The sequence below is a fragment of the Ambystoma mexicanum genome, chromosome 1p, assembly GCF_040938575.1.
Source record: "Ambystoma mexicanum isolate Mex_15411 chromosome 1p, UKY_AmexF1_1, whole genome shotgun sequence".
In the NCBI taxonomy this organism is placed as follows: domain Eukaryota; kingdom Metazoa; phylum Chordata; class Amphibia; order Caudata; family Ambystomatidae; genus Ambystoma; species Ambystoma mexicanum.
The window spans coordinates 1105832065-1106941030 of NC_090921.1; the positions used below are offsets into that span (position 1 = coordinate 1105832065).

Genomic DNA, 1108966 nt, shown 5'->3' on the forward strand with positions numbered 1-1108966 from the left:
AATCATCATTGCCAAAGCCAAAAGAGAAGTAAACCTAGGCAATTATGACAGAACCAGAATTGGCCAAGCCAAAGGAACGTGGTTAAGATATTGAACAATGATAAAGACTGTTGTCCCTGTACTAAAGTGGTCGGAAATGTGAATGGTTTAAGCCCACCTTGCCAAAGTCAATGAAGTCTGAAAGTGGAGCAGAATTCTTATCAGCAGTTGGTTGACAGAAAGGGGGAGAAACAAGAGTGGCAGGCCGGCTGCCCTTCTGAAAGAGAATATTCAGAGAGGAACATAACCTGCAGAGAGTGTGGCAGATACACAGGTGTAATAAACAGCACCCATGTGGTTCTTGTTTCCCTTCAAAGAAGTGTGAAAGTGGAACAGAACTCTTATCAGCAGTTGATTGCTGAAAAAGGGGAGAAACAAGAGGAGCAGGCCAGCTGCCCTTCTGGAAGAAAATAGTCAGAGGGAGAAGAGCATAACCTGCAGGGAATGTGGCAGATGCACATGTGTAACAAACAGCACCAGTGAGGTTCTTGTTTCCCTTAAAACATTTCATATACTTGATATTGTGAAGCAAAAGACATTGCTAACCTGTTTAACCTTTACAAGTAGTAGTTTATTCTGGCCTGTGTGAGAAGCCTGATGGTATTCTCTCTCCTAAACCCCTTGGATCCTCTGCCCAGATTGCCAGAGAAAGGCCATTGCTATTGGATCCCGAACCTGGGGCGGAAAAGCGAGGGAGGATCACCTGGGTGGAGGGTCCTTGGGGACTAAGAGTGGGGTGCCCTTGGGCGAGACATAGTATCCCCCTTTCCCTAGTGACAACCAACCCAACCCTTCCCCAACCTTCATGGGATATTATAAGCCAGTTTCCCTCACTTGTCCGTACTGGGACGAAGAAGAGGCAACTAAGAGCAATGAAGACTCTGCTCTTTTACCACTCTGGTACTGGGTCAAGGAAAATGCCTACTAAGAGCTGTGGGGTGAGGCATGTCCCTTTGATTGAGGTCAGGCAGGGCTAATTGAACCTTCACACCTGCAGCCTGTCAAGGGGCTGCAGGTGCATAAAAGGAGACCAGATGTATTGCTCTCCCCAAAAGTGCACGGAACAACCATAAATCATCAATGCAATTATAGAGCAAATACTTTGAACGTAGACAGACACAGTAACTCACAGCCACGCACTCTTAGAAGATAATCAGCTCTTATACGGCTATTTATTCAAATCTTAGAAGTACTTAGAAATAACTCACAAACATAATATGGACATAGATCACAGAAGAAGTAAAGAAGTCAAAAGGAAATACATCACCGTGAGCGTAACAGGATTACTCATCTCGTCCAGAAGCGGCTGGAAGACCCGGGAACAGCCAGGCCGTGAGCACCACAGCTCACAGGAGGGCCGACGTAAGCGTCCTTCTCTGGCTGAAGTCTCACCTGACCACGTCCGGGCTTCCGCGTATATACACACTCCACAAAGGGGAGTCAATTCTCGAACCTTCTGGAAATTGCACTTGCGCAGTTGAGGAACAGCCGTCGGTTGCCAGCTGGGTCAATCGAGATCTCCCCCCAAGAAGCGCAGTGCCTCCCTTCTCTAAAAACACGCTCCACGGAGAACAATAGCAAGCCATAACAAGATCTAATTTCATTCCTCCGCCACATACTTGTACACCCGAAATCATAGCTTTCGAGAACATTGTTACTCGAGAAATACTTGCAGCTATTAAGTCTAAGAACCATAAACCCGATAATTTGACAAGAGCAGAGAGACAAAGCCTCATCAGATTATGCAGTGAAGATTCGATCACGATAAAACCCGCGGACAAGGGGGGCGGGATTGTGGTATTAGACACAGTTAAGTATGAAGCGGAATGTTTGCGACTATTGGGTGATACATTATCCTATAAGAAACTAGAGAGGGATCCCACAGGTCATCTACAAGACGAAATAAAAAGTCTAATGGACCATGCAGTAAACGAACAGTGGATTAGTGAAGAAGAAGGTTGCTTCCTTAATAAAACTGAATCGAAGAAGGCGGCCTTCTACATTTTGCCCAAGATCCACAAGAATATCACTGAGCTGCCCGGTAGACCTATAGTATCAGCCATTGACTCACTGCTTGAACCACTGTCGGTCTATTCAGAGGTGTTCCTTAAACCTTTTGTACTGATGATGCCATCGTATGTAAAAGACTCTACCCATATGATTAACATCATTAGAGACATTGAAATCGGAGAGGATGATATTCTGGTCACTATGGATGTAGAGTCGTTATATACGGCGATTCCCCAACTGAAATGCCTACACGTGCTTGGCCGATATCTGAATAAAAGAACGAGACCACATCTGCCCCCTACTGGGTTTGTGCAAGAATGTATCAGGCTCGCCATGACAGAAAATATCTTCTTGTTTAAGAAACAACTTTACAAACAAGAAAAAGGCGTTAGTATAGGGGCTACCTTTGCCCCCGATGTGGCAAATTTATATATGGCCAATTTTGAGGATCAGTTTGTCCTTGGTGAAGACAATCTGCTTATGAGCCACCCCACTTTAAACATGCATCTGAAGCTTTGGAAGCAGTATATCAATGATGTTTTTCTAATTTGGAGTGGTTCAGTGACATCCCTCAATGAGTTTCATGCTTGGCTAAATCAATGTGACACGAATATCAAATTCACAATTGAACATAATTTTCGCCAGGTGAGTTTTCTTAACCTTGTGGTTAAAAAATCTGCGAGTCAACTAATAACGACACTTTTCAGAAAACCCACCGATAAAAATTCCTTACTACATTTTGACAGCTTCCATCCTGCCAGCCTTCGACAAAACCTACCTTATGGGCAGTTTTTGCGGATTAAAAGAAATTGTTCCGAAAAAGATGAATTTAAATCCCATGCGGAACAGTTAAAGGATAGGTTGAAAAGCAGGGGTTATCCAAGCAGATTAGTGAAAGATCAACTAAAGAGAGCGGATAATACCAACTGGGAAATATGTTTGACCACTAGGGAAAGAAAGAAGAATGAACGCCTAGTATGTGTCACCACTTTCAATCCAGTAAGCACGGATGTAAAAAGAATTATCAATAAGCACTGGAACCTAGTCAAGCAGCCGGCACGCTACTGAAAAAGCCGATGTTTGCGTTCAAACGTAATCAAAACTTAAGACAAAAACTGGTGCATACCTATTGAGAGCCCAAAAAAGAACCCACTATTAATGACCAATGGGGGTTGCCACCCATTGTAGGGCATTATAAATGCGGTAGATGTGTTGCGTGCCCGCTTACAGAAACCAAGAAGGAATTCCATTATGGCAATAGAGTATGGAAGATGAATTGTCATACTAATTGTTTAACGAAAAACGTAATTTACATCATTAGCTGTCCATGCAAACTCCTCTATGTGGGTAAGACCACACGCGATGTCAGACAACGGATATCAGAGCATAGGAGCTGCATACATAATAGGGTGGCAGATAAGCCGCTGGTGGAACATTTTACTAAAATGCAACACAAGGAAACAGATATGAAGTGGTTTATATTTCAACATATCAGGAATACCATGAGAGGGGGCGATATTGATACTAGATTGCATTATACTGAACAAAAATGGATACATACCCTCAACACAGTCCAGAAGGGACTAAATGTTTCAGTAGAATGGAACAATTTGGTGACAAAAATTGAGAATGAATATTACTGCCTTCTTAGTGTGGGTAGAATATTTATGAACTGATTCTAGCATAACGATAATATACATTGGAACACATTTATCTTGTTCATTTTTTCCCTCCGTTTTTAACAAGTTGTGATTTGCTCCCGCATGTGCACAAACTATGTAAGCAGCACAACTGGTTATACATGTTGATATATACTGTGTCTCAATTGACTTGATTCTATCCATTTGGTCCGCTGTATCTTGGGGAATCAATGGTATCATCTGTTCATATGTTCACATAAATGCAATATGTACTTGCAGGATTATCAGTCTGTATATGTCTCAGTTCCTTCTATCAGGGTGTGCAGTATATGTAATATTAACATTGACCATGTTTGGTTTAGTCCACGCTGTATGTGATAAACGTGGCAGTGAATCTGGGTGCACTTTCGCATTTTCTTATTTTTTTATTATATTTTTTTATTATTTTTTTATTTTTCTTTTCTCCTGTGTCTAGTTCTTGTTGTACACATGGAGTGTTTGGTGTTTGTCAAAATAATAAAATGTTTTTTGTTAATATATTTTTCGTTAAAATATTTGTTAAAACAATATTTTTGTTTTTATATGTGTTGAACCTACTAGATCTCGTAACAAAGGTGCTTGTTCATCTTTTCTGAGCTGGCTGGACTGCCTGCTCGCTTTTCTAGTAAGTTAGTCCGTTTTTAGTGGTGTTGTAGCTGGCTGACGTGGGGTGCCGGGCTCTAGTGAGTGAGTCCTTTGTTAGTTTCCATTGTTAGTGTTTTCGTTTGCAATGAGGTTTGGATGCTACAAATATTGGTCCCCGGCAGCGGTCAGCGCACACCCTTGTTGTTACTGTGCTGATGCCGCGTGTAAACAGGAGGACCAGACGTGAAGATTTGTTTCTCACTACGCACGGAACTGTGCAGTACGCTCAGGTAGACATACACGAGTGAACGCTAACTTGTGTAAATACACTTATCTATGGTGAATAGACAAGAGGTGTCTGCGACGCGGTGTTGGGCTCTTCAGGAACCTTACTACATAGATTGAATATGGTCATAGCTGTAACTGAGTCCTCGCATGAAAGTGTATGTATGACGTGCACATGAGGTGTTTGTTACTATATCATATAGGTGATGCCGCATTGACACGCTACATTGTATGGTGCTTTTTGATGGGTTTTAATATGCATTGGGCATTAAGTCCATAACACGGTATTGGTATTGGTGTGTAGACATGAGCACACAGTGAGGTCACCCCTTTTGTATGGGCTAGTCTCCTCTAATCATGATATACTTGGTGACGAGTACATAAGGCACTATGCCCATCATGACATAATTAGTAGCGAGGCCCCGCATTGCTGTATGGTAATTGTGTTTCCCTTTGTTACAGTGTTACGGAGAATTTTTTGACCGATATACCACCTGGCGTAACTGTACGTGGACTTGAGGTGTTCCTGGGTCTTTATGCACTATAGGAGTCTCCACCAGCTACGTTGTGTTTGTAAGTCCTTTTTCTTAGTTATGTCTAGTAGTGGATGTGTTATAATGTTGCAGACAGGTGCATGAGTGGGTTGTTCTGCGACAGACACTTAGAGTTGTTCTTGTTGGTTCCATAGGCTCCATATAGATATTGATGCCAATGGAGGATTGATTTCCGTTGTCCTGACTTACCGTCTCACAAGCCGGAACGTGGGGGTGAGTAGGGCTTTATGTGCTCATTTTTTAAGCATATTGTGACATTGCCTGTCACCTGTGTAAAGAAATAGGGATGACATTCTGGCTTTTTACATTTTAGATTTATTACTGGCTCATATACGTGGAGAACTGGGCGGAGCAATTGCTCCCTGCCCGACGTCCTGAAGAAGGTCTCTGACCGAAACACATGTTGACGTGATCTCTATGAGGGATATCTGGTGATATTCAAAACCAGCTATATAATGACACCTGATATTATGGACTGGGTCACTATAGGAAATGTTAATTGAAAATATTTTTGGAATAATACAAATTGGTGTTACTATTACAGTAGGGTGTTATATTTATGGATGTTTGAATGTATTTTTGAATGTGGATATGTATGAAGGCATAAATTGATTTAAGATTTTTTATGAATTTTATTCTAGCAAAATGATTGACTATATGATGAGTTTTTTCAATTTAATTTAATGTAACCAGTGTCAGCCCATTCTACTGATCCACCTTTTTTTGATTGCTGAAGTCTCACCTGACCACCTCCGGGCTTTCGCATATATACACACTCCACAAAGGGGAGTCAATTCTCGAACCTTCTGGAAATTGCACTTGGCAGTTGAGGAACAGCCGTCGGTTGCCAGCTGGGTCAATCGAGAGCTCCCCCCAAGAAGCGCAGTGCCTCCCTTCTCCAAAAACACGCTCCACGGAGAACAGTAGCAAGCCATACAAAGTTAGCTTTCCCAGCAGAAATGTCCTTGACCGCATACCAGGTTTGGAAAGCATGTTTTTCTCAGTACTGTGAATCTAACAGTCAGCAAAATGTGTGCAGCTTTTCACTGCGGCATGAAGTAAATATCCATCATGGCTCCGAGCACTCCCAGAATGCATTGCGCACCAGCGCCATTTTAGATCAAGCATAACAATTCCACCCTTGGATATTTACCTTCCATATCCTGGTGGCACAGGAACCGGTCTCTGTAACCTACGAAATGTTAAGACTATATTATGAATACATTGAATGCAACAACAACAAGCAATTATAATAGACAATATAATAAAAATGCAAGCAAAATCGCAACGTAGTGTACCCCCAATATCAGGTATCCATGAAAATAACCAATCCCACCAATTTCTATTACGATCTTGAGACACTTGAGAAATGAGATCCCTCAAACCTCGAATATGACTTTCAATAGATCGTGAATGGTCACTTGAATTGAAACAACACATACCTTCGAATGCGTTACACCCTAAATTATGTTTTAGCAATAGATAATCAACAGCAGCTCTGTTCTGCAAAGTTGCTTTTCTAATAACTTGACTATCAAGGAGTAATTCTTCTAAAGCCTGCGAAGTATGATTAAGGCTTTTAACTACTAAATATGCTAATTTCATCAAAGATTTGTAACCTCCAGCAGCTAAACCCCAAACTCCCACTAATGAAAGTGTTAATGCTAGAACCTCAGCTTCTGATAACAAATGTACATGTGAATCACAGTCAGGAGATAGACCTACAGATTCAAAAGTTGACCTTTTACCTCGAGTTATCGCTGGGTGTAAAGGAAACATCATTAGTCCTAATCGAGTTAAAGCACATGGACCTCCAGAAATGTTAGCTGGAATATAAGTATATGTAATGTTACCACATGAAAAGAGCCATCCAGTTGGAAGTTTCACATGATTCAAATGACTAGCAGTTATCACTGTATGATTGCAAGACATAGTGTTATTTACACTGGTGCATTTGCGTGATACTCGCGAACACAGTCACCTCTCGAACATCGTATGATTGCGCTGATTGGTCAACTCTATTTGTCGCCATTTGCCAATTTCTTGTGCATTGCAGGTCATAACGTAACATACATCACCTTGGGTTATATTGTAGGTAATAACACGTGTTACATTTCTCCATTTACTGTCAGTCTCTTGGCAGAACCGACAGTATTCATAAACTGAAAAAGATTGTCTAATGTCTGAGTCTTGAACTAAAGAATCATTGTGTGTGACGCCGAAGATATGCTTTAAAACCGGAACAGGCGTTGGCACCGCTACTGAACACGTAGTCAATAAAGCCTCAGCATTGGGCACATCAGTAAGACAAAAGTGTGATATGTTCAGTACTTGCTCTGCCAGATATATCCACATATTTTCCTCTTGCATAATCATAGGAGAGTGTTTCCGCCTTCCTACGAACGTATCTTGCACAACTGGCATCAAGGTTGTTTTCACTGGCTCTTGATGGGTTTGTCGCATTTCACGAATCCATGTCTTCGTCTGGTTGGCTTTTCAGCACTGGCATAAGGCTGCTTGGGGACAACATTATTCATCACTATCAGTATCCCCTTGATCACTGGCACAGATGTGACATTTTTCGTTGGTAGTAGCAGACTTTTTTAACTTTCCCAAATGGAGTCCATTTAGTGCCACAGTTACACCAACCAGACACAAGATCTACAAGGCAAACCCAGAAAAGAGATATCAGTGTTGCACATCACTCTCTCAGGTAACATTTGTCTGCGGGTACATATTGCCATTTCTTTCTACCAGGCTCCATAACTAAAACTACTTGATCTTTGCCTGATGCAATGACATCTGCGGGCACTGGTGGGCCACTTGGCTTTTCCACCCATACCTTTGCATCCGGTACCATACTGTCTGAAGAGCCAAAACCGCGATCCCCACGGGTAGTTAACACTGTAGGAGGCTCTCCCTTCTTAATCATGGACAACTTAATGGGAATGACTATCAATTGGGCTACTCGATCACCCTTGTGGATTGATAACATTTGATCCCTACTATTCATTAGGATGACTTTAATCTCGCCTTGGTAATCAGCATCAATTACCCCTCCCAACACTTGAACTCCCTTCAATGCTAGGCCAGATCTAGGGGCAATCCATCCCATATGCTCTGGGGGAATCTGTACTCCAATGCCTGTTTCAATTACCACTATTCCTCTTGGATCTAATCTGATTTCTTCATGAGAATGCAAGTCTACCCCTGCTGACTCTGGAGTTGCTCGATAGGGAGCTAAAGAACCTGGAGTAATTTCCCAGTACAATAGTGTTTCTCTGACTGAATTGGGTTGAACCTGTAAAGTAGTAGTCATTAATCGCATCAAAGGAGTTTCATGTTCATACACAGGCCTATTGTTTAATACTTGCACCGCATCAAACACACAATCACGCCAGCCTGCCAAACTGCCGTCTCCAGATTTGCGCAACTGTTCTTTCAATAACCCATTCATTCGTTCAATTAACCCTGCAGCAGCTGAATGGTAGGGCATGTGATACAGCCACTCAATGCTCTTTTCCTGACAAAACTCTTGGATCAGTTTGCCTTTGAAATGTGACCCATTGTCACTTTGAATCTGCAGAGGCACTCCATAATGTAATATGATCTGATCTAACAACCTGATGGTGTTCAATTGGGTTGCACGTTTGCACGGCAAAACCATCAAATATCCCGAGTATGTATCCACAATAATGCCTGCATACTGACAACCTCTGCTGATTGGCATGGGACCGATATGATCAATCTGCCAAATTTGACCTGGTCATTTTCCTCTTCTCAATGTGCCTCGAACAATTTGAGGTATGGGTCTATGTAATTGGTGTTGGCACACGGGACATTGCAAAATGATTGTTTTCACTACTTCTAAAGGAAGACTGATTCCTTGAGCTTGTGCCCACCTGATAGTAGCCTTTTCTCCAAGGTGCCCACATTTCTGATGGGCCCATTTGGCCAAACCCTCCAAATCGTCTTCCTGAGCCTCTGCATCCACTGATGAAATCTTGGTGTGTTCGTCTGCAACAGAATTAAACCAACGTTCTAATGAGTCTGTGGCACAATGCGCGTCCACATGATATACAGTGACTTCACTTTGTAACAACATTTCTGCAATATCTTGCCACAGTTCCTTTCCCCACAACTCTTTTGAATGAAACTTCCATCCATTATTTTGCCAAGTTGGCAACCACACTGCCAATCCATTCGCCACTGACCATGAATCTGTGTACACATAACACTGACCAGGGGTCTCTTGTTTCAATGCTTGGTAAACTGCGTAAAGTTCTGCGAACTGACTGCTCTTCCCTTTCCCTGTCGTTGTCAACATCTTTTTTGATTTGGGATTGTATGACACTGCTTTCCAGTATCGCTCGGTTCCCACATATCGAGCTGAGCCATCCGTGAACCAAGCATGCTCTGTTTGCTCCACGGTCAAATCACTGTAAGGGACTCCCCATTTCACGGGAGACTCACGTTTTTCAGGCATTTCCGGTGGTATGTAATCTGAGGGCGGTATGTTGGCTACTTGCTCATGTAATTTTGCCACTCCACCCTTTCCTGATTTGGCTCTGTCTTGAATATACCATTTCCACTTAATTATGCTGGCTTCTTGAGCATGTCCTATTCGATGCGTTTTAGGAGAGCTCAATACCCACTGCATGATTGGTATTTCGGGTCTCATGAATACATCATGGCCCACCTTCATCTGCTCGGTATCAACAAGAGCCCAATTACATGCCAGCAATTGCTTCTCAAACGGAGTGTATGAGTTACCAGCGTCGGGCAACTTAGGACTCCAAAACCCTAATGGCACACGTTTCCTGTCTTGTTTCTGCCACACAGTCCAGTTAGCATAATTGTCTTGTACAGACACATTTAATTCCACTTCGCCTTCCTTCAAGGGCCATAAATCAAGCACCTGCTGCACGGTGTCTTTTGCCATCTCAAAGGCTTTCTGCTGCTCTTCCCCCCACTGAAACTCATATTTCTTTCGTGTCACCTTGTAAAGGGGGGCGAATATCTGCCCTAAATCAGGAATGTGCTGTCTCCAAAACCCAAACAGTCCTATAAACTGCTGAGCTTGTTTTTTGTTAATTGGAGTGGTGAATTCAAGTATTTTCTGTCAAGCTTTTGGCACCATTTCTCGATGCCCATGATGCCACTGAATCCCTAGGAATATCACTGTTTCAGCTGGACCTTGAATTTTACTCAGATTAATCTCCCACCCTTCCTTTTTCAATCCTTCCATAAGGACATCTAACTGACTTTGCACACTGTGCTCGTCCTTGCCCTGGATCAAAATATCATCAATGTAATGAGAGATTTATATGTCAGGTTTACACGGTATCTTGTCTAAGTGCTCTGCCACCAGCTGGTGACAGATAGTCGGGCTGTGCATGTACCCCATAGGTAGCCTCGTGAAAGTGTACTGCCGTCCACTCCACGAAAATGCAAACTGTTCTTGACACTCGTCAGCAATTGGCACGGAGAAAAAGGCATTAGCTAAATCGATCACTGCATACCAAGTCCCCTCAAACTTTTGGACATTTTCAATCAAGGTAATAGCGTCTGGGACTGCGGGCAATAAGGGAGGAGTATGTTTATTCAACTCCTTGTAATCCACCGTCATCCTCCACGACCCATCTCCCTTTTTAATAGGCCGGAGAGGATTGTTACATGAGGTGGTAATAGGACGTAATACACCCGCCTCCACATACTCTTTAATGGTGTCTGAAATTTCCTTGTGCCCCCCAGGAATGCAGTATTGTTTTTTTGCTACCCGCTTGGTTACCACTGGCACTTGCACTGGGGGCATCTTCAATTTGTCTACGGTAATGGGTGTACAGATTAATGCACTCACCCAAAACTGGTAGGTTTTACCGCCAAGTCCCAGGGTTAACCCTTCCAAAATGTCAAAGCCAATTATATATTCAGGTATGGGGACAATCAACACTTGATATTTCTGCCTCTTCAAATTGCCTATTTTCATCTCCACTTTCGTTTGTACTGCAGGGGTCTCCTTTCCCCATAAACCTGTAATAGTAAACTGTTTGCCTTTAAATCGTGTTAGATTACCATGACTCAAAGAGGCCTCCGCCCTGGTGTCTATCAATGCTCGCACCCCTTGTGTATTTCCTGGCCCCCAAAAAATCTTGACATCAACATGAGGCCGCCGATCCACTTTTATGCGGGCAGACGCTGCCAGAGCTTGGCCGAAGCTCTAGTCAAACTTCGAATGAGTGTGACTCGACTCCGCCTCTAGCATCGCACTCACCACCTTTCTCAAATCAGCGTATGTTGGCTGGTACTGGGAAGGTGTCCCCATAGACCCTTCGTCTTGTTCTTCCGCAGGGGGAGCAGAAGGTGAGGTGCCCCCCTGTGGTGTGGTGACTACTTGTTTCTTAACCTGTTTACAGCGCTCTTTGCCTGCAAATCCTTGTTTTTTGTATAATTCATACATTACTCTGGTTTCAATGCCATCAATTTCCTCATGTGGCACGCCATTTTTTAACAAAGCCAAAAACATGTCTTTTCGGGACACTCAGAAGTCTCTGCTATCTTGCCGCCTGCCTTCAGTTCTTCTCTCACTACGCCCCTCTCTCTCCCGTGGCTTGTTATCACTCTTATCCCACTCTCCCAGGTCTGCAAGTTGCCGAATGGCATCTGCTACCTCATCAGTAGCCTTGCCCGTCATACCTACGAGCAAAGTCATAATTACACTTTTGTATGCGGGCGGCGCAGTTCTAATCACCATGTTTCGAGTTGAAACTGAGAGCGGCACGGCTCCCATGTGATCAGGAGCATCTATGTGAATCGCCTCTTTCATTGCATGCTCTCTGACTTTTTGAATTGCTTCTCTCAACGTATACCATTTTGTTTCTTCACTAGGCCAATCTGTGGTAATAGTGTATTTACGGTTACATGCTTGGGCTACCAGGTACAACAAAGACACCTGCGTATCTTGACCATTTGCAGCAGGGGGCGGTCCTGCTCTTAAGACCTCCTGTACATTGGTATCAATTGACAGGGGTAAAAAAATGCGGTGAATCAGTAGAATCTACCAACAACCCTGCAGCACCCCATCTAGTAATCTCACCATCCATGTCAATAAAGCTTCCCCTGATTTTTGCCTCAAACGGGTAATAATTTCCCTGACCTCCTCTTGTGTGTAATCCTCCAGCGTGGTTAAATCCACCATTCCGCCAGCAGGATTCTGCGGGAGGGATCCGGCTCGCTGTCTTCTAACGGGCTTAGCTGCCACTGTTTTCTGTTTTGCCTCTGTTTTGGGGTCAGACTCATCTGCGGAACTACTTTCTAGACTGGTCGAATCAAAAATATCACCATCCCACTTATCCGGATTCCAGTCTACGCCAGCGGTAGCGATTACAGTTGCCACCTTTCTTTTGTTGACCCCTCCCAGTCTATTCCTATACTTATACCGGGCTACTCTGACTGCTGCCCTTTCGGCCACCGCCTGATATGTGTCGGCCTTATCTTTAAACAGTGTCATTTCAATCTGCTGCATTAACGCAGTCTGCCGTTCTGCGGCTAGCTCTCTTTCTAATCGCAAGACCTCATTTTTCATTTCCACCTTCATTTGATGTATTTTCCTTTAAGCATGCAAAAGAACCCAACCTCACCTACCTAATGCTGCACATTCTTTGCCACGTTCTACTGAAACTTGCTGCAAGCATGCCATTACATCAGCCGGATCAGCATCTCCCAATCCTTGATCCCATGTTTCACTTAAACCGGCACCACATGCCCACGCCTGAGCCAACTTATCACATGGACTCTTAGTCCAGCCTGGAATAACAACTGCAGTGACATGATGCCTACCCCCAGAGCACCAGGCCAGGCCCAGCACCCCCGGGAGCAGGCATCATGAACAATACCTACGATGTATGTTGCACCAATCGGAGGGTAATTGGAAGGATATTTTATTGGTGGCCGAATATGCATACAATAACTCGGTACACTCTGGAACTGGACAAAGCCCCTTTTATACCCTATATGGACATCACCCTTGTACTTCAGACCTGGACTCACCTCTGAGCCTTGAAATGCCCGCAGTGGACCATTTGCATTCCACGATAACTCAAGCCTTCAAGGATGCAACTGCACATTTGCAAAAAGCGAAAGGGAAATACAAAAAGAATGCGGATCTGCATCGGAGTGAGGCGCCTCCATACCAAATAGGGGATCAAGTATGGTTGGCTACCAAACACTTATTGCTCAAGGGACCTCGAACTTTTAATCCAAGGTATTTGGGCCCTTATAATTAACTCAGTGGCAGTCAAGCTCGATCTACCAGCCAACATGCGGATTCACCCCGTTTTTCATGTGTCACTTTTGAAACCAGTGCAACCAGGAACCAGATTAATAAAGCCACCAGAACCAATCCAGATAGATGGGGAGCCTGAATTCGAGGTGAAGAACATTTTGGATTCTAAGATCTCAAAATCAAAACTTTTCTATCTAATTGATTGGAAAGGGTACGGGCCTCAGGAAAGGTCTTGGGAACCCAGCGACCATGTACATGCACCTCGGCTGGTAAAAAGGTTCCATCGGAATTTCCCAAACAAACCGAAACCTCCAGAGGGAACGACCTTGGGAGGGGCCTTGGGGGGGAGTGCTGACATGATGCCTACCCCCAGAGCACCAGGCCAGGCCCAGCACCCCCGGGAGCAGGCATCATGCCCCCGGGTAAAAGCCCAGCGTCCCTTTATAGGGGCTCTTTGGACTCTGTCCTGGAGCCTTTGGCGCCAGGCTCATGTTGGACATCAGTCCTGGCGCCATAGGCGCCAGGCTCATAAAGGAAGGTGTTTTGTGCACTTATCTGATGAAGACCATGCTGCAAGATTCAGGCCTCCCTGAGACCTGAAAGGGACTATTTATTCATTGGGACTATTTTGCCACTCGGGCGTGGCCAGGGAAGGATACTTACCTGGAACTACTTTGGGAGCTATTTAAGCCACGCCCAGACAGTAGCTCGCTCACGCTTCCCGTTGTTCTGCATCCAAGCAGCTGAACGCTCACCGTGTCTGCTCCTGCATCTGGTCTCCAGCCACGCCTGCCTCGATCCTGGAAAACCTGTAAGGAAAGAAGAGAAGAGAAAGGTGAAAACCAAGAATTTTATCAAACTTCTTACCTGCACCCGGAACCTTCACGCCAGCGTTCCTGAGAAAAGACTTTCATTTAAAAGCACCGCGTTGCTCGCTGCAGCGCCGCGCTTCACTCACCTGTCCTCGGGAGTTCTTCTGGCTCCACCACGTCTGTCTGCACCGGTCGCCAAATCTCTGCGCCTAGGGGAGAGAAGAAGAGACAAAAGGTGAGCAGAAGGAACATATGAGGAAAGCCTAATTTTCCGCCATAACACTTACCGGTCTTCTGTTGGAGGATCATTCCTCATTTCGGGTCGGTGCCGCTTCGTTGGCAGGTACCGCACCCCGGCCCCTATGAGGAAAGGACAAAAGACATTACTGGAGGAATATAAAGACATTAAGAGGGATCGCCCCCATCGCTAACTCACCTGAGTTTACCATCGGCAATTCAATCCCTCAATGCATCGCCTTCATTCTGCACCTGAAATAAAGGACAGATCACAGGTTAGGAAGGCAACAGAAAAGGAGGCTCAACACTTGAACTTTTGTAATCTTCATACTTACGGTGTTCCGCTCGGAAAAGTCAAGTGGATTTTGCCAGCGCCATTCTGAAAACCAGTGAAGTAACTGGACAAACACACGCCCCTGCCCCAGAAGCAGGATGGAGAGTTCATCCTTTCAAACCATAAGGTGAGCTTCAACCGGGGATTTCGGAGGAAGTTAGAGAAGAACGAAGGGGCGAAGGGGGGAGCAAGCACACTATTCTGCAGACTGTTAATCCCCTTTCTCATCTGCAGAAGGATATTCCTACGGGCCAGACAAGCAAGATTTGAGGGTCCTGTTCAGTCGGTGTTCCGAGTTCTGCGCATCACACTCGAAGATGCCACAGCAACCCAGACTAGACCAGCGCCTCCGTGGGAGTCAGGTGAGCGTTACAAGCAGAACAGTCACCGCCAGCAGTTACTTTCTTCTTCCTGAACAAACTACTCATTATCGTAAATAAAACAAAACCTTGTTAAATCTATATATTTTCTTCTCCACACTGCAATCACTCCCACAGGCACTCACACACTTACAAAAGAGAGAAAAAAAACTTCACTATTCAAAAACTTCACTTACAAGACAACCAAATCCTATCTACGTTTCAACAGATTCTTGAACAACTCATCACAAGTATCCTGTTCGTGACGCCAAAAATGTATTGCTCTCCCCAAAAGTGCACGGAACAACCATAAATCATCAATGCAATTATAGAGCAAATACTTTGAACGTAGACAGACACAATAACTCACAGCCACGCACTCTTAGAATATAAACAGCTCTTATACGGCTATTTATTCAAATCTTAGAAGTACATAGAAATAACTCACAAAAATAATATGGACATAGATCACAGAAGAAGTAAAGAAGTGAAAAGGAAATACATCACTGTGAGCGTAACAGGATTCCTCATCTCATCCAGAAGCGGCTGGAAGACCCCGGGAACAGCCAGGCCGAGAGCACCACAGCTCACAGGAGGGCCGGACGTAAGCGTCCTTCTCTGGCTGAAGTCTCACCTGACCACGTCCGGGCTTCCGCATATTTACACACTCCACAAAGGGGAGTCAATTCTCGAACCATCTGGAAATTGCACTTGCGCAGTTGAGGAACAGCCGTCGGTTGCCAGCTGGGTCAATCGAGATCTCCCCCCAAGAAGCGCAGTGCCTCCCTTCTCTAAAAACACGCTCCACGGAGAACAGTAGCAAGCCATAACAAAGTTAGCTTTTCCAGCAGAAATGTCCTTCACCGCATACCAGGTTTGGAAAGCATGTTTTTCTCAGCACTGTGAATCTAACACTCAGCAAAATGTGTGCAGCTTTTCACTGCGGCATGAAGTAAATATCCATCATGGCTCCGAGCGCTCCCAGAATACATTGCGCACCAGCGCCATTTTAGATCAAGCATAACACCAGCCCAGTGGAAAAGGGAGTGGCAGGAGAAGCAGCAAGGAGGCCGGTGCATGCAGCAGAGAACCTCATTGGTTCCATGTAATAATGTCATACATTATGTATGGGGACATTATTACCTGATAGCATCTTATTGGAGCAGGACGCCGAGACCCTGGGGACTACGGAGAGATGCGGTCCATCGAAGCGGGCCGTGAGAGCTGGGACTCCCTGGAGCAGACGGAACCAGGTAAAGGGAGCTGTGTGGGAAGGCTGTCCCTTTCCCTTTTGCTCAAAGGGTTTGTTCCCCTGTGTTTAAGGGTCAACATAGGAGTGCCTAAGGGACAGGAGCTGGAGCCCTTACACAAACAGCAGAAGGCGGGGGGCGCTGTTGACACCGACAAAAATGGTGGCCTGAACGTGAAGCTTCGGCCCATACGATATCCAGACGATATCCGGATCTGAAAATATCCTGCTGAGTGCTGAGTCTGGGTGTGTGAATTACATGTGGGGGCAGCAGACATTGTGAGGCGCCTGTGTGTACATTTTCGGACCTGGCAGCCATCCTGGAAGTAAACTTGACGATTAACCAAAGAACATGGTGGGACCCACGTGCGTCAGGCTTCCCGCACTAGATGTAACAATCTCTTCCCCCGGCGCCAGCGCTGCCATAAAGACCAGCGGGTAGCTGTGACATATGGTGAGGGTGGGGGCTTGGGGACTGGGAGAAATGCAGGTGGGTGAGGAACAGTTCGGGGCTGCAAACTGGAAAAGTTAAGTTTTAAAAATAACCAGACATGTTGCACAATGGTTATTAAAGAAAATACGGATGCAAATACTGAGGGTATGATATGTATGTTTATAGCACAGATGTAAAATATGGGTGAGAAAATGTATTCATTAACATGGAATATCTGGGGTCTCAATAACCCTATTAAGGAACAGAAGGTTCTTGCATACTTGAATTGGCATGGTCCCAAAATAGTGATGTTGCAGGAAACCCATGCCCAGAAGTCACTCAGTCAGGGGTTTGCTCCAGAATGGGGAGATCTAAGGGGATATACTTATTATTCATCCCAGGCCAGAGGGGCGATTACCATTTTACATCGCAAATTGAGCTTTCAGGAGCAGAAACACTGCATAGACCCTCAGGGCCAGTATGTAATATTATGGGGGCAAATAGTGGGAGTGAATGTGGTACTGGTCAATACATACGGCCCCAATATTGATGTTCCTGAATTGTATGGATGCATATTGGAAATCCTGATGGGAGGGGCCGCCACTCCGATTATCTGGGGAGGTGACTTTATCATAATATTGGATTGTGCGCTGGACCACTCGAGAAATTCACTGCTGGGCCGGTCATGCGCAGGGCGCATGGTATGCCATATAACGGTACAAATGGAATTGGTTGATATTTGGAGGTAACGTAATCAAGGGGTGCACAAGTTTACTTTCTATTCATTAGTCTACGATGCTCAGTCGAGGATTGACTATTGGTTGCTGTCTGCACGGTGGATGTCTCAGGTGAAGGGCTGTGTGATTCACCCGAGAGCTCTATCGGATCATTCGGCAATACTAATGACAATAAAATGGGGTAGACCTGGCGTCCCTTGACTGTTGTGGAGGATGTCAGCGTCATGTCTCCTTGATACGGAACTGGTCTCTCGACTGCGGGATGAGATTGTGTGCTTTTTTGAGAGGAATGAAGGGTTGGTGTCCCGTTACTCCACTGTTCGGGAGACCTTTAAGGTATGGGTAAGGGGGGAATTAATCTCCACATCCTCTGGGTCACTGAGAGAGGTCAGGAAGAAACTACGGGAGGTCGAGACTGACCTGCGACAACTAGAAAATGATTATGGAGTCACACACAATAGGGCGCTCTTGGAGCTCATGAAAGGGAACCTATTGAAATGTAGGTAACTGGCAGGCAGGGAAATTCGCTTTGTAGCCCAGCCCATTCAGGCCCGACGATACAGCGAGGCAGATAGACCGTGAAGGTTCTTGGCTGGAGTGGTTTGGGAAGAAAGTGGCACACAATGTATTGCTGGGATAATAATGCAGTCAGGCATTATGGTAACTACACATGAGGAGATTAACCGAGAATTTGAGCAATATAATCAGACTTTGTACGCTAACATAGATAAGTTTATGGATGAAGAATTAAATCAGTACTTGAGGCCATCCCTCTCCCAGGCCTTCCGAGTGAGGACTGGGAGGCTCTTAATCATCCAGTCACACTAGAAGAAATCACAGAAGCTATCATGGATTTGGCATCCGGGAAAGCCCCGGGCCCGGACGCTATTGGCATAGAACTGTATAAAGAAATGTGACAAGTGCTGGCTCTTAAGCTAGTACGGGTTTCGGAAGAGCCTCTGCAGGTTGGCTGGCTGCCGCCTACTCCATCTGAGGCAGTCATTACGATTCTATTAAAACCAAATAGACCAACCTTTGAAATGGCCTCATATAGGCCATTGTCCCTCATTAACACCGATGCCAAGGTCTTTGCCAAAGTCCTGTCTATCAGTTTACTCCCATACATGTCAACATTTGTCATCCTGATCAATCAGGTTTTATCAAGGAGCGATCTACTTCATTTAATCTGTGCAGACTTTTCTGTGTTATATCCCATACAGACCCGGTGACCAGAGCAGTGGTGGCCTCTCTGGATGCGCAGAAGGGCTTCGATTCTGTCTCCTGGAGATTCCTGTTTGCAGTCCTGCAGCAGGTGCGATTTGGTGCCCCCTTTATCGATTTTGTTCGATTGCTATATGCCGAGCCGACCGCTAAGGTGTGCACCAACGCTGTCACCCGCCTTCAACTTAAAGCGGGGGCGAGGCAGGGATGCCAGTTCTCCCTTCTTCTCTTTGCCCTGACAATCGAACCCCTGGCACAAATAATGAGGTATAGACACGGTCACCAGGGAGTCCACATAGTAGGCCCTCTTCAGATTATTTCCCTATATGCGGATGATACCCTGCTATACATCCGAGACGCGAAACAGAATATAACCCCACTAATGGAGGAAATCCGACGGTTCACCTTTTTCTAAGGTTACCGCATAAATTAGGCAAAGTCAGAACTGTTCCCGTTGAGTGACGCCACTCCTAGGCCAGCATATTTATTGGGATTCAAATGGGTCCCAGTTCGGTCCAGATATTTGGGCATAACAGTCTTGCACACATCATTCTCTGTTCCCCAACAACCATGAGGTCTATCTCGAGGCATTGGTGGTTAAGCTACAACTACGGACAAAGATACCACTGTTCCTGTATGGAAGGCTCTCACTACTTAAAATGGTGGTTTCCCCCAAAGCTGCTAGATTATTTTAGCAATGTCCCAATTTGGCCCGGGCGACAGTTCTTCAATAGGTTGCGATCAATGGTGACAGATTATGTCTGGGTGACGGTTATGCCACGGATCTAAGCTATTTTTCCGTCACGGAAAAGTCAGTGATGGAAAGGTTTGCATGGGAAATGTACGCACCACAAAAGGTTTGGACATTTCCCATGCGAACATACATTTCAAAACCCAACATACCTACACCCCCACCCTCAACACACCCCCACCCACACCCTCAACACACCCACACCCACAACATAACTAAACCCTAGTTACCTTCTAAGATGCCTTGTGTCCCTGCGGCGCTAGTTCCCTTTCACTTCCGTGATCGGGAACTGGCGCGGCAGGGTCCTTTTCTTTTTTCTTTTTTTTCGGGCAGTTGCAGGGGTTTCCCCCGCAACCCCTGCTCACTATAGTGTATAGTATGATGAGTGGGTGTTGCGTTGCGGGGGACACCCCCGCAGTCTTTTTTTTGTTTTGTTTTTACCTACCTTAAATGCATACCACCAAAGGGTCGAACTTTTGGTGTTCAGACCTTTGGGGGTGTGCATTTTCGGACATTTTGATAGGTCGGACCTTTAGATTCAGACATTTCTTCCAATTCCGTATGCCACGGATGCAGTGGGAGGGATTGGCAGAGTCATATGATCGGGGAGGCCAGGCAGCACCCGACTTTGATCTTTATTATATAGTCGAAGAGGCACAGTTTGCCGGCCATTGGTACTCCACAGCCCCAAACCCAGTGCATCAAGCCCTTGAATCTTACAGCGCTGCCCCGTCAAATTTGAAATCCATAATTCTAGGGGGTTGCCATAGTGACTGTTGCTCATTTGACCCAGTGCTCAGGCCAGTGCGTGCGTGGTCCAGATTATTCAAAAGACTGGATATCTCAACCCCATATAGCAGGGCTGTTCCATTATGGAACTACCCGAGACTCCCCTCTGCCCGCAACAACGTCATCAAGAACATGCGGGACCCGGGTGAACAGATGACTTTAGGCAACCTGTTTCGGAACAGATCATTCGTATCGCATGAGGACTTTATAGTCAAGCTAGTGGATGATCAGATCAGATCATTACAATATTTTAGGATGCAGGCAGCAGCCTGCCAAACATGGCCCTCGTTCCTTCGGGAGCCAGAGTTGTGCGATCCAGTTGAAATGATAGTGCAGAGTGGGGATAGTAGAAGACTTGTATCTAAATTATACAGGCCATGTCAATCCAAACAGAAGACAGTTAACAGGGCAAGAGAGAAATGGGAGAAGGACCTGAAAATAGTGCTACGGGATGATCAATGGACACAATGGTGTCGCCTGACAAAAGAGGTTTCCCTAAATGTAAAATTCCGGTTAACACAATTTAAGGTAGTGAGTTGCCTACATTACACTCCTACCCATGTTCCGAAGTTCGCACCAAATGTGAGTGGTGAGTGCATGAAGTGTGGTGGGCCCAATGCTGACTCTTTTCATATGTACGGGGACTGCCCCGTGATTGGCAAGTTCTGGAAAGAGATTGCAAAAAAACTGCACAAAATCACCCAGTTATCCCCGGTGCTGTCTCCACCTAAGTACCTTTTGGGTGATATTGGGAAAGTGAATGTAAAAATAAATAGGCTCTTTAACTTGGGTTGCATAATAGTCCAAACATTTATTTTGAAATATTGGAAATCAGACGTAGCACCTACGGCACGAGAATGGCTTCAGCAACTGGCCTACGTTAATGAGAGGGAGGTGGGCTACATTGCAACAGTTACACCCACTGGTCGACTGAAAGACATTTGGGGACCTTTCCGAACCTAATTGGTCAGGGCTAACTTCCTCAATTAACTCTGGAAAATTGGGGCAGTCTGAGCCAATGATTGTTTCCTCTAGAAGGACTGGTATTATCGCAGATGGGAAGTTGGTGGTGGTCACTTGGAAGTGGATGGGGACAGTTACCTTAGGATATATTTCTTGGTCCCCATGGACACAGAAGATCTTTACTAAGGAAGCTCCACATAATTTCTCAGAGGATATAAGATCTGCTCTTATGGCCGTTTGTTGGCTCCCAGAATGTATTAGGGCCGGTTCTGGTATCCCATTTACCAGGATAGGCTTGTAAGTGGATTTGGATGATGTTCCACTTTCGGTCTTCATCGGTTCATATGAATCTGGATCTTCCCACTCTTCTCCTCACATACATCCGATTTCCATAGGCTGCTCCTTTTTATCTTGGGGACAATTTCGGGCTAGGTGTCCGGGTTCTTTGCATGAAAAACAAATCTGGGTAATAGGTTTTGATGGTTTGCTATCTTCCATTCTTATCTCTTCTCGGGCTTGGTGTCTAGTCTCCTTTCTATCTTCCTCCTTTCCCCACCAAGGAGATCTCTAGGCCGATTAGAAAATGTGGATCTTTCCTTTGGGAAGAAATTTGGTCGAAGCAGCTCTTTATTATCTTTTGCCAGGGAGAGGGACTGGGTCAGGGCAGCGGGCAAGGGACTGTAGAGTTTACAGTTACAGCCCATAAGTGTGTGGAAAGCCTGGAGGTAGTGCAGGGGTGATCAAGAGAGAGTCTGGTACCGAGTGAGACTCTGAGAGTAGCTAAGCAACCAACCAGTCGGTGTGGCATACAGGTAGGTCAGGCAGGTCAGCAGGGGAGGGAGAGAGAGGAAGCAGAGGAGAAGAAGAATATTTTAAGCTGCTTCCGGAACTTTATGTGTTCCGGCTCAAGTTTGAGCGGGACAGGGAGGCCATTCCAGAGGGAGGCACCTGCAGAGAAGTGAGATCTACGCCCGACTCTCTGCCTGGAGAAGCATCTGACCGTTAGAGAGATGGAGGTAGCTGAGCGAAGGGCTCAAGAAGGAAGATATTTAGAAAGAGAGCATTGGATGTAGTGTGGGCCCGGCCCCAGAAAACCTTCTGGACAATGCAAAGGTTCTTGAACTTGATCCTTGCAGCCACCGGGAGCCAGTGGAGAGATTTCAGGGCTAGAGAAATACGGTCAGGGGGCAGAAAGTAGCAGAAGGCAGATTGAGAAAGAGGGTGTTGCAGTAGCCCAGCCAGGAGAGAACCAGGACTCTGGAGACAGTGAGCTTCTGGCAGAGTACCTTTGAGCCGATACAGCTGGTAGTGGGTCTTCTTGGCCATGTCCAAGATGTGAGGAGAAAAAGAGAGAGTGGAGTTGAAGATGACTCCAAGATTTTTTGCCTACCAGGAAGAGGGCCCAACGAGGGCAGTCAGAGTGAGGCAGGGAAAGCGGGATCAGGCGTCCCAATGTGAAGGATCTCCGTCTTACTCGCATTAAGGCAGAGATTGTTGGAGGTGCACCAATCCTGAATTGCAGATAGACAGTCAAGAATGAGCATGAGAGGAGAGGAGGCATAGGGGAGCTCGAAGGAGTGCAGAGTGTCATCCACATAACACTGTAAGTTAGAGGAGAATGTAGAGGTCAGATGGTCCAAAGCTGCCAAGGAGAGGTTGAAAAACCAAGGAGATAGAATAGAGCCCTGGGGAACGCCACAGGTGGAGAAAGACGTGGCAGACAGAGAAAGGAACCAAGTTGATCCATGGAGGGCAAGTCCAAGAGGAAGGAGGTCAACCACCCACGGGCCTGATCCGTGATGCCCAGGTTCTTACAGAGTCGATTGATCAGGGTGGCATGATTAACCATATCAAAGGCAGAGGAAAGGTTAAGGAGGATGAGGACAGAAGGAATGCTGGAATCAATGTTAGAGAGCAGATCTTCACGGGTGTTCAGGAGAGCGGTTTCTGTGCCTCTGGCCGTTCTGAAGCCAGACTGAAGGTCATGCAGACAACCAACAGATTCAGTGTGGGGAGTAAGCCGGGAGGTGGGCAGCTTTTCCAGGAGTTTGCCCAGGAAAGGGGTGATAGAGAGCAGGTGACAGTTTGCTGGACAGGAAGGATTGGCTTCTTGAGGAGAATGTGCACAATGGAGTGCTTGAGGAGAGAGGGGAAAGTTCCAGTGGCGAAAGAGTGATTACAGAAATCGGCCAAGGCTGGAGCACGGATGTGTGAGAAACCTGAGGGTATTCTCCCAGATAAACCTGGAGAGTTGCTTATTCAGGTGGACAGGGAAGGGCTGGTGCTCTCAGATCCCAGCCCTGGGGGTAGACAAGTGAGGGAGGTTCACCTAGCTAGGGGAGTGCGGGATTATGTTTGGGGGAATGCCCCAGGTGAGGCACGGCACTATACTGGAGAAAGGGACGAGGATGACGAGGTCCTTGAAGCTTTTATAGGCTGTACCAACTCGACCTCCCTTCCACCTAGTGAACCTCCTTTACCAGAATACAATATCCCCTCCACATTTGGTAAATCCATTAGAAACCCTGTTGTACTCGAAAACCATAACTCCCAGAATCCATGTTTTCCTGTTTCCTACTCGAATACTCACAATCATTCTTCTCACGTCACTTTGATTATTCTTTTCCGAAGACCCGTCTACCTTGACTAAACACTATCGTTCCCACAATCACTCCTCCGCTGATAACCAAGCCGGGGAGAGACGCTTGCCACTGTGGTATTGGATTTGACTCCAGAGACAAGAAAAGCCAAGTGGTTCATCACAGCCGGTGAGTCGAGGGGAGAGCCGATAGGAAACTGAACTGTGTTTAGCAAACGGCTAATTGAAGAAAGTACAAAGAACTGTTAATACGAGTGGGGAAAACCAGCTACAGAAGAGTCAGGCACCACGTGGGTGTTCACTTGAGAAAATCTGGGCGATTACCCTATTGTTGAAACTACCATTACTAGAAGGCCTTGGGAGAGGAACGAGAAAGGGGTCAAAGTGGTCATATAGTGGTCTAGTAAAATCCTGTGTACAGTCAAAACACTTTGACCGGCAGATGATTGTGAAGCTATGGGAAGTGAATCCTGCATCGTAAGAACTGTTCAAGGAATTGTGTGATTGGCAAAGTTGGCAAGAGTGAACCCGACGGAGGGATGCCGATAAAAAAAGGAGGGGAAGCCTAAAGTCACAATAAATAGTGTGTTGATAAAAGTAAACCCGGCAGAGAGGTGTCCACAATGAACTGTTTAAAAAGACATTAAGACTTGTGAATGTCACCGGTGAAATTGTTCTTAAAAACCGTAGTGAACTCGATGGAGGGAGGCTGAGATTGAGAAGGGTCTGTGCCAGGAAGAGGGGGAAGCCAAAGGGGAAAATGTGTCACCCAAAGATTTGTGAAAACAAAAGGAGAAAGCAAGTGAATGATAGCGTTCAAGGGTTGAAAAGTCATCAACCAACATACATTTGGGAAGGAACTTTTTTATTATTTTGACTGCATCAGGTCCTTGGAGGCCAGAGACTTTTTGTCGCAAAGAGACTTAACCACCGGAGGTCCTGATACCTGAGAGTGGAACTGTTGTCTCGTGCTGGGAAAGCTCAAGTATGTGCTGTGCTCGGGAGTCCCACCTTGTCCCACGCTCAAAACATGGGGAAGGGAGACCCCCGACAACTCCATCCTGACTTATCATTTGTGAACACTTCTTTCTTTCATATGAACCTTATCCCACACTCTTCTTGTATTTAACCAATGTGGGGAGAGACGCTTGCCACTGTGGTATCGGCTTTGACTCCAGAGACAAGAAAAGCCAAGCAGTTCATCACAGCCGGTGAATCAAGGTGAGAGCCAGTAAGAAACCAAACTGTGTTGAAAAAAAGTAGCAAACGGCTAATTGAAGAAAGTACAAAGAACTGTTAATGTGAGAGGGGAAAACCAGCTACCGAAGAGTCAGGCACCACTTGGGTTGTCACTCGAGAAACTCTGGGCGATTACCCTATTGTTGAAACTACTATTACCAGAAGGCCTTGGGAGAGGCGCGAGAAAGGGGTCAAAGTGGTTATATAGCAGTCTAGTAAAATCCTCCGTACAGTCGAAAGTCTTTAACCGGCAGATGATTGTGAAGCTAAGGGAAGTGAATCCCGCATCATAAGAACTGTTCAAGTAATTGTGTGATTGGCAAAGTTGGCAAGAATGAACCTGGCGGAGGGATGCCGATGAAAAGCGGGCAAAGCCTAAAGTCCCAATAAATAGTGTGTTGACAAAAGTGAACCCGGCAGAGAGGTGTCCACAGTGAACTGCTTAAAAAGACATTAAGACTTGTGAATGTCACAGCTGAAATTTTTCTGAAAAGCCGTACTGAACCTGACAGTGGGAGGCTGAGATTGAGAAGGGTCTGAGCCCGGAAAAGGGGGATCCAGGGGTGGAAAGCCATCACCCCACCGACACATGTAAGCAACAGAGAAAATTGTTGGAAAGTACAAGCCATAGTGAACCCGATGGAAGGAGGCAAAACATTTAGAAGGGTCGGAGCCTGGAAGAGGGGGACCCAGGGGTGAAGAATCAACGCCCCAATTGCAAGCAGAACGAAAATCTTGTTTATTATTTTGAATCTATCAGGCCCTCGGAAGCAAGAAACTTAACAACAGAAGGTCCTGATATTGCTAGGAACTTTTGTGGATCTGAACCGGAAGAGGGGGACCCGAGGGGTGAAAGGTCATCATCCAACATTCATTTTGGAAGGAACTTCTTGTTTCTTATTTTGGCTGCATCAGATCTGCGGAGACCAGATACTTTTTGTACAAAAGAGACTGAACCACCGGAGGACCTGATACCTGAGAGTGGAACTGTTGTCTCGTGCTGGGAAAGTTCGAGCATGTGCTGTGCTCAGGAGTCCCACCTTATCCAATGTTCAAAATGTGGGCAAGGGAGACCCCCGGCTACCCCACCCTAACTTATCATTTATGAATGCTCCTTTCTTTCATGTGAACCTTATACCACACTCTTTTTGTATTTAGCATAAGGACTTGCAATAGGTTTTTCTTAGAATAGGAATTTTTATTTGACAAGACGCCACTAGGATTGCCTTATTATTATTTGATGGTAAGAGGTTGTGGAAAAGCCCAGAGGAGGGGTTAGAAGCATCCAGGTGGATGTTGAGATCTCAGAGGAAGAGATGTTTAGAGGTAGAGGCAAGGAGAGAAGAGGAGAGGTCAGCCCACCCTAAGAGGAAGAGAGAAACCTGGCCAGGTGGCCTGTAGATGGTGGCCACAGACAGAGAGAGGCCAGGATAGAGAGCCTGCAGACCAGGCATTCAATGGACGGGTAGGCCTGCATAGGAATGACAGCTGCAGGGAGCCACTCAGGAAAGATCAGAGCTACTCCACCTCCAAGTCAGTTGGTTCTGGGTTCAGAGAGCATCTTATAGCCATCAGGGAGGAGAGTGTCAAAACATGTAACAGAGCAGGCCTTGAACCAGTTCTCGGTAAGAGCGAGGACATCCAGAGCAAGTTCTTTGAGGAGGTGACAGATGTCCGAGGAGTGTTTGACAGCAGAATGAGAGTTGTGAGTAGCGACATGGAGCAGTTTGCCACATTCGAAGGATTTCCGGGGAGGGGTACAGGCATGAGGTGCACCCAGCGGAAGTAGGAAAGGGGCCCAAAAGTGGGTAGAGGTGGAAGCGAGAGGTGGTGGAGGCGCCAGACGGGTGCTAGCATGAGTAGTGAGAGAAGGAAGGAAGTTGATAAGACACGGGAGACGCCTATCAAACAGGAGGAGATCGGCTGAGGGCCCTGGACCAAGACAATGCCATTCAGGTAGACATTAATGATGACCTTGGAGGAGTGGAAGGAGGCCAAGAGGGCCTCCCACCGGGTGCCACCATTAATGGGAGAGGAAGATATAGGAGAGAGTGTCACGACCATATGAAGGGTCTATAGGTCTGGTGAAGGAACGACAAAGAGGATGTCAGTGAGAGTCTGTCTGGAGGAAGCACTGATGTAGGTATCAGCAATAGGAAGGGCTGGGTTGAAGACCATGATGTCCCTCTTGAACGTCTTCCTTCCAGACTTAGTGAGAGGGATAGGATAGGAGATGGAGTAGCAGTTAGAGATGATGGGAAAAACAAAGATCAACATAGGGGGTGCGAAGGCGGAAGGTGGGAGGAGAACAGCGTGAGAGAAGAGAAACAGATGCACGGCTGAGCGCCACGCAATGCAGGATGCACAGAATGGGGAGGGAGGGTGGCGGGGGTCACAAACCAAGTGGGAAGACACAGGCGGAGAAAACAAGTGACTCACAACAGTACAACGGCACCCCTTGCAGGGTGTGGGACCTAGAGAGTGGGAGAGATCCTAACGGACATAGTTAACAGTACCACAGTTACCACAATTTAAACACCCAGATTCAACTTTCCTAGAAGGGGAGAAAAGGGCCAGATTCTAAACACAACAGCAATGTAAAACACTGAGATTCAACTTTCCTAGTAGGGGAAAAAAGGGTGGGATTTTAAACACAACAGCAATGTAAAACACCCAGATTCAACTTTCCTAGGAGGGGAGAAAAGGGCCAGATTTCATACACTACAGCAATCTAAAACATCCAGATTCAACTTTCCTAGAAGGGGAGAAAAGGGCCAGATTCTAAACACAACAGCAATGTAAAACTGTAACGCTCACCTGACTCCCACGGAGGCGCTGGCCTGGTTCGCGCTGCTGTGACCTCTTCTAAGGTGATGCGCAGGGTTCGGAAGACAGACTGGACCGGGCCCCCAAATCTGGCTTGTCTGGCTTGCAGAAGTATCCTTCTGTAGGCGAAAATAGGGGATTAACTGTCTGCGGGGTAATGCAATCGGCCTCCCACTTTCCCCTCTCACCCTCCTCGAAACCCTTCTGTGATTCCCCGTAGCGTCTCACCTTAGGGTCTGGAAGGACGAGCTCTCCATCCTGCTTCTGATGCAGGGGCGCGTTGGTATCCAGTTACTTCACTGGATTTTCGGATTGGTGAGAACCAAACTTGCTTGGCTTCCAGGTAAGTTTTTTGATAAGAGGTTCCCCTTGTGTCCATGCATTAATGTACTAATGCTAGTGTCTTTTTCCCCATAGGGGCCGGGGTACGGAATGCCGGGGAACAGGCACCGACCCGAGATGAGAGGTGAAATCCTTGTAGAAGTCAGGTAAGTCTTTAATGAGCGTTTTTGGTAATGTCTTTTCATTCGCTCATTAACGCTGATTTTCCCCTTAGGGGCCGGGGTCCGGAAATGCCAGGATGCGGCGCGGACCCGAAATGAAGAGGGAATGAATCAACAGGTAAGTCTTAACATAGAGATTTAGCTTTCCTTATTCCCTTCTCTCTCTCACCTTTTGTTCTTGCCTTTTTCTCCCTAGGCGCTGGGGCGTGACTGCGAATCCGGATGATCGCTGTTGAACATGGAGGCGCTCTGTAAAGATGAGTGGAATGCGGCGCTGCAGCGATCGACGCGATGAGCTTTTAAATAAAAGTCTTCCTTTTCAGGATTGTCGGCGAGATGTCTCCGGGATGCGGATTTAGCAGGTAAGGACTTTCCCTTCTTCTGTTCTCTTCTTCTCTTCCTTTGCAGGTGATCCAGGATGCTGGCAGGCTTGGCAGAAGTCAGGATGCAGGAGCAGAAACGGTGAGCGTCCAGCTGCTAGATGCAGAACAACGCGAAGCACGTGTGGCTGTTCAGGAGGGGTTTAAATAGCCTTGGAAGAAGTTCCAGGCATGTATCCTTCCTCCAATCAAGTATGTATCCTTCCCCGACCACGCCCGGATGGTAAATTAGTCCCACAGGTTAAGTAGTTCCTTTCAGGCCTCAAGAAGGCCGGGATCCTGCAGCATGGTCTGCATCAGGTAAGTGCACCCAAGCACTCCCATAATGAGCCTGGCGCCTATGGCGCCAGGACTGATGTCTTTTATGAGCCTTGTGCCATAGGCGCCAGGACACTGTCCAAAGGGCCCCTATATGGGGTTGCTGGGTCTTTCCTTGGGGACTGGATGTCCGCTTTCGGGGACGCAGGGCTTGAACCGGCTCCCCGGGAGCGGGCATCATGACAGCACTCCCCCCCAAGGCCCCTCCCAAGGTTGTTCCCTCCGGGGGTTTTGGTTTGTCTGGGAAGAGTCGGTGAAATTTCCTGACTAATCGAGGTGCATGCACATGGTCGCTGGGTTCCCACGACCTCTGCTGAGGTCCGTACCCCTTCCAATCAATTAGGTAGAACAGTTTTGACCTAAACATTTTTGAGTCTAAAATGTTCTTCACTTCGAATTCGGGCTCCCCATCTATTAGAATAGGTTCTGGAGGTTTGAGTAGTCGGGTTCCGGGTACCACTGGTTTCAGAACTGACACATGAAAAAAAGGGTGAATTCGCATACTAGCTGGTAAATCAAGTTTAACAGCCACTGGGTTAATTATTGCCGTAATAGACTAAGGTCCCAGATATTTTGGGTTAAAAGTTCGAGGCCCTTTGAGTGGTAAATGTCTGGTAGCTAACTACACTTGATCCCCAATCTGATACTGAGGTGCTTCACTCCGATGTAGATCAGCATTCTCCTTGTATTTTCTCTTGGCTTGTTGTAAATGCTTGGTTGCCTCTTTAAAGGCTTGGGTAATTGTAGAATGCAGATGTTCTACTGCAGGCATTCCGAGGTTCTGAGGTGAGTCAAGGTTTGAGGTTCGAGGATGATGCCCAAACAAAGTATAAAAAGGACTGTGGCCAGTTCCAGAGTGTGCCGAATTATCATATGCGTATTCGGCTATCCAAAGAATGTCTTTCCAGTTGCTTTTAGATTGCTGTAACATACACCGTAAGTACTGTTCAAGGGTCTGATTTGTCCTCTCGGTCTGACCATCGGCCTGAGGGTGGTGACTGGTCGATAATCTTACGTCGATCTGCGCCATTTGACAACATTTGCACCAGAAGTGGGAAATGAATTGGCTTCCCCGGTCAGAGATTAGTATAGATTGGAATCCATGCAGCCGAACAATATTTTCGAGGAATTCTTTGGCTAGGACAGAAGCTGAAGGTAAACCTTTCAAAGGAATGAAGTGGGCCATTTTGGAAAACAAATCCACAATTACCAGAATAGTATTGTACCCCGAACAAGGAGGCAGGTCCGTAATAAAATCCATTGATAGGGTGTGCCAGGGTGCTGGCGGTATGTCTAGAGGTTGAAGGAAACCGGCTGGTCTTTTCTTTTGACTTTTATTTTGGGCGCAAACACCACAGGACATCACAAAAGATTTAACATCTTTTTGCCAAGAGGGCCACCAAAATTGTCGTTTCACCTTTTCCTCTGTCTTGGCAATACCGGGGTGTCCCTCTATTAATGTATCATGATAACCGGAAATAACTAGTTCGTGTAATTCCTTATGTGGCAGGAATAAGCGTCCTTGGAAATAAGGTAAACCATTATCTATGGTAAAGTCTGATCCCTTTTGTATCCAATCCTGTAAGGTTGTAGGGTCCAGGAGTTGTTTCACTCTGGCTTGAATGTCTTCAAGCGTCTGTAACCAAGTCATGCCTAGAATCCTCTGTTCAGGAATTATTGGTACTGGTTCTGAGTTTGTATCAGATTCTCCCATTCCAATTTGGGATAAGGCGTCTGCTTTGCCATTCTTGCAGCCAGGTCGATAGGTAATCACGAAATCAAATTCAGCGAAAAACAAAGCCCATCGGAGCTGCCGTGATGACTGAGCCTTGGCGGTTTTCAAATACTGTAAATTCCGGTGATCAGTGATCACTGTGATGGTATGTCGAGCGCCAAGCAGATAATGCCGCCAGTCTTTAAAAGCGGACTTAATGGCTAACAGTTCTTTGTCAGTGATTGCATAATTAACCTCGGGTGCCGAGAATTTTCTGGACCAAAATGCTACGGGATGCAGTTGGTTGGTTTCGGGATCTCTTTGGGACAGGACAGCTCCCATGGCTAGGCTGGATGCGTCAGTCTCGACGACATAAGGGAGATCGGGACGCGGGTGTTTCAATATAGGTGCGGAGGTAAACTTAGCTTTTAAATCCTGAAAGGCCTGCTCGGCTTCTTCAGACCATTCAAAACGTTTATTTTTCCTCAAGAGTGCAGTAATGGGTTGTACCACGCGTGAAAATTCCAGGATAAAGCTGCGATAGAAATTGGCAAAGCCGAGCATACTTTGAACCCCTTTTACAGAGCTAGGTGATGGCCATTTGAGGATGGCATCCACTTTTATTGAGTCCATTCGGACTCCTTTGGGTGTCAGGATGAAACCTAGAAACTCGACTTTTGTGGTATGGAAAACACATTTCTCCAATTTAGCAAATAGTTTGTGTTGGCGCAGTTTTTCAAGTACTGCCCTGACGTGTTTTCTGTGATCAGATTCCGAAGAGGAGTACACCAGAATGTCATCGATATATACGACAACACAAACATCGATGAGTTCCCGAAGGACATCATTCATGAAGTATTGGAAGGTAGCCGGCGCGTTACACAATCCGAAAGGGATCACCTGGTACTCGAATAATCCGTATTTAGTAGGGAAGGCAGTTTTCCATTCGTCGCCTTCTTTATCTCGTACCAGATGATAAGCCCCGCAGAGATCTAACTTGGTGTATATGCAAGCGTCCTTCACCTGGTCAAGGAGTTCAGGGATCAGAGGCAGAGGATAACGGTTTTTAACCGTTATCTGGTTCAATGCGCGGTAATCGATACAAGTTCTAAGGTCGCCTTCTTTTTTGGGCACGAAGAACAAAGCCGAGGATGCCGGGGACTTTGACGGGCAAATAAAACCATTAGCTAGGTATTGATACAAATATTTTCTCAAATGCAGGTTCTCAGGTTCGGTAAGGGCATAAATCCTGCTACAAGGGGGTTGTGCACCGGGCACCAGATTGATTTGGCAATCGTACGATCTGTGAGGAGGTAATGTGTTGGCCTGTTCCTTTTGGAAGACGTCCTGAAAGTCTTGGTATTCCGGAGGTAGTTGCATGGAGGCAGAGGTTACAGATGCTAGATTAATCTTCAGGTTTTCTGGGTAGCAGGTTTGTGTACAATCCGGGAAGGTTATTCTCTTAGCTCGCCAATCGATTCGAGGATTATGTGTCTCTAACCAAGGGATTCCAAGAATAACCTGAAACTGTGGAGCCTTGATTACATCAAACACAACACCCTCCTGATGGCCGTTGGGACCAATAAGAGTCACCTCAGTAGTGGAATGTGTTACCGGTCCAGAGGCAATTTCAGTTCCATCGACTGTGGTGATGACATCTTTGCTGGTTTTAGGACGGAGAGGGAGGTTAATCCTAGAGACCAATTCACGATCCACATAGTTTCCAATAGCCCCACTATCGATGTATGCCTTTATTGCATGCAACCGCTTAGGCTGTTCTGGATCTACGAGAACCATTGGCACAATGAAATGCGAGGTCTGAGAGTTAGTTTTCAAGCCCGGCAAGCAGAATCCCTACGCTTGTCGGGCGGAGTCGTTTTCCGAAACAGAGTCTTCATGGTTTTTATCAGCGGCTCCTACCGCCTTTCGGGGCGGTTTTGCCGGGCAATCTCGTAGAAAGTGTCCAGAATTCCCACAATAAAGACATAATTTTAACTGCCGCCTCCTTTCACGTTCATTTTGAGTTAAGGGTCCTTTAACCCCTCCAATTTGCATAGGCTCAGAGACATCAACTCCCTTAGGATTAGCATGGGTCTTGACCAACACCCGGATCTCAAACCTGGACCGATCTGCTTTTCTGTTTTGAAGTCTGTGATCCAATTGGACCACTAAGCATATATACTCTGTGCATTCTTGGGGCGGATTTACAACTTGGGCCAAGACATCTTTAAGTTCTCCGCGTAGGCCTCGATAAAACAACGTGACTCTTTTATCCTCTGGCCATCCTGTTTCCACAATTAGTCTATTAAAGGTTGTAATATAGGATGGGAGGTCCTGATTGCCCTGTCGCAGGGATAGAAGTTTGTCATCCAGAGCCTGCCCCTGAGAGTGTCGAGCAAATAACCTTTCCATGCTTGCTTGAAACCCTTGAAAATCACGGAGAATCGGGTCATCTTGAGTAACCAGTGTATCTGACCAATCGGCAGCGCAGCCGCTGAGATATCACAATACAAAGGCTACCTTGGTCTGATCATTAGGGAAGGCCCCAGGTCTGCATAGGAAGTGCAAACGACATTGATTCATGAGTACGGCAAATCGTTTGGGTTCCCCAGCAAAGCGTTCGGGTGGGGCCAGCGCATGTTTCCGGGTAGATTAATCTGCACAGGGTTACTGGAAACCACAGGAGCGGGGTTCCCTCCGGAACCGGGTAGAGGAGTTTGCCCAGCTTGACCTTGCAAAAGCTGTCTGGCCAGGTCATCAGTTCTTTCCTTTGATATTATTAATTCCCTCCTGAGGGCATTAGTCTCTTGACGAGCGGCATGTACTTCGGCCCGTAATTCCCCCAGTAATTGGGCCAATTGATCAGTCTCAGAACTTTCCATAGCGCCTGGGTGGGAATTTGTAGGAAGACTTCGCGTTCTGTAACTCTCACCTGACTCCCACAGAGGCGCTGGCCTGGTTCGCGCTGCTGTGACCTCTTCTAAGGTGATGCGCAGGGTTCGGAAGACGGACTGGACCGGGCCCCCAAATCTGGCTTGTCTGGCTCGCAGAAGTATCCTTCTGTAGGCGAAAATATGGGATTAACTGTCTGCGGGGTAATGCAATCGGCCTCCCACTTTCCCCTCTCACCCTCCTCGAAACCCTTCTGTGATTCCCCGTAGCGTCTCACCCTAGGGTCTGGAAGGACAAGCTCTCCATCCTGCTTCTGATGCAGGGGCGCGTTGGTATCCAGTTACTTCACTGGATTTTCGGATTGGTGAGAACCAAACTTGCTTGGCTTCCAGGTAAGTTTTTTGATAAGAGGTTCCCCTTGTGTCCATGCATTAATGTACTAATGCTAGTGTCTTTTTCCCCATAGGGGCCGGGGTACGGAATACCAGGGAACAGGCACCGACCCGAGATGAGAGGTGAAATCCTTGTAGAAGTCAGGTAAGTCTTTAATGAGCGTTTTTTGGTAATGTCTTTTCATTCGCTCATTAACGCTGATGTCTCTTTTTCCCCTTAGGTGCCGGGGTCCGGAAATGCCAGGATGCGGCGCGGACCCAAAATGAAGAGGGAATGAATCAACAGGTAAGTCTTAACATGGAGATTTAGCTTTCCTTAATCCCTTCTCTCTCTCACCTTTTGTTCTTGCCTTTTTCTCCCTAGGCGCTGGGGCGTGACTGCGAATCCGGATGATCGCTGTTGAACATGGAGGCGCCCTGTAAAGGTGAGTGGAATGCGGCGCTGCAGCGATCGACGCGATGAGCTTTTAAATAAAAGTCTTCCTTTTCAGGATTGTCGGCGAGATGTCTCCGGGATGCGGAGTTTAGCAGGTAGGGCCTTTTCCTTCTTCTGTTCTCTTCTTCTCTTCCTTTGCAGGTGATCCAGGATGCTGGCAGGCTTGGCAGAAGTCAGGATGCAGGAGCAGACACGGTGAGCGTCCAGCTGCTAGATGCAGAACAACGCGAAGCACGTGTGGCTGTTCGGGTGGGGTTTAAATAGCCTTGGAAGAAGTTCCAGGTATGTATCCTTCCTCCAATCAGGTATGTATCCTTCCCCGACCACGCCCGGATGGTAAATTAGTCCCACAGGTTAAGTAGTTCCTTTCAGGCCTCAAGGAGGCCGGGATCCTGCAGCATGGTGTGCATCAGGTAAGTGCACCCAAGCACTCCCATAATGAGCCTGGCGCCTATGGCGCCAGGACTGATGTCTTTTAGGAGCCTGTCGCATAGGCGCCAGGACACTGTCCAAAGGGCCCCTATATGGGGTTGCTGGGTCTTTCCTTGGGGACTGGATGTCCGCTTTCGGGGACGCAGGGCTTGAACCGGCTCCCCGGGAGCGGGCATCATGACAAAAACACTGAGATTCAACTTTCCTAGAAGGGGAGAAAAGGGACACATTTTAAGGACAACAGCAATGTACAACACCCAGATTCAACTTTCCTGATTTGTTGCAGCAGGTTGGCAGCTGCAGGATGTCCAACTGGACATGCTGCACTGGAGCTGTCCTTAGCCTCTAGTCCTTTGCCAAGGCAAAGGCTGTCTAGAAGGTCCATGGATAAGGGCCCTGTTCACCCAATGGGTATCCCTACATATTATCCCCACCAAAAATATTGCCGTACATATGGTTGTTTGTCTCGCCACAGGTGATATTTTGAGCGGGGATCATTTGTGGGAGCAGGGGTTGCGGGATGTCCCCCGCACATTTAGAAATAATGCAGGGGGTGTATCCTGCAGGGTCATGGCTCAGTATCGACGCAAAAATATGGCAATATTTTTGAATTGCGATATTTTTGTGGGGATATTAACACATGGAACCACCCAATGGAAGTGCATGGGCAAGAGGGAGGGAGGGGACCAGGAAGCAGGGAGATAGGCCGGGGAGGTGGAGCCGGAGCCAGGCACTGTAGCACTCAGGAGCAGGGACAGAAAATGAAGTTAACAAGGCTAGGGCCTTGCTGCTGTAATGCTAGCGTTGGAAGCACTAAGAAATAAAAATACATTTGGTCTGTAATCCTCCTTTGAGTAGGGGACCTGGGTAACACAATTTAAGTTCTTCCCCCCATCGGAACTGACTGGCCAATTTCTCGAAAATTTAAGAAAGATTTCCCCAGATCATCTCCCTCTTTATATGGCTACAGCACTCCTTGGGGAATATTTGTTTTTTTCTTAAGCGGCAATCGGCCTTTCTATCCCTGTTTGGAGGTGTTGTGCAGCTTGGATCTGGTGTGAGGCTAGTTAGGCTAACACTTACTCTAAAGATGTTTCTGTGCTGGAAGAGGACATGGTGACCCTTGAACTCCTTTTACTATTGTATTGTTCGCTGTGGTTTGTTGGATTACCAACACCATAGGATTCCCTCAGTTTGTATCAATTGAGTGCATCCCATTTGTGATGGCATCATGAAACAAGACACAGACAACTGATTCAAAGTTCAAACAGAAATATTTTATAACTCAAATGTCAGAATGGTCAAAGGCCTAACTTGCCCTAATTAAGGAAAGTCTGAGTTAGAAGGGTCAACCTAAACATCTGTCTGTGTCCAAAACCTATACTTGCCCTCACAATTTAAGCTAATAATGTGTAGGGATGTCAGCAATAAAAGAAATAGCGTACCAAATAATGTTCTGAGATTCTTCCAGCTCCGGGCTTACTTTTCAGCTCCCCTTACCCGAGTTCAAGACAGTTCCACAAATCCTCTGGGTTCCCTTCCCCAAGTTCAAGACAGTTACCTTGTACTTATTCTCAATCTTTCAATGTTCAAAAACAGCTCCAGATCAGCTGTATACTCCTTCTGGTCTCTTAACAGTTCAATCAGATTGCTTTCTCCTGTTTCACTTCATCAACCTCTTTGGCTTTCCCAATAGGGGTTCAACTGGTCTAGGCGCAATTCTCAGACCACATGGTCCACCCATTACAGGTCGCGCAACCAGGAACCCTAGGCACCATAGCCACACAGGTTCTTCTGTATCTGTACCTGTCTGATGTTTCACACTAACTTGGCTTCTCCTTGTCATCCTCTTGGTTTTGCCACAATGTGTTCTTTCATTTGCCAGTCTGTTGGCCTTGCCACAATGTATTTTCATATATAGTTCACTTCGTGGTGGTTTTGTTCCTTCACCACCTTGCTTTCATGCTCTCCAACAATCTTCCGTACTTGCTTTCTTCTGTGTTTCATACGGCCCGTGCTTTGCTTTCAATAGGCAGTATATACATTGCACACACACTAATCATCAAGTCATAGTGACTCTTGCCCGTCGCCAGGATTATAGGATCCTAAGAGCAGAGAGGTCATCTGGGAAGGGAGGAGGTGTGGCTCTTATTTTCTGTGAGTCTCTGAACATCTGCCTTATTAACACCCTGGGTATCACTGACTGTGAAACCTTGCATGCAAAGATGGTGATTGACCCCAATGCTATGATTAATATCCTCCTTACAGCATGCCAGATTTTCTAATCCAACTCAGTGATTGGATCTCATCATCTCTGAAACCTCAATATAAGGTGCGTGTACTTGAGGATCCACGTGAGCAAACTTGGAGGGTCTGAATCTTTTTGAAAACACATCAAGCAAACAACACATACTGGTGGTCAAACCCTAGACTGGGTCGCCTCCTGTTAGGCAGAATCCCCTGCAGTAACCTTAGGGAACACTACAGACAATTAAGTCCACAAGTGGTAGTACAATTTCACCTTTGGTACAAGCCTGTACTACACAGTTATAGTGGTAGCAGTAGCAGAGCTGGCAGACTTATCTCAAGAGCAAATGAGCAGTAATAGGGATTACACCAAGGACTACAATTACTGTGACTCAAACAAACACTGACTCAAGGTTTCTGGTTAAAAAAATATAAGTACATTTATTTTTTAAACCATCTGTTCACAAAACACTTCACTTCTATTAAACAAAACCACACTCTAAATATACCACACACAACCAATTCCTTTGGTTCAGGTCAATTCAAGGTAAGTACATTAGGATTTGACAGACCGGTGTTGTAAAACAAAAGACGTTACCGGGGGTTAAGCAGCACTCACTTTTTGGCAGTAATGACAGTTCCGGCTTATGAGAGAAAAGCGTACCCGCAGGAATAATTGTAACCGTAGTCAAAACACATTTAGCACATTGAATAAAAACCAAGGAAAAGGGGATAAAAATCATAGGTAATACTTTTGTCAAGGCACTTGAATCAGAGAACGTATTCTAAGAGACAGATGAAGTCAATAGGCCTGCGCCAGTGTCTGTTGTCGAGGATCACACGATTAGAACAGTTTGCGATTAACGTTGCCAGGAGTACTTGGATATTGTCAAAGAGAGGCAAAAGTTATAAGAGGGAAGGAAGAAAGGACAAGCCTTCGGTAAGGAAAAGGGTTCACCCTGATTCCACAAGGTCGGACAGAGAGAACAACCAAATGGACACAGAACCTTATTCGAATGAAGAAAGCTGGTGCCACGGCAGTTGTTCCTGGTAGTTCCTGCAGACTCACGGTTCCTGAAGCTTCAGTCGTGGGGACAAGAAGGAGGACGTCTGGAGTGATCTGCACTACCCAGGGATGAGGCCAGCAGCAGCAAAGCAACAGTGAATAAAAGGTGCGCTCCTTTAAAACAGGAGAGGGCTCTTCTGATGGCTATCCGGACCACTACAGCTCTCCTCCTCATCCTGAGCTGAAGCTAGGAGCAAAGCTCCTATTTCAGGTCTAGTGACATAAGCCTTTAAACAGTTGGTGTGAAAGACTCTGGGAGCCTCCTTAGGATTGCCTAAGTCCACCAGGTAGTTCACCTCTCCAAGTTTACCCACAACTTTGAAGGGTCCTATCCACTTGTCCTGCAAGGCCCTCTGCCTTGTAGGCACCATAACAAGAACAAGCTGGTCGTGAGTAAACTCAACCATGCTAGCCTTTTGGTCATGCCAATGCTCCACCAGAGCATGACCAGCTTTCAAGTTATCACTTGCCTCTGCCATCATGTGTGACGTTCTCCTCTGGAGACCTATCACATAGTCAGTCACTCTGACTGGCTTGGAGGAAGGGAGAAAGGAACTGTAACCTACTCCCTCCTAGCGTCTTTTCTATATGCAAAGAGAAGGCATGGCAATAGAAGGTCCCACTTTCTTTTAAGGGGTTCTTCTAAAGCACCTATCATGTTCTTCATAGTTCTGTTAAACCTCTCCACCAGTCCATTTGTTTGTGGATGGTAGGCAGTAGAGAACGTGTAAGTGACTCCACAGTTTTTCCACATGGCTTGCATGTAATGGGACATAAAATTGGATCCCCTGTCAGATATCACTTCCTTAGGAAAACCTACTCTGGTAAAAAATACCAAGTAGGGCCTTATCCACAGCCTGAGCCATAACAGTCCTCATAGGTATTGCTTCAGGATATCTAGTAGCATGGTCTACTACCACCAGGATAAACCTGTTACCTGAAGATGTGGGAGGATCAAGAGGACCAACAATTTCAATCCCAACCCTCTCAAAAGGAACTCCCACCACTGGGAGAGGCACTAAGGGTGCCACATTCTTGGCTCCACTCTTGCCAGAGGTTTGGCAAGTGTGACAGCTCCTACAGAATTTGTCTACTTCTGAACCCATCTTAGGCCAGGAGAAGTAAAGTGAGAGCCTTTCCTTGGTCTTCTTAAAACTTAAGTGACCAGCCAAAGGTATCTCGTGGGCTAACTGTAGGAACTGGAGTCGGTTCACTAGAGGTACTACAAGTCTTTTAAGGTCTCCAGGGGTTGACTCAGTCCGTTCACTGTAGAAGAAGCCATCTTCCCAGTGTAACCCATACTTCCCAGGCTCTTTCCCATCAAGCTCAGAAGCTGCCTGTAGGCGAAGACCTTCAAGGGTAGGACACTCTCTTTGTCCTCTGCTGAAGTTTGCCCTGTTGGGTCCACCTTCTGACAGTAAAGACTGCTGCTCAGGATGTTCAACAGGGTCAAGATATCCAACCAGAGTAAGATTTTCATCCAGATCTGAGTCCTCAGTTTCTGGTTGAACCACACAGGGTTGGACCTCACACGCAACCTCAGCTGGTGGAGGAGTCACAGGTGTGACTTTGGACAGTCTCAGTGATGTCCTTGTGGGCACAGGGGTGTTTGCTGTTTTCCTGCTGGCAGGCTTGGGTTTTTCCTTTGTCTCTGTGTCTTGCAATAGCAGTAAGTAGGTCCTGTGGACTTTGGGTGATAGTTTCTTCTATCAAGTCCCCAGGAGAGCCTCTGAAGGTTCTCTACCTTGCAGGCCTTGTGAGCTCCTGCTTCCTATTACTGGGAGGTCTGGGGGTACTAGACAAAACTCCAAGAGTTTTCAGGTCATTACCCAGCAGAACTCTCCCAGGTACTTCACTCTGCACACTAACAGGTATTCTGACAGTCATGTCATTGCACTGGATGCGAGCTGGTAACTGGGGAACCATTTGCACAGGGCCTCCAGCTAACTTGGTTAGGTATTTGTGTGCCTTAGCAACATCCTCTACCTTGAAAAAAACATTCATCAACCACAGTTATACTGGATCCAGTGTCTAAGATGGTAGGGGTCTCCTGGCCATTCACAAAAACACTATCTTTATAATACTCTTTAGTATTATCTGGGATTGAGTTATAGACATCTAGGTTCTGTTGTTCCCAAAGACCCAAGGTCACTAAAGAAACACTAGCTGAGACTCTCATGGGTTCATCAGCCAGTAACTGAAAGTTTCCACTTGAAATAGGTACTTCTTCCACCTGGGAGAAGGCTAAGGAGAAAGTGTGGACCCCTGGAGGTTCACCCTTACGTATGGGATCCCCTTTCACATGGTCAGTAGCTTCACAAACAAAACATTTACCAAATGTCCTATTGAATGGAGGCTTACTCTGACCTCCACCTGGTTTAGCACCAGATGGTACACTAGCCTGATTCGGTTTCCCTTGTGGCCTACCCTGGTTCTGTTTGGGGCCCTCTTTTGGATTGGAATTATTGGAATTCTCCTTGTTATCTTTCTCTGGCTGCTTTCCCTCATCCTTCTTCTGAGTTGCCCCAGATTCCTTGTGAGTAGCTCTGTTGGCAACCCACAAGTCAGCAGCCTTAACTAACTTCTTAGGATCTATCTCCTTTGAATCAGCCAAGTGCTGTCTAAACTCAGGAGAGCAGGCATCATAAATTGACTCCAACATAACAAGATTCCTCAAACCTTCATAAGTGTTCACTTTGTAACCCCTAACCCAACCATGTACGTTTTTCAAACAGTCACACCCCCAGGTAGCCCAAGGCGTACCATCATGCTTTTTGAGGGTCATAAACCTCTTAAGGTACTGGAAAGGGGTCTTCCCAAATCTAGCTATGAAAACTAGCTTCACACACTCATAATCCTGTTTATACACATCCCCCAACTCCATTACAGCATCACTTGCAACAGGGGGGAGCCTAGAGAAAAGCCAAGGAATCAACTGATTCCCTGAGATACCCTGAATCCCATGATTGTATTCAAACATTGCTAACCAATCCAAAACATAAAGTTTAGTCTCATACATACCAATCATTTCCTTTAGCATACGGGGTCTCTTAGGACTGGAAGACCTAGAAGATCCTGGGAAAGAAGCGTTTTCTAGAGACAATTTCTTCATCTCTAAAGCATGATCCATCTCCATTTCTCTGAGCCTTAATTCTTGATGTTTCATGGCAGTGTGTGCATCAATACGTTTCACTTCCAACACAAGTCTCATTTGCTCAAGTGCAATAAATTCAGGAGTGAGTGTAGAACCTGATGGGGTCCCTGTGGACAGAGGTTGTGGTTTCTGAGCAGGCAAGGGAGTTGTAGGGCCTCCTACAAAGACTCACCTACTTCTTCTAATCCAACACTCTCAGAATCAGAAACATCAGTATCCACATTTGCTGGAGGAGTAGGTCTTCTGGCCCACTCTCCAGACTTTGTTTTCACAATAATTTAGCAACCAGTTCAGATTTGTTTCCTTTACCAGAGAGGCTCTGTTCTCTACACATGGTTCTCAAAACCTCAGCAGTGTAGTTTAAGAGGTTCTCTTCACTTTAGTTTTCCATATTTTACATGATTTGTCAGTTAATAGATTTCTATGGTGTTTAGCCTTGTGTTTAGTTGACCCAAGGTAATAGCAGCACTCCAAGTGTAATCTCTATACTTAAAAATCCCACTGCTGTACACCAGTGTTAGGCAGAATCCCCTGCAGTACCCTTAGGGAACACTACAGACAATTAAGTCCACAAGTGGTAGTACAATTTCACCATCGGTACAAGCCTGTACTACATAGTTATAGTGGTAGCAGTAGCGGAGCAGCCAGACTTATCTCAAGAGCAAATGAGCAGTAATAGGGATTACACCAAGGACTACAATTATTGTGACTCAAACAAACACTGACTCAAGGTTTCTGGTTAAAAAAATATAAGTACATTTATTTTTTAAACCATCTGTTCACAAAACCCTTCACTTCTATTAAACCATACCACACTCTAAATATACCACACACAACCAATTCCTTTGGTTCAGGTCAATTCAAGGTAAGTACATTAGGATTTGACAGACCGGTGTTGTCAAACAAAAGACGTTACCAGAGGTTAAGCAGTGCTCACTTTTTGCCAGTAATGACAGTTTGGTTTTATGAAGGAAAAGCGTACCCACGGGGAGAATTGTAACCGTAGTCAAAACACATTTAGGACATTGAATAAAAACGAAGGAAAAGGGGATAAAAATCATAGGCAATACTTTTGTCAAGGCACTTGAATCAGAGGACGTATTCGAAGAGACAGATAAAGTCAAAAGGCCAGGGCCAGTGTCAAATGGAGCAGGGCTCTGTTGTCGGGGATCACACCATTAGAACAGTTTGCGATTAACGTTGCCAGGAGTACTTGGATATTGTCAAAGGGAGGCAAAGGTTATAAGAGGGAAGTGTTAGGGAGAATTCTCATTTATGGCTATGCCTCACCTAGTGAGTCCCCCAGCAGCTTTGCTGTACTTCTGGAGTTTATTTTTTTCCACTTGGTAAGAGTGTGAGCTTTTCCCCCACTCTTACCTGTGTTTTGCCATGTGTATTTCTCTGTTTTTGTGATTGTGGACTCTGGAGTACACCACTTCAGTAGCCCCCTTCTTTTGTGTGTCCCACAGCACCCTCAGTGCCGTGGCACAGGGTTGTCTTTGAGACTTCCTCGACTCCATTTCTGAGGCTGACTACAGTCCCCCAGAAAAGGTAAAGTTACCATTAACTTTACCTAGTCAATCTACCACAGATTCAGTACGCCCTATCTTCCATGGAGTACTGGAAAGGGTTCATTCATATCCCTTTTTATCTGTACCCCCTAGAGCATTGTTTAGCTCTTTTAACATTTAGACTTGGCTGGTGGCAGTGGTATCTACCCTAACTTTTCTACCGCGATTATATTAGATAAACGTGGTATTGTTCTTGGCTATTATATTAGCCTCGAACATAAACCCGCTTGACCAAATTGTCTTTCTCTTGGCTCCGGTTGGGTTTATTCACCATTTCTTTTTGTTAAAGTCCTTCTTGTGTTTTACTTTGCGCGGCAAACTAGGTTCTCCTTCTTTGTTCACTGTTTTTGGCAGGCTTCTACCTAGAAGCCTCCCTCAAGGCGCCTGGGTGTCTACGTGGGCTGAATGTGAGGGAGGAGTGTAGTCACCCCCTGCACAGGGTATCCTAGGAAACCCAAGTTGCACTTTGTCATGATTGGCCAGGGTAGTTGTTCGGGCTGGACAGCCCCCCTGCTGGGTGATTGACAGCCAGGCTGTGTGAATGGGGGTTTTCTGCATAAAAGGCAGGTCTCTTGGGCTAGAAGTCACAGAGTCACCACTGGAACTATAAGGAACTGAAGAGAAGCGGAGAGAACGATGGCTGCTGCAACTACCCCGTCCTGGTGAAGTCCTGCTGCAGTCCTGAGCTATCTGCCCTTCAACGACTAAGAGGAGATCCAGTCCGGAGTCTTCTTCCCTTGATCCTGGTGGGGATAACCAGCTCGTCTTCCACAGCCAGAGGATCTTCTTCCTTGGTTGAAATCGCTGCCACAGCTGTAGTGGTCCGGATAGCCATTAGGAGAGCCTCTCCTGTGTTTTTAAGGAGCGCACCTTGTATTCATTGTCCCTGCTGCCGGCTTCATCCCTGTGTGGTGCAGACCCCCTTCAGAGGTCCCCCTTCACAATGAAGCTCCAGGAATCGTGGGTCTGTGGGAAACCAAGAGGAAAAACTGCCAGGGCACCAGCTGCATCATTGGAATAAGGTACTGTGTTCTGCTTGAGGAAACTGGGTGAACCCCTTTTCTTCATTTCCAAGGCTTGCACTTGTCTTCCCTCCTTATTATAACTTTTGCTTCCGAACATTGACAATATCGAAGTACTCTTGGTTACGTTGAATTGTGAACTATCTCACTGTGTGATCTTCGGCAACAGGCCCCGGTGTCACTTGACCCTGGCTCCGGCCCTTTGGCTTTTGAACTCTTGTCTATGAGTGTTTCTCGATTCTGTCTTCCTAACCAAAATATTGCTTGTGATTTTTGCCTCCAACTCCCTCTGAGTATCTCAGGTGCTAAGTGTGTTTTTGCCCCGGTAGCATTTCATGTCACAGATACGCGTTTAGTTAGTAGACCGAACTGTCAAAAAGTGATCGCAATCGTATTTGCGGTAACGTGTTTTGTGTATAACACCGGTTCATTCAAACACAGGGTACTTACCTTGAGACATACTGTACAAAGTGAATTGGTTAATTGTAGTATATTTAACGTGTGGTTTTTGTTTAAGTTTAATAGAAGTGTTGTGTTTATAACGAATGGTTTAAAAATAAATGTACTTATATTTTTCTAACTGAGACCTTGAGTCCGTGTTTGCTTGAGTCACAGTAATTGTGGTCACTTTGTGTAATCTCTGCTACTGCTCATATACTCTTGAGATAAGCCTGGCTGCTCCGCCACTGCTACCACTCTGACATAATAGCACAGGTTTGTACCAAAGGTAAAACTTGTATTGCCACCTGTAGTCTTAATTGTGTGTAGTGGTCCCTAAGGGCACAGCACAGGATTCTGCCTAACAGGAAGGAAGAAAGGACAAGCCTTCGGTAAGGAAAAGGGTTCACCCCGATTCCTCAAGGTCAGACGGAGAGAACGACCAAATGGACATATTACCTTATTCAAATGAAGAAAGCTGGTGCCACGGCAGTTGTTCCTGGTAGTTCCTGCAGACTCACGGTTCCTGAAGCTTCAGTCGTGGGGACAAAAAGGAGGACGTCTGGAGCGATCCGCACTACCCAGGGATGAGGCCAGCAGCAGCAAAGCAACGGTGAATAAAAGGTGCGCTCCTTTAAAACAGGAGAGGGCTCTTCTGATAGCTATCCGGACCAGTACAGCTTTGTGCAGCGATTTCGACCCAGGAGAGGATTCTCTGGCTGTAGAAGGGTGAGCTAGTTGATTCCACCAAGCTCAAGGGAAGAAAACTCTGGACTGGATCTTCTCTGTCGTTGAAGGGTAGATAGCTCAGGACTGCAGCAGGGCTTCACCAGGACTCGGGAGTTGCAGCAACCGTCTTCTTGGCTTCTCTTCGGTTCTTGTAGTTCCAGTGGCGACTCTGACTTCTAGCCCAGGACTCCTACCTTTTATGCCAAAATCCCCCATTCACAGAGCCTGGCTGTCAATCAGGCAGCAGGGGGGTTGTCCAGCCCGGACAACCACCTCAGCCAATGGACACAAAGTGCAACTTGGGTCTCCAAGGAGACCCTGTGCAGGGGGTTACTAAACCCCTCCCTCACATTTAGCCCTCCTAGACACCCAGACGCCAAAGGAGGGCTTCTTCGCAGAAGCCCGCCAAAGGACGGCGAACAAAGAAGGCAAACGTGGTTTGTGTTACACCATCCACTGGTCACCTTACGCGCACGAATACCCGTGCAGCCACTAAACCCTCCATCTCAGGTCCTGATCTGCCTTCCCCTTCTAACCTCATGTCCTCACTCCCTCAAGCAGCACGGCAGCGTCGGACCATGCTATACAACAAGAACACACGAGGGCATCCAACGGGCTATGGTCATACTCACCTGTTCCTTTCATTGCAACGTTGGCAGCTGCCCTGGCGTCTTGGAGACAGTCGACGGAGACGCCAGCTTTTTTCTTTCCTTCATCACGCCCCCAGGAAGACCCGGCAGCGTTTTGACAACTTGGGTCATGTGACAAGGAAATGTGCTACATCATCGGCCACGTGATGGGGTCATGTGACACTCCTAAGCCCCTTCAAAACCGGAGAGGGAACACTCATTCAGTGCTTTACAGCTGACCCAATCAGGCACTGTTCGGTGTCTTCCTGTCTCCACATCTCGATTCCGGACTACGGACTGCTCTTCTTGGATTTCCCTGTCAAGCCCTCGGATACTGTTTTGCTCTGCTGTTTTAGGACCTTTTGGACTGTGTTTTGGATTCCTTTGGATTACCCCTGGTTTCAACGAACTTGGCTGGCTTTTGACCTTGGAACTCTTAACGGACTGTTTTCGGATTTCCTCTCCTGTTACCTTTCGAAATGCCCTCTCTATGCAGGTTTTGCAGTGCCAAATTTCACAGCAATCTTCCAGTACTGCGCCTACCCGCTGCCACTCGCTCCACACTGCAGCCACACGGAACACCTCCATTTCATCTGTGCCCTTTCTGTCTCCAGACTCCTTTGTACCTTGGTAATCCCCTTGATATTTGTTACCTTGCTATTCAGTGAATTGTTTGCCATTATACTGACCCATTGCTTGCTTTACAGCGGTCGAGGGGTCACCGGTGTTCCTGGCATTCTTCGGCACTCAAATACCTGTGGCCTCAAGGATCGCTCAGGAAGTTATTTGTACCTTTCTGAGTGGAACTTGTGGACAGATGCCCCATAATCTTCACGACCATCAAGTCATAATAGACTGTGAAGCCAAACGGTCGTCCAGATTATGGCGGTGTCAGCTGGGGACCCCGTGGCCGCTCTACTGCAAGCAGTTACTACCTTGAGGGCCGATATGGCCGCAGCCACCACGGTGATGCACCACTGCCTTGACTCCCTCCAGAGTGCTCGCCATCCCATACCTCCTGATTCCAAATTTGGGGACCCCACACCTCCAACCCGTGGTCCTTCTGCCACCCCTTCCATCATCACACCACTAATAGCTTCCACTCCTTTTCCATTAGCACCCCCTGAGAGATTCCAGGGAGACCCCAGGAAGTTTTGTATATTTTTGAATCAATGTAAATTACATTTCCTTTGTAGACCTTCAGCTTTCCATGATGCATCTGCCAAGGCTACGTTCTTGCTTTCCTATTTGTCTGGCGTCGCCGCTACATGGGCCAACCTATTACTTGAAAATGATCATCCAGCCCTTTATGACTTTGACCTTCTAGTGATTGAAATGTCTAAGGTTTTTGGCACCAGACACAAAGCTCAATCCAGAGATTTGGAATTACTTGATCTCTCTCAGGGGAAAAGCACCCTTATAGAATACATAACACAATTCAACCAGTTAGCGGCAGAAACATCCTGGCCCGAAAACAAAAAGGCTGTGGTATTTTACAGAGGTCTAAATGGCTCCATTAAGGACGCTTTGGCAGTGGTGCCGTCGCTTCCGACTCAGTACTCCGATCTGGTTGACCTAACACTCCAGTTAGACGCTCGGCGCACCGAGCGCAAGGCAAAAGCCAGATTCTCGAGTACACAGTTGTCGGTTCCACCTGATGTAGCCAGTGAACCCATGCAAGTGGGTGGAATACGTAGCCCTATAACTATGACGGAACGGGAAAGGCGCAAAACCGACAACACCTGCTTTTATTGTGGACTTAATGGACATTACGTCAAGAATTGTCCACGCCGCCCAAAGCAAAAGGATCTGAGTTTTCCGACTGCTCGTCCCTGATTATGGGGGCCAGGACGAGTTCTCCACAGTCCCCCTCTTTCTCTCCTCCGGCATTTCGGCCTATTAGACCAGTCACAGTCCACGCCTTACTAAAGCATACTCCTGACACAATGCACCCTGTTCAGATTATCATTGATTCCGGGGCCACTGGCTGCTTTATCGACATACAAATGGCTTATGCCTTGAACCTTCCACTAGTTACCAAGGAATATCCTGAGCCTGTACAGGCTGTGGATGGGACCTCCCTTGCTTCTGGACCTATTCGACAACAGACTGCTCCACTGGAAGTAGTCATCCAGGAAACACATAGGGAAACGCTTGCCTTTGACCTCATAACCACCCCTCAGCTTGGTGTCATTCTTGGCATCCCTTGGTTAAAGAAACATAACCCGCTAATCAATTGGGGTACTGGCCAGGTCTGTTTTGAATCAGAAGTATGCCAACATTTTTGTCTTATCGAGAGAGAGGATGTAATCGATACACTTGCTGCAACGTTGGGGGCAGTAGCACATCTGACCCTGTCTGTGACTGATGAACACCACTCTTCCACTTCGCACATGGTTGGTGCTGTCTTTGCCAACATACCCCCAGTTTATCACGAGTTTCTGTCAGTCTTCGACAAGGGCACTGCAGAGAGTTTACCTCCACACAGACCCTACGAATGCCCCATAGATCTGGTCCCTAACACTCAGATCCCCAGGGGCCGAATCTATTCTCTATCACCAGTAGAGGACAAAACCTTGAAAGAATATTTGCAGGAGGCGTTACGCTTGGGCCACATTCGGCCCTCCTCCTCGCCTGCTGCATGCCCCATCTTCTTCGTTCCAAAGAAAGAGGGGGATCTTCGCTCCTGTGTAGACTACCGGCGTTTAAACGCCATCACTATCAAGGATAGATACCCCATACCTCTCATCTCTCCACTCTTGGATAGATTAACACACGCCGCCATCTACACCGAATTAGATCTCCGGGGAGCATATAACTTGATACATGTCTGCAAAGGGGCTGAGTGGAAGACGGCGTTTTGCACCCGACAGGGTTTATTTGAATACCTGGTGATGCCCTTCGGGTTGTGCAACGCCCCTGCCACCTTTCAGCGATTTATGAATGAGGTTTTTGGGGACATACTGGACAATTATGTGGTGGTCTATTTGTACGACATTCTGATCTTTTCCTCCTCTTTAGACAAACACGTCCTTCAGGTCCGAGAAGTCCTATCCCGTCTGCACAAGAATGCGCTATTTGCCAAGCCTGAGAAGTGCCAGTTTCATACCAAAGAAGTAGAATTTCTGGGTTTCCACATTTCACCGGGTCGTTTGACTATGAATCACTCTAAGGTACGAACCGTTTTGGAATAGCCGGTCCCGGTAAACTTGAAGTCCTTACAGTCTTTCCTGGGCTTTGCCAATTTTTATTGGTGCTTTATCCCTGGCTTTTCTACTATAGTGGCGCCATTAACTACGTTGACCAGCTGTCATGATCTCTGCTTCCAAAAGGTCAGGGTTTTCCCAACTCCCTTGGAAGCAGATCCATAACCCAGGTTCCGAGTGCCAACCAGTCCCAATTGGGACCTTTTGGACCCAGTCCTGGCGCCAGTGGCACCCACCAGGCTCATAAATATGCCCAGTCCCAGCGCTGGAAGCGCCGGGCTCATAATGCTTGGGTGGACTTACCTGCAGCAGACCATGCTGCTTACTTGCCTGCCAGTTGAGCCTCTGATCCTCTTCTGTTTGGAACTACTTTTCCTGTTGGGTGGGGCAGGAGCCACTCCCTAGATTCAGAACACTGGAACTCTTCTGGAAAGCAGGAACTCTTTTCTTACCTAGGCGTGGCTGTGGAAGGAGACACCTAAGCACTATAGGAGGCTATTTAAACCACACCCGATGGATGAATCTTGCTTTGCGTTATTCTGCATCCTCTGCAGCAGAACGCTCATCGTGTCTTCTGCATCTGATCCTGGGCCTAAGGAAAAAGGCTTACCATCCTGAATCCAGTCTTCAGCAACACCTATAAAGACAAGAAAGAACAGGTTAGCATTACGGTCTTCAGTGACAGCTCTTCACTTACCTGGTCCATCGGCTGTCACCAACGCCTCACGCTGCATTCCGGCATCTGAAAGACAAAAGCTTACCAACTCTTCGCACGCTCCGGAGGCCTTCGCCGCTGCATCCCGCATCTGAAAGACAAAACAAGGTGCGTTTAAAGACATTGGGGAACTTTAATACTCACGTGCCATTACTCCTTTCCACATCTAACCCAGTGGGTATTCCGGCACCCTGCAGCCGCTCCGAACTTGTACCTGCAAAATAAAAAGACAGTTAGAGCGCATCGTGAAGCAGGCAACAAGCGCTTACTTACGTGCTTCCAGGTGCTTCTATTCATCACACGGGCTCCATCTTCAACTCACTTCAGCCCGTCATCCGCCATCGCCGGAACCCTGCAAAACAAGAAACATCATTACTAAAGACTTTAAAGACATTAGAATTACTCAAAACTTACCGTTCGTGCAATAAACGACGGACAGCAGTCCTCTGAAGTCAAGAGGCCTGCTCCCCTTATCCAGTGAAGAAACTGGTTACAGCACCCTGCCCCGAGGCAGATGGAGAGCACGGCGTTCACTTACCTAAGGTGAGAGCGTTAACCTTTGGGGTTCTACAGGAGAAGAGAAAGGGAAGAAGAGAGAGACATTCAATAACCCAGTTCCTTAATCCCATATTTTCTATCTGCAGACATCTTACCCTTCGAGTCAGACATACAGTGCACAGAGGTCCAGCCCAAAGAGCCAGCCGTGTGTTACACATCACCTTTGAAGATACGGTATACGCCCAGTCAAGACCGGCGCCTCTACGGGAATCAGGTGAGCGTTACACCAGCCCACATGCTCCATTTATCTGGACCCCAGAACATCAGGCTGCTTTTGAGTCCTTAAAATCTGCATTTACCTCAGCTCTGCTCCTACAACACCCGGACTCGGAGTTGCCATTCGTTGTCGAGAACGATTCATCGTCTTTTGCCTTGGGAGCGGTATTGTCGCAACCCTGCCCAACCTCTGGTCATTTACACCCTGTAGCATACCATTCACACAAGTTTACATCTACTGAGTCCCATTATAATGTTACCGAAAAGGAACTCCTGGCGATCAAAGACGCATTTCAGGTATGGAGGCACCATTTGATGGGGCCAAACATCAAGTCACGGTTTTCACTGATCACAGGAATTTGCAAGACCTCGCATCCCTTAAATACATCAACAGTCGTCAGGTGCGTTGGCACTTATTCTTTGCAGCCTATGACTTTGTTGTGAAACACCGCCCTGGTCTATCACATGGTAAAGCAGATGCTCTATCCCGCTCTCCTGGAGGGGTGTCGCTTCCGGTCTTCCCAGAAACGGTGCTTGACCACGGGCATGTAGTATGCTTATGCACTCCTTCGCCTCCCCTGTTGTCAGCCATACGCACATGGGTTTCCCAACATCCACAACAGTTAGCAGAATGGGATCCTGTTTATCACGATGGCCTGCCTTTTGTTCACAACAGATTGTTCTTACCCACAAGTGACACTCGAAATCTAGCTATGGAATGGTCTCATGATGCTGCCATCCATGGCCACCCAGGACAACAGCGTACTCTGGACCTACTTAAACGCTGCTGCTGGTGGTCTTCGATGCGGCGCGACATTGAGAACTATGTCAACACATGCTCAGTGTGCGCCCAGTGTAAGTCCCGTAGGGGCCACTCCTTGGGTCTTCTACAGCCCATGCTGATTCCCCTCAGACCCTGGCATACCCTTACAATGGATTTTGTGACTGATCTCTCTTGTTCACAGGGTTATGATACGGTGTGGGTTGTAGTGGACGCATACACGAAGATGGCTCGCTTTATTCCTTGTTCTGGTATACCCTCTGCACCTACATTGGCAAGCCTGTTTTTCAAGTCCATTTTTTGTTTATTCGGGCTCCCTACGGTCTTGGTTTCTGACAGAGGTTCACAATTCACGTCTCGTTTTTGGCGTGCGCTCACTAAATTACTGGGTATTGATGCACGATTCTCCTCTGCTTACCATCCGGAAACCGACGGCCAGACGGAAAGGGTAAATCAGGCCATGGAACAATACTTACGCTGTCTTTCGATACACATCAGAAATCATGGGTACATCTGCTACACCTCGCTGAATTCGCCCACATCAACTCCTTGCACTCCTCCACTGGCTTCTCCCCATTCTACTCCCTCTATGGCCAACACCCCCGTACATTACCCATTTCCGATTATGCATCCTCATGTGCTCCTGTTGCCTCGTCTTGTGTTCGCGACTTGGCCACGGTTCATGCCCAGACTCTTGCCCATTTGCGGGAAGCCCAATTGGCCATGAAAGCTTCAGCCGATAGGAAACGGGTTGCTGCTCCTGTTTACCGTGTGCGGGACCGAGTTTGGCTGTCATCCCGCTATCTACACTTGCCTGGCTGTCGCAAGTTACTTCCCAGGTTTGTTGGTCCTTTTCGGGTGTCTGGTGTCCTGATTCCGGTGGCTTACCGCCTATCTCTTCCTTCAGCCTGGAGGATCCACCCGGTCTTTCATACTTCCCTCCTGAAACCATGCCCTGGTCCTACGCGTCTGGTCTCTCGCCCTGCCCCTGTGTCACTGGATGACCCTGATGTTTATGAGGTTGGGGGTATTTTGGGCTCTTGTTTCTTCAGGGGTCGGCTCCAGTACCTTGTGGATTGGTTGGGTTACGGTCCTGAGGAGCGCTCTTGGGTTCCTGCCTGGGATGTGCATGCCCCTCGTTTAGTGGCCCAGTTTCATCGGGATTTTCCTGCTTGCCCACGGGGTCGTGGGCCTTGGGGGGGCTCTGTTACACCATCCACTGGTCACCTTATGTGCACGAATACCCGTGCAGCCACTAAACCCTCCATCTCAGGTCCTGATCTGCCTTCCCCTTCTAACCTCATGTCCTCACTCCCTCAAGCAGCACGGCAGCGGCGGACCATGCTATACAACAAGAACACACGAGAGCATCCAACGGGCTATGGTCATACTCACCCGTTCCTTTCATTGCAACGTTGGCAGCTGCCCTGGCGTCTTGGAGACAGTCAACGGAGACGCCAGCTTTTTTCTTTGCTTCATCACGCCCCCAGGAAGACCCGGCAGCGTTTTGACAACTTGGGTCATGTGACAAGGAATCGTGCTACATCATAGGTCACGTGATGGGGTCATGTGACACTCCTAGGCCCCTTCAACGCTCATTCAGTGCTTCACAGCTGACCCAATCAGGCACTGTTCAGCATCTTCCTGTCTCCAAATCTCGATTCTGGACTACGGACTGCTCTTCTTGGATTTACCTGTCAAGCTCTCGGATACTGTTTTGCTCTGCTGTTTCAGGACCTTTTGGGCTGTGTTTTGGATTCCTTTGGATTACCCCTGGTTTCAACGAACTTGGCTGGCTTTTGACCTTGGAACTCTTAACGGACTGTTTTCGGATTTCCTCTCCTGTTACCTTTCGAAGTGCCCTCTCTATACAGGTTTTGCAGTGCCAAATTTCACAGCAATCTTCCAGTACTGCGCCTACCTGCTGCCACTCGCTCCACACTGCAGCCACACGGAACACCCCCATTTCATCTGTTGCCTTTCTGTCTCCAGACTCCTTTGTACATTGGTAAGCCCCTTGATATTTGTTACCTTGCTATTCAGTGAATTGTTTGCCATTATACTGACCCATTGCTTGCTTTACAGCGGTCGAGGGGTCACCGGTGTTCCTGGTTCCTGGCGTTCTTCGGCACTCAAATACCTGTGGCCTCAAGGATCGCTCAGGAAGTTATTTGTACCTTTCTGAGTGGAACTTGTGGACAGAGGCCCCATAATCTTCACGACCATCAAGTCATAACAGTTTGCTGCGCAAAGTAAAACACAAGAAGGAGGTTAACGCAAAGAAATGGCGACTAAACCCGACCGGATCCAAAATAAAGTATATTTGGTCAAGCGGGTTTATGTTCGAGGCTAACACAAAAGCCTACAACAGTACCACGTTTATATACTATAATCGCGGTAGAAAAGTTAGGGTAGATACCACTGCCACCAGCCAAGTCTTAGGGCCTCATCACGAGTCTGGCGGTAACCCTTAAATGCAGCAGTAGCGTTATTACCGCCCCATTTAAGAGTCCGCCAGATCATGGTTTTGGTGGATTTCCCCCTAGCTGTGAGCTGGGGGGAAATCCGCTGCAAAATTGCCGATTTTCGGCGCGATTACCGCCGGCGGGAAATCCGGGCAATGGGCAATAAACCTTCCGCCAAACCCGTGATCTGGCGCTAATAGTGCTGGGGGGTTTGGCGGTAGGGCTATTAGCGCCGGCGCTAATAGCACCAGCGTTACCGACCAACTTGTGATGAGGCCCTTAGTGTTAAGGGAGCGAAACAAGGCTCCAGGAGGTACAGACAAAAAGGGATCAGAGTTAACCCTTTTCAATACTCCATTTAAGATGGGGTGTACTGGGTCTGTAGGTTAAATGACTACATAAAGTAAATGGCAACTTTACCTGTTTCTGGGGGACAGTAGTCAGCCCCAGAGAAATAGAGTAAGTGGGAAGTATTAGAGACAACCCTGTGTCACTGCACTGAAGGTGCTGTGTAACACACACAAAAAGTTGGGCTCATGGAGTGGTGTGGCTACAGAGCCTAAGATCATGCAAAAAGTAGAAATACACATGGCAAAACACATGTAAGAGTGGGAAAAAGGTTCACACTCTTACAAGGTGGAAAAAATAAACCCCAGAAATCCAGCAAAGCTGCTGAGGGACTCACTAGGTAAGGGAAATTAGCCATAAATGAGAATTCTCCCTAAGACCTCCCGTGGGTTAACCACTTCTTCATTCTTTTTCAGTTGCCCAGGATATCGCCTCTTGAATAAAAGAGAATTGCTCTGGTGAAAACCTTGTGTCGCAATCTGCGCAAACTGGCTCCCTCCTCCTTGCGTCCTTTCTTCACCCCCAAGCTCCCTTGCTTTGATTCCACATCTAAACTTGCTTCAGCTTACAGCATTATGACGTCTTTGGCAGTTAACAGCCTGGCATCAACACCATTATAACAAAGGCTAGTAAAGACACAGCCGTCTAAACTATGGTATTCCACTGTCATCCATAAATTAAAATCCCAGAAAAATAAGGTGTTTAAGAGATTGTGGAAATCCCTCTCTCTCTCTCTCTCTCTCTCTCCAAAATAAGGACTGTTACATGTCTGCCTTCAAGACCCATAAACTGGCTACTGTGAGGTGAAGAAATTGTTCTATGAGAAAAGGATTAAGGGGGCCTCTTCAAATTCAAGAGAGCTGTTCATGATCCTAAAAGTGCTACGGGACCCTGGTCCACCTTCCTCCTGGTTTACGAAAGATGCAAAGTTGTATCTGGGCGTTCAAAATTCTATGGGACTCAAGGTGGAGGATATCAAAATTGATGTTGCTGCTAATTTGAATTCCTTGTTGGATAATACTCCTGCATTGAGCACAGAAAACCAAACTGCGCATCTACCTCGCTTTGTTTTTTCTGAAGTGACTGATGTTGTAGGCTTATAAACATTGGAAAACTGAAGCCGACCAATTGTCAGGGAGACCTCTGCCCTGCAGCTTTTGTCAAATCTTGTGCTAGTTTTCTTGCCCTTATGATTACTAAATTTGTCAACCTATCCTTCACGGAAGGCTATGTTCACATTCATATTAAGCATACTTGGATTGCCCCTTTGCTAAAAAAAAAACTATCGCCCTATAACCAACACGCCATTCCTTTTGAAAATTCTGAACAAAACTGCTCACCAGCACATCCAAGATTTTTCAGGCCGTTATAATATCTGAGGCCCAAAACAGTCAGGTTTCAGAAGCCATCATAGTACAGAATCCACCTTTTTGGACCTGAAAACAAATATCTTACAACATCTTGATAAAGGACAGACCACTCTTCTGATGCTTCTGGACTTGATGAAGGTATTTGATCTGGCTGATCACGCCACATTAGTCACCAGGCCTCAAGAATCTGCTGCTTTTTCCTACGAAGCTTCGGGTTGGGTTCTGTCTTTCTTGTCCAATCGAATAACCAGTTTATTGTGAAGAGGCGACTGCAGAAGGCTTTGTACTTCCCTGTGGTGTTCCACAGGGATTATGTATGTCCCCTACGCTTTTTAATATCTTCACTCCGCCTCTGTTGAATCTAAAGGTATAATGTTGGAATCTAAAGGTATAATCTACGCAAACTATGCAGATGACACTCAGTGTCTTACTCCCCTTATGGGTAATTATGCGGATGACTCCATGACAATCAATACCATCTATAACCATATACACCAGTGGATGCTACTTAATGGTTTAGTGCTTAACAATTCAAAATCTGAAATCATGATTGTGGGGACCACATAGAGGTTTTGTAATTTGGACCCTTCATACCAATCCTTCATAGTGGCTGAATGCTCTCGCAAACCTCTAGCAAATGTCAAGTTTCTTGGTGTTTTCTTGGATCAAGAGCTCAGTATGAAAGCTCATCTAAGCCATCTTGTTTCATGCTCCTCCTACTATCTCAAGCTCTTAGCTCTAATTAGTCCTTTTCTTAACCCGGGCAGCTGTGCCACTCTGGCTCGTGCCATTATCGGGTCACGCTTAAATTACTGTTCAAGCCTGCTGCAAGGAGAACTTAACCACTTGCAGGTGGTTCAAAACAACGCAGTCTGGGTGATTTGTGGACTGCACAAATCAAATCATGTATCTGTGGCTAGGAGGACTCTGCATTGGCTTCAGATTGGGAAACTAATCATCTTTCGTACCCTTTGTATCATGCACTCCTGCCTCTTTGGGAAGAGTCCTGTTTACCTCTTCTCTCTACTGGGATGGCTCTCAGTTAGATGTACATACAATGTACATACAGTCTAACAATTCTGGCCTATTACCGACTACAAAGGCTAAACTCTCTATTGGGTTTATAGTGACATTTTCGAACGTCACATTTTCGAAATGCCATTTTGTCGACACAAAAATGGCGAAAAAAAATGTTTCAATGTTTTATTTTTTTTTTAAATGGGGGGGTTCCCCCAAAACCCCCCCTGTTTTTTTATTGACTCTTTTTTTTTACTAACGAAACAAAAATAAAACATATAAAATAAAAAATAATACATTCAGAACATTTTTTGCCATTTGAAATGTGTTTTCGAAAATTTAACTGGATACCTCTCTATTGTACTGGGAGGATGTTTTCCAATAACAGCTCCTCGCCTTTGGAATGCATTGCCGCCAAAACTGAGATCTGTTCCTCACTGGTGTCTTTCAAACGCAGACTTGAGACCTTACTGTTTGAATGAATTGTTTCTTCCAATTAACTCACTCCTGATAACAAGCACCTTTTGTGTTATTTGTTTTATGTTCCTGTCTTCGCTTCTATGCCCAAAAGCCTCATTCCAGTGCATTATAAATAAAATAAATAAATAGCTTTGCCAAAAGCTTTCATGTAGTTCGGTATTCAATAGCTGTGATCTTTCAATCTGCCGCCTGCATGTTATATTGGTAATAACCGAAAGTATCGTAGTTAAAAAACAGAATGGTTGAAATGTTTGGATTTCGGCTGTAACAAAATTACATACAGCTGAAAATTTCTAACATTTCAACCATTCGGTTTCATTATAGCGAACAAGGGAAGCAGGGGTTGCGGGGGTGTCCCCCGCATCCATGTTCGCTATAATGGAATAGGCGGTGGCGGGGGTGTCCCCCGCATCCAAAACAACAAAGATTGGGGGAAAAAAGAAATGGACCCTGCAGCGCCAGTTCTCATCCACGGAAGTGAAGGCAACTGGCGCTGCAGGGACTTGGCGGCACACAGCGAAGTGTGCCGCCAAAAGGTAAGTATGGGGGTGTGGGAGCTGGGTGTAGAAAGGCTATTTAGTAGTGGGGTGATCATTTTGAATACGAACATTTAGAAGGCGAGATTTTCATCTTCGAAATGTTCAGATTCGAAATAATTACATACATCCGTTATATTGTCCTTATTTTTCTCTCAACCCATTACTTTGGGTTAATTTCATCTTGTGCATGCTTTTTCTTTCATTCAGCATCTATTTCGGCTTCCCCACAGCCCCCAGTAGCACCTCAGTTCGAGTGCTTTTCCCTCTTCACTCATTGGTCCCTGGCATCTCCTCCGGGCAGCTGTTCTTTCAATTTCGGCTTTGCCGACACATTTCCCTTCCACTGCGAGCCCTGCTCGCACTTCACTTTCTCTCCCTATCAGGCCCGGCTCCAGCAGGTGGGCCAGGGGGGCCAGGCCCCCCGAAGGCCAGCCCCTGGCCCCCCTAGAAAGCAGGGCCAGACTGGGAACCAAAAGAGGCCCTGGAAGATGTTATCAAATTGGCTCCTTATTTCGCCGCACAAGCAAGCAATATTAGTGCACAGGAAAATATTACTACACCAAGGTTCACTATTGTAAAATAGGGCTGGTCGATTCCATCATATTGAAAACAAGAATTGGCAATGCCAACAGTTTGTGTAGGCATGGCAAGAGCACTTTCCAAGCACCGCCGTATTGGTATTAACTGGTCATTAATGATGGCAGGTGCAAAATGGTGTGGGTACCTGGGAACCTATTAGTAGTGTCTGGCAAATGCCTTATACTTATACACAAGCCAAAACTGTTGGCTTTACCAATGTTTATTTTTACAGGACTTAAGTGAATGGCATGCATAGTGCTTATAAATCAAGTGGCTAAAAGCAGACCTGGTGAAGACATTTTTATTACACCAGTAGTGGGTTTACAACTCCAATTAAGTCATTAACTCCCAGAAGGGTGCTTCGACAAAACACTGGCAGGCACTTTGAGTGAGAAGTTTGATGTTAAGGCTTGATTAAAGCAAAGTTAAAGAGTTCTCTGGCGGAGGTGTTCTTGCCGGTAAGGGACAGGAACTGGGTGGGAATAGCCATAGGGATTATCATGGGCAGTTAATGGGTGGGCAAATAACCAAACAACACCTACTTGCTGGGTGTCCCTCCTCATAGCCGATTTCTCCCCATCTATACTTTAATGCAATCGTTTTGGTTTATAGCTGGTGCAAGCGCCACCTAGAAGCCCAAACTAATAAAAAAACAGCACAGAGATGAGGATAAGAGAGTGTGTTCATTTATTTTGGTTTTGTACAGCACCGAGCGGCCCTATGGCATCGTAGTGGTTGTTACAGAGTGCTTGTTGATTACAGAAATTAGTTACATGCAGGATATGCAGTGTACTTGGTCTGCTTACATAGTGGTGCAAACGTAAGAGGCAAGTTACAGGTTAATTAGAAGGTTACAGTTGATCATGTTCTGAGTTCAGCTTAAGTACATATGCAGAGTAGTTAGTTAAACAGTTTTGTTTTGAGCATTTTTCTAAACACAGTATAGGATTTTTCATTTCTTAACGCTGTAGGGAGTGCGTTCCAATTTTCTGGGGCTAGATGTTGGAAGCTGGCACCACCCGCTTTGGATCTTTTGAATGGTGGGATGATGATCTGGTTGGAGAGGTGGGTTCTAATAGGTCTAGAGGATGTGCAGGGGGTGATTCTTTCGGATAGGTAGGGGGAGCGTTGAGTGAGAGGCATTTGTGGATGATAGCTAGTGTTTTGAAGAGAATGCGCTCTTTGATTGGGAGCCAGTGTGCTTCTTTTCTTGCTTGAGATATGTGCTCCCTTTTGGGGATACTGAGTGTAGCTCTTAGGGCGTTGTTTTGCGTTACTTGTAGTTTGTGCATGTTTTTGGCAGAGGTGCCCAGGAAGAGTGCATTGCAGTAATCCAGTTTGGTGCTGACAGTGGCTCTGGTAATGGATGGGCAGTTTTGTATTGTTAGGAAGGGTTTGTCTGCGTTAATGATTCTAGTGGTGAGTGCTGCAGACGAGGCTATGGCATTCACCTGTCGGGTCATAGATAGGGAGGAGTCGAGATATACCCCTCGTGTTTTAACTGCTGACGATACTGTAATAGTAGTGTTGTCGACAGTGAAGGAGTTGTAGTGCAGTGATAGTTTGTTTAGCGTTTCTTTGGTGCCTACTACAAGGATCTCAGTCTTGTCTACATTGAGACACAGTCCGTTTGCTGCCATCCAGGTTTGGATTGCAGTGTAGATGTTAGTTAGGGTAGCTGCATCTTGTTCATAGATGCCGCGGAGTGGGATTAAGACTTGTGTGTGATCAGCATAGTTGGTGTAGGCTATGTTGCGACTGTCGAGGTCATTGAATAGTGGGAGGGTAAAAAGGTTGTAGAGAGTGGGTGCCGTGCAAGAGCCTTGTGGAACTCCACAAAGAATGGTAGTGGGTTGGGCAGAGTCAGAGAACACTCTCATGCATCTACCACATCGAAAAGTGTCAATCCATGCTGTAGCTTCAGGAGAGAAATGGGGCGCATTTTTTTGTTGCTTGCCTAGAATATCATGGTTAACGAGGTTGAAAGCTGCAGACAGGTCTGATTAAAGGAGGAGTGCCGTTTTCCCATTATCCATGATGCCTCAGTTGAATTTTTAGATCTAGTAGGGTGGATTCTGTGCCATGACCAGGGCGGAATCCAGATTGTCTTTTGCCTAGGATGTGTAGTGTGTAGTGAATATTACAGCAGAGGAATCCCGCGGCATGGGGGTGTGATGGCAAATGTGATTGTTAAAGCAGAGGGTGAAATATTACAGCACAGGGCTGGACAATTTTGGCACAAATACATATTATGTAATGGATAGGTCATGCTACAGCACAGGGCTGGCCTTATGCAGGGCTGAGTGATTGCATAATATGGAAGGGGATGTTTCTTATGTGGAAGAAATATTACAGTGTGGGGCTGGAGTTTTACACACCAGGGGAAACATCAAGCAGTGGCGAGAAGACAACTGCATAGGCATTCAGGCACCCATGAATCAGCCGGGCACATATTAAATTACCATCGGAGTCCGAGGGATTGAGGAGGTGGAGGGGAGGACAGAGAGTGTGTGGAGCAAGGGGGTGGGCAGGGCATAATGTACTAGCCAACGATTGCTGAGCAAGGAGAGATTTAGGGCAGGTGTTTTGGGGAAATCACACCACACTGATATATCTGCACTGGTTACCTGGCCACCCGCTGATCCCGGACCCAGTCCCTCCCCGCCAGTCACACACACTTGTACTGCCTGCCATCCCCCGCACTTGGGGACTGTTTCTGTATCCCTTCAGTCCCACTACCAGCACTTGACACCTGGTGTATGCACGCACCTTTGCACTTGCCATCTGCTGGCCATTACTTACTTATTGTTTTTATTCTATTCCCATGTACTGCACTGTCCCTTTCCTCTCCCCCCCTTCCTCCATCCCATGCACTTGCGCGATCTGAATGACACCTGGCCTAGTATGATTGTTGTGTGTCCTCCCTTTGTTCCCCCTCCCTTGCCTCGTCGCACCTTGAAACACATGTGTATAGGTGCGTTATAAATGCCATATCATAGTACAGCACAAAGGGTAGGGTGTTAAAGTGCAGGAAGAGAGGTGCACACCACAGGGAGCTACTGTACCAGCAGAAGAGGCCAATGTTACAGGGGGAAGTGGATGGTGCAGCAGACAGTGAGAATATTAGAGCATGTGGCTGGAAGAGTACAGCACTGGGAGAGCACAATACCCCCACTGAGAATGTTACAGCACAAGATGGTAGGCTGCTTGCTTAGTGCCACCTGCGGGCCAGAGCCGCCATCTGCACGCCCTGCACGCCCCCCTCCGCAGCCTAAGAAAGTCTGGAATTGCTGGAATATGTTATTGTTCTCGCTGAGACAGAGGGGCACAGAAGCAGAGATGCCATGTTAAGGCATCCAAAATACAACTGGATAAGGGATTGGCAAGGGGGGTGCTGGAACACCCCCTCACACACAACTCCGCCCTGTCCAGAAACAGCATGACCTTAGACTTTGTTATCAGGGTCAACTCTGGGGGCATGCAGACCTCACCACCTACCACAAGCATGAAAGATCAGACAGCGGCTGGCCATGATTGAGGTCCATTGGCAGAGCTTTGTGGGAGTGAGTGTGATGCAAGAATGGGGGCTGCTTCTAGCCAGGGTTGAGTTGCACTGGTAGAGCTGCGTGTGAAGGAGCCACTGGCTGTAATGGAATAATGGGACGTGTTGCAGGCCAGGATTGAGGGTCCATTGGCAGATCTGTGTGTGAGCCACTGTAATGGAACAGCATGGGTTGCTGCTGGCTAGGATTGAGGTCCAATAGCACAGTTTTGTGAATAGCTGTAATAGAAGCAAAGGGGTTACTGCTGGAAAGGATGGAGTAGTAGTGACAGTCAGACGAGCTTTGCGTTAGTTGCTGTAATGGAATAGCAGGTGTCAATGGAGGTCATTGCTGAATCACACTGCCAGAGCGGTGTGTGGCTCTAACATACTGGAATTGCAGCGGTGTGGGAGGTCAGGATTGGGAAGAGCTGCATTAGCAGAGCAGTGTGTCAGTCTCTATAATGACATAGGTATGTGCTTCTTTAGGTCATGGTAAGGTACATTTGTAGAGGTGGGTGTGAGTACCAGTACTGGATTAGCAGTTTAGTTTGGTCTTGCATAGCAAAGCTGAAGTGTATTTTGATAGGTCTACGGATTGCCAGTATTCCCATTACACCCCGATAACCATCCCCATTCAGTTTGGGGCCGGGGAATCACTGCACAAGGAGTGCATCTTAGGTAAACGGGGTGCTGTTTTACAGTATAGCTCAGTCAGGGAACATTAAAGCACAGAAAGTTAGAGCTCATGGAGAACATATTACACAACCCCGACCGGTAAATGATTACAGCACAGGGGGAACACATTGCAGCAGAGGTGGAGAATATTACAGTATGTGGCATCACAGTGAGAGAAAAGTTCAGCACTTGCATGCAGGATAGCAATACAAGGAAAACATTGTAGCATGATGGCTAGGAAATATTACAGCACCTTGGAAAAGGTTTACCGCATAGGGTGAGAGTGAGGGTCAGAAGCACTCAGCAGAATGGGAGAGGGGCACGCACTTACAAATCCCCTTACCTTTCAGGTGTAGCTACTGCCCTCAGCTGCTCTCAGCCCCAGCCACAGCATCACGTGGGTTACCTGCTGCTGTCTGCTGACGGAGGCAGTGTGGCTTGCCTCACCTGGTTGGTTAGCTGTCTTTCCTGAATCTGTCAGATCACACCGTGAACACGGACACAGCACGCAGTATGGGCCCAGTACCAGCACAGCACTCGGACTGTCTGTCAGCAGTGTCTCTCAGGTCGTAGTGGCACTTTCAATCACAGGCCCAGCCGCACCTGCGCATGCGACTCGACAGCACAGAGCATACTAGGGCACGTGTGGTTTCAATGCGCATGCGCCCTAGTACGACGATAGTGCAAGCCCCAAAATCCATGGGCAGGGGCGGGCATGGCAGGCAAACGAATCATGAAGCAAATGGCCACACCCAGGCTGGCCTGCATGGATGCATATCACCGAATGGCAAGTGGCTGTTTAATTTTTGAGTCCCCATGTATCCTTCCCCCAAGAAAAGAGGCCCTATGGCCTGAGGCCTACCAGGGAAACTCTCAGTGTCCAGGTGGGTCAGCCGAACCCTGCTAGAAAGGAGGCCTCGTCAGTGCTATGAGGTTTTCTTCCTTTTTTTCATCAAAAGTTTGAATGTATTTTAACTATATGCAATTAAAAAAAACCTAAAAATGAACGTTAACTGCCACTGGGACCCAGCGGGTGGAGGGGTAGACTAAGGAGGTAGAAACAGGCCTGGGGGATTTTGCGATTAGCATTCTGAGGAGCTGCACTGACGGCAGCTCAGTCAGGATGTGTTTGCTTGCTCTGCACAATGATTTATGCCCCACAACCATGAAATGAGAAATGACTAGGGATATGGAGGGCCATTCACACTTCTTAAGTAAGGTAGCACATTTGCTTGAGAAGTCAGCCCGCAACTGTCTAGCAAGATCCTGCGTTGCTTTTTTAACTGCACTTTTAATCTTACTTACATTTCAAACCTCTCTTTTATAAGGTAGCTATTGTTTCAAACCTATCAAGTAGATTTATACACCAGGTGCATAAATGACTGAGGACCATGACTAGTTACATTCACTGGAACACAAGATACCGCAAGCATTTTTAGGCCTTGTGGTCCAGCGGTTTGGGCAGGGCTGCTTGCATTAGTGGCAGGGAGACCAAGGCTGATTCGTAAATAACGGTATGGAAGCCTGACTGAAGCAATGGCAGTGGTTAATCAGACTGAGAGCCCTTACACATTCCATTCAAAGTATATATTCTGCTGCATGAACTATTTATAAATGAAACAATAAGGTTGGTAGTAAGTGCAATGTAATTGTGGAGGGAAGTAGGCTATTAGATGTAAGCCAGGACAATTGCATTGGACCACAGATAGGATGGAGAAAGGATGTTTCGAGGGATACACATTCAAGGGACGTGTTTGGTCATTTACCCATCCATTGTCATGTTAATCTCTATGGTTTTCCCACAAACTACCTGCCCCCTCCCTGCTGAAACATACCCTCTTGGGTACTCTTTGAGCTAGTTCTGTCACAAAGTAACATCAAATTATGTGCTGTATTGGGCGTGCTTGTGTTATATCTAAGCATTCTTTTGAGTGTTCAAAGACTTAATTACTTATTCAAATGAACTCATGTTGTAATAAAAAAATCTCTTAACATGGTGTGTTTTCAGCCAGTAGATTTAAAAGCCACATGGCATCCTTACATCTGTTCCTTGCACTGGAATCCTAAAACAAGCAATCCCAAAGTCAACCGTTTTGACATGTGTATAAGTATTACACAGGCATTTTCCAGACATTGACATCGTAAGCATAGGTACTCGCACCATTTTCTAGATCTTCCCACCTTATTGCCAGGTGGTACCCTTATGGCATTGCCTAGCAAATCCCTTTGTCATGTGTATTCAAAAGCCCTAACGGTTGGCTTTGCCAATGTGTGTTAGTTTCAGTTTATCTCCCTAAGTGCATGTATATATGCCCTGATGTGGGAACCTTGTTTGCAACATCTAGGGACTCAAACTGCACCTCACTGAGTTGGTCCAACAAGAGCCTACCTGAACATATCAACGCTAGGACGCACCAACTTCAGATCATCTTCTCATGCATACTTACCAGTGGGGTTCTGACCTAAATAGAATGCATATGTGTCTGTGTGGAAGCCTAGGCTGCCTGGCCAGAACTTTTCATGAAATGGGCAGATGAGTACTCATCATACTATTGGAGTAACAATTAACAATGTCTGTATGCAAACTGAATACATCATGTGTATTGTGGGTCTAGTTTGAAAAGTATGATATAACTGCTAGGTGTTTAGGCAGTGCCAGAAATTGAAGGTATTTACTGTGGGATCCCACCTGTGACAGAGGGCGGGGGTAGAGGGGAGGTGCGGTACTGGAGGGTTGATCAGGAAACCTTGAAAATAACACAAGAAAAGAGCATTTCTTCATATGTTTCTGGCAACGGATAAACGGTGCACATCTGTTAAACGTAAAAAAAGGGTATTGAAATATTTCCTGCAGGGTGCAATCAGAGGTGGATTTAACAGTAGAACAATGGATAAATGTCCGTAGGGCACCCCTGCTCTGCCTTTCTCCCCTTAAAGTCAGTCAGGGCTGTACAGGTACTCCCTGTGACGCCTTATCTTTTTACATGTCACAGATGCAGATTATTTAAAATAGGAAGTGATTAGTGATAGGAAAAGGTACTTTTTTCTTTAAATGATATACGCTTTTAATAAGCTATTCAAGTGTGGCTGTTGGGTGATTAGAAATGATGGGGTACAGAACAAGCTGTGTGCAACAATGACTTTGTTATGCATTTCATTTCACTTTGTGTCTCTATGGGATCTTTTGTAAGTTCTGATTAATTAGCATTCTGGAGCTTGTAGGCTTCCAATCAGAACGGGGAAAATAAAGCTAATCAAAAATCCTTTTACTGTCACTTTTGCCACTCCACAGGACTTCGAAAATGATCACCTATGATTGTCACTTTATTGGTAAAAGCAAGCAGATTCCAAATCGTTAATTGTGGGAGAGATTTATACTTTTCCAGACACATAGTGCAAAAGTGAGGTGAAAAGGTGATTTTGCCATGTTTTGCTATTTACTTTTTCTGTACTTTGTGGAAACAATTCAAATTGCCTGTAGGGGCCCTTTTGCAAAGAAGGTGCAAACAGTAGCAGTCCCCTCTATGCAATTTAGGATTTTAAGAAAACTTGATTCTATAATGTGAAACACATTGTCGGGTTTGCTTATCATGTGACTTGGTCATTTTTAAAGTAATCTGTATAAAAGTGAGCATTATTAATGGTTATTGTTTATGGCTTATTATAAACCTTCACAAAAATGTTAGCAAAGTAAGAAAAATAAATTAAATACATGTAAAAAGAAAAGGAAAGAGAAAAATTGGATACAGAAACTTACCAAATAAACATTTTTATTTTCATGGCTTACAATCATTGGTATAAAAGTATGCAAATCATGACAGTAAAAAAAAATTCCTATAAATCATCCCTATCACTTAAAAAATGTATTTTATATACAGAGTAACGGCTATGGTAAGCAGGGTATAGGTACCATTTCAAAATCTGTACAAAAGGTGACTTGTGTGCAAAGACCCAGAATTGTAATATTTTAGGTATTTAAAACCAAACTTCAATACATGTTTGTACCAACTTTAGCTGGGAAGATGTGTGGTCAAGTACCTACATTTCAGACTATGCTGACATTCTGACTTTACCACTTTACCAAAGTGTGTAATCCTGGGAAAATCATTTAATCTCACTGTGTGTTTCCTGACAAAATGTGGAGCCCATAGAATTGATCCAGTTTGCAGTATGGTTTAATAGATGGGCAGCACAGGGGTCACGGCCAGCCAAGGAGACATAGACACATCTTTCTTTGGAAAATAAAAGGCCATATTTATTGATCAAAATTGCGACATTCAAAATAGCAAAGTAAACATGTCAAATAAGAAATCATCATGGACAATTGCATATTATAAATTGTGAATGTTTGGGTAGCTGGGGATGAGTCTGGCTACTGCATTTTATATGGCTTGCAGGGAGCACGGTGCAGTTGTGGAGTGCAGTGAGGATGGCATCCTGGAATTCAGCTTGGACAGAACTATTGCTTGGACTACGTTGCAGAAGTTGTCAGGTGGAAGAATGTGTCTGGTCTTGCCTAGGTGTAGTTGTAGATTGCATGTTTTGGTGACAGCATCTCTGTGGTGTCCAAAGGAAAGTTAAGGGTCAATGACGAAGCCAAGATGTGTATTTTAGAGTTGAAGTAGTCCATGAGGGAGTTGCTTACTGAAATGTATGTGAGGTATGTGTGGATGGTATTTTGGAGAGGTACTTGACATTATGAATAGTTTCTGTGATGATTGGAGTTCTTGGAGGTAGTGGGAGGCTTTGGCATTACATATGACTGTTTTGTATTTGTTTTGGCAGTGTTTGAGAGGTATCCTCATGGCAGGGAATTCCTTGTTTCCTGTGTGTACCCTTTCTCTGATTGTTCTGCAGCCGTGGCCCAAACTAGGGCCTGGCTAGATAGGGCTGTGTGCTCGTCCCCTAAGGGAAACCTAGAAATAAAGACACAGGCACCAAGGAGTGTAAATAAAATACTTGATTTCATGTAGTGTGTGTTTGGGTATTACTAAAGACTTACCTGGAATGATACATCCAGTTCACCATGGGGCTGGATGGAATATTGAGAAGAAAAAAAAAATAGCTCCCCTGCCTAAGAATGAGCTTGGCAGAGGAGAAGATTCCAGAAGGGAAAAAACTGTTAGGAGGGACGTTTGAAGAAGAGACGGATAGACAAGAGGTAGGAGAGAGCTCCCGATGGGAGTGGGGTTGGCCTTGACTGCCCCCAGGGCCTAAAGACAATTTAAAGCTATGTGTTGGGCGACCTGACAAACTTAACATGGGGCCTTGGCAGCTGTTGGCCCACCCGTGGGTCAGACCGGATGGGGTCATCATTAACGGCCCCGGGCAGTGTGTTTGGTGCTGCCCTGGTTGAAGAATAAAGAGAATAAAGAGCTGCCCAATCCGGGCCTCATGGCAGCGAGGTGGGCCCTGCAGAAAAGTCCTCCCGGGCAGCGTATACCAGGCAGGTGAAGGGCTGGTGCAGCCCGCTCCGCCCCGAAAGGTGGAGGAATGAAGGAAAGTCCTGGGCTGCCACGACGTAGCAGCCCAGGTTAAGATCAGTGGCCTAACCCCCACATCCCTCCAACGCAGAGGAGAGGGGTGCAGCGATCAATAAAGGCGTCATCCCCATGGAAACAGGGATGCTGCTTGAGCAAAGATGGCACCAGGGTGCGGCGCTCAACGGCAGCATTCCCAAAGCGATGGGGACGCCGCCTGAAGCAAAAATGGCACCTCTAGCACAGCTGTGTTCTTGTACGCAGCTGTGTTCTCGCTGGCCACTCCAGAGTATGGGACCACCCAGAAGAAAAAGAGTGGCCATGGGCTGCAGGGTGATATCAGACATCCCCCCCACCATTGGGGCTGCTGTAGAGCAGCTGGTGTGCTGCAGGTGCGCTGGTGATTGTGTCGGCCCACAGGGCATGCCGCCACATGTAGACACATTTGGGAGCCCGTGGCATGCACAGTGTGGTAGGGCGGCCCCATGTGGTGGACGCGACTACCCAGGAAGATCATAAGGTGGGAAACAGCTGGAAGACCAACAGTACCATCAAGATACTTAAAAGAGTATCGGACTGCAGCAGTCCCCAATGTGTAAAATAGTGTATTATATGATCTTTAGGTCATTATTTGTTGTCTGTGTGTATATAAATGTGTATATAAGTGTGTGTTAATAGTTAAGAAGGGGGAATGTTTATTGTGTTAAGTAGAAAAAACAGGTTTGCTGGGAGTGCATTTCACAGAGACAGGCACTTAATTGACAGGTCACTGTGAAATGTGGTGAAAAAGAAAATCCATGAGCGGTTCAGGAATTAACCTCTCATGCATTGGTTCTTTCCGAGGAAGGACTTCCACTTTTGCACATTTTAAAGCGCATCCTTTTTGTGGAATAGGGATGTACATTGAAATGCGCAAATGCTCCCTTATTTGTGCTTATTGCAATTGAGAGATATACTTCAACATGGTTGGGTAATAACATAAAAATAAGAAAATAACCTTTCAAAATGAATTCAGTTGATTGATGGGTCCCATTTTCTCAATTGCTTTATCCTTAAGCTTATGTAGTACGATTGACAATGATACTGGGATTTGTGGGTCTTTTCAGAATAAGTAGGTAAGTAGAAAGGTAGTTGGTTATGTCAACAGTTCGCCCAGGCAAGCACATAGTTAAGAAAACATATCAATTGTATTCAAAACATAACTAAACTAATCAAATTCATGTACATAACAATAATATATTTTCCTATTAGGGCTTAGCCATGTTAATAGATGGTAACAGCTATCTAGTACAATACATCGTAGAAGCTCGGTCTAGGAATGTTTGTACTAGATAGCTATTACCATCTATTAACATGGATAAGCCCTAATAGGAAAATATAGCAATGTACCCAGGGGCTTTGATGATTGTTTAATTCATTTACGGAGTTTCTGAATTCTTCCTAACAGGATCTGTTGTCATCTGACTATTATTTTTAGAGAGTTTTTTATGTTTATTAATTGTTATGTACATTAATTTGATTAGTTTAATCACGTTTAACTACTATATTTTGAATAAAATTGATATGTTTTCTTAACTATATACTTGCCTGGGCGAACTGTTGACATATCCAACTACCTTTCTACTTACCTACGTACCCCCCAAAAAAGGTAGGGATAACACTAGATATATAGTGTTGTTTGGGATTCCCTTCAATTTCTAGTTTTATCAGAACATGCCATTGTCGCAGCCATCCAAGACAATAAATGCCTGTGCAGTGATGGTCTCCACAAACAGATACTCAATGTAAGCATATTTTAATAATCTTCATGTTCAAAATGGTTTTCTAAGTTGCGTTAGAACATTTGTGTACTGTTACAAAATATAATATACCGCCCATTAATAAAGTGTTTTCCGCGGGACTAACAAGGGGAGATCCCTAGCTGAACACGATAGAGCATTCTTGCCCCCGCATGGATAACTCACATGTCTGCTTTTATACACGTTGCTAGCCTGTACTGTGTGTTGTATTTGTGGACATACTATGTTTTAAAAGCAGTTGTCCTCGTCTGATATAAATCTCAAAATTACATATGTTGCACTTTTTTAAAAAAAGGATACATCAGCTGAAAATCTCTCCCCCTTCGCCCAACATCTAACGGGCTGCAGGGGATCCCACACAACGTTGAGCGTACCTTGTTGGGTCCTCTAATGCGGGTATATATAAGACGGAGAAATCAAGAAGTCATTATGGAATTAAAGAGTACGAAGTGTCATTCTGAAGTCTGGGCCCCACTGAGCTGTATTCCCAAAATAAAAACATGCCTGGCTGGGTAACGTCGACATCAATCCGCGTTTGCCAATAACATATGCATATCTGCAGAATCAAATAATTTGGTATGCAATTGTTGACCTGTAATTGAAATGGGAGAGCAAACGTTCGTCTATTATATCCATTGGTATTTAATTTTCTTTTTTGATTGTCGAAGGAGTGCATTTCTCAGAAGTTCTTGTGCGCTGTCCGTGGTCCCGATGGATGGGTCATTCTTGCTCCGACTGCTTCCGGGTGAGGGTAGACGGTGATATTAACAAACAAAGACAGGATCGAGCCGATTATCTTAGTCTCCCGTCTACTTCCGGATATAGAGGCACGAGCGACGGACAGATATAGCTGCAACACTCGTCTCGTACCTGCCCTTACGGATTGGAGACGTGTGATGGTGAATAAGTTTAATAATCAGCCTAATTTGATCCTCTGACAACGACGAATTTCGGGAAAACAGCCAGCCCCCAGATACTGACCAGGAGGATGGACTCCGCTTGGTAAGCGACTCACTGAATCACAGCCGTACCGACATCCTTCTTGCGCGCCCGTAGGTCCAGCGCAGCCACATTGTACCCAGACAGCTAAACGTAAACACCGATAAGCTCGGCTGCAAGCCTGCAACCAGCAATTAGTCTGGGGAGACGGATCGAGTACTACGCTTTCTTCACGTGACTACGCGTCACGTCCTAGTTGTGTGCAGTAAAGAGGTGGCACAGAGAGATGTATGGGCGGGATTTGTCTGTTATGTTCCGAGTTCCGAGCAGGAAAATAGGAGCTCAATGAAACGATTATCCCTTCAAAACTAACGGAACGTGGAGCGCTTTCAAAGGGGAGGGCGCATCAGCTGAAAACTAGAGAAGTTCCCGGTTATACAGTGAGTGCAGGAGTCTTGGTTGCGATTCAACCGGATGCGAATTGAGTGCAGACTGACAGGTGGGCAGCGATGGCCGACCGAGTGTCTCTGTTGACAGAGTGAGGTTGAATCAGAATGAAGGTTTGAAGAAGGCTCGGATAATTGTCTGTGGTGCATGGGCGGCGCTGGGAATCGGGACTGAGTGGTTAAGAAGGTCTGGGGTAGGGGGCCTGAGCTCTAAGGGGTTGCAGGACCTGGACATGTTGTGGGGCTGGGAGGGTCACACATTACAGGACGGCCAGTGGCGCTAATTAGTGTAGGGCACTGAGGGCCAGTGCAGTGGCTGTGACGGTTTACAGGCGAGGTACATAAGATGGTATTTTGTGGTTTATTATTTTGAAGAGTTAGTATAGGGAACTGGACAACTCAGAAGACTAGTTGTGGGGGTTGTCGGGAACTCAAAAGGAAGTGGATGGATGGTCTGAACTCTTAGGCTGAGTAGTGTGGGTTCACTTTGCTTCTCTTACCAGATCCCTACCTAAGTAATAAATCACAGAAAACTTATGTGTATGGAAAAGTTGTAGGCCGTAGGCATTTTATTTTCTTACAGAAAATACAACACAACAAAATAATTACACTGGCATATGCTTGTGGGCACCTTGTGTCCAGTCCCGTAGTTGCCCAAGGCTCCTCCTGAGTCCTTGTTATCCCTGGGCCTTTGTTCCTGGGCACATGCCGCCTACGACATGTCTTGGACCGTGTACCGAAAGAGTACTCAGCGTTCTTACTTCTGCTCGCTGCTTCTTTTTTGGACCGTGTACCGGCTCCTGCCTGCACCCCTCTTCTTCCGTTATTATTGTAGGGTGGGTTGGGTGGCAAACGTTTTTCCTTCCCCTTATCCAGGCACTAAGAGCCTACCGGAGAGAGGTGAGCTCTTACCTGGTTTGTGCTGCCTCTCCTTTTCCAGGCTTACTTATACCCCCCCCGGCCTTTTGTTCCTTCCTGGGGGCGGCCGGGTTACCCCCCTGACCTCTTGCTGTTACATTTCGCACCTTCCCAGGTGCTGTTTCCGGCCCTTCCTGAGCTTTTGCTTCTTTTGGCGCCGTTCGGACGCCCCTCCCTACGCTTTCGCGCTGTTTTCTCCCACCCCGCGCCTAAACTCCCAGACCCTCTATCGTCCCGCATTTCATGCGACCCGGGGCCTGGGTCATAGGCTGAGTAGTGTGGGTTCACTTTGCTTCTCTTACCAGATCCCTACCTAAGTAATCACAGACAACTTATGTGTATGGAAAAGTTGCAGGCCGTAGGCATTTTATTTTCTTACAGAAAATACAACACAACAAAATAATTACACTGCCATATGCTTTTGGGCACCTTGTGTCCAGTCCCGAAGTTGCCCAGGGCTCCTCCTGAGTCCTTGTTATCCCTGGGCCTTCGTTCCTGGCCACATGCTGCCACACCTGAGCGGGTGTTCTCTACGCCCGCTCAGGTCCCCCCAAAAGCACCCTACCTACAACCTCGTTCTTGGAGTGCCCTAAAAATGTTGTTGGAAAAACCCCCCATCCCTTTCCTTGATAGGTGTACCCCATCCTGGTGAAACGTGTCCGGATTGCTTCGGTGTAAGCCATGTTTTATGAAGTGCAGACCTGTGTTCCTACAGTACCTTTCTACTGATTTATTTAGTTTCTTTCTGGCTATTTCGATTACGTGCCTCTTCTGTGCCCCATACCAGACCCTTCTTGGTATTATTTCTGACATAAAAATCTTGGTTTTCCACCAGCTGCGGGCTATGCTATGCAGCGACTCGCAAATGTTCCTTTGTAATTTACCCCTGTTTGTGCTCACCAGGTCGTTCCCTCCGAGGTGTATAACTAGGTACTCGGAGGGAGGGGGGGTCCCTGAAACCTATCAGGTCCAACAGCCTGTCGTGGATGTCCTCCCAGTGCATCCCCGGGAGGCCCCACCAGGACGTAATTGTGTTCCTGAAATGTAGTCCTTGCTTCTCCTCTTCCAGCCACCTGCCTGCCCGGGTCACGAAAGAGTGCCCCACTATCCATGCCGATTTGTAGGGTCCGGCCTTTATGGAAACAGGGGAGATAAGTGTCATATCAGTTCCTCCCTTATGTATTTTTTAAAACATTGCGACTTCCATCCCCCAATTCTTCTCACCCCCTTTGCGCCCAGGCCCCCCGCCCACGCAGAGGTCGCTGCTCCTATCCTGAAAGAGTATGTCCCAAATTCGGCTGGATCCCATCCTGCTTTTGCCACCGCCTGTTTCAATACTGCCTGACACAAGTACCTGCTGAGTGCGCTGCCGTTCCTATGTATTAATAACTGTCCGTCGACCTCTGGTCGCAGATCTAGGAAGTATTGGGTGATGCATCTGGGACAGTGGTCCTTCTCTCTGATGAAATTGAGATCTATTGCTCTCCCCTTCCCCGGTCTGTTTTAGATTTCTTTAGCATTATAGACATCCCCTTGTTTCCCATACTAATGTCTTTCCTTGCCAGGCCGTCTCCCACCACCGTATTCCTGGCCACCAGTTCCCCTACTCTGAAAGCCCCATAATATGCTAGCGCAAATGCTGCCCTGAACAGCGCGGTTTCGTACGTGCTGCTGCATGTGTCTCGCAGCACTTTTCACAGAATTATCAACTTCCCAAAATTTACTGGCCTTCTGTTATCTGGTTTCTTTCCCTCTAACTTCGCCCATCCTCTCATAGCATATTTTATTTTAGCGCTGTCGGTCGGGTACGGTAGGCCTGCCACTTTAGTGGTATATGCCACCGCCGCTAGGTGTGCTGCTGCCCAGCTTTTCTTTTTCCCTTTGGCAAATGCCCCTTTGAGAAATTCACACATTTTTTCCGTTGAAATTTTTTCCACCTCTTTTACACCTGTTTCCACCAACACATCTTTTACATGCTTTTCGTACTGCTTACCCGTTTTGTATGTTAGGGCCTTTCTGGTCAGCTTGTCGATGACCCTTTCTTTTCTCCGTTCTTCTCCCACTTCTTTTGAGTCGACCTTGTGGCCAACCGTGCTTTCCTTTCTAGTGCCTCCAACGGGACCCATGCCTTCTGCGGCGTGGGCGTTCTTTCCTTGTAGGCGTCCGGTCTCCGCTCCCTGAATTTCTCCCACTGAAAGCGAGAGATTGCATCAGCCACCACATTTTTTTACCCAGCGATATGCCTCGCCTTTATGCATGCATTCATTTTTAGGCTTTCCAGTGTGATTGCCCTCATTAATTCTAACAATATCATGCATGACGCACTTCCTTTGTTTAACACGTGCACCACCGCCATGTTATCTGACCATACTGCCAACTCCTTGTTATCTAGCTCCCCCCCCCATGCGCATAACACGACCCATATCGGGAAGAGCTCCAGCAGCGTTGTTTTTTTGTCCATTCCGCCACTTGCCATGTTTTTGGCCACTTGCCTGCACACCATTTTTTCCCCAGTATTGCGCCAAAACCGAGGCCACCTGCTGCATCGGTGAACAACACCCTTTTACCTTCCTCGTTCACAGGTGAGCGCCATAGTATTAAGATCCCTTGAAGTATTTCAGAAATTCTGCCCACACTTCCAGATCTCTCTTGATTCCTCCCCCTAGCCTGACTCTGTGGTGCCCCTTGGTGGCACCTCTTGTTTTCAGCTCGATACTTCTCTGGAACACCCTCCCCTGTGGTATGACTCTTCCTACGAAGTTCAGCTTTCCTGCCAATTCTCTCACTGTTGCTTTGTTTCTTCCCTGTAGTTCCTTTATTGTCTATAGCAAATCCATCACCTTGTCCTCCGGGATCCGACACCTTCCTTTGTTTGCGTCAATTTCTATACCTAGGAATTGGATAATATGCGTTGGGCCCATCGTTTTCTCCTCTGCCAGAGGAAAACCCCACTCGCTTGTTATTTGCACAAATTTGTCCAGGGTTGCCCTGCATAGCTCCGAACCTTTGGGCCCGACGAATAAAAAATTGTCCCGGTAATGTACCATCATGGACTCCCTCATCTCCTGTGTTACTGCCCATTGTAAAAATGAACTTACCCTCTCGAAATATGCGCATGAGATGGCGCACCCCATCGGGAGGCATTTGTCGAGTATTCCCCTTCCCAATGCATACATAACCATCTTTGTGATCCGCTGTTGACTGGCAACAGGCGGCATGCCGATTTAATGTCTGCTTTCGCCATCCATGCCCCTTCTCCCACTTTCCTGACTAGTTCTACTGCCTCCTCGAAGTCTGAATATGATACTGTAGCCTCGCTCTGGGCAATGCCGTCGTTCACCGAGGCCCCCGGTGGGTGGGATAGGTGGTTTATCAGCCTGTATTCCCCTTCGTCTTTTTTCGGCACCAGCCCTAATGGAGAGCATAGAAATTCTTCGAATGGTAAGGCCGTAAATGGGCCCTTCACCCTCCCGAGTTCTACTTCTTTCCTGATCTTACTGGTCAATATATCCCTGTTTTCGGGTGCCGATTTTAGATTCCTAGGAATGTCTTGCGCTCCCTGCCCGGTAAACGGGATGTTAAAACCTTCTCTAAAGCCTTGTCCGATTTGTTCTGCCGTTTCTTGGTCTGGGTATTTCTGGAGCCACCTTTCCATCCTCTCGATTTTTACTGGCGTGGCCCTTTTCCCGCCCCAGTTCTTATTTCCGCGTCTCATCGCTTCTGCTGCTTGGAGCTGCGGCACTGTGCACTTGGAGCTGCTGTGGTCACCCTTACATCTCCCGCACTTGTGGCTGAACTTGCACTTCCATCCCCAGCTACAGGGTCTCCCCTTTTCAAAACTCCTGCATTGTCCTGGTTCTGCTCATGTTGACCCCGTGCTCCCACTGCACCCCCCCGCCCCCTGCTGTGTTGTCGGGGGCAGGCTGCTCTGCCACCCTCTCTGTGACCCATTATTTCTGCTTCGAAAACTCTGGTCTCTATTTCTGTCATAGCTGGATTCGTACTTTCTGCTATTGTATCTATAGTCTGCTTTGTAATCATTCTGCCAATACTGCCTTCTCTTTTGTCCCCCTGTACTCCGCTCCTTGGAATCCCATTTCTCCTTTAGCACGTTAAATATGTAGAGATTAAAGTTTTCTTCATCCCAGCCCATATCAGGAAAGCAGTCCATCTCCTTTCTGAACTCGTGGTCATACTCCAGCCATGAGTCACCTCCAAATGCTGCGTGTACCTTCAGCACCCTCAGCTGATACGCCACTAATGCTACCCCGTCTTCCGGGAATTTTTGTAATATGATTGTAGACATTATGGTGAAGGCCGACATCAGTTGTCAAAACTCCTTACTACTGGCCCCTTTTTTAGTAAACTTTTCTCGTCCTCCTTCATGTCCTCTAGGGCCACATTCATCCCCCTCTTTTGACAATCTAACAATGTAAAGATATCGATCAATTCCTTCCTCCATATTTTTTCCTTTACTTTGTCATTAATGTAGCAAGCCATCGTTTTCATTGACCTGCCCTGTGCGTCTTTACCCATGGTTGGCCTGCCGTATTTCGTCATGAGTGGCCCCCCATTTTCTGCCGCTGGCGCCGTTGGTGCTGCTCCTGGTGGTGTGTCCCCTGCTACTACGTTTGGCCCTGCCAGTGCACCTTGCGGTGCCGGGATTATTGGTGCCCCTTGCGGTACCGGGACTACCGGTGCCCCTTGTGGTGCCGGGATCAGGGTTTCTCTGGGTTCTACTGGTGCCCCTTGTGGTGCCGGGACCGGGGTTTCCCTGGGTTCTGGCCCTGCCCCTCTCTGTTTTTCCCTGCTCACCACTCCTCTCCATTTTACCCAAGCCCTTAGGTGATCCCTTTCTTCGTCATCACTGCTTGCTTCGGTTGAGGAACTCCCCTGCTGCTCCTCCCTGGATCCCTTCCCCTGTCTGCTCTTCTTGTCATTGGTTCTGGGCGACTTACCCGAAACCGTGACGCAATTTTTAAACATTTGTACGATTTTATTCCCCACATTATTATTCACAGTACCTTTCTTTTTATCCTTTTTCTTTCTCTTGGTCGGTGCCTCTGTCTGTTCCTCTGATCTCTTCGACTCCGCTCTTCCCCTTTTCTGTCCTTGCGGTACCTCGTCTTCTCCTTCGCTGCTGCTGGGCTCTATGAACAGCAGAGGCGACGTTGTCTTCACCCTTTTTCTTTCTGCATTATCTACAGCACCCATTGTGCCCCGTATTCCTTCTCTGCCTTTCTCGCCCATTCTGAGAATTCTTGTGCCCTTTTTGCTCTTCCTTCCGTCATCCTTCTTGTCTGAATTCTGTCAGCCACGCTTCTCGTTTGACCATGGCGAAAGTCCTTTGTTCGTTCGCAGCTGGTACTTCTGGGTCGCTCCTGCTCCGGCACCATTGGGCGATTCGTAGCCACTGCATTTAGAATGAAATCGGAGAAGTAGAAATACGTGAGCCGGCAAGAGCTAACGTTTTTCCTTTCCTTTATCCAGGCACTAGGAGCCTACCCAAGAGAGGTGAGCTCCTACCTGGTTTGTGCCGCCTCTCCTTTTCCAGGCTTACTTATACCCCCCCTGGCCTTTTGTTCCTTTCTGGGGGCGGCCGGGTTATCCCCCCTGACCCTTTGCTGTTACATTTCGCACCTTCCCAGGTGCTGTTTCCTGCCCTTCCTGGGCTTTTGTTTCTTGTGGCGCCGTTCGGACGCCCCTCCCTACGCTTTCGTGCCGTTTTCCCCCACCCCGCGCCTAAACTCCCAGTCCCTCTATCGTCCCGCATTTCATGCGGCCCGGGGCCTGGGTCAGAAGGCTGGCTGTGGAGAGTTTGGTGACTGGTCGAGGAAGTCTTGTCCCTATCAGGTAGGATACCTGAGGTTTAGCCGAATGATTCTGTGGGTCGGCAGACCTTCTCTAAAAGGTATGTGTAGCTTTTTTCTTCTAGTTCCCCGAGGTAGAGTACAATTGTGTAGCAGTACCTACAGGTAACGGGATAGTGACACAACAAAAGTCATCTGAGTTACTCCTCCTCCTACTTACACTGCCGAGCCAGTGTCTGCCAGTAAATGCTAAATATACCTCTGCTTACCAAACGTAAGAGGTGATAGGCGCCCTAAAAAGCGAGCACTAAATAAAATTGACGTTTCCCCCAACACCATTTGTAAATTGCAAATAATCAAGAACTATACCACAGACAAGGCAGCACTGTAATGTGCGTGCCCGTTATTGTATTAAAGAATGCAGGATTTAAAATAAGTATGTGCACAAATCTTAACAATCATGGATTCATTAATCCTTTACGCTTTATCGTTTCATTACACAATAGAGCAGTTTTAACAGGAACGACCCAGCCGGCAGAATGCCTCCGAGTCCATTCCAGTAACGACATTGAGGATTACATTTTGGAACTCCGCAGTAAGCATTACCGCCATCGCCCAGAATGGAACAAAACAGTTTCCAGCAGCTGCTTGGCGTCTGTCCGGATTAGTGCCCCTCACCCCTGCAGTGCGTGAGTGTGCATGGCAGTGTTAAAAACGTGACGCCATAGCAGGGGCACAACGAAACCTACACTGGGAGTTGGGGCAACCTCAGAAACTGGGTGGGGCACACGTGGAGGATCCACACCCTCTGTTAAATCCTTCGGTTTGGCTGGGTAGTCGAGGGGGGGGCAGGTAAGCACAATATGCCATTGAGAATAACCAAGTGATTGGAGTTAAAGATTACATTTACATTTAGTTGTTTTTGATACATTTTTATATCTAAAGCCCAGGTATCCGATCAGACATCCCTTCCCCATCCCCCAACTCCTACCCACCAAAATCTACTCCTCTGCCCAACATTACACACACACAACATTCACTCATTTAAACATACTATTCTCTCGCACCCCATTCACCTACATTTGCTGATTCACCTGCTCACCTAGTCACCTAGTCCCCCATTCATTATGCACTCCTTCACACGCACATTACATAATACATATACACACTCCTTGCACACATGCCTGCATACTTAATGAGCTAACATGCAACAATTCTTCTCTCACCTCTGCTTAACAAAAAGCAAGTGCACATTGTTGTGACTTTCTTTCCTGTGCATTTATCCTGCTTGGATGAGGTGTATGATATGATATGGCATTTGTAACCCGCCTATACACAAGTGTTTCAAGGCGTGACGAGGCAGGGAGGGGGAACAAGGGGAAGACAGGCTAGGCCAGTTGTCCTACTAGGCCAGTAGTCATTCAGATCGCGCAAGTGCATGGTAGAGGGAAGGGAAAAGTGCAAGGGGAATGGGAGGGGGGGAAAGTGCAAGGGGAAAGTGCAGTACAGGGTAAGTAGAATAATAGATAAATAATAGGGCCAGCTGGTGGCAAGTGCAAGGTACGTGCAGACAAGTGCTGGGAAGGGGGCTGAAGGGATGCAGAGACAGTCCCGCAGTGCAGGGGTTGCCAGGGAGGCAGTGCAAGTGGAGAGTGGCTGGGCCAAGGACCGAGATCGGTGAGAGTGGCCCAGTTGCAGATTCAGTGCAGTTTCAGTCAAGAATTGGCAAGGGAGCGGGGGAGAAAGTATGTAAGGAACGATGTTGTGTGTGGAATGTTGCCTGAAGGATTGGAATGTTTGTGTTTGAATGGAGTTCCACCCAAGGCAGTTGAAAGATGCAAGCCTGGGTGGTGGAAGCCAGTGGGTTCCTATGTCTCGACTTCCTAATCTCCTATTTACCTTGTTGAGACCTGATGGACTGAAGTACTTGAATAAAGTAATTTGATAAACATAGCACCTTGACAGCGTATCCTTTAAGCGTAATACCTGAGATCCTGTCATAACATTTTGGCGACAAGGCCTGGTCTTGGAGAGGACAGGTACCTGTGTTTGTGGTCCAGGGAGAGTGGCGAGAGAAGACTGTTGTAGGGGGTGCAGAGTAGGATGAAGTTGAACAGACTGAGATAAAGGAGAAGGAACCCACTGCACACATGAAGAGTCTCACCACCCAGGGCAGATTAAAGGAGGCTGCCCTGGTACACACGCAGGTGGCAGCAATGAGATTGTCCTGCCAGGCACCCAGGAAGAAGTTTGTTCTGGTGGACACCCAGGGGTGTGGAAAGGTAACTTTCTGGCAGGCACCCAGGGGATGGACTTGTGGGACAGTAAATGTCTGGTTTGGCACCCAGGGAGAAGCTTGAGTATATCTTGGATAGCACCCTGACTGTAAAGTTGTCAGTGACATTAAACATGAAGCGCTGTAGTAAACTGCTGCACACAAGTATGCTTGAAGTATAGGCTTTAATCAAGGGCCCCCGGAGCACAACACAACCGGGAGAATACTGAATGCACATTCGATTCCCCTCATCATTGGAATCCCCCTACGCGTATGCATTCTGTAAGCATGCACTTCACTGACGTTCTTGTCAGTGACTACAGAACAAGCACTTGGACGTATGGTGAAAGGCAGTTGAAGCGCTTGTATGGGCCGAGGATATTGAAGCGCCTGAATTGTGGTTTTTCAACTGAGACAGCCTACGGGCTACTTGTAACTTTCCCTGGAGTATGTTCTGGCCGACAGTGAGGCACAAGAAAAACAAGCAAAAGCAACACAGTCATCTGCGTGACGGTTGGGGAGCGGAGCTCCGAGCGGCCCTGCGCTATAGCAAAACTGGTGACGTCAGCATGGCTCCGTGGGGAGTAGGCGATTGTCTGGAATGCTGAATGCGTCACTGCCAACAGTGGTGGTGACCATTGATGTTACAAACTTGTGATCACCAGTGATATGCCTTAGAGTAAGGCACCCAGGAATGTTCAGACGTTATCAGAAAGCAATCTTCTGACGTGATCAGGAAGCAGTTTACGTTGGGAGCGCTTATGAGATACTGATCCTGGGTGTGCAGTGGCAACGCGTGAATGAGCAGAGCCTGTTGCTACAGTGTGAGGAGGCAGTTGTGGGGACCGCGGGAGCTCGCGTGTGGGCTTTCTGGCAAGTGACTGCCTTAAGTTTTGCCAACGGCGCAGCGTGGGAATTTCCCCATCCGCAGGCAAGACTCTGGATGATATGTACCGCCAGGGACGTTCTGCCATGGTACAGTTAGTGCTTGCGTTTGCGTGCCACGAGTGCCCCCAGCTCTCTTGTTTGGGAGACTGGTTGGGGTGAGATGTAAACATTTTGGGAACATGTCAAAAAGTCGCCAGGAAAATGATGGAAATGTAAAATATTTAAATGGAAAGGTTTCTGCAAACATGATAGGTTTTGTTTATAAGTGTCAAGAGAGCAAGGTTAGTACTAAACATTTTTGAGGCTTTTCAGTGCTTTGCAGGTGGCTATTTTGCAGAGTGGCAGCATGGTCTCTTAATATGTGACAAGGAATTTCAGAGTACAAATTTGCATTTAAAGTAATTTTGATTGACTTATGTGCGTGCATGAGTGGCGATAATTGGATAACTGAGTATTAGGATGTGCGTTTTGAAGTCTTTTATTGATGCGGCCTAACGTTAGCTTTTAACAAACTTGAGGATTTAGGTTTCATCCTGGAAATGGCAAGATGGACTTTTAGGTTTTGAGATTTACAACTATGTGAGAGTTTCACCATATAGAAAAGTTAAACTTTCGTTGGTTTGCGATGTAAGCATGTACATGTTTAGTTTGAGGTGTGAGTAGGGCCCTGCCCACACCGCAAAGTTCTTGCTTTATGTTGTAATCATTTTAAGCGACTGCAGCGCTTGGTCGATTGGTGAGAGACTTTGGTGCACTGTCGGTGGTGATGCATGGTGTGTATGCAGCCAAGAAAGTTGTGGTGGGCTGGTCAGGAGACTCTGCAGAGCTCTAGTGTGTAGTGACCAGTTGCAGCTGGTCAAGGGACTCTGGTGTAGAGTTGGTGGTGATGCATGGGTGTATGCAGCCACGAAAGTTGTATTTGTTTAAGGGCCAGTGGTGGGCTGGTCAAGAGATTTTGGTGTAGAGGCTGTAGTGAGGCAAGGTGTGGATGCAGCCACGAGGTTTTTTGTTAGTGATCAGTGTTGGACTGAGCAAGAGACTCTGCAGAGTTGTGATGTGTAGTGACCAGTGATGACTTGGTCAAGAGGCTTTGTTGCCGTCTGTGGCGATGCATGGTGAATGCAGCTATGGCAGTTGTATTGGTGTAATGACCAGTGGTGGACTGGTCAGGAGACTCTGCAGCACTGTAGTGTGTAGTGAATGGTGCAGAGTTTGTTGGTGATGCAGGTGTGCCTGCATCCCACCTAGGATTTATTTTATTCTTCAACTTTAGAGTTACTTCTGGAATCATCCCGGATTCTTTTTTTTGGATGTTCTGGGAGTCTGGGCAACCCCAACATCTTTGTGGCATTGCCCAGCTGGTCTAGTTTAGTGCTTGGTTTTGAGGCCTCTGGGTGTCTGGCCAATACTTTAGGGCTGTGTACTTTGTGAGTTGGTTGACCGATGTGTAATTTGGTTGCTTGTGTGTGTGTATTGGGAATGGGTCAGGTGAGTGTGTGTGTTAGGTGTTGTGGAAAATATGCGCCTGATCCTTTTGAGCCTTGGTTTTATGATCTGTTTGAGATGTTTTCTTGCAGGTGTTTTAGCGGGCCACGTGCCAGCCCATATAGGAGGACATTTGTGCTCCGGTGTGGCAGTCCTGAGGTTCCCCAGTGACAGTGGTAGACGGGAGGTGTTTCGTTTTTTTAGGACGGTTTGGGCTTTGTAGTTAGTTAGCCCAGAGGGGCAGGTTAGTTCTCCAGTGTTGCAGGCTGGTGACCCGCCAGTGACGAGTGGAAGGTGTCTTAGGTTTGTTGAGAGGGTAGTGTTTGGTGGCAATGTTGGTGTGATGCCGTTACATGGAAGTTAGTTACGCCTGTTTGGTCAGCCATTCCCTTGGTTATCTAGTTTGTTCGTGGTGCCAGAGGTTTCACAGTTATGATGGTTGTGCAAATGCATAAATTATTTTTCAAAAATTGATTAGCAGAGTTTGCTAGTTGTTTTTTGATTAGCAAACAGACCTGTTTGGTTAGCAATTTTGTACTAATATTGTTAATGTTACAAGACGTTATTTGTGCCCAAGACATGAAATGAGCAACAATACAGCAGTTATGTGTACCGATGAAATAAGACATTAGTGAGAGGAGTGAGGCCTTGCCAATTCTTTACATTTCAGCTAGACCTGCAGGTCGTGTAACTTAGTTTACCTATTCGGCCTAAGAGAAATGCATGCACTCGACCCATAGGAACGGAGGACAACATATTTAAAATGTGATTTCTGTCAAATGGTGCATGGTACTACAAACCCACTATGTTTGGCACACTGGTGCCCGCCCCCAAAGGCGAACAATGCACAGTGAAACTTGTATTTGATATTAAATGCAAACAAAGTAAATGTTAAATAAAAGTTTCAAACTTCTCCTGTAAACGCTACTCGCCCTTCATAAAATCTATTCGATTGGCCGAAAAGACTTTGCGAGCCATAGATGAGTCTGTAAAATGTAAAAGGTTAGCTGCATGAATGGACACAAATAAATAGATATGATAAAAAGGCTCTGAAAACAGTTTGGCCAGTTATCTCCCACAGGTGGTAATATATAATACAATCATAAGTATAAAGCAAATCGAGCGCTGGAGGCTAACTACAGTGTTTGGTATTTCAGTAGATCTGTAGATGTACACACTGGATGGAACTACTGATCACTACTTTGCTTAATCATCTAGTTTGTGTTGGGTATTCATTAAGAGGCAAGAAAGAGACTAAGCAGAGTGGATTGCGTAGCAGGCAGAGAATTGGGCAAACTAGGTGTAATATTGTAGATTATGGTCATCTCTCTTTCAGGGTACCTCGTATAAAGCAACAGGGTGATTAATATAGAATGTCAAGTAGTATGGATTCGCTCATGGGTTGAGCACCAGTTACAAGATGTATGCAACCTGCAGGTTACAGAGCAAGGTTTGTCATCAAAAGCATTTGAGCATGTGATCATGTGCATTTTCAAAAATGTTCACTCGTCAATATGATGCATCTGTCCCAACAAAATGAAATATAGTTGACACTATGACATTTAGATACACTAACCTAAACATTACTATAAAGCATGGAGATGATGCAGTGTTATACATTATCAATACTGTAATTATGCATTATGTAAAAACTTGCATTTTAGGAATGGAATTACATGACTATCTTTAAAAAATATATATAAAGTTGACACATACATCTTTTTGCCCTGATTACTTCTGGATTGCAATTATTTGAAAAAGGAAATTCCTGCCTAGCACTCCCACACATGCCTTTGGCACTCAGAGTAGAGGAGACAATTACTGCTGCATTTTCTCTCCATTAGCACTTGAAGTGAACAGAGAAGAGGTTGAAGAGAGCACTGAGGGTAAGAGGAATGCAGGGCGAGCTGTGCTTTCATTGAAGAGGGAAACTTAAGCGGCTAACTTTGCTACACAAGTGTCCATTTGATTAGCAAACCTACAGAATTGCATAGCAAAGAACTATGCGACTGCTTATTTTATGCCTTGTTGTGTGTTGTGCTGTTTGATTGTGATGGCTGAATGTTTTTCTGTAACGGAAGGAGGTGTTGAGGTGGGTTTTGTTTGTGAGGTGTGTTGAGATTTTCTTTGTCTGTGTGGTGTGCTTGTTGTGGTAACAGAAGGAGGTGTTGGGTATTGACTTTCCTTCCTGTGCATTTATCCTGCTTGTATGAGCTGTATGTAAGGAGTGATGTCATGTGTGGAATGTTGGCTGAAGGATTGGAATGTTTGTGATTGAATGGAGTTCCCCCTCCCAAGGCAGTTGAAAGATGTGAGCCTGGGCGGTGGGAGCCAGTGAGTTCCTATGTCTGCACTTCCTAATCTCCTATGTACCTTGATGAGACCTCCAATAAAGTAAGCTGATCAACATGCCAGCTTCACAGCGTATCATTTAAGCGTAATGCATGAAATCCTGTCATAACACATCTGCCCCCTCCCCTAGATGTGAAAGAAAAAATAACGTTGTTATATGTTGGCTCGCATCTGTCGGCAGGGGGATGCTGATTTGAGATTTGTTAGGCAGAGAGGTGAGGGAAGACTTTTCTGTAACTAGTAGCTTTAAAGTTTTTCTGCATTTGTGCATACATTTTTCCGCATGAGCATAGTAAAAATGTTAACACTGCCGGTTTCAGGAAAGGCTTCCTTCCCCTCTCTGTCCAACAAAAAGCAAAAGAGGAAGCCTCTCGACTCTCAATCGGAGGGCCGGTGCCCAATTTATCTCAATGGCATTGCGCACATGCGTCACTGTAGCATTCCACCCCACACCCCTCTCCATAGCTAGCAGAGGCATGCGCAGAACACCTCGGCATAATTGAATCACTACTCCACTAGCACTTGTGCCTACACGCAAAACACCACAGTACTAAGGTCCGTTAACAGAGCATCTCCAAGGGAATGAGTTGATGGACACACACACTTGTTTTACTAAACGCCTCTTATCAGTCCTTCTCCACAACTAAGTTATTGCAGAGGCTGTGAGCCATACAATTCAATAAAAAGGTCTTATTGTTGGGGGACTCCCTCTCCTTTCCGGCACTTCCACGATGTGGCACACACCTAGTTCTGGGACATATTCTGTTCTTTACCTGAATCCCAAAGTGCCCTCTTAAGGCTCCAACGTTTTCCTATATGGAATCTCACTGTGATCCCAGCTGTCAGATACACTCATTGGTCCTGTCATCTGCCATTCACAGCCTCGTAGCAATGGGTCCCTCCTTGACACCACACTGCCCCCTAAGGTGGAAGGTGCCTCTGTACTCCAGACAGACTGTCCAACAAAATACCAGTGATGTTGCATTTAGGTCCTGGAGGTCAGAAATGTTAAGCCCCCCGCACCACCCTGTTGGCCAGTCCACAGCATCCTGGAGGAAATATGAACAGACACAATTAAAAAACAGGCTGTGGCTGACACCAAGATGAGATCATGCTGAGGGCTATTGGTGTTGAGGGTGGGGTTGAAGCCAAACTGGTCAGTCGACTGAAAATTAACCTATATGAATGACTGAGAGGCGGCACTGTAGCTCTGATAATAGCTGGCTCAGGGCTGATGAAAGGAAGTGACTGAAGGCTGGCCAGAGGAATAGGAAGGCTGACGTTGTCCAGAGATCAGACAAATAGTGCCCCTTTAGCTAATGGTTTTTTATTATTTGATAACTTGTGGACTGGGTTACAGCGTTTGCTGACCAAATCTCTGCGTTTGCCATAAACAATGGGCTTACTGTTAACCATGATAAGACCAAGATTTTAACCATTGCACTGGTGAAAAATAATGAAGGGCAGGGCATGGTCTTTGGAAAATAAAGTAATTGGAACGGTGGATACCATGGTCTACTTGGGGTTTCAAACCAGTGTGCAGGCTGAGCTAGGAAATGTGAGAGGCCCTTTTAAATAAGGAGAAATTCTTAACTAGGCAGGTAGTGAAAATAGATAGGAAGTATGGCCGTTTCTCCATTAAACCAGCACTGGCAAGACCAGATCATCCCAAAACTAATTTATGGTTTAGAATTCGTACAGTCTAGTGTCTTTAAGGTTCTGGATGGTATCGAAACAAAAATGTGCCATTAAATTCTGAGTATACCGAACGCAATACCACTTGCAGCTATCGAATTTGAGCTGGGGTTTGTCTCAATGAAGGCATGGGTGGACTGGAAAGGAATGTTCTTGTTTTATACGCCAAATTGGTTGATCCAATCCCTGCAACCCTCTACGATCTGCTGGGAAAAAAATTATCAGTTTTAAAGAATAAAATACATTTTCTTTCTCGAGGATAGGGTGCTTCTTTTCCTGAATAGTTTGGCAATGGATAGGGCGACCTTGTTGACCAATCCACTGAGAGTGAAGAAAGCTTTTTTTGATTACGATTGGGTCTGCACTACGGACTCGCTTCACTCATATCCATCGATGCATAACTTGGGTTTCACCCATAGAAAGCGGGGTGCCTCAACTATGATTCTGCAGCAGTTTCCAAACACATTTTATCGTAATATTGTGTTGCAACGAAGATGCAATCTTCTATTGACGAAGGAGATTCTGGTAAAAAGAGGAAGGCTGCAAACTACAGACATCATCAATTGCAGATTCTGTCAGTTGGGTCAGATGGAGACTGCCCCACACCTGGTATTGTTAATTTTAAAGGACATTTGTACCGCGCACTATCACCACCGGAGTGGTCCCCTGGCGCTCTGGCGGCTCTGAAAGAGGAGGAGAGGTTGAGTTAGTGGGAGGAGGCAGGAAAAGTGCAACAGAGCACTGATGTGCAGTTGGCAGCCTCAGCCCGGTGGGTCCTTTGGCTGGGCCTGGGGTGTTTGCGGCCGTTAGTCGTCGTGTACTGTTGTGCAAGTCTGTGTGTTTTTGTTTTGGTGTTGCAATGTAGTGAAGTTTGTGCGGTTTGTTGTGCTGTAGGTTTGTAGTTGTGTTTGTTTTGGAGTTTGAGAGATGTATGCGGAGGGCGGAAATTGTTAGTACAAATTGATTCGTTGGCATTTCTATCCTCGCTTGAGGCGGTGGGCTGTGGCCTCTGTCGTCTCCCCAGGTGGGTTTCGGAGGACCCCAGTGCCTCGGTCCTGATCTGGGTCCGTCGGGCCTTGAAGGTCCCTTTCAGAAAATTGGCCCCCTCCTTTTTGTCTCCCTCGCAGCCATACCTGCCTTCCCTTCCCACTCGCAAGTGCACCTGTCAATGACCATAGCTCAGTTATTGTGATGTTTGATAATATCCCGACAGTTTCACAACCCTATGGTACCTGCTGGGAACTAAGGGGCGAGTGCGGGTATTGGGTGGGGTTAGGTGGGGTTGTTGACTCCGTCTCCATGGGTGTCGCCTGAGTTCCACTCTATACTCTGGTGCTGTGGGAGCTACCCTGTCGTGTCTGGGAGTTGACCGTGTCTGCTCTTGTTTAGTCATCCCCATTCCTTTCTGTTTCGGTTTTAGTTTGAGTCAGTGGCGTTGAAGAGCCAGGTTTTTAGTAATTTCCTAAATTTTAGGTAATCTTTGGTGTTTATTTCTTTTGGGATGTTGTTCCAGGTTTTTGCGGCTAAGTGGTAAAATGAGGTGCCTCCAAGTTTTTTCTTGAGGTATGGTTTAGGTTCCGGGCGGATGTCATTGCTTGACCTGAGGGGTCTTGTTGGCTTGTAGATTATTTTCTTTTGTAGGAATTCTGCTTCTTGCCCTGTGCATTATGCACATTGTTTTGAAGGTGATGCGATGTTTTACTGGGAGCCAGTTTAATGTTTTTAGAGCAAGAGTGATGTGTTCTCTTCTTGATAGTTTAAAGAGTAGTCTGGCTGCTGCATTTCGGATCTGTTGTAGTTTCTTCAGGAGGTATTCTGGTATTCCGAGGTAGAGGCTGTTTGCATAGTCGATTCTTGACATGATGAGGGCAACAATAGTGAGTGTTTTGTACGTGAAGGAGAGGAACGGTAGGATTCTTCTTGCCGTGTGGAGGAGGAAAAAGCATTTCTTGACTGTTGCATTTATTTGTGGTTCTAGGGTTAGGGTGTTGTCCATCATGACTCCCAGATGTTTTACTACCTTAGATGGTGTTGGTGTGGGTCCCATTTCCGTTAGTATTGGAGTGTGCAGATTTAAAAACGGTGAGGATGAGGCATTTTCTTAGCTCTGAGTCAAGCTAATAATTGGTGTGCGATAAATAGCGATTATATATGGAATAGATGTGTCAGTTTTAATTGCATCGGAGAGGGTCTTGCAGTGCCAGAATTTATTAAAGCCCTCAACCTGACAGATTCTGTCTGATGGATTCCGGAAGTCTGGGTTGATAACCCCACAATGGCAGTCTCCATGCTTACCTTACTTCATATGTTGCACTGATGAATGTTATTCAAAGTTTTAATATATTGTACCGGAAGGTTGCTTTTTTGTGTTTCTTTTGTGTGAATTATGCTCAATGAATTACAGAATGGCCTTAAAAAAAAAAACGATTTATATGATATTCTGTGTTTTTATCCCTGTATAATATTCATATTCTATGAATGAGCGAATTACTCTGTGTGGCATTTTTTTTAAGGGGTTTAGTACCCAACTTGCATTTTGGATTATTTCTTCTTCTTTCATTTCCCCCTTGGGATTTTATGTGTTATCATAGTATGTATGTACTGAGTGGATTTCTGGTTCTTGTTTTTGTAAAGGTTTGTTGTTGTTGTAAACCAATTGTAAAAAGTAAAACAAAAAAAATGCTACTGCCCCTTAAACGAAAAGGGAACAGATGGCTCACTGAAGAGGAAGCTAATTGCTAGTCATTGCAGGAGAGTAGAACGAAGGAGTTGAGGGTTCAATGTGTAGGGAGGATATGACTTTAGGGATGTTTTCATGTTTCCCTTATTGCTGCCTTAACCCGTGTAACATTTTTGCAAAATAATTCTGAATGGAAAAGTAGGAACATGACTTTACTATAGAGATTTACACTTCGGATGGACTTCACCTTTACTGCCAAAGGTTTGAGTCGACGTATACGCATTTGTTTTCACTCTCTATCTCTGGTTTGACGTGCATTTCGGTTGGTGACTCTTAGAAGTCTTTTGGTAACGATCAACGTCTTTGCACCACTGTCGCTAAGGATTAGAGCTACAGTACCAGAATGCTATTCTCTTGGTGGTTCTTTGATAGTTATGTATCATTGCACTGCTGTGCCTAGGGTTTTACAACCACCATTTCCAATATTCATTTCTTTCGTGTTTTTGTTCATTCTGTGAGTTTCTGGCATTTGTAGAACCACGTTTTTCGAGTCTCTTTACTATTTTGTAATTGTTGTCATGTCCTGTCTGCTGATATGTACATGAAGGAAAGAGATGTTGTGCCCTGTGTATGGAGTGATTGTACGAGTGACATAGCCATGTCATTTAATATGAAAGGCTCTAGAGTGCTGCATCGATGAATGTTCGATGCGTGTTAGTTGGTGCCTGGGAGTTAGATTATGACAGTATACCGTGGATGATGATCTACCCTTTTTTAAAGTAAGCATAAAGACGAACCTAATATGTTAGCGTAATCACTGCAACACAATGAGTGAAATGAGTAAAACAGTGAGCTTTCTTTGTTCATTTTCACTTAATAACAGGTGCGCCGAGTACGGGGGGCTCCGCGGCCCGAGCCCCCCCCCCCCGGCAAAATCAAGTCTGGCTGAGCGCCCCCCCCCCAGCCGAAGAGAAGTGTTGCATCAATGGCCCTTTCCATCGATACTCCATCACTTCTCTCTGGCCGGCAGTGTTGCCAACTCCTCAGGAATAAAAGTAGCTATTGGCCGTCCAAAAAGTAGCTAGAAGTAGCTAAGTGACGTCATTACCCAATTTGCATAATTCACCAGGTGCATGATGGGTGATTGCCGAGGGCATGGTTGTTATAGCCTCTCATTGAGCCTACCCCTTTTTTGTAATTCAAGTCCGAATGCACAGATGCAAACTCATTACATCCATATGCAAATGCAGTAGTATTTTGGTTGTTATTAATATAATGGCTTGCACGTTCTGTTGTAGCTTCTTAAACCTGTATCCAGAGTAAGGTGCTGGGCAAGGACGTTCTCCTATTTGTCAGAGCGGGAAAGCCATTCCACACATGCACGGCCATATAACCAGTGTTGCCAGCAAGACGACTTTCTTTGTATTTAGCGAGAAAGCACAGCCCCACTTTTTTCTATTGGTTTGGAAACTTGAGTAAATGACACAAGTCTCCAAACCAATAGAAAAAAGTAGCTAGATTTCTCGCTAGCCGCTTTTTCGAAAGAAAAAAAAAGTTGCCAGGGGGCTGTGCTTTCTCGCTAAATATAGCGAGAAAGTTGCCAAGTTGGCAACACTCCTGGCCGGGTATAATCGCGAAAATGTGCGATTAAGCCCTCCCCTCTAGGACTCATTGGTGTATGGTCCTGGAGGGGAGGGCTTGGAGCATCGGTATTCAAACTGTGGAGCGCGTCCCTCTGGTGGGCAGCAGCCTCATGCCCAGGGGGGGGGCGCGCATCCACAGTTTGTGGGGGAAAAAAAAAAAGGTTAAATGACCAAAGGGTCGGGCTGTTGCTTCATTAACAAGCAGCAGATCGATCCACGGCCCCTGCAACACATGCTTAGTGCGACAGGGGCCGGGCCTTTGTGAGGTCTCAGGCTCCATTAGGAGCCTATTAATGAAGACAAAAGAAAAAGCACACACCTTCTTTTGCCTTGATGATGGTCATGGCGGCAAAAGAATGTGTGTGCTTTTTTTTGTCTTCATGAATAGGCTCCTAATGGAGCCTGAGGCCCCACAAAGGCCTGGCCTCTGTAGCACTATGGGTGGTAGCAGTACGGTCAAATTGGTCCCTGGCAAGGCTGAGTACGTCCCAGGGGAGTAAGGGCCGGTTTGAAAACATTTTTGGGGAAAAATTCATTTTTTAAAATTTTATTTTTTATTCTTCAAAAACCTTTCATCCTTCTTGGGTCGATATGAGTACCAACACAGGTTGGGTGATATTGTATGCATATTTGTTCTATAAAAAAGAGCTTAAGGGTAAGTGCTATATAATACCATATTATCATGTGGCCTTGGACGTCTGCTTGGAGTCGCAGTAATTTGACAATATGGATCTATACACACAGATATTAATGATACGTATGGTGATCCATTATTGTATGAAATGTATATCACTTTAGTGAAATCATAACCATATTTTTCGTAATGTAGTTTACTTAGGAACAATGCTATTTGATGCCACTTCCTATTTTGTCAAGGGGTGAAAGGTTGCGTTTCATCGCTTCCCGGGATGTCACTTTGGTGTGGGGTCAAATTACATCACTTTCGGTGATATCATCAGAGGTCAAGTGTCGTGAGGCGAGGGGTGGGCCACTTTTTTGAGGCGACGGGTGGGCCGCTTTCTTTTGGGTGACCGGGCCTATTTCTTGTCCCAGTCCAACCCTGGGTGGTAGCAGTGGTGTGGAACTGCCCACGTTTCACAGAAGTGCTAGAACATATTTGGGCACAGGCACCTACTGTTTTACAAATTAAGCACTTGGTATACACATGCAGTTGCAATTAAATGTTAATTAAAAAAGTATGCCCTCGAGAGTATGCTATCACAGAGAAACGGGGACCCCAAAGCCAGTTCAACTACCCACTCCCAGGTGTGCTACTGAACAGGTAGATGTAAGTCGAGAGCCAACTAACCTCTTTCTCCTATCTGTGCTACTGTACCATACAAATAAGGGTGAATCGCTCTCCTGCAGCCTCTCTCCCATTCATCGATTTTTGATGATTTACTGGTGCAGTCACAAAAAAAAGATTTTTTGGGGGTTCATTTTGTTTACAAAAGTAGCGCATTGCTAAAACCCCCTGGCTGCCAGTTCATTGTCCTTGGAGCGTCCCATGCTCCCTACCCCCTGAGAGCCACCAACCTTGGGTGCTGTTTTATAAGAAATGAAAGACGCAGACAGAACAATAACTGTGCGAGTCAACTGAGAGATGAATGCACTCATGCTCCATTCAGAGAGATGCTTTGAAAATGTAGCTCTGACAAATCGGAGAATCGGGGGGGCAAAGAAGCACTGCACATCTCCGCTCCCTCTTCATGGGTTTACGGTTGCCACCTGAAAGGTTGCCAGCAGCTAACCTGCCATCCTGTCCCAGCTCCATGCCTCGTGTGCTATTCCTTGGTCAACCAAATCCTGTGAACTCAGAAGTCTTTTTGCCGCCCGTTCTGAACGTCTGTTTCTTGCACTAGTGCTATTAACTCGTGCAGCTCCAAGGTATAATATTAACAACCATTGTTTGTGGGTAAAGGGCCGGCATAAAGTCTCTATTTCAGAGCCAGAGTCAAATGATAAGGTGCTTGTGGCAGTATGGAGTTCCAGGCCTCTGTTTGGACGCCGGGTTCTGCAACCTTTAGCTCTGCAGATGTGTTGTACTACAGTGCTCATCAGCCCCAGCCAGCATAGTCAATGGTGATGGATCATAGGAGTCGTAGTGCAAAACATCTGGAGAGCCACATGTTTAGGACCCCTGGCTTTAAGGAATAGGAAGTAAAGTAACAGGAGTATGACGTTCCTGGATCTACATGGGTAGAATAAAAGTAGACTAGAAGATCAACAGCCTGGGGGCATCAAGTTTATGTAGGATGGAATAGTGGGGGTCTGAGTCACCTGAGGAGACGTGGATATCTTACAGGTCTGACACCTGTTAATCCTCTTTACAATAAAAGACAACATGGAGAGAGGTGATGTCTCTGTGTGGCCTGTAAATCTGCCAAGATGCCACCAAACTGTACTACCATTACTGCCACTTGGTCTGGCGGTATTACTGCTGGATTACAAGTGGTGGTAGGCAGTGTTAGTCCCCATTAATTGGAGTCCATAGGACTCCATGGTGGATTTTAGCAGTGTTACTGCTGGTAGTAATTTTGCTGGTGGTAATATCCCAAATTGTTCTATTTTGGGCGGTATGGTGGAGGAAATACCTCCAGCTTCTTGCTGGAGGATTTTCCTCCACCTTTGCCCTCAAACTCATAGTTGGGCGGTGTGATAATGTGGCTCTATACGGTATTACCAGTGTTGCCAGTCATAACTCATTTACCTCAGCAATGTATTCATTTCTCTGTTTTTTGTCCTGACGCTTAATGTGTGATTTGCATTACAAGCTGTGTGCCGCAGACTGCTTCCACTCTAAGCAGGGGAGAAGTTAGGACTGTGGGGACTGAGACAGCAGGACTTTTCAACCTTTTGACACAAGGGGCCTTCACTGAGTCTTGGGCGGGGGGGGGCTTCACCTCCCACGGGATATGGTACAGTATAATTACCTCATTGCTTTCTAACACTGGTTCCTCTACATCAGCCTCTTGCTGACATAGAAGGGTTTATAGCTGTTCCGTGGGCATTCAGTGGTTAAGATCTATGCTGGCTTGCCATCTTGTGATAAACGGCAGCTATTAACCTTAAATTTGTCGCCATTGCAAGTCTCACTTCTCCCACAGCAACAGCAGAGCCCGCTTACCAGTGCCTGATAATCCCAAAATTCTCTGTAATTTTATGCGAAGCTGCATTTTATTTTTATAAGGTTATTTTACTCACTGAATGCTGATCAAGTGTTGTAAGTCTGGACTTTATTAACAGTGTGCTTGTAATTGCAGCATAAGCACTCTTTACTATCTAAACTAGAGGTGTGTTTACAATGTTGATTGTTCCAAAATACGTCTCCTAGTGTGCTGCTTTGGGTCAGGTGGCCCCCTTTAAGCTGTAAACAATAATACATTGTATAGTTGACATAGTATATGTGATTTGTGTATTTTAAAAATGAAATTAAGACTTCTAGAACTCACCACCCCAGAAACTCCCAATCCCACCTTTGGGGGCATTCCTTTGGACATGGGGAACACAGAGGAAAGAATGAATAAAAAAAGTATTTGCCTTCAAGAGGAAGCTAGACCTTTGCAAAAGAACAGTTGGAGCTGGGCAAGCCACCTAGCAACATTAAGGTCCAGCTTTGATGAATACTTCCCTGAAGTAAATGCTGGCATTAATGACTGGGTGATGCAGACTTTTCTGGCAGAGGAGGTGGTGCATTATCCATTTGATGCCCAGGAAGAGCTGATTGAGGTTCCTCTGCAATCTGAATTTAGGAACATTGCAGTGGGTGAATTTTGACTGAAGGTAATCCTGGAGTATCCTACGTTGGCATGGTCTGCTATACAGTCACTCTTACCCTTTGGGTCTGAATACTTGTGCGAAATAGGCTTTTGAGCATTGGCTTTTTTACTGACTCCTTCATTTTATGAATAAGGGGTGTTTCAAATGAATGTTGAAAACCCGGAAAGTGGGAGTTTTTAAAACATGGAGACAACCATGGCTACAACATTTAGACGCGAGTGCTTCCATCAGTCACTCGGGTGCAGGGTGAGCCTGGGTAACTGCTTTTTAACATTGTACACTACTTTACCAGAATTTCTGGTAAACTACAATGTTAAAAGCAGTTAACACTCTTCCCCCTCCCCCCCCCCCAAGTCTGAAACCACACTTGATTGCCTTATACTTCAGCCAGGATTGCATTGTACTTCAGCCAGGATTGCATTACACTTCAGCAGCACATCTGATGTGTCCACTGAAAGGTTTAAGATTAATCTACATCCCTAACTCTATCCGATTACCCAGAGGTAACATCTTAGCAAATGTCACTTGTGGCCGGCCAATCTACAGCAGCACTATTGTAAGTTTGAATTGTTGATGTTTTACTGAACTATGGCACCACACATGTCTTGCTTGGTACTTTTTAATCGGGAAACATCTTTACTTCTCGTTTCCCTTGAATTGGGAACTTTTCTTTTTGGTGGTGGTGGTGGTACTCCACCTTGCAGCTGTACCTTCTGTTTAGCAAGCATTTGATTCTCCCATCCTAGTTGTGTTGCTGGACGATTGTAGAGGGGTGGAGTAGGGGCAGTGATGTCTTACTGGAATGCAACTCGAGGGCTTAAATCTCCTTCTTTCTTGACTTTAGTATATGCAGTGCATGCTAGCCAATGTTTCCACTGTTCTGCGATGCGCGCGCCAACACCCGCCACCTGCGCACCGTTGCACCAAGTTGGCGACTACATGCAAATTTGCGGTCATATAACTGCCAGTGATATCACTTCCTGTATTTGCCCCCCCTCTCCACTCCCTGGAAATTCATAAATCGGCTCCCCTGCTTATTAACACTACTTCTGTATGGTTTCCGAAGCCAGGGTATAGCAAAGTATTTTTGACTGAAGTGCAAACTGCACCTACAAGAATACTTTTTGCTCATTCTGCTTTGAAAAGTAGAGGCTGTTTATTTTGTGAGGTGCGTTTTACGCGCAGTTTCTTTGCTTGCTGACCAGAACCTAGTAACAAATTACCGCGGACTCCCAATTGACACGTATGCCTCTCTGCTTTTAAGACTGCTGACAACATGCGGTACCCAGCTTTACAACTGTTTTAGAACGTTTCCATTACACAAATGACACAACGGGACAATAATCTTATTTGTTGCACTTCATATGCGAAACGTGATTATATGCGGGTGACCAATAAAACTTTGATATAGTTTGCATTGAGCGCAAGTCCCTTTAAATGGTATGGTTCATGGCATTTTTTGTCCAGGGGCATCGGGTTCATATTGACAAGTTTACTTCTTACACCCCTAGATGTGATCTTTGGACCCACTGTCTACCTATCATTTTAAGATTCGCAGATCTGAGAAAATAGAAGATGCGTATTGATTACTTCTGGCAAGGGTGTTGACTGACCCCTTGCTTATCCTCCTAACGTTATCTGACAATGGGACGTTCATCCAGCTTCTAAAACACATTTTGCAACATTGAATGCCGTTTGTGCACTTCACACTAAATTCTCTGCAGACACTTGATACACTGCAGTTTCTTCAGCACCTGCAGGAACTTTAATGTTGACGCTCGTGATCTATAGGAATCTCATAACGTCCCAAAACCCAACCCAGGCAGGAGCGTCACATTTCATGTCCTTGAGCAGCAAAGTCAGTTTGTCTCTTGCTTGAATGTAAACCTGTTTGTTTTTCATATGCTTGTTTACTGAGCCTTATTGATAAGGATGTGGTTGCTTACTCGCTGAGACGGCTGGAGGCAGAGATATTTCAAAAGTGTGGTAAATGTTTATTTTTGTTCACAGAAGACGGCTGTGGTGCAGAAGCAAATTCAACAAACGGTTGGGCAACCACGGCAATAAAAAACAAAATTTACAATTAACTCCCACTTGAAAACATCTCCTGCAGAACAAAAGAAGAAATGTCCGAGCAGGTATCGCATCGGGTGAGCATTTATGCGTACATTAGCTGTTAATGTTGCAAAGCTTACACTGTGTGTTCAAAGAGGTGTACTTGCACAATGCGGAGTGTAAATAAATCTGCAACACTGTTCAGAATGATTGAACGGACTGCATCACACTACATAAACATATTGTGGCACAGCAACCCTCTCTAATACAGTCAGCAATTTGTAAAGTTTTATATAACTCTGCACAGCGATCGAAATGGAGTTTATAGGCAGGAGCTAAAATGACAGCACATCACCCAGTGAACACGGAGCTAGTAACGCACAGGGAGCATCACATTGAACTTTTAAATTAGATTAAAACAATACCACTTTCCCAACAAATACAAGGATGCCTTCTATTGGCCCCTGTTAGGGCAATTTATCTTTTCTGTGCTAATTTCCTCCCATCTTGGAGAACCCCAGCTCTTTTGCTGGACTTAGGACTTTAATTTGTACTCCTGAGAGAGTGAGAAAAAGGCCCCACTCACATGTGTTTTTCCCTGATTAGGATTTTATGTTTTCACTGTTTTTGGAGTCTAACAAACTCCATAGACATCTGCTTTTTGTATAGTGACACACAGCACCTTCAGTGCAATGTCACTGATAAGTCCTTTGGATTTCTGTTAAGGTTTAAATACCTTTTCTTGGGTGAACTGCTGTTCCCAAGAATAGTAAGGTGACATTGATCTTACCTTTTTTCCTTTTTGTAGGTCGAGCACCCACCATCTTATGTGGAGTGCTGGGGGGTTACTTAGTATCCCCATATCCTACTTTCTCATGTAACATTTATTTTGTTACCCTCACTACTTTAAATGGCTGGTGGCAGTGGTTTACATTTTGATAACATTGTGCTTTTCTACCGCAGGCTGAACCGTCAGCTGCAGTACAGCACCTATCTGTGTCCTTTTTATCAAAATGGCCCGTTTTCTTTTTTCGCTATTTTCTTTGTGAGGTCTTCTTAGCTTTTAGTCTGTGAGTTGAGACATATTTGAGCCCTTTGTCTTTTTCCCTTGGCGTGCTTCAGCCCTGAAGCCCGCCCCTGGCTCCAGTGTGTCTGGAAGGGCAGAAGCGAGGAAGGTGCCCTAGGAGTGCCTGCACGAGACCAGTCTTGATTGGCCAGCTGGCTGTCCTAAAAGGACAACCACCCTGCTGTGTGATTGACAGCACAGGCTGTGAATGAATGGGAAACTTGCTTAAAAGGTGAAGCAGAAATCGTGAAGGGAAGCCCATTGCAACCTCCTGGACCTTGAAGTACCAGTGAAGCCCTGCTGCTGTGTTGACCTCCTTTTTCGACTTCTTCCCTTGGGTTAATGGGACCAAATAACCCGAGACAAACTCCACTTTGACGCCATCCCTGACTTCTGTGCCTCTCCGTTGCCGCAGAAGCCCAATGCCGGGGGTCGAGTGTTAATAACAGAGTGCAACATCTGCCGCCGAACAAATCTGGCCGAAAGCTCCAGGAGACTCCTAAGGACACTCCAGAAGCAGGAAATGCTGGTCCAGAGCCCCCTCACCAGAGTCTAGGACCAAGGGAGCAAGGAAAGTCCAACCAAAGTTTTGTTTTGCATCAGTGCTGTTTGCGAAGTGCTGAAACCGCAAAGTGCCGTTGAATCGAAGAGAGCCTGTAACTGTTGACGACCTTCCAGAGTACTGCCGCAGGAGCCCTCCAGATGTCCTCCCACTTGTCCCCACGACTGATTCTCAGTAACCAGGGTCTGCATGGCTGTAGCAAGGTGACATCCAGCTGGACCACTTTTCTTCTATCCAGAGGTACTGTTTGGGCTTGGGGGGGGGGTACTTACCTTCTTGCCTTTAGCCGTGCTGTCTCACTTGAGATTTGCACTTGCTTAACTTTCTGAGTTGACTTCAACTCCCTTTTTCACAGGCTTAACAGCTTGTGTTTCTGCAGTGATTTTCTGAACTATCTGCCTTTGTGAAAGACTTTTCATCCAAGAAGTCCATCAGAACTATTGAATTTGTCCAAATGACTTTGGCTGTCCTGGCTCCCTAAAGGCACCTTTTTGAATCCATTGACTTTGGCATTGCGTGTCCCTCATAGGTTGACATTTGTTGAACCCTTTTTCTGCTGGGAAAGGCTTACCTAGATTTGAGGATTCCAATTGTCCTCACATTTATAGTAAATGTTCTAAACTTTCAATTATAGTAAATGTTCTGAAACAGAGTCTTAAAAAGTATACTGGTGTTGTATATTAATGCAATACTTGTTATTGAAGTCACATCAGGGTGTAGGAGAAAAGTAGAGCCAACATCTTGCTGCACTCAGACTTGATGTGTAATCTTAACTTGTCTGCCATTCTGTAACTCCTACTTGCGCAGTATCTGGTAAACATTTCAGAGGGGCAGTAGAATCTAAATCAACTCGCCCAGCACTGGAAGGTTAATTGTATGATATATAGGGATGACCCTTGTAGTTGGATAGGTTGAAAAAGCAGCAAGATCACGGGAAGAGGAGAAGTTGCCCATGTAAAGACTGGAGGGGGGCTATCTGTACTTCTGCCCTCTATATGGCAGAGTAAAGGCACAGAACACCCACGGCAAGGTTCTCTATATGGTAGCTTGGATGAGCAGCCAAGGCTTATGCTCTCGGGAAGTGATGCAGGCTGGTTCTTAAGTACAGTGAGTCCCCAAACTCCCACCAAGGAATGTCCACACACTATGTTATGTGCTGACACAGTTCTTCATATACAAATACGGTTTAGAGGGAGATATACACAATTAATAACACACTTTGTAATCTGCTAATTCTAATATGGCAAATGCAGACAATGTCTATGTGGCACAACACTTGGCTTTAGATTCCTTTAAAATGCATCAATTGCTGACAGTTATAATGGCATAAAAATCATACAGCAAGGTGTAACTGCATAGATCATAAGGACGGCAGGAAGGTTAGGTTAAACAATGGCAGAATGCTTCTTTTGCTACCAAGACACAATTCTGAGTGAGGACCCCCCACCGCCCCCGCCTGGCCAATCTGTAATAAAAGTACTATCAAGCCCAGTCCATAAATGTTTAATCAGTCTTGTTTCCTTGTTAAAAACTACCCCAGTGTACCTGAGATAGAAGAGTTTCTTTGATGGTTCGTCGACTGATCCCTCGAGGGTGGACTCCCTTTAAAGCAGGAGCCACTGGGTGTCGAGATTCCTTGAAGAAAAGTGAACACTGGTGTTGAGACAGTAACCTCGACTCTCGCGGTGCTCTTCGATGATCGTTTGTAGAAGTCCTGGGAAGATGAGGTGCGCTGTCCATCTCGATGCGAAGTGTTAAGTGCTGCAAAGAAGACTCAGTGATGATGTGGACCCGTCAGTGGGAGTCTGTGTCGTGAGATGCTTTGGCGGTCCTCTGGCCTGTCGGTACTGCAGCCTCAGCACGTACATAAGGATAGGTTCGGCGATCGGGACTCTACCACGGGCAGGACCTCGGATCTTCACTCGGTCAGTGTCCTCAGGACGTCTTTGTTGGCTTCGGGTGGCGGGAAACCCACCAGCGGACTTTCCTCGGCAGCCAGCGACCTCGACTTTCTCTGGTGGGACAAAGTGGTCGACGGTGATGGCAAGGGAGCCCTCTGTCAAATGTTCTTAGGCAAAGGTGGAGCTTTCGCGGCTCTGGTCGTCGAAAAGCACAGCGTCAATGTGTCCGTGCTTCTGGTTGACGCACCTCGACTGGCTTCCAGCGGTCACGGAAATCTTCGAACCCTGGTTGACATCAATGGACTTCGATGGCCTCGATGTCCTGGCGCTTCTCTTTAGGATTCTCGGCGGACCCCTTCTCCGATTGACAGCCTTTCGTACCTGCCTTCTAGGGTGCCTCGATGAAGAACAGCAGGTTTTACACGTTGGTCCTTCCTAGCTCAGGGATAGGTCTCCTCGCCAGGTCCTCTCTCGGATCAGTGCTCGATAGCGTTTAGATTTCATCAAAGGAAATGCAGCTGCAATTCTACTTCCAGCTGGGCTTCAAGGATGAGCTTCAAGTTTCAACTTCAGCTTCTGAACAAATTGGTAAGAGAGAGGTCCCCAAATATACACATCTGTCTGTCATTCACTCTGGTTGAACCAGGCTCAGTCAGCCAATCACACAGAAGGGCATTCACGCAGACAGGTAGCCAATCAGGCTCACAGACATTCAAGCCACTCACTTCCACCCAGACACCCATAACAAGAAATGTGAGTTGGGGCACACACCCAGCCTTTCAGCATGCCACACTGCATGCATTTCAGTTTCAGGCAGGGCTGTCTCAGTTATTGTGTCGCACACACTGAAACCAGACCCCCATAACATAGAATTCATATTGGTCACACACTCTATTAACACAGGTCACACCCCAAGGGTGTACCCACAACATACAGTCACTGGGAAGGCTCCAGCCAGTCTGGCCTGGATTTCCCCACAATACCATATATGGTTCTACCACTCAACAGCCAGTCAGGGGAAGGGACAGAGTTTGGGCTTCCCAGATCTTTGGGAAAACAAGGTAACGGGTAATAGAAATCAAGAGGCCCCAGGGGCCATCTTTCCTTCTATCAGGAATCCACTGATACCTAAGGCAGTGCCTGGGTATCCCAAAATGGAGGGTACTTGGAGCTCCTGTCATGTCGGCATGGAGCTGCCACCAGCCCATACCATGCTCTTTGGGCAGCACACAGTTGCCCAAAAACCTACACTAGTAGTACAGGGTTGTACCCCTCCTGCATCCCCCCAACCGATGGGTGCCATAAGGGTATCCCAAGGGTCTCCGTTTCCCATGACCAAAAAGAGGAAGAGCTGCACTGCCAGGAGTCCTACTAAACTCCTGTGCAGAAAACAACACAGAGCACGCATGATAAGGGATTAGAGGACAAGGACATGGAGGCCCTGTCCCTCCAATGCAATTTCCAGCATCACAGCCCACACCTCGTGTATTGACTAAGAGTTCTATATCACACGCTGGATGTAGAATGGGAGAGAGTTCTTACCCTAATTAGGGAATTCAGTGTTGGCCAAATTGATTCTGACACGAATTGCCAGATACATTATACTTTAATTTAATATGGTGGAATGCATAGTTCTTGCCAACAATGACCTTAACAGCAGATACATCTTGTACTGTCTGATGACAGAAATTAACCGGAATTTACTTGCCGGAATAAATATATCTTAATTCACCACGTCCTTGCAGATAATTGGTCCCAAGCCCCCTTGGGCTCTTCAAATACATGACGTAGCAGTAACCCGACTGCCTAGCTACACCTTGCAACCTGTGCCAACACTGAATTCCCGAATTAGGGTAAAAACTCTCTCCCATGCTAAATCCTATATCCACGGGTGGCATACTTCAATATTTTCACCCAATATGTGACACAAGGTGTTCCCATTCTACAATTTCCATCTTATGAGGTATCAACTTTGCCCTAATCACAGAATAATGCTGCACTTGGTCTCAACACCAAAACGATCACACCCACAGGGCCACATCTGGTTACCAAGGTTATCCAAGGCATACATTTGTGTTTCAAAATTGATTACAGAGGATAACAAGGATGCAACGCGCTGGTCTTGGAAGCAAGAACACACAGGGCAACAGAGTTTTCGGATCCGAGCTTAGAAACCGGGTACAGGATTAGGCACGTTATAAAAAAACAATTCAATAAATTAGTCAAAATTGCTAAATAATTTTATTTTGATTAGCAATCCAACATATACAAGTAACAAATGTGTATGTCCCTATTTCCGTATGGGCCGGCACAGTACATGTGATCCCTGTGCGACAATACAGGGCCTGGGCCCCTTACCTCGACGCTAGAGCTAGAGGTATGGATGGAGGATGTCTTAGTTACACATGTTATCGAACCCAGGCAAATGGCCTTGCAAATACTTAACATCCTCTAAGCTATTAGCAGAGCATTTCAATTGGATGCTCCTTATTAGGAATAGCCCATTGGAGTAACCATTTTTCCTCATAAGTGTTCTTTCCACGTTTCCTACACATAATATGTAATAGCAAGCAGCATGATTGTTTCAAACATTGACTGCAAGAAGGTGACCTTATCATGCAGTACTTTTTGTTTTGTTCTAAGTCTTGAATCTACATATGCAAACTGGAACTTAGTTTTCCATTTAAAAAAAAAAAGAAATGTGAAGGGGGAAAAATATGACAACACTTTGTCTTTAACTTTTTCTCTATGGATTCACATTGTCAGGTTTCATTTATGATTTATTTTATTTTTTTTGGTGTCATTTTCAAGAAATCGCCACAAAACGGAGAATTCTTGAAAACCAAACTTTTCTTTCTATCAACTAGAGTTGGGTTGCTGATCGATCTCCAACCCCGGGTTCACAAATTAACTAAAGCTTGTGATGCTGGGCAAATTGTTTTATTTCACTGTGTGTTATCTGCCAGAATTAGACGTCCCCACAAGCCCTTCAGTTGACATTTGTACACTGTACAAAAAAGCCTCACTCATGGTACTACTTCATGTATAATAATGACAGTGAAACTTGATATATTCCACATCAGAGTTATTGGCCTCTTTGCTTAATTATAGCACACTCTTGCTATATAACTTACCATGATCCCCTTGAGGCTCAAGTACTACCTGATGCCAATAGCTATGCAATTTAGGGGAGCCTACTTTTGTCGCACAGTGCCATGCAAAACATAAACCTACCCTCAACTGAAGGTCAAAAGTCTACATGATATTGCCAATGGAGTTTCCCCATAAACCATTAACATGCATTAAAAGAAGACTATCATATGCTCTGCACATTTGTCCTAACTCCTAATATCTGGCAATAGCAAAGCTAACCATAATAATAGATTTTGGTGTATTCATTGACTTGGCATGTACAACCATTAGAGATTCACATGCACAAGCTCCACAGCCTTAAGTGTGCGCACTCAGATTTTTGCATGCAACGCGCACACACACACGCCTTTCACATATATACACACACACACATATATATACACACACGCCTTTCACATACACACACACACACACACACACACACACACCTGCCTTTCACATATACACACACACCTGCCTTTCACATATACACACACACACACCTGCCTTTCACATATACACACACACACACCTGCCTTTCACATATATACACACCTGCCTTTCACATATATACACACACTGCCTTTCACATATATACACACACTGCCTTTCACATATATACACACAGTAGCATTGTACGTACACACATGAGAGCCTTTCACTTCCAAATGACACGGCAGTCTGAACACCATGCAGAGCTCAGGAAAGGTAGGCACAGAAGAGCTCTAGAGGGGCAAAATAAGACCATTGATTTAGGAAACAAAGTGTGAAATATAAGCACGGGGAATTTAGGGGAACTGTGACAGGACCAGCTCTGTGGCCCTGTCAATGGTGGTGGGGAGGGGGGGGAAGGGGAGCCCACCCCAACCTCCTTACCAGCAGAGGAGACGGGACATCGCGGCAGCAGAGGCGACGGAGAGCATGCAAAGTTGGCAGCATCCATGCTGAGGGATGCCACCAAGCAGCACAACATTGGCAAAGGACGCCGGAGGAGGCGTGCAGCACCAAAGGGGTGCCGCGCTAATCCCCAACATCTGCCAGCTAAGGAGCGTGGCTCCAGTTGACAGCTGGAGCCGGTGTGAAGAAAGTCCACTAACCCACCCGGTATTCTTTATAGTCCACTACCACCAGGGATGTTATTATTTTATTACTGTTAAAAGGCCTACAGGTCTTAGAGGTGTCCAAAGTCTGGGCACCCAAACAGGGTTGAATCTGCCATTTGCCAACCCAAATCACTTTTCACAGTGGTGAGATCCTTGTCATCAGCAGCTAGAATGGCTCTTCTAGCTGTGTCCACTCAAAATTCTGTGACATTCTGGCTCAATCTTTTATCACCCAGATTGAAACTATATGCACTAACATAGCGCAGGCCACTACACCAACTGCTACTGACCAGTGTACTTTGCCTGTAACATGTGCTCGTATGAGCCAGACAGTACTTGTGGGTTGGTCTTCTTTTTCATTGTTTACAGAGTCAAATGTTTCTCTTCTATCCACCGTATTAAATCTGGCTTCCCTTCTGACCCTATTCCCCTGGTCATCATGAAAGACATCTCTTCTGATTTACTCGCAGAGATCACCTGCGCAGTTAATAATTCTTGTCAAACTGGCACTATTCCTGCTGAGCTTACGGCTGCCACGGTGATCCCTCTGCTTAAGAAAACCTTGCTCGACCCTCTGGTGCTTTCTGACTATCGCCCTATTTCACTACTCCCATTTCTTATGAAACTTCTTGTTTCTCCTATGTTGTGATCTTACATGGAATCCATGTGGCTTTTTGATTCTGCCCAATCTGGCTCCAGGCCAGGTTGGGGAACAAGTGTGTCCTGGTCTCGGTTCTAGACAATATGGCCAGGTTGGTGGTTGCAGAAGGGGTGAGGGCCCTGATCTTAATGGATTTGTCAGCGGCTTTTGACACTGTTGACCACCCCGTCTGGCTTGACCGCCTGACCCAAGTTGGAATCTCGGCCCAGGTTCACACCTGGTTCTCCTCTTTCCTGGCCGAGAGAACTCACTCTTTCACTTCCTCCTTTTCTTCTATTTTTGCACTTCTGTGTGGTGTTCCCCAAGGCTCTGCCTTGTCCCCAATTCTCTTCAATATTTACATCTGGCTTCTTGTGTGTCTTATCCGCTCCTTAGGTGTCAGGTGCTACTCGTATGCCGACGACACTCCAATCCTGATTCGTTTGGACCTAGATCAGGCTGAGATGTCGTCGCGCCTGCGGGGGTACCTGGCTTCAGTGGGTGAGTGTATGAATCACAACTGGCTGAAGCTGAACAGCGATAAGACAGAGGTGCTGGTGGTGGGTTCTCCCCCGATCCTTCACTTCACTAAGGGTGTCTTCTTTTTGGCCTTCTCTGGTTTCTCTTCTTGTGCTGGTTGACAAGGTGAGGAATTCAGGGGTAATCATTTCTGCCTCACTTTCGATGGAATCCCAAGTTGCCGCTGTTTGTAAAGCAGGGCATTTCCATTTTAGAATCTTGAGGAAGGTTCTACTTTTGTTAAGTCCTCATCTTCATTCTCCAGTAGTGGTTCTCCTTGTGCTTAGTTGGCTCGACTACTGTAATTCTCTATATCTAGCTCATCTTAAGGGTCTTATTCAGTGTCTGCAACGACTACAAAATATGGCTGCTCGGGTTGCCAGTGGCTCCCCCTATGGTGCCCATATATCCCCTGTGTTGCGTTCACTACCCTGGCTGCCGGTTGCCCAGCGCATTGTTTTAAAAACTTTATGCCTAGTCCATCGTGCCTTGCATGCTCAAGCTTCTGAATATCTTTGTGACAAGTCCTTCCACTATTTTCCCACACGATCTGTGCGTTCAGTCACAGCTGGTCTTATTGTTGTTCCTTTGTTTCAACGCTGCCGTATTGGTGGTTGTGCTTTCTCTGTTGCCGCAGCACAGCTATGGAATGACCTTCTCCTGTTTTAGAAAAAAATTGATAGATTACCTTAGCTTTAGAAAGGCCTTGAAAACCTACATATTTAAGTAGTTGACTGTAGTCTAGGTTGCCCTCTCTCCTCCACCAAAGCCATGATGCCCTTGGGTGAACAAGCACTTAATAAATCTCCTTAACATAACGTAACCCCATGGAGGCAGGTTAGTGATTGGAATGGGTAAGTAGCCAATCTCGGGGGTGTGGGTGTGGGGGTGTGTGTGTGTGTGTGTGTGTGTGTGTGTGTGTGTGTGTGTGTGTGTGTGTGTGTGTGTGTGTGTGTGTGTGTGTGTGTGGGGCCACCCAGCCGGGTTACTCGGTGGTATGCTTGTCAGCTTTGCCCTGATGTGGTCTGCGGGGAAGGTTCTGCATGGAAATACCGGAGGACTGTGTTCAAGACTGACCGACTGGGGTAAGTATCCTCCCTCCACCCCAGTATGATCTCTGGCGCCCTCTCCTCACCTTGTGGTAGAATTAGGCATGCTCTCCATCCTGCCTTCTTTGCAGGGGCACGTTGTCTTTCATGGGCGAGTGGGGTCCAGTTACCTCACTGACGCCGGCCCGTTTGATATTGTTCAGCTAGGTCTTATTGTTGTTCTTTAGTTTTGTTGCTAGCCTGCATGCCTTTCTTTGTTTCAAATGTCTCCTTTTTTTTTTCTCCCTTAGGTATGCGGAGCTTCAGCGCGGCGAACTGGCTTGGTTGAGCCCTGCTGGTAAATGATGGTGCATTAAGAGCGCTATGATGTGGCAAGTAAGCGCTATGTGCAGCGCTGCAAAGTCTTGCCTTTGCTAACCTGTGTTTTCCTTCCTTGTAGGTCGCAGTGTTCTTCAGGGCGAGTGGAATGTCTGGAGTGGTGCCAGCCGAGAGGCGTCCAGCCAGGTAAGCCTTTTGAGCAGTTTGTAATTTGTTAATGTCTCTACTGCTTTCTTTAATGTTGCCTCCATCTTCCTCTTTCAGGTCGTTCTGTCCGGGAGGCGTGCAGATTCGAGGAAGCTGTTCTCAGTAGCTGCGAGTGTTTAAAGATGACTGCAGGTAAGATGCTGCTGGTAATGATGTTCCTTTTGTCTCCTTGCAGGTTCTGCTTCTCCGAGGTTCGAGGGAATAGCTGTACACGGTGAGCGTCACGTTGCAAGCTGCAAAGTAACGCAAAGTGTGTTGTCGTGCTCGGGGTGTGGTTTAAATAGCCCCAACAAAATAGTCCAGGTAAAGTAGTCCCTAGGCTACCACACCCAAAACACTAGACCGCATAGCTTGCTTCTTAGGAGCCAAGCTATGTGGATGCCTCCATGTTGGCTGACAATACAATAAAGTAGTTCCCAAGCACATTGTTTTTCCTGGTGTATGAGCCTGGCCCCATAGGCACCAGGACTTGCCCCATGAGGTCTTTTGAAGAGGATGCCAGGCTCTAGAGGCCCGGGTCCTGACTCAACCTGGCCAATGGGTTTGCCAAAGGGGGTTTTGGGCGAGGGTCGTGACAGCTGTAGAGTGTTTGTGTGAGAGAGCGAGGAGTGTGAGCACTAGAGGTAGAGTAGTAGTAGTGGCAGAGGTAGTAGTGGTTGGGAGTAGAGGTGGTAGGTGGTGGGAGTAGCGAGCGAAGGAAATTAGTGGTGGAGTTGGAGCTAGTTTTCAGAATCCTGCTTAGTGGGAGAGAGGCCTAGATTTCGTAATGCAGAGGTCTCGCCACATAATAAACGGAGATGGAGGCTATGCACACATCCCAGAGTCCTACAAAGTGGAAGAGAGGTCCAGGTTACACAATGCAGCGGGCCCCACCACGTAATAGACATGGATGGATGCCACACCTAGATTAGGGAGTCCTGTATAGTGGGAGAGAGGCCTATGTCTCGCAGTAGGTTTCACCATGTAATAAACAACGATGGAGGCTACTCCTACATTTGAGAGTCCTTTATAGAGCTGGAGAGGCCCAGACCTCACAATGTAGTAGGTTTCGTCATGTATTAAAGATGGAGGCTGCACCTAGTTTACAGAGGCCTTTATTGTGGGTGTGAGGCCTAGGATTCAAATGCTGTGGGTTTCGCCATATAATAAACAAAGGTGGAGGCTACACCTAGATTTGAGAATCTTGTATGGTGGGAAAGAGGCCTAGGTTTCACAGTGCAGTAGGTTTCACCATATAAAACAGTAGGTTTCTGTGATATAGCAGGCATAGATAGTCTGCTACCCCCAGACTTCAGATTACCTTTGCGGCGGGAGACTGCTAATATTGAGAACTCCCTAAGTGAGCGATGCAGGTTAATATTCACAGTGATTCCTTAGAGATGGGCGTGCGCTCCCCTGGGCTACATATCTCATTGTTCATGGTCTTTCTTGTGGACGGTATTGGTGGGTGGGGGTGCACTGAGAATGTTGCGGGTGTGCCACAGCAAAGGCTGCTGGCTTACCTGGGGTGGTGCGTCAGGAGAAACCACTGCCGAACCCTGTGTTGATTGATGCAGGGGAGTTTATATTAGTGGTGTAGTCTCGGTGTGCAATGGATCAGGTGAGTATTGGGAAAAGCCAGGTTTGAAGGGCCTTCCTGGATTTCAGGTGGTTTTCAGTGTTGCAAATGTGTAGCGGTAGGGAATTTCAGATGATTGGTGCTTGGATGTAGAAGGAGGAACCGCCAAGCCAAGTGGAGCTTTGGGGTGGGATCACTAGGCAAAATGCTGTGCGGGATCTGATGTTCCTGGAAGGTTGGACAATTTTGTCTGGGAGGAATTCGGGACTGGTGTTGTGGACTGCAAAGTGGGGGATACACATGACTTTAAAGGTGGTGCGTCATGCAATCGGGAGCCAGTGGAGGACTGTTAGGGAGCATTCTCAGAAATGTGCTAATTCCCTGCTACCTTAGAGACCACCCTCCCCCCCACCTTTTTTTGCTGGACCTTAGGACTTTTAATTTCTAACCCGGAGAGAGTGAGACTTTTTTTTTTCCCACTCTCGTATTTTTATGTGATTTGGGCTCTGTTTCCTTTGACTTTGGAGTCTGACAAACTCCATAGGCATCATCTTTACATTGTGACACAACACTGGGTAGTCTCTTAGATTTCCAAAAGGTTTAAATACCTTCTCTTGGCGATATTACTGTTTCCAAGAGCAGTGAAGTGAAATTGACTTTATTTACATTTTGTAACTTTCTAGACCCAGCACACACTATCTTACAATAGGGTGCTGGAGGGGTTACTTAGTATCCTCTTTATCTAGTTTCTCATGTAATATTGATATGTTAGCCTTTCTACAATGAATGGCTGGTGGCAGTGGTTTACTTTTTCGTACCATTGTGTGTTTTTACCGCAGACTGCATACTAATAGTTTTTCTCTCTCTCCCCACCCAACCCGTTCTCTCTCTTTCTTGTTATCATGTGATATATACATGATTACACCAATTGTTAATGAAACCTTTTTTTTGCAGCTATGGAACATTTCGGTCACAATTATTTTGAATAAGCAGCGCGAGATATTTGGGTATAACTCGTAGTGTTTGTCATACTGACAACAAAGTGTCAGGGCTGGGGTTAGTGAAAATATGGGGGCAAACGGCCTATGCAAAGTTTGCACCTCACCCAGTTTTGCAGAGTTAATTGAGGGAACAATTTGAAGGACTACCTTGGAACAGATCAGGGAGAGGTTCAGATTCCTCGTCCTCCCTCCATGAAGCCACAAGCAGGGCTTCCATTTCAGCTCCTGAAATCCTTCAATCTATTCCCACGGAACACTGACTAGACCTTCCAAGAGCCACTTAATAGTTCACCTCCTAGCTCTCAACTATCGCAAAAGGACCTGTCGATTTTGTCCTGCAAAGCTCTAGGCCTTAAAGGATTTCTTTTTGCCTGGGGGTAAAATGAACAAGAGAAGCTTTCTGGTCATACCAATGTTTCACCAATGCGTGTCCACCTTCAACTTGTTATTGGCGTGAGCCATCAGAAGAGTCATCCTCTTTCTTAGTCCTAGCACATAATCCTCCACCTTTTTAAGCCAGTTGGAGGAGAGTGGGAGACTTCCACTAGGCTAAAACTAACCCCTTGTGGTACCTCACTGCAGGCAAACACGCAAACTTGGTAGAAGAAGGTACCACTTCCTTTTCTGGGGCTCATCAAGTGCACCAATCATGCTTTTGATAGTTCTGTTGACCGTTGGTTTATGGACAAACATGTATATGACCCCGTCACTCTTTCCACAAAGCCTGCATATGACTAAACATAAAGTTGTTCACTCTGTCGAATACAACTTCTTTAAGTAAGCCAACCCTGGTAAAAATGTCTAATAATGCTCTGACAACTTACCTGTCAGTTATTGTCTTCAGTGGGATGGCATCAGGATATCGTGTGGCATGATCATCAACCACCAAGATGAACCTGACCAACAATGTTAACCCTTACCCTCTCAAATGGAATACCAACTACAGGGAGTAGTACTAATGGAGCCTGTATCTTTGTTATACTTTGGCTGGACAACCGCCAGGTGTGCAGCTCCCGGAGTGACCTTCTATCTGGACCCCCATTTTAGGTTATTAGAAGTGCATGGATAGTCCTCTTGACACCAAGATAACCTGTTAGGGGGACTTCATGTGCCAACTGCAGAAAGAAGGGTCTCACCTACTGAGGAGCCACCAGCCCCCTGTGGTTGCCTCCTGTGGACTCTCTGGGTTCATTACTGTATCAGCGGTTCACTAGAACCTGCAATCAATATGTTACCAGTCGTACTCCAAGTAGGAACGTACACCAGGAAAGAAGTAACACTGTTTATTGCAGCTGGGCAAGCACAAATCAAACAGCACTGTGCAACAGAACTGGTTGATGACAGCTGAAAAACTGTCTCACAGCTGACACTTTATACTGTTGAACCATTGTGTGTACAGTAAGAAACAGTTGCATGTCAAACTTCATGTCTTTTCCGTTCTCATGAATCTGACTGGTTAGAATTTTGTCATGCCCCTATAGCTAGACCTACTTAGTGGAACTTGATTGGAGCAAAACAGACCAACCATCTTCAGACCCATCTCCTCCACGTGTGGCACCACATTGCTTCCTGCACCACCCTGCAAACAGTTTGCAATTAGTAATAACATCATTGTGCTGACCTCCGGATCTTTATTCGTCTGCCATTGGCCGGCACCAGGATGGAAGAACAAGAGACACACTGAGCAAGTGGGAAAGAAGACCTTCATATGGCACCTGCTTGATGAGGACCTTCTCAAACACTAATGTGGGCACTATGTGGGCTTGTTACTTTCCAGGGACACCAAAGCGTACATTCCGATTGGTTCTTCTTGGAGCGCCCCTCCATCCCTCATCCTGGTTCCCATACCCTAGGGCCAAGGGGCTATTTGAAACCGCCCTCGGTGTAATGCAAGTGCCACCCCCGGAACCCAGCTGCCACGAATAACTATGGGACTGACTCACTGTCTTTGATTTTATCGCTCAGTGCTGTTCCCAGCGACCACGGACTGCTGGACATGAGCATCTTGAGTTCAGCTCACCCTGCCCCCCATCTCCCCGCCCCCTCAGCCACTGCATGCCGACCCTGTGTTCAAAGTTAACCTACTGTGTGAGGCCCACCTGCAGCGTCCCCTTGGAGTGCACTTACCTGCGTTTTTTCTTTTTCACCTCCTTCGCTTTTACTCAGCAAGTTCCCTTGTGTCCACATCATTTTATATGCCCCCCCGCCTTGTTTCCCTTCATGCGGTGTCCATGGGGCTGGCTACAGCTTCCAGCAACCTCCTTGTTTCCCGTCCTTTGGGGTGTCCTGTGTGCCCCTCTGTCTGGTGCTGAACCAGCACCTTTATTGCATCCCCCACCCTTTGATCAATCTTTTGATCGACACCTTCTTCCCTATCATCTCCTTAATCTGTTCCTTGGACATCCATAGCGGAGTTACCCTATCCGTGTCCCCTCCTTCTTCCCCGTACCTAGCCAGTGAGGACCCCATTATTCTGAAATCTAGGGAACATGATAGTCTTCTGCATTTGGTGGAGATGTTGCAAAAACCACATGCACTTAGTCCCCCCCCCCCATTCACCCTGGGAGGCGGCCTTTCAGATCTACTACTTTCATCACCAACTTTATTAGCATACATCATATACTCTACTTTTCCCTGGCAGCAAGTAGACTGCTTGATGATCCACTGTTCGACACAGAAGGCAACGAGTATCACAACGAGCACAGGAACATTTATTTTGTACATAGTCGCTAGCCAATCTGGTACCCAGGCAAATAGTAAGTCCAACCAACTGCCCGAGGCGGAATCCTGTGCTTCTTTTACAATTATTTTCATGTAGTATACCTATCTCCTTCACAGCTTCCGTGAGTGTTCCGTTAGCGGTATCTTTGGCGGGCATTGCTTTACAACAGCTGCTCCCAATTTCATGGCAGACCCCCGCCATCCATTGCATTCATTAGGTCAAGAACTAATCTATTTTGGAGGGCCACCAGGCGCAAGGCACAAAGCTCTTCCCGCACTGCATTCAGTCCTTTCCCGGGTTGCGTTGGCCAACGGTAGCACCTCGTAGCTGGTAATATGGAGCCGTTTTGCATTTGTGGCTGCTTGTACCCCGAGAAGTAGTAGGAATGTGAAGAAAACTGTTGACTTATTGAAAAGTCTTAAGTGCTGTGGGATCGCGCCCAGACTCTGGTGATTCGGCTGATGTATAATTGCTGCTCCTTTTCTTTCTTGCCACTTGCCTTTGTTGATCCCTCACCACCTTGTGCTTTTTTCTTTTTTCTTCTTCCTCATCTGTGATGTTTGAGGTTCATTGAAAGGTAGCAGGTCTGCCCAGGGCACGACCACTGCACGGTTGTGGATGGTTACAAGTGTGCATACTCTTCCCCAGTCTGGAGGCAGCTGCATAAGCTTTAGACCTGCATGCACACCAGTAATCCATCACCTCCGCCGTCCCTTTCTGCAATGACGGGATGCTCATCACCCTCTTGCAGCCAGTGTTCATCCCCAGTGCGATCGTCCCTTCGTCCCTCTTGCTCTGAAACACAACAAATGCTGTGTAACTGACTTTATCTACACTGGATGGTGTTTCTCCTTTATCCATGTGAAGACATGTATATTGACATTCCATATTCCCCTGCATTCATTGTTTACTTTCTTTAGAACCCCTTTTTCATATCCCACCAGCCCCTCTGTGCGGCACTCCATTATCCCCCTTTGCCTCTTCCCGTCGTAAAACACTGAACCCCCTATTCGCATCAGGGGTCTGGTGTGGCACCAAAGAATATCATGCCCTGTTGAGTTCTTGCATTATGTTCTCCTGATGGTAGTGGTTAATTGTCCCTGACCCCCTTTGAACCCCTTCTATACTATATTCTAATATTACATGCTTTGTTGCATCCTCCCTGGCCATGCTTTCGAGCTTTATATAATTGTCTGCATATACATTTTCCCCCTTTGTCTATCCATTGCACTTCTACTGTATGTCCCTCGAACAGGCCCAGAGTCCTACATAAGGACCAGCGCATCAAGCATCCTCCCTTCTCTGCTGCTACTTCTTGTGGTGTCCCTGTAACGTGCAGGTCTAGCGGGCACACATAGCAACTGCCATTAGTGCTCTTTGGCCCCACCCTCTTCTTCTTGTCGTACCATAAGTTTTCAGATGCCATGTCTCCCTCCTCCCCAATTGAGTCATAAAAACTCTGTGCTAAATATACTTCTCTTAGTACGTGCCTCCATTCCATTGTTAGTGGGCACACCCCTACTTTCTTTATATGATCTAAAACAGAAGAAGGAGAGAAATAAGCAATAAACGAAACAATCCTATTGCTATAGTTTTCACATAGAGGTTATACTTTCTTCCATTCTCCCCACGTGTGTCCTGCCCTCCATCTTCTGTACTTGTTGACTTTTTGTAAATTCAGCCGATTTTTTGTAAGTTGTATAGCTGTAAAAAAAAGTCATTGATAAATGGGAGTCGGTCCCCTCTCGTCTTCTTCCGAGGGTATGCTGTTGTCTTTGCGGATTTTGGAAACGTGGATCCATGCCCTTTTTTTCTTTGATTTTTCCCTACTGTGGGCGTTGCATACAGTACTTCGTTGGGATTGAGAAGTCTTAGTTCTTGCCACTTCCGCACAAATATCTTGACCCCTGGGTAGAGAGGTGGGGTTTGTTGAAATTCTTCCCCGACTTGTGCACCTGTCTTTTCTTCCACGTTAGTCGGCTGACTTGTTGAACCTGGCGAGAGACGTATTGTAGGGCATTTGTCATTTCAGTTAAATAAGTTTGCAGTTCTTCTCCCAAAACCTGTGCCTTGTTAGTTGAATCTTAAATTTTACGTTCAGGAGAAACAGGCGCATGCATCCTCCTGCTAGTTATAATTTTGTGTGCAGTCCTATGATGATCCGCACCGGGTGAGTTGTGAAGGGCTAAGAGCAGTAATGGGAGGCAATATAGCCAGCTTATGCACAATGTGGTGGTTAGCTTTGCTAAGCATTCTTTAACAAGCTGTGGTGGGGCCTGTGCTAAAAAAGCGGCAAAGTCAGCCGCAAAGTTCCTAGTACGGGAGGTGTTTGAGGTGGGGGTATGCAATTAAAATAAGGTCTGATACTGGGCAACATTTCCCCAATTATCTTTTCAAGGAAATAACACCTCCATTATTTTCTTGAGAAGGTAATTGGCGAAATGTTGCCCAGTATCAGACCTTATTTTATCGCATACCCCCTACCTTGAAAATACCTCCCGCACTAGGAACTTTGCGGCTGATCTGTCTTTTTTTGGCACTAGCCCCCACCTCAATCCAACGTGAAAATGGACAGACGACCACAAGCATGTACCTATAAGAGATGCATCTGTCCTGCATATCAACATAGTCTATCTGCAAGTGCCGGAAGGGCCTTTCCGGTCACAGCAATGTCCCCCTCAGTCTTTAAAGTATGGCTGGCCAAAAAATGCTGATAGACCACACAGCTCCCCGTAAACTCTGCTACTCACTTGTGTAAACTTGGAACGTACCACCCTTCGTTTATTTCTGGCGCTATATGTTCTTTGTATTCATGGGCGTGAAAGTGCAACTCCTCTAGTGCTACACTTATTTTTTGGGCATTACCAGCTTCCCTGTGTTGCCTCACATACACTCGACATAACTGATCCTTAAATAGGCACTGGACCGTACCCATATGGACACAAAAAGCCAGTGCGCACACCCATAACCCTAAATATCGGCCAATTTTAAAACATAAATCACACCCCAACATAAAAGACATTCCCACACAACCAACAACCCAGGCATTGGACAACACCCTTAAGGATACACAAGCCAGCGTGCTTACCACAATCTTAAATGCCAGCAAATTTACATATTAAAAAACACACCCAACATAACAGACATTCACTTAAATCATCAAACATCCCAGGTATTTGGCCGCACCCTTATGGATACAGCAAGCCAGTGCACACAATCAACCCATCTGCAACCCAAAAAGCACCTGCCAGTTTCTCCTGGTTCTGGACCTATCCTATCCCTCTACCCTCACGAACGAACCATGTCCTCCTTCTTGCAGAACCACATGAGCGCCTGGAGACTGCCCCTGGGTGGTAGCGGTGCACAGTATAAATCAACATAACATAACCCAAGATGACCTGTATGAGCGGCACATTTTATTCTCGCCACCTCCACTGGCAGCTTAATTCAGTCGCCCGAGTAACTCTGTATGGTGTACTGGGGATCTGTCATTCCTCCTAAACCCCCTCTCCCATCGTGCTAATCCTGAATGTATTGTGGACGTCTCGTAAGCTGAATCTGAAAATATATTAGCTGCATACCCTTCCACAATGTTTAATGCACTTATCATGGCCACTAGCTCTGCTGCTTGTGCTAAATAATGCAATGGTAACCACTGCTGCGATGCTATTAAATACCCCCTGTTCTTGAAGCACGCTATCGCAGCCCCAGTATGTCTCCCTCCTGTATTGTGTATAGGCGAGTTATAAATGCCATGCCTTATCATATCATATCATTGGGGTTTATACTTGAAGACCCGTCAATGAAAACCATGTCTTCCCCTTCTATTTATTCTTCTTTCGCCCTTCTGTTCCCTTCCATTCTGTCCATATTTGTTGTGCATGTAATCTCTTTCCTCCGTGGGTTCTGCTATGAATGTTGCTGAGTTTACCACACAACACTGCACTTGATGGCTGAGTTTGTCAGTATAATTTCATACCCTGGCACCCTCTGTGCTGGTCAGTGTACTCTTCGAATATTCCAAAATGGCAAACGATGACTGCTCGATGTACAGTACCACTGTGCAACCCATTGTAATCGCTTCTGCCTTTTCTATGTAAACTCTGCAGCTGTGAGCGCTTGTTCGCAGGTGAAATGTTCCTGCATAACTGGGTCTATAACACCACTACAGTAAGCCAATGGTTTGTGTCCTTGTAGCTTCTTTTGCATGAGGACCACCGTCATCACTGAGCTGTCTGAGTTGGAGAACAAGTAAAACCTCTCTTTATAGTTGGGGGGGGTGGGGGGGGATCGGTGGCCAACACTGGCGCATGAGCTAATGCTTCTTTTAGTTCTTTATTTCTGATGTCCACTTTATTTCCCTTTTCTCCTTTTGCACCTCCTTATGGGCCTGCAGTAAGGGTTTTGGAAATGTAGAGTAATCGAAAACGCACGCCCTGCAGTAATTGCATAGTCCCAAAAATGTCTGCATGTCCTTCACTGTGCGTGGCTGTGCTGTCCTGCGCATTGCCTCTACCGTCTCCTTTGTTATCTTGCGTCCTTCAATGGATATTCTTTGCCCCAAGTACACAACCGCCTCCTTGCAGTTATTCCTTATTCACCTTATATCCCTTGTTGACTAGTAGTGTCAAGAGATGCACAGAGTCAGCCTATACTTTTCCTCAGTCTCGCTGCACATCAACATATTGTTTCACTGTGCTCGACATTTGTAAGTTAAGTCCATTTGTAGCACTCTGTTAAAAATGCTGGGTGATTCGCAGTACCCCCGGGGCAGCCTAGTGTGTTCAAATCGGATTCCCCGATATGTAAAGTCTGTCTAGAGTCTGGGTGTAGTGGGATGGAAAAGAAAGCATTCTTCGATGACCGTAAAGTACTTTGCCTTTGCTGGAATGTTGCAAACTATTGCAAGCTTGTCATCTGTCCTACCTCCTCCCTGACTATTGCCACTATCTATAGGCCACCTTGCTCTATCACCCTGTTCTTCTCTGAATGAGCTGATTTCTCCTACCCTCACCTGACATCTTCCTCTAAACTCCTTCTACTGGGTGACTTAAACATTCACCTTGACGACTCCAAGCATGGCGTCCACACTCTTCCATGACCTCTGCACCTCGCTCTACCTCTCCATTCTCCCCTCTGGTCCTACCCACTTGGCTGGACACACTCCCTTGATGCTTTTATCCACACAGATTTCTTTGCTTTCCGCCCCCCATGCCACCCTGCTCCCCTGGTCGGACCACTCCCTCCTCTCCACGCACCTGGGCCCTCTCACTCCTCTGACTGCACTTTCCCCATCTCTGTCAACCTCGTTCACAGCCATCCGCCCGATGAAACAAGTGTCAGTTGCTGCTTTGGCATTCACCTTCATTCCAGCCTCTCCTCCCACTGCAGACTCTACCTCCGAGTCTGCTCTCAGCAACCTCCATCTCTAACACTTGACATTCTTGCCCAAGTCATGAGGATACACCTGAAACACTCCACCAAGCGTAACAACTGGTGCGACTCTGATCTAGCAGACCTGAAGCGCAAATGCACAGCTGCAGAATGGAAGTGCAGACCACAGGCTCATCCTCTGACCATTCAATCTAAGAAGAGGGCCCACATCCAGGCCCCTGAACTCTTTAAAATCTGCAAGGAACTAGCCAATCCTTCTCTAGTCTCCACCTCGCCTCTACCCTCTCAGGCCCTCTGCACTGGCCACCCGCTTCACTGCAAAAACTCAGGACTTCCTGAGCACTCTTTCTTCCTCCCCTTCTGCCATCCCTGGCCTCCAAACCTCCCCCAGCCTTTCTCTCCTTCTCTTCTATCACATTGGACAAGGTCACGAGGGTTGTCTGCTCTATGAATGTCTCCTCCTCCAGAACTATTGAGGACAACATCGACTCCTTTGTCCATGCACTTGCTGATTTCTGCAATCACTCACTTGCTACTGGGTCTTTCCCATGTTCCCTTAAGCACTCTTGGGCGCTCCCTCCTGAAAAAGCCTTCCGCTGTCTCCTAGTGTCCGGCTAACTACCGCCCCATCCCTACCACTCCCTACCTTGGTGAATCTCCTGGAGAAGCTGGTCTTCCTCCTAACTGGCCCAGCATACAGAGCTTGTTGGTTGCTTACACGACCATCAATCTGGGTTCCGAGCATCCCGAGGCACGGAAACTGGTCTCTGAACACCTGTGAAGAACTGCTTGCATCTTTTGACACTAACTGTCCAGCTGTTCTCGTTCTACTTGATCTTTCCTCTGCATTTGATACGGTCAGTCACTCCATCTCCATAAAATGGCTCCATGATACCCTTGGTATCTCGAGCTGGCACTGGACTGGCTGACGTTCCTCACTGACAGTCCCTCCCAGGTCATCCTGGGCTCTTTCTAGTCTCCACCTGTGGCGTTCCCTAGGGCCCTAGCCTCTCACCCTGGCTCTTTACTGTCTATCTTGTTCCGCTTGCTCACCTTATCTCCACTTTCACCCCTCACTTAGTGTGCTGCAGATGACACCCAACTCTTCTACTAAACTTCCCTCTGATGCTCTCCCTACTTTTTCTACCATTCTCGACTGCCTAGCTGCTGTGGTCCTGGTGTGCTTCCAATGATCTCTGCTTCAATGCCAGCAAGACGGAGATCCTTCCTATTGGGACTCGCACTCCCTCTTTGCTCCCTTTTCTATGGCCACCCTCCTTCTTCTGCATATGAAGCAAGAAACCTTGGAGTCATCTTCAACTCCTCCTTCTCTTTCCTCTCTCACATCTTGGACCTTGTCAAGAAGGGCCCTTTCAACTCCACCTCCTCGGAGGTATCCTTCCTTTCCTCACTTTTCCCCAGAAGCTCAATGTCTCTAGAGCTCTGGTACTCTCTGGACTACTGCAGCAGCCTCTTCCTTAATCGACCCTCTTCCTCTCTCTCTGCCCCCTCCAGCTTTTCCAGAATAGGGCTGCAAGACTTCTCCTTGGCCTCAAGCCCGGGGACCGTATCTCTCCAGCCCTAAAATCCCTCCACTGGCTCCCGGTTGCTGCAAGGATCAAATTCAAATCCCTCTGCATCATCCATAAGGCTGTCTGGGGGTGAGGACCAATCTATCTACAACTTGCTATCACCAAATACGTTCCTTCCAGATCTTTACGCTCCTCCAGGGAGTAATATTTTCTGACGCCCGAGAATGGGCAATTACTGGGTGTGCCGGGGCTATAATGCCCCGGTAATTGCCCATTCCTGGGCGCCGGGGAAAAAAAATCTTTTCCGTTCTCATGGAGCGGACTGGTTCGACTTCGCCCTGCCCCCTTATAGCTAGACATGTTAGTTGTACATGATTGGAGCAAAATGGGCCTACCCTCACCCAGCTCATCTCCTCCAATTGTGTTGCCACATTGCTTCTTGCTCCACCCCGCAAAAGGTTTGCAATTAATAATAACATAATTGTGCTGACCTCCAGAGCTTTATTCATCAGCCATTGGCCAGCAACAGGAAGGAAAGAACCAGACACCCTGAGCTAGTGGGAAAGGAGACATTCACACAGCACCTGCTTGATGAGGACTTTCGCAAACACTATTGTGTACACTCTGTGGGCCTGTTACTTTCCAGAGATAACAAAACTTACCGTCTGATTGGTTCTTCATGAGGGCTCCTCCATCCCACATCCTAGTCCCCATACCGTTGGGCCAATGGGTGATTTGAAACCGCCCTGTGCAAGTGCCTCCATGGATGCCAGCTGCTGCGAATAACTGTCAGACTGGCTCGCCATCCTTGATTGTATCATTGTTAGGGGAGTTTTCCTAAAGTCCTAATGATAGTAAGACCAGTAAGCTATCCCAGTGGTTTGTAGGCCACACCCACCTCTTAGTATCAGTCTCTACTAGCTTGGGACCTTGGTAACTCTACCTTAAGATAACTTAAGATGAATCCTAGCTGGACCGGCACAGCAAAGAAGCCCTTGGACCTATAGTTATAGAAAATGTATATATTTACTATATTTACACCAGAATCACTTTAAATACTTCAGAGGTTTGTAGAGTAAACTCACTTAGCGAGAGGAAAATGGTTAGTTAATGTAACATAAGCTTAGTTCAAGGTTGTAGACCTGCTTGAAGTCTTGACAAGCAGCGAATTATGGAGAGTTCCTGTGGATTCTTCCAGTCTCTAGTGTTATTGAAGCAGCAAGGTAACCACTAACAAGGGAGACCTTAAAACGGACTTGTGAAGGGGACACAAGCAGCGGCTTGGGTCTGAGGTAAGAGGGGGTTGCCCTGGACACCTCTACTTGCACTCCCAACGCTCTGGAGCGACTTCTTGTAATCACGAAAGCAATACCTTTTTCCCCACAGGACCTTAGGTTAGAAGAAAATGTTTGTGCTGGATGCTCCGCTAAGTTGCAGCTCTGGACCCGACCTACGGATTCCTTGGTCTGATGACTGTTGGCAGGACAATGGGCGGGATATCTCAGCAGCAGTCTTGAGGGAGGACCTGTAGCACGACTTTCAGCAACTTTTTGGTTGACTCTGCGGTTTTGGTGCCTTTTCTGCGGCACCAACAAAGCACATGGATCTCCCGGTCAATCTTCTTCACTTCGTGCAGTCCCACACTCTGAGTGGTTCTGGGCGAGTTCGATTGAATCGCTGGAGTGTCTTTACGGGTTCAGCAAAGATTTGGACGGATTTGTCCTTTCCTGGACATTGCATTAGAAATGGGCAGGAGGTCTCCTGGTATTTGGGTTCTGCAGCTCTGGATACTCCTAGAACCTCGGGGGAGGGGGAGGTGGCTTGTTTCAAAGTTCGTCTTGGGACTGGTTGTTCCCACCAGGCAAAGGGAAGGAGTCGTCCTCTTTGGAGCTCCTCTGTCGCACAGAAAATGGGGTCAGCACTGTAGCAGTCGCTTCAGTTTTGCAAAGGGTCTGCAGGCTTTTCTGCTTGTCTTCTTCGGTTACTTCAGCTTCCAGTGGGCGACTTGCTTTTCGCTCCAGAAGCCTCACCCTTTAACAGTTCCAGCACACACTCCTCTGCAATATTTCACAGCATTTTACAGAAAGGGGCGTTTGGGTGTCCAAACAGGACAGCCAGACCCCCTGTGGGAGCTGGACCTATTCAGGCACTCTGGCAGACAAGTGGGAAACTACTCCCCCCCCCCCCCACTTCCTGCCTGCCCAGACACTCTGGAGCCTAGGCAGGGATACCTGCCTAGGCTCCAGAGTTTATATATATTTGAAAGAAAAAGGTCCAGAAGTCAGCAAGAAGTGCTGGGGTCTCACAAGGAGAGGGGATGAAGCATAATAATGATACATCTCCCTAATAATCGCCCAGTGGTGTTCCCACCGACCATGGCCTGCTAGAGAAGAGCATCATGAGTTCACCCCCCCTTTAGCCGGTACATGCAGGCTCTGTGTTCAAAGTTAAGTGAGGCCCACCCGCGGCGCCCCCATGGAGTGTGCTTCCCTGCGTTTTAGCCTCCATTGCTTTTGCTCAGCAATTTCCCTTGTGTCCACTTTAATTTATATACAGTGTGTCCCCCCCCCCCCCCCACTTGTTTCTCCTCATTGCTGTGTACCTGGGGCTGGCTACAGCTTCCAATGACCCTCCTTGCTGCTCCCCTTTGGGGTGTCCCAGTCCATCCTCTTTTTCCCGCAATTGGTAAATGCGCTCTTCTGTCTGGCGCTGAACCAGAACCTTTTATTGCAATACAGTAACCCACATTCCTAGTATATTCTATGTTTCCCCAATGGATTCATCCTCCAACTGGGAAATGCATCTCCTGAGGCCTTCTAGAGAATGGCAATATCTCTTTGACTCTGACTAAATTATTTCTTAGAGGTTCCCCCTCCTGCAAGTAAAATCTTTATTTCTGGGTGATCATGGGGATTGAATACCACAGACAACCCTTCTTCCTCATCGGGTTCAAGGGTTACCTTCACTTCAGCCAGTTGTAGGTAGGAAAGGAACTGTATTCCCCTTTTTGAGGAACCCCTGACTCCTTAGCCCTGGGTTTCCCCATGGGCTTTGGCTTCCCTCTAGGCTTTGCTAATGTAGCATTCTTTGTTTCATACCTTTTACATTGTCGTGCTGCTGTATCATCCACCAGTCCTAAGACATTGCAGTAATTTCCCAGCAGAACGCGGGCCCTTGCCTCTGAATGCTTTAAGGAATCTTTTCCATGCCTCCATTTACTTCAGGATTGAGGGATACTACTGAGAAGCCAAGAGGGAAGCCGTCAGTCAACTTGGTGTGCCTCAGAGGAGTTCTGGCCAGAGCCTCTGAGTTTACCAATGTGGAATCCACCAAAGTTAGCAGGCCCCAATGTCCCTGACGGCAGTGGTATCTACATCATCTACCAGTTTGCTAGCCTTAAAATAAGACTTGGTATTGCCAGGGCGGTATGCATAAGCTTCAGCAACTCTAGGTTCCCTGGGACACTAACACTACTTCTGATGCAACGCCACTGGGCAAGGAGTCGGGAGAGAAGTGAGTTTCGAGGGGATTGGGTCCTCCGACGTATTCCATATCTATGACATGTAATCACCACAGCTGTGCTGCTTCGGAAACTTTTCTGCGTCCTGCGTCGATGACGTCGATGCGCCGTCGTCGAGGACCTCCTCCGACGTCATCCGATGTGATAAGTAGGACGCACGACGCCCATAGCTTCAGTTCCGTTTTTTCCACAAACGTGTTGCTTCGTGTTTCTCGGTTTAAACGCCTCGACTCTTTGGAGTTCTGTTCTTCTCGGTTCTTCGAACCTGTTCGTTCGTGAAAATCCTTCTGAAGATGTCTACTTCGTCTTCGACCCCGCGTCTGGGTTTCAAGAAGTGCGGGGAGTGTGGGTCCAAGATGTCGGTGACGGACTCGCACGACGCCTGCCTCTGGTGCCTCGTGGAGGCCCACGACACGGATGACTGTATCGACTGCCAGTCGCTCACGTCCAAAGCCTTACGCGAACGTAAGAAGAAGTTGTCGGTAGGTCGGGTGTCCAAGCCCCGGAAGTCGAAGTCTGGGGGGCTTTCGACGGATGATTCGAGGGGTGACTCTCCGTGTCATCGTCGGAAGTCTTGTGGGTCTCCTTCTAGGAGTCGGTCTCGCCACTCCTCAGCCTCTTCGAGGCATTCTCGGAAGCGCCGACACCGGTCGTCTTCCAGGTCCTCTTCGGAGGGCTCTGCCCGGCGCGTCGTTTACCCCTCCAGCCGTGCGATGCCGGAGGAATGGGCTTCCTTCGGGAAGAAGATGCTGGCGATTCTTGAGTCGCAGGGTACTCAGCCGTCCGCGCCCCCGAGTGGGGTCGGTCGTGTGGGGTCGAGAGACACCCCTCGCAAGAGTGGTCGGCACGAGTCACGGGAGAGGTCCCGTTCGGACAAGGGGACTCGTTCTCGACGTACCCGTTCCAGGTCCCGGTCCTCGACGCGTTCGAGACCGTGTGCGCCTGTGAGGTCTTCGAAGAAGGCATCGACGTCTGTGGCGTCGAGGGCGTCGACAGGCTTTCTCGAGGCTCTGGCTCCGAGGAAGTCGTCGATGCCGTCGACGCTCAGGTCGTCGAGGGACACGCTCGGGGCTCCGGCCTCGAGGGCTGTGTCGACGCCGCCGATTCTGGAGGCGCTGCATCTGACGTCGACGCCGTTTTCCTCGATGCCGATCCTCTCGGCGCCGATGCCGGTTCTCTCGACGCTGGCGCCGATTCGCTCGACGCCTTTCGTGTCGGAGGTACCCCGGGGCACGGGTGGACCCCCTAGGAAGGCTCTGGTTAAGAGCAAGCACTCTCGAGTGCCTTCTTTTCGCCACCTGGACTATATTTCAGAGGCGGATGAGGATTCTGATGGCCTGGTTCCTAGTCAGGTTCCGGATGAAATTGTCTCGGGCCATAGTCAGTTTGACGAGTTGAGACAGTCACTGCATGATGCCAGTGGACTGGACACCTCTCTGGAGGTGGAGTTTTGTAGGCCTGAGCCTGGCTCTCATGCTGATTCCTCGTACTGGCGCCTTATGGCTCGGGTTTCTGAGTACTTGGGATGGTCTGCTCCCCCAGGGGAATTTGTGCAGGATGATCTGACGGACATCCTTGATGTTGGTCCCCCAACTGACCCGGTTCTGCCGTTCCATATGGCTTTACAGAGAAGGGTGGCTGCGGCTTGGACTGCTCCGGAGAGTCTCCCGGTGGTGGGCAGATCCTTGTCGCGGAAATACCGTCCAGCCAGTGGCGACCCCTGCTACTTGACCAGGCACCCCACTCCGGAGAGTTTGGTGGTGCAGGCGGCCACGGCCCCGGCGAAGCAGGCGTCGTACCCTACCATCCCTCCTGATAGGGACGACAAACGTTTTGATGGCTGGGCGAAGAAAGTGTTTTCTTCTGGTGGTATGGCGCTTCAGGCGGCCAACTCCATTTGTGCCTTGTCGCGTTTCACGCACACTCTGTGGAACTGTGTTGCGTTAGCGGCTGAACATATTACCGAAGGGGACGAACGGGATGGTTTCCTTGCTATGGTCCAGGATGGTAAGGATGCCATGTGTGAGTCCGTTCAGTCGGGTTTGGACTTAGCTGAATGCGTCAGTAGGTCCATGGCGGCGAGCACCGTGATGCGCAGGTTTGCGTGGTTGCGGAAGTCGGGGTTTGCTCCTGATGTGCAGTCCCGGCTCCTCAACATGCCCTTTGACGGTGAACACCTTTTTGGCAGCAAGGCTGACGAGAGCCTTGAGAGGTTGCAGACCTCAAAAGCTGCAGCGAAGTCGTTGGGCGCTGCAGTTCGCCAACCTCCGCCTTTTCGTCCTAGGGGACAGCAGTGGAGGGGTGGTTCCTTTCGCTATTACTCATCCTTCAGTAAAGCGAGAGGAGCTGGCAGTCAAAGAGGCCAACGCAGGGGTACCAGAGGTGGACGACAGGGTACCCGTGGTGCCAAGGCCGCTCGGGCAGTTGCCTCTTTGCCCTCAGGTAACGCCGCAGCCGCTCCCAATCAGTCGTGAGGCCATGTCCCATGGTTCGCCGGTTGGGGGAAGGCTGGCGCAGCATCTTGTAGAGTGGCAAGCCATTACTTCAGATGTGTGGGTTCTGGAGATCATAACCCACGGCTACTGTCTTCCCTTTCGGCACAGGCCTCGCGACAATCCACCGGGGAACCTCTCTTTGCAGAGTCCGGATCCGCTCCTTGCGCAGGAAATTCAAGCCCTGCTGGAGAAAGGCGCCATAGAACTGGTGCCTGTAGCGGAGAGGAACAAGGGATGGTATTCCCCTTATTTTTTGGTTTCAAAGAAAGACGGGGGATTGAGACCCATCATGGACTTGCGCGGTTTGAACAAACTCCTCAGGAAGGACAAGTTCAAGATGGTTACTCTCTCTCAAGTCCTCCAGGCCCTTCAGCTTCAGGACTGGTTGGTGTCACTCGACCTCAAGGATGCTTACTTCCATGTGCCGATCCATCCCAAGCACAGGAAGTACCTGAGGTTCGCGGTTGGCGACTTGCACTTTCAGTTTCGGGTCCTGCCGTTCGGATTGACCTCTGCCCCGAGGGTTTTCACCAAGCTCATGGTGGTGGTGGCAGCGCATCTCAGGCAAGGGGGGATTCACGTCTACCCCTACCTGGACGATTGGTTGATCAGGGGGGGCTCTCCCGAGCAAGTCCTGGATCATCTGTCGGTCACCTGTCGCTCCCTTCACAGGCTGGGCTTCTCCCTCAATTTAAAGAAGTCCCATTTGACGCCAACACAGCGGCTCCAGTACATCGGAGCAGTGCTCGACACTTCCCTGGGGCTGTGTTTTCCTCCCCAGGTGAGGGCTCTTCACATTCAGCAGATGGTGCACAAGTTTCAGCATGCCCAGACGCTCCCAGCGTTCGAGTTCTTGAGGTTGCTCGGCCTCATGGCATCCTGCATTCTTCTGGTGCCAGAGGCTCGCCTGCAGATGAGATCTTTGCAGTGGGCACTCAAGACGCAATGGTCGCAGTCCTCCGGCAGGATGTCGGACTCGATTCAGGTGCCGTCCTCGGTCGCCCGGGACCTTCTGTGGTGGGCCGTCGAAGGCAACTTGATGAGGGGGGCTCCATTTTGGCTTCCCTGGCCGGAGGTGACGATCGTGTCGGATGCATCCCTCACGGGATGGGGAGCTCATGCCAACGGGCTGACAGTCAGCGGTCGTTGGTCTCCGTCGGAGTCCAGACTCCATATCAATCTGTTGGAGCTGAGGGCCGTCAGGCTAGCCCTGAAGGCTTTTCTGCCGTCTGTGCGAGGGAAGAATGTCCTGATCCTGACGGACAACACAGTGGCCATGCACTACCTCAACAAAAAGGGGGGGGCAGGGTCACTTCCTCTGTGTAGGGAGGCGATGCAGCTCGAGTTCTGGGCCATCCAGCAGGAAGTTTCAATCTCGGCAGTTCATCTGGCCGGAGCCGAAAACGTGACAGCGGACGCTCTGAGCAGGCAGAGTGCGATCTCTCACGAGTGGGAGTTGGCTCAGGAGATTCTCCTGGAGATCTTCGCCCTTTGGGGGACCCCTCAAGTGGATCTCTTCGCCTCCAGTGTCAACCGGAAGTGCGAAAGGTTTTGCTCGCGGGAATTTCCTCCAAAAGGAGCCTTAGGAGACGCGTTCGTGGTGGAGTGGTCCTTCCCGCTGCTGTACGCGTTTCCTCCAGTCCCCGTCATCCCACAAGTGCTGCGGAGGTTACGGAAGTTCGGTTCCCGGATGATCCTCATTGCTCCGGCGTGGGCTCGGAGGACATGGTACCCGGACCTTCTCGACTTGTCCATCTGCCCTCCACGTCATCTTCCCTACCGAGACGATCTGCTCTCACAGGAGGGGGGTCAGGTTCTCCATCCAGAGGTCAGATCCCTCAACCTTCACGCTTGGCTTCTGAAAGGTTGAGGTATAAGGATTGGGACCTCCCTGAGGACGTGATGGAGGTGTTGCTTTCGGCACGAAGGCCAGCAACAAAGTCTCTGTACCGGTGCCGTTGGCGTAAGTTCTGCGACTGGTGCAGAGTTCAGAATGTGGATCCTTTTGCATGTGACATCCCCATGGTTCTGTCCTTTTTACTTTCTTTGGCCCACAGGGGCTTGCAAGTGGGTACCGTTAAGGGTTACCTGGCGGCGCTGTCCATCTTTAAGCGCTCCTCTGAAGAGTGTTCTTACTTTAAAATCCCTTTGATTTCACAGTTCCTGAAAGGGCTCACTAATGTGTTCCCTCCGTCACCTTTCCTGGTGCCCGGTTGGGATTTAAACCTTGTTCTTAAGTTTCTTATGGGTGCTCCGTTTGAGCCTTTACATTCTTGCCCTTTGAGGCTGTTAACTCTGAAAACTGTTTTTAGTTGCGGTTACTTCCGCTCGCAGAGTGAGTGAGTTACAGGCACTTTCAGTTAAGCCTCCCTTCACTGTATTTCACAAGGACAGGGTTGTCCTTAGAGTTCATCCTTCTTTTCTTCCGAAGGTAGTGACGGAATTTCATTTGGCCCAGAAGGTTGTTCTTCCGGCATTCTATCCTCCTCCGCATCCTGGTAAGGAAGAGGAGAGGCTCCATAGGCTTGATCCTAGGAGAGCTTTAAGCTTTTATGTTTCACGCATGTCCCGGGTCAGAGTGGATGATCAACTCTTTATTGGTTACGCTGGAAAGCGTTTGGGGCAAGCTGTGACGAAACGGACTTTGTCTCGCTGGATTATTTTGGCCATCTCGGAGTGCTACCGCTTGGCGGGTAAGGATCCGCCGGCTGGCTTGCGGGCCCATTCTACCAGGGGTATGGCTGCGTCTACTGCCCTGCAGAGGGGTGTTCCTATTCGCAACATCTGTGATGCAGCCACCTGGGCTTCAGTACATACATTTGTACGTCACTATTCCCTCGATTCCATCCGAGCACAGGATCTGGCCTTTGGCAAGGCGGTCCTTTGCTCTGCTATTTGATTTGCTGTTCTAAATTTTGATTCTAAATTCTTTCCCTCCTCCTTGCTTTGGTACTGCTTTCGGAGTCTGTCATAGATATGGTATACGTCGGAGGACCCAATCCCCTCAAAGAACAAGTTACTTTCTTACCTGGTAACGTTCTTTCGATGGGATGGTCCGACGACGTATTCCATATCGCTCCCGCCCTGCCTTCCCCGCTGCAGAATTTCTTTTGCGATTGCAGCTTACGTTCCGCAAGGCTTTGTGTCTGACTGGCAGTTGATTTATGTCACACGTTCTGGGGGAAAAAACTACAACTGAGGCTATGGGCGTCGTGCGTCCTACTTATCACATCGGATGACGTCGGACGTCGGAGGAGGTCCTCGACGACGGCGCATCGACGTCATCGACGCAGGACGCAGACACCGAAAAGTTTCCGAAGCTGCACAGCTGTGGTGATTACATGTCATAGATATGGAATACGTCGTCGGACCATCCCATCGAAAGAACGTTACCAGGTAAGAAAGTAACTTGTTCATCTCCCCATCTTCATAGGGGACTGGACCCCAAAGGTCTTACCCTTACACCTGGCCCCCTGTCCCCTCACATGGCCTCTTGCTCCACAGGTTACACAAGATTCTGAGGACCTTAGTATGTAGGGAGGCTTTCTGTGGCCAATGTCTTGCTTGGCATGGTAGTCTTGCTACCCTTTACATCAGGGGTGTTCAACTCCAGGACTCGAGGACCGCAAACCTAACCAGTTTTCATGTCCCCCTTTTTAATATTCATGCGATAGATGTGTATATCTTTTAGAATCATTGTGTGAAAATGTATCTCATGAATACTAATGAAGAATATTCAGAAAATCTAGTCCTCAGTTGTTTTTCATAAACAAATAAAGGCAGATTTAGAAAGACCGATCAGAGCAATCTTTCTAAATCGTGCTGTCCTGCTCCCTGCCTTATACGAGTGCATGCAGGGATTGATCTGTGCCGCCGGGCAGGGGAACACTAAAGTTGCGGTGGTGAGCGCTAAGTGTTTGTGTGTGTATGTTAATGGGGAATATTTGTAATGGGCAGTGGCAGGGGAGAAGGTAATAAGTGTAAGGATGAGTGCTTTTTGCGTGGAAGGATGGGGGAGAGTGGGAGGGGGAGAGTGGGTGAGTAAGTGTGTGTTTCTGTTTGTGTATGAGAGATGGGTGAGTTTGTGTATGAATGTTTATGGCGGGGAGAGGGCTGTTGATCAAAGGGGAGTTCAAGGGTGGAACCCCTCCCAGCCCCCAGGTTAAAGGGTGAGGGGTTTCCTTCCTTGGGGTTGTGCGGGGGTGTGGTTTCAAAGTAATCTTTTGTGTGCAGCCTTCAATAATCCAAACTATTGCATAGAACCAAAAATCTGACGTGTTTCCAGCCCTCGAGGCCTGGAGCTGGACAACCCTGCTTTAATTTTACATCCTCTCAATGTGACTTATTCCCCATATGAAACATTTTGTGGGATTTATGGGATGCAAGTTTTTCATTGGACCCACCCTCTTTCTCTTTCTGCTTTTTCCCCATCACATGCTTACTAGAAGCACTCTTGTCCTCATGGGGCACCCATAGAGCCTCAGCAATGGCCAATTTGTTTGGATCAAACGTCTTGGCATCTGCCAAATGCTGTTTGAGCTCATTGGACAAGAAAGCGAAAATTAGTTAAAGCATAACAAGATTAATCATGCGGTCAAACATGGTTACCTTCAACCGAGCCACTCAAATTTTTCAAAGAATCATTCACATAAGTCACCCAACTAGTATTCTTTTTTTCTTGTGGAGCCTGCTTTATTTTTTTCAAAATCTTTTCTCTCAGGCATCAACAACTCCATTATAGCACTGTAGCCAGTCTAGGGAAGCTGGTTGAGAAGCCAAGCAATTCTGTCAGTCATTCACCTCTTGAACATCATAAGCATATTCCAATGCAATTAATGAATCAATGTCACTTTTCTCATCACAAACCTTCAACAGGTATGTACGAAATCTTGGATGAGATGAGGACCCAGATCCATTCCCGTTGGATGAACCTGTAGGACCATTCAACCTGGCCAATTACAGCTTGAATGATCTGTACTTCTATTTCTCAATCTTACCAGATTCCATCTTGGCTATGTTGTAGATGATATCTATTTGTTTGAGCCACAGCTTCTCTTTTCTCAAATCAAAAACACTTCAGCTTCAGATGTGGCAATATAGGATCGAGAAGCCCTCTCTTCAGATTTGTTAGTGCTTTCTGTGGTTTCAAGAATTAGAGGAACATTACTACTGCTAGGCATGCATCTTGTGCACCACTAGCAACAGGAAAATCATTTTTTCCTAGCTTCCTTATGATCTATTCGTTTCTGAACTCCGAAATCAGTTTTGATTCAGGGGTAGGTAAACCCTTCTCTGCACCCAGTTATGTTACATATTCAACTTTATAGCAAGAGTAGTACTAGTTTGTTTCCATACTGTAATATGTTCTGTAACTTAGCTTAGAGTTCCGTATACCAAGAAGTATGGGATGTGATGAATCCAATGGTGTCATCACTTCTTTCCCGGCAGTGACCTCTCCCCATGTGGCTAGGGGATGGCAGCCTCTACCTGATCATGACCCCGGGGGATGCTATATGAGGGAGGATTACATGGGGGGGGCAGTGGGGGGGAACCACCTCCGGGGGAGGAGCAGAGCACTATCAGACAATGCATGGTATTCCCCATTCTCTCTTCAGGATACCCCACCCATACCCAATGCCTTAATGGCATATTGTAACACCTCCCCTCATCCACCTAGGAAGGGTGCTGAAAGCTGTGTATGTGATCCATCAAGATCTGATTTACCCTCTAAGACTGATGAATATGTTGTTAGGCAGAAACCTGTGCCGTTCCCTCTTGGACCACTGCAAAAGATTTAAGACTACAGGTGTTTGGCAGTAAACCCACTTGGTAGCAGTCTGTACCACAAAGATTCACTTGGTAGCTGTGGCTGAGCAGTCAGACTTCCCTCAAGAAGAGTTAGGCAGTATACAGAGTATTCACAATAGGTCAAAAGAACACAGTAGAACAAGAAAACCCTGACAAGAGCTTGGTGTAAAAAAGATATAATTATTTATTTAAAACCACATCTAGTAAAACACACAGGCACTAATATGAAGCAGTTCAAAAACACGGTCACTAAAAGATATACACTCCCTTAAAAGAATATTCGACAAGTCTAAAGTAAAAGCCCCACTTATTTTCAGACAGCGGTGAGCGCTTAACGCAGATGGCACTCTAATAATTCGTTTTAAAAGGGAGAGAAAAGCAGAGTATAATTTGAAACCGATCCCAACACTTTCACAAGAACACAACAAGAGGAAGGCAAAGTAAAACCGTGAAGTTAGAGTTCAGAAGGCCAGATCCACTTTAAGAGGATCAGAACAAAATGTGTCCAAGGTCACACGGTTGCAAAGTGCACAAAAGTCTCAAAGGTTCAGAAAGAGTTGGACCAAAAAAAAGGGACCAGTTAGATGGTCAAGGCGGCCAGTCCAGAAGGTCAATGGATTATTATTACCTTGTAGCAATCTTTAGAAAGGGAGTCCTGGCGGACAAAGTACCTTAAAGTGGTGAGAATGCTCCAGCGGGGGCAGTTCCTGGCAGCGGATGCAAGTCGGTGCTTCGTCCGGGGGAAGAGCGGATCTCATTGGGGAGGAAGACAGGAGTCCGTTGCACTGCCAGGGAAGAAACCAGCCGCGGAGTTCTCAGTTAAAAGGAGCGGTCCGTTGGTTCGCGGTCCAGTGGTAAGTGGCTATCCGGTTGCCGGGGTGCTTGGCACGGGCAATTCGACCACAAGACGTCCTGGGATGCGAGAAGAAGAAGAAGGTAAAATGGTTGTGCCCACCAGTCAGGGGAAAAAGACTCTCCAGCCGGGAGATCTTCTCTGTCGTCGGGAAGTGGTGAGTCGGTTCCGCAGGGCTCCACCGGTGGTGTCGTCGTAGCAGGTCAGCTCAGCTTCTCCCTCGTCGGATTCTCAGGTCCTGTGGCGACTTCTGAAGTTCCAGTCCCCAAAGCCCTGCTTTTATGCAGCACACCCCCATTCACTCAGCCTAGCTGTCTGTCAAGCAGGCTAAGTGGTGAGTCGGCCGGCTCACCACTTGGGCCAATCACACAAGAGTGCCACTTGAGTTACCAAGGTAACTCAGTCCAGGGTGCCTAAACCCCCTCCCATACCCCCTGTTGTACCCAGACAGAGTGGCACCACTTTTGGAGGCTTCAGTGGAGAAGCCTGCCAAAAGTGGAACAAAGGGCTAAATTTGGGTTGGAGTCACAGAAGAGAACACAAATTCTATTTTAGAATAGAGTCCTGGCAAAAAATACCAACCGGCGAATTAATATTAAATAAATAAACCGGCGGTATGTTCGAGGCTATGAGAATTAATTAATTAAAGTTGGTAGCCTCGAACAATGAAATCGCATGGGGATATATCCGCGGTCGAATATAAAAAGTAGTATCCACTGCCACCAGCCAAAACTCGATCCGGGGGGGCAGAGACGTGCCCCCTCGACTAACAGACCCCGGGGCAATCGAATTGCCCCGACCAGTACGTCCACAATATGATGGTTTGTACTGGTTTCTGTTCATGATTTGGGGCTAGTAAAGCCAATGGTGACTTTACATGCCCTGGGAGACGGTAGTCAGTCCCAGGGTATGGAGTCAATGGTGGGGTGTCACTATGACACCCCTGTGTCACTGCACGGATGGTGCTGTGTAACAAACATAGTAAAAAAAAACACATGAGACCCTATGGAGTAAAGGACTCCATAGCCCATACAACACATTAACAGTCAAAGGAACACCATGAATCATGTCCAAGAGTGGGAAAAAGAGTCTCACTCTTGGCAGGAGAGAAAGAAAACAACTCCAGAAATCCAGCAAAGCTGCAGGGGGACTCACTAGGTTAGGAAATTCAGCCTAAACAGAGAATACTCCCTAACATATGTCTTTTCAGACTCCAACTTCAAGTAATTCAGAGCTAATTTGTCTTCTTCTGAGAGCACTTAACCCAAACTTTACATGTAAGAATCAAGAATGGACTTCCGTTCCCCTAAAAATACTTGGACGAGGAAGATGAGCCGAGTAATACAGAGCGGAAAAGACCATGAACACAAGCTGAGGCGTGCTGCTGGTGGGGGGGAAAAGCTGCTTCTCTCAGTAAGGATCGAGCCTTCGTGGAGCTACAAGGAATAACGTGGTGCCCTACAAACCTAACTGTGATATATATATATATATATATTATTTTTTTTCTTCCTTTTTTAACTATGTATGTTTGGGAATGTATATAAAGGATGATAAAGAGCACACTTAAAGGAATGGTTCGCCCAAAAATCTTTATTTCAAAAATAGATAGGCAACATAAAAAAAAAGATTGGCGTTTTTTTTTCTTCGAAGTCCCTATGTACAATTTTGAGCAATTCAAGCTCAAAGATAGCACATAGGGGCATCCATTTTGTGAAATGGGTGCCCGCCGCTGTGCTCGCTTTGGCTTTGCGGCACTAATGAAGGAAAAAGCCAGCCAGCTGTAGTAAACAAAAGCTACCACTGGGTGGCTTTTCCTTCATTGGTGCTGTATGCGGAGGACGGGGACCGGAGACTACAGGCAGAAAAGCTGCAGCTGCATCTCGGTAAGTGCTATTTTTTAAATAAAAATAAACACTAGCTGCGTTTTTTTTTTTCTCCAAGTTTTCCCGGGCTGGAGGAGCCCAGAAAACTTAGAAATAAAACCGCAGCTTTAAAAACGTTGTATTTATGTTTGCGGTTGCTTTTGAAGCGACCGCAAACATAAATACAACGTTATTGTGTTTGAAAATGCTGCGGTTTTTCTTTCTAAGTTTCTCAGGCTCCTCCGGGTCGGAGACATGTAAACCCACATGTCAGAGCAAAATACATAGTCAATCAGCAGGACATGGTACAGGCAAGAAGCAAGTAGTATATTGCAAAATCAATACACCGCCCCTTATGAAGAAAATAACGTACCAGAACCCACTCATGTGGTCACGGAAGAGTCCGGTCCGGACCCACTTTCAGCCTGATTAGCGAGGTAGCTGTTAAAGGCGGACCATATGTTTTTGGGACGAGAATGTGCAGGGAGCAAGGTAATGTATTCTTCTTCACAAGTCTTAGACCAAGTAAGCCCGCTGAGCTAACTCTGAAAAGTAGGGGGAGAAGGACTCTTCCAATTCTGAAGCACACATTTCATGCCAACCATACAGATTATGTTTAAAAATGTAGCCATCAGTTTGGTGTCAGAACTCCACACACCAAACAGAATTCCAAGTGGGCTAGGATCGACCACCGCCCCAATGATGTCAGAAAGAGCCTTCAGGATCCCATCCCAGAAATCTCTCAACCCACGACAGGTCCAAAACATGTGTAAGTGGTCTGCCCACTCTTAACTTACAGCGAGCGCAGGTGTGTGTGCCATTGCGAGAGAACCAAGATCTTTTGGGGGGTATAGTATAGCCTGTTCAATAGCTTGAACTGCATAAATCGATACTGGAAATTGAGGGATACTCTGTTTGTGTGTGAGCACATCTTTTTCCATAAATGATCGGAGATTTCAAGTTCCAGTTCAGCTGCCCAATCAGTACGGCCACTTGAAGGCGGGGATGGGGTCCCGGTCAATTGCAATCTATATAGGGAGGAGACAACGCTACGGGCGCCACTCGAGTTAGCTATATATACACAATCTCTGGGGTGTCAGTGAGTTTGTCGTGAAAGGAGGGCTACCTGGCGCGGAAAGCGGTGCAAAGCCTATCATATTGTAACAACTTGAGAGCTGATCCTGAGTGGCCCTGCCTCCATGTCTGTGGAACAATAGATTTCCCATCAGGAAACCGATCAGTCAAAGCCTGGTATCCCAGTGCGCTCCAGCGCCCGGCCAGGGCTTTATTGTGTGTAGGTTCCAACCCAGGCAACCCCCAGATAGGGAGCCATTTGTAGTAGGGCTAATATTCACGAGTGGGGTTTAGAAGCCAGCCCCAGGCCAGTAGAGTCGTTGCCACAGGGTCAAGCGGGGAGTCCGGCACAAACTCGCGACAGAATATCGGGGTCATAGAATTGACATTGGTCGCAGCCATAGTTTCCAGCTTGACAAGCGGGTGAGTTGTAGGACCCGGGTACCAGTACGTGGCAAACTGGGCCTGTGCGGCTATCCAATACAGTTTTAGGTCTGGAGCAGTAAGCCCCCCTCTGTCGTATGGAAGCGCCATGTCTAGCCATTTCTTGCGAACCGCACCCGCATGCCACAGAAATTGCGCACACAATCTATGTAACTTAATGAAATATTGATTCCCGGGCCAGATAGGCACGTTGCTGAAAATATAAAGCAGTTTCGGGACCAGAATCATCTTGACGAGGGAGAGTTTCCCTGCTAGTGACAGGGGAAGGGAGCGCCACCTCACCATTTTGGATTCAGCTAATCGTGCAGCGGCAGTGTAGTTATCAGCCAGCAGTGTGGAGACCGACAGAGACACACAAACTCCCAGGTTTCTGATCCCGCCAGGGGACCAGCGCATTAAGTACTCAAAGACAGGCTGTTGTGTGGTGTTAGTGAGTGGGTACATTTCCGATTTAGAATAGTTAATTGTGAAGCCAGAGAAGGTACCCACACGTGTGATATTGCCTAAGATGGGATCCAAGTGGGTATCAGGGTTTCTGACGAATAGTAACATGTCACCAGCATATAGGGATATTATTTCGGGGGAATCTTTCAAGCTTAATCCTCTGTGGGCATGACGTGCTCTAATGTAGTCCGCCATCGATTCGATGACCAGTGCGAAAAGGATTGGTGCGGGGGAGGGCAACGCTGACTTGTCCCTCTAAAGAGTCTAAATAATGTGGATATTGGGGAATTAACATGGACCCTCGCCACCGGAGATGTCTATAGCAATTTAATGTATTCTAATCATATTATGACCCCATCGTCTCCAGGACCAACCGCATATACTGCCATGAGACGACGCTTTTTGGGCGTCTAGCGCAACAGAGATAGCACTCGAGTCTTGGTCGATCCTAGCCATCACATTGAAGAGCCGCATAATATTGTGGGATGTAGATCTCCCCGGCACAAATCCACCCTAGTCTTTGTGTACTAAATCTGGCATGATTGGCAGGAAACGATTAGCTATTACCTTTGCAAAAATCTTAGCGTCAATATTCATGAGCGAGAGGGGCCTGTATGAGCCACATTCATCCTCGGGTTTGAGTAGCACTATTATAGCGGTCTCGCTCAAGGAGGAGGGTGCTAGAATGGACTCCTGGTGTGATCCGGTCCACACCTCCAACAGTCTAGGCGCAAGGATAGCTACATGTTCCTGGTAAAACTCAGGGGTCAGTCCATCAGGGAGATAGCCTTCACAATTTTCTCAAGCGAAATTGGGGAATCTAGTTGGTCCCTAGAGGCGTGGGAAATGAGAGTTGTGGGCATCTGGTCGAGGAGGTCCCTGATGTGGTGTTTACTGTTTTCCAGAGGTGAGGCATAGAGATTAGTCTAAAATTCAGTAAAAATCTCCAAGATCTGTTGGTCAGACCAGTGAGGAGTGTCCTGTGTATCCCTGATTGACACAATCTGGGTTTTGACCCGTTCCCCCACGCACCAATCTGGCAAGTGTCCTACCTGGCCTCTCCCCCTCACCGTATTTGCGCGCAGCCAATGGACGGCTAAGATAGCGAACCTCCCTCAAGGCAAGTGCCTCAAACCTCAAGTTCCTCTCTTATTTGTGAGAGTTTAATGGGATCGGCTGCAGACGTGCAGTCCAGCTCTAAATCACAAAGTTTAGCCTCAGACCGACTGAGGTCGTTCCTTATCACCTTGAGCACCCCCTATTCCCTGGAAATGGACATACCCCTTATGTACACTTTGAAACCTTCCCAGCGGACGCCGGCAGTGGTAACCTCTAGGGTATTACACTCAAAAAAGGTCACATGTCTTGCAGTATGTCTGTTTTGAAACTATGTCTAGGAGTGCGGCGGATTTAAAACGCCAAGTACTGTACGTAGGCACAGGCAGTCCCAACTCGATCGACAGGGAGACCGGAGCAGGGTCAGATAATGTACATGTAAGTATCTGGACTTTATCTACCCGATCAGATCACCAGACACCAGGAAGAGGTCAGTCCAAGAGGAACTTTCATGTACGGATGAATAATATGTATAATTGCGCGTTTGGGGATGGAAAGTTCTGGGCTCCGTTCCGGTTCTATCAAGTATAGTGTCGAGTATCCGGTTCATGTCACCACCCCAAATGATCTGGACTCCCACATAGCCCAACAAGATGGAGGCAACAGCATCAAAGAAATCTGGGGTGTCCACGTTGGGGCCGTAGATGTGAACTGAGATATTCCCTATTCGCCAACGTGCAGTGTAGAATGACATACCTGCCCTCGGGATCAATTAAGCTTTTATGGAGTACGAACTTGATTGATTGATTTATGAATCAGTGTAAAAAACCCTCTGGCCTGAGTAGAATAAGTGGTGTAAAATCTATTAGGCCCCCAGGTCGGTGCGATGCTCGCTGCCAGTCTGCCACGTGCATGCGTTTCTTGCTACATGAATATTTTGATACCATGTCTTTGGGCATAAGCCGTAATTTTCCAGGCCTTGGTCTAATTGCTCAATCCCCGGACATTCCATGACAATATGTTTATAATCATTGCATTAGTTTAATGTACATCCCAGCTAGTGCGACCAAGCGTGTGCCCGTCAGTAAGATCAATACAGTAATGCCACCCTTCCATAGTGTGAAACACTGTTCCACCTCTGCCATTTTCAAAATAACTTCCAGTAACTGTTCCTTCCACCCCGTCCCCCCTGCCTCACTGCCCAGTCCCAACCGGCAGTGTACCCCTCCCCCCGCATTCCACAGCAGACCCCCCAAACCAGGGGTCAGTGGACCAGACCCAACAAAAAACAACCACCCTAGTGGCCCAACGGGAGCACACCCTCAACAGTCACTCCAAAATAACCATTGCAACCGCAGTGGGGTACGCTGCTGCCGTGCAATCAACTTAGTAGGGGCAGATGAAATAACAAAATTGGCACGTGGCCGGCGGTGCATAATATCGGTGCACATACCCGCCTCATGGGCATATACAACAATGGGCAACTGTACCTATGTAATATAAAAACAGCATAGCAATGACGAGTTATCAAAAGCACAGTTGAGTGAATCAATAGGCAATAGGGTACCAACACGTGATTCATTGTATAAGGCATTAATACTTTTGGAGGGGGTTCCCTCCGTGGTCCACGCGGGTACGTAAGCCACATCTTTACAGCATGTCTGAATTGTGTGTCTAGAAGTAATTAGTTAGATACTACCATCAACACGGGCATGGGAGGATATTTGTTACCAAAGCCCCGGGCCAAGCAGAAGCAATAATCCACTGGTCAGTCATTATCCATGTGGTCGTCGGCTGGGTTGTTGAGCGGTATATATGCCTCTATAAACTTAACCGCTTCGTCAGGGACAGTGAAGAAATACAACTTCTCTCTGAAGGTGAAATTGAGGCATGCTGGGGATAGAATTGCATAGGCGACGTTGCGTTCCCTCATCATCATCTTCTTCACACCAAGAAACTGGCGTCTCTCCTGCTGCATGCCCACGGAGAAGTCGGGGAAGATCCGGATTATTTGAGAACAAGGCTTAGTTCCCCTTTGTTGCGCGACAGACGGAGTACAAGGTCTCTGTCCCTGTAACTCAAAATTTTAGCAATGATGGGTCTGGGGAAGTCACCAGGCTCGGGGCGTGGGGATAGAGCACGGTGGGCTTGCTCAACAGTGAAGAAAGGAAGGAGACAGCTCAGGGTTGCCCAGCAAGTCTTTAAGCAGATTTTCAACCGCCAGTCCCATACGCCCTTTAAGAGCATTCTCCGGGACCCCTACAATGCGAATGTTTGTTCCTGCGCAATCTGGATTCCAAATCATTGCATTTGGCTTTTACGAACTTCATGTCGTGGGCAAGGGAGGTAACTGTATCCTGAAACACATTTATACTATCCTCGTTAGTCCCAATTCTAGATTCAGCTTCGGTAAACCTGGTTCCGGCCTGGTCAAGCTGAGATTTAAGTGATGCAACGTTTGCATTGATATCGTTCAATTGTTCATGGAAGGAGGCAAAGTTCTTGGCCATGGATTCCATCATCGCAGTAAGGTCAGAGGTTGGCATATCCGGGGGCGCTGCAATTTCCTTCTGGCTGGCCGATGAGGGACCTGTCTCCGGGCTAGACGCCGCCTTTGTGAACTTATCCATGGCACCCACCTTGTTGGTACCTCTTGGTCTGTTCGACATCTCTGAAGGGCTGACGCAGCAGGTAAGGTCAAGTGTAGAGGGCTCAACAATGGTAGCAGCACTTGGCACCTGAGGGAGGCAAAGCAGAGCGTAGTGTCGCCACAGCTGGCGTTGGGAGCAGGGGCACGTGGAGCAGCAGTGCAGGGGACCCGACGAGAGCCAATCTGTTAGACATTGGGCAGCCAGACCTAATTAAGTAGCTTCAAGTCCATGGGGTCTAAATACTGATTTGACACATCTGGAAGGTCCTAATGCAGAAGGATGGGAGTACAATAGGTGTGCGATAGCAGTGCAGTACTCCACCCCAGCTGCACCCCACCAGCGTGAATGTATCACCTCCACTCCAGGGCTCACACAGTCAAAACATGGCAGGCACCCATGCACTCAGGTACAACTATGCAGGGCAAAACGTAGTGTATAGTAGATCTGTGGTGGCCCAGTGAAGCAGGATCAACCAGATGTACCACTAGGACACAGTGAGTGTGGTTACAGCTTGCAGCTGCAGCAGAGACGGGGTCCAGGTCAGCAGGGGGTCAGGCCCACGACCAGAGAGGCACACTCAGCAGCAGGCAGGGACACAAAAACGCATGATGGCAGCAGTGCCAGCAGGAGCAACAGGGCTTTGCGGGACAGGAAGGCCAGCACAGTAGCGGGGCCCTCCAGGCATCAGGGGAGTGTAGCACCAGAGCCCCTCACACACCCCGGCAGGGTCACGGGACCTGAGAGGGTTCCACCGGAGTTGATCGCAGCGCACCGAAGGGCCTCTCACCTGATCAGAGGGGCGAACGGGCTTCCGCGAAGTCCAGGGTAGTCCCCCGCCGAAGTCCGGGGCAAAAACAAAGCGGCACGCAGTGTCGCGGGTGTCCGCTCCTCTCCTCGGGCTCCGGCCCGGCTGCATGGGCTGGCAGTGCGGGGCCAAGGGGCACCATAAAGAGGGGGACAAACTGAGGCAGCCAGCCCTCACAACACTGGCACCAGTGCACGCAGGGTGCGGGTCCTCTGCACCTTCCCCGGTAGAGCGGGCACCGGCCACGTAGTGTGCAGTCCGGAAGGGAGCAGTGGGTGATCCCCAGAGTGGCGGACCAGCGGTAGGAGGATGGCAATCCCGGGTGGCAGCAGACACGGCTGCACTGTCAGTTGCCAGCAGCAGACCAGGTCGAGCGACGGCTCCAGGGGTCGCACCACGGGCCCACGGAGCACAGGCAGTCACGGCCGACAGCGCAGCCTCCCGCAGTCCCAAAGTTCAGCCAGTCACAGTTTGGTCATAGAGGACCGATTTTCCTCGGATACGGACCAAAGATGCCTCAGGTTCGGCCCTTGGTATGGTGAAAGTTATAGCTAGTGCAGAGCAAAATGCACGCCGATGTAGTTGGATTGGTGTTAATTAGGCACAGAGCTCGCAAGCTAGGCAGTCATTTTTTAGGCAGCGCAACAACGCCCCCGCCACTGCTTTGTATTTATTATATTTGCTACATGCCGGATTTATACTGCTTCTAAGCACTGTACATTTAACTCTTGAGTTATCCAATGAGGCAATATAGTGTTGGGGCATCTGCATATCATGCCAGCCAGTATGGCACTACTTGCCATGTTCTACCATTTCCACGCTCAAAATCCTTTTAATGAATTAACCCGTTTAAACAATGCAGAGCACACATGCTTAAAATAATCCAGAATTATTGGCGAAGCCAATGCTTGTAATAGCTGGCTGGACTTCTAGGAATCTGGGAAGGTTACATCTTCAGTGTACTCTGTGTAGATAGGGAGAAGGTGCACCATCCCCTCCCCGCCCCCTGTTTCTTGGATAACCTGCATGCATCCCATCGGCAAGTAAGTTAAGCACCTGAAGGAAATATGGCTGTGATTTTAATGTCATGCTTTTTTAAAGCGCAAAAGGCTTATCGTTTTAAAATAATAACAGAACTATATAATATCTTCCACTTCCTTGGCTTTCATGCTTACTCTTTGACAACCTACTCTCAAGCCTTTCTCAATGAATGCATGTCCCTTGAGGAAATCAAATATGCTCTGTTGGTGGTATCTGTATTGATCCTCGTCCTCTCATTCTTTCTCTTCAACTTCTCCTTTTTCCTCCTCTTCTCCCTTATCTAGTAAGCTAAGCTCTGAGTTTGTGGTTACCCCAGTATTCTGAGACTTCTTTGGAATTGTTGAATTCCCTACATCTGTTTTCAGGCTGCCTTTTACCCCGCTAGGGGGATGGAGTTTGTACAGTGGGCTGCCCTTGATTACCACTGGCATCAGCTGAAGACATTGTCACTGCCCTTATTTTACTCTCCCTATCTGTGGCCTTTAACACCATCAACTATGACTTCTGATCTTGTGTGGTTTATGATTGGACTGCTGATGTGGTGATTCGATCAGAGGAGGCTTGGAAGGTGCCTGATTTGGTGATCGCATATGGGATGTTGTTGGGGAGATTTATCATTGTTATGCTTCATCCCCTCTCCTAGGGAGACCCCCCATCACTTTATGCTGGACTTCTAGACCTTTATCTTTCAATCCTGAATGAGTGGAGCGTTTTTCCACTCATTCATTCTTGTGGGCTCTGTCTTTTGGAACTCAGTTCTTTGTATTCTACCTGTACTATGGAGTCTGTCTGCTCCATTGATCTTAAAGGCATCTGTGTTTTACTACTGCAACACACAGCCCCTTATGGGCAGTGTTGCTGGGGACCCTTAGCCCCCCCCCTTGAAGATTATTTTTCTATAAACTCTAGTAACTACAGTTCTTCAAAAACTCGTATCCCCCCCAAAACTCTATAGTCCAGTCTGAGAGATTGGCACACACCGCCTTCAGTGGAGTGCCAAAGGGATACCTAGCATCCTCCTCCTCCTCTTTACTCCTGTGACTTTTTAGTCCCATTAAAAATCTCCTAGTTATGGCTGGTGGCAGTGGACGTGTTCTACCAACTATTGTGTAATTTATATACCGCAGGCTATGTCCATATCCTTGGTAGTGCACAATATGTGCACCCAAGTACCAACTTGGCGCCTCCCTTCTTTTTTTGCCATTACTAGCATGGTTGTTCTTTGTTAGCGCTTCTTCTACCAGTCTAAGAGGGGGAGGTCACTGTGTCTGTTTTGCCATTGGCGCAAACCCTTGGGTATTACCGCATAGGCTCCAGAGTGTCTGGGCTGGCAGGAAGTGGAGAGGAGTTTTCCAGCCCCCCGTGTCCTTTGTCTTCCAGAGTACCTGAATAGGACCAGCTCCCAGAGGGTGTCTGGCTGTTCTGATTGGGCAGCCAAATGCTCCTTTCTGTAAAATGCTGAGAGAGATTGCAGAGGAGTGTGTGCTGGAACTGTATAAAAGGTGAGGCTTCTGGACTGAAAAGCAAGTCGACCACTGAAAACTGAAGGAACCGAAGAAGACGAACAGAGACGCCTACAAACCCTTTGCAACACCGTGAAGCGACCACTGCAGTCCTGACCCTGTTTTGTATGCGACAGAGCAGCTCCGAACAGGACAACTCCTTCCCTTTGGCTGGTGGAAGCAACCAGTACCAAGACAAACTTTGAATTAACTGTCTCCCGAGGTCCTTGGAGTTTCCGGAGCTCCGGAACCCCAATACCAGGATACCTGCTGCCCATTTCGAGCGCATCTTCGTGGAAAGGTTGAATCAGTCCAAATCTTTGCTGAACCTGTAAGGACACTCCAGGGATCCGATCCAACTCGCCCAGACCCTCTCACCCGAGTGCAGGACTGCAGGAAGCGAAGATTGTTTGGGCGATCCGTGTGCTCTATTGTTGCTGCAGAAAAGGTCCCAAAACCGCAGAGTGAACCAAGAAGTTGCTGAAAGTCGTGCTGCAGTTCCTCCTTCGAGACTGCTGCTGAGAGATCCCGTCCATTGTCCTGCCTTCAGTCATCAGATCAAGGAATCCAGAGGTCGAGTCCAGAGCTGCAATATTGCAGAGGATACAGCACAAACATTTTCTTCTAACCTAAGGTACTGTGGGGGCAAGGGGGGGGGGGGGAGTATTGCTTACCTGATTCCAAGACGTTGCTCTAGAGCGTTGGAGTGCACCTAGAGGTGTCCAGGGTCACCCCCTCTTACCTCCGACTCAAGCCGCTGCTTGTGCCCCTTCCTAGAGTCCTTTTACAGGTCTCTTTTGTTAGTTGTTAACTTGCTGCTTCTATAATACTAGAAACTGGAAGAAATCCTCAGGAACTCTTCATGCTCTGCTGCTTTTCAAGAATGTCATCCCTCTCTGAACTGCCCTTAGCTAGGGTTGCGTTTTTGGACTTAAAAGACCTGCTGTGCATAGAAACCCTCTACAACCTTGAACCAGGCTAATGTTATACTAACCATTTTCTTCCCTTAAAGTGACTTTACTATATGTGTTTGCAGAGTAAATGTAATACTGTAAGAACTGTTAGAAATCGCATCTGCGTGTAATAACCGATAATATGATAACATTGTCTTTTCCCTTTCTAATGTTGCTACAAATGTAACCGCGAACAAACACAAAAGTGAAAGTGTCCTTTTGAAGTGTATTCTGAAGTGTTTTAGTGTAAATGTTTAAAATACTTAGTGATTCTGGTGTGTGTCTATATATAGTAAATATATAATTGTATATGAATTATAAGTGTAAGAGATTCTTTGGTGTGCATGTCTAACTAAGGTTCAGTACTTACCTACAGCTCACATCTTCCTCTTAAGATAAGCCTGACTGCTCTGCCACTCTACCAAGTTCCTGAGTTAGTACAGACCGATAATAACAGTTGGAGAGTTACAAACCTCTGGGCTAGCTTACTAAAGTCTTACTACCAGGAGATTGTAGTGTTAAAATGTAAATGTGCCTACAATGCTTGTTGGGAAGGAAGCACTGACCGCCAGACTTGTGAACCAGTAAGTGGGATGTGGTGTGCAAGCAGAAATGCCCTAACCTAGTATGCTTGTTTTATTGCTTTTGGATAATTCGGAATCTTCAAGGCCTAAGAAAGACGAAGATATCCCGTTGTTCCCTTCCCACTTTGAAACACTTCACTTGTAAACGTTTTACAAATAAACTATTACAATGTAGTGGTGAATTGTCCGTTCGAATCCAACATATTTTAGAAAATATTGGTTTTCAAATCTCATGCGGTCAGTATTTTGTGCTATTTAGTTTTTCTTTTCTTAATTACTCTTTTGTGCTTGCACTGATCGTGTTGCACACCAGTTTGTTTCGTATGCGTAGCTTTTTTCTGGATTATATTTAGACGCTGTAACACTCTGTTACTTTACTATTCTCACTTAACAACTGACATTTCTCCCATTTGGTCTTCAAAGCCCAAGCACATTTTGTCTCTTTCCTATACATTTGAATGTGTGTAGATCCCACCACCCTCATTGCACCCCTTTCTTGGCTGCCATCGGCTTTATCATTCATACACATTTATTTTCCAAGTTGAATGGTTCAAAGTTTACATTTTTCCCCATCTTCGGATATCACATACATGGGTTTATGCTATGGTGAAATTGTTCTGTTGAGAAAGACCTTAGAAAATGTAGTTTCTTTTTTATACTTTTTGACCATATCCCCAAATATATGTGTGGGTATTGAGGGTGGAAAACATAATTGCTCTGTTTTACTGTTTCAGTTATCGATTGCATTCAGTGATGTTGCGGCTTACTTCTATGAAGAAGAATGGGATCTTTTGGAAGTCTGGCAGAAGCAACTTTACAAAAATGTAATGAAGGAAATTCACAAAGCTCTGATTTCGATGGGTAAGGAGCTGCCATCCTCTCTTTCCGCTCATATTTTGGTGCAATTGTAAATTTGCCTTGAAATACGATCCCTTTGCTTTTTTAATAATTGCATCTGCTTGAGCTGCTCTGGATTAGAAGCCGTCATCTACTCTTCGTACGCTGATGCTTTAGTGCCATTTTAAAAGAAATGAATTTGCCTTGAACTGTGATCCATGTTCTTTATTCATAATTTGCATCTGCTTGATACATTCTGGTTTCAAATAATGTGCAGAATGCTAATACTGTTGAAAGATTAAAGAGTCTGAGTGGATATTCTGGTAGGCATAGCTATAGAGACTAGACAGTCATCTTCAGATCTCACAACACACCAGTAGTGGTTCTGGGCTGCCTATGGCGTATTGTCAGTGGGATAATACGATGGCGTATTGGAGTAACAGAATGCTTATATTAAAGAAAGATTTAAAAAAGTGCAAGTTAGAACTTATTTCTACCCAAATCCTCAAATGCATATTGCTTGCAGCCAGAATCGTTGCTATGTGCACCCAGTTAACACCCAGACTGCAAGCAACATCATTCTCCCTTTACGCTGCTAATCCATTCTACCAGACACTAGACCCAGCAGCAGGAGCATCCTTGCTGCCTCCACACGTCATACTAGTTCTGCCCCAACCCCACAATCCAAACTCAGCTTTACCCACAGATATAACCAACAGTAGGTGCAGTTCTACAGCCATCCCACCAGCATCAGCACCTTGCTAGGTCGCAAACACTTGCCATTGCACTTTCTGACTCAAAGCCGAATGCACATGTTGAGGGCTTTTTATACTGCACTAGTCATCCCCTATTGTGTCTAATAGTAGAGGCTGGCAGAGAGAATGGTATATTGTGACTCTGTCAGGGGTATCTGGACTATGGCCTGTGAGAGAAAAGAAAAGGGCAGTAGAGTAGAGAGATAGTGTTGGGCAAGAATGTATGTAGTAACCCTGTGGGAGACTATACCAGCCTTGTCCTTTTGGCAATAGGTAACCCAGTCTTTGGTATAGGCCTGTACTACACAAGTTGGTAGTGTGACTGAGCATCCAGGCTTATCTCAAGAAGGGTCAGTGTGAGCTGTATGGTTGCAACATAGTTTCACAATGACAAGTATTCAAATAACACTTTAACTCAAGGTTTCTTGATTATCTCAAGACCTTCCTCTTCGCTTCTGCTTTTGCCCCTCTTCTCCACTGCTGAACTGTTTTCTCTCTGGCACCGTGCACCTGGCCACCCTCTGACATTTTGGGACCAGGTACCTGCTCACCGTCCCACCCTCCTGCACTGCCTCTGGCCCACCCCTTTCACTCAGGTCTGTATCTGTACCCATACAGTCCCCCTCCCACTTTTCTTCTGCACTTATCAGATATACCCTATCTGACTAATCTAGCACTTGCCACTCGCTGACTGCACTACCACTGTTTATCGCATTTATTTATTTTTACTTTTTATTTATTCTGTGCTCTCCTCTGCACCACACTTTCCACTTCTCCCCCTTCCATGCACTTCCCCCCTTTGCCCTTTTCCATGCACTTGCGCTCTCTTTATGTAACTGGGTCTATTAAGATTGTTGTTTTTGCTCTCCCTTGTTCCCCCTCCCTTTGCCTGGTCGCGCTCCCAAACACTTGTCTATGAGCGCGATATAAATAAAATAACCTTTCATATCATTTATTAAACAGTCAGTTTTAAAATAAGCCTTCTTTAGAAGGGAGCAATTGGCAACAGTAAAATACACTTCAAAATGCACTCCTTCAGTTCAATAAAGTAAGTAGATAACCTTTTGGGATGGCACACAGATTTCCTACACCTTGAGGTGACTTCAATAGCTAGGACACTGTGGACATTATTATATTGCTTTTCACACTTACCCGGTAATACTGAAGTTGTGGCAAAAAAGAGTTAGGGAAGAAAACAACGGTTCAAAAGTTTTTCAAATGGGTAAGCACTTTTGAACCCCCCACCCCACAACCAACCCCCAATGTAGGTTAACCCATTCCCAGTTATAAAAGCAAAGTATGTATGACTTTTTTGAGGGACAGTTAAACACAAAGTCAGGGGGTAGAAGAGTCTTCAGGGAGCCAGGAAAGCCAAAGTCAATTGAGCAAAGTCTAGGGGACCTGAGGCACTTCTTGAAGGTAGGTTAAAAGTCTTGTGAAGGGCAAAGCTGCAAACACTCTGAAAGGCAGCAACTTCAAGTCTCAACTAAGAGCAAGCAAACTACACAAGCAAGAGGTTAAGTATCCCTTCATTCACAGTACCTTAGGTCTGAAGAAATGATTCCAGTGGGCTTCTGTTCTTGCAGATCCTGTTATTCCTAGGCCTCAGTCGTGGGGAAAAGAGGGATGATGTCTGGGGACTCCTGCACTATGATTCGAAGGTTGGCGGCAGCAGTGGGTGCATTTCAATTCAGCGGCACTTCACGGTTTCACCCACTGCTGTTCTTGGACACCTTGTGGACTTTCCTTGCTTCTGGTGTCCAGCATTCTGTTGCGGTGGCTCAGGCTTGATCAGCCCTTCTTCGAGGGAGTCTGCACGATCTTCCTGGAGCTTGGGTCCAGATTAAAAACAATGCACTCGATTCTGATGTTCCTGTCCCCTGGCACCTGGTTCCTGCACAGCAGCAATGGAAGTACAGCCTGCAGAGAGAGGGGTTTCAGTCGAGTTCGTCTTGGGGTCGATTGGTCCCACCAACCCAAGGGGAGAAGTCCTTCCCGGGCTTCTCTAGTTGATGTCGAAATAGGAGCTTTAGCACTGCAGCAGGGAAAGCAACAGTCCTGGAGGTGCAGCAAGCGTCTCTTCCAGTTTCTTTCTTCGGTTCCTTCGTCCCATGGGCGACTCTGCCCTCCTTGCAAAAGACCTCACCTTTTTTGCAAGCTGTCACCATTCATTCGCAGCTTAGCTGTCACTCACACAGCTTGGTGGCTGTTGACAGCCGGCCAGTCACCTTTTGGGTGCATTCCTGTAATCAAGGAAACTAAGCACAGGGAGTTTCGGGAACCTCCTTCGCTTCCTGCCCTATCAGACATGCTGGAGCCAGAGGCGGGCTTCACCAGTGAACCCCCACCAAAGACCAAACTAACAAAGGGACCAAACCTGGTTTGGCGCACAGAGTAAATATCAAGAAGGACCTTCCTACAAGAAATAGCAAAAAAAGAAGACATGGGGCATTTTGACAAAATGGGCACCGTTGGGTGCTATACTGCAGCTGCAAACGCAGCCCTCGGTAAAAACCCACAATGGTAGGGAAAAGTAAACCACTGCCACCAGCCATTATTGTAGAAAGGGTAACATAAAAATGTTACACAAGAAGTTGGACAAAGGGGATACTAAGTAACCCCTCCAGCACCTTATGGTAAGATAGTGTGTGCTGGGTCTATCAAGAGGAAAATATAAGTAAAGTCAATTTCACTTCACTACTCTTGGAAACAGTAGTTATTCAAGAGAAGGTATTTAAACCTTAGCAGAAATCCAAAGGATTTCTCTGCAACACTGCACGGAGGGTGCTGTGTGTCACAATGTGAAACGATGATGCCTATGGATTTTGTCAGACTCAAAAACCTAAAGAAACAGAGTTCAAATAAAAATGCATGAGAGAGTGGGAAAAAGGTCTCACTCTGTCCAGAATAAAAATGAAAAGTCCTAAAGTCCAGCAAAAGCACTGGGGGTCTCCAAGATAGAAGGGAATTAGCACATTTCAGAGAATTTCCCCCTAACAGATAGTATGGGGGGCAAGTTTAAATGTGCATGAAAGATTTATACAAACAAGAGAGGAAATCGGGGCTAGGGATAGAGTTTAAGATGCATAGAATGTGAGGAATTCTCAACCCAGACTTAAATGGCTTGGTTTGTGCGCTGTGGTTCACTTGGCTGAATCTCGGTCCCTTTTTTATAGACCAGTAGCTTTCACTAAGGAAATATGTCTATTTGCATATCAGTCTGGTGCCACTCACTATGGAAGTCCTGTACCAAAATGGTAGGCAGTCTCCTCGAACGAGAGAACACCAGCAACACTGTTAGGCAAAGTTTGCATGCAGTACCCTCTGGGACCACTAAAACACAACTGTAACACAACTATGACTACAGATGTAAGCAAAACCAACCTTTTGGTATAATTCTGTACCACACAGTTTTTGGTAGTGAGCTGAGCAGCCAAACTTATCTCAAGAACTTGTAAGGGTGTTACATAAAGGTCTACAATGACCATTATTCAGATAGACGCTTATTCTCAAGGTTTCTTGGTAAAAAATATACACTTGTACTCAAGGTTTCTTGGTAAAAACGCTTATTAATTTATTACATCATCATTTATAAAGCATTCACTAAATGAGGCAACCAATATCGCACACAAATTATACTACAGTACTTATTACTAAGCAGTTTAGCTCCCTTGAAGTAGGAGCAAAATAGCATTGAAGTAGGAACAAAAAGGCATAAGTTAATGAAATGAATATTAGTTACTCTAAAACAGCGCAAATATTTTGAGTTCACCAGAGGAGTTGATTCAATGCAATAGGTAGGCGAAAGTCAATGGGCTAGTGTCTTGTATAAGTAAGAACGGTTCTGGTATTTAAAACAGAAAAGTCTTTGCCATGGGTTTTAGAAGTAGTTTACGGAAGAAAGCTTCATATGTAGGGTCACAAGATGACTAGACCTGCAAGTTGCCAAAGTTGTATGCATTTTCACAGTGAGAGGTAAGTTCTCTCGGTCGGGTTTTCACAGTACCTTATATTGAAGAAAAAGATGCAGCTGAAGACTTATGTTCCGAGCAGTTCCTGCAGATGTCGCTGTTCCTGAGCCTCCGTCGTGGGGACAAGAGGGAGCACGTTGGGGGGAGGGGGAGGTGGGTAGGGTGGACTGCTGCACTGCACGGGGACTGGTCACAAAGCTGGCAAATCTTTGATTATGGTTGCTGCTCTTCAAGCACACAAGCTGGTGTCCTTCCCCCTGGTTAATCCTAACCAGCTCCGGGAATGGTATCCAGGAGGCTTACGAGTTTATTGGTCCTACCAACTCAAAGGAAGAAGTCGTCCTTGAAGGGGCTTCTCTGTTGAGATGAACTTGGCGATTCGGACCTGCAGCAGGGCTTCAACGGGTAAACCAACGGTCCAGGCGTTGCAGCAGCCGTCCTCTTCCAGCTCGTCTTCGATTCTTTCGTTCCAGTGGTCGACTCTGCCTTCCAAGCCAAGAGACTCGCCTTTTAAACAGTTTTCTTCAATTCATCCCAGTTTAGCTGCCACTCACCCAGAAAGATGGCTGTCTTTGCCGGACAGTCAGCCACCCAATCACGCCAGAGTGCATTTGGGTCTCCTAGGAGACTAAGCACAGGGAGTTTCGAGCTCCTCCCTCACTTCCTGCCCACCCCAGACACTCAGGTGCCAGAGGCGGTCTTCAGCCCTGAAGCCTGCCAAAGGAGTAGGAACAACGGGACCAAATCTGGTTTGGCGTGCACAGACAAACTCTAGAAAGACCTTTCCAAAAAGAAACAGTGAAAAAAGACGACCAGGACCTGTTAAAACAAAGGGGGCTTAGGCACCATCTTGAAAAACATGGCTCCCGTGATATTTAGCTACCGGTATCATGGTAGTTCATTGTAAAACCACTGCCACCAGCCATTTCGATAGGAAAGGGTAGAATTTGACTGCTACATGAGTTTCTAGACGCAAGGGTTACTAGGTAACCCCTCAAGCACTCTATAGCAAGATAGTGTGTGCTGGGTCTAGGAATTAAGACTAGTAAAGTCAATTTAACTTTACTTTCTCTGGGAAACAGTAGTGTATCCCAGAGAAGGTATTTAAACCTTGGGACAGCCTAAAGGCTTCCATGTGTCACTGCACTGAGAGTTCTGTGTGACACAAAATAAAAGATGATGCCTATGGAGCTATCTAAAACTCCATAATCTAAGAACACAAGAGTAAAACACACATCAAAATACATGAGTGAGGGGAAAAGGCTCACTCTTTCCAGGTAAAAAAAAGAAAATCAAGTCCTCAAAATCCAGCAAAGTTGCTGGGGGTCTCTAAGGTGAAGGGAACTGGCCCATTTATGAGAATTCTCCCTAACTAATATTATACACGGCTTACTGTCTTGGTGGGGGATCATCAGTGATGTTTAGTTGACTCTCTAGGCAGCATTGTAAGGGAGTTGGAGTAATTTTGGGGTCCACATCCTCACTACCCCAACACACTTAAAATGAAACCCTAGATGCTAAGCAAATACATAGAATGTGAGACACTCTCCACCAAGAACAAATATAAGCTATAATAGCCTGTACTATGGCCGGTGGCCCGCTTCAATCACATTTTAGCAGTCATTAACATTTTCTGAAGTTGGAGATAATTTGCATTCAAATTTCCCTGTAGAATGAGAAGAGCATAGAGCTGATTGTGATTGAAAAAGGGCAAATTCTGAATGCTTCTGCAAACAAGCCCATAGCCCTAAGGCCAGTTCCTTGGACCTGGATGTTCTGGATCCTAAAGACCATCTTGAGCTGCAGACTTTGCTTGCAGAAGGTGGCCCCTGTAGCGCAGACTTCAGCAGAGGTCAAAGAGTGTCCTACTCTTGAAGGTCTTCACCAACAGGCAGCTTCCCAGCTGGAAGGGCAAGAGCCAGTGAAGCACAGGTTGTACTGGGAGGATGGCCTCTTCTACAGTGAACCTATTGAGTCTACCCCAGGGGACTACAGAATACTTGTAGTTCCTCAGGAGGTGAGACCTCAGTTTGCACAGTTAGCCCATGAGATTCCTTTGGCTGGTCACTTAAGCTTTAAGAAGACCAAGGAACAGATTTCTTTTTATTTGTACTGGCCTAAGATGTAGTCTGATGTAGACAAATTCTGCAGAAGCTGTCACACTTTTCAGACACCTGGCTAGAGTGGAGCCAAGAATGTGGCACTTTGGTGCCTCTCCCAGTGGTGGGAGTCCCTTTTGAAAAGGTAGGAATCGACATTGTTGGTCCCTTAGACCCTCCAACATCTTCAGGCAACAGATTTATATTGGTTGTGGTGGTCCATGCTGCCAGGTATCCTGAGGGTATCCCTATGAGGACTGTTACTGCTCAGGTGGTGGCTAAGGCCCTACTTGGTATTTCTACCAGAGTAGGTTTTCCTAAGGTGGTTATCTCTGACAGGGGATCCAACTTTGTCCCACTACGTGTAAGCCATGTGGAAAAACTGTGGAGTGACCTACACGTTCTCAACAGCCTACCGTCCTCAAACCGATGGGTTTGTGGAGAGGTTTAACAGAACTATGAAGAGCATGAACAACCCCTTGAAGAAAGTTGGACCTTCTCTATAAGCAAAGAGAAGGCATTGCAGTAGAAGTCCCTCAAGAAGGGGTTGGCTTCAGCCCCTTTGTGCTTCTCTATTGACATCTGGTTAGAGGTTCATTGGCCCTAATCAAGGAGTGGTTGGAGAGTGCTCCTTCCCACAAGCCAGTGAGAGTCACTGACTGTGTTAGGTCTCCGGAGGAGAATGAAACACATGATGACAGAAGCTTCAGATAACTTGAAAGCAGGTCAAGCTCTGGTGAAGCATTTGTATGACCAGAAGGCCAACATGGTTGAGTTTAAGACCAGCTAGTTCTAGTTATGGTACCTACAAGGCAGAGGGCCTTGCACAACAAATAGATTGGACCCTTGAAGGCTGTGGAGCAGTTTCTCTGTATGTTGATTGGACTTAACCTCATCTCAACTCATCTGTGCTTCTGTCTCATATCCGTGACTGACGTTGTGGCCATGGAGATGAGACAGAGTTTGAATATGCGGGACCCTTGGAGAAGTTGGAGGTGAGTGATCGGCCTGCCCCTCCGTTCCCGGGTGAATGTTATCGGAGCTACAAAAGGTGCATTCATAGAGCCTGGAGGTGTGGGGGGTGTTGAGTTACGCCCCACCACCCCCACCCCGCGCCTGTCCAGCTTGCGGAGCCCCAGGCTAATATATTCAAGCCCGCGCTAAGTACGAACATTGGTAATAAACTAAATGCCACTGACCGCGTTGAGGAAGGGGGTAGGTTGTAGTGAGAGCCGCTTTCAAACTCCTCAAAGAGAAAGCATTAGCGGGTAACCCCACCAAGCTGGATCAAGCTCCAAAATCAACTTTAGAAATTGTGGTGCCATTGACCAAGGAAATGATACTGGACAATTCAAGCAATAACATGCCTAACGCTGAATTACTGAACCTGACAAGAACGTCCATTACTAGGGTAGAGTCTATGGGGCCGATTCATGGCACAAACGTGCGCCGAAAATCCATGCGCAAGCAGGCGCAAGGTAGCGCAAGCGCGAGAAACGCAGCGCACGCGCACGTGTGCAATTCAAGGAAGACGCTGCGCGTGTTTCCCGCTGTCCGTGCGCCCAATCCAGCCATGGCGCACGCAGGCATACATGGCATGCGCTACGCGCACAGCAAAAGCGCACATAGCGTGGCGCACACAACCAAAGTGGGCGTAACATGCGGAATGGGGAATAACGCGTGAAAAAGAAGGCATAACTGGGGAAGTACTGCAGGGAACTACACGGAACGCCCACACGCACGCAAACAACCCGTATTCATGGATCCGAATACTGGAAACCCGCGCACGGCAAAAGACGCAAACGGGTGTCAACGCGTCCGCCACACGAAGGCAGGCGGAAGCGTCCCCGCGCACAGTATAAAAGTGCGCGCAAACAACAAACACGTATATACAGCTACGATGAATGCCCCATTTGTCGCAGCACTGATCGTGGGACACCGCAGGAGGAGGAGAATAGCCAGGGCACGCATTTTCGCACCACGGACAAGCCTTTTTGGGATGCCTGACGACCAGGTCTATGGCAGGTATAGGTTTCCACCCCACATCATCCTAGACCTGGTCAGGGAGTGGGAAGATGACCTTACATCCCCCACCCTTTGCTCCCAAGCATTGAGCCCCTTGGAGAAGCTGCTCAATGTCCTGCATTTTTTGGCCACTGGGTCATTTCAGCGGACTACTGCCATAGTGGGGGGGGGGGTCCTCACAGGCCACGCAGTCACGCTGTCTACACCAGGTACTGGCAATCATGACAGCGCGCCCCTCAGTCCGCAGGCACATATACATGCCCAGAACACCCGCAGAAAGGCAGGCCGTTGTCCTGGATTTTTTCAGGGTGGCACACTTCCCCAAAGTGTTCAGTGCCATAGATTGCACCCATGTGGCCCTACGTCCACCTAGGGCCACTGAGCACATCTACCGAAACCGCAAGCACTGGCATTCCATCAATGTACAGGTGGTATGCGATGCAAAGGGAATCATCACCTCTGTCTATGCAAACTACCCTGGCTCCACCCATGACAGTTTCATATACAGAATGTCCGCCCTGAGCCGGGCCCTGGAAGCTGGGCAGCATGGCGACACATGGCTCCTAGGTGAGTACAAATGCCCTTGCACATGCATGCATGTCACACACACACACAAATAAACCCCAATAATCGCAACCATTTACACCTCCCCAGGGGACAGTGCCTACCCTCTGAGCAACCACATGATGACGCCAATCCGGAACCCCACCACACCACCCCAGGTAAGATACAACGCTGCCCATATTGCAACCAGGGCCATAGTGGAGCGCACATTCTGAATGCTCAAGTCACGTTTCCACTCCCTTGACCGCTCTGGCGGGCAGCTACTCTATGCACCACCAGTAGTGTGCAGGGTCATTGTGGCAGCATGTGTCCTGCACAATGTGGCAACACGGCAGGGCGTACCGGTGGACATGGTGGTCCCCGCACATCCCCAACCACAGGCACAGGCGCTGCCCATGGGAGGGGACAGGGCACGTGGCGAGGAAGCCCGGACCCAGCTTGTGGCCACATTTTTCACCTAAACTCCCACCCCTGCAGAGTGCACACAGGCCTGGCACATACCAGGTGACAATCGATGATGACAAAGAGACAGTCAACTGTCACAACCCTACCACCCTGAGATAGTTGCCATGGAAGTGCCACATTGTCTGCATCCCTAGCTACTTAAACACAAGCTATCCTGTGTGACCAAAAGGCACACATATGACATGACATGATATGGCCTATACACAAGTATTTCAAGGTGCGATGAGGCAGGGGGGGGGGGGGAACAAGGGAAGACAGACAACGGTACTACTAGGCCAGGTGTCATTTAGATTGCAAGTGCAGGGGTAGCGGGGAAGAGAAAAGTGCAAGGGGAAGGGGAGCGGGGGGAGTGCAGTACAGGGTAAGTAGACCCAAAAACAAATACATAGGCCAGTTGGTGGCAACTGCAAAGGTAAGTGCAGACAAGTGCTGGGAAGGGGGAGCTGTAGGGATAGAGGGACAGTACTGCAGTGCAGGGGTTGCCAGGGAGGCAGTGCAAGTGGAGAGTGGCTGGGCCAGGGACCGAGGTCGGTGAGAGTGGCCCAGTTGCAGATCCAGTGCAGTTCCAGTGAAGAATTTTGCAAGGGAGAGGCAGAGAGAAAGCAGAAGCAAAGAGGAAGGTCTTGAGGTGCTTCCCGAACCGGAGATGGTTCTCCTCAAGTTCCAGTGAGGCAGGAAGGCTGTTCCAGAGGGAGGGCCCTGCCGCGGAGAGAGATCTACCCCCAGCTAGTTGCTTTGAGAAGCGGATGACCCTGACATGCAAGGTGTGAATCACACACACCTGCAAAACAGGCCATGGCCATCACTGTTATGTCACTCAAACCCTCCCAAACCACAACATGACATAGCAAGCAATACCCATACACCAACACAGTAACAATAAGGTACACATTGCCATGTCCAAAATGTACAGTGGCATCAGACAATGATGCCTGACCTGGAATCAGATGAAATGACTGACCAACAACCTCCCACCCAAAATAAGTCATTTCCAAATGATTTACTAGAGTTGTAGACGTAACATAACAATGAATGCCTGTCTACATGCACATTGTGCATTGCAAAATCAACACTGCAGCTTCTGTGTGCTGTGTCCTACTCCTGCAACACACTGCTCAGCGCACAGCACAGTGAACAGCCATTGTGTGTGATGCACACCCTGAGCATCACATTTAAGCGCCAGACCACATCAAAAAGCAAATTAGGCATGTACAGGATCCATAATTGGTCACAGAACATGTGCTGCAGGGACACAGTGGGCACCAGAAGGCAAACGGTGTACACGTGGATATGCAAGGGTGGTAGTACATGTAGTGCATCAGAGTGCAAGTGTGTGGGTCAGCAAGGACATGCACTCAACATATGCATGTGCAATCAAGTGACCATCAGTGTTCTCTACACATCACATGTGAACATTCACCATGTGTACACCTCGGCATGTCAAACCACAACTATCCCCTCGCACCTGAAAGGTAAATACAACACATGAACAGGCATTGATCAGCAGAACACAACATGCACATAGGATACCACCATTACAATGTCAAGGTTCCCATCACACTGTAGGGCAAGGCAACTATCAACTATCAACAACAATCCCCCCCCCTCACAAATGACCATGACCCACTGAGTAACTGCACCTGGAGCCTTCAACCCTCAATTCCACCTGGCCACAGGATCACCTTTACCCTTCGTCACCATCTCCCAACTTGTGTGTAAAAAGGTGCCTGCACCCTCAGAATCCACACTCATTTCCAAAATCACAAAATCCAAGGCATAAAAACGAACCAGAACACCCTCCAGTAGATGACTTGACGTAGCAGTACCTCACAAAGGCCAAGTACTACCACAATGATGCAACAACCAAGGTAGCACAGTAAAACAATGTCACAACAGGATGTGAACCATGTGTGGTACATAACATAGAATGATGCACCATGAACGGATGTGTACCATCACAGGTCCCTTGTACAGGCGCGGGAGTGTCACGAAACAACCACCCCACCGTGTCCCGGGTGCCTGCAAGGTCAAACTCACACAGGCCCCTGAGACCCTGGTGGGGAAGGAGGTTCAGGGATATGCAGTCGGGGACAGGTTTTGGCACACTGGATAACTGGAATGAGTGGCAGGAGAGTGGAGGAGGAATGACACATGAAAGTAGGGAATGCACGAAAATGTACTACCTGCATGAACACATACACAATCCAAACAAACTTGGACATCATTGTCATGGCCTTCTGTAGTCCAGGCTTAGGAGTGGCACGAACCAACCACCCCCTCTAGGGTTTTGGCGCCTGCAAGTTTGGGGCTTTCACAGGCATCCTCAACCCCAGCGGAGAAAGAGGGTTGGGGAACGTTGCTTGGATAGGTACGGGAAGCAGGAACACCGGGTAGAGGGTACAGGGTTCAAAATTGCATAGGATTCCGGGTGATTAGGGGGAAGAAAACATACAAAATTGAATTACACATACATCCATGCATTAGTGCACCCCCCAGCAAGCCTATGCAGAGAGCAGTTTGAAAGAAAAACAACAAGACACTTAGCTCTGGTTTTGAGTGCTGGCCTCCTGCCTGCGCCCTCTCAGGTCCGGTTACAGGAGCACTGCAATGCTGCAAAGAGAGCCACAGTCAACAACCTGTACGTGCCAATCACACAAAAACACACCACCAAACATGCCCCATAGCAACAAACTACTCTACAAACAGACAATCTGGTGTAGCTGCTACATACCCATATATAACATTACCCCTGTGATGGGTCAGACACAGTCAATGCAGTAAGTCAGCCGCCGGTGGGTGCGTGGCAAATGGAACACCAATGTGTCACAATTCACACAACATGCAATGTTCCCTGGGTAAGCAGACATACCCATATAGCAAGCCATGACTTCAGAGCAAGTTGTGTACCACCGTGACCGAAACAAAGTTGGCAGTGCATTTATCATAATGTACATGGAAATGAAATGCACTGCACCTGAGTATGTCCCTTGCTGTATGTCCCTGTGAGCTGACCTTGGTGTACCGGAGGGTATGTGCCACTGCCCCTGCAGGTGTCCCAGACAACCTTACAATCAACAGCCATCAGTCGACCAACACATCTGAGCTGCTCTGTGTGCTTCAACACCAATATTCGTCCAAGCTCACCCTCAGTGCTGTGACTAAGCCTGCATGTGCAACTCGCCTGGTGCAAGCTTTGCTGCGTTGTGGCCCCCCTGTGCTGCTCACCTTGCCTGGAGTTACTTGGAACATGTCAGCAGTTCTAGGATGTAGGTCTGCAATCCCTGTGCCTCTGCTTGTGCACACATGTGCATGTGGGCACCAACAAACGTGTCCAGAATTCCGTCGTCCAATGGGCCATGTCTGCTGGCAAAGGTGCTCTGGAGGCTCATCCCCCTGCAGAAAGGGCATGAAACGCATGATTAATGCTTCAAAGTCATCTGTGTGTGTCTCTTCAGGCATCTCATTACTTGACCATGTCAGAGAGTCACATCATAAATCACACCATCAGTCCGTCTTTCACATCCAAAGTGTGGAACATTATCTACATCATGAATTGCAACAAGCACGTGTACAGTAAAGATAAGAAACATACTACACAATGCATAGCAATGAATGTACACATTAATCATGAATCGCCCCATCTAGCAAAAGCTGAACAGTGGACAATAACACCAAAATCATCCCCACTAGGGGTGTAAACACAAGTCACACAGCACCAGACATGCCACAGATATGACAGTCCAAAGTCCTTGTGTAAAAGTTTGTGACACTGAACCATCCTTGCGAGCCCATGGATAAGGGAGGCAGGAGTGGCATATGTGAGTTAAGGACCCCAAGCAGCAAACACATACACAAGACAAGCCTGACGGGCCCAGCTGGAACAGACAGTGGATGCCTTCAAAAGCCACAAAGCACCGCACCGTCACATGAAAGCACAATAGACAAGCAATTTTAAACTATATTAACTAATTACACTAACTATGGAAAACCTACATTACCTAATTAAAACTAACTATCAAACAGAAACTTAACTAACTAAACTAAAAGAAAAATCCAAAATGGCCACATACGACCCGGGGGGAGGGGAGGCACCCAGGAGGGTGGAGGTACAGGGTGCTGCTCAACATCCACATGCGATGATGCTGAGCCAAACAAAAAAAACTCCATGGGCTCAACGCCTGCACAGCCCGACCTATGTGGGAGATAGATGGTCGTCCGAGTCTGGCTCATCCTGTAAAGGAGGACGTGGCACAGTAGCCTGGCCACGCCTAGCCGCAGCTTGCCCCTCGTCGGCAGCAAGTCTGCCGGACGGGTGAGCCTGGTTCTGTGTGGCGATGTGACGTATGTCTGCATGCAGAACCTCACGTGATACACATGCTTCCTCTTGCAAGGTAGCATGTGTAACACGGAGTTCCTCCTGCAAGGCCTGGCTGGACAACCGCTGCACCTCCTGGCAAGCCTGTAGCTCAGCCGAGATGGTACGCTCAAGCTGTGCAAACCTCTCCTCTGCCTGCTGCCTCTGGGACATCATAAGGACACCCAGAGTGGATCTGAGGGAAGCATACTCCTCCCTCAGGGCATCCATGTGCGCCTCTGCGTGAGCAGCAATTGCTTGACGCAGAGACGACATTTCAGCCTGGCGTGCCCTGTCTGAGGCCGCCATGCCCAGCCTGAGCGAGCGGGCCGTGGACCGTGCCGCCTGCTGCTGGAGAAGCACCTGCCTAGCAGGGGGGAGCACAGATCGGGCCACACGCTCCATGCTCTCAGCGATGTTCTCCATTGCTGCCCTCTGCCGTTCTGAATTGGCAGTCATGTCTTGCTCCCACTCAGTATACTGTGGTTGCGCGCGGCGACCGCGTTGCCGGGCTTGACCCCTGCCGGACCCAAGGACCAGGGGGTCCTCGCTGTGTTGGCACCGCCCGCGGCTGCACGACTACATGCCCCCGTCAACGTGATGTCCCAGGCACATCAGTGACTGGTGTGGAGGGTGACCCTGCGTCCCGATCCACCACGGGCAGAGGAACCAAGACTGTCTGATCCCTCTGTGCAGGTGTCGCAGACAGAGGAGTGTCCACATCAGAATCACTCACCCCTGACACATGGACTTGATGCTCATCCAACTCAACATGGACGTCAGAGTCGTCATCAAGGCTGGACTCATAGGCAGCTAGAGACAAGATGGACTGTAGCACTTGGGGGTTTTCATGGCCTACCACCCCACGACCCCCACTAGTGCCGGGTTGATGTAGTGGTAACAACCCTGTGTCTGGCATGACAACACCATCCTCCGCCTCCATTGCGTCATCACCTGAAAAATAGAGAGAAAAAAGGTCACTTGACATGTCAGAAGCACACAACACACACACACACACACACACACACACACACACACACACACACACACACACACACACACCCCGACAGCAAACGCATCAGGCAGACATGTGACACACAACATATAACCTGGCATGCATGCTGGGTCAACTTTGAATTGCTTCTGTGATCAGACCTGTTGAAAGGTGGCAGTTTACATGGGAGTGGGTCTATGCAGTGCAGAAAATGTGTACGCCACTCACTACCTACATGTACAAGGACTCCATGTTTGTGCCAGGAAATGGCAAATTCAGACATCACGTGCATTGTGCATTCAATGTGTACCATATCCAGAAGCCAAGCACCCCTCCACCCCAGTACCAAAGCAGGGTTGCCTAGCATGGTATCAAAAGGCTGACCATACACCTGTGTATTGACAGGCAGTGTTGACTGGCATCAACAGCTTAATGTGATTCAAGTGACAACACTGCAAATGATGCTGGGACAGTAAGCAGGACACATGATAAACTCTGGATTCCGCCCATGTGTGAAGAAGACACAACAACAGTTGGATAGAGTCATTGGCCATTGAACAGGCTGAGGCCTGTGAGCCACACTGATTGTCAGACCCTAAACATGTTTGCAACGCAGGACTGAGCCACAGTTGACATGGGAAGGCTGATGAGATGGCAGGCAATGTATGTAACCAAGGACTTGTATTACAGTGATCATCCAGTCAAGGACACATACGGGCATGCGTACAATGCACATGGAGCATGAATGGGCACTCGTGTCCCTGCGGGACATCTGACCTATGCACAGTACAAGTGAGATACCCTGCATCAAATACTAAGGCTGTACCACACGGCATATGTCTGGCAGATTCCACGCTGGAAGTTAGCATCTACACAGGAAGCATGAACAAGAAAGTACACATTGGCAAGATTGAAGAACACCAGTGCAAAGGTGGAACTGGGGTGCAGAGTGGCGGAGGAGGGGCAAGGGAGCATGCCTACATGGAGTCCCCCCATGCAGGCAGAGGAGACATGCATGACGGAAGCATTGCATTACTTACACATCAGAACCATATACACGTCACATGTAGTGGCAATCATGCACAACACATCCCACAAGTGAAACTCACACGTCCTCAACAAACACGCATCAACACTCACTGGATTGGGCATCAAAGTCCAGCATCTCTCCCACTCCTTCGACCATTTCAGGTGGTATGAACTCCGCAACAAGTGCCTCATGCGGAGTGAGCTATTCTTCCTCTGGTGCAGGCCCACCGCCAGTCACCAGAGTCAAGCTGTAATTAGAGGCACGCTTAGCCTTAGTGCTGCGTTTGATGTCATTCCAACGCTTTTTGCACTCTTGCGCCGTGCGCACCTCATGGCCGAATGAACTGACATGTTCCGCAACTTGCTTCCAGTGGGTGTCACGTTGGGCAGCCGTAGTCAGACTATTGGCACCCACTAGCATGTCACGGCTGTGGCCCCGCACGTAGTCCACGAGGAAGTCCAGTTCCTGCTTGCAGAAAGGCTTATCCTCGACGTGCAGGAGGTCGTGGCTGTGTGTGGGGTCCCAGCCTGTGCTGCAGGTGCAACCTTCCTCCTCTTGGACTGTGGCGCAGACCCTGGCTGGCTAATGCCGCCCTGACCAGTATGGCCAGTGGGTTCGGTGGATTGAGCCAAGGGAGTGGCAGGTGGAGGGATGACCAAAGGCCTGACCTGTGTCAGTGGCAGCTGGGTGCCCACTAATGGACCCTGCGCAGCAACATCAGCTGTGGCAGGGTCATTGACCGCAACGGTCCTGGTTGGCCGACTCACAAACGGGTTGCTGTTGGGTGCATCTGCCCCTGCACTTGCCAACACCCGGCTGTTCGGGGCAGCAGATGACATGACTGCCCCAGGGACACGTGTCTTGGTCTGAGCAGCCCGGCCTGCCCCTATGGTTTCCCTCCTGGCCTGTTGATCTACCAAGGGCTCCTCAAGTGCCAACGCAGTCTGCGCTGGCAGACCCTGAGCCTGGGTGGCGGTGTCCACAGTTGCACCTGCAGCTACCACTACCCTTGGGCCCGTGGCAGTCAGTGGAACGGACTGCCGGGTCACACGGGCGCCAGTGCCAGATGCAGAAGCTGCATCCCCCGGAACCACAGGGGGTGGTGGCATGACTGCACCGACACATGGCACAACATTGTGCTCAAGTGGCGCACCCCTGCCTCTTCCCCCTCTGTGGCCGCCTTGGACACCCTGGAGTCCCCCTACTCCCTGGTCACCACGGCCACGTCCCCGACCACGCCCGCCACGAGGAGGACGCCCAGCTGAGGCGCACCTCACCTTTGGTGGCCTCCCAACCATGGCACAGATGTAGTAGTGCCGGCACACAATGGAGTGGTGCCAATGGGAGGTGTACACCCCAATTGACCTGGGCAATTGGGGCGAAGGGGGTGGGAAGCAAGATGTTAACAGCCCCCCTGCACCTGCAAGGCTGTATGTGACCCCGGTGATGTAGTGACGGGTCATGCAACGCTCAGGCACCCCAAAACTGCAGTAAAACCGTGCACGCAACCCTGCAGCCTACGTGCGTGGATTCAACCTCCCGCAGTACGCGGTGGCACCCAGTAACACGAATAACGCGTACGCGTGGGACACGCAGGCTACTATGACATCGAAAATGGGTGCGATACACAGGGGCACCCGCAGTGGGAAAAAGAGTGTGTGCGACTCACCGTCTGACTAGCGCGATGCAGAAAAACACGCGTAGCCAATACCCCCGCCAAAAGAAGAGATACGTCCTTGATAGCTGTGAAGTTGTGATGGCGCGCGAAACAGGAAGCATCAACACATATCGCTCTCCACGAAAGGCACGTACAGCGAACTGCTGGGCCCGCTCACCTTTAACCCGTGCTGAGGGAAACTCCTGAGCGCGTCACGTCACTTACGCGCATGGGCCCTTTCCTTGGATTACACGCGGACGTGCAGTTTTTCACGCGCGCTGAAATGCCCATGCACGCTTGTGTGCGTCACGTCACAGGGGCGCTTGAGGGGCCTTCTGTCCAATGAAATTGCGTATGCGTGCAGATGCGCTTACGCGCTAAGGGCCTTTTCTCGAATTACACGCTGACGTGCAGAATTTTCACGTGCCAAATCACTCCGTATCAAGCTGGCCACGCGTAAGCACACGGAAGACCACGCTCCTGCCCAGAAGGCCGAATTACTGCCCCCCCAGAGCCCCGAGCACGCTGCCACCTGCCATCTGCTGCTGCCTGCCTGACTGCCTGCTGCCCACGTGCCCTGCCATTTGCTGCATGCACATCAGCCAGGGGTGCTGTTGCTGTGACCACCCCTGCTGGAACCGAAGACTCCCGACTGTGATTCCATCGCTCCACAGCCCAGCCCCAGGACCCAGTTGCCCACCCACTCCTGCCTCTGGGGTTGTCATGTCGGGCACTGCAACATCTGGCACCACTGACAACCCCCGGCCAGAGAGGCAGAGGGGCACCAGCTTCAGTGCCAGGGAAGTTGGTGTCCTGGTGGAGCAAGTCCTGGGGCAATATGATGCCCTCTTCGGAAGTTCCCGCGCCGACAAGGAAGGACGGACTCGGATCTGGACTGACATTGTGACTGCCATCAACGCGGAGGGGGTGGCAGTCCGCGACTTACAACATGTCAAGAAGCGCTGGGAGGACTTCAGGTCCAGGACCCTGAACAAGGCCCGGCGCCTCTTGAAGGCAGCGGATGCTAAGGGGCGCCGGGGCCACTTGTCGGAAGATCAGATGAGGGTCCTGGAACGCATATCCCCAGCGCTCCATGTCCAGGTCCTTGAGAGGCAGACCCGTCTGGAGTCGAGCGGTAAGTGTACATGCATCATGATTGTGAGCTGTGCGTGTGGTGATGTTTCAGTAGTGTGCAGGTTGCACATCTGTTTGTATGGGGTAGAGTATGGGTGGGGGTGTACAGGGCCTTATGGCTAACACATGCGAGGGCTGTAATGTGTGAGACATGGATGGTGCTTGTGTGTGTAGGCTTGCATGCCAAATGCAGTTGTGTGGGCACACATGTTTGGATGAATGTGTATGTAAGTAGACATGTTTGTGATGTCACGCATGTATGTTGTTTTCAGCTGCATGTATCAGCACTGTGTACATGTGCATTTGTGTGTATTTGACAAGGGTGCAGCAGTGATGCAACATGGATGCATGTGACAGCGGGATGTGGAAGCCTGATTGGCAGATGTGACATGGATGCCCATCTGAACACTGTGACACTTGGCAGAGGTGTACACATGCATGCAAGTGTGGTGGTGTGTGTACATGTGTAGTGCACTTCCTGTGTTGCATGTGATGTCTGGCTCAGCTTTGCCTGCTCATGCTGTTGTATGTGTATGGATGGTCTGGCAGTTGCGATATGGCTGTGGTATGGCTCATGTGTGCGAGTTGAAATGACATGTGTGTTGGGGATTGTGATGGCATGTCTGAGGTTTGCCAATGCCACTCATGTACAACTGTCATGTGTGTATGTGTCCATTGTACAGTGCCCTGATGCCTGTGTTTTATTTCTCCCTGTCTGCAGCGTCAACTGATGAAGAGGGCGGAGAAGGTGCTGTGGAGCACAGCGGCGGGGATCCCACCGCCAGCCAGAGACGCAAGGCCCGGCTCCCCTCCCATGTTCTGATCTCGTCGGGGAGTGAGGAGTCCGGTGCCGCGTCCCAGGCCGCAGCTGCCGGGGGGAGGTCCAAGAGGCGGAGGTTGGAGTTGGACTCCTCGGCAGCAGAAGGGGCAGCTGGGACCCCACAGGGGAAGATGGCACGTAGTCATCCAGGTTGTTGGGGGGGTTTGGTGGAGGAGGAGGCAGTGCAAGCAACAGAGACAGGGTCTGGAGGTGGGGATCCCACTGGTGCTAGTGGTGCAGTGCAGGACCACGGACAGGAGGCAGCACAGGCCGCCGCGGAGGTGCCTGTGTGCAATCCTGTCCCTGATCCTGTCCCTGCATCATCTTGCACCAGCAGGGAGGCCTACGTCCAGACCCGTTTTCAGGCAGGGGATGAGCTAACGACAACTGGCCTTCCTCTGCCTGCGGACGTGGCTATCCAGGTCCGGGTTGAGCCTGTCCTGACTGGTGTGGCGTTGCGTCAACGGGCCATGCGAGGTGACCTGCAGTCTTTTCATGAGGAGACTGCACGTCATCTCGAATGGCTCGTTGACTGCGTCGGCCTACTAAGACAGGTCACCCAGGCCGGATTCCTCCTTTTGATGGGGCTTGCTACGACCCCCTCCTCAACTGAACCCCCTATGCGCCAGTCGTCCTCTGTGCCATCTTCCCACCCATCAGTCACCTGGGTGCCCTGTGGAGCTGCCTCTGACAGGGCGGCCAGGCTGGTGGAGGAGGCATCCCTGCCACAGTCGGGAGTCGGACGTCCAGCAGGGGTGGCCACATCAACGACTGCACCCCAGCCGGCGGAGGATGTGCAGGCAGCACGAGGCAGTGCACGGGCAGAGGCACAGCAGCAACAGCAACGTGGTGGGAGCCATGAAGGCTCGGGGCCTTCAACATCGGAGGGGCAGGCATCGGCCGGAGGGCAGGAGGACCCAAGACAGAGAGTGTCTTCCGTGTGGCAGCGGTTGGGCCACGCCATAGATTCGGAGCGGCAGCGGGCGGAAGAGGCACGGCTCACAATGGTCAGGGCGGAGAACTCCATGCGGAGGGCCCTGAGGCGGGCCGAGTGCCTCGAGGCAATCCGCAGGGGGTTGGAGGTGGACACGTCGACGGCCCTGCGGACCCTCGAGGCCATGGAGGAGGACCGCCTCCGGGACATTGAGCAGGAGTTTGATGATGCCCTGGCCCGGGACATCCAAAAGTGAGCCGTCAGACTAGCCCGCTGCCCTTGTACATAGTTATGTAGTTAGTGTTATGTTTCCTTTGTGTTTGAATTTTTTTTGGACAATGGGCCACATTTTTGTATATAGTTTTTTTTTTATTAGTTAGTGTTGTTTGATAGGTTTCATTTCTTTTGTTGGGATAATGGACCCTGGCTTGTTCGTCTGTACATAGTTCACTGTTGGATTTTCTTTTTCTTTCACAATTTACCCATGGAGCAATGGCTTTCAATTATAATTTTCCATTGGATTTTCTTTTGTGGACTGTGACTTTGGACACCATTCCTTTGGATTATGATTTTTGGTTTTGCTTTTTTTTCACAGACATGCTTCTTTTCATTTTTGTACATTCCCATTTCTGTTTATTTTTGATTCAGTTTATGTTTCCTTTAATACATATTTTTTTGATCAAACTTCAATGTGTAGTATCATCTCATTGGTTTCATGCATATCATGATATGGGTTTTGAGATTCATTGATACCCATTGGGTGTATGTGAGGGACATGTGTTTGTTTCCAAACTTGCAATTGGTGTTCTGTCATGTTATTGCCATTTCTGAGTGGGTGGATGCAATACTCGGGTGGGTGTTTTGCATTTGGAGGCTGACCATAGGGACCAGGGATCTAGATTGTGATGACATGTTGGCTGGGGAACATGAGTGGGGGCCTGCTGGCAGGTGCAGGGGAACATGAGTTGGACATGAGTGGGGGCCTGCTGGCAGGTGCCCCACAGTGCTGGGGGGTGGGGGTGCAGGGGAACATGAGTTGGACATGAGTGGGGGCCTGCTGGCAGGTGCCCCACAGTGCTGGGGGGTGGGGGTGCAGGGGAACATGAGTTGGACATGAGTGGGGGCCTGGTGCAGGCTGCCCCTGCACTGCTGGGGGGGTGGGGGTGGTGGGAGACATGGGTGGGGGCCTGGTGGAGGCTGCCCCTGCACTGCTGGGGGGTGGGGGTGATAGGGGACATGGGTGGGGGCCTGGTGGAGGCTGCCCCTGGTGGCTGGGGGGTGGGGGTGATAGGGGACATGGGTGGGGGCCTGGTGGAGGCTGCCCCTGCACTGCTGGGTGGTGGGAGACATGGGTGGGGGCCTGGTGGAGGCTGCCCCTGCACTGCTGGGGGGTGGGGGTGGTGGGAGGCATGGGTGGGGGCCTGGTGGAGGCTGCCCCTGCACTGCTGGGGGGTGGGGGTGGTGGAGGCTGCCCCTGCACTGCTGGTGGGGGTGGGGGTGGTGGTTCGACATGGGTGGGGGCCTGGTGGAGGCTGCCCCTGCACTGCTGGGGGGGGTGGGGGTGGTGGGAGACATGGGTGGGGGCCTGGTGGAGGCTGCCCCTGCACTGCTGGGGGGTGGGGGTGGTGGGAGACATGGGTGGGGGCCTGGTGGAGGCTGCCCCTGGTGGCTGGGGGTGCAGGGGGGACGTGCGTTGGTGGGCAGTAGTGCAGGTTGACATGTGGGTTGGCTGGGGGACATGGCCATGGTGGATGGGGTGCCTGCAGGACATGTTCAGGGTAGGCCCCTGTGGTGTGGGCCACCTGCAGGGGCCGTGGAGGGTGTAGAGGGAACACCTGGGAGGACCCACACGTGCAATTCACGTGTGGTGCTCCCCGCACACTCCTGTAATACACGTACCCTGATGGAATCGCGTGTGATACTTTCCGCGCACCCCTGAAATACACGTACCCTGCTGATGATGCGTGTGAAACTTCCCACGCACCCCGAAATACATGGAGCCAGGACATTCGCGTGTGGCATTTCCCGCGCACCCCTGTAATACACGTTCCCTGCTGATGTCGCGTGTGAAACTTCCCGCGCACCTTGAAATACATGTAGCCAGGACATTCGCGTGTTGAACTTCCCGCGCACCCCTGATATACATGTACCCTGCTGATATCGCGTGTGAAACTTCCCGCGCGCCACAAGATACACGTAGCCAGGACATTCGCGTGTGGAACTTCCAGTGCACCCCTGGAATACACGTACCCTGCTGATATCGCGTGTTAAACTTCCCGCGCACCACAAGATACACGTAGCCAGGACATTCGCGTGTGGAACTTCCCGCACACCCCTGATATACATGTACCCTGCTGAATTCACGTGTGAAACTTCCCGCGCACCCCTGATGTACACGTACCCTGATGGAATCGCGTGTGGAACTTCAAGCGCACCCCTGAAATACACGTACCCAGCTGAAATGACGTGAGGTACTTCCCGCGCACCCCAGTGATACACGTAGCCCGCTTGCCGTGCTGGTACAGGGTTAGCGCAGCCCTTTGCGCTGGTTTGGGGATTTTGATGGCTTTTCCCTGCGCGAGAGGCGTTCTTGGGGGCGTAACTGGCGCTTCTGCAGGGTCGCTGCGCCACTGTGCGCCACGGCTGGTTTTGGTAGCTGGAATCCATGAATACGCTGTGCGTGGAAATGGGTTTTGGCGCACGCGGCTGGCGCAGGGATTCGCACGCGCACACTGTGCGCGAGCCTCGTGCGCCACTTGTGGGCTAAATTCTATGAATTACCCCCTTTATCTGAGGTACCACTGTTAACAGCTATCCCTGCTCAACCAACGGGCCCACAAAACAAGTTTGCGAGTGGTTGAGCAGGACAGATAATGTACAGAAATTAACGGAAGAGGCTAAAAACAGTACCCATAATGCAGCGGTCCATAATGAACACGGAGAGAAAGCTCTATTTATAGTACCGACACAAGAAAGGAGAAGCGTATGGAGACCGTCAGGGCTGTCTAGATTGGACCTATCGGACTTTTCGTACCAACAAGAGGCTACTCAAACCAGGGGTAATGTGCCCCTACGTGGCAATGTTGGGAAAGAAATATCGGATCAACTACTTTTGGAGAGTGCCTCTCCGGTTGAGTTGGGAGGCTTCCAATTCAGGAAGAATGCTGCTCCCCTCCAAACGTTAAAAACTTCACACAGCTACATGGAATGGGTGTTAGCCAATCCGCAAACTATAACAAAAGAGCCACAATATACAGATTTTCGGCATCTAGAAATAAGCCAAATGGTGGGACTATCAGTATACTCAATGAACACATTAATGAAGAAACGGGGCGTCGGAATCATCTTTCTGTGGTACTTCTGGATAAAGGAACTAACACGACTGAACAAGATAAACAAATATGGATGCACAAACTAACTTTACAACTATAACGACTCTTACATCTTTTCTGGCCCCATTTATGAAGCTCTATGAGCAGATAGGGGACCAGCTCAAAGACCAGACAACCATGATGGCCATGCTCCAGTCACAAATGGAGTTTATGGAGGGTTTCGTAAATGCTATTCAAAAATACTTAAACAGTTCTGCGAATGTAGCAACCTTGATGCATACTTTACTTGATCACTTGATCACTGAATAGGTAAATCGCCGGATATCAGGATACTTTGACATACAGGAGTTCAGAAGTCAGTTAACGTCACTGGAGGAAACAAATAACTCCCAAATTGGTAACCCAGATGTTACTAGCCCAGTTATTACGGGAGTGAGAAGTGTGAACTCAGACTCCCTAGCAACTGTTAAAGCCGGGGCAGAATTACCTAGTATTGACTCTTTGGCTAAAATATCTTATGAGGATCCTTGATTTACAATCCAACAAATCCCCTAAAAATGATTGAACCTGACACAAACAGTATTCTAGAGGAACCACTAAAGGAGAACTTGCCCAAAGAACACATTACATCACAGTCAGAGGACACACAATATGAGGACAAAGCAAAAACACAGAAATGTCCAACACAAATATGTCCCATATTTAATAATCTGAAAACCTCTCAAGGGCTGGTCAAGGGTAAAGAAGTCACAATATTTAAAACAGAGTAAACACAAAAAAGGTTGACAGTAACAACAGTTGGGGCCAAGCCGCTTCCGGCAAAGAAGACTAAAAACGAGAAACGAGCGATTCGACAAAGTGTTAATGGCACACGACAATTCATTAAAAACCTTACTTTACAGACTAAAGCAATTCAAACCAGCTCAGAAGGACTTAAATATCTTACATCTGAAAATCCAACCATTATCAAAACTGGAATAATTTCAACCACCAAGAAACAGGAGGACCCAGTGGAAGAAAACGAGTTAAATGAGAAATCCTGCATCGATCTAATGGATATCTCGACATACTCCATTTCAGATCAGAGTGGAAATAGTGATCACTCCCACGAGATTGACGATCAGGACTACGAAGAAGCAATGAAATGATAAATGAAATGGCATTTTATTTATATTGCGCTCGTACACAAGTGTTTCAGAGCACGACCAGGCAAAAAGGGAGGGGAACAATGGGGAGAAAAAACCCCCATAAAAAAAACAGCGATCTTACTAGGCCCAGTGACATTTAAGAAAGCGCAAGTGCATGGGAAAGGAAATTGGGGGTGAGTGCAAGGAATGGGGGGGGAGTGGAAAGTGCAAAGCAGAGGAGAGAAAACATAAATAAATATTAAATAGAATAAATAATAAATAAGGGCTTTAAACCATGGTAGTGCACCCAGCAAGTGGCAGGTGAAAGTTAGTCAGAAAGGTATATCTGATGAGTGCAGAAGAAACGTGTGAGGGGGGACTGTATGGGTACAGATACAAAACCCTAGTGCAGATGGTGGCCTGGAGGCAGTGCAGGAGGGTGGCAGGGTGAGCAAGTACCTGGGCCTGAAAGAACGGAGGGTGGCCAGATGCAAAATGCCATGAGAAGAAACAGATCAACAGGGGAGAAGGGGGGCAAAGGCAGAGGCAAAGAGGAAGGTCTTGAGAAGGTTCCGGAACCAAAGATGTTTTTCCTCAAGTTTCAAGGTGGCCGGGAGGCTGTTCCCAAGGGAGGCACCAGCCGAAGATGGGGATCTACCCCAGCTCGTTTTTTGCAAAACAACTAACGCTGAGGGAGTCAGAAGTAGAGGAGCGAAGGGCTCGAGAGGGGAGGTATTTACCGAGGGATAGTTGAAGGTATTTTGGACCCAGGCCCCAGAAAGCCTTGAATGATCAGGAAGTAGAATTTCCACTCAGAAAGCAAACCTCAGAACGGATTAATAAATTGTCGGGACCAATAACACTTAATGAAACAAACCTCTCATCTCGTTTTAAAACACAATGAAATAGCAGTGGGTGCACATCAAAAGAACTCCTGTGTAACATTGTATGTAGAAGGACTATCACATTCTGAAGAAGAGGAAGTCGAGAAAATTAGTGTATTACCTGGAAAAAACAGTAATTTGCCAAAACAAGTAGTGGAAAAATCTCAAGATCACTTAACCAATTTGAAAACGAGGAGGTCATCCCCAAGATTTTGTATGAAGTCGAAAAGACCCCTGTGGGGGCCTGTGGGAAACTATATGTAATTTCACCACTCAAATTAACAAGACCACCAACGAGAACTACCCGGGAAATTGATTGAAAATTGCCTACCCGGCTTAGAGATCAAAAAGCAAGACCAGAAAGATCAGAGCCTAGCATGGTGTGACATTTATCACCCAGATGGTCTTTTGTTAGAAAGATTGATCAAATCATCTGATGGGCTGATTCTAGATAGAGCAAATATTCTAAGACTATTTCATCATGTTCCATCATTAAGCCTCTTGGTTTCAGACAACTTGGCTATAATTGAATTCTGTGATGACACACGTATAGATAAGGTGACTATTTACCCCACCACACCACTGATTGCGCAACTCCTGAATGAAGAAGCTGGTCAGTTGAGACAGCTGGGGTTCGATCTGACCGTGCAAACGGACAAAATTAGATCACTGAGAAGAGCTTCCCCAAAACTTCAAGGACATTCTAGTCAACGGAACAGCAGGAACTCTGACAATTATACTGAAAGAATGAACTCTAGGGAACATGGAGGAACGGAAGCATTCAAGAGACCGTGGACAAGAACGGAACCATTGAAGAGATGAAAAAAGTACCTAACTTGAGAAAAGAAGCCCCAAAACCTGAGATAAAGGGAACCGAAGATAATTGGAAGTGAGATGGATCTAGTGGCGGATAAAATCAAAATGTCATAGACTGCTCAGCAGACAGACTTTAGTCATCTCACTGTAGCAAGTTGAATGCCAGAGGCCACGCTCACCTGTTCACCAAAGGAGGATCCAGAATTGAAGAGCGCTACCTAATATGTCTCCAAGAGACATGGTTAAGGTCGGCTCCAGTGATTGATGGTTTCTCTGTTTATCTTAACCATGCAGTAAAAGGACCTATGGGTGGACCGATGTCGGGTCTTCTGATACTGATAAAGGATCAGTTACTATTTGCAGTGGAGGAGGAAATGACGCCATATCCCCTAATTCAAATATTGGTGGGGAAATTGATCGCCAGAGACAACAAAACGAAGAAAAAAAAACCTTGATCTTAACGAATCTATACTGGAATCCAGCTAGCATGGGCAGTCTCAACTTCCCGATTCAAGTGGCGGAATATATAGCCAAATGCCAAACCCACTGGAGGGACCCTTGGTTTATATGATGTGGGGATTTAAACTGCACATGTCTAGATAAAAATGGTGAATGCACAGACATTGGTGCCATAAAAGCGACGCCGCTGGAGAAATGAGGATCCCAATGGAGGCAGACCATATACCTGAAAGACCTGGTTATCCTCAACGGTAACATCCCCAGAGATACCCGTGGCATACCACCATGAAAGGTAAGCACGGTGGGAAGATTCTGGACTACATCTGTATTTCGAAAACTATGCTGTCACTTGCAGATACAGTAAGACACAATGCTGAGGTCTATCCTTTAAAATTGGAAGTTATGCAAGGTCGTAAGAGTCTAAAAATTGTAACCCATCATCTAAACGACTTAACCAAAAATCGCAAATACATAATTACCCAAACTGAACAGTCCAGTGAGGTGAACGGACTCAATTACCTGAACCTCTTCTCCGAGTTTGACACAAAGAAGGGATGGTCAAACTTCCCGAGAAATACACACAGTCATGCTTATGACCCTGTGGTGGCTATGAAAACAAGACGCTGAAAAGTAACATTGCAGATATTACCCAGAAAAATTAACCTCAACTAGGCTTGTTAAAAGCCAAGGTACAGCAACATTATCGAAATTGGCAGAGACTGTACAAAAAAAATCAGCTGAGAAAAGATGCAGAAGAAATGCTGAACAAATTGAAAGTAAGAAATATGGCAGATATGTGGGCCTTAAACAATTGGACACTCCAAAGGAGACCCTCACATTAATTTCTATACTGGTAACAACTTGGGCTACATACTTTGGGAAATTTAATGACCAGAAGAATGAGAATCATTCTGTAATCTCTCCTAAGCCAAAAGACAGGAAGTGGGACGCCTTTGACCCCCACCCAGACGCCATTTTTGAGATAATAAACAAGTCATCTAATTCTCGGGCCGGATGGCCTGAGTAATTGCATCCTGAAACAAGACAAAGCACAATGGGCTAACTTTTTTTCCATCATGTTTGAACATATTGTTAAGTCCCGAAGGGTCCGGAACTCCTGGAAGTCCTCAATCATTGTTCCAATTTACAAAAAAGGTGTAAGAACAGATCCGTCCAACTATCGTCCCATCGCTTTGTTGGACATTCCGGGAAAGATTGTTGCTTCTTTGATCCTGAAATCCTTGGTCAAGTGGACATTTACGTCAGGTCACCAAGATATTTGGCAAGTAGGTTTTGTGAAAGGAGTAGGGCCGCCTTTAAATACCTGTATCTTAAATCTATTGACGGCTCGAACAGAGAGAGACAAAAACAGGATCTACCTTGCATTTGTCGACCTAACGCAGGCGTTTGACACGATAACACACCCAAAACTATGGGACAAGTTATATCAATGGGGGATGCCCCAATAACCTGCTATAACCAATACAGGATTTATGTACAGATACTAACTTGAAGATCAGGCTGAATATGTGGGGTCTTTTGACTCGGGCCCTACAGACTAAAAAGGGCATGAAGCAAGGTTGCCCCGTGGCTCCCAAGCTCTTTAATCTGTTTATCTCGGATATTGACCAAGCATTCTCGGATATTAGATGCTTCCCTCCCGAATTTGTAAACCTCACCATCGGAAGACTTTTGTACGCCGATGATGTGGTCTTGGCGGACCAAACCCCTATTGGGTTACAAAGACAATTGGAAGTGCTTCAATCTTACATCGTCTTATGATCAACCCCAAAAAATTCAATGATCCTTCTGTTGGGGGAACATAGGATATGTGGAGGAAAAAAAAGGCTTGACTGTCAACTTTAGGGTGTAAAAATTCTGGTGGTAAAATCCCTCACCTATTTGGGAGTTTGTATGAACCTAGTGCCATGGATGCCCCAAGACTAGAATCGCTTAGGAGAAAAACTCAGAAGTTAGCGGCTCAAGGGAGGATGCTTTTAAAAAGATTTGGTGGATTTTCGATACTCCTGGTGATTGCCTTTTACTACTTGAAAGTTGCCCCAATTCTATCTTATGGCGCAGAGTCTTCTTTCAACTTCAGAATGGAAATTTGGCTGAAGATCGAAGGTCTCTTCTGGTGAAAATAAGTCCTGGGTTTACCTAAATCGACCCCCATACAGGTTGTTCGCATGGAACTGGGGCTGATGTCACTTAAGGCCCTAGTTACTTGGAAAACCCTGTCATTCATTAGAAAGTGTATGGAAGAAAACCCAAAGGGGGGCTTTGCGGTCTTGAAAAATGCCCTGTTAGAATGAAAGGAACCAACTCTGATGGAATGGGAGTTTAACTGCAAGGCAACACTGATGGGTTTAGGAGAATCCACACAAGCTCTGTTTTGGAATCCGGACAGAACTAAAAAAAAATTGCTCACTCGGGATTGGATAATCCCCTTGGAAGAAATATCTAAGTCTAAAGGTTATGGTAAATTGATTGAGCAATCGCGGAAACTGAATACTATTCCCCGATACTATTCCCCAACTGGTTTTTTAGGAAACAATTTTTGCTTTTTCGACTAAACCTGCTTCCGACTAGAGAAGTGCAATGGCGGGAAAAAGGTAAAGAAAAACTTGTAACATGTAGATTATGTCAAGAATCTGATTTGGTGGAAACACTAAAGCATCTTGTTATGAGCTGCCCGGGGCTTAGACATTCAGCGAACAACATTAATGGATGAAGTAATTGTTAAATATGGTCGGAGATCACCTGAGCAATGGTGGAAGATCCTTCTGGCCGGTGTAAAGGTAGCCATAACATTGGCTTTGGTCAAACTAATGATCACAATCTTTGACATTATTAAGGAGAACTTTGTAGAGGTGGAGTCATAGATAACTAACATGGTGCTGACCAGACTCGAGTATGGTTTTTATTATTCTTTCTTTTAATTTGTATTTGGATTTCAATGTGGCTAAAGGTTGTCTTTTGTATAACCATTTATAAGTCATCTAATAAAAAAATCTGACCATAAAGGCAAGTAAATGTCAAATTGGTCAGAGTAAAATGGTCTACCTTGGACATGAGGTAGGAGGAGGTGAAATCAGGCCATTGCCTAGCAGAGTACAAGCTGTACAAGACTGGGCCACTTCTACTACTCGAACCCATGTGAGAGCCTTTCTAGGTCACACAGGATACCATAGGAACTTCCTTGAGAACTATGGGACCATAGCTTCTCCCTTGAATGCGATCTCCTCACCCAAATTCCCCAAGAAGGTCAGGTGGAATGTGGAGTGCACTAAGTCATAAGAAAGCCCTTTGACAAGCTCCAGTCTTAAGAGCTCCTGACTCCAACCAATCCTTTATTGTACAGACATATGCTTCGAATACAGGTATAGGTGCAGTTCTTAGTCAGCTGGATGAGAAAGGCAGGGCACACCCCATGGCTCCAGATAAGACGAGTACCAGCCTTTTTAAGCATGAAAATCTTGTGAATACGCCAGCTTTATTATTTTCCTGGGTACATTTACACACAGGTTTAGAGCAGAGGGCAGTGCAAAGGTCAGGTTACTTGACAGAAACCAGAAGGCTTGTGATGTTTATCTACATGGATGTAATTGCAAGCCACCTCTGAAACAGAATGCATTTCTCTGAAGCCTTTCAAAAAAAATAAACTGCTCACTGATAAAAGGAATGGCTTCTTTCCATTCAGCTTAGAAGCACTGTGCATGTTTTCCTAGAATTTTAGGATTGTATAATTAATAAAATGGAAAACTAAGTTCCAATTGAGAATTTTTTTCTTTTTTTTTTTTAACAAGTTATGCTTTTTGTTCCAGTGAAAGCAAACCAGTATTGCACAATTGTATTTTTCAGAGTTCCGGTGCTGTGTGCATAATCATGCAGAGGCAGATCATTTGTACACTTCTGATTTAATTTACAGTCCAATTATAAAAACAGTGTGTAAAATGATGACTCTGCAAAGTCTGGTTTACATCCATTGAGCCTTGCAGTCAATGGGGTACATTACTATAAATGATCAGTGGCAGCAGAGTCTTTGCTCAAGTGTGAGTAATTGTCATCACTGTGATCAGTTTTTCTAGCCTCTCAAATCTTCAAGACTACAAATAAAACATCCAAAACCTGACTCTCAAGAAAGTGCAAGCCCTGTTCAAAAACAAACAAATGAAAGTTACATTGGTGATTGAAATAGAAACTCAGTAAAACCTTTATGTAGCGCTTCATAAATGGTTCATCATACATCTAGGTACTGTGATCATTTTACCTCAGTCAATATACTCAGTTAACCAACCTCTGAAGGATGATAGCCAATAAGATGGCTCAGCCAGTTGAGCACTCGTTGCTGCAATCATGTAGGATTGACTGGCCCGAGGGCCTTCTTGGCTTGGAATTATTTGGTGCAGGCAGGTTTTTAGGTCCCCACCCCATCTCCAAATCTAAAACGGGGGCAACCTTTACCTCTGTCATCTTGGCTGATTCTTGTTTTCCACCGGTTTCTGCACCTCATAGATGCGGGTGGCTTGCTCAATGACCCAGTCTAAAGATCTTTTCTCATGAAAATCTCTCACGAGCTGGGTCATTATGTATTTGGGGAGTGCATGGAAAAATGTGTTGATGAATTCTCTGCTGTCCGTGCGCACCTTTCTGGTGGTCTGCGCAAAGGCACGCTTCAATTCTTGCACAAATTCTTGTGGGGCCTGATCCTCCCCACATTGCAAATTGTAGGCTGCCTTGCGAGCCTCTTGGGGATTTCTATGCACAGAAAAGTTTCAAGATGGCCGCCCTATAGGTGGACCATCTTGAATGATTTTGGTCCTCCAGCCCCGCAAAGAAACTGGAGTATTCAGGGGGGAATGTCCATTTGACGTACTGGATGCAGCTACTGCTGTCCTTCAACTTGAAGGTCTCCATCATTTGCTCAAAGAGCTCCAAGTGTTCCCACACAGAATACTTGGAGTTCTTGTGATAAGGCGTGATGACACTCCTGATTGCCTTAATCTGTTTTAAGGGGTCCTTAAGCATGGCCCTTTTTGCCTTATTGGCCTTTTTGGTTCGGGTAACCCTGGTCCATTCATCCTCCGACTCAGAAGCACTGCTCCCCGAGGTGCCCGTCTGATCTTCCAGGTTTTCCCGGATTCTGCGAGCCTGGGAATGGCTGGCAGAATGTGGGGACCTGGTCTCCTGTGATGCTCAGAGGAGTGTTCAGATCCCTCCTTGCTACCATGATTTGCTGGGTCCCGTTTCCCCCCCCCCCACTGACCTAACTGGGCAGAGGCTTTCAGGATGCCCTTAGTGGGCCTACTCACCTGGGGTTCCCCACTAAATTGCACTGCGCTTAGGTGCCCATACCCGGATGCCCGCCCATACATTCCTGGGTGGTACTGGCCTATGAGCCCCATCCTTTTGGCTGGATAGTAATCTGCCATCCCTGTGGCCCTGTGCTCATGTGCGCCAGCGGACATGAGGGTGGCAGAGTCCAGGGACTGGGAGTGATGAAGGCCTCTGGTACTAGGGCTCCTGAGGTTACCCTCAGGTGTTTCCCTTTCCCAGCGAACTCGATCAGCCCCTGCTCCTTGTTGCAATGCAAGAGCCTGGGCTTTCAGTTCCTCAACCAAGGCCTTACTAGACTCTATCAGTCTCTCCCGCATGGCTACCTGTTGCTGGAGCCTATCATTGTGCTGACAGAGAGCCTCATTCTCTCTCTGTGCCTCCTGATTGGTCCTGGAGTACTGGGCCAGTCTTTGCTGCAGGAGGGTTACCTCCTGAGTCCCATCCCTAATGGCCTGCTCCTTTCTTGCCAGAGCATCTTCCACCCTCCTGGTGTGCTCTAACAAGTTCTGATGCTCTTTTTGGAGGTCACCCAGCCCCTGGAGGGTTCAGGTGATTTCCTTGAATTTCTTCTTTTAATTGGCAGACTTCCTGGCCTAAGGCGTCCCTTTCCTGACTAAGAGCCTGCACCTGTGCCACCAGGTCGTCCCTCTGCCTTTGAAAGGCACCAGCTTTCTGGCGTTCTTGATCAAACTCTGCCTGGGTGTCCAGGTCTTTCAAAATCAATTTATTGCTTTCCTCTTTCCTGCTCTGCGCATGCCCTATTGAAGTCCAGTTGTTACTCCAGCTTTTTCTGGCTCTGCAGTAGGGCGTCCAAACCTTCTTGGTACTCCTTCTGCAAGGCCAGAAATCTGTTATCCTGGTCAGACTTTTCCTGTTGCAGGATATCCATTTCCTCCTTTATTTTAATAATATACTGCCTACTATCATTTTCTGACTCCTGGCTCCTCTGCAGCCTCTGCTCAGAAGAGACCAGGTCAGATTGGGCCTTCTCTAATGCCATCAGTTGCCTATTTGCCAGATCTTGGCCTTCAGCACATTTGTCATGTATGGCTCCCATATGTAAATATAAATATGCCACTACCCTGGCAATCTTGTTGTGCTCATCCTTGGCCTTAGGGGCCATATATAGTTCACTCAGGGCCACATGTAAGGGACCCTGATCTCTCCATATATCTGACCCGGTTTCAGTGATCTGGGGTGCGATTGCCTGCAACCAGACCGCCTGGTCCTGATGAGCCCATTCACCTCTCACAAATAGCTTATGTAAGAGGTGTTCTCTGGCTATTTTGATATCTACCAAGGTCGTCATTCTGGAACTTGATTTCCTTCCTGACTTACAGACGTTTGTATTTTATTTTGCAAAACAGACCGTTTCCTTAGAGCGTTCCTTTGAGGAGTGCTTTACAGCGTAACACAGCGTGGTGATCTAACCGGATATGTATCCTGTCAGCTGGCACACTGTATTAATCTGCACAAGTGATAGATCTAATGCAGAATCCCCGGCTACGAGCCCCCACTTTGTTAAATGACTCCAATCAAGCAGTCCCACTAAGTCAGTGCCTTGTCTGGGATTGCTCAAGGGAGGCCCTTATTTATATATTTTTATGTCCAGTTCGTGTACTCTGGATGACAACCCTTATATAACACTCCTCTCTTCGAATCCCCCTGACCCCACTGAGCCAAAAAGTAAGTTTCTTTGCAAATTTAAAAGATTTATTTGAGAATTAAACAATATATATAAATCTCACACTTTTATAATGAGGGTGCCCCTCAGCCCGCCCTAGTGTATTGTACCATTTTTCATTTTTTCTTTGTTTACGACACTTGTCCTGGCGTAGAGGGGCACATTGGTGTGCCAATCTGGCGCTGGAGTGCCCATACCTTACTGCCCCACCCACTGGGGGTCCTGTCCCACCATTTTCGGGAACCCTCTCCCCCCCCCCCAACCCAAATGGAGGGGGGTGTACCTCACGCAGCTGTTTGTAGGAGGCCCAGGGAGGCCTGCATGAAGTGCCCCCGCCACCCATTTGGGGTGAGGGGGGAGAGGGCCCCCAAAAATGGTGGGACAGGCCCCCCAGTGGGTGGGACTGTAAGGTTTGGGCACCCCGGGGCCAGATTGGCACACCAATGTGCCCCTCTGCACCAAGGCAAGTTTTGTAGACAAAGAAAAACATTGAAAATGGTGGAACGCATTTTAGGGGGGGCTGTGGGGCACCCCAAAGGGACAGGGAATTTTGTAATGGGATGGGGTGGTGACCCTGTCTCCCCCACCCGCAATGGAGTGGGTGCCATGTCATGCAGCCCTCCCTGGGACCAGATATCTGCTCCTAGGAAGGGACGCCTGAGCCCAGGGAGGAGTGCAGGACAGCCCCCCCACTTATCTGCCCCCAGGGAGGGCTATATGAGATGCGCCACCCTTGGGGTGGGGTGTGGAGAGGTGCACCCCCCTTCACATTAGAAAATTCCACAGCAGTGTAGGGGGCTCCTCTGCCCCCGCTAAAGGGCAGCCTGCCATTTTGAATTGTTCTTTGTTTACTATACCTTGTTAAATGACTCCAATCAAACAGTCCCACTAAGTCCCACTAAGTCAGTGCCTTGTCTGGGATTGCTCAAGGGAAGCCCTTATTTATATATTTTTATGTCCAGTTCGTGTACTCTGGATGACAACCCTTATATAACACCCCTCTCTTAGAATCCCCCTGACCCCACTGAGCCAAGAAGTAAGTTTGTTTTGCAAATTTAAAAGGTTTATTTGAGAATTAAACTATATATATATATATATATATATATTTCTGAGGCTTGTGGAATCTGCTTAGATCACATGCTGTGCATAGGCCGACATCTAGTGGAAGCTGCGGAGTATTACAGTTTGTTTTTCGAAAGTCGAAAATGGGCGTCGACACAGGCGTGCCAGTAATACTATCCCTAGTGTGACGTCCACTGTACCCAAGATCCCTCACGCGTGTAGGATCCTCAGATTGTTTTTTTCCGCCATACTGGTCGGAAGCATCTTGCGGAGTTCCCTGGCCTTAGCCATACTTTTGCTGTTATTATAATTTTAATTCTTATTCATTCCCTTCCCCACCCCAACGTCGACCCTCAACCTCGACGACGGCTGGAGAAGTCATCGACCGTCGACTGCTGCACGACGGATCTGGGCCTCGGTAGGCCGCTGGCCTCGGCCCGGGCCTAGTAGGCCGCTGGCCTCGGCCCTTACAAGTAGGGAGAGTGGGGGGTGGTACATACTCTTCACTCTTGATATATAGTTACATTTATATATATTCCTACACTTAGCAGCCCGCTGCCTTAAGGTGCGTATGGAGGGTACCCCTTTTCAATTCTGCCCCAAGTGCAATCGCAAATACCCTTGGGTCGACAGGCACGCCACGTGCAATCTCTGCTTGCCGAGGGATCACCCCGAAGCGAACTGCAGAGCGTGTAGTAGGTTTAAACCTAAGACACTTAAGGACCGTTCGACAAAGCGTTGGGCCCACCACGCCAGGCAGGAGGCCATGGCAGCGGAGGGCGCCTTCAGCGATGGCAGCGACGCCGTACTTTCGGACGGCGAGGGCATTACGGCGTCGAAAGACAGCCGACGAGCGCAGGTCCCCGACCTCGGAAGGTCGTCCGGCAAGGCGGCTATGGGGAAGACCCCCGGCGACGCAAGCGCTACACACCTAACACACACTAAACACACTAAGACCAACCGGACCTCGACGACGTCGACTTCCCGGAAAGAGGCACAAAAAGAACGGTCCGACTCGGTGTCCTCTGGGCGCTCTCGATCGAGATCGCCTCACGACGCAAGGCAATCATCCACTCTTGCCAAGAGTGCCTCGCTACACACACTAACGGAAGTTCGATCGTCGGGAGACGAAGACGACTTCCACCCCCAGGCCGCGCTCCAAGATACCGAGACCGCGGTTAACATCAGTGAGACCCCACGCCCGAAGCACACAGATACCTCTCCAGACCCTCGACGCCAGGCGTCGAAAGTCTCTGGGGCCCCCAAGGGACAGGGAAAACATTTTTCCACGCACGGAGAAGGGGGGAAACAGCGGAAAGCACAGCCTTCCACCCCTGTAAAGCCTAAGCAGACAAGCAAACACAAGTCTACCCTTGAAAATAAATCACCTGCTAAAGTAATACCCTGTTCCAGGGAATGGTCCAGTGAAGACATAGACAGGGTTATGTCTAGGATGTCTTCCTTGGCTGATTTTTATGATAAGAACCCAGAACACTTTCTTTCATATAACCCTCAAGGGGCCACACCCTCAGGCTCCTCCGATCCTATCCCGCTAAGTAAAGAGCCCCGGGTCGAAAGACCTGAACCCTTCAAGGTTCAGCCTTACTCCACTCCATATTCTACTCCACTCCCCAGTTATCAGGGACAAGTTTTCCCTGAAGAGGACCAGGAGTTTGCATTTATGGAAGAACAAACCGGGACAGATTACTATGCAGAGGATGAGGACCTGGAGGAGGGAGAAGATGAGCAGGAAATTTACAGAGTAGATTCCCCAGTACAAAGCGAAGCCCCAGTTACTGACTCTCCAGTTGATAACCAGCCCCTCCTTAACGAGGTTCTCGCTCGAGCAGCGGAACACTTCCACATCGACACCCACGGTGTACAGGAGGAAAGGGACTTCGCGGAGGAGTTTGTAGGAGAGAGAAGACCGGTCGCTCAGACCATCCCTATCCTCAAATCCATCCAACGAAGAATAGATCCTTCCCTGGTGAATCCTAACCTCACCAGAGCTGTCAACCCCAGAATTGAAAAGATTTTCCGGGCAGCCCAGTCTGACCCTCTGTATATAAAGGGACATCTTAAACCAGATTCCCTAGTGGTGACCAACACTAGAAAGAGGGCTGGCACGCCCTTATCTTCATCAGAAGCTCCTCCCGACAAGGAGAGCAAAAAACTTTACGGGTTTGGCAGAAAGGTAGCCTCAACGTCCGCCTACCAAGCAAGGATTGCGAATTCCACCACCCTGTTGGCTAGTTACAATTGCCATCAATGGGAAGAAGTCGCGGCGCTCATTGCCTCTGCTCCAGAACCGTTAAAGGGCCAGCTGGCTCGGATCTCGGCAGAGGGGAGAGCCGTGTCTGGTTGCATTTTAAAAGCAACTTTCGACGCCGCTGACAACGCAGGGAGATTGATAGCAGAAGGTACTGTTATCAAGAGACATGCGTGGTTACGGCAGTCGGGATTCAAGACAGAAACCCAGGCTTCTTTAATAGACAAGCCAGTGGAACCCGACCTATTGTTTGGGAAAGCGGTCGAAGACGCACTTAAAAATGCCAAAGATGAATATGAGACTCTCAAATCCCTTGGCCAGCTTACCAACAAACCCCCTAACCAGAGGGGGAACAATAATTTTCGTCGCCCACGCGGCCAAAATTCACAAAGAGGCAACTATGCCCAGGGACAAGGTACACAATGGAATAACAACCAGCAGTCTACCCAGAGTTACGGCAGGGGTAACAAGAGAGGTCGTGGAAGAGGCAGAGGCAGCCCCAACAAGGGCGGGGGCACGCCTCCACCAAAACAGTGACGCTCAGTTCAGGGTCCCTTGCCACGCAACCCCAGTAGGGGGACGCATTTCCACCTTCACCCAGGCTTGGGAAGGGATCACCTCAGACAGATGGGTGCTGTCAACAGTATCCGCAGGATATTGTATAGAACTACTGCAGCGTCCCCGGAATCATCCTCCACGACAAAGAGTGCACTCCCTAGAGCATCAAAGGATCCTTCTCGAGGAGATCGCCATTCTGCTAGAAAAGGACGCGATAGAACTCGTCCCAGGACACCAGGTAAACAAGGGTATCTATTCAACTTACTTCCTTGTGCCAAAGAAAGATTTGACAATGCGCCCAGTATTGGACTTACGGCCTGCCAACAAATATGTCAAGCCCCAAAAATTCCGTATGACCACGCTACAAGAGGTAATCCCCCTCCTAAAAAAGGGGGATTACATGGCAACCTTGGATATGAAAGATGCTTATTTTCATATTTCCATGCTCCCAGCGCACAAAAAGTACTTGCGCTTCAAGGTGGACAGTCGCCACTACCAATTCAAGGTACTGCCCTTCGGGATAGCTTCAGCACCAAGGGTATTCACCAAGGTACTGGCGGTGGCGGCTGCACACCTACGCAGGGAAGCAATCCCGGTGTACCCTTATCTGGACGACTGGCTCATAACGGGGGAAACCCCAGGAATTTGCAGGTCAAACATTCAGAGGACTATCGACCTCCTCCACGAATTAGGCTTCTCCATCAACGAGAAAAAGTCAAGTCTGGTGCCAAGCACCTCAAAACAGTTTCTAGGAGCTATCCTAGATACTCAGAAAGGATTGACCTTCCCTTCGGAAGAGAGAATTCGGAATATACTTCTGCAAATTCCGCATTATCAGTCAGGTCAACAGATAACAGTACGCAAAGCTATGCGGTTACTGGGCATGATGGCGTCATGCATTTACCTGGTCCCCCACGCGCGTCTGCGCATGCGTCCCATGCAGGAATGGTTGGCGAAACAGTGGTCTCAGGCAAGTGGTCATTGGGACGATCTAGTGGTCGTTTCGCCAACACTCGTACAGAGCCTACACTGGTGGACAAGAGAGAATCTCGCAAAGGGGAAACCCTTTTACGATCCCGAAGTACAAGCCGTGGTGACTACAGATGCATGCCTGACTGGGTGGGGAGCTCACCATCTCCACCACACAGCTCAGGGTCTCTGGTCTCACTCAGTAGCCAAGAACCACATCAATCTGCTAGAGCTTCTGGCAGTATTCCGAGCGCTAAGGGCGTTCGAGCCCCATCTACTGAACTTGTCGGTGCAGATCAGGACGGACAGCACGACAGCCATGTTCTATCTGAACAAGCAAGGGGGGACTCGTTCGCCAAATCTGTCCAAGCTTGCCCAGAAAATATGGATATGGGCACTCAGACGGAACATCTTCCTGTCATCGCAACATGTTCCAGGGGAGCTCAATTCCCTAGCGGATGCTCTAAGCAGAAACTCCCTCCCAGAAGAACACGAATGGGTCCTTCACAGAGACGTAGTAGAAGATCTCTTCTCTCAGTGGGGTTTCCCCACTATAGACCTATTCGCCACAAGCGAAAACAAACAATGCCCAGGATTTGCATCCAGGTTCCCCCAGCCGGACTCCCAAGGGAATGCCCTGTGGATGAACTGGTCAGGGATGTTTGCGTACGCTTTTCCACCAACTCCTCTCATCAGGAAGGTGGTGTACAAGATGAACAAGGAATCTATGACGCTCATCCTAGTTGCTCCCATGTGGGCGAGACAACCATGGTTTCCACACCTACGCAGGATGGCGGTGTGCGAACCCATCAGACTCCCAGCCTGGTACAACCTACTGTCCCAGCAACAGGGTCAAACAGTGCATCAGGAACCCAACTCTATGAACCTAGCAGCATGGCTCCTGAAGTCATAGAGTTTGGACATCTCAAATTACCACAGAGGTGTATGGACATTCTAAAGGAGTCCAGGAAACCAAATACAAGGCACTGTTACTTTGATAAGTGGAAAAGATTCGTTATCTGGTGCCAGAATAAACAAATCAACCCGGTTGATTGCACTCCTTCCAACGTTGTGACATACATGCTCCACCTGCTGGATGCAGGGTTGGTTTTTAACTCGCTGAAAGTACACCTGGCAGCCCTCTCGGCTTACACCACATCCCATAACAAGGTCTCGTGGTGGAAAGTACCAGTGGTTAAAGCCTTCATGGAAGGAGTAAAGAGACTTCACCCTCCTATTTCGAACCCACCGCCAGGATGGGACCTCAACGTGGTGCTAGCTAAGCTCATGGGACCCCCATTCGAACCCATGCATAAAAGTAGTCTCAAACACCTGACTTATAAAACGGCCTTCTTAGTAGCCATTACCTCCATAAGAAGGGTCAGTGAAATTCAGGCTCTGTCAGTGCAGGATCCTTTCTTTACTATCCACAAGGACAAACTGGTTTTACGCACACACCCTAGGTTCTCACCTAAATTCATATCCAAGTTCCATGTAAACCAGTCCATCGAGCTTCCGGCTTTCTTCCAGAACCCGCAAAGCTCGGCTGAGGTGAAACTACACACCCTAGATGTGCGTAGGGCGGTCCTATACTATGTAAATAAAACCAGACCGCTAAGGAAAACAGATCAACTGTTTGTCTCCGTAGCTACAGGCAGAGAGGGGGATCGCGTCTCTAAGGGCGCTATCTCGAAGTGGATTATCAACTGTATACAGCTGTGTTACTCTCTTTCTGACAAGACTCTGCCTTTTACGCCAAGGGCCCACTCTACTAGAGGCATTGGTGCCACTCTGGCTTTCATTGCAAATGTTCCCCTCGACACCATTTGCAAAGCGGCTACTTGGAGCTCTATTCACACTTTTACTCAGCATTACTGCATTGACACTCATTCCAAGACAGATACACAAGTGGGACAAGCGGTTCTAAGACACCTGTTTGCTCATGACCCTTCTCACATCCCACCTCCTTCTTCTGGTACTGCTCGCTAATCTATGCACAGCATGTGATCTAAGCAGATTCCACAAGCCTCAGAAGGGATACATTACTCACCGTAATCGTATTTCTGATGCTTGTATCTGCTTAGATTCACATGCGACCCACCCTTCCTCCCCTCCGAGAGAAGGCGCATGATTGCTTGTAGTCTTACCTTTTCTGTCTATCTGCTTGGATTATCTGTACTCACGCTACTCCTCATGCTTCCTCATGTCAGAAAAAATACAATCTGAGGATCCTACACGCGTGAGGGATCTTGGGTACAGTGGACGTCACACTAGGGATAGTATTACTGGCACGCCTGTGTCGACGCCCATTTTCGACTTTCGAAAAACAAACTGTAATACTCCGCAGCTTCCACTAGATGTCGGCCTATGCACAGCATGTGAATCTAAGCAGATACAAGCATCAGAAATACGATTACGGTGAGTAATGTATCCCATATATATATATATATATATATATATATATATATATATTTATTATATTGCGCTTTTATAATAAATTAATAATTGATGTCACACTTAGACATATGACTGTGAGTGATCAACAATGGATGATGTGATACTAGCACACTGGGTAATTACTTAGGAGTAGTATAGAGGATAAGGTAGCTGAGAATGCTTTATATGGTACAAGGAAATGCAAGGTGGAAAAGAAGCAACACAGGAATAAACTTGATATGATTTCAGCAAAACATAATATAATCACTTTTCCCCTTTTGGCAATTCACCCCCCCCCCCCTCTATGCAATGTAAGGAGGTGGAAGGGACACACAGTCTTCAGGAATACAATCACAGTACAATCCCAATTCAGTTGCCCCCTAGCAAGCTTAGATCAACAGGGATGATTTTAAACACAGGCAAAGTACTTTAAAGGTGGTATGCAAAGAAGGGAAAATATGCTAAAAATGATTTTAATTCCCTCTAGAGGTTCAGGGTGTGTGATAGTTACTTTAAATTAGTTCAGGATCACTTCAGCAATGCTCTATGAATGATTGTCAGGTTGCAAACGAATTTCAGCAAAGGAATGCAAGGACAAATATTTTTACACGTGGCTGAAATGAAGCAAAATGTCAAATCGCTGCAATTTAGTTGCGTGCGTCGAGCGCAATTACGGAGGAAGTATAAGGAGTAGCAAGTCGGTTTAGAGCTTGTTGGAAAGCTTAGAATCTCAGCTTCAAAATAAGTAAAATCTCGCTTTTATCACAAACGGTTCAAGAGATGCGGACGATTTTGTGGAGGTAGATTTTCAGAAATTAAATTTTAAACTTTCAGAATGACAGATGACAGTCTTGCAGCTTTGAATCAAAAGACGGGACACGATTTCTATGATGCAGTTCTCAATAGGTTAAAATAGTTTGAATTAGATTATTTTAAACTAAGAGATTGGTTTTTTACAGTTCTGGCTGGGTACTCACCCTATATTTTGGAAGGAATGGGCCTCGTCACAGATCTGGTCAGGTTGACTGCGGTTCTCTCGCCACGCACGGTCTTTAGTACCGGTTCTCTGGTTACAGCGGTCTCGGTCAGCTCTGATCTGCTGGTCTGCTCTGGCACTTGGCGCTTCACAAAGGTCTGGTCTCTGGTTCCGGGTGCAGCTCTGCTTTCTGGGTGTTTCTGGCACAGGGTTCTAGGCCAGAATCAAACAGCTCAGCCCGGCTGTTTTACTCTGATGTGCCCCTTGGAAGTCTTGGGTAAATCAGTTTGCAAAAGATTTTGAGGCCTGCTGACAAATTCTGAAGTCTGAATTCAAAGTTCTGGTCTCTGTCTGGATTTGAAGTCTAAGCGCTGGATCTGGTGTCTTCTGGCAAAAATGCTCCGCAAGAAATCAGCTTGAAGTGGGAAGTGAATGTCCCTGTCTGGCTTCCAGTGGCTCTTATGTGTTTAGAAAGTGGGTGGGTCGGCTCATTCTGCATGCCGAACCCTCTCAACTTATCATTGGCCAGTTCCTCCTCTCTTTTGATTGGGGGAACTGGGTTGTGAGTCAGAGTGATCAGGTAGGTTCATGGTCAGAGGATACTCCCCTTGTCAAATTGCACACAAATCTATTTCTGATCCAAATACATATTTATCTATGTACCATTTTTCTAATATTATACGTCCAGTTAACATATTTTCTGTAGCACCAAACCATCCAATCCCTGTCTTTGTAAGATGTCGTGTCCACTTATGACAGAATTCTAACCTTTTCATCCAGATAACGACCTCTAAACCTTTCCAGATTTTACACAAATGTGCACCAGGGATACATTTGGAGTAACAACCTTTTTTCCGCTACTATCCCCAAGAACATACCACAGGGTCCTAACACCTCTTAAAATGTGCACAGAAAAATAACAAGAATGATGATGTTATTTATATAATTTTTACAAGTCCGCACTATGAATTATCCATCTTTTGAAAATTATGCTCTGGCCCCAAAGGGGTGTGGTTTTCCAAAGCACATGGTGGAATTTCTGGTTTATCCACTTCCCCCAAGCTCAGCTGGCTCACAGATGCAGTGCCCCTCCCCGATTCCTTCCAAGAGGAAGCCATTTACGACCCCCCTAATTTAACATTTGCCTGGGCCAAGGACAGTGCTTTTAGTTTCCTGTAGTCCCCAGGTGCTCCTCCCCTGATTCAATCAGGGAGGTGTCATCTCCTTTTGGTAGGGGCAGCAGAATGCAGCCAGGCCTGTGAAGAGTTGCTGAGCAAGTTTCACTCCTGTCGGGGGTAGTTGCCGGGCAGAATTCACTCTCTTCAAGCCAGGCTTCAGCTAAATGTCACTTTAGTTCCCAGTTTTCTACATTCAAATCAAACTTGCAATTTTTACACATGCAGCTAGAACGCTGATTCTAAGTTCAAAACTATGGCATTTAACAGTTGCAAACTATGTGCCACTCAACAGTAGGTCACTCATTTATTTTAAACATTTAGATTTTAGTGTCTTTCAGTCCAATTTCACTTCAGCTGCTGACATCCACAGCTCAGCCAGTTTTGTTATAAACATTGTTTTGGGCTCTTTCTCTTTCCAGATTTTGTATGCACACAAGTCTACCTTCTGCCAAATGTCTGCTGGTGTTCATTGAGATTTTTGAATATCTTGCAATGTTTAAAATAGGCTTTTTTAGCTTGCATTTCAGAGAAACAAAGGTGATTTCAAAGCGTTTTTTTTTTTAGCCACCGGTACTGCTGTTTTTCCTTTGGCACACATTTCACTCATGGCACTCCTGGCCCCTCACGCTCACACTGGTGGGTGGCAGGTCAGGCGACCATTTTGTTGTGCGCAAAGACTGCACGGTTCTCCAGGATTCTGGCGCAAATGTGGGCTTTTCCGCCCTCTTGGATTTCCTAAGTCCACAGCACCAAATGTTGCAGCATAATAGTCCAAATGTGGGTCAGGACACCCAACAACCTGCCTTGGCGCAGAGAGGCACATTGGTGTGCCAATCTGGCACCGCGGTGCCCAGACCTTACTGCCCCACCCACTGGGGGCCTGTCCCACCATTTTTGTGGTTCCCTTCCCCCCACCCACCCCAAATGGAGGGGGGTTGTACCTCACGCAGCCGTTTGTAGGAGGCGCAGGGAGGCCTGCATGAGGTGCCCCCTGCCACCCATTTGGGGTGAGAGGGCCCCCAAAAATGGAGGGACAAGCCCCCCAGTGGGTGGATGGGGATCTCTGTTTTCCTTGCTGGCTTCGACACCCTAGGCCCAAATCTGTAGGTTGCCCACATGAACAAATTGTGCTGTGGCGAAAGGCTTGGGCTTACCAGCGGGTTACCCCCAAAACGGGGATCCCCATGCATTTCCCAAAAGAGGACACCCGTGGGAATGCACAGAGATCTGACTTGCGCGAAGCGGCCCAGAATTTATTACCCAGAACCCCAGACAAAGTGAACATTGTGTTTTTCCCCCACCAAATATCACACTTTGTCGGGGATTGTGGCTTAAAAAAAAAACAGGGGCAATTTACGCAAGGCAAACCTCTGTGGATTCCCACGGGTGTTCTCTTTTGGGAAATGCATGGGATTCCCTGTTTTCCTTGCTGGCTTCGACACCCTAGCCCCTAATCTGTAGGTTGCCCACATGAACAAAATGGTCAGTGGCAAAAGGTTTGGGGTTACCAGTGGGTTACCCTTTTCCTTTTGCGCCCCCGGTAGGTGCACCCACACATGAGGTACCGTTTTCATCGGGACACATGTGGGGACGTGGGAAGGTAGGCCATGTGGTGTTGGCGGTGTGTTTTGATAGGTGAGCCGAGTGACATGTGCGGAAAATGTGTTTGTTTTCCCCACATTTCGGACTTTGCAGGGGTGTCTGGATAATAAATTCTCGGCCGATTTGCGCAAATCATACCTCTGCGGATTCCCACAGGTGTCCTTTTTTCGGAAATGCATGGGGTTCCCTGTTTTCCTTGGTGGCTTGGACACCCGAGGCCCATATCTGTATGTTATGCTTGTCTGGAGAAAGTGTCAAATTCAGACTTGGGGTTACTTGTGTTTTAGGCTTTCCCCTTGGCGCCCAGGTAGGTGCACCCACACATGTGAGGTACCGTTTTCATCGGGACACCTGTGGGAACGCAGGAAGGTATAACATTTGTTGTTTGTGTGGTTTTCATAACGTTTTGACCCATTTGCTGGTGCCCTTTGTCACACAACCCTTTCATTTCCCAAATGTGACCTACATTTAGTTGCTGCTTTAGGCACCATACACTTTTGTAACCTGCACAAATCACCTACCCTTGAAAAGGTCTGCCTGTGCTCTTTCAAAAAATGGATGCTTGCCGTTCCTCACCACATTGGTTTTCCCGATTTACACATGCTAAGTGCGTCTGTTCAGGCCGTGAGCATAAAACTCCTGTGTACCATGGCTCAGTGTTTGGCTTGTGGTACTGCTTGTTTTGTAAAACACTACAGAAAATGTTTGCTTTCCTAACTGCAAGAGTTGGGGGAATGTAGCAGAGCATTGCTTTTCTCAAAATTCATAGAAGCCATTGCCGTACCAAGCCAACCATGTCCAACGCATACCTTTTTTTTCTGTCATGTTCCCGCTTTTCCCCCAATCTATGGCAATTTCCCCTACCTAGTTGTTGCCTGCCCTACGCAAATCACCCCTTCCTAAACTTGGAATTTTGTCTACTTTTCAGAAATATATGCCTTTCTGTCCTCCAATTCGGCTTTCCTACCCTTTTCTTCCATTCCGTCCATGATTGTCCAATTGGCAAAAATGGCTGAAATGGCCTACCTCTCACAAAACGGTTGATAAACGCATCAAAATATTTTTTTTTTCGTTTCCACTCAACCTGTTCTTGAAAGCCAGGAAATTGGGGACTCAGCACAGCAAACCATTTGTTCCTAGCTCTTACAAGGAAAAAAACCACAGGCTTCTTTGTGCATCATTTTATTGGCATTTTTTGAAAAACCCCAAAATGTCTGCCCTTTTTGCTTATTTTCTCTCACTCCCCCTAAAGCAACCTAGGATTCCTGGGTGGCGTTACGACCACCTACATGTGGGGAAATAAAGGAGCCAAATTTGGCCGAGATATCTCGTGTAACAAAAAAGCTACAAGCCATTGAATGACCACATACCAAAATCGCCAAAAAAGGCCCTGGCACTGAGGGGGAAATACCCATGGCAGTTAAAGGGTTAAATAAACCATTTATTTTTACAATACGTAGGGCCTCATCACGAGTTGGGCGGTAACCCTTAAATCCGGTGATTAGTGTTACCGCTGCATCTACCGCTCCGCCCAATTTGCGAGTCTGGTGAGCTGGGGGTAAACATGCCAGAAAAATGCCAATTTTTGGCACGATTACCCCCAGCGTTATTACCGTACCGTAATTACATCGAAAATTCCCCATTATATCCAATCGACCCAATAGAGAATGGGGAGTAACGGTTAGCGCACAATCCGCGATCCGGCGGTAATACCGCTGGATGGGTGGGCGATGATGCAAATGCAGTTGCCCAGTATCCCATTCGGGATACCGTCCAGCTCGTGATGAGGCCCATAGTGTTTGTGTTTGATCGGACCATATGTATGCTACAATTTCTTTGTACCAAGCTACAGCCCTCTCTCCCTCCTGGCTGCTCTGTCTACCCTACCAAATGTTGTTAGGTGGTACAGCCTTGTACTAAGAGTGGAGTTTTGAACTGCTTCAGATATGGTTTTATGAAGCCCTAAATTGGACTTTAGAAAAACTGTCCCCAACAGTAACATCTTTCAGCTTTTAAAATGTCTTTCTCTAGCAGATCATGGTTTGTATGTTGATGTAAATATGACTTTAACATTTTGATATAACAAGAGCATCTCTAGTCCAAAACAACATTTTGGGTTGCATTTTTGAAAATCCCTCATTAAAACCGGGTTCTACTCTAGTATACCACTCGGGGTAGCAAGTGTTTCAAGTTGCATTTTTCTTCTTGGTCACTGTGACTTAGTTTGTGTTGCTTGGTTAATTATGACTTCGTCAAACAGCATTTTTCCAATTTGTAAAGAATAATTGTGAAGAATTAATAGCAAATCAAGTTAGTTGCTGTATGTTTACCCTCTGTCAACCTCTGTATGTTGTTGTAGCGCATTTCTTTTAATTGTGGCCTTCCTATTTTTTGCAGGTTATAAGATTGCCAATCCTGATATTGTATTCAGGATTAAAGATGAAGGAGAATCCTACATCACCAATAGTCAAGTCCCAGAAAAACGAAGGTGTCTTCAAAGTACCAAATCCAGTAAGCAGATACGAATATCAACAATATTGTGCATTGATAGAGTGCAGCATTGTTGTTTCATAGGAGAGCATCAGCATGATGTGGTTATTTCACAATGGTTCATTTTAGTAGTGCTTAAAACATCCCAGTTCTATTTAAAGCAATTTATTTGAGAGCAAGAGAGGTACTTTATGCAGAGCATAAGCCCCATGAAAGCAGCATAATAAAACGGACCATTGTTAATTTTTGCAATATATTCAGCACATTGTGTTTGAAAAAAACGCTCAAAAGAAAATACAACTATCAATAAACAAGTACCCATCTATACACTAAGCCGCTGACATTTTGACAATACTCTTCTTCCTATAGTGAAGGCTTGTCTATAGTGAGACTGGATTGGCCATGTGCCTGCTGTAGTATTTGCTGATAGAAGAAACAGCGGGCATAGAGTTACACTGCCTAAATCCATGCAGTTTAAAAATGTATTTTGTTTATTGCAGAAAAACATAAAAATGCGTGATTGTCACTTGTTCAATTTTACAGATTTTTTTTTTTTAAACTAGCCTCAGAATATTTGTGCATTTGGATGGAACTACATTTAACTCCAAACAGTCAAAACTAAAATGGGTTATCGTCCTCCAATATTGAGCAAAGCGTGTCAGGTTTCAGTACGATTATGGGCTGCCATGTTTTGTTACTTCCATTGCACAATTTGTTACCTTTCTTAGCTTCGAATCTACTGTTGTTCGGCCTTTATTGAAGTGATAGTCTTATCCTCGGACAAGTGAGTTGATTTTATTTGATATAACCTTATACTGTGAACAGAAACCCTGTACACTAGAAACAGCAAACTGCACATTTATGTTTTAGGGGGGTTTACAATTCTAGGCAATTGAAATGTGAATCTAACATTAACTAGCTGGTCAAGGGAACAAATGGGTGACATGAACATGACCGACTCTTAACTTCACTGATACAAAGTCATTTTCAATTATGTTCTAGTGGCAACAGGGTAGAGGATCATTGAGGGAAAAGAGGCTCTTGTACGGAACAGAGAGCCCATTTATAAGAAAGGAGATATATTTTCTTAAAGGCTAGATTGCTACCCAGTTGTACCCTTAATTTCAGGGGCTAGTGATTTTCAGGAGTAGTTGGGTGCACAGAGGGTAAAGGATTGGGGGGGCGGGAGGGGCACAGAGAACCTGGGTGGTATCTCTATTCCCCACCTGCCCCCTGCCCCTTTCACTCCTTTACCCTCTTAAAGATCTTAGCAGCACAGAAAGCTTTCAGACCAAAATTCAAAGCGTGTGTTCCCATAAGAACAGACAACACAAGGCAATGTTTTACATAAACAAACTTGGGCACACACGTCCCAATACTGTCTCAAGTAGCCCAATGTGTTTGGATCTGGTACACTCAAAGGAACATGGCTCAAAGCCAAGCAGGTTCCGAGAGTTGGCAACTGTTAGCAGACAGTTTCAGCAGACCCATCCAACAAAAACACAGGGGTGGGGTGAGTAAAGTGCCAATAAAGATGCAGTTTGATCCATGTATGCCAAGTGGGGTGTTAGGCAAGATTGTGTGCAGTATCCTTTGGAAGACTACAGCAACCTTGAGCTCCTGGCAATAGGAACCCAAACTTTGGTATAAGTCTGTACTGCACAGGTTGGTAGTGTGGCCGAGCAGCCAGGCTTATCTCAAGAGGGGTCAATGTGAGTAGTAGGGTTGTAACACAGAGTTTCACAGTGACCGTTATTCAAATAAACACTTACGCTCAAGGTTTCTTGATTAAACAGTTATTAATGTATTTAACAGTCAGTTATATAAGCCTTCTTCAGAAGGGAGCAAAACACGTAACAATTATAACATACATCAAAAAACACTCTTATTTTCTCAAAATCAGATGATACCCATTGGGGATGGCACACACACACACTTCCTACACCCTCAGGTGGCTTAAATAACTAGGACACTGTGGACATTGATTTATCACTGGCACATTTGGAGCAATACTGAGTTTGGTGCAAAGGTTGAATTGGGGAATAAAACAAAGGATAAAAAATAACTTTGGTTAGAAGAAATGGTTCCAGCTGGGCTCTGTTCCTGTGCAGCTTTGCAGATCCTTTTGTTCCTGGGCCTCAGCCGTGGGGACAAGAGGGACGACGTCTGGGGACTCCTGCACTGCAATCGGAAGGTCAGCCACAGCAATGGGCAAACTTCGATTCAGCTTCACTTGTCGGTTTCAGCTCCTCGCGTCTGACAGCAAATGGCAACACAGCGGTTCTCGGATACCACTTCAGACTTTCATCGCATCTGGGGTTCTGCACTCTGTTGAGTTCGCTCAGGCTTGGTCAGACCTGCTTCGAGGAAGCCTGGAGGATCTTCCTGGCACTCGGATCCGACTAAAAGCGATCCACTCGAATTGGTGTTCCTCTCCCTGGCGCTTCAGTTCCAGTAGCAGTATAAGTACAGCCAGCTCTGAGTTCACTTTGGGGTTGAATGGTCCCACCAACCCAAAGGGAGAAGTTGTCCTTGCAGGGCTTCTCTACTCAAAACGAATTCGGAGCTTCAGAACAGAAGCATGGCTTCACCAGGCAAACCAACGGTCCAGGAGTTGCAGCAGACGTCTCTTCCAAGTTCTTCTTCGGATTCCTTCGTCCAGTGGTCCATTCTGCCTTCCAAGCCAAAAAGCCTCGCCTTTTATGCAGGTTTCTCTCATTCATTCCAGTCTAGCTGTCAATCACACAGCAATGTGGCTGTACTCCAAGGACAGCCAGCTGGCCAATCACTTCTGGGTGCATTCCTATAACCAAGGGGATTAAGCACAGGGCGTTTCGGGCCCTCCCTCACTTCCTGACCCTGCCAGACATACTGGAGCCAGAGGCAGGCTTCACTCGTGAATCCCACCAAAGGCAAAATCAACAAAGGGACCAAACCTGGTTTGGCGCGCAGAGTAAATCTCAAGAAGGACCTTTCCAACAAGAAATGGTGAAAAAAGAAGACAGGCCATTTTGTCAAAATGGGCACCCATGGGTGCCTTACTGCAGCTGCGAACGCAGCCCACTGTAAAAACACACAATGGTAGTAAAAAGTATACCGCTGCCACCAGCCATTAATTTTAGAAAGGGTAATATAGAAATGTTACATGAGAAACTAGACCGAGGGGATACTAAGTAACCCCTGCAGCACCCTATGGTAAGATAGTGTGTGCTTGGTCTGGAAAGTTACATATTGTAAGTAAAGTTAATTTCACTTCACTGCTCTTCACCAGGAGAATGTGTTTAAACCTTTGGGGAATCTGAGACTTCCATGTGCCAATGCACTGAAGGTGCAGTGTGTCGCAATGTAAAAGATGATGCCTATGGAGTTTGTCAGACTTCAAAGTTAAAAAGAAACGGGGTCAAAATCATAATCGCAATAAAAATGTATGAGAGGGTGAGAAAAAGGGCTCACTCTCTCCAGGTTAGAAATAAAAAGTCCAGAAGTCCAGCAAAAGAGCTGGGGGTCTCTAAGGTAGAAGGGAATTAGCACATTTTTTAGAATACTCTGCGCGCCAAACCAGGTTTGGTCCCTTTGTTTGATTGTCTTTGGCGGGATTCACAAGTGAAGCCTGCCTCTCGCTCCATTATGTCTGGCAGGAAGTGAGGGAGGTGCCCCAAATTTCTTCCTGTGCTTAATCCCCTTGGTTACGGGAATGCACTCAAAGGTGATTGGCCGGCTGGCTGTGCCGCAAGGACAGTCACCCTACTGTGTGATTGGCAGCTAGGCTGGAATGAATGGGAGAATCCTGCATAAAAGGTGAGGCTTTTTGGCTTGGAAGGCAGAGTCGAAGGAAACTGGACGAAGGAATCGAAGAAGAACTTGGAAGAGACGCCTGCTGCAACTCCTGGACCATTGGTCCCTGTGAAGCCCTGCTGCTGTGCTGAAGCTCCGAATTCACCTCGAACTAGAGAAGCCCTGCAACGGACGACTTCTCCCCTTGGGTTGGTGGGACCAATCAACCCCAAAGTGAACTTGTCTGGACATCCTGTCGGAGCTGGCTGTTCTTCCATTGCTGCTGTAGTAACCAATTGCCAGGGAAACGAACACCATATTGAGTGCATCACTTTTAAGTCGGACCGGAGCTCCAGAAAGATCCTCTGGACTCCCATGAAGCAGGACTGACCACACCCGAGCCACATCAACAGAGTTCTGGACCCCAGATGCAAGGAAAGTCCATTAAGGTATTCGAGAACCGCGGTGGTGCTGTTTGCGAGAGTCGTGAGGAGCTGAAACGGTGAAGTGCTGCTGATCTGAAGTTTGCCTATTGCTGCCGCCAACCTTCCATTCGTAGTGCACGAGTCCCCAGACGTATTCCCTTTTGTCCCCGCGACTAAGGCCCAGGAACACAGGATCGGCAGACCTGCACAGGAACAGAAGCCAGCTGGATCAAGTTTTCTTCAAACCAAAGGTACTGTAAAACTAAGGGCACCTCTCGTGGTGTAGCCTTGCTAGCTCTCATTTGAGACTTGTCTTGGTTGCCCTCGCAAAGTTGCTTGCAGCTTTACCCCTCACAAGCCTCCCAGCTTGTGGCCCTACAGTGATTTCATTTTCTGCAAAGATTTCAAAATCATTGTGCAAGACTTTATTACCTACCTACCTACAAGAAGTGCTTCAGCTCACCTAGACTTTTGCTTAACTAACATTGGCTGTCCTGGCTCCCTAAAAGACTCTTCTTACCTCTGACTTTGTGCTTTGCCTTTCCCTCAGGAAAGGGTTAAATTACTTTGCATTGAAGGGTTCATAAAGTACTTACCTGCTTAAGAATATTTGTTAACCATTGTTTTCTCCCCCTAAAACTGTTCTTTTGATCTCCCACTCAGTATTGCTCTAAATGTGCCAGTGATAAATCAATGTCCACATTGTCCAAGTTATTTAAGTTACCTGAGGGTGTAAGAAGTGTCTGTTTGCCATCCGCAATGGGTACAAACTGATTTAGTGAAACTGAGCATGTGTATTTATTGAAGTATATTTGGTGTTATGATTGCTTCCTTCTAAAGAAGGCTTATTCAACTGACTGTTAAATAAATTAATAAATTGTTGTGTGTAAATGTTTATTTGAATAACTGTCATGGTGAAACTCTCTGTCACAACCTTACAGCTCATATTGACCCCTCCTGATATAAGCCTGACTGCTCAGTCACTCTACCTGTGTAGTACATGTTTATACCAAAGGTTGGTTTACTATTGCCAAGAGGACAAGGCTGGTGCAGTCTCCCACAGGGTACTGCATACAATCTTGCCTAACAAAGGCCATGGGTACTGGCTAGTTAGTGTTGTAAAATATTCTGTGGACACTCCTGACCCTGCTACCAGAGGGGTAGTCTCTCCCCATAAGTTCCTCACACTGTGTAGCACCCCCAGGGGAATTATCAGTGCTAGGGAGATTTCTCATTTCAAATGGATTGTGTCCTCCCACATATTCCTCATCTTTGATATTCGTATCATCAGCTTTGCTGCTTCGGAAAGAAAATTTCCACACCAGAGGGTGCTGTCCTCGATGGCATGGCATCGATGTCCCTTGAAGGTTGCCGTAGAGCTTCAACATCATCCATAGTATAAATAGCTTGAGCCGCGTCCATTGTCTTAAGTTCTGTTTTTCCGAAAGCTTTTGCTTCGTGTGTTTGAAAACGGCGCTTCAGTCTTTCTTCAAGATGTCTTGATCTTTGAATCCTTCTACCCCAAGAACTGGATTAAAAAAATGCCAGGATTGCGGGAAGAGATCACTGATCCCATCGAGTTTGCCTATGGTGCCTGAGTCCCTGTCAGGCCATGATGCCTAAAGCTCTCAAGGAGCAGCAAGGTGGTGGTGGGGAGGGAAACTTCGAAGAGAATTAGAGACTCCAGGGAGTCTAAGGACTTGTCGGGCGTAAATCGAAGAAGTCTCGATCGAGGAGTCTGTTGAGAAAATCTTCGCCTTCTTCATCAAAGAAGGCGAAGAAAAGACGTCCCCGATCTCCCTCTTCTTTGTCTTCGGACTCCACAGGGGTTATTACTTGTCCAACGAAACGTGATTCCCCTAAGAAATGGGAGTTCCCTCAGAGCCTCAATGATGCGAATCTTTGAGAATGCAGACCAACCCCCTTGCGCGAAGGCCATGCCCCAGCTCATCCTTCGGATGACAGAGGAAGATCAGAGACTAATAAACGCTTACAATCTGGCGAAACATTGTCAAGGGTACCGTCTGGAGAACCTTCTCCGGTACCAAAGAGCAAGTTGAGTCTATCGGTGCATAAATCGAAGGCAGTGCCAGACAAAATGACTTCAGATTCCAAACTTTCGTTGACACGTGTGTCGAAGTTTTCATCGACACCATTCTCAACGCCTTTGTCGAAGGCACCTTTGAGTTTATTGAAGCCAGCATCGACAATATTGATGCCATCGACAAATTTGTCGAGTACAAAATCGATTCCTCTAGCGTCATCGACGCCATTAGTGAAATCTATGCCAATGCCTTCATGGCCTCAACCCTCGCGTAAGGTTTATACCCATTTACCAAGAAAATACTTTTTCAAGTCTATGGCTTCCATTTATGAAGAGGAACAATCCTCTGAAGAGAATTCCTCCCCATTTGGATTGAAGTATGAAACAAAAGACGCTCCTGAGCAGCTAATTGATCCAGAAACAAAAATGTCTGATCTCTGACGGTCTCCAATCAGTTAGTGGCATAGACACTTTGCCTGAATTGGAGTTCGACAGACCTGACCCAACTGATCTTGCTGATTCAGCATACAGGAACATTATGAATAGGGTTCTAGCGTTCATGGGCTGGAACAGAAATTCACCCATATTCGAACAAGATATGACAGATATTCTGAGCCAGGGTCCTCAGAAAGATCCAATACTACCTTTTCACACAGCCCTTCAAAAGAAGCTCATAGCTAATTAGGAGACCCCAGAATCTGGACCTGCAGCAAACAAAACATTTTGCAAAAAAATATAGATCATTATCTGATCCAGACTATTTAACTAAGCATCCAACACCTGAAAGCTTAGTGGTCCAAGCAGCTACATCCACAAGGCAGTCTGCTTACCCATCAATTCCCCCTGATGGGGATGATAAAAGAATTGATGCATGGTCTTGCAAGATTTTTTTCTTCAAGCAGTATGGCTTTGAAGTCAACCAACGTTACTTGCACCCTTTCCAGATCCACCTACGCCATGTGGGACTGTATTAGTATGGCGGCTTTTCCTACTTACCTACCAGAAGTGCTGCAGCCCATATAAGACTTTTGCCCATTGACTTTGGCTTAGTCTGTTATAACTGAATGACTCTTCTTAGTGGATCAAAAAGTATTTGCCTGCTTAAGAATATTTGTAATCTCTTGTTTGTTCTATAACCAATTTGTAAAAGTATTCTAAATGCACCAGTAAGATATTAATGTCCCCAGCATCCTAGCTACTGAAGTCACCTGAGGGTGTAGGTTGTGACTGTGGTCAATCCCAAAAGGGTCTTCACTGATTTTAGAATATTAAGAGTGTGTCTTTTGAAGTGTATTTGAGTGCTACTTTTGTATTGCTCCCTTCTGAAGAAGGCTTACTCTAACTGACTGATAAATACATCAATAATTGTTTATTCAAATAAACCTTGTAAGTGTTTATTTGAATACTTGTCACTGTGAATCTCTGTGTATATCCCCTAGAGCTCACATTGACCCCTCTTGAGATAAGCCTGGCTGCTCAGCCACACTACCAACCTGTGTTGTACAGACTTATACCCAAAGTTGGGTTCCTATTGCCAGGAGGTCAGGGTTGTTGAAGTGCACCCAAAGGGTACTGCATACAATCTTGCCTGACAGTGGACGAGGAAAGAGTGCTAGCAGCGGCAACTGTCTCCTCAGCCGCTATTGCAGCCGCCTCTAAGCCACTCTGAGGTCTTGACCCACAAGACCCCGGTGGGAGGCAGAATCTCTCAGCATCTGCAAGAATGGTGAGGCATTACTTCAGATGCTTGGGCACTGGAAACAGTAGCCCAAGGTTACTGCCTTACTTATAAGAAAAGACCTTGGGACCATCCACCGGGATACAACTCTGTCAAAATTCCGGATCCGCTCCTGCTGCAGGAAATTTTAACCCTGCTAGAGAAAGATGCAATAGAACATGTACCTGTAGCGGAGAGGAACAAGGGTTGGTATTCCCCCTACTTTCCCAGGAAGGACGGAGGATTGAGACCCATCTTGGACTTAAGAAATGTGAACAAATGCCTCAGGAAGGACAAGTTCAAGATGCTTACCCTTTCTCAGATCCTTCAGGCTCTCCAACTCCAGGACTGGTTGGTATCATTGGACCTTCAGGATGCTTACTTTCATGTGCCAATCCATCTCAAGCACAGGAAAGTACCTGAGGTTTGCTGTTGGCAGTTCCCACTATCAGTTTCGAGTTCTGCTGACCTCCGCACTGAGGGTCTTCACCAAGGTGATGGTGGTAGTGGTAGCTAGTCTCAGGAGACGGGGGGGATTAAAGTCTAGCCCTACCTGGACGATTGGTTAATCAGTGCTTGTTCACCCGAACAAGCCCATGAACATCTCAGAATCACCTGCCCCTCCCTACATAGACTGGGCGTCTCCCTCAGTTACAAGAAGTCCCATATTATACCATTGCAAAGACTCCAATTCATCGGAGCGGTCTTGCATACTTCCTCGGGGAAAGCCTCGCCTCCAGAGGTGAGAGCTCAACACGTTCATCAGATGGTTACAAAATTTCAGAATGCCCAACATCTTCTGGCCTTCTATCTATATTTGAGAATGAGATCCTTTCAATGGGCTCTAAGGACTCACTGGTCCCAATTTGTAGGGAATATGTTTGATATCCTGCAAGTTCCAAGCAGAGTTGCTCAAGACCTAGTTTGGTGGGCTTGCAAAGACAATATTCTCAGGGGAGAGTCTTGTTAGCAAACATTGCCGGAGGTAACAGTAGTGACGGATGCCTCACTCACGGGGTGGGGAGGCCATACCAATAGTCTAACAATCAGCGGTCGTTGGTCTCCATCGGAGTCCAAACTACACATCAACCTTTTGGAGCTGAGGGCAATCAGACTAGCGCTGAAGGCCTTTCTTCCCTGTGTTTGGGGAAAGAATGTCCTGATAATGATGGACAACACAGTGACAATGTACTACCTCAACATGAGAGGAGGCGTAGGGTCATTACCACTGTGCAGAGAGGCAATGCAGCTCCGGTTCTGGGCATTACAAGAGGGAATCTCTCTGTCAGCAGTTCACCTAGCCAGAGAGCAGAATATGGCGGCGGACGCTCTGAGCAGGCAGAGCACAGTATCTCATGACTGGGAATTAGCTCAGGAAGTCTTTCAAGAGATCTTCACTCTTTGGGGAACCCCTCAAGTGGATCTGTTCGCACTACCGACTGACCTTGGTCGCGATCAGTACTGCTCAAGGGAATTTCCTCCAAGAGGTGCACTAGGGGACGCGTTCGATATGGACTGGGAGTTTCCACTCCTGTACGCGTTTACTCCAGTCCCCGTGATTCCTCACGTAATCAGGAGGTTCAGAAAGTTCAGGAAAACCATGATCCTAATTGCCCCAGATTGGGACAGGAGGACATGGTACCCGGACCTTCTGGACATGTCCATCTGCCCTCCAATACGTCTTCCACAAAGAGAGGATCTTTTCTCACAAGTGGAAGGTCGGGTTCTCCATGCAGAGGTCAAGACACTCAGACTTCACGCATGGTTTGAGAGGCTGAGATATAAGGATTGGGACCTCCTGGACAACGTAATGGAGATTTTGCTTTCCGTTAGGCCAGCAACAAAATCCTTGTACCGGTGTCGTTGGAATAAGTTTAGTAACTGGTGCAAGGATAAGAATGTAGATCCATTCCTATGTGGCACACCTATGGTGCTCTCTTTCCTGTTACATTTAGACAATCTGGGGCTCCAGATTGATACAATACAAGGATACTTTGCAGTGCTTTCTATCTTTAAGCGCTCGTCTGAAGAAGTGTCTTTTTCACTAACGTGCAACTCCCCCACACCCTCCCCACAGTCCCATTTCATGTCCCTGTTTGGGATTTAAATCTAGTATTACATTTCCTTACATGCATTCCTTTTGAGCCTTTGCATTCTTGTCCTTTAAGGCTCCTCTCATTGAATTCAGTCCTACAAGTGGCTATCACATCATCCTGCAGGGTGAGTGAGTTACAGGCTCTCTTGTAAGTCTCCTCATGCTCTTTTGCATAAAGATAAAGTGACACTCAAGGTCAAACCTTCATTTCTACCCAAAGTAGTCTCTGATTTTCACTTGTCTCAAAAGATATTTTGCCATCTTTCTATCCTTCCCCTCAGAGCAAGAAAGACTTCACAGGCTGGACCCAAAGAGGGCTCTCAGCTTTCATATTTCTAGATTGGCATAATTTAGGCAAAGTGACCAACTTTTTATTGGATATACCTGCCACAAATTGGGCCTAGCAGTTCCAAAACAAACCTTATCCAGGTGGATAATTTTGGCAAACGCAGAATGCTACAGACTGGCGGGTGAAGAACCTCCAGATGGGCTAATAGCTCATTCCACCAGAGGCATGGTAACTTCGACAGCTCTTCAATGGGGTGTCCCGGTGCAGGATATCTGTGCAGCGGCCACTTGGTCGTCCACACATACATTAGTGAAACCTTGTTTAGATCTGACTTCGTCCCAAGTAGGTCTCTTTGCCAAGGCCGTTCTTCATACGGTCCATGATTAGAGTTAATTGGTACTCCCTCCTCCAAATTATCATTGCTTTGGGAGTCTATCAAAGATGATGAATACGTGGTAGCACACAATCCATTCAAAGAACAAGTTACTTACCAACTGGTAACGTTCTTTTGACTGGATGTTCCTCCCACATATTCCTCATCGACCCTCCTAGCCTACCCCCAAAGTACAAATTACATGAATTACACTTTGTGTTCCTCGAGAGCTTACGGTCTAGTAGTATGCCTGGTCAACTCCTCAGTTGAGAATATCGGAAAAACAGAACTGGAGCCAACGGGCACGGCTCAAGCTATTTATACTACGGATGACGTTGACACTCTACGGCAACCATCGAGGGACATCGACGCCACACCATCGAGCACAGCGCCTTCTGATGTGGACATTTTTTGGCCGAAGCAGCAAAGCTGATGAATATCAAAGATGTGGAATATGTGAGAGGAATATCCAGTCGAAAGAACATTAGCAGTTAGTAAGTAACTTGTTCATCTGTGCTAATTCCCTTCAACATTAGAGACCCCTAGCACTTTTGCTGGACTTTAGGATTTTTTAATTTTACCCTGTAATGAGTGAGACCACCTTCTCACTCTCTCGGGTGTTTTGACCTTATTTGGATTATGTGTTTCCTCTGTTTTTGGAGTCTGACAAACTCCATAGGCATCTAATTTTTGTATGGTGATACGCAGCACCTTCAGTGCATTGTCAAAGATTAATCCTTTAGATTTCTCATAAGGTTTAAATACCCGTTTCTTGTGTGAACTACTGTTCCCAAGAATGGTAAAGTGAAATTGACTTTACTTATCTTTTCTCTTTGTAGGTCCAGCACACCATGTGGAATGATGGGAGGGGGGGGGGTTACCTAGTAGCCCCTTATACTACATTCTCATGTAACATTTTTATGTTATCCTCACTACTTTAAATGGCTGATGGCAGTGGTTTAGTTTTCCTACCATTGTGCTTTTCTACCCGAACCCTAAGCTGCAGTACAGCACCCCTGGGTGACCATTTAGTCAAAGTGGCCCTGGTCTTCTTTTTTCGGCATTTTCTGTTTGTGAGGTCTGTCTTGGGTTTTAGGTCTTTCTTACTCTGTGCGTTGAGCCAGGCTTGAGCCCTTTGTTTGTTTTTTCCACCTCTTGCTCCAGTGTGTCTGGAAAGGCAGGATGTGAGGGAGGTTCCTGAAACTCCCTTTCCTTTGTCTCTAGGAATGCCTAAAATGCAACCAGTCCCGATTGGTTGGCTGGATGTCTTTTCAGGACAGCTACTCTGTTGTGTGATTGACAGCCTTGGCTGTGCATGTATGGGAGAAACCTGCTTAAAAGGCGAGGGTTTTGGGACTAGAGGCAGACTTGACCACTGGGAGAAATACTCGACAAAGAAATTGTGAACCAAGCTTGCTGCATTCTCCCGGACCTTTGAATTGTCTGGTGAAGTCCTGCTGCTCTGATGAAACTCCTTTTTCAATTCAACGGAGAAGCTCTGGAAGGGACGACTTCTTCCCTTGGTAAGTGGGACCAACAAACTCCACTGGAACACCTTCCCAGACTGGCTGTACTTCTTTGCTGCTGCAAGAACCGAGTGCCAGGGGTCGAGAAATCCTAGTGCAACGTCTGAAATCCGGCTTGAAGCTCCAGGATTCCCCTAAGGACCCTCCAGAAGCAGGACAACCAGAGCTAGAGTCCCCTCACCAGAGTGCAGGACCCAAGGAGTGAAAGAAGCCCAAACGGTATCCGAGATACGCGACAGTGTTGTTTACTAAGCGCTGAAACCGCAAAGTTCCGTTGAACCGAAGAGCCCGTAGCTGCTGATGACCTCCCAGCTACCACCGCACAACTGAGGCTGAGGATCACGGGGTCTGCACCGCTGTAACAGGGCAGAATCCAGCTGGATCACTCTTCTTCAAACCAGAGGTACTGTTTAGACTTGGGGTAGTTACTTCATTGTCTTTTTTAGCTGTGCTCTTCTTAATTGGGAATTGCATTGGCTTACCAATCGATTCCAACTCTCCTTCCACAGGCTTGACAGCTTGTGACCCTACAAGTGATTTTTAACAAACTCTAACTTTGTGCAAGACTTTGATTCAAAGAAGTGCCTCAGCTCCATAGACTGTTTCAAATTGACTTTGGCAGTCCTGGCTCCCAGCAGACTCTTCTAGCCCATTGACTTTGATATTTCTGTCCCTCATAGGTGGTAACTTGTTTTAGACTTTTATTGCTGGGAAAGGCTTGTCTAGATTTCATTGGAGGATTTAGGTGTCCTCACATATACTGAGAACCTGTTTAACCTTTTCCTTCCTTAAACCTTTCCTTTCTGCAACCTCAGAAATCTGCAACATGTAACTAGTGTGATATGTAAATGCCATTACTGTCCTTGTGATTGAAGTCACCCCATAGGAACTGGGTAAAAAGCATATCCAAAGATTATCCACTAACTAGCCGATTCTGAAAAGTAATTTTAAAGTAGATTTACATTGATCACCTTTTTTTCCCAAAACTTTTATTAAGCGTTATATTCTTACATGGTGCACACCATTCTCCATTTCTCAGTCATACCATCATAGGATAGCAACGAGTTTTCAGCTCAGATAACATTAAACCGTGAACACCCCCTTCCCTGCCCTCCCCACAATAAGAGACAAGACTTCGGTATTGTTCTGTAGCGGGGCTTTATACGTTTCAGATGGGCACCTGATCCTTGCTTTGTCAGTTTTTTGTAGGCGTCGAGGAATGGTGCCCATTCCACTTCTCTGCTTGGAGAGATCTCGTGGACAACTCCAGTAATATTTTCCATTTCATATAGTTCTCTAGCTTTCCGGGCCGATGACGTTTCCCAAGGAAGGGTTTGGGATTTCCAATTTATTGTGATGCAGACCCTGGCCGCTAGCAGCAAGACGTGGGGCATATGGGGAAGTCGCGTTCATTGCTCTTCATGTTCTTCCAATCCAAATAGCACCAACCTTGGGTCGCATTCACGGACCACCCTGTCCACCTTCCTGACCCATGCCAGTAACTCTTTCCAAAACGTTTGGACTTTCTCACAGTCCCACCACATATGCCATTAGTCTGCCTGGGCCCCACCGCCCCCTCCAGCACTGAGGGCTAATTTAACTGAACATTTTCGAGTCTTTGGGATCGTATTGCCACCTGTGTAACAATTTTATTCCATGCAACTTGTACGGCGCAGAGATTGAAGTCTTATGTGCCGAATTGCACATTCGTAACCATAGGTGGTCGATCATCCTGCGGCCCAGGTCAGCCTCTCATCTTTTTGAGGGATCCAATCCCGTTTTGTTGCTCGTTTAGTAGGGAGTTGTATAACCTAGAGATAAGGCCCTTGGTCGATTCACTTAGGATTCTCTCCAGCGGCTTTAGGTCTCTTTGGAGGTTCTCCTTCCATTTTGGGGCCGTTGGGACTCCCCTCAGCTGTAGAAACAAGAACACCCCAATGGGTTAGATTTGCAGACCTGCTTCCAGAACTTGGATGGTTATGCGTCCGTCAGGCTTTATAATCTCTCCCACCCATTCCAGTCCTGCTTCTGGAAGCGCTGTGGGTCTTGAATTTCATTTCTGATGGGGGGGGGGGGCGCATATGTGGCTCATGGGGGGATGGCCAAGTCGTAAGGACCTTCATCTCACCTTTTTTCCACCACAGCCTTAGGAGGGATCCCACCGCAAAGTGTCTGATTGCCTTCTCCGGGAATGCTGATTTGGGGGCCCACAGCCATTCTCCCAACATTACTGGCCGCAGTGTGTGTGTAACGCTCACCTGATTCCCGCAGAGGTGCCGGTCTTGACTGGGTGAATGCCGTATCTTCAAAGGTGATGTGTAACACACGGTTGGCTCTTTGGGCTGGACCTCTGTGCACTGTATGTCTGACTCGAAGAGTAAGATGTCTGCAGATAGAAAATATGGGATTAATGAACTGGGGTTATTGGGTGCCTCTCTCCTCTTCCCTTTCTCTTCTCCTGTAGAACCCCAAAGGTTAACACCCTCACCTTAGGGAAGTGAACGCCGAGCTCTCCATCTGCCTCGGGGCAGGGTGCCGTAACCAGTTTCTTCACTGGATAAAGGTGCAGGCCTCTTGACCTCAGAGGACTGCTGTCCGTCGTTAACTGCACGAACGGTAAGTTCTGGGCACTTCAAATGTCTTAAAATTCTTTTGTAATGATATCTCTTGTTTTGCAGGGTTCCGGCGATGGCGGGCTGATGAGAGTTGAGGATCGAACCCGCATGAGGAATAGAAGCGCCTGGAAGCACGTAAGTAAGCGCTTGTAGCCTGCTTCACGATGCGCACTAATTGTCCCCTTTTATCTTGCAGGTACAAGTTCGGAGCTTTAGAGAAGCTGAAGGGTGCTGGAATACCCACTGGATTCGGCGTGAGAAGGTGTAATGGCACGTGAGTAATAAAGTTGCCCAATGTCTTTAAACGCACCTTCTTTTGTCTTTCAGATGCGGGATGCAGCACCGAAGGCCTCCGGAGCGTGCGAAGAGCTGGTAAGCTTTTGTCTTTCAGATGCCGGAATGCAGCGTGAGGCGTTGGTGACAGCCGATGAACCAGGTAAGAGATGCGCTGCCACTGAAGACCGTAGTGCTAACCTGTTCTTTCTTTGTCTTTACAGGTGCTGCTGAAGACTGGATTCCAGGATGGTAAGCCTTTGTTCCCTTAGGCCCAGGATCAGAAGCAGAAGACACGATGAGCGTTCTGCTGCAGAGAATGCAGAATAACGCAAAGCAAGATTCATCCATCGGGTGTGGTTTAAATAGCCTCCTGTAGTGCTTAGGTGTCTCCTTCCACAGCCACGCCTAAGAAAAGAGTTCCTGCTTTCCAGAAGAGTTCCAGTGTTCTGAACCTAGGGAGTGGCTCCTGCCCCACCCAACAGGAAAAGTAGTCCCAAACAGAAGAGGATCAGGGGTTCAACTGGCAGGAAAGTAAGCAGCATGCTCTGCTGCAGGTAAATCCACCCAAGCATTATGAGCCCGGCGCTTCCAGCGCTGGGACTGGGCATCTTTATGAGCATGGTGCCACTGGCGCCAGGACAGGGTCCAAAAGGTCCCAATTGGGACTGGCTGGCACTCGGAACCGGGGTTATGGGTCTGCTTCCAAGGGAGTCGGGCAAGTCCTGATCTTTTGGAAGCAGAGATCATGACAGTGTGGTTCTCTATTTCAACCCATTGTTTCTGCTTGTCTTCTTTTAGGTGTGCCACTAGGGCCCTTAACTGGGCTGCTTGATAGTATGTATAAAATTCAGGGAGACCTGTTCCACCTTTTTCCTTGGGCTGTGCTAAACTACTGTAGGCTATTTGCTGTTTTTTCCCTTGCCATAAAAATTTCAGGAGTCTTGCTTTCAAGTCTAGGAAGTGGCTTCCTGGGATGTTGATTGGAAGCATCTGGTATTGGTATAAAACTTTGGGAAGGATTACAATTTTTATCGCATTTAGGCTACCGAGCCATGACACTGTTAGGTTGGCCCATCTATCCAGGTCCTCTGAAAGTTCTGCCATTAGCGGAGGGAGGTTTGCCTCATATAGGTCTTTTGTTCTTCTTGTGACCTCTACACCTAAATTGTTTAGCTTCTGGTATGTTACTGGTATTCCCAATACGTGTGATGTTTATGCCTAGTGGGTCTGGCGCCTTGTAGCGAAAGAGCGTGGACTTCTCAGCGTTAACTTTCAGCCCTGCCCATTCACCAAACTCTCGAACAATCCTTGTCACTTTGGGTATAGAGATTTGTGGGTCTGCCAAATAGAGAAGCATGTCATCGGCGAACATGGCCAGTTTGTACTCTGCTTCCCCACCTTTATTCCTTCTATTGTAGTGTCTTTTCTAATTGCATTACCCAGTAGCTCGATGGATGGGGCATAGAGGAGTGGCAAGAGCGGTCCTCCCTGCATGGTTCCCCTGGATATTTCAATTTTTTTTCGAGAGCTTACATTTTATGACGAGCCTTCTATAATGCTTGGATTCCATTTATGAATCGCTCTTCAATGCCCATGTTTTTGACTATGGCCCAGAGAAAATCCCACCCCACCCGATCAAAGGCCTTTTCTAAGTCCAAACTTCTGTGTACTCCTGGATGTTAAGTCTTTTGCGCATTGCATCCTCCCCCTGTCTACCCTTTATAAAAACCCACCTGATCCGGATGGATCAGACATGGCATAATATCTTCCATTCGTGTGGCTAGGACCCTCGTATATATTTTCGTGTCCCTGTTCAACAGCGATATTGGACAATATGATTTGCAGGATGTGGGGTCTTTTCCCAGTTTTGGGGTTACCACTCTATTCGCCATTGAGAATGATGGAGAGGCTTGCCCTGATTCTTGGATATGATTTAAGTAATTTAGCTTGGTGGGAGGCTAGAGTATCTGCAAACTGTTTATAAAAACTCACATTATAGCCATCTTCCCCTGGGGCCCCTCCCTGTGGGAGCCTTTTTATTGCTGATTTTATTTCTTTGGGGGATATGGGCGATTCAAGGAGGGACTGCTCTGATTGTGAAAGGTGTGTTAACCCCGTCATCTGAATGTAGTTTTGCATCTCTTTTTCTGCTTTGCCACCCTTATAGTATTTAGTGAACTGGCTGGCTATATCTTCTGGGGCCGTTGCCCATTCTCCTACTCCCGTTTCAATGTTCTCTACCCATCTCTCAGCCCTTTGCGCACGTAGTCTGGACGCAAGCATCTTATCAGCATTCTTCCCTTTTTCATAGAATTTTTGTTTTAATAATTTCAATTTTCACGCTGTCGCCCGTCCCCAGTGCTTTTAATTCAAACCTTTTTTGTTTGAGCCTCTAAGTGCTCCTTCTGGTATGATCCCTAGTATATATAGAAGGATATACTAGGATATATCCCTAGAATATATTTCAGAGGCGGATGAGGATTCTGATGGCCTGGTTCCTAGTCAGGTTCCAGATGAAATTGTCTCGGGCCATAGTCTATTTGACGATTTGAGGCAGTCACTGCATGATGCCAGTGGACTGGACACCTCTCCGGAGGTGGAGTTTTGTAGGCCTGAGCCTGGCTCTCATGCCGATTCCTCGTACCGGCGCCTTATGGCTAGGGTTTCTGAGTACTTGGGATGGTCTGCTCCCCCAGGGGAGTTTGTGCAGGATGATAACGGACATCCATGATGTTGGTCCCCCAACTGACCCGGTACTGCCGTTCCATATGGCTTTACAGAGAAGGGTGGCGGCGGCTTGGACTGCCGGCGGTGGGCAGATCCTTGTCGCGAAAATACCGTCCAGCCAGTAGGGACCCCTGCTACTTGACCAGGCACCCCACTCCGGAGAGTTTGGTGGTGCAGGCGGCCACGGCCCCGGCAAAACAGGCGTCGTACCCTACCATCCCTCCCGATAGGGACGACAAACGTTTTGATGGCTGGTCGAAGAAAGTGTTTTCTTCTGGTGGTATGGCGCTTCAGGCGGCCAACTCCATTTGTGCCTTGTCTCGTTTCTCACACACTCTGTGGAACTGTGTTGCATTAGCGGCTGAACATATTCCCAAAGGGGACGAACGGGATAGTTTCCTTGCTATGGTCCAGGATGGTAAGGATGCCATGTGTGAGTCCGTGAAGTCGGGTTTGGACTTAGCTGAATGCGTCAGTAGGTCCATGGCGGCGAGCACCGTGAAACGCAGGTTTGCGTGGTTGCGGAAGTCGGGGTTTGCTCCTGATGTGCAGTCCCGGCTCCTCAACATGCCCTTTGACGGTGAACACCTTTTTGGCAGCAAGGCTGACTAGAGCCTTGAGAGGTTGCAGACCTCAAAAGCTGCAGCAAAGTCGTTGGGCGCTGCAGTTCGCCAACCTCTGCCTTTTCGTCCTAGGGGACAGCAGTGGAGGGGTGGTTCCTTTTGCTATTACTCGTCCTTCAGTAAAGCGAGAGGAGCTGGCAGTCAAAGAGGCCAACGCAGGGGTACCAGAGGTGGACGACAGGGTACCCGTGGTGCCAAGGCCGCTCGGGCAGTTGCCTCTTTGCCCTCAGGTAATGCCGCAGCCGCTCCCACTCAGTCATGAGGCCATGTCCCATGGTTCGCCGGTTGGGGGAAGGCTGGCGCAGCATCTTGTAGAGTGGCGAGCCATTACTTCAGATGTGTGGGTTCTGCTGGAGATCATAACCCACGGCTACTGTCTCCCCTTTCGGCACAGGCCTCGCGACAATCCACCAGGGAACCTCTCTTTGCAGAGTCCGGATCCGCTCCTTGCGCAGGAAATTCAAGCCCGGCTGGAGAAAGGCGCCATAGAACTGGTGCCTGTAGCGGAGAGGAACAAGGGATGGTATTCCCCTTATTTTTTGATTTCGAAGAAAGACGGGGGTTTGAGACCCATCATGGACTTGCACGGTTTGAACAAACTCCTCAGGAAGGACAAGTTCAAGATGGTAACTCTCTCTCAAGTCCTCCAGGCCCTTCAGCTTCAGGACTGGTTGGTGTCACTCGACCTCAAGGATGCTTACTTCCATGTGCCGATCCATCCCAAGCACAAGAAGTACCTGAGGTTCGCGGTTGGCGACTCGCACTTTCAGTTTTGGGTCCTGCCGTTCGGATTGACCTCCGCCCCGAGGGTTTTCACCAAGCTCATGGTGGTGGTGGCAGCGCATCTCAGGCAAGGGGGGATTCACGTCTACCTCTACGTGGACGATTGGTTGATCAGGGGGAGCTCTCCCGAGCAAGTCCTGGATCATCTGTCCGTCACCTGCCACTCCCTTCACAGGCTGGGCTTCTCCCTCAATTTAAAGAAGTCCCATTTGATGCCAACACAGCGGCTCCAGTACATTGGAGCAGTGCTCGACACTTCCCTGGGGCAGTGTTTTCCTCCCCAGGTGAGGGCTTTTCACATTCAGCAGATGGTGCATAAGTTTCAGCATGCCCAGACGCTCCCAGCGTTCGAGTTCTTGAGGTTGCTCGGCCTCATGGCATCCTGCATTCTTCTGGTGCCACAGGCTCGCCTGCGGATGAGATCTTTGCACTGGGCACTCAAGACGCAATGGTCGCAGTCCTCCGGCAGGATGTCGGACCCGGTTCAGGTGCCGCCCTCGGTCGCCCGGGACCTTCTGTGGTGGGCCGTCGAAGGCAACTTGATGAAGGGGGCTCCATTTTGGTTTCCCTGGCCGGAGGTGACGATCGTGACGGATGCATCCCTCACGGGATGGGGAGCTCATGCCAACGGGCTGACAGTCAGCGGTCGTTGGTCTCGGTCGGAGTCCAGACTCCATATCAATCTGTTTGAGCTGAAGGCCGTCGGGCTAGCCCTGAAGGCTTTTCTGCCGACTGTGCGAGGAAAGAGTGTCCTGATCCTGACGGACAACACAGTGACCATGCACTACCTCAACAAAAGGGGGGGGCAGGGTCACTTCCTCTGTGCAGGGAGGCGATGCAGCTCGAGTTCTGGGCCATCCAGCAGGAAGTTTCGATCTCGGCAGTTCATCTGGCCGGAGACGAAAACGTGACGGCGGACGCTCTGAGCAGGCAGAGCGCAATCTCTCACGAGTGGGAATTGGCTCAGGAGATTTTCCTGGAGATCTTCGCCCTTTGGGGGACCCCTCAAGTGGATCTCTTCGCCTCCAGTGTCAACCGGAAGTGCGAAAGGTTTTGCTCGCAGGAATTTCCTCCAAAAGGAGCCTTAGACGCGTTTGTGGTGGAGTGGTCATTCCCGCTGCTGTACGCGTTTCCTCCAGTCCCCGTCATCCCGCAAGTGCTGCGGAGGTTACGGAAGTTCGGTTCCCGGATGATCCTCATTGCTCCGGCGTGGGCTCGGAGGAGGTGGTACCCGGACATCTCGACTTGTCCATCTGCCCTCCACGTCGTCTTCCCTACCGAGACGATCTGCTCTCACGGGATGGGGGTCAGGTTCTCCATCCAGAGGTCAGATCCCTCAACCTTCACGCTTGGCTTCTGAAAGGTTGAGGTATAAGGATTGGGACCTCCCTGGAGACGTGATGGAGGTGTTGCTTTTGGCCCGAAGGCCAGCAACTAAGTCTCTGTACCGTTGGCGTAAATTCTGCGACTGGTGCAGAGTTCAGAGTGTGGATCCTTTTGCATGTGACACCCCCATGGTTCTGTCCTTTTTACTTTCTTTGGCCCAGAGGGGCTTGCAAGTGGGTACCATTAAAGGTTACCTGGCGGCGCTGTCCATCTTTAAGCGCTCGTCTGAAGAGTGTTCTTACTTTAAAATCCCTTTAATTTCACAGTTTCTGAAAGGGCTCACTAATGTGTTCCCTCCGTCACCTTTCCTGGTGCCCGGTTGGGATTTAAACCTTGTTCTTAAGTTTCTTATGGGTGCTCCGTTTGAGCCTTTACATTCTTGCACTTTGAGGCTGTTAACTCCGAAAACTGTGTTTTAGTTGCGGTTACTTCCGCTCGCAGAGTGAGTGAGTTAAAGGCACTTTCAGTTAAGCCACCCTTCACTGTATTTCACAAGGACAGGGTTGTCCTTAGAGTTCGTCCTTCTTTTCTTCCGAAGGTAGTGACGGAATTTCATTTGGCCCAGAAGGTTGTTCTTCCGGCATTCTATCCTCCTCCGCATCCTGGTAAGGAAGAGGAGAGGCTCCATAGGCTTGATCCTAGGAGGGCTTTAAGCTTTTATGTTTCACGCATGTCCCGGGTCAGAGTGGACGATCAACTCTTTATTGGTTACGCTGGAAAGCGTTTGGGGCAAGCTGTGACGAAACGGACTTTGTCTCGCTGGATTATTTTGGCCATCTCAGTGTGTTACCGCTTGGCGGGTAAGGATCCACCGGCTGGCTTGCGGGCCCATTCTACCAGGGGTATGGCTGCATCTACTGCCCTGCAGAGGGGTTTTCCTATTCGCAACATCTGTGATGCAGCCACCTGGGCTTCAGCACATACATTTGTACGTCACTGTTCCCTCGATTCCATCAGAGGACAGGATCTGGCCTTTGGCAAGGCGGTCCTTTGCTCTGCTATTTGATTGGCTATTCTAAATTTTGATTCTAAATTCTTTCCCTCCTCCTTGCTCTGGTACTGCTTTGGGAGTCTGTCATAGATATGGAATACGTCGGAGGACCCAATCCCCTCGAAGAACAAGTTACTTTCTTACCTGGTAATGTTCTTTCGATGGGATGGTCCGACGACGTATTCCATATCGCTCCCGCCCTGCCTTCCCCGCTGCAGAATTTCTTTTGCGATTGTAGCTTACGTTCTGCAAGGCTTTGTGTCTGACTGGCAGTTGACTAATGTCACACGTTCTGGGGGAAAAAACTACAACTGAGGCTACGGGCGTCGTGCGTCCTACTTATCACATCGGATGACGTCGGAGGAGGTCCTCGACGACGGCGCATCGATGTCATCGACGCAGGTCGCAGACGCCGAAAAAAGTTTCCGAAGCAGCACAGCTGTGGTGATTACATGTCATAGATATGGAATACGTCTTCGGACCATCCCATCGAAAGAACGTTACCAGGTAAGAAAGTAACTTGTTATTTTTAAACAAGTTTTTATTGCATTTCTTGATAACCTTCGGACCAAACATGTCCATGACAGACCCCCTCGACCCCCCAAGAAGGTCTCTGTATGCGTGGCTGACCACGTGTCCGAGCCCGGTTGCCTGCTATGCGAACATGTCCAATATCCTGATTTTGTGCGGGCACCATTGTTCCATGTAGTCGCCCTGTAGGTAGTCAAGGGCCGATCCCGAATCTGTTCTGAATTTCTGGCGATCTCCTTGAATGTTGTATGTGATGCATTCCATCGCAATATGTGTCTATATCCTCTGCAGCCATTTGTGCAATGTTGGTGGGGATCTCTGTTTCCACTTTTGGGCAATGGCTAGCCGAGGCGCTATTAGCAGGCCCATGAAGTTCCGTCTCGGCCTGTAGGTCCCCTGTTCCGGAAAACATTGACTTCATTTGTGTTTTGACATCTGCCCAGATGTGCCTCCAGTTCCCCTCAGCACCGCACTCTCTCCAGCACTTGTTAGGGGTGGATTTATACATTGTGTGTAGTTTTTCTGGAGTGTAATGCCATTGCATCAGGATCTTCGTCCACATCTCCCTTGTCTGTACGGCCTGCGTCAGTTTGGGGATTGTCCCCCATATGTATTCCCATTGGCTTTTTGTGATTTCACCCCCGAGGGTGGTTCCCACCTTTTCATGTATAGCCATTTGATCTCTTCTGGTTGGGCGTTAAGGAGTTTATAGGTATGTGAAACAATTTTCTTGGTCCCTGAATGAGTCATGCTATACGATTCAAACTGAGTCAGTTCCCTTGTTGCCGCATATTTGATCCGAGGGGAGCTCAACCAATGGTGCAGTTACTCATACATGTGTCTGTCGATGAGGCCGAAATGTGCTGTGTAGTCTTCAAAGGTTCTGATCTCCTGGGCCTGGTACATGTCGCCGAACTTTGTGCAACCTGCCTCCTCCCACTTTCGATATGCGCCTTTCTCCATGCCTGGTTGGAATTCTGGGTTTTTAAACAATGCATAAAGGGAGCCAGGTCTATTGTCAATGTCTATTTTTGGGTGGCACTGTCCCATATCTCCAACTCTGCTTTCATTACATCGTTTATTTGTACTATCGGGTGCCTATGTTCTTTTTTTATCCAGAGCAGATGGCGGAGTCAGGTCGAGGCCACCGCTCTGTCCTGGGCTGTGCAGTTTCTGGGAGGAAGCTGGGATCCACTTTTTCAAGACCCAAAGTTGGGCTGCCTTCTAATATTTACGGGGGAGGGCGCATCCACCATTCGTTCTTTGGGCCGTAAGGACTGCGCTGGACACCCTGGGGGGTCTTTTTTTGCCAGACATAGGGCCTGATCACGACTTCGGCGGTAACCCTTAAATCCGGCGGTAGCGCTAATACCGCCGGATTTAAGGGACTGCCGAATCAGGGCTTTGGCGGTTTTCGCCCCAGCTCTTCGCTGGTGGGAAATCCGCCGAAAACTCGCGCTATTACCACCGGTGGGAAATCCGCCAGCGGTAAGAGCGCCAAAATTCCCCATTGAGCCCAATGGGGAATGGGACATTCCCGAATGGGCTCAATGGGGAATGGGGAATTACTTTAGCACCGAACTCGTGATCTGGCGCTATTAGCGCTGGGGAGTTCGGCGGTAGGGCTATTACCGCCGGCGGTAACGCCCAAGTCGTGATCAGGCCCATATGACATTATCGTTTTGGTCAGTTTTTTTTAAAGTATGCGGCCAGGACTCTAGTCGGCAGCACCTGGAATAGACACATGATTCTGGGCAGTATTGTCATTTTTATTGCTGTGATCCGGCCCCATCACGATGTTGAAAGGGGGTTCCACTTTTCTATGTCCTTCTTGACTTTTTATAGTTGTTGGGGATAATTCTCTTCATATAATGTATCTATGTGACTGGTCAGGTTGATTCCCAAGTACTTGACCCCGTTTTCTGCCACCCTCATTTGGAGAGCCGTTGCTTGTCTTTGGATGGCCTCTCTGTCTGGCCAGTATAAGTATTTCTGACTTCTGTCTGTTTATTTTCAGCTCCAAGATGGTTCCATAGGTCTCTATCTCGTGAAGGAGGATCGGCAGTGACTTTGCAGGGTCTCCCAGTGCCACCAACATATTGTCCGCATATGCAGCTATTTTGTGGGAGGTTCCCCCTATGTGTATGCCTTTTATATCTGGTTTGTCCCTTATTCGCGTCAGGATGTGTTCAAGGACTATCGCATACAGGAGTGGCGAGAGGGGACATCACTGTCCCCCGATTTCCCCCCCCCCCCCCCTATCCTGACCTTTTCTGATAGCTCACTGTTTACTGCTATCCTTGCGCTGGGCATGCTGTAGTTTGCCCACGTATCAAGTTTATGTAGTCCTCCCCTATGCCCATCTTTCCCAAGATATGGAATAATAGTGACCACTCCACGCGGTCGAACGCTTTTTCCGTGTCGGGCGCTAGTACTACTGCTGGTGTTTGTGTAATTCCTACTTTTTCGATCAAGTGTGTTATTTTCCTGATATTGTCGTGGGTCTGTCTGTTGGAGACGAAGACCGATTGATCCTGGTGAATCTGTTTTGGGAGCACCTTCGAGAGTCGGTTGTCAGGTATTTTTGTGAATAATTTTGCATCTAAATTTATTAGCGCAATTGGGCGGTATGTACTGGGGAGTGCCGGGTCTTTCCCTTGTTTCTGGAATACCCCTATTTTAGCCTCATTCATGTATTGTGTAATGGTGCCATTTTCTTTAAAAGTATTAAAGAGTTCCCTGAGGATGAGGGCTAGATTGTCTTTATATAGTTTATAAAACTGTGCGTGCAGTATAGCCGTCTGAGCCCGGGGCTTTATTGTTGGGGAGATCCCGGATTGCCCTGATTACCTCCTTCTGTAATTGTGCTGTCTAGCTGTAGTTTCTCTTTGTCCGCGATCGTTGGGAGGGAGATCCTGTCTAGATATGTGTCCCGTTCCCCCTCCTTGGCATGATCTGAGGTGTATAAACGTTGGTTAAAATCCTTAAAGATGTTTCCGATTTCAGTCGTCTGGGATTTCATTTGCCACTGCTCATCCTTCAGTGCTTTGACTGTCTGTTTCTGTTGCTTCCCTTTTAGCTGCCTGGCCAGGAGTCTGTCGGCTTTATTCGCTTTTTGTAATACACGTGTTTCAAGTGTAGTAGGCTTCTTTCTGCTTGCTTGGTGTGGATGGTCTCCAGCTGTCCCTGAATGTGCCTTAAGGCTCTCTTTAGCTTAGATGACTGATTGTGGGCCATCTCTACCTCGATAGCTTCTAGTTTTCCTTCCAGCTCGGCTTCCCACTGGTGATTCTGTTTGTCTCTTCGTACTTTGAGTGTGATGAAATGTCCTCTGGTCACTGCTTTGAAGGCCTCCCATAAGGTTGCCCTTGACGTCTCCGGGGATTTGTTTCTTGCAAAATATTTTATTATGTGTTCTCTGATTGTGTTTCCTGTGACGGGGTCCTGCATTATTTCTGCAGGGATTGCCATCTCCATAACGCTGTCCGTCGGTGGGACTGGAGGAAGTCCGCCCAGAGTGGGGTGTGATCAGAGACAGATGTTACTCCTGTCTCTGCATGTTCGATCTTCCCGAGAAGACCCGTGGAGACCCAGAGGTAGTCGATTCTGGATCTGGAGTTGTGGACGTGTGAGAAGTGCATAAACCCCTGGGATTGTCCGCGGACCCCTCTCCATACATCTTCCAGTGACAGGTTTCTCATTTTTAGTCTTGGGGCCTTTGACGATGTTCCCTGGCCAGGTAGTCTGAAGCTTGAGCAATCGAATTGTGGGTCCCATGCGATGTTGAGGTCCCCCCCAGCACCACTTGCGCCTTGCCCAATGTTTATAATTTGTCCAGAATGTCTCTGATAAAGCCGTCCTGGCCCTTGTTCGGATCTTAGATGGTTGTTACTGTCAGGGGGTACCCATCGATATGTGTATTCAGGAATGGGAATCTCCTCTGTTTGTCTGCTTGTATGTCGTGAATTTGCAGGTGTAAGGATTTGTGAAATGCGATAAGGGCACCAACTCTTTTCTCCTGCTCGTTGGCCTGGTAGATTTTATTGTACCCTTTCAGTCAGAGCCTCCCGCTGTCTTACCTTTTTTATGTGAGTCTCCTGGAGCATTATGATGTCATATTTCCCTTTTTGTAGAAAGTGGTCCACCTTCTTTCTTTTTACTGGGGAATTCATTCCTCGGACGTCATGGGTTAGAATTTTTAGCCCCATTCTTTCATGGTGTGGGTGTTCACTGTTGGCTGCTGTTGGACGTTTGTAATCTGGATGTGATTCCTTCCGGATCTCCTCTCATGGTCTCCCCTCCCCGTTCGGTTACTTATTGGAGGCTTCTGTTTCCTTCCTTCCGTCTCCCCCCTGCTCCCTCCACCCCCAAGTGTCCCAACTTCCCCCCTTTCCCAAGTCTTACAACCCCCAACTTGCATAACTTCCCCTCTAGCCCCCCATAACCGCCCTGAGTAGGGCTCTGGGACCTATGACCGCTCAGGTGTGGAGCCCTACGCGCCATGCCCTCTATATACTCAGGGATACATTTTTGGGGAATTCTAAACCCCACTCGGATTCCAATTGCAGCGTCCTGAGTGGCTCCCCCTACCCCTTCCCGTCATCTGATTGTGGATTCAAGCGCCAGTGGTGGCTGTGTTGTTCGGGGTTGTGGGCGCTGGCTCCAGGTGAAATTTGGACCATTGTATGAGGTTGTCATACGGCCAATGCGGGCTATTTCTTTTTACTTGGTTGCCTGAATCGCCTGTTGATCGTCTTCCATTCCCATGGGGTTCTTCGCAGAGAGGACCCCTACCCCTGGTTCCCCTGATGGTCTCCTTCTGGTCCCTGTATGCCCAAAAGATGCCTGCCCTCCTCGCAGGTCGTTGTTATTCTTTGCTGTTTCCCTTGCCATGTAAAAGGCAGGCTGAAAGGAAAGGTCCACTTGGATCTGATGTGTTTGGCTGCCAATTCTCTCGTGACTGGGCCCATTTCTCGCTGTTTCTGCAAAGTTGACTGGGCCAGATCTTGGTAGAGTTGTATATTCACTCTGTTCATTCTGATATGGTCCATTGAAGTAGGACACAATTTAACGTATTTTCTCCGCACCGTGGTCTTTCTCCTCTGGGACGGCTCCTCTGTTTTCTGTGATCTTGGCGAGTGGGACCCAGGGGGGCCACCGTGGACCTCTGGTGTCTGGAGGCTCTGCAGATGATTCAGCACTTGTTTTGCCTCCTCGGGTGAGGTTAGTCTATAGTCCTCTCCTTTATACTCAAAAGTAATTTCAGAGGGGTAGCCCCATCGATAACGGATGTTTCGTTCCGTGAGCCATGTGGCAAGCGGTTTGCATCCTCTTCTGTGCTCCAGCGTGAAGTTTGAAAAATCCTGGAAAATCTTTATTTTGGAGCTCTTGAGCACCATGTCCTGGGTTTGTTTTGCTTTGAGGAGGACTTCTTTATATCTGAGGAATTTCACCACTATTGATCTGGGTCCACCTCTGTATGCCCTTCCTCCTTTATGGGCTCTCTCACTTTGGACTGCTTTTGCTCGCTCCGCCTCAAATAAGAAATTATTTCTTGCACTTTCCTCTGTTTTTCTCCCTAGTTTTCCTCCAAGCCAAATATTCTTATATTCAGTCTTCTTTCTCTGTTTTCCATATCATCCAGTTTGAGGGTTAGTTCTTCTTTAATTCAATATCCGTCATTCTTGCATTCAATTTAATTTCTATCAGGTCCACATTAATCTGATTGTGTTCCAGGTTGTCTACTTTGCCTTCAATTTTCTCCACTTTTCCTCTAATTGTCGAAATGGAGGTTTGAATGTCGGAACGTAGGGCCCTGAACTCTGCCATGATGTTTGCCATATCCTCTTTCATAGAAGCACTGCTCATTTTGGGAGACTCTTTGGAGGGGGCCTCTGCTTTGTGGGCCCCTTCCCTCCTGTATTGCTGTAGCTTCTTCAGGCTGTTTTCAGAACGGGACCCTGCTCAGCTTGCATTTGGTTCTACTGTCCTTTCGGAGGCACTAGGTCACGTTCTCCCTATGGACTCTGATCTGCTGTCCGGCCTCAGCCTCTATATGGATTTCACAGTGTGCTGTTGGGGCGGTTAATAACCCTTGGCTGTCTGCTGTGTGACCACTTTTGAGGGGTTGTCGGAGGCCTTATCTTCGATATACTGGGCCTCTTTTCCTGTTGGTGCGAGGCCGCACAGACCTTTTTAGTTTGTATTTCCCTCAGGGTGAGGTGCGGGGGGGTCAAAGAGGCTGTTTATTATCACTTGGCAGTCTTTTTGGAATCGCTTGTAGTCCGCTTTGATGTTTTGAGGGGTTCTATCCGCCCCACCCCCCTTTCATGGAACTTCTTTGGCATTGTTCAGTTCAGAGGGAGCCACTCCCCACTGCCCTATGTTTTCCTAAGATCTTGAGGGGTACACAGGAATCTGCCCCTTTTATAGCCGCTTCTCTCGCTCCCGTACTGCCGCTCACCCGCTACCTGTTTCAATTTCAAGTGGCTTCTCTCATATCATCCCTCGATGGTTCATCTCTCCGCGCTGCCTTTCCCTGGTCATGGCAATGCCGCAGCAGGCGCTCTCTGCAGTTAGGGCTGCTTCCCCCTTCCCTACTCTACTTTGTCTTTATCCCGTTGCACTAGGGAGTGAGTGGGGACGGGGGTGCCTCTCACCTCGCTCAGATAGCACCGAAGCCGCCGGTCTGCGACGCGACCCCTCTCCGCTGGGCTCCTCTTATGGGTCTTTGGCATTTCTGGTCTTCTCGATGTGCTGCTCTTCTCTCTTGCGATCCGGGGCCCATCCCTCTGTGTCCCTACTGCGGACCAGTTTGTTTGTCTCCTCCTCGAGTAGGGTGGGGGCGTTGTTACTCTGATGCGCCGCGGGGGTCTGGCTTCACCCCGGTCCCTTTGCACGGATCTTCAAGCGTGCTGTTTGCCTCACTCCCTACTTTCTTACTCCAGCGGTTACGTTAAGCTCGGAGGAGTTGGCTCATTTTTATTGGGCCCCCACCGCTCCTGGTGCCAAGTGGGGCTATGTTTCACCCTCTAGAGTGCATCAGCCGGACTCTTGGCTGGTATCGATTTCCCCGGCTGGTTGGCAATCTTTCTTTCACAGCCTCCATGACCTGGACAGAGTGGGGGGATGTGTTTCACCATTGCTGTCGCTTTCTCTGCTGTATCACGGGGTTTGAGGGGCTTCTCCACGTAGGACTGCTTCTCCAACGTTTGGGCAATCGTTCTATTCCTTATTTACGGATCGGGATCATCGCTATATCCTCTCTGTTAACCCCGCTGAAAGAGGCGCGGCGCTTCAGGCAGTCATTGCCTTATGCACCCCCTAGCAGTCTCATGAATTGCCTTTTTTAAGATTGATGTTCAATAAATAACTATTTATAACAGAAACCTTGAGTTTGTGTTACTTTTATTTACACATTTTATTGCTACAGCTCACATTTACCCCTCTTGAGATGGGATCAACCTGTGTAGTACAGACATACACCAAAAGGTGGGTTACTTAATGAACGGCAGATAAGTGTTGTGTAGTATCACACAGTGTCACTGCATCAATTCTTACCTAACAGTCGGGTAACGGCCTCACCTACCTGGCCTCAGGAGATCGGGCCCCCCCTCGGGGAGAAGTGACAACATCTACGGATTCGTTACACACCCTAGACTATTCACAAAGGGATTTTTGGTTACTTGCAGATGTGCCCAAGGACAAAATGGTGGCAGCAGTTACTGTTCCATGATTTTTACTATACCTTTTTATTAGCCTTCTCGCGTTTACCGAGTTTGGCTACGAGCAGTGGCTAGTGTCCTAACATGGCGAAGCCACAAGGTTTTTCGTTTGTTGCTTTGTCATCTTGTCTTTTTGCTTTCTTCCTGCCTTGCCAGGTCAGCAATTTCCTTTCATGCACTTGCCCGGGAAAGCCTTGCTTTTCACGAGCTAGTGCATATCACGTGTGTGGGGTCCCAGCAAGTGGGTTGGGACTGTCTGGTCCCAATCCGCACACTGGTGCCAGTATGTCTAGAGTGTATGCATGAGTCGGGCCCACAATAGTGCCTGCATGGACAATTGCTGGTGTACATGTGCAGCAGATATTTACATTCCAACGGACATTGGGATAAGGGGTGCTTTGCTGCTGTTTCAGCAGATGTGAAGATCACCTTCCTGTGTAGCCGTGCAGAAGATGGAAGATGCGTGGAAGCATCCTGAAAGAGGCCTGGCGACCAACCCCTGCTGCAGACCCAGTGAAGCACTTCCTGGCCACTGATCTCAGAAGGCCCTAGTTGGTCCTTCAACCCTGTGGACTGGATGTTCACACCAGTCCACATGTCTTCTCAGTGCCCTGCAAGTTGGAGTATTTGGAAGTGTTCCAGGGCCAGCCAGTCGGCTGACCAACTCCAGCATCGTTGTTTCGGCTAGGAAGTCCAGGGCTCTTCAACTTGTCCAGCAAGTAACCTTCCGGCGACATTTCAGCTCCCTACCATCAACGGGTCATGAGATTAGAAGTTTTTCTTCGACTCCTCCCCCGACATCTGTGACACCTGCTGGTACTGGGCATCAGTGACCGTCCTTGAAACCTGCTTTCCCGCATCTGGTCGTGAGTGCCTAGAGGAGGCTGGCATCAGGGTTTGCTGCATTGATCCACAGGAACAGGTTGCACCAGCTCCTGAACCCTGCCAGAACTTCTCTTGCACAGCTCCTGGGCATCTGCCACCAAAACCAAAGGTGGGAAAAACATACCTCCGGCAACTCTCCACCGACCTGCCAAGTCTGAGAATAAATCTGAGTACGAGTGGTGAATTACAGCGATAATTACTGGTACCCGTATCTCCACCCTTTTAAAAGCTTGCTGAACTTTTGAATTGTTTCACAACTTTTGGCTTTGGCAAAACCTGTTGCTGGAAGCCCGCCGAAAGCTAGGAAAGATTTGACTCGCCAGTGAACGTCTTCATCTGTCTTTTGGACCCATTTCGTATCCTCGGGATACTTCCCCAAACCTTTTCCCGACTCTTAGGAAACTTTGTGAATTTATGGGCACAAGGCCCCATTCAACTTTATAAGTTAGGGTTGTAATTCCTGGGGACTGTCCATGCTAAATCTAATTCCTGCACTAACATTCCCTTACCTTCCCTTCCTGGTATTGTGGAGGGGGGTGAATTGATTATTCTGCACTGACCAATTGTGATTGTATATATGTTTCATAGTGTTTAGTATTGTGCGTCATTTTCCATATTGTGATTTCTGTTCTTATAGAGTATTTTTGATACTTGCTGTTTAAGTGTAATGTGTGGTGTTTCATTGCGTGGACTCGTGGACCCCTGATCCCACTCACCTCTCCTGAGCTTTAGCCTTGGTCTTTCTCCATGCTACCTTGATTGGTTTGGCTAAACTCCCAGAAGTTGCTGCCTGTTTAATATAACTAGTGTGGCCTCCTAAAGATCTGTCTACCAGGTCAGAGTTTAGAAATCCATTCTGATAATGTCTATATTGTTCTGATGTTTCTGCATCCTATGCTTCCTTTCTGAATTAAGTGAGTTGCAGTCTTCAGTGATGCTTTGGAAAAAAAATACTACCTGTATCCAAATACACACAAATATCAACAAAAAGCTGACTATATCAGTCAGGGAAAAAGAATCCAAAAAGCAATTTTTGACCTAACTTGTGGTACCTATGTTATAAACTGAACTCCTCTGAGCCAAGTTGTGTTACTAGTTTGGACATGGTGAATGGACATCTTTGTTCCCATTTTCTATGTGCTCTTTGTGCTGTGAATTAAGGCACAATTGATGTCCAGGGTAAGGGTGGCACCTTTATGAAGTTTGTGTAGTGCCTGCGCAGCTCTGCTCAAAAGTCATGAGTCATGATAGTAGCATTTACCCACCAACTTGTTGATTAATGAAAACATTTTCCTAGTCTAGTGTGGACCGTCGCCATATTTCTACATTAGTAATTTTCTTGAAGATGGGGGTATATTCATCAAAACAAATGTTACCAAAGTGTTAATTAGCTTGTTCTCCCTCCTAATATGTTATTCCCTTCTTAACTAAACCAGCATTTCTTAATTCATTTGATTTAATCTTTTTTGTCCGTTCCTCCTCTTCGGTCTTTCCTTTCACTTTCTTTCTTCCATCTCGCCTTATTCCTTTCTTTCATGGTCTCATGTTTTTTGTATGTCTTCTTTCTTCTGTTACTTGAAGAGGTGACCTTAACATAGGCAAAATCTAGTTTACTTCAACGTAAATGTATATCCTGGATTGCTTCCTTGCATACTTTTTCATGGCAGAAATCTCCTTTCCGCAAAACAATAATATAACCTTTTTAAACATTAACATTTTTGGCAGGCTGTACTACCAGTTTACTGTCTTATAAACTAATTAGTCAAATAATTCTAATTAGAGGGGATTGGGCCCTCTGACGTATTCCATATCTATGACAGTAATCACCACAACTGTGGTGCTTCGGAAAATCTTTTAGCGTCCGTTTCCTGCGTCGATGACGTAGATACGCTGTCCTCGAGGGCCTCCGTCGGGCTCCGGTCCATCTGCGCCGTCTGAGGATGCCAGGCGTGGCCGTGCTAGAGACACCGCTCGTCCGCCTTTGGGCTCGAGCAGTCGTCGCGACCACCGGGCGCCTTTGAGGTCCCGGTCGGACAAGGATGGTCGCTCTAGACGTGCCCGTTCCAGGTCCCGGTCCTCGACGCCCTCGAGACCGCGAGAACCTGTGAGGTCTTCGAAGAAGACATCGACGCCTGCGGCGCCGAGGTCGTCGACGGACTCTCTTGAGGCTCCGCCTCCGAGGAAGTCATCGATGCCATCGGTGCCTAGGCTGCGTCAGTCGTTGCACGACGCCAGTAGTCTAGACAACTCTCCGGAGGTGGACTTTGGTAGGCCGGAGCCTGGCACGCATGCCGACTCCTCATACCGGCGCCTCATGTTGAGGGACACGGATTATCTGGGGTGGTCTGCCCCCCCTGGGGATTTTCAGAAGGATGACCTGACTGATATCCTGGACCAAGGTCCACCAACTGACCCGGTGCTGCCATTCCATATATCCTTGCAGAGAAGGGTGGCTGCGGCTTGGACTTCTCCGGAGAGTCTCCCGGCAGTGAACAAGTCCTTGCCGAAGAAATATCGCCCAGCCAGTGGCGACCCCTGCTACTTGACCATGCACCCCACTCCAGAGAGTTTGGTGGTGCAGGCGGCTACGGCCCCCGCAAAGCAGGTGTCGTACCCTACCATCCCTCCTGATAGGGACGACAAACGTTTTGACGGTTGGGCAAAGAAGGTGTTTTCTTCTGGTGGTATGGCGTTTCAGGCTGCCAACTCCGTTTATGCCTTGTCTCGTTTCACGCACACCCTGTGGAACTGTATTTTCTTAGCGGCTGATCATATTCCCGAAGGGGAGGAACGGGATGGTTTCCTTGCTATCGTGCAGGATGGCAAGGATGCCATGTGTGAATCCGTTCAGTCGGGTTTGGACATGGTTGATTGCGTCAGCGGGTCCATGGTGGCGAGCAACGTAATACGCAGGGTTGCGTGGTTGCGGAAGTCGGGGTTTGCTCCGGATGTGCAAGCTCGGCTCCTCAACATACCCTTTGATGATGAACATCCTTTTGGCAGCAAGGCTGATGAGTCTTGAGGGGTTGCAGACCTCCAAAGCTGCAGCGAAATCGTTGGGCGCTGCAGTTTGCCAAACTCCGGCTTTTCGTCCTAGGGGACAGCAATGGAGGGGAGGTTCCTTTTGATATTATTCGCCCTTTAGTAAATCGAGAGGAGCTGCAAGTCAAAGGGGCAACCGTAGGAGTGCCAGAGGTGGAAAACAAGGTACTCGAGGTGGCAAGGCCACTCGAGCAGTTGCCTCTTTGCCCTCAGGCACTGCCGCAGCCGCTTCAGCTCAGTCATGAGGCCCATGCTTCTCCGGTTGGGGGAAGGCTGGCGCAGCATCTTGTAGAATGGCATGCCATTACTTCAGATGTGTGGGTTCTGGAGATCATAGCCCAGGCCTACTGTCTTCCTTTCCGGCAGAGGCCTCACGAAAATCCACCAGGGAATCTCTCTTTGAAGAGTCTGGATCCGCTTCTAGCGCAGGAAATTCAATCCCTGCTGGAGAAAGGCGCCATAGAACTGGTGCCTGTAGCGGAGAGTAACAAGGGATGGTATTCCCCTTATTTTTTGATTTCGAAGAAAGACGGGGGATTGAGACCCATCATGGACTTGCACGGTTTGAAAAAGCTCGTCAGGAAGGACAAGTTCAAGATGGTTACTCTTTCTCAAGTCCTCCAGGTCCTTCATCTTCAGGACTGGTTGGTGTCTCTCGACCTCAAGGACGCTTATTTTCATGTACCGATCCATCCCAAGCACAAGAAGTACCTGAGGTTCGCAGTTGGCGACTCGCACTTTCAGTTTCGGGTCCTGCCGTTAGGATTGACCTCCGCCCGAGGGTCTTTACCAAGCTCATGGTGGTGGTGGCAACGTATCTCAGGAAAGGGAGGAAAGGGGGGATTCACGTCTACCCCTACCTGGACGATTGGTTGATCAGGGGGCGCTCTCCCGAGCAAGTCCTGGATCACCTGTCCGTCACCTGACACTCCCTTCACAAGCTGGGCTTCTCCCTCAACTTAAAGACGTCCCACTTGATGCCAACTCAGCGGCTCCAGTACATCGGAGCAGTGCTCGACACGTCCATGGGGCAGTGTTTTCCCCCCCCAGGTGAGGGCTCACCACATTCAGCAGATAGTGCACAAGTTTCAACATGCCCAGAGTCTCCCAGCGTTCGGGTTCTGGAGGCTGCTCGGCCTCATGGCATCCTGCATTCTTCTGGTGCCAGAGGCCAGATTGCGGATGAGATCTCTGCAATGGGCTCTCAAGCTACAGTGGTCTCAGTCCTCCGGCAGGATGTCGGACCCCGTTCAGGTGCCGCCCTCGTTTGCCCAGGACCTTCTGTGGTGGGCCGTGGAAGGCAATCTGATGAGGGGGGGGGCTCCATTTTGGCTTCCCTGGCCGGAGGTGACGATCGTGATGGACGCATTCCTCGCGGGATGGGGAGCTCATGCCAACGAGCTGACAGTCAGCGGTCGTTGGTCTCCATCGGAGTCCAGACTCCATATCAATCTGTTGGAGCTGAGGGCCGTCAGGCTTGCCCTGAAGGTTTTTCTGCCGACTTTGTGCGAGGAAAGAATGTCCTGATTCTGACAGATAACACAGTGGCCATGCACTACCTCAACAAAAAGGGGGGGGGGGCAGGGTCACTTCCTCTGTGCAGGGATGCGATGCAGCTCTGGTTCGGGGCCATCCAGCAGGAAATTTTGATCTCAGAAGTTCATCTGGCCGGAGACGAAAACCAGACGGTGGACACTCTGAGCAGGCAGAGTGCGATCTCTCACGAGTGGGGGTTGGCTCAGGAGATTCTCCTGGAGATCTTCGCCCTTTGGGGGACCCCTCAAGTGGATCTCTTCGCCTCCAGTGTCAACCGGAAGTGCGAAAGGTTCTGCTCGCGGGAATTTCCTCCAAGAGGAGCCTTAGGAGACGCGTTTGTGGTGGAGTGGTCCTTCCCACTGCTGTACGCGTTTCCTCCAGCCCCCGTCATTCCTCAAGTGCTGCGGAGGTTACGGAAGTTCGGTTTCCGGATGATCCTTATTGCTCCGGCATGGGCCCATAAGACGTGGTACCCGGACCTTCTCGACTTGTCCATCTGCCCTCCAAGTCGTCTTCCCTACCGAGACGATCTGCTCTCACGGGAGGGGGGGGTCAGGTTCTCCATCCAGAGGTCAGATCCCTCAACCTTCATGCTTGGCTTCTGAAAGGTTGAGGTATAAGTATTGGGACCTCCCTGAAGATGTGATGGAGGTGTTGCTTTCGGCCAGGCCGCTGGCAACAAAGTCCCTGTACCGTTGCCGTTGGAGAAAGTTCTGCAACTGGTGCAGGGTTCAGAATGTGGATCCTTTTTCATGTGACATTCCTGTCATTCTGTCTTTTTTGCTTTCTTTAGCCCACAGGGGTTTGCATTGCAAGTGAGTACCATTAAAGGTTACCTGGCGGCGCTTTCTATATTTAAGTGCTCGTCTGAGGAGTGTTCTTATTTTAAAATTCCTTTAATTTCTCAGTTTTTGAAAGGGCTCACTAATGTGTTCCCTCCGTCACCTTTCCAGGTGCCCAGTTGGGATTTGAACCTTGTTCTCAAGTTTCTAATGGGTGCCCCATTTGAGCCTTTACATTCTTGTCCTTTGAGACTGTTAACCCTTAAAACTGTATTTTTAGTTGCGATCACTTCCGCTCGCAGAGTGAGTGAGTTACAGGCACATTCAGTTAAGCCACCCTTCACTGTGTTTCATAATGACAGGGTTGTCCTTAGAGTTCATCCTTCCTTTCTTCCGAAGGTGGTGTCGGAATTTCATTTAAGCCAGAAGGTTATTCTTCCGGCATTTTATCCTCCTCCACATCCTGGTAGGGAAGAGGAGAGGCTCCATAGGCTGGATCCTAGGAGAGCTTTAAGCTTCTACGTTTCACGCATGTCCCGGTTCAGAGTGGACGATCAGCTCTTTATTGGTTACGCTGGAAGGCGTTTGGGACAGGCTGTTACTAAGCAGACTTTGTCTCAATGGATTATCTTGGCAATTTCTGAATGTTACCGCTTGGCGGATAAGGACCCTCTGGTAAGCTTGTAGGCCCATTCTACTAGGGGTATGGCTGCCTCTACTGCCCTGCAGAGGGTGTCCCCATTCGTAACATCTGTGATGCAGCCACCTTGGCTTCGGTCCATACTTTTGTACGTCGCTACTCCCTAGATTCTATCCGGGGGCAGGATCTGGCCTTTGGCAAGGCGGTCCTTTACTCTGCAATTTTATTGCACATTCTAAATTTGTATATTCTAAATTCTTTTCCCACCTCCTTATGTTGGTACTGCTTTGGGAGTCTGTCATAGATATGGAATACGTCGGAGGACCCAAACCCACAAAGAACAAGTTACTCTCTTACCTGGTAACGTTCTTTCGATGGGATGGTCCGACGACGTATTCCATATCTATTGCCTAACCCGCAAGAGAATTTCTTATGCGTTTGAAAGATTTCACCAAAAGATTTTCCGAAGCAGCACAGCTGTGGTGATTACTGTCATAGATATGGAATACGTTGTCGGACCATCCCATCGAAAGAACGTTACCATGTAAGAGAGTAACTTGTTCTTCTGGCCTGTTTCAGACCATGACCATCTAGTTTTTAAGTGCATGTTTTTTAATTTGTCTTTTTGCATACTTTCTGAACACTTTTGGTGAAGTACAAAACAACATTAATACCTACTTGCATCTTTCGGTCTCTGTACAGGCTTACATAAAGTGAAACCTGATATTTTGTTCAGAATCATGCAAGCTAAAGAGTTGTGTGTCAAAGACCCTCCGGATTCCCAGCGAGGAAAACAACGAAGTGTTCTTATAAAGAGTGAGTATAGAGCCCTTTCTCTTACATTGTGTGTGTGTGTGTGTGTGTGTGTGTGTGTGTGTGTGTGTGTGTGTGTTTGTGTTTGTGTGTGTGTGTTTGTGTTTGTGTGTGTGTGTGTGTGTGTGTGTGTGTGTGTGTGTGTGTGTGTGTGTGTGTGTGTGTGTGTGTGTGTGTGTGTGTGTGTGTGTGTGTGTGTGTGTGTGTGTGTGTGTGTGTGTGTGTGTGTGTGTGTGTGTGTGTGTGTGTGTGTGTGTGTGTGTGTGTGTGTGTGTGTGTGTGTGTGTGTGTGTGTGTGTGTGTGTGTGTGTGTGTGTGTGTGTACACTGTTAATCCTCAGTACAATCCCAGCCGAAGTTTGTAGTGCACCCAAGAATTAATTGCATTGCCAACAGTATTAAACCTACAAACAAATGTTCCTGTGATGTTGAGAGCACTTTCCAACAATTAAAGCACTGACATAATGTCGTCTATAAGCGTTACCTAGCGCATTAGGTGTTTCTGTCATCTTTGATGGTTATTTCCTATGCACTGAAGGGACAAGGTGTATTCCCTTGTTGAAACCTAGTAGATGTGCACCACCTGGGATTTGCAAATGGGAACACAATCTCCTGCACAGTTCTTAATTCCCAAGATCTTTGCAGAAGTCTGCCTCCTGATCTATCTGGATTTTTATTTGTGGTTTGCGGGTGGTGAAGCATTGCCACAGACACTAACATCTTCAAGCCATAAAGTAGGTGACCGAGAATTGGAGACCCATCCATTCATAGCAATGCACCATTTGGTTGATGAGTAAATAACAAACTAAGCAGTAGATTTTGGTTTCATTTGTAAAGTGTTCAGGCAGTTTTTGTACAACCACTGGCCTAAATGGGGGCTAACAGACTTGGCAAGAAAGGGAAGCCAAACCTCTCTTAAGGTTAAAAATTTGAACATCGCAAGGAGGCCTTGCTCTCACTGCTATCTAGAAAATGCACCACACCAGTATACTTAGTCACACACATAGAACTATCAGGTCAAATAAACACTTAATGCATAATATACAGATAAAAAAAAGTATTGCCTTTTTAGACGTTTGCTCTTTTTATATAATATCTCCTCTGCCCCATTGCCCATATGTGGGTCCACTACCACAGGTAGGCACCCAACATAAATTTAGAATGGGGAAGAACAAGGGAACAATCCATCCCCTCTGGACTCCTGCAGCAGCCCAAAGCTAAGCCGAAGATCCTAGTGGAAAAATGGTGTGATGCTGCAGTAAAACGGCCCAAAAAGAGTACCAAAGTGGAGGGTTCGACACAGCAGATGTGGAGAGTGACCTGGAGTCTTCAAGAAAGTTGGATTGAACCTCTTGCGAAAGAATACGCCCAAACCTCTGTGCCTAGCCAGGATGGCCATGTAAGGGTTAATTAACAGGTTGTTTCGGGTCCCTGGAGCCATTTACGCCAAAACTGCTGACATGAGTACCTACCTTGGGGTGCTAGGAAGGGTGACTCACGATACTCTGTCCTGGATGTCCCCCTGGTCCATGATAGTGTTCGTGGGAGGCAAGTCCCAACAGCGGTTTTCACCATCGAATTACAGTGGGTACAGGTGAGGGGGGAGTCCTCCTGTTCTGCAACTTCTTCTTGTGGGGTCCTTCTTCCGACCTCTGGAACTTTTCCTTGCGGTTCCCTATGGCCTTCCCTAAGGTTGATTGCCATAGCATCTGCTACTGTTGGGGGTAAATCAGACTTGTCTCTGGTAATGTGGCCTTTTACTTTTGCCATTACTTCCTATGGAACATTGATCGGACGCTTGAACTTTTCTAAGTGATTCTGGGATATTTACCTGCCCCTGGATCGCCTTAGGGTTCACTGAGCTCTGGGCCGTGACGCATCATTTCAATACTGACCTGTGAATTTCTAGAACGGTCATCCCTTTTTATTTCTGTGGTGGTAACAATGTGTGTATTTTTCCATAAAATGTATCTGAAAGGTAACTCGCTGAAATGGAAGTTTTGCTAAAGTTTGTTGTTCCATCCTCTCTGTGGCCTAAATGTATTATGCTAGGTGACTGTGCATTAATACTGTTCTAAGGATGGACCAAGCCCAAATTAATGGTGTGTTTTAAACCTAGGGATTGTAAATCGATCTTTAACTCCGTGAAACATTGTTTTCCTTGTTTTAATCACATAACCTGTCATATGTGCTCGGTGCTGACCAGGTCTAGGGCCTTTCACATTTAATTTTGTTTGGATGTCTCTTTAGGGCACTGCCTTTTTTTTTTTACTATTTAATTTCAATTATTCAAAAACAAAATACAAATATCAAATCAGTATAAATAATTCATCAATGAAAAGCAGGTATAAACTAACAACCAAACTATGTACCTTAAAATCAGGAAGAACAAAAACAGTACACATTCCCTTCCCCACCCCCCACACATCCATAGAATAAAAAACATAGTCTTGTACAAGTGCATACACTTCCTCCAAATCTTATCAAAAAGAGAGTATTTCCTTTCTCTCCTATAGATCATTCTTTCCATTTCAGCCAACCTCTGCATTTCATCATCCAAACCTCAATATTCGGTGGGCCATTAGATTTTCAACCTATAAGGATCATTTTTTTCCCCATCACAGCACCACGAAATAGCAATTTCTTCTGACAAGTAGTTAATTCTTCAAGCAGTTGATCTCCACCCAAGATCAATGTCTTAAAATCATAATCAATTTTTACCTCCAATACCTTCTCACATACTACACCGAGCTCCAGCCAAACCCCATGCACCGTCGCACAATCCCACATCATATGTTCCAGTGTTCCGACTTGATGCACAAACCCCAGTATTCGCTCGTGTTGAAAAGATCTTTCTTATACTATTGCTTCGGGGTCCAATATACCCTGTTTAAGATTTTAATTTGCTGAGACCTTTCACCCAAACCCGTAGAGAAAAGTTTGGCATTTTGGCACATTCTCAACCAAAGCACTGACGAAATGTCAAAACCGATTCTCAAACTCCACTCTTCCCTCAGTTGAACATTATCTTTGTATTCTGTAACCTCCCTCTACCTTTTTTGATCCAGTAGTGAAAAATTTCAGATTTAATCCATTGTCCCCCCTCCACCTTACAAATAGCTTTCCTGAGCTTCTGATAATCTGTGAACGTAAATTCTGTTATATTCCATTTTATTTTAACTTACCTAGCCGTCAACCATTTCCCATCTTTAAGCAGATCAGCAATCCACTTGACCTCACTCACATACCATTCAGACCAAAAAAGAGTCTTCCCATCCACCTTGATCTCCTGATTAAACCAGATCGAAGCCCCCTGATCCTTTAAAGCATCAACACTCAGAAGTTGACAGTTTTTTCCAGGAGCTTTGTAAAAATTCAGTGGTTGGGTTCGTCACACCTCCAGGTCTCGTTACAGTTGAAAGTATTGCCCTAGGTGCCAAAGGCCCATGGATCCCCACCTCAGGTATCGCACAGGCATTTGGGTTATCGAAAAGAAATGGGACAAAAAATGGTGCTCTGAATGCCAGATAAGTGTGGAAATTAGGGACCCCAAGTTCACCTTTTTCTAGTGGCAGCTGTAATTTCCAAAGCTTTAGTCTGGGTGGCTTATGATCCCAAATAAACTCTTGCACAGGCCTATCCAATTCCTTCCAGTATTTTGAATTGATATTCAATGGTATCATATCAAGCATGTTATTTATCTAAGGAGTCGAGGTCATTTTTAGGGCATTAACTTTCCCCCATAGTGACAGGTTTAGTATCCTCCATCGTTCCAGTTCTTGTTTGAAATCCTTCCTTAGTTGTTTTAGATTCTCAAGTACTATGTCCTCAATCTTGGGCGTTAGCCATATTCCTAAGTAACGCAGCCTATCTACACAACATTTGAAACCTCGCGAGGTAATTGAATGTGTATTGTATGTTACCGTCAAAGGCATCACTTCAGACTTCGTCCACTTTATTTTATAACCAGAAGATCGATAGAAATTCGACAGAATTTCCATAAGAATTGGCAGAGAGTTTTCCAGCTCTTTCAAAATCATTAAGCAGGTCATCTGCATAGAGCCAGAGTTTCTGTTCCAAACCCCAAAAGCCGATGTTCTTTTCTGAGCGCAATGGTCAATGGTTCAATGGCAATGATTAATAAAATAGGGGATAATGGCCAACCTTTTCTCGTGCCCCTGCTCATTTCAAAAGCGTCAGACCATAATCCATTAGTGTTTACATTGGAATATAGTAATTTGATCCATGATATAAATCTCACTCCGAACCCCATTTTATGCATCACAAAGTACAGATAATTCCAGTTAACACGGTCAAAAGCCTTTTCTGCATCTAGTGACAGTATTGCAATATCCTCATTTGAGTTCATGGTATGTGACATCGTTTGGACCAGTTTGCATATATTGCTCGAGGTTTATCTACCTTGAATGAAACCCGATTGGTTATCATGAATCAACCGCGATAGTAAGCTTTCCAACCTTGAGGCCAAAACCTTAGATAGTACTTTATCTGTGTTTATCAGACTAATCGGGCGGTAGCTTGATGGTAGATTTTCATCTTTCCCCTTCTTAAGAAAAACCGAAATCATAGCATGACTGGTTGTATGTGGAAGAAGGCCAGCCTTCAGTGATGCGTCAAACATATCTTTCATTAGAGCAAGGGCTGAATGCGGCATGGAACCGTCTGCGCTTGTATTTCTCGGGTATGATTCTCTTCAACAAATAATTCTGCCATTGCTACAATTTTTTCTACCATCTTCTCATCGTTCAAGATCGAAGTATTCATTTTCCAAGTGAACGACCTATGAAGTTCAAAATCCAATTTCAAAACGCATGGCCACAGGTGCATGGTCTGTTAAAAGTATACTCCCAATTTTGCTAGAACTGTAGTTTGCAGTCACTTTTCCAGCAGTCAGCAACATGTCTAATCTAGAGTAATTGTTGTGTGCCCCCGAATAGAAACTGTATTCCCTTGCGGAAGGGTCTCTAGTCTCCAATTGTCCTTTAGATTGTGTTCTTTTATCGGATCCTGTAGTGCCAGAAAATGATTATAGTCCTATACGGTTTACATTTGCTTTTGTCCTTTTCAGGATCCATAACAGTATGAAATCGGCCTCCCAGAAGTATGTCCGGTGAACCCAGACCTATAATCATCCGAGTCACTTGCCTAAAGAAATAGCCATCATCAACTGAGGGTGCATATATGCATATATGCTACAAAGAATTATATTAGCACTTTGAATGTTTACTAGCAAGACATTTACCCGCCCATCCTGATCAGAGACTACTTTCAGAACTTTTAAAGAAGAATTTTTGCATATGAGAATTGCAACACCCCTGGATCTGAACTTGTATGAAGAACCACAAGCTTTCCCAACCCATTCTTTTTCTAAACTGGTTATCTCTTTCTGCAGTAGATGAGTCTCTTGTACAAAAAAAAAAAAAAAAAAAATCACTTTTCATATCCACATAATTGACACTTTTTTTTCCTTTTGACCAGATTATTTACAACATTCACATTCCATGTCGTTCTACACATTTCACCACCAGTCGTTCCCATCCATATTGCATTCATATAACCACACTCCTAAAAAACACTAGACACAATGAAAAACAAAAATGTAAAAAACCCTATCCCCAACCCTCTAAAGCAAATAGTAGACACCAGCTCCAACTTCAACTTATAAAACAAACAATACATCCTAAAAGGTCCCATACTCTAGCCACCTCTCCTAAATACTCCTGAACTCTTAGCAAAACAAAGTAGATACAAAATCTTCAGCCCCCCTCCTCTTCAGCCCAGCTGGCAACCAAGTTTAAGTATACATCACTATCATATAGTATAAGAAATAAAGTAAAGTAGCAGTAATAAGGCCCAACACTGCATTACATTCTCAACAATAGCAACCACATTCACAAAAACGTTGTAAAATTAGCATCTAAAGCAAAGACCACATTCCGTGTATTCAGGAATTAACCCCGGACCCAATCCAACCGCCTAGTTCCTCTTTTTCATAAGAACAATCTTTCAAGCCACCCAAACTATAAATAAAAATAAAAATCCTGTCATTGGATAAACCACATGGGCAGATGAATGAGGCCAGTCGATTTTTTTTAAATATACAGGCCATTAGACAACTTGCACCATTAATTTCAACACATAGACATTGAAGTAGCTCAGGAACCAAAAAAGGATCAATTTCTGAACAGCTCGGGAACCCCAGACTTCTCAACCTGAACCATACAAATAAGAGAGAGTCAACTAATCCCTCACAGCTTTAGCCCGTCGCAGTATCCCACTCCATAGCAAGACAGATAGGATAATATAGGGCACTGCAATTATGTTGATCAAAGTACTAGGTGCCTACCTGCTTGCTAGGCTGTATGGTTTACTGATGACCCCACCCCCTTGTTATTTTATGTTGGGTGCTCACCTCACGTAGAGGGCCTACGTACTGACCTTGGGTTTGGTAGAGTTCTTGTATAAAAAAAATATAAGAAATACACTTGGTATTTGTTTAATACTGTGTAATATACACTAAAGTACATATTCAACCAGATAGTTTTATGTGTGACTTTGTTAAAGTGTATATATTGTTCAGTACATCTGTGTAGTGTATTTTCTAGTTTGATGTGTTTACTAATTGTACACATGTGTTGACCTACTATCCCTACCTCTGCGTTAAGCTATGTCGCTCTGACCATCCTACTCACGTTCAAAAGAGGTTTGTTCTCCATTTCTTGTCAGGTGTTTTAGCCCTCTCCCACGGTCTAGTTGTGTTGAGGCAGCCTCAAGAGAGGGTGATACAAAAACATTTCTGAGATCGTCTCCAACATTGGTACTGACACATCTGATTGACTGAATACCTCCTAGGGCACCAAACACTATCCCACAGTGTGTTCCCAATCCATGCCATCATTACATTCTCAGAAGTGCAGAAGAGAGGGACCTTGAAGATCAGAAATATTGATGATATGTGAGTCCCTTCAACCTAGAGCCTGCCAACACCTTTAAATGGTCTGCTACCAGAATTGCTGGAACCTACAGTAGAAACATGTTTGCACCCTTGCAGGTTTCACATAAACATAGATTGAATGAGCAAATCGGATACATTGCCTTTGACTCTCCTTTTTCTCAATAAGCAAAACTAAAAAACAAATTCAGACTCAAAATGAACTACAGAGGTTTCAAGAGATCTGAAAATATGGCTCCTGACCAAGCCTTCCCCTTTTGAAGCAAGGCCATTGCCCCTGCCTGCCACTAATACCTGCCCCCGTTTGAGATTATACTTCTTTCTCCCTCCCAACTTCTTGGCCCCCGATGGACCACTCTGTTAGAGGTCCCTACCGCAATACTATTATCACTTGGCTGTTTCTCATCCGTGTTCAGAAGATTTCTATTTTAGGCAACTTTCCCTCCATATTCTATTGATCCCCAAAAGTGTTGCTTTTGTTTTTTAAACTGTCATGACTTTTTACAGAGAATCCTTTGCTCATTTTTGTCAACCGTGCACACAGCATCTTCCAACACAGTGTAGTGTGGATACCTTTGTATCACTCTAGACTTTTTACACTTGAGATTTCATTACATTTTAATGTGCCTAAGGACTAGCTGGTGGCAGCAATTACACATTTTTACCATTTATGCATTTATTTTTGTGTGCACATTAGCATTTATTGCATTTGGCTACTAAATGTGGCTAGTGTCCTAAAATGGCCATGCCACGAGAATTTACGCTTGCCCTTTGGCCATTTTGTTTCTTGCTGTTTTTCCTGCCTTCTCATTTCAGGAAATCCCTAATATGGTCATGCATTTGCCCGGGAAAGCTACTGCTTTCGTGGGCTAGTGCATGCCATTTGTGTGTGGACACAGGAAGTGGGTGATACTATCTAGTCCCAGTGCACAACTGTGTTGCTTGGAAGTCTAGTGTGCATGCATGAGTAAAACCCACAGTGGTCCCTGATCGGACCACTGCTGGCTGAGTGAGTGGTGCTGATCCTTGCCTTTGGAGGGCTGCATTTGATCACTCTTCTGAATTTAGGATACAAATTCTGCAGCCATTCTACAGCATTAGCAACAGAACCAAGTATCCTGTGTAGCTGTGAACCGTGGACGACTCCTGAAGAGGTCTAGCGACCTTTCCTGCAACTGTCCCGGCACAGCCCCTCTGGGCTTACTGATCTGAAGCGGTTGCACTCAGCCCCTGGACCGGACCAGAATCTTCCTTGCATCTGCAGCTCCTGGGCATGTTCTTCTGTATCCAATCCCAGTCGACCTGCAAAGTCATTTATAGGAAAATCGGAGTAAGGGTGGTGTTAGGCAAGAATTGATGCAGTAACCCTGGGGGAGACTAAACAACCCTTGTCCTCTTGGTATTAGGTAACCCACCTTTTAGTATAGGCCTGTTCTACACAAGTTGGTAGTGTGACTGAACAGCCAGGCGTATCTCAAGAGGGGTAAATGTGAGCTGTGGCAATGAAATCTACAAATACAAGTAGCCAACACTCAATTATTTATTTAACAGTAGTTTTTAATGAGCATTCTTTAAAAAGGGCAATGTATGTAACAATCAAATATACTTTACCAGAATCAACACAAAGCTAGTAGATACTCTTTAGAGATGCTTTGTACACACATCCTACACCCCGGGGTGATTTCACTAACTAGTACAGTAATGGCATGTATATATCACTGGTACACTTTGTAGATGATTTTGAGGTTGATAGAAAGTAAAGGTTAAGGGAAGGAGAAAACAGGTTCTCAGAGTATGTGAGCACTTAAATCATCCGATGAAGTCTAGATACAAACTTTTCCCAGCAATACTAGTTATAAAATAAGTGTTAGGGAGAATCCTCAGAAATGTGCTAATTCCCGTTTACCTTAGAGACCCCCATCTTTTTTGCTGGATTTAAGGACTTTTAATTTTTATCTTGGAAATAGTGAGACCTTTTTCCCACTCTCTCATTCGTTTTTATTTGATGGGAACACTGTATTTCTTTGTTTGAGTCGGATAAACTCCATAGGCATCATCTTTTTACATTGTGACACACAGCACCCTTAGTGCAGTGTCAAAGAGAAATCTTTGGATTTCTGCTAAGGTTTAAATATCTTCTCTTGGATAACTACTGTTTCCAAGAGTAGTAAAGTGAAATTGACTTTACTTACATTTTCCTCCTTTATAGTCCCAGCTCACACTAGCTTACAATATGGTGCTGGAGGGGTTACTTAGTATCCCCTCTAACGTCTCGTGTATCATTTTTATGTTACCCTTTCTACAATTAATGGCTCGTGGCAGTGGTTTACTTTTTCCTACCATTGTGTGTGTTTACCGAAGGCTGAGTTCGCAGCCTCAGTATAGCACCCATGGGTGCCCATTTTGTCAAAATGGCCCGGTCTTTTTTTGCCATTTCTTGTGAAAAGGTCCTTCTTGAGATTTACTTTGCGTGCCAAACCAGGTTTGGTCCCTTTGTTTTTGTCTTTGCTGGAGGTTCACTGGTGAAGCCTGCCCCTCGCTCCAGTGTCTGTGGCAGGGCAGAAAGCAAGGGAGGTGCCCACAACTCCCTGTGCTTAGTCTCCTTGGTTACAGAAATGCACTCACAGGTGATTGGCCGGTTGGCTGTACTTGGAGGACAGCCACCCTGCTGTGAGTGACAGCTAAACTGCAAATGTATGGGAACGACTTGTATAAAAGGCAAGGTCTTTTGCAAGGAAGGCAGAGTCGACCACTGGATGAAGGAACCGAAGAAGGAAACTGGAAGAGAAGCTTGCTTCATCGTCTGGACCGTTGGTTTGCCCGGTGAAGCCCTGCTGCAGTGCTGACACTCCTATTTTGACATCGACTAGAGAAGCCTGAAAAGGACGACTTCTCCCCTTGGGTTGGTGGGACAAATCGACCCCAAGACAAACTCGACTGAAACACCTCCCTGTGCTGGCTGTACTGCCATTGTTGCTGCAGGAACAGAGTGCCAGGGGACAGGCACACCAGAATCGAGTGCATCTTTTTTAAGCCAGACCCGAGCTCCCGGAAGGTTCTCCGGACTCCCTCAAAGCAGGGCTGACCAAGCCTGAGCCACCTCAACCGAGTGCTGGACCCTAGATGCAAGGAAAGTCCACAAGGTGTCCAAGAACCACGATGGTGCTATTTGCGAGTAGCTGAAACCGCAAATTGCTGCTGATCTGAATTGCGCCCATTGTTCCTGCCGACCTTCAAATCGTAGTCCCCAGACGTCCTCCCTCTTGTCCCCATGACTGAGGCCCAGAACAACAGAATCTGCAAGAACTACAACAGGAACAGAAGCCAGCTGGAACCATTTCTTCAGACCTAAGGTACTGTGAACTAAGGACTGTTAGGAAGAATTCTCATAAAAGTGCTAACTCCTCCCCACCTTAGAGACCCCTAGCTCTTTTGCTGACCTTTGGGACTTTGTACTTTTAATTCTGTTTGTTTTCTGTCTGCATTTTATTTGGTTATGGAGTTTTAGATGACTCCATAGGCATCATCTTTTCATATGTGTCAGACAGCACCCTCAGTGCAGTGACACAGGGAAGCCTTTTAGGCTCTCCTAAGGTTTAAATACCCTCTCTGCGATAAACTACTGTTTCTTAGAGAAATTAAAGTTAAATTGACTTTACTAGTCTTTTTAAAATTCCTAGACCTAGCACACTCTATCTTCCAATAGAGTACTGGAGGGGTTACCTAGTATGCCCTGTGTCTAGAAACTCATGTAGCAGTCAAATGCTACCCTTTCCTATCGAAATGGCCGGTGGCAGTGCTTTTACAACAAACTACCATGATTTTTCCCTACCGCGAACACCGGTAGCTAAAAATCACAGGAGCCATGTTTTTCAAGATGGTGCCTGAACCCCCTCGGTAAAAAACAGGTCCCGGTCTTCTTTTTTCGCCGTTTCTTTTCGGAAAGGTACTTCTGGAGTTTGTCTCTGCGCACCAAACCAGGTTTGGTCCCTTTGTTCCTACGCCTTTGGCTGGGCTTCAGTACTGAAGACCGCCTCTGGTGCCTGAGTGTCTGGGGTGGGCAAGAAGTGAGGGAGGTACCGGAACTCCATGTGCTTAGTCTCCAAGGAGACCCGAAGGCACTCTGGCGTGATTGGCTGGCTGACTGTCCCGCAAGGACAGCCAACCTGCTGGGTGAGTGGCAGCTAGGCTGGACTGATTGGGGGAAAACTGTTTCTCCAGCATTGGATCTTTCATGGATTCACATGCTTAGAATATTCCCAGTCGTCAGGCCGGGACCGTCAGTATATTTATGAACAAACATTTTCCCTTGAAAAACCCAACACTTTTGTGTACTATCGACGTCCTCTTGGGCCGCTTACGCATGACCCAATAGGACCCAAGTTATAAATAGCCCGCTAAAACTGTGAGGTTTGCAAGGGGTTCTCTCAAAAGACCCTGAAAGACTGTGATCGGTGTCTAATTACGTGGCTGAACGAAGGAGGCTACCCTCAGTCTGAGGTAGGGTCGGTGCACAGCGTGACATCGAACAGGCCTAAATCCCCTGTAGTTCCTCGCCACTCTGTGTCAGCGGAGCCTCTGGCAAAGAAGCCATGCCCGGAAGAAAAGAGTCGTTCCTCGTTGGGGAACCATCCGACAAAAGACGCCCCTTATACATCATCGAAGCATGGTCGTGTGGACCAAGGCCGTCAACAGGTGAAATCTACCTCTTCGTCTAAAAAGGACAAGAAAGAACCTTTAAGGAGATCCTCCTTAGGGGACCGTCATAGGTCTTCCTCGGGTAGAGATTCGACGAAGCACCGGCCTAGAGAATCAAAAAAGGCAGGATCACCTAAAGAGTCTGCGTCACAACCAACGCTGCCGTCAACGGGATTCCCATCGTCGACGGCTTCGCTACTGCCTGCGTAGTCAATACCCACAGTGGCCTCGTCGACCCCGGCGGCCATAATTGTGGAAGTGACGCCTAAATTTCCATCGTCGACAGTGGAACCTCTGGAGGTTCGGCAACCGGTAGTGTATGATACAGTTCTGCCAGGTACCCTGTTACAGCAGGAATCGGCTTGCTTGATATCGTCGATGGAGTAGGAGAGAGAACAGGTTGTTTGTCCAACGGATCTTGGTTTACAGGGTGTAGGCCCGTCGACTGCTTAGGGGATGCAAAGTGCCCCCTCTTCATCGCCTCTACTGAGTCCGCAATGGGTGCTGTCTTTACAAGTGTTTTCTACTCTGCAATCCCTCTTAAGCCAGTTAGATGCAAGCCTAACTCCCACGTGTACTCCTCCAGGGATACCGGTGACACCTGTCGACGACGCGGCAGGTCCCGCTCCACGATCAGCGGCTGGGTTGCCGTCCTCCCGTCCGGTTAGCGAAGAACCCCCCCCCCCCCCCTCCGGTCACACCCAGAGGAAGGTGAATTGCAAGATTCTGACTCCGATCAAGGGCCTGGAGACTCCTTCTCTGACATTTCATAATCTTCTTCGAGAGACCCCACGTGGGAATCGGATGGAGAAGTGGAAGCTCCTAGAAGCCCGGCACAGCTGTCACCGCCAGATGACATTGGTTCCTTCCATGCCATGATGGTGAGAGCTTGTATCGAATTTGGTCTGACCCCAGAGGAAGAAAAGAAAGAATGCTTCTTGTTCGACCATATGGGGAAGAGGAGAAAGTCAGTCTTCTCGGTTCCTATTCTAGACCATGTTTGGTAGGAAGGCTTGCACTCCATGCGTCATCCATTTTCGGAACCTGCCATTAAGGGCAGGTTGGAAAAGAAGTTTAAAGCCCCGGACTCTACACTTAAATGTTTGATGGCACAACCCTCCCCGAATCAGTAGTGTCGGCGGCAGCTGGCAGAAAAGCTAGGTCACAAAGTGCACGACACCTCCGGACAGTGAAGCTAGAAGGCAGGATGCCTTTGGTAAGAAGGTCCTGTCAGTAGGAGCGACGACGGTCAAGGCGGCTAACTCGTTAGCCATCATGGCAAGATACGACCGTGAAATGTGGCATTGCTTGGCCCCAATCTTGGAACACCTGCCTGAAGAACAAAGGAAGACAGCCATGTTACTGGTGCGTGAGGGGGAAGAAGCTTCAAACCACTCTATCAACATTGCTGTGGATTTGGCAGAGTCCGGATTCAAACAAATAAATAACGGAGTGGTGCTAAGAAGGCAAGCCTGGGTGAAATGTCAAAATTTTAGGCCTGAAGTCCAGTACAAAGTGTTAGACATGCCATGTGAAGGTGAGCAGTTGTTCGGGGAGAAAGTCGACGATGCCCTTAAAGGCATGAAGGAAGATTCGGACACAGCAAGGTCGCTGGGGGCCTTACAAAGTGGACAAGGTTTTAGGCCTTTTCGCCCCTTCCGCAGAGCCTCTGGGAATTCCCGGTTCGCTGCATCCAGAGATCGGAGTTTCCACAGATCATTGTACTCCTCCGAAGGTTACAGGCGAGCTGTCCAGGCGACACGAAGAAACCAGGATTTCCAGGGGTCTAGGAGGAGAGGAGGGCAGTCCTCGTCCGCTAAAAGTAAACAATCAGTCTCAACAATGAAGATCTTCAGGACGTCCTGGGAGGAAGAGTATCCCATCGCGTCGACGAATGGAAGAGTATGACATCAGACTGTTGGGTGCTGGACACGGTAAAACTAGGCCACCCTTTGAGGTTCAAGAACATGCCATCTCGAATTCCACCTGTGTATTCAGCGCAACCCCATCTTCACATTTTACAGCAGGAGGTGCTGCTTATGCTGCAAAAAGGGGCTATTGAATTTGTTCCGGTGGCCGAGAGAGGCCTGGGAGTGTACTCCTGCTACTTAGTGGTCAACAAACCCAACGGCAAGTGGCGACCCTTTCTAGACCTTCGAGCTCTCAACAAGACTCTGCAACACCTGAAGTTCAAAATGCTTACGCTTAAAGAGGTCATCCGATCGATACAACCAGGGATTTTCTGGCGTCATTGTACTTACAAGACGCACATTTCCACATACCCATGCGCCGACAACACAAAGTTCCTAAGGTTCGTGGTGGGGCAGAGTCATTACCAGTTCAAGGTGCTTCCATTCAGCCTGAGATCGTCTCCCAGGACTTTCACGAAATGTTTAGCTCCGGTGGCAGCATGGCTACGAAGAAAAGGTCACCACGTCTACCCCTACCTGGACGACTGGTTAATAAGAGGCTCGTCGCCGGCAGTGATGCAAGCGAGCCTAGAGGCCACCATGCAACTACTAGAGCGGTTAGACTTTGCAATTAACTTTGAAAAATCCTTTCTGTAAGCAAGGAGCTTAGTGTTTTTGGGTGCAGAGTTCCGGACTCAATCAGGGCTGGTTAAGCCTTTCTTGGAGAGAGTGCAAAAACTCAGAGAGCGAAGGAGTGGAGAACTGGCACCAGGGTGTCAATCAGAAAATACATGTCGCTGCTAGGAGCCATGGCTTCATGTATTCCGCCAGTGAACAACTGTCATCTATTCATGAGACCTATACAGGAATTCCTGGCAGACCGATGGTCTCAAAGTCACGGATTGTGCTCCGACAAGTTGAAGATCAGCAGCGAGCTTCTAAAAGCGCTTCAGTGGTGGCGACTTTCAGACAACCTAACAAGAGGAATGCCCCTGTTGGAACCGGAATTTCAATCGACAGTGGTGACGGATGCATCCCAAACAGGATGGGGGGCCCATCTGGGGTCCCTGCAAGTTCAAGGCTGATGGTCCCCAGAGGAGTCAGCCCTTCACATCATTGTGCTGGAGCTAAGAGCGGTGCGTTGGGCTCTGAAGTTGTTTTTGCCATGCATGCAGGGATCAGTGGTGAGAATATTAATGGACAATACCACCGCAATGTTCTACCTCCGGAAACAAGGGGGTACTCGTTCTAGAACGCTCTCCATCGAAGCCCAGGAAATAAGGCATTTGGCCCTCGAGCAAGGAATAAGCATAGTGGCGTACCATTTACCAGGGGTCAACAATGTGCAGGCAAACTCTCTCAGCAGAGAGATGAACCAAATACACGAGTGGGAGCTGAACGATCAACAAGTATAGAGCATCTTCAGGAAATGGGGTCGTCCTTCATTGGATCTTTTCGCAATTCGGGAGAACAAGAAGTGCAAGCAATTCACCAGCAGATGGCCACAGCCCAACTCCCTGGGGGGATGCATTCTCTTTCCCGTGGACGGGCCGGTTCGCGTATGTGTTCCCTCTGTTCCCGCTCATTCGACGTACCCTTCAGTGGTTTCACAAATATCAGTGCCGTGTGATTCTAATTGCTCCTCACTGGGCGAGGCAGTTGTGGTTTTTGGACCTACACCAGTTATCTCTGGCAGAGCCAGTGAGGTTTCAAGACACGCCGGACCTTCTATTCCAAGACAAAGGGGCGATTTGGCATCACGTCCCGGGCTCCCTCAGCCTGACTGCTCCTGACTTCTCCGAGTTTGGGGCCCAAACATTTCTTCAGATTGTCGCTGTATTTTGGAGGCGGCGAGGGCTCCGTCCACGAATGTTTCATATGCATGTAAGTGGAAGAGATTCTGCGTGTGGTGTAGGGATCAGTCGGGGGTGGACCCGGTAAACATCTCTTCAGAGCAAGTTTTTGCCTCATTTGCTACACTTGGCGAAAGAAGGTTTGCCTTTCTACTCGATAAAGGTTCACTAGGCAGCCATTTCAAGGTTTACTCAAAAAAGGCACTCAAATCTGTTGTTCAGTGACCATGAGACGGTTATTTCGAACCTTTCCTCCGGCCAAAAAGTTCCCTCCTAGATGGAGTCTCAATCTGGTGCTGTCGGGACTAATGAAGGCTCCTTTTGAGCCTATGTCGTCATCACCCCTCAAATTTGTGTCTGGAAGATGGCCTTTTTGGTAGCTATTACCTCAGCAAGTAGACTGTCGGAGCTGCAAGCGTTGGTGATTGACCCCCCCATACTTGCGTTTCTTCAAAGACAAAGTGGTGTTGGCAACTAACCCTCATTTTATACCAAAGGTTCCAACTACATTCCACAAGCATTCTTCGATTGTGCTACCAGCATTCTTCGCTTCGGCTACTTCTTTTGCAGAAAAAGCTCACATACTTTGGACGTCAAAAGAGCATTGAAGTTTTGTCTGAGTCGTAATCAAAGTTTCAGGCGTACGAAACAGCTGTTTGTGGCTTACGGGCTCTCTGTAAAGGGAAAACCAATCTCCAAACAAGGACTGGCCCGCTGGGTTTCGTCAACTATTGCCTTCTGCCATGCTAAAGCGGGGGAGCCTCTGCAAAGGCGTCCTAAGGCTCACTCTACAAGATCCACCTCGTCAACGGCAGCATTGTGGTCCGGAATTCCGCTGATAGACAACTGTCAGGCGGCCTCCGGGTCGGTGCCGCATACATTTACTCAGCATTATTGCCTAGAGCAACAGTATGCAGCGGATGTGCAGATGGGAAGGGCGGTCCTGCGACATTTGTTTCAGTAAGGTAAGCCCCACAAAGGGGAGTACCATTTTTTTCAATGTGCCATGGTTGGGGTTTTATTGCTAACTGCATGTATGCTCTTGTGGTATTGGTTTGCATTACCCACCTCCAGATTAGGAATACTGCTATATAATCTACTTCTAAGCATGTGAATCCATGAAAGATCCAATGCTGGAGAAGGGAGTAGTTTCTTACCTGTAACTCCATTTCTCCAGTGTTGGTATCTTTCATGGATTCACATGCGCCCGCCTGTCTCCCCTGAATGCAAACTTGATATGCCCCTACTACTTTGGGGGTTGAAATCTGAAGGGAGCTGCGGGGGCGGAGCCATTTATAGCGTGCGTCCTATTGGGTCATGCGTAAACGGCCCAAGAGGACGTTGATGGGACACAAATGTGTCGGGTTTTCCGAGGGAAAACGTTTGTTCATAAATATACCGAGGTTCCCGGCCTGACTGGGAATATTCTAAGCATGTGAATCCATGAACGATACCAACGCTGGAGAAATGGAGTTACTTAAAAGGCGAGTCTCTTGGCTTGGAAGGCAGAGTCGACCACTGGAACTAAAGAACCGAAGACGAGCTGGAAGAGGACGGCTGCTGCAACTCCTGGACCGTTGGTTTCCCCGATGAAGCCCTGCTGCCGGTCCGAATCACCAAGTTCATCTCGACAGAGAAGCCCTTCAAGGACGACTTCTTCCTTTGAGTTGGTAGGACCAATCAACTCGTAAGCCACCTGGACACCATTCTTGGAGCTGGTTGTATTTTCCTCAGAGTGCTGCTGGAAACCGAAGAACCAGGGAAAAGGACACCAGTTTGTGTGCTTTAAGACATCTACCGGAATCGAAGATTTGCCAGCTTTGTGACCGGTCCCCGTGCAGTGCAGGAGTCCCCCCGACGTCCTCCCTCTTGTCCCCACGACTGAGGCTTAGGAACAGCGAGATTTGCAGGAACTGCCAGGAACAGAAGTCTTCAGCTGCATCATTTTCTTCAATATAAGGTACTGTGAAAACCTGGCCGAGAGAACTTACCTCTCATTACGAAGTACGTGAAACTTTGGCAACTTGCAAGCCTAGTCAGCTTGTGACCCAAAATATGAACCTTTCTTCCATGAACTACTTTACGGTTTAAATACCAGACCTGTTTTTACCTATACAAAACTCTAGTCCATTTACATTGGCCTACCTATTGCATTGAATCAACTCCTCTGGGGAACTCAAATTATTTGCACTGTTTCAGAGTAACTATAATATTCGTTTTTATTAACATGCCATTTTGCTCCTCCGTCAAAGTAGTTTAAATGTCACAAAAAACCGGTTGATGTGAAGTATTGTAGTATTCTTTTGTGTGATAATGGTTGCCTCGTTTTAGTGAATGTTTTCTAAATGATTGTGTAATAAATTAATAAGTGTTTTACCAAGAAACCTTGAGTAGAAGTGTTTATCTGAATATTTGTCATTGTAGACCTTCCCTTACAAGCTCATGTTCCCTCTTGAGATAAGCCTGGCTACTCGGCTCGCTACCAAAAGCTGTGTGGTATACACGTATACCAAAGGTTGGTTTTGCTTACATCTGTAGTCATAGTTGTGTGTAGTGGTCCCAAAGGGTACTGCATGCAAACTTTGCCTAACAAGGGCACTTATCTCTTGTGTGTGTAGCTTGCTTGCTCTCACCGGAGACTTGCATTTGCTGCCCTTTACAGCGTTGCTTGCAGCTTTTCCCTTCACAAGCCCCCCTGCTTGTGGCCCAACAGTGATTTCTTTTTACAACAAAATTCTCTTTAACATTGTGCAAGACATTTTACCTACCTTCAAGAAGTGCCTCAGCTCCCCTAGATTTTATTCATTGACATTGGCTTTCCTGGCTCCCTGAAGACTCTTCTTACCCTCTGACTTTGTGTTTAACTATCCTCCAAAAAGGCATATGTGCCTTACTTTTATAGCTGTGAAAGGGTTCATCTACACTGCGTTGGACGGGTTAAAAAGTGCTTACCTGTTTGAGAAACGTGTTAACCGTTGTTTCCTTCCCTAACCTTTTCTTTTTTGACAGAACTTTTACCATTTAAGTATGAAAAGTAATATATTAATGTCCAGTGTCCTGACTATTGAAGCCACCTCAGGGTGTAGTAATATCTGTGTGCCACCCCAAAAGGGTGTATTTACTTATTATTTGAAGTGTATTGATTTTTTTATTATTATTGGGCTTAATTTGGTTTATACATTACAAACCTTTTACCTGTAAATCAATGTTTAGTGTTCTGATTCATCACAATTTATGCAGATCATGGTACTGCACCATCTGATGTTTATGCATTAGTTTTTAGTGTCTAACAGTACTACGCATTATTTTATATTTCATTGTTCTTTGATTAACTTAAAAATAGTTTGCAGGAGATTTACTAATGCATCGAGGTGCATCTGCATTGTCCTCTAAGCAGCATTAACCATCAGTCTTCTTCCGTTTTGCTCAGGTAGCTGGAGGTTATCTCTGACAAAAATCACTTCCTGATGCTCTCAACTTTTGGACAATCCATGACCAGATGCTTCAGTGATTCTTTAGTTCCTGTGACATAATCTACAATTTTGTGTTCACTAAATCGCTAGTTGGAAATAAATTCACTGAAAACTTTAATAGTTGGTCTCGGAAGTGTGCGTTCGGTGACAGAGCTTGGTATCTTGGTATTGTTTAATTTTCTGCTCTCTGCGAAATGTCTTCCATACCGGGTGAGTTTCTGTCGCCCTTGCTGTGTAGTGATCCATTCTTTGATATAGAGTTTTTGTTTCACTTTGTCTGGATTTGAGCATAGTGATTTATTTGTTTCATTTTGATCTTTCAAGATTTCTTCACATATGTTTTGCCATTCCCTTAATGTCTCATATTGGTTATTATTCAAGGCCTCATTTATGATTTTGAATCCACTTTTTGCTGGTGGGTCTATGCACTTGCGATACAAGGTTAATGATTTCCATGTTAAAATCGCCTGAAGGGATGTCCACCCCAATTCCATTCATAGTGCTTGAATCGGTAGTCCGTCCGGTAGACGTAAAACACGTTTCCAAAAAGTTCCTTTCACGGTCGTCCAGTTCTGTTTTCTGAAAGTGAATACTGTTTCTGCTCCATATGTTGGGATTGGACTGACTTTTAGTCGGTAGAGGTTTATCAACGGCGTCGCAGAGAATTCACAGTAACGTTTCAAAGGGATACGGTCCTGGCTTGCCAGATTTATTGCCTTTGCTTTTAGGCTGTCGACTCTAGGTTTGTCGATTGGACTTGTATTGACACATACTCCTAGGAATGTAAATGCATTTACCTGCGGTACCTTTTCTCCATTGAACGTCCATGAATTATTGTGTTTTTTGAGTTTGATGTTCTTTCTCCAAATGTCATGACTCTTGATTTTGTTGAGTTGATTTTTAGCCCCTTTGTATGTATGCATGAGTGGAGTGCATTCAATTGGCGTTGCAGCCCTATTGGCGTTTTATCTACCAGCACAATGTCGTCTGCAAAAAGTAGATGACTTATTGTTGAGGCTCCGATTTTTGGTGGAAAGTATCTTGTATCGCCTGTTTTATGTCCGTAATAAACAATTTGAACAACTCGGCCGCAAGGGGACAACCTTGTTTCAATTCCTCATTTGTCCCTATTAGTTTGGTCAAGATCCCTTGTTGATTTACGCGGATCTGAATTGAAGTATTCAAGTACAATTGTTCAATTATTTGGCAAATCGGTGGTGGACAGTTCCAGGATTTCAGTTTATGCCAAAGTTTTTGCCGATCCATGAGATCAAAAGCTTCAGTTAAGTCAATGAAGGCAACATAGATTCTTTTTTCCTTTGCTGTGTTGTGTTTGTGCTTTCAGTATATTCAGTGAAAAAGGTTTTGATTTGTTTCTATGCCCTTTATGAACCCACTTTGCCAGATATCACAATGGTTCATTTCGATGCTCCATCGAGTCAAAGCTTTTCGCACAAAGGAAGCAAATATCTTCCCCACCACATCTAACAATGCAATGGGAGGATAGTTGGAATGTAGTGTCCTCAAACCTTTTTTAAAGATCAGAACAGTAATGGCTTTTTTCCAGGATTGTGTAATTTCTTGTTTTTTTAGTATTGCTGAATAGTATGATATTAGAATTGTTGACCATTGTTCCGCATTGCTTTTCAGCAATGCATTTGTTAGACCGCCCGGTCCTGCTGCACAAGATTTATTTAATTTATCTATTGTGTCTTCCACCATTGTGTGATCAATATGTAGCAGTTCCCAGCCATCACATAGTTCATTACTGTAATGCTTATTTTTGGTTTGGTCAATACATTTTGAGTAATATGTAGTCCAACTAGCTGGAGAAATTGGATTTATTTGCAAAGCGTTTTGTCTAGGTTGTTAATCAGTGACCATATCTGTGCTGTGTTTTCGTTGCTGACAAGATTTAACATTTGTTCGGTATCTTTGATTGATAGAGTTCTCATATATGCTTTTCTCCAATTCCAATATTTTTGTCTGATTTTCTTGACCAAAACTTTTCTATTAGCTCTGTCTAGCCCTTTTTGTACCTCTTATGTCTTCTTTACCTTTTCTTTTTTGTTTGACAATTGTCTCGTCGTAATGTTTGTGCTGGTATTTTTCTTTAATTGAGGTGCCTTTTTTTGTTTTCGAAGATTTGCAATAGTACTGTAGGGTCCACCTCTCCCAAGGGTAGTGTTGTTGAAATTGATTTCTCTAATTCCATTTGAAAGTTTGATAGTTTTGTTGAAGAGATTCACAATCTATTTCTGCCAGGTGTCACCTCCAACTGACTGTTATCACTCACCAATCTTTATATTTACCAAGACCAAGTAATCTGCAATAGGTTGTGGTCACTTTTCACTGTTTCAACTACTTCAAACGTTATTTGGTGTTTTGGGATTTGTTTTCTCTGCATATGTAGTCAAGTATTCTACTATTTTTCTCAGTCCTCCAAGTTGCATAACCTGATTTATTATTATTCTGATTGTCGGCGAAAATAATTATATTTCATTGAGTCATGGTTCTTCAATCTATTCCTCGCTGCTTTGATGTTGTCACATAAGGTGGATTGTCATCCGTTTAGTAACCTTCTTTATTCCAGCACATTGAATTTAAAACTCCGCAGATGATAATGTGAGGATTCAGCCATTTTTCTCTGGCTTTGTCCACCTGCGCTGATATTAATTCAGGAACCTTCTTGAGATGTAGTATTGCCGGATTCCCATATACATTTAGAATTATTAGTATTATTAGAATAATTGAATTGTGTGAATCACTCTCTACTAATGTTCCGCTACACATTGAATGTGAGAATTCACATTTGTTGAGTGTAATAGTTCAAAATGTTATGTGTTTTTGATTGCAATTAGCAAACCTGCTGATGGCCTTCTACGTGGTCCTTTAGTTGCCGGATTCAAGAATGCCGAGTATCCATTGATCATTGGCACACTTGATAGCCACATTTTGTGAATGCAAACTATATCTTAAATTAGGTTGCTAGGTATAGTAGTGTCAATCGGGTGCACAAACCCACGTGAGTTCCTGCTTGCTAACGTTAGGCTTGGCTTTTTTTGTTTAGTTGCTTTGGAATATATGCGTTGTTCATTTTTTCCGCAAACAGACTAGCGAGCCCTTTCCAGTATTCTGCAAATCCTAGTTCAGGTATTTCTACTCGACGAGACTCCTTTTTGTTCTCCATCGATTGACTCTTGTGTTTTTTTGTTGTGTGTGCTGTCTTGATTGTGATCGGGCAAATTGATTTTTTTGTTTTAATTCTTTTTTTGAATTAGTAACTATTAATTTTGTGCATGTTTTTCCTATTATGGATTTATCTCTGTCAGATCGAATCCCATGGGGTGCAGTTTCAGCGCTTCTTTTACTAGGATTTGTTTGATCATTATGCTGTCTAGATGGATAATGATTTTATCTTGTCGATCCTCGCTTACATATTCAATTGTCTTTAAATCTTTGGTTGTTAAAGCTCTTAGTGCTGGTAGATGATGAAATAGCCGGATAACGTTAGATCTATTTAGAATAAGGCCATCGTCCTCCGCATCAATACGTTCAACTAGTATTAGAGCAGTAGTGTTGCTTTTAATTTGTTGTTTATATCTTCTTGATGACTCTTTTTTTTTTTTAGTTTCTCTTTGTTTCGTATTCTCAATGGAGATATTGTGTAATTATCTTTATTTATTTCACTTGTTTTTGGTTGATCACTCACTTGATTGTTTTTTTCTAGTTATTTTGTCGAATCTCTCCACCGCCAATCCTTGTGATCAGTTGGTGAGTGTGGGTCAGCTTTTTCTTGCACTATTGTCACTATCTTTGAGTATGCTACTTGTATTCGCTGATCTTTTTCATGTGATTTATCTTGTTTTACATTTTCTACTTTACTAATCCCTGCATTTGCAGTACTGCGCAATGTTTGGCACTGAGTTTTAACCGGGCCTTGTGGTCGTTTGGTCCAGCGAGGTTTACGTGTTTCACCGTTTTCTTTTTCAGAATCAAATGATTGGGGAATACATGAGGAGTCTTTGTTGTTTTTTTGACATCTGAATCGTACTCATCCGATGTCGATATTGAGTATGTTGACATTTCCATCAAGTCAATTGATGATTCTCTCTGCAGTATTAGGGGCTGTTCAGGTTCTTTCACTGCTTGATTCGAAACCATATGGTGCGACTTGTTTTTTAACGTTTTCAATTGTGATTCTGGATTTGGTATTATGTTCTTGATAAATGACTTGCTTTGATTTGATTTGGCATGCGTAATTAGTGTTTTTTTTTCTTTGTTTTGCTTTTCCTCCTGTTTTTTGGTTGTTGTGCTTTCTGCATGCCACCTACTGAGTCTTTTGTTGCTGTTCTTAGATTGTCTTCACCATTGTTTTTTATTGGTTTATTGAAAATGGGGAATATCTTGATTTGTTCTGTCATTGTCTTTCAATGATTGTTCACTTTGCACAGGGACTTGCACTAGATTTCCCATGTTGCTGGTTTGTTTTGTTATCTGTTCATTATTCCTCATGGGCGCACAACTTGGATTGTCAATGTAATCCATTTGTGATGAACTTGTAACTTGCTTTTTAGTATCTGTTTGTGTCTCCATTACTAGAAATGTTTTTTTCTGTCCAGTTGTATTTTGTAGTTCTTGTGCTTCATAGGTGCGTGATTGTCTACAAGCTTGTTTTTCTTTAATGATCGGATCTAGGATTGTATGTAAGAGGCAACTTTCGTTTCATTTGCGTCAATGTTTTGTTGAACTCTGCTTATGAAACCTTCCACGTGAATCATTTTGGAGTGTAACATTGCCAACATTGTTGTTTGATCTTTTCTAGTTTTCCCCCCATTTGTTCATATAGTTTCATGAAAGGTGATAATATTGCTGTCGGTGTTGAAACTAAAATGAACTCACGGTTACTTGAGTTGTGAAGCTTCTTTTTCTGTTGTTGCGGATACCTCCGTTTTGAGTTATTACTGAAGTCGTATTTCGAAGGGATTGTGTCCTCCAACGTATTTCTTATCTTTGATAATACGTTTCCAGCTTGCTGGCCTCGGAAATCTTTTTCTGTAGAGGGCGCTGCGCGTCGACGTCCACAAGTCGATGTCCCTCGACGGCCACCACATCGGCGCCGACGTTACCATGCCCATAAATAGCCACGCGCTGCGTCTGTTGCTCAGTACCGTTTTTCCGCGCTTCGTGGGGCCTCGGAACGTCGTTGCTCAGTTCAGTCAGGTTTACTATCTATTTCGACTTGAATATTCCTTATCGTTCTCGATGGCTTCTTCATCAGAACCGACGCCGCCGCGATCCGGCTTCAACAAATGTCGAGACTGCAGTAAAAAAATGTCAATAACTGATCCACACAGGGTCTGTTTATGGTGCTTGGGGTCCGAGCACCATTGTTCGGAGTGTGAGGACTGCATGTACATGACGGCGAAAACCCTGAAGGAGCGAAAGGGGAAGCTCGAGAGAGGTAAGTCAGCCAAATCCTCCTCGAAGGTTTCGTCGGCTGAGTCGAGGCATTCGTCTCCTCGCGTCAAACATTCCCATTCTAGATCTCGAAGCAGCTCCCACCATTCGTCGAGATGTAGACACTCAAAAAAGACGTTGAAGGTCCCATTCCTCTTCTTCTGTGTCCCCAGAAAGAGTCTCCTGTCCCACCAAACACAGTTCTCAAGCTGAGTGGGAGGAATTCAGAAAGAAAATGTTAAGCGTCTTCGAGAACGCAGCCTCGACCCCCTCGAAGATAGCTGAGGGTGATACCCCGGGTGAAAAACCCAAGAAATCAAAATGCCGCGAGTCGCAGCACCCGGCAAAACCTTCCACCCAAGCGCGCCATGAGCCATCGGATAAGAAGGCACCGTCTTCGAAGCCGTCGTCGAGGGTTCCTTGAACGCCGTCGTCGAAGATTCCTTCGACGCACGGATCGACGCCATTGTCGAAGGGTTCCTCGACACATCGGTCGGTCGGTCGATCGACTCGACGTCGACGCCGATGAAAGAGAGGACCAAGGCTCCACAGCCAACGGTGATTTCAAGGGCCTCCGGCACGACGCCGAGACCGTCGTCGATGCCCTCGAGTAGGATCCCGATCCTCTCGAGTTCTTCGAGACCCCTTCCAGTTTTTTCGACGCCGTTTTCGGCGCCTTCAAAGCCTGTTACATCAGCGTCGACGACATTGACATTTTCTCGTCCAATAACGACGAGTTTGGCTCCTTCGGCCCTAGAGATGGGCTTTACTCCAGTGGGTCCTATGGTTGGTATTCATGCTGCTGCGAGGGACCTTATGAGAAGAGGGTGGTTTTCAATGCTTTGCGGAAGGCTAGGAGGGAGGGCTCACTGCGGATGGTGGGAGGTAGGGCATTCCAATGAGTGGGTGAGAGATAGGGGAAGCTGGATCCACCTGATCTGTTCGCCATAAGCACCAACAGGAAGTGTGATAAGTTCTGTTCAAGGGAATTTCCCCCGAGAGGAGCTCTAGGAGATGCGTTCGTAGTGGACTGGGAGTTTCCACTCCTTTACGCGTTCCCACCAGTCCCTGTTATTCCTCAAATGATCAGGAGGTTGAGAAGATTCCAGAAAACCATGATCCTAATTGCCCTGGATTGGGCCAGGAGAACGTGGTACCCGGACCTTCTAGATATGTCCATCTGCCCTCCAATCCGTCTTCCACTCAAAGAGAATCTTCTCTCGCAGAAGGGAGGTCAGGTTCTCCATCCAGACACCAGAACCCTCAACCTTCAGGCTTGGCTTCTGAAAGGTTGAGGTACAAGGATTGGGATCTCCCTGATGACGTCATGGAGGTGTTGCTTTCGGCCAGAAGACCAGCAACAAAGTCTTACCGCTGCCATTGGAACAAGTTTTGGAAGAGAATATCAACCCTTTTTCATGCGGTACACCAACAGTGTTATCGTTTCTACTCTACTTGGCTAACTCAGGCCTTCAAGTTGGCACTGTAAAAGGCTATCTCTCAGCGCTTTCCATCTTCAAGCGCACTGCGGAGGAACCATTGTATTTCAAAATTCCTCTAGTGGTACAATTTCTCAAGGGTCTAACTAATGTTTACCCTCAAACCATTCCAGGTTCCATTATGGGACTTAAATTTAGTTTTAAACTTCTTAATGGGCACTCCATTCGAACCTCTTCACTCTTGCGCATTGAGATTTCTCACGCTTAAAACTGTCCTATTGGTAGCACTAACATCTGCTAGGAGGGTGAGTGAGCTACAGGCTCTCTCCTGTTAACCCCCACATACAATCTTCCACAAGGACAAGGTTGTCCTACAGGTGAAGCCTAATTTCCTCCCAAAGGTGGTTTCTGAATGCCATATTACTCAGAAAATTACCTTGCCTTCATTCTACCATCCTCCCCATCCGGGGAAAGAGGAGGAAAGGCTACACAGGCTGGACCCTAGGCGAGCGCTCAGCTTTTACATCAGCAGAATGGCTAGGATCAGGCAAGCAGACCAACTGTTTGTAGGATACTCAGGTCACAAGTTGGGACTACCCATAACAAAACAAACCATCTCCAGGTGGCTTATTTTGGCCACCCTGGAATGTTATAGACTAGCAGGGAAAGAGCCACCCCAAAATCTCAGGGCTCATTCAACCAGGGGTATCGCAGCCTCTTCGGCTCTCCAGAGAGGGGTACCGGTCCGGGACATATGTGCGGCTGCCACATGGTTGTCCGCACATACATTCACAAAATTTTACAATCTGGATTCCTCCACTGCTCAAGAGACCAGATTTGGCAAGGCCGTATTACATTTGGTCCATCCCTAAAGGGATACATGACACTATCACTCCCTCCTCCAATTACATACCACTGCTATGGGAGTCTATCAAAGATAAGGAATACGTCGGAGAACACAATCCCTTCGAAGAACAAGTTACTTCTCACCTGGTAACGTTCTTTCGACGGGATGTTCCTCCGACGTATTCCTTATCGCCCCTCCCATCCATCGCCGCAGTGATAACTTCCCTTGTGGTTGCAGCTTTCGCTCCTTCAAGGTTACTAACCAATTCAGGCATGTCTTTTCTTATGCTACAAAACGGAACTGAGCAACGGAGACAGCGCGTGGCTATTTATGGGCATGGTGACGTCGGCGCCGATACGGTGGCCGTTGAGGGACATCGACTCGGCGGACGTCGACGCGCAGCGCCCTATACAGAAAATATGTCTGAGGCCAGCCAGCTGGAAACGTATTATCAAAGATAAGGAATACGTCGGAGGAACATCCCGTCGAAAGAACGTTACCAGGTAAGAATTAACTTGTTCTTATTTCTCGAAGTGTATTTTTATTGTTGCCAATTGCTCTCTTCTAAAGAAGGCTTATTTTAAAACCTGTTAAATTATTAAATAATTATTTAATCAAGAAACCTTGAGTATGTGTTATTTGAATACTTGTCACTGTGAAACTCTGTTGCAACCCTCCAGTCCTCATTGACCCCTCTTGAGATAAGCCTGGCTGCTCAGTCTCACTACCATCCCTATACCAAAGGTTGGGTTACCTAGTGCCAAGTGGACAAGGCTGGTGTAGTCTCCCACAGGGTTACTACATACAATCTTGCCTAAAACTGGTGGCAGAAGTGGGATCTATTTTAGAGTTGTTACATTGAGTATTTTGCTTTGCTTGTGTTCAACTAACCCCCACAAGGCGAAGCTCCATCAGAACAGCAATTGTAACATGCCAAATGTGGATAACTTCAGTCAGAAAGCCCTGCTCAGTTTAACAGTAGTTCAACTGAAAAAAATGTGTAAAGTCCAGAATCTTACTGTAAAAGGAAAGAGAAATTAGTTGATTACAAGGTTTTTGAATCACCAAAGTTAGGAGAGTAGGCCTACAACACCTACTAACCCAAGACATGTGGAAATTGATAATGAGGATGATGGTTCAGAGTCTAGTACTAGAGGAGGTAGACGAGTCCCAGGACCGCATCCAGAATATGTGTCTCTTGAAACAATGAGGCTTGAATTGGAATTCAAAAGGCTGAACGCTCAAATTGAAGCCAAACATCAGGGCATCAAGCTCAGGGAAATAGAAATGCAACATGCTTCATATGAAAAGATTATCTCTTGAAAATGCTTCCATTGCAGGGTCCTCTAGGTCTTCCAGTCCCAATAGGCCTCGCCTGCCTAAAGAAGCAGTGAGTATGCATGATGTGAAACTTGATCTTTTGGATTGGTTTGGTGACTTTGAATACAATCATGCGATTCAGGGTCTCACAGGGAATCGGCTGATTCCCTGGCTTTTGTATAGGCTCCCCCAGATTGTAACTGATTCTGTACTGGAGGTGGGTGAACTTGAAAAACGGGCAGAATGTGAAGCTAACCTTGATAGCCAGATTGGGAAAACTCCTTCCCAGTCCCTTAAGAGCTTTTGGACCCCCAAAAAGACTGATGATACCCCTTGGGCTACCTGGGTGTGTGAATGTTTGGAAAACGTAGATGGTTGGGGTAAGGGTTACAGAGTGAACACCTTTGAAGGAATGAGAAATCTGTTTTTGTTAGAATCTATTTTTGATGCCTGCTCTCCTGAGATGAGACCGCACTTGGCTGACTCAAATGAGATTGATCCCAAAAAGTTAGCAAAGGCTGCTGACTTGTGGGGTGCCAACAGGGCCACTTACAAGGAAGAAGGGCGAGGGGAAGCAGCACAAGAAAGATGGAAAAGCGAATTCTAATTCCAGCCACCCAAAAGAGGACCACAAACAGAAAAAGGATAAACACCATGGGAACCAGGTCGGGCTAGTGAAACCTCTGGTGCTAAACCAGAGGAAGGTCAGCAGAAGCCCCCATTCCATAGAACATTGGTAAATGGTATGCTTGTGGGTCAACTGACCATGTGAAAGGGGGAACCCAGAAGTAAGGGTAAACCTTCAGGGGTCCATGCTACCTCCTTAGCCTGAGGGATTAATTCATATGCCAAGTGGTAACTTTCAACTATTGGCTGAAGACCCATGTAAGGCAAGATTTGGTGCAATACCCTTAGGGTGCACTACAACAACCTTGACCTCCTGACAATAGGAACCCAACCTTTGCTATAAGTGTGTACTACACAGGTTGGTATTGTGGCTGAGCAGCCAGGCTTATCTCAAGAAGGGTCAATGTGAGCAGTATGGGTGTTACACCGAGATTCAGTGACCAGTATCCAAACAAATACTTACACTCAAGGTTTCTTGATTAAACGATTATTAATTTAACAATCAGTTTGAATAAGTCTCCTTCAGAAGGGGCAATATAATAGTAACACACAAATACACTCCAAAATACACACTCTTTGTTTCTCTAAATCAGCAAGTACCCATTTTGGATGGCACGCATACACTTCCTACACCTTCCGGTGACTTAAATAGCTAGGACACTGTGGGCATTAATATATCACTGGTACATTTAGAGCAATACTGAAATGAGTGTTAAAGAAAAAGGGTTATACAATAAAACAAGAGATCACACAATTATTCTGAAGAAGGTAAGTACTTTTGAACCCCCCAGTGCAAAGGAAATTAACCCCTTCCTGGAAGGAAAGGTAAAGCACGATGTCGAAGGTAAGAAGAGTCATTCAGGGAGCCAGGCCAGCCAACGTCAATGGGACAAAAGTCTAGATGAGCGGAAGCACTTCTTGGAGGTAAGTAAAAGTCTTGCACAATGTTTTAGAAGTCTTTGTAGAAATAAATCAATGTAGGGTCACAAGCTGGCAGACTTGTGAGAGGTAGAAGATGCAAGCAACTCTACAGAAGCAACCAAGACCAGTCTCAACTGAGATCAAGTAAGGCTACAACAAGAGGTAAGTCCTTTCAAACTTGACAGTACCTTTGGTTAGAAGAAATGGTTCTAGCTGGCTTCTCTTCCTGTGCAGCTCTGTAGATCCTTTTGTTCCTGGGCCTCGGTCGTGGGGACAAGGGGGAGGACTTCTGGGGACTCCTGCACTGCAATGGGATGATCAGCAGCCGAAAAGGACAAACTTCAATTCGGCTTCACTTTGCGGTTTCAGCTCTTCGCAACTCAGCAAATAGCACCACCACGGACTATCTGATACCACTCTGGACTTTCCTCGCATCTGGGGTCCAACACTTGGTTAGTCCTGCTTACTGGGAGTCAAGAGTTTCCTCTCCCTTGCACTTCGGTTGCAGCAGCAGCAGCAGTGGAAGTACAGCCAGCTCCAAGAGGATGTCTAAACAAGTTCATTTTGGAGTTGATTGGTCAACTCAAGGGGAGAAGTCGTCCTGGTCAACTCAAGGGGAGAAGTCGTCCTTAAGGGCTTCTCTAGTAAAGGCAAATTCGGAGCTTCAGCACAGCAGCAGGGCTTCACCGGGCAAATCAACGGTCCAGGAGTTGCAGCAGGCGTCTTCAAGTTCTTCTTTGGATTCCTTCCTCCAGTGGTCGACTCTGCCTTCCAAGCCAAAAAGCCTCGCCTTTTATGCAGGGGTCTCCCATTCATTCCAGCCTAGCTGTCAATCACACAGCTGGGTGGCTGTCCTTGCCGGACAGCCAGCCGGCCAATCACCTTTGGGTGTAATCCTGTAACCAAGGAGATTAAGCACTGTGAGTTTCGGGCACCTCGCTCACTTTCTCCCCTGCCAGATATACTGGAGCCAGAGGCGGGCTTCACTCGTAAATCCCGCCAAAGACAAAGCGAACAAAGGGACCAAACTTGGTTTGGCACGCAGAGTAAATCCCAAGAAGGACCTTTCCAGCAAGAAATGGTGAAAAAAGGCCAGGCCCATTTTGACAAAATAGGCACCCATGGGTGCCTTACTGCAGTTGCGAACTCAGCGCACGGTAAAAACACAATGGTAGTAAAAAAGTAAACCACTGCCACCAGTCATTAATTGTAGAAAGAGCCACATAAACATGTTACATGAGAAACTAGACAAAGGGTATACTAAGTAACCCCTCCAGCACCCTATGGTAAGATGGCGTGTGCTGGGTCTAAAAAGTTACTAATTCTAAGTAAAGTCAATTTCACTTCACTGCTCTTGGAAACAATATTTAAACCTTTGGGAAATCTAAAAGACTTCTCTGTGCCACTGCACTGAAGGTGCTGTGTGTCACAATGCAACAATGATGCCTAAGGAGTTTGTCAGACTCCTAACCCAAAATAAACAGTGTTTAAATCACAGAAAAATACATGAGAAAAATGTCTCGCTCTCTCCAGGTAAAAAATTAAAAAGTCCTAGAGTCCAGCAAAAGTGCTGGGGGTCTCTAAGGTAGAGAGGAATTGGCACATTTTCTGGAAAATCTCCCTAGCAACCTCATTGGAGTCTGTGTTTTAGGGTCCCTTGGTCTGTGGAAACAGTGATGTGTATAACTACTCCAGATAACACAAAAGAATACTACAAGGCCAGTGTACTTTTAAATGGCCAAGAGGCCCCTGCAATTAGACACACGGGGGCCAGTGGATTAATGTTTTTTTCAAGCCTGAGGATGTTGCGAAGGCACCCAAAGGTCCCCCTAAACTTGCTGGAGGCCCAATCCATATGGTTCCAATACTGCCAGCTCTCATCCAGTGCAATAATATGACTAAGAATACCTGTCAGTGTACAAAATGAGGGGTTTGGGACTGTCCTGTTGGGGAATGAGTTAAATACTCTTGAATTGTAGCAAGTACCCCCAGGCCGTCCTAGTAAAAGGAAGCAGGAGCAGACTAGATTGGCCAGAGAGGCAGCTTTAGATGACTGTCAGTGGGAAGTTAAAGAAGTACCTATAACTCCCAGTCCACAGGAAGGACACCCTTCTAATTCCAAGCCAAAGCAAGAGACAAAGGGGAAACCCTATGTCTCAGGAAAGACCCAAAACAATACATACATTACTGAATCGTATTTCGAGGCTGGAAGTAGTTGTGCCAAATAATGGACAAAATGATTTACCTCTGTTTTCAGCGCCTGTATGCTCTGGCATTGTCATACCCCATGAGGTTGTTATCAGGGCGCATGGGGAGGGAAAACCAACAGACCACGCAGACGAAACCTGTCATGCAGGGAAAACACTCAACCATAATGAAAAATATTTCCCTGGCTGTTCACAACGCACAACTCCTCCTGCTATTCTTTACCCCACAGTACCTGAAAATGCCACCTGTTCCCGCCCCATGAGGTTGCTTTCAAGGCCCATGGTGTAGGAGAGCTGGCAGTTCAGGGAAAAGCAGATCCCACAGATCAGGCCGAAGAGGCGCACAACATAAATGTCCCCAACATTAGCTACACACAGCCTTCACACAATTTCAAAAATGAAGTAAACGAGGAGCCCACCTTAACTAGATTGGCGTTAACCAACGATATTCATGCAACCCAAACAATTTGGGATATACAGACATGCTAAATACTCAATTGTTAGTAAAACATGCAATATTGGATGTTGTTGTAGAACAAGACCTTGATATATTATTTCTTATAGAATCCTGGATGACTAAAACAACATATCACGACCATGATTATGGCAACTCCAGTAGGCTACTCCGCTCTTCATGCTGATCGGGAGGAGGGTAGGGGGGGGGGAGTAGGGCTGGCCATTCTTTTTAAGCAAACCCTGAGACCCTAGACCTCCAGTATCCCCGATATTTATAACTGTGAAGCAATGCTAGTTAAACTAAATATTAACCCTACTTTCTCCCTTAGTATGTTATTATATCGCCCACCAAGGGTAACACCACTGTTTGAAGAACGGTTGCTAGCACTCCTAGGCAATGCCTCCAAAGATTCCACTACATTTATCATCCTGGGTGATTTTAATCTCTGGGAGAATAACCCATTGGATGAAGAAGCCAAGGACTTAAAACTATCGTTTGGGTCCATTGGTTTTAAGCAGTTGGTCTCATCCACAACTCATAGCTGTGGCAACATCCTAGATTGGCTGGTAATAAAAAAACTTGAAAACAACTGTAACCACAATCGGGAATGTGCCTGGTCAGACCTCTTGCATGTGAACTTTGATCTTGATATATTATTCTCTCAAGTTTCACCATTTACATGGAATGTACCATATATGCTCTCGCGGATTTGTAGGAACATGACTGGTGAGACTTTCAGAGCGCAAGTAACACCACTGCTACCATCCCTAGACTTTTATATCCCTCTAGAAAAGCTTACTTCTTCGATTAGAGAGGCTACTAATCAATCATTTGACTCTCCAGCCCCACTGAAAACTGTCAAAACAAATAAATTCATAGGCCAGAATAAATGGGTTTCCTCGGAAATCCTGCAAATCTGGAAAGCTAAGCGAAAAGCCGAACGTGGCTGGAGGAAACGTTCCTACAAACAGGCAGCAAAATCTTATACGCAGATCATTTTTAAAGCTAAAGCAAAAAAGAGAATACAGCAGGCAAAAATCAGTCGTTTAAAGGAACTATTTTCGATCCTGCAGGAACAAAAAAGTGTACCAGTGTCATGATGCCTACCTCCAAGGTGCCAGACAAGACCCAGCTACCCCAGAGGCAGACATCATGTCTTCAAGGGAAGTCGCAACAGCCTCAAGTAGGGGCTCTTTGGACTCAGTCCTGGCGCCTTTGGCGCCAGGCTCATATCGGGCCACAGTCCTGGCGCCATAGGCGCCAGGCTCATAAAAGGGGACTTTGTGTTAAAGGTGCTTAGTGTTAACTTACCTGATGCAGACCATGCTGCAACATCCAGGCCTTCTGAGGCCTGAATGGGACTACTTTATCTTTGGAACTACTTAACCACACGGGTGTGGTCAGGGGAGGAATACATACCTGAGAGGAAGGATACATACCTGGAACTACTTTGAAGGCTATTTAAGCCACGCCCAAGCAGCAACTCACGCTTCGCGTTGTTCTGCATCTAGCAGCTGGACGCTCACCGTGTTTGCTCCTGCATTCTGTCTTCTGCCACTCTTGCCAGCATCCTGGAACACCTGCAAAGAGAGAAGAGAAGAGAAAAGGGTAAAGAAGAGTCCTTACCTGCTAAATCCGCATTCCGGAGACATCTCGCTGACGGTCCTGAAAAGGAAGACATCCATTTAAAAGCACATCGCATCGATCGCTGCAGCACCGCATCTCACTCACCTGTACAAGGTACCACCACGTTCTACGGCGACATCTGGACTTGCAGCCACATCACCGCGCCTAGGGAGAAAAAGACAAGAATAAATTTGAGCGGGGAAAGAAAACAAGGAAATCTTAATTTCCATTACAAAGCTTACCTGTTGGGTTATTCCAACTTCATTTCGGGTCGGTGCCGCATCCTGGCATTTCCGGACCCCGGCCCCTAAGGGGAAAAAGACATCAGCGTTAGTGGGCGCATGAAAAGACATTACCCAACGCCCATTAAAGACTTACCTAATTTCTTCTGGATTGAGCTTCGTTTCGGGTCGGTGCCGCATCCAGGCATTTCCGAACCCCGGCCCCTATGGGGAAAAAATACATCAGCGTTAGTGAGCGCATTGATACAAGGACACTGAGAGAACTCTCATCACGCTCACCAGAGTCTCATTCTTCGGTTCCACAGCTCTTTTCGGAATAGTTTCCGCACCTGAAAAAGAGACAACGAACAATTATTATTGCGGAATCATACTCATTAACAGAATCCTTACGGTACTATACCGGGAAAACAAAACTTGAACCCTCTACAATCAAAATCCCAGTGAAGTAACTGGATACAACGCGCCCCTGCATGATAAGCAGGATGGAGAGCTCAACCTTTCAAACCCTAAGGTGAGACTTCACGTGGGGGTCGCAGGAGGGTTTCGTAGAGGGGTGAGAAGGGAGCGGGAGGCTTATACTTTCTCCCGCAGATTGTTAATACTCCCTTTTCACATACAGAAAGATATTCCTGCGAGCCAGACAAGCCAGATTCGAAGGTCCGGTCCAGTCCATCTTCCAGGACCTGCGCTTCACCATAGAAGAAGCAACAACACTCCAAACCAGACCTGCGCCTCCGTGGAAGTCAGGTGAGCGTAACAACCAGTTAACACTCCAAATCAAGACGATTATGCCTGGTGCCAGGCAATACATGAAGGTTTTACTCACAAAACCGAGAAACATTAACAGGCCATTAGAGAGCAGGTGAACATGTTCCTTGACATTGCAGATGTGCTGAAAACACCCCCCTTTCAGAGCAAAATCTATCTCTTTTGCCTTTGAAAAAGTGTCTGAGAAAGAAGTACCTGTAGTCATCCATAATCTAAACCTACCGCATGCAAAGGGGACATATTTCCTGCTAGATTATTTAAGGACTTTACGGACACTCTTGCTCCATGGGTCACCCAGTTTGTGAACTAATCTTTTGATGAAGCTTACGTTCTGGAAAATATAAAAGAAGCCGGGATAACTCCACTGATTAAAAAAGAAAACCTGGACCCTTCAAACCCTGGACATTTCAGACCAATTACAAATGTACCGTTCTTACTGAGGAGAATTTATAGGATTGCTTATCTACAGTACCAAAAATATGTTGAGAAAAACGACTTACTTGCTTCTGAACAATCCAGTTTTCGAGCCATGCATGGCAAGGAGACGGTGCTCCTGGACCTACAATCCAATATTTCCACGATTATTGAAGATGAAAACACGGCATTACTTTTATTATTGGACTTATCCTCAGCTTTTGATTAATAGATCATGCTCTCCTACCTGAGGGAGTAATAGCAGTCGGGGAAATGCACACCCCATGGTGTTAATCCTTTCTGGGATCCAGAATAGCTGCAGTAGCTAAAGGAAATTTCTTATCACGAAAAACCCTCCTAACGTGGAGTACCACATGGCTGCTCTTTATCCCCTCTACTTTTTAATATCTTCTCAAAGCTTTTGTGTGACATGCTCATAACACTTGGTGTCCGGTTCACTAACTACGCCGACGACACTCTGTTGGTTTTTCAGCTGTCTGAAACATACAAAGATGATGTTTAAAGAGTAAAGGATGTGTTTGTCGCCATTCAAAAATGGATTGCGGCAAACTACTTAGCCTCAAATCAGGAGAAAACAGAATTATTAACAATTGGAACCCCACAAAAAGTAAAAAAGCTGGATTACCGGTACATTAGTTTTAAGATAAATGATAACATTTAAGTATCAGAATATGTAAAAACCCTATTTGATTCCCAGTTATCATTTAAGAGGCACACCTCGTACCTGAAATCTACATGTGCTTTCTATTCGTATCTACTCTGGCAAATTCGCCCATGTTTGACAGAACAGAGTATAGCCATGATTGCTGGTGCAATCATAAACACAAAATTAGACTACTGCAACAGCCTTTTGATGGGTTCCTCCAAAACAAACATTAAGAAATTACAAACAATACAAAATGGAGCTGTTCTGGCTTTTTTTTGGCTTGAATCGGTATTCCAAGATTTCGTCTGCTAGGAGAAAGCTGCTTTTGCTCCCCGTCGAACAGAGAAACAAATCTAAAGGCGCAGCATTGGTGTTTAACTGCCTATTAGGAAATGCACATAGCTATCTTGGCAACAAGATAAAAAAGCCCTGATAATAAGAACCCTACGCTCTAATGGAAATCAAATAGTGCATCAGCGATGACTGACGCTAAAAAAAAATAGGTGGAACCAACTTCAATTTTCGGGCTCCTACTATTTGGAACTCTACTGCCTGACGATAAGAACTGTGCATCTACTATTATCTTTAAAAAACAACTTAATACATGGTTGTTCAATGGAGGTACAGCCTAGCCATCTAACCCTCACTCCACCTTAGAACACTAGACCCACACTGCTTTATGTTCGATGTGCCTTTCTCTGTCCATGTGAGCGCATTAAGGCCTACGGGCGAATGGCGCTATACAAGACTCAATATAGATAGAAAAAAGGGGTCACCCCTGTTCAAAGGACATGGACATCCCTAGAAGACAGTCTAAGGTCACACCGGTGACCCCTCCACCAGCTGAGGCGGAGTGGAAGGATCATCCAGAAAGTGCTGAATCAGCTACTGGTGAAACAGAACCGGAAGAAGCCCTTCCATATGTTGGAGATCTGGATCCTAAAGACCATCTTCAGCTGCAGACTTTGCTTGCAGAAGGAGGACCCTCTAGGGCAGACTTCAGCAAACGTCAAAGAGTGTCCTACTCTTGAAGGACTTCACCAACAGGCAGCTTACTAACTGGATGGGCAAGAACCAGGGAAGCACAGGCTGTACGTTGAGGATGTCCTTCTTTTACTGTGAGCCTATGGAGTCTACCGCAGGGGACTACAGAAGACTTGTAGTGCCTCAGGTGGTGAGATCCCAGTTTTGAAACTTAGCCCACGAGATCCCTCTGGCTGGTCACTTACGTTTTAAGACCAAAGAGAGGATATCTCTATATTTTTTCTGCCCCAAGATGGGGTCTGATGTAGATGCATTCTGTAGAAGCTCTCACACTTCTGACTAGAGTGGAGCTAAGAACATGGCACCCTTGGTGCCTCTCCCAGTGGTGAGAGTCCCTTTTGAGAGGGTAGGGATTGACATTGTTGGTCCACTTGACCTTCTCACATCTTCAGGCAACCGATTTGTATTGGTTGTGGTAGACCATGCTACCAGGTATCCTGAAGCCATACCTATGAGGACTGTTACTGCTCAGACAGGGTTGGTTTTCCTAAGGATGTCATCTCAGACAGGGGGACACATTTTTTATATCCCACTACATGCAAACCATGTGGAAAAACTGTGGAGTTACCTACACGTTCTTAACAGCCTACCATCCCCAAACCAATGGGTTGGCGGAGAGGTTTAATGGAACTATGAAGAACATGATTGGTGCTTTAGAGGAACTATTTAGAAGAAAGTGGGAGCTTCTACTGTCATGCCTTCTCTTTGCTTATAGAGAATTCCCTCAGGAAGGGATTGGTTTCAGCTCCTTTGAGCTACTCTATGGTAATCTGGTTAGAGGTCCATCGGCCCTAATCAAGGAAGGGTTGGTGAGTGCTCCTTCCCTCAAATCAGGGAGCGTCACTGACTATGTGCTAGGTCTCCGAAGGAGAATGGCATACATGATGACAAAAGCTGCAGATAACTTGAAAGTAGGTCAGGCTCTGATCAAACATTAGCATGACCAGAAGGCCAACATGGTGGAGTTTACTCCAACCAGCTTGTTCTAGTTATGGTACCTACAAGGCAGAGGGCCTTACAGGACAAATGGATTGGACTTGTTTGTTAGGCAAGATTGTATGTAGTAACCCTGTGGGAGACTACACCAGCCTTGTCCTCTTGGAATTAGGTAACCCAACCTTTGGTGATAGGCCTGTACTACACAAGTTGGTAGTTTGACTGAGCAACCAGGCTTATCTCAAGAGGGGTCAATGTGAGCTGTATGGTTGCAACATAGAGATTCACAGTGACAAATATTCAAATAACACCTATACTCAAGATTTTTTGATTAAATAAGTATTTATTAATTTAACAGTTTTAAAATGAGCCTTCTTTATACACTCCTTCAGTTCAATAAAGTAAGTTGATACCCTTTTGGGATGGCACACAGATATTCCTACACCCCAAGGTGACTTCAATAGTCAGGACACTGTGGACATTAAATCGCTTTCCACACTTACATGGTCATGCTGAAGTTGTGGCAAAAAGGAAAAGTTTAGGAAGAAAAGTATGGTTAACCAGTTTCTCAAACAGGTAAGCACTTTTGAACTCCTCCAATGCAGTGTAGATGAACCATTTCCCAACTATACAAGTAAGGTATGTATGACTTTTTGGAGTGATAGTTACAACACAAAGTTAGAGGTTGAGAAGAGTCTTCAGGGAGCCAGGACAGTCAATGTCACTTGAGCAAAGTCTCGGGGAGCTGAGGCATTTCTTGAAGGTAGATAAGTCTTGCACAATGTTGATGAGAGTTTTGTTGTAAGCCCACAAGCTGTGAGGCAAGACACGCACACGCACTCGCACTCGCACTCGCACACACACTCTCTTGTGAAAATGTTTTGCTAAATTTCTGATAGATATTTATGGAGTTTTTAGGTGCAGAGTAGATGACAATCAACCGTGGCATATGGGTTGTAAATTGAACAAAAAGAGTTCCCAGTTAAGCAACTTCTGTCCCCTGCACACTTTCAATGGCCGAATATATAAACCAAACAATCTAGAAAATATCATGGCTTTTTCACAATAACATTTTTCCAATAGTTCATAAACAATTCTTTTTATAATTAGTACACTTCACCAATAGGTTATAATTTCATATACAATTTATTAAAGCAAGTAATGTGGCTCAACACATTTCGAGACAATTCTCTTCTTCAGGGGTGAACAATTTAATTTATAGAAAACATTAAACATAAATTACAATTATTGTAGTGTCTAAGTATCATATAAACATTTCATTCTACATTTATAGTGATATATTTGAAATTTCAATATTTCTACAGTTTTCAAAGATCTACTAATAATTAGCATGATCCTCATTTTTTGACCATGTGTTCTGAACCATAATCATTTATTCAAGAGACTGAGTTGAAATAACAAACTTTTTAACACATTTCTAATCACTCCTATCTTAGTAAGAGTACACTAGGTGGTTTTGATTCCACTAGTACAAAGGTCACTAACCTTGTTTCATAAAGAATAGTGAGATGGTTGATCTTATTGGATGGTAGGTTTTTATTTTGTAAAGGAAAGGGTTATCTTGATCAATCCTAATGTGGATAGCTTATTTCTCTTAATGGTTGATAGAACTTTCTTGAACAATCTTATTGTGGATTCCTACCCTGTATTAATGGATACAAGGCAAGTGTGGGGTCTGTTAATTAAATGAAGTTTACAAAGTCAAAACAAGTAGCAAAATATGTGGTAATAAATCTTACCAATATGGGCTAGGATGCCGTATTTCTCCAGGGAAAGGTTTGATTCCTAGCGTATTAGTGGGTGTAAGTCACACAGAATTGTATTCTTATAGGTTGTCCAAGTTGGTACATCTAGTAAGTGTTATTACGGTATGTTGGGACCATCTGCTACCTTAAGGATAATTATACACTGTCAGATTGTTATAGCATATGAATATCCTACCGTAAATGTAGAAATAAGATCGGTGCCAGATTTCTAGGTTCGATGATGTTAGGGAGAATTCTCTTGAAAGGCTAATTTCCCAAACCTAGTGAGTCCCCCAGCAGCTTTGCTGGATTTTTGGGGTTTATTTTTTTCTCCTGCTAAGAGTGAGACTCTTTTTCTCCCACTCTTAGGCATGATTTGAGAATGTCCTTTGACTGTGAATGTGTTTTATGGGCTATGGGGTCTTTTACTCCATAGGGCTTCATGTGTTTTTGGTATGCGTGTTACACAGCACCCTCAGTGCAGTAACACAGGGGTGTCATAGTGACCCCCAAACATAGACTCCATACCCGGGACCGACTACTGTCTCCCAGGGCATGTAAAGTAACCATTGGCTTTACTAGTCTCAAATTGTGAACAGAACCAGTACAAACCATCATATTGTGGAAGTACTGGTAGGGGTAATTTGATTGCCCCTGGGTCTGTTTTCCAAGGGGCACTGTCCAGTCCCCCCTTGTCGAATTTCTGGCTGGTGGCAGTGGATACCATGCAAAATATTCCACCGGAATATTTCTTATGGGATTTCCCCATTGATTTTAAACGCACCACTTTTTGGTGCAATGTTAAAGATACCGCTGGGTTATTTATTTAATATGTATTCCCCGGTTGGGTCTTTTTGCCAGGACTCGGTTTTAAAATGGCGTTTGTGTTCGCCTCTGAAACTCTAACCCAAGTCGCCACTTAGCATGTGTGAGTGACAGCTAGGCTGTTGAATGGGGGGGTTTTCTGCATAAAAGCTGGGCTTTGGGGACTGGAACTTGAGAAGTCGCCACAGGACCTAAAGAATCCGAAGAGGGGAGAAGCTGAGCCATCTACAACGACACCACCGGTGGAGCCCTGCTGTACAAACTCACCACTTCCCCGATGACAGATCTTCTTCCAGGAGAGTCTTCTTCCCTTTGAGCTGGTGGGACCAGCCAGTTTGCCTTTTTTGCCTTCCTGGACATCTTGTGGTCGAATCGCCCATGCCAAGCTCCCCGGCGGCCGGATAGCCACGCTTCACCCCTAACCGCGAACAAAAAGGGTCATACGTTTTAATCGGGAACTCCGCGGCTGGTTTCTTCCCTGGAAGTGCAACGACCTCCAGCTTTCTTCCTCGTCAAGATCTCTTCCTCTGGTCGAAGCCACGACTTGCACCCGCTGCCAGGAACAACTGCCACCACTGAAGCTTTCTCACCATTTCAGGTACTGTGTCCCGCCTGGTCTCCCTTGCAACGGATTGTCCAAGGTGTCCCGTAAATCCTTGACCTTCCAACCGGGTTGACCTCAGACCTGCTAACTTTGCCTTTCTGAACTGATCCAACCTTTTTTTGACTTTTCTGCAACGACTTTGAGTGCATTTCCACTGTGTGATCTTAGGCACATTCCGCCTTGCTCTCTCCAAGAGTGGGCCTAGCCTATGAACTTTTGGCTCTACAGTAGACCCTGCCTTTCTTGACTTGCTGTGGTTTCTTAAGTGTTGGTACTGTGTTATTTCCATACTCTGTCTTTTCTCTCCCTTTTAAACAAATTATTGGAGTGCCATCTACGGTTACGCGCTCACCTCTGTTTTGCTAATAAGTGGTGTCTTAACCTAGACTTGTCGAATAATTAACTAGGGAGGTGTATATACTTATAGTGACTGTGTTTGAACTGGCTTGATATATTAGTGCCAGTGTATTTTCATAAGTGTGTTTTTTAAAAATAAATAATGATATACTTTTATACCAAAGCTCTGGTCAGTGTTTGCTTGTTCTTCTATATTTTTAGCACTATTGTGTATACTCTATATACTGCCTAACTCTTCTTGAGAGAAGTCTGACTGCTCAGCCATAGCTACCAGGTAAATCTGGGTGGTGCAGACTGCTACCAATTGGGTTTACTGCTTACTCCTGTAGTCTTAAACTTTTTGCAGTGGTCCCTAAGGGAACTGCCCAGGTTTCTGCCTAACAGATGTAGTTGGCAATCAAGTGCCTAACGACTTGACACAGTAAGCCTGTGAAGAAAGATATAAAAAAATAGTCTAAGACCCTCTGGTAAAGAAATTAGTTAGGTTGCAGCATCCTAACTCAGTAAAAAAAATAATAGCCTAATTGCTAGTAGTACTTACTTGGAGCTTTCTTGTAATTGGGAAGTATCTGCCTGCCAAGCCAATTTCGCTATGCAAGAATAAAATGGGCGCTTAAATAGCAGCGATTTATGGTGATGTCATCACGTCAACGTGAATGACGTCACAGTTTTAAACCAATAACTCGCCTTCGCGACAAGTGTAAATAATATAGAATAAAACTGGGATAAGGTAAACAATGTTTTAATGATCAAACCTCAGTAAAGGATATATTCCTCAAGCTAAGTTTGTTATGAGGAGCAATGTCATCACGTAAAAAACTTAGGTGACCTCACTGGCTAAGGTAGTCCCTCATCCTGATGGGGGAAGTTATATCTGATAAAGTAGACGAACATAATTCTCTTCTACAGGACCTGTAAATCACATAAGTGACAAGGAGCAAAACCTCCACAAAAATGTTTTGCCGTTATGGTCGATTATAGTGACGTCATTACACCGAAGCATCCCTGACTTCACTGATGTAAATAAAGAAATCTGTGCAATGGATTGATATGATCTAATTTAGAGAGGTTAAGAAACCATCCTAATCTACAACACCTTTAAATTATGTCAGTCTCAAGGAGAAAAGCCCAAAAGGATTTTTTCAAGCCGTTTGTAATTATGGTCAATCATACTGACTTCATTACGCAGATACGTGCATGACATCACTGATGTGAATAAACAAATATAAGGGAAGTTAAGCTTACACGTTGGGCTCAGATGTTCGAATACGAGGAAATTGTATAGTGCTCATGGGCAGTGATTTAATGTAGACATGTGGTTTGAACCGATATGTCATTATTCTTTTATAATAGAATGCGATATGTTACCGACATGTGGTTTCTAAGAGAATGTGGTTTCTAAGAGACATGTCTAAGGTAGTTGTAGCGGTAAGTATAGCCCTAGGCAAAACAACGAAAAATGGTGGGTATATTTGAATATTCAAAGAAATGTTTAATTCCTGAAAGAATAGTAATTAAGGAAAACGTGTGATCTTGTATACTGATTTTCTGTTTTAATAGAGTTAACGTTCCATCTAGAAAGAGTTAACCATATTAGTCGAGATGGGTGCAACATTCATGTTTATACTAGGTTCCTAGTCTATCTCCAGAGGTTTATCAATATGAATTTTTGTTATATCAGATATTTGTACATTGTCGTTGGACTGAACAATGAGCTTGTAAATCATTTCACAGTTTCTTGTAGAAAAAAGTATTTGATCTACAACATTCAGAAATTCTTTTGTGACATTCTTAATCCATGAACATACTGTGTAGTACAAGGATTCACCTATGTAAATCCTTCTGTCCAAGTCCTAGGTCATTTTACAGTGTACTCAACAATGTTTATTTCAAAGAAAGTCACCTAGACAGTTTTTCTCATAGGGATGAATGAGCTTGTGAATCATATAACCGTTTCATGTAAGCAAGAAATCTTTGATCTATTATATTCAGGAGTTGTTCTGATCATACTGTGTAGTATACGGATTCACCAATTTACATCTGTCTCCTAAAAGGAGTTCACTTTTTGTTCTACAACTTTGTATCCAAGTCCTAGGACATGTTTAAGTTTGTTCAATGATATTTATTTTAAAGAAAGGGGCCCAGATAGTATTCCTCATTGAGACCATGTGGTGTCATTGCATCTAATCTGTATATGCAGTATAATTATATCTGTGATAATCTTTTAGCCAGGTCCCACCTCTTGGTAGGGGGTGGATTACTTCCAATATCACCCATCGTAGTTGGGATATGTTGTGACCATTTTCTTTGAAATGTCTAAATACTGGTGATTTAGTATTATGTGTTCTGATGTTGGATTTGTGCACTGTCCAATGCTCTTTAGCTCTCCGAGTGGGCTTCCCCATGTAGTATTTGCCACATGGGCATCGAAGTGCATACACCACATTTTGCTTTCACAGGTGGAAAAGTACTTAAAGAATTGGCGGAAAACAACACAATCACCCTTAAACCAGCTAATAAAGGAGGAACGCTTATACTAATGGACACCACTTTTTACAATAAAGGTTGTCTTACTTTGCTTAATGACCAAAGAACATATCTTGTTCTAGATTCTGATCCAATCTCTGCCATAAAAAACAGTTAAGGAAACAGTTGATAAGGCCTTAGACATAGAATGGATATCTGAATACACCAGTGAATTTCTTCTTTAGAAATTCCTTGTTACCCCAGTATTTTATGCAGTACCTAAGACACATAAGAACAGCAATAACCCACTTTTCAGACCCATTGTTGCGGGCACAGAAAGTGTTTTTCATCCTTTAACCATTTACTTGGATAGAGCCTTAAAGCCGTTGGTTCAAAAAACATCGACGTATCTGAAGGATACATCACATTTCCTAAGATTACTCAAAGAAGTATGCATTGATGATCCAACAATGATTCTGTTCACACTGGATGTAAACAGTTTATACACATCAATCCCCCACAATGAAGGGATAGAAACTCTAGAATGGTTCCTCCTTAAACATGAGGCAACTTTAATACATAAGGTGTTCGCCATCGAAGTGATTAACCTAATTCTATAGAATAATTACTTCTGTTTCAAGGGGAAGTATTACCTACGAACAGCTGGAACATCGATGGGCTCTGCCGTAGAACCAGCATATGCTAAAATCTTTGTTCCATTTCGAACAAACTCATGCACTCGAGAAAGACCCTTGGAAAAATTAAATTAAATTCTGAAAACGTTTAATTGACAAAATTTTCGGAATCTGGCAGGGCACAGTTGAAGAACTCAAACAATTCTTTGAATACCTGAATGGCTGCCATGAAAGGATTACATATACTTTGGAAATCGGCAAACCCAACATCAATATTTTAAATGTTAATATTGAGAAAGTAGGAGTCCAACTTATTACTAACATCTAAAGAAAGCCTACAGATAGAAACACATTGCATTTCAGAAGCTTTCATCCGTCACATCTTAAGGATAACCTACCTTTCAGTCAACTTTTGCGACTCAAGAGAATCATATATTATGCAACACGTTTACAAGATGAATACGAGGATATGAAAAAGAGATTCACCAAAAGAGGTTTCAAGGATGAAATCGTAGACCAGGCCGTCAGGCGTACTGAGCCTTTAACACGAGACAGCCTTTTGGAAGAAAAACCTAAAAAGGCGAATACAAGACTAATTCATACCCTAAAATTCTCAAGCCAGAGTTTCCAAATAAAAAGGAGCATATGTAAGAATTGGGACCTCATTAAATCAGATCCTTATCTGAACACACTATTTCCAGAACCACCGATGTTGGTGTACAAAATAGGCAAACATTTCAAAGGCAGCCTGATCATAGCTGAAATAGCAACACTGCGGTACCTGGCTGTTGAGATGGGCTTTCAATGCATCTGGGGTCCAGCACTCTTTTGAGCTGGCTCAGACTCGGTCAGACCTGCTTCCTGGGAGTCTGGAGGATCTTCCTGGAGCTCTTGGGCAGCTTAAAAGTACCACATACGATCTGGTGTTCCTCTCCCTGGCTATTCTCTTCCAGCAGCAACTGAAGTGGAGTTTCAACCAGCTCCTAGAAGATGTCCAACTCAAAGGGCGAAGTCGTCCTTGCAGGGGCTTCTCTGTCGATACGAATTTGGAGTGTCAGCACAGTAGCAGGGCTTCCCCGGGCAAACCAACAGTCCAGGAGTTGCAGCAGGCATCCTCTTCAAATTCTTCTTCGGGTTCCTTCGTCCAGTGGTCGACTCTGCCTTCCAAGCCAAAAAAGCTGTGCCTTTTATGCAGGTTTCTCCCATTCATTCCAGCCCAGCTGTCAGTCACCCAGAGTGCATTCCTGTCTCGTAGGAGTCTAAGCACAGGGTGTTTCGGGCACCTCCCTTGCTTCCTGTCCCCGCCAGACACCCTGGAGCCAGAGGCGGGCTTCACTCATGAATCCCGACACAGGTAAAATGAACAAAGGGACCAAGCCTGGTTTGGCGCGCAGAGTAAATCTCAAGATGAAACTTCCACAAAGAAATGGCGAAAAAAGACCAGGTCCATCTTGACAAAAATGGCACCCTTGGGTGCTTTACTGCAGCTGTGAACGCAGCCCGCTGTAAATGCACACCACGGTAGTTAAAATTAAACCACTTGCACCAGCCATTCAGTGAGGAAAGGGTAACATAAAAATGTTACATGAGAAGCTAGACAAAGGGGATACTAGGTAACCCCTCCAGAACCCTATTGTAAGATAGTGTGCGCTGGGTCTAGAAAGAGGAAAATGGAAGTAAAGTCAATTTCACTTTACTACTCTTGGAAACAGTAGTTTATCCAAGAGAAGGTATTTAAACCTTGGAGAAATCTGAAGACGTCCCTGTGCAATTGCACTGAAGGTGCTTTGTGGCACAGTGTAAAAAGATGATGCCTATGGAGTTTCAGACTCCTAAACTAAAAGAAACTAAGAGTTCAAAATCACCTTAATATGCAAGAGAGAGAGGGGGCAAAGGGTCTCACTCTCTCCAAGTTAAAATTTCAAGTTCTCAAAATCCAGCAAACTTGCTAGGGGTCTCTAAAGTAGAGAGTAATTAGCACATTTCTGAGAATTCTCCCTAACATTTTCCCCCTGGATTAGTGGGACCATCTAACCCTGAGACGAACTCCACTTGACCACTATCCACGACTTGCTGTGCCTCCCCGTTGCTTCGAAGCCCAATGCCAGGGGTTGTGTCCGTAGTTGTGTGCAACATCTGCCGCGGTAACAAAGCTGGCTAGAAGCTCCACAAGTCTTGTAAGGACACTCTAGATACAGAGTGCGCTCACCACAGTGACCGAGGAAGTAAAGGAAGTCCAACCGGTATCCGTGATCTGCATCAGTGCTGTTTGCTAAGCACCGAAACAGCGAAGTCCTGCTGAACCTTAAAGAGCCCATAGCTGCCGACGACATCAAGAGTACTGCGTCAGGAGCCCTCCGGCCGTCCTCCCTCTTGACCCCACGAATGAGGCTCAGGAACCAGGGTCTGCACCTCTGTAGCAAGACAGAATCTAGCTGGACCACTCTTCTTCAAACCAGAGGTACTGTGTAGGGTTGGGGTACTTGTCTCACTGCCTGTAGCCGTGCTTTTTCACACTTGGGAATTGCATTGGCTTACCTTTTCGGTGTTGATTTCAACTCCCTTCTCACAGGCTTTACAGCTTGTGACCCTACAGTTATTTTTCACAAACTCTCTATCTTTGTGCAAGACCTTTATCCAAGAAGTACATCGGATCTATAGACCGTGTCCCAAATGCCTTTGGCTGTCCTGGCTCCCTGGAGGCACTCTTCCAATCCATTGACTGTAATACTGTTTGTCCCTCATAGGTAGTAGCTTATTGTATATTGGTACTGCTGGAAAAGGCTTATCTAGACTTCGTTGTAGGATTTAGTTGTCCTCACATTTGCTGAGAAACTGTTCTTACTTTTTTACTTCCCCTTTCCTTTCTGCAACTCAGAATCTACAAAGTATACTAGTGGGATATATAAATGCCATTAATGTCCTTTTATGATTGAAGTCACCTCATGGAGTAAGATTTGTGTATGAAGCATATCCAAAGATTATCCACTAACTTGTTTTAATTCTGAAACGTCATTTTAAAGTATATTTGCCTTGTTACAATGAATTGCCTTTTTAAAGAATGCTTATTTAAAACTGATGTTAAATAAAGAACTATTTATAACTGAAACGTTGAGTGTTACTTGGTTACTTGTATTTACAAATTTCAATTGTACTGCTCTATAGCTCACATTTACTCCTCTTGAGATGGTGAAACAAAATACAATGGACCAGTGGAAGGGAGGGGTGATCTCCTGTTCTATTATGGTTTCTTTTTTATATCAACCAACAATTCAAAATAATAGATCAGTGAATTCAATTGTATTGTGTCAAACACATTTTTATTTAAAAAATTATAAAACATACATAATACAATTTCCACAACAAAAAAATTTGAAATTTTTTTCAAAAATATTTTCAAAAACAGAAAAGCTCACATTTCAAAATACACTACCACTCATTCACTCTCATTCTCCAGTCCATTCATACTTTCTATCTTCTCTCTCTAGCCTTCCCTGGTTAGATACGACAGTTTCACTATCATGATTTCTCCCTGGGTTCAGATCTGTTGCTCAATCAACCCGTCTGTGTAAATGTTAATCTCACAGATTCAGAATGTCTACGCGTGTTTCAGTAGTTACTTGACCCATATTCGGGTCTTCTTCGTGTGGCAACCTTGTTCAGGGCGAACAAACCGCAACCCTTTATGTTGAAAAACTTTTTGAAAAACTTTTGAAAATGTTTTTGGGGGAAAATTGTATTATGTATTTTGTATTATTTAAAAAAAAAAATGTGTGCCACACAATAAAATTGAATTCACTGATCGAATATTTTGAATTATTGGTTGATATTAAAAAAAAAACATATAAAAGAACCACAGATCACCCCTCCCTTTCACTGGTCCATTGTATTTAGTTTCATTGTTTACGGCCTGAGGGGCCAGGTGTAGAATCGGGCATCCCCATTTATTTTGAATCCTCTTGAGATAAGCCTGCGTGCTTAGTCACACTACACTACCAACTTGTGTAGTACAGACCTATACCAAAAGCTGGGTCCCCTAATACGTTTTGTATAGTCTCGCACAGTGTGACTCATTAGGGTAGAGAACTGCACATTTTTTCAACTGCTTAAATAGACTACATCCATGTATCAAATTCATGTCAACTATTGGAGGTGACTCCGTGAATTTTATTGAAACCTAGTGTGCTTTAACCACCAAGAATTCATGTTTGAGGTATTTAATAAGCCTAGTGATCTAATGCTGGGTTACGGGGGACAATGATCCACACTAAAAGTCTGCTGAATGTATGTTATTCCTAATTCCTCAGATGTAAAAGAATAAGCTCCCAAGCAAATAGGGCTAAAAAGAACCTGAAACTGTAACAGTTAAGAAGCCTTCATTGCAGTGAGACAAATCACATATGTAAACATTTATCAAACTATTTTTTTAAGAAACAAACGCCAAAATCTTCACCACTGTTGGTAACAAAATATGGTCACATACGAGATATGAACATAAGGAATATCCTGGGCCTCGTGATTTGAGAGGGCTATTGAGAACAAAATCCACCAATTGATGGAGAACTGTCCCCATTTTAGGTTGTCTGTTTCGCAGGTGTGAGCTAGAACTTGTTGAAACGCAGTCTGGTGTGTCACCTGTTAGTGGCAAACAAATTGAAATCTGACCTCTTGGCATCTATATCAAATTGTGGTGTTGACTGCATAATGTCCCATGGTATGTTATGTAGGCGACACAACATGACCAGTGAAAGAAAACCTAGAAGAGCATACATCGGAAGGGGGCACACTCTGGAAGAAATATATTAACAGTTTAACTCATTACATTTTCAAATACTGGAAAACGTTTCAATTCTATGACTTGAAAGAGATTATTCTAGCATCAAAGGGCTTCTCATTTGGATCCCTGGTTTGCCTCCGATGAATGATCTATGTGGGTCTCACTTGTAACATTGAAGGGGTGGATGTTTAGAAGGTAGGAATTGGAGGTGGGGGGAAGTAGTAGATTGAATTTGAATGCCACGTTAAACTGTGTCTCAGAGCACGCAGTGATATTCCTTACTGCCATTCTGTATTTAATGGTTTGATTCGACTTCATTACGGTCTATCCCTGAAAAAAGACGTAGTCTCTGGTTCATTCATATCATTGTTTTTCAATCTGAACCCTGGTGACCAGTAATTACTATAATCTGATTGAGGGAGCTTTATAATGCCCATTGAGTGAGTGATCAGCCACTCTGTGCAAGCATGTAAAATATTACTGAGAGTAGGTATTATCGAGAGCTATTAAATGAATGTGCAATATCAAGAGCATTGTGGAAATCTCAGATGAGTTTTGATTTTTGAAAGAGTTTATAGGAGCATTATCAAGAACGATTAGTGAGCTCCAATTACGTAACTACTACTAGTGTGACGAGTGTGATTATCAGAAACCCCAAGTGAGTTGACATTAACTCAATGGGGGAGAATTGTCAGTATACCTTCCTGAGCATTACCAATAACCTTCTATACATGAACAAACATTATAAAGAACGCTGTACATATGTGTATTTTTATGTTTTTAAAGGTGACCCTGTTTTTAATCCAGACATGTCAATCTGGATTAAGCAAGTAGAAGAACCACATTACAGCAATCGTACCATTGTGGGAAGGCGCAGCACTAATGAAGCTGTGGTGGGTAAGTTAGCGTGGCCTTGAATATTTGGAACTAACAATAGATCATTGGTTTTCAAAACCAGCAATCGTTTTTCATTAATAGAAGAGTGGAAGCACAGATTTGTTTGTTTTTTATTTTTGATTTGAGGCCTTTGAGGGCATTTATTGCAGAACTGGGATGCCTCAAACTTATCCACCTTCAAACGCATGAGCACAAACAGTCATGGTTTCAGGAGCAACCTCTCTTCTTTACCCTCTTCACTACCCTGTTCATCCATCACTTGCCCAATGTAGCTCTCTCCCTCACCTTCTCAATTCTAAAGTAGCTTCCAATCCCATGTAGGAGACTTTGATCTTTTTGTCATTGGACCTATGTCCTCCACTGTTATAGGCAACACTGTACTTACTCCAGCTGCACTTGGACAAAAACAAAAGAAAGGCCTCCTTACTCTCCAACCCTCCTTCACGCATCCTTAACAGGCCCCATTACAGAGTCTCCCAGTGTCTCTGTGCTTTTTACGAATGTTAATTGATGCGCTGCACTGTCTGCATTACTGTTTTATATCAATTTATACCTGCATACTGCTGGATGACCAGGGTGCCAGTTGGTTTTCAAGCCCAGATCCAAATGAATTTGGTGATGCCACCTAGTCCCTGCCCTCTGTGCCCAGTTATTTAAAGCGCCCAGTGAGTCATGTGTTGAAAATGCATTGTCAGCTTGAAGTGGGTCTCTGAAATGTTCTTAGAACGTTTAACAGAAAGGTCTGTAAGGACATTGTCACACACAGTTTGTGTACATAATGGTCTACTAATATGTCCGTTATTGGACAAGTAATAAATATAAAGTTTTTCTATAATGGAAATGTAGGTTATTGTAAATCTGCATATATTTTATTTTGTGAGCAATGTAAGGATATTATTGCACTGAAAGTAGCTTTTACAATACAAAATATTGTTACATTCCAAATAAGTTCTAAAATTCCAAATAAACCAAAATTTCTCCAGCATGGCGTCTGGGATGGATTCACATGCTCATGAATATTCCCCGTCGTCAGGCTGGGAATCCTCGATAAAGAAAAAAATCAGTATCAGTTTCGTTTCTGAACTGTCTTTCTTAGTAGTAACCAATCACTGTTCTCTGGGTCATACTGCCCCCAGCCAATGACTGCCCTCTCCCCTGGCAGCCATCCTCAGATTTTTACCGCATGTTCAAGTGTTGGGAGTCCTCGTGCTATAGCCCTCAAGCTTTTACTGCGTTTTCACGCTTTTTTCAAAGAGATTTTCTCATTTTTCGGTTAAATCGAGCCTCAAGCTCCACCGTTCTACTTCCGATCAACAGGGACCCGTTTCGGAATTTTCTACGCCCGCAAGGGTGAAGTTTTCATCGAGCTACGCTTCTTGGAGGATTCCAGAAGATCTGAGGGCTACCATGGACATGGCCCAGGACAAGGGAAGCTCGACGCCCGGATCCAAGCTGTTCAGGAACTGCCCTGGATGCGGGTTACAGAATGTTTTCAAGGAGGACGAGCATTCGCGATGTCTCTACTGCCTTCATGAGGACAAGACGCATGTTGATAAGGACTGTGCGTTCTGCAAGAACCTATTGGAACGGACCATGAGAGATCGTCGTACTCGCTTCGCCAGCTGGCTGGAGAAGGGCCCAGCAGGTGAGAAGAAGAAAAGGTCAGAGCGGTCTTCTAAGTCCTGTGAGGGCGCCCCGGCGACGGGGGCCCAACAGAAGGCTAAGCATTGCAAGTCTGCGGGCACCGGGAACACCGAACGCTCGGGCTCTTCGGCTGCCAGGCAGGGCGCGCCTTCCCTGGCACCATCAACCACAAGCCAACGCTCTGGTTCGGGGAAGAGGACGTCCGAGAACCCGGGTAAGCTTCTGGAGAGGCCCCGGTCGATCTCGAAGGATTCAGCCGAGGGGGAGCGAGGCGGTGACCCTCCCCCCAAGGTGAAGGCCTCAAGCGCGCCCAAGGTGGTGAAGGCCTTGATTCACCCGGCTAAGGCCTCTATCGAGGGAGTCGCGGCAACCCTGGCGAAGCCTGTGGAGGCTACACCAGTGGATGCGACTTCGGGGCCCAGAGTTTCCCCTGCCACCGCAGAGGGAATCCTCTTTCCAGCCCATCGACAAGATCCCCGTGAAGACCTCAGTGGAAAAAGAGGGGGGGCGGTGGCCATTACGTACACGGATTCAGCCTCTGAGGAGAAGCTGGTGGAAACTGTGAAGAACCTCAACGAGAGGTTCGAGAAGGTACGATCCCACGGGAGGGTTCCCATAGAGGTGGTCGAAGAAAGCGACGGTGGCGCTGACGAGGCTCCAGTGGAGGAGCAGCCTTCCCTCCCGTCGCAGCCATTGCCCGAGCCTCAGGACAACTCGGCGGCCATTTTGATGGCAATCCAAACCCTATGCACGGAGATGAGGACGAGATTACCACGAACCCCGGCGGACGATCCAGAACCGGGCCCGTCGGGAAGCCCTCCGAACAAGCGGAGGAGAGTTCATCCCTCCCTGCCCTTCATGCCCCCACGACCCGTGGAGCCCTCATCCCCCTCACCGGACCCCAGGGATGACACGCGATGGATACGGCGACGGATGACGACGGTGGTGACGACGGGACGGACCTTCCATCACCACTCCCTCGGGCTGCCCCGCCCGACTAAATTGGCTCCTTTCACGCCATGATCGCCAGGGCATCCAAGCTCTTCCAGCTCTGCCCCGAGGAACAGAAGGAGGGTTTCCTCTACCAACGGTGAGAGGCCAAGAGAAAGATGGTCCTCGCGGTACTGTTACTCGACGATATCTGGGACGAGGGACTTGCGATCCTGAAGAACCCGTCCACGACGCCTGCCAAGAGGGACAGGTACGAGAAGAAGTACCGGGTCCCCGACGCCGCTCCTTTGTGCCTCAGGGCTCAACCTACGCCGGATTCGGTTGTCTCAGCGGCGGCCAAGAAGAAGGCGGTGGGTGTGACAGCCTCAACCGCTACTTCCCAACTGACGGCAAGGGTAGGAAATTGGACGCCATGGGGAGACGGGTCATCTCGTACCCCTACTGGACTTCCTACCATGGGACAAGGGGGCGGAGGTCCTGGAGATTCTGCAGGAAGGTGAGGTGGCGTCGGACCACTTCATAACGGTAGCAACGGACATTGCTGATAGCGGGTTTCGCCAGTTAGGCAACGGTGTTTGCCTTCGACGATGTGGCTGGCACAAGCCGACAGACTTCCGTCAGGACTTGCAGACCAGGGTTTTGGACATGCCGTTCGACGGCAACAACCTGTTTGGGAAAACGGTGGATGAGTCGCTGCAGGCCATCAAGGCCAACAGAGACGGCCCGAGCCCTGGGAGTCCTTCAGCAACGAAGGCCCTTTCGGAGCGCCGGAGGCAGACAGGGGGCCACCAAGGGATCAGGTAGTGGCTCCTCTACGTACCGCCAGGCGGCCCGCTCCTTGTACCAGGGGGCTTACAGAGGTTGAGGCAAGCAAGGAGGATCTCGGCGTCGTCGCCAAGGAGGCAAGGCCGCCTCCAAGCAAGATTGAACTGGCCGTAGCGTCGGGCCCCCACCGAAGCACCCCGGTGGGAGGCCAGCTGGCGAAGTTCGTCAGCGTGTGGGAGTCCATCTCCACCGACCGTTGGGTGCTGGATGCCCTGGCCCACGGGCACACTCTCGAATTCCAAAAGAAGTGCCCCCACATTCCTCCCGTGGCAAGGAAGGAAAATCACGTCCCTCAACTGCTGTTGGAGGTAAATGCGATGCTCAAGAAAGGTGCCATCGAGCTCGTCCCCAAGAGGCTCCGGGGCTCTTCAGTATACTCAAGATACTTCCTAGTCAGAAAGAAGACAGACGATTGGCGCCCCATCCTGGACCTACGTCGGTTGAACAAATGCATCAAGGCACAGAAGTTCAGGATGGTCACTCTCCAGCACGTGCTGGGACAGCTAGAGGAGGGCGACTTCCTGTCGTCGTTGGACTTGGTGGAGGCTTACTTCCACATCCCTATCCTAAAAGGACACCGAAAGTTCCTCAGATTCGTAGTCCAAGGACGCCACTACCAATTCAGAGCTCTGCCATTTGGATTGAAGTCGGCACCCAGGGTGTTCACCAAGTGCCTAGCACGAGTGGCGGCGCGACTGCGCCTGCAGCGGATTCACGTCTACCCCTACCTGGACGACTGGCTCATCCGTGCAAGGACAAGAGAACTCGCCGTCGAGCACAAGTCGGAGACCGTCCGCTTACTCACAGACCTGGGTTTCTCCATCAACTACCCGAAATCCCATTTGGTTCCGTCGCAGGTGGCACTGTTTCTGGGAGCGAAGCTCGATACAGTGGAACGATTGGCGTCTCCGTCTGAGGAAAGGACGAAGGCCATCTTAGGCAAGGTGCAGCGCCTGCTAGCCACGGACGTGGCCAGGGTGAGATCCATCAAGTCCCTCCTCAGTATGATGTCCTCGTGCATCTATCTTGTGCGCCTGTGCAGGCTACGGATGCGTCCTCTACAGGAGTTACTCGACGCCCGCTGGATGCAAACAGCGGGCAGCTTCGAAGACAAGATCCGTAGGTTTTCCGTCGGGCGATTCAGTGGTGGGGCACCCGTGCGCACCTCGCGGCGGGCACGGACTTCCAGACCCCGGCACATCAGGAGACGGTGACGACGGACGCTTCCCTGGAGGGATGGGGTGCACACACCGGAGATCTCCACGCAAAAGGCCTTTGGTCCCGGAGGAGAGGTCTCTCCACATCAACATCTTGGAGCTCCGCGCCGTGTTCTGGGCGCTCAAGTCGTTCCTCCCTTCCCTCAAAGGCAAGGTCGTGAGGATCTTCACTGACAACACCACAACGATGATCTACATCCGGAAGCAGGGAGGAATAGGATCCCCAGCACTATCCAAGGAGGCCCAGGATCTGTCGCCCAGGGGATGTTTCTGGTTCCCTTCCATCTGGCAGGAATAAAAAACACCATCGCCGACTCACTCAGCAGGGAGCTGCGCTCGTGCCACGAGTGGGAACTATGCCAGGATCAAGTGGATCGGCTCTTCCAACGATGGGACAAGCCCCAGATCAACCTGTTCGCGACGGCGACAAACTCCAAGTGCCAGAGGTTCGCCAGCAGGTTCCCCCAGCCGAGGAGCATGGGCGATGCTTTCTCGTTCCCCTGGGACGGCCTGTTCCTGTATGTGTTTCCTCCGTTGCCACTGCTGCTTCGACTCATCAGCCAGCTCAAGAGGTCCCAGTGCAGGATGATCCTCGTCGCACCGGCGTGGCCGAGACAGATCTGGTTCCCTGACCTTCTGGACCTCTCAGCGTCCCCACCAGTCAAGCTGTCGACGGACGCAGATCTTCTCTCCAGAGAGGGAGGTGCCATTCTTCATCACGACCCGGAGTCGCTGAACTTGCAAGCCTGGCTCCTGCAGCACTAGTTTGGAGGGTACAATATCTTGGCTTACTGCAGAGATGCTCTTGCAAAGGTCAGGGCGTCCTCAACTCTTAAGTGCTACAGACATAAGTGGAAGAGGTTCTCTGTCTGGTGCCGTGCACAGAAGATCAACCCTCTATGGATTACGGCACCTCAAGTGCTACCATACCTACTGTCGCTGGCCAAAGCTGGACTAGCTCACGCTTCCATCAAGATACATCTGGCATCGATCTCCCGATACACCAGAACTGCAGGACGGCCGTCCTTGTGGTCTCATCGACTTGTGAAGGAATTTATGAAGGGACTGTTCCGATCGTTCCCGCCGGTGAAGGCTCCAGCCCCGGCGTGGGAGCTCAACGTGGTGCTGACCAGGCTCATGGGGCCACCATTCGAGCCTTTGCATTCGGCTCCGTTGAAGTTCCTGTCGTGGAAGACAGCGTTCCTTGTGGCCATCACCTCCGCACGACGTGTGGGAGAGATTCAGGTCCTATCCCTCAAGCCTCCATACTTGACTTTTCACGATACGAGGGTGGTGCTGGGGACGCATCCCTCTTTCATGCCCAAGGTGCCGTCGGACTTCCATATTAGCAAGCGCTTGGTGTTGCCAGTTTTCTTTCCGTCGCCGGCCGAGATGACTTTGCACTCGCTGGATGTAGCTAGAGCGCTAAGTTCTACGTGGACCGAACAAAGAGTTTTCGGAAGACATTACAGCTGTTTGTGAATTTTGCACCTGTGAACCAAGGGAAGGCTCTCTCGAAGGCTTCCATTTCCAGATGGCTCTCCGGCTGCATCATGCACTGTCATCGGTTGGCCAACCGACCGTTGCCTGGCCGTCCGAGAGCCCATTCGAGCAGAGCGATCGCTGCTACTACTTTCTTGTCTGGTGTGCCCCTCCTGGACATCTGCAGGGCTGCTACGTGGAGGTCGACGTACACCTTCACGAGATTCTGCTGCGTCGACCGGGATTCCAGGGAGGAGTCCAGAGTCGCCAAGCAGTGCTGCGCAACCTGTTCGCCTGAAGGTGGGCCTGGTGAGGAGGTAAGAGTTGCTTAATGTTGAGTTTATGTAATGCTTAATGTTGAGCCTTTTGCCACCTCCCGTGGTTGTGCATGTGCGTACTGCTATGTATTCTTATATTCATGAGCATGGGAATCCATGCCAGACCCCATGCTGGAGAAGGAACAAGTTACTTACCTGTAACTGTTGTTCTCCAGCATGGGTCTGGCATGGATTCACATGCGAACCCTCCCTCCTTCCCCCCCTTCCCCTCTGCGGCTCTTCACTTGGTCATACTACCACTTTCTCCAGCATGGGGTCTGGCATGGATTCACATGCTCATGAATATTCCCCGTCGTCAGGCTGGGAATCCTCGGTAAAGAAAAAACCAGTATCAGTTTCGTTTCTGATCTGTCTTTCGTAGTAATAACCAATCACTGGTCTCTGCGTCATACTGACCACAGCCAATGACTGCCCTCTACCTAAGCACCGCCTCTGGCAGCCATCTTCAGATTTTTACCGCACGTTCATGTGTTGGGATCCTTGTGCTATTGCTCTCGAGCGTTAGTGCTATTTTTTCACGTTTTTTCTCAAAAACTTCGTTTTTTCGGTCAAAAGAGCCTCAAGTTCCACCGACTCTCCATCCGATCAACGGGGACCCGTTTCGGATTCGTCTGCGCCCATCAAGGGTGAAGATTTCGTCGAGCTACGCTTTTGGAGGACTCCAGAAGTTTCTCAGGCCCGGTCATGGCCCAGGAGAAGGGAAGCTCGACGCCCGGAAAGCTGTTCAGGGTCTGCCCTGGATGCCAGCTGCAGAACGTCTTCAAGGAGGACGAACACTCTTTTTGTCTTTACTGCCTACATGAGGACTAGACGCACGTGGAGGAGGACTGTGCGTTTTGCGGCAACATGTCGGAACGGACCATGAAGGACCGCCATCAACGTCTCGCCAACTGGCTAGAAGGGAAAAGCCCGTCCGGCGAGAAGAAGAGGAAGAAATCCGAGCGGTCTTCTAAGACCTTTGAGGACGCCCCGGCGACGGGGGTCCAACATAAGGCCAAGCACCGCGAGTCCGCTGACACCGGGAGCGCCGAACGGTCTGGCTCTACGGGCGCCAGGCAGGGCGCACCCTCCCCGGCACCATCAACCACGAGCCAACGCTCTGGGTTGGGTAAGAGGAAGGCCGAGCACCCGGCGAAGCTCCTGGAGAGGTCCCGGTCGAGCTTGAAGGCGGAGGGGGAGCGAGGCAGTGTCCCCCCCCTCAAGGATAAGGCGGTGAGCGCACCTAAGGTGGTGAAGGCCTTAATCCATCCGGCCAAGCCCTCTATCGAAACTGTCGCGGCGGCCCTGGCTCAGCCTGTGGAGGCTACACCAGTGGTGGCGACCTCGGGGGCTCAGTCTCCCTGCCACCTCGGAGGGAGTCCTCTTTTGTGCCCATCGATAGGACCCCCGTGAAATCCCCCGTGGGGAAGAAAAAGGGAAGGGCAGGGCGTCGTCGTAGATTCAGCCTCAACCTCGGAGGAGGAGCGGGTCGAGGTCTTAAGCCACGGCCTCGGCGTGGAAGAAGACCGGCCCGTCGGGATGGATCCCGACGCAGGGGACGACGACATCGTCGAGGGTACCGACGGGGCCCCTGATCGCCCGTCGGATTCCCCTCTGCCAGCGCCGCGAGACAACTCGGCGGCCATTTTGTTGGCTATACAGTCCTTATGCTCAGAGATAAGGACGAGACTACCGTTGCCGACGGAACCTCTCCCGTCGGGGGACCCAGAACCGGGACCTTCTGGTGTTCCCCCTACCAAGAAAAGAAGGATCCACCCTCCACCTCCTTTTCAGCCGTCGCGCCCCTTCCAGCCCTCCTCCCCGTCCACCCGAGGGGATGATACGGGGACTGACACGGCAGCGACGGGTACGGACGACGAGGTATACGACGAGGATGTACCGTCGTCGCCTCCCACCAGGGCTTCTCCGCCCGACGAGATTGGATCGTTCCACTCAATGATCGCCAGGGCATCCGAGCTTTTCCAACTCTGCCCTGAGGAGAAGAAGAAGGAAGGTTTCCTTTATCAGCGGCGCAAGGCCAAGAGGAAGACGGTCCTCGCAGTGCCTCTATTGGACGACATTTGGGATGAGGGCCTCACCCTCCTCAAGAACCCTTCCACGACGCCAGCTAGAAGAGACCGGTACGAGAAAAAGTACCGGGTCCCGGACACGGCACCCCTGTGCCTCCGGGCGCAGCCTACCCCGGACTCCGTCGTCTCCGCGGCGGCCAGGAAAAAAGCGGGGGGGGGGGTGCGGCCTCCACATCGACTTCCCCACCGGACGGCGAGGGAAAGAAATTGGACGCTATGGGACGCAGAGTCATCTCGTCTGCAGCGACGACGATTAAATCTGCCAACGCCTTGGCTATCGTGGCCCGATACGACAGGGAGCTCTGGTACAAACTGGCTCCCCTGCTGCACTTCTTGCCGGACGACAAGAGGGCAGAGGCCCTGGAGATCCTGCAGGAAGGTGAGGTGGCTTCGGACCACGCCATTACCGTTGCGACGGACATCGCCGACACTGGGTTCCGCCAGTTGGGCAACGGCGTTTGCCTTAGGCGGCGTGGATGACTTCCGTCAAGACGTTCCGACCAGAGTCCTGGACATGCCCTTCGATGGGAACAACCTGTTTGGGAAAAGAGTGGACGATTCCCTTCAGGCCATTAAAGCGGACACCGAGACGGCCCGGGCCCTTGGAGTTCTGCAACAACGACGGACGCCCTTTCGGAGCAGCGGAGGCAAGGGCGCCTCCAAAGGTTCCGGCGGCGGTTTCTCCTCCTACCGTCAAGCGGCCCGCTCGTCGTCTCAGGAGGCCTATAGAGGACGAGGCAAGTCTGGCGGACCCCGCCGTCGTCGCCAAGGACAAGGCGCTAAAGCCTTGTCGAAGCAGGATTGAACCGGCCGGGGGGTCGGGCCCCCACCGAAGCACCCCGGTGGGAGGCCGGCTGGCGAGCTTCGTCAGCATGTGGGAGTCCATCTCCACCGACCGTTGGGTGCTGGATGCCTTGGCCCGGGGCCACGCACTCGAGTTTCAAAGAAAGTGTCCGCGCGTCCCCCCCCCGTGGCCAGGAAAGAACTTCACGTCCCTCAACTTCTCCTGGAGGTGAAGGCGATGCTCAAGAAGGGCGCCATCAAACTCGTCCCAAAGAGGCTTCGGGGCTCCGGAGTCTACTCGAGATACTTCCTCGTGAAGAAGAAGACGGGGGGATGGCGCCCCATCCTGGACCTGCGACGTCTGAACAAGTTCATCAAGGCGCAAAAGTTCCGGATGGTCACCCTCCAGCACGTCCTGGGTCAGCTGGAGGAAGGAGACTTCCTGTCGTCGTTGGATTTGGAGGATGCCTACTTCCATATTCCCATCTTGAAGGGGCACCGAAAATTCCTCAGGTTTGTGGTCCAAGGGCGTCATTACCAGTTCAAAGCCCTCCCCTTCGGTCTACGGTCGGCACCCAGGGTGTTCACCAAGTGCCTCGCACCGGTGGCGGCTCAGCTGCGCCGCGAAGGGATCCACGTCTACCCCTACCTGGACGACTGGCTCATCCGAGCCAAGACAAGGGAGCTCGCTGTGGTTCACACGGCAAGGACCGTCCAACTTCTCACGGACCTGGGATTCTCCGTGAACTACGCCAAATCCCACCTGGTACCCGCGCAAGACACTCTGTTTCTGGGAGCGAGGCTCAACACAGTGTCCCTTCTGGCCTCCCCGTCGGAGGAGAGGACCAGGACCATCCTGGGCAAGGTGCAGCGGATGTTGGTGGCCGACGCGGCCAAGGTGAGGTCCATCAAGTCCCTCCTCGGAATGATGTCTTCCTGCATCTACCTCATTCCCATGTGCAGGCTCCGGATGCGCCCGTTGCAGGAGTTCCTGGACGCGCGCTGGATCCAAACGACGGGCAGCTTCGAGGAAAGGATCACACTCGACGAGAGTTTCCGACGAGCGATCCGGTGGTGGGGCACCCGCGCGCATCTGACGGCGGGCATGGACTTCCAGACCCCAGCCCACCAGGAGACAGTGACCACGGATGCCTCCCTGGAAGCGTGGGGAGCGCACACCGGAAATCTGCACGCAAGAGGCCTTTGGCTCCCGACGGAGAAATCCTTACATATCAACGTCCTGGAGCTCCGTGCAGTGTTTTGGGCCCTCAGGTCCTTCCTTCCGTCCCTCAAGGGCAAGGTGGTGAGGATCTTCACCGACAACACCACCACCATGTTTTACATCAGAAAACAGGGCGGAACCAGGTCCCCAGCACTGTCCAAGGAGGCGCAGGACCTGTGGCATTGGGCAGTCGCCCAAGGGATGTTTCTGGTGCCGTTTCATCTGGCAGGGATAAAAAACACCATCGCCGACTCACTCAGCAGGGAGCTGCGCTCGTGCCACGAGTGGGAACTACGGCAGGATCTAGTGGATCGCCTTTTCCGACGGTGGGGCACACCCCAGATCGACCTGTTCGCGACGGCGACGAACTCCAAGTGTCGGAGGTTCGCCAACAGGTTTCCCCAGGCGAGGAGCATGGGCGATGCTTTCTCGTTCCCCTGGGAGGGCCTGTTCCTCTACGCGTTCCCTCCTTTGCCACTGCTAATCCGGCTTGTCAACCAGCTCAAGAGGTCACGGTGCAGGATGATCCTCGTCGCACCTGCGTGGCCGAGGCAGATATGGTTCCCGGACCTTCTGGACTTGTCAGCGTCCCCGTCAATCAAGCTGCCAGTGGACGCGGATCTGCTCTCCAGGGAAGAGCAACGAACCCTTGGTGTTGCCTGTGTTCTTCCCGTCGCCTTCGTCGCCGGCTGAGAGAACTTTGCACTCGCTGGATGTGGCTAGAGTGCTGAAGTTCTACGTGGACCGCACGAAGTGTTTTCGGAAGACGTCACAACTCTTTGTGAACTTTGGACCTGTCAATCAGGGGAAGGCTCTCTCGAAGGCTTCCATTTCCAGATGGCTCTCCGGCTCTATCATGTACTGTCATCGGTTGGCAAACCGACCGCTGCCTGGCCGTCCGAGAGCCCATTCCACCAGAGCGATCGCAGCTACCACGGCGTTCCTTTCTGGTGTGCCCCTGCTGGACATATGCAGGGCTGCTACGTGGAGGTCGACGCACACCTTCACGAAGTTCTACTGCGTCGATCGGGATTCCAGGGAGGAGTCCAGGGTCGGCCAAGCAGTGCTGTGCAACCTGTTCGCCTGAGGTGAGCCTGGTGAGGAGGTAAGATGCTTAATGTTGAGTTTGATGCAATGCTTAATGTTGAGCCTTTGCCACCTCCCGTGGTTGTGCATGTGTGTACTGCTATGTATTCTTTATTCATGAGCATGTGAATCCATGCCAGACCCCATGCTGGAGAAGGAACAAGTTACTTACCTGTAACTGTTGTTCTCCAGCATGGATTCACATGCGAACCCTCCTGCCTACCCCTCTGCGGCTCTTCACTTGGTCATACTGCCACTTCACGTGCTTCCAAATCTGAAGATGGCTGCCAGAGGCGGTGCTTAGGTAGAGGGCAGTCATTGGCTGTGGTCAGTATGACGCAGAGACCAGTGATTGGTTATTACTACGAAAGACAGATCAGAAACGAAACTGATACTGGTTTTTTCTTTACCGAGGATTCCCAGCCTGACGACGGGGAATATTCATGAGCATGTGAATCCATGCCAGACCCATGCTGGAGAACAACAGTTACAGGTAAGTAACTTGTTCCTTACGTGCTACCGAATCTGAGGATGGCAGCCAGGGGAGGGGCTTAGGGAGAGGGCAGTCATTGGCTGGGGGCAGTATGACCCAGAGACCACTGATTGGTTACTACTAAGAAAGACCGTTCAGAAACGAAACTGATATTGATTTTTTCTCTACCGAGGATTCCCAGCCTGACGACGGGGCATATTCATGAGCATGTGAATCCAAACCAGACCCATGCTGGAGAACAACAGTTACAGGAAAGTAACTTGTTCCACATATGCAAGCAATAAAAACATTGTATTACAAAGTAATGTGCAGTATGTAATGTATAGTTAAATAGAGGTTTTCTTGTGTGTGACCGCAAAGAGTTACAGGTCTTCACCCCCCTTTAGGAGTGATACTTAAGTTAGAAACTATTTAACAAAAGCAGCAGCTTAGCTAGCTCTCCATATCTTAACAATAAGTACTAACTTCAGCTTAATGTTTCTTTCATTAGTGTGCGTAAAGATTACTCATTTTAAAAAGCCCTTCTTGAAGAACATTCAGAAGTTCTAAATACCCTTGACGCAACAGACCTGTTGACATGTTATTGTTTTAAAAATCAAAAGATGTAAATAATACTCAAGATGGGAAATTAACTAATAAATGCCTGCTAATCGAAGTTTCAGTAACTCGCAAAAGATGTTCCACTATTGATTGTTGCCAATTCCAGATCCCATCCGCACCACAGAATTTCTTAACTTCCTCAAAGAACGTAATGGGATAATTTGTCAGTGTGACAAACCACAGGATAAACATGGTACTATTTAGTTTAAAAATCTCCTTTTGGGGCCAAACTGCTAATCATTTTAGTATCCTATCTTGGATATTAATAGAAGGTGGGAACTACTTCAGATCTTTCTCTTTAGGTTTCTCTGAATGCAAAAATTAATAAGGTATAAATGAGTTATAATCCATTACAAAAAGAATGATAATCGGTGTTTATATCTGTTAGTCCCCTTCAGTGTGCACATTCACAAAAGTTTCCAAAACTCCTTTGCCATTAGTGTCTACCTTACAAGGATAAAGCAGAGTCTGGAAGTCGGTAAGGACATCACCTATGGTCTTCTGAAATATGAGTCTGCTCCGCCGATAGATGCCAGGGCTGAACATGTTTGCCATCTCACAAAATAGTAATGTTGATACTATCCTACCAAATTGCCTTGTTGCACTGAGAATTGTACATACTTCTTTGTTCAAATTACTTCCTTGTAAGCTGTTAATTTGGTATAAGGATGAAACCAAAAATGCAATTAAATCATAACGTATCCATCATGTATCTTTAGTATTAACTACCATGTTACTATTATACGTGGGTGTTCAATAAATGTAAAATCGAGGTAAGTATAACTTCAATTGCTATATAATCAATTGCAGCCCATCCTAGGATTACGATCTAATTTCAATGCATGAAATAAGCAGCTCTGCATAGCAATTTGCTATTCAATTATGTAGGCTGCTAATTATATTGACATTTGTGTATCACAGCTAGCTATTTAACAGACCATGTTCAATGAAAGCACAGATGACCCTCCATTCCTCCTTTGCCATTGGGGCTCTCTCTGCCCTCTTTTCTCTGTTTACTGCAAGTTCAAAGAGGCTAATGCAGTAATTATCTCCTCTACTTTTAAGTGTCAAATCCCTATGTGGGATGGCTAACAGTTCTTTCTTTTTCATATAATTGCAACCCAGAAATAATCAGGATGATACTTTTGTTATGGTAACTATATCATGTTTGGCAAAGACCAGTATAAGCTAATTTTATTTTTATAGAAGACAGTGCTGCTATTCCATTCTTAAACAAGCATTGGCAATGCCAATATTTTTGGCATTTACCAATGTTCTTTGCCTGTTGCATTTATAGGCACCTGGATGCAAGGAGGAAAGTGATAATGGTTGCAGAATGAGCATGGGAGGAAACCATTGATATAGGGTGACATTGATGATGAGCAAGAGGAAATTTGAGGGAGAATGGGTCGGAGTGAGAGGGTAAGAAATGGAGTGGGAGGGGTAGGATTAGAGGGATAGAGAGAATGGGTAATGTGGGTGGGGGAATAAAGGGTGTAGGGTGGGTGGTTCCAGAGAGAGGTACGGTGCATAGTGGGGTAAAGAGAGAAGGGGTTGGATTGACTAGAGAAAGAGCGGTCGGATGAGTGGTGGTATGAAGGGAGTTGTTTTTATGAAAGATTTCCATTTATGTGTAATTTTCCCTCCAGTTCTGTACCCCCCCAAAGTTTTTGCTGCTGTTTAACACCATAGTCTGACTTTGCCAGGGGAGCCCAGCCTCCTGATGCACTCCTCTGGGCTTTCGCTCACTTCTCATGGGGGAAATGACATGCCCTTAAGACAGTCAGTACTGGGAGACTCTGTTTCCCTTAGCGCTTTCCAATGTTGCAACTTTTCTGCAACATGTAACAAGTGTACAATGTACCTTCCAGTACAGTACACTTGGATCTCTTGGTCATTTCCAAAGTCCCTAGATACTCTCTAAGGATATTTTAGGAGTTGTGCAGATGTGTCACGGACAGGGCTGGTGGCAGCTTATCTTTTCATATAATTTTAACCCTTTCCTGCCAGGTAAACCGTGATTACTGCGTTTGGCACAAATAGGTGGCCTGGCTCCAAAATGGCAATGTCACAAGGTTTTGTCCCGTCCTTTGGCCATCTTGCCCCTTCGCCTTCCCCAGTTCGAGCCGACGCGGGTCATCCTTATTTGGGGATGCATTTTCCCGCGAGACGCCAAGCTTTCGCGGGCTTCTGCATGCCTTGTGTGTGCGCCTCCAGGATGTGGGCTGGGGTGTGTGTCCCCAATACACATCCTTGGTGCCAGAGAGTCTGGAGTGCTGTGAATGCCTGGGACCACTGCGGTCTGTGATTGGTCCACGTATGGTATGCCTGTATGTGAGCAGATCTCCCATTGGGTCCTCTTCGTTTTGGCGCAAAGGAGATTCTGGATAAGAGAAGCCCCCAAACACCCATACCACGTCGATCTCTGGAGTTCTCACTGAACGAAGGATAGGATCCAAGTATCCTGAAGCTAAGAAGCAGAGTCGAGGAACCGCTGGTGACCAGCTGTAAAGTTTGGCACCCTAAGCCCGCTGGCATCCCGTGGGAGCCCTATGCATCTGGTCGTCCTAGAAGGTCTACGAAGACACTTCTACCCATTGGAATAGTGGGGCCAACTTTTCTCGGCACCTTCATCAAACCCTGCAAGTAAGCCTTCTCGGAAGTCTCGCTGGGCCAAGCAGTGGGCTGGCCAGTTTACGCAGAACCTTTGCTCTGTGTCCGCCTCAGTTTCGAGGAGGCACTCGAAACTTGGTATATCGCTAGCTCTGTGTTCACGGCACCCTCAATTTCGTACACTTGGCGCTCTCAGGTCTGAAGTGAGACGAGTGTGCCAGAACCGTAGCATACGCGGTTACTGTGTCACACTGCTGGGGTGATAACCTTTGCAGGTGTGCTGCATTTGTGCTCCTCTTGCCCCTGAAGCCTGCTGCAGTGAAACTGGCCTGATCCATCCACCAGGAGCAGAGAAATCGCCACTGTCCCGTTTGGGAATCATTGCTGTATCTTTGTCACTGAAAGCCACAGAGCCGCTATATTGCCACACTTAAACCTGCAACCGCAGTCGACTCCGGAGTGCGCCGGGGGTTGGTGAATAATCTGAATCCTAGCCGGTGGCCCCTAGCACTGCCATCCATTTTTACGCACGAGTGGCCCCTGGGGGCCTCTCTCCTTTCCACTGCTAGTGAGGACTTGTAAACTATTCCCAACTCTAGGAATGGACTCTGCTCTCAAGTGGAGACCCTCCCCGAATAGTGGGAACCTATTCTTCATCGCCTCACCCACCTTCCTGAGTTGCTACAGACCCTTGAAGAGACCCCGTTCTGCCCAATTGAAATACCACGTGCGCTTGCATTGCATGTACATTTGAGCATTAGGCTCCACTCTTCTTAGGGTTTGGACGTGTGTTGGATGTAGAAGGGACTAAAGACTATTTGCACTGCCTGTTTCCTTCCCCTTTTAGGTTGTGGACCCATTTTGTGCATTAACCCTTTAGACCCCATTGGTCTTGTATATATGTTTCGAATGGATTGTGTCCTCCCACGTATTCCTCATCTTATGATATTCGTATCTTGCCAGCTTCGCTGCTTCTGAAATACATTTTCTTGGCAGAGGGCGCCGTGCAACTCAGTCGTGGCATCGATGTCCCTCGACGGGTTCCATACCGTGTCAACGTCACCATCTGTATAAATAGCTTGTGCCGCGCGTGTTGGCTTCAGTTCCGTTTCTCCGATTGCTTCGAAATCGAACGGCACGCTTTGCAATTTTCTTCAGAAAATGTCGTCGTCTTCCACCCCTTCTACTCCCAAGACTGGGTTAAAAAAATGTCTAGACTGCGGATCAAAGATGTCGATTACAGATCCTCAAGCGTTTGTCTTTGGTGCTGAGGTTCAGACCATCGAACCAGCGACTGTGGCTTCAGTCAGTCGATGACGGAGAAGGCCCTTCGTGAGAGTAAAGGTAAACTTGCAGTGGGGCGGGAAGCTTCCAAGGCCTCCTCGAAGGCCTTGTCAAAAAGACATAGGAAGTCGAGTGATTCAAAAGAATCAGATCATCGTAAACACTCATAGATCTCCTTCTTCTTCCTCGGATACGTCTACCGAATTGGTACGATGCCCGACTAAATCGGATTCCTCAAGAAAATGGGAAGAATTTGGAAGGAAGATGATGGACGTCTTTGAGAATGCAGCCTCGACCCCCTCAAAGAAGCCTCAAAAGAGCCAGACCCCGATTGCTCCGTCGGATGACACAGGGAAGTCAGGAACTACTGTGGTGAAACCCAGTAGTATGGGTGAAACTCGAAAGACTCAAGTCGACGTCAAATCGTTGAAGATTCCTCGAGAATCGAGTGTTTCGCCGACACGTATAAAAAAACAGAAGTCATTGAAACCGGCGACGACATCGTCAACGCCTTCGACATCGAAGCCAAAATCGTTTTCGACGCCTTTGTCGAAGACATCATCTGTGTCTTTGAAGACTCCTTCGATACCATTGAAGGTTCCTTCACCCAAACTCATGAACAGGAAAGGAGATTTACTCCTTTACCTAAGTCAGAATTTTAACTCAATGTCTTCCATTTTTGAAGAAAGTGGCTCTGAAGAAGTTGTTTCTCCTTTTGGAGTATAATATGGTACTAGAGAGGTCCCTGGAGAATGAATCGATCCAGAAATGAAAATGAGACCTGTGTGATAACCTTCATTCTGCTAGTGCCACCTAAGTTGGAGTTTGTAAAACCTGACCCTGCAGAACATGCAGATTCAGTGTACAGGAGTCTAATTAATAGAGTAGTTGAATACATGGGCTGGGATAGAGCCTCACCCGCTTTTGATCAGGATGGTATGACTGACATACTTGATCAGGGCCCCCAGAAGGATCCAGTTCTCCCCTTCCATGGGGCACTTGAAAGAACGGTAGAACAAAACTGGGAAGTTCCTGACACAATTGCTGTAGTCAACAATAATTTTCCAAAGAAGTATATAACTTCTAGTTGATTTATTTATTTATAGAGCGCTTTACACCAATGCGCTCTACAGTGGAACAACATAATACAAGATAACAACATAATACAAGATAACAACAAAATAATAGTGGGAGCAATTACATCATGAATTATTCGACAAAACAGTGCAAAGAGCAATTAACTGAAGGGGGGGGGAAAGGGGAGTGGGATTGGGTGAGGGGTGGATTGGATGAGGGAAAATGGAAGGGATAGAGGGGAGGAGGAGGAGGGGGGAGAAATCAGATGAAGGGAGAGGGGGGAGGGGAAGGAGAGGGTTTCAAGGAGGAGAATGGAGGAGGAGGAGGAATTTAAGGGAAGTGCAAAATGAGGTGAAGGTCGTAGTAGAGCGGATTGTGAGAGGGAGTGAGTTCCCATGCAAAGGTGCAAGGAGTTGGAAGGAGCGGAAACGGGAGGAAGCGCAGGGGGATGGAGGTACAGTGAGAAGTAAATGGTCAGCGGAACGAAGAGAACGGGAGGGGGAGTAGAAGGAGAGAAGGGAGGAGAGGTACGGAGGAGAAAGACCATGGAGGGATTTGAAGACAAGGCAGAGAAAGTGAAATTTTAGCTGTAAGTGGAATGGTAGCCAACCCAGGTAAGAGAGCGAGGAAGAGATGGAGTCACGGGAGGTAAGGAGACAAAGGGTACGAACAGCAGAGTGGTATATGGATTTAAAGGAGCAAGATGAGATGTGGGAAGTCCAAAGAGTAGAGAAAAGGAGTAGAAGAGGCGGGAAAAGATGAGAGAGGAAATTAGAAGTTTGGTGGCGTGGAATGTGAGTGAGGGACGGATTTTGCGAATAATGTAGAGGTGGTATCTGCAGGAGCGAGAGGTGAGTGAAATGTGTTGTGAGAAGGTGAGAGAGGAGTCAAAGAGAACGCCTAAATTACGGGCATGGGGAGAGCTAGGAGGGAGGAAAGTGAATGAATGGGGGAGGAGTGAGAGGGGGAAGAGAATTAGAGGGGAAGAAAAGGACTTCGGTTTTATCGGTATTAAGAGAGAGAAAGCGGGAGGCAGGAGGAGAGTTTAAGGTGAAGGTCAGTTGAGGAGAAAGAGAGGAAGTGTTGAGTATCGTCAGCATAGAAATGGTGGGAGATGCCAAATGAGGAGATAACTGGGGCAATCAGGGAGGTGTAAAGAGAGAAGAGGAAAGGACCAAGTACAGAACCTTGAACACCATAGATAAGAGGGAAGGAGGAAGAGGTCTGGCCTCCCCATGATACAGCGAAGGAATGGGAGGAGCGGTAAGAGGATATTAATTTTAGAACAGGGCCTTTAAAACCGAAGCAGGAAAGTGTGTGGAGCAGAAGTGGATGATCGACAGTGACGAAAGCTGCAGAGAGATCAAGGAGAATAAGGATAGAGGATTGCTTGGCATGTCGAGCAGAGAGGAGGTAGTTAAGGATAGAGGTGAGAGCAGTTTCTGTGGAATGTTTGGGACGGAAGTCAGATTGGAAGGGAGGAAGGAGAGAGGAAGTAGTGACAAAGTATGAGAGCTGAGAGTAGGCAAGGCGCTCAAGAAAGGAAAGTTAGAAGAGAGATAGGTCTGTAGTTAGCAGTGAGAAGTGGATCGGCAGAGTGTTTCTTTAGAATAGGAATAATCGTTGCATGTTTGAAAGCAGTGGGAAAGGTTGATGAGCTGAGGCAGGAGTTGAAGAAAGTGGTAAGGTACGGGATAAGAAGAGGGTAGATCTTGGGGATAAGAACGGAGGGGAGTGGGTCAGAAGGAGCGGACGTGGGGTGGGCTTTGGATAGAAGGGAGGAGACTTCAGAAGGGGAAACGGGTGGGAAGAGGGAGAGGAGGGTGAGTCAGAGAAGGAGTTGATTTTTTTTCCGAGGGTGAGGATTTTAGAGGAGAAGAAGTTGGCAAAGTCAAAAGGAGAAAGTGTGGAATTGGATGAGGGATCAGGAGTAGAAGGAGAGAGAAGACGAGAGTGAGTTTGAAATATCCGACAAGGGTGGGAGGCTTGAGACTGGAGAAGGTTAGAGTAGTAGGAGGATTTGGCCGCTGCAAGACAAGAGTTGGATAATGCATGGTAAGAGAAGTAGGAGGTTTTATTAGCAAGCGAAGGGGTTTTGATCCAGAGCCTTTCCAACCGTCGAAGAAGGCGCCGCATAGAGAGGAGATGGGAAGTAAGCCAGGGTTGAGAAGGTTTCCGGGTAGACCGGAAGTAAGAAAAAAAGGGGGAAGTTGATCAAGGGCAGAAGAGATAGAGGAGGATAGGGCATCATCAGCAGAGAATAGAGCAAAGTCTTGGAGAGAAGGAAGAGAAGAAGAGCAGGTGTTGAAAAAGAGGGTAGCATCGAAGTCTCGAAAGTCACGACGTGAGTAGATTGGAGGGGAGGGATTAGCAGTAGGGGAGTGGGAGAGAAGAGAAAGGGAGAATGAGAGTAAGGCATGGTCTGAGAGAAGAACAGGAAGAGAAGAGACAGGGGAAGAGGGATAGGAAGAATTGAAGATGCGGTCAAGAGTGGAGCCAGAGGAGTGAGTAGTGAGTAGGGGATGAAGGAAGGGGGAGAGGAGGTAGGAGTCAAGGATGGAGAAGAGGGGAGAAGATTGAGGGGGAGAAGGAAGTTGAATATTAAAGTCGCCAAGTACTGTTAGTGGAGAGGGGGAGGGAGAGATAAGTGAAAGGAGATGATCAAGGTCTTCATGAAAGGAAGAGAGAGGGCCAGGGGAACGATAGATGATCAGGAAAGAAATAGGGTGGGGAGAGGAGAAGGACTTGTAGAGGAATTCAAAGGAAGGGAAAGAAGGGAGAGTTGGAGAGGAAGAGGAGATGTATTTGGGGTGGTAGAGGAGACCAACGCCTCCATCACGGCCAGAGGGAGCGGGGGGTGTGAATGAAGGAGGAAGAGGAGGTCGTTAAGGAGGCGGGGACAGAGGTGTTATGAGGGGGAATCCAGGTTTCAGTTAGGCAGAGGAAGTGAAGGTTAATGCGAAATAATAAGTCGAGGATAGCTGTGGTTTTATTACAGATGGATCTGGCATTCCAGAGAGCAGTGATCATGAGGGCAGAGTGCCTGGCAGTAGGGGGGGGTAAAAAAGTTTAGGGCGGTGAAAAAGAAGGAGAATGACTGGAGGAGTAGGGGTGAGGAAAGTGAAGAGGACTAGGCATTAGGAGGAAAGAGGAGAGTAGGAGGGAAAGGAGAAAGTGGAAGAGTGGATAGAGGGGGGAGAGGGAGGTGGCGAGGGGTTATGGAAGATCGCATCAGGGGTTGGAGACCAGTGTGATAGTTTCAGAGAGGGGGTTAGTGGGCAATGTTGGACCAAAGTGTAGGATGGGGAGAGGATAGTAACAAGATTAGGTGCAGGATGGCGCCAAAGGTGGTCTTGGGTACAGTGATGAGAGATGGCCGGAAGGAACCAATAGAGACAGAGGGAGCAGGTACTCAAAACTGTAGTTGGAGGAGACGGGTGCCTGAGGCAGGGGAAAGAGGTAGCGATTTTGGGCAGCTGTGAGGAGGTCACGGGTCCAGTTATGAGAGTTAGTCGGCAGGAACCGATAGAATCAGAGGGAGCGGGCACTCGAATCAGTAGTTAGAGGAGACCAGGTGCCTGAGGCAGGATAGTGTGGATGCAAATTTGGGCTGCTGCACCTGAATGGCAAAAGTGCAGGAGGCGTAGGTAGCTGGATCCACAGTTAGAAGGGGAGAGTAGTGGCACCGTGGATCGCAGATTTGTGGAAGCTGGAGGCGCGTTAGTATAGCAATGGCACCAGGTGCAGTGTGGAGGTAACAAGGGAGGAAGTCACGTATCCAAGGTGAGTGGAGAGGTACAGGGAGCTAAGGAAGCTGGAGTCATGTTAGGACAAGGGAACAGCAGGGAATGAGGCGAGGAATAGAGCGGAGGTATCAGGAGGAGTTAAGTTAGATGGCTGGTGCAGCAATGCTCTGTAACCTCAACCAACGCCTGGGCGGGAGGATTGCCAGCTGTCGTAGATTGCTACCCGTACCTGGGTGTGAGCAATCAAGCTCAGGCATGCAGGGTCGCTGTAGGTGGCACCAGGGCAGAATGGAGTTATTCTAGGCAGTCATAACCCACAGGGACTGGAGGTGCCACAGATGGCAAGGCAGCCCAAAGTAGGAAGAAAAGCGAGGGCGAAGCCACGTCCAGTCGGCATCCGCTGCCGAGTGGCCAGAGGACTGTAGGAGCAGGGTTGGAGCAGAGAATGAGGCAGGCTGGATCTACTCTTACTCTAGGAGGAGTGGAGGAGGCGGGCAAGACGAGGAAGGTGGAACTCTGGGCTGCCGCGAACCCGCAAGAACTCGTAGAGCCGGTGCGGGGGCGGATTGATCAGGTGTTGGTGAGAAAGCACTCAGAGTCGTCTCGTCCCTGTCGGGACACAGGTGGAGAAAATCAAATGGAAGCTCCAAAGGGCTGCAGCAGATGAGTGCAGATGCCGGCAAATCGGACTGCAGCTTATAATCCAGGACACAGAAAGCCGTACTCCGGGAGGAGTACCGTAGGAACAGATGTGGGGCAGAGAAAAAGGAGGAAGAAGGGTTGGTACTCACGATTGGCGGTTCTCACTTTGTTTCGAGTTCTGCCATTCAGGGCTGACCTCTGCCCCGAGGGTTTTCACCAAACTAATGGCGGTTGTGGCAGCGAATCTCAAGAGAGGGGAGATTCACGTCTACCCCTACCTGGATGATTGGTTGATCAGAGTGTGTTCTACCGAACAAGCTCAGGATCATCTGTCGATCACCTGTCACTTCCTTCACAAACTGGGCTTCTCCCTCAATTTCAAGAAGTCTCGCATGATACCATCCCAAAAGCTCCAGTTTATCGGAGCAGTTTTGGATACTTCCTTGGGCAGAGCCTCGCCTCCCGAGGTGAGAGCTCTCCACATTCTGCCGATGGTAACAAAGTTTCAGACTGCCCAGCATCTGCCGGCTTTCGATTTTCTGAGGTTGCTCGGCCTCGTGGCATCCTGCATTTTTCTGGGGCCAAAGGCCAGATTGAGAATGAGATCCCTTCAGTGGGCCCTCAGAACTCAGTGGTCCCAGTTCTTGGGGAGTATGTCGGATCTTCCGCAAGTCCTGAGCGCAGTTGCTCAGGATCTACTATGGTGGGCTTGCAATGACAACATCCTCAAGGGAGAATCTTTTTGGCAACCATGGCCGGAGATAACAGTAGTGACGGACGCCTCAATCACTGGGTGGGGCGCCCACACCAACGATCTGACAACCGGAGGTCGTTGGTCTCCATCGGGAGTCCAAACTGCACATCAACCTATTGGAGCTGAGGGAAATCGAACTAGCGCTAAAGGCCTTCCTGCCCTCTGTACAGGGAAAGAATGTCCTGATAATGACAGAGAACACGGTGGCCATGTACTACCTCAACAAGAGAGGAGGCGTAGGGTCACTACTACTGTGCAGAGAGGCAATGCAGCTATGGTTCTGGGCAATACGAGAAGGAATCTCTCTATCAGCAGTTCACCTAGCCGGAGAGCAGAACGCAGTGGCAGACGCTCTGAGCAGGTAGAGCACAGTCTCCCACAAGTGGGAGCTAGCTCAGGAAGTCCTGCTGGAGATCTTCGCCCTTTGGGGAACCCCTCAAGTTGATCTGTTCGCAACCACATTAAACCAGAAGTGCGAACAGTACTGCTCAAGGGAATTTCCTCTGAGAGGAGCTCTAGGAGACTCGTTCGTGGTGGACTGGAAGTTTCCACTTCTGTATGCATTTCCTCCAGTCCCCGTGATTCCTCAAGTAATCGGGAAGTTGAGAAAGTTCAGGAAAACCATGATCCTAATTGCCCCGGATTGGGCCAGGAGTACCTGGTACCCGGACCTTCAGGACATGTCCATCTGCCCTCCAGTACGTCTTCCGCAAAGAGAGGATCTTCTCTTGCAAGAGGAAGGTCGGGTTCTCCAACCAGAGGTCAAGACACTCAACCTTCACGCATGGTTTCTGAGAGGTTGAGATACAAGGATTGGGATCTTCCGGATGACGTAATGAAGATTTTGCTTTCGGCCAGAAGGCCAGCAACAAAATCATTGTAAGGGCGTCGTTGGAACCAATTCAGTAACTGGTGCAAAGGTAAGTATGTGGATCCTTTTCAATGTGGCACCCCAATGGTGCTCTCTTTCCTATTGTATCTAGCCAATGTGGGGCTCCAGGTCGGAACAATTAAAGGATATTTAGCTGCGCTGTCCATTTTCAAGCGCTCCTCGGAAGAGGTTTCTTCAAAATTCCATTGATAATTCAGTTTCTGAAAGGGCTTACAAATGTATACACTCCAGTCCCTTTTCATGTCCCAACTTGGGATTTAAATCTAGTACTTAAGTTTCTAACTTGTATACCTTTTGAGCCTCTGCAATCCTGTCCCTTGAGGCTTCTAACAGGCCACAAGACTGTCCTTCTTGTGGCCTTAACATGAGCCTGCAGGGTTAGTTAACTACAGGCTCTCTCATATAAACCTCCATATACTACTTTTTACAAGGACAAAGTGCTTCTTAAGGTTAAACCATCTTTCTTACCAAAAGTAGTTTCTGACTTCCACTTGTCACAAAAAATCATATTACCAACATTCTATCCTCCTCCTCTTCCTTATTTGGCCAAAGAAGAGGAGAAACTGAATAGACTGGACCCCAAAAGGGCTCTCAGTTTTTACATTTCAAGAATGTCAAAATTACGTCAAGATGACCAACTTTTTGTGGGTTATACAGGTCATAAATTGGTATTAGCGGTGACAAAACAAACTATATCCCGCTGGATCATTCTGGCTATAATAGAGTGCTACAGATTGGCGGGAAAAGACCAATCAGATGGGCTGCGAGCCCATTCCACTAGGGGGGTTGCTTCTTCTGCGGCTCTGAATAGAGGAGTCCCTGCAGCAGATATTTGTTCAGCTGCAACATGGGTATCAATGCATACCTTCATCAAGCATTATTGTTTTGATGCCTCTTCCTCCAATGAGGGTTTGTTTACCAAGGCGGTACTTCATTCCGTCCATGAGAATAATAATTAGTACTCCCACCTCCAAAATTACCACTGCTATGGGAGTCTATCATAAGATGAGGAATACGTGGGAGGACACAATCCATTCGAAGAACAAGTTCCTTACCAACTGTAATGTTCTTTCGACTGGATGTACCTGTTAGGCAGAAACCTGTGCAGTTCCCTTAAGGACCACTGCAAAAGGCTTAGGACTACAGGTGTTGGCAGTAAACCCAATTGGTAGCAGTCTGTACCACCCACATTTACCTGGTAGCTGTGGCTGAGCAGCCAGACTTCTCTCAAGAAGAGTTAGGCAGTATATAGAGTATACAAAATAGGTACAGAGATACAGTAGCACAAGCAAACACTGACCAGAGCTTTTGTCTCAAAGTATATAATTATTTATTTAAAACACACTTGTGAAGATACACTAACACTAATATGGCAAGCACGTTCAAACACAGTCACTATCAATATATATACATCCCTGATTACTTATTGAATAAGTCTTAGTTAAAACACCACTTATTTGCAGACAGAGGTGAGTGTTTAACCTAAGGTGGCACTCCAATAAGTTAGTTAAATAGGGAGGGGAAAAGGCAGAATTAGGAAAATACACAATACCAACACTTTAAGAGAACCAGAGCAAGTCAGAAAAGGCAGAGTCTACTGAGGAGCAAGAAGGTCATAGGCCAGGCCCACTCTTGGAGAGAGCAAGGCGGAATGTGTCCAAGATCACACAGTTGAATAGTACTTTAAAGAGTCATTGCAGATAGTTCAAAAAGGGTTGGATCAGTTCAGGAAAAGTTAGTTACTAGGTTCCAAGTCACCCCAGGATAGAAAGTCAAGGATTTACGGGACACCTTGAACAGTCTGTTGCAAGGGAGACCAGGCGGGACACAGTACCTGAAATGGTGAGAAAGCTCCAGCCGGGGCAGTTGTTCCTGCCAGCGGTTGCGAGTCGGTGCTTCGTCCAGGGGAAGAGAAGATCTCGACGTGGAGGAAAGCTGGAGGTCGTTGCATTGCCAGGAAAGAAACCAGCCGCGGAGTTTCCCGTTAAAAGGTACTACCCTTTTATTTGCGGTAGTGGTGAAGCATGGCTATCCGGCCGCCGGGGTGCTTGGCACGGGCGATTCGACCACGAGATGATCCAGGAAGGCGAAAAAGAGGGCAAACTGGTTATCCCCCACTAGTTCAGAGAAAGAAGACTCTCCATGATGAAGATCTTCTCTGTCGTTGGGAAGTGGTGAGACGGTTCAGGAGGGCTCCACCGGTGGTGTTGTCGTTGCAGGTCGGCTCAGCTTCTCCCTCTTCGGATTCTTTGGTCCTGTGGCGACTTCTGAAGTTCCAGTCCCCAAAGCCCTGCTTTTATGCAGAAAACCCCCATTCATCAGTCCTAGCTGTCACTCAAACCTGCTAAGTGGTGAGCCGGGCGGCTCACCACTGGGCCAATCACACAAGAGTGCGACTTGAGTTGCCGAGGTAACTCAGTCCAGGGTGCCTAAAACCCCCCCCTCCCACACATCCTGTAGACCCAGACAGAGTGGCACCACTTTTGGAGGCTTCTGTGTAGAAGCCCGCCAAAAAGTGGAACAAAGGGCTCGGCTTGGGTTGGAGTTGGAGGCGAACACAAACGACATTTTAAAACCGAGTCCTGGCAAAAAGACCCAACCGGGGAATAAATATTAAATAACCCGGCGGTATCTTTAACATTGCTCCAAAAAAAGTGGTGCGTTTAAAATGAATGGGAAAATCCCATAGGAAATATTCTGGTGGAATATTTCGTGTGGTAACCACTGCCACCAGCCAGAAAATCGACGAGGGGGGACTGCACAGTGCCCCCTCAAAAAAACAGACCCTGGGGCAATCTAATTACTCCTACCAGTACTTCCACAATGTGATGGTTTGTACTGGTTCTGTTCACAATTTAAGACTAGTAAAGTCAATGGTGACTTTATATGCCCTGGGAGACAGTAGTCAGTCCCAGGGTATGGAGTCTGTTTTTGAGGGTCACTATGACACCCCTGTGTTATTGCACTGAGGGTGCTGTGTAACACACTTACCAAAAATACATGAAACCCTATGGAGTAAAAGACCCCATAGCCCATAAAACACATTATAAAGTCAAAGGATATCTCAAATCATGTCTAAGAGTGGGAGAAAGAGTCTCACTCTTAGCAGGAGAAAAACAATAAACCCCAACAATCCAGCAAAGCTGCTGGGGGACTCGCTAGGTTTGGGAAATTAGCCTTAACAGAGAATACTCCTACGTCCCGTCCCCTTTCCTCCATACTTATGGGACATCTCTCCGTCCTGTGGGATGGGACTGCAGCACTTTGTAAAAAGCATCCAAATTTTTCCAAAAATGTGTCCTTCCTCTCTTTCCTGCGCGGGGCCCGGCACGCGGCCGTAACCCCGCCAACCTTGGCTCCGCCCCATGCATCACCCCTCAGTCCTTTTCTCCGCTCGATCTGGGCCGGACACACTTGCATCCTCTGAAGATTTTCTTCCCTGTTTTCCTCTCTGGCTCTCGCTAGCGTTAGTCTTATAGTCTGTCTGTCTTTTAAATTAGACTTTCCAGACTGCTCTTCGTGTCATCGTCGCTTCGCGAGGGCGGATCCCCATCCTCTTTGTTTAGAGTGTTTGTGTCCGTAACACTGCTGGGACTCCTGTTTTTACTGTGACTCCCTTTCGGTCCGGGCTCTTCAACGTCGGTTGGAACGGTGGGAGGAGGTGTTCCGACGCGCTCCTCCATCTCATTTTCAGGTGTTCATCTACGAGAAGAAGAAACGCCCGGTAAGTTCTTTAGTTTTCAGAGCACCCCGGCCGTGGGATACCTTCCCGGGTTCCTCTCGGGCCGGGAGGGGCGTTGATCGCTCTGTCACAGGGGTTCGCCCTGAGGTGCCTGTCGGGCCTAATAATTCTACCGGAGTTTTCTCCGAGGGTCTCCGTAAGGGGCCTGTGTACACCGGAGTAACTTCCGAGGCCCCTCCTGTGGGGGCTGTGTGTAGACCCAGTACTGCTGAGTCGCAGGGTACCGGAGCTTGCTCTGAGGCCTCTCTTTCGGCTTCCCTTAAAAATAAGACCGGGGTGCGCCCCGAGGCCTTGGTTGGGCTTGCGTTTAGCGAACGGATGTTCGAGGCCCGTGCCGATAAGGCTATTACCGGCCCTAGGCCGAGGTCCCTCGTACAGTGGCTAAGGCTACCAGCAGTTCTGAGGGGCCGGGCAGGGCCCTGTCTGTGAAAGCGGCTTCTCACCGTTCCCGCTCTTGTGGTGATAACAGATCTGTTGAGGGGGCAAAGAAGCAAGGTTCTTCTTTTACCGGCAGTGGCAAGGTCCTTCCTTCGAAGGCTCAGTTGGCGGTTGGTTTGTCGCAGAAACATTCCAGGCCTCATAGTACCGGCTCTGCCGAGTTTCCTTATGTTAAGGCTAAAATTAAGACCCCTGATCCATCGACGGGGACCCCTGCCTCACCTCCTCACGTGCCGCACTTCCCCTCAGATGAGGACAAAATAGCGGCCGTTCCCGCCACGACCACGGTGCCCATTTTGGGTACTACCCCTACAACTACGCCATCAGCCTCTGGTGTAGGGTTCGGTCCCTTGGGTGAACATAAGGTCACTTGTTCGTATCCTTACTGGCCCGTTTATGATTGGAACGCCCGGATGCCTCTTCCGCACAATGTTTTGTTGCCTGCAGGGGCGGCCCCTTTGATTTATGTGGATACGTCGACAGAGGGCCCGGTGTGGCACCCTTCTCAGTTACGTCACTGGAATTGCCCACCTCATGAGAGGCCTCCTCAGGTTCCGAAGCAATCTCCTAAGGACGCTTTTTTCGGTAAATTTCAAGCGCTTATGCGCACCGACCCCATGAGGGAGTATTTCAAAGGGCTTTTTAAGGAATTTTGTCCACCAGCGCCTCTGGCTCCACCCGTTCCTCTGGTGGTTCCGCCGACGCCTCCTTTGCCCGTGGTACCTGCCCCTGCTCATCCGCCTTTGCCACCGTTGTCCCCAGTGGACAAGGCAGTGCCTGACACGGTTCAGCAGGATCCTGACCTGTCGGATGACCCTCAAGACAAGCAGGACAACGAGGACCTCCCCCGCTCTGTTAGAGCTTTTCATGACCGGGTACTGGACATGATGAATTTCTTAGATGTCCCGGTTCCTGAGGCACCTGCTCCACAGGAGGGCATGCTTTCTGGGGCGTTTACCCTGTCTCCTTTGGAGCATACGGCCTTTTCCTGCAGAAGGATGTTTTGGCTGAGGTCCGAAGAGTCTGGGAGAAGCCACACTCAGGACTTTTCGTCAATAAAAAGATTGACGCGAGGTACAGGCTGCACTCTTCGGAGGAAGTGGCCTTGTCTTGCCCGCCTCCCTCCTCCACAGTGGTGGCTGCGGCCACGTTGCAGTCCAGACCTGCAGCATCCTCTTCCGCAACGGCTACTCAGATCTTGGGAAAGGAGGACAAGCTCCTGGACTCCCTAGGAAGGAAAATCTTTGCCAATTCGGCTTTGCAACTCAGGCAGGCCAATGCCGAATTGATTTTGGCGGGAGCTAACATGCGGATGTGGAAAGGTCTGTCTGAGTTTGAGGAGCATATTCAGGTCGAGAAGTTGGAAGATTTCAGAGGTGGCCTTTCCGATGCCAGGGTCTTGGCCCAGGATCTCCTGGAGGCTGCGGCTCATCACGTAGACACCTCGGCTTGGGGCATGATGCTCGGGGTTGATACCTTGAGGCAAGCGTGGTTGCATGCCACCAAGTTTTCGAAGGAAGTGCAAGACAAAGTTTTGGACCTTCCATTCGATGGTAAGGAGCTTTTTCATTCTTCTACTGATGTCGAGCTCACCAAAACCAAGGATAGCACTCAGACGGCTAAATCATTGTCTGTTCTGGTTAAAGCTTCTTTCAAACCTCAGAGACTGCTATCGTAGAGTCGACCTTCTTCTGGTTTCAGGGGCTTCCTCGACCGCAAATCGCGCAGAGTGGACACTCCTGTGGGAAATAACCGCCGTAGACAACAGCGTACGCAGTATTTCTCCCGCTCCTCAGCCTCCTCATCAGGTTCAGGTGGCACCGCCACCGATAAACCTGCCAAATGAGGTTTTTCCGTGCTCACACGAGACCCCGTTGGGAGGACGCATCACGTCTCATTGGGAGGCGTGGCAGACCATCACAGAAGACAGATGGTTCTTGTCAGTCGCTCGGGCGGGCTTCCGCTTACCTTTACCCCTTACCCCACCCCTCAACCCTCCTTTTCAGCTGTCGGGCTCACCCTCCCTCAAGGCCGAGGTTCAAAAACTTCTGCTCCTCAGAGCTGTGGAACCCGTTCCCCCTTGGGGAGCGAGGGGAGGGCTTCTACTCCCGGCTGTTTACGGTGCCCAAACCCAACCAGGCTGGCCTGCGCACCATCCTAGACCTTTCCCAGTTCAATCTTTCCTTACCCCAAGAGAAATTCAAGATGATCACGCCCAGCCAGATTCCCTCCTCGTTGCAGGCAGGCGATTGGCTCAGCGTGGTGGACCTTCAGGATGCATACATGCATACCCTGATTTGGGCTCCACACAGGAGGTACCTGTGTTTCTCTTTGGGAGAGGAGCACTTCCAGTTTCGGTTGCTTCCTTTTGGCCTCAGTTCGGCGCCGCGTGTCTTCACGAAGATGATGCCGGTGATTGTGGTCTATCTTCGTCTTCAGGGTATCCATGTGTATCCTTATTTGGACGATTGGCTTCTACGCAGCCCTTGTCCGCTGGCAGCAGCGGGCAACCTCCAGTCTCTCCTTCAGCTCCTGTTCCATCTTGGGCTGTCGGTGAACTGGCGGAAATCCTCCATGACGGTCTCTCAGGACCTGATTTTTCTGGGTTTTCGTTGGAACACGATCGACTGCAGAGTATACCTGACCGGGGACAGAATGGCGGCTCTGTTGGCCACGTGTCAGATGTTTGCGCAGTCGGAGAGCATGTCGGCAGTCGGAGAGCATGTCGGCCTGGTGGTTCCAGAGGCTTCTGGGCCTCATGGCCTCTTGTGTGCTGGCTCTTCCTCTTCCTCTTGCTCGTCTCAAAATGAGACAGACCCAGATGGCCCTTCGGAATTCATGGCGTCAGGCAGTAGACCCAGACTCCATGCGGATAATGATTCTGGATTCCATGAGAGTAGACCTGGACTGTTGGTCATCTCTCAGCAATCTGTCTGGGAGCGCATGGTTTCAGGACCCGGTCCCTATGGTGATGATCATGACGGACACCTCCCTCCTAGGGGGGGTGCGACGTTCGATCTCCTTCAGGTCTCGGACCTCTGGTCGCCTCACGACAAGCTCCTGCACATAAACCATTTGGAGCTTCTGGCGATTTTCTTGGCGCTCAAGGCGTTCAGACTGGGTCCGCATAAGAAAGGACAATGTGGTGTCAATGTATTACATCAACAAGCAGGGGGGAACAAAGTCCCCCCGCCCCCCTCGTGGACCCCTCCATCCAGATTTGGGAGTGGGCCGTGCTTCATGGTGTCTGGCTGCTTGCAGTGCACATCCCGGGCCAGCTGAATGTCACAACAGATGCCCTCAGCCGGCGGACAGTGGTCAGCTACGAGTGGGAGTTGAAGGCGGATGTCCTCTCAGGGATTTTCTCGCGCTGGGGCACACCGCAGGTGGACCTCTTTGCGACGGCGACGAACAAGAAGCTTCCTCTGTATGCCTCCAGAGGGGGGCTGGGAGCCTCCTCTCTGGGGGATGCTCTAGAGATTCCATGGCACAACATGAGGGCTTACGCCTTCCCGCCTCTGCCTCTAGTTCACCGGGCAATTTGGAAGTTGAACTCGGTGAACTGTTCTCTTCTACTGATAGCCCCGTGTTGGCCGGCCAGGTTTTGGTTCTCATAACTCCAACACGTGTCGGTTTATCCGCTGATCAGGTTACCGGTAACTCCCGATCTTCTCCACCAGGGGGAGCTGCAGCTGTGGCACCCCTCCCCACAATCGCTCAGCTTGGTGCCTGAGTTCAGGTCTTTAGAGCATCTGAATTTGTCTGCGGATAACATGCGTATTATCCAGGCAGCCAGAAAACCTTCGACCAGATCTCAGTACAAGAGTAAATGGCTCAGGTTCTGTCATTGGTGTCTAGAGAAGAAATTAAATCCAAGGGGGGGCCACGGTTGACGCGGTGTTGTCCTTTGTGTCCTCCCTAGCAGAGTCAGGGGTTCATGTTCTGTCATGCAGGACTTACCTGTCAGCGGTCTCTGCTTATCTCTCTACAGATCAGTGTTCGTACTCTGGCTAACCCAGTGGTAAAGAGGCATTTTGCTGGTTTAACACGCCTTGACCCTCTAGTTCGTAATCCGCACCCGCCATCGGACCTGAATGTTGTCCTGATGGCGCTGTGCCATAAACCCTTTGAGCCGATGGCTACTGTGGACCTCAAGTACTTGTCTTGGAAAGTGTCCTTTTTGGTCGCCGTCACCTCGGCAAGGAGAGTGAGTGAGCTCCAGGCATTGTCGGTGGAGCATCCTTTCTTGGTCTTTCACAAGGACAAGGTAGTCCTTCGAACTAATCCGGCTTTTCTGCCGAAGGTGGTGACCGAATTCCATTTGAATCAATCGATCTGCCTACCAGTCTTTTTTCTGAACCCCTCCTCTGAGGCGGAGAGGTTTCTACACTGTCTTTATGTCCGAAGAGCTCTCAAGTTCTACCTGGATAGGACTTCCGAGCTTAGTTCTTCTCAACTTTTTGTGACTTTCGGCAACCCTCAAGGCAAACAGTCGTCTAAGGCAACTATTTCTAGGTGGATTGCCGCCTGTATCACGGAGTCTTTCACTGTCCAAAAGCTGAAACCTCCTAAAGGTATTCATGCACACCTGGTGTGGGGCAAGGCAGCTGCGGTTGCTTTTCAGAAGTATGTTCCCTGGGAGTCCATCGCTAGGGCAGCTACTTGGGCCTCTCCATCTGCTTTCTGTAAGCATTACTGCCTCGATATGAGTTCTAGAGCTGATGCTCAGTGTGGTCAGGCTGTGCTGAAGAACCTTTTTCAGTAAGGGGTATTTCCATCCACCCCTAGTTCCTGTAAGGAGTGCTTGGGAATCTCCCATAAGTATGGAGGAAAGGGGACGGGACTTAGGAGTATTAAAAGGTTACTCACCGTAGTGACCACCTTACTCCTAGTCCATAGTTCCCTTTCCTCCATACGCCCGCCCGCCGTCCCCTTTAATAAGGTTCCTCTGTATTGGTAATGGGTCTCTGACCTTGCAAAGAAAAGGACTGAGGGACGATGCGGGGGGGGGGAAGCCAAGATGGGCGGGGTTACGGCCGTGTGCCGGGCCCCGCGCAGGAAAGAGAGGAAGGACACATTTTTGTAATTTTTTTTACAAAGTGCTCCGGTCCCGTCCCACAGGACGGAGAGATGTCCCAATAAGTATGGAGGAAAGGGGACTATGGACTAGGAGTAAGGTGGTCACTGCGGTGAGTAACCTGTTAATTCTCCCTAACAGAACCTCCCACGTATTCCTCATCGCCCCGCCCATCCTAGCCCGCAGTACAATTTACGTTACTCGCACTTTCCTCTCACGAAGAGTTTATCAGTCATGAGGCATGCCTGGGTGTTCCTCGAATATTTCCTTGAAAAAACGGGCGTTTCACAAGTTATTTATACTGATGGTGACGTTGACATGGTACGGAGCCCGTCGAGGGACATTGACGCCACGACCTCGTGCACAGCACCCTCTGCCGTGAAATATTTTTTCTGAAGCAGTGAAGCTGGCAGGATACGAATATCATAAGATGAGGAATACGTGGGAGGAACATCCAGTTGAAAGAACGTTACAGTTGGTAAGTAACTTGTTCATCTAGATAGGATTGTGTTGGCTTAATAAGTATTACTGTGATTTTACTTGCGGGTTTGAAACTCAAAGGCCTTGAAATAAATGCATATGCATCTTTAATATATCTACACCTGACTGGAAGTGATTTGGAAGTGTCCTTTACTCTGTGTGTTCATTGAGGTCGTTCCGTCACCCTCACCCCTCCTGAGACCTAGTCTTGACCGACGCCAAGTTAACTTGATTGGTCTGGCTTGTCCAGAAGGTTACTCTGTTCCAAGAAACTAGGCTGGCCTTCTGAATCTCTGCCCACCATGTCAGAGTTCAGAAATCCATCTTAACAGTAGGGTGGGTGGGAATAGAGGGAGTGGTGGTAGGGTGGGTAGGTGTTCGTAGAGCGCAAGGACAGGGTGGGTGTAGCGCAAGCTGCGCTAGGGTGAGTGTGTGGAAGTAGAGAGAGCGGGGTGGAGGTGGAGTGAGTGGGGGTAGGGAGTGTGGGTGGGGGTAGAAAGGATAGAGTAGAGAGAGTGGGGATTTTAGGGGAGAGGGTGGGGGTTGACAGTGGGGGTAGGGTGAGTGAGTGGGTAGGTAGAGAGAGTGGGGGTAGGGTGGGTAGTTGTGGATAGGGTGGGTAGTTGTGGATAGGGTGGGTAGTTGGGGATAGGGTGGGTAGTGGGGGTAGAGAGAGTAGGGGTAGGGTGAGTGGGATAGACTGGTAAAGGTAGGGTGGGTGTGGGCTAGTGTGCAGGGGTATGGTGAGGGTTAGTGTGCAGGGGTAGAGTGAGGGTAGAGTGAGCGGGAGTAGGGTGGGTGTAGGGGTACAGAGACCTGGAGAAGGGTGGGTGTGGGGGTATGCCTTTAGGGGGAGCTGGGGTATGGTAGAGAGCCGGGGTAAGGTGGGTTGGTGGATTGGTGGGTAGGGAGAGTGGGTATTTTGGGTGGGGGCTAGAGGGTGGGGAGAGAGTGTGAGTAGGATTTGGGTTAGAGCCATTGTATATAGGGTAGGTGAGTGGGTGAGGTAGAGAGAGCATAATTAGGATGGGTGGTTGGGATAGAGGGAGTAATGCTAGGGTGGGTGGGAGTAAACAGCGGGGGAGGGTGGATGAGTGTGTGCAGAGAGTGGGTGTTAGGGTGGGTAGGAGGTAGCAGGGAGGTTGGGTGGGGGTAGGGCCAGGGTCAGGATTGAGGGCTGAGAGTGGAAGTAGGGTGGGTGTGCGCCTGGTTAGAGAGCAGGGGTATGCCTTTAGAGCGAGCCAGGGTATGATGGAGAGAGCAGGGGTACAGTGAGCTTGGGTGGGGGTAGAGAGTATGGGGTTGGGTAGGCGGTGGTAGAGACGGTAAGGTGGGTGATGGTAGGGAGCAAGGGGTGGGTGCATGGGTAGAGGGTGCATGTGTAGTGCGGGTGGGGGGGGTAGAGAGATCAGGGGTAGGGTGGGTGGGGGTGTAGCGAGAGCATGGGCAGGGTGAGTGGGGGTAGGGTCAGGCTAAAGACGGTGAGGCTAGGGTGGGTGTGGGTACTGTGGGTGGTAGTAGAAAGAGTGGGGATAGAGTGGGACAGTGGAGGTAGGGTGGGCGGGTTAGAGAGACTTGTCACAATCCCATTACGGACCCAGCACGGTCGGGCCCAAGGGAGAAGGGTATTCCCCTGTGATAGAGTAAGGTGGTGGTGGACAGGTATGGTGGGTGACTGGCTGGCGTAAATGGGTAGAATGGAGCAAGGCCGCAATCTGCACCAGCGCACCTACCAAGAGAGAGGGAACACCCGGCATGTGCAAAGGAGCGCCGAGCACATGCGAGGAACCAACGCCCCTGGCAGTCTAACGCTGACAGGGTGTGGCCCCAGGCTATAAAACCACACCCCGGACCGCACCCTCTGCTTAGAGTTTCTTTTGCTCTTTGCAAGAACAGTGTCTTGCTTCCTGCTCTCAGCGCAGCTACAAACAAATATACATGGATGGGAAGCAGTGGAAACTCACCTGCAGAAACTCACCTGAAACGAGGATCCACGCCCTTGTGTAAAGGCTTTGTATCTGTGTTCATTTTGTTTGTTCCCGAACAGCACCCTGAGTCGACTGGTGGGGCTGCTCATCTTGGACATTGGTTCTTCATCGCCCGCTCATCGTTTCTCTGTCATTCCCGCAGCATTCGAGGACCTGAAAAGCTAGCAACAGTGTGAGAGATCCCATTCTGTTCTTCGACCACCACCTGTCCCAGTGCCTAGTGTGCTCACCTGCGCATTGAGTCCCGCTCTGTTCCGTCAGCATCTCATTGCGGTGTCGGCCTTCAGTCGCTCAGCTCCTGTGAAGAAGAAAGGCAAAGACATTTTGAAAGGAAGCTCAGAACAAGTTTACAAGCACAGCAAGTTGGACACTTGTGTTTAATCAAGACTTACCTGTTCACCGTTGTATTCTGTGTGTCACAGCCGGCCTGGATCACTCACCTTTAGTGAAATAACTGGAGGACGATACGGACCTGAGGACCGCGACCGTAGTCGCAAACATTACAGTGACCAGCACTCGCTTCGCGCCAGCCTGCCAACCCAGGGTCCTAAGAGGAGGGGCAGAAGGGAAGGTACTGCGCTTATACTTACCCTGTACTTACCTTTAGGTCAACCTGACCCACAGAACGATACAGCCCAAAAGTCCAGAAACCACCCAGGGTCCCTCCCAACCGCATGGTCCCCTGGGAGTTAATCGCCAGTCGACCAAAGGGGAAGAAGTGGCTGGGACGAGCGTCGGGGTGAAGGAAGCCAGCGAGGGGGCTACATATTGGTACCAGACCGGACCAGGCATTGCTGCAGGGCACCAGAGGTAAGTGTGACAAAATGCTAAGCCCACGCCACAAGCCCTGCCAGAGTACTATGGATCCAGGGGTAGACCATCTTTCAACTCTTTTGGCGGAATTGCGGGTCGAGGTGCACGCGGCCCACTCAGAAACAAATGCTATCAGGAGGGAGGTGGTAGTCCATAGAAAGAAGACGAGGATTTGGCCAAGCGGCTATTGGTCGCTCAGGCCGGCCAGGTTCCTCTGCCAGGTCCTTCAGACAGAGTAGCAGAGAGGATGCCCCAAATTCAGGTCACAACAACGCCCTCTGTTCCCTTAGCTCTTCCCGAACGCTTCCTAGGTGACCCACAGAGGTACGCCATTTATGAACCAGTGTAGGTTGCACTTCCTGTGCTGACCAGGGGCCTTTCCCTCAGACCAAGCCAACGTCACCGTTGTCTTGTCTTATATGGGGGGTCACGCGGCTAATTGGTCTGTACCGCTAGTGAACCAAGATGACCCCGTCTTACATAGCTTTGGCGCATTTCAGCAAGAGCTGGACAAACTATTTGCACACAGAAATCAAGGGGCAGCCTTAGGCGGAGAACTGCTGGCCCTACGGCAAGGGTCCCAAGATCTATTGGTATACATCACGACATTCAATCGGCTTGTGGCTGAAACGAATTGGCCAGAGGAAAAAAGAACCACCCTCTTCTATCGAGGCCTCCGGGATGAGCTGAAAGACATTTTAGCGCAAGTAGTCAACCCACCTGAACTTTGTGCAGACTATATAGACTTGGTGATACAGTTGAATCATCATTTGCAAGACAGAAAGGCAGATCGAACAAGGGCAGAAGCCCGGCCCGTATATGTGCGCCCACGTAAAATACAAGTGCGTCCCCAAGAAAATACCCCCGAACCCATGCAGTTGGGCAGTGCGAGGGGACCACTCTCGAAGGAGGAAAGAGAGGGGTGCCGGCAGCAACAATTGTGTCTTTATTGTGGCAAGGCAGGCTACTTCCTGAAAGACTGCCCTTGTAAGCTGAATAAACTGGCCCTGGGTGCCATCGGAGAGGCAGTGACCAGTCCCGAGGGTCCCGCACAGGCGGTGGAATACTCCTGGACTCAACAATAGTAGGGATTGGCTTGTCGAGGGAAACTAAAGTAACCACGGTCTCACACCTCACCTTACCTGTCATTCTCATCAGGCCAGGACAACCTCACCAGATGTACTCCCTGGACGCTTATATTGATTGCGGGGCCATCGGCAACTATATCGATGTCAGAGTAGCTCGAAGACTGGGCATACCGGGGCAGCCAAGGGGGAATATAGACAACGTTGTTTCAGTAGACTGGTCTCCATTGTCATCCGGACCCGTAACGCAGTGCACAGAAGAAGTGGAACTATTATGCAAAGACTGCCCCCGAGCGACTTGATCAGTGACCCACCTTTTCACCTCATACTTGGCATGCCGTTGCTAGAACGGCACAATATACATTGTAATAGAACTACTGTTCCCAAGGGTATAAAGGATCTTTGGATCCTTTTTACATTTAATTCTGTGAAGCCAGCACACCCCACCTTATGTGGAGTGCTGGGGAGACGCAATGTATCACCTTTCACAAAAAAACTGTAACAATTCTGTTACAGGGACAAGCTTACCTTCAATGGCTGGTGGCAGTGATACCTTGTATTAATTTGGTGCACCTTTACCGCAGGCTGTGTGCACAGCTGCACTAAAGGCACCTAAGGGTGCTCATTTTACCAAAGTGGCTCCTGTCTGCTCATTTCACCATTTTAGTGTTTGTCCTTTCTTCTTCCTTCCCTTGACATCCAGGGCAGGAAATTCCTTTGTGCGTTTTTTATCTTCGGCGGGAGTCCCCTGGACTCCCAGCCCAGGCTCCACTCTGTCTGTGAGGGCAGGAAGCGAAGGAGGTGTCCAAAACTCCACAGCCCTTTGTCTTCCATCCTGCTTGAATGTGGACAAATCCAAGTGGGGGGCTGGCTGTCCTGATTGGACAACCAGACCGCCTCCTTTTAAAATGCGGGGAGAGAATGCAGAGGTTGTGCTGTAGTTCCTGATAAATACTGCGAACCTGGAAGCAGAAGAAAAGTCGACCACTAAACCCGAAACCGAAGAGGATGATGAAGGAAAAGCGACTGAAATGATTTCCAATGACCGGAGAGCCTGTTGTGTAACCGGAGCCTGCTGTCGCTCTTCCTTCCAATAGACCTGGGGACTCAGACAACGACGACCCAGAGCCTGACGAGACCCACGAGACTCAAGAAGACCTGCATTATGAGCCATTCCACGCGTTGGTGCGACCTTGCGTTGCTGCAATACCACAATTCCCTGGGATCTCGAGCCACTGTGTGGTGCACAGTCCGAATCTCGCTGAAACTTCGTAGCCATCCTGGTGGATCTCCAGAGACCCAAAGAAGAGTCTGAAAAGTACCCTCAGCAGAGTGCTGGACTTTTGTAACAACAAGAATCCAACTGCGATTTTTTGTCTTCTTCTGTGCTCCTTGAAAGGGTGCCAAATCCGCAGAACCGCATTCAGCCGCAAGGGAAACCTTGCCTAGAGCCTTCATCGATCCCTGCTGCAAAGTTCCTTCTGAGGTCTTGTTTTCAGTCACCACGACAAGGAATCCACTGACCAGGTATTTGGCTGCAGACCCTGAAGTCCTCCTGCTTCTCAATGCGGAGTTACTGTGTTGGCTTGGGTATGTACTTACCTTAAATCTGTTAGGATTTCTGTGAAGCTGTGCAGTATTTTATGTGATGGGGAGGCCTCTCATCAAGTGCACCCATTCTCACTGCTAGAATCCTGCTACAGTGTCTTCTGTGAAGCCCCTGGACCCTCTTGTAACTCAGAACTAAAGTACTCACCTGTTTGCCCAGTCTTCCTAAGGAACATTGACTTTTGCTACTTAAGAACCTATCCTGACACTGGGGGTCATTACGAGTTTGGAGGTAGCCACAGCGCTTTTAGCGCCATGGCTGCCTCCAAACCCGGGTCCGGGTCTGGTCTGGCGGAATGGGGACTTAGGCACATTCCGACCTAGTCGGACCCGGTAAGTCCCCATTTACAAATGCCATTCCCCATTCGAGCCCTCGGAGGGCTCAATGGGAATAGGGAAGGTGGTAATAAGGGGCCTGCAAATTGCGGGCCCGTTATTAGCTCCAAGGTCCCTTAACGGGTCCCGTAAAGAACGGCTGGTCAGACCAGCCGTTCCAGGTGGGACCCGCTAAGGGACCTCGGAATAGGGCGGTAAGGGTTTAACGGCACCGGTCTCCTTACCAGTGACTGTTAACCCTTACCGCCCAACTCGTAATGACCCCCACTGTCTGTTGGTCACTAGATCCTAGTGACCCCCATTCTGCCATTGAGAACACTCATGCTCCAAGAATAAGGGAAAGACTTTTAAGGGATTGGGCATTTTGCCTAGAAAAGAAAATAAGTTTTTAAAATTTACTTACTTGTAAAGAGTTGGTTGTTAACTGTAAATCTTTACGAGTGAACAGTTACAAAAGTTCTTACTTATCTTGGATGTGTGTTGCACTATTCTTAAAAGTATGGTTAATATCTTTTCTTCCTTAGAAACTGTATTGCCAGTCTAATAGAAAGTAGATGTGAAGGTATATTACTCTCCTGTGATTAGGTTGTGCCTCTTCCCAAAAGTAAAGTGTTGGTTTCACCAGCTTATTCCTGCAGGGTAATTGTATGGGTGCCCCCCAACTGGGTATTGCTTCCCCTGACTTGCTGCTAGTTTGTTCAGAATAAGTCTGCATTAGGTTGTTGCCTACCTAGAATAACAGAGTCATTCAGTAAAGTGTAACATAGGTTTTTACTTTCCCTGTGCTATCTAACCTAGAGTTTGTGGTTCTAACTGTCCCTTATAAGTCATACTTCAGTGATCCTTATAGCTGGGAAAGATCTAACCTGGACTGCTTGCGAGATATAAAGTATATGGGTTTTACTTACCTTGAGTCAGCGGTGTGCCTTCCCAAAAATAAGTTACAATAGTTACTGCTTATCTCTATCTGTGGTGCACTGTTCTCAAAAGCACCTGTAATTGAATATTACATCCTTAGGTTTTACTCACCTAGTATAACTGTGTGTGGTCCAGCATGGGGTCTGGCATGGATTCACATGCTCATAATTGTTCCCCGTCGTCAGGCTGGGAATCCTCGGTAAAGAAAGTCAGTTTCAGTTTAATTTCTGAACTGGCTTTCTCCTAATAACCAATCACCGAGCTCTGGTGTCATACTGCCCGCAGCCAATGACTACCCTTTACCGAAGCCCCTCCTCTGGCAGCCATCTTCAGATTTTTACCGCATGTTCAAGTGTTTGGAGTCCTCGTGTTTAGTGCTCAAGCTTTTACTGAGTTTTTTCGCCTTTTGGAAGAGTATTTCTCATTTTTTTTGGTCAATCGGGCCTTGTGCTCCATCGATCAACCTATCCGTTTAACGGGGACTGGTTTTTGGATTCTTCAGTGCCCTTCAAAGGCAAATTTCGTCATGTTTCTTCGTGGAAGGATTCGACTCACCGTTCAATATCTGCTGCGGCTCGTGGAATGTCTTTTCGTACGACAAGCATTCTGAATGCCTTTACTGCGTGTACCTAATGCACAAGGAGGAAGATTGTGCGTTTTGGCGGGAGATGGTCCCTCGCACAATGAAGGATCGGCACAGGCGGCTGAGCGAGTGGCTACAGGCCAAGGTCTCTGCTCTGGGTGGGTCCCAGCAGCATGTCTCCCCCAGTTCCAAGAAGGCTGAGCGGGCTTCTAAGACTTTTGAGTGCGCCCCTTCCGCAGGGGTCCAACAGAAGGCTAAGCACCGCAAGTCCGCTGTCACCGGGAGCGCCGTTGCAATGGGCTCATCGGTGGTCAGGGCGCGTTCGACGTCTCCAGCCTCCATCAACAGTCAACGCTCAGGATCTTCGGCCAAGAGGAAGTCTGACCATTCGGGCAAACTCGAGGAGAGGCCCAAGTCCCTCCTACCGGAGAAGTCCAAGGGGGAGCAGGGCTCGGACCCTCCCCCTAAGGATTAGGCCAAGCAGGACAAGGCACCAGCCCTGTCCGTGAAGGCCCAGGTGCACCCAGAAAAGGCGCAGGATGCAACCCCTAAGGCCAGGGTGTTCCTTCCTCTAAGGAAGGAAGCTGTGTTCCGGCCCATAGAGAAGACCCCAGAGAAGAGGATGCCCGTCATCTTCCTGAGACCTTCACCGCTGGAAACAAAGAAGGGGGGTTGTGGTGGCCCTCTTGGGTATGGATATCTCCTCTGAGGAGGAGCTCACCGGTCTGCAAACTATCCAGTAGGAGGGAAATGTAGGAAGCAGGCCCTACGACGAGCGCCCCGACGAAGGCGAGGATGGTGAAGACCCAGTCGAGGAAGAGCAGCAAGGCGACGATGGCCTGGGTTCCCAGCCGATGCCCCAGTGGCCTATTCCGCCTGCACCTTAGCTGCCACCCCCACCTCCGGTACCTCTTAGAGACCTCTCAGTGGATATCCTTTCGGCACTGCATACGCTGGTGTCGGAGATCCAGACTAGGATGCCTATTGCGCCGGCGGCCCCGCCTGCTGCACCAGCGATGGCCGACACACCCACGGGGGAACCCCCGGCCAAGAAGAAGAGGGTACACCCTTCTTGCCACCCTTCGCCACCGGACGAGATTGGCTTGTTCCACTCGATCTCCAGAGCGTCATAACTTTTCAGCTCGCTCCAGAGGAGAAGGAGGACTTCATATATCAGCGCAGAGAGGCGAAGAGGAAGACAATCCTCTCTGTCCCACTCCGGGATGACATTTGGGACGAGCGTTTGGTGCTCATGAAGAACCCTTCCACGACTCTGGCAAAGAGGGATCGCCTCGAGAAGAAGTACAGGGTGCCGGACTCCGCGCCCAAGTGCTTACGAGCCCAGCCTTCCCTGGATTCTGTAGTGCCCGCGGCAGCCAGGAAGAAGTCCTCAGGTGGTTCGGCCTCCGCGGCTGCCACCCCACCGGACAGCAAGGGCAAGAAGTTAGATGCCATGGGACGACAGGGGTCATCTATTCTACGACTGCCATCAAGTTGTGGGTTCAAGATTGCTCCCATCCTGGACTTCCTTCCCGACGACAACGAGGTCTGAAGCGTTGGAGATTCTGCAGGAAGGCGAGGTGGCATCAGACCACGCCATCATGTTGGCCACGGAGATCGCTGATGCAGGGTTCTGCCAAATGGGCAACGCGTTTGCCTTTGTCGTCGTGGAAGGCTCAAGGCAACCAACTTTCGGCAAGATGTTCACTTGAAGGTGCTCAACATGCCCTTTGACGGGGACAATTTGTTCGGGAAGGCTGTGGATGAGTCTCTCCAAGCCATATAGATGGACACAGACGGCATGTGCTTTGGGCACACTTCAGCAACGGAAGCTGTCCTTTTGGACCTCAAGCAGCAAGTCCCAAGGATCCTCCAAGGGGTTTGGCGTGGGTTCCTCTTCTTACCGCCAACTCTCCCGCTCTTCAGCCCAGGAGACCAACAGTGGTCACTCCAAGACCTTCGGAGGAGAACGCATTCACCAGGATCCCCAAGGCGGCCCGTCGACGTCCAAGCAAGATTGCCCCTGCCGTGGAGTCGGGGCCCCCACCCGTGCACCCCGGTGTGAGGCCGGCTGGCAAACTTCATCAGTGTGTGGAAGTCCATCTGCACCGACTGTTGGGTGCTGAACGCTCTCGGCCACGGACACACCCTGGAATTTCAACAGAAGTGTCCCCGAATATCACGGGTGGCCCGGCAGGAAAATCACGTCCCTCAGCTGTTGCTGGAGGTGCGGTCCATGCTAAGGAAAGGCGCGATAGAGCTTGTCCCGAAGAGGCTCCGGGGTTCCGCAGTGTACTCAAGGTACTTTCTCGTCAGACATAAGGCTGGGGGCTGGAGGCTCATTCTCGACCTTCGTCTGAACAAATACATCAAGTTCCAAACATTCCGGATGGTTACTCTTCAGCATGTGCTCGGACAGCTGGAAGAGGGGACTTCTCATCGTTGTTGGACTTAAAGAATGCATACTTCCACATCCCCATTCACAAAGGACACTGCAAGTTCCTGCATTTCGTGGTGCAAGGGAAGCACTACCAATTCAAGGCCCTTCCCTTCGGATTGAAGTTGGTGCCAAGGGTCTTCACCAAGTGAACCCTTGGAAACAGGCCAAGCCCAACAGACCTAGAATAAACAACTCTAAACGGACAACCAAAGGTAGTCACAACACCACCTGTCCTAACCTAGCAGACCACAAACCATATCTCAAAGGGCGCTTATAAATGCCAGGTCGCTATTCGCACACGCCACAGAGATCTCAGATATCATTGCCACAGACATCCTAAACCTCTTGGCCATCTCAGAATCCTGGCTACATGATGCAGCTGGCACAGCCTTATCACTAGCAGTCCCAGACAACTATACAATCCTACGTGCCGACAGACTTGCCTCCCGAGGCGGAGGTCTAGCAATCATAACTAAAACTAGCCTGGACATGAGGATCATCACTACTACCAATATGCAATCCTGTGAATGCCTCAAGGTCAAAATAGCCACTGCCAACTCCCAAACCCTAAACATCATCCTCGTCTACAGACCACCAGGTCCTATCGGAACCTTCGCTGAGGACATCTCGACATCCTTGTCCAATAACCTAAAAAATACATCCCAAACAATAGTGCTGGGAGACTTTATTCTAGGCTATAATGACAATAAGGACACCCAATTGACAGCGATTGCTCTGACCTTGAAAGAGCTAGGATTCTCCCAAAAAAGTTGAATTACCTACCCACAACAAAGGTCGCATCCTTGATTGGATAGCAGAACATAATTGCGAAGTAAATATTACGGACTCTGTACCGCAGATCTGGACTGACCACTACCTGCTATTATTCACAGTGACAACCAACCGGGCCACTGCCCCGTCCTCACCCGCCCCACCTCTGCCAACGAGAAATAAAAAACTAATGACAGCAGAAAATCTGATGCCCGTTATAATACCCAAATTGAACTCACTACCAGACAGTATGGACCCTAATCTGTTAGTTGAACATTATAACGTAGCCATGACCACAGCCTTGGATCACATAGCCCCACTTAAACTAAGAAATAGCAAACAAAAAAAACACCTCAATTCCTGGTTCACGCCCCATCTAAAAAATCTCAGGCTGGCCAAAAGAAAACTTGAAACTATTTGGAGACTCTCCCCATCAGTCAAAAATAAACTCAACCTCTCCAAAGCCTCCTCCCAATACAAGAAAGAAATACTATTAGCCAAACAAGAAACCTACAATGCTAGAATATCCAACTCAAAATCTAGTGTCAAAGAACTGTTCAGCATTCTGAAAGAATTGGAAACACCCGTTGTACCCCAAGAAAACTGCACTAAGGATAAAAAATGGTGCTCTAGCATACAACTTGCCTTAACAAACAAAGTAGCAAACCTAAAAACCAAAATTGCCATCAAGAAGGCATCGCTAACACTACACATCCCTCAGAGCCCAGTGCCACCGGCACAGCCTAAGACGGGAGCCCGATTCTGCTCTCCTAACGTATCGATCATAGAGGTAGAAAAGGTAATCCTGGGACTTAAACCGTCCAACTGCAAAGGTGACCAATGCCCAGCACAACTCATCAAAGATGTTGCGAGAGAACTATCGCCATTTATAACCACTCTAATCAACTCCTCCTTTACCTCCGGTTCAGTACCGATCAACCTAAAAGAGTCCTGGGTACTGCCACTACTAAAGAAACAAACCCTTGACCCTGCCATTCCGACTAACTTCAGGCCCATCACGACTGTGCCCTTTCTTCTAAAAATCTTAGATAAAGTGGCTTACCTGCAAATTCAAAACTTCCTAGAGTCTAACCACCTACTTGGAACCCGTCAATCAGGATTCTGCCCGCAACATGGGACCGAGACAGCGTTAATAGACCTCAGGGCCCAAATAGACGACTGCAGAGACAATGGCCAAGCGGCTCTACTTCTCCTTCTGGACCTATCAGCGGCATTCGACTTAGTGGACCACACGGTCCTCTGTAGTTACCTCGACTCAGCAGCCCACTTCTCAAGAGGCCATAATTTGGATCAAGTGATTTTTGAGTAATCGGACCATGAGTCAGCCTCAGCAGATCCAATTCCCATAACATGCGGTGTTCCACAAGGGCCTTGTGTGTCACCCACCCTCTACAATGTCTTTACGAAGCCCCTCTTTGACGAAATGGATCATCTGGGTATCGCCTACACCAACCACGCAGACGATACCCAGATCCTCCTCCCGCTCTCAGGAGACTACGCCAAGGACCTGGCCCTAGTGAACAGGATATATAGCATAGTTCAGGCATGGATGGCCACACACGGTTTATGCCTGAACGATGATAAAACTGAGCTTATCATCCTGGGCACCACTACCTATATATCCAAACTTAGCCCTGATTATGGCAACTTCTTTATCAATGGGAACAACATAAAAGTAGCTCACGAAGTAAAAACCCTAGGATTCTACCTAGACGCCACCATGAACTTTACCAAACAAGTCAACTTTCTAGCTTCTGCCACAGCATACACATGCAAACCTATCAGAGCGAGCAAACAATTCCTCTCTACAGATAGTTGCATTACACTTGCCAGAGCCTTGATAATATCCAAATTAGACTATCGTAATGGACTTTGCATTGGAGCAAATAAACAGACCATCCACAAAATCCAAGTGCTCCAGAATAATGCCTTGAGAGCAGCACTCAAGATTAACAGAAATGAGCATATATCCTCTACTAGAAGAGAATACAAATGGCCCTCCACCATAGACAATATTCATCACAAAATCGCTTCCCTCGCCCACAATTGCATCAATAACAAAGCTCCTCCCTACCTCATGGACAGATTACGTAAAAGAACTTCTTCCAGACCTACCAGAATAGCCAACGCAAACTGCCTCCAAGTTCCGCGTTTCAAACCTGCCACTTTAAGAGGAAATAGCTTCCCGCTGAAGGCTGCACAGTTATGGAAATCCCTCCCCCATGACGTCAGAGAACCTCAGCCTTTCGCAAAATTTAGACAAAACCTCACTAGGTGGCTGAGAGCCAATGACCGCTAACCACTCCACTTGTCACATTGTACATAACTGTATAACTGTACATAACTGTATATAACTTTATATTATGTGATCAGGACCATGCAGGAGCATGCTCCTTGCTCCCTTGCTCTTGATCTCTTCCTGTTCATATCTGCTTACTGTAACATTGCTGATGCCTATGTCTACACTTCCCGCCTTTTCCTTGTACTTGCAATTAGCCAAGCATATCTGTAACCAAGCTCAGCGTATCTCTGCACCTTCATCTGATTTTCATGTATCTGTAACTAAGTTGAGCATATCCTTGTCTGTTTGGGCCCTGATACTCCACAGTATGGCGTGCCATACAAATAATAATAAACTAAACTAAAGTGCCTAGTGCCAGTGGCGGCGCAGCTGCGACTACGAGGGATTCACCTCTACCCTTATCTGGACCGCTAGCTCATCCGGGCCGACTCGAAGGAGATCGGCGTTGACCACACAGCGGAGACCGTGCGTCTGCTGACGGAGCTGGGGTTCTCGGTGAACTATGCAAAGTCCTGCTTGATTCCATCGCAGGACGTGCTATTTCTAGGATCCCGACTCAACACAGTGTCGTGCCTGGCGTTTCTGTCGGAGGAGAGGCTAGCGGCCATCTTGGGCAAAGTACAACGATGTTGGCCCTGAAGATCTCAAGGGTGAGGTCCATCAAGTCTCTGCTCAGCATGATGTCATCATGCATATTCCTCGTTCGGCTGTGCAGGCTACTGATGCATCCACTACAGGAGTTCCTCGACGCTCTATTGGATACAAGTATCGGGAAGCTTTAAGGACAAGATCACACTTGATGAGAGTTTCCGTTGAGCAATACAGTGGTGGGGAGTTTGCATCAGTCCAGAGGTGCAGATTTCTAGACCCCGCCTCACCAGGAGACGGTCACAATGGACGCCTCCCTTGAAGGATGGCACCTCACAACGGAAGTCTTCACGCAAGAGGCCTGTGGCTACCGGAGGAGAAGACGTTGCACAACAATGTGTTGGAGCTGCGGGCAGTGTTTTGGGCCCTCAAGTTTTTCCTTCTGTCCCTCCAAGGGCAAGGTGGTGCGAGTCTTTACGGACAATACCACCATGTTTCACATCCGGAAGCAGGGGGCACCAGATACCTGGTGTTATCCAAGGAAGCAAAGGACCTGTGGCATTGGCTGTTGCCCAGGGGATGTTCCTCATCCCGTTTCATCTGGCAGGAGTGAAGAACACTGTCGCTGACTCGCTCAGCAGGGAGCTGTTCTCTTGCCACGAGTGGGAGCTTCGGCAGGACCAAGTGGATCACCTGTTCCACAAATGGGGCAATCCCCAGATTGATCTGTTTGCGACAGCGACGAACACCAAGTACTGGAGGTTCGCCAGCAGGTTTCCCAACAGGCGAGCATAGGGGATGCATTCTCATTCCCCTGGGACGGCCTGTTTCTGTATGCGTTCCCTCCGTTGCTGTTGCTTCTTCGATTAGTCAATCAACTCGGACGGTCCCGGTGCAGGATGATCCTTGTCACACCGGCTCGACATGTCGGCTTTTTCCTGCCAGTCAAGCTTCTGGTGGTCGCAGATATTCTCACCAGGGAAGGGGGTGCAATTCTGCACCACGACCCGGGATCGCTAAACCTGAAGGCCTGGCTCCTGCAGCGTTAGAGTTCGGAGGTTACGATCTCCCAAGGGACTGCAAGGAGGTTCTTGCCAAGGCCAGAGCATTGTCTACTCTTAAATGCTATGGACATAAGTGGAAGATGTTTGCCGTTTAGTGCCGTACACAGAAGATTGACCCTCCTTGAGTCACGGCTCTGCAAGTGCTACCGCATTTGTTGTCGTTGGCTAAAGCAGGACTGGCCCATGCCTCCATCAAAGTTCCTCTGGCAGCTATCTCCCGCTACACCAGATATCCAGGACGGTCGTCGTTATGGTCACACTGTCTGGTTAAGGAGTTTATTAAAGGACTGTTCTGTTCATTCCCGCCGGTGAAGGATCCAGCCCTGCTGTGGGAACTCGGTGTGGGCTCTTGGGCCCTCCACTCAAACCTATGCAGACAGCTTCACTGAGGTTTTTGCAGTGGAAGACAGCGTTCCTCGTGGCCATCACATCTGCACGACGAGTGGGTGAGATTCAGGCCCTGTCCTGTAAGCCTACTTATTTGACGTTTCACGACACAAGGGTGGTGCTGCGGACGCACCCTTCCTTTATGCCCAAGGTGCTGTGGCTCTTTAATCTGAACGAGCCCTTGGTGTTGCCGGTGTTCTTTCCGACGCCTTCGTCGGGGGCTGAGAGGATTTTGCACTTGCTGGATGTGGCTAGAGCGCTGAAGTTCTACATGGTCCGCACAAAGTGTTTCCGGAAGACGTCACAACTGTTCATGAACTTTGGCCCTGTGTGAACCATGGGAAGGCCCTCTCCAAGGCTTCCATTTCCAGGTGGCTCTCTGGCTGCATCACCCATTGTCACTGGTTGGCAAACCGACTGTTGCCTGGCCGCCCAAGAGCCCATTCGACCAGAGTGATCGCTACAACTATGGCGTTCCTGTCTGATGTGCCCCTGTAACAGTAAGCTTGCCTGCTTCACTTCCAAAGTATCTGATCTCACTTTACATACTGCAATTCTGTCCATGTGCCAACCACCAATATGAATTCATTTCTTATTACACGCTGAAACTGAGTCTGAGCTACTTACCAAACGACCTACCCCCTAGTCCTATGGCGTGTGACATTGCTTTAAAATGCTGACCCGTAAACTGCTACACGCCTACTGTCTATAATTCAGACCGGTCTGGTTTGGCTCGCCGCTTATCCGGCACATCTGTCAACCTACATTGAAACGTGGCAGTTGCTATCTGTCAACGAAACCGTATCACCTGCCATTGTGTACTGCTTCTGGAGAGAGAAAGTCCCTTTTTCCCCACTCTCATGTATTTTTTGCTATGACTTGAGCACTATTTTCTTTTGGTTGTGGAGTCTGAAAAATCACCAGTCAGCCTCCAATAAAGACAATTTCTCCAAATCCCCCAACTGTTATAAGCTAGCCATCCTACAAACAAAAAGTGAAACGTACAACAACAGAATCGCTAATGCTAAATCTGGCTCTAAGGAGTTATTCACTATCTTCAGAGAGCTTGCATTGCCCACACCACTCACCAAAAACCTGCTCCAAAGAAAAGACTTGGTGCACTAAAATACAAGCATCCTTACTCGATAAAATATTGATGCTTCAATCTAAAATCTAAAAGAAAAAACTCTGCATCAGCTCCGACCTAGGCTCTCATAAGTCCCAACCTCCAATTGCGAAAACATGCAACCTTTTCAAATACACCACCCTAACCACTGTGGAAGTCGAAAACCTAATACTCTGACTGAAACCATCCAGGTGCCAGGGCGATATTTGACCTGCAACCATAATCAGAGAGGCAGTAAAAGAACTTGCACCCTCCATGAAGTCATTTTTATAAATCCCTCTTTTGAAACCAGAATGGTCCCTACCAACCTGGAAGATGCCTGGGTCCTTCCGTTGTTTAAAAAAAAAAAAAAAAAACCTAACCTTGACCCGGATATTCACACAAACGATAGGCCTATCGCCACAGTGCCATTCCTGCTGAAAATTCCTCATAGGGCGGCCTATCTTCAAATACATGCGCACCACAAAACAATCTTCTGGGCCTGGCCAATCTGGGTTCAGACCTAGACATGGTACGGAAACTTCACTAATAGACCTGAAAACGCAATTAGATGACCAAAAAGACAAAGGCAACATAACTCTCCACCTGCTGCTAGACTTATCAGCCGCCTTCAACTTCGTCAGTCCTGAAGTCTTGCGTTATCACCTTACTTCAGTGCACTTCTCTGTGAAAGCTGCAGCCTGCATACAGTCTTTTCTGGTTAAAAGAAAGATGAGAGTATTCTCCCCTACCGCATCGGCCGACCCAGCACCGCTGATGTGCGGCGTACCACAAGGGTCCTTCCTGCGTGTCACCAACACTGTATAATATTTTTACCAAGTCCTTGTTTGACGATCTTGACCTCTTGGGTGTCACCTACACGAACTCTACACATGACACCCAAGTCTTCATCCTGATCTCTGGTAACCATGACCTCGATACTAAACTATTGAACAAAATCTACCTCATCATTCAGGCATGGATGGCCACTCATGGCCTCTGCCTCAATGATGAGATGACCGAACTACTACTCACTGGCTCCCAAACCAAACTAAATAAATTTGACATCAGATATAATTCATTTCTGACGCTTGTGAATCTGCTTAGAATTACATGCAGTACATATAGTCTGACATCTAGTGGTAATCGCAGAGTCTTGTCTTTCGAGGATCGAAAGGGGACATCGACATGGGCGTACCTGTAACACTATCCCTAATGTGACATGTAGTGTACCTAAAATCCCTCACGCGTCGAGGTCCCTCAGATTGTTTTTTTCCGCCCATCTAGCTGGTCGCCTTATGCGGAACTTGTTAAATTGCTTACTAATATCTTTGTCCACAACCTCTGGTCGTTTTTATATATTTGTCCGCTTCGACGACTATCTACCTACCACTGCCGAAGACCGCGGAAGACAACTCCAGACTTCGGCGGCTGGTGCTCCGGTCAATGCTGCCAACCGCGTGGCGTTGTCCCTCAGGCCAGGCCTACACAGTAGGGGGAGTGGGGTCCAGGGCTCTATTTATTTTCAAGAATGTATTTCCTTCTCCCCTCTCTGTTCCCTTCTGGTTTAGCTGTTGCTGTAAACCTGAGCTATGGACAGGACACCTTTTTTAAATGTTGCCCGTCTTGTAAAGGCAAGTACCGCTGGAAGGACATGCAAGAGAGATGCAATAAGTGTCTCCCTCGAGATTAGCACGAGGCATCCTGTAGGTCTTGTCAGCTCTTACGTCCGGAGACGGTTAAAGAACGGCGTGTTAACTGGTGGGCGGCCTACGCCAAGATGCAGGCCGAGAGTAGCTCCCCCGGCAGAGGCGCCGAGAGTGACGAGGAGTTGACCGACAGCCGTTGCTCCGATACGGATGCCATTGACCTATCTGTGGAGCGGCCACGTTCCACGTCGTTCGTCCCCAGTCCCGGCAGGCAGGCCACTGGTTCTGCTATGGGAGTGTACACCCCAGCGACAGGGACGCACACACTACTCACAAAGGTAAACACACGACTCCCCTGACTGCTTCGATGGACTCGTCGGAATGGTCAAAGACGCCAACGGGTACGCCGATTTCTTTGGCAGAACCCGCCGATCCACACGGTCGGCAGCCCTCCCCACAACCGTGTAAGTGGCATGCGTCCAGGCAATGCACTGACAAGGGCGTCCTCACCAAGATTAATAAGGGTGTCAAGCCGCCTCTTAAGAGCGCGCCGACACAGAAAGTTATGGCAACGTTGAAAACTATGGTGAATCCACTAGAACAGCCAAAATCCCTCCCAGACATGCCGAACATCCGCAAGAGCCTCGCGAAGATATTTTTGACGGCTAGTAGGCCCAAGGACAGGTTGAAAGACACGTTCACACGGCGAGAGAGGCAGGACGACTATTCTGAAGGCCCCAGCCCTTGGCTAAGACCCTCTCTCATAAATCTTGACTGTCTAAACACTCAGATCCCTGAGAGGAGCCCTCCCCTAGTCCCCCCTCCAGACCCCTCTGGCTCATCCTTAAGGAACAGAGATAGGTTTGAGGGGTGTATGATTCGCAGACTTCTCAGAAGGGTTTACCACTCGTAAAAATCACAGTGAGGAAATTTCAGAGGACCTCATGCCCTCTTCATGAGGAAGTGTTTGACCTGACTGAACCAAAAGAGGTTCCTCAGAACCCGTATTTACAAGATGATCCCTTTGAGGACCCTACTGACGAGGCCCCAGATTAGGGGGGGGATGAACAGCCAGTGGATAATCCACCATGGCTTTTACCGACTAATACCCCTAATCCAGACACATTATGCATGGATCCTCCCGCATCTCCTTCCACTAGACGGGCATCTCACATAGATGACAAGATGGCATTTAATGCCACTCTGAAGAAGGCTGCAGAACATTTTCAGATTGCCACGCGAGAAGCAGTGCAAGACACTGACTTTGTGGAGGATATTCTGAAGGCGAAACGACCTGCAAGCCAGGCTATACCTTTATTGAACTCCATTAAACAGCTTATCGCCCCTTATTTGCTGATGCCATCGCAAACCAGGGCTGTGAACCCACGGGCTGAGAAGCTTTTTCGCCCCTCACCTACAGACCCTCTCTACATTAGGGGACATGCCACTCCAGATTCCATAGTGGTGACTACAACTAGGAAAAGAGCAGGAGTACCTTTGTCCACGGGTGAGGCACCGCCGGACAAGGACTGCAAGAAGTTTTATGCCCTGGGGATGCGTTTCACTACTGCGGTAGCCTATTCCACCAGAATTGCCAACAATACTACATTGTTGGTTAGCTATGGCGGCGTTCAGTGGAAGCTGCTCCAGGAAGGTCTGCAAGAGGTCCCTGAACCAACACGGTCACGCCTGCTGACGGTTGTGTCAGAGGTGAGGCAGGTGAATCATAATATTCTTAAGAACACCCCAGATACTGCAGAGACAGCAGGAAGAAATCTGGTCCAAGGTACCCTCCTGAAGAGGCACGCATGGTTGAAAAATTCGGGGTTCAAATCAGAGACTCGAACGTCCTTCATCAACAAACCGGTGGATGAATCCAACCTATTTGGTAAAGCTGTAGATGAGGCGCTTGAGACTGCAAAAAAAGAACATGAGACTGAAATCTTTAAACCAGATGACTCAAAGGCCTTTTCGGCAGCGAGGTGGGAGCTCTCGCCGCTCCTTTCGCAGACAATCTTACCAATGTTCCCCACACAACCATGAGTAACACATGGTCCTCAGGACAGGGGTCAGCTGCCTCAAACCAGTATCAGCCTAGGGGACAGTGCTGTGGCAAGGGAGGGCGTCGAAGCATCACCCCTTGATTCTCCCCGGCCTCCAATCAGAAATGACTTGCAGATCCGGGTACCCTCACATGCCTATGATAACATCGGATAACATCATTCTTCCACGCATGGAAGGGAATTACTTCAGACCAGTGAGTGCTGAAGACGGTCACCCACGGTTACTGTACCGAGTTCAGCCGACCACCTCGTTACCGACCACCAAAATCTAGACGTTTGTCATCAGAACATCTGAAGATACTACTGCAAGAGGTAGAGATCCTGCAGGAAAAGGGCACAATCGAAGTCGTCCCAGTTCTCCAGGTAAACAAGGGTATTTATTCAGTGTACTTCCTTGTACCCAAAAAGGATCTCACCATGCTAGACTTGCGCCCAGCGAACAAATTTGTCAAACCACAAAAATTTCGAATAACGCTGCAAGAGGTAATCCCTCTGCTAACATAGGGGTATAACATGGCGACATTGGACATGAAAGATGCATACTTTCATATTTCAATGTTGTCAACGCACAGAAAATGCCTAAGGTTCATGATGGAGGACAAGCACTATCAGTTCAAGGTCCTTCCCTTCCACATTGCCTCATCCCCAAGGGTATTCAGGAAGGTGCTGGCAGTAGAGGCAGCTCACCTGCCCAGACAGTCAATCCCATTTGATCATTACCTCGACAACTGGCTCATAAGAGGATTAATATGGAACATGCCTTTTAAATACCCAGTAGATGATAGATCTACTCTTCAGTCTGGGATACTCAATAAACGAGAAGAAGTCCAGGCTAGACCCCAGCGAAGTCAAAACAATTTCTGGGGGCTCTGATTCAGACAGAAGACTGCCTTGTCTCCTCCTTCAACGAAAGAGTTCAGAACATGCTGTTTCAGATCCTTCATTATGTAGCCATTCCAGAGGTGACAGTACGCAAAGCCATGCGACTGTTAGGAATGATGGCATCCTGCATTTATCTAGTCCCACACGGACGTTTGCACATGCACCCTATGCAAGAGCGGCTCTACAGCCAATGGTGTCAGGCCAGCGGACAACGGGACAATCTAGTGGTTGTCTCGGCCTTCCTCGTTCTCTCTCTGCAGTGGTGGTCGATGGAGAACCTCTTGAAGGGGAAAACCTTCACCACTCCCGCAGTAGAAGCCACTCTCACTATGGATGCATCTCTCACAGGGTGGGGGGGGGTCTCGCCTCTTTCAGCAGGCGGCGCACAGCATTTGGTCCCCAGCAATAGCATCCAACCACATAAATATGTTGGAGCTGTTAGCAGTATTGAAAGCCCTGAAGGCCTTTCAGACAGTTACAGGGGAAGACAGTACTAGTCCTCACGGACAGTACCATGGCAATGTATTACCTGAACACACAAGGGGGCAGTCACTCTCCAGGGTTATCCAAACTGTCTCAGAACATATGGAAGTGGGCTCTCGGACACAAGATGTTCCTCCTGTCTCAACATGTTGCAGGGGAACTCAAACTTCTGGCAGACGTGCTCAGCAGAGACTTCCCACAGAGTGTGAATGGCGACTACACGAAGGCATCGTCTCCGTTTTCTCAGAATGGGGTTTCCCAGAGATTGACTTGTTCGCACCTCTGAAGAACTCACAATGTCCAGATTACGCCTCCAGTACCCTCAGAACCAATCCCAGGGGAATGGTCTAAAGATAGCATGGTCAGGGAAATTTGTTTACGCTTTTTTCCCCAACTCCCCTACTCAACAAGACAGTGCACAAGATGCACCAGGAACCAGTCACCATGATATTGGTGGCCCCGATGTGGGCCCGCCAAACTGGTTCTCCCATCTGATGGAGATGTCAATCTCCCCTCCGATGAAACTACCCTGCCCATACAATATGCTATCACTGGACAAGGGAGGAAACACTTCATCTGTGCCCTCAAACTCTCAACTTAGCGGCCTGAGGTCATAGAGTTTGGGCACCTCCAACTTCCTCAGAGATGCATGGACATACTTGGAGAAGCAAGAAAGCCTAACACCAGACATTGCTACTCCAATAAATGGAAACGCTTCATCATCTGGTGCAATTCCAAGAGCATCAATACCATAGACTGCTCCCCTACTCATATTGTACTATACCTGACTCAACTACTAGGCTCAGTTCTGGTTTTTAATTCCCTGAAGGTCCGCTTAGCTGCACTTTCAGCCTATACCACGTCCCAGCAAAAGGTGTGTGGTGGAAGATCCCATTAATTAAAGATTTCATGGAAGGGGTTAAAAGAATGAATCCCCCTATTATTTCAAACCCAGTTCCCATTTGGGACCTAAATGTGGTAATAAATAGACTTATGGGATCTTCCTTCGAACCTATGCATATGGCTAACCTCAAAGCACTCCTTAAAAGACCGCCTTTGTAGTGGCAGTGTCAATAAGGAGAGTTAGTGAACTACAGGCCCTTTCAATTCTAGACCCTTTTGTCACATTTCAGCGATAAGGTGGTTCTCCTGCATGGGGTCTGGCATGGATTCACATGCTCATGAATATTCCCTGTCGTCAGGCTGGGAATCCTCGGTAAAGAAAGAATCAGTATCAGTTTCGTTTCTGATCTGTCTTTCTTAGTAGTAACCAATCACTGGTCTCTAGGTCATACTGCCCCCAGCCAATGACTGCCCTCTCCCTAAGCCCCGCCTCTGGCAGCCATCTTCAGATTTTTACCGCATGTTCAAGTGTTGGGACTCCTCGTGCTTTAGCTCTCGAGCTTTGCTGCGTTTTCACGCTTTTTTTCAAAGAGATTTTCTCATTTTTCGGTTAAACAGAGCCTCAAGCTCCACCTTTTCTCCATCCGATCAACGGAGACCCGTTTCGGATTTTCTAAGCCCCTCAAGGGTGAAGTTTTCATCAAATTACGCTTCTTGGAGGAGTCAAGAAGTTTCTGAGGCCTACCCGGACATGGCCCCGGAGAAAGGAAGCGCGACGCCCGGAAAGCTGTTCAGGGTTTGTCCTGGATGCCAGCTACAGAATGTGTTCAAGGAGGACGAGCATTCGAAATGCCTCTACTGCCTTCATGAGGACAAAACGCACGTGGAGAAGGACTGCGCGTTTTGCGGGAACATGTCGGAGCGGACCATGAAGGATCGAAATCTTCGTCTCTCCAACTGGCTGGAAGGAAAGAGCCCGTCAGGTGAGAAGAAGTAGTCTGAGCGGTCTTCTAAGTCCTGTGAGGGCGCCCCGGCGACGGGGGCCCAACAGAAGGCAAAGTCCTGAGGGTCCGCGGGCACCGGGAGCGCCGAACGGTCGGGCTCCTCGGCTGCCAGGCAGGGTGTATCCTCTCAGGCGCCATCAACCACGAGCCAACACTCTGGCTCGGCGAAGAGGAAAGCTGAGAACCCAGTGAAGCTTCTGGAGAGGCCCAGGTCGGGCTCGAAGGATCCAGCCGAGGGGGAGCGAGGCGGTGACCCTCCCCCCAAGGTGAAGGCCACAGGCCCACAGAAGGTGGTGAAGGCCTTGATTCACCCGGCTAAGGCCTCTATCGAGGAAGTTGCGGCGGCCCTGACGCAGCCTGTGGAGGCTACATCAGTGGAGGTGACCTCAGGGCCCAGAGTTTTCCTGCCACCGTGGAGGGAAGCCTCTTTCAGGCCCATCGAGAAGACCCCCGTGAAGACCCCGGCGGAAAAAGAAGGGGGGGGGAGGTGGCCATCGTGGAGACAGACACAGCCTCCGAGGAGGGGCTGGTTGAAGTCTTGGAGGGCCTCGACAAGGGCGTTGAAGAGGCTCGGTCCCACGGGAAGGATCCTGACGAAGAGGACGACGAGAGCGATGGCGGCGCCGGCGAGGTTCCAAGTCAACCGTCGCGCCCGTCGCTTCCGGAGCCGCAGGACAACTGCCATTTTGTTGGCAATGCAATCCTTATGTACGGACATAAGGACGAGATTGCCCCTACCACCGACGGAGGAGCCGGAGCCAGATCCTACAGAGGAGCCAGAACCAGGCACGTTGGGAAGTCCCCCAAGCAAGAGGAGACGGACACATCCAGCCCCACCTTTTCAGCCCTCTCGGCCTGCTCAACCTTTGTCTCCGTCCCCGGGGATGACACGGGAACGGAAACGGCCATGACGAGCATGGATGACGACGGCGGTGACGACGGGACGGATCTCCCATCGCCTCTGACTCGGGCCTCCACGCCCGACAAGATTGGGTCCTTCCACGCTATCATTGCCAGGGCATCCGAGCTTTTCCAGCTCTGCCCCGAAGAGAAGGAGGGGTTCCTTTAACAACGGCGTGAGGCCAAGAGGAAGACGGTCCTCGCCGTCCCTCTGCTGGATGACATCTGGGACGAGGTGCTCGCCCTTCTCAAGAACCCGTCTACAACACCTGCTAAGAGGGATCCGTACGAGAAGTACCGGGTCCCCGATGCGGCCCCCCTGTGCCTTAGGTTTGCAACCGACCCCTGACTCGGTCGTCTCAGCGGTGGCCACGAAGAAAGCAGGGTGAGGGGGGCTTCATTGGCCTCAACGTCAACTTCCCCGCCGGACGGCGAAGGAAAGAAGCTGGATGCGATTGAACGATGAGTTATCTCGTCTGCGGCAACAACGATTAAGGCGGCCAACGCCCTTGCGATCGTGGCCCGCTACGACAGGGAATTGTGGTACAAGATTGCCCCTCTGTTGGACTTCCTACCGGACGACAAGAAGGCGGAGGCCCTGGAGATCTTGCAGGAAGGTGAGGTGGCGTCGGACCACGCCATAACGGTGGCAACGGACATTGCCGACGCCTGTTTCCGCCAGCTAGGCAACAGCGTTTGCCTTAGATGGCGAGGGTGGCTCAAGGCGACAGATTTCCGCCAGGACGTACAAACCAAGGTGTTGGACATGCCCTTCGACGGGAACGACCTGTTTGGGAAAACAGTGGATGAGTCCCTTCAAGCCATCAAGGCGGACACAGAGACGGCTCGGGCCCTATGAGTTCTCCAGCAACGACGGCGGTCCTTTCGGAACTCCAGAGGCAAGCAAGGGGCCTCCAAGGGATTCGGCGGTGGCTCCTCTACGTACCGCCAGGCGGCCCGCTCCTCGTCGCAAGAAGCCTATAGGGGACGAGGCAAGTTGGGTGGATCCCGCCGTCGTCACCAGGGAGGCCAAGGCATCCTCAAGCAAGACTGAACTGCTGGCTGGCGAAGTTCGTCAGTGTGTGGGAGTCCATCTCCACCGACTGTTGGGTGCTGGATGCCCTGGCCCAGGGGCACACCCTCGAGTTTCTGAAAAAGTGCCCCCGCATTCTCCCATGGGCAGGAAGGAAAACCACGTCCCTCAACTACTACTGGAGGTAAGGGCGATGCTCAAGAAAGGTGCCATCGAGCTCGTCCCGAAGAGGATCTGGGGCTCCGGAGTATACTCAAGGTCCTTCCTCGTGAAAAAGAAGACAGGAGGATGGCGGCCCATCCTGGACCTGCGACGACTGAACAAGTACATCAAGGCACAGAAGTTCTGGATGGTCACCCTCCAGCACCTGCTGGGATAGCTGGAGGAGGGCGATTTCCTGTCGTCGTTGGATTTGGAGGATGCATACTTCCACATCCCCATTCTAAAAGGACACCAAAAGTTCCTCAGGTTCGTGGTCCAAGGACGGCACTACCAGTTCAAGGCCCTCCGTTCGGACTGAAGTCGGCACCCAGGGTTTTCAGCAAGTGCCTCGCACCAGTGGAAGCGGCTGCGCCTGCAGGTGATCCACGTCTTCCCCTACCTGGACGATTGGCTTCCCCTACCTGGACGATTGGCACATCTGTGCAGGTACAAGGGAGCTCGCCGTAGAACACACAGCGAAGACCGTCCAGCTGCTCACGGACCTGGGGTTCTCCATCAACTTCCCGAAATCCCACCTGGTCCCCTCGCAGGTCGCACTGTTTCTGGGAGCCAAGCTCGACACAGTGGCGCGTCTGGCCTCGCCGTCAGAGGAAAGGACAAAGGCCATCCTGGCCAAGGTGCAGCGTCTGCTGGCCACGGACGTGGCCAGGGTGAGGTCCATCAAGTCTCTCCTCGGGATGATGTCCTCTTGCATATATCTTGTGCGCCTGCACAGGCATCGGATGCGCCCTCTACAGGAGTTCGACGCCCGCTGGATCCAATCGACGCGCAGCTTCGAGGACAGGATCCCTCTCAACGTGACCTTCCGACGAGCGATCCGGTGGTGGGGCACCCACGCTCATCTGGCAGCAGGGACAGACTTTCAGACCCCGGCCCACCAGGTAACTGTGACGACGGATGCCTCCCTGGAGGGGTGGGGAGCGCACACCAGAGAGCTTCACGCGAGAGGCCTCTGGCTCCCGGAGGAGAAGCTGCTCCAAATCAACATCCTGGAGCTCCGTGCAGTGTTCTGGGCCCTCGGGTCCTTTCTCCCGTCCCTCAAGGGCAAGGTGGTGAGGATCTTCACCGACAACACCACCACAATGTTCTACATTCGGATGCAGGGCGGAACCAGATCCCCTGCCCTATCCAAGGAAGCCCAGGATCTGTGGCATTGGGCCGTTGCCCAAGGAATGTTTCTGGTGCAGTTTCATCTGGCAGGGATAAAAACCACCACCACTGACTCACTCAGCAGAGAGCTGCGCTCGTGCCACGAGTGGGAACTACGCCAGGATCAAGTGGATCGACTCTTTCAGCGATGGGGCAAACCCCAGATCGACCTGTTTGCGACGGTGACGAACTTCAAATGCCAGAGGTTCGCCAGCAGGTTTCCCCAGCCGAGGAGCATGGGCGATGCCTTCTCGTTCCCCTGGGACAGCCTGTTCCTATATGCGTTCCCTCCGTTGCCGTTGCTGCTCCGACTCATCAACCAGCTCAAGAGGTCCCGGTGCAAGATGATCATCGTCGCACCGGCGTGGCCGAGGTAGATCTGGTTCCCGGACCTTCTGGACTTGTCAGCATCCCCACCGCTCAAGCTGCAGAGGGACGCAGATCTTCTTTCCAGAGAAGGAGGCGCCATTCTTCATCACAACCCGGAGTCGCTTAACTTGCAGGCCTGGCTCCTGCAGCACTAGAGTTTGGAGAGTACGATATCCCAGCTGACTGCAGAGAGGTTCTTGCAAAGGCCAGGGCGTCCTCAACTCTTAAGTGCTAGGGACATAAGTGGAAGAGGTTCTCTGTCTGGTGCTGTGCACAGAAGATCAACCCTCTACGGATTACGGCACCTCAAGTGCTACCATACCTACTGTCGCTGGCCAAGGCTGGACTAGCTCACGCCTCCATCAAGATACATCTGGCAGCGATCTCCCGATACACCAGAACTACAGGACGGCCGTCCTTGTGGTCTCATCGGCTGGTGAAGGAATTTATGAAAGGACTGTTCCGATCGTTCCCGCCGGTGAAGGCTCCAGCCCTCGCGTGGGAGCTCTAAGTGGTGCTGACCAGGCTTATGGGGCCGCCATTCGAGCCTTTCCGTTCGGCTCCTTTGAAATTCCTGTCGTGCAAGACACCATTCCTGGTGGCCATCACCTCCGCACGACGCGTGGGAGAGATTCAGGCCCTATCCTGCAAGCCCCCATACTTGACTTTTCACAATATGAGGGTGGTGCTGAGGACGCACCCCTCCTTCATGCCCAAGATGCCGTCGGACTTCCATCTTAAGAAGCCCTTGGTGTTACCAGTTTTCTTCCTGTCGCCAGCCGAGAGGACTTTGCACTTGCTGGATGTAGCTAGAGCGCTTAAGTTCTACGTGGACTGAACGAAGAGTTTTCCGAAGACATCACAGCTGTTTGTGAACTTTGGACCTGTGAACCCGGGGAAGGCTCTCTCGAAGGCTTCCATTTCCATATGGCTCTCCGGCTGCATCTTGCACTGTCACCGGTTGGCAAACCCACCGTTGCCCGGCCGTCCGAGAGCCCATTCAACCAGAGCGATCGCTGCTACTACGGCGTTCTTGTCTGGTGTGCCCCTGCTGGACATCTTCAGGGCTGCTATGTGGAGGTCGAAGCACACCTTCACGAGATTCTACTGCGTCGACCGGGATTCCAGGGAGGAGTCCAGAGTCGGCCAAGCAGTGCTGCGCAACCTGTTCGCCTGAATGTGGGCCTGGTAGGGAGGTAAGAGTTGATTAATGTTGAGTTTATGTAATGCTTAATGTTGAGCCTTTTGCCACCTCCCGTGGTTGTGCATGTGTGTACTGCTATGTATTCTTATATTCATGAGCATGTGAGCTGGAGAAGGAACAAGTTAATTAACTGGAACTGTTGTTTTCCAGCATGGGTCTGGCATGCAAACCCTCGCTCCTACCCCTCTGCAGCTCTTCACTTGATCATACTGCCACTTTACGTGCTACCAAATCTGAAGATGGCTGCCAGAGGTGGGGCTTTGGGAGAGGGCAGTCATTGTTGGGGGCAGTATGACCCAGAGACCAGTGATTGGTTACTACTAAGAAAGACAGATCACAAACGAAACTGATACTGATTTTTTCTTTACCGAGGATTCCCAGCCTGACGACGGGGAATATTCATGAGCATGTGAATCCATGCCAGACCCATGCTGGAGAACAACAGTTACAGATAAGTAACTTGTTCCTTCTGCGCACTCACCCACGGTTTGCGTCCAAATTCATTTCAAAGTTCCATGTGAGCCAATCAATAGAACTACCCACATTCTTCCAGAACCCCACTAACATGGCAGAAAGAAGCCTACACACACACTTGATGTGCACAGGGCAATCATGCACTATCTGGAAAGAACTAAACCACTAAGGAAAACAAACCAGTTTTTCGTTCCAGTGGCGTCTGGTTGAGAAGGATACCCTGTCTCTAAATCAGCCAAGGTGGATTGTCAATTGCATCACACTCTGCTACACTCTTGCCAAGAGAGATCTGCCCTTCAAGCCTAGAGCGCACTCTACTCGGGGGCACTGGGGCTTCCATAGCTTTCATTGGAAATGTTGCCCTCGAATCCATTTGCAAAGCGGCAACCTGGAGTTCTGTACACACCTTTACAAAACACTATTGCCTAGACACTCACTCTAGGTCTGATTCTCAGGTGGAACAAGCAGTAGTAAGACATCTTTTCACTACGGTTCTTCTCACATCCCACCTCCAACTCAGGGTACTCCTCGCTAGTCTATGCACTGCATGTGATTGTAAGCAGATTCACAAGCATAAGAAGACAGGCATTACTTACCGTAATAGCATTTCTGATGATTTGTATCGGCTTAGATTGACATGCGCCCACCCTTCCTCCCCGCTTGGAGTAGAATGAACATAGAAGGCTTCAGTCGGACCCGCATGACAGGGGTGCGAGTGTTAAGGGTGTTACAGAGAGAGAGAGAGAGATTGAAGTTAGCAAGGGCTGTGTCAGGGTGGAAGTCAGGAGTAGAAGGTGGAGAGTAGGTGGAGGCAAAGGCAGCCACTGTCACTCTTTTCATGGGTCTGGTGTCTTTGAAACCGAGAGGCTGGGCTGGGTGTGCTGATGCAAGAGGTGAGAGCTTCAAGTGTGAAAAGAGAAGAGTGATCCGTCCAAGAGAGGCAGTGAGAGGGATAGGGAGAGGGATGTTGGTAGAGATGAGGGCATCCAAAGTGTGGCCCGCTGTGTGCGTGGAGCCAGACTGATATACTGATGCATAAAGAGGGGTGGGGGTGCAGTGCAAAAACACAAGGGGGGGGTACTGAGGACAAGGAAGAGCGTGCAGGAAGTTAATGCAGGATATACTGAACAGCAACGCTGTTAGTAAAAAGGTAGTACGTAACAGCTTTGCACCCAGCTAGAAGCGATTTGTAAGAATAGTAATATTAGGTACACTGCCAAGTTCGAATTTGAGCTAAAGCTGCAAGGAGAACAGTGCAGCAGGTATGCTGCAAAGCACAGTTCTGAACCTGATCCACTGCGCATAGTAGGCCAAATGGGTGTAGGTTTAAGGTCAAACAGTAGGGAGGGAGCACAGCTAAAAATGGTTTTCACGCAAACGAGCACTTTCAATGCAGGAAGGGGGCACAGGCTAAACTTGCATTGAAGTTGCATTTAAGAACCTACGGTGAATGTATAATTGTTTATTATTGAGTATTGTGCAATGCTATCACCTGCTTGTTTAATTTTTCGGTGTGTATGTAAGGCCTAGAATAAATATTTGTATTTTTATACATTCCTGTCTGAATGTCATTTTTGTGTATTGTGTGGACTCATTGAGGGCCCCTTAATCCACTCATTCTCTCCTGAGAATAGCCTTTATTGCTCAACACGTTTACCGTGATTGGATTTTGGCTAGCCTCCTAGCTCCCTGTTCATTATAACTAGGGTTGTGTGAAGAATCTAGACACTTTGACGCTTCTTCCATAATGGGAGTAATCCCCTTTGAGGCTAGGGTGGTGAGCCCGCTAAGCAAAACCCTTCCTAGAGTTTTGGAAAGAGTGACCTCGCTGAGTTTGACTCCCCTCCAGGGGACAAGGACTCCCATTCCTATGGTGAACTCCCTATACGCCAGATATTAACTGCCTATATGGAAGTCAACCATACTGATAATACCTCTGTACTTGGCTGAAGGTAATGATGAACTTTACACCTGTTCGACAACCTGTGATGAATGTGACTACCTATCTCATTACAGGAGTGAGTATAAAGGGCCACCAACCCTTGAGTATGTGACATATCAAGGGAATTTGTCCCTTCTCTCCAAAGGGGAGCGAGCCCCTTCCTGTGAGGCTAGTGAGGTGAGCCTGCTCCACAATACCCTCCCTAGGGGTAGAGGTAGGTGGGACCTCACTGAGAGATAGCCCCCCAAACTCCCTGTTAGGGGAAAATGACTCCTATTCCCGTGTGGAACTCCCTAAAGTTGTACGCATTATGGCCTACCTGGGATGCTCCTAAACATCTGAAACCATTTTGGTTTAAGACTGGGGTGAAGAAACTGCAGAGATGCCAGCATCTTACTGAAAAGGAAGAACAAGTTACTTACCAAATGTAACATTCTTTCAGCTGGATGTTCCTCCCACGTATTCCTCATCTTAGATATATTCGCCAGCTTGCTGCTTCTTTTCGGAATTTTGTTCGCCATAGGACGCTGTGCTCGAGGCCGCGTAGCTTGGTCCCTCGAAGGCCACCATAGAGCATTGACGTCATCTGTCGTGTAAAGGGCTCGAGTCGCACCTGTTGGATTCAGTTCTGTTTTTTCGATGTTACAGGTTGCCAGTTGTATCAGGTATCGACAGATGTCAGGCTCGTAAGGAAGTACAAGTGCAAAAAGCGTAAACTGTACAGAGGGGTACGTTGGGAGGGTCGATGAGGAATACAGTGTGAGGATCATCCAGTCGTAAGAACGTTACAGTTGGTAAGTAACTTGTTCTTCGAATGGATTGTGTCCTCCCACGTATTCCTCATCTTAGATAGACTCACACAGCAGTAGCAATTTGGAGGAGGGAGTACCAGATTTTTTGATTACGTACTGAAGGATGGCTGGCTTTTGCAAAAGGCCTCCTTGGTAAGAAGAGGAGTGTAAACAATAATCTTTTACAAAGGTGTGCATGGATGACCAAGTGGCCGCAGCACTAATGTCCTGCACTGGGACACCCCTCTGAAGAGCTGTGGAAGTTGGTATGCCCCTGGTTGAATGAGCCCTTAAACCATCTGGAGGCTCTTTCCCAGCCAACTTGTAACATTCAGATATTGCTAGAATTATCTACCTGGATAAGGTTTGGTTGGACACACCAAGGCCCAATTTGTGTCCAGTGTAATAGACAAATCAGTTCATCAGTTTGTCTAAATCTTTCAAGTCTAGAGATGTAGAAGCTGAGAGCCCTTTTAGGGTCTAGTCTGTGGAACCTTCCCTCCTCTTTACTAGCCTGCGGAGGAGGATAAAAGGAAGGTAAAGTAATCTTCTGTGACAGATGGAAAAAGGCTTGACCTTCAAATTAACTTTATCCTTCTGGAAAATAGTCTGAGGTGGCTTACAAGAGAGCGCCTGCAACTCACTCACCCTGCGGGCTGAAGTTAAAGCCACTAGTGAAACAGTTTTTTTTAAAGTTAGGAGCCTTAAAGGGCAAGCATGTAAAGGCTCAAAAGGGGCACACATAAGAAACTTTAAAGCTAAATTTAAATCCCAAATGGAAACTTGAAAATGTGTAGGACGGAACACATTTGTTAACCCTTTAAGAAATTGGACAACTAAGGGCATTTTAAAATATGAAACTTCTTCTGAGGAGCGCTTGAAGATAGATAGCGCTGCCAAATATCCTTTAATAGTACCAACCCCGACTTGGCCAAATGTAATAGAAAGGAAAGCACCATAGGAGTGGTACATTGAAAAGGATCCACATTCTTATCCCTGCACTAGTTACTGATTTTTTATTTTTCCAACGACACCGGTATAAGGATTTTGTTGCTGGCCTTCAGACCGAAAGCAAAATCTCCTGAATGTCATCCGGGAGGTCCCAATCTTATATATCAACCTCTCAGAAGCCTTGCATGAAGGTTGAGTGTCTTGACCTCTGGATGGAGAACCCTACCTTACTCTTGCGAGAGAAGATCCTCTCTTTGTGGAAGACGTATTGGAGGGCAGATGGACGTCCAGAAGGTTCAGGTACCACGTCCTCCTGGCCCAATCCGGGCAATTAGGATCATGGTTCTCCTGAACTTGCTCAACCTCCTGATTACATGAGGAATCGCGGGGGCCGGAGGAATCGCATAAAGGAGTGGAAATTGCCAGTCCACTACGAACGCTTCCCCTAGAGCTCCGTTCGGAGGAAATTCCCTTTAGCAATACAGTTCACACTTCCGGTTTGCCCTGGTCGCGAACAGATCTACTTGGGGAAGGTTCCCCAAAGGGCGAAGGACTTCCTGAGCTAGTTCCCACTCGTGGGAGATTGTGCACTGCCTGCTCAGAGCATCCACCGCCGTGTTCAGCTCTCCGGCTAGATTAACTGCAGATGGAGAGATTCCTTCTTGTATTGCCCAGAACCAGAGCTGCATTGCCTCTCTAGACAGTGGAAGTGATCCTACGCCTCCTCTTTTGTTGAGGTAGTACATGGCCATCGTATTGTCCGTCATTATCGCTCCAAAAGGTTGATGTGTAGTTTGGCCTCCGATGGAGACCAACAACCGCTGATTGTCATATCATTGGTGTGGGCTCCCCACCCCGTGAGTGAGGCGTCCGCCACTACAGTTATCTCCGGCCATGGTGTTACGCTCACCTGGCTCCCACAGGGACGTCGGTCAGACCCGGACTGCTGCGGCCTCCACCCACGTGATGCGTAGTGCAGCGATGACTGACTGGATCTGCCCTCCTAATCTTGTCTGCTTGGGCCGTAGAAATATTCTCCTACAAGTGGAGAGATGGATTTATCCACTAGTGGATTCAAGTGATAGCACCCCCGCTGTCCTCCCCACTAATCACCTCTGAAGCGCCCTCTCAGCAATCTCACCTTATATTCTTGAAGGATGAGCCCTCCATCCTGCGAAGCACGCAGGGGCGCGTTCATGACCAGTTACTTCACTGGCCTGAAGATATTGGACAAGTTGTAGACGAATCCTGACTCCAAAGATCCTGGCAAAGAGCCGGAAGTATATAGTTCGTAAAAGTTCAAAATGTCTGGAATTCACTCCTGTCCAATTCCTCTTCTATCTTGCAGCTTCGACCCAATAAGAAGATTGACTGCTGAAAGCGCTCCGGTAAAAGTCTGTATTACCCAACACTGATTTACAGGTGCGCCATAAGAAGATGTGGCGTGCTGATGAATTATACCTCCAGCGATAAAATCAGGTAAGCATATGGCGGCTAAAGAGATTGTCTCGGTCTGTTCTCTCTGCTCACCTTGTTGTTTCTTGTCCCCCTTAGGTGCCGGGATTCGGCGATGTAAAGATGGAGACAGCGCCGGATCGAAGAGATGCTGCGTGTAACGGTGAGTATGGCACGGCGCTGCTGCTGGCGATGCAACGCGTTTAAAACAAAGTCTTTCCCCTGGTTTGAAGATGCGATGAATCCGGAATCGGTTAAGAAATCAGGTATAACTCTTGTTCTAACCTTTGCTTCTTTCTAGGTGCTCCAGGTTCGAGGCGGGCGTGGCAGAAGGCTGGATGCTGCTGCTGGCACGGTGAGCGTTACGCTGCTGGATGCAGAATAACGCGAAGCGTGTGCTGCTCTTCGGGCGTGGTTTAAATAGCCTCCAAAGTAGTCCCAGGTAGGTATTCCTCCCTGACCACACCCGAGTAACAAAATAGTCCCTAAGGTAAAGTAGTCCCTTCCAGGCCTCACATGGGCTTGGATATTCTTGCAGCATGGTCTGCATCAGGTAAGTGTGCACCTATGAGCCTGGCGCCCTAGGCGCCAGGACTGATGTCCCATATGAGCCTGGCGCCATAGGTGCCAGGACTGAACCCAGACAGCCCCTAGCAGGGGTTGCTGGGTTTTCTCAAGGCGACATGATGCCTGCTGCCGGGGCTGATGGACGTGGTCTGGATGCCCGGGGGTATGCATCATGACAATGGGTGCCAAAAAAGGATATTCTCCTTGTGAGCCCACCATAGGAGATCTTGAGCCACCTTGGACGGGACTTGTAGAAGATCTGACATGTCCCCTGAAAACTGGGACCATTGAGTCCTGAGGGCCCATTGCAGGGGTCTCATCCTCAGTCGAGCCTCTGGCACCAGAAAAATGCAGGATGCCATGGGGCCTAGCAACCTTAGGAAGTTGAACGTCAGTAGATGCTGGGCGTTTTTGAAACTTTGCTACCATCTGCAGAATGTGGTGAGCTCTCTCCTCGGGAGGCGAAGCTTTCCCTGGGGTAGCGTCCAGGACAGCTTTGATGAATTGGAGTCTTTGGCTCGGAATCATTTGTGACTTCTTGTAATTGATGGAGAAACCCAGCTTGTGTAGGAAGTGACCGGTCATGGCTAGATGTTCCTGGGCTCGTTCGGGTGAACCTGCCCGGATTAGCCAGTCGTCCAGGTAAGGGTAGATGTAAATCCCCTCCCTTCTGAGACTCGCTGCCACCACTGCCATTAGCTTGGTGAAGACCCTTGGGGCGGAGGTCAGCCCAAATGGCAGAACTCGAAACTGATAGTGAGATCCGCCAATTGCAAACCTCAGGTACTTTCATGTGCCAATCAATCTCAAACACAGAAAGTAAGCACCCTGAAGGTCTAATGAAACCAGCCAGTCCTGAAGCTGAAGAGCCTGAAGGATCTGAGAAGGGGTCACCATCTTGAACTTGTCCTTCCCGAGGAATTTTCTGAAGTCCAAGATGGGTCTCAATCCTCTGTCTTTTTAGGGGATGAGATAATGGGGGGGGGGGGTACCAGCCCTTGTTCCTCTCAGCTACAGGTACATGTTCTATTGCACCTTTCTCTAGCAGGGTTAAAATCTCCTGCACATTGAGCGGGTCTGGAATTTTTACAGAGTTGGCTCCCGGTGGATGATCTTGAGGTCTTTGATGAAAAGGAAGACAGTAACCATGGATCACTATCTCTAGTGCCAGGCATCTGACGTAATCCCCCACCAATTGTCCAGATACAAAGTGATTCTGCCTCCCACCAGGGTTTTGTGGGTTAAGACCTCAAAGTGGCTTTGTAGCTGCTGCAGCAGTGGCTTAGGAGGTAGTAGCCGCTGCTATGGCTGATCTAGCGCCCCTCCCTTTTCCACCACGAAAGGGTTTCCTCTGTTGGCCTCTCTGACTTGCCTGCCCCCTCCTTTTTCCAAAAGAGGAATAGAAGTGAAAAAGAGTGACTTCCAGGAAGATGACCCTGCGTAAGAGTGTTGCTGAGGTTGCCTTATAGCGGCGCTGAGTGATTTTGCTGCTACTCTCGAGGTCTGCAGCTTCTCCAAGCTCTCGTCCGCCTTGCTGCCAAACAACCTCAAGCCATCAAAAGGCATATTAAGTAATCTGGGCTGTACATCAGATGCAAAGCCAGATTTCCTTAGCCATGCAAATCTACGCAAGACTGCGCTAGATGCCATGAACGTGCTTATACTCTGCCGTTTCCAGTCCTGACTTGAGGCACTCCTCCATAGCCTCCTTTCCATCCATTACTATCGCCACAAAACCATCCCATCCCATTCCTCGCCCTCCGGAATGTGATCAGCCGCTACATTCAAGCAGTCCCACAGGGTGTAAGTAAATCTTGCCAATGAACAAGTCACATTAGTAGATTTAAGGGCCATACTACCCGAAGTCAAAACTTTCCTCGCCCAGGCGTCAATCTTTTTGTTGTCCCTGTCAGGGGGCATGGAGGGATTAGCCGATTGCCTATTTGCAGTCGCAGCCTGAATCAGCAAACTTTCAGTTGAAGGGTGTTTAGACAGATACTCTGGATCTGAAGGAGAAGGTCTGTACTTTCCCACAAATGTCTTATTTACAGCTGGTAAAGACTTGGGAGTCTCTCAATTTGTCATAACTCTTTTGAAGAGCTTTGTGGAAAGGAAGGATTGGGTCTTTCTGAGTTCCTTCATCAATAATATCAGTCATGTCGTCCTGGACATACCTTGGAGACACTGACTTCCACCCCATGAAATCTATCACTCTTCCCATGAGGTTCCTATACCCCGGTTCTGCATGGTCAGTGGGGTCAGGTCTTTCAAATTCTACCTCAGGTGAGGTATCTAGGCCACTGGCTGATTGTAGACAGTCGTAAAGGTCTGCCATTTTCAAACTAGGATCTACTAGTTCCTAAGGGACTTCTCTTTTCCCAATTCTAACGCCAGCGGATGTAATTTCCTCATCAGAGGTTTGTTCTTCAAAAATCGCAGACATGGATTTAAAAAAATTCCCCTACTTGGGCTGAGGATGGAACATTTTTTCTGGTAAAGTTGGCGGCATAGACCTAGATTTAGCCATGGATGTCGCCTTGGGTATCGGTATAAAAGATTTCCCCGACAAACGTGCCGATGGAATCGACATGTTCGAAGGAATCCCCAAGGTCATCTAGGAAGGCTTGTATGTCATCGAGCAAGGCTTTGACGCCGGGGCCGAAGGTATCGACGCCATCTTTAGCTTCGATGAAGTCGTCGAAGGATGCTTCGAGTCAATACCTGACTTCAACGATGAGGACACCATTTTGTCCTCTGTCAACCTCGATTTTGTGCGCCGAAGGTTTCTGTTTGTTTCATGAGGCGCTGGAGAATCATCCACCAAAGACACCCTCGACTTCTTGTCAGATTTAGCGTGTGCTGTTCTAGATTTCCCTCTGTCACTTTTGAAGTGGACAGGGGCAGGCTCTTCACGTAACTTTTTGAGGGGGTCGGGCCGCCTTCTCAAACATTGTTAGCATTGAAGCCCTAAAGGCCTCCCATTTTTGGGGGAATCGTGCTTAGAAGGACAAGAAATGAACCTTCTATCGGGCGAAGAGGAAGAAGATCTGTGATGTCACTTTTTTGATTATTTTAGATGAGGAGGAAGAAGACTTCCTCGAGCGACTCTTCGACCGCCTCGACTCGTGATGAGATTTTCTACTCTACTCTCCCGAGTATTTTAGTCTTTTTGCTGACCTGAAAGACTCCTCTCCCACCGCTAGCTTACCTTGGCGTTCCTTAAGAGCCTTGTTCGATATCGTCTGACACGACCCGCACTCGTCGACCCGATCGTCAGGACTAAAGCACCAGAGGCAGTTGCGGTGAAGATCCGTAATGGACATCTTTATTCCGCACTTCAGACACTTTTTAAAAACCGTTTTGGGTGTGGTCAAAGTTGAGGATAAAGACATTTTTAAATGAGATAACTGACGCGCCGTTTCGAAACACGAAGCGGAAGCTCGGAAAAACAGAACTGAATCCAACGGATGTGGCTCAAGCCCTTTATACGACGGATGGCGTTGACGCTCGACGGCGGTCTTTGAGGGACCAAGCTACGTGGCCTCGAGCACAACGCCCTCTGGCGAATATATCTAAGATGAGGAATACGTGGGAGGACACAATCCACTACAATGTCCCTTTAAATGAGAATACACAATCTACTTTGACGAGTACATTGATTAACGTAACCTCGATGAGCTAGAGAGAGAAAGAGGAATGCAGACGTCGATCTGGGAATGCCCCGAACTGCGTAACACCTGCAGGTAGCGGGAACGAGAAAGCCTGAAAGTTTAGAACTCACTCAACAATAGAGGCGATCACAAGTGCTGTGTAGAACCCGAAGCGCGAGAATCCAGCAGCGCTGAGGCCAGAGAACAGATGGCGGTTAGACCAGGTAGCAGGATCCGCGGTGGACCGGTGGTTCAAGCAACTTCGCCGATACCACTGTGGGATTGACTGTGATGAATCACCAATGATTCCCCCAGAAAACCTGGATTGCGACCCTTCTCATGTGGCCAGGGAAAGGCAGGTGCTTTCTGATCCCGACTCTGGGATGGCGGGAGGATCACATGAGGAGGGGAGCTGGTCAGGCGGTATGGGAAAACCCCCTTGTTCAACTTCCTCCAAGACCCCAACCTTCCAATGGCGTATTGTAAAACAGAAGAAATAAGACAACCTAACTTCAAGTCCCATAATTCCTTAAGTACTGGGACGAGGAAAAGGTCTAAAGAGGAACAATGCTGCAGGAATGATTGGCTTGTTAAAGCAGATGACCCATACCTGAGGGAGACCGAGAGGCTTAAAAGGTGCCCCTTAGTTGCAGTCCATAGAGAAGAGCACAGGAAGCAAGAAGCAGCGTGGTTCGTGTAGGCAGCTCAGGCAAAAGCTGGATGAGAGATACAATGCCGGGACAACTGGGCGGCAAAGTGAAGCTGATGGTCCTAAGTGGGTCTGTCTCCTGAATCCTGAAGAGCGGAGCCTGCGCAGCGGGAAGCGAAAGTGAGGGGAGCTTTCCTTTGCAGGAGGCTGTCTCGGGTGGCTGGCGTGCATCCAAGGACCTCAAGGCTGACTCGGGTGGCAGGGCCGCACCAGCGGGCCTCAGGAGCAAAGGCGGACTAAGAGAAGCAGTTTGCTGGATCGCCAGAAGCCACAGAAGCAGAAGTCCTGAAAGCAGTGAGGGGATCAGAAGCGCACGCCTTTTAATCCTCAACTGTTGAAAAGCAACAGGCAGCAGACGCAGCACTCGCGGTTGAGTGAAAGTGATTCTCAAAGTAATTTTGAATATCATGCCATTGAAAAGAATCAAAAGCAGCACTCCCGAATTGGTGGAAGTGGTTCTCGGAGTGATTGCGAAAACCGAAATACTGACAAGCAGCGAAAACCTTGTGCAACAAAGCCAAATGATTGTAACTTAAAAGTGTGAGTTTGTGGAAAACCCTGCAACCCGATGGGGCGAGATTAAGAATTAATAACCACAAGCGGCGTCTAAGCCAAGAGAGACTAAAATCAAGGCAAATACAATCTAGCAGGTATTGCCAGCAGCAAGGGGGCTAATTAAAGTTCTATAAGTTGTGCAGCGTGTTGCCCATCCTTGGTCCACATATGGTATAAGCTGATGTAAACTCACATTGACAAGGCGAAGGGAGAAAAAGTGAGAGACCCTATCATTTTTAATATTTGGTTACATGTGTAGTAGGGAAACGAGAGTAGCATAAAGACTGTCATTCATGGATATTCGGAGGGAGAGGAGCATTATTTACAGAAGATTATTTGAAAGCACCACTCTGAATCTTGTTGTCCCTTGAAGCTGCAAACTGTTGAATACTGTGAAGCTATTGGGAACCTTTTGTCCATTGATCTTAGCCACAAAGACGCTTGTTGTAGTGCAACATTGTCTGGGCTTGGGAGTATACCTAGATGGCAAACCTTTGGAGGAGGAGACCTAGCATGGGAGTAAACCAGGTAGAAGTTGAAAAGGTGTTACAAAGTAGTCCTGACAAAGACACTTTGTTTTTTGTGGTGATGAAGGAAGAACTGTGTAAAGTTGCTGCAAAGAAGTTGTTCCTTTTAGAACTTATCAGTTGAGGCTATTGATTAACTGAGAGGCCATCCTTTATCCAAGGAGGAGAAAACATACTTGTTGCAGGAAAAGGAAGAGCCTTCTATTTTCTTTGTTGAATCATTGGAGTGTTGGAACTTTCTATTGACAAGTTGAAGTTGCAAAGAACTGTGTTTGAACTTGGTTGTGAACCACGATTTTATTATTTTGAGCTTTGAAGCAGAATTCAACTTAAATCTGGGGAAGGGGAATTAGCCCATGTTATAAGGAGAGGCTGTGGTTACATCACGAAGTCGATCATTATTGTTTTTGAACTGCCATGCATTTCCTTGTTTATTTATTGTATGTATAAGTGTGAGGTGCCAATACCGTTTGCTAGGGTGTTTCCTTTAGTTTATTTTAGACAGGAAAATCCTCGTCGGGGTAGGGGTAGTGAGGCGTTTATCCAACCTTTAAATATTATAAAATTGCATTTTTTTTGTGAAAACTTTACAAAGTTGTCCGCCTCACATTTCTGACCCCTCATAGTGACGCCACAGGGTGTCTGGTCATATTGCTGTGCACCGAGAAGAGAGGAGAGACCAGAGAGGGAGATAAGGGACTGTGAGAAAGCAAGTGCTGATGTAGGCAAGGCACAGGCGACACAAACCAGCCGAGATGGATACAGCGGGGCCTGACTCTGGAAGACGTTCCCAGGCCAAGACTAAGGTAAAAGGGAGGACGGGAGTTACGGGTGGCCTCAAGGAGGTAATCATTATACCGAACAGCTAACTCCTCTCACTGTTGCTTACAAAGCGAAGTTCATCTTCAAACAAGATAGTTTAAAAAGTGATAATACCAAATAACGGATTATTGAAAAGCTAAAGAAAGAAAGAGAAGAATATGTCATCCCAATACCTGGGAAAGGTGTTTAAGTTCCACTTAAAATGTGTTAACACGAAAGAGCACATTACTGATAAATTAAATCAAGAGAGAACCAGTGATAATAGTAGCCTGGAAAAAGGCAGAAGTAGTACAGCGGAAACCAGGTCAAGAAGACTGCAATGAACTGAGCTATAATAAACCAAGGGGGAACAGAGGCATCAAACCACAAATGTATCTAAGGATATTCTGAAAGCCACAACAAGGAGTTCAACACTTATAAGAGATCCCTAAAGGAACTGCCTAAAGTAAGGGGAGAATACAGTAGCCCATTTGAAGAGCTGCGTAGACTGTCACAGTTGCTATTTAAGAATCCTGTACTAATCTACAGACTGATACTAGAAGTATCGTAAGGAGAAGGGAGCCATTCTCCAATCCTAAATTAGTTTATATAGTGGTAGGGTCAGTGAGGGTAGCTTTAGACAGCAGACCTCTTTATTTGGACTTCCACAACAGACTGACAAGCACCTTAGTAAGATCGGTAGGGAACACCAATAGTTATAGGAATAGATGGTCCTAATAATTCTTACTTTAATAAACTAATGTGAAAAATGTCATCTAAGTCTGTGTCCTTCTTCTGACTCGACACAAGGAGGAGAAACCATATGCATAGGCGAGGTGCCCCACTACACCGCAGAGCCAGCTGTGATGTGTAGAGAGGTGAACGCCAAAGGGAGAAGCCTCTGTCTCGCAACGGAGGCATACTGGGGCTGAGATGCCTAGGTCATCTAAAGGAAAGCTTATCTGGAGGCATGCTCACAACCCCGGCCTTAGTGATCCCAGTGCTGTGAACGAATGCCGAAACCAAGAGAAGAGTGAATCCACTGCCACAACCAGCGGCGTCTGAAGAGTGCTCGTAGCGAGTCAGAATATCGTCCAGGACTGCTACCACTGCCAAAGAGACACACCCTCACTGGTGCGGTCCCCACAACGCCAAAGGTACATGGGTTGCCCAGGTCAAAGGATAACAGAGTTAAGTGAATTACAGGGTCACAGAGACCCTGAGAGAAAGAGAAGGGTTACAAGACCCTGAGGAACTTCAGGAGGATAAACTTTCAGAAGGGTCACAATCCCGCAAGAGCTGAGATAACCATAAGTAGAATAGAGGGGTTACACCCCAGCGAGCCAAGCGAAGTATGACAAAGAAACCCAGGGATCTAGAGTGGCCCAATCAAGAAAGCACAGAACAGACACGAGGGGAGCACAGAGACACCCAAACCCTGAATCTAGTGGTGAGAGAGCAACGCAAGTGGTAGAGATGGATCAGGGAAATATCACTCCATCTAAGGAACTTTGGATATTTTGTGTTTTTTCTGGAACTTAAGACTTTGTTTTGCTGTTGAACTTGGAAAAACTTGAGGAACTTTGATAAAACTCCAAGGAACTGTGAAATAAGGAGAACTGTTAACCTGAAGAATCCGGAAACCAGGAGAGGCTCTTGGAAACCCTGGGGAATATTCTAGTATCCAACCTAGAGGGCATGGCTCTTCACCTAAATTTGTTTTATTTTTGTCTTAAGTGGTAGGGTGAGATTAGTGGATAGGTTTGGATGGAGACTATTTTTCTTTTTGACTATTGACAAGCTCCTTACTTTAGTTTGATAGGAAGGGAACTCCCCTTTAACAATACGGTTAGTGAGGTGTTTTCCTTTTTAGTTGAATACAACCAGTTGAAAAGTATGTCCTCTAGTTCGAATCCTTCTTCTGGCTTCCCACAGTATTCTCCTAAAATCTGTTCACCAGGCCGGTTTCCAGAAATCCATCTTAACCTAGGGAAAGGTGAAAAAAGAAAATGGGCTCAGTTACTGGGCTCTGGGCAGTGAGTTCAGTTGACTTTGCCTTTTCTTTTCACATGGTATTTCCATTGACTCATGTCACTCTTACCTGTTATCTAGATCTATTGCAGCACCCGAGTGATGTCTTTTTTTCCACTCAAATTCCTTAATGTGGTAAGAGAAAAGCAAATAAGGTCATTTTATTTTGCTTTTTATTTGCAAACCTTTAGAGTATATATTTTTATATATACTATGTAATTGCTATTCCCTTTTTCCACTTCCCTTTTCAGAACAGATCGATATTGATTTAGTTTGGTTGGTGAACAGGTATTTAACATTTTATTGGACAATGGTAAATTTTTCATGAGGTTATTCACCTCTGGACAATCAGATCAATAGTGTTTTTTTAAAATCATTTATAGTTTTATCTTATTTGTTATATGTTTCTAAAACCTGTGGTTTCCCATCACACTCGAACGATAAATGTGAACATTTTCTTGAGGATTATTTCTTACATGAGATGTGGTTACACATGGCAGTCTAATGACAAATGTTTATTTTGTGGAGTCCTCTAAAAGTGTAAAAGATGTTGGGCTAAAATTCTTCTGTATTATATAAGTTGTTGACATCACTGATATTACATTTTTTACACTATCAAACAGATCCACTTTACTGCTCGTGATGAAGGGAAAGTTACTCCCGAAACACGTTGTCTATTAATCCTCTTCTGAATGAGGTCTTGGTCTTCAATTAAAAGAGCCAGTCATGTTTACCAATTTATTCTTTGACTATTTTCTCAAATCTTGTATATTCTTCTTGTTAAAGTTTGCACTTGACATGATTAATTGTGACAACATTTTTATCTATTAATCTATTCAGAAAAACCGACTGGTTTTCCAGTATTAAGGTGTGCAGGGGACAGGGCTATCCCCACATTTAGATAGCATATAATTTCTCTATATTACTTAGCACACTATGTATCGGGGATGGGGTTTATACCTTCCCTGCACCCAAGTTTACGCATACTTCTGAAGTTACCTCTTGATATTTTTACTCCTAAGGTGTGCACTAAAATATATTTCTTAAAATTTCTAAAATGAGTGCTTACCTGTATATGTAAGTATACTTTCATGCCCAATTTTGAGTACATTTTCAGTAGTGTACTGTGTGATCATCCCTTTACATGTGTATAACTGTACCTTTATTACCAACGTTTCCCCCTCCTAAGAGTGAAGCCATGACTTCTGTACCGAGCTACTGTTGTGAGAGTCTGGACTAAGTTAAGGGAAACTCCTCCTAGCACTGACCAGTTTTTCTCCCTAAGCCATCTCCAGAGGACCTTTTGGAAAATTTTCCTCAGCCTCAAGCAGATGGGCATAGCTTAACCCCCTCATTGTGTAAATGGCTCATATTAAGGTGGATCGGCTAGTCAAGTTTACTTTCTGGATTTTGCTTTTACAAATGCATATCAACAATTCCAAAATGTATGACTGGTAAGTATTCTAATCCTGGAAATCTATGAAAGATACCAATGCTGGAGAACTATTGTTGCAAGTGAGTAACTTCATTTTTAGTTGTGGTTGATTATCATGTTTTTAAACAAATGCAACTCGTTTGGAAGGAAACATTTCAATGAAAAATCTAAAAAATGTAATTTTAACTTTTATTTGTAGCTCATTCCACTTCTGTACCTCACCACGGATTTAGGATGAAGATGGAGGAGGGAACCGTCCGCACTGTTCGTACATCTGAAGGAAGGCAAAATTCAATTCGCGGTCCCCTGATGAGTGAGTATAACCTTGTTCGTATTCCGAGCCTTTGGGAAACATCGACACTTTAGTGCTGTGATTTGCAGACATATTCAAGTTGTGGCACATGCGAGTACCTTTTCGTACCCGCAGGTTGTAAGTATGATACTTGGAAAATACATTGCTTAGAAAAATATATAGACAATGTATAGTTATATTGCAATGTTTGTTAATGAGCTAGCTATGTGGCCTGTTTGGTGGAGCACAAATGTTGTACAGCATGTTGGGTACCAGACTGAGAAGAGATACTCAAAGTTGTTGGCCCAACCCAAACATACTTACCCTTTTGCTGGGTTTAATTGATGCTTGTTAGGATGGCTCTGCAAAATCAACCTTGGGGTGGATTTTGCGAGGCCAACCTTTTATTGTGTATTAACCGGAGGGATGCCATTACTGTTGGAACCTGGGGAGGAAACGTATGTAACACAAGGGTTGGCCTAACACAGAAGTTCATATGCATTTTCTCATGCAATATCACTACTCAAACGACATTTAATGTATCACTATTACAAAAAGCCTTGGAAGGAAAATAACTCGATGTTGACTTTGGGGCACTTTGATCACCACCAGACACTTTAAAAAAAGGATTTAAACAATCCTTACATTTTTGACAGTAAACATTTTTTAGGTTGAACATATATCGCCCATGTTGTTAAGGGCTGAAGTGCTTCCTTATTTTAACTGTAAAGATATACCCATTATTCCATCCGTAAACACATAAAACTGTAAAACAGATACCGGAATACTCAGAACATTTATATTAACATTGTGCAAAACATACAGTATTTGTCAGGCCTCTAATCACTCAAGGTAACTGATCTGTGTTGTGTAAAACATTGCAAACAAATAACCATACCTTGCGTAAAATGCAAAACCCAATGAATAAAGTGCAAAATTGCTAATTCAGTGAAGCAAATAAATTACTCAAAGTTTCATACTTGGCCCTAAAATGTGTACGCCTTCAATGTGTATCTCGATTCTGCCTACGTGCATTTGTTCTATTTGTGAATGTTCAATGCCAAAGAGCCCTTAACCATTGACATTGGAATCGTTACTATAACCTATTCACTATTGGTCAAATCGGGGACCCATTCACAGTCTAGGAATAATACTGTTTCATCTATGACAATGAGACAGCCAGGATTATGTTGGCATTCAGATACTCACCTAAAATATGTCCATCTTCTTTTTTGTTTCAAAAGTTCCTTTCCTGCTGTCATCTGGCTAGTACCAAAATTATTAAATAACCTTTTATGGTGAACAGGAAAGGCACTGAAGTCTAGCCCAAACCAGTCACGGTAGGTAGCAGAGCGGCAAGCCTTGGAGTCAGGTAGGGGTGTGAGAGTAGTCAAGGGCTAAAATGATATTCACACAGAACACTCCAATAATTCCTGTTCGACGAAGTGTTCAAAAAATATACAATGATTTATTAGGCCTTGTTAGGACAGTTTTTCTGAAGTCCAGTGCTTTGTAAAACTATTCAACTGAGGCAGAACAAGACTCCACTTTTAGTACAAGGCTGTACCACCTAAGTTCAGGGTAGCGTAGACCGAGTAGCCAGGCTTATCTTAGGAGGGAGAGAGGGCTGTTCATCAGTACAAATGAAATTGTAATACAAACGGAATAAGTACCATCACACATTATATGTGATCACAATTATCAAAACACAACACAATGCTTGAAGGTGCACAACCCACCGCATATAACTTTATTTGAAACACCTAACAGTAGTTCTAGTGAAGTTAAAACCTTTTAATACACAATCAGTATAGGTCACACCTATTCTTGGTGAGTAAAAACCAATGGTTACTTTCACAATTACATTCAGTAATGCCAGGGCAGTAGACCCTACCAGTTGTACAATGACACTCGGTAAAAAATCACATAATCAGTCAACTGAACAGTATACATTTTGAGAAAAGTGGAACACTTATCCCAGGTACAGTAAAAACCTATAACTACTTTTGTGATAACACACAGTTTTACTAAGTGAATAAAAACTAAGTATGTTATATTCAATTACAGGTACTTTTGAGATCAGTGAAACATAGATTGAGATAAGCAGTAACTCGTGTAACTTTTTTTTGGGATGACACAGCGCTAACTCAAGTTAGGTAAAACCCATATACTTTTTTTAACCTCCCAATGAAATCCCGGTTAGATCTTTCCCAGCTATACAAGTACCTTATGTATGACTTATGGGGGACAGTTAGAACCAAAGACTCTGAGTCTGTCTACAACAGCACAGGGAAAGCACAAGCCAATGTTACACTTTACTGAATGACTCCAAGTTATTCTAGGTAGGCAACAATCTAATACACACTTAGGCTAGCAGCAAGTCAGGGGAAGCAAGACCCAGTTGACACTCATACAATTATCCTAACGGGCATAATCTGGTTAAACCAACAGTTGGGGGACACTCATAAAATTATCCTAACAGGAATAATCTGATGAAACCAACACATTACTTTTGGGAAGAGGCACAACCTAATCACAGGTGAGTAATATACCTTCACATCTACTTTCTATTAGAATGGCAAAACGGTTTCTAAGGAAAGAGAGATGTTACCATACTTTTAAGAATAGTGCATCACACATCCAAGCTAAGTAAGAACTGTTGTAACTGTTCACTCTTAGTTATGGTTACCAACCAACTCTTTTACAAGTAAGTAACTTTTAACCATGTATTTTCTTTTCTAGACAAAAGGTCCAATCCCTTAAAAGTCTTTCACTTATTCTTGGAGCATGAGTGTTCTCAGTAGCAGAAGGGGGGTGTGGAGGGGGTCACTAGGATCTTGTGTCAAACAGGCAGCGTCAGGATAGGTTAAGTAGAAAAAGTAAAAGTTATGATATATTTTATTTATATTGTGCTCATACACAGGTGTTTCAGAGTGCAACAAGGCAAGGGAGAGGAACAGGGCAGAACGAAACAACAATCTTACTAGGCCCAGTGGCATTGAGAATGTGCAATTGCATGGGAGAGGGGGAGGGGTAAAGTGCATGGGGGGAGGGAGAAGGTGGAAAGTGCAGAGCAAAGGAGAAACAGGATAAATAATAATAAAAATAAATAAATAATACAATCAGCACAAAGTGGTGGTGCAGCCAAGTGGCAAGTGCTAGGTTTGAGGGAGCAGATCAGGTGGGTCTGATAAGTGCAGGAGGAAAAGAAAAATGGGGTGGGAGGCTGTATGGGTGCAGATACAAAAACAGAGCAAAGGGTGGCCCGGAGGCAGTGCGGTAGGGTGGCAGGGTGAGCAGAAACATGGGACCAGAGACAGAGGGGTGTACCGATGCAAGGTGCCAAGAGAACATGTCAGCAGGGGAGAGGGGGGCGAAGGCCAAAGCAAAGAGGAAGGTCTTGAGGTGCTTCCGGAACCTGAGATGGCTTTCCTCAAGTTTTAGAGTGGCAGGGAGGCTGTTCCAAAGGGAGGCCACAGCCGAAGACCGAGATCTACCCCCACCTCGTTTCTTTGAAAACGACTGACCCTGAGGGAGTTGAAGGAGGAGGGGCAAAGAGGTCGAGAGGGGGAGGTATTTATGGTCCCAGAAAGCCTTGTGGACAATGCAGAGGGTTTTAAATGTTATCCTTGCATCCACTGGGAGCCATTGGAGAGATTTCAGAGCTGGAGAGATACGATCCCAGGGCTTGAGGCCAAGGGCATGTTTTGCAGTCCTGTTCTGAATTAGTTGCAGAGGGCGGAGAGAAGAGGCAGGTAGATTTAGAAAGAGGCTGTTACAATAATCCATCCTAGAGAGAACCAGAGCTTGGGAGACAGTGCGCTTCTGGGGGAAAGAGAGGAAAGGTAGAGTACCTCTGAGGAGGTGCAGTAGGAAGTTTGACTTTTTAGAGACCTCAGAGATGTGGGCAGAGAAGGAAAGTGTAGAATCAAAGATGACCCTGAAATTCTTACCCTCGCAGGTGGGGGTAGGAGGAGTGCAAAGGGAGGCCGGCCAGAGAGTGAGGGGAAAGGATGGAGAAGGTGTCCCAATGAGGAGGATTTCAGTCTTACTGGCGTTCAGACAGAGATGGTTGGCGGAACACCAATCTTGAATGGCAGTAAGGCAATCGGAGATGAGAGAAGGAGAGGAGGTGGCCCAGGGTAGCCTGAAGATGAGTTGTGCATCGTCAGCGTAGCACTGGAAATTTGAACAGAAAAAGGCAATGCAGTGGGCGAGAGTTGCCAAATATAGGTTGAAAAGTCAGGGTGGAAGGTTAGATCCCTGGGGAACACCACACGTAGAGAGGAAGACAGATGATAGGAAGGGCCCAAGTTTGACCTGGGAGGGTTGGTCAGAGAGGAAAGAGGTCAGCCAGGCCAGAGCCTGATCAGCGATACCAAGGTTATCACGGAGACGGTTGAGCAGGATGGTATGGTTGACCATGTCAAAGGCAGATGAGAGTGTAAGAGGAGGACAGAGGGAATGTTAGCGTCAAGGTTGGAGAGCAGATCGTCACGGATGTTCAGGAGAGCAGTTTCCGTGCTTCTGGCAGCTCTGAAGCCAGATTGGTGGTCATGGAGACAGCCAATAGTGTCAGAATGAAGGTTGAGCTGAGGATGGCCAGTTTTTCCAGGAGTTTGCCTAGGAAGGGAGTAATAGGAATTGGGCGATAGTTAGCCGGACAGGTAGGATCAGCTGTGGGTTTCTTGAGTAGAGTATGCACAAGGGAGTGCTTCAGGGGGTGGGGGGGAAGGATCCAGAGGCAAAAGAGTGGTTGCAAAAGTCAGCAAGGGCTGGAGCAAGGGTGTCAATGTGGTCCTTGATGGTTTTAGAGGAACAGGGATGAACCTAGTGATGAGGTTTTCATAGATTGAACTTGTCTAGCAACCTCGTTGGGGGGGGGAAATGAGGAAAGGACGAGAAGGGGATTGGGGGGGGTTGGCTGAAGGAGGGTCAGCAGGCATAGACTGAGAGGGGCGGGGAAGGGAAGGCAAAGTAAGGGTGGACAGGATGTCCTGGGATTTTGAGATAAAGTGAGAGGCAAGGGCATCGCAGAGAGCCAGGGAGGCAACAGGAGGGGTAGAGACTGCAGCAGGGTTGGCCAGCTCCTTGCAGATTTTAGAGTTCGGCCGAGTTCTTAGATGCCGCCGAGACACATGCCTAAATGTGGACTCTCTTCTTGGGGAGGACAGAGAGTCGGTATTGCCTTTGGAGCAGGTGACAGGCCAGTTTGTCAGAGGATGAACAAGAAGCCCTCAAATTCCTCTCAACCGCCCGACACTTAGGTTTAAGTGTAGCTAGGTCGGAGTCCAACCAGGAATTCCACTTGGCTTTGGACTTCAAGCGGATCCTCATGACGGGGGCAAGAGCATCAATAGTATCAGAAATAGAAGAGTGGAGAAGGCATAGGGCTGTGTCAGGGTGTGAGTCAGCCAGAGGAGGAGAAGGTGGCAGTGAAAGTCTCAATTGACACACACTTCACAGGGCGGATGTCCGAGAAGGTGGGTGGCAGTGTTGGTGTGGGCTTGGCTTGGTGGGGGGGGATAGAGTGAGAGATGAGGAGATGAGGCACCGGTTACTCCAGGAGTGTGGAGTAGTCAGAGGGATAGAGAGGGGAGGCCAGTAGAGATCAAGACATCAAGTGTGTGACCTGCAGTGTGTTGGGCCAGAGGGGAGGATAGATAGAGCGAGGGAGTCGCAGAGGTCGCGGAAAAGCAATGATGGACGGGTAGAATCCAGGTGGATTTTAAGGTCGCCAAGGAAGAGGAGTTGAGTGGTAGTGGCCTGGAGGAAGGAGGAGAGGTCATCCCAATCGGAGAAGAAAGAGGTGATTTGACCAGGGGGCTGGTATAGAGTAGCAACAGTAAGAGAGTGCCTATGCGAGAGAGCCTGCATACAAGGCATTCAGAAGAGGAGTAGGTCTGTGTGGGAATGATAGTGGCAGGAATCCACTCAGGAAAGATCAGGCTACACCGCCGCCAGGCCGGGTGGATCTGGGTGTGGAGAGGTTCTTGTAGCCATCAGGGAGGAGAGTATCGAAGCTTGTGACAGAGCTAGCCGTGAACCATGTCTCAGTAAGACCGAGGACATCAAGGTCAAGTTCTTCCAAGAGGTGGCAGATGTCAGGGGAGTGTTTGACAGCAGAGCGGATGTTGAGAGTGGCAAGATGAAGGTTGCCAGCCATAAAGACCTTCCGGGGAGGGGTACAAAGCAGAGGTACACCCTGCGGGAGGGTGGGGGTAGGGGAAGAGGAAGAGGAAGAGGTAGCCTGAAGTAGGGCCGAGGAGGAGTGGGCGAGTTAGCCGAGGAATGAGAGGAGGGGACAGCCGGAGATGAAAGAAAGTTGATGAGGCGAGGGAACCTCCTATGGAAGAGGATAAGATTGGCCTGAGGACCTTGGACCATGACAGTGCCATTTAAGTAGACATTGAGGATGACTCTAGAGGAGTCAAAGGAAGCCATGAGGACTTCCCAGCGAGTGCCACCATTAATGCGGGAGGAGGAGACAGAAACAGAGCGCAGAGATCATATATGGGGTCCATAGATCCGGCAAAGGAACAACAGAGGATGTCGATGAGGGTCTGTCTGGAAGAGGCGCTGGAATAGGTGTCAGCGATAGGGAGACCTGGGTTGGAGGCCAGGAGATGCTTTTTAAACAACTTCTTTCCAGACTTAGTGAGAAAGGAAGGATAGTTGATAGAGAAGCAATTGGAATAGATGAGAGAAACAGAAAGCACCATGAGTGGGAATAGATAGGAGGCAGAGATAGGAGTATGCAAGTACAGCAGTATGGAACAGTCAATGGGCTAGTGGATTACAATCAGTGGGCAAAGTTAAATGCAGAATACACCCAAGTTTGATTTTCAGTTCAAATGCAGAATACACCCAAGTTTGATTTCCAATTCAAATGCAGAATACACCCAAGTTTGATTTCCAATTCAAATGCAGAATACACCCAAGTTTGATTTCCAATTCAAATGCAGAATACACCCAAGTTTGATTAAAAGTTCCTTAGGAAGGCTGGGCAAATAGATAAGTATTTTACTTCTAGAGTTAGAAGAGGGTCCAGTGGCTTCGCAGAAGACACCCTAGCAGGATTCTAGCAGTGGGACTGGGTGCACTATATGAGAGGCCTCTCCATCACAAAAAACACCACACAGCTACACATACCCAAGCCAACACAGTACCTCAGCATTGAATAAGATTTTGCAGCAGGAGGACTTCAGGGTCTGCAGCCAAATACTTGGTCACTGGATTCCTTGTCATGAAGACTGAAAACAAGACCTCAGAAGGAACTTTGCAGCAGGGGTCAATGGAGAAGGCTCTAGGCAAGGTTTTCCTCGCGGCTGAATGAGGATCTGCATATTTGGCGCCTTTTCAAGGAGCACAGAAGACAGAAAATCGCGGTTGAATTCTCGTTGTTACAAAGGTCCAGCACTCTGTTGAAGGGACTTTACAGACTCGATTTGTGTCTCTGAAAATCCACCAGGATGCCCACGAAGTTTCAGCGAGATTCGGAATTCGCAACAATGTGCATCGCACAGTGGCTCAAGGTCCCAGGGTATTGGGTATTGCACCAACGCAAGGTTGCAGCAACGTGTGGGATGGCTCTCACCAGGCTCTGGGTCAGGGTCATCGTTGTCGGAGTCCCCAGGTCAATGGAAGGAAGGGCTACAGCAGGCGCCGGTTACACAGCAGGCTCTCCGGTCGCTGGAAATTGTCACCGCCGTTTTTCCTTCATCATCCTCTTCGGTTTCAGTTCCAGTTCCAGTGGTCGACTTGTCTTCAGCTTCCAGGTTCACAGTATTTAACAGGAACTTCAGCACAACTTCTGCATTCTCTCCCTACATTTTACAACAAGGGGCCGTCTGGTTGTCCAGTCAGGACAGCTAGCCCCCCACTGGGATTTGGCCCCATTCAGGCAATGAGGAAGACGAAGGGCTGTGGAGTTTTGTACTCCTTCCTGACCTTAGACTGCAGCCTGGGTGGGATATCCAGGGGACTCCCGCCGAAGATAAAAAATTACACAAAGGAGTTTGCCACCCTGGATGTCAGGGGAAGGAACAAGAACGGACAAGAAACACTAAAATGGCGAAAAAAGAAGACCGTGGCCATTTTGAGTGCCCGCGGTAAAGGTGCACCAAATTAATAAAAGGTATCACTGCCACCAGCCATTGAAGGTAAACTTGTCACTGTAATAGAATTGTTACAGTTTTGGTGTGAAAGGGGATACTTTGTATCTCCCCAGCACTCCACATAAGGTGGGGTGTGCTGGTTTCACCAAACAAAATGTAAAAGGGATCCAGAGATCCTTTCTACCCTTGGGAACTGTAGTTCTCTCAAGGTTAGCCATAGAAAGCTTTAAAAGGGGAGCCCCTAGGGCATCCCAGCAACAACAGGCACTTATTGCCAAAAAGGTGTTAGAGGATAACTTTAAAAAGCCACTATGGAGAGTCTTAAAAATGACACCCATAAAGAGTAAAAGATATTATGTGGGTGTGGAAAAAGGTTCCCACACAGAGGTATTAAGGAAAAATATCCCACTATTAAAGCAAAAAAGTTCTTGGGTTGACCCAGGTCAGGAGGATTTACCATTTCTGTGAAAATCTTACCCAACAGGCCTTTAAAATATACACTAAGCAATGAAACCTTCAGGTAAGTATCGTCACACAAGTACTAATCCACCTCTGGATGGGATTAATGATCCAGTCGGTTATACAACCTGGATAGCCCATGACACTTGCTATATTGAGGACCTGGCCTACACTCAGTAGTGAAGTCAAAGCCTTGGAGGCTTATGGTACCACCTGAGCAAATTTGGATTCTCCCCCTTTAGGTATGCCTGCCATCCCAACGTAGTAGGTTCTCTGCTTCTTAAGTGCCCACACAATAGCAAAACTCTCCTTTTCCACTGTGGTCCACCTTACCTCTCTGTCCTTAAGCCGATAGCTGATTTAGGATGGGGGGGCATCCCTTCCTTATTCATCTGAGAGAGGACTGTTCCTGTTCCAGTGCCCGAGGCCTCAGTCTGCACAATGAAGGGTCTATGTTAGTCCAGTTGCCTGAGAACAGGGGCCTGGCAAAGGGAATCCTTTAAGCCCTGAAAGGCCTTCTCGCACTTCACAGACCAAAAATGCTTTTTTGGTTTCGTAGGAGTGGTGAGCACAGTCCGAGGTCTGCCATGAAGTTTTTGTAATACCCAGTGAAGTCTAGAAAATCTCTCAGCTGGTGGTAACAGATTTCCAAAATCCACCCCGGTGGAAGGTTTTTGGGAGGCCACCCTACTTTACGGTAAACTAGCGAAGACCGAGTTTAGTCAAAACCCAATCAAGGTAAGGTAGCTGAGCAGTCAAGTAATAGTCTTGGCAAAAGTGTGACAGTGGTCTACCTCTACAATGGGTCCACACTGACCAACACTAGTGACTCAAGTTGCATTAAGTAAATAAAAATTAGTTATTTATGATTACTGTGTAAGTATGTCACACAAAACCTTATAAAATATATATGTACATTCACCATTAGGAAAATGTAATTGCCTATGAATCAATTACCAGTACATTACAAGTGAGTAGCCAGATTAAAGAAAAAATAGGCATAAATCATCAATCAACACAATACCCGCTTCCCTTAATCTTAAGTCCAACCGAAGACGGTATGGGGCCTGTGCCCAAATATCACCAGTTCCAAAGAAGAACTTCCTCATGTAGGCTTACATAGAAAAGAATGCAATGGGCGGTGGTGGTGATTATATTAGGTTTCAGGCACCCCAAAGAGGCTATTGTGACGTGTGCATATACAATTGTGAAAAGAAGTCTAGGAGGAAAGCTTAAAACCCAGGGAACTGGAGAACAGATGAAAAGAACTGTAAAGCAAGAAACGGAGTGTGTGGATGCAGAAGGGAAACCACCTTTGCAGAAACAGTCGTCTGTGAGGGATAATAGCTCGCAGAACAACAGGGTGTTTGTAAAAAGGCAGAAAGGCTGCACAACTACCTTCAGAGAGCTGGTTGGTTGAAACCACAGACCATACAGGACTACATAGAAGCAGCCACTGGAGGCAGGATTCAGCAGGAAACGCAGGATCTCAATGAAAGGTTCAATAACTGCAAGGCTGTACCAGCACCAGCAAACTGGATAGGAGGTTTGGTAACAATAGCAGAATCTCAAGGATGTGTTACAAAATGCTAGCTACAGGAGCACAAATCAGGAACTCCCAGTGAAGACAGTTCATAGAACTGCTACTGCTGAAAGCTAGCTCATCAGAGCCTTTCCAGCTCACAGCCACACAGAGGGGAGCAGACTGATACCAGAGGCAGCTGTGAACAATCAGTCACTCTTCCTATCCTGCACCGGATACAGTAGAAATCTGGCTTCTCTAGCTGGAGGTAGGCTGATGCAAGTTAACCCAAATAATGTTCCTCCTCCAGCTTCATGCTTCTTGACAGGCATACACCTACCACTGAGTGCCTGCTGGATTAAACAAACCCCCTAGAATGGAACATGAAATTAATTTGGTACAAAACCGTAGCTGGAAAGCACGACTGAATGCAGAAGCAGTTTGTAGGTTCTAAAATATTTGTTATGCTCGTCACTTAATGTCTGCATGCAGTGGTTCTTACTATTAGTTGTTGGTTCTGAATAAAACCTAAACCAAAAAAGTCCAATTGTTATTCCAACAATTTTCCTGGTGAACAATGCTTTACAGTTTAATAACGAAACATGTATTCGTGTTTTGAAACCTTTCCCCCTTCCGAAAATCATTTCTTTATAGGGAAACATATTTTTCATATTCCTCTGGAGGAGGGTGTAAAACAATCTATCCTAAAGACCAAACACTGTTTCCAACCAAAAGGCAAGATCAAACTTCCTAAGGCGGTGGTAGCTATGGCAGAGGATCCAGGCTTTGCTCAATGGAGGATGTATGCTGTTAGTGAAGTAGTCATTGTTAAGCAAGATTGTATGTAGTAAACCCTGTGGGGAGACTACACCAGCTTTGTCCTCTTCGTAATAGGTAACCCACCTATCGGTATAGGTCTGTACTACACAAGTTGGTAGTGACTGAGCAGCCAGGCTTATCTCAAGAGGGGTAAATGTGAGCTGTAGAGATGTAACACTGAGATTCACAATTACAAGTATTCAAATAACACTTACACTCAAATATTATTTTTTACTAGAAAACTTTATTTATTTATTTAGCGGTCAGTTTTAAATAGGCATACTTTAGAAAGGGCAATATGCAAGAATAAAAATACACTTCACAAAACTTACTGAGTTTTAAGATCAGCAAGTGGATGCCCTTTGGGATGTCACACACACACACTTCCTACACCCTGAGGTGACTTCAATTACTGGGATACTGTGTGCATTGATATATCACTTTTTACACTTAATGCAATACTGAGGTTGTGGAAAGGGAAAAGGTTAGGGAAGGAAAAAGGTTAACAGGTTCTCAGAGCATGTGAATACTGTCCAATCTTCCCAATGAAGTCTAGGTTAGACCTTTCCCAGCAATACAAGTTAAACTTATGCACCACCTATGAGGGACAGTTAAAACCGACGTCAATGGGTCAGAAGAGTCTGCAGGGAGCCAGGACAGCGAAAGTCACTTTGCACAATGTTTATGGAGCTGAGACACTTCTTCAGATAGCACAGACGTCTTGCACGATGTTGTAACAGAGTTTGTAGAACAAGAATCACTGTAGGGCCACAAGCTGTTAGGTTTGTGAAGGGCATAGCTGCAAGCAACTCTGCAGAAAGAGCAGCTACTCTTAAGTCTCCAGTGAGGACAACAAGGTACAAGGTTCCTGGGCCTCAGTGATGGGGACAAGAAGGACGTCTGGAGGATTCCTGCACTGCAGTTTGAACAGTTCGAAGGTTGTCGGCTGCTACGGGATCTTTCCAAATCAGCAGCACTTCGCGGTTTCAGCTACTGGTCAATAGCATCTGGGGTCCAGCACTCTGAGGTGGCTCAGGCTTGGGTCGTCCTGCTCCAGGAGGGTCCTCAGGATCTTCCTGCAGCTTGGGTCCGGCTTAAAGACGATGGACTCATTTCTGCGTTTCCTGACCCCTGGCACTCTGTTCCAGCAGAAGCAAGGAAGTATAGCCAGCAGGGAGAGGTGTTACAGCAAAGTTCGTCTTGGGGTCAGTTGGTCCCACCGGGCTTCTCTAGTCTATATGAAATTGGAGCTTCAGCACTGCAGCAGGGCTTCACAGTGCAATTCAACGGTCCAGGACGGTACAGCAAGCTTCTCTTCCAGTTTCTTTCATCTGATGTTTCTACCAGTGGTCGACTCTGCCTTCTGTTCAAGAGACCTCGCCTTTTATGCAGGTTTCTCCCATTCATGCACAGCCTAGCTGTCACTCACACAACAGGGTGGCTGTCCTGCAAATCACGACTGGGTGCATTCAGGTAACCAACTGGGAGTTTCGGGCAACTCCCTCACTTCCTGCCCTGCCAGACACACTGGAGCCAGCATTGAAGCCCGCCAAAGACAAAATGAACAAAAGGGTTAAACCTGGTTTGGTGCGCAGAGTCAAACCCAAGAAAGACCTTGCAAGCAAGAAATGGCAAAAAGTGAAGACCGGTCCATTTTGACAAAATGGGCACCCATGGGTGCATTACTGCAGCTGAGGATTCAAAAACGGTAAAAACGCACAATGGTAGGAAAATTAAACCACTTCCAAAAGCCATTAAATGTAGTGAGGGTAACATGCAAAATGTTACATGAGTAAGTAGGAAACGGGGCTACTAAGTAACTCGCCAGTAATTCCACATAAGAGGCATGTACTGGACCTACATAGGAAAAAGAAAGGAGTAAAGTAAATTTCACTTTACTACTCTTGGGAACAGTAGTTTACCCAAGAGAAGATATTTAAACCTTATGAGAAATCTAAAGGACTTCTCTGTGACACTGCAATGAATGTGCTTTCTGTCACAATGCAAAAGGTGATGCCTGTGGAGTTTGTCCGACTCTAAAGTCACGGAAACAAAGTCCAAATCAGACCAAAAAATACATGAGAGAGTGAGAAAAAGGCCTCACTCAGTACAGGATAAAAATTAAATGTTTTTAAGTCCAGCAAAATAGCTGGGGATCTCCAAGGTTGAAGGGAATTAGCACAGAAATTAGAATTCTCCTGGAGTCAATCTCCAGCGAATACACTAATTTGCTATATTGAAATTAGACACTTCATTTTAAAATTACACCTAGATTATCTATAGGTCAAATACCTTCATTGAGTTAAAAATAAGACAGTGACATAGTGTATGTATAAACACAGTAAAGGCCATTGTTTGGGAGATTTCATTTTTATGTTAGTGCGCAGTACAAATGTCCTTTAACATTATCACCACCGGAGTGGTCCCCTGGCGCTCTGGCGGCTCTGAAAGAGGAGGGGAGGTTGAGTTAGTGGGAGGAGGCAGGAAAAGTGCAAGAGAGCAGTGATGTGCTGTTGGTGGCCTCAGCCCGGTGTGTCCGTTGGCTGGGCCTGGGGTGTTTGCGGCCAGTAGTCGTCGTGTAATGTTGTGCAAGACTACGTGTTTTTGTTTTGTTGTTGAAATGTAGTGAAGTTTGTGCGGTTTGTTGTGCTATTGATTTTGGTTGTGTTTGGTTTGGAGTTTGAGAGGTGTATGCAGAAAGGGAAATTGTTAGTAGGGTTGGTTAGTTTGCGTCTCTATCCTGAATTCAGGCGCTCGGCTTGCGCAGTCTCCCCTGGTGCGGCTCTGTCCTGATCTGGGTCCGACTGGCATACAAGGTTCCTTACTCCTCTGACCCCCACCTCTAACATGCTCTCTCATAGCTCCCCTTATCCTCCTTTTATACTCCTGTGGCCAGTGCACCTGCCAATGCCAACCTCTCAGGTAGAGTGATCATTGCCAATATCTCGACAATTCCACACCACTGTGGTACCTGGCGGTAACTACGGGACGGGCGCAAGTGTTGGTGGGATTGTCTGGGGGAATTGGCTCAGTCTTTGTGCGTGCCGCCTGTGTTCCAGTCTATCCGGTGTCACCCGTCCATGTGCTGTGGGAGCTACCTTCTCGGGTCGGGGATGTCCGTGTCCTTACTGGATTAGTCATCCTTTTTCCGGTTTCGGTTTGCAGATTTAGTATGTGGTGTTGAAGAGCCAGGTTTTTAGTGATTTCCTGAAATTAAGTGATCTTCAGTGTTTCTTATTCTTTTGGGATGTTGTTCCAGGTTTTTGCGGCTAAGTGGTAGAAGGAGGTGCCTCCAAGTTTTTTCTTAAGGTATGGTTTGAGTTCCAGGTGGATTTTGTTGCTTGATCGGAGGGGTCTCGTTGGTTTGTAGACTTCTTTTGTAGGAATTCTGCTCCTTGTTTGCTGATTGTCCTGTTCGTTATGCATATTGTTTTGTAGGTGATGCAATGTTTTACTGGGAGCCAGTGTAGTGTAAGGAATGGAATGTTTAAAGGTAACACATAAATGGGTTTTAAAGGGTTGGGTTTAAAGGAAAAATATTGACGATAGAGACACTTATTTTTCAAAGGAAACTCATTCAGTTTTATATTACAGGCTGGGAGAAAGAGAACCCTATATATACCCAGAGAATTGGCGGCACTCGAACCTATGAGCAGAGAGAAGGGTCAAGGGACCTAACCAGATGCCCATACACAAATGTGTCTGCTGTGCAGTTTTGACAGTGGACAAACTCCTGTGAAAACTCACATATCGTTGAATGGACTAAGGGGCCTATGCAGTGACAGTCCCAGGAACTTGCTGCAAAGCATGCCTAAAAAGAGGACAAATGCGACCGGACAGACGATCTATGGAGTCCAAACCAAGATGATTCGGGTGGAAGAAATACACAATGAATAAAGAAGAGAGGGAAGATCAACGTGTAAAAATTCAAATGGGGAACCAGGAAATGTTATGGGATGGGAGTGATGGAACAAATGTGGAGTATAAGCCACACATGAGTAAAGTGTGACAAACGGGCTGGTGGGTTACCTCAAAGCGTGACCTTCTTTCAAATTCTCATAGTGGCTGTAAAATTATCTGAGGCATATAGTTAGTTTAAAGTTAACTGGGTAATGGAGGTGGGATTTAGATAAAAGTAAACAAAGGTATTCTTTAGAGACACATACATGTTTAGACTAGGAGAATATATTGTGTTAGTACTGACATTGTAGAAATGTTGTAGGATACCTCCCATATTAAAATAAATTATATAACAGATTAGGTGATTATATTTTTATAATATAAAAAAGATTTTAAAAAACAAAACATAACATTTGTACGTTCAATTACAAATACATATGTCATCCATCATAAAAGTAAGAAAAATGACACCTAACAACAAAATACAGTGATTCCAATGCATTTGTGTTTGATATCTGAACACCATGATTACAAGCTATTTCCTTAAACTGTATAAAGTATAAGACAGGGCACAAGTTGTTTGGATCAATGCCACTGGGAGCCCATGATTTCGACTTAGTGGATCTTGCACATGTATAGGGAAAATGCACATTAGATCTACTTCAGTTCTAGTTAATTGGTGTTCTCCAAGGCCAGAGCCATCAAGAAGTTTGCAGTTGCAATTCTAATGCTGATGGAAGGTGAGGCATGCCTCAAGTGGAGGAAGCCTGAATGTTGTTGTCTTCATTTATGCTTAATTCCCTCTCCTAGTGAGACCCCCAGCACTTTCTCCTGGACTTCTGGACCATTTTATTGTTCTCCTGAAAGAGGGGAGTCTTTTTCATCATAACTTGCTCCAACCATGAGGACTTTGTTCTTTAGGTTTTACCTTGTATTATGCAGTCTTGCTTTCCTCCATATCGCTTAAAGGTATCTGGGTAACACATTTGCAGAAAACCGCACCGTCTGTGCAGTGTTGCTGAGGACTATTTGTTCCCCCTTTTTATATTTCATTTTTCCTAAGAACTACTGTTCTTAAGGAAAGGGGGAAACTTTGTATCCTTCCTAAAACTGTGACTTATGAGGAATTAGCGCACACCACCTTATGTGGAGTGCTAAGCGTATACCTAGTGTCCCCTTCTCTCTGCTCCAGTGACTTTTTGGTCACAGTGACAACCCTAAAGTTATGGCTGGTGGCAGTAGACTTGTTCTAGCAGCTTTTGTGCTCTTATTTACTGCAGACTGTATTCACAGCCTTAGTTAGGCACAAAAGGGTCACCTATATAATAGCAGAGGCAGGGAACCCTTTTTGTAGCCAACCTTGGCTCCAGTGTGTCTGTGAGGACAGGAAGTGTAGGAGGAGCCCAAAATGCCTCTGTCCTTTTTCTGCTGATGTTCCTGAATGGAACCAGTTTACGCTGGGGGGCTTGATATACCGATTGGACATCACCCGCAGTGCTGTGACCTTTCAGGGCTGCAAACCGCGAATACCAGGGGACCTGCAACCCATTTGCAGTGCAACGTCTTTGCATGGACAAATCCTCCCAGAACTTTGGTAAGCTGCAGTTGGACCTCCAGAGGCACGATCCTACTCATCCAAGTTCCATCGCCAGAGTGCAGGACTGAAGAATCGAGGGTGATCATCCGGGCTGGTATCTGTTCACTGTTGGAGCTGATAGGCACCAAAACCGCAGACCGACGCGGGAGACCGAAGAAATCCTTGCTGAAGGTTCTTTCTTGTGACTGCTGCTGTGTCATCCCATTCAGAGTCCTTCCTTTCGTCACCAGACCGAGGAATCTGGAGACCGGATCCATCGCTGCTACACAGGAAAGAATCCAGCTACATTTTCTTCAACCACCTTAAGGCACTGTGGGGCTCAAGGTAGAACTTACCTCAAGCCAAAGTCGCTCAAGTGTGACTGGAGTGCGATACCAGGTGTTTGGATGACCACCCATACCACTTGCCCAGACTTAACAGCTTGTGCGCTTTTAGGGAGTCCATTGCAAGGTCTTCAATAACTGTGTTACCTTGCTAAAGCATTTTATTTAAGTAACTAAAGTATCACTTTACATTTTCTGCTGCTGCATAAGACTTTTGCTCCCATCCTACACTGATTTTGATGAGCTCTTGACTAGTTGGGGATTGGACTGCTAAAGCATTAGAAGCCTTGAAAAGTGTTGTGAAGAGGTAAATTACTGCTTAAACCGTTGAATAACCCCCCTTTTCCTTGCTATAGACTTTGTCCAAGTGACTTTGTAAATTAAACTGTCACTTCACTTTGACAAATGCGGGTGCGCACCACAACTATTTAAACAGCAGAACTGTCATTACATTTTCTGTAACAATTGTAAGCACAAGCAACTACTGTTGAAGCAGTCAACCTTTAAAACGTATTCTTGATATTTCCTATATGTATTGGTTAGTCTTAAATAGTATTTACTTACCTGCCTTGTTTACATCAAATAAATGCATATTTTATTATAACTTTCAGTGTGTAAGAGTATCTTTGGGCTATTGTAATGACTGGGTACATTGTACTTACCTACAGCTCTCATCCTCCTCATAGAATGAGCCTGGCTGCTCTGCCAGTCTACCAATCCTTTGAGTAGTACAGACGTATACTAAGAGTTGGGGGACCTGTATACCAAGGGATAGTTTTATAGCGTCTTATCTCCGGGTGGACTTTAGGAAAACTCTCCTAACAGCCATAAATGACCCACTAGCCCTTAAACTATTTGTACGCCCTCTACCTGGTGTGAGGCATGTTAGGTGAGAATTGGTGCAGTCACACTGTGCGAGACTACACAACACTTAGCTGCTTGGTATTAGGTAACCCACCTTTTGGTATAGGTCTGTACTACACAAGTTGGTAGTGTCTGAGTAGCCAGCCAGGCCTATCTCAAGAGGGGTACATTTGAGCTGTAGAGCTGTACAAAAAAATCTGTAAATACAAGTAGCCAAGTAAGACTTGCACTTAGGGTTTCCGGATGTCGGAGAATACCGCAAAAAAAATCTAATATTTGCCCCTCGTTAATGTTTTTATATTCCCTGGGGGACTCTGATAAACCACGGTATTTCATAATTGCAAAGTGCGGAGAGCAGGATTCCAACCCTATTGTTCTGTGTTGTCTTGTTTCTGAGACAGAAGTTTTGCTGATGAGCTATGCCCGCAGCTCTGCTTCTGAGCTGTCTATTGGAACTGATATTGCTACGAAGTCTCAAATGATTATCCACTAGTGACAGAAGGTCAAATTGACTGCCCAGTTGCAACATGGATACAGCAAAACAACACAAAACCCTTTCCTTTTTTTTTTTATTTTTTAAACGGCAACGGTGCCCTAATATGACGATTAGAATTTGACCAGGTATCAACTTCTAAAAACAATATTACACATGAATATTTTGTGGAGTCTGCTGTCAACTTTGTAGAGCTGCTATGAGTTTCGAAATATAATAGTTCGACAACTTAACTTTAACAGTGAATAAAAGAATTGTGCCTGCTGCCAGGGCTGAGGCAGTCCTGACATGACAGCGTGCACCCCGGCTGCAAATCACAGCCCCTCGCTAGACAGTTTGTGCTTTTTTTATCGGGAGGGGTCTTGGATTTCAGGGGTGAAAAGTGTTTTCCACTGCCCCTGAATAATGAGCAAAGTCGATGTCAATGCAGTAGTTGAACATACCTGCATAAAGATGTCCGGCCATGTCATGATCACAGGGTCGGAACCACGGCTTCCGGCTCCAAGGCCAACTTTTCAGCTACTGACTCTGAGCTGCTCGCAAATAAAAGGGGGGAAGGGGTGGAAATTTGGTTTGCCAAATCAGAGGCACTTTGTTATGGAGGACAAAAAGCAATGGAAGGTCTTCCCATGTGAGTCTTTTAGGCTAAAAATGCTTGGACCAGTGGGGGAATTAAGTTTGGAGCACACCATCTGTACTGCTGGAGGGCACGCTGGCCAGGGCTGGCACTGGTGGTGGGGTCCGCAAGGCCGGCCTGTGCGGATCACTGCCACCAGTGCCAGCCACAGAAATGGTGCAGGGTGCCTCTCCGTGCTCAGTGCTGCCTGTTGCTGCCCATCGGGCTGATGCAGTGCCGCTTATTGCAGCGTCCCTATGCATTTCGTTTTAGTGTCTAGTATTTATTGCCCACTTTACAAGCATTCACATTGTAATATGGAAAGCCCTTAAACGTTGTTCACGTTTTGTTATTATATGGAGCTTGCTCGCTTTTAGGTTCACAGTAGTACTTATGCATACTTTGTCTCGTTTACAGTAGTTTCCATGCTCTTTGTAATGCCAGCATAATATGTGATGTGCAGTACTAAATGAGCAGCATATCCTGTCTTTATGGGAAGAAAAGACAGGGCAAGGATGGGCAAAGAGTCCTTGAAGTATTGCATGATTTATTACAATATTCTTGACTTGTAGATATGCAACAGATTTCTGGATGAACATGAAAGTGGTTTAGAACATCTTGCACTGACAGATTACCCTACATATGCATGCAATAAAGAACATTTCTGTGTTTACACTTGAAAAAACTTTTATCCGTGATTTTTTGAAAGGAGCAAACGAGAAAACACAAACACAGATTCTGAAATTTTTTGAAAACACTGGAAAACACCCCCTGAAGTAAAAAAATGAATAAAAATGAACCCCTAAACTACTTACACTCAAGGTTCTGTTATGAATCATTATTTAACATCATTTTTTTAAATAAGCATTCTTTAAAAAAGCAATTTGTGTAACAATGTAAATATACTTTAAAATCACTTCAGAATTAACACGAGTTAGTGGATAATCTTTGGATAGGCTTCCTACAACCTGAGATGACCTGAGAAAGGCATTTTATATATCTCACGAGTATACTTTGCAGATTCCGAGGTTGCAGAAAGGAAAGGTTAGTGAAGGAAAAAGGTTAGTTTCTCCATACTTGTGAGGACAACTAAATCTTCCATTTAAATCTCGATAAGCCTTTCCCAGCAGTAACAGTATGCAACAAGCTACCACCTATGAGGGACAAACAGTATCAAGGTCAATTGACAGGCAGCCAGGACAGCTAAAGTCATTTGGGACACAGTCTAGCGATCTGATGCACTTTTTAGATCAAAGTCTTGCACACAGAGAATTTGTTAGAAAAATCACTTGTAAAGTCACAAGCTGTTAAGGCTGTTAAAAGAGAGTTGGAATCAACTCTGAAAGGTAAGGTAATGCAATTCCCAACTGAGAAGAGTGCGGCTAAAAGGCAATGAGGTAAGTACCCTAGGCCTAAACAGTACCTCTGGTTTGAAGAAGAGTAGTCCAGCTGGATTCTGTCTTGCTACAGCGGTGCAAACCCTTGTTCCTGAGCCTTAGTCGTAGGGACAAGATGGAGGATGTCTTGAGGTCTCCTGGCGCGGTACTTGGGAGGTCGTCGTCCGCTACGGGCTAGTTTCGGTTCAGCTGCGCTTCGCGGTTTCAGCGCTTAGCAAATAGAACTGTTGCAGATCTTGGACACCGGTTGGACTCTCCTCGCTCCCTCAGTCCTGCACTCTATTGAGGGGACTCTGGTTCTGGAGGTCCTGCTTGTGGAGGGTCCTTAGACTCCTGGAGCTTCTAGCTGGATTCGTTCCACGGCAGACGTTGCACTCGGCTAAGGACACTCGACCCCTGGCATTGTGTGTCTGATGCAACTGAGAGGCACAGCAAGTCTGGGATGGTGTTCCAGTGGAGTTCATCTCGGGGTTAGTTGGTCCCAGTAACCTAAGGGGAGAAGTCAATCTGGAAAAGCTTCTCTGACGAGGTGAAAAAGCAGCAGGGCTTTACCAGGCAATTCAAAGGTCCAGGAGGTTGCAGCAAGCTTCATTCACGGTTTCTTCGTCGGGTGTTTCTCCAAGTGGTCGACTCTGCCTCTAGTCCCAAAACTCTTGCCTTCTAAGCAGGTTTCTTCCATTAATGCACAGCCTGGGCTGTCAATCACACAGCAGGGCCGCTTTTCTGAAAAGACATCCAGCCAGCATATTGTGACTAGTTGCATTCAGGCATTCCTAGAGACAAAGGACAGGAGTTTCGAGACCCTCTCTCACATCCTGTCCTTCCAGATGCACTGGGGCCAGAGACTCGCTTCAGGGCTTGAAGCTCGCCAAAGGCAAGACAAAGGGCTCAAAACTGTCCCAACGCACAGAGTAAAACCCAAGAAAGACCTTACAAACCGAAAATGGCAAAAAAAGAAGACAGTGGCCATTTTGACAAAATGGTCACCCATGGGAGCTGTACTGCAGCTGAGGGTTCAGCCTGCGGTAGAAAAGCACAATGGAAGAAAACATTAACCACTGCCAGCAGCCATATAAAGTAGTGAGGGTAACATAACATTTTTACATGATAATGTAGGCTAAGGGGCTCTTGGGTAACCCCGCAGCACTTCACCTAAGATGGTGTGCGCTGGACCTACAAAGAGAACATTTCAATTTCACTTTACTATTCTTGAGAACTGTAGTTCACACAAGAAAAGATATTTAAACCTTATGAGAAATCTAAAGGATTTCTCAGTGACACTGCACTGAAGGTGCTGTGTGTCACCATATAAAAAAGCAGATTCCAGTGGAGTGACTAATGCAGAAACTATTGCAGGGCCATAGTTGGATAAAAAATTGATTACTGTTGTAGTCTCTCTTGTATGGCATCGCAAAGTCCAAATGTAACCGCGTAGAGGTGATCCAAAATAGTGCCGTTCGAGTAGCAAAAGGTCTTGCCCGGAGAGATCACGTCTGTAAGGACAGACCGAGTCTGCACTGGAAGCTAGATTACTGTATAGTTTATTGCTGATGACACATAAATGTTGTGTGGGAATGATGGCGTCTTACCTACAGGAACTTCTCACTGAGAAATCCAGCACAAGACTCCTCAGATCGAATAACTCAAATCGGCTGAAGCCCACTAGATGCAACACTAATAAAGCCATGAAAGGAGCTTTTGTTAATGCAGCACCAAGGGCCTGGAATGCCCTTCCGCTGGACCTGAGAGAACTAAAGTCTACCAATGTTTTTAGAAAAAAATTAAAAACTATACTATTCTCCTACATATCTAATTAATCTGGTCCGTTTACAATAGGTTTTTGTTTAATACTCTGCCTGTTTGTTAGTCTGTTTTTAAAGTCCACCCTTAAGCCTAAGGGTCACTGCTTGCGTGTTTTAAATTAAAGTAAAGTAAAAGATAGTCTGCCAGACTCCCAAAACAGTGAAATCACAAAATCCAAATCAGGTAAAAATACATGAGAGAATGAGAAAAAGGTCTCACTCACTCTAGGGTTAAAATTAAAAATTCCTAAGTCCAGCACAAGAGCTGGGGGTCTCTAAGGTGGGGGGAATTGAGCACTAAAATGAAAATCCTCCTTAACAAGACACAATACGTATAGGGCTATGGAGTGCGAAGGAAAGGGAACCCTAGACCATAATACACATCATTTGTAAAGTCGTAATTAGGATTCCAAAAGGCCAGCCTTAATCACAACAGTCCCCCTCATGGCTAATACTTAGAAGCATTAATGATACAAATATACACCAAACATTACATATAGTACGTAGAGGGAGGAAAACAAGGTTAACACTTTGGTAACCAAGCCCTGAGGGCCAAGCCCTGAGGGCCACCAAAAGCTAAGACTCAATTAGGCCTACAGTATTAGGCCCATACGCTCTTAATACACTCCTAAAAATAGTGATACAAAGTTAATCAACAGTTACACATAGAAACCACATTCCACTAGGAGCATGGCTACTTCTTCTGCTTTCCAAAGAGGTGTTCCTATTAAAAGCACTTGAGGCAGCCACTTGGTTTACAAGTCATACTTTTACTAAGCATTACTGCCTCGATTCCACCTCAAGTCAGGATGGAAGCTTTTGGAAGGCAGTCCTTCATTCCGTTCATGGAAACCATTGATGACAAAATTCTTACTCCCTCCTCCAAATCAAACACTGCTTAGGCAGTCTTTCAAAGATGAGGAATACGTGCGAGGACACAATCCAATCAAAGAACAAGTTACTTACCCCTGGTAAGGTTATTTCGACTGGATGTTCCTCCCACATATTTCTCATTGCCCCTCCCAACCTACCCCTCAGTACAATTTCCCATGTTATTGCAGCTGTCGCTCCTTGAGTCTAGTATGGTCAAATCCTCTTTGATACAGAACTGAAGCCAATGGGTGCTCTCCGTGCTCTATATGCCTTCGATGACATCGCCCTCAAGACAGGGGCCCTAGAGGGACATTGTATCGACTGCATCGACGCACAGCGCTCTCTGACGCATTTTCTTTCCAAATCAAATGAAGCTGGATATTGGAGATATTAATGAGGAATACGTGGCAGGAACATCCATTCGAAAGAAACTTGTCACGGGTAAGTAACGTGTTCTTCTTGCGGATTATATTTGATTGAAACTTTAAAATATTAGATTTGGCTACATTGATAGTCGTTGGCATCCAAATAAGATTCAAGTGCCAAAAAGCCCATCCGGGGTCTGGTCCAAGAGGACCGGATCATCAGCATATAACTATTGAACAGGGTGACCGTTCAGTTCAGGTGGAAAGACTTGGGCCGCATTTAAGATAACACCCAGATATGCAATAAATAGATTAAAAAGGGCAGGACTAGTGTATAACCCTGCTTCAGGCATCAAAATGTTGGAATTGATTAAGTTTACCAGAGAGATCCAATCCAACCTGCAAGGAGGTGTTGCTATATAATTCCTTAATGATATTTACCAAATATAAAGGACACTTCCGAGCGAGCAGTTTTTTCCAGTGAAGATCTCTATCAACACAATCTAATGCAGTCTTCAAATCAATAAATGCAAAATAAAGTGCTGACCCTTGCCTCTGTGCTATTTATTTTTCTAGGATAAAAGGATTCCAGGAAGTGCCAAACCTGCAACTAACCCCAATAAGATTTTGGTCAATGCTAAAACTCTCCCTTACACACAAGAGCAGTTCCCTTAAAATTATCGAGGCAAATAATTTACTTGGAGCCTCAAGAAGGGCGATCGGTCGGACATTCTTGAATATGGGCACAATAATTGACTTTCTCCAAGAAGTTGGTCTACATGTTCTCATCATCACTTGCTGAAACAAATTAAGCAGGATGTCAGCCCAAACGTAAGGATGGGCTTTGAAAATTATGTTGGAAAGGCCACCCGGGTCCGGTGCCCCAGACTTACTGCTTCTGGAAAATAAATAAATAATATCATCCTTGTCAATCAACACCAGCCATTCAACCTCCTGATGCATTAACCGTTCAGAGGAACTAGAACAAGTTAATGAAAATAGGATTTTAAAATAAGTCACCCAAACATCTTCCGCAATGGTAGTGAGTTGTAAAGGAAGCCGCCGCAAGCTATCATTCTTCAGATCTGTTCCGAAATGTCCGCAGGTAAGCCAATTTTCATACTTTGTTTTCCGGTTCTTAATCAGTAGACAGCCTCTCATTTGATCCAATTTAGATAAGCTCCTAATATCTGCTCTCAGCATTCGTTTTTGCTCTTGGATGAATATCAAAAGAAAGTTTATTGTTCAAAGCAAGCTTATTAGACCGTTTTCTCTCAGTAAATAACCTCAAAGCGGGAACATATTTATCAAGAGAGTGAACATTAATATGGTCACTGAATACTTCAAAAGATGATGCTTGGGTAGCAACAATGCCTGCTCGTTCCATACCAGGTGGTTCCTGCCCACATTCATTTCCACCATTGTGGTATAAATATCTCTTACAAACTGAGACATCAGAATGGCCCGTTCAGTTTGTAACGGGCAATAATCACTTTTCCCTGAAGAGAGAACAATAAAATCAATTATAAGAGAAAAGACATTGGCTGCAACAAAGAGATAGTCAATTGTCGCTGATTGAATTCCCTTATGCCAAGTAAATTGGGAAGGAACATCAACCCTGACATTTCCATTAACCCTTGTTCCGATGTGGAAGATTGTAGAACTAGATGGATTCAAACACATACAATTTAAGTCCCCTACTATAATAGCAGCTGTAATATCCAGATCCGAAAGACATGCATCTAAAAGATCAGCTACCACATCCAAAAACTCATCAGTAGCAATACCTGTAGGTTTCCAATAGGCATTAATTAGAGCAAAGGTTCCCAAATTCCTCAGATGGGGCACACTCCATATCAATTTGGTGGTTTGAAAATAAGGGTTAGGGTACATCCATTTAGGTGGTCAAAACCCAGTCCATTATGAATGGCTGTAAGAAGGCCCGGCGAGGGACGACCCTTCGGGACTTTATATGCTAAACAAGATATAACGGAATAGCCTTCCATAACTGGAACAGAAGTGAGCCATGTCTCTTGCAATATGAACATATTCAGTCTACTCAATATATTAATACCCATCTGTAAAAGATGCCTAAACCCTTGTGTGTTCCAAGAGCCCAGCTTCCAAGTTTTTCGCTCCACCCCCCCGATCCAGTTCCAGTTATATATGCTTCATCTCAGAAGCTAGCGCTCCAGGAAGCCAGGACCAGTTGTCAACCTCATTCCGACTATCTGGGTGTCTAGATAATTCAGCTACTCTAGGAAATCCTGAATTAGATAAAAAGCAAGTAACTTTCATAGGGGTACGTGAGTACATATCAAAATTATCCCAAGCCACAGAATGGGCTTCCTTATTACATTGTAGGAGATCCTCTCTGTTTACCTCCACAATGTTGTAGCCCAATGACAAGTGATATTGTACTGCATCCAAAATGGCATTTGCCACAATTTTAGAGGTAACGTGCAACAAAACCCTGTCCAAGTAATTAGTCAGTAAATTCAATCTGTTTGATGTCTCTATACTGAAATGGAGTGAAGATCGGGAATACTGTCAAACAAATCTAATAGGTTCAAATGATTTAAAATAATATTGTGTCTTGAACCCACTACTTGCTCCAAGAGGAGGCAAACAACAAAAGTGTACAGCATCGAAGAGAAGGAAAGCGCAGACGAGTCGTCCTCCCACCGCTGTAGGCTCAACTGTTACATATCTGCCTTGGACGCTAAAAAAAAAAAAGAATCCCTGGAGTGAGCTTTGTCAGCAATCATACAACTCCAGGCCTTCTCATGGACCACATGGCTGCTATCTAATGACTTTAGTAACGGCCAACAACTACCTTCTTGTAGCTGAGATGGCTCTTTGGAGAGGAGTTGTTTGTGGCTGAGTTTTGCTCCATTGTAAAAAAAAACCAAAAAAACAAAAAAAACAAAAAAGGAAAAGGGGGGTGCAGGGGTGTGGGTTGGTGGTTCGGTACCTTAGCAGGGTTTGCATTGATCCAAATTCTGAGCAGCCGGCGGTTGTAAAGCCACACAAAAGTGAAAAGAGAACAGAACAAGCAGAGAAACCTGCAGTGTGTGTGACCAGGCGAAATGGAGGGCATTTTATGAGGTATGTCCGAGACCACTGAATGCGCAGTAATATTTAATAATTCCTCCATGATGAGAGGTACACTGGTTCTCTGCCTGTGGGCTTCCATTAACCTGACTGAAAGGGGATTCCTGATCTAAAGTTGGAGGACTGATTGGTAGGGGGAATTCTCAGAAATGTGCCAATTCACTTCTACCTTAGGACCCCAAGCTTTTTTGCTGGACTTTAGGACTTTTAAATGTTCATTCTGAAGAGAGTGAGACCTTTTTCACCACTCTCATGCATTTTTATTTGATTTGAACACTGCTTTTCTTTTGGTTTCGGAGTCTGACAAACTCCATAGGCATTATCTTTTTACCTTGTGAACACACAGCACCTTCAGTGCAGTGGCACAGGGAAGTCCTTTAGATTTCCCAAAGGTTTAAATACCTTTTCTTGTATAAACTATTGTTTCCAAGAGTTGACTTACCTTTGGTAACTTTGTAGACCCAGCACACGCTATCTTCCATAGAGTGCTGAAGGGGTTACTTGGTATCACCTCTGTCAACTTTCTCATGTAACATTTTTGTTACCTTTTCTGCAATGAATGGCTGGTAGCAGTGTTAGGCAAAGTTTGTATGCAGTACCCTCTGGGAACACTACAAACAACTGACTACAGGTCTAGGAAACCCAACCTTTGGTATAAGCTTGTACTACAGTTTTGGTAGTGTGTTGAGGGGTCAATATGAGCTGTAGGGGAGTTGCACAGAGTTTTACAGTGACAAGTATTCAAATAAACACTTACACAGGTTTCTTGAATAGTTATTTATTTTTAATTTATTAATAATGTGTTACAGTTTATTTTAAACTTTACACATAAAAAAACCTAAAGATAGAATTTAAACATAACTAAACTAAGACAAAAACTAAAAACTAGCCTAAAAAACGATCTCATAATACATATATTGCTTATTGATCGAGAAAGAAAAAAAAAAAAAGTTAAGCACAACTCCGGCATGTTATACCTATTATTCTAAACATTAATCGTTAATAAAATTGCTCCTACGAAAATATAAAGTTGCTCCTACGAAAATATAGAGATCACCAAACCGCTAATAGTCAGTATCATAGTATCATAGTATCAGACAGGTTCATATATATATATGTTCAGAGTTCTTTCAATTACCAACCAGACTCTAAAGGTAGCAATCTGCAGCTGCCGACATTGCGTATTCATAAGGCGAAGCCAAAATGCAGATTCCCCAATGGATGCCGTATCGTGGACAGAATTGCTATAACTTACTTTGTAAGTATCCATCATATTTACACATTTAGTTAGTACATGATTAGCAATTTATTTTTTAATTTGATTTAATTGTAGCAAAAACATTATTACAAATTAAATGTTCCAGAAGTTCCAGTGTTCCAGGAGAAAAAGAAGCAACGCGAGTGAACGCAGACAGAGAGACACAGTACAAAGAAGAAGAACGAGGCAGCAGAAACATAAGAGGAAGGCAGCAAGGTAACAGAAAAGACAAACAGTTATTAATTTATCAGTCAATTAGAATAAGCCTTCTTCAGAAGGGAGCAATATAATGGTAAAACACAAATACACTTCAATACTGTACACTTAGTTTCTAAACCAGTAGCAACCCTTTTCGGATGGCCCACAGACACAACCTACACCCTCAGGTGACTTCAATAGCTAGGGTGCTGGGGACATTAATATCTTACTGTTCCCATTTAGAATACTATTATAAGTTGGTAACAGGAAAAGGTTATTAGAACAAGAGACCACAAATATTCTTAAGCAGGCAAATACTTATGGATCCCCACAGCAGAGTCATTGAGTATACCACGCTAGGCCAAAGTCAATGGGCAAAAGTCTTGTATAGGATGAAACACCTCTGATATGTAAGTAGAAAAGTCTTTGCACAATATTTTAGACGTTTTTGAAGAAAAGAAGAATCAAATGTAGGGCCACAAGCCGTTAGACTTGTGAGTGGTAGAAGATGCAAGCAACTCTACAGCAAGAGGTAAATTCTCTAAGACATTGTACAATACCTTTGAATTAAAGAAAAAGTGCAGCAGATGACTTCTGTTCCTGTGCAACTCCGCAGATATCACTGTTCCTGGGCCTCAGCCATGAGGACAAGAGGGAGGACTGTTAGGCAGAATTGCATGCAGTACCCTCTGGGACCACCTCAGACAATTAGGACTACAGGTGTAAGCCAAACCAACCTTTGATATAAGTCTGTACCACACAGTTTCTGATAGCGAGTTGAGCAGACAGGCTTATCTCAAGAGTGAATGTGAGCAGTACAAGTTATTACACAGAGGTCTTTCAATCACAGTGGTTCAAGTAGACACTTATACTCAAGGTTTCTTGGTAAAACACTTATTAATTTATTACACAGTCATTTAGAAAACGTTCACTAGAAGGAGGCAACTGAATAATATATACCAATACACTACAATACAAAACCTAGATTTTGAGAAAGTTTTATCTTCCGTGAAATAGGAGCCAAAAGGCAATTGAGTTACTTAGAAATGAGCAAAAGGCAGAAGGTAAGTAGAATGGATCACATACTTGTTAGACAGGGCAAATAGTTTCAGTTCACCAGAAGTGTTCAATTCAAGTCAATAGGCCTAGGCCAAAGTCAATGGGCTAGTGGTCTGGATAGGAAAGAGCAGTTCTTTTATCAAACGGTAAAGTCTTTGCAAAAGTTATCAGAAGTAGTTTAGGTGAAAAAGAATTATATGTTGGGCCACAAGCTGATTAGGCCTGCAAGTTGGGAAAGTTTCACACAAATTTTCACTGTGAGAGTGGCGTTCTCTCACTCGGGTTGGCACAGTACCTTAGTATGAAGAAACAAATGCAGCTGAAGTCATTGGTTCCTAGCAGTTCCTGCAGATCTCACTGTTGCTGAGGCTCAGTCGTGGGAACAAGAGGGAGGACGTCAGGGGACTCATGCACTGCACGGGATTGTCGGAAAATGCAAACAAAATGGAGTCGCTTCAGTTCAAGTAGCTATAGTTTCAAGCACACAAGCTGGTGTCCCTCTCCCTGGCCTAACCAGCCTTGAGAATGGTATCCAGGTGGCTTACGAGTTGATTGGTCCCACCCACTCAAAGGGAGAAGTCGTCCTTGAAGGGGCTCCTCTGTCGAGATGAACTTGGCAATTTGGATCTGCAGCAGGGCTTCAACGGGCAAACCAACAGTCCAGGAGTTGCAGTAGCTGTCCTCTTCCAGCTCTTCTTCGGCTTTCGTTGTAGTGGTCTGCTTTCCATTCCAAGAGACTCGCCTTTCAAAAAGTTCTCTCCCTTTCAGTCCAGCCTAGCTGTCACTCACTCAGCAGGGTGGCTGTCCTTGCTGGACAGTCAGCCAGCCAATCACACCAGAAGGCATTTGGGTCTCCTAGGAGACTAAGCACAGTGAGTTGTGGGCACCTCCCTAACTTCCTGCCCACCCCAGATACTCGGACGCCAGAGGCGATCTTCAGTCCTGAAGCCCGCCAAAGGCATACGAACAAAAGGACCAAACCTGGTTTGGCGCGCAGAAGGACCTTTCCAAAAAGAAACGGCAAAAAAGACGACCGTGGCTGCCATCCTGAAAAACATGGCTCCCGTGATTTTTAGCTACCAGTGTTTACGGTCGGGAAAAATCATGGTAGTTTGTTGTAAAAGCACTGCCACCAGCCTTTTCAATAGGAAAGGATAGCATTTGACTGCTACATGAGTATTTAGACACAGAGGATACTATGTAACCCCTCCAGCACTCCATTTTAAGTTGGTGTGTGCTGGACCTAGAAATTTGGAAAGACTTGTAAAGTCAATTTTAATTTACATTCTCTGGGAAACGGTACTTTATCCCAGAGAAGGTATTTAAACCTTTGGGAAGTCTAAAAGACATCCCTGTGTCACTGCACTGAGAGTACTGTGTAACACATGAAAAAATGATGCCTATGGAGTTATCTAAAACTCCATAATCAAAGAACACCAGTGTAAAACACACAACAAAATACATGAAAGAGTGGGGAAAAAAAGGCTCACACTCTTTCCAGGCAAAAAAAAAAATATCAAGTCCTCAAAATCCAGAAAAGTTGGTGGGCATCTCTAAGGTGAAGGGAATTAGCACATTTATGAGAATTCTCCCTAACGAGGACCGCTTGGGACTCCTGCACTGCAATGGGACGATCACCGCTGGCAACCGGCAACTTTCAAATCAGTGGCTGTTCAGTGTTTCAGCTCTTCGCATCTGCCGCAAATGGCACCACCTCGGTTCTTGGCTCTTGAGAGGGACTTTCCTTGTTTCTGGGGTCCCGCACTCTGTTGAGGGGGCTCAGACCCGGTCAGTCCTGCTTCCTGGGAGTCCAGAGGAGCTTCCTGGAGCTCTAGGCCAGCTTAAAAGGCAACAAACGCAATCTATTTTTCCTCTCCCTGGCTATACGGTTTCCAGCAACTCTTTGGAAATTCAACCAGCTCCGAGAAGGATGTCCAGGTGGCTTACTTTGGAGTTCATTGGTCCCACCAACTCAAGGGGAGACGTCGTCCTTTCAGGGGCTTCTCGGTCGATATTAAATTGGTGTTTCAGGAGAGCAGCAGGGCTTCACCGGGCAAACCGACGGTCCAGGAGTTGCAGCAGGTGTCCTCCAAGTTCTTCTTCGGTTCCTTCGTCCAGTGGTCGACTCCGCCTTCCAAGCCAAAAGCCTTATCTTTTATTCAGTTCTCTCCCATTCATTCCAGCCTAGCTGTCAGTCACCCAGCAGGGTGGCTGTCCTTGCTGGACAGTCTGCTGGCCAATCACAACAGAGTGCATTTGGGTCTCCTAGGAGACTAAGCACAGGGAGTTTCGGGCACCTACCTCACCTAGTGGCGGGCTTAACTTGTGAATCCCGCCAGTGGCAAAGCGAATAATGGAATTAAACCTGGTTTGGCATACAGAGTAAATCTCAAGAAGGACCTTTCCACAAAGAAAAAAGACGACGGGTCATTTTGACAAAAATGGCACCCTTGGGTGCTTTACTGCAGCTGCGAATGCAGCCCGCGGTAAATGCACACCACGGTCGTTTAAACAAAACCACTACCACCGGCCATTGAATGTAGAAAAAGGGTAACATAAAATTGTTCCATGAGAAGCAAGACAAAGGAGGTACTAGGTAACCCCTCCAGCACCCTATTGTTAAGATAGTGTGTGCTGGGTCTAGAAAGTTACAAATGTAAGTAAAGTCAATTTCACTTTACTGCTCTGGGAAACAGAGGTGCTGCTCCTGCTCCTGGCTGCGATCCAATTCGAGAGTTTTGTGCTTTCAGTGCCTTCCTGGACTGTGGACTAAGTAAGCTGTTGATTGCTTACCACTGCAAGAGGCAACGTATTGGCAATGTTTTTGAACTATTGGGACTAACTGTCAAAATTGTTTCTATTTGTGTAGGTCCCGCCTTCTTATTCGACCAATTGCAGCTTTTCATCAAATACAAGTTTGCACCCGCGCGCGTGCACTCGTTGGCAAGTACTTGTGTAAGTACGCTTGTCCGCTTAGCCACAAAGACACAGAGAGGCGGCAGGGAATAATTTGAGTTTAGACCCTATGTTAGGATTCGCTTAGTCCTGTTTGCTTCTTGGCTGGCAGTTATTTTAAGGGCATATTGGAAGAAAATCTGGGACTTGTACCAAAAATTGGTGAGTGCACAAACCATTTTGACTGCTTCGGTTCAAGTGTTCAAGTGTCAGTGTGATATTATTAGTTAGTTGATATTAGATATTAGTTGTCACTATTTGTCTTTTCATATACTGTGTTCAAAAGGATGGCCTTCTCAAAATATAAACTCACTACAAATGTACCCCCACTTGCACCTTTAACACTGCCTATTTCTTCCTTTTGCCCTGTTCTCACAACTACAGACATACCATGTTCAGCTACAAATCTTCAAACTTTCTTCTCTGCCTCCTCATGTACGCCAACTGCCTGTCCGGGAAACATGCAAACCAGATTCCCATTTGATATCCAATTAAACAGTGCGGTTCTGACTTCTTCATCTCCGCTTCCCGCTTCTTCATTAAGTGCGGGTACGCCTTCTCCCCTGACCATAGGGGAAGTCCATATAGCAAATTGCACGCCATTAGGGTGAGCAAATCCACAGCCTATCTCTGATGTCACTATGAAACATAGCATCATTGAAAAATACACACTTTGTCCAAATTAGATATGATTATATCGCCCATTGAATTCCTGTGCTTGTATCCTGACCAGTCTGTCATATCTATTCATGCAAGCCAACTCGAGTCTCCAATCTCATTGGGGGAAGCAAACATTACGCAAAGTCCGAAATCAATCTCACATATGACTCTAGAGACTTCAACGACCAGTCACTCTTTAGTGCATTCTAATCCCATGTTGCAATCTTTCGCTGTCCCTACTCCTCGACCTAACAAACCCCACACGATTGACAATACACTCCAACATTTGCTTATGATTCATCCAGTTCTTACTGCTATAAACACTGTTGTGTATAGCTTATGCAATTTGTTTGAGTCATTAGATTCCAAATTAGCTAATCAAACACACCAATTTGAGCAACTAATTAAATGGTTATCTTCTCAGAATTTGGTCAGAGAAGATAACAGGAGCTACAGTCAATCGAAATCTGTGGCGCAGAGTGAATCGGCTGTCTTTGTGGATGTGCAAAAGGCTGTGGATTCTGCTCCTCAAACACCAGTGGCTGCAGCGCCCTTAGCCATGCCGCAATGTCCACTACCACCAGTTCCTGGCATTATTTGTGATTCAGAACAAGTGCCCATGGTACAACCTATTATAGATTTCCAAGAGAATCAGCCGCCCCCTAATGGTGCGGAAGCCACCACGATTCCATTAAAGAATAAGAGAGTTGATGAATCACCACGATCTGTCTCAGGACATGTACAGCAGTTAAAAGCCAGGAATGTGAAATTTACTAAAACGAAATCATTAGCACTTATAAAAAAAAACAAAGAATATGCTGGGACTGAATTAGTCCAAAACAACACTTAATGCCTTTTTTAAAGCACTTGGGAAAACCTCTACCACACAGATGACTGTGATGTGGTTATAACAGCGAACCCTGCGGGATCAGTGAAGAAGGGGTCAGCTGATAACCAGTGTAAACCACCAGTTAGTGCTATTGGGCTTACTCAAGGTTCAACAATCTCACTTTCTCCTCTTTCTCAGTTGGTAAGTGCCCTGAAACATCTAAAGGACACTGCTCAGCCAGCTGAATATGTTGAGGAGACTGTTAAATCTGGAGCTAACATCTTAACTGCAAAGGTACCAATTGAATCGAACCCACGGGCCATTTTGCTCCTGCAGGCCACACCACACAGGAATTGTTGAGGCCTCAGCCACCGGTGAGGGAACCTGTGCTACAACCAAGAACTGTCTCTTTTGCCCCACTACCCAAGGCCAGTCCCCTAAAGGAGTCTGTCATGACACAAGTTGCATTTGAAGAAATAAAAAAGAAAGTAGATACGTACATAGCAACCAATTTGGCAAAAGCACTCTTCAATCCAGCAGTGCCGCAAGTTGCCCCGTTAGCCGTATCTCGCGCTATCACAGAGACACGACCATGTCAGCAAACAGATATGTTCTTGAGACCCGAAGGTAGAGCTTGGTCTGAGGAACAGAACGTTCAAAAGATTTGTTATAAGACGGCACAACCCAAATGGATTCCTCGTAAGATTGAGTTGCCGTCCACTCCCTGACATGTACACCCACACCGAGAAAACTTTTCCACATTTATTTTAAAATGTGGAGAGGATAACTACCCAGTATATGATCTAAATCGGCAGAGTGTTTTGAACATCTTTGGGAAATTGAAGAGCTGCAGAATATCTCTACTTTGGATATTGATCAAATTGAATTAATTTCAGATAGTTTATCATCGGTAGTGAGAGTATGGATTCCCCCAGGGGTGGTTTGGCAATCAATCTGGTGTTGCAAGATGCAACATTTCGACATGGGTTTTTTATTAGCTGAGGACCCAGAGAGTATTCTAGCAAGAGTGCAAATCCCCAAAACGAAACTAAATCTCTTTTTGGTTTTAATGGAGAAAGGCGCGAACCAACAAGAACTGTGAGCACGCACCAGTAACCGCCAATCGGTCCAACACTGTCTAATCTAACAATTGTAAGCTGGAATACTCAAGGTAATGCCCATTTATATTCCTCATTTAAAAACATGCCCGAATTGTATCACATTATAGCACTTCAGGAGACATGGTTAGTCAATACCCCAATTTGGGATAACTATGAGCTTACAATGATACAGGCTGTCCCGAGTGGGGGTAGACCGTCGTCTGGTCTACTTGTAGCGGTGCATATTAAATCAGGCCTCAAGATCGCCCCTTGGGCTTCTGTGGGTGCACACATTCAGCTTGTAAAAATTTCAAATTTGAATATGTCCCTTGCCTTGATAAACATCTATCGTAATGTTGCAGCAATGTCTGATGAGGCATTTTATGCCGGTTTAATCAACATTTTTCACAGTATCTTGTTAGACTCCACTATCACTCACACAATAATTGTTGGAGATTTAAACTTAGACTGTTGGAAGGAGGAATGCAAAAATCAGATAGGAATGCAAAATTGGATCACCTTTATGAGTGAACGTAACTACATCATGGTCAATGGAGCAGTCTTGGGTGATTCCCCGCCACATTACACATGCCATCGGGGACTGAGTACCAGTATTATAGACTAGATCTATGTCGATCGTAAACTTTTCCAATACATTAAAAATGTAACCATTAAAGATCATTTAAATAGTGATCACAGTCTGCTGATTCTTCAGTTAGAATGGAATCGCATACGAATAAATACAAGGATACACTATCATCCCCAACTAACTGTAAATTCTGCACGATCTAGATTAATCTGGAATATGAACACATTTGATATGTTCAAGAATGTTATAGATATTAATTCGGAATCTATGCTTCCATAACAGTATTCCGATCTTGTACTCTTTTGCAACAAAAAAAAAATCACGATTCCACACAACAATAGAATTCACCATGCCCATGTCTTTGATTACGAAACCCAGCGAATTAAGGCAGAGTTCAGGAAAACGAAGACGTCTGCAAAACTCGAATTCACTAACCCGCTGGCGAGATTTAGCCACTGCCAAATGTAAATATAAAAACTGGCTGCGAGGGCGTAGAGCACTCTTGTTTCAACACGATAGCGGAGCTATGTTTCATGCAATATGCAATAAAAACTCAGCTGGAATGTGGCACCTCTTGAATAACCACACACATCATCAACAAGGAGATGCACAAATAAATGATGTCCATGAACATGAGTGGATTGTATATTTCTCCGCATTGTATGCCGACTCAAATTATGCTAAACTTCAAAATGAACCAATATCTAAATCAGCTTGGCAGCTTGAGTCCTCATACGATAATATTCACGCTCTGATAATAAATGATCAGGTAATGTCTGATTCACCCAAATTTAATAACCACCAAATACAATCACTCATGTATGCGGATGATCTCGTATTGGTATCAAAAATCCAGATGGGGCTCTAGCGGTTACTTGACGCATGTTTGTCTTATATACAGCTAAATGAATTGAAAATCAATATAACAAAAACGCAAATTGTGCAATACTCGCCCAGATGCAATGGTCCTCTTGCGCATGTCTCGAACATCAATGGCTCCCCCATCATGGTGGTACAACATTACAACTACCTAGGAATATGTTTTGAAGGGAAAGGGATGGCACAGTGTAATTTGGAGCATGTGTAGGCTAAACTAGCCACAGCCATCTCCCAAGCTCACATTATCTTATCTTGTATAGATACGGGAAATTTTCGATCAAGCCGGCTTGGCATTATTGGAAAATGAAAACCATACCTTCTTTAATGTATGAACTGGAAACCATCCCTTGTGATTCATCCTTCCAATTTACAAAATGGGAAGCCAAATTTTGGAGAGCAGTATTACACCTCCCTCTATGTATCCCGACAGCTTGGTTTAGGTATGAGCTTGGGCTGGTTTTGCTCCAGGTGCACTATAATTGGCGAGTGTGCTCTTTCTTTAAAAAATGTTTGTCATCTGAGTTAAGGTGGTCTCTCACTACATGTTCACAGTTAAACATCCATTTGTAATTAATTGGCTAGGAAATGTATATAAAACATTAGCTGAAGCAGAGATATCGATTGAGACATTGCTAGGTAATCCAGATAAAGCCAAATTAAAGACCTATCAGTTGGACTGGATAAAAACTAGGGAACTATGTTTAATTTATCGAGATGGGGGGGATGTGCTTCGATTTCCACCTAAAAAAGTTAGTACTCTACCACAATATCTGCAACGCTGTCCCTCAGTTAAATTTCGAAGTGGTATACTTCGTTTACGTTTCAATTTATGGACCACACTTGATATCAAAGCAAAATGGAAACTTTTGTCCCCTGAAAAAAATATGTAGTTTCTGTGCAGTGGATGACACACGCGAAACCTTAGTTCACACAATTACTGAATGCCCTGCGCTTCAGCCAAAAAGAGAGATCTTTTTTGGCAGACATTGTAAACTACTGGGAAACATCACACAGCAAGAATGTTGGTCCTTAATATTACCTTACCAATTTAAACTTGGAAGAGGGAGCTGATGATATCGAAATGTAAGGGGAAAAAAATGTTAAGATACTTGACATGGAAAAGATTTTTTTTTTTTAGAGATTTAAAGTGTTGATTTCTGATTACTGTCTGTTTAATGATAAACAAGTGCATTTAGTAATTTTGTCTAAAGTGATTTTAAGGTGTTTGTAGTTCTGATTTTTTTATGTGAAATTTGATAAGATTTGTTGAATTTTAATATTGACCTTCTCATTCTCTATTTTCTTATTTTTTATATTCTCTCTCGTATTGGTTTCTTTTCCTTTAATTGTGCTGAATTCCTTTTCTTATGCTTTTGTGTTTAATTGAAAGGTTACAGAACATAATTTATTTTGTATTGTTTTACGCTTTTGCATTTTATTGTAATTGTATTAATGATTTTGTACATATTTGAAAGGTTGATTAAATTCAGCCATAATAAATAAAAGATGATGCCTATGCAGTTTGTCAGACTCCACAACCAAAAGAAACACAAAGCTCAGAAATCACATTAAAATACATGAGAAAAGAGTCTCACTCCCTCCAGGTAAAAAATCAGGTCCTCAAAATCCAGCAAAGTTGCTGGGGGTCTCTAAGGTGGAGGGAATTAGCACATTTCTGAGAATTATCCCTAACAGGCAGTGGTTTACTTTTTCCTACCATTGTTTGTTTTTACCAGATACTGAATCCTCAGCTGCAGTATTGCACCTATGGGTGCCCATTTTCTCAAAATGGCCCTGGTCTTTTTTTCGCCATTTCTTGTTGTAAAGGTCCTTTTTGAGATTTACTCTGCGCGCCAAACCAGGTTTGGCCCCTTTGTTCGTTTTGTCTTTGGCGGGTTTCACTGCTGAAGCCTGCCTCTGGCTTCAGCATGTCTAGCAGGACAGGAAGAAAGGGAGGTGCCCGAAACTCTGTGTGCTTAGTCTCCTTGGTTACAGGAAGGCACCCAAAGGTGATTGGCCGGCTGGCTGTCCGTGGAGGACAGCCACCCTGCTGTGTGTGTGACAGGCTGCGATTGAATGTGAGAGACTTGAATAAAAGGCAAGGTCTTTTGCAAGGAAGGCAGAGTCGACCACTGGATGAAGGAATCCAGAGAAGAACTTGGAAGAGAAGCTTGCTGCAACTCCTGGACGGTTGGTTTGCTCGGTGAAGCACTGCTGCAGTGCTGAAGCTCAGAATTCGCCTTGACTAGAGAAGATCTGCAAAGGACGACTTCTCCCCTTGGGTTGGTGGGACCAATCGACCCCCAGACTAACTCGACTGGAAATCCTCCCTTTGCTGGCTGTTCTTCCATTGCTGCTGCAGGAACAGAGTGCCAGGGGACAGGAACACCAAAATCGACTTTGTTGTTTTTAAGCTGGACCCAAGCTCCAAGAAGATCCTCCGGAATCCCTCGAAGCAGGGCTGCCCAAGCCTGAGCCACCTCAATGGAGTGCTGAATCCCAGAAGCAAGGAAAGTCCACAAGGTGCCACATTAATCCTGTGTATACTGCCAGTCCCACAAAGTAGTTTGTTTCATTATTAAAAAGTGGGTGCATGCACTTAGTCATTTGGATATTCTCTGTATCCTCTTGAATCCAATATTTCCTCGTGCATGTCATACCTAGTTGCATTCCACAAGAAGCGGAAACCGCAAAGTACCCCTGATCTGAACTTTGCCAATTGCTGCCGCGGATTTTTGAATCGTAATCCCCAGACGTCCTCCCTAGTGTCCCCACGACTGAGGCCCAGGAACAGGATCTGCCATACTACAACAGGAACAGAAGCCAGCTGGAACGATTTCTTCAGACCTAAGGTGCTGTGAACAGAGAGGTACTTACCTCTTGTTGTGCTGTGCAGCTTGCTTGCTCTCAGTTGGGACTTGCATTTGCTGCCTTTTGCAGAGTTAATTGCAGCTTTGCCCCTCACAAGCTTTCCAGCTTGTGGCCAACAGTGGTTTCCTTTTCAACAAACTCTCTATAACATTGTGCAAGACTTTTACTTCCCTTCAAGAGTGCTTCAGCTCCCCTAGATTTTGCTCAAGGGACAGTGGCTGTCCTGGCTCCCTGAAGACTCTTCTAACCTCTGACTTTGTGTTTAACTATCCCTCCAAAAAGTCATACATTCCTTACTTGTATAGCTGGGAAAGGGTGAATCTACATTGCATTGGGGGAGGGAGAGTTCAAAAGTACTTACCTGTTTGAGAAACTTGTAAACCATTGCTTCCTTCCCTAACCTATTTCTTTTTGCCACAACTTCAGTATTACCATTTTAGTGTGAAAAGTAATATATAAATGTCCACAGTGTCCTAGCAATTGAAGTCACCTCGGGGTGTAGGAAAATCTGTGTGCCATCCCAAAAGGGTATCGACTTTTTTTATCTGACTGTTAAATTAATAAATAATTATTTGATCAAGAAACCTTGAGTGTAAGTTTATTTGAATACTTGTCACTGTGAAACTGTGTGTTGCAACCCTACAGCTCACATTGACCCCTTTGAGATAAGCCCGACTGCTCATTCTCACTACCAAAATGTTAGCACTGGCCTATACCAAAGGTCGGGTTCCCTATTGCCAAGAGGACAAAGCTGGTGTAGTTTCCCACAGGGTTACTACGTACAATGTTGCCTAGCACTGATGCAGTTTTCTTTTTTTGTTTTTTTGTTTTCTTGCTCTTTGTTGTTTTTCTTTCTGAATAACACCTACCGTGGAATCTATCAATGGCACCGATAAGGACCTTAGAAACGTTCTCCATAAAGAAGAGACTTCGATCAAAGTTTCTGATTTGTTTTTTTACCTTTTTCCCCAGAGTGAGAGGCTTTGTCTTAGGTTTTTGGCCCTTCCTTTGGTTAAAGATGGAAAGGTAGGCTTGCTGATCACAAACCTTGTTTAGTGCAAGCAGGGGTAAAAGCAAGCTAGGAATATTTGAAACTGGTTGACGAGTAGCAGAAGATACTGCAATAGGATCTTCTAGTATGAAGACATCCAGAGCTATACTGACCCCTCTATTGTGTTGTGTTTCTGATGACAATAAAATGTCATGCGAGAAGTCAACACATAAATTTACACAATCTGTTTCGGTCTTTTTATATATATTATGCTACGGAACTGTAAAAATGTTTCTAGCGGATCTCAACGCAGTTAAAAACCCTCAATAAAGGAGATCTTCGTATTCAGCTGAACAAGTAGACCAGCTTGTTCGTTCAATTTTGAGTTTAAGGAATCTTTAATCAAAGGCATCCGCATGCTGTCCAAACTTGGCAAAACACGCCCTAAGCCAGTTGAGGTATCCTGCGTAACTCCCATGGATCTTCTGGGTGTTGGCTGCACAAACGAGATAAAGGAATCCAATGAACTCTCTAACGACTCTGGATAAAGATTAGGAGAAGCTGATGCGGGAATCACCTGACAATCCACTTTTAAAGGAGGAACAGAATGCCAAGCCGAGAGATTCTCTGTAATAAATGGCTGTATCACTATTGAATCTGGTAAAGGGTAAAGCTCTTTGAAGGGATTTTCAACTTCCATGTTAATATCCAATAAATGGGGAGAGGCTGACTTTGTTCCTACAGATATAGCAGAGGCCAAAGGTGCCAGTTCCACAGCCTGGGCGCCAGTTAAAAGCTCTGTATCTGGGATTTCATCAAAGCTGAACAGTAAATTAGAGGCTGAAAGAGGCACACTTTCAATAGTTTGTGAAACACTTGTGGGAAGAATGTCTGAGATGACAGTGACCCTGATGCAGGACGTCGCTACTTTAATATTAGGCGTCATCGGTGAGTATATAAGCGCATGCAAGACCAAGGCCGCGCCAGGTGGTGAAAGAAAAGAAGCCAGTTCCATTAGGGGCCGTGCTGGGATTGAGGCTCGTTGATGACAAGGTCACACACGGGTTGCAGAGGATGTGGTTGCTTTTCTTCGCAATATGTATGAGATAAAGAAATAATATCAAAACCACTTACAATACAGTAGACAAAAGTTGCTAATATGAAAGGTCTGCTTACCCTGACTGACAGGCACACCACTTTCTCTGCTTCCCGCAGACTGCACCATACTCGGCACCAAACTCTGCGGCACTCTCCACTGTCGAGAGGTTTTTATGAAGAAACTCTGCATTAGCCACAGAACAAAGACCAACAATTCTTCTGCAGACTGCACTAAACTCAGCACCCAACCCCAGATCCTAAACTTGACTGACATCAGGACTGCCTCTACACTGGTTATCCAGAATTGGATAGTGGGAAGAATCATGCGTAGTCATCGCTGATCCCCAGCCTAAAGTCTCCTCCCTTGTGGCCACAGGAATACAGCCGCTACCTGATCCTGGGGTGGTATTCTGACGGTCGATCAGATGGAAGGAGATGGCTGTCCGGGGAGAGTGGTGACTCCACAAGGAGAGAACTGGTATACTTCTATTTATTGTGAACTAGATCCTTTAATTCCAGAGTGTTTGATGGCTTGTTGCCAGCAGTCAAGACCATCTGATTTTAAAACTCTGACAAACATTCTGATTAAACATAACCCTATTCAGTCTTCATGTATACATGGCAAACCTAGAACATGTGAAACATCTGAAGTTTATGGTGAATGTAATTTTATTGTAACTGTTCAACCATGTGATATAAAATCCATTGAAACAACCTTCGACTCCAAGTCCCAGAAAGCCTTAAGTACTATGAAGAGGAGCAAGGAGTTCATGTGGTGGAAATGTGACTCTAAGAATACTGTGCAGTCTAGTTTTCATGAATCTATTCGGATGTGCAGGACCTTTACATTCCCAAATCACCTGCAGCGAGGAGACCAAGAAGAACGCTGAAGGAGAAAGAAGTTAGGCTGCAAAGTGTGCGGAGCGTGACCAGTGGCAGAGGAAATCCCACAAGGAACTGTGAGGAGAGAAGCTTGCCAGAGGCAAGTTGGCGGCATTTGAGACCGGAGGAAAGGAGCGCTGGAAGAACAGAGAAAGCAGATGGTGCACAGCGGGGCTGTGTAAGGAGACAGTCCTGCAGAGCTACGTTGGTCGTGGCGGCGAAGGATAGAGGAGCCGGTGCAAAGACCCAACAAGACTCTGCATGGAAAGTGTTAGGCAGAATCCTGTGCAGTGCCCTTAGGGACCACTATGCACAATTAAGACTACAGGTGGCAATACAAGTTTTACCTTTGGTACAAGCCTGTACTACTATGTTAAAGTGGTAGCAGTAGCGGAGCAGCCAGGCTTATCTCAAGAGTATATGAGCAGTAGCAGAGATTACACGAAGGGACCACAATTACTGTGACTCAAGCAAACACTGACTCAAGGTTTCAGGTAAAAAATATAAGTATATCTATTTTTAAACCATTTGTTATAAACACACTTCTATTAATTCAAATTCACACGTAAAATACACTACAACCAACCAATTCACTTTGGTACACTCTAACTCAAGGTTAGTACCCTATGTTTTAACGGACCAGTGTTGTGAAACAAAAGATGTTACCGGGAATACACTTGCGATCACTTTTTGACAGTAATGACAGTACGGTCTTACTAAAGAAACGCGTATCCGCGGCAAGACATGTTACCGGGGGAAAAAACACACTTAGCACCTGAGTTAACCAGAGAGAGTTGGGGGCAAACATTATAGGCAATACTTTTGTCAAGGCAGACAGAATCAGAGAACACTAGTTGACCGGAATTTAAGAGTCAATAGGCCGGAGCCAGTGTCAAGTGGAACCGGGTTCCTGTTGTCGAGGATCACACAGTCAGACAGTTCAAGATTGAACGTTGCCAGAGTACTTGGATATTGTCAACAGAGGAAGCAAAAGTTATAAGAAGGAGGGAAGACAAGGGTAAGCCTTGGAGGCGAAGAAAAGGGATTCACCCTAATTCCTCAAGCAGAACGCAGTACCTTATTCAATGAAGAAGCTGGTGCCACGGCAGTTGTTCCTGGTAGTTTCCTGCAGACCCACGGTTCCTGGAGCTTCGCTGCAAAGGACGACGACGTCTGGAGGGGTCTGCACCACACGGGGATGAAGCCGGCAGCAGCGACGGTGAATAAAAGGTGCACTCCTTAAAAACAGGAGAGGCTCTTCAGATGGCTATCCCGACCACTACAGCAGTGTGCAGCGATTTCAACCAAGAAGAGGATCCTCTGGCTGTGGAAGATGAGCTGGTTATCCCCACCAGGCTCAAGGGAAGAAGACTCCGGACTGGATCTTCTCTGGTCGTCGAAGGGTAGATAGCACGAGACTGCAGCAGGGCTTCACCGGGACGGGGTAGTTGCAGCAGCCGTCATCTTCTCCGCTTCTCTTCGGTTCCTTGTAGTACCAGTAGCGACTCTCTGACTTCTAGCCCAAGTGACCTGCCTTTTATGGGAAAATCCCCCATTCACACAGCCTGGCTGTTAATCACACAGCAGAGGGGTTGTCCAACCCGGACAACCACCTCAGCCAATCAGGGAAAAGTGCGAGTTGGGTTTCCTTGGATACCCTGTGCAGGGGGTGACTACACCCCTCCCTCACATTCAGCCCACCTAGACACCCAGGCGTCTGGAGGAGGGCTTCTTGGCAGAAGCCCGCCAAAAGACCGTGAACAAAGGAGGCAAACCTGGTTTGCCGCGCAAAGTAAAACACAAGAAGCACTTTAACAAAAAGAAATGGTGAATAAACCCGACCGGAGCCAAAAGAAAAAGTATTTGGTCAAGCGGGTTTATGTTCGAGGCTAATATAATAGCCTAAAACAATACCACGTTTATATAATATAATTGCGGTAGAAAAGTTAGGGTAAATACCACTGCCACCAGCCATATTTAAATGTTAAAAGAGCGAAATAATGCTCTAGGAGGTGCAGATAAAAAGGGATACGGAGTAACCCTTTGCAGTACTCCATGTAAGATGGGGTGTACTGGATTGTGGTTAAATGACTAGGTAAAGTTAATGGCAACTTTACCTTTTTGGACAGTAGTCAGCCTCAGAAAATGGAGTCAGTGGGAAGTCTAAAAGACAACCCTGTGTTACTGCACTGAAGGTGCTGTGTAACACACAAAAGAAGGGGGCTACTGAAGTGGTGTACTCCAGAGTCCACAATCACAAAAACAGATGAAATACACATGGCAAAACATGGGTAAGAGTGGGGGAAAAGCTCACACTCTTACCAAGTGGAAAAAAATAACTCCAGAAATCTGGCAAAGCTGCTGGGGGACTCACTAGGTGAGGGAAATTAGCCATAAAATGATAATTCTCCCTAACAGAATGGGAATCTGGCCTCTCGCAAAGCTCTTCAGAAGTTGCACAGTGAGCCAGTGAGTCGGCATAATTGGGTAGGGAGCCCCGGGACATAAAAGTACCAAAAAAACATTTTGAAATTGAATACCAACCTAATAGAATTGAAAGAAAAAGGCGAATATGTTGAAATTCTCCTGACATGAGATGTCTGTTGTGGGTGGTGGGGGGGACCTGGATCCAACATTGCCAAGAGCTCCTAGCATGAGATGTTAGTTGGAGGAAACCTGGGACAAGCATTGCCAAGAGTCAAGAGAGATTGAAAGAAAGGTTGACATGCAGAGCTTGAACAACTCCTCACACGTGACGTTTCAGTTTGAGGGAAATTGGCACAAGTAACAAATGAAGTCACCAAGAGTGTGCTAATGAAGAAGCACAATTGTGTGATACTTAGGGAGAAAGTGAATGTTGCAGACAAGCCCGATAATGATATCAGTTAGTGAAGCCTTTTTGTAAAGAGATATCTGACAGGAGAGTACACCAAGGAATCAAGAATTTGTATTTGAGGAGTTTGTGGCAGGAGCGTGTACCAGGAAATTCACTTTGAATTGGTGTGTTGAAAAGAGACTTGTTCATGTTAAGTTCTTTCTTTCTTTGAACATTTTGTCAACCAGAAACTTTGAAAAGATTTGCTTTTCGCAATACTTGAATCTCTGTTGTGAAAAAGGCGTTTGTTTTGCCATCCTGTAAAGTAGAAAAGACTTTGCTTAGCTTTATTCCAACCAGAATTGTGGGAAAGAAATGTTGTTTTGCCATTCTGAGAGACTAGGAAAAGGCTTACTTTTTCCAATTAAATCTTGTGGAAGGAATATTTGTTTTGTTATCATAAGAGTATTAGGTAAAAGAGACATTGATTGCTAAAGCCTTTACGAGACTGGTTTTGACACAGAATTTGTGAATAATTTACTTGAAAAATAATCCAGGGCAAGGGAGCCAACCATTGGATACAAGAAGTGTTTTGGTTGAAGTTATATGTTGGAGTTATTGCACTTTTGTGTTGTTGAACTTTGAAACATTTACTTTGCATATTGTGATGGTAATTGTTTATTTGTACAGCGCTTATACCCAAGTGAAGTGCTTTAACTCGCTTCAAGGTGGGCAGGGAGCAAGGGAATGCAGTAGTCATTCTTAGGCCTTGAGGTTTCCAAATTATCTAACAAAAAAGTAGCTAGTGTGCTAGGCCTGACGGAATTTCTCCTAGTGCAAGTGCATGAAGTGTTTCAAGCGCAACCAGATTAGGGAGGGCAGACAAAGGGAGGACAAGACAGAATTTACTAGACCTAGTAAATTCAGGTCATGCACTTGTATTGACGGAAGTGCAAGGGAGGGGGGAACAAGTGTGTCCAGTCCAGCAGGGCCCTGGGATAAGTGCAGAGAGGTTACCCCTATCGTGGAACAGATGCTGAAAGTGCAGGACCGGAGGCAAGTGTATGGCTGGAGGGGAGCCTTGGACCTGTGAGGCTCTGGAGGTGAGCCAGGTGACCAGTCAGCAAAAGCTGAACAGATGTAGGGGAGAGATGGAGAAGTGAGGCGGTGAGAAAGCAAGAGGAGATTAGCAGGGGGGAGGAAGAGAAGGGGAAGGTCTTGCTGAGTTTCTGGAACTTAAGGAGCTGTGGCTCAAGGGGGAGAGGAGCAGGTTGGCTGTTTCAGGGGGAGACACCTGTAGAGGATAAAGATCTTCCCCTCAAATCTCTGCTCGGAGAAACGGCTCACCCACAAAGAGTTGGAGGAGGATGAGTGGAGGACTCTAGAAGGAGAGTATTTAGGAAGAGAACATTGTAGCTAGTGCAGGCCTCGTCCCCAGAAAGCCTTGAGGACTATACAGAGGGTCTTGAACTTGATCCTATCAGCCACGAGGAGTCAGTGGAGGGATTTCAGCGCTGGAGACATGCGGTCCCTGGGCTTGAGGTCAAGGATAAGTCTTGCGGTTCTGTTCAGGATGAGTTGTAGCGGACGGAGAGTAAAAGTAGGAAGTTTGAGAAAGAGGCTGTTGCAGTAGTCCAGCCTAAAGAGAACCAGGGCTCTGAAGATGGTGAGCCTTTGGGGGATGGTGAGAAAAGGTAGAAAACCTCTGAGGCAGTGCAGCTGGTAGTGGGACTTTTTGGAGGTGTCTGAGATGTGAGAAGAGAAGGAAACAATGACCCCCAGATTCTTTGCCTCACTAGCACGTGGGCACAGGGCCAAGGGAGGCCGGCCAGTGAGATATTGGGAAAGCAGGCGCAGGGGTCCCAATGAGGATGATCTGTCTTACTGGCATTGAGGCAGAGATCGTTAGCAGCACACCAAGACTGCATTGCAGACAGGCAGGCATGAGTGAGTATGTGGAAGAGGATGAGGGTATCCTGAATGAGAGTTATGTGTCATTTGCATAACACTGAAAGTTAGAGGGTGAAGGTAGAGATCCTGTGGGCCAGAGGGGCCATGTAGACATTGAAGAACCAAGGGGGTAGCTTAGATCCCTGGGGGACGCCATGAGTAGAGAGAGTGATAGAGGAGAGAAAGGATCCAAGTTCCACCTGGGAAGGACGGTCAGAGAGGAAGGTCGCAAGCCACACCATAGCCAGGTCTGTGATACCAAAGACTAGAGATCAGGATGTTGTGGTTTACCGCGTCGAAGGCAGAAGAGAGATGGAATCTAGATTTGAGAGTAGGTTTTCATGGGTGTTCAGAAGAGCAGCTTCCATGCCTCTGGAGGCTCTAAAGCCAGACTGATGGTCATGGAGACAATCAACAGATTCAGTGTGAAGGGCAAGCTGAGAGATAGCTAATTTCTCCAGGAGTTTGCTCAGGAAAGGAGTGATGGAGATTAGGCGATAGTTTGCCACGATAGAAGGGTCAGCAGAGGGTTTTTGAGCAGAGGGTGCACAAGAGAGTGCTTGAGAGAAGTTTGGGAAATCTCCAGTGGCGAAGGAGAGGTTACAGAAGTCGGCCAAGGTTGGAGCAAGAGAATCAATGTTGTCCTAGATGGTTTTAGGAGGGTATGGGTCAACCTTTTTGGAGGAGGCTTTCATGGACAGGACATACCGGATCAGCATGTTTTAGTGTGAGGGTTAGACTTGAAACAAGGTCATCTTGTTTTAGTTTCATAGAAAGGGACATTCATGTTCAGATAAGGAAAGTTAGGCCTTTATCTAAACCCCTTTCTGTTAATAAAATGGCTAAATGTTAAGAATGATGACTCTTTGTGTCGGCCACTCTGGGTTTGAATGGTGCTTGCTTTCTGAAAGCTGCGGTGGGGTCACTCCCATCAATGCATTTTGTATATCTGAGGAAGTCTTGGAGCCGTAATTGAAATAACCAATGGAACTCTAAACCGAAGCACCAACAGCAATGTGACGCCTTCTGGGACTGACACTGAAACACGTTGGCAAGCCAACTTCGGCATGGCAAACCTCTGTGTCTCTACCACAACAAAAGTTTCCTTTCCTTTAGGTAGAGAGGCAACTGGACCTACATCTGACTTTCCGTTTGGTGCAGTCATGTCTCCTAGGACCCTCAGAACTACACACGTTTGGAAGGTTTGCACATCCTGAGAGTGGATTGCATCTTGAATGTGGACACAGAGTACCTGTGACTCGTCGTGCTGTGTGATGTCAAGGGACATCCTCTTCATGCTTCTGCCGCTGCTCCAGGCCGAGTAGCCCATTGTTACTCTTTGTTGCCAGCAAGCCCTTGCTGAGGCACCTTATGACTGCTCACCAGCAGTTGAATTCTTTTCCCTTCTCAAGCATTGTGCAACTCCCCTGGAAGCCCTCCTCCGTCAAGATGCTGAGGTCTAGCTATGGGGACCAATTGTGGCTGTAAGTTCTTGAGATCGGAACTGTACCAGCCAACCCAAGCCTAACCACAAATCTTGCATCTGCGCTCCTAGGTTTCTTCAGAGCAACCATTGGTGAGAGTACTCTTCCCCAGGTCTTCTGATGTATCTGGAATCACTAATCGTCCTTGTGGGTGGGTCTCCTGGGGGTTCCTAATGCCATGTTCACCCCATCCCCTCCCAGACCATGGAAAAGCTCCACAGGGCGCATAGTCTTTACGTGCAACCACCCCTTGCCTCGTCTTTGGTGGCAGAACCTGGATGTAGTGATCTGCCGTTGGATAGGTGGCTGCCTTTCTTTTAGGAAACGTAGAAGTGCATTCTTAACCAATGTATTACACAATAAGCACACTTGACTATTGACCTTTTTCTATTCTAGCCCATGGGGGAACTTTTCATATTGATCTCTTCTAAGTAAGTGACGCTGATAACTTACCTGCGACTTGTTCAGCAATTGATCCGAGTCTAGTGTTGGGCTTTTCTAGGCAACACTGGTGATTTCTTTTGGTGTGATTTTAACTTCTGAGGTCTGTATTTACGTACAACTTTTGTTTTCCTCCCCACTTTACTAATGCAACAGTATAACCTCTTGTGATCAAATAGAGATTAGTTGCACAAATTAAGTGTGGGTGGTGTCCGCTTTGGACAATGTTCTGTTTTGATGTATGTAGATTGTGTTCAACCTATAAGTTGTTCCTTCACTTAATGTGCATTATTCTTGTTAAAGAGGCATAGAAGAACCCACCTGACAACCAGCCATAGATGGAGGAGTCATTATCTGGTTTTAGAAATACCATAATGTTGCCCAACTCCATGCTTTCAGTAAGTCCATTCATCCAGCAGGTGCTTTCATAGACTTTGCATAGTTTTCAGGCTTGTTCTTTCGCACATTTTGTCTCAACTCAACCTGTCTGGGTAGGAGAGTGTTAGGGAGAATTTTCAGTTTAGTATTAAATTCTTCCCACCTTCAAGGTGGGAAGAATTTAATTGAACATTGGGACTTTGTATTTTTAATTCTGTGTTTTCTGTGCTTCTTTTTGGTTTTGGAGTCTGACAAACTCCATAGGCATCATCTTTATATTGTGACACATAGCACCTTCAGTGCAGTGGCACAAGTAAGTCCTTTGTCTAGTTTCTCATGTAACATTGTTATGCTACCCTTTCTACAATTAATGGCTGGTGGCAGTGATTTACTTTTTACTACCATTGTGTGTTTTTACCGCGGACTGCCATTATTGGTCCCGGTCTTCTTTTCTAGCCATTTCTTGGTGGAAAGGTCCTTCTTCAGATTTACTCTGTGCGCCACACCAGGTTTGGTACCTTTATTCATTTTGTCTTTGGCGGGATTCACGAGTGAAGCCCGCCTCTGGCTCTAGTATGTGTGGCAGGGGCAGGAAGTGAGGGAGGTGCCCAAAACTCCCTGTGCTTAATCCCCTTGGGTACAGGAATGCACCCAAAGGTTATTGGCCAGCAGAATTGCCACTCAAATTGTATAGACTTTGACCCACTATGCTTCTGAGGAAGAGGTGGCTAGACAAATTGGACCCCTATCTAGGTCTGTGAGAACTGGTCATTCTCAAAGGTGGTGGAAAACCAGGAAAGGTAGGTCTAAGGCTAAACACGTTGAGACTTTGGATACTTCTGTTGAAGACTCCAGTATAAATCCTAGTGTTAGAGGGGAAATCTCTAAACAAGGTAAAATTAGATCTCAGAAGAAATGGGAGCATGCACCCTGCTTGCCTACAACCCCTCCAACCAATAAATCTGTTAGGACAGTTTTTCTGAAGTCCAACTAAGGGCTTAGTAAAACCATTCAACTGAGGCAGTACAAGACCCCACTCTTAGTATAAGGCTGTACCACCTGAGTACATGTTAGCGTAGACAGAGCAGGCAGGCTTATCTTGGGAGCGAGAGGGGGGTGTAGAATCAGTACAAACTGTAATACAAATGATCCAAAGAAACACTGAAACACTATGTATATACAAATAAATGAATGGGAGAAACCTTCATAAAAGGCGAGGCTTTTTGGCTTGGAAGGCAGAGTCGACCACTGGGTGAAGGAATCTGAAGAAGAACTTGGAAGAGATGCCTACTGCAACTCCTGGACCATTGGTTTGCCCGGTGAAGCCCTGCTGCTGTGCTGAAGCTCCGAATTTGCCTCGACTAGAGAACCCCTCAAGGACGACTTCTCCCCTTCAGTTGGTGGGACCAATCCACTCCAAAGTGAACTCGTTTGGACATCCTCTCGGAGCTGGCTGTACTTCTGCTGGAACCAAAGTGCCAGGGAGTGGAACGGTACTGTACAGTCTAAGAGAACTTACCTCTTGTTGTTGTAACCTTACTTGGTCTCAGTTGAATCCTGTCTTGTTGCTTCTGTACAGTTGCTTGCATCTTCTACCTCTCACAAGCCTCCCAGCTTGTGACCCTACTTTGATTCTACTTTTTCTACAAAGACTTTTAAAACATTGTGCAAGACTTTTACTTACCTGCAAGAAGTGCTTCAGCTCACCTAAACTTTTGTCCAATTGACATTGGCTGGCCTGGCTCCCTGAATGACTCTTCTCTCCTTCTTGTGTCTTACCTTCCCTCCAGCAAAGGGTTAATTTACTTTGCATTGGGGGGGTTCAAAAATACTTAACTGCTTCAGAATATTTGTGTGATCTCTTATTTTATTCTGAAACCTCTTTAGTTTGACACTCCTCTCAGTATTGCTTTAAATGTACCAGTGACATATTAATGTCCACAGTGTCCTCGTTATTTAGCGATAGGGCGTAGGAAGAGTCTGTGTGCCATCCCAAATGGGTATTTGCTGATTCAGAGAAACTAAGCGTGTGTATTTTGGAGTGTATTTGTGTGTTACTATTATATTGCCCCTTCTGAAGAAGGCTTATTCAAATTGACTGTTAAATTAATAATTGTTTAATCAAGAAACCTTGAGTGTAAGTGTTTATTTGGATACTTGTCACTGTGAATCTCTGTGTAACCACCCTACTGCTCAGATTGACCCCTCTTGAGATGCGTCTGGCTGCTCAGCCACACTACCAACCTGTGTAGTACAGACTTATACCAAAGGTTGGTTTCCTATTACCAGGAGGTCAAGGTTGTTGTAGTGCACCCAAAGGGTACTGCTCCAAATCTTGCCTAACGGAGAGCTTTCTAATTTTGCAGAATGCATGGCTGCTTTAACCTATTGCCAAGCCTTCAGTTAGTCCAGAAAACGTCTCTCTTGTATTTACTCCTGCAGTCGCTGTATGGTCCAGATACACAATCCATCTCATAGTCTTTCACGAGAAATCTTTGGGTGTCTAGCTGCTCCTGATATGTTCAGAACACGTCTTTTAAAACATGTTTTTTCAAATATTCTTGAGGAAAAACCTGCTTGAGTAAGGGCATCAAAAAGACCAGAACATTCTGAGTAATAATACCAAAGTATTACGAGTTCACCTGATAAATGTGTCATGTGACGAGGCGGGAAGGCAAGAGAAGGGAGCAAGAAGAAGAAATGAGTTGATGTTTCGTCGTTAATAGTACGAAGGTTAGAGGTTTGAAGGTTACAGGGACTATTAATGGTCCTTGGACATAACATTGTATTATTCCACTCAGAGAGATTTGAATAAAGATTTGATTAGAAGTAGCTAAATACAGCTCCCAGTTATCAGGCATCGCCCACTGTGCGAGAACGATCTCTGGCAAATGAGGAGCTAGCACATATCTTGCTACAAATCTAACTTTCACATGAGATGCAAACTATATTTTTTGTGCATTCTATATGACCCATCATATTGTACATCTGTTATTGAGGTTTCCTAATGCTCCTTTGTGTACAAGCCCAAACAAAAAGTTAATATAGGCATGCATGTATGGCACTAGTTGACCTGGGGAGTCCGACACAGTTTCCAGTAGCTGGTGGTGTCAAGGTAATCATGTCTTCTATGCTAGAAGCAGAAGCTAAATAGTTCCCAGAAAATGTGATGCCTGCAATTTTGACTCCATTCTTGCTCTTCACACCCACCCAAAAAACTCTGTGCCAGTAAGTGCTAATTTAGCATGTTTGTGATAGAGCCAGAATAACACCAATGGACATTCACTGCAGTGGCATTTTTATATTTCTTATGGCAGATTGTGAAGATGGCAATGCTGATCTTTCATTGTGTATAAAGCAAGAGGAAGAGTCTTTTCCCATGAAGTTTCAAGGTGCCCGGAAAGTAGAGACTTTTCATGTACCAATATCAGGTGAGTTGTGTGCCTTGGTTGTTGATAGGGTCACTTACTGTCACACAAGTGTGCAACTTAATCCCACTGAACCAGTGTAACCATTAACATTGTCCTCTCCAGAAGCCAGAAATACACCAAGTCTTTGTTATGTGCCATGCTTAGTGCTTGTAAAAGGGGGTTCTTGGGCACAAGTTGTTGAAAGCCAGCCGCTTGATGCCATATCTTTCCCTGATGTGTGTTTATATTTTGTGTTTGGCATATGTGTAGGATGGGAATACCATGTGGAGAACAAGAACACTGCAGCAGAAAGCTTCTTTGTACTTGTATTTATCTTTGCATTTGTAACAAGCTGCATGTAAGTAGCCTAAGAGCATGCATTAAGTTGGCTGGACAATAAACAATTTAGAGCAAGAAGAGTTTGTTCAGGAAAAGCCATGTTTCCCCAGTGAATCTATGTGATTACTGCATGCCCTGTTTTACTGAATCCGAATATGTCGAATTCAAAAGCGGCGACGCGCAGTGACCACATGGATTGCATTGTGCTGCTTTTCTCTACCCGCACCGCCCTCCCTACTTAACTTTGCCTCCTCACACTTGCCTGAATTCCTGTCTCTTCCTAGTCCCCTCGTCCGTCCCCATGGACGTAATTCTCCTTCCCCTGATGTAGGTAGGGACTTGTGTCTCACGCTCAATTTTTTCATTTTTCTTTTGGTTTTTCCAGAACCGCGCTTCTGCTCTCCTCGCATTGGAAGCAGGGGACAACCCTGCAACCCCCGATGCCATTATACCACACACAGGGAGTGGGGGACAATCCTGCAACCCCCGTTCGGTATAATGGGATTCGACATTTTAGATCATGCAAAATGCGCAGAAATTGCGCATTCAGCATTTTGTTTTCAGTATTTTGGGGCGATTCCTGAATTTGAAGAGGGATGTGTGATGTTGAACAGTAGACGGTAGGGAATTTCACAGTTTGGGATGTAGGTATTAAAAGGTATGAAATGCCCCATCACATTGTAAGGCTTGGAATGTGGCGAGTGAGTGGTTAAATAAGCAACAGCAGGTATCATTGAAATGATTGCCTGATGTATGCCATAGCCCATTCCTGTCATGTGCTTGGAAGATTTATCTTGGGCCTTATTTCGAGGGATCAGATATATGAACTACTACGTTTACAGATTGTTTCCTTGAAGTTCCTCACTCCAAGTTTTACAGTGGCTGAAAGGTCAAGGCAGCTTGCCAGAATATCCGAGCTGTTTTAAAGTTAAAGTAAACACATCGATAAATACACAATAAGGGAATGGTCCCACAATATGCCGTGAAAATTGTATTCTATATAATAAAGTTGTGCATAGGAAATAACTACAAAATATTATTGTTTAGTGACTCGGCAATAGCTTTTCACAATGTAGCTTTAAATGACACTATTTAAAAAGATTATTTTATGATATAATACAGCCAATTATAGCTTTTTATTTACAATCAATCAATAGTTGCACATTCGACATACATTATAACCTAAAATAACTTCATCCTTGATAATATCATGTAAATCTTCAAGGCATTAAAATCAATCAATATTTTTCATATATACTTACATCCACATTATACACTGAAAATGCTCTAAGTATTGTTTTGATTTACACCCACAGTTTAGTCAAGTGGTAGCTAAGAGGAATATCATTTTCGTCTTGCATCATTCTCCATATTATATCAGGAGCCATGATATTGCTCCTGTTTACCCCTCCTGCTAATAGGTCCCAATGCCTTTCTCTTTTATTCGGCTCTGGCAAATGCAGAGAAGATGTTTAGCCGCCTCCTTAACCGCCTCCTTTCACAGTCTGCAAATGCACTTAGTTCATTTCACTGCTGGTCTTGGTCCATTGTATCAACTAAATTTAATTTCAACCTCATGTATTCATGTGAATAAATGAATCTGGCAATGAGTGGATACATTGACCGGGCACCTCAGAGAAAACAAACCGTTAACAAAAACGCTACACTAATTGCCTTAGTAGTGAGGGTAACCGTTAGCTGATCTTCATGTGTGGCAAATGCCTATCTCATGCCAAATGTTGCACGTAAAATGCCATTTGTTCATTATTCTGATTCAAGCAAGTCTGAAGAAGGTTAGGGGACTGGAAGGGAGTACCCAAATATATTTTAAGCTATTGGTTGTGATGGTATTGAGGCGGGATACGACCAGATATTCTGGATCCCTTTATTTGTTTGTTCAGGTGGGCCCCCATAGGCATCTGTCCCCAGCCCGAAAAATTCCTTATGATGGTCCTGAAGGAGGCACAGTGAGGGTATGGGATTGTGAGGTTGAGGGAATGATATGGTGCGTAAACTGAGATATAATAAGACAGGTGCTGAGGAGCAAGACCATTCATAGCTTTGAAAACTAGAAGAAGGAACCTGAAAAGAGACCAAAGAGAGCTGTTGTGCATAGAGTGCCATCCAGCATGTTGTCGGTAGGTAGATGTGCAGAAGCATCTGGGTAGGTTTTAGTGTGGGCTGCAAAGTTGAGCACTTTGTCTAGAGGGAGGAGTAGAGAGAGAGGCCAAGCAATAGACTTGAGCAGTGATCAGTTTTACTGAGCACGAGGGTCGAGATTAGAGTTTTTGTAGAGTGGCTAGTAAGAAAAGGTCAAATGTTCCTAATGTTGAGGCAGTTAATACAAGCAGCATAAGCAGTGTTGGTGATGAACTGTCACAGTTGTAGGTCACTATTGAAGAGGAGCCCAATATTGCCAGCTTTGGGGGAGGGAGCATGAAGGTAAAGAGATGGGAGAGGGGAGGGTAGGAACGGTATTGGAAGCTGGAAGAAGATTGACTACCGTTTTTGATGGGTTCAGCATGAGGCAGTGGTGAGTCATCCAATGACGAAATGCAGTGAGACTATTTGTAATCTGTTCCAAGATGGCTGGGGTGTGGGAGGAAATGTAGAAAAATATTTGAGTGTCCTCAGCCAAAGGATGGTAAGTCTTCCTAAGGCAGAAGTAGGGTAAAGAACAGAGGTCGAACGCCTGATCTTTAGGGGATGCCGACAGGGAGAGTGATTGGGTCAGAGGTTTACGAGAACCAAGAGATTTTAAAGTATCGACCTTCCAGGTAGGAGGAGATCCAGACAAGAGCAGATTTGTGAAACCCAAGGTCCTGGAAAGTGAGGAGGGGAAGCAGTGGACAGGTCCAATAGGATGCATATAGAGAAGAGTTTGGAATGGCGAGCATTAGCGCAAAAGTTGAAGACCTGCATGAGTGCACTCCCTGTCGAGTGTTTTAATACAAAATACAGCTTGAAATCCATCTGCAAGTCCATTATTCTCAAGGTACTTATTTATCCAGTCAAAATAAACCAACTAGAGGATCCTGGCGACAGGAATGATTGGTTCCCTATGCACTATTTCTGAAAGAAACTGTTGGGGAAATGTTTGCGTTTTGCAGCTTCCCCATCATTGATTCCATGGGACCCTCCCCACCATATGTTTATGCCCTGGAAACTTAAGTGGAAAGTTGTAGGGATATTGTGTATAATGTTTTCCCTTTTGTCTGGAAACATTGCATATGTCTTGTTGATGTGCATAGGGCAGGCTTGTGGCAGTGAACTGGTGGATTAATCATTTTTCAGCTGTCCTAATGTACACCATTTCTTTTTTTAATTCATCTTTATTAGGATTTTCCACATCACAAAATGCAATACAGCCAATTATAAGATACATGCCCAGCAATAAACCAATCTCAATATCTCTTAACATTGGGCTATCACCCAGTCGTCTGGCTGTTTCATCCACACACCCTCTCCCCTCCCCCCTCCTCCCACCCTCTCAAAACAACACCTACACCCAATCCAAGTGGAACCACAACTATTAAGGTCAACCTCATCCGAACTACTAGAAGACCCGAGTTTTCCTCCCGCTCCCCTTTGCATCGGATTGCCCTTCTCTTTCACCTTCCAGCTTACTTACCCCTTTTCACCCATTGCTCCTTCCAATCACCTTCCGTCAATTCCTTCTCCCACATGGACCCTCCCCAAATGCATATACGTGGTCCGAAATGCCCCCCATCCGATCTCTTGTATTCCCCTGCCATGTATGGCCGCTGAAATCCTTTCCATCACGTATATATTCTTCCCCGTGTTTATCCATTCCTTTTTACTCTGGAGAGTTACCTTCTTCCAGTGTGTTGCCAGACATGCTCTGGCCACTAGTAGCAGGAAATGTGGAAGATGCGGCAGGCTTCTGTATTCCACCTCCCTACTTTCTAAACCAAATAGAACCAATAGAGTAGACTTTGTTCTGGGGATTCCTCCCAACTCCCTGATCCAGCCCAACACCTCATCCCAGTACATTTGGACTTTTGCATAGCCCCACCACACGTGCCAATAGTCCGCTCTTTCACTGCATTCATGGCAGCATTAAGGGCTCACCCCGAGAACATCTTGGAAAGGCGCACTGGGTCATACTGCCATCTGTGGAGTAGTTTAATAGTGTGTAGTTTGTACTGCGATGCGATTGAGACTCTGTATGCCCTACAGCACATTTTCCACCATAGCGCTTTGTCCACCCCCAAATCCCCTTGCTACTTGACCCTAAGATTCTATGTGTTCCCCCTCTCAGCCTCCACCAAGGACCCGTGTAGGGAGGTCAGCCCCCCCTCATGTCCCGTCTAGAATCCAGGACTTTTTCGAAGACGGTCAGCTCCCTCTGTACTAATTCCATCCAATGCCCAGCCATAACTACCCACTTCAACTGGAGGAACGAAAATACTGACACTCTCTCAATGCCCAGTGCCTCCTCTTAAGTCCACCAGCGAGATAAACTGACTCTCTTTCCATAACTGTCCCACTCCTTCCTGCCCTGCCTCAAACCATGACTGAAATCTTTCCAAATTCAGGATCTGTTTCCTCACCCCCGGGCCCAGAGATGGCTCAGGGGAGAGGGCCATGTGGTCACGCTCTTAATCTCTGATCCCTTTTGCCCAATACTCCAAATAACTCCCAAGATGGAGTGCTCCCTTATCCTTCTCGGGAGAAACTCGCTCGGTGCCCATATCCACTCCCCCACCGTAGCCGGCTGAAGATGGAAATTGTCTGCCCTAGCCATTGGCTGCCTCTTTGGTCACTCAAGTGTGGGATGAGGACCCTAAATTGTGTCGCTTTATAGTATAAATAAATGTCTGGGAACCCTACTCCGCCCCTTTCCTTCGGAAGTACTAAGGTCTCATAAGCCACGCTGGCCCGCTTTCCCTCGCACAAGAATCTCAGGAGGCTACCCTTAACCTCATGGGACATAGTCCTGCATTTTAATTGTGAGCATCTGGAAGAAATATAGAATCCTGGGGAGAAAGTTAATCTTTATGGCGTTCAGTCGACCTAACCAACCACGAGATTTTCCATTTTCCCAATTTCTCAAAATCTTTGAATAACCTTTGTTGGAAAGGTGAAATGTGCTTCAAATAAGTCTCCCATTTCTCTCATAAGGTTTATACCCAGATACTGTAACTGATTCCCCCACCTGACCTGTATCCCCAATGTGGCTAGTCTCTGCAGCTTTGTCCCCCATTCTGTCCAGCGGGAACAGGATGAACTTCCCTTTGTTGATGTTGAAGCCAGAGAGCGCAACGTATTGCTCCAAAATTTCCACCACCGCTGGGACCAATGACATTGAGTTTCTAAGGTGTAGAAAAACATTGTCTGCATATAGCCCTAATTTGTATTACAACCCCCACAAGAACGCCCGTCATTCGGGAGTTCTCTAGCATTGGATCTTTCATAGATTCAGATGCTTGAATATTCCCCGTCGTCAGACTGGGAATCCTCGGTGATAAAAATAATTATTACATTTTTTTTAATAATATACATACATTGCTACCTAGCAGTGCGTGTACATAGCCCATTATGGCCTATGAGCCATTCTGTTTTGTAGTCCCTCCACCTCACTTTGGTCCTTTATGGCCCAACCAATGAGGTGGCAGGGCTTAAGCTCCGCCCCGGCAGCCATCTTCAGATTTTTCACCGCAGTCTAACAGACACGGGGAATCCTCAAGCTCTCTGAGCTCTTCAATTCTATTCTACTTTTTTTGTGAAATATATTTTTTACAAATATATATTCTGCTTTGTTCCGCTACTAAGGGGCTTTGGCCTCAGTGAATTTTTGGGACAAATAATAGTTGTTTTTGACTCAAAATCGTTGTGTAAACCCTCTCTTCAGAATGGCTGCATCTCAGGCTGTCAAGAAGCCTTCCCTGTTCAGGGACTGCACAAGGTGCAAGAAGAAGTTAGTTTACATGAAGGACCCCATGAACATTGCATTTATTGTTTGTACCCACATGACAAGCGATATTTGTAAAACTTTTTCCAACAAGAACCTTCAGGACAGGCACAGAAGACTTCTTTTACACATGGAAGCCGCCAGAGATCAATCTTCGGGCGAAGAGTCTGTCAGAACAGCTCCTGTCCGCTCCAGCATTCCATCTGAGAGGCTAACTTCAAAGAGAAGGTGGTCTTCAGTGGAAAGGAGTTACTCTCCCATTGCCAAAAGCAAGAGGAAGCTGGAGTTGGGGGGAAGGGGGCAGTCTTCAACGGGGAAGCCGTCCACGAGCGAAGGGAAAGGTAAAGGCCCGTCATCGGCCATACCGTCGACGAAACCACCATCATCATCGACGACGATTACACCTAAAACCTCGTCTACGGCAAGATCATCGTCAACGGATTTATCGTCCACGAAGCACTCGTCGACAAAGAAAACGCACCATTCGTCCACGAGGCATTTGTCCACAACGCGCTCGTCCACGGAGCACTCGTCAACGGCCAAACCACATTCGTCGACGAAACACACTATTCGACGGGATCCGAACCACATTCGCCGACAGAACTACCGTCGGCGGGATGCTCGTCGACGAAGGTACCATCGATCACAACACCGTCGGCGACACCGCAAGTTCCTGCAGCTACGGAGGAATTGATGTCTGAGACACCTTCTCCTCACAACAGGGTGATACCTGTCATTGAGGACAATTTCTTTGAGGGTGCTGAAGCTGCTGAACCAGTGGTACCACAAGTTTCGCCTTTGGGAGACATGGCAGAGCTCCATGATGTGATTCTCCAGGAACAGTTTTCAGATGCAGAAATGGTGGAAGAGTGTCATGATGCCTAACGCCGGGCATCCGGACCAAGCCCATCAGCCCCGGGAGCAGGCATCCAGATATTTATTAAAACCCCAGCAGCCCCGGCTAGGGGCTGTCTGGGTTCAGTCCTGGCGCCTTAGGCGCCAGGCTCATAGACATTACTTACCTCATGCAGAGCATGCTGCAACTGAATCCAAGCCAACGTGAGGGTTGGATGGGACTATTTTGTTACAGGGACTATTTTTTACTCGGTTGTGGTTCAGGGGAACTTCTTACCTGGAACTACTTTGGAGGCTATTTAAACCACGCCCGATCAGCAACACACGCTTCGCGTTATTCTGCATCCAGCAGCGTAACGCTCACCGTGCCTGCAGTCAGCATCCAGTCTTCAATCACGCCCGTCTCGAATCCAGAGCTCCTAGCAAAAGAGGAAACAAGAAGGATAGGTTAGAACACCAACCTTATTTCAATTCTTACCTGATTCCGGATCCATCACGTCTTCGAACTTGAAAAGGACATTATTTCTGCACGCGTTGCATCGCCAGCTGCAGCGCCGCGCCATACTCACCAGTCCTCATAGCATTTTTCGATCCGGCGCTGCCTCCATCATTTTCTTCCCCGAACTCCAGCACCTGGGGGAAAACAAAAGAAACAACAAGGTGAGCTAAGGGAGCCGACAAATACAATCTCTTACCACTATAGGCTTACCTGATTTACCACCGGAGGCATTACCCTTTAATACGCCTCATCTTCATTTGCCGCACCTATAAAGGGAGAAAACAACAAGTTAAACTCATGCAACATTTACCGGACAGTGTTGGGTAATAGACTCTTACCTGAACGCCATCTGCTGCCTCCAAGCAATATTCTTTTGAACCAGTTGCAATTCAACAAGGGAATGGAATAAGAGTGATTATCGGACATATTGAACTCTTTGAACTTTATAAACCCCGAAGTCAATATTCCTCCGGAACTCCTCCAGCACCATCAAACCAGTGAAGTAACTGGTATCTACACGCCCCTGCATGCCATGCAGGATGGAGAGCTCATCATTTAAAAACATAAGTTGAGGTTACTAAAAGGGGAGAACGAGAACAGTGGGAGGGGGCCATCACTAAAATCCACGGGTGGCTAAATCCCTTTCTCCACCTGCAGGTGAATACTTCTACGGATCAAGCAGACGAGATTAGGCAAGCCAGTCCAGACAGTCCTCTCGGCACTACGCATCACATTGGTGGAGACCGCAGCTGTCCGAGTCCGATCGACGCCCCTGTGGGAACCAGGTGAGCGTAACAAAGAGCGACCTTGTCCCTCCCCTAAGCAACACAGTCCTCCTTGGCAGCCGTCCACGGAAGAGGCCGACTACCTCATGACCCGATACTGATGTTATCCGTACAGAGGATCGTGGAGGATTTTTACAGGCGTCAAAGGGAGAAAAACATACCGACTCATCCCATAGAAACGGAAACCCATCGGAGAGACACATCTCCAATGCCAGGCACGTCGGGAAATTCACCTCACAAGGGTAGACCTCAGAAGAGAACGAGATCACCTGAGCCTGCTCGAAGGCCTAGGAGCAGGACTCTCATTGCTTAGCCGTCAAGAGTCCCATAACCACAATCATCGCCTAGAGCCTGATCTCCGGATAGGGATCCAACAATGGTGCCGTCCTCCGTTTCAGTCTGATTGGCAGGAGGAGCCTTTTAGAGAATTCTCTGATCCAGAAGAAGGCGAAATTACACAGGACCCTGACGCAACCAGTGAGTGGGATGACTACGTAGTCGAGAAGCCCAGGAAGAAATTCACCAGGCGATGCCTCACTGCCTGATGATCTGGTTTCTTTCCACACCAGAAATAGGCAAGGCTGCAGAATTGTTCAAAATTCAGGTTGCATCAGAGAAAGGAAATCTGTGCTTTTTGAGCACAGGGTCAAACGCAGGAGAACGCTTACCACCATCCCTCTCCTCGACACCATCTGGGAGTCCGGATCCAAGATCCTATCTACGCCCTTGTCTACTCCGGCTCTGGTGTCCAGGCCAGAGGAGAAGAAATATAAAGCACCCGAGCCTGCACCTCTTTGTTTAAGAGGTCATACAAAGCCCGACTCGGTTATCACAGTTGCAGCAAAGAAGCTCGCCAATCCCGCTTCGCCTCTGTCAGCACCACCGGACAAGAACAGGCATAAGCTAGAAGCCATGGGCAGGAAGGTGTCAGCTTTGGCGTCACTTACTATCAGAGCGGGTAATGCGCTGGTCATGTCCGCAAGGTCTGATTGCGAGCTTTGGCTCCTCGTGTCCGAATTGGCTAAGCAGTTACCACCAGAGCTCCAGAAAGAGGCTAGATCGATAATCGCCGATGGTGAAGCAACATCGGATCATATGATCGACTCAGTGGTTGATGTGGCTGAATCAGGCTTCAGACAGATGGCACATGGCACAGTACTCAGAAGGCAGGCCTGGATGAAGGCTACTAATTTCAGGCCTGAAGCCCAAGCGCAGATATTAGACATGCCCTTTGATGGACAAGATCTCTTCGGAAAGAAAATAGACGATCACCTGAAGGGAATCAAATCAGACGCGGACACAGCCTGAGCCATCAATTCTTTGAAGGACAAGGATAAGGACCGTCAATCCTTTCGTCCCTATAGAGGCTCATCTTCCAAATACAGAGGACACGGTCACTCCCCTTATGGCCAGAAAGCACAAGGCGGCACTTGCCAAGAAAATAAGTATCCGTCCTCCAACAGATAAGCCCATAGAGGCAGGCGTGGCTCCGGCCAAGAGAAGTCACAAAGCAAGCAAAACTGACTATCCGATTCTTCCCCCTCAACGCCACACCCCGGTGGGGGGGGTAAGCCAGTTCTTCCAGCGCTGGCAGTCAATTACATCGGACAAATGGGTGTTGCAAGTGATCCAAAAGGGTCACACCTTAGAATTTCTAGACCAACCTCCTTACCTGCCTCCAACTTCGCGCAGGGTCCATATGTTAAGGTAGGTTATGTCTGAAGTGCAAAAAATACTCCAGAAAACAGCGGTAGAACCGGTGCCTTACTCCCAGAGGCGAAAGGGTTTCTACTCCCGCTTCTTCCTCATCAAAGAGAAAAATGGTCAATGGAGACCCATCTTGGACCTGAGGGCACTCAACAAATTTATCAAACACATAACATTCAAGATGGTGGCATTACAAGGGGTGCTGCCTTGGTTAAACCAGCACGGCTTCATGGCCACTTTAGACTTGGAGGACGCATACTTCCATGTACCGATCCATCCAGCCCACACAGTTCCTCAGGTTCACGGTGGGAGAGCTTCATTTTCAGTTCTGAGTGCTCCCATTCGAGCTAAAATCGGCACCCAGGGTTTTCACAAAATGCTTGGCACCAGTAGCTGCAAGACTCAGGAGGAGAGGATTGGAAGACTTTCCATACTTGGACGACTGGTTGATAAAAGCATGCTTCGCCGCAAGGGCTCCATCAGCAGTGTCGAGGACTATCAACCTCCTAGAAGAGTTAGGTTTCTCCATAAACAACACAAAGTCCTGACCAGTTCCCTGCAAGACAGCTTTCATCCTGGAAGCCGAGTTCGATACCAGCATTCCCAGGTTGAGACCATCGGCAGAAAGGGTAGCAGCGATTCTATGCTCAACAGTGGGCTTCCTGAAGAGAGACAACATCCGTGCGCTCTTACAAATCCCTTCTGGGCATGATGTCCTTGTGCATTTTCCTCATACCAAATTGCAGGCTTCGCATGAGACCGGTTCAGGAGGCCCTGGACCACCAATGGAAACAAGCTCTTGGATGCTGGGAGGACATGGTCCACATCCCATCGACGTTACACAAGGCTCTTCGATGGTGGAATGTTCTGAGAAATCTTCTACAGGGGATGCCATTTCAAGCACCGATATCGACCCTTCTGCCGAGGACGGACGCGTCTTTATCAGGCTGGGGCGCTCACCTTGCGGACCTCCAAACCAAGGGCACTTGGTCGGCACAAGAATCCCAGCTACACATCAATGTGTTAGAGCTCAGGGCCATAAGGTGGGCGCTGAAAGCTTTCCTACCTGTGGTAGCTGGACTAGCTGGACAGGTACTTGCAGTCCAGACAGACAACACGACCTCCATGCACTACACAAACCAGCAGGGAGGCATGAGGTCAGAGATCCTGTCACAAGAAGCCCAACAGCTATGGGCATGGGCCTTGCACCATGGAGTGCAGATCAAGGGAGAGCATCTTCCGGGAGTGGACAATGTTCTAGCGGACAGACTAAGCAGAGAATACATGTCGTCCCACGAGTGGGAGCTGGACGAAAAGGAAACCCAATGGATTTTTGCCTTATGGAGCCATCCGCAAATCAACCTTTTTGCCACCAGGGACAAGAAGAAGTGTAGAAGGTTTGCCTCGAAGTACCCGGAGTATCAATCGCTGGGAGATGCTTTCTCAGTGAATTGGACGGGAAAGTTCCTCTATGCCTTCCCCCATTCCCCTCATGGCAAGCGTACTTCACAGGATGAAGGAACAGAATTGTTCAATGATCCTAATTGCACTGGATTGGGCGCGGCAAGTCTGGTACTCGACTCTGAAGCATCTGTCCAGTCGGCCCCCGATTCACCTTAAGGCGCATCAGTATCTGTTGACACAACAGAACCGCAAGGTCCTCCACCACGACCCAAGGAGCCTATCTCTCAAAGCATGGTTCCTGAGCAGCACAAACTGATGAACCTTAAGCTACCATCAGAATGTTGGGATATCATCAAGGGCCACGTCGACACAAGTTACCTACACCAGGAAGTGGACTTGATTTTCCAAGTGGCGCCAGAGATCGGCCATCAATCCTCTCACAGTCTCGGTTGATCAAGTTCTACCCTAATTATTGTACTTAGCTAAGACAGGGATTTCATTGTCCTCCATCAAGGTCCATCTGTCAGCCATAGGGGCATACACAACAACTCTGGAGATGCAATCCTTACTCTTTACCGGCGGTTCAATTCTTCCTGAAAGGGCTGATGCGTACTTATCCTCCTATGCCCACGCCAGTCCCGAAATGGAGCCTCAACACCGTCTTGATAGCCTTCATGGAACCTCCCTTCGAACCCATACATAGATGCAAAGTGATGTTCTTGTCCTGGAAAACAGCCTTTCTGATAGCCATCACATCAGCCAGAAGGATCAGTGAGTTACAAGCTTTGTCGTCTGAACCTCTGTTTACTTTGTTCCAGAAGGACCGCGTCATTTTAAGGCCACATTCTAAGTTCCTTCCCAAGGTGCTTTCGGAGATGACACTCACTGAGCGCATTGTTTTACCAACCTTTTTCCAGAATCACGCTTGGAAGCGGAAAGAACACTACATTCTCTAGATGTTGCTAGAGTGTTGAAGTTTACTTGCAGAGAACCAAGGAGTTCCGATCCTCAAACCGACTGTTCATTGCTTTCTCTGGCCGTACCAAGGGACAGCATATCTCTAAACAAAGTCTGGCACGCTGAGTGTCGTCTTGCATCACCCACTGCCATCAGATGAAAGGCGACCCTCTAACTAGACCGCCATCTGCGCACTCCGCCAGAGGAAGGGTGGAGTCAACAGCATTCCACGCAGGGGTGGCCTTGAAGGACATATGCAGAGCTGCCACGAGGAGCACTATGCACACCTTTGCGAAATACTACTGCCTGACTGAAGATGCCAACAAAGAAACGGCAGTTGGACGGGCAGTGCTCCGCCATCTCTTTGCATAAGGTAGGACCAGCCTCCTTTCCTGAAGTATGCAACCGTTGTGTTGCTGCATGGTAAAGGTTTGATCAGAAATGTGTTTTTCTGTATTTATGCATATATGTATATGAGGGTGGCATGTTTTAACTGCTTGGTATTCAAGCATCTGAATCCAGTGCTGGAGAAGTCTTAGTTACTTACCTGTAACTTTATTTCTCCAGCATTGGTATCTTTGATAGATTCACATGCGCCCGCCCGCCTTCCCTGAAAGGCTGCTCCTACACTCTGCATCCATCATACTGTAATCTCTACAGTTTAAAATCTGAAAATGGCTTCCGGGGGCGGAGCTTAAGCCCTGCCACCTCATTGGTTGGGGCCATAAAGGACCAAAGTGAGGTGGAGGGACTACACAATAGAATGGCTCATAGGCCCTAATGGGCTATGTACAGGCACTGCTAGGGAGCAATTATTTTTATCACCAAGGATTCCCAGTCTGACGACGGGGAATATTCAAGTATCTGAATCTATGAAAGATACCAATGCTGGAGAAATAGTTAGAGGTAAGCAACTAAGACTTCTTAGGCGAGATTGTAGATTGTATGTAGTAACCCTGTGGGATACTACACCAGCCTTGTCCTTTTGGCAATAGGTAACCCAACCTTTGGTATAGGCCTGTACTACACAAATTGGTAGAGTGTCTGAGCAGGCAGGTTTATCTCAAGAGGGGTCAATGTGAGCTGCAGGGTTGTAACATAGCGATTTACAGTGACATGTATTCACATAACACTTATACTCGAGGTTTCTTGATAAAATAATTATTTATTAATTTAACATTGACTTTTAAAATAAGCCTTCTTTAGAAAGGAGCAATATGCAACACTTAAATACAGTTCAGTTAAGTAGATAACATTTTGGGATGGCACACAGATACTTCCTACACCTTGAGGTGACTTCAATAGTGTGGTCACTGTGGACATTAATATATTACTTTTCACACTTAAATTGTAATACTGAAGTTATGGCAAAAAGGAAAAGGTTTAGAAGAAAACAAAGATTAACAAGTTTCTCAAACAGGTAAGCACTTTTGAACCCCCCAATGAAATATGGGGTTACCCTTTCCCAGCAATACAAGTAAGATATGTATGACTTTTTTTTTTAGGGATAGTTAAACACAAAGTCAGAGGGTAAGAGTCATCAGGTAGCCAAGACAGCCAATGTCAATTAAGCAGAGTCTAGGGGAGCTGAGGTACTAATTGTCAATAGCACAAAAGTCTTGCACAAAGTTAAAGAATTTTTGTAGTAAAATAATCACTGTTGGTCCACAAGCTTGTGAAAAGCAAAGATTCAACCAACTCTGCAAAGGGCAACCAATGCAATTCTCCAGTGAGAGCAAGCAAGCTACACACAACAAGCAGTAAGTACCCCAAGTTACACAGTACCTTGAGTCTGAAGAAAAGGGTCCAGCTGGCTTCTGTTCCTGTTGTAGTCCTGCAGATCCTGTTGTTCCTAGGCCTCAGTCGTGGGGACCAGAGGGAGGACGTCTGGGGACTCCTGCACTACGGTTTGAAGGTCGGCGGCATTAGTGGGCACAATTCAGATCAGCGGCACTTTGCCATTTCAGCTATTCCCAAATAGCACCACATGGACACCTTGTGGACTTTCCTTGCTTCTGGGTTCCAGCACTCTGAGGTGGCTCAGGCTTGGTTAGACCTGCTTCGAGGGAGTCCGGAGGTACTTCCTGGAGCTTGGGTCCGGCTTAAAGGCGATGCACTTGATTCTGGTGTTCCTGTCCCCTGGCAATCGGTTCCTGCAGCAGCAAAGAAGTACAGCCAGCAGAGTGAGGGGGTCTCAGTCGAGTTCGTCTTGGAGCTGATTGATCCCACCAACCCAAGGGGAGAAGTCGTCCTTTCCGGGCTTCTCTAGTCGATTTGAAATTCAGAGCCTCAGCAATGCAGCAGGGCTTCACCAGGCAAACCAACGGTCCAGGAGGGTGCAGCAAGCTTCTCTTCCAGTTTCTTCTTCGGTTCCTTCATCCAGTGGTCGAGACTGCCTTCCTTGCAAAAGACCTTGCCTTTTTATGCAAGTTTCTTCCGTTCATTCGCAGCCTAGCTGTCACTCACACAGCAGGGTGGCTGTCCTCCAAGGACAGCCAGCTGACCCAATCACCTTTGGGTGCATTCCTGTAACCAAGTAGACTAAGCACAGGAAGGAACCTCCCTCGCTTCCTGCACTGCCACACACACTGGAGCCAGAGGCGTGCTTCACCAGTGAATCTTGGGGCCTTGTGGGGCCTTGGGCCAAAATACCTGCAACTCTCTCTCTTCCTAAATATCTTCCTTCTCGAGCCCTTCGCTCATCCACCTCCAACTACCTCAGGGTCAGCCGCTTCTCCAAGCAACGAGCTGCTGGTAGATCTCTCACCGCAGCAGGGGCCTCTCCCTGGAACAGCCTTCCTGCCTCCCTGAAACTTGAGGAGAACCATCTCCGGTTCCGGAAGCACCTCAAAACCTTCCTCTTTGCCTCCGCTTTCTCTCCCTCTCTCCCCAGCTAAAATCACTGAACCTGCACTAAATCTGCAACTGGGCCACTCACCGATCTCATGTCCTGGCGAAGCCACTCTTCCTTGCACTGCCTACATGCACTATGGGACTGTCTCTGTATCCTACAGCCCCTTTCTCCCGGCACTTACCTTTGCACTTGCCACCAGCTGGCCCTATTATTTATCTTGTATTCTATTAACCATGTACCGCACTTTCCTTGCACTTGCCACCAGCTGGCCCTATTATTTATCTTGTATTCTACTAACCATGTACTGCACTTCCCCTCTCCCCTTCCCCTGCACTTTTTCCCAGTCTCCCTACCCTTGCACTTGCGCTATCTGAATGACACCTGGCCTAGTAGGATCGTGGTCTGTCTCCCTTTGTCCCCCCACCCCGCCGCGCCTTGAAACACTTGTGTATAGGCGTGTTACAAATGCCATATCATATCAATCCCGCCAAAGACAAAATGAACAAAGGGACCAAACCTTGAGATTTACTCTGCGCACCAAACTAGAAGGACCTTTACAACAAGAAATGGCGAAAAAAGACGACCGGCCCATTTTGACAAAATGGGCACCCGAGGGGAGCCTAATGCTCAAAAATACAGGCAATGCAAGCGCACGCGGTGGTACCAATAGGCAAAAACGGGGTCTCTTTGGGGTCTGTAGCAGCTCAGTAAGGTGGGTGATGCGATCAAAAATAGGTTCCCACGATTCGAGGAGGGTCTACACTTGAGGGCAGTCGATTCCAAGAGTTGGGAATAGTTCGCACTAGCAGTGGAAAGGAGAGGGGCCCCCAGGGGCTCTCATGTGTAAAAATGGATGGAGGCGCTAGGGGCTACTGGCTAGGGTTGCGATTACTCACTGACCCTCGGACCAAACTTCGGCAGTCAAGTCCACTTCGGTTGCAGGTTCAAGTGCGGCAAATTGGCGGCTATGCGGCTTTCAGCGACGAAGATACAGCAATGATTCCCAAACGGAACAGTGACGATTTCTCTGCTCCTGGTGGATGGATCAGGCCAGTTTCACTGCAGAAGGCTTCAGGGGCAAGAGGGGCACAAGTGCAGCGCACCTGGAAGGGTCGTCACAGTAACCGCTTGTGCTCCGGTTCGGGCGCACTCGTCTCACTTCAGACTTGGGAAAGCCAAGTGTACGAAATTCAGTGTGAGGGTGCTGTGAACACCGAGCTAGCGATATACCAAGTTTCGAGATCCTCCTCGAAACGGCGGCAGAGACAGAGCAAAGGTCCTTCGTAAGCTAGGTCAACTCACTGGTTGGCCCAGGTACACTTCCGAGAAGGCTTAGTTGCAGGGTGAAATCAAGGTGCCGAGAATAGTTGGTCCCACTGTTCCAATGGGTCGAACTGTCTTCGCAGACCTTCTAGGATGACCAGATGCAGAGGTGTCCCACGGGACGATAGCGGCCTCAGGGTGCCAAACCTTGCAGCAGGTCACCAGCCGTTCCTTGACTCGGCTTCTTAGCTTCAGGATACTTGGATCCTACCTTAGTTCAGTGAGAACTCCAGAGATTGACCTGGTATGTGTTTTTGGGGGCTTCTCTTATCCAGAATCTCCTTCGCACCAAAACGAAGAGGACTCGATGGTGGATCTGGTCACATACATGCATACCATACGTGGACCGATCATGGACCACAGTGGTAGCAGGCATTTACAGCACTCCAGACTCTCTGGCACCCAGGATGTGTATTGGGGACAGACACACCAGCCCACATCCTGGAGGCACACACACAAGGCATGCAGAAGCCAGCAAAAGCTTGGTGTTTTGCGGGTAAATGCATGCCCAAATAAGGATTGACCGGGTCGGCTCGACCTGGGGAAGGCGAAGAGGCAAGATGGCCAAAGGACAGGACAAAAGAAACTTGTGACATGGCCATTTTGGAGCCAGGCCACCTATTCATGCCAAACACAGTAATCCAGGTTTACCTGGCAGGAAAGGGTTAAATTACATGAAAAGATAAGCTGCCACCATCCCTGTCCGTGACACATCTGCACTTCTCTTATAAAATCCTTCGAGAGTATCTAGGGCCTTTGGAAATGACTAAGAGACCCAACTGTACTGTACTGGAAGGTACATTGTACAGTTGTTTCAAGTTGCAGTAAAGTTGCAACATTGGAAAGGTCTAAGGGAAACAAAGTCTCCCAGTACTGACTGTTTTAAGGGCATGTCAGTTTCTCAATAAAAATTGAGCGAAAGCCCAGAGGAGTGCAGTTGAAGGCTGGGCTCTCCTGGCAAATTCAGGTGGTGTTAAACAGCAGCAAGAAAGTTGGGGGGGGGGGGTACACAACTGGAGGGAAATTTACACATAAATGGAAATCTTTCCTAACGCCATATATAGTAGTGATGGTAACATAACAAATGTTATATGAGTAAGTAGGAAAATGGGCTACTAAGTAACCCTCCATCACTCCACATAGGATGGGGTTTGCTGGACCTACACAGGAAAAACGGTAAGTAAAATCAATTTCACCTTTATACTCTTGGGAACAGTAGTTCTCCCAAGAGAAGGTATTTGAATCTTAACAGGAATCTAAAGGATTTCTCTGTGGCACTGTAGGTGCTGTGGGTCACCATACAAAAAGCAGATGCCTATGGAGTTTGCCAGACTCCAAAAACAAAGGAACTGCAGAATCCAAATCAGATAAAAATACTGAGAGAGTGAGAAAAAAGGCTGTCTCTCCTGGCTTAAAATTAAAAGTCCAGCCAAAGAGCTGGGGGTCTCTAAGGTTGAAGGGAATTGGCACAGATGTGAGAATTCACCCTAACATAGTTCAACTGAAAATACTCTTGTATCACCTCCTCCATGAACACTGGGTCCTTCCAGAGGGACTCATTACACCTCCACTTAGAACTAATAGATTCTAGATTCGTCCAAGATAAGTCTAGTGACTCCATATTGTGATCGTACCAGGCTAGGCTATCAGGTGAAAGTCTGATCCCATTGCTACTTCCCTTAATTCCTTTGAGATGGAGGTAATCAATGAGAGTATAGATCCCATGTGGCGCAGAGTAAAAAATACATTCCCTTCCTCCACGTGAAAAAGGCACCACACATCACACAGTCCATGTGTGTCGAGGCATACCTGCAAGCCCCGTCACCGTTCTGGAGTGGACCCTGTACCTTTCGTCCCCATGGCCCTTCTGTCCAGTTGTGAAATTGCCCACATGTTAAGATCCCCTCCCAAAATCAGGTGTGCCACCCCCTCATTTAAGGTCCTTGCCAGCACGGGCTTCAGGAATTGCAGCTGGCATTGATTGGGGCATATAAAGCCACAAGCGTTAAACTAGCTCCTCTCATGGTACCAGTCGGGAAAATCGCCCTCCCCTCCACTCCTTCATTACCTCCATTCCCAATCTCTTATGTAGGAGACTACCACTGCCCCCTTTTCTTGCCTCCCCCGAACCCCAGTTGGCCTGCCCCACGAGGCCACAGGGATTCCTCTGCTCCTCGCCTTTAAGGAACCATGTTTCCTGAAGGAAGAGAACATCCATACTAGGGGTGCCACAGTATTAGTTTTATGGCGGTACGTTAATCTTCTTGCCAAATGACGGTATATCATGGTTATCACGGTATAGCAGGTGGAGTTAACTAATCTTAGAAAATATTTTCTTAAAAAGGGTCATAAATTGTCAGATTTATCATCACAAACAAAAGCAGTCACCCAGGGCCAGAATTGGGCTTTTCAACATACTTTCCACTGAAATGCCACCCCGTGCTTCCACCAAACACGTGTGGAGAGGAGGGGGGGGGAGCCCTGATGCGACTGGCAATGCAAACTTAATAGCTTTTCTGAAGTGGTCATTTAGGCTTTTAGCTCCCCCATTGGCTACTGGTGAAGATGAACATGTTGCCATCTTGATAATCTGCACACACACTTTCTCTCTTTACATTACAGCCTTTAGTTTACTAGCGGGACGAAAGGTGTTCAGTGATCACGGACATGTCACCCTTTGGTATGGCAGCAGGGAATACCCGCAGAGATGAGTTAATTTCACGGTGTGACCTATTATATATAAATTCAAGGATAGAAACAGGGAAACCCCCCATTGTCGTATGTTTTGAAAACATTATCCATTATAAATGTATAAAAACCAAAAGCCACCAACCCAAAGTAAATCCTTTTCCTTCTTGGCACTATATTTTTATTCCTGTTGCTAACATATTGATTTTGTGTCAGGTGGGTTACAGAATAGCATTAAAATCTGCTCCAACTGAAACTAGTTGTACCAAAAAAAAGAACCTTTTTTTTACATTGCCTTTTTGCATTTCAACTTCTTTAACTTACCATTAAATCAATGCTTTTTAGTTAATTTACAAATACACAGGCAGGATTTTCCAGCTGGAGCAAGGTATCATTTTGAAACTTGTCTCTGCACTTATTTAGCTGATCCTCCAGGAATTTAAGGCATCTGCAGAATTGGTTTTTCAGGGCGCTCACTCGTTGATCGCCTTGAATGAAAGAGTGACTAGTGGAAGTGTTATAATGCACATTTTGAGCAATGAGCTTGCTGCTCATTCACAGGTCATTGCTTTGAAAATTGCCCTCGACTTGCGTTTTTTTTAACCACATGGCATCATGATCCCTCGCTGCGACAAAGTTTGTTTTGACAACTCTTTATCCCATTAAAGGGAGAAAAGTCACTCGTGTGCGGTCTGAAAGCCCATGTCATTGCGTTTCTTTTGTCAAAATGTCATAGCCAACACAGACACACCGAAAGGTTGCATACTGATCTAATCACTATAGCCTGTTTGCCATCTGCCTGGTGTATTATGAAGGTCTGATGTCGGAGTCACCACCGACCATGTAATCATAAAGGCACAGCGCTCATTGGGTGCTGTTGATTTCTTTCTTGATTCTTGCAATACATGCTCATTTACCTTCTTAAAGAGAGTGGCAAAAAAAACGTTGAAAAGGACAAAGTTAACATACATATCGGCACAAATATGGCCTAGACCACCACCTCACCACAGCCCCATCATTACCGGTTTCCCCAGGTCTGAGTGCATTACGACCCTTGTGATGCGAGTTCAGAGGGAGGGATGCTTTCATGGGTGGTGTCACAAATTGAGAATTGACCGAAGAAATATTTCACCCCCATTGCTCTGGATACTTCCAATTGAATGTAGAATCTGTCCTGCCTGTTTGTGTCCAGTGCTATATTCAGAAGGCAGGTAGGTCAAGGATCAAGCGAAGCAATAACTCTAGTGCCAATATACAAATATACACAGAGGACAGTGGGGGGGGTTTATTTACTAGTAGAAAGCACTGATGGGCCCAGTGTTCACACCGTCTACAGCAGGGTCAGACCAGGGCATAAAATTGTCTCGGGCACCAACATAAAAGTGGCCCACAGTTGCAAATGGGAATTAATTCCTTTTGGAACACTGTTTGAATAGTACCAAAGGGGGAGATTTTTGATAATGTGATGCAAATTGTACATTTAAAAGCATATTTATTCAGCAATAGTGGTCAAAACTATTAGCTGCATAGTGAAATCACTTAGCCAACTGGCACACTTTGGCCAAAAATGTGCCCCACTCTGACCCAAAAAACTGGCCCACACGAGCATTTTGCGTTTTTGGTTCGGCCATGGGCCTATTACCCTAAAGGCCAGTCCATGCCTGGTCTACAGAGCTAAAGTCGTTTGTGGATATGCATCAGAAGGGCATCCAGTTCATTCTGCCCTTTAAATTCTGGGATGTGTATTTCCCCATCTATCAAATTGGTTGGAAAACTACAAATCCCAGAATTCTAAGCTAAAACAGAACTGGATGTCTATCTGATCCATGACCATGAGAAACTTAAGTTCCTTGAATCTAAACCTTGGGGAGAGTAATTCGATATGCATTACTTCGCTGGCTGTCCTTTTTTTTTTTTTCTTTTACAATGTGCACAGCCAGAGCAACAGCTGTTCCAATGGGTGCTTGCTCAGTGCAGTAGGACCTTAATTTACTGAACTAATGGCACATGATGCTGGGCCCAGCTGAATCGATACATTTCTGCTCCTGCTGGCTGAGTGGTTGCTAAGCAAAGTGCTTCTGGCTCCACTGTTTTGCAAGTCACTGAACATTTTATAAAATTTGTTTACATGCGTACAAAAGGAAAAATAAAATACTTACTTTCAGTTCAGGCCCTCAGCTCACCCTGGTGATGTCCCTTTAGTCTTGCTAATTGCAAATTGAAAATAGGGACAGTCACCATAGAAGATCTGACCTGTAGCGCAGAGCAGCAGGACTGTGTGAAAACATTTAAAATCTTTATGCTGCCTTTCAAATAAATAATGCCTGAAACAGAATAACTTTGTTCTATTTTGCCCATGAAATCCAGGTCTGGTGGAGTCTATGAACTGGATTCTCCGGTTTGCTTATAGAGCCAGTCAGTCAACTCATCGTTACCAGTTTTGCATGGGGAACACAAAGGTTCAGGCACTGGGCAGCTTTCAACACAATTTGTGAAAAAATTGGCTGATCTTTGACCCGACTCTACTGATCACAGAGAAAGAGCGGTCACAGTAGCAAAGCTGCATTTACTAATGTGACCTCGCTTTCCCTATGCTCTTGTCTACCAAACAAGGCCCCCTTGGCAGGCGGCACATCCAGCAGTGCAAGACCAAAACTGCGCAGCACTTGCTTGCTGCAGCCTTTCCAAATCAGGTTGAAAAGCACACTTAACGGTATAAACGGTATACCGGTATAAACAACTTGACGGATATTATTGTTCAATTAAGTTGTTCACAGTATCTTTAATGGTATACCGTTACATCCCTAATCCATACCCAGTTTTCGGAATTCTGTGGCTACCAGGGACCTTTTTAGTCAGTGAGTTTAACCCCATGACATTTAATGTGCATATCCTGAACGACAAGCCCCCTCCCTGAATTCCCCCTCTAGTCTGGTCTGCCATCCAGATACATCAACCTTTCCATCTGGGCTCACCACTTTCTTTCCAGAACAGTTTACCCCTGGATCCTGTAAGGGTGTGTTAACCGTGCCCCCCTAAAGCGCCCGGACCCCTCCGGTTAACATCACTGGACGAACACCGGGCCACCAACAGGACCTGACCCCGCGGGTCTTCTCCTAGTGCTCCTCACAGTTACGAACCCCCGTACATTCCTGTTTCACCATCCGTAGACCTCCCTTCCGTTCCCCCTTGTCCCAGAAGTGCCATTTGTGCTTTCAAGAAATAACCATCCTTGAGGAAAGCTGCTGAAACCCCCCCCCCCCCCCCCCCGCCTCCCAGACTTTTATCTTCTCCCCCATGGACTTTCTACCAAACTCTACTCCCCTTTCACAACCGCTCATTGTCCCTCAAACAGTCCTAAACAAACCAGGAAAAACCATGAACTTCAGTAGTGCCCCTCCATATCCCTCGTTCCTCCCCTACCACCAAACCCCCTGCCCCCCCTCCACCTCCCACCAAGGAGGTCACTTTCATCAGACTCATGAAGGCCCAGATGGGTGGTGTACCGTTTCATGAACTTCTTGAACCTGGGACTTTGCGCCTGGTTGGCCCTTTTATACTCCACCGCGTCTCTTCAGCGCTTTTTGCCTCTCCTTCCATCGTCTGTTCCCCCCCTCCCATCAATTCCCCCATGACCCTCTGTATATTGTCTTCTGTTACCAACGTATAGCTATAGCCATAGACTTCAAAGGATATAGAGAACGGGAACCCCACCTGTATCTCAATCCCTTCGAATGGATTGTGTCCTCCCACGTATTCCTCAACTTAGATATATCCTTACCTTCAGCTTTGCTGCTTCGGAATTTTTTTCTCTCTTTCTCTCCACTAGAGGGCGCTCCACTCGAGGTTGCGGCGTCGATGTCCCTCGGCGGCATCCGTCGAGCACCGACGTCATCTGCTGTATAAATGCCTCGAGCACGTCCGATGGCCTCAGTTCTATTTTTTCGTGTATTATAGCCCATGTATTATAGTTAAAGGGCGTGCCTCTTTTGACCCAAGCCTTAAAAGAATTTAGAGTGTAAATCACGTAAACTGTGTTGTGAGGTTGGCTGGGAGGGTCGATGAGGAATACGTGGGAGATGCATCCTATCGAAAGAACGTTACAGTTGGTAAGTAACTTGTTCTTCTCATTGAGCCATTTCGTAAGGGGGGCACATAAATGCCTCTTTGTCTATGCAATTATCATGACTCCCATCTGCCTCTTCCTCGTCCCAGTCATTGTGGATTTCAATGAGGGGAATGGTATTATAAGAGTTGTAGTATTGTGGAAAAGTAAAATTAGTTTTGGGGTTTAGATGTAATTTGGATTTCCCATGGTCTTTCCTCCATTTTTTCAATGGGGGAAAGGGCGTGGTGGGGGGGTCATTTTGGTGCCAACATCCCATAAAGACTGCTGGGATATCGGGTAGGTGTGCATTGGAAAAATTGGAATACTGCGTCTCACTTAGGGTATTCCCATGAGAATAACGCTGGACTCCTCTACGTGGGTGATCCTCCCGCCCTGGCCTCCCGCACTGGCCACCCCCAGGTTCTGGATCCAAAGGCAATGGGCGTGTCCTGACAACCTGAATAGAGGATTCTCTGGGTCCAAATGAGAGAATACCCCTAGGTTTCTCACACCCTCCTGGACGACCTGTTTGAGGCCTAGACCTCCTGAAGAATCCTTTCTCGGTCCCAGCCAAGCAGGATTGGCTGGAGAAAAAATACCAGGTGCCGGAGTCCGCACCCAACTGCCTACGGTTGCAAACGTCGCCGGACTCAGTGGTGTCGGCAGCTGTGAGGAAGGGGTCGTCTAACCCCTAATCATCGTCCTCAGTCCCTCCGGACAGCTAGGGGAAGAAGTAGAATGCCGTGGGGAGGAAGGTCATTTACTCTGTGGCGTCGACCATCACAACAGCCAACAAATTGGCGATCCCGGCCAGGTATGACTGGGAACTTTGGTACAAGCTGGTCCCTATTCTGCAGTTTCTACCCGACAACAAGCGAGTGGAGGCGATCACACTCTTCCAGGAAGATGAAGTGGCGTCAGACCATGCCATCACAGTGGCTCTGGACATTGCCGAAACAGATGGGGTAACTGTGTCTGCCACCGTCGTTGAGGATAGCTCAAGGCCACCCAATTTCCGCCAGGAGGTCCAAACTAGGGTACTGGGCATGCCCTTCGACTGGGATAACCTCTTCGGGATGGCCGTCGACGATTCCTTGCAGGCCATCAAGATGGAAACGGCTCGTGCCCTCAGTACTCTCCAACAGCACTGCTTTTCCTTTTGCGCCTCCGGCAGAAAGTCAGGCAGATCGACGAAGGGTTTTGGTGGAGGCTCCTCATCGTACCGTCAACCCTCCCAGTCCACGACCCAGGAGGCCTACAGAGGCAGTTCCAAGACTTTCGGTGGAAGTGGTCAGCGCTGTCATCGCCCCCCAGGGGGGGAAAGCAGGCACCGAATGCAGGACTGAACCGGCCAGGACGTCTGGCCCCCATCCATGCACCCTGGTGGGAGGCCGGCTGACAGGATTCGTCAGCAAGTAGAAAAAGATATCCACTTACGGATTGGTGCTGGACGCTCTCACCCATGGACATAGCCTGGAGTTTCAGCAAAAGTGTCAGCGGATCACTCCGGTGATCCCAGAGGAGCAGCATATCCCTCAGCTACTGCAGGAGGTACAGCCTTGCTAAGAAAGGGGGCGTTACAGCTAGTTGCAAGACGACTCCAGGGCTCCGGGGTCTACTCCAGATACTTCTTAGTTGAAAAGAAGACTGGGGGCTGGAGGCCCATTCTTGACCTGCAGCGTCTCAACAAGTACCTCAAGTACCAAAAATTCAGTGGTCACGTTGCAGCATCTTCTCTTCCAACTGGAGGAAGACTTCTTGACGTCGCTGGATCTGGAGGACGCCTACTCCCACTTCCCCATTCCCAAGAAACCTCAAAAGTTTCTATGCTTCGTAGTGCAGGGAAGACACTACCAATTCTCCCCACAGGGTGTTTGCGAAGTGCCTTGTACCAGTGGCGGCCCATCTACATCTACGAGGGATACACATGTACCCGTACCTCGACAACTTGCTCATCCGGGCCAATTCAAGAGAGGTAGCCGCCAAACACACAGATATGATTGCCCTGCTGCTGACGGATGTGGGGTTCTCCATCAATCATCCGAAGTCCTGCTTGAGACCATCGCAGAATGCACTGTTCCTGGCAGCCAGGCTCAGCATGGTCTCCTGCCTAGCGTCACCCTTGGAGGAGAGGATAGCGGCCGTGCTGGAGAAAGTGCAATGGCTGTTGTCACTGAAGACCGCCACGGTGCGGACCATCAAATCGCTGCTCAGCATGATGTCATGTTTCATCTACCGAATCCGGCTCTGCAGGTTGCGTCCTCTTCAGGAGTTCCTGGACGCCCGCTGGATTAAGTGTCCAGAAGCTTCACGGACAAGATCCCTCTCGACGAGGAGTTTGGTCGTGCGGTAAGGTGGTAGGGCGAACACTCCAACATCGCCCTGGGCATAGGGTTTCAAAAACCCCCATACCAGGAGACTGTCCCCCCGGACGCGTCCCTGGAGTGCTGGGGAGCCCACACCGGACGTCTGCACGCCAGAGGCCTGTGGCTGCCGGAGGAGAAGGATCTCCACATCAATATCCTGGTGCTGCGGACAGTGTTCTGGGCCCTCAAGTCATTCCTTCGCGCTTCAGGGATGGAAGTGGTGAGGATCTTCACGGACAACATCACCACAGTGTTCTACATCAGGAAGCAAGGGGGCACCCGATCCCCAGCGCTCTCAAGAGAGTAGCAGAACTTGTGGCACTGGGCTGTCGAACAAGAGATGTTCCTCATCCCCTTTCAACTGGCGGGAGTCGAGAATACCATTGCTGACTCCCTCAGCAGGGAGTTGTGCTCCTGCCATGAGTGGGAACTTCGGCAGGACCAGGTGGATCACATCTTCATCAAGTGGGGCAGGCCCCAGATCCATCTGTTTGCGACGGCGGCAAACTCCAAATGCCAGAAATTTGCCAGCAGGTTCCACTAGCCGAGGAGCATGGGGCATATGTTCTCCTTCCTGTGGGAAGGCCTGTTTTTGTACACATTCCCTCTGTTGCCTCTCCCACTGCGAGTCATCAGTGAACTCAAACAGTGCTGATGCAGGATGATACTCGTCGCTCCGGCGTGGCAGAGGCAGATTTGGTACCCGGACCTTCTCAGCCAGACAGCGTCGCCTCCAGTCAAGCTGCCAGTGGTTGCGGATCTGCTCACAAGAGGAGGCGGCACAATCCTGCATCACAACCCAGGATTGCTGAACCTGAGGGCTTGGCTACTGCAGCCCTATAGTTCGGAGGATACGAGTTGCCGGCTGTCTGCAGGGAGGTCCTTTCCAAGGCTAGAGCGTCATCGACTCTTAAGAGCTACGGTTCCAAGTGGAAGAATTTTGCTACATGGTGCCGGTCGCAGAAGATCAACCCTCTGAGGGTCACAGCCCCACAGATTCTTTCATACTTTTTGTCCTTGGCAAAGTCGGGGCTGGCGCACGCCTCTGTCAAGGAGCATCTGGCGGCTATCTCCCGCTATACCAGATCTACAGGAAGATCTTCTCATTGGTCCCACCATCTTGTCAAGGAGTTCCTCAGAGGACTGTTTCAATTCACTCTTTCCTGCTTGTGAAGGCTCCTGCCCCGGTGTGGGAACTCAACATGGCCTATGCATCAGGCCCCTCTCGTTCCTCTTGTCGAAAGCGGCTTTCCTTGTGGCCATCACCTTTGCCAGGAGGGTGGGTGAGATCCAGGCCCTATTCTGCAAGCAGATAACAAGGGGGGGGGTCCTGGGAGACTCTCTGCCAGACATAAGTCCTGGTTACAAAAGCCTTACCCAGAGTCTTTAGCTCACTATCTTTCACAGAGAAGAAATATCCCAAACATATCAGTCTTTGTCCTGCCCTGGGGCAGTCCAGCACCGAAATGCTAGGCAATTCTCCTCTGAACAAGAGTACCAACAGCAACCCCAGACACGTGTTTCGGTCTGGTTGAACCTCATCAGTAGGGTGTAGCTGTGCCTCTCTAAGCATAGTGAGCAAGGGGTCCACATCTGGATTACCCTAGTAACTTAGGGTGAGACCCAAAGAAAGATAGTGAGCTAAAGACTGGGTAAGGCACTTGTAACCAGGACTCATGTCTGGCAGAGAGTCTCCCAGGAGCCCCCTTGTTATTTGCATATTTCAAGTAACTTTGGGTTTCACCCTAAGTTACTAGGGGAATCCAGACGTGGACCCCTTGCTCACTATTCTTAGAGAGAGGCACTGCTACACCCTACTGATGAGGTTCAACCAGACCGAAACACGTGTCTGGGGTTGCTGTTGGTACTCTTGTTCAGAGGAGAATTGCCTAGCATTTCGGTGCTGTCCTGCCCGAGGGCAGGACAAAGACTGATATGTTTAGGATATTTCTCCTCTGTGAAAGATAGTGAGCTAAAGACTCTGGGTAAGGCTCTTGTAACCAGGACTCATGTCTGGCAGAGAGTCTCCCAGGACCGCCCTTGTTATTTGCCTATTCTGCAAGCAGCCATCTGACTTTACACGAATCAAGGGTGGTGCTGCGGATGCACCCCTCCTTCATGCCGAAGGTTCAGTCGGAATTCCACCTCAATGAGCCTTTAGTGTTACCTGTGTTTTTTCCGAAGCCTTCATCACCATCTGAAAGAGGCTTGCACTCGCTGGACGTTGCTCGTGCTCTAAAGTTCTTCGTGGCACGTACAAGGAGTTTTCGGAAGACATCTCAACTGTTTGTGAACTTTGGTCCTGTAAACCATAGGAAGGCTTCCATATCAGGGTGGCTCTCCGGCTGCATCACGTAGTGTCATGGGTTGGCGAACCGACCGCTGCCCTGCCGTCTGAGAGCCCATTCCACCATAAAAATAGCTCCGACGATGGCGTTCCTGTCTGGTGCCCCTGCTGGACCGCTGCATGGCTGCAATGTGAAGGTCCACGCACACCTTCACGAGATTCTACTGCGTCCACAGGGATTCCAGGGAAGAGTCCAGAGTCCGCCAGGTAGTGCTGCGCAACCTGTTCGCTTGACGTGAGCCTGTTCGGGAGGTAAGATTAATTGCTTCTGTTGAGCCTTGCCACCTCCCGTGGTTGTGTAATGTTGTTCTGCTATGTATTCTTTATTCATGAGCATGTGAATCCAACCCAAACCCATGCTGGGAAAGGAACAAGTTACTTACCTGTAACTATTGTTCTCCAGCATGGGTCTGGCATGGATTCCCATGCAAACCCTCCCTACTACCTCTCTGCTGCTCTTCTTGATCATACTGCCTCTTTATGTGCTTACTAAATCTGAATATGGCTGCCAGAGGAGGGGCTTATGGAGAGGGCAGTCATTGGCTGGGGACAGTATGACCCAGAATACAGTGATTGGTTTAGAGGAGAAATACAGTTTGTAAGTGAACGTTTTTTTTTGTTTTTGATTTTTTTTTTTACACCGAGGATTCCAGGCCTGACGACTGGGAATATTCATGAGCATGTGAATCCATGCCAGACCCATGCTGGAGGACAATAGTTACAGGCAAGTAACGTCTTCCTTATTCTAGGGGGTTAGACCTTGGGGTGTAATAATCAATAAGCTACTTTTCAGTTTAGACTAAGGGAAGCAATAACACACAAACTTATTTTAGGATAACATTCTTCTCAAAGTACGTAAAACCTATATACTTTTGTAATGAGCTACCAGCAACCTATAAGGTAAGTATGACTTATTCAGAACAGGCTTAACAGGAAGTCATGGGAAGCAAGACCCAATTGGGGACACTCCTTCAATTATCCTAACAAGAATAATAATAAAGTGAAACCAACAGCATTACATTTGGGAATAGGGGAACCCAATTCACAGGTGAGCGAGTTGATCTGTCTACTTTCGGTTAGAATGGCGTGGCAGTTTCTAAGGAAAGTAAGACTTTGAGAATACTTATTTACGGCACGCAGCTTATTCAAGTTAAGTACATCCTATATATACTTTTCAGAATGGCAGAACATGTCTAAGGTAAGTAATAACTTTTTGTAACTATTCACTGAGAGTTTAAAGTTACCAACTAACTCTTTTACAAGTAAGTACACTTTTCAACACTTTTTATTTACTTTTCAAGACAGACCCCTTAAAGTATCCAGCCCTTCCCAATTCTAGTACATGAGTTCTTTCAGCGGCAGAAGAGGGACCCTAGTTGTCTAGGAGCCAGCTGTAGGCAGGGGGAGATAGGGCTCAGTTGCAGGAAAAGTTCAGAGTTTGAGAGGAAAATTGTTCAAACAATTAAGTGTTTTACTTTAGAGTTAGTTGAGGGTCCAGGGACTTCAGAGAAGACACCTATTTCAGCAGCGGGCCTGGGTAAACTGGACGAGAGACTGTTAGGCAGAAACCTGTGCAGTTCCCTCTGGGACCTCTGCAAAAGATTTAAGACTACAGGTGTTTGGCAGTAAACCCACTTAGTAGCAGTCTGTACCACACAGATTCACTTGGTAGCTGTGGCTGAGCAGTCAGACTTCCCTCAAGAAGAGTTAGGCAGTATACAGAGTATTCACAATAGGTCAAGAGAACACAGTAGAACAAGTAAACACTGACCAGAGCTTGGTGTAAAAGAGATATAATTATTTATTTAAAACCACATCTAGAAAAACACACAGGCACTAATAGTAAGCAATTCAAAAACACAGTCACTAAAAGATATACACTCCCTTAGAAGAATATTAGACAAGTCTTTAGTAAAGCCCCACTTATTTTCAGACAGCGGTGAGCGCTTAACGCAGATGGCACTCTAATAATTTGTTTAAAAAGGGAGAGAAAAGCAGAGTATAATTTGAAACAGATCCCAACACTTTCACAAGAACAAAACAAGACGGGAAGGCAAGTAAAACCGTGAAGTTAGAGTTCAGTAGGCCGGATCCACTTTAAGAGGATCAGAACGAAATATGTCCAAGGTCACACGGTTGAAGTGCACAAGAGTCTTGCAAAGGTTCAAAAAGAGTTTGACCAAAAGAAAGGGACCAGTTAGAAGGTCAAGGCGGCCAGCCCAGTCCAGAAGGTTAAGGGATTATTATTACCTTGTAGCAATCTTTAGAAAGGGAGGCCTGGCGGACAGAGTACCTTAAGGTGATGAGAATACCCCAGCGCGCGCAGTTGTTCCTGGCAGCGGATGCAAGTCGGTGCTTCGTCCGGGGGAATAGAGGATCTCGTCGGGGAGGAAGACAGGAGTCCGTTGCACTACTAGGGAAGAAACCAGCCGTGGAGTTCTCAGGTAAAAGGAGCGGCCCTTTTATTCGCGGTCCAGTGGTAAGTGGCTATCTGGATGCCGGGGTGCTTGGCACGGGCAATTCGACCACAAGACGTCCTGGGATGCGAAGAAAAGAAGGTAAACTGGTTGTGCCCACCCTTCAGGGGAAGAAGCCTCTCCAGCTAGGAGATCTTCTCTGTCGTCGGGAAGTGGTGAGTCGGTTCCGCAGGGCTCCACCGGTGGTGTCGTCGTGGTAGGTCAGCTCAGCTTCTCCCTCGTCGGATTCTCAGGTCCTGTGGCGACTTCTGAAGTTTCAGTCCCCAAAGCCCTGCTTTTATGCAGCACACCCCCCATTCACTCAGCCTAGCTGTCAATCAAACATGCTAAGTGGTGAGCCGGCCGGCTCACCACTTAGGCCAATCACACAAGAGTGCGACTTGAGTTACCAAGGTAAATCAGTCCAGGGTGCCTAAACCCCCTCCCAAACCCCCTGTGGTACCCAGACAGAGTGGCACCACTTTTGGAGGCTTCTGTGGAGAAGCGCGCCAAAAAGTGGAACAAAGGGCTCGACTTGGGTTGGAGTCACAGAAGAGAACACAAACGCCATTTTAGAATCGAGTCGTGGCAAAAAATACCAACCGGCGAATTAATAAATAAATAAACCGGTGGTATGTTCCAGGCTATGAGAATTAAATAATTAAAGTTGGTAGCCTCGAACAATGGGAAAATCCCATAGGGATATATTCGCGGTCGAATATAAAAAGTAGTATCCACTGCCACCAGCCAAAACTCGATCAGGGGGGGACGGAGACGTGCCCCTTCGACTAACAGACCCCGGGGCAATCGAATTGCCCCGACCAGTACGTCCACAATATGATGGTTTGTACTGGTTTCTGTTCATAATTTGGGACTAGTAAAGCCAATGGTCACTTTACATGCCCTGGGAGACAGTAGTCCGACCCAGGGTATGGAGTCTATGGTGGGGTGTCACTATGACTCCCCTGTGTTACTGCACGGAGGGTGCTGTGTAACACACATAGTAAAAACACATGAGACCCTATGGAGTAAATGACCCCATATCCCACAAAACACATTAACAGTCAAAGGAACACCATAAATCATGTCCAAGAGTGGGAGAAAAAGAGTCTCACTCTTGGCAGGAGAAAAAAACAAACTCCAGAAATCCAGCAAAGCTGCTGGGGGACTCACTAGGTTAGGAAACTCAGCCTAAAAAGAGAATTCTCCCAAACAGAGACCGCCCAATCACAGAAAACACTCCTAACCTATACAAGAATCACAAGAGACTTTAAGTAATTAAATACCTATACCAGCACATTACCTCAGCACAGAAGATGATTTTGCACCCGGAGGACTTCAGGATCTGCAGCCAAAAACCTGGTTGTTCAATTCCTTCATTAAGAAGACAGAAGACTGGACAGTGGAAGGACTTTTGCAGCAAGGATCACAGGGAAGGCTCTAGGCAAGGTTTTCCTCATGGCTGGATGCAGCTCTGTGTATTTGGCATCTTGATCAGGAGCACAGAAGACAGAATATGCTGGTCCGATTCTCGTTGTTTGCAAGGTCCAGCGCTCTGGTGAGGGAACTTTTCCGACTCGATTCACGTCTCTGAAGGTCCAGCAGGATGCCCACAGTGTCAGTGAGATTCGGAATTCGGAAGACGGTGCACCGCACAATGGCTCGAGGTCCCATGGTTGTTACGCTCACCTGGACCCCACAGGGGTGTCGATCGGACCCGGACAACTGCGGTCTCCTTCAACGCGATGCGTAGTGCAGAGATGACTGTCTGGACTGGCCTGCATAGTCGTGTCTGCTGGACCCTAAGAAGTATTTTCCTGCAAGTGGAGACGGGGATTAACCACCTGTGGGTTTTAGTGATGGCCGCCCAACTTTTCTCGCTCTCCCCCACTAATCACCTCCGATATCCCCTTAGTAATCTCACCTTATGTTCGTAAAAGATGAGCTCTCCATCCTGCGTGTCTTGCAGGGGCACGTAGATACCAGTTACTTCACTGGTTTGAAGGCGTTGGGAGAGTTCCGGTAAGTATTGACTCTGAAGTCCCTGGCGGGATTGATAAGTATCAAGTTCAAAGAGTTCAATGTGCCCGATGTTCCCTCTTGTCCCCTTCCTTCCTTAAGTTGCACTAGAGTTCGTGAGAAGAGGGTCTCGTAGCTGCTGCTGGCATTCAGGTAAGAGTCTGTTACCCAACGCTGTCCAGTAACTATTGCATGCGTTAACGTGTTGTTTTTCTCCCTCTTTACAGATGTGGCATATGAAAATGTGGAGAGTTATGGAATAATACCGCCGGTGGTAAATCAGGTAAGTCTATGGTGGGAAGAGGTTGTATTTGTTGATTCCCTTGGCTCACCTCTTGTGTCCCCTAGGTGCTGGATTATGGCGAAGAAATGATGGAGACAGTGCCGGATCTAAAGATGCTGTGAGAACTGGCGAGTATGGCGCCATGCTGGAGCTGGCGAAGCGACGGGTGCAGGACTGATGTACTTTCCAGGTCCGGAGATGAAATGGTTCCGGAATTAGGTGAGGAATTTGAAATAAGTTTGTTTTCTAACCTTGTCCTTTTCTTCTTCTTTATTCTAGGAGCTCTGGATTCGAGGTGGGCGTGGCAGAAGACTGGATGCTGGCTGCAGGAACGCGGGCGTGGCAGAAGACTGGATGCTGGCTGCAGGCACGGTGAGCGTCAAGCTGCTGGATGCAGAATAACGCGAAGCATGCGCTGCTGTTCGGGTGTGGTTTAAATAGCCTCCAAAGTAGTTCCAGGTAAGAAGTTCCCTAGAGCCACGCCCGAGTAAAAAATAGTCCCTGTAACAAAATAGTCCCATCCAGGCCTCATGTACGCTTGGACTCTTTTGCAGCATGGTCTGCATCAGGTAAGTCAAGTCTATGAGCCTGGCGCCTATGGCGCCAGGACTGATTTCTATGATGAGCCTGGCGCCTAAGGCGCCAGGACTGAACCCAGACAGCCCCTAGCCGGGGCTGCTGAGGTTTAAACAAATGTCTGGATGCCTGCTCCCAGAGCTGAGGGCCTTGGTCCTGATGCCCGGGGGTAGGCATCATGGCAATGGTATTGGGGGTAATGCAGCACTGCGGGGTCACAGCATAGCGTAGGATGGCTCAAAATGCAGGTCTAGTGGGTCCTTCCAGGCTCCGGGTGCAGGTCTCGTTTTCGCAGTCGCCACGTTGAGTGGCAGGAAGGGCAGTCTCTCGGGTCACTGGAAATCGTCTCAGCTGCAAATTCTTCATCTTCCTCTTCGGGTTTTGGTTCCAGTGGTCGACTACCTCTTCAGCTTCCAGGATCAGACTTTTATGCAGGAACACTGCCAAACAAACTGCCATGCAACGTTCAAATTTGGGGGATTGGCAGTCCTTTTCAGGACAGCCATCCACACAGTTTGAACTTGATTCTCACAGGCATGCTGGAAGACAAAGGACTGCAGAGTTTTGAACTCCTCCCTCGCTCCCTGCCTTCACAGACCCTCTGGAGCCTGGGCGGGGTGTCCACAGGAATTCCGCACAATGGAGGTGAGGGGAAGGAACAAGAAAGGACAAGGAACACTAAATTGGCGAAAGAAGCCATTTTGGTAAAATGAGCACCCATGGGTTCCTTTACCAGGGTTGTGCAAATAGCCTGCAGTAAAGATGCATCAAACTAATAAAAAGGTTCACTACCACCAGCTCTTAAAGGTTAGTTTGTCCTCGTAACATAAATGAGTATCCCCTTTTTCATTTTAAATGTATCTCCCCAGCACTCCACATAAGGTGTGGGGTGCTGGTCTCATCTAAAAAAAAAAAATGGGATCCTTTCCACTCTTGGGAACTGTAGTTCTCACAAGGTTAGCCAGAGAAAGTTAAAAGGGGAGCCCCCTGGGCAACCCAGCAATAATATGCCCTTATTGCCAAAAAAGTTGTCAAAGAGGATAACTTTTAAAAGATAATATGGAGAGTCTTAAAAATGACACCCATAAAAAACAGATTCTGTGAGTGTGGAAAAAGGCTCCCACTCAGGGGTATAAGGAAAGATAATCCACCAGTAAAAGCAAAATGTTCTGAGGTTGACACAGGTCAGGAAGATTTATCATTATTATGAAAATCTTACCTAACAAGCTTAGTCTCAGGAAGAAGAGTGCGAGTGGTATAGGGCTACAATGAGTCCACACAGAGCATTATACAATAGTTTATTGGGCTTTTAAAATGCACACTAAGCAAGTAAAACCTTTAGTCAAATATTGTCACACAAACTCTTATAAAACCTATTCTGAGGCTTGCAGATCTGCTTAGAATCACATGCTGTGCATAGGCTGACATCTGGTGGTAGTCACAGAGTATTGCATGGCTTGTTTTCAAAATTCATAAAGAGACGTCGACTGAGCATGTTAATACTATACCTTGTGTGGAGTGTATTGTACCCATGGCCTTTCACACGTCGAGGTCTGTTAGGGAGAATTGTGCCAATTCCCTCTATCTTAGAGACCCCTAGCAACTTTGCTGGATTTTGAGGACTTGAATTTTTTTTTTCCCTGGAGTGAGATCCATTTTCCCACTCGGTTATTTTAACATGCTTTTTGTACTCTGTGTTTATTTTGTTTGTGGAGTCTGGCAAACTCCATAGGCATCATCTTTTACATTGTCACACAGCACCTTTACTGCAGCGACGCAGGGAAGTCTCTTAAGATTTCCCAAGGTTTAACTATCTTCTCTGGGATTAACTACTGTTTCCCAGAGCAGTAAAGTGAAATTGACTTTACTTACGTTTGTAACTTTCTAGACTCAGCGCACACTATTTTACGATAGGGTGCTGGAGGGGTTACCTAGTATCCCCTTTGTCTAGCTTCTCATGTAACAATTCTATGTTGCCCTTTCCTCACTGAATGGCTGGTGGCAGTGGTTTCGTTTTTACTACCGTGTTGTGCATTTACTGCGGGCTGTGTTCACAGCTGCAGTAAAGCACCCAACGGTGCCATTTTTGGTCAAAATAGCCCCGGTCTTCTTTTTTCGATATTTAATTTTGGATAGGTCCTTCTTGAAATTTACTCGGCGCTCCAAACCAGGTTTGGTCTCTTTGTTCGTTTTGCCTTTGGCGGGATTCAAGAGTGAAGCCCGCCTCTGGCTCCAGGGTGTGTCTGGGGTAGGCAGGAAGTGAAGGAGGTGCTCGAAACTCCCTGTTCTTAGTCTCGTAGGAGACCCAAATGCACACTGTGATTAGCTGGCTGACTGTCCGGCATGGACAGCCACCCTGCTGGGTGATTGACAGCTAGGCTGGAATGAAAGGGAGAGAACTGTATAAAAGGCGAGTCTTTTGGCTTGGGAAGCAGAGTAGACCACTGGACGAAGGAACCGAAGAAGAACTTGAAGAGGATGCCTGCTGCAACTCCTGGACCGTTTTTTTGTCCGGTGAAGCCCTGCTGCAGTGTCAAAATGCCAAGTTCGCATCGACAGAGAAGCCCTTGCAAGGACGACTTCTGCCCTTGAGTTGGTGGGACCAATCGACTGCAAAGTAAGCCACCTGGACATCCATCTCAGAGCTGGTTCAATTTCCACAGAGTTGCTGTTGGAAACCGTAAAGCCAGGGATAGGAACACCAGTTTGTGTGTGTTGCTTTTAAGTTGGCCAAACAGGAAGATCCTGCAGACTCCCAGGAAGCAGGACTGGCCGAGCCCGAGCCCCATCAACCGAGTGTGGGACCCCAGAAGCAAGGAAAGTCCATCTCGACAGTCGGGAACTGCAGTGTTGCTATTTGCGGTAGACGCGAGGAGCTGAAACACTGAACAGCCACTGTTTGATGGTTGCAGGTTTTGACCATCCTAGTGCATTGCAGGAGTCGCCCAAGGTCCTCCCTCCCCGCTACTGAGGCCCAGGAACAGTGAGACCTGCAGAGCTGCACAGGAAGAGGAGTCCTCTGCTGCATCTTTTCTTCATTTTAAAGGTACTGTACAAAGTCTAAGAGGACTTAACTCTTGCTGTAGAGTTGCTTGCATCTTCTACTACTCGTAAGTCTAACAGCTTGTGGTCCTACATTGCTTCATCTTTTTCTTCAAAGACTTCTGAAACCTTGTGCAAAGACTTTTCTACTTACCTTCAAAGAAGTGCTTCAGCCTATCTAGACTTTTGCCTATTGACTTTGGCGTTTCCTGTTTTAACTGAATGACTCTTATTGGGGGATCTGAAAGTATTTGCCTGGTTAAGAAATATTTGTGGTATCATGTTTGCTTGTTTGCTCTAATAATCTTTTCCTTTGATTTGCTCTTAACTAATTCTGAATGCCAACAGTAATACATTAATGTCAACAGCACCCTAGCAATTGAAGTCACCTGAGGGTGTAGGTCTCTGCTGTATGCCATTCCAAATGGGTATTTACTGATTCTGAACCAAGATTGTGTAATTTTGAAGTGCATTTGTGTGTTGTTTAACAGTGCTCCCTTATGAAAAAAGCTTACATTAACTGACTGGTAAATAAATTAACAATTGTTTTATCCAGAAACCCTGCGTGTAAGTGTTTTCTTGGATACTTGTCACTGTGAACCTCTGTGTAGCTCACCTACAGCTCACATTGACCCCTCTTGAGATAAGTCTGGCTACTCGTCCACACCAACAACCTGTGTAGTATAGATTTTTCTGATGTTTGTTAATCTGCTTAGAATCACATGCAAGTTTTCGACGGAGGGGAAGAGACGGAGGAGATCCTTCGGCGCTGCCGAACACGTGGCCTGGCCTCGCCGGCCAACATACAGTAGGGAGAGTGGGGGTTCGAACTTTTATCTTCTCTTTGAGAATGTCTTTCTTTCTCCCCTATCTTTCCCTTGGGGTTATCACCAGTTATTATTGCCTCAGCTATGGAGAGGACACCTTTTAAGTTTTGCCCACGCTGTAGGGGCAAATACACTTGGAAGGACAAACACAGCGATCATAAGGAGGACAGCTGTGCGGCCTGTAAGCTCTTGAAACCAAGAACTCTTAAAGAACGCAAAGTTAAGAGGTGGGCGGACTACGCTATGTCGAAGTCAGTTTCCTCACCAGCCGCCGCTGTTACAGAAAGTGACGAGGAGGGTGATAACTCGACGTCCGTTACGGAAGTCATTAACCCCCAGAAGGAGCGCTTGCGCTCCTCGACGTCCGTCCCCGGCCCCGACGGGCTCGGCTCACGCCCTGCTCATGGGGATGAACACCCCAGCGACGGGGGCGCACACAGACCCTATAGGCCTAAGCACACAACCCACGGCTCTTCTTCGTCGAAGACGAAGGATCCATCAGCGCCGAAGGGGACGCAGGGCACTCCGCCGTCTACCTCAGACCGTAAGGGTCTCAAGCCCCACCTGCAAACTCAGTCGCGACCAGCGATTGGGCTTTCATCAAACACGGGCGCTACCCCAAAATCATCCGACGTAACGCTCAATAGAGCGGCCGTCGAGGAACAACGCGTAACGCAGGCAACGTCGACACCAGAGTCCTCTACTGACAAACTCGTTGTCGAGAGCCTGGCGAGAATTGTTTCCGAAGACACACGTAAGCGGACGACAAAACAAACGTCGAATACCGCACAAAAAGCTATAGAAACGCCGAAAAAGCATGAGTAGCCAGGAACTGCCCCTTTCATCTAAGGGCACTTCGGAACTACCGGAGGGCTTTTCAGATGGCGACGGAAACCTTTCTTCGACGTGGGAGCGTTCTAAGCGTTTTGAAGGTGAAAACACTGATTTCCCCCCTCTAGACTATTCAGGGGTCCCCCATGAGACCCTTGAAAGACTCCAGTCTTGTATGGAGAAAATGGAAAGGTTTTTGGGAAACCAAAACCCACCCACACCCAAAAGACTAAGAGAATGGCCCCAGGATGACCCTAGGGTCAAAATTCCTAGGCTGTTTCCCCCTTCTACAGACGTATATGACCTCACGGAAGAGGAGCAATACCTCCAGGAAGATGAGTGTTTGGGTGGAGAGGAAGAACATGAGGAAGAGGGGTTTGAAGAAGATCCTTACACTAGTGCAGGAGCTTTCGAAGAAGATACAGCTACCTCGCAGCCTTGGCAATCCCCATCAGTGCACTCAGACCCTGATGTCTTTCACCCTTCTCCTCCCAAGGATTCACCTATTGGAAACACCTCTCCCATAGTTGACCAACCTTCACTTAATGCACTATTGCGCAAGGGAGCAGCGCATTTTGAAATAGACACAGGGGAGACTCTTCCTGACATAGACTTTGTAGAGAAAGTTATTAAAGAAAAAGCCCCCGTTAGTCAGTCTATTCCGCTCCTGGCTTCTATAAAGAGAGGAATAACTCCCTCCCTTTCCAATCCTGCCTTAGTCAGAGGGGTCAACCCTCGGATAGAAAAGCTCTTCAGCCCTTCGACCTCTGACCCGTTGTACATCAGATGCCATTCTATTCCAGACTCCCTCGTAGTTACTAATACAAGGAAAAGAGCAGGGGTACCACTATCCACTAGTGAGGTACCACCTGACAAAGAGGGCAAAAAGCTCTACGCACTTGGGAAGAGAATCACGACGTCCGTCGCCTTTTCAACTAGGATTGCAAATAACAATTCCCTACTAGCTAGCTACGCAGATGCACAGTGGAGCAAGCTGCGCAGCGAAGCAGAGGACGCACCAGAACCCCTGCGTTCACGCCTGTTAGCTACAATCTCAGAGGGAACTCTTGTAAACCAGGGCATCGTAAAGAACTCCTTAGATGCCGCAGAGACGGCTGGCCGTTCCCTGGTTCAGGGAACACTTCTCAAACGCCATGTCTGGCAGCGCAATTCGGGATTTAAGCCGGAAACCCAGGCTTCCCTGATAAATAAGCCCATAGAAGAAACACATCTGTTTGGGAAAGCAGTTGATGAGGCCCTAGAACATGCGAAGAAAGAGTTTGATACCATCAAAACTCTTGACCAAATTTCTAGGCCCCCTAACAGACGCGGCTATGGCAATAGACGCTCCTTTCGTGGCCAACGCCAGCAGCAAAACCAACAGCAATTTTACTCTGCTACCAACTGGCCCTCTAACCAGGGTAACAACACCCAGTTCAGTCAAAGAGGCCAACGCCGTGGCAGGGGAAGAGGTCGCGGCTCCAGCCCCAAAGGTTTCACGCCCAATACCAACAAATGACCCGAAGATTCGGGTCCCCTCCCATGCATCACCGGTCGGGGGCCGGCTAACATCGTTCCTTTCAGCATGGGAGGGAATATCGTCAGACCGCTGGGTATTATCCACCATAGCCCATGGATACTGCATCGAATTCAACGGTTCCCCGAAGTACAGACCCCCACGGAACCGACGCATGACACCGGAACACCTCACCATTCTTCTACAAGAAGTAGAAGAGCTACTGAAAAAAGAAGCTATAGAGGCTGTCCCCCTATCTCAGGTAACAGAAGGTATTTATTCAGTGTACTTCCTTGAACCCAAAAAGGACTTAACCATGCGCCCTGTATTAGATCTGCGCCCAGCGAACAAGTTTGTCAAACCCCAAAAGTTTCGTATGGTGACCTTGCAGGAAGTAATCCCACTGTTATCACAGGGGGATTACATGACAACACTGGACATGAAAGATGCATACTTTCATATTTTAATGTTGCCAGCGCACAGAAAATACCTCAGGTTCAAGATAGAGAACAAACACTACCAGTTCAGAGTACTACCCTTCGGGATAGCATCTGCACCAAGGGTATTCACGAAAGTACTGGCAGTGGCAGCGGCCCACCTGCGCAGGTTATCCATCCCGGTATACCCTTACCTCGACGACTGGCTCATAACGGGATTCTTACGAAACATGCTTCTCCAATACCCAAAAGACTGTAGACCTTTTGTTCCAACTGGGCTTCTCCATCAACGAAAAGAAGTCCAGCTTAGACCCCAGCCAAATCAAACAATTCCTAGGGGCTCTAATTCGAACAAAGGACGGCATCGTCTTCCCCTCCGAGAGGGTCCAAAACAACTCTGCGCAGGTTATCCATCCCGGTATACCCTTACCTCGACGACTGGCTCATAACGGGATTCTTACGAAACATGCTTCTCCAATACCCAAAAGACTGTAGACCTTGTGTTCCAACTGGGCTTCTCCATCAACGAAAAGAAGTCCAGCTTAGACCCCAGCCAAATCAAACAATTCCTAGGGGCTCTAATTCGAACAAAGGACGGCATCGTCTTCCCCTCCGAGAGGGTCCAAAACATGCTGTTTCAGATCCCCCATTATGTGGCAGGTCGAGAGGTGACGGTACGCAAAGCAATGCGCTTGCTAGGAATGATGGTGTCATGTATTTATTTGGTACCTCACGCGCGCCTGCGCCCAATGGAAGAGTGCCTCAACAGCCAGTGGTGTCAGGCCAGCGGACAATGGGACGATCTAGTGGTGGTCTCGCAGGCCTTGGTTCTCTCGCTACGGTGGTGGACAAAAGAAAACCTGTTATTAGGGAAAACTTTTGCCACACCCGCAGTGGAAGCCACTCTAACCACAGACGCATCCCTTACAGGATGGGGGGCTCACCTATCCCATCACACTGCTCACGGAGCGTGGACTCCGAGCTTAGCATCCAAGCATATAAACCTGCTGGAACTACTAGCGGTGTTCAAAGCACTGAAAGCCTTTCAGGAACACCTACGAGGAAAGCCAGTGATGGCCCTCACAGACAGCACCACAGCCATGTACTACCTCACCAAGCAAGGGGGGACTCACTCTCCAGGACTGTCCAAGCTGTCCCAGAACATCTGGAAGTGGGCTCTCAAACACAACATGTTCCTACTATCACAACATGTACCAGGGGAACTCAATCTGCTAGCAGACGAACTCAGCAGAGACTTCCCCCTGCCCGTAGAGTACGAATGGCGGTTACAAGAAGACATCGTCTTCGACGTCTTCACACAGTGGGGTTTCCCAGAAATAGACCTGTTTGCAACTCTGGAAAACTCTCAATGCCACGATTACGCCTCCAGGTACCCCCAGAACCATTCCAAGGGGAACGGTCTATCGATTCCATGGTCAGGGAAATTTGTTTACGCTTTTCCCCCCCGACTCCCCTTCTCAACAAGATAGTGCACAAGATGCACCAGGAACAAGTTACCATGATACTGGTGGCCCCTATGTGGGCCCGACAGCCATGGTTCGCTCACTTGGTGGAGATGTCTCGATCTCCTCCAGTGAAACTGCCCTGCCCGTACAACATGCTGTCACAAGACAGGGGCAGGAAACTGCACCCATGCCCTCAGACCATGAACTTAGCAGCCTGGCTCCTGAGGTCATAGAATTTGGACATTTACAACTTCCACAGAGTTGCATGGACATCCTCAGAGAGGCCAGAAAGCCTAACACTCTTCACTGCTATTCTAGCAAATGGAAAAGATTTGTCATCTGGTGTAGAGGGAAGAGTATCAACCCCGTTGACTGCTCTCCCACACTAATTATTCTGTACCTGACCCATTTACTGGACTCGGGTCTAGTATTCAATTCTATTAAAGTACACCTGGCAGCGCTTTCTGCTTACACCACTTCACAACTCAAAGTATCGTGGTGGAAGATCCCAGTAATCAAAGCCTCCATGGAAGGGGTAAAGAGAATACGCCCTCCAATAGCAAACCCAGCTCCCGGCTGGGATCTAAATGTGGTACTCACCAGGCTCATGGGGTCACCCTTTGAACCCATGCACAAGGCAACTCTTAAAGATCTCCCTCTTAAGACTGCTTTCCTAATAGCTATTACCTCCATTAGGAGAGTAAGTGAAATACAGGCCCTTTCGGTTTTAGACCCCTTTGTAACAGTTCACAAGGATAAAGTGGTTCTACGCACACACCCAAGGATCGCACCGAAATTCATCTCCAAATTCCATGTCAACCAGTCTATAGAACTACCAACGTTCTTTCAAAATCCTTCAAATGTAGGAGAAAAAAGCCTGCATACACTTGATGTGCGCACAGCTGTCATGTTTTACATGGAAAGAACTAGTCCACTGAGAAAGACTAATCAGTTCTTTGTCTCGGTGGCAGCAGGAAGAGAAGGAGATGCAGTTTCAAAATCCACTATATCTAGATGGATTGTACAATGCATCACTCTGTTACACTCTTGCTAAGAGAGAACTACCCTTCAAGCCAAGAGCACACTACTCGAGGCACTGGGGCATCCATAGCATTCATTGCAAATGTTCCCCTTGAGTCCATCTGCAAAGCGGCAACCTGGAGTTCTGTACACACCTTTACAAAACACTACTGTCTAGATGCCCACTCTAGATCTGATTCCCAGGTGGGACAAGCAGTATTAAGACATCTTTTCTCTACTATTCCTTCTCACAACCCACCTCCAACTCCGGGTTCTGCTCGCTGGTCTATGCACAGCATGTGATTCCAAGCAGATTAACAAACATCAGAAGACAATGCATTACTTACCGTAAAAGCATTTCTGATGGTTGTATCTGCTTAGATTCACATGCGCCCACCCTTCCTCCCCGCTCGGATGGAAGGAACATAGACATCCTTTTCTATATCTCTCTTTTCTGTACTCACTCACGTCTAGAAGGCTCCCTCAGGGCAGAAAAATACAAACAGAGGGACCTCGACGCGTGAGGGATTATGGGTACAACGCACGTCACTATAGGGATAGTGTTACAGACATGCCTTGTCGACGTCCCCTTTTCGACTACGAAAAATGGGTACAACGCACGTCACTATAGGGATAGTGTTACAGACATGCCTTGTCGACGTCCCCTTTTCGACTACGAAAAATGGGTACAACGCACGTCACTATAGGGATAGTGTTACAGACATGCCTTGTCGACGTCCCCTTTTCGACTACGAAAAATGGGTACAACGCACGTCACTATAGGGATAGTGTTACAGACATGCCTTGTCGACGTCCCCTTTTCGACTACGAAAAATGGGTACAACGCACGTCACTATAGGGATAGTGTTACAGACATGCCTTGTCGACGTCCCCTTTTCGACTACGAAAAATGGGTACAACGCACGTCACTATAGGGATAGTGTTACAGACATGCCTTGTCGACGTCCCCTTTTCGACTACGAAAAATGGGTACAACGCACGTCACTATAGGGATAGTGTTACATGCCTTGTCGACGTCCCCTTTTCGACTGCGAAAAATGGGTACAACGCACGTCACTATAGGGATAGTGTTACAGACATGCCTTGTCGACGTCCCCTTTTCGACTGCGAAAAACAAAATGCAATACTCCGCAGTGACCACTGGATGTCGGACCTATGCACAGCATGTGAATCTAAGCAGATACAACCATCAGAAATGCTTTTACGGTAAGTAATGCATTGTCATACCAAAGGTTAGGTTACTACTGCCAGGAGGTCAGGGTTGTTGTAGTGCACCCTATTGGTATTGCATACAATCTTGCCTAACAAGGTCCCTCAGATTTTTTTTCCGCCATCGTCGTCAGTCGCGAGTGTCATTCATTACAGAAAGTTATAAACTTATATTGGTTGTTCGCGCCCGTTCTCATTTATCGTTTCAACAACCTTCCTTCAATGGTTTTCGACGAACGACTCCAGATCCAAAGCTCAACGGTAACTCCTCGCTTCTCGACAACCGTTGACTTCGGCCTACACCAGGCAGCGGCTTGTTACAGTAGGGAGAGTGGGGTTGTCATATACTCTTTCACATAGAGAATGTCTTTTCTCCAGCATTGGATCTTTCATGGATTCACATGACATGAATATTTTCCGTCGTCAGGCTGGGAAACCTTGGTAACTTTAATATAGTGGTTTTCCTGTGGAAAAACTTCGACACCTTGAGTGTCTGTAGACGTCTTTATGGGTGCTTTAGGCTGCACCAATGGGGCGTCCAGGATATAGCCCTGCCCCCGGCGGCTTCCCTTCAGATTTCAACCATCTTCCAAACTGTGGGATCACCTTGTGTTTTCTCCAGAGAATTTGCTCTTTTTTTCTACACAGCCTTCGCTGTTTCCAGTGCGTCTTTCTGTACTTCTAGGCCCCGTTGTGTCATCTGTGGGTCAGAAGAAGTCGTTATTTTGGCCATGCGAGACCTGCAGCCTCAAGAATGTATAAGAAGGTGTTAGGGAGAATTCTCAGAAATGTTCTAATTCCTCTATACCTTAGAGACCCCCAGCTCTTTTGCTGGACTCTAGGACTTACATTTTCTGCCTGAAGAGAGTGAGACCCTTCCCCCCCCCCACTCTTTCGTGTGTTTTTGTCAAAATGGCCATGGTCTTCTTTTTTTTGCTATTTCTTTGTGAAAAGGTCCTTCTTGAGATTTATTCTGCGCGCCAAACCAGGTTTGTTCCCTTTTGTTCGTTTTGCCTTTGGCGGGGATTCAATAATGAAACCTGCTACTGGCTCCAGGTTGTCTGGCGGGGGCAGGAAGCGAGGGAGGTGCCTGAAACTCCCTGTGCTTAGTCTCCTAGGAGGCAGGAATGCACTGTTAGGTGATTGGCCGGCTGACTGCACGGCTAGGCTGGAATTAATGGGAGAAACCTGCATAAAAGGCAAGGCTTTTTGGCTTGGAAGGCAGTCGACCCCTAGACGAAGGAATCCGAAGAAGAACTTGAAGACTCCTGCTGCAACTCCAGACTGTTGTTTTGCCCGCTGAAGCCCTGCTCCTGTGCTGGAACTCCAAATTTGTATCAACAGAGAAGCTCCTGCAAGGACGACTTCTCCCTTTAAGTTGGTGGGATCAATCAACTCCAAAGAAAGCCACCTGGACATCTTCTCGGAGCTGGTTGAAATTCCACTGCAGTTGCTGCTGGAACTGAATAGCCTGGGAGAGGAACATCAGATTGTTGCTTTTAAACTGGCCAAGAGCTCCAGGAAGATCCTCCGGACTCCCAGGAAGCAAGACTGATCGAGCCTGAGCCACCTCAACAGAGTGCTGGACCCCAGATGCAAGGAAAACCTATCTCAGCAGCCAGGAACCGCGGTGTTGCCATTTGCGGCAGAAACGAGGAGCTGAAAGACCGAAGTGCCACTTGTTTGTCAGTGACCGTCCCATTGAAGTGCAGGAGTCCCCAGACGTCCTCCCTCTTGTCCCCACGACTGAAGCCCAAGAACACCAGGATCTCCACAGGAACTGAAGTCATATGCTGCCCTTTTTCTTCAACCCAAAGGTACTGTACAGTCTAAGAACTTGCCTCTTGTTGTGTAACTGCACTTGTTCTCTGTTGGTGAGACCTGTTGTGGTTACTCTGTAGAGTTGCTGATCGCTTATTTACTTCACAAGTCTAAACAGCTTGTGGCAATGCTTTGAATTCTTATTTTCTACAAATACTTCTAAAACATTGTGCAAGACTTTTACTTACCTGTAAGAAGTGCTTCAGGTCACCTAGACTTTTGCCCAATTGACTTTGGCCTAGCCTGGCTCCCTGAATGACTCTTCTCCCCTCTGACATTGTTTTTGGACCTCCTTCCAGGAAGGCGTAACTAACTTTGCATAGGGCGTTACCAAAAGTACTTAGCTGCTTCAGAATATTTGTTTGATCTCCTGTCCTGTTCTAATAACCTTTTTCTTCTTTGCCAAACTCAAGTCTGATTCTAAATGCAAACATTAGTATATTAATGTCCACAGTGTCCTAGTTACTAAAGTCACCTGAGGGTGTAGGAAGTGTCTGTGTGCCATCCCAAAACGGTACTTACTGGTTTAGAAATAATAGAAATATTAAGTGGATTTTGGAGTGCATTTGTGTGTTACTATTGTATTGCCCCCTTCTGAAGAAGGCTTACTCTAACTGACTGTTAAATAAATTAATAATTGTTTAATCAATAAACCTTGTGTGTAGGAGTTTATTTGAATACTTGTCACTGTTAATCTCTGTGTAATCCTACAGCTCATATTGACCCCTCTTGATATAAGCCTGGCTGCTCAACACGCTATAAACCTGTGTAGTACAGACCTATACCAAAGGTTGCTTTCCTTTTGCCAAGCTGTCGGGTTTGTGTAGTGCACCCAAAGGGTACTGCATACAATATTGCTTAACGGAAGGCGACGGCCATGCAGACTGCTTGTACTACTTATACCCCAATCATTAAGCCAAGATCTGTGCAATCTGTAAGGGGTTCTCACAGAAGACTCAAGGACCGTAACAGGCGATTGATTTGCTGGCTGAACGAAGGGGCCTATCCGGCTTCAGAGGTGGGCTCTTCCCACAGGGGCAGTTCCTCTACTCCTTCGGCCAAAAGGTTGCCATCGCTCCAGAGGGGGTGGTTGGCGGAGCCACCGCCTAAGAAGCAATGCACTGGTAAGGCCAGGCCTATGTTGGATTTGGGAAAAGGCAGTGAGTCTTTGGTGACATGACCGGTGCTGAGTAGAGCGGGGTCGGGGCCCCCCTCTCAAGGCAAATCTGCGCCAAGGGCGGATAAGCCATAGGTCTCAGGTTCACGCCTGCAGAGATCTGCGGAACCGACGCACAAGGCCTCCTCATTGGACAAGAAGTCCAGGTCTCATTCGTCGTCCTCGTCGACATAGAAGTAGTCTTCCAGCTCCTCTTCGGGCGATGAGTCATCGAATCACTGGTCCAAGTCCTCGTCCAAGCGGCCCTCTAGTCCGACTAAGGATGTGTCAGTGCCAAAGACGGTGCCAACGGCTGGTCTGTTATTGTCCGTTCCGTTGACGATGGCCTCCTCGACAAGGGACCTTCCATCAACGACAGCTTTAACATCTACGGCCCCATCAACAATCCCCCTGCTGATGGCCCTGTCGGTGACCCCGCTGATGACTGTCGACGACAGCTCCAGCGACAGTGGAAATGCAGAAGTCCACGGCGAAGCTAGTGGCCGCTGCAGATCTGTCATCTCCCATGGATACGACATGGCAGTCAGGGACAGGATTTACATCCGTACTCCTGATGGATATTCTCTAAGATGAGCCGCCCTCGGCCTATGAGTGTGACTCAGATCCGGAAGAGGAAGTGCAGCCGTTTCTGGATCCTTCGGTTTTGGGCCTGCATCCTTCTCTTTCATCCACATCCGGGTGTCTGGAGACTGTCCCGCCTCAATATCTTCTTGTCAATCCACACTCGTTACTCTCGATGAAGGTGCTTCCAACTTTGCAATCGCTCCTGGAGCAGTTGGATGCCAAGCTCCCTGTGCCTCAGGCTCCGGCTGTTCTGTTGATGCAGGACTTACCTACTATTCCTTGTCGAAAGGATGTATCAAAGCCCTTCACAGGAGAGGGCCTCATCCCAGAAGATCTTCCTCGGTTCGGCCTCCTCCGTCGTCTTACAGGGCGTTCAGTCCTCCTCTAAGGGATCAGGAGGAAGGGGAACTAGTGGAGTCTGAGCTAGACAGCATTTCGCAGGACACTCTTTCGGCGGTCTTGTCTTCGCCCAGACGGGCGGATAACTGGGATACTGATCTGAATGCTTAGAGTAGCCCGGCCAGCCATGGGGAAGAGGAGAAAGGCAGTCTTCTCGATCCCCTATATTGGACCACTTGTGGCAGGAGTGGCTTTCGACAATGCAGCACCCGTTTACGGAGCCTGCGATCACGGGCCGCTTGGAGAAGAAGTTCAAGGCGCCGTAGTCAGTGCTTGGCGCTGCAGCCTACTCCGGAGTTGGTTGTTTCGACTGCCGCAAGTAGGCTCGTACACAGCACAAGTGTGTGACACCCCCCAAAAAAGAAGGCCGTAAACTGGACGCTTTCCACGGTGGTGCTACTACAGTCAAAGCTGCCTACTTGTTGGCTATCATGGCGCAGTCCGACCGTGAGATGTGTCACAGATTGGCTCCTCTGTTGGACCACCTGCCAGAGCAGCAGCGAAAGGAGGCAATGCTTTTGGTTTGTGAGGATGAGGAAGCGTTGAATCATAGTATTAACATTGCGGTCGACCTGGCAGAGAATGGGTTTACACAGATTAATAATGGGGTGGTTCACCTGGCTTCTCTGTACTGATTTCCGGCCCGAGCTTCAGCATAAGCTGGTGGACATGCCTTGCGATGGGGGAAATATTTTCGGAGAGAAGATTGACGATGCGTTGAAGATGAAGGCAGACTCCGATACTGCGAGGTCCCTGACAGCCCTGCAGGGCAGACGTTCTTTTCACCCATTTTCGCGGGATCTCGGGGAACGCAAGGTTACAGGTTCTCGCGATAATAGGTACGATGGATCTACCTATTTCTCCCAGGGTTTCTGATGGTCCTTCCAGTCTGCATAGTGGAGCAAGGAGTATCAAGGACAGCGAAAGAGCGGTTCCTCCTCCTCAGTCCAAGCCTCAACAATGACTGCCACAAGGGCAGTCGACTAGGAGGGAGGGTGACACACCACCTCAGCGAGTTGCATTTGATCATGACAGACAGATGGGTGCTGGAAGCAGTCCAATACGGCCACTCGTGTGGTTCAGGCGTCTGCAACTCCCTATTCCTCCGGTAAAAAGAGCTCAGCCGCACCTATAGGTCTTGCGTCAGGAGGTGCGTCTGATGCTGCAAAAGGGGGCTATTGAGTGGGTCCCGGTGTCAGGAAGAGGAACCCACTTCCGGTTCTTTGTCATCAAAAAGCCAAACGGAAAATGCCGCCCCATTCTGGACCTGCGGCCGCTCAACAAAAATGTAAACGACAAAAATTCAGGATGCGAATGTTGCAAGACGTCATACGGACTGTTCAGCTGGGGGAATTTTCGGCGTTGTTGGATCTCGAGGATGCATACTTTCAAATCCCCATGCACCCTAGGCATCGCAAATTTCTATAGTTCATGGTCGGCAACAAGCATTACCAGTTTCGGATTCTTCCCTTTGGCCTAAGTCAGCTCCCAGGACTTTCACCAAGTGCCTGGCTCTGATGGCGGCTTATCTCTGCAGAAACAGACACCATGTGTATCCGTACCTGGGCGACTGGTTGGTCAGGGGGCCAACTCGCCAGCAGATTTCGGAATCTCAGCGCAGCTATGCTCCCTTTTACAGCGTCTGGGCTTTGCAGTCAACTTCAGCAAATCCTGTCTGACGCCCTCATGGGATTTGGTTTTTCTGGGGGCTCATTTTGAAAACTCGCTCAATCGGGGCAAGCCGTCAATGGAAAGGATAGAGAAGCTGTTGTCACAGATGGGCTCGTTTTTACCGGGAACTTCAGTCACGGTCCGCTTCTACATGTCTCTTCTCGGCACCATGCCGTCCTGCATCTCACTCATCACGAATTGTCATCATTTCATGCGACCTGTGCAGGAGTTTCTCGCTTCAAGTTGGTCACAGATCCACAGCTCCTGGTCCGAAAGGGGGCTCATTTCCCGGTCTCTGGCAGACGCCTGCAGTGGTGGACTCACTCCGGCAACATCGTAAGGGGCATGCCCCGGGTGGAACCAGATTTTCGGTACACAATCGCGACCGATGCCTCCCAGGTCGGATGCGAAGGCTCACCTAGACCAGCTCCTGGTCAAAGGACTGTGGTCCCTCACTGAGGTTTCTTTGCATATCAACATTCTGGAATTAAGGGCAGTTCACTGGGTACTCAAATCTTTTCTTCCCCCTCATTCAGGACTCAGTGGTACAGATTCTCACCGACAACACCACAACAATGTTCGATCTATGCAAACAAGGGGGCACACATTTACAGCCCCTATCCCAGGAGGATCAGGCTATCTGGCACTAACCCATAGCACACAAGGTTCAGATCCTGGCTTTCTACTTACCAGGGATTCAAAATATTCAGGCAGATGATCTCAGCAGGGAGTCTGCTCAGATGCATGAATGGCGGCTGAAGGACGATCAGGTGGCGAGGATATTCGGGAAATGGGGTGACTCCCCCTCTGGACTTCTTCGCCAGCCCAGAGAACAATCACATGTTCTCGTTTCCGTGAATGGGCCTGTTCACCTATGCGTTTCCTCCATTTCCCTTGATCAGGAAAACAATTCAGATGATTCGCAAGGTTCCATGCAGGGTATCCTGGTGGCCCCATTCTGACAGACAGACCGGGTTCTCGGACCTTCTTCACATAGCGGTGGACGACCCTCTTCACCTGGAGACAGAGCCGGATCTTCTTTCACAGAAGAGGGGAGGGTGTGGCATCATAATCTGGGCTCCCTCAACCTTGCAGCATGGCTCCTGACCACTCCGAATTCGGAAATATAAGGATTCCTCAGGATTGTCGCTGCATCTTGGCTGCAGCGAGGGCGCCATCTACCAACATGGCATACGCCCGTAAGTGGAAACGTTTCTATATCTGGTGTCCGCAGCAGCCGGACTTGCAGCCATTGCAGGTTTCGCCCCCAAAACTCCTTCCTTACCTTCTGCTGTTGGCGAAGGAGGGTCTGGCATTGTCGTCTATCAAGGTCCACTTGGCGGCCATCTCAAGGGTCACGCGGCAGTGCACCTCTACACCTCTGGTCAGCGACAGATTTATTAAACATTTCCTCAATGGCCTTTCTCAGGCCTTTTCTCCCCGAAGAAGACGTTTTCTTCTGTCTGGAGTCTCAACTTGGTGCTTGCGGCCCTCATGAAACCACAATTTGACCCTATGTCAACGGCAGCCATAACATTTCTCATGTGGAAGTTTGTTTTTCTGTTGGCCATTACATCTTCCAGGCAGGTTTCCGAACTGCAGGCTCTGGTCATTGACCCTCCATAACTGCGTTTCATGAAGGACAACGTTCTCCACTCTACAAATCCCTACTTAATTCCTAAGATTCCGTCTGACTTTCACAAGAACACTACGATAGCCTTAGCTACCTTTTTTCCTAAGGCTTCCACTCCAGCGGAAAAAGCTTTGCATTCATTGGATGTCAAGAAAGCTTTGAAGTTCTATCTGGCCCGGACTAAGTAGTTCAGGGCATCTAGGCAACTCTTTGTGGCTTTTGGCCCCTCCAACAAGGGGAAGCCTGTTTCGAAATTAAGGCATCTCACGATGGGTGTCGTCTACGATATCATTCTGCCACAAAAAAGCCAACAAACCTTTACAGTCAACTCCCAGGGCTCACTCTGCATGGTCCACGACATCTTCGGCAGCTCTTTGGGTGGGCATACCGCTCATTGACATTTGCCAGGCAGCGACGTGGGCAGTACCGCACATTTTTACTAAACACTACTGTCTGAATCAACAACATGCCGAGGACGTGCAAGTGTGGCGTGCTGTGTTTTAACGCCTATTCCAGTAAGATAGGCCCTGCAGCTTTCAGGTTTTTTTGGCTCTGCTCATGTCTTCGTTTTCAAATAACAAAGTGATGTTTTCTGTTGTTTATATTACCTGTAGTATAGGTGCTGTTTGCCTGTTATGCACCTCCAGGTCCACTTACTGCTGCATAGTCTATTCACAGCATGTAAATCCATGAAAGATCCAATGCTGGAGAAGGGAGTAGTTTCTTATCTGTAACTCCATTTCTCCAGCGTTGGTATCTTTCATGGATTCACATGCGTCCTCCGGCCTCCCCCTTCAGGATAACATCTTCTTAATGTATCCTCCTTGTTTGGAGAGGTTAAAATCTGAAGGGAAGCCATGGGGGCAGGGCTCTATACTGAACATCCCATTGGTGCGGCCTAAAGCACCCATAAAGATGTTGATGGGACACTCAAGGTGTTGGAAGTTTTTCCATAGGAAAACCACTATATTAGTTACTGATGTTTCCCAGCCTGACAACGGTAAATATTCGCAGCATGTGAATCCATGAAAGATACCAACGCTGGAGAAATGGAGTTACAGGTAAGAAACTACTCCCTTCCTTTCTCTCTTTTACATTTGTCGCTGTGCCGCCTTTTACACCAATTATGGAAAATGCACCCCTTAAATTTTGCCCGTCCTACAATCGTAAATACCCGTGAAAGGAAACACACCATGTGTGCAATCATTGCCTCCCCAGAGATCACTCTGAGAAACACTATAAATCTCATAAATCATTTTAACTGAAAGCATTAAAGGACAGGCATACAAAGTGTTAGTCGGCCCACGCTATGCAAGTCGAGGCATCCTTTGATGTCCCAACAGGTGCCGAAGAATCAGGGGAGGAACAATTCAGCTTTGGCGTACACAGTAACGCTGAAGACAACATGGGTTTGTCTCAATCGCTACTGCCAGCCCCCACCTGCCATAAACAGGCTGGCGGCCCTGTGATGGAGGCCACACTCGGTGACAAAGGCACACATTCGCATTGCACCAAGTACACAACCCCTAGCCATACATCGACTAAATCGTTGGACAAACATGGCCATGTGGTGTCACAGAAAAGCAGTAAAACCTGTTCTAGCTACAAGAGTCCGCTGGGCCCGCGCCTACTCGATCGCCACATGACAAACATCTGAAACAAACACAGAGCAAAGTAACTATAGATACCTAACCGCGCATGAAGAATCGTTCCATACGCATGCCAAAAAACAAGTGCTGAAACTCAAACCCTCGACGCACAATGTTAACCGTATGTCAAAACAGTTCTGGTTAAAACCCGTTTTGAAGACCGATTTAAAGCCTATTCCTTTGAAATAAGCTGCTCTTTCCATGCCCTTTGGCATCACGTCGAAAGACACACAATATGCACCTTTCACATCATCTTTATCAGAAGCTCTACACTCTGAGGGAAAGGATCCCACAGATCCTCTCCAGTTTAAAAATGTCCCTAGCTGAAGCCAGTGGACTAGAGAAAAGTTTTCCTCCTACGCCCCACCCCCTTTCCTCTATAATTGTGGGGCATTCCATCCTTCGGTACAGGACAGGAGCACTTTTTTCAAAAAGCATCAAAAACAGAAAATGTGTGTCCTTCTCTTTTTACGCGGGGGTACCGCACGTGGCCATAACCCCGCCCTCCTGAGCTCCGCCCTGCGCATCGCCCTTCTGTCCTTTTCTCTGCGCGGTCGGGACTGGACGCACTTGCATCTTCAGGAGTTTTTTGTTCCTGTTGTCCTTCTCTCCTGCTCCGGTTCTGTGGTCGCGTAGTCCTCAGACTATGCCAGAGCATCTGGGATTGTTGTCCTGTTCTTCATGCGAGCGTCGCTTCGCTAAGGCGGATCCCCATTCTCTCTGCTTGGAGTGTCTCGGGCTGGACCACCGCTGGGACTACTGCTTCTACTGCGATTCCCTCTGCGTCCGGGCACTCCACCGCTGTCTTCTTTGGTGGGAGGATGCTTTTCAGTGCGTTCCTCCGCCTCATCTTCAGCTTTTCATCGACGAAAAGAAGACGCCTGGGAAGTCCCTTACTTTTTAGGGCGCCCCGGCCAGGGGTCTCCTTTCTGGGATCTTCTTGGTCCGGAAGGGGCTTCAGTAGCTCTACCACCAGGATTTCTTCTGAGTAGCCTCGCAGGCTTAATAGGCGTACCAGAGTTTTGTCTGAGGGTTCCCACAACAGACCTGCAAAGACCGGAACATGTTCTGAGGTTCACCTATCGGGTGATGAGCGTTGGCCCAGTTCGTCTGAGGCTTTGGACACCAGGGTTTGCTCCGAGGTCTCAGTTTCTGGAGCTTTGCACACAGACACCGGGGTACGCCCTGAGGCCTCCATTTCTGGAGCTTTCCGTACCAAGGCACGGTTTGAGGCCCCTCACAAGGGAGCTATACATACTGGGACAAAACCCAAGCTTCCTCTTCTTGAGGCTAAAGTCTGTACCGACAAAACCGAGAGATCTGCTCCTAAGGTCTTGTCTGTAAGGGTCATTCCTCAGTTTTCCCGCTCTCATCGCAGAGATACCAGTTCTGTTGAGGGGGCAAAGAGTGCGGTCATGCACCGTAATTCCTCTGTTACCGGTTCTTCCTTTGCAGGCTAATGTTGGAGCCACCTCTAAGATGTCAAGCAAACATCCAAGACCCCCCCCCCCCCCCAGTACCGGCTCAGCCGAGGATCCTTGTGTCAAGGCTAAATTGTTACTTAAGTCCCCTGACCAGCCTGTGGAGACTATTGCATCAGCCGTACATGTGACGCAGTTCTCTTCAGGCATCAACAAAATGGCGGCCCACCCGTCATGGTCCACGGCAGCCATTTTGCATTCTTCCCTTACACCTACGTTCTCGATGGCGGGTGCTGGGAATCTTAGTTTTGGGGCTGAGCAGCCTTTTTCACCTCAGGTGGAATGTAAAAATCTGTTCCACCCTTCTTATGACTGGCGTGCTCGGATGCTGCTGCCACATACCGTCTCGCTTCCTCCTACTTTTGCTCTGCTGATCTACGCGGACCCGATTGGTGGTGGGCCTTCCTGTCAACCATCCTCATTGCGTTTGTGGGGGTACGCCCCTTATGAGAGGCCTTTGCCTACCCCAGCGCCTAAACCTTCATCGGAGGATGTGTTTTTGGGAAATTTCAGAGCTTCAGGCATTCTGAGCCTATGAAAGAGTACTTTAAGGGTCTTTTCAAGGAAATCTACCCTGAACCTCTGCTGCCACCTTTCACTCCAGTGGCTCCAGCGGCTCTGGCAGTTGTACCACCTCTCCCTATCGGTCTGCGTCCAGCTCTTCCTCCCCTCCCCCCGTTGACTCCCGTAGAGAAGACACCGGTAGAGCGGGATAGCACTTAAAACCTGTGGCAGCCCAGCCGTCTGCCACCGATACACTGGATGACCCTCAAGCAGATCAGAATAGCGATGAGCAGCCCTGCTCTGTCAGAGCATTCCATGACTGGGTTCTGGATATGATGGCCCTCCTTGACATTCCAGTACCTGAGGCCCACGCTCCGCAGGAAGGGGTGCTTTCGGGAGCATTCACCTTGTCACCACAAGAGTGCACCAGCCTGTTCCTCCAGAATGACGTTTTGGCTGAGGCCTGTAAGGTCTGGGATAAGCCCCACACCGGGCTGCATATTAATAAGAATCGCTGCCCGTTACAGGCTTCACACCTTTGAGGAGATAGCCTTGGTGTCTTGTCCACTCCCTTCATCGACGATCGTAGCTGCAGCCACGCTTCAATCCAAGCCGTCCTCTGCGACCTCTACAGCTGCGGCTCAGATTCTCTCCAAGGAAGACACAATTCTGGACTCCTTGGGCAAGAGATTCTTAGCTAACATGAAGCTGTGGAGGGAGTTGGCTGATTTCCAGGAGTGCATTCCTTTGGATAGGCTAGACGACTTCAGGGCCGGTTTGTCAGATGCTAGGGTGTTGGTACAGGATATCCTGGAGGCTGCGGCACATCATGTGGATACTTCTGCTCGAGGCCTGATGGTGGGAATTGACACCTCACACCAGGCGTGGCTCCATGCAACAAAGTTTTCGAAGGAGGTGCGATATAAAGTTCTGGACCTTCTCTCCTACAGAAAGCAGTTGTTTCATTCTTCTACGGATGACAAACTCATAAAGACCAAGGTGAGTACCCAAGCTGCCAAATCCTTGTCAGTCCTGGCAAAGGTTCCAGCTAAGGCCCATTATACTCAGAGGTTGGGGTCTCAGTCTCGATCCTTCTCTGGCCAGAGATTTTCAGGACCGCCGGGCGCGCAGAGCTACCATACAGTTGGTGGCACCCGTCCAAAACAACAATGTGGTTGGTTTTTCTCTCTGCCTTCAGCCTCCTCTCCAGGAGCAGGTAGTCTCCCTGCCGACAAATCTGCAAAATCATATTTTTTGTCGGTCGTACAAGACTCTGGTGGGAGGACGAATCTCATCTCATCTGGAGGTGTGGAAGACCATCACCGACGATCAGTGGATTGTGTCCATCGCTCGGGCGGGCTTTTGCTTTGATTCCCCCGTACCCCAACCTTCAATCCTCTCTCCAACAGATCTGGACACCCTCCCTCAGAACCGAGGTTCAGCAGCTTCTAGACCTCAGGGCGGTGGAACCTGTTCCCCTCAGGGAGCAAGGGGAGGGCTTCTACTCTCGACTGTTCAGTGTCCAAACCCAACCAGGCTGACCTGCGCACCATCCTCGACCTTTCCCAGTCAATCTTTCTTTTCCCCAAGAGAAATTCAAGATAACACCCTGGCAAATAAAGTCCTCTCTTCCGAAGGACGACTGGCTCAGTGTTGTGGACCTTAGGACGCGTATATGCATATCCTGATAAGAAGATGTATCTGCGGTTCACCCTGGGAGGGGAGCATTTTCAGTTCTGTGTGCTCCCATTCGGTCTCAGCTTGGCGCGGCGCGTCTTTACAAAGATGTCGGTCATCGCAGCATACTTCGGCTACAGGGCGCTCATGTATATCCGTATTTGGACGATTGGCTCCTACGCAGCCCTTGTCCAGACGGCATTGAGCAATCTCCCGTCTCTCCTTCAGCTCCTGTTCCAGCTCAGGCCTTCGGTGAACTGGCGGAAATCTTCCATGACGGTCTCCCAAGACCAGATCTTCCTGGATTTCCGTTGGAACATGATCGACTCCATTGTGTATTTGACGGAGGACAGGATTGCGGATCTATTTGCCACATATCATCTGTTCATACAGTCCGAACACATTACAGCCTGGTGGTTCCAGAGACTTCTCAGCCTCGTGCGTACTTGCTCTTCCTCTTGCGCGTCTCAAAATGAGGCGTATGCAGCTGGTTCTTCAGAATTGTTGGTGTCAGGCTTCGTAATCAGGTTCCAAGATGATACTAGTTCCTTCCTGCATGATGGCGGACCCTCTATGGTGGTCTTCGACCAGCAAGCTTACGGTGGGGGCCTCCTTTCAGGAGCCTTGCCCACAAGTGATGATTACCACAGAATCCTCCCTCCTAGGGTGGGGAGCAACTCTGGATTATCTCCAGGTTTTCGATCTATGGACACTGCAGAACAGGCAGTTTCATATAAATTATTTGGAACTCTTGGCTGTTTTTCTGGCGCTGAAAGCGTTCCAACCATCCATCACGAACCGGGTGGTCCATGTCTGCACGGACAACTCGGTTTCCATGTTTTGCATCAACAAGCAGGGTGGTACCAAGTCACCACCTCTTGTGGACCTTGCCATTCAGATGTGGGAATGGGCCACCCAGCATGGCATTTAGCTGCTGGCGGTACACATTCCGGAGCAACTCAACGTGACTGCAGACTCACTCAACCGGTAGACTGCGGCCAGCTACGATTGGGAACTGAACATGGAAGTCCTCCAACATCTTTTGCCAATGGGGCACTCCAGAAGTGGACATTTTTGCGACTGACACAAATAGGAAACGTCCTCTTTATGCTTCCAGGAACGGTCTCGGGGCCTCCTCTCTAGGGGACGCTCTCAAGATTCCGTGGCACAACATGAGGGCATATGCCTTCCCGCCTCTTCCTCTGATTCATCGGTCACTCTGCAAGCTCAGGAATGCATCAGATTGCACTCTCCTGTTCATAGCTCCTTGGTGGCAAGCCAGATTCTGTTTTTCGGAACTTCGGCATCTGTCGATTTGTCCTCCAATCAGACTGCCGTTGATTCCCAACCTGCTTCACCAGTGCGATCACCAGATGTGGCACCCCTCCCCACAATCATTCAGCTTGGCCGCCTAGTGGCTGAATTAAAGTCCCTAGCATAGTTTAACCTGTCCGAGGACAATATGCACATTATCCTAGCGGCCAGGAAGCCTTCTCCGAGGTCTCAGTATAGGAGCAAGTGGCTCTGGTTTTGTCACTGGTGTTTAGCTAAGCAATTAGAACACAGACATGTTACGATTGACACTGTACTTTTGTCAATTTCTCATCTGGCTGCTTCGGGGCATCCATGTCCTATCTGTAGGACTTACTTGTCGGCTATTGCTGCCTAACTGTTCACTGATGACTGCTCTTTTTCTTTGATGAACCCGCTCATTAAAAGGCATTTCGCAGGTTTACATCATCTTTTTCCACCTGTACGCAATCCTCACCCAAAGTGGAATTTAAATGTGGTTTTGACCGGCTTATGCCAAAAGCCATTTGAGCCTATGGCTGCGACGGATCTGAAGTACCTTTCTTGGAAGGTTGCCTTTTTGATTGCAGTGACTTCGGCAAGGCGTGTAAGCGAGCTTCAAGCCTTGTCTGTGGAACATCCGTTCCTTACCTTTCATAAGGATGAGGTTGTGCTCCGCACTCATCCTTCTTTACTTCCTAAAGTAGTGTCAGATTTTTATTTGAATCAATCTATATCATTACCTGTTTTTTTCCCGAACCTGGCCTCGGATGCCGAAAGAGTATTACACAATCTAGATGTCAGACGAGCTCTGAAGTTCTATCTGGACAGAACAACTGAACTCAGGGTCTCCCCCCAACTCTTTGTTACGTTTGCAGTCCCGAAAGGGAAGCATGCTTCAAAAGCTACTATCTCCCGATAGATTGCCTCCTGTATCTGAGGCCTATACCATTAAGGGCCTTCAACATGCGAAGGGCATTCATGCCCATCTTGTACGTGGCAAAGCAGCTGCTTTTGCCTTCCAAAAGTATGTTCCCTGGGAGACCATTGCCAAGGTGGCTATGTGGGCCTCCCCATCAGCTTTTTGTAAGCATTACTGCTTGGACCTGAGCTACAGAGCCGATGCTCAATTCGGTCAGGCTGTTCTTAAAAACCTCTTTCAGTAATGAGGTTCCATCCACCCGTTTTACATGAGAGGAGTGCTTTGGAATCTCCCACAAGTATGGAGGAAAGGGGACGGGACGTAGGAGTATAACAAAGTTACTCAGCGTAGTCACTACCTTACTCCTAGTCCAAAGTCCCCTTTCCTCCATACGCCCGCTCGCCGTCCCCTCTAATAAGTATCCTCTATTGCTAAATTGGTCACAGACCTGGTGATAGAGAAGGACTAAAGGGCGATGCGCGGGGCGGCGCTCAGGAAGGCAGGGTTACAGCTGTGTGCGGTACCCCACGTAAAAAGAGAAGAAAGACAAACATTTTCAATTTTTGATGCTTTTTTGAAAAAGTGCTCCGGTCCCGTCCCGAAGGATGGAATGTCCCACAAGAATGGAGGAAAGGGGACTATGGACTAGGAGTCAGGTAATCCATACGGTGAGTAACTTTGTTAGAATAAACCCTGAACAGAATGTCATTCTTTATAGATGTTATGGACGGGCACCCAGAACAATTTACAAACCCATTGGGGTGTGGGGGTGGAAACCTCCTGCAAAAAGACCCAAGGGTTGCACTCAATACACCCCCCTGACACTTCTTCTACCCCAACTTCCCTTCCAGATAGCCAGGGGGCATCAGATGATCTTTACATCATTGATAACCAACAACAGGTGACCAATATTTCCAAGAGGACCAATTTATGCAAATGACCCTTTTACTCAAGATCAATATTCTGATGATGATGTTGACCCAGACATTTACGTCTTGCCATCACCTGAAGACCAGGAGCAGCCCATTGCTGATTCTCCTATACATAACCAGCTGTAGTATAATTACCTGCTCATTAAGAAAGCAGTGCATTTTAAAATTCGCACAAGAAGGCCTACAAGATACGGACTTTGTGGGTGATAGTTTAGGTGACAAAAAATCAGTCTCACAATGTATCCCATTAATACAATCAGTTTTATTTATTTGTTTATTTCTAACGTGCCCTAGCCCGCGGGCATCAGGGCGCACATTTACTCTAGGACAGTTCAGGAGGGACAAGACAAAAAGGTCAGAGTAAGGGGTGGTTTTAATCGAGTTTGTCTTCTGTACGCAGGCTTACAGGAAGAGCATTCCAGGCCCTGACTGCAAAAGATGTACCATAGCCTCTGGTTCTTTTCACTCTGTGGACGGTGTGTAGGTGTGCTGAGCTGGATTACAAGTTTCTGCAGGTTTTTGTGCTGTGTCACTGACTGTTTTAAGTATCCCGGGGCATTACCATGTAGGCATTTATGGGTCAGGGACAAGATGTATATATTTTTTATTGAATCCTCTTTTCCACTGCGAGCCAATGCAGGTCCTTTCGGGGACTGGCAATGTGTTCTTTTCTAGCGATGTTGCATATTGTCCTAAGAGCATCATTCTGAATAATCTGAAGTTTGTGCACATTTTCCTTGCTAGCTCCACTAAGAACGGCGTTCCAATAGTCCAGGTTGGGCATTATGATGGCTCTGACTAATGTTTCACCGTTTTTGTGTGAGACCAGGGGGTTGATTTGGCGAAGGACTTTAAGATGGTAATGGGAATTGTTTACGATGGTAAGGTGCACATCTGTATTGAGCAATGCCTCCAGTACGGTGCAGAGTGTCTTGACTCTATTGACTACTGGGATAACGGTCATCCACTTCAAAGCTTGAGTATACCTGATTGTTTGTCCATGGCTTGTTTGGTACCAACAATCATAAGCTCGGTTTTGAGCAGTTAAGGCACATCCCATTATTTACCATCCATTCCCTGATGGATGTATAGATAGAATTAAGATTAGCCAAGTCTGTGGTATAGTCTCCACACAGGTCCATTATGAGTTGTAAGTCATCAGCATAATTAGTGAAATGTAGGCCCTTTGTTTCCTGTTGTTCACATAAGGGTTTTATATTTATGTTGAAAAGTGTCTGGGGGGAAATGCAGGCTCCTTGGGGGACTCTGTAGTTGATAGGGAATGGACCATAGCAGGCATTTCCCCAGCAGATTTTTGAGCTGCTTTTGCTCGGAAAGGAGTTTATCCATTCAATTGTGTATTTAGAGCAGTTCCCCCGTGGTTGCCAGTGTTTCGAGAAAGCATGAGTGGTCTAGCATGTCAAAAACTGCTGAGTGATCCAGCAGGATCAGCAACCCTATCTTGCTCTTGTCCATCCTTTCCAACATTTGGGTATGTAAATCAATCAGGGCACTCTCCGTTCCGTGATTGCTTATAAAACCTGACTGTTTAGGGGTGGAAAGCCGACGATATCTCAAGATGGGTCTGAAGTTTTGATGCAGCCACTTTATCCAAGATTTGTAGTAAGAAGAGTGTGTTTGTGATTGGTCTTAAATGTGCTAAATCCAGGTTTCTTTACATGGGGAGTTACTGATACTACTTTGATGGCTGTAGGTGCTTTCCTGTGCGCGAAAGAGGCATTGGCGAATCATGCAAGGAAGGGGACAAAGATTTTACTATCGGCTAGAATGATCTTGGTTGGTATCAGGTCTCCCAGACAGGTGGTGGGTCTTAAGTTGGATAGAATTGTTTCCATTTCTTCTGTAGAGGTAACTTTAAATGAGAATTCTGGGGACACATTTTCCTTTCATAGGATGTTCTCAGGATTCTGTATAGGGGATTACAGTGCATTATTCTGTCTATTTTTAATCTTATCTATTCCTCCTACTTGCCTTCTTTATTTAGCTATAGAACTGTAGAATGATGGCTTCATAGTAGTAAATTATATCAATTTTAACTAAATTTGTTTTCCCACAATATTTGTTCATTGCAAAAATGCTTTTTAGTGTCTACGATTTTGCTTTTGTACTTTCTTTCCGAGATTTCCACTTTGTCTATTTTCTGTTTTATCTTTGGCCCCTGCTCTCTCGGTCTGTCTTTTTTTCTTTTTTTTAGGATGTTTAGACTCCGAGGAGAGCTCAGGTGCAACGTGCTCGTCCTGGAAGCAAGACGACACCTAGCACCACAGGTTCGATCCCCGGCTCCGCGCTTAGAAACGTCTGGGTATTAAGCACGTTATAAATAGCCTATCATAGTTCTGGTGTAAACCATTTTTGCTGGTTTTGGCGGTTGCGTACTCTCAGATGAGAGGGGCGCTTTTATCAAGTAGTGTAGAGATATGCACATTATAGACTTGATCTGTTGATACGGCCGGTATCCGGTATTAATATTGCCACATATATGGTCGCCGTAAATAATATCGCCGGGAAAATGTTGTGGCGATATTATTTGGGTGACCATACATGTGGTGATGGGGGCAAAAAAAAATAATTCAATAAAAATAAACATTTGTGGGTTGCGGGGGTGTCCCCCGCATGTTCCATGCAATAATGTCGCCACAAAAAAAACACCATTTTTCGGCGATATTTTTGTGGCGACATTATTACATGGAACCATACGGCCATGATGGATTGAAGTCAGTTTAAATCTGCAGTGTCGAGTTTACTAAAGTTCCTATTTAGAAAGATCAGATAAAAACACGAGAGTCTGAGAAAAAGGTCCCACTCCCTTCAGGGTTAATATTAATAAGTACTAAATCCAGCGAGAGAGCGCGGGGAGGGAGGGGGTCTCTAAGGTTGATGGGAATTAGAACAGAAATGAGAATTCTCCCTTACACAAAGACGCTCACCGGTCGGAACACAGATGCTGGGAAGAGAGGCGGCTGCCTAGGGGAGCCAGAGTTATGTTGGAAGTCGACGAGCGAACAAATCACTTCACGGACCTGACAAGCCGCAGATCGACTCGACACAAGACGAGAAGGACCCAAAGCCTCTCCAGAGAACCGGTGATTCCGTTAAGAGACAGGGCAGCTGGGGTGCTTTGGAGGGTGTACAGCATGCCGAAGGAAACAGTGTGAGAGCTAGGGGAAGCCTGAGCAGGTGAATAGAGCCCCTGGTACATTTGATTACAAGATAAGAACATGTAAAATAGTTTGGGACCAATTACGTTAGAAAACACACGTGGGGAAAACAGTTTGGCAGACAAGACTGTAGTGAAATTAATGTAAAAAATTCCTGCTATAAAGTGAACTATATAAAGCACCTCCTGGTGGGAGAGTATACCAGGCAAAGCCAAGAAGGTGAAGTGAACTACAGTGCATGTAAAAAGGAACCTGACAAGGGATTATACCAGGTGTTTTGTGAGCAAAAGAATCCCATGGAAGACCCATGCTCTAAAGATTCAGAACTATGATGAAGGTGTAAAGAGAACCTGTCAGGAGAGTACACCAGGTGTTTGCGTCTGAGAATTCCAAGCAAGCTTCATGACCTTAGGACTGTTGGATTACATTGAATGTGAGAAGGACCTGACAGACATTCCCCTGGAACAAGTTGCAACATTGAGGAGGAGAGTTATCCTCTTGAGTTACAAAGTACTTGGTTATTCTTTTGAACTGTTGGTTGGAGAGAAACCTGGGGAATGGAGAGATTTCCTACAACTGTGAACATTATTAATTTGGAACTTTGTTGGATTTACGCCTTTTTTTTTAACTTGAACATTTGTGCACTTTGCAAGTCAGAGACATTACCCGTGGCATCTTAGTTACTTTTAGAGTGTGAGGGCTAGGCTAAGATTTCGGTCACCGGATGTTTTTTGCTTTTGGACATCTAAACACACAACAGGCCCTTTGTTTTTGGTTGAGGTAGGGAAATACCTCCTAGGATAGGGACAGTGAGGCATTTTCCAACCCCGTTTTCATTTAATAAAGGCTTATGGCAAACGCCATGAATCCTCTATGTTCATGTCTCATTCCTGGTTCATCACAGTATCTATTTCTCTATGGGATTAATTTCCTTGTTATTTGATGCACTTTGTAGTGTTAATTCACAACACTTTCTTAATGAGAGTTCTCGGGGGAAGGGGTTCTTGATGAGTTCTCGGGGGGGTTCTTGATGTCCAACCTTTCAGAGTTCAGTTGTGACTTTATCTGAATTCTGAACCCCCTTTCCTGTGGTCTCTACTGGATTTTTTTCTCTCGTTATTTGATTTACTTCATAGTCCTAGTTCACAATACTCTGCTGGTGAAAGCTGGAGAAAGCGTGCTGACTGTTTGATTGCAGCTGTCACTTTAAGGAAAAACATATTCACCCGTACGCTGTGCGGAGCACCTGCGTGGAGTCCTGTGACGAGTCTAGTCACTCGGCAGCCAACCGACTGTCTCGACTGGCTGAACCGTCTTCTTAACTGCAAAGACCAACAAAGGGGAAAATCCAGAGTCGACTGAGAGTAGAGGAGATAAAGCCATCGGCCCACGGAACTTGCAGAGTGCAAGCAGCCCACGGAACTTACAGAGTGCAAGCACCAGATCTATGACCGGGGAGGTAAGAAGTGCAGGGCGCAACTTATCCCATGGAATGGCAGGTAAGTCAGCTAAAGAACTTGAAGTAACTTGGGTTATACCCCCAGAGGTAGATGTGTCTGACCATCCATGCCCCTCCCCTGGCCTTCCCAGCAGTCGACCAATTTCCACTGAAACCGAAACCCTCGCCACCCCCCCCCCCCCCTCCTGCTGCCACATTCACCATTACCCACTTCCGCCTTTCCTTTGCGCGACCAGGACAAAAATCTACAGGTCATAGAGGGGGCGGATGATGGGGCCAGTATATCTTGTTTGGGGGAAGTCTTTGCGACAGGATAACATTGGAGGCCGATAGACATGAGCTAAAGCAACTCATCCAACCACATATGCCTAAAAGCTGCCTGAGTGACTCCAGTATTCTAGGCGGTGACCATGAAAATGGAGCTGCAGAGCCGATTAAGTTCACGGAAACCCTAGCTTCCCAGGTTTATACAAAAGAACCAACTACAGAGATGACCTTTGTCTGTTTGTTTATTTGTAGGGCGCACCGAATCCGTAGGTAACTGGGCGCAACAAAGTACAGGTAACATGAAGCTTAATACATAGGATTTGGGAGCAAGAACAGGCAATCGTAAAAATAGCATGGTAAACCGTTCCAAGGGAAATAAATAAGAGGCGAAATAGGAAGATGCATTAGAAGGTTAGAGCAGATAAGTTCAATGGTAATAATGGGTCCAGGTAGATCATATGTCATTGGTGCGCAGCCAGTTCAGTGAGTTGTGCCTGAAACTCGGGTAGGATTGGGGTGCAATGTTAAATGAACCCCAACAGGTGGGAATAGAAGAGGATGGAGAACGTGCTGAAGGAAGTATGGAGATCTGCCGGCCAATGCAAATGTGCTTGTTTAAAGCATCGGGGGGCAACACTTCCAAAGCCAAAGTTGCTGATACCACGCTACTGGTGCCCAACACTGCCCACATCACTTCTGCCCTGTTAAAATGGAAATGGGCGGGTGCAGCCAAACACGCAAGAGGTCACTCCGTCTCATCTTATTAATGCAACCCTTCAAGCCCATACAACGTAATATCAAATCCAGCGCGAAAACCCATGCAGAAGTAGTGCAGAGAGAACTATTGGACCTCAAGCTCTTAGAAGGCTTAGCGGGAGAGGCCAGCCTGTGCTTGGCCCTGGCTCAAACTACTTCGAATCCCACCGCTCACCTTGATCGCGAAGAACCTACAGAAAGAAGGGGTCCATGGCTAAAAAGACTGAGATTAAATTCATACGCACCACAAACAGATGTCCAAGGTCATGATTTCAATATTATTAACTTGGATCCTGTGGAAAATGAAGAGTTGGAGTGCTCCAAGAAGATCGAAAGTAGTGTGACTGCGGCCTTGGAATCTTCCAATGCTCTAATACAGAGAGACCTGGCTACGCTGAAAGCAATGAAAGAAGCCCTGGACACCAAAGGTGTTGATTCTGAACAAGCAATCGTACCCTCAGGAAGAAACCGGCAGGGGCAAAATTCTCAGTCAGCAAGAGGCAGTGCTGAATTTTCCTTGGCTAAACACAAGAGGTGAGTCTAAACTCAGAAGTAGGAGAAAGGCTGTCTACATCTCATTGTGTACTCTACATTGATCTCCCCAACATCCTCTTCCTTCTAGAACAAAAGAAGACGTCAAGGATAAACCATCAACTGGAACGCAGGATCCCAAACATCAAAGGCCTCACTGACCCAGATATCAATGATCGCTATTGCAATGGCACTGGTCATGAAGCTTTATGAAGCTATTCATGACACCCTGGAAAATCGCACTACTCTGCTTGCTATGGTCCATTCAAAAATGATATGTTGAGGGTTATATAACTGCCAAACTACAAAAGAAAGGTGAAGCTGGACCCGTAACTTTACAAGGAAAAGACCAACATGACAGGGACTGATCTACGATGGAACAACAAATCCCCCTGAGAAACCGTCAAGAAGTTGAGCCACCCGAGAGCAGCCAAACCCTTTGGGATCCCAGCCATAGGGCTTCTACCTCTGAAGAGTACACCAATAGACAGGTGGAGACCAAGGGGATAGCTATAAAATCTACTCTGGAAACCAGTTTGTCTGAGACTCAAGTCGAAGAGCCAATCACAATCTACCCAGATGGGGAACTCAACCTCGAGGCGACTGAGGCAGCAGTTAGGGAAAAAACATATCCGCTGTTTCGTCCTAAAAGGAAGAGCAGAGCGGAGACTGCACTGCCAGCTCTACAACAAAGATATGCCCATCGCCCAAGAGGTAATAACGCAAGAAAGTTCTTCAAAAAACATACAATGGGAAGGTCGGTGTTCCAAAACTGAAGAAAAACGGTACTGAAAATAAGTGTGGCCACCGAAAAGTGGCTGAGGATTTCTCAGTTCAAGGGGACTCCAACCCACTGTTGGACTTGTCTACTTATTCGATTGAAGAAAGTGAACACGATATACCGGCAACTGGATGTGATGCACAGCCACCTTTTTGAAGATTAAAAAACAAGCCCACTATTAGATAGAAATCGTGTCGGGGAATGGATTTCCCCCGTCCTTACACTGGCTGAGAGAAGAGACCGCACAATCACAAAATCTAGAGTCGGAGAAAAAGGGCAAACCCTCCGAAAACTTTGCACCTGTTCAAGGAAACAGAACTTTAAATCCCCACTGGGCCGAATTCACCACATAAGAGCCAGAGTTTTGCCCAAAATAATGATGAAGTGGCAAAACAAAGCAGAATGAATTTCCCACGGCTCCATTTAACCGGACCAGACACAGGAGTAGAGATCCGGAGGCTCATGAAGCAAATAAGAAAAAAGCCATACGTCACCTAAAAGTTGTAAGAATGCTGAGGAAGACAAATCAATGCTGAGTCAGCCAATTCTTAAAAAGGATTATTTACGATGTCTTGGGCTAGAAAAAGTGGTTGAAGAAGGAGATTACTTCATCTTAAACAGTTACAATTTGGTTCTACTATGCCATTGTATCCCTCAACTAAGATAAATCACCATACAGGATTTTGCTATATTATAGTTCAGAAGAGAATAGAATGGACCTAGTGCATCTGCATCTGAGGTCTATTGTGGTCAAAAATCTGCTTCTGACGTCATTGGAAAGCTTTCCTTCTCTGGGGTTCGACCTGACCGATCTAAGCACAAGAGCAATAGAAGAACAGTCTGCAGATTCCTTATTGAAAGTCAAGATTGGCCATAAAAGTATAACTGAACAAATGAACCCACCCCAAGGGGGTCAGGATAAAGAAAAAGCTTCAGCAAGACATAGAAGTCAATGATTCAGCAGAAATAAACATAAAAACTGCAGTCAAAGTTGACCAGCCCTCAAACCAACAGAAACCAAATGTATCACTGACCATCACCTGTGAGCCAGGAAAAAAACAGAACAGGAAAATCATCTACAAAATGCAGCCCACACAGGATGAGTCAGAAAATGACTACTAGGCCTGGCTCCCAACAGCCCTGGTGTCAAAGCCATCCCAGTAGCAGAGACACCCCCTGGGGATTCAACAAAACCAACTTTCACTTGTGTCATGGGACACAGTAGGATTTTCCCATCTGCTGGAGGAAGGAGAGATTCACTGGGATAATTGTGACTTCTTTTGTTTACAAGAGACTTGGCTAAGCTCTGAGCTCTGCCTCGATGGATTTACTGTATTATGTAACCCTGTAATCATGGGGGAGGCTGGCAGACTGAGGGCGGGTCTGTTACCATTAATTAACACCACAGCCAACTGTGAAGTAATTGAGCACACAAAAAGAATTTATTCAACAAACGACCCTGCGAAAGAAGAAGTTTGGTTCCAAAGAGAAAACCTACCCAGAGTCATCTCATAGCTTTGCTGTTGCATTGATGTATACAGACCGGACATAAGCTACCCACTAAAGACATATCAGAGGGACGTGTACACCAGACGACCCAATTCAGGTTTCAACCCATCACTACCAATGACATTATAAAAACCTGGGCATCCATGAAATCCACCACTTGCGCCGAAAACATACTCCCGGCCAACTTCATTCTAGACCATCCTGCCATTTTTGCACCAGCTCTAACTAAAGTAATAAACACATCCTTCCGTGATCAAAACGTACCAAAAAGCATAAAAAGGGTAACAGTTACGCCCTTTGTAAAAAAAAAACCTAACCTAGACCAAAGGGACCCAAACAATCTAAGGCCCATAACCAACTGCAATTTTATACTCAAAATCATGGACAAAATTGCCACCACACAACTTCAAGAACACGTAGAAAGCTCAGAACTCCACCATCAACAGTCTGGATTTCGACCAGCACATAGCACAGAAACAGCTATGCTTGATCTACAGACCAAGATGCTTAACATCATTGATCAGGGAAAAGCCGGCCTGCTCATACTTTTAGATCTGAGCGCGCCTTTGACTTACTAGACCACAACTTACTTAAGACAGCTTTAAAAGAAACAGCAAACTGCTCAGACGAAGCAGTAAGCTGGATCATGTCCTTCTTACAAAATAGAACATCCGGAGTTCATTGGGGAAATTTATTTTCAATAGAAAAGAAATTACATGCGGAGTCCCCCAGGGCGCCAGCATGTCCCCACTCCTGTTCAACATATACCTCAGGTTTCTATGTATAGTCCTTGATCACATAAACACATTCTTTACCAATTATGCTGATGACACTCAGCTGGTAATAGAACTAAGTGGAGACCTTCAAAAGGACAACAAAAAACTCGACACAGTGTACAAAGCAATGGAGCAATGGATGGACCAAAATTGGATGTGTCTAAATGGCAATAAAACCGAGCTCATGTTGTTCAGTTCCAATTTGGTCAGATCCAAGCTCCACCCCGCATATAACACCTTTCCCATCAAAAACACTCAAATCAAGGTCCTCAACAAGGTTAAAACCTTGGGGATGATGTTAGAAGCATCCCTGGGATCTGATGCTCAAACCCTTTATGTGAAAAAAACATTCTCTTACCACCTTCGCTTATTGAAAGCCATTAGACCCACCTATCGGAGGAAAACAGTGCCACGATCGCAAGAGCCACCATTCTATCTCGCCTCGATTATGGCAACGCTTTAATACTGGGTTCTAACAAAAACTGCTACCACAGCTACCAAGTCCTGCAAAACAATGCAGTGAGAATCATCAAACAAAATTCTAAGAACCAGCACATTAGCGAAGCCAGGAAAGAACTACACTGGTTAAAAATCGAAGAAAGAGTTCAATTTAAGTCTCTCACGCTTACACACAGATGTACATATGGCGAAGCTCCAGCTTACCTGAAAAGTAAAATTATCCCATAGAAGCCCTCCAGAGAGCTAAGATCAGCCAAACAAGGACTGATTATGACAGCCCCTTTCAGACTCAAAAACGGAGCAGGTAAATCCTTCCCTATCAGTGTAGCAGGCCTCTGGAACAATCTTCCTGGTCAGATAAGGATGGAAGCCAACTACCAATGCTTCCGAAAACAATTGAAAACTTACATCTTTAAGTAAAACATATAATACTGCTTGTCCAGCTCTATATCTGCTCCAATGTCTTGTGCTACGTGTATTTGATTTGTCACTTGTCTCTTGTGTTCCTGTCTATGCGTCCCGAAGCTTGCGAGCTACCGGCGCAATATAAATAAATTTAATAAATAAATAAATCTCATACTAATTAACATCTATTGGAGTACCACAGAAACAGATAATAAAGAGATGCTGGACGGGATGGCAGAGGCTGTATCGACCAAGCATACACTCTAGATAATTCCTAAGTCATCTTGTGTGGTGACTTCAATTTGACCTTCAAATTGTAAAAGGAAATTGAAAACAAGAGGGTTATCATTCTTGCAACGACCGATCCAAAAAAGAAAAAAGAGCTGTGGTCAGACGTGATGAGAAGACTCGATCTTCATGTCACAAATGGACACTGAAACTAGCCAAATGTGCCATCCAACATGGAAAAAGAGGCTCTCAATCATCTGTTTTAGACTATATCTTTTTCTCAAAAGATCTAATTCAAGACGTACGTTCTTTTTGAGGTTATTACTACGACGAGAAGTGACCATAATTGACTAAAATAACTTGACGACCTCGTACGGCCCATACAGAAACAACCTACCGAAGTCGTTGTGACTAACAAAGGTGGTAGGCTGAAGATGAATACCAGGGTAGTTGAACAAACTGTTGCAATATTTGGAGCAGGCTGAAAGCAGTGCAACCAACGGGGGCCACAACCCCAATTGAATATACAGCCGTTATTGCTCAGTATTGCATAGAAGTAAGACGGTCTCATACCAGCCAAGGGCAAATACGTCTGCATATCTTTTGACAAAGAAATAGTACAACATAAAGAGAAGCGACATGCCCTGCGGGCCCTCAAGAAACTTGTGACTGGAACAACGGAGAACGAAACTAAGCATATAAATGCGAATCATAAAACCTGGCTAATTAATCATAGAAGTGCCCTACTAGAACAAGCTGCTGAAACTGTTACGGGCCTCGGCCAACAAATCGACAGCTGAGATCTGGTCCTTGATCAGACCAACAAATCAGAGGTAAGAATTCCACCAGGTTCATGGAGTGACCGAAGCAAAATGGATAACATTTTTTGGATCCCTGTTCAAAGAACTCCCATCCCTCCAAGATCATCCCTTCCAAAAAGCTGATCATTGGGACCTGCCGTATGACCTTGACAACTTAGTTATTATGATAAAAAAGACTCAGCTCATCGCGAGCACCAGACCGGATGGGCTATTTAATGCAATATTAAAAGAAAACCCGGAACAATGGGCAAGAATGATAGATCTGGTTCTGAGAAATGTGCTAGCCTCAAGATCAATTCCGCCATCCTGGAGAACGGCCCATGTAATTCCAAGTTTCAAAAATGGGAGCCGGTATTACCCCAGTAATTACCGGCCGATAGCCTTGCTGGATATAATGGGGAAAATATATGCTGCATTGCTACTGATTGATTGGTTCCAGAAGAACGGGATAAACAACGTTTCTGGCAGGTTTTGTTAAAGGGCTTGGGAACCCCTCCGCCTGCCCACCCACACACCCCTGCAACCCCTCCTGGCTCTTTTAATTACACTGCCTAAAACAAAATTTCAGAAAACTAGCGGTATGTTAAACTTGGCATTTGTAGATTTCCCGAAGGCCATTGATAGTTTAAATCGAAATACTCTAAGGAAAAAGTTGGCTGATCGTAACTGCCCTATTGATCTTTGTGGATTGCATACAAATGCAACGATCTGAATCCGGCTTAATGCCAACGGGATACTCGGTGACGAAATACCTACAGGACGGGGTGTCAAGCAAGGTTGTTCCTTGGCACTGACTCTCTATAACCTGTACATTGCAGACTTGGGAAAATACATGGAACAAATCAGCCAGGTGAAGATTACGCACCTGCTGTATGCAGATGACCTGGTTTTATTTGCCTACACGGAAGACAGCCTGCAAAGACAACTGAACAGACTAGCAGAATATGCAATGGGCAATAATCTCAAAATCAACATAGACCAGACTGATTCTTACCCTAAAAAAGGCCAGGAAAAATAAATGTTTTATTTTCACTGCCAGAAAGACTTTGGACACTCTTAGAGGGCATCTTTTGGAAGAAGATCCTCTGCCTCCCCAGATCAATCCTGATACAGATCATTAGGAATTAACTGGGTCCGACCTCAATGGAAATGTCAGCTCAATGGAAAACATTGAACATATTTGGGAAATGTATGAGGGCCAACCCACCTCTCATGATTGATAGGATCAAATCCAAACTGATTAAAGGTGACAACAAAGCCCTGTCCAAGTGGAGCGATAGTGCAGAAATGTACTCACCGGAATAGGGTTAAATTGAAGAGCTTGTTAGGGAGAATTCTCATTTCTGTGCTAATTCCCTTCAACCTTAGAGACCCCCAGCTCTTTTGCTGGACTTTAGGACTTTTAATTTTAATCCTGGGTTGAGTGCGACAGTTTTCTCAGTCTGATGTATTTGGATCCAATTTGGATTCTGTATTTTCTTTGTTTTTGGAGTCTGACAAACTCCACAGGCATCTACTTCTTGCATGGTGACACTCCGCACCTTCAGTGCAGTGTCACAGATAAATCCTTTAGATTTCTCTTCAGGTTTAAATACCTTCTTTTGAGTGAACTACTCTTCCCAAGAGTAGTAAAGTAAAATTGACTTTACTTACCTTTTTCCCATGTATGTGCAGCACGCCCTATCTTATGTGGAGTACTGGGGGGTTACTTGGTAGCCCCCTTTTCTACTTAACTCATGTAACATTTTTTCTGTTTCCTTCACGACTTTAAACGGCTGGTGGCAGTGGTTTAATTTTCGTACCATTGTGCTTTTCTACCGCAGGCTGAATCCTGTGCTGCAGTATAGCACCCATGAGTGACCATAGTGTCAAAATGGCATGGACTTCTTTTTTCTTGTTTGTGAGGTCTTTCTTGTGTTTTAATCTGTGCCCAAACCAGGTTTAACCCCTTTGTTCATTTTGCCTTTGGTGGGCTTCCGTACTGAAACCCACCTCTGACTCCAGTGTGTCTGGCAGGGCAGAAAGCGAGGGAGATGCCCGAAACTCCCTGTCCTTAGTCTCCTTGGTAACCTGAATGTACCCAGTCGTGCTTGGCTGGCTGGCTGTCTGTCCTTGGAGGACAGCCACCCTGCTGTGATTGACAGCTAGGCTGTGCATGAATGGGAGAAACCTGCATAAAAGTCGAGGCTTCTAGGAGTGAAGACCGAGTCGACCACTGGACGAAACATCAAGAGAAGTTTGCTGCATCCTCCTGGACCGTTGAACTTCCCGGTGAAGCCCTGCTGCTGTGTTGAAAGTGCTTTTCCCGGCTCGACTAAAGAAGCTCCGGAAAGGACGACTTCTTCCCTTGGGTTGGTGCGACCAAATAAACCCAATACAAACTTTTCTGGAATACCTTCCCCAACTGGCTGTACTTGTTTTGATTCTGCTGTAACCAAGTCCAAGGGGTTGAGAAATCCATAGTCTAGTGCAACATCTTTAAACTGGACCAGAGCTCCAGGAAGATCCTGAGGACCCTCCTAAAGCAGGACGATCCAAGCTCCAGTCACCTCACCAGAGTGCTGGACGCAAGGAGTGAAGGAAGCCCATCAAGTGTCCAAGATCTGCAGTGGTGCTATTTGCCGGTAGCTGAAACCACGAAGTGCTGCTGAACTGAAAAGAGCCTGTAGCCGCTGACTACCTTCGAACTGCAGTGCAGGAGGGATTCGGCCATAATGAATGAATCCAATTTACCTACCCCACCAAATTACCGAAAATAGATACTACCAAATGTCCTACTGACTGAATGTTTGTAGGAAATTTGGCAGTATCCATTTGGTGTAGTAGGTAGGAAACAAAGGCTGCAGGGGGTGTCCCCCCCCAACCCCTGCTTACTATACTGTGAGCAGGGGTTGCAGGGGTGTCCCCTGCAGCTGTCCCACAGACCAATAAAATAAAAGGCTACAGGGGTGTCCCCCGCAACACTCCGCTCACCATACTATACAGTATAGTGAGCGGGGGTTGCGGCGGACACCCCCACAGCTGACCCGACAAAAAAACTAAAAAGAAAAGGGCCCTGCGGCGCCGATTCCTGATCACGGAAGTGAAGTGGAACCGGCGTTGTAGGGATATAGAGAAACAGATGACAAGGTAAGTAAGGGGGTGGGGGTGTGTTAGAGGTTTGGGTGGGGGTTTGGGTAGGGTTTTGGGTATATTGGGAATGTTCAGGGGAGAAATGCCCAAAAGTTATTTTGAGCAAATGATCTTCGGTCATTTCTCCCTCAGACATTTGCATCGCAGTATAAATCACCCCAATTCTGCAGGAGTACTCCATACATCCTCCCTCTTGTCGCCACGACTGAGGCCCAGGAACCCAGGATATGCATGTTAGGGAGAATTCTCTCTTTAGGCTGAATTTCCTAACCTAGTGAGTCCCCCAGCAGCCTTGCTGGATTTCTGGAGTTTGTTTTTTTCTCCTGCCAAGAGTGAGACTCTTTTTCTCCCACTTCTGGACATGATTTATGGTGTTCCTTTGACTGTTAATGTGTTTTATGGGCTATGGGGTCCTTTACTCCATAGGGTCTCATGTATTTTTCTTATGTGTGTTACACAGCACCCTCCGTGCAGTAACATAGGGGTGTCATAGTGACACCCCACCATACACTCCATACCCTGGGACTGACTGTCTCCCAGGGCATGTAAAGTCACTATTGGCTTTACTCGTCCCAAATTATTAACAGAAACCAGTACAAACCATCAAATTGTGGACGTACTGGTCGGCGCAATTCGATTGCCCCGGGGTCTGTTAGTCGAGGGGGCACGTCTCCGTCCCCCCTGATCGGTTTTGTCTGGTGGCAGTGGAAACTACTTTTTATATTTGACCGCAAATATTTTCCTATGGGATTTTCTCATTGTTCGAGGCTACCAACTTTAATTATTTAATTCTCATAGCCTCGAACAGACCGCCGGTTTATTTAATTAATATCAATTCGCCGTTTGGTATTTTTTGCCAGGACTCGATTCTAAAATGGCGTCTGTGTTCTCTTCTGTGACTCCAACCCAAGTCGAGCCCTTTGTTCCACTTTTTGGCGGGTTTCTCCACCGAAGCCTCCAAAAGTGGTGCCACTCTGTCTGGGTACCACAGGGGGCGTGGGAGGGGGTTTAGGCACCCTGGACTGAGTTACCTTGGTAACTCAAGTCGCACTGTTGTGTGATTGGTCCAGCCGGCTCACCACTTAGCATGTTTGATTGACAGCTAGGCTGAGTGAATGGGGGGGGTATGCTGCATAAAAGCAGGGCTTTGGGGACTGGAACTTCAGAAGTCGCCACAGGACCTGAGAATCCCACGAGGGAGAAGTTGAGCTGACCTAGCACGACGACACCACCGGTGGAGCCCTGCGGAACCGACTTGCCACTTCCCAACAACAGAGAAGATCTCCCGGCTGGAGAGGCTTCTTCCCCTGACTGGTGGGCACAACCAGTTTTACCTTCTTTCTTCGCACCCCAGACCGGTTTGTAGTTGAACTGCCCGTGCTAAGCACCCCAGCAGCCGGATAGCCACTCACCACTGAACCGCGAATCAACGGACCGCTCCTTGTACCTGAGAAACTCTGCGGCTGGTTTCTTCCCTGGCAGTACAACGGACTCCTGTCTTCCTCCACGACGAGATCCTCTCTTCACCCGGACGATGCACCGACTTGCATCCGCTGCCAGGAACAACTGCCCCTGCTGGAGTATTCTCACCACTTTAAGGTACCGTGTACGCCAGGCCTCCCTTTCTAAAGATTGCTACAAGGTAATAATAACCCCTTAACCTTCTGGACTGGGCTGGCCGCCCTGACCCTCTAACTTTTCCCTTTCTTTGGTCCAACTCCTTTTTTGAACCTTTACAAGACATTTGTGCACTGCAACCGTGTGACCTTGGACACATTTCGTTTTGATCCTCTTAAAGCGGACCTGGCCTACTGACTCTGAATTCACGGTTTTACTTTGCCTTCCTCTCTTGTTATGTTCTTGTAAAAGTGTTAGGATCTGTTTCAATTTATTCTCTGCTTTTCTCTCCCTTTTTAAAAACAAACTATTAGAGTGCCATCTACGTTAAGCGCTCACCGCTGTCTGAAAATAAGTGGGGCTTTACTTAAGACTTGTCTAATATTCTTTTAAGGAAGTGTATATCTTTTAGTGACCGTGTTTTTGAATTGCTTACTATTAATGCCTGTGTGTTTTTCTATATGTGGTTTTAAATACATCATTATATCTTTTACACCAAGCCCTGGTCAGCGTTTACTTGTTCTACTGTGTTCTCTTGACCTATTGTGAATACTCTGTATACTGCCTAACTCTTCTTGAGGGAAGTCTGACTGCTCAGCCACAGCTACCAAGTGAATCTGTGTGGTACAGACTGCTACCAAGTGGGTTTACTGCCAAGCACCTGTAGTCTTAAATCTTTTGCAGTGGTCCCAGAGGGAACTGCACAGGTTTCTGCCTAACAATGCAACACTGCAACCAGAAGAGAAGCCAGCTGGATCTTCTTCTTCTAACCTAAGGTACTGTGCTGACTAAGGGGTACTTACCTTTTTTGTCTAGCTTGGATTATCTCACTTGAGACTTGAAGTAGCTGCTTTTTGCAGAGTTGTTCTCAGCTCTGACTTTCACAATCGTAATAGCTTGTGGCCCAACAGTGATTTTCTACATGAGCTTGGGGGTCGGCACCCACTCAGGTACATTTCTTCACGTTCTTGCTTCCAGGTCTCAGGCTTTGCATTCGTCCTGCTCTCGGTGTCTCTGCAGGGTGCTGCGGCCGCTGGACGCTGGTGGGGTGGGGGCTTTCAGCGCTCCTGGCTGCACTGGCCTCGGCCTTGTTAGACGGGTGCCTAACCCACCACAGTACATCCGTGGTCATGCACCACGTCCAACGGTTCTTCTCACCTCATCCTTCCAACGGTTTCTCTGTTGTCTGCCTTGCCAGGCCTCAGGCGTCTCAGACTGGCATTCTCCAACCTTCAAATTGCCACTGGCTCCATGGCTTCTCTCAGTTCCACCTCTCCGAAATGGGTAGCAAGTCTCCTGGTATTGGGCTTCTGCTGCTCTGGAAGCTCCTAGGATCTCTTGTTCAAAGTTTGTCTTGGGACTGGTTGTTCCCACCAGCCAAAGGGAAGGAGTCATCCTCTTCTGATCTCCTCTGTCACATAGAAAACGGGCTCAGGACAGCAGCGGCCGCTTCACTGTCTTGCAAACGGTCTGCAGGTGTCTCTGGTCGTCTTCTTCTTCGGGTACTGTTTCCTGTGGTCGACTTGCTTTACACTCCAGAAGCCTCACCTTTCATACAGTTCCAGCACACACTCCTCTGCAATCTCATCATTTTACAGAAAGGGGTGTTTGGCTATCCAGTCAGGATCCAGACCCCCTGTGGGAGCTGGTCTTATTCAAGCACTCTGACAAAGGAAAGGGGGGGTGGGCGCAAGACTCCTCCCCCACTTCCTGCCAGCCAAGACACTTTGGAGCCTAGGCGGGGGGGGTGAACACACACACAAACCCCCCCTATTCCCCCCCTCCCCCCGTGATTGCCTATGTTACTAAAAAGTCACAGGAGCAGGGGGATACTAAGTATCTCTTTGGCACTCCACTGAAGGTGGGGTGTGTCAATCACTCGGACTAGAGAGTTTTGGGAGAGATACTATGTATCTATACTTAAGAATTGTAGTTGGATATAGAAAACAAATCTTCAAGGAGGACCTCAGAGTCCCCAGCAACAATGCCCATAAGGAGCAGTGTGCTGCAGTAGTAAAACACAGATGCCTTTAAGAGCTATGGAGCAGACCGACTCCATAGTACAGTTATAATACAAAGGATAGAGTTCCAAAAGACACAGCCCAAAAGAATGAATGGGTGGAAAATGGCTCCACTCATTCGTGATTGTAAGAAAAAGGTGCTGGGGGGGTCTCACTAGGAGAGGGGATGAAACACAATAATGATAAATCTCCCTAATAATTACCAACTACCCCCTACCCTCGATAGTGTAGGGACAGTCTAGGAAGTCTGAGTACGTTTAGATATAGAAGGCATCTTGCGTTTCGGTCCACGCTTTCAGAATAAGATAGAGTTTGGCAGTAGGGGTCAATACCCACTAACTTTGGCAAGGGGCCCTGAGTTGGGGAGAAGATGCTTTTCTAGATATAAGCGAGTGAGAGACAGTCCGTCACAGGGCCCATTGAAACCTTTATAAAAAAAACCTTGAATCGTCTGAGAGTTTTAGTAGTTCTTGAGCGGTCTGTGACACAGGCATTCACTTCAGATCTCGCACCTCTTTCTCTGCATGTAGATTTGAGAGACTTTTCAGAAGATTGGGAATCTGTGGGAAGAATGTGTCCATTAGAAGAAGAAATTACTTCCCTCTAGTAAAGTACTTTCGAGTGGATTGTGTCCTCCAACGTATTCCTCATCTTAGATGTATTCCATCCAGCTTTGCTGCTCTTCGGAAATGTTTTCGGCAGAGGGCGCCGTGCGTCGATGTCGTCAAGTCGATGGTCCCTCGAAGGCCTCCGTCGAGGGTGACGTCATCGGGTGTATAAGTAGCACACGCGGCGCCCGTTGGCTTCAGTTCCGTTTTTCTGCAGTTGCTTCGGACATTTGGCGCGCCTCGAGTTCTGTCAAGAAATATAATATATAGAGAAGTAATTTTGTCCTCGTCATCGACGCCGACCACGACCCCGAGATCGGGTTTTAAGAAATGCAAGTCGTGCGGCTCAAAAATGTCGATCACTGACCCGCACCGCGAGTGTTTGTGGTGTCTCAGGGAAGGCCATGACATGGAGGCCTGTTCGAAGTGTCAGGCGATGACGGAGAAGGCCTTGCGAGAAAGGCGAGGAAAGCTACAGGTAGGTCGGAAGGATCGAAAAGCCTCTAGCGTCGAGTCGAGACCCCATGGGGAAAAATCTCCTCGACGCGAAGGGCATCGATCTAGATCCCGAAGCGATTCTCATCGCTCGTCGCCTTCATCGAAAAGTCGAAGAAACAACGCCATAGGTCTCCCTCCACCTCTTCGTCAGACGAGTCTCCGAAAATGAAGTGCCCCACAAAATATTTGTCTACCGAAGAGTGGGAAGCATTCAGGGTCAAAATGATGGAGGTGTTTGAGAAGGCGAAGCCTCGGTCCGCGCCTTCTTCGGAAGCTGGCCGGGAGCTTCATTGCTCCGACACTCGCACGCCCTCTAGCCCGGGTGATCGTAAAAGGAAGGATAGGGAACCTTCCAGTACGCCGAGCGATAAATAGTCGAGTCGACCACTCGAGGTCACTGACGCCGTCCGAGACCTATCACACCTCGAAGGGGAAACCGTCGAAGGCCGCCTCGATGCCCTCGAAGCAGACCCTGTCGACGACCACTATGTCATCGTCGACGCCTTTATCGACGGCGACGCCAAAACCCTTGTCGCCAAAGGCTCCAACCGAGCCAGGGCAGCCAGAAAAAGAGAAGGAAAAAGTTAAGACATGTAATTCCTTCAGAGCCTGGTACTACATCTCTTCCTCCTCCTTTCCCAGACAAGGTTTTCAAGCCTCTAACTAGGAAGGAGTTTTTCAAATCCTTGACCTCAATTTTTGAGGAACAGTAGAGATCCGAGGAGGAAAATGTACCTTTTGGATTGGAGTATGGCACGCCAAATGTCCCAAAATGCTTGATCTCAGAGGAAAGCAGAATGAGGGATTTGGTGGAGTCTTTACACAATGCAAGTGGCATTGACACCTCTCCTGAGAATGGCTTCGGTAGACCAGATCCAGGAGAGCATGCCAGTCCATCTTACCGTCAGTTAATGACCAAGGTGGTAGATTACTTGGGATGGGCTAGACCGCCAGCCCAATTCGTCCAGAACGATTTAACAGACATATTGGACCATGGTACCACTGAAGACCCAGTACTACCTTTTCATGTAGCCTTACAAAACAGGGTGGCCAAGAATTGGGAAACTCCGGATTCTATTCCTCCGGTAAATAAATTCCTTGCATCAAAATACCGGCCAGCCAGTAGCGACCCCGGCTATCTGTCAAAACATCCAACTCCAGAGAGTTTGGTCATACAGGCAGCCACAGCTTCCAACAAACTTGCGTACCCGTCTATCCCTCCAGACAGGGACGATAAGCGTGTGGATGGTTGGGCACGGAAGGTATTTTCAGCCGGGAGCATGGCATTAAAATCTGCCAACTCCACATGTGCCTTGGCAACATTTTTGTGCACTCTATGGGAGTGCATTGCAATGGCGGCGGAGCACATATCAGAAGGGGAAGAAAGGGAAGGTTTCCTAGCCATCGTTAGAGATGGAAAGGAGGCCATGCAGGAATCCCTTCAATCTGGATTGGACACTGCAGATAGTGTAAGCTGGTCCATGGGCACTAGCACGGTAATGCGCAGGTTTGCATGGTTACGGAAGTCGGGTTTTGCACCGGACGTACAGAACTGTCTCCTGAACATGCCTTTTGACGGGTCTCACCTTTTTGGCAACAAGGCTGACGAGAGCCTTGAGAGGTTGCAGACCTCAAAAGCAGCGGCAAAATCCTTAGGAGCTGCTATTAGGCAACCTCAGCCGTTTCGTGCGCAAGTGCAATCATGGAGGGGACGATCCTATCGTTATTACACCTCATACGGGAAGACGAGAGGAATGTCCAGTCAAAGGGGCCAAAGAAAGGCCACTCCTGGTGGACGAGGAAAACGTGCTAAGCCAGCTCCAGCTGCAGCCTCTTTGCCATCAGCAGCTGCAACATCCGCCACAAAACCACTTTGAGGACGTGCACCACAAAACACCTGTAGGAGGCAGGCTGTCGCAGCATCTGCAAGAATGGGGAGCCATTACTTCAGATGTTTGGGCTCTAGAAATAATAGCCCAAGGCTATTGCCTTCCTTTTCTAAAGCAACCTCAAAGCAATCCACCAGGGAGACACCCGTTGAAACTTTCAAACCCGCTCCTACAGCAGGAAATTCTAACCCTGCTGGAGAAAGGAGCTATAGAACCAGTACCTGCAGCGGAGAGGAACAAGGGTTGGTACTCCCCGTATTTTCTGATCCCCAAAACGGACGGAGGATTGAGACCCATCTTAGACTTAAACTTGAACAAGTTCCTCAGGAAGGACAAGTTCAAGATGGTTACCCTTTCTCAGATCCTTCAGGCCCTTCAACTCCAGGACTGGTTGGTGTCATTGGACCTCCAGGATGCTTATTTTCATGTGCCGATTCATCTGAAACACAGAAAATACCTGAGGTTCGTAATTGGCGACTCACACTATCAGTTTCGAGTCCTGCCATTCGGGTTGACCTCCGCCCCAAGGGTCTTCACCAAGTTAATGGTGGTGGTGGCAGCGCACCTCAGGAGAGGGGGGATTCATGTCTACCCCTACCTGGACGATTGGTTGATCAGAGCGTGCTCTGCTGAGCAAGCACTAGATCATCTGAAAGTCACATGCCATTTCTTCCACAAACTGGGCTTCTCCCTCAATTTCAAGAAGTCACAGATGACGCCTTCCCAACAGCTTCAGTACATAGGAGCTGTATTAGACACGTCCTTGGGAAAGAGCTCACCTCCCAAGTCAAGGGCTTAAGACATTCTTCAGATGGTTTCCAAATTCCAAAATGCCCAAAATCTCCAGACTTACGACTTTTTAAGGTTGCTAGGCCTCATGGCATCCTGCATCTTTCTGGTGCCAGAGGCACGCTTGAGGATGAGATCCCTTCAATGGGCCCTAAAGACTCAGTGGTCCCAGTTCTCGGGTCAAATGACAGATATTCTTCGGATTCCGAACAAGGTCAGACAAGACCTTCTATGGTGGATCTGTACAGAGAACATCCTAAAAGGAGAACCTTTTTGGCAACCATGGCCGGAGATCACAGTAGTGACGGACGCCTCACTCCTGGGGTGGGTAGCTCATGCCAACGATTTGACAATCGCCGGTCGTTGGTCTCCATCGGAGTCCAAACTACATATCAACCTTTTAGGACTATCAATCCTAAGGCAATCGGACTAGCGCTGAAGACCTTCCTGCCATCTGTCATGGGAAAGAATGTCCTGATCATGAAGGACAACACAGTGGCCATGCACTTCCTAAACAAAAGAGGAGGTGGGGGGGTCACTACCCCTGTGCAGAGAGGCAATGCAGCTCTGGTATTGGGCAATTCAGGAGGGAATCTCTAACAGCAATTTATCTAGCTGGGGAAGAGAATATGATGGCAGATGCTCTGAGCAGGCAGAGCACGGTATCCCATGAATGGGAACTGGCTCATGAAGTCATTTAAAAGATCTTTGCCCTCTGGGGAACCCCTCAAGTAGACCTGTTTGCAACCGGAATCAACCAAAAATGCAAAAGGTATTGCTCAAGGGAATTTCCCCCGAGAGGAGCCCTGGGGGATGCGTTCGTGGTGGAGTAGAATTTCCCACTATTGTACGGGTCCCCTCGGATTCCCGTCATTCCTCAGGTCATCAGGAGGCTGAGAAGGTTTCGGTGCCGCATGATCCTAATTGGCCCCGATTGGGCCAGGAGAACGTGGTACTCAGACCTTCTAGACATGTTCATCTGTCCTCCAGTACGTCTTCCTAAGAGAGAGAACCTTCTCTCTCAAATGGAAGGTCAGGTTCTCCATCCAGAGGTCAAAACGCTCAACCTTCATGCTTGGTATCTGAAAGGCTGAGATACAGGGATTGGAACCTTCCAGATGACGTTATGGAGGTGTTGCTTTCGGCAAGAAGGCCAGCAACAAAATCTCTATATCATTGCTGTTAGAAAAAGTTTTGCAACTGGTGCAGAGAAAAGAATGTCGATCCTTTTCTATGTTCTATTCCGGAAGTATTATCTTTCCTTCTGACCCTAGCACATAGAGGTCTGAATATTGGAACAATAAAAGGTTACCTTGCGGCGCTTTCCATTTTCAAGTGCTCATCGGAAGAATGCTCCTCCTTACCCATTTCAAGTACCGATCTGGGATCTAGATTTAGTCCTAAAATTCTTAATGTGTGCTCCTTTTGAGCCTATGCGCACATGTCCATTAAGATTACTAACGTGGAAAACAGCCTTCTTGGTTGCTCTAACATCAGCAAGAAGAGAGAGCGAATTGCAGGCACTGTCTTCTGGGCCACCCTATACTGTGTTCCATAAGGACAGAGTTGTGTTGAGGGTAAAACCATAATTTTTACCGAAAAGTAATATCTGATTTTCATTTGTCAGAAAATTGTCTTACCCGCATTCTATCCTCCACCCCATCCTTCAAAGGAGGAGGAAAGATTACACAGGTTGGATCCGAAAAGAGCTTCTTTTACTTCTCTAGACTTTCCAGACTTGGAGTGGACAAATAGCTGTTTATAGGTTACACAGGAAGGAAACTGGGTCAATCGGTGGCAAAACGGACAATTTCACACTGGATTGTGCTTTGCATTTCAGAATGCTACAGACTAGCTCAAAAAGACCCTCCGGGAGGGTTAAGGGCTCATTCTACCAGAGGCATCGCCTCCTCCACGGCCCTTCAAAGAGGTGTTCCTATAAGATCCATTTGCGAAGCAGCAACTTGGTCTTCGCTACACACCTTCTCAAAATTCTATAACCTGGATGCTTCCCAGTCTAGGGAGCTAACTTTTGGAAAAGCAGCACTATACTCAGCCATCTAAGAGTATCGAAAAATCTACCCCCCCTCCAAAGGAATTGTCCATACTGCTTTGGGAGTCTATCTAAGATGAGGAATACGTTGGAGGACACAATCCACTCGAAGAACAAGGTACTTACCAACTGGTAACGTTCTTTCGATTGGATGTTCCTCCAACGTATTCCTCTTCGCCCTCCCAGCCTACCCCTCTGTAGATTTTTCCGGTTATTGCAATCTCAAATCTCGCAAGGCTCATACCTGTCTGCCGGCACAATCTACACAGTACAAGATCAAAGATAAAAAGGGGGAAAAACAGAACTGAGGCCAACGGGCGCCGCGCGTGCTACTTATACACCCGATGACGTCCCCCTCGAAGGAGGCCTTCGAGGGACCATTGACTCGACGACATCGACGCATGGCGCCCTCTGCCAAAAAAAATTCCGAAGAGCAGCAAAGCTGGATGGAATAGATCTAAGATGAGGAATACGTTCGAGGAACATCCAATCGAAAGAACGTTACTAGTTGGTAAGTAACTTGTTCTTCCAATGGATATGTTAATACCTCCCACTGATTCGTTATTACCCATGCTCTTTCCACGTAAATATGACTACAAATGCTTCTCTGTAACATTTTTCAAATTCATTTTCCCGTAAACTGTCGAGAGATGAACATACTACAGTTATGACAATTCTTGGGTACGCCAGGTCAAAGGCAGAACTGTAAAAAGTCTACCAGCGGCTCTGAGTGTTTATATATGTGTGGCATGACCTTCTGCACAAGGCTGTGCTAAACAGTCATGACAAGACCGGACTTGGAGCAACACAGTGCCACGTAGTGGTGAGAGAAAAACCTCCTGAAGCAGACTGCTTCTGGACTCTGAAGCAGACTGCTTCTGGACTCTGAAGCAGACTGCTTCTGGACTCTGAAGCAGACTGTTTTTGGACTGGATTCAGAACGTATCAATATCAATCTGAAATAATATTACCAGAGGTAAATAATGTGTTCTTCTAAATATTGTGTGGAATTTAGTTTAGATTTTTCAAATTCATAATATTCTGCTCTTGTTTCCTCATTTAATAGTGTCGGGAGCCCGTTTACAACAGATGTTTGCAAATGAACGACCCATCGTTGAAGAGAAGGAAGCAAAAAACACCCAGATACTCATCAAAACCTCTCTGGCAATTTTTAAATATTATCTCAGGGCACGTCACCTGGACTTAAAACAGGTAGAGCAGTACAACAAGAACCAATTGAATCGCATCCTGTGCATGTTTTATGCTGGAATGCGTAAACCCAATGGTGACTACTATGCCAAAAAATCAATCACCTCTTTCCGATATGGCCTCCAAAGACATTTTGCCCAACTGAAAGGCATTGATATTCTGCATGATCCAGCTTTCAGGGATGCAAACACCACAATGGCTGCAATGTTGGCTAGGATGAAAAGTGAAGGCCGGGCCTACGTTCAGCACAAAGAACCCTTAAGCAAAGAAGACTTCAAGAAACTGTATGAGAGCTGTGATATTAACACACCGGCTGGTCTCCAACACAAGGTTTTCATTGATCTAATGCTTCACTTGTGCAGTAGGGGGCGAGAGAAGCTGCGAGAGTTCAATAAAGATGAGTTCCAGATCGCTATCGACTCAGGGGGCCACAAATATGTCTCAGCCAGAAGGAATCGTCTTTCACAGGACTGCAGAGAGCTAATGCAGCACGACCGAGGTCCGCGCATGTACGAAATGAAAGGTAGTCTTAAACTTGTTGCTTGTACTATTTAACAATGAAGCTGTCTATCATGAAACACTTGCATATTTTTTACCTGTACAAACGAAAGTCCCTCATTGCTGGTTTGAATACCTCACTAATATATTCCATTTGTGTGCCCTTCAGCAGTTCATGATTTTCATAAGTAGTTCTAGGTTCTTTTTCCCTTCTCCTGCATACTTATGGGAAGTCCCCCCTAAAGTGGAACTGTACCTTGCTGTTTTGCATGATTAATGCAAAAATCTAATGCAGCAGGGTACGTGCCATATGTTGCCTAGGGCAAGGGACCTTGCTTATGCCTGCTTTGCTCCCTAAATGTCAGTCCTTTTTTCTGCGCAGGTTTGGACTGGAGATGGAGATAGGGACTGTGCGCAAGGACACAAATATTCTTTTTGACCTCCCACGATTATGCTCGATGAGTGTGGGTATAAGCTCTGTATGTTCTAGCGCTTTTTCCCCCCAAGGATTCATACACATTCCCCATTGAGTGTCTGTGCTTAGATCATGCATGGGAAGCTACGTTTTATGCAATGGCTTTTCTGGCATGTTTGAATGGCACATTAGTGGATCATTTACATGCCCCCCCACTGCCTCGCCATCCCCCGGCGCCCGTCATGGATTTCGGGCACGCCAGCCAAGAGACACTTTCTTGGCCTGCTCTAGGGAACCTCCCCTGACCTTCAAGCTTTCTTACACTGGGATCTTCTCTGAGGTTTCCCCAAGGACTAAACTGAGCTGCAGAGTTCCTTTCTTCAGACTCCTCGCTCCACCATGCCCCCCCCCCCAACTCACTCTCACCGCCCACCGCTCCAAGGTTCTCTCAGGGACTAATTGGGTACCCAAGAGCAGTGCTACCAATCGGGAGAGGATCCCTGTTGAGAAAGATTTCGTTTTTGCAGCTTTCCTCCCATAGACTTCTATCGGACACCCTTTCTTTATGCTTGTTTGTTCATTCTTATGGGGAACTGACTTGTCCATTATACTACAAAGTACTGAGAGACTGTTTCTTACCATCTCTTTCCTGGGCTACCTCGCTGTCAGGGGAGTTTTCCTAAAATCCTGCTGGCAGTAAGACTTTACTAAGCTATCAAGTGGTTTGTAGATCTCCAACTCTTAGTATCGGTCTGTAATAACTCAGGACCTTGGTACAGTCGCAGAGCAGTTTATCTTAAGAGGAAGTTGGGAGCTGTAGGGAAGTACATTGAACCTTGGACATGCACAACAAAGCAACTCTTACACTTATATATAAAATTATTTCTGATGCTTGTGAATCTGCTTGGAATCACATGCTGTGCATATAGTCCGACATCTAGTAGTAGTCGCGGTGTATTGCATCTTGTCTTTCGATGATCGAAAGGGGACGTCTACATGGGCGTGCTTGTAACTCAATCCCTAACGTGACGTGTAGTGTGCCCAAAATCCCTCACACGTCGAGGTCCCTCAGATTGTTTTTTTCCACCCAGCTAGCTGGTTGCCTTATGCGGAGCTCGTAAATGTTCCATTTTATTGTCCACGACCGTTGGTCGATAAATATTCATCACTTCATCGACGACTACTCCTGAACCAACGCTGAAGACGGCTGCAGATTTCGGCGGCTGGTGCTTCGGTTGACCGCGTGGCCTCAGCACTCCAGCCAGGCCTACACAGTAGGGAAAGTGGGGCCCAGGGTTCTGTTTTTTTGTAGAATGCATTTCCTTCTTCCCTCTCTTTTTCCTTCTGGTTTTGCTGTCGCTTTTAACCTGAGCTATGGGGACAGGACTCCTTTTAAATGTTGCCCTCTTTCCAACTGCAAATATCTATGGAAAGACACAAACCAGAGGTGTAATAAGTGTCTACCTCGAGATCACAATGAGCAGTCTTGCAAGTCCCGACAACTTGTATGTCCGAAGATGATAAAAGAACGGCAGACAAAGCGGTGGGCGGCCTACTCCATGCAGCAGGCCGAAGGTAGCTCCCCCGACGGCACAGCTGCCTTGAGTGACGAGGATGTAAGTGACGGCCATGGCTTCGATGCGGAGGCCATTGACCTCTCTGCGGAACAGGCAAGTTCTGAGATGTACTTCGCTGGCACTGGCAGGCAGGCTACCTGTTCTGCTATGGGGAGACAACACCCTGCCACAAGGAGACACACACAACATGTAAGGGAAAAAAACAGAACCTCCCCGAGCCTCCTCGACAAACTCATCAGGATGGCCACAGACGCCAGCGGGAACGCAGAAACTCTCAACGGAACCTGCTGATCCCCATGATCAGCCGCCCTCCCCGCAACCGTCTATATGGCATGCGCCCGGGTATCCAAGCCAAAAGGGCGTTGGCACCAAACATCATAAGAGATGCCTCATAAGAGCGCGTTGGTGCCAAAGGTTTCGGTGCCTCAGAAAACTGCGTCAAAGCCGTTAGACCCATCGAAATCACTCCCAGAAACGCCAGAGATCCGAAAGAGTCTGGCCAACATCAGCTTGGCAGCAAATGGGCCAAAGGACACAGCGAGAAGGTCGAGAAGAATATTCGGATGGGTCCCAGCCTCCATCTAAGACACTGGCAGACACATTTCCACCGCCTAGAGACCCTAGTCCACTGGCTGACCAATCTCGACCGCCTAGAGACCCAAATACTCGAGAGCGCTTTCCCCCTACACACCCTTCTGGTTCATCTCTATGGACCAGAGATAGGTTTGAGGGATACATGAACAAGCTTTCCAAGTTTGTAGATTTTTCTGAAAGATTTATCACCCCAAAGAGGGCAAGAGAGGAAGACGCTTACCCTACTTTGTCAAAAGTTCAAAAGACTTCCAGTCAATTCCCACATGATGAGGTGTTTGACCTAACTTAACCATAGGAAATCCATCAGGACCCCTATGATCTCCCTTTGACGAGACTGTAGACCAGTCTCCAGGCTGGGGTGATGAACAACCGGTAGGTGAGGCATCATGGCTGTCACCGGCCACTACCCCAGATCCAGACACCCTGTGTATAGATCCTCCCTCCTCACCACCTCAAAGACCGGGGAAGGTTTAGGAGTTAGATGCACAAAAACAAGAGAAAGAACACATCAACCAGTTTGTACAGAGCATGAAAAGGATCAATTCTTTTCCCAATTCGTTTCTTCCAAAACACAGACAAGAGAAGGATGGGGATCACTGCTCAAGCGGACATTTTAAAAGTGCATCTAGATAGTTCACAATTGCACCAAAATGTTTTACATTTGTACCGGATGAAATCTTATGCCACCAAGCGGTCATATCATGAAGAGGAGCAAATTGACTAAGGTGTACAGAATGCAAGGCACTGGTTTTCTCACACTCAATAACTAAGTGTTTCAATCATTCAACTGCCAATGAGCAAAAACGACACAGATTGTCTTTTACCAGTTTGTCTTTTCGTTGCCAGAGTTTCCTTAGATTTCAAGATGTTCAATCGAAATCTTAGGAATTGTCAGGATGGTAGCGAGATGGAGAATGCATTAGATAATGCGACTGAATGTTTAACTTTTTTTGTCCAATGCTCGACCAGTTTGTAGAGGACAATTTTTCCTGTTTGTCTAGGTTGACGCTCCAACCCTAAGAATGAAATTTCTTTTTTGCATGTTGTGGTCTAATGAGAAGGTCAAACTCAGATTCCTGCAGCATCGACCCAGGCTTATACTCTGAGATGCCACATGTCTAATAGGGTAACATTGTTGTCAACATAGGTTTTGTTGAATATTTGATAGGCGGGCATTGGATTCTCAACAGACATTTTTTGCATTAATGTGATTGATTTCCAAATCACATAGCTATATAAAGAATTCAGTGACAATTCATCTTGTAGGGATATCATTGAAACACATTGTGGTAAGTGGAGGACATAGCGCCAAAAACGCCCTTCTAAGGAGTTCCAGATTTGCTCGCTAATATGCCAACTAACCTCGGCTCCAAAAGTTAGTATAGGAACTACCTATGCTATTCTTAAAAAAAATCAGCTAACATCTAAAGATTGCCACTCGAGGCTGTACAAGACACCGACTTTGTGGAGGACATTTTAAAGGAAAAACCACCCACAAGTCTAGGCAATACCACTATTCAATTCTATCAAAAGGCACATCGCTCCCTCTTTGTTAACTCCATCAACAAACAAGAGCAGTAAATCCACGAGTCGAAAAGCTCTTTCGCCCCTCTCCAACAGACCCGCTATATATCCGGGGACATGCCACTCCTGACTCCCTAGTAGTCACAACTACAAGTAAGGGAGCCGGAGTAACCTTGTCTACGGCCGAGGTGCTTCCAGACAAGGATTGCAAGAAGTTATATGCCCTTGGGAAGCGCATTACAACATCAGCAGCCTATTCCACTCGGATAGCTAACGCCACATTGCTGGCTAATTATAGCGATGTCCAATGTAATTTGCTCCAGGAGCCAACACGATCACGCCTTCTGGCGGTTGTGTCAGAAGGGAGGCAGGTTAATCAGAACATCCTCAAAAACACCCTGGAAGCTGCAGAAACAGCGGGACGAACATGGCCCTACCTAAAAGGCACTCATGGCTAAAAAATGTGGGATTTAAACCTGAAACATCCCTAATTAATAAGCCAGTGGAAGAGACTAACCTGTTTTGGAAGGCAGTGGACGAGGCCTTGGAGACAGTTAAAACAGAACACGAAACCTTGAAGTCTCTGAGCCAAATTACTCAAAGACCCTACCAGCTGCGAGGCGTAGCTCTTGCCGCTCCTTTCAGGGAAAATCCTTCCCACGTTCCCCCCCACAATCCATACGGAACAGGGAATACACAAGGGGCAACTGCCATGGGCCAATATCAGCAAAGAGGGCAGCGCAGTTGCAAAGGAAGCGGTAGAAACTCCACCCCAGGAGGCTCCCCGGCCTCCACTCAAAAATGACTTACCGGTCTTGGTCCCCTCCCATGCCTCCAAGGACGGGGGAAGAATAACATTTTTCTTTCATGCATTGGAGGGAATCGCCACAAACCAGTGGGTACTCAAGACAGTCACCCACGGTACTGTATCGAGTTCAGCCGACCAACTCGATACCGACCCCAAAGTCCAGCTGCTTATCGCTAGAACACCTCAAGATCCTGCTGCAAGAGGTGGAGATCTTGCAAGTAAAGGCTGCGATAGAAGTCGTCCCCATTCTACAGGTAAACTAAGGTATATATTCAATGTACTTCCTTGTACTCAAAAAGGATCTCACCATACGCCCTGTGCTAGACAAATTTGTCAAGCCACAAATGCTCAGAATGACAAGATTGCACTCGTCCTTTCATGGCCAATCCTTCTCCCGCTCGCCCAAAGGTCAATACTGCTCGAGGGGGCAGCCCCAAGGGTATTTACAAAGGTGCTGGAGGTAGTTACCGCTAACTGCGCAGGCAGTCCATTCCAGTCTATCCTTACCTCGACGACTGGCTAATAACCATGGACGTGTACGGAACATGCCTATCAAACACCCAAAAGACGGTAGATCTACTCTTCAGTCTGGGATTTTCAATCAATGAGAAAAGGTCCAGCATAAACCACAGCCAAGTCAAACAATTTCTGGGGGCTCTAATTCGGACAGAGGACGGCCTCATCCCCTCCAACGAGAGGGTTCAAAACATGCTGTTCCAGATCCCTCGATATAGCCAGTCACGAGGTGACTACGCAAAGCCATGCGACTGTTGGGGATGATGGCCTCCTGCATTTACTTAGTCCCACACGCACATTTGCACATGCGCCCCCTGCAAGAGTGGCCCAACAGCCAATGGTGTCAGGCCAGCGGACAGTGGGGCGATCTAGTGGTTGTCTCGGCAGCCCTCACTCTCTCTCTGCAGTGGTGGTCGAGGGAAAACCTCTTACAGGGGAAAACCTTTGCCACCACCATAGTAGAAGCCACTCTCACCATGGACGCAACTCTCACGGGGTGGAGTGGGGGGGGCTCACCTCCTTCATCACACGGCGCACAGCGTTTGGTCCCCAGCAGTAGCATCCAAACGCATAAACCTGTTGGATTTGTTAGCAGTGTTCAAAGCCCTGAAGGCTTTTCAAACACAACTACAGGGGAAGACAGTACTAGTCCTCACGGACAGCACCACAGCCATGTATTACCTGAACAAACAGGGGGGAACGCACTCTCCAGGTCTATCCAAACTGTCCCAGAACATATGAAAGTGGGCTCTCAAACACAAGATGTTCCTCCTGGCTCAACATGTTCCAGGGGAACTCAATTTTCTGGCAGACCTGCTCAGCAGAGACTTCCCACTACCCACAGAGTATGAATGGCGATTACACAAAGACATCGTCTCCAACGTTTTCGCAGAATGGGGCTTCCCAGAGATCGACTTGTTCACAACTCTGGAGAACACACAATGCCCATACTACGCCTCCAGGTATCCCCAGAACGGCTCAGAGGGGAACAGTCTCTGGATAACATGGTCAGGGAAATTTGTCTATGCTTTTCCCCCAACTCCCTTGCTCAACACGATAGTGCACATGATGCACCAGGAACCACTCGCAATGATTCTGGTGGCCCCAACATGGGCCCGCCAACCCTGGTTCTCCCATCTGATGGCAATGTCAGTCTCTCCTCCCAGGAGGCTACCTTGCCCATACAACATGCTATCACAAGACGTGGGGAGACTCTACATCTATGCCCGCAAACTCTCAGTTTAGCGGCCTGGCTCCTGAAGTCAGAGTTCGGGCACCTCAGAATTCATCAGAGATGCATGGGCATACTTAGAGAAGCAAGAAAGCCTAACACCAGACATTGCTACTCCAATAAATGGAAACGCTTCGTTATCTGGTGTAATTCCAAGAGCATCAATCCCGTAGACTGCTCTCCAACACATATTGTCTGATACCTGACTCATTTACTTGACTCAGGTTACTTGACTCAGGTCTGTTTTTTAATTCCCTGAAGGTACACCTAGCTGCACTTTCATCTTATACTATGTCCCAGAAAAAGTTGTTGTGGTGGAAGATCCCAGCCATCAAGGCTTTTATGGAAGGGGTTCAAAAACTCCATCCCCCTATTTCAAACTCAGCTCCCAGATGGGACCTAAATGTGGTATTAACTAGACTAATGGAATCTCCCTTTGAACCTATGCATACAGCTAGCCTTAAAGCACTCCCTTACGAGACCGCCTTCTTAATGGCAGTCACTTTAATAAGAAGTCGGTGAACTACAGGCCCTTTCAGTTCAACACCCATTTGTCACATGGCCTCATCCATCTGAGTGGTGCAGGTGAGTGTGCAAGCCCCCCTGACCCTTTTTGGGCCTTGGTTGGCCATTTTGTGTAACATATGAGGCCCCCAGCCCCGTTTTCTTCCCCTCTGAGGCCACCAGCCTTGTTTCCTTCCCCTCTCCTAACTGCGTCCAGTGCCCGCTTCTCCCAGCTCCTGCCTCCCCTCCCACCCCCGGCCCTGACTGGCTCCACATCGTCTCTTAACCCCCCCCCCCGTACCCTGGGCAGCCTCTGCAGTGAAGGGCCCCAAGGCAAAGGGCGGCTTCACCAGAGGTGGTTCCAGATCGTGTCTGCCAGTGTCAGCAGGGGAAGCCAGTGGCCACCCCTCAACCAGCAGCAACAAACAAGGCAGGAGAGGCCAGGGTGGGGAGTAGAGCAATCACTCTACTCTGGAAGCCCTGCCATACAACAAATCCACATACCACCTGGATCAGTACTGTGATTGTTAGCTTGTGCCTCTGAAATAGTGCTGTGATTATTAGACTGTGCCGTGCAACTAGAGGTGCTTAGGCTTGTACCCAAAACTAGCTTTGTTTAATCCTGCACTCAATTCTAGCTGTTTTTAGTCTTGTACTCACCTTGCACTGTTGGGTGTAGGCCTCTCTCCCACTATACAGGATTCTGAAATCTAGCTGTGTTCGGTCTTAAACCCAAATCTAGCTGTGTTTAGTCCTGCACTCGTGTCTAGCTATTTTTAGTCCTGCACTCGTGTCTAGCTATGTTTAGTCCTGCACTCGTGTCTAGCTAAGTTTAGTCCTGCACTCGTGTCTAGCTATGTTTAGTCCTGCACTCGTGTCTAGCTATGTTTAGTCCTGCACTCGTGTCTAGCTATGTTTAGTCCTGCACTTGTGTCGAGCTATGTTTAGTCCTGCACTTGTGTCGAGCTATGTTTAGTCCTGCACTCGTATCTAGCTATGTTTAGTCCTGCACTCATATCTAGCTATGTTTAGTCCTGCACTCGTATCTAGCTATGTTTAGTCCTGCACTCGTGTCTAGCTATGTTTAGTCCTGCACTTGTGTCTAGCTATGTTTAGTCCTGCACTTGTGTCGAGCTATGTTTAGTCCTGCACTTGTATCTAGCTATGTTTAGTCCTGCACTCATATCTAGCTATGTTTAGTCCTGCACTCGTATCTAGCTATGTTTAGTCCTGCACTCGTATCTAACTATGTTTAGTCCTGCACTCGTATCTAGTTATGTTTAGTCCTGCACTCGTATCTAGCTATGTTTAGTCCTGCACTCTGCACTCGTATCTAGCTATGTTTAGTCCTGCACTCGTATCTAGCTATGTTTAGTCCTGCACTCGTATCTAGCTATGTTTAGTCCTGCACTCGTATCTAGCTATGTTTAGTCCTGCACTCGTATCTAGCTATGTTTAGTCCTGCACTCGTATCTAGCTATGTTTAGTCCTGCACTCGTATCTAGCTATGTTTAGTCCTGCACTCGTATCTAGCTATGTTTAGTCCTGCACTCGTATCTAGCTATGTTTAGTCCTGCACTCGTATCTAGCTATGTTTAGTCCTGCACTCGTATCTAGCTATGTTTAGTCCTGCACTCAAATATAGCTGTGTTTGATCTTGTACTCATCTTGCACTGTTAGCTGTAGGCCTCTCTCCCACTATACAGGATCCTCAAATCTAGCAGTGTTTAATCTTACACCCAAATCTAGCTGCGTTTAGTCTTGCACTCAATTCTACCTCTGTTTAGTTTTGTACCCTAACCTAGCGGTGTTCAGTCTTTTAGTCACCTTACACTGTTAGGTGTATGTCTCTCTCCCACTGTACAGGATTCTCGAGTCTAGCTGTGCTTAGTCTTACACTCAAACCCTGCTTACACTAATTTGACACACATCTAGAGGGGAACAGACCGTGATAGTATTTTACCCCCACCAATACCTCAGAGAACATAGGCAGCCACCGAATTGAGTCCTAGATCACCCGACAACCGTATGCCCAGTACCCCCCAAACCTCCCGGAAAGCGCTCCCTAGGATAAATACCTACCCTACCTGAAGAACAGACAGCACCAATAAAACACCCAAGCCAACCAGCAATAGAGGAATCACCAGTACTGCCCTAGTACAAAAAATTACAATCAACCACTTAACGCGTTATATCAGCACTGAAATGCCCCGGAACAGGAATGGGTGCCGAGAAAGATCACAAGATCTTTCCGCAATGGACATGGACACAAAAATCCAATTTACCCCTGCAGTAACAGCCTCAAATGCAGGAAACTCGCTGCCAAAAACCAATAGGATAACAACAAACTTTGAAAGATAAAAATCCTTATATCACAGACCATTACTTGCAACAACCCCAGAGCCCGGATACCTCAACGACACCGAGACATCGAACCATGAAATGAATCGTCCGTTACAGCCAGAAAAAAGACTGGAGCACTCAAAAAGAGAGTGGGAAAACTCGGACCCCATCACCCCATACATTGCAACATGGCTAGACGACAACTACAAGATCACCCTCAACAACTGCCTGCCTGAAAACTTCAAATGCGTCCAAACAAATAGAAAATCTAAAAGAGGGGGGACTTGCAAACATCCACAAGGAACACCTGGCTATCAAATTGGAAAATCCACTGAACATTGATAAATGCAAATCCTTAATCATACGCCTATCAGTAAACCCCAAAACAAACCTGAAATTCATACTGATATACAGACCTTCAACCTACGATGCAACCTTCAACGAGGCACTCACAGAAGCAATCAACATTTTAGCCATCAAACACAACCACCGGATCGTCTTTTAAGATTTCAACATCTTGTTCGAGGAAGAAACTTCACCCACACAAAAATCTTTAACCAGCCAACTAGCAGCAATGAATCTACAACAACTAGTTAAAGGAGCAACCCACTCGGCAGGGCATACGCTGGACGCAATCTTTGCGAACAAAGAACTAGTTGCCACGGCACCCCCAATTCAAATTCTCTGGAGCGACCACCTCATTATTCCCTTCGCAATCAAAATGACCACCACAGTAAATGGGCAACAAGACAAACCAACGACCACCATGAAAAGAAACTGGAGAGCCAGACAGCCAATAAGAAATCAGTAACAACCCCACCCACAGGAATACAACTCAAATTAGAACCAGGATACAGAATCCGGCAACTCTACTTTCAACTCTCTGTATACCCAACCCACCCAAAACTCAAACGGCAATCCGCACGCACTTTACAACACTGCATCAACACCATACAAACAACACATAAACAGCACCAACAGCACACAAGGTCTCGCCCGGTCTGATACTTGTACCGAAGCTCGGTGTATACTGAACTGAAGCTGCCAACAGCACACCACTTCTCCCACTATCCTAGTCCCTTTCCACCCGACTAACCCTACCCGCCCGCCCTCTTGGTTACAGATCCGCCAGAGCGCCTGGGGACCAATTCCGTTGTTGACGGTGCCCTATACAAATACCTTTAACATAACAATTCACAAAGACAAGGTGGTTCTGCGCACTCACCCACGGTTTGCGCCTAAATTAATTTCAAACTTCCATGTGAACCAATGAATAGAACTACCCACGTTCTTCAAGAACCCCACTAACGTGGCAGAAAAGAGCCTACACACACTTGATGTACTGAGGGCGGTCATATGTTATCTAGAAAGACTAAACCACTATCGAAAACAGACCAGTTTTTTGTTTCAGTGGTGGCTGTTAGAGAAGGGACCCTGTCTCCAAATCAGCCATCTCAAAGTGGATTATAAAATGAATCGTACTCTGCTACACTCTTGCCAAGTGAGACCTGCCCTTTGAGCCTAGAGCACACTCTAATCGGGGCACAGGGGCTTCTCCAGCATGGGGTCTGGCATGGATTCACATGCTCATGAATATTCCCTCTCAGGTTGGGAATCCTCGGTAAAAGACAAATTTCAGTTTCATTTCTGAACTGTCTTTCTCCTAACAACCAATCACTGAACTCTGGGTCATACTGCCCCCAGCCAATGACTGCCCTCTACCTATGCCCCTCCTCAGGCAGCCATCTTCAGATTTTTACTGCACCTTCAAGTGTTGGGAGACCTCGTGCTTAGCTCTCGAGCTTTTACTGCATTTTTCGCTTTTTTGGAAGAGTTTTACTCTATTTTTCAGGCAATCAAGCCTTGTGCTCCATCGATCATCCTTCCAATTAACGGGGACCCATTTTTGGATTTCTTCAGCGCCTCTCAAGGGCGGATTTTGCCGAGTTTCTTCATGGAAGCTTCCAGAAGATTATTCAGGCCTATGCCGCGTGTACCGTGTTGGACGAGAAGGATTCCCCTTGACTGCGGTTTGAGGAATGTTTATATGGACGATAAACCTTCCCAATGCCTGTACTGCCTGTACCCATCGCATAAAGAGGAAGACTGTGCGTTTTGCCGTGAACTCTCGAAAACGCACGTTGAAGGATCAGCCTAAACGGCTGGAGGAGTAGCTGCAGGTCAAGGCCTCTGCACTGAGTGGTTCCCAGGAGCATTCCTCTCCCGGAAAGCTGAGCGGGCTTCTAAGTCCTTTGAGGGCGCCCCTCCCGCGGAGATCCAACAGAAGGCCAAGCACCGCAAGTCCGCTACCGTCGGCAGTGTTGTTGTGGCGGGCGCCTCAGCCGCCAGGGCGTGTTTGACATCCCCAGCCGCAGCAGTCTCGTCTCCAGCCAATGCTCGATCTTCATCCAAGAGGAAGTCGGATCACCCGGGCAAGCTGAAGGTGGCCCCGGAAACTACCAAGTAGAAGACCAAACTGGGTACAGCGTCCAGCCTACCCTCGGCGTAGAAGGCCAAAGGGGACCGGGCCTCCGAGGTGGCCCCTAAGTAGAAGACCAAGCAGGATAAGGTGTCGGGGGCGACCACGAAGGCCAAGCAGGACAAGGGGCGTTTCCTGACTGTGAAAGCCAGGCTGCGGGGCGGACCCGCATGGCACCCTTCCAAAGGCAAGAGGGTCCCTCCCGGCCAGAAGGGAGTCTTAATTCCAGCCCATTGAGAATACTCTGGAGAAGATGATGCCGGTCTCTCCCTGAGACCATCCCCTCTGGATGAGAAGAAAGGGGGCGGGGGTGTTGATGTCCTCAAGGGCACAGATATATCATCTGCTGAGGAGGAGGAACTCGTCTACCTCCAGACCATCCAGGAGGAGGGTGGTGACAGTCGCACCCTACGATGAAGGCGCCGACAATGGTGACAATAAGGGAGACTACGACGATGATGGAGATACCGTCAAGGAGCCCCAGGACGAGGAGGTCCCTGGCCCTACTCCCGTGCCCCAGCTGCCGGTCTTTATACCACAGCTGCCACCTAGAGATCTTTCTATGGGCATTATCTCTACCCTTTATACACTTGTATCTGAGATACAGAAGAGGATGCCGATGACACCGCCTCCCACTCTCCCAGCAGCGCTGGTGCCAACTGATCTGCTGACGACGGGGGAACCTCCATCCAAGAAGAGGAAGAGGCACTCGCTGCCCCCTTGCCACCCGTCACCTCCTCCGTTAACCCCCCTGGCCAGACAGAGTCGGACACAGCGACGACTGGGGCGGGATGGGGATCTTGCGTCGCCTAGGCCCAGATCCTCTCCACCGGACGAGATAGGATAATTCCGTGGACATTCTCTTTACCCTTCATACACTTGTATCTGAGATACAGTAGAGGATGCCGACAACACTGTCTCCCGCTCTCCCAGCAGCGCTGGTGCCGACCGATCCGCTGACAACGGGGGAACCTCCTTCTCCAGCATGGGGTCTGGCATGGATTCACATGCTCATGAATATTCCCCGTCGTCAGGCTGGGAACCTCGGTAAAGAAAAAACCAGTATCCGTTTCGTTTCTGATCTGTCTTTCGTAGTAATAACCAATCACTGGTCTCTGCGTCATACTGACCACAGCCAATGACTGCCCTCTACCTAAGCACCGCCTCTGGCAGCCATCTTCAGATTTTTACCGCACGTTCATGTGTTGGGATCCTCGTGCTATTGCTCTCGAGCGTTAGTGCTATTTTTTCACGTTTTTTCTCAAAAACTTCGTTTTTTCGGTCAAAAGAGCCTCAAGCTCCACCGACTCTCCATCCGATCAACGGGGACCCGTTTCGGATTCGTCTGCGCCCCTCAAGGGTGAAGATTTCGTCGAGCTACGCTTTTGGGGGACTCCAGAAGTTTCTCAGGCCCGGCCATGGCCCAGGAGAAGGGAAGCTCAACGCCCGGAAAGCTGTTCAGGGTCTGTCCTGGATGCCAGCTGCAGAACGTCTTCAAGGAGGACGAACACTCTTTTTGTCTTTACTGCCTACATGAGGACAAGACGCACGTGGAGAAGAACTGTGCGTTTTGCGGCAACATGTCAGAGCGGACCATGAAGGACCGCCATCAACGTCTCGCCAACTGGCTAGAAGGGAAGAGCCCGTCCGGCGAGAAGAAGAGGAAGAAATCCGAGCGGTCTTCTAAGACCTTTGAGGACGCCCCGGCGACGGGGGTCCAACATAAGGCCAAGCACCGCGAGTCCGCTGGCACCGGGAGCGCCGAACGGTCGGGCTCTATGGGTGCCAGGCAGGGCGCACCCTCCCCGGCACCATCAACCACGAGCCAACGCTCTGGGTCGGGTAAGAGGAAGGCCGAGCACCCGGCGAAGCTCCTGGAGAGGCCCTGGTCGAGCTCGAAGGCGGAGGGGGAGCGAGGCAGTGTCCCCCCCCCTCAAGGATAAGGCGGTGAGCGCACCTAAGATGGTAAAGGCCTTAATCCATCCGGCCAAGCCCTCTATCGAAACTGTCGCGGCGGCCCTGGCTCAGCCTGTGGAGGCTACACCAGTGGTGGCGACCTCGGGGCTCAGAGTCTCCCTGCCACCTCGGAGGGAGTCCTCTTTTGTGCCCATCGATAGGACCCCCGTGAAATCCCCCGTGGGGAAGAAAAAGGGGGGGCAGGGCGTCGTCGTAGATTCGGCCTCCACCTCGGAGGAGGAGCTGGTCGAGGTCTTAAGCCACGGCCTCGGCGTGGAAGAAGACCGGCCCGTCGGGATGGATCCCGACGCAGGTGACGACGACATCGTCGAGGGTACCGACGGGGCCCCTGATCGCCCGTCGGATTCCCCTCTGCCAGCGCCGTGAGACAACTCGGCGGCCATTTTGTTGGCTATACAGTCCTTATGCTCTGAGATAAGGACGAGACTACCGTTGCCGACGGAACCTCTCCCGTCGGGGGACCCAGAACCGGGACCTTCTGGTGTTCCCCCTACCAAGAAAAGAAGGATCCACCCTCCACCTCCTTTTCAACCGTCGCGCCCCTTCCAGCCCTCCTCCCCGTCCACCCGAGGGGATGATACGGGGACTGACACGGCAGCGACGGGTACGGACGACGAGGTATACGACGAGGATGTACCATCGTCGCCTCCCACCAGGGCTTCTCCGCCCGACGAGATTGGATCGTTCCACTCAATGATCGCCAGGGCATCCGAGCTTTTCCAACTCTGCCCTGAGGAGAAGAAGGAAGGTTTCCTTTATCAGCGGCGCGAGGCCAAGAGGAAGACGGTCCTCGCGGTGCCTCTATTGGACGACATTTGGGATGAGGGCCTCACCCTCCTCAAGAACCCGTCCACGACGCCAGCTAGAAGAGACCGGTACGAGAAAAAGTACCGGGTCCCGGACACGGCCCCCCTGTGCCTCCGGGCGCAGCCTACCCCGGACTCCGTCGTCTCCGCGGCGGCCAGGAAAAAAGCGGGGGGGGGGGTGCGGCCTCCACATCGACTTCCCCACCGGACGGCGAGGGAAAGAAATTGGACGCTATGGGACGCAGAGTCATCTCGTCTGCAGCGACGACGATTAAAGCTGCCAACGCCTTGGCTATCGTGGCCCGATACGACATGGAGCTCTGGTACAAACTGGCTCCCCTGCTGGACTTCTTGCCGGACGACAAGAGGGCAGAGGCCCTGGAGATCCTGCAGGAAGGTGAGGTGGCTTCGGACCACGCCATTACCGTTGCGACGGACATCGCCGACACTGGGTTCCGCCAGTTGGGCAACGGCGTTTGCCTTAGGCGGCGTGGGTGGCTCAAGGCTACGGACTTCCGTCAAGACGTTCAGACCAGAGTCCTGGACATGCCCTTCGATGGGAACCACCTGTTTGGGAAAACGGTGGACGATTCCCTTCAGGCCATTAAAGCGGACACCGAGACGGCCCGGGCCCTTGGAGTTCTGCAACAACGACGGACGCCCTTTCGGAGCAGCGGAGGCAAGGGCGCCTCCAAAGGTTCCGGCGGCGGTTTCTCCTCCTACCGTCAAGCGGCCCGCTCGTCATCTCAGGAGGCCTACAGAGGACGAGGCAAGCCTGGCGGACCCCGCCGTCGTCGCCAAGGACAAGGCGCTAAAGCCTCGTCGAAGCAGGATTGAACCGGCCGGGGGGTCGGGCCCCCACCGAAGCACCCCGGTGGGAGGCCGGCTGGCGAGCTTCGTCAGCGTGTGGGAGTCCATCTCCACCGACCGCTGGGTGCTGGATGCCTTGGCCCGGGGCCACGCGCTCGAGTTTCAAAGAAAGGGTCCGCGCGTCCCCCCCGTGGCCAGGAAAGAACTTCACGTCCCTCAACTTCTCCTGGAGGTGAAGGCGATGCTCAAGAAGGGCGCCATCGAACTCGTCCCAAAGAGGCTTCGGGGCTCCGGAGTCTACTCGAGATACTTCCTCGTGAAGAAGAAGACGGGGGGATGGCGCCCCATCCTGGACCTGCGACGTCTGAACAAGTTCATCAAGGCGCAAAAGTTCCGGATGGTCACCCTCCAGCACGTCCTGGGTCAGCTGGAGGAAGGAGACTTCCTGTCGTCGTTGGATTTGGAGGATGCCTACTTCCATATTCCCATCTTGAAGGGGCACCGAAAATTCCTCAGGTTTGTGGTCCAAGGGCGGCATTACCAGTTCAAAGCCCTCCCCTTCGGTCTACGGTCGGCACCCATGGTGTTCACCAAGTGCCTCGCACCGGTGGCGGCTCAGCTGCGCCGCGAAGGGATCCAGGTCTACCCCTACCTGGACGACTGGCTCATCCGAGCCAAGACAAGGGAGCTCGCCGTGGTCCACACGGCAAGGACCGTCCAACTTCTCACGGACCTGGGATTCTCCGTGAACTACGCCAAATCCCACCTGGTACCCGCGCAAGACACTCTGTTTCTGGGAGCGAGGCTCAACACAGTGTCCCTTCGGGCCTCCCCATCGGAGGAGAGGACCAGGACCATCCTGGGCAAGGTGCAGCGGATGTTGGTGGCCGACGCGGCCAAGGTGAGGTCCATCAAGTCCTTCCTCGGAATGATGTCTTCCTGCATCTACCTCATTCCCATGTGCAGGCTCCAGATGCGCCCGTTGCAGGAGTTCCTGGACGCGCGCTGGATCCAAACGACGGGCAACTTCGAGGAAAGGATCACACTCGACGAGAGTTTCCGACGAGCGATCCGGTGGTGGGGCACCCGCGCGCATCTGACGGCGGGCATGGACTTCCAGACCCCAGCCCACCAGGAGACAGTGACCACGGATGCCTCCCTGGAAGGGTGGGGAGCGCACACCGAAAATCTGCACGCAAGGGGCCTTTGGCTCCCGACGGAGAAATCCTTACATATCAACGTCCTGGAGCTCCGTGCAGTGTTTTGGGCCCTCAGGTCCTTCCTTCCGTCCCTCAAGGGCAAGGTGGTGAGGATCTTCACCGACAACACCACCACCATGTTTTACATCAGAAAACAGGGCGGAACCAGGTCCCCAGCACTGTCCAAGGAGGCGCAGGACCTGTGGGATTGGGCAGTCGCCCAAGGGATGTTTCTGGTGCCGTTTCATCTGGCAGGGATAAAAAACACCATCGCCGACTCACTCAGCAGGGAGCTGCGCTCGTGCCACGAGTGGGAACTACGGCAGGATCTAGTGGATCGCCTCTTCCGACGGTGGGGCACACCCCAGATCGACCTGTTCGCGACGGCGACGAACTCCAAGTGCCGGAGGTTCGCCAGCAGGTTTCCCCAGGCGAGGAGCATGGGCGATGCTTTCTCGTTCCCCTGGGAGGGCCTGTTCCTCTACGCGTTCCCTCCTTTGCCACTGCTAATCCGGCTCGTCAACCAGCTCAAGAGGTCACGGTGCAGGATGATCCTCGTCGCACCTGCGTGGCCGAGGCAGATATGGTTCCCGGACCTTCTGGACTTGTCAGCGTCCCCGCCAATCAAGCTGCCGGTGGACACGGATCTGCTCTCCAGGGAAGGAGGCGCCATCCTCCACCACGACCCGAAATCGCTGAACTTGCAGGCCTGGCTCCTGCAGCGCTAGAGTTTGGAGGATACGACATACCGGCCGACTGCAGAGAGGTTCTTGCAAAGGCCAGGGCGTCCTCGACTCTTAAATGCTACGGACACAAATGGAAGAGGTTCTCTGTCTGGTGCCACGCACAGAAGATTAACCCTCTACGGATTACGGCTCCCCAAGTTCTGCCGTACCTGCTGACGCTGGCCAAAGCTGGACTGGCACACGCGTCCATCAAGATTCATCTTGCTGCGATCTCCCGATACACCAGAACCACTGGACGGACGTCCTTGTGGTCTCATCGTCTGGTGAAAGAGTTCATGAAGGGACTGTTCAGATCGTTCCCGCCGGTGAAGGCTCCGGCCCCGGCGTGGGAGCTCAACGTGGTGCTGACCAAGCTCATGGGACCTCCGTTCGAGCCTCTGCACTCGGCCCCGTTGAAGTTTCTGTCGTGGAAAACAGCGTTTCTTGTGGCCATCACCTCCGCACGACGGGTGGGAGAGATCCAGGCCCTTTCCTGCAAGGCCCCGACTTGACTTTTCACGACACGAGGGTAGTGCTCAGGACGCACCCCTCCTTCATGCCCAAGGTACCGTCGGACTTCCATCTCAACGAACCCTTGGTGTTGCCTGTGTTCTTCCCGTCGCCTTCGTCACCGGCTGAGAGGACTTTGCACTCGCTGGATGTGGCTAGAGCGCTGAAGTTCTACGTGGACCGCACGAAGTGTTTTCAGAAGACGTCACAACTCTTTGTGAACTTTGGACCTGTCAATCAGGGGAAGGCTCTCTCGAAGGCTTCCATTTCCAGATGGCTCTCCGGCTGTATCATGTACTGTCATCGGTTGGCAAACCGACCGCTGCCCGGCCGTCCGAGAGCCCATTCCACCAGAGCGATCGCAGCTACCACGGCGTTCCTTTCTGGTATGCCCCTGCTGGACATATGCAGGGCTGCTACGTGGAGGTCGACGCACACCTTCACGAAGTTCTACTGCGTCGATCGGGATTCCAGGGAGGAGTCCAGGGTCGGCCAAGCAGTGCTGCGCAACCTGTTCGCCTGAGGTGAGCCTGGTGAGGAGGTAAGATGCTTAATGTTGAGTTTGATGCAATGCTTAATGTTGAGCCTTTGCAACCTCCCGTGGTTGTGCATGTGTGTACTGCTATGTATTCTTTATTCATGAGCATGTGAATCCATGCCAGACCCCATGCTGGAGAAGGAACAAGTTACTTACCTGTAACTGTTGTTCTCCAGCATGGGTCTGGCATGGATTCACATGCGAACCCTCCCGCCTACCCCTCTGCGGCTCTTCACTTGGTCATACTGCCACTTCACGTGCTTCCAAATCTGAAGATGGCTGCCAGAGGCGGTGCTTAGGTAGAGGGCAGTCATTGGCTGTGGTCAGTATGACGCAGAGACCAGTGATTGGTTATTACTACGAAAGACAGATCAGAAACGAAACTGATACTGGTTTTTTCTTTACCGAGGATTCCCAGCCTGACGACGGGGAATATTCATGAGCATGTGAATCCATGCCAGACCCATGCTGGAGAACAACAGTTACAGGTAAGTAACTTATTCCATCCAAGAAGAGGAAGAGGCAGCTGCTGCCCCTTGCCTGTGGGCCAGACGGAGTCAGACTCAGCGGGATGGGGGACCTCCCGTCGCCTCGGGCCAGATCCTCTCCAAAGGACGAGATAGGATCATTCCTTGCGATTACCTCCTGAGCATAGGAGTTCTTCCAGCTTGCACCAGAGGAGAAGGGCTTCTTATACCAGCGCCGCGAGGCGAAGAGGAAAACCATCCTCTCAGTCCTGCTCTTGGATGACTTTTGGGATGAAGAACTGGCACTTATGAAGAACCCTTCTACAGCCCCAGCAAAGAGGGATCACTTGGAGAAGTACAGGGTGCCAGAATCTGCTCATAAGTTCTTGTGTGCCTAACCGTCGCCAGGCTCTGTGATTTTTGCAGCGGCCAAGAAGTCCTCCTTGGGCTCTACGTCTTCGGCAGCATCCACCCCTCCAGACAGCGAGGGGAAGAAATTGTATGCAATGGGGAGGCGAGTTATCTCCTCTGCAGCAACGACCATGAAGGCTGCCAACGCCTTTGCTATGGTAGCGCTCTACAGCCAGGAGCTGTGGTTCAAGCTTGCACCTCTGCTGGACTTCCTCCCCGCAGATAAGAAGGCCGAGGCATTGGAGAGTCTTCAAGAGGGCAAGATGGGGTCGGACCACGCCATCACGGTGGCCACGGACATTACGGACCTGGGTTTCCGCCAGATGGGCAATGGCATTTGCCTACGCCACCAACTTTCGACAGGAGGTCCAGGCAAGGGTGTTGGAAATGCCCTTTGACGGAGACAATTTTTTCAGGAAGGTTGTGGATGAGTCTCTGCAAGTCATCAAGGCGGACAAGGACACGGAGACGGCACGTGCCCTAGGCACGCTACAGCAGTGATGGCTGTTCTTTCAGCCCTCAGGTGGCAAGTCTCCGCCAGCCCTCCCACCCCTCTGCCCAGGAAACCAACAGGGGCCGCTCCAAGGCCTTCGGATGAGGATGCCGTCGTTGCCAGGCTCCCCAAGTCAGCCTGTCGGCCTCCAAGCAAGAATGAACTGGCCAGGACGTCGGGGGCCCCTACCCTACCTGTGCTTCCCAGTGGGAGGCCGGCTGGCGAACTTCATCAGCGTGTGGAAGACCATTCTCACTGACAGTTGGGTGCTGGACGCTCTCACCCACGGACACTCTAGAGTTCCAACGGAAGTGTCCCCAGATACGGCCAGTGGCCCGACAGGAAAACCATGTCCCTCAGCTGCTGCTGGAGCTTCAGGCCATGCTAAAGAAAGGGGCGATAGATCTGGTTGCACAGCTACTCCGGGGCTCCGGGGTATACTCGAGGTACTTCCTCGTAAGAAAGAAGACTGGGGGCTGGAGGCCCATTCTCGACCTGCGACGACTGAACAAATACATACGGCTGCTAGCTCTGAAGATCGCCACAGTGAGGGCCATCAAGACTCTGCTCGGCATGATGTCGTCATGCATTTATCGCATCTGACTGTGCAGGTTATGGATGCGCCCACTGCAGAAGTTCCTAGACACCCGTTGGATTCAGATGTCTGGAAGCTTCCAGGACAGGATCACGCTCGACGACTGGTTCCGTCGAGTGATAAGCAGGTGGGGCGTGCGCTCCCGTCTGACTGGAGGCGTGGATTTCCAGGCCTCACCACACCAGGAGACGGTCACGACGGACGCTTCCCTGGAAGGATGGGGAGCCCACACCAGAGTTCTGCACGCCAGAGGCCTTTGGCTGCCGGAGAAGACATTGCACATCAATGTTCTGGAGCTACAGGCAGGGCTTTGGGCCCTCAAATCCTTCCACCCGGCAAGGTGGTGCAGGTCTTCAAAGACAATACCACTACAATGTTTTACATCGGGGAAACAGGGGCACCAGATCCCCAGCGCTCTCCAAAGAGGCGCTGGACTTGTGGCACTGGGCCGGTGCCCAGGGGATGTTCCTCATCCCATTTCATCTGGCAGTAGAAAAGAACACGGTCTCCGATTCTCTGAGCAGGGAGTTTCCCTCTTGCCATGAATGGGAACTTCGGCAGGACCTAGTGGAGAACATGTTCCTCAAATGGGGCAATCCCCAGATCGACTTGTTTGTGATGGTGACGAACACCAATTGCTGGAGGATTTCCAGCAGGTTTCCCCAGTAGGGGAGCATGGGGGACACATTCTCATTTCCTTTCCTTGGGAAGGTCTCTTTCTGTATGCTTTCCCTCTGTTGCTGATGTTACTAGTCATCGGTCAACTCAAACGGTGCCGGATGATCCTCGTCACACCGGCGTGGCCGAGGCAGATCTGGTACCCGGACCTTCTCAGCATGTCAGCGGCCCCACCAGTCAAGCTGCCAGCAGTCGTGGATCTTCTCGCCAGGGAAGGAGGTGCCATTCTTCACCACGATCCAGGGTCTCCGAACCTGAAGGCCTGGCTCCTGCAGCCCTAGAATTTGGTGGCTACGATCTCCCGGCAGACTGCAAGGAAGTTTGTTGTCTGCTTTGAAATGCTATGGACTGAAGTGGAAGAGATTCGCTATTTGGTGCTGTTCCCAGAAGATCGACCCTCTGTGGGTCAAGGCCCCTCAGGTACTTCCATATTTGCGGTCGTTGGCCAAATCAGGGCTGGGTCATGCTTCCATCAAGGTCCATCTGGCGGCTATCTCCCGCTACACCAGATCCCCAGGACGACCCTCCTTGTGGTTGCACCGATTGGTCAAGGAATTCGTCAAGGGACTATTCCGCTCCTTCCTGCCGATGAAGGCTCCGGCCCTGGCGTGGGAACTAAATGTTGTACTGACTAGGATCATAGGACCTCCGTTCAAGCCTATGCATTCCGTTCTGCCCAAGTTTCTGTCGTGGAAAACAGCTTTTCTCGTGGCCATCACCTCTGCATGACGAGTGGGTGAGTTCCAGGCCCTCTCCTGTAAGCCACCTTAGTTGACTTTCCACGAGACGAGGGTGGGGCTCCGGACGCACCCCATCTTCATGCCCAAGGTGCCGTCGGACTTTCATCTAAACAAGCTCTTGGTGTTGCCTGTGTTTTTTTCCGATGCCTTTGTCGCCAGCTGAAAGGACTTTGCACTCGCTGGATGTGGCTAGAGCACTTACGTTTTATGTGGCCCGCACAAAGAGGGTCCGGAAAACTTCTCAGCTCTTCGTGAACTTTAGTCCTGTGAACCTTAGGAAGAGGCCCCATCAAAGGCTTCCATTTCCAGATGGCTGTCTGGCTGTATCACCCACTGTCACCGGTTGGCAAATCGACAGCTGCCTGGCCGTCTGAGATCCCATTCCACCAGGGAGATCACTGCTACAACAGCATTCCTGTCTGGTGAGCCCCTACTGGACTGCTACGTGGAGGTTGACGCACATGTTCCCGAAGTTCTACTGCGTCGACAGGGATTCCAAGGAGGATAGCAGAGTCGGCCAAGCAGTGCTGCGCAACCTGTTCGTTTGAAGTTGAGCCTGGTGAGGAGGTAAGAGATGCTTATGTTGAGCCTTGCCACCTCCCGTGGTTGTGCATGTGTGTACTGCTCTGTATTCTTTATTCTTGAGCATGCAAGTCCCTGCCAGACCCTATGCTGGAAAAGGAACAAGTTAATTAACTGTAACTGTTGTTCTCCAGCATGGTATGGATTCACATGCGAACCATCCCACCTTACCCCTCTGTGGCTCTTCTCTTGGTCCTACTGCCACTTTACGTGCTACCAAATCTGAAGATGGCTGCCTGAGGAGGGGCTTAGGTAGAGGGCAGTCATTGGCTGGGAGCAGTATGACCCAGAGCTTAGTGATTGACTGATTGGTTGTTAGGAGAAAGACAGTTCAGAAATGAAACTGATTTCTTTCTTTTACCGAGGATTCCCAGTTTGACGACAGGGAATATTCATGAGCATGTGAATCCATGCCAGACCCATGCTGGAGAAAAACAGTTAAAGTTAAGTAACTTGTTCCTTCCATAGCATTAATTGCAAATGTTCCTCTCAAGTCCATCTACAAAGTGGCAACCTGGAGTATTGTACACACCTTTACAAAACACTACTGCCTAGATACTCACTCTAGGTCTGATTTTCAGGTGGGACAAGCGGTACTAAGACATCACTTTACTACTGTTTCTTCTCACATCCCACCACCAACTCTGGGTACTGCTTGCTAGTCTGTGCAAAACATGTGATTCTAAGCAGATTCACATGCAACAGGAGACATGCATTACTTACCGGAATATCATTTCTGATGATTGTATCGGCTTAGATTCACATGCGCCCACCCTTCCTCCCCACTCGAAGTAGAAGGAACATAGAGATCTTACTACTCTTTCTCCCTATCTGTACTCGCAATATTCATAAGGCTCCTTCACAGCAGAAAAAAGACAATCAGACGCACCTCGACACATGAGGGATTTTGGGTACACTACACGTCACGTTAGGGATAGTGTTACAAGCACGCCCATGTCGACATCCCCTTTCGATCCACGAAAGACCAGATGCAATACTCTGCAATTACAACTAGATGTCGGACTATATGCACAGCATGTAAATCTAAGCAGATAAAATCATTAGTAATGCTATTACTGTAAGTAATGCATGTCATATTTATTAAATGTACACCACAATCACTTAAAATACTTCAGACGTTTACACTAGAACACTTTGGAATACTTGCGAATGCACTTCAAAGGGCACTTTCACTTTTGTGTTTGTTGCGGTTACATTAGTAGCAATGTTAGAAAGGCAAAAGACAATGTTATCGTGTTACCAGTGACTACGCGCAGCTGCGATTTCTAACTGTAATACATTTACTCTGTAAACACATTTAGTAAAGTCACTTAAAGGGAGGAAAAAGGAACATTAGCTTGGCTCAAGGTTCTAGAGTGGGTTTTGTTTGCCCAGTAAGTCTTTCAAATCCCAAAACGCAACCGAATACGAAGAGCTCCTGTGGGTTTCTTCCAGTCTCTAGTGTCATAGAAGGAGCAAGTTAACAACTAATGAGGGAGATCTGTTAAAGGACACAATTAAGGGACACAAGCAGCGGCTTGAGTCGGAGGTAAGAAGGCATGACCCTGGACACCTCTTGGTGCACTCCAACGCTCTGGAGCGACTTCTTGGAATTGATTAAGCAATACCTTTTTCCCAACAGCTCCATGATGTTGCAGCTCTGGACCCGACTTGCAGATTCTTTGGTCTGATGACTGAAGGCAGGACAATGGACAGGATCACTCGGCAGCAGTCTCAAGGGAGTACGTGGGGCACGACTTTCAGCAACATCTTGGTTCACCCTTCAGATTTGGCGCCTTTTCTGTAACACCAACAAAGGACAGCGATCACCCGGTCAGACTTCTTCACTTCCTGCAGTCCCACACTCTGATGATGGGGTTTGGGCGAGTTGGATCAGATCTCTGGAGTGTCCTTACGAGTTCATCAAAGATTTGGACGGATTCAGCCTTTCCACAAAGATGCACTGAAAATGGGCAGCAGGTCTCCTGGTATTGACGTTCCTCAGCTCTGGAAACTCCTAGGACCTCTGGACATGGCTCAATTCAAAGTTTGTCTTGCGACTGGTCGTTCCCACCAGCCAAAGGGAAGGAATCGTCTTCTTCGGAGTTCCTCTGTTGCACAGAAAACTGGGTCAGGACAGCAGTGGTCGCTTCACGGTCTTGCAAAGCGTCTGCAGGCATCTCTGGTAGTCTTCTTCGGTTACTTCAGCTTCCATTGGGCGACTTGCTTTTCACTCCTGAATCCTCACATTTTATACAGTTCCTGCACACACTCCTCTGCAATCTCTCTCCGCGTTTTACAGAAAGAGCTGTTTGGCTGTCCTGTGAGTACAGCCAGATCAGATCCCCTGTGGGAGTTGGTTCTATTCAGGCACTCTGGCAGACCAAGGACAGGGGGATGGAAGACTCCTGCCCAGACACTCTGGAGCCTAGGCAGGGACACCCAAGGGTTCTCGCCAAAGGAAAAACACACACTGACCTAGCCCTCCCAGAATGGCACAAGAAGGGCAAACAAAGAAATACCACGCTAGTAATGGAGAGTAAAGAAGGGAGGCCCCCAGTTGGTACTTGGTTGACACTATTATGCATTACTGAGGCTATGGACATACCACACGTTATAAAAATGACACAATAGTTGGTGGCACACGTCCACTGCATCCAGCCATAACTAGAAGATTGTCTGTGACTAAAAAGTCACAGGAGCAGAGAGAAGGGATACTAGGCATCCCTTTGGTGCTCCACTGAAGGTGGTGTGTGCCAATCTCTCAGACTAAAGAGTTTTGGGAGAGATACCAAGTTTCACTCTATTTTTAAGAACTGTAGTTATTCGAGGATAAAAAAAAAGCAATCTTAAAGGAGGACCCTTAGGGTCCCCAGCAACGCTATCTATAAGGAACTGTCTGCTGCAGTAGTAAAAACACAGATGCCTTTAAGAGCTATTGAGCAGACAGACTACATAGTACAGATAGAATACAAAGGACAGAGTTCCAAAAGAATGAATGAGTGGAAAAAGGCTCCACTCATTCAGGATTGAAAGAAAAAGGTCCAGAAGTCTGGCACAAAGTGCTGGGGTCTCGCTAGGAGACTGGTTGAAGCATAAAAATGACAAATCGCCCTAAAACTTGCTGCAACCATTCAGAGTACATCCTTGGTACTTGAGAATCTTCAGCACATGGAACATGACGCCTGCTCTTGTATTATCAGCCTTCTTTCATGAACGGAAGTTGTGCTGGGCCCACTCCTGTGTTCATCCACTGAAATGTGTCATTGCCTGTCCATGGTGACTCCCATTGCAACACTCCTTCAATCCTGTAAAGTGTACTGGGTGGTCTGTCCCACAGAAGTCTTCATTTTTCCTTGTATAGGTGTTCTACTGGAATCTGTCTGGAAACAATTACTGTGCACTGTGACCAGATGAAACTAAATCCTGACTCCGGAAGACCTCTGTACCTGCGACCCTACGCTTTCCTGTACGGGGCCAGGCACAGAGGTGGGTGCCCAAAGAATTTTGGAACACCAGCAGTACTCTCTTTTGAAATATCAGAGTCAGAAGGATAATTAATCCTACCTGTTTCTGCCCCTCCTGCCCTCTTTAGGGTTACATGAGCGTAAAGTCCTCCCTAAATCACTTGTTTCCTTACTTTGGTTGGTAGAGGCCTGATCAAGGATCCCTTCCTAGGACTATCCTAAGGACTGGGATTGAGTGATTCTACTCTACTGAACTTTAACTTTTGACACTTATTGATCATAACCACTGGCATTGAAAATCTCGTTCTACACCTGCCTGTGAAGTATATACTTTGGAACTGGTGCCTTTTGGGTAGAAATACCCAAACCATTTTAGGGTTAGATTTTATAAGAGCTAGGCATGATTATCCTGAAGTGTTCTTTTTATTTATGATTACTTAACTGTTACATTGTTCATTAAACCGCATACTATTTTATTTCTTCTAATGATGAGTGCATATATCTATTTTATAAGGGTTTGTGTGACAATATTTAACTAAATGTTTTACTTACTTAGTGTCTAATCTTAAAGGCCTAATAAATAATTATATGCTTATACTTTCCTGTCTAACTGGAATTATTAGTATTGCTCTTGTGGACTCATTGTATCCTTAGACCACTTGCACCCTTCCTGTGACTAAGCTTTACCTTAATTTGATTTGGCTAACCTCTCTGTGTCTTCCCTATTCACCATAATAAGATGGCATCTCAAAACCTTACACTCAGAGCTGATTTTGGAACTCCCATCTTAACAATCCTGAAATCTTTTTCTTGCTCTGAGGTTCCTTTAGACAGTTTCCACACCATTGTCAATCATGTACTGTTGAAGTTATTTTTGTACAACCCTGTGTTGAGGGATTGTTGGGGAGATTGATCAGTTGTATGCTTAATTCCCCCTCCTAGTGAGACCCCCAGTACTTTTTTCTGGACCTTTTTTTTCTTACATGCTTGAACCATGGGAACTCTGCTCTTTGTTTGACCTTTTTTTTATGGAGTCTTGCTTTCCACCATCTCTCTTAAAGGCATCTGTGTTACACTGTTGCAGCACAGAGCACCCTCTTGTATTTTCCCCAAGAACTACTGTTCTTAAGGAAAGAGGGCTTCTTTGTATCCTCCCTAAAACTCTGATTTAGGAGAGATTAGCACACATTACCTTACATGGCGTGCTGAGGGGATACCTAGTTTCTGATGCTTGTGGATTTGCTTAGAATCACATGATGTGCATATAGTCTGACTTCTAGTGGAAATCGCAGAGTATTGCATCTTTCTTTCGAAGATCGAAAGTGGATGTCAACATGGGCGTGACTGTAACACTACCCCTAATGTGACGTGTATGTACCCAAAATCCCTCTCGTGTCGAGGTCCCTCAGATTTGTTTTTTTTCGCCAATCTAGTTGGTCGCCTATGCAGAGCTCACATCTACACTGTCGATCGCGAGGCCTCGGCCCTCTGGCCAGGCCCTTAAAGTAGGGAGAGTGGGGCCCTTGGTTTATTCTTCTCTAAGAATGTATTTCCTTTACTCCTCTCTTTCTCTTCTTGGTCTGGCTGCCGTTACCGTCTGCTATGGAGAGGACACCCTTTGCATTTTGCCCGGTCGTGTAAGCGTAAGCCAACCCTTTTCTGTAAAATGCAGGGAGAGTTTGCAGAGGAGTGAATGGGAAACCTGAATAAAAGGTGAGGTTCCTGTGGCAGAAGGCAAGTCGACCACTAGAACAGAAGATCCGGTGCTGAAGACGACCAGAGACGCATGCAGGCCCTTGCAGTAACCGTGAAGCGGCCACTGCTGTTCTGACCTCGTTTTCACATTGACAGAGGAGCTCCGAAGAGGACGACTCCTTCCCTTTGGCTAATGGGATCAACCAGCCCTGAGACAAACTGTAGATCGACCCATCCCCCGAGGTGCTGTCACCTTACAGGGCTGCAAACCACGAATACCAGGGCACCTCTGACCCATTTGCAGTGCAACGTCTTTGCGTGAATGAATACTTTCAGAACTTTGGTGAGCTCCTGTTGGAAATCCAGAGGCACAATCGCACTAATCCAAGTCCCCTCACCAGAGTGCAGGACTGCAGAATCGAGGAGCATCAACAGGCTGTAACTAGTCACTGTTGGAGCTGATAAAAAGGCGCCAAAACCACAGACCAATGTGGGCGACCAAAGAAATCCTTGCTGAGGGTCGTTTTCTCGCAACTGCTGCTGTGACATCGTCCTTCCTTTCGTCACCAGGCTGCGGAATCCGGAGACCGAGATCTGTTGCTGCTGCACAGGAAAAATATCCAACTACATTTTCTTCAACCACCCTAAGGTACTGAGGGGCTCATGGTAGAACTTGCCTCAAACCGAATAGTTGCTCCAGTGTAACTGGAGTGTGATACTAGGTGTTTGGGTGTCCACCCATACCTGTTGCCCTGGATTAACAGCTTGTGCGCTATTATGGAGTCCTTTGCAGGGGCCTTAATAACTGTTATCCTACTAAATCCTTTTATTTAAGTAACTAAACTATCCTGAGGAACATTGCTGTTTAAGACTCCTTGCTCTCATCCTACACTGACTTTGATATTTAGGGATTGGACTGCTAAAGCATTAGAAGCCTTGACAAGTGTTCCTAAAACGTAGATCGCTGCTATTGGTATTAAATAACCCTCTTTTTCCTTCCTACAGACTTTGAGTGACTTTGTAAATGAATGAAACTGTCCTTTCATTGTAACAAATGCAGGTGTGCGCGCCACTTCTATTTAAACAGTGCAACTTTCATTTCTGTCATTTTCTTTAACAATTGTAAGCACGAGCAAGCAAACACTTGTGTACAAGCGTGTTATGAATGACTTATATAATATCATAACTACTATTGAAGCAGTCACCTTTGAAAAGTATTGCTGATATTTCCTATGTGTATTGGTTAGTCTGAAATAGTATGTAACTATCTTGCCTTGTGTATATAAAATAAATGTATATTTTATAATAACTTCCAGAGCGTAATAGTTTCTTTGGGCTAGTGTATTGATTGGGTTCATTGTACTTACCTGCAGCTCACACCCTCCTCATTAGATAAGCCTGGCTGCTTTGCCATCCTACCAATTCTTTTGGTAGTACAGATTTGTACTACAAGGTGGAGACCTGCCTACTGTTAGGGAGAATTCTCAGAAATGTGCTAATTCTCTTCTACCTTAGAGACCCCATGCTCTTTTGCTGGACTTTAGGACTTTTAATTTCTAACCTGGAGAGAGTGAGACCTTTTTCCCACTCTCTCGTGTTTTTTTGTGCTTTGGACTCTGTGTTTCTTTTGACTTTGGAACCTGACAAACTCCATAGGCATCATCTTGACATTGTGACACAATGCACCTTCAGTGCAGTGACACAGGGAAGTCTCTTAGATTCCCCAAAAGTTTTAATACCTTCTCTTGCTGAAACTACTGTTTCCAAGAGCAGTGAAGTGAAATTGACTTTACTTCCATTCCGTAACTTTCTAGACCCGGCACACACTATCTTACCATAGGGTGGTGGAGGGGTTACTTAGTGTCCCCTTGTCTAGTTTCTCGTGTAACATTTTTATGTTACCCTTTCTACAATTAATGGCTGGTGGCAGTGGCTTACCTTTTACTACCATTGTGTGTTTTTACCGCGGGCTGCAATCGCAGCTGCAGTAAGGCACCCATGGATGCCCATTTTGTCAAAATGGCCCCGGTCTTCTTTTTTCGCCATTTCTTGTTGGAAATGTCCTTCTTGAGATTTACTCTGCACGCCAAATCAGGTTTGGTCCCTTTGTACGTTTTGCCTTTGGCGAGATTCACGAGGACAGCCACCCTGCTGTGTGATTGACAGCTGGACTGGAATGAATGGGAGAAACCTCCATAAAAGGTGAGGCTTTTTGGCTTGGAAGGCAGAGTAGACCACTGGACGAAGGAATCCAAAGAGGAACTTGGAAGAGACGCCTGCTGCAACTCGGCCCTGCTGCTTTGCTGAATCTCTGAATTCGCCTCGACTATCCTGCAAGGACAACTTCTCCCTTTGGATTGTTGGGACCAATCAACCCCAAAGTGAACTCGTCTGGACATCCTCTCGAAGCTGGCTGTACTTACATTGCTGCTGCAGGAACCGAAGTGCCTGAAGCAGGACTGACCAAGCCTGAGCCACCTCAACAAAGTGCTGGACCCCAGATGCAAGGAAGGTCTGAAGTGGTATTCGAGAACCGCAGTGTTGCTATTTGCTATAGACGTGAGGCGCTGAAACCGCAAAGATCCGCTGAATTGAAGTTTGCCCATTGCTGCTGCCGATCTTCCCATTGCAGTGCAGGAGTCCCCAGACGTCGTCCTTCTTATCCCCATGACTGAGGCCGAGGAACAGGATCTGCAGAGCTGTACAGAAGCCACCTGGAACCATGTCTTCTAACCAAAGGTACTGTCAACCTAAGAGGACTTACCTCTTGTTGTGTAGCCTTGCTTGTTCTCAGTTGAGACTTGTCTTGGTTGCCATTGCAGAGTTGCTTACAGCTTTGCCCTTCACAAGCCTCCCAGCTTGTGGCCCTTCAAGTGAATCTTATCTCTACAAATGTTTCTAAAAACATTATGCAAGACTTTTACTTACCTGCAAGAAGACAGTCAGCTCCCCTAGACTCTGTTCAACTAACATTGTCTGTCCTGGCTCCCTGAGAGACTCTTCTTACCTCCGACTTTGTGCGTTTGCCTTTCCTCCAGGAAAGGGTTAATTTACTTTGCACTAGTTTATGAATTATCTGTTAACCTTTGTTTTATTCCCCTATCTAATCCTTTACACCCAGACTCAGTATTGCTGTAAATGTACCAGTAATAGATAATGTCCACAGAGTCCTAGCTATTTAAGTCACCTGAGGGTGTAGGAAGTGTCTGTGTGCCATCCCCAATGGGGTATCCTCTGATGTAGAGAAACGGTGTATGTTTTGACGTACACTATAAGTGTTAAATGTTTTGCTCCCTTCTGAAGGCTTATATAACTGATTGTTAAATAAATTAATAATTGTCTAACCAAGAAACCTTGAGTATAAGCAGTTATTTGAATAACTGTCACTGTGAGACTGTGTTACAACCCACAGCTCACATTATTATATGGCATTTATAACGCGCCTAAACACAAGTATTACGTAGCCTATGCACAGCCTCTTGAGATAAGCCTGGCTGCTCAGCCGCACTACCAACCTGTGTAGTACAGACTTATACCAAAGGTTGGACTCCCTATTTGTTGCTGTAGTCTCCCAAAGGGTACTGCACACAATCTTGCCTAACCTCTACCAAGGTATAATTTTATAGTCTCACCTCCAGGTGGACTTATGGGGATCTACAACCTCGGACCTTAATGTGGTAGGCTGCCCCATCTAACATAAAAGGGAAGCTGCCAAATGTCTCTTAAAGGGAATTAACGTGGGCAGAGCAGCAAGGGTGAACTCTCATGTAGGAGTAGCTGACTGACTTAAAGGTACAATTTGTCTGCACACTTCTCTCTCGAAAATGCACTACACTTTTATACTGAAAAATGTATACTTTTATTATGGTACACATATAAAAGAACTCTGTCCAGTCAAATAATACTTTTACAGTATTAAAAAATACATGGTGTACTATAAAAACAGTAAATGTATAAAAGTCCTCTTTTCGCCTTGGTGCCTATATGTGAGTCCACTATCTCAGATAGGCACCCAACATAAATTAACAAAGCGCGGGTGAGAACAGGAGTACTATATCATCTAGTAAAGCAGGTAAAATCCTCTATGGGCCTGCACATCCAAGTGCAGTGGCAAGCCACAAACCACTTCTGTTATATGTAGGTAGGGGGGGTAAGAGGAAAGGGAATACAACACCTTAACCAGTAGGAGAAATATCTTAAAAATCGCTTAGGCCAACACTGGCATGCTCGTGCCTTGAAACACTTGAGTATAGGTGCTTTATAAATGCCATATCATATCATACCACATTAATGTTGACCCGTTGGATCATAGTACTAAAAATAAATGAAATGCACATATGGTTATGAAATACAGTGGTAGTGGGTAGGAATCCTTTCACAACCATAGCCAAAGCCCTCCAAGATTTAATTAGTCATTTTCGAAACAATTACCTTTGCAAAACAATTCAGGAAAAAAATATTTACAGTCACCAAAGTGAGCTAGTGTAATATGTTCACAAGGAGTGAAAAATACATGAAAAATCACGGGTAAGTCCTACAATTATAGCTCTTCGTACAGAGCTTACTGAACCCTTTATGGGTACTGGAAAAAAGACCACGGGCGGGTAAGTGCTACTAAAGTCACTCAAGAAGAGTTCCAGGACAGGTAGAAAGTTCCATAGGAATAGTGAGAGACAAGTCAATGAGCCATATACGTTAATGGGAAATATTCAGGTGAGCCTGTGTTATACTACAGGTGATTCTGCAGCAAACCACGTCCGTGAGGACTATAGAAGATCCCATTGAAGAGATCCGGAGGTCGGAGGACGAACTAGAAGCCCTGCAGGGAAACGCAGAAGAGCTGGACGACCCCAATGTAAGTCAATGGGAAAGGTGCTTGAGACTCTCCTCCCAGTTAATCTCGACCATAGACTAGAAGGAAACCTGAGGGGAGGATCTTTAATAATGACCCACCCAGTACCCAGAGGTAGGGACTCACTTCTTAGTTTTTATATGCTTCTTGTGTAGGTGTGTTTTACAGGATCGGGATCCCAGGGGCTTGAACCCACAGCCAGCAACAACTCCTATGGATAAATGAAAGGAATAGAATGCCTTCCCACAAGGTCAGATGGGAAGACCCTGGGAAGACGAAGGAACCTGTGAAGATGGCTCTCGCTGGCTCACTTGACAAAAAGGGTGACGGCACAGCAGAAAACAATCCCAGCATGGGGATAACAGCTGGAGGCACCTTCGGACGTCCCATGCAGGAGATCAGTCGGAGTGCTGAAGTGCCAGGAGCCTTCTAGGCGATGGCAGAGGGCCACAGCCAAGTGGCAGGTCTTAGTTGTAAACAGCAGGAAGCAATGGTAAACAGCCCAGAAAACTTCCATTATTAGAGAAGACTTGACCCATCAGATGAGGGAAGGCAGCAGAAGTATTCAGGATGCCTGGCCTGGACCTCCAGGATAAAACAACCCAAGCCTAGGTATATGTCCAAAGCCCTATACCAAGCCAGTATACAAGGCATAAAATAAGCAGTGTTGCATAGCAATTTGCTATGCAATTCTGCCAGTTTGCTAATCAAATGGACACTTGTGTAGCAAAGCTAGCTATTTAAGTTGCCCTCTTCAAAGAAAGCACAGCTCGCCCTGCATTCATCTCTTGCCCTGTGTGCTCTATTCCCCTCTTTTCTCTGCTCACTTCAAGTCCTAATGGAGGGAAAGTGCCACAGTAATCATCTCATCCACTCTTAAGGGCCAAAGGCATGTGTGGGAGTGCTAGGCAAGAATTTTCTTTTTCAAATAATTTCAAACTAGAAATAATCAGGATGCTACTTTTAATGAGCTTTCTATATCCTGTCTGGCAAAGACCAGTATGTGTCAACTTTATATATTTTTTTAAAAAGACAGTCATGCAATTCCATTCCTAAAATATAGGTGGTTACATAATGCATAATTCGAGTATTGATACTTTAAAACAATGCATCTTCTTCATGCTTTACAGTAAAGTTTAAGTTAGTATATCTAGTGTATCTACATTTCATTGTGGCAACTATATGTGTCAACTATATTTCATTTAGTTGGGGAAGATGCATCATATTGGAGGTCAAAACACATGAGAGAGTGAGAAAAAGGTCCCATTCAATCCATGGTTAAAATTAAAAGTCCTAAGGTCCAGCAAAAGAGTTGGGGGGTCTCTAAGGTTGAAGGGAATTGGCACAGAAATGAGAATGTGGGATTCAGCTCCAGTGGTCGACTTGTCAGCAGCTTCCAGGTTCAGAGCATCGATCAGGAGCTACAGCACAACTTCTGCAGTCTCTCCCTGCAGTTTACAGAAAGGGGGGTGTGACTATCCAATCAGGACAGCCAGTCCCCCATTGGGACTTGGTTCCTTTCAGGCAAGGTGAAAGACAAAGGGCTGCAGAGTTTTTGACTCCTCCCTCGCTTCCTGCCTTCTCATACACTCTGGAGCCTGGGGGTGAAATGCAAAGGATTCCTGCCGAAGACAAAACTTCCTCTGAGGCCGTTCCCGCCTTGATTGGCAGAGGAAGGCCTCAGAAACCACAAGCAAACGAGAATTGGCAAAAAAAGGAGCCCACCATTCGAGCAGAATGGTTTCCCTTCTGTGCATTACTGAGGCTGATTTAACAGCCTGCGAGTAATAAGACTGGAAAGTCACGAAGGTTAAACCACTGCCACCAGCCATTCAAGTAAACTTGTAACTGTAACAAAAATGTTTCCAGGTAAGTAAGAAAGGGGATACATTAAATCCCCCCAGCACTCCACATAAGATGTGGTGTGCTGGCTCACTTAAATCAATGTAAAGGGGATGTGAATCCCACTTTACTTCTTGGGAACCGTAGTTCACTGAAGAAATTATTATAAAATGAAAAGGAAGCCGCTGCATTTAAAATGCTGTGTGCTGCCATATTAGATTAGCCTGTTCAAAGTTATAGGAAACTCTAACTCCCACCATACACTACGAAGAGACATTAAAAAGTTCACCCATAAAGAGTCAAAGAATAGGTGAGAGGGGAAAAAGATTCCCACTCACCTAGGGGCAAGGTCAAATAATGACCAAGTCCAAGCAAAATGTTCTGGGGTTGACACAGGTCAGGAAGATTTATTATTGAGATGAAAATCCTACCTAACAGCGCCTCACACGCTCTGTTGGGAGAACAGAGCCAGTGTATGTCTGAGGCAGACCCATTTAAGGCGATGTCCAAGGGGCACTATTTTAAGACTGGTAGCAGAAAGAGTGCTCACAGTCCTTTTTAAACTGGCTGTATGAGCTGTTTTCTCAGAAACCTCTACTTCCTCCCAGAAACTGACCTGTATCCCCGAATATGGTCTTGGTCTGCATACTCGAAGGCTCAAACCATGAGCTTTTCACCAGAGGGGATATCTGCTTTTTCATCCTGGACCAACAAAATCTCCAGTCCCGGGTCGACTGGTCTGCTCCGTGTTTGGTACTGGTCTGCTCCATGTTTGGTACATGCGGTTTGTGCAATTCACACCATTCTTCTCCTCCCCAACCTCCACCTATGTTCAAACTAATGATGTTCCAGCTGCCAGAGTCCCACACAAGCCTTTACCACTGAATTGTGCCCTAAAATTGGGCATTGCTACCTGGGCCAATTCCAGGAGCAGGCACTAAAACTGTGGGAACAAAGAGCTGCTGCTGTTGGGGTTTCACCTTTTGATTATTCCCCTTACCATGACATTCTTTGTTTTGGACCTCCTAAACGATGCACCATTGGTACTACTATGGTGTCTCCCCTCAAATAAGCACTACACTGGTTCCACCCTTGGTTCCTTCAGGTCTTGTTCCCTTCCCATCTCCCAACTGTGCCTCTAGGTTTGCAACCTCGTCATTCAGTAATGCCCGTGTCACCTTTCCCTTCAGTTGCATCTGCCTCCCTGCCTTCCCATTCAAAGGTGCAGATTCCTTCTATCCCTCACCTGTCTTCTACCCTTCCTTTAGACACTGAGAAGGTGGAGACACAAGTGCCCTCATCTATCACAATCTTCCATAAGTGTGTCTTACAAATGACAAAGTACCTGGGGCTTGTGGCCCACCATCTTAACATTTTTGTGTAGGATGAAGTGTTTGGAGGATCTGAGGATGCAAAGACTGGACGTTATCATGGATGGCGAGAGAATTTGGGAGTCTCTTCCATGGTTGCTCCCAAATAAGGAGGGTTGACTCGAAATTCAGGTTGTTACCTGAAGAAAAGACTTCCCTGGCATCTAATCCTCTGGCTCAACCAACAGTGGTGTCTGCATCCCTTGCTCAGTAATAAACATCTTCTGCCTCACCAGTCTCTGGTCATGTCCTCTCCTTTGGGAAAGGAGATAAAGGCGCTGAATTACCAGGGCAAGAAGGTGTACCAAAACCGTTTGTCATACCTCAGACAAGCAAACACAGTTGTCATCCTATAAGCTTTCAACCCGATACTTTGGGAGACGGGCGACTCTGCAAACAAACCCCCTGCAGATAAAAAGCCACAGTTCCTTTTGGGCTTGTCTGAGGTTGACCGTAGCCCCAGACATTTTGTATGCTATGGTAGACCATGTCAGTACGGTCTCATGCAGCATGTGTCTAGGTCTAGACCTCAGAATTTGGCATCGCTAGGGGGTACAGAATTGATATTGGAGGCTCAAGACAAAGTAACCTTTGCCATATTTGAGGACCTGTCGAAAGGGAAAGCGAATACAATGACGGTAAGGTCTCTATTGAATATAATAATATAATGAACATGATTAATGTTATGTTGCAAATGAAATATTGAAAATAGTAGAATAAGTCATTTCAGCTAAGCAATAGCAACCTCGGCGCCGCCCAGTAGCCAAACCCAGAAGTTCACCTCTAGTTAGAAATCACAGAGCAGTGAAATGTGTGTATGCAAATTAGCTCAAATGCTTCATTTTCACTCCAGAAACTTTGTATCTTTTGGGGCATTGCTCAGTGGCTCTAAACAAGATGATCTTCCAGGATGTATATTTGGTGGCGCTGTGGCGTTTGTGGCTTAGCAGAAATGTCGTATTCTACTCTAACGAAAACTAAGTAATTTGCTTTTAGCAAAAGGGTGACAGCAACATGCCTTCTTGTAACTTCAAGAGTTTCAAGGCTCCTGCCCAAAGATGGGACAGACTGGACAGCTCTTCACGCCCCCAGAATAAACCTAAAAAAACATTAATTGTTTTCCCAATCTGCCCTGTGGACAAATTCTGAAAGACCACCCTATTCTGGGGGACAGCCAAGACACTAATGTCTAGCCAAACTCTGGTTAGTGTGACTGAGCAGCAAGGCTTAGATTTAGGAGAGTGATGTAGGGTTCAGCTAAGCACACACACAGGGAATTCTTTGATTATCATATTTTTTTCTTCACCAATAAAGTTTGCAATACAATCAGAAATAAACACGCTTCATAAAATTACAAACCTGGTCACAAGATTGAGTCCAAAATAGAAGGAAAAAGAAGAAAAAATCATCTAATAATGCATAACACAACATAAATAAAAAGAAAAGTAGAAGATGAAAAAAGAAAATTGAAAAGAGACCTGAAAAGGAGAAGAGAAAGAAACAGAAGAATATCTAACTGTATCATTTGGCAGTGCAATTTATAGATAATCACAAAACACATTCCCCGCAACATGGCATAATCTTGGCTAGCATAAGAGCAAATCAGAATACATTTCAGGGTAATAGTGAATTTGGACAAAACACACCAGCATTTTGAGTCACCATGAGACTTTAACCATACACATTGAGAAAGATCCCCCCCATATATCCATAAACTTTTCAGTCTCTCCTTTCAATTTGCAAATGGCCTTTTCATAGGTGGAGATCGTAAGCAACTCATCCACCCGATGCAAAAAGTGCTGGACGACTTCCAAGCCCTAAGAATCCTCTTTTTCACAATCATACAGGCCCCGAGGAACCACATTTTCTTTCTAAAGTCAACATCCTCTAACCATGACACATCACCCAGTACTAAGAGAGACAGAACCATTGGAATGGTGAAGCTCAACACCAAACCTAATCACTCACAAACTCCCTCCCAGAATACCTTAGTCTTGGGACAGAACCAGATCTGATGACTTCTTGCTTGTTTGCATTTCCAGCACAGATCATTTTCCAACAAGTGTCTCTTAAACAGACGCACCGGCATCCAAAAGGCCCTAAATAGAAGCTTGGTTTGCGACGCTCTTAAGCCCCAGTCCATGCTCACAAGCCTCACATTACCACAGCAACGCAGCCAGCATTTTTGATCAATCACTTCACCCAGCTCCACTGTCCAGGGAATTCTTAATAATACAAGTTAGACAGCAATATATAAAAATCCATTTTATTTAGGTCTTGGACAAACTCTTGGCAATCAAAAACCACAGTTAAGTATCATACCAAACATACACTATTATATACACATTCACATTCTGCCTGGTAGGACTGTAGAGCATCAGGGTTCAAAATTGAGCAGAGCTGGGAGCTGTTTAGCTCCTGCTTGTAGCCTAGAAGAGCCTAGTTAGCTTGACACCAACAGCTACCAGGAGCTACTTTTGGCTCCCCAGGACAACTGATGCTGACCAAATACACCTGTGTAAATTTAACTTTTGTGTTTGGGACAAAAAACAATAAACATTAGGACGCATCTCGCTATGTACCAACTCCTTGTTCCCCAGTAGTAGCTCCTAGTCACTTATTAATGCTGGATACCCAGGATCTGCTTTTAGTGACCGTCCCCAAGACCATCGGCAGTCCCGGGGAGCACCAACGGGGTCTCCATCACTCCCCGGAGGGACACGCTGTAATGCAATCCAGCAAGAGCTCCAGGATGGCCGGGGGGCTCCCTCCGTCCTTGGGCGCCTGTGTCTCATGTGTGTGACAACTGTCCCTAAGTCCAGCGGCAGTCATGGATTGTCCCGGCAAGGTCCACATCCCTCCCGGGATGGATAAGCTGTAACGCAGCTCAGTGAGAGGTCTAGGGCGGCTGGGGGTGATATCCCCAGCCTTTGGCACCTGACTCCCATGTGGGTCGGCTGTCCCCAAGTCCAGCGGCGGTCCCAGTGATCTCTGGCATGGTCTCCTCCCTCACTGCAGGAAAACGCTGTAACGCATCCCAGTCAGAGGTCCAGGGCGGTCAGGGTTGCTGCCTCTTGCCTTGAGCGTCTGCCTTGCACATGGGTCAACTGCCCCCCCAGCTCAGCAGCAGTCCCAGGGAGCCCCGGCAGGCAGGTTCACCATCCCTCCCCGGAGGGTAACAGCTTTAACAGAGCCCAGTCGGAGCTCTAGGACGACTGGGGGTGATGTCTGTCTCCCATGTGGGTTGACGTCCCCAAATCCAGCAGCGGTCCCAGGGAGCCCCTTGCAGGGTCATCATCCCTCCCCAGAGGGAAAAGCAGTAACTCTGCACAGCAAGAGCTCCAGGACAGCCAGGGGTGCTGCCCCCAACCTTGGGTGCCTGTCTCCCATGTGGGTTGACCGTCCCCAAGCCTAGCAGGGTCCCTGTCCCTCCTCAGAGATAAAAGCTGTAATGCAGAACCGCCTGAGCTCCAGAACAGCCAGGGATGCTACTCCCAGCCTTGGGCACCTGTCTCAAATGTGGGTCGATCGTCCACAAGTCAAGCCATGGTCACAGGGATCCCTGGCAAGGTCTCCATCCCTCACTGGAGCGAAAAGCAGTAACAAAACCCAGCCAAAGTTCTGGGGGAGATATCCCAGGCATTGTGTGCCTGTCTCTCATGTGGGTCGCCCAACCCCAAGTCGAGAGCAGTCCCTGGGAGCCCTGGCAGGGTCGCATCACTCCCGGGAGGTAAAAGCTGTAACATGGCATGGCCAGAACTGCAGGACGGCTGGGATTGCTGCCCCCGGCCTTGGGTGCCTGTCTCCCATGTGGGTTGGCCGTACCAAAACCCAGTGGCGGTCCCAGGGAGCCCCTGCAGGTTCCCCATCCCTCCCTGGAGGGAAAAACACTAACATTGCCCAGCCAGAGATCCAGGACAACCAGGGGAACTGTGATGGGGAACGGGTGAAACAGCCCCCCAAGCCCATAATCCTTTCCCTGATGAGTTAGTGCTCCTTAATGCCTCCCAGGGTTGAGAGAATGGGACCAGACCTTCAATGTTATCCCCCACCCCCAGGGAAGCAGAAAGGATCTGCCCCTCCATGGGGGGATTCCTGAGTTGGCTGTCCCTAAAGGCATACAGCCTTGGACAGCTGATGCCCCAAGTGTGCCTCTGACAAAATTGCACTATGGTGTTTTGCCTTCCTTGGGGGCAAATGGGTGCAAAACAGCACAGATTGCCCCCAAAGAAGGCAAAACAACATTATGCCATCTTGTTAGTATTTTGTGAGGGTGGATGATGGATTGACCTGGGGGAGCCCACCCGGCGAGCCCACCCCGAAGATCATATTGTTGGTGTCCTTGCTGCTTCCCATAAGTAGCAAAATGGGGCCAGAACCCCAATTTTGCCCCACCCCCCCAGGGAAACAGCAACGGTCTGCCCATTCTTGGGGGGGGGGAATCCTAATGGTGTTGGCCCACAGGCACGGGGCCAGCCCCCTGATACACCCAAGCGTTCCACTACATGTGGAGATCAATTTTGTTTTGCCTTCCTTGCAGGCAAATCGGTGCAAAACTGCACCAATTTGCCCCCGAATAAGGCAAGACAACATTATGCCATCTGGTTGGCATTTTCTGGGGGTGGGGGCTAATTGGTCTGGGCCCCCCAGCCCCCTAAAATCAAATCCCTGGTGGCCTTGTGGGCCTTGCTGCTTCCCTGGGGTGACAAAATGGGGTCAGACCCTCAAATTTGCCCCCCCCGCAGGGAAGCAGCAAGAATATGCCCCTCCCTGGGGGGATTTCTAGTGGGGCTGGACCACAGGCACAGGGCCAGCCCCCAAGTGTGCCTTTTTGGCACATTGTTTTTTATTATTTATTTGCCTGCCTTTGGGAAAATGCCCCCAAAGAAGGCCAACATAGTGCCCTATTAAAAAAAAAAAGTTTTGGGTGGGGGGCTGTTTGGCTTGGGGGGGGGGGAGGGGCCACCCCCAAAATCAATTCCATGGTAATTGCTGGTCGAGGATTGAACGGTCCTCAACCAGCAATCTCCTTGAGTGAGGGCTCATTGGAAAGGGGAGAGTCTCCTCTTTCCCACAAGCCCTCACTTAAGTAAATCGGGCTAGAAATGCCTGAGCAGCACGCAAAGGTGTGGCTACTATATTTACACACTGGAGCCTTTTGGCTTCAGCATGTAAATATCACTTCCTTATGACGTTGATGCACGTAGCGTGCACCAACGTCATCAGGTCTGACCCCCAGGGACAGAAGGGGAAGTCTTCCCCTTCAGAACCTGGGGTTCAGGCGCATCAACGCTGCTCCAGAGGAGCAATCTGCCTCACCCCACCTCCAAACTGCTAAGTACTGCATAGGGCGAGATAGCTTGTCCCCTGCAGTTAAGTGGTTAAAGGAGTCTCAACAAGGATTGGAAAAGTCAGGAAGCAGATGCAAGTTTCTCCAAGTAGTAGAACAATTCTAGGAAAGTACTTGGAGACCCTCTCTCCATCCAACCACCTTAGGGGAGGATCCTTGACCAGATATTCACCAGTCTGTCAGGCATGGACTTTTTTACTCCTGTTAAAGCCCTATTGAATTAGGAGGTGGACGACCAAGTATGTTTACTCACGCGGTACTCACTCCTGATTCACATGCAAGTTCTTTAGCAGCTCCTAAAATTGCTGGGGCCCGTGCTCTGTCTTGATTCCGTTGGAGGGGATCTAGAGGTCGTGGGTGTAGGTGTCACTTTTTGCCATCAGGATTTGGATCCGGCTAGTGGGTGGTTCCATACTCTGGCCAGCTAGTTCCTGGCACTGGACAACTGGACATCCCAGGCACAAGGTTGTCTACTCCCTCAGAGGACCCCTAAGATACGAGGCAGATGGAAATCACTGATGGCCGCTCTAAAGAAATGGTGGAAGGTGAACCCTCTGTCTGTTGATTCCAGAGGCTTCTGCGACACATGCCCTGCTGCATTCTGGCGGTTCCTCATAATTGAGAGACTCATTTATACATGGCAACCTCTCAACCACAATAATCTTGTATTACATGCTTCATATTAATCTCTATTCTGAATGCATGTCATCAGACTTTCTTGGTTCAGAAATTCCATTGCTGCCCTCTTTTGCACTGGATTCTGTACAATCCTCTTACTTCACAATCGTAATCTCCTCCTTCGTAGTCACCCCTGAAAACGCTAATTCACCCTTTTAAGCTTTGCTCACACCTTCTAAGCCAATATTCATAGTCTCCTCTCAATCTGCTAATGACTTTGCTCTCGCCTTTTCCTCTAAAACCTCAATATGATGACTTGAAGCTCTCCTCCCTGTGCCTCTAACTCTTCTACTCTCTACTACTTCTTCCCTCTCCTACCAAACTATTGCTAATTTTTCCTAGCGCCAATCCATCTTGTGCTTCTATCGACCTGTTTACTCCTCAAAAGGTCAAATACTTAGACCCACCTGCCCTCAGCTCTCTGAGTTCTTCAACCTTTTTCTACTCTTGACCCTTCCCTGATGCCTTCAAATCTGAAACTGTCCTAAAGAGTGCTTTGTCTGCTTCACTACAACTCCTTTAACTTTTTAGACCTGATCCAGACCGTGTATAAAGGAAGAGCTGGGCGTGAGTCCGGCAGGGAGTTCAGTCGAGCTTCAGTCTAGTGGCAGGAAAGAGCAGCTTTAAAGAAAGGTTTTCAAGTCATTTGCACCTATAGACCGCTTAATAGCAAACGTTTGAACAACATGGAGAGGCGTTGTGCCCCGCGTTCAAGACGTCACTTGCGCCTTCACGGAAACGGCACATTACCTGCCTTAGAGCCGTTTTTGGGGGACAGTCCGACACCCCTACAACCATCCAGCCTGCCATTGTGGCAGCAAGACTCCGCGATGTGGCAACAAGATTCAGAGGTGGGTGTTGAATGTGAGGGTTTGTCTGAAGTTTTAAAATCTAAGAGGTCAGCTGTGAGGCATCACAACCCCCCCCTTCTCTCCTCCCGATTCGAACCATTAGAAATGTATGCTCTGAATACACTGATGTTGAAACCCGCCAACCCGCTGGTTGATGAGACCGGACTAAATAACACTGCGAGTCATGCATTGGATCTGACTGATGCTGAAATGTTTGAGATTGTGCATTATACTCCAGGGAAGGTTGGGAGGGTGGAAGAAAGAGGTGGTCCGGGAGATCAGAAGTGGTTGAGGACATGCCTTCCTCAGGTCAGCCCCGTAATTTGGAACGGTCTGCTACCAGCTTGTTTTGCCCTACCGCCTCCCCTCCGGTGTGGCAGGTGCCAGTGCCCTCAGTTGCCTGCATCGCACGAGAATTATGAGATGGAAGAGGCCACGCCATCTGCCTCACTTGGAAATGAGGGGCATTTGCTGAACTTGGAAGCCTACCTAAATCGTGGTATTGCAGACATTAAGAAAATGATCTAATGCTAAGAGGTCGGAGGAGATCAGTGATGTCAGCATCTTTCCAGTACGATCTGTAGTTGAAGCAGGAAATCAGAACAGTGTGGAGTGTGGCGCCGAATTTGGAAAAACATGCTGATGCCCTACTTTTCCAATGCCAGCCAAGTAAAAATGAGATGATGAATCAGAGTGTTGGTTTGGGGCGTCAGACCCTCCAGGAGCCCATGGAAAGCTTGACGAGTGACTCTTACCCCCTCTGGGTCCTCGTCCCTCAATGAATCTATCTTCTCGCCGAACATAAAGCCTCGGGTCTACAACAGCGTTAATTGTACAGCATTTCAAACACAATGTAAAATTATATCAAATGGATTGTGTGCTCGCACATATTCCTCATCTTAGATATATCCTTACCTTCAGCTTGCTGCTTCAGAATTTTTTTTTTCTTCTCTACACCAGAGGGCGCTCCTCTCAAGGCCGCGGCTTCTATGTCCCTCGGCGGCATCCGTAAAGTACCGACGTCATCCTCTGTAAAAAAAGAGCCAGAGCGCGCCCGTTGGCTTCAGTTTTTCCGTTAGCTTTGTTTCGGAACATTTCAAACGGCGCTTCAGTCTTTTCTGAAAAGAAAAGCTATGTCGTCTTCATCGAACCCTTCCACACCGAAGACGAGATTAAAAAAACGTCTAAAATGTGGAAAGAAAATGTCTTTGACCGATCAACACAAGAATTGTCTTTGGTGCCTCGGTTCCGACCACCAAATTGAAGACTGGTTCATGCCAGTCGATGACCCATAAGCCCTTAAAAGAACGCAGAGGTAAACTGGCGATGGGGGAGGGTTCATCAAAGTTTACTTCGAAGGGGAAAGACTTGGCCGGGTCTTCGAAAAAATATTGTAAAAAAACATAGGTTGAGGAGTAGATAGTCTTCTTCGTCATCCAAGAAGACAAAGAAAAGACTGCATCGATCTCCCTCTTCTTCCTCGAAGTCTTCGGAGGAGGTGATGGCATGTCCATCAAAGCATGACTCCCTGAGTAAATGGGAAGCCTTTCAAGTTTCCATGCTAAAGATTTTTGAGAACGTGGCTCAGACCCCCTCAAAAAAGGCTAAAGAAGACCAGGCCCCTGCTCACGAAAAACGTGACTGAGGAAGGCTCTAAAACAAGAAAAGCTGACAAAGTCGCCGAGGGTGTCATCTAGGGAGTCTTCCCGATCACCTCGTGAAAAAGACCTTCCGGTGCATAAATCGAAGGTAGAGAGATACAAAATAGTGTCAAAACATAATACGCCATCGAAGTCGACATCAACGCCATCGAAGACTTCGAAGGCTCTCGAGTCGACAATTCTTTCGAAGGAAGTTACATCGAGTTCACGATCGATAACTTCGAAAGCTCCTTCGACAGTTTCCACAACTCCCTCGACAATTACATCGAGGTTATCGAAGGTTCCTTCGACGACATCGAAGGCTGTGGTTACGGCATCGGCGCCATCGACGTTTTCGTTGACGCCCAAGCCTTTAATAAGGGAAAGACCTACATTACCAGAAAAGGTTTTTCAACCTGAGAGTAGACATGATTTTTTTTAGGACCATGTCACCTATCTATGAGGGAGAATCATCCGAAGAGGAAGAAGTCACCTCTGCTGGTGTTAAATTTGGCACAAGATCTGTTCCAGAGGAATGAATTAATCCTTCGTCAAAAATTCAAGATTTACAAGAATGTCTGCAAACAGCAAGTGGTCTGGACACTTCTCCAGAGTATGAATTTGATAAGCCAGACCCATCAGAGCAGGCTGATGCGGGTTACAGAAAACTTATGACTAGAGTTACTGAATTTATGGGGTGGGGTAGAAGTTCACCAGTCTGTCAGGGTGATGACTTGACTGATATTCTATCAGGAACACCTCAGCAAGACATCATTCTTCCATTCCACATTGCCTTGCAGAGAAGGGTTCATTCTGCATGGGAACACCCTGAAGCAATCCCAGTAGTTAATAAAAAATGTGTGTCTAAATATAGACCCTGCAATTCTGATCCAGAATACCTGAGCAAACATCCAACTCCAGAAAGTGGGGTAGTACAAGCAGCCACTTCTACAAGAAATGCTGCATACCCTAGAATCCCGCCAGATAGGGACGATAAAAAGGTGGATGCATGGTCTAGGAAGATTTTTACATCAGGGAGTATGGCTTTGAAGTCTACTAATGTAACCTCACATATACCCTGTGGGACTGCATGTCAGCGGCAGCTGAACACATCCCAGAAGGTGAAGAGCATGATGGCTTTCTAACCATAATAAGGGATGGAAAGGAGACTTCAGGAGAATGCCTTCAATCAAGTTTGGACACAGCTGATAGTATCAGTAGGTCCATGGCAACTAGCACAGTGCTACGTAGATTTGCGTGTCCAGTTTTGCACCAGATGTGCAATCCAGGCTTCTTAATATGCCTTTTGACGGCTCGAGGTTGTTTGGCAGCAAGGCGGATGAAAGTTTGGAGAAGCTGCAGACCTCCGAAGTGGCAGCTAAATTTCTGTGCCGCTATAAGACAACCTCACATGCTGTTAGGGAGAATTCTCATTTCATGGCTAATTTCCCTTACCTTGTGAGTCCCTCAGCAGCTTTGCTGGAGTTGTTTCTTTCCACTTGGTAAGAGTGTGAGCTTTTCACCACTTTTACTTGCGTTTTGCTATGTGTTTTTTGTGATTGTGGACTCTGGAGTACACTACTTCAGTAGCCTCCTTCTTTTGTGTGTCACACAGCACCGTCTGTGCAGTGACACAGGGTTGTCGTTCAGACTTCCCACCGACTCCATTTCTGAGGCTGACTACCGTCCCTCAGAAAAGGGTAAAGTTACCATTAACTTTACTTAGTCAAATTAACCACAGATCCAGTACACCCCATCTTACATGGAGTACTGGGAGGGTTAACTCTTAGCCCTTTTTATCTTTACCTCGTAGAGCGTTGTTTCGCTCTTTTAATATTTAGACATGGCGGTGGCAGTGGTATCTACCCTAATTTTCTACCACGGTTATCTTATATAACCGTGGTAATATTGTAGGCTATTGTGTTAGCCTCGAGCTTAAACCCGCTTGACCAAATACTTTTTCGTTTCGCTCCGGTGCGGTTTATTCGCCATTTCTTTTTGTTAAAATCCTTTTTGTGTTTTACTTTGCGCGGCAAACCAGGTTTACCTCCTTTGTTCACTGTCTTTTGGCGGGCTTCTGCCAAGAAGCCCCCCTCAAGGCACCTGGGTGTCTAGGTGGGTTGAATGTGAGGGAAGGGTGTAGTCACCCCCTGCACAGGGTATCCTAGGAAACCCAAGTCGCACATTTTCATGATTGGCTGAGGTGGTTGTCCAGGCTGGACAACCCCCCCTGCTGTGTGATTGACAGCCAGGCTGTGTGAATGGGGGATTTTTGCATAAAAGGCAGGTCTCTTGGGCTGGAAGTCAGAGTCACCACTGGAACTACAAGGAACCGAAGAGAAGCGGAGGAGAGGTCGACTGCTGCAACTATCCCGTACCGGTGAAGCCCTGCTGCAGTCCTGAGCTATCTACTCTTCAACCACCAGAGAAGATCCATTCCGGAGTCTTCTTCCCTTGTGCCTGGTGGGGATAACCAGCTCATCTTCTTCAGCCAGAGGTCGCCTTCGTGGACGGAATCGCTGCAAACTGCTGTAGTTGTCCGGATAGCCAGCTGAAGAGCCTCTCCTGTTTTTAAGGAGCGCACCTTTTTATTAATCGTCGCTGCTGCCCGCCTCATCCCCATGTGGTGTAGAACCCCATCATTGTCCTTCTTTGTGCCGAAGCCAGGAATCTTGGGTCTACAGGAAACTACCAGGAACAACTGCCATGGCACCCGCTTCTTCTTTGAAAAGGTACTGTGTCCTGCTTGAGGAATTCTGGGTGAAATCCCTATTTCTCGCTCATCAGGCTTGCCCTTATTTTTCCCTCCTTATAACTTTTGCTTCCGAACATTTAACAATATCTAAAGTACTCTTGGCAACTTTGAATCCCGAACTATCCAACGTGTGATCCTCGATAAAGGAACCCGGTTCCAATTGACACTGGCTGCGGCCTCTTGACTCTTGTATTTCTGTCCATGAGTGTTCTTTGATTCTGTCTGCCTATCTAACATATTGCCTATGATTTTTGCCCCCAACTCTCTCTGGGTATCTCGGGTGCTAAGTGTGTTTTTGCCCCGGTAGCATTTCTTGCAGCGGATACGCATTTATTTAGTAGACCAAACTGTCAAAAAGTGATCGCAATCGTATTCACGGTAACGTGTATTGTTTCGTAACACCGGTTCTCTCAAAAACAGGGTACTTACCTTGATTCATACCGTACAAAGTGAATTGGTCAGGGGTAGTGTATTTAACGTGTGGTTTTAAATTTTCATAGAAGTGTTGTGTTAATAACAAATGGTTTAAAAATAAATGTACTTATATTTTTTACCTGAAACCTTGAGTCAGTGTTTGCTTGAGCCACAGTAATTGTGTCTTTGTGTAATCTCTGCTACTGCTCATATACTCTTGAGATAAGCCTGGTTGCTCCGCTACTGCTACCACTCTAACAAAGTAGTACAGGCTTGTACCAAAGGTAAAACTGTATTGCCACCTGTGGTCTTAATTGTGTGTAGTGGTCCCTAAGGGCACTGCACAGGATTCTGCTTAACACAGGCTCATCTTCCTGGAGGGGTCGCCCTTATTATTCCTCAATTGGACAAGGAAGCAGACAGGTCAGTCAGAGGTCAAAGAAAATGTCCTTGGGGGCGAGGAAAAGGTGCTAGATCTTCCCCAGCAGCGGCATCTGTCCCTTCAGCCACTGCTGCAGCTGCTGCAAAACCACTCTGAGGTTTTGACCCACAAGACCCCGTTGGGAGGCAGGATCTCACAGCATCTAGAGGAATGGCAGGGCATTACTTCAGATGCTTGGGCACTGGAAACAGTATCCCAAGGTTACTGCCTTCCTTTTCTAAAGAAACCCCCCGGGATACAACTCTGTCAAACATCCGGATCCGCTCCTGTTGCAGGAAGTCTTAACCCTGCTTCAGAAAGGTGCAATAGACCATGTACCTGTAGCGGAGAGGAACAAGGGTTGGTATTCCCCATATGTCCTCATCCCAAAGAAAGACAGAGGACTGAGACCCATCTTGGACTTGAGAAACTTGAACAAGTTCCTAAGGAAGGACAAGTTCAAGATGGTCACATTCTTTCTCAGATCCTTCAGGCTCTCCAACTCCAGGATTAGTTGGTATCATTGGACCTTCAGGGTGCGTACTTTCATGTGCCAATCCATCTCAAGCACAGAAAGCACCTAAGGTTTGCGATTGGCAATTCTCACTATCAGTTTCGAGTTCTGCCATTCGGGTTAACCTCTACCCCAAGAGTTTTCACCAAGTTGATGGCGGTGGTGGCAGCGAGTCTCAGGAGAGGGGGGATTCATGTCTACCCCTACCTGGACGATTGGATGATCATAGCACGTTCCCCAGAACAAGCCCAGGATCATCTGTCCAAGACTTGTCACTTCCTTCACAAACTAGGGTTTTCTCTGAATATAAAAAAGTCAAAAATGATACATTCACAGAAACTCCAGTTTATCGGAGAGGTCCTGGATACTTGATCGGGGAAAGCCTCGCCACCGGAAGAGAGAGCTCACCACATGCTGCAGATGGTAACAAAATTCCAGAATGCCCAGTATCTTCCAGGCCTTCAATTTTCTCAGAAACCTCGGCCTAATGGCATCCTGCATTTTTCTAGTGCCAGAAGCCAGTTTGAGAATGAGATCCCTTCAATGGGCTCTCAGAAGTCAATGTCCCAATTCTCAGGGGAAATATCAGATCTGTTGCAGGTTCCAGCCAAAGTAGCACAGGATCTACAATGGTGGGCTTGCAGACATCATATCCTCAGAGGAGAATCTTTTTGGCAACCATGGCTGGAGATGACAGTAGTGACGGACGCCTCACTCATGGGGTGGGGAGCCCATACCAACGATCTGACAATCCATCGGAGACCAAACTACACATCAACCTTTTTGAGTTGAGGGCAATCAGACTAGCGCTGAAGGCCTTCCTGCCCTCTGTACGGGGGAAGAATGTTCTGATAATGACGGACAACACAGTGGCCAAGTACTACCTCAACAAGAGAGGAGGAGTGGGGTCACTGCCGCTGTGCAGAGAGGCGATGCAACTCTGGTTCTGGGCAATACAAGAAGGGATCTCTCTATCGTCAATTCATCTAGCCGGAGAGCAAAACACATCAGCGGATGCTCCGAGCAGGGAGAGCACAGTCTCCCACGAGTGGGAGATAGCTCAGGAAGTCATTCAAGAGATTTTCGCCCTTTGGGGGAAATCCTCAAGTGGATCTGTCCGCGACCGGTACCAACCGGAAGTGCGAACGGTACTGCTCAAGGGAATTTCCCCCAGAGGGGAATGCGTTTGTGGTGGACTGGGAGTTTCCACTCCTGTATGCATTCCCTCGAATCTCTGTGATCCCTCAAGTAATCAGGAGGTTGAGAAAGTTCAGGAAAACCATGATCCTAATAGCCCCTGATTGGGCCAGAAGAACTTGGTACCCAGACCTTCTGGATATGTTCATCTGCCCTCCAATACGTCTTCCAAGCAGAGAGGATCTTCTCTCGCGAGAGGAAGGTCATGTTCTCCATCCGGAGGTCAACACACTCAACCTTCACGCATAGCTTCTGAGAGATTGAGATATAAGGATTGGGATCTTCCGGGTGAAGTGATGGAAATTTTGCTTTCGGCGCAACCAAATCTCTATATCGGTGTCGTTGGAACAAGTTCAATAACTGGTGCAGAGAAAAGAATGTGGATCCATTTCAATGTAATATCCCCACAATTTTATCTTTTCTATTACATTTAGCTAATCTGGGGCTCCAGGTTGGTACGATAAAGGGATACTTAGCAGCTCTATCCATTTTTAAGCGCTCTTCAGAAGAAGAATCTTCAAGATAACTTTTAATAATTCAATTCTTAAAAGGTTTAAATAATGTATTTCCACCAATATCTTTCCATGTTCCAGTGTGGGATTTGAACTTAGTTCTAAAATTCCTCACATTCATTCCATTTGAGCCTTTACATTCTTGTCCGCCAAGGCTCCTTACTTTAAAAACAATACTTCTTTTAGCATTGACATCAGCCCGCAGGGTAAGTGAGTTGCAGGTGCTTTCTAGCGGTCCTCCTCACACTATCTTTTACAAGGACAGTTCTTAGAGTTAAACCATCTTTTTAGCCAAAAATTGTTTCGGATTTTCATCTGTCACAGAAAATAACTTTACCTACTTTTTACCCTTCTCCTCATGCAAGCAAAGAGGAGCGGCTACATAGACTAGATCCCAGAAGTTGGTAAAAGTACGTCAGTGTGATCAACTTTTTGTGGGATACACTGGACGCAAACTAGGACTTGCGGTAACTTAAACAAAAATGATCTAGGTGGATAATTTTGGCTATAACAGAATGTTATAGATTGGCTTGGAAAAAACCACCTGATGGACTGAGAGCTCATTCAACCAGGGACATGGCAACTTCAACAGCATTAAAAAGGGGTGTCTCTGTACAAGATATTTGTGCAGCAGCCACATGGTCATCCATGCTTACCTTTATAAAATATTATGCTTTGACTCGACTTCTTCTCAAGGAAGTCTGTTTGCTAAATCTGTACTCCATTTTGTTCACGATTAGAAAAATTCTGTACTCCCACCTCTGAGACAAAACTGCTTTGGTAGTCGATCTAAGATGAGGAATACGTGAGAGGACACAATCCATTCGAAGAACAAGTTACTTACCAACTGTAACGTTCTTTCGATTGGATGATCCTCCCACGTATTCCTCATTGACCCTCCCAACCAACCCCACAGTACAGTTTACGTGAATTACACTCTAATTTCTTTTAAGGCTTGGGTCAAGAGAGGCACGCCATTAATTAAAATCCATGGGCTACAATATACGAAAAAACAGAACTCAAGCCAACGGGCGTGCTCGAGGCTCTTATACAGTGGATGACGTCGGTGCTCGACGGATGCCGCCGAGGGACATCGACGCCGCGGCCTCGAGAGGAGCGCCCTCTGGTGGAGAGAAGAAAAAAGAATTCTGAAGCAGCAAGCTGAAGTTAAGGATATATCTAAGATGAGGAATACGTAGGAGGAACATCCAATCGAAATAACGTTACAGTTGGTAAGGTAACTTGTTCATCTGCTCTATCTCCTATCTCTGTTTTTAAAACTATGATACAATAAACAAACATTTCAAGGAGCAAGCCAGACTATGATACATTAAATAAAGATCTATGTGGAATATTCCATCACGTTCTTACAAAGCAAATTGAATCGTGAAGCGTAAACATCGACTTATCAACAAGACTTTTTGACCTCCGTGAAGGGGAATCGGCTGGTAAAAAGATCATAATGGACTCACTATTGCAGTTTCATAAAATGGATGAGAGGCGTTTGTGAAGTAGGAGCAATTTACAGTAACATGCATGTTGCTGCTGGTGTGAACCAGAAGGCTGAAAAGTTGACTCTGGGCAGATGTTTGGGAGATCTTGAGGCTTTAGTACATCAGGGCCCCAGCAGCAACTAACCAAGGACAGGAACCCCTCGAAAGGGTGACAGTGTAGATGGCAAGACATCTTTGCCCAGAAATTGACCCCTAGACCATCTAGGCTCCGTGACCGTAGAGACCGATATTGAAATTGTTAACTTGGAAGATGAGCCTAAAGTTCTGCCACCCGAAACTGAAGACGCTGCTCCAGAAGTGCAAGAGTCATCCTACAAAGATTAGCCAACATTTTTAGATTTAAGAAAAAAAGCAGCAGCCACAGCAGTCTTACGAAAACATTACAGACCAGCAGCAACAGAAGAATGCACCAAGGGAAGAAATTGAAATCTAACATTGGCAGAAAACGTGTTTGGTAACCCCACCTCTCTTTGGCTTGATGGCTCTAATAAAAAGGTCCGCAATCGGGGTAGGAATGCCAATTTGGAGTCTTCGCTAGCCTCCTTGGATTTACGTCTATTAGAGGAAACCACAGAGGGTGAGGATTTGAAGAACGATGTGGAAGCAATTTTGAATGCATCCACCTACACAGATAAAGGCTCCTCCGAGCAGGAAACCGAAGCTCAAGACGCAGGGCCAGTTGTGGTTTCTATCGGGAACAGGGCGGAAGGAAGGATTAAAATTCATCGCAATGCTACCCACCAGTTGGAGGGGAGGAGTGTGCCTTTCCTATTTCTGGCTCAAAGGACACAGGATGCAGACCTAAAATTGAGGTTGGCCAATAAGCTAGAGGAGATGGTACTGTTCAAGCCGGGGAAGTTGGATGTTAGGCAAGATTGTATGCAGTACCCTTTGGGTGCACTACAATAACCTTGGCCTCCTAGCAATAGGGACCCAACCTTTGGTATATGTCTAAACTACACAGGTTGGTAGTGTGGCTCAGCAGCCAGGCTTATATCAAGAGGGGTCAATGTAAGCAGTAATGTTGTGGCAGAGTTCCACAGTAGCTATTCAAATAGACACTTAAACTCAAGGTTTCTTGATTAAAAGTATTATTAATTTATTTAAGTCGGTTGTATAAGCCTTCTTCAGAAGGGAGCAATATATGTAACAATATACACTTCAAACCACACTCTTAGTTTCTCTGAATCAGATGATGCCCATTGGGGATGGCACACACACTTTCTACACCCTCAGGTGACTTAAATAGCTAGGACACTGTGGACATTGATTTATCACTGGTACATTTAGAGCAATACTGAGTTTGGTATAAAAGATAGAAGAGCGGAATACAACAAAGGTTAAAAAATAATTCATAAACAGGTAAGTACTTTTTAAAATCTTCCAATGTTCAGTAAATTTAACCCTTTCCTGGGTGAAAGGTCAAAGCGCAAAGTCAGAGGTAAAGAGGAGTCACTCGGGGAACCAGGACAGCCAGTGGTAACTGCACAATGTCTAGGGGAGCTGAAGATCTTCTTTGTAGGTAGGTAAAAAGTCTTGCACAATGTTTTTAGAAATGTTTGTAGAAAATCGAACACTTGAAGGGCTACAAGCTAGGAGGCTTGTGAGGGGCAAAGCTTTAGCAACTCTGCAAGGTAACCAAGATAGGTCTCAACTGAGAGCAAGTAAGGCTACACAAGAAGAGCTAGGTGTTCTTAGACTTTACAGTACCTCTGGTTAGAAGAAATGGTTCCAGCTGGCTACTGTTCCTGTACAGCTCTGCAGATCCTGTTGTTCCTGAGCCTCAGTAGAGAGGACACGAGGGAGGAAGTCTGGGTAGTCCTGCTCTGCAGTGGGAAGGTCAGCGGCAGCAATGGGCAAACTTCAATTCAGCTGTTCTTCAGTGTTTCCGCTCCTCACATCTGACAGCAAATAGCAACACTGTGGTTCTCAGATACCACTCTAGACTTTCCTTGCATCTGGGGTTCAGCACTCTTTTGAGGTGGCTCAGGCTTGGTCAGTCCTGCTTCAGGGAAGTCCCGAGGATCGAATTCGGAGCTTCAGCACATCAGTAGGGATTCTCTTCCCGGTTCTTCTTTTCTATTTTTACAGTATTCCTCTTTAGTTTTAAGCAGTTGCACCCCTACTTTTAATATTGCCTTTGTAAATCCATTCTCTAAAAGTCCCAATACGTTCAAATCCCCATGAACTGGCTTGCCACTATCAGTTTGCTATTGTGCATGCACCCTTCCAGGGAATACACCCGTGATATGTAAATGTGTTATGAAGTCATTTCTGAACTAAATTGACATCCCTGTTCTTCAAACAAATAAAAATGCAATTGATGGGATCGGTTTTGGGCTACCTGAACTCTGATGACTTGAAGACCCAGCAAGATGACTATCTGCATATCAGTGTCTTGGATCTTAATGGAATCCTTCCAGCTGTCCCTCAGGAGGTAAAGTGCTCTATATACACTGTGTGATGAATGGTCAACAGAACGCAAACACACACAAGTCATGCATACAGTTTAAAACAGGTTCATTAACTTTCAGGAGGGTTTGGGATAAACACCTATGTACCCAAACCTGATTTTCTGCTGGGAGAACAATCTAAGCAAAACAGTGCCAGGATGGGTTAACTCAGTATCTCAAGGGCCTAACTATAGTAATACTAATCTTCCTAAACTCCCCTAATTTAAGATGGCTATAGTGCCCAGCATTGTTGGTTTAAATGTACCACCCCAAGGACATAGGGCTCAGCCACCTCTAAGAAGTTGATCCAAATGATGTAATGTTCTGCTCTCTTAGCATTTTCCTTCCAACAATTATTTCACCACTTTTGCTTAGGGTCTTTGTAAAATATATCACCCTGTAGGTGCGGGTCACCCTCCTGCGCCATGATACCACCTTCCACACACAGTCCTCAAGCAAGTAGTTCTCCCTCCTTGCTTAGGGTTTGATAAAGCTGTGATATTGTTGTCACCCTTCTGGCATCTGCCATCTTGTCACCTTCTTGATAGTCTCTCTGCCTGTGTCTGAGGTGCATCGCTGCAGAAGCTTTTCAGTTTCTCTAATCGGGACTTTTCTCTCGGCAAACTTTTCTTCCTTCTTTGCCTAGTCTTTCAAGGTCCATGATAAGCCCTTTTACAGCCATAGAGAGGATTAAGAAAAGGGTCTTATCTTGGCTAGTGACCCCGTGCTCTTGTCTTCTAGTTTCAGCGAGTGCCCCGTCTCCCATCTTGATCCCAGTGTGTTCCCCTGATGGATGGGATGTGGCATCTTTTATAGAGCTGTTGTTTAGCATTATTATTAAATGAAAGCTCATAATCGTGATTTCCGAATTTCTCTTTGCTTTGAGGAGATTGGTTTTTCGTACTCTGTGCTTGCTCCCCTTCATAGGTGTCCCCTTCTCCATTACCATGTTATCTGTAGTTGGTTGTTGTCCCCCTGGTGGTAATTGGTAACGCTTAATACCAATTTGGTGGCAGCTAAGGGTTTACGTTGCCTATCTGATATTTAAGTTGGAGGGAAAGTCCGGATTCCTCTGCATGGTTGCATGCTGCATCGTCTGGTCTCTTGGCCTGAATCGCGATACAGCCAAAGCAAGGTTGTTTTTGTTCCAGAATCCTGCTATGCACGCAAGCTGGGACAGGACTCTGCATGAGTAGTTGTGGCTTGCAGACCTGTCTCCTTCCAGAGTAAACTCTGTTTACAGCATAACACTAAGTGCTATCTATGTTCTGGTGGCTTGAAATGGGTTACATTAAGAATAACCCCTTAAGCTGGAGAAAGACTTCTACAGGTACTTATGTTGGCATTATACAAGAGGGGTTGTTTGAGATGAGTGGTGAATCTGTGTGAAGGATGTCGGGCGAAATGACTACTCTTCCTCAAACGTTTCCTGGATTGCAGAAGCTGGGCTGCATTACTCCTGATAACATGAAGCATGATGGCATGGGACACATGAAGGGGCTCTAGGGACACCCTTGCCTACACCTTGCGGTATCTCCTCTCCTAGAAGACATGACATCCCTGATCCTCTAGACGCCCCTCAATGTTCAAAAAGAGAGAGGTACAGTTTTATTTTCTGCTCAATCGGATTCTCCTTTTCTTAATCTAGTTGCCTCACACAACAACAAAAAGGGTCTCCTCTATCGACCTTGAATTGTCCGTAACGAATGTATTCCTCCTACCATGGGAAGAATTTGCACTTTACACATTCCCACTAATATCCAAGGTGGAGCCCCAGTTGTCACATTGTTAGGATCTTTCCTCACTGGCCGAACAGTGGTGCACTCCTTACGCTCCACATAGGGTGAAGCGCCTGTCACAGCAAGGGCGGGTTTGTTCTTTTTCTTTAGCAACCTGTATTTTGCAGGATTGAGATGATCTCCGGAGAACCTTGACAATTTGAATGTGGCCGGATAGTCTTCTACAAGTTCACAGCAATTTCACTTGTTTCTGTTGCTCGTCTCAGTCTCCAGACTGACGATCACTAGGTTCTGTCATTTGTGACACACATGTCTGTGTCTGAACTCTTCCTGGATTTCTGACCTACTTATTTGTCGGTGCTGGATAGCTATCTCACTGCGGGCGCTAAGGTTATCAACTTTTCAAACCTGGTGGCCAAAGATACTTAAATGGACTGCTCAGTTTCCTCACACTTGGGGAACTTGACTCCACCCCTACCCCCTGATTTCTTAATATTTTTGACACTCTAGCACATTGTTTGAGCCCATTGCTTTTCCGGATAAAGTATCAATTATGTGTAAACATATATTTCCATGGTGGCAATCTTTTTGGTTTGCTGCAATGGAGAACTGTAGACTCATTGATCCATACCTGAGGCCTCACAGAAAAAAATGACTTCAAACTGATCCCTCTTTTGTGCCAAGGTTGTGTCTTCCTTCTCCCTGCCTCGGGGGCTTTCTTTCAGTTATTTTTCTAAATGTATTTGGGAGGCAGCATGCATACTGCATCACTTGGATGTGTCAAAAGTACTTGCTCTATCTCTGGAGCGTGGTAGACCTTTTATGTTATTCAAAAACCTTTTCGTGTCTCATGCCTCAAAGCAAATCATTGCTGCCAACTGCTTGCTTGCATTTTGAAATGTGTCAAAATCAGGCAATTTCTCCTACCGGAGAACATGCATGTTTTAGTGTGGCCAAAGGAAACATTGGTGGCATTTTATAGTGCCATATTCTTCTAGAGGAAATTAGCAAGGCTGAGACCTGGGCAACACCCTTTTCCTTGCATTTCTCCATGAATCTGAGCACAAAAACGGCTGCTCGGTTAAAATTGCTGTCCTTTGAAAACTATTTTGGTCAATGATTGTTTCATCCACCCTTTTAAGTTCAGGGTGCTTTGCAGTCTCCCGTATGTATGTAATCAAGGGGATGTGAAATATGAGTAAGTTCATGTTACTCACCATAGTGACTAGGCCTATTTCCTCCATACACCCTTTCCATCCCCATTAATAAGAAAAGATCTTTCCATGCAAATAAAAGGAGTTGACTTGGGATGTGGACTATGCGCAAGGGAGGTCCTATGCTGGAGGCATAAATGCACATGTGCAATGTGCCCTTGTGCTTTTATTTTTTATAAATGAATGGTGTACAGCAGGGTCCAGTCTCTTTCCGAGTTGACATCCCATTAGTATGGAAGAAAGGGGACTATGGACTAGCAGGGCTTAAAAATCTACTAGCCCACTCGCATTGGTGAGATTTTAGGAATGGCTAGTACTATTTGCATGATACTCATATTGCTGGCCAGTATGGGGATGTTTGAAACTTTTATTTTGTCATTTACTGTAAACAAGCTTTGCTTGCAGTAAATTGCAAATATGTTTCACTGCATGGTTCGGTGGCATTATTAATTAATGGGTTTTATACTGCGCCGGTTCACCACCATAGTGGTCTCAACGCATGTAAACCTTGTCCGAGATATAGGCATATTTTGTCTCTGCCCTGGGATCCCAGGACCTTAGTCTTTTTGCAGGAAATGACGGGAAAACAGAATCAAATAAATTATAAGGTAGGCAGTGCAGGAAGAAAGGATGGGAGTTTGATAGTATGAGTGGGAAAAAAGTTAGAGAAGAGAATAATGTATTGTAAGTCAGAATGTATAGTATGGGTGCATGAGGGGCTCGAGATGTGCTCGAGCTATCCTAGATTTGCTGTGGGTAAGGTTGACCATGGACAGTCATTGGGTGGATCATAACTTTATAAAGGTCTAGATAGAAAGGCTCCCCAAGGCCAGGGATATCCAAGTCCTATAGAGGAAGACAAGTCGAAAGATAGCAGGTGAAAGAGCAGTAATTCCAAAGATGTACTTCTTTAACAGAAGAGAGGACAGAATGTACAGATCAAATCTGCCTTGAAAGAAGCAGCAGCTATGAGCTGTATGATAAAGTATCCATAATTCAAAGCTACCTTGCAGGTCATTGAAGGGTTAAGTTGCAAAGTATAATGATGCTGGTAAGTCAGAACTTGAACACATGTCAGTTATAATTTGTGTAAACAATACATGTTGGTTGAATATTGGTTACCGACCATAATTCATGACACTTTCTTGATCCTTGCAGAGTTAATCTGGGGGAAAACAGGGTGTTGGCAAAAAAAATTGTAGATCATCACAGGGATAAGTGCGGTGATACACTGAAGTTATAATGATGCCAGTATGTCAGAAATGGAGCACTGCAGAATAGAGCTAGTGTACACAGAGTATGGTGAGTGCTTAAAAAGCCAGTTGTTGGTGGAAAAGCAGATAATCTTGGCAAACAGCATTTCTGATGCTTGTGAATCTGCTGAGAATCACATGCTATGCATATAGTCCGACATCTAGTGGTAATCGCAGAGTATTGCATGTTTTTTCAAAGATTGAAAAGGGACGTTGACCTGGGCGTCTCTACTGTAATATGTATTGAACCCATGATTCCTCACGAGTCAAGGTCCCACCGATTGTTTTTTTTCCACCATACTGGTCGGTCGCGTAATGCAGAGCTCATAGCGTACTATGAATATATTGCTATTTATTATTATTAAACTTGGTCCAGCCATTGAAGAACTTTCAGCATCCCTGCGACTGTTCCCTTTGACCGTCTGAAGACTTCCTGGACTCTCGAAGACAGGCTGCGGGGCTCACCATCAGCCTTCCACCTTTGATACCAGGGAGAGTGGGGGTTTTTCTTGACATTCTCTGTTAGGGAATGCATTTTCTTGTCATTCACTTTTCTTCCCCTTGTCTGGCTGCTTCTTTCTTTATGTTTAATAATGACGTGAACTCCTTTTAAATTCTGCCCTTCCTATAACGGGAAGTTTCCTTGGAAGGGCACTCATATATCATAAAGAGTGTAACAACTGTTTGCCTCATGACCACGACGAAGAGCATTGCAAGGCACCTTGACTCTTAAAGCCTAAGATGCTTAAAGAACAGCGTATTAACCGGTGGGCGGCCTACGCCATGCAGGCTGAATCCTATCCCCCCACCAGTGCTGTTGCATCGGACGAGGAACAATCTAGCAGCCACAGCTTCATTTGGATGCCAAAGACATTGTTTAAGAGTCTTCCGACTGCCGCGTCCACAGCCCCACTAGGCATGCTGAACGCACTGCTAAGGTTGTTTCACCCACTGGCGACAGGGGCACACACCCCGCGCTAAGCACTCACCCCACAGGCATTTCTCAATAGTATCGTCGAAGGAGCCAGCTGCACCTACAGGTATGTCGAAATCTTTGGCGAAACCTGGAGAACCTTCGACTTCTCTGGGTGCTCCACCTAAATCTTCGACGGCCATTTCAGGCATGTCATAAGACACGCCAAAGTGCACATCAACAGTTAAAACTCCCCCGAAATGAAGAGAAAATGTTTCCAAAACACCTAAACAACCTCGTACCCAAGCTCCTCCAGCTTTACCTCAGAAGTATGTCCTTGCCCCTTCCTCCTTATCCTAGTCCTTAAAGGGTCACAAAGGTCTTGTTCAAGAGGAAATCGTGTTTCCACTTCCTGAAACCCAAATACAGGGACTTGGACAAGGGAAAGATTTGAGGAGTGTGTGGAGATGGTGTCTGAGTTTCTTTCTTTATCAGACAGATTCCCTAATAGATATCTTCCCTCTCCTGTATTTAAACCGACTTCAGGGGCTATATTTCAAGATGAGCTATATGATCAGGATATGAACTTTTATTATCTCCCTGGTCATGTAGACGAATCCCGAGATCCTACTTCCCAGGACCCTGACACATTGCTCGGTGTATACTAGGACCTCAGGCCTTGGGCTACTACCCCCACTTGTGCGGCAAAGCCAGACGTACATTTTTGCAAACACCACACCTGTTGCGCAGCCCCGAGACTATTCCCCTATTAATGGCCAGCTGCTATTTAATAGGATCCTTAAAAATGAAGCAGAACATTTTAAAATACACACTCGGGAGGCAGTGCCTGATTCTGACTTTGTGGAGGATATCCTTAAGGAAAAGAAGCCAGTGAGTCAATCGATTCCCCTGCTTAATTCTATAAAGAAGCAGATTGCTCCTTCTCTGCTCATGCCTTCCCTGACACGAGCAGTCAACCCGCGGGTGAGAAAATATTCAGGCCTGCTTCCTCGGATCCCCTTTACATCTGTCGACATTCTGTTCCCGATTCTCTGGTGGTCACCACAACCAGGAAACATGCGGGGGTCCCTTTGTCTTCAGCTGAAGCTCCTCCTGACAAGGAATGTAAAACATGTTATGCCTTATTGCAGAAGCATTACGATTTTATCAGCCTATACCACCCGCATTGCGAACACCACCACTTTGTTTGCCAGCTTTAGTGACATTCAATGGGGTCTTGTACAGGATGGCCTGGAAAGAGTTCATGAGCTAGCCAAGTCGCAGATGCTCACCATTGTTCACTATTTTAAAGAACACCTTCGACTGAGACAGCTGGCCGAGTGTTAGCGGAAGGAACCCTTCTGTAGTGTCAAGCTTGGTTACGAAGCTCGGGGTTCAACCCCGAGACGCAGACTTCCCTTCTTAACAAACCGATATAGGAGTCTGCTTTGTTTGGGGAAAGCAGTCGATGATGCACTTGTGGCGTCAAAAAAGGAGCCTGAGAATCTAAAGTCATTAAACCAAATATCCAGCAAGTCGTACCTACAGCTCTGGGTTTTTAACACCCATCGCTCCTTTTGAGGGCAATCTTTTTCCAGACCTACACAGGCCTCATACTCCACAGGAGTTTTACCGTAGCACTCCAATCAAGGGCCGTCAAAGGATTATCAGGCCCCTCAATAGCTGTCATGGCCACTGGTCAAGGGCCACTATCTTTACCATCCAAAGGGTCCAAATGGACACAGTCCTGGCCACAGTCAATATACTTACTTGTACCAAAAAAAAGGTTCTAAGCATGTGCCCTGTATTACATCTGTGCCCTGAAAACAAGTGCGTGCGGCCGTTGCTGGCTGGTAAGTATCATGTGAGCCTTGCTCACTGCATTGTGAATTTGTGCTTTTAAATTGTCCATTTTTATTTTCTCTGTGTTGCCGCTCCGTGGCTTGCATTTGCTTTCCCTTGTTCCCTTCCTGCTCCCCTCCGTCTCTCCTGTGTCTGATTGGCACAGTGCCCCACTTATTCTTTCAGGTTCTTAGTGCAGCCCACTGACTGTGGCAGCCCCCTGCGCTAAAAGACCGCTCCAGTGGCATCAGCCAATGTCCACTTTGGAAGAAGGAAGCCCATAGCTGTCAAACCTGCTGCGACTGATCAGGTAGGTACGGTCAGAGGGCCAGCAATCACAACACACCACCAAACTGACCCACCCCGGAATCGTTCCTACGTCGCGTCATTACCGCACCACACATGGGTATCCCAATAAATCGTTTTGTTAGCCTCCCCTCACATCTCCCCCGGAAAGACATTTTGCATTGCTGCTGTGTTAAACTAGGCCTTTTTCCCCTCTTTTGGGAAAGCTGAATCTGGGTGTTTTGCATTGCTGCTGTGTTTTTAAAAAAAAAAAAAAAAAAAAAAAAAAAGTCTTTTTTTAGGCCCCTACATTTAGGAAAGTCAAATCTGGTTTTACATTAGAGTAACTGGTACTGTTAATTCTCCAGCATGGGGTCTGGCATGGATTCACATGCTCATGAATATTCCCCGTCAGGTTGGGAATCCTCGGTAAAGAAAAAAAATCTGTTTCTTTTCTGAATTGTCTTTCCCCTAACAACCAATCACTGAGCTCTGGGTCATACTAACCCGGCCAATAACTGCCCTCTACCCCAACCCCCTCCCCTTGCAGCCATCTTCAGATTTTTACCGCTCGTTCCATTGTTGGCATTCCTTGTCCTTCACTCTCAAGCTTTTGCTGAAAATTTCGCTTTTACTCTATTTTTCAGTCAATCGAGCCTCGTGCTCCATCGATCATCATTCCAATTAACAGGGACCCGTTTTTTGGATTCTTCAGAGCCCCTTGTTAGGACAGTTTTTCTAAAATCCAACTGAGGCAGTACAAAGCTCCACTCTTAGTATAAGGATGTACCGCCTGAGTTCAGGGTAGCGTAGACCGAGCAGCCAGGCTTATTTTAGGAGGGAGAGAGGGCAGTAGACACACAAGTGAAATTGTAATACAAATGATCCAAAGAAACACTGAAACACTATATATTGTAGAAATAAAGGATTTATTTAAATAGAGGTAGGCCCAGATAATTCTAGGGGTTAAGTAAGTACTAACACATTATATGAAATCACAATATAAAAAGCAACAGTATACTTGAAATCACACAGACCCAAGTATAAACCTTATTTGGAACACCTAACAGTAGTTCTAGGGAAGTCAGAACCTTGTTATACACATTTAGTATAGGTCATGCCTATTCTTTGGGAGTAAAAGACCAATGGTTACTTTTAGATTACATTAGGTAATACAAGGGCAGTAGGCCCTTCTAGTTGTACATTGACTCTTGGAATAAATCACATAAACAGTCAACTGGACAATATACTTTTGGTGAATAGTGAAACACTTATCCTAGGTGCAGTAAAAACCTATAACTACTTTTGTCATAACACAGTTATTCCAGGTGAGTAAAACCTAAGGATGTAATATAGAATTACAGATGCTTTTGAAATCAGGGAACCCCAGATTGAGGTAAGCAATAACTCTGGTAGCTTATTTTGGATGGCACACAGCTAACACAAGGTAAGTAAAACTCACATACTTTAACTTTGCAATGAAGGGGAAAGTAAAACCCAATGTCACGCTTTACTGAATAGTTATTCTAGGTAGGCAACAACCTAATGTAGACTAGGCTAGCAGCAAGTCAGAGGAAGCAAGACCCAGTTAGGGAGACACTCATACAGTTATCCTAACAGGACTAACCTGGTGATACCAACAGTTGGAGGACACTCCTACAATTACCCTACAGGAATAATCTGGTGAAACCAACACACTACTTTTGTAAAGAGGCACAACCTAATCACAGGAGAGTAAAATACCTTCAAATCTATGTTCTATTGGACCTTCTGCACACCCTCTATTAGACTGGCAAAACAGTGGCTAAGGAAGAAAACATGTTAACCATGCTTTTAAGAATAGTGAATCACACATTCCAGATCAATAAGAACTTTTGTAACTGTTCACTCTTAGAATTACAGTCACCCACCAACTCTTTACAAGTAAGTAAAACACTTGATTTCTTTTCTAGGCAGAAGTCCCAATCCCTTAAAGTATTTACCTTATTCTTGGAGCATGAGTGTTCTCAGTGGCAGAAGGGGGGGTCACTAGGACTATTGACCAACAGGCAGTGCTACAATAAGTTTTTAGTCTTTAGTAGCAAAAGTCAGAGTTCCTTAGGAAAACTGGGCGAACAGGTGAGTACTTTACTTTTAGAGTTAGAAGAGGGTCCAGGGGCTTCACAGAAACACCCCAGCAGGATTCTAGCAGTGGGACTGGGTGCACTGGACAAGGAACCTCCCAATCACAGAAAACACCCCAGGACTGCACAGAAATCCCAACAATACCCAAGCCAACACAGTACCTCAGCAATGAAGAAGAGATTGCAGCAGGAGAACTTCAGGGACTGCAGCCAAATGCCTGATCAGTGGATTCCTTGTCCTGGAGACTGAACACAAGACCTCAGAAGGGACTTTGCAGCAGGGATCGATGAAGAAGGCTCTAGACAAGATTTCTCTCACGGCTGTATGCGGTTCTGCATATTTGGTGCCTTTTCAAGGAGCACAGAAGAAGACAGAAAATCGCAGTTGAATTCTCGTTGTTTAAAAGGTCCAGCACTCTTGTGAGGGGACCTTTCAGGCTCTATTCGTGTCTCTGGAGATACACCAAGATGCCCACGAAGTTTCAGCAAGATTCGGAATTCGGAAGACCGTGCACTACACAGTGGCAGGAGGTACCATGGTATTGGGGTATTGCAAGATCGCAAGGTCGCACCAACCCGTGGGATGGCTCAAAATGCATGTCTTCTTGAGTCTAGTGGGTCTCACCAGGTTCGGGTCGTCGTTTTCAGAGACCCCAGGTCGATTGGAAGGAAGGGCTGCAGCAGGCTGCAGTTACACAGCAGACTCTCCGGTCGCTGGAAATCATCTCTGCCTCTTTTCCTTCGTCATCCTCTTCGGTTTTCTGTTCCAGTGGTCGACATGACTTCAGCTTCCAGGTTTCCAGTATTTATCTAGAACTACAGCACAACCTCTGCATTCTCTCCCCGCATTTTACAAGAAAGGGGCGTCTGGTTGTACAATCAGGACAGCGAGCCCCCCACTGGGATTTGTCCCAGTTGAAGCAAGGTGTAAGACAAAGGATGGGGAAGTTTTGGACTCCTCCATCACTTCCTATGCACAGACTGACTGGAACCTGGGCGGTGTTGTCCAAGGGACTCTTGCCGAAGACAAAACTCGCACAAAGTAATTTCCCACCCTGGATGTCAGGAGAAGGAACAAGAAATGACAAACACTAAAATGGCAGCAAAAGAAGACGGGGGGCCATTTTAGTAAAATGAGCACCCTTGGGTGCCTTTACTGCAGCTGTGATTACAGTCCACGGTAAAGGTGCACCAAATTAGTCAAAGGTATCACTGCCACCAGCCTTTAAAGGTAAGCTTGTCACTGTAACAGAATTGTTAGTTTTAACGTGAAAGGGGATACATTGTATCTCCCCAGCACTCCACATAAGGTGGGGTGTGCTGGTTTCACAGAATAAAATGTAAAAGGGATCCAAAGTTCACTCAAGGTTAGCACAAGAAAGTTAAATGGGGAGCCCGTAGGACAACCCAACAACAGCCACTTATTGCCAATAAGTTGTTAAACATGATAACTTTAAAAAGACACTATGGAGAGTCTTACAAATGACACCCATAAAAAGAGTTAAAGATTAGGTGAGCATGGAAAAAGGTTCCCACTCACTGAGGTATTAATGAAAAATATTCCACTAGAAAAGCAAAAAGTTCTGGGGTTGGACCAGGAGATGAATATTTACCAGCTCTGTGGAAATCATACCTAACACCCCTCAAGGGTGGATTTCGTCGGGTTTATTCGTGGAGGCTTCCAGAGGATTGGTCAGGCCTACGCCACGTGGATCATGTCGGAGGAGAAGGATTCCCCTTCTATTTTCAAGCTTTGCACCGAATGTTTCCATGGAAGACAAACATTCCCAGTGCATTTACTGCCTGTACCCAACGCGCAAGTAGGAATATTGTGCATTTTGCCGTGGACTCTCGACACACACACACACACACACACACACACACACACACACACACACACGTTAAAGGATCGGCGTAAGCGGCTGAATGAGTGTCTTCAGACCAAGGCCTCTGCACTAGGTCACTCCCAGGAGCATCTCTCCCGGATCCGTGAAAGGCTGAGCGCGCTTCTAAATCCTTGAGAGCATCCCTACCGCAGGGCTCCAACAAAAGGCCAAGCACTGCGAGTCCACTGCCACCGGGAGCGCTGTTGCAGCGGGCTCCTCTGCGGCCAGGGCACGTCCTACATCCCTGGCTGCATCGGTATCTAGTCAACAATCCGGATTGTGATTCAAGCGTAATTCGGATCACCCCGGCAAGCTGATAGTGGCGCCTGAGGCGGCCATGGAAAAGACCAAGCAGGGGAGGGTGTCTGGCCTACCCTCGTTGGAGAAGGCCCCCAAGGACAACCACAAGGCCAAGGTGTTAGGCAGAATCCTGTGCAGTTCCCTTAGGGACCACTGCAAAAAGTTTAAGACTACAGGAGTAAGCAGTAAACCCAATTGGTAGCAGTCTGCACCACCCTGATTTAATTGGTAGCTGTGGCTGAGCAGTCAGACTTCTCTCAAGAAGAGTTAGGCAGTATATAGAGTATACACAATAGGGCTAAAAATACAGTAGAACAAGCGAACACTGACCAGAGCTTTGCTATAAAAGTATATAATTATTTATTTAAAAACACACTTATGAAAATACACTGGCACTAATATATCAAGCAAGTTCAAACACAGTCACTGTAAGTATATACACCTCCCTAGTAAATTCATCGACAAGTCTAGGTTAAGACACCACTTATTTAGCAAAACAGAGGTGAGCGCGTAACCGTACCTGGCACTCCAATAATTCATTTAAAAAGGAGGAGAAAAGACAGAGTATGACAATAACACAGTACCAGCGCTTTTAAGAAACCACAGCAAGTTAAGAAAGGCAGGGTCTACTGTAGAGCCAAAAGTTCATAGGCCAGACCCACACTTGGAGAGAGCAAGGAGGAATGTGCCCAAGATCACACAGTGGAAATGCACTCAAAGTCTTTGCAGAAAAGTAAAAAAAAATGTTGGATCAGTTCAGAAAGGCAAAGTTAGCAGGTCTGAGGTCAACCCAGTTGGAAGGTCAAGGATTTACGGGACACCTTGGACAATCTGTTGCAAGGGAGACCAGGCGGGACACAGTACCTGAAATGGTGAGAAAGCTCCAGCGGTGGCAGTTGTTCCTGGTAGCGGGTGCAAGTCGTGGCTTCGACCAGAGGAAGAGATGATCTCGACGAGGAAGAAAGCTGGAGGTCGTTGCACTGCCAGGGAAGAAACCAGCCGTGGAGTTCCCGATTAAAAGGTACAACCCTTTTATTCGCGGTAGTGGTGAAGCGTGGCTATCCGGCCGCCGGGGTGCTTGGCACGGGCGATTCAACCACGATACGTCCAGGAAGGTGAAAAAGGCGAACTGGTTGGTCCCACCAGCTCAAAGGGAAGAAGACTCTCCTGGAAGAAGATCTCCTCAGTCGTCGGGGAAGTGGTGAGTTCGTACAGCAGGGCTCCACCGGTGGTGTCGTCGTCGTTGTAGATGGCTCAGCTTCTCCCCTCTTCGGATTCATTAGGTCCTGTGTGCGACTTCTGAAGTTCCAGTACCCAAAGCCCTGCTTTTATGCAGAAAAACCCCCATTCAACAGCCTAGTTGTCATTCAAACATGCTCTCACCACTGGGCCAATCACACAAGAGTGCGACTTGAGTTGCCAGGGCAACTCAGTCCAGGGTGCCTAATCCCCCTCCCACACATCCTGTAGACCCCAGACAGAGTGGCACCATTTGGAGGGCTTCTGTGGAGAAGCCCGCCAAAAAGTGGAACAAAGGGCTCAACTTGGGTTAGAGTTTCAGAGGCAAACACAAACGCCATTTTAAAACCTGGCAAAAAGACCCAACCGGGGTATAAATATTAAATAAATAACCCGGCGGTATCTTTAACATTGCACCAAAAAGTGGTGCATTTAAAATCATTGGGAAAATCCCATAGGCAATATTCTGGCGGAATATTTTGCGTGGTATCCACTGCCACCAGCCAGAAACTCGACAAGGGGGGACTGGACAGTGCCCCCTTGGAAAACAGACCCAGGGGCAATCAAATTACCCCCTACCAGTACTTCCACAATATGATGGTTTGTACTGGTTCTGTTCACAATTTGAGACTAGTAAAGCCAATGGTGACTTTACATGCCCTGGGAGACACTAGTCAGTCCCAGGGTCTGCAGTCTATGTTTGGGGGTCACTATGATACCCCTGTGTTACTGCACTGAGGGTGCTGTGTAACATACATACCAAAAACACATGGAGCCCTATGGAGTAAAAGACCCCTTAGCCAATAAAACACATTCACAGTCAAAGGACATTCTCAAATCATGCTTAAGAGTGGGAGAAAAAGAGTCTCACTCTTAGCAGGAGAAACGCCATTTTAAAACCTGGCAAAAAGACCCAACCGGGGTATAAATATTAAATAAATAACCCGGCGGTATCTTTAACATTGCACCAAAAAGTGGTGCATTTAAAATCATTGGGAAAATCCCATAGGCAATATTCTGGCGGAATATTTTGCGTGGTATCCACTGCCACCAGCCAGAAACTCGACAAGGGGGGACTGGACAGTGCCCCCTTGGAAAACAGACCCAGGGGCAATCAAATTACCCCCTACCAGTACTTCCACAATATGATGGTTTGTACTGGTTCTGTTCACAATTTGAGACTAGTAAAGCCAATGGTGACTTTACATGCCCTGGGAGACACTAGTCAGTCCCAGGGTCTGCAGTCTATGTTTGGGGGTCACTATGATACCCCTGTGTTACTGCACTGAGGGTGCTGTGTAACATACATACCAAAAACACATGGAGCCCTATGGAGTAAAAGACCCCTTAGCCAATAAAACACATTCACAGTCAAAGGACATTCTCAAATCATGCTTAAGAGTGGGAGAAAAAGAGTCTCACTCTTAGCAGGAGAAAAAAATAAACCCCAAAAATCCAGCAAAGCTGCTGGGGTACTCACCAGGTTTGGGAAATTAGCCTTAACAGAGAATTCTCCCTAACACAAGGCGACCACGAAGGCCTAGCAGGACAAGGGTCTGGCCTGACCGTGAAGGCCCAGGTACACCAGACTAAGGAGACTCCTTCCATCGAGGTAGTGGTGGCGCCCTTCCAAAGGCAAGAGTGTCCCTCCCTGCTAGAAGGGAGTCTTCATTCCACCCCTTTGAGAAGACCCCACAGAAGAAGATGCCGGTCATCTCCCCGAGACCGTCCCTTCTGGATGCGAAGAAAGGGGGGGGGAGACTCTGAAGTCCTCCAGGGCACAGAGATCTCCTCGGGGAAGGAACTAGTCTATCTCCCGACCATTCAGGAGGTTGGTGACGAGGGAAACATCGGTGTTATGCCCTACGATGAGGGTGACGACAAAGGCGATGGCAGAGATACCGTCGAGGAAGGCGACGGAGGGCCCCTGGATGACAAGACCCCCGGCCATGTGCCTTTGCCCCAGCTACCTGTCTCTGTCCCTACACCGCAGCTGCCACATAGAGTACTGTCGGTGGACCTTCATCACACCCCCCACACTCTTGTCTCTGCGATACAGGTGAGGATGCCGGCGACACCGCCTCTCGCTCTCCCAGCAGCACCAGTGCCTGCCACACCGCAGACGACTGGGCAACTACCGGCCAAGAAGAGGAAGAGAAACCAGATGCCTCCTTGCTACCCGTCTCCTCCCTCTCCACTGCCCCCCACAGGTGAGACTGAGTCGGACACGGAGTCGGACACAGCGACAACGACGGGCACGGATGACGACGGCTGGAAGGGGGACCTCCCGACGAGATAGGATCTTTTTATGCAATGATCTCCAGAGCATCAGAGCTCTTCCAGCTCACGCCAGAGGAGGCAGGCTTCCTATATCAGTGCCGCGAGGCGAAGCGGAAGACTATCCTTTCGGTCCCACTCTTGGATGACATTTGGGACGAAGGGCTGACGCTCATGAAGAACCCTTCTGCGGCCCCAGCAAAGAGGGACTGCCTAGAGAAGAAATACAGGTGCCAGACTCTGCGCCCAAGTGCTTGCGGGCCCAACCGTCACCAGACTTGGTGGTCTCAGTAGTGGTCAAGAAGAAGTCGTCAGGCTCTTCATCTTCAGCAGTATATAGTCATCCAACCCTCCTGACAGCGAGGGGAAGACGTTTGATACAATGGGACGATGAGTTATCTACTCTGTGGCCATGACCATCAAGGCCGCCAAGGCCCTTGCTATCGTATCGCGCTACGACCGGGAGCTGTGGTTCAAACTCACACCTCTGCTGGACTTCATTCCCGACGGCAAAAAGTCAGAAGCATTGGAGAATCTGCAAGAGGGCGAGGTGGCGTCAGAACACACCATCACGGTGGCCAGGACGGACATCGCTGATGCGGGTTTCCGCCAGATGGGCTACAGCATTTGCCTTTGCCACCGTGGCTGGCTCAGGGCCACCAACTTACGACAGGAGGTCCAGACAAGTGTTTTGGACATGCCCTTTGATGGAGACAATCTGATCAGGAAGGCTGTAGTTGAGTCTCTACAGGCCATCAAGGCGGACACGTAGACGGCGCGTGCCCTGGGCACGCTACAGCAGTGACGGCCATCCTTTCGGCCATCAGGAGGCAAGTCTCCCCGTTCTTCGAAGGGTTATGGTGGGGGCTCCCCTTCTTACCGCCAACTCTCTCGCTCCTCCACCCAGGAGACCAACAGGGGCCGCTCCAAGGCCTTCGGAGGAGGACCTCATTGCCAGGGACCCCGAGACGGACCGTCGACGTCCAAGCAAGAATAAACCAGCCTTGATGTCGGTCCCCCACCTGTGCACCCCGGTGGGAGGGCGGCTGGCGAACTTCGTAAGCGTGTGGAAGACCATCTCCACCGACCAATGGGTGCTGGACGCTCTCACCCACGGACACTCAAGTTCCAAAGTAAGTGTCCCCGAATACCACTGGTGGCCCGGCAGGAAAACCACGTCCCTCAACTGCTGTTGGAGGTTCGGGCCATGCAAAAGAAAGGGGCAATAGAGCTGGCTCCAAAGCGGCTCTGGGGCTCTGAAGTTTATTCAAGGTACTTCCTTGTGCAAAAGAACACCGGGGCTGGAGGCCCATTCTTGACCTACGGCGACTGAACAAGTACATAATGTCTCAGAAGTTCCAGATGGTCACCCTTCAACATGTGATCGGACAGCTGGAAGAGGGAGACTTTGTCGTCATTAGACCTGGAGGATGCTTACTTCCACATCCCCATTCACAAGGGACACTGCAAGTTTCTGCGCTTCGTCATTCAGGGGGTGCATTACCAATTGAAGGCCCTACCCTTCGGGTTTGAGTCGGTGCCCAGAGTCTTCACCAAGTGCCTAGCACTGTTGGCGGCCCTCCTCTACACTTACTTGGACAACTGGCTCAAGGAGCATCGATGTAGATCACACGGCGAGGAACGTCCGCCTATTGATGGATCTGTGAATTAGGCAAAGTCCTGCTTGAGTCCATCGCAGGATGCGCTGTTCCTGGGATCCCGGCTCAACACGGTGTTATGCCTAGCATCACCGTCGGAGGAGACAGTGGCGGCCATCCTGGGCAAAGTGCAATGGCTGCTCGCTCTGAAGAGCGCCACGGTGCGGGCCATCTAGTCTCTGTACAGCATGGTGTTGTCCTGCATTAATCTCATCCGACTCTGCAGGTTGCGGATGCGCGCACTGCAGGAGTTCCTCAATGCCTGTTCGATTCAGGTGTCCGGAAGCTTCCAGGACACGATCGTGCTCGATTAGGGATTTCATCAGGCGATAAGGTGGTGGGGCGTGCGCTCTCATCTGACCGGAGGCATGGATCTCAAGGTCCCACCGCACCAGGAGACGGTAACGACAGAGGCTTCCCTGGAAGGATGGGGAGCGCACAACGAAGTCTTCACGCCAGAGGCCTGTGGTTGCCGAAGGAGAAGACGTTGCACATAAACTTTCTGGAGTTGCAGGCAGTGTTTTGGGCCCTCAAATCCTTCCTTCCGTCCCTCAAGGGCAAAGTGGTGCGGGTCTTCCCAGACAATACCACCACAATGTTTTACATCAGGAAGTAGGGGGGGCACCAGATCCCCAGCGATCTCCAAGGAGGTGCAGGACTTATGGCACTGGGCCATCACCCAGGGGATGTTCCTTATCCCATTTCATCTGGCAGGAGTGAAGAAGACGATTGCTGACTCTCTGAGCAGGGAGCTTCACTCTTGCCACAAGTGGCAACTTCGGCAGGACCTAGTGGAGAACCTGTTCCTCAAATGGGGCAATCCCCAGATCGACTTGTTTGCGACCGCGACGAACTCCAAGTGTCGGAGGTTTGCCAGCAGGTTTTCCCAGCAGGGGAGCATGGGGCGCATTCTCATTCGCTTGGGAAGGCCTCTTTCGAAGAGATTGTGTCCTCCGACGTATTCTTTATCTTTGATATAATCCATTCCAGCTTGCTGGCCTCTGACATTTTTTCTCATTAGAGGGCTCTGCTCGTCGACGTCCCTTGAGACGGTGTCCCTCGACAGCCTCCGTATCGGCGCCAACATCACCCTGGGTGTAAGTAGACTTGCGCAGCATCCATTGCTCAGTTCTGTTTTTCCGTGCTTCGTGTGCCTCAGAAACATAACGCTCGGGTCTTTTCTTCATATGAAAACCTTATTCTACGAAGATATTTGGTTCTACACGATGGCATCTTCATCCAAACCATCGACTCCACGGTCCGGTTTCAAGAAATGTCGCAACTGTGGAAAGGAAATGTCTTTAACGGATCCTCACAGGATCGGTTTGTGGTGCCTGGGATCGGAGCATCACTGTTCAGAGTGTGAGGACTGTGTATGTCCATGACGGCGAAAGTCTTGAAGGAGCGTAAGGATAAGTTAGAAAGAGGTAAGTCTTTTAAAACTTCTACTCCTTCAAAAGTTTCTTCGGCTGACTCGAGGCATTCGTCTCCTCGTCATCAAAAGAAACGCTCCTGTTCGAGATCTCGAAGCGGTTCCCATCATTCTTCGAGATCAAGACACTCCAAAAAGAGGCATCCTAGATCTCCCTCTTCCTCTAGTTCCCCAGAAAGGGTCACCTGCCCCACGAAACACAGTTCTCCGGCTAAGTGTGAGAAATTCCGTAAAAAAATGCTTAGCGTCTTTGAGAAAGCAGCCTCAACCCCCTCAGAGACATCTAAGGGTGATACCCTGGATGGAAGACCCAAAAAATCAAAACGCTGCGACTCGTTGAACCCAGCGAGTAAAAATACTCGAGGGCGCCATGAACCCTCGAGCAAAGGCAATAAGACCACGTCGTCGACGCTGGAAATCAAAGATTCCTTCGACTCACAAATCTGCATCATCGACGCCTCTGACGAAGGAACCCTCGACGCATAAATCTGTTTCATAGACGCCGTCTTCGATGCTGTTGTTGACCCCGATGAAGGACAAGCCTAGAACTTCAACTACATCACAGGCAATAGAGATGTTGAAAGCCCCGACCATGACGTCGAGTGCCATCGACAATCCCGACAGCGTCAAGTAGGATTCCGGTCCTCTCGAGTTCGAGGCCTTTTTCAACGTTTTCGAGGCCCTTTTCAGGATTGTCGAAGCCTATGACGTCCACGTCGACAGCCACAAAGTTTTCTCAAGCAGTAACAACAAATTTGGCTCCTCCTTCTCTAGAAATGGGTTTTACACCATATCCGAGGTCTGATTACTTTAGATCCTTGTCCTCCATATATGAGGAAGGAGAGGACCATGAGAGACCTTTTGGTCTGCAAAGGACTACAATACCCATTCCAGAGGAATTAATCTCTGAAGAAAATAGGTTAAATGATCTTCAGGAGACCTTGCATGAGGCAAGTGGTATAGATACTGCTCCAGAAGTAGAGTTTGCTAAACCAGACCCTGGAGAACATGCTGAGATACCCTACAGGGCCCTTATGGCTAGAATAATTGAGTTTATGGGGTGGACTACACCTACTCCTTCTTTTCAGCAAAATGATCTTACTGATATATTAAATAAAGGACCCCAGGAAGACCCTGTTGTTCCTTTTCATGCTGCTCTGCAAAGAAAAATATCTGCAAATCGGGAAACTCCTGAAGTTATCCCTGCAGTAAATAAAAAACTCTTAGCTAAATACAGAGGGCCTCATCACGACTTTGGCGGTAACCCTTAAATCTGGCGGTAGCGCTATTACCGCCGGATTTAAGGGTTCGCCAAATCAGGACTTCGGTGGATTTCCCCCTAGCCCTTAGCTGGGGGGAAATCCGCCGAAGATTCGCGCTCTTACCGCCGGCGGGAAATCCGCCGGCGGTAAGAGCGCGAATTTTCCCCATTGAGCCCAATGGGGAATGGGGCATTCCCGAATGGGCTCAATGGGGAATGGGGACTCCCAAGTCCGCCAAAGTCGTGATCCCGCGCTATTAGCGCCAGGGGCTATGGCGGTCGCGCTAATAGCCCCCGTGCTAATAGCGTTACCGTTACCGCCCAAGTCGTGATGAGGCCCAGAGTATCAGCTTCAGATCCTGAATATCTAAGCAAGCATCCAACTCCGGAGAGTTTAGTTGTGCAGGCAGCAACTTCATCAAACAGTAAGTCAGCATGCCCTACCATTCCACAAGACGGAGATGATAAAATATTTGACACCATGTCAAAAAAAGTCTTTTCGCCATGTAGTATGGTGCTGAAATCTATCAACGCCACTTACATGCTAGCAAGATTCAGCCACACACTTAGGGAGTGTGCTTCATCTGCGGCTGACTGTCTCCCAGAAGGAGAAGAACGGGAAGCATTCTGAAACATCATCAGGGATGGAAAGGATGCAATGCGTGAGTCCCTTCAAACAGGCATTGACTCAGCTTTGCGTGGTTGCGAAGTCTGGGTTTGCTCCAGATGTGCAAGCCAGACTTCTAAATATACCCTTTGACGGCACTTCTCTATTTGGAAAGAAGGCTGATGACAGCCTGGAGAAATTGCAACCATCCAAAGCAGCAGCAAAATCCCTTGGGGCTGCAATCCGGCAAACTCCAAATCGCCCCTCAGGCACATCCTGAAGGGGTAAGTCCTTTAGTTTTTACTCCATATTCTGAAAAGGCAGAGGACAGCCAGCTCAAAGGGGCCAGAGACGATTCTCCTGTGGTGGGCGGGTTAAAGGTACAAAATCTGCATCAGCGGATGCTAATTTACCCTCAGCATCTGCGTCAGCTGCTTCTAAACCCCTCTGAGGTCTCCCCTCACAAGACACCAGTAGGGGGCAGATTAACTCAACATCTGGCAGAACAGAATGGCAGGCTATTACGTCAGATGCTTGGCCATTGGAGACAGTTGCCCAAGGTTACTGCCTGCCTTTCTGACACTTTCCTCAGAGCCATCCACCAGGGAACAACTCTTTGAAGCTTCCAGATCTGCTCCTTATGCAGGAGATTTCAGACCTGCTAGAGAAGGGTGCCATAGAACTGGTACCTGTAGCGGAGAGGAACAAGGGTTGGTATTCCCCCTACTTTCTAATACCAAAGAAAGACGGAGGACTGAGACCCATCTTGGACTTGCGAGAATTGAACAAATTCCTCAGGAAAGACAAGTTCAAGATGGTAACCCTTTCTCAGATCCTTCAGGCCCTCCAGCTTCAAGACTGGTTGGTATCTCTAGACCTTCAGGATGCTTATTTCCATGTGCCAATCCATGTCAAACACAGGAAATGCCTGAAGTTCGCAATTGGCAACTCTCATTATCAATTTTGAGTTCTGCCATTTGGGCTGACCTCCGCCCCGAGGGTCTTTACCAAGCTAATGTCGGTTGTGGCTGCAAGTCTAAAGAGGGAAGGGATTCACATCTACCCCTACCTGGACGACTGGTTGATCAGAGCAGTATCCCCGGAACAAGCTCAGATCCATCTAGATTATGTTTGCCACTTCCTTCACAAGCAGGGCTTCTCCCTCAACTCAAAGAAGTCACAGATGATACCATCACAGAGGCTCCAGTTCATTGGAGCAGTCCTGGACACATCCCTGGGAAAAGCCTCGCCACCAGAGGTGAGGGCTCAAGATATTCTACAGATGGTCACCAGGTTTCAAAATGCCCAACGTCTACCAGCCTTCGACTTTTTGAGGTTGCTCGGTCTCATGGCATCCTGCATCTTCCTAGTGCCAGAGGCACGCCTGAGAATGAGATCCCTCCAGTGGGCGCTAAGGACCCAATGGTCACAATTCTTAGGAAAAATGTCAGATCTCTACAAGTCCTGGACAGAGTTACTCGAGACCTTCATTGGTGGGCCTGTCGGGAGAACATCTTAAAAGGAGAACAGTTTTGGCAACCATGGCCAGAGGTAACAGTAGTTACGGATGCTTCGCTCACAGGGTTCGGAGCCCATGCCAATGACTTGACCATCAGCGGTCGTTGGTCTCCATCGGAGTCCAGACTACACATCAACCTATTGGAGCTGAGAGCGATCAGACTAGCGCTGAAAGCTTTTCTGCCATCAGTACAGGGAAAGAATGTTAATGACGGACAACACAGTGGCCATGCACTACCTCAACAAAAGAGGTGGTGTAGGGTTACTGCCACTGTGCAGAGAGACAATGCAGCTTTGGTTTTGGGCAATTCAAGAAGGAATCTCTCTATCGGCAGTTCACCTAGCCGGAGAGAAGAACTTGATGGCGGACGCTCTGAGCAGACAGAGCACAGTCTCTCATGAGTGGGAACTAGCTCAGGAAGTCCTTCAAGAGATCTTCGCCCTTTGGCGAACCCCTCAAGTGGATCTGTTCGCCACCAGCATCAACAGGAAGTTAGATCAGTATTGCTCAAGGGAATTTCCCCCGAGAGGAGCTCTAGGGGACGCGTTCGTAGTGGACTGGGATTATCCACTTCTATACGCGTTCACTCCAGTCCCCGTCATTCCTCAAATGATCAGGAGGTTGAGAAGATTCCGGAAACCCATGATACTAATTGCCCCAGATTGGGCCAGGAGAACGTGGTACCCGGATCTTCTAGACATGTACATCTGTCCTCCAATTCGTCTTCCGCAAAGAGAGGATCTTCTCTCGTAGAAGGGAGGTCATGTTCTCCATTCGGATATCAGAACCCTCAACCTTCACGCCCGGATTCTGAAAGGTTGAGATACAAGTATTGGGATCTCCCGGATGATGTCATGGAGGTGTTGCTTTCAGCCAGAAGGCCAGCAACAAAGACTTTATACCGCTGCCGTTGGAGCAAATTTTGCAGCTGGTGTAGAGAAAAGAATATTGAACCCTTTTCAATTAGTACACCAATGGTGTTATCTTTCTTGCATCAGGTCTTCAAGTTGGTACGATCAAAGGCTATCTCGCAGCGCTGTCAATTTTCAAGTGTACTGCTGAGGAGCCTTCATATTTCAAATTACCCTTGGAAATACAATTTCTGAAAGGATTAATTAATGTTTATCCCCCAAAGCCTTTTCAAGTTCCATTGTGGGACCTAAATCTAGTCTTAAAATTTCTAATGGGTACTCCTTTTGAACCACTTCATTCCTGTTCATTAAGATTTCTCACTCTTAAAACAGTCTTTCTAGTGGCTCTAACTTCCGCCAGAAGAGTGAGCGAATTACAAGCTCTATCTTGCAAACCTCCTCAAACAATCTTTCATAAAGACAAGGTTGTTTTACAAGTGAAGCCTAACTTTCTCCCAAAGGTGTTCTCTGAATTCCACATTACTCAGAAAATAACATTACCCCCGTTCTATCCTCCTCCCCATCCAGGGAAAGAGGAAGAGAGATTACACAGGCTGGATCCAAGGTGTGCCTTAAGCTTTTACATTAACAGACTTGCAAGAATCAGACAAGCAGACCAATTGTTTGTTGGATATGCAGGGCACAAATGAGGGTTGCCAATTACAAAACAAACCATTTCAAGATGGATTATTTTAACTATTATAGAATGCTATAAATTGGCGGGGAAAGAGCCCCCTCAACATTTTAGGGCTCATTCAACCAGGGGTATCGCAGCCTCTTCGGCTCTCCAAAGAGGGGTTCCGATTAAGGACATATGTGTGGCTGCCACATGGTCGTCCTCGCACACTTTTACCAAATTTTACAGTCTTGATTCCTTCCTCAGAAGAAAAAATTTGGAAAAGCTGCGTTGCATTCTGTTAATCTTTAAAGGTAAACATTTCATTTTTACTCCCGCCTCCTCTTTATATTACTGCTATGGGAGTCTATCAAAGATAAGGAATACGTTGGAGGACACAATCCCTTCGAAGAACAAGTTACTTACCAAACTGGTAACCTTCTTTCAATGGGCTGTTCCTCTGACATATTCCTTATCGCCCCTCCCACCATCCCCGCAGTAAAACTTTCCTTGTAGTTGCTGCTTGCGCTCCTTCAAGGTTACTAACCAATTCATGCAAAGCAAAACTAAACTCCAAAACGGAACTGAGCAATGGACGCTGCGTGAGTCTTATTAAACCCAGGGTGATGTCGGTGCCGATACAGAGGCTGTCGAGGGACACCGTCTCGGGACGTCGACGCGCAGCGCCCTCTACTGAGAAAAAATTTCCAAGGCCAGCAAGCTGGAATGGATTATATCAAAGATAAGGAATACGTCGGAGGAACATCCCATCAAAAGAACGTTGCCAGTTTGGTAAGTAACTTGTTCTTCTGTATGTGTTCCTCCATTGTCGTTGTTACTTGGAGTCATCAGTCAACTCAAAAAAAGCCAGTGCTGAATGATCCTCGTCGCACCGGGGTGGCCGAGGCAGATCTGGTGCCCAGACCTTCTCAGCATGTTCGCATCTCCACCAGTCAAACTGCCATTGGTCACGGATCATCTCGCCAGGGAAGGAGGCGCTCTTCACCACGATCCAGGGTCTCTGAACCTGAAGGCCTGGCTCCTGCAGCGTTAGAATTTGGTGGCTACGATCTCCCGGCGGACTGCAAGGAAGTTCTCGCTAAGGCTAGAGCATTGTCTACTTTGAAATGCTATGGACGCAAGTGGAAGAGATTTGCCATTTGGAGTCGTTCTCAGAAGATCGACCCACTGAGGGTCAATGCTCCTCAAGTACTTCCATTTTTGCTGTTGTTGGCCAAGTTGGGACTGGACCACGCCTCCATCAAGGTTCATCTGGCAGTTATCTCCCGCAACACCAGATCTCCAGGACGACCACCATTCTTATGGTTACACCGGTTGGTCAAGGAAATCGTCAAGGGACTATTCCGCTCGATCCCGCCAGTGAAGGCTCCGGTCCTGGCATGGAAGCTCAGTGTGTTGCTTACTAGGCTCATGGGACCTCCATTCGAGCCTATGCATTCTGCACCACTCAAGTTTTTGTTGTGGAAAACCGCTTTTCTCGTGGCCATCACCTCTGCACGACGAGTGGGGGAGATCCAGGCCCTCTCCTGTAAACCACCTTAGTTGACTTTCCACGAGACGAGGGTGGTGCTGGGATGCACCCCTCCTTCGTGCCATCGGACTTTCATCTAAACGAGCCCTTGGTGTTGCCTGTGTATTTTCCAACACCTTTGTTGCCGGATGAATTGACTTTGCACTTGCTGGATGTGGCTAAAGCTCTGAAGTTTTATGTACATGCAAGATCTTTTCAAACCAACTGTAAATTATATAACCGCTTAGTGTCTGAAATGAGGTCAAGCTCTTTCTTTTAGAGATGAAAATCTGAGTGTGTGGGTATCAGTCTTGCTGGAGATAGCAGCATTGACCATAGTAAAATCGACCATATAATGATCCATCCAACTGACAGGTTCATTGTTTAGATGATGAATTATAAGACCTCTAGGTAAGATAGAGTCCAGACAGTGTCCCTTTATATGGGTAGACCGTCTGGAAAGAATGTTAAGACTATGGGTATCCAAAATGTCTTCTAAGTGTATACAATCAACAATAGTGGGGTCATTGCACCAGGTCACCCAGGATAAGTAACTTTGGGTGGCAAAGTGCTTCTGTCACCAAATAATAGTCCATAGTTTAAAGAAAAGGCCTAGCCAATCCTGAACGTCTATAGTTGATATGAGTGATTTGATAGGTACAAGCCAACACCCAAGAAACGTCATCCCATTTAAAAGGGTGTACATTTTGCAACATTAGGCTTTTGTTTATAAAGAATAGCCACTCCCCCTCTTATATGCTGTTGTCTATTGTGCCATTTCATATGATAGTTTTCAAGCACTAAGGAAAGAAAAGATGAGACACAGGAGTCTGAGCCAACATTTCTGTTACAAAAAAGAGATATGGATCATTGTGCTGAATATAGTCGTAAATGGCTATCACATTTTTAGTGACTGATCTGGCATTAATCAATGCCATTTTAAGAGTGGGCACAGTAATTGGAGTAAAATGTGCCTCAATAAAAACAGGCAATATTTGTGCAGCCCTGATTTTATTCACTGCACGAAGAGAGATGGCCTTGGTGTAAGTCCTTAAAGGACAACAATTTATCACTGGAGTATGTTTTTCTCATTTTAACAATGATCTGGCCTGAATCAGGCTCAATCACAATGCTAATGTGAAATACACCAAAAAACAAATCAAAATCAAAAGAAATTAGCTCACCAGCACATCTGAGCAGTCAGAAGACCAGAACATACTGTCATATGCCATGGACTGCCACAGACTGGCTTGATGTTGTCGCGACTGGTGAACAAATTATAATACTTGGAAGTACAATTCCACTAGGGAATTGTAGTCCTAACTAGTAAAGCGAGAACAAGAGTCAAAATGTGTTCTCCAATTTCTTAAACAATTCAAGCCTTGTCCCCAGCAAAGTAAAACCATTTCTGGGAGGGCTGATTTGGGCAGAAGACAGCCTTGTCTTCCCCTCCATCGAGCGGATCCAAAACGTGTTGTTCCAAATCCCCCAATATATAGGCAGTCGTCAGATAACCGTACAGAAAGCCATGCAGCTAATAGGAATGATGGCTTCCTACATTTCTCTGGTGCCGCATGCCCATCTGCGCATGCATCCTATGCAGGAGTGTCTCTTTACCCAGTGGTGTCAAGCAAGCGATCAGTGAGGCGATATAATGGTTGTCTTGAAAGCCCTTGTTATATCACTGCAGTGGTGAACAAGGGAAAAACACCCCCCGCACTAGAAGCCAATCTCTCCACAAACTCATCCCTGTCATGGTGGAGATCCCACATCCTCCACCAGACAGCGCACGGCTTATGGTCCCAATCAGTAGCAAGCAAACAACAACCTGTTAGAGCTACTAGTAATGTTCAAACCCCTAAATGTTTTTCAACAGCTGCAAGGGAAGACTGTTCTAGTCCTAACAGGTGGCACCACGGCCATGTTTTACATACACAAGCAGGGGGAACTATCGCTCCAGAGCTGTCCAAACTGGAACACAGCATTTGGTAGTGGGCACTCAAACACAACATGTTTCTCCTGTCAAAACAAATTGCAGGGGAACACAATCATCTTTCAGATGTTCTCAGCAGAAACGTTCAAATACCCGTAAAACACGAGTGGCATTTACATGTACACATTTTGCACAACATCTTTGCAGAATAAGGGCATCCAGACAACAACCTCTTTGCAACCCTGGGGAACGACGTACAATGTTTAGACAATGCCTCCAGAAATCCCCCAAAAAAATGGACGGGGAACGGACTCTGGATTGAATGGTCAGGGAGATTTACGTATGCTTTTCCCCACCAACTCCTCTCCTCAACAGGATAATTCACAAGATGCTCCAAGAACAAGCTACACTCATTCTGAAAGCACCAATGTGGGCTTGTCAATCATGGATCTTGCATCTCATGAAAATGTCACTTTGCCCTCCAGTGAACTGCCTTGCCACTACAACATGCTGTCCCTGGAACAAGGAACAACACTGCATCCATGCCCTCAGAATTTAGCAGCTTGGCTCCTGAGTTCATAAAGTTCGGGCATCTCCAACTACCTCAAAGATGTATGGACATTCATAAAGAGGCATGTAAGCCAAATACCTGACACTGTTATTCCAGTAAATGGAGACGCTTTGTCATTTGGTGTGGTACTAAAACATCAACCTACTTGGTTGTTCACCAACACACACAGTTCTTTACCTAACTTAACTCAGGATTAGTTTTGAACTCACTAAAGGTCCACATTGCTGCCCTTTCTGCTTACACCACCTCTCGAAGCAAGGTTTCCTGTTGGAAAGTCCCTGTAATCAAGGCTTTTATGGAAGCTGTAAAAAGACTTCACCCTCCACACACCCCTCCACCCCCTGTTTCTAATCCAACTTGCGGATGGGACTTGAATGTCTTCTTTACTAAACGTATGGGCGCTCCTTTTGAGCCACGGCACAAGGCTCTTAGGATTATCTTATTTATATATAAAGCTAAGGCTCCTAGGATTATCTTCTTTATTTATATAGCTAAATGTATGTGTGTGTGTGTATGTTTGTCCGGTTCTACAAATCCACACCGTTGAACCCATGTCTACCAAATTTTGCATGGATTCCTCTTTTTTTCTGGGGCAAGACCGTAGTCTGTTTGGATGCAAAAATCTTATATGCAAAAAAACTTTGGGGAAAAAATAATTTACATATTTTTATTGCGCCACTCCAAATATGGGAAATGGCAAGGTGTTCGGCAAGAATTGGAGTAGTAACCCTGTGGGAGACTACACCACTCTTGTCGTCTTGGTATTAGGTAACCCACCTATTGGTATAGGTCTGTACTACACAAGTTGGTAGTGTGATTGAGCAGCCAGACTTATCTCAAGAGGGGTAAATGTGAGCTGTAGCATCAAAATGCGCAAATACAAGTATCCAAATAACACTTAAACTCCAAGTTTTCTAGTAAAATAATTATCTATTTAACGGTCAGTTTTAACTAAGTGTTCTTTAAAAAGAGCAATGTGCAACAATAAAAATACACTTCAAAATACTTTCTCAGAATTAAGTTAAAGCAAGTAGATACTCTTTAGAGATGCTTCATACATAATTCCTACACCTTGAGGTGACTACACGAACTAGGACAGTAATGGCATGTATGTATCACTTTTGCACTTGGTAATATTCTGAGTTAGGTAAAAAGGAAAGGTCACGGGAAGGGAAAAGGTGAACAGGTTCTCAGAGTATGTGAGCACTTTTAAATCTCCCAATGAAGTCTAGATAAAACCTTTCCCAGCAATATTAGTAAAAAACCAATGAAGGAAAGTTAGAATCAAAGTCAAAGGACTAGAAGAGTCTGCAAGGAGCCAGGACAGCCAAAGTCAATTGAAGCAACGTCTATTGAGCTGAGGTACTTCTTAGATGGCAAAAAGTCTTGCACAAAGTGAGTGTTTGTTGTAGAAAATGACTGTCGGGGTCACAAGCTGTTACACTTGTGAAAGTTAGAGCTGAGATCAACTCTAGAAACGCAGCTACTGCAAATCTCAACTGAGAAGAGCAAGCTCTAGATGTACCCCTTAGTCAGCACAGTACCTTACGTTGGAAGAAGAGATCCAACTGGCTTCTGTCTTGGTTGCAGTGTTGCAGATCCTGTGTTCCTGGGCCTCATTCATGGGGACAGGAGGGTGGACATCTGGAGGACTGCTGCACAGCATTTCTGTTCAATTCAGCGGCACTTAGCGGGTTTCAGCATGCTGTAAACGGCACCACCGCTGATCTTGGACACTGGTTGGGCTTCCTTCACTCCTTGAGTCCAGCACTCTGGTGGGTGACTCGAGCTTGGGTTGTTCTGCTTCGGGAGGGTCCTCATGAGACTTCTGCAGCTTTTGGCCGGCTTACAGATGTTGCACTACGGATTTCTCGACCCATGGCACTCTGTTCCAGCAGCAGCAAAGAAGTACAGCCAGTTGGGGAAGGTCTTCCAGCAAAGTTCGTCTCGGGTTAGTTGGTCCCATTAACCCAACGGTAGAAGTCGTCCTTTTCGGAGCTTCTCTTGTTGATTCGGAAAAGAAGCTTCAACATAGCAGCAGAGCTTCACCAGGTAGTTCAACGGTCCTGGAAGATGCAGCAAGCTTCTCTTCATGATTCCTTCATCGGATGTTTCGTCCAGTGGTCGACTGTCTTCAGTCCAAGAAGCCTCGCTTTTTATGCAGGTTTCTCCCATTCATGCACAGCCTAGCTGTCACTCGCACAGCAGAGTGGCTGTCCTGCAAGCCAATTAGGACGGGGTGCATTCAGGTAACCAAGGAGAGTCTAAGCACAGACACACTGGAGCCAGAGGCGATTTTCAGTACTGAAGCCCGCCAAAGGCAAAACAAAGGGCGTAAACCTGGTTTGGCGTGCAGAGTAAAATCAAAGAAAGACCTCACAAACTGTAAATGGCAAAAAAATATTGGGGGTATTTTGACGGAGTGGTCACCCATGGATGCTATACTGCAGCTGAGTATTCAGCCTGCGGTAGAGAAGCACAATGGTAGGAAAATTAAACCACTGCCGCCAGCCATTTCAAGTAGTGAGGGTAACATAAAAAATGTTACAGGAGTAAGTAGAAAAAGGGGCTACTAAGTAACCCCCCAGCACTCCCCATAAGATGGGGTGTGCTGGATCTATAGAGAGAAAAGGCAAGTAAAGTCAATTTCACTTTACTATTCTTGGGAAGAGTAATTCTCACAAGAAAAGGTATTTAAACCTTCAAAGAAATCTTAAGGATTTCTCTGTGTCACTGCACTGAAGGTGCTGTGTGTCACCATACAAGAAGTAGATTCCTGTGGAGTTTACCAGACTCCAAAAACAAAGGAAACCTATAATCCAAATCAGATCAAAATACATGAGAGAGTGAGAAAAGGGGCTCACTCTATCCAGAGTTAAAATTAAAAAGTCCTAAAGTCCAGCAAAAGAGCTGGGAGTCTCTACGGTTGAAGGGAATTGGCACAGAAATGAGAATTCTCCCAAACACAAGAATACAGTTTACTTAAGTTCATTCACAAGAAGAGAGCACAATCAATCTTTCTTGGACATTTTCTCAAATGTGCTGGAGCCATTGAGTGACTGAAACATGCCGCGCCAACGGCTAACATAATTTGGAAAAGCTCCATCTGATGCAAAGTGAAAATCAATATCAAGCGCTTCTCAAACACAACAACAAAAGGCAGCATGACTTGCCAACCAGAGAACAAGAGCATTTTTCTCCAGGGCAAATGAGATGCCTTTGCATATATATATATATTGGCCGAATTATGCAACTATTTCTAGCCCAATAGGCCATCCCGCTCCCGAGATAATACATTTTTTGGTTTCCCGGCATTACGTTTTGTGATGTTCTGACTGCCATCTACAGGTCATTTGTAGAGAGCTCATCATTGCGCTGTCTGTGCTAAATTGGTTGGTCTTGCGTTTTTTTTCTTCAAATTATTGTAGAAGAGTTAGTGTGTCTTTTCTTTTCATTGATTTGTTTTGCAATAAACTTGATACATGTTAATTTCACTACTTTAAATTCTAACATGAATATCATATTTTTATTCTTACTCATTATTTGCATTGTGCATTTAGCAGCGGAAATGGCCGCCACTGCTAACAACACTGCAAAGAATAAGAGTAAGCATATAAATGTAATATTAATGTGAGAATTGAAATCCGAGATAAATGAAAGTGTTCAATTAATTAGTGAAACTAACATGTATCACGTTTTCCCTTTGTGGCAAATAACGATATTAATCTTTTTCGGTGGAATATGAAAGAAAATCTGAGAATGGACATCCCGCGGGAAGCCGGGTACTTAAGCTAGCCAACTATAAGACTGCATTTCTGGTAGCTATTACTTACTGCAGGGCAAGTGAACTGCAAGCTCTCTCAGTTCAAGACCCATTTGTTTACATTAGGACAAGATGGTTTTGCACACATATCGAAGCTTTGCACCTAAATCTCCAAATTCCATGTAAGAATCAACTAATTCAGCTGAAAAGAAGTCTCCATACACTACATGTTAGGAGGACAGTTATGTACTACCTCAAACAAAACAACTGCGGAAGACAGATCACCATTGTCTCCATTGCCACTAGTAGAGAAGGGGAATCCTGCCTCTGGGTCAGCAATTTCTAAATTGATTGTTAAATGTTTTCAGATGTGTTACTCTCTTTCAAAGGGAGTTATACCTTTTTACGCCTTGAGCAGGTGCTACTCTATGCACAGGAGAAACTATACCTTTCATTGCGAATATTCCTCTGGATGCTATTTACAAAGCGGCTACCTGGAGTTCTGTTTGCACCTTTACACAACATTACTGCTTAGATACACATTATAAAACTGATTCCCAGGTGGGTAGGCAGTGTTAAGATATCTTTTTGCAACTGTTCCTTCCAACATCCGGTTAGGTGAGATTTTCACAGAACTGGTAAATCTCCCTGCCCGGGGTCAACCCCAGAACATTTTGCTTCACTAGTGGGATATTTTTCCTTAATACCTCTGTGAGGTTTCCACTCACAGAATCTTTAACTCTTTATGGGTGTCATTGTTTTTACTCAAAAGTTATCCTCTTTATCAACTTATTGCCAATAAGTGCCTGTTGTTGCTGGGTTGCCCTAGGGGCTCCCCTTTTAACTTTTTCTTGCTAACCTTGAGTGAACTACAGTTCCCAAGGATAGAAGGATCTTTGGATCCCTTTTACATTTTAGTCTTTGAAGCCAGCACACACCACCTTATGTGTAGTGCTGTGGAGATACAGTGTATCCCCTTTCACATTAAAACTGTAACAATTATGTTGCAGGGACAACCTTCAGTGGCTGGTGGCAGTGATAACTTGTATTAATTTGGTGCACCTTTACCGCAGGCTCTGTGCACAGCTACAGTGAAGGCACTTAAGGGTGCTCATTTTACCAAAATGTCCCCTGTCGTCTTTTTTCACCATTTTAGTGTTTCTTGTCCTTTCTTGTTCCTTCCTCTGACATCCAGGGCGGGAAATTCCTTTGTGTGATTTTTATCTTCGGCTGGAGTCCCCTGGACTCCCCGCCCAGGCTCCAGTCTGTATATGAGGGCAGGAAGCGAGGGAGGAGTTCAAAACTCCACAGCCCTTTGTCTTCCTCCTGGCCTGAATGGGGACAAATCCCAGCGGGGGGGCTAGCTGTCCTGACTGGACAACCAGACCGCCCCTGCTTGTAAAATGCGGGGAGAAAATGCAGAGGTTGTGCTGTAGTTCCTGTTAAATACTGCGAACCTGGAAGCTGAAGAAAAAGTCGACCACTGGAACTGAAACCGAAGAGGATGATGAAGGAAAAGCGGCTGATACGATTTCCAGCGTCCGGAGAGCCTGCTGTGTAACCAGAGCCTGCTGAAGCTCTTCCTTCCAATCGACCTGGAGACTCCGAGAGCCTGGTGAGACCCTGTGGAGACCTGCATTTTGAGCCATCACATGCGTTGCTGCGACCTTGTGGTGCTGCAATGCCCCAATAACCTGGCACCTCGAGCCACTGTGCGGTGCATGGTGTTCCGAATTCCGAATCTCACTGAAACTTTGTGGGCATCCTGGTTGATCTCCAGAGACACAAATCGAGTCCTAAACGTCCCCTCACCAGAGTGCTGGACCTTTTGTAACCACGAGCATTCAACTGTGATTTTCTGTCTTCTTCTGTGCTCCTTGAAAAGGTGCCAAATCCGCAGAACCGCATTCAGCCGCGAGGAAAAGCTTGCCTAGAGCCTTCATCGATCCCTGCAGCGGTCTTGTTTTCAGTCACCACGACAAGGAATCTACTGACCGGGTATTGGGCTGCAGACCCTGAAGTCTCCCTGCTGCAAAATCTTCAATGCTGAGGTGCTGTGTTGGTTTGGGTATGTAGTTACCTTAAGTCTGTTAGAATTTTTGTGTAGCTGTGGGGTGTTTTAAGTGATGGGGAGGACTCTCATCCAGTGCACCCAGTCCCACTGCTAGAATCCTGCTAGGGTGTCTTCTGTGAAGCCCCTGGACCCTCTTCTAACTCTAGAAGAAAAGTACTCACCTGTTTGCCCAGTCTTCCTAAGGAACTCTGACTTTTGCTACTAAAAAAACCTATCCTGACACTACCTATTGGTCACTACATCCTAGTGACCCCCCTTCTGCCACTGCGAACACTCATGCTCCAAGAATAAGGGAAATACTTTTAAGGGATTGGGCCTTTTACCTAGAAAAGAAAAGAAGTGTTTAAAAATGACTTACTTGTAAAGAGTTGGTTGGTAACTGTAACTCTAAGAGTGAACAGTTACAAAAGTTCTTACTTACCTTGGAAGTGTAAAGCACTATTCTTAAAAGTATGGTTAACATCTTTTCTTTCCTTAGAAACTTTTTTGCCATTCTAAGTAGATGTGAAGGTATATTACTCACCTGTGATTAGGTTGTGCCTCTTCCCAAAAGTAAGGTATTGGTTTCACCAGATTAGTCCTGTTAGGATAATTGTATGAGTGTCCCCCAACTGGGTCTTGCTTCCCCTGACTTGCTGTTAGCCTGTCCAGAATAAGTCTGTATTAGGTTGTTGCCTACCTAGAATAACTGAGTCATTCGGTAAAGTGTAACATTAGGGTTTACTTTCCCTGTGCTATCTAACCCAGTGTCTGTGGTTCTAACTGTCTCTTATAAGTCCTACACCAGTCACTTGTATAGTTAGGGAAGATCTAACCTGGATTCCTTGTGAGATTAAAAACTCACTTACCTTGAGTTACCTGTGTGCCATCCAAAAATAAGTTACCAGTGGTACTGCTTATCTCAACCTGTGTTTCACTGATCTCGAAAGCACCTGTAATTGAAAATTGCATCATTATGTTTAACTCACCTAGTATAACTGTGTGTTATCACAAAAATACTGTACCTGGAATAAGTGTTCAACTATTCACAAAAAGTACTTTGTCCAGTTGACTGATTATTTGTACTGAGAGTCACTGTGCAACTGGTAGTCTACTGCCCTTGCCTTACTGAATGTATTTGTGAAAGTAACCATTGGTTTTTACCCCCCATGAATAGGTCTGACCTATACTGAATGTGTATGAAAATGTTTTGACTTCCCTAGAACTACTGTTAGGTATTTCAAATAAGGTTTATACTTGGGTCTGTGTATCTTCAAGTATAGTGTGTTTTTATAATTGCAATTTCATATAATGTGTTCGTACTTATTTACCCCTAGATTTATCCGGGCCTACCTGTATTTAAATAAATCTTTTATTTTTACATACATAGTGTATCAGTGTTTCTTTGGACCATTTGTATTACGATTTCATTTGTACTGATTCCACAGCCCTCTCTCCCTCCTAATATAAGCCTGGCTGCTCTGTCTATGCTACCATGTACTGGGGTGGTACAGCCTTATACTAAGAGTGGAGTCTTGTACTGCCTCAGTTGAATGGTTTTGATGAAGTTGGGTAGCCCTTCAGAAAAACTGTCCTAGCACATCCCACCACAATCTCCTGGTACTGCTCGCTAGTCTATGCACAGTCTCCATGCTGCTGTCCCTCACTTAATTGTGCACACTGCGGTGTGTTGTCCCTTGCCGCCGTGGGACCTTCCATTATGGCCAGCCTGTGCGGCAGCCTGATCAGCATTTTCTTTCTTCCTCGGCTGCAGAGGAGGCTTGCCGTGATTGGCTAGCCTCAACAACATCTTCAGATGCTGAACCTGAGCTGACACACAACCGCCGGCCCCGCACAAAGGGCCTCTTTCAAGGGCAGTGTTATTCCCTGTCTGGTCCTGTCCAGGCTGGGACGCCCGCCCCCAACCTCATGCTCAATCAGTGCGTTGGCCGCATGTTTTGCAGTGCTCCATTGGATCTTGGCCCCTGGACCGTCTTGCACCGTTGTGGATCACATGAGTTGGCTGATCTTCTTTCTGCCTTCTCTTCTAACACCTGAACCTTATCTGTCGATTTACGACTCTGCCTCTCTACTTCTCCTTCCTATTCAACCTCTCACACTGCACTTGTGCTCTCATAAAAAAAGAAAAATCTAGTTTTCATTGTGAGTGTGCCATTACATCAATTTGAATCTAGATGGGTTGTGCCTTTTACATCACTACATCCATTTTACTTGCATTATGCTCGGTTATGTTATGTTAACGTCACTTCTAAAGCGCACGGTCGCATCATGGCGCTAAGAGAGGGAGTCTGTAACTACTACTACAGGCAGCTCACCCTAAAATAAATGAGTCTTCACGGCCTTCCTAAAGGCTAGATAGTGGTTTTCTTGATAGCAAGCGCAAGGTCATTCCACAGAGTAGCCTCAGCTATGGAAAACGCATGACCACCGACCCAAACCCACTTAAAAGTCAGGGTCACCAGCCGATTAGTCGAAGCAGAACGCATACTACGGCTGGGGAGTTATTGAGTGAACTTAGCTTGGAGGTATTCGGCGCCCTGGACGTGAAGAGCACAGTGAACAATACATAAAGCCTTAAATTCAACCTGCTGGGTCACCGGAAGCCAATGGAGGGCTCGGAGCATAGGAGAAATATGAGCACCATAACCTGTGCCAGTGGCCACACGGGCAGCTAGATTCTGCAAGCACTGTAGCCGCTGAATCAAGCCCTTTGGTTGTGCTAAGTACAGGGAGTTGCAGTAGTCTAGCCGGGATAACACCATGGCTGCCACCACTAGGGGACGCAGTGGGGCAGGAATCATGGGTAACACCTTCTTTAAGATCTGAAGCTGAAAGTGGCCGGCTTGACAGACTGCAGTCACTTGCTTATCCATTCTTAGAGATGCAGACAGAATAACTCCCAGATTTTTAACCTTCTCCACCAGAATCGGAAGAGGACCCAGAGATGAAGACCAGAAAGAGGACACCCAAAGGGTGGGATCAGGGGGGAAACCCACCATCATCACCTCAGTTTTGAGCCAGTTGTAGTTCATCCACTCTCCCACAGCTGGCAGACACTCTCACAGGCACGACGACACCTCATCCCGATCAAGATCTAATCTGATCAGGATTTGGGTGTCATCGGTGTACGAGTAGCATCTGACGCCAAACGACTGGATCAAACATACAAGGGCCCAAATATAGATGTTAAATAGAATGGGAGACAAAGAGGAGCCTTGCGGGACTCCACAGCTGAGGTGACAAGGAGCCGAGAGAAAAGGGGGCATGGAGAGAGTCTGAGTCCGATTTGCCAGGAGCGAAGTGAACCAGGCCAGTACTTGACCTGATATGCCTAACTGGGCAAGCCGGGTCAACAGAATGGTGTGGTCGACCGTGTCAAATGCCGCTGATAGCTCTAACAAAATCAGGGCCCCCACTCCACCTGCATCGACCAGCCTGGCCATATCATCCTGGACGGCGACCAGTACGCTCTCCGTGCCCCTCCCAGGTCGGAAACCAGACTGGGCAGAATCCAAGAGCTGGGAAGATTCAAGGAATTTAGAGAATAGGGAAGACACCAGTGATTCGGGAAGTTTAGTCAAAAGAGGGAAAAGGGAGAGAGGACGAAAATCAGAGGGAACAGCAGGATCCAGGGCGGGCATTTTAAGAAGGGGAATAACCCTAGTTGCTTTCAGTTCCTGTGGAACTAGCCCAGACTGACACGAGTTATTAATAGCAGCTGTGATCTCAAAAAGGCAGTCTGGAGAGATCTCCTTCATGACTCGAAGAGGAATTGCGTCGGAAGGGAGCATGATTTCATCTTTTGAATAAATTTGGTGTAAATTTGAATCTAGGTGGTTTGTGCCTTTTACATTACTGCAACCATTTTACTTTGCATTGTGAGCTTTTTAAAAATTGTTCTTTGAGGGTATGCATTTTTTACATAGTTCACCCTTTTTAGGCATTTCATTAATTGTGATCCTTTTTGTTTACATTCCTGTTGTGCCCTCCTTATCTACTAGGCCTCCTAGTGACAGGCCAGGACTGTGCAATGTGCCGCCCACCCCCTTTTTCTACTTCATCTTCACATCTGCAGTCACTTTGTTCTGTGTGTCTCGGGTGCCTCTCTCTGCAACCTCTACCTCGCCACTCGTCCTGCATGTTTCATGCACTTATCAATATCGGAAATGCTGACAGGCACGTATGATGGACTCATTGCCTTGTTTGTTTTACACTCCGCCTCCCCTCTTCTATGTATAGCTCTTGCATTATTGAAACGACCGTCAGGCACGTACAATAATTAGAATTATTGTGGCGCGCGTTTGGCAAGTGGTTGCTAAGTGGTGCTGTCTTGCTGTTCCGAAGCTCTGCTGAACGTGATACTGTTTTTGCACTTGGTTCAAGTCTTGGAACATTTCAATTCAATTGGACTGGTATGACTACTGGGCCATAGCCAACTAGAGACTCACCCATACTCGCCAACTCGAGTAACTAGAGTACGTGATTAATGCTCCTCTTTGTGTGTATTGTTACAGCGCTAACTGCGCCTCCCTTCCCAACAAACCTACTAAGAGTGAATTCATGCACGTTTGGCAAGTGGTTGCTAAATGGTGCTGTCTCGCTGTCTAGCGTGATAGCGGGAGATGGAGGTCTCGTGCTCGGTTATATAGGGTAAGCTGTTATTTATTTTTATACATTTTGGGCGTATGTACACCTTGAAGTCTGGTATGCCATCGTCAAATGTGCCCATTAAAGGTTCTACCTCAGTAATCCCACCACCACCGAGGATGGGGGCAATATCCCCCGACAAAAAAAATGCTATAAAAGCACTTCAGTGCTTGCTCTCACTCTCACTTTGAACTGATAGTCTTTTTATATAAAAAGGACCAAAAGCAGACATGCCAGGATAAAAATCAATCGGCAGTGGTGGTACAGCCTCCGCAGGCCCCAGGTCTAAACGATCCCTCTGCGAGTGCTGTCACGTTGAGGTCCAATGGTCTATCTTATCATGTGCCGCTTCCCAGAGCAGAGCAGACTCCATCAGAACTGAGAGAAGTCACTGATTCAGTGGTTGACTCTGCATGTCGAAGTGGCGAAATACAAACAACTCTACCATCCGAATGCCTTCCGTTCACTTCACACTCTCCAAGTAATAATTTGTTTGAACCTACAGTGCCAATCTGTACGATCCAAGCACAACAGAAATTGAGAGCTGCCTATAATGAATTGACCATTGCGGGGGAAGTGGATGATGATTTTGAATTCATGAATACTCACAAAAACACATTGCATAGCTCACAGGACATAATGTATATATGTTCTAATGCGGGAGACTTAATACAGTTAGATGATGGCATGGATGATTATAAGATTACAAATTCAACCGTGACTGAAGCCACCCCGCCTAGCAATGTTGTCAATCTGAATAATCATGACTTCTCAAAATCTCCAGCCCTGTTCGATAAATGCCCTTATCCATCTTTTGTCAATTGACCCTCTTGCATAGCCCCAACGCCACGGCTTCAATGATCTGGCTGCTAATCAACAGTTTTTTTTTGTGACCAGCAATCCCAACGATTTTCCTTTCCAGAAGAACTGGCACTTAATAATATGTTCTGATGCTTTTTTTTTTTGGAATCACATGCTCTGCATATGGTCCGACATCCAGTGTTAACCGCGGAGTATTGCATCTTGTCTTTCAGGGGCCAAAAAGGGACGTCGGCATAGGCGTGTCTGTAACAATATCCCTATCGTGACGTGTAGTGTACCCAAAATCCCTCATGCGCTGAGGTCCCTCAGATTGTTTTTTTCCATCCAGATAACTGGTAGCCCTATAGCGGAGCTCTTACATAAACCGACTTGTCAGTTATTCTCCCTTAAGTCATTTCGACAGCAAGAACAACTTCGACGAAGACTGCGGGAGACTTGTCTACACCGGTGGATTTCGGCGCCTAAGATCCGGCGGCTGAAGCATCCACATGGCCGGGCCTTCTGGCCGGCCTTTACAGTAGGGAGAGTGGGGTCGGGGTGGCCATATTTCTGTTATGTCTTTCCTCTTTCCCCATCTTTACCCTCTAGGTCTGGTCATCTTTCCCTTTTGCTATGGAAAGGACTCCTTTTAGGTTCTGCCCCTATGGTCAGATACCCGTGGAAGGAAGAACACAGGACGTGCAACTCCTGTCTCCCCTTAGATCTCGATGAGAAGCGGTGTGCGGCTTATAAACCCCTTCGGCCTAAGACCCTTAAGGAGCGCTGTGTAAAGAAGTGGGCCGTGTACGGTATGTCGCGGGCGAAACCCTCTTCCCCCACCGCCACACCCGCCAAAAGTGACAGGGGCACCTCCGATGACCAAAAATCCAATAATTTTCAGCGCCAAAGAGCGGAAGACGACACCTTTCCACCAGTAGGCCCTTCTGGGTCCTCTAAATGGACAAGGGAGAAATTTGAAAGGTGTATGGAACGTCTTGAACAATTTTTCTGAACATCCTTCCCCGAAAAGATCTTGTGGAGAACCTAATCTTCAATCTGCTTCAATTTCCAAGAAGATCAGCCCTCTTTTCCCGTCCATCATGAAGACCTCATCCAGATGGACACTTATCAGGACATTTACAGTGAAGATGAAGAGCCTTCCTTCCTACAGAATTACAATGAGGACCAGGCGGATGCCACGGACAATTGGGAAGAAACCCATCAAGTGGGGACGGACCCATGGACGCTCCCCCAACAAGATCAGGACTCTGATGTATTGTGCCTGGATTCCCCTCCGTCCACCCCGGCTCGCCAAGCCTCACCTGTAGACAACCAAATGGCCTTCAATACCATGTTAAAGAAGGCAGCTGAGCATTTACAAATCTCTATTCAAGAGGCAGTGCCTGAGCAGGACTTTGTAGAAGATATTCTTAAGGAGAAACCACCCTCTAGCCAGGCCATTCCCCTCCTTAATTCTATTAAGAGAAGATTGGCTCCCTCCCTGGTGTCACCAGCTGAAACCTGGGCAGTGAACCCAAGAGTAGAAGAGTTATTTCGGCTAGCTCCTTTGGACCCTCAGTACATTAAAGGGCACACCACCCCCGATTCCCTGGTGGTAACTACCACCCGGAAACGGGCAGGCGTACCCCTTGCTACGGTAGAGGCACCTCCAGATAGAGAATCCAAGAGGTTATTTGCCCTAGGTAAATGGGTTACCTTGGCCGCCGCATATACCACGCGCATAGCGAATAACACTACCCTACTGGCGAGTTATGCTGGCGCTCAATGGAACCTAGTACAGGAAGGTCTCCAAGAGGTCCCAGAGCCCATCAGGTCCAAGCTTCTCACTATTGTGGCCGAAGGCAGGCAAGTGAACCAGAATGTAATAAAGAAACTCTGGACACGGCTGAAACAGCAGGCAGGTCTCTGGCCCAACAAACCTTACTTAAAAGGCATGCTTGGCTTCGTACCTCAGGGTTTAAGCCTGAAACACAGACCTCTCTCATCAATAAACCAATTGAAAAAGCTAACCTCTTCGGAAAGGTGGTCGATGAGGCCCTTGAAACAGCCAACAAAGAGCATGAGACTCTTAAGTCCCTGCAATAAATTACTCAAAGGCCTTCCCCCCCCCAGAGATGCAGTAATTCTCGGCGGTCCTTTTGAGGGCAGTCCCGTGCAAGTCAGAACTACTATGGCACCGGCAACTTTAATGCTGGACAAACATCAGGAAGCCCTGCATACTACCCACCAAGGGATCAGCGACGTGGCAAAGCCAGAGGTAGAGGCCCCAATTCTAGAGGAGCCATAGCCTCCGGTCAGAAATGACCGTCGGATCCATGTCCCCTCCCATGTCACCCCAGTCGGGGGACACTTAACATCTTTCCTCAAGGCATGGGAGGGGATAACTTCAGACCAGTGGGTCATAACGGTCGCCCACGGGTACTGCGTGGAATTGCCCGACCTCCACAATTCAGACCACCGCACTCACGGTGCCTTTCACTGGACCATGTGGAGATCCTGAATCAAGAGGTGGAAGCGCTGCTGGGAAAGGACGCCATAGAAGCCATCCCTATTCTTCAGGTAAACAAGGGTATTTATTCAGTGTACTTCCTTGTACCCAAAAAGGACCTCACCATGTGCCCTATTCAAGACCTGCGCCGAGTGAACAAGTTCATAAAACCTCAAAGGTTTCGCATGGTAACGCTACAGGAGATGATCCCGCTGTTGAAACAGGGGGACTACATGGCAACATTGGATATGAAAGATGCATACTTTCATATTTCAATGTTGCCAGCGCACAGGAAATATCTAAGGTTCATGATAGAGGACAAGAATTACCAATTCAAGGTACTCCCCTTCGACATCACCTCGGCGCCAAGGGTGTTTATGAAGGTCCTGGCAGTAGCTGCAGCACACCTGCACAAGTTATCTGTTCCGGTTTTCCCTTACCTCGACGACTGGCTCATAACAGGGGACTTGTACCACAAATGTTTTTGGACTCCCAAAAGACTGTTGACCTTCTGTTCAATCTGGGGTTCTCTATCAACAATAAGAAATCCAAGCTTCCCCTCTTGGCAGGGCGGGCGGGTCTCCTCAAGATCGTGGCACTCCCTCGATTACTGCATTTCTTTACCAACGTCCCTCCCCCCGCATTCCTCAGAGACACAAACTCTGTAGGGATTCCTCTGGCTGGGAGGTAGGCATAGGGTGGCGCTGGAAATTCTCCAAAGACCCTACGAGAGGGGGGGACTGAAGGTCCCTGATTTCAAGCTGTACTACCTGGCCAGCCAGCTGAGGCACGTGACGCAGTGGATGGCCGACGAAACCACCACAGACACCCGACTTCTCCAACCAGCCCTGCCTAGATTGCTACTCTGAGATTTACTATGGCTCAAGAAGGAGGCTCTGCAGCATTGCCCCTACCTCGCTAAGCTTGGGACCCAACTCTGGAAGCGAGCTTGTAGAATAGTGGGGCCGGCAGACCCGCTCTCCCTGCAGATCCCTATCGCGGCAATCATGGCAAAGAATTCATGGGGGCAAGCGGAAACACGCACACAATGGGAGCCCTGGGGTGTAGCGGTGCTAGACCTCGCCCACGAGCAGGAACTAATGACATTCACTGACCTCAGCGAGTCCACGGGCCTGCCCTCAGGCCAGTTTCTGCTCCACAGAGCTGTAGTCCAGGCCATAAAGAACAGATTTTGTTTATATTTTGTTGGAAAATTAATAAAGATATTTAAAAATGTAAAAACGATAAGAAATCGTCTAGTCCCCAGTCAAACAAATCCATTTCCGTGAGCTCTAATCCATACGAAAGACAGCCTTGTCTTCCCCTCCAACGAGAGGGTTCAGAACATGCTTTTTCAGATCCCTCAATATGTAGCCAGTCGGGACTTGACGGTGCGTAAAGCCATGCGTTTGCTAGGAATGATGGCCTCGTGCATATACTTGGTTCCCCACGCGCGGCTGCACATGCGTCCCATGCAAGAGTGGCTCAACAGCCAGTGGTGTCGGGCCAGCAGACAATGGGAAGATCTGGTAGTTGTCTCGCCAGCCCTCGTTCTCTCTCTGCAGTAGTGGTTAAGAGAAAACCTCTTGAAGGGGAAAACCTTCACCACCCCTGCAGTGGAAGCCACTCTCACGACAGACGCTCACCTGGGGGCTCACCTGCTTCAGCAGACAGCACATGGCGTGTGGTCCCCACGAGTAACGTCCAACCATATACATTTACTGGAGCTATTAGCAGGGTTCAAGGCATTAAAGGCCTTTCAGATGCAACTACAAGGGAAGACCATGCTGATTCTAACAGACAGCACTACAGCCATGTATTACCTGAACAAACAGGGAGGCACTCGCTCTCCAGGGCTATGCAAGCTGTTCCAAAACATTTGGATATGGGCTTCGCAGACACAAAATGTTTGTTGTCCCAACATGTTCCAGGGGAACTCAATCTTCTGGCAGACATGCTCAGCAGAGATTTTCCTTTGCACGTAGAATACAAATGGCGTCTGCATGAAGACATCGTGTCCAACGTCTTTGCAGAATGGAGCTTTCCAGAGATCGATCAGTTCGCAACTCAGGAGAACGCCCAATGCCAAGACTACGCCTCCAGGTACCCCCAGAATCGCTCCAAGGGGAACGGTCTCTGGATAACATGGTCAGGGAAATTTGTCTACGCTTTCCCCCCCGACCCCCCCGACTCCCCTTCTCAACAAGATAGTGCGCACGATGCACCAGGAACCAGTTACCATGATACTGGTGGCCCCCATGTGGGCCCGCTAATCCTGGTTCGCTCACCTAATGGAAATGTCCCTCTCCCCACCAGTAAAACTACCCTGCCCAGTCAGCGTCTTGTCTCAGAACAGGGGTGGGGGGAGACCCTACACCCATGCCCACAAACTCTGAATTTAGCAGCTTGGCTCCTGAGGTCATAGAGTTTGGACACCTACAACTCCCTCAAATGTGCATGGACATACTCAGGGAAGCTAGAAAACCTAACACATGTTCTTACTATGCCAGCAAATGGAAATGTTTTGTCATCTGGTGTAATTCCAAGGGCGTCAATCCCAGTGATTGCTCACCCACACACATTGTGCTGTACCTAACCCATCTGTTAAATACTGGGTTGGTCTTCAATTCCTTAAAGGTTCATCTGGCTGCTCTTTCAGCTTACACCACATCACAACAAAAGGTGTTGTGGTGGAAGGTACCGGTGATTAAGACCTTTATGGAAGGGGTTAAGAGGGTTCATCCTCCCATTTCTCACCCAGCTCCTGGATGGGATCTAAATGTGGTTTTGACAAGTCTCGTGGGATCTCCCTTTGAGCCAATGCATAAAGCAAGTCTAAAAGACCTGATTTATAAGACGGCCTGCCTAGTGGCTATCACTTCTATTAGACGGGTTAGCGAACTACAGGCACTTTCTGTTCTAGACCCTTTTGTTACAGTCCACAGGGATAAGGAAGTTCTGTGCACTCACCCCAGATTTGCGCCTAAATTCATCTCGAAGTTCCATGTGAACCAATCGATTGAACTACCTACCTTTTTCCAGAATCCCACAAGCATGGCTGCAAGAAGCCTACACACACTAGATGTGCGCACAGCAGTCATGTTCTACCCGGAAAGAACTAAACCACTGAGGAAAACAAACCAATTTTTCGTTTCAGTGGCTGCTGGTAGAAAAGGGGATCCTGTCTCTAAATCGGCTATCTCAAGGTGTATTGTTAAATGCATCACACTATGTTACAATTTGGCTAAGAGAGAACTGCCCTTCAAGCCTAGAGCACATTCTACTCTGAGCACTGGGGCATCCATAGCATTCATTGCAAATGTTCCCCTTGAGTCCATTTCAAAGCGGCAACCTGGCGTTCTGTACAAACCTTTACAAAACACTATTGCCTAGATACTCACTCTAGGTCTGATTCTCAGGTGGGACAAGCAGTACTAGGACATCTTTTCTCTACTGTTCCTTCTCACAACCCACCTCCAACTCCGGGTAGTGCTCGCAAGTCTATGCACAGCATGTGATTCTAAGCATATTAACAAGCATCAGAAGACATGCATTACTTATCGTAATAGCATTTCTGATGATTGTATCTGCTTAGATTCACATGTGCCCTCCGTATCTCCCCGCTCAATGTGGAAGGAACATAGACGTCTTACTACTTTCACTCTTTATGTACTCGCTCACTATAGCCTTGGGCCCCCTCATGGCAGAAAAAATACAATCAGAGGGACCTCGGTGCGTGAGGGATTTTGGGTACACTACACGTCATAATAGGGATAGTGTTACAGACACGCCTATGCCGACGTCCCCTACCGGTCCCCGAAAGACAAGATGCAATACTCTGCGGTTACCACTGGATGTCAGACCATATGCATGTCCTATGTTATGTTAAAGGTACTTATATAACGCACCATCACCAACGGAATTGGTCCCCAGGCACTCTTACGTTAAGTGCAATGAACACTGCTCTACTTTCCATTGCCGGGCTTTATGAAACACTGGACCAAAAAGTGTCTTGTCAAACCGAATTATTAACCAAACTATTGACAGTGTTCAAATGAAGGCTGCTTTTAAGTCACAAGAACACCAAACAGCTCTTGTGATGAATTATCTTGAAAAAGTAACCCATGTATACTCAGATGTTGAAAATCGTGATCATAAAATACACTTAGAGAATAGTGAGGTCAGAAAAAAAGATGAAAGTATGGTGTCCAACCTTGGTAGTTCCACATCAGCTGTGACTGAAGCCTACCTAATTCAACCGAATCCAAAGGATATGTTTTTGGAATCGGGTACATCCCAAAAACTTCCAGCCCCCATAACGGCTTTGGAAGAACCTAACAATGATCATGTTCAAACTCAGTTACTAAAAAAGGATGTTCAAACACTTTTGGAGCAGCCCATTAGCCTTGAGAAAGATCAATCCTTGCATATAAACAAACCTTTTGACGTGTTTAATAAACCAAGTGGTGCAAATGTGAATGTAAAGAAAAACATAGGCACAGCCTGCAAACGAAAAATTGTAATTACTAAGAGCCTGCCCGCAGGGAAACAGAAATCAAAAACCAGACGCTTCATTAAAATTCTGTCTACCCCTGTAAAATACAAATCTAAAGAGCTGGTAGAATGCAAAGCAATCTCAGAAAACAAGATACTGAATATTCAGGCCAGTAGAGATGATCCACCAATGACTGTGGGCCAACTAACTTATAAACCACTCAATGATCTTATAGCCACGACTATCCTGACTGAACCTAACAGCTCAGGCCTGACTCAAGTGAAAACCATGACCCATGTTCCCATAGCACCTTTATTATTGACTAATCCATCATTTCCTTCTATTCATCAAATGCGAGTTGTATAATTGCCCAATACTGTTATGCTCACCTGACTCCCACGGAGGCGCTGGCCTGGTTCGCGCTGCTGTGACCTCTTCTAAGGTGATGCGCAGGGTTTGGAAGACGGACTGGACCGGGCCCCCAAATCTGGCTTGTCTGGCTCGCAGAAGTATCCTTCTGTAGGCGAAAATAGGGGATTAACTGTCTGTGGGGTAATGCAATCGGCCTCCCACTTTCCCCTCTCACCCTCCTTGAAACTCTTCTGTGATTTCTCGTAGCGTCTCACCTTACGGTCTGGAAGGACGAGCTCTCCATCCTGCTTCTGATGCAGGGGCGCGTTGGTATCCAGTTACTTCACTGGATTTTCGGATTGGTGAGAACCAATCTTGCTTGGCTTCCAGGTAAGTTTTTTGATAAGAGGTTCCCCTTGTGTCCATGCATTAATGTACTAATGCTAGTGTCTTTTTCCCCATAGGGGCCGGGGTACGGAATGCCGGGGAACAGGCACCGACCCGAGATGAGAGGTGAAATCCTTGTAGAAATCAGGTAAGTCTTTAATGAGTGTTTTTTGGTAATGTCTTTTCATTCGCTCATTAAAGCTGATGTCTCTTTTTCCCCTTAGGGCCGGGGTCCGGAAATGCCAGGATGCGGCGCGGACCCGAAATGAAGAGGGAATGAATCAACAGGTAAGTCTTAACATGGAGATTTAGCTTTCCTTATTCCCTTCTATCTCTCACCTTTTGTTCTGGTCTTTTTCTCCCTAGGCACTGGGGCGTGACTGCGAATCCGGATGATCGCTGCTGAACATGGAGGCGCCCTGTAAAGGTGAGTGGAATGCGGCGCTGCTGCGATCAACGCGATGAGCTTTTAAATTAAAGTCTTCCTTTTCAGGATTGTCGGCGAGATGTCTCCGGGATGCGGATTCAGCAGGTAAGGACTTTTCCTTCTTCTGTTCTCTTTTTCTCTTCCTTTGCAGGTGATCCAGGATGCTGGCAGGCGTGGCAGAAGTCAGGATGCAGGAGCAGACACGGTGAGCGTCCAGCTGCTAGATGCAGAACAACGCGAAGCACGTGTGGCTGTTCGGATGGGGTTTAAATAGCCTTGGAAGAAGTTCCAGGTATGTATCCTTCCTCCAATCAGGTTTGTATCCTTCCCCGACCACGCCCGGATGGTAAATTAGTCCCACAGGTAAAGTAGTCCCTTTCAGGCCTCAAGGAGGCCGGGATCCTGCAGCATGGTCTGCATCATGTAAGTGCACCCAAGCATTCCCATAATGAGCCTGGCGCCTATGGCGCCAGGACTGATGTCTTTTATGAGCCAGGCGCCATGGGCGCCAGGACCCTGTCCAAAGGGCCCCTATATGGGGTTGCTGGGTCCTTCCTTGGGGACTGGATGTCCGCTTTCGGGGACGCCGGGCTTGAACCGGCTCCCCGGGAGCGGGCATCATGACAAATACATTCATAAATCACAAGAAGAAGCAAAAGCAAACCACACTTCGCATATGCTGCCCTCTTTAGTTCCTTCATATTATCCCATCTTGAGCAGACCGAATATAATCAAAGATGTGATGATTCAATCACCAAAATCATCTCAAATAGCTCCATTGGTAGTCAGGAAATCAACTTACCTAAAAAATACTATTCATACCGAATATAAAGCTATTCCCTCATTAAATTCAAGTTGCACTAATCTTGAATTTGCCAATCATCACCGTTTGATACTCAAGTGTCGGGAGTATCCATATCAGAAATTTGATCTTAACACAAGTAGTATTCTGAATATATGTTTGACATTCCAAGTTTAGAAGATCTAGGCACGTCTGATATTGACTTGGTGGAATTCACAGATGAGGAGGCTCTAACAGAAGCGAGATTGTAAATTCGTTCATATGTGATCTTAAACGCATTGTGGCTCGCGAGAGAATCTCTTTATGAGATGGGATTTATATTAATGGAAGATCCAGCCCCAAACCAGTTGAACAGAGCTAGGCTACCAACGGTCAATCCAAAAATGTATGGAAATACCCGAATGACACATCAGATCTCAAACTCAGACTCCAGAGTTTCTCAGAATACAAAGAGTGAAGTGAGAAACTCAAGGCAATAACAATCCAAGCGAGACGACACTGTGAGACTATTGTCCTGGAACACATGAGGAGATCAGCACTTTATTAATACAAAGTGTAATGATCTATGTGATCATGACATTATTGTGTTCCAGGAAACCTGGCTAACAACGGATCCCATATGGGGGATGCCTTTAATGTAATTACAGTACTAGCCATAGTCAATCCAATGGGTCGTCCTATGGCCAGGCTACTTATTGCGACCTAAAAACCAAAAAAAATATTTGTGACCTCGTACAAATCCCCTACTGAATATATTCAGGTAGTCCAAGTCAAGCACCATCAGTATAACTTTGTTATTGTCAACATTTACTGGGGTAGATCTCACTTGGGTTCAGATGTTTTTTGATCATGTCCACAACATCTTATATGACCTCACACTTGACGAGGCAATCAATTACACCTTGATAATGGGAGACCTGAATTTGCATATGTTAGCTTAAAACATCAATAAATATACCATTGATGAAATGAGAGGGAGCAATCTAATGGCAGATAGAAATAATGTTATCTTAAATGGTTCAGTCCAAGGCGACATCCCATCACAAAATACATGGCGCAGGGGGTCCCAACAAGCTATTATAGATTACATTTATGCTGACATCAATTTTTTTGACATGGTAGAATCATTGGTTATTAAGATTAATAACCAAAGCGATCATAGTCAGTTGCAACTTACATGGACTTGGCCATCCAAATTTGTATCTAAAATTCAAAATTATCACCTAATGGCTACCATCGGGAGTAACGCCGGCAACATGGAATAACATCAAATTAGAAAAATATCATAAAGCGCTCATTGAGACTCATAATGCTGACGAAGGATGCTATGTATCTACAATGCAAATCTTTAAGCAGAAAAGGATGTCCGATGGACAGTATAGTCGTAGGCCTCTCCATGCTTTTGAACCAATTGTAAGATATAAAAAAATACAATGACTACAAAATATCCCAAACCTAAAAAATGAATCATTGGCCGCAAGAACTATTCAAATAAAACATCTGAAATCAGTTGATAAAAATTGGTTGCGTGGTAGGCGATCAATCCAATACCAAAAAGATGGTAATCGGATGTTAATGCAAATTTTGGCCAAATCGTCAGGTGGTGTCTGGGCGTTATTGAATGAAGCTATAAGGCCCAGGCCTCAGACCATACTAATCCCATACCAGAGAAGGTCTGGGAGACTATTATGACAGTGACTATCGGACTCCCTTTCCTCAGCTGGAAATAAATCTTGAGGTCATAAATTGCAATCATAATCTTCGCTATGATAAGGAGGATATCCTACACTGTATCGCAAACCTTAGTCAATGTCGAGCCTGCGGGCCTGATGGCTTACACAATTGCATGTTAAAACAGAATCCGCAAGCCTGTGCAGCAATCTTGTACGATATTTATACACATATCATGCAATCTGGTAACATTCCCTTATCATGGAAGAAATAGATTATCCTGCCTATATTTAAAAAAGATCTCAATTCGGATCCAACCTCATATCTTCCCATAGCCTTGTTCGATTGCGCTGGAAAAAACTTTGCCCGCCTGATTCTAACTGAATTTAACAAATGGGTAATGGTTCAAAGATTGAGGGATCCTTTTGAAACAGGTTTTATTCTAGGGTTGGCTACAGTGATCAATGTGGCCACATTAACGGCAATATTAGAACATGCTAAGCAACGCAAGCAGCCTATTTATGCAGCCTTTATAGATTTGCAAACGGTGTTTGATTCCGTGCTCAGAGAGATGCTTTTTAAAAAGTTAATGGTCTCGGATTGTCCATGACCGATCCTAAAATGTATATATGATTTGCATACAGAAACCAGTATACAAATCTGTTTGAGCTGCAATGCTCTTCTTTCAAAGGGATTGTGTCCTCCGACGTATTCCTTATCTTGATAGATCATCTCCAGCTTGCTGTCCTCTGAATTTTTGTTTTCAGTAGAGGGTGCTGCGCGTCGATGTCCCTTGAGCCGATGTCCCTCGACAGCCTCCGTATCAGCGCCGACGTCATCATGCGTATAAATAGACTTGCGCAGCGTCCGTTGCTCAGTTCTGTTTTTCCGCGCTTCGCGGGCCTTGGAATCGCGTTGCTCAGTTCATTAGTCAGAGAATATATTCTTCATTATTCCTTGAGAATAAACCAACTCTTACTCAATGGCTTCCTCATCCGAACCAACGACTCCACGGTCCGGCTTTAAAAAATGTCGAGACTGTGGAAAGAAAATCTCGTTGACAGATCCTCACAGCATCTGTTTGTGGTGCCTGGGATCGGAGCACCAATGTTCGGAGTGCGAGGACTGCATGTCCATGACGGCGAAAGCCTTGAAGGAGTGTAAGTGGAAGCTTGAGAGAGGTAAAACCGTTAAAACTCCTTCAAAAGTTTCCTCGGCAGAGTCGAGACATTTGTCTCCTCGCCGACACAGGAAACATTCTCGGTCTAGGTCTCGAAGCAGTTCCCACCACACTTTGAGTTCCAAGCATTCAAGTAAGAGACGTCGAAGATCCCCCTTCCTCGTCTTCTGTTTCTCCAGAAAGAGTCACCTGCCCCACAAAACATAGCTCTCAGGCTGAGTGGGAGGAATTCCGTAAAAGGATGCTTAGCGTCTTCGAGAAAGTGGCCTTGACCCCCTCGAAGACAGCTGAGGGTGATACCATGGGTGAAGGACATGAAACATCTAAACGCCGGGAGTCGTTGCACCCGGCGAAAGAAACTACTCGAGAGCGTCACAAACCCTCGAGCAAAGGCACTGTGCCATCGACGCCATCGTCGAAGGTCCCTTCGAATCATAAATCTGCGTCATCGACGCCATTAACGAAGGGCTCATCGACGCATAGGTCGATCGAATCGACGCCGTCGCCGAAAAAGAGCAAACCCACGGCCGTCACTACCTCACAGCCAGTGGTCATACCCAGAGCCTCTAACATTATTTTGACGTCATCGACAACCTCGAGTAGGATCCCGATCCTCTCGAGTTCTTCGAGGCCACTTCCAATCTTCTCGATGCCTTTTGCGGTGTTCTCAAAGCCTTTAACGTCCGCGTCGACGACGTTGACGTTTTCCCAACCGATTACGACAAATTTAGCCCCTTCTGCTCTCGAAATGGGATTAAAGCCATTTCCAAGGTCTGATCATTTCAGACTTTTGTCTTCAATCTATGAGGAAGGGGAGGATTCAGATCAAGAAAGACCCTTTGGGGTGCAGAGATCTGCAACACCAGAACCAGAGTAATTTACCTCTGAGGAAAATAGGTTGAAGGACCTTAGAGAATGCCTACATGAGTCAAGTGGGTTAGATACTTCCCCAGAAATAGAATATGCCAAACCAGACCCAGGGGAACATGCTGAGATCTCTTACAGAATTTTAATGGCAAGAACTATAGAATTCATGGGTTGGTCTACACCTTCACCTGCATTCCAACAGGATGACCTTACAGACATCTTAGTCAAAGGCCCACAGGAGAATCCTGTGGTTCCATTTCACGCTGCATTACAAAGAAACATATTGGCTAACTGGGAAACTCCTGAGGTTATCCCGGCGGTTAACGAAAAGTTATCAGCCAAATATAGGATATCTACTACTGACCTGGAATTTTTGTCTAAACATCCAACTCCAGAGAGTCTGGTTGTCCAAGCAGCAACTGCATCATGCAGTAGATTGGCATACCCTACTGTTCCACAGGACAGGGATAACAAAAGATACAAGACTATGGCTAAGAAAGTTTTTTTCTGCATGTAGCATGGCGTTGAAATCTATTAACGCTACTTGTACGCTTGCAAGGTTCAGCCATACACTTTGGGAGTGTGCTTCATCAGCGGCTGACTGCCTCCCAGAGGGAGAAGAAAGGGAAGCGTTTCTAAACATCATCAAGGATGGTAAAGACGCAATGTGTGAATCCCTTCAAACTGTCATTGATTCTGCTGACAGCATCAGTAGGGCCATGGCGGCAAGTACTACAACCCGCAGATTTGCGTGGTTGCGAAAGTCTGGGTTTGCTCCAGATGTACAAGCCAGACTTTTAAATATGCCCTTTGACGGCTCTTCTTTGTTTGGTAAGAAGGCGGATGACAGCCTAGAAAAGTTAGACATCCAAAGCAGCAGCAAAATCCCTGGGTGCTGCAATCTGCCAAACGCCATATCGCCCCTCAGGAACCTCTTGGGGAGGCAAGTCCTTTCGCTTTTATTCTGCATTCGGAAAAGGCAGAGGACAGTCGGTTCAAAGAGGTCAAAAAAGATTCACCCGAGGTGGACAGGGTAAAAATACAAAAGCCGCAGCAGCAGGTACCTCTTTACCATCGGCACCTGCATCAGCTGCCTCTAAATCACTCTGAGGACTCTCTTCACAAGACACCAGTAGGGGGCAAGCTAACTCAACATCTGACGGAATGGCAGGCTATTACGTCAGATGCTTGGGGATTGGAGACAGTTGCCCAAGGTTACTGCCTGCCTTTTCTATGCATTCCTCAGTCATCCAACGGGGAACAGCACTCGGAAAGTTCCAGATCCGCTCCTCTTGCAGGAAATTGTAGACCTGCTGGAGAAAGGTGCCATAGAACCAGTACCTGTAGCAGAGAGGAACAAGGGCTGGTACTCCCCCTACTTCCTAATACCGAAGAAGGACGGAGGACTGAGACCTATCTTGGACTTACGAGAATTGAACAAGTTCCTCAGGTAGGACAAGTTGAAGATGGTAACACTCTCTCAGATCCTTCAGGCCCTCCAGCTCCAGGACTGGCTGGTATCTCTGGAGCTTCAGGATGCTTATTTCCATGTGCCAATCCATCTCAAACACAGGAAATACCTGAGGTTCGTAATTGGCGGCTCTCATTATCAATTTCGAGTTCTGCCATTTGGGCTGACCTCCGCCCCGATGGTCTTCACCAAGCTAATGTCGGTAGTGGCTGCAAGTCTAAGGAGGGAAGGGATTCACGTCTACCCCTATCTGGACGATTGGCTGATCAGAGCTGTATCTCCAGAACAAGCTCAGATCCATCTAGATTATGTCTGCCACTTCCTTCACAAACTGGGCTTCTCCCTCAATTTAAAGAAGTCACAGATGATACCATCACAGAAACTCCAGTTCATTGGAGCGGTCCTGGACACTTCCCTGGGAAAAGCCTTGCCACCAGAGGTGAGGGCTCAAGATATTCTGCAGATGGTCACCAAGTTTCAAAATGCCCAACGTCTCCCAGCCTTCGACTTTTTGAGGTTGCTAGGCCTCATGGCATCCTGCATCTTCCTTGTGCCAGAGGCTCGCCTGAGAATGAGATCCCTCCAGTGGGCACTGAGAACTCAGTGGTCGCAATTCTCAGGGAGAATGACAGACCTCCTTCAGGTTCCGGACAAGGTGGCTCGAGACCTTCACTGGTGGGAATGCCAGGAAAACATCTTGAAAGGAGAACTGTTTTGGCAACCATGGCCGGAGATAACAGTAGGCGCAGCTGCCTCACTCACGGGGTGGGGAGTCCATACCAACGACTTGACAATCAGCGGTCGTTGGTCTCTATCAGAGTCCAGACTACATATCAACCTGTTAGAGCTGAGAGCAATCAGACTAGCGCTGAAGGCTTTTCTGCCATCTGTACGGGGAAAAATGTCCTGATAATGACGGACAACACAGTGGCCGTGCACTACCTCAAGAAAAGAGGAGGTGTAGGATCACTGCCGCTGTGCAGAGAGGCGATGCAGCCCTGGTTTTGGGCAATCCAAGAAGGAATCTCTCTGTCGGCAGTTCACTTAGCCGGAGAGAAAAACTTGACAGCGGAGGCTCTAAGCAGACAGAGTACATTCTCCCACGAGTGGGAACTAGCTCAGGAAGTCCTTCAACAGATCTTCACACTTTGGGGAACCCCTCAAGTGGATCTGTTCGCCACCAGCATCAACAGGAAGTGCGATCAGTTTTGTTCAAGGGAATTTCCCCCGAGAGGAGCTCTAGGGGACGCGTCCGTAGTGGACTGGGAGTTTCCACTTCTGTACGCGTTTCCTCCAGTCCCTGTCATTCCTCAAATGATCAGGAGGTTGAGAAGGTTCCGGAAAGCCATGATCCTAATTGCCCCGGACTGGGCCAGGAGAACGTGGTACCCGGACCTTCTGGACATGTCTATCTGCCCTCCAATTCGTCTTCCACTCAAGGAGAATCTTCTCTTGCAGAAGGGAGGTCAGGTTCTCCATCCAGACATCAGAACCCCCAACCTTCACGCTTGGTATCTGAAAGGTTGAGATACAAGGATTGGGACCTCTCAGATGACGTCATGGAGGTGTTGCTTTCGGCAGGAAGGCCAGCAACAAAGACTTTATACCGCTGCCGTTGGAACAAATTTTGCAGCTGGTGTAGAGAAAAGAATATCAACCCCTTTTCATGTGGTACACCAACGGTGTTATCTTTCCTATTCTATTTGGCAAATTTGGGCCTTCAGGTTGGCACTATCAAGGGCTATCTCGCAGCGCTATCGATCGTCAAGCGCACTGTAGAGGAACCATTGTATTTCAAGTTACCCTTAGTAATACAATTTCTGAAGGAATTAGACAATGTCTATCCTCCAAGACCATTCCAAGTTCCCTTATGGGACTTAAATTAAGTCTTAAATTTCCTGATGGGTACTCCTTTTGAACCACTCCACTCTTGTTCACTAAGGTTTCTCACCCTTAAAACTGTCTTATTAGTGGCATTGACATCTGCTAGGAGGGTGAGTGAATTACAGGCTCTATCTTGTAAACCCCCTCATACAATTTTTCATAAAGATAAAGTTGTCCTACAAGTGAAGCCTAATTTTCTCCCAAAGGTGGTTTCTGAATTCCACATCACTCAGAAGATTACCTTGTCTTCATTTTATCCCCCTCCCCGTCCGGGGAAAGAGGAAGAAAGGCTGCATAGGCTGGACCCAAGGCGGGCTTTGAGCTTTTACATCAGCAGACTTGCTAGGATTAGGCAAGCAGACCAACTGTTCGTAGGTTACTCAGGGCACAGGGATAACAAAACAAACCATTTCCAGATGGATTATTTTAGCCATTCTGGAATGTTACAAACTGGCAGGGAAAGAGCCTCCTCAAAATCTTAGGGCTCATTCAACCAGGGGTATCGCAGCCTCTTCGGCCCTCCAAAGAGGGGTACCGATTCGAGACATATGTGCGGCTGCCACATGGTCGTCTGCACATACCTTCACAAGATTTTACAACCTGGATTCCTCCTCTAGCCAAGAGACTAGGTTTGGCAAAGCTGTGTTGCACTCTGTTCACTCTTGAAGGGAAACATGGCAATTTTATTCCCACCTCCAGTTACACACCACTGCTATGGGAGTCTATCAAGATAAGGAATACGTCGGAGGACACAATCCCTTCGAAGAACAAGTTACTTCTTACCTGGTAACGTTCTTTCGATGGGATGTTCCTCCGACGTATTCCTTATCGCCCCTCCCATCCATCCCCTCAGTAAAACTTCCCTTGTGGTTACAGCTTACGCTCCTTCTGGGTCACTAACCAATTCATGTAAAACAACTGTTAACGTCAAAACGGAACTGAGCAACAGGCGCTGCGCGAGTCTGTTTATACGCATGATGACGTCGGCGCCGATACGGAGGCTGTCGAGGGACATCGGCTCGAGGGACATGGACGCGCAGCGCCCTCTACTGAAAAATAAATTCCGAGGCCAGCAAGCTGGAGATGATCTATCAAGATAAGGAATACGTCGGAGGAACTTCCCATCGAAAGAACGTTACCAGGTAAGAAGTAACTTGTTCTTCTGATACAATAACAACAGCAGGGTTGTCTACTGGCGTCAGCGTTATTCAACTTTTTTTATTACTGATGTTGATGCCCACTTTAAAGATCACATAACTGATCCACCACCACAATTACAAGGCTCCCCGATAAAATGGTTACTGGATGCGGACGACATGATATTGCTCTCCCAAACTCTGAAAGGGTTGCGTTTGATGTTAAAAGCTTTAGACACATATGCTCAGACAAACTGCATCACAATCAATACAACCAAAAACCCAAATAATCCAATTTGGTCTCAGTAAAAAACAAACAAACAATAATATTTGGCAACTACAGAATAGTAAAATTCAAGTGGTATCGCAGTACACATATTTGGGAGTGATTGTCAATAACCATCTAAATGACGGACAATACGATGATAATATAAGAAATTAATTGTCGGCCATCTCCCAAACTAAAATTATCGTCTACAAGTACTGCAAATTTTTGATTAGTCCAATAATTCCTTATTACAAGCAGAAAGTTACCCCCATTCTGCTCTACGGAGCTGAAACAAAGAAGTGGAAACCATATTTTGATTGGACAAAGATTGAAAGTCGATACTGAAAAAAAGTATTACATTTGCCTATGTCAGAACCCATTGCCATACTTAGATATGAGCTAGGCCTGATTTCACTCAGTACAATATATAAATGGAAACACTGTGCATTATATCGGAAATGTGTTCAGAATTAAGTTGACAATGGGTTGTTTTTGATATTGTCTACATATCTGCAAACATCGAATGACAATTTTCCCAGTTAAGGGCGATCTGAGGATTTAAAAATCTTGCACAATGCTGATATAGCCATGACTCTGTTGACAACTAACCCATAGAAAACGAAAAAGAAATTGTGGGAACACGATTGGATAAAAACGAGGGAGAAATGTTTTAAGTATAAAACTTTATTCAACATCAGCTCGCCTTAAAAAAAATGAGATAACAGTGGCTTATCTGCTAAAATCACCAAATACCCAGCACTGTGCAGATTTTTTACGCTTCAGACTGAACTTGTGGCCCACTAAAGAAATATTGTGCAGATGAAGAATGGTGTCCACGTCAGAAGTATTGTCGATATTACCATCAAGAGAAGGAAACTTTGTCATCTGTTAACATCTTGTTATGAATTAAGGTCTCGAAGGATTTTATACAAGTGTTACTTCGAAGATCATATAGATGCATCTCTGCAATACCTGTGGGATTGCCTGTTTCAAGCACTTTTTGCATTTTAGTGGCTTTTTGCTTTGGCTCCCACCAGTTGGGAATGAGCAAGACATTACAATTATAAGGAAGTGTCTATAAATCGGGATCATAAATCAAAGCGTGTGTTTGGCCATTCCACTGTCATTGATTTTCAGGCAACCGTGACACACATGTATATTCATCAGATATTCCACATGTTTGTGCACCTTTTCAGGGGCGATCAGTGAAGGACGGCTGTACAATTCTGGGTTAATGCAAGTGTGCTCCACTATCTCGGGGACATTTGTAGATTACGAAACTTGCATTTCAAGTCAAGTGCACGCTAACTGTGTTTCCTCATCCTGAACATGAGTATTAAGGAAACTGCCACCGAAGCATGCATGTCTGTTCAATCGTCTTGAGCACGCTATGGGAATCTGAAGAAACCTGCATCACATGTCCGGTTTAATTCCTATGTGTTTAGCCATTCTGAGGGCAGTGTTTTTTTTTTTAAGGCACATCCAAGATGTATGCATTTCATCTCAATCCTTATGTGCTTATCTCGTCCAAGAACTTTGGGATTTTAAGGTGGCTTCATGCAATGGGAATGTTTTGGATGCATAATATGAGAAAACCTACCCCCTGAGCGTAGCGTAGCTGAGTGTTTGCAGAGTGTCTGGTGTGCAGCAAGGACTGTGCCCCTTCGTATTCTGTGCAATTGGACTATTGCTGTTTTTTCACCAAACTTGCATCTTTCATTGGAAAAACGCTGTTATTCTCGTGCTGCTGACTGCAGAAACTACAATTTATTTTTTTTTCTATTTTTTTTTTTGGTAGCAAAAATAAATTTGCACCTTTACGAAAATATGTTTTCAAACAAATCAAAACAAACCAAATTACATTAAACTAATCGCATTATTCTCTAAAATTTCAAATTAAGCAAAGACAAATTTACATTTAAACTAATCACATTGTCCATAATTTTACGAAGAACAACATAGAATTACAACATAAAATCACATCAAGTTGTAAAAACAATTTTTAAAACGGGTACTAGCACAGTTCCCTTATTTCATTACTTCATGCATCTCACTCACAAAGAACCAATACCAAGTTGTCAAGTAGACACAGGATTCATACGCCAAAGCACTTTCAATGTGGAAGTAGAGTTCCTGTCTTCTACATTTTTATAGAGCCAAGGGAACAAGAGGGAGTTGGGGTGAGCCACACTATTACCCGATCCATCATCAATCCCATCCTAGACACCACAAGTAGACAGATGAGTCACCGTGCTGAGAGCACTTCTTCCATGGTAGTTTGCAGTTCACCATTTAATACTTGCAAACAGCCTCAATTATATTCACAAGTCTCACTGTTGCCAGAATGATCGAGTTGCTATGTCCCCAAGTACAACGCAACCAGACCATGTCACGTTCAAAGCCTGTATTTCCTCCCAAGAAACTTCCTAAACAAGTAAGTCTTTGAAGTTTGAAGTACACACAGTACATAAATACGTGCTCCAGGGTTTCACGCTCCTTCTCCATGGCACAAAATCTACAATGGTCACTGAGCCCAGACTCTTTGTAACCAGACCAGTTCTTAATACGGGAACCCGTATGGATTAAATCCATGCGGAATCTCATAGAAGTCCTCCTAGCATTCCTGTCAGGAAAACACAAGAGGTAACGCAAACATGGAGTGTGAGCATGTCTAAATTTAGCAGAAGATGTAAATGATACATAACCTGCAATTAAATCAGAGTTACATGCCCGTGCATTCCTAAAGAACCGTAGTTTGGACACCCTGGGGGAATCGATTAAATCTTGCTGGGATAGATTCAAAGATTTTAGGACTTCAGTCATACGCTTTTGATAGGCAGAAACAGATGCCAGATAGTCCTCATGTAGCATAGACCTAGAGTCCCTATAGAGGTAGTTAGCAGGGGGTGACAGCATTTTCGTGTAGGTATTGAGCATACACCAGCCGTGCCTATATGCCAATGTATGTAGGACTAATTCGTGTAACAGGATGGGATTTGGCAAATACCCCGGGAGACATGGAGCCCTTTTCCAGATTTTTCCCTGAAGTATGCTCAGGGTTGGACCCATATTCAGCAAACCAACGTCCAAACAGTACAATAAGATAGGCTCTACTTTCATTAAGTAGTATTGTATTAAAGGCATAATGGAGTACTTGCAACGACGAAAGAAAATTATTCTCATCTGTGCAGACAGATGAGTCAATTTGGCAATTGGAAACGTTTTTTCGCCATTTACCAATCGACATGCTGTTTGATATATGATAGCCCAAGTATACGAGCTCACCCATGGTTTTAATGGGTTTAGAGTTAACAGTGTAACTATAGCTGGTGGTTTTCTTTTTCACCGTGAAAACTATAATATTAGATTAGCCGAGTTAATTGTCAGTTTGTTCATTTCACAATATTGTTAGAAGAGGTTGTTTATTCTGTAACCCAAAGGGTACTCTGTCAAACAGTATGACATCATCAGCAAATGCCAACCAGGACGCAACTTACCCAGAATAACCGGAAATATGTTGGTCACTTCCCATATTGTCTCAATGTCGGCCAAATACAAATGAAATAGTATTGCGGCTAGATTGCATCCCTGATTCGCCCCAATTCCCGTTGGAATGCTATCAGATAGATGGCCCTCGGCATTAATGCGAACCCTGTACGAAGTGTCTTGGTGCAATGATGCTATTATCGCTACCAAGTGTGAGGGTATACCGAATGACAACATTTTCCACCAGAGACGGTTACGAAGCACAGTCAAATGCGGACGATGGGTCCAAGGATGCCATATAAATTGGATCATTGGACCCAGCGTGTGAAAATGTTAATAAATGCGCAAGAATCAACGCATTTAACTGTGTACCAATTGCCCTCCGAAAACCCACCTGGGCTTTGGATAGAATTCCGGCGTTACTGATGGATAACTCCAATCACTCAGAACCAAACGCGTGAGGATTTTTGCTGCTATGTCGATTAAGGCAATAGGCCTGTAATTCACAGGATTGTTCAGGGGGCTCTTTTTGTGAATGGGTATTATTATTGCCATCAAGCAGGGTGGTGGTAATCGACCCGTCTTAAATACCAGTTGATAGCGAGACAGCAGATGCTTTGCCCAAAGGTGTGGGTCGTCCTTGAAAACACAAGGCGGCAACCCATCAGGTCCTGCAGCCTTGGAGAACTTTAATTGAGAAATGGCCCAGATCACATCTTTAAGCTCCCATTCACACTTGCCGGGAAACTTCAACTGTGGTTTGTCAGACTCTGTTCTTCTATGCTGGTCAGGCAAATCGTATTTCTTAGCGAAGAGGTACTGCCAGGTAGAGCCAGATATTGTCGCAACCATTCGATTGTCTACCTTACCGGCAGGATTTCTTAAAATAGCCCATAGTTCCCTTGTGTTTCGCTTACAAAGAGTTCAATTATACGTTAGTTTGCAAGATTGTGGGCAGTGTAGCGTATTTCCTTCACTTTTTTTTCTTGTGCAGTGACATAATTACGTTTTTTGCTGTCTTATAATCTACAGCATTAGCATGAAGACATCTAGCAATGTGAAGATCATTATTTTTCCGTTTTTTCAGGGCAGCAACCTTTAACGAAAAAGTATGAGCAATGTTAGGCTCATCTTTGCACAATGGTGCCTTAGACAAAGTCACCAAATGCCCATGAATCATCGGTTGGATTCATTGATTTTGTCCAAAAAGGCAAGGGATAGTTGGTCACCCATGGACACTATCAAATCCCTGTTTACTAAGAACACCAGTCTTAGACATATAATAGGCTGCCATCTTACAGACAGTGTGTTCCTGTCGCTGTCCACCAGTACAGAAGGTGGCGCGTGTTAGGCAGAATCCTGTGCAGTTCCCTCTGGGACCACTGCAAAAGATTTAAGACTACAGGTGTTTGGCAGTAAACCCACTTGATAGCAGTCTGTACCACACAGATTCACTTGGTAGCTGTGGCTGAGCAGTCAGACTTCCCTCAAGAAGAGTTAGGCAGTATACAGAGTATTCACAATAGGTCAAGAGAACACAATAGAACAAGTAAACACTGACCAGGGCTTGGTGTAAAAGAGATATAATGATTTATTTAAAACCACATCTAGAAAAACACAGGCACTAATAGTAAGCAATTCAAAAACACGGTCACTAAAAGATATACACTCCCTTAAAAGAATATTAGACCAGTCTTAAGTAAAGCCCCACTTATTTTCAGACAGCGGTGAGCGCTTAACGTAGATGGCACTCTAATAGTTTGTTTTAAAAAGGGAGAAAAAAGCAGAGAATACATTTGAAACAGATCCCAACACTTTTTCACCAACACACAAGAGAAGAAGGCAAAGTTACACCGTGAATTCAGAGTCAGTAGGCCGGATCCCCTTTAAGAGGATCGAAACGAAATGTTTCCAAGGTCACACGGTTGCAGTGCACAAAAGTCTTGTAACGGTTCAAAAAGGAGTTGGACCAAAGAAAGGGACCAGTTAGAGGGTCAAGGTGGCCAGCCCTGTCCGGAAGGTTAAGGGGTTATTATTACCTTGTAGCAATCTTTAGAAAGGGAGGCCTGGCGGACACGGTACCTTAAAGTGGTGAGAACACTCCAGTGGGGGGCAGTTGTTCCTGGCAGCGGATGCAAGTCGGGGCTTCGTCCGGGGAAGAGAGGATCTCGTCGTGGAGGAAGACAGGAGTCCGTTGCACTGCCAGGGAAGAAGCCAGCCGCGGAGTTTCTCAGGTACAAGGAGCGGTCAGTTGATTTGCGGTTCAGTGGTGAGTGGCTATCCGGCCGTCGGGGTGCTTGGTACGGGCAGTTCGACCACAAACCGGTCTGGGGTGCGAAGAAAGAAGGTAAAACTGGTTGTGCCCACCAGTCAGGGGAAGAAGCCTCTCCAGCCGGGAGATCTTTGCTGTCGTCGGGAAGTGGTGAGTCGGTTCCGCAGGGCTCCACCGGTGGTGTCGTCGTGGTAGATCGGCTCAGCTTCTCCCTCGTCGGATTCTCAGGTCCTGTGGCGACTTCTGAAGTTCCAGTCCCCAAAGCCCTTCTTTTATGCAGCATACCCCCATTCACTCAGCCTAGCTGTCTATCAAACATGTTAAGTGGTGAGCCGGCCGGCTCACCACTTGGGCCAATCACACAAGAGAGCGACTTGAGTTACCAAGGTAACTCAGTCCAGGGTGCCTAAACCCCCTCCCCCACCTCCTGTGGTACTCAGACAGAGTGGCACCACTTTTGGAGGCTTCTGTGGAGAAGCCCGCCAAAAAGTGGAACAAAGGGCTCGACTTGGGTTGGAGTCACAGAAGAGAACACAAACGCCATTTTTGAATCGAGTCCTGGCAAAAAATACCAACCGGCGAATTAATAATTAAATAAACCGCTGGTATGTTCGAGGCTATGAGAATTAAATAATTAAAGTTGGTAGCCTCGAACAATGGGAAAATCCCATAGGAAAATATTTGCGGTCGAATATAAAAAGTAGTTTCCACTGCCGCCAGCCAAAACTCGATCAGGGGGGACGGAGACGTGCCCCCTCGACTAACAGACCCCGGGGCAATCGAATTGCCCCGACCAGTATGTCCACAATATGATGGTTTGTACTGGTTTCTGTTAATAATTTGGGACTAGTAAAGCCAATAGTGACTTTACATGCCCTGGGAGACAGTAGTCAGTCCCAGGGTATGGAGTCTATGGTGGGGTGTCACTATGACACCCCTGTGTTACTGCACGGAGGGTGCTGTGTAACACACATAGTAAAAACACATGAGACCCTATGGAGTAAAGGACCCCATAGCCCAAAAAACACATTACCAGTCAAAGGAACACCATAAATCATGTCCAAGAGTGGGAGAAAAAGAGTCTCACTCTTGGCAGGAGGAAAAAACAAACTCCTGAAATCCAGCAAAGTTGCTGGGGGACTCACTAGGTTAGGAAATTCAGCCTAAAGAGAATTCTCCCTAACAGCGCGAATTTGTACAAATTGGCCATAATGGGAAGCTTCATGCTCAACAAACTATGGTCACCCAAGCCCACCTTCAAAATTAAGATGGGGTTGATCAGTCCAGAGCATGCCATAGATGCAAGAACATAGTCAATTAGTGAAGTGGAATTGCCACGCTGCCAAGAAACCGTGGGACTGTTGGTCGTGAGGGGAAATTGGGTAAATACGCCATGCTTCGACGAACTCAACCCATATCTTCCCTCTGTTACGAAACTGACTTGCATAAGGAGATATGTTGCAAGGCAGCAGCTTGATTCCATCCAAGTCCAGGCATGAATTGAGGTCTCCACCAATCAAAATGTCATGCCTTGGAAAGGCCAACGAGGCATTGGCCAAGCTGTAGTTTAGGTGCATTATTGTGGATTCCAAGGAATCAACACTTGGATTCCAATAGATTGAAAGCAAAAGAAGTGAGGGTAAAAGGCTGCCTGTCACACTCATTTCTAGTAGTAAAAAGGAGTCAGATTTATCCACTATCTGTGCCATAGTTTTCAAGCTATTTTTAATTATGATAGCAATGCCACCGCTAGGGCGGCGTAGCTGTTGATGCCGAGCGTGGCCGCTATAAGATACCTAGCCATCTAGCACAATTTCGTGCAGACACATTGTTTCTTGCAGTAATAAAATTTCAGGAGCCTGGCAAGCCCCAACCCGTTCATGCCATGTCTTAAGGTTTCTTACGCCACAACAATTCCAGGATGCAAGAACAATACTCGATGGTTATGAATTTTCGGATTCTACTTTCAGAGAGGCTGCCACTTTAATCAAAGGCTCCAACCACGATAGGCCACTTAAAGCCTGAGTCAGCAAGGCCAGTTGCTGTAATAATTCCTTATTATAAGGCTTGTCGGGTACCAATGCAGAATCTCCAGTCACTCTGTCCTTAGGCACTGATGGAGCAAAGTCTAGAAACGCCCATGCACTCCATGTTCTCAAACAGAATCGGAGAGAGGTCCAAGGACTTAAAATCTTCCTTAAAGTCCAGAATTAGTTTTGTAATTATTTGAGACTGAACTTTACACAGCACTCTCTGGTTATTGTGGGGTGCGAGTTTTACCCATTCAATCTCCTTGGAAGCCAGATTTCGTAGCAAAGGGATTTGATAGAAAGCGTTCATCAAAAAAGACCTGTTGGGTCGAACTGTTCCATTGATGTCAGGCTCGCTGATCCATCCAAGTATTTGTTTCATCTCTTTAGGAATCTCTGTGTAAGCTATCAGTTCAATATGCATTGGTATTGGATTCCCCTTCAAGGAGGCTACTCTCTCAATACCATGGGAGTCTTTACTCACCAAATTGCAACTTATCTGCAAATCCATTTCGTTTGCAACACTCACCACTTGTTTTTGTGCAACAGGGTGAGCGACATCTTGTAAGGCAGGACCATTTGTGTCTTCCTCACTGATTGTGACAGGTAATGGCATGCCTTTTTCCTTTGTTATAGGATTTGGGCCATAGCCGTCTTGCTGGGTCAAGACTGCCGCCTTTTTACTTTCCATACTCAGGGAAAAAAACTGTGTAGCTGGGATTGGGATTTATCTATGATTTTCCCCATAGGTTTTGAGGATGCCACCTGTACATTATCATTTTTCAGTACCCTAATCTGCAGGTGTTTCTTACTATTCCCATCCACAACAACCAGGTTCACCGAGACACACCTCTAGCTACGCTCGCTCTGGCTACAAAACCTGCCCCCTGTGCGTAGCGTAGCAGTGTGTTTGTAGAGTGTCTGGTGTGCTGCAAGGACTGTGCCCCTTTGGATTCTGTACCATTGGACTAATGCTGTTTCGCTAAACTTGCATCTTTCATTGGGAAAATGCTGTTATTCTCGTGCTGCTGACTACAGAAACTACAATTCCCATCCACAGCAACCAGGTTCACCAAGACACACCTCCAGCCACGCTTGCTCTGGCTACAAAACCTGCCCCCTGAGCGTAGCGTAGCAGAGTGTTTTCAGAGTGTCTGGTGTGCGGTGTTTGGAAGGAATGGAGCAGAGTACCCACCATTGATCCTACAAGAAACGGTAAATGTGCACTTCTCTGGGGGAGGAGGGCTCAGTTTTTACAGATTGATTGTTTATCGAGGCACTGAGCCCAGAATTAGTGGGGGGCCTTGTCCTTGCCCACCCTGACTTGCAACTTGACACTAAATTTCGTGACCCAGTGATGACTAAGGAGGGGAGTGCCCCATCCCAGCCTAACCCAGAATTTCAGCTCTCACAAAGTATCAACCACGAGGCCGCCTCGTTACCTGAAGGAACACCTTGCCCATTTACTATCGACCTAGAAGTAAGCGCAGCGACGAGGAGCCATTTTGAACACCTTAGCCCCCCGTAGGTAGCGAGCAAAGTGTGGATATATCTGCCGATGATCCTACCCGTATATTGTAACCAACCGTCAAGCTGCCTAACGCAGTACAACAGGATGACGCAACAAAACACCTTGATTATGAACAAAACGGAAAATAACAGCAAGTTACACCAAACCATGATACCAGACCGACTGAGCATGAAAGAAATACTCAAGACCCCAAGATCCCTATTTCTCATAAGGGCTTACCTACAGTGAAATATGTTGCTACAAGCAACAAAGTAAAATGCACAGCTAAAAGAAAAGCAGAAATGGATACTGAACTCCTCTTTAAAAATGGAGGAATGCACAAACCGGGATCTTTGGGAAATTTGACAGGAGAGGACTCCACATTCCATGCAGTTAATGAAAATGGAAGAAATCAAGGTGAGATCTCTGGGTCGTTAATCCCAATAATGAAAAAGAAACAAGGCAAAATAACTTGAAAGGTATCTCTCTGGTACATGGCCATAATACCTGGAAACCTTTTAGCTTGGCCCTAGATGATCGAACCAGAGGACATCACTTTTCCTTCGCATTAGGGGCAAACAACAGCAAGGAGGGCCCAGAGAAACCACCTTCGGAATACGCCACCAATGATTTCGATATTCCTGACCAGGTTCTGTTGGAAAAATCTTTGAATATGGAGCTGGAAAATGACAAAGCACAAGAACCCCAAAAGGCAAGGGGGCCTACTAACCGCCACAGAAATCATTTGTTTGGAGTGACTTCAGCGAGCAAAGTATGCAAACTATACTGACTGGTTTGGAAATCATTAAAGCAAGCAAGCAAGCTAACAAGTGACAAGAAAAAAACAGTCCTCAAGTCTTCAGAAACCCAGACTGAGGCAGGAAACAAAGAGCAAACTACCGGGGAAAATAATGACTGTTATTGTTTCGACGCTAACGAATGTCTTAGCTCCGTTTATGAAACTACATGAATCAATGCAAGAGACAATTAAAGACCAATCAACCATGCTGGCCATGGTGCACTCCAAAATGATCTTTATTGAAGGCTTTGTTACGGCGATTGAAAAAAACAAGAACAGTAGTGCGGGTGTAGCTGAACTTCATGATATTTTAGACCCAATCATAAAAGAAAAAACAAAGACTTCTGTCACGCCTCTCAGTGAGCGCTATTAATCCATCTTTAGAGGGAGACTGAGCCGTTAATCCTTTCGACTCCCCCACTGATGTGCCAGAAGTGAGGGATTATTTACCCTGCAAACTGTTAGCAAGCAAGTCCACCGCGAGACATACATCAGAGAGGAGAATAGAGGTTGGGACTTCATTTGTCATTAACGAGACAAAGTGCCTTCCCTAGAAATAGACACTGAGGTCCACGAAAAGGCAATTGCTTGCTCTCTGCCAGCTGAATCTCATTTAACAGCCTCAGTAGCTAAGGACCCTAAAGTGTGCCAGATGTTTCTAAAAAAGTCAGACCTAACCAAAAAGCCAGGCTGTACAGACGAACCTTAAACCAAAACTAAAAAAGGACTAGCTTAATCTACTGGGAATAGTGATAAATCAAGACCTGCAAAGAAACCGAAAAACCAAGCTTAGCCTTCTAAAACTAAATCGAATCAGTCGCCTATTTGTAAAAAAATCTATCCATGCCGCAGTTCAGCGGGCCCCAACGGAGAAACCAAAAAATCCAGCAGTAGCTAACATCATCGCCACAATTGTTTCTTGTGATGAAAACGAAAACGGGGTTAAACAAGGCGACAAACAAGAAGAAACCAATTTACAGGAGGATCATGAATCCGCAGACGAGTCTTCAGTGTCTGAAGAGTCGGAATCAGAATTCTCCGATTATGGCGATGAGATACTATTGGACAAAGTAAACTTAAAGTTCCCAAATAAGGAAGCAGCACAAAGAGGACAACATCAAACTGAATCAGATCAGTTTCCAACAAAAGCACCTCTATCCCCGGCGGCAGAGGATGTAATCAACCTACAAATCCAAGAGTTTATAAAGACCTTGCGAAAACAATACATGCAACAGCCCCTTATTAAATCGCCTAGTGAAACTTGGGTGCATGAAGACCTAAAAAGGAAACGCGGTGGTCCAACAGGCCTGTTTGCACCTCTCGGGAAAGAAACGCCTCCCTGCACTAACAAGGCAGAGAAAACTGTAAACTGGCAAGATGTAGAGTCCCAGTCTAAAGTAAAACCTAATCTGCCAATCCAAATGTAAAACGCAACAACAAATCCCAGCCTCTGTTCGGGTGGAAGAGGCTCGATTGATAGCGGGAGCAGGAATGTTTGATGACAGACTGAAGATTTCAATTGAGAGAATATGTTTTGTTTAAGATGGATTGGTACTAAACAGAGCCAGCGTTGTGAGTCTCTTACATCATGTTCCAAATCTTGAACTTGTGACATCAAAAGATTTGCCACTGATTGAGTTTCCGGAAGATAGATGCACTGACAAAGGGGTGGTTCTTCTAACCTCAAAATTGATCAAACATCTTCTGCTTAAAGAAGCCCATCATTTGAGACCACTTGGCTTTGATGTGAAGGAGTGCCAATCGACAAATTCATCAATACACAAATTACAGAAAGAAAGAGTGGGTGAAACGAATAAGGGGCAGTCTTACCGACAAAAAGAGAAATCACAAAGAGATCGGCAAGCAATTAAAAGCATCAACTCCAAAACTCCAAGCTAGGGGGACGAATCCAATTGGAGATGGTTAGTCCGACTTCTGGCAGATAAATTACCGAAACAATAATGCCATACTGTCTCATGAACAGGAATGGTCTATTGTAAGTTGGAACACAAGGAGATTTTCACACCTGTTTTGTTTGAACGTAACCCAACTTCCAAAAACGGATGTAAAATGTCTCCAAGAGGTTTGGTTGGTGGATCCACCCCTGATGGAAGGATACTGGGTGCTGTTAAACCCGGCCTATAAAAAGCTGTCAGACCAAGTAGTGGCCAGCTGGTGGCTGTAAAAAATTATCTGGGCTGGACGCTAATGGATACCACTAATCCTACGCCGTTCATACAAGTGGTTGAAATACAACTCCCATCTTCTCCTACAACTGAAGCGAGAATGCTGATTCTTTTGAACTTGTATTGGAACCCTGCTGATCCAAGAAACTAAACTTTTGGAGATGACATTGCAGACCAAATTGACAAGGTGAGATTAAAATGGAATGATCCCTTGATTTTGATAGTAGGCGATCTAAATTGCACCTGTTTGGATCCGACCAATAAGCCTATACTTGCTGACTCACTCAACAGCGATAACAAAGAAAAGAGGGGATTGAGCTGGAGGATGATGTTGCAGTCCAGAGACTGCCTTATACTGAACGGCATGAGAAAGGGGGATTCTCCGGGTCAAGCAACCTGGAGGGGTGCAGCAACTACAAAAACATTGCATTATATATGCGTCTCCTCCAATATGAGTAGGATCCTAAAAACCCTTGAAGTTATGGCTGCTGATAATAGCGATCACAACCAGCTAAAACTGGTCTGTTAAAACAACATTGCTGATCTGATGCCACGGTATGACTGTAAAACAGCTATAAATCCATCACGGAATAGACTATCCATCCAAGCAAAAAACATTGACCCTTTAACAACGAACTTGATGAGCGATTTTGCAAATAACCTGTGAAGGGGTAATAAACGCATAAACTATGGCCCCACTATTACAACACTTTGCACAAAACCAAAGTGGGCCGAAGGCAAGACCGAAAATGACCGATAGACATGCTTTTGACCATCAGATTGTCCTAAAAAAGAGAACACCTAGGAAAGCAATTACCGAATTGAAGAACCTCAAGCTTGTGGAAGGGTCCTCACAAAATCCGCAAGCTAAAACAAAAATATTGTAACTGGCTGAAGCTCCAACAAAAAATCAATCTTGAATCAAGACGCTCAAAGAATGTTAAATCACATCAAGACCAAGAATACAGCTGAAATATGGTATATCATAAACGTACTAGATGCTCCACAAGATGCTCTCTTGTCCAATCCTATCTCGGAAAAGACCTGACAATTACACAATCAAAAAATGCAAATCTATGAAGAAGTGGAGCAGGTTCAACCTCCAGATCTCAGAATAAACCCAGATATAATGGAAGCCCACTTTGAATATTCATTGGACAGAAAGACCTCAACAATCAAATCCATCATTAAGAACTTCAGAAATTCAAGAGCCCATGGCCTGGACGGACTAACAAACGTTCTCATGAAACGATATCCGGAGCTTTGGGCTAATTTTTTCATCATCTATTTAAGGGCATAATACAGGTCGCTAAGATCCCGGACACGTGGAAATCGGCGGTAGTTGTCCCAATTTTCAAAAAAGGGCTGTGATCAGACCCAGACAACTACCGCCCGATTGCGCTCCTGCATATACCTGGTAAAATCTTCGGATCTATTATTCAAAGAGTTAGCCAGATGGAGTTGGGATCAAGAGCTACAAGATCCTTGGCAATCAGGGTTCGTAAAGGGCATCGGAACTGGTTGCAGTATTCAACTTATTGAAAGCTGAAGCTTTAATGAACAAGAGATGTAAGATCTACATGGCCTTTATTGATCTCTCGAAAGCTTTCGATTCTATACATAGGGAGAAACTTTGGGGTAAGCTGCAGAACTGGCGATGCCTGAGCTTTCTCCTGGACCATCTTAAAGATTTGCACCAGGGAACATCTATCCGTGTGAAATTGGATCAGGAGGGGAACCTTACAGATGCCATACACACTAATGTGGGATTAAAGCAAGGATGCCCACTTGCCCCGGGGCTCTTCATTCTATTTCTATCAGATATCAATGACTCATTTGAGGAGGTATGCTTTTTTCCACCAAGGATAGCTAACACTGAGGTGGGCAGACTCTTATACGCTGACAATATCGTGATCATCAACCAAACACCTATTGGATTACAATGTCAAATTTCTACTTTGGAAAAATATCTCTAAGCAAATTACTTAATAATAAACCCAGCAGAATCTAGGGTAATGGTGTTTGGCGATGACGATCTAGGCAGGAGAGCCAAAACCTTTGCTTGGTTCTCTAAGGGCGAATCAATTAAACTGGTAAAAGAGCTCATATACTTGGGAGTAAACATCCACACCAGTAGAAGCAAACTACTCCGCATAGCTGCACTGCGTAAAAAAGCTACAAACCTTGCAGCGCAAGGGAAAATTCTACTAAAAAAGTTCTGCAACTTCTCATTATTGCCATTAATTTCATTCTATAGAGCCAAAGTGGTGCCTATCTTGACGTATAGAGCTGAAACCTCGCTTATGTTACCTGAAGATATCTGGCCACTTCTGGAGTGCATCTTCTGGAAGACTGTATTGGGACTACCAAAAAGTATTCCAATTCAGATCGTCAGACGAGAACTGGCGTTGACCTCTTTAAAATCTATTGCTAAATGGAATTCAATCTGCTTCTATAGAAAATGTCTGGATGACAATCCCAAAGGGGCTTCAAAATCCTAAAAAAGGCTATGATAGATCCCAAAGAAACAATCCTAAAAGAGTGGAGGTTAATCTGTCAGAAAATAGAAGATCTAAATGAATCCGAACAGTCATTGTTCCAAAACCCTAACCACTATAAGAGGAAGCTCTATCATAAAGACTCGATCGATACCATGGAGGACATACTTGGATATAAAAATGGAGATGAATTCTGGTCTACTCTGAGAAAACTTAACAATCCACCATGATACCTCCAAATCTTTCCTAACTGGTTCCTGCGTCAGCAATACTTGAGATTCCGACTAAACATATGTGGCCCAAGATTTCCGAGATCTTCCATCCAGGGTGCTGAATCAAATTCTATCTGTATCTGTGCAAAGAACAATTTTCCATTCCTCCAATAAAACATTTAGTTATGAATTGTTTGCTACTGAAAACAGAAATATCTACTACTATGGCAGACACCATTACTAAATATGGGGCTTCCTCAGAAATGCTTTGGTGGACTATTTCGGTTGAAGGAGAGAAATCGACAATAGTAATTGCCCTGATAAGATTATTGCTAATGATCTTCACGAATTTAGAAAGTGTAGAATAGAACTGCAATTTGGAAGAGTGCTGCTGACGGGGACGATTTTGAAGGAATGTTGAAAGGAAGATCTATATTTTATTTTGTGGTTTTATGTTGCCAGTACATTTTATAATCATTTATTTATTTCTGCTGTTTTTCATTTTTTCTAATCTAATTCCTTTTAGTTTTTCTTTTCTTTTGTATTTATGAAGTTTACTTAATTCTTTGGAAACGGATGTATGGATATTTATATTTTTGTATGGGCTAAAGGTTTTCAAAGAGGAAACCAAATAAGACAATAAATAAATAAAACATAAAATGAGTCTGATGTAATGCTGGTCTAACTCAATTTTAAAAGAGTGTGCTATTTTTGAAGTATCCCGACAAACCTGCACAACAGCTCGTGTATACTACATGCAAATCCTGTGTTGATCGTTCAGAGAACAAAAAGAAGGCGCACCCTCATTTTTATCCAGGTGTATTGAGACTTTTGGAAGCATAAGGGTTTTAAAACAAGCAGAGGCAATGCATATAGTGATCATGAGTATTTAGGGTCGACATGTACATTAAATCCTAGGACTGAAATGGTGATGAAGTTACAAGTCTAAGACTGGTTTGCACGTTATATTATCTGGTTAGTGGCTACCCTATGAGTATGACATGTGTGCTCAGCCTTTCAATGGAGCATAGTGAGAGCCTAGGGCATGCTGGGCCAGCGTAAACACACAGTATCTAGCTGTCTGTACATCAGTGACACAGGGAGCCCTCCTATTCCCATTAGGTGTTGCCGTATCCTACCATAGGCATCCCCTGAAGTAAGGCATCGGGAGCTTTGCTGTGCCTGCAGTAGTGACAGGCTGCTTGCAGTTGGCCCCGTAATGTGAGGAACGTTAAGCAATATGCTGCTTCACTACGGATGACAAAGGCAACTATATGCTTGTTATCATGCATGTATATCCCCGATTTGCAGTTTTTACTTGTTCCAATGATACATATAAGTGTCTAGTCACTGCTGTTCTGAGGCTATGCTGTGAACCTTTCTGGTAGGCATATATTGCAGCCTTAATCCTGCTTCATTGTAGCTGCCATTTCGAAATTATACACTACAGTATAATGCTCTGAAATATCAGTGTCCCATTTCCCAACTTCTCTTTTACACAGAACTAAAGTTTTCAATTGAGAAAAATAAGTGTGTATTAAAAAAAAAAAAAGATGAAAGTCGTATAGCTGTTTTTTGTTTTCATTGCGATCACCTCCCCTCCGCCAAGGAGGGGATATGGGAAGGGGTGGAAGAAAAAGCATGACTACCTTTCCCACGGAACTGATGGCTATTGATCAAGCCGATAATAGTGCAAAGCACTGAATCCATAGCTATGCTTTGGCGCAGCACAAAAGTGTAAAACTCCTCAATGCACTGTGCAGCATGGAAACCAAACATGCCCTTAAAAGCATCATTCAATAGAACTCTCCCAACTTTAGACAGTTCCACGGGCTAGAACAAAATGGCTGCACAATAACAGTTCACCGTGATGCACTCGTTCTGCATCACAGAAGAGCTGATTGGCACCAGGGACTCTATCTTCAAAAGCTCTGGTAGAAAGTTATAGATCTCAACAGCTAGACCTAAAAATCAAACTAAAGAACGAATAACTACACTTCTCATTGGGCCATAGCTACCCATGATAAGGAATGAACAAGTTGTGCTATGGCTGTGCTTATCTGTGTCAAATTGCATTTTGCACGGTTTTGTTCTAGCAGTCCATTTAGTGGGCAAACGTACAGCATACATTTTTGCAGTGAGCCATACCTTAATTCCTAACACAAACTCCACTCTCCTCAAGCCAGAGAGAGTTCTTATGGCTTGTTTTGGCAGATTCTCTTCAATTGGCAGGCCACTCACTCGGGGCGATCCATTGTACATCAATGTATGGGGACTAGGACTGATTTCCTCCATTGGAACTATAGCCCCAAGGAATACACCAATGTATTGTCCTGCTTAGTGAGTGAGCTGTCCCTTGAGGAGAAGCTAACCAAATGAGCTAAGCCTCCTGGACATGATTGTGTATCCCTTCATGGTGCAGAAAGCCCATCACTACAGGCATCACCTTTGTGAAAACTCAGCCATTAAGTTTAGGCCGAATTATAGCACCTTCACTTGGAAACAACCTCAGCTTGTGGCAAATCTGAGAAATGTACGATGCAGGCCAAACATTGGGTTCTGTGTATTAGCATCCTGCAGATTGATGACGCAGAGTCAGTCCCCCTCCAAACCCCTTGGAATCTGAGCTAGCCTCATGATATTAAACATTTCTTGAATTAAGTGTTGACCTCAGAGTCAGAATAGATTGGGGTCCCACCTTGCCTGTCTTCCGGAGTGCAAGAAATCTGGATTAATGTCCCCCATGCATCTTTGCTGTGTGCGCTCTATAACTTTCCAAAGTAAATGTTTGTCGAGATCCAAAAACATGTTTTCATTTTTGTTTGAGGAGGGTGGGACATCAAATAGAGGAAGCATGCCGAGGGGGGAGAGGAAGACTGAAACCATCTCTTATCACTGACAAATTCTTAGGCTTGTCAGAGGGTGTGAGTGAGGAGAGGGAAGACCCCCTTTATTTTTCCCTTGTGTCTTCCTAGTCCACGTGAAATAGCTTGTATTCTAGCCTAGTACCACCTGAAGACCTGGCCTTAAATGTGTAGGACGAAGATGATTTACATGCTATTTGAATCAACAAACTAATATGACGTGTCTCTTCTTTTTCTGCAGGAAACCCTAAATGCCCGGTTTTGTCATTTGAGAAGTATATAATGAAGCTGCACCCTGGACACAGCGCTTTTTGGCAAAGGCCGAAGTTGACCACCCCATCCAATTCAAGTCCCTGGTACAGCAACACACCTGTGGGGAAGAACACGCTGGGAAACTACATGAAGAATTTGTCTCAGGACTATGGCCTATCCAGGCTGTACACAAACCACTGCCTCCGTGTCACTTGCAATATGGCATTAGTGGACCTGTGTATGGTTAAAACGGGCTTGTAATGGTGGATCCCAGGTCATTTAATGTCCAAGCCCTTGTTCTTGAGATTGTCGCTGAGCCATCGCCCATGTCTTCCAGCGGCTTGTGGATACGAAACAAAAGGCATTAGCCAGTGTGTCTAGACAGCCCCTATCATCAGTCCAATGATCAAAGCAAAATTTCTATATGCAATATCTATTTTTCCTAATAGGTCTTGGCTAAAATGGATTAAATAGCGTTTTACTGTGGCCACACTTTATTTTAAAAACAAACCATTCTCAGCTACTGACTTTGAGTGAGATTAGGGTGTGTCAGAAAACAGTTTTATATATTTTTTTAGGTATTTCTTATAGTGCAGACTTAGCTCCAAGGAGCAGCGTAGCACCTGATTTAGTACACTTATTGTAGTATACCTACATTGAACATGTGATGCTGTAGTTAGAAAAGGATGTTTTGTGTGGTCCACTTGACACCATATTACTGAAACACGGATGTGATGGGGAGAGGGGTACTAGATAAAACATTGTACAGTTTTTCTTACACATTTACATTATAACTACACATATTTAGATGGTGAAGCATATGGAGATAGTTATTTGCATAGAATCACTTGAGCTGTTTTAGACCAGTGAAGAAGCTGATATTAGAACCCAAGTCTTGACGTTCCAATGTCAGCTAGTTAGTGTTAAGACTACATATTGGTTTTGATTGGCTGCTGGCTCGCCTAGGTATAAAATGCCATTCACATATAGAACACAGACAATTGCAGTTTAAGCCCCTTGAAAAGGCAGAGTGTGGGCAATACTGCAGCTATAACGAGCAAAATATTTGCTTCATGAAATTATTGGCCCACTTATAGGTCTATTGAGATGTAGAACATCTTCAAAATATACCCTAATCACAGTTTGTTGCAGATAGACATTCTGTGTATTTCTGCTACAATAAATCTGAAGCTGTAGGTGACTGAAGAATAGTATTTAAAAAGAGTCCATGTTTTCAAACACTCTTTAATGTGGATCATCATAAAAATGTGTTTGTCATGTGAATCCGCTAGATCTGATAATTTAACACATGTTTAATTATGTAGATTTTTGTAGAAAAAATGTTGGAATATACTCTTGCCTTTTCAATAGCTTCCATCTTCAAATAAAGAAGGCATCCATGTGGTTTATTGTATCAATAGCTGTTCTCCAATGTGCGTTTCAACAAGATTATGTCTAACCACTTAGCAAGACTTTCTCTAAACGCGCAGCACCAAAATGTCTAAATAATTGTGGTGGTGTTCATGAAAAGTAACATTTTAAGCAGGTTTTTATCAGAGTCCTCTTTCGTCTTAGTCTGACTTTCTCTCAGGCACATCCTCTGCATAACTTCATCTGTCTAGTTTTTCTTTGTATCCCCTCCATACATCCCTCTTTCTCTCTCGCTTGCTCTTTCCGGTCCTCTCCCTAGGGCGTATAGTGCTATACATGGTGGAGATGGGGCAAGAAAAGGCTGCATGGAGAGTTTAAGGGTGCTGAATAGTTGAAGTATAAAATGAGATGTACAGCATCTAAGTTACTAGGGGAATCCAGACGTGGACCCCTTGCTCACTATTCTTAGAGAGGCACAGCTCCTCCCTACTGATGAGGTCCAACCAGACCAAAACACGTGTCTGGGGATGCTGTTGGTACTCTTGTTCAGAGGAGAATTGCCTAGCATTTCGGTGCTGGACTGCCCCAGGGCAGGACAAAGACTGATATGTTTGGGATATTTCTTCTCTGTGAAAGATAGTGAGCTAAGGACTCTGGGTAAGTCCCTCGTAACCAGGACTAATGTCTGGCAGAGGGACTCCCAGGACCCCCCGTGTCAATTAGGATAGTCAGCAAGACATAGCAATTCCAAATGGGTCGCGGCTGCATGAGGTTCAGAATGCAATGCAAGAGCAAGGAAGCTTGAGGGTGTGGCAGCCAAATATTTTGATGGTACCTTCTGAACCTTCCGGTTCAGAGCCCTCCCCACAACCGCAGCATGCAAATGTCCATAAGATTCCTTCTGGAAGGGGCGGTCCTCTTAAAAAGTCCACTGTCGTTGACCTGTCGTCCAAAGGCGCTTGAACTCCAAAGAACTCGGCGTTGCCGCCAACTGCGGTAGCGCCTTCAGGTGTGCTGAAACCCTCTATGCCATCAATGCAGCTTCCGAAGCTTAGCAAAAACCTTTCAAATACCCTTTTGGTGGCCAGGGACTACAAAGGCACCCCCACTCTCCTCGAGAGGACTATTCTGAGACCTTACATAAGGGTTCATCCCCTTCCAGGCAGCCCTTCCCACCGCCTGACCCTTCAGCTTCATCAGAATGGACTAAGGAGAAGTTTGACCAGTGTATGGCTAAGATCGCTGAGTTCATAGACTTTTCACGCCAGTATGACAGAACCTTGAAAAGGCCTATGGCAGTGGACTCTGGCCCATCCCCTCTAAATTTCAGAAACTTCCCTACCCTGGTTCCCAGTTTTCCTCTTTGGACAAACCACAGAGATGCCACAACGATATCTTTGGGATCGTCCCCGATGACTCGACCCAGGAAGTTTCTTATGAAGGGTTTAACCCAGACTGCTGTGCTATTACTACCATTGGAGAGTCTGGTATTTATTTTTGTTTGACACGCTGCTCTATCATTTGGTTGGATGATTACACCGTCCTCACCAGAGGGTCCTGCAAAAATCTTACTAACAGTGGAAGCTAAATCTGGTGTTGGCTGCTTTGATGTACTCCCCGTTTGAGCCTATGGCTTTGATCCGGCGGAGGACCAGGGCTCGTGGCACACACAGCCACATACCACTGACCCGCACATCATCTGTCTGGATCCCCCTGCTACTCCTCCACAGAGAGATTTGTCGCCAGTTGACTAGTAAATGCTGTTCAACTCCCTCTTAAAAAGAGCAGCCGACTATTTCAAAATTGCTACGCACGAAGCTGGCCCTGACTCGGACTTCATAGAGGACATCTCAAGGAAAAAACTCTGGTTAGCCAAACCACCCCCTTATTAAATTCTATGAGAAGGCGCCTACCCCCTTCTTTACTGTGCCCGTCTCTTACATGGGCAGTCAACCCCCGGGTGGAACATTTTTCACCCAACCACCTCTGACCCCCATCTACATCAGGGGTCACGCCAAACTGCACTCCTTGGTTATTACGACCACTCGTAAAAGGGAAGGGGTTGCACTGTACTCGGCAAAATACCCTCGGGACAAGGACTACAAAGCAGGCAAGCAGGTCAACGCCTCTGCGGCCTACTCCACAAGAATCGCCAATAACACCACATTCCTTGCTAGCTACAGTGATGTTCAGTAGGGCCTAACACAGGCTGGTCTTCAGGAGGTTACAGAGCCTACCCGATCACACCTGCTGGCAGTCGTGGCAGAAGGCAGACAAGTGACCCAGAATATCCTCAAGAACACTCTGGGCTTGGGTGAAACCGCTGGACGCACCCTGGCTCAGGGAACCCTATTTAAAAGGCCTGCCTGGTTAAAGAACTCTGGGTTCAAACATGAGACACACGCCTCCTTAATTAACAGACCTGTGGAGGAATCCAATCTATTTGGAAAGGCGGTTGACGCCCTGGAAACAGCAAAAAAGGAGCAGAAGACTTTGAAGTCACTTAACCATAGTACGGCTAAACCTTTTCACCAGTGCAGCAGCTCTAACACCCACCGGTCCTTTTGTGGCCAATCCTTTTCCTGCTCACCCCTAGGTCAATATGGCTCACAGGGGGGTAACCCCTGGTCCTCCGGTCAGGGCGCCTCTGGCAATTTCCAGTACCAGCAAAGAGGCTCTTGAAGGGGCAAGGGTAGCGGCAGAAACTCACGCCTGGGAGGGGATCACTTCAGATCAGTGGGTACTAAAGACCATTTCCCATGGGTATTGTATTGAGTTTCTCCGACCATCTCGCTACCATTCACTAAGAAGCAGGCGGCTGTCGCCAGAACACCTGCGCATCCTGTTGGAAGAAGTTCAGGTCCTGCTGGAAAAGGGCGCCATCAAAGTCGTCGCCCTTCTCCAGGTAAACATGGGTATTTATTCAGTGTACTACCTTGTACCCAAAAAGGATCTCACCATGCGCCCTGTTTTAGACCTGCGAACAAGTATGTCAAACCTCAAAAGTTCAGGATGACAGCACTTCAGGAGTTAATCCCACTGCTGCATCAGGGGGATTACATGGCCACATTAGACATGAAAGATACATACTTTGATATTTTATTGTTGCCAGCACACAAAGTATGTCTGGTTCATGATAGAGGACACACACTATCAGTTCAAGGTTCTCCACTTCGGCATTGCCTCAGCACCAAGGGTGTTCACAAAGGTACTGGCGGTAGTGGCGGCTCACCTGTGCAGGCATCCATCCCAGTCAATCCTTACCTCGATGACTGGCCCATAACGGGATTATTATGGAACATTCCAGACAAATACCCAGAAGATGATAGATCTCCTCTTCAACCTTGGGTTCTCTGTCAAATAGAAGAAATCCAATCTACCCCCCAGCCAGGTCAAACAGTTTCTGGGGGCTCTAAATCGGACAGAAGACAGGCTCGTCTTTCCCTCCAACGAGAGGGTTCACAACATGCTGTTCCAGATTCCTCACTATGTAGCCAGTCACCAGGTGACCATACGCAAAGCCATGTGACTGATGGGGATGATGGCTTCCTGTGTCTTCCTAGTTCCTCATACTCCTCTGCGCATGCGCCCCATGCAAGAGTTGCTCTTGAGCCAATGATGTCAGGCCAATGGCCAGTGAGACGATCTAGTGATTGTCTCGGCAGCCTTTGTTCAGTCTCTGCAGTGGTGGTCAAGGGCAAATGAAAACCTTCACCACCCCCGCAGTAGAAGCCACTCTTACCACAGACGCATCACTGTTGGGTGGTGAGGCTCACCTCCTTCAACAGACCGCGCACAACATGTGGTCTTCAGCTTTAGCGTTCAATCACATCAACCTGTTGGAACTGCTAGCAGTGTTCAAGGCACTGAAGGCTTTCCAGTCGCACCTTCAAGGGAAGACTTGTCTAGTCCTCACGGACAGTACCATGGCCATGTACTACTTAAACAAACAAGGGGGCACTTACTCTCTAGGGCTGTCCAGACTGTCCCAGAACATCTGGAAGTGGGCACTCAAAAACATGTTCCTCCTCTTACAACACATTCCGGGGGAATTCAATCTTCTGGCAGACGTGCCCAGCCCAGACATTCCCCCTACCCGTAGAGCACGAGTTGGCAACATCCTGCAAAACGCCCAATGCCCCGACTTTGCCTCCAGATACCCACATAACCGCTCCAAGGGGAACGGTCTCTGGATAACATGGTACGCGAGATTTGCCTACACTTTCCCCCTTTCCCCTTCTCAACAGAATAGTGCACAAGATGCACCAGGAAGCTTCCATGCCCGCACAACATGCTGTCGCAAGATCAGGGAGAGAGACTACATCCATGCCCCCAAAAACTCAACTTAGCAGCTTGGCTCCTGAAGTCCTAGAGTTTGGGCACCTTCATCTCCCTCGGAGATGCATGGACATACTCGGAGAGGCTCGGAAAACTACCACCAGACATTGCTACTCTAGTAAGTGGACGCACTTTGTTACCTGGTGTGCTACCAAGGGCATCAATTCTATGGATTGCTCACCTAAAGATATTGTCCTGTACCTGACTCACCTGTTAGATTCAGGAATGGTTTTCAATTCCCTAAAGGTCCACTTAGCCGCTCTTTCGGCGTACACAACGTCCCAGAGCAGGGTTTCATGGTGGAAGATTCCTGTGAATGAAGCCTTTATCGAGGGAGTAAAGAGACTTCATCTCCCTATCTCCAACCCAGCTCCCGGATGGGACCTGAATGTTGTTCTCACCAGACTAATGGGACCTCCCTTTGAACCATCGCATGAGGCTAGCCTTCAGGCACTCACAGGCACATGTAATAGTCATGTGATTGCCAGCCCTTGTGCTTGCATATAGTTTGAGTTGGGTTCAACACAAATTGATGCCTATAAATATTTGCCAAAGTCAGCACCATGCCTCACCTTTTTATGCTGAGCTAATGGTATCCTTTGCAATTTTCTCGATTTCTTGGATTCCCCTTTCCCTCCCTGGACCAGGCTTGGCTTCTGCATCCAAGGCTATGCTGTTAATTATTGGCTTTGAGAGATGCCATTTGTTTCAATTCCATGTTCCTTGTATCCTGGATGGGGTCGCCCAATCTGTTACTGAAGCGTAAGGTTTTTATCAGATCTTTTTCTGCCTTGTCCCGTGGGCCTAAGATCGGTGCATGCACAGAGGATGTTTAATGCCTGCTACCAGAACTTGTCCCACGTGTCTTATTTTTGGCAGCCTTTCAGCACTCGAAAATCTGAGGCATACAAGCCTTTGCCTGCAGAGCCAGATTGAGCACCATGCTTACTGCTGGAGGGCATGTAAGCAACTTGAAACAGGCCCAGGGGATGTCTGACAACACCAGACCCTATTGAACAGAAGGGCCCATTTGAGGAGTTTAGGCACAAGGCCCCTTTCTTTCAGGGGAAAATAGACGCACCACAGCACCTGCCGGCAGAGGGCCCACATTGCAACAAGCCTCCACAGCATGTGAAGGTAAGCAATTGGTCTAAGGTGAAAGACACAGAGGGCCTGATTCTGAGCTTCTGCTAAATATAGTGTGGCGACCTTCCCCCCTCCAGTTTCCAGCACAACCATTCTGAGGTGGGTGGACATGGAGGGGAAAAGTGTTTTCCAGCAGCAAAAGTTGCTTAAATCTGTTTAGATAAGAACGTGTACCAGTGGCTCTGCAAGCATTTCCTAAAAGACTGACACTTTTTTTATTTTAAGAAGGTTTTCTTAAGCTTTCATTAAACTAGAAAAGTGGTTCTGCAGTCTAGGAAATGTTAGGTTTATAAAAGGGAAAACGTGTACTGCAGCGTTTAAGGGCACCTCACAGCTGCCGTATTTTAACTCCTCTTGTTGATGTGCTAAAGCAGTGCTTTTGAAAGGAGAATCCCCTTGCAGTGCCTACCCTGCATTTCTCATGGTCGCCAAGGATGTTGCAGTAAAACAGGCACATGCAAAAGTCGTGGGTTTGATGCCAGACCATCACATTAGCACTTTATCATAAGATGGTGCTTTGAAGGAAAGCGTTCATCTTTCATAGATTAACACTTTCCTGTTTTTGCATGCACCTCAGAATCTGGCCCTTAGAGAGCCTCCAAGATGCAGCTTCATTGGGTGGGGGCCCATAGTCCTAAAACGTCATATGCACATCCCTTGGGGTTCTTCACATCCGTGTCTCCTCAAGAGTAGTGGCCTTTCCTGTGGAGGAGCATTGCTCTGGTGAGAATACATTGGAAGGTGGTTCGAGTGACCCTAGCTTCACCTTCACCCTGAGAGCAGGATTTGTGGTTGAATAGTCTGTTCCATTTCCAAGGGACCATGAATTTTCCCTAAGTCTCGTTCAATTTTGTTCTGTTTCCTGCATTTATCTCTAGGGAGGAAGAGACTGTGCTCAGCTTTGTGCAAACCAAAGCCACCTAGCAATGCCCTTTCCAACCCACAGATCTGAGTCTGCAAAGGTCACTGGAAGAGACATTGCCTGCCATATTCCGCACAATTATGACAGCACCAAGAATGGGATACTTTGTTCAAAAGATTATTGGACTGGTGCTGCCCATTCAATCGCCTCTTCCACCAGCAAAGCCTTTACCTCCTCCGGTTTCGTAGATCCACTTCAAGCTTGACAGGCAATGGGGGCCTTAGTGGGCTTGGAGACACTGCCTCAGCTTTTCTGTACTGCAGCAATGGTTGGAGACCTGGAAACTAGTACAATAGATGGTGAGTCAGAGGACCTTCATTATGTTCTTCCACGAAAGCAAAATGGGCATCATGGACTTTTTGTAACTTAAAGTTTCTTCTCCCTCACCTGAGGAGTTGGGGGTTCTTTCAGCAGTTCTGACTACCAGGCACAAAATATTGTGGCTTCCTCTTCAGTCTGATTTGGGCAAGGAGGCATGTACAATTTGGAGCACTCCTCGGCAGACAATGGCAGCTAATAAGAAATTAGATGTCAAATTCTGCTTCAAATCAGATGGAAAGTTCTGCTCGACTCCTAATGTGCAACCCCACTTGGTGGTGGTTTCAGCTGCCATGGCTCAAGGGTGATAGACTAACTCATCTACTGCATCAGGTAAAGCCTCTCTGACCAAGTGGGAAAAGTTCAAGGACCCAAATGCTTTCAGCAGGAAAGTCTACAATAAATCATTCTCCTTTGACAGGCAAATAGACACGACCAGGCAACCTGCAATGTTGGGCTGTGCAAAGATGTTGCTGACTTTGCAGAAGATTTGACACCAGAATGGGAGAGAAATTGCTTATTGAGGTTTTTCGAGGGCAATGTATCGGCACATTCTACACGGGAGGCAGTCGCCGGATATGTTGACAAGTCAGCTTGAGGCTAGTGTCTGGGCCTTTTCAGAACAGTTGCCTTTGTTAGGGGAACTATGCTTGTACATGAGTTCAAAGACAAGGTCCGGGGCCTCTTTGACATGCGTCAGTTTTTTTGTTTTTCCACCCTTCCTGCAGATCTGTGGAGGGGAACACAAAGGCTAGCATCCTAAGGGTCAAGTCTTTCAGCCATTACCAAGCATATTGTGTCAAAGATTGCCCCCAAAAACACCAACTCCCAAAAGACGATTCAAGAGTTTTTATTCGTTTTGATTTCACAGGCTCTTGGAGTCTGTTCATCTCGCTCTCTCATCTAGAATGCAGCAAACCTTTCCTAATCCAGGTGTTCCCACTCTCGAGGTTAGTATATACTGATTTCTTTCTCCCTACTATCTAATAACTAGCTGGCTGATGGTGATGGCCTAAAGGCGACTGCCTTATCCATGTAACCTCACTCTGGGGCTTCCTAGGCTAGCCCTGCACTTTTGTTGTTGTTGGTGCTAAAAGAAGTAGGGGAATATGCCTTTCAGACACTCGCCTGACTCAGTCACCTCCCTCTCATTCCCTGATGTTCTACTCTTCTGTCTCTGAATGTTGTGCTCCCCTCTACTTTCCTGTGTCCAAATCCACCCATCATTGCTCCTTCCTGCTACATCTTCCTCCTCTGTACCGCTGATGTCTTTCGCTCCCACTACCACCGTTATGTGTTATAACTCCCTTCTCTGCATTATAACGCCCTCCTCTGCAATACTATCCCCTCCACACTACTGCTCCTGCCTCAACACTAATACTACTCCACCACACATTCTACTCAGTCATTCGCCTTTCACGCATACAAGAACTTTCCACTCACTCTCTACATTCCCTCTAACATTCTCAATCAACCACATTGAATGCACAGTTCCCACTCAATACTACTTATTCTCCAGCGTGAGGTCTGGCATGGATTCACATGCTCATGAATATTCCCCGTCGTCGGGCTGGGAATCCTCGGTAAAGAAAAAATCAGTATCAGTTTTGTTTCTGATCTGTCTTTCTCAGTAGTAACCAATCACTGGTCTCTGGGTCATACTGCCCCCAGCCAATGACTGCCCTCTCCCTAAGCCCCGCCTCTGGCATCCATCCTCAGATTTTTACCGCACGCTCAAGTGTTGGGAGTCCTCGTGTTTAGCTCTCGAGCTTTTGCTGCCCCTTCATGCTTTTTTCAGAGATTTTCTCATTTTTCGGTCAAATAGAGCCTCAAGCTCCACCGTTTCTACATCCGATCAACGGGGATCCGTTTTGGATTTTTCTATGCCCCTCAAGGGTGAAGATTTCGTCGAGTTACGCTTCTTGCAGGAGTCCAGGAGTTTCTGCGGCCTACCCGGACATGGCCCAGGAGAAAGGAAGCTCGACGCCCGGAAAGCTGTTCAGGGTTTGCACTGGATGCCAGCTGCAGAATGTGTTCAAGGAGGACGAGCACTCGAAATGTCTCTACTGCCTTCATGAGGACAAAACGCACGTGGAGAAGCACTGTGCATTTTGCAGGAACATGTCAGAACGGACCATCAAAGACCGACACCTTCATCTCTCCAACTGGCTAGAAGGAAAGAGCCTGTCAGGTGAGAAGAAGTCCGAGCGGTCTTCTAAGTCCTGTGAGGGCATCCCGGCGACGGGGGCCCAACAGAAGGCACCTGAACCGCCGAACGGTCGGGCTCCTCGGCTGCCAGGCAGGGCGCATCCTCTCCAGCGACATCGACCATGAGCCAACGATCTGGCTCAGAGAAGAGGAAGGCCGAGAACCCGGCAGAGCTTTTGGAGAGGCCCCGGGCGAGCTCGAAGGATCCAGCCGAGGGGGAGCGAGGCAGTGACCCTCCCCCCAAGGTGAAGGCCACAGGCCCACAGAAGGTGGTAAAGGCCTTGATTCACCCGGCCAAGGCCTCTATCGAGGAAGTCGCGGCGGCCCTGGTGCAGCCTGTGGAGGCTACACCAGTGGAGGCGACCTCGGGGCCCAGAGTCTCCCTGCCTCCGCGGAGCGAAGCCTCTTTCAGACCCATCGAGAAGACCCCCGTGAAGACCCCCGTGAAGACCTTGGCGGAAAAAGAGGGGGGGCGGTGGCCATTGTGGACACGGACACAGCCTCTGAGGAGGAACTGGTTGAAGTCTTAGAGGGCCTCGACGAGGGCGTTGAAGAGGCTCGGTCCCATGGGAGTGATCCCGACGAAGAGAATGACGAGAGCGACGGCAGTACCGGCGAGGGTCCTAGTCACTCGTCGCTTCCGGAGCCGCAGGACAAGTCGGCGGCCATTTTGTTGGCAATACAATCCTTATGTTCGGAGATAAGGACAAGATTGCCCATACCACCGACGGAGGAGCCGGAACCAGGCCCGACGGAGGAGCCAGAGCCAGGCCCGTCGGGATGTCCCCCAAACAAGAGAAGCCGGAACCCATCCAGCCATGCCTTTTCAGCCCTCACGGCCTAGTCAACCTTTGCCCACGTCCCCTGTCCCTGGGGATGACACGGGGACGGACACGGCCACGACGGGTACCGACAACGGCGGTGACGACGGGACAGAGCTCCCATCGCCTCCAGCCCGGGCCTCCCCGCCCGATGGAATCAGATCTTTCCATGCAATGATCGCCAAGGCATCCAAGCTTTTTCAGCTCTGCCCCGAAGAGAAGAAGGAAGGTTTCCTTTACCAACGGCGCGAGGCCAAGAGGAAGACAGTCCTCGCCGTGCCTCTGCTGGATGACATCTGGGACGAGGGTCTCACCCTTCTCAAGAACCCGTCTACGACACCTGCCAAGAGGGATCGGTACGAGAAGTAGTACCAGGTCCCCAACGCGGCCCCTTTGTGCCTTAGGGCACAACTGAACCCTGACTCGGTCGTCTCAGCGGCGGCCAAGAAGAAAGCAGGGGGGCATCGGCCTTGACGTCAACTTCCCCGCCGGACGGCGAAGGAAAGAAGCTGGATGCAATGGGACAACAAGTTATCTTGTCGGCGGCAACAACGATTAAGGCAGCCAACGCCCTTGCAATCGTGGCCTGCTACGACAGGGAGTTATGGTACAGGATCGCCCCCCTGTTGGACTCCCTACCAGACGACAAGAGGGCCAAGGCCCTGGAGATCTTGCAAGAAGGCGAGGTGGCGTCGGACCACGCATAACGGTGGCAACGGACATTGCCAACACCGGTTTCCACCAGCTAGGCAACGGCGTTTGCCTTAGACGACGAGGGTGGCACAAGGTGACGGATTTCCGCCAGGACATACAAGCCAAGGTTTTGGACATGCTGTTCAACGGGAACAACCGGTTTGGGAAAACAGTGGATGAGTCCCTCCAAGCCATCAAGGCAGACACGGAGACAGCTAAGGCCCTAGGCGTTCTCCGGCAGCGAAGGCCGTCCTTTCGGAGCTCCGGAGGCAAGCAGGGTGCCTCTAAGGGATTTGGCGGTGGCTCCTCCATGTACCGCCAAGCGGCCTGCTCCTTGTCGCAAGAAGCCTATAGAGGACGAGGCAAGTCTGGTGGACCCCGCCGTCGTCGGCAAGGCGTCCTCCAAGCAAGATTGAACCGACCGTGGCGTCGGGCCCCCAAAGAAGCACACCGGTGGGAGGCCGGCTGGCGAAGTTCGTCAGCGTGTGGGAGTCCATATCCACCGACCGTTGGGTGCTGGACGTCCTGGCCCAGGGGCACGCCCTCGAATTTCTAAAAAAGTGGCCCCGCATACCACCCGTGGTCAGGAAGGAAAATCACGTCCCTCAACTGCTGTTGGAGGTAAGGGCGATGCTCAAGAAAGGTGCCATCGAGCTCGTCCCGAAAAGGCTCCGGGGCTCCAGAGTATACTCAAGGTACTTCCTCGTGAAAAAGAAGACAGGAGGATGGCGACCCATCCTGGACCGGCGACGACTGAACAAGTACATCAGGGCACAGAAGTTCTGGATGGTCACCCTCCAGCACGTGCTGGGACAGCTGGAGGAGGGCGATTTCCTGTCGTCGTTGCATTTGGAGGATGCATACTTTCACATCCCCATTTTAAAAGGACACCGAAAGTTCCTCAGGTTCGTGGTCCAAGGGCAGCACTACCAGTTCAAGGCCCTCCCGTTTGGACTGAAGTCGGCACCCAAGGTTTTCACCAAGTGCCTCGCTCCAGTGGTGGCGCGGCTGCGCCTACAGGGGATCCACGTCTAGCCCTACTTGGATGATTGGCTCATCCGCGCAAGGACAAGGGAGCTCTCTGTGGAACATACAGCGTAGACCGTCCAGCTGCTCACGGACCTGGGGTTCTCCATCAACATCCCCAAGTCCCACCTGGTCCCCTCGCAAGTCGCACTGTTTCTGGGAGCCAAACTCAACACAGTGGCACGTCTGGCCTCTCCGTCGGAGGAGGTGCAGCGTCTGGTGGCCACGGACGTGCCCAAGGTGAGGTCCATCAAGTCCCTCCTCGGGATGATGTCCACTTGCATATATCTTGTGCGCCTGTGCAGGCTTCGGATGCGCCCTCTACAGGAGTTCCTCGACACCCGCTGGATACAAGCAAGGGGCACCTTCGAAGACATGATCCCTCTCAACGAGACCTTCCGTCGAGTGATCCGGTGGTGGGGCACCCGCGCTCATCTGGCGGCAGGAACAGACTTTCAGACCCCTGCCCACCAGGTGACGGTGACGATGGATGCCTCCTTGGAGGGGTGGGGAGCGCATACCGGAGATCTTCACGCAAGAGGCTTTTGGCTCCCGGAGGAGAAGCCGCTCCATATCAACATACTGGAGCTCCGGGCAGTGTTCTGGGCCCTCAGGTCCTTTCTCCTGTTCCTCAAGGGCAAGGTAGTGAGGATCTTCACCGACAACACCACTACGGTGTTTTACATCCGGAAGCTGGGCGGAACCAGATCCCCAGCCCTATCCAAGGAATCCCAGGATCTGTGGCATTGGGCTGTTGCTCAAGGGATGTTTCTGGTGCCGTTTCATCTGGCAGGGATAAAAAAACACCATCGCTGACTCACTCAGCAGAGAGCTGCGCTCGTGCCACGAGTGGGAACTACGCCAGGATCAAGTGGACCGACATTTTCAGCAATGGGGCAAACCCCAGATCAACCTGTTCGCGACGGCGACAAACTCCAAGTGCCAGAGGTTTGCCAGCAGGTTTCCCCAACCGAGGAGCATGGGCGATGCTTTCTCATTCCCCTGGGACGGCCTGATCCTATATGCGTTCCCTCCGTTGCCGTTGCTGCTCCGACTCATCAATCAGCTCAAGAGGTCCGGGTGCAAAATGATCCTCGTCGCACCGGCGTGGCCGAGACAGATCTGGTTCCCAGACCTTCTGGACTTGCCAGCGTCCCCACCAGTCAAGCTGTCGACGGACGCAGATCTTCTCTCCAGAGAAGGAGCCTCAATTCTTCATCACGACCCAGAGTCGCTGAACTTGCAGGCCTGGCTCCTGCAGCACTAGAGTTTGGAGGATACGATATCCCGGCCGACTGCAGAGAGGTTCTTGCGAAGGCCACGGCGTCCTCAACTCTCAAGTGCTACAGACATAAGTGGAAGAGGTTCTCTCTGGTGCCAGGCACAGAAGATTAACCCTCTGCGGATTACGGCCCCTCAAGTATTGCCGTACCTACTGTCGCTAGCCAAAGCTGGTGTATCTCATGCTTCAAGATACACCTGGCAGCGATTTCCCGATACACCAGGACTACAGGGCGGTCATCCCTGTGGTCTAATCGCCTGGTTAAGAAATTTATGAAGGGACTGTTTCGATCATTCCGCCAGCCCCGGCGTGAGAACTCAATGTGGTGCTGCCCAGGCTCATGGGTCCGCCATTCGAGCCATTGCATTCGGCCCCGTTGAAGTTTCTGTCGTGGAAAACAGCATTCCTGGTGGCCACCACCTCCGCACGACGCGTGGGAGGGATCCAGGCACTATCCTGCAAGCCTCCATACCTGACTTTTCACGATACAAGGGTAGTGCTGAGGACGCACCCCTCCTTCATGCCCAAGGTGCCGTTGGACTTCCATCTCAACGAGCCCTTGGTGTTACCAGTCTTTTTCCCGTCGCCTTCGTCGCTGGCCGAGAGGACTTTGCACTCGCTGGATATAGCTAGAGCGCTGAAGTTCTACGTGGACCGCACGAAGAGTTTTCGGAGGACATCACAGCTGTTTGTGAACTTTGGACCTGTGAACCAAGGGAAGGCTTTCTCGAAGGCTTCCATTTCCAGATAGCTCTCCGGCTGCATCATGCACTGTCATCGGTTGGCAAACCGACCGTTGCCCGGCCGTCCGAGAGACCATTCGACCAGAGCGGTCGCTGCTACCACGGCGTTCTTGTCTGGTGTGCCCCTGCTGGACATCTGCAGTGCTGCTACGTGGAGGTCAACGCACACCTTCATGAGATTCTACTGCGTCGACCGGGATTCCAGGGAGGAGTCCAGGGTCGGCCAAGCAGTGCTGCCAACCTGTTCGCTTAAGGTGAGCCTGGTGAGGAGGTAAGAAATGCTTAATGTTGAGTTTTGATGTAATGCTTAATGTTGAGCCTTTGCCACCTCCCGTGGTTGTGCATGTGTGTACTGCTATGTATTCTTATATTCATGAGCATGTGAATCCATGCCAGACCCCATGCTGGAGAAGGAACAAGTTACTTACCTGTAACTGTTGTTCTCCAGCATGGGTCTGGCATGGATTCACATGCGAACCCTCCCTCCTACCTCTCTGCGGCTCTTCACTTGGTCATACTGGCACTTTACGTGCTACCAAATCTGAAGATGGCTGCCAGAGGCAGGGCTTAGGGAGAGGGCAGTCATTGGCTGGGGGCAGTATGACCCAGAGACCAGTGATTGGTTACTACTGAGAAAGATAGATCAGAAACGAAACTGATACTGATTTTTTTTTCTTTACCAAGGATTCCCGGCCTGAAGACGGGGAATATTCATGAGCATGTGAATCCATGCCAGACCCATGCTGGAGAACAGTTACACCAACCAGTACCTCCCCTTTTTGTTTCATTTGCCACCACACTCCAGTCCACCATCCTTCCTCCTGCTGGTCACTTGGTCTGCCACGTCTGACTGCTCTGAGCTCACCCAAACAGCCAATATTTCCTGTTGTCCCTCTTACCCCCTCCCCCGACCCTCTCCCATTTGGATCACCGGCCCTGACCAATCTGGTTGTGTCTGCCACGTCCGAGGGCGCTACAAATACCCCACGATGTATAGTGTCCCTGTTCATGTTCAGGAGTTGCGATTGACAATCTCCAAGGCAAGTGGAAGTTTGTTGTTTGAACGCTGCTCTGTGTCAAGTCTTTGATGGAATTTGCTTTGCACAGTTGTTCTGCTACATTGTGTGCTGGTGCTGGGGGAGCACTGCGCTGTATAAGGTGGCTGCATAAGTTCTGTTTTTTTTGTTTGCTGGCTCTCTCCCTGCTGATTTTAGGACTTCATATGAAGCTAGGTAGATAGCATGAGGCACTGATGGGTTAAATTCTCTTGGGTGGTCTCTGCATTCATGTAGTTCTAGGAAATGCGATCAAAACTTGGCTAGCATCTTTCTCTGGAGGTATGGGATGATGCAAGTTTGTACTGCACATATACAAGCAGGCACTTAAGGAGGATTTCTGAATCGTGGCCCACCCAACTGCCACTGTTCCCCTCTGAGGTACGAATGGCTCAGACTTCCACCCTGGTAGACCTCCAGCCCCACACTGATAGTGGTCCCCATCTCCTCTAGACAATGTCACACTACTGACCTTGTCACAAATGCAAAACCTTTCTTACCTGGCACAGAGATAAGGACATACCTACAAGGCTTTGGAAGCTTTCAAGCCAGAGTTGGAACTGTAGGAATTTGCTGACTGGGACCCTTCATAGAAAGAGACCGCTTCAACCAAGTGCTTCTTAAGCACCCCTTCTTCCTCTTCCGGCAAGCAGAAAAATGATTTCCTTTCTTGGCAGCGTGGCCTGGCCATAGGAAGCAGGAGTTCTCCTTTTCTTCCCGCTAGGCAGCACATTTTTTCTGCCTCCATTAGCTTTCATTGAATCTGGAGAGTTCATGCTTCTGCAGATCAAGGCCATAGAGGGAGATCCCTTGGCAGAAATTTCGGAGTGCTTAGATTCTCCCTTTTTTCAGTTACAATGAATGACAAGCGAATGGGGGTGTGATCTTGGTTGGACCTGTCCGAATTCAAAAAGCATCTTCCAGCAGAAGGGTTGAAGGTGGTCAACCCTTCTCAAAACCTTTCACCCCTCCAAGAGTGGATGTTTGTAAAACCTTCAGGATGTGTAATACATTTCGAAGGGATTGTGTCCTCCGACACATTCCTTATCTTTGATAATACGTTTCCAGCTTGCTGGCCTCGGAAATTTTTCTGTAGAGGGCGCTGCGCGTCGACGGCCACCGTATCGGCGCCAACGTCATGCCCATAAATAGCCACGTGCTGCGTCCGTTGCTCAGTTACGTTTTTCCGTGCTTCGTGGGGCCTCAGAACGTCGTTGCTCAGTTCAGTCAGGATAACTCTATATCTACTCGAATAATACCTACTCGTTCTCGATGGCATCTTCATCAGAACCGACGCCGCCGCGATCCGGCTTTAAGAAATGTCAAGACTGCAGTAAAAAAATGTCGATAACGGATCCACACAGGATCTGCTTGTGTTGCTTGGGATCCGAGCACCATGGTTCGAAGTGTGAGGACTGCATGTCCATGACGGCAAAAGCCTTGAAGGAGCGCAAGGGGAAGCTCGAGAGAGGTAAGTCAGTCAAAACATCCTCGAAGGTTTCTTCGGCTGAGTCGAGGCATTCGTCTCCTCGCCATCAAACATTCCCATTCTAGATCTCGAAGTAGCTCCCATCATTCGTCGAGATCAAGACACTCAAAAAAGAGACGTCGAAGATCCTCTTCCTCGTCGTCTTCTGTGTCCCCAGAAAGGGTCTCCTGTCCCACAAAACACAGCTCTCAAGCTGAGTGGGAGGAATTCAGAAAGAAAATGTTAAGCGTCTTCGAGAACGTGGCCTCGACCCCCTCGAAGACAGCTGAGGGTGATACCCCGGGTGAAAAACCCAAAAAATGAAAACGCCGCGAGTCGCAGCACCCGGCGAAACATTCCACCCGAGAGCGCCACGAGCCATCGGGTAAGAAGGCACCATCTTCAACGCTGTTGTCGAAGATTCCTTCGACGCTGTCGTCGAAGATTCCTTCGACGCACGGATCGGCGCCATCGACGTTGTCGAAGGGTTCCTCGACGCATCGGTCGATCGACTCGACGCCATCGACGATGCCGACATCGACGCCGATGAAAGAGAAGACCAAGGCTACTCCACAGCCAACGTTGATTACAAGGGCCTCCGGCACGACGCTGAGACTGTCGTCCATGTCCTTGAGTAGGATCCCGATCCTCTCGAGTTCTTCGAGACCCCTTCCGGTTTTTTCGACGCCGTTCTCGGTGCCTTCGAAGCCTGTCACATCGGCGTCGACGACATTGACGTTTTCTCGCCCAATAATGACGAGTTTGGCTCCTTCTGCCTTAGAGATGGGTTTTACACCATTTCAGAGGTCAGAGTACCCTGGACTATCTTCAATTTATTAAGAGGGGGAAGATTCTGACCAGGAGGATAGGAGTCACTACATGAGGCAAGTGGGCTGGACACTTCCCCAGAAGTAGAATTTGTTAAACCAGACCCAGGGGAACATGCCGAAACACCCTATAGAACCCTTATGGCAAGAATTATTGAATTTATGGGTTGGTCTGCGCCTTCACCTGTTTTTCAACAGGATGACCTAACAGACATATTAGACAAAGGTCCACAGGAGGACTCTGTGGTCCCCTTCCATGCAGCCTTACAAAGGAAAATTACATCTAATTGGGAAACTCCTGAAGTTATCCCTGCGGTCAATAAAAGATTGTCAGCCAAGTATAGGGTAGCGGCTGCTGACCCTGAATACTTATCAAAACACCCGACTCCAGAGAGCCTGGTGGTTCAAGCAGCAACTTCATCTAGCAGTAGGACCGCTTACCCTACTGTCCCACAGGATAGAGATGACAGAGGTACGATTCTATGGCGAAGAAAGTATTCTCTGCTTGTAGTATGGCGTTGAAGTCAACGCCACCTGTACGCTCGCCAGGTTCAGTCACACACTATGGGAGTGTGCTTCATCAGCGGCTGACTGCATACCCGAAGGAGAGGAAAAGGAAGCCTTACTTAACATTATTAATGTTGGCAAAGATGCCATGTGCGAATCACTTCAAATTGGCATCAATTCCGCTGACAGTATCAGCAGGGCCATGGCGGCAAGTACAACAATCCGCAGGCATGCATGGTTGCGAAAGTCTGGCTTTGCTCCAGATGTACAGGCCAGACTTTTGAATATGCCCTTTGACTATGCTCTTCACTATTCGGGAAAAAGGCTGATGACGGTCTGGAAAAGTTGCAGACTTCTAAAGCAGCAGCAAAATCTTTAGGAGCTGCTATCCGCCAAACTCCTTTTCGCCCCTCAGGAACCTCTGGCAGAGGAAAGTCCTTTCGCTATTATTCCGTATTCGGGAAAGGCAGAGGACAGCCGGCTCAAAGAGGCCAAAGGAGATCCACCCAAGGTGGACGGGTCAAAAGTACTAAGGCCGCAGCAGCAGCAGGTGCCTCTTTACCATCGGCACCTGCATCAGCTGCCCCCAAACCACTCAGAGGCCTTTCCACACAATACACCTGTAGGGGGCAGGTTAACTCACCATCTGACGGAATGGCAGGCTATAACGTCAGATGCTTGGGCATTGGAGACAGTTGCCCAGGGTTGCGGCCTACCCTTTCTAAACATCCCTCCAGAGTCATCCACCGGGTAACAGTTCTCTAAAAGTTCCAGATCCGCTCCTCTTGCAGGAAATTATAGACCTGCTAGAGAAAGGTGCCATAGAACCGGTACCTGTAGCGGACAGGAACAAGGGCTGGTACTCCCCCCTACTTTCTCATACCAAAGAAGGATGGAGGACTGAGACCCGTCCTGGATTTACGAGAATTGAACAAGTTCCTCAGGAAGGACAAGTTCAAGATGGTAACTCTCTCTCAGATCCTTCAGGCCCTCCAGCTCCAGGACTGGCTGGTATCTCTGGACCTTCAAGATGCTTATTTCCATGTGTCAATCCATCTCAAACACGGGAAATACCAGAGGTTTGCAATTGACGACTCTCATTATCAATTTAGAGTTCTGCCATTTGGGCTGACCTCCGCCCCGAGGGTCTTCACCAAGCTGATGTCGGTAGTGGCGGCGAGTCTAAGGAGGGAAGGGATCTACCTGTCATGATCTCTGCTTCCAAAAGGTCAGGGTTTTCCCAACTCCCTTGGAAGCAGATCCATAACCCAGGTTCCGAGTGCCAACCAGTCCCAATTGGGACCTTTTGGACCCAGTCCTGGCGCCAGTGGCACCAGGCTCATGAATATGCCCAGTCCCAGCGCTGGAAGCGCCGGGCTCATAATGCTTGGGTGGACTTACCTGCAGCAGACCATGCTGCTTACTTGCCTGCCAGTTGAGCCTCTGATCCTCTTCTGTTTGGAACTACTTTTCCTGTTGGGTGGGGCAGGAGCCACTCCCTAGATTCAGAACACTGGAACTCTTCTGGAAAGCAGGAACTCTTTTTGTTACAGAACGCAAAGCCTACCACAAAACTCCCGTCCAGGCGCTATGGAAACCTCGGATACCGACCAGCTAGCCCAGTTACTTGGGGAACTAAGGGCAGAAGTGCATGCAGCCCGTCAGGAAACGAACGCTCTAAGAAGGGAACTGATTATTTCCAAGGAGCGAACAGATGATCTCGCTAGACAATTGCTACAGTCCCAAGCCGGACAGACCCCGTTACCCGCATCTGGGGGAAATCTTCCTTCTACATCCTCTATGAATCCAGTGCAGATCAACCTACCTGGGAATGTACCTCTGGCTCCGCCCGAACGATTTTCTGATGACCCAAAGAGGTTTGCAGTATTTATCAATCAGTGCCGGTTGCATTTCTTATGCCGGCCAGCAGCCTTTCCAACTGATCAAGCTAAAGTAGCTTTCGTGGTTTCGTACCTTAGTGGCAATGCGGCAGACTGGTCGATCCCTCTAGTAAATCAAGATGATCCGGTCCTCCATGATTTTCAAGCTTTTCAGCTCAGTATGGAAAAACTGTTCGCAAGACATTCACAGGGGCAGGCCTTGGACAATGAGCTTCTTTCGTTGCGACAAGGTAATCAAGACCTTTTGGCTTATATTGCATCTTTCAACAGACTGATAGTGGAAACTCAATGGCCTGACGACAAAAGGATTACGCTGTTTTATAGAGGTCTACGTGGAGAGCTCAAAGATGTGTTAGCCCAAGTAGTGAATCCCCCACAAGATTGTTCGGACTATATAGACTTAGTCGTTCAAATAGATCACAGACTGCAGAACAGGAAGGCCGATCGTTCCAAGTTTGATGCTCGAGTATTTTCCAAACCGCCAACTCCTTCCAAAGGAGTAGACTCCGGGGAACCCATGAAAATAGGGGGTCTGAAAGGTCCTCTAACACAAAAGGAGCGGGAAAGGAGAAAACAGTTGCAATTATGCCTCTATTGCGGAAACTCAGGGCACTTTCTTTGAGACTGTCCGGTGAAACCTGCCAAGAAGGCAGTAGGAGCTGCAGTTACCAAAGTTACAAACTCTGAGCAGGGAAACGACCTCGCCCGACAAGAATAGAGGTCCTCTTGCCGAGCGTGAAAACCAGTTCCGTGACCTCGCATTTCGTGATACCTATGGTCCTCATTAGCCCTGATAATCCGGATCGATTACATGCAATTGAAGCTTACGTCGACAGCGGTGCCATCGGCAATTATGTCGATCATGAAATGGTTTTGAGGATGAATCTGACTCTTTGTCCCAAGGCTGTAAAGGACGTCATTACTACGGTCGATGGTACCGAGATAGCCTCCGGGCCAGTAACGCATACCACTCAAGAGGTGACGCTAGTAAGTCAAGATGGACACCATGAGAAGATCGTGTTCGATGTGATCAAGGCCCCTCAGTTTCAGATTATTCTAGGAATACCTTGGTTAGAGAAACACAATCCTCTGATCGATTGGCGAGCAAGAACGGTCCAGTTTCCAGAATGTGTCTCTACTTGTCACCCTCCACCTGGTGTTGCACTGGCAGCAATTTCTTCAGAGACTCCCCAGTTACCTCCCGAATACCTAGAATACCAAGATGTTTTCCGGAAGGATCAGGCTAACTCTCTACCTCCTCATAGGTCTTATGACTGCCAGATAGACCTGATACCTGGATCTACTCCTCCTTGTAGTAGAATTTATGCCCTCACCGAGCCTGAGAACCTTCACCTTCGACAATACCTGGATCAATACCTGGCAAATGGGTTTATTCGTCCTTCCAAGTCCCCTGCTTCTTCAGCTTTGTTCTTCGTTCCAAAAAAGGAAGGAGACCTTAGAACTTGTATAGATTACCGCTCCCTGGACCAGATCACCGTTAAGAATAGATATCCGTTACCTTTGATCCCTGAACTCCTGGACCAAGTCAGAAAAGCATGCATATATACAAAGCTGGATCTTAGAGGAGCTTACCACTTGGTACGAGTAAAAGAGGGCGATGAATGGAAGACGGCCTTCCGCACCAAGTATGGGCTATTTGAATTTCAGGTCATGCCCTTCGGACTTTGCAATGCCCCGGCCGCCTTTCAATATTTATGAATGATGTCCTCAGAGAGCTCATAGATGTGTGTGTTGTTGTTTACATTGACGACATCCTCGTTTATTCTTCATCGGAATCTGAACATCGGAAACACGTGAAAATGGTCCTCGAAAGATTGCGTCAACACAAACTTTTCGCTAAGTTGGAAAAATGCGTTTTCAACGTGACTGAAGTTGAATTCTTGGGATTCATATTATCACCTGGCGGAGTGCGTATGGATTCAAAGAAGGTCGATGCAGTTCTCAAATGGCCATCACCATCCTCCGTAAAAGGTGTGCAAAGCATGTTAGGCTTCGCTAACTTTTACCGCAGGTTTATCCCCGAATTCTCTCGAATAGTCCAGCCCATCACTGCCTTGTTAAAGAAAAACAAACGTTTTGAATGGTCTACCGAGGCGGAACAAGCTTTCCAGGATTTGAAGACTAAATTTATCTCTGCACCAATCTTAAAACGCCCTCGCCCCAAACTCCCCTACATCGAGGAAACTGATGCTTCAAGCCTTGCCATGGGGGCAGTTCTATCACAAAAGGACCCGGTAACCAATCAGTTGCATCCCGTGGCATTTTGGTCCCGCAAATTCTCGCCTCCTGAAATCAATTACACGATTACTGACAAGGAACTTCTGGCTATCAAGTCTGCCTTTAAGGCTTGGCGGCATTATCTGCTGGGGGCCCGACACACTGTTACTGTGATTACGGATCACCGAAACCTGCAATATTTGAAAACCGCAAAAGCCCAATCCTCTAGACAACTCCGTTGGGCATTATTCTTTGCCGAGTTTGACTTCATAATTACCTATCGACCTGGTACAAAGAACGGTAAAGCTGATGCCCTTTCTCGGATGGGAGTGGAAGAACACTTGATCAACCCTAAACCTGTACCAATCATTCCCGAACAAAGAATTCTGGGTGTAATCGCCACAGAATCCATAGAGGAAGTTAAGGATAAAGCCAGGCAACTTGTAACTCCAGCAGAATTGGCATCTGCAGGGAAAGGACTTTGCAGTAAAGGACAACTTATTGTATTTCCAAGAACGATTATACCTACCCAGCACAGATTTACAGAAAAAAGTAATCTCTTGTTATCACGATTCTTTAATGGAAGGACATCCCGGTATGGCCAAGACCTCAGAAAATATCAAGCGCTACTTCTGGTGGCCGTCTTGGAAAAAAGATATCAGAGACTTTATAATGTCCTGTGGAGTATGCGCCCAAAACAAGAGTCAAAAGGAAAGACCAGCAGGCCTCTTACGCCCTATTGACATCCCACCTCGCCCTTGGCATACGCTTTCTATGGACTTCATCACCGATCTACCTCCATGCTCCGGATACAATACGATTCTAGTAATCGTGGACTTATTCTCCAAGATGGCGCATTTCATTCCGCTCAAAGGCTTGCCAACAGCAGCAACTCTGGCCCGAGAATTTCTCGAAAACATCGTCCGACTGCACGGTTTTCCTTCGGTTCTAATTTCGGATCGAGGTAGTCAAATTATTTCTCATTTTTGGCGAAGTTGCTGTCGGTCGGCTCAAATTGATGTGAGACTATCGACCAGTCACCACCCTCAGACCGACGGACAAACCGAGAGGACCAATCAAACTCTGGAACAGTATTTACGCTGCATGCTGCAACAAACTGAAAAAACTTGGAAAGACATCCTTTGGATAGCCGAATATGCCTACAATAACTCTGTCCATTCGGGAACTGGGAAAACCCCGTTTTTTTCTTTTGTACGGCAGTCACCCTCGAACCTCGGAGTTGGATCCCCTCCAAGATCTTGAAACACCAGCAGTAGACTACCTGCATTCTACAATCACCCAAGCCTTTAAGGAAGCTGTTTCTCACCTTCAAAGGGCTAAAGAACAATACAAGAAAGGAGGAGATCAACATCGGAAGGAAGCCCCTCAATATCAAGTAGGGGATCAAGTCTGGTTATCCACCAAATATCTACCTCTAAAAGGGCCATGCACATTCAACCCAAGATACCTTGGTCCCTATTCCATCACTACCATAGTAAACCCAGTAGCGGTCAAGTTGGACTTGCCCCCGCACATGAAGATACATCCGGTCTTCCACGTCTCTCTATTAAAACCCGTGCAACCTCAAACCCGACTAACTAAATCTCCAAAACCTATCCTAGTTGATGGAGAACTCGAGTTTGAAGTCAAAAGCATTCTGGACTCCAAGATCTCCAAATCTAAACTATTTTACCTAATTGACTGGAAAGGCTACGGCCCCCAAGAGAGATCCTGGGAACCTGCTGAATATGTCCACGCTCCTCGCCTAATCAAAAGATTTCACCGAACATTTCCTGACAAGCCAAAACCCCCGGAGAAGCCCGGTTTGGGAGGGGCCTTGAGGGGGGGTACTGTCATGATCTCTGCTTCCAAAAGGTCAGGGTTTTCCCAACTCCCTTGGAAGCAGATCCATAACCCAGGTTCCGAGTGCCAACCAGTCCCAATTGGGACCTTTTGGACCCAGTCCTGGCGCCAGTGGCACCAGGCTCATAAATATGCCCAGTCCCAGCGCTGGAAGCGCCGGGCTCATAATGCTTGGGTGGATTTACCTGCAGCAGACCATGCTGCTTACTTGCCTGCCAGTTGAGCCTCTGATCCTCTTCTGTTTGGAACTACTTTTCCTGTTGGGTGGGGCAGGAGCCACTCCCTAGATTCAGAACACTGGAACTCTTCTGGAAAGCAGGAACTCTTTTCTTACCTAGGCGTGGCTGTGGAAGGAGACACCTAAGCACTACAGGAGGCTATTTAAACCACACCCGATGGATGAATCTTGCTTTGCGTTATTCTGCATCCTCTGCAGCAGAACGCTCATCGTGTCTTCTGCATCTGATCCTGGGCCTAAGGAAAAAGGCTTACCATCCTGAATCCAGTCTTCAGCAACACCTATAAAGACAAGAAAGAACAGGTTAGCATTACGGTCTTCAGTGACAGCTCTTCACTTACCTGGTCCATCGGCTGTCACCAACGCCTCGCGCTGCATTCCGGCATCTGAAAGACAAAGGCTTACCTTTTCTTCGTGCGCTCCGGAGGTCTTCACACTGCATTCCGGCATCTGAAAGACAAAAGCTTACCAACTCTTCGCACGCTCCGGAGGCCTTCGGCGCTGCATCCCGCATCTGAAAGACAAAACAAGGTGCGTTTAAAGACATTGGGGAACTTTAATACTCACGTGCCATTACTCCTTTCCACATCTAACCCAGTGGGTATTCCGGCACCCTGCAGCCGCTCCGAAATTGTACCTGCAAAATAAAAAGACAGTTAGAGCGCATCGTGAAGCAGGCAACAAGCGCTTACTTACGTGCTTCCAGGCGCTTCTATTCATCACACGGGCTCCATCTTCAACTCACTTCAGCCCGTCATCCGCCATCGCCGGAACCCTGCAAAACAAGAAACATCATTACTAAAGACTTTAAAGACATTAGAATTACTCGAAACTTACCGTTCGTGCAATAAACGACGGACAGCAGTCCTCTGAAGTCAAGAGGCCTGCTCCCCTTATCCAGTGAAGAAACTGGTTACAGCACCCTGCCCCGAGGCAGATGGAGAGCACGGCGTTCACTTACCTAAGGTGAGAGCGTTAACCTTTGGGGTTCTACAGGAGAAGAGAAAGGGAAGAAGAGAGAGACATTCAATAACCCAGTTCCTTAATCCCATATTTTCTATCTGCAGACATCTTACCCTTCGAGTCAGACATACAGTGCACAGAGGTCCAGCCCAAAGAGCCAGCCGTGTGTTACACATCACCTTTGAAGATACGGTATACGCCCAGTCAAGACCGGCGCCTCTACGGGAATCGGGTGACCGTTACACTACCCCTACCTGGACGATTGGCTGATCAGGGCTGTATCTTCGAAACAGGCCCAGGCCCAGCTAGATTATGTCTGCCACTTCCTTCACAAACTGGGCTTCTCCCTCAATTTAAAGAAGTCACAGAGGATACCATCACAGAGACTCCAGTTCATTGGAGTGGTCCTGGACACTTCCCTGGGAAAAGCCTCGCCACCAGAGGGCACTGAGAAGTCAGTGGTCACAATTCTCAGGGAGAATGACCAATCTCCTCCGGATTCCAGATTAGGTAGCCCGTGACTTTCAATGGTGGGCCTATCCAGAGAACATCGTGAAAGGAGAACTGTTTTGGCAACCATGGCCGGAGAAAACAGTAGTCACAGACGCCTCACGCACGGGGTGGGGAGCCCATGCCAACGACTTGACCATCAGCGGTCGTTGGTCTCCATCGGAGTCCAGACTACACATCAACCTATTGGAGCTGAGAGCTATCAGACTAGTGCTGAAAGCTTTCCTGCCATTAGTACAGGGGAGAAATGTCCTGATAATGACGGACAACACGGTGGCCATGCACTAAGTCAACAAAAGAGGAGGCGTAGGATCACTGCCACTGTGCAGAGAGGCGATGCAGCTCTGGTTTTGGGCAATCCAAGAAGGAATCTCTCTATCGCCAGTTCACCTAACCGGAGAGAAGAACTTGCAGCGGCGCTCTGAGCAGGCAGAGCACAGTCTCCCACAAGTGGGAGCTAGCTCAGGAAGTCCTTCAAGAGATCTTCGCCCTTTGGGGAACCCCTCAGGTGGATCTGTTCGCCACAGGCAACAACAGGAAGTGCGATCTGTTCGGTTCAAGGGAATTTCCCCCGAGAGGAGCTCTAGGAGACGCGTTCGTAGTGGACTGGGAGTTTCCACTCCTTTAAGCGTTCCCACCAGTCCCTGTTATTCCTCAAATGATCAGGAGGTTGAGAAGATTCCGGAAAACCATGATCCTAATTGCCCCGGATTGGGCCAGGAGAACGTGGTACCCAGACCTTCTAGATATGTCGATCTGTCCTCCAATCCATCTTCCACTCAAAGAGAATCTTCTCTCGCAGAAGGGAGGTCAGATTCTCCATCCAGACACCAGCACCCTCAACCTTCACGCTTGGCTTCTGAAAGGGTGAGGCACAAGGATTGGGATCTCCCTGATGGCGTCATGGAGGTGTTGCTTTCGGCCAGAAGGCCAGCAACAAAGTCTTTATACCGCTGCCGTTGGAACAAATTTTGCAGCTGGTTTAGGGAAGAGTATATCGACCCTTTTTCATGTGGTACACCAACAGTGTTATCGTTTCTACTCTACTTGGCAAACTCAGGCCTTCAAGTTGGCACTGTAAAAGGCTATCTCGCAGCGCTTTCTATCTTCAAGCGCACTGCGGAGGAACCATCGTATTTCAAACTTCCTCTAGTGGTACAATTTCTCAAGGGATTCACTAATGTTTATCCTCCAAAACCATTTCAGGTTCCCTTATGGGACTTTGTCTTAAACGTCCTAATGGGCACTCCATTCGAACCACTTCACTCTTGTGCGCTGAGATTTCTCACGCTTAAAACTGTCCTATTGGTATCACTAACAACTGCTAGGAGGGTGAGCGAGCTACAAGCTCTCTCCTGTAAACCCCCACATACAATCTTCCACAAGGACAAAGTTGTCCTACAGGTGAAGCCTAATTTCCTCCCAAAGGTGGTTTCTGAATTTCATATTACTCAGAAAATTACCTTACCTTCGTTCTACCCTCCTCCCCATCCAGGGAAAGAGGAGGAAAGGCTACATAGGCTGGACCCAAGGCGAGCTCTCAGCTTTTACATCAGCAGAATGGCTAGGATCAGGCAAGCAGACCAACTGTTTGTAGGATACTCAGGTCACAATTTGGGACTACCCATAACAAAACAAACCATCTCCAGGTGGATTATTTTGGCCATTCTGCAATGTTACAAACTGGCAGGGAAAGAGCCACCCCAAAATGTCAGGGCTCATTCAACCAGGGGTATCGCAGCCTCTTCGGCTCTCCAAAGAGGGGTACCGGTCCGAGACATATGTGCGGCTGCCACATGGTCGTCCGCACATACATTCACAAACTTTTACAATCTGGATTCCTCCACTATTCAAGAGACCAGATTTGGCAAGGCCGTATTGCATTCGGCCCATCCCTAAAGGGATACATAGCATTCTCACCCCCACCTCCAATTACATGTCACTGCTATGGGAGTCTATCAAAGATGAGGAATATGTCGGAGGACACAATCCCTTCGAAGAACAAGTTACTTCTTACCTTGTAACGTTCTTTCGACAGGATGTTCCTCCGATGTATTCCTTATCGCCCCTCTCATCCATGCTGTCATGATGCCCACTCCAGGGGAGCCGGTTCAAGCCCGGCGTCCCCGAAAGCGGACATCCAGTCCCCAAGGAAGGACCCAGCAACCCCATATAGGGGCCCTTTGGACAGTGTCCTGGCGCCTATGGCGCCAGGCTCATAAAAGACATCAGTCCTGGTGCCATAGGCGCCAGGCTCATTATGGGAATGCTTGGGTGCACTTACCTGATGCAGACCATGCTGCAGAATCCTGGCCTCCTTGAGGCCTGAAAGGAACTACTTTACCTGTGGGACTAATTTACCATCCGGGCGTGGTCGGGGAAGGATACATACCTGATTGGAGGAAGGATATATACCTGGAGCTTCTTCCAAGGCTATTTAAACTCCACCCGAACAGCCACACGTGCTTCGCGTTGTTCTGCATCTAGCAGCTGGACGCTCACCGTGTCTGCTCCTGCATCCTGACTTCTGCCACGCCTGCCAGCATCCTGGATCACCTGCAAAGGAAGAGAAGAAGAGAACAGAAGAAGGAAAAGTCCTTACCTGCTAAATCCGCATCCCGGAGACATCTTGCCGACAATCCTGAAAAGGAAGACTTTAATTTAAAAGCTCATCACGTCGATCGCTGCAGCGCCGCATTCCACTCACCTTCACAGGGCGCCTCATGTTCAGCAGCGATCATCCGGATTCGCAGTCACGCCCCAGCGCCTAGGGAGAAAAACACCAGAACAAAAGGTGAGAGAGAGAAAGGAATAAGGAAAGCTAAATATCCATGTTAAGACTTACCTGTTGATTCTTTCCCTCTTCATTTCGGGTCCGCGCCGCATCCTGACATTTCCGGACCCCGGCCCCTAAGGGGAAAAAGAGACATCAGTGTTAATGAGCGAATGAAAAGACATTACCAAAAAACGCTGATTAAAGACTTACCTGATTTCTACAAAGATTTCACCTCTCATCTCGGGTCGGTGCCTGTTCCCCGGCATTCCGTACCCCGGCCCCTCTGGGGAAAAAGACACTAGCATTAGTACATTAATGCATGGACACAAGGGGAACCTCTTATCAAAAAACTTACCTGGAAGCCAAGCAAGTTTGGTTCTCACCAATCCGAAAATCCAGTGAAGTAACTGGATACCAACGCGCCCCTGCATCAGAAGCAGGATGGAGAGCTCGTCCTTCCAGACCCTAAGAAGGATACTTCTGCGAGCCAGACAAGCCAGATTTGGGGGCCCGGTCCAGTCCGTCTTCCGAACCCTGCGCATCACCTTAGAAGAGGTCACAGCAGCGCCAACCAGGCCAGCGCCTCCGTGGGAGTCAGGTGAGCGTAACAGAAAGCGAAGCCTTCCTACAAATTCCCACCCAGGCGCTATGGAAAGTTCTGAGACTGATCAGTTGGCCCAATTACTGGGGGAATTACGGGCCAAAGTACATGCCGCTCGTCAAGAGACTAATGCCCTCAGGAGGGAATTAATAATATCAAAGGAAAGAACTGATGACCTGGCCAGACAGCTTTTGCAAGGTCAAGCTGGGCAAACTCCTTTACCCGGTTCCGGAGGGAACCCCGCTCCTGTGGTTTCCAGTAACCCTGTGCAGATTAATCTACCTGGAAACATGGCGCTGGCCCCACCCGAACGCTTTGCTGGGGACCCCAAACGATTCGTTGTATTCATGAATCGGTGTCGTTTGCACTTCCTATGCAGACCTGGGGCCTTCCCTAATGATCAGACCAAGGTAGCCTTTGTATTGTCATATCTCAGCGGCTGCGCTGCCGATTGGTCAGTTCCACTGGTTACTCAAGATGACCTGATTCTCCGTGATTTTAAAAGGTTTCAAGCAAGCATGGAAAGGTTATTTGCTCGACACTCTCAGGGGCAGGCGTTGGATGACGAGCTTCTATCCCTGCGACAGGGCAATCAGGACCTCCTATCCTATATTGCAACCTTTAATAGACTAATTGTGGAAACGGGATGGCCAGAGGATAAAAGAGTCACGTTTTATCGAGGCCTTCGCGGAGAACTTAAAGATGTCTTGGCCCAAGTTGTAAATCCGCCCCAAGAATGCACAGAGTATACAGACTTAGTGGTCCAATTGGATCACAGACTTCAAAACAGAAAAGCAGATCGGTCCAGGTTTGAGACCCGGGTGTGGGTCAAGACCCATGCTAATCCCAAGGGAGTTGATGTCTCTGAGCCTATGCACATTGGATGGGTTAAAGGACCCTTAACTCAAAAGGAACGTGAAAGGAGGCGGCAGTTAAAATTATGTCTTTATTGTGTGAATTCTGGACACTTTCTACGAGATTGCCCGGCAAAACCGCCCCAAAAGGCGGTAGGAGCCGCTGATAAAAACCATGAAGACTCTGTTTCGGGAAACGACTCTGCCCGACAAGTGTAGGGGTCCGCTTGCCGAGCTTGAAAAGAGTTCTTAGACCTCGCATTTCATTGTGCCAATGGTTCTCGTAGATCCAGAACAGCCTAAGCGGTTGCATGCAATAAAGGCATACATCAATAGTGGGGCTATTGGAAACTATGTGGATCGGGAATTGGTCTCTAGGATTAACCTCCCTCTCCGTCCTAAAACCAGCAAAGATGTCATCACCACAGTCGATCGAACTGAAATTGCCTCTGGACCGGTAACACATTCCACTACTGAGGTGACTCTTATTGGTCCCGACGGCCATCGGCAGGGTGTTGTGTTTGATTTAATCAAGGCTCCACAGTTTCAGGTTATTCTTGGAATCCCTTGGTTAGAGACACATAATCCTCGAATTGATTGGCGAGCTAAGAGAATAACCTTCCCGATTGTACACAAACCTGCTACCCAGAAAACCTGAAGATTAATCTAGCATCTGTAACCTCTGCCTCCTTGCAACTACCTACGGAATACCAAGACTTTCAGGACGTCTTCCAAAAGGAAGAGGCCAACACGTTACCTCCTCACAGATCGTACGATTGCCAAATCGATCTGGTGCCCGGTGCACAACCCCCTTGTAGCAGGATTTATGCCCTTACCGAACCTGAGAATCTGCATTTGAGACAATATTTGGATCAATACCTAGCTAATGGTTTTATTCGCCCGTCAAAGTCCCCGGCATCCTCGGCTTTGTTCTTCGTGCCCAAAAAAGAAGGCGACCTTAGAACTTGTATCGATTACCGCGCATTGAACCAGATAACGGTTAAAAACCGTTATCCTCTGCCTCTGATCCCTGAACTCCTTGACCAGGTGAAGGACGCTTGCATATACACCAAGTTAGATCTCCGGGGGGCTTATCATCTGGTACGCGTTAAAGAAGGCGACGAATGGAAAACTGCCTTCCGTACTAAATACGGATTATTCGAGTACCAGGTGATGCCTTTCGGATTGTGTAACGCGCCTGCTGCCTTCCTGAATGATGTCCTTCGGGAACTCATCGATGTTTGTGTTGTCGTATATATCGATGACATTCTGGTGTACTCCTCTTCGGAATCTGATCACAGAAAACACGTCAGGGCAGTACTTGAAAAACTGCGCCAACACAAACTATTTGCTAAATTGGAGAAATGTGTTTTCCTTACCACAGAAGTCGAGTTTCTAGGTTTCATCCGGACACCCAAAGGAGTCCGAATGGACTCCAGAAAAGTGGATGCCATCCTCAAATGGCCATCACCTAGCTCTGTAAAAGGGGTTCAAAGCATGCTCGGCTTTGCCAATTTCTATCGCAGGTTTATCCCGGAATTTTCGCATGTGGTACAACCCATTACTGCACTCTTGAGGAAAAATAAAAGTGTTGAATGGTCTGAAGAAGCGGAGCAGGCCTTTCAGGATTTAAAAGCTATGTTTACCTCCGCACCTATATTGAAACACCCGCGTCCGGATCTCCCTTATGTCGTCGAGACTGACGCATCCAGCCTAGCCATGGGAGCTGTCCTGTCCCAAAGAGATCCCGAAACCAACCAACTGCATCCCGTAGCATTTTGGTCCAGAAAATTCTCGGCACCCGAGGTTAATTATGCAATCACGGACAAAGAACTGTTAGCCATTAAGTCCGCTTTTAAAGCCTGGCGGCATTATCTGCTTGGCGCTCGACATACCATCACAGTGATCACTGATCACCGGAATTTACAGTATTTGAAAACCGCCAAGGCTCAGTCAGTACGGCAGCTCCGATGGGCTTTGTTTTTCGCTGAATTTGATTTCGTGATTACCTATCGACCTGGCTGCAAGAATGGCAAAGCAGACGCCTTATCCCGAATTGGAATGGGAGAATCAGATACAAACTCAGAACCAGTACCAATAATTCCCGAACAGAGGATTCTAGGCATGACTTTGTTACAGACGCTTGAAGACATTCAAGCCAGAGTGAAACAACTCCTGGACCCTACAACCTTACAGGAATGGATACAAAAGGGATCAGACTTTACCATGGATAATGGTTTACCTTATTTCCAAGGACGCTTATTCCTGCCACATAAGGAATTACACAAACTAGTTATTTCTGGTTATCATGATACATTAATAGAGGGACACCCCGGTATTGCCAAGACAGAGGAAAAGGTGAAACGACAATTTTGGTGGCCCTCTTGGCGAAAAGATGTTAAATCTTTTGTGATGTCCTGTGGTGTTTGCGCCCAAAATAGAAGTCAAAAGAAAAGACCAGCCGGTCTCCTTCAACCTCTAGACATACCACCAGCACCCTGGCACACCCTATCAATGGATTTTATTACGGACCTGCCTCCATCTTCGGGGTACAATACTATTCTGGTAATTGTGGATTTGTTTTCCAAAATGGCCCACTTTATTCCTTTGAAAGGTTTACCTTCAGCTTCTGTCCTAGCCAAAGAATTCCTCGAAAATATTGTTCGGCTACATGGATTCCCATCTATACTAATCTCTGACCGGGGAAGCCAATTCATTTCCCACTTCTGGCGCAAATGTTGTCAAATGGCGCAGATCGACGTAAGATTATCGACCAGTCACCACCCTCAGACCGATGGTCAGACCGAGAGGACAAATCAGACCCTTGAACAGTACTTACGGTGTATGTTACAGCAATCTGAAAGCAACTGGAAAGACATTCTTTGGATAGCCGGATACGCATATAATAATTCGGTACACTCTGGAACTGGCCACAGTCCTTTTTATACTTTGTTTGGGCACCACCCTCGAACCTCAAACCTTGACTCACCTCAGAACCTCGGAATGCCTGCAGTAGAACATCTGCATTCTACAATTACCCAAGCCTTCAAAGAGGCAACTACGCATTTACAACAAGCCAAGAGAAAATACAAGGAGAATTCTGATCTACATCGGAGTGAAGCACCTCCGTATCAAATTGGGGATCAAGTGTGGTTAGCTACCAGACATTTACCACTCAAAGGGCCTCGAACTTTTAACCCAAAATATCTGGGACCTTATTCTATTACGGCAATAATTAACCCAGTGGCTGTTAAACTTGATTTACCAGCTAATATGCGAATTCACCCTGTTTTTCATGTGTCACTTCTGAAACCAGTGGTACCCGGAACCCGACTACTCAAACCTCCAGAACCTATTCTAATAGATGGGGAGCCCGAATTCGAAGTGAAGAACATTTTAGACTCAAAAATGTTTAGGTCAAAACTGTTCTATCTAATTGATTGGAAGGGGTATGGACCTCAGGAGAGGTCGTGGGAATCCAGCGACCATGTGCATGCACCTCGATTAGTCAGGAAATTCCACCGACTCTTCCCAGACAAACCAAAACCCCCGGAGGGAACAACCTTGGGAGGGGCCTTGGGGGGAGTGCTGTCATGATGCCCGCTCCCGGGGAGCCGGTTCAAGCCCGGCATCCCCGAAAGCGGACATCCAGTCCCCAAGGAAGGACCCAGCAACCCCATATAGGGGCCCTTTGGACAGTGTCCTGGCGCCTATGGCGCCAGGCTCATAAAAGACATCAGGCGCCAGGCTCATTATGGGAATGCTTGGGTGCACTTACCTGATGCAGACCATGCTGCAGGATCCCGGCCTCCTTGAGGCCTGAAAGGAACTACTTTACCTGTGGGACTAATTTACCATCTGGGCGTGGTCGGGGAAGGATACATACCTGATTGGAGGAAGGATACATACCTGGAACTTCTTCCAAGGCTATTTAAACCCCACCCGAACAGCCACACGTGCTTCGCGTTGTTCTGCATCTAGCAGCTGGACGCTCACCGTGTCTGCTCCTGCATCCTGACTTCTGCCACGCCTGCCAGCATCCTGGATCACCTGCAAAGGAAGAGAAGAAGAGAACAGAAGAAGGAAAAGTCCTTACCTGCTAAATCCGCATCTCGCCGACAATCCTGAAAAGGAAGACTTTAATTTAAAAGCTCATTGCGTCGATCGCTGCAGCGCCGCATTCCACTCACCTTCACAGGGCGCCTCCATGTTCAGCAGCGATCATCCGGATTTGCAGTCACGCCCCAGCGCCTGGGGAGAAAAACACCAGAACAAAAGGTGAGAGAGAGAAGGGAATAAGGAAAGCTAAATCTCCATGTTAAGATTTACCTGTTGATTCATTCCCTCTTCATTTCGGGTCCGCGCCGCATCCTGGCATTTCCGGACCCCGGGCCCTAAGGGGAAAAAGAAACATCAGCGTTAATGAGCGAATGAAAAGACATTACAAAAAAACGCTCATTAAAGACTTACCTGATTTCTACAAGGATTTCACCTCTCATCTCGGGTCGGTGCCTGTTATCCCGGCATTCTGTACGCTGGCCCCTATGGGGAAAAAGACACTAGCATTAGTACATTAATGCATGGACACAAGGGGAACCTCTTATCAAAAAACTTACCTGGAAGCCAAGCAAGTTTGGTTCTCACCAATCCGAAAATCCAGTGAAGTAACTGGATACCAACGCGCCCCTGCATCAGAAGCAGGATGGAGAGCTCGTCCTTCCAGACCCTAAGAAGGATACTTCTGCGAGCCAGACAAGCCAGATTTGGAGGCCCGGTCCAGTCCGTCTTCCGAACCCTGCGCATCACCTTAGAAGAGGTGACAGCAGCGCGAACCAGGCCAGCGCCTCCGTGGGAGTCAGGTGAGCGTAACACATCCCCGCAGTGATACTTCCCTTGTGGTTGCAGCTTACGCTCCTTCAAGGTCAATAACCAATTCAGGCATGACTTCTCTTATGCTACAAAACGGAACTGAACAACGGACGCAGCGCAAGGCTATCTGGAAACGTATTATCAAAGATAAGGAATACGTCGGAGGAACATCCTGTCGAAAGAACGTTACAAGGTAAGAAGTAACTTGTTCATCCCGATGTTAGGTCCTTGTTGAGATGGATTTCTAGAATCTGGCCTGGTGGACCGCTTTTAGGAAACCACTCTAGTTATAATGAACAGTGAACTATTTGAGGTTTGCCCGTACCCAATCAAGGTAGTTGGATGAGCATTTAAGGCTTATTCTCAAGAGAGTGAGTGGGGTCAGAGGCCCTCAATGAGTCCCCACAGGGTAGCACACAATATATAGTTGGTTATAAAAATACAACTATTATAGGCCTTATGCACTCACTGGAAAATTCATCGAACTGGTCGTATTATCATACAACACTATGATGCACGTATATACAGTCACCATAGGTTCAAATATACATCAATTAACTTAACAAATGTGGCTAAGTATTTTAGATGCAGTCAATGATGGAACCAGATCACAAGATGATAACCTATCTTAAGCACAAAAGCACAAAAGTCACAGTAGCCGCAATGTTTCTAACCAGAATGGGAGTCTCGTTGGGTAAGTTCAATAAGCTTGTGTTGGTAGTAGTTTAAAAGCTCCACAACAATTTTACCAGTTGTGTTTTCTTTTATTCCATACCCATGGCAAGCCGCGCTTACAATTGCAAGTAAACATGTTGGACAGCATTTCATTTTAACTGTGAACGCTGTGTACCATAGGTGTATGGTAAGCAGTGTTCACAATTACAAATAAACGCTGCCCAACATGCAAGCATCGTTTAATTGTACACGCTTGCCAGGCAGCATGTACTATGGATCCCTATGTGGTCTGCCTGCTTTTGCATTAAGCAGGTGGACTCCATAGGGATCTCCAGCATCTGTGCCTGCTTGAAAATCCTTGCCAGCGCAAATGCTGTAGCATTTGTATGGCGGAGGGAAAGGGAGGTGGCAGAAAAGCAAGTTGCGTTCCACCCCTCCTCTCCGTCATACAAATGATGGAAAATGTGCGGGGGGCTGTGAATGGAAGGCGTTAAAGCCTTACACAAGGCTTTTACGCCCTCCATTCCCGTTACGGCTCATTGGAACATGAGCTCCTTTGTCTTATTTTCCTTAACTGTCTGTGGGAAAATCTCAATCATGGGTTTATAATGTGATGAATACTGCAGAGTCATCACTGATCTCCAGCCAAAATTCTCCTCCCATGTGGCCAGGGGAAGGCAGTCACTGCCTGATCCTGATTCTGGGGGTGGTAATATGAGGGCGGATCGCGTGGGAGGATGTGGCTGTCAGGGAGATGTTATGACTACTGTAGGAGAGATGCGTATTCCTCTCTATATGAAGAGGAAAACCCAATTTTCCCTAAATACCTGATGGCATGTGGTCATTTTGCAAATCCTTCCCATGGTAAAACCCAAACCACTGTATATAAAAAAAACTCCCCAGCATAATAACATTAACCCCTCGGGTATACAGGGTTTACATTCAACATCCTCTGATGATAAAGATTTGTATTTGGATAAGAGTTTTAAGAAAAACTCCTCTGTACATAATGTTGACATAAACTCTCCTGATCCTGACGATCACTATTCCAACAATTTTCTAAAACAATTTTGCTTTGAGAAGTCTAGAATATATATGGACTCCAATAACCATAACAACTGGGGTACTGAGAAGAAGAAGAACAAGGAGTCGATGTGGAGGAGATGTGACTTTAAGTGTTGAGCACAGTCTAGTTGTTCAAAGCGGAATCGGCTGTGCAGGGCATTTAAGCCCTAAGGTTACCTGCAGCTGAAGGATGGAGAAGGAAGCATGGAGAGAGGCTGCAGAGTGGGAAGCGAGACTGGTGACACAGGCAGTTTGCAGGAGGACAGTGGGAAGAGTGGTGAATGGCTAGGTCGGCAGCATTCTAGACCAGAGAGAAAAAACTCTGGTAATGAGAAGGTGAACAAAGCAGGGTCAGAACAGGAGAGGCCCTGTAGAGCTGTGCAGGTTCTGGCATCGTAGGAAGCAAACGCTGATGCAGGAACCAAACTAATCTCTGTGCAGACAGGGAAGCCAGCCCCCGAAAGACGCTCGTAGCAACAGCACGGTATACCGATGAGTCAGCCTGAGAGTTAAGGGGGCCCTGGGATGTGCATAGAAGTTAGAGTATTTCGAGAATACTTTTGAATATCGACTGAATAGAATTATAACGAGATGGCAAACATGGTAAACATCTCTGGACATGAGATGTCAGTTGGGGTAAATCTGGAACCAGCATTGCCATAAGCCAAAAGACATTGTGAGAAAAATATGGAGGCAAGAATTGTGAAGTTCTCCTGACATGAGATGTCAGTTGGAGAAAATGTGGAATAAGCATTGCCAAGAAAGGTTGACAGAGCTTGAACAAACCCTCATATATGAAAGGTCTCCATGGGGGAAATTGGCACAAGTAACATCTGAAGGTAAGAAGTTGTGTTATTGAAGAAGTATGATTTGATGATACATAAAGTGGATGGAAGATTACAAAAGACCTGATTAAAAGTATCGGATAATAATCCTTTTTGGAAAGTGTTACCTGGCAGGAGAGTATACCATGAGATATGTACGAGTCAAAAAGGAGGTATTCCTGACAGGAGATTAAACCAGAATTTCACAGTCTTTTTCAGTTAAAGAAATTCCTGGCAGGGGAGTATACCAGGAAAGGAAGAATTGTATAAAGGAACTTTAACATTATACATTGTTGGTTTGAAATCATAGACAATGACCTTGTATATGTTTATATTTGCTAGTGTGTGAGTCCGCTACAATTTGGACACAAGGTCAACTTGTTTTAGTTTTATTTGTGTAGTTAGGGACATTCTCAATACGATAGGGAAAGATGGCTCAGATGGGTCTTTATCTCACCCTTTTTGTTTTAATAAACACAACGAATGTTCAGAACCCTACAACTTTGTGTCCCCCTCTGTTTTCTAACCAATCACAATAATGATATTAACAATTTATATAAGGATTGCTTGTGCAGAGGCAGGATTGATGGCAAGCTAAAATGTGGGGATAGACTGGGTGCCAGAATAAGTTTTGGGTGTGGGGGTGGGTGGTGGGCTGGTGACGGGAAGCCAGGTATGGTTCTTTTGCCATGCCACCGTAAATTTATTTCTTAGAGGGAAGCCAAGCCCCCTAACTCTACCAAAGAATTTTCTAGCTTCCCCACTTAAAGGAGGGATGGGAGAAGTTATAGCCTGCTGTCAAATTGAAAATATTGACACAAGGAAACCTGGCTCAAATTCCTTATTTCACCAAATGATATGATTGTGGTAAAAATAATTTTACTACGTTTGGTATGTGAGGATGATTCCCTTGGCCTGGGTTTCTAAGCAACCACAAATCTACCTGAAATATATAGTTCATAAAGGAAAAGTAATCTCAGTACTGTCTGCTGTATATTCTTAAGAATATGTGAGTGGGGAGGTTGGTTATCAGTTTACTTTTTCTCAAAGTTGGTGCAGATGCATTGTGGGCTTGGTCCATGTCATCATAGGCCAGTAAATTGTACTTGCCCCACAGGCCAAATGTTGCCAGCCCTCCCCTGACTCTGAGAGACCAATTGGTCTAGGCGAAGCAAGATGGATAACAAGTAAACATTGTGCGCATCCAAGAACAGTGTTTGGGAGTGCACAAACGTGATAACATATTGGATTTCCAAACGCTTACTCTTTTTACCAACCCATTAGGCATGTATAACTTTGGGTAAACACAAGGAAGCTTCCAGTGCACCAAAACCTGCCCTTTGCAACCGTTTTAGCAGCATACCTGCCAAGCCATGGGTCATCATCTGATAGTAATCATTAATTTACTTCAAATAATGTTAGTGGTGAACATGAGACAGAAAGAAAGCAATAATGAGGGGACAGTCGTCAGGTGCTATCCAAGGCTGGAGTCCAAGTTATTTCTGCGACTGGATCAAAACAGTTTACTCAACGATTAAACTCCTTTTCACAATTGTTTGTAAGGAGGTACATTTATTTTAAAGCTACCTTTATTTCTGATAAATCTGGAAGCTCATTATCATCAACAAGATTGTTTCGGAACGTGCCCATTAAACATTTAGGTAGAAACATCAATCTTTTACATAGAAATAACAGTCTTCAACAAATATCTCATAGCAAAATAATTTTCAAAATGTGAGAGGTTCATAGATTAATAATACTGAAAATGGCATAAATAATGCATCTATTTCACATGAGGCGAGTGCAGCATACTGTAGAGCCTTCTGGGCCCTGAGTTTTTTTGTTTCCAGCCCCTGTTGAGGCCCCCTGCACGCAGCGTCGTTTGTCCCGGCCCCTCTTGCTCTCTCTTCCACTTCCCGACCCTCCTCCCGCCTCCCAGCCCGCCCCCTCCCCTGATAGGCCACCTGAATTCCTTGTAGAAAGTAGCCCTCTGCAACTCACCTCGAGCGCCACTTTCCATCTGGAGGCATTGAGGTGAGAGCAGCATACTGTAGAGCCTTCTGGGCCCTGATTTCGTTTGTTTCCAGCCCCTGTTGAGGCCCCCTGCACCTGCGTGCAGCGTAGTTTGTCCCGGCCCCTCTTGCTCTCTTCCCCTTCCCGCCCCTCCTCCAGCCTCCCAGCCCACCCCCTCCCCTGATAGGTCCTGACAAGAAGATCTGCACTCATTACCAGTCCTCCCAGGGCAGCCCATCGGCTAAGGACCTGAGGCAAAGGACGGCTCCTACAAAGACGGCTCCAGGTTGTATCTGCAGGTATCAGTGGGAGAAGCAAGAAGCCAACATCAAGTAAGTGTGGAAAGGGCGGGGCCAGAAGCAATTACTTCACGCCATACTACCCTACCACTCAACTAGGGAAGCCTCACCACTGTAAACTAGTTATATCTGCGGCATAACTGCATTTAGAAACCCTGTCCTATACCTGCGCAAAACTGAATTTAGAAGTGTGCCCAATAGCCTCTCTGTGAAAGTTGCATTTAGAAGTGTGCTCAAGAGTCTCTCTGTGAAAGTTGAATTTAGGAGTGTGCCAATAGCCTCTGTGCAAATCTGAATTAGATGTGTGCCCAATAGCCTCTCTGTGAAAGTTGAATTTAGAAGTGTGCCCAATAGCCTCTCTGTGAAAGTTGAATTTAGAAGTGTGCCCAATAGCCTCTCTGTGAAAGTTGCATTTAGAAGTGTGCCCAATAGCCTCTCTGTGAAAGTTGAATTAGAAGTGTGCCCAATAACCTCTCTGTACAAAGCCGAACTTAGTAGTGTGTCCAATAGCCTCTCTGTGATTGCTGAATTTAGAAGTGTGAATTTAGAAGTGTGTCCAATAGCCTCTCTGAGAAAGTTGTATTTAGGAGTGTGCCCAATAGCCTCTCTGTGAAAGCTGCATTTAGAACTGTGCCCAATAGCCTCTCTGTGAAAGTTGCATTTTGAAATGTGCCCATTAGCCTCTCCGTGAAAGTTGAATTTAGAAGTGTGCCTATTAGCCTCCCTGCCCATTAGCCTCTCTGTGAAAGTTGAATTTAGGAGTGTACCCAATAGCCTCTCTGTGATTGCTGAATTTAGAAGTGTGCCCATTAGCCACTCTATGAAAGTTGAATTTTGGAGTGTGCCCAATTGCCTCTCCTTGAAAGTTGATTCTAGAAGTGTGCCCATTAGCCTCTCTGTGTAAGTTGAATTTAGAGGTGTGCCCATTAGCCTCTCCGTCAAAGTTGAATTTTGAAGTGTGCCCATTAGCCTCGCTGTACAAAACTGCATTTAGGAGTGTGCCCAATAGCCTCTCTGTGAAAGTTGGATTTAGGAGTGTGCCCAATAGCCTCTCTGTGCAAAGCCGAACTTAGAAGTGTGCTGAATAGCCTCTCTGTGATTGCTGAATTTAGAAGTGCGCCCATTAGCCACTCTATGAAAGTTAAATTTTGGAGTGTGCCCAATATCCTCTCCGTGAAAGTTGAATCTAGAAGTGTGCCCATTAGCCGCTCTGTACAAAACTGAATTTAGGAGTGTGCCCAATAGCCTCTCTGTGAAAGTTGCATTTAGAAGTGCGTCCAATAGCCTCTCTGTGAAAGTTGGATTTAGGAGTGTGCCCATTAGCCTCTCTGTGAAAGTTGAATTTAGAAGTGTGCCAAATAGCCTCTCTGTGCAAATCTGAATTAGAAGTGTGCCCAATAACCTTGCTGTGCAAACCCGAACTTAGAAGTGTGCCCAATAGCCTCTCTGCGATTGCTGAATTTAGAAGTATGCCCACTAGCCTCTCTGTGAAAGTTGAATTTAGAAGTGTGCCCAATAACGTCTCTGTGCAATGCCGAACTTAGATGTGTGCCCAATAGTCTCTCTATGATTGCTGAATCTAGTAGTGTGCCCAATAGCCTCTCTGAGAAAAGCTGAATCTAGATGTGTGCCCAATAGCCTCTCTGTGAAAAGCAGAATCTAGAAGCACATTTAGAAGTTGAATTCAGAAGTGCGCCCAATTGCCTCCCTGTGAGAAGTGAAATTTAGAAGCACATTTAGAAGCTGAATTTAGTAGTGCACCCAACAGCCCCTCTTTGAAACGCTGAATCTAGAAGTGCATTTAGAAGCCAATCTTTACAAGTGCGCCCAATAGCCTCTATGATTCTAGAAGTGTGCATTTAGAAGCTGGAATTAGAAGTGTGCCCAATAGCCTCTCTGTGTTCCCAGAAGTGTGCTCAACAGCCTCATTGAATCGAGAACGAATTGCGCCCAGTAGCCGCTCTGTGAATCTAGAAGTGTGCCCAATACCCTCTCTGTGAAAAGTTGAATTTAGAAATGTACCCAATAGCCTCTTAGTAAATTTTAGAAGTATGCCCAATCGCCTCCCTGGGAATTTAGAAGTGTACACAACAGCCTCTCTGTAATTCTAGAAATGTGCATTTTGAAATTGAACTTAGAAGTTGCCCAACAGCCCGCAATCTCTGCCTAAAATAATAATAAGCATATCTGTATTACAGCTTACTAGAAGAAAGCCTAACCAACAGCTGTAGCTACAACTAAATAGGCCGCCCAGTTAGTATATCCTAGGATCTAACGTAACTGTGCTAAATGTGCTGTAGCTACAACTAAATAGGCCGCACTGTTAGAATTTCCTAGGATCTAGCTACATCTCAAATGGCCTAATATCTGCAAGCCAGTACAATTGTACAGTAAAACCTAGAATAAAGTGAATAATATCACCCGACTTCTTGGAACCTTGAGTACAAGACAACTCACAGCCAGTGAAGCAGCGGAACTATAAAGTCCAATAAACTGTAAGTTGCACTTGAGACTGCACCTAACAACTCGTACTAGGCATGAGCGCATCCACTCCTCCAGAGTCCGTCAGAAATGACCACCATAATCTGCCCCCACTCCCTGTTCTGCCTCCCCTCCTATCTCCCCCCTCTCAAATCGTCCCCCCTCCTTTGCACTCCCTACCATTCGCCTCTCCAAACACCAAGCCAGAGGGGCACGATGGCGAGCCAACCACCCTAAGAAGACTCCCCCCCCCGAACATCACCACCGATCAGTCCACATTACCCATGCCCGCTCCCCTCACTATCATAGCGAGCACACCCCACCCTGCAAGCATCCCCCCGCCTTGCCTACAAACACCCTCCGCCTCCGCTCCCCGAACACACCACTTCCCTCCCTAAAAACTGCACGCCGAGCCTTTGCAAGAACCGAAGCCTCATCCCTCTCCCTCTCTGACCCCCCTACTCTCTCCCACACTCCAATCGCAATAAAGAAACTAAAGAAGAACCGTACCTGATCCCCCCTCAATCTCTCAGCACTCCTCGCCTGCCCTGTCTCGACCCACAACCTCTGTACCCCAATCACCTCCTTCCCCCGTAGCTTCACCCTGCCTGAAACCCGTCTCCCTCGACTTCTCTTCAACTACAACCGAAAGTCCTAACCACCCACACCCTACCTTCAATCCCCCTGAGCCAATCCCGAGCTTCCCAACTCACACAGCCACCCATTCCCGCCCGAAACCCGCCAACTCTGCTGCTCGCCCACTATTCCCATCAATCGTCTCCCGCCCCCTACCCCTCTACCTCCCCAACTTCCTCTCCCTCAGTCACCTCCACCTTCCGCTCCTGCTCTGAGACGAACCTCACCTCCCGATGTGAACTGCATCCAACTTAATGCCCGTTCCGTAGCAAAAAACAGATACTGCATCTTTGACCTTCTCACCTCAGACAAACCAGATCTGGTATTCATCACCGAAACTTGGCTGTCGGACGACTTCACCCCAATCGCCAGTGAAGCCTTCCCCCCCCCAAATACTCCCTCATCCCACTGACCTGACCTTCTACAGGAGGAGGAATAGCATTCATCTTCAAGTCTCTCTTCCACGCCTCAATTATCGACAGCCAACCTTCCATTCTACACTGCAAATCTCTCCTTGTTAGACTATCCCTCTCCCCATCGCTCTCACACAGCTTCCTAATAATCTACAGAACCCCTGGCTACGATAGACATTTCGCAAACAACCTCTGCAACACTATTTCCACCCTTCAACTAAACCACTCCAACCTCACTCTTCTTGGAGACTTCAACATATGACTTGACAGCCCCACCAACCCCATGACACACTCTCTGATCGACGGTTTGGACGCAATTAACCTCCAACCCCACACAAACGGCCCGACTCACTACAAAGGACACACTCTTGATGCCATCTTTAGCTACAACACCCTGATTCATTTAAAACTCCCCACCCCTATCCTCTGGTCCGACCACTTCATTCTCTCGTTCACCATTCACTCACCCGACCGCCATCCCGTACTCCAATCTGAACCTCTGAATCTATGCAAATGCTGGAAAAAACTAAAAATCGTCCCTGACCTAGCTGACGCACTCCTCCTGAACAAACAACTAACCCCCGACGCCTTTGACTCATGGCTCAATGCATCTGTCGCGGCTCACTCCCCCTTGCAAATCATCAACCCACCGCGGCCAATTCCCCAGATGGTTCACTTCTGAGTTGAAGATCACTAAACAACTATATAAATACCTAGAACACAAATGGCAGAAAGACAAAACCCAGGTGAACAGGGCCACCTTGACCCGACACCTCTATCAGTACAAGGCCGAAATCCGGAAAGCAAACAAAACCCACTACAACTCCCAAATCCAAAACTGCAAAAACCCAAGCAAAGAACTCCACAAAATCATCTCTGAATTCACCCATCCGGCCTGCAACACGACTGTCCAAACTCCCTCACTATCACTATGCGACTCACTCTCCCCCCACTTTTTCACCACGGCTCTCGAAAGAACAAATACTCTAGCCACCAACCTAGCTCTCTTACATCCCCAAAGCAATTCAACCCCCATACCGGCCACCCCACCAGATGCAACCATTACGCAACCAACGTTTGAATCCTTTATTCCAATATCACCTGAGCAATTTCACAAACTTCTATCTGCCCGCAAACCATCAGGACTCGCCTCTGGACCCTTGCCCAGCCGCAACCCTCAAAGAAATCTTCACCTCCACCTGCGCAGGTGAACACGCATGATCCATCATAAACACCTCCCTTTCCTCTGGTATCTTTCCCGATGCATTCAAAACAGCTTATGTCAAACCTCTAATTAAAAAACCCTCGCTTGACCCTCTCGAGCCCAAAAACTAGCGCCCCATCTCAAACACCAGATTCCTTTCCAAACTCATTGATCGAACTGCCTATTCCCAACAAAATGCATTTGTCGAAGCCAACAATCTCCTAGACCCCGCTCAATCAGGTTTCAGAGCCCGCCACAGAACTGAAACCACCCTAACCTCAATTTGGGATGACCTTAAAATGACTGCATACTCCGCGGGATGTGCTGCACTAATCCTTCTTGACCTATCCGCTGCCTTCGACACATCAACCACTCAATCCTCCTAGACCGCCTCCACTCCCTTGGAATTCGTGGAACCGCTCTTAAATGGATAGCTTCATTCCTCAAGGATCGGTACCAAATAACGATACTCTCCAACTATACCTCCCAAGCCTGACCAGTCAACACGGGAGTCCCACAAGGAGCGTGCCTATCCGCCCTCCTGTTCAATCTCTACTTGATCACCCTCCCACCACTAATTCATTTGCACAACATCCTGTGCTACAACTACGCCGACGACACTCAACTAATTTTAAAACTCCTGAACTCAAAACCCAACTGCAGACCTGACCTGGCCTCCTGCCTGCTTGACATAGAACTCTGGATGACCGAAAACCACCTCTTGTTAAACCCCTCTAAAACGGAAATCATGGTGTGTAGAAACCTGGAGCTTCTCCCTCAACCACTACCTTGGCAATCCGCCCTGGGCAAGTCTCCGACCCCCTCCAACTCAGTGAAAAATCTTGGATGCACCCTTGACTCTGACCTAACACTTTCGCACCAAGTCAACAACATCTCAAAGTCCTGCCACTACCACCTTAAAACCCTTAGGCGCATCTTTCCATATCTCTGCTTTCCCAACAGACTCTCTGCGGTCCATTCAATAGTTATATCAAGACTGGACTACGCAAACCCCTCATACCTCGGAGTCCACGCGTACCAAATGAATAAACTCCAAAGGGCATAAAACGCGGCAGCCAAATTGCTTCTTGCGCTTGGCCCAAGAGGCCAAATCACCCCAGCCCTCAAGACGCTGCACTGGCTTCCAGTAGCCCGCAGGGTGACTTTTAAAACCTTGTGCATCTCACATCGAGCACTGCATAAAACGGGACCTCAATATCTTCAAGACAAGCTAAAACCCTACAACCCCCCATGCACCTTAAGATCAAGCTCAGCCGACCTCCTAATCATTCCAAAGACAAACTCAATTAGGTTAGGTGGATCATCATTCTCAGCCGTAGCCCACACGCTATGGAACTCACTCCCACCCCACATCCGCCAGACTGAGGATTTAATGGCTTTTGGCAAACTGCTGAAAACCTGGCTCTTCCCCTAAAATCAACCTGTACCAAACCAACCCAAACAGACCAACAGCAACTCAATGACACCAATCCATCAAACCACCTGATGCAAGAAACTGGCAACTGACATCCCCCAATAATCTAGAAGGGCAAACAGAATTAAATAAATATAGATCAAAGCAGTGAAATGATTAATAGGAGTAATAAGATTTAAACTCCTGAAACAAATAGAATGCATGCAGAGTGAACAAAGTGAATGACATAGACAAATTACTTAGAACAGATAACTATATAGTTTGAATGAATGTGGGATTCGAATGAATATGTAGACCGGATGAGTGTATGGATTGGAAGAACATGTTGAGTGGATGAGTGTGTAGAGGGGCTGGATGTGTAGAATAGACAAGCGTGTAGAGCGGATGAGCGCGTAATACGGGGAAGCAAGTAGAATGCAGAAGCGCGTAAAACAGATGAATGTCCAGATCAGATGAACGTATACGGGATAAGTGTGTAGAAATGACGAATATGTGAACCTGATGAGTATGTAGAGTACATTAATATGGACAACACATGAATATGGAAGTGTGATGAGTGTATAGAGCGGAGGAGTGTATAGAGCGGAGGAGTGGACAAAGTGGAAGAGAGGATTGAACGGATGAGAGAATGAGTGGATAGAGCGGATGAATGGATAGAGCGGATGAGCGAACAGAGTGGCTGAGAGGATAGAACAGACAAGTGGATAGAACGGATGAGAGAATGAGTGGATAAGGCAGATGAGTGGATGGGGCAGACGAGTGAATAGAGTGGATGAGTGGATAAAGCGGAGGAGTAGAGCGTTATGAGTGGATAAATGTGCAGAATGAATGACTGTACAGAACGGAGGAAAGTATAGAACAAATGAGTGTAGAGATGAACTTATAAGACAGAATATCGCTGTTGAATGCGTGAAATGCACAAGTCCTTAAAGCAGACGACTACGAGGAGCAGATGTGTGTGGGGAGCTAAAGAGCACGGAATCAGATAAGTGCAGGGAAGGGAGAAATGCGTAGAGGGATGAGTGCGTAAAGGGGATGAAGCCGTAAATGGGGTTGATTCACGTAGATGGAGTGCGTATAGAGGATGAGTGCGTAGATGGGGATGAGTGCGTAGATGGGGATGAGTGCGTAGATGGGGATGTGTGCGCCGAGGGGCTGAGCGCGTCGAGGGGCTGAGTGCGTCGAGGGGTTGAGTCGATAGAGTGGATGGTGTGGATGAAACGGACAAGTGGATAGAACGAACGAGAGAATGAATGGGTAGGGCAGATGAATGGATAGGGCGGATAAGTGAATAGAATGGATGAGAGGATAGAACGGACAAGTGGAGAGAACAGAGGAGAGAATGAGTGGATTGTGCGGATGAGTGGATAGGGCAGATGAGTGAATATAGTGTTTTGAGTGGATAAAGCGGATGAGTGTTAGAGCGTATGAGCGGATAAGTTTACAGAGTGGATAAGTGTACAGAGTGAATGAGTGTACAGAACGGATGAAGGTATAGAACAGTTGAGCGTAGAGATGAATATTTAGAACAGGATATTGATGTTGAATGCGTGAAAGACACGAGTGGTTAAAACAGATGAGTACGGGGAACAGATGAGTGCGGGGAGCAAGTGAGTGGGGGGATCAGATAAGTGTGTAGAAGGGATTGATGCGTAGAGGGCTGAGTGCGTAAAGGGGGTCGAATTGCATAGAGGGGTTGAGCGCGTAGAGGGGCTGAGCGGGGAGAGGAGCTGAGCGCGTAGAGGGGCTGAATGGGTAGAGGGGTGAGTGGGTACATGCTTGATGCTGACAAGAGTGGATACGAGGGCATTGAACGGACTGAAGCACATAGAATTGGGTAACGTATAAAGTATGGTTTTGAACGCAGAGAACGCTCAAAGTGCATTTAACCCACAATGACTGGAGCAGGCATGGCGAACTGGAGCGCACAGGAGCGAACTCAAACACACGCGCCAAGCAGGAATACATGAATGCGTGACCGAACTATATGGAACAGACTAGGATGCATGGTGTGGATAGGAGTGCAAGGAATGGACGTATATAGTATGAATTGGAATGCAGAGAATTTCTGAAAGGATATATAACCCATCTTTTCCCACCACCACGCTTACTCTCTCCTTACATCACCACTCAACTAGAACACAGTGATACTATGACACCATTCAGTATAACTGTTCTCATACCAACACTCGCCGCTCACTCCACATCATTCTAAGTAATTACTGCTGGTAACACACCCCCAGCCACGCGTTCTCCTCCGGCCTAACGCAGCCACATCCATTCTGGATAATTCCTGCCAGAACGAACACATACTCCTGACCTCACAACCAGCACACCTACCGCTAGAATGCAGCTATTACATGGATACCGCATGAGCTGCACACATACCCCGTGCCCACACACACCCTTTTGACTCTCTCTTCTCTCCCTACTGATATGAACTTCGGTTCCCAAGGGCGTTCAACCTACCAGCGCCTTCAGACCATACCAATGGTATATAAGGCGCTATATAAATGCAAGTTAACAATATGTTCACCCTAATCAAATACATTCAATTAAAATTGACAAGAAATAAAAATTTATTTACCACAATAATGGGAGAACAGGCTAGCTAAATCTGGGGTGAGCATGGATGCGCGCTGCCAACCGTTGAGTCGGGCACACAACAAAATAGATTAAATACCTCATATGAGTCTGCACAGAGCGACATTAGCAATACTAAAATGGCATCAACAGCAATGTTTTGTCATGATCTCTGCTTCCAAAAGATCAGGACTTGCCCGACTCCCTTGGAAGCAGACCCATAACCCCGGTTTCGAGTGCCAGCCAGTCCCAATTGGGACCTTTTGGACCCTGTCCTGGCGCCAGAGGCACCAGGCTCATAAAGATGCCCAGTCCCAGCGCTGGAAGCGCCGGGCTCATAATGCTTGGGTGGACTTACCTGCAGCAGACCATGCTGCTTACTTACCTGCCAGTTGAACCCCTGATCCTCTTCTGTTTGGGACTACTTTTCCTGTTGGGTGGGGCAGGAGCCACTCCCTAGGTTCAGAACACTGGAACTCTTCTGGAAAGCAGGAACTCTTTTCTTACCTAGGCGTGGCTGTGGAAGGAGACACCTAAGCACTACACGAGGCTATTTAAACCACACCCGATGGATGAATCTTGCTTTGCGTTATTCTGCATTCTCTGCAGCAGAACGCTCATCGTGTCTTCTGCTTCTGATCCTGGGCCTAAGGGAACAAAGGCTTACCATCCTGGAATCCAGTCTTCAGCAGCACCTGTAAAGACAAAGAAAGAACAGGTTAGCACTACGGTCTTCAGTGGCAGCGCATCTCTTACCTGGTCCATCGGCTGTCACCAACGCCTCGCGCTGTATTCCGGCATCTGAAAGACAAAGGCTTACCTACTCTTCGCATGCTCCGGAGGTCTTCGCACTGCATTCCGGCATCTGAAAGACAAAAGCTTACCAGCTCTTAGCACGCTCCGGAGGCCTTCGGCGCTGCATCCCGCATCTGAAAGACAAAAGGTGCGTTTAAAGACATTGGGCAACTTTATTACTCACGTGCCATTACTCCTTCCCACGCCGAATCCAGTGGGTATTCCAGCACCCTTCAGCTTCTCTAAAGCTACGAACTTGTACCTGCAAGATAAAAGGGACAGTTATTGCGCATCGTGGAGCAGGCTACAAGCGCTTACTTACGTGCTTCCAGGCGCTTCTATTCCTCACGCGGGTTCGATCCTCAACTCTCATCAGCCCGCCATCCGCCATCGCCGGAACCCTGCAAAACAAGAGATATCATTACAAAAGACTTTTAAGACATTTGAAGTGCCCAGAACTTACCGTTCGTGCAGTTAACGATGGACAGCAGTCCTCTGAGGTCAACCCGCCTGCACCCTTATCCAGTGAAGAAACTGGTTACGGCACCCTGCCCCGAGGCAGATGGAGAGCTCAGCGTTCACTTACCTAAGGTGAGGGCGTTAACCTTTGGGGTTCTACAGGAGAAGAGAAAGGGAAGAGGAGAGAGGCACCCAATAAACCCAGTTCATTAATCCCATATTTTCTATCTGCAGACATCTTACTCTTCGAGTCAGACATACAGTGCACAGAGGTCCAGCCCAAAGAGCCAACCGTGTGTTACACATCACCTTTGAAGATACGGCATTCACCCAGTCAAGACCGGCGCCTCTGCGGGAATCAGGTGAGCGTTACATGTTTAGAGTATTTGAGAACCTACTTACTACGCTGGTTGATAGATGTGTCCGACTGGAGAACAAATTGGATATCCAATCTGTCCTCCAGAAATCTATCAGCTGTGGTATAAAACATTTTAGAGCGCAAGGAGTTAACACAATAGCTAGGTCAAACTATAATTCGAAGGGATGTGTTCTCCGACGTATTCCACATCTATGACAGGTAATGTCCACAGCTGTGCTGCTTTAGAACATTTTCAGCAGAGGGCGTCCTGTGTCGATGGCGTCGATCCAATGTCCCTCGAGGGCCTCCGTCGAGGGTCGACGTCACTAGATGTTATATATAGGAGCACGACGCCCGTAGCCTCAGTTTCATTTTTTCCGCAAACGTGTTTGCTTTGGAATCTCGGCGCGCTCGATTCTTGCCTTCGAACGATTTCTTCATCTTCCTCTACTACCCCGAGGTCGGGCTTTAAAAAATGTCAGGACTGCAGTTCGAAAATGTCCATCACGGACCCGCACGACATCTGCCTCTGGTGCCTCGGCGAAAGCCACGCCACCGACAACTGCGAGGACTGCCATTCCCTGACGTCTAAGGCCTTGCGGGAGTGTAAGGGGAAATTAAAGGTAGGCACGGTGTCCAAACTCCGGAAATCGAAGTCCGCTGGGCTTTCGACCGATGACTCGAGGGGCGACTCTCTGCGTCGGTGAAAATCCAGGGGGCTCGGTCTAGGAGTGCTTCCCGCCATTTCTCTGCCTCGAGGCATTCTAGGAAGCACCATCACCGGTCACCTTCCCCGTCCTTGTCAGAGGAGGACTACACCAGACGGTTGACTTGTCCCACCAAGTCTTCGTCGCCGGCCGAATGAGATTCATTCCGCCAGCAGATGTTAGCGATTTTTCAGTCGCAAGGCACAGTTCCATCCGTGCCTTCGAAAGAAGCCGGCAGGGAACAGGCTCGGTCCACCACTCGCAGGCCTTCAGGCTCGGGAGGTCAGCGTGATCATAGGGAGCCGTCGAGGTCCTGATCGGACAAAGGAGATCGCCATAGCTGTTCCAGGTCCCAGTCCTCGATGCCATCGAGACAGTCGAAACATGTAAACCCTTCGAAAAAGGCGTCAACGCCATCGGCGCAGTGTCCGTCAATGAACGATCTCGAGGCTCCGACTTCGAAGAAGTCGTCGACGCCGTCGGCGCCATGTCCGTCGAAGGACTCTCTCGGGGCTCCACCCTCGAAGAAGTCGTCGACGCCGATTCCCTGGACGCCGTTTGTGGAGGATTTGCCAGAGGTGCCCCTGAGGGCTGTGGAACCTCTGAGGAAGGTACGCAGTAAGTCTGTGAGGCCTGTTTTTGAGCCCAGGTCTGTTCCTCCTCCTAGATTGGATTTTTTTCCAACCTTTGCAAGAAATTTCAGAGGTTGATGAACTATCTGATCAGGAGATGGGCTTGCCTGTGCATCCTGACATCCCCGATGACCTTTTGTCTGGGCATAGCCAGATGGAGGAACTCCGTCAGTCATTGCATGACGCTAGTGGCCTCGACACCTCTCCGGAGGTGGATTTTGGCTGGCCTGAACCGGGGGTGCATGCTGAGTCATCCTATCAGCGTCTCATGTCGAGGGTGACTGAATACTTGGGGTGGTCTGCCCCCCCCAGTGGAGTTTGATCAGGATGACTTTACTGACATCCCGGATCAGGGTCCGTCCACTGACCCGGTGTTGCCGTTTCATATGGCTTTGCAAAAGAGGGTGGCAGCAGCTTGGACTGCTCCGGAGAGTCTGCCGGCAGTTAACAGGTTGTTCCCGAAAAAAATACTGTCCATCCAGTAGTACCCCTGCTACTTATCATTGCACCCTACTCCGGAGAGTTTGGTGGTGCAGGCGGCTACAGCCTCCTCGAAGCAGGCTGCAAACCCTACCATCCCTCCTGATAGGAATGACAAGCGCTTCGATGGTTGGGCGAGGAAGGTATTTTCTGCTGGGAGTATGGCATTGGCCAACTCCACATGTGCCTTGGCAAAGTTTACACACACTCTGTGGAACTGTGCGTCTTTGGCGGCTGAGCATATTCCCAAGGAGGAATAAAGGGATGGCTTTCTGGCCCTCATGCAAGACGGCAAGGATGCTATGTGGGAATCCCTTCAGTCGGGTTTGGACACGGCAGATAGTGTCAGCCTTTCCATGGCTGCGAGCACCGTGATACACAGGTTTGCATGGTTGCGGAAGTCAGATTTTGCCCCGGTTGTGCAATCACGTCTTCTGAACATGCCCCTTGACGGCGTTCTTTTGTTTGGCAGCAAGGCTGACGAGAGAGAGCCTTGAGAAGTTGCAGACCGCCAAAGCTGCAGTTAAATCTTTGAGCGCTGCAGTACGGAAACCTCTGCCTTTTAGTCCAAGGGGACAGCAATGGAGGGGAGGTTCCTTTCGGTACTACTCCTCTTTTGGTAGATTGAGAGGGGCTGCCAGTCAAAGGGGGCAGCAAAAAAGTACCCGTGGTGGTCGGGGAAATCGTGGTGCCAAAGCCGCTCGGGCAGTTGCCTCTTTGCCTTCAGGCACTGCCACAGCCGCTACAACTCAGTTATGAGGCCATGTCCCATGGTTCGCAGGTTGGGGGCAGGCTAGCACAGCATCTCGGAGAATGGCGTGCCATTACTTCAGATGCGTGGGTTCTGGATACCACTGCCCATGGCTACTGCCTTCCCTTCATTCAGCGGGCTCACGGCAATCCACCGGGGAAGCTCTCTTTGAAGTCTCTGCATCCGCTCCTTGCGCAGGAAATCCTATCCCTGCTGGAGAAAGGCACCATAGAACTGGTGCCTGTGGCGGAGAGGAACAAGGGATGGTATTCCCCATATTTTTGATTCCCAAGAAAGACGGAAGGCTGAGACCCATCATGGCTTGCGTTGGTTGAACAAACTTCTCAGGAAGGACAAGTTCAAGATGGTTACTCTTTCTCAGGTCCTCCAGGCCCTTCAACTTCAGGATTGGTTTGTCTCTCCCGACCTCAAGGATGCGTATTTTCATGTGCCGATTCATCCCAAGCACAGGAAGTACCTGAGGTTTGCGGCTGGTGACTCGCACTTTCAGTTTCGGGTCATGCCATTCGGTTTGACCTCCGCCCGTGGGTCTTCACCAAGCTCATAGTGGTGGTGGCAGTGTACCTCAGGCGAGCGGGGATTCACGTCTACCCCTACCTGTACGACTGGCTGATCCGAGTGCGCTCTCCCGAGCAAGTGTTGGATCATCTCGGTCTCTCCTGCCACACCCTCCACAGGCTGGGCTTCTCCCTGAATTTCAAGAATTCACATTTGCAACCTTCCCAACAGCTCCAGGTGCTGTGCTAGACACGTCCCTGGGGAAGTGTTTGCCTCCCCAGGTCAGGGCTCATCACATTGTACAGATGGTGGACAAGTTTCTAAGTGCCCAGTGTCTCCTGTCTTTCGACTTCCAAAGGTTGCTGGGCCTCATGGCATCCTCCATTTTTCTGGTGCCAGAGGCCAGACTGCAGATGGGAACCCTGCAATGGGCCCTCAGACTGCAGTGGTTCCAGTTCCCGGGCAAGATGTCGGATCCCGTGCAGATTCCACTCTCGGTTGCCCAGGATCTTCTGTGGTGGGCCGACTATAGGAACCTGCTGAAGGGGGAACCGTTTTGGCAACCATGGCCGGAGGTGCCGATTGTGACGGATGCTTCCCTCACAGGCTTGGGCGCTCATGGCAACGGACTGACAGTCAGTGGTCGTTGGTCTCCGTCAGAGTCCAGACTCCATATCAACCTGTTAGAGCCGAGAGCCATCAGGCTTGCCCTGAAGGCTTTTCTGTCGACTGTACGGGGGAAAAGTGTCCTGATCATGATGGACAACATAGTGGCCTTGCATTACCTCAACAAAAAAGGGGGAGGGGTGGGCAGGTCGCTCCCGTTGTGCAAGGAGGTGATGCAGCTCTGGTTCTGGGCTATCGAACAAGGTCTTTCAATCTCGGCAGTTCATCTGGTTGGAGACGAAAACGTGGCAGTGGAAGTTCTGAGCAGGCAGAGCAAAGTCTCTCACGAGTGGGAGTTGGCTCAGGAAGTCCTTCTGGAGATCTTCGCCCTTTAGGGAACCCTACAAGTGGATCTCTTCGCCACCAGTGTCAACCGGAAGTGCGAAAGATTCTGCTCAAGGAAATTTTCTCCGAGAGGAGCCTTAGGAGACGCTTTTGTGGTGGATTGGTCATTCCCGCTGCTGTACACATTTCTGCCAGTCCCTGTCTTTCCTCAAGTGTTGCAGAGGTTCGGGACCCGCATTATCATTGTGGCTCCAGAATGGGCAGGGAGAGCGTGGTACCCGGACCTTCTAGAATTGTCCATCTGCCCATCACGCCGTCTTCCTTACTGAGAGGATCTGCTCTTGAGGGAGGGGGGTCAGGTTCTCCATCCAGAGGTCAGTACTCTCAACCTTCACGCTTGGTATCTGAAAGGTTGAGATACAAGGATTGGGGCCTCCCGGATGATTTGATGGAGGTGTTGCTTTCGGCCAGGTGGCCGGCACCTAAGTCCCTGTACCGTTGCCATTGGCGTACGTTCATGCGACTGATGCGGGAGACAGAATGTTGATCCTTTCCAATGTTCCATTCCTATGGTTTTGTCTTTTCTGCTTTCGTTAGCCCACAAGGGCCTGCAAGTGAGTACCATTAAGGGTTACCTGGCAGCGCTGTCCATATTTAAGCGCTCATCTGAAGCGTGTTCTTACTTTAAAATACCTTTGATTTCGCAGTTTCTAAAAGGACTGACTAATGTGTTTCTGCCGTCCCCTTTCCTGGTTGCGGTTTTGGATTTGAATTTGAAGTTTCTGATGGGTGCTCCGTTTGAGCACTTGCACTCTTGTCCTTTGAGACTGCTGTCTTTCCAGACAGTGCTTTTATTTGCGGTTACTTGCGCTCGCAGAGTGAGTGAATTGCAGGCACTTTCAACCAAGCCACCCTTTACTGTTTTCCATAAGGACATGGTTGTCCTTCGGGTGCAGTCTTCTTTTCTGCCGAAGGTCATGTCTGAATTTCATTTAAGCCAGAAGGTAGTTCTGCCAGCGTTTTATCCTCCTCTGCATCCTGGCAAGGAAGAGGAGAGGCTCCATAGGTTTGATCCTAGGAGAGCTCTGAGCTTTTATATTTCACAGATGTCCCGGGTCAGAGTGGACGATCAGCTCTTTATCGGTTATGCTGGACACCGGTTGGGCCAGGCTGTTACCAAACAGACCTTGTCCAGGTGGATTATCCTCACTATTACTGAGTGTTACTGTTTGGCGGGTAAGGACCCTGCGGTAGGATTTTGTGCTCACTCTACTAGGGGTGTGGCTGCCTCCACTGCCCTTCAGTGGGGTGTTCCTATTCAGAATATTTGTGAAGCAGCCACATGGGCTTCCCTACATACTTTTGTCAAACATTACGCCCTGGATGCAATCCAAGGGCAGGATCTGGCCTTTCGTAAGGCGGTTCTTTATTCCGCCATTTGATTGGGTATTCTAAATTCTTTTCCCACCTCCATAGTCTGGTACTTCTTCGGGAGTCTGTCATAGATATGGAACACATTGGAGGACACAATCCCTTCAAGAACAAGTTACTTACCAAATCTTTTAACGTTCTTTCGATGGGATGTTCCTCTGATGTATTCCCAATCACCCTCCCATCCTGCCCCTCTGGAGAATTTCCTATGTGATTGCATCTTACGTTTCCGCAAGGCTATCGGCAGTCATACTGGCAGGAGATTGGTGCCACACGTTCTGGGAAAAAACTACAACTGAGGCTACGGGCGTCGTGTGTCCTATATATAACATCCGGTGATGTCGACCCTCGAGGGACATCGGATCGACGGATGAAGCCCTCTGTCGAGAATTTTCCGAAGCAGCACAGCTGTGGACATTACCTGTCATAGATATGGAATACGTCGGAGGAACATCCCATCGAAAGAACATTACCAGATTTGGTAAGTAACTTGTTCATCTACTGGGGTTAATAATGAGATGACAGTGAGTTCTCAAATAGAACTCGGTGAGGATGTTAGAGCGGATGTTGTGTTGTGAAAAGCATTGACATTACGCAAAAAGAAAGTCATTTCACAAGCATGTATGCATGCAAAATGCACCAAACTAAGAAATAATGTTTGTATTATTGAGGATAGCGCTAATCTTAACATTGCAGAGCTTAATGGCATACCTAATGTAGAAGCCCCCCAAACAACTCGGATGCTTATGCTCTGCCAGTACCAATGAATGGTAGTGGTGCAACAATCTCTGTACCTTGTTGTAAATCTTGAGTGCCAACAGTGCGTAAAAGTACAAACCCACAAGGTTATGACATTAGGAACTATATGCTCGAATCAGAACAAGCAGATGGGACCATATATGTTAATGAGATCTTTGATAATCAGCCAAAAAACAAAGTATTGCTAAAGAAAAAATTGTTGAGTGAAGTCACTGCTGATCTTGTAATAATTGACATTCCAAGGTTATTTGCTGGTGAAGGACATCCACCACTAGCTTCCCTTACCAAAACGCACATATACGATACTATTGTAGAATCATGCACTACTACCACTTTTCCCCATACAAGGAAGAACAGCATCCTGCAGATCACCGACGGTAACAATAACTTAGATGAGAGAGTTACTGCAGTCAACAGAGAGGCTGGTATTAAAGGAGAAATTACAGACTGTTCTACCCTCTGATTATCATCCACCCATAAATCAGTCAGCTGTATTGCGTATCTTGCAATCAGTGATAGCCCTTTGGGTGATCACATCTGACGATATCAAGATTATCGACCAACTAGTAGATGCTGCCTCACCCGTATCTAATATCTGGTTTACTGCTAGAGCTACACTTGATTATATCCTGCCCTATGAAACTGAGCTTTTTAGATTAGGTTATTCATGTAGAGTTGTAAATATGCTGCCATGTAAAAATACAAACATCCTGCCTGTGCATATATCTCGTAAGGCCACAAACCAATCAACGAAAGAAGCATCCAGAAGTATCACATGTCAATCGAGGTACACCAAGTGTGGTTCACCACAAATATCAAAACACAGTGAGTGGACCAAATATTAACAAAGAGGAGGTTGATACAGGTTATGGTTACTGGCAATGGTTACCTAAGGTTTTTAAGAATCACTTCTCAGCGATATCACGCTGACCAGATAGTATGTGCTCCCGGAAAACTAGAGGTTTTGGGCATTTATCTGCTGTGGGTGGGTTTATAAAGTATATTTATAAATTCTCCATAATTGCATTAGAGGAAACTTGGATGACTGATGTGTGTGAGTTAGATAATAGGAGTACTGTACATATAGCTACTACTAACGGACCAAATGGCTGTCCGAAGGGAGGGTTATTGGTGCGTCACCCTTGGTGTGTTTGTCACATTGATGTGTCCACCCCAATGGCTCAGGTGGTAAAAATGGACCACAAGCAGTATGTTATGTATCTCATCAACGTATATGATCCTTCAAATGCTGTAGCTACCAGAAAATGTAGCGACTGTGACTAAAATTCTTGAAGTCATTAATCAAAAAGCTCCATTGTGGGTGACTTCGACTCACATTGAAATAGGTGATGACGACTTGTTTAACGTATGCATGTCTGCCCTGCTGAAGCCCCCCTGCCCAAAATCGACAGGGTAGTGCTTGGGCAGTACTGTTACATTCTCAGCACCTCACTGAGCTGAATGGATGATGCCCAGGTGATTCTCACAAGGCATACACACGGGTGGGTTCTAGGTCATTTGGTCGAAAATATATATATTTTTTTTTATTTCTTTATTGTATATTGGTTTGAAAAAACCTTTACAAATTTAAAATTGAAGAGAAAGACACTTATCATTTAAGACCAACAAAAAACCTCATTTCACATAGACATGTAGAAAAATCATTAAAACAAAACAGTTCTCGTTTTCCACACAAACAATTAACAATTCATTATCACAAGCCTTTAAAAACATCATTTTACATGTATAAAATAGAAATACATTTCGTTTTCTCTTTAATATAACTCATAAATCCGTTTTCATTTCATGTGTATAAAACCAATTTAAAATATATATCACACAATTGAGCCATTCTTTTCATGAATATTTTCTATCAATTCTTCAATTCATTTGTCTTCAGATTAGATTGATACTGTTTCCCTATCTAGCACTGTTTTGCCTTTTCCTTCAACTACAAAACTTGTCCATAAACTCTTTGCTTAGTTACCTTTTCATTGCTACTGTTATACGACTTTGCAGACATTTTCTAGGAAGGCTATCACCCTTATTTTCAACGAGATGTTACAACCATGCAGCATTTCAAACCATAAATGCTCTCTAACTACACAAGAGGTGTCAAATACGCAATCCGCAAAGTAGGCAAATCTTTCTCTCTTGAGCATAGGGCAGCCTAATAACAAATGACCAAGTGTTTCGGGAAAGTCCTCATTCGAGCAAAACCGACATATTTTTATATTTTCAGGAATCAATTTCCTTACGGCAGCTGTTTCATTTGTATTCATTACATTAAATCTGAATCTCATAATGCTATGCCGCAGTTTCCTGGAGGGACATTTTACCAAGTATCGTTCAGGTTCGGGGAACCATTTCCAGAACGATAAAGCTTGAGCATACAATTTTGAGTTCATTATCACAGAATTGTTAGCAACCCAGTCGAATGCTTTAATCAGAGATCTAGTTTTAGCTGGTCTCTCCAACAGACATTGCATTGAAACACCAATATTACTTATAATGCTTTCAACCTCTTCTTTTAAATTATACATGTATTTCCCAGTATCGTTTCCACAGACCTGATACAAAGAGTTACGCTTAGCAAGTAAACACTTTCTATAGAGCATTGCTTTTTTACAATCCATCGAGCATTTTAAAGAATTGAATCCAAACTCATATCTTATTAGTTCGATCGGTATACTTTTCGGTAAAAAGTAGAGTAATTTTTTCCAAATTTTTGATTCCATAGATTTTAAGTATAGTCTTTCTTTCTCGGGATAGAACTCTAGTCCATATGCCAGCCTTGGGATCACTTTCATCAAGTAAAAGTCCCTACTTGCTCCCATTGAGAATTTCCCATATTTGCTTTCTATAACTCTCATTTGCTTTGCCGCATCATTCGCTTTGACTTCAAGACATTTTTTCACAAAACTATTTGTCAAGTTACCTGCAAAGGCATAACCCAGATATTTAAATGCTTTTTGTAGGCGAATAGCTGTACCTTCCACAAACCATACCGGGTTTAAACATTTCTTATTGCTGTTTCCCAAATTAATTATTACAGTTTTCTTCGGATTGATTTTTAGTTTCATATCACCAACAAAGCCCACAAACGCGTTAATAAGCCGTTGCAGGCCAATCTTTGTTCTGTCAAAAAGCATGAAGTCATCTGCGTACGACACCCATTTAATCATGGATCCCCCTACCTTAGGGGCTATTAAACCTGATGGATCGAGTCTATCCTTAGCTCCTGAAACATATAAGTTGAATAAAATTGCAGCCAAGGCGCAACCTTGTTTTAAGCCATTCCTTGCACAAATTTCCCTTGACATCAGACCCTCGTTATTGAGTCGTACCCTTAAAACTGTATTTGTATACAGATGGATGATCATGGAGAGTAATCCCCTCTCTATATTCAGGTTAACAAGTCTTTGCCATAAGAGAGGCCTGTCCACCATATCAAAGGCGGCGGAGAGGTCCATAGATGCAGCGTAAATTGGTGCATTCTCCGATCTTGAAGATTGATTCTGCAATATAGTGAGTATTAAGCTCCCAGCATCAGTTCCTATGCCTTTACGAAATCCGATCTTCCGGATATCAAGAATATTCTTATCCTCCATCCACCTTAACAAATTCTCTAAAATTATGGCGGAGAATATCTTAGTTTCAATATTTATCAGAGAAATCGGTCTATAGTTATTCGGACTCTGACGGTTACCTTTTTTGAAAATTAGTATTACATATGATAATTTCCATGAGTCAGGCATGGTCTGATTCACAATTACATCGTTAAAGATCATATGCAAAATATGTGCCCAGAGAAAGTCATTTTGCTTTAGCAATACCATCGACAAATTATTGGGTCCCGGAGTGCCGGAGGCTTTCATTCTTTTTATTACAGATAAAACTTTTGTAATGGATACATCTAGGTTCCACTTATGATTCAATTGCTCCATCTTGAAGTCCTCATTACTGGAGCGTGCATATAATTTCTCAAAATATTCGCACCACACCATCTCACTAATGGGATTGGTGTTCAGTTGGATTTGAGTAATCTCGGCACTGTTGATCAGAGCCCAATAATTTCTCGAGTTGTTTTCTTTCATTGCTTTAAGCATTTTTTCACCATCCCTCTGTAGTACACAGGCCTGGTGATGAATCCTCCAGTTCTTGTATACTTGTCGCCTCAATCTACATTTCTCAGCAAACACATCTGTAGGTAACTTAAATTTTTGTTTTTTTAGAACTCGGAGGTCCTTATTCAACAATGCTCTTTGTAATTTCATATCCAGATCGAAGGCATGCCTATGAGTTTTTTTCTTTGAAGTCCCCACCAATTTAGGGTGCTCAGACTTGGTCATCATTGACTCCAGAAACTCGCCAAATTTGTCAACCGAGTAATGAGTCTTTTTAGCCTCCAACGAACAATTCTCAAAATCAAGTTCCATTAGATTATTAAATTTCACTGTCTTTTTCCAGTTCCACTTTATTCTGGAGCCCCTAACATTTACAGTTATTTGAGGACAATATACATTGCTAGTATTACTTTGTTTCTTTATATTCAAATTCATTGATAGCATGGCATGATCGCTTTCAGAGTTAACTTCAACAAGCATATTTGGCATGTTACCAATTAGATTTTCACTCGCAAAGATATAATCAATAATAGACGGAGCCCCCCCGGGCATTCCAGGTCGGTCTCTCATTATACAACTGAGTCAAGCCCCAAGAAAAAGCAAAGTTGCTCCATAGGGCCCCTCTATGCTTTTTATTATTTTTTTCCGTGTTATTAAGCCCCTCTCCACTTAAATTCCAGGCTTTCTCACTGCTTGATTGTGCACAATCCGCATTCATAATATCACCTGCTAGGATCATTAAGCCATTTGGGGTAGAAATTAACCACTCCTCTATTAGTGTGTTCAAGTCCTGCAGCAATTTTTCAAGTATAGTATCGTCATTTTCCGCATCATTCCAATAGATGTTAATCAACATGAGCTGGATAATACCCTTCTCTGATGTAATTTTAAAGATAGCTGCCAGGCAAGACGTGTGTAAATGTATCTCCCTAATCATTGATATTTCATGGTTATTTCTGTATGCAATTGCCAAACCTCCCTTGGGCCGGCCTTTTTTGCCTTTTCGGCCAAACCTGCAAAGCATAACAAAACCATCCCATAGCAGAGGACCGCAAGCCCATGTTTCCTGTATTAAGATAAAATCAAATTTCTCTAAAGTCTTACATACTGTTTTATTTTGTACCAAATGCATATGTCCTCTGGAATTCCAGGACACCAGTTTAAATAGGTTGTCATTACTAGCTGGATTTTCCCATCCCTTTTAAATGTTCCAGAGTCTCCTTCAGTGAAATCGCCATAGCTCTCCATTCATTTATGTCACTTATAGATAACTGTCCAGCGCCAGCTTGATTTGTCTCGTTTTCAGTCTCTCTAGAACTGTAATTTCGAGATCTTTGTTCCTCGTTTTTCTCTGGTAAATAGTCACTGTGGTCCACATATTCGTATGTATCAAAGCCCCTCTTCTGCAGCGCTCCCGCTTCCTTAAGAATCAGAGCCCGCACCATTGATGAAGCAATTACTAAGCGTACGAAGTCCATCCTATGCGGGTCGATGAAATCCACCAGTTGGATGTCACATGATGATATAAGAGCTAACTCTGGGATGTCTCGAAATAGACTCAAGACATATGATCTATTAAGGATGGGAGAGTGGCCATCATTAAACACATAATATAGGATCAAACTTGCTTCTGACGGCTGCTCCGTCCTTCGCATTTGAACGTTGTGATTGCTAATCTGGCTTTTCCCTTTCACATAGTTATCGTAGTCTAGGTCTTGCACTCTCTGTGGGTAAACGAGGTCTTGTAACACTTCCCTATCTCTCACCGTGCCTCTAAGTTTACTGTTAGTACACCCCGGAGCGCTTACTACATCCTTTAAATTTCCTCCATTAACTTTTCTTGTATCATGATTATTGCTGTCGATAGGAGGATTATTGCCTATATGTAATTTTTCTGTGTTCATTAACTTATCGGCCAAAATTTCCTTTATTAAATCCCTTACATACGCATCAGTCAGAGGCTGATTTCTATCCTCTAGGTCATGATTGTTAGATGTCAGACTGTGTCTTTTTTCCCTTACTTGCGGTAGCGATGTATCAACGGTGCAGTTCGAAATACTCGCCTTATAGTCAGCGATATCTTGTTCGCCATCTATTGTGCACTTTTGCTCATTAGCTCTGGCTTTCAGTTTAGTCATGTTCTCCACATCCAGATTGTGATTAGGAGGGGCATTTGTGTCTCTTACGGGTATCTTTATACGCATCTGCGCGTCGGGATTCTTGAATAGATCAAAAATATCAAGCATGCCCATTTCCAAATTCCTTAGGTTAGTGTCAATTCTATCAGTAACTATTTTATTTTTCAAAGCGTCAGATAATTTGTTTACTGCGTCGGAATATTCAGATACTTTTGTGTTATTGGTATCCCCCCTCCCAAGACCACCCATCACATTGTGTTCATCACCTACCCCTTTTTCAGTCGAATTCTTCCCCAGAGTCTCCTCTATATTATTTGTCCGAGGACTCAGTGAAGGGACTACTGTCCTAAACCCTTCATTAAGCACCCCGTCTCCATTCCAACCACCCAGTGATACATTCTTTGCCTGTGCAGTTACACCTTGCTTCAGAATTGTCATATCGGAGTCACCAATATTAGTTTCTCTCAAGAACTTTAATGAAGATACATTAAAGGCTTTTTGAGCACGCGCTTGTTTTTGCCTATTTTTCTTCAATTTTTTTTTAGATATCTTAATGTTAAATATATCCGCAACCTTTATAGGCTCATTCTCAACAACTGGCATTATTAAATCATCCGCCCCCTTAATGTTCCCCCCAGTATTATCCACTTCAAATACGCTCAGATCTTTCGCCTCAATCACAGTCTTGGGACCACACAGTTGAACATCGCTCGAAGCCTGGGCTCCATTATTTAAGATCTCTGTTTGTTTATCAATTAAACCGTTGCTTTCCGTTGCATTTGTCTTTGCCATAATTCCAGCTAACATATTTGGGAAAGCAGTCAAGGCAAGCAGTATTTCTTTCAATATGCAAGTCTGCGACTTTACTTCTCTTAGTATTTCCCCCTGAATACCGTCATTTCCTTCTATCGGTTGCGGGCCTTCGATCCCCCTGCACTCATTCATTACTACTGCAGTCACACCCGTGCTGCTCGTAGAATTGGGGCATTGCGTAGATGAACCGGGATATATCGATAAACCCAACAGATTCAATTCCTCGGAAGCAAATATGGGGGGTGTATCTAAGAAGGACTCCACGGTCCGCCCTTGTGGTGACTCGCTCAATTCAGTGCCGCAGGTAGCAGTCCCAACATCTCCTCTCAGTCTCGGCTCCTCATTGAATAGAGACTGCGAGGAGTCCTGGCTAACCACATCCTGCCTTTCAGTACTTAATTTGGCAGATTCATTTTGAGCGCATTCAATTAAGTCCTCATCCGAATCCGAAGAAACGGGAAGCGCTAGTGCAATTGCATGAGCCATGCTCATACGCCTGGTCTTAATGGTATTCGTTGGCATTGTCATATCTTGTTTACCACCGATGAACCTTCTTTTCATTTCTGCACAATTACAATGAGTAAGTCCCCTCCGGTCGAAAATAAATGGTCGACAGGTCAACTGGTCGAATTTTTTTTTGTTTTTTCACAATTTTTTTTTTTTTTTTTGGGGGGGACCCCCATAACCCCCTTTTTTTTGCTAAAACACCCTTATTTTCCCTAAATGAAAACCTAAAAAATATATATATAAATAAAAAAAAATTCTACCATTTGACCTGTCGACCAAATTGTGTTGACCAATTGTCCTGTCGACCATTTGTCTGTCGACCATTTGACCGGACACCACACGGGTGAGGGGTCATAGTGCCTCTACCATCGATATATGAAATGGACAGAATATGGAGACAGTTATGGTTGTTTTGTTTTGCATTTGTAATTTTTTTACGTTAAGTTAAACATGTTTATAACAATTTGAGAATGGCTCCATTGCACACAACTTGTTTGATATTATTGAAAATGCCAATAAACAAATTTGAAAATGAAAAAAAAAAGAAATAGTGCCTCTACCATTGACTATGTGCTATGATCTGGCATTTATAATGCGCCTATACACAAGTGTTGCAAGGCAAGACGAGGCAAGGAAGGGGAAACAGAGGAAGACAGAGAAAATGATCCTACTAGGCCAGGTGACATTGAGATCGCGCAAGTGCAGGGGAGGGTTGGGGAGGGGAGGGGGCAGTGCAGTACATAGGATAACAATTTTTTAAAAAAGACAATAAGAAGTGTGGCCAGCTGGTGGCAAGTTCAGGGTAAGTGCACACATCAGATGTCAAGTGCTAGTAGAGGGTATGTAGGGATACAGAAACAGACCTTGAGTGCAAGGGTTGCCAGGGGGGCAGTGCAGGTATGCAACTGGCGGGGAGGGGACCTGAGCCCGAGATCAGAGGGTAGCTAGGTAACCAGTGCAGTTTCAGATTCAGCCAGGAGAGTAGCAGGGGAGAGGAGGAGAGAAAGCAGAAGCAAAGGGGAAGATCTTGAGGTGCTTCCGGAGATGGGTCTCTTGAAGTTTCAGAGAGACAGGGAGGCTGCTCCAGAGGAAGGCCCCAGAAGAAGAAAGAGATCTACCACCAACTCGCTGCTTGGAGAAGCGACTAACCCTGAGAGAGTTGGAGGCGGATGAGCGAAGAGCTCGGGAAGGAAGATATTTAGGAAGAGAGAGTTGAAGGTATTGAGGTCCCAGGCCCCAGAAGGCCTTGTGGACAATGCAGAGGGTTTTGAACTTAATCCTCGCCGCCACTGGGAGCCAGTGCAGAGATTTCAGTCCTGGAGAGATACGATCCCTGGGCTTGAGGCCAAGTACAAGTCTCGCAGTCCTGTTTAGGATGAGTTGCAGAGGACGGAGAGTAGAAGCAGGCAGATTTAGAAAGAGGCTGTTGCAGTAGTCCAGCATAGAGAGAACCAGAGCTCTGGAGACATTGAAATTCTGGGGGAAGGAGAGGAAAGGAAGAATACCTCTGAGGAAGTGCAACTGGTAGTCTGACGTCTTAGAGACGTCAGAGATGTGAGGAGAGAAGGAAAGTGGGGAGTCGAAGATGACCCTGAGGTTTTTAGCCTCACAGGTGGGAGCAGGAAGAGGGCCAAGAGAGGCTGGCCAGAGAGTGACAGGAAAGGACAGAGCAGGTGTGCCAATGAGGAGAATCTTGGTTTTGCTGGCATTAATGCAGAGATCATTGGCGGCACACCACTCCTTGATGGCGGACAGTCAGAGATGAGAGATGGAGAGGAAGTGGCAGAGGGGAGCCTGAAAATGAGTTGAGTGTCATCCGCATAGCACTGAAAGTTGGGGCACAGAGCGGCAATGCGGTGGGCAAGGAGTGCCAAGTATTGGTTGAACAGCCAGGGAGAGAGGTTGGAACACTGGGGAACACCACAAGTAGAGAGAGAGGAGAGGAAGGACCTAAGTGTTCACTAACACAGAGGTGCTGGCAACGGTCAAGGATATGGCTGTTCTCACGCGTGATGATAGCAATTATCTGCCCCTGTGTGTCATATTGAAAGTGGATGAATGTAGTGGGGTTGATGATGTACAAGTTCTAAATGGTGATATATACTTGAATGCCGAGCAGAACCGCATTCTATGGAATGCGGTCGATTTAGATAAAGCCAAAAACATAGTATTAACAACGTTCCCAATTTTTTTGGAGACTTTGTTGATGGTTCTGGTAGTGATAGATCAGCCATGATACCAGACTTCTTGACGTTAACAACTAGTATCAAAGAAGCCATACAACAACAGAGGCGATATAAAAATGAGCAAGTTGTTGGAATAGGGTGAGGTAGGAAAATAGGTCAGGGTTATGATAAAATAATTAGTGATGCTAAAAAGCTATTGCGGGAAAACATTGTAGAGGTCCTTCATTCTTCCAGTGGCCATCTTACAGGCACAGAGACATCTGAAGATATTAAATTAGCAAAAAAGAAATACTGTAGGTGGCTAAGAGAGCATAGGAGGCACTTTGAGAAAGAGATTTGGCAACAACTCGCTAGCCACGCGAGAACTGGTAAAACACAAGTATGGTGGTCTGTGATTAGAGGGTCTACCAAAAGGGATTGCCTATTAATAGCATTCCCGAGGAGGTTTGGTGTACACATTTTGCAGTGACCCTTGTGTCCACAACTCCGGTGGGCTCGGAGGTGATTTTTTTCAAAAGCAAAATGGGTATGCAAAGATACTGTCGTAGACTTAACCACTATTATTGAGAAGCTTTGTGACTCTCCTGCTGCAGGCCCTGACAGTAACTGTAATAGCCTGATAAAATCCTCACCCAAGATATGGGCAGAAGACCTGCATCTCTTGTATATTCATTTAGGTGAGTGTGGAATACTCCCTGCTTCTTGGACAGAGTTCTATCCTTCCAGTCCACAAGAAGGGTTGCTGGACGAATCCAGCACATTAGAGGATGCTGGCCATGATAGATATACCTGCTAAATTATTTGCCAACATCCTCTTGGTTGAACTAAATCAGTGGATATCTAAGAATGGAATATTACCTCCTAATAAAAACGCAGAGACAACACATAACCTGCTGTTATCGCCATCTGCGGTCGAGTATGCATGGATTAGAAGAAAGGTGTCAGTGTATGGTGCATTAATTGACTTCAGCTCTGCATTCGATACAGTAATGAGGAATAGGCTGTGGGGGAAACTACTTGCATGGAATATACCACATGGCCTCCTGAATATGCTCATGCTACTCCACAAAGGAACAAGTATTCGAGTGCGCCTTGACAGCCAGGGTAAACTGTCTGAGTCCTTTCCCACCTGTAGGGGCGTATGGTTGCTGCAACATTATTCAATATGTATCTAGCCGATCTGGCCAAAGTGTTTGATAACTTAAGTGTCCACTCAGTGAAAGTAGGAACACAGAAAATAAATTGGCTTGGATATGCTGATGACCTACTCCTGTTAGATCACACACTGAAGGGGCTGCAAATTATATTACATGCTCTTGGCACATATGCTGAAATTAAAAGATTATGAGTTCATGTAACCAAGAGCATGGCATTTACTGTTAAAAATAAAATTAATGATACTAAGTACAAGCCTCAGATTGATAACTCATTAGTAGAAAGTGTCAGGTGCTATACATACTTGGGTGTCATTGTGGATGACAAATTAAGCTGGGCGGACACTAAGAGGAAATGCATGATGATTGTACAAACCATAAGTTCATTTATTGAGAGAAATGGAGGATGTTCTTTGAAGACCATATTGTTGCTCTATACCGCAAAAATTGAAACAGTCCTATTGTATGGTGTAGAAGTATGGGGCCATTACCTTACCAATGAGCTGAGTAAATTTGAGGATAAAATCTTAAGGAATTTGCTTCGAATTCCCAAGACATTGGCAGTTGAGTTCTTAAGACTGGAATTTATCTTTTAGGCATATGAGTAGTTTTCATTTGAAAAGTGGTAATGTGTTATGAAACGGTGCTGCACCTTGAGAGTGGAACTATTATCCTTAAATATATTTGTTAAATATATTCAAGCCTATACAAGACTGGATCATTTTGAGCAAATGGGTAGTTTGGGGCAGATGTGTAATTTTCATAACAAATGGTTTGTAGGGTTTGCTGTATCAATAAGCTCACGTAAACAATGGTTAAAACATAAGTTAAAAGAATATATGATGTGGATCGTGTATGCCTATCCACAAATGTAAATAATGGCTCATTTATGGAATACAGAATGACGCGTAGATCGCTCCTTGAATATGTATTAGCCTACCCTGATAGATATATCATTAGACAATATCTGATGTTAGAGTTTAATGTTAGCCAAGTCCTTGAAATTAAGGGTGCAAGGTTTGGATTGGCTAGATCTGAACATTTGTGTCGGATATGTGGTGATAATGTGATGGAGTTTCTGGGGCATAATTTGAGAAAATTGAGCTTAAACTTGATCAGATATAAATATGTCAAATCATACAATAATACTACGGACAGGGATGAAAGATGTTTTATGGGGAAATTGTGGATGGAAGGTAACGATATTAATTTTATTTATTTTATGCTGACATTTTATTTGAAATGTATTGACATTTTAGATGAATTATCTTGGAGAGTATTAAGTGAATGTTTTAAGATGGATTTATGCATTTAATAATTCCATTTTATTCATGTACACCGATTTGATATGCTTCTTTTTTAAATCATGCACTTGATGAATTTTGTTATGTAATTAGTCCCAGTGTGGAAAATGTTTTAATTGGTGTGTTGTATATCCAAAGCCAGTTTGGCAATTCGTATATTAAATAAATATATATATATATCTTGGGTATACTAAACAGCCAGAAGTACACAATTAGCAATTATGTGCCTCTACATCCCATTAGCCAAACTCTCCTCAGGGAATTATCAATACAAAAAGTAACCAGAATCAAGGAATCCGCAAATATAAAGTACATTAGGCGTGGATCTTAAGTAAGGGCATTAGGACAAAATGGGCAATGTTCATCTTTCATTGAGCCACTACTTCCCTTAGAACTACAACAAGCAAGCCGCAATATACGTAATCTCATCTATGTATACAACATTTTGCTAAAACATGGCTTAAGCTCATCCAAATAATTCTCGGCCCCCAGGACACTCTTAATTTGAAGATGAGCATGAAGGCTTTTTGCCTTTCCTGATGTTCACCACATTTGTAAGCAACCATGTTTCTGTTGGATTGCTGTAATTCATTTTTAGTCGCAGTAGATATCAAGTCGGGCTCTTCGCACATATTCCAGAGTTTCAGGTTCTTAGCCATTTGGTCTACTTAACCCAACCAAGGTAACTTTGTTACCCGTGGTATTTCCATGACTTTATACAACCCGCTGTAAACTGGGAAAGAGGCATGTAACTCGAAATCTTTAACAAGTATAATAACGGCCTTAACTTTACCCCATACATCATTCCCTATGAACCCAATTCATGCATTAATGGTATATTTAGAGTGATTTGGATGAGACTTGAAAACCTGAGTTTCCAAAATGGATATCTTACCTATACTCATACTTCTGCTCTACACCCAGCTGCAGGTAGGGCCTGGGCACGATAGATCGCAATGCCTGAAAACACTGTGTGCACCTCAAATGGCTTAATAAAGCTCTACATTGAACTGTCCTCTCTAGACAGAATTAAGGTGCTCTGGACCTCCTGGACCGACTGTTAAGATGGATTTCTGAACTCTGACATGGTGGGCTGTGGTTCAGGAGGCCAGTCTAGTTTCTTGGAACAGGGTAACCTTCTGGACAAGCCAGACCAATCAAGGTAGCATGGCGGCGGTCAAGACTAGGTCTCGGGAGGGGTGAGGGTGACTGAAAGGTTTACACAGAGTAAAGGACACTTACAAATCACTCCCAGTAAGGTGTAGATATATTAAAAATACATATACATGTATTTCAAGGCCTTTGAGTTTCAACACACAAATCAAATCACAGTAATACTATTAAGCCAACACAATCCTGTCTAATACATATATACAAGACCATTGGGGTCTAAAGGGTTAATGCACGAAATGGGCCCACAACCTAAAAAGGGAAGGAAACGGGCAGTGCAAATAGTCTTTAGTCCCTTCTGCATCCAACAAACTCCTAACTAAGAGGCAGTCCAATCCCTAAGAAGAGTGGAGCCTAATGCTCAAATGTACATGCAATGCCAGCGCACACAGTAGTTGAGATGGGCAAAACAGGATCTCTTTAAGGGTCTGTAGCAACTCGGGAAGGTGAGTGAGGCGAGGAAGAATAGATTCACACTCTTCGAGGAGGGTCTCCACTTGAGGGCAGAGTCAGTTCCAAGAGTTGGGAATAGTTCGCTAGTTCGTACTAGCAGTAGAAAGGAGAGGGGCCACTTGTGTGTAAAAATGGATGGAGGCGCTAGGGGTCACCGGTTAGGGTTGTGATTACTCACTGACCCCCGGCGCACACCGGACCAAACTTCAGCAGATGAGTCCACTTCGGTTGTAGGTTCAAGTGCAGCAATTTGGCCGCTATGTGGCTTTCAGCGACGAATATACAGCAATGATTCCAAAACGGGACCGTGGCGATTTCTCTGCTCCTGGTGGATGGATCAGGCCAGTTTCACTGCAGCAGGCTTCAGGGGCGAGAGGGGCACAAATGCAGCGCACCTGCAAAGGTCGTCACCACGGCTGGGCGACACGGTTACCGCGTATACTCCGGTTCGGGTGCACTCGTCTCACTTCAGACCTGGGAACGTCAAGTTTACGAAATTCTGTGTGAGAGTGTCGTGAACACAGAGCTAGCGATTTACCAAGTTTCGAGGGCCTCCTCGAAACGACGGTGGTATCCGGGCATAAGCTGGTCAGCCCACTGGTTGTCCCAGGGACAGTTCCGAGCAGGCTTACTTGCAGGTTTTGATGAAGGTGCCGAGAATAGTTAGTCCCACTATTCCAATGGGTCGAAAGCACCTTCGCAGACCTTCTAGGACGACCAGATGCAGAGGGGTCCCACGGGACGACAGCGGGTTCAGGATGCCAAACCTTCCAGGGGGTCACTAGCAGTTCCACAAGTACGCTTCTTAGTATCAGGATACTTGGATCCTATCCTTCGTTCAGTGAAAACTCCAGAGATCGACATGGTATGGGTGTTTGGGGCCCTCTTATCCAGAATCTCCTTCGTGCCAAAATGAAGAGGACCCAATGGGAGATATGCTCACATGCAGGCATACCATACGTGGACCATACCAGGCATTCACAGCACTCCAGACTCTCTGGCACCCAAGATGTGTATTGGAACCAAACGTTCCAGCCCACATTCCGGAGGCACCCACACAAGGCATGCTGAAGCCTGCGAAAGCTTGGCGTTTTGCGGGAGAATGCATGCCCAAATAAGGACTGACCTGGGGAAGGTGAAGGTGCAAAATGGCCAAAGGACAGGACAAAGAACCTCATGGCATGGCCATTTTGGAGCCAGGCCACCTATGTGTGCCAAATGCGGTAATCACGGTTTACCTGGCAGGAAAGGGTTAAAAATATACGAAATGATAAGCTGCCACCAGCCCTGTCCAAGGCACATCTGCACTTCTCCTAAAACATCCTTCGAGAGTATCTAGGGCCTTTGGAAATGACTAATAGACCCAAGTGTACTGTATTGGAAGGTACATTGTACACTTGTTACATGTTGCAGAAAAGTTGCAACATTCGAAAGGACTAAGGGAAACAAAGTCTCCCAGTACTGACTGTCTTAAGGGCATGTCAGTTTCCCCATAAGAAGTGAGGGAAAAGCCCAGACGAGTGCAGCAGAAGGCTGGGCTCCCCTGGTAAAGTCAGACTATGGTGTTAAACATCAGCAAAAAGTTGGGGGGTTCACAACTGGAGGGAAAATTACACATACATGGGCATCTTGGAAAATCCGGATCCCATGAGTGTAAAAAAGCTGCCTTCTATTCTTTCTCCAACAAACCGATGTCCAATTTCCACATTTCCCTAGCCTGACATGACATACTTTTCTTTTTGCTGATGGCAATTGTTACTTATTTTGATTAGCATATGGCTTCGAATACATTTCTTTTTTTCTGCAGTCCTAATGGGGTCTTAGTTATTAACACCCAGTCATCTGCAAAGAATCATACACCAATTTTTCTCTGTCGCTTTCTTTCAGACTCAGGTTCATCACTAACATTACTAAGACTCGCAGCATCGGGTTATAGGCTGATAGTAGCTGTTAGGAATTCTAATATGGCAAAAACAATAACGGTGTGAAACTGCACACCTAACACTCAGATGAGCTGGAAAACATTTTGTAGTTTCTTCACCAGCCACCTACTTGACTGGGGCATAATTTCTGCCATATGACTTACCAATTGCGATCATCAGACCAAGAGGCACCCTCATTTCTTGCAGGGTATTCCAAGGTTTGTGCAAAAGGACTGCATCAAAATCTGGTTTCATCTCAACAGAAACAAAATATAATGCCTGCTCACTCAGAAATAGATCAAATCAAAGTATTTGATCCCTGGTGCTTTTGCCAGTTTGAAAGCCCACCTCGAGCTCGAATGGAATATCCCTGTAAAGGGCCCAGCTTGCTAATTGTTTTACAAGGTATGTTCCTTAGATTTGCTGTACTGTCTATCAGTGAAATTAGTCAACAATTCTAGGGGTCCCTAGCATAACCTTTTCTAAACACTGTTTAGTACGTCTTGCTTCTCATTCATACCATTACATCATTTTTCCAGAAAGGGGACACAAATAAAAGGTTCACTCTTGAAAAGATCTGTTGGTACTCTGTGCAGCCCAGGAAATATCAGTGGTTAAAAAAAAAAAAAAACAGTCAACCACATAGAAACACAGGCTTTGTCTGTATGCCTACCATGCTCTGGGGGTACAGTGCACTTCCTTATTATAAACTGTTAGGAAAGATTTCTTAATTATGGGTAATTTTCCTTCCATGTGGTAACCCCTAAAATTTTTGCTGTTTTCAACATGATCTAGACATTGCCAGCGAAGTGCAGCCTTCTGCCACACTCCTCTGGGCTTTCGCTCCATTCTTACGGGGAAACTGACATGCCCTTAAGACAGTCAGTACCGGGAAACGTTGTTTTCCGTAGTTCTTTTATCATGTTGCAGCTTTCGCGCAACATGGCACAAGAGGGCACTGTAAGCTAAGTTACTGCTCTCTTGGGTCTCTAGTCTTCTACAGGCCCTAGATACTCTCTTTGGATTGTTAATGAATGGTGCAAGTGAATCACGGACGGGACTGGTGGCAGCGATCGTTTCTTTGTGTTTTTGAGCTCCTTTTGGCGTTTAAGCGCGTTTCTCGCGCTTAGCCCAAAATGGTGGCCTGGCTCCCAAAATGGCCAGACCACGAGGCTGTTTGTCCTGTCCGCTGACCGTCTTGCCCCCTTCACCTTCCCCAGGTCGAGCCGACCCGGGGCCTTCCTTATTTGGGAATGTACTTTTCCGCGAAACACAGATGCTTTCGCGGGCTTCTACAGGTCTTGTGTGTGCCTCCAGGATGTGGGCTGGGATGTCTGGTCCCAATACACATCCTGGGTGCCAGAGAGTCTAGTGTGTCATGAATGCCTGGGAGCAATGTGGTACGTGATGGGTCCACGTATGGTGTGAGTGTTTTGTGAGCAGATCTTCCATTGGGTCCCCTCCATTTTGGCGAGAAGGGAACCGTGGATAAGAGGGGGCTGGAAACACCACTACCACGTCGATCTCCTGAGTTCTCACGAACAAAGGAATACAGGAGCCAAGTATCCTGCAACTACGAGGCTGAACCGAGGAATCGCTGGTGACATGCTGAAGGACTGCTCCTCTGCACTGCTGTCGCTTGGTGAAACCCTTTCTACCTCTGATCAAACGAGAAGGCCTGTACTGGTACTTTGACCCCTTGGAATAGTGGGAACAACTATTCTCGGCTTCTTCACCATCTCCTGCACGTAAGCCTTTGGAAATGTCTCTGGGCCATCCAGTGGACTGACCAGCCTACCCAAGAGTCTTGCTCTGTAACCGCCGTCAGGTTGTGTTGTATTACGAGTCCTTGTCACTCTCACACGATTCGTACACTTGGCATTCCCAGGTCGGAAATGAGTAGTGTACATTGGGTTGAAATACACACGGCCACTCCGTTGCCCTGCTGTGGTAACAAACTGTGCGGGTTCACTGCTTTTGGGACATCCTCAACTCTAACTTCTGCTGCTGCGGAATCTACACAACGCCGAGACGTCCCCTGCTCGTATCTGAACCTGCCAGCACTGAAACTTACGCGGAGAAGCCTGGGTCTGCCTGCATCGGGGACCGGTGAGTAGCATCGCTAGGAACTGGTCGCCCTCCTGCAGTAGCCCATAGCTTTTCCCCGCTGTGTCTAACAGCACGCCTTTCCGTACTCGCGCTCTGCTTCTGCTCACAGTGGAGGCTGTGCTTGATTCGCAGAGCTCTGTTCATCTTCATTTGTTCACCGAACTGAACTACCTGATTCCCTCGAGGAACTCCCCTTTTGCCTGTTGGCACCAGTGTGTGCAGGTACTTTTGAGCACAAGGCTCCACTCTTCGTAGGGCTCGGACTTCCTTTTAGTTAGGTGCCTCTGAAGGCGGACTGGGTCTAATTATTATTCGCACTGCCTGTTTTCCTCCCCTTCTAGGTGGTCTACACATTTCGTGGGTCTAACTCGTTAGACTTGTTTGTTTTTCTATATATATTGGATTTGATTAGTATGTGTTGGTTTACTTGAGTTTTATTGTGATTTCTCGCTACGGTCAATGTTACAAAGGTCCTGTAATAAATGTGTCTATATTTTTAATATAACACCTGCTTGGAGTAATTTGTAAGTGTCCTTGCTTTGTGTGCTCATTGCGGGCTTTCAGTCACCCTCACTCCTCTTGAGACCTAGTCTTGACCGCCGCGATCGCTACCCTGATTGGTCTGGCTTGTCCAGAGGTTACCCTGTTCCAAGAAACTAGGCTGGCCTTCTGAACCTCTGCCCCTCCAGGACAGAGTTCAGAAATCCATCTTAACATAAACAAATTGAAAATGGGAAAACCAAAGATCCTCTGAAATGTTCAGATGAGAGGCAACTTGATTGTCTTCTTTCGTGACTATCTGCCAGAATTTGAACACATATTTCACGTGCACAGAAAGGGAATTTCATAAACAGAAAGATCCTGAAAAAATTAAGATCATAATAAATCAATTCACTGCTCTGGGTTGTTTCCCCCAACAATTAGATGACACCTGTCAAATAACTAGGAATATACCAAGATCAATTGTATTGACTAACATCAAATTTGGAATCTAGGCACTATTGGCCTACCAATAATTAGCTCAACCAAATGAGGAAATTACAAAATCTCAGAAAAAGGACACTTTTTTTCTTCACCTTCTTGATCACCATCTGTTGGTTGCTGCCCTCATTTATGGGTACTGGGAATGGAGACTGTGCCGGCATGTGTGTCTCAGTGACACAACAGGCAAGGAACTACAGTTCCCAGCATGCCCGATGTGATGGTTTTGGGGGGGACACCTGTGTAGTGTGGCTCACGTACTATATGCTCAGCCCAAGCATATACCCTCAGGCATGCAATAATGAGAGGAAGAATCACAGTGCCAAAAAGGGAATGTCTACATGAGGGGAGTCCTGCACTGAATAGTTACCTGACTAGCTTGTGTTTCTTTGTATCAGAGCTGCAAATGATGCTGTGTGTGCCCCACCCTATCTCACCAGGTGACGTGGAGAGGCACCATACAAGGAATAGTTTCCCCAGAAGCCTGCTGACAGAGGCCTTTTACTGGGAAGCTGTGTGGGAATTATCCACCAGTCCACATCCATGGAGGCAAGTCCGGTAGGAGAAACACCTCACCTTCCAACACATCTCGGACCCAGCACCAAATCCCACCCTATGATTCTAACACATTACAAACACAAGCCATACACCTGACCAACCCTAGCAGATGACCTCTTGATTACAGCTATCACCACTTTCACCCTCTCCCACATCTATATCGTCCCATTTCCCTCCACAGGGTATCTCCTCTCCCCCGCCAACTCCCTCTCAGAATTTACACATTCCTAACTCAAACAAACAACTAATCAGTGACCTAAAGTGCATTCTGATAAATGCCAGATCTGTTACAAAAAATCCTCACAACATTAACAACCTTATTTCATCAGAAGGCCTTGATATCCTCTTCATTGCAGAAAAAAAATGGGTTCTCCCAAGACGTCCGTCCAGGCTACAATCTTATTGTGCATAACAGGACCAGCAAGGCAGGTAGCATTGCCATCCTCCACAAACACCTCCTTTCCATCCCGCACTCGGAGGAACAAACCAGCAAATCAGACTGCAAATCCCTCCTGGTAAAATTTCAGCTCATCCCCTTGCACACGTTCATCTTCCTGCTCATATATAGACCCCCGAGATACAATAGATGCTTCGCAGAATCCCTTAGTGCCTCCTTAGAAGTATTAATGGTCTCCCACCTCCTCACAATACTTGGAGACGCCAATATCTGACTTGACATCCCACATAACCCTATGACTCGATCCCTACTGGACAACATGGAAACCCTACGTCTAACACAATTAATCTTAAGACCTACACACTCTGCAGGTCACACCTTTTGGAGCGATCTTTAGCTCACCAGACCTCATCAATACACTGCCACCCCACCCACTCAACTGGACCTGCCATGCAGCCATCTTCAATCATACCATAACAGCCCCCTCCCTAACCTCCGGCAGTCCCAGGGACACTTACCCACTCTCACATGTGGAAGAAAGTCAACTCCTGACCTTTCAGATTCCCTACTGGCCTCCCTGACCTCCACACCCCTCCATTGTGGTCAGATCTCGATCCCCCACTTTTATCTCTGGCTCTCTGAAGTAATCAGCCCACTGGCCACACTCAGATCCTTCTCTAGTAGACAAGGCCTCTCCCCCAAATGGTTAATCGCTGCCCTTAAAATTCATAAATCTCAGAACCACAGCCTAGAATGTAGATGGCGTGCAGACCGGTCACCCTGAAACAGATTAGCCTACACCTCCTAGCTCAAGGATTATCGGGAAGAAATATGCAAGGCCAAAAAATCCTATTACAGAATAGAATCACCTATGCGCCTAACCCCTCAAGGGAACTCCACAAACTTATCTCGGAATTCTATTCACCAGCATGCAATGCCTCCACTCTCATCCACAGCCAAACCCTCTAAAACTCCCTCTCAAACCACTTCCTCAAGGTATCCCTAGAAAGAAACAACATTATTGTCTCTAAAATAGCAGCGCCAGCCCCTCCCTTCCCCTTAATCAGGACATCAGAAGTGCCTTCCTACCCTCCTGTTCTTCTTATCCATCTCTCCACTGCCACCATAAATTTCTCAAGCTACTAACAGCTGCAGCTCGGGATACCCTAGAGAAACTCCTCCTGCCTCCTGGTTCCCCGCTTTACTAAAAGAAATCCTGCCATCCACCTGCTCTGGCGACTCTGAAAGATCCATCAACACATCTGTAATTTCCGGGACCTTCCCAGCAGAATTCAAGACATCCTCCACCCTGCCCCTGCTCACAAAGCCCACACTTGACCCACCTGGTCCCAAACAATTACAGACTTATAGCTAAACTAACTGACCGGCGGCATACTAACAACTATGCCACTACAAAGAATCCAACCAGATCCTCAACCCCACCCAATTTGGCTTCTTACCCCAACAATAAACTGAATCGTGCCTAGTTTCCATCTGGGGTGATTGTTAAAATGGATTTTGAGAAATCTGGCCCGGTGGCCAAATTTGATCAGGCCATCCTAGTTATAGTGACCAGGTGAACTCTGGGAGTTTAGCCAAACCAATAAATGTGAGTGTGGAGAGTGGTCACGGCTAAGTCTCAGGAGAGGAGAGTGGGGTCAGGGGTCCACAACGAGTCCATACAGTGAAATATGCAATTATTACACTTAGACAATAAGTACAAAAATACTCTATTATTGGCCAACGAGCACACTAAGATACAAGCAAGTAAAGAGATCACACAGCACTCTAAATATAAACAAATATATAGTCACAGGTGGTAAATGTAATGCATCATAGTTCATCATATACCTGGAAGGAAAGGTAAGTACTTGGGCAATTGTATTAACTGTCCACAGGAATACAAATCCTAACTTTATAAGTCCAACCCTAAGTTGAATGGGGCCTTGTGCCCAGAAAGTTCACAAAGTACCTCTAGAAGTTGAGACAAAGTTAGGAAATGTTCCTGTGGGTGTGAAGATTGATCCAGAAGACTTTCAAAGGGATTTACAAGTCAGTAAATTACTTTTCCTGGCTTCTACAGAAGCTTTTTGAATAGACGTTTTAAAAAGCAGTGGAAAAGAATATATATCAAAGTTCTTCAGAAACGTTATAATGGAGGAGATGGGGGCACTAGTAAGTATTACGACTACTGACTGCCCTTAGGACTTGGCAGGTAGAATGGGGGTTGCTGGGGGTAGGTTTTCCCACCATTTGATCCAGTAGAAGATACCCAGGAGCTGTGGGCACAAGCAAGGTTCTAGTCGGGTCCAGAAACTGACTGCAACCCTTTCCAGTGGGGAAATGCAGCAGGCATCCGTGCAGGACTCTTCAGGACACTCTACCAGAGAGAGGATGGCTAGTTCCAGTGATGGTCACCACACATGGGTGACAGCAGGTGTCTCAGTAGTCGTGAACAAAGGATGCTCTCCTGAACAGGACCCGTTGATGCGGGAATGCTGAAACTTATCAGGAAGGTGACTTGTAGGACTAGCTGGAGACTTCGAAGTTCAGTGCACAAACACAGAAGGGCAATGCTTCTAGCACAGTAGCCCAAAACAGAGCTGGTCAGTCCACTGGGGGCTCCAGGGACACTTCCAAAGGCTCCAGGCTGCAGGATAGTGAGAAGGCATTTGTGCACAGCTATTGTAGGATACTGGCCACAGTTAGCAACCAAACACGGTAAACCTGAATGAGCTAACTGAAAATATAGAAAACATTATAAAAAATACTGCTACCACCAGCTTGTCTTCAGGCACATTGAAAAGTAACCAAAAATCCTTTGGTGTAATTCTAGAGTGATACAAACGTATCCTTATTGCACTGCATTGAAAGATGCTGTCTGCAATATGAAAAACTTACCCAAACAAGTAACATGCCAAAAGACAAAAGGTAAACTTAGTTTCCCAGTACTTAAGGACTAATTGGTTTAACCATAACAAATTAGCAAAAGGCCGGTGAAGTGGAGCTGAATTCTTCACTTCTCTGTAAAAAGTCAGGACCAGTAAAAAAGCAACACGCTTTGGGGTCCATAGAAAATGGAGGAAAACCTACCTAAAAGAGAAACTTTCCTAACAATAATCTTAAAACACTCTCCTCAGAAGGCTTGCCGCCCTATTCCTAGTCGACCTATCGGCAGTCTATGACACCACTGACCTCCCCACCGGCATCAGGAACTCGGCTCTGAAGTGGATATCCTCCTTCCTCTCCAACAGATCCCAAATAGTATGCTTGTCTCCTTTCTCCTTGACCGCCTGCCCAGTCGCTCACAGAGGGATGCAGGGGGCCGAACTCTCCCCACTGTTTTTAACCTCTACCTGAGCCCCCATCCCGCACTCATTCAGTCCCATGTCCTGACCTGTTATAATGAGGCAGACGACACCCAAATTGTCTTCCTAATCCCAAAGGACACCTCTGCCCCATCGCCTAATCTCACAATTTGCCTCTCAGAAATTGTGCACTGGATGACCGTCAACCAAATCGTACTCTACCCAGGCAAAATTGATATCATGCTCTGTGGGAAGCCCTCCCTCTTTCCCCAACCCACCTCGTGGCCACCTCTTTAGGCCCACTGCCCACCACCTGAAACACCGTAAAGAAACCTTGAATGCATTATGGACACTGACATGACCTTCTCACATCAACTCAACTCAAAAACAAAAAACTGCTATCTACACATTTGCATTCTATGCCACCATTTTCCCTGCCTGACCTTCCCCCTCAAAGAGTCTCCACAATTGTGGCTATCATTCTTTCTCACTTAGAGTATGCGAACGCCCTAAGCCTGGGAGCCACTGGATCACAGCTAAGAAAACTCCAACAGGTACAAAACACAGCTGCAAGGCTCCTCCTAGTGCTAGGCCCTAGAGAACACATCTCAACCGCCCTCCGTGTCCTTCATTGTCTTCCCATTGGGCAATCATCTACAATCATCTACCTTCAAGGCAATGTGCATCACCCACTGAGCACTCCCCAACACAGGACTGGAATACCTGCAGAATACATTTACAAGATAGAAGCCTAACACAACCCTCAGATTAGGCACAACACTTCTTGTCGTTCCAGTGACAAAATCAACAGGAATAGAGGATGCTCCTCTTTCTCAGTCAAAGCACCCATCATCCAGAACTCCATCCCTCTAACCATGTGTCACATAGAAGATCACCCAGCCTTCAGAAAGGAGAACAAAACCTGGGCATTCCCTTTGATAGCCTGAAAAACTCCTGGAGGAATTATTATTCACCTCCCTGACGGGAATGCTGGAGCACCTGAGGAGTTGACAAAGGGGGACATATCACCACACCCATTGAATGCATCCCAGTCAAGCCTTTGTGCTAAGCTCTACAAGGTCTTTTCCAACCAGGTGTCAGTCTATCTTCAATGGAACGTCAAGCATGCCATCACAATGAAACATACCTGTATCCCGCAATGGCATGGCCTATTCACTGCGTAATAATCCCCAATCAACTACACAGACCCAAAACACGCATCACCTCATCCAATACAATACAGCCGAGATTCACACCAAATTTGGACCAGCCATTCAAATAATCCGACCCTTCTGACTAGCCCACTTCCTTGACAATTAGTTACAGCACCCATTCTCTCACCTGATAAATATGGTTTGCTGCTAGGGGCCTAGCCACTCCTCACCCACCTTTGTGCTGGTAAACATGCACACACACATTTTAGAAATCCTTTCTTCACCTCTTACATCTCTGACTATGGTCTTGCAAAGGGCATTCAACCCCACAGTGCTTCGATGCCATACCAGTAGGTGCTATACAAGTGCCATATAGCATAACACAAGACATTAGATTTCAAAAATTGATTTGCAGAGTTTGCTAATTAAAATGTTCTTGATTAGCAAAGAAATCCATTTGATTTGCAATGTAGTACTAATATTTGTAATGCCACCAGAAGGTATTTGTACCCGAGACATGAAATGAGCAGCAATACAGCATTTGTGCATACTGCTGAAGAGATTAGTGTGATGAGTCAGGACTTGCAAATTCTGTACAATTCCGCTAGACCTGTAGGCCGAGTAACTTAGTTTACCTAGTCGAACTAAGAGAAATGCACTCGACCCGTGGCAACTGATGACAAAAAATGCTTTCTGTAAAATGGTGCACGGATGAAAAAATCCTGCAATAAATAGCGATAGTATACAAAAGTATATGATACGGTGTGTTAAAACAATATCTACATTAATTATCATTAATTTACTGGAAATGTTTTTTTCACACTCGCCAGAGGGGCACAGGTTCCAAAAGAATGTTTTTAGAGTTGATTATGATTCTAATGGCAAAATGATGCATATCATAGCAAATGTCACCACAAACCCAATTAATGTTTGTCACACTGCTGCAACCCACAGGCTAGCCATGCACAGTAAATCTTGAATTGGACATTTACTGCAAACAAAGTAAATGTTAAATACAAATTTGAAACATCCCCTGCAAATAGTACTCACCCTTCATAAAATCTACTCGACTATGCAAGTGGACGAGTAGAATTGCGAGCCCTGGATTAGTGTCTGTAAAATGTAAAAGGATGGCTGCATGAATAGACACAAATAGATATGATAAAAAGTCTATGAAAACAGTTTGGCCAGCTCTCTCCGACAGGTGCTAATATACAATGCACTTGAGGCTAACTACAGTGTATGGTATTGACGTAGATCTCTTGATGCACAAACTGGATGGAACAGTTGATCACTACTTTGTGTAAACATCTAGTTAGATTTGTATATTCATTAAGTAACAGGGAAGAAAGTAAGAGACTAAGCTGTGTGGATGGCATAGCAGGCAGATAACTAAGCAACTACGTGGAGTTTTGTAGTTTGCAGCCATCTCACTTTTAGGGTACCTGGTATAAAGCAACATGGTGATACGATGGAATGTCAAGGAGTATGGCATCAGCTCATGGTTTGAGCACCAGTTGCACAGATGGATGCAACCAGCAGGTTGTAGCGCTAGGATTGATAAAAAAGAAAGGCGGGCACAACTATTTAACTGCAGTAATAAGAATGTTTGTATCTTAGAAGGAATAATTAGTTTTGATTCACAGGAGCTGGCTGGTTCAAGAGATCCAAGGACACCAGGATCCAAACAAATGCCAAACAAAAAGCTGCGTGGGAACCACACAGCTAGCCAACTGCTCTCAAATTGTGCTCCCAGCAGAATTACGCATACAATATAAACAGATAACTGAATTCAATGATCTTTCTGTATGGTTCTCAAAAATAAATATTTCAATTCAAGGTGATCTCATAAAAATTATTCTGAAGTTCTTTTTCGTGCCAAATCAAGAAATGTAATGTCCAACAGTGGGGACAGCTGTCGCCTGATATAGGGTAAAGCTCTAAAGCCAATCCATTTCGGAGGCCAAGCTCCTCCATCAGGGCATCCTCCATTGACTGTAAGCAGCATTCCCAACTACAGCCCGCAGAACTGTGTACATTTGCACACTATATCTTTCCTTCAGAGAGAGCACAGGATTGATTGTTATTGTATACATCATTTCTTGCTCCATCTTGTGAAATCATGTGCGATTGCACACCACTGTTAGGGAGAATTCTCCAGAATGGCTAATTTCCCTTACCTACTGAGTCCCTCAGCAGCTTTGCTGGATTTCTAGGATTTATTTTTTTCACCTGGTAAGAGTGTGAGTCTTTTTCCCCACTCTTACATGTGTTTTGCTGTGTCTGTTTAACATTTTCTTGTGTTCATAGACTGTGGAGCCCACCTACTCCATAGGCATCTTCTTTTTATTGTGTGTTACAGAGCACCCTCAGTGCAGTAACGCAGGGTTGTCTTGTAGACTTCCCAACTCCGACTCCATTTTTCTGGGACTGATTACTGTCTCCCAGAAACATGTAAAGTTGCCATTGACTTTATTAGTCTCTTTTAAAACTCACAGACACAGTACACACTATCTAAAATAAAGTTCTGGAAAGGGTTAATACTTATCCCTTTTTGTCTGTTTCTCTTGGAGCATTGTTTCGCTCCCTTTTCTTTAAGACTTGGCTGATGGCAGTGGTAACTACCCTATTTTTCCTACCGCGGTTATCTTAAATAACCCTGGTATTTTTTTAGGCTATCTTGGTAGCCTCGAATTTAAACCCGCTAGACCATATATGTTTTTATATGGTTCTGGCTGGGTTTATTCGCCATTTCTTTTTGTAAAATTCTTTCTTGTGTTTTACTCTACGCGCCAAACCAGGTTTGGTTCGTTTGTTCCCTGACCTTTCACAGGCTTTTACACAGAAGCCCTCCCTAGGCGCCTGTATGTCTGGGGGGGGCAGGGTGTGAGGGAGGGGTTTAGGACTCCCTGCACAGGGTCTCCTTGGAGACCCATGTCACACTCTGATCTGATTTGGCTGTGGTGACTGTCCCAGCGGGACAGCCACCCTGCTGTGTGATAGACAGCCAGGCTGTGTGAATGGGGGAAACTGCATAAAAAGCAGGTTTCTGGGTCTGGAAAGGCAGAGTCGCCACTGGAACGAGAGAAACGAAGAGGAGCTGACAGTAGAGGACCCCTCCAACGACTGAACCGCCCAGTGAAGCCCTGCTTTGGTTCTGAATCTTCTTACTCCAACGACAAGGAAGATCTGCAAGGAATCTTCTCGGCATGAGCTGGTGGGACCAACCAGTTCACCCAAACTCCAGCAAAGCTCCCTTCTCTGGTCGAATTTGCTTTACAGAGCTACAGTGAACCGGATAGCTGGGAGGAAAGGACCCTGCTTGCGTTTTAAGGAGCACACCTTTTATTCGTTGCTTTGCTCTGATGCTGGTTTCTTCCCTGGGCAGTGCAGGACCCTCCAGTCTTCCTACTTCGTGTCAGTCCGACAGTCGCCTCAGGAACCGTGAGCCTGCAGGACCTGCCAGGAACGTCCGCCTCAGCTACAGCCTTCTTCTCCATTTAAGGTACTGTTCAAATCCGGTTGTTCGTTTTGTCCAGCCGCGGTGAAAGTGCATGAAACCTTTTGCCAATCCGAGGGCTTGTCCTTCTCCATTCTTTAAACTAACTTTTCTGCCGACCAACTTCGTCCGGAACACTTGGCAAAGACTTAACCGCGAACTACCTTAAACTGTGTGATCTTGAGCAAAAGACTCTGACCCATTGACTTTGGGGCAGGCCCTGTTTGAATCTGATTTCCTCACTGTAGTTCCTTTTTCTAGATTGCCCTACTTACTTACTTGTTGGTGCTACTCAATTTCCTCCTAACTGTCTTTACCACCCTTTTAAATTGCTGGAGTGCCATTTTGCTCACACTTCATTTTGAGCCTAACTTGTCCAGAATCTATTGGGTGTGGTGTAGTGTACTGAGTGTGATTTTTCAACTGCTTTACTTTAGTGAAATGTTATACAACTGATGTGTAAATAAATGTATATTCTTTTACTCAGAAACCTTGAGTTAGTGTTTGTTTGGACCATAGTAATTGCTGTCCTTTTGTGTAACTTCTGATACTGCTCACTTATTCTTGAGATATGTTTGGCTGCTCGCCCATCGCTAACACTTTACTGTGTACTACAGGCTTGTACCAAAGGTGAATTTGTACTGTCACTTGTAGTCTTAATTATGTGTGGTGTTCCCAAAGGGTACTGCATATAATGTTGCCTAACAACCACTTCTTGCCTTCTGTAAAAGTATTGGAATTGAACACTGTTGTCAAACCACTTAGGGCTCCGCCCTGATGAAGGAGCTTGGTTTACACCAAGCCAGCATAGGCTAGCTCAGGGGCAATGCGTTTGTCTTGGAAGCAAGACAATGCAGTGCAACACAGGTTTGAATCCCAATCCTGCGCTTAGAAACCACTTGCTGGTATTAAGCCCATTATAGAAGAACTGTTATAATTCTAGAATAACATGGGAGATTTCTTTTTAATCTCATCTTATTCTATGGTGTTGGGGAAGTCAAGTTCTAGGCCCTCATTATGAGGTTGCCTACTGGCAACCTCGGCTTACCGTTTCTGCCGCCCAATATCCTGGGAATACCGGAATATTACGGGCGGTGGAGGAACGGTAAGTTCCAATTCCCGTGGAGTCCCGGAGGACTCCACGGGAATGGGAACACTGAAGCACCGCTGACGGTGCTTCAGTGAAAAATCTGCCTGTAGGGGCTTGAACTACTGGCAGGTCAGGCCCTGCCGGTAGTTCACTTCCCCTACCAGCAGACTTGTAGTTTTCCGGACCAATAAACTTGTAAGGGCCCTAGTCTTTCTACCCATCAGTGCCCTTTTTGGGCCTAGAGTGGAGAGTGCTGGCAGGGACTCGAACACTGTGCTGGGTATTGATGTGGGGCCCGGAAGTACTGCTACTTTGGGCATGGTTGGGGGACACGATGTAGTGCCTCATCTTCTAAATACCCATCCTGCGTTTGTCATCACATGTAGGCCTACATCACTACAAGCTCCTGAGCTTTGCACTATCCTCAGCTGCCGAATCCCTCCAGAACACAATCCATTGAATCAACATGGGCATTTCTCTGTCATTAATGTCAGTGACGACATTCTCATCTTTGCCAGGGACCTCATGGAACACCATCTCCGACTATGCTCTAATTCATTTTCTCTTGTACTTTTCTTTTGTGTTTTATGACTGTTTTGATATGTGGTCTTTTATGGCATTTTTCCCTGATAAAAATAATATTTGTATTTGTATGGTCTCTGCTGCAAAGGCGGAAATACCATGGCCCTATGCTTAACAGAGGCAACTACGAGTTCCACAAGGATCAACATGAATTCTTATATACTTTGTGTTCCGAAAAGAAGGAATCTCCATAGACCCCCCAGAAGGTCAGAGACATCAAGGTGTTACCAGACCTCAAAATCAATCTGAGGTTCCAAGCTTTCTGGGAATTATTAATTATTGTGAGAGATCCTGCCCCCACCTTCAGAACCTTTCTGAAGACTCGCCAAAATGGCAGAACATGGATTGGGGAGAACATTAAGACAAGACCTTTGAGGGCACTAAAATCACACTTGCAGGAGACATAGTGGTAGACGCCCACATTGACTTGTTGATGTGCTGACTCAATGCTCACCCCCCGGTGAAGTCCTCCTTATAGCTTTAGCGAGCAAAGTACAGATGCTGCTGGAATTTCAGATAGTCTCGGGGTGAAAAAGAAACAATATATAACGTGTGGGGTTGTCGCCACATCTACCTATATCTGTATAGCTGTCCTTTCAAGATCCTCACAGATAATCAACCACTGATACCAATCTTCAACAGATCCTCTACCGTGAATAGAAAATAGGCTCTCAAACTACAGGAGTCGACTTCACCATAAAATACCACCTGAGAACGAGGACTCCAACTGACTTCCTATCACGGCATCCCAGTGTAGCCACCGCTAAGGAAGCTTGTTCAGCGGTGCACCATGAGAGACATCTGAACATGGTAGTGAAAGGAAATGTCCTGCGAGCGCTATCACTGGAAGCGCTTTAGGAAGCAACCCTCCATGATGAATGGCTAGGGGCCATAGAAGAAAGTCTGGCTCTGGCACGGTGGAAAGGATTCCTGAAGGCAAACAGCACCGCAAGGTGCCCACCCAGCACCGCCTGCAGAGTCTTATCTTATGCAAGGATGTACTATTGGTATCTACGGGAGGTCCACTACTGAGAGGATCATGCATTATAATCCCAGCGTCCCTGATGAACCGATTAGTGGACCTAAGGTATCCCCGTGCCCAGGCAGCGTGGAAGCAGAAGTCCAGTCTCTGAGAAAAGGTGTGGTTTCTAGGGCTGGAACAAGCGGTGGAGACCCCATAAGCATAATGCATCCTGTGCCAGGTGACTGGGGCTGCCCTGCTATAAGCCCCAATCAGATCCATACCCAGAGGGGAAATGTCAGTGCAAACTTTGATTCACCCCTCAATGGACAGCACACACAAAGGGTAGTTGATCAGTTCTCCCACTATCCAGAGGGGATGTAATTGACTCCACAGTGCATGCAGTGCGATCCCAAAACTGGAAAGGATGTGTCTACTACTCATGGGCTGCCAGGGTCCTTAAAGACTGACAATGGTACCCCATTCCCAGGGAGTGAATACATGGGATGGACAGCCTGACATCAAACACACAAGATTACCCACTTCTATCCCCAAGCAAATGGGGACACCAAGCACTTCATGCGCAAGGTTTTTGGAATAGCCAAAGAATGCCAGGAAGACCCAGAGAGGGCAATCATTTCATTCTTAAAATAATTCCACTTGATGCCACATTTGGCCGCAGGTGTCATGCCAGCTAGCCCCCTGCTAGGGAGAGCCCCAAGAAGAACAATTCTCACTGCCGTGGGATGTAGGCGGGCTGATCCGGACAACCAACAACGTGCAGCAAGGCATGCTGAATGCAACTGCGCAGAAAGCAAGAGGAGGACGACGGCCCAAGAACCTACTTTTGGAGTCGGGGACACAGTATTGGTCAAGAATTCAAGACCGCATGGGAAGTTCAGCCTATTATACAACCGTCAACCTTTGGTGGTTACGGCTATGGAAGCGAGCACGATTGCCTCACAACATGGGTCGTCAAGCAGTATATAAAACTATTTTTTCATTTCAAATCTGTTACCACAAGTCAGTTGGAAGAAGGGCAGGAGACAGAAAGGCGGAGGAGAAGCAGCTGTTGGAATACAAATGAGAAGGCTAGCAGTTTGTCACAAGGCAGTCAAGTCCCAGTCCAAGAGAATTCGGTCGCATTGCTGAATCCTGACTCACCTGCTGAGCGGTGATACCCGAGGAGTAGCCAGGCTTCACCACCAGGCAGGTCCAAAGACTTTGTACTGGGCTTGTATCTTTGTGAGAGCCTCGACTAACTTTATGATAGGGTGGAAGGGAAGTGATGGTGTCAGTAAAACACTGTTGCAGCACAGCTGACACTCTGTGTTCAGGCCACGTGGGCAGCCTAACCAATTCAATCCAGCACGCAATGGCACGAGGAAGTGCAAAATTCCAATACAAGCGGACACTGCACGTGCGGTGGGAGAGTCCTGTGCCTATTAAAGACCTGACCAGCTCTTGTGTTTCTTTGCAGTGGAGTCTCATATTACACTGTAGCTGTTCCACCCTGTCTCTACAGGCAACATGGAGAAAACATCCAAGAAACAGCTTCCCCAGAAATCTGCAATTTGGGGGCCTGTACTGGGAAGATGCCCTGGGATTTTCCAGCAGGCCGCTTACTCTTAGGCAAGTCAGGGAGGACAGAACACCAGTGACGACATGAATGTAAGTCTTCTGCTTTACAGAGGCTCAGAATACCATTTATGGCTCTTCAATAGAAGAACCTTGCTATGGTTTACAGCTGTTATGTTTTTTCAGCACCAACATCCTGCCTGTTGTTTTTCCTGTAACCCCCACAGTTAGTCCGGTGCCTCTCACCTGCTTGGTTTTTCCTCCTTCCCTTTCCTGCCAGCTTCTCTTCCTGTTGGATTCTCTGGTTACCTGCCTTTGCCTGCATTTGTTGGATTTTCTCCACTTTGCCTTTTTTTTTTTAAATGGAGGTTTGGAACTAGTACTTGACCTTGTTTACCCTTATAGCTCGGAGATTTTGTGACTCATTTCCTGCTACCCACATTTGAAACTGCTCTCGTTATTATCGTCCTTGGGTCTTGTGCATCTTCATGGACGCAGCTTGCCTCACCCTTGAACTTTTTCTTGACTTTGAACATCAGTATTATACTGGTGCCTGTTATCTGGGCTTCCCTCTGATCCTGCATCTGTCTACCAAGAGGCATTCTATAATTGCGACAGGTAGTCATTAATATTCCTTGTGTGAACTGTTCTTAGTACTTGCATTATCCACCCTCCATTCTTTATTGGCTTTTGTTTTGCAGCCCCCTGGGGAGGAGTTTGGATCTACAGCCTGGCTACCTTTCAGACTCTTTTTCTAACTGGATGTTAACCTTTGATATTTCAGTTCATGAAGGAAATGGAAGGTCTGTGTGGGCAATCAATACAGTCCTTCCACCTGACACAAAATGACTAAGATATACAATTTAACAAAATAAAGACCTCGGTTCAACTAATAATTCAAACCTTGTATTGAAAGCTTATTACCTCCATGAAATTGAATCACAATCATTCCTGCAGACTCCAAAACAAAGGTATATTTCCCTGCCTGGTCTCTGCTGGCAGTAACAACAAAAGGAAAGGATAATATTTACCCACTGAGTTTGTTTGGGCTGAGCTACTTGCAAATTAAAAGAAAGGTTATCTGAACACAAATAAGACGTGCATCACCAACATATGAAATCAAGTGTGGATAAATATTTCATGCAAGTTGATCATAACCTGAGTTAACATACAGTGTGCATCTTGGAACACCCCGCTGAGCATTAATTATGAATAGATTGTCAAGTACGTGTAAAGGGAGACTTTAAGGATCTATTTTCTAATTTTCTATAATTATCAAACAATAGACCATAACAAAAACAGTTATAGACCCTTCAGCCTGGTCCTCTGAACCCATACATGGTCAGTTAAAACCCCCAGCATTCCCTGCAGACACTATGGGCCTCATTACACGGACGGCGGTAAGGGTTAACGGTCACCGTTAATGGCAACGGTGACCGTTAACCCTTACCGCCGTACTACGAGGTCCCTTTGCGGGTTGGAGGATTTAACGCCTGCTTCTTGCAGGCGTTAAAATCCAAGCCGCTAAGGGACCTCGGAGCTAATTACGGCACCGCAAAATTGCGGTGCCGTAATTAGCGCCTTCCCCATTTCCATAGAGCCCTATGGGGCAGAAATGGGAATGGGGAAGGGCAATGGCGGAAAGGGGATTTACCGCCCCTCCAACCTTGGAATGGGGCGGTAAATCCCCTTTCCGCCAAGGCGGTGCCGGTATTTTACCAGCATGAGCCATGGCGCTAATAGCGCCATGGCTCACCGCCTACCGTGTAATGAGGCCCTATCTCTTTTGCTTTCACCTACCTGTGCAACAATGTACCCTGAATGTGATGGTGGCCTTCCTGCAGGACACATGCAATGACAATACCAGGCCGGGGACCAGTTTGGGAAAAGCCTCTGTTGCTGATGTTCTCATTTTACTTTTAACCTTTACAGAAAGAGATACATACATAGATTAAGAAAGGTTGAGAAAGCGGGAGCTTGTGAGGTTTTCAATGCACAGACACAGTGAGTGGAAGAGACTGAGAGAGGGGACAGAGTAGAGGGCAATATAGTGAGGTGGAGAGAGGGAAGAGTGCGGGATTAAGGCATAGAGGGGTATGGAGAAAGAGTGAGAGGTTGAGATAAAGACCGGGATGGATCGGGAGAGTGAAAGAGAGAGAGCAAGGTGGATAACAGGAGAGAGAAACACACACAGGCAGTGACAGAGAAAGACACAGACATAGGGATATAGAAGTAGAGAGACACGCACTAAAAGGGAGAGAAAGGGACAATGAGAAAGTGAGAAGACGAGGCAGAGATAGAGAAAGAAAGGGAGGGCAGGAGATGGAGAAAAAATTAGATCATATAGACAAGGAGGGTGTTTTTTTTTATTTAAGAGGACATTATGCACGTGGAAAGGATGGCAGATAAGACAGATGAGTCCCTGGACATTATTAGATTTGGCCTGAAAAGTAAATTTGGTGGAGGGCCTCTTCCATATTGAGTCCAGAAAGCTACCGCCGTCAGACACCAATATCGAGATACAACCTATTTCATTCGTCAAGGTTAGATCACCTGCCGAGGTGAGAGGGCGGTGAATGATTTAATTGTCATAGATTGAGAAATAAGCCCGCCTATTGACAGACACAATCCCACTGGCCAAAACAAAGGAAAATCCAAAGACAAGTCTTGGAATATGGCAGGCCTTGGTAGCAAGAACGAGTACAAGGAGTGGTGCCTATTTGTTACATCCCATAGCGTGCTTTGCTTTCAGCTAACACGGGCGATGAACGAGGAACACATCCAGGGTTATCAATGGTTTCAACATTTGGCATCCAAAGGCCCATGTGGAAAACCAAGTGGGGGGCCTATTATATTGGTGGGCAGTAACATTTGTCAGGAGGCCATGAAGTTGGACTTGTAGATCACTGGCTATAAGAAATGTGTAATTAAGAAATGACACAATTACATTTATCAGCTTCAAGAACTCCATCCTATGAATAGAGGAGCAAAAGCATGCCAATAAGGCCGACCATCTCATTCTTGCAGGGGATCTTGCCTATCAAATGTAATCATTTGCCTTGCTAGAAAGTACACAGAGAGGAAAACGAGGCATGGGAGATCTATAGTCCCATAAATATTTTCAAATACTTCAAGAGTGCCAACAATCTAGCAATATTTCTAAATTAACTGGGTCTACGCTGCTGCAATGGGAGATCTGAGTGGTATACAAAGACAGCTCACACTTTTCGATCAGCTCAAAAAAGAGCCACATCGGTTATACCATTATGTATGTTTCAAGTTGGAGGCTTATGATGGATTTTAGGGTGATAAATCACTGTTTGAGTGACCATGCAACACTTCTCCTAACGCTTAAAATTAACATAGATCTACATTGGTCTAATGCAGGTCTTGTTATTGAAAATACAACTAAAGGCAACGTGGTCAAAAGGAGGTTATTTTTATTTATTTTTAATTTTTATTTGTTTTGGTTTATAATAAACCTTTACAAAATGGTAAAACAAGTACCAGAATTAATAGTACAAGGAATGTTTTTTAGAAAAAGTACATATTTCAATCATATTTTCACATACTGATAGAGGAAGAGAGAAAAAAAAAGAAAGATCTATATTTAAGAGTTTTCTAATTCTTCCAAGAAACGGGTACTACTTGAAGTCAGATGTGACCGTTCCCTATTAAAACAAAGAGTATTTCCACATCAGATTTAAGCAACAATAATATTCAGAACATAGGCAGAAAAATAGTAACCAGTATTAAAACTAATATAAATCACAAACATTTCTCAAAAAGTAGTTACCCGTATATTTAAATTGGCACTGTTGTCATGCAGCATTCTATCCCAAATAAACTCTCTATTTACATTTTGAGTAGTACGCACATATTGTGCAAAATACTTAATCCTGTGGATCTTCAATGCCGGACATACAAGGAGAATATGTTGCAATGATTCCACTATCCCCTCCCTTTTGCAGAATCTGCACCTGGTCCAATCTACAGAATTACAATTTCTAATGCTTTTGATTTGATTGGTTGGAATCACATTGAATCTAAAACGCATAAAATCGTTGCATATTTGCTTACATGGGTATTTCATTAGGTATCGTTCCATAACAGGATACCATTTCCATGTCGAGCAAGCATGTTTATACAAGTTAGATTCAGAAATTCTGTTCCTGGTTTTCTGCCAGTCAAAATACCATAAGACTTTCTTTGATTTTTCTAGGTTTGTTAAGCAAAGAAATAACTGACATGCCTAATTCTTTAAGACATTGCATCGTATCTAAATTTAAATTATGAATAAACGTTAACGTACAGTTCCCCCTCAACAGACATTTTACATTTTCACCATAAACAAAATACTTTTCCAATTTGCATAGGTCAGAACAGGTTGTAAGCCAAATTCATATTTTATCAGTTCAATCGGAATACATTTGGGTAAAAAGAATAAAAACTGACCTCCAAATATAACATTCTAAGTACTTCAAGAACTTCTCAAGTTCTTTAGAATGCAATTCCATACCGTACACTAATCGTGGTATGATTTTTTAAAGGTCAAATTCCCTCAGTGATGTCATGGAAAATTTACTGAATTTGGCTTCAATAGCGTGCATTTGTCTGGTTGCTATTTCCGCTTTCAATTTAAGTTGAGACTTAATCAGGGCAGTAGTTTCGACCCCTGAAAAATAGTATCCCAAATATTTGAAAGCAGGTTGTGCTTTAATCAAGTTATTACCACACAGCCAAGTAAATGCGCTTTCTCTCTTGTTCCTTCTACCAAAACGGACAATCACTGTTTTTGCTGGATTAATTTTCAGTGATCGACGCAGTACAAAACCTTCTAATGCTTTTAGTAATCTTTGTAGGCCGACCTTGGTGTTGTCCATCAATAAAAAGTCATCCACATAGGCCATCCATGACAAACAAACATTAGACAATCTTGGAGAAACTAAGCCCTTATTAGAAAGGGCAGTGTCTGCACCGCTCGCCCATACATTAAATATAGTTGGAGCCATCATGCATCCTTGACAGAGGCAATTGGGAATTTTAAGTTCTCTTGAAAGAAGACCGTCTGAGTTGAGTCTGACCTTCAACCTGGTATCGGAATACAAGGCCATGACAAAATCCAAAAGAAGGATAGGCATGTGAAGATCTCTTAGCACCTGCCATAACGTTTTTCTGTCAACCAGTGTCATGATGCCTACCCCCAGGCATCCGGACCAAGCCCATCAGCCCCGGGAGCAGGCATCTAGACATTTAATAAAACCTCAGCAGCCCCGGCTAGGGGTTATCTGAGTTCAGTCCTGGCGCCTTAGGCGCCAGGCTCATAGTAGGAATCAGTCCTGGCGCCTAAGGCGCCAGGCTCATAGTCATTACTTAACTCAGGCAGAGCATGCTGCAAATGACTCCAATCCAACATGAAGCCTGAAAGGGACTATTTTTTACTCAGGTGTGGTTCTAGGGACTTCTTACCTGGGACTACTTTTGAGGCTATTTAAACCACACCCGACCAGCAACACACGCTTCGCGTTATTCTGCATCCAGCAGCGTAACACTCACCGTGCCTGCAGCCTGCATCCAGTCTTCTACCACGCCCGCCTCGAATCCGGAGTTCCTAAAACAAAGAGGAAAGAAAGGGACAAGGTTAGAAAACTAACTTATTTCTATTCCACACCTGATTCTGGATCCATCTTGTCTCCGGACCTGTAAAGAACATCATTTCTGCACGCGCCGCACCTCCAGCTGCAGGGCCGCGCCATACTCACCAGTCTCACCAGGAACCTCAAGAGTCAATACTCTCCGGAACTCTCCCGAGCCTTCAAACCAGTGAAGTAACTGGAATCAACGTGCCCCTGCAAATCCACGCAGGATGGAGAGCTCATCTTTCAAGAATATAAGGTGAGATTGCTGTGAGGGCATTTCGGAGGAGATTAGTTGGGGAGGACTGTGGGGGTGCCATCACTTGAATCCACAAGTGGCTAAATCCATCTCTCCACTTGCAGGAGAATATTTCTACAAGTTAAGCAGACAAGATTAGGAGGGCAGATCCAGTCAGTCATCGCTGCACTAGGCATCACGTGGGTGGAGACCGCAGCTGTCCAGGTCCGACCGACGCCCCTGTGGGAGCCAGGTGAGCGTAACAACCAGGTCGAAGGCCAAGCTCAGATCCATAGATGCAACAAATGTGGGTCTTGCTCTTATTTTAATTGATTTGGCCATTATACACTTTAAGATTAGACCACCACAATCGGTGGCAATGTTCTTTTTAAATCCTATTTGTTTAGGGTCTAGAATTTTCTTCTCCAAGATCCATTTTTGGATATCCTTAAGGACTAGAGAAGCAAAGAGTTTAGACTCTGGATTGGCTATGGCGATCGGCCTATAACTAGAAGGACACTGACGGCAGCCTTTTTTAAAGATTGGTATAACAATCGAGACCCTCCATGATTGTGGTATTTGTTTACTAATTAAGATATTTTCAAATAGAGAAAACAAGATTTTAGCCCACATGTCCTGGTCTAGCTTAAAAATTTTGTTTGATAAATTATTGGGGCCCGGAGCACCTGAGTGTTTGGATTTCTTGATAAGGCCTGCAATGTCCTGCATTGTATAGTCCAATAGCCAGATAGGACTCACATTGAAGTTTGTTGAATCATTCGACTTATTATTGATGTAAAGATTAGAAAAGTGTCCCAACCAGATATCTTCATTTATAGGATTCAAAGTTGCATCTTTTTGCGGTCTTTCATTTCGTTAATTAGATTCTAAAAGTTAGAGGAGGTAGGTCCACGTAAGGACATTAGCATTGCTTCTCCATCTAACTGAAATCGAATACCTCTGTGGTGTATTGACCAATTTTTGTATCGTTTTCTAATTTTCTTTTTCATGCTTGAAATGTTGGATGCAGAAAGCCCTAATTTATTTATGAGTCTAATTTCTTTCCTGAACAGACGTTTCCGATCATGTACTTCCATGTCGGCTTGATGAGTCTTTGGCTTCCTAGGGAGTATCTTATAGCGTGAGCACTCCTCCAACTTAGTAATGGTGGTTGTTGTATAGTCTGTAAAATTCAGGGGTGAATAGTAGTCCGCCCGTTGATAGTGAGAAAGTGTGTCATAGTCCTTCACCATGGTAGCTATATATTTAACATTTTTTTTTCCTGGGTCCTCTTAATTCTATTTCCCTTGTAGTTAGACACCAGTCCTCGATTGTAGACATGTGCAATGGATCGTTAACAGCGGGTTACCAATTCAATAGTAAGCATGCAATAATTGCTGATCTTTGATTCTAGAATTTCAAACTTCCCCATACATTTAGACAATCCTACTGAAAGAAAGATATAGTCAATAATTGACTCGTGGTCCGTTGCTTTCCAGGTGAAATGGTCACTAATCTACAATTCGAGACCCCACACTTCCGCAAAATGTGTCCAAATTCTGCCACGCAATTTGGAGTTTCCCCTTATTCTAACATGTGATTCTATATTGGAAATACATATATCCCCAGCCAGACAATCCCCAAGACAGTTAGCGTTCATATCCCCTGCAATAACAAGCTGTCTCTCAGGATTCTCTACTAACCACATTTCAAAATGAGATCCTAGATTACTTAGTTCATTCAAAAATTGGAGGTCGGACTGTTCAGCAGCATTCCAATAAACATTTACAATAGGAAGAGGGGTACCAACTTCTTTGATCTGCAACTGATAAGAGGCCACTAAAAAATGGTGGGAGAAACACCATTCGCCTGTTTTAGTCAAGTGAGTAGAGTTTTTGGCAGCAATAATAAGGCCACCCTTAGGGCGACCCTTGTTCCCACCCTGTGCACAAAGTGTTGTCACAGTGTAGCCTTCCCAACATAGATGAACTCTAGACCATGATTCTTGTATAAGAACAAAATCATTCAGTGACAAATCATACATCAATTTCTCATTTTGCATCAGATTAAGGCAACCTCTAGAATTCCAGCTCACTAATTTTAGATTGGTATGGGAGCTAGAGAGTCTTACCTAGCTGTTTCAGCGTGTCTATGGACTCACGCAGAGACAAAGCCAGCCACCTCCAATCCTGTTTGTCCAAGTTAGAGTTCATTATTGGGTTATCTCTGTCAGGGGGTAAATCTAGGAGGACCCTCTCATGTGGCATTGGCCTCTGAGCCCTTGATTGCGGAATGGGCATAGTATACTCATGTTTGAAAATGTTTTAACCTCTGCATTGAAGCTGTTCTGCTTCTTTCAACATGAGAGCTCTCACTAGAGGTGAGGGAATCACCAGGCGTACGTAGTCGAATCCGGTTTTATGTATGAAGTCGACTAACTGTATGTCTGCTGATGAAATTAGACTTGGCTCTGGAATATTTGCGAACAGTGCTAAAATATAGGCTTTGTTCAATGATGTACTGCCTGTATCATTAAATAGTGTTCTGATAATTAGACCAGGTACCTCGGAAAGAACTGGCACTCTCAGATCAGAATCCCGAGATATTGCAAACTGTTGTTCCCTTCCGCCACCCAGTTTATTCTGACTCTCATGATTGCCAATAGACTTGAAGCCATCTATTTCATTACGTTTGCTGTAGTCATCATGATTTTGAGCTGTCTTACTTTCGGGGAGTAGATGTAACGAATTGCGCATAATCTCCCGCTAGAATTGATCTTTAATCCCCTTAAAAATCAATTGACTTTGGTTGTCTTCTAATGGTTTGTGCAGCCTTATCCGACCCCATTGGTACCTCATTTGCTGAACTAAAAGATGGTATCTCGTGGTTTGCAGTAATAATCGGAGTGTAATCGGTTTCCTTGCACAAATTTATCCCAATCCCACCTAGAGAGGCTTTCCAATCAGGGTTACCAAGACCAGTATTGACCGTGATTCCAACAGACTTCCTCACATGTTCACTGCTTGCCCCTAAATTGACTGCAGAATCTAACTTTCTGACAGTCATAACTGAGGTCGACATGGGGTTAGCATGACTGTTTATTCCACATTTAAAATTGGAATTAGAGGACTCAGAGATGTTATCAGTCAGGGTTTTGTTTTTAGAAATTTCAAAGGTATAATCTGTTTTCTTTTTTTTCATTATATCACAGAGAGCATGCTCCCCCTCAAGAAAGGCACTCTGTGTAGCTTGATCCTTGGTTTCTTTAGGATCTAAAAGCTCATCATTTTGAAAGATATTTTATTTTGTTTTTACTGTTTTGGTCCCAGATACCAAGATTACATCAGCATAATCTTGAATGGTGAATTTTGCTCACAATCCCTCAAAATCTTTCTGGATGATTTTTGAGTGCCTCGTTGTTATTGTTTTTTTTTCTTCATTTTCGCAAAAAAATTTCCCTGTCTTTTAGACATTTTTAATTCAAAGTTGTCAGTTTCAATCTGTTTGTGGGCTGCACTAGCCTCATTACCTTGATTGTCTTTCACATTCAAAACCCCATTCATTCCCTCATTAAGAATTGCTGATAGGTCTTCTTGGGTAGTGGGAATGATAATTATCTCATCAAGTACCAAAGAGTGACTGCATCCACTATTCAGTTTTTCAGGGTTTCCCCTTCCTCCATGAGGTCCACCCTTGGTACACTTTCTAGTACTTTGATTAGTGCTTCGGTGAGTCTCAGTCGTAATAGCACAATTTCAGCAGACAGGGTCGTAATGGCCTCAGTCTGCTTTCTTAATTCCGAAAGCATCAATCTATTAAATATTCCCATCATAACTGATAGATCAGAGCCCAGTACTGATTGAGGTAGATCGCTCTGGCTCCCCGAGGAATTGGGTACAGTATTGTAGTCATTTGATGGCAAATTGGACGGAAAATCGAAGAAATTATCATAACTAAAATTGCTTGGTTTACACATATCACTCAAAGCATGTTGTACCTCTTGATCATCCTTTGTGGGTTGTTTCGTTTTTTTTATTGATGTGTGTTCAAGTATTTCATCCTCCACAAAAAGTGTTTGAGAAGGATCTATTTGATCCTCCGTTGATTTGCCCATTAAGGCGCAGTCCTGCGCACATTGCAGGAGTGCTACTTCATCATCGTTGGGATCAGGGAGTGGTAGCGCCGCTGCTCGAGCGAGACTAGCACGTCTCGTACTCACGGTGGCAAAAAAATCTGCAACCGCTTCCTTTCTCATTAAAGGGAGTTTGTTCTTTCTCATATTGAGGTGCAGAGAAAAACACAATTCAAAACTGCAAGTATTATATTAAGTATGATCGATGTAGAGATTACAGTAAATACACGTACTTTCCGCAATGCTCCCCCGCCAGCCGAACAGCCCAACAGCACGATGCGCGTGCACCGGATTAAAGTGTGCGCGCTAGACCAATGAGCTGTAAGGAGGGTGGGCTGCCGGGCAGCAACGCTGTAAAGCAAACAAGGACAATGTAAAAGTTGAAGTCCAAGGGCAGATTGCACGCCAAAAATGCATGCGACTTTGCGTCAATGAACGAGCACCAGCCTCAGCCTCAGTCCCAAAATATTTACTTGTAAAGTAAAGTTGATGAAGACGCGTGTTTCAGAAGTCACGCTCTTCCTCTTGCCGACTCGCACACAGACAGGAATCTGGCTCTTGCAAACAGGACAGGGCATAGACTCCAGCCAAACACTTTCGCACACTTCCGGATGCACGGAAGGAGGTTATTTGGGAAAGAATTGCAGCATCAACCAAAATCTGTATTCTAATTCTGATATATGGCCTATATCATGCAATGGTGTGCATCACACCCTGTCTCAGCTTATTGAACTGTGTGAGATATGATGGGTTATTTATAACATGCTTAATACCCAGAGCTTTCTAAGCGTGGACCCAGGGATCAAACCTGTGGTGCTCCGTGTCGTCTTGCTTCCAAGGCGAGCAGGTTGCCCCTGAGCTATCCTCCCAAGACTCTGTGACGAAGGAATGTAGGCTACACAACAGGGCTACAAGGGCAAAAGGAATATGGTTTAACCAAGAGTGCAGGGCAGTCAAAAGTAGGCTTCTAGGAACATTAAACCAAAGGACGAGATTGTGAGTCATTGAAAATTGCATAAGCAAGTACTAGATTTAAGTAAGATAAGGGATTTGGAAAATAAGTGGAACCAGCTTATATCCATCGTAAAGGCAAAGGATACGCAAAGGTTCTGTCAGTTTGTGATGGCAGGGGAACTGATACACCCTTACCCCAAACCACCTCCAATCCAAGAATCTGTTTGGTTTACCACTTCAAGCACATGTAGAAGAGTTATCACCCTGTTCATCAAATCTCTACACATATCCTTAAATCTGTGGCCGCACCTGGGTTTATGGGACTCCTATCTTTTTTTGGAGCATAAATTGAGGCAGCTGTACATTCCCAAACGTCTGGAAAAGCCACTGACCCCGACCAGATTACGGAAGAGTTGTTCAAAAGTAGATTTAATATTTCAATCCCATTCTAACTAAAATGTTTAATAATATTAATGCCGGTTTTAGATTCCCTCAAAGCTGGCGAATTGCAACCATTATTCCGATTTTTTTTTTAAAAGGGTGACCACTCTGACCCAGTAAGTTATCAACCAATTTCACCAATAGATTGTTTTGCCAAATTATGCGGGAAAGTGTTATTGTGTTGCATGGAGGAGTGGACAGTTGATTCTAATACTTTAATAGATGTACACTCTGGTTTTAGAAAGGGTATATCAATAGTCATACCAGTTTTTAGATTGGTTTTATTAATACAAAAATGGGTGATCCTACACGCCCAGCCACTATATTTTGTGTTTATCGATTTGAAGGCAGTCATCGGTAGTGTCCCTCGAATACTACTGTGGAATGAAATTCTACACTTGGGTGTTCCACCCTCTCTGACAACGGCTGTATACAAGTTTTATTTTGGGAATACTGCCGTCGTCAGATTTGGCCCTGTCAGAACCCATATGAACAGTTTCTCAGTGGAGCAGGGGTGCGTGCTAGCCCAATTTTTTATTTTTATTGTATATACAATCCCTTGATGAGGATCTAAACACGCTGGCTGCAGGCGCACCATCAATTGGAGGAAAGAAAACAGGCATACTTTTATTTGCAGATGAAGTCATTTTAATCTCTAGAACACCATCTGGGCTCCAAACACAGCTAGATGTTTTGAAGCAGCAATGTGAAGAGAAAAGGTTATGTATTAACATAAAAAAACAAATACATGTGTTGCAGCAGCAGGAAAACACAACCCAATATTACCATTTCCCTCTCCTCTTCAAAATTAGAAAAAGCATCTTTCTTCGACTATCTGGGTACCGGATATCTGAAAAGGGAAGTTGTATTGCCCAGGTGGAAAATAGTGCCATCATTCTGTCAAAACAGGGGGCTGGAAGGTAACCACGAGATTCTCTAAAAGATATGGTGGTCGTGAGATTATAGCCTCCCTGGAAAATGATCGCTGCCCAGCTTTGTCAGCTGCTCTATATGCGGCAGAGAATAGGGGAGTGTCTCGTTTGCACTCATTAGAAACAGCAGAAAACAAAATCTTAAAGTCTCTGTTATGCCTCTTTGCAAGCACACCAAACGATGCACTAAGATTGGAACTTGGTATTCGAGGCATAGGGTTTGAGGCAAGACTCAAGTTCCTCCTATATTGGTCCACACTATGGAGCTTGTGCATCCTAGCCCCCTACAGGGAAGATAAGAATGATGTATGCAACTCCCCAAGGTTGATGTCACTCCCATGGTTTGCACACATCAGCAAGGTAAGATTAGTCTGGGATATGGCTTACCTGTGGGATGAGCCTGGGAATATTAGTAAAACAACCATGGGCGTGATAAAGCACCAGTATAAGGGTTATTTCACCACTAACAACATCACTGACAAGGGCAGTTCTACAGCGATATCATTTAACGAAAAACAGCCGCTGTCTAGAGAAAGATTTGGAGGAGGTGGAAATCTTCACAGCTACTAATCTCTTCAGGAAGATAAGATTCTGGATTTTATACACAGCAAAGTGGGAACCAACAGGTGATAGAAATCCCTGCTGTAGTTTTTGCCCTGAAGTTATGAAGGATTTTGTCCACTTCTTATTACTCGGCCCAAGGTATAATTTACTGAGGGGATTGCATACCAGATTTGCAAATTGGGCGATTGGCCCAAATTTTGAATCTGATAAACAATGATGGGTTTTCATGGAGCAGGCTCTAGCTGGGAAGCATTATATGGAAGCAGCTGCGGCTGTCAAAACAAGGCAACCCTAAAACTCGATTTGTGAATGCAGTCACAAGAACTGTACTAACTGTCTGGGGTGAAATAACTAAATTAAAAGGGAGCACAGCATTCCCATCACCTCTTAGACCTATCTTTGATAGCACAGCATTTTCACCAGGAAGATAGGAGATTTATTAGGTGACAATTACAGGCTTTCAAGCATGTAAAAAAAGTTATAGCAGAAACATGTGGTAAGAACGAAATGGCCTTTAAGATATATACAATTTTAAATAACCACTCTCAGGAGAAATATACCCATGCACGACAAAGGGATCTACAGAAGGAATTTTCAGAGGTGGACTGGCAATGTATTTAGTGACACTTGCGCAAGATGGCAATTTCAGTACAAGTTTTGGATGTTCAATAAAAGCTAATGTTCAGATGATATAGAGATAACCAAATGTTGCATAAACAATATGCTCACAGATCTGAAACATGTTGGGGGAAATGCAAGGCCATTGGTACCTTTTACCATATATAGTGGCCAGGTATAGCTGTTTAAGGATTCTGCTGGAAGTCAGATAATAATGATATTGTATTTACATTGCGCTCATACACAGGTGTTTCAGAGCGCGACCAAGCAAAGGGAGGGGGGCATGGGAGGACAAAATACGTTCTTACTAGGCCCAGTGACATTAAGAACCCACAAGTGCATGGAAAGGGGAAAAGGGGGAAAGTGGTGGGGGTGAGGGGGGGAGAAGTGGAAAGTGCAGAACAGAGAAGAGCACAGAATAAATGAGTGAAAATAAATAAATAATGCAGTCAGAGAGGTAGTGCAGCCAGACAAGAGGAAAGGGCAAGGTTAGTCAGGTAGGGTATATCTGATAAGTGCAGAGGAAGTGGGGGACTGTGTGGGTACAGATACAGATCCCAGTGCTGAGGGTTGGCCAGAGGCAGTGCAGGAGGGAGGCAGGTGAGCAGGTACCTGGGCCCGAAGGACTGAGGGTGGCCAGGTGCACAGTGCCTAGAGAGAGAAACAGATCAGCAGGGAGAAGAGGGGCAAAGGCAGAAGCGAAGAGGAGAGTATTGAGGTGCTTCTGGAACCGGAGATGGTTCTCCTCAAGTTTCAGGGTGGTCAGTAGGCTGTTCCAAAGGGAGCCCCCAGCCGAGGACAGAGATCTGCCCCCAGCTTGATTCTTTGAAAAACGACTGACCCTGAGGGAGTTAGAAGTAGAGGAGCGAAGGGCTCAGGAAGGCAGGTATTTACATGGGGATAGTTGAAGGTATTTTGGACCCAGGCCCCACAAAGCCTTGTGGACAATGCAGAGGGTTTAAAATGTAATCCTTGCGTCCACTGGGAGCCAATGAAGGGATTTCAGAGCTGGAGAGATACAACCCCTGGGCTTGAGGCCAAGGACAAGTCTTGCAGTCCTGATCTGGATTAGTTGTAAAGGGCGAAGAGTGGAGGCAGGCAGATTTAGAAAGAGGCTGTTTCAATAGTCCAACCTGGAGAGAATCAGAGGTGAAGTAAGAAGTTTGATTTTTTAGAGAGGTCAGAGATATGTGCGGAGACGGAGAGTGTGGAGTCAAAGTTGACCCCAAGGTTCTTGGCCTCGCAGGCAGGTGTAGGAGGGTGGCCAATGGAGGCCGGCCAGAGAGTGAGGAAAAAGGATGTTGTGGGTGTACCAATGAGGGAGAGCTCAGTTTTGTTGGCATCGAGACAGAGGTCGTTGGCAGAACACCAATTTTGAATGGCGGTTAGGCAATCGGAGATGAGATGCGGGAAGGTGAGGAGGTGGCTGAAGGAAGCCAGAAAATGAGTTGGGTGTCATCAGCATAGCACTGGAAGTTTGAGCAGAAAATGCAAATGCAGTAGGTGAGAGTTGCCAGGTATTGGTTGAAAAGCCAGGGAGAGAGGTTAGATCCCTAGGGAACACCACAGGTAGAGAGGGAAATAACGGATAGGACAGACCCAAGTGTCACCTGGGAGGGTCGATCGGAAAGGAAAGAGGTCAGCCAGGCCAGAGCCTGATTGGTGATACCCAGGTTGTCACAGAGACGATTGAGCAGGATGGCATGGTTGAGCGTGTCGAAAGCATAGGAGAGATCAAGAAGGATGAGGACGGAGAAAGTGTTAGAGTCAAGGCTAGAGAGCAGGTCTTCACGGATGTTCAGGAGAGCTCTGAGGTGATTTTTAAAGGAGATACCAGGAAGCCATATTCTGAATGATCTGGCCTATACCCTATTGGGGGATCGGTCACAGGGGGACCTAGGACATGTGCTGATTTGTCGACTCCTTTCTGCAGCAAAATGGTGCATTCCTAGATTATGGTTGAAGTAGTGTCCTCAATAAAATCTGATGTGGCTTATTTAAACCAGGACATGTTGTAAATGGAAAAAATAACGCATTTCATTCATAACAATTTGATTGTTTGTTATATAAAGTGATCACCTTTTTAAAATTTTGCGACCAAGGAGTCTTTTAGATTAGATTGCCTAACAATACTCAAAGGTCTTAGATAGTTTGATATTAAATGTGCGCACAATGGTACTGTTTAAGGTATGACTGCTGCAGGGGGACTGTACGAAAATTGGGATGGTTTTGAGTGTGTTTGATACATTTGCTGTTCATATGCAAAGTTTTATAATTTTTGGCAAAAGTACACTTTGAGGTTTAATAAAATTGGTTGGGGAAAAAAAAGACATCTGGAATATTACAGAACTGTGTCCCCCGGAAAGAGTGCTGGCTTTTCAGCATAGCTTTCTGACAGCGTGCATATTCACCCTCAAACACCAAACAAATCACACGCATACCTCTACCTCAGCAGAAACCTAAAACCACCACAAAATGCACACACTCAGCAACACCCAACTAAATGCAACGCACTACAGAAAACTAAACCAATTGCACAAATCACCCACAAACACACATACAACAAAAACCACCTAACCCGTACCAACTGAAAACAAACCGATTACATAGTGGCTGGTAGTGCTTTCCCTCTCTATCCCACTAACTAAACCCTCCCAGCCCTCCTTCCTTTTCATATTCATCACAGTGCCTGGAGACCATGAAAATGCAAGCGTTGCATGATATAAACCACAATAACATAAATAATATAAGAAGAAGCTGTTGTCCTATGGCTCATTTTACGTGATTACTTACGCCTGAAGGAAGCACTTCATATCTATGAATTAAGTATTTTATTATCAATATAAAAGTACCAGGAAAGCTTGGGTGCAACAGTGCAATCAAGATTTGCCCTTTGAAACTTCTGTAGTATCATAGGGAGCAATAAAGGGGTCAGCAACCTCTATGTGATATTAATCATTAATTGACTTCTTCAAACAACGTTGAACATGAGTCAGAAAGAAAGCAGTTATTTGGGAGCACCCTGTCTGTTCTGGTTCCTATGCAACGCTGCAGTCCTTTTGACTTCCTTGATCTGCTGAACTTAAACTTCACAGAACCAAGACAGGAGCAATCCTGATCGCATGAAAGCTGGTGGATCCCTCGGTGAGTACAAGAAAAGGGATGCACTGTGCACAGCCATGGAGGGGGTGGGTCTTAATTGCAAGATATATCACCCATTACATGGAGCCTTATTATTCTGGGTAGGCTGGCTGATGAGAAGAAGCAACCAGGTGCTAAATACACATAGGAAGAACTTTCGAAAATCAGCTCAAATGAACACTGTCCTATACACCGCTGCATTCAAACCTTTTTAATTTATTTTTTATTTATTGTGATATAGTCAAAACATATGGTAATTCGACTTTTCACAAATCATTGAATCAAGAAAAACATCATAAAACCAATATCTCTATTCATACATTCAAAATAGAATTGAAAGCAGAGCAGAAACAGCAAGCACAATCGTATTATTCATTGCCTTTTCAGGAGTTGATCATCGGATTGTTCCCAATTTGTTCCAAATTGTTCATACATTTTTCAGCAAGTTCCACTCTCTCAGTAACTTCACCAATTCACTGGTGAGGAAGACTTCGTGGCCTGATGACAACCTCTTCCAAAAACAATCACTTTCCAACCACCAGTTATGGGGTGTAAATCTTGCTAACCCTTGTGTTCTCAAGTCTATGGTAGCGGGGCATTTGCTCATCCGGTGTCTAAGGGTTTGAATCTCTAGATTATCACATATTTGGCAAATGGTAGTGGGTGTCTGTCCAGCATCCCTGATATGCTGGATTTCTATAGTGGGCAATACATATAAGCAAAATGGAAGGAAATCCGTTCTAATGATAGAATCCGTAAATGTCTTCAAATAAGTGGGTAATAAGTTTCTAGGTTTATCTGTGGGAGTCATCAAAGAAAGCACATATCTTGGATTTTCTCACGGCTGCAATAGTTCTAATGCAATCCATTATTTTCATTTGTTCTCTTACTTTTGGGGTTTCTTCGAGGCTTTCTGTTTCTGCTTCGATGTTAACAGACACTGTTTTCAAATTGTTCAAATATGACTTATTTTGACCTTGTAGGGTGTATGAGACCTCTTCATATAAGGAGAGGGAAGGGGAAACAAAAATCAACCTGTACAGAGAAATCCACTTCCATTCTTGATGTGCTCTTAGCGATTGCAAGCCTAACTCATGTCTCAGGCTTGCAATAGGCACGCAGTTGGGGAGATTCAAAACTCTTCTCCACAAAATACCCTCTAGTCTTTCCCAATCAATGGAGTGTGATTGTGTGTTTGTGTTGTAACCAAAAAGTAGGACTGAGGTAATTTTACCAATATAATATTTCACAATCGGGAGGACAGAAAATGTACAACATTTAATGCATATTCTTTTAATTTGTAATCCCAATTGAAGGATCTTTGTGTCCAAACTGACCATGGAAAGCCCCTTAGTGAGAAAGGATCTAAGCACGGAACCCAAATATGTTGTCTCTTCAACTATCTGTACCACATGGTTATCTAAACACCAATTAAAGGAATTAATTGCTCTCAGTGGATGCTTAAAAATCACAATTTTAAATTTGTTGGTATTTATCTTTAAATCATTTAGATCTGCATAGTTCTGAAATGTGGAGAGCAACCTCTGCAAGCCGTTCTGGGTGTGATCTAATAGCACAATATCGTTGGCATAGGCAAACCAATTTATCTTTAGACTGCCCAGTTTAGGGCTCGCCAAAGCTGAATCCAGAATCCATTTTACTAGGTCGGTTTAAATACAGGTTGAATAAGACGGGGCTACCAGTCACCCCTGTCGGATGCCCCTTTTAGTTGCAATCCCTTTTGAGAGGTTCCCCAGTCTGTTCAGTTTAACTTGCAGTTCAGAATTCTTATGAAGCTCAATCAAGAAGCCAACACATTTTCTGGCAAACCCCAGTGTCTCAGTTTCCCCCAAGGCGGTCCCTGTTGATGGTATCAAATGCTTGTGATAGATCAATCCATGCCCCAATCAAAGGTTGGCCACCCTTGGCGGAAGACTGTGAGCTCACAGCATGCAGGACTAGGCTGTTATAAGATGTCGAGAGACCTTTACGAAACCCACTGTAATGTTTTGAGAAGATTCCCTGGGTTTTAGCCCAGGTTTCCAAGTCCCTCAAGACTAATCCAGCAAAGATGTTCCTGTTGGCATCCAGAAGGGATACTGGACGGTAATTGGAGGGGTCTAAGCGATCCCCTCTCTTGAAGATGGGAATAATAACCACCCTTCTCCATGTATTGGCTATTTGGTTGGAGCCAGTGACACCCTTAAACAAGGCCACCAGAAACCGAGCCCAAAGGTCAGGATCTAATTTGAGGATCTCATTACTCAGACCGTTGGGTCCGGGAGATCTAGATCTGGAGCTTTCATTATGAGAGTTTTTATTTCATCTTGGGGGAACTCCAGGGACCACGATGTATCAATTGCGATTTTCACCTTATCAGGGCCGGAGCTCCATGCAGCTTTGAAAAATGATCGGCCTAAACTTGCTCCTGGATAACCCCATCCTGGTCCGAACTGGCCAGGTTGTCCAGTGAGCCATTAATAGTACAAATATTTCGAGAATGACTTTGGCAAACAGCTCCCGGCATAATTTTCCCCTCCATTTGTGCACGCATAAAGCGATGTGATCTAGATCAATTTCTAAAGGTATTTTTTAGGATTTTCGCCTCCCTTAGTAATCCGTCCTGTCGATACTCCTAGTTTGAAGCTTTCTAAGTTCACTCCTCATTACCCTCTTCTTTTCCCAAATCTGAATGTCAAAATTATGAGGATGTTAATTGGACGGAGGGAGTGAGGATACTGGCAAGGGATGGATGTTCCATAAGACGTCCACAAAGGTATTTGGCTTGAAACTTCCACAAAGGTATTCAAACTTGATTTGCCCAATATCAAAGACAAAAATACATGCTTTTGCAACTTAAATCCACTATAAGGTTGATGGTGTTCGCTATGCATGCTTTTCAGCTAATTTTTATTTCCACTATGCATTACACAGCTGCTTTGAAATTGAGGTGAGCTTACGTGGATGGTTACTTGGTGGCACTCCGGCATTTTGTTAGCTGTAATGGTCTGTTCTATGTATGTATATTAGAGGCAGTGGTAAATTGGACTTCATAGGAAGAGATTCTTTTAACTTAGAAGCTGTTTAACAAATGTTCACAAACCATTCCCAAATAGACAGCCAACTTTCAATTGTTTTGGAAAGTTTTATGAAGTTCCATTAAAGGTGAGTGTAAAGTAGTAGACTGTAGTCGGAATGCAGAGTTCACAAGTTATGATTTATTGCCGAGTTAAATTTTCACACAGCCTCTCGTTATAAACAACAAAACATGCTTGAACGTGATTCAGCAGGCCTGCTCGAAACAAAAAGAAAAACGGATCAATTCAGAGTTCGCATGAATGTCCTCTTCAGCTTGCCTCCTCTTTGAGAGAAAAATTAATCAGGTCACATAAATTCCTTTCCCCGGACACTAGCTTTCCATTCCTTCGCCAGCTGTCCAACTTGGGTTTTGAAAAAAGGAAAACAAACAGAGAGGGTAAACCCACAGAAACACTGTCCTTTGGAAATGGTTTTCAGCCAGACTTTCCTTGTCAGTGAATCCGCTTCAGTAGTGCCCCGGCGCTGCCGCTCTTCGAGCCTCCCTGGCGGAGGCTCTGACTCTTGATAAGGATCTCCGCAGTACCGAGCCTTCAGCCTCCTAGCACGCCCAATGTACATCACCTGGGGATTCCTCCCACTCCTCTGTGTTCTCCGGCCAGGGCTGGTGCTGTAATGAGAGAGAGCTGATGAGTTTCTCGGGACTTCTTTTAACTCATACTTTGCTCCTCCCCTCCTCTCATCTTCCACCGCCTTTCCTGCCCACTACCCACACCTGCAGCCAGTTTGCCTTCACTCCTCCACCCGGCTCCATGCACTTTTCTTCCCACACCTGCAGCCAGCTTGCCTTCATATCTCCCCCCTGCTCCATGCACTGTTTGTCCCTCCCAACCTGTACTGCTATGCGGGTATCTGTCACTGTACCGCATGACCGGGCTGTATCTATACCGCTTCCCTTTGTTCATTTTATCTTTTCCCCCACCTGGTCTCCATTTCCCGTGGTGGTTTATAGGACATGTAGTTTTGTTCTGTCCTGCTGATGTAACATTTTGGGTGCTGGGTCTGAAAGTTAGAATGGGGCTGTCTTTTATCTCTATTGCCTCTTTGACCTCCTCACATACTCCCCCCCAGGGAACCAGGCCGTTGGGGCCGGTTCAGTGCCCTGGACAAATAATCAGCGACTAACTGATACTTTCCGGGTTTATGTACTGTAACAAAATGATAGGGCTAAAGAGTCAAGAACCATCTCAGAACTCTATGGTTTGAATCCTTCTGGGTGGCCAGCCATCTGAGAGGTGCATGATCTGTGAAAATGGTAAACTTCCGCCCTAGTAGATAATAACGGAGGGACTCTACTGCCCATTTTATTGCCAGACATTCTTTTTCTAGTGTGGTGTACGGTATCTCATGTGGCAGGAGTTTTCTACTGATGAATGCGATGGGGCAAAGGTTTTGTTCCGTCCCCTGCGATAGCACTGCGCCTAGACCACATCCTGATGCATCTGCCTGCAAAAAAAAGTCTTTAGAAAAGTCTGGGCAGTGTAGGACCGGTTGGGTTGATATTAGCTGTATTAATTGGTCAAAGGCTTACACTGCTTCAGGAGTAATTTTAAGTGGTCTATTGGTTTTCAAGGAGTCCGTCAGTGGTGCTGCAATTGTAGAAAAGTCTGGTATGAATCTTCTGTAATACCCCACAAATCCTAGAAATGCTCGGATCCCCTTTCGTGTCTCTGGAATGTGTAGTTTTTTCAAGGCCTGTATTTTGTCCACCAGGGGTGTGATTACCCCCACTTCCACTGAATATCCCAGATACTTAGTGGTTTTGGTTGCCAGTTTGGTTTTCTTGGGATTAATATGTAACCCAGCCTTTTGTAAGGATTTCATTACTTTGGTGAGATGTTCTAAGTGTTCTTCCCAGGTTTTACTGAAAATAACTATGTCATCCAAATAAGCCGCCGCATATGGTTCATGAGGTTTTAAGATCTTGTCCATTAAGGCCTGAAACGTGGCAGGAGCGCCGTGTGACCCAAATGGTAACACTGTAAACTGAAACAGCCCTTGGGGAGTTGAGAAGGCTGTTTTCTCCTGATCTGCCGGGTTGAGCGGTATCTGCCAATATCTTTTGGTTAAATCCAAGGTGCTTAAGAAGGATGCTGTTCCCAGCTTCTCTACCAGTTCATCAATTCTGGGCATCGGGTAGGCTTCGTATCGGGAAATGGCGTTTAATTGCCTAAAATCCATACAAAACCGTGTGTACCATCTGGTTTGGGCACTAACACCACAGGTGAACACCATGCGCTCTTGGAGGGAACAATGGTACCTAGTTTCAGCATATTATCTATTTCTTGTGCTATCTCTCCCCTTTTTGCTTCACGGATTCTGTAGGGTCGGAGACGTACAATCTTGCCTGCCTCTGTGGGGATGCAGTGGGTAGCCAGATAGGTTCTTCCTGGTATACTCGAGAATACTTTTGCCACAGGTTCTAAAATGAAAAATAGCTCAGTTCTTTGGGTGTTGCTCAATTGTTCCCCCAATCCCACATCTTGTATGCTGCTAGCCGAAGTTGTGACCATTTGTTCTGGGACCGACAGCTCTGCCAGGGTTGTACACAACACTGCTGAGCCCCTTTCTTTCCATAACTTGAGGAGATTAATGTGATAGTTCTGATGTTTGTTTTGCCTATCAGATTGTTCTACCTCATAGTTAACTGGGCCCAATATTTTTGTGATGCTGTACGGTCCTTTCCATTGGGCGAGCATTTTGTTGGTGTGAGTGGGTAATAGAACCAACACCTTGTCTCCTACTTTAAGCTTTCTTGGTCTGCTTCCTTTGTCATAATATTCCTGTTGTCTTTCTTGAGCCCGACCCAGGTTTTCCTGTGCATAATCTCAGAGTTTTCCCACGTGCTCTCTTAAGTCATTAACATATTCAGTGAGGTTCATTTCCTCCTGGTTTTCCCAGGTATCTTTCAGTAATCCCAAGATAGATTTTGGTTGTCTTCCAAATAATAATTCAAATGGGGAATACCCCGTTGAAGATTGTGGAGTGTCACTTAACACCATCAACAGCCATGGCAGCACTCACTCCCACCCAAGACCAGTGGGACTGGTGGCTCTTTTTATCATTTGTTTGATGGTTTTATTATATCTTTCCACCAGCCCATCCGTTTGTGGATGGTACACCGAGGTTCTCAAATGGTTGATTCCAAAGGTCTTGCATACCTCCTTCATGACAACTGGCATAAAATTACATCCTTGGTCGGTCACAATCTCCAAAGGAATCCCTACTCTGGCAAAGTAGGGCAAGAGGGCATCACATACTTGTCTTGCAGACATTCCTCTTAGTGGAAAGGCTTCGGGGTACCTAGTGGCATAGTCCACTACCACTAGTATGAACCGGTATCCTCTGCTGGTAGGTTCCATAGGCACCACAATGTCTAGCCCTATTCTCTGAAAGGGTTCTTTGATCAAGGGCATCCTTTGTAGCGGGGCTCGGGCCGGTATATATGGGCTGGTTTTCTAACATATCCCACATTCTTGGCAATACTTTGACACCTCCGCGTATACTGCGGGCCAGTAGAAATTTTGCAACACCGTTTTTATCGTCATGTTTTCTGCTAAATGTCCCCCTGTGGTATGGTCATGTGCCAGCTGTATCAGCCCTTTCCCGTAGGAGTGGAGAACCAACAATTGCTCCTTCTCTATGTTATCAGGCCCTTGAGTTACTCGATATATTAATCCGTGTTTTTCTTTAAAGTAAGGCGTAGTAGGGTTGGTCCTGCTAGCGTCTAGGGCTTGTTCTCTGGCTCTTTTCAGCATTTCATCTAACCCTGTTACTGTACGAAATGACGGCATATGATCCCCTACTTTCTAGTCTATAATGGAAATGTCTCTGTACTTTTCCTGATTCCCTCGGTTCATCCTTTTCTGGGTTTTGGATAATTTTTCTCGACTGCAGAGCCCCACTAGCTCAGTTTGGGCAAAGGGGGCCTCTCTTAACCATCTATCAAATTCCGGTAGATCTTTTCCTATCAGTACCGGGGCGGGTAAGGTAGGAATAATAGCTGCTTTGATTGGTATCTCCTGCCCCTGCACTCCCAACACAATGTCTTTGGTAGGATACCCTTTCACATCCCCATGCACACATTTGATGCCAATGGTTCTCACCTGTTCGTGTTCTTGCTTGTTCACATGGGGCTGTATGGCCGTTTGTCGACTTCCGCTATCCATCATTGCTTGACGGGGATGTCCATCCACCGTAACTTCTATCACATAAGGTAACCGTTTCCTTAGGTATTCCTGAGTTTGTAAGGTCCCGATTTCCATTGGTTCAGGTTTAGGTTTTCGGGAGCAGAATCGAGCAATATGACCCCATTCTCCACATTCGAAACATTGTGGTGCTGTTCCTTTGTTTGTAACACCCACATTAGGTCGGGGTTGTGGCCGGTTCCTGGGTTCGGTGCTTGGCCCCTTATAAGGCCCACTGCGTAAGGCGGGAGTCTCCATACTTGGTCTCAAGTGGGTCGCTGGGATGGGCCGAATGTTACCTGCCTTCTGATATGCTGTTGCCACATCTATGGCCTCGTTTAAGGACAGATGGTGATGTTGCCTAACCCACCTCTGTATGGGTCTAGGTAAGGCATCAATGAACTATTCCATCATTACTTTATCCTTAATCTGTCCTATTGTGGCAGTGCCTGTTTGAAGCCATTGTTCCGCCAAATCTTCCACTCTGTAGAACAATTGTCTTGGGCTTTTGCCGGGTTTCAGTCTGGTTTCTCTAAACTTGAGTCTGTAGGATTCTTCATCCATACCAAGTCTTTCCAACACTGTTTTTTTAATCTCGGTATAAGGAGTGTCCCCTGTGGGGTTGGCAGCTTGGTATGCCCCCTGCATTGGCCCTGTGGGGGTGCGAGGTAGAAGACCCATCTGTCCTGTGGCCATTGAGCTGCTCGGGCTATTCTCTCAAAGTTCACAAAGAAAAAACTGGGGTCTTCTCCTACTTGGTATTCCTGTAATACCGTGGACGGTATCGCGGGATGCGTCCGGATGGTGGCCACTGCTTCTCCCAATATTCTTAAAGCTTCCCGTCCTTGCTCTTGTGCCGCACTTTGCACTTGTATGGCTTGTTGGAGGGCTTGTCTGTCTGCCTGCGCCTGATGGCCTTGCACCTGTATAAGTTGTTGCAGTTGTCCCTCTGTGAGTGCCTTTATCACAGCTTCCATTCTTTCTGCCTTGGCGTTCTCTTGAATCCCACCGCTGCCACCACTGTAAAGTAGTAGACTGTAGTCGGAATGCAGAGTTCACAAGGTATGATTTATTGCAGAGTTAAATTTTCACACAGCCTCTCGTTATAAACAACAAAACATGCTTAAACGTGATTCAGCAGGCTTGCTCGGAACAACAAAAAAAAAATGGATCAATTCAGAGTTCGTATGAATGCCCTCTTCAGCTTGCCTCCTCTTTGAGAGAAAAATTAATCAGGTCACATAAATTCCTTTCCCCGGTCATTAGCTTTCCATTCCTTAGCCAGCTGTCCAACTTGGGTTTTGAAAAAAGGAAAACAAACAGAGAGGGTAAACCCACGGAAACACTGTCCTTTGGAAATGGTTTACAGCCAGACTTTCCTTGTCAGTGAATCCGCTTCAGTAGTGCCCCAGCGCCGCCGCTCTTCGAGCCTCCCTGGCGGAGGCTCTGACTCTTGATAAGGATCTCTGCGGTGCCGAGCCTTCAGTCTCCTAGTACGCCCAATGTACATCACCTGGGGATTCCTCCCACTCCTCTGTGTTCTCCGGCCAGGGCTGCTGCTGTAATGAGAGAGAGCTGATGAGTTTCTCGGGACTTCTTTTAACTCATACTTTGCTCCTTCCCTCCTCTCATCTTCCACCGCCTTTCCTGCCCACTTCCCACACCTGCAGCCAGTTTGCCTTCACTCCTCCACCCGGCTCCATGCACTGTTTGTCCCACACCTGCAGCCAGCTTGCCTTCATATCTCCCCCCTGCTCCATGCACTGTTTGTCCCTCCCAACCTGTACTGCTATGTGGGTATCTGTCACTGTACAGCATGACCGGGCTGTATCTATACTGCTTCCCTTTGTTCATTTTATCTTTTCCCCCACCTGGTCTCCATTTCCCGTGGTGTTTTATGGGACATGTAGTTTTGTTCTGTCCTGCTGATGTAACATTTTGGGTGCTGGGTCTGAAAGTTAGAATGGGGCTGTCTTTTATCTCTATTGCCTCTTTGACCTCCTCACAGTGAGAAAGGCTAATAGGGGAACCAAAGCTTGCATTTCCATTGCAACTTCTGTTAGGGAAAATTCTGCTCTCACTAACTGGACAAACATCTAGACAGATTTGCACAAAATGTTCACGTGAAGATAGCAGAAAGCATGCTTATTCAGCCAAATTGCCTTTAGAAATCTTGATTCATGGAGCCTAGTTGTGAACACACAGGGCCGTTTTCAGGGTCCTGATTGAGGAGATATGCCCCGAGGTGGAGGGCCGTACCCGTTGGTAACCGCCCGCCGCCCAAGTTAAGATAGACTTTGCCATCTTTACGATGGTGGAGGGCCGTTACCTACAGGGTCGGTTTGCCACTTTAGGGCATATCGCCATTAGCACCTGTGTAGTTCCCTACATGGGTACTAAAGTTTTTTTTTTTATGTAATGGGGGCCATTATGACTTTGGCCGTAGCCGTGGCGGTAAATACCAGAGTCATGAATTTTACGGCACCCAGGAATGGGCAATTACAGCCGCAGTGGACCTGGTAATTGCCCATTCCCGGGTGCCGGAAAATATTTCTCCCCATTCCTATTTGACTCCCATTGGACTCAATGGGAATGGGAAGGACGGATGCACCGGCACCATTCGAGAATGGTGCCGGTGCATTAGTCAAGGTATGCGAGCCGGTGTCGTTCTGCCCACCAGGTCAGACCTGGCAATCTGAAAGGCACCCACTCGCAGAACTCGTAGTTTGCCGGTCCGGAAACAACAGTACCAGCAAGCTTACTCATACCGTTGTTGCCAGGCCGGCAAACTTATAATGAGGCCCAATGTATTTTCTCTCTGTGAACAGGACGGCTTATTGCGTCTTGTTCATGGAGAGAAAATACTACACCAACATGTCTGCCATGGAATAGCAAGGTGGGGCTTCGTATGGAGCCCCTCTTCCCTTTGCATGGCGGCCAAACTGAGTGGGGACAGGACCTACAGGAGCTGCGGTGGTGGGATCCCACCGCCGCAGAAATCAGGTACGTGCGATTTATTTATTTTATTTATTGGTTATTTGTAATGCGCCTATACAGCCCAACAGTGTTTCAAGGCACATCAAGATAAAGAGGTGGGGGACAGGGAAAAACAAATGATTCTAATAGGTTTTGAGACAAATCGGAATGGGCAAGTGCTCAACATGAAATGCAGAGGCGGGGGAGGAGGCAAGGTGGAGGGAGGGGAGTAGGGAGCATTGCTATGAGGGAGGGTGGAGAAGGGACATTAATGCAGGTGAATAAGTTCAAAAACAGGACAAGGTTGGAAATGAGGAGGCAGTGGGGTGGGGAAGAGTTGGGAAGCCTCGTCTCTTGGTGTGGGGGGGCAACAACAGGAATGCATTGACAGGTAGACAACGGTGAACACCAAAGGAGCTGGTGAGGGGGGCAACATCAAAAGAGCGGCAGCATATAGGCAAACAGTGACACTGGAATGGCAGAGAAGATTGAAAGCAACATCTGAATGCACAGATAAATACAGCAGCACTCACAACCATGGGTAAAAACAGTGAGGTGTAGCAGATTAAAGAAACAAAGTAGGAGGGAAAAACAAGTAAGTGGCAGGGATCACAGCAAACGTTGGCAGAATCAAGTAGGCAGTGTCAGGCCTAGGCAGCAGAAGTAGAAGATATTGAAAAGTTGGGAAGGATGCTGTAGCACAAAATAACAGAGTTGAAAAGGTCCAATGTCAAACAGTAGCAGCAGGCTTATGGGGTCACAGAAGGAAGATGTTTTATGAGAACAGTAGCAGCATTTGGATGATGCAGACGAGTATATAGTCAGTTGTGATGCCAAACGTTATAGGATCAGGGCTAGAGGAGGGGAGGAAGAGTGGTTGATTGGGGGAGCGAGAAAAAAAAGCAGGGTCGGTGAGGGGAAGATGGCGGGTGCGGGAACCGGCCATCAGGTGACTTGAAACGCTGGCTAACACTAGTAGTGTCAGACCTCTTGTTAGGCAGAATCCTGTGCAGTTCCCTTGGGGTACACTGCAAAAAGATTAAGACTACTGGAGTAAGCAGTAAACCCAATTGGTAGCAGTCTGTACCACCCAGATTTACCTGGTAGCTGTGGCTGAGCAGTCAGACTTCTCTCAAGAAGAGTTAGGCAGTATACAGAGGATACACAATAGGGCCAAAAACACAGTAGAACAAGCAAATACTGACCAGAGCTTTGTATCAAAAGTATATAATTATTTATTTAACACACACTTTAGAAAATACACTAGCACTATTAATCAGAAGCAAGTTCCAACATACTCAGAAAAGTATTTACACCTCCCTCAGCAATTCCTAGACAAGTCTAAGTTAAAACACCACTTTTTGTCAAAACAGATGTGAGCACGTAACTCAGATGGCACTCCAATAATTAGGTTAAAGGGAGAGAAAAAGGCAGGTTATAAAAATAAAACAGTTCCCAACACTTTTAAGAGACAAAATCAAGTTACTGAAGGCAGGGTATACTGAAGAGCCAAAGTTCATAGGCCAGGCCCACTTTGGATGGAGCAAGGCGAAATGTGCCCAAGATCACACGGTTTAGCAATGCATTCAAGTCTTTGTAGAAATGTTCAAAAGAGGTTGGGGTGGTTTAAAGGATAAAGTTAGAAGGTCTGGGGGCCAACCCAGTTCGAAAGCCAAGGATTTAAGGGTCACTTTGGCCAAACCGAAGAAAGGGAGGCCAGGTAGAACATAGTACCTTTAAGAGTGAGGAAGCTCCAGTGGTGGCAGTTGTTCCTGGAAGCGGGTGCAGTTCGTGGTTTCGACCAGGGGAAGAGAGGATCTCGTCGAGGAGGAAACTTGGAGTGTCGTTGCACTGCCCAGGGAAGAAACCAGCCGCGGAGTTCGTCGGTGAAAAGGTGCGTTGCTGGTATTTGCGGTCACAGTGGTGCAGCTTGGATATCTGGCCGCCGGGGTGCTTGGCACAGGCAATTCGACCAAGAGACGTCCTAGAAGGCGAAATGGCGAACTGGTTGATCCCACCAGCTCAGAGGAAGAAGACTCTTTCAGCAGAAGATCTTCTCCTGTCGTCGGGAAAATGTTGAGGTCGTTGCAGCAGGGCTCCACCGGTAGTGTTGTCGTTGGAGATGGCTCAGCTTCTCTCCTCTTGGGATTTCTTAGGTCCTCTGGCGACTTCTGAAGTTCCAGTTCCAAAAGCCCTGCTTTTATGCAGAAAAACCCCCATTCAACAGCCTATCTGTCACTCAAACATGCTCAGTGGTGAGCCGGACGGCTCACCACTGGCCCAATCAGAACAGAGTGTGACTTGGGTTGCTCAGGCAACGCAGTCCAGGGTGCCAATTACCCACCCACACATCCTGTGGAACCCATACAGAGTGGCACCGGTTGGAGGGCTTCTGTGGAGAAGCCTGCCAAAAAGTGGAACAAAGGGCCCAACCTTGGTTGGAGTTACAGAGACGGACACGAACGCCATTTTAGAAAAGAGTTCTGGCAAAAAAGACCCAACCGGGGATTTAATATTAAATAAATAAACCGGCGGTATCTTTAACATTGCACCAAAAAGTGGTGCGTTTAAAATCAATGGGAACATCCCATAGAAAATATTCTGTTGGAATATTTTGCGTGGTAACCACTGCCACCAGCCAGAAACTCGACAAGGGGGGGCTGGACAGTGCCCCCTTGGAAACAGACCCAGGGGCAATCGAATTAACCCCTTCCAGTACTTCCACAATATGATGGTTTGTACTGGTTCTGTTCACAATTTTGGACTAGTAAAGTCAATAGTGACTTTACATGCCCTGGGAGACAGTAGTCAGTCCAGGGTATGGAGTCTATGTTTGGCAGTCACTATGACACCCCTGTGTTACTGCACTGAGGGTGCTGTGTAACACATACACAAAAACAGATGATACCCTATGGAGTAAAAGACCCCATAGCCCATAAGCACACAAAAAGTCAAGGACATACCTCAAATCATGCCTAAGAGTGGGAGGAAAAGAGTCTCACTCTTAGCAGGAGAAAAAAACAAACCCCAAAAATCCAGCAAAGCTGCTGGGGGACTCACTAGGTTTGGGAAATTAGCCTTATAAGAGAATTCTCCCTAACACCTCTTGATTGGCTGGCTCCCCTACTGAGGGGGCGGTTGTATCTGAGTCTGTCCCCTTGCCTCAAGCAGTGTCACGTGTTCAGCACACACGTACACCCCATGCTATTGTGCTAATAAGAGACCTGCACTGCTCCCTGTGCGGCAGTTCAACCACCAACTCACCGACTCCAGTGTCTCTGTCATGCAAGGTACTAGAGGGTGCCAGGCCTGATCCAGAACCCCATAACAATGGCGACAAGGACTTAGAGGACCCGTGCATGGCCAGACCATGTCAGTGCACACGTGGGAGAGCGCTCGCCATGCAGAGTTCTCCTATCCGAATAAATATGGGCAGGAATAGGCCTGCCGGTCCGCCGGTGAGGTCCCACAGTGCACGTGCTTAAATTGCACCACTCTACAATGGTCCGACCCAGCCCTGACTGGCCGCTGGCTCGGACCATCTTACCACTGCAGCACAGAAGGAGGAAGCCTCCCACCGTAGGGAGAGCATGGCTGATTCTACTGCATGATGACAATGCGCCCTGGCTGTGTTCCTCACTCCAGCGGGTGCCTGTGCGGTCGGAGCGACGACACAGATTGAGGTGATATAGGCGAGTGACAGTGCGCTCCTGCCTGGGGGAGTGCGGTCCTGGAGCAACCACTGCCGCATGCAACAAGTAAGGATCAGACTGTAGAGGGAGAAGAACGGGGCGGCAGCGGAGCAGCTTTCAACCACCATTCTTATGAGCGCAAAGAAGAAAGCTGCGCTTGGGCTCATGAAATAAATAATTCTCTCGCCTGGGGGAGAGATCTGGAGGCGGGAAACGCACAAGGCTCCTGCATGGGGGAGAAAACGAAAGTGGCTCATGACGCTGGTTTTAGATCTAGAGTTTGCGCATGGAAGGAAATTAAAGTGGGCGTGATGAACCTACCATCATCCTACTACCATCCCCCAATAACCTATCAGACTTTGTCCCTGTCTGTCAACAAAGGGAAATGTTCCCCCATGACCTGAACTTGAAAATCTTCACCTTTGCCCGAACAAACACAACTGCTACTTGTTTAATGTAGCACAGTCCAGAAACCCATGCTGTACTGTTTTAAAACTGTGTTCCCGCACGTAGGTGGCACACTTAAAGGGGACACAGTGAGGTGCCGGCCTGAAACTGCGATTCTGTGGGCTGCCTAGAGGCTTCATTTGGACTCAGTAAATGCTGATTGGCTGGGTAATTTTAAAAGTACATATGTCTGTTTATTTGCCCAATTCAACATATGATCGACCAAAAATAGTACACTGTCAAGTGATTGGGTGCTACATCTCAGTTGAATATGGCCATTTGATTTTTAATGTAGTTGGGATGGGATGTTGTGTCTGAGCCCCTCCCCTTGAGCAGTGTCAAGTGCTCAGCACACGTGCACACCCCATGTGATTATGCTAATCAAGGGCGTTCACGGCTCCCCGTGCAGCAGTTCAACCACCAACTCACCGACTCCAGTGTCTGTCATGCAAGGTACTAGAGCGGGCATGAAGGGTTGCTATTTTAGTCGGTGATCCCACAATGAGGACTTCTGTCTTCTCATCATTGAGACAGAGGCTGTTTATCACCATCCAGTTTTGGATGATGGCGTATATTTTGTTGATGGTTAAGATATCCTGGTTGTAATTCCCTGTGATGGGTATGAGGATGTGGGTGTCATCTGCCAAGTTAGTGTAGATGACACCCATATCATCGAGTGCAGAGAAGAGGAGTTTTGTGTAGGCATGATAAAGTGTTGGGGAGAGGCAAGAACCCTTTGGTACTCCTATGGGTACTGGTATGGGATCAGCAGCTTCCTTGCCTATGGTCCCTCTGGAAGTCCGTTTGGCAAGGAAGGATTTTACCCACAAGGTGGCGATATTGGACAAGTTAATATCATTGGCTAAAGAGGTGCACAGTTTATCATGATCCACGACGTCGAAAGCTGCAGAGAGATCTAATAGTAATAGAATACAAAGTTTCCCTGAATCTCTGATAGTGTCCATCTGGACTTTGAGATCCAAGAGGGCTGTTTCCATACTATAATTTGGCCTGAATCCTGATTTTCTGGTGCCAAGGAGCTGGTTCTGTTTGAGATGTGATTGAATCTGAGTGTATGCAATTTTGTCTATGAGCTTGAGTAGGAAAGGGACTGTTGTTATATGCCTATAATTAGTGGGTACTGTAGGGTCCAGTGTTGTTTTTTTTAGAAGTGGGGTGACCCAGGCTTCTTTGATACAGGCTGGGACTGTATTAGTGTTGAAGGAGGAGTTGATAAAGTTGGTAATAGTTGGGGGTGAGGGTAGTGGCACATGCTTTCACTTGTTTGACTGGTACACTGTCACACTGTACATCGTCCCATGACAGGGCACCAGGCGGACAGGTGCCAAAGGCCCTGGATAATATAGTTGGCAGGAGGAACCTGAAGAGAGCTACGGAGGAGCCTAATTCTTATGGACACTTGCCTTGTGCTCCGAACTCTCAGCCGGTGTTGAATGTGGCGATATGTACTTATGAACAAAGGGGTCTTAAACATGGGCAATGGAGGGTGGAAGTGGTGGAGAGAAAAAATATAGCAATATCCAGTGCTCCTTCATCCTTATTAATACCCCACCGTGCCCCATATTACTATTATCCTAACCATGTTACCTTGCCACCCCCTCTGCCCTCCCTCCTCCTCTGCCCCTGTCCTCTATTCGAAATGAATGGGCGACATTGGGATCTTTGGTAAAACTAGAAGAGCTTTACCTGACTGTGGACAGTCCTTTTTTGAATCGTACGGCCCTTCTGCGCCTTTGGCCGTCCATCCCCAGCCTATCATCGATTGGCAGTAGTGATATGCTCCAGATTGGGCTCCCAGGATGGTATAGTGAGGCAAACTGGGCACTGATTAATTTTGCATCTCCTGCTGTTGTTTCCTTGCTGTGTATTTGTGCAGAAATGTTAAGATCTCTATGCCACAAATTAACATTGTGCTGTGACCTCTCCCTAGAAACAGTGGGAATATTGTGGTAAAAGGCCGGGCGCCCCAAGGGTGCCCATAAACAAAGCCCCATTGACACACAGCTATGTTGATCGTGGATGTTTGGGACCTTGAAGGTGTACCATTGTAAGCTGCAACACTAGGAGCTACGGCCATATGGAAAGTAAAGAGGGATCAGCCTCACGACTTGCCAAAACCGACATCTTTTTGCTGCAAGAGACCTGGCTGGAGACCACCCTAATTTTTGAGGGGTTCCAGGTTTACCAAGTTATGGCCAAACGGGGCGCCTGAGGTAGACCATATGGGGGCTTGACATAGGTAATAGCTACAATCTCGGTGCCTCCCGCCGGGTTATGACCCCTATCAGTAGTACAATGTTGGGAGTTGAGCTCATACTTAAGAATTCAAATGAGGTGCTCAACCTGGTGATAGTGAATTTGTGTATTCCTCCCAACATTAGTAGTCTGGCAGATATACAGGATTCTTTGGGAGAAATACTGACTGAGAGAACAAGCCACGGGGATGCGCGAATAACCCTATTGGGGGGAGATCTAAATGCCCGATGCATAGATGACCAGGAATGCTCATCATATAGACACGTGGCAAGTTCCTGCCAAATGCTACAAAAAGTGGGTAACACCAAGGGTAACCAGTGGGTGCAATATTCAAGAACATGGGACTTACTCTGATGAATGGGAGAACTAGGGGAGATGTGCCGGGGCAGTTCACTTGGAGCTCAAGTAAGAGCAGAGCCACTCTCGACACATTTTTCGGTAACAACACTTCTATGTTGAAGACAAGCAAACTAAACATTGAATTAAACTATTTTAGTGATCATGCCATTCTGTCTTTGAGCCTGGAGCTCCAAAGTGAACGCCCTGGAAATTAAGGGTTGCAGTGGGGCCTTTACCAACCAAGTGGGTAACCACATCCACTGGACAGCCAGCCATCTGAGTAAAGCCAATCAATTGTTCAAGAGTGCAATATCTAGGGACATGGAGTGGTTGGTTATGGCTTATAGCAATGATATTGAGGAATGGGTAAAAGGTCTGGCGTCAGTATCGGGTCTAGACCAGCGGGAAAACCCAGTAATAATGCAGAGGCACACCAACAAATTTGATATAGCCATACGTGATGCTAAACGGGTCATGAGAGGTGAATTAAGAAAATGTAGAGGCATAGGGATGCAACAGAGCGACATGATATGGCAGACCATGGTGATAACAGCTGAATATAGGAATTGGTTAAAACGTTGGTGAGCCATGGTTAGTAATAGCCATTGGCAAGGTATGATCGTCGCCTTACGCAGTAAAATAAGTAGCTCCATTTGGCAGATCTTATCCCGTGCTAAAGGGGATAGAATAACACAATCGCTTAACCCCATACAGGAAAAGGATTGGTTACTTCATCTGGGAGATAGATTGGGGAAGAAGGAGTCCATAACAAGGGAACCTTTTTGTGTATCTGGTTGGCCTTTGATATTCTCTATAGAGAGAATCTTGGAAATTATTAAAAACCTCAAGAACCCTAGAGCGCCTGGCCCCAATGGATTGGCAAGCATAGTGTTGAAGCAAGATCCGGAGGAATGGGCCAAACTCTTTGTACACTGTTTAACAGAGTCTGTGCAGAGAAATGTATCCCTGATTCTTGGACACAGTTGATCCTCCTACCTATCTATAAAAGGGGTGATCGATTGTCCCCATCAAATTACAGACTACTGTCCCTTCTTGATGTAATGGGTAAAATATTTTCCACTTCGGTATTGAGCCACCTGCAAGCATGGGCTGAGGAAGGAAAGCTGCTGCATTTAAACAGGTTTTCAGCCAGGGTGTTCCACCTCTCATGTTGATATTGAAACGGGCAGCCGCAAAAAAGGGCACCCCTGTACTATATATAGTCTTTGGCGACTTCCTGGCAGCCTTTGATGGGGTAAATTGCTCGAAATTATGGCCAAAACTGGCAGGCTGGGACTTCCCAAGATGATTGTTGGATATTCTGAGGAGACTGCATCAAGGTACGACAGGACGGGTAAGGATGAATTATGCAGGATTGACAACAGCCCTGATTTGGCTTAACAGGGGAGTTCAACAAGTGTTCAACAAGGGTGTGTCTTGTCCCCCCGGTTGTACAATCTTTATACCTACCTGCTGCTTTTGCTGAGGCCACAGGTTGCTGCCCGAGAATAAGCGGGGTGACAACCCCCGGCCTGATTTGTGCAGATGACCTGGTCACATTCAATCATACTTTTAGTGGAATTAAGAACATGTTTGAAACCCTGGTTGAATTTGTTGCAAAAAATGAACTGACCATTAATTCTTTTTTTTATTTATTTTTTTAAAGTTTTTATTATTTTGAAAACAAATAAACAATACAAACCAAACTTGCAGCATTATTTACAACAGACTCGTGAACATCAATTAATGCACATTACTGCTCCCCAAATCCCTCCCCCTCAAGAGCTTGTTTGCGTTTCTCATTCTGTATCTGCTGCGTGTGGCCGGGTATCGCTTCCTTCCGAAGCTGCAGAATCCATTATTGTGCCAAACAGTCCTGTTATTAACACTCTCCATGCCATCAGGTTACCCACTTCTCCTTCCCCGCATTTGCTACATGCCTCCTGCCATACTACCGTTTCAGCCTCCGCCCATTTTTGCAAATCCCGCCACCATACCTCAACCCGTGGCTTGTGGCACTGCTTCCATCCCATGGCAATCCTTCTTTTTGCAAGCACATATGCCAGGTCCCTCAGTTTCCCAACATGTTTAGAATTCCGTGGTCTGGGAAACCCTCCCAACAGGCAGGCCCAGGCCGTATCTATGTTGAGCGTGACCCTTTTGTCTGCTAGTTTATGTGCCACCTCCCCCCAAAAACCTTCAATCACTGGGCAAGACCAGAACATGTGTGTCATATCAGCGTCTTCTTCATCGCATTTTGGGCTTGCTTGTCTTCCTGCGTTTACAAACTTAGATATTCTCTTCGGGGTCATATAGGCTCTATGCGTTATGTATAACTGTATCTGCTGCAATCTGGCGTTTCTGGACAGCTTCTTGTGGTATCCTATAGCACGCTCCCACATCCCATCGGTCATCTGTGTCCCCACCTCCGCTTCCCAGTCCAGCCTCAAATGAGTCAAATCCTTCCCCACCCGGGTCATCACCATCTCATACAATCTAGAGATCTCGTGCCCTCCTTCTGATATGTCATATATTGTTCACATTATGACGTCTGGCTCCTCCGCCAGTACAGTCTCTGGCCAGGTTTTACGAATAATCTGCACTAGCCTAAGATACGTGACATATTGGCCTCTGTGCAAGCCTGCCTCTTCTCCCAGTTCTTCGAAATCCTTAATGATCCCCTCTTGCCATACATCTTCCAATGTGACCAGCCCGAACGATTCCCAATAGGTCCTGATTATCATTCTGAGTTGGTTGTCTACCCCAGCCAAGGCGACTAGCGGCACCTGTGGGGAACACGGGTACGGGTTCTCCATCAGTCGGCATACTCTGCGCCACATCTTCCACCCAAACAACATCATACCCGGGCGTTCTTTCATTTCACGCCTAGGCACCCAGATAATCTCCTTTAGGTAAAACGGAGTGCAGTCCTGTCCAAACAGCCTAAATTCAGGAGTTACCTCATCAGAAAGCCATTTGGTTACATATTGCAACTGACCAGCTACATAATAGGCCTCAAAATTAGGCAGCTTAATGCCCCCTCTATCATGGAAGTTCTGCAGCTTCCACAGCGCCACTCTATTGCGAGTGCCATGCCATAGGAAGTCTCTGCACATGCTATTCAGTTTGACAAAAAACTTTTTGGGTATCAAGTATGGTATATTACTGAAGAATTTCCTGGGCAGGACCACCATTTTGAGCATCGCCCCCCGTCCCATCATCGCCAGCGGCAACTTCTCCCAAAACTTCATACTTGTTCGGATTTTTCCCACAGCTACCTCGGTATTATGCAAGTGTTCCTCCTCCACCGTATGGTACACATCTATTCCGAGGTAGCGGAAGGAATCAACCGCCCATGGTAACGACAACACTGGCAACCGCTCCAGAGGGGCTCCTCTGTAGCTCCCCAATGGGAACATGCTCGATTTTTGGGGGTTCACCGCTATGCCGGAGAGTTCTGCATACCTTTCCATAACCTCTAGAATATATTGAAGATTTTCCTCCGGGTATTTCAAGTATAGTAGTAAATCGTCAGCATACAAGGATATTAAATGTTTCTCTCCCCTTACCTCAATACCAACCATGTCATATTGTTGTCTGAGGTACACTGCCAGGGGCTCCAGGGCTAGAATGTATAACATCGGGGACCAGGGGCACCCTTGTCTGGTGCTCCTACTGAGTTGCCATTTCTCAGATATCACCGATCCTGTGCGCACCCTGGCCAGTGGTTCACTGTATAGTAATTTTGCCCACCTAACATAACCCGGCCCCATTCCGTATTCTTTCAGGGCCTCCAGCAACCATGGCCTCCTCACTGAGTCAAAAGCTTTGACTGCATCTAGGGACACCACCGCCATTTCCCCCTCGCTCCTGTTTCCCTCTTCAATCACCCGGTGGAGTCGCCTATGGTTGTGGGTTATATTTCTGCTGGGGACATAACCTGTCTGGTCCGGGTGTATCAGTTTGCTAATAACTCTACGCAGCCTATTGGCCAGGACCGCCGTCAATATCTTGCTATGCAGGTTCAACTTTGACAAAGGCCTATGGGAGCCGCAGCTATGCCCTGGCTTGTTGGGCTTAGGAAGCGGCACAATTAACGCTTCTCTAAGCGATTCCGGCAGCCGGCCCATCTCAAAAGACTCATTGAGCATCTCTAGCATAGGGGGGAGTACTTCCTCTCTATATGTTTTATAAAACTCGCCATGAAGATTTTCCTCCGGGTATTTTCTGTCCGCGCCCGGGGTCTTACAGGTGGGTAGCTGCTTCACCACCTCCTCCAATTTCTCTAAGGTAATCGGTGCGTCCAGCTCCTCCCTTTCTTCAGCACTAATCTTAGGTAATTCCATGTCTTTTAGAGTTTCTCTAATCTCCTCTCGATCGTCCTCTCTTCTGTCCTCATATAATGTCCTATAATAGTCTAAGAATGCCTCGTTGACTCCCTCTTGGGTGTCAACCACCTCCCCATCTTCTCTAGTTATTGTCCTAATCGGGGGCCTGGGGGTTTCGCTCTTATATAACCACGCCAACAAGCGGCCAGTTTTATCCCCACCTGCATGTTGCCTCTCAACATACTTCTTATAGTTAAGGTTGCAGAGCCTTTCCCAAAGCTCTGCACACCTCTGCTGTAGTTCAAGTACAAGTTCCGCATCCCCTCCCGCCCTGTTGCTTTCCCATTCCAGTTTCTCTTCTGCTTCCTCTAGCTCCGTTAGGACCCCACCCTGTAGGCCTTTTGATTTAGCAATAGCAGCACCCCGCAATACCACCTTAAAGGCTTGCCAGAGCGTGCACGCTGAGTCCACGCTGCCTGTGTTTACCTCAAAGTACTGTGTGATCGCATCCCTGATATCTTCCCTGAAGACCGGGTCCCGGAGCGCCTCCGCCCGGAGGCGCCTTGTCGGTATCCGCGCCCTGGGGCGGTAGTACTGCCAACTCAGAACCAGAGGCGAGTGGTCCGACAGGACCCTCACTCTATAGTCTATTTGGGTGGTCTCTATCACCACATCTGGCGTGGCAAAAAAGTAATCAAGTCTCGTGTGCAGTTGCTGCCGAGCTGAGTAATGCGAGTACTGTGTTTCATTAGGGTGTTTCAGCCTCCAAACATCTGCCAACCCGAAGTCGTCTAGTAATGTCTGCAATACCCTGGCTGCTGGGGTAGGCCTATCAATCTTCTCATCAGATCTGTCTGCTTTTGGGTTGAGCACGCAGTTGAAATCCCCTCCCCAGATAACCGCTCCTCCCATACACGCGCCCAGATGAGTACACAGGGTTCTAAAATATGCCGCAGTATTTTGGTTGGGGGCATACGTATTTATAATGCACACCTCTCTATTCTCCACCAAAGCCTTTAATATGACCAACCTCCCCTCCGTGTCCACCACTTCTTGTGTAAGTTGGAGCGTAACGTGCGGTGCCACCCAGACCAGCACTGCCCTAGCGTAGGCAGAATACGGAGAGCCTACTACAGTACTTCTCCACTTCTTCCCCACCAGTTCCAGTTTTTGCTGGGTCAAATGTGCTTACTGCAACAATGCAATATCAATCTTCTGTCTTTTCAAGTACATCATGACTTTGTTTCTCTTTAAGTAACTGTTGAGTCCCCTGACATTCCATGTTACGATCTTAAGGTCCCCCATGGCTCATGAGTGTCTTCTTACCTTCCGTGTAGCGAATCCCCCTTGCCCACGTGATACAGATACAGCTTTCCATCTTTACTTGTAGCTTCTTGTACCAGCTCAAACTATCCATAACTATGTACACAACAAATTCCCAACTTCCCTCCCCTCCCTCCCTCCCTCCACCCGTCCCTTCCCCAACACCACACACCCCAACTGCTGCCCAGCTCCGTTCTCGGAACTCAGGCACCCCCACATCTAGCCCTGCAAGCACCAAACAATGCACAGAGCTCAGTAGGGTGAAGTCGCCCTAATGGCCACTTAACTAAGATTATTGTGGGGTAAAGAGATCCGCTCTGTAAGGCTCCCATTACTTCAATAATAATTACAGTGCTCATAACATCTAGTGCAATAGTCTGACCTCTACTGAAGGCTGTGCAAATGACTATATTCAAGTCCCAAGGGTCTGTGCCGCGCCATCTTGTGGCACCTTCCTCTTGCATTACTTATCTCTTCCGTGCTCTCTCTCTGTCCGAACCTCTGACTCCTGGGGGCATCCCTGCACATCGAGCCATCCCATGGCATCTTCTGGGGTCTCAAAAAACAAAGTTTTGTGTTTTATGTATAACTTTCAATTTTGCTGGATACAGTAACATGTATTTGGGGCCCGCCTCTCTCAGTCTCCGCTTTACCGTCCCAAAGTTCATGCGGCTACGCTGCACAGACAGGGTATATTCCGGGTAGGCCGTGACGTTTGCCGCTCCTCGTATAATCGTTCCTCCCTTGCGGAAGTGTTCCTATATCCTCTCCCGGTCCCGGTAATTAAGAATTTTGACTATCACCGGCCTAGGCGGGTTTCCTGGTGGCGGCCTCCTTGTTAGAGCTCTATGTGCCCTTTCCACCGCAAATCCTTGAGATATGGCTCCTCCGGGTATCTCTTGCAGTAGCATGGACTCAATAAACTCAGTGGGATCGTGGCCCTCCAATCCCTCCAGCAGGCCCACGATGCGGATGTTGTTTCGTCGGGCGCGTCCTTCCGCCTCTTCCGCTCTGCTCTCCAAGTTGCCCACTCTCTGTATCAGGGCATGCAATTCGGCCTTATGGGAGACACAATCCGCGGTATTCGGGCTAACTTCCTTCTCAAGGGACTCCGTGCGCTCCGCCAAGGCCCTGACGTCCTGTCGGAGTAGATTAACATCCTCCTGCACCTCTCCGAACTTAAGGTCCAGTGCCGTTTTCAGTTCAGTGACGGCTAATTCGAGTTTAGATTCCCAGGCCGCCTTTAGGTCTGCAATCGCAGCTAGGACTTCTTGGTTAGCGCCCGTTGTCGTCATGCTGCCTGCAGGTGGCTTATCTTTGCTCTTGGTATTGTCTTGACCAGGGGACGTTTTAGCAAAGTCGTCCAGGGTGGGCTGTTTCGCCTTCGGCCTCACCGTTCTATTCGACATGACCCAGAGGAACGGTGTTCTGCGCAAATGACAACTGCGCACCCAGTATGCCTCTTTCACTCGATCACCGTGCGGCCTGCTCCTTCCTTTGTTCTGGACATTGGTCGGCCATTTTGTGTCGTCTTTTGTCTCTGGCGCTCCTTATCCTTTCTGCAGAGATCTCTGCCGCCGTTCTTCCTACAACTTCCAAAAGTTCACCAAGCATGGCCCAATCATTCACACACCGACATGTATATTTTCAGCAGTCGTCGGCCCATCGTTGCGCACTTTTACGCCCGGATCATTTCAGGATCTCGGGAGCTCCTCCAGATCACGTCCTCCTACATGGCCCTTGTAGCCATGCCCCCCAATGAACTGAACATTAATATGACCAAAACTAAGATCATGCTGGTTTCAGCCAAGAAGATAAATCGCCCTAAGATCCTTACGAGTTTGGGCACCCTGACCTACGTCAATAAGTACCCTTACATGGCCTGGATATGAGCCAGAGCTTGAATTATAAACACATTGTAGAGGCCAAAACGATCAAGGGATGCAAACTGGCTAATATGATTGAATGGTGCTATATGGTCTGGATGCCCTAGTAATGACAGATGTAAGCTGGCTTGACAGACAACATGGCTACTTCAGGAAACAAGTACTGAAATTGGCAAAGAATGTTTCGATGGAATACATAAGATTGGAACTGAGACTAATATCATTGAGAGGCTAGTTGCTTATATGGTGGGTGGGACTCTATCTCAAAGCTAATCCCAACCCTAGATGCAAACTGTTGACAATAGTGGGAGCGGATAGGGGTATAAAGTGGAGAATGGGTGATGGAGAGTTCTCGAATATGTCTAAACAACTATATGAGAATGGCATCCTGACTTTGAGTGGGGGACCAAATACAAAACATTGAAAAATCTGTTCAGAAAGAGACTGGCTCAATGGAATTGGGCTAATAACTATGCGCGACTGTCAACACTAAAGTCATACACATATGTGTCAACTGTCGGACATAGGTATTTGAGTCTACAACCATATCTTTGCCAGAGTTCTTTGCCGGCAGTGCCGGTGGCATCTTTAGACTCCGTACCAACCAACTCCCACTCCTGGTCTTTTTGGGTGCTCACCGGAAAATTACTTTGGCACATAGAGTGTGCCGAATATGTAATGTCCCGGTGCCCTTGAGATCCCTATATACGTATTCACCGAATGTAAACTCTTGGGTGATGCATATATGACCATACTCGGTAGATATGTTCATAATTATAACACAATAAAAAGTGATACTTCTTGGACATATGTCTCAGCCTACATATTAGCCTGTATTGGCTCTGGCGTCGAATCGCCAGCTGACTACCGATAGATAAAAAGGCCCTCTAATCTGGTTGATTCTGGGAGAAAATAGTAGAGAATGAAAGTAGAACTTGTCTTTGCTCTCATTGATATGGAGTTTTAACAGATGATTGATTATTGTATTTTTAATAGATGATTGATTGCTATATTTAAACCATGTGATAATTAAGTGTGTATTGAAATATTTTAACATTAATTTATTCACCCACTTTGGTACGATACTTGACATCACTTCAAATCTGTTCTTATCAGATGTTTGTGTAAAGTTAATACAAGTTATGAAATGAAAAAGCATTCAATGGAGTAGTCCAGCTGCGGTACAGGCTGGGCCTGGGACCACATACTTAAAGCCGCCAGCCCAGGCACACAGGGATGGAGAGGACTAGACACCATCTTTCGCTTGGGCCCTGGGCTGAGTAGATCGTTGCAGACACACGGTGGGCCTGCAATGAACCTTGTCCCACCCTCGACCCTCCATGTGACTTTAGAGTTCGCTGGCGCTCTCCATCTCCCCAGTACCTCCTGTGACAGCATGGACCATAACTATGTTCTCACAGGAGGGAGTGTGGAGAGAGTGCGCCTCCACTAGAAAACTGCAGTGAATGGACTGAAGGTCTGAATATGTAAATCGCTGCGCTATATAATTTAACAGCCCAAGAAATTCACTCTTCCAAGGAAAATCAATCCCGAGAACTCAATGTCCATACCTTCCATTAAAAAAATCAAAACTTATAGACCAAATCCATAAATGGAGATAGCAACGCAGATTTATTTTTTCAAAGATGGGTACAAACAAGGGCCTTTGGCAAGTTCCAATTGTGTATGGCCTTAGAATGCCTGTAAAAAACACCAAGAAAAAAGTAAATCGGATTCCAAGCCTCATTTGGCAGCAGACACCCAACGGGCAGCACAAGTTCTAGAAATAACAAACGCTGTATCATTTCCAACCCTTTGTCTACCTGCTGCCTGACTGAACAGGATCCTAAAGTTCTGACTAGAAGAGTGTGGGTGTTGGCAGTGATAACAAATCAATCAAGCGTCACACATGTTGGTCTTCAGGCACTGCACACTCGCAGGGCAAAACTAATGCCAGCAGCGGCCTGAAGATGAACCACCCCTCGTCAAAATGTACAAAATGCGCAGTTCAAACGATCCAAGTTCCAGCACAACAAGGATGGTCAAGGCAAGCAAACGACTCCCTACTCAATCAAACAAGGATTTTCCTGTACGATGGCCGGACAGGAGAAGGACTACCGGTCCATTGAAAGGAGTTCTACAGGATGGGGCAGCGGCACTGGCACATAGTACTTACTTACTGCCCACGCCGCAGCCTCGCCGCACTGCACGCACACAGCTCTGCTGCAGGTGCTACTTCGACTCCGCAAGTAAGAAGACTAAGATAGATTGTGCGCTGTGACGTGACTCCACCCACACAGCCAAATAACACATTTCATTGGCTGATAAACAGCCAATGAAATCTGAAATCTGTTGCTATGCAGTGTCGCATCGCTCTGCTCTTCTGCTCTGTTCTTACCTGCCACGGGCCCAGACGAGCTATGGTTGATAAGCAACCATAGCTCCAGTAATAGACCTGGAGACACCGGCGCGCCTCACTGCTTCCTCTGGCCGGGCCTGGGGTGGCGTCAGGAGCTTGCTTATTTATTAAAAAATGGAAGCCGGCTCCAGGCTAGGCCAGAGGTCGCTCTTACGACCTCTGCTGACCCTCAATTGACATTGCTGTAAGGGAGTGAAAAGGCCAATTTAAAGAATGCATATACAAATACACTGTTGCATTTCTCTTCATGTATTCCGGTTCACAGTGGTGAGGTAAAAGATGTGTGATACAGATAAAACCCTCCAATAGATGTATAAATCAATACTAAAATACCCATAGTAAAATAAAGACATTTTATGTATCTTGTGTTCACTTCCTCCTTGTAGGCGACTAGAAGCCTAGTTTTAAACATATGTTATAGAGTAACTATAATGAGGCTTGATGCAATCTGGGGACTGTGGACACACACTTCTTGGAACATCCCTTTATGGGCGATAGGAGGTTCTAGCTGGGGGAACCCTCCTGGATCCTAGGCCCTGTCAGTAGAGCTCCAAAGAACTTTGATACTTGGTTCAAGGGTCTGGAGCGGGAGAAACGTTCAAAATCCCAGCCACGTATTTTTCTATGCAGTCATCAGCTTTTTTTCTATGCAGTCAGCAGCTTTTTTCTGTGCAGTCAGCATCTTTTAATGCAGTCAGCCGCTTTTTTTCTGTGCAGTTAGCAGCTGCGGTTTTACCTTGTTTCAACATTTCCACCATGTGGTCTGAACTGGCGTTTTCTCATCTAACACCCTTCCCCCAATTCTAGAACATGGAAACACTATATTGTGGGACTTTATACTCCATTGCATGGACTAAGAATTGAGTCAGGTTGGAGAAGGTTGGTTGGGGGATGCGCAGAGTCATTTAGTCATCTGAGGAAATCCGAGTTGTTTAGAAAGAATATAGTTGCCTTGATTTCCTTTGGCTAACTTGCAGTACTTACATAAAGAAAGCATTGGATGTGCTCCTTTACACATGAAGGTTTTGAAAGTGAACCCCAACTTACAGGAGCACCCCTTAAAATGTTTGGGATACACCCTGATCACGCTCAAACCAGAGTAAATGCATCCCTGTAGGGAATTAAGGCCATGAGTGTATCTTGCAAAAGATAACAAATTTTAATCTTGACAGATCATGAGGATTGGGAAAATGGCAGAGGACTCTGCCATTTCCGACCAGCATTCTGTTGTCCGTGGCTGGCACCCAGGTCCTGAAGACTGGTGCTGGGACTGGGGCTTAAATACTCTTGACTTGGTTACTGGAGACCGGCAGAGCTCATCTAAAACTGTTCTTCCTTAAAAGGAATGCTGTAGTTCTTCTTTCTGGCATGGCTGGGTGCTATTTGGGACAAGCTACATAACATTATGCTGCCTATCCAGGAATACATTGTCGCTCTTGTTTTGCATAATTTGCTATGTTATAAACAATCATACATAAACACATCTTCCCGCCATTCTCTCAACACTTAACTCAACATAATTATATTTGATCTGGTCCAGTAATTCCTACAAAAACCCCTTGTTTTCCTAGTACTCTGTATGTCGTGCTGAATCTTTTTTAGTCTCCATTGACTTGTGATGGACAGGAACAGCTGCTAAGTTACCTCATGCTCTCTGCCAGCCTTAGCCTCAGTGACGCAACACTGCATGAGCTCTGCGATCTATTTTTAGCCAGACCACATTCCTTTTTGGCAGAGAGCCTGTGTTGAGCTTTTAAAACTACATAAAAAATCATTTATACAGGTTTTCAACTATTGGTTATTTGAACCTTATAATTTAAATACTACCTATCTTTATTTAGTGAACCTCCTTGCCCCTGGACTCTTGTAGTGCTTAAAAAACAGGTAACAGAAGTCTTGCCTAATTCTAAAGTGCTTGGGAAGTTTGGGAATTGAAGAAAAGCACTAGCCTCCTTCCCAACGTTTCTCCCTTTCGTTACTTGTACAGTAACAAACTCATCCCCACCCTACATATCTACAACCCCAGAAATATTAGTTTGAGTTATGCTGTTTATTGTATGGCAAGGTGTTTTAAATCCCCCAATTGATACCATCATCCTTGCACTATTAGGGACACATCATCGGAGACCCCATTGGCACGTGCAGAAGAGAACCAAGAAGAACACAATCACAGGAATTGGTAAATTTACTGCTGCCCGAGCCATGACAGGACCCAATCAAAGGCAAGCAATTGCCAATCTGTGTTCTGAACTGCACCTTCTTTCTTCATTTGAACACCTAGATTGTGCACCGCCTTGATGATGTGGGATAGTGACCCATTCTCAGCATCCTCCGGGGGTAGAAAAGTGCAGTAGCTGCTTCTACCCCAGGAGCCAAAAAAGATGAAAAAGCAAGTCTCTGCTGAGCTAAAAAGTCAATACTTGTCAGGTATTCCTCTGAGCAGTGCGGAACAGTCTTGAAACAGTTTAAGCTTTTCTTTCTTCCCCGCCGTTGAAATCGTCCTTTTTCTGGCAGCAAACCAAATTCTTGTGTGACCTGAAAGCTTTTTTTTTGCTTCTTTAGGTGCTAGAGTGTCTGTTGGCACCTTGAATGGCATTTCTTCTCCCTTCAGATGTTCTTCCAGGATTACTAGTAGCACTGAGTGCAGGGTGGCCAGTTAACACTTGCCCCTCCAAGATGGTACGAGTTGCAGGTAGGCTTGTTGGCCACAAACCCAGTAGTAATCCATCACTGCTGCTGTACCTTTGGTCATACTAGGGATCACAAGATTGTGGTTGCACTGTGTGATTGCGCCACCAGGAACTGCTCCTTCATTGGTAAAATAAAGTTCAAAATGTTTGGCTCTATCTATTCGCACTGGCTTCTTCATTGTTGCAATCCGTGTCAGTCTTGTGATGTGTTGGGACCATATTTGCGCAAACATAGTCTCTATTTGGGATATTGCTTCTCCACTTGACTCGATCAGCCCATCTGCCAGGCACATCACTGTAGTGCCCTGACATTTGTCGTTGTCATTTGACTAACGTCCCAAGGAGAAATGTGGTCCTTGTAGACACAGGTGGTATTTTGTGTTGCCATTGCATTACGCTGAGTCTAGATCATTGCTTCTCAACTGCACACTGTGTGCCTGGAATGTGCCGTTTATCCCGTATAGTGCAAGATGAACCAAGCATTGTACCTCTGTAATTGGGACTGGATGTGTAACTAAAAACCTTAGGAGGCCCTGATGTGTGCAGGATAAGTGCACACAGGTAACATCTTTTATTGATTACATCCCTTCCTTTAATGCGCATATCAGAGTACCAGCTATTCAATCTTTCTGCATTCTGGACGTCAGAAATAATGTCAAAGCCCCACCCCTTATATAAATCATACGTCATTCATACTTGCCATTTCATTCATCTCAGAAAACTTGTAGAGGTGGCTGGTAAAAAGTGAGAAATGTTGAGTTTGTTTCATAGATATATTTATACTAACATTATTTTCCAACTGTCCATCCCCCCCTTTATATAGCCACCACATATAACAAACATACCTTCATCCACCGCAATAACCACAACCAGTGTCATACAAAACATCATAACACTACTACATTTCTAGACTAAATAACATTTTTCATTATCCCTACATAACAGAGAGGTCGGTCAGCCATCTTTGCTTATTCCTGGAGTGGAGAAAAAAGGTTATCAAGAAAGAGAAAAAGAAAGAGAAAGAAAAAAGAAAGAGAGATTGAGAGAAAGAAAGAGAGAGAAAGAGAGGGAGAGGGAGTCTTTTTCCACCAGGGCTGACCGGATCCTGCTGGACCTTCCAAAAAAAAAAAAAAAAAAAAAATTAAAAATGAAATAAAAATTGACAAAAGAAAAAACAAGAAAAAATAAAAAAGAAAAAAGAAGGCATGTGCCACTGCACACCACCCTAGCATGGATCCTCAAAAATGTCTCTTTGGCTATGCCCTTACTAAACTTTGCCTTGTCTCAGGTGCTCGTAGGACATCCGAGAGATGCACCCAATATCTAACTCCTTCATACGGATGGTGAGAGGACTACAGAACATTCACCTCATATGGACCTTTAAACCTGGGGCTGATCAGTTCCCCATATAATAATGGTCCAGTTGTAATATGGGCAATGCTGTGTATGGAGCCATGGGGCCTCATTACTACTAATGCGGAATGGGTTTAACGGCGCTGGTAATGGTGCTGGCACCGTTAAACCCACTCCACACTATTACGAGGTCCCCTCGCGGGTCCCGCTCTGGACGTCTGGTTTATCCGCGAGGGGACCAGGGAGCTAACAACGGGCCTGTTTGTAATGGGCCCATTGTTAGCTCCCTCCCCATTCCCATTGAGCCCTATGGGGGCTCGAATGGGAATGGGGAAGGACCGGGCCTGGGTTAATTGAAGGAAGAAATACCGGGCCCTGCATACTCGGAATGGCCCGGTAGTTCCCCATTCAGGGAACCCGGACCCAGACACAATTTTGGAAGCAAGCATGCCCTTATTAAGGGCATGGCTGCCTCGAAAGTCATAATGAGGCCCATGGTCTCGCTTTCTACTGGGGTGTTCACTATTCCTCCCCCCCTTTACCGCACACTACTACCGCCCCTGTGTGCTTCCGTCCCGTCCCGAACATCAATTATTTATGACCCAACAACATATAATATGTCTACTCCCGTCAATGCATGAGCCATTCATCAGAGTGGAAAAATAAATAAAACTCCTGTATATAATCCAGAGTTGCTAAAACAGGGGCCGTGCAAATAGCTTAAGTCCCCAAATTGTCTAGTCATTTTGTCAGTCCATTAAAATGCACTTTTAAGTTCTCTGTCCTTTCCTGAGACTTTGTAACAGTGGCCTTGTGTAGACTGCGTAGTCTAGGATCCATGCCCTACAATAATTACATAAACCCAAAAACTGCTACATTTCCTTCACGTTACTGGGCCTAGAGGCGGTGCGTACTGCCCCCGCCCTATCTGATAATTATTTATTTTTTATTCCCCAAATATAGTCCCTCCTGTTGGCTGTATTATAACTTCTTTGTATCTGCCTTGTACCCTTTGTACAGCTAGACCCTTTGTGACCCAGCATTTACAATAATGCAACAGAATCCCTCCTGCACTGATGTTCATTTTCAGTACATACCAACCGATAATCCACATACTGGATGATTTGTCCTAAGCACCTTACTTGAATGTAATCTGTACTGGGGTCACAGCTCTCAGTAACCCAACATCATGTGGATTAACAGTCCATACTTATGCTAGCACATATTGCATGTCCTCCTCAAACAATAAAATCATCTGAGTTACCACTGCCATCAGGGGGCACTGTACCTGCCTATACTGCACCATGATATCACAGGGGATGCAGATTTCCAAAATACTCTCCCCATTTTGTTCACTGTCCTCAAATAACTCCTCATCAGTCATTTTCTTTAATTACACTGTCGGATCTATACATAATATGTGCACCACTCGCAACATGGTCTGTCCCAATCAGGACTACTCATTTGTCTGACACTACTAGTCCTTGTAAATCTAATGACAATATTGTCCCTGCCACCATCTCGGGTGGCACCATGGGTTGGAAAATAAAATCTGTACGTACTTGCCAACACTTTGTCACAATTTGAGGCACTGCATTTACTAATACCTTTAATACCATAGAAAAAATATATCTGAGACCACAGGAACCCCATGTACTACTGACTCCCTTGCTATTGCATTGATTATTACCATAGCTTGAGTTACACGCATCCATGGAGTGGAACACACTACCCCTTGTTCTGTGAATAATTCAGTTATATTTATTGTACTGAGCAGATCCCTACCCAACAAGTTCACAGGGGAACTCTTTGAATATAACAAGGGGGCTCGTACTACCTACCCTCCCACTTTTATATCCAGCTCCTCAGTGTATGGAACTGTAGAAATAGCGCCAGAGAATCCTGCATGTAAAGAGTTTTACCAGACAATGGAAAGTTCCCCTCCATGATGCATGATTTGGTTGCACCTGAATCTACTATAAATATAAATTGCCTGTTTCCTATTTCCTCCTCCACCAAGGGCTCCTCTTCAGGGTGTGCGGTTATCAATAGGATTGGACATGCGAGTACTATCTGTGGGCTGTCCTAATCAGTATTTGTCCTGGCCGCCCCCGTCATTGTAACTCCTTGCGATGGGGTGCCTGTTCCCCTGCCATTCTGTTAAACTGTATTCCCTCACCCTGCTGTAGTTGTTGCCCTTACCTGTCAGCCCCATAGGGGAACTGATTTTGACCCCCTCTCCCAAATTGCTGTTGTCTCCTTCCTTGATGCCCTTGGAACGCCTGCCCTGGAGGTGATGGCCCATAATTAAATCTCATCCGAGGCCTATTCCTGCATTCCCTTGCAAAATGCCCCCATTTCCTGCAATGCCAGCACTGTGATGTTCCCAATCCTCCTCCCTGAGTCCCTATCCCCCCAAAGCCTCATGCTCTTGCTCTTAGAAATCGTCCTTTTCCCCTTGATGCTTCTTCACACTGCCACTGTGGGTTGGGGTACTGTCCCCCCACCCCATTGTCCCTGTCCTCCTTCACCCCATAGTGCCACAGTTGTGGCATTCCCAATTTGTTGAGTATCTCCTGTCCTTTCCCCCTGAGCCGGTGCCTTCACTGGTGCTTGAATGACAACCTTGTTTAGTTTCTTTTCCACTCATTTTGTTTCGTCAGTTTGCCGCTTCTGGGCTGTCTCCCTGTCCCGCTCCTTGATTCTCTTACAATTGTGGACTATTATACTTTGTAGAGGGCGAGACGCTGGCAAAGGAAGAACAGAGATCCCCAGTGCTTGCAAGAATGTCAATTAGTGTATGTTAGGGCTGCGGCTGATTGGTAATCTGTGGGTGTATTGCCCTACACTCCACAATTCAAGTACAACATTCAATAAGGTTAACCAATCAAACTGCACCAAACATCGGAATTTTTATGCACAATTGTACATATATTTAATTTGAAAGCACAGTCAGCCTGACACGTGTTTCGAGACTTGGCTCTTCTTCTGAGGCTGATATACAGTATATATATATATCATTTGATAACATAAATCACACTCATGAGTAACCATTAAGATACACAAAGGCATCAAGATACAAGGGTTCACAAAGAAAAGTGGTTCAGCAAAGATGCGAATCACATAGTCATGCAGTCATCATTGAAACAAGAGAAACAATCAATATTGTAGGGGGTGAGATAACACAAAAGACATAGACACAGAGAAAGTATGATAAAATAAAAAGACTCAGTCATGTATAAATGCACACCTATATTGTACTTACATGTCTGAGATCGAAAACGCGGTGCGCCACACCATGTTCCCAACAGAACACATTTTTTAGAAAGGTATAATTACCAATTGTACTTCTCTGAATTGTTCCAATAACTGTAAATATAAACATAAATAACATGTGTCCTCTGTTAGTTCGCCTCCTAAATTGGTACGAGATAATCCATTTGTAGGCAAAATTACCATTTAACACAGATCCGTAACTTACCAGATGATTGATACTTGCTCGATCTATTCTAATGCCTGTCAAATAAGGGCAATATGATAGATAATATTAGAACTAACACCATGTGTAGCAAAAAGCCAAATTAATGTGCGAGACCCAAGCCAAAGTACCTTATTTTCACCATGCTGTTGCACCAACACTTGGTAATTGCTATCAAAGTTTCACACCATCACAATAATACCAATGCGACCATGTTCCAACCAAACGCCAATATAGTAGTCCAAATTATGACATGTCCCAAGTGGCAGAACAAAAACAAAAATAAAGGGAAACAGAAGGCAAAACCACATGTCTGATTAACGGATACACCAATTTAACTTCAATTATCAGCCAGATTCACTAGTCAGGGATCGTAACCAAACTCACAGCCTCCTCACTTACCAGCCTTTCGGCTTTCTGCTCATTATCCGGGAGAACCGGTCGGCGCTTCCAAGAAGCGCATTTATTGACTCAGCATTAATCAGCTAGACAGTATTTTCTTGGCTATCTGTAGCCACCATCTTGGGTGAGTGTTACTCCCCATTTTGTGCATATAGATGGCGCATTTGCAATACGGCGGTTTCCCATGACAACTAGATCCATTCTTATGTCTAAAAATGTTAAACATCGTAGCCCTCGCAGACGCATTCCTAGAAAATGCGTGGGTAACCACCACACGTGACAACAAAAATGGGTTACCTTGTATATGCTCCTATGTTAAATCCGCAAGCTTAATCTGTGATAAGTATTCGAGTACTAGACTGTTCAAATTGGTGGAGCATGATCTGTTGGGTGTGGGTGAGGTGTGGCACTAACCCCCCAGACGATCAGAGCATACTTCCTGAGCCCTATTAACATAATAGTGTTGTAACACAAATCCACTGCAATCTTAGTCATAACATCATTGAAAATACCTATATGCAGTCTCGAAAAATAATGGCAATTGTTCCATAATATCACAAACCCATACATTGACATTAATAGTGTTATTGTAAACCAATATGAGACAACAAATATTATTGCAATTGTAATCAGCGTAACACTTTAAGTTGGTGCCATCAATGTGATCATCACCGATTGGCTGATCAATATATACATCAATAAATGAAGACACGGTTACTTAATATGGAAATCAATCCTATTTATCATTTTTAAAACACCATACCTATTGACATTGCATCTCATTTTTGTCAATATGAACAATTGTCTCATATACATAAACATTTAACAAACTGATATTGTGCTGTTCCTTGTGTATGCTACCACATTCTTAGAGAAATACATGAAACTCATGGTCCGAATTGAGTCCCCTGGATACCGTTCGATATTTACAAATCAATCTGGCCTCAAGTTGTCTAAGCCTGAGTTCAGGGTTCACCCCCCTTTGTGTGAGGCTCACTTGAGCTATTCCAGTGAATTGTATGTCCTTTTTGTTGTCCACTGTTGTTGGTGGACTTCTTGCCAATGAGTTACTAACGGATATTTGGTCTCTTGTATGAACATTGATGACAAGTGTTCTCTTATTCGAATTTTCAAAGACCTAATAGTGCTGCCAATATATCTCAAACCACACAAACAAAAAATGCAATAACCCACACATTTGGTATTACAATTAATAAAACAATTAACTGGATGTTTCCCTAATGAAAACTGTGAGGAAGGGGTGGGCACCACGTTTAAAGTTCAAGTTATCTCTGTCAGTTAGGTTCCTATGGCTATTAGCTCTTTTTAGTTCTGGTTTTAGCCTGGAGCTGTCAGAAAAATGATGATCCCATGACACAAGGACCAAACAATTTGAAAGAAAAAAATTAGGTGAAAACGCCTCTTCAAATCTGACGCTCTCAGTTAGCTCCAATGGGAGCAGAAAAAAGGGTTTGTTATATATTTGTTTCCAAAGTTGCTCTTCACTTTCATTTTCTTTAACAATAATGTACTACTTTTTCTTTTCTTTATTTCCTATTTCCAGTCTACTGTTCCTTTAAAACAAAATCAAGTGGAACTCATCAAAAGTGCAGGAAATGTTTAATGCACATCCCTGTCACATTGTTACTTGAAGTGGCAAGTGCTGAGACTGAGATATAATACAACGGTCGATCCAGTGCAAATAAGACAATGCATTTCGGTGTGTTTACACCATCTTCAGGGCTATGCAGGCTACCATAATTATAAATGTAAATGTAAAGAAACATATCATACAAATCAAAATCCATTGTCATACAAAATAGTGTACATATCACAGCATGCCAATAGTGTTCATAAATGATGTCACCAAGGTTACAGATTAGAGGAATGAAAAAGAAAATTTCACGTACATAAAAGACTCAACCCATTTCCTCCAACAATTTGATGCCAACCACATTTTGTTCACAGTAGATGTAAGAAGTTTATATACATCAATCCCCCATAATTTGGGAAGAGAAGTGGTAGAATGGATACTATTGAATGAAGGAGAAATACCTGCCCAAAAGAAATTCATTCTGGCACTGCTAGAATTTATAGGAGAAAGCTCTTACTTTCGCTTCAAAGAACAATGTTACCTACAAGTTGCAGGCACCGCAATGGGAGCGACAATGGCTCCCCCTACGCGAATGCCTTTATGCATAAATTTGAAATGGACCACGTCCTGCAGCACCCGATATGGAAACAAGACCTGGCAATTTGGATAAGAAATATAGACGATATCTTTGGAATCTGGACAAGTACCGAAACCAAACTGTATGAATTTCTAGCATATCTCAATGGAAAAGACCGAAGAATTCAATTTACATACGAGTATTCACAAAAAACAATACACTTTCTGGATGTTAACATTACTGCCACAGAAACAGAGTACAAGACGAACATATTCCGCAAAAGTACAGATCGAAATAATCTCTTACACAGACTAAGTTTTCATCAACCCAACCTCATCAAAAACTTACTGTACAGTCAAATGTTATGGGTGAAAAGGATTGTTAGTAACACGGAAGATTACAAACAAGAGGTTGAAGAAATGGGCAAGAAATTCATCGGTCGGGGATACTCGACAAAAGAAGTAAATGCAGCAGAGCTACGAGTAGAGACTCAGAAGAGAGAAGACCTCCTAAACAAAAAAGAAAAAACAGATACGATACCACCCCTTGTTTTTGTATCGAGATATTCAAAACAAAGTAACAGAATAAAAGAGATCATTAAGAAAAACTGGAGGACGGTCATATGTGACCAGAGAGTAGAGCATCTCTTCAAAGATTTCCCTACTTTTGCATATCAACGGAGCCAGAAATTCAAATATAGACTTCTCAACACAAAAAGAAAATCACAGACAGAATTGGGACTTACCCCTGTCTCAATTGTAGGAACTGATGATATATCCAGAAGGGCGAAACAGTGAATCACCCACACATAGGAGAACGGATGAGACTACGCAGCTACGCAATTTGTGACACACAGAGTATAATTTATGCGATTAAATGTCCATGTGGCCTCTATTACATAGGACAATTCCAAAGGGCTGCAAAAACCAGATGGAACGAACACAGGTCGTGTATTCGCAACCACAATGCAAATTCGGCAGTTGCCAGACATTGGCACGAGAAAAAACACAACCTGGCACAGATCAGGTTTGTGATCTTAGAAGTTGTGAAGAAAAGAGACCTGCATGAAAATATCCAGAAAAGACCAGACCAAAGAGAGACATTCTGGATAGACATCATAATTTTTAATTTTTGATTCTAAATTTTAATTTTGACTTGAGAAATTCTAGCAACACTCTACTTGTTTAAGATCACAAGATCTCCTAGATATTATTGATTCTTAATTTTGTTTGAAAGATTCCAACACACACATGTACTAGGAATATTCCTGTTTAGGTTTATTTCTAGTGAATCAGTCCACAATGCAAATTATGATTCAGAGATGGCAGAGTAGTCTTTTGTATAGGAACCCCTAAGTGGCATCCAACAGGGTGTTCAAGCGGTACGCGTCTCGACGGGTGACTGAACAACATGTTTTGTTTGAACTGACATAAGAATACAGTATTTCCTCTTCAATGTGTATCGCAGTTCATGTCGAGATTAGATGCAAACTGCACAAGCAATATCTCCCCATCGCAATGCTTTTGAGGGGCTGTTCACAGCAGTGTACTAACTGCAGAGCATGCACAGAGAGAGAGACTAATATGTTTAATGTTACGAGTTTCCAATCTCAATCTCTTCAGATTCACGCACATTACTTTCATTTATGCACTGCATGCCACTCGCACAGTGACGACACACTCCAATCCATACAATCCCTTTTATGTTCTGCATGTCTCACACACAGTAACTTAACACTTTGCCTTGGTGACAATCCCGCCCACCCGTTGCCATGGGAGGGTGGTACGCAAGGCATACGTGCTCCGGCTGCAATAACGAAGCGCAACGCCTTGATGCGTCTCTATAGCAACACATAAAAACAAAGTGGAACTGCGCATCCTCGTGGTTTCGCTGATAGAAGATACCATCTTGACTTTGGAGGTAAGAATTAACAGCGCGCTTACACACAATAGAACGTGGTTTTCAGAAACAGAATTAGTACTGATTGACTTAATTGTTTTAGGCACCGCTTTCAATCTGAATGCAGGACGTGAGCCGGCATTGGATAGGTACGGGTTACATGTCGCTTTTGATAGCAAATACACATATGACAGAGGTATGATTTATCTCTACCAGATTAACAAAGGCATTTACTTTGATAAAACATGAGAGCGGTATATACATTATGGTACTGTCACTGATTGAAATTTGCTTTTTCGTTCATCTACTCTGTAACCTTGGTGACATCATTTATGAACACTATTGGCACGCTGTGGTATGTACACTATGTTGTATGACAATGGATTTTGATTTGTATGACATGTTTCTTTACATTTACATTTACATTTATAATTATGGTAGACTGCATAGCCCTGAAGATGGTGTAAACATACCGAAATGCATTGGCTTATTTGCACTGGATCGGCCATTGTGTTATATCTCTGTCTCAGCACTTGCCACTTCAAGTAACAATGTGACAGGAATGTGCATTAAACATTTCCTGCACTTTTGATGAGTTCCACTTGATTTTATTTTAAAGGAACTGTAGACTGGAAATAGGAAATAAACAAAAGAAAAAGTAGTATATTATTGGTAAAGAAAATGAAAGTGAAGAGCAACTTTGGAAACAAATATATAACAAACCCTTTTTTCTACTCCCATTGGAGCTAACTGAGAGCGTCAGATTTGATGAGACGTTTTCACCTCCTTTTTTATGTTTCCCCAATGAACCAAAGTCAAGTGAAGCTGTTTCATGAGCATGTCTGCACATATTACAGCCACCACATTTGTGGAAGCCGTTTTGTCAACCATGAATTAACCATGTATCCCTCCCTTTCGGGTTGGACATAAAAGATGGACACAAAATGTTTTTAAGTGTTGTAGCCTTACTGAAAGTGATTCCAGGACTGGGTTCTACCCATTTTACTAAATCTCTGTCTAGGTGGAGAAAATGCCAGTGACGTTTCAAAATTGTGTATATGTTATTGCTGTCAGCATTATACCTAGTGATCAATCTTAATTTGTTCACTTGTGTATTGGCTATTCTTGTTTTAAGTGTCAGTAATTCGGCTCTCATCATATTGGACACTTCTTGTTCTGCTTTATTTAAAATTGGGGTCTAATAACCCCGTGGTCTGAATCTCTCATGTATCAACGATTTTTCCGGATCGAAATCAGCTCTCTCCGAACAATTTCTTTTGGCTCGGATATACTCGCCTTTTGGAATATTTTTAATTACCATATTCTTGTGGCAGCTTTGTGCATGCAGAATTGCATTCACAGATGTTTGTTTTGTAAATATTTTGATCTTAAATCCCTCATCTGTCGGGGAAATATTCACATCCAAAAAATCAATAGTAGAGTCGCTATACTGGTATCTAAATTGCAAACCCCAATCATTATCATTCAAATAGTTTACAAAAATTGTATCAGGCATTAAACAGTCCCACTCCAAAAAAATAATTTGTGAACCCTTGTATCTTGATGCCTGTGTGTGTCTTAATGGTTACTCATAATTTTGATTTATGTTAGATATATATATATTGTACTTCAGCCTCAGAAGAAGAGCCAAGTCTCGAAACACGTGTCAGGCTGACTGTGCTTTCAAATTAAATATATGTACAATCGTGCATACAAATTCCGATGTTTGACGCAGTTTGATTGGTTAACCTTATTGAATATTATACTTTGTATCTCTGCACACCCTTTGGCTTCAATTCCCACAATTGTTTCTAGTGCCTTCTGGACCTCTTTTGGTAATCCCCTCTTTACAATAAAATAGAAAAATGGTACTGTCTCAACTCTCTGCATTTCATGTAACTTAAGAATAAACCTAACTGGGTCCCCATCATCACCCATTGTGCAGTGCATTAAAGAATGTAAGTCAGGGATATCTGGGTACATCCTTCGTAGGGCAGCCCATACCCTTGCCCATACCTCATCAAAGGCTGCTCCATCATGTTCATTATCTGCAAGACTTACCCCAGCCCTTGCCCATATGTCCCCAGCCTAGTCCCCAACTATGGTGTCTCCTACTGCTAAGGCTACACCTGCTGTTTGTTTTTCAAATTCATAGATCCATTTACTAGCTCCGTCTATAAGCTGGGGGAGCACTATAATCAAATTATTTTTGTTCATTTGAGGCCATGACACATACTGCATTATCCCTATTCCTTTATGTATTAGAGGCATCTGCATAACTATTTTGTTTTTTACCCCTTTAGTATTCTTCTGATTTTGAACTACCATGATTAAATCTGGTCTATTTCATGGTCTGTCCCTCCCCACTGCCTCTTGTGGCAGGGACTGGTTTCTCACTGCCCCCTCTCCTTGATCTACTTCTTGCCCTGTCTCTTCATTATTTCTACCACCTTCATCTTCCCCTCCATTTTCCCTTGCTTGTTCTACTTCTTGTCCCAGGACCGTCCATGCCCTCTGCCCATCAATTGTTTCAACACGAACATTTCTTATTGCCCCAGTGTTAAACCTAAGCAAAAAATCTCCTGACTTCCAATCCCCTATTTTCTGTACCGGTACCTTTATTTCTGGTGATACTTCTTTAGGTTTTGTAACCTGACCAACCTTTCCTCTAAAGCTCCTAACTCGCTGTCTATGTCTACTTGTGGACCCTCTGGGTACACCAATGCTACGGGCATATTCGAGCTTGTGGATGGGTTATATGGAGGTGCAAAATCTCTTGAGTCCCCCCCTAGTTGCTAATACTGATAATCCTGTTGACACTCTCTCTACCACTGGAGGCTTATAGACTGGGTTTTTACACCCAACTGCAGGTTTAGGTGTTACGGGGTATATCCTCTTACATTGGATCTCTTTTTCACCTTGCTGATCTTCCATATCCTCATCTAATTGCCAGAGATCTAGAATCTCTTCTCTTTTTTGGGACTTGTTTCCTTCATATTTTGCTGCTAAAAAGATGGACATTTTTTCTAGCATGTTTCTGTTATGGCAGCACTGCTCCGGTCAGGAGCAGGACATCCCCCTTCCTTTGTTTCTACTATCAATTGTTTATTTATTCTGTCACAATACAGTGGCAGAACCCTATGCATGTATCTTAGTTGAGTTGCTTCCTCCATAATGTTGCGCGCGTCCCTAATGCTTCACTTAAACCCTACTGCTATGCTGCACATGCTTCAAAAATACAGATCAACCCACTTTTTTCCCCACCGCTTTACTTTTTCTCACTTGGATTTCACACACACACACCACAACTCATCCAGCTTCCTTCCTATTTTACCACAAAAGACAGCAAGAGAAAATATAAAAAATTGACTAAAATCCAGGCTCATTCCTTATATCGAGCCACTACTTTTGTAATACCACTTATTGCTTTTATCGTCATAAGAAGAATAATGTGTGGTACCTTTACCTCACAGTCCTTATAATCTGGGGATCCCTTTCCATTATAAAAAGTAGAAAAACAGAAATATGTGACAATTTCAATACATAACCCACCTCTTAACCAATCTACTCGTTTACAAATCACCTGAAATCCAATCCATTCTATCCTAATCAATCTTTATCACCAAAAGTCCCATTTTATACTTCATCACCAATACTACATCACCAAAAGTCCTATGCCATAATACATAACCAAGTCCTATTTCATTGACCTCGTATAACATCCTAATCACCATAATCTTTCACATCACCAAATATTTCATTCACATCACCACAACATTCACATCACCTCATCACCATATCATACATACATGTTCCCATTTTGTTATCACTTGCAAGAGTATACTCATGTGGGTGTTGTTCACTTGAGTTTCCCTCTGTTATGAAGTCTGCATGCCTGTCGTTTTGTAGCCACGCCCTGCTCCAGTGAGCAGAAAGGATTTCTTTTAAAATGGCATCTACTAAAGTCGCTCAGGATACATAGGTCTTTTGATTTAGGGGTCTGATCACTATAGTTGGGCGTGGCTGACTGGCCTGGGCTTTGCAAAGTACAGGGGAAGAAACTAACACGTCGGGTCGTCACCACTGAAAGTGAACCCCAACTTACAGGAGCACCCCTTAAAAATGTTGGGGTAACCCCTGATCACGCTCAAACCACAGTAAATGCACACCTCTAGGGAATTAAGGCCATGAGTCTATCTTGCAAAAGATAACACATTTTAATCTTTACAGATCACGAGGATTGGGGGATGGCAGATGTCTCTGCCATTTCCGACCAGCATTCTGTTGTCCGTGGCTGGCTCCCAGGTCCTTGTTAAGAAAGATTTCTGAACTCTGACCTGTAGGGGCAGAGGTTCAGAAGGCCAGCCTAGTTTCTTGGAACAGGGTAACCTCTGAACAAACCTGACCAATCAGGGTAGCTATGGCAGGCGGTCAAGACTAAGTCTCAAGAGGGATGAGGGTGGCTGAAGGACCTCAATGAGCACACAGAGCAAGGACACTTACAAATTACTCCAGACAGATGTTATATTAAAAATATAGACACATTTATTACAAGGCCTTTGTAACATAGACCATAGCAAAGAATCACAGTAACACTAAGTAAACCAATACATCACACTCAGTACAATACAATATATATATATACAAGACCAGGGGGGTCTTAAAGGGTGACTGCCCGAAATATGTCGACAACCTAGCTGTGAAGGAAACAGGCAGTGCAGTTAATCTTTAGGCCCAGTTCAACATCAGTTATTCACCTAACTAAGAGGCAGTCCAAGCCCTAAGAAGAGGGGAGCCTTGTGCTCAATAGTACACGTAGTGCCAGCGCACACGGCTGTTCCAATGGGCAAAACGGGGTCTCATCCGGGGTCTATAGCAGCTCGGGAAGGTGGATAAGGCGATGAAGAATAAGTTGCCACTATTCGAGAAGGACCTCCACTTGAAGGCAGAGGCAGTTCGATGGTTCGGGATGGAGTTGCTATTTCACAATAGCAGTGGACAGGAGAGGGGCCCCCAGGGGCCACTCATGTGTAAAAATGGGCTCTTGCGCTAGGGGCCACCGGTTGGGGTATTGATTACTCACCGGTCACAGATGCAAGGAGATCCAAACTTTGGCAGGTTAGTTCAATTCGGTTGCAGGTTTGAATGCGGCAAAAAGCACGTCTCAGCACCTTTTAGTTCCTGAGATCCAGCGAGGATTCCCAAACGGGACAGTGGCGATTTCTCCACTCTAGGTGAATGAATCGCCCCAGTATCACTGCAGCAGGCTTCAGGGGCAAGAGGGTCACAAATGCAGTGGACTTGCAAAGGACGTTGCCGCAGCAGGGCAACACGGTAACCGCGTTTACTCTGGTCCGGGCGCACTCGACTCACTTCAGACCTGGGAATGCTAAGTATATGAAATTTGGTGTGATGGTGCAGTGGAAACCGAGCTAGCAGTATACCAAGTTTTGAGGGCCTCCTTGAAACTACGGCAGAGACAGAGCAAAGGTCCTGCGTAAGCCGGTCAGTCCACTGGTTGGCTCAGGGACACTTCTGAGAAAGCTTACTTGCAGGTTTTGGTGAAGGGGCCGAGAGTAGTTGGTCCCACTATTCCAATGGGTCAAAGCGTCTTGGCAGACCTTCTAGGATGACCAGATGCAGAAGGGTCCCACGGGACGACAGTGGGCTCAGGGTGCCAAACCTTACAGCGGGACACCAGCGGTTCCTCGACTCAGCTTTTTTTTTTTTTTTTAAACTTTATTTTGTGAGATTTTCATAACCTCAAATTACAGGTGTGCCATTCTGGCGTACCAACATAACAACAAGTAAAGGTAGGAAAAGGATTAGATCAGCTGAAGAGGGGGTGGGGAGAGGAGGGAAAAAGAACAGAAAGGAACTTAACATTACCCATATACAGGTTCGACCACAATTCCCCTCCCCCCCGCACCAGTGTCCACAACTCTAGGCCTTAAAACGTTCCTTATTTAATGCCGATTGGCACCGAGTACAAAAAGTGTATAGTGGCTCCTCTTCCGCCTCAGTGGCTTATATCAAGGTCAGGTTTCTTCTGAGTCAGACGGGGCTGTACAGTTTAGCAGATATGCGATGTATGGCCCCCAGATGTCAGGAGGACGAGCATGTAGCGGGAGGGTTCTGACAAAGTCGCTCTCTATGTCTTGACAGTACGTTATGTCTCTTTTCCACTCTTCGAACCTGGGCAAGGGCCCACGGCTCCAGGCCATGGCGACACGCCTCCGGGCCAGTGTCAGCAGGAGGGCTGCCAGCCTGCGAGATGCAGGTTGCAGGTATTTGGTGAGGCCGAGCAGGGGTGCCAATGGTTGCGGGGCTATCTGTTCGCCAATTATGTCAGCAATCATTTGTAACGTCGAAACCCAGAAGCGTCGAACACCCGGGCAATCCCAGGCTAAGTGGAAGAAATCGGCGTGCCTCGCTGAACAGAGTTCGCATTGAGCTGATGCCTCCGGGTGATGTCGGTGCTTTTTAACAGGGGTATAATACGTTTGGTGCACAAAGTTAAAATGTATTAGTTTGAAGCGTGTGTTTATTGCGACCTTTTGAGTTTGACGCAGTATATATGACCAGTCCTCGTCGCTTATCGACTCCTGAAGGGCGGATTCCCATTTTTGTTTTGTTTTAGCGTCGGGTGACATAGTGTCTGCTACCAGGGATTTGTAGAGCAGTGAGACCAACCTCCCCTCCCCCTCCGCTCGAATAGTGTTATGTAACAAATCCCATGTGGGTGGTTGTTGGGGGAACGAGGGGAACAGTTTTTGTAGGGTATGGCGTAATCTAAAATATATGAAGGTGTCTAGGGAAGTGTTGCCTCCTCTATCTTTGGCCATTTGCGGGGTGGGAAAGGTGCCCTCTGGGAAAATATCGCCAAAGGAATGGACGTTGATTTTGTCAGCCCACGTTAAAAATACTTTTTCATTCCTGAATGGGATGCCCGGAATGAACCTGATCGGCAGCAGGGGAGAATATCTTATGCTCACGCCGTACCTGGCAGCCATCTTTTTCCAGATCGTGTATGTAGCCAGGACCGTGTTCAATGTGTTATATGGAACTGGGATTTGGCTGATCACAATGGCGCTGAGCAAGTCTGGTGAAGCCAACGCGCGTTCCACCTGTACGTGCGGGCGGATGAAGTGGGTCATGTACCAGTAGCTCAGAAAATGCGCCTGCGCTGCCCAGTAGTATTTTTCTATGTCCGGGAGCGCCAGACCACCCTGCGACGTTGGTAGTACTAGGGTATTGTATGCCACCCGTGCGGGTTTCCCTGCCCACAGAAGTTCTAGCACCGTGGACTTCACTTTCATTAGGAAGGATTTGGGGAGCAGCAGCGGGATATTCACGAACAGGTATAATAGCTTGGGCAGGATAACCATTTTTGTCAACGAGACCCTGCCCCAGAGTGTCAACGGCAGAGTTTTCCATCTATGTACCCGGTCCTGAACGGAATTGAGCGTGGATAAATAATTATCTTTATAAATCTCGTGGTGATTCCGAGACATGTATATACCCAAGTAAAGTACTCTCTTATTTTCCCATTTAAAGCCATAGTCGTCTATGAATTCCGCTGTGATGGGGGTCAGAGGGAGTATCACCGACTTGGAGTGGTTAATTTTCAGCCCGGACATATGTCCAAATCGTATGACTTCCCTCATTACCGGGTTCAGGTTCTCCCTGGGGTCACTAATGAATAATGCGACGTCGTCGGCGTAAAGGGAGACGATTAATTTGTGGGGGCCTAGTTTAAGGCCCCTGTGTATTTGGAATTCGCGTAATCTCGATGCCAGGGGTTCCATAATGAGTGCAAAAATCAGGGCGGAGAGTGGGCACCCCTGTCTCGTACCACGCTCCAGTGTTAGGCGAGGGGACCTAGAGTTACCCATTATAACATATGACCGGGGGTCATTATACAGTAGGGACACCAGCTTGATGAAAAAGTTGCCAAAGCCCATCTGCCTCAGCGTTGCCAGCATAAATGGCCATTCCACCGAGTCGAATGCCTTTTCGGCGTCTAAAAACACTGCAATTGCCTGCTGGGTCGGATCTAAGGCCTCAATGACACCAAACAAGCGTCTGATACCGTAGGTGGTGCTGCGGCCCGGGATGAATCCGGCTTGGTCTCCTATTACTAGGGCCGGCATGAGGGGGAGGAGTCTAGAGGCTAAAATTTTGGCCAGGATCTTATTGTCGAGATTAATTAGTGAAATTGGCCTGTATGATGCACACTCATCGGTGGGCTTGCCGTCTTTGTGTAACACTATTATGTTTGCCTCCCTGAGTGTGGGGGGAGGCAACCTCTCTCGATCGATTCCTCATATACACTCAGCAGAATGGGGACGAGGGTGACTAAATGCGCCTTGTAAAACTCCCCTGTGAGTCCGTCGGGACCTGGTGCTTTAGAATTCGGGAGGGATTTTATTGCTTCTACAATTTCCTCTACGGTTATTGGGGAATTCAATGGTTCTCGCAGGGCTGGGTCCACCCAGTACAATTCAGTGTCATCCAGGTACTCCTGCAAGGAACTGGGGTCTGATCCGCCCCTGGAACTGTACAGGTTTTGATAGAAGTCACGAAATGTTGTGGCGATGTCCTTTTCAGAATAAACCAACTGACGGTGTGTGTTTTTGATGCGTTCCACCCGGGTCGGGGTTTTGTCTATCGATAAGAGGCGGGCAAGCAGTGCTCCCGGTTTCTGGCCCTCTCCGTATTGTCGGACTAGGTGTTTGCGACTCAAGAATTTTAGTTCTCTTTCGGCTGTCTCTCTGAATTTTTGGAGTTCCTTCTTCAGCTCTGCCTGTATTCGGGGGTGCAATGTAGGGGTGGCACTGAGTTCCAGCTCCTTGAGTCGACGCTCACTGTCCGACAGTTCTCTACGAATCGACTTCAGTATACCATTCTCTTTGGCAAGACAGATTCCCCGCACAAAGCATTTCAGCGCCTCCCAGAAGGTGCCGGGCGAGTCCACGGTGCCCTGGTTTGTCTCTATAAAGGACACAATTTCTTGTCTGAGTTCCTCCGCAAAAATAGCGTCTGACAACGACCCTGGCTTGAACCTCCAGTGTAGGCCTGGGACTGTTGCCCCCACAAAGGAGACATCCAGTGTTACCATTGAGTGATCCGAGTATGTACGTGGCCAGATCTGGCTCGCTCCCCATGAGAATTGACAGCGAGAGGACGCCATGATGTAGTCTATTCGGGAGCTGGTGTTATGGACTGGTGAGTGGAATGAGTAGTCCCTTGCATCTCGATTATGGAGTCGCCACGTGTCGATCAAGCCAAACGATCGGCATATCTCGCGAACTTGGGTGCTTGCCTTAGACAGGTTTCTGGTTGTATTATGGGATTTGTCAAGCGCTGGGTCCATGGGTGTGTTGAGATCCGCCCCCCAGATGATGGTTTCGGCGTTAATCTTTCCGAGCTGGGACATCACCCAGTTGAAGTTGTCGTGGCCATCCGTATTTGGAGCGTATGAATTTACGATCACTATTTCTCTCCCGGCAACTATTCCCCTTACTAACAGGGCTCTGCCTTCGGAATCTTTCTGGGTCTCAATGAAACTGAAGTTTGACCTCTTGTCGATTAAGATGGCGACCCCTCTGGCAAAGGATGAATACGATGAGAAGTACCTGTGGCAGCCCCAGGCTTTGGCCCATTGAGATTCTTTTGCAGGCAGGAGATGTGTTTCCTGGAGTATGGCGATGTTAACATTATGTCTGCGTAATTATTGGAAGATTCTTCTGTTCTTTGCCGGTTGGTTGCCACCTCATATGTTCCAGGTGGCTATTCTAAGCATTGGTGTTGTCATTTGGGGGGCCAGGCGAGTTACTTTCTCGACGGGATGTAGAGGTGCGACTGACGGCTCGGGTCACTGGAGCGAGACAAGAGTTTGAGATTCAGGCCCTCGAGGCCGCACAGCATTGACGCTGTGGAGTTAGAGCGGGGCGAGCAGGGTGCACGCGTCGAACCAAAGACCCTCCCTTGTGTGGGCAACCCCCAACTGGCCCACATAGTTCCCTCCCTTGAAAACTTTACTGCAAACATTGCTTTGCTAGGGGCGTTAGTAGCCTGCCAAGAGGATGCCGGGCTTCCATCAGCGACACAAGTTCGTTCCTGCGGTCGTCATCTTGTCTGGAAGGTGAGGGCACGTTGGTGCCAGCCTCCCATGTTCAAGGTGCTTTATTACGGGGGGTTGTGTCTTGCCCGGTCTTCGCGCCTGGGCCTCGGGTTGTTTCCGCTGGGTCTACATCCGGCCCGGTCTAGAAAGTCACTGGCCTCTTCTGGGGAATTAAAGAATTGTGTTTTCCCTTCGCGCTGAATGCGAAGTTTCGCTGGGTATAACATGGAGTAGACGATTTGATTGTCCTGCAGGCGGCGCTTGACAGATACGTAGGATCTCCTCTGTAACTGTACTGCTTGGGAGAAGTCGGGGAAGAATTGAATCGGGCCACCATCGTATTGTAGTTCCCCCTTAATTCTGGCCGCATGTAGTATTGCATTACGGTCTTTATAATTTAGCAGCCTTGCAATTATTGGTCTTGGGTGTGTGCCTGGTATTGGTCTAGTATTCTGTGTGCTCTTTCTACAACAAACAGCTGGGATAGTAACTCTTTTCCGAAGAGCGCGACGCACATTTGTTCCACGAAATCTTCCATTTTGCCCGGGAGTTGTTGTTCTCTCACTCCTGTAATTCTGATGTTGTTTCTACGAGAACGACCCTCCAAGTCTTCATTTTTGGCAATCACAGTCTTCATCTGTGTTTCAAGTAGGGAGACTCGGGAGGTCAGTGCCGCCGACCCGTCATCTAGGTCGGACACTCGCTGCTCCACGTTTTCGAGCCTGTCCGCATGTTTATCGAGTCTGTGTTGTAGCTGGTCCACTTTGGTTGACAAGGTGTCTAGCTTGCACCCTAGGCCACTGATACCGTCCTTCAGATCCATCAGGATCTCTCTGATGTCTTGATGAGGTGTCTGTACTTCCGATAATGCTGCCTCTTGTACAGGGGATTCGGGTCTACTGCTGGTCATGGGTTTATGCTGTGAGTTAGGTTCGAAGTGTAGTTTCTTTTGAGTTTTGTCCATTTTCCCCATGATGGCTTGTGTAGATGTTTGTGGTTGGCGTTTTGCTTAAGTAGGTCAAGGATTGGTGCCTCGGGTTCGTGGAGACCGAACGCCACCGGGTGGATGGAGTGTGGCCGTAGACTCAGAGGATTTGGAACTGGCAATCCCAATGAAAGCTGTGTCCGCGGTCAGGTCCCTCTTCTTCGCTTCAGCTGCACCAGCGGGTCGTATCCCCCGGATCGGCCGCCCGAGCGTCGTGAATGTCGGTTTCTTGAGCTGGTGACGCCGCAAGGGGTGCCCGCGTCTCGTAGTAGTTGGAGGCCCACGAGCCAGAGGGTCCGCTCCCCCGTCGCAGCGCCTCGGCTTCTGGGCTGCGCTCGGGTGGGGGCTTGATCGGGGCGGGAGAGGTGGTGTCGCCCTGCCCTGCAGCACTGCTGTCCGCACGCTCCCAGCGGCGTCCTCCTACCTGGGTCTACGCGGGCCGTCGGTGTCATAGGCCTTCACGCCGTAGGTCTTCCACCGGGCCGCTACGGGGACGGAGACCGCTCGGTCTCTATGGCGCTGTCTCGCCTACGTCACCCGCCCTCTTGAGCGGCTCAGTGCTCGGCTCCGTCGGACGCCGCCTCGTTTCGCAGCGTGGGTGCCTGCGGGTTCTCCTCTCTGGACGAAAGACAGCTGGTAGGCCTCAAGACCAAGGAGGCGTAACAGGGGATCAGGTTGCTTGCCGGACTTGGGGGTTAGTTCGAAATGATCTGCGGGATATTGCGAATGCACCCAGCGGCAAACTGGACTAATTCGGCGACCGCAGGAGCAACGATGGGTCAGGATTCATTAGAGCCCTACGGAGCTCTCTTAGGAAGCAGCCATCTTGGATGGCTCTCTAGCGCCCTCTCCTCGACTCAGCTTCATTGTTGCAGGATACTTGGATCCTATCCTTTGTTCAGTGAGAACTCAGGAGATCACCATGGTATTGGTGTTTCCAGCCTCCTCTTATCCAAAGTTCCCTTTGCGCCAAAACAGAGATGACCCAATGGGAGATCTGCTCACAAACACACACTTCATACGTGGACCAATCACAGACCACAGTGGTCTCAGGCATTCAGGACACTCCAGACTCTCTGGCACCCAGGATGTGTATTGGGACCAGACATCCCAGCCCACACCCTGGAGGCACACACACAAGGCATGAAGAAGCCTGCAAAAGCATTGGGATTTGCGGGAATGTGCATGACCAAATAAGGACTGGCCCAGGTCGATTCGACCTGGGGAAGGTGAAGGGGCAAGATGGCCAATGGACAGGACAAAGAACCTTGTGACATGGCCATTTTGAAGCCAGGCCACCTATTTGTGGCAAATGCGGTTAACACAGTCAACATGGCAGGAAAGGGTTAAAAATAATGCGAAACGATAGCTGCCACCAGTCCTGTCCCTGACACATCTGCACAGTTCATAAAAAGTCCAGCGAGAGTATCTAGGGCCTTTGGAAATTACTATAGACCCAAGTGTGCTGTATGGTAAGATACATTGCACACTTGTTACATGTTGCACAAAAGGTGCAACATGAGAAAAGGACTAAGGGAAACAAAGTCTCTCAGTACTGACTGTTTTAAGGGCATGTCAGTTTCCCCATAACAAGTGAGCTAAAGCCTAGAGGAGTGCAGCTGAAGGCTGTGCTTCTTTGGTAAAGTCAGTCTATGGTGTTTAAACAGCAGCAAAAGGTTTGGGGGTTGACAGATGGAGGGAAAATTACATACACATATGAAATCTTTCCTAACACTCACCCCTCCCAGACTAAGGACAGGGGGAACTAATCCACCCCTGGATGAGTTTCTTGTTCAGTTCGGTTAAACATTCTGAACAACCCATCAGCATTGCTATGTTGGACACCTGGCCTTTGCTCAATAGTGAAGTCAAAACCTTGCAGACTTATGGACCAACTAAGCAACTTTGGATTCTCTCCCTTCATGTTAATTAGCCACTTTAAGGGCTTATGGTCAGTTTGCACAGTGAAGTGGGTCCATAGAGGTAGGGCCTCAGCTTCCTTAGGGCCCACACAACAGAGAAACATTCTTTCTCTACTGTGGACCATCTGAGCTCTCTGTCCTTAAACTGGCAACTAATGAAGCCAATAGGGTGTTCCTTACCCTTCTCATCTACTCGTGATAGTACAGCTCGTACCCCAGTGTCAGAGGCATCTGTCTGCACAATAAAAGGTATTTGATAATCAGGGGCCCTGAGGACAGGGGCCTGGCACAAGAGGCCTGGCACAAGGAGTCTTTTAAGTCTTTTAATCCATTGAAGGCCTTCTCACACTCTTCAGTCCAAGTTACATTCTTGGGTTGCTTTGGAGTAGTGAGAGCAGTCAAGGGGGCAGCTATGGTACCATAGTCTGCCATGAAATTTCTGTAGTACCCAGTGAGTCCTAAACAGGCTCTCACTTGGGTCTGTGTAGTGGGGTAGGCCAGTCTTGTACTGCTTGTACTTTACAGGGTAGAGGCTGTATCCTCCCTCTACCTACTTCATGTCCAAGGTAGACCACTGATCCTTGTCCAATCTGGAACTTACTGGCCTTTATGCTCAAGTGGGCCCCCTGAAGAGCCTGTAACACAATCCCCAGGTGTTTCCCATGGTCTTCCCAGGTGGCACTGAAAACTGCTATATCATCCAAGACAGAATTCATCCAACCTATACAACATATGATTCACAAGCCTCTGGAAAGTGGCAGGTGCATTCTTCAACCCAAAAGGCATTACCCTGAACTGGTAAAGACCCTCTGGAGTTGTGAAATCTGTCTTCTCCTTGGCATGTTCTGCAAGGGCTATTTGCCAATAGCCTGCAGTAAGGTCAAACGTGCTGAGGTACTTGGAGGCACCCAAAGTATCCACCAGCTCATCTGTTCTAGGCAAGGGGTGAGCATCTGTCTTGGTGACAGCATTCAGAGCCCTGTAATCCACACAGAACCTCAATTCAGAAGTACCTGCCTTTGGAACCAAAACCACAGGGCTGGACCAAGGACTACTGGTGGGTTCAATCACCCCAGGATCCAGCATTTTGTTGACCTCTGTCTTAATGTAAGGCCGTACTTTGTCTGACATCCTGTATCCCCTACTTTTGGTAGGTACACTGTCTCCTGTGTCTGTTATGTTTGCACCAAGGTGTCAAACCAGGGGACTGTGAAAACAAGGGGGAAAATTGCCTAAGCAAACTTTTCACCTCAGCCTGTTGATCAGAGGTCAGGTGAGGGGCCACTCAGACACCCTCAATGGAGCTGCCTGAAGGACTGCTTTGGAACAGGCCAGGAAGAGGTTCAGACTCCTCCTCTTCAACATCTGAAGCCAGCAGCAGTGCAGCGATTTCAACTCTTGGGATGAAATCCTTCAGTCTATTTACATGGAATAGACTGAAGACTGGTGCTGGGCCTAGGGCTTAAATACTCTTGACTTGGTTACTGGAGACCGGCAGAGCTCATCTAAAACTGTTCTTCTTCCTTAAAAGAGATGCTGTAGTTCTTCTTTCTGGCATGGCTGGGTGCTGTTTGGGACAAGCTACATAACATTATGCTGCCTATGCAGGAATGTATTGTCGCTCTTGTTTAGCATAATTTGCTATGTTATAAACATTCATACATAAACACATCTTCCCGCCATTCTCTCAACACTTAACTCAACATAATTATATTTGATCTGGTCCAGTAATTCCTACAAAAAAACTTTTTTTTCCTAGTACTCTGTATGTCGTGCTAAATCTTTTTTAGTCTCCATTGGCTTGTGATGGACAGGATGTTAGGGAGAATTCTCTTCTAAGGCTAATTTCCCTTACCTATAGAGTCCCCCAGCAGCTTTGCTGGATTTGAAGGTTTTTTTTCTCCTGCTAAGAGTGAGACCCTTTTTTTCCCACTCTTAGACAGATTGCTAGTGTGTGTTTTAGGCTATCTTGTGTGCTTATGGTCTATGGGGTTTTTCTCACCCTCATAGGAATCATCCTTTTAACCTGGGTGTCACACAGCACCCTCAGTGCAGTGACACAGGGGTGTCATAGTGACCTCCAAACATAGACTCCATACCCTGGGACTGACTACTGTCTCCCAGGGCATGTAAAGTCCCCATTCAATAATTATGAATTAAACCAGTACAACCCATCTTACTATGGAAGTACTGGAAAGGGTTAATCATTTTTCCCTGGTGTTCATTTTCGAGAGGGTACCGTACAGTCCCTCTCTCCAAAGTTTCTGGCTTGTGGCAGTGGTTACTACCATAAATATTAGACCGCAAATATTTCCCAATGGGATTTTCCCATTGTTCGAGGCTACCACTTTTACTGACAGCCTCTAACATACCGCCGGTTTACTTTAATATTAACTTTACTTTGGTAGGTTTTTATTGCCAGAACTTTAATAATATTTCTTTCTCGTGTCTTTCTCTGAAATCCTAATCCAGGTTGGGGATCCTTTGTTCGTCCTTTTGGCGGGCTTCTGCACAGAAGCCCTCCTTTCTGCGCCACTGAGTCTGGGGTAGACAGGATGTGTGGGAGGGGGAATAGGCACCCTGGACAGGGTTACCTAGGCAACCCAAGTCGCACTCTGCCCTGATAGGCTGGGGGGTTATCCCGCTGGGATAGCCACCCCACTGTGTGAGTGACAGCTAGGCTGTATAAATGGGGGTCTTTCTGCATAAAAGCAGGGTCCTGACGACTTGAGGACAAGACATCGCCACTGGAACTAAGAAGCCAAAGAGGAGAGAAGCCAAAGACATCTGCAACGATTGAACCACCGGTGAAGCCCTGTTGCAGATCCTGACCACTTTTCTTCAAAGACTCGAGAAGATCTTCACCTGCAAGAGTCTTCTTCCCTTGAGCTGGTGGGATCAACCAGTTCGCCAATCGCCTTCCAGGACCTGCCTTGGTCTAATCGCCAGTGCCAAGCACTAGTAGACCGGATAGCCAGGCATCCGTCCACCACAACCGTGATTTAAAGGAGCGTACCTTTTATTACATTTTGGCAGCACCACGGCTGGTTTCATCCCTGGGCAGTGCAGTAACTCAAAACTTCTTCCACGTCGAGAGCCTCTCTTCCTCTGCTGGATCTCCCAAACTGCAGGAACTGCCACGAACTACCGCCACTGCAGGAGCCTCTACCACTTTCAAGGTACATTGTTCCACCAGGCCTCCCGTTTCATTGGGTATTGCTAAAGGTGTTTTAAATCCTTTACTTACCTTCTGGGCTGGCCGCCTTTTCGTCTAACATTATCTTTCTAAGTCCTGCAACCGCCAACTTTCAATCGTTTAACAAAGACTTGACTGCAGCTACTAGAACATTTCGAACCTAGGCACTTTGCCTTGCACCACTAACTCTGGCACAAGGCTATTGACTCTGGCTAAATCGGTTACAACTGCTTCTCTAGATTGTCTCTCATCAAGAAATGTGTCGGTGCACCTAAAACTCTTATAACCACCTTTCTTCCCCTTTTATATATTGCTGAAGTGGCATTTTGCTCGGTTTTCACCAAAGTACTGCTGATGCTAAAGTGTTGCCTTGCTTAACTTGTTCACAATCCACCTGGGAAGTGTTGCTGGTGTGTTTAGGAGTCTAAACCTGTATAACTTGTTCTTTCACTCCCTCTGAAATCTTGGAAAGGAAATCTTCACAGCTACTAATCTCTTCATGAAGATAAGATTCTGGATTTTACACACAGCAAAGTGAGAACCAACAGGTGATAGAAATCCCTGCTGTAGTTTTTGCATTTTTGCCCGGAAGTTATGAAGGATTTTGTCCACTTCTTATTACTCGGCCCCAGGTATAATTTACTGAGGGGATTGCATCTCATTCCATTATTCCACAGCTTCAATATTAGTGCGGCTACAGAGGTATTCATGTTGTGCTGCAGTGGCAATAACCGTTTGACGATGGCAAAGGTAATTTCTTACATTTTTAAATCTGGCTCATAAGAGCAAAGTAGGACATGGGTTCTCCTCATGTACAAATGTAGATTTAGGATTTTGAGGTATGGTACGACAGATTTTAATGTCTTTTATCAATTTTAACTTGTACATTTTCAGGGGTGTGCACCAACATTAATACGAAATTGAAAATAGTTTTGGTACTATCCATGTGCGCTATGTCACTAGTTGGATGGATAAAACACACTAAGTGCAAACATTTTTGTGATTGTTGTATGTGTCCTGTTTTAATGGTTAAAGCTGATGAAGCTTTTCAACAAAAGAGAGCAACAGAGTTGGTAAGTCCACAGTAACAGTGAACAAGGAAAAAAAGGAGACTGCATTGAGACAAAGCGAGAGAAACAGACCACCAACAGAAAGAGATAGCGAGACTGATCCAGACCAAACTGATAGAGAATGAGAACAGGGGAGAGCACACATGACAACATGAATTTGTCCAGAAAGGCATTGAAAGAGAGTGCAGAGTGAGGGATATAAAGAGACAGAGAGGGAGTGATGGAAAGATAGCACAGAAGGAGAGACAGGGAGAGAGAAAAAGAGAGAGCTTGATCTGCATATTAAATTCAGAGTAAAGCTAGTTAATGTAAATTGACATTTGGGTTATGGTACTCAAAATATATTTATTTGGGGGTATGTTTCACAAGCAATTTGTTTGCGAGTTGTGGGGAGGTTTGGTTTATAATCGACAATGGTATAAACATGTAAAATGTTGTGATACAGTGTTACTTAAACCAGGAAATATGCTGTAATTCAGAGACCATGCACATGTTGACCATTAGCAAGGGGAACAAAGATGGCTAGAGTATAAACACAAAGTGTGAGGGGACTAAGTACCCCTCAGAAATGAGAACAGCTTTTGGGGGAGCTGTGAAGAATAAAACCAAGGATAATAATGATACAGGAGACACATCTGCCAATGAAAAATGCCTTTAGACTAACGTCAAAGGAATAAGCAACTCGCTTCTCAGCATGCACCAGCACTAAGAGGGCTGGGGTGTCAATTTCATTTGAAAGGATGTTCTATTGAGTACACAAGTTATAACTGAAATCAAACTGAAAGAGGGAGGATTTGTGCTGATATCGGATCAAATGGGCTGAACAACCCTAATGGTAATGCTGGTTTGTGCACCCAATCAAGGACAAGAGGATTTTCTAAAGGAATGTCTGAGAGTACAAGAAAAGTATACCAAAGAAGTGCTGATTGCAGGCAATGTGAACCCAGCAATGAATCCTGAGACAGATAGATCTGTCACAAAAGGATCAATATTGTCCTCAAAGCTTAGCAGCAAATTAAAATCATTAGAGTTCATTGCTGGCGATATAAGAATCCAGCACAGATGGAATACTCCTATTACTCGTTGTTTCACCGTTCATATTCCTGTATTAATAAAATCTATCTCCATATTAACCTTATAAAAAAGCTGGAGAAAGCAGAGCTGGATAATTTTACTTGACCATATCATGCATGTTTGATTGTAGATATCCTGACATGGGGATGATAAGAAGGAGAGTTGTATGTAGGTTAGAAAACTATTAAGGCACCCACTCATTAAAAAGGAAATTGAAGATACTAGCAAAAATCTTGTGTTTAATAAACCAAAGTATACTACCCAAATTAATAAATGGGGCACGCTCAAAGTGGTACTGAGAGTAAATCAGATAGAGAAAGCAAAATAACTTAACATTGTTCAAGTTAAAGCTCAGACAGAGCTTAGGAAGGAAGTAGGCATCACAGAAAGAGCAACAAGCCAATATATAAATAGCTCTCTCCAGAAAAGTGAAAGCAGCTAGAGCTCAGTTACTCTGTCTTAACCAAAAAAGGCAGAAACTAGTATACTCCAAAGTACTATTTATTTGAACAAGGTTTGGAACGTGGCAAACTAGTAGATAGACAATTGCAGGCTAAGAAAAATAGGATATTCATAGAAGCAATAAATAGAGAGGAAGGTACGGGAGTGGGAACAGAGGAAGAAAAGATTGTAGCCTTTTAGAAATCATAAGTTGCATACAGAAGAGAAACTGGAAAGGGACGTCTAAATAAAATATCTATATGGGATGCACTTGCTCAACATATTGGATGAACAAAGTTGACTCTTGGATAAACCAATTGGGGGAGAAGTGATAATTGAAGCAATTGTGTCCAGGAAGATTAATAAAAGCCTCGGCCCAGATGGTTTCCTCCTGGAATTTTATAAATTGTTTTTGACCAGTTTTAACACCACACATGATCTCACTATTTACCTGTATATAGGAAACGGGTTACTATGCATCTTCAAAGAAGGACATGCAATGCTAATCTGAAACCTGGTAAGGACACATGGTCGTGCTCATCATACCATCCAATTGCATTAATAAATGTTGATGTAAAAATATACACAATAACTTTTGGTGCAAGTGTTGGGCTCTCTAATGGGGTCTGATCAGGTGGGATTCCTTCTAGGGAGAAAAAAGGATGATAATACCAGAAGGGTTATTCATATAAATGACCAAGTGCAGCAGGCAAAACAAATATCAGTGCGTATTGCATCGGATGCTGAAAAAGCATTTGACAAAGTAAACTCTGGGTTCCCTACAGAGGCGTTTCGTAAATATGGATTTGGAGAATAACTAATCAAAATTATTTTAGCACAATATAAAGCACCACAAGCCAGCTTTGGAATTAATGGGGATCTAACAGCATATGTTCATTTACAAAGAGGAAAGAAAGAAGGGTGTCCACTTTCTTCTCTTTCATTCATACTGCTAATGGAGCCCATTGTGCTTCATATAAGAAGAAAAGCTGAGATTCAAGGTATATTAGCACAAAATATGTGTATGTGCTGCTGATGTGCTCCTGACACTATGAAATCCTTAGACTTCATTGCCGGCTTTAACTTCTGAAATAAAGGCCTTTGCAAGGGACTCAGACTTTAAGGTGAATGTATTTAAGTGAAAATGTTTAAATGTAATGTTGTCAACCCAATATTAAAAAATGTCAAAATCAATCAAGGTCTGTTCCAGTGGGCATCAAGATCACACAGGTACCTGGGAATTCATGTAACCCCTAAAATCCCGGATCTATACAAAGCTAACTAACTAACCAAGGGTAATGGAAACCATTGAGAAGCTATGCAAGGTGGAAAGAGGTTGTAACATCCTGGATAGGTCCTATTGCTATATTGAAAATGAATATCTTGCCATGACTGTTGTACCTCTTACAAACACTGCCAATATATAAACATAAGCCAATACTGACGAGCTGGCAAAACAAATTCCACAAATTTATCTGGAAGAACAAAACATTGAGTATTAACAGAAGAATTGTGTGTGGAGAAAGGGAGGGGGATCGGACTGGGAAGCCGGAACATCGTGAGATACTTCAGAGCATACCAGATTTGCGAATTGGGCGATTGGCCCAAATTCTGAATCTGATAAACAATGATGGCTTTTCATGGAGCAGGCTCTTGCTGGGAAGCATTATATGGAAGCAGCTGTGGCTGTCAAAACAAGGCAACCCTAAAACTCGATTTGTGAATGCAGTCACAAGAACTGTACTAACTGTCTGGGGTGAAATAACTAAAAAGGGAGCACAGCATTCCCATCACCTCTTAGACCTATCTTTGATAGCCCAGCATTTACACCAGGAAGATAGGAGATTTATTAGGTGACAATTACAGGCTTTCAAGCATGTAAAACATACTTTTGTATTGAGGAACAAGTGGAATGCAATATTACTAAATTAGATGTTGGGCTCAGCATGCAGTCGTTAAGTTGGGAGCATGTAGAAAGCTTACGATATTAGAGCAAGTTATAGCAGAAACATGTGGTAAGAACGAAATGGCCTTTAAGATATATACAATTTCAAATAACCACTCTCAGGAGAAATATACCCATGCACGACAAAGGGATCTACAGAAGGAATTTTCAGAGGTGGACTGGCAATGTATTTAGTGACACTTGCGCAAGATGGCAATTTCAGTACAAGTTTTGGATGTTCAATAAAAGCTAATGTTCAGATGATATAGAGATAACCAAATGTTGCATAATCAATATGCTCACAGATCTGAAACATGTTGGGGGAAATGCAAGGCCATTGGTACCTTTTACCATATATAGTGGCCAGGTATAGCTGTTTAAGGATTCTGCTGGAAGTCAGATAATAATGATATTGTATTTACATTGCGCTCATACACAGGTGTTTCAGAGCGCGACCAAGCAAAGGGAGGGGGGCATGGGAGGACAAAATACGTTCTTACTAGGCCCAGTGACATTAAGAACCCACAAGTGCATGGAAAGGGGAAAAGGGGGAAAGTGGTGGGGGTGAGGGGGGGAGAAGTGGAAAGTGCAGAACAGAGAAGAGCACAGAATAAATAATGAGCGAAAATAAATAAATAATGCAGTCAGAAAGGTAGTGCAGCCAGACAAGAGGAAAGTGCAAGGTTAGTCAGCTAGGGTATATCTGATAAGTGCAGAGGAATTGTGGGACTGTGTGGGTACAGATACAGATCCCAGTGCTGAGGGTGGGCCAGAGGCAGTGCAGGAGGGAGGCAGGTGAGCAGGTACCTGGGCCCGAAGGACTGCGGGTGGCCAGGTGCACAGTGCCTAGAGAGAGAAACAGATCAGCAGGGAGAAGAGGGGCAAAGGCAGAAGCGAAGAGGAGAGTATTGAGGTGCTTCTGGAACCGGAGATGGTTCTCCTCAAGTTTCAGGGTGGTCGGTAGGCTGTTCCAAAGGGAGCCCCCAGCCGAGGACAGAGATCTGCCCCCAGCTTGTTTCTTTGAAAAACGACTGACCCTGAGGGAGTTAGAAGTAGAGGAGCGAAGGGCTCAGGAAGGCAGGTATTTACATGGGGATAGTTGAAGGTATTTTGGACCCAGGCCCCACAAAGCCTTGTGGACAATGCAGAGGGTTTAAAATGTAATCCTTGCGTTCACTGGGAGCCAATGAAGGGATTTCAGAGCTGGAGAGATACAACCCCTGGGCTTGAGGTCAAGGACAAGTCTTGCAGTCCTGATCTGGATTAGTTGTAAAGGGCGAAGAGTGGAGGCATGCATATTTAGAAAGAGGCTGTTTCAATAGTCCAACCTGGAGAGAATCAGAGGTGAAGTAAGAAGTTTGATTTTTTAGAGAGGTCAGAGATATGTGCGGAGACGGAGAGTGTGGAGTCAAAGTTGACCCCAAGGTTCTTGGCCTCGCAGGCAGGTGTAGGAGGGGGGCCAAGGGAGGCCGGCCAGAGAGTGACAAAAAAGGATGTTGGGGGTGTACCAATGAGGGGGATCTCAGTTTTGTTGGCATTGAGACAGAGGTCGTTGGCAGAACACCAATTTTGAATGGCGGTTAGGCAATCAGAGATGAGATGCGGGAAGGTGAGGAGGTGGCTGAAGGAAGCCAGAAAATGAGTTGGGTGTCATCAGCATAGCACTGGAAGTTTGAGCAGAAAATGCAAATGCAGTAGGTGAGAGTTGCCAGGTATTGGTTGAAAAGCCAGGGAGAGAGGTTAGATCCCTAGGGAACACCACAGGTAGAGAGGGAGATAACGGATAGGACAGACCCAAGTGTCACCTGGGAGGGTCGATCGGAAAGGAAAGAGGTCAGCCAGGCCAGAGCCTGATTGGTGATACCCAGGTTGTCACAGAGACGATTGAGCAGGATGGCATGGTTGAGCGTGTCGAAAGCATAGGAGAGATCAAGAAGGATGAGGACGGAGAAAGTGTTAGAGTCAAGGCTAGAGAGCAGGTCTTCACGGATGTTCAGGAGAGCTCTGAGGTGATTTTTAAAGGAGATACCAGGAAGCCATATTCTGAATGATCTGGCCTATACCCTATTGGGGGATCGGTCACAGGGGGACCTAGGGACATGTGCTGATTTGTCGACTCCTTTCTGCAGCAAAATGGTGCATTCCTAGATTATGGTTGAAGTAGTGTCCTCAATAAAATCTGATGTGGCTTATTTAAACCTGGACATGTTGTAAATGGAAAAAATAACGCATTTCATTCATAACAATTTGATTGTTATGTAAAGTGATCACCTTTTTAAAATTTTGCGACCAAGGAGTCTTTTAGATTAGATTGCCTAACAATACTCAAAGGTCTTAGATAGTTTGATATTAAATGTGCGCACAATGGTACTGTTTAAGGTATGACTGCTGCAGGGGGACTGTACGAAAATTGGGATGGTTTTGAGTGTGTTTGATACATTTGCTGTTCATATGCAAAGTTTTATAATTTTTGGCAAAAGTACACTTTGAGGTTTAATAAAATTGGTTGGGGAAAAAAAGACATCTGGAATATTACAGAACTGTGTCCCCCGGAAAGAGTGCTGGCTTTTCAGTATAGCTTTCTGACAGCGTGCATATTCACCCTCAAACACCAAACAAATCACACGCATACCTCTACCTCAGCAGAAACCTAAAACCACCACAAAATGCACACACTCAGCAACACCCAACTAAATGCAACGCACTACAGAAAACTAAACCAATTGCACAAATCACCCACAAACACATATACAACAAAAACCACCTAACCCGTACCAACTGAAAACAAACCGATTACATAGTGGCTGGTAGTGCTTTCCCTCTCTATCCCACTAACTAAGCCCTCCCAGCCCTCCTTCCTTTTCATATTCATCACAGTGCCTGGAGACCATGAAAATGCAAGCGTTGCATGATATAAACCACAATAACATAAATAATATAAGAAGAAGCTGTTGTCCTATGGCTCATTTTACGTGATTACTTACGCCTAAAGGAAGCACTTCATATCTATGAATTAAGTATTTTATTATCAATATAAAAGTACCAGGAAAGCTTGGGTGCAACAGTGCAATCAAGATTTGCCCTTTGAAACTTCTGTAGTATCATAGGGAGCAATAATGGGGTCAGCAACCTCTATGTGATATTAATCATTAATTGACTTCTTCAAACAACGTTGAACATGAGTCAGAAAGAAAGCAGTTATTTGGGAGCACCCTGTCTGTTCTGGTTCCTATGCAACGCTGCAGTCCTTTTGACTTCCTTGATCTGCTGAACTTAAACTTCACAGAACCAAGACAGGAGCAATCCTGATCGCATGAAAGCTGGTGGATCCCTCGGTGAGTACAAGAAAAGGGATGCACTGTGCACAGCCATGGAGGGGGTGGGTCTTAATTGCAAGATATATCACCCATTACATGGAGCCTTATTATTCTGGGTAGGCTGGCTGATGAGAAGAAGCAACCAGGTGCTAAATACACATAGGAAGAACTTTCGAAAATCAGCTCAAATGAACACTGTCCTATACACCGCTGCATTCAAACCTTTTTAATTTATTTTTTATTTATTGTGATATAGTCAAAACATATGGTAATTCGACTTTTCACAAATCATTATTTATACAAAAGAAAAACATCATAAAACCAATATCTCTATTCATACATTCAAAATAGAATTGAAAGCAGAGCAGAAACAGCAAGCACCATCGTATTATTCATTGCCTTTTCAGGAGTTGATCATCGGATTGTTCCCAATTTGTTCCAAATTGTTCATACATTTTTCAGCAAGTTCCACTCTCTCAGTAACTTCACCAATTCACTGGTGAGGAAGACTTCGTGGCCTGATGACAACCTCTTCCAAAAACAATCACTTTCCAACCACCAGTTATGGGGTGTAAATCTTGCTAACCTTTGTGTTCTCAAGTCTATGGTAGCGGGGCATTTGCTCATCCGGTGTCTAAGGGTTTGAATCTCTAGATTATCACATATTTGGCAAATGGTAGTGGGTGTCTGTCCAGCATCCCTGATATGCTGGATTTCTATAGTGGGCAATACATATAAGCAAAATGGAAGGAAATCCGTTCTAATGATAGAATCCGTAAATCTCTTCAAATAAGTGGGTAATAAGTTTCTAGGTTTATCTGTGGGAGTCATCAAAGCACATATCTTGGATTTTCTCATGGCTGCAATAGTTCTAATGCAATCCATTATTTTCATTTGTTCTCTTACTTTTGGGGTTTCTTCGAGGCTTTCTGTTTCTGCTTCGATGTTAACAGACACTGTTTTCAAATTGTTCAAATATGAGTTATTTTGACCTTGTAGGGTGTACGAGACCTCTTCATATAAGGAGAGGGAAGGGGAAACAAAAATCAACCTGTACAGAGAAATCCACTTCCATTCTTGATGTGCTCTTAGCGATTGCAAGCCTAACTCATGTCTCAGGCTTGCAATAGGCACGCAGTTGAGGAGATTCAAAACACTTCTCCACAAAATACCCTCTAGTCTTTCCCAATCAATGGAGTGTGATTGTGTGTTTGTGTTGTAACCAAAAAGTAGGACTGAGGTAATTTTACCAATATAATATTTCACAATCAGGAGGACAGAAAATGTACAACATTTAATGCATATTCTTTTCATTTGTAATCCCAATTGAAGGATCTTTGTGTCCAAACTGACCGTGGAAAGCCCCTTAGTGAGAAAGGATCTAAGCACGGAACCCAAATATGTTGTCTCTTCAACTATCGGTACCACATGGTTATCTAAACACCAATTAAAGGAATTAATTGCTCTCAGTGGATGCTTAAAAATCACAATTTTAAATTTGTTGGTATTTATCTTTAAATCATTTAGATCTGCATAGTTCTGAAATGTGGAGAGCAACCTCTGCAAGCCGTTCTGGGTGTGATCTAATAGCACAATATCGTCGGCATAGGCAAACCAATTGATCTTTAGACTGCCCAGTTTAGGGCTCGCCAAAGCTGAATCCAGAATCCATTTTACTAGGTCGGTTTAAATAAAGGTTGAATAAGACGAGGCTACCAGTCACCCCTGTTGGATGCCCCTTTTAGTTGCAATCCCTTTTGAGAGGTTCCCCAGTCTGTTCAGTTTAACTTGCAGTTCAGAATTCTTATGAAGCTCAATCAAGAAGCCAACACATTTTCTGGCAAACCCCAGTGTCTCAGTTTCCCCCAAGACGGTCCCTGTTGATGGTATCAAATGCTTGTGATAGATCAATCCATGCCCCAATCAAAGGTTGGCCACCCTTGGCGGAAGACTGTGAGCTCACAGCATGCAGGACTAGGCTGTTCTAAGATGTCTAAGACCTTTACGAAACCCACTCTAACGTTTTGAGGAGATTCCCTGGGTTTTAGCCCAGGTTTCCAAGTCCCTCAAGACTAATCCAGCAAAGATGTTCCTGTTGGCATCCAGAAGGGATACTGGACGGTAATTGGAGGGGTCTAAGCGATCCCCTCTCTTGAAGATGCTATTGCTTGGAGCCAATGACACCCTTAAACAAGGCCACCAGAAGCCGAGCCCAAAGGTCAGGATCTGATTTGAGGATCTCATTACTCAGACCGTTGGGTCCGGGAGATCTAGATCTGGAGCTTTCATCATGAGAGTTTTTATTTCATCTTGGGGGAACTCCAGCGACCACGATGTATCAATTGCGATTTTCACCTTATCAGGGCCGGAGCTCCATGCAGCTTTGAAAAATGATCGGCCTAAACTTGCTCCTGGATAACCCCATCCTGGTCCGAACTGGCCAGGTTGTCCAGTGAGCCATTAATAGTACAAATATTTCGAGAATGACTTTGGCAAACAGCTCCCGGCATAATTTTCCCCTCCATTTGTGCATGCATAAAGCGATGTGATCTAGACCAATTTCTAAAGGTATTTTTTAGGATTTTCGCCTCCCTTAGTAATCCGTCCTGTCGATACTCCTAGTTTGAAGCTTTCTAAGTTCACTCCTCATTACCCTCTTCTTTTCCCAAATCTGAATGTCGAAATTATGAGGATGTTAATTGGACGGAGGGAGTGAGGATACTGGCAAGGGATGGATGTTCCATAAGACGTCCACAAAGGTATTTGGCTTGAAACTTCCACAAAGGTATTCAAACTTGATTTGCCCAATATCAAAGACAAAAATACATGCTTTTGCAACTTAAATCCACTATAAGGTTGATGGTGTTCGCTATGCATGCTTTTCAGTTAATTTGCATTTCCACTATGCATTACACAGCTGCTTTGAAATTGAGGTGAGCTTACGTGGATGGTTACTTGGTGGCACTCCGGCATTTTGTTAGCTGTAATGGTCTGTTCTATGTATGTATATTAGAGGCAGTGGTAAGTTGGACCTCATAGGAAGAGATTCTTTTAACTTGGAAGCTGTTTAACAAATGTTCACAAACCATTCCCAAATAGACAGCCAACTTTCAATTGTTTTGGAAAGTTTTATGAAGTTCCATTAAAGGTGAGTGTAAAGTAGTAGACTGTAGTCGGAATGCAGAGTTCACAAGGTATGATTTATTGCCGAGTTAAATTTTCACACAGCCTCTCGTTATAAACAACAAAACATGCCTGAACGTGATTCAGCAGGCTTGCTCGGAACAAAAAAAAAATGGATCAATTCAGAGTTCGCATGAATGTCCTCTTCAGCTTGCCTCCTCTTTGAGAGAAAAATTAATCAGGTCACATAAATTCCTTTCCCCGGACACTAGCTTTCCATTCCTTCGCCAGCTGGGTTTTGAAAAAAGGAAAACAAACAGAGAGGGTAAACCCACAGAAACACTGTCCTTTGGAAATGGTTTACAGCCAGACTTTCCTTGTCAGTGAATCCGCTTCAGTAGTGCCCCGGCGCTGCCGCTCTTCGAGCCTCCCTGGCGGAGGCTCTGACTCTTGATAAGGATCTCCGCGATACCGAGCCTTCAGCCTCCTAGTACGCCCAATGTACATCACCTGGGGATTCCTCCCACTCCTCTGTGTTCTCCAGCCAGGGCTGCTGCTGTAATGAGAGAGAACTGATGAGTTTCTCGGGACTTCTTTTAACTCATACTTTGCTCCTCCCCTCCTCTCATCTTCCACCGCCTTTCCTGCCCACTACCCACACCTGCAGCCAGTTTGCCTTCACTCCTCCACCCGGCTCCATGCACTGTTCGTCCCACACCTGCAGGCAGCTTGCCTTCATATCTCCCCCCTGCTCCATGCACTGTTTGTCCCTCCCAACCTGTACTGCTATGCGGGTATCTGTCACTGTACCGCATGACCGGGCTGTATCTATACCGCTTCCCTTTGTTCATTTTATCTTTTCCCCCACCTGGTCTCCATTTCCCGTGGTGGTTTATGGGACATGTAGTTTTGTTCTGTCCTGCTGATGTAACATTTTGGGTGCTGGGTCTGAAAGTTAGAATGGGGCTGTCTTTTATCTCTATTGCCTCTTTGACCTCCTCACATACTCCCCCCAGGGAACCAGGCTGTTGGGGCCGGTTCAGTGCCCTGGACAAATAATCAGCGACTAACTGATACTTTCCGGGTTTATGTACTGTAACAAAATGATAGGGCTGAAGAGTCAAGAACCATCTCAGAACTCTATGGTTTGAATCCTTCTGGGTGGCCAGCCATCTGAGAGGTGCATGATCTGTGAAAATGGTAAACTTCCGCCCTAGTAGATAATAACGGAGGGACTCTACTGCCCATTTTATTGCCAGACATTCTTTTTCTAGTGTGATTTACGGTATCTCATGTGGCAGGAGTTTTCTACTGATGAATGCGATGGGGCAAAGGTTTTGTTCCGTCCCCTGAGATAGCACTGCGCCTAGACCACATCCTGATGCATCTGCCTGCAAAAAAAAGTCTTTAGAAAAGGCTGGGCAGTGTAGGACCGGTTGGGTTGATATTAGCTGTATTAATTGGTCAAAGGCTTACACTGCTTCAGGAGTAATTTTAAGTGGTCTATTGGTTTTCAAGGTGTCTGTCAGTGGTGCTGCAATTGTAGAAAAGTCTGGTATGAATCTTCTGTAATACCCCACAAATCCTAGAAATGCTCGGATCTCCTTTCGTGTCTCTGGAATGCGTAGTTTTTTCAAGGCCTGTATTTTGTCCACAAGGGGTGTGATTACCCTCACTTCCACCGAATATCCCAGATACATAGTGGTTTTGGCTGCCAGTTTGGTTTTCTTGGGATTAATATGTAGCCCAGCCTTTTGTAAGGATTTAATTACTTTGGTGAGATTTCTTCCCAGGTTTTACTGAAAATAACTATGTCATCCAAATAAGCCGCCGCATATGGTTCATGAGGTTTTAAGATCTTGTCCATTAAGGCCTGAAACGTGGCAGGAGCGCCGTGTGACCCAAATGGTAACACTGTAAACTGCAACAACCCTTGGGGAGTTGAGAAGGCTGTTTTCTCCTGATCTGCCGGGTTGAGCGGTATCTGCCAATATCTTTTGGTTAAATCCAAGGTGCTTAAGAAGGATGCTGTTCCCAGCTTCTCTACCAGTTCATCAATTCTGGGCATCGGGTAGGCTTCGTATCGGGAAATGGCGTTTAATTGCCTAAAATCCATACAAAACCGTGTGTACCATCTGGTTTGGGCACTAACACCACAGGTGAACACCATGCGCTCTTGGAGGGAACAATGGTACCTAGTTTCAGCATATTATCTATTTCTTGTGCTATCTCTCCCCTTTTTGCTTCAGGGATTCTGTAGGGTCGGAGACGTACAATCTTGCCTGCCTCTGTGGGGATGCAGTGGGTAGCCAGATGGGTTCTTCCTGGTATACTCGAGAATACTTTTGCCACAGGTTCTAAAATGGAAAATAGCTCAGTTCTTTGGGTGTTGCTCAATTGTTCCCCCAATCCCACATCTTGTATGCTGCTAGCCGAAGTTGTGACCATTTGTTCTGGGACCGACAGCTCTGCCAGGGTTGTACACAACACTGCTGAGCCCCTTTCTTTCCATAACTTGAGGAGATTAATGTGAGAGTTCTGATGTTTGTTTTGCCTATCCGATTGTTCTACCTCATAGTTAACTGGGCCCAATATTTTTGTGATGCTGTACGGTCCTTTCCATTGGGCGAGCATTTTGTTGGTGTGAGTGGGTAATAGAACCAACACCTTGTCTCCTACTTTAAGCTTTCTTGGTCTGCTTCCTTTGTCATAATATTCCTGTTGTCTTTCTTGAGCCCGACCCAGGTTTTCCTGTGCATAATCTCAGAGTTTTCCCAGGTGCTCTCTTAAGTCATTAACATATTCAGTGAGGTTCATTTCCTCCTGGTTTTCCCAGGTATCTTTCAGTAATCCCAAGATAGATTTTGGTTGTCTTCCAAATAATAATTCAAATGGGGAATACCCCGTTGAAGATTGTGGAGTGTCACTTAACACCATCAACACCCATGGCAGCACTCGCTCCCACCCAAGACCAGTGGGACTGGTGGCTCTTTTTATCATTTGTTTGATGGTTTTATTATATCTTTCCACCAGCCCATCCGTTTGTGGATGGTACACCGAGGTTCTCAAATGGTTGATTCCAAAGGTCTTGCATACCTCCTTCATGACAACTGGCATAAAATTACGTCCTTGGTCGGTCACAATCTCCAAAGGAATCCCTACTCTGGCAAAGTAGGGCAAGGGGGCATCACATACTTGTCTTGCAGACATTCCTCTTAGTGGAAAGGCTTCGGGGTACCTAGTGGCATAGTCCACTACCACTAGTATGAACCGGTATCCTCTGCTGGTAGGTTCCATAGGCCCCACAATGTCTAGCCCTATTCTCTGAAAGGGTTCTTTGATCAAGGGCATCCTTTGTAGCGGGGCTTGGGCCGGTATATATGGGCTGGTTTTCTGACATATCCCACATTCTTGGCAATACTTTGACACCTCCGCGTATACTGCGGGACAGTAGAAATTTTGCAACACCCTTTTTATCGTCATGTTTTCCGCTAAATGTCCCCCTGTGGTATGGTCATGTGCCAGCTGTATCAGCCCTTTCCTGTAGGACTGGGGAACCAACAATTGCTCCTTCTCTATGTTATCAGGCCCTTGAGTTACTCGATATATTAATCCGTGTTTTTCTTTAAAGTAAGGCGTAGTAGGGTTGGTCCTGCTAGCGTCTAGGGCTTGTTCTCTGGCTCTTTTCAGCGTTTCATCTAACCCTGTTACTGTACGAAATGACGCATATGATCCCCTACTTTCTAGTCTATAATGGAAATGTCTCTGTACTTTTCCTGATTCCCTCGGTTCATCCTTTTCTGGGTTTTGGATAATTTTTCTCGACTGCAGAGCCCCACTAGCTCAGTTTGGGCAAAGGGGGCCTCTCTTAACCATCTATCAAATTCCGGTAGATCTGTTCCTATCAGTACCGGGGCGGGTAAGGTAGGAATAATAGCTGCTTTGATTGGTATCTCCTGCCCCTGCGCTCCCAACACAATGTCTTTGGTAGGATACCCTTTCACATCCCCATGCACACATTTGATGCCAATGGTTCTCACCTGTTCGTGTTCTTGCTTGTTCACATGGGGCTGTATGGCCGTTTGTCGACTTCCGCTATCCATCATTGCTTGACGGGGATGTCCGTCCACTGTAACTTCTATCACATAAGGTAACCGTTTCCTTAGGTATTCCTGAGTTTGTAAGGTCCCGATTTCCATTGGTTCAGGTTTAGGTTTTCGGGAGCAGAATCGAGCAATATGACCCCATTCTCCACATTCGAAACATTGTGGTGCTGTTCCTTTGTTTGTAACACCCCCATTAGGTCGGGGTTCTGGCCGGTTCCTGGGTTCGGTGCTTGGCCCCTTATAAGGCCCACTGCGTAAGGCGGGAGTCTCCATACTTGGTCTCAAGTGGGTCGCTGGGATGGGCCGAATGTTACCTGCCTTCTAATATGCTGTTGCCACATCTACGGCCTCGTTTAAGGACAGATGGTGATGTTGCCTAACCCACCTCTGTATGGGTCTAGGTAAGGCATCAATGAACTGTTCCATCATTACTTTATCCTTAATCTGTCCTATTGTGGCAGTGCCTGTTTGAAGCCATTTTTCCGCCAAATCTTCCACTCTGTAGAACAATTGTCTTGGGCTTTTGCCGGGTTTCAGTCTGGTTTCTCTAAACTTGAGTCTGTAGGATTCTTCATCCATACCAAGTCTTTCCAACACTGTTTTTTTAATCTCGGTATAAGGAGTGTCCCCTGTGGGGTTGGCAGCTTGGTATGCCCCCTGCATTGGCCCTGTGGGGGTGCGAGGTAGAAGACCCATCTGTCCTGTGGCCATTGAGCTGCTCGGGCTATTCTCTCAAAGTTCACAAAGAAAAAACTGGGGTCTTCTCCTACTTGGTATTTCTGTAATACCGTGGACGGTATCGCGGAATGCGTCCGGGTGGTGGCCACTGCTTCTCCCAATATTCTTAAAGCTTCACATCCTTGCTCTTGTGCCGCACTTTGCACTTGTATGGGTTGTTCGAGGGCTTGTCTGTCTGCCTGCGCCTGATGGCCTTGCACCTGTATAAGTTGTTGCAGTTGCTGCTGTCCCTCTGTGAGTGCCTTTATCACAGCTTCCATTCTTTCTGCCTTGGTGTTCTCTTGAATCCCACCACTGCCACCACTGTAAAGTAGTAGACTGTAGTCGGAATGCAGAGTTCACAAGGTATGATTTATTGCAGAGTTAAATTTTCACACAGCCTCTCGTTATAAACAACAAAACATGCTTAAACGTGATTCAGCAGGCTTGCTCGGAACAACAAAAAAAAAATGGATCAATTCAGAGTTCGTATGAATGCCCTCTTCAGCTTGCCTCCTCTTTGAGAGAAAAATTAATCAGGTCACATAAATTCCTTTCCCCGGACATTAGCTTTCCATTCCTTAGCCAGCTGTCCAACTTGGGTTTTGAAAAAAGGAAAACAAACAGAGAGGGTAAACCCACGGAAACACTGTCCTTTGGAAATGGTTTACAGCCAGACTTTCCTTGTCAGTGAATCCGCTTCAGTAGTGCCCCAGCGCTGCCGCTCTTCGAGCCTCCCTGGCGGAGGCTCTGACTCTTGATAAGGATCTCTGCGGTGCCGAGCCTTCAGTCTCCTAGTACGCCCAATGTACATCACCTGGGGATTCCTCCCACTCCTCTGTGTTCTCCGGCCAGGGTTGCTGCTGTAATGAGAGAGAGCTGATGAGTTTCTCGGGACTTCTTTTAACTCATACTTTGCTCCTTCCCTCCTCTCATCTTCCACCGCCTTTCCTGCCCACTTCCCACACCTGCAGCCAGTTTGCCTTCACTCCTCCACCCGGCTCCATGCACTGTTTGTCCCACACCTGCAGCCAGCTTGCCTTCATATCTCCCCCCTGCTCCATGCACTGTTTGTCCCTCCCAACCTGTACTGCTATGTGGGTATCTGTCACTGTACAGCATGACCGGGCTGTATCTATACTGCTTCCCTTTGTTCATTTTATCTTTTCCCCCACCTGGTCTCCATTTCCCGTGGTGTTTTATGGGACATGTAGTTTTGTTCTGTCCTGCTGATGTAACATTTTGGGTGCTGGGTCTGAAAGTTAGAATGGGGCTGTCTTTTATCTCTATTGCCTCTTTGACCTCCTCACAGTGAGAAAGGCTAATAGGGGAACCAAAGCTTGCATTTCCATTGCAACTTCTGTTAGGGAAAATTCTGCTCTCACTAACTGGACAAACATCTAGACAGATTTGCACAAAATGTTCACGTGAAGATAGCAGAAAGCATGCTTATTCAGCCAAATTGCCATTAGAAATCTTGATTCATGGAGCCTAGTTGTGAACACACAGGGTCCTGATTGAGGAGCTATGCCCCGAGGTGGTGGGCCGTCCCCTTTGGTAACCGCCCGCCGCCCAAGTTAAGATAGACTTTGCCATCTTTACGATGGTGGAGGGCCGTTACCTACAGGGTCGGTTTGCCACTTTAGGGCATATCGCCATTAGCACCTGTGTAGTTCCCTACATGGGTACTAAAGTTTTTTTTTTTTATGTAATGGGGCCCATTATGACTTTGGCCGTAGCCGTGCCGGTAAATACCAGAGTCATGAATTTTACGGCACCCGGGAATGGGCAATTACAGCCGCAGTGGACCTGGTAATTGCCCATTCCCGGGCGCCGGAAAATATTTCTCCCCATTCCTATTTGAGTCCCATTGGACTCAATGGGAATGGGAAGGACGGATGCACCGGCACCATTCAAGAATGGTGCCGGTGCATTAGTCAAGGTATGAGAGCCGGTGTCGTTCTGCCCACCAGGTCAGACCTGGCAATCTGAAAGGCACCCACTCGCAGAACTCGTAGTTTGCCGGTCCGGAAACAACAGTACCAGCAAGCTTACTCATACCGTTGTTGCCAGGCCGGCAAACTTATAATGAGGCCCAATGTATTTTCTCTCTGTGAACAGGACGGCTTATTGCGTCTTGTTCATGGAGAGAAAATACTATACCAACATGTCTGCCATGGAATAGCAAGGTGGGGCTTCGTATGGAGCCTCTCTTCCCTTTGCATGGCGGCCAAACTGAGTGGGGACAGGACCTACAGGTGCTGTTGTGGTGGGATCCCACCGCCGCAGCAATCAGGTACGTGGGATTTATTTATTTTATTTATTGGTTATTTGTAATGCGCCTATACAGCCCAATAGTGTTTCAAGGCACATCAAGATAAAGAGGTGGGGGACAGGGAAAAACAAATGATTCTAATAGGTTTTGAGACAAATCGGAATGGGCAAGTGCTCAACATGAAATGCAGAGGCGGGGGAGGAGGCAAGGTGGAGGGAGGGGAGTAGGGAGCATTGCTATGAGGGAGGGTGGAGAAGGGACATTAATGCAGGTGAATAAGTTCAAAAACAGGACAAGGTTGGAAATGAGGAGGCAGTGGGGTGGGGAAGAGTTGGGAAGCCTCGTCTCTTGGTGTGGGGGGCGGGGGCAACAACAGGAATGCATTGACAGGTAGACAAAGGTGAACACCAAAGGAGCTGGTGAGGGGGGCAACATCAAAAGAGCGGCAGCAAATAGGCAAACAGTGACACTGGAATGGCAGAGAAGATTGAAAGCAACATCTCATAACGCACAGATAAATACAGCAGCACTCACAACCATGGGTAAAAACAGTGAGATGTAGCAGATTAAAGAAACAAAGTAGGAGGGAAAAACAAGTAAGTGGCAGGGATCACAGCAAACGTTGGCAGAATCAAGTAGGCAGTGTCAGGCCTAGGCAGCAGAAGTAGAAGATATTGAAAAGTTGGGAAGGATGCTGTAGCACAAAATAACAGAGTTGAAAAGGTCCAATGTCAAACAGTAGCAGCAGGCTTATGGGGTCACAGAAGGAAGATGTTTTATGAGAACAGTAGCAGCGTTTGGATGATGCAGACGAGTATATAGTCAGTTGTGATGCCAAACGTTATAGGATCAGGGCTAGAGGAGGGGAGGAAGAGTGGTTGATTGGGGGAGCGAGAAAAAAAAGCAGGGTCGGTGAGGGGAAGATGGCGGGTGCGGGAACCGGCCATCAGGTGACTTGAAACGCTGGCTAACACTAGTAGTGTCAGACCTCTTGTTAGGCAGAATCCTGTGCAGTTCCCTTGGGGAACACTGCAAAAAGATTAAGACTACTGGAGTAAGCAGTAAACCCAATTGGTAGCAGTCTGTACCACCCAGATTTACCTGGTAGCTGTGGCTGAGCAGTCAGACTTCTCTCAAGAAGAGTTAGGCAGTATACAGAGGATGCACAATAGGGCCAAAAACACAGTAGAACAAGCAAACACTGACCAGAGCTTTGTATCAAAAGTATATAATTATTTATTTAAAACACACTTTAGAAAATACACTAGCACTATTAATCGAAAGCAAGTTCCAACATAATCAGAAAAGTATTTACACCCCCCTCAGCAATTACTAGACAAGTCTAAGTTAAAACACCACTTTTTGTCAAAACAGAGGTGAGCGCGTAACTCAGATGGCACTCCAATAATTAGGTTAAAGGGAGAGAAAAAGGCAGGTTATAAAAATAAAACAGTTCCCAACACTTTTAAGAGACAAAATCAAGTTACTGAAGGCAGGGTATACTGTCGAGCCAAAGTTCATAGGCCAGGCCCACTTTGGATGGAGCAAGGCGAAATGTGCCCAAGATCACACGGTTTAGCAATGCATTCAAGTCTTTGTAGAAATGTTCAAAAGAGGTTGGGGTGGTTCAAACGATAAAGTTAGAAGGTCTGGCGGCCAACCCAGTTCGAAAGCCAAGGATTTAAGGGTCACCTTGGGCAAACTGAAGAAAGGGAGGCCAGGTAGAACATAGTACCTTTAAGAGTGAGGAAGCTCCAGCGGTGGCAGTTGTTCCTGGCAGCGGGTGCAGTTCATGGTTTCGACCAGGGGAAGAGAGGATCTCGTCGAGGAGGAAACTTGGAGTGTCGTTGCACTGCCCAGGGAAGAAACCAGCCGCGGAGTTCGTCGGTGAAAAGGTGCGTTGCTGGTATTCGCGGTCACAGTGGTGCAGCTTGGATATCCGGCCGCCGGGGTGCTTGGCACAGGCAATTCGATCAAGAGACGTCCTGGAACGCGAAATGGCGAACTGGTTGATCCCACCAGCTCAGAGGAAGAAGACTCTTTCAGCAGAAGATCTTCTCCTGTCGTCGGGAAAGTGGTGAGGTCGTTGCATCAGGGCTCCACCGGTAGTGTCGTCATTGCAGATGGCTCAGCTTCTCCCCTCTTGGGATTTCTTAGGTCCTGTGGCAACTTTTGAAGTTCCAGTCCCAAAAGCCCTGCTTTTATGCAGAAAAACCCCCATTCAACAGCCTATCTGTCATTCAAACATGCTCAGTGGTGAGCCGGAGGGCTCACCACTGGCCCAATCAGAACAGAGTGTGACTTGGGTTGCAAAGGCAACGCAGTCCAGGGTACCAATTACCCACCCACATATCCTGTGGAACCCAGACAGAGTGGCACCAGTTGGAGGGCTTCTGTGGAGAAGCCCGCCAAAAAGTGGAACAAAGGGCCCAACCTTGGTTGGAGTTACAGAGACGGTCACGAACACCATTTTAGAAAAGAGTTCTGGCAAAAAGACCTACCGGGGATTTAATATTAAATAAATAAACCGGCGGTATCTTTAACATTGCACCAAAAAGTGGTGCGTTTAAAATCAATGGGAAAATCCCATAGAAAATATACTGGAGGAATATTTGCGTGGTAACCACTGCCACCAGCCAGAAACTCGACAAGGGGGGGTTGGACAGTGCCCCCTTGGAAACAGACCCAGGGGCAATCGAATTAACCCCTTCCAGTACTTCCACAATATGATGGTTTGTACTGGTTCTGTTCACAATTTTGGACTAGTAAAGTCAATAGTGACTTTACATGCCCTGGGAGACAGTAGTCAGTCCAGGGTATGGAGTCTACGTTTGGGAGTCACTATGACACCCCTGTGTTACTGCACTCAGGGTGCTGTGTAACACATACACAAAAACAGATGATACCCTATGGAGTAAAAGACCCCATAGCCCATAAGCACACAAAAAGTCAAAGATATACCTCAAATCATGCCTAAGAGTGGGAGGAAAAGAGTCTAACTCTTAGCAGGAGAAAAAAACAAACCCCAAAAATCCAGCAAAGCTGCTGGGGGACTCACTAGGTTTGGGAAATTAGCCTTCTAAGAGAATTCTCCCTAACACCTCTTGATTGGCTGGCTCTCCTGCTGAGGGGGCGGTTGTGTCTGAGTCTGTCCCCTTGCCTCAAGCAGTGTCACGTGTTCAGCACACACGTACACCCCATGTTATTGTGCTAATAAGAGACCTGCACTGCTCCCTGTGCGGCAGTTCAACCACCAGCTCACTGACTCCAGTGTCTCTGTCATGCAAGGTACTAGAGGGTGCCGGGCCTGATCCGGAACCCCATAACAATGGCGACAAGGACTTAGAGGACCTGTGCATGGCCAGACCATGTCAGTGCACACGTGGGAGAGCGCTTGCCATGCAGAGTTCTCCTATCCGAATAAATATTGGCAGGGGTAGGCCTGCCGGTCCGCCGGTGAGGTCCCATGGTGCACATGCTTAAATTGCACCACCCTACAATGCTCCGACCCAGCCCTGACTGGCCGCTGGCTCGCTGGCTCGGACCATCTTACCACTGCAGCACAGAAGGAGGAAGCCTCCCACCGGAGGGAGAGCATGGCTGATTCTACTGCATGATGACAATGCGCCCTGGCTGTGTTCCTCACTCCAGCGGGTGCCTGTGCGGTCGGACCGACGACGCAGATTGAGGTGATATAGGCGAGTGACAGTGCGCTCCTGCCTGGGGGAGTGCGGTCCTGGAGCAACCACTCCCGCATGCAACAAGTAAGGATCAGACTGTAGAGGGAGAAGAACGGGGAGCAGCTTTCAACCAGCATTCTTATGAGCGCAAAGAAGAAAGCAGCGCTTGAGCTCATGAAATAAATAATTCTCTCGCCTGGGGGAGAGATCTGGAGGCGGGAAACGCACAAGGCTCCTGCATGGGGGAGAAAACTAAAGTGGCTCATGACGCTGGTTTTAGATCTAGAGTTTGCGCATGGAAGGAAATTAAAGTGGGCGTGATGAACCTACCATCATCCTACTACCATCCCCCAATAACCTATCAGACTTTGTCCCTGTCTGTCAACAAAAGGACATGTTCCCCCATGACCTGAACTTGAAAATCTCCACCTTTGCCCGAACAAACACAACTGCTACTTGTTTAATGTAGCACAGTCCAGAAACCCATGCTGTACTGTTTTAAAACTGTGTTCCCGCACGTAGGTTGCACACTTAAAGGGGACACAGTGAGGTGCCGGCCTGAAACTGCGATTCTGTGGGCTGCCTAGAGGCTTCATTTGGGCTCAGTAAGAGTAAATGCTGATTGGCTGGGTGATTTTAAAAGTACATGTGTCTGTTTATTTGCCCAATTCAACATATGATCGACCAAAAATGGTACACTGTCAAGTGATTGGGTGCTACATCTCAGTTGAATATGGCCATTTGATTTTTAATGTAGTTGGGATGGGATGTTGTGTCTGAGCCCCTCCCCTTGAGCAGTGTCAAGTGCTCAGCACACGTGCACACCCCATGTGATTATGCTAATAAAGGGCGTTCACGGCTCCCCGTGCAGCAGTTCAACCATACTTTGCTCCTCCCCTCCTCTCATCTTCCACCCGCCTTTCCTGCCCACTTCCTACACCTGCAGCCAGTTTGCCTTCACTCCTCCACCCGGCTCCATGCACTGTTTGTCCCACACCTGCAGCCAGCTTGCCTTCATAACTCCCCCCTGCTCCATGCACTGTTTGTCCCTCCCAAACTGTACTGCTATGTGGGTATCTGTCACTGTACAGCATGACCGGCCTGTATCTATACAGCTTCCCTTTGTTCATTTTATCTTTTCCCCCACCTGGTCTCCATTTCCCATGGTGGTTTATGGGACATGTAGCTTTGCTCTGTCCTGCTGATGTAACATTTTGGGTGCTGGGTCTGAAAGTTAGAATGGGGCTGTCTTTTATCTCTATTGCCTCTTTGACCTCCTCACAGTGAGAAAGGCTAATAGGGGAACCAAAGCTTGCATTTCCATTGCAACTTCTGTTAGCGAAAATTCTGCTCTCACTAAATGGACAAACATCTGGACAGATTTGCACAAAATGTTCACGTGAAGATAGCAGAAAGCATGCTTATTCAGCCAAATTGCCTTTAGAAATCTTGATTCATGTGAACACACAGGGCCGTTTTCAGGGTCCTGATTGAGGAGATATGCCCCGAGGTGGTGGGCCGTCCCCGTTGGTAACCGCCCGCCGCCCAAGTTAAGATCAACAAGGGTCTCTTAACGATGGTGGAGGGCCGTTACCTACAGGGTCGGTTTGCCAATTTGGGGCATATCGCCATTAGCACCTGTGTAGTTCCCTACATGGGTACTAAAGTTTTTTTTTTTAATGTAATGGGGGCCATTATGACTTTGGCCGTAGCCGTGCTGGTAAATACCGAAGTCATGAATTTTACGGCACCCGGGAATGGGCAATTACCGGGCAATTACAGCCGCGGTGGACCTGGTAATTGCCCATTCCCGGGCTCCGGAAAATATTTCTCCCCATTCCTATTTGAGTCCCATGGACTCAATGGGAATGGGGAGGACGGATGCACCGGCACCATTCGAGAATGGTGCCGGTGCATTAGTCAAGGTATGCGAGCCGGTGTCGTTCTGCCCACCAGGTCAGACCTGGCAATCTGAAAGGCACCCACTCGCAGAACTCGTAGTTTGCCGGTCCGGAAACAACAGTACCAGCAAGCTTACTCATACCGTTGTTGCCAGGCCGGCAAACTTATAATGAGACCCAATGTATTTTCTCTCTGTGAACAGGGCGGCTTATTGCGTCTTGTTCATGGAGAGAAAATACTATACCAACATGTCTGCCATGGAATAGCAAGGTGGGGCTTCATATGGAGGCCCTCTTCCCTTTGCATGGCGGCCAAACTGAGTGGGATAGGACCTACAGGAGCTGCGGTGGTGGGATCCCACCGCCGCAGCAATCAGGTACGTGGGATTTATTTATTTTATTTATTGGTTATTTGTAATGCGCCTATACAGCCCAATAGTGTTTCAAGGCACATCAAGATAAAGAGGTGGGGTGGGGGACAGGGAAAAACAAATGATTCTAATAGGTTTTGAGACAAATTGGAATGGGCAAGTGCTCAACATGAAATGCAGAGGCGGGGGAGGAGGCAAGGTGGAGGGAGGGGAGTAGGGAGCAATGCTATGAGGGAGGGAGGAGAAGGGACATTAATGCAGGCGAACAAGTTCAAAAACAGGACAAGGTTGGAAATGAGGAGGCAGTGGGGTGGGGAAGAGTTGGGAAGCCTCGTCTCTTGGTGTGGGGGGCGGGGGGCAACAACAGGAATACATTGACAGGTAGACAACGGTGAACACCAAAGGAGCTGGTGAGGGGGGCAACATCAAAAGAGCGGCAGCATATAGGCAAACAGTGACACTGGAATGGCAGAGAAGATTGAAAGCAACATCTCATAATGCACAGACAAAACTCACAACCATGGGTAAAAACAGTGAGATGTAGCAGATTAAAGAAACAAAGTAGGAGGGAAAAACAAGTAAGTGGCAGGGATCACAGCAAACGTTGGCAGAATCAAGTAGGCAGTGTCAGGCCTAGGCAGCAGAAGTAGAAGATATTGAAAAGTTGGGAAGGATGCTGTAGCACAAAATAACAGAGTTGAAAAAGTCCAATGTCAAACAGTAGCAGCAGGCTTATGGGGTCACAGAAGGAAGATGTTTTATGAGAACAGTAGCAGCGTTCGGATGATGCAGACGAGTATATAGTCATTTGCGATGCCAAATGTTATGGATCAGGGCTAGAGGAGGGGAGGAAGAGTGGTTGATTGGGGGAGCGAGAAAAAAAGCAGGGTCGGTGAGGGGAAGATGGCGGGTGCGGGAACCGGCCATCAGGTGACTTGGAACGCTGGCTAACACTAGTAGTGTCAGGCCCCTTGTTAGGCAGAATCCTGTGCAGTTCCCTTGAGGAACACTGCAAAAAGATTAAGACTACTGGAGTAAGCAGTAAACCCAATTGGTAGCAGTCTGTACCACCCAGATTTACCTGGTAGCTGTGGCTGAGCAGTCAGACTTCTCTCAAGAAGAGTTAGGCAGTATACAGGGGATACACAAAAGGGCCAAAAACACAGTAGAACAAGCAAACACTGACCAGAGCTTTGTATCAAAAGTATATAATTATTTATTTAACACACACTTTAGAAAATACACTAGCACTATTAATCAAAAGCAAGTTCCAACATAATCAGAAAAGTATTTACACCCCCCTCAGCAATTACTAGACAAGTCTAAGTTAAAACACCACTTTTTGTCAAAACAGAGCTGAGCGCGTAACTTAGATGGCACTCCAATAATTAGGTTAAAGGGAGAGAAAAAGGCAGGTTATAAAAATAAAACAGTTCCCAACACTTTTAAGAGACAAAATCAAGTTACTGAAGGCAGGGTATACTGTCGAGCCAAAGTTCATTGGCCAGGCCCACTTTGGATGGAGCAAGGCGAAATGTTCCCAAGATCACACGGTTTAGCAATGCATTCAAGTCTTTGTAGAAATGTTCAAAAGAGGTTGGGTTGGTTCAAACGATAAAGTTAGAAGGTCTGGGGCCAACCCAGTTCGAAAGCCAAGGATTTAAGGGTCACCTTGGGCAAACCGAAGAAAGGGAGGCCAGGTAGAACATAGTACCTTTAAGAGTGAGGAAGCTCCAGCAGTGGCAGTTGTTCCTGGCAGCGGGTGCAGTTCGTGGTTTCGACCAGGGGAAGAGAGGATCTCGTCGAGGAGGAAACTTGGAGTGTCGTTGCACTGCCCAGGGAAGAAACCAGCCGCGGAGTTCGTCGGTGAAAAGGTGCGTTGCTGGTATTCGCGGTCACAGTGGTGCAGCTTGGATATCCGGCCGCCGGGGTGTTTGGCACAGGCAATTCGATCAAGAGACGTCCTGGAACGCGAAATGGCAAACTGGTTGATCCCACCAGCTCAGAGGAAGAAGACTCTTTCAGCAGAAGATCTTCTCCTGTCGTCGGGAAAGTGGTGAGGTCGTTGCATCAGGGCTCCACCGGTAGTGTCGTCGTTGCAGATGGCTCAGCTTCTCCCCTCTTGGGATTTCTTAGGTCCTGTGGCGACTTCTGAAGTTCCAGTCCCAAAAGCCCTGCTTTTATGCAGAAAAACCCCCATTCAACAGCCTATCTGTCACTCAAACATGCTCAGTGGTGAGCCGGATGGCTCACCACTGGCCCAATCAGAACAGAGTGTGACTTGGGTTGCTAAGGCAACGCAGTCCAGGGTACCAATTACCCACCCACACATCCTGTGGAACCCAGACAGAGTGGCACCAGTTGGAGGGCTTCTGTGGAGAAGCCCGCCAAAAAGTGGAACAAAGGGCCCAACCTTGGTTGGAGTTACAGAGACGGACACGAACGCCATTTTAGAAAAGAGTTCTGGCAAAAAGACCCAACCGGGGATTTAATATTAAATAAATAAACCGGCGGTATCTTTAACATTGCACCAAAAAGTGGTGCGTTTAAAATCAATGGGAAAATCCCATAGAAAATATTCTGGAGGAATATTTGCGTGGTAACCACTGCCACCAGCCAGAAACTCGACAAGGGGGGGCTGGACAGTGCCCCCTTGGAAACAGACCCAGGGGCAATCGAGTTAACCCCTTCCAGTACTTCCACAATATGATGGTTTGTACTGGTTCTGTTCACAATTTTGGACTAGTAAAGTCAATAGTGACTTTACATGCCCTGGGAGACAGTAGTCAGTCCAGGGTATGGAGTCTATGTTTGGGAGTCACTATGACACCCCTGTGTTACTGCACTCAGGGTGCTGTGTAACACATACACAAAAACAGATGCTACCCTATGGAGTAAAAGACCCCATAGCCCATAAGCACACAAAAAGTCAAGGACATACCTCAAATCATGCCTAAGAGTGGGAGGAAAAGAGTCTCACTCTTAGCAGGAGAAAAAAACAAACCCCAAAAATCCAGCAAAGCTGCTGGGGGACTCACTAGGTTTGGGAAATTAGCCTTCTAAGAGAATTCTCCCTAACACCTCTTGATTGGCTGGCTCCCCCGCTGAGGGGGCGGTTGTGTCTGAGTCTGTCCCCTTGCCTCAAGCAGTGTCACGTGTTCAGCACACACGTACACCCCATGTTATTGTGCTAATAAGAGACCTGCACTGCTCTCTGTGCGGCAGTTCAACCACCAACTCACTGACTCCAGTGTCTCTGTCATGCAAGGTACTAGAGGGTGCCGGGCCTGATCCGGAATCCCATAACAATGGCGACAAGGACTTAGAGGCCCCGTGCATGGCCAGACCATGTCAGTGCACACGTGGGAGAGCGCTCGCCATGCAGAGTAAATATTGGCAGGGGTAGGCCTGCCGGTCCGCCGGTGAGGTCCCATGGTGCACGTGCTTAAATTGCACCACTCTACAATGGTCCGACCCAGCCCTGACTGGCCGCTGGCTCGGACCATCTTACCACTGCAGCACAGAAGGAGGAAGCCTCCCACCGGAGGGAGAGCATGGCTGATTCTACTGCATGATGACAATGCGCCCTGGCTGTGTTCCTCACTCCAGCGGGTGCCTGTGCGGTCGGAGCGACGACGCAGATTGAGGTGATATAGGCGAGTGACAGTGCGCTCCTGCCTGGGGGAGTGCGGTCCTGGAGCAACCACTGCCGCATGCAACAAGTAAGGATCAGACTGTAGAGGGAGAAGAACGGGGAGCAGCTTTCAACCACCATTCTTATGAGCGCAAAGAAGAAAGCAGCGCTTGAGCTCATGAAATAAATAATTCTCTCGCCTGGGGGAGAGATCTGGAGGCGGGAAACGCACAAGGATCCTGCATGGGGGAGAAAACAAAAGTGGCTCATGACGCTGGTTTCAGATCTAGAGTTTGCGCATGGAAGGAAATTAAAGTGGGCGTGATGAACCTACCATCATCCTACTACCATCCCCCAATAACCTATCAGACTTTGTCCCTGTCTGTCAACAAAAGGACATGTTCCCCCATGACCTGAACTTGAAAATCTCCACCTTTGCCCGAACAAACACAACTGCTACTTGTTTAATGTAGCACAGTCCAGAAACCCATGCTGTACTGTTTTAAAACTGGGTTCCCGCACGCAGGTGGCACACTTAAAGGGGACACAGTGAGGTGCCGGCCTGAAACTGCGATTCTGTGGGCTGCCTAGAGGCTTCATTTGGACTCAGTAAGAGTAAATGCTGATTGGCTGGGTGATTTTAAAAGTACATGTGTCTGTTTATTTGCCCAATTCAACATATGATCGACCAAAAATGGTACACTGTCAAGTGATTGGGTGCTACATCTCAGTTGAATATGGCCATTTGATTTTTAATGTAGTTGGGATGGGATGTTGTGTCTGAGCCCCTCCCCTTGAGCAGTGTCAAGTGCTCAGCACACGTGCACACCCCATGTGATTATGCTAATAAAGGGCGTTCACGGCTCCCCGTGCAGCAGTTCAACCACCAACTCACCGACTCCAGTGTCTCTGTCATGCAAGGTACTAGAGCGGGCATGAAGGGTTGCTATTTTAGTCGGTGATCCCACCATGAGGACTTCTGTCTTCTCATCATTGAGACAGAGGCTGTTTATCGCCATCCAGTTTTGGATGATGGCGTATATCTTGTTGATGGTTAAGATATCCTGGTTGTAATTCCCTGTGATGGGTATGAGGATGTGGGTGTCATCTGCCTAGTTAGTGTAGATGACACCCATATCATCGAGTGCAGAGAAGAGGAGTTTTGTGTAGGCATGATAAAGTGTTGGGGAGAGGCAAGAACCCTTTGGTACTCCTATGGGTACTGGTATGGGATCAGCAGCTTCCTTGCCTATGGTCCCTCTGGAAGTCCGTTTGGCAAGGAAGGATTTTACCCACAAGGTGGCGATATTGGACAAGTTAATATCATTGGCTAAAGAGGTGCACAGTTTATCATGATCCACGAGGTCGAAAGCTGCAGAGAGATCTAATAGTAATAGAATACAAAGTTTCCCTGAATCTCTGATAGTGTCCATCTGGACTTTGAGATCCAAGAGGGCTGTTTCCATACTATAATTTGGCCTGAATCCTGATTTTCTGGTGCCAAGGAGCTGGTTCTTTTCGAGATGTGATTGAATCTGAGTGTATGCAATTTTGTCTATGAGCTTGAGTAGGAAAGGGACTGTTGTTATATGCCTATAATTAGTGGGTACTGTAGGGTCCAGTGTTGTTTTTTTTAGAAGTGGGGTGACCCAGGCTTCTTTGATACAGGCTGGGACTGTATTAGTGTTGAAGGAGGAGTTGATAAAGTTGGTAATAGTTGGGGGTGAGGGTAGTGGCACATGCTTTCACTTGTTTGACTGGTACACTGTCACACTGTACATCGTCCCATGACAGGGCACCAGGCGGACAGGTGCCAAAGGCCCTGGATAATATAGTTGGCAGGAGGAACCTGAAGAGAGCTACGGAGGAGCCTAATTCTTATGGACACTTGCCTTGTGCTCCGAACTCTCAGCCGGTGTTGAATGTGGCGATATGTACTTATGAACAAAGGGGTCTTAAACATGGGCAATGGAGGGTGGAAGTGGTGGAGAGAAAAAATATAGCAATATCCAGTGCTCCTTCATCCTTATTAATACCCCACCGTGCCCCATATTACTATTATCCTAACCATGTTACCTTGCCACCCCCTCTGCCCTCCCTCCTCCTCTGCCCCTGTCCTCTATTCGAAATGAATGGGCGACATTGGGATCTTTGGTAAAACTAGAAGAGCTTTACCTGACTGTGGACAGTCCTTTTTTGAATCGTACGGCCCTTCTGCGCCTTTGGCCGTCCATCCCCAGCCTATCATCGATTGGCAGTAGTGATATGCTCCAGATTGGGCTCCCAGGATGGTATAGTGAGGCAAACTGGGCACTGATTAATTTTGCATCTCCTGCTGTTGTTTCCTTGCTGTGTATTTGTGCAGAAATGTTAAGATCTCTATGCCACAAATTAACATTGTGCTGTGACCTCTCCCTAGAAACAGTGGGAATATTGTGGTAAAAGGCCGGGCGCCCCAAGGGTGCCCATAAACAAAGCCCCATTGACACACAGCTATGTTGATCGTGGATGTTTGGGACCTTGAAGGTGTACCATTGTAAGCTGCAACACTAGGAGCTACGGCCATATGGAATGTAAAGAGGGATCAGCCTCACGACTTGCCAAAACCGACATCTTTTTGCTGCAAGAGACCTGGCTGGAGACCACCCTAATTTTTGAGGGGTTCCAGGTTTACCAAGTTATGGCCAAACGGGGCGCCTGAGGTAGACCATATGGGGGCTTGACATAGGTAATAGCTACAATCTCGGTGCCTCCCGCCGGGTTATGACCCCTATCAGTAGTACAATGTTGGGAGTTGAGCTCATACTTAAGAATTCAAATGAGGTGCTCAACCTGGTGATAGTGAATTTGTGTATTCCTCCCAACATTAGTAGTCTGGCAGATATACAGGATTCTTTGGGAGAAATACTGACTGAGAGAACAAGCCAAGGGGATGCGCGAATAACCCTATTGGGGGGAGATCTAAATGCCCGATGCATAGATGACCAGGAATGCTCATCATATAGACACGTGGCAAGTTCCTGCCAAATGCTACAAAAAGTGGGTAACACCAAGGGTAACCAGTGGGTGCAATATTCAAGAACATGGGACTTACTCTGATGAATGGGAGAACTAGGGGAGATGTGCCGGGGCAGTTCACTTGGAGCTCAAGTAAGAGCAGAGCCACTCTCGACACATTTTTCGGTAACAACGCTTCTATGTTGAAGACAAGCAAACTAAACATTGAATTAAACTATTTTAGTGATCATGCCATTCTGTCTTTGAGCCTGGAGCTCCAAAGTGAACGCCCTGGAAATTAAGGGTTGCAGTGGGGCCTTTACCAACCAAGTGGGTAACCACATCCACTGGACAGCCAGCCATCTGAGTAAAGCCAATCAATTGTTCAAGAGTGCAATATCTAGGGACATGGAGTGGTTGGTTATGGCTTATAGCAATGATATTGAGGAATGGGTAAAAGGTCTGGCGTCAATATCGGGTCTAGACCAGCGGGAAAACCCAGTAATAATGCAGAGGCACACCAACAAATTTGATATAGCCATACGTGATGCTAAACGGGTCATGAGAGTTGAATTAAGAAAATGTAGAGGCATAGGGATGCAACAGAGCGACATGATATGGCAGACCATGGTGATAACAGCTGAATATAGGAATTGGTTAAAACGTTGGTGAGCCATGGTTAGTAATAGCCATTGGCAAGGTATGATCGTCGCCTTACGCAGTAAAATAAGTAGCTCCATTTGGCAGATCTTATCCCGTGCTAAAGGGGATAGAATAACACAATCGCTTAACCCCATACAGGAAAAGGATTGGTTACTTCATCTGGGAGATAGATTGGGGAAGAAGGAGTCCATAACAAGGGAACCTTTTTGTGTATCTGGTTGGCCTTTGATATTCTCTATAGAGAGAATCTTGGAAATTATTAAAAACCACAAGAACCCTAGAGCGCCTGGCCCCAATGGATTGGCCAGCATAGTGTTGAAGCAAGATCCGGAGGAATGGGCCAAACTCTTTGTACACTGTTTAACAGAGTCTGTGCAGAGAAATGTATCCCTGATTCTTGGACACAGTTGATCCTCCTACCTATCTATAAAAGGGGTGATCGATTGTCCCCATCAAATTACAGACTACTGTCCCTTCTTGATGTAATGGGTAAAATATTTTCCACTTCGGTATTGAGCCACCTGCAAGCATGGGCTGAGGAAGGAAAGCTGCTGCATTTAAACAGGTTTTCAGCCAGGGTGTTCCACCTCTCATGTTGATATTGAAACGGGCAGCCGCAAAAAAGGGCACCCCTGTACTATATATAGTCTTTGGCGACTTCCTGGCAGCCTTTGATGGGGTAAATTGCTCGAAATTATGGCCAAAACTGGCAGGCTGGGACTTCCCAAGATGATTGTTGGATATTCTGAGGAGACTGCATCAAGGTACGACAGGACGGGTAAGGATGAATTATGCAGGATTGACAACAGCCCTGATTTGGCTTAACAGGGGAGTTCAACAAGTGTTCAACAAGGGTGTGTCTTGTCCCCCCGGTTGTACAATCTTTATACCTACCTGCTGCTTTTGCTGAGGCCACAGGTTGCTGCCCGAGAATAAGCGGGGTGACAACCCCTGGGCTGATTTGTGCAGATGACCTGGTTACATTCAATCATACTTATAGTGGAATTAAGAACATGTTTGAAACCCTGGTTGAATTTGTTGCAAAAAATGAACTGACCATTAATTCTTTTTTTTATTTATTTTTTTAAAAGTTTTTATTATTTTGAAAACAAATAAACAATACAAACCAAACTTGCAGCATTATTTACAACAGACTCATGAACATCAATTAATGCACATTACTGCTCCCCAAATCCCTCCCCCTCAAGAGCTTGTTTGCGTTTCTCATTCTGTATCTGCTGCGTGTGGCCGGGTATCGCTTCCTTCCGAAGCTGCAGAATCCATTATTGTGCCAAACAGTCCTGTTATTAACACTCTCCATGCCATCAGGTTACCTACTTCTTCTTCCCCGCACTTGCTACATGCCTCCTGCCATACTACCGTTTCAGCCTCCGCCATTTTTGCAAATCCCGCCACCGTACCTCAACCTGTGGCTTGTGGCACTGCTTCCAGCCCATGGCAATCCTTCTTTTTGCAAGCACATATGCCAGGTCCCTCAGTTTCCCAACATGTTTAGCATTCCGTGGTCTGGGAAACCCTCCCAACAGGCAGGCCCAGGCCGTATCTATGTTGAGCGTGACCCTTTTGTCTGCTAGTTTTTGTGCCACCTCCCCCCAAAAACCTTCAATCACTGGGCAAGACCAGAACATGTGTGTCATATCAGTGTCTTCTTCATCGCATTTTGGGCATGCTTGTCTTCCTGCGTTTACAAACTTAGATATTCTCTTCGGGGTCATATAGGCTCTATGCGTTATGTATAACTGTATCTGCTGCAATCTGGCGTTTCTGGACACCTTCTTGTGGTATCCTATAGCACGCTCCCACATCCCATCGGTCATCTGTGCCCCCGCCTCCGCTTCCCAGTCCAGCCTCAAATGAGTCAAATCCTTCCCCACCCGGGTCATCACCATCTCATACAATCTAGAGATCTCGTGCCCTCCTTCTGATATGTCATATATTGTTCACATTATGACGTCTGGCTCCTCCGCCAGTACAGTCTCTGGCCAGGTTTTACGAATAATCTGCACTAGCCTAAGATACGTGACATATTGGCCTCTGTGCAAGCCTGCCTCTTCTCCCAGTTCTTCGAAATCCTTAATGATCCCCTCTTGCCATACATCTCCCAATGTGACCAGCCCGAACGATTCCCAATAGGTCCTGATTATCATTCTGAGTTGGTTGTCTACCCCAGCCAAGGCGACTAGCGGCACCTGTGGGGAACACGGGTACGGGTTCTCCATCAGTCGGCATACTCTGCGCCACATCTTCCACCCAAACAACATCATACCCGGGCGTTCTTTCATTTCACGTCTAGGCACCCAGATAATCTCCTTTAGGTAAAACGGAGTGCAGTCCTGTCCAAACAGCCTAAATTCAGGAGTTACCTCATCAGAAAGCCATTTGGTTACATATTGCAACTGACCAGCTACATAATAGGCCTCAAAATTAGGCAGCTTAATGCCCCCTCTATCATGGAAGTTCTGCAGCTTCCACAGCGCCACTCTATTGCGAGTGCCATGCCATAGGAAGTCTCTGCACATGCTATTCAGTTTGACAAAAAACTTTTTGGGTATCAAGTATGGTATATTACTGAAGAAATGTAACAGCCTGGGCAGGACCACCATTTTGAGCATCGCCCCCAGTCCCATCATCGCCAGCGGCAACTTCTCCCAAAACTTCATACTTGTTCGGATTTTTCCCACAGCTACCTCGGTATTATGCAAGTGTTCCTCCTCCACCGTATGGTACACATCTATTCCGAGGTAGCGGAAGGAATCAACCACCCATGGTAACGACAACACTGGCAACCGCTCCAGAGGGGCTCCTCTGTAGCTCCCCAATGGGAACATGCTCGATTTTTGGGGGTTCACCGCTATGCCGGACAGTTCTGCATACCTTTCCATAACCTCTAGAATATATTGAAGATTTTCCTCCGGGTATTTCAAGTATAGTAGTAAATCGTCAGCATAGAAGGATATTAAATGTTTCTCTCCCCTTACCTCAATACCAACCATGTCATATTGTTGTCTGAGGTACACTGCCAGGGGCTCCAGGGCTAGAATGTATAACATCGGGGACCAGGGGCACCCTTGTCTGGTGCCCCTACTGAGTTGCCATTTCTCAGATATCACCAATCCTGTGCGCACCCTGGCCAGTGGTTCACTGTATAGTAATTTTGCCCACCTAACATAACCCGGCCCCATTCCGTATTCTTTCAGGGCCTCCAGCAACCATGGCCTCCTCACTGAGTCAAAAGCTTTGACTGCATCTAGGGACACCACCGCCATTTCCCCCTCGCTCCTGTTTCCCTCTTCAATCACCCGGTGGAGTCGCCTATGGTTGTGGGTTATATTTCTGCTGGGGACATAACCTGTCTGGTCCGGGTGTATCAGTTTGCTAATAACTCTACGCAGCCTATTGGCCAGGACCGCCGTCAATATCTTGCTATCCAGGTTCAACATTGACAAAGGCCTATAGGAGCCGCAGCTATGCCCTGGCTTGTTGTGCTTAGGAAGCGGCACAATTAACGCTTCTCTAAGCGATTCCAGCAGCCGGCCCATCTCAAAAGACTCATTGAGCATCTCTAGCATAGGGGGGAGTACTTCCTCTCTATATGTTTTATAAAACTCGCCAGGGAATCTGTCCGCGCCCGGGGTCTTACAGGTGGGTAGCTGCTTCACCACCTCCTCCAATTCCTCTAAGGTAATCGGTGCGTCCAGCTCCTCCCTTTCTTCAGCACTAATCTTAGGTAATTCCATGTCTTTTAGAGTTTCTCTAATCTCCTCTCGATTGTCCTCTCTTCTGTCCTCATATAATGTCCTATAATAGTCTAAGAATGCCTCGTTGACTCCCTCTTGGGTGTCAACCACCTCCCCGTCTTCTCTAGTTATTGTCCTAATCGGGGGCCTGGGGGTTTCGCTCTTATATAACCACGCCAACAAGCGGCCAGTTTTATCCCCACCTGCATGTTGCCTCTCAACATACTTCTTATAGTTAAGGTTGCAGAGCCTTTCCCAAAGCTCTGCACACCTCTGCTGTAGTTAGAGTAGAAGTTCCGCATCCCCTTCCGCCCTGTTGCTTTCCCATTCCAGTTTGTCTTCTGCTTCCTCTAGCTCCGTTAGGACCCCACCCTGTAGGCCTTTTGATTTAGCAATAGCAGCACCCCGCAATACCACCTTAAAGGCTTGCCAGAGCGTGCACGCTGAGTCCACGCTGCCTGTGTTTACCTCAAAGTACTGTGTGATCGCATCCCTGATATCTTCCCTGAAGACCGGGTCCCGGAGCGCCTCCGCCCGGAGGCGCCTTGTCGGTATCTGCGCCCTGGGGCGGTAGTACTGCCAACTCAGAACCAGAGGCGAGTGGTCCGACAGGACCCTCGCTCTATAGTCTATTTGGGTGGTCTCTATCACCACATCTGGCGTGGCAAAAAAGTAATCAAGTTTCGTGTGCAGTTGCTGCGGAGCTGAGTAATGCGAGTACTGTGTTTCATTAGGGTGTTTCAGCCTCCAAACATCTGCCAACCCGAAGTCGTCTAGTAATGTCTGCAATACCCTGGCTGCTGGGGTAGGCCTATCAATCTTGTCATCAGATCTGTCTGCCTTTGGGTTGAGCACGCAGTTGAAATCCCCTCCCCAGATAACCGCTCCTCCCATACACGCGCCCAGATGAGTACACAGGGTTCTAAAATATGCCGCAGTATTTTGGTTGGGGGCATACGTATTTATAATGCACACCTCTCTATTCTCCACCAAAGCCTTTAATATGACCAACCTCCCCTCCGTGTCCACCACTTCTTGTGTAAGTTGGAGCGTAACGTGCGGTGCCACCCAGACCAGCACTCCCCTAGCGTAGGCCAAATACGGAGAGCCTACTACAGTACTTCTCCACTTCTTCCCCACCAGTTCCAGTTTTTGCCGGGTCAAATGTGCTTACTGCAACAATGCAATATCAATCTTCTGTCTTTTCAAGTACATCATGACTTTGTTTCTCTTTAAGTAACTGTTGAGTCCCCTGACATTCCATGTTACGATCTTAAGGTCCCCCATGGCTCATGAGTGTCTTCTTGCCTTCCGTGTAGCGAATCCCCCTTGCCCACGTGATACAGATACAGCTTTCCATCTTTACTTGTAGCTTCTTGTACCAGCTCAAACTATCCATAACTATGTACACAACAAATTTCCAACTTCCCTCCCCTCCCTCCACCCGTCCTTTCCCCAACACCACACACCTCAACTGCTGCCCAGCTCTGTTCTCGGAACTCAGGCACCCCCACATCTAGCCCTGCAAGCACCAAACAATGCACAGAGCTCAGTAGGGTGAAGTCGCCCTAATGGCCACTTAACTAAGATTATTGTGGGGTAAAGAGATCCGCTCTGTAAGGCTCCCATTACTTCAATAATAATTACAGTGCTCATAACATCTAGTGCAATAGTCTGACCTCTACTGAAGGCTGTGCAAATGACTATATTCAAGTCCCAAGGGTCTGTGCCGCGCCATCTTGTGGCACCTTCCTCGTGCATTACTTATCTCTTCCGTGCTCTCTCTCCGTCTGAAATTCTGACTCCTGGGGACATCCCTGCACATCGAGCCATCCCATGGCATCCTCCGGGGTCTCAAAAAACAAAGTTTTGTGTTTTATGTATAACTTTCAATTTTGCCGAATACAGTAACATGTATTTGTGGCCCGCCTCTCTCAGTCTCCGCTTTACCGTCCCAAAGTTCATGCGGCTACGGTGCACAGACAGGGTATATTCCGGGTAGGCCGTGATGTTTGCCGCTCCTCGTATAATCGTTCCTCCCTTGCGGAAGTGTTCCTATATCCTCTCCCGGTCCCGGTAATTAAGAATTTTGGCTATCACCGGCCTAGGCGGGTTTCCTGGCGGCGGCCTCCTTGTTAGAGCTCTATGTGCCCTTTCCACCGCAAATCCTTGAGATAGGGCTCCTCCGGGTATCTCTTGCAGTAGCATGGACTCAATAAACTCAGTGGGATCGTGGCCCTCCAATCCCTCCAGCAGGCCCACGATGCGGATATTGTTTCGTCGGGCGCGTCCTTCCGCCTCCTCCGCTCTGCTCTCCAAGTTGCCCACTCTCTGTATCAGGGCATGCAATTCGGCCTTATGGGAGACACAATCCGCGGTATTCGGGCTAACTTCCTTCTCAAGGGACTCCGTGCGCTCCGCCAAGGCCCTGACGTCCTGTCGGAGTAGATTAACATCCTCCTGCACCTCTCCGAACTTAAGGTCCAGTGCTGTTTTCAGTTCAGTGACGGCTAATTCGAGTTTAGATTCCCAGGCCGCCTTTAGGTCTGCAATCGCAGCTAGGACTTCTTGGTTAGCGCCCGTTGTCTTCATGCTGCCTGCAGGCGGCTTATCCTTGCTCTTGGTATTGTCTTGACCAGGGGACGTCTTAGCAAAGTCGTCCAGGGTGGGCTGTTTCGCCTTCGGCCTCACCGTTCTATTCGACATGACCCAGAGGACCTGTGTTCTGCACAAATGACAACTGCGCACCCAGTATGCCTCTTTCACTCGATCACCGTGCGGCCTGCTCCTTCCTTTGTTCTGGACATTGGTCGGCCATTTTGTGTCGTCTTTTGTCTCTGGCGCTCCTTATCCTTTCTGCAGAGATCTCTGCCGCCGTTCTTCCTACACCTTCCAAAAGTTCACCAAGCATGGCCCAATCATTCACACACCTACATGTGTATTTTCAGCAGTCGTCGGCCCATCGTTGCGCACTTTTACGCCCGGATCATTTCAGGATCTCGGGAGCTCCTCCAGATCACGTCCTCCTACATGGCCCTTGTAGCCATGCCCCCCAATGAACTGAACATTAATATGACCAAAACTAAGATCATGCTGGTTTCAGCCAAGAAGATAAATCGCCCTAAGATCCTTACGAGTTTGGGCACCCTGACCTACGTCAATAAGTACCCTTACATGGCCTGGATATGAGCCAGAGCTTGAATTATAAACACATTGTAGAGGCCAAAACGATCAAGGGATGCAAACTGGCTAATATGATTGAGAGGTTTGTGTGCCAAACAGCTGGCTATTAATTGGAGGGGATTCTTTTATACCTACAAAGCTTCTGCCCAATGGTGCTATATGGTCTGGATGCCCTAGTAATAACAGATGTAAGCTGGCTTGACAGACAACATGGCTACTTCTGGAAACAAGTACTGAAATTGGCAAAGAATGTTTCGATGGAATACTTAAGATTGGAACTGAGACTAATATCATTGAGAGGCTAGTTGCTTATATGGCGAGTGGGACTCTATCTCAAAGCTAATCACAACCCTAGATGCAAACTGTTGACAATAGTGGGAGCGGATAGGGGTATACAGTGGAGAATGGGTGATGGAGAGTTCTCGAATATGTCTAAACAACTATATGAGAATGGCATCCTGACTTTGAGTGGGGGACCAAATACAAAACGTTGAAAAATCTGTTCAGAAAGAGACTGGCTCAATGGAATTGGACTAATAACTATGCGCGACTGTCGACACTAAAGTCATACACATATGTGTCAACTGTCGGACATAGGTATTTGAGTCTACAACCATATCTTTGCCAGACTTCTTTGCCGGCAGTGCCGGCGGCATCTTTAGACTCCGTACCAACCAACTCCCACTCCTGGTCTTTTTGGGTGCTCACCGGAAAATTACTTTGGCACATAGAGTGTGCTGAATATGTAATGTCCCGGTGCCCTTGAGATCCCCATATACCTATTCACCGAATGTAAACTCTTGGGTGATGCATATATGACCATACTCGGTAGATATGTTCATAATTATAACACAATAAAAAGTGATACTTCTTGGACATATGTCTCAGCCTACATATTAGCCTGTATTGGCTCTGGCGTCGAATCGCCAGCTGACTAGCGATAGATAAAAAGGCCCTCTAATCTGGTTGATTCTGGGAGAAAATACTAGAGAATGAAAGTAGAACTTGTCTTTGCTCTCATTGATATGGAGTTTTAACAGATGATTGATTATTGTATTTTTAATAGATGATTGATTGCTATATTTAAACCATGTGATAATTAAGTGTGCATTGAAATATTTTAACATTAATTTATTCACCCACTTTGGTACGATACTTGACATCACTTCAAATCTCTTCTTATCAGATGTTTGTGTACAGTTAATACAAGTTATGAAATGAAAAAGCATTCAATGGAGTAGTCCAGCTGCGGTACAGGCTGGGCCTGGGACCACATACTTACAGCCGCCAGCCCAGGCACACAGGGATGGAGAGGACTAGACACCATCTTTCGCTTGGGCCCTGGGCTGAGTAGATCATTGCAGACACACGGTGGGCCTGCAATGAACCTTGTCCCACCCTCGACCCTCCATGTGACTTTAGAGTTCGCTGGCGCTCTCCATCTCCCCAGTACCTCCTGTGACAGCATGGACCATAACTATGTTCTCACAGGAGGGAGTGTGGAGAGAGTGCGCCTCCACTTGAAAACTGCAGTGAATGGACTGAAGGTCTGAATATGTAAATCGCTGCGCTATATAATTTAACAGCCCAAGAAATTCACTCTTCCAAGGAAAATCAATCCCGAGAACTCACAATGTCCATACCTTCCATTAAAAAAATCAAAATTTATAGACCAAATCCATAAATGGAGATAGCAACGCAGATTTATTTTTTCAAAGATGGGTACAAACAATGGCCTTTGGCAAGTTCCAATTGTGTATGGCCTTAGAATGCCTGTAAAAAACACCAAGAAAAAAGTAAATCGGATTCCAAGCCTCATTTGGCAGCAGACACCCAACGGGCAGCACAAGTTCTAGAAATAACAAACGCTGTATCATTTCCAACCCTTTGTCTACCTGCTGCCTGACTGAACAGGATCCTAAAGTTCTGACTAGAAGAGTGTGGGTGTTGGCAGTGATAATAAATCAATCAAGCGTCACACATGTTGGCCTTCAGGCACTGCACACTCGCAGGGCAAAACTTAGCACAGCAGGCAAACTAATGCCAGCAGCGGCCTGAAGATGAACCACCCCTCGTCAAAATGTACAAAATGCGCAGTTCAAACGATCCAAGTTCCAGCACAACAAGGATGGTCAAGGCAAGCAAACGACTCCCTACTCAATCAAACAAGGATTTTCCTGTACGATGGCCGGACAGGAGAAGTACTATCGGTCCATTGAAAGGAGTTGTACAGGATGGGGCAGTGGCACTGGCACATAGTACTTACTTACTGACCACGCCGCAGCCTCGCCGCACTGCACGCACACAGCTCTGCTGCAGGTGCTACTTCGACTCCGCAAGTAAGAAGACTAAGTTAGATTGTGCGCTGTGACGTGACTCCACCCACACAGCCAAATCACACATTTCATTGGCTGATAAACAGCCAATGAAATTTGAAATCTGTTACTATGCAGTGTCGCATCGCTCTGCTCTTCTGCTCTGTTCTTCCCTGCCTCGGGCCCAGACGAGCTATGGTTTATAAGCAACCATAGCTCCAGTAATAGAACTGGAGACACTGGCGCACCTCGCTGCTTCCTCTGGCCGGGCCTGGGGTGGCGTCAGGAGCTTGCTTATTTATTAAAAAATGGAAGCCGGCTCCAGGCTAGGCCAGAGGTCACTGGGGAAACGGCAGAGGTCGCTCTTACGACCTCTGCTGACCCTCAATTGACATTGCTGTAAGGGAGTGAAAAGCCAATTTAAAGAATGCACATACAAATACACTGTTGCATTTCTCTTCATGTATTCCGGTTCACAGTGGTGAGGTAAAAGATGTGTGATACAGATAAAACCCTCCAATAGATGTATAAATCAATACTAAAATACCTATAGTAAAATAAAGACATTTTCTGTATCTTGTGTTCACTTCCTCCTTGTAGGCGACTAGAAGCCTGGTTTTAAACATATGTTATAGAGTAACTATAATGAGGCCTGATGCAATCTGGGGACTGTGGACACACACTTCTTGGAACATCCCTTTATGGGCGATAGGAGGTTCTAGCTGGGGGAACCCTCCTGGATCCTAGGCCCTGTCAGTAGAGCTCCAAAGAACTTTGATACTTGGTTCAAGGGTCTGGAGCGGGAGAAACGTTCAAAATCCCAGCCACGTATTTTTCTATGCAGTCATCAGCTTTTTTCTATGCATTCAGCAGCTTTTTTCTGTGCAGTCAGCATCTTTTAATGCAGTCAGCCGCTTTTTTTCTGTGCAGTTAGCAGCTGCGGTTTTACCTTGTTTCAACATTTCCACCATGTGGTCTGAACTGGCGTTTTCTCATCTAACCACCTCCCCCAATTCTAGAACATGGAAACACTATATTGTGGGACTTTATACTCCATTGCATGGACTAAGAATTGAGTCAGGTTGGAGAAGGTTGGTTGGGGGATGCGCACAGTCATTTAGTCATCTGAGGAAATCCGAGTTGTTTAGAAAGAATATAGTTGCCTTGATTTCCTTTGGCTAACTTGCAGTACTTACATAAAGAAAGCATTGGATGTGCTCCTTTACACATGAAGGTTTTGAAAGTGAACCCCAACTTACAGGAGCACCCCTTAAAATGTTTGGGGTACACCCTGATCACGCTCAAACCAGAGTAAATGCATCCCTCTAGGGAATTAAGGCCATGAGTGTATCTTGCAAAAGATAACAAATTTTAATCTTGACAGATCATGAGGATTGGGAAAATGGCAGAGGACTCTGCCATTTCCGACCAGCATTCTGTTGTCCGTGGCTGGCACCCAGGTCCTGAAGACTGGTGCTGGGCCTGGGGCTTAAATACTCTTGACTTGGTTACTGGAGACCGGCAGAGCTTACCTAAAACTGTTCTTCTTCCTTAAAAGGAATGCTGTAGTTCTTCTTTCTGGCATGGCTGGGTGCTATTTGGGACAAGCTACATGTCATGATCTCTGCTTCCAAAAGATCAGGACTTGCCCGACTCCCTTGGAAGCAGACCCATAACCCCGGTTCCGAGTGCCAGCCAGTCCCAATTGGGACCTTTTGGACCCTGTCCTGGCGCCAGTGGCACCAGGCTCATAAAGATGCCCAGTCCCAGCGCTGGAAGCGCCGGGCCCATAATGCTTGGGTGGACTTACCTGCAGCAGACCATGCTGCTTACTTACCTGCCAGTTGAGCCCCTGATCCTCTTCTGTTTGGGAGTACTTTTCCTGTTGGGTGGGGCAGGACCCACTCCCTAGGTTCAGAACACTGGAACTCTTCTGGAAAGCAGGAACTCTTTTCTCACCTAGGCGAGGCTGTGGAAGGAGACACCTAAGCACTACAGGAGGCTATTTAAACCACACCCGATGGATGAATCTTGCTTTGCGTTATTCTGCATTCTCTGCAGCAGAACGCTCATCGTGTCTTCTGCTTCTGATCCTGGGCCTAAGGGAACAAAGGCTTACCATCCTGGAATCCAGTCTTCAGCAGCACCTGTAAAGACAAAGAAAGAACAGGTTAGCACTACGGTCTTCAGTGGCAGCACATCTCTTACCTGGTCCATCGGCTGTCACCAACGCCTCGCGCTGCATTCCGGCATCTGAAAGACAAAGGCTTACCTACTCTTCGCATGCTCCAGAGGTCTTCGCACTGCATTCCGGCATCTGAAAGACGAAAGCTTACCAGCTCTTCGCACGCTCCGGAGGCCTTCGGCGCTGCATCCCGCATCTGAAAGACAAAAGAAGGTGCGTTTAAAGACATTGGGGAACTTTATTACTCACGTGCCATTACTCCTTCCCACGCCGAATCCAGTGGGTATTCCAGCACCCTTCAGCTTCTCTAAAGCTCCGAACTTGTACCTGCAAGATAAAAGGGACAGTTAGTGCGCATCGTGAAGCAGGCTAGAAGCGCTTACTTACGTGCTTCCAGGCGCTTCTATTCCTCATGCGGGTTCGATCCTCAACTCTCATCTGCCCGCCATCCGCCATCGCCGGAACCCTGCAAAACAAGAGATATCATTACAAAAGACTTTTAAGACATTTGAAGTGCCCAGAACTTACCGTTCGTGCAGTTAACGACGGACAGCAGTCCTCTGAGGTCAAGAGGCCTGCACCCTTATCCAGTGAAGAAACTGGTTACGGCACCCTGCCCTGAGGCAGATGGAGAGCTCGGCGTTCACTTACCTAAGGTGAGGGCGTTAACCTCTGGGGTTCTACAGGAGAAGAGAAAGGGAAGAGGAGAGAGGCACCCAATAACCCCAGTTCATTAATCCCATATTTTCTACCTGCAGACATCTTACTCTTCGAGTCAGACATACAGTGCACAGAGGTCCAGCCCAAAGAGCCAACCGGGTGTTACACATCACCTTTGAAGATACGGCATTCACCCAGTCAAGACCGGCGCCTCTGCGGGAATCAGGTGAGCGTTACACTACATAACATTATGCTGCCTATGCAGGAATACATTGTCGCTCTTGTTTAGCATAATTTGCTATGTTATAAACAATCATACATAAACACATCTTCCCGCCATTCTCTCAACACTTAACTCAACATAATTATATTTGATCTGGTCCAGTAATTCCTAGAAAAACCCCTTGTTTTCCTAGTACTCTGTATGTCGTGCTGAATCTTTTTTAGTCTCCATTGACTTGTGATGGACAGGAACAGCTGCTAAGTTACCTCGTGCTCTCTGCCAGCCTTAGCCTCAGTGACACAACACTGCATGAGCTCTGCGATCTATTTTTAGCCAGACCACATTCCTTTTTGGCAGAGAGCCTGTGTTGAGCTTTTAAAACTACACAAAATATCATTTATACAGGTTTTCAACTATTGGTTATTTGAACCTTAAATTTTAAATACTACCTATCTTTATTTAGTGAACCTCCTCGCCCCTGGACTCTTGTAGTGCTTAGAAAACAGGTAACAGAAGTCTTGCCTAATTCTAAAGTGCTTGGGAAGTTTGGGAATTGAAGAAAAGCACTAGCCTCCTTCCCAACATTTCCCCCTTTCGTTACTTGTACAGTAACAAACTCATCCCCACCCCACATATCTACAACCCCAGAAATATTAGTTTGAGTTATGCTGTTTATTGTATGGCAAGGTGTTTTAAATCCCCCAATTGATACCATCATCCTTGCACTATTAGGGACACATCATCGGAGACCCCATTGGCATGTGCAGAAGAGAACCAAGAAGAACACAATCACAGGAATCAGTAAATTTACTGCTGCCCGAGCCATGACAGGACCCAATCAAAGGCAAGCAATTGCCAATCTGTGTTCTGAACTCCACCTTCTTTCTTCATTTGAACACCTAGATTGTGCACCGCCTTGATGATGTGGGATAGTGACCCATTCTCAGCATCCTCCGGGGGTAGAAAAGTGCAGTAGCTGCTTCTACCCCAGGAGCCAAAAAAGATGAAAAAGCAAGTCTCTGCTGAGCTAAAAAGTCAATACTTGTCAGGTATTCCTCTGAGCAGTGCGGAACAGTCTTGAAACAGTTTAAGCTTTTCTTTCTTCCCCGCCGTTGAAATCGTCCTTTTTCTGGCAGCATACCAAATTCTTGTGTGATCTGAAAGCTTTTTTTTGCTTCTTTAGGTGCTAGAGTGTCTGTTGGCACCTTGAATGGCATTTCTTCTCCCTTCAGATGTTCTTCCAGGATTACTAGTAGCACTGAGTGCAGGGTGGCCAGTTAACACTTGCCCCTCCAAGATGGTACGAGTTGCAGGTAGGCTTGTTGGCCACAAACCCAGTAGTAATCCATCACTGCTGCTGTACCTTTGGTCATACTAGGGATCACAAGATTGTGGTTGCACTGTGTGTTTGCGCCACCAGGAACTGCTCCTTCATTGGTAAAATAAAGTTCAAAATGTTTGGCTCTATCTATTCGCACTGGCTTCTTCATTGTTGCAATCCGTGTCAGTCTTGTGATGTGTTGGGACCATATTTGCGCAAACATAGTCTCTATATGGGATATTGCTTCTCCACTTGACTCGATCAGCCCATCTGCCAGGCACATCACTGTAGTGCCCTGACATTTGTCGTTGTCATTTGACTAACGTCCCAAGGAGAAATGTGGTCCTTGTAGACACAGGTGGTATTTTGTGTTGCCATTGCATTACGCTGAGTCTAGATCATTGCTTCTCAACTGCACACTGTGTGCCTGGAATGTGCCGTTTATCCCGTATAGTGCAAGATGAACCAAGCATTGTACCTCTGTAATTGGGACTGGATGTGTAACTAAAAACCTTAGGAGGCCCTGATGTGTGCAGGATAAGTGCACACAGGTAACATCTTTTATTGATTACATCCCTTCCTTTAATGCGCATATCAGAGTACCAGCTATTCAATCTTTCTGCATTCTGGACGTCAGAAATAATGTCAAAGCCCCACCCCTTATATAAATCATACGTCATTCATACTTGCCATTTCATTCATCTCAGAAAACTTGTAGAGGTGGCTGGTAAAAAGTGAGAAATGTTGAGTTTGTTTCATAGATATTTATACTAACATTATTTTCCAACTGTCCATCCCCCCCTTTATATAGCCACCACATATAACAAACATACCTTCATCCACCGCAATAACCACAACCAGTGTCATACAAAACATCATAACACTACTACATTTCTAGACTAAATAACATTTTTCATTATCCCTACATAACAGAGAGGTCGGTCAGCCATCTTTGCTTATTCCTGGAGCGGAGAAAAAAGGTTATCAAGAAAGAGAAAAAGAAAGAGAAAGAAAAAAGAAAGAGAGATTGAGAGAAAGAAAGAGAGAGAAAGAGAGGGAGAGGGAGTCTTTTTCCACCAGGGCTGACCGGATCCTGGACCTTCCAAAAAAAAAAAAAGAAAAAATTTTTTAAAATGAAATAAAAATTGACAAAAGAAAAAACAAGAAAAAATAAAAAAGAAAAAAGAAGGCATGTGCCACTGCACACCACCCTAGCATGGATCCTCAAAAATGTCTCTTTGGCTATGCCCTTACTAAACTTTGCCTTGTCTCAGGTGCTCGTAGGACATCCGAGAGATGCACCCAATATCTAACTCCTTCATACGGATGGTGAGAGGACTACAGAACATCACCTCATATGGACCTTTAAACCTGGGGCTGATCAGTTCCCCATATAATAATGGTCCAGTTGTAATATGGGCAATGCTGTGTATGGAGCCATGGGGCCTCATTACTACTAGTGCGGAATGGGTTTAACGGCCCTGGTAATGGTGCTGGCACCGTTAAACCCACTCCACACTATTACGAGGTCCCCTCGCGGGTCCCGCTCTGGACGTCTGGTTTATCCGCGAGGGGACCAGGGAGCTAACAACGGGCCTGTTTGTAATGGGCCCATTGTTAGCTCCCTCCCCATTCCCATTGAGCCCTATGGGGGCTTGAATGGGAATGGGGAAGGACCGGGCCCGGGTTCCCTGAAGGAAGAAATACCGGGCCCTGCATACTCGGAATGGCCCGGTAGTTCCCCATTCAGGGAACCCGGACCCAGACACAATTTTGGAGGCAAGCATGCCCTTATTAAGGGCATGGCTGCCTCGAAAGTCATAATGAGGCCCATGGTCTCCCTTTCTACAGGGGTGTTCACTATTCCTCCCCCCCTTTACCGCACGCTACTACCGCCCCTGTGTGCTTCCGTCCCGTCCCGAACGTCAATTATTTATGACCCAACAACATATAATATGTCTACTTCCGTCAATGCATGAGCCATTCATCAGAGTGGAAAAATAAATAAAACTCCTGTATATAATCCGGCGTTGCTAAAACAGGGGCCGTGCAAATAGCTTAAGTCCCCAAATTGTCTAGTCATTTTGTCAGTCCATTAAAATGCACTTTTAAGTTCTCTGTCCTTTCCTGAGACTTTGTAACAATGGCCTTGTGTAGACTGTGTAGTCTAGGATCCATGCCCTACAATAATTACATAAACCCAAAAACTGCTACATTTCCTTCACGTTACTGGGCCTACAGGCGGTGCGTACTGCCCCCGCCCTATCTGATAATTATTTATTTTTTATTCCCCAAATATAGTCCCTCATGTTGGCTGTATTATAACTTCTTTGTATCTGCCTTGTACCCTTTGTACAGCTAGACCCTTTGTGACCCAGCATTTACAATAATGCAACAGAATCCCTCCTGCACTGATGTTCATTTTCAGTACATACCAACCGATAATCCACATACTGGATGATTTGTGCTAAGCACCTTACTTGAATGTAATCTGTACTGGGGTCACAGCTCTCAGTAACCCAACATCATGTGGATTAACAGTCCATACTTATGCTAGCACATATTGCATGTCCTCCTCAAACAATAAAATCATCTGAGTTACCACTGCCATCAGGGGGCACTGTACCTGCCTATACTGCACCATGATATCACATGGGATGCAGATTTCCAAAATACTCTCCCCATTTTGTTCACTGTCCTCAAATAACTCCTCATCAGTCATTGGGCCTCATTCCGAGTATGGCGGTAAGGGATAGCGGCCACCGCTAACGAGAGCGGTGGCGGTAATCCCTTACCGCCATACTCCGAGTTCCCTTAGCGCCATGGTGCTTTTAACACCTGCTTTTAGCAGGCGTTAAATACCATGGCGCTAAGGGACCTTGATGTTAATTACGCCACCGTAATTTACGGTGGCGTAATTGACGCCTTCCCCACTCCCATTATGCCCTATGGGGCAAGAATGGGAATGGGGAAGGGTAAATGGGGATTGGGGAATTACCGCCCCGCCAACCTTGGAATGGGGCGGTAATTCCGCCAACCACCAAGGCGCTGCCGGTCCGGGTACGGCGTCAACCAAGGCGTTAATAGCGCCATTGGTTAGCGCCGTACTCGGAATGAGGCCCATTTTCTTTAATTACACTGTCGGATCTATACATAATATGTGCACCACTCGCAACATGGTCTGTCCCAATCAGGACTACTCATTTGTCTGACACTACTAGTCCTTGTAAATCTAATGACAATATTGTCCCTGCCACCATCTCGGGTGGCACCATGGGTTGGAAAATAAAATCTGTACGTACTTGCCAACACTTTGTCACAATTTGAGGCACTGCATTTACTAATACCTTTAATACCATAGAAAAAATATATCTGAGACCACAGGAACCCCATGTACTACTGACTCCCTTGCTATTGCATTGATTATTACCATAGCTTGAGTTACACGCATCCATGGAGTGGAACACACTACCCCTTGTTCTGTGAATAATTCAGTTATATTTATTGTACTGAGCAGATCCCTACCCAACAAGTTCACAGGGGAACTCTTTGAATATAACAAGGGGGCTCGTACTACCTACCCTCCCACTTTTATATCCAGCTCCTCAGTGTATGGAACTGTAGAAATAGCGCCAGAGAATCCTGCATGTAAAGAGTTTTACCAGACAATGGAAAGTTCCCCTCCATGATGCATGATTTGGTTGCACCTGAATCTACTATAAATATAAATTGCCTGTTTCCTATTTCCTCCTCCACCAAGGGCTCCTCTTCAGGGTGTGCGGTTATCAATAGGATTGGACATGCGAGTACTATCTGTGGGCTGTCCTAATCAGTATTTGTCCTGGCCGCCCCCGTCATTGTAACTCCTTGCGATGGGGTGCCTGTTCCCCTGCCATTCTGTTAAACTGTATTCCCTCACCCTGCTGTAGTTGTTGCCCTTACCTGTCAGCCCCATAGGGGAACTGATTTTGACCCCCTCGCCCAAATTGCTGTTGTCTCCTTCCTTGATGCCCTTGGAACGCCTGCCCTGGAGGTGATGGCCCATAATTAAATCTCATCCGAGGCCTATTCCTGCATTCCCTTGCAAAATGCCCCCATTTCCTGCAATGCCAGCACTGTGATGTTCCCAATCCTCCTCCCTGAGTCCCTATCCCCCCAAAGCCTCATGCTCTTGCTCTTAGAAATCGTCCTTTTCCCCTTGATGCTTCTTCACACTGCCACTGTGGGTTGGGGTACTGTCCCCCCACCCCATTGTCCCTGTCCTCCTTCACCCCATAGTGCCACAGTTGTGGCATTCCCAATTTGTTGAGTATCTCCTGTCCTTTCCCCCTGAGCCGGTGCCTTCACTGGTGCTTGAATGACAACCTTGTTTAGTTTCTTTTCCACTCATTTTGTTTCGTCAGTTTGCCGCTTCTGGGCTGTCTCCCTGTCCCGCTCCTTGATTCTCTTACAATTGTGGACTATTATACTTTGTAGAGGGCGAGACGCTGGCAAAGGAAGAACAGAGATCCCCAGTGCTTGCAAGAATGTCAATTAGTGTATGTTAGGGCTGCGGCTGATTGGTAATCTGTGGGTGTATTGCCCTACACTCCACAATTCAAGTACAACATTCAATAAGGTTAACCAATCAAACTGCACCAAACATCGGAATTTTTATGCACAATTGTACATATATTTAATTTGAAAGCACAGTCAGCCTGACACGTGTTTCGAGACTTGGCTCTTCTTCTGAGGCTGATATACAGTATATATATATATCATTTGATAACATAAATCACACTCATGAGTAACCATTAAGATACACAAAGGCATCAAGATACAAGGGTTCACAAAGAAAAGTGGTTCAGCAAAGATGCGAATCACATAGTCATGCAGTCATCATTGAAACAAGAGAAACAATCAATATTGTAGGGGGTGAGATAACACAAAACACATAGACACAGAGAAAGTATGATAAAATAAAAAGACTCAGTCATGTATAAATGCACACCTATATTGTACTTACATGTCTGAGATCGAAAACGCGGTGCGCCACACCATGTTCCCAACAGAACACATTTTTTAGAAAGGTATAATTACCAATTGTACTTCTCTGAATTGTTCCAATAACTGTAAATATAAACATAAATAACATGTGTCCTCTGTTAATTCGCCTCCTAAATTGGTACGAGATAATCCATTTGTAGGCAAAATTACCATTTAACACAGATCCGTAACTTACCAGATGATTGATACTTGCTCGATCTATTCTAATGCCTGTCAAATAAGGGCAATATGATAGATAATATTAGAACTAACACCATGTGTAGCAAAAAGCCAAATTAATGTGCGAGACCCAAGCCAAAGTACCTTATTTTCACCATGCTGTTGCACCAACACTTGGTAATTGCTATCAAAGTTTCACACCATCACAATAATACCAATGCGACCATGTTCCAACCAAACGCCAATATAGTAGTCCAAATTATGACATGTCCCAAGTGGCAGAACAAAAACAAAAATAAAGGGAAACAGAAGGCAAAACCACATGTCTGATTAACGGATACACCAATTTAACTTCAATTATCAGCCAGATTCACTAGTCAGGGATCGTAACCAAACTCACAGCCTCCTCACTTACCAGCCTTTCGGCTTTCTGCTCATTATCCGGGAGAACCGGTCGGCGCTTCCAAGAAGCGCATTTATTGACTCAGCATTAATCAGCTAGACAGTATTTTCTTGGCTATCTGTAGCCACCATCTTGGGTGAGTGTTACTCCCCATTTTGTGCATATAGATGGCGCATTTGCAATACGGCGGTTTCCCATGACAACTAGATCCATTCTTATGTCTAAAAATGTTAAACATCGTAGCCCTCGCAGACGCATTCCTAGAAAATGCGTGGGTAACCACCACACGTGACAACAAAAATGGGTTACCTTGTATATGCTCCTATGTTAAATCCGCAAGCTTAATCTGTGATAAGTATTCGAGTACTAGACTGTTCAAATTGGTGGAGCATGATCTGTTGGGTGTGGGTGAGGTGTGGCACTAACCCCCCAGACGATCAGAGCATACTTCCTGAGCCCTATTAACATAATAGTGTTGTAACACAAATCCACTGCAATCTTAGTCATAACATCATTGAAAATACCTATATGCAGTCTCGAAAAATAATGGCAATTGTTCCATAATATCACAAACCCATACATTGACATTAATAGTGTTATTGTAAACCAATATGAGACAACAAATATTATTGCAATTGTAATCAGCGTAACACTTTAAGTTGGTGCCATCAATGTGATCATCACCGATTGGCTGATCAATATATACATCAATAAATGAAGACACGGTTACTTAATATGGAAATCAATCCTATTTATCATTTTTAAAACACCATACCTATTGACATTGCATCTCATTTTTGTCAATATGAACAATTGTCTCATATACATAAACATTTAACAAACTGATATTGTGCTGTTCCTTGTGTATGCTACCACATTCTTAGAGAAATACATGAAACTCATGGTCCGAATTGAGTCCCCTGGATACCGTTCGATATTTACAAATCAATCTGGCCTCAAGTTGTCTAAGCCTGAGTTCAGGGTTCACCCCCCTTGTGTGAGGCTCACTTGAGCTATTCCAGTGAATTGTATGTCCTTTTTGTTGTCCACTGTTGTTGGTGGACTTCTTGCCAATGAGTTACTAACGGATATTTGGTCTCTTGTATGAACATTGATGACAAGTGTTCTCTTATTCGAATTTTCAAAGACCTAATAGTGCTGCCAATATATCTCAAACCACACAAACAAAAAATGCAATAACCCACACATTTGGTATTACAATTAATAAAACAATTAACTGGATGTTTCCCTAATGAAAACTGTGAGGAAGGGGTGGGCACCACGTTTAAAGTTCAAGTTATCTCTGTCAGTTAGGTTCCTATGGCTATTAGCTCTTTTTAGTTCTGGTTTTAGCCTGGAGCTGTCAGAAAAATGATGATCCCATGACACAAGGACCAAACAATTTGAAAGAAAAAAATTAGGTGAAAACGCCTCTTCAAATCTGACGCTCTCAGTTAGCTCCAATGGGAGCAGAAAAAAGGGTTTGTTATATATTTGTTTCCAAAGTTGCTCTTCACTTTCATTTTCTTTAACAATAATGTACTACTTTTTCTTTTCTTTATTTCCTATTTCCAGTCTACTGTTCCTTTAAAACAAAATCAAGTGGAACTCATCAAAAGTGCAGGAAATGTTTAATGCACATCCCTGTCACATTGTTACTTGAAGTGGCAAGTGCTGAGACTGAGATATAATACAACGGTCGATCCAGTGCAAATAAGACAATGCATTTCGGTGTGTTTACACCATCTTCAGGGCTATGCAGGCTACCATAATTATAAATGTAAATGTAAAGAAACATATCATACAAATCAAAATCCATTGTCATACAAAATAGTGTACATATCACAGCATGCCAATAGTGTTCATAAATGATGTCACCAAGGTTACAGATTAGAGGAATGAAAAAGAAAATTTCACGTACATAAAAGACTCAACCCATTTCCTCCAACAATTTGATGCCAACCACATTTTGTTCACAGTAGATGTAAGAAGTTTATATACATCAATCCCCCATAATTTGGGAAGAGAAGTGGTAGAATGGATACTATTGAATGAAGGAGAAATACCTGCCCAAAAGAAATTCATTCTGGCACTGCTAGAATTTATAGGAGAAAGCTCTTACTTTCGCTTCAAAGAACAATGTTACCTACAAGTTGCAGGCACCGCAATGGGAGCGACAATGGCTCCCCCTACGCGAATGCCTTTATGCATAAATTTGAAATGGACCACGTCCTGCAGCACCCGATATGGAAACAAGACCTGGCAATTTGGATAAGAAATATAGACGATATCTTTGGAATCTGGACAAGTACCGAAACCAAACTGTATGAATTTCTAGCATATCTCAATGGAAAAGACCGAAGAATTCAATTTACATACGAGTATTCACAAAAAACAATACACTTTCTGGATGTTAACATTACTGCCACAGAAACAGAGTACAAGACGAATATATTCCGCAAAAGTACAGATCGAAATAATCTCTTACACAGACTAAGTTTTCATCAACCCAACCTCATCAAAAACTTACTGTACAGTCAAATGTTATGGGTGAAAAGGATTGTTAGTAACACGGAAGATTACAAACAAGAGGTTGAAGAAATGGGCAAGAAATTCATCGGTCGGGGATACTCGACAAAAGAAGTAAATGCAGCAGAGCTACGAGTAGAGACTCAGAAGAGAGAAGACCTCCTAAACAAAAAAGAAAAAACAGATACGATACCACCCCTTGTTTTTGTATCGAGATATTCAAAACAAAGTAACAGAATAAAAGAGATCATTAAGAAAAACTGGAGGACGGTCATATGTGACCAGAGAGTAGAGCATCTCTTCAAAGATTTCCCTACTTTTGCATATCAACGGAGCCAGAAATTCAAATATAGACTTCTCAACACAAAAAGAAAATCACAGACAGAATTGGGACTTACCCCTGTCTCAATTGTAGGAACTGATGATATATCCAGAAGGGCGAAACAGTGAATCACCCACACATAGGAGAACGGATGAGACTACGCAGCTACGCAATTTGTGACACACAGAGTATAATTTATGCGATTAAATGTCCATGTGGCCTCTATTACATAGGACAATTCCAAAGGGCTGCAAAAACCAGATGGAACGAACACAGGTCGTGTATTCGCAACCACAATGCAAATTCGGCAGTTGCCAGACATTGGCACGAGAAAAAACACAACCTGGCACAGATCAGGTTTGTGATCTTAGAAGTTGTGAAGAAAAGAGACCTGCATGAAAATATCCAGAAAAGACCAGACCAAAGAGAGACATTCTGGATAGACATCATAATTTTTAATTTTTGATTCTAAATTTTAATTTTGACTTGAGAAATTCTAGCAACACTCTACTTGTTTAAGATCACAAGATCTCCTAGATATTATTGATTCTTAATTTTGTTTGAAAGATTCCAACACACACATGTACTAGGAATATTCCTGTTTAGGTTTATTTCTAGTGAATCAGTCCACAATGCAAATTATGATTCAGAGATGGCAGAGTAGTCTTTTGTATAGGAACCCCTAAGTGGCATCCAACAGGGTGTTCAAGCGGTACGCGTCTCGACGGGTGACTGAACAACATGTTTTGTTTGAACTGACATAAGAATACAGTATTTCCTCTTCAATGTGTATCGCAGTTCATGTCGAGATTAGATGCAAACTGCACAAGCAATATCTCCCCATCGCAATGCTTTTGAGGGGCTGTTCACAGCAGTGTACTAACTGCAGAGCATGCACAGAGAGAGAGACTAATATGTTTAATGTTACGAGTTTCCAATCTCAATCTCTTCAGATTCACGCACATTACTTTCATTTATGCACTGCATGCCACTCGCACAGTGACGACACACTCCAATCCATACAATCCCTTTTATGTTCTGCATGTCTCACACAAAGTAACTTAACACTTTGCCTTGGTGACAATCCCGCCCACCCGTTGCCATGGGAGGGTGGTACGCAAGGCATACGTGCTCCGGCTGCAATAACGAAGCGCAACGCCTTGATGCGTCTCTATAGCAACACATAAAAACAAAGTGGAACTGCGCATCCTCGTGGTTTCGCTGATAGAAGATACCATCTTGACTTTGGAGGTAAGAATTAACAGCGCGCTTACACACAATAGAACGTGGTTTTCAGAAACAGAATTAGTACTGATTGACTTAATTGTTTTAGGCACCGCTTTCAATCTGAATGCAGGACGTGAGCCGGCATTGGATAGGTACGGGTTACATGTCGCTTTTGATAGCAAATACACATATAACAGAGGTATGATTTATCTCTACCAGATTAACAGAGGCATTTACTTTGATAAAACATGAGAGCGGTATATACATTATGGTACTGTCACTGATTGAAATTTGCTTTTTCGTTCATCTACTCTGTAACCTTGGTGACATCATTTATGAACACTATTGGCACGCTGTGGTATGTACACTATGTTGTATGACAATGGATTTTGATTTGTATGACATGTTTCTTTACATTTACATTTACATTTATAATTATGGTAGACTGCATAGCCCTGAAGATGGTGTAAACATACCGAAATGCATTGGCTTATTTGCACTGGATCGGCCATTGTGTTATATCTCTGTCTCAGCACTTGCCACTTCAAGTAACAATGTGACAGGAATGTGCATTAAACATTTCCTGCACTTTTGATGAGTTCCACTTGATTTTATTTTAAAGGAACTGTAGACTGGAAATAGGAAATAAACAAAAGAAAAAGTAGTATATTATTGGTAAAGAAAATGAAAGTGAAGAGCAACTTTGGAAACAAATATATAACAAACCCTTTTTTCTACTCCCATTGGAGCTAACTGAGAGCGTCAGATTTGATGAGACGTTTTCACCTCCTTTTTTATGTTTCCCCAATGAACCAAAGTCAAGTGAAGCTGTTTCATGAGCATGTCTGCACATATTACAGCCACCACATTTGTGGAAGCCGTTTTGTCAACCATGAATTAACCATGTATCCCTCCCTTTCGGGTTGGACATAAAAGATGGACACAAAATGTTTTTAAGTGTTGTAGCCTTACTGAAAGTGATTCCAGGACTGGGTTCTACCCATTTTACTAAATCTCTGTCTAGGTGGAGAAAATGCCAGTGACGTTTCAAAATTGTGTATATGTTATTGCTGTCAGCATTATACCTAGTGATCAATCTTAATTTGTTCACTTGTGTATTGGCTATTCTTGTTTTAAGTGTCAGTAATTCGGCTCTCATCATATTGGACACTTCTTGTTCTGCTTTATTTAAAATTGGGGTCTAATAACCCCGTGGTCTGAATCTCTCATGTATCAACGATTTTTCCGGATCGAAATCAGCTCTCTCCGAACAATTTCTTTTGGCTCGGATATACTCGCCTTTTGGAATATTTTTAATTACCATATTCTTGTGGCAGCTTTGTGCATGCAGAATTGCATTCACAGATGTTTGTTTTGTAAATATTTTGATCTTAAATCCCTCATCTGTCGGGGAAATATTCACATCCAAAAAATCAATAGTAGAGTCGCTATACTGGTATCTAAATTGCAAACCCCAATCATTATCATTCAAATAGTTTACAAAAATTGTATCAGGCATTAAACAGTCCCACTCCAAAAAAATAATTTGTGAACCCTTGTATCTTGATGCCTGTGTGTGTCTTAATGGTTACTCATAATTTTGATTTATGTTAGATATATATATATTGTACTTCAGCCTCAGAAGAAGAGCCAAGTCTCGAAACACGTGTCAGGCTGACTGTGCTTTCAAATTAAATATATGTACAATCGTACATACAAATTCCGATGTTTGACGCAGTTTGATTAGTTAACCTTATTGAATATTATACTTTGTATCTCTGCACACCCTTTGGCTTCAATTCCCACAATTGTTTCTAGTGCCTTCTGGACCTCTTTTGGTAATCCCCTCTTTACAATAAAATAGAAAAATGGTACTGTCTCAACTCTCTGCATTTCATGTAACTTAAGAATAAACCTAACTGGGTCCCCATCATCACCCATTGTGCAGTGCATTAAAGAATGTAAGTCAGGGATATCTGGGTACATCCTTCGTAGGGCAGCCCATACCCTTGCCCATACCTCATCAAAGGCTGCTCCATCATGTTCATTATCTGCAAGACTTACCCCAGCCCTTGCCCATATGTCCCCAGCCTAGTCCCCAACTATGGTGTCTCCTACTGCTAAGGCTACACCTGCTGTTTGTTTTTCAAATTCATAGATCCATTTACTAGCTCCGTCTATAAGCTGGGGGAGCACTATAATCAAATTATTTTTGTTCATTTGAGGCCATGACACATACTGCATTATCCCTATTCCTTTATGTATTAGAGGCATCTGCATAACTATTTTGTTTTTTACCCCTTTAGTATTCTTCTGATTTTGAACTACCATGATTAAATCTGGTCTATTTCATGGTCTGTCCCTCCCCACTGCCTCTTGTGGCAGGGACTGGTTTCTCACTGCCCCCTCTCCTTGATCTACTTCTTGCCCTGTCTCTTCATTATTTCTACCACCTTCATCTTCCCCTCCATTTTCCCTTGCTTGTTCTACTTCTTGTCCCAGGACCGTCCATGCCCTCTGCCCATCAATTGTTTCAACACGAACATTTCTTATTGCCCCAGTGTTAAACCTAAGCAAAAAATCTCCTGACTTCCAATCCCCTATTTTCTGTACCGGTACCTTTATTTCTGGTGATACTTCTTTAGGTTTTGTAACCTGACCAACCTTTCCTCTAAAGCTCCTAACTCGCTGTCTATGTCTACTTGTGGACCCTCTGGGTACACCAATGCTACGGGCATATTCGAGCTTGTGGATGGGTTATATGGAGGTGCAAAATCTCTTGAGTCCCCCCCTAGTTGCTAATACTGATAATCCTGTTGACACTCTCTCTACCACTGGAGGCTTATAGACTGGGTTTTTACACCCAACTGCAGGTTTAGGTGTTACGGGGTATATCCTCTTACATTGGATCTCTTTTTCACCTTGCTGATCTTCCATATCCTCATCTAATTGCCAGAGATCTAGAATCTCTTCTCTTTTTTGGGACTTGTTTCCTTCATATTTTGCTGCTAAAAAGATGGACATTTTTTCTAGCATGTTTCTGTTATGGCAGCACTGTTCCGGTCAGGAGCAGGACATCCCCCTTCCTTTGTTTCTACTATCAATTGTTTATTTATTCTGTCACAATACAGTGGCAGAACCCTATGCATGTATCTTAGTTGAGTTGCTTCCTCCATAATGTTGCGCGCGTCCCTAATGCTTCACTTAAACCCTACTGCTATGCTGCACATGCTTCAAAAATACAGATCAACCCACTTTTTTCCCCACCGCTTTACTTTTTCTCACTTGGATTTCACACACACACACCACAACTCATCCAGCTTCCTTCCTATTTTACCACAAAAGACAGCAAGAGAAAATATAAAAAATTGACTAAAATCCAGGCTCATTCCTTATATCGAGCCACTACTTTTGTAATACCACTTATTGCTTTTATCGTCATAAGAAGAATAATGTGTGGTACCTTTACCTCACAGTCCTTATAATCTGGGGATCCCTTTCCATTATAAAAAGTAGAAAAACAGAAATATGTGACAATTTCAATACATAACCCACCTCTTAACCAATCTACTCGTTTACAAATCACCTGAAATCCAATCCATTCTATCCTATCCAATCTTTATCACCAAAAGTCCCATTTTATACTTCATCACCAATACTACATCACCAAAAGTCCTATGCCATAATACATAACCAAGTCCTATTTCATTGACCTCGTATAACATCCTAATCACCATAATCTTTCACATCACCAAATATTTCATTCACATCACCACAACATTCACATCACCTCATCACCATATCATACATACATGTTCCCATTTTGTTATCACTTGCAAGAGTATACTCATGTGGGTGTTGTTCACTTGAGTTTCCCTCTGTTATGAAGTCTGCATGCCTGTCGTTTTGTAGCCACGCCCTGCTCCAGTGAGCAGAAAGGATTTCTTTTAAAATGGCATCTACTAAAGTCGCTCAGGATACATAGGTCTTTTGATTTAGGGGTCTGATCACTATAGTTGGGCGTGGCTGACTGGCCTGGGCTTTGCAAAGTACAGGGGAAGAAACTAACACGTCGGGTCGTCACCACTGAAAGTGAACCCCAACTTACAGGAGCACCCCTTAAAAATGTTGGGGTAACCCCTGATCACGCTCAAACCACAGTAAATGCACACCTCTAGGGAATTAAGGCCATGAGTCTATCTTGCAAAAGATAACACATTTTAATCTTTACAGATCACGAGGATTGGGGAATGGCAGATGTCTCTGCCATTTCCGACCAGCATTCTGTTGTCCGTGGCTGGCTCCCAGGTCCTTGTTAAGAAAGATTTCTGAACTCTGACCTGTAGGGGCAGAGGTTCAGAAGGCCAGCCTAGTTTCTTGGAACAGGGTAACCTCTGAACAAACCTGACCAATCAGGGTAGCTATGGCAGGCGGTCAAGACTAAGTCTCAAGAGGGATGAGGGTGGCTGAAGGACCTCAATGAGCACACAGAGCAAGGACACTTACAAATTACTCCAGACAGATGTTATATTAAAAATATAGACACATTTATTACAAGGCCTTTGTAACATAGACCATAGCAAAGAATCACAGTAACACTAAGTAAACCAATACATCACACTCAGTACAATACAATATATATATATACAAGACCAGGGGGGTCTTAAAGGGTGACTGCCCGAAATATGTCGACAACCTAGCTGTGAAGGAAACAGGCAGTGCAGTTAATCTTTAGGCCCAGTTCAACATCAGTTATTCACCTAACTAAGAGGCAGTCCAAGCCCTAAGAAGAGGGGAGCCTTGTGCTCAATAGTACACGTAGTGCCAGCGCACACGGCTGTTCCAATGGGCAAAACGGGGTCTCATCCGGGGTCTATAGCAGCTCGGGAAGGTGGATAAGGCGATGAAGAATAAGTTGCCACTATTCGAGAAGGACCTCCACTTGAAGGCAGAGGCAGTTCGATGGTTCGGGATGGAGTTGCTATTTCACAATAGCAGTGGACAGGAGAGGGGCCCCCAGGGGCCACTCATGTGTAAAAATGGGCTCTTGCGCTAGGGGCCACCGGTTGGGGTATTGATTACTCACCGGTCACAGATGCAAGGAGATCCAAACTTTGGCAGGTTAGTTCAATTCGGTTGCAGGTTTGAATGCGGCAAAAAGCACGTCTCAGCACCTTTTAGTTCCTGAGATCCAGCGAGGATTCCCAAACGGGACAGTGGCGATTTCTCCACTCTAGGTGAATGAATCGCCCCAGTATCACTGCAGCAGGCTTCAGGGGCAAGAGGGTCACAAATGCAGTGGACTTGCAAAGGACGTTGCCGCAGCAGGGCAACACGGTAACCGCGTTTACTCTGGTCCGGGCGCACTCGACTCACTTCAGACCTGGGAATGCTAAGTATATGAAATTTGGTGTGATGGTGCAGTGGAAACCGAGCTAGCAGTATACCAAGTTTTGAGGGCTTCCTTGAAACTACGGCAGAGACAGAGCAAAGGTCCTGCGTAAGCCGGTCAGTCCACTGGTTGGCTCAGGGACACTTCTGAGAAAGCTTACTTGCAGGTTTTGGTGAAGGGGCCGAGAGTAGTTGGTCCCACTATTCCAATGGGTCAAAGCGTCTTGGCAGACCTTCTAGGATGACCAGATGCAGAAGGGTCCCACGGGACGACAGTGGGCTCAGGGTGCCAAACCTTACAGCGGGACACCAGCGGTTCCTCGACTCAGCTTTTTTTTTTTTTTTAAACTTTATTTTGTGAGATTTTCATAACCTCAAATTACAGGTGTGCCATTCTGGCGTACCAACATAACAACAAGTAAAGGTAGGAAAAGGATTAGATCAGCTGAAGAGGGGGTGGGGAGAGGAGGGAAAAAGAACAGAAAGGAACTTAACATTACCCATATACAGGTTCGACCACAATTCCCCTCCCCCCCGCACCAGTGTCCACAACTCTAGGCCTTAAAACGTTCCTTATTTAATGCCGATTGGCACCGAGTACAAAAAGTGTATAGTGGCTCCTCTTCCGCCTCAGTGGCTTATATCAAGGTCAGGTTTCTTCTGAGTCAGACGGGGCTGTACAGTTTAGCAGATATGCGATGTATGGCCCCCAGATGTCAGGAGGACGAGCATGTAGCGGGAGGGTTCTGACAAAGTCGCTCTCTATGTCTTGACAGTACGTTATGTCTCTTTTCCACTCTTCGAACCTGGGCAAGGGCCCACGGCTCCAGGCCATGGCGACACGCCTCCGGGCCAGTGTCAGCAGGAGGGCTGCCAGCCTGCGAGATGCAGGTTGCAGGTATTTGGTGAGGCCGAGCAGGGGTGCCAATGGTTGCGGGGCTATCTGTTCGCCAATTATGTCAGCAATCATTTGTAACGTCGAAACCCAGAAGCGTCGAACACCCGGGCAATCCCAGGCTAAGTGGAAGAAATCGGCGTGCCTCGCTGAACAGAGTTCGCATTGAGCTGATGCCTCCGGGTGATGTCGGTGCTTTTTAACAGGGGTATAATACGTTTGGTGCACAAAGTTAAAATGTATTAGTTTGAAGCGTGTGTTTATTGCGACCTTTTGAGTTTGACGCAGTATATATGACCAGTCCTCGTCGCTTATCGACTCCTGAAGGGCGGATTCCCATTTTTGTTTTGTTTTAGCGTTGGGTGACATAGTGTCTGCTACCAGGGATTTGTAGAGCAGTGAGACCAACCTCCCCTCCCCCTCCGCTCGAATAGTGTTATGTAACAAATCCCATGTGGGTGGTTGTTGGGGGAACGAGGGGAACAGTTTTTGTAGGGTATGGCGTAATCTAAAATATATGAAGGTGTCTAGGGAAGTGTTGCCTCCTCTATCTTTGGCCATTTGCGGGGTGAGAAAGGTGCCCTCTGGGAAAATATCGCCAAAGGAATGGACGTTGATTTTGTCAGCCCACGTTAAAAATACTTTTTTATTCGTGAGTGGGATGCCCGGAATGAACCTGATCGGCAGCAGGGGAGAATATCTTATGCTCACGCCGTACCTGGCAGCCATCTTTTTCCAGATCGTGTATGTAGCCAGGACCGTGTTCAATGTGTTATATGGAACTGGGATTTGGCTGATCACAATGGCGCTGAGCAAGTCTGGTGAAGCCAACGCGCGTTCCACCTGTACGTGCGGGCGGATGAAGTGGGTCATGTACCAGTAGCTCAGAAAATGCGCCTGCGCTGCCCAGTAGTATTTTTCTATGTCCGGGAGCGCCAGACCACCCTGCGACGTTGGTAGTACTAGGGTATTGTATGCCACCCGTGCGGGTTTCCCTGCCCACAGAAGTTCTAGCACCGTGGACTTCACTTTCATTAGGAAGGATTTGGGGAGCAGCAGCGGGATATTCACGAACAGGTATAATAGCTTGGGCAGGATAACCATTTTTGTCAACGAGGCCCTGCCCCAGAGTGTCAACGGCAGAGTTTTCCATCTATGTACCCGGTCCTGAACGGAATTGAGCGTGGATAAATAATTATCTTTATAAATCTCGTGGTGATTCCGAGACATGTATATACCCAAGTAAAGTACTCTCTTATTTTCCCATTTAAAGCCATAGTCGTCTATGAATTCCGCTGTGATGGGGGTCAGAGGGAGTATCACCGACTTGGAGTGGTTAATTTTCAGCCCGGACATATGTCCAAATCGTATGACTTCCCTCATTACCGGGTTCAGGTTCTCCCTGGGGTCACTAATGAATAATGCGACGTCGTCGGCGTAAAGGGAGACGATTAATTTGTGGGGGCCTAGTTTAAGGCCTCTGTGTATTTGGAATTCGCGTAATCTCGATGCCAGGGGTTCCATAATGAGTGCAAAAATCAGGGCGGAGAGTGGGCACCCCTGTCTCGTACCACGCTCCAGTGTTAGGCGAGGGGACCTAGAGTTACCCATTATAACATATGACCGGGGGTCATTATACAGTAGGGACACCAGCTTGATGAAAAAGTTGCCAAAGCCCATCTGCCTCAGCGTTGCCAGCATAAATGGCCATTCCACCGAGTCGAATGCCTTTTCGGCGTCTAAAAACACTGCAATTGCCTGCTGGGTCGGATCTAAGGCCTCAATGACACCAAACAAGCGTCTGATACCGTAGGTGGTGCTGCGGCCCGGGATGAATCCGGCTTGGTCTCCTATTACTAGGGCCGGCATGAGGGGGAGGAGTCTAGAGGCTAAAATTTTGGCCAGGATCTTATTGTCGAGATTAATTAGTGAAATTGGCCTGTATGATGCACACTCATCGGTGGGCTTGCCGTCTTTGTGTAACACTATTATGTTTGCCTCCCTGAGTGTGGGGGGGAGGCAACCTCTCTCGATCGATTCCTCATATACACTCAGCAGAATGGGGACGAGGGTGACTAAATGCGCCTTGTAAAACTCCCCTGTGAGTCCGTCGGGACCTGGTGCTTTAGAATTCGGGAGGGATTTTATTGCTTCTACAATTTCCTCTACGGTTATTGGGGCATTCAATGGTTCTCGCAGGGCTGGGTCCACCCAGTACAATTCAGTGTCATCCAGGTACTCCTGCAAGGAACTGGGGTCTGATCCGCCCCTGGAACTGTACAGGTTTTGATAGAAGTCACGAAATGTTGTGGCGATGTCCTTTTCAGAATAAACCAACTGACGGTGTGTGTTTTTGATGCGTTCCACCCGGGTCGGGGTTTTGTCTATCGATAAGAGGCGGGCAAGCAGTGCTCCCGGTTTCTGGCCCTCTCCGTATTGTCGGACTAGGTGTTTGCGACTCAAGAATTTTAGTTCTCTTTCGGCTGTCTCTCTGAATTTTTGGAGTTCCTTCTTCAGCTCTGCCTGTATTCGGGGGTGCAATGTAGGGGTGGCACTGAGTTCCAGCTCCTTGAGTCGACGCTCACTGTCCGACAGTTCTCTACGAATCGACTTCAGTATACCATTCTCTTTGGCAAGACAGATTCCCCGCACAAAGCATTTCAGCGCCTCCCAGAAGGTGCCGGGCGAGTCCACGGTGCCCTGGTTTGTCTCTATAAAGGACACAATTTCTTGTCTGAGTTCCTCCGCAAAAATAGCGTCTGACAACGACCCTGGCTTGAACCTCCAGTGTAGGCCTGGGACTGTTGCCCCCACAAAGGAGACATCCAGTGTTACCATTGAGTGATCCGAGTATGTACGTGGCCAGATCTGGCTCGCTCCCCATGAGAATTGACAGCGAGAGGACGCCATGATGTAGTCTATTCGGGAGCTGGTGTTATGGACTGGTGAGTGGAATGAGTAGTCCCTTGCATCTCGATTATGGAGTCGCCACGTGTCGATCAAGCCAAACGATCGGCATATCTCGCGAACTTGGGTGCTTGCCTTAGACAGGTTTCTGGTTGTATTATGGGATTTGTCAAGCACTGGGTACATGGGTGTGTTGAGATCCGCCCCCCAGATGATGGTTTCGGCGTTAATCTTTCCGAGCTGGGACATCACCCAGTTGAAGTTGTCGTGGCCATCCGTATTTGGAGCGTATGAATTTACGATCACTATTTCTCTCCCGGCAACTATTCCCCTTACTAACAGGGCTCTGCCTTCGGAATCTTTCTGGGTCTCAATGAAACTGAAGTTTGACCTCTTGTCGATTAAGATGGCGACCCCTCTGGCAAAGGATGAATACGATGAGAAGTACCTGTGGCAGCCCCAGGCTTTGGCCCATTGAGATTCTTTTGCAGGCAGGAGATGTGTTTCCTGGAGTATGGCGATGTTAACATTATGTCTGCGTAATTATTGGAAGATTCTTCTGTTCTTTGCCGGTTGGTTGCCACCTCATATGTTCCAGGTGGCTATTCTAAGCATTGGTGTTGTCATTTGGGGGGCCAGGCGAGTTACTTTCTCGACGGGATGTAGAGGTGCGACTGACGGCTCGGGTCACTGGAGCGAGACAAGAGTTTGAGATTCAGGCCCTCGAGGCCGCACAGCATTGACGCTGTGGAGTTAGAGCGGGGCGAGCAGGGTGCACGCGTCGAACCAAAGACCCTCCCTTGTGTGGGCAACCCCCAACTGGCCCACATAGTTCCCTCCCTTGAAAACTTTACTGCAAACATTGCTTTGCTAGGGGCGTTAGTAGCCTGCCAAGAGGATGCCGGGCTTCCATCAGCGACACAAGTTCGTTCCTGCGGTCGTCATCTTGTCTGGAAGGTGAGGGCACGTTGGTGCCAGCCTCCCATGTTCAAGGTGCTTTATTACGGGGGGTTGTGTCTTGCCCGGTCTTCGCGCCTGGGCCTCGGGTTGTTTCCGCTGGGTCTACATCCGGCCCGGTCTAGAAAGTCACTGGCCTCTTCTGGGGAATTAAAGAATTGTGTTTTCCCTTCGCGCTGAATGCGAAGTTTCGCTGGGTATAACATGGAGTAGACGATTTGATTGTCCTGCAGGCGGCGCTTGACAGATACGTAGGATCTCCTCTGTAACTGTACTGCTTGGGAGAAGTCGGGGAAGAATTGAATCGGGCCACCATCGTATTGTAGTTCCCCCTTAATTCTGGCCGCATGTAGTATTGCATTACGGTCTTTATAATTTAGCAGCCTTGCAATTATTGGTCTTGGGTGTGTGCCTGGTATTGGTCTAGTATTCTGTGTGCTCTTTCTACAACAAACAGCTGGGATAGTAACTCTTTTCCGAAGAGCGCGACGCACATTTGTTCCACGAAATCTTCCATTTTGCCCGGGAGTTGTTGTTCTCTCACTCCTGTAATTCTGATGTTGTTTCTACGAGAACGACCCTCCAAGTCTTCATTTTTGGCAATCACAGTCTTCATCTGTGTTTCAAGTAGGGAGACTCGGGAGGTCAGTGCCGCCGACCCGTCATCTAGGTCGGACACTCGCTGCTCCACGTTTTCGAGCCTGTCCGCATGTTTATCGAGTCTGTGTTGTAGCTGGTCCACTTTGGTTGACAAGGTGTCTAGCTTGCACCCTAGGCCACTGATACCGTCCTTCAGATCCATCAGGATCTCTCTGATGTCTTGATGAGGTGTCTGTACTTCCGATAATGCTGCCTCTTGTACAGGGGATTCGGGTCTACTGCTGGTCATGGGTTTATGCTGTGAGTTAGGTTCGAAGTGTAGTTTCTTTTGAGTTTTGTCCATTTTCCCCATGATGGCTTGTGTAGATGTTTGTGGTTGGCGTTTTGCTTAAGTAGGTCAAGGATTGGTGCCTCGGGTTCGTGGAGACCGAACGCCACCGGGTGGATGGAGTGTGGCCGTAGACTCAGAGGATTTGGAACTGGCAATCCCAATGAAAGCTGTGTCCGCGGTCAGGTCCCTCTTCTTCGCTTCAGCTGCACCAGCGGGTCGTATCCCCCGGATCGGCCGCCCGAGCGTCGTGAATGTCGGTTTCTTGAGCTGGTGACGCCGCAAGGGGTGCCCGCGTCTCGTAGTAGTTGGAGGCCCACAAGCCAGAGGGTCCGCTCCCCCGTCGCAGCGCCTCGGCTTCTGGGCTGCGCTCGGGTGGGGGCTTGATCGGGGCGGGAGAGGTGGTGTCGCCCTGCCCTGCAGCACTGCTGTCCGCTCGCTCCCAGCGGCGTCCTCCTACCTGGGTCTACGCGGGCCGTCGGTGTCATAGGCCTTCACGCCGTAGGTCTTCCACCGGGCCGCTACGGGGACGGAGACCGCTCGGTCTCTATGGCGCTGTCTCGCCTACGTCACCCGCCCTCTTGAGCGGCTCAGTGCTCGGCTCCGTCGGACGCCGCCTCGTTTCGCAGCGTGGGTGCCTGCGGGTTCTCCTCTCTGGACGAAAGACAGCTGGTAGGCCTCAAGACCAAGGAGGCGTAACAGGGGATCAGGTTGCTTGCCGGACTTGGGGGTTAGTTCGAAATGATCTGCGGGATATTGCGAATGCACCCAGCGGCAAACTGGACTAATTCGGCGACCGCAGGAGCAACGATGGGTCAGGATTCATTAGAGCCCTACGGAGCTCTCTTAGGAAGCAGCCATCTTGGATGGCTCTCTAGCGCCCTCTCCTCGACTCAGCTTCATTGTTGCAGGATACTTGGATCCTATCCTTTGTTCAGTGAGAACTCAGGAGATCACCATGGTATTGGTGTTTCCAGCCTCCTCTTATCCAAAGTTCCCTTTGCGCCAAAACAGAGATGACCCAATGGGAGATCTGCTCACAAACACACACTTCATACGTGGACCAATCACAGACCACAGTGGTCTCAGGCATTCAGGACACTCCAGACTCTCTGGCACCCAGGATGTGTATTGGGACCAGACATCCCAGCCCACACCCTGGAGGCACACACACAAGGCATGAAGAAGCCTGCAAAAGCATTGGGATTTGGGGGAATGTGCATGACCAAATAAGGACTGGCCCAGGTCGATTCGACCTGGGGAAGGTGAAGGGGCAAGATGGCCAATGGACAGGACAAAGAACCTTGTGACATGGCCATTTTGAAGCCAGGCCACCTATTTGTGGCAAATGCGGTTAACACAGTCAACATGGCAGGAAAGGGTTAAAAATAATGCGAAACGATAGCTGCCACCAGTCCTGTCCCTGACACATCTGCACAGTTCATAAAAAGTCCAGCGAGAGTATCTAGGGCCTTTGGAAATTACTATAGACCCAAGTGTGCTGTATGGTAAGATACATTGCACACTTGTTACATGTTGCACAAAAGGTGCAACATGAGAAAAGGACTAAGGGAAACAAAGTCTCTCAGTACTGACTGTTTTAAGGGCATGTCAGTTTCCCCATAACAAGTGAGCTAAAGCCTAGAGGAGTGCAGCTGAAGGCTGTGCTTCTTTGGTAAAGTCAGTCTATGGTGTTTAAACAGCAGCAAAAGGTTTGGGGGTTGACAGATGGAGGGAAAATTACATACACATATGAAATCTTTCCTAACACTCACCCCTCCCAGACTAAGGACAGGGGGAACTAATCCACCCCTGGATGAGTTTCTTGTTCAGTTCGGTTAAACATTCTGAACAACCCATCAGCATTGCTATGTTGGACACCTGGCCTTTGCTCAATAGTGAAGTCAAAACCTTGCAGACTTATGGACCAACTAAGCAACTTTGGATTCTCTCCCTTCATGTTAATTAGCCACTTTAAGGGCTTATGGTCAGTTTGCACAGTGAAGTGGGTCCATAGAGGTAGGGCCTCAGCTTCCTTAGGGCCCACACAACAGAGAAACATTCTTTCTCTACTGTGGACCATCTGAGCTCTCTGTCCTTAAACTGGCAACTAATGAAGCCAATAGGGTGTTCCTTACCCTTCTCATCTACTCGTGATAGTACAGCTCGTACCCCAGTGTCAGAGGCATCTGTCTGCACAATAAAAGGTATTTGATAATCAGGGGCCCTGAGGACAGGGGCCTGGCACAAGAGGCCTGGCACAAGGAGTCTTTTAAGTCTTTTAATCCATTGAAGGCCTTCTCACACTCTTCAGTCCAAGTTACATTCTTGGGTTGCTTTGGAGTAGTGAGAGCAGTCAAGGGGGCAGCTATGGTACCATAGTCTGCCATGAAATTTCTGTAGTACCCAGTGAGTCCTAAACAGGCTCTCACTTGGGTCTGTGTAGTGGGGTAGGCCAGTCTTGTACTGCTTGTACTTTACAGGGTAGAGGCTGTATCCTCCCTCTACCTACTTCATGTCCAAGGTAGACCACTGATCCTTGTCCAATCTGGAACTTACTGGCCTTTATGCTCAAGTGGGCCCCCTGAAGAGCCTGTAACACAATCCCCAGGTGTTTCCCATGGTCTTCCCAGGTGGCACTGAAAACTGCTATATCATCCAAGACAGAATTCATCCAACCTATACAACATATGATTCACAAGCCTCTGGAAAGTGGCAGGTGCATTCTTCAACCCAAAAGGCATTACCCTGAACTGGTAAAGACCCTCTGGAGTTGTGAAATCTGTCTTCTCCTTGGCATGTTCTGCAAGGGCTATTTGCCAATAGCCTGCAGTAAGGTCAAACGTGCTGAGGTACTTGGAGGCACCCAAAGTATCCACCAGCTCATCTGTTCTAGGCAAGGGGTGAGCATCTGTCTTGGTGACAGCATTCAGAGCCCTGTAATCCACACAGAACCTCAATTCAGAAGTACCTGCCTTTGGAACCAAAACCACAGGGCTGGACCAAGGACTACTGGTGGGTTCAATCACCCCAGGATCCAGCATTTTGTTGACCTCTGTCTTAATGTAAGGCCGTACTTTGTCTGACATCCTGTATCCCCTACTTTTGGTAGGTACACTGTCTCCTGTGTCTGTTATGTTTGCACCAAGGTGTCAAACCAGGGGACTGTGAAAACAAGGGGGAAAATTGCCTAAGCAAACTTTTCACCTCAGCCTGTTGATCAGAGGTCAGGTGAGGGGCCACTCAGACACCCTCAATGGAGCTGCCTGAAGGACTGCTTTGGAACAGGCCAGGAAGAGGTTCAGACTCCTCCTCTTCAACATCTGAAGCCAGCAGCAGTGCAGCGATTTCAACTCTTGGGATGAAATCCTTCAGTCTATTTACATGGAATAGACTGAAGACTGGTGCTGGGCCTAGGGCTTAAATACTCTTGACTTGGTTACTGGAGACCGGCAGAGCTCATCTAAAACTGTTCTTCTTCCTTAAAAGAGATGCTGTAGTTCTTCTTTCTGGCATGGCTGGGTGCTGTTTGGGACAAGCTACATAACATTATGCTGCCTATGCAGGAATGTATTGTCGCTCTTGTTTAGCATAATTTGCTATGTTATAAACATTCATACATAAACACATCTTCCCGCCATTCTCTCAACACTTAACTCAACATAATTATATTTGATCTGGTCCAGTAATTCCTACAAAAAAAACTTTTTTTTCCTAGTACTCTGTATGTCGTGCTAAATCTTTTTTAGTCTCCATTGGCTTGTGATGGACAGGATGTTAGGGAGAATTCTCTTCTAAGGCTAATTTCCCTTACCTATAGAGTCCCCCAGCAGCTTTGCTGGATTTGAAGGTTTTTTTTCTCCTGCTAAGAGTGAGACCCTTTTTTTCCCACTCTTAGACAGATTGCTAGTGTGTGTTTTAGGCTATCTTGTGTGCTTATGGTCTATGGGGTTTTTCTCACCCTCATAGGAATCATCCTTTTAACCTGGGTGTCACACAGCACCCTCAGTGCAGTGACACAGGGGTGTCATAGTGACCTCCAAACATAGACTCCATACCCTGGGACTGACTACTGTCTCCCAGGGCATGTAAAGTCCCCATTCAATAATTATGAATTAAACCAGTACAACCCATCTTACTATGGAAGTACTGGAAAGGGTTAATCATTTTTCCCTGGTGTTCATTTTCGAGAGGGTACCGTACAGTCCCTCTCTCCAAAGTTTCTGGCTTGTGGCAGTGGTTACTACCATAAATATTAGACCGCAAATATTTCCCAATGGGATTTTCCCATTGTTCGAGGCTACCACTTTTACTGACAGCCTCTAACATACCGCCGGTTTCCTTTAATATTAACTTTACTTTGGTAGGTTTTTATTGCCAGAACTTTAATAATATTTCTTTCTCGTGTCTTTCTCTGAAATCCTAATCCAGGTTGGGGATCCTTTGTTCGTCCTTTTGGCGGGCTTCTGCACAGAAGCCCTCCTTTCTGCGCCACTGAGTCTGGGGTAGACAGGATGTGTGGGAGGGGGAATAGGCACCCTGGACAGGGTTACCTAGGCAACCCAAGTCGCACTCTGCCCTGATAGGCTGGGGGGTTATCCCGCTGGGATAGCCACCCCACTGTGTGAGTGACAGCTAGGCTGAATAAATGGGGGTCTTTCTGCATAAAAGCAGGGTCCTGACGACTTGAGGACAAGACATCGCCACTGGAACTAAGAAGCCAAAGAGGAGAGAAGCCAAAGACATCTGCAACGATTGAACCACCGGTGAAGCCCTGTTGCAGATCCTGACCACTTTTCTTCAAAGACTCGAGAAGACCTTCACCTGCAAGAGTCTTCTTCCCTTGAGCTGGTGGGATCAACCAGTTCGCCAATCGCCTTCCAGGACCTGCCTTGGTCTAATCGCCAGTGCCAAGCACTAGGAGACCGGATAGCCAGGCATCCGTCCACCACAACCGCGATTTAAAGGAGCGTACCTTTTATTACATTTTGGCAGCACCACGGCTGGTTTCATCCCTGGGCAGTGCAGTAACTCAAAACTTCTTCCACGTCGAGAGCCTCTCTTCCTCTGCTGGATCTCCCAAACTGCAGGAACTGCCACGAACTACCGCCACTGCAGGAGCCTCTACCACTTTCAAGGTACATTGTTCCACCAGGCCTCCCGTTTCATTGGGTATTGCTAAAGGTGTTTTAAATCCTTTACTTACCTTCTGGGCTGGCCGCCTTTTCGTCTAACATTATCTTTCTAAGTCCTGCAACCGCCAACTTTCAATCGTTTAACAAAGACTTGACTGCAGCTACTAGAACATTTCGAACCTAGGCACTTTGCCTTGCACCACTAACTCTGGCACAAGGCTATTGACTCTGGCTAAATCGGTTACAACTGCTTCTCTAGATTGTCTCTCATCAAGAAATGTGTCGGTGCACCTAAAACTCTTATAACCACCTTTCTTCCCCTTTTATATATTGCTGAAGTGGCATTTTGCTCGGTTTTCACCAAAGTACTGCTGATGCTAAAGTGTTGCCTTGCTTAACTTGTTCACAATCCACCTGGGAAGTGTTGCTGGTGTGTTTAGGAGTCTAAACCTGTATAACTTGTTCTTTCACTCCCTCTGAAATCTTGGAAAGGAAATCTTCACAGCTACTAATCTCCTCATGAAGATAAGATTCTGGATTTTACACACAGCAAAGTGAGAACCAACAGGTGATAGAAATCCCTGCTGTAGTTTTTGCATTTTTGCCCGGAAGTTATGAAGGATTTTGTCCACTTCTTATTACTCGGCCCCAGGTATAATTTACTGAGGGGATTGCATCTCATTCCATTATTCCACAGCTTCAATATTAGTGCGGCTACAGAGGTATTCATGTTGTGCTGCAGTGGCAATAACCGTTTGACGATGGCAAAGGTAATTTCTTACATTTTTAAATCTGGCTCATAAGAGCAAAGTAGGACATGGGTTCTCCTCATGTACAAATGTAGATTTAGGATTTTGAGGTATGGTACGACAGATTTTAATGTCTTTTATCAATTTTAACTTGTACATTTTCAGGGGTGTGCACCAACATTAATACGAAATTGAAAATAGTTTTGGTACTATCCATGTGCGCTATGTCACTAGTTGGATGGATAAAACACACTAAGTGCAAACATTTTTGTGATTGTTGTATGTGTCCTGTTTTAATGGTTAAAGCTGATGAAGCTTTTCAACAACAGAGAGCAACAGAGTTGGTAAGTCCACAGTAACAGTGAACAAGGAAAAAAAGGAGACTGCATTGAGACAAAGCGAGAGAAACAGACCACCAACAGAAAGAGATAGCGAGACTGATCCAGACCAAACTGATAGAGAATGAGAACAGGGGAGAGCACACATGACAACATGAATTTGTCCAGAAAGGCATTGAAAGAGAGTGCAGAGTGAGGGATATAAAGAGACAGAGAGGGAGTGATGGAAAGATAGCACAGAAGGAGAGACAGGGAGAGAGAAAAAGAGAGAGCTTGATCTGCATATTAAATTCAGAGTAAAGCTAGTTAATGTAAATTGACATTTGGGTTATGGTACTCAAAATATATTTATTTGGGGGTATGTTTCACAAGCAATTTGTTTGCGAGTTGTGGGGAGGTTTGGTTTATAATCGACAATGGTATAAACATGTAAAATGTTGTGATACAGTGTTACTTAAACCAGGAAATATGCTGTAATTCAGAGACCATGCACATGTTGACCATTAGCCAGTGCCTTAAGTGGCACTACAAATCGAGCCGGGGCTCATCGAGGGGGCGTGGCCTAACAGCGGGGGTCTTGATGGCCCGTTAGGCCACGCCCCCTTGACGAGCCCCGGCTCAATGGGCTACTGCCAGGCAGCCTTTTGTAGGGATTAGCACCCTCTCCCCTATCGGGGAGAGGGTGCTGACCTCTGCATTTATTTTGTGTAGGCTTGCCTGGCAGGGGACAGCGCCTGCCTATTCAGCCTTAATGGTGGTGCTGCCCCTCGCCAGCTGGGGAGGGGCAGCACCACCATTAAGTTGAAAGGGTGAGGCCACTGGAATCAGAGTTCTTTTTCCTAAATACTGAAACTCCCGCAAATCCGCGGGAGCTCCAGTATTTAGAAAGCAAGGCCTCTGCTTCCAGCGGCCTCACGTTTCTCCATAATGGTGGCGCCGGCCGACGGGAATCTCTTGATTAAAGGGATGCCTCGCAGGTGCGGCGCCACCATTATGGCTGAAAGGCATTTTTTTCTGCAGCCTGAAGCTCTCGCACACGAGCGAGACCTTCAGGCTGTAGAAAAAAATGCCTTTTCGTGTAGTGGCCGGGGCTGTCAGGGGAGATTACTGGGCCCCGGCAGGGCCCCGCCTCAAAACGAAATTTCGGAGACTGCCGGGGCTCAGCCCCGGCAGGCCCCGGCCCACTTAAAGCCCTGCCATTAGCAAGGGGAACAAAGATGGCTAGAGTATAAACACAAAGTGTGAGGGGACTAAGTACCCCTCAGAAATGAGAACAGCTTTTGGGGGAGCTGTGAAGAATAAAACCAAGGATAATAATGATACAGGAGACACATCTGCCAATGAAAAATGCCTTTAGACTAACGTCAAAGGAATAAGCAACTCGCTTCTCAGCATGCACCAGCACTAAGAGGGCTGGGGTTTCAATTTCATTTGAAAGGATGTTCTATTGAGTACACAAGTTATAACTGAAATCAAACTGAAAGAGGGAGGATTTGTGCTGATATCGGATCAAATGGGCTAAACAACCCTAATGGTAATGCTGGTTTGTGCACCCAATCAAGGACAAGAGGATTTTCTAAAGGAATGTCTGAGAGTACAAGAAAAGTATACCAAAGAAGTGCTGATTGCAGGCAATGTGAACCCAGCAATGAATCCTGAGACAGATAGATCTGTCACAAAAGGATCAATATTGTCCTCAAAGCTTAGCAGCAAATTAAAATCATTAGAGTTCATTGCTGGCGATATAAGAATCCAGCACAGATGGAATACTCCTATTACTCGTTGTTTCACCGTTCATATTCCTGTATTAATAAAATCTATCTCCATATTAACCTTATAAAAAAGCTGGAGAAAGCAGAGCTGGATAATTTTACTTGACCATATCATGCATGTTTGATTGTAGATATCCTGACATGGGGATGATAAGAAGGAGAGTTGTATGTAGGTTAGAAAACTATTAAGGCACCCACTCATTAAAAAGGAAATTGAAGATACTAGCAAAAATCTTGTGTTTAATAAACCAAAGTATACTACCCAAATTAATAAATGGGGCACACTCAAAGTGGTACTGAGAGTAAATCAGATAGAGAAAGCAAAATAACTTAACATTGTTCAAGTTAAAGCTCAGACAGAGCTTAGGAAGGAAGTAGGCATCACAGAAAGAGCAACAAGCCAATATATAAATAGCTCTCTCCAGAAAAGTGAAAGCAGCTAGAGCTCAGTTACTCTGTCTTAACCAAAAAAGGCAGAAACTAGTATACTCCAAAGTACTATTTATTTGAACAAGGTTTGGAACGTGGCAAACTAGTAGATAGACAATTGCAGGCTAAGAAAAATAGGATATTCATAGAAGCAATAAATAGAGAGGAAGGTACGGGAGTGGGAACAGAGGAAGAAAAGATTGTAGCCTTTTAGAAATCATAAGTTGCATACAGAAGAGAAACTGGAAAGGGACGTCTAAATAAAATATCTATATGGGATGCACTTGCTCAACATATTGGATGAACAAAGTTGACTCTTGGATAAACCAATTGGGGGAGAAGTGATAATTGAAGCAATTGTGTCCAGGAAGATTAATAAAAGCCTCGGCCCAGATGGTTTCCTCCTGGAATTTTATAAATTGTTTTTGACCAGTTTTAACACCACACATGATCTCACTATTTACCTGTATATAGGAAACGGGTTACTATGCATCTTCAAAGAAGGACATGCAATGCTAATCTGAAACCTGGTAAGGACACATGGTCGTGCTCATCATACCATCCAATTGCATTAATAAATGTTGATGTAAAAATATACACAATAACTTTTGGTGCAAGTGTTGGGCTCTCTAATGGGGTCTGATCAGGTGGGATTCCTTCTAGGGAGAAAAAAGGATGATAATACCAGAAGGGTTATTCATATAAATGACCAAGTGCAGCAGGCAAAACAAATATCAGTGCGTATTGCATCGGATGCTGAAAAAGCATTTGACAAAGTAAACTCTGGGTTCCCTACAGAGGCGTTTCGTAAATATGGATTTGGAGAATAACTAATCAAAATTATTTTAGCACAATATAAAGCACCACAAGCCAGCTTTGGAATTAATGGGGATCTAACAGCATATGTTCATTTACAAAGAGGAAAGAAAGAAGGGTGTCCACTTTCTTCTCTTTCATTCATACTGCTAATGGAGCCCATTGTGCTTCATATAAGAAGAAAAGCTGAGATTCAAGGTATATTAGCACAAAATATGTGTATGTGCTGCTGATGTGCTCCTGACACTATGAAATCCTTAGACTTCATTGCCGGCTTTAACTTCTGAAATAAAGGCCTTTGCAAGGGACTCAGACTTTAAGGTGAATGTATTTAAGTGAAAATGTTTAAATGTAATGTTGTCAACCCAATATTAAAAAATGTCAAAATCAATCAAGGTCTGTTCCAGTGGGCATCAAGATCACACAGGTACCTGGGAATTCATGTAACCCCTAAAATCCCGGATCTATACAAAGCTAACTAACTAACCAAGGGTAATGGAAACCATTGAGAAGCTATGCAAGGTGGAAAGAGGTTGTAACATCCTGGATAGGTCCTATTGCTATATTGAAAATGAATATCTTGCCATGACTGTTGTACCTCTTACAAACACTGCCAATATATAAACATAAGCCAATACTGACGAGCTGGCAAAACAAATTCCACAAATTTATCTGGAAGAACAAAACATTGAGTATTAACAGAAGAATTGTGTGTGGAGAAAGGGAGGGGGATCGGACTGGGAAGCCGGAACATCGTGAGATACTTCAGAGCATACCAGATTTGCGAATTGGGCGATTGGCCCAAATTCTGAATCTGATAAACAATGATGGCTTTTCATGGAGCAGGCTCTTGCTGGGAAGCATTATATGGAAGCAGCTGTGGCTGTCAAAACAAGGCAACCCTAAAACTCGATTTGTGAATGCAGTCACAAGAACTGTACTAACTGTCTGGGGTGAAATAACTAAAAAGGGAGCACAGCATTCCCATCACCTCTTAGACCTATCTTTGATAGCCCAGCATTTACACCAGGAAGATAGGAGATTTATTAGGTGACAATTACAGGCTTTCAAGCATGTAAAACATACTTTTGTATTGAGGAACAAGTGGAATGCAATATTACTAAATTAGATGTTGGGCTCAGCATGCAGTCGTTAAGTTGGGAGCATGTAGAAAGCTTACGATATTAGAGCAAGTTATAGCAGAAACATGTGGTAAGAACGAAATGGCCTTTAAGATATATACAATTTTAAATAACCACTCTCAGGAGAAATATACCCATGCACGACAAAGGGATCTACAGAAGGAATTTTCAGAGGTGGACTGGCAATGTATTTAGTGACACTTGCGCAAGATGGCAATTTCAGTACAAGTTTTGGATGTTCAATAAAAGCTAATGTTCAGATGATATAGAGATAACCAAATGTTGCATAATCAATATGCTCACAGATCTGAAACATGTTGGGGGAAATGCAAGGCCATTGGTACCTTTTACCATATATAGTGGCCAGGTATAGCTGTTTAAGGATTCTGCTGGAAGTCAGATAATAATGATATTGTATTTACATTGCGCTCATACACAGGTGTTTCAGAGCGCGACCAAGCAAAGGGAGGGGGGCATGGGAGGACAAAATACGTTCTTACTAGGCCCAGTGACATTAAGAACCCACAAGTGCATGGAAAGGGGAAAAGGGGGAAAGTGGTGGGGGTGAGGGGGGGAGAAGTGGAAAGTGCAGAACAGAGAAGAGCACAGAATAAATAATGAGCCAAAATAAATAAATAATGCAGTCAGAAAGGTAGTGCAGCCAGACAAGAGGAAAGTGCAAGGTTAGTCAGCTAGGGTATATCTGATAAGTGCAGAGGAATTGTGGGACTGTGTGGGTACAGATACAGATCCCAGTGCTGAGGGTGGGCCAGAGGCAGTGCAGGAGGGAGGCAGGTGAGCAGGTACCTGGGCCCGAAGGACTGCGGGTGGCCAGGTGCACAGTGCCTAGAGAGAGAAACAGATCAGCAGGGAGAAGAGGGGCAAAGGCAGAAGCGAAGAGGAGAGTATTGAGGTGCTTCTGGAACCGGAGATGGTTCTCCTCAAGTTTCAGGGTGGTCGGTAGGCTGTTCCAAAGGGAGCCCCCAGCCGAGGACAGAGATATGCCCCCAGCTTGTTTCTTTGAAAAACGACTGACCCTGAGGGAGTTAGAAGTAGAGGAGCGAAGGGCTCAGGAAGGCAGGTATTTACATGGGGATAGTTGAAGGTATTTTGGACCCAGGCCCCACAAAGCCTTGTGGACAATGCAGAGGGTTTAAAATGTAATCCTTGCGTTCACTGGGAGCCAATGAAGGGATTTCAGAGCTGGAGAGATACAACCCCTGGGCTTGAGGTCAAGGACAAGTCTTGCAGTCCTGATCTGGATTAGTTGTAAAGGGCGAAGAGTGGAGGCATGCATATTTAGAAAGAGGCTGTTTCAATAGTCCAACCTGGAGAGAATCAGAGGTGAAGTAAGAAGTTTGATTTTTTAGAGAGGTCAGAGATATGTGCGGAGACGGAGAGTGTGGAGTCAAAGTTGACCCCAAGGTTCTTGGCCTCGCAGGCAGGTGTAGGAGGGGGGCCAAGGGAGGCCGGCCAGAGAGTGACAAAAAAGGATGTTGGGGGTGTACCAATGAGGGGGATCTCAGTTTTGTTGGCATTGAGACAGAGGTCGTTGGCAGAACACCAATTTTGAATGGCGGTTAGGCAATCAGAGATGAGATGCGGGAAGGTGAGGAGGTGGCTGAAGGAAGCCAGAAAATGAGTTGGGTGTCATCAGCATAGCACTGGAAGTTTGAGCAGAAAATGCAAATGCAGTAGGTGAGAGTTGCCAGGTATTGGTTGAAAAGCCAGGGAGAGAGGTTAGATCCCTAGGGAACACCACAGGTAGAGAGGGAGATAACGGATAGGACAGACCCAAGTGTCACCTGGGAGGGTCGATCGGAAAGGAAAGAGGTCAGCCAGGCCAGAGCCTGATTGGTGATACCCAGGTTGTCACAGAGACGATTGAGCAGGATGGCATGGTTGAGCGTGTCGAAAGCATAGGAGAGATCAAGAAGGATGAGGACGGAGAAAGTGTTAGAGTCAAGGCTAGAGAGCAGGTCTTCACGGATGTTCAGGAGAGCTCTGAGGTGATTTTTAAAGGAGATACCAGGAAGCCATATTCTGAATGATCTGGCCTATACCCTATTGGGGGATCGGTCACAGGGGGACCTAGGGACATGTGCTGATTTGTCGACTCCTTTCTGCAGCAAAATGGTGCATTCCTAGATTATGGTTGAAGTAGTGTCCTCAATAAAATCTGATGTGGCTTATTTAAACCTGGACATGTTGTAAATGGAAAAAATAACGCATTTCATTCATAACAATTTGATTGTTATGTAAAGTGATCACCTTTTTAAAATTTTGCGACCAAGGAGTCTTTTAGATTAGATTGCCTAACAATACTCAAAGGTCTTAGATAGTTTGATATTAAATGTGCGCACAATGGTACTGTTTAAGGTATGACTGCTGCAGGGGGACTGTACGAAAATTGGGATGGTTTTGAGTGTGTTTGATACATTTGCTGTTCATATGCAAAGTTTTATAATTTTTGGCAAAAGTACACTTTGAGGTTTAATAAAATTGGTTGGGGAAAAAAAGACATCTGGAATATTACAGAACTGTGTCCCCCGGAAAGAGTGCTGGCTTTTCAGTATAGCTTTCTGACAGCGTGCATATTCACCCTCAAACACCAAACAAATCACACGCATACCTCTACCTCAGCAGAAACCTAAAACCACCACAAAATGCACACACTCAGCAACACCCAACTAAATGCAACGCACTACAGAAAACTAAACCAATTGCACAAATCACCCACAAACACATATACAACAAAAACCACCTAACCCGTACCAACTGAAAACAAACCGATTACATAGTGGCTGGTAGTGCTTTCCCTCTCTATCCCACTAACTAAGCCCTCCCAGCCCTCCTTCCTTTTCATATTCATCACAGTGCCTGGAGACCATGAAAATGCAAGCGTTGCATGATATAAACCACAATAACATAAATAATATAAGAAGAAGCTGTTGTCCTATGGCTCATTTTACGTGATTACTTACGCCTAAAGGAAGCACTTCATATCTATGAATTAAGTATTTTATTATCAATATAAAAGTACCAGGAAAGCTTGGGTGCAACAGTGCAATCAAGATTTGCCCTTTGAAACTTCTGTAGTATCATAGGGAGCAATAATGGGGTCAGCAACCTCTATGTGATATTAATCATTAATTGACTTCTTCAAACAACGTTGAACATGAGTCAGAAAGAAAGCAGTTATTTGGGAGCACCCTGTCTGTTCTGGTTCCTATGCAACGCTGCAGTCCTGTTGACTTCCTTGATCTGCTGAACTTAAACTTCACAGAACCAAGACAGGAGCAATCCTGATCGCATGAAAGCTGGTGGATCCCTCGGTGAGTACAAGAAAAGGGATGCACTGTGCACAGCCATGGAGGGGGTGGGTCTTAATTGCAAGATATATCACCCATTACATGGAGCCTTATTATTCTGGGTAGGCTGGCTGATGAGAAGAAGCAACCAGGTGCTAAATACACATAGGAAGAACTTTCGAAAATCAGCTCAAATGAACACTGTCCTATACACCGCTGCATTCAAACCTTTTTAATTTATTTTTTATTTATTGTGATATAGTCAAAACATATGGTAATTCGACTTTTCACAAATCATTATTTATACAAAAGAAAAACATCATAAAACCAATATCTCTATTCATACATTCAAAATAGAATTGAAAGCAGAGCAGAAACAGCAAGCACCATCGTATTATTCATTGCCTTTTCAGGAGTTGATCATCGGATTGTTCCCAATTTGTTCCAAATTGTTCATACATTTTTCAGCAAGTTCCACTCTCTCAGTAACTTCACCAATTCACTGGTGAGGAAGACTTCGTGGCCTGATGACAACCTCTTCCAAAAACAATCACTTTCCAACCACCAGTTATGGGGTGTAAATCTTGCTAACCTTTGTGTTCTCAAGTCTATGGTAGCGGGGCATTTGCTCATCCGGTGTCTAAGGGTTTGAATCTCTAGATTATCACATATTTGGCAAATGGTAGTGGGTGTCTGTCCAGCATCCCTGATATGCTGGATTTCTATAGTGGGCAATACATATAAGCAAAATGGAAGGAAATCCGTTCTAATGATAGAATCCGTAAATCTCTTCAAATAAGTGGGTAATAAGTTTCTAGGTTTATCTGTGGGAGTCATCAAAGCACATATCTTGGATTTTCTCATGGCTGCAATAGTTCTAATGCAATCCATTATTTTCATTTGTTCTCTTACTTTTGGGGTTTCTTCGAGGCTTTCTGTTTCTGCTTCGATGTTAACAGACACTGTTTTCAAATTGTTCAAATATGAGTTATTTTGACCTTGTAGGGTGTACAAGACCTCTTCATATAAGGAGAGGGAAGGGGAAACAAAAATCAACCTGTACAGAGAAATCCACTTCCATTCTTGATGTGCTCTTAGCGATTGCAAGCCTAACTCATGTCTCAGGCTTGCAATAGGCACGCAGTTGAGGAGATTCAAAACACTTCTCCACAAAATACCCTCTAGTCTTTCCCAATCAATGGAGTGTGATTGTGTGTTTGTGTTGTAACCAAAAAGTAGGACTGAGGTAATTTTACCAATATAATATTTCACAATCGGGAGGACAGAAAATGTACAACATTTAATGCATATTCTTTTCATTTGTAATCCCAATTGAAGGATCTTTGTGTCCAAACTGACCGTGGAAAGCCCCTTAGTGAGAAAGGATCTAAGCACGGAACCCAAATATGTTGTCTCTTCAACTATCGGTACCACATGGTTATCTAAACACCAATTAAAGGAATTAATTGCTCTCAGTGGATGCTTAAAAATCACAATTTTAAATTTGTTGGTATTTATCTTTAAATCATTTAGATCTGCATAGTTCTGAAATGTGGAGAGCAACCTCTGCAAACCGTTCTGGGTGTGATCTAATAGCACAATATCGTCGGCATAGGCAAACCAATTGATCTTTAGACTGCCCAGTTTAGGGCTCGCCAAAGCTGAATCCAGAATCCATTTTACTAGGTCGGTTTAAATAAAGGTTGAATAAGACGGGGCTACCAGTCACCCCTGTCGGATGCCCCTTTTAGTTGCAATCCCTTTTGAGAGGTTCCCCAGTCTGTTCAGTTTAACTTGCAGTTCAGAATTCTTATGAAGCTCAATCAAGAAGCCAACACATTTTCTGGCAAACCCCAGTGTCTCAGTTTCCCCCAAGACGGTCCCTGTTGATGGTATCAAATGCTTGTGATAGATCAATCCATGCCCCAATCAAAGGTTGGCCACCCTTGGCGGAAGACTGTGAGCTCACAGCATGCAGGACTAGGCTGTTCTAAGATGTCTAAGACCTTTACGAAACCCACTCTAACGTTTTGAGGAGATTCCCTGGGTTTTAGCCCAGGTTTCCAAGTCCCTCAAGACTAATCCAGCAAAGATGTTCCTGTTGGCATCCAGAAGGGATACTGGACGGTAATTGGAGGGGTCTAAGCGATCCCCTCTCTTGAAGATGCTATTGCTTGGAGCCAATGACACCCTTAAACAAGGCCACCAGAAGCCGAGCCCAAAGGTCAGGATCTGATTTGAGGATCTCATTACTCAGACCGTTGGGTCCGGGAGATCTAGATCTGGAGCTTTCATCATGAGAGTTTTTATTTCATCTTGGGGGAACTCCAGCGACCAAGATGTATCAATTGCGATTTTCACCTTATCAGGGCCGGAGCTCCATGCAGCTTTGAAAAATGATCGGCCTAAACTTGCTCCTGGATAACCCCATCCTGGTCCGAACTGGCCAGGTTGTCCAGTGAGCCATTAATAGTACAAATATTTCGAGAATGACTTTGGCAAACAGCTCCCGGCATAATTTTCCCCTCCATTTGTGCATGCATAAAGCGATGTGATCTAGACCAATTTCTAAAGGTATTTTTTAGGATTTTCGCCTCCCTTAGTAATCCGTCCTGTCGATACTCCTAGTTTGAAGCTTTCTAAGTTCACTCCTCATTACCCTCTTCTTTTCCCAAATCTGAATGTCGAAATTATGAGGATGTTAATTGGACGGAGGGAGTGAGGATACTGGCAAGGGATGGATGTTCCATAAGACGTCCACAAAGGTATTTGGCTTGAAACTTCCACAAAGGTATTCAAACTTGATTTGCCCAATATCAAAGACAAAAATACATGCTTTTGCAACTTAAATCCACTATAAGGTTGATGGTGTTCGCTATGCATGCTTTTCAGTTAATTTGCATTTCCACTATGCATTACACAGCTGCTTTGAAATTGAGGTGAGCTTACGTGGATGGTTACTTGGTGGCACTCCGGCATTTTGTTAGCTGTAATGGTCTGTTCTATGTATGTATATTAGAGGCAGTGGTAAGTTGGACCTCATAGGAAGAGATTCTTTTAACTTGGAAGCTGTTTAACAAATGTTCACAAACCATTCCCAAATAGACAGCCAACTTTCAATTGTTTTGGAAAGTTTTATGAAGTTCCATTAAAGGTGAGTGTAAAGTAGTAGACTGTAGTCGGAATGCAGAGTTCACAAGGTATGATTTATTGCCGAGTTAAATTTTCACACAGCCTCTCGTTATAAACAACAAAACATGCCTGAACGTGATTCAGCAGGCTTGCTCGGAACAAAAAAAAAATGGAACAATTCAGAGTTCGCATGAATGTCCTCTTCAGCTTGCCTCCTCTTTGAGAGAAAAATTAATCAGGTCACATAAATTCCTTTCCCCGGACACTAGCTTTCCATTCCTTCGCCAGCTGGGTTTTGAAAAAAGGAAAACAAACAGAGAGGGTAAACCCACAGAAACACTGTCCTTTGGAAATGGTTTACAGCCAGACTTTCCTTGTCAGTGAATCCGCTTCAGTAGTGCCCCGGCGCTGCCGCTCTTCGAGCCTCCCTGGCGGAGGCTCTGACTCTTGATAAGGATCTCCGCGATACCGAGCCTTCAGCCTCCTAGTACGCCCAATGTACATCACCTGGGGATTCCTCCCACTCCTCTGTGTTCTCCAGCCAGGGCTGCTGCTGTAATGAGAGAGAACTGATGAGTTTCTCGGGACTTCTTTTAACTCATACTTTGCTCCTCCCCTCCTCTCATCTTCCACCGCCTTTCCTGCCCACTACCCACACCTGCAGCCAGTTTGCCTTCACTCCTCCACCCGGCTCCATGCACTGTTCGTCCCACACCTGCAGGCAGCTTGCCTTCATATCTCCCCCCTGCTCCATGCACTGTTTGTCCCTCCCAACCTGTACTGCTATGCGGGTATCTGTCACTGTACCGCATGACCGGGCTGTATCTATACCGCTTCCCTTTGTTCATTTTATCTTTTCCCCCACCTGGTCTCCATTTCCCGTGGTGGTTTATGGGACATGTAGTTTTGTTCTGTCCTGCTGATGTAACATTTTGGGTGCTGGGTCTGAAAGTTAGAATGGGGCTGTCTTTTATCTCTATTGCCTCTTTGACCTCCTCACATACTCCCCCCAGGGAACCAGGCTGTTGGGGCCGGTTCAGTGCCCTGGACAAATAATCAGCGACTAACTGATACTTTCCGGGTTTATGTACTGTAACAAAATGATAGGGCTGAAGAGTCAAGAACCATCTCAGAACTCTATGGTTTGAATCCTTCTGGGTGGCCAGCCATCTGAGAGGTGCATGATCTGTGAAAATGGTAAACTTCCGCCCTAGTAGATAATAACGGAGGGACTCTACTGCCCATTTTATTGCCAGACATTCTTTTTCTAGTGTGATTTACGGTATCTCATGTGGCAGGAGTTTTCTACTGATGAATGCGATGGGGCAAAGGTTTTGTTCCGTCCCCTGAGATAGCACTGCGCCTAGACCACATCCTGATGCATCTGCCTGCAAAAAAAAGTCTTTAGAAAAGGCTGGGCAGTGTAGGACCGGTTGGGTTGATATTAGCTGTATTAATTGGTCAAAGGCTTACACTGCTTCAGGAGTAATTTTAAGTGGTCTATTGGTTTTCAAGGCGTCTGTCAGTGGTGCTGCAATTGTAGAAAAGTCTGGTATGAATCTTCTGTAATACCCCACAAATCCTAGAAATGCTCGGATCTCCTTTCGTGTCTCTGGAATGCGTAGTTTTTTCAAGGCCTGTATTTTGTCCACAAGGGGTGTGATTACCCTCACTTCCACCGAATATCCCAGATACATAGTGGTTTTGGCTGCCAGTTTGGTTTTCTTGGGATTAATATGTAGCCCAGCCTTTTGTAAGGATTTAATTACTTTGGTGAGATTTCTTCCCAGGTTTTACTGAAAATAACTATGTCATCCAAATAAGCCGCCGCATATGGTTCATGAGGTTTTAAGATCTTGTCCATTAAGGCCTGAAACGTGGCAGGAGCGCCGTGTGACCCAAATGGTAACACTGTAAACTGCAACAACCCTTGGGGAGTTGAGAAGGCTGTTTTCTCCTGATCTGCCGGGTTGAGCGGTATCTGCCAATATCTTTTGGTTAAATCCAAGGTGCTTAAGAAGGATGCTGTTCCCAGCTTCTCTACCAGTTCATCAATTCTGGGCATCGGGTAGGCTTCGTATCGGGAAATGGCGTTTAATTGCCTAAAATCCATACAAAACCGTGTGCACCATCTGGTTTGGGCACTAACACCACAGGTGAACACCATGCGCTCTTGGAGGGAACAATGGTACCTAGTTTCAGCATATTATCTATTTCTTGTGCTATCTCTCCCCTTTTTGCTTCAGGGATTCTGTAGGGTCGGAGACGTACAATCTTGCCTGCCTCTGTGGGGATGCAGTGGGTAGCCAGATGGGTTCTTCCTGGTATACTCGAGAATACTTTTGCCACAGGTTCTAAAATGGAAAATAGCTCAGTTCTTTGGGTGTTGCTCAATTGTTCCCCCAATCCCACATCTTGTATGCTGCTAGCCGAAGTTGTGACCATTTGTTCTGGGACCGACAGCTCTGCCAGGGTTGTACACAACACTGCTGAGCCCCTTTCTTTCCATAACTTGAGGAGATTAATGTGAGAGTTCTGATGTTTGTTTTGCCTATCCGATTGTTCTACCTCATAGTTAACTGGGCCCAATATTTTTGTGATGCTGTACGGTCCTTTCCATTGGGCGAGCATTTTGTTGGTGTGAGTGGGTAATAGAACCAACACCTTGTCTCCTACTTTAAGCTTTCTTGGTCTGCTTCCTTTGTCATAATATTCCTGTTGTCTTTCTTGAGCCCGACCCAGGTTTTCCTGTGCATAATCTCAGAGTTTTCCCAGGTGCTCTCTTAAGTCATTAACATATTCAGTGAGGTTCATTTCCTCCTGGTTTTCCCAGGTATCTTTCAGTAATCCCAAGATAGATTTTGGTTGTCTTCCAAATAATAATTCAAATGGGGAATACCCCGTTGAAGATTGTGGAGTGTCACTTAACACCATCAACACCCATGGCAGCACTCGCTCCCACCCAAGACCAGTGGGACTGGTGGCTCTTTTTATCATTTGTTTGATGGTTTTATTATATCTTTCCACCAGCCCATCCGTTTGTGGATGGTACACCGAGGTTCTCAAATGGTTGATTCCAAAGGTCTTGCATACCTCCTTCATGACAACTGGCATAAAATTACGTCCTTGGTCGGTCACAATCTCCAAAGGAATCCCTACTCTGGCAAAGTAGGGCAAGGGGGCATCACATACTTGTCTTGCAGACATTCCTCTTAGTGGAAAGGCTTCGGGGTACCTAGTGGCATAGTCCACTACCACTAGTATGAACCGGTATCCTCTGCTGGTAGGTTCCATAGGCCCCACAATGTCTAGCCCTATTCTCTGAAAGGGTTCTTTGATCAAGGGCATCCTTTGTAGCGGGGCTCGGGCCGGTATATATGGGCTGGTTTTCTGACATATCCCACATTCTTGGCAATACTTTGACACCTCCGCGTATACTGCGGGACAGTAGAAATTTTGCAACACCCTTTTTATCGTCATGTTTTCCGCTAAATGTCCCCCTGTGGTATGGTCATGTGCCAGCTGTATCAGCCCTTTCCTGTAGGACTGGGGAACCAACAATTGCTCCTTCTCTATGTTATCAGGCCCTTGAGTTACTCGATATATTAATCCGTGTTTTTCTTTAAAGTAAGGCGTAGTAGGGTTGGTCCTGCTAGCGTCTAGGGCTTGTTCTCTGGCTCTTTTCAGCGTTTCATCTAACCCTGTTACTGTACGAAATGACGCATATGATCCCCTACTTTCTAGTCTATAATGGAAATGTCTCTGTACTTTTCCTGATTCCCTCGGTTCATCCTTTTCTGGGTTTTGGATAATTTTTCTCGACTGCAGAGCCCCACTAGCTCAGTTTGGGCAAAGGGGGCCTCTCTTAACCATCTATCAAATTCCGGTAGATCTGTTCCTATCAGTACCGGGGCGGGTAAGGTAGGAATAATAGTTGCTTTGATTGGTATCTCCTGCCCCTGCGCTCCCAACACAATGTCTTTGGTAGGATACCCTTTCACATCCCCATGCACACATTTGATGCCAATGGTTCTCACCTGTTCGTGTTCTTGCTTGTTCACATGGGGCTGTATGGCCATTTGTCGACTTCCGCTATCCATCATTGCTTGACGGGGATGTCCGTCCACTGTAACTTCTATCACATAAGGTAACCGTTTCCTTAGGTATTCCTGAGTTTGTAAGGTCCCGATTTCCATTGGTTCAGGTTTAGGTTTTCGGGAGCAGAATCGAGCAATATGACCCCATTCTCCACATTCGAAACATTGTGGTGCTGTTCCTTTGTTTGTAACACCCCCATTAGGTCGGGGTTCTGGCCGGTTCCTGGGTTCGGTGCTTGGCCCCTTATAAGGCCCACTGCGTAAGGCGGGAGTCTCCATACTTGGTCTCAAGTGGGTCGCTGGGATGGGCCGAATGTTACCTGCCTTCTAATATGCTGTTGCCACATCTACGGCCTCGTTTAAGGACAGATGGTGATGTTGCCTAACCCACCTCTGTATGGGTCTAGGTAAGGCATCAATGAACTGTTCCATCATTACTTTATCCTTAATCTGTCCTATTGTGGCAGTGCCTGTTTGAAGCCATTTTTCCGCCAAATCTTCCACTCTGTAGAACAATTGTCTTGGGCTTTTGCCGGGTTTCAGTCTGGTTTCTCTAAACTTGAGTCTGTAGGATTCTTCATCCATACCAAGTCTTTCCAACACTGTTTTTTTAATCTCGGTATAAGGAGTGTCCCCTGTGGGGTTGGCAGCTTGGTATGCCCCCTGCATTGGCCCTGTGGGGGTGCGAGGTAGAAGACCCATCTGTCCTGTGGCCATTGAGCTGCTCGGGCTATTCTCTCAAAGTTCACAAAGAAAAAACTGGGGTCTTCTCCTACTTGGTATTTCTGTAATACCGTGGACGGTATCGCGGAATGCGTCCGGGTGGTGGCCACTGCTTCTCCCAATATTCTTAAAGCTTCCCGTCCTTGCTCTTGTGCCGCACTTTGCACTTGTATGGGTTGTTGGAGGGCTTGTCTGTCTGCCTGCGCCTGATGGCCTTGCACCTGTATAAGTTGTTGCAGTTGCTGCTGTCCCTCTGTGAGTGCCTTTATCACAGCTTCCATTCTTTCTGCCTTGGTGTTCTCTTGAATCCCACCACTGCCACCACTGTAAAGTAGTAGACTGTAGTCGGAATGCAGAGTTCACAAGGTATGATTTATTGCAGAGTTAAATTTTCACACAGCCTCTCGTTATAAACAACAAAACATGCTTAAACGTGATTCAGCAGGCTTGCTCGGAACAACAAAAAAAAAATGGATCAATTCAGAGTTCGTATGAATGCCCTCTTCAGCTTGCCTCCTCTTTGAGAGAAAAATTAATCAGGTCACATAAATTCCTTTCCCCGGACATTAGCTTTCCATTCCTTAGCCAGCTGTCCAACTTGGGTTTTGAAAAAAGGAAAACAAACAGAGAGGGTAAACCCACGGAAACACTGTCCTTTGGAAATGGTTTACAGCCAGACTTTCCTTGTCAGTGAATCCGCTTCAGTAGTGCCCCAGCGCTGCCGCTCTTCGAGCCTCCCTGGCGGAGGCTCTGACTCTTGATAAGGATCTCTGCGGTGCCGAGCCTTCAGTCTCCTAGTACGCCCAATGTACATCACCTGGGGATTCCTCCCACTCCTCTGTGTTCTCCGGCCAGGGTTGCTGCTGTAATGAGAGAGAGCTGATGAGTTTCTCGGGACTTCTTTTAACTCATACTTTGCTCCTTCCCTCCTCTCATCTTCCACCGCCTTTCCTGCCCACTTCCCACACCTGCAGCCAGTTTGCCTTCACTCCTCCACCTGGCTCCATGCACTGTTTGTCCCACACCTGCAGCCAGCTTGCCTTCATATCTCCCCCCTGCTCCATGCACTGTTTGTCCCTCCCAACCTGTACTGCTATGTGGGTATCTGTCACTGTACAGCATGACCGGGCTGTATCTATACTGCTTCCCTTTGTTCATTTTATCTTTTCCCCCACCTGGTCTCCATTTCCCGTGGTGTTTTATGGGACATGTAGTTTTGTTCTGTCCTGCTGATGTAACATTTTGGGTGCTGGGTCTGAAAGTTAGAATGGGGCTGTCTTTTATCTCTATTGCCTCTTTGACCTCCTCACAGTGAGAAAGGCTAATAGGGGAACCAAAGCTTGCATTTCCATTGCAACTTCTGTTAGGGAAAATTCTGCTCTCACTAACTGGACAAACATCTAGACAGATTTGCACAAAATGTTCACGTGAAGATAGCAGAAAGCATGCTTATTCAGCCAAATTGCCATTAGAAATCTTGATTCATGGAGCCTAGTTGTGAACACACAGGGTCCTGATTGAGGAGCTATGCCCCGAGGTGGTGGGCCGTCCCCTTTGGTAACCGCCCGCCGCCCAAGTTAAGATAGACTTTGCCATCTTTACGATGGTGGAGGGCCGTTACCTACAGGGTCGGTTTGCCACTTTAGGGCATATCGCCATTAGCACCTGTGTAGTTCCCTACATGGGTACTAAAGTTTTTTTTTTTTATGTAATGGGGCCCATTATGACTTTGGCCGTAGCCGTGCCGGTAAATACCAGAGTCATGAATTTTACGGCACCCGGGAATGGGCAATTACAGCCGCAGTGGACCTGGTAATTGCCCATTCCCGGGCGCCGGAAAATATTTCTCCCCATTCCTATTTGAGTCCCATTGGACTCAATGGGAATGGGAAGGACGGATGCACCGGCACCATTCAAGAATGGTGCCGGTGCATTAGTCAAGGTATGAGAGCCGGTGTCGTTCTGCCCACCAGGTCAGACCTGGCAATCTGAAAGGCACCCACTCGCAGAACTCGTAGTTTGCCGGTCCGGAAACAACAGTACCAGCAAGCTTACTCATACCGTTGTTGCCAGGCCGGCAAACTTATAATGAGGCCCAATGTATTTTCTCTCTGTGAACAGGACGGCTTATTGCGTCTTGTTCATGGAGAGAAAATACTATACCAACATGTCTGCCATGGAATAGCAAGGTGGGGCTTCGTATGGAGCCTCTCTTCCCTTTGCATGGCGGCCAAACTGAGTGGGGACAGGACCTACAGGTGCTGTTGTGGTGGGATCCCACCGCCGCAGCAATCAGGTACGTGGGATTTATTTATTTTATTTATTGGTTATTTGTAATGCGCCTATACAGCCCAATAGTGTTTCAAGGCACATCAAGATAAAGAGGTGGGGGACAGGGAAAAACAAATGATTCTAATAGGTTTTGAGACAAATCGGAATGGGCAAGTGCTCAACATGAAATGCAGAGGCGGGGGAGGAGGCAAGGTGGAGGGAGGGGAGTAGGGAGCATTGCTATGAGGGAGGGTGGAGAAGGGACATTAATGCAGGTGAATAAGTTCAAAAACAGGACAAGGTTGGAAATGAGGAGGCAGTGGGGTGGGGAAGAGTTGGGAAGCCTCGTCTCTTGGTGTGGGGGGCGGGGGCAACAACAGGAATGCATTGACAGGTAGACAAAGGTGAACACCAAAGGAGCTGGTGAGGGGGGCAACATCAAAAGAGCGGCAGCATATAGGCAAACAGTGACACTGGAATGGCAGAGAAGATTGAAAGCAACATCTCATAATGCACAGATAAATACAGCAGCACTCACAACCATGGGTAAAAACAGTGAGATGTAGCAGATTAAAGAAACAAAGTAGGAGGGAAAAACAAGTAAGTGGCAGGGATCACAGCAAACGTTGGCAGAATCAAGTAGGCAGTGTCAGGCCTAGGCAGCAGAAGTAGAAGATATTGAAAAGTTGGGAAGGATGCTGTAGCACAAAATAACAGAGTTGAAAAGGTCCAATGTCAAACAGTAGCAGCAGGCTTATGGGGTCACAGAAGGAAGATGTTTTATGAGAACAGTAGCAGCGTTTGGATGATGCAGACGAGTATATAGTCAGTTGTGATGCCAAACGTTATAGGATCAGGGCTAGAGGAGGGGAGGAAGAGTGGTTGATTGGGGGAGCGAGAAAAAAAAGCAGGGTCGGTGAGGGGAAGATGGCGGGTGCGGGAACCGGCCATCAGGTGGCTTGAAACGCTGGCTAACACTAGTAGTGTCAGACCTCTTGTTAGGCAGAATCCTGTGCAGTTCCCTTGGGGAACACTGCAAAAAGATTAAGACTACTGGAGTAAGCAGTAAACCCAATTGGTAGCAGTCTGTACCACCCAGATTTACCTGGTAGCTGTGGCTGAGCAGTCAGACTTCTCTCAAGAAGAGTTAGGCAGTATACAGAGGATGCACAATAGGGCCAAAAACACAGTAGAACAAGCAAACACTGACCAGAGCTTTGTATCAAAAGTATATAATTATTTATTTAAAACACACTTTAGAAAATACACTAGCACTATTAATCGAAAGCAAGTTCCAACATAATCAGAAAAGTATTTACACCCCCCTCAGCAATTACTAGACAAGTCTAAGTTAAAACACCACTTTTTGTCAAAACAGAGGTGAGCGCGTAACTCAGATGGCACTCCAATAATTAGGTTAAAGGGAGAGAAAAAGGCAGGTTATAAAAATAAAACAGTTCCCAACACTTTTAAGAGACAAAATCAAGTTACTGAAGGCAGGGTATACTGTCGAGCCAAAGTTCATAGGCCAGGCCCACTTTGGATGGAGCAAGGCGAAATGTGCCCAAGATCACACGGTTTAGCAATGCATTCAAGTCTTTGTAGAAATGTTCAAAAGAGGTTGGGGTGGTTCAAACGATAAAGTTAGAAGGTCTGGCGGCCAACCCAGTTCGAAAGCCAAGGATTTAAGGGTCACCTTGGGCAAACTGAAGAAAGGGAGGCCAGGTAGAACATAGTACCTTTAAGAGTGAGGAAGCTCCAGCGGTGGCAGTTGTTCCTGGCAGCGGGTGCAGTTCATGGTTTCGACCAGGGGAAGAGAGGATCTCGTCGAGGAGGAAACTTGGAGTGTCGTTGCACTGCCCAGGGAAGAAACCAGCCGCGGAGTTCGTCGGTGAAAAGGTGCGTTGCTGGTATTCGCGGTCACAGTGGTGCAGCTTGGATATCCGGCCGCCGGGGTGCTTGGCACAGGCAATTCGATCAAGAGACGTCCTGGAACGCGAAATGGCGAACTGGTTGATCCCACCAGCTCAGAGGAAGAAGACTCTTTCAGCAGAAGATCTTCTCCTGTCGTCGGGAAAGTGGTGAGGTCGTTGCATCAGGGCTCCACCGGTAGTGTCGTCGTTGCAGATGGCTCAGCTTCTCCCCTCTTGGGATTTCTTAGGTCCTGTGGCAACTTCTGAAGTTCCAGTCCCAAAAGCCCTGCTTTTATGCAGAAAAACCCCCATTCAACAGCCTATCTGTCATTCAAACATGCTCAGTGGTGAGCCGGAGGGCTCACCACTGGCCCAATCAGAACAGAGTGTGACTTGGGTTGCAAAGGCAACGCAGTCCAGGGTACCAATTACCCACCCACATATCCTGTGGAACCCAGACAGAGTGGCACCAGTTGGAGGGCTTCTGTGGAGAAGCCCGCCAAAAAGTGGAACAAAGGGCCCAACCTTGGTTGGAGTTACAGAGACGGTCACGAACACCATTTTAGAAAAGAGTTCTGGCAAAAAGACCTACCGGGGATTTAATATTAAATAAATAAACCGGCGGTATCTTTAACATTGCACCAAAAAGTGGTGCGTTTAAAATCAATGGGAAAATCCCATAGAAAATATACTGGAGGAATATTTGCGTGGTAACCACTGCCACCAGCCAGAAACTCGACAAGGGGGGGTTGGACAGTGCCCCCTTGGAAACAGACCCAGGGGCAATCGAATTAACCCCTTCCAGTACTTCCACAATATGATGGTTTGTACTGGTTCTGTTCACAATTTTGGACTAGTAAAGTCAATAGTGACTTTACATGCCCTGGGAGACAGTAGTCAGTCCAGGGTATGGAGTCTACGTTTGGGAGTCACTATGACACCCCTGTGTTACTGCACTCAGGGTGCTGTGTAACACATACACAAAAACAGATGATACCCTATGGAGTAAAAGACCCCATAGCCCATAAGCACACAAAAAGTCAAAGATATACCTCAAATCATGCCTAAGAGTGGGAGGAAAAGAGTCTAACTCTTAGCAGGAGAAAAAAACAAACCCCAAAAATCCAGCAAAGCTGCTGGGGGACTCACTAGGTTTGGGAAATTAGCCTTCTAAGAGAATTCTCCCTAACACCTCTTGATTGGCTGGCTCTCCTGCTGAGGGGGCGGTTGTGTCTGAGTCTGTCCCCTTGCCTCAAGCAGTGTCACGTGTTCAGCACACACGTACACCCCATGTTATTGTGCTAATAAGAGACCTGCACTGCTCCCTGTGCGGCAGTTCAACCACCAGCTCACTGACTCCAGTGTCTCTGTCATGCAAGGTACTAGAGGGTGCCGGGCCTGATCCGGAACCCCATAACAATGGCGACAAGGACTTAGAGGACCTGTGCATGGCCAGACCATGTCAGTGCACACGTGGGAGAGCGCTTGCCATGCAGAGTTCTCCTATCCGAATAAATATTGGCAGGGGTAGGCCTGCCGGTCCGCCGGTGAGGTCCCATGGTGCACATGCTTAAATTGCACCACCCTACAATGCTCCGACCCAGCCCTGACTGGCCGCTGGCTCGCTGGCTCGGACCATCTTACCACTGCAGCACAGAAGGAGGAAGCCTCCCACCGGAGGGAGAGCATGGCTGATTCTACTGCATGATGACAATGCGCCCTGGCTGTGTTCCTCACTCCAGCGGGTGCCTGTGCGGTCGGACCGACGACGCAGATTGAGGTGATATAGGCGAGTGACAGTGCGCTCCTGCCTGGGGGAGTGCGGTCCTGGAGCAACCACTCCCGCATGCAACAAGTAAGGATCAGACTGTAGAGGGAGAAGAACGGGGAGCAGCTTTCAACCAGCATTCTTATGAGCGCAAAGAAGAAAGCAGCGCTTGAGCTCATGAAATAAATAATTCTCTCGCCTGGGGGAGAGATCTGGAGGCGGGAAACGCACAAGGCTCCTGCATGGGGGAGAAAACGAAAGTGGCTCATGACGCTGGTTTTAGATCTAGAGTTTGCGCATGGAAGGAAATTAAAGTGGGCGTGATGAACCTACCATCATCCTACTACCATCCCCCAATAACCTATCAGACTTTGTCCCTGTCTGTCAACAAAAGGACATGTTCCCCCATGACCTGAACTTGAAAATCTCCACCTTTGCCCGAACAAACACAACTGCTACTTGTTTAATGTAGCACAGTCCAGAAACCCATGCTGTACTGTTTTAAAACTGTGTTCCCGCACGTAGGTGGCACACTTAAAGGGGACACAGTGAGGTGCCGGCCTGAAACTGCGATTCTGTGGGCTGCCTAGAGGCTTCATTTGGGCTCAGTAAGAGTAAATGCTGATTGGCTGGGTGATTTTAAAAGTACATGTGTCTGTTTATTTGCCCAATTCAACATATGATCGACCAAAAATGGTACACTGTCAAGTGATTGGGTGCTACATCTCAGTTGAATATGGCCATTTCATTTTTAATGTAGTTGGGATGGGATGTTGTGTCTGAGCCCCTCCCCTTGAGCAGTGTCAAGTGCTCAGCACACGTGCACACCCCATGTGATTATGCTAATAAAGGGCGTTCACGGCTCCCCGTGCAGCAGTTCAACCATACTTTGCTCCTCCCCTCCTCTCATCTTCCACCCGCCTTTCCTGCCCACTTCCCACACCTGCAGCCAGTTTGCCTTCACTCCTCCACCCGGCTCCATGCACTGTTTGTCCCACACCTGCAGCCAGCTTGCCTTCATATCTCCCCCCTGCTCCATGCACTGTTTGTCCCTCCCAAACTGTACTGCTATGTGGGTATCTGTCACTGTACAGCATGACCGGCCTGTATCTATACAGCTTCCCTTTGTTCATTTTATCTTTTCCCCCACCTGGTCTCCATTTCCCATGGTGGTTTATGGGACATGTAGTTTTGCTCTGTCCTGCTGATGTAACATTTTGGGTGCTGGGTCTGAAAGTTAGAATGGGGCTGTCTTTTATCTCTATTGCCTCTTTGACCTCCTCACAGTGAGAAAGGCTAATAGGGGAACCAAAGCTTGCATTTCCATTGCAACTTCTGTTAGCGAAAATTCTGCTCTCACTAAATGGACAAACATCTGGACAGATTTGCACAAAATGTTCACGTGAAGATAGCAGAAAGCATGCTTATTCAGCCAAATTGCCTTTAGAAATCTTGATTCATGTGAACACACAGGGCCGTTTTCAGGGTCCTGATTGAGGAGATATGCCCCGAGGTGGTGGGCCGTCCCCGTTGGTAACCGCCCGCCGCCCAAGTTAAGATCAACAAGGGTCTCTTAACGATGGTGGAGGGCCGTTACCTACAGGGTCGGTTTGCCAATTTGGGGCATATCGCCATTAGCACCTGTGTAGTTCCCTACATGGGTACTAAAGTTTTTTTTTTTAATGTAATGGGGGCCATTATGACTTTGGCCGTAGCCGTGCTGGTAAATACCGAAGTCATGAATTTTACGGCACCCGGGAATGGGCAATTACCGGGCAATTACAGCCGCGGTGGACCTGGTAATTGCCCATTCCCGGGCTCCGGAAAATATTTCTCCCCATTCCTATTTGAGTCCCATGGACTCAATGGGAATGGGGAGGACGGATGCACCGGCACCATTCGAGAATGGTGCCGGTGCATTAGTCAAGGTATGCGAGCCGGTGTCGTTCTGCCCACCAGGTCAGACCTGGCAATCTGAAAGGCACCCACTCGCAGAACTCGTAGTTTGCCGGTCCGGAAACAACAGTACCAGCAAGCTTACTCATACCGTTGTTGCCAGGCCGGCAAACTTATAATGAGACCCAATGTATTTTCTCTCTGTGAACAGGACGGCTTATTGCGTCTTGTTCATGGAGAGAAAATACTATACCAACATGTCTGCCATGGAATAGCAAGGTGGGGCTTCATATGGAGGCCCTCTTCCCTTTGCATGGCGGCCAAACTGAGTGGGATAGGACCTACAGGAGCTGCGGTGGTGGGATCCCACCGCCGCAGCAATCAGGTACGTGGGATTTATTTATTTTATTTATTGGTTATTTGTAATGCGCCTATACAGCCCAATAGTGTTTCAAGGCACATCAAGATAAAGAGGTGGGGTGGGGGACAGGGAAAAACAAATGATTCTAATAGGTTTTGAGACAAATTGGAATGGGCAAGTGCTCAACATGAAATGCAGAGGCGGGGGAGGAGGCAAGGTGGAGGGAGGGGAGTAGGGAGCAATGCTATGAGGGAGGGAGGAGAAGGGACATTAATGCAGGCGAACAAGTTCAAAAACAGGACAAGGTTGGAAATGAGGAGGCAGTGGGGTGGGGAAGAGTTGGGAAGCCTCGTCTCTTGGTGTGGGGGGCGGGGGGCAACAACAGGAATACATTGACAGGTAGACAACGGTGAACACCAAAGGAGCTGGTGAGGGGGGCAACATCAAAAGAGCGGCAGCATATAGGCAAACAGTGACACTGGAATGGCAGAGAAGATTGAAAGCAACATCTCATAATGCACAGACAAAACTCACAACCATGGGTAAAAACAGTGAGATGTAGCAGATTAAAGAAACAAAGTAGGAGGGAAAAACAAGTAAGTGGCAGGGATCACAGCAAACGTTGGCAGAATCAAGTAGGCAGTGTCAGGCCTAGGCAGCAGAAGTAGAAGATATTGAAAAGTTGGGAAGGATGCTGTAGCACAAAATAACAGAGTTGAAAAGGTCCAATGTCAAACAGTAGCAGCAGGCTTATGGGGTCACAGAAGGAAGATGTTTTATGAGAACAGTAGCAGCGTTCGGATGATGCAGACGAGTATATAGTCATTTGCGATGCCAAATGTTATGGATCAGGGCTAGAGGAGGGGAGGAAGAGTGGTTGATTGGGGGAGCGAGAAAAAAAGCAGGGTCGGTGAGGGGAAGATGGCGGGTGCGGGAACCGGCCATCAGGTGACTTGGAACGCTGGCTAACACTAGTAGTGTCAGGCCCCTTGTTAGGCAGAATCCTGTGCAGTTCCCTTGAGGAACACTGCAAAAAGATTAAGACTACTGGAGTAAGCAGTAAACCCAATTGGTAGCAGTCTGTACCACCCAGATTTACCTGGTAGCTGTGGCTGAGCAGTCAGACTTCTCTCAAGAAGAGTTAGGCAGTATACAGGGGATACACAAAAGGGCCAAAAACACAGTAGAACAAGCAAACACTGACCAGAGCTTTGTATCAAAAGTATATAATTATTTATTTAACACACACTTTAGAAAATACACTAGCACTATTAATCAAAAGCAAGTTCCAACATAATCAGAAAAGTATTTACACCCCCCTCAGCAATTACTAGACAAGTCTAAGTTAAAACACCACTTTTTGTCAAAACAGAGCTGAGCGCGTAACTTAGATGGCACTCCAATAATTAGGTTAAAGGGAGAGAAAAAGGCAGGTTATAAAAATAAAACAGTTCCCAACACTTTTAAGAGACAAAATCAAGTTACTGAAGGCAGGGTATACTGTCGAGCCAAAGTTCATTGGCCAGGCCCACTTTGGATGGAGCAAGGCGAAATGTTCCCAAGATCACACGGTTTAGCAATGCATTCAAGTCTTTGTAGAAATGTTCAAAAGAGGTTGGGTTGGTTCAAACGATAAAGTTAGAAGGTCTGGGGCCAACCCAGTTCGAAAGCCAAGGATTTAAGGGTCACCTTGGGCAAACCGAAGAAAGGGAGGCCAGGTAGAACATAGTACCTTTAAGAGTGAGGAAGCTCCAGCAGTGGCAGTTGTTCCTGGCAGCGGGTGCAGTTCGTGGTTTTGACCAGGGGAAGAGAGGATCTCGTCGAGGAGGAAACTTGGAGTGTCGTTGCACTGCCCAGGGAAGAAACCAGCCGCGGAGTTCGTCGGTGAAAAGGTGCGTTGCTGGTATTCGCGGTCACAGTGGTGCAGCTTGGATATCCGGCCGCCGGGGTGTTTGGCACAGGCAATTCGATCAAGAGACGTCCTGGAACGCGAAATGGCAAACTGGTTGATCCCACCAGCTCAGAGGAAGAAGACTCTTTCAGCAGAAGATCTTCTCCTGTCGTCGGGAAAGTGGTGAGGTCGTTGCATCAGGGCTCCACCGGTAGTGTCGTCGTTGCAGATGGCTCAGCTTCTCCCCTCTTGGGATTTCTTAGGTCCTGTGGCGACTTCTGAAGTTCCAGTCCCAAAAGCCCTGCTTTTATGCAGAAAAACCCCGATTCAACAGCCTATCTGTCACTCAAACATGCTCAGTGGTGAGCCGGATGGCTCACCACTGGCCCAATCAGAACAGAGTGTGACTTGGGTTGCTAAGGCAACGCAGTCCAGGGTACCAATTACCCACCCACACATCCTGTGGAACCCAGACAGAGTGGCACCAGTTGGAGGGCTTCTGTGGAGAAGCCCGCCAAAAAGTGGAACAAAGGGCCCAACCTTGGTTGGAGTTACAGAGACGGACACGAACGCCATTTTAGAAAAGAGTTCTGGCAAAAAGACCCAACCGGGGATTTAATATTAAATAAATAAACCGGCGGTATCTTTAACATTGCACCAAAAAGTGGTGCGTTTAAAATCAATGGGAAAATCCCATAGAAAATATTCTGGAGGAATATTTGCGTGGTAACCACTGCCACCAGCCAGAAACTCGACAAGGGGGGGCTGGACAGTGCCCCCTTGGAAACAGACCCAGGGGCAATCGAGTTAACCCCTTCCAGTACTTCCACAATATGATGGTTTGTACTGGTTCTGTTCACAATTTTGGACTAGTAAAGTCAATAGTGACTTTACATGCCCTGGGAGACAGTAGTCAGTCCAGGGTATGGAGTCTATGTTTGGGAGTCACTATGACACCCCTGTGTTACTGCACTCAGGGTGCTGTGTAACACATACACAAAAACAGATGCTACCCTATGGAGTAAAAGACCCCATAGCCCATAAGCACACAAAAAGTCAAGGACATACCTCAAATCATGCCTAAGAGTGGGAGGAAAAGAGTCTCACTCTTAGCAGGAGAAAAAAACAAACCCCAAAAATCCAGCAAAGCTGCTGGGGGACTCACTAGGTTTGGGAAATTAGCCTTCTAAGAGAATTCTCCCTAACACCTCTTGATTGGCTGGCTCCCCCGCTGAGGGGGCGGTTGTGTCTGAGTCTGTCCCCTTGCCTCAAGCAGTGTCACGTGTTCAGCACACACGTACACCCCATGTTATTGTGCTAATAAGAGACCTGCACTGCTCTCTGTGCGGCAGTTCAACCACCAACTCACTGACTCCAGTGTCTCTGTCATGCAAGGTACTAGAGGGTGCCGGGCCTGATCCGGAACCCCATAACAATGGCGACAAGGACTTAGAGGACCTGTGCATGGCCAGACCATGTCAGTGCACACGTGGGAGAGCGCTTGCCATGCAGAGTTCTCCTATCCGAATAAATATTGGCAGGGGTAGGCCTGCCGGTCCGCCGGTGAGGTCCCATGGTGCACATGCTTAAATTGCACCACCCTACAATGCTCCGACCCAGCCCTGACTGGCCGCTGGCTCGCTGGCTCGGACCATCTTACCACTGCAGCACAGAAGGAGGAAGCCTCCCACCGGAGGGAGAGCATGGCTGATTCTACTGCATGATGACAATGCGCCCTGGCTGTGTTCCTCACTCCAGCGGGTGCCTGTGCGGTCGGAGCGACGACGCAGATTGAGGTGATATAGGCGAGTGACAGTGCGCTCCTGCCTGGGGGAGTGCGGTCCTGGAGCAACCACTGCCGCATGCAACAAGTAAGGATCAGACTGTAGAGGGAGAAGAACGGGGAGCAGCTTTCAACCACCATTCTTATGAGCGCAAAGAAGAAAGCAGCGCTTGGGCTCATGAAATAAATAATTCTCTCGCCTGGGGGAGAGATCTGGAGGCGGGAAACGCACAAGGATCCTGCATGGGGGAGAAAACAAAAGTGGCTCATGACGCTGGTTTCAGATCTAGAGTTTGCGCATGGAAGGAAATTAAAGTGGGCGTGATGAACCTACCATCATCCTACTACCATCCCCCAATAACCTATCAGACTTTGTCCCTGTCTGTCAACAAAAGGACATGTTCCCCCATGACCTGAACTTGAAAATCTCCACCTTTGCCCGAACAAACACAACTGCTACTTGTTTAATGTAGCACAGTCCAGAAACCCATGCTGTACTGTTTTAAAACTGGGTTCCCGCACGCAGGTGGCACACTTAAAGGGGACACAGTGAGGTGCCGGCCTGAAACTGCGATTCTGTGGGCTGCCTAGAGGCTTCATTTGGACTCAGTAAGAGTAAATGCTGATTGGCTGGGTGATTTTAAAAGTACATGTGTCTGTTTATTTGCCCAATTCAACATATGATCGACCAAAAATGGTACACTGTCAAGTGATTGGGTGCTACATCTCAGTTGAATATGGCCATTTGATTTTTAATGTAGTTGGGATGGGATGTTGTGTCTGAGCCCCTCCCCTTGAGCAGTGTCAAGTGCTCAGCACACGTGCACACCCCATGTGATTATGCTAATAAAGGGCGTTCACGGCTCCCCGTGCAGCAGTTCAACCACCAACTCAACGACTCCAGTGTCTCTGTCATGCAAGGTACTAGAGCGGGCATGAAGGGTTGCTATTTTAGTCGGTGATCCCACCATGAGGACTTCTGTCTTCTCATCATTGAGACAGAGGCTGTTTATCGCCATCCAGTTTTGGATGATGGCGTATATCTTGTTGATGGTTAAGATATCCTGGTTGTAATTCCCTGTGATGGGTATGAGGATGTGGGTGTCATCTGCCAAGTTAGTGTAGATGACACCCATATCATCGAGTGCAGAGAAGAGGAGTTTTGTGTAGGCATGATAAAGTGTTGGGGAGAGGCAAGAACCCTTTGGTACTCCTATGGGTACTGGTATGGGATCAGCAGCTTCCTTGCCTATGGTCCCTCTGGAAGTCCGTTTGGCAAGGAAGGATTTTACCCACAAGGTGGCGATATTGGACAAGTTAATATCATTGGCTAAAGAGGTGCACAGTTTATCATGATCCACGAGGTCGAAAGCTGCAGAGAGATCTAATAGTAATAGAATACAAAGTTTCCCTGAATCTCTGATAGTGTCCATCTGGACTTTGAGATCCAAGAGGGCTGTTTCCATACTATAATTTGGCCTGAATCCTGATTTTCTGGTGCCAAGGAGCTGGTTCTGTTCGAGATGTGATTGAATCTGAGTGTATGCAATTTTGTCTATGAGCTTGAGTAGGAAAGGGACTGTTGTTATATGCCTATAATTAGTGGGTACTGTAGGGTCCAGTGTTGTTTTTTTTAGAAGTGGGGTGACCCAGGCTTCTTTGATACAGGCTGGGACTGTATTAGTGTTGAAGGAGGAGTTGATAAAGTTGGTAATAGTTGGGGGTGAGGGTAGTGGCACATGCTTTCACTTGTTTGACTGGTACACTGTCACACTGTACATCGTCCCATGACAGGGCACCAGGCGGACAGGTGCCAAAGGCCCTGGATAATATAGTTGGCAGGAGGAACCTGAAGAGAGCTACGGAGGAGCCTAATTCTTATGGACACTTGCCTTGTGCTCCGAACTCTCAGCCGGTGTTGAATGTGGCGATATGTACTTATGAACAAAGGGGTCTTAAACATGGGCAATGGAGGGTGGAAGTGGTGGAGAGAAAAAATATAGCAATATCCAGTGCTCCTTCATCCTTATTAATACCCCACCGTGCCCCATATTACTATTATCCTAACCATGTTACCTTGCCACCCCCTCTGCCCTCCCTCCTCCTCTGCCCCTGTCCTCTATTCAAAATGAATGGGCGACATTGGGATCTTTGGTAAAACTAGAAGAGCTTTACCTGACTGTGGACAGTCCTTTTTTGAATCGTACGGCCCTTCTGCGCCTTTGGCCGTCCATCCCCAGCCTATCATCGATTGGCAGTAGTGATATGCTCCAGATTGGGCTCCCAGGATGGTATAGTGAGGCAAACTGGGCACTGATTAATTTTGCATCTCCTGCTGTTGTTTCCTTGCTGTGTATTTGTGCAGAAATGTTAAGATCTCTATGCCACAAATTAACATTGTGCTGTGACCTCTCCCTAGAAACAGTGGGAATATTGTGGTAAAAGGCCGGGCGCCCCAAGGGTGCCCATAAACAAAGCCCCATTGACACACAGCTATGTTGATCGTGGATGTTTGGGACCTTGAAGGTGTACCATTGTAAGCTGCAACACTAGGAGCTACGGCCATATGGAAAGTAAAGAGGGATCAGCCTCACGACTTGCCAAAACCGACATCTTTTTGCTGCAAGAGACCTGGCTGGAGACCACCCTAATTTTTGAGGGGTTCCAGGTTTACCAAGTTATGGCCAAACGGGGCGCCTGAGGTAGACCATATGGGGGCTTGACATAGGTAATAGCTACAATCTCGGTGCCTCCCGCCGGGTTATGACCCCTATCAGTAGTACAATGTTGGGAGTTGAGCTTATACTTAAGAATTCAAATGAGGTGCTCAACCTGGTGATAGTGAATTTGTGTATTCCTCCCAACATTAGTAGTCTGGCAGATATACAGGATTCTTTGGGAGAAATACTGACTGAGAGAACAAGCCAAGGGGATGCGCGAATAACCCTATTGGGGGGAGATCTAAATGCCCGATGCATAGATGACCAGGAATGCTCATCATATAGACACGTGGCAAGTTCCTGCCAAATGCTACAAAAAGTGGGTAACACCAAGGGTAACCAGTGGGTGCAATATTCAAGAACATGGGACTTACTCTGATGAATGGGAGAACTAGGGGAGATGTGCCGGGGCAGTTCACTTGGAGCTCAAGTAAGAGCAGAGCCACTCTCGACACATTTTTCGGTAACAACGCTTCTATGTTGAAGACAAGCAAACTAAACATTGAATTAAACTATTTTAGTGATCATGCCATTCTGTCTTTGAGCCTGGAGCTCCAAAGTGAACGCCCTGGAAATTAAGGGTTGCAGTGGGGCCTTTACCAACCAAGTGGGTAACCACATCCACTGGACAGCCAGCCATCTGAGTAAAGCCAATCAATTGTTCAAGAGTGCAATATCTAGGGACATGGAGTGGTTGGTTATGGCTTATAGCAATGATATTGAGGAATGGGTAAAAGGTCTGGCGTCAATATCGGGTCTAGACCAGCGGGAAAACCCAGTAATAATGCAGAGGCACACCAACAAATTTGATATAGCCATACGTGATGCTAAACGGGTCATGAGAGTTGAATTAAGAAAATGTAGAGGCATAGGGATGCAACAGAGCGACATGATATGGCAGACCATGGTGATAACAGCTGAATATAGGAATTGGTTAAAACGTTGGTGAGCCATGGTTAGTAATAGCCATTGGCAAGGTATGATCGTCGCCTTACGCAGTAAAATAAGTAGCTCCATTTGGCAGATCTTATCCCGTGCTAAAGGGGATAGAATAACACAATCGCTTAACCCCATACAGGAAAAGGATTGGTTACTTCATCTGGGAGATAGATTGGGGAAGAAGGAGTCCATAACAAGGGAACCTTTTTGTGTATCTGGTTGGCCTTTGATATTCTCTATAGAGAGAATCTTGGAAATTATTAAAAACCACAAGAACCCTAGAGCGCCTGGCCCCAATGGATTGGCCAGCATAGTGTTGAAGCAAGATCCGGAGGAATGGGCCAAACTCTTTGTACACTGTTTAACAGAGTCTGTGCAGAGAAATGTATCCCTGATTCTTGGACACAGTTGATCCTCCTACCTATCTATAAAAGGGGTGATCGATTGTCCCCATCAAATTACAGACTACTGTCCCTTCTTGATGTAATGGGTAAAATATTTTCCACTTCGGTATTGAGCCACCTGCAAGCATGGGCTGAGGAAGGAAAGCTGCTGCATTTAAACAGGTTTTCAGCCAGGGTGTTCCACCTCTCATGTTGATATTGAAACGGGCAGCCGCAAAAAAGGGCACCCCTGTACTATATATAGTCTTTGGCGACTTCCTGGCAGCCTTTGATGGGGTAAATTGCTCGAAAATTATGGCCAAAACTGGCAGGCTGGGACTTCCCAAGATGATTGTTGGATATTCTGAGGAGACTGCATCAAGGTACGACAGGACGGGTAAGGATGAATTATGCAGGATTGACAACAGCCCTGATTTGGCTTAACAGGGGAGTTCAACAAGTGTTCAACAAGGGTGTGTCTTGTCCCCCCGGTTGTACAATCTTTATACCTACCTGCTGCTTTTGCTGAGGCCACAGGTTGCTGCCCGAGAATAAGCGGGGTGACAACCCCTGGGCTGATTTGTGCAGATGACCTGGTTACATTCAATCATACTTATAGTGGAATTAAGAACATGTTTGAAACCCTGGTTGAATTTGTTGCAAAAAATGAACTGACCATTAATTCTTTTTTTTATTTATTTTTTAAAAAGTTTTTATTATTTTGAAAACAAATAAACAATACAAACCAAACTTGCAGCATTATTTACAACAGACTCATGAACATCAATTAATGCACATTACTGCTCCCCAAATCCCTCCCCCTCAAGAGCTTGTTTGCGTTTCTCATTCTGTATCTGCTGCGTGTGGCCGGGTATCGCTTCCTTCCGAAGCTGCAGAATCCATTATTGTGCCAAACAGTCCTGTTATTAACACTCTCCATGCCATCAGGTTACCTACTTCTTCTTCCCCGCACTTGCTACATGCCTCCTGCCATACTACCGTTTCAGCCTCCGCCATTTTTGCAAATCCCGCCACCGTACCTCAACCCGTGGCTTGTGGCACTGCTTCCAGCCCATGGCAATCCTTCTTTTTGCAAGCACATATGCCAGGTCCCTCAGTTTCCCAACATGTTTAGCATTCCGTGGTCTGGGAAACCCTCCCAACAGGCAGGCCCAGGCCGTATCTATGTTGAGCGTGACCCTTTTGTCTGCTAGTTTTTGTGCCACCTCCCCCCAAAAACCTTCAATCACTGGGCAAGACCAGAACATGTGTGTCATATCAGTGTCTTCTTCATCGCATTTTGGGCATGCTTGTCTTCCTGCGTTTACAAACTTAGATATTCTCTTCGGGGTCATATAGGCTCTATGCGTTATGTATAACTGTATCTGCTGCAATCTGGCGTTTCTGGACACCTTCTTGTGGTATCCTATAGCACGCTCCCACATCCCATCGGTCATCTGTGCCCCCGCCTCCGCTTCCCAGTCCAGCCTCAAATGAGTCAAATCCTTCCCCACCCGGGTCATCACCATCTCATACAATCTAGAGATCTCGTGCCCTCCTTCTGATATGTCATATATTGTTCACATTATGACGTCTGGCTCCTCCGCCAGTACAGTCTCTGGCCAGGTTTTACGAATAATCTGCACTAGCCTAAGATACGTGACATATTGGCCTCTGTGCAAGCCTGCCTCTTCTCCCAGTTCTTCGAAATCCTTAATGATCCCCTCTTGCCATACATCTCCCAATGTGACCAGCCCGAACGATTCCCAATAGGTCCTGATTATCATTCTGAGTTGGTTGTCTACCCCAGCCAAGGCGACTAGCGGCACCTGTGGGGAACACGGGTACGGGTTCTCCATCAGTCGGCATACTCTGCGCCACATCTTCCACCCAAACAACATCATACCCGGGCGTTCTTTCATTTCACGTCTAGGCACCCAGATAATCTCCTTTAGGTAAAACGGAGTGCAGTCCTGTCCAAACAGCCTAAATTCAGGAGTTACCTCATCAGAAAGCCATTTGGTTACATATTGCAACTGACCAGCTACATAATAGGCCTCAAAATTAGGCAGCTTAATGCCCCCTCTATCATGGAAGTTCTGCAGCTTCCACAGCGCCACTCTATTGCGAGTGCCATGCCATAGGAAGTCTCTGCACATGCTATTCAGTTTGACAAAAAACTTTTTGGGTATCAAGTATGGTATATTACTGAAGAAATGTAACAGCCTGGGCAGGACCACCATTTTGAGCATCGCCCCCAGTCCCATCATCGCCAGCGGCAACTTCTCCCAAAACTTCATACTTGTTCGGATTTTTCCCACAGCTACCTCGGTATTATGCAAGTGTTCCTCCTCCACCGTATGGTACACATCTATTCCGAGGTAGCGGAAGGAATCAACCACCCATGGTAACGACAACACTGGCAACCGCTCCAGAGGGGCTCCTCTGTAGCTCCCCAATGGGAACATGCTCGATTTTTGGGGGTTCACCGCTATGCCGGACAGTTCTGCATACCTTTCCATAACCTCTAGAATATATTGAAGATTTTCCTCCGGGTATTTCAAGTATAGTAGTAAATCGTCAGCATAGAAGGATATTAAATGTTTCTCTCCCCTTACCTCAATACCAACCATGTCATATTGTTGTCTGAGGTACACTGCCAGGGGCTCCAGGGCTAGAATGTATAACATCGGGGACCAGGGGCACCCTTGTCTGGTGCCCCTACTGAGTTGCCATTTCTCAGATATCACCAATCCTGTGCGCACCCTGGCCAGTGGTTCACTGTATAGTAATTTTGCCCACCTAACATAACCCGGCCCCATTCCGTATTCTTTCAGGGCCTCCAGCAACCATGGCCTCCTCACTGAGTCAAAAGCTTTGACTGCATCTAGGGACACCACCGCCATTTCCCCCTCGCTCCTGTTTCCCTCTTCAATCACCCGGTGGAGTCGCCTATGGTTGTGGGTTATATTTCTGCTGGGGACATAACCTGTCTGGTCCGGGTGTATCAGTTTGCTAATAACTCTACGCAGCCTATTGGCCAGGACCGCCGTCAATATCTTGCTATCCAGGTTCAACATTGACAAAGGCCTATAGGAGCCGCAGCTATGCCCTGGCTTGTTGTGCTTAGGAAGCGGCACAATTAACGCTTCTCTAAGCGATTCCAGCAGCCGGCCCATCTCAAAAGACTCATTGAGCATCTCTAGCATAGGGGGGAGTACTTCCTCTCTATATCTTTTATAAAACTCGCCAGGGAATCTGTCCGCGCCCGGGGTCTTACAGGTGGGTAGCTGCTTCACCACCTCCTCCAATTCCTCTAAGGTAATCGGTGCGTCCAGCTCCTCCCTTTCTTCAGCACTAATCTTAGGTAATTCCATGTCTTTTAGAGTTTCTCTAATCTCCTCTCGATTGTCCTCTCTTCTGTCCTCATATAATGTCCTATAATAGTCTAAGAATGCCTCGTTGACTCCCTCTTGGGTGTCAACCACCTCCCCGTCTTCTCTAGTTATTGTCCTAATCGGGGGCCTGGGGGTTTCGCTCTTATATAACCACGCCAACAAGCGGCCAGTTTTATCCCCACCTGCATGTTGCCTCTCAACATACTTCTTATAGTTAAGGTTGCAGAGCCTTTCCCAAAGCTCTGCACACCTCTGCTGTAGTTAGAGTAGAAGTTCCGCATCCCCTTCCGCCCTGTTGCTTTCCCATTCCAGTTTGTCTTCTGCTTCCTCTAGCTCCGTTAGGACCCCACCCTGTAGGCCTTTTGATTTAGCAATAGCAGCACCCCGCAATACCACCTTAAAGGCTTGCCAGAGCGTGCACGCTGAGTCCACGCTGCCTGTGTTTACCTCAAAGTACTGTGTGATCGCATCCCTGATATCTTCCCTGAAGACCGGGTCCCGGAGCGCCTCCGCCCGGAGGCGCCTTGTCGGTATCTGCGCCCTGGGGCGGTAGTACTGCCAACTCAGAACCAGAGGCGAGTGGTCCGACAGGACCCTCGCTCTATAGTCTATTTGGGTGGTCTCTATCACCACATCTGGCGTGGCAAAAAAGTAATCAAGTTTCGTGTGCAGTTGCTGCGGAGCTGAGTAATGCGAGTACTGTGTTTCATTAGGGTGTTTCAGCCTCCAAACATCTGCCAACCCGAAGTCGTCTAGTAATGTCTGCAATACCCTGGCTGCTGGGGTAGGCCTATCAATCTTGTCATCAGATCTGTCTGCCTTTGGGTTGAGCACGCAGTTGAAATCCCCTCCCCAGATAACCGCTCCTCCCATACACGCGCCCAGATGAGTACACAGGGTTCTAAAATATGCCGCAGTATTTTGGTTGGGGGCATACGTATTTATAATGCACACCTCTCTATTCTCCACCAAAGCCTTTAATATGACCAACCTCCCCTCCGTGTCCACCACTTCTTGTGTAAGTTGGAGCGTAACGTGCGGTGCCACCCAGACCAGCACTCCCCTAGCGTAGGCCAAATACGGAGAGCCTACTACAGTACTTCTCCACTTCTTCCCCACCAGTTCCAGTTTTTGCCGGGTCAAATGTGCTTACTGCAACAATGCAATATCAATCTTCTGTCTTTTCAAGTACATCATGACTTTGTTTCTCTTTAAGTAACTGTTGAGTCCCCTGACATTCCATGTTACGATCTTAAGGTCCCCCATGGCTCATGAGTGTCTTCTTGCCTTCCGTGTAGCGAATCCCCCTTGCCCACGTGATACAGATACAGCTTTCCATCTTTACTTGTAGCTTCTTGTACCAGCTCAAACTATCCATAACTATGTACACAACAAATTTCCAACTTCCCTCCCCTCCCTCCACCCGTCCTTTCCCCAACACCACACACCTCAACTGCTGCCCAGCTCTGTTCTCGGAACTCAGGCACCCCCACATCTAGCCCTGCAAGCACCAAACAATGCACAGAGCTCAGTAGGGTGAAGTCGCCCTAATGGCCACTTAACTAAGATTATTGTGGGGTAAAGAGATCCGCTCTGTAAGGCTCCCATTACTTCAATAATAATTACAGTGCTCATAACATCTAGTGCAATAGTCTGAACTCTACTGAAGGCTGTGCAAATGACTATATTCAAGTCCCAAGGGTCTGTGCCGCGCCATCTTGTGGCACCTTCCTCGTGCATTACTTATCTCTTCCGTGCTCTCTCTCCGTCTGAAATTCTGACTCCTGGGGACATCCCTGCACATCGAGCCATCCCATGGCATCCTCCGGGGTCTCAAAAAACAAAGTTTTGTGTTTTATGTATAACTTTCAATTTTGCCGAATACAGTAACATGTATTTGTGGCCCGCCTCTCTCAGTCTCCGCTTTACCGTCCCAAAGTTCATGCGGCTACGGTGCACAGACAGGGTATATTCCGGGTAGGCCGTGATGTTTGCCGCTCCTCGTATAATCGTTCCTCCCTTGCGGAAGTGTTCCTATATCCTCTCCCGGTCCCGGTAATTAAGAATTTTGGCTATCACCGGCCTAGGCGGGTTTCCTGGCGGCGGCCTCCTTGTTAGAGGTCTATGTGCCCTTTCCACCGCAAATCCTTGAGATAGGGCTCCTCCGGGTATCTCTTGCAGTAGCATGGACTCAATAAACTCAGTGGGATCGTGGCCCTCCAATCCCTCCAGCAGGCCCACGATGCGGATGTTGTTTCGTCGGGCGCGTCCTTCCGCCTCCTCCGCTCTGCTCTCCAAGTTGCCCACTCTCTGTATCAGGGCATGCAATTCGGCCTTATGGGAGACACAATCCGCGGTATTCGGGCTAACTTCCTTCTCAAGGGACTCCGTGCGCTCCGCCAAGGCCCTGACGTCCTGTCGGAGTAGATTAACATCCTCCTGCACCTCTCCGAACTTAAGGTCCAGTGCTGTTTTCAGTTCAGTGACGGCTAATTCGAGTTTAGATTCCCAGGCCGCCTTTAGGTCTGCAATCGCAGCTAGGACTTCTTGGTTAGCGCCCGTTGTCGTCATGCTGCCTGCAGGCGGCTTATCCTTGCTCTTGGTATTGTCTTGACCAGGGGACGTCTTAGCAAAGTCGTCCAGGGTGGGCTGTTTCGCCTTCGGCCTCACCGTTCTATTCGACATGACCCAGAGGACCTGTGTTCTGCACAAATGACAACTGCGCACCCAGTATGCCTCTTTCACTCGATCACCGTGCGGCCTGCTCCTTCCTTTGTTCTGGACATTGGTCGGCCATTTTGTGTCGTCTTTTGTCTCTGGCGCTCCTTATCCTTTCTGCAGAGATCTCTGCCGCCGTTCTTCCTACACCTTCCAAAAGTTCACCAAGCATGGCCCAATCATTCACACACCTACATGTGTATTTTCAGCAGTCGTCGGCCCATCGTTGCGCACTTTTACGCCCGGATCATTTCAGGATCTCGGGAGCTCCTCCAGATCACGTCCTCCTACATGGCCCTTGTAGCCATGCCCCCCAATGAACTGAACATTAATATGACCAAAACTAAGATCATGCTGGTTTCAGCCAAGAAGATAAATCGCCCTAAGATCCTTACGAGTTTGGGCACCCTGACCTACGTCAATAAGTACCCTTACATGGCCTGGATATGAGCCAGAGCTTGAATTATAAACACATTGTAGAGGCCAAAACGATCAAGGGATGCAAACTGGCTAATATGATTGAGAGGTTTGTGTGCCAAACAGCTGGCTATTAATTGGAGGGGATTCTTTTATACCTACAAAGCTTCTGCCCAATGGTGCTATATGGTCTGGATGCCCTAGTAATAACAGATGTAAGCTGGCTTGACAGACAACATGGCTACTTCTGGAAACAAGTACTGAAATTGGCAAAGAATGTTTCGATGGAATACTTAAGATTGGAACTGAGACTAATATCATTGAGAGGCTAGTTGCTTATATGGCGAGTGGGACTCTATCTCAAAGCTAATCACAACCCTAGATGCAAACTGTTGACAATAGTGGGAGCGGATAGGGGTATACAGTGGAGAATGGGTGATGGAGAGTTCTCGAATATGTCTAAACAACTATATGAGAATGGCATCCTGACTTTGAGTGGGGGACCAAATACAAAACGTTGAAAAATCTGTTCAGAAAGAGACTGGCTCAATGGAATTGGACTAATAACTATGCGCGACTGTCGACACTAAAGTCATACACATATGTGTCAACTGTCGGACATAGGTATTTGAGTCTACAACCATATCTTTGCCAGACTTCTTTGCCGGCAGTGCCGGCGGCATCTTTAGACTCCGTACCAACCAACTCCCACTCCTGGTCTTTTTGGGTGCTCACCGGAAAATTACTTTGGCACATAGAGTGTGCTGAATATGTAATGTCCCGGTGCCCTTGAGATCCCCATATACCTATTCACCGAATGTAAACTCTTGGGTGATGCATATATGACCATACTCGGTAGATATGTTCATAATTATAACACAATAAAAAGTGATACTTCTTGGACATATGTCTCAGCCTACATATTAGCCTGTATTGGCTCTGGCGTCGAATCGCCAGCTGACTAGCGATAGATAAAAAGGCCCTCTAATCTGGTTGATTCTGGGAGAAAATACTAGAGAATGAAAGTAGAACTTGTCTTTGCTCTCATTGATATGGAGTTTTAACAGATGATTGATTATTGTATTTTTAATAGATGATTGATTGCTATATTTAAACCATGTGATAATTAAGTGTGCATTGAAATATTTTAACATTAATTTATTCACCCACTTTGGTACGATACTTGACATCACTTCAAATCTCTTCTTATCAGATGTTTGTGTACAGTTAATACAAGTTATGAAATGAAAAAGCATTCAATGGAGTAGTCCAGCTGCGGTACAGGCTGGGCCTGGGACCACATACTTACAGCCGCCAGCCCAGGCACACAGGGATGGAGAGGACTAGACACCATCTTTCGCTTGGGCCCTGGCTGAGTAGATCATTGCAGACACACGGTGGGCCTGCAATTAACCTTGTCCCACCCTCGACCCTCCATGTGACTTTAGAGTTCGCTGGCGCTCTCCATCTCCCCAGTACCTCCTGTGACAGCATGGACCATAACTATGTTCTCACAGGAGGGAGTGTGGAGAGAGTGCGCCTCCACTAGAAAACTGCAGTGAATGGACTGAAGGTCTGAATATGTAAATCGCTGCGCTATATAATTTAACAGCCCAAGAAATTCACTCTTCCAAGGTAAATCAATCCCGAGAACTCACAATGTCCATACCTTCCATTAAAAAAATCAAAACTTATAGACCAAATCCATAAATGGAGATAGCAACGCAGATTTATTTTTTCAAAGATGGGTACAAACAATGGCCTTTGGCAAGTTCCAATTGTGTATGGCCTTAGAATGCCTGTAAAAAACACCAAGAAAAAAGTAAATCGGATTCCAAGCCTCATTTGGCAGCAGACACCCAACGGGCAGCACAAGTTCTAGAAATAACAAACGCTGTATCATTTCCAACCCTTTGTCTACCTGCTGCCTGACTGAACAGGATCCTAAAGTTCTGACTAGAAGAGTGTGGGTGTTGGCAGTGATAATAAATCAATCAAGCGTCACACATGTTGGCCTTCAGGCACTGCACACTCGCAGGGCAAAACTTAGCGCAGCAGGCAAACTAATGCCAGCAGCGGCCTGAAGATGAACCACCCCTCGTCAAAATGTACAAAATGCGCAGTTCAAACGATCCAAGTTCCAGCACAACAAGGATGGTCAAGGCAAGCAAACGACTCCCTACTCAATCAAACAAGGATTTTCCTGTACGATGGCCGGACAGGAGAAGTACTACCGGTCCATTGAAAGGAGTTGTACAGGATGGGGCAGTGGCACTGGCACATAGTACTTACTTACTGACCACGCCGCAGCCTCGCCGCACTGCACGCACACAGCTCTGCTGCAGGTGCTACTTCGACTCCGCAAGTAAGAAGACTAAGTTAGATTGTGCGCTGTGACGTGACTCCACCCACACAGCCAAATCACACATTTCATTGGCTGATAAACAGCCAATGAAATTTGAAATCTGTTACTATGCAGTGTCGCATCGCTCTGCTCTTCTGCTCTGTTCTTCCCTGCCTCGGGCCCAGACGAGCTATGGTTTATAAGCAACCATAGCTCCAGTAATAGAACTGGAGACACTGGCGCACCTCGCTGCTTCCTCTGGCCGGGCCTGGGGTGGCGTCAGGAGCTTGCTTATTTATTAAAAAATGGAAGCCGGCTCCAGGCTAGGCCAGAGGTCACTGGGGAAACGGCAGAGGTCGCTCTTACGACCTCTGCTGACCCTCAATTGACATTGCTGTAAGGGAGTGAAAAGCCAATTTAAAGAATGCACATACAAATACACTGTTGCATTTCTCTTCATGTATTCCGGTTCACAGTGGTGAGGTAAAAGATGTGTGATACAGATAAAACCCTCCAATAGATGTATAAATCAATACTAAAATACCTATAGTAAAATAAAGACATTTTCTGTATCTTGTGTTCACTTCCTCCTTGTAGGCGACTAGAAGCCTGGTTTTAAACATATGTTATAGAGTAACTATAATGAGGCCTGATGCAATCTGGGGACTGTGGACACACACTTCTTGGAACATCCCTTTATGGGCGATAGGAGGTTCTAGCTGGGGGAACCCTCCTGGATCCTAGGCCCTGTCAGTAGAGCTCCAAAGAACTTTGATACTTGGTTCAAGGGTCTGGAGCGGGAGAAACGTTCAAAATCCCAGCCACGTATTTTTCTATGCAGTCATCAGCTTTTTTCTATGCATTCAGCAGCTTTTTTCTGTGCAGTCAGCATCTTTTAATGCAGTCAGCCGCTTTTTTTCTGTGCAGTTAGCAGCTGCGGTTTTACCTTGTTTCAACATTTCCACCATGTGGTCTGAACTGGCGTTTTCTCATCTAACCACCTCCCCCAATTCTAGAACATGGAAACACTATATTGTGGGACTTTATACTCCATTGCATGGACTAAGAATTGAGTCAGGTTGGAGAAGGTTGGTTGGGGGATGCGCACAGTCATTTAGTCATCTGAGGAAATCCGAGTTGTTTAGAAAGAATATAGTTGCCTTGATTTCCTTTGGCTAACTTGCAGTACTTACATAAAGAAAGCATTGGATGTGCTCCTTTACACATGAAGGTTTTGAAAGTGAACCCCAACTTACAGGAGCACCCCTTAAAATGTTTGGGGTACACCCTGATCACGCTCAAACCAGAGTAAATGCATCCCTCTAGGGAATTAAGGCCATGAGTGTATCTTGCAAAAGATAACAAATTTTAATCTTGACAGATCATGAGGATTGGGAAAATGGCAGAGGACTCTGCCATTTCCGACCAGCATTCTGTTGTCCGTGGCTGGCACCCAGGTCCTGAAGACTGGTGCTGGGCCTGGGGCTTAAATACTCTTGACTTGGTTACTGGAGACCGGCAGAGCTTACCTAAAACTGTTCTTCTTCCTTAAAAGGAATGCTGTAGTTCTTCTTTCTGGCATGGCTGGGTGCTATTTGGGACAAGCTACATGTCATGATCTCTGCTTCCAAAAGATCAGGACTTGCCCGACTCCCTTGGAAGCAGACCCATAACCCCGGTTCCGAGTGCCAGCCAGTCCCAATTGGGACCTTTTGGACCCTGTCCTGGCGGCAGTGGCACCAGGCTCATAAAGATGCCCAGTCCCAGCGCTGGAAGCGCCGGGCCCATAATGCTTGGGTGGACTTACCTGCAGCAGACCATGCTGCTTACTTACCTGCCAGTTGAGCCCCTGATCCTCTTCTGTTTGGGAGTACTTTTCCTGTTGGGTGGGGCAGGACCCACTCCCTAGGTTCAGAACACTGGAACTCTTCTGGAAAGCAGGAACTCTTTTCTCACCTAGGCGAGGCTGTGGAAGGAGACACCTAAGCACTACAGGAGGCTATTTAAACCACACCCGATGGATGAATCTTGCTTTGCGTTATTCTGCATTCTCTGCAGCAGAACGCTCATCGTGTCTTCTGCTTCTGATCCTGGGCCTAAGGGAACAAAGGCTTACCATCCTGGAATCCAGTCTTCAGCAGCACCTGTAAAGACAAAGAAAGAACAGGTTAGCACTACGGTCTTCAGTGGCAGCACATCTCTTACCTGGTCCATCGGCTGTCACCAACGCCTCGCGCTGCATTCCGGCATCTGAAAGACAAAGGCTTACCTACTCTTCGCATGCTCCGGAGGTCTTCGCACTGCATTCCGGCATCTGAAAGACGAAAGCTTACCAGCTCTTCGCACGCTCCGGAGGCCTTCGGCGCTGCATCCCGCATCTGAAAGACAAAAGAAGGTGCGTTTAAAGACATTGGGGAACTTTATTACTCACGTGCCATTACTCCTTCCCACGCCGAATCCAGTGGGTATTCCAGCACCCTTCAGCTTCTCTAAAGCTCCGAACTTGTACCTGCAAGATAAAAGGGACAGTTAGTGCGCATCGTGAAGCAGGCTAGAAGCGCTTACTTACGTGCTTCCAGGCGCTTCTATTCCTCATGCGGGTTCGATCCTCAACTCTCATCTGCCCGCCATCCGCCATCGCCGGAACCCTGCAAAACAAGAGATATCATTACAAAAGACTTTTAAGACATTTGAAGTGCCCAGAACTTACCGTTCGTGCAGTTAACGACGGACAGCAGTCCTCTGAGGTCAAGAGGCCTGCACCCTTATCCAGTGAAGAAACTGGTTACGGCACCCTGCCCTGAGGCAGATGGAGAGCTCGGCGTTCACTTACCTAAGGTGAGGGCGTTAACCTCTGGGGTTCTACAGGAGAAGAGAAAGGGAAGAGGAGAGAGGCACCCAATAACCCCAGTTCATTAATCCCATATTTTCTACCTGCAGACATCTTACTCTTCGAGTCAGACATACAGTGCACAGAGGTCCAGCCCAAAGAGCCAACCGGGTGTTACACATCACCTTTGAAGATACGGCATTCACCCAGTCAAGACCGGCGCCTCTGCGGAATCAGGTGAGCGTTACACTACATAACATATGCTGCCTATGCAGGAATACATTGTCGCTCTTGTTTAGCATAATTTGCTATGTTATAAACAATCATACATAAACACATCTTCCCGCCATTCTCTCAACACTTAACTCAACATAATTATATTTGATCTGGTCCAGTAATTCCTAGAAAAACCCCTTGTTTTCCTAGTACTCTGTATGTCGTGCTGAATCTTTTTTAGTCTCCATTGACTTGTGATGGACAGGAACAGCTGCTAAGTTACCTCGTGCTCTCTGCCAGCCTTAGCCTCAGTGACACAACACTGCATGAGCTCTGCGATCTATTTTTAGCCAGACCACATTCCTTTTTGGCAGAGAGCCTGTGTTGAGCTTTTAAAACTACACAAAATATCATTTATACAGGTTTTCAACTATTGGTTATTTGAACCTTAAATTTTAAATACTACCTATCTTTATTTAGTGAACCTCCTCGCCCCTGGACTCTTGTAGTGCTTAGAAAACAGGTAACAGAAGTCTTGCCTAATTCTAAAGTGCTTGGGAAGTTTGGGAATTGAAGAAAAGCACTAGCCTCCTTCCCAACATTTCCCCCTTTCGTTACTTGTACAGTAACAAACTCATCCCCACCCCACATATCTACAACCCCAGAAATATTAGTTTGAGTTATGCTGTTTATTGTATGGCAAGGTGTTTTAAATCCCCCAATTGATACCATCATCCTTGCACTATTAGGGACACATCATCGGAGACCCCATTGGCATGTGCAGAAGAGAACCAAGAAGAACACAATCACAGGAATCAGTAAATTTACTGCTGCCCGAGCCATGACAGGACCCAATCAAAGGCAAGCAATTGCCAATCTGTGTTCTGAACTCCACCTTCTTTCTTCATTTGAACACCTAGATTGTGCACCGCCTTGATGATGTGGGATAGTGACCCATTCTCAGCATCCTCCGGGGGTAGAAAAGTGCAGTAGCTGCTTCTACCCCAGGAGCCAAAAAAGATGAAAAAGCAAGTCTCTGCTGAGCTAAAAAGTCAATACTTGTCAGGTATTCCTCTGAGCAGTGCGGAACAGTCTTGAAACAGTTTAAGCTTTTCTTTCTTCCCCGCCGTTGAAATCGTCCTTTTTCTGGCAGCATACCAAATTCTTGTGTGATCTGAAAGCTTTTTTTTGCTTCTTTAGGTGCTAGAGTGTCTGTTGGCACCTTGAATGGCATTTCTTCTCCCTTCAGATGTTCTTCCAGGATTACTAGTAGCACTGAGTGCAGGGTGGCCAGTTAACACTTGCCCCTCCAAGATGGTACGAGTTGCAGGTAGGCTTGTTGGCCACAAACCCAGTAGTAATCCATCACTGCTGCTGTACCTTTGGTCATACTAGGGATCACAAGATTGTGGTTGCACTGTGTGTTTGCGCCACCAGGAACTGCTCCTTCATTGGTAAAATAAAGTTCAAAATGTTTGGCTCTATCTATTCGCACTGGCTTCTTCATTGTTGCAATCCGTGTCAGTCTTGTGATGTGTTGGGACCATATTTGCGCAAACATAGTCTCTATTTGGGATATTGCTTCTCCACTTGACTCGATCAGCCCATCTGCCAGGCACATCACTGTAGTGCCCTGACATTTGTCGTTGTCATTTGACTAACGTCCCAAGGAGAAATGTGGTCCTTGTAGACACAGGTGGTATTTTGTGTTGCCATTGCATTACGCTGAGTCTAGATCATTGCTTCTCAACTGCACACTGTGTGCCTGGAATGTGCCGTTTATCCCGTATAGTGCAAGATGAACCAAGCATTGTACCTCTGTAATTGGGACTGGATGTGTAACTAAAAACCTTAGGAGGCCCTGATGTGTGCAGGATAAGTGCACACAGGTAACATCTTTTATTGATTACATCCCTTCCTTTAATGCGCATATCAGAGTACCAGCTATTCAATCTTTCTGCATTCTGGACGTCAGAAATAATGTCAAAGCCCCACCCCTTATATAAATCATACGTCATTCATACTTGCCATTTCATTCATCTCAGAAAACTTGTAGAGGTGGCTGGTAAAAAGTGAGAAATGTTGAGTTTGTTTCATAGATATTTATACTAACATTATTTTCCAACTGTCCATCCCCCCCTTTATATAGCCACCACATATAACAAACATACCTTCATCCACCGCAATAACCACAACCAGTGTCATACAAAACATCATAACACTACTACATTTCTAGACTAAATAACATTTTTCATTATCCCTACATAACAGAGAGGTCGGTCAGCCATCTTTGCTTATTCCTGGAGCGGAGAAAAAAGGTTATCAAGAAAGAGAAAAAGAAAGAGAAAGAAAAAAGAAAGAGAGATTGAGAGAAAGAAAGAGAGAGAAAGAGAGGGAGAGGGAGTCTTTTTCCACCAGGGCTGACCGGATCCTGGACCTTCCAAAAAAAAAAAAAGAAAATTTTTTTTAAAATGAAATAAAAATTGACAAAAGAAAAAACAAGAAAAAATAAAAAAGACAAAAAAAAGACGGCATGTGCCACTGCACACCACCCTAGCATGGATCCTCAAAAATGTCTCTTTGGCTATGCCCTTACTAAACTTTGCCTTGTCTCAGGTGCTCGTAGGACATCCGAGAGATGCACCCAATATCTAACTCCTTCATACGGATGGTGAGAGGACTACAGAACATCACCTCATATGGACCTTTAAACCTGGGGCTGATCAGTTCCCCATATAATAATGGTCCAGTTGTAATATGGGCAATGCTGTGTATGGAGCCATGGGGCCTCATTACTACTAGTGCGGAATGGGTTTAACGGCCCTGGTAATGGTGCTGGCACCGTTAAACCCACTCCACACTATTACGAGGTCCCCTCGCGGGTCCCGCTCTGGACGTCTGGTTTATCCGCGAGGGGACCAGGGAGCTAACAACGGGCCTGTTTGTAATGGGCCCATTGTTAGCTCCCTCCCCATTCCCATTGAGCCCTATGGGGGCTTGAATGGGAATGGGGAAGGACCGGGCCCGGGTTCCCTGAAGGAAGAAATACCGGGCCCTGCATACTCGGAATGGCCCGGTAGTTCCCCATTCAGGGAACCCGGACCCAGACACAATTTTGGAGGCAAGCATGCCCTTATTAAGGGCATGGCTGCCTCGAAAGTCATAATGAGGCCCATGGTCTCGCTTTCTACAGGGGTGTTCACTATTCCTCCCCCCCTTTACCGCACGCTACTACCGCCCCTGTGTGCTTCCGTCCCGTCCCGAACGTCAATTATTTATGACCCAACAACATATAATATGTCTACTTCCGTCAATGCATGAGCCATTCATCAGAGTGGAAAAATAAATCAAACTCCTGTATATAATCCGGCGTTGCTAAAACAGGGGCCGTGCAAATAGCTTAAGTCCCCAAATTGTCTAGTCATTTTGTCAGTCCATTAAAATGCACTTTTAAGTTCTCTGTCCTTTCCTGAGACTTTGGGCCTCATTAGGACCCAGGCGGACTTCGCGGTGCTAAATGCACCGCGAAGCATGGCGGAAAGCCGCCGATAGCGCCATGGGGGTTGGCGGATTTACCGCCCCATTCCGACCTCGGCGGAGCGGTAAATCCCCAATCCCCATTCTGCCCTTCCCCATTCCCATTTTTGCCCCATAGGGTATAATGGGAGTGGGGAAGGAGTTAATTACGCCACCGTAAAATACGGTGGCGTAATTAACAACGAGGTCCCGTAGCGCCATGGTTTTCTCCGCCTGGTAAAACCAGGCGGAAAAGGCCGCCATGGCGCTACGGGAACTCGTAGTATGGCGGAGAGGTACGCCATGCACTACGCTGGCGTAACACCCTCTCCGCCAGGGTCCTAATGAGGCCCTTTGTAACAATGGCCTTGTGTAGACTGTGTAGTCTAGGATCCATGCCCTACAATAATTACATAAACCCAAAAACTGCTACATTTCCTTCACGTTACTGGGCCTACAGGCGGTGCGTACTGCCCCCGCCCTATCTGATAATTATTTATTTTTTATTCCCCAAATATAGTCCCTCATGTTGGCTGTATTATAACTTCTTTGTATCTGCCTTGTACCCTTTGTACAGCTAGACCCTTTGTGACCCAGCATTTACAATAATGCAACAGAATCCCTCCTGCACTGATGTTCATTTTCAGTACATACCAACCGATAATCCACATACTGGATGATTTGTGCTAAGCACCTTACTTGAATGTAATCTGTACTGGGGTCACAGCTCTCAGTAACCCAACATCATGTGGATTAACAGTCCATACTTATGCTAGCACATATTGCATGTCCTCCTCAAACAATAAAATCATCTGAGTTACCACTGCCATCAGGGGGCACTGTACCTGCCTATACTGCACCATGATATCACATGGGATGCAGATTTCCAAAATACTCTCCCCATTTTGTTCACTGTCCTCAAATAACTCCTCATCAGTCATTTTCTTTAATTACACTGTCGGATCTATACATAATATGTGCACCACTCGCAACATGGTCTGTCCCAATCAGGACTACTCATTTGTCTGACACTACTAGTCCTTGTAAATCTAATGACAATATTGTCCCTGCCACCATCTCGGGTGGCACCATGGGTTGGAAAATAAAATCTGTACGTACTTGCCAACACTTTGTCACAATTTGAGGCACTGCATTTACTAATACCTTTAATACCATAGAAAAAATATATCTGAGACCACAGGAACCCCATGTACTACTGACTCCCTTGCTATTGCATTGATTATTACCATAGCTTGAGTTACACGCATCCATGGAGTGGAACACACTACCCCTTGTTCTGTGAATAATTCAGTTATATTTATTGTACTGAGCAGATCCCTACCCAACAAGTTCACAGGGGAACTCTTTGAATATAACAAGGGGGCTCGTACTACCTACCCTCCCACTTTTATATCCAGCTCCTCAGTGTATGGAACTGTAGAAATAGCGCCAGAGAATCCTGCATGTAAAGAGTTTTACCAGACAATGGAAAGTTCCCCTCCATGATGCATGATTTGGTTGCACCTGAATCTACTATAAATATAAATTACCTGTTTCCTATTTCCTCCTCCACCAAGGGCTCCTCTTCAGGGTGTGCGGTTATCAATAGGATTGGACATGCGAGTACTATCTGTGGGCTGTCCTAATCAGTATTTGTCCTGGCCGCCCCCGTCATTGTAACTCCTTGCGATGGGGTGCCTGTTCCCCTGCCATTCTGTTAAACTGTATTCCCTCACCCTGCTGTAGTTGTTGCCCTTACCTGTCAGCCCCATAGGGGAACTGATTTTGACCCCCTCGCCCAAATTGCTGTTGTCTCCTTCCTTGATGCCCTTGGAACGCCTGCCCTGGAGGTGATGGCCCATAATTAAATCTCATCCGAGGCCTATTCCTGCATTCCCTTGCAAAATGCCCCCATTTCCTGCAATGCCAGCACTGTGATGTTCCCAATCCTCCTCCCTGAGTCCCTATCCCCCCAAAGCCTCATGCTCTTGCTCTTAGAAATCGTCCTTTTCCCCTTGATGCTTCTTCACACTGCCACTGTGGGTTGGGGTACTGTCCCCCCACCCCATTGTCCCTGTCCTCCTTCACCCCATAGTGCCACAGTTGTGGCATTCCCAATTTGTTGAGTATCTCCTGTCCTTTCCCCCTGAGCCGGTGCCTTCACTGGTGCTTGAATGACAACCTTGTTTAGTTTCTTTTCCACTCATTTTGTTTCGTCAGTTTGCCGCTTCTGGGCTGTCTCCCTGTCCCGCTCCTTGATTCTCTTACAATTGTGGACTATTATACTTTGTAGAGGGCGAGACGGGGGCAAAGGAAGAACAGAGATCCCCAGTGCCTGCAAGAATGTCAATTAGTGTATGTTAGGGCTGCGGCTGATTGGTAATCTGTGGGTGTATTGCCCTACACTCCACAATTCAAGTACAACATTCAATAAGGTTAACCAATCAAACTGCACCAAACATCGGAATTTTTATGCACAGTTGTACATATATTTAATTTGAAAGCACTGTCAGCCTGACACGTGTTTCGAGACTTGGCTCTTCTTCTGAGGCTGATGTACAATATATATATATAATTTGATAACATAAATCACAATCATGAGTAACCATTAAGTTACACAAAGGCATCAAGATACAAGGGTTCACAAAGAAAAGTGGTTCAGCAAAGATGCAAATCACATAGTCATGCAGTCATCATTGAAACAAGAGAAACAATCAATATTGTAGGAGTGAGATAACACAAAACACATAGACACAGAGAAAGTATGATAAAATAAAAAGACTCAGTCATGTATAAATGCACACCTATATTGTACTTACATGTCTGAGATCGAAAACGCAGTGCGCCACACCATGTTCCCAACAGAACACATTTTTTAGAAAGGTATAATTACCAATTGTACTTCTCTGAATTGTTCCAATAACTGTAAATATAAACATAAATAACATGTGTCCTCTGTTAATTCGCCTCCTAAATTGATACTAGATAATCCATTTGTAGGCAAAATTACCATTTAACACAGATCCGTAACTTACCAGATGATTGATACTTGCTCGATCTATTCTAATGCCTGTCAAATAAGGGCAATATGATAGATAATATTAGAACTAACACCATGTGTAGCAAAAAGCCAAATTAATGTGCGAGTCCCAAGCCAAAGTATCTTATTTTCACCATGCTGTTGCACCAACACTTGGTAATTGCTATCAAAGTTTCACACCATCACAATAATACCAATGCGACCATGTTCCAACCAAACGCCAATATAGTAGTCCAAATTATGACATGTCCCAAGTGGCAGAACAAAAACAAAAATAAAGGGAAACAGAAGGCAAAACCACATGTCTGATTAGCGGATACACCAATTTAACTTCAATTATCAGCCAGATTCACTAGTCAGGGATCGTAACCAAACTCACAGCCTCCTCACTTACCAGCCTTTCGGCTTTCTGCTCATTATCCGGGAGAGCCGGTCGGCGCTTCCAAGATGCTCATTTATTGACTCAGCATTAATCAGCTAGACAGTATTTTCTTGGCTATCTGTAGCCACCATCTTGGGTGAGTGTTACTCCCCATTTTGTGCATATAGATGGTGCATTTGCAATACGGCGGTTTCCCATGACAACTAGATCCATTCTTATGTCTAAACATGTTAAACATCGTAGCCCTCGCAGACGCATTCCTAGAAAATGCGTGGGTAACCACCACATGTGACAACAAAAATGGGTTACCTTCTATATGCTCCTATGTTAAATCCGCAAGCTTAATCTGTGATAAGTATTCGAGTACTAGACTGTTCAAATTGGTGGAGCATGATCTGTTGGGTGTGGGTGAGGTGTGGCACTAACCCCGCAGACGATCAGAGCATACTTCCTGAGCCCTATTAACATAATAGTGTTGTAACACAAATCCACTGCAATCTTAGTCATAACATCATTGAAACTACCTATATGCAGTCTCGAAAAATAATGGCAATTGTTCCCTAATATCACAAACCCATACATTGACATTAATAGTGTTATTGTACACCAATATGAGACAACAAATATTATTGCAATTGTAATCAGCGTAACACTTTAAGTTGGTGCCATCAATGTGATCATCACCGATTGGCTGATCAATATATACATCAATAAATGAAGACACGGTTACTTAATATGGAAATCAATCCTATTTATCATTTTTAAAACACCATACCTATTGACATTGCATCTCATTTTTGTCAATATGAACAATTGTCTCATATACATAAACATTTAACAAACTGATATTGTGCTGTTCCTTGTGTATGCTACCACATTCTTAGAGAAATACATGAAACTCATGGTCCGAATTGAGTCCCCTGGATACCGTTCGATATTTACAAATCAATCTGGCCTCAAGTTGTCTAAGCCTGAGTTCAGGGTTCACCCCCCTTTGTGTGAGGCTCACTTGAGCTATTCCAGTGAATTGTATGTCCTTTTTGTTGTCCACTGTTGTTGGTGGACTTCTTGCCAATGAGTTACTAACGGATATTTGGTCTCTTGTATGAACATTGATGACAAGTGTTCTCTTATTCGAATTTTCAAAGGCCTAATAGTGCTGCCAATATATCTCAAACCACACAAACAAAAAATGCAATAACCCACACATTTGGTATTACAATTAATAAAACAATTAACTGGATGTTTCCCCAATGAAAACGGTGAGGAAGGGGTGGGCACCACGTTTAAAGTTCAAGTTATCTCTATCAGTTAGGTTCCTATGGCTATTAGCTCTTTTTAGTTCTGGTTTTAGCCTGGAGCTGTCAGAAAAATGATGATCCCTTGAGACAAGGACCAAAAAATTCGAAAGAAAAAAAATTAGGTGAAAATGCCTCTTCAAATCTGACGCTCTCAGTTAGCTCCAATGGGAGCAGAAAAAAGGGTTTGTTATATATTTGTTTCCAAAGTTGCTCTTCACTTTCATTTTCTTTAACAATAATGTACTACTTTTTCTTTTCTTTATTTCCTATTTCCAGTCTACTGTTCCTTTAAAACAAAATCAAGTGGAACTCATCAAAAGTGCAGGAAATGTTTAATGCACATCCCTGTCACATTGTTACTTGAAGTGGCAAGTGCTGAGACTGAGATATAATACAATGGTCGATCCAGTGCAAATAAGACAATGCATTTCGGTGTGTTTACACCATCTTCAGGGCTATGCAGTCTACCATAATTATAAATGTAAATGTAAAGAAACATATCATACAAATCAAAATCCATTGTCATATAAAATAGTGTCTGTACCAAAATGTATATGCCGCTCTCACGTTTTAATCAAAGTAAATGCCTCTGTTAATCTGGTAGAGATAAATCATATCTCTGTCATATGTGTATTAACGGCCTTCTAGAACCATTGGGAACATATATAGACTTCTTTCTTCAGCCTTTGATAAAAAAAAATGCAAGTACATAAAAGACTCAACCCATTTCCTCCAACATCTGAGTAGAATACAATTTGATGCCAACCACATTTTGTTCACAGTAGATGTAAGAAGTTTATGTACATCAATCCCCCATAATTTGGGAAGAGAAGCGGTAGAATGGATACTATTGAATGAAGGAGAAATACCTGCCCAAAAGAAATTCATTCTGGCACTGCTAGAATTTATAGGAGAAAGCTCTTACTTTCGCTTCAAAGAACAATGTTACCTACAAGTTGCAGGCACCGCAATGGGGGCGACAATGGCTCCCCCTACGCGAATGCTTTTATGCATAAATTTGAAATGGACCACGTCCTGCAGCACCCGATATGGAAACAAGACCTGGCAATTTGGATAAGAAATATAGACGATATCTTTGGAATCTGGACAAGTACCGAAACCAAACTGTATGAATTTCTAGCATATCTCAATGGAAAAGACCGAAGAATTCAATTTACATACGAGTATTCACAAAAAACAATACACTTTCTGGATGTTAACATTACTGCCACAGAAACAGAGTACAAGACGAACATATTCCGCAAAAGTACAGATCGAAATAATCTCTTACACAGACTAAGTTTTCATCAACCCAACCTCATCAAAAACTTACTGTACAGTCAAATGTTATGGGTGAGAAGGATTGTTAGTAACACGGAAGATTACAAACAAGAGGTTGAAGAAATGGGCAAGAAATTCATCGGTCGGGGATACTCGACAAAAGAAGTAAATGCAGCAGAGCTACGAGTAGAGACTCAGAAGAGAGAAGACCTCCTAAACAAAAAAGAAAAAACAGATACGATACCACCCCTTGTTTTTGTATCGAGATATTCAAAACAAAGTAACAGAATAAAAGAGATCATTAAGAAAAACTGGAGGACGGTCACATGTGACCAGAGAGTAGAGCATCTCTTCAAAGATTTCCCTACTTTTGCATATCAACGGAGCCAGAAATTCAAAGATAGACTTCTCAACACAAAAAGAAAATCACAGACAGAATTGGGACTTACCCCTGTCTCAATTGTAGGAACTGATGATATATCCAGAAGGGCGAAACAGTGAATCACCCACACATAGGAGAACGGATGAGACTACGCAGCTACGCAATTTGTGACACACAAAGTATAATTTATGCGATTAAATGTCCATGTGGCCTCTATTACATAGGACAATTCCAAAGGGCTGCAAAAACCAGATGGAACAAACACAGGTCGTGTATTCGCAACCACAATGCAAATTCGGCAGTTGCCAGACATTGGCACGAGAAAAAACACAACCTGGCACAGATCAGGTTTGTGATCTTAGAAGTTGTGAAGAAAAGAGACCTGCATGAAAATATCCAGAAAAGACCAGACCAAAGAGAGACATTCTGGATAGACATCATCATTTTTAATTTTTGATTCTAAATTTGAATTTTGACTTGAGAAATTCTAGCAACACTCTACTTGTTTAAGATCACAAGATCTCCTAGATATTATTGATTCTTAATTTTGTTTGAAAGATTCCAACACACACATGTACTAGGAATATTCCTGTTTAGGTTTATTTCTAGTGAATCAGTCCACAATGCAAATTATGATTCAGAGATGGCAGAGTAGTCTTTTGTATAGGAACCCCTAAGTGGCATCCAACAGGGTGTTCAAGCGGTACGCGTCTCGACGGGTGACTGAACAACATGTTTTGTTTGAACTGACATAAGAATACAGTATTTCCTCTTCAATGTGTATCGCAGTTCATGTCGAGATTAGATGCAAACCGCACAAGCAATATCTCCCCATCGCAATACTTTTGAGGGGCTGTTCACAGCAGTGTACTAACTGCAGAGCATGCACAGAGAGAGAGACTAATATGTTTAATGTTACGAGTTTCCAATCTCAATCTCTTCAGATTCACGCACATTACTTTCATTTATGCACTGCATGCCACTCGCACAGTGACGACACACTCCAATCCATACAATCCCTTTTATGTTCTGCATGCCTCACACACAGTAACTTAACACTTTGCCTTGGTGACAATCCCACCCACCCGTTGCCATGGGAGGGTGGTACGCAAGGCGTACGTGCTCCGGCTGCAATAACGAAGCGCGACGCCTTGATGCGCCTCCATAGCAACACATAAAAACAAAGTGGAACTGCGCATCCTCGTGGTTTCGCTGCTAGAAGATACCATCTTGACTTTGGAGGTAAGAATTAACAGCGCGTTTACACACAATAGAACGTGGTTTTCAGAAACAGAATTAGTACTGATTGACTTAATTGTTTTAGGCACCGTTTTCAATCTGAATGCAGGACGTGAGCCGACATTGGATAGATACGGGTTACATGTCGCTTTTGATAGCAAATACACATATGACAGAGGTATGATTTATCTCTACCAGATTAACAGAGGCATTTACTTTGATAAAACATGAAAGCGGTATATACATTATGGTACTGTCACTGATTGAAATTTGCTTTTTCGTTCATCTACTCTGTAACCTTGGTGACATCATTTATGAACACTATTGGCACGCTGTGGTATGTACACTATGTTGTATGACAATGGATTTTGATTTGTATGACATGTTTCTTTACATTTACATTTACATTTATAATTATGGTAGACTGCATAGCCCTGAAGATGGTGTAAACATACCGAAATGCATTGGCTTATTTGGACTGGATCGGCCATTGTGTTATATCTCTGTCTCAGCACTTGCCACTTCAAGTAACAATGTGACAGGAATGTGCATTAAACATTTCCTGCACTTTTGATGAGTTCCACTTGATTTTATTTTAAAGGAACTGTAGACTGGAAATAGGAAATAAACAAAAGAAAAAGTAGTATATTATTGGTAAAGAAAATGAAAGTGAAGGACAACTTTGGAAACAAATATATAACAAACCCTTTTTTCTACTCCCATTGGAGCTAACTGAGAGCGTCAGATTTGATGAGACGTTTTCACCTCCTTTTTTATGTTTCCCCAATGAACCAAAGTCAAGTGAAGCTGTTTCATGAGCATGTCTGCACATATTACAGCCACCACATTTGTGGAAGCCGTTTTGTCAACCATGAATTAACCATGTATCCCTCCCTTTCGGGTTGGACATAAAAGATGGACACAAAATGTTTTTAAGTGTTGTAGCCTTACTGAAAGTGATTCCAGGACTGGGTTCTACCCATTTTTACTAAATCTCTGTCTAGGTGGAGAAAATGCCAGTGACGTTTCAAAATTGTGTATATGTTATTGCTGTCAGCATTATACCTAGTGATCAATCTTAATTTGTTCACTTGTGTATTGGCTATTCTTGTTTTAAGTGTCAGTAATTCGGCTCTCATCATATTGGACACTTCTTGTTCTGCTTTATTTAAAATTGGGGTCTAATAACCCCGTGGTCTGAATCTCTCATGTATCAACGATTTTTCCGGATCGAAATCAGCTCTCTCCGAACAATTTCTTTTGGCTCGGATATACTCGCCTTTTGGAATATTTTTAATTACCATATTCTTGTGGCAGCTTTGTGCATGCAGGATTGCATTCACAGATGTTTGTTTTGTAAATATTTTGATCTTAAATCCCTCATCTGTCGGGGAAATATTCACATCCAAAAAATCAATAGTAGAGTCGCTATACTGGTATCTAAATTGCAAACCCCAATCATTATCATTCAAATAGTTTACAAAAATTGTATCAGGCATTAAACAGTCCCACTCCAAAAAAATAATTTGTGAACCCTTGTATCTTGATGCCTGTGTGTGTCTTAATGGTTACTCATAATTTTGATTTATGTTAGATATATATATATTGTACTTCAGCCTCAGAAGAAGAGCCAAGTCTCGAAACAAGTGTCAGGCTGACTGTGCTTTCAAATTAAATATATGTACAATCGTGCATACAAATTCCGATGTTTGACGCAGTTTGATTGGTTAACCTTATTGAATATTATACTTTGTATCTCTGCACACCCTTTGGCTTCAATTCCCACAATTGTTTCTAGTGCCTTCTGGACCTCTTTTGGTAATCCCCTCTTTACAATAAAATAGAAAAATGGTACTGTCTCAACTCTCCGCATTTCATGTAACTTAAGAATAAACCTAACTGGGTCCTCATCATCACCCATTGTGCAGTGCATTAAAGAATGTAAGTCAGGGATTTCTGGGTACATCCTTCGTAGGGCAGCCCATACCCTTGCCCATACCTCATCAAAGGCTGCTCCATCATGTTCATTATCTGCAAGACTTACCCCAGCCCTTGCCCATATGTCCCCAGCCTAGTCCCCAACTATGGTGTCTCCTACTGCGAAGGCTACACCTGCTGTTTGTTTTTCAAATTCATAGATCCATTTACTAGCTCCGTCTATAAGCTGGGGGAGAGCTATAATCAAATTATTTTTGTTCATTTGAGGCCATGACACATACTGCATTATTCCTATTCCTTTATGTATTAGAGGCATCTGCATAACTATTTTGTTTTTTACCCCTTTAGTATTCTTTTGATTTTGAACTACCATGATTAAATCTGGTCTATTTCATGGTCTGTCCCTCCCCACTGCCTCTTGTGGCAGGGACTGGTTTCTCACTGCCCCCTCTCCTTGATCTACTTCTTGCCCTGTCTCTTCATTATTTCTACCACCTTCATCTTCCCCTCCATTTTCCCTTGCTTGTTCTACTTCTTGTCCCAGGACCGTCCATGCCCTCTGCCCATCAATTGTTTCAACACGAACATTTCTTATTGCCCCAGTGTTAAACCTAAGCAAAAAATCTCCTGACTTCCAATCCCCTATTTTCTGTACCGGTACCTTTATTTCTGGTGATACTTCTTTAGGTTTTGTAACCTGACCAACCTTTCCTGTAAAGCTCCTAACTCGCTGTCTATGTCTACTTGTGGACCCTCTGGGTACACCAATGCTAGGGGCATATTCGAGCTTGTGGATGGGTTATATGGAGGTGCAAAATCTCTTGAGTCCCCCCTAGTTGCTAATACTGATAATCCTGTTGACACTCTCTCTACCACTGGAGGCTTATAGACTGGGTTTTTACACCCAACTGCAGGTTTAGGTGTTACGGGGTATATCCCCTTACATTGGATCTCTTTTTCACCTTGCTGATCTTCCATATCCTCATCTAATTGCCAGAGATCTAGAATCTCTTCTCTTTTTTGGGACTTGTTTCCTTCATATTTTGCTGCTAAAAAGATGGGCATTTTTTCTAGCATGTTTCTGTTATGGCAGCACTGCTCCGGTCAGGAGCAGGACATCCCCCTTCCTTTGTTTCTACTATCAATTGTTTATTTATTCTGTCACAATACAGTGGCAGAACCCTATGCATGTATCTTAGTTGAGTTTCTTCCTCCATAATGTTGCGCGCGTCCCTAATGCTTCACTTAAACCCTACTGCTATGCTGCACACGCTTCAAAAATACAGATCAACCCACTTTTTTCCCCACCACTTTACTTTTTCTCACTTGGATTTCACACACACACACCACAACTCATCCAGCTTCCTTCCTATTTTACCACAAAAGACAGCAAGAGAAAATATAAAAAATTGACTAAAATCCAGGCTCATTCCTTATATCGAGCCACTACTTTTGTAATACCACTTATTGCTTTTATCGTCATAAGAAGAATAATGTGTGGTACCTTTACCTCACAGTCCTTATAATCTGGGGATCCCTTTCCATTATAAAAATTAGAAAAACAGAAATATGTGACAATTTCAATACATAACCCACCTCTTAACCAATCTACTCGTTTACAAATCACCTGAAATCCAATCCATTCTATCCTATCCAATCTTTATCACCAAAAGTCCCATTTTATACTTCATCACCAATACTACATCACCAAAGGTCCTATGCCATAATAAATAACCAAGTCCTATTTCATTGACCTCGTACAACATCCTAATCACCATAATCTTTCACATCACCAAATATTGCATTCACATCACCACACCATTCACATCACCACATCACCATATCATACATACATGTTCCCATTTTGTTATCACTTGCAAGAGTATACTCATGTGGGTGTTGTTCACTTGAGTTTCCCTCTGTTATGAAGTCTGCATGCCTGTCGTTCTGTAGCCACGCCCTGCTCCAGTGAGCAGAAAGGATTTCTTTTAAAATGGCATCTACTAAAGTCGCTCAGGATACATTGGTCTTTTGATTTAGGGGTCGGATCACTATAGTTGGGCGTGGCTGACTGGCCTGGGCTTTGCAAAGTACAGGGGAAGAAACTAACACGTCGGGTCGTCACCACTGAAAGTGAACCCCAACTTATGGGAGCACCCCTTAAAAATGTTGGGGTAACCCCTGATCACGCTCAAACCACAGTAAATGCACACCTCTAGGGAATTAAGGCCATGAGTCTATCTTGCAAAAGATAACACATTTTAATCTTTACAGATCACGAGGATTGGGGGATGGCAGATGTCTCTGCCATTTCCGACCAGCATTCTGTTGTCCGTGGCTGGCTCCCAGGTCCTTGTTAAGAAGGATTTCTGAACTCGGACCTGGAGGGGCAGAGGTTCAGAAGGCCAGCCTAGTTTCTTGGAACAGGGTAATCTCTGGACAAGCCAGACCAATCGGGGTACCTATGGCAGGCGGTCAAGACTAAGTCTCAGGAGGGGTGAGGGTGTCTGAAGTACCTCAATGAGCACACAGAGCAAGGACACTTACAAATTACTCCAGACATGTGTTATATTAAAAATATAGACACTTTTATTACAAGGCCTTTGTAACATAGACCTTAGAAAAGAATCACAGTAACACTAAGTAAACCAATACATCACACTCAATACAATATATATACAAGAACAGGCGCATCTAAAAAAGTGACTGCACGAAATATGTCAACAACCTAGCTGGAAAGGAAACAGGCAGTGAAGTTAATCTTTAGGCCCAGTTCAACATCAGTTATTCATCTAACTAAGAGGCAGTCCAAGCCCTAAGAAGAGGGGAGCCTTGTGCTCAATAGTACATCTAGTGCCAGTGTATGCGGTTGTTCCAATGGGCAAAACGGGGTCTCTTCAGGGGTCTCTAGCAGCTCGGGAAGGTGGATAAGGCGAGGAAGAATAAGTTCCCACTATTCCAGAAGGACCTCTACTTAAAGGCAGAGGCAGTTCGAGAGTTTGGGATGGAGTCGCTATTTCACAATAGCAGTGGACAGGAGAGGGGCCCCCAGGGACCACTCGTGTGTAAAAATGGGCTCTTGTACTAGGGGCCACCGGTTGGGGTATTGATTACTCACCGGTCCCAGATGCAAGGAGACCCAAACTTCAGCAGGTTAGTCCAATTCGGTTGTAGGTTCGAATGCGGCAAAAAGGACGTCTCAGAACCTTTTAGTTCCTGAGATCCAGCGAGGATTCCCAAACGGGACAGTGGCGATTTCTCTGCTTCGGGTGGATGAATCGCCCCAGTTTCACTGCAGCAGGCTTCAGGGGCAAGAGGGTCACAAATGCAGTGGACTTGCAAAGGACGTTGCTGCTGCAGGGCAACACGGTAACTGCATTTACTCCAGTCCGGGCGCACTCGTCTCACTTCAGACCTGGGAAGGCCAAGTGTATGAAATTTGGTGTGAGGGTGCCGTGGACACAGAGCTAGCAGTATACCAAGTTTCGAGGGCCTCCTCAAAATGACAGCAGAGACAGAGCAAAGGTCCTGCATAAGCTGGTCAGCCCACTGGTTGGCCCAGGGACACTTCCGAGAAAGCTTACTTGCAGGTTTTGGTGAAGGTGCCGAGAATAGTTGGTCCCACTATTCCAATGGGTCGAAGCGTCTTCGCAGACCTTCTAGGACGACCAGATGCAGAGGGGTCCCAGAGGACGACAGCGGGCTCAGGGTGCCAAACCTTCCAGCGGGTCACCAGCGGTTCCTCAACTCACCTTCGTTGTTGCGGCATACTTGGATCCTATCCTTTGTTCAGTGAGAACTCAGGAGATCGACATGGTAGTGGTGTTTCCAGCCTCCTCTTATCCAAAGTTCCCTTTGCGCCAAACCGGAGAGGACTCAATGGGAGATCTGCCTACAAACACACACTTCATACGTGGACCAACCACAGACCACGGTGGTCTCAGGCATTCAGGACACTCCAGACTCTCTGTCACCCAGGATGTGTATTGGGACCAGACATCCCAGCCCACATCCTGGAGGCACACACACAAGGCATGAAGAAGCACACAAAAGCATTGGAATTCACGGGAAAGTGCATGACCAAATAAGGACTGGCCCGGGTCGATTTGACCTGGAGAAGGTGAAGGGGCAAGATGGCCAATGGACAGGACAAAGAACCTCGTGACATGGCCATTTTGGAACAAGGCCACCTATTTGTGGCAAACACGGTTAACGCGGTCAACATGGCAGGAAAGGGTTAAAAATAATGCAAAACGATAGCTGCCACCAGTCCTGTCCCTGACACATCTGCACAGTTCATAAAAAGTCCAGCGAGAGTATCTAGGGCCTTTGGAAATTACTATAGACCCAAGTGTGCTGTATGGTAAGATACATTGCAAACTTGTTACATGTTGCACAAAAGTTGCAACATGAGAAAAGGACTAAGGGAAACAAAGTCTCCCAGTACTGACTGTCTTAAGGGAATGTCAGTTTCCCCATAACAAGTGAGCGAAAGCCCAGAGGAGTGCAGCTGAAGACTGTGCTTCTTTGGTAAAGTCAGTCTATGGTGTTTAAACAGCAGCAAAAAGTTTGGGGGTTGACACATGAAGGGAAAATCTTTCCTAACACTCACCCCTCCCATACTAAGGACAGGGGGAACTAATCCACCCCTGGATGAGTTTCTTGTTCAGGTCGGTTAAACATTCTGGACAACCCATCAGCATTGCTATGTTGGACACCTGGCCTATGCTCAATAGTGAAGTCAAAACCTTGCAGACTTATGGACCAACTAAGCAACTTTGGATTCTCTCCCTTCATGTTAATTAGCCACTTTAAGGGCTCATGGTCAGTTTGCACAGTGAAGTGGGTCCCCTAGAGGTAGGGCCTCGGCTTCATTAGGGCCCACACAACAGAGAAACATTCTTTCTCTTCTGTGGACCATCTGAGCTCTCTGTCCTTAAGCTGGTGACTTATGAAGCCAATAGGGTGTTCCTTACCCTTCTCCTCTAATTGTGATAGTACAGCTCCTGTCCCAGTGTCAGAGGCATCTGTCTGCACAATAAAAGTCTTTGGTAGTCAGGGGCCCTGAGAACAGGGGCCTGACACAAGGAGTCTTTTAAGCCATTGAAGACCTTCTCACACTCTTCAGTCCAAGTTACCTTCTTGGGTTGCTTTGGAGTAGTGAGAGCAGTCAAGGGGGCAGCTATGGTATCATAGTCTGCCATGAAATTTCTATAGTACCCAGCGAGTCCTAAACAGGCTCTCACTTGGGTCTGTGTAGTGGGGGTAGGCCAGTCCTGTACTGCTTGTACTTTACTGGGTAGAGGCTGTATCCTCCCTATCTGGAGTTGAGAAAGCTGTCTTCTCCTTGGCATGTTCTGCAAGGGCTATTTGCCAATAGCCTGCAGTAAGGTCAAACGTGCTGAGGTACTTGGAGTCACCCAAAGTATCCACCAGCTCATCTGTTCTAGGCAAGGGGTGTGCATCTGTCTTGGTGACAGCATTTAGAGCCCTGTAATCCACACAGAACCTCAATTCAGAAGTACCTGCCTTTGGAAACAAAATCACAGGGCTGGACCAAGGACTACTGGAGGGTTCAATCACCCCATGATCCAGCATTTTGTTGACCTCTGTCTTAATGTAAGACCTTACTTTGTCTGACATTCTGTTTCACCTACTTTTGGTAGGTACACTGTCTCCTGTGTCTGTTATGTTTGCACCAAGGTGTCAAACCAGGGGGCTGTGAAAACAAGGGGGAAAATTGCCTAAGCAAACTTTTCACCTCAGCCTGTTGATCAGAGGTCAGGTGAGGGGCCACTCAGACACCCTCAATGGAGCTGTCTGAAGGACTGCTTTGGAACAGGCCAGGAAGAGGTTCAGACTCCTCCTCTTCAACATCTGAAGCCAGCAGCAGTGCAGCGATTTCAACTCTTGGGATGAAATCCTTCAGTCTATTTACATGGAATACTTTTGGAGTCTGTCCAGGCCTTCCAAGGTCCACCAAATAGTTGACCTCACCCAGTGACTCCACCACTGTGTAAGGGCCTGACCACTTGTTCTGTAAAGCTCTAGGCCTTATAGGATTCATGATCAGGACTTGCTGACCAGGGGTGAAGCCTTCTGGTCATACCAGTGTTTCACCATAGCTTGCCCTGCCTTCAACTTTTCATTAGCCAGACCCATCAGGAGTACCATCCTTTTTCTGAGCCCTAGCACATAGTCCACTTCATTGGTAGTTATGGGGGGAGTGGGCATCTCCCATCCCTCCTTGACTATGGCCAAGGGTCCCCTTACAGGGTGACCAAACAGAAGATCAAAGGGGCTGAAGCCAGCACCCTCTTGTGGTACCTCTCTGTAGGCAAACAGTAAGCATGGTAACAGAATATCCAATTTTCTTCTTTGGGGTTCTTCCAGAGCCCCAATCATGCTCTTCAAGGTCCTGTTAAACCGTCCAGCTAGGCCATTGGTCTGTGGGTGATATGCAGAGGAAAACGTATAGGTGACGCCACATTCCTTCCACATGACCTGCATATACTTGGACATAAAGTTGCTGCCTCTGTCAGACACAACTTCTTTAGGGAAGCCAACCCTAGTAAATATGCCAAGCAAAGCTTTTGCAACTGACTTGGCAGTTACAGTTTTCAATGGGATGGCCTCAGGATACCTGGTGGCATGGTCGACCAGCACCAGGATAAACCTGTTGCCTGATGATGTTTGGGGGTCAAGGGGACCCACAATGTCGATCCCTACCCTCACAAATGGTACTTCCACAACTGGGAGTGGTACAAATGGAGCTTGGAGTGTTGAGCCACTCTTACCAGATAACTTGCAGGAGGCACACCTCCTGCAGTGACTTTCTACTTGCACCCCCATCTTGGGCCAGTAGAAGTGCATGGATAACCTTTGCTTGGTTCTCTTGATTTCAAGGTGACCAGCAAGGGGCACTTCATGCACCAGCTGCAGGAGAAAGGGTCTTATAGCAAGGGGAACCACCAACCTCCTATGATCTCCTTCTGTAGACTATGCAGGCTCACTATACAGGAGCCCACCTTCCCAATAAATCCTGTGCTTCCCAGGAGGTTCACCCTCAAGCTGGGAGCAGGCCTGTCTCCTTAGGCCTTCCTGAGATGGGCACTCACATTAGCCCTTACTAAATTCTTCCCTGTCAGGACCACCTTCTACTACCAAATCTTTTAGTTCAGGATGGTCATTGGGGTCAAATACTTCAGGTATCACCACCTCCTCGTCAGGTCCTGGCGATTGACCAACTACCTCCACCTCAGTGGTAGGTGAGTTAGGGGGAATATTCTCTTTCCCTCTTTTTGATTTCCTTACTCCTTTAGCCTTGGGTTTCCCCTTTGGCTGGGGCAGAGCATTGGTCTCTGCCAGTGCTGCCCTTGTTTCAGACCTTGTACAGGGTCTGTCAGCTGTATCTCCCACAAGCCCTAAAGCTCTGAGATCATTTCCCAGCAAGACCTTTCCTGGGACATTCCTCTGTATGCTCACTGGAATTCTGACTGCTGTACCATTGATAGTAACAGTAACAGGTATTACTGGGAACATGAGAGATGGGCCATCAGCCAACTTAGTGGGGGCCAGAGGAGCTCTGGCAACGTTCTCTGGGTCTACCAAGGTAGACTCCACCACAGTTCGACTGCACCCACTATCCCTAAGAGCTGGAGTATTTACTCCATTGTTCAGAACACTGGGCCTCATTACACGGTAGATGGTAAGGGTTTACCGGTACCTGTATTTTACCGGTACCGGTAAATCCTTACCGCCTTACTACAAGGTCCCTTTGTGGGTTGGGGAATTTAACGCCTGCTTTTTGCAGGCGTTAAAAACCAAACCGCAAATGGACCCAGGGAGCTAATTATGGTACCACAATTTGCGGTGTCGTAATTAGCGCCTTCCCCATTCCCATTATGCCCTATGGGGTAAAAATGGGAATGGGGAAGGGCAATGGTGGAAGGGGGAATTACCGCCCCACCAACCTTGGAATGGGGCGGTAATTCCCCTTTCCACCAAGGCGGTGCCGGTATTTTACCGGCATGAACCATGGCGCTAATAGCGCCATGGTTCTCCGCCTACCGTGTAATGAGGCCCACTGTCTTTAAAGTAGTGCTTGATATTATCTGGAATCCTAGCATAAGCCTCAGAGACTTTAGGCTCCCAGGAACCCAGGGAAAACTAAAACTACCTCAGCTTCTATCCCACTGGGGAATGAGTCTGAGGAGAAGGATGCCCCAGTAATCTCTTCTTCCTCATAGGAGGAGAAGGCCAGATTAGCAGAGTGGACCCCCAAGGTTTTAACCTTACATCTGGGATCCCCCTTCACATGGTCAGTTGCTCCACAAGTAAAACAAGATCCACTGGCTCTGTTTACATAGGGAGTCTTACTATAACCAGAGTTCTGTTTTGGAGGCTGACCTCCACTACCCTGTGAGTTATCGTGTGTTTTATCCTTATTTTTCTTTTGTGGCCCTTATGGGAGGAAGATTTATCAGATTCCCCACCCTCATTATCTTTGGACTTTTTCCCTTCCTCCTGTTTACCAGGATGAGTCTTGTCCTTATGGGACACTCTATGTGACACCCACAAATCTGCTGCTATGGCTAGCTTCTTAGGATCTATCTCCTTTGAATCTGCCAAATGCTGCTTAAGCTCAGGGGAAGAAGATGCAAAAATATGTTCCAGCATGACAAGACATATCATACCTTCAAAGGTAGAGACCTTATAACCTTCAACCCAGCCAGTCAAGTTCTTTAAGGATTCAGTTACATAAGATACCCAAGTACCACCTTCTTTCTTGTTGTACTATCTGAATCTTTTTAAGTATTGGTCAGGAGTCTTTCCAAACTTTAAGATGAGAGTTTGCTTCAACATTGCAAAATCTGCTCTCTCAGCTTTTGACATTTCCATAATGGCGCTGCAGCCAGAATGGGGCAGTCTGCTAAATAACCAGGCAATTTTATCAGCATTGTCAACTTGTTGAACTTCACATGCATACTCAAATGTATTCAGCCAGTCCATAATGTCATTCTTTTCCTCATAGACACTGAGCAGATCCTTAGGAAACCTTGGATAAGAGGAGGCCCCAGGCCCATGTCCACGACCCTTGGTTCCATTGGCAGCTTGAAGCTTGGCCAGTTCCAACTAGTGATCCCTGTCTTTCTGTTTTTCTGCCTGCTCTATCTTCAGTTTGGTCATGTTAAATTTAAGCTCCTTCAGCCTAAACAGCAGTTCTTGCTTCTTGAATTTAGGCATGGCCTCACCTTCAGTACTGGCAGAGGAAACACTAGACATTACATCCTCCAAATTCTCCTAAGTCCCATGAACAAGTGCAGTGACAGAACTGTCAGTTCTGCCAGTGTGAGTGGCCGCACCTCCTTCTGTACCGTCCACAGGAGCTATGGCACTAAGCTGAGCTTCTTGCCAGTCCATGATTCTTTGGATCATTTCCATTTTTGTGCCTTGAGCAGATACACTTCTCTCAGCACACATCCTTCTCAATGTTTCAGATTTAGAAGCATTTAAAGTTAACAAGGTATGTGTTTCCATACTGTTTGATAGGACTATGGCCGTTTTCATTTATACTACAACTATTCACTATGTGTCCTTGTAGAAATAACATGAAATGCCTTCACTAGTATGCAAACTGGATACCTTCAGTCCTATCCCTCTGCTGCCACCAATTTGTTAAGAAGGATTTCCGAACTCTGACCTGTAGGGGCAGAGGTTCAGAAGGCCAGCCTAGTTTCTTGGAACAGGGTAACCTCTGAACAAACCAGACCAATCAGGGTAGCTATGGCAGGCGGTCAAGACTAAGTCTCAAGAGGGGTGAGGGTGACTGAAGGACCTCAATGAGCACACAGAGCAAGGACACTTACAAATTACTCCAGACAGGTGTTATATTAAAAATATAGACACATTTATTACAAGGCCTTTGTAACATAGACCATAACAAAAAATCACAGTAACACTAAGTAAACCAATACATCACACTCAGTACAATACAATATATATATACAAGACCAGGGGGGTCTTAAAGGGTGACTGCCCGAAATATGTCGACAACCTAGCTGGGAAGGAAACAGGCAGTGCAGTTAATCTTTAGGCCCAGTTCAACATCAGTTATTCACCTAACTAAGAGGCAGTCCAAGCCCTAAGAAGAGGGGAGCCTTGTGCTCAATATTACACGTAGTGCCAGCGCACGCGGCTGTTCCAATGGGCAAAACGGGGTCTCATCCGGGGTCTATAGCAGCTCGGGAAGGTGGATAAGGCGATGAAGAATAAGTTGCCACTATTCGAGAAGGACCTCCACTTGAAGGCAGAGGCAGTTCGAGGGTTCGGGATGGAGTTGCTATTTCACAATAGCAGTGGACAGGAGAGGGGCCCCCAGGGGCCACTCATGTGTAAAAATGGGCTCTTGCGCTAGGGGCCACCGGTTGGGGTATTGATTACTCACCGGTCACAGATGCAAGGAGATCCAAACTTTGGCAGGTTAGTTCAATTCGGTTGCAGGTTTGAATGCGGCAAAAAGCACGTCTCGGCACCTTTTAGTTCCTGAGATCCAGCGAGGATTCCCAAACCGGACAGTGGCGATTTCTCCACTCCAGGTGAATGAATCGCCCCAGTATCACTGCAGCAGGCTTCAGGGGCAAGAGGGTCACAAATGCAGTGGACTTGCAAAGGACGTTGCCGCAGCAGGGCAACACGGTAACCGCGTTTACTCTGGTCCGGGCGCACTCGACTCACTTCAGACCTGGGAATGCTAAGTATATGAAATTTGGTGTGAGGGTGCAGTGGACACCGAGCTAGCAGTATACCAAGTTTTGAGGGCCTCCTTGAAACTACGGCAGAGACAGAGCAAAGGTCCTGCGTAAGCCGGTCAGTCCACTGGTTGGCTCAGGGACACTTCTGAGAAAGCTTACTTGCAGGTTTTGGTGAAGGGACCGAGAGTAGTTGGTCCCACTATTCCAATGGGTCAAAGCGTCTTGGATGACCAGGTGCAGAAGGGTCCCACGGGACGACAGTGGGCTCAGGGTGCCAAACCTTACAGCGGGTCACCAGCGGTTCCTCGACTCAGCTTTTTTTTTTTTTTTTAAACTTTATTTTGTGAGATTTTCATAACCTCAAATTACAGGTGTGCCATTCTGGCGTACCAACATAACAACAAGTAAAGGTAGGAAAGGGATTAGCTGAAGAGGGGGTGGGGAGAGGAGGGAAAAAGAACAGAAAGGAACTTAACATTACCCATATACAGGTTCGACCACAATTCCCCTCCCCCCGCACCAGTGTCCACAACTCTAGGCCTTAAAACGTTCCTTATTTAATGCCGATTGGCACAGAGTACAAAAAGTGTATAGTGGCTCCTCTCCCGCCTCAGTGGCTTATATCAAGGTCAGGTTTCTTCTGAGTCAGACGGGGCTGTACAGTTTAGCAGATATGCGATGTATGGCCCCCAGATGTCAGGAGGACGAGCATGTAGCGGGAGGGTTCTGACAAAGTCGCTCTCTATGTCTTGACAGTACGTTATGTCTCTTTTCCACTCTTCGAACCTGGGCAAGGGCCCACGGCTCCAGGCCATGGCGACACGCCTCCGGGCCAGTGTCAGCAAGAGGGCTGCCAGCCTGCGAGATGCAGGTTGCAGGTATTTGGTGAGGCCGAGCAGGGGTGCCAATGGTTGCGGGGCTGTCTGTTCGCCAATTATGTCAGCAATCATTTGTAACGTCGAAACCCAGAAGCGTCGAACACACGGGCAATCCCAGGCTAAGTGGAAGAAATCGGCGTGCCTCGCTGAACAGAGTTCGCATTGAGCTGATGCCTCCGGGTGATGTTGGTGCTTTTTAACAGGTGTATAATACGTTTGGTGCACAAAGTTAAAATGTATTAGTTTGAAGCGTGTGTTCATTGCGACCTTTTGAGTTTGACGCAGTATATATGACCAGTCCTCGTCGCTTATCGACTCCTGAAGGGCGGATTCCCATTTTTGTCTTGTTTTAGCGTTGGGTGGCATAATGTCTGCTACCAGGGATTTGTAGAGCAGTGAGACCAACCTCCCCTCCCCCTCCGCTCGAATAGTGTTATGTAACAAATCCCATGTGGGTGGTTGTTGGGGGAACTAGGGGAACAGTTTTTGTAGGGTATGGCGTAATCTAAATACATATGAAGGTGTCTAGGGAAGTGTTGCCTCCTCTATCTTTGGCCATTTGCGGGGTGAGAAAGGTGCCCTCTGGGAAAATATCGCCAAAGGAATGGACGTTGATTTTGTCAGCCCACGTTAAAAATACTTTTTCATTCGTGAGTGGGATGCCCGGAATGAACCTGATCGGCAGCAGGGGAGAATATCTTATGCTCACGCCGTACCTGGCAGCCATCTTTTTCCAGATCGTGTATGTAGCCAGGACCGTGTTCAATGTGCTATATGGAACTGGGATTTGACTGATCACAATGGCGCTGAGCAAGTCTGGTGAAGCCAACGCGCGTTCCACCTGTACGTGCGGGCGGATGAAGTGGGTCATGTACCAGTAGCTCAGAAAATGCGCCTGCGCTGCCCAGTAGTATTTTTCTATGTCCGGGAGCGCCAGACCACCCTGCGACGTTGGTAGTACTAGGGTATTGTATGCCACCCGTGCGGGTTTCCCTGCCCACAGAAGTTCTAGCACCGTGGACTTCACTTTAATTAGGAAGGATTTGGGGAGCAGCAGCGGGATATTCGCGAACAGGTATAATAGCTTGGGCAGGATAACCATTTTTGTCAACGAGACCCTGCCCCAGAGCGTCAACGGCAGAGTTTTCCATCTATGTACCCGGTCCTGAACGGAATTGAGCGTGGATAAATAATTATCTTTATAAATCTCGTGGTGATTCCGAGACATGTATATACCCAAGTAAAGTACTCTCTTATTTTCCCATTTAAAGCTATAGTCGTCTATGAATTCCGCTGTGTTGGGGGTCAGAGGGAGTATCACCGACTTGGAGTGGTTAATTTTCAGCCCGGACATATGTCCAAATCGTATGACTTCCCTCATTACCGGGTTCAGGTTCTCCCTGGGGTCACTAATGAATAATGCGACGTCTTCGGCGTAAAGGGAGACGATTAATTTGTGGGGGCCTAGTTTAAGGCCTCTGTGTATTTGGAATTTGCGTAATCTCGATGCCAGGGGTTCCATAATGAGTGCAAAAATCAGGGCGGAGAGTGGGCACCCCTGTCTCGTACCACGCTCCAGTGTTAAGCGAGGTGACCTAGAGTTACCCATTATAACATATGACCGGGGGTCATTATACAGTAGGGACACCAGCTTGATGAAAAAGTTGCCAAAGCCCATCTGCCTCAGCGTTGCCAGCATAAATGGCCATTCCACCGAGTCGAATGCCTTTTCGGCGTCTAAAAACACTGCAATTGCCTGCTGGGTTGGATCTAAGGCCTCAATGACACCAAACAAGCGTCTGATACCGTAGGTGGTGCTGCGGCCCGGGATGAATCCGGCCTGGTCTCCTATTACTAGGGCCGGCATGAGGGGGAGGAGTCTAGAGGCTAAAATTTTGGCCAGGATCTTATTGTCGAGATTAATTAGTGAAATTGGCCTGTATGATGCACACTCATCGGTGGGCTTGCCGTCTTTGTGTAACACTATTATGTTTGCCTCCCTGAGTGTGGTGGGGAGGCAACCTCTCTCGATCGATTCCTCATATACACTCAGCAGAATGGGGACGAGGGTGACTACATGCGCCTTGTAAAACTCCCCTGTGAGTCCGTCGGGACCTGGTGCTTTAGAATTCGGGAGGGATTTTATTGCTTCTACAATTTCCTCTACGGTTATCGGGGCATTCAATGGTTCTCGCAGGGCTGGGTCCACCCAGTACAATTCAGTGTCGTCCAGGTACTCCTGCAAGGAACTGGGGTCTGATCCGCCCTTGGAACTGTACAGGTTTTGATAGAAGTCACGGAATGTTGTGGTGATGTCCTTTTCAGAATAAACCAACTGACGGTGTGTGTTTTTGATGCGTTCCACCCGGGTCGGGGTTTTGTCTATCGATAAGAGGCGGGCAAGCAGTGCTCCCGGTTTCTGGCCCTCTCCGTATTGTCGGACTAGGTGTTTGCGACTCAAGAATTTTAGTTCTCTTTCGGCTGTCTCTCTGAATTTTTGGAGTTCCTTCTTCAGCTCTGCCTGTATTCGGGGGTGCAATGTAGGGGTGGCACTGAGTTCCAGCTCCTTGAGTCGACGCTCACTGTCCGACAGTTCTCTACAAATCGACTTCAGTATACCATTCTCTTTGGCAAGACAGATTCCCCGCACAAAGAATTTCAGCGCCTCCCAGAAGGTGCCGGGCGAGTCCACGGTGCCCTGGTTTGTCTCTATAAAGGACACAATTTCTTGTCTGAGTTCCTCCGCAAAAGTAGCGTCTGACAACGACCCTGGCTTGAACCTCCAGTGTAGGCCTGGGACTGTTGCCCCCACAAAGGAGACATCCAGTGTTACCATTGAGTGATCCGAGTATGTACGTGGCCAGATCTGGCTCGCTCCCCATGAGAATTGACAGTGAGAGGACGCCATGATGTAGTCTATTCGGGAGCTGGTCTTATGGACTGGTGAGTGGAATGTGTAGTCCCTTGCATCTCGGTTATGGAGTCGCCACGTGTCGATCAAGCCGAACGATCGGCATATCTCGCGAACTTGGGTGCTTGCCTTAGACAGGTTTCTGGTTGTATTATGGGATTTGTCAAGCGCTGGGTCCATGGGTGTGTTGAGATCCGCCCCCCAGATGATGGTTTCGGCGTTAATCTTTCCGAGCTGGGACATCACCCAGTTGAAGTTGTCGTGGCCATCCGTATTTGGAGCGTATGAATTTACGATCACTATTTCTCTCCCGGCAACTATTCCCCTTACTAACAGGGCTCTGCCTTCGGAATCTTTCTGGGTCTCAATGAAACTGAAGTTTGACCTCTTATCGATTAAGATGGCGACCCCTCTGGCAAAGGATGAATACGATGAGAAGTACCTGTGGCAGCCCCAGGCTTTGGCCCATTGAGATTCTGTTGCAGGCAGGAGATGTGTTTCCTGGAGTATGGCGATGTTAACATTATGTCTGCGTAAATATTGGAAGATTCTTCTGTTCTTTGCCGGTTGGTTGCCACCTCGTATGTTCCAGGTGGCTATTCTAAGCATTGGTGTTGTCATTTGGGGGGCCAGGCGAGTTTCTTTCTCGACGGGATATAGAGGTGCGACTGACGGCTGGGGTCACTGGAGCGAGACAAGAGTTTGAGATTCAGGCCCTCGGGGCCGCACAGCATTGACGCTGTGGAGTTAGAGCGGGGCAAGCAGGGTGCACGCGTCGAACCAAAGACCCTCCCTTGTGTGGGCAACCCCCAACTGGCCCACATAGTTCCCTCCCTTGAAAACTTTACTGCAAACATTGCTGTGCTAGGGGCGTTAGTAGCCTGCCAAGAGGATGCCGGGCTTCCATCAGCGACACAAGTTCGTTCCTGCGGTCGTCATCTTGTCTGGAAGGTGAGGGCACGTTGGTGCCAGCCTCCCATGTTCAAGGTGCTTTATTACGGGGGGTTGTGTCTTGCCCGGTCTTCGCGCCTGGGCCTCGGGTTGTTTCCACTGGGTCTACATCCGGCCCGGTCTAGAAAGTCACTGGCCTCTTCTGGGGAATTAAAGAATTGTGTTTTCCCTTCGCGCTGAATGCGAAGTTTCGCTGGGTATAACATGGAGTAGACGATTTGATTGTCCTGCAGGTGGCGCTTGACAGATACGTAGGATCTCCTCTGTAAATGTACTGCTTGGCAGAAGTCGGGGAAGAATTGAATCGGGCCGCCATCGTATTGTAGTTCCCCCTTAATTCTGGCCGCATGTAGTATTGCATCACGGTCTTTATAATTTAGCAGCCTTGCAATTATTGGTCTTGGGTGTGTGCCTGGTATTGGTCTAGTATTCTGTGTGCTCTTTCTACAACAAACAGCTGGGATAGTAACTCTTTTCCGAAGAGCGTGACGCACATTTGTTCCACGAAATCTTCCATTTTGCCTGGGAGTTGTTGTTCTCTCACTCCTATAATTCTGATGTTGTTTCTACGAGAACGACCCTCCAAGTCTTCATTTTTGGCAATCACAGTCTTCATCTGTGTTTCAAGTAGGGAGACTCGGGAGGTCAGTGCCGCCGACCCGTCATCTAGGTCGGACACTCGCTGCTCCACGTTGTCGAGCCTGTCCGCATGTTTATCGAGTCTGTGTTGTAGCTGGTCCACTTTGGTTGACAAGGTGTCTAGCTTGCACCCTAGGCCACTGATACCGGCCTTCAGATCCATCAGGATCTCTCTGATGTCTTGATGAGGTGTCTGTACTTCTGATAATGCTGCCTCTTGTACAGGGGATTCGGGTCTACTGCTGGTCATGGGTTTATGCTGTGAGTTAGGTTCGAAGTGTAGTTTCTTTTGAGTTTTGTCCATTTTCCCCATGATGGCTTGTGTAGATGTTTGTGGTTGGCGTTTTACTTAAGTAGGTCAAGGATTGGTGCCTCGGGTTCGTGGAGACCGAACGCCACCGGGTGGATGGAGTGTGGCCGTAGACTCAGAGGATTTGGAACTGGCAATCCCAATGAAAGCTGTGTCCGCGGTCAGGTCCCTCTTCTTCGCTTCAGCTGCACCAGCGGGTCGTATCCCCCGGATCGGCCGCCCGAGCGTCGTGAATGTCGGTTTCTTGAGCTGGTGACGCTGCAAGGGGTGCCCGCGTCTCGTGGTAGTTGGAGGCCCACAAGCCAGAGGGTCCGCTCCCCCGTCGCAGCGCCTCGGCTTCTGGGCTGCGCTCGGGTGGGGGCTTGATCGGGGCGGGAGAGGTGGTGTCGCCCTGCCCTGCAGCACTGCAGTCCCGCTCGCTCCCAGCGGCGTCCTCCTACCTGGGTCTATGCGGGCCGTCGGTGTCGTAGGCCTTCACGCCGTAGGTCTTCCACCGGGCCGCTACGGGGACAGAGACCGCTCGGTCTCTATGGCGCCGTCTCGCCTACGTCTACCCGCCCTCTTGAGCGGCTCAGTGCTCGGCTCTGTCGGACGCCGCCTCGTTTCGCAGCGTGGGTGCCTGCGGGTTCTCCTCTCTGGACGATAGACAGCTGGTAGGCCTCAAGACCAAGGAGGCGTAACAGGGGATCAGGTTGCTTGCCGGACTTGGGGGTTAGTTCGAAATGATCTGCGGGATATTGCGAATGCACCCAGCGGCAAACTGGACTAATTCGGCGACCGCAGGAGCAACGATGGATCAGGATTCATTAGAGCCCTACGGAGCTCTCTTAGGAAGCGGCCATCTTGGATGGCTCTCTAGCGCCCTCTCCTCGACTCAGCTTCATTGTTGCAGGATACTTGGATCCTATCCTTTGTTCAGTGAGAACTCAAGAGATCACCATGGTATTGGTGTTTCCAGCCTCCTCTTATCCAAAGTTCCCTTTGCGCCAAAACAGAGATGACCCAATGGGAGATCTGCTCACAAACACACACTTCATAGGTGGACCAATCACAGACCACAGTGGTCTCAGGCATTCAGGACACTCCAGACTCTCTGGCACCCAGGATGTGTATTGGGACCAGACATCCCAGCCCACACCCTGGAGGCTCACACACAAGGCATGAAGAAGCCTGCAAAAGCATTGGGATTTGCGGGAATGTGCATGACCAAATAAGGACTGGCCCAGGTCGATTCGACCTGGGGAAGGTGAAGGGGCAAGATGGCCAATGGACAGGACAAAGAACCTTGTGACATGGCCATTTTGAAGCCAGGCCACCTATTTGTGGCAAACGCGGTTAACACGGTCAACATGGCAGGAAAGGGTTAAAAATAATGCAAAACGATAGCTGCCACCAGTCCTGTCCCTGACACATCTGCACAGTTCATAAAAAGTCCAGCGAGACTATCTAGGGCCTTTGGAAATTACTATAGACCCAAGTGTGCTGTATGGTAAGATACATTGCACACTTGTTACATGTTGCACAAAAGTTGCAACATGAGAAAAGGACTAAGGGAAACAAAGTCTCTCAGTACTGACTGTCTTAAGGGCATGTTTCCCCATAACAAGTGAGCTAAAGCCTAGACGAAGGCAGCTGAAGGCTGTGCTTCTTTGGTAAAGTCAGTCTATGGTGTTTAAACAGCAGCAAAAAGTTTGGGGGTTGACAGATGGAGGGAAAATTACATACACATATGAAATCTTTCCTAACACTCACCCCTCCCAGACTAAGGGCAGGGGGAACTAATCCACCCCTGGATGAGTTTCTTGTTCAGTTTGGTTAAACATTCTGGACAACCCATCAGCATTGCTATGTTGGACACCTGGCCTTTGCTCAATAGTGAAGTCAAAACCTTGCAGACTTATGGACCAACTAAGCAACTTTGGATTATCTCCCTTCATGTTAATTAGCCACTTTAAGGGCTTATGGCCAGTTTGCACAGTGAAGTGGGTCCATAGAGGTAGGGCCTCAGCTTCCTTAGGGCCCACACCACAGAGAAACATTCTTTCTCTATTGTGGACCATCTGAGCTCTCTGTCCTTAAGCTGGCAACTAATGAAGCCAATAGGGTGTTCCTTACCCTTCTCATCTACTCGTGATAGTACAGCTCGTACCCCAGTGTCAGAGGCATCTGTCTGCACAATAAAAGGTATTTGATAATCAGGGGCCCTGAGGACAGGGGCCTGGCACAAGCGGCCTGGCACAAGGAGTCTTTTAAGTCTTTTAATCCATTGAAGGCCTTCTCACACTCTTCAGTCCAAGTTACCTTCTTGGGTTGCTTTGGAGTAGTGAGAGCAGTCAAGGGGGCAGCTATGGTACCATAGTCTGCCATGAAATTTCTGTAGTACCCAGTGAGTCCTAAACAGGCTCTCACTTGGGTCTGTGTAGTGGGGGTAGGGCAGTCTTGTACTGCTTGTACTTTACAGGGTAGAGGCTGTATCCTCCCTCTACCTACTTCATGTCCAAGGTAGACCACTGATCCTTGTCCAATCTGGAATTTACTGGCCTTTATGCTCAAGTGGGCCCCCTGAAGAGCCTGTAACACAATCCCCAGGTGTTTCCCATGGTCTTCCCAGGTGGCACTGAAAACTGCTATATCATCCAGGTATGCAAGACAGAATTCATCCAACCTATTCAACACATGATTCACAAGCCTCTGGAAAGTGGCAGGTGCATTCTTCAACCCAAAAGGCATTACCCTGAACTGGTAAAGACCCTCTGGAGTTGAGAAAGCTGTCTTCTCCTTGGCATGTTCTGCAAGGGCTATTTGCCAATAGCCTGCAGTAAGGTCAAACGTGCTGAGGTACTTGGAGGCACCCAAAGTATCCACCAGCTCATCTGTTCTAGGCAAGGGGTGAGCATCTGTCTTGGTGACAGCATTCAGAGCCCTGTAATCCACACAGAACCTCAATTCAGAAGTACCTGCCTTTGGAACCAAAACCACAGGGCTGGACCAAGGACTACTGGTGGGTTCAATCACCCCAGGATCCAGCATTTTGTTGACCTCTGTCTTAATGTAAGGCCGTACTTTGTCTGACATCCTGTATCCCCTACGTTTGGTAGGTACACTGTCTCCTGTGTCTGTTATGTTTGCACCAAGGTGTCAAACCAGGGGACTGTGAAAACAAGGGGGAAAATTGCCTAAGCCAACTTTTCACCTCAGCCTGTTGATCAGAGGTCAGGTGAGGGGCCACTCAGACACCCTCAATGGAGCTGCCTGAAGGACTGCTTTGGAACAGGCCAGGAAGAGGTTCAGACTCCTCCTCTTCAACATCTGAAGCCAGCAGCAGTGCAGCGATTTCAACTCTTGGGATGAAATCCTTCAGTCTATTTACATGGAATAGACTGAAGACTGGTGCTGGGCCTGGGGCTTAAATACTCTTGACTTGGTTACTGGAAACCGGCAGAGCTCATATAAAACTGTTCTTCTTCCTTAAAAGAGATGCTGTAGTTCTTCTTTCTGACATGGCTGGGTGCTATTTGGGACAAGCTACATAACATTATGCTGCCTATGCAGGAATGTATTGTCGCTCTGTTTAGTATAATTTGCTATGTTATAAACATTCATACATAAACACATCTTCCCGCCATTCTCTCAACACTTAACTCAACATAATTATATTTGATCTGGTCCAGTAATTCCTACAAAAAAACTTTTTTTTCCTAGTACTCTGTATGTCGTGCTAAATCTTTTTTAGTCTCCATTGGCTTGTGATGGACAGGATGTTAGGGAGAATTCTCTTCTAAGGCTAATTTCTCTTACCTATAGAGTCCCCCAGCAGCTTTGCTGGATTTGAAGGTTTTTTTTTCTCCTGCTAAGAGTGAGACCCTTTTTTTCCCACTCTTAGACAGATTGCTAGTGTGTGTTTTAGGCTATCTTGTGTGCTTATGGTCTATGGGGTTTTTCTCACCCTCATAGGAATCATCCTTTTAACCTGGGTGTCACACAGCACCCTCAGTGCAGTGACACAGGGGTGTCATAGTGACCCCCAAACATAGACTCCATACCCTGGGACTGACTACTGTCTCCCAGGGCATGTAAAGTCCCCATTCAATAATTATGAATTAAACCAGTACAACCCATCTTACTATGGAAGTACTGGAAAGGGTTAATCATTTTTCCCTGGTGTTCATTTTCGAGAGGGTACCGTACAGTCCCTCTCTCCAAAGTTTCTGGCTTGTGGCAGTGGTTACTACCATAAATATTAGACCGCAAATATTTCCCAATGGGATTTTCCCATTGTTCGAGGCTACCACTTTTACTGACAGCCTCTAACATACCGCCGGTTTACTTTAATATTAACTTTACTCTGAAAGGTTTTTATTGCCAGAACTTTAATAATATTTCTTTCTCGTGTCTTTCTCTGAAATCCTAATCCAGGTTGGGGATCCTTTGTTCGTCCTTTTGGCGGGCTTCTGCACAGAAGCCGTCCTTTCTGCGCCACTGAGTCTGAGGTAGACAGGATGTGTGGGAGGGGGAATAGGCACCCTGGACAGGGTTACCTAGGCAACCCAAGTCGCACTCTGCCCTGATAGGCTGGGGGGTTATCCCGCTGGGATAGCCACCCCACTGTGTGGGTGACAGCTAGGCTGTATAAATGGGGGTCTTTCTGCATAAAAGCAGGGTCCTGACGTCTTGAGGACAAGACATCGCCACTGGAACTAAGAAGCCAAAGTGGAGAGAAGCCAAAGACATCTGCAACGATTGAACCACCGGTGAAGCCCTGTTGCAGATCCTGACCACTTTTCTTCAAAGACTCGAGAAGATCTTCACCTGCAAGAGTCTTCTTCCCTTGAGCTGGTGGGATCAACCAGTTCGCCAATTGCCTTCCAGGACCTGCCTTGGTCTAATCGCCAGTGCCAAGCACTAGGAGACCGGATAGCCAGGCATCCGTCCACCACAACCGCGATTTAAAGGAGCGTACCTTTTATTACATTTTGGCAGCACCACGGCTGGTTTCATCCCTGGGCAGTGCAGTAACTCAAAACTTCTTCCACGACGAGAGCCTCTCTTCCTCTGCTGGATCTCCCAAACTGCAGGAACTGCCACGAACTACCGCCACCGCAGGAGCCTCTACCACTTTCAAGGTACATTGTTCCACCAGGCCTCCCGTTTCATTGGGTATTGCTAAAGGTGTTTTAAATCCTTTACTTACCTTCTGGGCTGGCCGCCTTTTCGTCTAACATTATCTTTCTAAGTCCTGCAACCGCCAACTTTCAATCGTTTAACAAAGACTTGACTGCAGCTACTAGAACATTTCGAACCTAGGCACTTTGCCTTGCACCACTGACTCTGGCACAAGCCTATTGACTCTGGCTAAATCGGTTACAACTGCTTCTCTAGATTGTCTCTCATCAAGAAATGTGTTGGTGCACCTAAAACTCTTATAACCACCTTTCTTCCCCTTTTATATATTGCTGAAGTGGCATTTTGCTCGGTTTTCACCAAAGTACTGCTGATGCTAAAGTGTTGCCTTGCTTAACTTGTTCACAATCCAACTGGGAAGTGTTGCTGGTGTGTTTAGGAGTCTAAACCTGTATAACTTGTTCTTTCACTCCCTCTGAAATCTTGGGAAGGAAATCTTCACAGCTACTAATCTCTTCATGAAGATAAGATTCTGGATTTTACACACAGCAAAGTGGGAACCAACAGGTGATAGAAATCCCTGCTGTAGTTTTTGCCTTTTTGCCCGGAAGTTATGAAGGATTTTGTCCACTTCTTATTACTCGGCCCAAGGTATAATTTACTGAGGGGATTGCATCTCATTCCATTATTCCACAGCTTCAATATTAGTGCGGCTACAGAGGTATTCATGTTGTGCTGCAGTGGCAATAACCGTTTGACGATGGCAAATGTAATTTCTTACATTTTTAAATCTGGCTCATAAGAGCAAAGTAGGACATGGGTTCTCCTCATGTACAAATGTAGATTTAGGATTTTGAGGTATGGTACGACAGATTTTAATGTCTTTTATCAATTTTAACCTGTGCATTTTCAGGGGTGTGCACCAACATTAATACGAAATTGAAAATAGTTTTGGTACTATCCATGTGCGCTATGTCACTAGTTGGATGGATAAAACACACTAAGTGCAAACATTTTTGTGATTGTTGTATGTGTCCTGTTTTAATGGTTAAAGCTGATGAAGCTTTTCAACAACAGAGAGCAACAGAGTTGGTAAGTCCACAGTAACAGTGAACAAGGAAAAAAAGGAGACTGCATTGAGACAAAGCGAGAGAAACAGACCACCAACAGAAAGAGATAGCGAGACTGATCCAGACCAAACTGATAGAGAATGAGAACAGGGGAGAGCACACATGACAACATGAATTTGTCCAGAAAGGCATTGAAAGAGAGTGCAGAGTGAGGGATATAAAGAGACAGAGAGGGAGTGATGGAAAGATAGCACAGAAGGAGAGACAGGGAGAGAGAAAAAGAGAGAGCTTGATCTGCATATTAAATTCAGAGTAAAGCTAGTTAATGTAAATTGACATTTGGGTTATGGTACTCAAAATATATTTATTTGGGGGTATGTTTCACAAGCAATTTGTTTGCGAGTTGTGGGGAGGTTTGGTTTATAATCGACAATGGTATAAACATGTAAAATGTTGTGATACAGTGTTACTTAAACCAGGAAATATGCTGTAATTCAGAGACCATGCACATGTTGACCATTACCAAGGGGAACAAAGATGGCTAGAGTATAAACACAAAGTGTGAGGGGACTAAGTGCCCCTCAGAAATGAGAACAGCTTTTGGGGGAGCTGTGAAGAATAAAACCAGGGATAATAATGATACAGGAGACACATCTGCCAATGAAAAATGCCTTTAGACTAACGTCAAAGGAATAAGCAACTCGCTTCTCAGCATGCACCAGCACTAAGAGGGCTGGGGTGTCAATTTAATTTGAAAGGATGTTCTATTGAGTACACAAGTTATAACTGAAATCAAACTGAAAGAGGGAGGATTTGTGCTGATATCGGATCAAATGGGCTAAACAACCCTAATGGTAATGCTGGTTTGTGCACCCAATCAAGGACAAGAGGATGTTCTAAAGGAATGTCTGAGAGTACAATAAAAGTATACCAAAGAAGTGCTGATTGCAGGCAATGTGAACCCAGCAATGAATCCTGAGACAGATAGATCTGTCACAAAAGGATCAATATTGTCCTCAAAGCTTAGCAGCAAATTAAAATCATTAGAGTTCATTGCTGGCGATATAAGAATCCATCACAGATGGAATACTCCTATTACTCGTTGTTTCACCGTTCATATTCCTGTATTAATAAAATCTATCTCCATATTAACCTTATAAAAAAGCTGGAGAAAGCAGAGCTGGATAATTTTACTTGACCATATCATGCATTTTTGATTGTAGATATCCTGACATGGGGATGATAAGAAGGAGAGTTGTATGTAGGTTAGAAAACTATTAAGGCACCCACTCATTAAAAAGGAAATTGAAGATACTAGCAAAAATCTTGTGTTTAATAAACCAAAGTATACTACCCAAATTAATAAATGGGGCACACTCAAAGTGGTACTGAGAGTAAATCGGATAGAGAAAGCAAAATAACTTAACATTGTTCAAGTTAAAGCTCAGACAGAGCTTAGGAAGGAAGTAGGCATCACAGAAAGAGCAACAAGCCAATCTATAAATAGCTCTCTCCAGAAAAGTGAAAACAGCTAGAGCTCAGTTACTCTGTCTTAACCAAAAAAGGCAGAAAGTAGTATACTCCAAAGTACTATTTATTTGAACAAGGTTTGGAACGTGGCAAACTAGTAGATAGACAATTGCAGGCTAAGAAAAATAGGATATTCATACAAGCAATAAATAGAGAGGAAGGTACGGGAGTGGGAACAGAGGAAGAAAAGATTGTAGCCTTTTAGAAATCATAAGTTGCATACAGAAGAGAAGCTGGAAAGGGACGTCTAAATAAAATATCTATATGGGATGCACTTGCTCAACATATTGGATGAACAAAGTTGACTCTTGGATAAACCAATTGGGGGAGAAGTGATAATTGAAGCAATTGTGTCCAGGAAGATTAATAAAAGCCTCGGCCCAGATGGTTTCCTCATGGAATTTTATAAATTGTTTTTGACCAGTTTTAACACCACACATGATCTCACTATTTACCTGTATATAGGAAACGGGTTACTACGCATCTTCAAAGAAGGACATGCAATGCTAATCTGAAACCTGGTAAGGACACATGGTCGTGCTCATCATACCATCCAATTGCATTAATAAATGTTGATGTAAAAATATACACAATAACTTTTGGTGCAAGTGTTGGGCTCTCTAATGGGGTCTGATCAGGTGGGATTCCTTCTAGGGAGAAAAAAGGATGATAATACCAGAAGGGTTATTCATATAAATGACCAAGTGCAGCAGGCAAAACAAATATCAGTGCGTATTGCATCAGATGCTGAAAAAGCATTTGACAAAGTAAACTCTGGGTTCCCTACAGAGGCGTTTCGTAAATATGGATTTGGAGAATAACTAATCAAAATTATTTTAGCACAATATAAAGCACCACAAGCCAGCTTTGGAATTAATGGGGATCTAACAGCATATGTTCATTTACAAAGAGGAAAGAAAGAAGGGTGTCCACTTTCGTCTCTTTCATTCATACTGCTAATGGAGCCCATTGTGCTTCATATAAGAAGAAAAGCTGAGATTCAAGGTATATTAGCACAAAATATGTGTATGTGCTGCTGATGTGCTCCTGACACTATGAAATCCTTAGACTTCATTGCCGGCTTTAACTTCTGAAATAAAGGCCTTTGCAAGGGACTCAGACTTTAAGGTGAATTTATTTAAGTGAAAATGTTAAAATGTAATGTTGTCAACCCAATATTAAAAAATGTCAAAATCAATCAAGGTCTGTTCCAGTGGGCATCAAGATCACACAGGTACCTGGGAATTCATGTAACCCCTAAAATCCCGGATCTATACAAAGCTAACTAACTAACCAAGGGTAATGGAAACCATTGAGAAGCTATGCAAGGTGGAAAGAGGTTGTAACATCGTGGATAGGACATATTGCTATATTGAAAATGAATATCTTGCCATGACTGTTGTACCTCTTACAAACACTGCCAATATATAATCATAAGCCAATACTGACGAGCTGGCAAAACAAATTCCACAAATTTATCTGGAAGAACAAAACATTGAGTATTAACAGAAGAATTGTGTGTGGAGAAAGGGAGGGGGATCGGACTGGGAAGCCGGAACATCGTGAGATACTTCGGAGCATACCAGATTTGCGAATTGGGCGATTGGCCCAAATTCTGCATCTGATAAACAATGATGGCTTTTCATGGAGCAGGCTCTAGCTGGGAAGCATTATGTGGAAGCAGTTGTGGCTGTCAAAACAAGGCAACCCTAAAACTCGATTTGTGAATGCAGTCACAAGAACTGTACTAACTGTCTGGGGTGAAATAACTAAAAAGGGAGCACAGCATTCCCATCACCTCTTACACCTATCTTTGATAGCCCAGCATTTACACCAGGAAGATAGGAGATTTATTAGGTGACAATTACAGGCTTTCAAGCATGTAAAACATACTTTTGTATTGAGGAACAAGTGGCATGCAATATTACTAAATTAGATGTTGGGCTCAGCATGCAGTCGTTAAGTTGGGAGCATGTAGAAAGCTTACGATATTAGAGCAAGTTATAGCAGAAACATGTGGTAAGAACGAAATGGCCTTTAAGATATATACAATTTTAAATAACCACTCTCAGGAGAAATATACCCATGCACGACAAAGGGATCTACAGAAGGAATTTTCAGAGGTGGACTGGCAATGTATTTAGTGACACTTGCGCAAGATGGCAATTTCAGTACAAGTTTTGGATGTTCAATAAAAGCTAATGTTCAGATGATATAGAGATAACCAAATGTTGCATAATCAATATGCTCACAGATCTGAAACATGTTGGGGGAAATGCAAGGCCATTGGTACCTTTTACCATATATAGTGGCCAGGTATAGCTGTTTAAGGATTCTGCTGGAAGTCAGATAATAATGATATTGTATTTACATTGCGCTCATACACAGGTGTTTCAGAGCGCGACCAAGCAAAGGGAGGAGGGCATGGGAGGACAAAATACAATCTTACTAGGACCAGTGACATTAAGAAGCCACAAGTGCATGGAAAGGGTAAAAGGGGGAAAGTGGTGGGGGTGAGGGGGGGGGAGAAGTGGAAAGTGCAGAACAGAGAAGAGCACAGAATAAATAATGAGCGAAAATAAATAAATAATGCAGTCAGAAAGGTAGTGCAGCCAGACAAGAGGAAAGTGCAAGGTTAGTCAGCTAGGGTATATCTGATAAGTGCAGAGGAATTGGGGGACTGTGTGGGTACAGATACAGATCCCAGTGCTGAGGGTGGGCCAGAGGCAGTGCAGGAGGGAGGCAGGTGAGCAGGTACCTGGGCCTGAAGGACTGCGGGTGGCCAGGTGCACAGTGCCTAGAGAGAGAAACAGATCAGCAGGGAGAAGAGGGGCAAAGGCAGAAGCGAAGAGGAGAGTATTGAGGCGCTTCTGGAACCGGAGATGGTTCTCCTCAAGTTTCAGGGTGGTCGGTAGGCTGTTCCAAAGGGAGCCCCCAGCCGAGGACAGAGATCTGCCCCCAGCTTGTTTCTTTGAAAAACGACTGACCCTGAGGGAGTTAGAAGTAGAGGAGCGAAGGGCTCAGGAAGGCAGGTATTTACATAGGGATAGTTGAAGGTATTTTGGAACCAGGCCCCACAAAGCCTTGTGGACAATGCAGAGGGTTTAAAATGTAATCCTTGCGTCCACTGGGAGCCAATGAAGGGATTTCAGACCTGGAGAGATACAATCCCTGGGCTTGAGGCCAAGGACAAGTCTTGCAGTCCTGTTCTGGATTAGTTGTAAAGGGCGAAGAGTGGAGGCAGGCCGATTTAGAAAGAGGCTGTTTCAATAGTCCAACCTGGAGAGAACCAGAGGTGAAGTAAGAAGTTTGATTTTTTAGAGAGGTCAGAGATATGTGCAGAGACGGAGAGTGCAGAGTCAAAGTTGACCCCAAGGTTCTTGGCCTCGCAGGCAGGTGTAGGAGGGGGGCCAAAGGAGGCCGGCCAGAGATCGAGGAAAAAGGATGTTGGGGGTGTACCAATGAGGGGGATCTCAGTTTTGTTGGCATCGAGACAGAGGTCGTTGGCAGAACACCAATTTTGAATGGCGGTTAGGCAATCAGAGATGAGATGCGGGAAGGTGAGGAGGTGGCTTAAGGAAGCCAGAAAATGAGTTGGATGTCATCAGCATAGCACTGGAAGTTTGAGCAGAAAATTCAAATGCAGTAGGTGAGAGTTGCCAGGTATTGGTAGAAAAGCCAGGGCGAGAGGTTAGACCCCTAGGGAACACCACAGGTAGAGAGGGAGATAACGGATAGGACAGACCCAAGAGTCACCTGGGAGGGTCGATCGGAAAGGAAAGAGGTCAGCCAGGCCAGAGCCTGATTGGTGATACCCAGGTTGTCACAGAGACGATTGAGCAGGATGGCATGGTTGAGCGTGTCGAAAGCATAGGAGAGATCAAGAAGGATGAGGACGGAGAAAGTGTTAGAGTCAAGGCTAGAGAGCAGGTCTTCACGGATGTTCAGGAGAGCTCTGAGGTGATTTTTAAAGGAGATACCAGGAAGCCATATTCTGAATGATCTGGCCTATACACATGTGTCGACTCCTGTCTGCAGCAAAATGGTGCATTCCTAGATTATGGTTGAAGTAGTGTCCTCAATAAAATCTGATGTGGCTTATTTAAACCTAGACATGTTGTAAATGGAAAAAATAACGCATTTCATTCATAACAATTTGATTGTTTGTTATGTAAAGTGATCACCTTTTTAAAATTTTGCAACCAAGGAGTCTTTTAGATTAGATTGCCTAACAATACTCAAAGGTCTTAGTTAGTTTGATATTAAATGTGCGCACAATGGTACTGTTTAAGGTATGACTGCTGCAGGGGGACTGTACGAAAATTGGGATGGTTTTGAGTGTGCTTGATACATTTGCTGTTCATATGCAAAGTTTTATAATTTTTGGCAAAAGTACACTTTGAGGTTTAATAAAATTGGTTGGGGAAAAAAGACATCTGGAATATTACAGAACTGTGTCCCCCGGAAAGAGTGCTGGCTTTTCAGCATAGCTTTCTGACAGCGTGCATATTCACCCTCAAACACCAAACAAATCACTCGCATACCTCTACCTCAGCAGAAACCTAAAACCACCACAAAATGCACACACTCAGCAACACCCAACTAAATGCAACGCACTACAGAAAACTAAACCAATTGCACAAATCACCCACAAACACACATACAACAAAAACCACCTAACCCGTACCAACTGAAAACAAACCGATTACACAGTGGCTGGTAGTGCTTTCCCTCTCGATCCCACTAACTAAGCCCTCCCAGCCCTCCTTCCTTTTCATATTCATCACAGTGCCTGGAGACCAAGAAAATGCAAGCGTTGCATGATATAAACCACAATAACATAAATAATATAAGAAGAAGCTGTTGTCCTATGGCTCATTTTACGTGATTACTTACGCCTAAAGGAAGCACTTCATATCTATGAATTAAGTATTTTATTATCAATATAAAAGTACCAGGAAAGCTTGGGTGCAACAGTGCAATCAAGATTTGCCCTTTGAAACTTCTGTAGTAGCAAAGGGAGCAATAAAGGGGTCAGCAACCTCTATGTGATATTAATCATTAATTGACTTCTTCAAACAACGTTGAACATGAGTCAGAAAGAAAGCAGTTATTTGGGAGCACCCTGTTCTGGTTGCTATGCAACGCTGCAGTCCTTTTGACTTCCTTGATCTGCTGAACTTAAACTTCACAGAACCAAAACAGGAGCAATCCTGATCGCATTAAAGCTGGTGGATCCCTCGGTGAGTACAAGAAAAGGGATGCACTGTGCACAGCCATGGAGGGGGTGGGTCTTAATTGCAAGATATATCACCCATTACATGGAGCCTTATTATTCTGGGTAGGATGGCTGATGAGAAGAAGCAACCAGGTGCTAAATACACACAGGAAGAACTTTCGAAAATCAGCTCAAATAGACACTGTCCTATACATCACTGCATTCAAACCTTTTTAATTTATTTTTTATTTATTGTGATATAGTCAAAACATATGGTAATTCGACTTTTCACAAATCATTATTTATACAAAAGAAAAACATCATAAAACCAATATCTCTATTCATACATTCAAAATAGAATTGAAAGCAGAGCAGAAACAGCAAGCACAATCTTATTATTCATTGCCTTTTCAGGAGTTGATCATCGGATTTTTCCCAATTTGTTCCAAATTGTTCATACATTTTTCAGCAAGTTCCACTCTTTCAGTAATTTCACCAATTCACTGGTGAGGAAGACTTTGTGGCCTGATGACAACCTCTTCCAAAAACAATTGGTTTCCAACCACCAGTTATGGGGTGTAAATCTTGCTAACCTTTGTGTTCTCAAGTCTATGGTAGCGGGGCATTTGCTCATCCGGTGTCTAAGGGTTTGAATCTCTAGATTATCACATATTTGGCAAATGGTAGTGGGTGTCTGTCCAGCATCCCTGATATGCTGGATTTCTATAGTGGGCAATACATATAAGCAAAATGGAAGGAAATCCGTTCTAATGATAGAATCCGTAAATCTCTTCAAATAAGTAGGTAATAAGTTTCTAGGTTTATCTGTGGGAGTCATCAAAGCACATATCTTGGATTTTCTCATGGCTGCAATAGTTCTAATGCAATCCATTATTTTCATTTGTTCTCTTACTTTTGGGGTTTCTTCGAGGCTTTCTGTTTCTGCTTCGATGTTAACAGACACTGTTTTCAAATTGTTCAAATATGAGTTATTTAGACCTTGTAGGGTGCACGAGACCTCTTCATATAAGGAGAGGGAAGGGGAAACAAAAATCAACCTGTACAGAGAAATCCACTTCCATTCTTGATGTGCTCTTAGCGATTGCAAGCCTAACTCATGTCTCAGGCTTGCAATAAGCACGCAGTTGGGGAGATTCAAAACTCTTCTCCACAAAATACCCTCTAGTCTTTCCCAATCAATGGAGTGTGATTGTGTGTTTGTGTTGTAACCAAAAAGTAGGACTGAGGTAATTTTACCAATATAATATTTCACAATCGGGAGGACAGAAAATGTACAACATTTAATGCATATTCTTTTCATTTGTAATCCCAATTGAAGGATCTTTGTGTCCAAACTGACCGTGGAAAGCCCCTTAGTGAGAAAGGATCTAAGCACGGAACCCAAATATGTTGTCTCTTCAACTATCGGTACCACATGGTTATCTAAACACCAATTAAAGGAATTAATTGCTCTCAGTGGATGCTTAAAAATCACAATTTTAAATTTGTTGGTATTTATCTATAAATCATTTAGATCTGCATAGTTCTGAAATGTGGAGAGCAACCTCTGCAAGCCGTTCTGGGTGTGATCTAATAGCACAATATCGTCGGCATAGGCAAACCAATTGATCTTTAGACTGCCCAGTTTAGGGCTCGCCAAAGCTGAATCCAGAATCCATTTTACTAGGTCGGTTTAAATAAAGGTTGAATAAGACGGGGCTACCAGTCACCCCTGTCGGATGCCCCTTTTAGTTGCAATCCCTTTTGAGAGGTTCCCCAGTCTGTTCAGTTTAACTTGCAGTTCAGAATTCTTATGAAGCTCAATCAAGAAGCCAACACATTTTCTGGCAAACCCCAATGTCTCAGTTTCCCCCAAGGCGGTCCCTGTTGATGGTATCAAATGCTTGTGATAGATCAATCCATGCCCCAATCAAAGGTTGGCCACCCTTGGCGGAAGACTGTGAGCTCACAGCATGCAGGACTAGGCTGTTCTAAGATGTCGAGAGACCTTTACGAAACCCACTCTAATGTTTTGAGAAGATTCCCTGGGTTTTAGCCCAGGTTTCCAAGTCCCTCAAGACTAATCCAGCAAAGATGTTCCTGTTGGCATCCAGAAGGGATACTGGACGGTAATTGGAGGGGTCTAAGCGATCCCCTCTCTTGAAGATGGGAATAATAACCACCCTTCTCCATGTATTGGCTATTTGCTTGGAGCCAATGACACCCTTAAACAAGGCCACCAGAAGCCGAGCCCAAAGGTCAGGATCTGATTTGAGGATCTCATTACTCAGACCGTTGGGTCCGGGAGATCTAGATCTGGAGCTTTCATTATGAGAGTTTTTATTTCATCTTGGGGGAACTCCAGCGACCACGATGTATCAATTGCGATTTTCACCTTATCAGGGCCGGAGCTCCATGCAGCTTTGAAAAATGATCGGCCTAAACTTGCTCCTGGATAACCCCATCCTGGTCCGAACTGGCCAGGTTGTCCAGTGAGCCATTAATAGTACAAACATTTCGAGAATGACTTTGGCAAACAGCTCCCGGCATAATTTTCCCCTCCATTTGTGCACGCATAAAGCGATGTGATCTAGACCAATTTCTAAAGGTATTTTTTAGGATTTTCGCCTCCCTTAGTAATCCGTCCTGTCAATACTCCTAGTTTGAAGCTTTCTAAGTTCACTCCTCATTACCCTCTTCTTTTCCCAAATCTGAATGTCGAAATTATGAGGATGTTAATTGGACGGAGGGAGTGAGGATACTGGCAAGGGATGGATGTTCCATAAGACGTCCACAAAGGTATTTGGCTTGAAACTTCCACAAAGGTATTTAAACTTGATTTGCCCAATATCAAAGACAAAAATACATGCTTTTGCAACTTAAATCCACTATAAGGTTGATGGTGTTCGCTATGCATGCTTTTCAGCTAATTTGCATTTCCACTATGCATTACACAGCTGCTTTGAAATTGAGGTGAGCTTACGTGGATGGTTACTTGGTGGCACTCTGGCATTTTGTTAGCTGAAATGGTCTGTTCTATGTATGTATATTAGAGGCAGTGGTAAGTTGGACCTCATAGGAAGAGATTCTTTTAACTTAGAAGCTGTTTAACAAATGTTCACAAACCATTCCCAAATAGACAGCCAACTTTCAATTGTTTTGGAAAGTTTTATGAAGTTCCATTAAAGGTGAGTGTAAAGTAGTAGACTGTAGTCGAAATGCAGAGTTCACAAGGTATGATTTATTGCCGAGTTAAATTTTCACACAGCCTCTCGTTATAAACAACAAAACATGCTTGAACGTGATTCAGCAGGCTTGCTCGGAACAAAAAAAAATCGATCAATTCAGAGTTCGCATGAATGTCCTCTTCAGCTTGCCTCCTCTTTGAGAGAAAAATTAATCAGGTCACATAAATTCCTTTCCCCGGACACTAGCTGTGCATTCCTTCGCCAGCTGTCCAACTTGGGTTTTGAAAAAAGGAAAACAAACAGAGAGGGTAAACCCACGGAAACACTGTCCTTTGGAAATGGTTTACAGCCAGACTTTCCTTGTCAGTGAATCCGCTTCAGTAGTGCCCCGGCGCTGCCGCTGTTCGAGCCTCCCTGGCGGAGGCTCTGACTCTTGATAAGGATCTCGCGATACCGAGCCTTCAGCCTCCTAGTACGCCCAATGTACATCACCTGGGGATTCCTCCCACTCCTCTGTGTTCTCCGGCCAGGGCTGCTGCTGTAATGAGAGAGAGCTGATGAGTTTCTCGGGACTTCTTTTAACTCATACTTTGCTCCTTCCCTCCTCTCATCTTCCACCGCCTTTCCTGCCCACTTCCCACACCTGCAGCCAGTTTGCCTTCACTCCTCCACCCGGCTCCATGCACTGTTTGTCCCACACCTGCAGCCAGCTTGCCTTCATATCTCCCCCCTGCTCCATGCACTGTTTGTCCCTCCCAACCTGTACTGCTATGTGGGTATCTGTCACTGTACAGCATGACCGGGCTGTATCTATACTGCTTCCCTTTGTTCATTTTATCTTTTCCCCCACCTGGTCTCCATTTCCCGTGGTGTTTTATGGGACATGTAGTTTTGTTCTGTCCTGCTGATGTAACATTTTGGGTGCTGGGTCTGAAAGTTAGAATGGGGCTGTCTTTTATCTCTATTGCCTCTTTGACCTCCTCACAGTGAGAAAGGCTAATAGGGGAACCAAAGCTTGCATTTCCATTGCAACTTCTGTTAGGGAAAATTCTGCTCTCACTAACTGGACAAACATCTAGACAGATTTGCACAAAATGTTCACGTGAAGATAGCAGAAAGCATGCTTATTCAGCCAAATTGCCTTTAGAAATCTTGATTCATGGAGCCTAGTTGTGAACACACAGAGCCGTTTTCAGGGTCCTGATTGAGGAGATATGCCCCGAGGTGGTGGGCCGTCCCCGTTGGTAACCGCCCGCCGCCCAAGTTAAGATCGACTTGGCCATCTTTACGATGGTGGAGGGCCGTTACCTACAGGGTCGGTTTGCCACTTTAGGGCATATCGCCATTAGCACCTGTGTAGTTCCCTACATGGGTACTAAAGTTTTTTTTTTTATGTAATGGGGGCCATTATGACTTTGGCCGTAGCCGTGCCGGTAAATACCAGAGTCATGAATTTTACGGCACCCGGGAATGGGCAATTACAGCCGCAGTGGACCTGGTAATTGCCCATTCCCGGGCGCCGGAAAATATTTCTCCCCATTCCTATTTGAGTCCCATTGGACTCAATGGGAATGGGAAGGACGGATGCACCGGCACCATTCGAGAATGGTGCCGGTGCATTAGTCAAGGTATGCGAGCCGGTGTCGTTCTGCCCACCAGGTCAGACCTGGCAATCTGAAAGGCACCCACTCGCAGAACTCGTAGTTTGCCGGTCCGGAAACAACAGTACCAGCAAGCTTACTCATACCGTTGTTGCCAGGCCGGCAAACTTATAATGAGGCCCAATGTATTTTCTCTCTGTGAACAGGACGGCTTATTGCGTCTTGTTCATGGAGAGAAAATACTATACCAACATGTCTGCCATGGAATAGCAAGGTGGGGCTTCATATGGAGGCCCTCTTCCCTTTGCATGGCGGCCAAACTGAATGGGGACAGGACCTACAGGAGCTGCGGTGGTGGGATCCAACCGCCGCAGCAATCAGGTACGTGGGATTTATTTATTTTATTTATTGGTTATTTGTAATGCGCCTATACAGCCCAATAGTGTTTCAAGGCACATCAAGATAAAGAGGTGGGGGACAGGGAAAAACAAATGATTCTAATAGGTTTTGAGACAAATCGGAATGGGCAAGTGCTCAACATGAAATGCAGAGGCGGGGGAGGAGGCAAGGTGGAGGGAGGGGAGTAGGGAGCATTGCTATGAGGGAGGGTGGAGAAGGGACATTAATGCAGGTGAATAAGTTCAAAAACAGGACAAGGTTGGAAATGAGGAGGCAGTGGGGTGGGGAAGAGTTGGGAAGCCTCGTCTCTTGGTGTGGGGGGCGGGGGCAACAACAGGAATGCATTGACAGGTAGACAAAGGTGAACACCAAAGGAGCTGGTGAGGGGGGCAACATCAAAAGAGCGGCAGCATATAGGCAAACAGTGACACTGGAATGGCAGAGAAGATTGAAAGCAACATCTCATAATGCACAGATAAATACAGCAGCACTCACAACCATGGGTAAAAACAGTGAGGTGTAGCAGATTAAAGAAACAAAGTAGGAGGGAAAAGCAAGTAAGTGGCAGGGATCACAGCAAACGTTGGCAGAATCAAGTAGGCAGTGTCAGGACTAGGCAGCAGAAGTAGAAGATATTGAAAAGTTGGGAAGGATGCTGTAGCACAAAATAACAGAGTTGAAAAGGTCCAATGTCAAACAGTAGCAGCAGGCTTATGGGGTCACAGAAGGAAGATGTTTTATAAGAACAGTAGCAGCGTTTGGATGATGCAGACGAGTATATATACAGTTGTGATGCCAAACGTTATGGATCAGGGCTAGAGGAGGGGAGGAAGAGTGGTTGATTGGGGGAGCGAGAAAAAAAAGCAGGGTCGGTGAGGGGAAGATGGCGGGTGCGGGAACCGGCCATCAGGTGACTTGAAACGCTGGCTAACACTAGTAGTGTCAGACCTCTTGTTAGGCAGAATCCTGTGCAGTTCCCTTGGGGAACACTGCAAAAAGATTAAGACTACTGGAGTAAGCAGTAAACCCAATTGGTAACAGTCTGTACCACCCAGATTTACCTGGTAGCTGTGGCTGAGCAGTCAGACTTCTCTCAAGAAGAGTTAGGCAGTATACAGAGGATACACAATAGGGCCAAAAACACAGTAGAACAAGCAAATACTGACCAGAGCTTTGTATCAAAAGTATATAATTATTTATTTAACACACACTTTAGAAAATACACTAGCACTATTAATCAGAAGCAAGTTCCAACATAATCAGAAAAGTATTTCCACCTCCCTCAGCAATTCCTAGACAAGTCTAAGTTAAAACACCACTTTTTGTCAAAACAGATGTGAGCACGTAACTCAGATGGCACTCCAATAATTAGGTTAAAGGGAGAGAAAAAGGCAGGTTATAAAAATAAAACAGTTCCCAACACTTTTAAGAGACAAAATCAAGTTACTGAAGGCAGGGTATACTGTAGAGCCAAAGTTCATAGGCCAGGCCCACTTTGGATGGACCAAGGCGAAATGTGCCCAAGATCACACGGTTTAGCAATGCATTCAAGTCTTTGTAGAAATGTTCAAAAGAGGTTGGGGTGGTTCAAACGATAAAGTTAGAAGGTCTGGGGGCCAACCCAGTTCGAAAGCCAAGGATTTAAGGGTCACCTTGGCCAAACCGAAGAAAGGGAGGCCAGGTAGAACATAGTACCTTTAAGAGTGAGGAAGCTCCAGTGGTGGCAGTTGTTCCTGGCAGCGGGTGCAGTTCGTGGTTTCGACCAGGGGAAGAGAGGATCTCGTCGAGGAGGAAACTTGGAGTGTCGTTGCACTGCCCAGGGAAGAAACCAGCCGCAGAGTTCGTCGGTGAAAAGGTGTGTTGCTGGTATTTGCGGTCACAGTGGTGCAGCTTGGATATCCGGCCGCCGGGGTGCTTGGCACAGGCAATTCGACCAAGAGACGTCCTGGAAGGTGAAATGGCGAACTGGTTGATCCCACCAGCTCAGAGGAAGAAGACTCTTTCAGCAGAAGATCTTCTCCTGTCGTCTGGAAAATGTTGAGGTCGTTGCAGCAGGGCTCCACCGGTAGTGTTGTCGTTGGAGATGGCTCAGCCTCTCTCCTCTTGGGATTTCTTAGGTCCTCCTGCGACTTCTGAAGTTCCAGTCCCAAAAGCCCTGCTTTTATGCAGAAAAACCCCCATTCAACAGCCTATCTGTCACTCAAACATGCTCAGTGGTGAGCCGGATGGCTCACCACTGGCCCAATCAGAACAGAGTGTGACTTGGGTTGCTCAGGCAACGCAGTCCAGGGTGCCAATTACCCACCCACACATCCTGTGGAACCCAGACAGAGTGGCACCGGTTGGATGGCTTCTGTGGAGAAGCCTGCCAAAAAGTGGAACAAAGGGCCCAACCTTGGTTGGAGTTACAGAGACGGACACGAATGCCATTTTAGAAAAGAGTTCTGGCAAAAAAACCCAACCGGGGATTTAATATTAAATAAATAAACCGGCGGTATCTTTAACATTGCACCAAAAAGTGGTGCGTTTAAAATCAATGGGAACATCCCATAGAAAATATTCTGTTGGAATATTTTGCATGGTAACCACTGCCACCAGCCAGAAACTCGACAAGGGGGGGCTGGACAGTGCCCCCTTGGAAACAGACCCAGGGGCAATCGAATTAACCCCTTCCAGTACTTCCACAATATGATGGTTTGTACTGGTTCTGTTCACAATTTTGGACTAGTAAAGTCAATAGTGACTTTACATGCCCTGGGAGACAGTAGTCAGTCCAAGGTATGGAGTCTATGTTTGTCAGTCACGATGACACCCCTGTGTTACTGCACTGAGGGTGCTGTGTAACACATACACAAAAACAGATGATACCCTATGGAGTAAAAGACCCCATAGCACACAAAAAGTCAAGGACATACCTCAAATCATGCCTAAGAGTGGGAGGAAAAGAGTCTCACTCTTAGCAGGAGAAAAAAACAAACCCCAAAAATCCAGCAAAGCTGCTGGGGGACTCACTAGGTTTGGGAAATTAGCCTTATAAGAGAATTCTCCCTAACACCTCTTGATTGGCTGGCTCCCCTACTGAGGGGGCGGTTGTGTCTGAGTCTGTCCCCTTGCCTCAAGCAGTGTCACGTGTTCAGCACACACGTACACCCCATGTTATTGTGCTAATAAGAGACCTGCACTGCTCCCTGTGCGGCAGTTCAACCACCAACTCACCGACTCCAGTGTCTCTGTCATGCAAGGTACTAGAGGGTGCCGGGCCTGGTCCAGAACCCCATAACAATGGCGACAAGGACTTAGAGGACCCGTGCATGGCCAGACCATGTCAGTGCACACGTGGGAGAGCGCTCGCCATGCAGAGTTCTCCTATCCGAATAAATATTGGCAGGGGTAGGCCTGCCGGTCCGCCGGTGAGGTCCCACAGTGCACGTGCTTAAATTGCACCACTCTACAATGGTCCGACCCAGCCCTGACTGGCCGCTGGCTCGGACCATCTTACCACTGCAGCACAGAAGGAGGAAGCCTCCCACCGGAGGGAGAGCATGGCTGATTCTACTGCATGATGACAATGCGCCCTGGCTGTGTTCCTCACTCCAGCGGGTGCCTGTGCGGTCAGAGCGACGACGCAGATTGAGGTGATATAGGCGAGTGACAGTGCGCTCCTGCCTGGGGGAGTGCGGTCCTGGAGCAACCACTGCCGCATGCAACAAGTAAGGATCAGACTGTAGAGGGAGAAGAACGGGGAGCAGCTTTCAACCACCATTCTTATGAGCGCAAAGAAGAAAGCTGCGCTTGGGCTCATGAAATAAATAATTCTCTCGCCTGGGGGAGAGATCTGGAGGCGGGAAACGCACAAGGATCCTGCATGGGGGAGAAAACGAAAGTGGCTCATGCCGCTGGTTTTAGATCTAGAGTTTGCACATGGAAGGAAATTAAAGTGGGCGTGATGAACCTACCATCATCCTACTACCATCCCCCAATAACCTATCAGACTTTGTCCCTGTCTGTCAACAAAGGGAAATGTTCCCCCAAGACCTGAACTTGAAAATCTCCACCTTTGCCCGAACAAACACAACTGCTACTTGTTTAATGTAGCACAGTCCAGAAACCCATGCTGTACTGTTTTAAAACTGTGTTCCCGCACGTAGGTGGCACACTTAAAGGGGACACAGTGAGGTGCCGGCCTGAAACTGCGATTCTCTGGGCTGCCTAGAGGCTTCATTTGGACTCAGTAAGAGTAAATGCTGATTGGCTGGGTGATTTTAAAAGTACATGTGTCTGTTTATTTGCCCAATTCAACATATGATCGACCAAAAATGGTACACTGTCAAGTGATTGGGTGCTACATCTCAGTTGAATATGGCCATTTGATTTTTAATGTAGTTGGGATGGGATGTTGTGTCTGAGCCCCTCCCCTTGAGCAGTGTCAAGTGCTCAGCACACGTGCACACCCCATGTGATTATGCTAATAAAGGGCGTTCACGGCTCCCCGTGCAGCAGTTCAACCACCAACTCAACGACTCCAGTGTCTCTGTCATGCAAGGTACTAGAGCGGGCATGAAGGGTTGCTATTTTAGTCGGTGATCCCACCATGAGGACTTCTGTCTTCTCATCATTGAGACAGAGGCTGTTTATCGCCATCCAGTTTTGGATGATGGCGTATATCTTGTTGATGGTTAAGATATCCTGGTTGTAATTCCCTGTGATGGGTATGAGGATGTGGGTGTCATCTGCCAAGTTAGTGTAGATGACACCCATATCATCGAGAGCAGAGAAGAGGAGTTTTGTGTAGGCATGATAAAGTGTTGGGGAGAGGCAAGAACCCTTTGGTACTCCTATGGGTACTGGTATGGGATCAGCAGCTTCCTTGCCTATGGTCACTCTGGAAGTCCGTTTGGCAAGGAAGGATTTTACCCACAAGGTGGCGTTATTGGACAAATTAATATCATTGGCTAAAGAGGTGCACAGTTTATCATGATCCACGAGGTCGAAAGCTGCAGAGAGATCTAATAGTAATAGAATACAAAGTTTCCCTGAATCTCTGATAGTGTCCATCTGGACTTTGAGATCCAAGAGGGCTGTTTCCATACTATGATTTGGCCTGAATCCTGATTTTCTGGTGCCAAGGAGCTGGTTCTGTTCGAGATGTGATTGAATCTGAGTGTATGCAATTTTGTCTATGAGCTTGAGTAGGAAAGGGACTGTTGTTATATGCCTATAATTAGTGGGTACTGTAGGGTCCAGTGTTGTGTTTTTTAGAAGTGGGGTGACCCAGGCTTCTTTGATACAGGCTGGGACTGTATTAGTGTTGAAGGAGGAGTTGATAAAGTTGGTAATAGTTGGGGGTGAGGGTAGTGGCACATGCTTTCACTTGTTTGACTGGTACACTGTCACACTGTACATCGTCCCATGACAGGGCACCAGGCGGACAGGTGCCAAAGGCCCTGGATAATATAGTTGGCAGGAGGAACCTGAAGAGAGCTACGGAGGCGCCTAATTCTTATGGACACTTGCCTTGTGCTCCGAACTCTCAGCCGGTGTTGAATGTGGCGATATGTACTTATGAACAAAGGGGTCTTAAACATGGGCAATGGAGGGTGGAAGTGGTGGAGAGAAACAATATAGCAATATCCAGTGCTCCTTCATCCTTATTAATACCCCACCGAGCCCCATATTACTATTATCCTAACCATGTTACCTTGCCACCCCCTCTGCCCTCCCTCCTCCTCTGCCCCTGTCCTCTATTCGAAATGAATGGGCGACATTGGGATCTTTGGTAAAACTAGAAGAGCTTTACCTGACTGTGGACAGTCCTTTTTTGAATCATACGGCCCTTCTGCGCCTTTGGCCGTCCATCCCCAGCCTATCATCGATTGGCAGTAGTGATATGCTCCAGATTGGGCTCCCAGGATGGTATAGTGAGGCAAACTGGGCACTGATTAATTTTGCATCTCCTGCTGTTGTTTCCTTGCTGTGTATTTGTGCAGAAATGTTAAGATCTCTATGCCACAAATTAACATTGTGCTGTGACCTCTCCCTAGAAACAGTGGGAATATTGTGGTAAAAGGCCGGGCGCCCCAAGGGTGCCCATAAACAAAGCCCCATTGACACACAGCTATGTTGATCGTGGATGTTTGGGACCTTGAAGGTGTACCATTGTAAGCTGCAACACTAGGGGCTACGGCCATATGGAAAGTAAAGAGGGATCAGCCTCACAACTTGCCAAAACCGACATCTTTTTGCTGCAAGAGACCTGGCTGGAGACCACCCTAATTTTTGAGGGGTTCCAGGTTTACCAAGTTATGGCCAAATGGGGCGCCTGAGGTAGACCATATGGGGGCTTGACATAGGTAATAGCTACAATCTCGGTGCCTCCCGCCGGGTTATGACCCCTATCAGTAGTACAATGTTGGGAGTTGAGCTCATACTTAAGAATTCAAATGAGGTGCTCAACCTGGTGATAGTGAATTTGTGTATTCCTCCCAACATTAGTAGTCTGGCAGATATACAGGATTCTTTGGGAGAAATACTGACTGAGAGAACAAGCCAAGGGGATGCGCGAATAACCCTATTGGGGGGAGATCTAAATGCCCGATGCATAGATGACCAGGAATGCTCATCATATAGACACGTGGCAAGTTCCTGCCAAATGCTACACAAAGTGGGTAACACCAAGGGTAACCAGTGGGTGCAATATTCAAGAACATGGGACTTACTCTGATGAATGGGAGAACTAGGGGAGATGTGCCGGGGCAGTTCACTTGGAGCTCAAGTAAGAGCAGAGCCACTCTCGACACATTTTTCGGTAACAACGCTTCTATGTTGAAGACAAGCAAACTAAACATTGAATTAAACTATTTTAGTGATCATGCCATTCTGTCTTTGAGCCTGGAGCTCCAAAGTGAACGCCCTGGAAATTAAGGGTTGCAGTGGGGCCTTTACCAACCAAGTGGGTAACCACACCCACTGGACAGCCAGCCATCTGAGTAAAGCCAATCAATTGTTCAAGAGTGCAATATCTAGGGACATGGAGTGGTTGGTTATGGCTTATAGCAATGATATTGAGGAATGGGTAAAAGGTCTGGCGTCAATATCGGGTCTAGACCAGCGGGAAAACCCAGTAATAATGCAGAGGCACACCAACAAATTTGATATAGCCATACGTGATGCTAAACGGGTCATGAGAGTTGAATTAAGAAAATGTAGAGGCATAGGGATGCAACAGAGCGACATGATATGGCAGACCATGGTGATAACAGCTGAATATAGGAATTGGTTAAAACGTTGGTGAGCCATGGTTAGTAATAGCCATTGGCAAGGTATGATCGTCGCCTTACGCAGTAAAATAAGTAGCTCCATTTGGCAGATCTTATCCCGTGCTAAAGGGGATAGAATAACACAATCGCTTAACCCCATACAGGAAAAGGATTGGTTACTTCATCTGGGAGATAGATCGGGGAAGAAGGAGTCCATAACAAGGGAACCTTTTTGTGTATCTGGTTGGCCTTTGATATTCTCTATAGAGAGAATCTTGGAAATTATTAAAAACCACAAGAACCCTAGAGCGCCTGGCCCCAATGGATTGGCCAGCATAGTGTTGAAGCAAGATCCAGAGGAATGGGCCAAACTCTTTGTACACTGTTTAACAGAGTCTGTGCAGAGAAATGTATCCCTGATTCTTGGACACAGTTGATCCTCCTACCTATCTATAAAAGGGGTGATCGATTGTCCCCATCAAATTACAGACTGTCCCTTCTTGATGTAATGGGTAAAATATTTTCCACTTCGGTATTGAGCCACCTGCAAGCATGGGCTGAGGAAGGAAAGCTGCTTCATTTACACAGGTTTTCAGCCAGGGTGTTCCACCTCTCATGTTGATATTGAAACGGGCAGCCGCAAAAAAGGGCACCCCTGTACTATATATAGTCTTTGGCGACTTCCTGGCAGCCTTTGATGGGGTAAATTGCTCGAAATTATGGCCAAAACTGGCAGGCTGGGACTTCCCAAGATGATTGTTGGATATTCTGAGGAGACTGCATCAAGGTACGACAGGACGGGTAAGGATGAATTATGCAGGATTGACAACAGCCCTGATTTGGCTTAACAGGGGAGTTCAACAAGTGTTCAACAAGGGTGTGTCTTGTCCCCCCGGTTGTACAATCTTTATACCTACCTGCTGCTTTTGCTGAGGCCACAGGTTGCTGCCCGAGAATAAGCGGGGTGACAACCCCTGGCCTGATTTGTGCAGATGACCTGGTTACATTCAATCATACTTATAGTGGAATTAAGAACATGTTTGAAACCCTGGTTGAATTTGTTGCAAAAAATGAACTGACCATTAATTCTTTTTTTTATTTATTTTTTTTAAAGTTTTTATTATTTTGAAAACAAATAAACAATACAAACCAAACTTGCAGCATTATTTACAACAGACTCATGAACATCAATTAATGCACATTACTGCTCCCCAAATCCCTCCCCCTCAAGAGCTTGTTTGCGTTTCTCATTCTGTATCTGCTGCGTGTGGCCGGGTATCGCTTCCTTCCGAAGCTGCAGAATCCATTATTGTGCCAAACAGTCCTGTTATTAACACTCTACATGCCATCAGGTTACCTACTTCTTCTTCCCCGCACTTGCTACATGCCTCCTGCCATACTACCGTTTCAGCCTCCGCCCATTTTTGCAAATCCCGCCACCATACCTCAACCCGTGGCTTGTGGCACTGCTTCCAGCCCATGGCAATCCTTCTTTTTGCAAGCACATATGCCAGGTCCCTCAGTTTCCCAACATGTTTAGCATTCCGTGGTCTGGGAAACCCTCCCAACAGGCAGGCCCAGGCCGTATCTATGTTGAGCGTGACCCTTTTGTCTGCTAGTTTTTGTGCCACCTCCCCCCAAAAACCTTCAATCACTGGGCAAGACCAGAACATGTGTGTCATATCAGCGTCTTCTTCATCGCATTTTGGGCATGCTTGTCTTCCTGCGTTTACAAACTTAGATATTCTCTTCGGGGTCATATAGGCTCTATGTGTTATGTATAACTGTATCTGCTGCAATCTGGCGTTTCTGGACACCTTCTTGTGGTATCCTATAGCACGCTCCCACATCCCATCGGTCATCTGTGCCCCCGCCTCCGCTTCCCAGTCCAGCCTCAAATGAGTCAAATCCTTCCCCACCCGGGTCATCACCATCTCATACAATCTAGAGATCTCGTGCCCTCCTTCTGATATGTCATATATTGTTCACATTATGACGTCTGGCTCCTCCGCCAGTACAGTCTCTGGCCAGGTTTTACGAATAATCTGCACTAGCCTAAGATACGTGACATATTGGCCTCTGTGCAAGCCTGCCTCTTCTCCCAGTTCTTCGAAATCCTTAATGATCCCCTCTTGCCATACATCTCCCAATGTGACCAGCCCGAACGATTCCCAATAGGTCCTGATTATCATTCTGAGTTGGTTGTCTACCCCAGCCAAGGCGACTAGCGGCACCTGTGGGGAACATGGGTACGGGTTCTCCATCAGTCGGCATACTCTGCGCCACATCTTCCACCCAAACAACATCATACCCGGGCGTTCTTTCATTTCACGTCTAGGCACCCAGATAATCTCCTTTAGGTAAAACGGAGTGCGGTCCTGTCCAAACAGCCTAAATTCAGGAGTTACCTCATCAGAAAGCCATTTGGTTACATATTGCAACTGACCAGCTACATAATAGGCCTCAAAATTAGGCAGCTTAATGCCCCCTCTATCATGGAAGTTCTGCAGCTTCCACAGCGCCACTCTATTGCGAGTGCCATGCCATAGGAAGTCTCTGCACATGCTATTCAGTTTGACAAAAAACTTTTTGGGTATCAAGTATGGTATATTACTGAAGAAATGTAAAAGCCTGGGCAGGACCACCATTTTGAGCATCGCCCCCCGTCCCATCATCGCCAGCGGCAACTTCTCCCAAAACTTCATACTTGTTCGGATTTTTCCCACAGCTACCTCGGTATTATGCAAGTGTTCCTCCTCCACCGTATGGTACACATCTATTCCGAGGTAGCGGAAGGAATCAACCGCCCATGGTAACGACAACGCTGGCAACCGCTCCAGAGGGGCTCCTCTGTAGCTCCCCAATGGGAACATGCTCGATTTTTGGGGGTTCACCGCTATGCCGGACAGTTCTGCATACCTTTCCATAACCTCTAGAATATATTGAAGATTTTCCTCCGGGTATTTCAAGTATAGTAGTAAATCGTCAGCATACAAGGATATTAAATGTTTCTCTCCCCTTACCTCAATACCAACCATGTCATATTGTTGTCTGAGGTACACTGCCAGGGGCTCCAGGGCTAGAATGTATAACATCGGGGACCAGGGGCACCCTTGTCTGGTGCCCCTACTGAGTTGCCATTTCTCAGATATCACCAATCCTGTGCGCACCCTGGCCAGTGGTTCACTGTATAGTAATTTTGCCCACCTAACATAACCCGGCCCCATTCCGTATTCTTTCAGGGCCTCCAGCAACCATGGCCTCCTCACTGAGTCAAAAGCTTTGACTGCATCTAGGGACACCACCGCCATTTCCCCCTCGCTCCTGTTTCCCTCTTCAATCACCCGGTGGAGTCGCCTATGGTTGTGGGTTATATTTCTGCTGGGGACATAACCTGTCTGGTCCGGGTGTATCAGTTTGCTAATAACTCTACGCAGCCTATTGGCCAGGACCGCCATCAATATCTTGCTATCCAGGTTCAACATTGACAAAGGCCTATAGGAGCCGCAGCTATGCCCTGGCTTGTTGGGCTTAGGAAGCGGCACAATTAATGCTTCTCTAAGCGATTCCAGCAGCCGGCCCATCTCAAAAGACTCATTGAGCATCTCTAGCATAGGGGGGAGTACTTCCTCTCTATATGTTTTATAAACCTCGCCAGGGAATCTGTCCGCGCCCGGGGTCTTACAGGTGGGTAGCTGCTTCACCACCTCCTCCAATTCCTCTAAGGTAATCGGTGCGTCCAGCTCCTCCCTTTCTTCAGCACTAATCTTAGGTAATTCCATGTCTTTTAGATTTTCTCTAATCTCCTCTCGATTGTCCTCTCTTCTGTCCTCATATAATGTCCTACAATAGTCTAAGAATGCCTCGTTGACTCCCTCTTGGGTGTCAACCACCTCCCCGTCTTCTCTAGTTATTGTCCTAATCGGGGGCCTGGGGGTTTCGCTCTTATATAACCACGCCAACAAGCGGCCAGTTTTATCCCCACCTGCATGTTGCCTCTCAACATACTTCTTATAGTTAAGGTTGCAGAGCCTTTCCCAAAGCTCTGCACACCTCTGCTGTAGTTAGAGTAGAAGTTCCGCATCCCCTCCCGCCCTGTTGCTTTCCCATTCCATTTTCTCTTCTGCTTCCTCTAGCTCCGTTAGGACCCCATCCTGTAGGCCTTTTGATTTAGCAATAACAGCACCCCGCAATACCACCTTAAAGGCTTGCCAGAGCGTGCACGCTGAGTCCACGCTGCCTGTGTTTATCTCAAAGTACTGTGTGATCGCATCCCTGATATCTTCCCTGAAGACCGGGTCCCGGAGCGCCTCCGCCCAGAGGCGCCTTGTCGGTATCCGCGCCCTGGGGCGGTAGTACTGCCAACTCAGAACCAGAGGCGAGTGGTCCGACAGGACCCTCGCTCTATAGTCTATTTGGGTGGTCTCTTTCACCACATCTGGCGTGGCAAAAAAGTAATCAAGTCTCGTGTGCAGTTGCTGCGGAGCTGAGTAATGCGAGTACTGTGTTTCATTAGGGTGTTTCAGCCTCCAAACATCTGCCAACCCGAAGTCTACCCTGGCTGCTGGGGTAGGCCTATCAATCTTGTCATCAGATCTGTCTGCCTTTGGGTTGAGCACGCAGTTGAAATCCCCTCCCCAGATAACCGCTCCTCCCATACACGCGCCCAGATGAGTACACAGGGTTCTAAAATAAGCCGCAGTATTTTGGTTGGGGGCATACGTATTTATAATGCACACCTCTCTATTCTCCACCAAAGCCTTTAATATGACCAACCTCCCCTCCGTGTCCACCACTTCTTGTGTAAGTTGGAGCGTAACGTGCGGTGCCACCCAGACCAGCACTCCCCTAGCGTAGGCAGAATACGGAGAGCCTACTACAGTACTTCTCCACTTCTTCCCCACCAGTTCCAGTTTTTGCCGGGTCAAATGTGCTTACTGCAACAATGCAATATCAATCTTCTGTCTTTTCAAGTACATCATGACTTTGTTTCTCAGTAACTGTTGAGTCCCCTGACATTCCATGTTACGATCTTAAGGTCCCCCATGGCTCATGAGTGTCTTCTTGCCTTCCGTGTAGCGAATCCCCCTTGCCCACGTGATACAGATACAGCTTTCCATCTTTACTTGTAGCTTCTTGTACCAGCTCAAACTATCCATAACTATGTACACAACAAATTCCCAACTTCCCTCCCCTCCCTCCCTCCACCCGTCCCTTCCCCAACACCACACACCCCAACTGCTGCCCAGCTCTGTTCTCGGAACTCAGGCACCCCCACATCTAGCCCTGCAAGCACCAAACAATGCACAGAGCTCAGTAGGGTGAAGTCGCCCTAATGGCCACTTAACTAAGATTATTGTGGGGTAAAGAGATCCGCTCTGTAAGGCTCCCATTACTTCAATAATAATTACAGTGCTCATAACATCTAGTGCAATAGTCTGAACTCTACTGAAGGCTGTGCAAATGACTATATTCAAGTCCCAAGGGTCTGTGCCGCGCCATCTTGTGGCACCTTCCTCGTGCATTACTTATCTCTTCCGTGCTCTCTCTCCGTCCGAAATTCTGACTCCTGGGGACATCCCTGCACATCGAGCCATCCCATGGCATCCTCCGGGGTCTCAAAAAACAAAGTTTTGTGTTTTATGTATAACTTTCAATTTTGCCGGATACAGTAACATGTATTTGTGGCCCGCCTCTCTCAGTCTCCGCTTTACCGTCCCAAAGTTCATGCGGCTACGCTGCACAGACAGGGTATATTCCGGGTAGGCCGTGATGTTTGCCGCTCCTCGTATAATCGTTCCTCCCTTGCGGAAGTGTTCCTATATCCTCTCCCGGTCCCGGTAATTAAGAATTTTGGCTATCACCGGCCTAGGCGGGTTTCCTGGTGGCGGCCTCCTTGTTAGAGCTCTATGTGCCCTTTCCACCGCAAATCCTTGAGATAGGGCTCCTCCGGGTATCTCTTGCAGTAGCACGGACTCAATAAACTCAGTGGGATCGTGGCCCTCCAATCCCTCCAGCAGGCCCACGATGCGGATGTTGTTTCGTCGGGCGCGTCCTTCCGCCTCCTCCGCTCTGCTCTCCAAGTTGCCCACTCTCTGTATCAGGGCATGCAATTCGGCCTTATGGGAGACACAATCCGCGGTATTCGGGCTAACTTCCTTCTCAAGGGACTCCGTGCGCTCCGCCAAGGCCCTGACGTCCTGTCGGAGTAGATTAACATCCTCCTGCACCTCTCCGAACTTAAGGTCCAGTGCCGTTTTCAGTTCAGTGACGGCTAATTCGAGTTTAGATTCCCAGGCCGCCTTTAGGTCTGAAATCGCAGCTAGGACTTCTTGGTTAGCGCCCGTTGTCGTCATGCTGCCTGCAGGCGGCTTATCCTTGCTCTTGGTATTGTCTTGACCAGGGGACGTCTTAGCAAAGTCGTCCAGGGTGGGCTGTTTCGCCTTCGGCCTCACCGTTCTATTCGACATGACCCAGAGGACCTGTGTTCTGCACAAATGACAACTGCGCACCCAGTATGCCTCTTTCACTCGATCACCGTGCGGCCTGCTCCTTCCTTTGTTCTGGACATTGGTCGGCCATTTTGTGTCGTCTTTTGTCTCTGGCGCTCCTTATCCTTTCTGCAGAGATCTCTGCCGCCTTTCTTCCTACACCTTCCAAAAGTTCACCAAGCATGGCCCAATCATTCACACACCGACATGTGTATTTTCAGCAATCGTCGGCCCATCGTTGCGCACTTTTACGCCCGGATCATTTCAGGATCTCGGGAGCTCCTCCAGATCACGTCCTCCTACATGGCCCTTGTAGCCATGCCCCCCAATGAACTGAACATTAATATGACCAAAACTAAGATCGTGCTGGTTTCAGCCAAGAAGATAAATCGCCCTAAGATCCTTACGAGTTTGGGCACCCTGACCTACGTCAATAAGTACCCTTACATGGCCTGGATATGAGCCAGAGCTTGAATTATAAACACATTGTAGAGGCCAAAACGATCAAGGGATGCAAACTGGCTAATATGATTGAGAGGTTTGTGTGCCAAACAGCTGGCTATTAATTGGAGGGGATTCTTTTATACCTACAAAGCTTCTGCCCAATGGTGCTATATGGTCTGGATGCCCTAGTAATGACAGATGTAAGCTGGCTTGACAGACAACATGGCTACTTCTGGAAACAAGTACTGAAATTGGCAAAGAATGTTTCGATGGAATACTTAAAATTGGAACTGAGACTAATATCATTGAGAGGCTCGTTGCTTATATGGCGGGTGGGACTCTATCTCAAAGCTAATCCCAACCCTAGATGCAAACTGTTGACAATAGTGGGAGCGGATAGGGGTATACAGTGGAGAATGGGTGATGGAGAGTTCTCGAATATGTCTAAACAACTATATGAGAATGGCATCCTGACTTTGAGTGGGGGTCCAAATACAAAACGTTGAAAAATCTGTTCAGAAAGAGACTGGCTCAATGGAATTCGACTAATAACTATGCGCGACTGTCGACACTAAAGTCATACACATATGTGTCAACTGTCGGACATAGGTATTTGAGTCTACAACCATATCTTTGCCAGACTTCTTTGCCGGCAGCGCCGGCGGCATCTTTAGACTCCGTACCAACCAACTCCCACTCCTGGTCTTTTTGGGTGCTCACCGGAAAATTACTTTGGCACATAGAGTGTGCCGAATATGTAATGTCCCGGTGCCCTTGAGATCCCCATATACGTATTCACCGAATGTAAACTCTTGGGTGATGCATATATGACCATACTCGGTAGATATGTTAATATTTATAACACAATAAAAAGTGATACTTCTTGGACCTATGTCTCAGCCTACATATTAGCCTGTATTGGCTCTGGCGTCGAATCGCCAGCTGACTACCGATAGATAAAAAGGCCCTCTAATCTGGTTGATTCTGGGAGAAAATAGTAGAGAATGAAAGTAGAACTTGTCTTTGCTCTCATTGATATGGAGTTTTAACAGATGATTGATTATTGTATTTTTAATAGATGATTGATTTTAACATTAATTTATTCACCCACTTTGGTACGATACTTGACATCACTTCAAATCTCTTCTTATCAGATGTTTGTGTAAAGTTAATACAAGTTATGAAATTAAAAAGCATTCAATGGAGTAGTCCAGCTGCGGTACAGGCTGGGCCTGGGACCACATACTTACAGCCGCCAGCCCAGGCACACAGGGATGGAGAGGACTAGACACCATCTTTCGCTTGGGCCCTGGGCTGAGTAGATCATTGCAGACACACGGTGGGCCTGCAATGAACCTTGTCCCACCCTCGACCCTCCATGTGACTTTAGAGTTCGCTGGCGCTCTCCATCTCCCCAGTACCTCCTGTGACAGCATGGACCATAACTATGTTCTCACAGGAGGGAGTGTGGAGAGAGTGCGCCTCCACTAGAAAACTGCAGTGAATGGACTGAAGGTCTGAATATGTAAATCGCTGCGCTATATAATTTAACAGCCCAAGAAATTCACTCTTCCAAGGAAAATCAATCCCGAGAACTCACAATGTCCATACTTTGCATTAAAAAAATCAAAACTTATAGACCAAATCCATAAATGGAGATAGCAACGCAGATTTATTTTTTCAAAGATGGGTACAAACAATGGCCTTTGGCAAGTTCCAATTGTGTATGGCCTTAGAATGCCTGTAAAAAACACCAAGAAAAAAGTAAATCGGATTCCAAGCCTCATTTGGCAGCAGACACCCAACGGGCAGCACAAGTTCTAGAAATAACAAACGCTGTATCATTTCCAACCCTTTGTCTACCTGCTGCCTGACTGAACAGGATCCTAAAGTTCTGACTAGAAGAGTGTGGGTGTTGGCAGTGATAACAAATCAATCAAGCGTCACACATGTTGGCCTTCAGGCACTGCACACTCGCAGGGCAAAACTTAGCGCAGCAGGCAAACTAATACCAGCAGCGGCCTGAAGATGAACCACCCCTCGTCAAAATGTACAAAATGCGCAGTTCAACGATCCAAGTTCCAGCACAACAAGGATGGTCAAGGCAAGCAAACGACTCCCTACTCAATCAAACAAGGATTTTCCTGTACGATGGCCGGACAGGAGAAGGACTACCGGTCCATTGAAAGGAGTTGTACAGGATGGGGCAGTGGCACTGGCACATAGTACTTACTTACTGCCCACGCCGCAGCCTCGCCGCACTGCACGCACACAGCTCTGCTGCAGGTGCTACTTCGACTCCGCAAGTAAGAAGACTAAGTTAGATTGTGCGCTGTGACGTGCATCCACCCACACAGCCAAATAACACATTTCATTGGCTGATAAACAGCCAATGAAATTTGAAATCTGTTACTATGCAGTGTCGCATCGCTCTGCTCTTCTGCTCTGTTCTTCCCTGCCTCGGGCCCAGACGAGCTATGGTTGATAAGCAACCATAGCTCCAGTAATAGAACTGGAGACACCGGCGCGCCTCGCTGCTTCCTCTGGCCGGGCCTGGGGTGGCGTCAGGAGCTTGCTTATTTATTAAAAAATGGAAGCCGGCTCCAGGCTAGGCCAGAGGTCACTGGGGAAACGGCAGAGGTCGCTCTTACGACCTCTGCTGACCCTCAATTGACATTGCTGTAAGGGAGTGAAAAGCCAATTTAAAGAATGTATATACAAATACACTGTTGCATTTCTCTTCATGTATTCCGGTTCACAGTGGTGAGGTAAAAGATGTGTGATACAGATAAAACCCTCCAATAGATGTATAAATCAATACTAAAATACCTATAGTAAAATAAAGACATTTTCTGTATCTTGTGTTCACTTCCTCCTTGTAGGCGACTAGAAGCCTGGTTTTAAACAAATGTTATAGAGTAACTATAATGAGGCCTGATGCAATCTGGGGACTGTGGACACACACTTCTTGGAAAATCCCTTTATGGGCGATAGGAGGTTCTAGCTGGGGGAACCCTCCTGGATCCTAGGCCCTGTCAGTAGAGCTCCAAAGAACTTTGATACTTGGTTCAAGGGTCTGGAGCGGGAGAAACGTTCAAAATCCCAGCCACGTATTTTTCTATGCAGTCATCAGCTTTTTTCTATGCAGTCAGCAGCTTTTTTCTGTGCAGTCAGCATCTTTTAATGCAGTCAGCCGCTTTTTTTCTGTGCAGTTAGCAGCTGCGGTTTTACCTTGTTTCAACATTTCCACCATGTGGTCTGAACTGGCGTTTTCTCATCTAACCACCTTCCGCCAATTCTAGAACATGGAAACACTATATTGTGGGACTTTATACTCCATTGCATGGACTAAGAATTGAGTCAGGTTGGAGAAGGTTGGTTGGAGGATGCGCACAGTCATTTAGTCATCTGAGGAAATCCGAGTTGTTTAGAAAGAATATAGTTGCCTTGATTTCCTTTGGCTAACTTGCAGTACTTACATAAAGAAAGCATTGGATGTGCTCCTTTACACATGAAGGTTTTGAAAGTGAACCCCAACTTACAGGAGCACCCCTTAAAATGTTTGGGGTACACCCTGATCACGCTCAAACCAGAGTAAATGCATCCCTCTAGGGAATTAAGGCCATGAGTGTATCTTGCAAAAGATAACAAATTTTAATCTTGACAGATCATGAGGATTGGGAAAATGGCAGAGGACTCTGCCATTTCCGACCAGCATTCTGTTGTCCGTGGCTGGCACCCAGGTCCTGAAGACTGGTGCTGGGCCTGGGGCTTAAATACTCTTGACTTGGTAACTGGAGACCGGCAGAGCTCACCTAAAACTGTTCTTCTTCCTTAAAAGGAATGCTGTAGTTCTTCTTTCTGGCATGGCTGGGTGCTATTTGGGACAAGCTACATGTCATGATCTCTGCTTCCAAAAGATCAGGACTTGCCCGACTCCCTTGGAAGCAGACCCATAACCCCGGTTCCGAGTGCCAGCCAGTCCCAATTGGGACCTTTTGGACCCTGTCCTGGCGCCAGTGGCACCAGGCTCATAAAGATGCCCAGTCCCAGCGCTGGAAGCGCCGGGCTCATAATGCTTGGGTGGACTTACCTGCAGCAGACCATGCTGCTTACTTACCTGCCAGTTGAGCCCCTGATCCTCTTCTGTTTGGGAGTACTTTTCCTGTTGGGTGGGGCAGGACCCACTCCCTAGGTTCAGAACACTGGAACTCTTCTGGAAAGCAGGAACTCTTTTCTCACCTAGGCGAGGCTGTGGAAGGAGACACCTAAGCACTACAGGAGGCTATTTAAACCACACCCGATGGATGAATCTTGCTTTGCGTTATTCTGAATTCTCTGCAGCAGAACGCTCATCGTGTCTTCTGCTTCTGATCCTGGGCCTAAGGGAACAAAGGCTTACCATCCTGGAATCCAGTCTTCAGCAGCACCTGTAAAGACAAAGAAAGAACAGGTTAGCACTACGGTCTTCAGTGGCAGCACATCTCTTACCTGGTCCATCGGCTGTCACCAACGCCTCACGCTGCATTCCGGCATCTGAAAGACAAAGGCTTACCTACTCTTCGCATGCTCCGGAGGTCTTCGCACTGCATTCCGGCATCTGAAAGACAAAAGCTTACCAGCTCATCGCACGCTCCGGAGGCCTTCGGCGCTGCATCCCGCATCTGAAAGACAAAAGAAGGTGCGTTTAAAGACATTGGGCAACTTTATTACTCACGTGCCATTACTCCTTCCCAAGCCGAATCCAGTGGGTATTCCAGCACCCTTCAGCTTCTCTAAAGCTCCGAACTTGTACCTGCAAGATAAAAGGGACAGTTAGTGCGCATCGTGAAGCAGGCTAGAAGCGCTTACTTACGTGCTTCCAGGCGCTTCTATTCCTCATGCGGGTTCGATCCTCAACTCTCATCTGCCCGCCATCCGCCATCGCCGGAACCCTGCAAAACAAGAGATATCATTACAAAAGACTTTTAAGACATTTGAAGTGCCCAGAACTTACCGTTCGTGCAGTTAACGACGGACAGCAGTCCTCTGAGGTCAAGAGGCCTGCACCCTTATCCAGTGAAGAAACTGGTTATGGCACCCTGCCCCGAGGCAGATGGAGAGCTCAGAGTTCACTTACCTAAGGTGAGGGCGTTAACCTCTGGGGTTCTACAGGAGAAGAGAAAGGGAAGAGGAGAGAGGCACCCAATAACCCCAGTTCATTAATCCCATATTTTCTACCTGCAGACATCTTACTCTTCGAGTCAGACATACAGTGCACAGAGGTCCAGCCCAAAGAGCCAACCGGGTGTTACACATCACCTTTGAATTTATAGGAGAAAGCTCTTACTTTCGCTTCAAAGAACATCACGTGCTAGAATTTATAGGAGAAAGCTCTTACTTTCGCTTCAAAGAACAATGTTACCTACAAGTTGCAGGCACCGCAATGGGGGCGACAATGGCTCCCCCTACGCGAATGCTTTTATGCATAAATTTGAAATGGACCACGTCCTGCAGCACCCGATATGGAAACAAGACCTGGCAATTTGGATAAGAAATATAGACGATATCTTTGGAATCTGGACAAGTACCGAAACCAAACTGTATGAATTTCTAGCATATCTCAATGGAAAAGACCGAAGAATTCAATTTACATACGAGTATTCACAAAAAACAATACACTTTCTGGATGTTAACATTACTGCCACAGAAACAGAGTACAAGACGAACATATTCCGCAAAAGTACAGATCGAAATAATCTCTTACACAGACTAAGTTTTCATCAACCCAACCTCATCAAAAACTTACTGTACAGTCAAATGTTATGGGTGAAAAAGATTGTTAGTAACACGGAAGATTACAAACAAGAGGTTGAAGAAATGGGCAAGAAATTCATCGGTCGGGGATACTCGACAAAAGAAGTAAATGCAGCAGAGCTACGAGTAGAGACTCAGAAGAGAGAAGACCTCCTAAACAAAAAAGAAAAAACAGATACGATACCACCCCTTGTTTTTGTATCGAGATATTCAAAACAAAGTAACAGAATAAAAGAGATCATTAAGAAAAACTGGAGGACGGTCACATGTGACCAGAGAGTAGAGCATCTCTTCAAAGATTTCCCTACTTTTGCATATCAACGGAGCCAGAAATTCAAAGATAGACTTCTCAACACAAAAAGAAAATCACAGACAGAATTGGGACTTACCCCTGTCTCAATTGTAGGAACTGATGATATATCCAGAAGGGCGAAACAGTGAATCACCCACACATAGGAGAACGGATGAGACTACGCAGCTACGCAATTTGTGACACACAGAGTATAATTTATGCGATTAAATTTCCATGTGGCCTCTATTACATAGGACAATTCCAAAGGGCTGCAAAAACCAGATGGAACAAACACAGGTCGTGTATTCACAACCACAATGCAAATTCGGCAGTTGCCAGACATTGGCACGAGAAAAAACACAACCTGGCACAGATCAGGTTTGTGATCTTAGAAGTTGTGAAGAAAAGAGACCTGCATGAAAATATCCAGAAAAGACCAGACCAAAGAGAGACATTCTGGATAGACATCATAATTTTTAATTTTTGATTCTAAATTTGAATTTTGACTTGAGAAATTCTAGCAACACTCTACTTGTTTAAGATCACAAGATCTCCTAGATATTATTGATTCTTAATTTTGTTTGAAAGATTCCAACACACACATGTACTAGGAATATTCCTGTTTAGGTTTATTTCTAGTGAATCAGTCCACAATGCAAATGATGATTCAGAGATGGCAGAGTAGTCTTTTGTATAGGAACCCCTAAGTGGCATCCAACAGGGTGTTCAAGCGGTACGCGTCTCGACGGGTGACTGAACAACATGTTTTGTTTGAACTGACATAAGAATACAGTATTTCCTCTTCAATGTGTATCGCAGTTCATGTCGAGATTAGATGCAAACTGCACAAGCAATATCTCCCCATCGCAATACTTTTGAGGGGCTGTTCACAGCAGTGTACTAACTGCAGAGCATGCACAGAGAGAGAGACTAATATGTTTAATGTTACGAGTTTCCAATCTCAATCTCTTCAGATTCACGCACATTACTTTCATTTATGCACTGCATGCCACTCGCACAGTGACGACACACTCCAATCCATACAATCCCTTTTATGTTCTGCATGCCTCACACGCAGTAACTTAACACTTTGCCTTGGTGACAATCCCGCCCACCCGTTGCCATGGGAGGGTGGTACGCAAGGCGTACGTGCTCCGGCTGCAATAACGAAGCGCGACGCCTTGATGCGTCTCCATAGCAACACATAAAAACAAAGTGGAACTGCGCATCCTCGTGGTTTCGCTGATAGAAGATACCATCTTGACTTTGGAGGTAAGAATTAACAACGCGTTTACACACAATAGAACGTGGTTTTCAGAAACAGAATTAGTACTGATTGACTTAATTGTTTTAGGCACCGTTTTCAATCTGAATGCAGGACGTGAGCCGGCATTGGATAGATACGGGTTACATGTCGCTTTTGATAGCAAATACACATATGACAGAGGTATGATTTATCTCTACCAGATTAACAGAGGCATTTACTTTGATAAAACATGAAAGCGATATATACATTATGGTACTGTCACTGATTGAAATTTGCTTTTTCGTTCATCTACTCTGTAACCTTGATGACATCATTTATGAACACTATTGGCACGCTGTGGTATGTACACTATGTTGTATGACAATGGATTTTGATTTGTATGACATGTTTCTTTACATTTACATTTACATTTATAATTATGGTAGACTGCATAGCCCTGAAGATGGTGTAAACATACCGAAATGCATTGGCTTATTTGCACTGGATCGGCCATTGTGTTATATCTCTGTCTCAGCACTTGCCACTTCAAGTAACAATGTGACAGGAATGTGCATTAAACATTTCCTGCACTTTTGATGAGTTCCACTTGATTTTATTTTAAAGGAACTGTAGACTGGAAATAGGAAATAAACAAAAGAAAAAGTAGTATATTATTGGTAAAGAAAATTAAAGTGAAGAACAACTTTGGAAACAAATATATAACAAACCCTTTTTTCTACTGCCATTGGAGCTAACTGAGAGCGTCAGATTTGATGAGACGTTTTCACCTCCTTTTTTATGTTTCCCCAATGAACCAAAGTCAAGTGAAGCTGTTTCATGAGCATGTCTGCACATATTACAGCCACCACATTTGTGGAAGCCGTTTTGTCAACCATGAATTAACCATGTATCCCTCCCTTTCGGGTTGGACATAAAAGATGGACACAAAATGTTTTTAAGTGTTGTAGCCTTACTGAAAGTGATTCCAGGACTGGGTTCTACCCATTTTACTAAATCTCTGTCTAGGTGGAGAAAATGCCAGTGACGTTTCAAAATTGTGTATATGTTATTGCTGTCAGCATTATACCTAGTGATCAATCTTAATTTGTTCACTTGTGTATTGGCTATTCTTGTTTTAAGTGTCAGTAATTCGGCTCTCATCATATTGGACACTTCTTGTTCTGCTTTATTTAAAATTGGGATCTAATAACCCCGTGGTCTGAATCTCTCATGTATCAACGATTTTTCCGGATCGAAATCAGCTCTCTCCGAACAATTTCTTTTGGCTCGGATATACTCGCCTTTTGGAATATTTTTAATTACCATATTCTTGTGACAGCTTTGTGCATGCAGGATTGCATTCACAGATGTTTGTTTTGTAAATATTTTGATCTTAAATCCCTCATCTGTCGGGAAAATATTCACATCCAAAAAATCAATAGTAGAGTCGCTATACTGGTATCTAAATTGCAAACCCCAATCATTATCATTCAAATAGTTTACAAAAATTGTATCAGGCATTAAACAGTCCCACTCCAAAAAAATAATTTGTGAACCCTTGTATCTTGATGCCTGTGTGTGTCTTAATGGTTACTCATAATTTTGATTTATGTTAGATATATATATATTGTACTTCAGCCTCAGAAGAAGAGCCAAGTCTCGAAACAAGTGTCAGGCTGACTGTGCTTTCAAATTAAATATATGTACAATCGTGCATACAAATTCCGATGTTTGACGCAGTTTGATTGGTTAACCTTATTGAATATTATACTTTGTATCTTTGCACACCCTTCGGCTTCAATTCCCACAATTGTTTCTAGTGCCTTCTGGACCTCTTTTGGTAATCCCCTCTTTACAATAAAATAGAAAAATGGTACTGTCTCAACTCTCGGCATTTCATGTAACTTAAGAAGAACCTAACTGGGTCCTCATCATCACCCATTGTGCAGTGCATTAAAGAATGTAAGTCAGGGATATCTGGGTACATCCTTCGTAGGGCAGCCCATACCCTTGCCCATACCTCATCAAAGGCTGCTCCATCATGTTCATTATCTGCAAGACTTACCCCAGCCCTTGCCCATATGTCCCCAGCCTAGTCCCCAACTATGGTGTCTCCTACTGCTAAGGCTACACCTGCTGTTTGTTTTTCAAATTCATAGATCCATTTACTAGCTTCGTCTATAAGCTGGGGGAGAGCTATAATCAAATTATTTTTGTTCATTTGAGGCCATGACACATACTGCATTATCCCTATTCCTTTATGTATTAGAGGCATCTGCATAACTATTTTGTTTTTTACCCCTTTAGTATTCTTTTGATTTTGAACTACCATGATTAAATCTGGTCTATTTCATGGTCTGTCCCTCCCCACTGCCTCTTGTGGCAGGGACTGGTTTCTCACTGCCCCCTCTCCTTGATCTACTTCTTGCCCTGTCTCTTCATTATTTCTACCACCTTCATCTTCCCCTCCATTTTCCCTTGCTTGTTCTACTTCTTGTCCCAGGACCGTCCATGCCCTCTGCCCATCAATTGTTTCAACACGAACATTTCTTATTGCCCCAGTGTTAAACCTAAGCAAAAAATCTCCTGACTTCCAATCCCCTATTTTCTGTACCGGTACCTTTATTTCTGGTGATACTTCTTTAGGTTTTGTAACCTGACCAACCTTTCCTGTAAAGCTCCTAACTCGCTGTCTATGTCTACTTGTGGACCCTCTGGGTACACCAATGCTACGGGCATATTCGAGCTTGTGGATGGGTTATATGGAGGTGCAAAATCTCTTGAGTCCCCCCCTAGTTGCTAATACTGATAATCCTGTTGACACTCTCTCTACCACTGGAGGCTTATAGACTGGGTTTTTACACCCAACTGCAGGTTTAGGTGTTACGGGGTATATCCCCTTACATTGGATCTCTTTTTCACCTTGCTGATCTTCCATATCCTCATCTAATTGCCAGAGATCTAGAATCTCTTCTCTTTTTTGGGACTTGTTTCCTTCATATTTTGCTGCTAAAAAGATGGGCATTTTTTCTAGCATGTTTCTGTTATGGCAGCACTGCTCCGGTCAGGAGCAGGACATCCCCCTTCCTTTGTTTCTACTATCAATTGTTTATTTATTCTGTCACAATACAGTGGCAGAACCCTATGCATGTATCTTAGTTGAGTTTCTTCCTCCATAATGTTGCGCGCGTCCCTAATGCTTCACTTAAAACCTACTGCTATGCTGCACATACTTCAAAAATACAGATCAACCCACTTTTTTCCCCACCGCTTTACTTTTTCTCACTTGGATTTCACACACACACACCACAACTCATCCAGCTTCCTTCCTATTTTACCACAAAAGACAGCAAGAGAAAATATAAAAAATTGACTAAAATCCAGGCTCATTCCTTATATCGAGCCACTACTTTTGTAATACCACTTATTGCTTTTATCGTCATAAGAAGAATAATGTGTGGTACCTTTACCTCACAGTCCTTATAATCTGGGGATCCCTTTCCATTATAAAAAGTAGAAAAACAGAAATATGTGACAATTTCAATACATAACCCACCTCTTAACCAATCTACTCGTTTACAAATCACCTGAAATCCAATCCATTCTATCCTATCCAATCTTTATCACCAAAAGTCCCATTTTATACTTCATCACCAATACTACATCACCAAAGGTCCTATGCCATAATAAATAACCAAGTCCTATTTCATTGACCTCGTACAACATCCTAATCACCATAATCTTTCACATCACCAAATATTTCATTCACATCACCACACCATTCACATCACCACATCACCATATCATACATACATGTTCCCATTTTGTTATCACTTGCAAGAGTATACTCATGTGGGTGTTGTTCACTTGAGTTTCCCTCTGTTATGAAGTCTGCATGCCTGTCGTTCTGTAGCCACGCCCTGCTCCAGTGAGCAGAAAGGATTTCTTTTAAAATGGCATCTACTAAAGTCGCTCAGGATACATTGGTCTTTTGATTTAGGGGTCTGATCACTATAGTTGGGCGTGGCTGACTGGCCTGGGCTTTGCAAAGTACAGGGGAAGAAACTAACACGTCGGGTCGTCACCACTGAAAGTGAACCCCAACTTATAGGAGCACCCCTTAAAAATGTTGGGGTAACCCCTGATCACGCTCAAACCACAGTAAATGCACACCTCTAGGGAATTAAGGCCATGAGTCTATCTTGCAAAAGATAACACATTTTAATCTTTACAGATCACGAGGATTGGGGGATGGCAGATGTCTCTGCCATTTCCGACCAGCATTCTGTTGTCCGTGGCTGGCTCCCAGGTCCTTGTTAAGAAGGATTTCTGAACTCGGACCTGGAGGGGCAGAGGTTCAGAAGGCCAGCCTAGTTTCTTGGAACAGGGTAATCTCTGGACAAGCCAGACCAATCAGGGTACCTATGGCAGGCGGTCAAGACTAAGTCTCAGGAGGGGTGAGGGTGTCTGAAGTACCTCAATGAGCACACAGAGCAAGGACACTTACAAATTACTCCAGACATGTGTTATATTAAAAATATAGACACTTTTATTACAAGGCCTTTGTAACATAGACTATAGAAAAGAATCACAGTAACACTAAGTAAACCAATACATCACACTCAATACAATATATATACAAGAACAGGCGCATCTAAAAAAGTGACTGCACGAAATATGTCAACAACCTAGCTGGGAAGGAAACAGGCAGTGAAGTTAATCTTTAGGCCCAGTTCAACATCAGTTATTCATCTAACTAAGAGGCAGTCCAAGCCCTAAGAAGAGGGGAGCCTTGTGCTCAATAGTACATCTAGTGCCAGTGTATGCGGTTGTTCCAATGGGCAAAATGGGGTCTCTTCAGGGGTCTCTAGCAGCTCGGGAAGGTGGATAAGGCGAGGAAGAATAAGTTCCCACTATTCCAGAAGGACCTCTACTTAAAGGCAGAGGCAGTTCGAGAGTTTGGGATGGAGTCGCTATTTCACAATAGCAGTGGACAGGAGAGGGGCCCCCAGGGACCACTCGTGTGTAAAAATGGGCTCTTGTACTAGGGGCCAATGGTTGGGGTATTGATTACTCACCGGTCCCAGATGCAAGGAGACCCAAACTTCAGCAGGTTAGTCCAATTCGGTTGTAGGTTCGAATGCGGCAAAAAGGACGTCTCAGAACCTTTTAGTTCCTGAGATCCAGCAAGGATTCCCAAACGGGACAGTGGCGATTTCTCTGCTCCGGGTGGATGAATTGCCCCAGTTTCACTGCAGCAGGCTTCAGGGGCAAGAGGGTCACAAATGCAGTGGACTTGCAAAGGACGTTGCTGCTGCAGGGCAACACGGTAACTGCATTTACTCCAGTCCGGGCGCACTCGTCTCACTTCAGACCTGGGAAGGCTAAGTATATGAAATTTGGTGTGAGGGTGCCGTGGACACAGAGCTAGCAGTATACCAAGTTTCGAGGGCCTCCTCAAAATGACAGCAGAGACAGAGCAAAGGTCCTGCATAAGCTGGTCAGCCCACTGGTTGGCCCAGGGACACTTCCGAGAAAGCTTACTTGCAGGTTTTGGTGAAGGTACCGAGAATAGTTGGTCTCACTATTCCAATGGGTCGAAGCGTCTTCGCAGACCTTCTAGGACGACCAGATGCAGAGGGGTCCCAGAGGACGACAGCAGGCTCAGGGTGCCAAACCTTCCAGGGGGTCACCAGCGGTTCCTCAACTCACCTTCGTTGTTGCGGCATACTTGGATCCTATCCTTTGTTCAGTGAGAACTCAGGAGATCGACATGGTAGTGGTGTTTCCAGCCTCCTCTTATCCAAAGTTCCCTTTGCGCCAAACCGGAGAGGACTCAATGGGAGATCTGTCTACAAACACACACTTCATACGTGGACCAACCACAGACCACGGTGGTCTCAGGCATTCAGGACACTCCAGACTCTCTGTCACCCAGGATGTGTATTGGGACCAGACATCCCAGCCCACATCCTGGAGGCACACACACAAGGCATGAAGAAGCACACAAAAGCATTGGAATTCACAGGAAAGTGCATGACCAAATAAGGACTGGCCCGGGTCGATTTGACCTGGAGAAGGTGAAGGGGCAAGATGGCCAATGGACAGGACAAAGAACCTCGTGACATGGCCATTTTGGAACAAGGCCACCTATTTGTGGCAAACGCGGTTAACGCGGTCAACATGGCAGGAAAGGGTTAAAAATAATGCGAAACGATAGCTGCCACCAGTCCTGTCCCTGACACATCTGCACAGTTCATAAAAAGTCCAGCGAGAGTATCTAGGGCCTTTGGAAATTACTATAGACCCAAGTGTGCTGTATGGTAAGATACATTGCAAACTTGTTACATGTTGCACAAAAGTTGCAACATGAGAAAAGGACTAAGGGAAACAAAGTCTCCCAGTGCTGACTGTCTTAAGGGAATGTCAGTTTCCCCATAACAAGTGAGCGAAAGCCCAGAGGAGTGCAGCTGAAGACTGTGCTTCTTTGGTAAAGTCAGTCTATGGTGTTTAAACAGCAGCAAAAAGTTTGGGGGTTGACACATGAAGGGAAAATCTTTCCTAACACTCACCCCTCCCAGACTAAGGACAGGGGGAACTAATCCACCCCTGGATGAGTTTCTTGTTCAGGTCGGTTAAACATTCTGGACAACCCATCAGCATTGCTATGTTGGACACCTGGCCTATGCTCAATAGTGAAGTCAAAACCTTGCAGACTTATGGACCAACTAAGCAACTTTGGATTCTCTCCCTTCATGTTAATTAGCCACTTTAAGGGCTTATGGTCAGTTTGCACAGTGAAGTGGGTCCCCTAGAGGTAGGGCCTCAGCTTCCTTAGGGCCCACACAACAGAGAAACATTCTTTCTCTTCTGTGGACCATCTGAGCTCTCTGTCCTTAAACTGGTGACTTATGAAGCCAATAGAGTGTTCCTTACCCTTCTCCTCTAATTGTGATAGTACAGCTCCTATCCCAGTGTCAGAGGCATCTGTCTGCACAATAAAAGGTCTTTGGTAGTCAGGGGCCCTGAGAACAGGGGCCTGGCACAAGGAGTCTTTTAAGCCATTGAAGACCTTCTCACACTCTTCAGTCCAAGTTACCTTCTTGGGTTGCTTTGGAGTAGTGAGAGCAGTCAAGGGGGCAGCTATGGTATCATAGTCTGCCATGAAATTTCTATAGTACCCAGCGAGTCCTAAACAGGCTCTCACTTGGGTCTGTGTAGTGGGGGTAGGCCAGTCCTGTACTGCTTGTACTTTACTGGGTAGAAGCTGTATCCTCCCTATCTGGAGTTGAGAAAGCTGTCTTCTCCTTGGCATGTTCTGCAAGGGCTATTTGCCAATAGCCTGCAGTAAGGCCAAACGTGCTGAGGTACTTGGAGTCACCCAAAGTATCCACCAGCTCATCTATTCTAGGCAAGGGGTGTGCATCTGTCTTGGTGACAGCATTTAGAGCCCTGTAATCCACACAGAACCTCAATTCAGAAGTACCTGCCTTTGGAACCAAAATCACAGGGCTGGACCAAGGACTACTGGAGGGTTCACTCACCCCATGATCCAGCATTTTGTTGACCTCTGTCTTAATGTAAGACCTTACTTTGTCTGACATTCTGTATCCCCTACTTTTGGTAGGTACACTGTCTCCTGTGTCTGTTATGTTTGCACCAAGGTGTCAAACCAGGGGGCTGTGAAAACAAGGGGGAAAATTGCCTAAGCAAACTTTTCACCTCAGCCTGTTGATCAGAGGTCAGGTGAGGGGCCACTCCGACACCCTCAATGGAGCTGTCTGAAGGACTGCTTTGGATCAGGCCAGGAAGAGGTTCAGACTCCTCCTCTTCAACATCTGAAGCCAGCAGCAGTGCAGCGATTTCAACTCTTGGGATGAAATCCTTCAGTCTATTTACATGGAATACTTTTGGAGTCTGTCCAGGCCTTCCAAGGTCCACCAAATAGTTGACCTCACCCAGTGACTCCACCACTGTGTAAGGGCCTGACCACTTGTTCTGTAAAGCTCTAGGCCTTATAGGATTCATGATCAGGACTTGCTGACCAGGGGTGAAGCCTTCTGGTCATACCAGTGTTTCACCATAGCTTGCCCTGCCTTCAACTTTTCATTAGCCAGACCCATAAGGAGTACCATCCTTTTTCTGAGCCCTAGCACATAGTCCACTTCATTGGTAGTTATGGGGGGAGTGGGCATCTCCCATCCCTCCTTGACTATGGCCAAGGGTCCCCTTACAGGGTGACCAAACAGAAGATCAAAGGGGCTGAAGCCAGCACCCTCTTGTGGTACCTCTCTGTAGGCAAACAGTAAGCATGGTAACAGAATATCCAATTTTCTTCTTTGGGGTTCTTCCAGAGCCCCAATCATGCTCTTCAAGGTCCTGTTAAACCGTCCAGCTAGGCCATTGGTCTGTGGGTGATATGCAGAGGAAAACGTATAGGTGACGCCACATTCCTTCCACATGACCTGCATATACTTGGACATAAAGCTGCTGCCTCTGTCAGACACAACTTCTTTAGGGAAGCCAACCCTAGTAAATATGCCAAGCAAAGCTTTTGCAACTGACTTGGCAGTTACAGTTTTCAATGGGATGGCCTCAGGATACCTGGTGGCATGGTCGACCAGCACCAGGATAAACCTGTTGCCTGATGATGTTTGGCGGTCAAGGGGACCCACAATGTCGATCCCTACCCTCTCAAATGGTACTTCCACAACTGGGAGTGGTACAAATGGAGCTTGGAGTGTTGAGCCACTCTTACCAGATAACTTGCAGGAGGCACACCTCCTGCAGTGACTTTCTACTTGCACCCCCATCTTGGGCCAGTAGAAGTGCATGGATAACCTTTGCTTGGTTCTCTTGATTTCAAGGTGACCAGCAAGGGGCACTTCATGCACCAGCTGCAGGAGGAAGGGTCTTATAGCAAGGGGAACCACCAACCTCCTATGATCTCCTTCTGTAGACTATGCAGGCTCACTATACAGGAGCCCACCTTCCCAATAAATCCTGTGCTTCCCAGGAGGTTCACCCTCAAGCTGGGAGCAGGCCTGTCTCCTTAGGCCTTCCTGAGATGGGCACTCACGTTAGCCTTTACTAAATTCTTCCCTGTCAGGACCACCTTCTACTATCAAATCTTTTAGTTCAGGATGGTCATTGGGGTCAAATACTTCAGGTATCACCACCTCCTCGTCAGGTCCTGGTGATTGACCAACTACCTCCACCTCAGTGGTAGGTGAGTTAGGGGGAATATTCTCTTTCCCTCTTTTTGATTTCCTTACTCCTTTAGCCTTGGGTTTCCCCTTTGGCTGGGGCAGAGCATTGGTCTCTGCCAGTGCTGCCCTTGTTTCAGACCTTGTACAGGGTCTGTCAGCTGTATCTCCCACAAGCCCTAAAGCTCTGAGATCATTTCCCAGCAAGACCTTTCCTGGGACATTCCTCTGTATGCTCACTGGAATTCTGACTGCTGTACCATTGATAGTAACAGTAACAGGTATTACTGGGAACATGAGAGATGGGCCATCAGCCAACTTAGTGGGGGCCAGAGGAGCTCTGGCAATGTTCTCTGGGTCTACCAAGGTAGACTCCACTACAGTTCGACTGCACCCACTATCCCTAAGAGCTGGAGTATTTACTCCATTGATCAGAACACTGGGCCTCATTACACGGTAGACGGTAAGGGTTTACCGGTACCGGTAAATCCTTACCGCCTTACTACAAGGTCCCTTTGTGGGTTGGGGAATTTAACGCCTGCTTTTTGCAGGCGTTAAAAACCAAACCGCAAATGGACCCAGGGAGCTAATTACAGTACCGCAATTTGTGGTGCCGTAATTAGCGCCTTCCCCATTCCCATTATGCCCTATGGGGCAAAAATGGGAATGGGGAAGGGCAATGGTGGAAGGGGGAATTACCGCCCCACCAACCTTGGAATAGGGCGGTAATTCCCCTTTCCACCAAGGCGGTGCCGGTATTTTACCGGCATGAACCATGGCGCTAATAGCGCCATGGTTCTCCGCCTACCGTGTAATGAGGCCCACTGTCTTTAAAGTAGTGCTTGATATTATCTGGAATCCTAGCATAAGCCTCAGAGACTTTAGGCTCCCAGGAACCCAGGGAAAACTAAAACTACCTCAGCTTCTATCCCACTGGGGAATGGGCCTCATTACGACCCTGGCGGTAAGGGGTTAACGCCAGCGTTAGCTGCGCCGACCCCTTACCGCCAACTACGAGGTCCCTTAGCGCCATGGCGCTTTTAACACCTGCTTTTAGCAGGTGTTAAAATCCATGGCGCTAAGGTACCATGGAGTTAATTACGCCACCGTAATTTACGGTGGCGTAATTAACGCCTTCCCCACTCCCATTATGCCCTATGGGGCAAAAATGGGAATGGGGAAGGGTAAATGGGGATTGGGGACTTACCGCCCCGCCGACCTCGGAATGGGGCGGTAAGTCCGCCAACCACCATGGCGTAAACGTAGTTTACGCCATGGTGGTAAAGTCACGGCCCAGGCGGTAACTTACCGCCTGGGTCGTAATGAGGCCCAATGAGTCTGAGGAGAAGGATGCCCCAGTAATCTCTTCTTCCTCATAGGAGGAGAAGGCCAGATTAGCAGAGTGGACCCCCAAGGTTTTAACCTTACATCTGGGATCCGCCTTCACATGGTCAGTTGCTCCACAAGTAAAACAAGATCCACTGGCTCTGTTTACATAGGGAGTCTTACTATAACCAGAGTTCTGTTTTGGAGGCTGACCTCCACTACCCTGTGAGTTCTTGTGTGTTTTATCCTTATTTTTCTTTTTGTGGCCCTTATGGGAGGAGGATTTATCAGATTCCCCACCCTCATTATCTTTGGACTTTTTCCCTTCCTCCTGTTTACCAGGATGAGTCTTGTCCTTATGGGACACTCTATGTGACACCCACAAATCTGCTGCTATGGCAAGCTTCTTAGGATCTATCTCCTTTGAATCTGCCAAATGCTGCTTAAGCTCAGGGGAAGAAGATGCAAAAATATGTTCCAGCATGACAAGACATATCATACCTTCAAAGGTAGAGACCTTATAACCTTCAACCCACCAGTCAAGTTCTTTAAGGATTCATAAGATACCCAAGTACCACCTTCTTTCTTGTTGTACTATCTGAATCTTTTTAAGTATTGGGCAGGAGTCTTTCCAAACTTTAAGATGAGAGTTTGCTTCAACATTGCAAAATCTGCTCTCTCAGCTTTTGACATTTCCATAATGGCGCTGCAGCAAGAATGGGGCAGTCTGCTAAGTAACCAGGCAATTTTATCAGCATTGTCAACTTGTTGAACTTCACATGCATACTCAAATGTATTCAGCCAGTCCATAATGTCATTCTTTTCCTCATAGACACTGAGCAGATCCTTAGGAAACCTTGGATGAGAGGAGGCCCCATGCCCATGTCCACGACCCTTGGTTCCATTGGCAGCTTGAAGCTTGGCCAGTTCCAACTAGTGATCCCTGTCTTTCTGTTTTTCTGCCTGCTCTATCTTCAGTTTGGTCATGTTAAATTTAAGCTCCTTCAGCCTAAACAGCAGTTCTTGCTTCTTGAATTTAGGCATGGCCTCACCTTCAGTACTGGCAGAGGAAACACTAGACATTACATCCTCCAAATTCTCCTAGGTCCCATGAACAAGTGCAGTGACAGAACTGTCAGTTCTGCCAGTGTGAGTGGCCGCACCTCCTTCTGTACCGTCCACAGGAGCTATGGCACTAAGCTGAGCTTCTTGCCAGTCCATGATTCTTTGGATCATTTCCATTTTTGTGCCTTGAGCAGATACACTTCTCTCAGCACACATCCTTCTCAATGTTTCAGATTTAGAAGCATTTAAAGTTAACAAGGTATGTGTTTCCATACTGTTTGATAGGACTATGGCCGTTTTCATTTATACTACAACTATTCACTATGTGTCCTTGTAGAAATAACATGAAATGCCTTCACTAGTATGCAACACTGGATACCTTCAGTCCTATCCCTCTGCTGCCACCAATTTGTTAAGAAGGATTTCCGAACTCTGACCTGTAGGGGCAGAGGTTCAGAAGGCCAGCCTAGTTTCTTGGAACAGGGTAACCTCTGAACAAACCAGACCAATCAGGGTAGCTATGGCAGGCGGTCAAGACTAAGTCTCAAGAGGGGTGAGGGTGACTGAAGGACCTCAATGAGCACACAGAGCAAGGACACTTACAAATTACTCCAGACAGGTGTTATATTAAAAATATAGACACATTTATTACAAGGCCTTTGTAACATAGACCATAACAAAGAATCACAGTAACACTAAGTAAACCAATACATCACACTCAGTACAATACAATATATATATACAAGACCAGGGGGGTCTTAAAGGGTGACTGCCGGAAATATGTCGACAACCTAGCTGGGAAGGAAACAGGCAGTGCAGTTAATCTTTAGGCCCAGTTCAACATCAGTTATTCACCTAACTAAGAGGCAGTCCAAGCCCTAAGAAGAGGGGAGCCTTGTGCTCAATAGTACACGTAGTGCCAGCGCACGCGGCTGTTCCAATGGGCAAAACGGGGTCTCATCCGGGGTCTATAGCAGCTCGGGAAGGTGGATAAGGCGATGAAGAATAAGTTGCCACTATTCGAGAAGGACCTCCACTTGAAGGCAGAGGCAGTTCGAGGGTTCGGGATGGAGTTGCTATTTCACAATAGCAGTGGACAGGAGAAGGGCCCCCAGGGGCCACTCATGTGTAAAAATGGGCTCTTGCGCTAGGGGCCACCGGTTGGGGTATTGATTACTCACCGGTCACAGATGCAAGGAGATCCAAACTTTGGCAGGTTAGTTCAATTCGGTTGCAGGTTTGAATGCGGCAAAAAGCACGTCTCGGCACCTTTTAGTTCCTGAGATCCAGCGAGGATTCCCAAACCGGACAGTGGCGATTTCTCCACTCCAGGTGAATGAATCGCCCCAGTATCACTGCAGCAGGCTTCAGGGGCAAGAGGGTCACAAATGCAGTGGACTTGCAAAGGACGTTGCAGCAGCAGGGCAACACGGTAACCGCGTTTACTCTGGTCCGGGCGCACTCGACTCACTTCAGACCTGGGAATGCTAAGTATATGAAATTTGGTGTGAGGGTGCAGTGGACACCAAGCTAGCAGTATACCAAGTTTTGAGGGCCTCCTTGAAACTACGGCAGAGACAGAGCAAAGGTCCTGCGTAAGCCGGTCAGTCCACTGGTTGGCTCAGGGACACGTCTGAGAAAGCTTACTTGCAGGTTTTGGTGAAGGGGTTGAGAGTAGTTGGTCCCACTATTCCAATGGGTCAAAGCGTCTTGGCAGACCTTCTAGGATGACCAGGTGCAGAAGGGTCCCACGGGACGACAGTGGGCTCAGGGTGCCAAACCTTATAGCGGGTCACCAGCGGTTCCTCGACTCAGCTTTTTTTTTTTTTTTAAACTTTATTTTGTGAGATTTTCATAACCTCAAATTACAGGTGTGCCATTCTGGCGTACCAACATAACAACAAGTAAAGGTAGGAAAGGGATTAGATCAGCTGAAGAGGGGGTGGGGAGAGGAGGGAAAAAGAACAGAAAGGAACTTAACATTACCCATATACAGGTTCGACCACAATTCCCCTCCCCCCGCACCAGTGTCCACAACTCTAGGCCTTAAAACGTTCCTTATTTAATGCCGATTGGCACAGAGTACAAAAAGTGTATAGTGGCTCCTCTCCCACCTCAGTGGCTTATATCAAGGTCAGGTTTCTTCTGAGTCAGACGGGGCTGTACAGTTTAGCAGATATGCGATGTATGGCCCCCAGATGTCAGGAGGACGAGCATGTAGCGGGAGGGTTCTGACAAAGTCGCTCTCTATGTCTTGACAGTACGTTATGTCTCTTTTCCACTCTTCGAACCTGGGCAAGGGCCCACGGCTCCAGGACATGGCGACACGCCTCCGGGCCAGTGTCAGCAGGAGGGCTGCCAGCCTGCGAGATGCAGGTTGCAGGTATTTGGTGAGGCCGAGCAGGGGTGCCAATGGTTGCGGGGCTATCTGTTCGCCAATTATGTCAGCAATCATTTGTAACGTCGAAACCCAGAAGCGTCGAACACACGGGCAATCCCAGGCTAAGTGGAAGAAATCGGCGTGCCTCGCTGAACAGCGTTCGCATTGAGCTGATGCCTCCGGGTGATGTTGGTGCTTTTTAACAGGGGTATAATACGTTTGGTGCACAAAGTTAAAATGTATTAGTTTGAAGCGTGTGTTCATTGCGACCTTTTGAGTTTGACGCAGTATATATGACCAGTTCTCGTCGCTTATCGACTCCTGAAGGGCGGATTCCCATTTTTGTCTTGTTTTAGCGTTGGGTGACATAGTGTCTGCTACCAGGGATTTGTAGAGCAGTGAGACCAACCTCCCCTCCCCCTCCGCTCGAATAGTGTTATGTAACAAATCCCATGTGGGTGATTGTTGGGGGAACGAGGGGAACAGTTTTTGTAGGGTATGGCGTAATCTAAAATATATGAAGGTGTCTAGGGAAGTGTTGCCTCCTCTATCTTTGGCCATTTGCGGGGTGAGAAAGGTGCCCTCTGGGAAAATATCGCCAAAGGAATGGACGTTGATTTTGTCAGCCCACGTTAAAAATACTTTTTCATTCGTGAGTGGGATGCCCGGAATGAACCTGATCGGCAGCAGGGGAGAATATCTTATGCTCACGCCGTACCTGGCAGCCATCTTTTTCCAGATCGTGTATGTAGCCAGGACCGTGTTCAATGTGCTATATGGAACTGGGATTTGACTGATCACAATGGGGCTGAGCAAGTCTGGTGAAGCCAACGCGCGTTCCACCTGTACGTGCGGGCGGATGAAGTGGGTCATGTACCAGTAGCTCAGAAAATGCGCCTGCGCTGCCCAGTAGTATTTTTCTATGTCCGGGAGCGCCAGACCACCCTGCGACGTTGGTAGTACTAGGGTATTGTATGCCACCCGTGCGGGTTTCCCTGCCCACAGAAGTTCTAGCACCGTGGACTTCACTTTCATTAGGAAGGATTTGGGGAGCAGCAGCGGGATATTCGCGAACAGGTATAATAGCTTGGGCAGGATAACCATTTTTGTCAACGAGACCCTGCCCCAGAGCGTCAACGGCAGAGTTTTCCATCTATGTACCCGGTCCTGAACGGAATTGAGCGTGGATAAATAATTATCTTTATAAATCTCGTGGTGATTCCGAGACATGTATATACCCAAGTAAAGTACTCTCTTATTTTCCCATTTAAAGCCATAGTCGTCTATGAATTCCGCTGTGTTGGGGGTCAGAGGGAGTATCACCGACTTGGAGTGGTTAATTTTCAGCCCGGACATATGTCCAAATCGTATGACTTCCCTCATTACCGGGTTCAGGTTCTCCCTGGGGTCACTAATGAATAATGCGACGTCGTCGGCGTAAAGGGAGACGATTAATTTGTGGGGGCCTAGTTTAAGGCCTCTGTGTATTTGGAATTCGCGTAATCTCGATGCCAGGGGTTCCATAATGAGTGCAAAAATCAGGGCGGAGAGTGGGCACCCCTGTCTCGTACCACGCTCCAGTGTTAAGCGAGGGGACCTAGAGTTACCCATTATAACATATGACCGGGGGTCATTATACAGTAGGGACACCAGCTTGATGAAAAAGTTGCCAAAGCCCATCTGCCTCAGCGTTGCCAGCATAAATGGCCATTCCACCGAGTCGAATGCCTTTTCGGCGTCTAAAAACACTGCAATTGCCTGCTGGGTCGGATCTAAGGCCTCAATGACACCAAACAAGCGTCTGATACCGTAGGTGGTGCTGCGGCCCGGGATGAATCCGGCTTGGTCTCCTATTACTAGGGCCGGCATGAGGGGGAGGAGTCTAGAGGCTAAAATTTTGGCCAGGATCTTATTGTCGAGATTAATTAGTGAAATTGGCCTGTATGATGCACACTCATCGGTGGGCTTGCCGTCTTTGTGTAACACTATTATGTTTGCCTCCCTGAGTGTGGGGGGGAGGCAACCTCTCTCGATCGATTCCTCATATACACTCAGCAGAATGGGGACGAGGGTGACTACATGCGCCTTGTAAAACTCCCATGTGAGTCCGTCGGGACCTGGTGCTTTAGAATTCGGGAGGGATTTTATTGCTTCTACAATTTCCTCTACGGTTATCGGGGCATTCAATGGTTCTCGCAGGGCTGGGTCCACCCAGTACAATTCAGTGTCGTCCAGGTACTCCTGCAAGGAACTGGGGTCTGATCCGCCCCTGGAACTGTACAGGTTTTGATAGAAGTCACGGAATGTTGTGGCGATGTCCTTTTCAGAATAAACCAACTGACGGTGTGTGTTTTTGATGCGTTCCACTCGGGTCGGGGTTTTGTCTATCGATAAGAGGCGGGCAAGCAGTGCTCCCGGTTTCTGGCCGTCTCCGTATTGTCGGACTAGGTGTTTGCGACTCAAGAATTTTAGTTGTCTTTCGGCTGTCTCTCTGAATTTTTGGAGTTCCTTCTTCAGCTCTGCCTGTATTCGGGGGTGCAATGCAGGGGTGGCACTGAGTTCCAGCTCCTTGAGCCGACGCTCACTGTCCGACAGTTCTCTACGAATCGACTTCAGTATACCATTCTCTTTGGCAAGACAGATTCCCCGCACAAAGCATTTCAGCGCCTCCCAGAAGGTGCCGGGCGAGTCCACGGTGCCCTGGTTTGTCTCTATAAAGGACACAATTTCTTGTCTGAGTTCCTCCGCAAAAGTAGCGTCTGACAACGACCCTGGCTTGAACCTCCAGTGTAGGCCTGGGACTGTTGCCCCCACAAAGGAGACATCCAGTGTTACCATTGAGCGATCCGAGTATGTACGTGGCCAGATCTGGCTCGCTCCCCATGAGAATTGACAGTGAGAGGACGCCATGATGTAGTCTATTCGGGAGCTGGTGTTATGGACTGGTGAGTGGAATGTGTAGTCCCTTGCATCTCGATTATGGAGTCGCCACGTGTCGATCATGCCGAACGATAGGCATATCTCGCGAACTTGGGTGCTTGCCTTAGACAGGTTTCTGGTTGTATTATGGGATTTGTCAAGCGCTGGGTCCATGGGTGTGTTGAGATCCGCCCCCCAGATGATGGTTTCGGCGTTAATCTTTCCGAGCTGGGACATCACCCAGTTGAAGTTGTCGTGGCCATCCGTATTTGGAGCGTATGAATTTACGATCACTATTTCTCTCCCGGCAACTATTCCCCTTACTAACAGGGCTCTGCCTTCGGAATCTTTCTGGGTCTCAATGAAACTGAAGTTTGACCTCTTGTCGATTAAGATGGCGACCCCTCTGGCAAAGGATGAATAGGATGAGAAGTACCTGTGGCAGCCCCAGGCTTTGGCCCATTGAGATTCTGTTGCAGGCAGGAGATGTGTTTCCTGGAGTATGGCAATGTTAACATTATGTCTGCGTAAATATTGGAAGATTCTTCTGTTCTTTGCCGGTTGGTTGCCACCTCGTATGTTCCAGGTGGCTATTCTAAGCATTGGTGTTGTCATTTGGGGGGCCAGGCGAGTTTCTTTCTCGACGGGATGTAGAGGTGCGACTGACGGCTGGGGTCACTGGAGCGAGACAAGAGTTTGAGATTCAGGCCCTTGGGGCCGCACAGCATTGACGCTGTGGTGTTAGAGCGGGGCAAGCAGGGTGCACGCATCGAACCAAAGACCCTCCCTTGTGTGGGCAACCCCCAACTGGCCCACATAGTTCCCTCCCTTGAAAACTTTACTGCAAACATTGCTGTGCTAGGGGCGTTAGTAGCCTGCCAAGAGGATGCCGGGCTTCCATCAGCGACACAAGTTCGTTCCTGCGGTCGTCATCTTGTCTGGAAGGTGAGGGCACGTTGGTGCCAGCCTCCCATGTTCAAGGTGCTTTATTACGGGGGGTTGTGTCTTGCCCGGTCTTCGCGCCTGGGCCTCGGGTTGTTTCCGCTGGGTCTACATCCGGCCCGGTCTAGAAAGTCACTGGCCTCTTCTGGGGAATTAAAGAATTGTGTTTTCCCTTCGCGCTGAATGCGAAGTTTCGCTGGGTATAACATGGAGTAGACGATTTGATTGTCCTGCAGGTGGCGCTTGACAGATACGTAGGATCTCCTCTTTAAATGTACTGCTTGGGAGAAGTCGGGGAAGAATTGAATCGGGCCGCCATCGTATTGTAGTTCCCCCTTAATTCTGGCCGCATGTAGTATTGCATCACGGTCTTTATAATTTAGCAGCCTTGCAATTATTGGTCTTGGGTGTGTGCCTGATATTGGTCTAGTATTCTGTGTGCTCTTTCTACAACAAACAGCTGGGATAGTAACTCTTTTCCGAAGAGCGTGACGCACATTTGTTCCACGAAATCTTCCATTTTGCCCGGGAGTTGTTGTTCTCTCACTCCTATAATTCTGATGTTGTTTCTACGAGAACGACCCTCCAAGTCTTCATTTTTGGCAATCACAGTCTTCATCTGTGTTTCAAGTAGGGAGACTCGGGAGGTCAGTGCCGCCGACCCGTCATCTAGGTCGGACACTCGCTGCTCCACGTTGTCGAGCCTGTCCGCATGTTTATCGAGTCTGTGTTGTAGCTGGTCCACTTTGGTTGACAAGGTGTCTAGCTTGCACCCTAGGCCACTGATACCGGCCTTCAGATCCATCAGGATCTCTCTGATGTCTTGATGAGGTGTCTGTACTTCTGATAATGCTGCCTCTTGTACAGGGGATTCGGGTCTACTGCTGGTCATGGGTTTATGCTGTGAGTTAGGTTCGAAGTGTAGTTTCTTTTGAGTTTTGTCCATTTTCCCCATGATGGCTTGTGTAGATGTTTGTGGTTGGCGTTTTGCTTAAGTAGATCAAGGATTGGTGCCTCGGGTTCGTGGAGACCGAACGCCACCGGGTGGATGGAGTGTGGCCGTAGACTCATAGGATTTGGAACTGGCAATTCCAATGAAAGCTGTGTCCGCGGTCAGGTCCCTCTTCTTCGATTCAGCTGCACCAGCGGGTCGTATCCCCCGGATCGGCCGCCCGAGCGTCGTGAATGTCGGTTTCTTGAGCTGGTGACGCTGCAAGGGGTGCCCGCGTCTCGTGGTAGTTGGAGGCCCACGAGCCAGAGGGTCCGCTCCCCCGTCGCAGCGCCTCGGCTTCTGGGCTGCGCTCGGGTGGGGGCTTGATCGGGGCGGGAGAGGTGGTGTCGCCCTGCCCTGCAGCACTGCAGTCCCGCTCGCTCCTAGCGGCGTCCTCCTACCTGGGTCTACGCGGGCCGTCGGTGTGGTAGGCCTTCACGCCGTAGGTCTTCCACCGGGCCGCTACGGGGACGGAGACCGCTCGGTCTCTATGGCGCCGTCTCTCCTACGTCTACCCGCCCTCTTGAGCGGCTCAGTGCTCGGCTCTGTCGGACACCGCCTCGTTTCGCAGCGTGGGTGCCTGCGGGTTCTCCTCTCTGGACGACAGACAGCTGGTAGGCCTCAAGACCAAGGAGGCGTAACAGGGGATCAGGTTGCTTGCCGGACTTGGGGGTTAGTTCGAAATGATCTGCGGGATATTGCGAATGCACCCAGCGGCAAACTGGACTAATTCGGCGACCGCAGGAGCAACAATGGATCAGGATTCATTAGAGCCCTACGGAGCTCTCTTAGGAAGCGGCCATCTTGGATGGCTCTCTAGCGCCCTCTCCTCGACTCAGCTTCATTGTTGCAGGATACTTGGATCCTATCCTTTGTTCAGTGAGAACTCAGGAGATCACCATGGTATTGGTGTTTCCAGCCTCCTCTTATCCAAAGTTCCCTTTGCGCCAAAACAGAGATGACCCAATGGGAGATCTGCTCACAAACACACACTTCATATGTGGACCAATCACAGACCACAGTGGTCTCAGGCATTCAGGACACTCCAGACTCTCTGGCACCCAGGATGTGTATTGGGACCAGACATCCCAGCCCACACCCTGGAGGCACATACACAAGGCATGAAGAAGCCTGCAAAAGCATTGGGATTTGCGGGAATGTGCATGACCAAATAAGGACTGGCCCAGGTCGATTCGACCTGGGGAAGGTGAAGGGGCAAGATGGCCAATGGACAGGACAAAGAACCTTGTGACATGGCCATTTTGAAGCCAGGCCACCTATTTGTGACAAACGCGGTTAACACGGTCAACATGGCAGGAAAGGGTTAAAAATAATGCGAAACGATAGCTGCCACCAGTCCTGTCCCTGACACATCTGCACAGTTCATAAAAAGTCCAGCGAGAGTATCTAGGGCCTTTGGAAATTACTATAGACCCAAGTGTGCTGTATGGTAAGATACACAAAAGTTGCAACATGAGAAAAGGACTAAGGGAAACAAGGGCATGTCAGTTTCCCCATAACAAGTGAGCTAAAGCCTAGACGAAGGCAGCTGAAGGCTGTGCTTCTTTGGTAAAGTCAGTCTATGGTGTTTAAACAGCAGCAAAAAGTTTGGGGGTTGACAGATGGAGGGAAAATTACATACACATATGAAATCTTTCCTAACACTCACCCCTCCCAGACTAAGGACAGGGGGAACTAATCCACCCCTGGATGAGTTTCTTGTTCAGTTCGGTTAAACATTCTGGACAACCCATCAGCATTGCTATGTTGGACACCTGGCCTTTGCTCAATAGTGAAGTCAAAACCTTGCAGACTTATGGACCAACTAAGCAACTTTGGATTCTCTCCCTTCATGTTAATTAGCCACTTTAAGGGCTTATGGCCAGTTTGCACAGTGAAGTGGGTCCATAGAGGTAGGGCCTCAGCTTCCTTAGGGCCCACACAACAGAGAAACATTCTTTCTCTACTGTGGACCATCTGAGCTCTCTGTCCTTAAGCTGGCAACTAATGAAGCCAATAGGGTGTTCCTTACCCTTCTCATCTACTCGTGATAGTACAGCTCGTACCCCAGTGTCAGAGGCATCTGTCTGCACAATAAAAGGTATTTGATAATCAGGGGCCCTGAGGACAGGGGCCTGGCACAAGAGGCCTGGCACAAGGAGTCTTTTAAGTCTTTTAATCCATTGAAGGCCTTCTCACACTCTTCAGTCCAAGTTACCTTCTTGGGTTGCTTTGGAGTAGTGAGAGCAGTCAAGGGGGCAGCTATGGTACCATAGTCTGCCATGAAATTTCTGTAGTACCCAGTGAGTCCTAAACAGGCTCTCACTTGGGTCTGTGTAGTGGGGGTAGGGCAGTCTTGTACTGCTTGTACTTTACAGGGTAGAGGCTGTATCCTCCCTCTACCTACTTCATGTCACTGATCCTTGTCCAATCTGGAACTTACTGGCCTTTATGCTCAAGTGGGCCCCCTGAAGAGCCTGTAACACAATCCCCAGGTGTTTCCCATGGTCTTCCCAGGTGGCACTGAAAACTGCTATATCATCCAGATATGCAAGACAGAATTCATCCAACCTATTCAACACATGATTCACAAGCCTCTGGAAAGTGGCAGGTGCATTCTTCAACCCAAAAGGCATTACCCTGAACTGGTAAAGACCCTCTGGAGTTGAGAAAGCTGTCTTCTCCTTGGCATGTTCTGCAAGGGCTATTTGCCAATAGCCTGCAGTAAGGTCAAACGTGCTGAGGTACTTGGAGGCACCCAAAGTATCCACCAGCTCATCTGTTCTAGGCAAGGGGTGAGCATCTGTCTTGGTGACAGCATTCAGAGCCCTGTAATCCACACAGAACCTCAATTCAGAAGTACCTGCCTTTGGAACCAAAACCACAGGGCTGGACCAAGGACTACTGGTGGGTTCAATCACCCCAGGATCCAGCATTTTGTTGACCTCTGTCTTAATGTAAGGCCGTACTTTGTCTGACATCCTGTATCCCCTACTTTTGGTAGATACACTGTCTCCTGTGTCTGTTATGTTTGCACCAAGGTGTCAAACCAGGGGACTGTGAAAACAAGGGGGAAAATTGCCTAAGCAAACTTTTCACCTCAGCCTGTTGATCAGAGGTCAGGTGAGGGGCCACTCAGACACCCTCAATGGAGCTGCCTGAAGGACTGCTTTGGAACAGGCCAGGAAGAGGTTCAGACTCCTCCTCTTCAACATCTGAAGCCAGCAGCAGTGCAGCGATTTCAACTCTTGGGATGAAATCCTTCAGTCTATTTACATGGAATAGACTGAAGACTGGTGCTGGGCCTGGGGCTTAAATACTTTTGACTTAGTTACTGGAAACCGGCAGAGCTCATCTAAAACTGTTCTTCTTCCTTAAAAGAGATGCTGTAGTTCTTCTTTCTGGCATGGCTGGGTGCTATTTGGGACAAGCTACATAACATTATGCTGCCTATGCAGGAATGTATTGTCGCTCTGTTTAGTATAATTTGCTATGTTATAAACATTCATACATAAACACATCTTCCCGCCATTCTCTCAACACTTAACTCAACATAATTATATTTGATCTGGTCCAGTAATTCCTACAAAAAAACTTTTTTTTCCTAGTACTCTGTATGTCGTGCTAAATCTTTTTTAGTCTCCATTGGCTAGTGATGGACAGGATGTTAGGGAGAATTCTCTTCTAAGGCTAATTTCCCTTACCTATAGAGTCCCCCAGCAGCTTTGCTGGATTTGAAGGTTTTTTTTTCTCCTGCTAAGAGTGAGACCCTTTTTTTCCCACTCTTAGACAGATTGGTAGTGTGTGTTTTAGGCTATCTTGTGTGCTTATGGTCTATGGGTTTTTTCTCACCCTCATAGGAATCATCCTTTTAACCTGGGTGTCACACAGCACCCTCAGTGCAGTGACACAGGGGTGTCATAGTGACCCCCAAACATAGACTCCATACCCTGGGACTGACTACTGTCTCCCAGGGCATGTAAAGTCCCCATTCAATAATTATGAATTAAACCAGTACAACCCATCTTACTATGGAAGTACTGGAAAGGGTTAATCATTTTTCCCTGGTGTTCATTTTCGAGAGGGTACCGTACAGTCCCTCTCTCCAAAGTTTCTGGCTTGTGGCAGTGGTTACTACCATAAATATTAGACCGCAAATATTTCCCAATGGGATTTTCCCATTGTTCGAGGCTACCACTTTTACTGACAGCCTCTAACATACCGCCGGTTTACTTTAATATTAACTTTACTCTGGTAGGTTTTTATTGCCAGAACTTTAATAATATTTCTTTCTCGTGTCTTTCTCTGAAATCCTAATCCAGGTTGGGGATCCTTTGTTCGTCCTTTTGGTGGGCTTCTGCACAGAAGCCGTCCTTTCTGCGCCACTGAGTCTGGGGTAGACAGGATGTGTGGGAGGGGGAATAGGCACCCTGGACAGGGTTACCTAGGCAACCCAAGTCGCACTCTGCCCTGATAGGCTGGGGGGTTAACCCGCTGGGATAGCCACCCCACTGTGTGAGTGACAGCTAGGCTGTATAAATGGGGGTCTTTCTGCATAAAAGCAGGGTCCTGACGTCTTGAGGACAAGACATCGCCACTGGAACTAAGAAGCCAAAGAGGAGAGAAGCCAAAGACATCTGCAACGATTGAACCACCGGTGAAGCCCTGTTGCAGATCCTGACCACTTTTCTTCAAAGACTCGAGAAGATCTTCACCTGCAAGAGTCTTCTTCCCTTGAGCTGGTGGGATCAACCAGTTCGCCAATCGCCTTCCAGGACCTGCCTTGGTCTAATCGCCAGTGCCAAGCACTAGGAGACCGGATAGCCAGGCATCCGTCCACCACAACCGCGATTTAAAGGAGCGTACCTTTTATTACATTTTGGCAGCACCACGGCTGGTTTCATCCCTGGGCAGTGCAGTAACTCAAAACTTCTTCCACGACGAGAGCCTCTCTTCCTCTGCTGGATCTCCCAAACTGCAGGAACTGCCACGAACTACTGCCACCGCAGGAGCCTCTACCACTTTCAAGGTACATTGTTCCACCAGGCCTCCCGTTTCATTGGGTATTGCTAAAGGTGTTTTAAATCCTTTACTTACCTTCTGGGCTGGCCGCCTTTTCGTCTAACATTATCTTTCTAAGTCCTGCAACCGCCAACTTTCAATCGTTTAACAAAGACTTGACTGCAGCTACTAGAACATTTCGAACCTAGGCACTTTGCCTTGCACCACTAACTCTGGCACAAGGCTATTGACTCTGGCTAAATCGGTTACAACTGCTTCTCTAGATTGTCTCTCATCAAGAAATGTGTCGGTGCACCTAAAACTCTTATAACCACCTTTCTTCCCCTTTTATATATTGCTGAAGTGGCATTTTGCTCGGTTTTCACCAAAGTACTGCTGATGCTAAAGTGTTGCCTTGCTTAACTTGTTCACAATCCACCTGGGAAGTGTTGCTGGTGTGTTTAGGAGTCTAAACCTGTATAACTTGTTCTTTCACTCCCTCTGAAATCTTGGGAAGGAAATCTTCACAGCTACTAATCTCTTCATGAAGATAAGATTCTGGATTTTACACACAGCAAAGTGGGAACCAACAGGTGATAGAAATCCCTGCTGTAGTTTTTGCCTTTTTGCCCGGAAGTTATGAAGGATTTTGTCCACTTCTTATTACTCGGCCCCAGGTATAATTTACTGAGGGGATTGCATCTCATTCCATTATTCCACAGCTTCAATATTAGTGCGGCTACAGAGGTATTCATGTTGTGCTGCAGTGGCAATAACCGTTTGACGATGGCAAAGGTAATTTCTTACATTTTTAAATCTGGCTCATAAGAGCAAAGTAGGACATGGGTTCTCCTCATGTACAAATGTAGATTTAGGATTTTGAGGTATGGTACGACAGATTTTAATGTCTTTTATCAATTTTAACCTGTACATTTTCAGGGGTGTGCACCAACATTAATACGAAATTGAAAATAGTTTTGGTACTATCCATGTGCGCTATGTCACTAGTTGGATGGATAAAACACACTAAGTGCAAACATTTTTGTGATTGTTGTATGTGTCCTGTTTTAATGGTTAAAGCTGATGAAGCTTTTCAACAACAGAGAGCAACAGAGTTGGTAAGTCCACAGTAACAGTGAACAAGGAAAAAAAGGAGACTGCATTGAGACAAAGCGAGAGAAACAGACCACCAACAGAAAGAGATAGCGAGACTGATCCAGACCAAACTGATAGAGAATGAGAACAGGGGAGAGCACACATGACAACATGAATTTGTCCAGAAAGGCATTGAAAGAGAGTGCAGAGTGAGGGATATAAAGAGACAGAGAGGGAGTGATGGAAAGATAGCACAGAAGGAGAGACAGGGAGAGAGAAAAAGAGAGAGCTTGATCTGCATATTAAATTCAGAGTATAGCTAGTTAATGTAAATTGACATTTGGGTTATGGTACTCAAAATATATTTATTTGGGGTATGTTTCACAAGCAATTTGTTTGCGAGTTGTGGGGAGGTTTGGTTTATAATCGACAATGGTATAAACATGTAAAATGTTGTGGTACAGTGTTACTTAAACCAGGAAATATGTTGTAATTCAGAGACCATGCACATGTTGACCATTACCAAGGGGAAGAAAGATGGCTAGAGTATAAACACAAAGTGTGAGGGGACTAAGTGCCCCTCAGAAATGACAACAGCTTTTGGGGGAGCTATGAAGAATAAAACAAAGGATGATAATGATTCAGGAGACCCATCTGCCAATGAAAAATGCCTTTAGACTAACATCACAGGAATAAGCAACTCGCTTCTCAGCATGCACCAGCACTAAGAAGGCTGGGGTGTCAATTTCATTTGAAAGGATGTTCTATTGAGTACACAAGTTATAACTGAAATCAAACTGAAAGAGGGAGGATTTGTGCGGATATCGGATAAAATGGGCTAAACAACCCTAATGGTAATGCCGGTTTGTGCACCCAATCAAGGACAAGAAGATTTTCTAAAGGAATGTCTGAGAGTACAAGAAAAGTATACCAAAGAAGTGCTGATTGCAGGCAATGTGAACCCAGTAATGAATCCTGAGACAGATAGATCTGTCACAAAAGGATCAATATTGTCCTCAAAGCTTAGCAGCAAATTAAAATCATTAGAGTTCATTGCTGGCGATATAAGAATCCAGCACAGATGGAATACTCCTATTACTCGTTTCACCGTTCATATTCCTGTATTAATAAAATCTATCTCCATATTAACCTTATAAAAAAAGCTGGAGAAAGCAGAGCTGGGTAATGTTACTTGACCATATCATGCATTAGTGATTGTAGATATCCTGACATGGGGATGACAAGAAGGAGAGTTGTATGTAGGTTAGAAAACTATTAAGGCACCCACTCATTAAAAAGGAAATTGAAGATACTAGCAAAAATCTTGTGTTTAATAAACCAAAGTATACTACCCAAATTAATAAATGGGGCACACTCAAAGTGGTGCTGAGAGTAAATCGGATAGAGAAAGCAAAATAACTTAACATTGTTCAAGTTAAAGCTCAGACAGAGCTTAGGAAGGAAGTAGGCATCACAGAAAGAGCAACAATCCAATCTATAAATAGCTCTCTCCAGAAAAGTGAAAGCAGCTAGAGCTCAGTTACTCTGTCTTAACCACAAAAGGCAGAAAGTAGTATACTCCAAAGAACTATTTATTTGAACAAGGTTTGGAACGTGGCAAACTAGTAGATGGACAATTGCAGGCTAAGAACAATAGGATATTCATACAAGCAATAAATAGAGAGGAAGGTACGGGAGTGGGAACAGAGGAAGAAAAGATTGTAGCCTTTTAGAAATCATAAGTTGCATACAGAAGAGAAGCTGGAAAGGGAAGTCTAAATAAAATATCTATATGGGATGCACTTGCTCAACATATTGGATGAACAAAGTTGACTCTTGGATAAACCAATTGGGGGAGAAGTGATAATTGAAGCAATTGTGTCCAGGAAGATTAATAAAAGCCTCAGCCCAGATGGTTTCCTCCTGGAATTTTATAGATTGTTTTTGACCAGTTTTAACACCATGCATGATCTCACTATTTACCTGTATATAGGAAACGGGTTACTATGCATCTTCAAAGAAGGACATGCAATGCTAATCTGAAACCTGGTAAGGACACATGGTCGTGCTCATCATACCATCCAATTGCATTAATAAATGTTGATGTAAAAATATACACAATAACTTTTGGTGCAAGTGTTGGGCTCTCTAATGGGGTCTGATCAGGTGGGATTCCTTCTAGGGAGAAAAAAGGATGATAATACCAGAAGGGTTATTCATATAAATGACCAAGTGCAGCAGGCAAAACAAATATCAGTGCGTATTGCATCGGATGCTGAAAAAGCATTTGACAGAGTAAACTCTGGGTTCCCTACAGAGGCGTTTCGTAAACATGGATTTGGAGAATAACTAATCAAAATTATCTTAGCACAATATAAAGCACCACAAGCCAGCTTTGGAATTAATGGGGATCTAACAGCATCTGTTCATTTACAAAGAGGAAAGAAAGAAGGGTGTCCACTTTCTCCTCTTTCATTCATACTGCTAATGGAGCCCATTGTGCTTCATATAAGAAGAAAAGCTGAGATTCAAGGTATATGAGCACAAAATATGTGTATGTGCTGCTGATGTGCTCCTGACACTAGGAAATCCTTAGACTTCATTGCCGGCTTTAACTTCTGAAAATAAAGGCCTTTGCAAGGGACTCAGACTTTAAGGTGAATGTATTGAAGTGAAAATGTTTAAATGTAATGCTGTCAACCCAATATTAAAAAAGGTCAAAATCAATCAAGGTCTGTTCCAGTGGGCATCAAGATCACACAGGTACCTGGGAATTCATGTAACCCCTAAAACCCCGGATCTATACAAAGCTAACTAACTAACCAAGGGTAATGGAAACCATTGAGAAGCTATGCAAGGTGGAAAGAGGTTGTAACATCGTGGATAGGTCATAGTGCTATATTGAAAATGAATATCTTGCCATGACTGTTGTACTTCTTACAGACACTGCCAATATATAAACATAAGCCAATACTGACGAGCTGGCAAAACAAATTCCACAAGTTTATCTGGAAGAACAAAACATTGAGTATTTGTGTGTGGAGAAGGGGAGGGGGACAGGACTGGGAAGCCGGAACATCGTGAGATACTTCAGAGCATACCAGATTTGCGAATTGGGCGATAGGCCCACATTTTGAATCTGATAAACAATGATGGCTTTTCATGGAGCAGGCTCTAGCTGGGAAGCATTATATGGAAGCAGCTGTGGCTGTCAAAACAAGGCAACCCTAAAACTCGATTTGTGAATGCAGTCACAAGAACTGTACTAACGGTCTGGGGTGAAATAACTAAATTAAAAGGGAGCACAGCATTCCCATCACCTCTTAGACCTATCTTTGATAGCCCAGCATTTACACCAGGAAGATAGGAGATTTATTAGGTGACAATTACAGGCTTTCAAGCATGTAAAACATACTTTTGTATTGAGGAACAAGTGGCATGCAATATTACTAAATTAGATGTTGGGCTCAGCATGCAGTCGTTAAGGTGGGAGCATGTAGAAAGCTTACTATATTAGAGCAAGTTATAACAGAAACATGTGGTAAGAACGAAATGGCCTTTAAGATGTATACAATTTTAAATAACCACTCTCAGGAGAAATATACCCATGCACGACAAAGGGATCTACAGAAGGAATTTTCAGAGGTGGACTGGCAATGTATTTAGTGACACTTGCACAAGATGTCAATTTCAGTACAAGTTTTGGATGTTCAATAAAAGCTACTGTTCAGATGATATAGAGATAACCAAATGTTGCATAAGCAATATGCTCACAGATCTGAAACATGTTGGGGGAAATGCAAGGCCATTTGTACCTATTACCATATATAGTGGCCATGTATAGTTGTTTAAGGATTCTGCTGGAAGTCAGATGATGATGATATTGTATTTACGTTGCGCTCATACACAGGTGTTTCAGAGTGCGACCAAGCAAAGGGAGGGGGGCATGGGAGGACAAAATACGTTCTTACTAGGCCCAGTGACATTAAGAACCCACAAGTGCATGGAAAGGGTAAAAGGGGGAAAGTGGTGGGGGTGAGGGGGGGAGAAGTGGAAAGTGCAGAACAGAGAAGAACACAGAATAAATAATGAGTGAAAATAAATAAATAATGCAGTCAGAAAGGTAGTGCAGCCAGACAAGAGGAAAGGGCAAGGTTAGTCAGCTAGGGTATATCTGATAAGTGCAGAGGAAGTGGGGGACTGTGTGGGTACAGATGCAGATCCCAGTGCTGAGGGTTGGCCAGAGGCAGTGCAGGAGGGAGGCAGGTGAGCAGGTACCTGAGCCCGAAGGACTGAGGGTGGCCAGGTGCACAGTGCCTAGAGAGAGAAACAGATCAGCAGGGAGAAGAGGGGCAAAGGCAGAAGCGAAGAGGAGAGTGTTGAGGTGCTTCCGGAACCGGAGATGGTTCTCCTCAAGTTTCAGGGTGGTCGGTAGGCTGTTCCAAAGGGAGGCCCTAGCCGAGGACAGAGATCTGCCCCCAACTTGTTTCTTTGAAGAATGACCGACCCTGAGGGAGTTAGAAGTAGAGGAGCGAAGGGCTCAGGAAGGCAGGTATTTACATAGGGATAGTTGAAGGTATTTTGGACCCAGGCCCCACAAAGCCTTGAGGGTTTTAAATTTAATCCTTGTGTCCACTGGGAGCCAATGAAGGGATTTCAGAGCTGGAGAGATACAATCCCTGGGCTTGAGGCCAAGGACAAGTCTTGAAGTCCTGTTCTGGATTAGTTGTAAAGGGCGAAGAGTGGAGGCAGGCAGATTTAGAAAGAGGCTGTTTCAATAGTCCAACCTGGAGAGAACCAGAGGTGAAGTAAGAAGTTTGATTTTTTAGAGAGGTCAGAGATATGTGCGGAGATGGAGAGTGTGGAGTCAAAGATGACCCCAAGGTTCTTGGCCTCGCAGGCAGGGGTAGGAGGGGGGCCAAGGGAGGCCGGCCAGAGAGTGAGGAGAAAGGATGTTGGGGGTGTACCAATGAGGGGGATCTCAGTTTTGTTGGCATTGAGACAGAGGTCGTTGGCAGAACACCAATTTTGAATGGCGGTTAGGCAATCAGAGATGAGATGCGGGAAGGTGAGGAGGTGGCTGAAGGAAGCCAGAAAATGAGTTGGGTGTCATTAGCATAGCACTGGAATTTTGAGCAGAAAATGCAAATGCAGTAGGTGAGAGTTGCCAGGTATTGGTTGAAAAACCAGGGTGAGAGGTTAGATCCCTAGGGAACACCACAGGTAGAGAGGGAGATAACGGATAGGACGGACCCAAGTGTCACCTGGGAGGGTCGATCGGAAAGGAAAGAGGTCAGCCAGGCCAGAGCCTGATTGGTGATACCCAGGTTGTCACAGAGACGATTGAGCAGGATGGCATGGTTGAGCGTGTCGAAAGCATAGGAGAGATCAAGAAGGATGAGGACGGAGAAAGTGTTAGAGTCAAGGCTAGAGAGCAGATCTTCACGGATGTTCAGGAGAGCTCTGAGGTGATTTTTAAAGGAGATACCAGGAAGCCATATTCTGAATGATCTGGCCTATACCCTATTGGGGGATCGGTCACAGGGGGACTTAGGGACATGTGCTGATTTGTCGACTCCTGTCTGCAGCAAAATGGTGCATTCCTAGATTATGGTTGAAGTAGTTTCCTCAATAAAAGCTCATGTGGCTTATTTAAACCTGGACATGTTGTAAATGGAAAAAATAACACATTTCATTCATAACAATTTGATTGTTTGTTATGTAAAGTGATCACCTTTTTTAAATTGTGTGACCAAGGAGTCTTTTAGATTAGATTGCCTAACAATACTCACAGGTCTTAGATAGTTTGATATTAACTGTGCGCACAATGGTACTGTTTAAGGTATGACTGCTGCAGGGGGACTGTACGAAAATTGGGATGGTTTTGAGTGTGTTTGATACATTTGCTGTTCATATGCAAAGTTTTCTAATTTTTGGCAAAAGTACACTTTGAGGTTTGATAAAATTGGTTGGCGAAAAAAGACATCTGGAATATTACAGAACTGTGTCCCCTGGAAAGAGTGCTGGCTTTTCAGCATAGCTTTCTGATAGCGTGCATATTCACCCTCAAACACCAAACAAATCACACGCATACCTCTACCTCAGCAGAAACCTAAAACCACCACAAAATGCACACACTCAGCAACACCTAACTAAATGGCACGCACTACAGAAAACTAAACCAATTGCACAAATCACCCACAAACACTCATACAACAAACACCACCTAACCCGTACCAACTGAAAACAAACCGATTACACAGTGGCTGGTAGTGCTTTCCCTCTCTATCCCACTAACTAAGCCCTCCCAGCCCTCCTTCCTTTTCATATTCATCACAGTGCCTGGAGACCACGAAAATGCAAGCGGTGCATGATATAAACCACAATAACATCAATAATATAAGAAGAAGCCGTTGTCCTATGTCTCATTTTACGTGATTACTTACGCCTAAAGGAAGCACTTCATATCTATGAATTAAGTATTTTATTATCAATATGAAAGTAGCAGGAAAGCCTGGGTGCAACAGTGCAATCAAGATTTGCCCTTTGAAACTTCTGTAGTAGCATAGGGAGCAATAAAGGGTTCAGCAACCTCTATGTGATATTAATCATTAATTGACTTCTTCAAACAACGTTGAACATGAGTCAGAAAGAAAGCAGTTATTTGGGAGCACCCTGTTCTGGTTCCTATGCAATGCTGCAGTCCTTTTGACTTCCTTGATCTGCTGAACTTAAACTTCACAGAACCAAGACAGGAGCAATCCTGATCGCATGAAAGCTGGTGGATCCCTCGGTGAGTACAAGAAAAGGGGTGCACTGTGCACAGCCATGGAGGGGGTGGGTCTTAATTGCAAGATATATCACCCATTACATGGAGCCTTATTATTCAGGGTAGGCTGGCTGATGAGAAGAAGCAACCAGGTGCTAAATACACATAGGAAGAACTTTCGAAAATCAGCTCAAATGGACATTGTCCTATACACCACTGCATTCAAACCTTTTTTATTTATTTTTTATTTATTGTTATATAGTCAAAACATATGGTAATGCGACTTTTCACAAATCATTATTTATACCAAAGAAAAACATCATAAAACCAATATCTCTATTCATACATTCAAAATAGAATTGAAATCAGAGCAGAAACAGCAAGCACAATCTTATTATTCATTGCCTTTTCAGGAGTTGATCATCGGATTGTTCCCAATTTGTTCCAAATTGTTCATACATTTTTCAGCAAGTTCCACTCTCTCAGTAACTTCACCAATTCACTGGTGAGGAAGACTTCGTGGCCTGATGACAACCTCTTCCAAAAACAATCAGTTTCCAACCACCAGTTATGGGGTGTAAATCTTGCTAACCTTTGTGTTCTCAAATCTATGGTAGCGGGGCATTTGCTCATCCGGTGTCTAAGGGTTTGAATCTCCAGATTATCAAATATTTGGCAAATGGGAGTGGGTGTCTGTCCAGCATCCCTGATATGCTGGATTTCCATAGTGGGCAATACATATAAGCAAAATCAAAGGAAATCCGTTCTAATGATAGAATCCGTAAATGTCTTCAAATAAGTGGGTAATAAGTTTATCTGTGGGCGTCATCAAAGCACATATCTTGGATTTTCTCATGGCTGCAATAGTTCTAATGCAATCCATTCTTTTCATTTGTTCTCTTACATTTGGGGTTTCTTCGAGGCTTTCTGTTTCTGCTTCGATGTTAACAGACATCGTTTTCAAATTGTTCAAATATGAGTGATTTTGACCTTGTAGGGTGAACGAGACCTCTTCATATAAGGAGAGGGAACGGGAAACAAAAATCAACCTGTACGGAGAAATCCACTTCCATTTTTGATGTGCTCTTAGCGATTGCAAGCCTAACTCATATCTCAGGCTTGCAATAGGCACGCAGTTGGGGAGATTCAAAACTCTTCTCCACAAAATACCCTCTAGTCTCTCCCAATCAATGGCGTGTGATTGTGTGTTTGTGTCGTAACCAAAAAGTAGGACTGGGGTAATTTTGCCAATATAATATTTCACAATTGGGAGGACAGAAAATGTACAACATTTAATGCATATTCTTTTCATTTGTGATCCCAATTGAAGGATCTTTGCGTCCAAACTGACCGTGTTAAGCCCCTTAGTGAGAAAGGATCTAAGCACGGAACCCAAATATGTTGTCTCTTAAACTATCAGTACCACATGGTTATCTAAACACCAATTAAAGGACTTAATTGCTCTCAATGGATGCTTGAAAATCACAATTTTAGATTTGTTAGTATTTATCTTTAAATCATTTAGATCTGCATAGTTCTGAAATGCGGAGAGCAACCTCTGCAAGCCGATCTGGGTGTGATCTAATAGCACAATATCGTCGGCATAGGCGAACCAGTAGACCTTTAGACTGCCCAGTTTAGGGCTCGCCAAAGCTGAATCCAGAATCCATTTTACTAGGTCGGCTAAATAAAGGTTGAATAAGAACGGGGCTACCAGGCACCCCTGTCGGATGCCCCTTTTAGTTGCAATCCCTTTTGAGAGGTTCCCCAGTCTGTTCAGTTTAACTTGTAGCTCAGAATTCTTATGAAGCTCAATCAAGAAGCCAACACATTTTCTGGCAAACCCCAGTCTCTCAGTTTTCCCCCAAGGCGGTCTCTGTTGACGGTATCGAATGCCTGTGATAGATCAATCCATGCCCCCAATCAAAGGTTGGCCACCCTTGGCGGAAGACTCTGAGCTCACAGCATGCAGGACTAGGCTGTTCAAAGATGTCGAGAGACCTTTACAATACCCAATCTGATGTTTTGAGAAGATTCCCTGGGTTTTAGCCCAGGTTTCCAAGTCCCTCAAGACCAATTCAGCAAAGATGTTCCTGTTGGCATCCAGAAGGGATATTGGACGGTAATTGGAGGGGTCTAAGCGATCCCCTCTCTTGAAGATGGGAATAATAACCACCATTCTCCATGTATTGGCTATTTGCTTGGAGCCGATGATACCCTTAAACAAGGCCACTAGAACCCGAGCCCAAAGGTCAGGATCTGATTTGAGGATCTCATTACTCAGACCGTTGGGTCCGGGAGCTCTAGATCTGGAGCTTTCATTATGAGAGTTTTTATTTCATCTTGGGAGAACTCCAGCGACCACGATGTATCAATTGCGATTTTCACCTTATCAGGGCCGGGAGCTCCATGCAGCTTGGAAAAATTATCGGCCTATACTTGCTCCTGGATAACCCCATCCTGGTCCGAACGGGCCGGTGTGTCCAGTGAGGCAGTAACAGTCCAAAAATTTCGAGAATTACTTTGGCAAATAGCTCCCGGCATAATTTTCCCCTCCATTTGTGCACGCATAAAGCGATGTGATCTAGACCAATTTCTAAAGGTATTTTTTAGGATTTTCGCTTCCCTTATGTAATCCGTCCTGTCGATACTCCTAGTTTTAAGCTTTCTAAGTTCACTCCTCATTACCCTCTTCTTTTCCCAAATCTGAATGTCGAAATGATGAGGATGTTAACTGGGCGGAGGGAGTGAGGATACTGCCAGGGGATGGATGTTCCATAAAACGTCCACAAAGGTATTTGGCTTGAAACTTCCACAAAGGTATTCAAACTTAATTTGCCCAATTTCAAAGACAAAAATACATGCTTTTGCAACTTAAATCCACTATAAGGTTGATGGTGTTGGCTATGCATGCTTTTCAGCTAATTTGCATTTCCACTATGCATTACACAGCTGCTTGAAATTGAGGTGAGCTTACGTGGATGGTTACTTGTTGGCACTCCGGCATTTGTTAGCTGTAATGGTCTGTTCTATGTATGTATATTAGAGGCAGTGGTAAGTTGGACCTCATAGGAAGAGGTACTTTTAACTTAGAAGCTGTTTAACAAATGTTCACAAACCATTCCCAAATAGACAGCCAACTTTCAATTATTTTGGAAAGTTTTATGAAGTTCCATTAAAGGTGAGTGTAAAGTAGTAGACTGTAGTCGGAATGCAAAGTTCACAAGGTATGATTTATTGCCGAGTTAAATTTTCACACAGCCTCTCGTTATAAACAACAAAACATGCTTAAACGTGATTCAGCAGGCTTGCTCGGAACAAAAAAAAAATGGATCAATTCAGAGTTCGCATGAATGTCCTCTTCAGCTTGCCTCCTCTTTGAGAGAAAAATTAATCAGGTCACATAAATTCCTTTCCCCGGACACTAGCTGTGCATTGCTTCGCCAGCTGTCCAACTTGGGTTTTGAAAAAAGGAAAACAAACAGAGAGGGTAAACCCACGGAAACACTGTCCTTTGGAAATGGTTTACAGCCAGACTGTCCTTGTCAGTGAATCCGCTTCAGTAGTGCCCCGGCGCTGCCGCTCTTCGAGCCTCCCTGGCGGAGGCTCTGACTCTTGATAAGGATCTCCGCGGTACCGAGCCTTCAGCCTCCTAGTACGCCCAATGTACATCACCTGGGGATTCCTCCCACTCCTCTGTGTTCTCCGGCCAGGGCTGCTGCTGTAATGAGAGACAGCTGATGAGTTTCTCAGGGCTTCTTTTAACTCATACTTCTCCTCTCATCTTCCACCCGCCTTTCCTGCCCACTTCCCACACCTGCAGCCAGTTTGCCTTCCCTCCTCCACCCGGCTTCATGCACTGTTTGTCCCACACCTGCAGCCAGCTTGCCTTCATATCTCTCCCCTGCTCCATGCACTGTTTGTCCCGCCCAACCTGTACTGCTATGTGGGTATCTGTCACTGTATCGCATGACCGGGCTGTATCTATACCGCTTCCCTTTGTTCATTTTATCTTTTCCCCCACCTGGTCTCCATTTCCTGTGGTGGTTTATGGGACATGTAGTTTTGCTCTGTCCTGCTGATGTAACATTTTGGGTGCTGGGTCTGAAAGTTAGAATGGGGCTGTCTTTTATCTCTATTGCCTCTTTGACCTCCTCACAGTGAGAAAGGCTAATAGGGGAACCAAAGCTTGCATTTCATTGCAACTTCTGTTAGCGAAAATTCTGCTCTCACTAAATGGACAAACATCTGGACAGATTTGCACAAAATGTTCACGTGAAGATAGCAGAAAGCATGCTTATTTAGCCAAATTGCCTTTAGAAATCTTGATTCATGGAGCCTAGTTGTGAACACACAGGGCCGTTTTCAGGGTCCTGATTGAGGAGATATGCCCCGAGGTGGTGGGCCGTCCCCGTTGGTAACCGCCCGCCGCCCAAGTTAAGATCAACAAGGGTCTCTTAGCGATGGTGGAGGGCCGTTACCTACAGGGTCGGTTTGCCACTTTAGGGCATATCGCCATTAGCACCTGTGTAGTTCCCTACATGGGTACTAAAGTTGTTTTTTTTAATGTAATGAGGGCCATTATGACTTTGGCCGTAGCCGTGCTGGTAAATACCGGAGTCATGAATTTTACGGCACCCGGGAATGGGCAATTACCGGGCCATTACAGCCGCAGTGGACCTGGTAATTGCCCATTCCCGGGCGCCGGAAAATATTTCTCCCCATTCCTATTTGAGTCCCATTGGACTCAATGGGAATGGGGAGGACAGATGCACCGGCACCATTCGAGAATGGTGCCGGTGCATTAGTCAAGGTATGCGAGCCGGTGTCGTTCTGCCCACCAGGCCAGACCTGGCAATCTGAAAGGCACCCACTCGCAGAACTCGTAGTTTGCCGGTCCGGAAACAACAGTACCAGCAAGCTTACTCATACCGTTGTTGCCAGGCCGGCAAACTTATAATGAGGCCCAATGTATTTTCTCTCTGTGAACAGGGCGGCTTATTGTGTCTTGTTCATGGAGAGAAAATACTATACCAACATGTCTGCCATGGAATAGCAAGGTGGGGCTTCGTATGGAGGCCCTCTTCCCTTTGCATGGCGGCCAAACTGAGTGGGGACAGGACCGACAGGAGCTGCGGTGGTGGGATCCCACCGCCGCAGCAATCAGGTACGTGGGATTTATTTATTTTATTTATTGGTTATTTGTAATGCGCCTATACAGCCCAATAGTGTTAAGGCACATCAAGATAAAGAGGTGGGGTGGGGGACAGGGAAAAACAAATGATTCTAATAGGTTTTGAGACAAATCGGAATGGGCAAGTGCTCAACATGAAATGCAGAGGCGGGGGAGGAGGCAAGGTGGAGGGAGGGGAGTAGGGAGCAATGCTATGAGGGAGGGAGGAGAAGGGACATTAATGCAGGCGAACAAGTTCAAAAACAGGACAAGGTTGGAAATGAGGAGGCAGTGGGGTGGGGAAGAGTTGGGAAGCCTCGTCTCTTAGTGTGGGGGGCGGGGGGCAACAACAGGAATACATTGACAGGTAGACAACGGTGAACACCAAAGGAGCTGGTGAGGGGGGCAACATCAAAAGAGCGGCAGCATATAGGCAAACAGTGACACTGGAATGGCAGAGAAGATTGAAAGCAACATCTCATAATGCACAGACAAAACTCACAACCATGGGTAAAAACAGTGAGGTGTAGCAGATTAAAGAAACAAAGTAGGAGGGAAAAACAAGTAAGTGGCAGGGCTCACAGCAAACGTTGGCAGAATCAAGTAGGCAGTGTCAGGCCTAGGCAGCAGAAGTAGAAGATATTGAAAAGTTGGGAAGGATGCTGTAGCACAAAATAACAGAGTTGAAAAGGTCCAATGTCAAACAGTAGCAGCAGGCTTATGGGGTCACAGAAGGAAGATGTTTTATGAGAACAGTAGCAGCGTTCGGATGATGCAGACGAGTATATAGTCAGTTGCGATGCCAAATGTTATGGATCAGGGCTAGAGGAGGGGAGGAAGAGTGGTTGATTGGGGTAGCGAGAAAAAAAAGCAGGGTCGGTGAGGGGAAGATGGCGGGTGCGGGAACCGGCCATCAGGTGACTTGAAACGCTGGCTAACACTAGTAGTGTCAGGCCCCTTGTTAGGCAGAATCCTGTGCAGTTTCCTTGAGGAACACTGCTAAAAGATTAAGACTACTGGAGTAAGCAGTAAACCCAATTGGTAGCAGTCTGTACCACCCAGATTTACCTGGTAGCTGTGGCTGAGCAGTCAGACTTCTCTCAAGAAGAGTTAGGCAGCGTACAGAGGATACACAATAGGGCCAAAAACACAGTAGAACAAGCAAACACTGACCAGAGCTTTGTATCAAAAGTATATAATTATTTATTTAACACACACTTTAGAAAATACACTAGCACTATTAATCAAAAGCAAGTTCCAACATAATCAGAAAAGTATTTACACCCCCCTCAGCAATTACTAGACAAGTCTAAGTTAAAACACCACTTTTTGTCAAAACAGAGGTGAGCGCGTAACTCAGATGGCACTCCAATAATTAGGTTAAAGGGAGAGAAAAAGGCAGGTTATAAAAATAAAACAGTTCCCAACACTTTTAAGAGACAAAATCAAGTTACTGAAGGCAGGGTATACTGTCGAGCCAAAGTTCATAGGCCAGGCCCACTTTGGATGGAGCAAGGCGAAATGTGCCCAAGATCACACGGTTTAGCAATGCATTCAAGTCTTTGTAGAAATGTTCAAAAGAGGTTGGGGTGGTTCAAACGATAAAGTTAGAAGGTCTGGGGGCCAACCCAGTTGGAAAGCCAAGGATTTAAGGGTCACCTTGGGCAAACCGAAGAAAGGGAGGCCAGGTAGAACATAGTACCTTTAAGAGTGAGGAAGCTCCAGCGGTGGCAGTTGTTCCTGGCAGCGGGTGCAGTTCGTGGTTTCGACCAGGGGAAGAGAGGATCTCGTCGAGGAGGAAACTTGGAGTGTCGTTGCACTGCCCAGGGAAGAAACCAGCCGCAGAGTTCGTCGGTGAAAAGGTGCATTGCTGGTATTCGCGGTCACAGTGGTGCAGCTTGGATAGCCAGCTCCGCCGGTAGTGTCGTCGTTGCAGATGGCTCAGCTTCTCCCCTCTTGGGATTTCTTAGGTCCTGTGGTGACTTCTGAAGTTCCAGTCCCAAAAGCCCTGCTTTTATGCAGAAAAACCCCCATTCAACAGCCTATCTGTCACTCAAACATGCTCAGTGGTGAGCCGGATGGCTCACCACTGGCCCAATCAGAACAGAGTGTGACTTGGGTTGATAAGGCAACGCAGTCCAGGGTACCAATTACCCACCCACACATCCTGTGGAACCCAGACAGAGTGGCACCAGTTGGAGGGCTTCTGTGGAGAAGCCCGCCAAAAAGTGGAACAAAGGGCCCAACCTTGGTTGGAGTTACAGAGATGGACACGAACGCCATTTTAGAAAAGAGTTCTGGCAAAAAGACCCAACCGGGGATTTAATATTAAATAAATAAACCGGCGGTATCTTTAACATTGCACCAAAAAGTGGTGCGTTTAAAATCAATGGGAAAATCCCATAGAAAATATTCTGGAGGAATATTTGCGTGGTAACCACTGCCACCAGCCAGAAACTCGACAAGGGGGGGCTGGACAGTGCCCCCTTGGAAACAGACCCAGGGGCAATCGAATTAACCCCTTCTAGTACTGCCACAATATGATGGTTTGTACTGGTTGTGTTCACAATTTTGGACTAGTAAAGTCAATAGTGACTTTACATGCCCTGGGAGACTGTAGTCAGTCCAGGGTATGGAGTCTATGTTTGGGAGTCACTATGACACCCCTGTGTTACTGCACTCAGGGTGCTGTGTAACACATACACAAAAACAGATGATACCCTATGGAGTAAAAGACCCCATAGCCCATAAGCACACAAAAAGTCAAAGACATACCTCAAATCATGCCTAAGAGTGGGAGGAAAAGAGTCTAACTCTTAGCAGGAGAAAAAAACAAACCCCAAAAATCCAGCAAAGCTGCTGGGGGACTCACTAGGTTTGGGAAATTAGCCTTATAAGAGAATTATCACTAACACCTCTTGATTGGCTGGTTCCCCCGCTGAGGGGCGGTTGTGTCTGAGTCTGTCCCCTTGCCTCAAGCAGTGTCACGTGTTCAGCACACATGTACACCCCATGTTATTGTGCTAATAAGAGACCTGCACTGCTCCCTGTGCGGCAGTTCAACCACCAACTCACTGACTCCAGTGTCTCTGTCATGCAAGGTACTAGAGGGTGCCGGGCCTGATCCGGAACCCCATAACAATGGCGACAAGGACTTAGAGGACCCGTGCATGGCCAGACCATGTCAGTGCACACGTGGGAGAGCGCTCGCCATGCAGAGTTCTCCTATCCGAATAAATATTGGCTGGGGTAGGCCTGCCGGTCCGCCGGTGAGGTCCCATGGTGCACGTGCTTAAATTGCACCACCCTACAATGGTCCGACCCAGCCCTGACTGGCCGCTGGCTCGCTGTCGAGGACCATCTTACCACTGCAGCACAGAAGGAGGAAGCCTCCCACCAGAGGGAGAGCATGGCTGATTCTACTGCATGCGGACAATGCGCCCTGGCTGTGTTCCTCACTCCAGCGGGTGCCTGTGCGGTCGGAGCGACGACGCAGATTGAGGTGATATAGGCGAGTGACAGTGCGCTCCTGCCTGGGGGAGTGCGGTCCTGGAGCAACCACTGCTGCATGCAACAAGTAAGGATCAGACTGTAGAGGGAGAAGAACGGGGAGCAGCTTTCAACCACCATTCTTATGAGCGCAAAGAAGAAAGCAGCACTTGGGCTCATGAAATAAATAATTCTCTCGCCTGGGGGAGAGATCTGGAGGCGGGAAACGCACAAGGCTCCTGCATGGGGGAGAAAACGAAAGTGGCTCATGACGCTGGTTTTAGATCTAGAGTTTGCGCATGGAAGGAAATTAAAGTGGGCGTGATGAACCTACCATCATCCTACTACCATCCCCCAATAACCTATCAGACTTTGTCCCTGTCTGTCAACAAAGGGACATGTTCCCCCATGACCTGAACTTGAAAATCTCCACCTTTGCACGAACAAACAAAACTGCTACTTGTTTAATGTAGCACAGTCCAGAAACCGATGCTGTACTGTTTTAAAACTGTGTTCCCGCACGTAGGTGGCACACTTAAAGGGGACACAGTGAGGTGCCGGCCTGAAACTGCGATTCTGTGGGCTGCCTAGAGGCTACATTTGGACTCAGTAAGAGTAAATGCTGATTGGCTGGGTGATTTTAAAAGTACATATGTCTGTTTATTTGCCCAATTCAACACATGATCGACCAAAAATGGTACACTGTCAAGTGATTGGGTGCTACATCTCAGTTGAATATGGCCATTTGATTTTTAATGTAGTTGGGATGAGATGTTGTGTCTGAGCCCCTCCCCTTGAGCAGTGTCAAGTGCTCAGCACACGTGCACACCCCATGTGATTATGCTAATAAAGGGCGTTCACGGCTCCCCGTGCAGCAGTTCAACCACCGACTCCAGTGTCTCTGTCATGCAAGGTACTAGAGCGGGCATGCAGGGTTGCTATTTTAGTCGGTGATCCCACAATGAGGACTTCTGTCTTCTCATCATTGAGACAGAGGCTGTTTATCGCCATCCAGTTTTGGATGATGGCGTATATTTTGTTGATGGTTAAGATATCCTGGTTGTAATTCCCTGTGATGGGTATGAGGATCTGGGTGTCATCTGCCAAGTTAGTGTAGATGACACCCATATCATCGAGAGCAGAGAAGAGGAGTTTTGTGTAGGCATTATAAAGTGTTGGGGAGAGGCAAGAACCCTTTGGTACTCCTATGGGTACTGGTATGGGATCAGCAGCTTCCTTGCCTATGGTCACTCTGGAAGTCCGTTTGGCAAGGAAGGATTTTACCCACAAGGTGGCATTATTGGAGAAGTTAAAATCATTGGCTAAAGAGGTGCACAGTTTATCATGATCCACGAGGTCGAAAGCTGCAGAGAGATCTAATAGTAATAGAATACAAAGTTTCCCTGAATCTCTGATAGTGTCCATCTGGACTTTGAGATCCAAGAGGGCTGTTTCCGTACTATGATTTGGCCTGAATCCTGATTTTCTGGTGCCAAGGAGCTGGTTCTGTTCGAGATGTGATTGAATCTGAGTGTATGCAATTTTGTCTTTGAGTTTGAGTAGGAAAGGGACTGTTGTTATATGCCTATAATTAGTGGGTACTGTAGGGTCCAGTGTTGTTTTTTTTAGAAGTGGGGTGACCCAGGCTTCTTTGATACTGGCTGGGACTGTATTAGTGTTGAAGGAGGAGTTGATAAAGTTGGTAATAGTTGGGGGTGAGGGTAGTGGCACATGTTTTCACTTGTTTGGCTGGTACACTGTCACACTGTACATCGTCCCATGACAGGGCACCAGGCAGACAGGTGCCAAAGGCCCTGGATAATATAGTTGGCAAGAGGACCCTGAAGAGAGCTACGGAGGAGCCTAATTCTTATGGAGACTTGCCTTATGCTCCGAACTCTCAGTCGGTGTTGAATGTGGCAATATGTACTTATGAACAAAGGGGTCTTGAACATGGGCAATGGAGGGTGGAGGTGGTGGAGAGAAAAAATATAGCAATATCCAGTGCTCCTTCATCCTTATTAATACCCCACCGTGCCCCATATTACTATTATCCTAACCATGTTACCTTGCCACCCGCTCTGCCCTCCCTCCTCCTCTGCCCCTGTCCTCTATTCGAAATGAATGGGCGACATTGGGATCTTTGGTAAAACTAGAAGAGCTTTACCTGACTGTGGACAGTCCTTTTTTGAATCCTACGGCCCTTCTGCGCCTGTGGCCGTCCATCCCCAGCCTATCATCGATTGGCAGTAGTGATATGCTCCAGATTGGGCTCCCAGGATGGTATAGTGAGGCAAACTGGGCACTGATTAATTTTGCATCTCCTGCTGTTGTTTCCTTGCTGTGTATTTGTGGAGAAATGTTAAGATCTCTATGCCACAAATTAACATTGTGCTGTGACCTCTCCCGCCCCCTACGTAGAAACAGTGGGAATATTGTGGTAAAAGGCCGGGCGCCCCAAGGGTGCCCATAAACAAAGCCCCATTGACACACAGCTATGTTGATCGTGGATGTTTGGGACATTGAAGGTATACCATTGTAAGCTGCAACACTAGGGGCTACAGCCATATGGAAAGTAAAGAGGGATCAGCCTCACGACTTGCCAAAACCGACATCTTTTTGCTGCAAGAGACCTGGCTGGAGACCACCCTAATTTTTGAGGGGTTCCAGGTTTACCAAGTTATGGCCAAACGGGGCGCCTGAGGTAGACCATATGGCGGCTTGACATAGGTAATAGCTATAATCTCGGTGCCTCCCGCCGGGTTATGACCCCTATCAGTAGTACAATGTTGGGAGTTGACCTCATACTTAAGAATTCAAATGAGGTGCTCAACCTGGTGATAGTGAATTTGTATATTCCTCCCAACATTAGTAGTCTGGCAGATATACAGGAATCTTTGGGAGAAATACTGACTGAGAGAACAAGCCAAGGGGATGAGCGAATAATCCTATTGGGGGGAGATCTAAATGCCCGATGCATAGATGACCAGGAATGCTCATCATATAGACACGTGGCAAGTTCCTGCCAAATGCTACAAAAAGTGGGTAACCCCAAGGGTAACCAGTGGGTGCAATATTCAAGAACATGGGACTTACTCTGATGAATGGGAGAACTAGGGGAGATGTGCCGGGGCCGTTCACTTGGAGCTCAAGTAAGAGCAGAGCCACTCTCGACACATTTTTCGGTAACAACGCTTCTATGTTGAAGACAAACAAACTAAACTATTTTAGTGATCATGCCATTCTGTCTTTGAGCATGGAGCTCCAAAGTGAACGTCCTGGAAATTAAGGGTTGCAGTAGGGCCTTTACCACCCAAGTGGGTAACCGCATCCACTGAACAGCCAGCCATGTGAGTAAAGCCAATCAATTGTTCAAGAGTGCAATATCTAGGGACATGGAGTGGTTGGTTATGGCCTATAGCAATGATATTGAGGAATGGGTAAAAGGTCTGGCGTCAATATCGGGTCTAGACCAGCGGGAAAACCCAGTAATAATACAGAGGCACACCAACAAATTTGATATAGCCATACGTGATGCTAAACGGGTCATGAGAGGTGAATTAAGAAAACGTAGAGGCATAGGGATGCAACAGAGCGACATGATATGGCAGACCATGGTGATAACAGCTGAATATAGGAATTGGTTAAAACGTTGGTGAGCCATGGTTAGTAATAGCCATTGGCAAGGTATGATCGTCGCCTTACGCAGTAAAATAAGTAGCTCCATTTGGCAGATCTTATCCCGTGCTAAAGGGGATAGAATAACACAATCGCTTAACCCCATACAGGAAAAGGATTGGTTACTTCATCTGGGAGATAGATCGGGGAAGAAGGAGTCCATAACAAGGGAACCTTTTTGTGTATCTGGTTGGCCTTTGATATTCTCTATAGAGAGAATCTTGGAAATTATTAAAAACCTCAAGAACTCTAGAGCGCCTGGCCCCAATGGATTGGCCAGCATAGTGTTGAAGCAAGATCCGGAGGAATGGGCCAAACTCCTTTGTATACTGTTTAACAGAGTCTGTGCAGAGAAATGTATCCCTGATTCTTGGACACAGTTGATCCTCCTACCTATCTATAAAAGGGGTGATCGATTGTCCCCATCAAATGACAGACTACTGTCCCTTCTTGATGTAATGGGTAAAATATTTTCCACTTCGGTATTGAGCCACCTGCAAGCATGGGCTGAGGAAGGAAAGCTGCTGCATTTACACAGGTTTTCAGCCAGGGTGTTCCACCTCTCATGTTGATATTGAAACGGGCAGCCGCAAAAAAGGGCACCCCTGTACTATATATAGTCTTTGTCGACTTCCTGGCAGCCTTTGATGGGGTAAATTGCTCGAAATTATGGCCAAAACTGGCAGGCTGGGACTTCCCAAGATGATTGTTGGATATTCTGAGGAGACTGCATGAAGGTACGACAGGACGGGTAAGGATGAATTATGCAGGATTGACAACAGCCCTGATTTGGCTTAACAGGGGAGTTCAACAAGTGTTCAACAGAGTTCAACAAGGGTGTGTCTTGTCCCCCCGGTTGTACAATCTTTATACCTACCTGCTGCTTTTGCTGAGGCCACAGGTTGCTGCCCGAGAATAAGCGGGGTGACAACCCCCGGCCTGATTTGTGCAGATGACCTGGTTAAATTCAATCATACTTATAGTGGAATTAAGAACATGTTTGAAACCCTGGTTGAATTTGTTGCAAAAAATGAACTGACCATTAATATGACCAAAACTAAGATCACGCTGGTTTCAGCCAAAAAGATAAATCGCCCTAAGATCCTTACGAGTTTGGGCACCCTGACCTATGTCAATAAGTACCCTTACATGGCCTGGATATGAGCCAGAGCTTGAATTATAAACACATTGTAGAGGCCAAAACGATCAAGGGATGCAAACTGGCTAATATTATTGAGAGGTTTGTGTGCCAAACAGCTGGCTATTAATTGGAGGGGATTCTTATTTTATACCTACAAAGCTTCTGCCCAATGGTGCTATATGGTTTGGATGCCCTAGTAATGACAGATGTAAGCTGGCTTGACAGACAACAGGGCTACTTCTGGAAACAAGTACTGAAATTGGCAAAGAATGTTTCAATGGAATACTTAAGATTGGAACTGAGACTAGTATCATTGAGAGGCTAGTTGCTTATATGGCGGGTGGGACTCTATCTCAAAGCTAATCCCAACCCTTGATGCAAACTGTTGACAATAGTGGGAGCGGATAGGGGTATACAGTGGAGAATGGGTGATGGAGAGTTCTCGAACATGTCTAAACAACTATATGAGAATGGCATCCTGACTTTGAGTGGGGGACCAAATACAAAACATTGAAAAATCTGTTCAGAAAGAGACTGGCTCAATGGGATTGGACTAATAACTATGCGCGACTGTCGACACTAAAGTCATACACATATGTGTCAACTGTCGGACATAGGTATTTGAGTCTACAACCATATCTTCGCCAGAGTTCTTTGCCGGCAGTGCCGGTGGCATCTTTAGACTCCGTACCAACCAACTCCCACTCCTGGTCTTTTTGGGTGCTCACCGGAAAATTACTTTGGCACATAGAGTGTGCCGAATATGTAATGTCCTGGGTGCCCTTGAGATTCCCATATACGTATTCACCGAATGTAAACTCTTGGGTGATGCATATATGACCATACTCAGTAGATACGTTCATAATTATAACACAATAAAAAGTGATTCTTCTTGGACATATGTCTCAGCCTACATATTAGCCTGTATTGGCTCTGGCGTCGAATCGCTAGCTGACTACCGATAGATAAAAAGGCCCTCTAATCTGGTTAAGTCTGAGAGAAAATAGTAGAGAATGAAAATAGAACTTGTCTTTGCTCTCATTGATATGGAGTTTTAATAGATTATTGATTATTGTATTTTTAATAGATGATTGATTGCTATATTTAAACCATGTGATAATTAAGTGTGTATTGAAATATTTTAACATGAATTTATTCACCCACTTTGGAACGATACTTGACATCACTTCAAATCTGTCCTTATCAGATGTTTGTGTAAAGTTAATACAAGTTATGAAATGAAAAAGCATTCAATGGAGTAGTCCAGCTGCGGTACAGGCTGGGTCTGGGGCCACATACTTACAGCCGCCAGCCCAGGCACACAGGGATGGAGAGGACTAGACACCATCTTTCGCTTGGGCCCTGGGCTGAGTAGATCATTGCAGACACACAGTGGGCCTGCAATGAACCTTGTCCCACCCTCGACCCTCCATGTGACTTTAGAGTTCGCTGGCGCTCTCCATCTCCCCAGTACCTCCTGTGACAGCATGGACCATAACTATGTTCTCACAGGAGGAGTGTGGAGAGAGTGCGCCTCCACTCGAAAACTGCAGGGAATGGACTGAAGGTCTGAATATGTAAATCGCTGCGCTATATAATTTAACAGCCCAAGAAATCCACTCTATCCAAGGAAAATCAATCCCGAGAACCCACAATGTCCATACCTTCCATTAAAAAAATCAAAACTTTTAGACCAAATCCATAAATGGAGATAGCAACGCAGATTTATTTTTTTAAAGCTGGGTACAAACAATGGCCTTTGGCAAGTTCCAATTGTGTATGGCCTTAGAATGCCTGTAAACAACACCAAGAAAAAAGTCAATCGGATTCCAAGCCTCATTTGGCAGCAGACACCCAACGGGCAGCACAAGTTCTAGAAATAACAAACGCTGTATCATTTCCAACCCTTTGTCTACCTGCTGCCTGACTGAACAGGGTCCTAAAGTTCTGACTAGAAGAGTGTGGGTGTTGGCAGTGATAACAAATCAATCAAGCGTCACGCATGTTGGCCTTCAGGCACTGCACACTCGCAGGGCAAAACTTAGCGCAGCAGGCAAACTAATGCCAGCAGCGGCCTGAAGATGAACCACCCCTCGTCAAAATGTACAAAATGCGAAGTTCAAACGATCCAAGTTCCAGCACAACAAGGATGGTCAAGGCAAGCAAACGACTCCCTACTCAATCAAACAAGGATTTTCCTGTACGATGGCCCGACAGGAGAAGGACTACCGGTCCATTGAAAGGAGTTGTACAGAATGGGGCAGTGGCACTGGCACATAGTACTTACTTACTGGCCACGCCGCAGCCTTGCCGCACTGCACGCACACAGCTCTGCTGCAGGTGCTACTTCGACCCCGCAAGTAAGAAGACTGAGTTAGATTGTGCGCTGTGACGTGACTCCACCCACACAGCCAAATAACACATTTCATTGGCTGATAAACAGCCAATGAAATTTGAAATCTGTTACTATGCAGTGTGGCATCGCTCTGCTCTTCCGCTCTGTTCTTCCCTGCCTCGGGCCCAGACGAGCTATGGTTGATAAGCAACCATAGCTCCAGTAATAGCCCTGGAGACACCGGCGCGCCTCGATGCTTCCTCTGGCCAGGCCTGGGGTGGCGTCAGGAGCTTGCTTATTTATAAAAAAATGGAAGCCGGCTCCAGGCTAGGCCAGAGGTCACTGGGGAAATGGCAGAGGTCGCTCTTACGACCTCTGCTGACCCTCAATTGACATCGCTGTAAGGGAGTGAAAAGCCAATTTAAAGAATGCATATACAAATACACTGTTGCATTTCTCTTCATGTATTCCGGTTCACAGTGGCGAGGTAAAAGATGTGTGATACAGATAAAACCCTCCAATAGATGTATAAATCAATACTAAAATACCCATAGTAAAATAAAGACATTTTCTGTATCTTGTGTTCACTTCCTCCTTGTAGGCGACTAGAAGCGTGGTTTTAAATGTATGTTATAGAGTAACTATAATGAGGCCTGATGCAATCTGGGGACTGTGGACACACACTTCTTGGAACATCCCTTTATGGGCGATAGGAGGTTCTAGCTGGGGGAACCCTCCTGGATCCTAGGCCCTGTCAGTAGAGCTCCAAAGAACTTTGATACTTGGTTCAAGGGTCTGGAGCGGGAGAAACGTTCAAAATCCCAGCCACGTATTTTTCTATGCAGTCATCAGCTTTTTTCTATGCAGTCATCAGCTTTTTTCTATGCAGTCAGCAGCTTTTTTCTGTGCAGTCAGCATCTTTTAATGCAGTCAGCCGCTTTTTTTCTGTGCAGTTAGCAGCTGCGGTTTTACCTTGTTTCAACATTTCCACCATGTGGTCTGAACTGCCGGTTTCTCATCTAACCACCTTCCCCCAATTCTAGAACATGGAAACACTATATTGTGGGACTTTATACTCCATTGCATGGACTAAGAATTGAGTCAGGTTGGAGAAGGTTGGTTGGGGGATGCGCACAGTCATTTAGTCTTCTGAGGAAATCCGAGTTGTTTAGAAAGAATATAGTTGCCTTGATTTCCTTTGGCTAACTTGCAGTACTTACATAAAGAAAGTATTGGATGTGCTCTTTTACACATGAAGGTTTTGAAAGTGAACCCCAACTTACAGGAGCACCCCTTGAAATGTTTGGGGTACACCCTGATCACGCTCAAACCAGAGTAAATGCATCCCTCTAGGGAATTAAGGCCATGAGTGGATCTTGCAAAAGATAACAAATTTTAATCTTGACAGATCATGAGGATTGGGAAAATGGCAGAGGACTCTGCCATTTCCGACCAGCATTCTGTTGTCCGTGGCTGGCGCCCAGGTCCTGAAGACTGGTGCTGGGCCTGGGGCTTAAATACTCTTGACTTGGTTACTGGAGACCGGCAGAGCTCATCTAAAACTGTTCTTCTTCCTTAAAAGGAATGCTGTAGTTCTTCTTTCTGGCATGGCTGGGTGCTATTTGGGACAAGCTACATAACATTATGCTGCCTATGCAGGAATACATTGTCGCTCTTGTTTAGCATAATTTGCTATGTTATAAATAATCATACATAAACACATCTTCCCGCCATTCTCTCAACACTTAACTCAACATAATTATATTTGATCTGGTCCAGTAATTCCTACAAAAACCCCTTGTTTTCCTAGTACTCTGTTTGTCGTGCTGAATCTTTTTTAGTCTCCATTGACTTGTGATGGACAGGAACAGCTGCTAAATTACCTCGTGCTCTCTGCCAGCCTTAGCCTCAGTGACGCAACACTGCATGAGCTCTGCGATCTATTTTTAGCCAGACCACATTCCTTTTTGGCAGAGAGCCCGTGTTGAACTTTTAAAACTACACAAAATATCATTTATACAGATTTTCAACTATTGGTTATTTGAACCTTATATTTTAAATACTACCTATCTTTATTTAGTGAACCTCCTTGCCCCTGGACTCTTGTAGTGCTTAGAAAACAGGTAACAGAAGTCTTGCCTAATAATAAAGTGCTTGGGAAGTTTGGGAATGAAGAAAAGCACTAGCCTCCTTCCCAACATTTCCCCCTTTAGTTACTTGTACAGTAACAAACTCATTCCCACCTCACATATCTACAACCCCAGAAATATTAGTTTGAGTTATGCTGTTTCTTGTATGGCAAGGTGTTTTAGATCCCCCAATTGATACCATCAGCCTTGCACTATTAGTGACACATCATCGGAGACCCCATTGGCACGTGCAGAAGAGAACCAAGAAGAACACAATCACAGGAATCAGTAAATTTACTGCTGCCCAAGCCATGACAGGACCCAATCAAAGGCAAGCAATTGCCAATCTGTGTTCTGAACTCCACCTTCTTTCTTCATTTGAACACCTAGATTGTGCACCGCCTTGATGATGTGGGATAGTGACCCATTCTCAGCATCCTCCGGGGGTAGAAAAGTGCAGTAGCTGCTTCTACCCCAGGAGCCAAAAAAGATGAAAAAGCAAGTCTCTGCTGAGCTAAAAAGTCAATACTTGTCAGGTATTCCTCTGAGCAGTGTGGAACAGTCTTGAAACAGTTTAAGCTTTTCTTTCTTCCCCGCCGTTGAAATCGTCCTTTTTCTGGCAGCATACCAAATTCTTGTGTGATCTGAAGGCTTTTTTTTGCTTCTTTAGGTGCTAGTGTCTTTTGGCACCTTGAATGGCATTTCTTCTCCCTTCAGATGTTCTTCCAGGATTACTAGCAGCACTGAGTGCAGGGTGGCCAGTTAACACTTGCCCCTCCAAAAAGGTACGAGTTGCAGGTAGGCTTGTTGGCCACAAACCCAGTAGTAATCCATCACTGCTGCTGTACCTTTGGTCATACTAGGGATCACAAGATTGTGGTTGCACTGTGTGTTTGCGCCACCAGGAACTTCTCCTTCATTGGTAAAATAAAGTTCAAAATGTTTGGCTCTATCTATTCGCACTGGCTTCTTCATTGTTGCAATCCGTGTCAGTCTTGTGATGTGTTGGGACCATATTTGCGCAAACATAGTCTCTATTTGGGATATTGCTTCTCCACTTGACTCGATCGGCCCATCTGCCAGGCACATCACTGTGGTGCCCTGCCATTTGTCGTTGTCATTTGACTAACGTCCCAAGGAGAAATGTGGTCTTTGTAGACACAGGTGGCATTTTGTGTTGCCATTGCATTACGCTGAGTCTAGATCATTGCTTCTCAACTGCACACTATGTGCCTGGAATGTGCCGTTTATCCCGTATAGTGCAAGATGAACCAAGCATTGTACCTCTGTAATTGGGACTGGATGTGTAACTAAAAACCTTAGGAGGCCCTGATGTGTGCAGGATAAGTGCACACAGGTAACATCTTTTATTGATTACATCCCTTCCTTTAATGCGCATATCAGAGTACCAGCTATTCAATCTTTCTACATTTTGGACGTCAGAAATAATGTCAAAGCCCCACCCCTTATATAAATCATACGTCATTCATACTTTCCATTTCATTCATCTCAGAAAACTTGTAGGGGTGGCTGGCAAAAAGTGAGAAATGTTGAGTTTGTTTCATAGATATATTTATACTAACATTATTTTCCAACTGTCCATCCCCCCCTTTATATAGCCACCACATATAACAAACATACCTTCATCCACCGCAATAACCACAACCAGTGTCATACAAAACATCATAACACTACTACATTTCTAGACTAAATAACATTTTTCATTATCCCTACATAACAGAGAGGTCGGTCAGCCATCTTTGCTTATTCCTGGAGCGGAGAAAAAAGGTTATCAAGAAAGAGAAAAAGAAAGAGAAAGAAAAAAGAAAGAGAGATTGAGAGAAAGAAAGAGAGAGAAAGAGAGAGAAAGAGAGGGAAAGGGAGAGTCTTTTTCCACCAGGGCTGACCGGATCCTGGACCTTCCAAAAAAAAAAAAAAACAAAATTCAAAATGAAATAAAAATTGACAAAAGAAAAAACAAGAAAAAATGAAAAAAGAAAAAAGAAGGCATGTGCCACTGCACACCACCCTAGCATGGATCCTCAAAAATGTCTCTTTGGCTATGCCCTTACTAAACTTTGCCTTGTCTCAGGTGCTCGTAGGACATCCGAGAGATGCACCCAATATCTAACTCCTTCATACGGATGGTGAGAGGAGTACAGAACATCACCTCATATGGACCTTTAAACCTGGGGCTGATCAGTTCCCCATATAATAATGGTCCAGTTGTAATATGGGCAATGCTGTGTATGGAGCCATGGGGCCTCATTACTACTAGTGCGGAATGGGTTTAACGGCGCTGGTAATGGTGCTGGCACGTTAAACCCACTCCACACTATTACGAGGTCCCCTCGCGGGTCCCGCTCTGGACGTTTGGTTTATCCGCGAGGGGACCAGGGAGCTAACAACGGGCCTGTTTGTAATCGGCTCATTGTTAGCTCCCTCCCCATTCCCATTGAGCCCTATGGGGGCTCGAATGGGAATTTTTCTTGGCTATCTGTAGCCACTATCTTCGGTGAGTGTTACTCCCCATTTTGTGCATATAGATGGTGCATTTGCAATACGGCGCTTTCCCATGACAACTAGATCCATTCTTATGTCTCAACATGTTAAACATTGTAGCCCTCGCAGACGCATTCCTAGAAAATGCGTGGGTAACCACCATACGTGACAACAAAAATGGGTTACCTTGTATATGCTCCTATGTTAAATCCGCAAGCTTAATCTGTGATAAGTATTCGAGTACTAGACTGTTCAAGTTGGTGGAGCATGATCTGTTGGGTGTGGGTGAGGTGTGGCACTAACCCCGCAGACGATCAGAGCATACTTCCTGAGCCCTATTAACATAATAGTGTTGTAACACAAATCCACTGCAATCTTAGTCATAACATCATTGAAACTACCTATATGCAGTCTCGAAAAGAATAATGGCAATTGTTCCCTAATATCACAAACCCATACATTGACATTAATAGTGTTATTGTACACCAATATGAGACAACAAATATTATTGCAATTGTAATCAGCGTAACACTTTAAGTTGGTGCCATCAATGTGATCATCACCGATTGGCTGATCAATATATACATCAATAAATGAAGACACGGTTACTTAATATGGAAATCAATCCTATGCATGATTTTTAAAACACCATACCTATTGACATTGCATCTCATTTTTGTCAATATGAACAATTGTCTCATATACATAAACATTTAACAAACTGATATTGTGCTGTTCCATGTGTATGCTATCACATTCTTAGAGAAATACATGAAACTCATGGTCCGAATTGAGTCCCCTGGATACCGTTCCATATTTACAAATCAATCTGGCCTCAAGTTGTCTAAGCCTGAGTTCAGGGTTCACCCCCCTTTGTGTGAGGCTCACTTGAGCTATTCCAGTGAATTGTATGTCCTTTTTGTTGTCCACTGTTGTTGGTGGACTTCTTGCCAATGAGTTACTAACGGATATTTGGTCTCTTGTTTGAACATTGATGACAAGTGTTCTCTTATTCGAATTTTCAAAGGCCTAATAGTGCTGCCAATATATCTTAAACCACACAAACAAAAAATGCAATAACCCACACATTTGGTATTACAATTAATAAAACAATTAACTGGATGTTTCCCCAATGAAAACGGTGAGGAAGGGGTGGGCACCACGTTTAAAGTTCAAGTTATCTCTGTCAATTAGGTTCCTATGGCTATTAGCTCTTTTTAGTTCTGGTTTTAGCCTGGAACTGTCAGAAAAATGATGATCCCATGACATAAGGACCAAAAAATTCAAAAGAAAAAAATTTAGGTGAAAACGCCTCTTCAAATCTGACGCTCTCAGTTAGCTCCAATGGGAGCAGAAAAAAGGGTTTGTTATATATTTGTTTCCAAAGTTGCTCTTCACTTTCATTTTCTTTAACAATAATGTACTACTTTTTCTTTTGTTTATTTCCTATTTCCAGTCTACTGTTCCTTTAATACAAAATCAAGTGGAACTCATCAAAAGTGAGGGAAATGTTTAATGCACATTCCTGTCACATTGTTACTTGAAGTGGCAAGTGCTGGGACGGAGATATAATACAATGGTCGATCCAGTGCAAATAAGACAATGCATTTCGGTGTGTTTACACCATCTTCAGGGCTATGCAGTCTACCGTAATTATAAATGTAAATGTAAAGAAACATATCATACAAATCAAAATCCATTGTCATACAAAATAGTGTACATACCACAGCATGCCAAAAGTGTTCATAAATGATGTCACCAAGGTTACAGATTAGAGGAATGAAAAAGAAAATTTCAATCAGTGACTGTACCAAAATGTATATACCGCTCTCACGTTTTAATCAAAGTAAATGCCTCTGTTAATCTGGTAGAGATAAATCATATCTCTGTCATATGTGTATTAACGGCCTTCCAGAACCATTGGGAACATATATAGACTTCTTTCGTCAGCCTTTGATAAAAAAAAATGCACGTACATAAAAGACTCAACCCATTTCCTCCAACATCTGTGTAGAATACAATTTGATGCCAACCACATTTTGTTCACAGTAGATGTAAGAAGTTTATAAACATCAATCCCCCATAATTTGGGAAGAGAAGCGGTAGAATGGATACTATTGAATGAAGGAGAAATACCTGCCCAAAAGGAATTCATTCTGGCACTGCTAGAATTTATAGGAGAAAGCTCTTACTTTCGCTTCAAAGAACAATGTTACCTACAAGTTGCAGGCACCGCAATGGGGGCGACAAGGGCACCCCCTACGCGAATGCCTTTATGCATAAATTTGAAATGGACCACGTCCTGCAGCACCCGATATGGAAACAAGACCTGGCAATTTGGATAAGAAATATAGACGATATCTTTGGAATCTGGACAAGTACCGAAACCAAACTGTATGAATTTCTAGCATATCTCGATGGAATAGACCGAAGAATTCAATTTACATACGAGTATTCACAAAAAACAATACACTTTCTGGAAGTTAACATTACTGCCACAGAAACACAGTACAAGACGAACATATTCCGCAAAAGTACAGATCGAAATAATCTCTTACACAGACTAAGTTTTCATCAACCCAACCTCATCAAAAACTTACTGTACAGTCAAATGTTATGGGTGAAAAGGATTGTTAGTAACACGGAAGATTACAAACAAGAGGTTGAAGAAATGGGCAAGAAATTCATCGGTCGGGGATACTCGACAGAAGAAGTAAATGCAGCAGAGCTACGAGTAGAGACTCAGAAGAGAGAAGACCTCCTAAACAAAAAAGAAAAAACAGATACGACACCACCCCTTGTTTTTGTATCGAGATATTCGAAACAAAGTAACAGAATAAAAGAGATCATTAAGAAAAACTGGAGGACGGTCACATGTGACCAGAGAGTAGAGCATCTCTTCAAAGATTTCCCTACTTTTGCATATCAACGGAGCCAGAAATTCAAAGATAGACTTCTCAACACAAAAAGAAAATCACAGACAGAATTGGGACTTACCCCTGTCTCAATTGTAGGAACTGATGATATATCCAGAAGGGCGAAACAGTGAATCACCCACACATAGGAGAACGGATGAGACTATGTTATGTATGGGCACTCGTTCCTTTCCAAACTACGGGCTCGTGTCCCTTTAAGAAGCGCGAAACCTGGTGCCTGGGAACTGGCATGGCAACGCTGGCGTCCACTCTACTCCTCCCACGGTCCACGCCGAGTAGCGCGCTGTGTTGTCACGTGACTTGCCTCTTTATTAGCACCTCCTCCCTCTAGATCGGTGCTTCTGATCACTGATTAGTGGCGTTTCGAAATCTGTTCAAAGTTTATCTTGTTCTCTCCGTTCCTGTCCTTGTTACCCTGTTTTTCCCCCCTCAGTTTCTGATTACCTTGGCTCCTCGACGCGGACTGCTTTTTGGATTGCTCTTCCTTATCGCCTTGCCTTGAATTGCCTCGTCTGGTATCTTGATCACGGACCGTTACTGGACCTCCCTTGCCTGCTCCTTGGATGCCACGTTACTTCAGGCCAGACCTCGTCTGCATACGCTTTTTCCACCTTCGGATTGTCCTTGGAACTTCTGGTTTTCTCTCGCTTATCTGGAACTTTGGAGTCTAGAATTGGTACACGGACTAGAGACTCCCTGTGTGTGCTATCGTCCTCGTGCCGTCGGGTCAGGGTGTTATTAGGCGTCCTCGTGCCGTCGGGCTAGGTTTGGACTGCCTACTTTGTGGATTGCTTGGATCTTGTCTACGTGTGCATATCCTCTCCTGGGACAGAACCACCGGTAAGCGGCTAACCTTTTCTGTTAAGCCTGGGGGGAAGAAGGGAGGTGGGTTTTGTATCTTTTTCTAACCATTACTTGTGGGGTACGATTACTGAACTCCCCTTTTGCCTTGCATGGTTGTTGAATCTTTGGCATAACGCAACTCAAATCTTGCTGCTGTGGTGTGTTGTTATATCTCACATTTGCAGGTCCTGCCTCAAATTGCTGTTATGTTATCCACCTCCAGTCCTCCTTTGACATACCGCCTCTCGACCTGTGTTGTTCCATTGGTACTCCGGGATTTCCATCGGCATCCATTCTTTTCTCCAATAGATCGCTCTGGTTCTTTCTAAACCAAAACCAGAGGGGCACATTGGGAAGAAGAATTCATCGGCTACACTACGAGGGCAAATCTGGTATCTGACAGACTATGCAGCTACGCAATTTGTGACACACAGAGTATAATTTATGCGATTAAATGTCCATGTGGCCTCTATTACATAGGACAATTCCAAAGGGCTGCAAAAACCAGATGTAACGAACACAGGTCGTGTATTCACAACCACAATGCAAATTCGGCAGTTGCCAGACATTGGCACGAGAAAAAACACAACCTGGCACAGATCAGGTTTGTGATCTTAGAAGTTGTGAAGAAAAGAGACCTGCATGAAAATATCCAGAAAAGACCAGACCAAAGAGAGACATTCTGGATAGACATCATAATTTTTAATTTTTGATTCTCAATTTGAATTTTGACTTGAGAAATTCTAGCAACACTCTACTTGTTTAAGATCACAAGATGTCCTAGATATTATTGATTCTTAATTTTGTTTTGAAAGATTCCAACACACACATGTACTAGGAATATTCCTGTTTAGGTTTATTTCTAGTGAATCAGTCCACAATGCAAATTATGATTCAGAGATGGCAGAGTAGTCTTTTGTATAGGAACCCCTAAGTGGCATCCAACAGGGTGTTCAAGCGGTACGCGTCTCGACGGGTGACTGAACAACATGTTTTGTTTGAACTGACATAAGAATACAGTATTTCCTCTTCAATGTGTATCGCAGTTCGTGTCGAGATTAGATACAAACTGCACAAGCAATATCTCCCCATCGCAATTCTTTTGAGGGGCTGTTCACAGCAGTGTACTAACTGCAGAGCATGCACAGAGAGAGAGACTAATATGTTTAATGTTACGAGTTTCCGATCTCAATCTCTTCAGATTCACGCACATTACTTTCATTTATGCACTGCATGCCACTGGCACAGTGACGACACACTCCAATCCATACAATCCCTTTTATGTTCTGCATGCCTCACACACAGTAACTTAACACTTTGCCTCGGTGACAATCCCGCCCACCCGTTGCCATGGGAGGGTGGGACGCAAGGCGTATGTGCTCCGGCTGCAATAACGAAGCGCGACGCCTTGGTGCGTCTCCATAGCAACACATAAAAACAAAGTGGAACCGCGCATCCTCGTGGTTTCGCTGATAGAAGATACCTTCTTGACTTTGGAGGTAAGAATTAACAGCGCGCTTACACACAATAGAACGTGGTTTTCAGAAACAGAATTAGTACTGATTGACTTAATTGTTTTAGGCACCGCTTTCAATCTGAATGCAGGACGTGAGCCGGCATTGGATAGATACGGGTTACATGTCGCTTTTGATAGCAAATACACATATGACAGAGGTATGATTTATCTCTACCAGATTAACAGAGGCATTTACTTTGATAAAACATGAGAGCGGTATATACATTATGGTACTGTCACTGATTGAAATTTGCTTTTTCGTTCATCTACTCTGTAACCTTGGTGACATCATTTATGAACACTATTGGCACGCTGTGGTATGTACACTATTTTGTATGACAATGGATTTTGATTTGTATGACATGTTTCTTTACATTTACATTTATAATTATGGTAGACTGCATAGCCCTGAAGATGGTGTAAACATACCGAAATGCATTGGCTTATTTGCACTGGATCGGCCATTGTATTATATCTCTGTCTCAGCACTTGCCTCTTCAAGTGACAATGTGACAGGAATGTGCCTTAAACATTTCCTGCACTTTTGATGAGTTCCACTTGATTTTTTTTAAAGGAACTGTAGACTGGAAATAGGAAATAAACTAAAGAAAAAGTAGTATATTATTGGTAAAGAAAATGAAAGTGAAGAGCAACTTTGGAAACAAATATATAACAAACCGTTTTTTCTACTCCCATTGGAGCTAACTGAGAGCGTCAGATTTGATGAGACGTTTTCACCTCCTTTTTTATGTTTGCCCAATGAACCAAAGTCAAGTGAAGCTGTTTCATGAGCATGACTGCACATATTACAGCCACCACATTTGTGGAAGCCGTTTTGTCAACCATGAATTAACCATGTATCCCTCCCTTTCGGGTTGGACATAAAAGATGGACACAAAATGTTTTTAAGTGTTGTAGCCTTACTGAAAGTGATTCCAGGACTGGGTTCTACCCATTCTACTAAATCTCGGTCTAGGTGGAGAAAATGGCAGTGACGTTTCAAAATTGTGTATATGTTATTGCTGTCAGCATTATACCTAGTGATCAATCTTAATTTGTTCACTTGTGTATTGGCTATTCTTGTTTTAAGTGTCAGTAATTCGGCTCTCATCATATTGGACACTTCCTGTTCTGCTTTATTTAAAATTGGGGTCTAATAACCCCGTGGTCTGAATCTCTCATGTATCAACGATTTTTCCGATTCGAAATCAGCTCTCTCTGAACAATTTCTTTTGGCTCGGATATACTTGCCTTTTGGAATATTTTTAATTATCATATTCTTGTGGCAGCTTTGTGCATGCAGGATTGCATTCACAGATGTTTGTTTTGTAAATATTTTGGTCTTAAATCCCTCATCTGTCGGGGAAATATTCACATCCAAAAAATCAATAGTAGAGTCGCTATACTGGTATCTAAATTGCAAACCCCAATCATTATCATTGAAATAGTTTACAAAAATTGTATAAGGCATTCCACAGTCCCACTCCAAAAAAATAATTTGTGAACCCTTGTATCTTGATGCCTGTGTGTGTCTTAATGGTTACTCATAATTTTGATTTATGTTAGATATATATATATTGTACATCAGCCTCAGAAGAAGAGCCAAGTCTCAAAACACGTGTCAGGCTGACTGTGCTTTCAAATTAAATATATGTACAATCGTGCATACAAATGCCGATGTTTGGCGCAGTTTGATTGGTTAAACATATTGGCCCTCATTACGACCCTGGCGGATTTCGCGGTGCAAAATGCACCGCGGAGCATGGCGGAAAGCCGCCGATAGCGCCATGGGGGTTGGCGGATTTACCACCCCATGCCGACCTTGGCGGAGCGGTAAATCCCCAATCCCCATTTTACCCTTCCCCATTCCCATTCTTGCCCCATAGGGTATAATGGGAGTGGGGAAGGAGTTAATTACGCCGCCGTAAAGTACGGCGGCGTAATTAACAACGAGGTCCCTTAGCGCCATGGTTTTCTCCGCCCGGTAAAACCAGGCGGAGAAAACCTCCATGGCGCTAAGGGAACTCGTAGTACGGCGGACGGGTCCGCCGCGATTACCGCTGGCGGTATCCCACTCCGCCAGGGTCGTAATGAGGGCCATTGAATATTATACTTTGTATCCCTGCACACCCTTTGGCTTCAATTCCCACAATTGTTTCTAGTGCCTTCTGGACCTCTTTTGGTAATCCCCCTTTACAATAAAATAGAAAAATGCTACTGTCTCAACTCTCTGCATTTCCTGTAACTTAGGAATAAACCTAACTGGATCCTCATCATCACCCATTGTGCAGTGCATTAAAGAATGTAAGTCAGCGATATCTGAGTACATCCTTCGTAGGGCAGCCCATACCCTTGCCCTTACCTCATCAAAGGCTGCTCCATCATGTTCATTATCTGCAAGACATACCCCAGCCCTTGCCCATATGTCCCCAGCATAGTCCCCAACTATGGTGTCTCCTACTGCTAAGGCTACACCTGCTGTTTGTTTTTCAAATTCATAGATCCATTTACTAGCTCCGTCTATAAGCTGGGGGAGAGCTATAATCAAATTATTTTTGTTCATTTGAGGCCATGACACATACTGCATTATCCCTATTCCTTTATGTATTAGAGGCATCTGCATATCTATTTTGTTTTTTTACCCCTTTAGTATTCTTCTGATTTTGAACTACCATGATTAAATCTGGTCTATTTCATGGTCTGTCCCTCCCCACTGCCTCTTGTGGAAGGGACTGGTTTCTCACTGCCCCCTCTCCTTGATCTACTTCTTGCCCTGTCTCTTCATTATTTCTACCACCTTAATCTTCCCCTCCATTTTCCCTTGCTTGTTCTACTTCTTGTCCCAGGACTGTCCATGCCCTCTGCCCATCAATTGTTTCAACACAAACATTTCTTATTGCCCCAGTGTTAAACCTAAGCAAAAAATCTCCTGACTTCCAATCCCCTATTTTCTGTACCGGTACCTTTATTTCTGGTGATACTTCTTCAGGTTTTGTAACCTGACCAACCTTTCCTGTAAAGCTCCTAACTCGCTGTCTATGTCTACTTGTGGACCCTCTAGGTACACCAATGCTACGGGCATATTCGAGCTTGTGAATGGGTTATATGGAGGTGCAAAATCTCTTGAGTCCCCCCCTAGTTGCTAATCCTGATAATCCTGTTGACACCCTCTCTACCACTGGAGGCTTATAGACTGGGTTTTTACACCCAACTGCAGGTTTAGGTGTTACGGGGTATATCCCCTTACATTGGATCTCTTTTTCACCTTGCTGATCTTCCATATCCTCATCTAATTGCCAGAGATCTAGAATCTCTTCTCTTTTTTGGGACTTGTTTCCTTCATATTTTGCTGCTAAAAAGATGGACATTTTTTCTAGCATGTTTCTGTTATGGCAGCACTGCTCTGGTCAGGAGCAGGACATCCCCCTTCCTTTGTTTCTACTATCAATTGTTTATTTATTCTGTCACAATACAGTGGCAGAACCCTATGCATGTTTCTTAGTTGAGTTTCTTCCTCCATAATGTTGCGCGCGTCCCTAATGCTTCACTTAAACCCCACTGCTATGCTGCATATGCTTCAAAAATACAGATCAACCCACTTTTTCCCCACCGCTTTACTTTTTCTCACTTGGATTTCACACACACACACGCACACCGCAACTCATCCACCTTCCTTCCTTTTTTACCACAAAAGACAGCAAGAGAAAATATAAAAAATTGACTAAAATCCAGGCTCATTCCTTATATCGAGCCACTACTTTTGTAATACCACTTATTGCTTTTATCGTCATAAGAAGAATAATGTGTGCTACCTTTACCTCGCAGTCCTTATAATCTGGGGATCCCTTTCCATTATAAAAAGTAGAAAAACAGAAATATGTGACAATTTCAATACATAACCCACCTCTTAACCAATCTACTCCTTTACAAATCACCTGAAATCCAATCCATTCTATTCTATCCAATCTTTATCACCAAAAGTCCCATTTGATACTTCATCACCAATACTACATCACCAAAAGTCCTATGCCATAATACATAACCAAGTCCTATTTCATTTACCTCATATAACATCCTCATCAACATAATCTTTCACATCACCAAATATTTCATTCACATCACCACACCATTCACATCACCACATCACCATATCATACATACATGTTCCCATTTTGTTATCACTTGCAAGAGTATACTCATGTGGGCATTGTTCACTTGAGTTTCCCTCTGTTATGAAGTCCCCATGGCTGTCGTTCTGTAGCCACGCCCTGCTCCAGTAAGCAGAAAGGATTTCTTTTAAAATGGCTTCTACTAAAGTTGCTCAGGATACATTGGTCTTTTGATTTAGGGGTCTGATCACTATAGTTGGGCGTGGCTGACTGGCCTGGGCTTTGCAAAGTACAGGGGAAGAAACTAACACGTCGGGTCGTCACCACTGAAAGTGAACCCCAACTTACAGGAGCACCCCTTAAAAATGTTGGGGTAACCCCTGATCATGCTCAAACCACAGTAAATGCACACCTCTAGGGAATTAAGGCCATGAGTCTATCTTGCAAAAGATAACACATTTTAATCTTTACAGATCATGAGGATTGGGGGGATGGCAGATGTCTCTGCCATTTCGGACCAGCATTCTGTTGTCCGTGACTGGCTCCCAGGTCCTTGTTAAGAAGGATTTCTGAACTCGGACCTGGAGGGGCAGAGGTTCAGAAGGCCAGCCTAGTTTCTTGGAACAGGGTAATCTCTGGACAAGCCAGACCAATCAGGGTAGCTATGGCAGGCGGTCAAGACTAAGTCTCAGGAGGAGTGAGGGTGACTGCAGGACCTCAATGAGCACACAGAGCAAGGACACTTACAAATTACTCCAGACATGTTTTATATTAAAAATATAGACACTTTTATTACAAGGCCTTTGTAACATAGACCATAGAAAAGAATCACAGTAACACTAAGTAAACCAATACATCACACTCAATACAATATATATACAAGACCAGGCGGATCTAAAAAAGTGACTGCACGAAATATGTCGACAACCTAGCTGGGAAGGAAACAGGCAGTGCAGTTAATCTTTAGGCCCAGTTCAACATCAGTTATTCACCTAACTAAGAGGCAGTCCAAGCCCTAAGAAGAGGGGAGCCTTGTGCTCAATAGTACACGTAGTGCCAGCGCACGCGGTTGTTCCAATGGGCAAAACTGGGTCTCATCCGGGGTCTATAGCAGCTCGGGAAGGTGAATAAGGCGATGAAGAATAAGTTGCCACTATTCGAGAAGGACCTCCACTTGAAGGCAGAGGCAGTTCGAGGGTTTGGGATGGAGTTGCTATTTCACAATAGCAGTGGACAGGAGAGGGGCCCCCAGGGGCCACTCATGCGTAAAAATGGGCTCTTGCGCTAGGGGCCACCGGTTGGGGTATTGATTTCTCACCGGTCCCAGATGCAAGGAGATCCAAACTTCGGCAGGTTAGTTCAATTCGGTTGCAGGTTTGAATGCGGCAAAAAGCACGTCTCGGCACCTTTTAGTTCCTGAGATCCAGCGAGGATTCCCAAACGGGACAGTGGCGATTTCTCCACTCTAGGTGAATGAATCGCCCCAGTATCACTGCAGCAGGCTTCAGGGGCAAGAGGGTCACAAATGCAGTGGACTTGCAAAGGACGTTGCCGCAGCAGGGCAACACGGTAACCGCGTTTACTCTGGTCCGGGCGCACTCGACTCACTTCAGACCTGGGAATGCTAAGTATATGAAATTCGGTGTGAGGGTGCAGTGGACACAGAGCTAGCAGTATACCAAGTTTTGAGGGCCTCCTTGAAACTACGGCAGAGAAAGAGCAAAGGTCCTGCGTAAGCCGGTCAGTCCACTGGTTGGCTCAGGGACACTTCGAGAAAGCTTACTTGCAGGTTTTGGTGAAGGAGCCGAGAGTAGTTGGTCCCACTATTCCAATGGATCAAAGCGTCTTGGCAGACCTTCTAGGATGACCAGATGCAGAAGGGTCCCACGGGGCGACAGCGGGCTCAGGGTGCCAAACCTTCCAGCGGGTCACCAGCGGGTCCTCGACTCAGCTTCATTGTTGCAGGATACTTGGATCCTATCCTTTGTTCAGTGAGAACTCAGGAGATCACCATGGTATTGGTGTTTCCAGCCTCCTCTTATCCAAAGTTCCCTTTGCGCCAAAACGGAGATGACCCAATGGGAGATCTGCTCACAAACACACACTTCATACGTGGACCAATCACAGACCACGGTGGTCTCAGGCATTCAGAACACTCCAGACTCTCTGGCACCCAGGATGTGTTGTATTGGGACCAGACATCCCAGCCCACATCCTGGAGGCACACACACAAGGCATGAAGAAGCCTGCAAAAGCATTGGGATTTGCGGGAATGTGCATGACCAAATAAGGACTGGCCCAGGTCGATTCGACCTGGGGAAGGTGAAGAGGCAAGATGGCCAATGGACAGGACAAAGAACCTCGTGACATGGCCATTTTGAAGCCAGGCCACCTATTTGTGGCAAACGCAGTTAACGCGGTCAACATGGCAGGAAAGGGTTAAAAATAATGCGAAATGATAGCTGCCACCAGTCCTGTCCCTGACACATCTGCACAGTTCATAAAAAGTCCAGCGAGAGTATCTAGGGCCTTTGGAAATTACTATAGACCCAAGTGTGCTGTATGGTAAGATACATTGCACACTTGTTACATGTTGCACAAAAGTTGCAACATGAGAAAAGGACTAAGGGAAACAAAGTCTCCCAGTACTGACTGTCTTAAGGGCATGTCAGTTTCCCCATAACAAGTGAGCTAAAGCCCAGAGGAGTGCAGCTGAAGGCTGTGCTTCTTTGGTAAAGTCAGTCTATGGTGTTTAAACAGCAGCAAAAAGTGTGGGGGTTGACACATGGAGGGAAAATGACATACACGTATGAAATCTTTCCTAACACTCACCCCTCCCAGACTAAGGACAGGGGGAACTAATCCACCCCTGGATGTGTTTCTTGTTCAGGTCGGTTAAACATTCTGGACAACCCATCAGCATTGCTATGTTGGACACCTGGCTTTTGCTCAATAGTGAAGTCAAAACCTTGCAGACTTATGGACCAACTAAGCAACTTTGGATTCTCTCCCTTCATGTTAATGAGCCACTTTAAGGGCTTATGGTCAGTTTTCACAGTGAAGTGGGTCCATAGAGGCAGGGCCTCAGCTTCCTTAGGGCCACCACAACAGAGAAACATTCTTTCTCTACTGTGGACCATCTGAGCTCTCTGTCCTTAAGCTGGCAACTAATGAAGCCAATAGGGTGTTCCTTACCCTTCTCATCTACTCGTGATATTACAGCTCCTACCCCAGTGTCAGAGGCATCTGTCTGCACAATAAAAGGTATTTGATAATCAGGGGCCCTGAGGACAGGGGCCTGGCACAAGAGGCCTGGCACAAGGAGTCTTTTAAGCCATTGAAGGCCTTCTCACACTCACTCTTCAGTCCAAGTTACCTTCTTGGGTTGCTTTGGAGTAGTGAGAGCAGTCAAGGGGGCAGCTATGGTACCATAGTCTGCCATGACATTTCTGTAGTACCCAGTGAGTCCTAAACAGGCTCTCACTTGGGTCTGTGTAGTGGGGGTAGGCCAGTCTTGTACTGCTTGTACTTTACAGGGTAGAGGCTGTATCCTCCCTCTACCTACTTCATGTCCAAGGTAGACCACTGATCCTTGTCCAATCTGGCACTTACTGGCCTTTATGCTCAAGTGGGCCTCCTGAAGAGCCTGTAACACAATCCCCAGGTGTTTGTCATGGTCTTCCCAGGTGGCACTGAAAACTGCTATATCATCCAGATATGCAAGACAGAATTCATCCAACCTATTCAACACATGATTCACAAGCCTCTGGAAAGTGGCAGGTGCATTTTTCAACCCAAAAGGCATTACCCTGAACTGGTAAAGACCCTCTGGAGTTGAGAAAGCTGTCTTCTCCTTGGCATGTTCTGCAAGGGCTATTTGCCAATAGCCTGCAGTAAGGTCAAACGTGCTGAGGTACTTGGAGGCACCCAACGTATCCACCAGCTCATCTGTTCTAGGCAAGGGGTGTGCATCTGTCTTGGTGACAGCATTCAGAGCCCTGTAATCCACTCAGAACCTCAATTCAGAAGTACCTGCCTTTGGAACCAAAACCACAGGGCTGGACCAAGGATTACTGGAGGGTTCAATCACCCCAGGATCCAGCATTTTGTTGACCTCTGTCTTAATGTAAGACCTTACTTTGTCTGACATTCTGTATCCCCTACTTTTGGTAGGTACACTGTCTCCTGTGTCTATGTTATGTTTGCATCAAGGTGTCAAACCAGGGGACTGTGAAAACAAGGGGGAAAATTGCCTAAGCAAACTTTTTACCTCAGCCTGTTGATCAGAAGTCAGGTGAGGGGCCACTCAGACACCCTCAATGGAACTCTCTGAAGGACTGCTTTGGAACAGGCCAGGAAGAGGTTCAGACTCCTCCTCTTCAACATCTGAAGCCAGCAGCAGTGCAGCGATTTCAACTCTTGGGATGAAATCCTTCAGTCTATTTACATGGAATAGACTGAAGACTGGTGCTGGGCCTGGGGCTTAAATACTCTTGACTTGGTTACTGGAGACCGGCAGAGCTCATCTAAAACTGTTCTTCTTCCTTAAAAGAGATGCTGTAGTTCTTCTTTCTGGCATGGCTGGGTGCTATTTGGGACAAGCTACATAACATTATGCTGCCTATGCAGGAATATATTGTCGCTCTTGTTTAGCATAATTTGCTATGTTATAAACATTCATACATAAACACATCTTCCTGCCATTCTCTCAACACTTAACTCAACATAATTATATTTGATCTGGTCCAGTAATTCCTACAAAAAAACTTTTTTTCCCTAGTACTCTGTATGTCGTGCTGAATCTTTTTTAGTCTCCATTGGCTTGTGATGGACAGGATGTTAGGGAGAATTCTCTTCTAAGGCTAATTTCCCTTACATATAGAGTCCCCCAGCAGCTTTGCTGGATTTGAAGGGTTTATTTTGTCCTCCTGCTAAGAGTGAGACCCTTTTTTTCCCACTCTTAGACAGATTGCTAGTGTGTGTTTTAGGCTATCTTGTGTGCTTATGGTCTATGGGGTTTTTCTCACCCTCATAGGAATCATCTTTTTAACCTCGGTGTCACACAGCACCCTCAGTGCAGTGACACAGGGGTGTCATAGTGACCCCCAAACATAGACTCCATACCCTGGGACTGACTACTGTCTCCCAGGGCATGTACAGTCCCCATTCAATAATTATGAATTAAACCAGTACAACCCATCTTACTATGGAAGTACTGGAAAGGGTTAATAATTTTTCCCTGGTGTTCATTTTCGAGAGGGTACCGTACAGTCCCTCTCTCCAAAGTTTCTGGCTGGTGGCAGTGTGTACTACCATAAATATTCGACCATGAATATTTCCCTATGGGATTTTCCCATTGTTCAAGGCTACCACTTTTACTGACAGCCTCTAACATACCGCCGGTTTATTTTAATATTAACTTTACTCCGGAAGGTTTTTATTGCCAGAACTTTAATATTATTTCTTTCTTGTGTCTTTCTCTGAAATCCTAACCCAGGTTGGGGATCCTTTGTTCGTCCTTTTGGCAGGCTTCTTCACAGAAGCCCTCCTTTCAGCGCCTCTGAGTCTGGGGTAGACAGGATGTGTGGGAGGGGGAATAGGCACCCTGGCCAAGGTTACCTAGGCATCCCAAATCACACTCTGCCCTGATAGGCTGGGGAGTTATCCCGCCAGGATAGCCACCCCACTGTGTAAGTGACATCTAGGCTGTATGAATGGGGGTCTTTCTGCATAAAAGCAGGGTCCTGAGGACTGGAGGACAAGATATCGCCACTGGAACTAAGAAGCTGAAGAGGAGAGAAGCCAAAGACATCTGCAATGAGTGAACCACTGGTGAAGCCCTGCTGCAGACCCTCACCACTTTTCTCCAACGACTCGAGAAGATCTTCACTTGCAAGAGGGTCACAAATGCAGTGGACTTGCAAAGGACATTGCCGCTGCAGGGCAACACGGTAACCGCGTTTACTCCGGTCCAGGCGCACTCATCTCACTTCAGACCTGGGAATGCCAAATGTATGAAATTCGGTGTGAGGGTGCCGTGGACAGAGAGCAAGTAGTATACCAAGTTTCGAGGGCCTCCTCGAAACGACGGTGGATGCAGAGCAAAGGTCCTACGTAAGCTGGTCCGCCCACTGGTTGGCCCAGGGACACTTCCGAGAAAGCATACTTGCAGGTTTTGGTGAAGGTGCTGAGAATAGTTGGTCCCACTATTCCAATGGGTCGAAGCGTCTTCGCAGACCTTCTAGAACGACCAGATGCATAGGGGTCCCATGGGACGACAGCGGGCTCAGGGTGCCAAACCTTCCAGCGGGTCACCAGCGGTTCCTCGACTCGGCTTCGTAGTTGCAGGATACTTGGATCCTATCCTTTGTTCAGTGAGAACTCAGGCGATCGACATGGTAGTGGTGTTTCCAGCCTCTTCTTATCCAAAGTTCCCTTCGCACCAAAACGGAGAGGGCACAATGGGAGATCTGCTCACAAACACACACTCCATACGTGGACCAATCAAAGACCACGGTGGTCTCAGGCATTCAGGACACTCCAGATTCTCTGGTACCCGGGATGTGTATTGGGACCAGACATCCCAGCCCACATCCTGGAGGCACACACACAAGGCATGCAGAAGCCCGCAAAAGCATTGGGATTCGCGGGAAAATGCATGACCAAATAAGGACTGGCCCGGGTCGACTCGACCTGGGGAAAGTGAAGGGGCAAGATGGCCAAAGGACAGGACAAAGAACCTCGTAGCATGGCCATTTTGGAGCCAGGCCACCTATTCGTGCCAAACACGGTTAACGCGGTAAACATGGCAGTAAAGGGTTAAAAATAATGCGAAACGATAGCTGCCACCAGTCCTGTCCCTCACACATCTGCACAAAAAGTCCAGCAAGCGTATCTAGGGCCTTTGGAAATTACTATAGACCCAAGTGTGCTGTATGGTAAGATACATTGCACACTTGTTACATGTTGCACAAAAGTTGCAACATGAGAAAAGGACTAAGGGAAACAAAGACTCCCAGTACTGACTGTTTTAAGGGTATGTCAGTTTCCCCATAACAAGTGAGCGAAAGCCCAGAGGCATGCAGCAGAAGGCTGTGCTTCTCTGGCAAAGTCAGTCTATGGTGTTTAAACTGCAGCGAAAGGTTTGGGTGTTGAGACATGAGGGGAAAATTACATACACATATGAAATCTTTCCTAACAGTTCTGAAGACTGGTGCTGGGCCTGGGGCGTAAAATACTCTTGATTTGGTTAATGGAGACCGGCAGAGCTCATCCAAAACTGTTCTTCTTCCTTAAAAGGGATGCTGTAGTTCTTCTTTCTGGCATGGCTAGGTTCCATTTGGGACAAGCTACATAACATTATGCTGCATATTCAGGACTACATTGTCACTCTTGTTTAGCATAATTTGCTATGTTATAAACATTCATACATAAACACATCTTCCCGCCATTCTCTCAACACTTAACTCAACATAATTAAATTTGATCTGGTCCAGTAATTCCTACAAAAAAAACTTTTTTTTCCTAGTACTCTGTATGTCGTGCTGAATCTTTTTTAGTCTCCATTGGCTTGTGATGGACAAGATGTTAGGGAGAATTCTCTTCTAAGGCTAATTTCCCTTACCTATAGAGTCCCCCAGCAACTTTGCTGGATTTGAAGGGTTTATTTTGTCCTCCTGCTAAGTGTGAGACCCTCTTTTTCCCACTCTTAGACAGATTGCTAGTGTGTGTTTTAGGCTATCATGTGTGCTTATGGTCTATGGGGTTTCTCTCACCTTCATAGGAATCATCTTTTTAACCTGGGTCTCACACAGCACCCTCAGTGCAGTGACACAGGGGTGTCATAGTGACCTCCAAACATAGACTCCATACCCTGGTACTGACTACTGTCTCCCAGGGCATGTAAAGTCCCCATTGACTTTACTAGTCAATAATTATGAACTAAACCAGTACAACCCATCTTACTATGGAAATACTGGAAAGGGTTAATAGTTTTTCCCTGGTGTTCATTTTCAAGAGGGTACCGTACAGTCCCTATCTCCAAAGTTTATGGCTGGTGGCAGTGGTTACTACCATAAATATTTAACCGCAAATATTTCCCAATGGGATTTTCCCATTGTTCGAGGCTACCACTTTTACTGACAGCCTCTAACATACTGCCGGTTTACTTTAATATTAACTTTACTCTGGTAGGTTTTTATTGCCAGAACTTTAATAATATTTCTTTCTCGTGTCTTTCTCTGAAATCCTAATCCAGGTTGGGGATCCTTTTTGGTCCTTTTGGCGGGCTTCTGCACAGAAGCCCTCCTTTCAGCGCCACTGAGTCTGGGGTAGACAGGATGTGTGGGAGGGGGAATAGGCACCCTGGACAGGGTTACCTAGGCAACCCATGTCGCACTCTGCCCTGATAGGCTGGGGGGTTATCCCGCTGGGATAGCCACCCCACTGTGTGAGTGACAGCTAGGCTGTATAAATGGGGGTCTTTCTGCATAAAAGCAGGGTCCTGAGGACTTGAGGACAAGACATCGCCACTGGAACTAAGAAGCCAAAGAGGAGAGAAGCCAAAGACATCTGCAACGACTGAACCACCGTTGAAGCCCTGTTGCAGATCCTGACCACTTTTCTTCAAAGACTCGAGAAGATCTTCACCTGCAAGAGTCTTCTTCCCTTGAGCTGGTGGGGTCAACCAGTTCGCCAATCGCCTTCCAGGACCTGCCTTGGTCTAATCGCCAGTGCCAAGCACTAGGAGACCGGATAGCCAGGCACCCGTCCACCACAACCGCGATTTAAAGGCACGTACCTTTTATTACATTTTGGCAGCACCATGGCTGGTTTCATCCCTGGGCAGTGCAGTAACTCAAAACTTCTTCCACGACGAGAGCCTCTCTTCCTCTGCTGGATCTCCCAAACTGCAGGAACTGCCACAAACTACCGCCACCGCAGGAGCCTCTACCACTTTCAAGGTACATTGTTCCGCCAGGCCTCCCATTTCATTGGGTATTGCTAAAGGTGTTTTAAATCCTTTACTTACCTTCTGGGCTGGCCGCCTTTTCGTCTAACATTATCTTTCTAAGTCCTGCAACCGCCAACTTTCAATCGTTTAACAAAGACTTGACTGCAGCTACTAGAACATTTTGAACCTAGGCACTTTGCCTTGCATCACTGACTCTGGCACAAGCCTATTGACTCTGGCTACATCTGTTACAACTGCCTTCTCTAGATTGTTTCTCATCAAGAAATGTGTTGGTGCACCTAAAACTCATAACCACCTTTCTTCCCCTTTTATATATTGCTGAAGTGGCATTTTGCTCAGTTTTCACCAAAGTACTGCTGATGCTAAAGTGTTGCCTTGCTTAACTTGTTCACAATCCACTTGGGAAGTGTTGCTGGTGTGTTTAGGAGTCTAAACCTGTATAACTTGTCCTTTCCCTCCCTCTGAAGAAATTGTTAGAGTGCCATTTGTGCTTAGTTTACACTGTGCCATTTTGCTCAGTTTTCACTCTTGCTCAAACTTGTCTACAATTTAAAAAGGGAGTTGTGTATACTTTTCTTGACTGCTTTAACTTACTTTACTTAATAATAGTGATTTGTGTGTGAACATCAGAGTGTGTAAAATAAATATATATATTCTTTTTGATACAAAGCTTTGGTCAGTGTTTCCTTGTTCCACAGTGCTGTAGTACTAATGTGTAAACCCTGCATACTGCTCATCTCCCTCTTGAGATAAGTCTGACTGCTTAGCCACAGCTACCAACTAAATCTTTGTGGTACATACTGATACCAAAGGGGATTTCTTGCATATACCTGTAGTCTTAATCTTCTGTAGTGCTCCCTAAGGGAACTGCATAGGATTCTGACTAACACTGGTGTACAGCGGTGAGGATAAAAGTATTGGATTTACATTTTAGAGTGCTGCCAATCACTAAAAGTTAATTTTTAAAAAAGTCAAATATGGAAAGCTGTAGTCAGGAGACCCTGACCAAGTCTTCCTGTCAAAGGCAAGAAATCAGAAATGATTGAAAGATTGTTAGAACACCAAAGACTGGAGAGTGGGGCTGTAGTGCCTACTCCTCCAGCAAATGTAGCAAACATTGAGGATAATGTTGAAGATGTTATTGTTGAAGCAGATGAGGAAGAGGAGGCTGACAATATAACCCCCTCTGGCCCTCTGCCTGCTCAAAGGCCTCAACCTGTGGCTACTGGACCATTGTCAGGTCCCACATTAAGTCCTGAATGTATCTCTCTAGATACAATGAGGCTTGAACTTGAATTCAAAAGAATTTGTGCCCAAACTGAACAGAAACAACAAGAACTAAGGCTCAAAGAAATGGAGCTCAATCATGAGCTAGAGATGAAGACATTGTCTTTGGAAAATACTTCTCTCCCCGAATCCTCTAGATCTTCCAGTCCAAAAAGACCCCGGATGCCTAAAGAGATTGTGGGTATGTATGAACCTAAGTTGGATGTGTTAGATTGGTTAGCTATGTTTGAGTACAATCATGGGCTCCATGAAATCACAGGGAATCAGTTGATCCCCTAGTTATTCTCTAGGCTCCCCCCTGTTGCATCTGCTGTGGTAATGGAGTTCGGGGTGGTGGATAGGATGGATTATGAATGTGTAAAGCTAGCTTTAATTGCTAGATTTGGGAAGACCCCTTCCCAGTACCTTAAGAGGTTTAGGGCCCTCAAAAAACATGATAGTACCCCTTGGGCTACTTGGGTGAATGAATGTTTGAAAAACCTAGAGGGATGGATTAAGGGTTACATAGTGAACACTTATGAAGGAATGAGAAATCTTGTCATGTTAGAGTCTATCTATGATGCCTGCTCTCTTGAGCTCAGACAGCACTTGGCTGATTCAAGGGAACTAGACTCCAAGAGGCTAGCTAAGGCTGCTGACTTGTGGGTTGCCAACAGGCTACTCACAAGTATTCAGGGGTCACTCAGAAAAAGGATGAGGGAAAGCAGCCTAAGAAAGACAACCAAGAGAATTCAAATAATTCCAATTCCAAAGAGGGCCACAAACAAACTCTAAGGGTAAGCCACAAAGGAAACCAAATCAGGCTAGTGTACCTTCTGGTCCCAGACCAGAAGGAGGTCAGAGCAAACCCCCATTCATAAAAACATCTGGGAAATGTTATGTTTGTGGTTCAACTGACCATGTGAAAGTGGATCCCAGATGTAAGGGTAAACCTTCAGGGGTCCACACTGTCTCATTAGCCTTCGCTCCAGAGGAGGAAGTACAAATGGTCAGTGGAAACTTTCAACTACTGGCTGAAGACCCCATCCAAGTCTCAGCTAGTGTATCTTTAGTATCCTTGGGGTTGTGGGAGCAACAGAATTTAGATGTGTATAATTCTATCCCAAATAATACTAAAAAGTATTATAAAGACAGTGTCCAAGTGAATGGTCAGGAGACCCCTGCCATTAGAGACACTGGAGCCAGCATAACTGCTGGATGAATCTTTTTTCAAGGTGGAGGATGTTGCTAAGGCACTCAAACGCCTCACCAAGTTAGCTGGAGGGCCTGTGCAGATGCTTCCCCAGTTGCCAGCTCTCATACAGTGCAATTAAATGACTGTCAGGATACCTGTTAGTTTACAATCTGAAGTACCTGGAAGGGTGTTGTTGGGCAATGATCTTAAAGATCTTGGAGTAGTGTCAAGTACCCCCAGACCTCCTAGTAAGAGATTACAGGAGCTCACCAGACCTGCAAGGGAGAGGACCTTGAGAGGCTCTCCTGAGGAGATGATAGAAAAAGAAATCACTCCTAATCCACTGGAGTTACTAACTGCCATTTCTAAGCAACCATAAGCAAAGGGGAAACCCAAGACTTCTAAGAAGAAACCAGCAGAAAGCACTCCAGTGCTTCCAACCAGGAAATCCTAGGTTGTCCTCCTAGGTTGTCCAAAATCACACCTGTGATTCCTCCTCCAGCTGAGGCTGAGAGGGAGGTACAACCCTGTGTGGTTGAACAAGAACCTGAGGATACAGATCTAGTAGAAGGCCAGGATCTTATTGGAGATCTGGACCATTTGGGCCATCCTGATCTGCAGTCTTTACTGGCAGAAGGTGGCCCCAACAGAGAATGTCCAACTCTGGAAGGTCTCTGCCAAAAGGCAGCTTCTCAGCTTGAAGGGCAAGAGCCTGGGAAGTATAGGTTACACTGGGAAGATGGCCTCTTCTATAGTGAACCGACTGAGTCAATTGGAGACTACAAAAGACTTGTAGTGCCCCAAGAGAACCGACTCCAATTCTTGCAACTAGCCCTTGAGATACCTTTGGCTGGTCACTTGAGTTTCAAGAAGACCAAGGAAAGGCTCTCTCTCTACTTTTATTGGCCTAAAATGGGGGCTGAGGTAGATAAGTATTGCAAAAGTTGTCACACCTGCCAAACTTCTGGTAAGAGTGGTTCCAAGAACGTGGCACCTTTAGTGCCTCTCCCTGTGGTGGGAGTACCATTTGAGAGGGTGGGAATCAACATTGTCGGCCCTCTTGACCCTCCAACCTCTTCAGGCAACAGGTTTATCCTTGTTGTAGTAGACCATGCTACTAGGTACCCTGAATCAATTCCTATGAGGACTGTTACAGACAGGCTGTGGCTAAGGCTCTCCTTGGTATTTTTACCAGGGTTGGGTTTCCTAAGGAGGTAATATCCGAGAGGGGGTCAAATTCTATGTCCCACTACATGAAGGCCATGTGGAAAAACTGTGGAGTTACCTACAAGTTCTCAACTGCATACCACCCTCAGACAAATGGGTTGGAAGAAAGGTTCAACAGAACCATGAAGAGCATGATAGGAGCTTTAGAAGAACCCCCTTAAAAAAAGTGGGATCTTCTACTGCCATGCCTTCTCTTTGCATATAGAGAAGTCCCTCAGGAGGGAGTGGGTTACAGTCCCTTTGAACTTCTCTATGGCCATCCAGTCAGAGGTCCATTGGCCCTGATTAAGGAGGGGTTGGAGAGTGCTCCTTCCCCCAAACCAGTCAGAGTGACTGACTATGTGATAGGACTCCAGAGGAGAATGTCACACATGATGGCTGAGGCAAGTGATAACTTGAAAGCAGGTCATGCTCTGGTTAAGCATTGGCATGACCAGAAGGCCAACATGTTTGAGTTCGCTCAAGACCAGCTAGCTCTTGTTATGGTGCGAACAAGGCAGAGGGCCTTGCAGGACAAGTGGATAGGACCCTTCAAGAGTGTCGGAAAACTTGGAGAGGTGAACTATCTGGTTGACTTAGGCAATCCTAAGGAGGCTCCCAGAGTCTTTCACACCAACCGTCTAAAAGCTTATGTCTCGAGACCAGAACTGGGAGCTTTGCTTCTAGCTTCAGCTCAAGAGGAGGAGGAGAGTGAACCTCTGCCTGACCTTCTCAGAGGCAAACCTTTAGATGAGCAAATAGAATAAGTTAATCTATTTTCTAACCTGACTTCTGAACAACAAGAGGAGTGCAAAGTTTTGTTAAATCAATTTGCCCCCTTGTTGTCACTTTCACCAAGCTTGACCCCTTGGGGCCAGCATGACATCAACACTGGTGACTGTTTACCTGTCAAAAGCAGGGGTTACAGAATTTCAGAAAATGTAAGAACCCACATCAAAGGAGAGGTCAACAAGATGCTTGATCCCGGGGTAATAGAACCCTCTACTAGTCCATGGTCTAGCCCGGTTGTGTTTGTACCAGAGGCAGGATCCAAGGAGTTGAGATTCTGTGTGGACTATAGAGCTCTAAATGCAGTCACTAAGACTGATGCCCATCCTTTGCCAAGGGCAGATGAGCTGGTGGATAGACTTGGGTCAGCCAAGTTCCTCAGCACATTTTATCTCACGTCAGGCTATTGGCAAATAGCCCTGACAGACCATGCCAAGGAGAAAACTGCATTCTCCACCCCAGTTGGCTTATACCAGTTTAAGGTTATGCCTTTTGGCTTAAAGAATGCATGCACCTGCTACATTCCAAAGGATGGTTAACAAGGTTCTGAATGGGATGGAGGACTTCTGCATGGCATACTTGGATGACATTGCAGTGTCCAGCCCTACTTGGAAAGAACATGTTGACCACCTAGGATATGTTTTGCAGGCTCTTGAGCAGGCCCAACTGACCACCAAGGCAAGCAAGTGTCAAATTGGTCAGAGTAAAGTGGTCTACCTTGGTCATGAGGTAGGAGGTGGTGAAATAAGGCCATTGCTCAGCAGGATAGAAGCTGTGCAAAATTGGACAACACCTACTACTCAAACCCAGTGTGAAAACAAAAAGAAGATATCGAGGCTGAGTACCCCAAAAGGAAATACACCAAATGAAGGTTCAAAATATACACAGATCTTTATTCTACAACTGAACAGTTTCAAAGGACAAAGTAACAGATAGCTATCAGGCCCTCAGTACAACACAGTGAATTCCAGCACTGTTCGGTGTGCTCAGTGAGTGGGGCTGTACAGTAAAATAGTTGTGCCTTTTATACAATCTGTTGGTCAGCCCACTTGCAGGTTAATGAATCTCGGATCTAGGGTTTGTGTTGACTTTGTTCCCAATTTATGCAACTATATATTTAGGGGTTATCCTTAATACATTCGCCAATAAGTTACAATAGCAGCAGTGTGTTTTTGGATTTCATGTTGAGCCTTCGCACATATCTTTATACAATAAAGTAAAACAAGAGTTCACATAAGTTGCTCAAACAGTATTGTGCACGATATATGTTCATGGATTAGCTTTGTTGGCACAGGTAATCCTCTATACAAAGGTCAACGAAGGACAAGGTCTCAGTACATGGCCCTAACATTTGGCCTGCAGGCAGTTTATACATTAACTTGTACACAGAGGTCAAGGCGGCCATGTTACATTCAAAACGACACTGTCCACCATTTTAGAACACAGGGTGACTTTAGTGAGAGAATCTAAAATGGCGGATGTACCTAAAATGGCGGCTAATACTGATCTAATGTCAGGACCTTGCAATGCGGATTTCTTCGCAGAGCGACTGGGCTTAGGCCAATATATACAAAAAAGGTGGCATGATATGATTTCCCGTTCGACAAACTCTCCTTTTGGCCTAAGCCAATTGCTAAACTACTTCTAGTCACTCTACGAACAGCTCCACGTCTCAATGTCCATACACCCTGAATCACCATCGGAGATATCAATTGCCATTAGATCGGTGACTAGAATTTCCTTCAGCACATATTCATTGGAGTTCTTGTCTGGGGCGTATACCTTGTGTCCTAACGTACCCATTGCTTGTGCGCAACATCCTCCTAACATCGAACATATACCAGGAAGACACTGTATACAGCAGCAAAGAAATAGCAGAATTCCTAAAATAGTCAACAAGACCGAGAGTAGCTTCCAACCCCAAGATCGCAAGAAATTCCAAAACCAGGTGCTAAGATCCCAGTTCCCTTCAGGAACATGCACTTCTGAACTTCAGACATGCAAATTCTGTATTGCTTTGAAAATAGTTGGGGAGGAGTCTGGCACGAAAACACAGCAAGCGGACCCCACTAATTTACATACCCCTCCTCATTCAGCCAGGATGACATCTAATACCATCCGGTTCTGAAGTGCTACCACTCTTATTGCTTTCTGCTCTAAGGTCATATTATAGAGTATGTCAGTGGTCCGGTTGATGGTTCTCTCCAGCACTCTCACTAGTCTCCTGATATTTTCAGAGTTCATTATTTGTCCCCAAAATGGCACAAAGGACTTAGCTACATCGCCCAGAATTTGCGCTGAAGTGTCACCATCCTCGTCCCGCCGTGGACGAGCCTTTGAGACCTCTACAGTACTGGCTATGAATACCCCGGGTAACAGGATCCCTAAATAACATGTTCCTTGCCTATCTCTGGGTAACCATGGAAATGCTACATTACCGCATACAAAGTAGACAGGTTTGCCTACATACAAAGGTCTGTCTTCCCAGTCCAATTCGCAACGTTGGCGCAACCTTTAAAATCACCATTGACTGAGTACCATTCCTCTGTATGCAGAAAGAAACTGAATCGGGCTGTGGTTAACAGTGTAGGAAGGAGGCGTGGCATCCTTATTGCCTATAGGAGCCATTTTGAAAGAGATCAAGGACTGAAATGGACGAGATAGTCTATCAGAAGGCCTAATAGAAGCAACATTAGGCTTACTCCTATTTGCGAAGAGCGAGCATCCCAAGGGAGTCAGAACACGTTTTTCAAACTGATTCAAATTAGTCCCATCAAAGTTCCCTGAGATACTATTGTTCCAGCGACCAAAGAATAGTGCTCTAAGAGAAACATAACATGCAGTTGTCAAAGGTAGAGGATGAATATACCAACCTAGCCCCTTATCCCCATGTTGCGGTAAATGTGAGCAGACCCAACAGTTGGACTTATTAAAGATGGCATGTGTAGCATCCATGATGAGTAATAGCGTGTTGTTATGATATCTCTGTCTATGCTGAGAGTCCCTAGGAGATAGAGTGTGCAGATGCACGAAAGGAGTAGAAACAGTAGGTACATTTTCAGTCGGCAACAAATTCTCAAGCGGATGTACTTCTTCTAGATACCAGAAGCCTAAAACAATGACTATTATAAACCCAATTAACATTATCACAAAGCAGCAGTACGTTTTCGGGGCCCACTTAGTTAAATGTTCATTCTCGTAGCTGGTCACACAGTAATTTCCCTTTTCCATACGTGCAGAAGCGGTTGCAGGCATTGTAGTCTTCAAACGAAAAAACACCAATGTTTTTAGCTGGCGATCTCCAGGCCGACCGTCTTCTTTTTCCTTCCACAAATCCTAGCCAACAGAATCCCCTTTTTCAAACAATTAATCGGGCCAGAAAGCAAGCCCTTGATGATGTTCTTCTTCTCCGAGCGCACAGCCGAACTGTGCCGTAAGTCTATTTCCTTGGATGCTGATCATACTGTGTGATCCCTGGTACTGATTGCTCCGTGAACAACGTGTCGTCACTTCCCACTGGAAGCAGCGAATGAGCGGAAGTAAGGTTAGAGGCACAATTGGGGATCGCCTCTGGAAACAAAATAGCTGAAGAGTGTTGGGGTGGAATGGCTGTTTCCCCAGACCTCACAGGATCAGGGCGAATCCCCAACACACTTTCGATACCAGTTACCACTTCAGGATCGTTGGTTGCAGTACTAGTGAGGGGTTCTGCTTCTTCTGTATCATATGGCACTGGGTGTGGAATTTTCTTGGTGTGGGGTGTGTGGATCCAATTTTTCTGGCCTGCCACTCGCACCGCCATCTGTGTGACCAGTAGGACCTGGAAGGGGCCCCGCCAACAAGGTGCAAGGCAAGACGATCGCTCGAAGGCATTTACAAGGAGCCACTCCCCAGGTTGTATGCTGTGACCGGGGCCCTTGTATCGTACAGGTAAAGCCTCTCGCACCTGGTGATAAATCAAATACACATTTTTAGTCAACTGGCTACAGTAATCTGAAAGAAGTACATTTTCAACATTTCTCAAGGAACGACATTTTGGAATATTCCAGATATTGGCAGGCCTCCCCATTACCACCTCAAAGAGAGAAAGCCCAGTCTTAGTTTGAGGGGTTGTACGCATCGTTAACAACATAATCGGTAAGGCATCCGACCATTTTAGTTTGGTGCTGGCACACGACTTAGCAAGCTTGTTTTTGATGATGCCGTTGTGTCTTTCCACTAGTCCGGTGCTCTGAGCGTGTCTGGCCGAATGGAACCGTTTATTGATCTGTAATCCCGCGCATATTTGCAGAATTACAGCAGCGATAAAATGTGGACCATTGTCCGACCAGATGACTCTAGGTAGCCCGAACCTGGGGAAGTATTCTTTTAACATAGTCTGTGCAGTAGTCATGGCTGTAGCGTCTTTAACAGGAAAAGCCTCAACCCATTTGCTAAAATCACAGATGACAACTAACACATACTTCAGGTTGTTACATCGTTCCATTTCAATAAAATCAAAGTGTATAACCTCGAAGGGGACAGAAGGTGGACCAAAACTTCCTCTAGGAGTTGATGTGCCCTTTCCCACATTATGCTGTAAACAGATCATGCACCCTGAACTAACTGTTCAGCTACTTTAGAGATTTTATCGTTTACCCATACTTTTTCCAACATTCTTGTGATCTTGCGGGCACATAGATGTGTGAAACCATGAGCCATAACAACCATCATCATAATGTACGTGTCAGGAAGTAGCCATTTCACTTCAACTCTGTCCACCCAACACCCATCATCATCAAGTTTCTCCAAGCCCTCAGCCCATTTCTTGGACTCTTCTAAAGAGGCATCGGCTTGGATATCCCTTACGGAATCAGTACCCTCATCCATATTACAGGCATTTGTGCATTTGTGGCTTCCCTTGAGGTATACATGTCTGAAGAGAGATCAGTGGCAGTCTGTTTAGCTATCTGATCATCGAAAGCATTCCCTTTCCCTACATCATCTACAAAGATGTGCTGCGCATTTTACGAGGGAGTGCAAGCACTGAGAGTAGTCGTACTATCAGGGAGCCATGCTGGATCTTTGTACCATGTGAGGTTAAGAACCCTCTCTCTGACCAAAGTCCCCCAAAGTTGTGAACAACCCCAAAGGCATACTGACTGTTAGTGTATATATTCATGGTAAGCCCTTCGGAAAGTTCACAAGCTCAGGTCAATGCTATAATCTCTGCGGCCTGCGCGGAGTTATGCGGAATTCTCTTGGTTTCCACGACAGTGCTCAATGTAGTGATTGCATAAGCCGCTGTGGATGTACCATCCGGAAGTTTGAAGCAGGAGCCATCACAGAACAGCTCCCCTTGTGGACTGCTCAAAAGAGTATCTTTTAGATCAATTCTACCCTTTGTCTCTTGTTCGGTAGTGTAAAGGCAGTCGTGTGACTCTTCGTCACTGCAAGCAGTACCTTGAGGGAAAGGTAAGAGTTCAGCCGGATTAAAAACACAACACCTCTTAATTTGAATGTGTGGTGCAAACAAGATCAATTCATATCTCGTCAACCGTGTTAGGTGTTGCGTTTGAGTTCTGTTCAATAGAACATCCACAGAGTGAGGTACCATCAGGGTTAAAGCATGGCCTAGGACCATTCCCTCACTCTGTTTTACAGACGCAGCAGCAGCAGCGACAGCTCGCAAACATCTTGGCAAAGCGCATGCTACAGGATCAAGGGCGGAAGAAAAGTAACCGCATGGCCTATTCTTCCCTCCATGTTCCTGCGTTAATACAGCCAAAGCACATCCATCACATTCATGCACAAACAACACAAAGGCCTTTTCATAGTTTGGTGTGCCCAAAACAGGTGCCGAACACAATGCAGTCTTGAGCAAATCAAATGCATGCACGCTGGTGCTCCATGTTCCACGGCAATGGCGAAGAAATGCCCTTCTTCGTCAGAGCCAACATCGGCTTAATCGTTAATGAAAAGTTGGGGATCCACTGCCTACATTAAGAAGCCATTCCTATCAAGGCTCTAACTTCCTTCTGTGTATTTGGGACAGACAAGCTAGAAATGAGTTTTATCCGTTCAGGTGTCAATCTTCTTCCCTCCTTTGACAGGAGATAGCCTAAATAGGCGACCTCCTGACAACAATATTGAAATATTTTAAGCAAAGCTTTGTGTCCATGTTTAGCCAGGTGGATAAGCAACAACACAGTGCCCTCCTTACAAGCGCTCTCTGAGTCAGCGGCTAACAACAGGTCATCAACATACTGGAGCAGTGTACAAGTAGAGGGCAACTCAAGGATATCAAGTTGTTCTTTCAAAGCCCTACTATAAATGCTGGGACTTTCCGTGTAACCCTGCGGCGCACGGGTAAATGTGAAGGAGCGGCCCCCTAAAGTGAACGCAAACAGGTATCTACTGTCCTTGTATATGGGAATACTAAAAAAAGCATTCTTTAGATCCATAACACTAAAGTGAGTAGCTGAAGCCGGGATCATAGTCAATATCGTCGTCACATCAGGCAAAATTGGAAATTGTGGAGCGACGATCTTATTAATGGCACGTAAATCAATTATGAAATGAAAAGGAATTGCATTATCGCCTTTTTTGTACACGGGAAAAATGGGACTATTGCATAAACTACCTGCAATTTCCTCAATCACCCCTCGATGCACAAAACCTCAGACGATGCATTTCAAAGCTTGCTCAACCTCGACTGAAATCTTATATTGTAGAATACGTGGCAGCTCTACTCCATGTTTCAAGACAATTTTAACAGGCTCAATTTGCAAAACACTGACATCATTGTCGTCGATAGCCCACAAACACTCCGGAACATCACTAAATTCTGGCGGCAAAGGTCTAGTCGAGAATTGAGAGACAGAAAGTTGCTGTGGTGAAATCGTCAAACGCACTCCATCAGAGGAACAATGAATTACCGCATTTAATTCCTTCAACAGATTCAACCCTAGCAAATTCTCTCCACAATTCGAAGTCAAAAGGAATGGACAATGGTCCATAAATGGACCCAAAGAAATAGGTACCGGCGAAGAAACCGGACAGACAACTGGTGTGCCAGAAAACCCTACAGAAACGTTAGTTTGCCCTGACAGTGGAATGTTTGGAACCCGAGAATAATCAATGGAGCACTTCTGTGCCCCTGTATCTATCAAGAATATATGTTTCCTATTTCCCACTATCATTTCAACGTAGGGACCTTTCTGATTAACGGGAATAGGCCTAGGTTCCAAACCCTGCTTCGGCAATCCTAGCGAAACAGAATGTCATTGAAAGCAAGTTCTTCAGAGAGGTAAGCGGCAGAAGGATGGTCAAATATGTTTCTAGTATCCACCATTGGTGCCTATTATCCTGTGAAAAAGGTTGCTATGAATCTTGTGAAAACTGACCTCTACTATGGCCCCCTATACCTGGGCGACCACTGGGTCGTCTACCCATAATCCCAAATGTGTTATTTGACCTCTGTTGAAGGACCGGGCATTGTGCACGCCAATGACCCTCTTGCCTACAACAGGCACACTGGTTAAGATTTACAGGACCCAAGGGCACGTTTCCTTGTGGAACATACTGACCTCTATTTTGTGAATTACCCCCTCTAGGGCCTCTAACAATTTGCTGTAATAATACTTTTGTCTTCAAATAACTTTTTCTCTTTTCGACTCTTTCCTTTTCTTTATTGACACGATCCTCATAGTACTGAGCCATGTGAAGTACTTCTGATTGAGACTTTGCTTGCCAAGCGTTCTCAGAAGAAATTATTTGCGACTGGATGTCACACAGTAATCCACACACAAATTTGTCTACGAATAATCTTTTCCCAGACTCTGTGCCTAAGTCTTGTCCACTGAAATCCAAGAATACCTGTTCGAACCGATTAAAGAACTCTGTAGCACCCTCACACTTCCCTTGGACACAGGCCGTAAGTTTGTCCCAGATAATTCTCTTTTCGGGAATTATAGTTTTTGATTTGGCAACGATTCTGTCAGGTAAAGTTAATATCACCTGAGGGGGTCTTTCGCCAGCTGGTCTTTCCCCATCATGTCTAATTATGTTAGCCCATGTATCTCCTAACCCTGCTACATCGTCTATAGTTCTAACCTGTTTCCACAGATCTACGGGCAGGAGTACGGGAAATAACAGATCAATATCGCTTAAAGTGAAAAATGAGGACTGCAAGACAGACTCTATTTCTTTATAGAACCCTGTCGGATTTTTCCTAATGTCGGGAATAGATTGCCTAATGGTGTTTACTTCCTGTCTTGAAAACTGGCCGTGAACAAACTGCGACACATAAAGTGCATGAATATCCTGAGCAGCTGCACCCATTGCAGGATTAGCCAGAATCTCAACTTTTGGGACAAATGTCGGGGGAACCTCTCTCATAGGCAACTGAGAAGTAGGCAACTCTGAACGCTTACTAAGCAACAGAGCCAAATCGAGCGCTAAAGCAGCCGAAGAAGTGTCAAGTGAAAAATCTCTCTTGTAAATACTCAATAACTCTGCGGGACAACAAATCTTTCTTTTTACACACTCATCCTGTAGGTATTCTACCATTACCTGTATCACTTTCCTCTGCATTTCTGGTGTATACTGACTATACGTGTCATATACTTCGACAGGAGTTTTCGACGTGTCTGAGATCCATCTAATTGCATCTTTCGTGCAAATTCGCATTTCCTCAGATATCGATTTACGACAAGGAAGGAATCGTTTCTGCACATACATAATGTCAAAACTATCCCCATCTTCATCCTCATTCTGTAGCCTTTCCAACTCCTTTCTATACTCAAATACCACCTCAACATGCTCTTGTACTTTCTCTGCAGTGTCTCTAGAGAACGCTAAAGTATTCAGATCCCTCAACCCTTGTGGGAGATCTGTATCGTTTAATCTGTCCCAGATTACACACAAATGAATCCCTAATCCCTCAAAAAAAACATTTTTCTCAGGAAAATTGTCCATATTAGAAAGTGTGGCAAAAACATTAGCTCGATCACCCTTCTCCATACAATGCTTAGCCCACGTAATCAACCCACGTTTCTTCTCTGGAGGTACAGTATTGCGAGTAACAACCCTCGATCCCGCTCCCTGATCTACTACAAGCGGTGCAGGACCATTTGGAAGAGGGAGAGTAGGCAAGTTCAACGGAGGAGTTAACACTGGTGCAACAGGGAAAAGTGGAGGAGCAGGTGGAGGAGCAGCAACAAAAGGAGGACCAACAACTGGAGGAAGAGGAACAGCAGGAGGAACGATAGGAGCAGCAGGAGGAGCAGGAGGAGGAATAACAGCAGGAAGAGGCAAACCAGCAGGAAGAGGAACATATGGAGGTGGCACAGTGGCACCAGGCCTTTGTTCATTTAACAATTTATCGATAAGTTCATCGGAAACATGAAAGTCTTTAGAGGGATAGATTTTCTGGATACCAAGTGAGAAAGCCCTGTCCATATTCCTAGCTGACTCAGACTGTTTATCTTGGTCATATAGCAATGCTTTTTCGGCGTTCGCCTTATGACGGCGCGCATGTTTTTCTCTACTCTTAAGCTGCTGCAAAGCTTCTTTTTTCCAATTCTGTAATACATCAAATGCTGCAGGTCTAGCCTTTTTCTTTAATAATATAGATTCTAAATACTCAATATGAGGGATTTCAAAACTACCATTGATTGGCCACTGAAGTTCGGAAGCATGTCTAGTTTGTCTGTGCCAAATATCATTAAACACTATACTACCAATGCCATGCCTACAGTACATAGTACAAGCCGGCGACCCCTACTGTGGCACCAGACGGCTACATTCCAAAGATTGTCTGTCCTTGTGGAATAATGCCCTGAAGCAGGCAGACAATTTCCCAGGCATATCAGAATACTGGTGTTACCTGGTCAGTAATTGAACTCGCGAGTGCAACGCTCCAAAACAAATAATCAGGATACTTTAGAATCGGGTCACGACTCACCTGATCAAGCCTAAGGAGGTCCGATCGGATTTCAAAGTTTTCCCTAGCAAATTTTACCTTGTGTTAGGTGATTTCGGCAAATCTGCCTGCCTCGATAAGTGCACCCTCGTCAAGATGCCGACTTGGACCGCGTGCTCACCGTCCAGGGATCGGGCCGTGCAGCGCTGCTGAGGTGTCGCATCTCATTCAGAAAGGGGCCCCTTTTACACCGTCCGATCCCGGTCCAACAGCCGCGTCAACCTTCAACGAGCTGGCATCAATCTTCAGGGTCCCTATTCGGGCGCCATCTGTGAAAACAAAAAGAAGATATCGAGGCTGAGTACCCCAAAAGGAAATACACCAAACGCGGGTTCAAAAGATACACAGATCTTTATTCTACAACTGAGCAGTTTCAAAGGACAAAGTAACAGATGGCTATCAGGCCCTCAGTACAACACTGCGAATTCCAGCCCTGTCCGGTGTGCTCAGTGAGTGGGGCTGTACAGTAAAATAGTCGTGCCTTTTATACAGTGTACAATCTGATGGTCAGCCCACTTGCAGGTTAGTGAATCTCGGATCTAGGGTTTGTGCTGAGTTCATTCCTAATTTATGCAACTATACATTTAGGGGTTATCCTTAATACATTCGCCAATAAGTTACAATAGCAGCAGTGTGTTTTTGGATTTCATGTTGAGCCTTCGCACATATCTGTATACAATATAGTAAAACAAGTGTTCACATAAATTGCTCAAACAGTAATGTGCACAATGTATGTTCATGGATTAGCTTCGTTGGCACAGCTAATCCTCTATACACAGGTCAACGAAGGACAAGGTCTCAGTACATGACCCTAACATTTGGCCTGTAGGCAGTTTATACATTAACTTGTACACAGAGGCCAAGGCGGCTATGTTGCATTCAAAACGACACTGTCCACCATCTTAGAACACAGGGTGACTTTACTGAGAGAATCTAAAATGGCGGATGAACCTAAAATGGCGGCTAATACTGACCTAAGGTCAGGACCTTGCAATGCGGATTTCTTCGCAGAGCGACTGGGCTGAGGCCAATATATACAAAAAAGGTGGCATGATATGATTTCCCGTTCGACACCAGGTGAGAGCCTTCTTAGGCCTCATTGGGTATTACAGGAATTTCATTGAGAACAATGGGACCATTGCTTCTCCACTGAATGTAATCACCTCTCCAAAATTCCCCCAAAAGGTCAAATGGAATGAGGAGTGCAATCAGGCCTTTGAAAGCCTGAAAAGAGCCCTTTGTCAAGCTCCAGTTCTAAGAGCTCCTGCCTACCACCAACCCTTCATTGCGCAAATAGATGCTTCCAATACAGGTATAGGTGCAGTACTTAGTCAGCTGGATGAGAAATGTAGGGAACACCCCATTTGCTTCATCAGTAGGAAACTGAAGGCACCTGAGACAAGGTGGCCAGCTATTGAGAGAGAATGTTTTGCCATTGTGTGGTCTCTGAAGATACTTGTATGGTTCTACTTTCAGCATTCAGACTGACCACCAACCCTTGAGATGGTTGATGCAAATGAAAGGGGAAAACCCAAAACTGTTAGGATGGTCAATCTGCCTCCAAGGGTTTGATTTAACCATTGAGCACAGGTCAGGATGTAACCACCAAAATGCTGATGGCCTCTCTAGGATGTGTTTAACCGACTAGAGGTAAGAGACTCATCCAGGAGTGGATTAGATCCTCCTGTCCCTTAGTCTGGGGGGGGGGGTGTTAGGGAGAATTCTCTTCTAATAATTCAACAAAGGTAGCTGGCGCCCCTCTCTCGGAAGAACAAGGCATGATAACCTGTTCAGTGATATGCAATATCAATTTGCATATCAGTCTTTGTCCTGCCAACATGGGCAGTCCAGCACCGAAAAACTATGGAAATTCCTCTCTGAACAAGAGTACCAACAGCAACCCCATACACGTGTTTCAGCCTTGTTGGGCATCATCAGTGAGGTGAAGCTGAGCCTCTCTGAGCACAGTGAGCTGGGAGTCCACGTCTGGTTGCCCCCAGGTAACCTAGGGTGACCAACCCCAGGTTCCTTCAAATAATTCAACAAAGGTAGCAGGCGCCCCTCTCTCAGAAGAACAAGGCATGATAACCTGTTCAGTGGTTGTTAATCACATTGAGAGTTCACAGCAATCTGCTTTTTGCTCACTGTACCTTTCACAGATGGGAAATATCCATTTGCATGTCAGTTTTTGTCCTGCCAACATGGGCAGTCCAGCACCGAAATGCTATGGCAATTCCTCTCCGAACAAGAGTACCAACAGTAACCCCATACACGTGTTTCAGCCTTGTTGGGCATCATCAGTGAGGTGAAGCTGAGCCTCTCTGCTGCAAACTCTCATTTCATCTCAGAACAGGTTATCATGCCATGTTCTTTCTGGAGAGGAGCGCCTGCTACATTTTTTGAAAGAATTCTCTTCTAAGGCTAATTTCCCTTACCTATAGAGTCCCCCAGCAGCTTTGCTGGATTTGAAGGGTTTATTTCTTTCTCCTGCTAAGAGTGAGACCCTTTTTTCCCACTCTTAGACAGATTGCTAGTGTGTGTTTTAAGCTATCTTGTGTGCTTATGGTTTATGGGATTTTTTTCACCCTCATAGGAATCATCTTTTTAACCTGGGTGTTACACAGCACCCTCAGTGCAGTGACACAGGGGTATCATAGTGACCCCCAAACATAGACTCCATACCCTGGGACTGACTACTGTCTCCCAGGGCATGTAAAGTCCCCATTGACTTTACTAGTCAATAATTATGAACTAAACCAGTACAACCCATCTTACTATGGAAGTACTGGAAAGGGTTAATAGTTTTTCCCTGGTGTTCATTTTCGAGAGGGTAACGTACAGTCCCTCTCTCCAAAGTTTCTGGCTGGTGGCAGTGGTTACTACCATAAATATTCGACTGCAAATATTTCCCTATGGGATTTTCCCATTGTTCGAGGCTACCACTTTTACTGACAGCCTCTAACATACTGCCGGTTTATTTTAATATTAACTTTACTCCGGTAGGTTTTTATTGCCAGAACTTTAATCATATTTCTTTCTCGTGTCTTTCTCTGAAATCCTAACCCAGGTCGGGGATCCTTTGTTCGTCCTTTTGGCAGGCTTCTGCACAGAAACCCTCGTTTCGGCACCACTGAGTCTGGGGTAGACAGGATGTGTGGGAGGGGGAATAGGCACCCTGGACAGGGTTACCTAGGCAACCCAAGTCGCACTCTGCCCTGATAGGCTGGGGGGTTATCCCGCCGGGATAGTCACCCCACTGTGTGAGTGACAGCTAGGCTGTATGAATGGGGGTCTTTCTGCATAAAAGCAGGTTCCTGAGGACTGGAGGACAAGACGTTGCCACTGGAACTAAGAAGCCAAAGAGGAGAGAAGCCAAAGACATCTGCAATGACTGAACCACCGGTGAAGCCCTGCTGCAGATCCTCACCACTTTTCTCCAAAGACTCGAAAAGATCTTCACCTGCAAAAGTCTTCTTCCCTTGAGCTGGTGGGGTCAACCAGCTCGCCAATCGCCTTCCAGGACCTGCCTTGGTCGAATCGCCAGTGCCAAGCACTAGGAGACCGGATAGCCAGGCACCCGTCCACCACGACCGCAATTTGAAGGAGCGTACCTTTTATTACGTTTTGGTAGCACCGCGGCTGGTTTCATCTCTGGGCAGTTCAGTAACTCGAACCTTCCTCCACGATGAGAGCCTCTCTTCCTCTGCTGGATCTCCCAAATTGCAGGAACTGCCAGGAACTACTGCCACCACAGGAGCCTCTTCCACTTTCAAGGTACATTGTTCCGCCAGGCCTCCCGTTTCGTTGGATATTGCTAAAGGTGTTTTAAATCCTTTAATTACCTTCTGGGCTGGCCGCCTTTTCATTTAACATTATCTTTCTAAGTCCTGCAACCGCTTTTTCAATCATTTAACAAAGACTTGACTGCAGCTACTAGAACATTTTGAACCTAGGCACTTTGCCTTGCACCACTGACTCTGGCACAAGCCTATTGACTCTGGCTACATCTGTTACAACTGCCTTCTCTAGATTGTTTCTCATCAAGAAATGTGTTGGTGCACCTAAAACTCTTATAACCACCTTTCTTCCACTTTTATATATTACTGAAGTGCCATTTTGCTCGGTTTTCACTAAAGTACTGTTGATGCTAAAGTGTTGCCTTGCTTAAATTGTTCACAATCCACTTGGGAAGTGTTGCTGGTGTGTTTAGGAGTCTAAACCTGCATAACTTGTTCTTTCCCTCCCTCTGAAGAAATTGTTAGAGTGCCATTTCTGCTTAGTTTACACTGTGCCGTTTTGCTCAGTTTTCACTCTTGCTCAAACTTGTCTACAATTTATATAGGGAGTTGTGTATACTTTTCTTGGCTGCTTTAACTTACTTTAATAATAGTGATTTGTGTGTGAACATCAGAGTGTGTAAAATAAATATATATATTCTTTTTGATACAAAGCTTTGGTCAGAGTTTCCTTGTTCCATAGTGCTGTAGTCCTAATGTGTAAACCCTGAATACTGCTCATCTCCCTCTTGAGATAAGTCTGACTGCTTAGCCACAGCTACCAACTAAATCTTTGTGGTACAGACTGATACCAAAGAGGATTTCTTGCATATACCTGTAGTCTTAACCTTCTGTAGTGCTCCCTAAGGGAACTGCATAGGATTCTGCCTAACACAGGAACAGCTGCTGAGTTACCTCGTGCTCTTTGGCAGCCTTAGCCTCAGTGACGCAACAGTGCATGAGCTCTGCGATCCATTTTTAGCCAGGCCACACTCCTTGTTGGCAGAGAGCCTGCGTTGAGATTTTAAAACTACATAAATTATCATTTATATAGGTTTTCAACTATTGGTTATTTGAACCTTATATTTTAAATAATACCTATCTTTATTTAGTGAACCATCTCCCCCCTGGACTCTTGTAGTGCTTAGAAAACAGTTAACAGAAGTCTTACCTAATTCTAAAGCGCTTGGGAAGTTTGGAAATGAAGAAAAGCACTGGGCTCCTTCCCAACATTCCCCCCTTTCGTTACTTCTATAGTAACAAACTCATCCCCAACCCACATATCTATAACCCCAGAAATATTAGTTTTGAGTGCTGTCCAGTTAAAGCATCAAATGGAAAAGGATCGAATGCAAAAGGATTGACACAATAGGGGCGAAAACAAAAGGATCGAATTTATGTTTTTTAATTATATATTTATTTTGGTTTTCGTATAGGTAAAAAAAATGGTTTTTACCAAAAAAACAGGGTTTGGGGGGGACCACCCCCCCCCAAAAAAAAGAAAATGTTAAAAAAAAAATGTTAAAAAAATAATAATAATTCGATCCTTTTGTTTTCGGTACTTTTGAGTCAATCCTTTGACCATTCAACCCTTTTTTTTGGATCCTTTAACCTATAACCGTTTTGAGTTACGCTGTTTATTGTATGGCAAGGTGTTTTAGATCCCCCAATTGATACCATCATCTTTGCACTATTAGGGACTATAGGAACACATCATCAGAGACCCTATTGGCACGTGCAGAAGAGAACCAAGAAGAACACGATCACAGATATCAGTCATTTTACTGATGCCCCCAGCCATGACAGGACCCAATCAAAGGCAAGCGATTGCCAATCTGTGTGCTGAACTCCACCCTCTCTTTTAATTTGAATGCCTAGATTGTGCACCGCCTTGATGACGTGGGATAGTGACCCATTCTCAGCATCCTCCGGGGGTAGGAAAGTGCAGCAGCTGCTTGTACCCCAGGAGCCACAAAAGATAAAAAAGGAAGTCTCTGCTGAGCTAAAAAGTCAAATGTGTCAGGTATTCCTCTGAGCAGTGCAGAACAGTCTTTTGAAACAGTTTGAGCTTTTCTTTCTTCGCCGCCGTTGAAATCGTCCTTTTTCTGGCAGTGTACCAAATTCTTGTGTGATCTGCAAGCTTCTTTCTGCTTCTTTAGGTGCTAGAGTGGCTGTTGGCACCTCGACAGGCATTTTTTCTCCATTCAGGTGTTCTTCCAGCATTACTAGTAGCAGTGAGTGCATGGTGGACAGTTAACACTTGCCCCTCCAAGATGGTAGGAGTTGCAGGTAGGCCTGTTGGCCACAAACCCAGTAGTAATCCATCACTGCTGCTGTACCTTTTGTCATACCAGGGATCACAAGAGTGTGGTTGCACTGTGTGTTTGCGCCACCAGGAACTGTTCCTTCATTGCTAAAATAAAGTTCAACATTTTTGGCTCTATCTATTTGCACTGGCCTCTTCATTGTTGCAATCCGTGTCAGTCTTGTGATGTGTTGGGACCATATTTGCGCAAAAATAGTCTCTATTTCGGATATCACTTCTTCACTGTACTCGATCAGCCCATCTGCCAGGCACATCACTGTGGTGCCCTGCCATTTGTCATTGTCATTTGAGTAACCTACCAAGGAGAAATATGGTCCTTGTAGACACTGGCAGGATTTTTAGTTGCCAGTGCATTACGCTGGGTCTAGATCATTGCTTCTCCACTTGACACTATGTGCCTGGAATGTGCCGTTTATCTCGTTTAGTGCAAGATGAACCAAGCATTGTGCCTCTGAAATTGGGACTGGATGTGGAACTAAAAACCTTAGGAGCCCCTGATGTGTGTGGGATAAGTGCACACAGGTAACATCTTTTATTGATTACACCCTTCCTGTAATGCGCATATCAGAGTACCATCAATTCAATGTTTCTACATTCTGGACATCAGAAATAGTGTCAAAGCACCACCCCTTATAAAAATCATACGTCATTCATACTTCCCATTTCATTCGTCTAAGAAAACTTGTTGGGGTGGCCGGCAAAAAGTGAGACATTTTGTGATTGTGTTTTTGTTTCATAGATATATTTGTACCAGCATTATTTTCCAACTGTCCATCCCCCCTTTATATGGCCACCCCAAATAACAAACATACCTTCATCCACCCCAATAACCACAACCAGTGTCATACAAAACATCATAATACTACTACATTTCTAGACTAAATAACATATTTATCATTATCCCTACATAACAGAGAGGTCGGTCAGCCATCTTTGCTTATTCCTGGAGAGGAGAAAAAAGACTATCAAGAAAGAGAGAGAAAGAGAAAGAAAAAAGAGAGAGGGAGAGAAAGAAAGAGAGAGCAAGACAGAGAGAGAAAGTGAGAGAGGGAGAAAAGGAGAGGGAGAGCCTTTTTCCACCAGGGCCAACCAGATTCTGGACCTTCCAAAAAAAAAACAAAAAACAAACAAATGAAATATCAAATATAAATTGACAAAAGAAAAACAAGAAAAAATGTAAAAAGAAAAAAGCAGGCGTGTGTCAATGCACACCACCCTGGCATGGATCCACAAAAATGTCTCTTTGGCTATGCCCTTACTAAACTTTGCCTTGTCTCAGGTGCTCTTAGGACATCCGAGAGATGCACCCAATATCTAACTCCTTCATACGGATGGCGAGAGGAGTACAGAACACCACCTCATATGGACCTTTAAACCTGGGGCTGATCAGTTCCCCAGATAATAATGGTCCAGTTGTCACCAAAAGTCCTATTTCATACTTCATCACCAATTCTACATCACCAAAAGTCCTTTGCCATAATAAAACACCAAGTCCTATTCCATTGACCTCGTATAACATCCACATCAGCATAAGCTTTCACATCACCAAATATTTTGTTCACATCACCATACCATTCACATCACCACATCACCATATCAGCAGGGGGCAGCACAATGTTGGCGGATACATGCCCGGAAAGCCTGATTTAAGGAAGGATCAGGGTACCTAATTATCAAACCTGACCACCTTAAGGGGTATGGGGTCCGCTCCACCCCAAAAAAGCAAGCTGGGAACTGACAAGGTAGAATTGCAGAATTGCCTTGGCAATGTGTCTTTAAAGGAACAACAAGGGGGGGCCTGCATTGCACGTCCAACTTGTGCAGATGGCCTTTCTATGGCGTGAGCCACGTTCCAATGCAGATGGTGTGTGAAGAGTGACAGAGGAGAGTGGGAGTGACAACAGGTCCAGGTACCAGAAAAGGCTGGGACGGAGTGCTGAGCCCGATGAAGACCAGCAGGGAGGGGATGGTAGCTATGAGGAAAGGTGCTGGAAGAGGCCGCAGTGGAGTGCTGAGCCTGATGAAGACCAGCAGGGTGGGAAGGTAGCTAGGATGAAAGGTGCTGAAAGAGGCTGCAGTGGAGTGCTAAGACTGAGGAAGATCAGCAGGGTGGGAAGGTAGCTATGAGGAAAGGTGCTGGAGGAGGCTGTGGTGCAGTGTTGTGGTCAGAGTGGATTCTTCGGAAAGTGGCATAGGGGAAATGGTAAGCGGCAGTTGGGACATAAAACATTGGGTGTAGTAGGCCAAAGAGAGGCAGGAATTCCAGGCACTATCATAGATTAGTGACTTATTTTCTGCTATCTGATTGGCTGGAATGCACCCAACATTCTCTTGCGGGTGCTAAAAGAAGGCTAATTTCTGACATTTACTCATCCCCATCACCGGTGACCACAGCGCATATTCAAAAGCACTCAATGACATATACCTTGTCATCCAAGCCTGGATGGCGCAACATGGGCTCTGTCCTCCTCCTTGGATCATAACACAGACTTAACAAATTAGAAGCCAAGTTCGACTCCTTCACCATAGATGGCATCCCCATCAAGGTCTCGAAGGATGTTAAAACGCTTAGAATGTACTTAGACTCCACTCTCACCTTAGACAGACAAACCAATGCAATAACCTCCTCTACAGCCTACCCGTGCAAACTAAATACCGATTGCCGACCCTTCTTAACTACGTCCAATTGCACCACAAAAGCCTGAGCATTAATCCTGTCTAAACTAGACTATTGTGATGCGCTTTATCTGGGGACGAACCAACGCAATACTAACAAGATGCAAGTATTTCAATACAATGCCTTCAGGGCAGCAATGAATATCCCTAGAGCCCAACATATCTCAGAAACACGATGCAGCCTAAAGTGGCTATCGTTCAACCAAAGAATCGCCTTTAAACCACTATCACTCACGCATAAATGCCTCGCGAACCTTGCTCCAAGTTACCTGTCTAATCTATTCTCACGCAACATTTCTGACCATTGTAGAGGAGGTCCCAGATACGGCCTGCACTCCAGCCATCCATTTTCAAATACCAGGAACATACTCCCCGAGATATGTGATATACGAGGAAAAAATAAGCCAACAGAGAGCCACAATAGGGCTCTGCCCAGTGCCCATCAGAAGAGCAATACCTATTGAAGTGCCAATAACCAGACAACCATGGGCAGCACGGTACCCATTGAGACAACCGTACCAGCAGCTGACACGAAATGAAGACTGTTTACAAACTGTCCCCGAAGAGACCCAAAGGGCCTTAATGGAATGGTTTGGTCAGAAAATATTGTCTCTATGGTTCGGCCATGTGTTTTTAACCATAATTCGATCGATCGTAGAAACATTTCCGATGCACCTTACCCAAGTTTTCATCTCTTGAACTCAAGCGAAATCAGGCAGCAGGGTGCGGCCATCTTGTGATAATCTTATCACTTGCCGCATCGCCCTGGGTGACCTGCGTTTGCGGCACTAAATCATATCCCCCGCCCCTGAGCCTGACATCACCAAATCATTGATATTCTCCGCCTCTCTCCGTGACGTTACGGGGCAGCTGTAACGCTCACCTTTGCTCCGCAGGGGCACCTGGAAACCTCGGTCGCTGCTCGGGTATGCACTGGGACACTGGAGAGTGAAATGTGTATCTGAAAGGGAATGTGCAAGGCTGTCAGCTAAGGTTATGTTCTGCAGAGATTACCACCCTCTACCACCCGGTACCCAACCTCCAGAGCCCTCTCTCACCTGTTGTAATGTTTTAGGAAGCTCTCCGTCCTGCTATTTCTCAGCAGGGGCGCTTGTAGATGCGTCCAGTTACTTCACTGGGTGCTGGGTTCCGTCCAGGCCTGCTGCGGCGAAAACGATCTTTAATGAGGATTTTCCAAGGTGATTTGGCAACAAATGTTCACACAAGAGTTCTTGCACTCCTATGAGGATGGTGTGTCTTTAAGAGTCTCTTAAGTTCCAATGTAGAAGTCTTGTGACCTCTTCGTGGTGGTAATGTTTATTCGCATATGTTTTCAGCTGGATATAGCACCTCTTGTCAATAATGTCCTAAAGGCGCTTAATTGTGCTTCCTTGTGCTTATGATGAAACACGAGCGTTCCGGGTCACTAACCTTCTTGTTTTTGCCTTTTCTTTAGATGCCAGGAACGCCGCTGTATTGCTGATATCCTGTCATGAAGAAGCCACGGAGTGGAACGCGGACCGCGGCTGAAACAGCTGATGAGCGGGATGGGATGCCTGAAGATTGCAGCTGATTTCACGAAGACAGAGACCTCTTGAAAGCGTCGCAGCGATGACCGAGTATTGGAAACAGGTGACAAGAACTGGAGTGTTGCACACATGCAGGCTTTAATGTTCTTTTCTTTTCTTCTTGCAGGAGACGATGCCAGGAGCATCACGCTGCTGAACCAGAGAGACGCGAAGCAAGGATCCTGATTTGGGCGTGGCCTTTTATAGTCATCCAGCCCAGCCACGCCCAGAAGACTGGCCTACTGTTCAGGATGCCAGCAAAAGGAACGCTTCCATCTTGGAAGGACTGTCAGGCACAGCAGACACAGGAAGTACCCAACATGATTGTATTAACCCTGAAGTGACCCAGACTTCTGAATGAACCCATGGAATTCAGGTCTGTGACCGTGACAGTACTCCCCCCTAAGGCCCCTCTTAAGGATGAACCTGGTATCACTGGGCCAGGCTTTGTCGGATGGTTGCGATGGAATCTGTTGACTAACCTTGGTGCGTGTATCTTGTGGTCCATACCGACCCAATCCACCAAATAGTACAATTTGGATCGCAGTAGTTTAGAATCCAATGTCGCTTTCACTTCATATTCAGATTCCCTGTCTATGAGTATTGGGGCTGGAGGCGCTGTTAAGCGAGTCCCTGACTTCGCAGGCTTCAGGAGGGAGACGTGGAATACGGGGTGGATATGCATATTTGTGGGTAAAGCCAGTTTTATGGCAACCGGATTAACTACAGCCTTAATGAGATACGGGCCCAGGTATCGAGGACGAAATGCTCTCAGCCCTCTCGTGGAGATGTGTCTTGAAACAAGCCATACTGAATCTCCAACCTTGTATACAGGGGCTTACTGATGGCGTTGATCCGCAAATTTCTTTTGTATTTCTTTCGCAAGGGTAAGATGCTTGCATGCTTCCTTGAATGCTGTATGAATTCTGGCATGCAGGGTCTTGACAGCGGGCATTCCCAATTCTTTTGAAACATCAAAGTCGGAAGTTCATGGATGCTGGCCAAATAAAATGTAAAACAAAGTTTGTCTGGTTGATGTGTGATGGGCGTTGTTATTTGCGTATTCCGCAACCCATAACAGTTCCTTCCATGTACCTTCTGACTGGTGGAGCAGACATCTTAAGTACTGTTCAAGTGTCTGGTTGGTCCACTCGGTCTAACCATCTAGTCGGTCAAGTAGCACAGCGAGTAGAGCGCTCGCTTTGACATCCGTGCAGAGCCTGTTAACGCAGGTTTGAATCCCAGCAAGGCCAAACTCAGCCTTTCATCCTTTCGAGGTCGATAAATGAGCACCACACACCGTGGGTAATAATAAGCCGCGCTCAGATACCTGAGGGTTCGTAGCGCTATATAAATGCCTAATTATTATTATTATTTATCTGTTTGAGGGTGGTGGCTAGTGGATAGTCGTACATCTATTTGTAGTGCGGAACAGCATTCCTTCCAAAATTTGAAAATGAATTGGCTTCCCCGGTCTGATACCAATACCGATGGCAACCCATGTAGCCTCACGATTTGTTCCAGGAAAACCTTCGCCAACGTGCTTGCCGTAGGTAGTCCCTTCAGGGCGATGAAATGCGCCATCTTCGAGAACATATCGACCACTACAAGGATGGTATTGTTCCTGCCACAGGGAGGTAAGTCAGTGATAAAATCCAAACTCAGCGTGTGCCAGTTGCCTGGAGGTACCGTCAGAGGGCGTATAAGTCCTGCAGGTTTCTGCTTAGTGTTCTTATTTTGTGCACAGACCCCACAAGTTGTTACGTATTGGATGACGTCTTTCCGCCAAGTCGGCCACCAATAACCCTGCTTGATTTTGGCCATGGTCTTGGTTAACCCTGGATGCCCTTCCAGAGTAGAATCATGGTAATTAGCAACGATTAGGTCCTGTTGGGTTTTCTGTGGTAAATAGAGGCAACCCATATAGAATGGTAACCCGTCCTTCACTGTATGACTGGCACTGGTTGAGGTCCAATCCTGTAAGTCTTCAGAACTTAACTGGTCTCTTATATGATTCCTCAACTCGTCTGATGGAGATGCGCTCACCACGCCCAAGATCTTATCGGTGGGTATAATAGGGATGGGTTCTGGTGCAACGTACGCATTGTCTCCTTCCCCCAGGCGAGACAGTGCATCCGCTTTGCCATTCCGGACTCCTAGTCTGAAGGTAATTACATAATCATATTCTGCGAAGAACAAGGCCCACCGTAACTGACGTGATGACTGGGCCTTGGCAGAATGAAGCCATTGTAAGTTACGATGGTCTGTGATTACAGTAACTGTGTGTCGGGCCCCTAGAAGGTAGTGTCTCCATTCTTTGAAGGCTGCCTTTATTGCCAAAGCTCCCTGTCCGTGATGGCATAGTTTTGTTCTGCTGGGGATATTTTTTTAGACCAGAAGGCTACGGGATGTAAATACCCAGTTTCAGGGTTTCTTTGCGAGAGAACAGCCCCCATGGCGACATTGGAAGCATCAGTTTCTACTGTATAGGGAAGGTCAGGCCTGGGATGCTGTAAAACCGGTGCTGATGTAAATAATTGCTTGAGGTCCTGGAAGGCTTTTTCGGCGTCATTGGTCCAGACAAAGCGTTGGTTCTTTCGTAACAGAGTTGTGATGGGATGCACAATTAGTGAGAAATTGGGGATGAAACGGCGATAAAAGTTTGCAAAACCCAGGAAACTTTGTACTCCCTCTACAGAGGTTGGTGAGGGCCAGTTGAGTATTGCGTCCACCTTGCAGTTGTCCATCCGTATGCCACGAGGAGTTAGAACAAAACCTAAGAACTCAACTTCCTTGACATGGAAGGAGCATTTCTCCAGCTTGGCGTACAACCAATGTTTGCGTAGCCGTTACAGTACTGCCTGTACATGTCCGATGTGTTCTTGTTCGGCGGAAGAATAAACCAGAATGTCGTCAATGTAGACGATTGCACAGATGTCCAACAGGCCTCTCAGCACATCGTTCATAAAACCCTGAAATGCCGCTGGAGCATTGCAGAGCCCGAAGGGCATCACCTGATACTCGTAAAGCCCGTACTTTATCCTGAAAGCCGTTTTCCATTCGTCGCCACTTTTTACGCGTACCAGATGATAGGCCCCCCTGAGGTCCAACTTGGTGTATATTTGGGCACTTTTCACTTGGTCCAATAATTCTGAAGTCAGGGGCAATGGATACCTGTTCTTGACTGTCATTTGGTTCAAGGATCTATAATCAATACATGCTCTAAGGTCTCCCTCCTTTTTAGGGACGAAGAAGAGGGGTGAGGCAGCCGGGGACTTGGATGGCCGGATGAATCCTTTTGCCAAGTACTGATCAAGGTACTTCTTTAGATGCTGGTTTTCCGGTTTCGTTAAAGCATAGATACGACTGCAAGGCACTTGGGCATCTGGTATTAGGTCAATCTGGCAGTCATATACCCTGTGCGGCGGTAAGGTTTCCGCCATGTCTTTTTGAAACACGTCCTGATAGGCAGAATAAACAGGGAGTAATACGCCCATTAGTCCTAATAGGGCTTCCTTTCTTGGAACTGCGTGGACAGATTCTACTGGAGGGTGTGCTTGGTCCGCATAGCAGGATTGTATGCACTCACTGGAAAAGGACAACTCCCTGGCACGCCAGTCGATGCACAGATTGTGATCCTCCAACCAAGGAATCCCCAGAATCAACTGAAACTGTGGAGCACTTATTAAGTCGAAGATGATGCGTTCTCTATGGCCGTTCTGGCAAAGGAGTGTTACCACATCAGTGGTGTGGGTTACTAATCCAGAAGACAGTGGTGAACCATCGACGGTAGTAATGCTCTCCGTTGCGACTTTTGGACAAATAGGTAGGCCAATCCGTGTTGCCAGTTTCTGGTCTATGTAGTTTCCTATCGCTCCGCTGTCTATGAAGGCCTCTAGGGCTTGCATTTTAGACGGCTGTTGTTGGTTGATTAAAACTACCGGCATGGCGAAATGGGAGGTCTGTGATTCCTTCTCAGTGCTCGGCGAGCGGACCCCTAAGCTTGTCGAGCGTTGGAGTTTTCCGAGTCAGGGCTTGTTTCTTCTTGGTCCAAGGCACCTACAGTTTTCCGGGGTGGCTTAACTGGACATTCGCGTAAGAAGTGGCCGGACTTGCCAAAGTACAAACAGAGTTGCTGTTGCCTTCTCCTTTCTCTCTCTGTTTTGGTAAGAGGCCCCCTAATTCCTCCAGCTGCATGGGCTCTGGTTGGTTCTCAGGCGGAGGTTCAGTAAGAGGCTTTCAGTCCTGTAACGCTCACCTTTGCTCCGCAGGGGCACCTGGAAACCTCGACTGCTGCTCGGGTATGCACTGGGACACTGGAGAGTGAAACGTGTATCCGAAAGGGAATCTGCAAGGCTGTCAGCTAAGGTTATGTTCTGCAGAGATTACCACCCTGTACCACCCGGTACCCAACCTCCAGAGCCCTCTCTCACCTGTTGTAACATTTTAGGAAGCTCTCGTCCTGCTATTTCTCAGCAGGGGCGCTTGTAGATGCGACCAGTTACTTCACTGGGTGGTGGGTTCCACCCAGGCCTGCTGCGGCGAAAAAGTCCTTTAATGAGGATTTTCCAAGGTGATTTGGCACCAATTGTTCACACAACAGTTCTTGCACTCCTATGAGGATGGCATGTCTTTAAGAGTCTCTTAAGTTCCAATGTAGAAGTCTTGTGACCTCTTTGCGGTGGTAATGTTTATTCACATATGTTTTCAGCTGGATATAGCGCCTCTTGTCAATAATGTCCTAAAGGCGCTTAATTGTGCTTCCTTGTGCTTATGATGAAACACGAGCGTTCCGAGTCACTAACCTTCTTGTTTTTGCCTTTTTTTTAGATGCCAGGAACGCCGCTGGATTGCTGATATCCCGTCATGAAGAAGCCACGGAGTGGAACGCAGCCCGCGGCTGAACAGCTGATGAGCGGGATGGGATGCCTGAAGATTGCAGCTGATTTCACGAAGACGGAGACCTCTGGAAAGCGCTGTGGCGATGACCGAGTATTGGAAACAGGTGACAAGAACTGGAGGGCTGCGTGCATGCAGGCTTTAATGTTCTTTTCTTTTCTTCTTGCAGGAGACGATGCCAGGAGCGTCACGCTGCTGAAGCAGAGAGACGCGAAGCAAGGATCCTGGTTTGGGCGTGGCCTTTTATAGTCAGCCAGCCCAGCCACGCCCAGAAGACTGGCCTACTGTTCAGGATGCCAGCAAACGGAACGCTTCCATCTTGGAGGGACTGTCAGGCACGGCAGACACAGAAAGTACCCAAGATGATTGTATTAATCCTGAAGTGACCCAGACTCCTGAATGAACCCATGAATAACCCGTGAATAACCCGTGAATAACTGCCAGTTGCCTCAAGTAATACTAGTATTTCTGGTATACCCCCAATCCCACCTAGCCCCTGCCTGTAACTTAGCCCAAGGCCACCCACAGTGCCTCAGATGGTGCGTTGAGGCCCTAAAACGGGCCCAGGAGACCAGGCCCATGGAATTCAGGTCTGTGACCGTGACAGCAGCGTAGCCAAATGCGCCCAGTCGTCACCTATGCAGAACCCGGAAAACAACACACATCGTCTCACAGCACAGCGCGTCACAATTAGGAATATGAAACTGTACTTTAAAAGGAAACAACAAGACTGTACAATTGGTAAAGTACATTTATTTCACATTAAATGTTTCAATAACATTCGGCGTCTGACAATCAAACAAAATGGAATTTTTATTCTTTGCTATCGTTCTGCAAATCCGCGAATGTTTATCGTGAGTCACGCACTGTTCCTTTTGGGTACACAGGGTGTTCGTTTTGTCTAAATGAAGCACTTCGGTCGCACAGTGAATTGCAAAGCTGGTGCATGAACTTGGCACTAGACCACCGTAAAGGCTGTTATGTTGCTCCTAATCGCTGGTACCGCATACAGCCATATTGGACATTGTCTGTCGTCCCAAAAGATGGTTAAGTAGATCCAGTGATTGACATGTAGCTGCAGCTGAAGGTTGAAGAATCCATCGGTTGGGGTCTGGAATAGATGACAATCGCAGAATGGCACGATGTACCTGTTTGCAAAAGATAAAATAGAAATGTGTCTCAGTAGCCGATCTTTATTACAATTAATCATTTTCTTTATTAGCACATAGGTGACACAATGTGAACTGAGAGAATACAACATGGAATATCAAAGTACTCCGCTATTTGCTTCCGAGGATAGTGCAATGGAGTATGTTGAGCTCTAAACGTAATGTGTAAACTGGGGCAAGAATTCGAGGTGCACAAACAATGTAATGAGTTATTAGCGTAGAACCAGGGAGAAACGAGTGGTGGTCTACATGCGTCTCAATGCTGGCCTGCCCATGTGCCCGGTAGATAGCCCAGCACACAAAGGTTGTACTAGCACTTCATTGCAATATGCCACACAGAACGAACAAGTACAATGTGAGCCAGCAATAACGGTCGGCTATTCGTATTTCGACTAGTTCTGGTATGAAATCGTCTAAAGAGAAACTGACCTTATATTCGGCATTTCCATTCTCTTGGCGCAATGCAGACCGTAATGCAGACTCCTCCGTTCGTGTCAACGATTTTTCATAAACTGAACTTATATCTAACTATGTCCAGTTTTGGAATGGGCAACCTTATCATATCATATGTTATTACACCCCCTTCAATTCAATCCCTTTCGGAATGGTCCCTGTCTCTCAAGGTCAAAAAACAATAGAAACTTATACTGTGTGCGGGACGCGTGGGCCTCCCAGCTCCCAAGCAAAAATTCAAAGCTGGTGACCTTCACTCAAAATGAACATACATTCTTACTTTGCAACATCCTGTGTCAACGCATCCATGAGAACATGAATTTTGAAGCACAGGCACAGGAAATAGGGGTCTGTCACTGCTTGTTGTTCGTGGCGCTGCTGAGCTGTAGGGGAAACTTGCCAATGACAGAATGCCCCCTATTCTCAAATTATAGTCGATGTAACACATAAAATGAGTCAAAATGTGTCTAGTAATAGGCCCACCTCTGCTTATCTCATGGCATCCTACCCCATGGCATGTTTTCACAGTCAGTACGTCTTGCGTGTCTAGAATGTTTTGTGGCCTAGGTCTAATCCCTTTTGTAGGACGAGCAGATATTCAGCTTTTTGCGGAACTTTATGGCAAGGCAACTGCCAAAACCCAAAGATTCTTACACACTGTTATCCATTGGTCATTAACACGAAAAATGAAGGTCCCACAGTAGCTCGACTAAACTGTGAAATATCAAAGCAATTGTAATCATTGTACTATTTTTTTAAGAAACAGACTAAGAGGATTGATTTCAAAAGACAAATTGCACACTTTATTTGGAAACTTTATAAAAACATTTTTGGCAAAAATAAAAACAGATGGTAATCATTTGTGCCGGGATTTGAACAATTGAACGAGCTCTGCTTTGGGTGGACATGGCACGTTGGCAATGTTTTGTGGCAATGTATGTGTACTCTGAACAAATTTGTGCGCAATTCCATGAGTATGCATCTCTACGACATTAATAATAAGATCTTTCACAAAATCAAATTCCATTTTATCATATACTGGCTTGACCACCCATTTTTTGCTTCTTTTTGCAAAGGCCATATTGTAGCGAAGCATCCCTAAGTTTCCTGCAGTCCTAGACTGTTCCCGGCCTACATTCTCGTTATGCGCTAATACCGCTAGTAAAGTCCTAGCTTTCATCCCTTGGATGCCGAAATGCAATCTCTTTGGCCTGTACTTTAGGCACATATTGTGGAACACCTCCAAATCTCCTGTGTGACAGAATTCTGTGAGTCCCTTCAGATCTCTTTATAGAGTTTTATCAAATGCAATCTTCTCAAGGGCTTTGTGTGTAGGTGAAGATGGGATCAAGCACTTCTTCTTCCGTGCCTGCTCTGGGGACAAAGGGCCATGTTCACATTGGTGGAAATATTGGTTTTCTGTCCAGTGGTGAACGTTGGAACAGTGGTGCATTAGTGAGTGCCATTTTTCCAGTAGAATTTCCACAGACCCATCACATGTTTTGGAGCTCCACCAAAGATGGTTGCTGAAAGACTGGGACCATTGTGAAATACTTTCAAAACCTTTTTTTTCCCTGCCGCCGAGATTTTTTTATTTATTGATTTGGCAACATGCCATACATCAAATTGATGTTAAATATTTGGATACTGCTCTCTCATTGTCTTGGCTATTGAAACGTGTCTGTCCATGGCTATGAGGTCGATTTGCATTCCCCTCGATTGTAGATCTTCCAGTGATTTTATAAAACCAAGTTTCTCCATAGCAACTGAGGATTTACATTGGGACACCTGCACGACCACCGAACTCACAATTTTCTTACTTTCCATGTCCTGAAAATGGTAGGTGCAGTACTTAGCAGAAAATCCGGGGCTGTCACACTGTCCATCGCTGGCTAGCCTGAACCATTTGTCGGGGAATGTACTTTGAATAGCCAATTGTTCAATTGTCCAAGCTTCACTAATGGCAGGGAATAGATAATCACGTTGGTATTTGTAGTATTGCATTTTAGAAATGAAATGGAGTCCCACAAACTAAAAGAAACTGGATAACTTTGTGAAACTAGAGCCACTGAAAAGTAAAGCTGCTGCACACAGTAGATTGCCAGCTGGCAGTTTCCCCAGCATCGGTTGAGCGGACCATGAAAATGTTTTATGTGACTTTTCACAGGTGGCATGTATTTTGAGGTCACTGCCTTGTGTTAGACGAGTCATGCTCACCAATGGCTTCCCACATACTTCCCCTCCCACTGAATGCACCCATTTCACGATCTTTATAATCTCCATCAAGCTGCTATCGAATACTATGTATTTGGCCTCTTTTATTAGACTGTCATCCGGCAACACTGTTGTTTCGGACTGAACCGTTGAGGACATATCAGCTAAACTGGACATACTATAGTCGATATCTGTGTCTGTTTCGTGGGTCGATTGTGTTGATGCTTCAGTCTCTGTCATTTCAACATCTGTTACTTGACCATGGATAGGAGAAAACATCAATGTGGACTGTTTTTGGGGGGCATTTTTTTGGCGGATGTTGATTGTGTCAAGTGCTCATCGAGTAATGTAAAACTATCTTCTATAAATTCACTTTCGCATTCATCTGGCGAAGCAGGCGCATTGTAGCAATGGTCCAAAAAAACTTTGCTGGATTCGCCGGTCATTTAAATTAATTTTCTGGCCATTGGACATAGGCATCTCGAGTGTGAACACGCCGCGCCTCAATTAATAGTTCCTCCATGGTGAAAACAATTTGGAAAGCATCATCTGTCATTTGTATCGCTGTCTGTGTCTGCATAGTCCGTACTCCATCGGGCAACTACAGGAAAGATAAGAAAAGGGATGTTCATTGTAAATCCAACATACAGTGTTGTACAATTTACATTAAAAAAACCATATAATGAAGGCCTCAGAACAAAACAATTGCCAACAATATAAAGTGTTTATCACTAACGTTATTTGTATTTCTTTTCTTTGAAACCTTCTTTACTCTAACATCAACATCAGCAAGCTGGCGCACCGACTCAGATCCACGTGCCTCCGGTTCAATATATGGATCTTGTATGCATCCCTACAAAAAAATAGTATCCATTTAAAATAAGTCATTTGTATTACACATATAATTAGACCGACTTTCTTTCATTAGATGGTACTGTCAGTACGCATACCTCTGGCTCCGGATCAACTGCAAGGTCTGGATCCGGAACAACTACAAGTGATAATGTAATTGTAGAGGACACTGCAGCATCTCCCTGAAATACAGTGCTTGCATTAGTAAGGATGAAAATATTGGAAACTGGACACACAATTTGGGTAGACGACAAAGGTACATATCAATAGTAAAGTAGGAATGAAACATTGTGTAAAACAATTACACGATATGTAAATATGATCAGATTAGCTCGTCCAATTGATCTGTGAAGACCCATACCAATGGCACCGGATCTACTAAGAGGGATGTTGTAATTGTAGTGGACGCTTCAGCATCTCCCTGAAACACAGTACTTGCATTAGTAAGGACGAAAATATTGGAAACTGGACACACAATTTGGAAAGACGACAAAGGTACATATCAATAGTAAAGTAGGAATGAAACATTGTCTAAAACAATTACACAATATGTAAATATGATCAGATTATCTCGTCAAATTGAACTGTGAAGACACATACCTCTGGCACCGGATCTACTAAGAGGGATGTTGTAATTGTAGTGGACGCTTCAGCATCTCCCTGAAGCACAGTACTTGCATTAGTAAGGATGAAAATATTGGAAACTGGACACACAATTTGTTAAGACGACAAAGGTACATATCAATATCAAACCACGATAAACATTGTGTAAAGCAATGATACGTTGCGAAAATATGATCACATTATCTAGAATTCCGTGCATAAAACCAGTCTGGAACAGAATAGCTAGGTAAGATTACCTGATACGCGCTCGAAGTGGTTGATGACTCCAGGCAAGACATGGATGTTGAATCTTGTTGCTTCATATTCGGTGGATAGTCATGGAGTTGTAAAGGGAAAGTATTATTCGATTTAGAAATTCCAACATTAAAAAGTGGCATGTAAGGAGACTGAATACGAGAAAATTATGCTTATGTAAATGCATAATATAGCATAGTTATCTGTCCCCATAAATCATTTTTCTATGTGGGTTCTAAAAAACACGGACTGATGTTTAGCAAAATAGTCATTATTTAAACAGCTATTCAATCACAAATATCGAAAGTATTATAAGTGACATTTACACCGAAAATACAGGCGTAAAGCTAAATCCGGAAGCGTGACTCACCTGTGGCAGCATTTTCACGAATAAAGTCGGAATAGCGTTTGGGAGCAATTTTCGAGTTGTTCTCATTTGATTTCTCTTTGTGTACAAGGATGTGTCGTACATATCCGGGTTGAAGTGCAGGCTCCAGATGCGGTATCGATGACCCCTCTTGGTCTCCAAGACTTGTTTGACTCTACTTTCAAGCTCTTCCGGTGGATATCCGCAATGTCTGACCCATTCTCTTTTCGATCAACAGTCTTAGGGAATACATGCATTGTAATGCCTTCGGATTTGTCATGGGTCTTCGAAGGGCAACCAAAAATAGAACATGCAGGCATTGCTGTAAATTCTGCAAAATAAAGGTCAACATTATTATAAAATTATTTTGCATAAACATGTGAGAAAGAATGAATTGGACCATACATTGTTCATTGCACGCTTTCTTTTGGCCACCACAGCTAAACCAGTGCAGCGTGTGCGGCGTTATTATGGGATAAATTTCACAAGCGATTCATTGATGTGTTGAAAATCAGAACATGTTACTCGTCCCTTGAATGTTCTATCGTGCACAAAAAGGAAACATGCTTATACTATAGACACGGTCCGCGAAGGATGCAATACGATGCCAGTTGACACTGATAAAAATGGATATATTGATAGCATAACAAAAGAAACAAATTAACATAGCACTACTGAGTACGTTACTTCGAAATAGATATACATTTACAAATGAAGGAGATATGATTAGGATACATGCCCTTACCTGGACCAACAAACAGTTGGATTCATCAAGCAGAGTAATTAGTGGCAGGAGAACAGGGAGATGTTCATAGGTAGCACACTGACGAGTTCACTCGAAGCGGTCACAGAGTAGCACGTTCACGAGTTGACTTGCAGTGCTCAAAGATGTTCTCATGGTAAATATCAAGTGGTTTATAAAGAATAACAAAAAGGGGTGTGTTTGTGAATGAATGACGTGTATATGTCGTGGTATTATGTGTATTGCAGGGGAGCGGCCTGCTTCAAGGGGAGCCTGCCTGGAGACACGGGGTCTGAGGAGGCCATGTGAACAATGACCCCTGGGCGTAAGATATCTTTTGAAGTGTACATGTTGTCTGGCACCTTGGCCGTTCGCGCCCCTGACAGCACCCCATGGCAGCGCACATCCACTGATGCGAACTGCCTTTGATAGTGGGGGGTGGGATGGATGGGCCGGGAGGCATGCAGACAAGGCACCGGAACACTGCTGAATGGAGACACACTTATGTGAATTGCAGGGGCACGGTCTGCTTCAGGGGAGCCTGCCTGGAGACACAGGGTCTGAGGAGGGCATGTGAACAATGACCCCTGGGCGTAAGATAGCTTTTGAAGTGTACATGTTGTTTGGCACCCTGGCCGTTCGTGCCCCTGACAGCACCCCATGGCAGCGCACATCCACTGGTGCGAACTACCTTTGATGGTGGGGGGTGGGATGGATGGGCCGGGAGGCGTGCAGACAAGGCATCGGAACACTGCTGAATGGAAACACACTTGATTCACTTAAAAACTGAAACAACCATTGATAAAAAATATGTTGTGTTTTATTTGGTTTCTTATTTTGATGGCACAAAAATACTACACATTGTAAAGGTCTGGTTGCAGCTCAGCGAGGGAAAATCCCCTGTACTGACCGCTGTCACTGGGGAAAGTTTGTCTAATGGCACCAACAATACAGACGGGTATTACTCGTCGAACGCGGTGTCCAAGGCTCCCATGAAGCCACCATGTGTACGAACGATAGGCCACCAGCCGGTAACACCTGTGAAAGAGAAAGATACAAACAGTTTTTAAATGACCAAGATAAGTGTATTAAACCTTAGTTGTCAATGACAATTCTTGTATGCAATGGCATTTTTGCCAGGACAAATGCTAACTAGACACTGCACAATATTGAACGACTTTTATGCGACTATTACTAGAGAATTGCAAGACTAAACTGATATGACAATGATATATTGAAGTTACGAGAATATAGGGGACAACCATGAAATAGTAGTGGCCTAAATGACATCACAACCAGACTATACTTACTCGTTACTTGGATTACGAGGGCGAACTGTTGGGCGAAGTTCGTGCATAAGCACCATCAAAATCCTCAACACCAACCGTGTGAGGCAGGCTGCCGTGAAGTCTGGCAGCTCGGTAACGCATTGCGGCTGTGGATCGCCTTGCGATATGTAGGACAAGCATCCAGAGTTTTCTCGGCAGCAGCAGTTCTCCTCCTCGGTTGGCATTAGCGCGCACCAATTGCAGGTACACCAGGTGGAAACACCGTCCATGCGACTAGGCCCAGGGTCTTCATCTGTTGAAACGTCCGCCCAACTGTCGTTCAAAGCCCCATCGCTTACGCAGCTTGCTCTTTCCAGTAATTCCTCCTCGAAATACTCGGGCTCGTACAGGTACGGCATTAGTGTTGCCATTGTGTGGTAAACAAACGAAAATAATTTATAGCGTTAGTACTGGTATCTGTTCACACGGGCTACAAGCAACAAAGGTAGCTGACCAGAGCACAGAAACGAGTCACAGAATACTCAAAGAAATACAGCGAGAGGAATGGAAAAGAAAATCTGCTCTTGTGTGTTGTGAAACGCTCTGTTTATACTTATCAAGGAAAGAGGCTTTCTGCCGTTTCCATGGTGAGACGTCATTAGTTGAGGCGCAGAGAATGTTGACACGAGACGTGCTTTGGCGTTGTGAAATGGGCAGTACGCGTCTAGTGATGTCAGGCCCAGGGGCGGGGGATATGATTTAGTGCCACAAACGCAGGTCACCCAGGACAATGCGGCAAGTGATAAGATTATCACAAGATGGCCGCACCCTGCTGCCTGATTTCACTTGAGTTCAAGAGATGAAAACTCGGGTAAGGTGCATAGGAAATGTTTGTACGATCGATCGAATTATGGTTAAAAACACATAGCCGAACCATAGGGACATTAATATTTTCTGACCGAACCATTCCTTTTATCGAAGGCAAATGGTGAACAGCACAAGGGCCCAGACAGACATCCAGACGAACGAAACGCTGATCAAAAGATGTCACACAAAGACGAAATGGAAAGAATAATGATTAATGGACCTAAAAGGAGAAACAATACTGAAATATAAAGAAACGCAACCATAAAACAGGATGAAGATACGCAACTAGCCAATGCCTGTAAATAGGCTTGGAACGCAAGAAGCTAAGGAAACAGTATTGCTTGGTGTGCTTAGTAGAAGAATAGAGCAGCAAGCGCCAACTATATGTCTACCTCAAAAGAAGCACATTATACAAGTACAAATCCATTTTACAAAAGCAGAATTAAGCCCAGGATGGCAGGGGACAAACAGGCCAGGATTCGTTTACTACCACAAGCCAGATGAAAGAGCGGAATCGAAACTAAGCAAGAAGCAGCTCTTGCCTGGGAATTCAAGGTCACCCAAGGAAGGGAGGAGAGCAGCAACTTTGAAGAATCGAAACTTAAGAGCATAGCAGCCTGCCACGTGAAGGTCGAGTTAAGGAGGCCCAGGCAGGTGGCGAGGCATAAGGGAGAATCAAATACGCAAATAGAGGGAAAATGAAGCAGCTTCACGGTGTACCTACACGTGACTAGCCAAGCGCGAAGAGGTACCAACGTCTGATGTCATCCAAACCCAGAGGATGCCATAACTTTTCCTGATAAGAAGCTACAGTTTCGAGGCCATCCTCTGCCCACTAATTGACACATAGCCCTAAAGTGCTGATTGATGGAAGGGAAGCAGGGTGAATCTTGGGGCAAACTGCATCTGGGTGACCATTCTGCATGCTGCTAATTAAAGTGGAGATTTATGCTTAGGGTCCTATGCCTAGGACCCAATCACAATGGACCAAATAATCTAAGGTCCTATAGCTAGTACAACCAATGAGACGTCGTATTTTTAGTGACGTCTAGCATGAGTGATGTAGAGGGATGGGCGTAGACGGCCACCCGATAAGAGTTATCCAATCCTCACACTCTGTTACCATATACAGATATAGCACCTATAATTAAGTTTTCTCTGTAACCAACAGAATTGCATGATAAACTTTTGAGTGTTACACGTCAATGATGACGAGAATGTACTATAACTATTTGTCACGGTCCATACCCCCACACATCAGGTGCAGACCAACCTGCCCAGGACTTCGACTTCCATGAGGGCCTTTAAGGCCCCAATGACTCTCTCAGGGGCCTCCTGGACTTGGTCCTGGCGCCTTTGGCGCCAGGCTCATGCTGCCATCACCAACATGGCAAGTTTCAAACTAAGCGAAGCACGTGTGGACCAATCTGAGGCAGGCTGAAGGGACTACTTGTCTGGGAACTATTTGCTTGGGTGTGATTGCTGGGACTACTTTACCTGGGGACTACTTTCTGAAGGCTATATAAACCACGCCTTTAGTACAGAACACGCTTCGTGTTATTCTGCACTCCTGCAGCATAACACTCACCGAGTCTGTTACCTTCAGGCCAGTCTGCTACACCGCCAGTCCAGTTTCTTCTCGAGCAACCTGCAAAGGAAGGAAAAGACATCAGGTTAGCTGCGCTGGTCAAGGATTCCACATCGCTATCCAGCGCATCGTTCATACCTACCTGAGAGCTGCTCTTTCCGGCGAACCAACGAACCTCCATCTCTTGACCACTCCCATCTTTTGCCCACTGCTCCGGAGTCGCCGCACCTGTCGGATGCAAGAAGAAACATCAGGTTAGCGCATATTGGGGAAAAGCCACTTTGAACAGTCAACTAATTGCAGCGTCATACTCACCTGAAGGCCGCTCCTACAAGCAATCCCTCTAGTCTTCACCACGCAGTCCGAGGTACAGCACCTGCAATACAAGAGCAGCAGGTCAGTCGCACAGAAGAGCAATAGCGCATATAAAGACTTATCACAGAACGCTGGTGTGAACTTACCTTTCCCTGGAAAAACAACTCTGCATTCTACGTACTTTCGCATCCAAGGGAAACCTACAAGGGAAAGACAACAAAGTGAAACTTGGGCAATTTGAACTCTTTGGCGAACCAGATAGATGGTAAAGACTTACCCATTGAATCAACGTTGTCTGATACTCGACAGGATCAGTGAAGTAACTGGATCCTAGAACTCTACGCACTCCTGCATACTGTTGCAGGACGGAGAGCCTGCCATTCTTAAAACGAAGGTGAGACATAGCAGAGGGGGTTTCAGAAGACCACGGGAGGCGGGTGTGGGTCTTCCGCCTAACAGTTGGGTAACGTTTCATTTAACCATTTAGGCGCACCTTTGTGACGGCACGGATACAGAGGAGACACGTGAAACCATTTAACACCAGATCTGCCAGTCCCGTTCGGCGCCCCTGTGGAGACCAGGTGAGCGTAACAGAACGCAAAGACTCACACAAACCTCTACCTGGGCGCCATGGAAACCTCTGAGACGGAACTAGCCCAGCTTTTGGGGGAACTCAGAGCAGAGGTGCATTCGGCTCGGCAAGAGACTAATGCTCTAAGAAGGGAACTCATTGTGGCAAAAGAGCGCACTGATGACCTTGCCAGACAATTACCCCAAGCCCAGGCTGGTAATAAGCCGCTACCCGCGATGGGGGGATCAATCTCAACTCCGTCAAGTAACCCAGTACAGGTGGTCCTACTGGGAGCCATACCCTTAGCTCCACCAGAACGCTTTGCGGGAGACCCGAAGCGGTTTGCGGTCTTTATGAACCAGTGTCGTCTACACTTTCTATGTCGGCCAGGGGCCTTTCCGAACGATCAATCCAAGGTGGCCTTTGTGCTTTCATACCTCAGCGGCAGCGCAGCAGACTGGTCAATACCACTAGTTAATCAGGATGATCCTCTCCTCTGAGACTTCCAGGGGTTTCAGCAGAATATGGAAAAGCTGTTTGCCCGACACTCCCAAGGCCAGGCCTTAGATAACGAACTGCTGTCTCTTCGCCAGGGGAACCAAGACTTGTTAACTTATATTGCAACCTTCAAAAGATTAGTGGTAGAGACCGGTTGTCGGAAGACAAAAGGACTACCATATTTCATCGGGGGTTGAAAGGCGAACTGAAGGACGTCTTGGCCCAAGTCGTGAATCCTCCCCGAGACTGTTCGGAATACATAGACCTTGTGGTGCAATTAGATCACAGGTTGCAGAACCGGAAAGCTGATCGAGCTAAATTTGATAATCAAGTGTTTGTGCGTCCGAAAGACAACACCCCCAAGAGTTCAGACACTTCAGAACCCATGCAAATTGGATGTGTTCGAGGGCCATTATCTACATCTGAGAGAGAGAAGAGGGGACAACAACAATTGTGCCTATATTGCGGAATGGCCGGTCACTTCCTCTGAGACTATCCTGTGAAACCTCCCAAGAAGCCAGTCGGGGTTGCCGACAAGGTCAGTGTCGAACCAGAGCCGGAAAACTACCCCGCCCGGCAAGCGTAGAGGTCCGCTTGTCGAGCGAGAAGAAGGAATCCCAGACCTTGCATCTAGCCTTACCAATAATCCTTATTAGTCACCAGCACCCGTCTCGTATGCACGCAGTTAGGGCTTACATCGACAGTGGAGCTATAGGTAACTACATTGATCAAGAATTGGCATCAAGGACGTGTCTTTCTCTGTCTCAAAAAGCAACAACCGATTTGGTCACCACCATCGACGGAACAGAGATCTCTTTGGGTCCTGTAACACGCTCGACGAAAGAGATGACCCTGTTGTGCCAAGATGGGCATCGAGAAACCATTGTGTTCGACTTAATCAAGGCCCCACAATTTCAAGTAATTCTGGGAATACCGTGGTTAGAAATGCATAATCCTTGCATAGACTGGCGTGACAAGAGGTTAACCTTCTCAGAATGTGCTCATACCTGCTATCCAGAGAAATCACTGCCCTGAGCAATCACAACAGTCATGGGTCCAGCAAATCAGCTACCCCAGGAATACCAGGATGTTCAGGACGTTTTTCATAAAGACCAAGCCAACACGCTACCACCTCATAGGCCATATGATTATCAGTTCGACCTAATACCTGGAGCTCAGATCCCATGCAGCAGAATTTACGCCCTCACGGGAACCTGAAAATATTAATCTAAAACAATACTTAGATCAGTACCTGGCTAACGGCTTTATTCATCCGTCCAAATCCCCGGCGGCCTCCCCCTTATTCTTCGTCCCAAAAAAGGAGGGGGGCTTAACAACTTGTATCGAATACCGCGCATTAAACCAAGTGACAGTCAAAAACTGGTACCCCCTACCTCTAATCCCGGAACTGCTGGACCAAGTAAAGGAGGCTCGAATTTACACTAAACTGGACCTCAGAGGGGCGTACCATCTCGTACGAGTTAAAAAGGGGGACGAATGGAAAACCGCCTTCCGCACTAAGTATGGACTTTTCGAATATCAAGTGATGCCCTTTGGCCTTTGTAACGCCCCGGCAGCGTTTCAATATTTCATGAACGATGTCCTTCGAGAGCTGATCGACGTTTGTGTGGTCAAATATATTGACGATATCCTTGTGTACTCGGCCTCAGAACAGGAACACATAAAACACGTTTGTGCCATACTTGAGAAACTTCGGCAACACAAACTGTATGCCAAATTAGAAAAATGTTATTTCCATGTTACAGAGGTCGAGTTTCTAGGGTTTGTTACAACGCCAGGTGGAGTGCGAATGGATTTGCAGAAGATGGATGCTATCCTTAAATGGCCCTCTCCAACTTCGGTGAAAGGAGTGCAAAGCATGCTTGGATTCGCAAACTTCTATCACAGGTTCATCCCAGGTTTTTCGCATTTAATACATCCCATCACATCCTTGTTACGAAAGAACAAACGCTTCCAGTGGTCTGACGAAGCTGAAAAGGCCTTCCAAGACTTGAAAAAGAAATTCACCTCAGCTCCAGTTTTAAAACATCTGTGCCCAGACCTCCCCTACGTGGTGGAGACTGATGCGTCCAGCTTGGCTATGGGTGCGTTTCTTTCTCAGAAATATCCCAAAACAAGTCAACTTCATCCGGTGGCCTTTTGGTCATGAACATTCATGGCGCCAGAAATGAACTATGCTATAACCGACAAGGAGCTTCTGACCATCAAGGCAGCATTAAAAGCGTGGCGACATTACCTCCTTGGGGCCAGGCACACCATCACTGTGATTACCGATCACCGAAATCTACAGTACCTCAAGTCAGCAAGGCCCAGTCCTCTCGCCAGCTCCGACGGGCTTTATCTTTTGCAGAATATGATTTCGTGATTACGTACCGACCCGGTTGCCGAAACAGCAAGGCTGATGCACTGTCCCGTATAGGGATGGAAGAGGCACACTCAAATCCAGACCCTGTACCCATCATTCCGGGGGGAATAATCCTTGGAATCATCGCTTCACTAACCCTGGACGTCATCCACAAGGAAATCTCGCACCTCTTCAATTCTGAGGCTTTACAAGAGTGGTCAACCAAAAGCAGCCATCATTCTGTTATTGAACACTTACCTTATTTTCAAGGACGCCTCTACTTATCTAGTAAGGAACTGCAAAGACAGGTTAGCTCAAATTATCATGAGTCATTTATGGAAGGCCACCCTGGAATTGCAAAAACTGAAGCCAAGATCAGAAGACATTTTTGGTGGCCAACATGGCAAAAAGATATCAGACAATTTGTACTATCTTGTGGCATTTGTGCGCAGAACAAGGCCCAAAAAAAGAAACCACCAGGTCTATTACAGCCTTTGGACATACCGCCTACACCCTGGCATACGTTATCCCTTGATTTTATCACGGATCTTCCTCCCTGTAACGGCTTCAACAACATATAAGTGGTGGTAGACTTATTTTCAAAAATGGCCCATTTCATTCCGTTAAAAGGCTTGCCCTCCGCTTCAATTTTGGCGAAGGAATTCCTAGAACAAATTGTCCAGATACACGGATTCCCCTCTGTCTTAGTCTCAGATCGGGGCAGTCACTTTATTCACAGTTTTGGAGAAAATGTTGGCAGTTGGCCCAAATTGATGTCAGTCTTTCGACCAGCCACCATCCCCAAACGGATGGTCAAACCGAGAGAACCAACCAAACATTAGAGCAATAACTAAGATGCATGTTGCATCAAACTGAAGGCAATTGGAAGGACATTTTATGGATAACCGAGTATGCCTACAATAACTCTTTGCATTCCAGCACGGGGCAACCTCCATTCTATACAATATATGGAATACATCCACGAACCTCAGAACTCGACCCACCTCAACATTTGGAAATGCCTGCCGTAAGCAGTCTGCACACAACCATTACCCAAGCCTTCAAGAGGGCAACGGAACATTTGAAACAAGCTAAAGAAATATACAAGAAATCTGCAGATCAACATAGCAGTGAAGCTCCTAAATACAAGATTGGAGATGAGGTTTGGTTAGCCTCCAGACATATACCAGTAAAAGGAACCCACACATTCAACCCCAGGTATTTGGGACCATACACCATCAAGGCCATCATGAACCCAGTGGCAGTAAAACTGGAGCTACCTCCAAACATGCGAGTCCACCCCATATTCCACGTTTCCCTTTTGAAACCAGTACAACCAGGAACTCAGATAACAAAACCGCCAAGACCTGTTTGGTAGACGGTGAACCAGAATTAGAGGTGAAAGACATTCTGGACTCAAAGTGGGTCAAATCGAAACTTTTCTATCTAGTTGACTGGGTGTTAGGCAGAAACCTATGCAGTTCCCTTAGGGACCACTGCAAAAGATTTAAGACTACAGGTGTTTGGCAGTAAACCCACTTGGTAGCAGTCTGTACCATACAGATTCACTTGGTAGCTATGGCTGAGCAGTCAGACTTCCCTCAAGAAGAGTTAGGCAGTATGTAGAATATACACAATAGGTACAGAGATACAGTAGCACAAGCAAACACTGACCAGAGCTTGGGTGTAAAAGTATATAATTATTTATTTTAAAGACACACTTGTAAATTCCACTAGCACAAAGAGGTAAGTACATTCAGCACACAGTCACTATTATATATATACAACCCTAATTACTTATTAGACAAGTCTTAGTGAGAAACACCACTTATTTTCAGACAGAGGTGAGCGATTAACATAAGATGGCACTCTAATAAGTTATTAAAAAGGGAGGGGAAAAGGCAGAGTTATGGAAGCACACACATTTCAATACTTTTAAATGAACCACAGTAAGGCAGGATAGGCAGAGTTCTACTGGAGAGCAAGGAAGTCAATTGTAAGGCCCACTCTTGGAGAGAGCAAGCAGAAGGGGTCCAGGTTCACACAGTGGGGTTATGCCCAAAGAGTCTTGTAGATAGTTTGCACACAAAGGATGAAATTAAAGTCAGGAAAAGTTAGCGAGGTTGTCCCAGGCCAGCCCAGGTTAGAAAGTCGAGGCTTTACTGTCACACCGAACGATCTGTCGCAAGGGAAGCCAGGCGGGACACAGTACCTTAAGTGAGAAGGAAGCTCCAGCGGGGGCAGTTGTTCCTGGCAGCAGGTGCAAGTCGGTATTTCGTCCAGAGGAAGAGGAGGTCTCGCTGTGGAGGAAAGACGAAGGTCGTTGCACTGCCAGGGAAGAAACCAGCCGCAGAGTTCGTTTGGTTAAAAGGCATTTCCCTTCTCTTCGCGGTAGTGGTAAGCCGTGGTATTCCGGTTGCCGGGGTGCTTGGCATGGGCAAGGTGGCCACGAGATGCTCCAGGAAGGTGAAAAGAAGGCAAAACTGGTTATCCCCACCAGTCAAAGGAAGAAGACTCTCCGGACTGGAGATCTCTTCTGTCGTCGGGAAAAGTGGTGAGACGGTTCAGCAGGGCTCCACCGGTGGTGTCGTCATTTCAGGTCGGTTCAGCTTCCACCCTCCTCGGATTCTTAGGTCCTCTGGCGACTTCTGAAGTTCCAGTCCCCAAAGCCCTGCTTTTATGCAGCAAACCCCCATTCATTCAGCCTAGCTGTCAATCAAACATGCTAAGTGGTGAGCCGGCCAGCTCACCACCTGGGCCAATCACACAAGGGTGCGACTTGAGTTGCCAAGGCAACTCAGTCCAGGGTGCCTAAACCCCCTCTGACACCCCCTGTGGTACCCAGACAGAGTGGCACCACGTTTGGAGGCTTCTGTGGAAAAGCCCGCCAAAAAGTAAAACAAAGGGCTCGACTTGGGTTGGAGTCACAGAAGAGAACACAAACGCCATTTTAGAATCGAGTCCTGGCAAAAATTACCAACGGTGAATTAATATTAAATAAATAAACCGGTGCTATGTTCGAGGCTATAAGAATTAGATTACTAAAGTTGGTAGCCTCGTAAAATGGGAAAATCCCATAGGGATATATTCGCGGTCGAATATAAAAAGTAGTATCCACTGCCACCAGCCAAAACTCGATCAGGGGGGACGGAGACGTGCCCCCTCGAACAACAGACCCCGGGGCAATCGAATTTCCCCGACCAGTACATCCACAATATGATGGTTTGTACTGGTTTCTGTTCATAATTTTGGACTAGTAAAGCCAATGGTGACTTTACATGCCCTGGGAGACAGTAGTCAGTCCCAGGTATGGAGTCTACGTTGGGGGATCGCTACGACACCCCTGGGTTATAGCACAGAGGGTGCGGTGTAACCCACAACAAAAACACATGAGACCCTATGGAGTAAAAGACCCCATAGCCCATAAAACACATGGAAAGATTAAGGAACACCTCAAATCATGTCTAAGACTGGGAGTAAAAAGAGTCTCACTCTTAGCAGGAGAAAAAAATAAACCCCAAAAATCCAGCAAAGCTGCTGGGTTACTCACTAGGTCATGGGAGCCAAGTGACCATGTTCATGCACCCCGCCTACTAAACCGGTTCCATCGAAATTACCCGACCAAACCCGGACCAGCGAGACAAACCACCTTGGGAGGGGCCTTGAGGGGGTTTCACGGTCCATACCCCCACACATCAGGTGCAGACCAACCTGCCCAGGACTTCGACTTCCATGAGGGACTTTAAGGCCCCAAAGACTCTCTCAGTGGCCTCCTGGATTTTGGCGCCAGGCTCATGCTGCCATCACCAACATTGCATGTTTCAAACTAAGTGAAGCACGTGTGGACCAATCTGAGGCAGGCTGAAGGGACTACTTGGCTGGGAACTATTTGCGTGGGTGTGGTTGCTGGGACTTTACCTGGGGACTACTTTCTGAAGGCTATATAAACCACGGTTTTAGTACAGAACACGCTTTGCGGTATTCTGCACTCCTGCAGCGTAACGCTCACCGTGTCTGTTACCTTCAGGCCAGTCTGCTACACCGCCAGTCCAGTTTCTTCTCGAGCAACCTGCAAAGGAAGGAAAAGACATCAGGTTAGCCGCGCTGGTCAAGGATTCCACATCGCTATCCAGCGCATCGTTCATACCTATCTGAGAGCTTCTCTTTCCGGCAAACCAACAAACCTCCATCTCTCGACCGCTCCCATCTTTCGCCCGCCACTCCGGAGTCGCCGCACCTGTCGGATGCAAGAAGAAACATCAGGCTAGCGCATGTTGGGGAAAAGCCACTGTGAACAGTCAACTCATTGCAGCGTCATACTTACCTGAAGGCCGCTCCTACTAGCAATCCCGCTAGTCTTCACCACGCAGTCCGAGGTACAGCACCTGCAACACAAGAGCAGCAGGTCAGTTGCACAGAAGAGCAATAGCGCATATAAAGACTTATCACAGAACGCTGGTGTGAACTTACCTTTTCCTGGAAAAACAACTCTGCGTTCTACGTACTTTCGCATCAAAGGGAAACCTACAAGGGAAAGACAACAAAGTGAAACTTGGGCAATTTGAACTCTTTGGCGAACCATATAGATGGTAAAGACTTACCCATTGAATCAACGTTGTCTGAGACTCGACAGGATCAGTGAAGTAACTGAATCCTAGAACTCTATGCACCCCTGCATACTGTTGCAGGATGGAGAGCCTGCCATTCTTAAAACAAAGTTGAGACGTAGCAGAGGGGGTTTCAGAAGACCACGGGAGGCGGGTGTGGGTCTTCCGCCTAACAGTTGGGTAACGTTTCATTTAACCATTTAGGCGCACCTTCATGACGGCACGGATACAGAGGTGACACGTGAAACCATTTAATACCAGATCTGCCAGTCCCGTTCGGTGCCCCTGTGGAGACCAGGTGAGCTTAACACTATTGCTGTCTGAATGAAGAATTTGGGAGTTGAAGCGAGACAGGCGATCGCATCACTGATGATTTCCAGTTGTTTCCCCGTTTTTTGTACTTGTCATTAAACGGACTTCCCTTTGCCAAACCATTGAGTTTTCCCTCAAGGTGCAGCTATCTCGTCTTAAAGTACTTGAGGGTGAGCTCTGATCCCATGGGCCCATCAGAGGTCGCTCCTCCCTCTTGAACACTTGGTAGCGGTGAGGATGGTTCTGACCATCGATTATTGATTATTTATTAGAATAAGACACCTATTGACCGTCGACACAAAGGAACTCTATGTCTTCAGCAATATCACAAGTCCTTCGCCATTTGGCCGAGTAGACTGTGAAGCTTCCCGTGGACAATGATAGTTTAAATCTATCCAAAAACTGCAGTGGGTCTGAAGGGACCTGTTTTTATAAACATAAACCCTTCCATTCCTACGGGCAGCGGACAGACGAAAGACTAAAGGAGGCGGTAACGGAGGTGGTGATCCCGAGGATCCAGAGAGGAACCATGCGAGCGGGGAGTGAAACAAAAAATTGAATGCTTTGGCAAACATCATAGGCATTAGAACAAGTAAGGGAAAAGGTAATGGAGGTGGGAAAAACAAAATAGTCAGAAGTAGAGAAGACTGTATATATATATAAGGGGATAATGACTCGAGAATAATTGAGATATTAAAGAATACCAGGGTAGATACCTGAGATATTAAAGAATACCAGGGTGGACACCTGAGAAGTTAGAGAATACCAGGGCGGACACCTGAGGAGAGAGAGGATTCGCCTTGTTCCTGCGCTTTAATATAGCGGTCAGAAGAAACGTGAACTCAGAGCCCACATGATAGGGGACGACTAGACTACTACAACGTTTAAAGACGTCGTAAAAGGAGTTTGTTTAAACTCCATGTCGGGGTACGAATTAGAGGCAGAGATCTTTGTGTACAGCTGGTGTCTGTCTAGTCTATCAAATTTCTGTTGTATGTGTTCTGTCATATGTCACATGTAAGGAAACTTCTCCAGCATGGGGTCTGGCATGGATTCACATGCTCATGAATATTCCCCGTCGTCAGGCTGGGAATCCTCGGTAAAGAAAAAATCAGTATCAGTTTCGTTTCTGATCTGTCTTTCTTAGTAGTAACCAATCACTGAACTCTGGGTCATACTGCCCCCAGCCAATGACTGCCCTCTCCCTAAGCCCCGCCTCTGGTAGCCATCCTCAGATTTGTACCGCACGCTCAAGTGTTGGGAGTCCTCGTGCTTAGCTCTCGAGTTTTTGCTGCGTTTTTGCGCTTTTTCTGGAGATTTTTTCGGTTTAATCGAGCCTCAAGCTTCACCGTTTCTACTTCCGATAACGGGAACCCGTTTCGGAATTCTTCTACGCCCCTCAAGGGTGAAGTTTTCGTTGAGTTTACACTTCTTGGAGGATTCCGGAAGATCTGCGGCCTACCTCAACGGACATGACCCAGGACAAGGGAAGCTCGACGCCCGGATCCAAGCTGTTCAGGTGCTACCCTGGATGCGGATTACAAAACGTTTTCAAGGAGGACGAGCATTCGCGATGCCTCTACTGCCTTCATGAGGACAAGACGCACGTGGAGAAGGACTGTGCGTTCTGCAAGAACCTTTCGGAACGGACCAAACAAGATCATCGTTCCCGCCTCGCCGCCTGGCTGGAGAAGGGCACAGTGGGTGAGAAGGTGAAGAAAAAGTCTGAGAGGGCTTCTAAGTCCTGTGAGGGCGCCCCGGCGACGGGTGCCCAACAGAAGGCCAAGCACCGCGAGTCCACGGGCACCGGGAGCCCTGAAAGGTCGGGCTCTTCGGCTGCCAAGCAGGGTGCGACTTCCCCGGCACGTTCCACCACGAGCCAGCGCTCTGGTTCGGGGAAGAGGAAGTCCGAGAACCTGGGTAAACTGCTGGAGCGGCCCCAGTCGATCTTGAAAGGGGAGCGAGACGCTGACCCTCCCCCCAAGGCGAAGGCCCAGCATGCACCTAAGGTGGTGAGGGCCTTGATCCAGCCGGCAAAGGCCTCTATCGAAGTGGTCGCTGTGACCCTGGCGAAGCCGGCTGAGACTATGCCAGTGGAAACGCCCTCTGGGCCCAGAGTATCCCTGCCACCGCGGAGGGAATCCTCTTTCCAGCCCATCATTAAGACCCCCGTGAAGTCCCCGGCGAAAAAAGAGAAAAGAGGGGGGGGGCCGGTGGCCATTACAGACTCGGAATCAGCCTCTGAGGAGGAGCTGGTGGAACCCGAGAAGGGCCTCAACGAGAGGTTCATAGGCCTCAACGAGAGGTTCGAGAAGGTTCGATCCCAGGGGGCGGTCCCCGTTGACGTGATCGAAGATAGCAATGATGGCGATGAAGAGGGCCCAGTGGAGCGGCCTTCCCGTCCGTCGCAGCCATTACCCGAGCCCCAGGATAGCTCGGCGGCCATTTTGTTGGTGATCCAATCCTTATGTACCGAGATAAGGACGAGATTACCACGGACCCCGACGGAGGATCCAGAACCAGGCCCGTCGTGTGAAAACAAGGAAATAATATGAGGCAGGGTAACCAAAAAGGAAACACACCAAACACAGGTTACAAAGGAACATACAAAGCACTTTATTTTATACTGAATCCAGTTACAAAAGAACAGAACAAAATTCAGATAGCTATCGACCCTCAGTACAACACAGCGAACCCCGGCGTGGTTCGGTGTGCTCAGTGAGTGCAAATATTCATTGAAACAGTCAGGCTTTTATACATTTCTCCAGCCTGTTGTCCAGCCTTTCTTCAGGTTAACCATTCCATAAATAAGTTACTGCTCCAGGGTCCCTTGCCAGGTCAAATCTAGTTCATTTTAGGTTTATACATTAACAAGAAGAAATGGTAATAATGTATGCTCTAGGCCTAACATTACAATGCAGGACTTAATTTATACAATATAGTTAAGCAGGTGTTCTCATTCAATTATAGATCAGTTTCGGTGATACAGGTAATCCATTGCACACAGGTCAGCAGAAGGACAAGGTCTCAGCTCAAGAACCTAACAAGTGGCCTGCAGGCAAGTTAAACATTAGCTGTACAGAGGTCATGACAATCGAGTTCTGTTCTGAATAACATAGGCTACCATTTTAGCTCACATGGTGACTTTATAGAGCAAGAAAACCTAAAATGGCGGCTTGATCCAAAATGACAGTTTACATGGTTTCTAAGGTCAGGACCTTGCAATGCGAGTTTATTCACATGTAGTTTATAAGCAGCTTGTTAGCAGCTTGGCGTAAGCCAATATACATATATTCATAGCAATAGGAGGCACGATATAATTACTAGTTTGACAAACCCTCCTTTTGGCCTATGCCAAGTGCTAAACTACTTCTGATCTCCCTGCAAATAACTCCATGTGTCATCGTCCATACACCCTGAATAGCTGTCAGAAATATCTATCGCCATTAGATCTTTTACTTAGATCTCTTTCAGTACATACTCCTTAGAGGTTTTATCCGGGGCATACACTTTATGTCCTATTGTACCTATCGCCTGAGCGCAACATCCCCCTAGCATTGAACATATACTTGGTAGACATTGGATACAACAACAAAGAAATAGCAGAATTCCCAAAATAATCAGCAAGACTGAAAGCACTTTCCAACCCCAAGACCGCAAGAAGTCCCAGAACCAAGCGCTAAGATCCCAATTTTCCTCGGGAACATGCACTTCTGAACTAAGAATGTGCATATTCTGTATTGCCTTAAAAATAGTTGGGGAGGAATCCGGTACGAAAACACAGCAAGCGGACCCCACTAGTTTACATACTCCAACACGTTCAGCCAGAATGACATCTAATGCCATCCGTTTCTGAAGCGCTACCAATCTGATCGCTTTCTGCTCTAAAGTCATATTATAGAGTATATCTGTGGTCCGGTTGATGGTTCAGTATGGTCCAGTATTCTCACTAGTTTCCTGATATCCTCGGAATTCGCTATCTGCCCAAAGAATGGAAGGAATGATTTTGCTACATCTCCTAAAACCTGGGCTGGAGTGTCGCCATTCTCGTCCCGCCGTGGACGAGCCTTCGAAACCTCTACATTACTTGCTATAAACACCCCAGGTAACAGGATTCCTAGATAACAAGTTCCCTGCCAATCCCTGGGCAACCATGGAAATGCTACATTACCACAAACAAAATAGATAGGTTCGCCTACATACAAAGGTCTGTCTTCCCCAGTCAAATTTGCAACGTTGGCACAACCTTTAAAATCTCCCATTGACCGGGTGCCATTCCTCTGGATGCAGAAAGAAACTGAATCGGGGCTATGGTTAACAGTATAAGAAGGAGGCACTGCATCCTTATTGCCTATCGGAGCCATTTTAAAGGAAATCAAAGATTGGAAAGGACGAGACAGTCTATCAGAAGGCCTAAAAGAAGCAATATTGAGTTTACTGCTATTTGCGAAAAGCGAGCATCCCAGGGGAGTCAGAACACGTTTCTCAAAACTTTTCAAATTAGTGCCATCAAAGTTCCCCGAGATGCTATCGTTCCATCGGCCAAAGAACAGTGCTCTAAGTGAAGCATAACAAGCAGTTGTCAAAGGTAAAGGGTGAATATACCAACCTAGCCCCTTATCCCCATGTTGCGGTAAATGCGAGCAGATCCAACAATTGGTTCTGTTAAAGATTGCATGGGTAGCATTCATAATTAGAAGTAGAGTGTTATTTTGATAATTCCGTCTATGCAAAAGATCTCTAGGTGACAAGGTATGCAGTTGCACAGAAGGAGTGGGAACAACAGTTATATTTTCAACAGGTAGGAAATCATTCAAAGGGTACATTCTCTCCAAATACCAAAACCCACAACCAACAGTTACTAAAAGTCCCGTGATTATCACCAGTAGACAACAAAACGTTTTCGGGGCCCCCATACATATCTGCTCATTGTCTCTCCTAGTCACATTTTTGTCCAAAAGTTCAGTACGAACGGTAGCGGATGCGGGCATTGTCGTCTTCAATCGAGAAACACCAATTGTTTGTTTGCTGGCGACTCCGGTCGCGCATCTTCTTAATGTCTTTTCCCACAACCCTTAGCCAGCAGAACCCTTTATGCAATTGGGCCAAAAAAAGGCAAGCCCTCAAATTCTTTCAATTGTACAGCAAGAGCCGTATTGCAAACCTATCTCCTTGGGCGGAGATTATACTTCACAGTTTCCGGTGCAAAAGAATCAGCAGACAGGATGTCGTCACTTCCCACAGGAGGTGGCGAGTGAACGGAAGTTGGATCAGAAGATGGATGATCCACAAACGATGCAGTGGTAGAGCAAGGAGGCAAGATGGCCGTTTTGTCGGGCCTTACAACTTCCGGAATGGCCTCCGATACTCTCTTTCCACCGTCTGCCGTTTCGGGTACGTTGGTTTCAATGTCGGAAAGGGGTTCTGCGTCTTCTGTATCGTATGGCACTGGGTGTGGGATCCGTTTGGTGTGGCTGCCGTGGATCCAGTGGTGACGTCCTCCTACCAGCACCGCAGTCTCAGTGACCAGGAGCACCTGGTAGGGGCCCCTCCAACGTGGTGCGAGGCAAGACGCTCTATCGAAGGATTTAACGAGGATCCAATCCCCTGGTCGTAGACTGTGTCCGGGGCCCTCGTACCTCACCGGCAATGCCTCTCGCACCTGGTGATAAATTGAAAACAGGTTTTTAGTCAATTGGTTACAATAGTCGGAGAGAAGTAAATTTTCTACATCGCGCAATGCGCAGCTTTTAGGCAAACCCCAAATATTAGCAGGTCTCCCCATTACCACCTCAAAGGGAGAGAGCCCAGTCTTAGTTTGAGGGGTTGTCCGCATTGAAAGTAACACGATCGGTAAGGCGTCCGGCCATTTTAGTTTGGTGCCAGCACACGTCTCAGCGAGCTTGTTTTTTATGATACCATTGTGTCTTTCCACTAATCCGGCGCTCTGAGCATGTCTGGCCGAATGGAATCGTTTGTCAATTTGCAATGCCGTGCATATCTGTAGAATTACAGCAGCGATAAAATGCGGACCATTATCCGACCAGATAATTCTCGGCAAACCAAACCGTGGGAAGAATTCCTTTAACATGGTCTTTGCAGTGGTCATGGCTGTAGCGTCTTTAACAGGGAAAGCCTCGACCCACTTACTAAAGGCGCAAATGACCACAAGGACATATTTTAGATTGTTACATCGCTCCATTTCAATAAAGTCAAAGTGAATCACTTCAAACGGGACAGAAGGAGGCCCAAAGCTACTTTTGGAGTTGCTGTCCCCTTTCCCACATTGTGTTGTAGGCAAATCATGCAATTTTGGACATAATGCTGGGCAATTTTTGAAATCTTATCATTTACCCAGACTTTCTCTAACATTCTCGTGATCTGTTGAGCGCACACATGTGTGGGACCGTGTGCCATGGTAACCATCATTACTATATAGGCATTAGGAAGCAACCATTTCCCTTCAACCATGTCCACCCAACACCCATCATCATCGAGTTTCCCCAAGCCCTCAGCCCACCTCTTGGATTCTTCTAATGTGGCATCGGCTTGGATATCCCGTACAGACCCAACACCCTCATCCATTGCATAGGCATCTACAGTCTCCCTTGAAACATACATCTCCATGAAGAGATCAGAGGCAGTTTGTCTAGCTATTTGATCAGCGAAAGCATTCCCTTTCCCTACATCATCTATAATCTTGCGATGTGCTGCGCACTTAATGATTGCTAACTCACTAGGGAGGGCAAGCGCTGAAAGCAATTGTACTATCAGGGAGCCATATTGGATCTTGGTGCCATGCGAAGTTAAAAGCCCTCTCTCTGACCAAAGTCTCCCAAAGTTGTGAGCCACCCCAAAGGCATACTGGCTATCAGTATATACGTTTACTGTTAGCCCTTCGGAAAGCTCACAAGCTCGAGTCAATGCTATAATCTCTGCGGCCTGCGCAGAGTTATGCGTAATTCTCTTGGTCTCCACAACCGTACTTAATGTAGTGACTGCATAAGCAGCTGTGGATGTACCATCCAGTAGTTTGAAGCAGCAGCCATCACAAAACAGCTCCCCTTGTGGGTTATCCAAAGGAGTGTCCCTCAAATCAACTCTGCCTTTTGTATCTTGTTCAGTAGTATACAGGCAGTCATGTGACTCTTCATCACCGCAAACAGTATTTTGCGGGAAAGGTAGGAGTTCAGCCGGATTAAGAACGCAGCACCTCCTAATTTGAATGTGGGGAGCAAACAAGATTAATTCATATCTTGTCAGTCGTGCGGAAGTGAGGTGTTGCGTTTGGGTTTTGTTCAATAGAATATCTACAGAGTGAGGCACCATCATGGTTAAATCATGGTCTAGGACCATTCCCTCACTCTGTTTTACAGACGCAGCAGCAGCAGCGACAGCGCGCAAACATCTTGGCAAAGCGCATGCAACAGGATCAAGGGCGGAAGAGTAGTAACCGCATGGCCTATTCTTCCCTCCATGTTCCTGCGTTAATACAGCCAAAGCACATCCATCACATTCATGCACAAACAACACAAAGGCCTTCTCGTAGTTCGGTGTGCCCAAAACTGGCGCCGAACATAATGCAGTCTTGAGCAACTCGAATGAATGTTGATGCTCCGTATTCCATGGCAATGGTGAAGAAATACCCTTCTTCGTCAAGGCCAACATCGGTTTTATCACTAGTGAGAGGTTTGGGATCCATAACCTACAGTAAGAAGCCATACCTATCAAGACTCTAACTTCCTTTTGTGTATTTGGGACAGACATGCCAGAAATGTGTTTTATTCTTTCAGGTGTCAATCTTCTTCCCTCCTTTGACAGGAGATAGCCTAAATAGGCGACCTCCTGGCAACAATATTGAAACTTTTTAAGCGAAGCTTTGTAACCATGCTTAGCTAGATGGATGAGCAACAACACAGTGCCCTCTTTACAAGAGCTCTCAGAGTCAGCGGCTAAAAGCAAATCATCAACATATTGAAGCAACGTACAAGTAGGGGGCAATCCAAGGGTATCAAGCTGCTCTTTCAAAGCCCTACTATAAATACTAGGACTCTCAGTATAGCCTTGAGGTGCACGAGTAAATGTTAATGAGCGTCCCCCTAAGGTGAACGCGAACAAGTATCTACTATCCTCATGTATAGGAATACTGAAGAAAGCATTCTTTAGGTCCACAACACTGAAGTGAGTAGCCGTAGCTGGAATCATGGTTAATATTGTCGTCACATCAGGCACAATTGGAAATTGCGGAGCGACGACTTTATTAATGGCACGTAAATCAATTATAAAACGAAATGGAATTGCATTATCACCTTTTTTGCACACGGGTAAAATCGGACTATTGCACAAACTTCCTGCAATCTCCTCAATCACCCCACGATGCACAAAATCGGAAACAATGCTCTTCAAAGCTCGCTCGCCTTCAACTGAGATCTTATACTGTGGAATACGGGGCAGCTTAATTCCATGTTTCAAAACTATTTTAACAGGCTCAATCTGCAAAACACTGACATCATTGTCATCAACTGCCCACAAACACTCTGGTACATTACTGAATTCTGGCGGCAAAGGTCTAGTCAAGAATTGCGAAACAGAACATTGCTGTGGTGAAATCGTCAAACGCACTCCATCAGAAGAACAATGAATTACCGCATTTAATTCCTTCAACAGATTCAACCCCAGCAAATTTTCTCCACAATTCGAAGTCAAGAGAAATGGACAGTGGTCCGTAAAGGGACCCAAAGAAATAGGTACCGGGGAAGAAACTGGACAAACAACTGGTGTGCCAGAAAACCCTACAGAAACATTGGTTTGCCCTGACAGTGGAATGTTTGGAACCTGAGAATGATCAATGGAGCACTTCTGTGCTCCAGTGTCTATCAGAAATTGATGTTTCCTATTTCCCACTACCATTTCAATGTAGGGACCTTTCTGATTAACGGGAATAGGTGTAGGTTCCAAACCCTGCTTCGGGCAATCCTAACGAAACAAAATATCATCAAAAGGAAGCTCTTCAGATAGATATGCAGCAGAAGGATGATCAAATATGTTTCTAGTATCCACACTCTAAGTCTGATTATCCTGTGAAAAAGGTTGTTGGGGATCCTGCGAAAACTGGCCTCTACCAGGGCCCCCTACACCTGGGCGACCTCTGGATCGTCTACCCATATTTCCAAATGTGTTATTCGACCTCTGTCGAAGGACGGGGCATTGTGCACGCCAATGACCCTCCTGGCAACAATAGGCACACTGGTTAATATTCACAGGACCCAAGGGCACATTCCCTTGTGGAACATACTGACCTCTAATCTGCGAACCACCCCCTCTGGGGCCTCTAACAATTTGCTGTAACAATACTTTAGTCTTCAAATCACCTTTTCTCTTCTCGAAATGCTCAATAACTCTGTGGGACAACTAACCTTTCTCTTTAAACATTCATCCTGCAGGTACTCTACCATTACCTGTATCACTTTCCTCTGCATTTCTAGCGTATATTGACTGTATGTTTCATATACCTCAACTGGAGTTATCGATATGTCTGAAATCCATCTAATCGCATCTTTTGTACAAATTGGCGCCTCCTCAGATGTCGATTTACGACACAGAAGAAATCGTTTCTGTACATACATACTTTCTTCTTCGTCATCCTCATTCCGTAACCTTTCCAACTCCTTTCTATACTCAAATATCCTCTCAACATGCTCATGTACCTTCTCCACAGTGTCGCTTGAAAACGCTAAAGTATTCAGGTCCCTCAACCCTTGTGGGAGGTCTGCATTATTTAATTTACCCCACATTACACATAAATGAATCCCTAAACCTTCAATGAAAACATTTTTCTCAGGAAAATTATCCATATTAGAAAGTTTGGCAAGAACATTAGCTCGATCATCTCTCTCCATACAATGCTTAGCCCATGCAAACAAATCCTGTTTCTTTTCTGTAGGAACAGTATTACGAGTAACAATCCTTGACCCCGCACCCTGATCAACTACAAGCGGTATAGAACTACTTGGGAGTGAGGGTGCAGGCAAATTCAATGGAGGTACTATTACTGGTGCAATGAGAAGAGGCAGAGGAGCAGGTGGAGGAACAACAACCGGAGGAATAGGAGCAACAGGTTGAGCAGGAAGAGCAGGAATAACAGCAGGAAGAGGTACAGCAGGAGGAAGAGGAACATACGGAGGTGGTGCAGAGGCACCAGGCCTTCGTTCATTTAACAATTTGTCGATAAACTCATCAGAAACATGAAGATCTTTAGAAGGATAGATTTTCTGAATACCGAGTGAGAAAGCCCTGTCCATATTCCTAACCGACTCAGACTGTTTGTCCTGATCATATAACAACGCCTTTTCAGCATTTGTTTTATGACGGCGCACATGTTTTTCCCTACTTTTAAGCTGCTGCAACGCTTCTCTTTTCCAATTTTGCAAAACATCAAATGCTGCAGGTCTGGCCTTCTTTTTTAACAAGACTGACTCTAAATATTCAATATGAGGGATCTCAAAACTACCATTGACTGGCCACTGAAGTTCGGAGGCATGTCTGGTTTGTCTGTGCCAAATTGTATTAAATACTACACTTCCAATGCCATGCTTACAGTACATAGTACATGCCGGTGACCCCTCCTGTCATGCCGGATAGCTAAATTCCAAAGATTGTCTATCGCTGCGGAATAATGCCCTAAAGCAGCTAGACAATTTCCCAGGCATTTCTCAAATACTCGGTGTTACCTGGTCAATAATTGTGTCTGCAGATACAATGCGCCAAATTCAAATTGTCAGGGTTAAATTAAGAGTCGGTTAACGACTCACCTGACCAAACCTAAGGAGGACCGATCGGTTTACAAAGGACTTACCTAACGAATTTTACCTTGTGTATGGTGATTTCAGCAAATCTGCCCGCCTCAAAAAATTGACCCTCGTCAAGATGCCGTCTCAGACCACACGGCTATCGTCCAGGGAACGGATCGTGCAGCGCTGTTGAGGTGTCGCGTCTCGTTCAGTCAGGCCCGTTATGACACACCGTCCGATCCCGGTCCGATAGCATGCGTTAACCTTCAATAATCCGGCATCAATCTTGAGGGTCCCTATTCCGGGCGCCAACTGTGAAAACAAGGAAATAATATGAGGCAGGGTAACCAAAAAGGAAACACATCAAACACAGGTTACAAAGGAACATACAAAGCACTTCATTTTATACTGAAAACAGTTACAAAAGAACAGAACAAAATTCAGATAGCTATCGACCCTCAGTACAACACAGCGAACCCCGGCGTGGTTCGGTGTGCTCAGTGAGTGCAATGATTCATTGAAACAGTCAGGCTTTTATACATTTCTCCAGCCTGTTGTCCAGCCTTTCTTCAGGTTAACCATTCCATAAATAAGTTACTGCTCTAGGGTCCCTTGCCAGGTCAAATCTAGTTCATCTTAGGTTTATACATTAACAAGAAGAAATGGTAATAATGTATGCTCTAGGCCTAACATTACAATGCAGGACTTAATTTATACAATATAGTTAAGCAGGTGTTCTCATTCAATTATAGATCAGTTTCGGTGATACAGGTAATCCATTGCAGAAGGACAAGGTCTCAGCTCATGACCCTAACAAGTGGCCTGCAGGCAAGTTATACATTAGCTGTACAGAGGTCATGACAATTGAGTTCTGTTCTGAATAACATAGGCTACCATTTTAGCTCACATGGTGACTTTATAGAGCAAGAAAACCTAAAATGGCGGCTTGACCCAAAATGACAGTTTACATGGTTTCTAAGGTCAGGACCTTGCAATGCAAGTTTATTCACATGTAGTTTATAAGCAGCTTGTTAGCAGCTTGGCGTAGGCCAATATACATATATTCATAGCAATATGAGGCACGATATAATTTCTAGTTTGACAGTCGGGAAACCCTCCGAACAAGCGGAGGAGGGTCCACCCCTCTCCGCCCTTCGTGCCCACGAGGCCTGTGGACCCCTCATCCCCCTCGCCGGACCCTAGAGAGGATACGGGGACGGATACAGCGACGGGGACGGACGACGACGGCGGCAATGACACAGCGGACATCCCGTCATCACCCCCCCCGTGGGCTTCTCCAGCTGACGGAATTGGCTCCTTCCACGCCATGATAACCAGGGCATCCGAGCTCTTCCAGCTCTGCCCTGAAGAACAAAAAAAGGAAGGGTTTCTTTACCAACGACGAGAGGCCAAGAGGAAGATGGTCCTCGCGGTGCCTTTGCTTGACAACATCTGGGACAAGGGGCTTGCTGTCCTCAAGAACCCTTCCACGACACCCGCCATGAGGGACAGGTACGAGAAGAAGTACCGAGTCCCTGATGCCGCCCCCTTGTGCTTCAGGGCCCAGCGCACGCCGGACTCTGTCATCTCGGCAGCGGCTAAGAATAAAGCAGCGGGTGCGGCGGCTTCAACTTCCACTTCCCCGCCGGACAGCAAGGGCAAGAAGTTGGACTCCATGGGACGACGAGTCATCTTGTCAGTGGCGATGACGATTAAGGTGGCCAATGCCTTAGCGATCGTGGCCCGCTACGACAGGGAGCTCTGGTTCAAGATAGCTCCCCTGCTAGACTTCCTACCTGACGACAAGAGGGCGGAGGCCCTAGAAATTCTGCAGGAAGGCGAGGTGGCGTCGGATCACGCCATAACGGTGCAACGGACATTGCTGATACCGGATTTCGCCAACTGGGCAACAGAGTTTGCCTCCGACGACGAGGATGGCTCAAGGCGACAGACTTTCGCCAGGACGTCCAGACCAGAGGGTTGGACATGCCGTTCGACGGCAACAACCTTTTTGGTAAGGCGGTGGACAAGTCCCTACAGGCCATCAAGACCGACTCGGAGACGGCCCAGGCCCTAGGGGTGCTTCAACAGCGACGGCCCTTTTGGAGCTCCGGAGGCAGACAGGGTGCCTCCAAAGGATCCAGCGGTGGCTCCTCCACTTATCGCCAGGCGGCCCGCTCCTCTTCCCAGGAGGCCTACAGAGGTCGCAGCAAGCAAGGGGGATCCTGCCATCGTCGGCAAGGAGGCCAAGGCAGCAAGGCCGCCTCCAAGCAAGACTATCCCGGCCGTGTCGTCGGGCCCCCACCGAAGCACCCCGGTGGGAGGCCGGCTGACGAAGTTCATCAGCGTGTGGGATTCCATCTCCACCGACCGTTGGGTGTTGGACACCCTGGCCAACGGGCACTCGCTGGAATTCAAAAAGAAGGGCCCTCGCATTCCTCCCGTGGCCAAGATGGAGAATCACGTCCCTCAACTGCTGTTGGAGGTAAGGGCAATGCTCAAGAAAGGTGCCATCGAGCTCGTCCCCAGTAGGCTCCGGGGCTCCGGAGTGTACTCAAGGTACTTCCTCATCAGAAAGAAGACAGGCGGTTGGCGCCCCATCCTGGACCTGCGTCAGTTAAACAAATACATCAAGGCACAGAAATTCAGGATGGTCACCCTCCAGCACGTGCTGGGACAGCTGGAGGAAGGCGACTTCCTATTGTCGTTGGACCTGGAGGATGCTTACTTCCACATCCCCATTCTAAAAGGGCACAGGAAGTTTCTCAGGTTCGTGGTTCAGGGACGCAACTACCAATTCAGAGCCCTACCGTTCGGATTAAAGTCGGCACCCAGGGTATTCACCAAGTGCCTGGAACCAGTGGCGGCGCGGCTGCGCCTGCAGGGGATCCACGTCTTCCCCTACCTGGATGACTGGCTAATCCAGGTATTGACAAGGGAACTTGCTGTCGAACACACAGCGAGGACCGTCCGGTTGCTCACGGAACTGGTGTTCGCCATCAACTACCCCAAATCCCACCTGGTTCCATCGCAAGTAGCACTGTTTCTGGGAGCGAAGCTCGATACAGTGGGGCAATTGGCCTCCCCGTCGGAGGAGAGGACCAAGACCATCCTGGGCAAGGTGCGGCGCCTGTTAGCCACAGACGTGGCCAGGGTGAGGTCCATCAAGTACCTTCTCGGGATGATGTCCTCATGAATCTATCTTGTACCCCTTTGCAGACTTTGGATGCGTCTGCCACAGGAGTTCCTCAACGCCCACTGGTTTCAGGCAACGGGCTGCTTCGAGGACAGGATCCCTCTCGACGAGGAGTTCTGTCGGGCGATCCTATGGTGGGGTACCCGTGATCACCTCACTACAGGCACGGACTTTCAAACCCCGGCATTTCAGGAGACGGTGAAGACAGTCGCCTCTCTGGACGGTTGAGGGGCCCACACCGGAGATCTCCACGCAAGAGGCCTTTGGCTCCCGGAGGAGAGGTCTCTCCACATCAACATTCTGGAGCTCCGAGCAGTGTTCTGGGCGCTCAAGTCATTCCTTCCGTCCCTCAAGGACAAAGTGGTGAGCATCTTCACCGACAACACCACCACGATGCTCTACATATGGAAGCAGGGGGGCACCAGATTCCCAGCCCTATCCAAGGAGGCCCAGGATCTGTGGCACTGGGCTGTCGCCCAGGGGATGTTTCTGGTTCCCTTCCACTTGGCAGGAATAAAAAACACCATCGCCGACTCACTCAGCAGGGAGCTGCGCTCGTGCCATGAGTGGGAACTACACCAGGATCAAGTGGATCGGCTCTTCCAACTATGGGGCAAACCCCAGATCGACCTGTTCGCGACAGCGACGAACTCCAAGTGCCAGAGGTTCACCAGCAGGTTCCCGCAGCGGAGGAGCATGGGCGATGCTTTCTCGTTACCCTGGGACGGCCTGTTTCTATACGCGTTCCCTCCATTGCCATTGCTGCTCCGCCTCATCAACATGCTCAAGAAGTCCAGGTGCAGAATGATCCTTGTTGCACCGGCGTGGCCGAGGCTGATCTGGTTCCCGGACCTTCTGGACTTCTCAACGTCCCCACCAGTCAAGCTGCCGGCGGACACGGATCTTCTCTCCAGAGAAGGAGGTGCCATTCTCCATCACGACCCACAGTCGCTGAACTTGCAGGCCTGGCTCCTGCGGCACTAGAGTTTGGAGGGTACGATATCCCGGCTGACTGCAGAGAGGTTCTTGCAAAAGCCAGGGCGTCCTCAACTCTCAAGTGTTACAGTCATAAGTGGAAGAGGTTCTCTGTCTGGTGCCGTGCACAGAAGATTAACCCTCTGCGGATTACGGCCCCTCAAGTACTGCTGTACCTACTGTCGCTGGCCAAAGCTGGACTGGCTCATGCTTCCATCATAATACATCTGGCTGCCATCTCCCGATATACCAGGACTACGGGTCGGGCGTCCTTGTGGTCTCATCGCTTGGTGAAGGAATTTATGAAGGGACTATTCCAATCGTTCCCGCTGGTGAAGGCTCCTGCCCCGGCGTGGGAGCTTAATGTGGTGCTGACCAGGCTCATGGGGGCCCCATTCGAGCCTATGCATTTGGCGCCTTTGAAGTTCCTGTCATGGAAGACAGCGTTCCTCATGGCCATCACCTCCGCACGACGAGTGGGAGAGATCCAGGCCCTATCTTGCAAGCCTCCATACTTGGCTTTTCATGACACAAGGGTGGTGCTGAGGACGCACCCCTCCTTCATACCCAAGGTGCCGTCGGACTTCCACCTCAACGTGCCCTTGGTGTTACCAGTTTTCTTCCCGTCGCCTTCGACGCTGGCCGAGAGGACTTTGCACTCGCTGGATGTAGCTATAGCGCTGAAGTTCTATGTGGACCGCACAAAGAGTTTTCGGAAAACGTCACAACTGTTTGTGAACTTTGGGTCTGTGAATCAAGGGAAGGCTCTCTCGAAGACTTCCATCTCCAGATGGCTCTCCGGCTGCATCATGCACTGTCACCGGTTGGCAAACCGACCGCTGCCCGGCCGTCCGAGAGCCCATTCGACCAGAGCGATCGCTGCTACCACAGAGTTCCTGTCTGGTGTGCCCCTGCTGGACATCTGCAGGGCTGCTACGTGGAGGTCGACGCACACCTTCACAAGATTCTACTGCATCGATCGGGACTCCAGGGAGGAGTCCAGGGTCGGCCAAGCAGTGCTGCACAACCTGTTCGCCTAAGGTGAGCCTGGTGAGGAGGTAAGAATTGCTTAATGTTGAGTTTTGGATGTAATGCTTAATGTTGAGCCTTTGCCACCTCCCGTGGTTGTGCATGTGTATACTGCTTTGTATTCTTTTATTCATGAGCATGTGAATCCATGCCAGACCCCATGCTGGAGAAGGAACAAGTTACTTACCTGTAACTGTTGTTCTCCAGCATGGGTCTGGCATGGATTCACATGCGAACCCTCCCACCTACCCCTCTGCGGCTCTTCACTTGGTCATACTGCCACTTTGCGTGCTACCAAATCTGAGGATGGCTGCCAGAGACGGGGCTTAGGGAGAGGGCAGTCATTGGGTGGGGGCAGTTTGACCCAGAGTTCAGTGATTGGTTACTACTAAGAAAGACAGATCAGAAACGAAACTGATACTGATTTTTTCTTTACCGAGGATTCCCAGCCTGACGACGGGGAATATTCATGAGCATGTGAATCCATGCCAGACCCATGCTGGAGAACAACAGTTACAGGTAAGTAACTTGTTCCTTGTCACATTGTTGTTTGAAATCAAGTAGAGTTTTTACTCGATTCTATAGCTAAGAGCACATGAATTGATATTCTTGAAGTAAATTGGTGATTAAAGTTTTGACAGAAAAAGATTGGATTGGAGCTTGCGCTATTTGGTGCTCGCTCATATTTCTGGGAGTGTTGAAGCTGCATGAATATATTGTTAGAAACAGATTTAAGCATGGAAGACATTACTCCATTGGCACACTTATGTAAACAACTGCCGGAAACATGCACCCAAGCTTAAGAAATACAGCACTGAGTGGGTTAAGGGTACCGGCCACAAGATGTTTATGCTGTGGCCACAAAATGGGTCCTTATCTAAAGCCGTCTTACAACATATGACGACTTACTTACATGCCACATATTCAGGCAAGAAATTAGAGAAACGCCTTGCTGTTCTAGAATTGTGGAAAATGTTCGAACAGCCGAAAGAGGAAGAGCCACCTGCAGACTGGATATTAAACCTATGTACGGAGGGAGGTGGGACGCCTACCGCGCCACCTGCCCCGCCTGAAACAGAAACCGAGGGAAGTAAGCCTGAGGGACTCTACCCATTAAGAGAGCTTAAGGCAGCCACGGGGTATAGCAACCCCGCATATAAGTCACCTACGTACAGTAGTGATGAAAATAAGGGGAAGGATCAAGACAAGAATCTCACCTCCGCAGTCCCGAGGGACAAGGAGAGACGCGATGATGAGAGGAAGGATCAGGCACAGACAAGTGCATCTCTCGATAAAGAGAGAGAGGGAAAGAAATGGAAAGGAAGTGAAGACAGAACTGATGAGGTAGCATTCGCAAAAGACGAATGGATGGGAGGACAGATATTATTGAAACTCAATGGTAAAGCAAGTGATGATGTGAGACCTAAAGAGAAGTCAGATGAGGCACCGCAAAGGTTGAAGGAGAAGGAAAGGGAGTTAAGAGATGAAAGGATAAGAAGGAAAGCTAAACTGAGGCGAGAACAGCTATATTGCGAGGAGCAAGAAAAGCAGCTTGATCGCAAGCAGAAAGCAGCCTATGACCAGACAGAAACAGCTAGGGTTGGAAGAAGAGCAAAGGGTATGTGAAAAAAGGATAAGGAAACGAAAAGACGAGGAAATTCGAAGGGCAGATGAACTTAGAAATGAAAGGAGAGGGGAAGAAGATAAGGTTAGAGAAGAGGCGAGGAAGCGCAAAGAATTTGATGATGCTATTGAACAAAGGGCACGCGATCTCGAATATCTGGAGAGGGAAGTTAAAAAACCCGATCCTGTTGTAGAATGGGAAGACATTGAAGAATTCTTCCCTGCATATGACTCATTACCAGGCACGACCAGGGCAAATATTGATGATGACTTCGACACCAGAAGCATGGGTGAAACGATCGATAAAATATATGATGAAATGGGGCTAGAACAAATATCCCAAAGGGAAAGAGAAGATGAGCGTTTGGAAAGCACTCAGCTGTATGCTACTGAGGATGTCACCCAAAGTAGTGGGAGCAGGAGACTGTCCCTAGACATACTAGAAATCAGTAAAAACGATGATGACACAAGGAGTTGCGTGAATTGGGAACAATCAACGTTCGACTCCGGAGAGGAAACGGAGTGCGAGACAAATAAAGATGGGAGACGGCACGAAAAGCGGCTCCCAAGGGACAAAGGGGTACGATGGTCAGATGCTAGCGAGTCCGCACCAAGGACATCAGAGTCTGCCATGCAGTATGATCGGCATGAAGGAACAACCCTTGGTCAGAGGGGGGTGTCATCGCCTGCCTATGTAGACAAGTTGAGGACATTGCCAGGCAGACGGCGATGCGGGAATGTTACCCCAGCGGTAGACAGGAGAGCTATGGGGGAAGAGAAAGAAGGCTGCGCATTCCAATTTCCACTATTAGAAAAAGGGGGAGCAAGACCGTAATATATTCCATGGCCACACATGGATCGAGAAAACCTGAAAAACAAGCTTCCAATGCTGACATTAGGGGCCAGGAAATGGATACACGAATTAGAAAAAATGACTGGAGGTGTCACATTAGCTATAGGGGACACTAAAGGTCTCTTGATCCGCATACCTGGTGAGAGAGCAGACGATGTGTGGACACGGGCAGGGTACTCTGGCGTAACCATAATTAACACTGCAGATGACGGAGCGCCATTTAATAATTGCAGAGCAGCAGTATGGAAAGCGCTGTGAGTGCTGTACCCAGACACATCCGATATGGGAGCTATAATAACTCGAAAAATGAAGGAGTCAGAAGATCTGTTGATTTATATCTAGAATTTCCAAGATGCTTGGGTGCTTGAAACGCATGAATCTTGGACGAAATCTACACCTGTATTTTACCACATATTGTGCCAAGGTTTGCCAGAACCAGTGCAAAACAGCTCAAGAAATTGGTAGGGGTTTAGGCTAAGCCTTGGTCTGAAATACAATTAACTATTCCACATTACTGTAGATTGTTGCAAGAAAAGAATCGAAAAAGGAGGCAACTCGAAAGGATGAGGAAGCAAAGCTGGTGCAAAAAAAATTATCAAAGTATGCTCTCGAAGGAGCCCTGCTAACTAGCCCAGCTGAACAGAACATACAACAGGTGGCTAACCCACAGCAGAATAACCAAGGTAACGTAGGACAATACCCAAGGAGAAGAGGATTTAGAGGAAGAGGATGGCAGAGTAATCAAGAAGGGTTCCAAGGCAATCAAGGAGGCTTTCAAAACGTGCAAACGGGCAGCCCAGATATGTCAAACGGACAAATGATCCGACCACCGCCAGTATGTTGGCTGTGTGGAATGACGGGGCACTTAGCGCGCACGTGCAGTAGTCAAGGCGCATGGCAAAACGGCCAAGGAATGGGAGCAGGCACGGTGAATCCAGCTGCAATCTCACAACAGGGTGGTTCACAGAATCACACAGTGCAGCAGCAAGCACCAGGTGTGCAGCAGGGTGCGCAACAAGGGGTTCAACCTCCGAACATGGGGAATTTGCCATAAGGGCAATTTCAACAGGCACCACTGCAAATGTCTCAGGGCACAAACTCTGGAAGGGGAAGCAACCCAGGGAATGGAGAGAATCCACAAGTATACAGTGGACCGAACTTGTATATGAATTAGGACAGGTCACTGGGAACCCTGATGTGCTCTATCCTATCAGTGAAACCAGACCCTAATAGGGAACCAAGGGTGAATGTCGTTATAGGGGGTAAAGAATATTCCTTCTTAGTTGACACAGGCGCAACACGCTTGTGCATACGAGAAGGCAAGTTTTCCTTGTCCGGCGAGGCCATAGATACTCAGAGTTTCACAGGAGCTCACAGTCGAGTTCCCTTTACAGACGCACTCCCAGTCACCGTAGGAGAGTGCAAAATGAATGTACCTTTGTTGTATTCACGTCAGACCCAAGTTAACATTTTGGGTCGAGACTTAATGACAAAATTGAACATGCTGATCACGTTCACGGAGGTGGGCATAGTATGCTCCACTCCAGGAATGCATTATTCAAACGTGTGCGACATGATCAGGGCATACTTAGGAAACATAGCCATGAGAGCTATACCATTAGAGCCAGAAGTTTTTTGGATATGGCATACGTGTGCTTATGGCAGGATTGCCAGGCCTCGCAGATAGAATTATGAGAAGCCCTGATGAGTTTCTATTCAGACCGAGAATACCTATGCACGAAGAGGAGGGACAAGTATTTCCCTTGATGATATATGCCGCAGCAGTGCGAGGGAAAGTAGCATTGGTCGAAGGATACGATGATGAAGGCAGACAATGGTACGCAATTATTGCCATTAAAGAAGGGTATTGAGTGACTGATATCACCGATGATGACCTGTTTGGAGAACAACCAGACTCAGAAGAGACGATGGTGGAAGTGAGTCTCATATTTTGGATAAAAATGATCAAAAGAGAAGTGCCTCAGAGAATGATGTTGGCACTGATACGTCCGGAATACTTTGATGACGACATGGCCCAGGTGCCTGTCACAGTATGGACTACAGGACCATATGACGTAGACCTCCTGAAGGGGGTGGGAGAAGTGAAAATTAAATTGAAACCAGGAGCAATTTTACCGAGAGCGCGACAATATCCCATGTCCAGAGAGGCGGATGAAGGGATCGCTAAGACAATTTCTGCCATGATGCACCAGGGCATTTTAGTGAATTCAGAGTCACCCTATAATACAGTGATTTATCCCGTCAAGAAATCAAAGGGAGGATCTTGCCATTTAATCCAGGATTTAAGAGCATTAAACGATAGTGTTGAAGCCGAGTTC

At 46.6% G+C, this 1108966-nt stretch overlaps 1 protein-coding gene across 7 annotated transcripts; it reads left to right on the forward strand.

The window, feature by feature from the left end:
- Nucleotides 1-70447: 70447 nt before the first annotated feature.
- Nucleotides 70448-625099, forward strand: LOC138448702 (uncharacterized). 7 transcript variants are annotated; one of them, XM_069604712.1, is made up of 10 exons: nt 70449-70682; nt 96602-96741; nt 145177-145303; nt 193171-193284; nt 230750-230863; nt 280958-281068; nt 358421-358534; nt 410529-410642; nt 495056-495721; nt 623685-625099. In XM_069604712.1, the coding sequence occupies exons 2-10, from the start codon at nt 96718-96720 to the stop codon at nt 623954-623956; spliced, it is 1656 nt and encodes a 551-aa protein (XP_069460813.1). In that variant the 5' UTR covers nt 70449-70682; nt 96602-96717; the 3' UTR covers nt 623957-625099. The 7 variants fall into 7 exon arrangements, with proteins under 7 accessions (XP_069460819.1, XP_069460813.1, XP_069460816.1 ...); XM_069604715.1 differs by having other exon boundaries at nt 96605-96741; XM_069604714.1 differs by lacking the exon at nt 70449-70682 and adding an exon at nt 70877-71118.
- Nucleotides 625100-1108966: the final 483867 nt, after the last annotated feature.

Bases quoted from the DNA above. Each gene is read 5' to 3' on its own strand.
- LOC138448702 (XM_069604712.1), top strand. From the start codon at position 96,718: ATGTCCGAGCAGGTATCGCATCGG. The intron at 193,285-230,749 runs GTAAGCAGATAC...GTCTCTGTACAG, and splicing joins TCTTCAAAGTACCAAATCCA to GCTTACATAAAGTGAAACCT. The intron at 410,643-495,055 runs GTGAGTTGTGTG...CTCATTTAATAG, and splicing joins TTTTCATGTACCAATATCAG to TGTCGGGAGCCCGTTTACAA.